The sequence below is a fragment of the Linepithema humile genome, chromosome 6 (genome assembly GCF_040581485.1).
Source record: "Linepithema humile isolate Giens D197 chromosome 6, Lhum_UNIL_v1.0, whole genome shotgun sequence".
NCBI lineage: Eukaryota > Metazoa > Arthropoda > Insecta > Hymenoptera > Formicidae > Linepithema > Linepithema humile.
This window is the reverse complement of record NC_090133.1, coordinates 28,033,567-29,166,856: the sequence shown is the minus strand read 5'-3', so window position 1 is coordinate 29,166,856 and position 1,133,290 is coordinate 28,033,567. Positions and strand designations below refer to the sequence as shown.

At 38.1% G+C, this 1,133,290-nt stretch overlaps 108 protein-coding genes, 8 long non-coding RNA genes and 1 pseudogene across 245 annotated transcripts in view; 63 read left to right on the top strand and 54 right to left on the bottom strand.

The window, feature by feature from the left end:
• The window catches only part of LOC105671254 (uncharacterized), a 13,337-nt gene extending 4,425 nt beyond the window's left edge, over window positions 1-8,912 (top strand). The window contains exons 8-13 of the mRNA XM_067358130.1: window positions 2,718-2,923; window positions 5,702-5,941; window positions 6,337-6,601; window positions 6,918-7,220; window positions 7,306-7,513; window positions 7,647-8,912. Coding sequence (XP_067214231.1) covers window positions 2,718-2,923; window positions 5,702-5,941; window positions 6,337-6,601; window positions 6,918-7,220; window positions 7,306-7,513; window positions 7,647-7,950 — 1,526 coding nt within the window. The 3' untranslated portion in view covers window positions 7,951-8,912. The remainder of the gene's footprint in view (window positions 1-2,717; window positions 2,924-5,701; window positions 5,942-6,336; window positions 6,602-6,917; window positions 7,221-7,305; window positions 7,514-7,646) is intronic.
• A 1,719-nt stretch (window positions 8,913-10,631) lies between these two features.
• On the top strand, window positions 10,632-16,712 carry LOC105671257 (putative fatty acyl-CoA reductase CG5065). Its single transcript, XM_067357747.1, has 9 exons — window positions 10,632-10,780; window positions 11,935-12,183; window positions 13,874-14,037; window positions 14,357-14,492; window positions 14,587-14,786; window positions 15,041-15,293; window positions 15,390-15,580; window positions 15,674-15,931; window positions 16,010-16,712. The coding sequence occupies exons 2-9, from the start codon at window positions 11,968-11,970 to the stop codon at window positions 16,125-16,127; spliced, it is 1,536 nt and encodes a 511-aa protein (XP_067213848.1). The 5' UTR covers window positions 10,632-10,780; window positions 11,935-11,967; the 3' UTR covers window positions 16,128-16,712.
• Window positions 16,713-16,882: 170 nt separating this feature from the next.
• LOC105671255 (U5 small nuclear ribonucleoprotein 40 kDa protein) lies at window positions 16,883-18,610 on the top strand. Its single transcript, XM_012365234.2, has 6 exons — window positions 16,883-17,107; window positions 17,209-17,338; window positions 17,418-17,731; window positions 17,814-18,086; window positions 18,153-18,318; window positions 18,476-18,610. Exons 1-6 carry the CDS (start codon window positions 16,994-16,996, stop codon window positions 18,526-18,528), a joined length of 1,050 nt encoding a protein of 349 aa, XP_012220657.1. The 5' UTR covers window positions 16,883-16,993; the 3' UTR covers window positions 18,529-18,610.
• A 158-nt stretch (window positions 18,611-18,768) lies between these two features.
• On the top strand, window positions 18,769-23,274 carry Pat1 (Protein interacting with APP tail-1). The gene is made up of 9 exons (XM_012365230.2): window positions 18,769-19,112; window positions 19,536-19,649; window positions 19,760-20,010; window positions 20,103-20,282; window positions 20,359-20,614; window positions 20,700-20,824; window positions 20,893-21,172; window positions 21,354-21,519; window positions 21,605-23,274. Exons 1-9 carry the CDS (start codon window positions 18,969-18,971, stop codon window positions 21,832-21,834), a joined length of 1,746 nt encoding a protein of 581 aa, XP_012220653.1. The 5' UTR covers window positions 18,769-18,968; the 3' UTR covers window positions 21,835-23,274.
• Window positions 23,275-23,557: 283 nt separating this feature from the next.
• On the bottom strand, window positions 23,558-27,073 carry Rbpn-5 (Rabaptin-5). 4 transcript variants are annotated; one of them, XM_012365221.2, is made up of 8 exons: window positions 26,606-27,073; window positions 26,077-26,181; window positions 25,547-25,992; window positions 24,848-25,344; window positions 24,436-24,717; window positions 24,126-24,345; window positions 23,858-23,968; window positions 23,558-23,782 (listed from the first exon to the last, which is right to left on the bottom strand). In XM_012365221.2, the coding sequence occupies exons 1-8, from the start codon at window positions 26,664-26,666 to the stop codon at window positions 23,615-23,617; spliced, it is 1,890 nt and encodes a 629-aa protein (XP_012220644.1). In that variant the 5' UTR covers window positions 26,667-27,073; the 3' UTR covers window positions 23,558-23,614. The 4 variants fall into 4 exon arrangements, with proteins under 4 accessions (XP_012220644.1, XP_012220646.1, XP_067213831.1 ...); XM_012365223.2 differs by having other exon boundaries at window positions 26,077-26,184; window positions 26,624-27,073; XM_067357730.1 differs by having other exon boundaries at window positions 26,077-26,184; window positions 26,606-27,072.
• Window positions 27,074-27,432: 359 nt separating this feature from the next.
• Window positions 27,433-31,731, top strand: LOC105671248 (zinc finger FYVE domain-containing protein 1). Its single transcript, XM_012365220.2, has 7 exons — window positions 27,433-27,987; window positions 28,113-28,604; window positions 28,682-28,945; window positions 29,051-29,423; window positions 29,557-29,815; window positions 29,901-30,351; window positions 30,543-31,731. The coding sequence occupies exons 2-7, from the start codon at window positions 28,154-28,156 to the stop codon at window positions 30,755-30,757; spliced, it is 2,013 nt and encodes a 670-aa protein (XP_012220643.2). The 5' UTR covers window positions 27,433-27,987; window positions 28,113-28,153; the 3' UTR covers window positions 30,758-31,731.
• Window positions 31,732-32,050: 319 nt separating this feature from the next.
• LOC105671451 (forkhead box protein N3-like) lies at window positions 32,051-40,750 on the top strand. Of its 4 annotated transcripts, none has more exons than XM_012365650.2 (6): window positions 32,051-32,374; window positions 34,436-34,848; window positions 34,940-35,373; window positions 35,478-35,781; window positions 35,892-35,997; window positions 36,081-40,750. In XM_012365650.2, exons 2-6 carry the CDS (start codon window positions 34,458-34,460, stop codon window positions 36,364-36,366), a joined length of 1,521 nt encoding a protein of 506 aa, XP_012221073.1. In that variant the 5' UTR covers window positions 32,051-32,374; window positions 34,436-34,457; the 3' UTR covers window positions 36,367-40,750. The 4 variants fall into 4 exon arrangements, with proteins under 4 accessions (XP_012221073.1, XP_012221072.1, XP_012221070.1 ...); XM_012365649.2 differs by having other exon boundaries at window positions 32,054-32,269; XM_012365647.2 differs by lacking the exon at window positions 32,051-32,374 and adding an exon at window positions 32,897-33,156.
• Window positions 40,744-44,262, bottom strand: bora (aurora kinase A activator-like protein bora). The gene is made up of 6 exons (XM_012365721.2): window positions 43,675-44,262; window positions 43,024-43,318; window positions 42,878-42,963; window positions 42,586-42,774; window positions 42,283-42,511; window positions 40,744-41,776 (listed from the first exon to the last, which is right to left on the bottom strand). The coding sequence occupies exons 1-6, from the start codon at window positions 43,948-43,950 to the stop codon at window positions 41,298-41,300; spliced, it is 1,554 nt and encodes a 517-aa protein (XP_012221144.2). The 5' UTR covers window positions 43,951-44,262; the 3' UTR covers window positions 40,744-41,297.
• A 160-nt stretch (window positions 44,263-44,422) lies between these two features.
• Window positions 44,423-49,432, top strand: LOC105671463 (dnaJ homolog dnj-5). 3 transcript variants are annotated; one of them, XR_010890872.1, is made up of 7 exons: window positions 44,423-44,661; window positions 45,185-46,727; window positions 46,809-47,253; window positions 47,383-47,598; window positions 47,674-47,903; window positions 48,038-48,231; window positions 48,560-49,432. XR_010890872.1 is itself a non-coding variant. In XM_067357714.1 (6 exons), exons 2-6 carry the CDS (start codon window positions 45,199-45,201, stop codon window positions 48,165-48,167), a joined length of 2,550 nt encoding a protein of 849 aa, XP_067213815.1. In that variant the 5' UTR covers window positions 44,423-44,661; window positions 45,185-45,198; the 3' UTR covers window positions 48,168-49,432. The 3 variants fall into 3 exon arrangements, 1 of the variants encoding a protein (XP_067213815.1); XR_010890871.1 differs by having other exon boundaries at window positions 48,299-49,432; XM_067357714.1 differs by having other exon boundaries at window positions 48,038-49,432.
• A 115-nt stretch (window positions 49,433-49,547) lies between these two features.
• Window positions 49,548-50,486, bottom strand: PolE4 (DNA polymerase epsilon subunit 4). The gene is made up of 3 exons (XM_012365674.2): window positions 50,355-50,486; window positions 49,995-50,259; window positions 49,548-49,925 (listed from the first exon to the last, which is right to left on the bottom strand). The coding sequence occupies exons 2-3, from the start codon at window positions 50,202-50,204 to the stop codon at window positions 49,785-49,787; spliced, it is 351 nt and encodes a 116-aa protein (XP_012221097.1). The 5' UTR covers window positions 50,205-50,259; window positions 50,355-50,486; the 3' UTR covers window positions 49,548-49,784.
• Window positions 50,487-51,062: 576 nt separating this feature from the next.
• mRpL20 (mitochondrial ribosomal protein L20) lies at window positions 51,063-51,877 on the top strand. Its single transcript, XM_012365207.2, has 3 exons — window positions 51,063-51,279; window positions 51,408-51,518; window positions 51,603-51,877. Exons 1-3 carry the CDS (start codon window positions 51,193-51,195, stop codon window positions 51,849-51,851), a joined length of 447 nt encoding a protein of 148 aa, XP_012220630.1. The 5' UTR covers window positions 51,063-51,192; the 3' UTR covers window positions 51,852-51,877.
• An 81-nt stretch (window positions 51,878-51,958) lies between these two features.
• Tpi (triose phosphate isomerase) lies at window positions 51,959-53,542 on the bottom strand. Its single transcript, XM_012365204.2, has 3 exons — window positions 53,405-53,542; window positions 52,782-53,035; window positions 51,959-52,690 (listed from the first exon to the last, which is right to left on the bottom strand). Exons 1-3 carry the CDS (start codon window positions 53,511-53,513, stop codon window positions 52,310-52,312), a joined length of 744 nt encoding a protein of 247 aa, XP_012220627.1. The 5' UTR covers window positions 53,514-53,542; the 3' UTR covers window positions 51,959-52,309.
• Window positions 53,480-55,419, top strand: LOC105671236 (INO80 complex subunit C). 4 transcript variants are annotated; one of them, XM_067357779.1, is made up of 5 exons: window positions 53,806-53,930; window positions 54,050-54,079; window positions 54,466-54,660; window positions 54,858-54,925; window positions 55,034-55,419. In XM_067357779.1, exons 3-5 carry the CDS (start codon window positions 54,483-54,485, stop codon window positions 55,163-55,165), a joined length of 378 nt encoding a protein of 125 aa, XP_067213880.1. In that variant the 5' UTR covers window positions 53,806-53,930; window positions 54,050-54,079; window positions 54,466-54,482; the 3' UTR covers window positions 55,166-55,419. The 4 variants fall into 4 exon arrangements, with proteins under 4 accessions (XP_012220634.1, XP_012220631.1, XP_012220632.1 ...); XM_012365211.2 differs by lacking the exons at window positions 53,806-53,930; window positions 54,050-54,079 and adding an exon at window positions 53,480-53,618; XM_012365208.2 differs by lacking the exon at window positions 54,050-54,079 and having other exon boundaries at window positions 53,782-53,930.
• p23 lies at window positions 55,417-57,446 on the bottom strand. The gene is made up of 3 exons (XM_012365205.2): window positions 57,301-57,446; window positions 56,127-56,496; window positions 55,417-55,919 (listed from the first exon to the last, which is right to left on the bottom strand). The coding sequence occupies exons 1-3, from the start codon at window positions 57,315-57,317 to the stop codon at window positions 55,794-55,796; spliced, it is 513 nt and encodes a 170-aa protein (XP_012220628.1). The 5' UTR covers window positions 57,318-57,446; the 3' UTR covers window positions 55,417-55,793.
• Window positions 57,447-73,437: 15,991 nt separating this feature from the next.
• Window positions 73,438-94,310, top strand: Nost (Nostrin). 3 transcript variants are annotated; one of them, XM_012365200.2, is made up of 10 exons: window positions 73,438-73,947; window positions 76,854-78,682; window positions 79,671-80,153; window positions 90,726-90,814; window positions 90,877-90,956; window positions 91,390-91,514; window positions 91,973-92,437; window positions 92,521-92,850; window positions 92,947-93,099; window positions 93,335-94,310. In XM_012365200.2, the coding sequence occupies exons 2-10, from the start codon at window positions 77,477-77,479 to the stop codon at window positions 93,755-93,757; spliced, it is 3,354 nt and encodes a 1,117-aa protein (XP_012220623.2). In that variant the 5' UTR covers window positions 73,438-73,947; window positions 76,854-77,476; the 3' UTR covers window positions 93,758-94,310. The 3 variants fall into 3 exon arrangements, with proteins under 3 accessions (XP_012220623.2, XP_012220622.2, XP_067213810.1); XM_012365199.2 differs by lacking the exon at window positions 73,438-73,947 and adding an exon at window positions 74,200-75,299; XM_067357709.1 differs by lacking the exon at window positions 73,438-73,947 and having other exon boundaries at window positions 74,200-78,682.
• Window positions 94,311-94,324: 14 nt separating this feature from the next.
• LOC105671238 (exosome component Rrp6) lies at window positions 94,325-96,969 on the bottom strand. The gene is made up of 7 exons (XM_012365213.2): window positions 96,149-96,969; window positions 95,978-96,081; window positions 95,453-95,757; window positions 95,220-95,324; window positions 94,911-95,156; window positions 94,730-94,844; window positions 94,325-94,623 (listed from the first exon to the last, which is right to left on the bottom strand). Exons 1-6 carry the CDS (start codon window positions 96,719-96,721, stop codon window positions 94,753-94,755), a joined length of 1,425 nt encoding a protein of 474 aa, XP_012220636.2. The 5' UTR covers window positions 96,722-96,969; the 3' UTR covers window positions 94,325-94,623; window positions 94,730-94,752.
• Window positions 96,970-97,327: 358 nt separating this feature from the next.
• Window positions 97,328-101,666, bottom strand: Rrp6 (exosome component Rrp6). The gene is made up of 6 exons (XM_067357713.1): window positions 101,262-101,666; window positions 100,215-100,460; window positions 98,630-100,138; window positions 97,968-98,494; window positions 97,721-97,886; window positions 97,328-97,637 (listed from the first exon to the last, which is right to left on the bottom strand). The coding sequence occupies exons 1-6, from the start codon at window positions 101,400-101,402 to the stop codon at window positions 97,584-97,586; spliced, it is 2,643 nt and encodes an 880-aa protein (XP_067213814.1). The 5' UTR covers window positions 101,403-101,666; the 3' UTR covers window positions 97,328-97,583.
• A 116-nt stretch (window positions 101,667-101,782) lies between these two features.
• Window positions 101,783-124,415, top strand: Nuak (Nuak family kinase 1). Of its 4 annotated transcripts, none has more exons than XM_067357681.1 (14): window positions 101,783-102,200; window positions 108,868-108,980; window positions 109,194-109,393; window positions 109,661-110,131; window positions 110,368-110,875; window positions 110,980-112,081; window positions 112,147-112,491; window positions 112,584-112,957; window positions 113,571-113,861; window positions 114,031-114,066; window positions 114,595-114,764; window positions 118,564-122,092; window positions 122,353-122,985; window positions 123,192-124,415. In XM_067357681.1, the coding sequence occupies exons 2-14, from the start codon at window positions 108,883-108,885 to the stop codon at window positions 123,280-123,282; spliced, it is 7,848 nt and encodes a 2,615-aa protein (XP_067213782.1). In that variant the 5' UTR covers window positions 101,783-102,200; window positions 108,868-108,882; the 3' UTR covers window positions 123,283-124,415. The 4 variants fall into 4 exon arrangements, with proteins under 4 accessions (XP_067213782.1, XP_067213780.1, XP_067213781.1 ...); XM_067357679.1 differs by lacking the exon at window positions 101,783-102,200 and adding an exon at window positions 105,621-106,765; XM_067357682.1 differs by lacking the exon at window positions 101,783-102,200 and adding an exon at window positions 108,520-108,741.
• Window positions 124,416-124,548: 133 nt separating this feature from the next.
• LOC137000602 (uncharacterized) lies at window positions 124,549-125,081 on the top strand. The gene is made up of 2 exons (XM_067357778.1): window positions 124,549-124,859; window positions 124,922-125,081. The coding sequence occupies exons 1-2, from the start codon at window positions 124,600-124,602 to the stop codon at window positions 125,079-125,081; spliced, it is 420 nt and encodes a 139-aa protein (XP_067213879.1). The 5' UTR covers window positions 124,549-124,599.
• A 153-nt stretch (window positions 125,082-125,234) lies between these two features.
• On the top strand, window positions 125,235-127,360 carry LOC105671232 (spermatogenesis-associated protein 6). Its single transcript, XM_012365203.2, has 7 exons — window positions 125,235-125,506; window positions 125,581-125,940; window positions 126,005-126,124; window positions 126,242-126,342; window positions 126,459-126,818; window positions 126,878-126,949; window positions 127,019-127,360. The coding sequence occupies exons 1-7, from the start codon at window positions 125,441-125,443 to the stop codon at window positions 127,143-127,145; spliced, it is 1,206 nt and encodes a 401-aa protein (XP_012220626.2). The 5' UTR covers window positions 125,235-125,440; the 3' UTR covers window positions 127,146-127,360.
• LOC105671229 (nitric oxide-associated protein 1) lies at window positions 127,350-130,208 on the bottom strand. Its single transcript, XM_012365201.2, has 5 exons — window positions 128,789-130,208; window positions 128,423-128,719; window positions 128,019-128,343; window positions 127,699-127,916; window positions 127,350-127,626 (listed from the first exon to the last, which is right to left on the bottom strand). The coding sequence occupies exons 1-5, from the start codon at window positions 130,191-130,193 to the stop codon at window positions 127,448-127,450; spliced, it is 2,424 nt and encodes an 807-aa protein (XP_012220624.1). The 5' UTR covers window positions 130,194-130,208; the 3' UTR covers window positions 127,350-127,447.
• A 320-nt stretch (window positions 130,209-130,528) lies between these two features.
• On the bottom strand, window positions 130,529-138,108 carry LOC105671230 (aldehyde dehydrogenase, dimeric NADP-preferring). Of its 3 annotated transcripts, none has more exons than XM_012365202.2 (12): window positions 137,951-138,107; window positions 137,484-137,521; window positions 135,570-135,713; window positions 135,385-135,480; window positions 135,083-135,304; window positions 134,545-134,708; window positions 134,237-134,467; window positions 133,899-134,099; window positions 133,319-133,434; window positions 132,302-132,437; window positions 132,029-132,179; window positions 130,529-131,266 (listed from the first exon to the last, which is right to left on the bottom strand). In XM_012365202.2, exons 1-12 carry the CDS (start codon window positions 137,952-137,954, stop codon window positions 131,234-131,236), a joined length of 1,536 nt encoding a protein of 511 aa, XP_012220625.1. In that variant the 5' UTR covers window positions 137,955-138,107; the 3' UTR covers window positions 130,529-131,233. The 3 variants fall into 3 exon arrangements, 2 of the variants coding, with proteins under 2 accessions (XP_012220625.1, XP_067213847.1); XM_067357746.1 differs by having other exon boundaries at window positions 137,888-138,089; XR_010890873.1 differs by lacking the exons at window positions 130,529-131,266; window positions 132,029-132,179 and adding an exon at window positions 132,812-133,185 and having other exon boundaries at window positions 132,304-132,437; window positions 137,951-138,108.
• Window positions 138,109-139,081: 973 nt separating this feature from the next.
• Window positions 139,082-140,919, bottom strand: LOC105671487 (ETV5-related protein Ets96B-like). Its single transcript, XM_067357776.1, has one exon. The coding sequence runs from the start codon at window positions 140,917-140,919 to the stop codon at window positions 140,341-140,343; it is 579 nt and encodes a 192-aa protein (XP_067213877.1). The 3' UTR covers window positions 139,082-140,340.
• Window positions 140,916-164,757, bottom strand: LOC105671181 (TWiK family of potassium channels protein 18-like). Of its 3 annotated transcripts, none has more exons than XM_067357742.1 (6): window positions 163,897-164,754; window positions 144,315-144,729; window positions 143,603-143,960; window positions 142,563-142,951; window positions 141,629-141,997; window positions 140,916-141,098 (listed from the first exon to the last, which is right to left on the bottom strand). In XM_067357742.1, the coding sequence occupies exons 2-6, from the start codon at window positions 144,546-144,548 to the stop codon at window positions 140,916-140,918; spliced, it is 1,533 nt and encodes a 510-aa protein (XP_067213843.1). In that variant the 5' UTR covers window positions 144,549-144,729; window positions 163,897-164,754. The 3 variants fall into 3 exon arrangements, with proteins under 3 accessions (XP_067213843.1, XP_012220549.2, XP_067213842.1); XM_012365126.2 differs by having other exon boundaries at window positions 140,961-141,098; window positions 141,553-141,997; window positions 163,897-164,756; XM_067357741.1 differs by lacking the exon at window positions 140,916-141,098 and having other exon boundaries at window positions 141,383-141,997; window positions 163,897-164,757.
• Window positions 155,753-190,956, bottom strand: sand (sandman). 2 transcript variants are annotated; one of them, XM_067357762.1, is made up of 8 exons: window positions 188,326-190,956; window positions 187,366-187,534; window positions 169,969-170,125; window positions 169,759-169,843; window positions 168,948-169,138; window positions 168,012-168,196; window positions 167,231-167,378; window positions 155,753-156,195 (listed from the first exon to the last, which is right to left on the bottom strand). In XM_067357762.1, exons 1-7 carry the CDS (start codon window positions 188,626-188,628, stop codon window positions 167,272-167,274), a joined length of 1,197 nt encoding a protein of 398 aa, XP_067213863.1. In that variant the 5' UTR covers window positions 188,629-190,956; the 3' UTR covers window positions 155,753-156,195; window positions 167,231-167,271. The 2 variants fall into 2 exon arrangements, with proteins under 2 accessions (XP_067213863.1, XP_067213864.1); XM_067357763.1 differs by having other exon boundaries at window positions 168,026-168,196.
• A 1,472-nt stretch (window positions 190,957-192,428) lies between these two features.
• LOC105671360 (uncharacterized) lies at window positions 192,429-255,312 on the bottom strand. Of its 11 annotated transcripts, none has more exons than XM_067357727.1 (12): window positions 209,140-210,903; window positions 208,317-208,603; window positions 207,530-207,649; window positions 207,174-207,300; window positions 197,565-197,691; window positions 197,297-197,398; window positions 196,866-196,988; window positions 196,349-196,491; window positions 195,698-195,841; window positions 194,912-195,157; window positions 194,001-194,279; window positions 192,429-193,638 (listed from the first exon to the last, which is right to left on the bottom strand). In XM_067357727.1, exons 2-12 carry the CDS (start codon window positions 208,509-208,511, stop codon window positions 193,376-193,378), a joined length of 1,869 nt encoding a protein of 622 aa, XP_067213828.1. In that variant the 5' UTR covers window positions 208,512-208,603; window positions 209,140-210,903; the 3' UTR covers window positions 192,429-193,375. The 11 variants fall into 11 exon arrangements, with proteins under 11 accessions (XP_067213828.1, XP_067213827.1, XP_067213823.1 ...); XM_067357726.1 differs by having other exon boundaries at window positions 208,317-208,630; window positions 209,140-210,902; XM_067357722.1 differs by having other exon boundaries at window positions 208,317-209,745; window positions 210,019-210,902.
• Window positions 203,915-206,708, top strand: LOC105671363 (uncharacterized). Its single transcript, XM_012365475.2, has 5 exons — window positions 203,915-204,395; window positions 204,723-204,896; window positions 205,700-205,841; window positions 205,905-205,994; window positions 206,294-206,708. Exons 1-5 carry the CDS (start codon window positions 204,277-204,279, stop codon window positions 206,546-206,548), a joined length of 780 nt encoding a protein of 259 aa, XP_012220898.1. The 5' UTR covers window positions 203,915-204,276; the 3' UTR covers window positions 206,549-206,708.
• Window positions 218,461-219,154, top strand: LOC137000605 (uncharacterized). Its single transcript, XR_010890879.1, has 2 exons — window positions 218,461-218,602; window positions 218,726-219,154. It is a non-coding gene; the product is annotated as an uncharacterized lncRNA (long non-coding RNA).
• Window positions 226,431-227,632, top strand: LOC137000609 (uncharacterized). Its single transcript, XR_010890885.1, has 2 exons — window positions 226,431-226,697; window positions 227,141-227,632. It is a non-coding gene; the product is annotated as an uncharacterized lncRNA (long non-coding RNA).
• Window positions 255,313-255,859: 547 nt separating the features above from the next.
• Window positions 255,860-258,455, top strand: Ssu72 (Ssu72 CTD phosphatase). Of its 2 annotated transcripts, none has more exons than XM_012365705.2 (4): window positions 255,860-256,356; window positions 256,624-256,767; window positions 257,098-257,320; window positions 257,440-258,455. In XM_012365705.2, exons 1-4 carry the CDS (start codon window positions 256,274-256,276, stop codon window positions 257,539-257,541), a joined length of 552 nt encoding a protein of 183 aa, XP_012221128.1. In that variant the 5' UTR covers window positions 255,860-256,273; the 3' UTR covers window positions 257,542-258,455. The 2 variants fall into 2 exon arrangements, with proteins under 2 accessions (XP_012221128.1, XP_012221127.1); XM_012365704.2 differs by having other exon boundaries at window positions 255,935-256,356; window positions 257,098-257,356.
• Window positions 257,913-260,944, bottom strand: Ns3 (nucleostemin 3). Its single transcript, XM_012365703.2, has 4 exons — window positions 260,737-260,944; window positions 258,874-260,230; window positions 258,457-258,757; window positions 257,913-258,240 (listed from the first exon to the last, which is right to left on the bottom strand). Exons 1-4 carry the CDS (start codon window positions 260,836-260,838, stop codon window positions 258,093-258,095), a joined length of 1,908 nt encoding a protein of 635 aa, XP_012221126.2. The 5' UTR covers window positions 260,839-260,944; the 3' UTR covers window positions 257,913-258,092.
• A 748-nt stretch (window positions 260,945-261,692) lies between these two features.
• On the bottom strand, window positions 261,693-270,064 carry Wdr33 (WD repeat domain 33). Of its 2 annotated transcripts, none has more exons than XM_012365644.2 (9): window positions 269,609-270,064; window positions 268,593-269,057; window positions 268,242-268,511; window positions 267,760-267,911; window positions 265,336-265,433; window positions 264,649-265,009; window positions 264,364-264,575; window positions 263,925-264,260; window positions 261,693-263,835 (listed from the first exon to the last, which is right to left on the bottom strand). In XM_012365644.2, the coding sequence occupies exons 2-9, from the start codon at window positions 268,917-268,919 to the stop codon at window positions 262,409-262,411; spliced, it is 3,183 nt and encodes a 1,060-aa protein (XP_012221067.1). In that variant the 5' UTR covers window positions 268,920-269,057; window positions 269,609-270,064; the 3' UTR covers window positions 261,693-262,408. The 2 variants fall into 2 exon arrangements, with proteins under 2 accessions (XP_012221067.1, XP_012221068.1); XM_012365645.2 differs by lacking the exon at window positions 269,609-270,064 and having other exon boundaries at window positions 268,242-268,327; window positions 268,461-268,511; window positions 268,593-268,683.
• A 348-nt stretch (window positions 270,065-270,412) lies between these two features.
• LOC105671315 (uncharacterized) lies at window positions 270,413-273,376 on the top strand. 5 transcript variants are annotated; one of them, XM_067357769.1, is made up of 9 exons: window positions 270,413-270,427; window positions 271,126-271,273; window positions 271,646-271,783; window positions 271,862-271,979; window positions 272,076-272,237; window positions 272,321-272,554; window positions 272,624-272,755; window positions 272,831-273,003; window positions 273,082-273,376. In XM_067357769.1, exons 3-9 carry the CDS (start codon window positions 271,647-271,649, stop codon window positions 273,161-273,163), a joined length of 1,038 nt encoding a protein of 345 aa, XP_067213870.1. In that variant the 5' UTR covers window positions 270,413-270,427; window positions 271,126-271,273; window position 271,646; the 3' UTR covers window positions 273,164-273,376. The 5 variants fall into 5 exon arrangements, with proteins under 5 accessions (XP_067213870.1, XP_012220762.1, XP_012220761.1 ...); XM_012365339.2 differs by having other exon boundaries at window positions 270,415-270,529; XM_012365338.2 differs by lacking the exon at window positions 270,413-270,427 and adding an exon at window positions 270,434-270,843.
• Window positions 273,159-275,480, bottom strand: LOC137000601 (N-acetyltransferase family 8 member 3-like). The gene is made up of 2 exons (XM_067357770.1): window positions 274,767-275,480; window positions 273,159-273,952 (listed from the first exon to the last, which is right to left on the bottom strand). The coding sequence occupies exons 1-2, from the start codon at window positions 275,063-275,065 to the stop codon at window positions 273,436-273,438; spliced, it is 816 nt and encodes a 271-aa protein (XP_067213871.1). The 5' UTR covers window positions 275,066-275,480; the 3' UTR covers window positions 273,159-273,435.
• A 108-nt stretch (window positions 275,481-275,588) lies between these two features.
• Window positions 275,589-325,329, top strand: LOC105671318 (uncharacterized). Of its 3 annotated transcripts, XR_010890875.1 has the most exons (8): window positions 275,589-275,706; window positions 275,947-276,242; window positions 277,275-277,407; window positions 277,711-278,131; window positions 278,619-278,909; window positions 279,390-279,482; window positions 284,916-284,958; window positions 324,295-325,329. It is a non-coding gene; the product is annotated as an uncharacterized lncRNA (long non-coding RNA). The 3 variants fall into 3 exon arrangements; XR_010890876.1 differs by lacking the exons at window positions 278,619-278,909; window positions 284,916-284,958; window positions 324,295-325,329 and having other exon boundaries at window positions 275,605-275,706; window positions 279,390-279,585; XR_001100594.2 differs by lacking the exons at window positions 278,619-278,909; window positions 279,390-279,482; window positions 284,916-284,958; window positions 324,295-325,329 and having other exon boundaries at window positions 275,592-275,706; window positions 277,711-278,277.
• On the bottom strand, window positions 284,916-289,996 carry LOC105671314 (pancreatic triacylglycerol lipase-like). Its single transcript, XM_067357740.1, has 8 exons — window positions 288,671-289,996; window positions 287,724-287,804; window positions 287,186-287,451; window positions 286,592-287,066; window positions 286,170-286,421; window positions 285,821-285,935; window positions 285,411-285,617; window positions 284,916-285,240 (listed from the first exon to the last, which is right to left on the bottom strand). Exons 1-8 carry the CDS (start codon window positions 288,909-288,911, stop codon window positions 285,156-285,158), a joined length of 1,722 nt encoding a protein of 573 aa, XP_067213841.1. The 5' UTR covers window positions 288,912-289,996; the 3' UTR covers window positions 284,916-285,155.
• On the bottom strand, window positions 290,675-323,807 carry RhoGAP100F (Rho GTPase activating protein at 100F). Of its 5 annotated transcripts, none has more exons than XM_067357692.1 (19): window positions 320,102-323,797; window positions 318,306-318,419; window positions 317,553-317,750; window positions 316,621-316,779; window positions 315,908-316,137; window positions 314,801-315,062; window positions 312,179-312,440; window positions 311,567-311,827; window positions 310,840-310,998; window positions 310,593-310,756; window positions 309,872-310,220; window positions 309,234-309,452; window positions 308,634-309,022; window positions 308,349-308,481; window positions 307,837-307,956; window positions 307,598-307,758; window positions 307,050-307,242; window positions 306,555-306,802; window positions 290,675-303,993 (listed from the first exon to the last, which is right to left on the bottom strand). In XM_067357692.1, the coding sequence occupies exons 1-19, from the start codon at window positions 320,363-320,365 to the stop codon at window positions 303,670-303,672; spliced, it is 4,209 nt and encodes a 1,402-aa protein (XP_067213793.1). In that variant the 5' UTR covers window positions 320,366-323,797; the 3' UTR covers window positions 290,675-303,669. The 5 variants fall into 5 exon arrangements, with proteins under 5 accessions (XP_067213793.1, XP_067213794.1, XP_067213795.1 ...); XM_067357693.1 differs by having other exon boundaries at window positions 317,553-317,735; XM_067357694.1 differs by having other exon boundaries at window positions 320,697-323,796.
• Window positions 325,330-362,646: 37,317 nt separating the features above from the next.
• Window positions 362,647-365,923, top strand: LOC137000762 (uncharacterized; annotated as a pseudogene).
• Window positions 365,924-370,055: 4,132 nt separating this feature from the next.
• On the top strand, window positions 370,056-374,253 carry LOC105671313 (ATP-binding cassette sub-family F member 2). 2 transcript variants are annotated; one of them, XM_012365335.2, is made up of 9 exons: window positions 370,056-370,208; window positions 370,594-370,775; window positions 371,508-371,911; window positions 371,986-372,149; window positions 372,241-372,468; window positions 372,539-372,926; window positions 373,006-373,197; window positions 373,289-373,492; window positions 373,574-374,253. In XM_012365335.2, exons 2-9 carry the CDS (start codon window positions 370,604-370,606, stop codon window positions 373,715-373,717), a joined length of 1,896 nt encoding a protein of 631 aa, XP_012220758.1. In that variant the 5' UTR covers window positions 370,056-370,208; window positions 370,594-370,603; the 3' UTR covers window positions 373,718-374,253. The 2 variants fall into 2 exon arrangements, with proteins under 2 accessions (XP_012220758.1, XP_012220759.1); XM_012365336.2 differs by having other exon boundaries at window positions 370,204-370,340.
• Window positions 374,065-376,101, bottom strand: LOC105671317 (transmembrane protein 98-like). Its single transcript, XM_012365342.2, has 4 exons — window positions 375,548-376,101; window positions 375,362-375,471; window positions 375,047-375,179; window positions 374,065-374,972 (listed from the first exon to the last, which is right to left on the bottom strand). Exons 1-4 carry the CDS (start codon window positions 375,701-375,703, stop codon window positions 374,697-374,699), a joined length of 675 nt encoding a protein of 224 aa, XP_012220765.1. The 5' UTR covers window positions 375,704-376,101; the 3' UTR covers window positions 374,065-374,696.
• Window positions 376,102-376,225: 124 nt separating this feature from the next.
• On the top strand, window positions 376,226-379,609 carry LOC105671316 (ubiquitin-conjugating enzyme E2 J2). Its single transcript, XM_012365340.2, has 4 exons — window positions 376,226-377,090; window positions 377,182-377,416; window positions 377,553-377,681; window positions 377,818-379,609. The coding sequence occupies exons 1-4, from the start codon at window positions 376,975-376,977 to the stop codon at window positions 378,028-378,030; spliced, it is 693 nt and encodes a 230-aa protein (XP_012220763.1). The 5' UTR covers window positions 376,226-376,974; the 3' UTR covers window positions 378,031-379,609.
• Window positions 379,610-382,900: 3,291 nt separating this feature from the next.
• LOC137000608 (uncharacterized) lies at window positions 382,901-399,917 on the top strand. 2 transcript variants are annotated; one of them, XR_010890883.1, is made up of 3 exons: window positions 382,901-382,988; window positions 395,876-396,225; window positions 396,698-397,265. It is a non-coding gene; the product is annotated as an uncharacterized lncRNA (long non-coding RNA). The 2 variants fall into 2 exon arrangements; XR_010890884.1 differs by lacking the exon at window positions 382,901-382,988 and adding an exon at window positions 399,341-399,917 and having other exon boundaries at window positions 395,719-396,225; window positions 396,698-396,846.
• Window positions 382,982-411,218, bottom strand: LOC105671390 (protein twist-like). 4 transcript variants are annotated; one of them, XM_067357754.1, is made up of 3 exons: window positions 411,076-411,218; window positions 394,357-395,516; window positions 382,982-384,681 (listed from the first exon to the last, which is right to left on the bottom strand). In XM_067357754.1, the coding sequence occupies exons 1-2, from the start codon at window positions 411,117-411,119 to the stop codon at window positions 394,379-394,381; spliced, it is 1,182 nt and encodes a 393-aa protein (XP_067213855.1). In that variant the 5' UTR covers window positions 411,120-411,218; the 3' UTR covers window positions 382,982-384,681; window positions 394,357-394,378. The 4 variants fall into 4 exon arrangements, with proteins under 4 accessions (XP_067213855.1, XP_067213856.1, XP_012220941.2 ...); XM_067357755.1 differs by having other exon boundaries at window positions 394,414-395,516; XM_012365518.2 differs by lacking the exon at window positions 382,982-384,681 and adding an exon at window positions 385,057-391,727 and having other exon boundaries at window positions 394,414-395,516.
• Window positions 407,287-413,019, top strand: LOC105671391 (uncharacterized). 3 transcript variants are annotated; one of them, XM_067357775.1, is made up of 8 exons: window positions 407,287-407,908; window positions 407,990-408,034; window positions 408,373-408,460; window positions 409,326-410,700; window positions 411,008-411,167; window positions 412,261-412,369; window positions 412,445-412,561; window positions 412,753-413,019. In XM_067357775.1, exons 4-8 carry the CDS (start codon window positions 410,553-410,555, stop codon window positions 412,915-412,917), a joined length of 699 nt encoding a protein of 232 aa, XP_067213876.1. In that variant the 5' UTR covers window positions 407,287-407,908; window positions 407,990-408,034; window positions 408,373-408,460; window positions 409,326-410,552; the 3' UTR covers window positions 412,918-413,019. The 3 variants fall into 3 exon arrangements, with proteins under 3 accessions (XP_067213876.1, XP_012220942.1, XP_067213875.1); XM_012365519.2 differs by having other exon boundaries at window positions 408,373-408,594; window positions 409,390-410,700; XM_067357774.1 differs by having other exon boundaries at window positions 408,373-408,594.
• On the bottom strand, window positions 413,010-417,742 carry LOC105671389 (protein brambleberry-like). Of its 2 annotated transcripts, none has more exons than XM_012365515.2 (9): window positions 417,465-417,742; window positions 416,910-417,318; window positions 416,134-416,319; window positions 415,834-416,056; window positions 415,394-415,690; window positions 415,031-415,243; window positions 414,650-414,871; window positions 414,292-414,574; window positions 413,010-414,159 (listed from the first exon to the last, which is right to left on the bottom strand). In XM_012365515.2, the coding sequence occupies exons 2-9, from the start codon at window positions 417,291-417,293 to the stop codon at window positions 414,015-414,017; spliced, it is 1,953 nt and encodes a 650-aa protein (XP_012220938.1). In that variant the 5' UTR covers window positions 417,294-417,318; window positions 417,465-417,742; the 3' UTR covers window positions 413,010-414,014. The 2 variants fall into 2 exon arrangements, with proteins under 2 accessions (XP_012220938.1, XP_012220937.1); XM_012365514.2 differs by having other exon boundaries at window positions 417,547-417,742.
• A 294-nt stretch (window positions 417,743-418,036) lies between these two features.
• Window positions 418,037-422,521, bottom strand: LOC105671388 (nonsense-mediated mRNA decay factor SMG8). 2 transcript variants are annotated; one of them, XM_012365512.2, is made up of 15 exons: window positions 422,379-422,521; window positions 421,999-422,143; window positions 421,648-421,922; window positions 421,300-421,530; window positions 421,029-421,225; window positions 420,851-420,954; window positions 420,473-420,666; window positions 420,168-420,407; window positions 419,896-420,099; window positions 419,721-419,833; window positions 419,495-419,653; window positions 419,202-419,412; window positions 418,796-419,113; window positions 418,554-418,733; window positions 418,037-418,299 (listed from the first exon to the last, which is right to left on the bottom strand). In XM_012365512.2, the coding sequence occupies exons 1-15, from the start codon at window positions 422,417-422,419 to the stop codon at window positions 418,179-418,181; spliced, it is 2,733 nt and encodes a 910-aa protein (XP_012220935.2). In that variant the 5' UTR covers window positions 422,420-422,521; the 3' UTR covers window positions 418,037-418,178. The 2 variants fall into 2 exon arrangements, with proteins under 2 accessions (XP_012220935.2, XP_012220936.2); XM_012365513.2 differs by having other exon boundaries at window positions 419,495-419,641.
• A 179-nt stretch (window positions 422,522-422,700) lies between these two features.
• LOC105671182 (odorant receptor 10-like) lies at window positions 422,701-425,569 on the top strand. The gene is made up of 6 exons (XM_012365128.2): window positions 422,701-423,663; window positions 423,731-424,082; window positions 424,169-424,268; window positions 424,372-424,482; window positions 424,794-424,943; window positions 425,046-425,569. The coding sequence occupies exons 1-6, from the start codon at window positions 423,192-423,194 to the stop codon at window positions 425,094-425,096; spliced, it is 1,236 nt and encodes a 411-aa protein (XP_012220551.2). The 5' UTR covers window positions 422,701-423,191; the 3' UTR covers window positions 425,097-425,569.
• A 134-nt stretch (window positions 425,570-425,703) lies between these two features.
• LOC105671204 (quinone oxidoreductase-like protein 2) lies at window positions 425,704-428,065 on the top strand. The gene is made up of 8 exons (XM_012365161.2): window positions 425,704-426,054; window positions 426,206-426,439; window positions 426,526-426,717; window positions 426,876-427,057; window positions 427,170-427,258; window positions 427,345-427,471; window positions 427,542-427,671; window positions 427,802-428,065. The coding sequence occupies exons 1-8, from the start codon at window positions 425,812-425,814 to the stop codon at window positions 427,853-427,855; spliced, it is 1,251 nt and encodes a 416-aa protein (XP_012220584.1). The 5' UTR covers window positions 425,704-425,811; the 3' UTR covers window positions 427,856-428,065.
• Window positions 428,066-432,407: 4,342 nt separating this feature from the next.
• On the bottom strand, window positions 432,408-433,909 carry LOC137000403 (uncharacterized). Its single transcript, XR_010890664.1, has 3 exons — window positions 433,801-433,909; window positions 432,531-432,822; window positions 432,408-432,448 (listed from the first exon to the last, which is right to left on the bottom strand). It is a non-coding gene; the product is annotated as an uncharacterized lncRNA (long non-coding RNA).
• On the top strand, window positions 432,821-484,212 carry LOC105671183 (enolase-phosphatase E1-like). The gene is made up of 7 exons (XM_067356770.1): window positions 432,821-434,695; window positions 449,640-449,700; window positions 473,766-473,827; window positions 473,934-474,057; window positions 475,184-475,340; window positions 477,773-478,493; window positions 478,713-484,212. The coding sequence occupies exons 2-7, from the start codon at window positions 449,667-449,669 to the stop codon at window positions 482,718-482,720; spliced, it is 5,106 nt and encodes a 1,701-aa protein (XP_067212871.1). The 5' UTR covers window positions 432,821-434,695; window positions 449,640-449,666; the 3' UTR covers window positions 482,721-484,212.
• Window positions 439,142-477,950, bottom strand: LOC137000402 (uncharacterized). Of its 3 annotated transcripts, none has more exons than XR_010890662.1 (5): window positions 477,814-477,950; window positions 477,145-477,217; window positions 476,560-477,025; window positions 441,605-441,711; window positions 439,142-440,635 (listed from the first exon to the last, which is right to left on the bottom strand). It is a non-coding gene; the product is annotated as an uncharacterized lncRNA (long non-coding RNA). The 3 variants fall into 3 exon arrangements; XR_010890661.1 differs by having other exon boundaries at window positions 476,560-476,948; XR_010890663.1 differs by lacking the exon at window positions 441,605-441,711 and having other exon boundaries at window positions 476,560-476,948.
• A 193-nt stretch (window positions 484,213-484,405) lies between the features above and the next one.
• On the bottom strand, window positions 484,406-487,605 carry LOC105671381 (protein obstructor-E). Its single transcript, XM_012365500.2, has 4 exons — window positions 487,439-487,605; window positions 485,543-485,815; window positions 484,932-485,325; window positions 484,406-484,854 (listed from the first exon to the last, which is right to left on the bottom strand). The coding sequence occupies exons 1-4, from the start codon at window positions 487,497-487,499 to the stop codon at window positions 484,797-484,799; spliced, it is 786 nt and encodes a 261-aa protein (XP_012220923.1). The 5' UTR covers window positions 487,500-487,605; the 3' UTR covers window positions 484,406-484,796.
• Window positions 487,606-489,547: 1,942 nt separating this feature from the next.
• LOC105671259 (solute carrier family 7 member 14) lies at window positions 489,548-567,684 on the bottom strand. 2 transcript variants are annotated; one of them, XM_012365238.2, is made up of 14 exons: window positions 567,533-567,684; window positions 528,212-528,359; window positions 524,019-524,172; window positions 518,024-518,254; window positions 509,474-509,682; window positions 501,615-501,786; window positions 500,666-500,849; window positions 500,238-500,362; window positions 499,363-499,616; window positions 498,618-498,860; window positions 498,122-498,266; window positions 497,777-497,870; window positions 497,556-497,683; window positions 489,548-497,358 (listed from the first exon to the last, which is right to left on the bottom strand). In XM_012365238.2, exons 2-14 carry the CDS (start codon window positions 528,353-528,355, stop codon window positions 496,973-496,975), a joined length of 2,469 nt encoding a protein of 822 aa, XP_012220661.1. In that variant the 5' UTR covers window positions 528,356-528,359; window positions 567,533-567,684; the 3' UTR covers window positions 489,548-496,972. The 2 variants fall into 2 exon arrangements, with proteins under 2 accessions (XP_012220661.1, XP_067212898.1); XM_067356797.1 differs by lacking the exon at window positions 567,533-567,684 and adding an exon at window positions 563,086-564,351.
• Window positions 567,685-567,868: 184 nt separating this feature from the next.
• Window positions 567,869-570,790, top strand: LOC105671261 (uncharacterized). The gene is made up of 9 exons (XM_012365241.2): window positions 567,869-568,028; window positions 568,369-568,465; window positions 568,539-568,783; window positions 568,846-569,072; window positions 569,175-569,447; window positions 569,566-569,751; window positions 569,814-570,052; window positions 570,131-570,451; window positions 570,514-570,790. The coding sequence occupies exons 2-9, from the start codon at window positions 568,383-568,385 to the stop codon at window positions 570,632-570,634; spliced, it is 1,695 nt and encodes a 564-aa protein (XP_012220664.1). The 5' UTR covers window positions 567,869-568,028; window positions 568,369-568,382; the 3' UTR covers window positions 570,635-570,790.
• Window positions 570,791-570,911: 121 nt separating this feature from the next.
• On the bottom strand, window positions 570,912-619,488 carry LOC105671264 (very long chain fatty acid elongase AAEL008004). Of its 8 annotated transcripts, XM_012365246.2 has the most exons (9): window positions 619,185-619,488; window positions 618,637-618,753; window positions 614,913-615,018; window positions 583,397-583,545; window positions 579,827-580,017; window positions 577,459-577,542; window positions 576,025-576,081; window positions 575,843-575,948; window positions 570,912-575,194 (listed from the first exon to the last, which is right to left on the bottom strand). In XM_012365246.2, exons 4-9 carry the CDS (start codon window positions 583,452-583,454, stop codon window positions 574,605-574,607), a joined length of 1,086 nt encoding a protein of 361 aa, XP_012220669.1. In that variant the 5' UTR covers window positions 583,455-583,545; window positions 614,913-615,018; window positions 618,637-618,753; window positions 619,185-619,488; the 3' UTR covers window positions 570,912-574,604. The 8 variants fall into 8 exon arrangements, with proteins under 8 accessions (XP_012220669.1, XP_012220670.1, XP_012220674.1 ...); XM_012365247.2 differs by lacking the exons at window positions 618,637-618,753; window positions 619,185-619,488 and adding an exon at window positions 615,099-615,279; XM_012365251.2 differs by lacking the exons at window positions 614,913-615,018; window positions 618,637-618,753; window positions 619,185-619,488 and adding exons at window positions 578,507-578,587; window positions 601,516-602,109.
• On the top strand, window positions 616,543-617,709 carry LOC105671267 (large ribosomal subunit protein eL22). The gene is made up of 4 exons (XM_012365253.2): window positions 616,543-616,602; window positions 616,842-616,976; window positions 617,218-617,339; window positions 617,490-617,709. Exons 1-4 carry the CDS (start codon window positions 616,594-616,596, stop codon window positions 617,635-617,637), a joined length of 414 nt encoding a protein of 137 aa, XP_012220676.1. The 5' UTR covers window positions 616,543-616,593; the 3' UTR covers window positions 617,638-617,709.
• Window positions 619,489-619,825: 337 nt separating the features above from the next.
• On the top strand, window positions 619,826-622,357 carry LOC105671268 (gamma-aminobutyric acid receptor-associated protein). Its single transcript, XM_012365255.2, has 3 exons — window positions 619,826-620,131; window positions 621,330-621,527; window positions 621,618-622,357. The coding sequence occupies exons 1-3, from the start codon at window positions 620,042-620,044 to the stop codon at window positions 621,681-621,683; spliced, it is 354 nt and encodes a 117-aa protein (XP_012220678.1). The 5' UTR covers window positions 619,826-620,041; the 3' UTR covers window positions 621,684-622,357.
• Window positions 622,358-622,512: 155 nt separating this feature from the next.
• LOC105671262 (putative ammonium transporter 3) lies at window positions 622,513-626,100 on the top strand. Its single transcript, XM_012365242.2, has 11 exons — window positions 622,513-622,748; window positions 622,889-623,174; window positions 623,240-623,397; window positions 623,490-623,601; window positions 623,672-623,877; window positions 623,958-624,089; window positions 624,174-624,269; window positions 624,347-624,435; window positions 624,518-624,607; window positions 624,701-624,788; window positions 624,857-626,100. Exons 1-11 carry the CDS (start codon window positions 622,616-622,618, stop codon window positions 625,024-625,026), a joined length of 1,560 nt encoding a protein of 519 aa, XP_012220665.1. The 5' UTR covers window positions 622,513-622,615; the 3' UTR covers window positions 625,027-626,100.
• On the bottom strand, window positions 624,303-628,169 carry Orc4 (origin recognition complex subunit 4). Of its 2 annotated transcripts, XM_012365244.2 has the most exons (7): window positions 628,028-628,169; window positions 627,555-627,788; window positions 627,149-627,475; window positions 626,579-627,076; window positions 626,354-626,506; window positions 626,104-626,270; window positions 624,303-624,873 (listed from the first exon to the last, which is right to left on the bottom strand). In XM_012365244.2, the coding sequence occupies exons 2-6, from the start codon at window positions 627,768-627,770 to the stop codon at window positions 626,109-626,111; spliced, it is 1,356 nt and encodes a 451-aa protein (XP_012220667.1). In that variant the 5' UTR covers window positions 627,771-627,788; window positions 628,028-628,169; the 3' UTR covers window positions 624,303-624,873; window positions 626,104-626,108. The 2 variants fall into 2 exon arrangements, with proteins under 2 accessions (XP_012220667.1, XP_012220666.1); XM_012365243.2 differs by having other exon boundaries at window positions 624,303-626,270.
• On the top strand, window positions 628,141-630,195 carry mdlc (RING finger protein mdlc). The gene is made up of 6 exons (XM_012365252.2): window positions 628,141-628,283; window positions 628,417-628,490; window positions 628,645-628,845; window positions 628,979-629,195; window positions 629,275-629,467; window positions 629,549-630,195. Exons 1-6 carry the CDS (start codon window positions 628,172-628,174, stop codon window positions 629,724-629,726), a joined length of 975 nt encoding a protein of 324 aa, XP_012220675.2. The 5' UTR covers window positions 628,141-628,171; the 3' UTR covers window positions 629,727-630,195.
• LOC105671269 (uncharacterized) lies at window positions 629,902-635,226 on the bottom strand. 5 transcript variants are annotated; one of them, XR_010890660.1, is made up of 4 exons: window positions 635,096-635,226; window positions 634,303-635,018; window positions 632,670-634,198; window positions 629,902-631,556 (listed from the first exon to the last, which is right to left on the bottom strand). It is a non-coding gene; the product is annotated as an uncharacterized lncRNA (long non-coding RNA). The 5 variants fall into 5 exon arrangements; XR_001100590.2 differs by having other exon boundaries at window positions 632,670-632,864; window positions 633,441-634,198; window positions 634,303-635,144; XR_001100592.2 differs by having other exon boundaries at window positions 632,670-632,864; window positions 634,050-634,198; window positions 634,303-635,144.
• LOC105671260 (synaptic vesicle glycoprotein 2B-like) lies at window positions 630,423-643,138 on the top strand. Of its 3 annotated transcripts, none has more exons than XM_067356809.1 (12): window positions 630,423-630,939; window positions 635,143-635,428; window positions 636,311-636,458; window positions 636,527-636,707; window positions 636,816-637,137; window positions 637,223-637,381; window positions 637,463-637,551; window positions 637,631-637,795; window positions 637,879-637,998; window positions 638,082-638,302; window positions 638,382-638,544; window positions 638,646-643,138. In XM_067356809.1, the coding sequence occupies exons 2-12, from the start codon at window positions 635,159-635,161 to the stop codon at window positions 638,824-638,826; spliced, it is 2,019 nt and encodes a 672-aa protein (XP_067212910.1). In that variant the 5' UTR covers window positions 630,423-630,939; window positions 635,143-635,158; the 3' UTR covers window positions 638,827-643,138. The 3 variants fall into 3 exon arrangements, 2 of the variants coding, with proteins under 2 accessions (XP_067212910.1, XP_067212911.1); XR_010890649.1 differs by lacking the exon at window positions 630,423-630,939 and having other exon boundaries at window positions 635,159-635,428; window positions 638,646-640,544; window positions 640,636-643,138; XM_067356810.1 differs by lacking the exons at window positions 630,423-630,939; window positions 635,143-635,428 and adding an exon at window positions 635,693-636,075.
• Window positions 638,972-647,282, bottom strand: LOC137000404 (uncharacterized). Its single transcript, XR_010890665.1, has 2 exons — window positions 645,176-647,282; window positions 638,972-644,149 (listed from the first exon to the last, which is right to left on the bottom strand). It is a non-coding gene; the product is annotated as an uncharacterized lncRNA (long non-coding RNA).
• A 7,380-nt stretch (window positions 647,283-654,662) lies between these two features.
• On the top strand, window positions 654,663-656,732 carry trsn (translin). 2 transcript variants are annotated; one of them, XM_012365446.2, is made up of 5 exons: window positions 654,663-654,871; window positions 655,286-655,391; window positions 655,482-655,697; window positions 655,769-655,848; window positions 655,911-656,732. In XM_012365446.2, exons 1-5 carry the CDS (start codon window positions 654,788-654,790, stop codon window positions 656,148-656,150), a joined length of 726 nt encoding a protein of 241 aa, XP_012220869.1. In that variant the 5' UTR covers window positions 654,663-654,787; the 3' UTR covers window positions 656,151-656,732. The 2 variants fall into 2 exon arrangements, with proteins under 2 accessions (XP_012220869.1, XP_012220870.1); XM_012365447.2 differs by lacking the exon at window positions 654,663-654,871 and adding an exon at window positions 654,997-655,202.
• LOC105671356 (glyoxylate/hydroxypyruvate reductase A-like) lies at window positions 656,542-658,545 on the bottom strand. The gene is made up of 4 exons (XM_012365445.2): window positions 658,233-658,545; window positions 657,415-657,789; window positions 656,964-657,328; window positions 656,542-656,888 (listed from the first exon to the last, which is right to left on the bottom strand). Exons 1-4 carry the CDS (start codon window positions 658,411-658,413, stop codon window positions 656,757-656,759), a joined length of 1,053 nt encoding a protein of 350 aa, XP_012220868.1. The 5' UTR covers window positions 658,414-658,545; the 3' UTR covers window positions 656,542-656,756.
• Window positions 658,089-667,788, top strand: E(Pc) (Enhancer of Polycomb). Its single transcript, XM_012365444.2, has 11 exons — window positions 658,089-658,281; window positions 659,386-659,727; window positions 660,654-660,792; window positions 660,881-661,122; window positions 661,305-661,561; window positions 661,631-661,763; window positions 661,880-662,182; window positions 662,580-662,731; window positions 662,812-662,946; window positions 663,072-664,148; window positions 664,386-667,788. Exons 2-11 carry the CDS (start codon window positions 659,575-659,577, stop codon window positions 664,501-664,503), a joined length of 2,709 nt encoding a protein of 902 aa, XP_012220867.1. The 5' UTR covers window positions 658,089-658,281; window positions 659,386-659,574; the 3' UTR covers window positions 664,504-667,788.
• A 514-nt stretch (window positions 667,789-668,302) lies between these two features.
• Window positions 668,303-675,264, top strand: LOC105671358 (fanconi-associated nuclease 1-like). Its single transcript, XM_067356796.1, has 9 exons — window positions 668,303-670,897; window positions 671,376-671,517; window positions 671,604-672,793; window positions 672,875-673,006; window positions 673,092-673,538; window positions 673,620-674,037; window positions 674,097-674,219; window positions 674,351-674,461; window positions 674,688-675,264. Exons 2-9 carry the CDS (start codon window positions 671,392-671,394, stop codon window positions 674,736-674,738), a joined length of 2,598 nt encoding a protein of 865 aa, XP_067212897.1. The 5' UTR covers window positions 668,303-670,897; window positions 671,376-671,391; the 3' UTR covers window positions 674,739-675,264.
• LOC105671359 (NAD-dependent protein deacylase sirtuin-5, mitochondrial) lies at window positions 674,221-676,378 on the bottom strand. The gene is made up of 5 exons (XM_012365449.2): window positions 675,897-676,378; window positions 675,527-675,741; window positions 675,270-675,412; window positions 674,961-675,111; window positions 674,221-674,573 (listed from the first exon to the last, which is right to left on the bottom strand). Exons 1-5 carry the CDS (start codon window positions 676,137-676,139, stop codon window positions 674,519-674,521), a joined length of 807 nt encoding a protein of 268 aa, XP_012220872.1. The 5' UTR covers window positions 676,140-676,378; the 3' UTR covers window positions 674,221-674,518.
• A 1,765-nt stretch (window positions 676,379-678,143) lies between these two features.
• On the top strand, window positions 678,144-680,669 carry MED8 (mediator complex subunit 8). Of its 2 annotated transcripts, XR_010890658.1 has the most exons (6): window positions 678,144-678,625; window positions 678,754-678,999; window positions 679,479-679,649; window positions 679,763-679,880; window positions 679,953-680,087; window positions 680,298-680,669. XR_010890658.1 is itself a non-coding variant. In XM_067356855.1 (5 exons), the coding sequence occupies exons 1-5, from the start codon at window positions 678,461-678,463 to the stop codon at window positions 680,027-680,029; spliced, it is 777 nt and encodes a 258-aa protein (XP_067212956.1). In that variant the 5' UTR covers window positions 678,144-678,460; the 3' UTR covers window positions 680,030-680,144. The 2 variants fall into 2 exon arrangements, 1 of the variants encoding a protein (XP_067212956.1); XM_067356855.1 differs by lacking the exon at window positions 680,298-680,669 and having other exon boundaries at window positions 679,953-680,144.
• LOC105671395 (methyltransferase-like protein 25B) lies at window positions 680,153-686,280 on the bottom strand. 3 transcript variants are annotated; one of them, XM_012365522.2, is made up of 6 exons: window positions 685,928-686,276; window positions 681,763-681,960; window positions 681,475-681,693; window positions 680,807-681,386; window positions 680,615-680,749; window positions 680,153-680,541 (listed from the first exon to the last, which is right to left on the bottom strand). In XM_012365522.2, the coding sequence occupies exons 2-6, from the start codon at window positions 681,958-681,960 to the stop codon at window positions 680,294-680,296; spliced, it is 1,380 nt and encodes a 459-aa protein (XP_012220945.2). In that variant the 5' UTR covers window positions 685,928-686,276; the 3' UTR covers window positions 680,153-680,293. The 3 variants fall into 3 exon arrangements, with proteins under 3 accessions (XP_012220945.2, XP_012220946.2, XP_067212925.1); XM_012365523.2 differs by having other exon boundaries at window positions 686,257-686,275; XM_067356824.1 differs by having other exon boundaries at window positions 680,300-680,749; window positions 685,928-686,280.
• Window positions 682,063-685,893, bottom strand: LOC105671393 (presequence protease, mitochondrial). The gene is made up of 2 exons (XM_012365520.2): window positions 685,614-685,893; window positions 682,063-685,439 (listed from the first exon to the last, which is right to left on the bottom strand). The coding sequence occupies exon 2, from the start codon at window positions 685,395-685,397 to the stop codon at window positions 682,287-682,289; it is 3,111 nt and encodes a 1,036-aa protein (XP_012220943.1). The 5' UTR covers window positions 685,398-685,439; window positions 685,614-685,893; the 3' UTR covers window positions 682,063-682,286.
• Window positions 686,281-686,357: 77 nt separating the features above from the next.
• On the bottom strand, window positions 686,358-690,140 carry LOC105671394 (ankyrin repeat domain-containing protein 27-like). The gene is made up of 3 exons (XM_012365521.2): window positions 689,998-690,140; window positions 689,522-689,930; window positions 686,358-689,359 (listed from the first exon to the last, which is right to left on the bottom strand). Exons 2-3 carry the CDS (start codon window positions 689,866-689,868, stop codon window positions 687,091-687,093), a joined length of 2,616 nt encoding a protein of 871 aa, XP_012220944.2. The 5' UTR covers window positions 689,869-689,930; window positions 689,998-690,140; the 3' UTR covers window positions 686,358-687,090.
• Window positions 690,141-692,342: 2,202 nt separating this feature from the next.
• LOC105671291 (putative inorganic phosphate cotransporter) lies at window positions 692,343-704,393 on the bottom strand. 2 transcript variants are annotated; one of them, XM_067356822.1, is made up of 4 exons: window positions 704,160-704,393; window positions 696,406-696,632; window positions 695,221-696,112; window positions 692,343-694,461 (listed from the first exon to the last, which is right to left on the bottom strand). In XM_067356822.1, exons 1-4 carry the CDS (start codon window positions 704,182-704,184, stop codon window positions 694,130-694,132), a joined length of 1,476 nt encoding a protein of 491 aa, XP_067212923.1. In that variant the 5' UTR covers window positions 704,185-704,393; the 3' UTR covers window positions 692,343-694,129. The 2 variants fall into 2 exon arrangements, with proteins under 2 accessions (XP_067212923.1, XP_067212924.1); XM_067356823.1 differs by lacking the exon at window positions 704,160-704,393 and adding an exon at window positions 697,182-697,293.
• LOC105671284 (cilia- and flagella-associated protein 52) lies at window positions 697,513-712,456 on the top strand. 2 transcript variants are annotated; one of them, XM_012365283.2, is made up of 14 exons: window positions 697,513-697,645; window positions 701,418-701,622; window positions 704,816-705,218; window positions 706,411-706,605; window positions 706,880-707,079; window positions 707,178-707,355; window positions 707,520-707,769; window positions 707,945-708,218; window positions 708,418-708,590; window positions 708,656-708,804; window positions 708,993-709,138; window positions 709,386-709,537; window positions 711,483-712,039; window positions 712,104-712,456. In XM_012365283.2, exons 4-14 carry the CDS (start codon window positions 706,560-706,562, stop codon window positions 712,349-712,351), a joined length of 2,373 nt encoding a protein of 790 aa, XP_012220706.1. In that variant the 5' UTR covers window positions 697,513-697,645; window positions 701,418-701,622; window positions 704,816-705,218; window positions 706,411-706,559; the 3' UTR covers window positions 712,352-712,456. The 2 variants fall into 2 exon arrangements, with proteins under 2 accessions (XP_012220706.1, XP_067212900.1); XM_067356799.1 differs by lacking the exons at window positions 697,513-697,645; window positions 701,418-701,622 and having other exon boundaries at window positions 704,451-705,139.
• Window positions 712,382-713,370, bottom strand: Atg12 (Autophagy-related 12). Its single transcript, XM_012365295.2, has 3 exons — window positions 713,031-713,370; window positions 712,823-712,959; window positions 712,382-712,749 (listed from the first exon to the last, which is right to left on the bottom strand). The coding sequence occupies exons 1-3, from the start codon at window positions 713,194-713,196 to the stop codon at window positions 712,627-712,629; spliced, it is 426 nt and encodes a 141-aa protein (XP_012220718.1). The 5' UTR covers window positions 713,197-713,370; the 3' UTR covers window positions 712,382-712,626.
• Window positions 713,371-713,390: 20 nt separating this feature from the next.
• On the top strand, window positions 713,391-715,427 carry LOC105671287 (uncharacterized). 2 transcript variants are annotated; one of them, XM_012365291.2, is made up of 5 exons: window positions 713,391-713,549; window positions 713,731-713,906; window positions 714,009-714,222; window positions 714,510-714,590; window positions 714,647-715,427. In XM_012365291.2, exons 2-5 carry the CDS (start codon window positions 713,751-713,753, stop codon window positions 714,844-714,846), a joined length of 651 nt encoding a protein of 216 aa, XP_012220714.1. In that variant the 5' UTR covers window positions 713,391-713,549; window positions 713,731-713,750; the 3' UTR covers window positions 714,847-715,427. The 2 variants fall into 2 exon arrangements, with proteins under 2 accessions (XP_012220714.1, XP_012220713.1); XM_012365290.2 differs by having other exon boundaries at window positions 713,392-713,549; window positions 714,474-714,590.
• Window positions 715,428-715,994: 567 nt separating this feature from the next.
• Window positions 715,995-723,621, bottom strand: c11.1 (maestro heat like repeat family protein c11.1). The gene is made up of 22 exons (XM_067356773.1): window positions 723,296-723,621; window positions 722,988-723,133; window positions 722,695-722,903; window positions 722,450-722,616; window positions 722,095-722,386; window positions 721,814-722,020; window positions 721,657-721,744; window positions 721,446-721,598; window positions 721,231-721,374; window positions 720,855-721,156; window positions 720,253-720,778; window positions 719,851-720,008; window positions 719,697-719,781; window positions 719,449-719,636; window positions 719,113-719,365; window positions 718,856-719,033; window positions 718,562-718,755; window positions 718,094-718,468; window positions 717,711-718,028; window positions 717,214-717,564; window positions 716,962-717,131; window positions 715,995-716,891 (listed from the first exon to the last, which is right to left on the bottom strand). The coding sequence occupies exons 1-22, from the start codon at window positions 723,333-723,335 to the stop codon at window positions 716,702-716,704; spliced, it is 4,734 nt and encodes a 1,577-aa protein (XP_067212874.1). The 5' UTR covers window positions 723,336-723,621; the 3' UTR covers window positions 715,995-716,701.
• A 754-nt stretch (window positions 723,622-724,375) lies between these two features.
• LOC105671288 (calcium and integrin-binding protein 1-like) lies at window positions 724,376-726,558 on the top strand. Its single transcript, XM_012365293.2, has 6 exons — window positions 724,376-724,752; window positions 724,918-724,995; window positions 725,100-725,134; window positions 725,244-725,491; window positions 725,566-725,764; window positions 725,830-726,558. Exons 2-6 carry the CDS (start codon window positions 724,945-724,947, stop codon window positions 725,849-725,851), a joined length of 555 nt encoding a protein of 184 aa, XP_012220716.1. The 5' UTR covers window positions 724,376-724,752; window positions 724,918-724,944; the 3' UTR covers window positions 725,852-726,558.
• Window positions 726,559-727,562, bottom strand: LOC105671289 (oligosaccharyltransferase complex subunit OSTC). The gene is made up of 4 exons (XM_012365294.2): window positions 727,424-727,562; window positions 727,071-727,144; window positions 726,783-727,000; window positions 726,559-726,713 (listed from the first exon to the last, which is right to left on the bottom strand). The coding sequence occupies exons 1-4, from the start codon at window positions 727,560-727,562 to the stop codon at window positions 726,695-726,697; spliced, it is 450 nt and encodes a 149-aa protein (XP_012220717.1). The 3' UTR covers window positions 726,559-726,694.
• An 84-nt stretch (window positions 727,563-727,646) lies between these two features.
• Hmg-2 (High mobility group protein 2) lies at window positions 727,647-730,810 on the top strand. Of its 4 annotated transcripts, XM_012365286.2 has the most exons (9): window positions 727,647-727,786; window positions 728,158-728,234; window positions 728,341-728,534; window positions 728,642-728,813; window positions 728,887-729,001; window positions 729,082-729,243; window positions 729,313-729,394; window positions 729,501-729,716; window positions 729,806-730,810. In XM_012365286.2, the coding sequence occupies exons 3-9, from the start codon at window positions 728,444-728,446 to the stop codon at window positions 729,940-729,942; spliced, it is 975 nt and encodes a 324-aa protein (XP_012220709.1). In that variant the 5' UTR covers window positions 727,647-727,786; window positions 728,158-728,234; window positions 728,341-728,443; the 3' UTR covers window positions 729,943-730,810. The 4 variants fall into 4 exon arrangements, with proteins under 4 accessions (XP_012220709.1, XP_012220710.1, XP_012220712.1 ...); XM_012365287.2 differs by lacking the exon at window positions 728,158-728,234 and having other exon boundaries at window positions 727,656-727,786; XM_012365289.2 differs by lacking the exon at window positions 727,647-727,786 and having other exon boundaries at window positions 727,824-728,234; window positions 729,322-729,394.
• Window positions 729,749-735,618, bottom strand: LOC105671283 (protein MMS22-like). 3 transcript variants are annotated; one of them, XM_067356780.1, is made up of 20 exons: window positions 735,342-735,618; window positions 735,043-735,268; window positions 734,782-734,940; window positions 734,558-734,711; window positions 734,300-734,482; window positions 734,094-734,216; window positions 733,824-734,027; window positions 733,517-733,764; window positions 733,341-733,441; window positions 733,109-733,281; window positions 732,882-733,040; window positions 732,571-732,814; window positions 732,231-732,459; window positions 732,076-732,172; window positions 731,805-732,002; window positions 731,562-731,735; window positions 731,109-731,471; window positions 730,839-731,038; window positions 730,583-730,771; window positions 729,749-730,502 (listed from the first exon to the last, which is right to left on the bottom strand). In XM_067356780.1, the coding sequence occupies exons 2-20, from the start codon at window positions 735,255-735,257 to the stop codon at window positions 730,448-730,450; spliced, it is 3,468 nt and encodes a 1,155-aa protein (XP_067212881.1). In that variant the 5' UTR covers window positions 735,258-735,268; window positions 735,342-735,618; the 3' UTR covers window positions 729,749-730,447. The 3 variants fall into 3 exon arrangements, with proteins under 3 accessions (XP_067212881.1, XP_067212880.1, XP_012220703.1); XM_067356779.1 differs by having other exon boundaries at window positions 735,043-735,265; window positions 735,342-735,615; XM_012365280.2 differs by having other exon boundaries at window positions 734,782-734,919; window positions 735,043-735,265; window positions 735,342-735,614.
• Window positions 735,619-736,468: 850 nt separating this feature from the next.
• Window positions 736,469-744,570, top strand: LOC105671220 (serine/threonine-protein phosphatase 6 regulatory ankyrin repeat subunit A-like). 2 transcript variants are annotated; one of them, XM_012365187.2, is made up of 17 exons: window positions 736,469-736,861; window positions 737,292-737,416; window positions 737,511-737,720; window positions 738,043-738,235; window positions 738,319-738,508; window positions 738,587-738,833; window positions 738,909-739,023; window positions 739,109-739,198; window positions 739,306-739,520; window positions 739,595-739,814; window positions 739,884-740,048; window positions 740,122-740,480; window positions 740,556-740,710; window positions 740,805-741,083; window positions 741,160-741,404; window positions 741,479-741,608; window positions 741,694-744,570. In XM_012365187.2, exons 1-17 carry the CDS (start codon window positions 736,832-736,834, stop codon window positions 741,810-741,812), a joined length of 3,087 nt encoding a protein of 1,028 aa, XP_012220610.1. In that variant the 5' UTR covers window positions 736,469-736,831; the 3' UTR covers window positions 741,813-744,570. The 2 variants fall into 2 exon arrangements, with proteins under 2 accessions (XP_012220610.1, XP_012220609.1); XM_012365186.2 differs by having other exon boundaries at window positions 736,470-736,861; window positions 737,511-737,771.
• A 192-nt stretch (window positions 744,571-744,762) lies between these two features.
• Window positions 744,763-759,706, bottom strand: LOC105671223 (facilitated trehalose transporter Tret1-like). 3 transcript variants are annotated; one of them, XM_067356816.1, is made up of 7 exons: window positions 759,476-759,706; window positions 755,976-756,145; window positions 749,989-750,074; window positions 746,962-747,309; window positions 746,582-746,739; window positions 745,985-746,437; window positions 744,763-745,803 (listed from the first exon to the last, which is right to left on the bottom strand). In XM_067356816.1, the coding sequence occupies exons 3-7, from the start codon at window positions 750,043-750,045 to the stop codon at window positions 745,218-745,220; spliced, it is 1,602 nt and encodes a 533-aa protein (XP_067212917.1). In that variant the 5' UTR covers window positions 750,046-750,074; window positions 755,976-756,145; window positions 759,476-759,706; the 3' UTR covers window positions 744,763-745,217. The 3 variants fall into 3 exon arrangements, with proteins under 3 accessions (XP_067212917.1, XP_067212916.1, XP_012220615.1); XM_067356815.1 differs by having other exon boundaries at window positions 755,980-756,145; XM_012365192.2 differs by lacking the exons at window positions 755,976-756,145; window positions 759,476-759,706 and adding an exon at window positions 752,643-753,139.
• Window positions 759,707-763,944: 4,238 nt separating this feature from the next.
• Window positions 763,945-765,457, bottom strand: ND-SGDH (NADH dehydrogenase (ubiquinone) SGDH subunit). The gene is made up of 3 exons (XM_012365197.2): window positions 765,302-765,457; window positions 764,556-764,767; window positions 763,945-764,417 (listed from the first exon to the last, which is right to left on the bottom strand). Exons 1-3 carry the CDS (start codon window positions 765,384-765,386, stop codon window positions 764,166-764,168), a joined length of 549 nt encoding a protein of 182 aa, XP_012220620.1. The 5' UTR covers window positions 765,387-765,457; the 3' UTR covers window positions 763,945-764,165.
• Window positions 765,458-767,811: 2,354 nt separating this feature from the next.
• On the top strand, window positions 767,812-783,958 carry LOC105671222 (facilitated trehalose transporter Tret1-2 homolog). 2 transcript variants are annotated; one of them, XM_012365190.2, is made up of 9 exons: window positions 767,812-768,110; window positions 772,548-772,744; window positions 778,420-778,543; window positions 778,801-778,936; window positions 779,731-780,187; window positions 780,499-780,748; window positions 781,019-781,225; window positions 781,308-781,500; window positions 781,795-783,958. In XM_012365190.2, the coding sequence occupies exons 2-9, from the start codon at window positions 772,725-772,727 to the stop codon at window positions 782,043-782,045; spliced, it is 1,638 nt and encodes a 545-aa protein (XP_012220613.1). In that variant the 5' UTR covers window positions 767,812-768,110; window positions 772,548-772,724; the 3' UTR covers window positions 782,046-783,958. The 2 variants fall into 2 exon arrangements, with proteins under 2 accessions (XP_012220613.1, XP_012220614.1); XM_012365191.2 differs by lacking the exon at window positions 767,812-768,110 and adding an exon at window positions 771,694-771,948.
• On the bottom strand, window positions 783,585-832,166 carry chb (chromosome bows). 4 transcript variants are annotated; one of them, XM_012365179.2, is made up of 27 exons: window positions 831,392-832,166; window positions 822,205-822,310; window positions 821,439-821,610; window positions 821,179-821,355; window positions 820,911-820,987; window positions 807,607-807,638; window positions 807,432-807,516; window positions 806,576-806,653; window positions 805,896-806,047; window positions 805,588-805,824; window positions 805,118-805,371; window positions 804,837-805,027; window positions 804,528-804,653; window positions 804,236-804,352; window positions 804,053-804,148; window positions 803,790-803,970; window positions 803,483-803,711; window positions 802,768-802,833; window positions 802,210-802,541; window positions 801,797-802,100; window positions 801,524-801,711; window positions 801,299-801,437; window positions 801,096-801,225; window positions 800,867-801,026; window positions 800,574-800,787; window positions 800,295-800,501; window positions 783,585-799,755 (listed from the first exon to the last, which is right to left on the bottom strand). In XM_012365179.2, the coding sequence occupies exons 1-27, from the start codon at window positions 831,578-831,580 to the stop codon at window positions 799,549-799,551; spliced, it is 4,446 nt and encodes a 1,481-aa protein (XP_012220602.2). In that variant the 5' UTR covers window positions 831,581-832,166; the 3' UTR covers window positions 783,585-799,548. The 4 variants fall into 4 exon arrangements, with proteins under 4 accessions (XP_012220602.2, XP_012220603.2, XP_012220604.2 ...); XM_012365180.2 differs by having other exon boundaries at window positions 801,111-801,225; XM_012365181.2 differs by lacking the exon at window positions 802,768-802,833.
• Window positions 832,167-832,707: 541 nt separating this feature from the next.
• LOC105671221 (uncharacterized) lies at window positions 832,708-839,372 on the bottom strand. Of its 2 annotated transcripts, XM_012365188.2 has the most exons (11): window positions 839,160-839,372; window positions 838,540-838,602; window positions 838,084-838,212; window positions 837,870-838,004; window positions 837,648-837,805; window positions 837,244-837,309; window positions 836,726-836,876; window positions 836,447-836,647; window positions 835,746-836,373; window positions 835,384-835,660; window positions 832,708-835,315 (listed from the first exon to the last, which is right to left on the bottom strand). In XM_012365188.2, exons 1-11 carry the CDS (start codon window positions 839,232-839,234, stop codon window positions 835,177-835,179), a joined length of 2,022 nt encoding a protein of 673 aa, XP_012220611.2. In that variant the 5' UTR covers window positions 839,235-839,372; the 3' UTR covers window positions 832,708-835,176. The 2 variants fall into 2 exon arrangements, with proteins under 2 accessions (XP_012220611.2, XP_012220612.2); XM_012365189.2 differs by lacking the exon at window positions 837,244-837,309.
• Window positions 839,373-839,815: 443 nt separating this feature from the next.
• On the top strand, window positions 839,816-867,975 carry LOC105671224 (PTB domain-containing engulfment adapter protein 1). Of its 3 annotated transcripts, none has more exons than XM_067356825.1 (9): window positions 839,816-839,975; window positions 862,182-862,291; window positions 862,376-862,440; window positions 865,053-865,235; window positions 865,349-865,675; window positions 865,825-866,039; window positions 866,125-866,339; window positions 866,418-866,641; window positions 866,716-867,975. In XM_067356825.1, the coding sequence occupies exons 2-9, from the start codon at window positions 862,219-862,221 to the stop codon at window positions 866,788-866,790; spliced, it is 1,377 nt and encodes a 458-aa protein (XP_067212926.1). In that variant the 5' UTR covers window positions 839,816-839,975; window positions 862,182-862,218; the 3' UTR covers window positions 866,791-867,975. The 3 variants fall into 3 exon arrangements, with proteins under 3 accessions (XP_067212926.1, XP_067212928.1, XP_067212929.1); XM_067356827.1 differs by lacking the exon at window positions 839,816-839,975 and adding an exon at window positions 849,835-850,030; XM_067356828.1 differs by lacking the exon at window positions 839,816-839,975 and adding an exon at window positions 858,033-858,134.
• Window positions 867,976-868,912: 937 nt separating this feature from the next.
• On the top strand, window positions 868,913-879,446 carry Clic (chloride intracellular channel protein 5). The gene is made up of 4 exons (XM_012365196.2): window positions 868,913-869,180; window positions 877,088-877,393; window positions 877,537-877,863; window positions 878,044-879,446. Exons 1-4 carry the CDS (start codon window positions 869,112-869,114, stop codon window positions 878,122-878,124), a joined length of 783 nt encoding a protein of 260 aa, XP_012220619.1. The 5' UTR covers window positions 868,913-869,111; the 3' UTR covers window positions 878,125-879,446.
• Window positions 879,447-880,099: 653 nt separating this feature from the next.
• Window positions 880,100-892,087, top strand: Tab2 (TAK1-associated binding protein 2). 5 transcript variants are annotated; one of them, XM_012365503.2, is made up of 10 exons: window positions 880,200-880,709; window positions 886,390-886,524; window positions 887,254-887,710; window positions 888,388-888,765; window positions 889,317-889,544; window positions 890,223-890,365; window positions 890,430-890,523; window positions 890,588-890,863; window positions 891,482-891,538; window positions 891,653-892,087. In XM_012365503.2, the coding sequence occupies exons 2-10, from the start codon at window positions 886,417-886,419 to the stop codon at window positions 891,670-891,672; spliced, it is 1,761 nt and encodes a 586-aa protein (XP_012220926.2). In that variant the 5' UTR covers window positions 880,200-880,709; window positions 886,390-886,416; the 3' UTR covers window positions 891,673-892,087. The 5 variants fall into 5 exon arrangements, with proteins under 5 accessions (XP_012220927.1, XP_012220926.2, XP_012220924.2 ...); XM_012365502.2 differs by having other exon boundaries at window positions 880,202-880,709; window positions 891,647-892,087; XM_012365501.2 differs by lacking the exons at window positions 891,482-891,538; window positions 891,653-892,087 and having other exon boundaries at window positions 890,588-891,254.
• LOC105671385 (pre-mRNA-splicing factor Syf2) lies at window positions 891,964-893,490 on the bottom strand. Its single transcript, XM_012365507.2, has 4 exons — window positions 893,145-893,490; window positions 892,730-892,870; window positions 892,356-892,651; window positions 891,964-892,270 (listed from the first exon to the last, which is right to left on the bottom strand). Exons 1-4 carry the CDS (start codon window positions 893,238-893,240, stop codon window positions 892,105-892,107), a joined length of 699 nt encoding a protein of 232 aa, XP_012220930.1. The 5' UTR covers window positions 893,241-893,490; the 3' UTR covers window positions 891,964-892,104.
• A 77-nt stretch (window positions 893,491-893,567) lies between these two features.
• Window positions 893,568-898,661, top strand: LOC105671384 (uncharacterized). The gene is made up of 2 exons (XM_012365506.2): window positions 893,568-894,159; window positions 895,918-898,661. The coding sequence occupies exons 1-2, from the start codon at window positions 894,037-894,039 to the stop codon at window positions 897,463-897,465; spliced, it is 1,671 nt and encodes a 556-aa protein (XP_012220929.1). The 5' UTR covers window positions 893,568-894,036; the 3' UTR covers window positions 897,466-898,661.
• A 230-nt stretch (window positions 898,662-898,891) lies between these two features.
• Window positions 898,892-909,774, top strand: raptor (regulatory associated protein of MTOR complex 1). Of its 6 annotated transcripts, XM_012365585.2 has the most exons (24): window positions 898,892-899,461; window positions 899,641-899,743; window positions 900,345-900,586; window positions 900,741-900,887; window positions 900,978-901,153; window positions 901,224-901,283; window positions 901,370-901,470; window positions 901,551-901,684; window positions 901,779-902,162; window positions 902,259-902,333; window positions 902,417-902,674; window positions 903,118-903,261; window positions 903,332-903,452; window positions 903,519-903,590; window positions 903,692-903,733; window positions 903,944-904,089; window positions 904,173-904,270; window positions 904,340-904,439; window positions 904,566-904,720; window positions 904,807-904,977; window positions 905,077-905,336; window positions 905,661-905,825; window positions 905,940-906,213; window positions 906,358-909,774. In XM_012365585.2, exons 1-24 carry the CDS (start codon window positions 899,246-899,248, stop codon window positions 906,545-906,547), a joined length of 3,834 nt encoding a protein of 1,277 aa, XP_012221008.1. In that variant the 5' UTR covers window positions 898,892-899,245; the 3' UTR covers window positions 906,548-909,774. The 6 variants fall into 6 exon arrangements, with proteins under 6 accessions (XP_012221008.1, XP_012221009.1, XP_012221004.1 ...); XM_012365586.2 differs by lacking the exon at window positions 903,692-903,733; XM_012365581.2 differs by having other exon boundaries at window positions 903,332-903,590.
• A 2,187-nt stretch (window positions 909,775-911,961) lies between these two features.
• Window positions 911,962-934,873, top strand: LOC105671406 (putative phosphatidate phosphatase). The gene is made up of 8 exons (XM_012365554.2): window positions 911,962-912,421; window positions 920,486-920,637; window positions 924,354-924,458; window positions 924,609-924,811; window positions 929,022-929,079; window positions 929,681-929,857; window positions 930,211-930,312; window positions 934,431-934,873. Exons 1-8 carry the CDS (start codon window positions 912,358-912,360, stop codon window positions 934,518-934,520), a joined length of 951 nt encoding a protein of 316 aa, XP_012220977.1. The 5' UTR covers window positions 911,962-912,357; the 3' UTR covers window positions 934,521-934,873.
• Window positions 934,874-935,692: 819 nt separating this feature from the next.
• LOC105671407 (THAP domain-containing protein 1-like) lies at window positions 935,693-937,008 on the top strand. Its single transcript, XM_012365555.2, has 4 exons — window positions 935,693-935,922; window positions 936,027-936,216; window positions 936,291-936,485; window positions 936,567-937,008. Exons 1-4 carry the CDS (start codon window positions 935,852-935,854, stop codon window positions 936,774-936,776), a joined length of 666 nt encoding a protein of 221 aa, XP_012220978.1. The 5' UTR covers window positions 935,693-935,851; the 3' UTR covers window positions 936,777-937,008.
• A 139-nt stretch (window positions 937,009-937,147) lies between these two features.
• LOC105671470 (uncharacterized) lies at window positions 937,148-940,497 on the top strand. 5 transcript variants are annotated; one of them, XR_010890650.1, is made up of 9 exons: window positions 937,148-937,827; window positions 938,002-938,072; window positions 938,174-938,310; window positions 938,639-938,741; window positions 938,858-938,916; window positions 938,993-939,300; window positions 939,536-939,637; window positions 939,736-939,855; window positions 939,951-940,497. XR_010890650.1 is itself a non-coding variant. In XM_012365682.2 (9 exons), the coding sequence occupies exons 1-9, from the start codon at window positions 937,759-937,761 to the stop codon at window positions 940,393-940,395; spliced, it is 1,536 nt and encodes a 511-aa protein (XP_012221105.1). In that variant the 5' UTR covers window positions 937,399-937,758; the 3' UTR covers window positions 940,396-940,497. The 5 variants fall into 5 exon arrangements, 2 of the variants coding, with proteins under 2 accessions (XP_012221105.1, XP_012221104.1); XM_012365682.2 differs by having other exon boundaries at window positions 937,399-937,827; window positions 939,026-939,300; window positions 939,381-939,637; XM_012365681.2 differs by having other exon boundaries at window positions 937,407-937,827; window positions 939,381-939,637.
• On the bottom strand, window positions 940,482-945,451 carry Dic1 (Dicarboxylate carrier 1). The gene is made up of 9 exons (XM_012365683.2): window positions 944,990-945,451; window positions 944,138-944,241; window positions 943,909-944,062; window positions 943,462-943,617; window positions 943,024-943,190; window positions 942,733-942,940; window positions 942,547-942,627; window positions 942,414-942,470; window positions 940,482-942,325 (listed from the first exon to the last, which is right to left on the bottom strand). The coding sequence occupies exons 3-9, from the start codon at window positions 944,002-944,004 to the stop codon at window positions 942,209-942,211; spliced, it is 882 nt and encodes a 293-aa protein (XP_012221106.1). The 5' UTR covers window positions 944,005-944,062; window positions 944,138-944,241; window positions 944,990-945,451; the 3' UTR covers window positions 940,482-942,208.
• Window positions 945,452-945,756: 305 nt separating this feature from the next.
• Elp6 (Elongator complex protein 6) lies at window positions 945,757-947,229 on the top strand. 2 transcript variants are annotated; one of them, XM_067356854.1, is made up of 3 exons: window positions 945,772-945,911; window positions 946,106-946,166; window positions 946,297-947,229. In XM_067356854.1, the coding sequence occupies exon 3, from the start codon at window positions 946,305-946,307 to the stop codon at window positions 947,127-947,129; it is 825 nt and encodes a 274-aa protein (XP_067212955.1). In that variant the 5' UTR covers window positions 945,772-945,911; window positions 946,106-946,166; window positions 946,297-946,304; the 3' UTR covers window positions 947,130-947,229. The 2 variants fall into 2 exon arrangements, with proteins under 2 accessions (XP_012220592.1, XP_067212955.1); XM_012365169.2 differs by lacking the exon at window positions 946,106-946,166 and having other exon boundaries at window positions 945,757-945,911.
• A 774-nt stretch (window positions 947,230-948,003) lies between these two features.
• Window positions 948,004-960,022, bottom strand: Kif19A (Kinesin family member 19A). The gene is made up of 14 exons (XM_067356801.1): window positions 959,489-960,022; window positions 958,009-958,080; window positions 957,781-957,876; window positions 956,569-956,772; window positions 955,943-956,092; window positions 955,344-955,559; window positions 954,790-955,271; window positions 954,492-954,667; window positions 954,162-954,322; window positions 953,751-953,964; window positions 953,355-953,553; window positions 952,730-952,876; window positions 952,180-952,301; window positions 948,004-950,841 (listed from the first exon to the last, which is right to left on the bottom strand). Exons 1-13 carry the CDS (start codon window positions 959,588-959,590, stop codon window positions 952,181-952,183), a joined length of 2,340 nt encoding a protein of 779 aa, XP_067212902.1. The 5' UTR covers window positions 959,591-960,022; the 3' UTR covers window positions 948,004-950,841; window position 952,180.
• LOC105671416 (uncharacterized) lies at window positions 949,540-952,543 on the top strand. Its single transcript, XM_012365568.2, has 2 exons — window positions 949,540-949,764; window positions 950,437-952,543. The coding sequence occupies exons 1-2, from the start codon at window positions 949,540-949,542 to the stop codon at window positions 950,848-950,850; spliced, it is 639 nt and encodes a 212-aa protein (XP_012220991.1). The 3' UTR covers window positions 950,851-952,543.
• A 2,699-nt stretch (window positions 960,023-962,721) lies between the features above and the next one.
• LOC137000401 (pH-sensitive chloride channel 2-like) lies at window positions 962,722-970,766 on the bottom strand. Of its 2 annotated transcripts, XM_067356820.1 has the most exons (9): window positions 970,167-970,766; window positions 966,570-966,753; window positions 966,238-966,467; window positions 966,059-966,141; window positions 965,397-965,552; window positions 965,157-965,312; window positions 964,901-965,066; window positions 964,645-964,834; window positions 962,722-964,025 (listed from the first exon to the last, which is right to left on the bottom strand). In XM_067356820.1, the coding sequence occupies exons 1-9, from the start codon at window positions 970,247-970,249 to the stop codon at window positions 963,762-963,764; spliced, it is 1,512 nt and encodes a 503-aa protein (XP_067212921.1). In that variant the 5' UTR covers window positions 970,250-970,766; the 3' UTR covers window positions 962,722-963,761. The 2 variants fall into 2 exon arrangements, with proteins under 2 accessions (XP_067212921.1, XP_067212922.1); XM_067356821.1 differs by lacking the exon at window positions 965,157-965,312.
• Window positions 970,767-970,922: 156 nt separating this feature from the next.
• On the bottom strand, window positions 970,923-975,268 carry LOC105671415 (transducin beta-like protein 3). Its single transcript, XM_012365567.2, has 15 exons — window positions 975,129-975,268; window positions 974,951-975,002; window positions 974,683-974,890; window positions 974,248-974,422; window positions 973,999-974,169; window positions 973,755-973,930; window positions 973,311-973,510; window positions 973,040-973,243; window positions 972,714-972,903; window positions 972,516-972,637; window positions 972,238-972,396; window positions 972,006-972,171; window positions 971,710-971,934; window positions 971,492-971,619; window positions 970,923-971,322 (listed from the first exon to the last, which is right to left on the bottom strand). Exons 1-15 carry the CDS (start codon window positions 975,152-975,154, stop codon window positions 971,125-971,127), a joined length of 2,400 nt encoding a protein of 799 aa, XP_012220990.1. The 5' UTR covers window positions 975,155-975,268; the 3' UTR covers window positions 970,923-971,124.
• A 369-nt stretch (window positions 975,269-975,637) lies between these two features.
• LOC105671205 (uncharacterized) lies at window positions 975,638-983,921 on the top strand. 4 transcript variants are annotated; one of them, XM_012365163.2, is made up of 18 exons: window positions 975,701-975,983; window positions 976,111-976,181; window positions 976,263-976,399; window positions 977,110-977,212; window positions 977,325-977,365; window positions 977,450-977,745; window positions 977,824-978,104; window positions 978,219-978,338; window positions 978,450-980,211; window positions 980,292-980,415; window positions 980,540-980,610; window positions 980,692-980,828; window positions 981,533-981,635; window positions 981,748-981,788; window positions 981,873-982,168; window positions 982,247-982,527; window positions 982,642-982,761; window positions 983,118-983,921. In XM_012365163.2, the coding sequence occupies exons 10-18, from the start codon at window positions 980,347-980,349 to the stop codon at window positions 983,125-983,127; spliced, it is 1,128 nt and encodes a 375-aa protein (XP_012220586.1). In that variant the 5' UTR covers window positions 975,701-975,983; window positions 976,111-976,181; window positions 976,263-976,399; window positions 977,110-977,212; window positions 977,325-977,365; window positions 977,450-977,745; window positions 977,824-978,104; window positions 978,219-978,338; window positions 978,450-980,211; window positions 980,292-980,346; the 3' UTR covers window positions 983,128-983,921. The 4 variants fall into 4 exon arrangements, 2 of the variants coding, with proteins under 2 accessions (XP_012220586.1, XP_012220585.1); XM_012365162.2 differs by having other exon boundaries at window positions 982,876-983,918; XR_010890653.1 differs by lacking the exons at window positions 981,873-982,168; window positions 982,247-982,527; window positions 982,642-982,761; window positions 983,118-983,921 and having other exon boundaries at window positions 975,638-975,779; window positions 975,860-975,983.
• A 203-nt stretch (window positions 983,922-984,124) lies between these two features.
• Window positions 984,125-993,744, top strand: Gdh (glutamate dehydrogenase, mitochondrial). The gene is made up of 8 exons (XM_012365715.2): window positions 984,125-984,734; window positions 989,791-989,991; window positions 991,059-991,292; window positions 991,478-991,635; window positions 991,733-991,888; window positions 992,211-992,421; window positions 992,512-992,666; window positions 992,760-993,744. The coding sequence occupies exons 1-8, from the start codon at window positions 984,263-984,265 to the stop codon at window positions 992,874-992,876; spliced, it is 1,704 nt and encodes a 567-aa protein (XP_012221138.1). The 5' UTR covers window positions 984,125-984,262; the 3' UTR covers window positions 992,877-993,744.
• A 975-nt stretch (window positions 993,745-994,719) lies between these two features.
• Window positions 994,720-1,006,399, top strand: LOC105671412 (band 7 protein AGAP004871). 7 transcript variants are annotated; one of them, XM_012365561.2, is made up of 10 exons: window positions 994,720-994,898; window positions 996,045-996,168; window positions 1,001,756-1,001,862; window positions 1,002,365-1,002,437; window positions 1,002,987-1,003,069; window positions 1,003,589-1,003,792; window positions 1,003,880-1,003,935; window positions 1,004,940-1,005,018; window positions 1,005,095-1,005,196; window positions 1,005,284-1,006,399. In XM_012365561.2, the coding sequence occupies exons 2-10, from the start codon at window positions 996,087-996,089 to the stop codon at window positions 1,005,380-1,005,382; spliced, it is 885 nt and encodes a 294-aa protein (XP_012220984.1). In that variant the 5' UTR covers window positions 994,720-994,898; window positions 996,045-996,086; the 3' UTR covers window positions 1,005,383-1,006,399. The 7 variants fall into 7 exon arrangements, with proteins under 7 accessions (XP_012220984.1, XP_012220982.1, XP_012220983.1 ...); XM_012365559.2 differs by having other exon boundaries at window positions 994,721-994,898; window positions 1,001,753-1,001,862; XM_012365560.2 differs by lacking the exon at window positions 994,720-994,898 and adding an exon at window positions 994,958-995,409 and having other exon boundaries at window positions 1,001,753-1,001,862.
• On the bottom strand, window positions 1,006,355-1,012,379 carry LOC105671411 (uncharacterized). 5 transcript variants are annotated; one of them, XM_067356832.1, is made up of 10 exons: window positions 1,012,238-1,012,379; window positions 1,011,695-1,011,824; window positions 1,011,394-1,011,481; window positions 1,010,314-1,011,317; window positions 1,009,929-1,010,081; window positions 1,009,593-1,009,728; window positions 1,009,381-1,009,508; window positions 1,008,872-1,009,162; window positions 1,008,365-1,008,625; window positions 1,006,355-1,008,160 (listed from the first exon to the last, which is right to left on the bottom strand). In XM_067356832.1, the coding sequence occupies exons 4-10, from the start codon at window positions 1,010,531-1,010,533 to the stop codon at window positions 1,008,039-1,008,041; spliced, it is 1,311 nt and encodes a 436-aa protein (XP_067212933.1). In that variant the 5' UTR covers window positions 1,010,534-1,011,317; window positions 1,011,394-1,011,481; window positions 1,011,695-1,011,824; window positions 1,012,238-1,012,379; the 3' UTR covers window positions 1,006,355-1,008,038. The 5 variants fall into 5 exon arrangements, with proteins under 5 accessions (XP_067212933.1, XP_067212930.1, XP_067212932.1 ...); XM_067356829.1 differs by having other exon boundaries at window positions 1,010,314-1,011,481; XM_067356831.1 differs by lacking the exon at window positions 1,011,394-1,011,481 and having other exon boundaries at window positions 1,010,314-1,011,393.
• A 2,137-nt stretch (window positions 1,012,380-1,014,516) lies between these two features.
• LOC105671409 (deformed epidermal autoregulatory factor 1) lies at window positions 1,014,517-1,019,402 on the top strand. 2 transcript variants are annotated; one of them, XM_012365557.2, is made up of 4 exons: window positions 1,014,517-1,015,000; window positions 1,015,553-1,016,041; window positions 1,016,426-1,016,887; window positions 1,017,186-1,019,402. In XM_012365557.2, exons 1-4 carry the CDS (start codon window positions 1,014,584-1,014,586, stop codon window positions 1,017,384-1,017,386), a joined length of 1,569 nt encoding a protein of 522 aa, XP_012220980.1. In that variant the 5' UTR covers window positions 1,014,517-1,014,583; the 3' UTR covers window positions 1,017,387-1,019,402. The 2 variants fall into 2 exon arrangements, with proteins under 2 accessions (XP_012220980.1, XP_012220979.1); XM_012365556.2 differs by having other exon boundaries at window positions 1,015,550-1,016,041.
• A 188-nt stretch (window positions 1,019,403-1,019,590) lies between these two features.
• wcd (U3 small nucleolar RNA-associated protein 18 homolog wicked) lies at window positions 1,019,591-1,021,992 on the bottom strand. The gene is made up of 7 exons (XM_012365742.2): window positions 1,021,691-1,021,992; window positions 1,021,377-1,021,619; window positions 1,021,102-1,021,273; window positions 1,020,822-1,021,007; window positions 1,020,463-1,020,654; window positions 1,020,211-1,020,379; window positions 1,019,591-1,020,127 (listed from the first exon to the last, which is right to left on the bottom strand). The coding sequence occupies exons 1-7, from the start codon at window positions 1,021,852-1,021,854 to the stop codon at window positions 1,019,664-1,019,666; spliced, it is 1,590 nt and encodes a 529-aa protein (XP_012221165.1). The 5' UTR covers window positions 1,021,855-1,021,992; the 3' UTR covers window positions 1,019,591-1,019,663.
• Window positions 1,021,993-1,022,427: 435 nt separating this feature from the next.
• Window positions 1,022,428-1,030,664, top strand: LOC105671206 (uncharacterized). Of its 2 annotated transcripts, XM_067356841.1 has the most exons (6): window positions 1,022,428-1,023,141; window positions 1,023,949-1,024,176; window positions 1,024,323-1,024,346; window positions 1,025,299-1,025,448; window positions 1,025,523-1,025,742; window positions 1,026,104-1,030,664. In XM_067356841.1, exons 1-6 carry the CDS (start codon window positions 1,022,926-1,022,928, stop codon window positions 1,026,403-1,026,405), a joined length of 1,140 nt encoding a protein of 379 aa, XP_067212942.1. In that variant the 5' UTR covers window positions 1,022,428-1,022,925; the 3' UTR covers window positions 1,026,406-1,030,664. The 2 variants fall into 2 exon arrangements, with proteins under 2 accessions (XP_067212942.1, XP_012220589.1); XM_012365166.2 differs by lacking the exon at window positions 1,024,323-1,024,346 and having other exon boundaries at window positions 1,022,429-1,023,141.
• On the bottom strand, window positions 1,029,767-1,065,319 carry cno (adherens junction formation factor afadin). Of its 7 annotated transcripts, none has more exons than XM_067356769.1 (28): window positions 1,061,360-1,064,596; window positions 1,059,933-1,060,044; window positions 1,059,660-1,059,852; window positions 1,059,244-1,059,525; window positions 1,058,710-1,058,993; window positions 1,057,427-1,057,526; window positions 1,049,853-1,049,949; window positions 1,049,292-1,049,586; window positions 1,048,783-1,048,901; window positions 1,047,749-1,048,015; window positions 1,046,707-1,046,986; window positions 1,045,930-1,046,586; window positions 1,045,596-1,045,844; window positions 1,045,376-1,045,516; window positions 1,045,228-1,045,293; window positions 1,044,939-1,045,012; window positions 1,044,747-1,044,865; window positions 1,042,414-1,044,322; window positions 1,041,371-1,042,347; window positions 1,040,103-1,040,201; window positions 1,039,780-1,039,918; window positions 1,039,433-1,039,660; window positions 1,038,162-1,039,103; window positions 1,037,834-1,037,963; window positions 1,036,807-1,037,620; window positions 1,036,322-1,036,581; window positions 1,034,249-1,034,361; window positions 1,029,767-1,034,093 (listed from the first exon to the last, which is right to left on the bottom strand). In XM_067356769.1, exons 1-28 carry the CDS (start codon window positions 1,061,413-1,061,415, stop codon window positions 1,033,829-1,033,831), a joined length of 9,267 nt encoding a protein of 3,088 aa, XP_067212870.1. In that variant the 5' UTR covers window positions 1,061,416-1,064,596; the 3' UTR covers window positions 1,029,767-1,033,828. The 7 variants fall into 7 exon arrangements, with proteins under 7 accessions (XP_067212870.1, XP_012220767.1, XP_012220768.1 ...); XM_012365344.2 differs by lacking the exon at window positions 1,041,371-1,042,347 and having other exon boundaries at window positions 1,044,176-1,044,322; window positions 1,061,360-1,061,602; window positions 1,061,681-1,064,596; XM_012365345.2 differs by lacking the exons at window positions 1,041,371-1,042,347; window positions 1,061,360-1,064,596 and adding an exon at window positions 1,064,749-1,065,319 and having other exon boundaries at window positions 1,044,176-1,044,322.
• Window positions 1,065,320-1,065,526: 207 nt separating this feature from the next.
• Window positions 1,065,527-1,070,233, top strand: Srrm234 (Serine-arginine repetitive matrix 2/3/4). 2 transcript variants are annotated; one of them, XM_067356793.1, is made up of 4 exons: window positions 1,065,527-1,065,939; window positions 1,066,257-1,066,429; window positions 1,066,504-1,066,925; window positions 1,067,266-1,070,233. In XM_067356793.1, the coding sequence occupies exons 1-4, from the start codon at window positions 1,065,883-1,065,885 to the stop codon at window positions 1,069,272-1,069,274; spliced, it is 2,661 nt and encodes an 886-aa protein (XP_067212894.1). In that variant the 5' UTR covers window positions 1,065,527-1,065,882; the 3' UTR covers window positions 1,069,275-1,070,233. The 2 variants fall into 2 exon arrangements, with proteins under 2 accessions (XP_067212894.1, XP_067212895.1); XM_067356794.1 differs by having other exon boundaries at window positions 1,066,224-1,066,429.
• LOC105671456 (novel acetylcholine receptor chaperone) lies at window positions 1,070,098-1,075,250 on the top strand. Its single transcript, XM_012365659.2, has 4 exons — window positions 1,070,098-1,070,233; window positions 1,072,415-1,072,553; window positions 1,072,946-1,073,052; window positions 1,073,126-1,075,250. The coding sequence occupies exons 1-4, from the start codon at window positions 1,070,123-1,070,125 to the stop codon at window positions 1,073,237-1,073,239; spliced, it is 471 nt and encodes a 156-aa protein (XP_012221082.1). The 5' UTR covers window positions 1,070,098-1,070,122; the 3' UTR covers window positions 1,073,240-1,075,250.
• A 402-nt stretch (window positions 1,075,251-1,075,652) lies between these two features.
• Vta1 (vesicle trafficking 1) lies at window positions 1,075,653-1,077,422 on the bottom strand. Its single transcript, XM_012365658.2, has 4 exons — window positions 1,077,093-1,077,422; window positions 1,076,438-1,076,875; window positions 1,076,205-1,076,354; window positions 1,075,653-1,076,089 (listed from the first exon to the last, which is right to left on the bottom strand). The coding sequence occupies exons 1-4, from the start codon at window positions 1,077,199-1,077,201 to the stop codon at window positions 1,075,938-1,075,940; spliced, it is 849 nt and encodes a 282-aa protein (XP_012221081.2). The 5' UTR covers window positions 1,077,202-1,077,422; the 3' UTR covers window positions 1,075,653-1,075,937.
• A 796-nt stretch (window positions 1,077,423-1,078,218) lies between these two features.
• LOC105671424 (uncharacterized) lies at window positions 1,078,219-1,085,926 on the top strand. 2 transcript variants are annotated; one of them, XM_012365588.2, is made up of 9 exons: window positions 1,078,219-1,079,011; window positions 1,080,067-1,080,559; window positions 1,081,071-1,081,167; window positions 1,081,295-1,081,468; window positions 1,081,541-1,082,043; window positions 1,082,121-1,082,291; window positions 1,082,510-1,082,760; window positions 1,083,805-1,084,604; window positions 1,085,082-1,085,926. In XM_012365588.2, exons 1-9 carry the CDS (start codon window positions 1,078,965-1,078,967, stop codon window positions 1,085,144-1,085,146), a joined length of 2,601 nt encoding a protein of 866 aa, XP_012221011.1. In that variant the 5' UTR covers window positions 1,078,219-1,078,964; the 3' UTR covers window positions 1,085,147-1,085,926. The 2 variants fall into 2 exon arrangements, with proteins under 2 accessions (XP_012221011.1, XP_012221010.1); XM_012365587.2 differs by having other exon boundaries at window positions 1,078,222-1,079,011; window positions 1,081,295-1,082,043.
• Window positions 1,085,927-1,092,540: 6,614 nt separating this feature from the next.
• Window positions 1,092,541-1,103,977, top strand: LOC105671440 (sodium/potassium-transporting ATPase subunit beta-2). The gene is made up of 5 exons (XM_012365625.2): window positions 1,092,541-1,093,338; window positions 1,098,737-1,098,997; window positions 1,099,150-1,099,331; window positions 1,099,632-1,099,905; window positions 1,100,432-1,103,977. The coding sequence occupies exons 1-5, from the start codon at window positions 1,093,212-1,093,214 to the stop codon at window positions 1,100,533-1,100,535; spliced, it is 948 nt and encodes a 315-aa protein (XP_012221048.2). The 5' UTR covers window positions 1,092,541-1,093,211; the 3' UTR covers window positions 1,100,536-1,103,977.
• Window positions 1,103,978-1,112,336: 8,359 nt separating this feature from the next.
• Window positions 1,112,337-1,121,507, top strand: LOC105671496 (sodium/potassium-transporting ATPase subunit beta-2). The gene is made up of 6 exons (XM_067356847.1): window positions 1,112,337-1,112,772; window positions 1,117,405-1,117,545; window positions 1,117,745-1,117,864; window positions 1,117,974-1,118,155; window positions 1,118,307-1,118,586; window positions 1,118,671-1,121,507. Exons 1-6 carry the CDS (start codon window positions 1,112,625-1,112,627, stop codon window positions 1,118,772-1,118,774), a joined length of 975 nt encoding a protein of 324 aa, XP_067212948.1. The 5' UTR covers window positions 1,112,337-1,112,624; the 3' UTR covers window positions 1,118,775-1,121,507.
• A 34-nt stretch (window positions 1,121,508-1,121,541) lies between these two features.
• On the bottom strand, window positions 1,121,542-1,132,980 carry LOC105671488 (sodium/potassium-transporting ATPase subunit beta-2). The gene is made up of 7 exons (XM_067356846.1): window positions 1,132,617-1,132,980; window positions 1,126,234-1,126,374; window positions 1,125,497-1,125,613; window positions 1,125,035-1,125,216; window positions 1,124,704-1,124,805; window positions 1,124,098-1,124,269; window positions 1,121,542-1,122,934 (listed from the first exon to the last, which is right to left on the bottom strand). The coding sequence occupies exons 1-7, from the start codon at window positions 1,132,768-1,132,770 to the stop codon at window positions 1,122,822-1,122,824; spliced, it is 981 nt and encodes a 326-aa protein (XP_067212947.1). The 5' UTR covers window positions 1,132,771-1,132,980; the 3' UTR covers window positions 1,121,542-1,122,821.
• Between the last annotated feature and the right edge of the window lie 310 nt (window positions 1,132,981-1,133,290).

Here is a 1,133,290-nt window from a genome sequence, read left to right as displayed (position 1 = left end):
TACGTCACTATTCAATCACATTCAATTACTACTTATTGTTAGCCGCTAAAGGCCAGCGTATATAAAAAAAATTTTAGTCGTAAATGTAAAGTGTAAGTAAATCAACCAATTACAGTGAGCAGTAATGACTCGCATGAAGTGCGTATGAAGTGAATGTAGAATTTCAATTTTTCCACGACTTGCTATCTGGCTTATTAATTAAATTTAATTGTTTATAACTTTGACGTACAGTTTCACTACAATTTCCGTACATATTTTCGTATTAAAATTTTTGATTATTATAATTAGAATACGTGCTATTAAAATGATTTATTTGATATTTATATTTTTAGAGAGATAGCAGAGTACGACAACATGTACGAGAGCGCGCATGGTGTGTTTATTGAAATAAAAATACGACAGCTTTAAAAGTTATTGATTTTATCATTAATATGTGGTAAAAAACAGCATTTACAAATTTATGCAAAAATCAACGTAAATTTGCATAACTAAATAGCAAATTTTGAAAAGTATTCCAGAAATATATATATTATGTATCTGCATTAACAATTAAATTTTTTAATTATTTTAATTTTTTTAATCGTTTCGACATTTAAAATTAGGCATATTTAACTAACAATATTATTTTAGAAATTTACATTTAAATTGTGATTCCATCAAATGCAAAGCATTTAAAATATCAATAATTCATGATAAACAGTTTTTTTATTCAGAATATGTGTGTGTTACGAATCACAATTAAATCATATATTATGACAATTTTCGCAATCAGTTGTAAACTTTGCATTTTTATCGCATTTTTTTAAATTTTTGTTTATATGAATGAACATATTATTTCTATCACTACATTAAATTATAGACAAGCAAGAGAGATACATATATAAATAAGAATATATAAATAAGAATATATAAATATAATAAAAAAAGGAAATTTAAATATTTAAACAAATGCTCGCGCGTAATCGCTGACATACGTTGATACAAAATTTAAAAATAAATTCACTAATATAAATTTATTTTTTATCTGATAAAAAATAATATGTAAATTTATCAAAACAGATACGTAAATCATTTTAAATTATGATGGCTGAAAGACAAATTCGATGTCTAGCATTGGTGACTCTTGTCTTTTACTCTTTTTTCTTCTTCTAGAAAACAAAGGGATTCTGTAGGGATCTAATGTACATTGAAAGCATTAGTTTTTAAGTCTTTTTTAAGTTTCTCACTGCAGTGTGGGATTATATGACGTCAAAGCACTAAACAAATTTTTTTTCTCATACTTATAGATCGAGATAAGTAACAATTCACGCAAATCTTTTTTCCGAATCTGAAGAAACGTACAGCATTGAATGAAAATCAGTTTGATATTATTCTACGCGAAACCGGATGTATCTTAGGTACAAGTTTAACATTCAAGTTTATAAAATAAAAAAAAATGCCCTTTATAGCAGAAATCGTAAAGCTGGTTCCAATAAACCGTCTGCTACTGGCATGCTGCAAGGTCGCAGAATCATGGGGAAAGCCCGAAGTGGTTCGTTGTTCCTTTTATCCGCCTGTGGCGAATAGCGATGTCATGAATCTTGATTCGAATTGAACCCGCTTCCTCACGTGAACGAAATAAATATGCGACCGCGTGTGCTGCGATGAATGCAAACGACTCAGTGTAAGGAATCCTCGCGAAATATATGGAAATTTATAAAATATAAAATTTCAACGAGAACGAAATTGCGGCACGAGTCGTGATCGAGAAGGACGACCGTGTTCGGTTCCATCGCTACTGCACGCGGGGAAGCAAAAGAGGGAATGCGAGACCCTGAGAATTCACCACAGCCCTCGAGCCTTTGCCTACCGGATTGCTGTACAGTACAACCTGTATTGAACGAAAGCGCAATTAAGAAAGGCTCAGAAATGACCGTGCGGTCAGCCGTGTAGCAGGGATAAAGCCGTGATCGTTGTTGCATCTACAGTCAGTCCGTTCGAACAGTCCACACGATATGAAACGATAAGACGAAAATCCCTCCAAGTGACTTTTCATCATTCCGATAGTTGAATTTTGCGCTGTCTTGAAAGCTCACGCGAATCGTTGCATCTCCTATTCAGCCCCGTCGAGATAAGCTCTGCTCGGATTTAAAAAAAAATACGTTTAGTTTAGTAAGTATAATTTTTCTTGTGATATCAAGACCTGAGTTAACCAGATAAGAGTTTCAGCACCACGTTTCTTTCTCTTCTCTTTATTCTATTTTATATCAATTACGTTTTTTATTTCATTTTATAACAATAATTATAAGAAGAATTAAAACATTATAAGCAGCATGTAGTGTATCATATTTGCGCGTACACCGTGGTCGGCGCGCATTGTGGTTTTCATGGTATGAAAACAAATAAAACAAAACTGTGTCGACCGCGATTTTTAGCTATTCAATAAAACAAGGGAGAAAGGAAGGCGACATGGGAGTTTGCGACATTATTATTGCCATATGAAACAAGCTGATGTTATTATTGCCGATGAAACAAGCTATACTTGTTAGAGCTAGTCCACTAAACGTTTTGCTTCAAAATTCGGATCCTCTTCGATGATTCCAAACATAATATAAAAATGTTTTACAAAAGTGGAAGGCTTTGAATTAAAATGACAAACGAGCACAGCAGCAAAAGAACAAGTCAGATTTTTATAGAATATTTTTTTCTTTTTCTAACAATTTATTTGCATTTTTCAGGTTTCTCGAAGATGACCTCGAAGCTCTTATCGATATCCGACTGGTTTGCAAATAAAAATGTTCTCATTACCGGAGGTACTGGATTTATGGGCAAGATCTTAATTTTCAAATTACTTCTGAGCTGCCCCGACATCGGCGATATCTTTTTACTGATCAGAAAGAAGAAGGGCGTCGATTCGCAAACGAGGTTGCATCTCATACTGCAGGTATTGCAATAAGCTTGAGTTTTATATATTTGACGGAAGGAAATGAGAATGCATAACAAGAAATGACTATTTTGAGCTAAGTGAAGAGAATTATGCTCTTAGGGATTATTAATTCTTTCATTGCAAATGTGTGTGATGATTATAGGCGTTCAACGCATGCCTCTCGTGTCCGAACATCGCCTCAAGGTAACTTACATGTCGCTCGCAATGTACAGTCAAGTGCACTTAATGGTATCCGGTGCGTTTCAACACTCAACATCGGTTTTAAATTTCTCTCTAACATTTTAAGATCCTTCCTTTCCGCTTACGTAAATAATTAATTAGTTTTTGTTTCTCTAAACAACTTAAAATTTCGCAAAGAAAAAATGGTCGTTTTGCGTAGTATTTTTATAAATAGAGACGCACTAAGAATGCCAAATTAATTTTATTAATGTGTGTTTAAATATACGAATATGGAGTTGCAAATCAGTTTCGTTTCTCTAAACATTTTTTTTAAATTCGAGATTTACATACATCGCAACTTTGTGTCAAGAATTACACTTTTCATTCAAATGTCACTCTGTGACAAGCTATAAATACTGTTTGAGTTCTATTAGTGAAAAAGCTTAAAAATTGATATCTATTTTGAATTAAATATAAAACACGATTTATGATTAATTCGTGATTAATTACGGCAAAATAAATTTAAGAATATGTATCGCAAAGTAAAAAATTGTTAAACTTTAAACATATCGCGCGTTTATTCCGAATGCATGTGTCAAGTATTAAAGTATTTACAATACATTTTTTTCATAACACTATTGCAAACAAGATTAATTAATTTTATTAATCAAAAATTTGAAAAAAGCGAATAAGCGATAAATGCAAACTAGTTTATTTGAGTAAGTATTACAATGCGCACGATGCAATCGTGCGTATATAAGTATGACTCAATCAAAGAATAATTTTATCGATTATCGAAGGAGATTGTAATCAAGTAAACTTTGTGCGTGCATCCTATTATTGTCATTCTATTCCATTATTCATCTATTATTTTTTCGATGAAAATTATATATAAGAAATTAAGCTCGATTTGAATTAACCGCGACAAATTGTTATTATCAACTGCTTGTAACCAATTGAAAGCTTTTAATCAGCAAATATCAGACATTTCTGTAAGTAAGAAACAGAAATTCTGACGTTGTAAAAATAGATATGATTTGCACTTGTATAAGTGCACGGTATAAATTGCTTATTTGCGTCAAATTAAGTAAAAATGTCTTTTCGCAAATTTACACGTGTCTCCCGAGGCGAATCATAGAACAGGCCGCATTATGATTTCCTTAACAAATGCGCTATCGTTAAAATATTCGACGATGAAGCAATGTGCAACACGTAATATACCTTTCCTAACACGTCGTGATTATAATTTTCTTGAAAGCGGAGATTTATTGTAATTCTAATTCCTCTCTTCGCGCGTATTGTAACTTTCATAACGATTCTTTAATGAGGATTCGCTAAACATTGCAAAACTCCGTATACGCGACATCGAGAGAGAGAGAGAGAACGCGACCTCTTCTGCAAACTTTAATGGACCCGCTCTTTACGGACAATAACGAAAGGCATTAACATTACTAGCGTACGTGTGGTAATCGATGAATATTACACGCTCGCCATCGCGTACTTTTAGTTTTTAATATTGCGCAAAAAAGCGAGTGTAACTTAATACATCCAGAGGCTAACTTTTTTTTCCAAATCTTGTGCAAGTGACTTATAAGTATATAAAAAAGAATTGCATGTTTTTTTATTTGTATCCTTTAATTTGAGTCGCCAAACATCGTGATATATTGATTTTTATAAGAGTTATCACTTTTTAAATTTAACGTATAAACACATCAGTAGCATATCAAGTAGACCAAGAATAGTAAAAGAATTAAACTTTGCGATAGACGTCTTGTATTTATCTCTGATTCGTCTTATTTATCTCTATCGTCTGTAATATGAACGTCCTTCGTTAAAGTTCAATGAAAGTTGAAATAAATCGAACAAAACGCGCGTTAGTGTTTCACGGAAATAGAAGAAAGGCATAATCTCAATACATAATTATACTATAAATAACACCCGGTAGACGAATTGAATCATCGTAAATTACCTTGACACCGATCGCATCATCAGAAATTTTCGAATTACTTCATCGTCTCTGACAGACTTTCATCGAAGTGTAAAGGAGTTTAGTAAGAACTCTTATCCTTGAAACCTAATGAGCGCAGGCACGCAAAATTGAATATTTCTGATGTCTCATTGTAATTCGTCTCGAGTACCGGCGTTTAAAAATTGTAGTAAAATTAAGTAACAGCACTTCACTGTTTGCATTATCGATGTGAATAGAAAGACCAACAGAGCGGAACTGTGTTAGACGGTTATTACTGTCAGTATTACTTGTATTAGTGAGATACGAGTCTTGAGTGCAAGCAGATTTACATATAAATGCAGTAAAAGTAAACAAACAACAAACATTACAAATTGTTAAGTATTTAATATTGCTGTTCTATTCGTGTCAATTTCGCTCAAAATAGATTCTATTTTCTTGCTGCAGAATTATTTAAAGTTTATCTCCTTGGCTTTCATGACTTTTGTTAGTGTAAGATCTTTTTTACATAAAGTAACATTTAAATATTAAATTGTAAATTAAATTAAGCTGAGCTTCGATTCCCGTAATTGCTGTAAATATTCCTTACTTGTCTACACCGATTGCATTAATTTCGAAACTGATTTGCTTAATGACGATTGTACTTGCAGCAAGAGCCATTTAGAATTCTCAGAGAACAACACCCAGAACGACTGAAGAAACTGATAGTGATAGTCGGTGATACAACCGTGGAGGGACTCTCACTGTCTACCGCGGACAACAAACGCGTCACAAGCCGAGTTTCTGTCATTTTTCACATGGCAGCTAATGTCAAATTCGATCTGTCACTGAAAACCGCTGTCAAAGAAAACACTGTAGGCACTGTTAATGTAGTCACACTAGCGAAACAGGTAAATAATCGCGATATAAATTTAAACTTTTAATATAATTTTCTAAATAAAATTCTTATCGTTATTTTCTTAAAAATGTAACAATAATTATTAGTTCACATGTGATTGACTTATTATTGAGAGTCTTGTTTTATAGATTTAATTAAATGTTATTGCTGTTACAAATATATTTTTAGATTATATACATCTAATTTTGATAAAACATATAATTAGACTTTTCCAAAAATTTTTATTGTTAGATATTTACTTATTTATGTCTGTTTCACATATATAAGTTAATAATAAATTTTTAGATAATGAATTTTGTCAATAAAATATTTATTAATTATTAATTATTATAAAGAGCTTTACTCGAACATATAGTAAAATATAGTAAAATAAATTGTGTTTTTTAGATGCCTCTGTTGGAATCATTTATTCACATTTCAACATCTTTTTGTCAATGCGGAGAATCGGTATTGGAAGAACGTACTTATCGAACTAGCATCTCACCAGAAAATGTTATTCATATGGTCAATACAATGTCGGAACAAGAATTGGAGTTAATAAAACCACAATTGTTGCGCGATCAACCGAACACATATGCCTATAGTAAGGCACTCAGTGAAGACTTTGTGTCGAGATGTGGCCTACCTGTAGGCGTCATTCGTCCATCGATAGGTAAGAACTCTTCTTTAAATATAAAATTTGTTACTAGTAACATTTTATTAAAAAAAATAATTAAACATGCAGATTAATGTTACAATAACGTTTTAAATTACATAAATTACAAGAAAAAAACATTTTATCGATTTTCTAATTTCATGTTTTGAATTGAAAATAAAAAACTTTAAATAAAATAATTTAACTTTATATTTTTTATAAATCAATCATGTTTTGGTTGCACTACTAATAAGCTTATATATTACAATATACATTATATAATAATATTATCTAATATTATCAATGATATCACTAACAATCTGTTTGTTTTCAGTGGCAGCATGTTGGAAAGAACCGGTGCCTGGCTGGGTGGACAACATGAATGGCCCGACTGGATTAATGATCGGTGCCGGAAAGGGAGTCATACGATCTATGCTCTGCAATGCCGATTACTTGACCGATTTAGTACCTTGCGACATGGCTGTAAACGCAACGATTGTTCTGTCATGGCAAGTCGGATCGGAGAAGTCCGCCAAACCGTTGTTCTTAAACGCCACGGCAAATCACGAGAATCAAATTAGCTGGGGTGATGCTTTAGAAATTGGAAAGAAACACGTGATTGCAAATCCCTTCTCACGTAAGAAATTCCTTTTTCCCAACTCTTCTATAAAAATATGTAACATGCATATAAGTTTTTAACGTTTGTAATGTTTTTTTTTTAGAACCGCTTTGGTATCCTGGTGGAAGAATAACTTCTTCAAAGATTCTACATTGGCTTGCCATCATATTGATGCATATCATACCCGCTTATCTATTAGATACTCTACTTATTCTCACCGGGAACAAGCCTTTCCTGGTGCGAGTGCAAGGTAGAGTGAGCACCGGATTAGAATTGCTTCAATACTATACCATGAAGCAATGGGTCTTCCGGTGAGAAGTAGAATTCATTAAAATATATTAATAATTATTAAGCGACTCGATAACCTTTTGTATTTCGTTAACGTATAAATTTGAATTTATTAAAATAACACAGAGTCAAGTGATTTAACAATTCGCTTTGCAGCAACGACAACCTGTTGGACTTGCAACATCGACTATGCCCGTCGGATAGAAAAACATTCTTCATGGATACGAAGCTTCTCTGTTGGAATGATTATTTGTTGGCGTATATTTTAGGTGCACGACAATACTGTTTAAAAGAAGATCCTTCAACGCTGCCTCGCGCGAGAAAGGTCTTCATGTATCTATACTTCGCTGATTGCTTGCTCAAAATAATGCTTGGCATTTTTGTTGTCTGGGTAATGTACACCTGGATGATCTCCGCCAAGTCCGTTATGACGCTAGTCGAAACGAGTGAACAAATGTAAAAAATTAATTAGTAGATTAAGTGTACTTACTACATGATAAGTGCCCATGCGTAGAAATTTCTAAAAATTTTTACGTAAGTATGTACTATTTTTTTATGATTGTATCGAACTGTAATTGTATATATTTATACAGAAAGAAGTAAATTTTTGAATCTTTAATCTTTATTGCAAAATGTTGCTAGATATTTCGTATAAATTGACAGAAGCCGATTTTCAGAAGGTGTTTAATTCAACATGACTGCGGAATAGATTTTTATTTCTAATGTTGTTTAAAATTTATGTTTGAAGTTAGTTTCTTTTTGTATAACTATTTTCGATTGAACTTATATCTTACGCTAATAACGTTAGGTAAATAACGTCGATTATGTACTAATGTATAATTTATCAATCAACGAACGTGCCAATATTTACGATTTCTATTATATTTTACGTACTATAATAACATCGTAATACCATATTAACAAAAACTAAAGACTACTAAGTAAGATGCTTTGATGTTTCACTCATTTTACACTCTTTCATATATACAGCTTGATACAAACTCGCTGAAACATTTCGAATCAAACGCACCTTGAATGAATAATATCCGACTGCAGCAATTTATTTTTCTGCACTTAAGTAAGCGCTGTTTCAAAACTATTTGGGGAAAGTAGTCCATTTTTCCTTCTCGTCTGATTGATGCTCGTTATTAAAATTACTCGGGCGTAAGACAAAAATTAGACAGTAACCTGTAACAATGTAATGAAGATTTAATGAGCCTCATGGTACAGATACCGAGATACTTTCTCCAAGTTGAAACAAGTATTAGTAAAGAAAAGTGCGTGTACTTCGGGCATCTGATTTACATCGATCTAAATACATTTTTTTCAATATAGGTAATAACTCCAACAATACGTATACTGTGTATCTTAGTTGTACGATCTTTGTACTGGATATTTTACACTTTTTTCATCTTCATGTGAAATAAAAAAAATGATAATAATATCAAAAGATGCTGATTTTATTTTACGAGCCTAATCCTTATATTGAATTCTCTTATATTGATTTAAATGTCGAGAGATTTTATTTCCTTTGCAATTAACGATAAATGGAGCTGAAATATCCAAGGCAATCCTTTATTTATTCTCTTTTCTCTCGCGATCCTTCAAACTTCCATTCTCCTTTTCTTTCTTTTATCTCTCGCAATAGTTTCGAAAGCGTTGGAAAACTAAAATTTCTAATTAAACAAAGAACAAGTTCTTGCGCAATTTACGCAATTTTATAAAAACAGTTTATTCGTAGACTACGATAAACATGGTTTTCATTTGCACACAATGCAAAAAGCCACCTTTGATAAAATTTGTCAGCTCGTATTAAACATGATAGTTCGTAGTAAACATGATTTCAAGGCAGCATTTCAAGGCACACAAGTCTAACATAATCAATTTGTATTTTGCATACATATTTGCATAAAAAAAAATAGTATACGGGTTATAAAATAAATAGGTAGTATTTTTTTTACAAATGACACGATTGCTCATAAAGAAACTTTCATCATAATCCACGTGTGTCTATTTAAACGCAAGTTGTTTAGCAAGAAAAAAAAAACAGAATGAGAGTGAGAGAGAGAGAAAGAGAGAAGAAAACGATGTAGATTACGAAAGTTAGTCTATCGTGTGTTTGAATATCATTATAAAAGTTCATCCGCACAGTAACACCTTTAAGTGTGATAAACAAAATGAGAAGAAAAATGAGTGACAAAAAGAGAAAGAGGGAGAAATTGTGTTAAATCATACTTTAGTAATGACATAATACATGAGAAGTCTTTTCTTCGCTGTAAACGTTTCTCGTTACATTGCAAAATCATGTGCGAAATTTAACTTGTCACTTCTCGTAACCTCGCGATTTTCATCTGCTTCTCGTCGGAACTCTCTCTTCTTCCGCGCATGTGAGTTAGAATTTCCAGGAAAAAAATTAATTAATTCTGGTTAATTCCAACATTTAATGTTATTTATTGTTTTGTTTGATAGGATGATAGAAACAATATGTCTTACGTATGCAAAATATATGTAAAAACAGCGACTTATTTTTTACTTAATAACTGCGTCATAATTACAATAGATTGCAAATATTGATACATATATAATAACACTTTATCATCTGCTATTTGCATGAAAAAATGCAAGGTTACTTTATTAATCATTCTAAGAAATAAATTATTGTATTATTAAAGTCATGATTTAAACAAATCGCTTTTTCTGTTTAAGAATAATTATACATCTATCAAGCTTGGTCAAGAAAATATTTTATTGCAGAATTTAAGAAAAAATAATTTTTTAATTTTTAAATGTTTAGAATTTTAAAAATAAACTCTTAAAAATTTTTTAAAATATAAAAAAATAATAGGCAGGAGTGAATTGACAGCGATCGGAAATTAAAAATGTAATGATAAGAAGAAGGATGCATCTAGCTGCGAATAATTGCAGCTCTTATCTGGTAGCCGCAACAATCAAGCGATAATATCTGGTAGAGTATTATTTATTAATAAGCTTACAAATATATAAGAAATTCGTTTTATTCAAATTTAAGTGAAGAACGTCAAAAAAAAAAGGAGAAAAAAGAGGCGTTACGTAAGATTAGAGACTCGTGTGCGATTCGCTATAAGAATAAATGCAAAGGCATCAGGTCGAATCGGCGGCTCATTTACTACTTTCCCAGTCGTCTACGACTCAGTCGTTTACCACTATTCCGACCGAGAGGCACGAGTCCGAGTAACACGAACCCAGACGGCTCCGCAGCACGTACTCACATCGCATTCGTTCCGTGTCCGCCGACCGTTTCAATTCTCGCGGTAAGTGTAACAAGTGTCACAATACATCGATCGATGACTTTTGGAGATTTCGATCTTTTCCATACGCTTTATTCAGATGCGTTTCGCGAATTCTTTCGATCGTGAAAATGTATGCGTGCTGTTCAAACGTGTGCATGTTACGCGCCGAAGCGTAACAAGTGAGAAATTGTCGCTAATTTAAAATTACTCCGAGCAAACTTGCTTGAGAGAAGAATTGAAGTTTTTTTTATGTAAACACTTGAACACTAAATTGTCGGGTGATGATAATCATCGTCGATTTGGTAAAAAATTTAGTTCTACGTTTAAAATAAAGCAAAAAGAAAGATACCGCTGAAAGATGCAAATGAATACAAACGTGATTTGGTGTCACGACATCGTATTATAATATCAAATATTTTATATTATTTATGCTGAAGAACAAAAAATTACAAACTGCATCAATTATTGAAACTGATTTTCTTACAGTGCACTTTTAGAAACGTATCAGAAAGTATCTGTTCGCGATAAGCAAAAGTATTTTAACTTTATACTGAGATGTTTTCAAATAGCAGAATGTTCAGCGATTTGTAGATTTAACTTTTATGACTTCTTTTAATAAAAATATTGATTTAAAAATAACTCAGTTGTTTTGCTTATTTTAATTTTAACGTTTACTGATGTTTTATTATTTGTGTGCAAATTTCCGAAATATCCTAAAATCTCATTAGTTAAAGACATGGAGAGTTAAATTTCTCAGTTTAGCCTCATTCTCAGAAATTATGAATACGTATTTTAATATGAGCATACAAAGATGACATAATAAGAAAATAGCGTAAAAGAAAAAAAAGAATAAAGAAGAAGAGATAAAAAGAATAGAAGATATCTAAGTGATCGAAAAAATGTTCAATATATCGCGAGTGATCAAGTATATTAATGACAGTAATAATAATTATTGCCGTTTTCGTGAAGTAAACAAATTAAGCACATGTTTTTTTTTAATCATCGTTATAATTATACATGTAATACGTAATTATGCCAAGCGTCATTATGCTTTGTTAAAATGCTGTACATTATTTTTCGAGAGAGCGATAAGTGATCATTTTGTGCACTTAACAAAGATAATTTTTTCATTCTAATTTGCAAGTTGTCGTTACTAATTACATTTTGCGTTTCAGAAAAACTTTTGAGAGATTGTTTTTTCGCTTATAATGGAGCAGAACAAGATCGATGACATACCGGACAGAGTAGCCGCAACTTTAGCTGGTCGGCGGATATTATTGACAGGTGGCACAGGATTTTTGGGAAAAGTGCTAATTGAAAAGTTTCTACGATGTCTACCGGACATAGGACATCTTTATGTGCTCATCAGATCGAAAAAGGGCCACGATCCCAAATATCGAATGCAAGAAATACTTAATTCCGCAGTAAGTTCTGATTGTTTGTTTTTTTTATATAAACAGATAGAGTAAGATAAAATAATTTGCTAATATTTCAAATAAACTGTTTCTTGTAAATGTAAAGAAATGAAATAGTTTACTTTTATTGGCGGAAAAATATAATATTTAATATTTTCTTCCGCTTTAGATAAAATTATTACAATGAAATTGATTTATTTATTTATTTATTATTATTTTTTTTTTTTCTTAGTTCATTGTAAATTCCATTAAGTTGTTTGTTATAAAGAATGTCATTTGATGATTTATATTACTAATGAGTAATGTTCTCAAAAAAACTAGCAGTATGAAATTAACATTTCTCGGAATATAATAGAATTGAATTGACGGAGTTGCAGTATATAAAGTTGAAAAAGAGATTGCAAAAAGAAAATTCTTTGTAAAAATACTGCATTGATTGTGCTATAAAAAAAAGTTTTGCTAACATTAAAAATTTGCGTACAGTAATTAAAAATCGTGACGCGATGCAACGTTATCTTCGTAAAATTGTATCGACAAAATTCGACGGTTGAAAGATCGTCGCGAAATTGTTCGCATCACCAAAATGTGTACCTCACTTTGTTGCATACTGAAGTTTCATTTGTCATCTCCGCGCTCTCAACAAGAGCAGTAAAAAGAGAAAGCGCATAACTATGGCTTTGCTACTGCGATACAAGTTACATCATCGGTGCCATATGACGATAACGCATGGTGCAGCGCGCGAAGAGGTGCCGCTAGAGCAGACATTTACGCAGCGCGCTTTTTTCTCTCCTTTCGTGCGCTTCAAGTATTTCTCAGTCGAATTCGTCTGGACCGGTGAAAGCGCATTGGACATCCACGTTGCGATCCATTTACAAAATGTGACGAAAGAAACTGAGTCAAGGCCTCGTGCGTTGAAAATGTATAACGAGAGAGAACGGTGATTATCGGTATCGGTCTTACCAGTCTCTCTTGTGGTGAAAGTACGAATTGCGCGTTTCACAAACGCGTTATGTCACGTATTTCGAATTTTAACGCAATACCGTAAACATGCTTATACGTCAGATACACATACACGTGTGAGAGAAAAGACGTGGTTTAGGCATAGTTCAACCAGGATGCGGATTGTGATTTTCTCCGTTACGTTTTTGTCTCGTCCAAAAAAGTTCGCGATTACAAAAAACTTTTTTTACTATAAAACTTGGCGCGAGCTTCCTTCCGCGCTCTAATTAAAAGTAAGCAATTCCCAATTTGACAGTCACTCTCTCTGTTGTCACAATTTATTTCATATTAAAAGAGTAGACGCACATTGTAGAAACAATCCAAGTATGTTGCGGTAAATTGTAGGCAAAATAAGTGAATTAAAAAAAGTCTATTATATTATTATTTATATTATCTTTTTCGTGATGTGCTCAAAAGTTCAAGTTTTTTCATTCGATATTATACGCGTAATTTCTCGCAAATAATATTTAATAATAAAAAAGTACAAGGCTGAATTTACAATCTGCGAGCAATTAGAATCGTAGTAATAAAACTTTAATAGCTACCTTTGTGTGATTAGCATTTTTTACCTCTTATTATCAGATCAGTCGTTTTCCCGTTCTGTTTCATTTGCAAAGTAACGCAATACAATATATTTGCAAACATATTTCATTGATTAGTAACAAAGTAGTAATATATTCGTTTAAAATCAAACTTTCAGCTTTTCGAGAAGGTCAGGGCTCAAAGAGGATTGCCGGCGCTTGAGAAATCAGTGACGGTTGTTAGTGGAGATATGTCCGTGCTAGGGCTCGGATTATCCGCCGAAGATAGAAAGATGCTTTGCGAAAATGTCGAAATCGTGTATCATGGAGCAGCTACCGTCAGGTGAGGCAATATAGACGAGAAAAGATTTGTGTTATGTTGATCTAAAATTCAACATACTAACATCCTTTCGACGAGATTTGTTAAAAGATTTGTTGCAAATTTAAATATCAGTTTTTTTTTTATGAAAACATGCGGTTTCAACAATAATTATGCTATCATTTTATTTGGTATTAATATTTATAAATATCATTATTAATAATTTATATTGGTCGTCGAAGCATTTCAAAATCTCATTACATAATGCATTTTTTGCATATTGTAACTCTATGACTCACGTCACAAACTATAAATTTTCCATTCGATTATAATCGAATTGCAGATTCGACGAGCTGTTGAAGAAGGCTGTATTATTAAATACACGTGGCACAAAGCAAATGATAGAGCTGGCCAAAGAAATGAAGCATTTGGTTTTATTTGTTCATATAAGCACTGCCTACTGTCATCTCGAAGAAAAAGTGTGTACATTTACATGAAGAGCGTCTCTCTATATATTTATGTAAAAACAAAACCATTCAAAAAAAAGTTAACAGGAATAACTGGTTTCGCTAGGTTTTGGGCGAGAAAACGTATCCTCCGCCTGCGGATCCTCATCAGATAATCAAGTGCGTCGAATGGATGGATGATAATGTGGTCGAGGCCATGACGGACAAGATCTTGGGCAAACTACCCAATACTTATGCTTTCACGAAAGCCTTGTCGGAAGGCCTCGTTGAAGAATCTATGTCACATATACCATCGATAATTTTGAGGTATCAACGAGATTGTTCAAATTTGTATATATTTAACATAACTTTCTCATTTTCACTTCTTGCAATTTTTTTCTATTAAACATCTTCAGAATTAACACTCAAGTCGAATATCTTAACTGTTTAATGATTTAATTATTAATTATTTAATTATCAATTTCTGTAATCATAAAATTCACAGCACAGTTTTGCGATATCAGAAGTAGAAATAAACATTAGGACAAACGTTAAAAGCTTTCATTGATTTTCCGACTTAGGCCAAGCATAATTATTCCTATATGGAAGGAGCCGATTCCTGGTTGGACGGACAACATCAACGGACCTACAGGACTCTTAATCGGTGCTGGAAAGGGTGTGATCCGAACGATGTATTGTAACGAAACTAGTTACGCCGATTATGTACCTGTTGACATTGCCTGTAACGCTATTCTTCTCAGCACGTGGAATTTTCTTTATTTCAAGGAATACGACAAACGAGTTTATAATTTCACGAGTAGCACCGAGTTTAAGGTGTGTAGACTGTTATATAACTTTAACTGTAAGAATCAATACGGTATTTAATATGCGTCATCGTTCAACAATATTAAACTGAAATTTTCTTTGAAGATTTCCTGGGCGGAAATAATAGAACGCGGCCGAAAAATAATGCATCGGGTACCTCTAAACGGAATTGTGTGGTACCCGGGTGGTAGCATGAAGAAATCACGATTTTGGCACAATGTCTGTGTTCTGTTCTTTCACTTGATACCGGCCTACATCATCGACATACTACTTTTTCTGCTCGGTTATAAACCTGTGTAAGTTGACCCGCGCGAGACACAGAAATTGATACAAAAGTATAAAAAAAGATATATATTGTTTTAAATTTATATTTTATTTTTTACTTACAGCCTGTGTCGTGTACATCGCCGTATCATGAAAGGATTCGAAGTTCTTGAGTATTATGGCAATAATCAGTGGGATTTCGTTAACAATCACGTTTTGGACATAAGAAAGAAAATAAACGAAACAGAAAAGAGATTATATCAAGTGCATGGCGATGACATGGATATAGATGCATACTTCGAAGATTGCATTCGAGCTGCCAGAATTTATATTTTGAACGAACCCCCGGAAACTTTGCCGGCCGCTCGTCGACATTTAAGAGTGTAAGTTCGCGATCGCGTGTTTCGCGCGTACATCTAATTCAATAATGTTTTATTTTTTGCTTTTTCTTTTTGTCGCAGTATGTATTGGGTGGATGTATTTGCGAAGATCCTTTTCTTCGGGCTCATCATATACATGCTGGCATCCTGGTACGGAAGTTTGAGAACATTGTTCACAGACAATGCAATGCGCGCATAGGAGCATCGTAAGACTAGGATCGATAAGAGAAAATTCAAGCCAACTTCAAATTGATTATGAAAATCGCCGAAAGCGCGAAATTCCACATTTAGATTTATAAATCATATCTATCATTAAATAAATAAATCTTTTGTGTCTATGTATAAGTCCGTAACAAGCAGGGCTGGGCAAAATATATCATTAAGTATTTGAAATACAAATACAAAATACTGTCAATCTTAGTCAGAGCTGGACCAAATACATCATTAAGTATTTGAAATACAAAATATAAAATACTATCAATCTTCTATCAAATGCAAAATATAAAATACTATCAATACTTCTATCAATACTATCAATCTTCTTTCAAAATAGATTGATAGTATTTTGTATTTTGTATTTCAAATACTTTTTGCCCAGCCCTGGTAACAAGTATAATAACCATACACCAATCAATGACAATCAAATATTAAATAAGTGAGGTTAATCAATTTAGGGTAATTAAGTAATTAAAAATTGAAAAGTAAAAATCTAATTGCTTTTGGTATAATTTTATAATTTATGCAATTTGCATAATGCATTAATATAAACATAAATTAAACTCAATCCTTCATTATTTATTTACCTTCCAATATTTATTTCTTACCAATTAGTGCAGCAATCTTTCTTATCAACTTACGTTAACAACACGACCAATGATAATAAAATGTTTTATCGATAGTATTCAAATCTAAAATTCTAGAGAACGACGTGTATGTCGCTGCAGTTTACTTAAATGGCGAAATAAGTTAGGAATAGGGTAAACACTCGTGAACGCTGATCAATTGATTCGAATCGAATTGACGTATACGTGCGAAATATTGTAGTTGATTTAATATTCTATTAAAATGCCGATCCTGGATAAAAGAAAGGGGGATGATATATTGGCATTGGTTCCCGCTTCAAAGAGAACCAAGAATGAAGTTGTTTTCAGTAGCAGAGAGAAGGCGGTTGTGCAAAGCGTAAGTAATCTAGTTTCACATAACTTTTTTGATAGCATGTTAGAAATTTATATTTCTTCGGAAAAGTCACACTTGTGTACGTACGTAATGAAATTTTGTAGGGCCCACCGCGAACTTCCTCTCTAATGGCGATGATAATGTTGCTCGAGGGACACCAAGGAGATATTTTTTCTCTGGAGTTCCATCCGGAGGGGCAGTATCTCGCATCCACAGGATTCGACCGACAAATCTGTACGTTTTACACAACGAATTGAATTAGTGTTATTATTGGTTTTGCTTACACTCTAATAAAATTACGGTTTTCTTATAGTTATCTGGAATGTTTACGGAGAATGTGAGAACATTGGTGTCATGACTGGACATAGCGGTGCTGTGATGGAATTACACTTTAGCCCAGATGGCAATTACTTGTATACAGCTAGTACAGACATGACGCTGGGTTTGTGGGACATAGTAGCAGGAATAAGAATTAAGAAATTGAAGGGACATACTGCATTTGTAAATTCTGTATCGGGTGCGCGAAGAGGACCTACACTGCTTTGCTCAGGTAGCGACGATAGTACAATACGTATTTGGGATCCCAGAAAGCGACGTCCATGTTACACATTGAATAATACATATCAGGTACTATGAATTTTTTATTTCAACGATGTAAATAATAATAACTATAGAATATGTTTATATGCAATTTTGTGAATACAATTAGGTAACTGCGGTGACGTTCAATGATACAGCTGAACAAGTGATTAGTGGTGGTATTGACAATGATATTAAAGTATGGGACCTCCGAAAAAATGCGGTGCTTTACAAATTGAAAGGACACACGGATACCATTACCGGACTAAGTCTCAGCCCTGATGGATCGTACATTCTTTCCAATGCTATGGATAACACATTAAAGATATGGGATGTAAGGCCATTTGCGCCTTATGAACGCTGTGTGAAAATATTGTCTGGGCATCAACATAACTTTGAAAAGGTATCTTTTATTATAGATATTGATAAAGTAAAGAGGCAATTAATTTTACAAAAATATTTATTTTAGAATCTTTTGAGATGTGCATGGTCACCAGACGGTAGTAAGGTATCTGCAGGATCCTCCGACAGATATCACTATATCTGGGATACCACAAGTCGTAGAATATTATACAAATTGCCAGGACACAATGGGTCTGTAAACGACATTGATTTTCATCCGAAGGAGCCTATAGGTACAGGAATATTTTTAATAAAATAAGGATAAGAGTTTTTTTCATATGAATATTATACAAGAATGTAAATTATATCATAGTTCTGTATTCTGTATTTTTGTACTAGTTCTATACTTTTAAAAATTTATCTATTCATATAACATGTGTATTTTTTCAGTATGTTCTGGATCTAGCGACAAGCAAATCTACTTGGGTGAAATTGAGGCTTAATAAAATTGAATTCATATATTGAGCTGTATACATATTTATATATTTGTATAATAAAAATAGAAATGGTGGCAATTTTTTTTAATTTAGTCTTTTCTTATTCTCCTGAAAGAATTTAATTGATTTATATATGCATAAAATAGTGACGGAGTTATTAAAGTTATCAGACGGTTGCTTTCATACTTCTCTCTCTCTCTCTCTCTCTCTCTCTCTCTCTCTCTCTCTCTCTCTCTCTCTCTCCGTAAATTGAAAATTACAATTACGTGATTCACCTCACCTCCGACACGAGTCTCCACAATCTCTCTCGTTAACCCTTTCTCATGCAATCCGTTGGTTGAAACAGATACGACTATTCTGATCGTGGCACATGCGCTCAGCGGGCAAAAGCAAGCAGTTATATCACTGAGAGTGTATTAGTGATTAATCAAAGGCCGTTCGCGAAAATGGCCGATGGACGCGAGTCACGGTCGTTTTCCCCGAAGAATCTATACGTGTTGTGCGTGTCCGCGATAGCGGGCAAGTATCAAAGTTACAAACCGCATCTCGCCGACTTACCAAAGAACGTGCGGTTCGATCTCTACTATCAGGTAAACATCAAGCTGTCATCGCGTCGTCAGCGACCACCACTCGCAAAGCATTGTCAGTCGCGTGCGCGATAGTTGTATTTGTTTTCGCGCTCCGCTTCGCGGGAACAACATTATGCTCCCGTTGATGCTCATCTCTGTGTTGTGCGCTCACTCGCGTTATTTCGTTGAGCCGATCCGCGTGTCCGCGACAGCGTCCTCGTGACAGCGACGCGATTATCATTCTTCGTTATGAGTCATCTCGAGCTCAGCTGTCGAGGATTGACATTCGCGACGCGCCGCGTTTTCGCGATCTCTTCCGAATAAACATTCTGTCTCGTATTTTATCTGCCTATTTCGATCGACAAATCGCGACAAACGCTTAAAGATGACACCGCTTGTTGTCTAGCGAATCGTTGGTCTTGATGAGTTTGATCTGTGTTTCAGTTGTACAAAGACAAGAAATTATGTATATTGGGGGCGGAATTAAGCGATCTGGAGACTTTCTCCAAGATGCTCAAGGTCACCAATCGTCGAATACACCTTTTGCAAATCTTCCAGGTAACTTTACCAGATCCTGCAAATTTTTAAGGATTGTTGTTATCTGAGATTGCTGCATTTTTTTCTTCTTGGCGTCAGAAAATAATTCATGCATGTTCTTGCTCTTGAAGGCTCCGATGGAACATGGAGTAAAAGTAGGACAACATTTGGCCATCAGTTACAATATGCAATGTTTAGAAGTGAGAGAGAATCCTGCTGTACAGGATAAAACTATAAATCTGGGTTTGAGACTCGGTGGATTTCTCAGTGACGCCGGTTGGCATTCCAACAGTGAAGAAGTACTGTTAGCTTGCAAAGAATTATGTATTGCCAACAATCAGACCCCTCAGGATTGGTGTAGAACGTTAGATTGTTGTCACAAGTAAGAACACTGAAACGTATATACATACATAAATTAAATTATATAATTAATATTCATGACAAATTGTAATGATTATATTGTTAATATTTTAGACTATTACATGCACAAGCAGCTTACTGTGCTTTTGACGGGGCTGCAGAAACTCACCAACTTGCCATAGAAATGATAACAAAATTAAAAAATGCACAATACAGTGACAGTAATCACGCTGCACTTTTCGCGGAATTCAGTATACTGTTCTTTATACGCAGTGAATACGATCAAGCTTACAGGTATGCTTGTTTAATAATATTTCTGTCTTTGTGTAATTTTTATTTCTGATGCGCTAACAGTCACCTACTAATCCAGATGGAGTATAGAAGCATTAAAACATTTAAAACCATCACTTCCTGCACGGGTTATCATCGACGTTCTACGACAGGCAGCAAAATCGTGTGTGGTAAAACGCGAATTCCAGAAGGCTGGTTTGTTAATCAGAGAAGCTGTATATCTAGCGAGGGAAATATTCGATACAGATCATCCAAAATACAGTGACGTTCTTATCGATTATGGATTCTACTTACTAAATTACGATAGCATCATCAATAGTGTATCCATCTATAAGGTACTCATCTTTGTGCGCATCTTCTATGAAATTTTATAAAATTATTTTTATGAAAATGATTGCGAAACATTCCGTTTTGCTTCAGACTGCATTAGATATTAGAAGAGTGATTTTCGGCAAGATTAATCTTCACGTTGCTTTGGCACACGAAGACTTGGCTTATGCTCTCTATGTGTACGAATATAGTTCCGGCAAATTCGACGAAGCCAGGTAATTAATTGAAATTGCGTATGTCATATGTGACGGCGCGATTAATGCAGTTTTTTTTATTTTTACAGCGATAACGCTGGAATAGCTATAGACATTATGGAAAAACTTTTACCCACAAATCATTTGATGCTCGCGAGTGCTAAGAGAGTAAAGGCGCTTATTCTCGAAGAGATTGCCATAGATAATGCGTCCACGCCTATGTCCGAACAAAACCTGTTACTCAAATCTGAGTGTCTTCACCTGTCCGCGTTGCAATTGGCGAAGACTGCGTTCGGTGAAAGAAACGTACAAACGGCGAAACATTATGGAAATTTGGGTCGCTTGTATCAGAGTATGAGAAAGTTTCAGGTATATACATTTCAGTAACTTGGCGCGAGACACGAAAGGTCAAGCGAATGCACAGGGTGTTTCAGAAATGGGCCAGAAGCGTATTCCATTCATCAAGAATGGAAGACAATCATTTATTTCTGAAACATTCTATATTTATATCGCTGTCATATCGCACGCTTATTCTTGTTTATTCTTGTAGGAAGCAGAAGCAATGCACTTGAAAGCTATTCGTATCAAAGAAGAACTGCTGGGTCCTGATGATTACGAAGTGGGCTTAAGTATAGGGCATTTAGCATCATTGTACAATTTCCACATGAACCGGTACAGAGATGCTGAGAAGCTTTATTACCGTAGTATCGCAATCAGTAAGTATATGTGTTTCAAGCTAACTCTCTTGTGACGCAACATGTCGGTATACTTTATATTTCATAACTCATTATGTTTCAACAGGTTTGAAGTTATTTGGAAAGAGTTACAGTGGTTTAGAATACGATTATCGAGGACTTTTACATGTGTACAGTAAATTAGACGAGTATCAGAAGATATTGGAATACACAGACACGTTAAATCATTGGAAAGAACTTAGAGACAAACATGCTCAATCCGAAGATCCACCGATCGACATACAGAAACGTCCGCAACCAATCGCAAACATTATTAATGTGTTCTTTTCCATGTGATATATCAATAAGTGTGTCTAATTCAAATTTTGTCATTGAACATCATCGAGCGAGTTGCTGGTTTTGTTGTGTTTACAAGACATTGGGCCAAAGTAGAAATTACTCACATTTAAAGGTTTATAAATCACGATTAATAACTGTGTCTGTCTTGTCTCGGTATTTTACAATACACGTGAGTAGTATCGTTATCACAGTCTGAAACAGTTATTATCAGCATGATATTAAATTTAACGATAATGAGATTGTTAAGTTTGTAAATTATTTTTAATAATGATACTAATGAGATTTTCATTGATGAGCGATATAAACGTTATCTGGGGCTTTCTGTTTTTTAGTCCGAGTTCAATGCTTATGTTGAATTAGACTTAAGATTTATCTAAATTAATCTCGATGTATTGCAGGTTCTTGTATCAAATTATGTTTTTAGTATTTTGTATTTATATATATATATATATACATACATATATATATACATATATATGTATATATATTGTTGAGGAACATATATATATCATTTTAATATAAATATTTTTTTAAATTTGTTAATCTTATTCGTATACAAGTATATACGAATATATGAATATACTTTACGATTTGCTATTTGTTGATAATTCTATTTTCAATATTTTCAAGAGAATTGTTCAGATTTTGTGCAATTTCTATCGATTGGTGCAATTCATTGTTCATTTTAAGATTTCTATGATTGTAAATTTTCATGCATTGCATAATTTTTAAGTAATAAAAAATAATCAGTATACATCTACCTGTGTTAATATAACAATGTAGTTAAGAAGATAGTTATTAAAACTATTTGAACGTGATAAATAATTTGACGAACAAATGTTCTGTTGTCTAAAACGGTACCTTTTTACCACTTTGTAACATTCGGTATCGCTAAATTTAAAAATATTATCCTATGTACATTTTGTAACCTTTGCATCAAGCATATTGTAAAAACGTCGTGATATAAATAATTAACAATTACGCGTTTGCGCGCATATCTTCAAAAATTGCTAAAGATATCTTGAGATGAAAAATTCTTAAAATTTACGTCAATTATTCATTTGTGTAAATTTATATAACGTTTTTGTATCTTGAAACTTTGTTTAGGCACATTAGATTTAGGTCGAGCGACTAGGTGATAAAACATTCGTTCGTTATAAACTTGTATAATTAGAATTAGCAATCGTAGAATAACAAATTAAATAATAATCATAGATCAACTTAATCAATGACTAAAATTACTAACTCGATCATTTGTTATATTAAAGAAAAACAAGTTATAAGTAAAATATACTAGAAAAAAATGTTTCTACATAAGCGCATAAAAATAAATTTATGCAAATTTCTCAGTTCAGAAATTTTATAATTAAACTTTTATAATTAAAATAAAAAAAAAAAAAAAAAAAACAAAAAAAAACAAGATAATGTTAATATAAATACTCACGATATTCTTTTAGATAACTCACATACATTCAAAAGCTTTAATCTGTTTAAATTACAATAACCATTAGGTAGTACATAACTTTATATTTACACGATATTTGCTGTATCACTCTGTGGTTTTTTTTTCAGGTAATAGGAATCTTATCTAAATCCCACTCTCCTGCGCTCTATCAATGTTTCTAATTTCTTTTCTACAAAGAAAGAAAGAAGACAATTATGTTAAAGGTTCTGTAATCGATGTATTTTGAAAACATACTAATCAAATGTGAACAATTACCAAATTGATATTGCACATCTCATTGAACTGCGCTAGAATTATGTAACTTTAGAACATTTAGTCAGGTGTATGCGGAGGCTCCTGGCTGAAATATGGTGCGGTATCTTGCACTAACAAAGTATGACAAACATCACAGACTCTGGATGGTCTTTGTTTCGGCCCACTGTTCACAACGTGTGAGAGGCAAGATTGACAAAATATATGGCCACAATGACGGCAATGTATCTGCGTGATATTGATACTCTTTAACTCCACTGTACATAGTAACTTATCTATCTAACTTGTGCTTTTTGTATTTACCTTCTTTTTTGTGACTGAGAACGTAGTGTGGCAACTAGGACATTCTTCAACGTCCTCTTCGTGTTGCCATCTTACTTCGCTGCCTGCTTGCCTAATCCTTTCCAATTGTACCTGTGTGATTATTAAAATATTAAGAAGTATGTAACAGTCTTAGTACAAAGTACATTCTCTTCCAATTTAACGAGTCATTTTTTCATCTGTGAATTCTGTCCCATTTTATCTATCAATTTTGAATGAAATTTATTTCTGTTTACATCATTTCTTTTACCTGCAATGATTGTGACAATCTGACAAAGTCCTTTTGCACTGCCTCACTAGTATCTAATTCCTGCTGTAGACTCATAACTCTCTGTCGTAGCTCAATCATAGCCGATTCCGCATCTTCCTTCTCTTTTTGAACTTTCTGCAATTGTTTTTCTAGCCGATCAAGTTTCTCCTCTCTATCAGCGAGAAGCCGATGATCTTTTATATACTTATCTAACTGTACTCTACAAATAATTTGATCGGGATAAAGTTTCGTGTTAACGATTAGAATTTTGATCGTAATCAATAATTTCGTGTTGAAATACTTATCTCACCTCAGTCCACTTATTTCATTCTTTAACACAGAATTATCTTGTTCCTTAACTCTACTCTCTTGCTCCATTTGTTCCCTCAGCAGAGTGACTTCGTATCGCAGTGTCTCCTCCTTCTCCTGCGCAACTTCCTGAGCTACTCTTGCTGTAATTAAATCTTCGCGCATCTTTAAAAGGCTAATATGCAATTCCTCAACAGTATTTGGCATGTTGATACTTTCACTTTGGAGTTGTTGCGAATGCTTGCTATGTTTACCCACAAGATTCTCATTTTCCTTCTGCAGTCTGCAAGTGTAAACAACTGGATTTTGAACAGAGCTTTATCAATGGTCTTATTATTATCTTTCACATATATTTCAACTTGTAGCTTAATGTTGCTAAAAATAAATTTATCGCAAAAGGATTATTGTCTTACACAATGAGATGTCGCTGCACTTCCTCTCTGCCTCGTGTCAATTTACAGAGTTCGTCAGACACACTCCTTTGAAATTGTTCGAATGTCTTTTTTAACTCTAACAAATTTTTTTGCGCCGTCTGCGAGGTAACCATGAGTTCTGCAACTTTGATTTTGTGCTCTTCTTTCTTCTCGTTCCATTTTTCTTCCATTTCTTTACGAAATTCCACCTCCTTAGCTAGATCCTCCTTTTGAGCTTGCAGCATACGTTCAGAATTCAACAACTGTTTCTCCAAATCCTTGGTAGTCGCTTCCACTTTGACTAATTGTGCTTCATAATTCGCACACATATCACACGACGGCTCAGAAGTGCCGGGTTCTTGCTGCCGTCTCTTTAATAAAACTTCTTTACATTTTTGTAGTTCGTCATCGGTTGACCTTAATTTTTCTTTTAAAGCTTTTATTTCCTCCTCGAGTGGCACAACCAGTGAACGTAAAACTTCTGCATCTTCTTGTGCCTACATGAAATCACACAGTTTTTGTATTTTATCTATAATAAACGGTATAAAAATAAATACTATTATCATTATAAAATAAATGTTGTTTTCAATTATGTAGCATTACTAATATTCCTGTATAGTATTAGCAGAATTATTAGCATTCCTGCAAATTTGATTATACACAAAGGATTAGGTGTTTCATGCATTTAGATTTACGTACATATCTTTTTACCTTCCGCATGCTTTCCTCTAAATTATCAGGACCTAAAGATAAAGAATCTGCGCCTAATTGTGAAACCACTTTTCTAGCTAATGTTTTGGTTACTGTAGACAACGAAATTTGTGGTCCATCTGTTGGCGGATCGCGCGGCAATTGCGTTTTCAACAGCGCATTCTCATCTTGAAGCTTAGAAAGAGTTAATTGTAACTTGGATATTTCGGTGACAAGCTGCTTCCTTGAGCAAGAGGACTCCTCCACTGTTTCATGTATAACCTGTCGTAAAGATGCTATCTCCTCTTCAGCTTTCCTTTTCTCCATCATAATATCATTTTGTGTCTTAAGATCCGCAACAAGTAGTTGACTTTTAGCTTCATCGAGCTCATTTTTTAATCTCTGAATTTCCTTTTGCAATCCTATGTTTTCTTCAAGTCTCCGTTTTAGTTCTTCTACAAAATTCATTCATTGCATCTTGACATAACTGTTGCAAAATTGTGTGTCCAATAGTTACCAAAGTGTATACTGTTACATACCTTCTTTCTGAAGAAACAATTCTTTCATCTTAGCCCTTTGTACATTAAACTCCTCTCGCATTTTAATATTTTCCAACTCCAATCTGTTGGCCTTTGTCTGTGAATCTTCTAAATCATAACAAATATTCCAAATAAAAATACAAAAGGCTCTAACAATTAAATAATTACAATAAATAATAAGGGATAAAAGAGTGGTAGCGCCAGTTGTTCATGCCAAAAAAAATCTTATGATATGCAAAAACGTTTGTAATTTCATAATATATACATAATACTGTTTCCTTTTAACACAAACAATTAGCTACGACTCTTGCCCCTTGTTACTTATCGCGCGATTAACAAATACTCTCTTAATAAAATTAAATCGTGCTGCAATGCGGTTTTAGCGTTAACAAGCATACAGTAATATTGCGACTATAACAAAGCAGATAAAGTATTTTTTTCGAGTAAATGCTGACGTGTTTAATTTTTCTGTTTATATATATATATTTTTTTAAATTTTTTTGTCAAAGATCTAAACAAAAATAGTCACCGTGACTCGCTGACGTACTATCTCCGTTCGCGGTGACCGCTCGATCGTGTTGGTTCTCCATCGTTTGATCAGTCAGCACAGGTAATAGCAACTTTGTTGGGGCGGGTCACTGCCACGGACACGAATCCGGGAAACATATCTCGGAGCTCCGTCGGGGCTGGTGATGTTCACTCGACGACGACGATGACGGTTGCGGCGGCGACGGCGGTGACGACATGCCGCTGCTCGGACTCGTCGAGAATTTTATCTGCTCGTTAATGCGATTTGTAGCGTTGCGAATAAAAATCTAATCCGTGAACACCGCGGGACTTGATATTAAATTACTTGGGCGAAACGAAAAATTAACCATCCAACAACTTGGCGATTCCGCTAGCAACGCATCACCACTTTTAATAATCGGTAGAGCTGTTCTTTTTGGACACACTTTCCGCACTTTGCGGATGTTTATCTTCCTCTCTTCAAGGAGTGATTATGTATCTTGTATCTCTCTCTAGATACAAGAAATACGAGAAAATTCTGGCACGTTAGGGTGAATCCATACAAACTTGAATATTCTTATGCGCTACGCAAGTCGATCTGGATATACCTTTAGACTTCGATTATCGATTATTTGAATCGATGTTTGAGATTTATACAGGGTGCTAAAAAATTATAACTTTACTTGAGAATTTTTGTTAATGTCAATTCAATTTGGTGGTTGGTATTTTTCGCTTTCTGTATTTTTGTATTTTGTTTCTAAATATCTCTTTTTCTCTCTTTAAGGTGAACGAAACGAAAGTTGTAGTACAAATGGACAAGGAGCGATTTCTTGTATAAAAATAAGTGCAATGATAAATCTTGTTCTTCGAAGTGTGCAAGAACGATTTTGACAATTAAAATTGTCATTGTTAATTTAAATTAGCGCAGAAAGCTGTCGGAAAGAAATTTGGTGATTTTCAGTCACCCTGTATACTAGCAGAATACGTATGTATATACTGTTTCTTGCAGACGACTCGTTTTTCTGCTGGCTAAAGCATTTATTGCGTTTACTACAACAATCGCGATTAACGCATAAATATTTAAGAGTGCACGCCGTACGGAATATTATGAAATCGACTGTCAGTATGTTATTGTTGCGTGTAATTGTCTGGTCGAATGACCAAAGTCGGTAAAAAGTCCGAATTTTCCGGCAACCGATGGTTGAAGAGGCAAACCTATAATGGCGAAGTGATTGGCGCGCACCGATCCTCCTGAGTCACGCTACGAATTTTCCCGAAGAGATTTTTTTCAAGTTAGGTTACTTTTGTTTACTTCCGGTTACTTTCTGTGTGCTTCCAGTATAACTGCTGATCCCCTTTGTGAGCACGTGCTTGCTGAATTTATATTCAAATTGAATAAATCAGGTGAGAGCATTGTTTACATCATGTTTATTTACGCAGTTGCATCGTCATATATTTTGTTATACTCTTTGTTAATATTAATTATACTTTTATTCTTTTTTTTTTTTAACGAAACATGTTCTATGAAGATCCAAGGCAACCGGATTCAAGATTTATTTTTGTGAGCGTTATGAATACTATTTGTAAACCTATTCAGCCAGCAACAGCATCTGCAATTATGATGAGCCTAAACGATTGTTTGGACGACTTTGATCGGCTGAGTGAAATTAATACCAATTATGCTTTTGGAATTGATAATTCCCCAATGAAAGACTTTTGCAGAAAATGTTGTAATAATAATAAAAGCTTCTTGCTGGATGGACAAGATCTCCATTACAAAGGACTACAGATCTCTAATGCCGAGGAGTTTCTAAAAAAATTGAATTGCACAGAGAAAGATAGCAAAGTTAAGGTTGTTTCAATATTCGGAAACACATGCGACGGGAAAAGCCATACTATGAATCAGCTGTTTTTCAAAGGCGAGGAGGTATTTCAGATGTCCAATAACCAGAATTGCTGCACGTTAGGTGTTTGGGCGGCTTTTGATCCGACTCTCAATGTTATTTGCTTGGATACAGAAGGTTCAATATATTTTTTTAAATATTTTTATTCTAATAAAATGATTCTTTTGTACTAACATTTATTTGTGTTGTTTCAGGTATTAGTTGCAAAAAGGAGCACATAAGACTATTACTGGAAGTTCTCGCGGTATCTGATATTGTGATTTATGGTATTCATTCGGAAAGACTCAATAGGGACTTATTTACATTTCTGGGTGCTGCTTCGTGTGCCTACACTCGTCATTTTAAAGCAGCCTTGCAGACGATAAGACAGCAGGAGGCTGATTCCAACTCGCTGAGCACGCTTGGGCCATGTGTTATAGTGCTGCACGAGACTAAACACAGCATACCTTTGACCAACAGTACATATTGCTACTCTCTCAAATTAACAGTAATTTCGAACTCGGAATTTCATTACGAGTAAGACTGCATTATCTACAATGAAACATTTGGTCTATTTTTTTCAGATGAGTCAGAGAGCGCAGAGGACATTTTGAGATCTAAATTCGCACAAATGAGCCTTGAGATCGATGCTTTCAGCTCTATCAAATACGTTGGTCTACAAAAGATGAACAACGCTACGGATTACAAGGAATTGCGTTCCGCAATTGCGATGGAATTGAAAAACACGACGGTCCGTTCAGCCAGAAAGCCATATTTAGTGTATAACATGCTTAAGAACTTGAACGATGAATTCTCTAGTGAAACCGAGAGCTTTTCCAGCACTCTGTTTCCAGATCAATATTTTGTATGTCCCGTTAAATGTTTGAGCTGTGATAACGGATGCAACAATGGCATAGGACACCTTCGTGAAGGAAAACCACACAGCAGTAACACCAGGTTGGTTTTGTTGTATATAAATTTTTTTGCCACGTTGCGTTCAATCGATGTGTGTGATGTGTTTGCATCTTGATATGCAGTTTTATAATTTTTAATTCGACATATTACCATATAATAACGTTTGTTACAATAGGTGCAAATTCCAGTGTCAATATGAAAATTCGATATACATATGCAAAAGATGTTACAAGAACGGAAATGAAATTGAAGTGACCAGACGGTACCAGGAAGAAGATCAAAATAGTTGGTACAGTTTCGCGAAAAATGCCTGGACTGGATATGTAATAGACTGCGCACATTGCGGAGAAATATACAGAAGCAGACAATATTGGTATGGCAATAATGCGGAGGATGTTGCTATACGCAAGAAGATTACTCACGTGTGGAGTTTGGTAAATATTGCGAAAGAAAAATGACTTCACGTGACTCTATGTTTCTTTGCTAAACAAAGTAATCCACCTGCACGCTATCTTTCAGCCAAATCATTCCATAACGCCTCACAACACAGCCCAACGAGTCATTGATAGCGTTTCGTACATCACTGAAGCCGTCACGAACGCTTCGTTGCAGCCTACGAAAGCGTTGAAAGCTTGGGCTGCGGATCAAGTGGCGCCTTCTTATTGGCGACCAAATGGCGAGATAAAATGCTGCTACAAGTGCAAGTCCCTGTTCAGTCCATCGGACGACAAACACCATTGTCGCGATTGCGGAGAGGGTTTCTGCGCGCAGTGTTCGTCGAAAACCAAATGCGTGCCTAGCAGAAATTGGTACTCGCCCGTGCGAGTCTGCGACGCATGCTATGAGAAGGAAAGCAATTATTCCAGCGATGATTCTCTCGAACCTCTCGAAGATGTCAACGTACGAAAGGTGACGGAACACGTAGTGTCCACTTTGACCGCTGTAGGGACCGTTATAAACTACTCCAAGTGTGAGTAAAAGCGTTCTGTTAATATTCATATTTTATGTGATGAGATTTTGTCATTTAGAATAAAAGTTTTATTGTTAAATTAATTTATATGTTAATATGTCAGTAATATTCTTAATATTCTTTTTGATTATTTCACGTGTATCAAGAATTTAATTCTCAAATCACTGGAATAAACTTTTTTACTTTTGCAGCGTTCATAAAAGATTCTGTTCGACCATCCTACTGGACGCCGGATTCGAAGGTCGTTAACTGTTGCGTCTGCGAGCGCAAGTTTTCCACCGTACTCCCTTTACACCATTGTAGGGCTTGTGGCCGCGGAGTGTGTCACGAATGTTCGCAGCATCGTAAACCAGTGCCACACAGAGGGTGGAATAACCCTGTTAGGGTATGCAACGCTTGTGTTTGAAGTCGACTGAAAATATACTTTTTGAAGTATAAGATTTGAGAATATAGATCTCATTTGCGAAGAATGATTGTTTACTTTATGTAATTGCTTTTGTAAGACATACAAAAGTTGTACTGGTTTTAATTACGATCAATGTTATAGAATATTTAAAACTTTTTTCAGTTTTTTAAAAGATTTTAATAAAATCTTTATTTTATAGATTTCAAAATTTTTAATTTTTTATTTGGCTGTTCTATTCGATACAATATACAAATTATTTTAATTTTAGATAAACTTATAAAACTGATAAATATAATTTTGTATGCGTTGTTGATATACTTTTAATATTATTAAGATTTTGAAGAATTACGGTTGATATTTACGGTTTGAGATGCTTTAATGGCGCTAGAATTTGTTGAATATGTTTGAAAAAGCTGCACTTTATTTTTATCTGTAATTATAATTTAAAAAATGATTCTAAGAATCATATCGCTTTTAACATGCAACCGTGCAGAGAAATGTATGATTGTGCCATAATTGATTATGATTGTTATTTAAAAAAATAACTTTCTAAAGCACATCAGAGACCATCTTTAGTACAATTTTATATCCATCATAAATATGAATCAAGAGAGACATACATTTATATAAGAGATGTTCTATAAGAACTGTATTGTTAAAGATTTATGTATCGATAATAGCTATAACGAAAGTTCTGTGCATAACGTAGTAATGTAATATACATTAACGTTTGTACATATGTACAGTATTCTGATAACAATGGCAAGTAGTGTACAAAAAATACGAGAAATATAGACCTCGTGTGGCTGTGAAAATTGTTAAAACTAACAAAGCATTTGAAGACTCATAATTTTAAATTTGTGCATGAATGACAGCATTGTATGAATTTTTCAGAAATGGAAATTGTGTTGCTTCTATCGACGTTCTGTACATTACGATAAATAGTTCTAAAAATAAAGTTTAAATTCCCAAAATGAATTGTGTTCTCATGTTAGATGAGGTATATTTTTTAATTCGAATATATATTAATTTTTAAAATTTTCTTGATTCGACGAGCTTTTTTTACTCGGAAAACTTTGCAAAAGTTTGAAGCAATTTATATATTCACTAATCACTGTCTCTTTTTTTAATCTGTCCTTTTATTTCCAACATTAATTATATTTTTAGACACAATACAAAAAGTATGAAACATAACTGAGTTTATCCGCGATATCTAACGATGCTGACGATTATTTCAGGCGACCACGAAATTGCGAAATGTTATACTTGGCTGTCCCATTGCCGAGGACGGTAAGGACAAATCCAGTTATTCGTGCGTTCGCGGGTGAGAGATACGTGAACGAGACGTGGGATCGACGCGTGTCGCGTCGCAAACTCGCGTGATACGCTCGATGAGCACGCGATGACGTCAGAATATGGCGTCTCAATCAGCTGGATGTTGTGTAGAGTGTGCCTGCTGCGATGCCCGTCTTTAGAAAACTAACGAAGACCACCGTCTGTCCGTCGAGATACGTGAGTTTCAGCGCGAAATCGCCGCGCATCCCGATACAATCGCGATCGATCCAAGTGTTTGCGTTCGCGTCTCGAAGAAGAGAAGGCTGCGAATTATGAGTGGCGGTGAGAAACGGCGAATACGCGAAATGTTGATTGCAATTCGGCGACGATGACGACGGTTTTCGCACGTGAGCGATTTCGCGACGCACGCCAATTCACCGTCCGATCGTCCCTGTGTTTACACGCCAGATTCTCTGCGGAATCCGTCGTCGTTCGCGGACGCTTTACGAGAATCTTTCGGTTCGTAACGACGTGAACGCGAAAATAAGAAGCGGCGAGAGAAAAAAAATTCGCTCGCCGTTCTAAATGCGAAATTTATCCAGCGCGAGAGTTTCGACTTCCTCGCCAGACTTTGCAATGTTTTTCATTCTTATGTAATTCTCGCGAGTGCATTCCGACCGCGCCGCACCGCCGAACACCGTGTCAATCATCATGTGCGTGTGTGCGGCGAATTGATGCCGTGGCCATTTTCGTGTTGCTCCCCCGAGTTTCGTAATCATTATCAGCTCCATATTTGAATTCAACAAGTAATGCAATTCGCCACGCTTCCACTCTTCGCGACGTGATCCGACGAATGCGATCTGGCGTGTCGCGCGATACGTACGCGAAAACCGATGCGATTCGCGTGGATTTAATTTTCCGCGCTGACGATATGGAAAAACGGACACTCCGCGTCCGATTGTCGCGGCGCCGCGATCCCAGATGACGAACATCGTCCTCACATGTTCACGTTCTCGTCAACATCCGCGTCGCCTGCTGAAAAATCGCAAAAAAATCGCTTTCCATTTCCCTTTTCGTCGGAGTGCGAGAAGTGATGCTCGCGGGACCACAAGACGATCCGAATAGTGCGGTGTGGTTTTGATATTTTATTTCCCAGTTTAGTGTGTCGTCGACGAAGCCGTTGACGATTTCGTCGCAGCTGATTGTTCACGGGCGGTGATCGAGCGATTCGATTTGCGAGCGAGCGCGAGGAAGCATGTTTGAAAAATAGTGCGTTGCACAAGTAGACGCCATTGAGTTGCAAATTCCACGGGTGGACGAGAACATTAGGATCATCCGGGTGGAGGAAACGCGTTGATGAAACACGCGGCGGAGCGCTTCGCGTCGCCGCGAGGATGACGTTCGTTTCCACGAAGATCGTGGAGCATATTTGAAATTCCGATGCGCGTTTCGCGACAGTGCGCCGGCCATTTTGTCGCTTATTAGCGAATAAACAATCTCCCGGTGCGCGACGTCGCGATGACGATCGCGGCGCCGCAACCTGGCTTTCGTGGCCGTCCGGAGCCGCCGTCGCGGCGGTCCCACATGCGCGCTGATTTCAATCTCGATTGCTCCAAACGCTTCGCCGCGACGCTCTCGCGTGACACACCAAAAATAGAAAAGCGGCCGGGCCCTATTTCTTTTGCCATTTCCGCGGGGATTTTTGCATCCGTAACGCGATATATTATGCGACGTTCGCACGCGCGGAATGATTCGCGACTCACGTGCATGAAACTTTCGAAGCAGATGGCAAGCCAGACCTTCGAGATAAATGATATCTAGTCGAACTTGAAGCGATAAGTTTTCTTCGTAGGAACGCGAGGAAAACGCAATCTTTATTGCGAAATTGTCCTATCGTTTTATTTATTGAGAATCACGAAATTACGTGAAGCGTAATTATCACGAGACGCAAACATCAGGTCATTTTTCGAATCTTTGCATTTTTTTAAATCTCCTCAATTTAGCATCTATTAAATTTTTTTAAATAAAACTTGAACCAGTTAGTTAAATGACGAGAACAGGTTGTTAAAAAAGAGAGAAATTATATTGATGGTTAATCAACATTTTTTTATATTGTTATGTTTACAAGAAAATTTCACAAACTACACGCAGATTTTTACAAGGACCTGATATTTCATAATATATACTATAAATAATTTATAACTGAAGAGGACGAGTTGCATTTATTTCTGGTTTTTAGCTTTGCAATTATCGTCAAATTATCGTTGAAAACTTGCAAATGATAATAATAAATTTAAATAAATTTAAATTTATTTAAATTTATGTAATACTTGGTATGCGAAAGAAAGAAATTTGCACGATGAGATGTTCGATAACGAAAATCAAAAACAATTTTACTTGCAGTGACCAAAAGACTCTACGCAACATGCCACCAGATAGGCCAGATGCATCAGGTATCGAAACTGACATAGAACTGAACTCCACTCAGGACTACAATTTTGGAAAAGCAGCCTACACGATGAACGACAGGGAGAAGGAGAACGCCAGCGTGCTAACCGACTCAAATTCGACCAAGAAATGTCAGGGTGAAATTCCTAGATGCGAAAAATCCATCGAAAAGAACAATCAGTCGGATGACGAATTGACCTCTCTCAGTTGGCTGCATCAGCAGAATTTACTTAAGGGTTTAGAAATTTCAAACCCATCTAAAGACATGAAACACGAAAATATGTTGAACAACAATATCTGTGAGGATATGGCAGATTTTTCGGAGAACACGAACTCTATATCAAGCTTGGACGATAGCTTCTGTCCAGGTAAAATATATACACACTTATACGTTGTTTTTTTTTTTTTTTTTTTTTTAATTAAAACCATCCATTAATTTTTCTCTGACATTATCGGCAGAAAGTAACGGAAAGACAAACGTCGTAACGCTAAACGGAAACGGACAGAACTATCAGCATCCCACGAAGAATTGTCCGAAATCGATGCAAATATTTCAGGAATCTGCGAAAAGTCACTGCAATACTTCGCCAAGTAATCAAACGAAGATTTCTTTGAGCAACAATAATTTGCCAATGTCTAATCGCAACAAGCATCCTACCCATATACCGTATGATCCTCATTTACACAGAAATAGTAAACCACCGTATTCATTTTCCTGCCTAATATTCATGGCCATCGAGGACAGCCCTGTAAAAGCGCTACCCGTGAAGGAGGTTTACGCGTGGATCCTGGACCGCTTTCCGTACTTTAGAAACGCCCCTACCGGATGGAAGAATTCTGTCAGACATAATCTGAGCCTTAACAAGTGTTTTCGGAAAGTGGAGAAAGCTCCGGTAAGCGTACATTTCTCCTCTAAAGTTTTGCTGTGAAATTTGCACGAATGTTACTGACCTCCGATCATATTGTACGCTTACTCGTATTGTCCTTCTATTTTTAGAATCTAGGCAAGGGATCGCTTTGGATGGTGGATGCACAATATCGGCCAAATCTGATGCAAGCGTTGTCCCGCGCTCCCTTCCCCCCTCCCACGACTCAGAATCTGTCCGCGTCGGAGAAAACGCCCAGGAAGTGCGCGAGTACGCGTCTCCCGGATCCGATTCTCTTCCCGTATCTATCCAAAAGACTGGCATCCAGCAATATCAGCGACAACGCGGAAACTGAAATAGACAGCGACGTTGATGCGGCAGCTGCCGCCATGCTTTCTTTCAAACATGGACCCATCATTTTAAATCACAACAAAGGTATTGGTCATTCGAAATGCGTGTTGTCGTCGACTGAGTGTAAAAATAGCAAAGATTTAGTGTCGAAGATGTACGATAATTTATACGCTCACGCGTTTCTTTACTTGTAGATCGTAAGCGAAAGTTGCCGGAATCTGAAAAGCTGGTACCTGTGATTACCAGAAGTTCCAGCGAAGATCACACTTACAGCTGTATTACCTCGATAAAATTGGAAAGGTAAAAATACGCGGATTTTGTCTTACGGCCGATTTAAAAGTTAAATGCAGGGTAAATAAAGTCTTTCTTTACCTTTTCCACAGCAAACATTCAAGCGAGGAGGAGTTAAATCCGGATTTTGATGAGCAGAGGAAAATTGCCGAAGGCGCGGACGCGCTTTTGAATTTGGCTGGTGTCACCACAGCGCTGAATCACAGCAGAACGCATCACGTAACGCAAGGTATTAATCCGGCGTCGAAACCGGAAGGTATTTCAAAGCCAAAAAGACGTTCTACGACGAGTGATTATTCAAGCACTCCCGAAAAAAGGCGTAAGAGATGGCGGGAGTGGGGGGAGGGAAACCGGCACCTGAAGCAGATTAGAGGTTAACGTTAACAAATTTTACACTTTACGAGAGGTATATAAAAATATTAATATAACATTAAAATCTTTCCGTTGCGCTCAACGAATGGAAAATATTCTGTCATCTAGCAACAAATTTCTAAAGGTACTTTTATTTTCTTTTTCTTGTTTTTTTTTTTAAATAACTACTTGCAAAATTCTTTGTTCATTTCTAAATGTGACAACAATTTCTATGAGAGTTTCTTTGATCTGGTCATAGACATACAGCGCATGTAACTTCTTCCATAATTTCTAGTTGAGCTAGAAAGGTGAGGGTTGTTGGATGCATTTTGAAATGATTGGTGGTGTGGTTGCTCAGGGTTTACAACATGCTATATGCCAAAATACATTCGGTAGCACTAAACAACAAGCAATAATAGAGATGTAGTGTTAAAGAGATACTTTTTAAACACGCTGTTGAAATGCAATTGAATAATTCATGGAATATCAATGAAGGGAATGGCGATTATCTACGTTAACGGACACACCTGCGATAATCTTGATTTTGAGATACGTCGCAAGAACGAGGATGCCGATTGACTTTGCGATGGGTGTGATAGGTCTTATTTTGCATAGAAAGTGAAATGATGAGCGCGTGGCGGAGTATCGAATATTTACATGACCGAGAGTATTTGAAACATCAGCTAAAACAAAATGAAACGTTAATCAGCATATGAATCCTCGCTGTTACACATATCAAGATCAAGTTGTCTGAACTCTTTCGTTAACGTAAATAATCGCCGAAATTATTATTATTACGTACTGAAGTAAGTAATGATAATCATTTTAGAATTGTTGTGAGACGATTATACATATTAAGTCATAGAGAGTTTAATTAATAATAGAGTTCTATATCAGTTTTTTTTTTGTAGATATGTATAGAGATCATAATTAACATCTATACTGTCATGAGAGGTCTGTCGCGGAAGTAACGGGATTGATTCTTTTTCGAACGCAACATGGCGTCTTCCAACACCGTTCAATTTGAAATAGAAAATACCCAGTGTTCCCATTCTCGCTAAGAAAGGACTCGGAATCGTTATTCTCGCGACAGACCGTGTACTCGATAGAGAAATTGATAATATATTTAAAAAAAACGACTACAAACGCATACACATTTCTATGATATGTGTATATATGTATATAAGATGTATGTGCATGTATATGCAGATGTACACATTGCACGCATTAAGATCGAACATACTCATTCATGTATATACATACGTACAAGGTGTTCCCAAATTTCTGTTTTGAGAGAGCGCAAGACTTTAGGGGAAAAGCTGGATCGTGGAAATTCGCATTTCTTTTTTTCTCTCCTTTCGGCAGCAATTTACGAATTCCGCAAGCGAGTAATCAGTATAAATCACATGATCGAGCTCATTAATTAATTATATATCGTGGATTTTATTGAACATTAAATTCTCGGCGATTCGAAGATTACTGCTCGTTGTTGAAAAGCGCGTAAGCATTTTTTCACGACTCAGCTTTCCACAGACGTTTCGCTGTGGCGCTCTTCGGTACGCGAAATTGAGGGCACCCTGCACACGAAATATACCATGTGCATCGTTGCACATGTGTACAACATATGTGCCACAAACGTATTATCAAAAAAAAGATGAAGAAAAAAAAGAGGAAAAAAAGGAGATACTGAGATATGTTCAACAATGGTTTTGGAAACGAAGAAACTTTATCATTTCACGTCTTTTTCTACTCTCTTTGTGGCTTTCAAGATGATTTTAGACAGTGTTGTATATATGTAGACCTTCTAATGTATCCATAGACCAGTTTTGGTGATTCAGTTCGAGACTGAATATATAAGCGATCGTGCTGATGATAATATCGATCGGAAAGAGATGAGGAGTAGCGTTACCATGGAGACAACCTATTTTTATAAAAAAAAAAAAACCGTAACACTAAGGAGAGAAGTTTGATAATACCTTGTAATTGTAAGATATCGTGTGCCGCGCAGCGGCACGCGCGAGAGAAAAATATTAGGCAAACTGGTCGTGCATACATTAACATTTCTAGTTCTATATAGAGAGAACATATATTTTTACAGGGCGCTGCCCGCGTGATAAAGGCTCTTCCTAATGATTCGCTGGTATGCAAATTTATTAGCTTAAATATCACTACAGAGTGTAAATTTAGTGATCTGGAATGAACACACTATTGTAGCGCAACCTGATCGATTTCTACATATCAATTCATGATGCGTGCGAAACAATTGCTCCGACAATTTTGTAGAGATACATCTTGTTTGTCATTTCTCGAAACGCAGGGTTACTTATCGTGACGATCCTTCGCTGTATCGGGCGAAGAGTCGTCATCGATACTGTAGAATATCAAATCGTTGATTAAACGCACATTTGCATATGTAGAATTCAAGTAATTACAAATCGATCACACACTTTCGCAAAACATTCAACATATTTGTTTCTATTGAAGCATTGGATTAGTTCTGGCAATGATTGAGTTATAGATCACGATCTTTCTGGACAAAAGATACTTTTCTTTTCTTTTTTTTTTCAAAGAGAATTTGAGAACACGATTTGCATAATGGACTTTGACTAGGATGCGCTACATCCAATATTTTATGTGATTGTAGCTAAGTCGGCTACACCAGAAAAGAATTCAATCTGAAGGTGCAAGAAAGAATGCCATGCGCTCAATATGATGATATCGGGTATATTTAAGAGAAAAATAACTCCGTAATAACATAATTTAAAAATCTATAAAAATGTGGACGAATGACCAATGTTTTTTTTCGAATCTATCTTGAAATTATTGTATTTAATGTATATTAAACACATTCTGCTCAATATTACATAATTTATATACAAGATTTAGCCGCAGAGTTAAATTTTTTGTTTTTAAATTTTATTTTCTTGTTATGATCTGTGATATTACATCACAGAAATTAGTATATTATTATTATACTTCGGTGTGTATCTGAAGTGTTAGAATTTAATATATTACGTTATTTAGCAACGAAAGAGAGTTATCCATGAATACGATTATTAAAATTAACCCTCGGAAATTTGCGATCGCGGGAAAATTTTTTACTTGTATTAATACCGATTGAAAATCGACAGCAATAATTTCTGCAAATTTAGACGTACCTTTTCTCAAATTGTTATCACGTATTGCATAATTTATTAGATACACTTTTCACACTGTATTCGACATTACTTATATGCGTTTGATCTGCGAATTCTGAGATCCAGGCGAGGGTTAATTGGCATTCTTGCTCACACCTTGAATACTCTACGATATCGATTAAAGCTGAGCTGGCATCTTCAAGTTGATAATTGTAATTCATGTTATAGCTTGATGATTTGTTAACATTCTCTTAGTCTAGCTCCCGTTTGCTACGACTGAAGATCTGTTCTTCCACGTGTCATTAATTCTAAATTAATCGACTAGTAGGAGGTGGGATGCCATTCATCATCATAATACGTGTAGCTAATCGATAGATTTAAAGCGTAGATTTAAATCGATTAATCACATAATATAAAGCAATACCAGTAAATCCTGACATTCGGGCGAAATACTCTAGTCAGCCGGTTTTTCTAGAAGAAGTGGGAGTGCGGGGGGAGGGGGGGGGGGCTTATGTGCAATCATGCGTTCGTCGCGGAGTCGGAACAATGAAGCGATAGACTGTTATTCTATAATTGCATTATGTAGAAAAAGAAAAAAAGAAAGAAAAAGAAGTATTAAAAGTCGCGTGTTCTCAATGCGCGCGTAGCGTCGATTCATTACACGATATCACACGGAACTTCACAAAATAGTTGCCCGTTTCGAGTTATTTTACGCAGAGTGTACGATTATTATTATTATTATTATTATTATTATAACCGGCTGACAAGCAAAGTCATCATATGACAGACACCAAAAAAACACACAAAGTATGGAGCAAAGCAGATTACGGAGTGTCGTTGTAACTAGCCAGGGACAATCAAAAGACATGATGTGTTTGATTTGCTTCCATTACATGACATCGTGCCAAATACAAAGAGTTTGAGTTTGAAAGATCAGATATGTTAATTTATATATACACAGACATATATGTTTATATATATACATAAAATATATGTATATGTATACACACACAGATTGTATGTTATAAAAATTTTGTTGGCGTAATATGTAATATTAAAATTATATATATATATACATACACACACACATACACACACACACACATATACATACATACACATCATTATTATTAATATTATTACTCATTTTAGATAAATCATGCTGTAAAATGTTTGTTAAGTTTTTGATCTTGCTTATATATCTTGAGTATATTTAATATTTTAGGCTGTAACCACAAGAAAATTTTATCTAATGAAACAAATGAAGAAAATTATGAAGAGTATATTTTTCATTTAGCATCTCCTTTTCTTAAGCATAACATTTGATATGCCTAGTTACTAGGATATATATCGTAATACATCGCAATATATACATCAAATTGTTAAGAGTTAAAAAACGTAAGTATTTTTTTGTTGAGCAATTTGAAGTTAATGTTTTCATAGCAATTGTTGAAAAGTGCTTCAAATATTTTAACGAGGAAAACAGTGTTAATTATGCAAAAGTATTGAAAAAGAATTTGTGCAAGACACATTGAGATAAAAATATTTACAATTTAGAATAGCATTTGTGAGATAATTAATTGACATTTAGAGCCAAATCAATTGAATTTCAAAACGGCAATTTTTTAAAAGAAGCAAAAGTAATAGTGGATAGTAAATTGAGATGTTAAAGAACGTTGTATAATTTAATCGACTAATGATAATGACAAATATAATTCGGTGGTTAAAAAAAAGATTATACATGTTTGCTCTATTTGCGATGGTAATCATATGATAATGGCCCAAGCATTTAATTATCTCCGTTCAGAATCTGATAATTGTTCAACTTCCATTTTCTTTATTACATTTAGAAGGCGTAGAACTGAATACATTGCTCATATTTTCTTTCCAAGATAGTTGAACATTATCCTTAGACGTTACTATTCGTTCGTTACAATGAGTTTTGTGACTTACCGAAGTATCGCTGTAACTGTCTGCCATGTGCATTGTGTTATTCATACTATAAGTTTGATAGCCGGTGTCCTGAACCGTATTTGAGATACTTTGTTGAGTGAACGCGCCAGACATTACATTACTCCGCTTATAACTTCCCCGTGTGAAATTTTGCATCTCAGTCATCATTTTTAAACTAGCACCATTATTATGATCTTTATCACTAAATATCACATCGCTGGAATATACAGTGTTGTCAACTGTATTTAAATATCTTGGTAATTCCACCATATTAACAGATTCATCTAAATTTGTTTTATGACCAATTAATATATGATCTTCCTCGATACGTTTATCATTTTCATGATCTAAAATATATTTTTTAATACAATATTGAATACTTTACTTTGTTCTTGTGACAGGAAGTTGGTAAATTAGTAATATAGAAAATTCTATAGATTAAATAGTTAAACAATAGAATTAATTCTTAGACAGAATGGTGTAATATGTAATTATCTAATATTTTTAAAGAAAATTTATTTAAAAAAATTGTAATTAATATATTTTTAGATAAATTATTTTGTTTTTATACATTTTCTATACCTAACGGTACTAATTTTTTTCAGAATTCTAACTACGATATGATTTCTTTATTTTATTATTATTATTTGATATGTAACTGATGTGTAACAATGTGAGAAATTTTAATATTTGTAAGAAAAGTTAGCTATTTTTTGCTTTATTAAAATAGTAAAGACAATTTCTGTCAAATATTTTAAGATTATGTTAAGTAAGTAACGATAAAAAAGTGAAAAATAATAAAAAAGGAAAGATTGAAATGAAAAGCATGCTGCAAATACAAAAATAAGCTTACCTGACAACTTTTCGCAATCATTAATCGAAATTTGTTTTTTTTCCAGAGGTATATTATCCATGCTTATGTCCATCATAAAATCTAGCTGAGTGGCCGAATGAGAAGAATGCCCGACCTTTTCATGCAACATATTGTTTTCAGCATTATATATCGGTGAAATGTTAGGTGATGATAAATGTTCAGATTTTGCTGTAGACAATTCGTCGCTGTGTCGCCTACTTTGCAGCATCTGAAATATTAATTTCAGTAAGACAAACTGCAAGCTATTACAAATCTTATTCGCCAATACTGTTATTTGCGTACCTTTAATCTGCCATGAACAAACATACCACTTTGAGGAGGGCTGCAAGACAACAACATGGATTCGCTCATTTTAACTGGCGACAAAGATGCAATACTTTCATTGTTAGCACATTCATCATGATTAAAAAATAATTTTCTTCTCAATGAATTATTGCTCAAATTTGCATCATCGTTTTCTGTATTTTGTTCCTATTAGCAATATAAAAATATTTCAATAATATTAGACATCAAAAGCAAGTTTTATACAGGAAGTATGAAATTATTTCCATTTTAATAATTAATTTTCACCAACCTGAGTGAAGACATAAAACGGCTTCAAAGCTTCCTCGACATTTTGTGGCAAATTCAAAGGTAAAGACAATACTGTTTGACACCACACTATAACAGCAATGAAATTTATTTTAATATATTGAAAATATTGACTTTATTGTAACGTACCATCTTTTTTTAATTTAGAAAGTTCCTTAGTAGAATTTAAATCACATATAGGTCTACTAGGGGTATCCGAGGATATACATGGTATATTTTTCTGTTGTTTAACATTCCATGGACTAGGAATGATCTGATTCTGCTTGAAAAATCGATCTATAGCTACTTGAGCTTTTGTCTCTAGTTCTTGATCCAAGACATCAAATTGCTGTATGGGAGATTCCTCGATCTTTGCCGGTTGTAGCTGCGCTAACTCCTCTATATTCCATGTAAACCCCGGTGACCCTTGTAACTGATTTGGAGCCTGCATATTGTAACAAAAAGACCATTTTTCTTACATTATCTTAATTATTATTTATTATCAGCAGGGTACTATCTAATGTAGTCAGCTATGATTTAATACAAGAATTATCAATGTTACTTTTTGGTCAAAATAAAACGCACTGTATAATCAACTTTAATAAGTACAATCTTTCATAAAAGTTTTATGGTTAAAGTGGCTATAATTAAAATAATTTTTTGTTGATAAAGTTCCTTATTTTCATAAAAAATCATGTTTGTTTAGAGATTTTATTACACATTATATCTTATTTTAATAAAAAAAAAAAAAAAAAAAAATGACTGGTTCTTGTATTAAAATACAGATATGTAGACACAAACCTTAGTGAATACAGTTGGACTAATTACGGACTGATGCAATCTGTTAGTCAAATCCGGTTCGAATGGATTTTTAATGAATTTTCTCAATTTGGATGGTGGAGTGATGTGACTCTGTAGGATGGAAAATGGCAAACGTTGCGTGTTGCTTTGGCATGTCGTTTGTTTCGTACCGGCCTCATGTTGCTTATTTGGGGTCTTATGCATCCAGAGATTATTTATCAATGGGCTCTCGCACTTCCGCACTTTGTTCGACATATCCCATCTCGATTGTTCCATTACAAAACGAGTCACAGAGATGTATTCCTTTTTGCCGGTGGGGGACTTTTCAACCTATGAAATTCACGTTTGCTTCGAGATTCTTACGTTCAAATTCAGTTATAGCTACGAAACTTTGTCAATTTCGTCAATTATTTTAGAGTATAAGTAACAGCGATATTTCTCTAACGACTGTTTATAAATTGCACATTGGAGTTTACTGTAAAATTACATGCAACACTGCAATAATTAAAACTTTTGAATTGTTTTGAACTCTTGAAATTCGTCATTCAGAATGTCCAACTTTTCAATAATATATTTCTCTAGTGCAAAAATTCTGTTAACAATTGGCTGCTCTTGTTCTGGCCGATTCACACGGTACGAGAAATAATTAGTTTTAATTGGTGTACACTTTCAAATTTGCCAATTAGATTTGTTTTTCAAAATCCTGCCAAAACTATCTTCTTACACTTTCGTAATCCATGGCACATCTCCGCAGAGAAAAATATATATTTACGTGATCTATATGAGATCACATATAAATCGTCTATACATATCTTCGAATTGCGGACGGCTGCCGACCGAATATGCTGTCCGATTTCGCGCTTACCGCATGGTATATAAAGTAAAATCACATATTTCACATAAGTACAGATTTTTATCGCTAGTAAAAAATGCGCTGAATAAAGAATATAAGGAAGCATCGTGAAAGGGTTACGTCCGTCAGTGAATGTGAGTACTGCATCTTGACATCTGACATCCGATCTGTTTTAGGTTATAAAGATTAAAAACGAGATTTCTCGCGATAGTGATTGCTCAATGCGCATTTATTTCAACAATACGGAATAATTGCACTCGTGTTGCTGAATACTTTCAAGTTGTACGCGCAGATGACGGCCGTCTTTTAACATTTTCAACATTGCTATGGTTATGTGAATAATACAGTAGTGGACATTTTTAGAATATGTATTTATACTTTGCAACTTTTGGCCAACAGTATGTCATTAGTGTATATTTAGAGAGGATAAAACTATACTATTTGCAGATAAATAAAGTACAAGGAATTATTTTGGGTTGATACAATCCCATATCATTGTTTATGTTATCTGTTAACGTACCATATTTGTCATATTTTTCAACACAAAGCCTTGTAAAATGTGACATTATTCTTTACTATTCTGTCAAATAAGTTTAATAATCGCAGATAATATCAGAATACTTTGCTAATATTGTTGTTTTTTTTTTTTTTTTTTAGAAGGATAAATCAACATGGCAGAACAACAACAAACACCACCAGGTTTTAAGCATATGTCTCTGGATAAGATTATCGAAGCTATGACTGCGGATTTGGAAAGCTCGAGTGGCCATTATGTTCAGTTCGGTGTCACTCCACAACAACCGACTTCTCATAATTGGGGCGATTACGCACCTGGACAAGCTAGACATCACATCGCTAGCCAACCAACGCATTCCAGTCCTTCCGGAATACAACCTATGACACCAATGACCACTTCTCTGTACATGCAGGATATGCCGAGTTACGACGCCACAACCACCGAATCGATATATTTCCCGCCGCAAACGGTAAATCATCTGGGTATTAACGAGAATAATGATTTGATCGGTACCATCGACGTTGGAGGCGGGAATTACATCAATGTTATATATGGAAATGCTTCTCAAATCATGGCGGAGCAGTGTCAGCTCCCAAACATAACGCCGTACCCTAATCAGGGTATCGTCGATCAGGAATACGGTCTTTTCAACGATCAGCATATGGCTGTGCCGTCCGAATTGCCGAGTCAGAATTTTAATGGAAAACAGCTGATCGACAACTTGGTCGGAAACTGGGTGCCAAATCAATCCGGAACGTACAGTCCATTTGGCGGATCTCCCAATATCACGCCCGCACCGCAGTCGGTGTCGGACATAAGAGAGACCGACGAGCTACCGAGAAACACGTTGGATTCTCAGCATAAGAAACCGAGGATGGTGGCGGAGGTGAAGCCTATGCGACCTTCTTACTCCGATGTTTTAACGAAATCCGCGCCGACTCCACCGTCTCCGTTGACGATTCAGCCCATAAAACCGAAAGTTGAAATAGCGGGTAAGAAGGTCTCTAATAAGAATGCCAAGAGTAAGAACAAACCTGTGTTATTGAAGAGACAGAATTCGTCCGGCAGCGACGAACATCACTCTCCGAAAATGCAGATACCTAGAAAAGTTTTAGAGAAGAATTCTTCCAATCTTCCGAGACGTTGGGTGTCGCTGGACAACCTTGGCTCACAGTCCGATTCCACTCAGATAAATGCTTTCGAGAGATCCGACCAGTTCTCTACGGACAGGAAGAAACCTGTGAAACCGCCGAAGAAGGCGGAGAAGAACGAGACCCTTAACAACACGAAAATACAAAATAGTAATCCCAAAGTTGCTGGAAATATTCCGAAACGTCCGATACAGATAAACAACAACTTAAATACCATTAACACATCTAGCCAGACGGTCTCATCTGAAAAAATTGAGAAGAATCAACAAATTATCAACAAGATCAGTAAAGAGGATAAAAAAGTGACAAAGGAGAAGAATCCGAAACGTTTTCAGACCGAAAAAACACAACAAATTAAAAAAGGACAAAGAAACAGAAGAAGAGAAAATCGAGAGTCTCCCGTTAAGGATTTATGTAAAAATTTAAATAAATATGCGACTCGTTGGAGTAAAGTTGTGTTGAAAATATTTTATTGGCTACTGCATCTGATTTCCGATGTAGTTAGTATGAGCGCCAATCTGGTTATCCAGCTGTAAGTATTAATTATTTCAATATCTTCTACACAATAAATAAACTATTTTCAATATTCTAACATTTTTTTCGTATTTTTCAGTGGCAAGTGTGCTTGGTATCATACCATACTTTATTTAAAGTGCTGGTGGGTGCATATGGCTGTGACATTTTCTAAAATTCGTATTTTAAACGCTATCGGTAGACAATTAGACAAATGGTTCGGTAGTAGTAAGTTTGCATTTTGGCGAAAGATAAATACGAAGAAGAGCGAGGAGAAGGAGGACAACGGTAATTGGATCCACGGCGGACTGGAAGCTAATATCGCATTACCCAGCACCGGCGAGGAAGCCATGAAGAGATTATTGGCGTGCAAGGGAAAGGATCCTTATAGCATACTTGGTGTCACGCCGACATGTTCGGACGATGATATCAAGAAATATTATAAAAAGCAAGCTGTCTTAGTACACCCGGATAAGAATAATCAGCCGGGAGCGGAGGAAGCGTTCAAAATTCTGGTACATGCCTTCGATATCATTGGAGAACCGGTAATAAAGCATTCATTTTACTTTTAATTTTGTTGCAATAAAATGAGATATCGAAAATCAACAATAAGTTGCTGCTTTATTTATAACTGTAAAATGATGTAACTTGTTTACGTTGTGTGATCATTTTAGGAGCGTAGACAAGCGTTTGATCAAACCAGGCAGGTCGAAGCAGCTTGGGGCGAACTGAGTGATCTGCTGTCTCAACTTCATCGAAAGATGGAGCAGGCGGCAAATACGATAAGATGTACAAATTGTGGCTTGAGACACAAACGTGTTCCTACGCAACGTCCTTGTTACGCCGCACGGTTTTGCGCTCAATGCAAAATACGTCACAGTGCGAAAGAGGTAAGTGTCGAATTTCGTATTTCTATGTGTTTATCCGTGATGCGTTAATCAAGTTAATCGTTTAAATCTGTCCAGGGTGATATTTGGGCAGAGTCTCGTTTAATGGGTTTCCTATGGCACTATTACGCATGCATGGAAGGAGCGGTGTACGATGTAACTGACTGGGCTGCTTGCCAAGCTGGGAATCTCAAACATCTCAGAGCGAATTCACATAGTGTCCAATATAGGATCGTTTTAGGGCAAAGATTACCGTCTCAAACATCCAGCAGCGGTAAAAAGCGGCAACAAATAGATCCAAACACAAGGTACATTTTATATCGTGTTGTACTGTGCAATTTTATCTTTAAAACTAGTATCGTGCCAAACTATCATTATATTTAGTAAATTCTTCGTTGAATATAGATTTAGAATAAATAGAGAATTTTTTTTCATTAAATAGTGAAGCGGATTTCGAGGACTTTTTAAACAATCTCTACAACCATAGCAAATCTGCTAGCAGTAACACATCAGGGGATCAAAACTCTTTTAGAGGAGATTGCAGACGACGCAAAACTAAGCGTAAGAAGTAGATAAGTAATAGCAGTGACAGAAGTAACTTTGAAGCGTTTGGTACCGACATTGTATAACTGCGAAGTGCGTATTATGAATGTATACTATACACAATCTTAACTTGACATTATCATTAAACAACTAACTTTAGCATATAGGCAAATATTCATGAGACACTAACATTTGACTGATACATGATATGAGATTATGCAAAACTCTGTGTTCATGATGAACATACGCGTAGTAAATGTCACCGCATCAACTAGAATCATAACTCGCATTGGAAAACTGGAGTGACAAGAAAGTATCATAACGATGCGCGATAACGCAAATATTCAATGAACAAACTATATCAGTAATGCAACAGTCGACATTTTGCCAGTTTAAAATAATAAAAACATTAACTTTCTAGGCTAAAATATAATACATGTCGAATAACGTTTGTGGAAATATTATGTTGCAAAGTCATATTTGCATTAAGGTTTCGACATTGTACGTAACTTCATAGTAAACTTTCTGTTCTTCCAGAATTAGAAAAAGGTAAAAGTATCAAATTACATTTATAAAAAATATATATTTTATTTTATTGTCTTTTATTAATTTAATAACAAAAAATGTGTGCAATATAAGTCGTGATTTATAAATATTTCACATACTTAATTCAATTAAAAAAAAAAAATTGGCAAATATGAAGAAGACTGATTTCTTCTCTCATTTTTTGTTATTTACATAAGTTATATGTTAGAAACATTTCTGATGATATACTCCACTATGCATAAAAATAGTTTAAATTTTTCAGACAAAACCTAGTGTCCTACTCTCTTAATATATTTATACATATATGCTTCATATATAATAGAAAGTTTTAGAGAAACATTACATAAAATACGAAGCTCTAGAAGGAACATTATATATGTACATGAATGGGATGTTACATGACAAGAGCTATGCTGTCAGTTAAAGCGTATAGCAAAAGTACAGAACTCTTAAAAACTAATGTACGCGGATTACAGAAATTTTATCCTGGCAGATACTTGGTGAATAGTGTATCAAGAATAAGATAAAATTTATTGTCTATTTCATCAAAGATCCAGCGTATATGCGTGTACATTAATATAAATACTTTTTATAAGTTTTAACATGTAATAACTTACCATTAGTAACATTTTTCTTTCATGAAATATTGTGACCATCTTACATATGTGAAAGGATCTGTTGTATGCCGATGAGCAATGTAATAAATGCGTTTAAAAAGAAAGAATGGATTATATAGGTAAACTATAAATTTTTAGTTATATATTTTTAAAACTCACTCCTCTTTACATCTAAGGTTAAAATTTATCACATAAAAAAGGATGCAATGAAAAAGGCAGTTTTATTATATGGATGAAAAAGTATACTGAATCTTTATATAAATTTATTTCTTCATCATTTAAGCATATTGCTCCAAATATTAAAATATTCCTATAGTTTTTTTTTTTTGACAAAAATTTTTGACAAGAAGACATTGACGGAAGAAAGATTTTTGACAAAGTTTTACATAAATACAAAAATATTAATGCCATTCATTCAGTAAAAAATACCTCTCTAATTCAGCACGTCCAATTCTGTTATGGATGTTCATCGCAAGATTACAATTACTCCAGCATGCTTTCCAAAAATACAAGAGCATCGACGTTATTAATCGCACTTTCTACATCACGTTTCTGAACAGTCCTTTTCTTCGCTTGCACGGTATATTTGTAAGCTTCCTTTGCAAGCGAATCAATAAAAAGTTCCTGGCGAAAGATCGACAATTAGTGAAATATGCTACGAGCCATGGAAATCAATTGCTGAACACTACTTACCGCCGATTTTGTTATCAGAAACACAGCCTCTTGATTGACCATAGAAACTTCAGGATCCATCTTGATAATTGTTTTTATCCTACCCAGCGGCAATTGCACTAACTTTTCCCGCTGTTCCTCGTCGCCGTGGAGAGCATTGTCGGTTTCCTCCTGCGAATTCTCTTCAGTGGCAAAACTTCTGTTTTGTTCGTCGACTGCGGAATTCTCCATGTTGAGACACTATGTTTACAGCTGATCAATTTCGATCAATTCTAACCTATGATTGCTAACATAAAAAATAAAACATAATTTAGTAGAAAAAGAAAAAGTTAGTTTAATACTTTTAAGATTTTCTGAAAATTTAAAAATATAATTTTATACATTGCAAAAAGGAAATAGTGTTATGTTTCTGTTTATGTTAAGGTTCGACAAAAGTGACGGCCGAAATCGGATCGTCTGAGTCCAAATTGATTTTGATGACCTCATGCGAGGAAACTATGAAACTCCGGACAAACTATCATTGAATGATTGTTGATTAGCTATACTTTGTTTAACAATCGTATTTATTAATATAAACAATTTAAAAAAATTCCAAAATTTTTTAATTTTACTACAAAACTTCACAAACAAAATGCAATCAATTACGAAAAAAATTTTTTATTTTATAATACATATCGGCTAGTTACGTGGTTTACAGTTAAACAAAAATTAATTATGAAGAAAAAAACGAAAATGATTGCACTACAATAATCTACAAACGAAATACAATCGATTTCACACCAAATTTTTTAAAAAACTGTTAGTCGTCGGCTAACATTACAGGATTCGATAAGACAATTGCTCTCGCTGGCCGATTAATACACAATCCTAACAGCGTAAAGAATTTTATTGTCTATTAAGCACCCCTGGGAACGGATTAAAACTGATAAAAAAAAAAAAATAATAATAATAAAGTTACAAACGTAAAAACTGATGAGAACAAAAAAATAGAAATTATGGTTAAATTATATCTTGTCGACCCTTAAGTAATCGATAGTTAATAATTTAATAATCGAACATCGATCATATGCATTTCAACGATTATCGATACATTTTGCAACATAACCTTTTATAATTTTCGTATGGTTGTTTAGGTTATTAGTCTAGTGCGGAATTGTAATCGTATTTTTGTGTTACAAAGATTGCAAATTAATTTAATTTTAGTTAATTAGAATACGATATGGTTTTCTTATCGTTAAATCTGTTAGCAAGAAGCCGCGGACCTGATGAATTTTGGCGCAAACGAAAAATATTGAAGCTTGCCGCGGTAAATAATCTATATCTGACATATATTATCTATATATTTTTTATAGGATTTAACATTTTCTTAATTCTATTGATTATTAATAAGTTTAAGTAGATTGTAAGACTTTAATACATTATTTTTATTGACAGCATTACATTGGCAGAAAAAGGAATTGCTATAGTTTAGCTATCAGAGCTGTACATAGAGCTTTGGTATACTCCACTCGAGGTAGACAATTAAAGAAAGAAGATATGATGGAGGTCTTTATTCTGAAATATATTAAAATTTACACACAGCTACAATTCTGTAGGAAGATTTTGTAATTATTGCCTTTATATTTTCAGTTGCGAGAGCAGAGGATAGAAGCTGCTATAGAACAACATGGTATAAATTTTCAAACTTTTAGAGAAGGATTAGCAAGATGCTCGATTTTCTTGAATCGCAAATCATTAGCTGATTTAGCAATTTGGGAACCTCGATCTTTTAAAGCTCTTACTGATATTGCTAGCGCAAGAGCAAAACAAGACCATCTGAAGTCTGCTGTAAATGTTGAAATACCAAAAAGCGTTATTGTAAGAGGATCGATTAAATGAATTCTTGCAAAGGTTGTATAAAAAAAGATTTCTTCCATCTTCTTTCAACATTTATTGATAATCCTTTATATTTTGGCATTGGTCTATTAATAATAATAGTACTATAGTTGATAGATATCTTCGATTTTTAATTTTGCGCAATGAATATTTTGCAGCACCATAAATACATTTGAGTCATGTGTACACTAGTCATTCATTTCAACAACAATGTAACATGTATCTTTAATATTAAGTAGCTATATTGTATTCACTTTAGAACTTGAAAATATATGATAGATATGGATGTAACTTTCCTTTACAGCATTACATTTTTGGTTAAAACAGGCTTTATACATTCGAACAGAATGCAACAACAATACGCAGGTCTCTGCATACTCCTAAATAGGAATGAATCTGTTATATTTTGTTCGATGATAGGTTTATTAAGATAACACTCCTGTCTTGTTACTAAGGATTCTTTAGCTACGAGCGTTAACGATTTGTACAAAATCCGGTTTTAGTGATGCACCGCCAACCAAAAATCCATCTATATCCTTTTCCTTCGCCAAATCTTTGGCATTGCCCGCTGTCACGGAACCGCCGTAGATAATACGTAGACTCTGCGAGACGTTGGAATTGATATTCTTTGATAACCATTCGCGCAATTTCTCATGGACCTCTTGGGCCTGCTGCGGCGTCGCAGTTTTACCAGTACCAATTGCCCATACTGGTTCGTAAGCGAGAACTACATTGTCCCAAGATTTAATCTTGTCCGCTATCGCCTTGGTTTGCCTATAAACTACTTCCTCGGTTTTTCCTGCTTCCCGTTCCTCTAACTTTTCGCCTATGCATGCAATCACCTGGGGAACGCAAACATTAATTTTTTTAATAATTATTTTATTGGCTTACTTTTTTATATATTTTATTGAAGTCTTAATAATTATGACTTACTTTCAGTCCCGCTTCTAAGGCATGCGCAACTTTTTCTGCAGTTAACTCATCCGTTTCACCGAACACGTTTCTGCGCTCCGAGTGACCGAGGATCACCCAGGGGATGCCGTTATCCAGAAGCATGGCTGGACTAATTTCACCGGTGAATGCACCTTTGGAAACTTTGTACGTGTTTTGTGCACTGACACTAACATTGCTGGGAACGATGGAGGTCACATATGTGAGGTATATCGAAGGGACTCCAACTACCACTTCTGCAAATTACACAAAAAATTCATCTTTTTTTGAATTTCAACAAACTCACACGAATGAAACAAAATGTTACATAAGTGTCTGCTTTAGATGTCAGTGAGATTTTCTGATAAATTTGAAGATTTGCCTACTGCAAAAATGCCGATTGTTTGAAAGTTTAAATGTTAAATATCACAGTGAGCAAAAATTTGGAATATTTGATGAATTTATTGAAAATTAATTAAAGTACAAGACACTAATAATAGCACTGTTAAACTTCAATTAGCTCTTCTGTCATCATCTGTCACTGGAAATTGGCAGAGGCTACTTCTGATGCAAGAGAACACCTTACGGAATACCGTGTATGTGCATATGGAAATTTGGCAACATACCGACATTCGGATCGAGCGGGCCGGTCTTCAGGAAAGCGACGATATCATTGATCTCGCTCTTCGTGCCATTCATCTTCCAGTTACCGCCAACGAAGAATTTGCGTGCCATTTTTGTTTGAATGTCTCGTAACAGCTGATATTTGGATGTAGCACAACCTACAGCAAGGTTCTCTTCGAACAAGCTCACCCTTTCGACCTTCACGCGTTTATCAAGGTGAACGAATATTGCCACTCGTTCCTCCCGTCACGATTTTCCCCCCACCATATTCATTACGATTCCCCACCTTGTTCATTGCATAGATTTGTCTCTAGATTTGCCGTTCCAACTGCACCCTCTGCACTTAGCTTTGCATTTTCTCTCTCACTCTAATACTTAAATACATACATTTCTTTTTAAGAACAAAAAGTGCAGGAAAGCACAGCTAAAACTAAACAGATCTCATCTTGGTCCAGATATGTAAAAATATGAAACAATAATTGACACGGATTTATTCTACTAATAGAATCTTTGACGAAATTAATGCAAGTACGAATATTTATATAGATACATTCGTGTTTTTTTGCCATTTAAAAGTTGTACAACTTAAGGTTAGGTTTTCTAACCCTCTTTGCGCGCAATATTTGTATTCTTTATTTATTTATTAGGATTATGTTCTTTTTAACCGGATAAGAGAGGCAAGTATACTTACTGCATTTGACGGTAATAGAAAATCGAAATAGTGATTTGGTATGAATTACATGTGCGCTTATAGCATTCGTTAATATAGCTCTTATCAATAACATTGCGAAACTTGCTGAAATCTTCGTAAACAAATGCTGAAGAACACTAATTGCTTACAACAATGTTGTGCGCAATTTAGATACTGTATCTATGATTTTTATAATAATATTTTAACATATATATAGATTTTTTTAAAATACATTCTTTTGCCAATTTTACAAATAATTTTAATATAATTTTAGCACACTATTAATATATTCTCTTACATTATTCTTGTTTATTCATGAATCTCGATCCTGTTTTGATCTATAAAATTATTTTTATTAACAAATTGTTACAGATAATATATATTGAAAGATGGCTAGCGAGGAAATAATTGAGGCTAATAAGAAACCACAGCCTGTGTTCAAGAACCGCTTGTTTCAACAAAAATTTCGTCCGACCAGCACTAGTGGCAAGAAACGTACTTGGCGTTCATTAAAACAAGTTTTGGCACAGGAACGCTCATTGCCATGGCCAGCAATAATAAAACATTGTACGTGAAGTGATAAAATCTTTATTTCCTCTATTATTGCATTCGTACATTAATCTGAGAGAATTCAAATTGTAATAATAAGACAGTCAAACAATTTGCATCAAAAATAAAACAGTTTATATCGATACATGAGTCAAGTATTGTAAAGAGAAATATGATCTATTGGTATTTGTCAGCACATTTCTTACAAATTGCAGATAGTTCCATCAATGCACCACCAAGTTTCAAACCTGCTAAGAAGTACTCTGATATTTCCGGCTTACCGGTGAGTACTGCTTTTTTTATACTCTAAGTTTTCTTTTTTTACATTTTAAAGATACTCACAAACTGGTAAATGTTCTATACTATAAATTACAACAGACTTATTTTGTAGGCACGATATACGGATCCACAGACTAAATTATATTATGCAACTGCCGAAGAATTCGCAACAGTTCGCAGTTTACCTATGGACATAACAGCAGGATATCTAGCTTTACGCGGAGCATCTAGCATCGTTGGTTAAATAATTCAATACTTAGATAGTATTTTCGTATAAATTGTGGTCCATGCAATTTGGCACAATAGTTATTTCGAATACATATTTGCGTTTACAAACAAGAGGATTTTCTTAGAGGGAGAGACGGAACAATTCAAGAGACAGAATAAATAAAGTATCGATATTTTTTTTATCTTATAGAGAACGTTTGTAACATTTTGTCATACCTGCCAATAGTGCTTTGTTTTAGGATTTTTCAAAATAAACAATTTCATGGATAATTTTGTGTTACTCTCATTTTTCATTTTCTTTTATTACTTTACACAATACATCATTAAAAAAGCTTGTCCATTACAACTTAGTATATGAACTACAAGCTAATTGAGGAGGCGGTAGAGATGTGGAGAACCCTTCAAGACCAGTATTACTGTGCGACAATTGTTACCGCATTATACCTTTACAGTTTGCTTGTTTTTAGTCCATTTTGCATGTCCAGTTTGCTACTTTACAACACGATCATTTTAACAAATTTGCAATTGAAGGTACAAACAGCAAGGCCTATTGAAATATTGCCCAATTGTGCACTATTTTCAGGTTGCCATTTGCTTTTTTTAAATGTTATTAATTAAGTTTAATCGATGCTGTTATTTATTGTTTAATCATATAAATCAGGAAGATCTTCATCATCACTGTCGGCCTCATTATCTCCTAATTCATCTAAGTCATCAAAATTTGGCTTACTGTCACCAGAACCACTAAGACCACCCATCTGTCGCATCATCTGTTAAATAAGGTAAAAAATATTTAATCATTACATTATGTACATTTCTTTTATGATGAATTACATATTGAACACATGCTTGTCTCAATGTTTCCAAACTTTATGCAATTGCAAAAATTATTTAAATAATTTAAAATCTTGAAATTACAAGCACATCTTTGATTATATATGTAAATTAAAACTTAAATTTATTTGAATCGGTCTTACCTCTTCTAAATCTGGTGGGCTACTTTCATCATCGGTATCTTCCTCATCCTTCCATTTGTTAAAATCACTCTTTAACCAATGAGCCTTTGTTTTTTCTTTAATTAGCCGTGGCCAATATGGTCCCTCCTCCTTTTTAGCAAGAACTAATTCAAAGGTTCTGCCTTTCAAAGTCTTTCCAGTCTTACAGGGCTCAATTGCTTTATACAAGTTAATTGTAACCTCATGCATTTTATTATCTGTGCCTCCCTCCCCTTTGAAATATATCTTTTCTGGTTCAATTTCAATAATAGGATCTTTACAGTCTTCTAAGCAGATAGTAACAAATAACATATCTTTCCTTTGGGCCCACATGACAGGTGGGGGAGGTATCCTAAAAATTAAGAAAATGAGCAAATTTTAAAGAAAATATAATTTAAATTTCATTAAAAATTTTTTTTATCTAAAAAAAAATATGATCTCCGTTAGTTTCAATTTTCTAATTTTTAAATTTGACGATTTTCGCTTTTATATCCTTGACAATAAAATATTATTAACAATTTTTGCCACGCTTAGAATTATCTCCTATCATTTTGTTCATTAGATATCGTGCCAGCGAATCGCCAGCCGATTCCCACGTGCACAGAACATCGCCATCGGACCTGTTATGCATCTATAGGTTAGGGATAAAAGTTCAAGATCATAGCGATATATTGCATTCAAATTAATTCATCTATGATTATCATGCGAAATGCATTGGTGAGAAAGAGAGATCTGATTATTGATCATGTGGATCATTGTCAAAATTAAATCGAAGCGGGCCATCGTGAAAAAAATGTGAGTCTCATCTAGCTTTATTCTTCAACATGCAATCAGTCGTGATCTTTCGATTTATATGAATAACGATTGAACGAGGGCAAATCGAAGGCGAATCGAACGGCGAATAACGCGAGCGACAAATTTGCGTGCGAATTTTCGTCGAAAAAATGGATTACAACGCGGTTCTTGTCTGGAAACTTCGAGAATCAATAAACCGTCCACCAACATGGCGGTGGTTCGAAAGACCACGGGGGCGGTATTCCAAGTAATTCGTGTCAATTATCCGTGACTGTATGCGAATTGCACGATCGCAGGACTCGTTATTGAATCCAACGGCGCGAATCACCAAACTAATTTATGTCGATCGCGATATACTTACTGGCTTTCTTGCGTCATGTTTCCGACAGCTTCGCACGACGAGAGGGACAACAAACAGACAGCGCACTCACGCACCGCGCCGTCGACCCGATTCGAGATCGTTGCACTTCGAGATCTCGCATTTCGAGATCTCGCATTGCCTATCGATTAATAATGCATAATTTTATCGAAGTCCGGCGCTACATTCGCATTGTGGCGCTGTCTCGCGAGATCGTAGTTTGCTGTGCGCGGATATACGCGCAAACAAATTTTTTTCACATAATGATCATCCGCGTACGGCAGGTAATTCAATTGAAAAATAACAGAAATGTTTTAAAATTATTCACGGGAAAGGTATTTTAATTGTAAATTCTCTAATCCTTTGATCTTTGGATCTCATATCTAACATGTTGCGTAGTGCTTATATGTGTCGTTTGAAGTTGAATATGGTTGGGATTAAATGTATATTTCAAAGAAACAATGGAATAATTCACTTTCTTAATAACTCAAGAAAATTTTTCAATCTAATTTTTATTCTTTAACTTGAAGATTGATCTTCCGAAGTTATTTGAAAGGTGAATTAGATTATTGTTCCATTTAACCTCTTAGTTTCTTCAACTCACTTTTTTCTTTTGCAGATTTATTTTGAAAGTGCCTGAAGTTAGTTATACGTTCTATTCAACAACTTATTTTGCTTCAAACGTTCAATGGACGCTAGCATTTGTTCCATGCAGGTATGTTTTGCTTTTATACATTCAAATAAATAAATCAGTCGATTATTCAGTAAATTTAGTATTTATGCAATACTTTGCGTAATTATCTTATCTTTCTCATTAAAAATGTTGAAGTATTTACATTACAAAAAAGCAAGTATCTAACAACGGACTTTTGCCCGCATTAACCAAAAGCTGATAAGGATTTTTATGCGTTTTTTATCGTATTAATTTTAATTCAGTTTTATTAGATATTGTAGATTCACATTTTCCTGTTATGCATGTCATAGTACAAATTTGAAATAAAATCACGTAAAATATCAGCGATATAATCGCCGCGAATTATAGCAATTTTTAGAAAGAAATAAAACAAGTATTTTTATATATATTATTAGCGGTCTCAGCATTGATTTCTTTTGAATTGAATAATACTTAAATATATATATATAAAATAGTCTCTAACTTTTTTTTAAATTTAATACACAAATCTCTTCAAGCTTTACATTTTCGTTGCATTAAAAACAATTCTTATTTACAATTTTAATTGTAAGTTTTTTCTTTCGACGAGGAGAAGGCTGCTTATGAAAATTGGCAGCGATAGCAGTGACGAAAAAAAAAGGAACGCCGATATTGCGATAAATCGACACATACCCACATATATTAAGAGAGAGATACAAACAAAGTCGTCGGAGATTGTCGATTGTAGGTCATTCGTCGGGGGGGAGGGGGGGGGGAGAAAACGGGGCCCGGGGAGAGGAGACGCGGTTCGGTGGAGGGGCCACCCTTTTGCCGCGAACTAACTGGACATACGCAGACGGGTACAGGCAGTCTCACTCTTCCACAGGTTCGATTCAGGTGTGATCTGCCGTTGGCCGCGCGCTCTTTTCGCTGTTCGTTCGTGTATGCGTGTGTGCTTGCGTGGGTGCACGCAAAGTTGTCTCAAAGAGTGGCGCCCCACCTCCGTGTCGATCGATCGATCGATTGCGCGACGTGACGCGACGCGGCGCGGTGCAGTCGCGCGGCTTTCCGGTATACAGTGTACGCACACGTACGTTTTACTCCGCGCAATACGGACGAAAGTTCCTTGTGAGAAGGTAGGAAATAAGGTGATACGAAAAATAAAGGTGAATTTATACGAAAATATGAGATAGTGAAAAAATCAACGAGGATATTAGTGTGGAATAATAAAGATGTAAGAATGTAAAGATAGTTATATTACATCGTCTGAGAAATAAGAAAGTACTTCACTCAAGAGGTGAAATTATTTCGTTTTTTGTTTTTGTAAAAAGAAATTGTTTTCACAATTTGAAACTACAGCGAGACAAATATTACATAGAGTACTGTAAAAATATAATGATAACATAAGAGAACCATTTCTTTTTATATTTTATATTACATAACTTATTAATGATCAATCAAATCAAGTTTATATAATTGTAGATAACAGTCATAGTTTAAAGATATTTGTGAATTTACATTCTTCTTAATTAAAAATGAAATTAAATAAAAAGGAATAAAATAAAAGTTAAAAATTTAGATTTTATCAGTATGTACTCGACGCGTGCAAAGTTCGAGAGATAAACAAATTGGACGCAGCGTATTAAATCAATTGTTGCGCATGTTTCTATCTTTTTTTCTATATTTTAATATCAATGTCGTATTTATCGATATTTTCCGTGTGCAGTGTAAGTGCGACGAGGATTTCCGGAGCGAAAACGAGAGGAGAACCGCAGGAGCGGCCGTCAGGACGATGATCAGGACGACGCGACCTTCGATTTGAAGCGGGCATCGTCACCGGTTTGCGGCACCATGTCGACAAGTTCGCTCTTCTACAAGGACAAGTACGCGGTGAGTGCGTATATAATACACACCTACACGAGTTCGCACGAGTACGCACGCTCGTTTCTCCGCTTTCCCCGCCTGCCATTTTTAACCTTCGTAGTCGATCCAGGGTATCCATGTAATAAACATGCTCTTGTATTACTCTGGCAAATAATTACAATGTATAATTAAACACGATTTGAATAACAAATCTGATTTATTTTCGAAGCTGTCTTTCTTAGCAAACATTGCAACACAGAACAGTTGATGTTTACTACAACTTTCCAATTTTTATTATTTGTAATTAAGCCTTGAGCATTAAATTAAAGCGAAATTCACATTAAATTGGCTGAAGAATGTGATTTAATTATTTACTTGCTCCTATTAAACTTGTTTCGCAAAAACTCTAGATAATATTTCAGTAATGTGTTCAAGTAATATTTTTTAATTTTATTCACACACACACACACACACACACACACACATTTTATTACATACTTTGAATGTTTTATTAATATTTTATTAATTTATTACTTGTAGATAGATAAAACGTATATTATTTCATGTGAAACGCAATATGCAACTCATGATTTTAAGTTAGATTGACAAATTAGTTTAAATGATAAATTGTCTGATTAATCTGAAATTAATTACAAAGATTATAAATAATAAAAATTGGAAAGTTGTAGTAAACATCGACATTTTTGTATCACAATTTTTGCTAAGAAAGACATAGCTTCAAAAATCAATCAAGATTTGTTATTCAAGATTGTGTTTAAATTTCTAGTGAAAATATTGATGTAGGGAAGTTATCGTTTACCGCAACTTTCCAATTTGCATTATTGATAATTAAGCCTCGCACTAATATCTGGTTAAAAAAAGTGAAATTGAATAGTTGAAAGATATCTCTTTCTTTCTTTAAGTATAATCACTTTCTTAAATCGTTTCGTAAAAAAATTAATTTTAAAGAAGAAAAACACGGAGATAATAATTCATAATATGGAAGTCAAATGTGAGTTGAAAGTAAATTCATCAACAGACGAGAAAAGAATTTATCGATCAGTTTTACTTAGAATCACAATATAACATTTTTTTAAATTTCACGCAGTAATACTTTGAAATAAATCGTTTCACATTAACCTCATTTTTATTATACTTTGAATAATATTTCTGATATTTTTAATAGTGTTTTATTAATTCATAAATGGATGGATGAATATCAGTTTTCTCTATTGACCTGTGAGACTTACGAGGGTTAATGCACTGTTACCGGAGGAAAGCTAGGAAGATGAACGCGAAAGGTAGAGTAACGTTAGCCCGGAGAGGATACTAGAGAGCGGCGCGCGATATTCCGCTTTCCTCAGGTCACGTCGGCGGATATTTCCAGTTGAAGAGTTAACTCTTCACGGTGCTGTGGTTACTACTATCGTAACTACTCTCGGTTAACGTTAGTAACCACAAAATGACCGTTCGAGCCAGCTAATTTACATGGTGGTTACAACTATTAACCACTAGCTTCATCGAGTTTCTATGATTTATTGCTTTCGCGAAACAATCAGGTCTCTTTGATGTTGACGCTAGTCAACTTTTTCTTTTAGGAGCATTAAGGGAATATTAATTTCTCATTAAAATTGATAATGATTTTGAAAATTAATTAATGTAAATTATGGTCAGATAACTATTTGCGTTATTTTAATTTTTATTAAAACTAGAGGCACTTTTTGATCTTCGTATGAGGTTAGAATATAAATGTTTGTGCAAAGTTTCAGCGCTTGTTCTGGTGGACAGCGCGTAGTTTATACTTGTAGTAGGCGTAACTTAATCTCCATTTGTGGTGGCCGAGTCAACTTCATCGCATTTTTACAGATGTTGCTTAGTCATGGACTACACGACTCCCTGCTAGTACTTTAAATTTATTTCATAATTATATTATGATTCGAAGAAAGACAGATTGATGAATTATTTTTTTTTCTACTTACAATTTGCATTCAACTCATATTTGATTTTGTTCTCCATTTTAATTTCCAAGTTTTTGTTTCTCAAAATTGACAAAATTTTAAGATAGATTGTTTTGAGCTTGATTGATTTTATCGTCACTTCTTATTCCATTACATTAAATTGTAAAATAATTTATTTGAAAATCGAATACTTCTTTAAATTATTGTACATAAAGTATCTTGAAACATTTATTTTTTAATAACAGATTCTTTGGCTAATTTAAAATCGATTTTTCTTTAGCAAAAGGGAGAAAACATCATTTATTGCAACTTATTAGCAAAATTTTATTAAAATTCTTGTTTTATTGCAGTTGAAAGAGAAAGAACTTTTTGTGAACTAGACTTTAGGAAGAAATAGTTAACAAGAAATACAATTCTTTAGTTAGTTTCAGTATCTGTTATTAAATGATTATTAGTGGTTTCGAGACACTTTGTATAAAATCTTGAAATGGAAACGCAATCGTCAATCTGCTATTGTTATTTCGCGCTATAAATCTTACAATCAAGTTACTATCGGAAAGAAATACGTTAAGATAGATTATCGCGTCTCGAGACATATCTATCTCTCAATCGTATAAAAAAGTCGAAACTGACGGAATTGATTTCGTAATTAACGTATAAATATCCATCGGTCAGACCGGAAGAATGCGACCGCGTCACCCGTCGCGTTGTGCAGTTACTCGGGTGAGCCTGCGGATGGATGCGCCTCTACGAATCAGGAAACTCGATGGATTCGCGGTAAAAGCTAGTATACCTAATAATAACGTGCTTTCACTCTTTGTCCGCATCGATTCTGATAGAAAATCGTGCGCCCGTACACGCCGGTTCCGCGTCCAGGCAATAATAATACCGCTATATTGGCTAGTCCGGCAAAGTGTAAGCGATTTCGATCGATTATTACCCGCAAATGACTAATCCGGATAATTATATCATCATGCAACAACGTCGAGTCAGGCGCTGCGCAATACATTTCGACCGCGAAGCTATGTATTTTCCGCGAACGTGGCGTGCAGTGTGAAATACAATACAATGGCACTTGTCGTTTGTGCACCTAACGTACTTTCGGATTTGTCCTTACGATAATTCGCCGAGAAATAACCCATCATTAAGATTGAAATTAATCATTCTGAGACATCTTATATTGTACATATACGTCATCGTTTTCTCCTTTTTTTCAATTTTTTAATTTTCTTTTTTTAAAAACGTGATGCAATCTCGGTCGAACATTATCGGCGCGCTTGCATAACCGACAGAAATTCACAACGAAACAGAGACGCGTTGTAGAAAAGCATAAAAGGTGATGTGTTACAAGGTTGAAGAAGTCCCGTATCTCGTTAATGCATCTGCCGATGTTTGCGAGGATCGAAGTGTTGCGTTATCGTTCTCTCTTTCTTTTCTTTTTTTTCAATTAATGCTCGAAAACACGAGCGGATAATTAAGAGGTTCGCCTTCGGCTGCCCCGTGAAAATTTCAAGTTCCCTTCTCCGAACGCGCGCGGCTATCGTATAAATTAATAATTATTGTCTGGCTACGTTGTAATACGTTTTGTTCACTCGAGAGAAGGTGAGCGTTACACGCATTCAGATCGATATTATTGTATAACATCGATAGAGTCACTTTTATCGCCACGTTAATGCAATCTCGCTGATATATCACATTATCATCTTGTATTACAAGATAAGTACAAAAAGAAACACGCTCTCACAACGTTGAATTGATTACTTGCACGTGCATCTTACGCGCATATGTACGTGTGATAAAAATAAATAAAATATGTAAATATACTTATTTTAAAGTACGTGGGAACGCAACCGAAAGGAGGTGAGGTCGTGCCACAAGTTTTGCATCTGCATCTCAGAAATAGTAGCAAAAATGCGAGCCGGCTCGCAACGACTATCGACTTATGGGAACCATTCGGATCGCTTTCGAGACCGCGTTCTCCGATCGCAGGTGCATCTGCGCAAAGGCGAGCCGCTCGCCGCTCTGTGAAATTGAGAGGATCTCACCTCCTCTCTCTTTTTCTCTCTCTCTCTCTCTCTCGTGGGGGTCGCACTCTCGGACTTTCCGTGGGAGCAGAATCCGTTCCGCTGCGTGGGTTGCGCGCTTGTCCGGCATAATAAGATGTATGTCTCTGACATAAGACTTTCACCCCCGAGGGGGCCCTCTGCCGCGCTCCGATCGGGGCCTGATGGTTCGATTCACCGCATCGAAAACCGCCGCCGTTCTTATGCACCGCTGGCATCGGGTGCAGCGAAATTATTCGGGCCTCCTTTCGCGTCGATCTTCAATGAGATATGTGCGAGGTGCAATACTTGCTTTTATAACGAGGATCGAGTAAAAATTGAGGGCAAATTCCAGTACGAAAAAATTAGTAGTGATTTTAAGATGAAGTTAGAGAGTTTCAAATTTAGTTGGCTCTCATATTTTATAAGGATATTCTTTCTTTTTATTTTGTAGTACCTCTTTATTCGACAGCACTTATATATCATGTTGTAAAGAAATGACGAAATGTGTTTGTTTCTCCGTGGCTTTGCACTCGTCTTATTTGCTCATGTCAGAAGACGTTGTTGATCGAACGTAACGTCCACGTCGTTATCTGTGTTCCTTAGTCTTCCTCGCCTCCGCCTGTTCCCGATCTTTACCGTGCGGGATCTCTTATTCAATAATTATGTAATCAAATAAAACTACCGTGAGGGAAAACTCCGCCGCTGAACTTTACGCGCCGCGCCGATCGTTAACGTTCTGATCCTCGTGACCGGCGCGAATGCGATTCTGCACTTAAGCGCGAAAGATATCGACGTGATGTCGGGGCGTTTATCGCGTAAAAAAATGGATAAGTACGCTCTGGTGCAAGCAATTGCGAAAAGAATTCTTATGCAAAAGCTTTTCGATGTTTGATCAATAAGATCTATTATAAAAGTTACGAGCGTGATTGATTTCACAGAAATTTGTTCTTTCAGTTAAAGAAGAGTATTAAAAAATATTTATTTATTAAATTAACTTTTTACTTTCGCGGCATAAACAGTCCTTATATTGTTTAGTGAATTTTATCTTTGTAGTTTAAATTATACTGAAACTATTTTGGATTCAAATTCTCTCAAGTTTATATATTACGATCTTGCTTAGTTTTTCTCCGCGATTATTTAATTAGCGAGCGATATTGAGAGAGAAGTAAATGGTGTAACGTCTTTTATAAAATGTACAGTTAGATAAACATATAGTCGAGTTTCTCTCAACTCGCTTGTTACATCCTTCTACGTGTCATACAACAGCTAGCATGTTCGTAATGGACAATATTGATTGCTGCTCACCGCGAAGGATGGACACTCGTGTTTCTCGTAAATAAGATTTCCGAAAGACAGCTCGCCTCTGTGCCTCGTTTATCAATACTCGACGATAAAAAAAAAGGAAGAAGAAAAAAGAAAAACTGTTAGACATTCTCGAGGCTCGGTGATTTCAATTATACGTCAGCGATACAGTTAACCGTCGGCATTAATTACCGCGTATCGTGTACAAACCCGCGCATTACGACATTGCAATGGCAAATGGCAGAGCATTCCATCGACTACAACCGCGATAAAACGGTAAACTTACCGCGCGCGTGTCGAGACATCGGTTCGATATGGAAGAAAGGTGAAAAACCAAGTGAAGGTCGATTAGACTTCTCCTAAATTTTTTAGAACCCATTCTTTCTTAACTCTTACTTGCTTAACATTGACATGTGATTTTAATCGCGATGTTATCTAACATCGAAACTTGATTTTAATATTACGAAGTTGCGCAACATCGAAACTGGATATAATTAAGAGCAAAGCTTGATAAGGTTTGACAGTGTCACAAATAAAATTCTTGCTCAGAGAAAAATTGACCTCGAATTCTCTTATGTCATTATTTTTTCACTCACATCGATGCACACAGATATTAATTATTTGTGAATTTATCCATAATTGTTCAGTTATAATGGAACATTTGTATAATATTTATCCGAATAATTTAATCGAGAGATAATACCAAATATTTCGATTTTTATAACGAGTCATCTTCAATTGAGGAATATGCTTATTTTAGCGATTTACAATTTCAAAAAATAATTTCGCAATACAGAAATTTTGATGCGCCGAAATGTTATCGCTCGACTGCCAGTCCATTTTTTATCGGATTCTGGAGCATGTCCTTTTCTTTATCGATTTACATTTCTAACGTTTTATATCGCTTATCGTATGTATGCCATCTGACGATAGCGGAGTACCTTTCTCTCACCGTGATGAAACGCGAAATGCGTGTTGCGTTTAGAAGCGATTGTAGTTTGTTGTGTACCAGTAGTGTAATTAAAATTGTTGTCTTTGCTTGTTAATGGCTTTGTCCTGTTACTTTTCTATTAACATCAAATGCTATTCACATATTTTTCTTCTATGACAAAAACTCATTAAATTGCCGTGGTATGCTATTATTTTCATTATAATTTTGTTATGATTTCGACGAAAAACTACTTTTAGACGTAACTTGGATAGCGTTCTCTCATTTTCTATAGGATATTTTACCTCTAATTTGATTCAAAAAGACCTTTAAAAAATGCTCTCACAATCACTTGCATCATATATAATACTTCTACAAGTGTTTAAAAATTTTTAGAAAATATATCAATATAAGTTATTGAATATTTTAATCCTGAAAAAAATTCAAAAGAATCTTAAAGTTTAGACAAGCTTCAGGCAAAGTTGTAGCGTCATTTAAATTTAATTACAGAGCGTCTTTATTTACAGACCTTTGTACTATGCTTTATACTTTTGCTGCACGGTAGCTACAGCCCTGCAATTCACCGCAAAGTGTGAGAAAATGCGAGGAAAACGGTCGACCGATCGGCCACCGTTGCATTACGCCGAGGGCATCGGATCGAACGAAGGCGGCCGATATGATTTCTATCGGTGCAGCCTCGAAAAGGTCGCCGGTCGTTGCACGCTTCCCTGTTGACGCGTATCCGTAATCGCTATTGCGAAACCGTTGTTTCGAATTACGCGTGCTCGAAATTCTTACGCGATGCATGGAACTTTTCAAGCTTTTAACTCAAAAACTCATTTTTTACGTTTTTTTTCACGGATCGATAGATTTACAAATCTGAAATATTTATAAGGCTATAGATTTTCAATTTTTTGTGTCAACATTCCTGTATCTTGCGAAATTGTTTAGAACGTAAAACCTGGTGCTTTTTTAATGATAAATTTGTTGATTATCTTTAATTTGGAGTTGATCTTTCATTTCTCGCGAGGTAGATCACGGACAGATCTTCGTCGTATGAGTGCATCAACGTTAATAGCATATTTGCACCGTGTACTTAGAGCGACACGCGTCTTTTTTGTGTTTGTCATGGCTCGAGCGGATTGTGAAAGAAACGCCGGTTCCGGTGGACGGTTCGCTTCCGGTTAGTCCCGGCGACAGTCCACGGCACGGCTGCGGTACCGCTACATGATACCGTCGTATCGATTACTTAACGATAAAAAAGTGTTCGCCTGCCGTACACGAAGGAACTGACTCGTTTGAATTAATGAAGTTCTTTTTTTGCGTCTCAAAAGTTGCTCGTCTATCGCTTTCCGTTGCGAGGTTTCTCTAATTATGATCTAATAGGGATTCTTTGGAGATAAATCATCTGAAACGGGAGATAAAATTAAAAATTTGTAGACATTGAAATAATTTATAATTGAAACTAATTAAAATTTTCTTAAACAAACCATCTGTTGATTAGATATCTAAAATAAAAATTATATTATTGTTTTGAAATGTTGATTTGATGTTGATTAAAATCGATGAAGTTCGTATATCTTTAACAACATGTTTGAAATGTTTAATTTTCTATGCCATTCAAATTTGTTATTCTCTTTAAACCGTAAATCTTTAAATCGTGAAAACTCAATCATGAAGACTCGAAGATCCTTAAACTATATTCTAGGCCAATAAGAGCTATACGCGTGATTAACGATGCGAAATCAATTTAATATATTCAGAAATCAATCTAGAATTCTATATTAATGAATATTGTTGACCCACTTTTGGATCCTTTTAAATTTTTTTATAGTCTGCGGATAACTAATGAAAAGAAATATCTTTAATTGTCAGTTCTCCCGCATTTCAAGGATCCAAAAATGAACCGAAAATGTTGATGAATTTCTGTGTTCAATTTTCTTAGTGTATTAAATTAATTTTGCATTAATTGTATATGTGGGTTTTATTGACTTAGAATACAGTTTAATGATTGAACATCAAAGAATCTTTATTTTATTTGATCAATAAATCTTTTATTTTTTTTTCTTCTAAATAGAAGATGAATAAGTAAAAGAAATACAAACCTCTGCTTGAAATGTAACCTGAGAAATCTATTCTATTGTTTAATGGTGTTATATTTGTTGAGACATGGCGGAGAGTTCAGCTTTGGTCATGGACAAGCTATTTCCATTGCGGTCCTGTCACCATTTGTTATCTAACGAAGTCGCGCGAATTATTACAAGTCGAGGACTTATTGACATCTATATCGAGCACATAATGGTTCGTAGCTCGGCCTTCGTTGTCGCCAAAGAAATCTCGTGATGATTATATGTGCGTTCAAACAAGAGGGACTTTTTAATATTATCTGTATTGATATTATCGATAGAGAGAAGATGATTGATCATTATATTTCTTTTTAAGATTCAAATTGTCTTCAAATTGAAGCCGATTTTTCTGTAGCAGTGTTTGTTATAATTTTTTACATGTTTTAATATATATATATATATATATTTATGCAATAAAACGTTAAATAATTATTTAATGTTTTTAACATATGTTGAATATAATACACATGAGAAATAAAATTCTGGAATTTTTTTCTTTGATTTAAATTTAAAAATCGTTTCTTATGATGCATATTTTTTTAACAAAACTATATTTTTGAAGTAATTTTATTGAGCATTATATTTGCTTTTCACGAAATATTTGCCAAAGAAAAATCAACTACAAATTTGCTAAGAAACTTCACACAAAGTAGGCGACGGAATGCATCCTGTGCAAAGAACAACACTTTACCGAACGGTGTAACGGAGCATAATTTCTGCGTGCGGTTTTTGCACGCTTTACGCACTATTCAGCAGGATAGCAGGTTTACGACGTGTAATTATTCAACAAGATAACTTTTTCTTCTTTAACCTCTTTGTTGAACGTTCAGACAAAACTAGACTGACGCAGGAGAAACGTATGGCTGGCAGTTTTATACACATCAATTAACTACTATCTACATAGTTGGTCGTTCCCTGTTTTATGGTCTATATCAAAGAAATGGTGTGCTTTATACGCGTCTCGCGCGAGAACAGAACGGGGAAAGCAACAAGTAGCACCGTTGTAAGCGAGTGTATCACAAAAGATACGCACTTTAAGCTCGCGCTTGTTTTCTTAACGATTTACTTGCATTCCATGGAAATATTCGCGACGGAATTTCTTTCTGACATCCTTTACTATTTTTTATAATATTTGATTGAAACATTATAGTGGGCTCTTGTAATATTTTTGCTAGGCAAAAATTTACCAAAGAATTCGCTAGGATACTTTATACAAAACTAACTTAGAGTTTTGCATCTTAAATGTATATTAGAGTACATGTAAAAAAATCTCGCGTCTCCAAATTATTTTAGGAGATATTCGAACTTAAAAGCAGAAAGAGAGAGAGAGAGAGAGAAAAGGTGTTCTTCGGCATCTTTGAAAAGTTTATTAAATCGGATAACGTGTGGCGATTAATGCGATAAGCAACAACACGGTTTTGTGCGGACGTCGCATTATCACATCAGCCAGTTTTTATCTCTAGCTCGCATAGAAAACGTCGAATGCGAAGTTTCAGTGGCGATTCGCAATGTCTCTCGATCTATCGAAATTGTTCGGCCGCGTTAGTATAAAAATCACAGATCAGAAATTGAGCGTCTTAATTTTTAACGGAACGGTATCAACAATCGGATTAATTATTTTAGATAGGAATTAATACGGAAGTATAATCGCGATAGGATCGAAAACGCCGCTCACGCGATCTTCGTTCATTGGACTTTGGAAACAATCAGTCGATCGCAATCAATATATACGTTGCCGTGTATGGATGCGCGTTACTTCGGCGCGACGCGACTAGAGAATGTTTCCGGTCTCACGTCACTGGCTGCCCGGCTGGATCCGGTCCAAGGCCCCGCACAACTCCCACGTGAGTACTCAAGTACGTACAGTGCGTTCTCGACGAGAAAAAGCAACAAACTATCGTTATTGGCGTGCACTTTATTCGGCTTCTTGATGCGCTGCCGGATACGCGACACGTGTTCGAAATCCGCTATGCTGGCAGTGCGTCATTCTGCATCTGTCACGAAAAAGTATGTGCGTATTTATATGGAGTGTTCTCGAAAAATTGCGCGTTTCTTCTGCACTGCAATTATTAGTTATCAATTAGTTATCAAATATTGGAGTCATTTGGGGATTATTTGATTAGATATTTATTATTTATTTTTACGTTATATATATATATATATATTTTTTTTTGTATTGTGTAAATGGAGACAGAGATTTTATTTTTTAGTTAAGATTTTTTGACTTAATTAGTAAAAAATTTCAAGTGAAAAAGATTAGAAAAATTTTGAAGGTATTTCGCGAATAATTTTATGTTACATTTTTATTGCGTGCCACAATCTTTACTTTACAGTTAGAAAATATAAATTAAAATATTGAAGTTATTTTTTATCAGTAATAAACGTCCTTGCCTAGGCATTTTAAATTTCTATCAGCTTTTATAAGTAACATACTTTTGCTTGTATGCTCGAGCTACATGTCACAATCTAAAGTGGATCTGCGATAAGTAAATGCTAATAGACAAGACGGTAGGTTATTTCGTATCGCGGAATCAATGGTAATTTCACGGTCATGATTCATCGATTGCTATTCGCGTTAACTCGTCAAACAATTTCCCGTTCGAGAAACTGCGGCGAGCTGCATTGTCATAAAGGAAAATGCCGACATTTTGCGAGAAAGTAGAGCCCGGTGTGGATGCGGAAGAATCTGGAAGGAGATCAGTAGGATGATTTGACGAATTCGCCGTTTTATCTCCGTGCCACTTCCGCTGTGGCGCAATTGCCTCGGGGATTCGCGGTTTCGCGTTAAATCTACAGTTAACAGACGTAACACAATTTCGGCTCGAAGCGCTGTTCGACAAATTACGCGAAATTAAATATGAAATTAGTTTCAGCGCATCTTCCGTTCACCGAAGGCGTGTTGCTGTCGCGACAGCGCTTTTGTCGTCATTATCTTCAGGCAGATTAACATATATAGCACGCGAAACACGATTTCTGTATTCCATATAGACTTTTATATTTTTTATAATTTTTTGCAAAAAGTGGTCACATAATCATGTGTGAAAATTTTGAAAAAACGATAGGTCAGACTTGCGAAACTTTATTTTACTTCGTGCAAATTGATTGATAAATATTTTCTTGGTTTAACTATTGTATAAAACAAAAAGAAGTATGCGGCAATGCATAAAAATGCATGTGTCATACAGGTGATAAGATGATATTGTTGATGTACGCGGTATTATCTCGACACGATTACAATTCGAAACGACGCATAAACTTACAAAAGCAATACGAGTCTCCAAAACAGTTAGAATTGCATGTGTTTCCTGAATAATTTTATATCGTCAAAGTAGAAATATATCTAATATTTATAAAACATATTTACAATGAACGTAACGATCTATTTTTTACCTCAGCAAATAGGAAGACATTTCGTGTATGTTACAACGAAAATCAATTTATTATACATAACGTACGTAATTTAATCGGATCAAAAAATCGCGAATGACGCGCTCCATCGTTCATTAGCGATTTAATGTCAGGAAATAATAAATGAAGAACAGTGCTTAGGAATAATAAAAGTCGTTAGAGATAATTACGCGATACCTCATTACAAGGTTTTAATATCAATAAAGTCGTGACGCGTTCGCGCTAACGATTCTACAAAGGCTAATTGCTCCATTAATTTCTCACATAAATGATTTTCCTGGATCGGCGTTTCCTGTAACGCCACTTTCTCGACGTCTTTCGCACAATTTGTCGATTCTCTGTTATACATTTTTCCAGACGTCCCACATGTTCTTAGCCGAACACATGCATCGTTCTCGAAGCCGCGTTACGTGGGACGTTAATTATCACATTTCCTATATTGCCACCTTCGCTTCTTCCACACTGATAATGTCATAATGCTATTTCTGACGGTTTCCGCTACCGCCGTTATCGCCGCAACGCGTACATGTATCTCACTTGTTAATACACATTTTCCGCGGCAAGAATGTGAATACATTTTTCACACGGTCGTATAACTATTCGCTTGACTATACGCTTTTGCAGTGAAATCGCAAGATACAATTTTACGAGAAATCTGTACGACTTCGTAAAATATTTGACATATAAGAACGTATGTGCATAAACAATAAGTTTCAATTATCATTTCATTATCGTAGGCAATCATTATTGTATGACGATAGCGTAATGCTGATGCTTAGCATACAACGTGCACAACATAATATTTGATTTATTCCGGCTATTTATACCACGTGTGATAAGATTTTTGAATGTAAATTGAGGTATGAAAGAAATAGACCTTGTTTAATAATTTATTTTATGTATTTGCAGATCTTTTTATTATCTCTTATTAATATTTGCCGTTATTCTATTAATCACTTTTTATCGAATGAGTTTATTCAGTGGATTTATATTTGCCATATAAATTTTATGAATATGATCGGATTATATTTGCAGTTATAAAAATTTATGTGCATTTGCTGTGTATATAATATAAATATTTATATGCACAATAACGACTATAATTCAGTTATATTTGTAAATTTTATATTTGCTCTGTTTTATCCTGCAGCAGTGTCTATCGCTATTATTGTTTTGCGGGGTATTTAGCTGCTCCGCTATGTATGTCAGTAGGTTTTTAATTGCTGAAGAATTAAATGTTTTACTTATACGAGAAAAAAGGAATTGCAGCATGCAACAGAAAAGTTAATTTTACTATCGTGATGCTATTATTACACAATTAGATTTAATGCGTTAGTGCAAACATTTTTTTCAATCATCTTTTTGCTCGAAGATGTAGAAGAAGGTTATATTTATATCCTCTATGTCTCTTTCTTATGTCTCTCTCTCTCTCTCTTTCTCTGTCCCTCTCTCTAAATCGCTCTATATATGCTATGGTATACGAGAATTCGGACCGGGATACATGCACTATCCACGTGCGACTCTTGTTATGCGACGCAGGCTAATGTGAGAGAGCAGGAGATACCGGCTAAGAATGGCACGAGTTAAATATAAATCCAAAGAACAGAAAACACACACACACACCACCGCGGACTTAATCCCCCGCCTAGAAACGCGTTTGGTTTCGCCTTAGAGCTACCCACTGCTCGTTCAAATCGTTCGTTTTGGGGTTACGCCGGTACACATGCCAGCTCTCTTTCTCTCTCCCTTTCTCCCCGCTTCGCGCGGGGACTTGGCGCGTTTCCGCACTCGTTCCCGCAGAGCGCGGCCGCGGTCCGCAATCACGCTGCAGTGACTTCGATGCAACGCTCGTGTACGTATGTATACGCGTTTTACAAGCGCCTTCGATCGCACGCAATTGCGTGCACCTGTGCGCGTCAAACGCGGTGTGCTTGATTTACAATTTATCTGGTGCATTATCGTGCTAACTCAGGAAATTCTTTTGCGCCTTCGTGGTCGATGCGGCAACAAGGAAGCGTTTGAAATCAGTGAAGAGATTATTTTACACAGAACGGAACTTAAGTTTCTCAATTTTTTTATACATTGCATTTAAAGTACAAAATCTTGTTCCGTTTATGTGCGAATAAAAGTATAGCAAGGTTGATCGTCAGCATTTTTAATGTGTGTATTGCTCTTGGTTTTAATGTATTGATTTCTGACACCCGATAAGTACAATCCAATGAGGACGCTGAACCGTAGCAAACCTTGACATTTCGCGGTCGTACGTGAAGGTGAAATTGATTGTGAGATCGAAATCAAGATCGCTCGATGTACAAAGCGACAGTTCTATTGCGCAAACATTGAATTTATTTGACGGATTCGCTCGAAAGTGCGTTAGATTTGTATTTATTTATTGATACATCGGTGTACTTTTATATATTTATGTATCACACAGAGTGTTAAAAAAAAGCTTCGAAATTTTCGGTACCTCGATTTTAATTTTGAAGCATGTTTCTTTCAACTTACTAATTATTTGCTTTAAGATTTTGAGAGATTTTTTTTTAATACTCTGTAGACATTATTAAATGAGGAATTAATGAGTAACATATTATTTTATAACATCCTTACATAACTTTGATTGTTGATTGTTTTTTCTATTCGTTATGATTCATATTAAAAGATAAGTAGAGAGAGATACGAAATTATTGATAATTGATAAATATTCTTATGATTTCTAATGCTGTATGCCGAATATTCAGCTTGGTTAAATTTACGCGATTATTTAAGATTAAAAAGACAAGCTTCGCGAGGAATTAGCGTTGGTCCGCGAAGTTTCTATTTTCGTGACAACCGCGTTGCTTATTCGAGCAACAGCGGGAACGTTGGCGTGGCCTCGATTTTTTTACACCTTTGTGGAGCGGAATGTAAAGCGTGTGTGTATGTGTGTATGTGTAGGAATTTCCGCGTGAAAGAATATAAATCTCGCTCTTGTTTTACGAGTCGAAATGCAACGCTGTCGCGGATATCACGTTAAGTATCTTATCAGCGAGAAATCGAAAAGTCAATACGCAACTCATCGTTTTCTTACGTCGCGCAATTTTCTTGGATAATTATTTTCTTCCCTTCAACCGCGCGAAGATAGATAACGAAGGGTAAACTAAAAGCGCAGAAGAGCGCAGCCAAGTGAGTTCAATGTCTTACTGACCGCGAAAATCAAGCAATGCAACACACAGGACGATCTCTTTAGGCGATCGTTTTGTTCTGCGGCGTAATAAAATCGCGCGTGGTGGAAGGAAGGAGGAAGATGCAATCTTCGCTAATTCGTGATCGGATCGGCGCGATTCTTCGCTACAAAACGCAGCAGCCTGTATTTTGCAGTAAGAAGAGCGCCGGCGCGCAATGCACATGACGGTTGTGCAATGTGTGTACACGCGGTATAATACGGACGTACGTAATTTGTGTTCGCCACCGCGGTTGTATAATGCGGCTTCCAAGCGGCGTCGGCGCGCAGTTGTCGCCGGAGTGTCGCTCCGTTACGAGCATTGCTAAAATTCGCGAAGTTTCGCCAGTTTTTTACCGTCCGGAAGTGTTAGTCGCGTAAAAAAAAAACAAAAAACACGCGTAAATAACGAAAACTCGATGATCGCGCAAAAATGAATGGATCGTCGTCACGCTGTCCGTCGATTTCTTTCAGAAACTGCCGAATCGCTGCAGTTTTGAATGTCGACGCGACGTTGAACAGTTAGTGCCATGAATGCGATACCGATATCGCAATTTATATTTACTGTTACATATTTATTTGCCATCGCGTGTTTATTACTTAGCGATTAGAATTTTAAACGTTTTCAGTCCTTCAAAGGATCGATATACTGATCTGCGCGATACTCGGAGTAATAAACAACAAAATATATATCTTTTCTCAATTTTTAGAAGAGGCTTGAAATAATTAAGTAACATTAAAATTGAAACAAAATTTTGAATAAAAAACTAATTCAAATTAACTGATCAATTTGAGGCGCGATTAAAACTAAATTCCGATATTTATTTCCGATACTTTTTTCCGGAATGTTTTGCGAGATACGTCATTCCTTTATCTATAATTCGCGTAAATTTAGTTCGCAAACGTGAACTCGCGCTGTTGTCGTCGTCGTGTGGCGTCGTTGCTTCGCGGCATCGATTGCTTTTTGCTCGTTGCGCGAAACCGGCTGATCATCATCGAAGGCTTCGGTGATCCGCGCGCGTTATCCAGTGCGCGACGTGACGTCGATTGCCGCGCGCGCGCGCGCGCGTAGTGTGCAACGGGAGCGTGAAGAGAAAAAGAGAAAGAGAAAAGGGAGCAAAAATATAATAACGATAACGTTTACTCGAACGAAATTGGAGCGTGTTGCCTCGCCGTCCGTGCACTCGCCGCTCGCGGCTCGCATAATTACGTAACACCATTCACGGCGCGCGGCGTGGCGACCCTCGTTCGGATACGTGCTGGTCTTGCGCGCCGCGTGATCACATCGTTCATCCACGTTATACCGTCGTTCCGTCCATCCGCCGTTCGACTTCGCTGCTCGAATAAAACGTACCTATATGCCAGTGTGCGTATAAACGCGCGTGCTTATAATCCACGAGCGAGCGACACCGTTCTCGAATTCCATCGCCCGCGCAACGCCCGTTGCGCGTCCACGTGAGCTGCAAGCCACGTATGTACGTACTCGTCGTGTTATACCGATGACTCGGAATACGGCAAAGTGGAGGTGCGACGCGTTCGCGACATAAATTTGTCCCGTCGTCGCTTTCTTTATCTCGTCGCCGTCGTCGAATTCGCGGCGCGTCACGGAACATCATCGCCGACGTCGTTATCACGATTCGTCTCGTGTTTTTCCTCGCGACTCGCCGTGTGAAACGCGTTATACAGTGTTCCGAGGTGATCGTGGAACGAAACTCCCCGCTGATATAAATGGTCCGACAATCCGTACGATAATATGAACGAAATTCCGCGATCGTAGAACGTGAAACGCAGAATTTATCTCGCTGAATTTATCGGAGGAATTCCGAGACTTCTCGCTGCTATCGTTACTGTTAAGGGAAGTTTGTGGGACGTTAAGAAATGTAATACGAGTCTCTCGAAGGCCGATGTGTGAGCAATAAGCGCGGTTGATCGCGCCATCAAATCTCGAATGTTTTCGAAAATAATTACAGCCGCTTCGATCGTAAGAATCTCGAGGCCTTTATTGTCGCGATAAGCGGAATTTGTGCGATATAGAATGCAGGAAATTGTAATGCTCTTTCTGAAAATAAATTTAGTAAGATGCAGAATGTAAGGACACCTAGCTGTAATATTCTTGCTGCATGAGAGATTTGTCGGACATGGAATGTGCAAATTCGTCGTCGCTGATAAATCGAAATCTAAGGAACATCGCGGCGTCTCGACGAAAGCGATCTCACGCAGCTTGCGGGAAATGGAAGTTGAGCGCTGAGGAATGTCATATGAAACTTGATGCGTGATGCTAAATAAGTGCCATAAAAGAGCCATTTGAAATGATCAGCGGAGAAATATGATGTAGAAGAAACGGAAGAAAAGCAAGAAGATATTCATTTTTCACATCCGACGTGGAGGCAGAGTCGGTCAATGCCATTTTTTTTCAACATCGAATATCGGAAGTTTGTCCGCTCGATCAAGAAGCAGGAAGTATGGACGTCGTGACGGCTGACGCACTTGGTGTACGCAATAATAGCGGAGCGCGTTTTCGCGACACGTCTCGCTGCACCGTTGTCGACTCGATCGCGACTTAATGGTGTCTCGTCTTGCAACGGGATTCTGCTAGAGCGAAGGAAGGAGAGAAGACCGCGAAGAGTATCGATACTCCGGAGAAGATCGCGTCTCGGTCTCGGTCGAGAAGGAGTCTCTCGCTCTATATTTAGCGGAGATGAACGAGGTGAGGCACGTTTTGACAGCCCTCATGTCTCCCGGAAAGAGCGCGACCTTGAGCAACGGCGCGGCCGCCACGACGAGCGTCGCGACGACGACGTGGTACGACGCCCCGGCGCCGGTTATCGTGCACTGTCGCGAGTTCCAAGAGGAGGCGGACGTCGTCGGGAGCGGTACGAAAAAGAAGAGCGGCAAGTCTCGCGAGAAGGAAGCCGAAGTTAAATTCTCCGAGAAGAACACTAACGTCAAGCCCGTCGACGAGGAAGCGGAAGTTGGCTCCTTCGCGAGGAACTCGAGAATCATATCTTCGGAGAAAGACGCGACGTCAGTTGCAAGAGTTTCCGTTAACAGCGAAGCGTTGTATCAGAACAACGTGGAAGTGGTGCTGAGCAGCTTCGGTAAGGATTCTTCCGAGCTCCAGACAGGAGCTTCCGAGTCTCGTGCGAACGACGGAGATCGGCAGGGAAAGCGGCACAGCACGACGGTGGAACTGAACGCAACTACGACGGTGATGACGGATGCCGACGGGGTGCCGACGATCAGCTTCAGTTTTCTGCACGTCGATGAACAACTCCACGGAAACGCAGATGAAGACGAGATTATGATTCTAGAAGTGGACACTAGTGACCAAATCGACTCGGGAAATCAGCTGTATGATCTTCCGAAGAGCGCCATTCTGGGAAGCAGCCGAGTCTCCCTGGAGCGAACCGATGACAAGGAAGCGAACGTTGAGTCCTCGTCGCCGGAGATTCGTCAGGAGCTTTATGACGTGCCGAAGTCGACGAGAGATGTGTCGTTGAAGGAGTCAGCGCGGGAGGACGGGGCGCCGACCAGCGAGCTCGAGCGTGAAGACAAAAAAATGACGAGCGCAACCGGCGAGAGAAACCAACGACGCGACAATCAAATTAAACGCTCCACCAGATCGCTGAAGAGCGGCAGAAGGAGCTACGGTGCGTCCGACAGCGACGGCTACGACGCTGGCATCGCATCAATGTCAGGCTCGTACTCGGATCCGGAATGTCCGCACGAGGAGACGAGCACGAGTGGCGGTTCGGAACGCAGTAAACGGCTGAAGCTGCAGAAGCGACGACTAGGCAAGGCCTGGGGCAGGATGCGCACCTGGCTGCGTGAAGAGAAGACCAGAATCGGCGAGGTGGTGAACAGGCACGCGAGATTGCAGGCTGTCGGCGCGCTGAATCCCGAGGTAGCTTCGGAAAACAAGAGAAATGAGAAAACAAATCGGCAATGGGCTAATAAACGTTAGTTCAAGCGAAAATAAGGACGACTGAGAGGAAATTAGAAAGATGTGTATTTTATTTGCGAATGTGTTCAACGCCTAACCCTTTCAGACTGGATTTTTTTCTATACATGAAAAGATTATTTTTAAATAAAAATGTTGACGACTTTCAGGTTTAATGAATCAATTTAATGACAATAAATAGTTGGTGAGAGATTAAATTAATTATGAAGTTAGACTCTTATTTCAATTATTTTTGTTGCACATGAAGCGCATTAAAGTAACACACAAAATTGTTGAAATAATAATAAAGTTTATTTTTTGCTGCAAAATTTTAAAGGTCTGACAGAGTTAAATGCGGTTGTCCGATTCTACGTAGTTTTTGGAAATTGGTTTAAGAAATTTAAAAGTTTATATCAAAATCGCCCGAGTCCGAGTGAACTTTAACTAACGTTTATGCTATCGCTTGATACATATGAAGGATTTAGAGCATGAGCATAGGACAAGTTTGTAATTTGCGGCAGCCGCTTTAAGTATGACGTGACATCCGAAGCGGACTTTGCAGATTACCGACTTACTCCGCTTTCACTCCGATTCCTTCGTAACGTCGCCCGAGGATTCCGCAATTGACCGTAACAAATGCACGACGTAACGAATCTCAGGCTAAATAACACATTGCGAGCCCGATAGGCATTTCCGATATATTGGAATTTCCGATATTTCGAACATGCATTTCACATTATAATGTCGAAAGCGAAAAAAGCATGAAATTACACGGTTTTATAAAAAGAATTTTTTTTAAACGTGTGTATTTTTTCTTGATATTTTTTATTAAACTGTGTAATTTTCGCTAGAATGCGCGAACGCGAGAAACGACGGGTTCTTTTTCGGCTCGCTCGCGAGCATTTTCGTATTTTACTTTGATTTTTCCTCACAAAAATATTCTCGCGTGAAGGTGCAAAACGAGAGTTCGTCCGCGCGACCGTTGAAAGGCAAGCAGCGCGGCTTCTACGATCTGACGCGCGCCCGCACCCAGGAATCTGGCTCGATCACCCGGGTGGAAGAATTCGGACTGTCATCGGTGTCGGAAGAAGCGAACGACATCTTCGACGACGCGGAACGACCGGTGTCGGCGTCGCCCGACTCGGGCAAGGCGTCGGCCAACGGCTCGCGAACGCTGCGTGGTAACCTGAAGAGGAAGACGGTCAGTTCGGACGACATCCTGGAGAGCAGCAGGACTCGGTTGCCACCGGTGTCTTTCAGCATGGATAAATTATGCTCGGATCCAGAGAATGACGAGACGACGCCAGCAGCGGCGACACCCGAGACATCGAGGGACAACGGTGGGAAAGGTGGCCTAATTAAGAGGAGAATGCTCGGGTCAATCAGAGGGTTAATGGCCTCGACTCATCTTCTGCAGACTTACGAGACCGACGAGGTATACTCCTTCGTGTCTTGTTATATTTTTTTTTTCTCGTTGCACCGTCCGGACGACATGTTTGCGCAGTTGTCACACACTTGCGACATTGCGATTGAACGTGACGCGCTTCTTGAAAACTGAAGACAGTAAAGAAAGAAAGAGAACGAGTGGGCGTAAAGGGCGTAGTAGGTGTGTATGTGTGTGAATGTGTGTTTTGATTGAAGCTATAAGATGAATTTCAAGGGCATTCAAATATTCAAATTATTCTAATTTAATTCAAAAGTAATGAAGAGCATGCTTTTTAGATTTATAAAAGGAAATGATTTTAAATCAATTTAGGTAGCAACGGAGCATTCGGAAAGCAAAATATTACGATCAAGATTTTTACACTTTTATTTCAGGAATTGTTTATACTTTTATGTGAGTTTTTTTCAACCAATTTTTCATTTGTAATATGTTTATAATTTATGTCTTAGGATGTATTTTCTCTGTGAACTGCCGTTACATCGTTAATTAAATATGCTATTTCGCGATCGGCCTTGTTGAGTTTAATAGTCCAGATGTTGTAGGAGTTTAAACGTAACGCTCGTAATGGACGAGGGTATAAGTCACGTTAACGATTTTACAGTCGATTTAGGTTAATATCAACACGTACGAGATCGTGTTGATTAAAGACCGCATCGCACCGTGTCGGCGAGATAGATTGAATGATTTTGGTTTTTCGATTCTGTTTTAATAAAAATTAGAAATAATCTTCGTGATTTCTATCTAAGTTATATAATTATTATATACACACATATTTAACTATTTTCTCTTGCCTGAAGAATTTCTGCATTTCGCTGATTTATGCGCGATTAATTAGTCGCAAATCAGACACTGCGCATAAACAGCAGATTCGACAATACGCGGATCACTCGGTTGAAATGCCACGCTCGAAGATCTAGTGACGCATACATCAATATTGAATGACATTTTATAGCTGAAAGTCTCAAACAACAGCTGTCTCTTCTTTGCTTCCTCAATAATAAATCGTCATCGCTTATCTTTGATTCCAACCGTTCGTTTCCTCGAAAACATTGATTTTATTTCACTTTTAAACTTTCAATGTGTGAGAAACATAAAAATTATGACTTGGAATAAACTTTAAGTAGAACAGAAATTTACCGTAAAGTGTCCTTAGAATTTATTGTGGCAGATATATCTTAATCACTAATTTCTTTGATTGCAAGGATTTAAATATTTATTTTTACGTCTTAATTTTACAAATTTTAGTTTTCGACTAAAATCTTTACTATCTGATCAGGATTAAATAATATTTTATGCGGAAAGATTTTTTGCTGAGCCGCGAATGTATTCCGATTTTATCGCCACTCGTCGTGACACGTTTGCTGCCGTTGGCTGTCTACACGATTGTCATGTTTTTGCGAGTATTTTATAGCGAATGTACAAACCGGATAGCTATTTCGAGGAGATTTTACGAGATGCACGTGCGATAAATCAGCGACAGTACATCGAAACTAAATGCCCGCGTGGTTTTTCGCGACACGTTTTGCTATTGCGAAAGTCTTTTTGCTCGCCGCTGTTTCTCGATCGATGACATTTTTCACGCTTGAAATCTCTTTCACTAATCCAGAATTTTCATTGATCTGTTCAAATTCATATTATGTAACTTGAATGTAGATTTGACATGCAGAAAACTGTTTTTGCTTTACTGAACACTAATCTGGAAAACTGATTGTGAGTTGATTTTATATTCTCAGTTCTTTTCATGCAATGAGATATTTTAAACAGATTTACGAAAGAAAAACGGATTTGAAATCAATTTACTTTCTAAAACGTTAATCACAATATTCGAATATGTCTAAATCGTCTGAATCTTTAAAGAGAAAGTATATTTAAAATTATAAAATCCAGGAAATACGATGAGAATCTTTAGAGGAAGGAAGAAAACTCCAGAAATTTCAATGTTCAATATGAATTATTTAATATGAATTGCTAACGTAAAATACATAATCCGTAAATGCTTTGCAAACACATATACATATAATCGTGACAGCATCGGGATGCATCGCGCGCCGCTTTTCAGTTCACGTCTGCTTTCCCCGAGTCGAAATTTAACCGGTTGCTCGTCTATTGAGATTTATCGACTGTCCAGGAGAAATGGCGCTAAACGCGCGCGATCACCAAGCACGAGCGTGCCTCAAAGCACCGGCAAGAGCAAAGCATGGAAAGTGTGGGAAAGTTGCACGGAGAAAATAGCCGACTTTGTTTCACACATACGTATAAATACGTACACACACACGTGAACGCTTGACCGCCTTCCCTGTGTATTCTCTTTCACGCATCCCGAAGATCATGTATACGTATAGGCGCGTTTAGAGACATGAGACATGTGGGGAAAGATTGCGCCTCGACTGCAGCCGCATTCGACCGCGGGGTTTCCTCGATAACGTAGCACATATGGGGGTCATCGAGTTTCTCCCCGCGCACACAATCTTATTGTATAAAAACCTGACGTATCATTCGTCAAGGTCGAAAATTACCGGTATTGAAACTGCCAGTCAAAGGTGAAATAGATAAATTATGCCTTTTCTTTCTGGCATTTTGAGACGCTGAGCAATTTTACTGTCAGCATTGCATAGTCACCGCAATGTTTCTAATCGGCACATCCTTGTGCAAATTAATATGAACGAAACAATTTTTGGCACTTTTACCTACTTTAGGATTGTAATTTTTTTAAATAAAATAAAAAGTTGCTTTGTGCAGACTAATTTGCACAATGTGCACTGAAATGTATTAAATGTGGCACATAATAATTAATAATTGTCTTTAACATTAGAACAATTCTACTTTTCTTAGGATGCATTGTTTTAACTCCAGCAGAGTTTCGTAGAAATTATTTCTTATTGCAACAAATACCGGCAACTAGTTATCGCATATAAAATTTGCATAAAACACATTTTTATCTTTACATAGTGCAACCTTCAGTCATTGACGCAATGTCTTGGCAGAATGGCGGAAAAGCGAGCAGGCGAGCAGGTGTTGCGTGCAAATGAAGGTGAAAAAAAAGAGAGAGGAAAATTTTTTTGTCAAAACGTGTGCAAAATTAAGCGGGTTGGAAAGTGTCGTGCGCATAAGACGTGTGTGCATTAACGAGGAGCACAAGCCGCGGTCGTCTCCGCGACCTCCACGATTTCTCCGCGAGGCTAAACGGAGGAAGTATTGCCGGTAAAAGGGAAAGGAATAGAGCGATTCGCTAAATATTCCGATGGTGTGCGATTTGTGAGAGTCACGGAATACACAAAGCGCCGCACGTCGCTTTTCACGATTTCGCGTTGCAACAATCATGGGTTGTTCGCGCATTTGTGCGAAAATGTGAGAAAGGAGGAGGATAATTGCCGTGTTTTCGACATATATATGTATAATGGGTACAAACACGATCGTGCTTAAGTTTAATTGAATTTTCCGGCCATTAGAGACACGATATATACGTGCGTTATAAAAAATCGTGAGAACAAATATCTGTACAAAATGTTTATTCAGCGAGATTATCGATATTTGGCAAACATTTTTCTTGTACCAAAATTTAATTTATTGTTTGCCATAAACTAAACATTCTGAAATTCGGTAACATCAATTTTTTCCAACGAATTAAATATTTTTTGAAACATTCTCTTGTCATAAATATTTTGAAGTTTTGTAATTTGTGTGCGGCTTGAAATTCTAATCAGACCTTGAACGAAATGGAATCTTTTTTATAATCGCGTTAGTTACTCGCGTGTATCGTCGTAAATTATTTCTGGTATTATCATGAAATTAGGGCGTGACGTTTTAACGGGCTAATAATCGTTCGCACAACTCGTAAAGAAACGCTGACGGCGATGAAAGTTTCTTTGTTTAGCGATAAATAGATGAGTTCACCGATACGGCGAGATAAAGGGAAGTTCCGTTCGGAAATTCGCACGCGTTGCCTCGCATTAACGCAGCGAGGATGTGAGGACAGTCATCCGTATTAAGCTGACATGCATTAATAGGAGCGGCTCTGGCTTTAATCAAGCCGGTATATTTTAAGTGGACTCTTACAACTGCATTAGAAATGATATATATATATATGCATCAATGAATATTAATGACCATTAAAACTGACCTAACTATTGCACGAGATTAACACCGGGCAATATTTTGAAAATAGTATCAGGCTGTTTAAAAAATCTTTGTATTTTTTAAGTTTTGATTAATTTTTCTTTTGTACTGAATGTGGATCAACTAGTGAAAAGTTGGGAAAGCGAGGGAAAAGAGTTCTCCAAAGAGACGGAAGTTGTGTTAATTTCACGATGTTGTTTGTTTTCGCGAAAAAATTTACCACGTTCCAATCCAATATACATAGGTCAGTTTCTATTTTCGCATTGGGATAGATTCAATGGTCATCGACTGGATATCTGGTCATTGACTGGCGGCACCTGTCGGTTTATGGCACGGCAGCGAGTGGAAATAAACCACCTGTTGCAAGTGCACACCCAGTTTGTCGTCTACGTGCCGTAATAGACGTGTCGATTAATTTTTTAACAGCGGCTGCCACCGCTGTCCGAATTGGTAATACCAATTAATTTTATATTGACCGTTACTCGTGAAAAAAGGCGTATTCACGATATTACGCATCATTTGTCACTGCGTAACGGCGTATTTGCGCGCTGATTGACGATCGTACTCGCAGACAGACAGAGCGGCAGAACGAAGTCTCATCCAATTGTTATTTCGCGCTACGAGTCGACAATGTTCTTTATCAGTATGACGTGGTCGTTTCTTATTTGCTTATTTTTATGTTTGCGTGAGAAGGCAAAATTTACCTGGAATAATTCGAAGCAGCGCGTAGTACAAAAATTTTCATGTGCAGAATTATAATAAAAATTATATAACTTCTTTCACAAATATTTCGTTGCAGAGAAATCGAATCGCAATTTCGGAATTATTCCGGAAACGCTATTTATTTGATCGATATTCAAATGTTTAATTTATAGAAACAGAAAAGCGTTTGAAAAGAAATTGAATAATTTTTTTTGTATTTCTAAATACAGCTTGGAATATTTTAAATGTTATAAAAATCTTATACCGTTTATTTTTTCTCAGCATTTAAAAATAGGAAAATGATTCCCTTTCTCTTTCTTCGTTGATTTCTATCTAAATAGATTCTCCGTAATGAAATACGACGCGAAATCATATTTGTTTACGACGCGATTCGTTATGCATGCAGCGCGGGATTACGTATTAATGCTAATAGATACGAGTGATGGTTAGTCGGCTAATAGCGTGGTTGAAAGGTGAATCTGCCGCGCGAGCGACCATTGATTACGCGTTTAATTGCCACCGTCAGTCTGTTATGTACTGAATATATATCTAAGCGCGGTGTTACGTTACAGTGAAACGAGAAGGCTACCGAAGTTGGACTCGATTACATGACTTCTGTGACAAGTCGTTGAAACACAAAACAACCCGGCATTTTGAATAAAGCAGAGACTAATAAACCCATGATTTCCGTGACATTTCGTTAATTGCCGACAAAATCGATTGCTACTTTCGCCGTGTATCAACTGTAGAAATATTTCCTTTATGCATAAATTTATCTCGATATACCAACACTGCGGCTTATCGCGCGTGTTACAGTCGCTGGCGAAGCGGTTTTACACGGCGGAGAATTATGCGACATTCGCGATCTGCAAAATTAATTCAGAAGTTTTCCAATCTTTACTCTGGATGCCGGTAGCCGTGCCGCTGGAGTGAAATATGCGATATATGGGCGCGTTTTTGATGTAATCGCGTATTACGTTAGCGCCCGCGAGGTGCTGGGAACAGAAACGTGGCGAGTCTTTGAGTAAAATTTAGACCGAGTCGATAGAAAGTTGCTCCGTCAGCTTTGTTACTCGCAACATTATAAACAGACCACGTCCATTAGATGTTCTGCTACACACGATTGAATCTACATGATCGTAATGACTGTTTGATTATACTTTGTAACGGATACTTTGATCTAGCGTGATGCTTTTTTATGAAAGCAACATGGTTTTAAGATTGAACCATTCGAGAATCACTTTTACAATTTATCGTCATTTTTTAATTTATATGTGCAAACAAGAGAATATCGCGGATAAAATTATCGATACATGTGTTTTCCAAAGCCATGCAATTAGTCAACAATTTCAGTAAAAATGACGAATTTTATTTTCGTTTAAAAAGTTAGATGATTCATTCTGTACATTTCCTTATCTTTGCGCACAGAAGTGAAACAATAACTATACAATATGATTTATCAAAAAGATTGCAGGACCATTAAGAGGTTTCCGCACCTTCGCATTTTATCAAATGAACCTGATCAGATTGAAAGCTCTTATCGACAGTATCGATTTTTAAGAATTATGAAGCAAAAACGCGCTCAGTGAAATCGAACGCGAAGTTTATCGCGTATTGATAAATGAAAGAAGAACAAAATACATACATTTGCGATAAGCTTTATTGCACGAGCGTTTCGCAAAGTAAGCCCGCGTCGCTTGATGAAATCGAGCGTGAAACCCGACAGATAAATCCAGCAATCGTATTTTGCAATACTATGTAGTTTTCTCCTCGATTCACATTTCGCGAGTTAATTCATGAGATTTGCGGGAAAAAAATCATGCGTGCATTCACCGAAAAAATTCTATTATAATTACGGAAACGCGCGGAATTTATTATAAAGGTCGATTGTGCTGTTTACAAGAGTTATCGATTTGCAATTATCGCTATTCTGAATAAGTCTTAATCGGCATTAATCGGTGACATGAATATTTCATGAGAGAGCTGACGGATTATCAGCGCATTCACAATTAATTACCTCGCTTAATGTAACCATAGTTGTAATTATTTTTAAGGATGCATCTCTCAGTTGGAAAGCACGATTGCACAGATGTTTTTCTAGGTTTCCGGGATAAGAACGCAACGGTAAAATTTGCGCCAAAGAACTTGTACAAATATTTGAGGAATTAATACTGGTTAATTAGTAAATACTTATGAGTGATTTCCAGGCTAAGGACGCAACGGTAAAATTGGTAAAAAAATTCTTAGGATATTTGCGGAATCACTAATGAATTTATCGATCGAATTCTTATGAATTATTATAATTTCCGTTTAAAAATATGTAATCTGTTAATCATGAATTTTTGCACTAAATTATTTACAAATTGATTTACAAATTGATTTACAAATTGGCGATAAAGGATATAAATCGAAGGATGTAAATTATTCGTGGCTTTCTATGAAATATAAAAGTAATTGAAGCGCAGTAGATGTTTGAAGGGTGGTTGCAGTTATGGTTCTCGTTATCGGCAAGCTCTCGATGAACGTCGAGAGATGCATGGGCGTCGTATCGATTAGAGTTGCGCAAGTTTCGAAGTCTGTCGTAATGAGAAATCTGAATCTTTATTCGCCATTCCAAGACTTTAGCCGGGTGCGACTTTTTAGCGTCTTACATAACTTTTACGCGCCGCAATCGTGAGAGAGTGTATGCAGACACGTGGATAACGGAAATGTAATATTGCCGCGGCCCGCACCACGGTGCATTCCGATATTACGTAATTGTGGTTGCGCACGATGATCAAATGTCGAGTTTGCGGCGATGTAACTACCCCTTTCTCGCCCACCAATAACTTTATGAGCAAAAAATTGACACATTATGCAAAACTGCGGCGGGCAAAGTTTTGCACTTCGAATGTGCATAATTCGTAGAAATAATGATCGGAGAAATAAATAATTGCTACAAATATGTAAAAATAAATTGATTAATTAATTATTTCGAGAATAGATAGATTGGAAGTCCGAGAGAACTTTAATGCAACACAGTTTCTTGTCGAAAAGAATTTCTTAATTTACAAATAGAATTATTCTACATTTTATGTCCATAATATATGTGTGTCACATCTTGAAATTAATTTAGATATTATTTTGCCTTTAATGCTGCAAATATTTCCCGATGTTAACGATTTGTGTGATTTATGGTCATAATGTGATTTATGAATCACAATCGCCGATGACTCTGTCGTTAATACTCATATATTTTAAAAATATACATACGTTCACCTGCATCAGAACTGCTGACGCAAAAACCAATTCGTTTGACTGACAATCGCCAATCGTATTTAACACGCTACGCTCCAATAGCTTCGCAGAAAGGCAATTTTCTGTTATCGGCGTCAGACAAAACTTTATTCAAGCACCACGTTCATTGGACTCGAACAAATTCGCGATAACTGCAACAATGAGTTTTCTTCCGCTATAATTCTATTTATAACGTTTTGCGTATTAAGCATCAAAGTTTTGTCGTGGCTTTATCTACATACATCACGACTAATTAGCACTCGGCTCTTTCCTCGAACCCATCGGACTGACGCTTTACTTTCACCGATTGCCTCGAATTGTGATTTAGCTTCAATTCGAATTGAATGGATACCCTCGTGCGCAGCGGAAAGAAGCGCGATATCCGATAACCGCGGGAACGTTTATCACGCGCGAATAAAAGCCTTTTCATTATGACTAGCGTCCGCGATTTTATCGTTCCGGTACCTTTCGGAACGAGTCGCGGAGAAAGGAAGCTTCCTTTCCCCAGAATCTAGCGACGTAATCCAAGTTAGACGCGGCGCATTGAAATACAAAAGTACTCAATAATGCAGAAATGAAAGAAGCAACGTTCATACGTTCATAGTTTCAAGTGTATTTCTTTTGCGCGATAAAAAAAATTCTCTCGATCACGGTGCGATCTCCTCATCAAAATTTTGCGAACCTATAAATGCCCGGTGAAACGGTCTAACGCCTTCAATATTGTTGTGCCTAATTATTAATTTCACGATGCTGACTTTCACCTTGTGTTTACGACGCTGTGGCACCTGTCAGAAAAACAGCGGCAACAATGGCATTAATTCGTGATCCATTTATCATCTAAAATCTAAAATTTTTTCAAAATATTAAATGAACACACGGTAAATATGTTTTTGTTTAAGCACTTGTTTTTTCACGAAGCGCAAAAACATTTTTAAACAGAATTCAGTGATATTGAGACGTAAAATATTATTCATTTACTGACATTTGCATAAAGTGTATTTGTTGAAAACGAATAGTTTCTTCTTATGTAAAATATACTAGAAGTAAATATATTTTGAAAGTAAAATTTTGGCTTCTCTCGCAAAACGGATTAAAGAAGAAAAATTGACGTTTCTGTAACATTGTTTAAAAAAAGAACATATTTTAATCATTTTTCATCTGCCGTTTTTTGCAGTAATAAAACACAGTGTTAAAGCAATAATTTTATGTAATAATTTTGCATATTTTCCCTGATTACATAACCGTGTAAACAAATGTATAGCCGGGTTTGTACCGTTTATAAGTACCGTTTGTGATAACGTACAACAAATACACGAGAAAGCTAAGCAAACGCATAACAGCAATGGGGCGAACGACTGGATGAGTGGATAATGGCATGCATTGGCCGTCCACTGTGACTAAAACGTTTACGTGCTGTAGTAGAAAAATATAAGCAAGTACGATCATAAATAGCGAGCCATATCTCCCGTTATACATACAACATACTCGATACTATCGCGTTTCATTATAATTATGTTTTCTCTTTCTACATCGCTCGCTATTATCTCTTAAGCGTCTTTCAATCTCAATTTTAAATCATCTTAATTTTTTTATTACGCACATTTTAATTAAAAAGATATTGTTTGTTTCTTTTAACTTTTCTTCGGAAAAAGTCGCAACAAAATTCCGCTTTTCTGACGGTAAATATTCAAGCGTTCCAAAGGTAATTTCGGCATCAACAAATTATGCCCGTTTGCTGAATTATATTTTCATACAAATGTGAAAAATGCGCGAGGCCGGGAACGCGACTCGCTTTAGCTTCGTACGTCGAACGCACGAAAGTAGTGATCATATAATTCAGTGCGAGACAGTAGTAATGTTGCATCTGATGAGCTGTGATGCGTGGTTACCGCTATTTCGTGCGTTTCCCTCGAGGGCCGAGTGTATCCGAGCGTAGAGCAACCGAACGGACCATCGATTTTTGTCTCTTGAAGGTGAAACGGCTTGACCATTTCTTTTCGAGACGTTATCCGAACGTGTTTAAACGTCCACGAGAGACTTTGATGAGTTGTAATACATTTTTTATCTCATTACGATCGTTATCGCGACTTTATAATTCATTGCTATTACGTATGAGACTCAGCGCGATACAAATTAATATTTGTAACTCTGCACTTTATGATTCTTTTATCGAATTCACAAATAGCACTTTGGATTTTATTATACGCAATAAGATTTCTCCTCTTGAATTTTGACACGACATAGCTTTCCAGCTATTTAGCGACGTTGTAAAGCGCTTTTGTCACAGCATCGCGAACATAGAACATAGAAGTGGAATATCTACCTTCGCTTCTAACAGTCATCCTCGCACGTTTATTGTCATGAGAGAAAATCAGAAGAATCGCGAAGTGGGACGTTTTGAATATACACTCTTGTTTCACACACACACATTTGTGCCACATCTTAACTTTTTTTCTTTTTCATGCGCAGGGAGGACCAGGCGGCTTCGAAGATGTGCGAAGATACATCAAGCAGGGCGGCGACTTCTGCAAGGATTTGGCGTCGATTCTTCACGAAAGGTATTTATCGTCGAACATTGATTTTTCCAAATATAAGAAAATTACGAAAGTATTAATTTCAGAGCCGAACTGGAGGCCACTTACGCGAAGGGACTCAGCAAACTCAGCAGCAAGCTGACGAAAGCCTGCGCCAAAGATCAAGGTGATTGTCATTGCGTTGCATTGGTAGGATTTTTTTTTTTTTTTTTTAACAAAGACTATAGTCTTTTTCTTCGGCCAGAATTTTCACGATTGTTCAACACGCGTGGCTTCTAAATATTTAACTTTCTTTGATTGAAAAAATTTTGAAAGTTTTTAGTTTACATATTTATAGATTTATCACGAAAGTATACCTACACCGCGCGATTCACTAAGCAGAGAAAGCGAAGAGACGGCCATTATTTCCATTTATAGATTGTAAGATAAGAAACTTTGCCTCCACGAGGCCAATTCGTTCTTTTGCTTGATCGCGCTATTATTGCGTTCCGAGCGCTTCGAGTATCGACGAGATCGGCGCTCGCGTGATGGGCGGCGCCCGCAGTCTTAAGATTATCTCTCCTCTAAGTGCGGATCACTGTATGCATTTCGTAATGTAGGTGGTAATGGTACCGGAGGTGTGAACGAGGCGTGGAGGAGCGTCGGCGAGGAGATGGAGGCTGCCGCGGAAGCCCACCGGCTATGGGGCATCGCGCTGAGCGAGCAACTCGCCAAACCGCTCAGAGTAAGTCTCCGGAATAATTACCTCCGAGATAATTACGCGTCAAAGCGGGACTCTGTGAGGGGGGAAGAGCACGGTCGCGTTTATATAACACCGTATAAGATTTTAAACATTTGTAAAATTGAATTGGTATTAAAATTTAACACGATTTATTGCTCCTGGCGTCATAACTCAATATAATTGCAGCTGGGAATTTTGAAATAGAAGATATTGGAAGATTAATTAATGTGAACAATTTTTGAAATTTTTATTTCGCCTAATTGCAAATGTCAAGCTAATAATTTGTGTCATTTTCTTCATACGCGAATGCATTTTAAACCGACTTTCTCTTTGTGAAAACTTTAACCCGAAGACAATTGCTCAACGTCGAATATTACGATGTACATTGCAGAGACATTAATTGAATGATCTCGCGATGTCAATCTCAACAAAGAAAAAGATGATATGTGTTTCTTGTGCAGGTGGGCGTAGCGGAGACGCAGGGCCGGTCGAGGAAAGGCATCGAGAACTCGGTGGACAAGGCGTCCAAGTCGCTGCTAGAGTGGCGTGGGATCGCCGCGAAGAGCAAGAAGCAGAGCTTCGCGTCCGCGCGCGAGAACGAACGACTGCAGGACTTGTCGCGGCTGCAGACCATCAGTCAGAGTCAGCAGGCCAACAACAAGTCCTCGAATCATCACATGACGGAGAAGGAGGCGAGCAAGCTGGAAACGAGACGGCGGAAGGCCGAGGACTCGTCACGCCGCGCCGACACGGAATTCTACACGGTGAGCGTGCGAGCCGAGCGGGCCAGGCTGGAGTACGAGAACACGGTAAGAAAAGGTGCGAAGCAGATGGAATTACTCGAAGAGGAGCGGCTGAGCGCCCTGAAAGACCTCGCCAACGTGTACTTGACGCATTTGCAGGCGCTCGCGCCACGACTGCAGCAGGTAAAAGCTCAAAGTTCGCGGAAGATCTCTCTCGACTGTGATAATCAGAATTGAATGTAACATTTTGCAAATATTGTTTTCAGAGCGCCGATCGCTTGCTGACGCCCGTGCGCAGCTGCAACGTGTCGCAGGACCTCGAGGTACTGAAGAACCTCGTGCGCCGACTGGACAGTAACGATGCGACGAACGCGGAGCAATTACTGCCGGACTTCTACGCTGAGCACGTGACGCTGGCGATGAACCGCGAGCGGCGGAAGCAGGCGTTGGTGAGGGTGTTGCATTTGATCAGGCAGGACCTGGATCGAGAAAGGCGGGGTAGAGAGGGTCTCGAAACGTTGCATCGAGCCTTTATCAAGACACCGGCATTCGCGGCGGATGAGAGCGCGCAGAATGTGACGGATAAGTTGCATCATGTACGTTTCTCTTGGCGTTTGCTACGAATTTAACGCAATCAGAAATTGTTTACGTCAACTGCGTGTACGAGCGTAACGTGAATAATTATATTGCAGATGCGGTCAATGTTGCTGTACTTGGAGGCGGCCAGATACAAGGTTGGCGGGACGCTCGCGGAAGTGGAGGGCAGCAAACGAATCAAGCATCCTTTGTCGGAACATATTTTAGTCTCGAGAGATAAGCAGGGTTTGCAGCAAAGTGTTCTTAAGGTATTTTAACTTAATTATTTTAGTTTGCACTGATATTTTTCTTATTTTTTAGAATTTTGTTATTATTATCTTATTGAACGGCGATTTTTATTAAATATAATTTGGCTCAGTATCTGTAGTAATATTCTCTATTTTTCAGCTTTATTTTAATATAAAATTGATATTGAAAATTGAACATATAATGTGCAAAATAGGGAAGAATCACGAGAAACGATGAATGTCTTGTTTCTTGCAGATTCCTTCTTGGGCAAAGAACGAATCCTTTGAGATTCAGGACAATGACGATGAGCTTGAGATACATCTGACGAAAGAGCAGGACACCGAGACGCGCGATTGGGTCGATCGAACGGCCGGTGATGGCAACTCGGAAAATCCACCGGACGAGGACGATTTCAGTGATTTTGACGAGTTCAGCAGTCACTCGGAGGACAACAACAATCAGGAGGTCGACGGTGCGGAAGTGGTGACGACTAAGGGTGAGCGGGCGGAACAGTGTCGAGCGATCTATCAATACTCCGCGAATCTGAACGACGAGCTCAGTCTCAGTCCGGGAGACCTGATAACCGTCCATCAGAAGCAGGCGGATGGCTGGTGGATAGGCGAGTGCAGAGGTCGCACTGGCATATTCCCCGCCACTTACGTTCAAGTTATCCATTAGTAAACATGAACAATTTCGTATCATCGAATATGCTTCATCCGCACGTTACGCATTTACGAATTCCGACGTGATGTGTGACGGCGTAGTTCTCTTACAGTAGCTTCTACCTGCAATCCAAGTAAGAGTATTTATAATGTGCCAATAATCTTACACGCGACTATTACTTCACACGCACAAATCCTACGTATGTCAATCGTAAGCTGAAAACGACTCGAGAATTAATACCAAATAGTAGTTACCATCATATTCGAGACAGTCAGTGTCCGCGCTGAAAAAATATCTTCATCGTTGCTGTTTGCATTATATAACATTTATATCATCTTTACTGCTGCAACAATCAGCGCTCGTTAATTAATACCACTCTGAAAGATCGATTCATCGTTGTCGAGTATTTTTCTTAAATCTAATACTGCATTTAATTTTATTGCGCGTATTATCTATTCTTGTTAGGAAACAACTGGAAAAATACTGTGCGGAAAACGAAAAAAAAAAAGAAAAAAAGAAGAACACTGAAAAAGGAATCATTTAACGATTTAAACGATGATACAAAGAATTGAAGTTGCAAAATTATGCTGATAGTAGTCTTTTTTTATTATGCCATACTTATCTTCTATCATGGAAGAAAAGTCATATTTTATCTATACACCATTTTATTTTTTAGAATTCGAGCAAATTCCATTTTCTGTTGTATGCATATCGCATATCATTTTATTGAAACCCAGGTTATCATGTTTTTTTTCTCTTCTTTTTTTAATTTATAGAACATTTGATCATGTGCACATCATGCACGAATATAATCAGTGCTGGGAAACATCGAAACAACTGTGTCGTGTTCATGCAAAGGGATAAAACGCGCGTGCAAACAACTATAAGAAAATGTATATAATATATATTAGTACTTTGCATTGAGAATTGTAAATATTTAAATGTAAGTAATTATTTAAATTTATCGTGCGATAATATTGATAATACATTTATTTGCAGATATAACAAGTCTATGAATGATTGTCCGATAAATCCTTTATCTCGTATTGATAATCTTGATTCAATTGCTCTTTTATCTCTGCTACGATGTTAGAGTTGTGGTCTGTAAAAAGCGATGCTGCAATAGTATCACGAAACAGCGTTATTTTTCAGCATGAGTAATATTTACCGCAAAACGGAGCGCTGTTGGAAGTAGTCACGAAGAAGGTCCCACGATCATCATACGTTTCCGCTCTGATACCCATCTCCGTACAAATATTCCTGTCGCATGGTTCCGAGATCACGCGCAAAAAGTCTTTATACGTCACATTCGAATGGTGCGCCCAGAAGCTGCAGTTTTTCGCAACGGCGGACACCAAAGATTCCGTGAAGTAGACGTAAGAACGCCCGTGGCTACATATAGCTTCGTTTATTACTAGAAGTGCAATAATTAAGTATACTTCTATTACTTAGATGAGTTAATTTTAGCATTACTAACCGGTTTTCGGAATGTGCAAAATCTCAAGGAATGAAAAAATCGATGATTCCGTGTCCACGCAGCCAGGTTGCACTTTACCGCCGTTTGGATAAAAGTCAGCGTTACCTGTAAGAGACGCCGATTGAAGAAACTAAATGTAAGCAGCTTTTCTCAAGAATCACGAATTTGAGCTGAGAAACGAAAAGCGCAACAGATCAAAACCCGTATATATTTCGCTTCATCGAATGAACTACCAATAGCGTTAGGCAAGCCGAGGCCCAGATGCATGAGAAATTTGCCGTTTGTATGTATCACGTCAACGAATGGCGCATCATCTTTATCCAGATGAAAAGAACTATCGATATTGCGAAAGCACGGCTGCGCCGGATCCAATCCGGTGATTCTCTGCACGGTCCAGCTGTTATGCATCTTTTTCAAATTCTTCGCAGCGAATCCGCAAATGTGAGCGCCAAGACTGTGCCCTATCAGATGTAACGGGCCCCATTTACTCGTATCCGGCTCCTTATCGATTGTGGCGTTCGTTAAGTGTTCTATCAATCTTTGCGAAAGAGTTCATATTAGAAAGTGAATAGACTGCTAATCAATATAATGCAATCCCTCGCGAAAAACGTCTGCAAGATATATCACGCGAAGACGCATCTAGAGATTTTTAAGTATTACGAAGATAATTTTAATTATCAAGATATTATTCATGCGTTTTTGGAACATTTTTCAGACGTCTTTCGAACTTGCGCATTACACTGTCATATCGTACGTACTTTGAGATTTGGTATCCTACTATCTCGGTATTGACCGCTGCTTTAAAATAATTCCATGTATTACTACCGTCACTCCAATCTACTACCACCACATTAACATCATCCTATACCAAATTTCAGAAAGAATTAACAACTGCCCGGAGGAATGAGATGATAAAAGCCAAGACTTACCCAATCGAGAAACGCCTGCTCCATATTTCTAATCCACGTCTCCTGGCCATGCGATAAGAAACCATGTACTATGACTACCGTCCTGCGTTCCATCTTAAAATCCGTCCACTCTAAACCGAACTGCTCGCCAAGCACCACCTGCACACGTCGCGATTGATTTCGCGAGGACAAGAAAAATTGCACGTCCAGTGCATTAGAGCCATTAGCCTTGTCCTGGAAGAAGAATTTCAGAGTCTTCGCAACCGTTTCTCCCAGGCCTAAACAATCCACCTGATAGGACAGGGATGACGTATTCTGCAACCCATCGCTGAAACTGTTAATCGTATACGTGAAATTCGCCAGAGAAGTTTCGTTAAAGAACGGCAGAGCTTCCGCAACGGATGCAGTTTTATTCAGTGTAGATTGCAGAGTCTCATTTATAGTCGGTACGGGCAGAGTTTCCGCAACGGATGCAGTTTTGTTCAGCGTAGATTGCAGAGTCTCATTTATAGTCGGTATCGGCAGATTTAGCAGGTAAGAATATTTTCCGTTGAAGATTTGAATCAGAATGGCGAATATGAGAAACTTGGCCATCTTTTCTTCAGACTAACGCACGTTGGCTTTTAACACTGTATTTATACGACAGAAAAAAGTAAGTTACAGATAAAGTGCATGTCCTCTGTTAGTAGATAAACTGTGACCGCTCGCGATTAAGCGCTTAGGAATGTTAGAAAAATATTGGTATTTTCCTCTTTCGTCGTAGAGGGGATAATACAAAAACAATGATGTGAGAAGCTGATAAGCTTACTCACTAAGTAAAAAAAAAACAATAAATATGCATTTATTACGAAGATATCACATCGAGAGTCCGTGAAAATATTCCAAACACATCAAACTAATTATTGTGTTTTTTAATTCTTTTGCAATGAGTAACGTTAATAAGAATGCCCCATCTGTGCAAAGTCAGTATTTTTGTTTTTTATACTAAAATCGCAAAAATTGTGTTCAATTGCTAATATAAATTTCAGAAATTGTTGAGACTTTTCGATCTTCGATATAAAATAATATAAACGATCTCTGACAATTTGCACTGGACGAGAAACGATACATATGTCTTAAAATTGTGCAGTAGACCATCCAAGAAACATAGATATTATGCACAATATTTTTAATATAGATATGAGTAGGTGGATACAATCATAAATTTTCAAAAAATTTATTTTTATATAGAACTCATATAAACGCGTAACAATTATATTTACAGATGTATTTATACAGATATACAATCTGTATTAAGGAAGGAAATGGGTAACTTCATAGGCATTTATAGACAAGAACAGTGTTTTTCAATGTGCTCAGTTTTTTGTCAGCGTTAACGTAGCAAAATTTCGCTTGAAACTCGTAAGGTAAAAATCAATATTCAATTTTAGCCTAACTAAACACTAGGATGCATAACTTATATATTAAGTTTCTGTTTCTTCCGGTTTCTATGGCGCTCCTTCCTCTTTTGCTGTCATAACAGAAATGTTCATATAGAATTACACTTACTTTACACATCATATTCACACAATAAGAGATAAAATTATTACTTACTTGAAACTGAAACGCGTTACTGAATGGTTGACGCGCGCCTTGCTGCATACTGCCACCTTGGAAGCTGCTGAAGTCCACCGACTTGTAATCGAATTGTTTCGATGGTAACATACCTTGTGCCTTCAGTAGCTTCTCGTTTGCTTTCCTCTCTTTCTTTTTCTTATTTCTGTCGCCAAATTAAAAAGGACATTGTTATTAAATTGAATATATTACATGCAGTATTATTTCGTTTAATCGAGCGATTCACCTCATCGGTTTAAGTACTGCAGAGTTGTTGCTATCCTGAACTGGAGCAAAGCTCTGCTGCACGTTTCGTTCTTCGATTATTTCTACTTCTGGTCTCATCTGTTTAGATATATGTGTAATTGTAGCATCCAAAGATGACGACGGAGTAGAAAAGTTGCTATCATAGCTTTCCTCTTGACTCTTATTTCTGATATTAGATTCTCTTTTTCTTTTTCTGCCATGCATTTGACCTAAGATTAGATGTTTAGGTTTCTTTTTCTTCTTCTTCTTTGCTGATGTCACAACTTCGTTATTCGTAGTTTGTGACACTTCCTTGAAATGTTCAAGAACTCGATTTTTGCTCTCGTTTATTTCCGTCTCATCTACGAGTTCCACTTTGGCAGTCGAACAGTTTTCTTCCTCTTTTTGCTGTTTCTCTCGCTCTTTTGCTTCATAATCGGCTATCATCGGTATCACACATTTATATCTCATAAATGGACTTATAAATATAGCTTTCTTCTTATCGTTGCTGTCCTTTGTTTCTTCATCCTAAAATGCAATTTCTTATTCAACATTTTTACAAAAATTGTTTACAGACACAAGGTGGTTTTTATTTGATTTTTAAAACGTTTTCTAAATACATTCCCAAAAGTGTATTAGTAAAAGATATATTAGTATTATTACCTCTGACGCAACTGGTGTGTCGAATACCGTCACAATGTGCTTCTGGTGTTCCTTCACTTTTAACGATTGCACCGAGTCTTTCTTATCTAGAAGGCAAGGCAAGTCCGCTCTCGCTTCCATGTCGCTCGGTATATCGTGCGGCGTGTACAGCAACACTCCGGAATTCACCTCGCGATTTTGTTGCGTCGGTCTCTGCCGAACATCCTGTTCGACAACAAATTTTACGAGCGGTTGCTCTCTGGCCTTCAACACTATCTTGTGTATCTTCAGCAAGTTCTGTCGCACTAACGGCGGGATGGGATTGCAGCATGCCAGAATGCCCTGCATCTCACGCGGCAGTGTCTCGGTTATGTTGAGCAACATGTGATTCGGCAACACGTAACCGATGCTGTCGTCTTCTACTCGCGCGGTATCGTCACGCCACTTGTGCAACTCCAGAAGCGCGTACATCTGCTTGTTGTTGAACGTCTTCTGGCTCTTTCTGTACAAGTTCATGCAACTCTCCTCCGTCCAGACTGGTTTCACGTACGTCTGCTTGCAGATGTCGGTGCTTTGATCGTACACGGCCTTCAGGACGTTGCTCTTGCCGTTAGCCGCGTCAATCAATTCGTTCTTCAACATGTCCTTCACATGAAGCAGATAATGCGTGTCTTCCCTCGCGTATTTTATCAGTTCTGCTGGTAAAGGCCTTATACGCCAATCGGCTAATTGAAAGTGTTTATTAGGATCCAAGTCGCAGTACTTTTTTAATAGATAAGCCAGACTGAGATAGGGATGGTTGAGTCGTTTCGCGGCTTGATGAGTGTCGAACATGTTTACTACGTACAGCGACAAATCTTTTTGCAGCCACAAAATGTCCGAATCGGCGCCATGAAAGACCTTCAGGATTGATGGTTTCGTGAAGATCTCGTTAAGCTGATGCAATTCCGATCGCAGGGTTAAAGTGTCGATCAAATAATCGGTATCTCCCGTCGATATTTGCATCAAGCAAGTTATACCTTGAAACGTCCTGTACGAGTGATGTTCCAAATCTATGGCGATTTCTTTATAATTTTTCAGATCCTCTAGTAGAACCTGAAGATGGGCTGGTTTATCGATATATTTAAGTGTGGTGTCCTCCAATGACTTGTATGTGACCGGGATGCTCTTCTTCAATTGACACTCCGGCACTTCAAATTTGTTTAGCTCAAACTCGTAAGGATGGTTGAAGATCTCGCCCTGCTCGTTCTCTTCGACATAAAGAGCCAGTGGTTTCAGCGAGTTTGGCTTATCCTTAATTCGAGGTATCCACGGTTTAGAACTGTTGTCTATTTTATCCCTGAACATTAACTGTGGTCTCTGTACATTCTTGCCAGCCAGCAATCGTATTTTGTCAGATTTATCCGAGCTGTCAATTTTATCACGCCTTACGTTCCAACTTCCATTCAATGCCGATCTCGGCATTTGCGACACGACTAATTCAACTTTGGGATTTCGCATAATACCGCTTTCTTCGTCCATTAATATATTCTATGACATAAGAAATTTATTTAGAAATTAAACTCGTAAAAAATTTGGATTTGATATATAATTATGCACTGCTTACAGCTTGATCAAGTAGCTGATCATTCGCTTCTTCTAAAAGATCAAACTTTTCATCGATATCTCGACCTCCGATTGTGCCAGATCCTCCTGCTAATTTTATTACAGCCTGCATTGTAGACAATATTCTTCTTTTGTCTTTATTTATGGCATCGTTAAAACTTGTAAAACAAGTATAGTAGTTAAAATTGTTTCCAGCAGGCAGATTATTAGCTGCTTTGATACCGGACCTCATTGTATCATATGCTTCCTGAAATACAGTGCATTTTAAAAAATACACATACATAGTTTAACATAGAATTACGTAGAATAATGTATACTTGTTTATTGATTTTAATAAAACTTGATAAGTGTATTTTAACGCGTAATCTAAAGATATCTATTAATTAAAATGGTTGTTTGACTCAATGAAAGAAATGATAAGAAAATAGATAATAGATAAATTATTAATGTCACAATATGATTAGGAAATCTATTAAATTATTTGGCATTTCAATGAAAATGTTATTTGATAAAACAAAATGTTGTTAAATGATACAATGATTTTTGTATATAAAACAAAATTCAGAAAGCTAAAATTTTAGCTGAATATATCTAGAATTGTGTAATTGATTATTCTTGACTATTCTTTTCTTCTAACTCTAATCTACTACCTGTAATTTTTAATATAATCTAGAAATTAGATTTAAGATTGTCTTGGATTAGAGGTTAGAAAAGATTTAAATAATATAATTTTATATAGATTAAAAAATAATTTTAACATGTGCAGAACTTTACAAAAAAAAATTTATAGAATAAACTTATGGAAATATGAGACACAATTTCTCAAAATTAACATTCTTAAAGAGTCAAATGGCTTATTTAATTAATAAATCTCTGTTTCGTAATAAAATATATACTTTTATCAAATTTTATTGAAACCTGTAAAAAATGAATATTTTGCATATTGTTATTTATATTGTATAAATGTATTTTTTATGCTTTTATTTGCTAGATATTCGTGTAAATGATAATTTTCTGGCGAACGTATCACGTTAGCGAGCAAGCACACCTGAAGGAAAGCATCAAATGTTTCATATCCAGGAATAAGGCGAGTAATAAGTCCAGTCGACGGTCCATCTTCAACTTCCTGTTCGATATTATCGTTCGGCGTGACATTTGCCTCGCTGTCCTCATTTTTGGCAAGTTCCATGCTTACATATACTCGATTGTTTCACTCTTTTCTCGATCGCTTCTTCAATACACAGTACTCCAATTTTCGCTATTAAGGTTATGTTCAACACTGTTTTACAGAAAATTCACATTAGATCAGATGTACAGTCGGCGGTAAAAGATAGTGAAACTTTTTCTTTTGTTCTGATTGTACGAGACTTTATTAAATAGAAAGATTGCTTTGTTAGAGAAAAACAAGTCTATGAAATATGTCTTTTTAATGAATAAAAAAATGCGTAGATGATAGCAGACTATGAATCGATTATAAATACCGACGACCTATCGAAACGCACGTTCGCTAGTGATTCTATTGCTAGTGTCGCTAATGGCCAGCGGTGAACGCGGCGCCACTGTCGGTGCAATCCAAGTGTTCGCCAGTTCCCGGCATTCACGTCCAAAATTAGTAAATAAAGACGATGGCAGCGTTCGAGCTGCGCGCTATGTCGTCGTCATTGTCGTCGTCTCGCGGAGGGTGTTCGACGAAATGAAGTGGAAACGCGTCGCGGATCTCGCGATCGTCCAGGAAAGCTCGAGGAACATCGTCGCCGTGTAACCGGCAGACGACGAACTGCAGGCTCGCTCCAGTGTTGCGTATGTGCGTGTGCGTGTGGCTGTGAGAAATCGTGGTGCGGCCTCGCTCGCTGGTGAACGATACTTCCTCGAGGACTGCGAGAACGGACGGACGGACGGACAATCGGATGAAACGAGGAAGACAGCAGGAAAGAGAAGGACGGAGAGAGTGAGAGGATAATCCGCGCTCCAGAGTTCACATCGTAAGGTACGAATTCCCGCTATTTTTAGTCAGGCCCGCCGCGGCCGGTGCGAGCGTGTGTGTTACGTATGCGTGTACGTCCTCTTCTCGGCGATTCCCATTCAGAGCTTGCCGTCGTCGTCGTGGGCGAGCCGACGTCCGCATCGAATTATTATCCGTTGCAGTCGGAAAGTACGAGAGAGAGAGAGAGCGACAGAGAAAGACAGAATATGACGTTGTTACGGAGTCTAAAAAAACCCAATAATCTGCAAGTTGGGCAAAAATCGATGATAATTAGCAGAGAGAACAGCAAGGAAAATTCGTAAGTTGATCGCAATGGGAAATGCAGGAAAAAGTCAGAAGGAATGGAAAAGAAATTAGGAAAATCTTCCCGAAAACTCTTTGGTTTGTCTACGTCGATAGGGAAAGTGTCTCAGAACACTTGAATAATTATTCTATCATGATTTTATGTAAAAAATTCATTGTACTGTTACATTCAATATTATTTCTCAGATAAAAATTGTGAATAATTGGACGATATTTGAAAAGAATAAAGGAAATAGTTTGTTATTTTCCAGGAACATTGAAATAATAGGAATATTGACTGCATTGCTCAAAGTCATTTGGTCAAAGAATGTAAGAAAAGATTGAGAAAGTTAAAAATGACCAGGGAATACTGGAGAAAGTTGAGGAATTAAATTGGCACAGAATGTCGAGAAATTGGAAACAGAAGGTACAAAAATACTCGAGGAATATAAGATTTCTTCGATTGCGACACAAAATATTATCAAGGCAATTTTCATCTTTACACCCCCTCCTTTCTCTCTCTCTCTCTTTCTCTCTCTCTCTCTCTCTCTCTCTCTCTCTCTCTCTCTCTCTTTTCTTTCTTTCATCTTTCTCTTGCTCCAAAATTCAAACATACACTTACATTATTCTGAAAGTGTAGAAATTGCAAAAAAATACACTGATTTGTTGCATTGTTTCTTCAAAATTAATATTTAACAATTAAAAACAATAAGATGCAATACCATCACTTAGATATTGAAAAGCATGAAAGTGCTTAGAATAAGCTCAGTGCATTTTATTTATAATTATTAATTAAAGAACGCTCGATAAATGTTACAATACAATTTCTCGTTGATGCATGCATGCGTACATCCTTGCGAGAGTTCTCGATCTCTCGCTATCGTGGGCGTCCGATTACCCAACGATAAAAGAGGAACGCGTTCGCCGTCTCGCAAATACGCACACACACGTACGCGTATACACACCCACACACAGTAATAAGCTCGAAAGCGCACCGACTTTCCCGTAAACGGCTTATCGAAGGAGAGAATTTCTTCAGGACATTATTTTCGTCGGCAGGAACCTAGATACAATGTCGCAGCAAAACGGCGACCGTCTGCAAACGTATGTATGTGTACGTGTGCACGCGACACACATATACATTCATACATGCAGACACACGTTTCATTTGACCTGATTGACAGTCTCGGATTCTTTAAGTGGTCCCTCCTCTCTCGCGCACCTCGCGAAAGCCACGAGGAAGTTTTGATAGGTCTTGCAGTTTTGTCGGTGTACAGTCTCGCTGCTATTGGATCACGTGCACCGTGCGGGGTCGCTATTACAAAATTTCCGATGAGATTTTTGAATTGAACAATCAGTTTACTTATCGGTAATGTAGATATGTCAGTTTTTGATATATTTTTTCTCTGTTCTGGTTTTATTTTTTTTTTTTATCTATCTTGTATGTATTTTTATTTCTCTCTCTTTCTTTCTTTCGTGAAATAATCTAACAGCTTCCAATCAGTTATCAAACTTGCTTGATGAAGGAATTATCGACTTGATTATTAAATTATTTAATCAATTTTTAGCGATAAGTATACTGCTGAGGAAGTTTTTCAGCGATTCTGCGATCCGTTGACTGTGCAACAGCTTTAAACTTTCAACAGCTACTCATCTTGGTGGAATTTCTCACTTTTCTCTCTGATTTGACTTTTAGAAAGAAAGACTTTCTACTGAGAAGCAGAACTCACAAAGAAATCTGTATCTCATAAAGAAAGAAAGTGCAATCGATATAAAAAAATACGGCCAAAACTATAAAAACTGATACGTTTACTTCACACTTACTTTAAATTGCGAAACAGTGTAAATCGAACAGATCTTCCGGTTGAAATTTAAACGATTCAAGTGGAAATGCATCTCGCAAATCCATCCGCCGTCGGCCAGTTTCGCAGCGGCCACCCGAGAGCGTACGTTTTCGAACGTACGACACCGAGAACAACGATAATAATATCAGCATGAATCACAACGGCATCGGTCGACGCGCATCATGATGTCACGGTTGTACGTACATCCTTAAACGTCACATTTCGGTGGATTGACCTTCGTTAAAGAGACAGAGCTGGAAGGAGAAGGAGAAAGGAAGAAGGAGCGCTGTGCGATTGACCGTGTTAATCGAACGATAAATCCGTAGCGTTAGTCATCCCTGACGAAGTTGATGACGGTCTTAATCGAAAGAATATAACGGCGCGCGTGAATCAGAATTCTTACACGAGGAGCTTTGACTGTACATCAATTATGATCATATTTAGTCTCATATCGTTGTAGCAAGTAGCAGTTATGATATATAAGTTGCAGTTATTATTCGGAGATTTCGGCTTCTGAATCTCGTTGCAAGAGGGACTGTCAGATTTTGTCTCACACCATGAACGAAATAAAATAGTTTACTGCATTTCACCATTCACAGTCTATAGTATAGATTGAGCAAGTGTATCAACAACTTTCTGTTCGATTGGCAGTGAACAACCGTAAATCAACTGTTGTAAGGTTCATTTTTGCAGGAAGTTTTTCGGTATATTTATCAATTTGTGCTGTCGAACGCGAGTGATGGCTTGTCAATACATTCCGCGAGGAGAAAAAATTTACACGGCTTTTCCCTTTCATAATTCGATAGGCAGTAAGGAGTCTTAAATGATCACGCGAGATTGTTTTATACGGTCAACCGGCCATGGAAAAGTGATTGGAGACGACGCACGCGATCGCCACACGCGATCGGCGAAGAAACGGGTGTCATTAGGACGTCAGTTGTCGGTGCTGCCTGCCCGCGGGTCTACGCGCCCGCTAAAAATACCGTAATGCGAGCGAGCGAGCGAGCGGGCGACCGATCGAGAGTGTATCGGGAACGGAGCGACGCACGTGCGCGCCTCGTCGTCGCGAGTAACTCGCCGCTGCCAATCAACGGACGCAAATAATTACTTTCACCTCCACCACCCCGGACGATGTGTCGCCCCGTCGTCCGCGCACACCCTCGTCAACGGCGTGTATCTATATCCGCTGTACATAGGCCGTTACGAAAAATAACTCTGGCCGCTAATCGAGCGCCGGCCGATCGTTCACCTTTTAGACAGACGAGATCGAATCAGAGGAAATAGCGACGCAAGCTCGAAGATTGTCAAATTTAAAAGCAAGACGCACATGTGTCGATGAATTTATTTTGAGAACAGGATAAGAAGAAACGGAGGCTTTGCTTTTCATCCTGCGATTCTTTTTTATAATTGTTTCTCCAAATTTCGGCGATTTGTTACAATTTTATGGGCGGAACGGTTATGTATCGTCCTCAATTAAATTCCGTCTAATTGCGATTAGGAGGTCTACGATTATCAGCGAGCGCGTCGATGATGTTTTTCTGCGCGACAAATAACACGACGGTGTAATTTATTTGGACTATCGCAGCATTAGCCGGAGTGCAGCAGCTGCTGCGAAAACAAAACTTTGTTTACGCGAAAGAGACACCTGCCACCTGCGACGCCTCCTTGGAACACAGTCTTCCATGACGGAGATACGACACTCTTCCAAGAAAAAACGCATCGATGCGCGAAAACGGACCACCGGCCGGCTGCCCTCTGCGAGATTCGCGTCAACCAGCGAGTCTCGCTACCTCCGGCAATCAGAGCAGAGATACTCTCGCGAGGGAGGAAATTGCGAGCCCGCGGGCATGAATGCAACAAGTTCTAAAATATGCAGACGGCATCGCGCGCTGTGTCCACACCGGAGAACGCATCCCGCTTTCAATGCGCGCTGCAAGCTACAAAGAGACCTCGGCCTCGAGTCCTTTGAAAGCGCAATATTCATTCGTCGCCGTTTCATCCGAGTGTCCCAGAAAAGCTGCACGGCGCGGTGACGTTTTCCATCAAATTCCGGGACGAGATCTCTTAAATATTCAGGCAATTTTTTTTTTTACAAAAATTTTTTAAATATAAACTGTAGAACTTTGTTTTTCAGACGAGAATGCCCGGTGCACGCGAGATGTAAATTGTTTTACACGACCCTGACGGATATGCAAATGAAATTCTTTTCAAATGAGAATGCGAGATGCAAATTGTTGGACGTAAAAATGCCGAACGGCAAAAATGTGATTCTTCTTTGAAATTGAGAGTCGATGCGCGAGATATAAATTATTTAATACGAAAATAGCAGCGAGAGATGCTGCAGTGATTAAAACGTGAGATAGTAGACGTGCGAAACGGCAGACGGCGGCGGCATACGGAAGTCTCTCGAAATAGATGTATCTTCCATCGACGTCGAGAAATGTTCGTACAAATGTAATAATATAATAATAACAGAGTAGAATAGAGTGACGCGCGTTCCCAAGGCGAACCTCGGCCAACCTTGGACTCCTCGTCGAGAAAATTCTAGTATTCATTTCGCGCTTCTGACAGTAATAACCGCGCACAAAAGACCGCGAGCTGTTGATGCAACGCCATGACGGAACTGCGGGGAACGCACTGCATATCTCCCTCATCATTGTCGGCGAGTTTGTCGCGAAGTTGTTCAGTCTTTGACGACGGCGTGCGCACATTGAGAGAACTCGGAGGTGATACCTCTGCTATTATTTATTCCGAAATGTGTCGCGCTCTTCATTTTCACTTATCGAATATTATTTTCGACGGTCTGTATTTTTAGCGCGCGGAAATTCCGGATATTACTCAGTGTGTCGAAAGTGAAGATATTCGACCGCCCGGGGCGGGGTGTCGCTTCTTCGGTTTCATTCACCCTCGCGGAATAGCAGCCGCCGGAGGACGACGCGACGCGTCAGGCGCCTGAACTTAAGACGCGGGCGCCGCACTTAAGCCAGCCGTTATCCATATTGTGGTGCATTAATAGCCGGGCAACGAGCTATCGTCGTCCCGTCGGTGAGGGTCGCCCTAGAGAAAGAGAGAGAGAGTGAGAAGAGCTTAGGAGTCTGTTCAAGTGGAGAATTATTTTCTTTCGGACGGACCTTGGCTGCATCGGTGCGACTATGCCGCGCCGTCCAGACGCGGCCTGCCAGTCGCACCGATGCAGAATGCACCACCAATATCGCTGATTGTTCAGGCTTTTGCGTGTCTCTTGATCAATTTTTCCTCAGAAGAAGAGATGATTATGCAAAATTGGAACATACAATTTTAGAAGAATCAATAAATTCTAGACGCCAAGCAGTTGGGTAATTAAATTTTCAAGTAAATTCTTATAAAATTAAGCTGGAAATAGGACTTTTTTGCGGATCCCATCTCGATCGCTAATAATTTAGAACCTATTGACATTTTATGTATTTCGCGCGGAGGAAAAGCGGACTACGAATTGATCAATGGACGCGCCTGGCAAAATTCGTCCGGGCACCTCGAACGCCGTGTATTCGCGTCTAATTTATATTACAAACGCTGGCGAACAAACGCTGTCGCGCTTTGACGAAATCTTGGCGTAACGTGCGCGCCACGAGGGCGCTTAGCTATTTTGGCGACGAAAAATTCTCGCGGACGAGACAACGAATGGAGTGCCGCTGGCATAACGCACGGTCGTTTGTACTTGGGTCCAGTAACGATTACGTCTCATTAATCGCTCGAGAGTAAGAACGACGAGGCGGTTTCTCGGAGTTAATAAGCATCTCGCGCGCTAAGATGGTGAGATATTCGGAATCGCTGCCGAGCCTCATTGATTCGGAACAATGTGACAACCTGAAGAATTTCGCCGAAGAATTTAGGAAATTAGCAGCGAGGAGTCTCTGAGAGTGTGCAGGGAGGCCATGAAGACGGTGCAGAGAAGAGAAACCCACCGACGACGGGTCGACATACACTGGCGTCTCGACGCCCGAAATAAACTCACCGCATTCTGCTCCTCTCTGTCTCTCCTCCTCATCGCCGTCCCTTCGCTTTCGTCTTCTTCGTTTTCTAGTGTAAGGCTCGGATGGCTATAGCTACTCTTCGTCGCTGTCATCCTCGTTTACGAGAGAGTAGGAGCATCCGCGGTTCCGCCTGGGAGACAGGAAGCGACTAAAAAAAAAGGGAAATAGTATGAAGAAAAAAGGAGAAAGAATCGCGCCGTAATAACCGTCGGCGTTGCGAGACACGCCGGAACGAAATTAAAACGGAATGTTCGCCGTCTGTGAAATTTAGACGAATTTTATTCCCGCGACGAATAATTCTCGGCAGCGTGTGTCTCTCGAAACGTTAGACGCGAAATAATAATACGTAATGAAAGCGGAAGTTTGTGGAATATTTGAAATCTTCCGCACAACGTCTGATAAAAGGTGATTTAGGCGGACTGTCCGTCTCAGCACTTCCGAATAATGATTCCGAAACAATTTAGTATCTTAAGAGTAAAAAATTATTTTAATCTTGCGAATATCAGAATTTATCATTCGTTTTTTTTGCAGACAAACGCGGGCAAAATGGTCGTCGGAGAAGCGAGTATACACAATATAATGGGGGGGATGGAGAGCACGGGTGGTGTGCGCCTTCACAATCACAAGCGGAAACTGAAACAAAGGTACCATTAACTGATAAGTCGAGGAATTTGTTTTTCTGTTTATGAAGACGCATAGTCAGTGAAAAAGATTCCAGTAATTGTTATAAATAAGAATAATTTTTTTTGTTTAATTGATAAGCTAAAGTCAACCGTCGATTCAGTGTAATTTGCGATCGCAAATTTGCATTTAACGCCGAATTAAGTCGCTGAATCTCTCGTCGAAATATCTTGCAGATTTGACATCATAAAAAAATTAGGACAAGGCACTTACGGGAAGGTGCAGCTAGGAATAAACAAGGAAACCGGTCAGGAGGTGGCGATAAAGACAATTAAGAAGTGCAAGATAGAAACGGAGGCCGATCTGATCAGAATACGAAGAGAAATACAGATTATGTCGAGTGTTCAGCATCCGAACATCATTCACATTTACGAGGGTAAGGTTGGCCATGCGATAACGCGTCACGATTTGCATAGCATAAGCGCAAATGGGATCGGTCGTCATTTATGAACCAGCCATTGTAGTCGATTAAACTCTCCTTTGTCTACGTGATAGCTGATGAGCTGACTTAATGGGAGAAATCTAAACGAGAATAGGCTATAATTGAGATTGATTGATGCCGGTGAAATTGGCGCTTATGCTTTTCGTCTCTTCGGTTTGGTTTTAACGCGATTGTTAAGGAAACGAATCGTTATCCTCGCAGTATTCGAAAACCGGGAGAAGATGGTGCTAGTGATGGAGTACGCGGCCGGGGGCGAGTTGTACGATTACCTGAGCGAGCGCAAAGTTCTGAGCGAGCAGGAGGCGCGGAGGATATTCCGACAGATCGCCACCGCCGTTTTCTATTGCCACAAGCACAAGATCTGCCACAGGGACCTGAAGCTCGAGAACATTCTGCTCGACCAAGTCGGCAACGCCAAAATAGCCGACTTCGGTCTCTCGAACGTGTTCGACGAGCAGAGATTGTTGAACACGTTCTGCGGCAGCCCGCTGTACGCGAGTCCGGAGATAGTGAAGGGGACGCCTTATCACGGCCCGGAAGTCGACTGCTGGAGTCTCGGCGTTCTCCTCTACACGCTGGTTTACGGTGCTATGCCCTTCGATGGGTCTAACTTTAAACGACTAGTCAAACAGATCTCACAGTCAGATTACTTTGAGCCCAAAAAGCCATCTCGTGAGTACAACACTCGTGTATTCGCATCGGTATTTTACAAAAGAAAGTATTGATTAAAAATAAATTCAAATTGTAAAGAATTTGTTTCAATTTTTAATAATTGTGATCTTAAAATAAATTTAAAAAAAATGGATATTAATAGTTAGATTGTTTTGCTTTAATAATAAAACTCTATAATTTTATTATATTAATTATTAAGATTGTTTAAATTTATATAATTTTGTCTTCTGCTTTAGCCGCATCGCCGCTTATAAAGGAGATGCTGACGGTGTGTCCCGGCCGACGCGCCGACATCGAGAGAATCTGCACTCACTGGTGGGTAAACGAGGGCTACGAGCAGAATTGTCTCGATATCGCCGAGGAACTGGCGGCTCAGACGCCCGTCCGATTGGATTTGTTGCTGTCGCTGGTGCCACAGTCGGCCAGCGCTGAGAAACTGCTGGTGGGCGATCAACAGGCGAGCGGAGATGTCGCGAACAGCATGTCTTCCGAAACGTTAGTGCCAACCAGGTGCCACTCGGTCGGCAGCTTGATGGAGCTCGATCAGAACAGCTCCGACAGAAGGATAAGAGAATTGTTCGACGAGGAATCGAGGTCTTCCGCGGTCGGAGACGCTAAGAGGAAGCTGGAGACAACGCCGTCGATGGACGAAACCACGGCGGCGGGCGTGAAGAGGAAAGAGAGATCCAGGAGGAAAGAGAAGTCGGATGAGCGAGAGCCCAGAACGTACAGGTCTTCGTCGAGGTAAATTATAAACTATTTCTTTCTAAATAATTTTCGAAACTTTTTGGAAGATTTAATTCTGGTCGGTGTGGACAAATATTACCTCGAGAAATATATTGTTTCAGGCATCATTCGGCTCCGATTCCAAACCCCATATCGGAAGAGGCGATGGAAGTGGAGCCTGCAGCTGTGGCAACTGTTCCTACGAGTAAGACTGCCGAGATTGACAAAGCGGAAGGCGCAGCGGCGTGTTTGGAGCTGATCGAAGAGTCGAAAGAGAGATCGCAGAGCAAGGAGAGGAGCAAGACTCCGCTGGCGAGCGAATGCGAGCGGTCGCACGAGCCGATGTCCGCTGAGAGCGTTCAGCAGAGCTGCGAGATTGATCGAACGGCGAGTAACAAGGAAGACAAGTGCGCCAAGTCACCTAGCAAGAACTTGTGCGAAGACGCAGGTGCTACTTTGGATAGCGCGAGTGAAGTGGCGAGCGAGACGGTGTTGGGCGGAAAGTCGGACGCCGTGGAATCAAAAGTGCCAAATGAGAACGACACGAGTGTTAGGAACGAAGCGTACTTATCGTCGCAAGATGCAGAACAGTCGGAGCCAACGGAAAGCGACTTCAAGAAGCTCAAAGAGAAAGCGCTCTCCTTTGATTCCGAGCTGTCGAATGAGGCGGCGAGTGCGCCCGCCAAGCCCGTCGAGAGACGGCGCTCGAAGATATTCGAGACCGCCGAGAAGTTCAATCAACTGACGTCGCCCGCGGAGAGCGAGAAGCCTAAGAAGATATTTATTCCCGGCGTGAACGTGGGAGGCGCGAAGCGGGCGTTCGAGCGGAAAGCTAGCCTCTCGTCCGTAACCTCGCCGCCGCCTGTGAAGACCAGCGCGTCCAAAGTCATCATCGATGTGCCAACGGATAGGAAGAGCGACAAGGACGAGCAGAGGCAGGCGGCGGGAGGCCAGGATGTCGCGGCCGCCGAAGATAAATTGGACAAGCGGGACGAGGCGAAGAAGCGCGCCGTCGACATCATCAGCGGCGCGATCGGCAAGCCGCCGATGCAAAGAAAACTGAACGGCTCGCCGCCGATATCGCCGCAGAGCTCGGACTCCAAGAAGCTCGGGCTGAAGATTCAGGTAGCGCCGAATGACGTACGGCCGGCCACAGTGTCGGTCTCCACGCCGGTCGACACGAGATACGCTTTTGACGCTAAATCGGCGGCACCGGAAGCGATTGTAAGTATAAAACTAGCGTCGATTACTCACACGTTCGATTTGCATCTAATTTTTTTTTGCAATAGATATCTAGTACGTCCGACACGGCTGGCACGGAAAATTCTCAATCGGAAGAACCTAAGATGTCGAGCAAGATGGAAATCACGTTGAAGAGCGCAACGCTGCCCAGACGAAAGACGAGCAAGGCCGAGATCACGCTGGCCGGAGTCAAGCCGTCGGAGACTGTGGCGTTCAAGTCTGAGGTGGAGGCCAAGATCGACGCTTTTCATCCACAGAAGCTTCGCACGCAGAGATCGGAGGTGGCATTCCCGGTCGCTGCGGCGGTGCCGCATACGAGTAGGAGCTCCAGCTTGGAACCGGAAGGCAGATCCAAGGTCGCACCGCCGAGGGAGAGAATTATACCCATTCAAGTAAAAATCGACATATTTATTCCGAAAGCACACATTTTTTCTCTTTTAATTTGTACGATAAAATTGATTTTTAACATCCGTAAAATATACAGGTGGAGGCAGGAGTTGAACCCAAGCAGCACTCGTCGACCCCGCCGCCTAAACCGCCGATGCCGCAAAGATCGATGTCTCAGCGATCGGGCTCTCTGTCGCGCCAGTCAACCGCCGATTCGGACACAGACAGCGCTCTCGGCTCGACCGTAGGACCGGAACCGATTAGGAAGAGCCCTAGAGAGTACATAATTCCTATCGCGGTGGAGGGCGGCGGTTACGTTACTCCCAGATCGGGTAGTCTGGAGCCGGAAAGCAAGACCAGCACGCCGACAAGCGCGAATCCACCGAGATCGCGGTTCGGTAGACCGAGGAGAATGAGTTCGCTTTTATCGGATGCCAGCGAGGACGAGTCTCCTTTCTCCTCGTTACACGGGTAAATAAAATATTTCGCTCTTTAATTCGTCAAATTTGAATGTGTAACGTGAATTCGTGCGCTACATGACGATTGCATTATTTTTCACAAAAATAATATAGTACGGTTTCAACCTTTCAAAGTATTGATTTCTTTACGTAGAAACGTATATAGCTGCATCTTTTTCTATTTTAAGTCTTGCGATAAAATTTATATTTTAAGATTCAGCTTTAGATCTAGAAAATATATAGATCTCTCTCTTTGAGTTAAATATATTATAATTACAATTAATTATAGTTTCTAAATATGTAAAACTCGTATAATCTCGAAATTTGATTTGCATTACTCTTTTCGAATTGTGTTTATCTAATATCGAGAAATGGGCTCTTAAAATTTTGACAGCTTTGTTAATCAAATATAATTTCGGCTTCTTGTCGAAATATGCGATCCTGATAACTTTAACAATTTTTTGCGTATTACAACTTTTATCATTTTCTATCATTCTAACTTACATTTATGTGTTAATCGTGTTTCTTAATTAAAATAAAATTTACGTTGATCACATCATGTTAGGCTGGAATTTGCATTAAGTTGAGATTCGAGCAAATTTAAATTGTAGTCTTCCTTTCGACAGCGAGGATCTGTTGCAAAGGCACATGCACCGGTTGAGAAGCTCGCGGCCGTCCAGACAGCCGTCCGAGCACGCTGACAGCCTGTCGTCCGGCGAGGACGACGATGACGACGGCTTTGAATTACTAACAGCCGAGAACTTGTTCTCGACACTGCTGTCGAGAGTGCGAAGTCTCACGCAGCGGCTCAACGTCGACGATAATCGAGCCGGCGGTTTTCCGAGCAGTAGACTGTTCGGCAGGCTCAGCTCCCAGCCGTCGCAAGCGTTTTGGGGCCTCAATAAGCCGTTGTCCAGGTAAATACGCTATCTCCCGTTTCGCGTATCACCTCCAGTTGTAATTAACAAACGTATCGAGGACCCAGTGCTGAGATCTCGATATAAAAACTTTTATCAACAACTTGTTTATTAATAATCATGATGGTTTTGTAATGATAATAATGTTTTTGTGCTTGTTCTGTGCAAGCTACGAGAGCTATGTCGAAACACGGACCGTGACTACGTGAGTCCAATTGTTCAGAAAGAGATTGTAATAGAACCGTAGTGTGTACGCGCGCCTGATACTAGCCGAGAGTACAAGTAGTAGGGACCGTCCGCAGTTGTTTAGTAAAGCGAGACACGCAGAAAATTCGCAATTGGACACACGCTGCAAGCAGGTTAAAAGAATAAACTAGATCGTGCACTCACATGCGTGTACACGTTTGCGCCGGCCTGATTTCGCCCCTCGGCTTAACCATGCGCCACCACGAAAGCACTGTTGTGAAAATAAACAAGCGACCCGAAATACCTGTCGATCGACCCGCATCGGCTGTGCATCCTTCGCTTCTTTGCCAAACACCCTCTTCTCGCCAGTACTCTGATTTCGCCTCCCAGATTTGTTTTGCGCACTCGCAAGATTTCTCGTACAGAATGCGCTCGATATTCTTCCCTTCCCACGCTCTTCTTTTCTCGATATTCGAATATTCACAGGAAAGATAGTTTTATATGCACAACACCGAGTAACATTGTCGTCGTTCTCTTGTGCGTACAGGCGGCTCTCGGAATCGCAGTTCAAACATTCTCTGAGCCGCGACGCGGACGTGTTCTCCAAGCGGGACTCCGCCAGCACCTCGAATCCAGGAACGCCCAACAGTCCCGGATCGCGCAGCACACCTTCCCGGGACAGCGTCTTCGAGATCGGCAGCAATACATTGCCAAGAGGTGAGAGAGTGTAGTACGATTATTCCGCAATTTACCGTAGCACCTTGCGCGACGACATCGAATCGCGCGTACAAGTGAAAATTGGCATTTAAAATTGATTCAATGAAAATCAATCGCTTTAAATGATATCTCCTCCGTACGATCTGTGAATTGTCGTCGATCGAGGTCCACTGCAAATTGTACATATGAATATTTCATGTTGTAGAGTGTTGACACGCGTCTTCACAGAAGCTGAAGTTTTTGCAAATTTTTTTTTTCATTTTATCTGCATTTTATTCTCCGACGTGTTAGATATGAATCGACAATTTCAAGTGATTACTCGTAGCGTTAATTTAAAGAATTAATGCCAGATGGACGAAGAGCTTCTGTTAAATCGCCGTGGTCATCGTGCTATTTTGTCACTGGTTAAACTTATTAGCCTTGTGAGAAAATGCTGGATGGTATTCAGTATGCATCTCCTAGTACCTAGCTGTTGTCGAGTCGTTGATAGACAGAGCACATCTTTTTTGTTTACTTTTACCTATTGTTTCTCTTTCTCTTTTTGTTACTTTCTTTCCGACAAGTTAATTTTTTTGATTTCTTGCCTGACGATGTTTTGCAACTTTTGATACTAACACACTATAGATTAATTGAACGGTTCATGTTCGGCACAGATGGGTATGTATATTCGCAATTCATCTCTTTGTGATTTTATCTTTTTTTTTTCCATTCAGTTCGAATGTTTAATTTGTGTCAAGTAACCAAAATTACGTACAGTAATTGGAAGATTAATTTTTCAATAATTTATCGATACTTGCAGATGTAACGACGACCACTTGCGACAAAAGTAGATAAAGAAATGATTCAGCACTTTATATAGTTTTTAAACACACCGATATAACTGATAAAGAGTAATAAATTTTTTATAATTATTTTTCGATCCCGCATTCTCAAAAGCATGTCTGCACGATTCCTTTGGGACAACCTACCTACTTAATCTTATTTTATTTATTTATTTATTTGTTTATAGTGAAAAAAAAACTCACTTTTTTTATAAGTTTTTTTTTTCTTATCAAAATTAATTCGAAGTTTCAGGTTTTTTGCAAGCATTTGCAAGTTAATACGAAATACACATATGTGTTTGAACATTAAAATAGCTAATAAAATAACAAATAGGTATAAAATTTCTCCTCGAGTAAGTCAAAGAGACATAGAACAAATTGCTCACTTTGCCTGACATAGAACCTCGTAATATATGCCATAGCTGTTGCAATGCACTGCTGCTGTTGATTTCTATTATCTCATAACATCGTAGTAGCAGTTTCTTCCTTTTTTTTTTATTTACCTAGTGTACACTAAATTTTTGGAGCATGACTGTACACATATCCATATACAATATACAACAAAAGTCTCAATTCCACTATCCAAAGACAGAGATCCATATTTAATTCAAGTTTTCATGCATTAATTTACGTCTATCGTCGACTCTTCAATCAGTAATTCGAATAATTGTTTGTTAGCACTCTCGTACAGATCGGAATTGCAATAAGTATTTTACGATTCTTCGGCTTAATCGGCTTCTGGCTGACTCAACGACAGGAAGTCTTCTTTTTATTTGTTAATAAAAAAATCTAATATTTGTTTTATATTATTCTCAATTTTTTTTTACTAAAAGACAGCATAAAAATAAAAAAAAACAAATAAAATGAATAAATTTCTGAACAATTACAACTTCTGTTATAAATAAATTTCTGAAAAATTATAACTTCTCTTATAAAGTATAAAGGAGAAAAGACGCAAGGAAGACCCTGTTCAAATGTTAAAATCTCGGTGGCATATCGCATTCGGCCAGTAAGTTAGCAAACAATTATTACTCGAAAATGCATTCTAGAAAAAAAATTCTACAGTGGCGTCGTTTTGTGACACGTTGATTGACGGTTTTCTTGACGGTTGTTGCAGCGACCGTGCGAGTGACTCTACGTAGGCGGGCTGACGGTAATCCCCAGTAGACAAACCAAGTTAGGTACTAAATATCTGTATGCCTAATTCAAAGCGAATGGTGACACCAGTAAAGTCACGTTACACGCAGTCTCATTATATCGAGAAAAAAAAACCGAAAAGAGAGGGAGAGAGAGAGAGAGAAAAAAAAGAAAAGAAAATCTTTCGCCGTTCGGTCACGCACACTCGTCCGACGTCCTTTCTCGAGCGTGTACTTCGTCAATCTGCCTGATGTTTAGACCGCATTGAGTCTGTGATCGCAGCGATGAGATCGCCCGGCAAAACAGTACAATTTCCATCACGGCGGGAAGACATTTGGACATTCGCATTCTCGCATTACGATGATCGATAGCTGTACAACGTACGACGCTCGGAAACAAATATTATACACTTCTGACACCTGTGCGTTTTTTTTTTTTTTCCGATGAGACCAGACATCCTGTTTCGCGAGTTCCCCCCCGGGTTATCTTTGGTATGATTTATTCCTGAGTGTACAGAAACATATGTAAATATATTTACGTGGAGTAATATATAAAATAAAGCGACACACGACGATGCCGATTGAACCGCACGCTGAACCGATGATGCACAGTTTTCTGCGCAAAATCAATCGCAAGCTCGAAAGCTTCAACTTACGACAATTGCAAGTGTGGTATCGCGCAGCGTGTGGAATAAATCATACCGAAACCTGCTCGCGAAAATCGTTGATAGATAAGTTATTTGTTGCCATGTTTAAAGAAAAAAACGAGAATAACTTTGTTATACGAGAGAGAGAGAGAGAGAAAGAGAGAGAGTTTTCTATGTGACATTGTTAGCGACGTATTTGAAAGAAGAGAAAAACGAAAAAAAAAAAAGATGAAAGTGATTGTATACGTGCAAGCGGAAGCTAACCCTTGTCTGAGATGGCTGATATTTGTTGTGTTTTTAAGAGTTTAAATAACAGCGTTTTTATTACTTCACATTGTCTCCGCATGCTTTGATAATGCATATATATATATAAATATATTTATATATATTGTATTTAATATATTATCCACTGTGCACACTACTTCCTTGTTCGGAGTCTACTCATTTAACACATTGTGATTTAGGAGCGCATTAAGAGTGTGATATAAATATATATATATATATATTTATTTTACGAGATTGAGATTATTGCCAATCGATTTGTTACTCGAGATCCATACTTGTTTTCCCCAGATCCGCGAGTCTTTTACTTTTGCATGGTGTCTGTTAAATGAGTACGTAGCTCTACAATTTTCTGTATTAATATCTATATATAAGGAGAGACACAGTACGCTGCTGCTGCTGCTGGTATCGTTGATGCATATTTTCAATCAGCTATTGTATACACATGTGATCTCCCTTAAAGCTAGTTCGAAAGAAAGTAAGAATCTTCCACTATTCTAAGTCATCCGATGTCGCGCCGCGACGTTCGTAGAAAGCTTCCGTGACTTGAAAATATACATCGACGCAGAAACGGAGTGCGGGCGCAATAGCTGGATCCGTTTTTTTTTTCCCCCTCCCCCTTGAGAGAAGGAACAAAATTTTAATGGGAGACAGAGAGAGAGACGTTTCGTTTTATTTATTACATTTTTCGACAGATTTTATAAGAGAGATTTATGTATGTAGAAATAAAGGAGTGTAAATTGATACGGTGGGTGAGTGCTATATTTTTTTCCGGAGATATTTCACACATCCTGCAACAGCAAGCACACAACAACAGCAACGGGAACAACAGCGTCGTTGTCCACACACACGCAGACACACGTAAACAACACGAATGTGGAATGTGCGTAGACTATATCCTGATTGCTTTCAGATAAAGTAGACCGAGTGCACGAGGAGGCGGGCGTAGAAGCGGAGACGACGCCGCAGATCAGGCGGGAATCACTGGAGCAGAGTTTCACTCCTAGCCTGGCGCGTCGGCTGAGCAGGCAGTTCATCGAGCAGACCCGCCAGTCGCTACCGCGCTCGCCGTCGACGTCGCGGGACACCGGCAGGTACTATCAGTCGCCGACGCGGGAAACGCTGAGTCTGGGCGAGCTCGCGAAGCTGGCGTCCGATCAGAGCGAGTGCAGAGGCCGGTCGCTCGATCGAGGTATCAGAAGAGCCAGCAGCCTGCTGGAGGCGTCGAGCAGATTCGACAGATCGGACGTGCGTTCGCCGCGCCGGAGCATCAGTCTGTTCGACGACGACGACGACGTCGACGACAGATCGCTGCCGCCGCTGCGGCACATAATGACGCTCGGCCGGAAGTACAAGGAGTCGGGCAGACCGAGCGTTGCGGCGAGGCGGGAGAATTTTTACGGTTATAGAACGGACAAAATCCAGGAGGAGCCCGGCGACGACGCGTATCTGTCCGGCTGCAGGGAGGACGGCATCGTGGAGAACGGCTCCGCATCGGAGAGCGCGTCGCTATCCGTGTGCAACTCGAACGCCAATCTGATGGACACCAACACCACCACGTCGAGCGTGTCGGCCAACAGATCTGACGAGACCACGCCGACGGAGGAGTCCTCGTCGAATCTCGGCGACTACGCTGGCAAGCCGAATGGCGCCGGTAGCTTTGAGAGCCGGCTCCTAGCGGCGGAGAATCTCATCAAGGAGTCGAAGCTGAAGAACCTCACGCCGCAGCGCTTCAACCCGAACCTCAGCTGCAACTACAAGGACACGGACAAGTGCGACAAGGAGGCGCTGATCACAGCGGATCCGGCAGCTGGAGGCAAGAGACGCAGCTGCATCCCGAGTCTCAGACTGCGCTCAGGCTCGCTGACGAGGGAGCCGAGCACGAGCGTGGACCGCAGGAAGTCGTTCGCCGGCACGCAGGACACGCTGATCGGCAGCGCCAGTCAGGAACGCTCGATACTGAGCAAGTTCTTCCGAAGCAGTGGCAAGGAATCGGAATCGAAGGACAGCAACAAGAGCCAGAAGCCGAAGCAGCATCGCATCTCGCGCTTCCTGCGCCCGGACTTCTTCGACACACCGCGCGAGGAGAGCCAGTACGTGAAGGAGAAGGAGGCGCAGAAGGCGGCGGAGAACGAGCGGCGGAAGTCGCGTTTTATGCGACGGAAGAGCGAGAGCAAGGGCGAGCGCAAGGAGGACGAAAAGATCTGCAAGGAGCAGAAGAACGAGATAAATGCGCTGCAGAAGGACAAATTGGACAGCGCCGTCGCCGCCTCTTCCTCTTCGGACTCCAAGAACGAGGAGAGGGTCGAGCGGCAAGGCTCGAAGAGCAGCTTTCTGCATTCTCTGGAGAAGAAGCTGGAGCGATTGCGCGCCGGTGACAACGAGACGACGACTGGCCTCGCGAAGACAACGATGAACGGCGCTCCGGGCGAGCGAAAGGAGCGTGCTGCGCGCGAGTGCTCGGCACCGCCAGTAGAGTGTCCTGTGGAGTCGTCCGCTCGGGCCGAGGTGAAGCGCACGCTCAGCGTGGAGAGCGTGCCGTCGTTAAAGAACAACAAGGACGCCAAGAGCGCACCGGCCAAGAGCCGGGTAACGTCGATGTTAGGGCTGTTTCGGACGAGCGCGGACGCGAAGCAGAACGGCAACGGCCGCACGCAGAGCGCGATCATGAGCAAGCTAAAGAGGAGTCCGCCCAAGTGCGCCAAGCCGGCTGTCGAGGAGGAGGACGCCGCGACGAGCAGAATACCGACCAAGTTTGCTCGAGGTGACAATATCAAATCAACGAGGAAGACGCCGGAGGGCAAAAGATCGCCGGAGAAGACGGTGAGCGAGTGCAAGAGATCGCCGCCGAAGGAGAAATTGAAGGAATCGACCGTTAAAGATAGGAAACCTTTACTGGAAAAGCAATCGAGAGATGTTAAGAGAGCGCCGGAGAAAGTCGCGCAGTCGGACTCGTCGACTTCGTCGGATAAAACGAAACTGGAGAAACCGGAGCCGTCGCGCAAATTGCCAGACGAGTCGGAGTCGCAGCCAAAAACTGTCGACAATAAGCACGCGGAGTTTATCGTCAGTAGCGAAGACAAAAAACTTCTGAAAACCAAGAAGAACATAAGTTCTCTGAGCAAGAATGAGTCCGTTGCGAGAATCGACAAAGGCGAGGACGATAAGAAAACGAAGAAGCTGGTGAAGTCGAAGGAGAGTGCGAGCAAGGACGAAGTCGACGGCGCTAAGAAGAAGAAGATTGTGCGCGTGGTGAAAAGAGTGGTGAAGAAGTCGTCCGACAGCTCCGAGAGTAAATCCGACGAGAAGGAGAAAGCATCGAAACCGTTGATAAAGAAAAGAATCGTCATCGCGAAAAAGGAGAAGAGTCCTGAAGGAACAAATGCCGCTGCGCAGATTGCGAAGGGAAACAATCCCGACGATCAGAATACCGTGAAATCGTCGAAGCAGATGGAATCAGACGTTCGAGAAACGCCATCCGCGAAGCCTGGCGATATCGAAGAGCCTGCGCGAACATCGAAAACTGATGTTACCGCAACTCGCACGACGCAGAGCAGCTCCGAGGCGAACGTGCTGTCCACCGATTTCTCGCAATCCGTATTTCAGAACGCTTCAACTTCTCAGAACGCGTCAGGCTGCAGTAAACAATCGGCGGAGCAGCAGCGACCGAGCAGGACGGGTTTGAAGCTTGATCTGTCCAAGATACCGCAACACACGTTTAGACACGCGACTCCCAAGAGAGATTCGCCCAAGTCCGGCTCGCCGAAAGTGAACGCCGGATCGCCCAAGACGGACGTTCCCGCGACGGAGAGCGACGCCGACAAGCTGATGGAGTGTCTGTCGAAGATGACGCATCACGCGAACATCACCGGCAACAAGATCATCATCGATAAGCCGCTGCGAGCGAAGGACGTCGCCGAGCTGAAGCGAGAGGTCACCGAGTGCGCCAGGATCATTGAGAACCACATCGAGTCGCGATACGATCATTCCAGTCCGCGGGACGAGATTGTCGATTCGGCCGGACCGGAAGAGGCTCAGAAGCCGAAAGAGATTACGCCAGAACCTGCCAAAGAAATCAACGATACGAACAACGCCAAGGTGGTGCCGGAAGATTGCACCAGCGAGATATTCTCGCCCGAGGAACCAGAAAGCTTCGACTCCTGGTCGATTTGCTCGGCGGACTTAAATCACAATCGCGGCGACCTGCATTCGCCCACATCGCCCTCGTATTATCTATTCGCGCGCGGTGACAGCTCGGAGTCGGTGATAGATCGTATACGAAGGCGCAGCTTCTATTCGAGATTCAACGACCGGAAGCGGCCGTCCCTGACAGCACCGCCGCCGGGGATAAGCAGCGTCACTTTGCCCAGGCGGTTCAGCTTGAATAGCACGAGGGAGAGAGAACGCAGTAGATTGTACAACTACGGTGTTCACCGAACGAGGTGAGTTAAACAGGATTCATTCTTGCTTTTGTTTCCGATGACTTTTGTATTGCAATTTAATTAAGACTCCTCATTGCAGCTATATTGAATTATGATTAAAATTATGGAATTATAATAATGAGAAATTGTGTGAATGTTTTGCAAAACAAAATTACATTGAAATAAATTAACAAGAAAATGAGAAATAGAGAAAGATAAAAACCAATTAAGAATTTCTAGCTTTGCGAAATAAATTCCTACTGATTGTTTGTATTTCGCAGATCTGACAAGAATTACAGTTTGCTCGGCGACGAAGTGTCCTGCAGGAAGTCGCCGGTCGATCGAGAAAAGTATAGCGATACGCTGAACACGTCGTCGTACGGCCATCACAGTCCGGAAGCGAGGTCCTTGTATGATCATTACGGCAGCAGCGTGCCGTCCTCCTCGCACGATTCTCTGAGGAGGTACATGAGATCGCCGACGTTGGACCTCGCTGGCGCGCGCGCCAAGTATCACAGCACGGACATCATCGCGGACAACGATCTCACGGTGTCCTACAAGAGTCCCCTGTCGAGATCGTCTCTGAACGACGCCGCGACGGATTCCTACTGCGGCAGGATCGCGTCGGCCACTCTGCCGAGGAAGTATGGCTCCACCGTCGGCGGTCTGGCGCCGAAAAGCGTGGAATACTACGAGGAAATCCTGTCGCCGAGCAACGCCGACTACTTGTCGCCGCGCGAGACTTGCCGCTCGCCGTTGCTGGACGGCTATCTAAGCAGATGCGAGAATGGATATCATAACGGCAACTTAGATCTACCGCAGTTTGGCACTGACAAGCAGAGATCCTATGCGGATAAGATGTCGAGTGCGGAGCTCGGCGAAGGGCACAGCAGACTGCTCGGTGAACAGAAAAGGTATGTTGAAACAATTTTAAGAGACAAATATTCATTCACGAAATTGAATTCCTCATCATGTCTTACTCTAATTATACACTGACTTTAAGACTCATTTATAATTTTGAACATGGATGCATAATTTCGCAAAATGTATTACCATCAATTTTTTATTTCAGATTTAACATTCGACTTTCTGCATAAAGAATTTGTTTTTTTTTTTTCAGAAACATAATGCCACGTTTCAGCGAGACGAGGGATTTATCGTCGACAGCTGCGGATATTCTGTCGAATATATCTGTGACCGAGCAGAACTGATGCAACTTAAACGGAAGATAATTTTGTAAAGATAGCCGAACGCGTTTTACTATTATATAACGCGCGATTTTATATTACAGATTTACAATATTTAATGAATCGCAATCAAAAAAAGTGCCTCGCGCTTCTTTATCACGATGATGAAATCGTCGCGATGGCAGTAAGGGCGAAACGAAGAACGCTATTAGACATCGAATGTATCATTCTACTAAAGTATACGCTTGAAATTTTAGAATTACTATTTTAGGTACATCGTAATCCTTTCCGAACCAGCGATTGCTGAATATCATTTATAAATTTGTTTTTACAAGAAATGGCGATTTTAGATTTTTTTTTAATTTGTGGATCGGAAAGGATTATAATAAAAAAAGAGAAAGACACGAGAGAAGAAATTTGTTTTCTCTGCGTAAGAATTTATTTTGGAAAATTATTTTTAAGCCTGTTCGATAGCGAGAAGTGATCGCGTTGACATTTGTCCAGAGTCTGCGGACGAAGAGTACTATTTGCTCCAATATTTATAGAAATATAAATATAAAGAGCGGCAGAGATCTAGCATCATAGTTATCGCAAAGATACGGAAGAATCTCGCTGGTTTTGACGTCATTCATTTTTCATCGGCCTAACTCGCGTTCGAAAGTGTCAACTGCTTTAACGAATTTAGATAGTGTGTACGTAGCTCTGGTTTCTTTTTTTTTTTTTCTTGAAAAATATCAGGTATTCGTCAGTTTATCTTTTGCTATAATGATGTTCATAAGTGTGACACGAATAAAACTGGTTTTTACGTAGCTTTAAGTGACTCGTCAAGTGCATTACGGGCCGCAATAAGAGCATCATCCGCAGCGTCGTCGGCTAACAACCGATTAGCGATCTGTTCGAAGCAGCGTGACGCTTTAGGGCGCCAGTGCCAGAGGCTAGCAGAGGGAGAGAGCGAAACGGCGCTTTAGTTCCTTACACGAGTTATCGCCTTATATGTATCGATGAACAATTTCTGGTTGGATCGATCAGAGATCACGCAGAGCAACGATGTTACACGGCCTGGAAACCGCCTCTGATCGGCCACGGTCTTCCGCTTGTTATGTATGTGTTTTCTATTGATATACATATTTTAAAATAAATATCAAGTACTTCCAGTATGTCCACCAGCCTACACTTTTTATCCTTCACAAGCGCGCGAGCGATATTTAACAGTTACATTAAAAAAATCTTGAAATTAGCTTCCTAGATGGTCAACTTTTCCGCTTCGCCCGCGATACAAGCTCGGACCAAACGGCATTATATTTGCGATAACCGGAAAATTAATTGTGAATTAAGCAAATTATGGCATCTAATCTGCTGACGAATCCCATAAAACTACGCTTCTACTTGGAAAGATACGAGAAGGAGAAGAAGCTAGTGAGCGTGCGAGAAACATTCGTGCCTACCACGCGAACGAAAGCGCTGACCGGCAAATTCTACGCGAAACATGACGTTCTATCTTTGTCGGACGTTAGAGAGGACGATATTAATTTGATAAAACGACGGACGGAGATGACGCCTAAAGAAGTGTATTCGTTTCGACCGCCGGCGGTGAATATGGAGTGAGTCGACAGACAAGTATGCAAATAAACTCGCAGTTGCAATAACAAATTGTTTACAATAGATATGGCTGGTTCATCGCGCCGCTAATACCCGTCACGAAGGACCCGAGGCTGCGCTTCTCCAGAAAATACTGCGATTTCATCGTGAACGAAGTGACGCGCCGAAAATTGCGAGGAGGCCTATCGGAGAAAAAATTCACCGGCGTGCCGTTTAAAACATAAAAAAAAAACATTGTGCTTTTAAAAATAAAGCATGTCGTCTGTGATTAAATTAGTTTAATGAGACTCGTAGCACTAATTGCCGTACCGGCTGAACTTGGGAGAGTTCGAGACATTGATTCGAGTAATGTTGTGCCGCTGTTTCCTGGCAACGAGCACTGTGGCAACTCTTTCGCAAGATGGCATAGATTTTTAAAGTAATGTACGTTTGCGTTTTCTTCGCCGTGGTAAGTCCGGGGAAATAAGATTCGAACGGTTGGGTCCGAGGCGAAATTCGTACGTAGCTCGCGTTCATTATGACAGCACCGAAGTGAAAGCGGGTGCAAGTTCGGCAATGACGCGCTGTTAACTATGCGTGATCGATGAAAATGTCATCAGACATGACGGGCCGGGCTTTCTGCGTTAAAGTACAGCTGCACGTACACGCGGTACGTATCGCCGGCTTCCAAATCACTCGTCGATTCTCCCAAGATTATTTACCAACGTAACGTGCGTGTTTCAGGTAACGTGTCCCGGCGTGTGGCTGTGCCCGAACGGCAAAGTGGCTCTGCGAATCGACACCCTCGACCGCCGCGAGGAATCTCGCCAAGTAAGCCCGATCTTTCCGCTCTTGTTCCACGACAGATTCACCTTCAGCAAGGTGTTCAGTCGGACGGTCTCCTTAGCGGAGCTGCAGCGCACCTTGGAGCAGGAGCTCTTGTACGCGGAGCTCATACAGTGGGTGACGCCGGGTGACCGAGGTATCATTATGGCCACATTCGAGACGAATTTGGCGGATCTGCTGTACCCCACGTCGTACTTCAAAGGTTTGCTAGCCGGAGTGGACGTGGATTTATTGATGGAGCCGACCAAGTGCTTTCCTGTACGTCTTTTACAATTCGCTCGATTTAAGATGAGACTACTCACTCCCGTCGTTTTTGCATCAGGGTATAATAGCACCGAAAATCGAGGTTTCCACCAAAACGGTAGTCGAGGAGGTGTTGGGCTCCTATGACACAAGTATGAGCAAATGTTATGTCGTCAATCCAAAAATGATTAACTCTAAGGTACTTTATAAACGAAGATACATAAACGCATGTGTCGTTTAATTCCGCTCTTTTGTATACTTGCTTGAGGATCGCAGGAGCCTGCAATATGTCCTGCATATGAATCTATTTTTTCAGCAAACGACGTGCGGACAAAGGAAAAGGCTGGTGAAAGGCATTATAAGGCAACGAAGAGTGTGTCACACAAGAAACAAGCCGAGATCTCAAAGCTGCCGACCGTAAGTATCACTATATTAATAATTTTGACAAAAATTTTAATTTTAATTTTACTAAATTAAAATATATATTGTATATATATAAAATATCTAACTTACATAATTTTTTGTTGCGACAGATATTGTCAGAGATCATGTAGCGTGGACGATTATCATCAATGTTCTTCGTGCACCACGAGTAATCAGACGGGATCGCAGATTCACCAATGTTACCACTCGAGGAGAAGAGATTCCACACGCGCTCCTCGACCGAGTTTTTCGAAACTAGCCGCCACATGTGATGATATCCATGTTACGGACAATTGTCCAGTTTGTTTGAAGTACAATTGTTATTTTTCCAAGTGTTACGACGACTCGGACATAGCCGGGAGATTCGTTGACACTAAGCAGAGATATCGCAGAAATTTCTCCGACACTAGAGAGTACTGTTGTGTTTGTAGACCGAACGGCGTGTCAGACATGCGAGAAGAACCGACGAGGTGAGTTTCATTGAAAACGGATGAATTTCTTCAGCAATTTTACCGTTGTGTCGTTGCAGATTGGAATCCAAAGTCAGAAATCTTCGCAAAGCTAGAGAAAAATTGTGTGCTGCTGAAACTGCAGCGGACGAGTAAGTCGAATAATTAGCGTAAATGCATTTAATCGATTTAATATCTGAATTTTGAAAATACTATTTCAGCGTTGAGGAGTGCAATCCGAGCTGTAAATTCACTCGAGATCATTCAAGCCACGGGTTTTACAAGAATCTAGAAAAATTTTACAAAAGGATGTATAAGCAAGCGAAGATACGAGCGCAGGAAGAGTGAATGGTTGATGTGATAACTGTCGTCTCAAAACTCTCGAGTAACATATTTTGTATTATAACATTTTTGAAAAGTTTTGTGTATCGATTAAATGTTTTATACATGGCGTTTAACAGAATTTCACGCGAAGCTAATTGTGATTAATTAATATATATATATATATATGTTGTAAGTTGTGTACAAGTGTTAATAGAGATCGTTCAATCGTTTTTCTAAGATATTGCAATGCATTTAATTAGCAGTACACATTTTTTTTCTTTTATCAAACAACAGGATACAAAATACGCATGAAAATTCTGTTCGTTTTAAATTTTCAACACCCGGCGTCCCGGAAAGTAGGTCGGCGTATCTCGAACTCGAGTGCCACGTAGAACGACGGATTTGATCAAAAGCGCCGGCGTTCTGAGATGCAAGCCGCGTCCCTGCGGGCTCCAGGCTCTCAATAAAGCGCGTTCGGCTTCCGCTGCGGTAATCGCGATCCATCCTTCACAATCAATATTAAAATTGTAAACTACAAGTGAAGGCAAATTCTTCATTCGCTGTAAGGATAAATTACCTGCGCTGGATAGAACAACATCAGCAGTCGATTGGTTCTTAGCGATGCCGGTGACTTCCATCTCTTTAGATCCTAAAGCCGGCCAATGTTTCAATCGCTCTGGATTGTTCTCAGGTACGACAAACGCTTTCGTTTCGAGTAACTTGGCATATATGTCGTCCGCATCCGCCGTATAAGTTACCGTCACTGGCAGCTCGCTACTTGCAAATACTGTACACCTAGACAAGATTGTGCGCAATCGTTTTAACATATTTTTCGATTTGTCATACTGTTATCGATTATCATCACGCGTGAGTAATAATAATAAACCTAATAAACACCTAATAAACTTGTTGCCCTCCAAGTAGTCCAGTCTGCCTATTCCACCCAGGAATATCGTTTGATTTGCGTGCAGAACAAAAGTTCTAGGCGAGATTATTTGCTTCGGCAATATCGTCAGAAGTTCCTGTGTCGTCAGTAAGTCTAAAACCTGATCCGGTTGAATGGTGCCGGGCGTGTCGTAACACCAGCGACTGTATTTGTATTCCTCTTTGTTCTCGTCGAAGCCGAATTGTTGTGGCTCGTATTTATTGTACTTTCCTTCCGAGAATGGATCGAGTAACACTGTAGTCTTGGACTTCGGTTGAAACGTTTTGCCAATGTGACCTAAATTTCGGAATGTAATGTTTATTTTCGCAAAGATTTCCAATCGATTATAAATGCAGTTGTGAGTGCGTTTACGTACTCTGCAATGTGGCGTATTTTAAATTGCGCGTCTGTTTGAACAGATCAATTCTAAACTCCTCCTCGGCTCGTTTATGTAATTTCTCTTCTCGCAGTCGCATTACTCTCATACCAAGTCTCCATCTGAGGGGATTTAGAATAGGGAATTTCAATACATTTAAAGTTGTGCCTGGCCAAGGTGAGATGGTCGCACGTTGTATAAGATCCACAGCCTGTACTTTGCAATAATCCGACTGTAGCAAAACGTTAAACAGAGAAGATTTCCCCACGTTTGTGCATCCGATCACGTAAACATCTCCTAAAAAGTATAATACATAAAGTGTGAAAAATAAATTCCTTCTAAATTAATTCAAATCGACACGCTTACCTTTGTATTTCCACAAATTGTGTAATTTATTTATGAGCTCCTCTATGCCATAGCCAGTTTTTGCAGATATGAGTTCTATGTGCCTGATATTTTTCTTGATTCCCACATTTTCTGCAGCCTGTAAAAGGCACTCTTTAACATGACTGAAGAATTTTCGCGAGTCCTGAGGTAGCAAGTCTACTTTGTTTCCCACTAAAAATACTGGTGTCATAGGATGCAGTACGCTGCTTATCTCAGGCCATATGCTGCATGGAAAATCCAAGAGGTCCACCATCAGAATGATGGCACACTTCTTCTTTTTTATCACCTTTAGGAGCTTCGGATATTCATCTGCAGATACTTTAACCTCCAATGTGGTGTTGTAATGCTTAATAAAGTGGCATCTTTGGCAGATCATAACTCGCAGCTTCTTCTCACTCTTGTTTAGAAACAGCTCTGATGGCAAATAGCCTGGTATGGCATGATCCTTGCAATGCAGCAATGCACCACATCCGCCACACGGAACAGAACTAATGCTGGAGTTTGGATCCGGCGTGCCGTAATGACTGAGCCACGTGTCATCCTGCAGATCATCATTGTACTGTTCGACATCAACCATCCAATTAGGTGGAACATTGGACAGATCTGTCTTGTATGATGTATCATTATTTGTTTCTTCCAGATAATCCTTTAGATCAAGCTCTTTTTCTCTGTCTGACATTGTATTCTTTATTGCCAAATACTTGTCGTACAAAGCTCTATACTTTTCGTTCAATGGTCTTGAGAGTTCATCAAAATCAATGTCATTTAAATTATTTTCAGACGTGTCTATGTTGCTATACCAATCTGTACTTGCGTACGGCATGTGTACAGGCCTCGTTACATCCTCTTTTTCTGCATTTGCATCCTGTATTTCTTCCTGCAAGCGGTTGTCGTTGTTCTCATTGTTCTTCGTGTCCAGGAGTATGCTGTAAGTAGGAACGTTTACAAGATGATCATATCGCATTTTTCTCTCGAAGTATTCAGTCTTTTTCTTCTGTATGTATCGTTTCATGTGACCTATTTTCACCATGTGGCCATCCAGATAATCGCAATAGATCAATTTCTCTCGTAGTGCCTCGATTCGGGGGTCGACAGGCGATCGAGCGGTATTCGGTCTCGTGTCGCATTTTGTTGAGTAACCGAAAGTTTGCACCAGGTTTTTGTATTTGTCGCGGTAGGTTTTCAAGTGACAGTACGTGTTACCTGCAGAATTCTTCCAAGTTAGATGCTTCGCGAAAATAAGTAACTTTTTGTTATTTACAAACATCGTAAACATAGAACATGCTTCAACCAGAAGATCATAACCTTGTGATTTTTTGAGGTTAGGTAAGTTGTGAGAAATTATGTTTGACAATGCAACCGAAGATTGCAGCACTATCAGCATAACAGCTTTGAGTAGCATTTACGAAGAGTTTTAAATAAATTTAATTACAAAATTTTTTTATTCGTATATTACATGGTTTGTTAATATTTCCTTTGTAAAGATATGAAATAAATATTAGAGAATAATTATTTAAAAATATTTCTCTAATATTTATTTTTATTGTACGAAAATATTTTGTTTTATTTTTTTAAAGATCAAAACATATCAAGAGACATAGTCATGCCACGTGCCAGTTCACGCGCAACGCGCAAAAGAGTGTTTATTTATTATTTATATACGTGCCGTGAGATTATTTATTATATAACATTAATGAAAATATTAAATGTACAACTAGAAATTGTGCAACAATTTTTATTTTTCCCATTATACAATTATCTCCATTAGAAACTTATATATCCTAAATGGCTAAAGTCTACTTTAGATAACCACGTATGACTTAAAGACATCTGACAGACGCCTAAAAGTAATTTTTTAAACATTTTTTAGATGCCTTTTAAATGTCTTCAAGAAATGCGTGCTGTCATGCGGGAATATACAAATCGCGATAGAAATCTATTTGCAATTGCAATATAGAAAACGTTTGAAATATTAGAATACGCATGTATACAAACAATAAATGTCATTTATATATTTTCTTTTACATAACAAATACGAATATTTCTTATTATATAAAATTTATTAAAATTAAGTAATTTTTCAACAAATCTTTGCTTAAATATATTTTCTTTTCAAATAATTTTGATTTGATTATTACTTATAACTAGACTATTAATAATTATTAATTATTTACTATTATGTATACATTATTAAGTAACCATTAATTAATATGCTATTAACTTGTTATTGATAATTATTTACATATCAATAATTGAAACTAGGAATATTATTATGAACTGATAGACCCTCATTTCGAATTGTATTGCAAATTATAAGTCAACAATTTAATGTACAAGTTAATTAATCAACAAACTTAACACAATTCGACAAATACAGTATACATATGTATACAGATGTATTTTGTTTTTAAGACGCTGTCTTGTCTAAACCTTGCGCTCCTCTGTATATTCAAATTCCTGCAACAATAATAATATTCATTTTTTTTTTTTTTTTTTTATTATAAATGATCTTTCTATGGAAAAAATGATGATTGACGGAAAAGTATATTTAATCTTTTCAATTATACGAGTATCATATGTGTAATGGCAAAAAATACTATTTTTATGCGTCGTCATCCATTTATTTAACGATCCGTTTACATAACTCGCTATTCATGAAGCATAGTCGTTATACCGCATGCAAAAAATAGATATGAATCGTTTATGAGTTGAGCGTCGCCACAAGTTTGCATAATCTTTTATCTGCGGCTACTGCATTATTTTACGCTTGTTTCCCGTATTTAGAGAATAATGACATACGTGAATGCGTCTTAACACACGAACACTTGAAATGTTACTCATGCAGGAGAAATAAAGAATTCTAAAATAGACGACGTTTATAACAGATCTACGAAATTCAATAATTCATTATAGATTGTTATCATGTGATTCAAATTAATTCAAATAAATATTAGCATACGATGCAAGTAAATCAATGTTAAATATCTATTTATTTTTATATTTGCATTTTTAAAATATTATTATTTGAAAAGTATATTTTCGAATTCTCCTTCGGCATTTTAGAGTTATCGCTCATTCGTAATGGCATCGCATATATCTTTCTTCAATATTCTAACAATTTTGTAGCGTATAAATTATTTCTTATTAATATTCGCCTGTGATATGAATAAATCGTACAGCATGAATGAATGCCATTTAATTAGAATCTCGTTTTCGTACTTTCAGTGCAGCTTGGACGATGACAATGGTGAGCATTCCAAGGCCGAATATAAGCAGAGTCGGTAGATACTTCATGAAAGGTATATTTCTTTTTTTGAGCAATAGTCTAAGAAGCGTCAGTTTCTTATCGGTGTAGGGTGGAAAACGGTTTCTGAAAAATATATATTTTCTGTTTAGATTTTTCAAAGAAGAAGAAGAGTGACATTAGTATAATATTTTAGAGTTTATAATATTTCGTAATTATTTGAGACATTTAAGAATCAGTTTGCTTACTGGCTGAGTGACTCTGCGACCTTGTTGTAATTTCGAATTAGACAACCTTTTTTATGTGTAAATGTGTCATATGAATATTTTCCATGATATGCTCCTATTCCAGAATGGCCTACTCCTCCAAAAGGTAGAGTCTCGACTAAAAATAGCAATGACACAAGTTAATATTAACATTAATCAAGAGAGATTATACTTTTTCTTTTTATGTTTCTTTTTATTACACTTCGCATCAATTTAAGAATCAAAAGCTTTACATTTATGTGCATATATATATATACCCAGCTACGCGTGTCTCTGAAAGATGCTTCGTCTAAAAAATGTTAGAAAAAAATGACCTTTTTTTGACGTTTACGCCTGTTATCTGGGATATACAATAATAAAACAAATTAATACTAATTTCTTCTATTTTTTTATGTTATTCATCAATCGTTAGTTAATTTATGTTGAAAGTTTTGCGTTAATATAAATAGAACTGATTAGAAATAAAGCAGTAATTAAATATTAATACCATACCTCAGTAAAACAACTACGTAATTTACGTGAATGTAGATCCATAAATTATTATATGGATGCAATATTCTTTTTTTCATCACTACATCGAAGTTTTAATCTCGAAATGTTAATGTAGATTTTATGTGGAAATTTCTACTACATAATGATTGATCAATCAAGGTACATCAATTGTTGTGTTTATCGCAATGTGATTGAATAAGAAAATATTATTCTATATCCAGTGAAAAATACAGATCGAAAAAACATCTAATAGACATCTTATAGACGCCTATAAATGTTCATTAGATTCAATAATAAAGCAACGTTTATTATTCACTTGATCCATATGTATTCCATGCTGATCCACATGGCAATAATGGTGGATTTCATTGTTTCTGTATTGTTTTTGTCGGGTAGTGTATTATAATCCAACAGAATCACAATATTTAATACAAAGCAATATTAGTAAAAGAAAAAGCAAGAATAGATAAAAAAGCATAATTTTGCAATAATTATAAGAAAAATTACCTGCGCAATGTAATATCGTGTCATTGACAAGAGCATTACCGCTAGATGTTTTGTTAAGGAACGTCGATATAATTTCTTTGTTCTGGCTGAATATGTATAACGCTAATGGCTTCTCCCTGTGATAAATAATGATTGACTATATTTTATTATTGATATTTATTATTATGTTTCTAGGTAGCACATGTTTGTTTTATGTACATTCCCTAAATGTATATGAAACCACTGGATACGTTTAGAGAACGTATATAAAACGAACATGTGCTACCTGAGTTTTTAGTAATTATAATAGTTATTTATATTATTATTTAATTATTAATGAGTGATAATCATATCACTCTTTTTACACGCGGAACATATTTATACGTGTTGAATAAAATTTTATTATTCCTAATGATAAAAAAGTAAAGATATGCGGATAATTAAAACGTTATAAAAAAAAGTTGTGTAGTTACAGAAGAAAACATTTTAAATTGTAAATTTAGAAATGTTTTCGACATTTTAAAAAGAATATAAATTAATTTTATTTTTTAAAATAAATTTTCTTGTGTTTAGTTTTTCGAAATCGAGTAATTGCGCTTACCTGCTTTTTATGAATTTAATTGCTTCATTCGCATCGTTAATATTGATTATAGGCAATATCGGTCCGAATATTTCTTCTTGCATAATAGGATCTGTTTGTTTAACGTCGATCAATATTGTGGGCGAAATATATTTTTCCTTCGGATTCACATTGCCGCCGATAGCAATCTTGCCGTTGCCGTTTAAAAAGTTAACAAGCCGGCTGAAAATAGAAATAATCGTTTCATTTAATTTGCTCGATGATTCAAGGACAATTTGAATAGCAAACGTTTGCATATTAAAATAAAATTGTAAATGAGCAGATTAATTATGGGCAACGTTGGTGTGTGCAAAACTCACTTGTAATGCTTGTCTGAGATTAAGCGCGCCAAATCGGCACTCATTTCCGGGTTTTCGCCGTACCATTCCTTCAGGATCTTCCTCGCTTCCTCTATAAATTTATCTTGCACTTCGGGCGTGCACAAGATGTAATCGGGAGCGATGCAAGTTTGACCGGAATTGACGCATTTTCCCCACATGATGCGTTTCGCCGCCATCGTCATGTCCACTGTGTTGTCTATATACACAGGGCTGCAAGTGGTCGTTTGTTATTTTCATTTATAATTTTACAATCAAAATTCCATTCGCACATTCCTGATATTATTTACCTTTTACCGCCTAATTCTAACGTAACAGGCGTGAGATGCACATTGGCAGCGTCCCGTACGATTTTCCCAACCGTAGTGGATCCGGTATAAAAGATGTAATCATAGCGTTGCTTGAGTAACTCCGTCGTTTTCTCGATTCCGCCTGTTACTATATGATAACATTCCTGTTCGCAAAAAGAAACGGTCGGTTAAGGAGCCATTCGTTGTGCAATACCTGAATACATAATATGCGCAAGTGGTCGTTCCTTAAATTAAAAGAGAATACGACAAACAAAACTTGAACATTTACTTCTTTTTTGTGGCTACAAAAAAAATTGCGAACTAATAATCGTAGACCAGTAATGTGAGGTTTGATGAAACAGGAAAGAAAGTGGATTCTCTATTTTTCAAGATCGATAGTTGTCGCGTGTCGAATGCTATCATTATGTTTCTGACAGGACTCAATTTCGTCCATTTAATTTCAGCTTCATTTGTCAAGTCATCTAGTTTCTTTAATATGTTAAAATATAACTTATATAAAATAGATATATTTATGCACCGTGTCCATGTATTTCGGGAAATTTTCAGACAAATATTTCGACGTAGCCATTGACATCTCGGACGGCTTTATGATCACGCAGTTTCCAGCCGCGATAGCGCCGACCAGAGGCAATAGAGATATTTGAATGGGATAATTCCACGTGCCGATGATCAGTACGACTCCGTAGGGGTCGTTGCGGATTTCCACCGAGTCGAAAAGATTCGCCAGTCCCTTCGACGGCTGCAAGATATCGCATTTCAAATAGCTGCTTTCGCAAATTGTGAGTCTCTTTAGAAGTTGTCATATCCAGTAACAGTTACCTTGGATGTTGCTGACCATTCCTTAATATGCGCGAGCGTATGAGTGATCTCCTCGAGTATGTAGTCGATTTCCGTAAGAAATGTCTCGAACTTATTCTGACAAATATCATCGACCAAAGATCATCGTCATAAACAACTTCAAGATAACATATGAATCATTACACGTTCTTTGTATATGTTGTTACCTTACGTAAGTCTGATGCTACCGCAGCGACAGCATCTGCAGAGGTTTCTCTCAACATACGAGCTAATTGTTTTAACTGCCCAATTCTCCACTCTATCGGCCTCGTTTTTCCACTGTCAAATGCATCCCGCGATCGCTGAAGTAACTGCAATAATTTCACATTAATTCAACATTTTTGGAATGAATAATTAAAAGTCGAACGCACGATCGATTCTACACAGAGAACAATCTGCAAAATAGTGAAAGTGGAGAAAATATCGTACGCTTAAAGGCTTTATAAATTACAGCCGTCACATTGAAATAAGCAAACGCTTTGAAAAAAATAATAAACTATTTTTCAAGCATTTTGCAGTAAGATGATTTTTATTCGTTGGCAAGGATTGCTGCTATCAAGGAAATCTGCACATTGCTCATTGATGCAAAGTTCTCGGCGTTTTAAATCATGAGTTAAGGTCACAATTAATTTTACTGCGCAAATTAATATAAAACATCGCTCGGAAACCTTTTTTTCACTAAGTCGTTCATATTGTACTGATCCGAGCTCGAGATAATATCGACTTTTGACCTAAAGATACACTCAAACGGCTTGAATGTATTATTATATGTATTGATGTTATCTCTTTTTATTTAAATTGTGCTCATTGTGCATGCATATTATGCATCGTTCGTAAATGTCTATACAATGTCAAAGGTGTTTTTTTTTTTTTCTTAAACGCGTTATATTCCGTTTTCGTTCCATAAAATTTATAATTTTGTTTTCAATATCCTTTTTCACAGTGTGAAGGTGGACCTTCAAAACTTAATTATTGGCAATGAATGAAGATTTGTGTGAAGGTAAACGACATAAAAGGCTGTTATTTTTTCGTAATCTGCTATTTTTACTTCAAACGCAAACTGTTTTTACTTTTATTTGTAATTCATTAAATATTTAAAAATCTACACATTATAAATTAACCATTGTTCGAATTGTTTAAACTGCTCGAACTAGGGTCAAAGGTGGTTTTCGGGTGGCCTCGCCACCCGAATATTTTGTACGAGACCCGCTTAAAATGACTGTTCCCATGATGTAGCCAAACAATAGTAGCTTAAGTTCACTGCCATTCAACGTTAATACAAAGGTTTTCGTATGTAATTACATTATGTAATATCGCTTATTGCGCACAATGTAACTAGACTTTCCCTTGAGATTTCTGAAATTATTCTTAGAAACCTAATCGTTTCGATTCCAATTTTTCTTTTTGAATATTCTTTATACATAAATTTGTTATAAAGATCGCAGAAATCAAACTATAATCGCAAAACGTGATACATCAAGGTCGAACTGTTTTTTCATGCGCAAGCCAAAAACAGTTTTTGTTGCGTCAACAAAATGAAAATATTTATGTAAAAATCACGTTTTAAAATTAATTATCTTATCTGTAACTGGTGATACGTGATCACATATTTACTTTCGGCTCTTACAATGAGCACTCGCTGATATACATTATAATTATACTACGTTATCAAAAATATTTTTGTTATTTACGAACGACAATATCAAACAGCTTTTAATTAATATTACACAATATTTTTGAATATATTTTTCTCTTTATCTTTATCAAGAAGAGATAGTTTTTAAAATCCATATAAGAGAAAACCGAGGATAGGCTCGTTTAAGATAGGATAGTTTTTAATGATGATATTAGTATTAGCGTGTTTGTGGCGTGTATACATTATCTACTCCGGAAACGAATGTTGTAAGAATTTTCTCTAATTTACAACTTGTAGAGAATAAAACTCGAATAACGTTTATATAACGTTATTTTGATATTCTGTGTTTTAATTGATTCTTTCAGACAAGGTAACGAAAGTAAATTCAAGGTAACGACAGTAGTAGGGATTTTCTTATATGGCACAATTGTATCAATGTACTTACATCGGCATAATTTAAGGACACTTGCTTGTCACTTAGCGCTGAAACATAAATTTTTTGTCACCGTGTTACTTATTAAAATGCAGAATACGCACAATGAAAACAAGAAAAGACGAAATAAAGACGAAATAAAAAAGAAACCTTAAAACGCGTGCGTTTTTCTTGAAATAAACTCTTATTTTCCAAGTATTAACATGTAATGAAATTTAATTCTCCAATCAACTATAAGTAATTTTTATTTTAATGAGTTGTAATAATTTTTCTTTTAACAAAAACTTAATAAAAAAATATAAAAATTGCAAGAGCAACGTCGTTGCAAATATTAAATCGTTGTTTTAATCGTTTTAAACATCACTCGAACATAAAATTACAGAACACATATTAACGAAAAAATTAACGAGAATTACTGCGTTAGAATTACGAGGTAAAAATCCAAGCGCGTTTAATTGAAATTGATGGCAAGGTCTCACCCATCGCGAGCACTTGAGCACTTCCTATCACACTGATAAACCGTTGTCGCGCTAACGAAAGACGAGACTGAAATCCGTCCGTGCTTGCTTGGGGATCGCGCGTTACACACTCGGCTGTCAACTGTAGCGTGAGAGAGCAAAGTGTCTATGTAACTCTGATTATATCCACGTTCTGAGAAAGAGAGAGGGGCTACGGTCGGAATCATACACAACAAACTATTCCGCTCTGGCAAAGTTGTTATACGAAAGGTCACTACGAGGTCTGCAATGTCTGTGTTACAGATAATTAACTTAAGATACATTAATTAACAATTTTTCTGGAATATGGAAAAGTTTTCGAATTGCAAAATTTCCGGTGCTGCTCAACTAAGTGATATAAATATCACTTAATTTATATGAACATTTTAAAGCATTATTTAAACGGACGTGTGTTCTATTTTTGCATAAATGTTATTTTTCTTTGGTTTCTTATTTGTAGTTATCAGCGAGTGAGCGATATTTCTTATTTGTATGCAAAAATGATATTCATAAATGATATCTCTTTACTTTATTGCAGCTTTGTTTATATAATTGAGGAAAACTGAATTTCCTTGAGCATTATTTTTAATCTGAAAAAAATTAAATTGGAAAACAGTAAAATAATTTATAATCAAGTAGTTTAATATATGCAAATCATTTTGTTTGCATCGTGATGTTGCGAGAATTAAGAAAAAAATTGAGAAAATATAAAGTCATTGCTTGAAGTGACATTTCAAGCGACAACGACAGCGATAAATTATTGTACAATTATAAAAATGCATATAAAAATAAATAAAATGTACTGCGTTAAAATTATATGATTTTAAACGTATATAAATAATAATTTATATATAAATGATATAAATTATATATAAAAAATATAATTTACATATAAATATATATGAATAACAATTAAAAAAAAAAATATATATATTTTTTCAAATTTTTGTTTATTACATATTCACTAAAAAAAGTACAGAACTCACGTGAGTTCTGTCGATAAATGGATCAGTACAAAATAATAGCGCAATAGAGAGATAGTCACGATTACGTATAAAACAACTGACGCGTTATGAAACGCGGTGAAAGTAGAAAGAACGATAAATGCAACACTTGTACATGCAGTAACCTTATTTATTTATTTGATATATGATCGTACAGATAGAATGTTCAATATATTTTTCGAATATACATACAACTATTCATCCGTAATACATAATCGGACTCATCGGACACGAAATTCAGATACTCGACAGATATCTTACGCTGCGCGCAAGGGCATAATAATGATAATTACGGCTTATCGATAATACGAAATATACAGTCAACATTCAGTCGAAGAGTAGTTTTCGTTCGTTATCGCGAAAGAGCTCTTCAGTGTCGTATTAAAACGTTTTCGTCTTCCATCTGTGTATCTTTTTCTATTATTTATTTGGCATTTTTGTCTTTTATTCCTCGCTTTTGTGCAGCTTCTGCGCGTGACATCGCAAAATGGCAATGGAAATATGTCGTTTCTTTATAAAAAAAAAATCTGTTGGACATAAAAATAATTTGAAACAACGTAAATATTTGAAAAAAAAGTGCCTAAAAGACGTCTGAAGAATATTTAAAGTCTGAAAAATTAGAACGTCTTTTAAGCGCTTTCGTACGTTGCATTATTTAGGATGCTATTATTATCATTTAAACTAGGCACTCCTCTTTGCGATAAAAAAAAGTCATTGATTATTAGTAATAAGAGGTAATTAGTGCCGGTAATTCGTATTAAATTCGACTTTTGATAGAGATACCGCCTGGTCCTGAAATATTTCTTAATATTTCTTGTTGGAGTACGTTTTACAACAACCTTCGTATATTTTTATCTTCAATCATTTTTATCCTCCTCACTTTCCTGGAATATTTCTTTATTTGTTTTCATGTCGTTTATTAATTTGGTGCGTGTCACACGACTCTTGGTATATGCTTGCAGTCTTGTAAAAATCGTTGACATTTTTTTATCTTCTCGTCTCACTTTGTTCTCTCTTTATTCTTTCCATATTTTATCTAAATCGAAAGATACGTAGGATGTGTGCAATCGCATCAGTCTGCAATATGATCAGATAGGATTATATTTTCAGTTTCTAAGTGTATCATCTGATTTATTTTCTATTCACACGTTCGAAATACGTCCGATTTCTTTTTCATTTATTAACGACGACGTCGAAGAGTCATTCATTTTCGAATTCGCTTAATTTTTCTTTCTTAATTCTATTATTAACGACTTGGTCAAAGGATACCTTAAAAGTCAACCGATGAGCAATCGGCATCGCTCTTGGCAAGGTTCTTCTAGCCTTAAATGACGCAGTATACAGTCTTTCAGACAACAGTCGCGCATTTTACATAAAGACGTTATCCAAGGTGGACAGGTTTTTTCTAGTGGGAGTCGAGGTGACGCCGCAGTTCATCCCCTCGTCCTCAAACGTCACCATCTTCTCGCGACTCCTGGTGCCCGTGTTGCAGCCGCCGCCGTCCAGCAGCCGCGTCTGGCTGGTCGTGGAGATTACGCCGGCGGCGGCGACCGACGGCGTGATCGTCAACGATGGCTTGAGCACGGACGTCGGAGGCGGCGGCGGCACAGCAATGTCCGTCACGGCAGCCGCGAGGTTGAACTCGCTAACGCTGCGCGGCACAAAGTACTCGAAGTGCAGCGAGCTCTCCTGCTGGCAATGCTGGTGATGATGCGGCGACTGTTGCTGTTGCTGCTCCTGCTGATGATGATGGTACTGCATCGGCGACAGGCAGCTTCTTCTCGTTGGCTGGGCCCGTTGGAATTGCTGCTGCTGCTGCTGCTGTTGCTGCTGCTGCTGCTGAGCGCTGACGCTCGAGGACGACGAGTTGGCCGTCGTCCTGCCGGCGGCATCTAGCGGCAGAGTCTTCTTACGCGGTAGCGTGTGATGGCCGGGCGACAGCTTCATGGCAGTGTTAGACGAGTGGGCCAGGAGCTTGCAGTCGCCGGGGCTCCTGGCCTGGTGCTGTCAGGAGCCGGCCGGCACCATTGACATGGCGATCGCCTCCTCCTCCTCCTGCTCGGACAGCCGCGAGTCGCTGGTGCCGGCGCCGTCGTCGTCGGCACTGAGACCAGGGGTCGCGACTCCTGTAACGGGAAACAGAGGGGAAGATCACGCGTGACTCCTGAACGGCCGGTTCAACGATCGGTCGATCGCGTGTGATCGCTAATTCTCTTCGATTCTCGGCTCTGCGGATGATCCCCGGATTCCTGCGATTTCGCGGTCTTGACATTTTCACGCGCAACGACAACACCGGCTTACTGGTCTCTTACGTAACGTGAATGAACGGTGCGTTCAGAAGACAAAACGCGCAACGTGCTTCAATTACGCCCGACTGATGTACATATGTCAGTATACGATGTATTCGAGACTAATTAATCGTTACGGGACAGGTGTTGTATTTTCTGAACGCGACCGACGCGCGACGGTCGACTAAACAATCAATGCTTCGCAATGCTCTGTTTTTCTCTTTTTTTTTCTTTGGAAGAGTGGAAGATTTCCACTGTCGATTCCCCATTGAATTGCCTTCATCAGGGATACCTGTACCACCGATAGGTCCGACCATCACGCCCGACGACATGTCGCAGGTTCTACGGAAGGCCCTGACCACGCGTACCACCTCCTCCTGGACGAGGTTGAAGCACATGGCGATCAGGCCCATCCCGGCGAGGATGTAGAGCGAGCAGGCGCACAGGCTGAGCTCCTCCAGGATCGCCGTAGGCGCGTTGCGGCCCATCGGTATCAGGTCGCCGAAGCCGATCGTGACGAGGCCGGTGAAGCAGAAGTAGCCGCTCTCGATCAGGTTCCAGCCCTCCAGACGGTTGAACATGATCGCGCCGCCGCATATGTACACCAGCATGATCGCCAGGCACAGGCTGATCGGCACCCGGACCCGGTTGGCTTCCAGGATGTTCGCCGGCGACGAGATCGACGACAGGGACAGCGAGCACGAGTGGAAGTGCCGCTGGCCGTTACCCGTTACATCCTGACGTCGACCAACGAGAACGGATTTAATAGAAATGTTTTTCGCCATTAAACTAATCTGTTGAAAAATCCTCTTTCTACATCAAAGTCAAGATGTAATCAATCTATAATTGTGTACAATTTCCGAATTTTTAGATTGAAAGTGCTTTGTGAAATTTTGCAGATTTTTTCTCACAACAAAGGTGCTCTTTTAACAGTGCTTTTTAATTTAATCATCAGTAGTAATTAATCGCGGTATGGAATTCTGTGTGTTAATCAATTAGCATTTGTTTTTCAGATCAGAAATAACCTGTTAAATAATCATGTAAAATTTTGTATAAAGACATGAGAAAAAGAGGAAAGTGCAAATCATACTTGTAGATTTAAAAATTGCAGAAAACAAGCGCCAGAAATTTTCGTTAATTTTGTTTAATTTTTAGACAGGAAACAAAGGAACGATGTATCGCTTCTTGATCAGTCAACCGATTAATTAATTCTGAATTTGCGATACCATACAATGTTAAGATCGTTCCGCTTCGTTAAGATGATTTCTAAATTGGAGAAAGCGAAATCAGCTAAACGATTACCTGAAGCGCAGCCGTCGAGCTGGTGGTAGCGTGCAGGAGGCCTTCGCTGCCGCAGTCGAGCAGGATCGCGCTGGCGGTGCCGCGATTGCCCAGATCGTCGCAGGAGCTTTCTCTACTCGCCGAGTAGTAATTGCCGGTCGTCTTGGTGGCTTCTACGTGGTTGTCGTAGCGATACGCCTTGCCCGGCGGCGGCGGCGGCGGTGGCGGCTGCTGGTTCCGCGTGTAGTCGCGCGGTCGCCTGCACATACGTCCGTACAAACGGCGGAAGTTCCGCGCGAACACTTCGCCCACCGTGCTCAGGTAGACCAACAGCAGCGGAATCCCCGCCAGTGCGTAGACTATCGTAATCAGCCGGCCCCAGACCGTGCGCGGTGTTACACTACCGTATCCTATGGAAAAATACCAAGGACGTTATTTATGGAAATGAGTGCGTCATCTTCGAGACTAATTATACACAAGTTAATAATGCATAACAGGTTTTGCTTGTACTCGATTATGCAAACTATATGCAGGATTATAGATATGTTTATTTAATAAAATATAGAGTACAGTTAATAACAGGATACGTCTTTTCCTTACAGAGTACAGACGTTTGCTCGAGACTGACTTTTCACTCATTTCTCTACGCACTTTTATACCCTGACGAGTAGTAACATAAGAGAAAACCGACATTGTTCGTCACGGACCGTCAAAAGAGACATCTACTTATAATTATGTCGATAGACGCCGCGACCGGAAACATAAAAGGAATAAAAGAAATAAAACATTAGACGACGGATCGATCTGTCAGCAGCGGATCAATAGATCCCACGTATACAAAAATAAAAATAATTTCCTTTTCTTTTATTGAAGCAATGTGTCGTGTGAAAATTAAATGAACCAAGCGTAGAAATGATTTCCAGAAAAAAATCTGAATGATAAAACGAAAAATTTGATGCGATTGATTGTGATTTGCACAAAATAATTTTTTTTCTTAGGTTGCCTTCCCGTCACACCGCATATTGGTGGCTTAACTTTGTTCTGTTCGAATGAATACAAACCTATGGTCGTGATAAGCGTCAGGGAGTACAGTAGGCTACCGCTGAAGGTCCATCGTCGACTGTGCGGCCGTCTGTCCGCGTGATGAGACCGTGGTGGCATCGGCGGCACCTGGTCGTACGATGAGGTGCGCTTGAGATTGAGACCGCGGGCCAGATTCTCCTGGAATTCAAGGACTTCTCGGGCCGCCAAGCGAGTCCAGTTCTCCTTGTAGAGAACGTTCAGATCCTCGGTGATGCTCCAGAGCTTCTCGACCGTGCGCGCCCTTAATTCCATCGTGGCGGAGTCGTTCTCCAGATTCGGCAGCACATAGGCAGCACTCTCGTCGGGTTTCGAGGACGTGACCTCGGTAGACGAATCCTGTACGAGCGTTATAAATCTTTCATTATCATCTCAATCCTTATCGGGTAATTAGCGCATCGGCGCACGCATGAGTAATTTTGGATGTTAATTTTGACATCAATTCCTGACCAATTATTTTTGAGCGACATTAAGTGCTTTAATTTTAATTAGAATTTATTCTAAATCAGGAATTAAATCCGAAGAAAAATTCAAGCCGGACCAGCGAGTCGACAAACGTCAATCAATTGCTCCAAAATAAATATTAATGGCGTTAATATGCTCAATTCTTTTCTCTGCTTATTTTGTAATCAGAATCGAGCAGATGACAGAGCGAAATCAATCTGGAGATATAATCAACTGTGATTCGCTCACCGATTTGAAGCCTCCCTCGAGGGCCATGAAGGCGAACGCGCCAAGCAGGGTGTAGCCGAGGACGAGCATGCACATGCCGAGGCACATCAGCAGCCCCGGCCTCTTGGCGGATGTGGCGGTGCTGCAGCTGCAGCAGTTGGCGCTGTTGCTGTTGCCGCCACCGCTGCTGTTGTTCCCGCTTCTGCCTGGACAGCATCTCGGCGCCCGTTGATAATAGTCGCCGGCGTTCTGCATCGTTTTCGCCGTGCCCGCTGAGCTAGATCGCCGTCGCCGTCGCCGCTGCAGCTGCAGGCGCAGCGACCGGTGACGCCGCAGCTGCAGCCGCAAGCGGTAACGTCCTACCGTTGTCCTACCGTCGTCGTCCTACCGTCGCGGCCGCCGCCGTCGCCGTCCGTCCGGTGCAGAGCTGCCTGACCTGCGGCACAATCGTCTCTCGATTAGATGTGCGTCTAATTAGAGGCTTACAGCGGGATTTCGATTGGTCTGCATTATGCAAAACCGTATAATCGTACGTGAGCGAGACATTCGATGCTCCGAAAGCGAAATTCACGTTCTGCGCAATATTATCCGAATTAAATTGTATATTTTATTGCATTCTGCGAGAGCCGAGAGAAACAAGATTATATTACAATTAAATTAAATTAGATTAAATTAAATTAGATAAAATTAAATTAAAATAGATTAAATTAAAGTAATTAAATCAAGATTACACGAAATTCAGTTTATTTTGCAGCGGAATATTTTCGCTGCAGTCTCTTCGCTTGCGCTATAAAGCTACAAATTGTGGAGAATGTTTCGCGTTGAGATTTCTCAAATAGGCGAACGCGTGACATTATACCTTTGACATTTCCCACGTCTTCGCGCTGTATTATTTTTTGCTGAAGATCTGTCGTATCTATCGTTTCAGTGTAAAGAAGTCAATAATCGAGATGCTATTCAAGCCCACATAAACGCGGGACCATAACTGTCAATAGCGCTGCCACGTCCTATCGCGGATCGTCCTTATTCCGTTTCGATCCGATGGGGTTCTTGACTCCCGCGTGATACGGGAATCCGAGATGGCGATTAGATACGTCGGTGCGCGATTAGACAGCCGTGACGCACGGGGACAAATGGCTCCTTCCGAGTAATTGGCTCGTTACGGGTTAATGACCCTTCCGATGGCGTTTTCGTTTCACACCCGCGCGAGGCGAGAATTAGTGTAACGCGATTAACTTGGCGGACGAAACGGCCGTCGTCTAAACATTCATACGCCGGATACGGCGGGTTTGTTATTTCTAATGTATTCCGCAACACGTGTCGGGGGAACATTATTTACAATCCGCTACAGGAATAGATTTTTTTGACTAATAGCCGAAGTCGATGTTTCTCCAGAAAAAAATCTGATGTCATCCTTTTTCTCGAATTCTAATTTTAAGGCATCCTTACACGCCTTGGTAATTATTAAGTTTCAAAATAAAATTCTGCCGAGACTCCTGGTCTTCCATCGCAATCATATTGAATTACGACGTCGGAACAGATGACAGATCGTGTTAAATTTTGTCTTGTCGATAAAAATGATCTCTCGCATGTCATCGTTCATGTTCGATAGATAAACTTACGTTTCACGCAGATTGGCAAGATATACTTTATTCTCTTTGTAAGTTAACGAGCGGCTGTAATTCTTGATTAACTATCGCAAGATGGAATTTCCACCTTCACTGGAAATATGGATTGAATATTGCGGGATAATAAAAAAAGGAGTTTTATCAATTGACATTATCAAACGCGAGCGAGTGATACGCGAGAGAAATTAATTTATTCTGACGTATACCGTAAGAAAAGAGTTTTTCACGGCTTCTCGTTTTTAACGTCGTAACTCAATACAGCTGCAGCAAGGAAATAGGAGCCTTAATGGCGGGAGTCTACGTGAAATTAATTGAAGAATACAGCTCTGTCGTCTATTTGCGGCCTCGTAAGCTCAGTTTACAAAACGACTTTTATTCCGCTCCGATACGAAGCCCGATGGCTCGCGCGCGCACCCCGTTCCGTCAGTCAGCCCCGTTACGTCTGATAATGCAATCGTCACCGCGTTGCGAGTCGTCCGCGGCATGTGCAGAAATAGCCGGTGGCATATGATCGACCCTTGGTATACACACTTGCCGCATTTGCTCTCGTTCGCTCGCAGAAACGCGTACATCAGATGCGGGGACGCGTAATAAACGCGCTGGCGCGCGTCTCGACGGAGGCGGAGAAACGGAATCGCGAATTCACTATTCACGCAGACCGCGATAGCGGCCGTCCGTAAATGACTGAGAAGCTGAGAGAACGAGAAAGGGAAAGAGAGAGAAAGGGGGTGAGGTGAGGGTCAAGACGGAGAGGACGAGTGTGAAAGACCGACGTTGATGCGAGCGCGAGCGGGTGTGTGTTAGATATTTTATGAAACAGACACAAAAGAAATATGTACGGAGAGGCTCGCCGGGGATGGAGATTTTCCAGGGAGAGAGAATAGGGAGAGCTGCTTGCCTCTCGTCTGAGAGAAACCCCGTCTTCGCAATGTGAAGAAATGATAGGCAGATATTAACGTGCGACTGGAGAAATATGACGGCTTGCGGATTTGATTCGAATGAGGGAGAAGTGGAGCAACTATTTTAAAGGTGAATCGACGCCGAATCACCGGAATTCAGCCAAGAGTGTTCACTTTCGTACGATAAAATAAAAGAAAAAATAGATAAGAATGAATTCTCTAGTTATGTATCACATAATAATCGTACGAATTAATTTCTACTTATTTTACTGCAGCGAGAATCGCAATTCTGTTTGTTTTGCGAAAGGAAGGGAAGAGTTAGGACACAGGCAATTACAAAGCGCGAGGAATCTTCTGTCTGCGCGCGGCAGAATAGACGAGACAACGTGTATAAATAGAACTCGCGCGAGGTGAGAAGAGAGAAGTGCATGGTGTGTGTGCGTATGACACCGTTAACGGCGCGTATATACGCGTAGGCGATTCCGCGCGTGTATCTGTACGCGAGAGGGAGAGAGTAAGAGAGAGGAGGGGGGGGGAGGGGTGAGAGAGAAAGATCCGCGACCGCCCCAGTTGAGGCATTGTACCGCGCGCGGCTACCGGAGATAAGGCATGAAATTAAATTCGACGGAATGTGGGTCGTCGCGCCGCACAGCTCCTTTCGCCACCCTCCACGTCACGTCCTGTCTGAACAACGCGTTGAGAGATACGTGCCTCACCTACATGCAAATGCCTTAACAGCCACACATAGTGACTCTTCGAACTGACATGCATATCTACACGCTGACGCATGGCGTGTTCTACAGACCTGAAATCACTTTTCTCATCTACGGATTGTTTGACTAACATAACTTGGGATTGATTTTTTTTTCTTCATCCCGCCGCGTCCGATGTATATGCTTGATATACGGATTTTAAACTGAGTTCAATTTTACGGCTGCTCGTTTATTTCTTCAATTATTTTGTCCGTTTATTTTCATTTTTTCACGAAAATCGTAAATCTTATAGTTGTTTCGCTATGAGAGTGTAGTGTTAAATAATATACATTGCAACAGTAATTTTTTGTAATGTGCAATCTAAATTCCGAACTCAAAGATGAAGCTAGGCACCACGAAGCATTTTTTCGGTACTTTATTCTAAGGAAAAAATATACAGTGGATCTTTATGAAATTTTTTACATTGATAGATTTATCGATTTATCGGTGAATGTTAAAATAAATGATAGTTCAATAGATCGAGGATCTTTGTATAGTTTGGAAGATTTAGAAGTCAATCTTTGACGTTCGTGTTTGGTAGTTCAAACTAACTAGGTTATCATCGGCATTATCTATTTCTATATTACAAACAGTCGTGATGTATGAGTGATGTGATGTATCTAGGCGTGATGGATTCTTATGGCAAACGTCTCTTTCAGAGAATACAGATGTTACATTTATAATAGTCAATATATGTATCGTGCGCGCGTTTCCTCGCCGACGAGCGTTTCAATGCAGCCGATTCCCTGATTTAGCGAAGTCGTCCAATTGAAATGACGTATCCTCGCTATTGTGAGACATCGCCTTATTGTATATAACGGCGAAACAATTTCCTTTATGCAGAACTTCCATTTTCAATATTTTTCTCTTTTTTTCAGAAGCGGAAAGCTGAGATGAAACTGTCGTATCCGAGCTTTTAACGCTTTTTACCGGCCGTTTAACGCCCATTCACGAGGCTCGCGGAATGATCGCGATCGCTGCGAAAATACCGGAAACGTGTTTCCCGAAAAAAAAGCTGGAACACTGTGTTGCAGATAACTGGATGTTGCATGATGTACTGTCGGGCCGAAAACAGATAGTTTCGAAAATACATGTGTATTCTACTCTATAGGCAATGTGCTCTAAAATAGATTTTCTCTTTTAAAAACTTGCTTTCCAATCGCAGCTGAAAATAAATAATGTAATGCCTTGTTCTTTGCTTAATTTTAAGCAAACTTTATTTTAACAAAATTTTTAGTATTGTATGTCCAGAAATTTTCAAAAGAAAAGAAAACAATAAATAAGCAAGCGCGAACTGTTTTTAAGAGTGTTACAATTTTGTCTCGGAGAAAATATGATGTTTTCTATCATATCTTGGCTAAAAAAAAATTGATTTCGAATAATTAAAAAATTCAAAGATAAAAAAAAGCGCAGAAAACTCTTGGAATCCCCTGTGGGAGATTTATTAAAATCAAGATCAGAGATCCCACTATAGTTAATTAAGTCGCGGATCGTCTTTGATCGCTTGCACATACGCATCTGCATCACTGCATGCTCGTTACATTAGGCACCGTGCCATACACGTTCTATTGGTCGGATATTAGTCGGCTAAGAGCTTTCGTTTAATTGAAATTTACGCGTGAGCTGATATCGCGTAATCGCGCGATCGACCATTGCGGCGTCGCCGTAATGCGAGCGGCCGAGCGTGAGGCGACAGAGAGACTCACGGATTTTTATTCGGGCGCGTAAACAGGCGCGTTTAACTCGCACTCGTATTAATTAAAAACGAGAGGATTAATTTAGTTTTGCAATTGAGCCAGATTTCGCGCGCGGCGGATGTTAATCCAGGAACATTCTTTAATGTAGGACGCGAAATAACCGCGGAGGACATGTACGGGCGGACCGAATTTTCGTCCGCTCGATTTTAGCGAGTTAAAACATTCATGGCGGAACGTGATCCAATTATTAACGTGAAAATAAAATGCTATTTTCGTTTTATTCGCGTTTTTAATAAAGGAGCTTAAAAATTGTCCACTCAATTTATCATTTAATATCTGTGACGACATACCACTCGGCTGTCAAATTTAAAATAAGATATATATGCCACATCTCCTTATCGTGCGAATTTAGAGAGAGAGTTACATATAATTATTAAATTGAATAAACTATTAATATTTTCATTTTCATTATACGAGCTTAAAACCACGATCGTTAAACTACATAAAACTTTTATATTTTTAATTGTACGTTATTCGTGTGTGTAATTTTTTAAGTAAATTTTAAATACGTATTCCATTTGCTCCTCACTTACGTATGCGAGCTCGAAAAAAAATGGTCGCCTAGTGAAATCAACTTTTAATAATTTAGATCACACGCCACTTTCGTGTCAAAATATTGGATGGGGCGCCCAGGCTGTGTATTATATATTATGCATAAAGCATCGTGACGTTGACGTATAGCCTAAGTCAGCCTCGGGGCGAAATGCATTAGGCTGTCTACAACTCTACATGGCAAGGCAGCGATTCGGGTCTGTCAAAAGTCGAGGTGCGCGCCTGTCACGCGAGATAGACGGAATAAATGATTTTCCAATATCGATACGATTTTTCGCTTGCTAGATAAACCTTGCTGTGCAAAGAGAGATTATCCGACTGTCACATTTTTTCTAGACATCGATTCTTAAGCTTGTCGTCCCTCAAAGGATATCAATTCACAATCAATATATGTATTTGCATCAATATCGATCTAAATTTGAGCGACATGTATTTATAAAGATCCACTATTTGCGTGACATTTAATGTTAAAACAAAATATTGGACAATTAATATTAACGTTTTAAGTTTTAATGTTAAAATAACGAATTAAAAATCAAATTGATTTAATTGTTTTTTCGCAGAAGAGCAAGAGAGCATTCGACTCTTTAATTTCATTATCTTGTGTACGACATTGAAAATATCCAGAAATAATCGTCAAAAATAACATAAAAATAATTATCGGAATAATCGCATTTGCAATGAAAGATGAATTTACAGTTAAAAAATTCATCAAATGATATCAAATCGTCGAGCAATAGTAAGAGGATCATTTCCACCTCTGTCGCATCATCTACAATCGCACGATACGTTGCGGTATGTTAGATATGCGATCTATGCGCGCAAATGTCATTCCATTTACAAGCTTGCAGCGTAGACATACTGTCAAATGTAAGGATACTTCTGTGACGACAACTCCCGCCGGGGGATACGCATTATACACGACCTCGTCGCAGTTACATTATCGTAATAATCAATTGGCATGCGAAAGGAATTCCGGGCGTTTAATTGGAATTTGTGCGCGGAGCGCGGCGCTATGTATAGTCGGTCCCGCTATAGCCATAGTTCGAAGGGGGGACCGATGGTATCGCGTAATACACGGCTCCTGGCGCCGTTCTCCAGGCCGGCTCTAGCATTTGAGGCCCGATTAACCGCTCGACGCGGGGTAACGCGCCGCTGCTATACTGCCGATGCGGTTGGTTATGGCGCCCGATGAAAAATGTTGTTAAGTTGCACGCTAATGAAATGTAATGGAATTTGCAACGTAACGGAATTATTCAACGCGTGCCCTACTTTATTGTGCCGTTTAATCAACTGCAGATTTCCCGATCGAATCTCAGTCGACTTTTTCCCGGCGAAAACACAACGGGACTTCATTATTTCCCCCGGATTTGTTGATTATCTATTTTAAGTATCTAAATTGAAGCTTTGATGAAACAAAGTTTGAATAAAATGAACAAACGCGATTAATTAATTGCACATGTAATACATAATGTTGTATAAAATTTATTATAAGTTGTAAAACCAGGGTGAGTTTTTATTTATTATAACCACGAGAAAATTCATCCTCGTGAGGGAAAAAGTTTGTATTAAAGTTTTATTATGAAAATTAAAAAAAAAACCAAAGCATAAAAATCCAAATCAGAGTAATAAGATTTGAAATAAAAGTAAGACAATAAAATCCTTGCGAGCTTGATGTCATTAGCATCTCGCTTTTTCGCGCTCTTCGTGCCTTTCTTGCGCGCGAATCCGCGATCGGCCGCCTATTAGAAGATTAGAGGATGCGCTTTGAAAAGCGACATCGACAACAGCTTTCCGGAGTGATCCAGCGAGAGAGGGTGGTCCATCGTGCGCATCGAGCGGATATTCATCGGCGCGACGACTAGGAAGGAATTCCGCCCCGCCGGTAGCGCGGACCACGCTTAATTGGAATTTATGCGCGTAGTGGTACATAAGCCACTCTATAGACGGGCGCGCTGGTGTACAGCGCGGTAGGAAACGCGGTAGCACCGCGTAACGAGTTAGCACAAGCGTGCGAGAGATGAAGAGAGATTCGGAGCGAGAGAGGAAGAGGATGCCGAGGGGGAAGGAGGGGGGGAGAGGGGGTGCCTTCTCGTGGCCCTGGCGGTTCGCAATCGATAGTCGAGCAGCAGTCGGAGGCGTAGAGGTCGGCGCGGGGATCGGGATGAGGAGAGAGAGAGGCACAAAGAGAAAGAGAAAGAGAGAGAGAGAGAGAGAGAGAGAGAGAGAGAGAGGGATGTTGGACCGAGTATCTCACCGGTTGCCTCCACGGAGGCACCACGTAGATGGGTGCACGTCCGCAGCAAGAGCGATGCGTGATCCACTCGGACCGGTCTGGTCGAACCCCGGCTTTTCCGCATTTGTCGATTAACCCTTAAATGGAGAAATTCTCTCTGCCTCTCAGTTTTTCCGATAAGCATCGATTTTTAAATGCGGAGGGAAATGTTGCGCGTAATTGAGTTTTTCGCTAGAAAAATTTATTAACATACGATTCGCAATTAAATTGTCTTACAGCGCATGGGAGAAGCGAGACGAATGGTTCAAGATGCGTTTGCGCGGTAAATTCATTTCCGGTGGGTCGCTTTAATCCACGATTCGTGGTGTTTCGCAGTAATCGCCGGACGGGAGAAAGACTGTTTCGTGCATCAAACAAACGAACAGATGCACGCTCCGCGCAGTCTTTCTGTAAACGTAACGGCAACACGCCTCCGGGCGTCACCGTGCGATTGCTTTATTGCGGTGATCGATTGCTTTGTCGTCGCACTCGCCTTCTGGCGTTTGCACGAGTAACAATTCCGTTTGCTTTCATGCTTTTTCCCTGAGTGTTTTGGAAACTCTTGAAATCAGACGACACCGGCAGCGCGCCACGTCGACTAATATCGCGGAGCTATTAAAAGGGAGGGCGAGTGAGGAAGGACCGGAGGGGTTTGGGTCACATATTCGAATTATTAACTCTAATCATAGACCTTAATTACTGTGTCCCTTGAGGCGATCGCTGTCGCTATAATAGCGAGCGTACGAGAAGTTAGACGAAAAAGGCGAAATTCATAGGTGATGGAATACATAGAATTGAGCTTAGGTCTAAACGATCTGCGCACGTGATTTTTTTACTATCGTTAGTGGTTCTTCTATTATAAAGTACAAAAAATTAAATATATTGATTGTGAACGGAATATAAAAAAGCTTTGAGGAATTGATTTTCTCGTTTAATCATCGGGTTAAGGAAGCCAGGCTGAAACGACGAAAAACAGCAACAATGTATCAAGTGAGGCGCTTAATGATGTAATTAGGGCAAATCGAGATGGCGGAAATGTTGGAGAAGAACAAGCGCGAGCGCCTAATTATGCCTGCATCGATCGATGATGTGAGCATTATTTAAGCACAGTTCGGAACTTTTGGAGGAATAAAAAAAGATTTACAATATAAATGTACGTGTTCTGTGCGCTCTCGGAACGTTCGGAACTTAATTTTTAGAGATTCTTTAACGATTTTCGACTTGCTTTAAAAAAATAATATTTGATGAAAACTGTTGTTTATTCTGATTCATTAAAAGATGCGAGACAGCGCGATAAATTTGAGACATTCTGTAGAACGGAACGAGAGCGTGTTTAATCTCTGTATTCATCAGGCGGGGAGAGGGATAGTTAAAGTCATAATCTCGTTGATTCTCCGCCTCTGCCGAGATTTTTCCTGTCATCGAGAACCTGATTTATCTTGCTGACCCAGCGCCGCGTTTCGCGGCGAATAATAGAGAGCGCCGGCCTGCGCGAGAAATAAGAGGAGGGAAAAAACGACGGCGCCAACTGACAAAAATTCTCCCGGAATCTCCTTTTCGCGTGGGATTATAAGTGGATGAATGCGGATATTTATTTTGTCGCTGGAAATTAAAACTCCGCTAAGAACTGAGAAGGATATAAGTGACAGAGGAAGGCAGAGGAAGGCTACAAAAAAATTTATCCGTAATGAAGATGTTTCATGATTATTTGTCGTGACAATTAATAAATAATGATAAAGTTCTACAATTAGTTTAAAAATAAAAACGATAAGCTTCTTATCACGTCGTTTTTAAAAAAGATGCGATATCGGATTTCTCTCTAGAAACACGAGCGGGAATAAAAGAGAAAAGAGAAAGATGTCAGCTAAAATTTCCCTCGGAATCTTCTTTTCGGACGGATTAAACGTAAATTTCGTTATACCGTCAAGCTCTCACCACTTTTCTGAGTTTCATCCTTTACTTCTTTCGTTATTTCGATCTTCCTCTTTCTTCCCACATGACGTAGCAAAAATCTAACTACATTTCCGCCTTGAGCCTGAGTGAATTCGTTCTCTCCCTTCGAGCTGGACGACTTTTCTTCTCTCGTCCGGCGCGCGGTTTCTCGCCTGTCCGCTACGTTTTCCTGATATCTCGCAATCAAAATTTTATTTTATCTCGCGTTATTCTATCTCGCGTGAAAGAAAGAGACAACTATCAGATGATGCAGCTTCGGCGACAGGCGAATTCCACAGAGTTACATAGCAAGTAAAAGAATAACGGATGGCAAATTTCTCATGGTTATCCATAATGTGAGTTTTCCATCAAAATTAAACATCGTGCGGATCTCTATATTTTTCAAATAACTTGCAATATTTGACAAAATAAACGAAAAATAAAGGCTCCTTTGACGTGCATTCGATAGTCTTATTAAGAAGAGCTTAAAAATGCAAGAAAAATATCGATCTCTGGTTTGAGATGCCTTATTTATTTACCCGCAAATTATTAAAGAAATTTAGAAAAATTTAATTGCTTACAAATATTTATTTGTCAGCAATTAAATAAAAATGTAATTGTAGCCAGTCATTTAAAAATATAACAATATTAAAAAAAATATATATATATATATATATATCTAAATTTATAGACATTATTGCTCCGAATTTTTCATTATTGATTATCGATATTTATAGAAAACATAATTGACTCGCTTTCTGTGGTTCTCTTTTCAAACGTAGAGCAATAAATATCAGTTAATAGATTTCCAAGTATATTAAAGCGGATAGACGTCTAATTGTCAGTGTATCCAATTATAATTTTGTCGATTGCGCTTGGCTCTTATACATTTTTTAATTGCTACAATATATGTAATTCTCTACTTATTAAGAGATACAATGCACAAGTTTTTCGAGCGATATTCCGCGGTTCGGTGTTTCAGAAAAACATTTCGGATCTTGAAAAATAATGCAAACACCCACGTGATTCCATTAAAACACATAATATCCTGCAGCGAGAGGATTGTTTTATCGAAAACATTACTCAGCCCGCAGGTTTTGTAGAAAAATACTTGTCCCGTACTGAAATCTAGCGGTCGAGGCTGTTGCGATTAGAGCGTCGAGAAGTTATTTTGGCCCCTCGAAGAGCCAAGAGCTCGCAGTAACTACGTTCGCCCCGAATCCGAGGCACGGTTCGCCAAGACCAAGAAGCGGAGCTCGCTCACGTGTAATAGATTTATTCGTCGCACGCAAAGAGAGATGCCCGAGCTGCGATTAAGCGAGACGAGAGTAGAGTAGATCGTGTAGTCGCGTCGCCGCACTAATTAAGTTCTATTCTAATTCGCGCAAACCGCGCGGCCGCGTCGCAAGAAGCCGAAATAGCGACGCGACGACGTACTACAAGTGCGTTCTCCTCTTCCTTCACTCGAATGCATGAGAAATAATCAAGAAATAAAGAGAAAAGCGTATTCTTTAGAAGAAGGAAAAGTTTTTCATTGCAATTTACAAGAATTTCGTTCTGATTACATTTTTATATAATCTTCTTCGATTTCGATGCGCTTGGTTTATCATTTTCCAAGCTTCTGAAACTTCCTCCTTTGTGAAAGAAGAAAGCTTTGGTCTTGCGTCCCCGCTCTTGCTACTACCTTAATAATCCCATCTGCGAAGAAATTTGCTAGCGCTTCTCTTAATAAATTAAAAAGAACGGAGCCTAAAATCGAGTCTAAGAGACGTGGAAAATTGTTGAAAAATGTGATTCTGTTGCAAAATGATGAATTGATATTTGTTTAGATAAAAAAAGTTATTGAAACGAGTGCAAGAGTCATTGCATGCAAAATTGTTTTCCCAGAACAAAAATCAGAAGCTTGAAAAGCGATGGTTTCGATACATCAAAGTTCACTGAAAGAGTGGCCAACAGAAATGGCAATAAGTTGCAATATTTATTTTTCTTTTCTCGAATGTTCTCCTTTACTTGTTGACTTTCTCTGGTAAAATTCGAACGTAGTGCATGCGAGAGTGCGTGCTTGCGATCCGTGGGGTGAGTTTTTCCGGGGGTTTCCACCGAGTGGCTATGGCAGAAAAACACATCGTTCGTCGTCAGAAGTGAAACGTGGCTTCCGGGAAAAGTCGCGTACGGCGACGTGTCGGCGAGGCCGCGCGTTTTTGCAATTAATTCGCCGGGCTGGCTGCCTCAATCGAAAAGTTTATTTAACCGACTCTCGCGTGTGGAGTTAACGGAATCGTGACGTTCACTACAAACATGATAGAGAGAGGGAGGAGAGAGAGAGAGAGAGAGAGAGAGATAAAGAGAGAGATAGAGAGAGAGAGAGAGAGAGAGAGGGGGAGAGTGCTTCGCTCGTTTGACGAAGTTAATTAAAACGCGTATACTAGCTAGCGCGATGTATCATATTCCGTCGAACGGATCCGTTGTTTGTATCCTCGACAACAATCCTGTAACTAACACGGGGTACCGCTGCAGAGGGGAAGAGGTGGATGTGAAATTTACGGTGCGTGGACGAGAGCGGGCGCGATCGAACGCAAGAACAGCCCGGTATCGATTTATTTTACAAGCGCGACCGCGCGCGCTCTCGGGCGACTTTCGCTTTTCCATGGAACTCGATATATTCAGGCCGGCTTTATCTTAATTTTATCGCGTCACGTGCGCTTTGACGATATTATGCATGCGGGAGCATCAAAGAGCGCGATGCGACGCGTAGAATAATCGCACAGTGCGGAAAATCATGCAAGCGGCTAAATATTATCTTTCGATAGGAAAATTTCACGAAAATACTTTCTGTGCCGAGAATCTTAAAAATTTACAAATCTTTATTTTCCAGAGAAAGAGCAAGAACTGAATTATGTATTTCTTTTATAAAGGAAGTATTTCGAAAGCATAAAAATGTGGTATATTTTGGGGAATTTAAAAAAAAAATTATTATACATATTATTCTAAAATATGTATGTATGTGTGCAATATTATTTTGGAATAATATTGCACACTTTTTTTATATTTTATAGTAAAAATCATAAATTTCTGTGTGGTAAAATATAAAATGTTATTCTTGTTTTATGGTATAAAATATATATCACGCTTTAAAAAATATTATATCACTGATTAACATAGAAGAGTCAAAAGATAACATCATTAAACTTTCAAAATAGGATCTACTCTCTTGAATATTATTTTTCTCATAAAAATGAATTCTTGTAAAAAATTAGTAATCCGCGCAATGGAGAATCCTGTGAAATTGCAAACACGAGGAGAGCAAACCGAATTTTTGAATCGCAGCGACCGGTCTCTCGTTGTCGTTCGGTGAATTTCCGTGTTTCAAGATTCCGTCTTGTGTATCCGCTGAATACAATCAAGATGGGGGAACATTTTCGATTTGAGTTTATCGGTCATCCTGCGGGATTTCTATCGTTCATGATCGCCTTTTATTCGCCCTATATACGGCCAAGTTTCACCCGCTGGGTCTCCCCTTCTTATCTCGCCGCTTGTACCTCATTTGCGAACGAAAGTAAGGATCCCTCCTGTAAGAGGTCCTCTTATAAGGATAAAAAGGGTACTTCTGCGCTCTCCTCGTAAATTTTCTCTTCTTCCCTTCCTTATATTTTTCTTTCAACGTTTCCGGCCGCGCGACGACCCTCCGGGCGACATGTGGGGAACGCCTTAATATGTGGGAAACACTTTAGTGGTGGATTTAGAAACACTAAAGTAAGTTTATACAAACGTCAAGCGGATTTTAATAAAATTTTAATTTAGACAGCTTAATTAAAAAGATATATAATGTTGAAAATTGCAAGGATGCGATGAATAATGATCTCCCATGACATTTTCGCTGAGAAACACTCGAAATTGTCCGGAGAATGCGTTATTGAAAGAACATCCGCGAATTTTGAAACTTCCTGCATATTATGCTTTTCACTTAAAATTATATTTTTGATATTACGATGACATATTTATTATTCTTGTCGACATATGATACTCCGATGAGTTATCTGCGAAATAAAATATAAATTCGCAATCCACGTCCGCGTATAATCCTTTCTTTCAAATTTTCGCAATACGCAACCTGATTGGGCTGAAAGGACGGACGGATTAATGAGTTATAATTTTCCTCGCGCGCTCGTTCGCAAAATAATATCGCGTTCTATTCACATGAGAAATATTGAAATCGCAATTATTCAAAATAATGCGAGATCTCGCTTTCAGCCGATACTGCGTTTCGTCATGGGCGAGTGAGCGGGTAAAATACGAAATACGTTCGCACGACGAATAAACGCGGGAGATCTCAAGGTGGGTTGCATTGTGCTATTTGAAGTTATTTTCTCGGCTTCGAGCGAGCGAGCGCGAGAGCTTTATCGGCTCTCGGCGCTTTTTCCAACCGAGCGCGCTCCATGTGAGAAACGACATAGCGCCCAGGTGCGCGGCTTGGGGACATTAAGGAAGAGCGAAGCGTAAGTTAGAAGCGGCTTTCCATCCGTGGTCGCATGTTCGATTGTTCCACTCCAAAACTTGTGTATATCCCGCTTTCATTACTTAACGCCGGATATAATTATTTTCGCAAAGTCGTTTTCGTTGCGTCCGAAACGTTTCGTAGAAACCGTTCTATCGGTTCGTGCATCTCGCAAGATGCATCTTCATCGGTTTTTTTTTTTTTTTTTTTTCATCACTTTATCGTTGTCCGCGGATTATTTATAAATATTGGAACATTGTAAAACTTTGACACTATATTGCATAAGAATATTCAGAGCAATTCTTGTTCTTGAACAAAGTTGTATCGAATTGATACGCGAGGCCTTATTTTTTATTAATTCTTTTGTGACCAGCGTGATTGTACAATATGTCCCACCTATTTTTTTATTACAATTTTTCCAATAGCAATTTTAATTCAGAATTCAATAAACAAATATGTCCCAAAATATTTCTCGAAAATCAAACGAAAAGTGAGAAACAATAAAATCGCTCATTCATTCATTTATTTATTTACGTATTTATTTATTTTGGCGTACCTGTATTTTTTTAGTTTCAAAAGTCTGCGAGCAAAAAATACGCAACTCGGTTACGAGAGAATTAATGTTTAAACGAATTTCATTCTAACAAAACTTTAATTTAAGAATTAGTTACAAATATATTTTGAAATGGGAAATTGAGAATTTTATTGAGAAAAATTCCGCTTAATCGAAAAACCTGTCATTCAAATGCAATTCGGCACAAGTGGGATATTCATGCATCAAAACGGGAAAGCGGGATAAATTTACTTCTACTTTAATCGCAGGAGGTTAGAATTTTCGGGATCGTAAATTAGCTGTGTAAACGTTGCTAATAACGATCTCCAGGACTAAAAGAAGCGGAAAGGTTATGCGTGTAAGTTATCCTCTAATCCTCCTTCTTTTCCGGATGGACGAGGAATAAAAGGGGCCACCCTTCGTCTACATGAAGAAGGACGCTTTCAGGATTATAGGATCTTGAGAGCATCGGACTCGTTCGGGGACGCCACTTAGTTCGGAAAAAAACTCTCGCCCGTCCCTCTCGTGTCCATTTCTTGACCGAAAATTAAAAGTATCCCCCGCTATACGGAAACGACCGTGACGATACGACGTTACGCCGAGGACGGCAATTCGTTTTTATTCCACGTGATCTTCCGCGTTCGCTCGCTACGGCAAGTATCTCTGGGGCAGCTTTAGCCGCAAAATTAAAAGATCTTCTGGTGAAGGCACAGCAGAGCAAAACGGAGCGTGGGAAATATCGAATACGTTTTTTTTTCCATTAATGAAATTTTTATCGACTGGTATATTTTTATATCACTTCCAAAATAACTCGGTAATATTTTTCACATCAAAGATAAATATACAATTTTGCAATGTGAAAAACACATTGATTTTTATTTGATGGTCGATTTATCACGTATACAGCGTGATTTCGACAAATTGCGCGCACTCTTATTCTCCGAAAAGAATCGAGAATGATACCTGAAAACGTTACATCGCGCGAGCGAAACCAATCGCGTTAAAAGACTCCTTACGCGGTTCCTCGGCGCTCAGAATTTCCGGAGGAAAATGAGATGCCGGGACAAAAGAGAGAAGTAGTCAAGAGAAGAGGTAATAAGAAGGTCTTGCAGAGGAATACCCAAGGGAATTTCTGTACGGTGAAGTGACAAGTATACGCGCTTCGACATTATGAATTATCTAGCCGTCAACGACGCCTGCGCTCTTTTACTCGGATTTCACCGGCGAATCGACGCAACGACATTGCATTATACGAGATGCAAATGTTTCGAGAGCAACATTTTTATTTCGCAACTATCGGCAATGTTTTCGAAGCACTACCGGCTTGCTCAACCTAACAAAAATACAAAATATAAAAGGTAAATAATAACTGTAAACATGTTTAAAAGCAATTTAAATAATAACTATGCAAAAATATACAGAGATAATAACTGAAAAAAATACCTATAAAAAATATAAAATTAGACAATAAAATAATAGTTATACTATAAATACATTTAAAAACAATTTAAATAATAACTACGTGAAAATACGATAGAGAGATGTGAGTAAAAATATTCTATAAGAGGAAAAATATTGAAAAAATGGAATGAAATCGGATAATCTGTGAAAATATTTTTGCAGATTAAACGAAGAGAATCCCAAAATCGACTTTTGTCGCAAATTGAGGAAAGGGACATCTTCGAGGAAAGAGACATCTCGAATTTAGAATAAAATCGCGCAAAGGAAGACGCTGATTTGCCCACTTGTCGATTAGCGAGGAAATTGGTGCATAATTTGCGGTGCACTTAAGGGAAAACTACTCAGGATAAAAACAAATTTTCTCGTTGAGCGGGAGTGGAGATTACTCGTAAACAGAGAGCTTTCTGCGAGGAGGGTTTCTGCAATTTTTCGTGCACGTTTATTTGATACATCGTTTGCCGAGCGAAATGTTAAAAATCTAATGAGCTGCGTAAAGCCCTCGGTAATCGTCGAGATGGACGTTGCGCGAGGAGAGCTCGTCTCCGCTTTCGGACGAGAGCCGACTGTCGGGCAAGACAAACGCTTTCAAATTCGATTTCGCTTTGTAATTGAATCTCGACTTTTGCCGAGAGAGGCGATATTTCTCGCGAACAGGCGGGGGAGGGGACGCAAGCGAAAGCAAATTTCACCGAGTGCGGCGTCAATTTGGCGACGGAGCGTACGACTTTACGCGACGCGAGGAGCTCGCGAGATAAGTGTAATCCGCGATAGCGTAATCAGATTTCTTTATTAATCCGCCAAAGCGCCGCGTATCGCACGTTCATTACAAGCGGATGCTCTCATCTGGAAGCGCTGGATTAATCTCGCACGCAGAAGCAAAACGGTCTCGCGCATTTTTAATCACAGATGTAAAATCGGGATGAAATTGCGCCGTTAACAAACGCGCGCAAACGAGCGTGAGTCTCGAACGGGAGTACGAGTTTCGAGTACGGGAATTCGCTGCCGCAAAATTGAGGACAACGCGGCAAAAAAGCGCCTCTCAGTTGTGAAATTATAGATCCGTCGCTTCGGCTTCATCGAGATGAAGGGTGCTTCGCGTTTCGAAGCATATCGAAGCGCGAACAAATATCGCGCCCGCTAACTGCGGGAGCAAATCTTGCTCAACGAATTGACAGACACTTGCAGGCCTGGCGGTAAACGGAACTATTACTCGCAAAGCTCGGTGAACGGAGGAGACGTGGGTAGAAAGAAACGGAAAAAATTCCGCTTGACACACTTCTCCCGCGCTTGCTCGCATAATGATGCATATATATATTATACGATGTTCTTTACGCCACCGTCATGTTTTGTCGCCGAGTGCCTTTCTTTTCGCACATATATAAACCGAGCGCAAGTTATTAGCAACGACTTTCGCAGCAACAATCGAGGGTGAAAAACACCGGAATTATACTAATGGTGGCAGTTCAAAATAGCAGTCACTTGATGCCATTTTGTAATATTAGAAATATTATTAATTAACAATTTGATTTTTTTGCGTCAATTGCACATGATATAGATTCAAAAAAATTATATTTTACAATCGTATAATAATAAGTAATGTAAGCTATAACTTTTAATCAAACTCCGAGACTCAAAGAATTAAACTTCTTTGAAAGTAAAATCTATTCGAATATAATATTTCATTATTTATCGGCATTCCCTGAATTTAATTTTCCTGAATTCCTAAATTTTCAATCGCCAACGGTGCGAAAACAATTTGCAGCTCGAAATTTTCACAGTGAAAAAAATTCCAAATTGCAGGTAGAACTGCAAATAGAGAAGATACACGGAAAACTCGACATTGTATGTTCGTTTACGGTGATCCCTCTCTGTCTCGTACAAATCCGGCGATATCGCAAAGTACTTGAATCGCAACGAGGGAATCGCTTCTCTCTTTGATCCATTCGCGCTGCATATTTCCAATTCGCGCTGACGCGCCAGACGAGGTGCTAAAAATACAAACGGGACGGCATTGTCTTCTCCCCGACGCGTCCTCGTTAGTTCGCTTTCGACGTACACGCGTTCGCGAGAGCTCGGTCGTCATCTCTCGTAACTTACCACTCACCTTGCCAACAATCCTCGCTTTCTTCTCCCACCCGTTTCGCACTCATCTCGAGGCGTCACAGCCCTCAAGTTCCCACGATCGTTTCGCGCGGCATATTGTATTACCGAAATGATGGAAACTTCTCCGCGGTCCCGCATTTACTCCGCGAAATCGTGTAGCAAATGTACCGATTATTCCGGACGATGTGCCTTCATCTTTTCGAACGAAAATGCTGTCGATTGCTTTATCGTGATTCGTGCATCGCCGTATGCATTACATTACGCATGATAGATCAGCGTATCGCATTGTATGTACATAGAATCGTGCATTGATGCTGGCATCGATTTTCGCCGGTGGCAAAGGGACGGTAGCTGACTTATAATTGGCCTATATCACTTATCGCTAACGGCGTCTCATATGGTCGACATATACCACTTGGCCGTGATATACCGTCCGGTGCATCCGTATCTCTCCCTCTCGCTGCGCCCTTCTGACTATGATCGACTCGTATCACTTACGGCGTCCACGATGTCTGACTATAATTGACCGACATCACTTGCGCCCGATATCAACGGATAGCTGGTTCGATAATCCGGTGGTCGATTTGCGCGATCGCTCGCGCAAGGCATTTAACGGGAAATTTTGTCGCGATAAATCCGTCGTCACGGGCATTCCGATTATTTTGCACTGATTATCGTCTACGATTTATTTTAGTATTTCACATCTGTTCTCGAGGGGAAAAAAGAGCGGAGGGGGGGCGTCATCGAGGAAATCCCCGGAGGCACCACGATGACCGCCACGGATCACTCCCGTTCTTTATCCCACGAGACTGTCTCGGCGTGTCTCTTATGAAAAATGAACGCTCGATCGCTGGACATACGAGGTGATTAATTTCACGCGGATGGAACGTGGGAATTGAATAAATCGCGAGTGATATAAATCGCACGGGTGATTTTTCAATTACGGAATTCTACTCGATAGGAGAAAAAATGGTAAAAGCACGAAAATTTTAAAGCGTCGGAAAAAAAAGAAGAAAATTGTCCATTATATCTACATTTACAGGTTTTATTTTATCAGTCTCATTACGTTAATCGTCGATTTTGATTATTTGATAATTAAATTCTCATAAAATAATTATTTGCAAGAACTCAATTGTCGCGTGTGACTCGAATAATATATAAAATTCTAATCTAATTAATCGCGTCGCATTACTCACTCTGTTCCGAGTCGATGTCCATCTTGTCCTGTGTCTCTTAAGAGTCTTAAGTAACACGTACTCGAGCACTCGGTACAAGTCGACAAGAGTTCACTGTCATCACAAACAAGTCTTAAGTCCTCGTCAGATTGTTGTGATAAACTTGCCAGCGGGAGATAATTGAGGTAAATCCGTCATGCAAATCCTTCATCGTGTCTTTCGATCAAAAGGAATTTCGACAAACGTTGTCGCACGGTCGACTAAGAAAGAATCGTCGGCTCGCACTCGTCAGGATTCGCGCACTGTCTCTCGCTGTATCAAACGCCGTCGTGCCAGGCGCTCTGTCGAGCCTCTGTGGACGATAACGAGTTCCTCTCCGTCCGCGGTCGTCGTCGAAAAATCGTCGCGAATTTTCCCTCGGAATTCACTCGCCGCGGCGAACACGGTTCCCGCACGAAATCCGGTGTGCGTGCTATCGAATCATCCCTCTCGCACTTGTGACGATTCTGTATCAGCACTGAGACGGGCGCTCGGAGCTGGTTGAATATTGAGCCGACGCACCGACAGCCGACGGTGGACGATAGAGCGCGATTCCGGCGCGCTCGGCGACGACGGGGAGACGTTCGGAATCGACGTTGGGATCCTCTCTCGCGCGGCGAGTCGCGCGGGATCCTCCCCTGCCAGGAATCGCGGCCTCGGGTTTCTATCGCGGAGGAACGAAAGGCGAGGAAAACGGGAGCGCGGTACGGGAGCGCGGGCCGTGCGCGACGAAAGCGAGCGAGGAGCGTATACGACGGTTTATATATACGGACGCACCCCCCGGTGGCGGCGGCAGGACGCAGGATCGCGCTCTCTTTCTCCTTCCATCTCTTTCTCTCTCTCTCTCTTTCTTTCTCATCCTCCCTTATCGCCGGTGGTGGATGTGACGCATGCGCGGGTATCGTTGTGCACCGTCAGAACGGAGGGCCGCATGCGGGAGAAACGCGTAGCCGCAGCCCCGTTCCGTCGACCCGGTCTCTCCCTCTCCGTCCTTTTCACCCTCTCTTCCGTCTACATTTCTCTCTCTCTCTCTCTCTGTCTTTCCACATGCACATCTCTATAAATGTTTCCTGCGCTCGTATTACGCACGCAGATGCACTTTTTGTTGTCGCTTCTGGATTACATTAATAATGACGAGAATCCGCATTGGCTTCGCCGCTTAACTTTGTTAAGGCTTTCTTTCCTAGGCCGCCGATACATGTTCCTCTCTTTCTTCCTCCCTCCCTCTCTCTCTCTCTCTCCCTTGCTCTCCTCTTGCTTCGCTCGCGAGTCCTCTCGTCGCGCGACTCGAGGAGGTCGAACGGCGTCGTCGGCCTCCTCTTCAAGTGCGCGATCGCTCGTCAGACATAAATGAAGTAGGTTAAAATTATTCCGCAAGAGTTATTCTGTTTTTTTCTCGAAATTTCGGTACATTAAAATTCGACGCGTTGAATCGAAAAGCAAATGCGTTATCTTTCAATGTACAATTGGAGATATAAGAGAATTAAATGTAATAAAATAATTATAACATTATTACAAAATTAAATATATGAAATTTAATTTAAAACTGCATTTGATTTTCATTAGAAGTCATTATTCGCAGCGTTTTGCTTTTTACCGCTTTGTAATTGAAATATTTACGAGGAAATCAGCGACAACTGGAATGGAAACTCGAAACGCGAAGAAATCGATGCTCCACAGACCCGACGGTCGTTTTTAGTGCATCTAAATCCGTCTGCATACGTCGACGTGCCTTATGTATCGTACTTAGAATCCTCCTAGGATCATGATAGGCGATCGGAGTATTTTTGGTCAAAATATTTTCGGCGTTCTCGCTCGTCTTGTCGGCGGCAGAAGGAGAGCGTGAAGTGGACGAAATCAGATGGGAATTCTCAGATGTCGATGGCACTCCACTCTATCGAGATACCTGAGATTTTATTCATAATCACGCATTCGAGTGCCAGCAACTTGTCGCATCGGAGCGCCCAATCGCTCTTAGTCGCCTGATAGTTTTCATAGGCGCTTGTATTCTAATTTCACCCTGCATAGTATTTTTTTGGACCCATCCGCCGAGCTTTGCGATACTCGATCGTACTCCTCTTGTTTCGTAACGCTACGTAGTGCGCTTTATTTAGTTTCCGCATCTTCTTAGTCGTTTGCTTCGCGTCTCTGCCGAATTCCCTTCTCTTTTGCGCAATTCGACGCGTAAGCGACAACTCCGATATCGTTCATCGATATTTCTCGCGCGCGGCGACGTCTGATCTCCACTCTCGCGTCTGGATGTTCGCTTCTCGCCAATCGATCCGACAAACGGACGAAAAAAATTCCAACTGTGATAATTCACGAAATAATGAAACTCTTTTGCCAAAAAAGTTTCCAGCCGCAATTATTTTATCCGTTCCGAGGATCGCGCACCGTAAAATTAATGTTTAACGCAGCGCGCTATTTTTCGGACAATAATTTAATTAATAAAATAATAAAATATTTTTGCTTTTATTTATTTTACAGAGTATTTCTCCCCTCTGTCTCTAAAGAGAATAAAATGCTCGTATCTCCCATGCGCTACCGAGTGGTCGTGTAGAATTTATCGTTTACGATCTTCGGCCGTCTCGTTGTTCTTACTGCCGCGCGACATAGCGCACGATTCTACTCGATCGTTCGACTGTACTCGCTTCTTTCCACTTCTTTACGCCTCGCGGGGGATTCGAAGAAGAACTGGCAATATGAAAGTTACATCTACAAGGCGTAAACGACCGCTCGCATAGATCGTCTGTCACATAACGCAGTCGTTCTCATGAGAAGTGAACGTGCAATATTTAATATTATCTCACGGTAAGATGTTCGTTCTTCATTAGTCTTTCATTAGTTCAATTTGCGAAAAACATTTTATTCTATCTTCCACGGATGTTCTATTGGAACAATTACGAATCACCACGGAATCGGATTATTAAGGAAATATTCTACTTTAGAGTGGCAAGAAAATGGCCTGTTTTTGGACATTTTTTTTTCAAGAAAATTAATGCACGTATTATTCCAAAATTTTGTATACATAGAGTCTTCATAAATTTCTGTATGGCAAAATATAAAATATTTCTTTCGCTTTACAATTTGTAATCTAGCATTTAAAAAAAGCTCATGTAATTGATTAACGTAATTGCAGCAATTCTACTCTGCTAAAATTAAAAATACTCTTGATTTCTGGAAAAATAAGACCTTTTGAGAATTTATTTTCGCGACATTATACATTTAAGAAATGCTTTAAGGAAAAGCACGATTTTCTCGAAATTTTGGAACAAAATGCTTAAATGCGCAAAGAGAGAAATATTTACTGACTCACCGATTGTCGTGATGGTGCAGGATTACGTGGGGCTTCGTTCGTCATCTTTCACACCTGAAGATGTATTTGATGACACGCATCAGACTGCGTATCTTCGCAATGACCTCCTCTTGCATGAGATTGAAGCACATGGCAATGAGAGCCATTCCTGAAAACACAAAGTGTATCAGTGAATGATTCTTGACATCGATGAAATACGGAGAATGAAATTAAATCGCGACTACAAGCTATCACGAACTATTATTGCACGAATTGTTGCGCGAATTGAGAGCGCCGCTCGTTTAGTGGAGCGTTCGAGAGCACCCGAATATCTCCGCGAAAAATCTGCCCGGCAATCAGGCATTGATCGAAACGAACTTAATGCGATCGTAGCGCACAACGGCGCGGGCACAATCGCATTGCAGGATTTTTTAAAAACGGTTGATCCCTTTTAAAACGGTTGTCTTCGCACCGCGCCGTTCCGCGCACGTCGAAAATTCAGCATAGCACAATCGGATTGCTCAAAAAAAAAAAAAAAAAAAAAAATAACTATCTAGTTTTTTAACTCTCAGTTCGCGAGCGCCAGCTCAAATACGCGATTAAACGCGGATAACTTTTTTCCGTATATTTTTAATCTGTAACGTAACATCAAATGCAATATGCCTTTTCTTTATCAGGAAAGAAATGCCGAGAGAACTTCCTTCGAGAAAGCTCTAAAACTCGCGAGTCTAACTTTTAAATTTTCAAGTAACTAAAACTCGGCGGCGGTAATGAACATGTGGTCGTATCATGTAAAATTTACCGAGCATTAAGTACATAGAACAGAAGATGAAAGACAGATCGAGGCCTTGTCCGGAGTAGATCTTGTCGCCTGGGACAATGTCGCCGAAACCGATGGTCGACAAAGAGACGAAGCAGAAGTAGGAACCGTCCAGCATGTTCCAGTCCTCCCATTTCGAAAACAGAATCGCGCCGCCCCAGATATACCTGTCGGGGACAAAAAGCAAAGGCAAGTCCCTGTCAGTCCGGGGACAGTTTTGCGACCAGTGCTCTCGATTTCTCGACATTCAAGTTTAATTCGCGGAATGTTCGCGCGAAACTGATCATCCAACGATGTCGAATATTACCTCGGAGCGGTAGGAAGTTATACTTCGAGAGATTTTGCTCTAATAGAATCTTGATTTAACTTGGGAGGAATTTGGCAATCTAGTGGCAATCTCATTTGGTCAAATCCCGATCTCGCGGATTAGGCATTTATAACTTTTGAACTGAATTCTGCGATTTGTAATAAAATTTGTCGGAAAATTGTATTTTACATTTTAATTACAATATTATATTAAGCATCTCGTGATTTAATTTTAATAAAACTTTACACAGAAAGGAATTCAATAAATTTGAAGCAAATTTTCGCTCGCAAAGATTAAGAAGTTATAATTTAACAGCAAAATACTTATCAAACTCTATCCATACTATCGGTAATTTATATTTTCCTAACATCAGGATTATATTATATTTCAAGATTTTACTTTGCTGAATTGATAATTTAAATGAAAACAAACTTAGTAATTTAAAGCAAATTCCCGATTTTAATTAACTTGAGAAAATAAATTCTTTTCAATTCATTTGTCTTTCGAGTTCCTTAAGGATTTGTCTCTTAATTAGCAACTGGATTATCTTTCTCTCTCTCCCTCCCTCCCTCCCTCCCTCCCTCTCTGACTCTTTCTCTTGCCAAACTCACCCCACCATAATGGCGAGACACAGAGTTAACGGCACCGTCACGTGCTGAGGATCGTAACTGCCACTCTCGTCATCATCCTCGTCGTTGCCGTCGCCCTCGTCGACGCCGTCGCCGTCGTCGTCGTCTCTCGGCGAAGTTTCTTCCTCATCTAAACTCGTTGTGTCTACTTCTCCGCCATACGTGTTCACTGTCTGCGGGCGAAAATTCTGCTCAAACAACGTTTACATAAGATATCGCAAAACTACCAGAATCGATTTTCCACAGAGAGTATTTGTCGTTCATCTCCAATATTAAACTCCAATATTCAAGTTAAAATTTCAACTTTTTTGAAGCAAAGTTCGTTCGAAATTAATAAAGACAGTTCGTTTTGTTCACAAATAATACGAACGAAGTAAGAGGCTAATTCGAGGCAGATGCTGTATGAGTCCATAAATCTTGTTTATTAACGTTTATTAAAGCTACTAGCATGTTAATAAACCAGATTTGCAAACGCATACAGCATTCGCGATCTAGCTCGAATTAGCCTTTAACATCATCCATTTGTAACAGATTAATTCGTTGTAACCTCGTTTGTTCTAAATGAAAAATTACTCGACATCAGGTGTTGCACCTAGGCGTTAATGACGCCTGACTAATGCCACGGAACGAACAGTACTCATTTCTATCTCTATTTCGTATCTGATTAGCGGTGCCGGATTAGCAACGCTAATTCTGGCGGATTTTGTGCGAAAGCACTCGGCGCTCCGCTCATGGCGCAACATTCGTCAAAATGCGCGATCGGGAATGCCGCTAATTCCAATTCGTCACTCACCTGCCATCGATCTTTTTTCGCGTCCAGATCATTCGGCATCTCCGAAGCTTCCTCGGTCGGCGAACTGTGCGGTTTTCTGCGACACCTAGATTAAGATCGATGATTAATTCCGACAACAATACGCGTTTTGCGCTATTGAGAGGAACAAAGAGATACCAAGAGATTAATATAAAAATGATGACGTTTCGATGAGAAGAAGTGGGAACTCACTTGCACAGGCAGCAGCGGGCATACGTCCATTTAAAGCTCCTCGCCAGTATGTCGCCGATATTGCTGAGGTAGAGAAGGAAAAGCGGCATTCCTATTATCGCGTACACTATAGTCGCGACTTTGCCCCATTTCGTCCTGGGACAAATGTTGCCGTAACCTGCGCAGTAAACGAGAACGCGGCGAGTGAGTTTATCGACGAGCTTCGTGTTTCTTCCTCTCGTCTCGTTCCTGTTTCTTGCTTCATCCGTCGCGTACGTGAGCTGATTCATATTTAATTTATTGCCCGGAGTTCCGGCAGAAAAGAGCCCAATATTGCGCTGTATTAGAATTATTAAAGTTGCGAACGCGCGATTTAAATATTCATTCCGAAAGAATATCGGACGTCCAAATTCGAGATCGTGATGAAAAAGTCGCGCATGGTTACTCGAGAAGAAACTTATGTTGCAAATAAAATAATCATCAAAATGTAAGTCTAATAAAGAATAGATTCTGTTCAAAATAAATATTAGAAAAATAATCTTATTGCAACAAGTTATTTTAAGAATAATTATTTTTTAATATACTCGCGAGGATTTTGCACGAAAATTACGATATAAAAAAATATTTTCAAAAAACATTAAAAAATTTTTTCATAGAATATTTATTCAATTTTACTTATAGTGTCACATTTTCAGATTAAATCCTCAAATAACTAACTCTCTATTATAATAAAGTCTCGTTATATGCGTCAGTTCCCTACATCAATTATATTCCTGATAACGTAACTGGACGTTGCTTCAACAGATACGTTGCAGCGCGGAAGTTGGAGCGCGAGTGTAAGTTTCAAGTTTATTTCACGGGAAACGTATGAACAATTCCAATATCCCCCAACTAACCTATTTGGACATTTATGTTTTATAAGAATACTAAAAGCAAAATGAGCGGAAGTCTGTAAAAAAGGAAGGCATGGAAAAATTTCACTGCGTGTGTTCCGTAAAATTCGTCGACTCAGTCGTTGAGAGGAAAAAATGTATACTCTTTCCGGTGTAGAAAATAATTTTCCGCAGCGTTGGAAGAAAATACGCGGAGTACGAATCAGTACAATTTTTTAAAGCGACTAGAACGCATTAACTTTTCCCGAATAAATATTATAGATGAAATTTGTTAATAATCTTAACGCATCGTAAAAGATCTTTTAATTTTGTGCTATTTATACGTCACATAAAAATTATTTATTATCTTGAAATTGTATAAAGTTAATGATTTTCTATCTTTGTTCTTTCTATTTGTTTTAATCATTGTTCTTTTAAAACAAGACATAAACTTCTTCTTTAATATCTCTTGTCTTAATATTTCTGAATTCTTATATTAAAACATAAAATTGTTCAAACTATTTCTCATTTATTTATGAGTTTGTTGGCTAAAAATGTTTTTCTAAAAAAAAAGTCCCGTTTCGAAAAAAATTAACGAGAGCAAAAACACAGAGGCCGATCACGAATGGCCCACAGCAGCATTTCGTTCACACGGTCGATTAGTCCGTTAAAATATAAAATCATTACATCGTGATGTTATTATGCATATATTCAATTGATTTTCACAGCGATAATAAATTCCGTGTGTGAGGCGTGTTATACATTTTATCGCGAAATCGAGCGCGGCACCGGTTACATCGCTCCGCCGATGTAAAATGAATCTGACCTATATAGTTGTTAAATATTAGTGAAACTCAAACTCGATGCAAAAAGTGTCGCATTAATATCTAATTTGTCGCATTAGCGCTCCGCGCAAAACTCCGTAATTAATTTTGAAACTGATGAAAACTAGCATCGTTCGTGATATTACATCAGTTTTATCACAAATTACATTGGTATTAACATCTCAATAAAAAAGAGCATTACACCGATTCAAGAGTCGTCGAACCTCGGTAATTTATTGGCAATTATTACAGTTTTTACCGAGTAACAATTGTCCATATTTCTTTCGCATTTTTAAACTCTAGCTACTGGCTGGTCATTTATTATTCTAAAAAAGGACCGAAAAAGAATAATAAAAAAAAAACCACCAACGCGCTCTAGAGTGCCAAAAAAAAATCGTTCAACAGATGCGCGTTATCGAGGGCGAATCAGAGCGTGCCTTGTAATCAAGCGAAAGTCGCCGCGAAAAAACGCCGCTCTCTCTTTTTTTTTTCCATACACAACATGCGCGAAACAAAGAAGTGCAAAACGTGACGTACGGGGTGTACATTCAGCATAGATTTCCCGGAAAAATCGCACGTCGAACGCTCGCATGGCGGCACGGCTGGCTTCGGAATACCCTAGGGCGCGTGGACTTCATTTTCGCGGCGCCCCTTCTCCGCCTCCCTAGTGGCGCGTGAAAATTGCGATGACGTTGTCCGCAATAGTCAAACGCAATTCTTACGAATCACGTTGCTGCTAAACAAATGGCCCGTGGCCATCGCTCCGCGATGCACATGCAATTTACATTTTGATAAAAATTAAAAGTTCCGAGAACTGAACCGGAGCAGACTCTAACCGCAATGAAAAGGATAACTTCACCGCGGCCAGATATAATCTACATAATAAATTTACATAACTTTGTAATTCACGCGTCTCCGCCATTAGCATTAGAATTACGTAATTACATCATTTTTACGTTAAATCGTAATTCGCTCATAATTTATTTATTTATTTTCTAAGCCCGATTTTGCAAAGATAATTTTTCGATCTCGTTTCCTAACATCGCGATCTTAAAAAAAAAAAAAAAAAAAATTAAAAATTGAACAACTTTTTTTAAACGGCGCAGAAATCAGCATTTCTGTAAATTCCCGGACTTGTCAGTCGCGGCGAAAAGGTACGCAAAATTGAATTCGAAATTGATTAAAAGTTTGGCGTGCCGTCGCGACGCGATATCTTCGCGTCTCGGCTCGCTGTCCTCGAGCGAGGTGCCAAATTTCGTTAGCCCGGAGTGCACCCGAGTGTCTTTAATGCCGAAAACCGGGGCGGCGGTCGCACTACTCTCTCTCTCTCTCTCTCTCTCTCTCTCTCTCTCTCTCTCTCTCTCTCTCTCTCTCAAGCGCGCGCCGATCTCGTTAATTCTCCCGAGGATCGACACCCACGCCCGCGACGATTTACGGCGCGGGGACAAAGTGAACGGCCGGCCGTCCGGTCGCGCGTCTTTTTAGCGACGATAAAACGCCACGGCTGCGATTGTGTAAATCAGCGCTCGGAATTAGTTGCACATTTCGGGCCGATTTCCGAGACGACGCCTCCTGTTCCCCCACTACCGCCCGGCCGCTGGAGCCCGAACCGCCGATAGCTCTGGCTCAGGAGCGTTTTATATTAGAAATAGGCTGGATTGTTTAGGCATCTTTCAGGAAATCGTAACATTTTCTTCATTACATAAATAATGTTTATTTTTATTAATACATAATATATATATTTAATTATTAATGAAAATAAACATTATTTATGTAATAAAGAAAATATTACTATTTTCTGAAAGGTACCTCAACAACCCAGCTTATTTCTTATATAAAACGCTCCTGCGCCAGAGCTATCGGCGGCTCGGCCGCCAGCAGCCGGGCGGTAGTGGGGGAACAGGAGGCGTCGTCTCGGAAATCGGCTCGAAATGTGCAACTAATTCCGAGCGCTGGTGTAAATGCCGGCCGTAAAGTCGGCAGTAAACGGACCTTTAAGCGTCGCATGGACTCTGCGGAGTAAACCGGTGGACGTTTTACAGCCCCGCGCGCACGTTCCGCTCCTTTCCGCGCCGAAAAGAAGACCCAGAGACACCCGCGTGTGAGTAGCGCGCGAACGTAAATCGCGTCCGCGTTCGCGATGTAGATCTCGTACATGAAAATAAACGCGAAATTTGTGGTGCGTCCGGGCTATCGAGGTCGCACTCGTCGACAGTTTAATTTACGACGGTGACACGACGGTCGCGCTCGAAGGGATTCCCGAGGAGAACGCAACGCGAGTGATGATTCTCGTCGGAAAGCTTTGCGAAAAGTGATGAAAAGTTTTCAGATCGACAAGACATTTAATGAAATAGCTGAGCGATTTTTTATATGTGTGGTTTCTTTATGTGTTTTTTATATAGCTCTTATTTCTATTATTATTTTATTATTGTATAATAGAATTATATTTTCCACTGAAACATCTCACATCTATTTATTAAAACTCTCTATTGTTTTCCCTGAAATCCTTTTATTTATTTTCGAATTCTTAAAAATACAAAAGAGCAGAGAAATGTGATGGTTCTTGCTTTTTAGAGTTAATTTTAAATACTTTCTTATAGTTTCAATATTTCTTCAGAAACTTTTGCACAAAAAATATCGTTTCATTTATAGACCTTTTTGAACACGTCAATTATATTGAATAAAAAAAATGAGATCGAGATATTTCGCGAGTTTATCTTTATCGTTTTTAGAAACGACCGGGTCATCGATTGACCATCAAATCGTGCGATTTGCAAATTAAACAGTAACAAGCGAGTATTCGCGATCCAATGGGGTCGCGTAACAATTAATCCAGGAATATCTAATTTGAGAGGGGAAGAATGAAAAAGAGAACAGATTTGACTTGTTCATGCAAAAATACAGACGACACGCCGTTCGCGCACCATCCGCAAAAACTCTCTGCGAAATTCACGGCGTATCTCGCAACGGCGGCCGGTCGGTCGCGCTACGAAGCCTCAATGCAATGTCCGAAACTGCGAACGACACGGCGAAAAGTGTCGAGTGTGAGATTTTTCCGGGCGTTGAATAAACAGTCCGCGCGTACTCTCGCCACTCGCGGCGACTGATTTTTCAGCGTCACTTTTTAATGCGCGCTTCTCTGCGAACGGGACACACGAAACGCCGACTTTGTTAATCCAATCGAGAGATATCGCGGCTCACCAATATGCGATTTTTTTATTTATTTTTTTCGAAGCTCCATTGATAACGAAAAAATAAAAAAAACGCGAAAACAACTGCAGCGGATGTTATGCGACGATTGCAAGCTACCTGCGGTTATGGTCCATATCGCAGCAACGATTTCGTTGCAAACTGTCATAGTAAATCCTATAAACACAGTTTTCATCGATTTGATAATTCGATGGGACGAGATATTGAATGGTGTTTAAATAAAATTATGTGTCACTTTATTTTGCTATTTAAATAAAATTGAGTATGTTTCGTTCCAGAGACAAATTTCGTTCGTTGGAGACAAATTATTACTTTTATTATCATTGCGTTTTTGCTCTTTCTTCTTGTTTAATAAACCAAGATAAATTACCCAGCAATTTGTTATTATGTAATTAATGACAGGAAAAAGCTCTCACCAGCTGTAAAAAAAATATTAAAATGTTCTGCAAATAGTAATGTTTTTGTTCAAGCACCTGCTGCGGACTTAACATTAGGAGGATTAAATCCCCGACAGGCTCTCTTTAAGCGGCCGCAAATGGAGATGTTACTTTTATAATGCCGCGAACTCCATTTTACTTCGCACCGCGGCGTACGCGAAGCTTTGAAGCTAAAGAAGCGGAAGAAATTCAAGAGATAAAGTCTCTAAAGAAAACACAGCGCGTGCCTATTAAATAGACATGCTTGCTCCTTAAAAACATTCTATCCTCTAATTCCGTCGACTTTATTCCAGAATGCGAAGTAAGCGGCAAGTGGAATTTTACCACTGTTAAAATAACGCTTTCATACCTCGCATTTTTCTCATAATAGCACGTCAAATATTACTCTTCAAGTTTGTATAGAGATTAAGCAAAAAAAAAAATATATATATATCACACGGAGAACCAAATATGCGATTCGTATGCTTGAAATATACCGAAATGGCTGGGAATGTTTGGCTGCATGTTCGTACGAACGTTTTTTTCCCCCCCTTCGTTGTTCTAGAACAAGAAATAAACACGGGCGAAGTTTTACGTGTAACTTTTCGGCTCACTCTGTGCACGTTGTAACGCGCGCGTGTTTCAAACTCGGAAATGGAAGCGGAAATAATGGGCCATGCATGCAAAAATTAACACCACGTTACGACCGGTGCGTAAAAAACCGCGCACGCTATACAAAGTGGTCTAGGAATCCTGATTCTCTTGATAACAAAATTTTTAAACTTACATCTTTTTGCTTTAAATATTAAAGCCGTCAACAATTTTAATGTTATAAGAGGTTTTTCGTAAGTTTGACTTTTAAAATTTATTTTTATGTTTAATTTCCAGCAGATTTTATTTTTATAAAAGTAAAATTAGAAGTTTAATCCTTCGTTCTGCAAGTGCCAATTGGATATAAAAAAATGTTTCATCTTTAATAACATACTTGCATATGCTACAATAATTGAATAAAGAAAACACATTAATAAATAAAAATGCAATGTTTATCAACTATAAACATAAATAAATGTAGAATTCATATCCAATATATAATAAACATTTGCGCATGATTGAATAAATAACTATCGATTTCGCTCGGAAATGCGGAATGCGAAGAGTTAATTACACAAATTATTGCTATTGATTGCATAAATTATGAGGATTATTTAGAGAAGTAGAATTTCAGAACACTATAAAACTACTATAAAACATTAAAAGCTTATTCCAGCTGCATCAACTACCTTTTTGATCTGTGATAAAAATGGTAATATCGTACACATATAATAGTAAAAATGATACACATCTCTTTCGGGATATGCTGAAATATTAAACTTTGAATGCCGCGGCAGGGTTGTCTATTCCATAGGTAACTTTTAGTGTTGTTTACAGGCGCGTGTTTGTATTTGATACCTGGCGGAATTGCGGCCAATGCGGCGCGAAATGTGAACAATTAATTCGCGTCATTTTTCAAACTTGCATCAAAGTATCCGCGAGCGAAAATCCTGACAAACGTCGAATTTCAATTCTCTGTATAACAAGGGATGACATGCTTTTTTTCCAAATAGTTTTACATGACGGAAATTGCAGTATTTATTTACATGTGCAATCTGCCAGTGGCAGAATCGACTTACAAAAGCAGTCGATTAAAAGCATAATTTCTATCATCAAAATATCCGAATACGCGTTTCCGTATGTGTTTTTGTCGAACGATATATAATATATTTCGCTCGTGAAAGATTTTATCTCGAAAAATAAAATTCTATTTTGCGATGCGAGGCACGCGGAATTTGCGATGGTGAAGGTCTCGGTGCCGTGTTTCCCGACGATGAGGTTCGACTGCATCTCGAAAATGCGAATGCAATAAGACACAAAGCGACGGCCGTAGGCGAAAGTTACGTCACGACTAGTTCCGCCACGACGGAGAATTAAATTCGTCTCTGAAATTTTGGACGATAGTGATTTGAGTAACAATATAAAAAGCTTTCCATTCGCAATATGCAGAATTAATTCGCAATGCGTTCGGCGTATTCTGTTAAACAATATTGCGCTAAATAAAAAAAATTGACGTTTTCATGCACCGATCTCTATCGATGAAAGGAAAGTAAAAAGAGGCGCGACGAAAATATGGACCATTGTTCCGCGCTTTTCGCTCTCAAAAACGCGGAAGTGGCATTTACGAGCCGTTTTCGATCGCAAAAAGGAATAATAGAGCCGAGCCGTATTACAAGTCGTTTAGAGAAGAGTTCCCGTGGCGTTTTAACGAGGAAAATCGCGTGAGAAATCGGCGCAGAAACCGGCCGATGCAGCAGCTTTTGTCATTAATTTCCGCGAAGATTTCGCAACGGGCGGCGTCTCGTAAAATATGATCGAAATTCGCGGCAAATAAAAGCGATCGAGCGCGATGCGGCTGACGCATCGAAAAACCGGGGTCGAAGAGGGTGAGGAAACACTCAACACACGTCGGAGTGACGTGTGGGGGTGTACAAGTGAAACAAAGTCCCAAGTTTATCGATCAGCCGTATTTTACGCGGCGCCGTTGACATTTGACTTTAGGCCGTTTTGCACGTACAACGCACTCTTTTCCCCGGGCGTGCAATCGCGCAACTCGGAATATGTATTAACAATCTTGTACACAACAACCTTAACAATCTATTAAAAATGTGTCGAGAAAGGAAAGAGAAGAAAAAAAAGCATAACAACACCGAGCGCATTTATACGAGCTCTCCGCGCGCGTACCCAGTTTACAGCCGGCGGCGGCGTTCTGCCGGACGAAACGATTCGTCCGCGCGACAAACGTTATGTAAACCACCGGTTATTATTGCCAAACCTAAATCCATCAGTAAATGAATAACGATACTCACGTCGGCGAACTCAATTAACTCGACAGTATATATAGAAATGTCCGCCGCGCTGTGTACCGAGCTGAAGTTTTTCCATCGACGGTGCGTGCAAAAGAATCGTACCGCAGCTTGCTCGTTATTATCGATCTCCTTGTGTGGATTATGTAATATCAGAACGGTCGAGCAGCGATAACGATTTTAGCGGGATGATGAACAGCACAAAGAATCTTTTGAGCAGACTCTCCTAGAAAATTTGAAATTTTTAATTGCAAATTCCTCGAAATCGAGCTTTCCTTGATGTTTAATCAACGAGATATTAATGTTGGATATTAAATTTGTTTTGGCAGCAGAAAAAACTGCTCCCAAATTTCTCAAAGAATATGCAATTAAAATTAAAGCTTTCCTTAATAGTCAATCAAGGAGATATTAATGTCGAAAGCTGAAGGAAATTTTTTGATAGAAAATTGATCCAAATTTTTATTTTTAAAACTTAGAGTAAAAAAAATTTAAGCCTGCATTCCGCAAAAGAGATTTTCTAAAATTATTTTCATAATTCCGGGACGCGAATGATTATTGATAAGAGAGATGATTAATTGAAAGCGCGAAGTGTCAAATTTATCAGAGAATACATCATTAAAATTAGAATCAGCAGAAATAAAATTTTAACTCACTTAATTATTGACGCATCGGACTCTCAGCTGATCGGAATATTAGTGGAGTCTTAAATCGAAATTGGGCGAGATGAATAGAAAGATATTTTCGGGCTGTACGCACGCATTTACGCTTAAAAGCTTCCGTGTGAATTGCACGTCGGCGCGGTTTTAGTGGTTTTCATGATAATACTAAAGCGCTGATAACCACGTTGCGTGAAGCATAGCGGTCGCCGCCAGCGATGTTTATCATTATCGCTAACTGACAATTTTGGCAAACGTGATTGCCCGATTTTATCCTCTTTCGTTTCCTCCATGCGATGATTTACTGCAATGTGCCACGACGTAAATTAACATGATATATGCACTCGTCATCTCATTCGTTTCAAAGTGTGTTCGCGCGGTGTGCATGAAACGTATCGGATTGCGTGTGCAGCATCGTAATTTTAAGTTAAGAGGTTGAGACGGAAAACAGCCGAGGAGTCGTCGTCTGAAGTAAATAAGTTAATGGACAAGCTGAAGCGAAATACACGTGTAATATCTTTTATAGCCTTCGGCAATCATTCGTATCTTAATTTTAAAAAATATTGTATCATATTTAATGTAATATTTTAAAGAAACAGCAGTACTCGGAGAAGATATTAAACTTGACAGAATATGTCGGACGATAATTTATGCACAGACGCGTAACAAATTCTAAATTTAAAAATTCAAGTTGCAAATCATATTTTTTTATTTCTAGAATTTGTAGTAAGATTTTAAATACAAAAAATTTCAAGTCCACGTTCGATCTCGCAAAAAAAAAAAGGTTTTCTAAAATTATTTTCACGATTCCGGGACACGGATGATTGATACAGAAGAGATGATTAATTGAAAGCGCGGAGTGTCAAAGCGTTTCGTCCGTATCGAAGCGGACGGCATTATCGGCGTAACGACACGTTTGTCTTGCCGCGCACGTAACAGGTATCACGTGTGCGACGTATCAGGGACATTAGTCCGCCTCTGTGCCAGGAAGTTATTGGCGATTAACCAAAAATACGGAAACCGATATCCTCCGCGCGTACGTGAGAGAGCGCTGGTTATTTCTTCGTTTCGAGCGACGGAACGACGACGACGAGGCGTTCTCGTCGTCGCCGTTTTCATTACCGCGTGAATTAATCGCGCGAGGATTCGTCGCGGCATCAATTTATCGGCTTGTCAAGAAGTTTAACGGCAAAATGATTCCCACTGAAAATTAATTATGCCCGCCACTGTCGGACAATCCGCTGTCGCGCTTGATTTATATCGGTGTTATCTATAGTGTTGCCAGCTATTACATCCCTTTGTGATGTTACGGTTATTACTCCGTGAAATCCTCGATAATCTGCAGATGATGCGCGAGAGTTATTCGATATCTAAGTGGATTATCTATTTTTCTCTATTACTCTCACTTTTGAGATAAAATAGGTGATGTCGAATGCAAAATATGTGAATGCTTAATTATTAGATCAACAATATACAGACTTTAAACGAAATCCTATTGTTTACTTATTCTTTTTCTGGTGAAAAATAAATCGTGGTTATTTCGTCATAAGACTGTAATAATATTACAGAAATAATTGTTTTAGAATAATCTAAATTTTGGTTTTATCGTGATCTAAATCAAAAGGATATAGTATAATTAACTTTTAAAAATACTAGTAGATCGAATTATGTTAAAAATTGCAAATTTGATATGGCAAGCTGATCGGAATTAATAAAGCAGAAAAAAATCTTTGATCGATTCCAACCAATCTATTTAAATTTGCATATATCATACAGGCAAACAGTTCGGAAAAATAGGTTCGATTCTTTTTTCAGATATATAACTGCGCTAATTGCTCCTCTCATAAGTTTCGTTCACGCCGGCACGCGTTTCAAAGAATCCCGCCGACGCCCTTTAAACAAATTAGCCGACGGCTTATTTTAATTGGCTGCTTCTGAGTCTTGACAGCATTAAGATTAAAGAGAAGTATATAAAGCGGAGTCTATATAAAGGTGACTGTGCCACATAAAAGCTGTGCGCAGTACGGATCTCGTAATATCCGTATTTTTAGCATTTTCAAACTTTTAATATCCCTTTTAATATTAATATCTCTCGTAAATCGCAGGAATTTCAAAAGACTTCGGACTATTTGCGCAATTTTAAAATGTCCATGCAGACGAAAGAGAGATATGCTTTATGGTGCCTTTCTTCAGATGCAGCCATATATTGCCATTTGCATATATAGATCGCTTAATCCTACATGTGAAACTTGCTTTAGACGATCCGCAGTTCACGACAGAATTCGAAATAGAAATCTATTCATAATTTTATGTAGCAGAATATAGATAAAGATCCGAGATACATATATACGTATGCGCATATAAATTTACTTATCACTGATATATATCTTGTACAGGTGTCTACTTTGATTTTTAGAGCGTTTTAAATGTTATTACACAATGCGTAAAATTATAAATAGAATTCCATCTCAAGTTCTGTCGCAAACTATGAATTATTTAACGTAGGTTTAACTGTCATAATTTTTGGCAAACAAAAACTGATGATATTCGGCATGCGGCAAGGACCACGAAAGTAATAACAGGTCGCAAAGTTAGACGATAGATTCGCTACGTATACGCAACCGCGATCAACAAATTTCGCACATTCCCGTTGCAGTGCGGCCAATCCTTCGACGATCGACCGAAATTTCGCGTCGTTGAATTCTGACGCGTACCGTTGACCCATCGATCTCGCGGGCCACCACTTTTTGGGATACCGACCCTCTTTAAGTTGACATCCGGCTCGTAATCGTGCACGGAATAAAGCGGGGGTCGGTCGAGAAGAGTCTCCGGAATTAATTAAAAGATTTTGCCGCTCCTGCCGAAAAGTTCGCGCGCTCCCGTTAATCCTCGTTTCCACTTCGGGCTTCGCTCGAAAAAAAAAGCGTTTACGTAAAAAGCAGTAAGTGCCTCCATGTTAAAAAGTGAGAAGCGAAATCCCTCACAGAGAAAAATGTGCGCTTTTGTGCTCAATCCTACGTCGGAAACTTTCACACATGAAAAGAAATTTCCCGTACAATTGTATGACTTTCAACGTGCAATGGAAAAGTTATTTCCGCGGTGATTGATATATTAACAATTAATGTACTAACATCGATACAATTGTATTAAACGTAAAAAAATAAGAAGAAAATATCTGCGATAATTTTGAGTAAAAAGTATACCAAATTTTAATTTCACAATAGATTGTTGCATAAAATTTTATTTAGGTCTATTTATAATGCTCTTTGAAAAAATAAAAAATTCTGTTACTTTGTAATTAAATTTCTCTTTATTCTTCCACGCAAGCTAGAGAGACGTGATGCATTAGCTGGCATCCCACTGCAGCCCATGGCCGCCGGGTAAGCGCGATAAGAAGGGATTTTCAGCGTCGACGACGTGTCGCAGGACGCCGGTATCCCGTTACGAGAAAAAGGAAGCGAGTTTCGTGCCGTATTTCCGGCTGGAGTTCTTATCCACTTCGGCCGAAAGGTGCGATATCGCGGCCGCGATCGCGCTTAAACTTCCGCCGGCGTAATTCCACGCCTAGTGTCGTGGCAATTCACGTCCAAGTCCTCGAAATCCACGAGTGGCTTTTAGCAAAGTTACTGACGAACATCGCTTCACGATTGATTAAAAAAATAGATTACAAATTTACAAATATATGTGATGTCACTAGATATAATAATTGTAAATAGCGTTGCACGTTTATTATATTAAATAATTATTAAAACTTTGAATGCCCGCTGCCTATGGAATAAATACTCACGATACTTTTTGCTCTTGCAATGTGCACATAAATTAAAATATGGAAATTACATACACGGGAGACCACTCGCTAAAACGCAACGCAAGAACTTTGCATCGCTGCGGCGGTCCGCGTGTTCGCGTATTACATTCGTGAAAATCCCGTTTTATACTGCAGACGACAAAAGCGACACCGAAGCTTTTTCAAACTTTGGCAGAAGATATAGAGCATCTCAAAAATGTCGCGACTAACAATAAGTGGACCTTACGCAACGACGCGGACCTACAACCTTCGTTTTAGCATTTTTAAAATTCGAGGTCGGGATATGCATAAGTCGATCGATTGCCCATTCAGCGGCATTGACCCGGTTTTTTAGAATATTTGAGAAGCTCTTAGCGCGACCGTCGTCTTTGAATGTAACATACATAACAAGTGAGGTAAAAGTTCCCTCTTTCGTACGAACACATCGAAAATTTAATCAAGTTTTTTTCCGGATCGGCAAGTTTGATAAAGTGAATCGATATTCCTTCGCGGCAGGAAATTTCTATTAGAACATATGAATATTTTGAACGGTCGGTGACGACGAAATTTACCGCCGGCGACGGCAATGTATTCCCTGGGACTTTCTTTATGTTAATTCGCTGTCGCGCCGGGCCGAAGTTAAAGAAGTTGGTACACAGTAAGAAGTAAATATAGTCAACGCGAAAATGCAGTCTACGGGAGCTGCGAGCATGTTGAGTTTATTTGTGTACATTTCAGCTGTGTTGGCTTACACGATTTAAAAAAAATATATATAAAGCAGAAAATAATTAGCAAATTACATCCGCTCCAGTTAACTTTTTTAAATTAATATACTTTATTTTATCGGTAATTATATATTTTAAAATATCTCATGAAAGAATACTCAGCAAAGATATCGAAAAACAAAGTATGCCAGATCGTCGTCGTCGAATATTTCGGCCAGCAGCGCGTTCAGATTAACTGCCTAACGTGCAACACTAAATTAATTACCAGCGACGTGCGCAGAACGTTGATCTTGACGGTGGCCATCGATGAACGGGCGAACGGACGAACGAACGTGCGAACGAGTTTTCTCGATCCCGGGAGATCGAACGATCAGCGCGCGATGCGCACGTTAATTAATTTCCGGGCCTAACGAAGTCCTCGGCAGATCCCCGCCGCAGATTCATCCGTCGTACGGGCGCGTCGTAGACGCGCGACAGGTAATTTTCGGCAGCAATTCGATTCCACGAAGGATATCGGATACGAGGGAAATGCTAGGCCGGCCGTGCATCTATGATCCAATTTGGTGATTTTCGATCAGATGCGTCGCTTTTCGGTCGATTATCAATGCCGATTATCTGTGCTACGGAATAGCGGAGGCAACGAACATCTGGGAGGTAGCGCGTGATTCGTATGAATTAAATATCTTGAGAATCGATCGGTTATCGGACATTGATGAGTAAATATATATATGGTATTTAAGAAAGTTAAACCGAAACTTGAAATTAGAAAGAACAAATTTATAGCATTAAATTATCAAAAAGAGAAACTAACTAATTAATTTATTAAATGCAGCATCTCTAATTGAATTGCGTGACAGTTTGCTATTAATTGACTAATGCGAATTCATCGATTTATGATGGCAATTTCGTGGAGAATGCGTATCTCTCATCGGCACCGAATATTCCACATCGTTAATTAATTGTATGTTAATCCAAAACGGTCAGCTTTGCATCGTGTCGAGTACGGAAAACAACCCGGATAATGTTGGAGATTGAAAATGATTACCGCAAACGAATAAAATCTTCAGCATGTAACTCTCCCTGGATATAATGTTCCAAGTGCAGGTATCAGAATACTGATTGTTCGTGTAATAATTATCACAGTACAATAAATTTCACAATATTATTGTTGTGGCGAATCCTATTAAAATTATCTAAATTATCAGTGGTTTAATTACGTGGACAGCGGTATTATTTATTATTTTAGCTATCAAATTATCACCGCAGTATTCGTATCAATTTCCCGTCATTTATCAGAGTAATATTGAGCGCGATATTTATGTTAAATCATAATATTTTGTTATTTACATTGATCGTTGGCTGAAATAGATCTATAACACGAAAAAAACAAGTTTTTTAACAATAAATTACAAATTTAGAAGATCTCTAAATTGAGCATCCTATAATTTTTTTCAATTAAAGCAGATATAATTACTTTATTAAAAATATCGATATTTTTTCTTTAACATACACTATTTGGATAAAGTTTAAGATTAAGACAACAATAAAATTATTTATATGCTTAATATTAGAAAATAAAATTGATTCAAATTTTCGTAAAAAAATAAACAAGCTTAGATGTAGTATCTGATACAACATTGAAGCAAAAATATCCAAACATCTATTATGATATCAAAATTATGTTTAGTGATCAGATAAAAGAAAGAATTCCTTTGTGAAAAATATTTACTCGCTAATATCGTAAATATATATAATTTTTAAATTATTTTAATCATAAACTTTCCTTAAATAGTGAACGTTTATAAATTTGTGTCGACATTTTCAATAATATATTTGCAAAATGTACTAACATAATCTGCAAAAAAAACAGATAAATATATTTGAAAACTATAAATATAATATTCGACCACGAATATTTTTACATAAAATTCTAATTTATGCGACAGCTTCATGAATTGCGTAATCCCGTTCGTGTAATTTCGCCGCGTAATCATGATTTATACTCTTTGCGCGCACGCTCGCATACACCCACACATCGTTGCAGCCACGCACAACGCCGCCAGAACAAAGCCGCCATCACGTTAAAGTCATTAATATCACTTTACCCTTTCATTGCCGCGGCGCCAGAAAATGATAAATCCCGCGTCTCAGGATACTATTCGTGGCCTGGATACCACTAACTGCACGTTGTTTCATGTCAATTCTTCTGCCCAATAACTTGATCTCTTTCGGCAAATCAGATCAAAAGAGAGAGAAAGGGGGGAGAGGGAGAGAAAGAGAGAGAGAGAGAGGGAGAGCATATACATGTATATGTGAAAGCGAGGGAGCAAGAATAAATGTGTGCGCTTACGAAAATCAATAGCCGACAACGAGAAGTCTATCGATTTTAGCCAGCTTTTAGTCAGCTCATTTTAACCGGCGGTTAAATCTTAATTGTTCTCATCGATCGATGAGAAAAATTACTTTCTGCGGCGGATTAAGATTGGTAGAATTTCAGTAAGTTCGATTTTCCGCGGTGAAATTGAGCTTCAGAGCGTGACAATGAAAACGTTTCAATTGGCGTAAGATACATTTTTCCCGAAAAAAATTTATCCGAATAAAAAAAGCTTTCTATTAGGATTTCTCTTAAAAATTCCGATAAAGAAAAATATTTAGAAATCTTAAAAATAAAAAAATGAGATCAATATTTACCGTTGATAAAAAGTAAAGGAGAGTACAATTAGATTTTTATTAATTCAATAACCAAAGTTAATAGAAAAAATTCCAACTACGCCACTGCCGTCGATAAATTCATTCCACAATCGACACGGAACGGAATGCGTCTCTGCACTCTCTTTCTCATCGATTCGATTATTAGAAGAGTTTTAATTGTTAGCAGATTTTAACACGAAGTAATTATCAATTGTATAATTCAAGAACTTTGATCACTCGTTTTGGACATTTCAAACAAATATGCTACTAAATATTTGAAATAAAAAATAACTAACAAGTGGATAAATGACTATTAAATATGATTTTAACTTGTAACAAATATATTTTTCTCATCGCTGTCGCTCTTTCGCTCTTTCTTTCTGACCAGTCTCGGTTTTATCAATCCTCTCTCTCTCTCTCTCTCTCTCTCTCTCTCTCTCTCTCTCTCTCTCTCTCTCTCTCTCTCTCTCTCTCGACTGATATTTCAGACAGCCCAAGATTTATGTTATATTTTTCAGTGAGAGAAAGAGAAAGAAATACCCGGTCGGGTTTTTACAATTTAAATTCGCTTCTACTTTTGGGTACGGTTGCTTGGGGATGTGTATATCGCCCGCTTGAATTTCTACTCGGATTTTTCTTACTACATTGCGGCATGTTGTTCCCTGATGTCCATTTATATACGCTGCATATATACACGTGCATCCGAAAAATTGTTCATCTCAATTTTGTGGCAAGAGACTGTGTAGCTTTCTTTTTTAAAATAAAAAGAAAAGAGGATGTATCACGGACAAATTTACGTTATGTATCACCCGTTGTCAGATTTTGATTTACTCAAACAAGGTGCTTAAATGTTTTTTTCCTTCTAACATATTTTCCTGTCCATTTAAAATATTGGGAAAATAGTTGGTCCATGCTTTATCGTTGAGCTCGAAATCTGAAGGCTCTTTATCTAGAAACATTTCCTCACCGCTGGGACAAGAGCCTTTAAGAAGATTTATCAGTCGCGACGAGACAAGCGGGCATTAGCCGGGCATTAAGAGCGCAAACAAGGGCGCTGTGTTTAGGAGATTTCCAAGTATCCGGTGGCGAGTAAATTGTCTACATTTTTCACGAGTTTCCCTGACACTCGCCGCCGCGCTTCCCGCGCGCCGCGTTTCATTTTTAAGGACGCTCGCGGACGCAGCGATGTGCTTCCGCGCGATCTCAAAATTAAAGTAAATCAAAAAATTAAAGTAAATTGATGAATTAAAGCGAATAAAATTTCAGGGACGGAGAAAACATGGAAGAAAATAAAAACTTTTTAAAAATATAGGCACTGAAATAAAAACGAGGGGACTCACCGATAGTCGTTATCACAGTGAGTGAATACAGAAAAGCGCCGGCGAAGGTCCACTTGTTCTCCTCCACGCCGTCGTACCCATTTTTTATAGCCAACACCACTCTCTTCTGATAAATTTCGAGGATGTCCCGCACCTTCGCCTTCCAGAGCTTTTCCGAGAAGACATTTTCCTATGTGCAATATATATACAGCTGCGTTAGAAAATATCGTGAAAGGAAAATTGCTGTCGACGCGTGTTAATAAAACATATGGTAATTTACGGAGACCGCAAATTTATTGCATTCATATTTAAACCGGCTCCTTCACAATTTCAAGCTAGCAATTTGTAATTGTGATGTTATGTTTAATATTTTAACATAAATTTTGTGGAAAAAAAAAACAAAAATTGATTATGTCGCGCAATTTCTAGCTATTCAAGAAATAAACTTAAAATTTAAACATTCGAGATGATTTTCTGTTGACCGAAAAATAATTGAAAATATAGCAAATTAACAATTGCCATTGTTTTGAATAATCAAGCTTTGCCTCTGCATAATAAAATTATTGTTGCTGTTATAGCATATCAAGCGTTATTAATATCTCTTTCTCCATTCTAGTCCGGTAATTCTGAACGCACAATATCTATAAATATTTACACATTATAATTGTTGGTCAAAAAATTCGGAGGCTGAATAGTCGTCTGGTCGATTAAAAGTTAATAAAATGTCCAAAGCTGAATAAAACATCTAAATAGTAAAACATTAATGACGTCTACGAAGCATCTCGGAGTCGATGAACGAAATTTCAGTGACAGTTTCCCTCCCAACAAAGTAAGAAGAAATGGAATCCGCGGACAATTCAAAGAAACCCATCATGAAATGTAAAGTCCATATATCTTTGCGTATATCCCCGAGGACATTCTGCGTATTCCACCACCGCGGGCGGCCGCAGCCGCGTACGACGGCCCGCATAAATCCTTCACCTTGGAGGTAAGCTCCCAGAGGGTGGCGGCGGTCAGATTTCTCAGCGCGATGACGTCGCCGGCGACGTCCGAGCTGATCTTGCCCTCGATGTGAGTGAACAGGAAGGCGCCCGCGATGGTGTAGCCTACCACCAGGCAGACGATGCCGACGTTGCTGAAGAGAAAGGCGATCAGCGCCCGCGTCCAGTCGATCACACGCTCGCCCCACGGCTTCCGTCTGCGTTTCCGCCGCCGGCCGCGGCAACTTCCGCGCTGCCAGCTGCGTTGGCTGGTTGACGAGCGCGACGGTCTGTCCGCCTCCATCGACGATGACGACGGCGTTATCGCTGACGTCACCGGGTCACCTCGGGCCGATTCACGGACATCGCGCTACTTCCGGCTCGCCGAGCACTCTCTCCGTGTATCGCTCTTTGCGGTACTCGCGTCAAAGGCTGGTCCTTTGATCCTTGCCACCTGATGATTTATCGACGGTTACGAAATGTCTCTCGAGGGAGACCGCAGGAAGTCACCGCAGGAATTCACATTGTCGCTCGCAAACCGCGGTCGAAGACTCAGCTTCGTTCCGTAGCATCGTCTTCCAGTTGGAGAAATCTCACTCGCAAACTTGTAGTCAGGTGGATAAGCCGTTATAGCTTGTCAAGTTTCTTTTTTCCGATAATCATTAGTCGATCCAAAGGCTTTGGATTATAATTATTGCGGCATATAATTGTCTCGTAATTGTGACGTTTGTTTTCTCGACTGTCTTTTAAAATTTCTTATTAAAATATTTAACGAAACGCGCGGTGCAATGCAAATCTCTCATAAAAATACATACCCGACTATAGATATACGATACAGATGTCGATTAACATTAGTGTGATTTAAATCGGCGACCTAAAAAAAGTTTATTCTCTCGACTTCTCCACTTTTCATTTTCACAAATCGGGATATTTCAAATTAAAGTGTTGCATTGTTCGAAACTCGACGTATCAATTCTTCGCGATTCTATAAACGATTCGGAAAAACGAATTTCATTCCAATATTTGAAGCAAATCATTTTCACACTCCAGATCGTAGGAAGATGAATAGCGACATTCGATTATCGCGATGGTGTTATTAGCAAACTAACGGGCGGCTCATATGTATGTAACAGATCGATGCGGAACGCCGGAAGAGATATAAGAAAATCGCGAACTCTTATGTGCGCGAGCACTGACCGGGGCTAAATGGGGAATTACGGCGGGGTGAATTTAATGGAAAACGTCCGTATCTCCCGGGTCTCTTCTCTGCGTCCGGCGGTAGTCGGTTTTCCCGGAGTCTGCTATCGACTCCGTCATGGTCCGCGGGGAATCGAAAACACGCCGCCGTCGCGGGAGGGATGAGCCCACTTGGCCGCTTAACAAAATCTATTGTGAAACTGTTTACGATCCCGCGAAAAATGATCGACGATTTCCCCGAAGTCGTCGGGGCGCAGGGTAACCGGATTTTAATTAAAATCTCTCAATTTTCCCAGACTCCTCGCAGACCGGGAGTGGAATCTTGTATGGATTCAATTTCAAATTTAAATAATTTTTACATTCTTAATAAAATTCATAAAAAGATAAGTTTCTTAACACTTTCACAACGTGGTTAAATTAAACAACGTTAATAAAATGAAATGCTTGATGTTAGTTAATGTTTATCGGTTATTTATCAAAATAAATTATTTCGCTGCTATCCCAGAAACCTAGATTCTTTTCTTTGTAATAAAAAATTTAAAAATACATATTTTGATGTTTAATTATCTATATAAAAAAATCTCTCATATCTAAAATCATCAAATTTTTGCATAATACTCACAAAAACCGAATTATCATATCAACAGCGAAAAGATAGGGAGTTTGAAGCTTTTCTCATCTTTACAAGTTATCTTACAAGAATCTTTGATCAGATACGTGATGAGAGAAATTAAATCCAAGATATATTAATGGAGGAGCCAACGAAAATTGCCCGATGACGTTTTTCGACGCGTTCTCCAGGCGAGAGACAATGACGCACGCGATAAGAGGATCGGCGCCGAATCTTGGGAACGTTCACGGCGTATCTCTCGCGCGCGATAATCCCCGGATCTCCATTGAGCCGGTTGAGATTTCTTGCGTTTATGCGCTCGTTTCCCCGGGCTATACTTAGACGCACGTCTACGCGGCTAGAATACACTAGACAGGCGATTACGAGGAGTAGCCGCGACCGCCGCCACGTGTTGGAAGAAGAGAGCGTCGCACTGCTCGCTAAGTTTAAATCTCTTTCATTTCTTCTTATAGTTAATTTTTCTGGGATCTCGTCAATTTTGCGCCACGCGGAAACCCGAAGAGTTCAAAAGTGAGCTCCGCGTGCCGCGATCTCCCGACGTACGCGCGATCAATCGATCAATTGTCACGACTCTGGCATCCGGCAAACGATTCCGTTACATCATTATCGCGCGAGTGATACCGCTCGTAACGCATGCGATGTAACGTGTAATTAGCCTCCAAACAATTTGTCCGCGACGAACCTCTCGTTCGCTTCCGCGAAAGCGGGCCGCAGCTTCAAACGGCGACGATCGGGATAATCGGGCTCGGACTCGCCTGATTGCCGGAATGCAAACGTGGCGAAAAACGACCCACCTCGACGAGATTTCCCCGTAAACTGATTTCCGCGGCCACGCCGCGTCGCGGCACACGCACGTATCCCAAAATAGCGCGTCGCCGAAAATAACCGGGTTCAAGTCGCCTGGCTCTGATCGTGCCGTGGCCGATCGAATTGCCGACTTGCCGAACACCCGGTAGACGCGAGAAGCCGCGCCCGAGCGAAAAGCCGCGATATTCCGGACTGACAATAAAAACTACTTTTAATAAATAAAAATGCAGTAAAACGTACCTATTTGCATATGCGTCCCGTTTGAAATAAATTTTCAACGAAATTTTTTTAACAGAAAAATAATGTACTGTAAGGCATTTCTGTCAAAATATTTTTGACTGTTTGAATTGTTCAAACACTTCAATCAAATAATTTGTTGGAATTTTTTTATTCAAGCTCTGATTTTTTAATAATTTTTTTCAACGCGATAATCTAAATAATCAATATCTAAAAACTGTAATAGTAAATTGTTAGACAATATTTTTTTTGGCCGTTCACCAGCGTGAGTCTATATCCTGCGCAAAGATATTTAACTTCCCGAATAGAGAATAATTTTCGTGCAGCTGAGAGAGAGAGAGAGAGAGAGTCAGGGATCGAGCAGCGCGTCGTCACGGTTGGCTTTAAAATTTATGAAATGCAGATTTCGCGCTCGCCGGGGATGGTTTGCTCGTAATGGGTGCGGACGGAAGTTCTTAGCGACTATTATTTCTCCTTCGAGTAGGCTTTATCGTGCGATTATCGAGTCGCTGAAGCCGGAGCCGTTAATGGGATACCGCCGACGCCGCCGTTGTCGCCGCCGTCGTCGTCGGACGATTAACGTCCTCGCGATTTAAACGACGAAATGCGATTGCAAACGTAGCAATGTGAACACACGCAAACGTACATGCATTTGTGCGTGTTTGGGTGTGCGAATCGCAAAAGAGGATGAAAGAGATTTGCATAGCAAGCGTGAATTTTGCATGCGCCAAGTGCATCCGGGAAAATATTGTAAGAACAATCTTCCGCGCGCGGAAAGTAATAGTAAGCCGCGCGAAGAATGTCGCATTCGAAACATAATCGTATCCTCGCGTCGGAGCATGCATTTGGAGAAAATTTAAGGGGCCGCTGTAAAGCAGGGATATCTTTCGAAAACGTGAGTGTGTTTTTAACAGTTAAATATTAAAGCTGCCACTGAACAATGTGTATATGCAGATTTAATTGCATTTCGCAACTTTCTCCCATTTGTTTTAACAATTCCATAACTTCTCATTGAAATAAATAAATATCGCGTTTGCTGAAAGGAAAATTTTCAAAGTTAATTGAATCCTTGCGTAGAATTTTGTTTACTGAAAATTTTAAATATGTACACACAAATAAATTCCAATTTCTGTGAATGTTAAATAAATGAATGCCTGTATGAATGCCTGTTTTCAGAATTTAAAATCGATAGAAAGGAAGATAATTGATTAAACATAAGAAAAATACGAATATAATGATTTGACGGAATATTTATATAAATATAATATACTTACTAAATGATAATCATTGTATCGATACACAATATTTGTAATTATATTTTTGTTATATCTAATATATTTTTAACGACTACATCGAGAACAATTAGTGGACGAGGAACCTGAAAGGAAAATGTTCAAAATGCAAATGTCAATTAAATATTAAAGCTGCCACTATGCAATGTGTATGCAGATTTAATTGCATTTCGCAATTATTCTCCCGCTTATTTTATAGAAATTAATTCTCAGACTTATATTATATACACAGCGGTATTATACAGTAGTACTTTCCTCGTGATGCTCGCAAAAGCATGATTTCTCTCTCTACTATGATTCCGTTAGTATAATTAACAATAGACCAGTATTTCAATATTATCAAATTTCTAACATTTTCTTCCATGTAGAAACTCTTTTTTTTAGATATAAAAAGATTAAAATTTTAAGCTGATTAAAATAATAGAAAATATGCATTAAATAGTGAAATAGTCATCGCAAAATTATTAAAGTACGATGATTGTTAATTTTATCATTCACCGTTCAATTGTAAGCGTTAATTACAAGCGCTAATTTGCTCGTTACATTTACCGATTTATTCTAACGACCTTAATTAGCTCTGCATTATTAGCAATAATTTAATAAAATTAAAAAAGAAAGATAAAATTTTTATGTACCATTCTAATCTGACGTATTTGTATCGATTTATTGCTGAAAAAGCTTGCTTGCGGAAGAGAGAAATCACATTATTCGAGCGGAAATTCGTGATCTTTACGAGATCGAGTTTGCTGTGTCGCGAAACTAACTTTTCTCAAACGACACGTGGACCCGATAAATCCTCCAGATCTCTTTCGCCGTGTGCACGATGACGTGCGATCCGCGTCCCCGATCTCGGTCGAATGGCGGATAAGCTGCAAAACCGCAAGATTTCAGAGCTTGGGCTCGTTTTCATAGACCTCCTCCTCGTATTCGGCGTCGTATTCGTCATAGTCCTCGGGTTCCTCCTCATCGTCGGTCTCTTTGATGATACCCAGCCTCTTCGCGACGCTCTTCACGCTGTTGATGAACTCCTCCTGCACCAGATTAAAGCTCATTGCCAGCAAGGCAATTCCGAATAGCAGGTAGAGAGAACAAAGGGCGATGCCCTTCTGCGCGTCCAGCTTAGAGCTCGCTGGCACAAAGTCGCCAAAACCTTCAAAAAAAAGGAAGACAAGATAGGGAATCGCGCGCTTCCGTGCGCCGACGTACTCAAAATTAATGCAAAGTTAATAGAGAATCAATGGATAAGCAAAATTAGATTTTCTAAAAACGTCAAAAACAATATGTGCCCCATTAGTCATTATCATAATTTCAGAAGAATTCTATTTCAGTATTTCAACATTAAATTTCTTTTGTTGAATTGAAAGTAAGAAATAGCTAGGAATCCAAACTTCGACGGAAACGACCTATAAATTCATCTGAGTGTATCGCCGATCTTTTGTGGAACAGACGCTACAAAAAAAAAAGGAAAAAAGCATTATATCTCTCGCTGACAGGGGAAACGAGGAAACGAACCGATAGTGGTCAGCGTGATGAAGCAGAAGTAAGCCGAATCGAGGAACGACCACTTCTCCCACTCGCTGAAGAGGAAAGCGCCGCCGAATATGTAGCTGACGACCAGGAAGACGCACAGCCAGATGGGCACGGGCTTGGTCGGCTGTCTCTCCTGATCGTCCGGGGCGGCGTAGTAGTCATAGTCGAAATCGATCTCGTCGGCGTAAACCTGTCGGTGCACGGCAAATCCCATCGGCGACATAATCCTCGGTGACGGCGGTCCTCGTTTGTAAGAGCGCGCTGAGAACGGGTGTTCAATGATCAAAAAATACGCGCTATCAATGGGCCTGCTTTGTTCGTGGAAATATCGAGAGATGTAATGTAGGAATTCTGACAGAATTTCTGTTTCAGGCATTCTTGAATACAGTACATGCTTACACTAGATATAGATATGAGCTAGAAATGTGTACAAAGTGTCAAAACTCGCGGATGTCCTTTTAACGTCAAGTATCCCGGCCAATTTGGAGTCGATTTCTCTCGAGCGAAAATATTGAGGCATCGATAGCTTTCGAGTTAAGCGATTGAAAGAGAAGCTTTTCGCTAACTAAAAGCTTCAGAAGATAAATAAATGCAGAGTAATAATCTTCAGTTAATTTCAAGTGGACTTTAGTAAAATTCTAACTTATCACTGGATTAAAAATATATCTAACGCTGAAAGTTGAAAAAGTGCAATAAGCGATCTCGCTCGATATTTTCGCGAAAGAACACTTTGCTGCTAAGTGCATTTTGAAATTTTAATTCCCGGGAACGATTTGGAGAGATTCTAATGATTCATTTAAAAATGCAATTTAGCTTCTTTTCAAATTTTCATCCGAATTCAGTAATGAAAGCGTTAATTATTTATTTCGCGAAACTCATCGCGACTCACTCACCGACAGAGTAATTACTCCTCGTACGTCTGGCCTTGGTGGATTGCGATCTTCTCATGTGCTCCAGTTCCAAGTATACTGAAGCCGGTCGGAGTCCGGACGTCGAATTCGTTCTGTGATTATTTGTCGTGGCTCCTTCCACGGAGAGGCATCTCCTCGGCAGAGATCTGGGACTGAAGGAGGTCTGCCTTTCAACGCCGTCTGGCTCCTCGGCCATTCCGTTGCTCTGCGGTTTCTCTGAATTCTCAACTGCAATACCACAGGTTTTGTTTAATTCCTTCAAGCGCGCTTGCGAAGACGATCTATTTGATCGTCTTAAACAGCATAAACCACCGGATTTAGCTGGATTCTGAATTAATAGCGAGATGAATAGCACCGTGTGCAATAATGTAATTGAAAATGTTATCATAACGTTAATAGTTGTTTAACTATTTACACTCTGCACATTTCTGCACGATAGTCATTGCGTGCTCCATGCGCAAATATTTTCGTAATATTGGATTCTATATTTGTTTGTATTTATGTTTGACAAATATTAACTTTTATATTAATGTGTATTTTTTTTCTAGATAAAAAAAAAGAATATTGTATATATATAATTAATTAAATTATAAAACTTTCCAATTCTGCGAAAAATTAAGACGGAAAGACGTAAGAGAAAACTGTTAGATAAATTGATATTAATTAAAAATATTATTTTTACCTATCTTTAAGTATCAATTGAGATTTCAACTTAAAATTTCACTTAAATGATAAAAAACTGATATATGATTTTATATCGATACTTGCCTCTATTTTGCGGCGACGGTTGCCACTTCAGTATCTCATCTTCCAAGTCGTCGAGTGCATATTTGTTGCACAGGACCGGAGAACGATCCGCGTCGTTCGGACCCATCAGCAATTTCCTATCCAGCGACTGCGTCGCCATTCTGGCTGTACGCGATAATGAAAATAACGCAAACCGGCCGATAGTTTAATTAATCGATGAGTTGATAACGAGCGCAATGCGGCACAATCGATGCGCTTGAATTAATTAATTAATATCGAGCGGACATTTCACGGGTGGGAAAGGAGGTCGGCGATGAGTCGATGCTTTCGCGCGTGTAATTCTGTGTGTGATACCGACATACCGTTTACTAATTCTTTTATTATGTAAATAACGTATGAGCAGCGCGTAAACAGAAATTCAGTTGAATTTAACGCGTGTTTTATTATTTAATCTGCAAAATTTATGATTTCTTGTTTTGATAGTCTGATAACGAAATATCGTCCCTTTTTACATTATTCATGCATCTGTTTGCGCGTACGGTTCGCAAACAGATACTATAACAGAACATCCCAAGTGAATTATTTTTCATCCTGTCAATTGTATATGATTAATTTGGAGTTGACACGACTAACCGGCAATGAAATAGACAATCGATATTAATTAATAAGTACCTCTTACGCTTCGGGGAGTGGCCACAGGAACATCCGAATAACGTGGCATAGTCGCCGCCTTGGTTTCCGTTGGCTGATTCGCAGAGGATCCATAAACGCTCGGTGTCCTTAATTCATTTCCCTCCAGCCGTCGGGGCATGTACCTAGAGTTTATCGCCTGCATTTTATCCTGATCCGTCGTACTTTTACAAGTGCTCACATATGTGTTCGTCGATCAATTTTCTCAATCATTTTTTAAATCAATTACATTATCGCAAATGTATGAAATTTTACTACAAAATTCCATATTAGATACTATAAATTCCGTATCACATACCTGTTTAAATCAAAAGTATGCAATAAAGATATAAATAAAAATATCATTATAAAATTATAGATTTTGTCGCACGCAGCATGATCTAAGTTAAATGGTAATTGGAAATGCGATGTGCGCGTCAAATATGTATTTAGTTCTTGAGAGTCTGTTTGATTTTTCTTGATGCAAATCGGTTAATTAAATTTAATCTAGCAATTTTACCTGCAATCGGTGTCCGAGTATGAAGACTTCGTCATACTCTCGGAAAGCCCCAAGGCCGAGTCAGCTGATCGTTGACTCACTCTCATGGACCGGCGAAGGGGGCCTCTGCTTGATCCATATCGCCTTATAAAGTACAATGTTCATGTCACTATACAATTGTACATAGATTTTTAAGCCCACAGATCGGCAGACCGACTTTATTTCTCGATTTTATTTTTCAGAACAAATGCAAAGATGCTGAAGAACACGCAATGCATGCTCATTCATCATTCAGCGATAATGCAAAACTGACTCGACATGTTATACTCTTTTGCGCATAAAAAAATTAATGTATTGTATTTAAAATTCTGCTTTTTTCCAATTTCTTTTTCCTACGTTTTATTATAGAACAGAACTTTTTTTTTGTTTTTATGCTACATGTGTGAAATTACCCTGCTTGACGAACGGAATGCGACCTGACAAAGGTGTTACGCCCTCGTCGCTTTTTCGGTGGCTTTGTGCATATGTAACAGCACACTTTCCAATACAGAAACCTATAAAATACCAACAATAGGAAGAAAAAAAGCAATTATTTTTCGGCGACAATGGAAACTGCTAAACGCTTCGCGCGTGTTGCGACGGACGAAGCGCAATTTTGCAAGTTTTTCATTTTTCCGGCACATGACCCGTATTAGACGCGATTAAACATTCGTGTGCTACCTGAAACTCGACGCCATCACATCTCCGATATTCGACAGGCAGAGCAACATAAGCGGAATGCCGAGGATGGCGTAAAAGATAGTCACCACTTTTCCATTCTTCGTTTTCGGCGCGATGTGACCGTATCCTGAAACAAAAAAAACAAAAGGATAAAATTTTCTCTCACTAAGAGCTTGACTTTCAAAATGATAAGACTATCTGTTCTCTGTTTTCCACCTCGTCCTCTCTACTTGGCGCTTTAACATGATTTCCATTCAATTCTGATTTTTTCTACTAAACCACAGTCGGGTGGAAAGGATGTTTTTTATGTCTTCCACATCTTTGTCACTGTCTTGAATTTTGCGAGCGAATTTGCTGTTTTATTTGTATTTTTACTATTGTACACTGAGGAAGGCCTGATGGCAGGTCGAAACGTTTGATGTAAACAATTTAATGAATATATCTTAACCTTTGCACGACTAACCAGCATTATGGCTCTTTACGCTCCTATTGATTTTAATTGATTTTAATAATCTACTGAGCCTTATATATTATTTAATTAGAAAGTTTTCTGTTCACCAAAAAAAAAAAAAAAAAAATATCACAATGCGGTGAAAAATTTTGTTGATAAAAGTCACAATAAGAGGATTTCCTTGCCGAACAATTCGCGGGGACCAGACATAATGAGAAATCAATGCTCGAGTAAGGGATCGTTTTGCTGAATGAACCCGAGCGGGACAATGGGACATGCACTCGAAGCCAAGTTTAATCGTCGTCTTAAAGCGTCGAATTAGAAGAAACGGACCGACGAAGTCGTTCGGGTCTTTAGCCGTTTGGCCTTGAATCTTCTCTTCGAGGTCGCGCACAGTTTCGCAATTTCGTCTATGAGTCTGTGGGTCAAGTTCGCCGGGATCCTTATTCAATAATGCACGACGACCATTCCGCTATTGCATAAGGTTTCCGTTATTTCGCGACGAGATCAACGAGCCTTTCATAATTCTCGAAATTATTTATTGGAAATTATTAACTTTTTTTCATAATTAATATAAATCGTGTGAAATAAAAATAATTTTAATATACAATTCTTTAAATATTTGTAATTCGAGTGATAAAATAAAAAAATGTAAAATATTTTTAACAACATACCGGGAAGATAAATTATAAAAGCTTCGCAACAGAAATACAATAAATTTGATGTTAACTCTAAAATGTCCAAAATATTAAAAATTATCAAAGAAGTAAAAAATTATGAAAGTTTCCCGTTTGAAATATGATCCTCCTCATACACGAAATGTAAAATGTAAAAAAGTTTATAATAAATTATTTGAAGTAGATAAATTTGTTCTGCTTTTTTCTCAAATCAAATTATTTAAATAATTCTGATTATGCAGCTCTGGAAATTATTACACGAATTGCAGTCACTTGTATTTTTAGATACTTTACGATAATCGCACAATTCAAATTTATCGCACAATCCCCCTCATTACAGGATAACTGAGTAACGTGCCATTTCCAGAAAGGAACAGGATAAAGTCAATCAATTCTTTTTTTACGGCATGAGAAACTTCCCATTGGAGGAAGTCGCCTGTCGCAGGAAACGCAGTCAAAGCGCACCCATAACAAGTCCCTTTCCGCTTTATCGAAAGGGCAGATTTATCCGCGCCCGAGAGACGGCGGCGGATGGGAAGGCCTCGGGAAATGTGAAAGCCGGGCGGTGGCGATTCAATTTCATAAATTTGCCCCGAAGAAGCCATTTATTACAGCGATCGTACGCGGCGAAACGCGCGACGAAGGCAATTTGGATCGCCTTTAGTGGGATTGATTTTGCAAAGGACAAACTTTCTCTTTCTCGCGCGCGCGATATTAGGATTTTGCGGTGGCGGAGCGGGCATTTGCCCGCGATTTGTGATTACGAGGTGCGACAGTAAGTGTTTTTACGCGCCAATCTCACCGCTAATGCAGACAAGCCGCCGATATTTATGATCAATGTGTTTCTTCCTTTTTCTCTCCCTCAAAATCTGCCGGAAAAGAAAGATCTCTTGCGCATACCGTATAAATTTCAAGCGCGCAGCGCGCCACCATGCATTATGCAACTGTATGCAGCTTGAATGGGAAAGAGAGACGGCGAGGCAAAAATCCCTCTCATTTTTTCTTACAGCGAATACATGAATTTCCCGGCGTTCTCCGAGATGTCGAAAAAGTATCGCGCGAGATCTCGTTTATTCTTCGTTTTTTTTTTCCATCTGACCGGTGTAACACTTTTATTCCAACAAGAAGACGAGGCCGCGAGGGAGAGGGAAAGAGGGGGAAGATGAAAAGTAGGTCGTGCAGTCGATGGCAGGAAATTATTTGAAAAGGGAGAAAATATAGGGAGGAAAGCCGCCTGCCGCGCGCGCGATTGCTAGCGCCTGTCGAAGAGATGAATTTTCGCCAACGTTCGAAGGATAAGCGCATACGATCGCGGTGAAGGACGCAACCGCGAGACATTTCGACGAGCCTCTATTTCTTATCGATGAGTCACATTGCCGAGACTAATTTTTTAGGCAATTTTAAAACCGGAATTAACCTTGATGCTGTAAAGAGCCTCGTCGCGATCGCGATAATTGTCGATAAAATTTTGAACTTGGAGGAATGATAAACTAAAGAGAACCGAGTCACTGAGCGCATTATCAGTCCGTAATTTATCACAAATAATATACAATATTAAATATAGAGTCGAAAATCTCTCGAGATCAAAGACCCCACGGCAACTACCGACATCCATCTTTCAATGATTACTCAGGGTCTATTCAGCGGCGCTTATGGTCACCGTAATGAGTTTGATGTGGTCGTACAGCTACAATTACTGCAGGCTACGAAGGTTGATAATTATTATTATGATCTACGAATGGTCGTTGAGCAAGAATCAAACACAAATGAACGAGAGGTCAAAGCAGTGATTAAATAGACAAATTTTCATTGATTCTCTCATCAATTTTTTCCACTCTTAATAAAGACACCAAAGTATGTATGACGAGAATATATGTATTATTTCAGTAGGATATGCATCAAACTCCATTTGAAAATGATCAGTGATATCGTAATCACATCATTGTATCATAGAATTCGAGTATCTGGCTACTCACTAGTAGTAAATGTATTTTTCAATACAGAAATATAATGTAGTGCCAGGTAGAACGTTAAATGTTAATTGAAGACTTAAAAAAAGCTTTACAAGAGTAAATTACTATAATAAAACTGTATTCCTTAATTAATTTTATGTAGACTTTGCTGCAGCGGGATTTTCATTAGAGGCTTTATTGCCGAGATATTTAATATCAAAGATTAAAAATTTTCTCTGTTCAGACAGCTTTATGCAAGTGATGTAAAGAAACCGTCATTAAAATTTTAATCGGTTTTGATTACACGCGCTCTTCGCTTTAAATATACAGTGCGATAAAATAATAACGAATCGTTATTATTTCCTCGATAAAAGCAATAAAATTTATTATAATCATATTTTTCAAATAAAATACGGTAATCAGACGTCAAACGAGAATACAAGAAAAATCGAGAATAATGCAATTATCGTGCGCAAAGATGAACGTTAACATTCATAAAAACAATATCGTAGTTATGATTAAGTTAGCTCGCTCGGGGGTTCATACCGCAGCCATTATTTCTCGTGGTAAAACCGCATCGGGAAACGAGCGGGTCAAAAGTCGCGACGAACTCGCGCGGTCAAAGTGCGACGCCCTCCTTTTATCGTATTTACGGTGGCAGGAAATTGCTTAAAAAAGATTACGTGCCCCAGGAAATTAGTTGAAAAGCGCGAAGAAGGAAGATTCTCCTTCCGGTCTGTCTGTGAAATGAATTCGAGTGAGTTCGAGAGACAAACTTTTCTCTTTCCGAAGTGACGAAGATCCGATTTCATCAATCCGCGCCAAAGGGTTATGGCTTGATTCGATTTTGTTTCGCGGACGCTTACTTAAGGGAGCCTCGCTGTAGGAGAGAGAAAATAAGAATGTCCGGAAAATCACTTGTAAGGCTTGAGTTCCATTTTTCTTTCAAATCGTAGATACTGAAAAATACTTTTATCGCGCGATGTAATTTTTATAGCTGAAAAAAGGCTTGAATTAGATAAAATAAAAATCACAATTTCTGCATTCTATCACGAATTAATTACTATTCTACCATCATAATTTCTACTTTTTTACATTTATCTTTATATATTTATTTTCATATAAAAATATTTATTATTTAGCCTGTTTACAACTCTGCAAATTGATCATTTGAATGTTATAGAATATTAATTGGCTAGCTGTGTGGCATTGCAGTATGTAATGATGTTTTTCAAACGAGCAAAGACATTAAGCGTCAATCAACCTTAACGCCGCGCGATAGTTCGATAAGAGGTCGCTTAATCGGATTTTTTCTGAAATTTTCAAAGTATCTGCGACCAATTTGCGACAGTTTGAATTTGATTTGTCTTTGAACTCTCCAAGTATTCGCGACAGTTCGTGGCTTTTACGTACTCAAAGTTGTTACGCGCAAAGTGCACGTTCGTTGTTTTTATACTCGGAGCTACTTTGCTGCAGAATAAAATTCCGTAGCTTAAACTCCCCCGCGTTTAATCTCCCGTTTGATCTCATAATGAAAAGACGTCATTCCGGAAATGAATTTCAAAGCAGACGCACGGAATAAAAAGTGCTTCGCATTCGTTCTGACGTGACTGTCCAACCTTTCGTTAAAAATGCAGACGATGCGTATCTATGTTCGAGTTAGCCGGCGGAAAGTCATAATATTTTCAGACGATTTTGTCAGAAATTTGCGCGGTTCTTTCATTTTTCATTTGTCGACTGACCGAACACCAGTTCAATCTATTTTAAATCAATTGGTTGGAAAAAATAGATTATCAGATATTTTTTTATTCATATTTTTAGAATAAAATGAAACGTTCAGTCACAAGGTATTGTTTGATAAAATATTTCGGGAATAAAATTGAAAACAAAGCAAATCGAGCGAATGTTCGATTTCTTATTTATCTTTTGCGTTCTCTTTTGCATGCTCCTCGCCCGCGATCTTCGATGACGCGGATTTGCCTCTAAGAAAATTGGCGGGCAAATGTGGCTTAATGAAGGATGTATTTTTCAAAAGTGAAGGTTGCAAATCCCTAATGGAGGTAATTTCGCTGTCGAGCGCAGGACGAAGACGGCGGGAATTAACGTTACGCCATGTGTCTTGATTTTGCTTTAAGAAGGAGGTCAAAGAGCGCGGCGATGCCAGCGCGACCGGCGACTGGCTTTCCTCTTCCCTTCGGCAAACCGAACCAAAGAACCTGGGTTTTCCCAGGCCGAAGGACGGGCGCTCGAAGGAGCGGAACCGACCTCTAAATCCGACCGGATCCACGCCCACGCTACACCACGTAATAACATTACGCTGTAAATCGACTGGTGTGCGCAATGTAATTTCATTGAAGAGGCGACGTAAACGAGATCTCGGCGCATATCGACGTATTAATGATGAAACACTATCCAGCGCATACATTTCGCGTAATTGCACCAGCAGAAATTCCCGTTGTTCTTTATACGTGGATTCCGAAAATGATCTTGAAGGTTATCTAATTTTAGATTAAACATTTTGTTATGATTTTACAAATAATTTAAATAAATAAATTTGGTTTTTTTTATATTAACTATATATTCTCCGACATAATATTCAGCTAAAGAATCCTCTGAAGATAGTTTTTTTATTTCATATATAAATTTTATTAAATATATTCATGAAATAAACGCGCTGGTAGATTTTAATTAATATTAAATTAGATAGCCGTGTGTGTTAAAAATTTTAAATAGTTTACTATAATTATATAACTACATCGGAAGAAGTTAAGTTTTTTTCCGTTAATTCTTTCATCTCATGTAAAGTTGGAACGCCACGAGCGATAGTTCTATCGTTGCGTCATATGAAATAAAAGTCAAGCAAATGCTTGTAGAAGGTAAAGGTAAAAGCATTCGTTTTAAAGAAGGAATGCAAGTTACCTTGTGACGTAGATGGCATCTCACGCAATCCATAGTAAATACGACTGTAAAAAATTAAATATCCAGAATATGCAAATTAAAAGTAAAAGATCATTTTAAGACGATAAATAATCAGAAAATAAATTTTAACAATAATACACTTTAAAAAATACGCAATTAAAACATATATTTTTCGCCAATAAATTTCCTCAATCAGAAAATTGGTCGTCATAAAATAAATATGACTAAAAAAGTGTCACTATTGCAATTAGTAAAATATTTATTTTTTCTTTCAAAGATGTGATAGATATACTGTATATAAATCGCGATTATCGATAAACAAACATTGCCAATATTTATGAGTGTATAATACTTTGAATTTACATTGTCAATATTTATAAACGCGTTACGCTCTAAATTTACATTTGCAGTGAAAATCCTATATTTTGAAACGCGTGATATTGCGTTATGCAAAGTGCAAGTAAATTTTTGGCGTTTCCGTGGAAACAAAGAACCACACAATCCATTAATCGCAGATGATTATCGGCCAAAAAGACCTCGAAGTGTAGCGGTGCGTTCTCTCCTTCCACGCAATGCATATATAAAGACGATTCACTTTCACTCTCGTTTAGTTGACTTCGAATGTTATGCGTGACCCATACGTCTTCCCATTCTGACAACGCTAATTGAGACGCGTCTTAAATTTTTCTCTGTTTTTTTTCCGTGGACAAAAAATGCAAGTTTTTCTTTTAATCTTTCTCGCTGTAATCGCGATGACGATCGCTGAGGAGGATGCAGCCTGGGCGTGGAAGGATGATGATAAACAAAAGGAAGGCCGAGCCGCTGATGCCAGGTGCGTTCTCAAATCGTAACTGATAACCATTATTTTAACGACAATGTTTAATATATAATTATACATAATTAGAAATTGAGCAAATATTACGTATGCTTGACGTATAATTATATCTTTCATTGGACTTGTTTTATTATAATATATATTCAAATTTATCTGTTATTAAATGTTCCTCTAATATTGATTAAATTAAACACGCAATTATAAATGTCAGTAAATATAATTTCAACAAAGAAAATGTGATATTTGTGTTGCATTCGAATCGCGCGATCAGATTGAAGGGAATCGATATTTCGCAACGCAGCTTGTCATGCGCGAAATTTTTAGGTATCAAGTGTACGAGCCTGCGGAACATTTGGGAGGTCTCAATGGCGCTCAATTAGGCTTTAGACCTCAGAACTCAGGACCTTACGGACCTAACAGCAGACCGATCATACCGGGATATCCGGGAAATAACGGTGTTCTCGTTGGTCCTGGTGGACCGACCGGAATAATTGGCAGGTAATATCATAAAATAAAGCAGCTGATTTTGAAATATACAGAGTGTTGAAAAACTTTGGGACTTTGACAACCAAAAATTATTTGGATCAATTTTGCGATTAGTGATTATATTGATTAAATATTTTTTATACAATTCAAGCTATCTGTGAACCCTGTTTTTCTAACACCTCGCAGTTGAATATTTCATATTTATACACGCGATCATCAATTAACTGGATCATTAATCCGATTTTCGAAATCGCCAAAACTGCTTAAAAATCGCGCGATTCAATGCGCGATATGCGCAATTCTCTCATCGAGTCCGCGCTATAAATCGTACTTTTCAAACAGATTCATTAATCTCGGAAAAAGTGGGATTTGCCGTGCCGACTGGTGCGTACACTCTCTTTCTCTCTCCCTCGGTTTATTCTATGTTAAATTTCCAATGATCCAATAAAAATATATAGCATCGTCTCTCTCTTCACACCACGCGGTTGCTTAATTTATAGATATCTGTGCATTTAATTGCGCGCGAAGCGCGATGGTCCGGCCGTAACAATATTTTACGAGACACGGTTTATTCAATATATGTTTATATATGTTTTTCATAAACTGTATTCGCGTGCTTCATCTGCTATGAATCTTACCGCTTTTAAATTATCTTTGCTCGAATTATCATCATATTTTATAATCGCGCAGACAGAATCCAGCGATTTGTTTCTCTTTTATTTCTAGATAAAAATGTACCTTTAAAAATCGCGCATTAAATGTCGTTCTTGGTTTTCAATACAAAAAAAAATATGGAAATGTCGTTGATGTTTTAGACCACCTCGTTTTGAGCTGCATGGAACTGACGGTATTCTCGATTCAGTGCCGCCGTGGATCAGAAACGATCCCCGTTATCGCGAATTCGACACTTGTAAATGCAGATACAGCTTCAACTGCCCGTCGCCCGGTTTGAAATTCGTGAGTTCAATCGAGTATCCGCAAACCCGGCAAGCTTAACGAATTTTTGCCTACTGATTTCAGGGCCACTGCGCGAGAGAAAAAAAATACTGCTGCTTCAACAGCAGAAGATTCCCAGGACTGTTGGGAGGAGGACATTATCCATATTATCCCGTAATAAAAATATTTTAATCTATTCAAATCAATCTTTTTACGTATTTAATATATTTAATATACAGAAGTTAGTCAAAAAGTTTCTAAAAAGCTTCACTATTCAAAATCATTAATGTTTAATATTTAAAAATAAGAAATAGCTTTTTTGTATTGATTAATTATGCTGTCGTGATCATACAACTTGTCACTCTTTTATCTTTAATCAAATGGATTTTTGATCAAACTTTCATTTATATTTACGAGTAATTCGTAATGTTCATGTATGAGTTTCCTATTCATTACGTAATAATAAATTCCAGGGCGCGCCGCACAAGTTCAGACCGAACGGTTTCTCGCCGACATCGAATTATTACGGCAATCGAAGACCGCACGGTGGTTTCGAACATCCGTCTTTCGGTGACTATTACTCGGGATCCTACGACGATGCTTACGGTCACCGTAATGAATTCGAGTCGTACGATGTTGACCCCGATGATTATGCGATCTACGGACGGTCGTTAGGCAAGAATCAAACGCAGACGAGCGAGCAGCCGCAGAGGGAAGCCAGCAAGTAGTAACTGAACGAATAAATTCTCTCATCGATCATATCATTTTTGACCGATATTTCTTCATTCTCAATGGAGATGCCAAAGATGTGTGACAGAAATATATGTATATGTTTTGTTGTATTGAGCAATCGCATTTGACGTAGAATTAGATAAGATTCAAATTGAATTCGAATACGAGTTTTTCGAATCGACAGTTAACTTAAATAAAACGATATGCGTGATTTATTGTAAGCGCGACTCGATAAATTTTCCACGAAATTATTAATGCTTGACTATTTGATTATTACAATAGGATGTGCATCAGATTCTGTTTGAAAGATTATCAGTGATATCGTAATCACATAATAGCATGAAATTCGAATATCTGGCTACTAATCGATTACATGCATTTTTCAACACAAAGACATAGTGCCAGAATGTTAAATAAATGCATAAAAAGAAACAAAGAAAAAGATAAATTATGTTTACTCGTAATTTTATAAATTGTAGTAAAAAACATCGACAGCGTTTGTTGGTGATTTTCGGATACAAAATAGACTCCATTAAATTATTAATATTTTTCTCTTTATCTCTTTTTCTCTATTTTTATACTCTGTCAACAATTTTACTAATACTTCAGCTATCGACTCACCAATTGTTGTGATGACGATGATGGAATAGAAGAGAGCGCCAGCGAATGTCCACTGAAGATTATTTTCCTCCTCGCTACCGTCCCATCCTTCCTTCGTCATCTTCTTCAGAAGGATACCCTCGAATTCCTACAATCACGCAGTATTATAAATAGATAGCCTTTTCTCTCAGATTAAATACAACAATATAAAAGATAAATATTTAGTATTTACTCGCATTATTTAATGTTATAATTTAATATTTGACTTAATGCGAAATATTATAAAAGTAAGTGTGATTTCTATTTTATGGAGCAAAATATCGATCCAAAAAAACTTGCTAATAGTGTGATCTAAAAAATAAAAATGCAACTCATACCTTCAACTCGCTCAATGCTTTCTGCGTCCAATTCTCGCGAATCAACACGTCGAAATCCTTCGTGATTTTCCATAGATTTTCTGAAACGTTCTCTCGTATACTCTCGATACTCTTCTTCACCTGCAAAGAGAGTGCACAGGTGAAGAACGATGCACTTACTCGGCGTCGCGATGCTCGACGCCAAGTCAATAATTCATTGACACGAGCGTGGAATATTCGATGTGGAGGAAACTATTTGTCTGTGTACCCCTTTTTGCTCTTGATGTCGAGTTAAATTCAGTAAATTTCGATCGATACTGGAATTATGTGAGATAAATCACTCGTCATTTTAACGGCTAAATTATTAATTCTGATAAAACTAATAAAAATTAATATATTCCACATATTTAATAGCAAATTAATAAAAAGATTAAAATACATAAGTCGAAAATAATTCACCACAATATACATACGTAATGGAATAAATGTAGATAATTATTCAATAAAATAATAAATATACATATAAATACATATAAATACATATAAATAAATTATTCTGAGATAAAATAATTTATGTTAATGAAAATTTAGATAAATACTTATCTAATCGGTAATATTAATTATATGTAAAAGAAAATTTTAGAAATGTAAAAGCGTAACAAGAAAATATTTGTTAAAAGATGATTTGTATGATACTGAAAAAAAATCAATCTTTGTCTTGTAATAGAGAAAATTTCAAATCTAATAAATAGCTAACCGCTGTATATATTTTAAAACTGGAATTTTTATCAATGTATCCGCGATTTACCTCCCTCTCGTGATTCGCCTCCAGTGACTCGAAGGCATACGCGCCGATTAGACAATAAGCAACCACCAAGGAGATCAACGTCACGTGAGAAAAGACGCATCTGCTGAATTTCCACAGCAGTCGTAGGAACTTGATGCATCTTGACGGTTTCTCTACTTCCATCGGGTCAAATACCTCCGTACGCGCACGCGGCATTTTCTCTCTACTCGCTCCGCGTCGGGTATCGTCTTATTGGATTCCCCATTTACATAGCGAGCACAGCATCGCGCTTCGTCCTCGTCAGTTAGCTTTAATTGCTGATAATTAGATTTCCTCTGATCGCGCGCAATAAGTTTATCGGTGTAGTTGTTGAATTCAGTATTCCAATTCCAAAATTTCAAGTGTTTATCGTAAAATTTTAAGATCAATACAGTTAAGACTTGGATTATTGTGAAAATTTTTATTTAAAAAATGGGTTTACGGAAAAGAATCGGACGTCGAAGAAATTTACAGGAATCCGTTCGATCGATAAACCTTTGAATATAAACCCGGATCTCAATTGAAAATCTATAAAAATCCAAGGAAATAGAATTTACGTATCTATCGGAAAGAGCGAGCATATGTGACTAATATCTCGTCGATTTTCGACTCTCTGGCAAATAGAGTTCTACTGTAAAATTGAAGAGCCTCGTAAATAATTTTTCCGACTCTTGCTGAATTCCACGCGGATGTAATATCAAATCGCCATACCGTAAATAAATAACTGTGCACACGTGTTGCAACTGCAATATCGGATCGTAATGTTACGAACAATTAAATGAAAAATATTACTTTTGTTACGTACCTATGTATTTTTTTTTTTTTTTTTTTTTTTTTTTTTTTTTTTTTTAGGTTAGATACGCAATACAGAAGCTTCACACCAATTTTTGCAAAACTCACATATTTTATATATTTCGAAGCGTATTGTCATTATTTTCCAAAAATGTAATTATATAAATAACTTGTATTAATTATATGAGTATGCACTGACGAACACTGTCATTTTTCGACGCAAACACCCTGTGTATCGTTAATGAGAAACTATCGAACATATTGTCACGTATTTCTGAATAAAACGATTTACGGTTAAATTGCAACAAAATGCTTGCGTCGTTGTGTAACCCGCCCGATACTATCACTCGTTTGAGCAATCTGTTTTCGTATTCATTTGGATCGTTCGTCTCCTCTCGCACGGGCAATTCGCCTTAATGCGACACGTTTCTTCGGTATCTATCCATTTTACCGGTCGTCGATCGATACTGAATCGGCAGCGAGCTCTCTTTTGTTGCACACGATGTTGTGCCCGAAAACGCGTTATCATTGTTATCATTGACACTCGTTTGTACGCTTTTGTTGATAAATTCATTATGGGTCACTATTACTTAATTAATCGAGAAAATCGATTTTTCCTCTAAAATATCAGCGTAATTCTCAATTTATAACGTGTGAATAAAAATATAGATTCTCATATTAGAAAACCAATGAGATGTTAAATTAAAACTTATTATATTAACTTTTTTAAAAAACGGGAGCTGTTAATTATAAATATTGAAAGAAATGATAAAAATAGTAAAAGCTGCCCGTTGTTTAAAAGTTAATTTATTTTATATCAATCATATTGTTTATTAAAATTAGTCGATTTAAAACAAAACGGAAAAATTAAAAAAGAATTATAAAATTCCACCAGAGACGCGTAGATGCGACAGTTATTTAAAGCGGCACATGTTTCAAGCTACCGATCGGAACTACCGATAATTGTAGTCTATCCCAATCATAAGGTCAAGGAGGATATTATTCTTTCGATCGTTTCCCGAATATTTCGACGCCGTGAGACGATTCTTCACAGCCCCGAAGGATTTTTTAGCACCGCGCAAATATCGCGCTCACTCGCGAATACCCGCTCGCGACTTCCGAACCTCATCATAATAATACGCCCGTGATTCTCGCATGTTCCTCGACACGAAACTAAAGCAGAAAACGCGGAACGCGGCTGAATTACACGCATCCGCGAGGCGGCTGTTCCAAATTTATCCCAGCGTCGAAATTTTGTTCGGTGAGCAACGCAAAGGTGGAGGCAAGGCGTTCGCGGAATCACTCATGGCTAGAATCTCGAAGACTATTGCGCGAAAATTGAGAAATTGAATGCAGCGTGAGCTGACTTATTTATTACACAAACGTTGCTTTTTCGGCAAATTTGAATAATGTAAACGATTACGAATTTTCGCCTAACTCCAAAATTGATATAAAAGTATACTCCGCATACTTCGTAGCATTTATATGTATTTTTCTCGAGCTCGTTTGCTGAAACGCGTGTATATATTTACGATACGCTTTCGTGTACTTAAATGTAAATTTGTACGCAATGGGCTTTAGCCATGGGCTTTAGCAATGGACTTTAGCCAAATAATAGATAATGCGAATAACGAGATCGCGCTGTAACGAGGTACGATGGGTTATTCTCAAAGTCTCGATCTTTTTTGCAAACGGAATTACATAGCATCAGTATGCCATGTACTTTTGCGCCACAAAAAAAGGAAGTCTTAAAAACCAGTCTTGGAGAATTGACTTTTTCATGTTTACCATTTGATACACGTTTCACTAATTTTATTGAAGAAGTTCTTGTATTAAAATTCAAGAAATTATTATCAACTCAATTGAATCTACACGAATGCTTGTTCAGCTCTGAATTCTCTTTGAATAAAAAAATATTTGACGTAATACTTTTGTAAAATTCGCGCATATAATTGCATTACTTTTTACCATAAATAAACAGCTTAAAATATGACTAGATAAAACTCAGTTTATAAACTACAAACAGATTTTAAACTAAATATGTAGAAAGTTTCTCCATTACCTTTTAAAAAAAATGTTTTGTGTATAATAAAAGTGTTTTCTAAATTTATCACTATATAATACAAGTAGACATTTTGCACAATATCTTATAAAATCAAGTCCACTTTTTTTTAATGCAATAAATTTAACTTTATTTTTCTTGAAGTGCATTTTATGCGAGAATTTAGTCCATTTGTATTTTTAGTGAGTCAAATAACATTATGCATTTATGTGAAGTTATTTCAAAAGTCTCTCTATATTTTTCTCTGAACTTTATTGCAAAAACAAATATGCAAAGAAATAAAATTAGCAACTAATACAATTATCCTCTTTCTCATTTTTTATCATTCACTAATTAGTTTGTGCTCCATTCAAAAAATTTAATAAAAACTTAATTTTAATTAAAAAAATAGATACAATTTTATAAAATATTTTGCAAAATGCGTTTTGTATCGCGTATTAAATAGCGATAAAATCAAAAAACATTTTTATTATATGTAGTATATATATTTTCTTTTTATTTTAAAAACGCCAAGAATTTAAAACAACTGATGCTATATTTATTAAAGTATCATAATCAGTCTATTTTTTTATATTTAGTACTAAAAATATGTATTTTATCGACAATAAAAACACTTGCAACACTTCGACGAGTCTCAATAAATAACGCGGTATTGGGCGCGTAAGCGTTGCGCTTATGTGGCCGCAATAGACGCCGGGGCGAATATACGTCCAGCGTCAGTAATTATCGCAACGGCGTGTATTAATTGGACCGTGCGGGGGTTACATGAATAAACATGAGATCGTCGATCATGTAAATTCGCCCGCGGTGACAGTTTCGAACGGGATACCAGAGGCACATTGCGCAGCACGTTTCTCCGCGAAGTCGGCAACGCGAAGGCGTTTTATTTTTAGTCGCGGTTATTTACAGAGAGAAGGAGAGAGAAAGAAAGAAGAAGGATCGATGAGATGCGCGCGACACGCGGATAATTATCGCGCGAGCGTTTTTCAACAATTAACAAAAAACGCCTTTAAAATTTTAAATCTTAATCGCTGAAGAATGGGTGGAAGCAAATGTTTATATAAGAATTAATCACGTAATTTTTTTCTTTTTTTCTTTTCAAAGAATAATTAAGATTCTTATATGCCAAAAATATTCAATATTTTATTTATTAAAATATTTAATCGCGTAACTTTCTTAAAATAAAAAATGAAGAAAATATTAAGATTAGACTTATAAATTTTGTATTAAATTAAATTTTCTGTCCAAAGTTGGAAAATAATAGATTGATCAGCAAACTTTGTGTACCTTCAGAAGGCTACTCTCGTCAGTTATCTCCCGTCACCTGATTTATCGGTGTCTGTAATTTCATTGAATGACGAAGAAATCTGTGCTACAATACTTTCAGTCGGCAAACCGTCTTAATTGTCAAGTTTGCGTGTGAGAAAATTTAGAAGCAATATTATATATTATCATTTAAATAATAATATCTAAAAGCTACTATAAAATAACGTAATAAATATATAACGTAAAAAACTATTAACAAACCTGAAATGTAATTAAATAGTGTTAACAAGCATTAATAAATTATAAATTTATCCATTTTCAATATTAAATTTAAAACAATCCATATTTGCCATGTAATATTTTCTTAATTAATCCTTTGTGATCGTAACATTTCCGGCATTGCAATTTTTCGTTACGGATGTATGTTGGATATTTCCGACAACGTAATCTTTTGTTGTGAACACATTGGTAATTTTCAAAGCCACTGAACTACTAAATTGATATCTGTTTCAAGTCACGTACATTCTACTATATTATATTTTATAATAAAATTAAACTCAAAAATATTGAAACACAAAGGATTAAAATTTGAACTTACAAAAGCTGTTTATGCATCGCTATAATAGTTTGAAAATTTTGTCCTAGAATTTAACGTTCCTTGTTTAATTAAATTCAATTAAAATCCATTAAAATTAATATAAATTGATGCAATGAAATTTAAATTAACTTATATCATAAAAGTTATTATTAGAAATTAACATATTTTTAATGTTGTCAATGTTGCAGAATACTATTTTTGTTTCTTTTACTTTATTATCGCATATATATATATATATTGATTTTAAAAATTTGAAAAAATTGTTTATATGCAAAATTAGAGAAATCATAAAACTAATTTTACATTTACAAAACTGTATTATTCCATGTCAAGAAATGTTTCTAAAAATTTAGATGAATGAGATAAACGTTAATGTCAATTGTACATTTCGAAATTTCTCTTGGCATCGTATGTTACCAAATGAAATGCACTGGCTTGGTTGTCGGAAGCTTACGTTACAATCGCCATCGATTATCTCGACGTATGTCGAGCGGCGTGCCGGCTCACATCACATTGATAATAGGCGACAATTTGGACACGCGCCTGATAAGTCAACAACCGTCCCGAAATGACACTGACGCCGATCGCGCCTAGATCCGGCGCATACACTATACGCGATTCTGAATATTGTACACGTCATCGTGATAAGCAATGATTAAAGCAATTGACACAGATCTATGTAATGTATCAAAATTACATCATTTTTTCCGATTGTACGAACTTTTGATCAAGCTTTTTCTTGGTTAAGTTGAATAAAATATCTTCCTTTTCATAATTTCGCAAATATTTTTTTTCAAATTTTTAAAATCAATATATATATATTGTAATAAAGTAAAAGTAATAAAGTAAATAAACAAAGCAATAAAATAATATAAGTATAAAAGTAATAAAGTAAAAGAAACAAAGATAATATTCTGCAACATTGACGACATTAAAATTGCTTAATTTCTAATAATAACTTTCATGATATCTTTTGACCATAAATTGCGATATAATGTGTGCACCACGATAATGATGTACGGATGGAAATTTCTGACCACATAGCTGAATCATTTACGGGATATCAAGGATTATACATCTTTCTTATAATCATTTATTATTTTTCCAACAGAGCTTGTAGATATTTATAAATATATACAGAGGATTATTACAACAGACGAAAAATTTTCGTCCCGTAACACAGCGCATAAGTATATATTGGTCACGCAAGAATATCAGTCTAGATTCCTGATAGCTCAAATTTTTAGGATAATTTTGACAGATTTAGGACAGATTTTTGGTAAATTAAATAAAATAAGCTGATTAGGAGAGCTTGCCCGTGAGTTATATTGCAAAAAAAAAGAATTACACGTTTAATTATATAAACGTTATTTAAAAGTAAAAGATACCATTTCATTTACCGGTGTTTCCGGTTATAAAAGCGGCAAAGGTTTACTATAAAGAGCGCAATATTGTTTTATCTTTGCGTGTAGACCAATGACATCATGCGTGTCGACTTTTACGACTTTTATTGATTCTTATCTACAATAGTCTTTTTTATGTCGATACGTTGCATGGTGCAACATGAATCGCCCTCTCGTTTTTACGAGCGACGCTTACGCCGGTCGTAAAAGACGATCGATTCTCATCGTGTAGAAAGCGATCGAGGTTCACCATAAGGAAAGAAAAAAATCCTGCGAAATCGCGAAGTAATCGACAAAAATTGGCGAAGATAACCATCATATTCGAAATATTTCGCCAGTGGAATTACATGCTACAATATTTCGAGTATTTGGCATTAAATAGAAATATTAAAAATGTAAGTACTAAAAAAAAAAAAAAACAAAAAAAAAATACGCTGCAAGATAAAATTTACTCTCTCAGTAGCCGTTGTATCATATGAATGTGATTCTATTCCGCTGCTATCTTATTTCTCTCTTTATTTTTTCACTCATCGTGGTTTCCGGCTTCTGTTTTTGAAAAATCTACAGACCTCGCGATCGCGGAGGATTAATTAAAAATAGACTTAATTTATACCAACGTTTATACCTCACAGCGTTTCAGTCATCGGAACGGTATAACGATACTTTCCAACATCCATTCCCAAAAAATATTCCTTAATAATTAAATTAAGTGAGAAAAGTTTCATGTATCTTATCACATAAATATGTTTTTAACATAAGGCACTTAATTCTCCTACTTCATATTAATTTTTCATAATTTCTTTAAATTTTTCATTAAAACATCACTTCCGTATCTTCAATTTCATCGAATTTGAAACTATGCACAATCACAGAATACGTTTACCGATCCGTTGCATTTCCTCATTGTATCATCGCTATGGCTATCGATCAATCGTAGACTTAGTATATTTCACGTTGAGCATGAGACTTAGAATAAATTATTTACATAAAAGGAAAAAGAAAATACTGCAGTTTTCTCACGAACGTGATTCCGGCTTGCCGTGTGGAATCGATGAGGATTCGCGATTTGTCGCAATCGCGTCGGCTTGTCGTCGACGCGAAACCGCAATTGCATTCAGCTGGGAAATAATTCCTGCGTTTCGAATACCACCCCGTTAATACGACTCGCATAAATCGATGCGTAATGGTTTCCCCGAGTAAATCGCTCGCGGCTTTATCCGACTGCGGAATATGAATTCGCGCTCAATGGTCTTTTAGATAGAATTGTTAGCTTCGACAAAAAGCTACTGATCGTGTAGCAAGAGAAAAAACTTTATCTCTGTGCAAATCCCGTTTTTCATACGCCCCGTTCTATTTTAGACAACATATGTATGTTCCGTATTGATTCGTCCAAACGATTACCGCTTCTATCTTTATGTTCCTCTTCATCTCTGATAAGATACGAACAATTTTATCGCTTAAATCGCTCGCTTTTATCTCGAATTCTATCGCAAATTGTGGACCATCTAAAGTGAGCTTGAGATAGAAAATATCGACACTTCAAGTGCACTTTGCCGGATAAAAATCAAGGCGAGCTCTCTCTTCACGCGTACGAGCGATCAAGAAGCGATATTATGCTGTCACTAGAGATGAATCCACTCTAACCAGTCACACTTATCTCGATTATCTCTTCGATTAAATCTCCAATCAAGCACTGGCAATTACCTCCCGCTGATAGTTTCACGTCTGCGTCTCGCCTTCTGCTGTCATCCCGTAAACACCAATCTTAAGAGAAAGAGAGAGAGATAAGGGAGGAAAGGAAAAGAGGAAGAGATCGAGATCTTCAGCGCTATCTCGAGCCGAAGAAGCCGAGCGTCTTCAGCGTGTCGGTAACCCTAGAGGTCAGTTTGTCCCGGTAACGCCAGATCGTCGTGTCGATCACGCTGTTCTCGCGGTACTCCACGCAAGACTTCTTCAGCGAGCGCACGCAGTCGGCGCGGTAGTGCTGGAGCTGCGCGTCTTCGGTCTCGATCGGATAGCTGGTGCATCCGGCGCCCAGGCACGCAAGCGGGAAATGGTTGTGCAGAGTGACCACGCGCTCCGGATTGTGGAAGCATTTGATGTACTGGTTCGGCTTCGTAAAGTTCTTCGAGCGATAGACGTGCTGCAGCATGTGCATGTACCTACGAGGAGGAGGATATTCGAATCAAGAATGGCACTTCTTTCGCGAATTCAAATTTCCCGAGACGGACAATGTTAGAAGAGAACCTACCGGAGTTAGTTATATATTGCATGTTAAATTTGGAATCTTCCTTCTCTTGCAACAAAACGTTGATAGCGATAATTTTTCAACTTCCAACAATCAATTATTTCAACAATATCTAATAAAGATTTATCAAAATAATATTCAAATGTTTAATATTTATTTAAACTCAACTTACCTACTTTTTCAAATTTTATCAATTTTTTGCAGTTAATGATATTAAATAAATTAAAGTAAAATCAATCAACATTTATATTTATTTAAGTTCAACTTACCTACTTGTTCCTATTTAATTAATTTTCTCCGGCTGACGATTCATCCAATATTTATTCAAATTAGTACTCTTCATTAAAAAAGAAACAACACAAAAAATTTTCAAAAGCATAACAAGTTAATTTAACTTGAAAAAAATATGCATCAATCAATCAATCGAAGATTTCAAGTCACAAAATAATTGCAATTATAAAATTACAAGAAATCCTAAAAATATAATAAATAATGCTAAAAAACATTATAAAAAAAAGCGCATTGTATGTCATTGTACCTGTTTTTCTCGATAAAATCATCCAATATTTATTCAATCTTACGTAATGATTGTAGTTTTTGTGTAAATCTGACCAAAGATAATTCAACAACGCTCGACCTACGTATTTGTTTTACGAGCCGATCGACGATACGAGAGTGGGCAACCTTTACTTACTTGGGTATGTCCTTGAAGTAGCCGTGCGAGTGCAGCAGGTCGTCGAGGAAGTAGACATTCCGCACGTTGTACGAGGCGCGCGTCTCGTTCCGTATCTGCAGCGCCTTCGGCAGCACGCGGCGCATCAGTTCGCGCCAGGTCGCGTCCTTCACGGGCATGATCACCTCGTCGACATCGAGCAGCGCGATGTACTCATACTCGTACATGTGCTTGTACAGACAGTCGTTGTACGGTATCAGCTCGTTCTGCCGCTTGTGATTCGTCCGCTTCGTGAGGTACATGTGCTGGAACGCGGGTACGTTCGGCTGGCCGCCGGGCAAGGTTAACGGGGTTACGTGCACCATACCCAGACGCTGGTAGTGGCGCAACACCTTGGTCACGTTTGGATGCACCTGTAGCTCGTAAAAGTAGATCTTGTCAGCGCCCAGCAGGTGAATCAACTCGATCCACTCGATCAGCCGCACCGACAGGTCCTCGTGCAGGAAGTCCAGGCCCTTCACGCACACCGCGAAGTCCTTCTTCCGTTCGGGCTTGTTGTAGATCACTCGCAGATGATTGCTCGCCGCGTCGCAGCGTCTTTCCACCAGCGAGACGGATGACGGCGGCTTGTTGGCGGTGACCGCCTGCGGCGGCACCTGGCACGCAATCACGTACGGTTGGTAGATGCCCTGTTTGTAATTGCCCCACTTCGCGTACCAGATGTACTTGTACTCGAACGTCTCGACGATACGTGGCTCGCTCTCGCCGTCGTACCACAACTGGCAGTACGTCTTTACGGTCGGCTCGATTCGATCGATCATGCCGACAATTCGCACCGCCGGGCCAATTTTCGACAGCTTCCGATTGTCGTAGAACGCGCCGAAGAACTGGAACGTGCCGTTGCTGGTGCGCAACGTCTGCCAGTAGACATTGTTGAACTCCAGATCGTAGATCTGCGGGTAACGCGCGCAACTGTTGTTGCCGCGCTTCCGATTGCCGTTGCCGTTCCTGGCGGACCAGTCGCCCAACGGTAGACTAGGCATCCGCTCGGCGATCTCCTCGATTAGCTGATCCTCGGTCTTGGCCGGTCTTCGATCCAGTAATGGCTCCAGTTCGAGCGGGCTGCTCGTCGCGGCATCCAGCCGGTTTTTTAAAGTGGTCAGCGTGGTCAGCAGGGCGCCGTTGCCAGAATTGGAAAGATCGCTTAGCGACGATCTCTGCAACAGGTATCGAGGCAAACTTAAACCAGCGAAATTACGAGTACGGTCGTTTCCGGTGCCGTCAACTTCTAGGTTGCCAATTTCTTCGGCCGTGGGGCCGCCGTCCTGACGCAGTGCTCGGTTTTCCAGATGACGGAACTGCACCGCCGCGATCATTAATAGGCCCCAGGCAAATATGAGGACGAAGGTGCGCCGCATGCATCGCGATGGCCCGCCGCCGCTGCAGCTCTGCATTATCGTCGTCATCATCCTTGCGTGATCGACGATATCCTGGACGACGACGTTGAAAGTCGCCGAAACTCTTCTTCCGCCTTCTTCCTCGATCTGACGGCTGAATCTGCAACAAAAATCGATTGTTGTTAGTGTCAATCGAGAACCGCAAGTTTCGTCATCAGTGAATAATTTATATATTTTTTTATTGTCTTTCAAGAAGTTTGCTTGGACTAGAATTTATCTTATTCTCAGAAAATATTGATGCAACTTTATGTACGAGAAAATCAAAATTTCAATTTGTGTAATCTAATATTTAATATTAAAAAATGGCTAATAAATGGCAAATTAGTCAGAATACTTGAACAATTTCTCAACTGCAACAATTGCGGAATCATTATCCTCGAAGAGAACGGATGATTTGTTCGTCAGAATTTGAAACGTTGTCGGGATCGTGCAAAACAAAATCTACAAGGCAGTTTGCGGTATGATCGCCGGTGGAATTTAGGGCAGAGAACGAGATAACGTCCTTAACTGTGTAAGGACACCCGGCCACCGGTAGCCAGTACTCGACTATCATCAGGAAAGCGAGCGACCCTGTCGGGCGAAACCCCGTTGGCCGGATCAGGCCAAGCTCTCGCAGATCGAGAAAGAAAGAGAAAGAGCAAAAGCGCGAGACCCGCTCGGGGATACATGGAACCGGTTATGCTGATGGCAAACCGTTTTTCACCTTTTGCACCTCGCTCCATCTAACCTCCTCCCTCTTCCTTGACCACCTCGGGCACCTTCTGCCCAACGATGTTCCCCCTCGTCTAGCCTCATCCTTCCCTCCCGCCCTACCGTGCCACAAACCTAGGCGATGATGGCGACTCTCCCGAGATCAGGCTCGGCCGCGACCTAGGATTTTCCACGAAGATCCTACCAGGCCAGGCGTTGCTCCGCGATGTCGTCATTCCTCGAATTTACAATATCCTCGAATATCTCGCGAGTATTTTATAGAATAAAAATTCTACCAATGATTATGTTGATTTAAAGTATATATTAATAAATATTCTGTCATTATAAGTAGTAAAGAGATAAAGCAAGAGAAAAAACATAATTCATCGCTTCTTCTCTTTCAAAAAAATACAAGAATAAGATTTATAAGCTTTAAAAAAATTTATTTCAAGAGATTAAATTGCAAATTTATACTAATTTAAGAATTGTGCCTTCATATCGATCTCTTTCTATTTAAAACTTTACTTTATAATAGATGCGCGCAAAACTAATAATTATTTAATTAATAAAAAGAGAGAGTTTATATTTTGCACAGAGAAATCTTACAACATATCTAATTAAACCACTCGGAAACATTAAACCTTTCGAATTTTCGTAACGCAAGGATATTGTTAGACGAAGGGATGAGAAGATATATTCATGAAGATAAGGCAACCTCAATGAAGCACACCGTTTCTTCGTACGACGCGTAATATCGCGATGCTGTCGTAATTGCGCCGGCGATTAAACGCCAAAAGTGTCTAATCGCCGGATTTATGTGCCTTTAGCGCGATTTTCGCACGACACAAACGACATGGCGCAAAATCTCGTCTCCTTGATTCTTTCGAGATCATTTTTTGCAGGAAAATTTCTTAGTCAAAGCTCGTCAAATTAATGAAAGAAATTTAGAAAGATAAATTTGTAAGAAAATAGATTCAACGAATAAAGAGTTACATGAAATTTTTCTTTTACGTTACAAAAATGAGAGATAAAATTGAAATTATCTATTTTATATTCATGTTTAGTTATTAAATTAGCTTATCAGTAAAAAATAAATTTAATGTTTTTCAAGTATTTTTATACCATAGATTATAACTTCTAATAATCCTCTGTGCAAAATGTGAAAATATAATTCTGTCATGTACAAAAAAATACATAACTGATAGCTTTTGTAAGATCCGTTAAAATCATTAAGAAATTTCACCTAGTATTTATAAGTGATGCATATATGCGTCATCGCGAAGATTAAAGTGAGCCGATCGCTCGTTCAAGGGATCGCTAATTAGCATAGCTTTATTTAATCTGCTTTCATGCGAGTGCTAAGCCTGATAAACCGGCGTATCCACGCAATTGCGTATGAAAGTGCAACTCGCCAGCGTGATGCCACTTCGTTCCCGTTTAATTCAGATCCCGGTTCTTATCGTCCCGTTTGGAATTAGCAATCCCGCACAACAACGGGCCGGCCGGTACGCAAATTGCTCGGAACGAACGCGCTCGAATCGACGCAATCGCCAATCGTCCAATATAATCCTTTCGTTACGTTTAGCGTTTATTAAAAAAAAAATTTTTTTTTTAATTTCTTGTAAGATATTTTTGCCGCAGATACGTCTAAATTTTTCTTAATAATTCAGTGAAATAAATCAATTTTTGGACTACAATTTTCTGAAAACGGTTTTGACTCACTGTGTACGCTATTTTTGTTATCGTCAAATAAAAATAATACAATTACAATTAAAATTTATAATAATACAATTATTACAAATTAATAATACAACTGTAACATTTTTATATTTAAGTTAAAAGTTAGAAACAATGTTTATGAGAAAGACAGCTGTCGACGAAGTGAGTTAATGATAGACCTCACGTGCCTATAGTGACGTAAAAGAGACTTAGATGAAATTAAACATAATTTACAATAGATACTAACGCCAGTGATGTCGGGGATTTAAAAGCTACTCTGATATACAGCCGACGTGTTGTTAATGATCAAGTGAAAGGAGGTTAATAATAAACCGAAAATATGGCCTCACAAAGTTTGGCTCCGCGGTATCACAGTTTTTGCTGCTACTTTATTTTGTGGCTAAAATAAATGTCACGCGCAAACTAACACATATTTTTCTAGCTGGATACTCGCTTATCTCGATAACATTTAACTCCTTTTATTGTATCCAATAATCCTTACTTTTTAGAAAAAATATAAAATGAAAGATAAAGATAAAGTCAAGAATATCAATTTATGTTGCAATGTGTTTAATATTTCCAACATTAAACTAATTTTCTTTTGTGTAATAATCCACATATTTAATTCAATTAATTTAAATTTTTAGAGAAATAGAAAAGGAAAACAAATAGTATTTTAATAATAATTAAAAGATCTATTAATCTTATCGCATTTGATAAAACATGTCAAGTGCTTGACTTTCTGCGCAACTATCGGAATTTACACAGATCTGTATTCCTAGCACGTCTCCTAGACTTGTGTCCTTGTTGTCGAGACATCAAACGTGACACAAATTAGATGATTGTAGCATTACAATTCATTCATATGACTGAGTTCTTTAAATATGCATTGAGCAAATGTCACATAAATATATTTTGTTAAATTTGCATGCAGAAATAATTTTAAAAAATATTGAAACATATCAATTTTTAGTCAAGAAATAATAAAAATCACCATAGAGACGTCACCATAGAGACAATTATCGAGATTTCTGGATTGTGGAGATTTTAGGAATCTAAAATAAAAAATGTTATGGCCGAGAAATATTTTACAAATTAATTTTATGTCGAAAGATAGTAAATGTTATTCGGCTTAAGAAATTCAACGTCAAATATCGAGAACGCAATCTTCATAAAATGTAAATAGCGGCGCCTATTTTTTTAAAATCAAAATCATTATCTGTCGCCCATTGTGCAAATACACGATTCGCGATTCTTACGCGATGACCCGTAAGATTACGATTGCTGATAAGATTTTATTGCGTTGCATGCATTTAATCGTACGTCGATACTATCGCGACATCACCACTTGAATATATGCGTCACGAATGTAAATGTAATTGCCTTCCAAACTTCCAAGATTGCGAGGCACACAAATCTTCGTTTTTATCGTCGCAAAAAAGCGTTTGTCGCAATAGTAAATCGTGCGTTTCTGTCTATATTTTTTTTCTATTCATTCGCCAGTCATCGATAAATTATTTATCAATATTGCATACACGTGCGGAGATGCAGCAACTATGAGTCACGGCGAGCCGTGCCCTTCTCGCGGCATGACGACAATTTTGCCCGCCGGATTTCTACAATGATTCTCGAATCATTCGGATTTTGATTATTTTCGCCCGACTGAATCAGCCTGGCTATTTTTTATTTATTGCCCTGCCACTATAGTATAATTTTCGGAATTCCTGTGCGATTAAAATATTTGCATGCCATATTTATCTCAAGATATTCTCCTCAATTAGCTATAATAAACTGACTGTAATTTATTTATAACCAGCAATTAGCAGTTTTTGTATATTAAATATTAATAAAACATTTTTTAATATATGACAATTTTTCAATTAGTGATGATGACAGAATTTAGTATCTTATTTAAAGTACATCGAAACAAAATAAACGATTATGATTTCCGGAATTTTTATAGAAGTGAAAGTTTTATAAAGCGCATAAATACTTTCTTGTTAAAATATCAAAATTTAAATATTCTTATTTGTCACGTACTTTCGAAATTGTGCAAAGAACTCTATTCAATTCTAAACATTACGGTAATCTCGTACCGCTTGCTCGTATTATTATTTAACAATGTTATAATAGAGGATATTTTCGAATCTCGGAATTAAAGGCTCACTGCGCGCGCTCGCGCGAATTGCATCTACATTCCACCTCTTACGCAACTCTATTACACCTCCGCAATTTCTTCTTTCGTCGTCTTTCTAACCGCCTACAGAAAGAGACGTTATTCAACATAAGAAAGTGTTAAAGAGGACATACAGCACGGGCGAAATCGCCAATTATTATTTAAATTGACAATAGCTGACAATTGACAATGGCTAATGGAATGTCATGAGATATGTATCGAGAGTCGACACACTTTCGATTCGTTTGGACTTTGGATACACACAGAGGCATAAAAGTGATCGCAAATCTTTGAATACAATTATTTTCAAACAAAAATAATTTACAAGCTAAAATTTTATTTTCTATTTTTATCAAGCATAAAAAAAAGATTTATTTCGTCGAGAAAAGTATGGAAAGAGTCTTTACATTCGAATCCTTTTCTCCAGTCTTCTCTGCGTGTATAGCGGGAACTGGAATTATCGAAATTAGATCGGTTCCAATGCTTGCTCGAGAGAAAGACAGGAGGAATGTGACGACACACGGGCATGCAGTCCAGCGAGGACGATTTTGTGGAAAGTCGAATGGAGAGAGCGAGTGATGCTGCCGCTGCTGCTACTGCTACCGCATACACTCGCCTGCTCCAATTGCGATTTCTCGCTTACGCGTGCTAATTAACCCTAATTGTACGAAGAGAACGGGCGATGGGGGAAAGAGAGGAAGAAAAATGGTTTGGAGAAGGATAGATCGAGATGGCGGATAGAAGCGGTGAGCGATTTCACCAGCCTCGTCTTGTCGATCCTCGCGATTCGAGAGCGAGATAGCATTCTGTCATGGCGTGCAATATCGTCTGCAATTGGTCGCGCGCGTACACAAATATACACGTACACAAACATATATATACATCACGCACAGCGTGAACTCTTTCGATTCAAAGCGGCACGTTCTCATCGGCGCCGCGAGAGAATCCGGGGTCTCGTTTATGTTTTACACAGAGACGCATTATGGCGGCGTGCGTAATTCGATGTAATATCAGATGCAGAGACAGATAACTAAATGCGGCGATTAATTCACGCGACGTTCCGTATATAAGCGTAATTATCCATGCACCGTCACGGCGCAAATGTGCTTGAATATTGTGTGACCGGCTCGACAATATGATGAATTCCTTTAGAGTTGACGTAATAATATCGATTAAATATAATTAACGTTACATTTAAAAATAAAGATCGACGGTTGACTTTCGACGCGCGATCTCGATTCCCGGAAATTATTATACAAATGAAATTGAGAATGATTATTGCGTATAAAATAATATAAACTTCGCACGATTTATATCACAATAGTCGTGATTTATCACTTCGCTATTTCAGAAATAGTCATATCTTAGTATTGCGTATTCGTTATTTCTCATGAAAAAGACAATAGATATTTTCTGAAAGTATAGTGAATTATTACTTCATAGATTTTTTAAAAGAGATATTCAAAAGAAACACACGCGCGGGCCATTAAAAGATTAGATGTTAACGTTAATAATTGATAATTATTCATCACGGATGTGATTTCAATTATGATTTGAAAATATCAATTTAGCTTTAGACCTCAATTGCTGTCAAAAAATTAATTAAACGATAAGCAATAACGATATGTATTATCAAACATTGTTATATCGTTGCGAAAAACGATAAATGTAATTCAGTTATTTAAATTAAGATTGTGGAATGTAATTTGCAAATCATAATTAATTGTTTCCATTGGCACAAACATAAATGGTATAATTTCGAGATTCTTAATTTAAACCACCATCATTCTGATTTGCTGCACTTTTGCAATTTATCTCATATGAGCGAGATCGAGTCATGTATTGATACACGATTGTCCAGACACAGGATGGGCTCTCGAGGAGACATTCCTTCCACGGTGAACGGCGCCACTCGGAAATTAAAGCAGTAACGTACTATAAAAGCGTATTCAGCGGCTTGGCGTGGTTAATTCCCATGCAAATGTATGTATCACTTATGCCGCGCGTACAGTTACAGCACTCGCGAAGTTTATTTGCGCGGGTAGTTGTCCGGCAGTGCCGGACCGAACGAGTTTCGCAGGATCCGTTGCATCGCTTGATCAGAACAGCGGCAACGGCCAGGCATGCTATCGGCTATGCACTCGCATGTCTCAATGCATCCGCAAGGCTCGTTTTATTGTGAATTACTATACGGTAATTCGAGAAACGATAGATGCTGCAAGATACTCGGCAAATCGTATCTTATCTGCTGCATCATCGTGTATCTTTTATCGTGTATTTATTTAACGTCATCCTGTTTTTCAGTTTCTTTTAAGAATTGTTCTGCGCGTACACTGTGGATTACATCATGCTTCAATGATATTCGATTTTTTCAGATAAATCATTGATTATCTATATCTTCGTTTTTTCTTTCTCTTTTTTTTCCACAGCAATAGTGTATTTGTACGTAAACGCAACACTTAATGTTGTAACACGCTTGTGAATTAATCATCTTATTGCTAACCTCAATGACTAAATGTTTTCATGCTCTATATATTTACATAGAATTTAATTCTCATGATTTGCTTCAAGAATTAGTACGGCAAACGAAACATTTCATACACAAAAATTTTCACAATCTGTCCGCAACGCGGAAATATAAGATACAATAAGATACAGTAAGATATATTTGTAATAAGCTGATTACATTTTTTCAAATGTTAGTTCTTTAAGTGTTAAAAGTCAGTATTTATTTGCACCGTCAATGATATTTGCGATGATGATATGGAAGCGCGTTATAATATTTTATATATGTTGTGTTATTTTAATCTAATCTATTGCTTCCCAACATTTTTAAAACTTGTCTCTGTTGTCTCTACCGTGAACTGCGTTTCAAGCCATTTTTAATATGAATCGCCGATCTTCGCCAACTCTTTCTCTTCCTTTCCTTTCTATTTTTTGTACGAGTCACGTATTCACGCATGTTGCTTAGCGAGTCACTTTTCGCATTATGCTGTAACAATTAGGCCGGTTTACGCGTAAATACTTAACGGCATTGCGCTGAATGTCGAAACGAGGCCGTTGTTCCCTACCACAGGAAGCAAATGGCACTTTAAATTGCCGGCCGGCACACGCACGTCATCATCACGTCGGTGGATAACTGCACACACGATCCTTCTCTCGTGCCGATGCAATCTCGATTCGACCGACATGGGTGCTGCACAGGGGGCTTTTATCCGAGAACGATCGTCCGCGACGAAAGGCGCGAGTCTCGTATTAAAGACAGACGGCGATCGAGCGGTAATATTTTTTTTCTATTCCGATAATGCTGAACCCGTGTAAGAGATTCGAAGTATCTCTCGATAGTCCAGGTCCTTTCTCGGCGGGAATGTCGCTTTCACGAGCACTTTTATATATATATATATTTCTGCTGATCAATTAAAATTTATAGTCAGGCTTTTATTTTGCGATGTCGTTATTAGTGACTGATATACGATATTAGCGAGTAAAGTTAATAAACTCTTTTTTATATAAAAAATTTTTATTTCCCAAAATTCGATTATCTGATATAATCTTGGGAATTTTAGGATTCTGGTAATTATTTTTAGATATATTTGCTTCGATATTGTATGAGATAATAAAATAAATGATCAAAATAAAGAAAAGTGTATGACTTACTGGGATATATTATTCGATGTCATCGCTTCCTTCGGTATAAGAAATTAATTTATATCGCGTTTCAGAGAGGCTGTCATGTTTCGTTTGCCGATGACCGTCCGTGGAAGACGCAATGTGCAACATTAATGACGCGCATGCTGTGCTATGACCGACTTTATCGGGGGATGCCAGATTGTGATACTTGCGACTCGTACAACCGTTATCACGACAGAGGAGAACGAGGATTAAGCTGGATCGTGAGCATATTGGCTCTTTAGACACGTCATCTCCCTCTTCGTGCACACAGGTGCGAGAAAACGTGCGATCGGAAGAGACGAATAATCCGTGTCGCGATTTGTCGCGATCATCCATCAAGCTGTCGCGCTTCCGTGCATTCCCGATCGAGAGACGATGACGCGCCAGCCTTGATCGTACAACCGCGAGATGTATCTTCAAACAAATAATCAACGGGAGTCAAGCTAATTAACCTTCGCGATTCGAAACGCGATAGCGACCTTTCACACAGCATCGAATGCAATAAACGCGAAACATGGATACTAATAAAGTATTTAAAAATACTTAGTGCCTCTTAATTTGTAAATAATGACTAAACAATAATTTACTAAGAGCATTCTACGCTTCTGACAACACAATTATATTTCAGAATCTTGTTTAAAAATATTTTAATAATGTTAGCAAATATACTGCAAGTTTGTAAATATATACAATACTTTTATTTTTGCAATTAAAAATGATAAACAACTTGCTTATTTGAATGAAAAAAAAAAAAAAAAAAAAAACAGCGTACAACAGCATCTCATGTTTCGCGAATGAAATATTTCTTCGTAAGCGCTTCGCGTCATCGCAACTCTTTAATGAAATACAAAACGTCCACGTCTTTGTTAATAATGACATCCATGCTTTGACGACGAACGATTACGACACGAAGCGATCGCGACATACGTTACGTCGGCGCTTCACGAACATCAGGCGCTATATTATAATTCCTCTCCCCCCCTTCACCGAGAGAGATGATATCTCGCTTGCGCCATAAATACATTACAATGTATGTTATTGTTGCCGTTATCGATCTGTAACCTGCTTTCTTTGTCCGCGTCTACCGTGAATTATACGTAAGAACGGCAATGTGACGCGCAAAGTTCGTGCTCGTCCTTCGACGATTAATTATACGACTTCTACGTATTGGAAGTAGCGGAACAAATGGAGACTAATTAGGTGTGATAGGATTCGATTATTCAGCAAAACTGATACTGATATAAAAATTTGACAACGGAGTTAATAACAAAGAAAACCGTGCTTCTTTTTCTACTAATTTTAATTAAAACTTTTTAAACTTAGATCTAATTTAGATTAAATTTTTAGGTTTCTCGGTTAATTTTAATGAGAAATTAATGAGAAATTTTCTTGCTTTAAATTTACCAGATATCTTTTGAATTTTTGATTAATTTTAATCATAAATTTTATTTTAATTTAATTTAGATTTTCTGCAAAAATTAATCAACATTTCTGAATTAAATAATATCGTAATTTTTGCGCTAAATATTAAATATCACGATAGAAAATGGACAGCACATCGTGTTTCATGCATTAAAGATTTCTCTAAAAAATTATTTTATGTATGTATGCTATTTGTTAATGTACATATTAACTACTATATCATTTCTGATATCCCATAATTTCATTTAAAGCTGATTAATGTGTGCAACTATTCTCTATCCAAGGAATTAAAAAGCTTGCAGCAAATGATAGTTCGCCATTGAGTTCTTTTTGTTGAAAAAAACATCAAAGCCATCGACTGACAGACTCTTTGATGAATCTGTCAAATAAGTCAGATTCGTTAAAGAACATGTCAGTCGATTAACGCATAATACCTTTAGTATATACACGTATTTCTACATTAAACATGTATGTATTTACACATTCATCACGCGTTCTCGTTATTTGTTCGATAACGCGGAAATTGAATCCTTCGCTCCTTTTCTGATTGGCGTCATTAAAGTTGGGTTGAGAATCGGGTCGTTAAGGCGTACGATCGTGCGATACCTCGCCGGCCGAACGAGCGCCGCATATTTAACTCTCTTCCCCGGTGCTTTCACACACTTTCATAATTTTAGCGTGTGCGGCACTCCGCAAAATTCTATGCACCGGCACGACCGCGTGATGTATGTGCACAGTTCCCGATTTCTCTGCAGAAAAAAAACAACAGCGGAAAACTGCGCGATCAGCGCATTCCATTTTTAGGAAGATATGTCGCGAAAGAGGCGCATTTCTCGACGCAATAATTTATCGATCAAAACACAATCGCGAGCCTCCTCAACAGTTGTATCTCCAATCGTTCCGATCGTTCCAATAAAATGCAGCGAATCCGGTTATTTAGGCGTGCGTTAGTTGCAGAAATGCACGGATCTGCACGCAGAATCCACTAAGGATAGAGATCGAGGTCACGATCGCTTTAACGGTAGTTCCCGCGGGCAGTCACTTCGTTCACGAAACCGCCGGTACGATCGATACTTAATTGCGTCACGGAAATTTCGTCAATTTCATGGCTACCAGTCGTCGACATGGAATTCCTCAAGTGATTAAATAATTTCTCGAATTCTTGTTTCGTATTGCCGTTGGACTTCAAGTTTTTACGGTGCGTATTCAGATAAATTTCTAGAGATAGATTTGTATAGATAAACCTAATTAAAAATGTACTGTTGTATACTGTTCATTAATGGAATAACGCGTGAACTCTATAAATGTAACTCATAAATATACTATTACTATTTTTAATTTTAAAACAATTATCATATTTTTTAATTTCTGAATGATAATTTGGCCTGTTGTAATTTTTTAAATTGCTCCATACTTTAGATACACTTCAGGTTTCTGTCTGGAGAAGCCTTTTTAATTCATTTTTAGCTTTTGATCACATTCCTCTTAGAGATCTTGAATAGAAATGAGGTCGCGAGTACATCGCGAATGGTATTAAGAATGATATTAAGAATGGTATTAATATTATTGCTTTTTGACAAAGTATGCAACATCAAAAAATATAGAAAATTACATCACGAAAGATGAATACGCACTTTTCTCGAACATCTTCGCTAAACACAATTTGTTTAAAGCAAATCGCAGTTGATGCGCATGAAAAACATTAAAGCGATATCACTCTTAAAACACACGCAGCGCGTAAGGATGAAAGTCAGGCATCGAATATAAACTCTCCGCAAAAATTACATCGCGGTTTTATTCCGGCTTTAAAGTCGACGAGCAACTAATAGCAGACTGCAGGAGAGAAGAAGAAAAAGAGGGAAAACTTTCGCAAACTTCACACTTTCCAGCAAACTGACCTATCGATTCGATGAAGAATCAACGATTCAGAGAAGGCGAAAAGAATTAAACGATCATTTCATAATAATTATGCCACCTTGGCCGACTTTACGCGAAAATGTACTCGATTACTTAATATTCAGTGGAATAATATGCAGCAAGCTCATCGAATAGCTAATTATTAATTTCAAAAGAACGTCACAATTATCAAAAGAAGCACACTTACGCGCAGAAGGACGAGTGGCGGCTGATCGCGCTGCGATCGTCAGAGCACCAACCTGCTGGTGGATCGCCAGCCGTTGAAACCCCAGATGACACCCCGATGCTCGGGTTGCATCCCGCAATGGTTCGCCGACGAAAGAAAAAGAACGAATGACACGCAGATCACGGTGCCAACATTCGAACTGTCCTGAAATTTCCGAGTATTCTAATATAAGCATCGCACTTCCCGAAACGAAAACAAGGGGGGATATCGTGAGATGTGATACAAAAAAAAATAGGTAAACAAATAATCTTCCACAAGGTTATCGAAACCTAACACATCAATATATAAACATAACAAGATATACGAGATCAATCAACAATCTACAACTTTGCGAAAGCCCACATCAGCGATCTGGAAAAAGTATTAATAATAAAAAAATCGTAATAAACGTTACCTTCGGGCTCGACGAAGGACTAACGGCTCAGGGAAGACCCCTCGCCGTCGGCGTGTCATGTCATTTCGTCGTGCCTGATCCTCGATCCTCAGCCTCGGCCCTTATCTTCGCCCTTATCCGTCTTCGAGTCAAGTGGTACGCATCGAATGACACCGCCTACGCGCTATCACTACTTTTTCTTCCGCGCTGCCGGATATCCCGCGGAGAGCCAGCACACAAACGAAACAAGACGAAAACGTGAAACCGGACGCGCTTTCTTCTTCGGATTGTCTGTGTCTGCGCGTACGTATGTGAGTGTACGCGCACCAGCAGCTGCTGTAGCCGCTGTCAGATGAATGCAGAGTGAGGAATGGGATACCTGAACGGGGAGGAACTGGAAAAGGGGGAGTTAGCCTTAATCCCTGCAGTTCCTTACGGTCCTCCAAAAATTCATGCACGAAATTTGATTATCGCAGCGGCGGTCACTCGCCCGCAGAAACACGCGCCAAGTTTGAATCACTTTGAATCACCAATTTTCAGTCACTTTGTACCTTGCGCGAGAACCGAGACACCAGTGCCTACAAATCCTACGAATTCTTTTGACACGATCAACCCTTCCCCGCTGGGAGACCTTTGTCCGTTCCGGTTCACCCAATCAGGTTGAAAGAGTCGCACCTGGAAAGCCGGTCGCCGGTCGCCACGCGAAAGGACACGCGTGAGGACCTGTTACGCTCACCTCCACATCACCAGCCGGCATATTCTCCAAAACTGCAAGGAGAATAATTTTGCTCGAGGAGATATCCGTGGAATTGTCTCTATATGACAACGCGAACACGAGAGGACGTCAACTCGCGGTTTCGGTGCCAGCAAGAAAACCGAGACGAAAATACTCGTTGTACGTCGTGTCCGCGTCTCGCTTCGAACTGCCGCCAGACACCAGACCGAAGTCTGCGACTAGGGGGCCGTTCATGGATCGAGAGGGGAGCAGCTCGAGGGAAAGAGAGAGATATGTACGGCACGACAGAGGAAGAGAAAGAGAAAGAAGGAGAGGTGGTCGATTGGTCAACTTACGTGGCCCCGACGGGAAGGGAGATGCCATCGGGACCCAAGGGGCAATGAGGAGCACACATGGAAAGTCACGAAGGAGCAAACGCACATCTGCACATGTCGACGAAGCTGGGAGGAGGAAAGACGGGGGAAGCTTTGTCGTGTGACAGAAGGGAAGATGGGGCCTTCAATCTGTTTGCGTGTCACCAGCCCTTCGCGCGACGTCCAGTCGACGACGGTGATTGACGCAAAAATATATTGCAACGCGACTTTTATGCTCTTTCAGTAATTTAATGATAAAAGAAGGTGTGAAGAATAAGAAAAATCCCTTGTTTTAGACAAAGAGGCAATGTTAACGCGTTTGCGACGAAATTAATGTCTTTATATCTCTCTTTAATTAAATCTATTTTTATTAAAATAATTAAATATTACTCTTATAAAAAGATTATATAAATAACTTCAACATCACGTTTCATATGCAATCATTGAAAAAAATTGATGTATTTCCGTTCAAGGAATTTTTTATCAATCCATAAAGATATATCCAGACACGAAAGCTGAAAGAAATTCTTTAAGTCGTAATCTGGCAAGGCGGATACGTTAATTAGCCGAAACAAGTTCTCAGAATTCTTTTCGTTAAAGCGTTCTTTCCCACTAAAAATCTTTACTAAAAATCTTGAATCTTCAAATTGTTCTTTTCCGAATTATTCTTGTCAAATTTAAACAACAAAACCCCTCATTATGCTCTTTTATTCAAATACAACGTTCTTAATTTTATATTAATATGTTAAAAATTTGTATTTCTACTAGATTATATATTAAAATAGATATGTTATATTTCACACTTTCTTCGCACAGCAAAATAAAAACGAAATTGAAAACACAAACCGCAAGCAAAATTACAATATAATATTGGGAAAGCACTGTGCCTAAAGAAAAGAAATTTCTCCGATAATAAAGCGAGTGGAATCCAGTTCCGTTAGAATAACAGTCAAGAACTAATATTCGACATCTCTTAACTGTTCAACGGAAATTCGAAGAGGAATTTTAGCGGCTGGCTGGAATTTTCTCGTCTCGAAGACGCGACTAGGAAGTCGAGGTAGTAATTAACTCCTCGATCGTATCGAAAACTGATCACGTGGCGAAAAGGCGAAATCGGATCCAAAGATACGCAGTCGCGCTGAGAATATGTGGGAAGACTTACGACATGGCATATGAGAGTAAAAGGATACCGGCCTACACGAAGGATCACGATCCCGGCAACTTTCTCAGCTATGAATTTAAAAGACAACCCATTATCGTTCGCCGGCCAGGCGGATGATTCGCGCAATCTCGATCGATCGAACATATCCTGCACTGTAAGTGTGAATCGTCGAACAAGAGAGCGACTTCGAACGAGACGAAATGGATTTGCTCGTCCAACAAAATGCGCGCGATTAACATTTTGCTGTCATAGAATTGCGTCTTCAATCGCATCATATTCATTATTGATTTGATTTATTATTGACTGATACGTATTTATGTAGTGCAAATTGATCCTTGCACGGTTAAATACAGATTTAACAATAATAAATCTCAAATTTCTTGTGACAACGATACTTTCACTCATTACTCGTGATTTATTAAAATGTTTAAACGCTCGCGTTTAAGCTTTTTGTGTGGCGGACAGCAAAATGTATCTCTTACGCTCTAAAGTGAACGAAACAAATTACGATCAGATTTCTTTGCATGCGTGCAAATAAAAATAGATGCTAAGCGCAGAATTAATATGTTAATATTTTACATGACGCAGTTTTTCACGCTATTGTAAAAAGTAACAACAATTTCAAAATTATGAATTAATTTGATAAATGAATAATAATAAAAAGTTATATTTAAAAAAAGATTAAAATAATCCTTCAACAATTTTTGTTAAAATTTGTCCAACAACCTGTTTTTCAATTACGATCGCGCAAGTATTGGTGGATTATTGTCGGACGAATAAGTTTGCTAATTTCTTTTCTTTTTGATCGCCGTCATATTACGCGGTTGTGTAACAAGCGTGAGTGTACCCTATGGCGAATCGAACGAAAGAGAGCGGCCTCATGAAATGTAGGTTACACCGGTCAAGAATAAGATAAGAATAAGATAAAATAATGGAATGGAAATAAAATGGTGATAAAATGCAAATCAACTAACCGCAATAACCGCAGATAAAATTTGATAAAATGTGTGGTGCGTGCAAAAATTATCGCGACATATTTTTTCATAAAAAATTTGCTAAATGGCAGATAAAAAAAGAAGTAAAACGGATCAAATAGATTTTTTCAGAAGCACTAAAATAATAAACAAATTTTTCAATTATATACTTCAGTATACTTCAATAAGTAGAAAGATATTAACGTGTAAAAATCTGTTAAATTGGAGTACGTAAAAATCAAAATACTGTACAGACTCTATCTTAAAACTCATTGATGTTCTTTTAATGATAGATTCTCTAACAATTTAAAAAAAATTAAAAACTAAATTATAAACAAATTAAAAATGAGGCTCTTCTATTTGTTAAAACACAAAAAAGAGGAGTTAAAAGAGTTACAGTAGGATCTAAATGCTCAAACTAAATAATTAATACCAAACAGTCAAACGTTTCGACCATGGATTTGGCCATCTTCAGAGAATAACATTTGACTATTTGGTATTAAATATTTAATTTAAGCAATTAAATCCTGCTGTGATTCTTTTAATCCTTCTTTTCCTTTGTGTATTAAAAAAATCTTTTTATAGAGCCATATTTTTAATTAATTTAAAGTCGATTTTAATTAAATTTTAATTTAAAACTTAATTAAAAAGTAATATTGAATATGTAATATTGAAAATTATAGAAAGACATAATAAAAAATAATCTCTTTTAACATTTTCGTTAAAAATCTCAAAATTGTATAGAAAATCTATCATTAAAGAGACATATACGAGTTATGCAATACGCTGTACGTAATATAGTATTGATTAAAATGTATAGTAATAAAATTGCGTGCAACTGTTGCATTCAGTTACTTATTGCATCGGCAATAAGATTATTGCGCGTCGGATCGCATTTGCGTGTCGGATTTTCCATCACATGGCCCTCGAGAAGATTCTCGTTAAAGAAAAATGACAGGATATATCTTAAGTAAGGCCTTCCCAACGAAAGGAACAATAGCATGCTCGCGGTCCGCGAGCGGATCTCACAACTAGGACACGGCTGTCACGATCGTCATTACGGACAATAATTGTTTCAAAGGATTTCCTCGATATCTTCGCACCGAGCATTGCTGGATATAGTCAGCTTGGGCGCTTACTATCAAGCACAGAATGTCCTACAAGTTGTACATAATATTTTCTTCAATTTAAATTTGTGGCCCGAAGGTCATTATTTCCAAAATCTTTAGATTATTTATATTAAATTAATATTCATAACAATTAAAGAGTTTTACATTAAAATTTAATTTGAATAGATAGGAGAATGTCGCGGAACTTAATTCGTCAAATATTTTAATTTTTAACTTTTTGTAATTAAAAAAATTTTTATTTTATTAAGACAATGTATTCTTTTTAATCACATATGTGATTAAAAACATATGTGATTTTTTTCTGGACATTATTTATCATTAAAGTACTGTAATACAAGCACGTTATTGTGTTCCGCTACATTGTTATAGAACAATAATTGGTACAATAATGAATTATAGTATAGCGCCAACGAGAGAACGAGAAGATATATATTAGTCTATATATAGAGTTTAAATTGCATCGATTAATGTTTGAAATTTAATCTTGTTAACTTTGTTTTTTATTTTATCCTATCATAAATTTGTCCATTTAGACAGAACAAATATTCCAGCATCAAAATAAACTTTTAATAAAGCCATATGACAATAATCACAAAATTAATTAACAATATAATAAAATATTAATTTTTCTCTTACATCTTATATCTTTTAATTGCAAAACTTAACGGTTGAAAGCGAGATATTTTCACGTTTGAATTATCATGCCTATTATTCAATTATTCACGTTGTCATTAGTGCATTTTGATAAGCAGATTGGAAGCTTAACGGTCTCTGTTAACTGTTCATCCGACAAATACATTCTGCATTTCTCTATTACGCCAGTTGCACCGTGAGCCAGTGACAGCGCCAGTTTTGTATTGCAGAACTGTTAACAAGCGGTGTGCAGGATGTGTAATTACTCGCGCGCTCGACTGTTACGATTGTCCCGAGGATCCCGCTTGTCGACGCTACCGTGATCAATCTGAGAAAGACGCTTCGAGACGAGCTGTTACGATGGCATAAGCGATTGAGAATTCTTCAGACTAGCGAAAGATCGCAAAGATTTTCTTCTTGCCGTTTTATCTCTTTGGAAATAACTAAATATTTTAAAACATTACGTCGATGAGAGATTTCATCTTATTTTGATCTTGTGCTTTGCAATATCTAATTATTATTCGTAATGAGATGAAACAACATAAAAACGATAGAGCAAGAGGAATAGATAATTGCATAATATATTAGCTATTCCATTTAGTTACATGGATTCTCTATCGTCCTTTACCTTCGCCATTGGGAATAGATAATTAGATATAATTAATGTATGTATAATCCAATTATCCACTTTCTTTGTATCTCAGAGTCCCTTTATACTACTAATGAAAAAATAATGAATTTAATTAACAGTGTACGCGATAATACACGGAACTCTCGTGAAACGTTGAAATCAATGAATTAATTATTACAATAATCATCATGAAAAAATAATATTTAAAAAATTATCGTTGTGTTTTTTCGTTGCATTTTTTTACAATAAACATCTCTGCGTAATTTTCTGGTAAATTATATATTCGCGGAATTTCTTGTAAAATAAATTAAGAAAATATCTCTCGTATGTTACGTCACGTACGTTACGATACTCGTACCTTTGTGAATACACGTCCTGTCTACTCTTTCGTGTCGCTTCCGAAATCACAACACTCCGATACAGACGACACGAACATCGCGTTTTGCGAGATGCAACGATAAAGCCTTGCTTGGAGCGCAGCTTTATGTGAGCCGAAATGCCGATGAAATGGGCAATATGCAACATATCGATAACAATGTAACGTGCGCAAAAGCGATATCGCTCCGCTTTGAATCACACGGATCTCGCGTGTACGCATCGTTATATTTCAAATATATCGACATGCTGTTTCCCGTGGTCCATAAATAAATATTAAGCTTCCGCTTAGTATTTTCGGCCTTTCGATACGATTTCCCGTTGAATGCAATTCGTTCTGAATGTTCCTCGGTTAAAAAAAAAATAAAGCTTATTATGCGATCAACAGTTTTCAGAAGGATCGGAATGACACAGAAATGATCAATAAAAAATATTATATAACGCAAAGAGCAATCGTTCAGGAGATGCACACGTGTCGTCGGTTTTTCACGCTCGCTCGAACAATCGCGACGAATTGCATTTATTGCCGAGTGACCGAGCCAAGAACGAATCTGCGAGTATCGTTTCGTCACGAGAGCCGCGCGATCGCGAACAACAAGTGAGTAGCACATTTTCTCACGTCTGCCACGAGTTCATTCTGCGTTCGACCTTTAGCGAATCCGTAGTGCAACATGCGCTCTGCGATATTAATAGATGGTATTATTGAAAAATGTGAAGGCGTGGTTTCGTGCCGAGCTTCGGATATTTATAGATACAATTACAAAGTAATTGAGATCAGAGAAAAGTATTCAGTTCTTCTAGAAAAAAATACAAAGATGTCTAATTGCACTAAAGAGAAAGAAGAGAAAAATTAATACATTTCTAAATTATTTTAATTTCCAAAAAGAAAAATTTCTACTTGAAATACTTGTATTAAAAATAAACGAATCATTTTTCTGCCAGAATTTTTTTCATTTCTCACACCCAGAAACTGTAGTACAACGAGAGATATCATATTTTACATTTTTATATTTTAATTGCTTCTTGTTTCATTCTTCAAGCTCAAAGGAATGCTTTGACAAGACATAAAGTGACAGCGCAGAATTTGTCAGACTCTGATTATGTTTAGCTGTATGCGGAAGTGTTAACACACACGCCGTCGGAATCAATTTACCTACTTTTTCCTGAGATTTATACCGCGCTAGTTTTTCTCAGCTTTACACACCGAGTAAATCCTATTCGCGATATTACGTGGCGATTAGATAATGGGTCGCGCGACGCGGAAGTCTAATTAAGAACACAATGAGCGTCGAAGTTCAAATCGCGCGCGTGCACGTATTCGCGATGAGAAAAGGCGTGTAGAAGTAGGATGCTTTTCCACGGTCGGTGGTAAGAGGCGAAAGTCTTGCGCTGCACGGTATCGCAAATTTACGATTTAAGGTCCACGAATTATCATTTCGCAACACCGTTACGCTGCTAAAAGTAGGCTGGGATGAAATGTGTGCAACCGCATCGTAAGAATAAGGTCTCCGCTAATAAGCACGAGGAACGATTTTGCGATTCCAGCGATAATATGCTTGACTTGATATCCAACAATATCTACGTTCAAGTACACACGCATGTGATTTTTAACCCGACGCCTGTCAAGCGTGTCGCGTTTCCTCAGAAAAAACACATAATGCTAATTTTTATTGCATGCTCCATTTTTTACGCAAATTAATGTTTCAAGGACAGAAATTTTTATTTTGCCGCTTTTTACGTCGTATTATAAAATGAGGTATTATAACGGAGTGGCTATTAAATTATGCGCAGACACTTATTAATTACTTATATTTTGCGTAATTCGCATTCTTATATCTCCAATCTCGGTAATACGAAGCAGTTTGTATAAATTATTCTTGAGAGAAATTTAATGTGTGACACACTTGTATTGTGAGAATCATAGTATAATCGTGGTATAATAATTATGTCACTTCCGCGTTGTTAATAATTTGCATAATTAGCATTACTTTAAGTGTCGATCAAGAATATTAATTCACGTGTTTGTTAAAAAGTTCACGTCAGAAATATGCACAAAATTCTAAAAACAAATTACTTGTTTGCATTTCTGCATAAGTTTATATGATTTTTTTTTATGTAAATCGAAATTTCCAGCTATTTTGCACAAGTAAGTACTATCTGAGTCTAGAATCTTTTTTTTTTTTTTAACACCCTGTATTACATAATGCGACTTGCAAAAGTGGAGTTGAGATGGAAAGAGCGGCATACTCGTAATTGCCAAACAACAACTACCGTTCAAGCGGCGGCCTAGAACGATCATTTATGATCGCCCGGCAGAAATTGATCCTGATTTATAACCCTCGTCTCGATTCGCTTCTACAACATTCATCGTCCAGCTAATCGTCCGTCATTACCGTTAATTCGGTCGGTTCGCCGTCGTCATTAATCGCGCAATTTTGCGCGACCTGTCGATTACGCCGCGATTGCACCTCCGCGATTTTATCCGCACGAATCGATCGCGACCGCAAGCCGACGTTTCGCGTTTCGCAAAAATTCCAGCGCGCGGTGCTTCTTTGCCCGCTTCTCTTACTCAGAGCGCATCCGAGAGGAGGGCCGAGAAGCATCTGAATGATTCATAAATACAGTGTACGGGGAGACCGAGGCGCTAATTAGAAAAGTACGTGCTTGCTGAAACGATCGACCTCGAAGCTTTCGATACGGCCGTCGTTGGCGTGATGTCATATCGCGTTTTTTGCGGGGGTCATTAAGTCTTCTTCACAGAGCACGCGCGCGCAATGACTATCCGCGGATAAATTTCATCTCTGCAATACGCGAAGCCGTTGCGCGTCCTTGCGAAATTCCTGGCAAGGAGCCTTTAGCAAAGAGAACTTTATTAATACACGTTATGCTCGAGCGCTAGAACTCGGAATGCGATGCGATTGCGTGATGTGCAATAGTAGACATGGGGTTTTTTTTTTTTTTACAAAATCACGTAGGAATACTTTGAAACGTTTAACTATATATTATCCGTTGTAGCGCTAAAGATTGCTGTTTGCTAAAACGTTTTATTGCAAAGACAAAAAGATGTAAAGATGTATGTGATGCAAGCATGCTATCTCGTCGCATCTTTTTTTCCGATAATTTAGAAAACGTTATAGATTCGATTATAGCGGAGCTATCTTCGCGGTCACAGACCTTAAACCGTAAACCATCGCGGAAACGGCGAGCCATTCAGCAGCGATGGCAGCGAAAGTAATTCAATTTCTAATCGACCGCATGCTCCGGTTGCGCATCTCAGAGCGCATTCTGTGTGCTTCCGGATGAACAATAAGAAACAGTATAAAAACTGCGAGCACGAAGCTTGCGTAACGCTCCATCGGGAAATAACGCAAATAGCGCTTGGAAACTCGATAAAATTCCGCCAAAGAAACCAGCAGGACACGAATAAATCAATTTTAATGAGCCCTAGATCGTGGTTCATAGCGTCGCGAAACATAATAGCCATTGCTATAAAATATTGTATAGGACATTACTTTCTTTTTGCGAACTCAATCCCGCGATTATCATGAATCTCCATAATACACGACACCCCATTAATTTGAATAATCGAGGTCTTATCTCGCGACGTATACAGTTTAACAATTACGCGGCACCTTGAGTCACGCGGTTAACGCCTGCCCCGCACACGCGTTCTTATCACGCGCGAGCCGTAAATTTACAGAATACTGTCAGCGAGTGCGTGCGGAAAGCGTTATCCTTTCCGCGCTCTCGTCCGGCATCGTGAATCACCGACATTAACGACAGCTCGGCCTGGCGAGCCACCGTAATCTGGTTCCACGCGGACGTCCGCTTCTTCCCTTATTTATTGCCCCTAAACGCGCGCATCGGAAATAAATTATTTAAAGCGCCATTTCTGCACACTGTTCCAACTATGAAACTTACGAGAGCGTAATTAATAACGACCGAACGAATGCCGATCGTCGCCGGCGTTCGTTGAGTTATCGGCGCGTTGCGTGCGTCATTAAGCGATTCGCATTATCGTCTTAAAAGCAGCCTGCCCGCAATCCGCGATAAATCGATCGGCACTTAGAAGCAATTAAAACTAAGTTTGCAGAAAATATCTGAAAGTTTGTAAAAACAAATACAGTAAAAATTTATTTCGCGCAATTGCGTGTCAATGATGCGGTTCTGCATCAGACTATTAGATTTCACAGAAGATAACTTATAGAATCTTTTAACATGAATTTCTCGCGTCTCTTTTTTGCGCACGTTCGCCGAAGCGTGAAATTACAACATTAGATCACTGAAAATTGTTTAAGTCATGGTTCATCGGCGAAATGAGATATCGAATAAAAATGCAGGCTGAAATATGTCAACCGCGCGAGCATATTCCAAGGATAATTGCAAATGAGTTTTGCTTCGACGGAATTTTAATGCGAATTTCAGTTCTTCCGGTATAGAGTGCTATAACTATAGATTGCTATAAATATTTCCATAAAGATTCCGCTAATAATATCTCTTTAATGTGATGACCGTCAGCACAATGACACACAGGAGCGTGCGTTATCAAGCATACGAATGACTGTGTTTTCATCGAGATTCCTGACAGCATCGCGACGATGCGCGATGCAAAGGTCAGACGAAAACACTGGTAGCGTGTGCGCGCAATTAATAAGACTAGTTGGCATTTCACCCGTCTCCCTTAGGCGCGAATATGTTAAGTGCCAATATGAAATTGTTTACCGTTATAATTAATTGCCGATTCATCGTCGATAACATATATTTTGTCGATAAAATAATAACGGAACGGCTAAAACTAACATTTTTGGTCTTTGCATAATCGTGACGTAATTGTTTCCTCGCTGTTCGTTACTTGACGAGGGAAAAAAAAGCACGAGAAGTAAATTGATAGTCTCTATCGAGATATTTAAATAATGAAGCCTTTCTCTCATACATTTACACGAAGACGCGCTTATTCGTCGTGTTTTTTGCATCTATTTATATTTCATTAGATCATCGGTTCCCAGAAGGCATGTTTGATGAGAGTATGCGTAATTAAAGGCCCGCCGCAAAAAAAACCCTTACATTACATTGCATGGTCGAATAATGAAGTTTCGCAAATCGAGAGAGATCGAGCGCTTGAGAAATAGATTGCCGAGCAGTTGTCAAATTACAGATTCTCCAAGCAATTTGATAAATTTCACATTTTATTTTTAAAAAGATATACTATATTAAACTCAAATAATAAATTTTATTACTTGTTTCACGATAGTTTCAACATCTTGAAGAGATTCAAATTTTTCTTTCATTTAATTTTATTTGCAACATTTATTGAAATCATCTTTCTTCCATTTAAGCTTTCGCGAAGCTTCATTATTAATATACAATTCCAAGAATTATAATATACAATATGTTGATTCAGCTGAGAGCTCTGGCATCGAGAGAGCTTGGCGAACCACGAGTTTGCCGGTGAGTTTTTTATCAGTCGGATACGGAAGTACAATCGCGCGGTCGATTGTTTTGCCGAAGGCGCGGGGGTCGGTTTTTTGCCGCGGTATCGCCAACAACGTCTCTTCGCGCTAATCGTAAGTATTAAATCTTTCGTAACGACGAAAGGTCACCGCGCACGGTATGATGCACTAAGAGAGAAGACCAGCTGCTATCATAGTACGTATCCTTTCCCGTGGCCTTTCTCTTTCACCGCGTGCAGACCGCTGCTGCACTTTCCCGTCGCCACGCGGCAGAGTTTTCGATGTCGCGGTTCGATATCGCGGGCGTATCTCGAAAATCGATCCGGCCGGCGGAGAAACGCGCGCGCGGACGAAAGTCGCTCAAACGCGCCCGACGACAGCGGCGCAAGTTGAGCAAGGGTAAGATTTCCATTTCTACACGGCGAGACCTTGCAGGTCGTTGGAACGAGCGCGACGACAAAGGAGCTCCGGGTTCGCGCGCTCGTTCTTACGCAAACGCCCGGAACGAAGTCGTGCAAGGCCAGTCAATGCCATGTTTTCGATCCGCGCGATTGACTTGGCTCCCTCGGAGGCACTTTCCTCGCGCGCACGTTGGCTGATTGTGAGAGAAGCTATACCCGATCACGAGAAATCGGCGTAGCGCTTAATACACACGGTTGCTGCAAACGCCGACACGCCTAATTAGCGCGCGTAGCGCGCGCAATTAACGCGTTAAAAGGCAGTACTTGTACCGCGCTTTAGAGATTAAGAGTCAGCGAGTGAGAAAGAGAATTTAACCATATAGCTGTAATTTTCCTTCTCTTCTTTCTTTCTAAGGATTTCTAATCTTCTTATGTCACAAGAAAGGCTTTCTAGTAATGCATTTCATATTGATTAATAATTTGCGTAATTTGATATACTTTTGATTGCAGTTAAAATCCATATTGAACCTTGAATCATAGCTGAATCAGAATATAGAAAGATTTTTTTCTTTCTCGAGTAAATCATTGATAGATGTCTAATATCGCAACTTTACGAGTGTCTCATTAAAAAATGAAGATTGCGCATATATATTTATCCCTACCGTATAATTATCTCTATGTGCAATACACTTCTGATTTGATAGCAGCGGCCTGAAATAAACTAATTTGATCGCTCAACGACGCTGGAACGTAACACCGCGACGCGAAGGACTTCTTTGCTCCAGAAACGTCAGCGGCTAGCAGCCGCTTCGTGTAAAATAAGTGGCGACCGGTGCGCGCAGAGAGTCGAGTCCGTTATGCAATCGCACCGTCCTGCAGACGGCCCTCTTCGTCGAACGACGGCGACCGGAATTAGGACAACCAGCGAGGACGCTGTGTAATGCACTTTAACGCTGATGCAGGCCTTCCTGCAATCTACGCGCCTCCTCCCGACGCGAACGTACGCTCTGCCTCCCTTTAATGAATAGAGTGCATTCTAATCTAACGACAAGTGCTACATGACGGCCGTGGATATCTCTAATCGAGCCGATTTTATTCAATCGGTGCATATACAGCAACATTGCGCGATATTTATTTACTGCGTGATAAAATCTTTCGATTTGAAGTCTATTTTTAGAATTCGTGAAATGACTTGTATTATTTTCAGGAATTACGTCAAAAACATGTTATTTAAAATGATTAAATTATATAATATTAAAAGATATTGTGTAACGATATAAATGATTAGCCAAATGAAAGATAATTTGCATATTCTAGTAAAACGTTCATTAATGAATAATGAAACTTTCTTTTGCAATAAAACAAGTGAGAATAGAGATTTGACATTTATGTATGCGCTATCGTAAAATAGAATGACAATTTTATATGCACTGTCTTGAATCTTGAGATCTCGGTATTGTATCTATGACGTCACATATGTGTCGAAATAATTATAGGCTTGCTTGCATCGATACTACTACATTACTACTGTTACAACATTGCTCACACTAATAAGATTATATCTCGGATGTCTCTTGTGCCATCGAATAAAATGTGCTTTCGCACCGAGGCTATCTTGCATTAGAGACGAAAACGGACGTGATGCTCTTTGTATTCCATTTGCGTTCATCAAGACGATGCAAGTGCGACGGCCCGATGACCGGAAAAAAAGGCGCGAACGATGTCTAGGACAGAGAAACGCGCGTGCTGATTTTTTTCTCCTCTTTATTTTTATGTACGCGAATCACGCGGACGAATCTCACACCGCGTAAGTCGCGTTAACGGACGTATTCGTCACTGTCACTCTTTACTTTTCTCGCGCGAACTGGAAATGTCCGTTGAAAATTGCGTAAGGCGTTAAACGCGCGTGCTAACAATTAGGCCGAGGCGTACGGCGGAACACAAGGTGAAACAGATTCGCGCGAGTCGACAGTACGCGTTAATCGACGCCCGTGAAGGCGGACTCGTTTCGTCACGAAACGCATTCTTGCACCTTCAAACACAGCATAAAGAAATTAAACGGATGAGTACCGAAATAGCACACATGCGGAATAAATGGTTTTAAAAATGATAAAGAAGGATGACGAATATTTTTCAGTCTTTTAACCCGATAATAAAAATTTGCAAGAAATAGCTGAAATGTATATATAATTAATAAATAAAGTATTATATACACTTTTTAAATAGATTATGTATTTATAATCAAACTTCCTCATTTTTTTCCATTTTTTCCTTTTTTGTTTCTCCTTTCTCTATTTTTGCATTCAATGCAGGATATTTATCTAATCATCTAAACATAATCATTAAAATAAGAGAATAAGAGAAAAGATAAAAAAATACTAAATAGTAATAAAATTCAATATTAATAGATAATATCATATCTGATTTTCATGATTGCGGATCAATCATAATGCATAATACATCTATCGGTTTTTATTCGCTTTCTCATACGATTTCGTGGTCGGAGAAATCTAAAACAGTGACAGAACAATGCAGCGAGAGAAGAAAAGCGAGAAAGAAAGAGAAAATCAGGAAAAAAATAGAAACTTCTCTCAATAGATAAGAAATATTTAATAGTTAAATATATGAATAATTGAATAGAAAACTTTAAAGTAATTGTTATCAAAGCCTTTCTCTATGCACTGTTAGACTCCTAGATATAATACAAAGTAATCCACACTTTTCCCTATAAATAGCATAATTTGGAGAAAACTGATAGCCTCGGGACATATTTAAAGTTGAGTTGTAACATCGCTATTCCATTTTGCGGAATAAATTTCTATTGATTTTTTTCATTTCTTCATCGTTTCTCCTTCAAACGCTTTATGTAATAGGCCGCAAACGCAAGAAGAATACACGCGAAAAGCATTTACATAACTTAAGATCAAGCCGCCGCGCTGCTGCGCGCTACTTTAACTTGCGCATTGTTACGTTACTTCGTTAAGACGGGCTTTGCCGACAAATTGCCGGGCGTGAAACTGACCGAACTTTAATGACTCAACGCGCGGCTCGCGAGAATTTTAAATAGCGCGAGGCCGATCGGCACGTTCGCCGAGATCCACCGCCGAGACGACGAGGCGGAGTTTCGTGACACACGAGTATCGCGACATCCGGCTGTCGGACATCGGCGAGTAATTAGCGGACACCCCGAGCATACACGATGTTTCGCGTCAACTTGGCGCGCAAACTTATCACGTTACAAGGATGCGTTATCGGAGATGGTGGGCGCGAGACGCGGGGATCGCGTAACGAGATTCTAAAGGGCCGGTTCCTCGCTTTCACATGAGCTTATAGCGTCGGAGAGAAGTTCTTTCGGAGAAAGCGATAACACCTCTCGAGTGCGTGTCTAACGTGTAACTTCCTCGCTTACAACGTCATCGCCGATAACGGTAACGGGGCGTCGGCATGAGATAACTTCGTGATTTTGCAGAAATATGCACATCGAGTTATTTGCACTAAGAGCTATCTGGTTGTTTTCTCTAAAAGCATTAGCGTGTTTAATCTTATTATTATAGAAAAAAACCCACGTTGCGATTGCCTTTTCATATCATTAGCGATCACTAATTAAAAAGTGGTAGTAGTATACAAGACCTATTCAGGATCTATTAAACATAAAATGTAGCCATTCATGCGATATGTTGTAAAGACAACTGCGTTTTATAGTTCCGATAAGCCGTACATACTCATACTTTACTTGTTTTCTAAATTAAATAGCTATTTTTCTCCAATTACATCACTAATTAATTAGAGACAGGATTTTATTATACGCGATAACTACTTGTGATTTCAAGATTTTCTATTTAAAAAGGAAATTTATGCTATGTCCTCCAAAAATATTTGATTTTTGCTTCACAAGTCAGGTACGAAGTTTGCGCATACCAGCATATCAATAAGAGCCTGGTTAAATAATCATACCGAATACATTGAGAAGGTATTCAATTTTAAAGCGCAAAAGAGTAGCCTGCTTTTGAGATCCTTTTAAAGAAAACAAGAAGTCTTTCAGAAGCTTGTTCTATGGGTTCTAAACGTAAAAAATGCAAGAAAAAAATTCTGTTCTTTCAGAGAATTCTAAAGTCTTGAAAAATAAGAAGAAACATTACGTTTCTCGCATCCGTTCTACGGCGAGCGTTCGACAACTTTCTCGGCGTTCCCCGACACCGCCCTCCCGCGCGGGACGATATTTTTAAATCTTGCGGCATTAACAACAACAGCAAACGGCGCGGGAGGGCCACTCCGCACCTCCTGGAGAGCGGAGAAAGATACACATAACGACTGTCTCCGCGAAGAGATCTCTCGGCAGGGCAATGGCCCGTCAAGGTCGCGCGTTGCGATTGCATGCACGGGCGCACTCCCTTCCCGAAGTGGCGAGGAGGTGAGCACGCGAGAGAAGCATCTATCCGACTCCACCGAGTTGGAATAGACCTGACTTGAACACCGGCGATTCATCTCCCCCATGCTCTCTCTCCACGTGGGGACTGACCTTCGTGACGTAACGGAGCGAAAAACGGATTCGCGCACGCTAGTTCTATTACGCGCCGGCAAATTACACATCGCCGGAGGTGTATCACATACATTTTCAGGGAAGCATACGAGGGAGACAGGCGTCAGGGAGCGATCGACGGCGACGGCGACGGCGAAATACATCGGCGATTAGCTGCCATTAAGCTGCCACGGAGGACTGCGCGTTCGTCGAGACTACCGCGATAACGATTAAAATTCGCTTTTTGCTCGTACCGTATTCTGCCAGAAATTTGCGCGCGCCCGATGGAAAAGGTAATTTACTTTCAATACGTCGTGCTGCGGGTATGCTTAAGTAGTTGCTGAAGTATCTAAATAGCGTCGTATAAACGCGTATCGCTGCTTCAAGGCAGAAACGCGACAGAAATAGGTTTATCCAAATTAGAAATTAGAGATAAAAAGATTTTCATAATTCATTTGCAACTGGTAAACGTATTTTTAATTTCGAATAATATAAAGAATACCAATAACAAATAAAAGCTTTTTCCACTGACAAACTGAATAAAACTTTACTTAAATAATGTTCTAAAATTACTTGATTTCTATTTTAGTAAATTCAAAACTGATTTTTGCAGTTATGACAGCTCATCACTCTGTCTTAATTTACGGTCCAAATATGGAAACTTTATAGAGAAATACTAAAACTCATATTAATGAGCTCATTACAGTGAAACTCGTTTGACATGCATATCTAAAGTTAGATTTGTCGTCAGACGCAGTTAGAGTTTTAAAAAGGCAAAAGAAACTATAAATATGGAAAACGCCGGATGGAAAAAATAAGAAAGATTTACTATCCAACTCCAGAATAATATGTATGTAGTTACTAAAGTTTATTCGAAAAATACCTAGATGCAAACATAAGCATACATCGCTCTTTTGTACACGGTATATCCTGACATTGCTAGATATTCTCTTTTATGCGCAAAATTGAACTCAATTTCTACAAAATTCGATTAAAAGCCACTTATCGCAAAGTTTAATGTAAAAGGTCTCTTGATGTATTATTTTTATATAATACTTGTAAAAATTTTGTATAGAAATAACTGGAATTTAAACTGACTAAGCTGTCCCTCTCTGTCTCGCAGTTAAATTGCCAAGAACAAAAGATTGTGTCAAATTTTGAAGAGAAAAGTTTGACTGAAAGAAAAGTTCGCATAACTTCTCGCTTCTGATATTCCAATTTGATATCGCTGCAGAAAATAGGAGTCTTAAACCCACTTGTCAGGCACGTTTAAAGTTAGATTTCTGTCGTAAGATGCAAGAGTTTCGAAAAGAGAAAAAAAAAGGAGAGCGCCGGGGCGAGAAACAGGCGCCTTGCGTTGGACACGCGCCAACTATTTCGAGTCCCACAATAGCAATCTTATCGTTCGTTGCTCTCTCACGACAGCCGTGGAACGAGCGCGCGGTGTTAATTCGCACGAAAGGCGTCGTCGCGGGCCGTTGAATTTTCAGCGGAAAGGATCTATCGTTAACGTTCAGGCGACTGTCCGATGCGTGCTTTTTAGGCAAAAATAACGGGAGACTTCTTCGTCGGATTACAGTAAGCGAGCAATGAACGCACGACCTGCAAGTTATTATAGAGTTCCGCCAAAAAACGTCGAATTATCTCCTTTATTTTTGGTAGTATATATAAAAATATCAATAATCCATATATATAACGCAATAAAACTCTTCAAAGTTACTAAAATCACGTCTGAAACATTTTTACGTATTATTATAAATAAAGAAGATGGTTAGATCGTATTTTTCACAATTTATAAATGATTAAAACTCTCTCCATTTGCGAAATACATTTTCAGTGCAATTTAATGTGCAAACCAATTCCTACTCTGCTGTCTCCGATTCAATACCGAATCAATAGCTCTGTTAATTAGTGCAAAAATGAAAGGAGAATTACTGGAGAAATAAGATAATTGTTGTTCCCGCAAAATTATAACATATTTTGATACGTAATGATTGCATATACGAAAATTCAAACTGTATTGGTACACTGAAAATTTACATAATGCAGAGATATTTGTACACCTGCATAATAGTCAACTTATCGACAATTATAGTAGCTGGACGAAGCTTTAAAGATTATGTTAAATTTTTAATATCATCATCATAGCATCAACGTTAAATTTTAGTATCCATCAATGCCGCTATACGCAACTTAAACTTACGTTACCGTGACTTATTTTAATCCTGGCACGGGGCAAAATTGCATAATTAATACCGTCTCAATTGAGTAATAAAATGGAACTAACGGAAACTTTATAATCGTGAAATCAGTAAAAAAAATTTTACGATATAAATTATAGGCAAATAATTCTCCAGTAATTATAGGTAAAAATTCTTCAGTACATCGGAATTAAACAGAAGCAATGTTTATAGTCAATTACGGTCAATGTCGATTGCATAATGGCATAATAACAGATTAATCTGCAAAATAGCAGATGAGAATTAAATTAAATTTCGTGTACTTTCACAGAAACACATTCTATATTGTTATAAATAATAAATAATATATATTTGTTACCTAGAACAAATATAAATGAAATTAAAAGTCAATTTTCTTATTATTTATATAATTATTTGGATAAATTGATGAATCTCGGTTTTTATTGTTGACGGAGAAAATTACCAACGATAATTGTCATTGATTTTATTAATATCGGAATTGAAAGTTAGTATCGGAATCGTGCAAACCAGGAACGCTGCAGGGAGCGGACTTTCGACCTTTGAGATTCGCTTTCGAGGCGTCGAGCTGCCTCAATGTCGGAGCCAACTCGACGCGAGATACTTGGTGTTTGCATTCCGATCGAGGACAAGTCGTGACGCGAATCGCAAACCGTGATCTTAATGACCTTTGTGCGTTCACTCACGCTTTCACGGTGCGATAGCGAGCCCTTTACTAAATCCAGAATCGCGGTAAAAAAGCCCACTTTCCATTCCAATTATATATTTGTGAACAAATAACTAATATAAGTATAATTCGGAAATCTATTTAGAGAAAAAGTCTGTTCCACTCGTCGATTGATTTCTGCTCGACTTGAATAAAATCTTCAAATAATTATTTTTGATAAGTAGATATACTTATATTTATAATTTATTTCGAATTTAAGCATTTATTTATCAAAGATAAGTTTTTAAGAATGCATTTTACTGAAATCAAACAGCTACTGATCATCGATTGAAACAAGTGCCTTTTCCAATCAGGTTTCTGAAAATTGCACGTTTCTCTAACTTTCGACACGCGGATATTCCGGTTTACCGAGTCGGAAACGACGGCGTTCGGCTCCACGGCCAAAGAAATTTCATCGAGTTCCGGTAAATGAAGAATCTCTTGCAATCACATCGCGACGGAGGAGTTGTCGTTTCTGCTCTGACGATCGCGACTTCCCGACTTTCACGGAATCGTCCGCCGCGGTTCGCAGGATTGGTCAATCCGGGATTAATGCGGGTCAGGTGCGACGGGGACAGCAATCTTTTTAGCTGCGATTTATTAACTCTTATTACGAGTCCTTGCGAGGGATTAGCTAACCCGAGATTAATAATGGGAGAGTGCAAGCGCGCTTATCGCGTCGTGTGATTCATGAAGTCCTGGCGACGCCGCGACAGGCGAGTAAAAGTATATAATAAATAAGTTAAGTTTATAATAAATGAGTTGAACCGTGAGTAAAAGGAACTATTTTTAATTATTTCGTCATTCGTGTTAAAATGCGCGCAATTCCTCCGCGATAAAAATATCAACCACAATAAGAATCAACCGCAATAAAAATATCAACCGCGATAAATATTTGTGAACATGTTTGTGTAAAATCGTCGACCGACTTACTACATTCGACTTATTAATGCGTAAAAAAATTGAGACTTCTTAATTTTTATAAAGATGATAAAACTCACAGAACTCACTCATCTTTTTAATAATAGATTATCAGATTAACTTGAAATCGATTTTTCTTAGTAAAAATGTCGAGACATTGATAAGTAATAAAAATAGAAAGGCTTACAAGAAATTGTGCTTTAGAAATAAATAACAGAGTTATATTTTGCAATTAATTTCAACTAAACTTTAATAAAATTGTAATTTAAAGCTCGAAGCTATTTAAAAAGATATATAATGTGGGAAATTGGAAAAGCGCGATAAAAGATGATCTTCCTCGACATTTTCGCTGCGAAAAAAAATCTACTTCTAGTTGATCAAAAAATCCATCATTAAAAGGACAATTGCGAATGCTGAAACATTTTATATACAACTTGTATGTAATTTATTTTTTATATGTAACTTTGTAGTTTAATTGCAAAATAAAAGATAACCGACTACATCAAAATAATAATCTAATTTAATTTCACCTTGTGCTATTCGATGTTGATGTCAGAGGACCAATGTGGTCAGGTTATTTACGTGCGTTTGGTAGCAGAGGAAAACACGACACGAAGAGACAAATAGGTGTGATTTACTGTCGTAGGACATGACGCGACGCGTGACATCGGTATTCGGCACGCGAAACGTACTAACTCCCAGGAGGAGGGAAGATAATTTAATGAGCGTTGCATCGTAAGGATAACTTTCAGCCGCGCAATTTCATGCATATGACATCCGTCGGACGTCAGTCGCGGGACACGGGGACTCTCATGGCCGTAGAACGCTCGTCATTAATATCCATGAGGTTAAAACGTACATCCGGCCACGCGTTTTCGGCATCGAGCACGTAGAAGAGATAATTTATGGTTTATCATGTAAGACACCGATTGCACATGGACGATCGATCGTGGTCTATACTTAGCGATTCTCCCATAATTTATTTTTGTGCTCTTTATCGGCTGACTGAGTAGATATGTTATCACGCAAAAAAAAATACTGGATCTAAAAAATGAGACTTGCTTTAAATAAAAAGTTGAAGTTTAAGTCGAACAACATTAATTGCGACTTCATTATTAGTATAATACAACTTAGATTTTGACAATTTAATTATTGCAATTATAATGCAAAGTTATTAGACATCGATATCTTCAATAAAATAATTCTATTTGTAAAAAAAATATAATTATATCCAAAAATCATAAAATAAATCTCACTTTTCAATGTTGATATAAAATATATATCTATATGGCAATGCAGTTAATAAATCGATAATGAAAAAATACGATTATATCATATCTTGCACTCATAGCTATTCTGTCGTCTATCGTTGGCACACACGCAACCGCTTTGAAACATTTTCTAAGTGGGCTAGTAAAACAATCACCATACGAGGCGCAGCGGAGCACATAACGCGCGCTATTATAGGCCATACAAAGAGACGAGTCGTGGATCTAAATTGGTTTCGTCAATCCTTGATCCGTTTGTCCGTGCAAGCTGCGGTGCACGTGTACGAATCGTTACGTCGGTATGACGACGATAGCAATTCGCCGAACGAGCACCGCCGCTCGTGTGGATGCTGCGATAAGTAGCCCGGGAGTTCGTATGTTAATTTTACAACATCGCCCGTTAAGATCTGCGCAATCCCCTCGAACGACTCGGCGCTAAATAAAGACACGACATAAAAGAGATCGAAAGGATCGTTAAAGACCGGAGTGTCGACTTTTCTACATATATCATTTTTCTGACAGAACAAACTTCCTTAAATTTATCTTTCATTTTATAACATGAGAAATGCATATATAAGTGGCGTTAACAACAGTTTACGATATGATTATGCTTTATAGTTTTTTTTCAAGAAGTAATAATTTTCAAAAAAATATAGCACTCACAGTTGTCTATAATATTTTCAATTCAATGTTGATATCACATTTATAAAACAATATTTTATATGCAAAATTAATAAAATATTAAAATCTGAAAATTATTAGAATTCAAATAAAAATAGTAAATCGTTTCGTTTTACTTTCCTGTTGATTTTGTATTAAATCGTATCAAAATAAATATTTCAAACATCTTTCATCGGAAAAAAATAGGAAGTAAATGTTATGCAATTTCGTAACAGCCAATTGAACAAATTGCGTGGCCTAAACGCATAGAACGTCCTACTTTTGCCGCATAATTTTTAATAACGATTCTTTCGGCCAATTTAAAGTCAATTTTGCAATTATTATACATTTTCGTAACAACGCGAATAAAATACAAATTCGATGGAAATATAATTCACTTGAAACGAGATAAAATATAATTTTCTTATCTATTCTCTTTCCTGAAGATTAATTCCTCAAAAAATGCTCAAACTGCCAATTAAATCATTAATTACTTGAAAATTGCAAATGTCCCGACATTCTCATTGAGGTAAAGATTGGTTCCAGTCTAGCCAAAGAATTAGCTATTGAAAAACAATGCGGCAGAAGCCTGTATTGCCGTATTATTATGCGATTTTCGCTTCTCGTGCATCTCGATTGCAGTTTGCTTTAAACACGAGTCGAATTCATTCTTCGCGGGGATATCGTTCACTTTCGGAGAATCGCGACACCGGGCGCACCAGGTTCTTGCGAGAATCGTCGAGCGCGAAATTGAAGTCTCGACGAGGCCCGGGCCCCGCCTTAATTCGGGCCCCCGAGAACCCGAGGCACGCAATCTTCGTCGAACGTCTCGAGAAGCTCGATGCCGGCTTAGGTACCGGCGAGGAGGTATAATACGCGGCGCTCTAGTCATTATTTCACGATTTTGTAAGAGATCCGCGGCCGCGGTATTGTGCAATTTAATGACGACCTCTCTTTAATTCTCTTCAATTTGCTACGCGCGCGTGAATAGGAATTTCACATGCGATCGAAAAGTCGTTTAAATGATCACGCGAGTCGTTTATTAAAAAAAATATATAAATAAAAAAATTAGATCTGCTTTAATTCAAGAATTCAAACCGGTATAAAAAAAATACATAGCAATATTTTTCGGCTAATAATCAAAATAAAAATATCAATCGATATAAAACCGGTGTAAATATATTTCCAATAAAATATTTATATTATACTAATATTCTTCCAATTGTATTATTGAATGTCAAATTAATAAATTAATCAGATTAATTTTTTGAACAACATTTTACAAAAAAATTATAGAAAAAAAAGTAACTTAGATAAATTGGAAATTTTATAATTAATTATGATTGTAATTAATTATATCTAAAACTAATTAATTATATTTAAAAAATAAGAAAAAGGGTATGTGTGTTTGTCTTAAATTATGGCAAGTCTTCATGCTAAAATGTAGAATCAAGAATACACTGTAAATCTAATTGATATGACATTCAATAACATAATAGCAGTAATTGTTGTTACTAATTAATATTAATTAAAAAGTTATACATATTATATATATATAGTATCATTTCAGAGTTTCAAGATTTTATGCCCAACGCCAGTAAAATAAAAGATTCTCGGCATTGTGATTTTGTAAGAGATATATACGACCAAATAAAATTGCAAGCCGAATTATTTCAGTAATTTCAGTAATTAGCCGACAAGCTTTTGCGACAAGCAATTTCAAGATGGCAATGATTTGCTAATTCTCTTTTATTCGAATGCGTCTAGTAGGTATCTCGTCTAATTTGTGCATGTTTTATCAAGTGTATATTTTATCAATCATGCGGAAATTGGTTATGTTGATATATATCGTGGTTGATTGCTCTTCGCAGAGTCTCGAAAATTAAATTCAATTAGCGCCGTGTTTGAAAAGCGCACACAGGCGAGCGATATAATAATCTATAACCTGGACAAACAGTAAGTGCAAACTTTACTTACCGAGACGAAGATTTCTCGGGCGGACGCTTCTTGGGTGGACGCTTCTCGGGTGGACGCTTGTCGGACGGCGATCGTTGCCTCGGCATGCAGTATGATGGACGAGCGTGATTATACACGTAGAGCGAAACACCTTTCGTAGAAATCTCGTTCGGGCGTTAAAACAAGGCACTTTTCGAGGAAGCGTGTTACATCGGAGCGGGTTGCAACAAAATGGCTTCGTCATTCGAACAAATCGAACCATACGCGCTTGAAGTTTGTAAAAGATGCTTGTCACGTGATCGCGTGAAAAGTAACTGACTACGTGATACAACGTAGTTATCATGTTACAAACTATAAAATATTGTAATTAGTTTTGTTTATATAAATATTTCATATTTTACAAGACAAAAAGAAAAATATTTACCTTTCCATAAAGTCGAGTGGACTAATTTGGATTAATTTGTAAAATTTAATTATTTGTATATTATTAAACTATGTGTTGTCTCTCATATTTGCAACATAAAGAAAAATCTGTAAAATTATAAAATATTATAAAAAAAGCAAAAAGAAAATAACATCAAAAATATTGAAGAAGAAAACATACATCTTCATATTCATTCGTTGTTTTGCAAGACTCTCTTTTTTGTTTTTAATTATTGATAATGTATCATTCTGCAATAATGACAATTTCAAAATGCACTGGCAGTGCTGAAAACCTGTAGTACATGTAACATAAACTATAGTTGTCAGTACTGGCGGTGAATATTTGAAACGCAACGAATGTGTTGCATTTCTACGTTCATAGATGCCGTTGAAGAACAGCTGATGTATTTATTGACAGAGCTGAAAGGTTCTCAAAGGTTCTGGGTCGTAAGACCGTTCGCGTGATTTCCATAATTCTGATATTCGTTCCGGTTAAAAAAATTTCGCGTTGCTTGAGGAATTAACTGTCGTTCTGTCAGATCGTATTGCGTTTTCATTCCGCTCGACTAAATTTAGATACAAAAGGAGGGAGCATCAAAATTTCTGTATAGCTTATCAGATGTACGAAACGTAACCTTCACGAACGTGAGATTATCTTTGGGGTTAGAACGATTCAATACAACTCCTTTTATCACGGCTCCTTTACGGTCGATAGAACGCGCGAAATAATGCCGGCGCCGAATTCCATCAGCGTAGCCGTAATATGTTCCAGTAACATGAACAGGAGCATGGAGGCACACGCTTTCCTGAGGTAATCGGTCGTGCGGTTAACTCGTAGCAATGGTTAAGCCATTGGACTAACAGTTAATCCATCAATAATTTTGTCATAGCTTTCTTCGCGCAGGAATCTCTTCAAAATTGTAAAAACGTCTCCTGAAATATGTCACAATAAATGGGTCAATTTCAAGCTTTGTACAAATTAAAGATTTTGTTTCAGAAAATTTATAAGTTTCAAGAAGAAATTAAGCTTATATATAACAAATATAAAATATTGTCTGATAACGTGATTGTATTTCAGCAAAAAGGGATTTAACGTGAAGTCTTTTGGAACTGGAGATAAGGTCAAATTACCTGGAACCGCACCGGACCGTCCAAATATCTATGATTTTGGAACTTCGTACGAAGAGATCTACAATGATCTATTGATGAAAGACAAGCAATAGTATCCTTTGTATAACCAAGTCTTTTAGAGCCTTCAACAAACTTTTCCCTATAGGCATTAAAAATTTAACATTCCTTATTCTTTGTTACTTTTGCAATTTGCTATTGATTTTGATTAAATTAGTACATTTTAATTTTTTACTTTTGATATATGTGCATATTTTGTATATTACTTTATATATATGTTCCTAAAAATTTACGATTTAAAATAATTAATACATGTGTTTTCTGTTTGCTTCGATTCAATTCTATCCCCTTCATATATAATTTATGCCAATTACCAACAAATAATTGTTTATCGAAAAAAAACATTCCTTAACAATTAGCATAGTTATACGCAAAATGGTTTATTGCATATGCTAGATCGGAATCGTAGAATAAAACCTAGGCCCGAACGATTTCAATTATCTAAAGACAAATTTGACATTTTGATAACGTGCGAAGAGCGTGTATACGATCAAGTAATCGAATGCATGGACTCTCGAATTAAAGAGGATAACCAACCTGTACATTTGATCAATATCGATATCCAGGATAATCATGAGGAAGCTACAGTAGGATCTTTTCTTATATGCGAGCTAGTGACAGTGGTATCACTCTTTTGTTCACTTCTCTATAAGTATGAAAAATTTATTCTTGATTTGTCTAATATCTGAAAATTTTCATGTTTTAGTTGGCGAATAGCGAAGACTTGGACAATGACATAGACGAATTACTTCATGAATTTGAGTCGAAATTCGCGAGAACAATATTGCACACTGTGCTATTTTACTGAGACTCAGTTACCGTCACGGGAATCGTCAAGAACGTGGTGTTCATCGAACCTCAAGCTTATTTATATATAAAAGAAGTTAAATTATGTATAACAAATATATCGCGTACATACGTTAATATGGATGTACATCCATCGGATCTGTGGATTGAATTCCGACTCGAATAAGGAATTTCGTTTGTGTGCTTCCTACTTAACGAACGGTTATTCTCGCGGAATCTAATATAATACGGTCCGTTCTCAAAATTGATATTCCAAGTATTGTTTGAAAACTTACATCACGTCGCCGTCAAACTGGAATCTGTAAAAATGATATTGAGTTTTAAGACAAAACGAAAGGAACAGGTGGGAGGGCAAAGCAAAGAGAGGGAGTGTATTATATAAAATACTTTATAGTCTATATACACACATACATGATATCGCGTGCCCAACTTCAAGTAAATATAAATCTGCAACGCGTACACATGTACTTGATGCAGAATTGTTAAGCTACAACTATTTTATACAATTGTTGCACGGAGCGGTAGATCCAGGAACGGTGATGTTTTTCGTACTCAGTGCTGGTCAAGATGAGCGTACACCCTTCGTGACTTCTCACGTTTATTCTTGTTAACATGTTTGTTTATCATCTTCCACGGTTTCTTCATTCTATCAGACTGACCGTCGATCGATTCAGTCAAAGTGACCGTTGATCCCGCGTGCCTGAAGAGAAAAATTAATTGTACTTGATCAAGTGAATTTTGTATATGAAGAAATGACGTTCCAACAATTGTACATATCTTCGCACGCTGCGAAGAGACGAAGAGTGAATATTAGGATTTGGATAGTGCTTCATCGATCGATCTTAAGTTATTTGACTATTGTCGCGACTATTATACACGAGCGACTTTACAAATAAAGTGAACATTTTGACATTACATTTTCGACTGTTGCAGCACGGGTCTACGGCTTTCCTTGACATGTATATCCTGGAAAAACTTCCGGTCCACTTGATTAGCTGTTATCCGACATCCTTCGTTCAAGCGAACCACTCGGGGCGGTATATGCTTGTTCGCGGACACGATCCGACGTCGTGGCGGGAACGTGTGAAAGCGTCCCTGCTCGAGCGTTGGCGGCGCGACGCAGTAAAGTAATTTGCCATTAACGAAATCTTTCAAAACATATCTTGCTGAGCGCGGATTGTCCGGCTGACCATTCTGCGTCATGAAACCTCTGTTATCTGTAACAAAAATAATATAGTTAGAAACATCATTTAATATGTAGTCGTAAGAAACTGATCAATGATATATTAATTAAATTATATTAATAAATTCATTAATAAACAGCGATACATACAAGCGTGCGCATTCAAAAGCTCCTCCGCCGTTGGCGCGCGTTCCGCATCTTCTCCCTCCGTTGGAACAGGTAACATAAAGCCATACAAGTCCTCCAGGACATGCCTGGGTATCAATGTAGCCACTAGTGTGATCGCTGGCACATGATCCCGCATTTGATCAATCGGCAGTATGCCGTTCAAGATCATCTCCGCTTTCGTGCTGACAAAACTCGGCATCACTAAGCCCGGACAATCGCACAACAGCAGATCCCTGTCCAGATATAGCGTCTGAAAGTGTTTGGTCTTACCTGGTGTAGCGGATACCGAGACTTTCTTGTTCATGAGCAACGTGTTGATGGTTGAGCTCTTTCCAACGTTCGGATATCCCACAAAACCGATCGTCGTCACTCCGTCTGTATACGTTTTATCGCCGGTGTAAATCGTTTTGAAGAATTTCACGAGGTCGTCTCTATTTAACAATTTTGATGAATTCACTATTTTACGTTCCTTGTCTGTCGCGGAGATACTTAAGTCTTCTATTGCGTCTTGTTGAACTTTTATTTCTTTATCATTATCAGCTTCTGCTTTACATTCCGCGCTGTTATTATCAACCATACAATTCTCCGCGCTTTTATATTCCGATTCCGTCGCAAACTTCGAATTCTCGTCAGCACTATTTTCGGCTCCTTGATCATCTTTATCAGCTGATTTGGTTTCATCCTCTTCTTGGATTTTCTGTTTCTCTGCCGCTAGCGTAGCAGAGAAAAAAGCCACGTGTATGTTTATGTCTGCAAAATATTTTGCCCACGCTTCTCTTTGCTCGTCTGTTAAAAAATCTGCTTTATTAAGAAGGATCATATTTAATTTGTCAGGATTGACTTCCTTGACGTAACGTTCCAGGTCTTTGCAACGGAACAGTAACGGATTGCGTGCGTCAACGATTTGTACAATTACATCACTGCGCTCCACCACCCGCCACAATTGTCGCCAGAACTCAAGATTCCTCTCGTAAGGCGTCAACAACAATCCTTCGTTTTCCTGTAACATAGCCAAACCACGTCTCCATTCCAAAAACGCTTCTTTCTCGTGAGTCTGTAGCTCGTGGGCATTCATAGAACTGTCCCATTTCGGCCTTCTCGGTATCTTGATAAGATCCTTGTTTTGTTCCTGCATCTTCAGTACTTCGGCCTTTTCTGCCTTTGATAGCAAGCCGTTGCTGTTTGGATTCACAAATTTGATATTTAATTTCTCCGCGTTGAATTCCGTGCCGGCAAGCTCAGCGGTCGACAGAAACTCTTGGAACGAGCTTTCTTCTGTGACTGATTGCAAGTTCAGTCTACCCCAATCATAACCATCATTGAGTTCAGTTGTGTGAAGCTAAAAGAAAAAAGAAGATTGTTGGATTTAATAAATAATTAAATATTTAATTATATCTTCAGCAAATTTGTTCTCAAATGGCACAAGTCATTCATGTAAATGCTATTTTGATTCGTTATAATTTTCAATTTTTAATTTGCTAAAATTATGTATTTAATCAATTTTTAACTTTGGAACGTGTACTTATTTTCTAGAAACTTTGAACTAAATATGAGAATTTCTTCATAATTTTTGGGGCATTTTTATTTAATTATCAAAAATCAGTCCAAATATACACGACTCATGCATGTGATTAAATCGAAAAAATGTATAAGAATTTATTTAACAGTTTAATGCATTACATAAATGTCTAATAATTAAAATTTTAAATTCGACAAATAACGACAAAATGTGCCTCCAATTTATTTATGAAATTCCTTTAAATATTCCAATATGTTTGTGTGCATAATACGCCAACAGGAACATGTGACATTTAGAAGAGGTTAAAAACACATTTGTAATCTTACCATAGACGGTTCATTCTTATTCCTTTTAACTTTTCCGGATCCGAATCGATCCCTGATCAAGGCTTTCCCTAAATTACCTTTTTCTTTACCTTTCTTGCCCATGATTTTAGTTAATAGATAATAATAGTATTTCCTCGCTGATACCGCAAGCAGCGTGAACGACTTGAGGTTATATCTGACAAAACATGTCCGATGTCCACACAATTCTCACTTTAGAGCTGCTTCGTGACGTCAGTAATCTCACGAACGAAGAGCGGGAAGTGGATCGGTTGTACAAAAAATAAAAAAATAAAAACTCCTAAGATAAATCAATATGAAAGAAAGCAATTTATTAATGATTAATAAATAATGTAAAATAAATGTATTTTTCCGAGACAAATCCAAGAATATGTCGTGTTACAAATTTATCGCGTTTTTACTGTTATCTAATGCGATAACAATAAAAACACGGCACAGTCGGGCTATTTATTTATAAAACAAGACATTCATTGAATCATTATAATTCAGTTTTCAATTTCCTTGATGTATTCATTTTTTTTTTCAGGGTTTTAATATATAATCGAATATTCCCCGTATTTTGTACAATCACATATCATACAGAATCAAAGAAAACTCATATCAATTCAATCAGAATAATTGTAACACTAGATTAAATTCTTCAATGATCTAAGAATTATGTAATAATTGTAAAGAAATCTAATGAACAACAATTGTTACCAATTATCAAAGACAATAATAACATATTTAATAATAAAAAAATAATTGTCATAAAGTTTGAAATTGTAATGAACAACTTCACAATTAATATTATAAAATATAAAGTTTACAATTGTTTGTAATCGGCCCCCATTTGTTCACTTCAATTATATATCTTTCTATGTTACCATTATCCTGATTGAGTTCGCTCATCTCACTTATCGTACACATCAAATCAGGACAGAAAATGAAAAACGCTATAAGTTATTCCGTTTTATTAATAATAGATAAGTAGACTGTTCTGGCATTTTCACATCTCTCGGACGACAGACAACAAAGCGTTCAGTCGTGCATTCATGCTTCGGAATCATGCGTATCCCGATCGGCACGCATTTGTCGAGCTCCACAAATGGAACAGGTATTCACCCTTGCAAGGCAGCTTGTGAACAAGTTTCATTCGGAATAATATCCGTGTCGCCGATCCTTAATGCATTATATTACAATTTCGCCTCCTTCCAAGGTTGTTCCCTTGCCAAGAAGAACGTGGCAAACAATCGAGTCGCACCGCGCACAGTACAGTATCAAACTGAATTCAGAATAATTAAGTCTGAATTGGCGATTCTTTTCTCTTTTCCTGGGAGGAAAAAAAAAGTCAACTACACTCGCATTGCTATTACGTAGACGCATATCGCGGATCCAATTGTCACCATGCTGGTCGAATTATGAATACAGTTTATATAATATACACAGTCCGTTTGTGAATACAATGCGTGTTTCTTCGCACACGCGAATAGAGTTCGTGATCGTCGCTCAAGAGATCCGGGAACGCTGTTTCTTGACACGGGAGACATTAATTTACACTTACTTTACATTATTCCATTAACGACCATCATCGAAGTTTAGATAGAATCCTATTTTGCATCATTCAAGCCGCGATACAAGGACGTCGTGAGTAATGACTGCTCCAAAATCCTCTTCAATAATTGTCCCTACCTCTCGATCCTCTTGACTGATCATTGTCACGTCCTCTACCGCGATTGCTGTAACCACTTCTGTTGTCGCCTCCGCTGCCGCTGCCACCGCCGCCACCGCCGCGGCTCATGCCGCGGTTGGGTCCGTTCTTGCCGAAGTTACCGAAGTTCGCGTTGAAGTTGTTCAGTGGACCCTGCGGATTCTGACCGCGAAAGTTCGGCCCGAAGACCGGCCGGTCGAAGTTCATCGGACCGGCGTTAGGTCCGCGGAAATTGGGCGGTCCTTGGAAACTGTTGCCGAATGGCGGCGGGCCTTGATTCGGTCCGAACGGCGGCATCGGACCCGGCCTGAAGTGATTCGGTCCGAAATTGCCGTTCGGTGGCGGCAACCGGAAGTTCGGTCCGAAGCCACCGGGCGGTGGACCGTTCGGCCCGAAGACCGGATGCATTCCCGGATGATGCGGCATCATATGCGGCAACATCGGGCCATCCATGCCCGGCATACCAGGATGCGGTGGAGGAGGTTTGCCCTGCATACCAGGATGCTGCGGCATGTTAGGGTGTGGCATCAGGCCCGGTATCGACGGAGGCATGTTGGGATTGATGTTCTGCATGTTGTGATGATTCGGTAGATGCGGCACACCGGGCATGTGACCTATGCCCATGCCGCCAGGACCCATCGGCATACCGTTGTCACGCTTGTCAAACCCGTTGCCGTCCGATTTGCCGCGCGGTCCGTCGCCCTTGGATTTCTCGTCGTCCCAGCGGCCGCCTGCGCCGTCGCGTTCCCGCTCGTCGTATACGTCGTTGTCCATCGATTTCTTCGGGAAACCACTAATGCTGCGGAAGTCTTTGTCGGCAAAACTGTTGCCACGCGGATCGTACTCGTTACGAGAACCAGGCCTACCAGGTCCGGCGGATATGTTGAACCTCAGATCCTCGTCGCCGCGATTGCTGCTCCTCGCGATATCACCGTGAGAACCTATTCTCCTGTGATCCTCGTCTTGGCCGCTATGGAAAGAATTACTCTCCGCATTCTTGCCGATGCTGAATCTCAGATCGGTATCGCTGGACTGCGAGTCTTCGGTGATCACACCGCCAAAGACCGGTTGATGGATCTTAGACGTGCGATCACTCGACCCGCCGTCGCTCCAGCCGATTAACTGATCGAATTTACGCTTGCCGCCGCGATTTAGTGACTTCAGCAATTCCGGATTCTGTGCAAATTTTGAGCTCGGCAAAGGCGGTGGCAAATCCACGTCGGGCACTTTCGAATAATCGATTTCGCCATCGTCCTGCAGATACTCTTCAGCCTCGTTCACATTATCCGGTGGACCCACTACATCCCGTAGCTCTTCTATTTCACCGGAAAATACTAGTTTATTTATGGCGTCCGTTCCTTTGCTGATCGCCTCCGCGAGTTTGGAGCCCGCTGAAAAATGCATCACATTGAGTTGATAATCAAGAATCACATGTTTTACAAATACGAATATATTTTACTTAAATAAATGATACTCTCACCTTCTACGGGAATCATTTTCCCATATAATATAATAGCGTTAGGCGTAACTTCGTTCAATGGCACAGCACCCGGAGTAGTTTCTATCAATTGATTGACAAATGCATTCAACGCTTCGACTTGTTCGCTATCCTCAGCCTCCATTTCGTTCCATTGAGCTTGGAAGTTGCGCGGTATCGGTTTGCTGTACGGGACTTTTTTGTTAGCAAACTTCTTGCCCTCGTCCACGGCGTGATCCAAATCCAGTCCCGGAATTCCGCCGCTTTTGTCTTCGGATTCGCCGTCGGCGTTGATTCTGTCCTCCGGTCCCATACCAGGTATCACCGCTGCTTCATCAGCTAAAAAACATTAAATATTAAAGTGTACGTTCATAAATTAAATAAAAATTTTATGTTATATTGTATAAGAATATTTCTTCTTTATAGAAACATTGAGTTTTACCGATTTCATGGTCATCAATGCCAGCTGAGCCCGCCGGTAACGTATTGAGATTGTATTTATCTCTCATTAAATCTCCGGGTCTGTTGCGCGTCCAAAACTTGGACGTGTGATCGTTGCTGCCGGAGCACAAAATGTGGCCTAATGGATGCCAGGCCAACGTCCACACTATGCTGTCGTGTGCCTGCTCTATCGCTCCGACTTCTTTATCGGCCCTAAAATTCAAGATTGAAATTAATAAAAGGAAGAAAAAAGTATAATCACTTGCAGAAACAACATTATGCGTACCCCACGTGCCAGAAAAGTATAGCACCATCGCTACCTCCACTACAAAAGAGACCTTCGTGACTTGGATGCCACGCAACGCTGGACGCCTCTTTTTTATGACCACGGAAGGTCTGGACTTCTTGGCTCAAATTTCTGAGATCGAACAGCTTCAATAAGTGATCTCGCGAGGCAGTCACCAACCAATTGCCGTTCTCATTCCATTTGACGTCCATTACGGTTGATTTGTGAGCATGGAGAGTCGCGAGAGACTGCCCGGTCTTCGGATCCCACAATTTCACCGGCTGCTGATTGTCTTTACTTCCGGAAATGACTAGACTCTTTTGTGGATGCCAGTGTACGCACTTCACATCTGCACCATGACCTACAAGAAGAACACTATGAAATACTACATCTCAAATTCAATTACTTATTTACCAATGTTTGATTGACATGAAAAAATATCGCAAAATCAATATCACATAATTTTGAACGCAATTTTATCATTTTTTAAATAATATAGAAAACTTATGTAAGAGGTAAAGCATATATAAAGGGTATAAAGATATTAAAGTATAATAAAAATACAAATATGTAATAAGCTACGTGAAATAAATATATTAAACTCAAAATAATTGTTACAATGAATTAAATCAAAGATTTTATATATAGCATTATTGATATAAATGTAGAACAAAAGATTTTATATACCCCTGAGAATTCGTTCTTCATGACAGCGAAGAAAATCCCAAATTCGGACGGTTCCATCATCACTACAGGTCGCCAATTTGTGATCCGTTGGACTGAAACTACCCGTCCAAAAAAAAGTTATATTTAAACAATGCGCTATCGTGTGTAGTAAAAAACTGCGCTAATCTTTTATTTGCCGATATCCATAATGGAAAGTCATCAACGGGTTTGAACGGTCAACTAAATAATGCAATATATATATTGACAACAGTCATTAATTTTACTTGACAACGCGTTGTGACTAAAAATAATCAGTATATAAGCTGAAATAATAGCTCAAAATTCTAAACTGGCTAAGAAGATAAAATATAAAATTTTTATTAAAACTCTCATTGTATTAAATAGTTCTATATAGCAAAGTGAGAAAAGAACTGACACAGGAGAGATGAAATAATTATTGCATATATGCATGATGAAGAAATGATGAAATACATGATACATCTTGCGGACATTATTACGACAAAATTAGTATCAAACATACAACTGCCTACATTTATTACTGATTCGTCATTGTATTTATTAGAACTACTACCGCATGCAACGACGATGTATACATACGAGAAAAAAGATAAGCAGCGTTATCACATTATCGATACTTTCCTTCACGAATTCTTTTGTACGTAAATAAAGTTCTTTAAATTTTAACTACACATGCGTATCCGAAGAGAAATTGTTCCGATGCATTTTCATTGCACATATTTTAAAATTATTATATATCATCTTGATATATAATATATCGTTATTATATATCTGGACTTGTGATACGGATAAAAATTACACAGCGTTGCATAGATATAAATTAAAATTATATGCATATTTAAGCTATTCTTCATAACGAATCGCTGTCGTTTGATGATTCTCCCTGTTTGTTGATATTGAAAGCGAGATATATACGCGTGGAAAAGCAGGAAAGGAATGCGAGCAAGTGTGTACACAGAGCGGTGCACACATATAAGTTGAGTTGTATTTCCCGGATTAACTTAGAACAGAGAATGAATGTAATAGATAGAAAACACATAGCCGAATTTCACGAATGCGCCATCGAGAAGTAGACAGAGATCAGTAATAAAAAAAGGATTGTTTTCATATGTGTAAATATAGATATATATATGTAAATATTGTAAATAAACAAAAAACCATCCGCGACAGTCATATCTGGCACTCAAATAAAATCTTCATCGTTTGTCAGGCAGTGAACAGTTTCATCATCTTGGTGAAACTAAGCTCTACTTTTGATGCCACATGACCACCGAGTGATGTATCAAGAGCAATATTTTTTTCAAATTTGACATTTATTGCACAAAAAAAATGTCCCAAGTGTACATGAATTATGTTTCATTATGTCTGTTACGCTCTCTCTCTCTCTCTCCCTCTCTCTCTCTCTGTCGTCTGCGAAAGAGCACAAGTGACACAAAACCAAAGAATAAAATATTTTATTTTTCATAGTCATGCAATAATATGAGATGTCTTTATTGAACTTTATTGAAACTTAAATGATATAAAGAAGGACACAGGATATTTCATCTTTTATTTATCATTATATGGGAATCTCGACTAGGTATATCTATATTTATGTATATAAATATATATTTCTCTTTTATTTGTTATTCTAAAACATACATCTTTGCCGAATAAATAATCTAGCCACATAAACTTCTTAAGACGAGAGCCGTAAGGACCTAATAGCGTTATGATAACTTAATTAAAATTTGTGCTACTTCAAATGTGATGAGCGCATTACTGCTACTATACGGACAGAGTAAAATCGAGTTAGGTCCCCAAGACTCCACAGGTACGTAAATCATGTCGATAACGCGCATATAATACACGCAAAAAAATTTACACCGTCCTTGTGTAACCAATTTTTATGTCGCGACGCGATAAAAACGCGGTAGCAACACTACTTTGCAAGTTCTCTACTGCAATTACTCTCTCAGGCCGTTCCTTAAAAATTACGATATTGTTACAGTGTCCGAAATATTTTCTACGATTGAAAATTATTCAACAAAGATTGAAATTTGACTCTTTTGACTTTCGTTTTTTCCAAATTCTCTCCTAATTCGGCAAAAGATAGATATATGTCGAAACGATTTTTACACCAAATCCGACCGAGATTCAACGACCATTCAACGACTAGCACTTTTAACGAACATTCCATGTGGTTTATAACAGACGTTATATGCTATCCAATGTTTTATGCTAACTTGTTAAGAAAATCACCTGTGTACCCATACAAGAACCACTATTGCTCTGCCAGAAACGGCACAAAACCAGAAAAGGAAGAGAATAAGAGTCACGTCCAATATCCTAACTACGGCAAGGATTGACGGATCATCGGCAACAGTGGCGCAAGAGACGTAAGGACTAGTGTGGTGGATGGTATACCTGAGTCCTCTAATCGCTTCTTTGTGTGCTTGAAACATCTTGACGTTGTTCATATTGCTCTGCCAATATTTCACGTAGCCGGCGTGGTCCCCCGTTACCATCCAGCTCTCATTGTGCGACCATACCATAGTCCTTACCGGGCTGTCGTGAGCCTAAACAAAGGAATTCATTTCTCCCGTCAAAGCGCAAATAAATATATGCAGAAATCTCATTAAAAGATTTTTTGTTAAATCATACAATGTTGAAAAACACAAAAATAAATAAAATACTGTACAATTATCTTTTGCGACAAAATGATTTCAAGATATATTCTTTCAAGATATTCGGAGGCCGAACCAGAATTGTAAAGTTTTGTCCCTTAAAATATCTCAATATAATTAAACGTAATAAATATTACATCTACAATATATGTATTAAATGTTATAACCAAGAACAATGTGATATACAATATGTACCTCTGATATATGTAATTTATAATATACCTGCAAAATAGTTTCAAAATTGAAAGTGAGGCCATTCCACAGGGTGAATTCTCCACTCGATGCGCCAGTAACGAGACGTCTACCCTCTGGTGTCCAGGCCATACAAAAAATCGGACAACGCATTTTATTGGTGGCCGTTTTTACGAACCGTGTGGTGACTGCATTTATTGGATTGTCAATATAACTTGGTGGGGGGAGTAAATCAGGATAGTACATTACATCTGGTTGAAGGGCACGACGATCCCTGTAGTCCCGCTGCCACACTCGATGCTGCGTGTGAAAATTCAAGAGTTTAGATACGATCTCGGAAAGTTATTTTAATTTATTCACGCAATAAGATTTATTACTTACTTCTAAACTTCTAATGATAGCGGAATTGTAATCGACGGTCTTTCTCATGACAGACTTCCTGAGTCTTTTTCCATCAAATTCATCTTGTAACATATCTTGCCCACTAGCAACAACTTTTGGAGCATGATAAGGTCTGAATGGTTTAAAAAAACCACGATTGCCTTCTCTGTGATTCGCATATCGATGCTGATAACTTCCTGATGTGTTTATGGTTGTTAAATTTGGTGGTGGTGTCGATAAATTTGGAGTCGGAACAGGCGGAGGCACCGACATGTTGGGCAAACTCACAGCCGGTGGCGGATTTGCAAATTGAGCGTTTGCAGACATTGCGAGAGTATTTACATATAGACGAACAATTTAAATCAGACTTTGTTCAACTTAAGTTTGAACAACTAGAGCCAAACTTTCATGTGAGTAATAATGTTAAAGAAGTTTGCACTAACAAATCCATTGTGACAAAAAAACCTGCAAAAAAAATTTTCTATTACTATTCTGATTATCAGTTTTTTACTGTAAGAATAAAGATTTTGGAATAATATGTTAATTTGTGATAGAAGCAATTTTTTATTTTTACTTAGGTTCAATTACTTGCATTTCTTTTAACATAATATGTTAAATAATTATTTAATAATTTATTGAATTTTTTTAGATTTATAGTTGCATCTAGATATGAAGAAGATATAAAGAAGTAACATAAATCAATGCTGATATAATTCTAATTCACTGTATTTTAATAAATTTTTAATACTAATTAAAGCTACTCCAATTTAATTAAAACTCCAATAAAATTTAAATAAATTATCATTCTTTTGCATATGATTTTTGTGTAAGAAAAAAAATGCATTTAAGATATTCTATATTAACATTTTCCGAATAAACTTCACCTATTTACAAAAAAAATTATGTTTCTATCTGTGGAATCTAGCTAATAAATTTTTTCTGTTTTAATTAACAGTTAAATGATCAATTAACAAATCAAGTAACAGAGTGGTTAAAGAGTGAGCCAAATTATGTACACGTCACGATGCTCCATAAGATACGCAGAACAGACGGTGGATACAGCGATGTACGATGATGCTCATACAATTTTCATGGGATTTTCAGTTCATCGTCGATTCGTCAAAAAATTGATAATCGTAATCACCACGACGAGTTGATCAGCTTAAGAATTTCAGAGTTCTTTAACTATTCACGTTATACGGCGAGAAAACATATACAACCACCCGTTCGGCCACACACTATCACGGACTCCTCGTATCTTGTGCTGAGAGACTTCGATCCTTGCGAATTGTCTGGCGCGATCTTAATCGAAAAGAGCTCTCAAACAGATGAAAGGAAGAGCCAGAATCTTCTCAATATTTAGCTCGGAGTGTAACAGACGAACCGCGAGAATATCATGCGCTTGCCGCGGACGCCATTACTCTCTCTCTCTCTTGGGCGATGACATCCGCTTCGCGGCTGTGATCACAACTTCCGCCGGCGTGACCGAGATGAGAAACTTCTAGTTTCTTCATACAAAGCGATGGAAAAAGCCAGCCAGTAGCCAATTTTCAAGCCTATTGCACATAGAACGCGTCGAAATTTCATGTGAATTTGACGAATAGAATTGTCGAATTCACATAAAAGTTTTCATTTTTTATGTTTCCGCTCCTAGGGAAAAATTACATGATCAATGCCCAGCTGCATGTTCACTATTTCCGAAAAAACGGAAAGCTGATTGGCCAACCATATCCCTCTAACAAGGTATTCGCGAATTATTGTAGAATGGCCCTTATTCTTATTTTCTGTATTGTGCGTAAGGCCTTAGGAATAAATGATAAATATTAGGAAGAGGAGTTTGTGGAATTGTTTTACTTTAAACAAGAGAACTAAATGGATTAATTATTCCTAATTTATGATCGTTAATCCATTGCATTTTCTTGTTTTGAAATGAAATTGTATATCTGTGGCTTGGTACAAGAAGTGCCCAAGTCATTTTTAACCTCAATTGGAGCTTAAATATGCAAAAAGTGCATATCCAATTGAGAATAATTATGGGAAAAAATGACTTAGGCACTTCTTGTATCAAGTTCATATATATACATATAATTCTGATTTTTTATTCCTAATTAACATTTATTACTATTCCTTATATTTTCTGTACTGTATGTTGGGCCTAATATCTGTTGGATATCTTTATATTACATCAATCTGCAATTACTAATATTTACAAACTTTATAGGCAAAACATATGGACTTAATCAATAGCAATGTAATTAAATCTACCTTAAAATTGCTGTCATGGTGCTAATATTGCACTTGCTGAAAATGTTAATAAAAGTTGAAATTGTACAAATTAAACTTGTAATATGAAAAGAAAAAAAAGACTGATATTAAATAAACATAAATTTATCATATAAAAAAAAGCTCTTATAAATGTTATTTAATCAGTAACTAATAATTCACAGCATATTGCCAATTTATCTTATAATACAAGATAATTACAAGTGTATGTTATCTAATCTTGACTCAATGTCAATTTTCCCCTCCTCAGTAAAAGAACGATATTGAAATACATACTGGATATCAAAAATGTTTACTCAGAATCCATTCATAATAGTGATAACAATTTGACTCAAGTGAAAAAGGAGTGGTCGTTGTAAGATTTTTTATTAGTATAAATCTGGAAGCAGAGAAAACATGTAAGAAAATATTCTCCATAATAATTAGAAAATAAATAATAAATAACATTATGTAATTTTCATTACTGTGATTTCACTTGACTCATTTAAAATAAATAGATTTATAGATATTTACGCATATATAAATATGTGATTGAAAGTAATTATGACATTACTGTAAATTAGTTTGACATACAATGTTTATACATTTTTATGTTTCTATTTGATTTTTCCAAATCTATTTTTTATGACAACAGAAACGTAACATAGTTTTAAGCATATTCTTGCGGCATATTGATGGCATCACAGATTGAAATCAATAAAATTATATTCATTTTAAGCTCTTTTTTTTTTTTTTTTTTTTTTTATTATTATTTATCGTGACATTTTCAGTATGTTTCCTCCAACCTACGTCGAAGGTTTTCACGATCCTGAAACAGTGAAAGCTATGGAATATAAACAGCTTGGAAAAACAGGCTTGCTCATAAACAAATTATCTTTTGGCACTGGTCCGCTCGGCTGTCATTACGGGTAAATTATTTATTTCTTGTGCAAGAATATTTTACATTTAATATAATAATAATAATTTTTTATGTACCATTGCTATAGCACCTATGATGAAGCTGATGCCATTGAAGCGATACGTCAAGCGATAAAACAAGGTGTTAATTATATTGATACTGCACCATGGTATGGACAATGTCGAGCTGAGACAATACTTGGCAAAGTATAAAAATTTATGAAAAAGACATGCAATATATACTCTGAAATTTGTTTATACATTGTTATAGAAAGTATGTTTAATGTCTTATTTTTACTGCAGGCACTGAAAGAGATTCCACGAGAAGCTTATTATATTGCAACAAAAGTTGGTAGGTACGAGCTGGATTACGACAATATGTTTGATTTTACTATTGAGAAAACTAGGAAAAGTTTTAAAAAGAGCTTGGAATTATTGGGAGTGGATTACGTCGATGTTGTTCAAGTAAAATATCGTATATACCATCATTTTGAGTAAAAATTGGTAATTTATCCAATATAATGAAGATAGAACCATAAATTTCACAGGTTCACGATATCGAATTTGCACCTTCATTAGACATAATAGTGACACAAACTTTGCCAGAATTATCGAGACAGGTGGCTGAAGGCAAAGCCAGACACATAGGTATAACCGGTTACCCAATATCCGTACTGAAAGAATGCATCGAAAAGAGTAATATTAATATAGCCTGCATATTGAGTTACTCAAGACTCACTCTAATCGATAGTACTTTGTTAGAGTACATCTCATTCTTTAAGGTTCATAATTTTATTTTTGTATCGCGTATCGCTGGATTTAATTTTAGTTAATTATTGAGTAATTTGCAGGAACACAATATCGGTGTGATTAATGCCGCCACACCATGTATGGGTCTTCTAACAAATAGTGGCCCACCAAACTGGCATTTAGCCTCCGATGAAACAAAAAAGCAATGTGCGAATGCTGGACAATATTGCAAGGTCTATTAATAAAAATAAAAATATCAATTAATTGAAGAACTTGTCTAATAAAATTAATATTATAAAATAACGCAGGAACATGGCGTGGAATTCTGCAAACTAGCGATATGGCATTCTCTGCAATACACAGATGTCAACACAAATTTAGTTGGAATACAAAACACGAAACAATTACATATGAATCTGGATATACTGCGAAACGGTATAACAGAGAAAGAGAAAGCAATATTGCAAGAAATTCAAGAAAAGTAAGTTATTAAAATTTCTTCTATAACGGTTTAACAATTTTAGCTTATTTTTAATTGCGATAAAATTTTTTATTTTAGGTTTTTGTCAAAAGTAAAAAATCAACATTGGGAAGGTAAAGAAATCCAAATGTACCGGGAAGCCATGAAGAACAAAATATAAGAAAAATGTATCTTTATTTTTGCTGTTTACGTTATAAAATTATATTATAAGTAAGGCACCATACTACATTTGGAATATGTGATAAATATTTTATAGAAAATATTTTTCACTATTAGTAGATAATGCATAAAATTGTGTAATACTAGAGTTATCACTGCGATTAAGATCACTTGGACCATTTTACTTTATTGGAAAATATAGTATCAGGCTCAATCATCAGTCTCAATAGTTTTCCAACAGATTCGTTATTTTAATCATGCTATTAAAATCTATTATTGACACTTTAGATTAAGAAGTTCTTTTTTGTTTTGAGGAGGCAAATTGTCTTCATCAGATTTGATCTCGAAACTTAACTCATACATTAATATTGTTATAAATGATCCTATAATCGATTTATGATACATTTCCTTCAATTCAAAACCCTTTTTAAGGCACAATTCTCTACCCCCTTCCGTGTATTCAGAAGACGCTAAATTAGCACAACTGTAGCCTGCGTCAGCTGCAAATTGTACAGCAACACTAAGCAAGCATGTTGCTACACCCTTTCTTTGATACTCTTTGTGTACACATAGTCTCTTTATCCATGCGCTTCCCTCTAATGTATGACTCTTGAATAAGCCAATGGTCCCTACAATCTTTTTGGTTTGTGAGGAAACATCAATGTTGGATTCGCGAAATTGTTGCTCTGTCATTACAGTGTAATGCACTTCTTTGGGATGTCGTGTTGTTAAGTAAGGTTGAAACGCCTCAGCAACCCAGAAACATGAGAAGGCATTGGACATGTAAAGCCTATTAACAAACATAATCATAATTTTTTCAAACTATATTATTTTACAAACAACTATATTTTATGACTCTAATTATTTCAAAAGTATTAAAACATTAATTGCATAGAACAGAGATGGGAATTAGTTGCAACTTTCGGCTCGATCTTCTGATTGATGCCTTCTGCTTCCTCCTTGCCGCTCACATGCTAGCAACAAGTCGCCAACGCGCTAACAACGCGCGTAATTAATTAAGATGCACGATATTCAGCCTCAGGAATGTCCATATCATAAATGCAACAAGATAATAAATCTTAGATAAATATAGATTTGCATATCACTTGTGAGGTATTATTGTTGAAGAACGCGTCAATAATAGTACCTCACAGGTGATGTGGAAATCTATTGTCTCATATTTATTATCTTGCTGAATTTGTGATATGGACATTCCTGAGTATCACGCATCTTAGTTACGAGCGTTGTTAGCGCGTTTGCTGACTCCTTGCTAGCATGCGAACGGCAAGAAGGGAACAGTAGGTGTCAATCAAAAAATTGAGCCGAAAGCTGCAACCAATTCCCATGTCTGGCATAGAAAATTATATATTCTCTGAGGGCCAGTTGTTCCAATTTCTTGGTACGTTTATACGTCAGTTATTTATGAACAAATGTCAGTAATCCTTACTTGATGGTTGGATACCAAGTAAAATTACCTCTTGGTAATAATAATACCATTGAGTAAGAATTATTGATATTTATTAATAGGTAACTGATGGGCAAACCTACCAAAAAGTTGGAAAAATTGGTCTTGAAAGTCTCAAAATAAATGTACAATACACTACCTTGGAATATTATTCACTTCTCTGTCAATCTCTGCTACCTTTGCAGTAAAGCTTATATATGTGCCCACGTATACCAATATAATGGCCATAGGTACAATCAGGAAGCAGACCGTGAATGGCATCCCCAAGAAAATGAATGCCATCGCGCAGAATAAGAGCATCAGTTGAAAGATACTTTCCTTGAGCAACATTCCCCAAAATGTAGCACTTAGAGAAGACATCACGCCGTCTCGAAGCAACTCCTTGCAGCTTATCACGTCGCCCGGTTTAAAGGCGCGCACAATTATAATGTGACTCATTTTTAAGGCACGTGTAAAGGCACGTGTAGAAAATTGCGATATTTGTAATATACTAAGCGCAATATTTGTAATATACGATAGTTTTTAAATATAATTTTTAATATCACGATATTCAGTCTATTATATTCACCTCAAGTAACATTTATTCACTATAATTCTATAATACAGTTCATCTATAATATAATTTTTTTAATTAAAGTATTCGCACTTGGTTATTAATTACTTGACATATAAATACTTTTGATTTATCCCAACACTAATAATATATAATAATGTATAACCATGTGGTGTTCAACGTGTCGCCAACGTTAATAATTTTTTTTAAGGTTAAAATGCTCACCCATCGGTTACATAAGCGCCCCCAATTTGTCGGAACTAACAACAATTGATAATATCGATAATATCCTGCATCAATATTATCGGTTAAAAAAGTATGAAGACGCTTTTTATTAGCGCCACAAATGCGTAACGATTTTATTTGAATGTTCTCCATGTTATTGTTTTAGAACATTTATAACAGCTTATTGGGTTATAGCACAATGAGTTACTGCAAGTAACTTTGAAGTGCAACATCCAACTTTGAATGCTACATCCAAGGATCGATAATAAAACAGCATCTTTGCCATCTTATATACATAAATGTGTGTATTTCTGTAATATAAATTAATATGTTATATTTATTACTTAATATTTATATAGTAAATCTTCAGTTTCAAATCTTGGAGTGGTGTTACATTGTTATATTACGATACTAAATGATTTATGTTTATTGCGACAAATTCCGTTATTAATTTCTACTAATCATATATTTACTAATAGCAGAACTCTTTTTAGTGTGTTTTACTAATGGTTCCTTTTTATGTGCATGGTTACATTTGCAGGTTAAACTTATTGATTTTTGCATTGATTATATCTTGCCAATTAATATTATGAGACCACATGGATACCACCGCAGAAATCCTATTATTCCAATTCTCACAAGAAAAATGTGTTGCTTCAAATGATATATATCAATACTAATGTGTGTGACCAACACAGAGTTCAAACAAATAAATCAACTAGCTTTACTAAGAAGAGCCATCTGTTTATGTTCTATGGGTCGCAGACTTGGCATTGTTCTGATGTTGCGCTTGTAAGAAAGACGTAAGAGACTCACAAATGAGCTGATCTCAATTTGGTAAGATAATTTGATATTTGTAAAATTACTAATTTCTGTTTCAAGCTGGGTGGAGCATTAAAATACATACTATTTTCAGCCTTTTTTAAATTTTTATTTCTACGAATTTCTGTGTTATTTATTTTCATTTTTAGTGCAAAAAAAAATTACTGTGGATTGAATAATTGTCATATTTTTTCTCATAGCTCATCGATATCGCTTATGTTATTTTATCATGTCATTAATTACCGCGTATTTAACAAGTTTTGCAATATTTTATTGAAATTTTACATTATTATAACATTTGGTGAGCATATATGATAAAAACTAAGAATCCGTTATCATAGACAACATAATTATCGTTAATTACGATTAGTATAATATGTTAATTTAGAATTATTTATGTAATGAAAATTAATAACAGTAGTTATTGCTCAATTCGGTATTAATTAAATTAATGAATTTATTTGTCTCATTTGTGAGAAATTCTGCTTACAATTAGTGAGATTATTTTTAACCATTACATATACGCGACTTTCAAAGTTGTTGTAGTTTTGTGATCTTATCAAGTAATATATTAAATTTAAACACTATATTCTTCTCTTAATCGAGATTACAGTTTGCTTACATTATTTATTATCTTATTAATTATTATATTAATTGCAAGTGTGAAAAACATTGTATTCTTGTAAAGCGTTGATATATTAATAATTATTTATATTTCGATATAATTTAATAGTTGACTTCTGTTAAATTTGTATAAAAAATTTACAATATTTTATATAGAATGTAAGGAATAAATAATTAACTTATATAAAAATATGTGAGCTGTTGAGCCAATGTCAGTTTGTGCAAATTTGTCCGTACTTATATATGCTGACATATTCTAGATGATAGATCTTAACAGTTATGAATAACGTTGTTCAAAATAAAATAAAATATAATCTATTGTGTATCTGGTTTACGTTATATTAGAATAAATAACTCAAAATAAAAATTAAAAGCAATATTCTACGATTTTAACATACAAGATGATTATTTTATTACTTTCAGGCAATTGAGACAACAAAGTGGAGAAAAAAATCTGACTTGATTTTGTTAACCTTTCTCTGTGAAAGAAGGAATTAAACAGTATTATACAATATGAAACAAATACTGTGGATCATCTGTTTAATTTTAATCTTTGGTAAGATGTCAATTCATATTGTTATAGATAGTTATTTGATGTGTTAATTATTTTTTTTAATCGTATAAAATGTGCAAAATAATTTCTACTGATACATTTTTATTAGGAACAAACTATGAATTCACTAATGATAAATTTTTAACGTTACTATTTTATTAATTTGTTACTATTGATACAATTTTGCCACTAACATTGTAATAAAATTTTTATTAACAATATTAGTTTGCAATACAAAATTTTTGTTATAAACAAAATTAATCTATTAGCGATGGATATGATTATTGATTGTAATTATTTTTTTAGACAACGCAGCCATATCGTTCTCCAATAAGTTCATCAATGTAATTCCGAGACAAGAAAACAAAGACCATGTACTTCCTCCATATCCTATACTTATAGGCAGAGGTTTAGGGAATCTTATAAAAAATGAAGAGGTAAAGCAAAGTCTATTGCAGCCAATTAAAGACAAAAGAAATATTGAGGCATTAAATGACAATCAAAAGAGAGATAATAACATTACAAAGTTTAATATGTTACAATCACAAGTACAAACCAAGTCTGATCTGGTTGAATGTTCAATGCAAGCAAAAACATTATACTCCTTAGAAAAGACATGGTGGATTAAAGTGCTGATTTTTATGCATAATCTAGCAGTGCATACCTATGGATATCTTTGTGGATATTTACAATCACTGAGTTCTGAGACATTATCTGCTGATTACCAGTAAGTCGAATTGTTTTAAGTCTTCTGATTTTTTGCTATAATTATATAAATTGTAATACCAGAAGAGAGAAATTATAAAGAAATTACAAAGAATTTTTTTGTAATTTATATAAAAATATATTTAATAAAATTTAAATCAAAATAAATTGTTTTTCTGAATTAAACTAAATTATACTTGTATTTACCAATACAGAATAATAAAAAAAGAATAAAATAGTTTATCAAATTATACTATTTTAATAGGTTATGTTTATATAGCACATACACACACACACACACATATAAATAAGTTAAAAAGTAACTCATATACTGTTACATTTATTTTGATATATTACATTTTGCTTACTGTTTAATGTGCGCACAAAGCTAAACGTGAACCAATGCATATTATTACAAATGTCAATATTTTTTAATTTTTTCTGATCTTATCAATCGAAAAAGTTGGTAACTATACACAGCTGTATAGGTTTTTAATGATATTTCATAGATGGCAGTTTTGCGCGTCGGTGCACCGACGCGAAATTGTCGGATTGTTTTTTGAATTATTCGTCAAATCAAGTGCATCATTTGTCTAACGAATATTGGGAGTGTGAGAGTAATGGCTTTTATTTCGAAACGGTGTCAAACCGGTTTCATCATTTATTCGTTCGTAGCACGTTATCTATACCAAAACCATTGAAAATGCAATGCGAGACAATCATTGTATCTTAATAAACATACGCGATGTTGATTGATTCGTGTTCTTGCGGTAAACATCGAGAAGTTTTGTGGCAAACCGGTGAGTGAACTTATTGCATTGTCATGACTAATTGCTTTGTGTTCTTCATCATGATTTGTTAATATAGCGTCATATTAATAAAAATTTGCGAAGTCCTTGATATGATTTGTCAAATAACATAACAAAATTGATTACATCATGAATATTATTCTTGCGAACGGCACATTGTATATGTATATGTAATCAAGTTTCACACATACACACACACATATATACTTATATTTTTTCATAGATGGCGAGTTTCTCACATTATTCGTAAATTTTTGCTTCGGCATGAAGTAGTCAGCGCGTACTTTGAACATTTTAATTCAAGTGTATCATTCCTTTAACGAATATTCGAAGCGCCTAGCAATAGCTGTGTTTCGCGTTCATTTATTTGTGTAGTATGTTATGCATGCCATAAGCGTCAGAAATATCATTTGAAGTGATTGTTGTACGTATTAATTAATGCACGCAATCTTAATTAGTTGTCTTTTTTAGGAGATATGAGATATATGATATGCGTATGAGTATTCAAGGCAAAAGAATGATCAACGAAACGACAGTGACATCAATGGCGTATGTGAACAATTGGTGAGTGAATTTATTTAATGCATACACTCATTTATTTTATTAATCCTAATATATTTACGGAGCAAACTATAATGGAGTAAAATATATTTTCATATAATTATACGCATTTTGGTGCAGTATGTTACAACAAGAAAAATAATTAAAATTATATTAATATTTTAATTTTTTGCAACTATAGTATTTTCTTGCTTTCACTCTTGATTTACATAACGATTTAGCTATTTTCATTCCTAAAAGTTTAATTATTTCTATGAACGTAGATAGTTTGACAATTTTTTTTTCTCTAATAACTTTTCTCAAGTGCATAGGCTAGTCGGTTTTCGATAATGTGGGTGACATTTTTTTATTTATTTATGATAAATATTTCCGGCTTTCCGGTTTCATTTTTAGGAACGATAAACACATAATTACAATGCAATTATACTTTCGTATTTTTAATTGAGATTTTCTTTCTTGCTTTTCTTCTATGCAATATACATCCGTTTATTCATTATTTCACATTCGTCTAATTACATGATCAGAATTTAGAATATGATAAAAAAGTATTTTTTATCAATGAGTTTGTTTTGTTCTATTTTCAAAAATTCTATACATAAAAGTAAGGAAAATTTTACTATTTACATTTTTAGAACATACGTTTATAAACTTTTTGTAGCAAAAATATACGTTATAAAAGTAAAATAAAGAATATATATTTTTTCTTGCTTTATAAAAAGTTATATAAAAAAAGTAGATACATTTGAGAGAAAATTTATTGATACTAATCTAGTTTAGAATGAATGTAATTGTTTACATTGTTAACAATCGATATAAAGATAGATGTTATGCTGTCATATGAAATGCGAACAGAATATTTATTAGCGTTTGTATTCAAATTTGCTTATGAGACAATATATAAAAAGTTGTAGATAGTTTAAATAGATGTGCTATGCGCGTATTTATTATTCACTTTCAATGCATGTAATTTGATTCTTTATCGCATACGCGACTTCTGCAAAACGATATTATCCACCATTATCTTTTTTATTTTTTTGTTGTTAAATTTTGAATTATTCTACATATGTACGTGTTATTCGTATAACATAGATAAAAATTTGCAGTGTTGAAAGACATCTTTAAGTTAATAAATTTTCAGGAACAGGCATTAAAACGCAGTCATCAAAATTAAAAAAAAAAAAAAAATTTTATATTTATAACAGACGAAACAAAAATAAAGTAATACATGTTCTATTTTGTTCATTTAGATACAATTATAAATTTTTGTTGGATGAATAATGTAATGAGTTATATACTTCAAAATTTTGTTGTTGGTAATGTTTTTGAACTAATGCCATTTACATATGTACATGAACGATATGCGTGTTTTGGAAGTCGCCGTTTGTTATACACTATTGTGATGATATATTATAATTTACACAATTACAAATATTATTTAGTATTTTTAGCAGATTCTAGTAAAACTAAGAAAATAGTATTAAAATGATAGATCACATGTACAATAAAATTTTTATAAATATCTGAGAAACACAATTGATATTATTTTACAACTTTGAGCAATAATTTGTTAAGTTCTTTTTGCAGTTAACGTATTTATTTTTAGAGTGTTTTAGTAGGAATAAAATATTGAGCAGAGACAAAAAGTATTTATTTAAATTTAGATGTGTTTGTACTGTTGCCTGCTAAACTCGCGTCGAATTTAATTATTTGTTTAATAATTAATGTGTCTAGTTAAACCAAGGTGTTTGGTCAAAATCAGGCCTAGGTTCATAATCATTAGGATCATTGGACGTCGTTTGGGACGTTTGCGCGGACATTCCAGCTTCGAAACTTCTTTCTAATATTATTTTCGATCTGAATGCCATCTCTGAAATAGCTTGTGCGTTGTATTGGTGCGCGTGTTTCCCAGAACGTCGAAATCTTTTTATTTCTAAATATACTTCGTTCCAGTCAAGTCCGTACTGCCTTGCAGCGATTCTTTCAGGCAATTTTCCATCTAAAATATCTTTAACTGCTGCCGTAAATCTCGCTTTTAACATTTCTTGTAGCATTTTATCTTTTTCTGTCATTTGTGACATCATAACCTATGAAAGAAAAAAAAAAAAAACAAAAACCATGATCGTAGAAAAAATCTTACGATACATATGTAAGAAATATCATCCCTGCGATTTTCTTATTCCAATTTCGCAATTATTTTTTCTACTTGCATGTACATTCACGATCATACTATATTGTTTTAAAACAAAGTGTTTCATATACGTACACACGGTCACAGGAATACCTTAATACATGAACTTGTACGAGTGTAAATTTCACAAGCCAATTCAAATGTGTCTTGACACTTGTTGACAAATTTACGTGTTAAGGCATTTCTGTGACTGTGTGTACTAAACAATAACGAAAATTAATCAATTTTACAATGTGTTTGAATTTTTTGTATAATATTTTTCGAGAAACTTAAAATGAGATATGATTAACACAAAAAATACTTACTAAATAGATACCAAATCAAATTTTCCAGAATAAATAAGCACTCTTTCTAAAACGTATACAAAACTGTGTTTGATGAATAGTCAATAACTGAAGCTATGTCACTAGATCGTAGAACTTAGGTTTGTGTTAGGAAAAAAAAGACCATGATGGATGCTTCTCAGCAAATTATAGAGTATATACAGGGTGATTCAGAACAATCTACTGTCCTCCTCGAAATGTCAAATTTTTGAGTAAATTCTAAGACCATTTTTCCTTTTACAAAATTTTCTCCGAAGCTTAGTTTTCGAGTTATAATTGAAAATAATAGCAATTTACGAGTCCGGTGCAACGGGCAGGCAGGGATGCGCAACGTATAATGAGACTGTCAAGTTTACTGTCGTCTTATGACGCATTGCACTGTCCCTGTCTGCCCATTGTATCGGACTCGTAAGTAGCAAACTATTTTCAATTATAATTCGAAAACTAAGCTTCGGACAAAATTTTGTAAAAGAAAAAATCGTCTCAGAATTTGCTCAAGAATATGGCATTGCAAGGATATCAGGTTGTTTTGAATCACCCTGTATACGTCACATAAATAAAAGGGGCGAGCTACCCATTTTAATTTTCGACACAAACGCTAGTTCGCGTTATCGTCGATTTTGGATTCTTTACAAGCAATACTAATTTTTACCTAAAAACATTACAATGTATAATACAGTGTAGGACAATAATAGCAATTAGTTAATATTAATTATTTATCTATTACAATTATTTAAAGTTGATTTTTGTTTTATCGCATCGCAATTAGCTACATTTTATTATGTCCTTAATAATTCATTGATTTAGTTTTAAGCTTAATAAATTAAATTTTTGAAAATGAAATAAAGATAAAAACAGAGCAGTTTTACAATAGTCGATATTTTCAATTCTGTGATGCGGAGCCAACGATTTTCCACTTTGGTTTAGTGGCTGACGTATATGGCCAAGTTTTCCGGATGCGGTAATTGGTTGTCAGATAGAGAATTTCTGGAAAATTTTTCCATCCTAACCAATCAATAAGTCATCCATTAATACAGAATTTTGATGTGTGCCAGATCCAAAAACAGAGCAGTTTTACAATAGTCGATATTTTCAATTCTGTGATGCGGAGCCAACGATTTTCCACTTTGGTTTAGTGGCTGACGTATATGGCCAAGTTTTCCGGATGCGGTAATTGGTTGTCAGATAGAGAATTTCTGGAAAATTTTTCCATCCTAACCAATCAATAAGTCATCCATTAATACAGAATTTTGATGTGTGCCAGATCCAAAAATAAAAAAACAGTAGTATAGTCTGTAACATTTCAAATTATAATAAAGCTGTTTATAAATTAATTCTGTTAAATCATATTTTCTGATAAATTTATCTCAAGAAGTACTAAAATTTTTATTATTAAAAATTCTTATATTATAGTAAAAAAAACTTTACTTACCATTTTTCAAAAAACATAGATAATTTTCATGAATAACAATAATGCTCACAATTAAATTTAGTTTAAGCTACCAAAAGTGACTTTAACGAATTTTGGTTAATTTAATCGCCGATTAATTACTGGTCAAGTTAATCACTGGATCAGTAATTAACATTTTAACATTATATAACTTATTATTTAGCATCTTATTATTTAGCATGCAGCGTCTCATAATACATGGAAAAAGAAAGATAAGGAACCACAAATTATATAATTAAAAATTTTGCTCTCTCTCTCTGCCAGTTTTATTTGTCAAGTGAACCGCCTATTAAAGTAATTAAAATTGCTTGAAATTTAAAGCTTATTTAATATGATCCATTTTTTAAATATAGAAAATAAAAGGATATAATGACCAATGAGAGAGAAAGAGGGAGAGAAAAAGCGAGGGAGGACACTTTCTATATAAGATATATATTTCCCTAGCAGTTCCAATACAGATCTAGCGAAACGTTTTTCTTTTTTTCATTTTGGTTGGCTATATTTTCCGACTAGTAATTCCCAAAATTTTACTTCAACTTTTTCAAGTTGAGATATTGTTTAATATTTGTAGAGTTTTTATAAGTATTATTTTGCATTTTGAAGTAGCTTACGATTTATTCGAAATCTGTTCGCAAATCTATAGATTGATCATTCTCAGTAGTCACTAACTATATATGTAGGTATTGGAATGCACCCTACGAAACGAGGTCCACGAAAACAGCATCCTCATCCCCTCTTTGCAAACTTCCCTTTTTGGGGGTATAATCATCATCAAAAGTTTAGTCGCTACTGACTGGCCTCCACATAGTTTAGTAACTAGCACGGATTAAACTTTTGACGGCGATTCTACGGATTTTTAGCACAAAAGATACAGGTGGTTACTGAGTCACACACAATTGAACAGTGTATATAGATTTTCGACCTAGCTGTTAGTGCACTCTAACGTGGATTTTTTTATTTTTGACTATAATTTTTATTTTGCGTTTTTAATTTTATATCGCTTTTTTATCTAAGTAATTATAGTATATAATAGTTGTTCGTGTTAAAACAATTATTCTGCAAACAGATACAACGATGTAATTTATCGTTACATAAAGTTGAGTTTTTTTATTAAATTGTAATTGTGATAAAGTAATATCTGTTTGCAATCAGGCAATCAGGCGCCGGCGGAGCAACTTGAAGATAATGAATCATTTATTTGTTATCCATTATTTATAAAATATTGTATGTCAATAATTATGTATTGCACATATTTGAAATATTTCGTAAAATATTTACAATATTTTGATATTCATAATTATTACATTTTTTACATTTATTATTATTTTAAACAATAAAATTTTTGATAATTTTTTGTCAATTATCTGTTTAAAAAACAAATAAAAAGTTTAATGTGCACAATTGTTTTTTAAGTACTAATTATTGTGATTTATTCACGCTGCTATAATCTAAATGTTTCTTTTTGTATTTTACAGATTAACTTTGCAGAATACAACTCTGCTGCTGCGCATCATGCCGGTGAGTAAATACAACTTGTTCTTATTTTATTATTAAAATAATAATTTTCAATTTTATATGTATATATATATGAAATAGAATGATCAGTATATGCAGAGTTGCTTTAAAGGATTTAGAATTAATAAAAAAATATCCAGTTGTAAATAGCTTATTTATTCAGATCATTATCAGACAAAATCATTATTGTTGAAATTAAATTATACTGACGTGCAGTGTCCATTTTTCAATTCTACATATATCTCGTGCGAATTGACTGCGGTGTCCGTTTTGCAATATTCCCACCTGATTGATAAGAACAAAATTTAATTACATATACATATATAGCTATTCTCATTTAATTGAGTACAATGAGATGCAGAAGAAAATTTTTATATATTTTCTTTTCTTTTTATTCAAGTAAAGTTGATAATTATGTAGCGAGTTTCTATTAAGTTATTATCCCGCGTTATTACCTGTTACCCTTACGATCTTCGAGAGTGAGTTTATTGAATAGTATTACATCCGCGTTCGGATTCTCTGTAGTATCCTCTTCCGTCTTATTATCGATGCGCTGATACGAGACAACGCCAATGATCGTTGAAGTATCTCTTGATAAAGCGTCGAATTTCGCCGCCGCAATATTGTAGAACGCCATCCAGTTGTTTGTTCGTTTGGACAAGCTTGAATAGCATTTAAAGCAACTAACAATTTTTTCATGAGCAAATTAACATAATTGTCGGGAGAATCTCGAAGATTTGTTTTTCTCGAAATTTTAATACGATGTTATCAAATTTATTAAACTTACAATATTACACACACAATGTGTTCGGAGGGTATATAAATTGACTTGAAGCAAAACTATCTTTACACGATTTTTACTTACGTGCATTGGATTTTGAAGAGCGTCGTGGAGTTACCGAGAATAATTTTAAAGAGCAATACGCCAGATGTCTTTGGAACATTTTCGGATGTAATCACTGATGCTCTCAGTGGTTGACCTAAAGTATACAAGATTGTCTAAGAATTCTAAATTATATAACTTGCAGATATTACAAATAATCTCACATTGCTATAACATTAATTTTACACATGATTGTCCGAGCTTGTTTTTCAAATCGTGTGAATATAAATTTTATTAAGGACCACTTGTTTTTCAATTATAGAAAATCTATTTATGCCAAATTATCGTTTTCACAAAAACAGAGAAATTAATTTTTCGTATATTCTAATACCGCAAAATGGTCTTTCGGCTTTAGTTGCCAAATAATAAATTCCTAAAGGTCCGCGATTAGCCGCGTAACCCATCTCTTGATTCCAATCGGTCGACGCCATAGGAAAACACATTCCCTTCGCGTAAGATATTCCTCCGTGCGGACAGGGCCATGCGATGAATTTGCACTCATCATTCTGCGAGCGAATACTTTCTACGAAGAGGAACCAAGCTCTAAGATGGCTACATGCTATATTCCGGTCCAGTAATTCCTCTAAAATGAGTAATTAACAGACTAGTATTATAATTTTAAAAATATAACATGTTTTAATGAGAAGCAGATTAAATTTTATGTTTGTGTATATATATATGTACATACAAAACATAATGAAATTAGAAAAGTTAATGCTAAAGTTAAGTATTAAATGTTTTCTAAATGCGCACCGTTTAAATGACTGACCACTACCGAATTTTTAACGTCGGTACAACCGGGTTGCTCTCTGCCGCCGTTAGGAAAGAAATCGATGTGCCCAATCGGTTTGAGCAGGCCGAAGCCGTCCGCGAAATCTGGCGAGCCGTCGGTGTGAATGACATCAACGAGATGAGCGTCGCTGGTGTCCAATTTTCTCGACTTCTCTCTGAACAGGTGATGCCTGAAGAACGGCGACGCCGGATCGAGACCGGTTATACGACCCAAAAGTAGATTCTTTCTCTTCAATACTTCCGAGGCGCAGCCGGCCACGTGTGCGCCTAGACTGAAACCGATTACGTGAATATCGATAACATTGATTCCCAAATTGACGGTGTCTAGGAGAATTAGGGCTAATTGTCGGCCGACCAGTTCGCTATTCGCCACCGCAGCTCCGTAACTCGTGCCCGCGCCTTTCGTCCAATCCAAGACGATGATATTTGCGTCTACCTGCGCACGAAATTACAGACAATATTTCATAAAACTTTGACAATTTGGTAATGATTAGGAATTTTATAATGGTAAATCACGAAGAAAAATGCGCGTCAAAATAAATTGTTCAGCATTACTGTATCCAGAAGTAAATTTATGCCATGTACGAAGCTAGCGTCACTTCCACTGCCCTTGTAACCGTGTATCAGTACTTTGAGTGGTTTGCTTGTGTTGAATTGGGAATGCACGATGGATTTCTGATTGTCGCCGTATTGCAAGACTTGCGGATCTTGTCGGTCTGTGCGCGTGTAGAGGAAGAATCTAGTTTGAATCACTCTAGGATGCTCAGGTGGTCGCCTTATCGATAAATGCTGCGGCGGATCCGCGAAGCAACCAACTAAATCTGAAATATTTTACATATATTGTATCAGAATATAAATATCTGTACTTTTCTTAAAACAAATATCACATTCATTAGAATTCAGAAGAATTAATTGAGTTTGCGTTGCAAAATTTACATTTTTATTTAGCTTAAAAAAATTAAAAATTATTTTTAGATATATTTGTGGAGAAAATAAATTTTATTGTAATTATATGAAATTTATATCGCATTTCGTTCGTATTTAACACGCGATTGAAATTTCTAGACAAGATTAATGTTGATGTTGTTCTCACCATAGCAAACTTTGGATTTTTCGTCACGAGAAATGGTGATTCGCCTCAGCATAGCACGATTTCGTGCCGCGAGAAGCTTGACTGTAAAAATAAAGACGTCTCAGTGTGGAAAGATGAAAGAACCTTAATGGTGAAATCAAATACTATTGACCGACATTTTCGATTCGCTTCATTGCGCGACCCCACTTACACACTTTTCACTTTCACCCGAGAGAACACCCGCAAATTATAATTTGCACAAGTGTCGCTTCAGTACGATTTGCGCGTTGACAGACGTAATACTCTGCGTTCGCAATTGTCCATTTTAGTTCATCACATGTATTGCTATTGCATCACGTAGGCAATCATAACAGTTGTGTCGTGAAAGTATGTCGCATGCAAATGTGAATTTGAAACCACAAAGTCGGTACTTCTCATGTGTGAATTATCGCGAATGTTTGCTTTGCGTGTATAGTGAGTGTGTATACACGCGATATTTATTTTATGTTCTTTTGTTTCCGGCAAGCGCAACAAGGATATCGGAGCATTCCGGTTCTGGCGACTCTTAACCCGTATGTAATAATCTACGACAGTTGCATAACAAGCACCACTATAAACGCGATTGTTAAAAACTCGCGATTTGTATAGCAGGTATCATTAAAATGCTATGTGGTTTAAAATTTTTGTCTTCAATCTAGCTTTTATTTTTGTAGCTGACTTTTAATCAATTAATAAATTCTGCATCTTTTTTTAGGTAACAATGATAATATTTAGACACGATACGTTTAAATATATTAAAGGTAATGCAAATTGATTGAAAACTCCAAAATTAAATACAAACAAACATTTTAAATTAGAAGTACGAAGCATTAATGATGCCTGATGTATATAAAATCACGTAATTATAAAAAAGTCGCGTAATCTATTTATCGATATCGTGACAATATTAGATTTGTTAGCGCACTCACCGGGTTGCAATGTTTTAGCGAGTGATATGGTGATAGCGATTATCAGCAAAACGAGAAGAGCACGATGAAAAATGTTGACTGGCTGCATCTTGCCACTGGATCGTTGAAGGCTCGTATCCTTTGCAGAGGTCGTTGCATTCTTCTCCTCCGCGCTTTCTCTTCCTCCACGCTTTCTTCTTCTTTTCGTTCCTCTTCTCTCGTCGACGCACCTCAGGTTTCTGTCGCGCGATCGACAAGACATGCTTTTCGTTTTTCTTTACCGCCAGACTTACCCGGGCGAACTTTACTCGGCAAAGGCTAGAATCAAGTATTGCAGTAATGTAACTTCTAGCGGACAGACAGCGTTCGTTTTGCGCAACCACCTTTCCGCTTGCCGGAGCCTGACGACTGTTCCAGCATTTACCCGAGTCCGTTTCAAAGAAATTTGTTTGCGCTGGCAAAAAAAATTTGTTATTTTGGGTCATCTGCTTTTCTTTTTAATTATATTTATGCATTCCTTTTCTTTCTCTCCATTTTCGCACTCTATATCGGTTTTGCACACAGTGTTGAAATATTATATAATCAGAGGTTGAAAAAAAGTAAGTTAGTTTTATAATACAATGACCTAAATCTTCCCTTTATTCGTTTCATCAAAATTGCAACATGTAGAAATCAAACATATCTACATTTGTAATCTACCGTCAATCGATTGATGTTTGTCGATGATTGACGTATCGATACATTTTTGTTGAATTACTTTAGTTATTTTTTGTTTAATTATTAATTTTAATTTATTTTTACTTATCTTATACATTTCAAGTGCGAAAGGTGCTCAAATTCAAGGATATATTTTCAATTATGAATAATAATGTCTAATCGATTGGCTCGTCAATGCGTTTCTGTTGAATAACCGCGTTTGATGTCATGATGTAACTGTGTCATACCGTCCTCTAGTGCAAAACAGAAATCGCGTACGCGTAGTTGAACGCGTGTCAATATATAACTTTCACAATGAATTTTTCGCGCCGTGTTTTCTCGCGTAATATCCGACACTTATTTAATATTGTCCATTTACGCAAATTAAAAAAGTTAGTGTAAGATTGAATGTTGATTTTTTATGCGAATATTTTCTACATAAATTTCGAAACAATTGTGAATTTATCATATAATTGACAGATAATTCTCTTAGATCTCTCTAACGAGATAATGAAATGCAGGAAATGTCAGGAATCTCTTAAAGTCTGAGAAAATGTGTACGTATCTGATTTACGAAGCAGAAATTTATTTTACGGATGACAGATTTCTTTTGGTTTAGTTCATTCGCAAACCGGCTGGGCGAGTTTCGCGAACATGAAGTATTCAGTTAAATTATATAAGTCAGAAGCATGTTTAGCAGTAAATTATAAACATTTTAGTATTATCCTTTGCTAGTTACTGTTTTTTGCATTTGAAAACACGACACACGTGAAATTTACGTTTACTCTTTCATAAACAATTAATTTGCATATAGCAAATAAAAATGCTATATGCATACAAAAATAGCAAATTAAATATACTGAATTACCTATATAAAGTTCTAAGCTATAATAATTTGATCGGTTTTTATTATTTTTTCTTTTTTTTTATCTTTTAGACATATAATTTATACTGCGTTTTATGTAATTTTAATATCATTATGAACCTACTTGAAAAAATAAAGAAACGGCATTAATTGATCAAATTGTTTTTTAGAGTTATTAGCTTATAAATTTTACATGGATTGTTGAATATATAAGCTATAAAATAGAGATTTTATTATTATTTGTTCAATTTCTTTTTTTATATTTTGCAATATTAAGATAAAATCTAAAATTTATGAGAACACTGAAAAATTAATGAACTCGGTTAAAAAATAGTGCATCTTTTTAAGTACAATAATAAATCAATCGCGCTACTTACCTTCTTGATTAGATTGCACAAAAGTGTTTCGTGCCAAGAGTTGATTGAGAAGGAAAAAATAGGGCGCCGATATACGCATCAAGGCGATTACTTATAACATATTTATTTGTAATGTTTTATTAATATACTCCTTATCGTAGACATATATTTATATCGTATGGCAGCATATTATTATGATATTGTATAATATAGGTGAGGTGACTGACAGAACGATTCAATTATTTCTTTTATTACTCTCCGCGGCCGAAGAACGATGCACGCTTATTCATTGCTCCCTCCACTCATTCATACTCGCGTTTACTCGTCTAATTACTTCATTCATCCTGCTATTATCGATCTCTCTTTTGCTCCTTCCTCTCGATTTTTCCTTGCAAATCGACAAAATCGCAGCGGAACGTACAGCGCTTATTCCTCTCGTCACTCTTCATTACGATCTCTCAACCCGGGCATCCCACCTTTACCTTCTCGCTTTCGCTCGCGCGAATCGCGTTCCGCGCATTTCGTCGATTCTCGCGATTTCTCGACTTAATTAAATGCGCCGCGCACGCCACACGCGCACCGACCGCACGTGCGAACCTCCCGCTAATTTATCGATTATCGTCCGCGCGATAATCATGCGATAATAATTATGATATATTAGTCTCGTTATATTACACCCGCTCGTAACATTATCTCATACTTATATCTCGCCTAGTTAAAATATCAATATACATTATAATATACTCTAGTAACGATAATGCAACGTCGTTTAATTTATTATACTTTGCAACTTAGAAAAATAGTCCTGGCTAGCCGCGGCCGCGTCGCGTGCGCTCCATCTCTTTCTCTCTCTTTCTCTCTCTCTCGCGCGATCGATCCTTTCAAAAGCGGTCAATATTATTACGTGCGTGTGTGTGTCCTGTGTACACATCCGACATATATACTACATATATTATTTATCTATATATATCTTTTATCTCTTTCTATAATCCGGGGCCTCTCACACGGTCGTCCGGCTCCACCTATGGGAAATATTATCGATAGGATACTCTAATTGACTAAATTCGTCGATCGAAATCGCTGAGTCGAGATCGATCGCTCGTTTCCGAGGCGATATACGCGGAGAAATCGTCTCCGTAGTGTTACCTATGAATTCTCTTGATCCCTTGATCTATTTCGCATAGGCGATCGACGATCGTCCTTTCAACGCGCAGCTCTAGTATGCCACTAAAATCAATGCATAACATAAATATGTAATTTCTATATTTTATACATACATAACGGTAATCAATTCTAAATCTCCAATTTCTTCTTCAAATAAATTTGTCGAATTTTGACGAATTAATATTTTAACATTTCTAATGAATTTATTATCGTAATAATTTTTTATTTTACAAACAGTACATCTAGAGGCAAATTACATTAAAATAATTCGATATAAATAAACTCTTGGAGTTTTTAATTTAGCCTTTTTTCATTTTTGTAAGATCACGAACGTATTCGATTCTTTACTTATCATCAATATCATACTTATTATCAATAATTAATCGGCACTACTAGTTTCAATCCCAGGCTATTAAGCACAGTTATACGATTGAACGGAATTACTGACGCATAGCAGACGTCGTAGCTCGCGTTGTGTTATCTTTCGGAAACGGCGATGCACTAATTATTCCCGCGAATTAAGGAGCGATTATCCTTTTGTGCTTGCTTCCCGATCGCGGATGCCTCGACGCGGTCGCGATGCAATAAAATCTATGAAAACAATCAACGAAACAACGGTAGTATTACCCCTTTGAAGTTGTTACGCTCTACTATATCTACTGTTGATTCTTTCTTGTTTCTTTCTTTCTTTCTTTCTTTCTTTTTTATAATCGGCTAACGATTCGCTCGTTCGCGTACCGTTGACTCGCGCGTCGGACTTGGCGCGGACCTAACACCGATTTAAGCGTCGCTTAACAATGAGTTCAGCGAAAAACTGGGAGTCCTACGTATATTATATCGATATATCTATATATTCGACAAAGCTCACTCAGGCTTAACAATCGGGAAAAAGCGTTTGAGCATCGCGAGAAATGCGACGGCCTTAACTCTCCCGATTGAGAATAAAGGATTTTGCTCTCTCACAACGAAATCTCACGAATCGTCAAACTTAACAAACGCAACAACAGTGAAACTTCAATGCTAAATTCCGCTTAACAAAACTCGCATTCAGCGCATCGGGCGACTACCGAATTCACAAGATACTTAACAAATCTCGCTTCAATATGTTTCCTTACATCAAAATATTCGATGTTTCCTTACATCAAAATATTCGACTTCAAGATAATTATCAACATATTGTGAAAAAAGTTAGGTCTCTAAAGATTAATTTTTGTATTGCAAGGAATTTTTCTCATTATTTTTGGTGTTAAAGTCAATCCGCACACTGCGCTCTTGCACTTTCTTAAGATGCGTTCAGCCTTAACAATCTCTTTGACAAATATCGTTTCTCTTTTTTGTCGCAATACTGGAGCTTCTTCCGCTGAAAATCAGTATTGCTTGAATCCGCAATTTTATTTATTTTAATCCGAATCTAAGATTTCAACAAATAGATTTATCAATAATCTTAAAATTATTGTATATGAAACAATCACCGTACAATTGTCAATTGCAGTGATAAAATAGTCAAGTATAATAAATACATTTAAATTTAAAGTATTTTTATCCGTCGTAGAACAAGGAATAAATCAATGATGACGCTCTGAAAATTTTGGTCAAATTACATACAAAATTGTACAAAGCACGACACTTTTTCATAGATTTTTCATTCTGTACTTTGACATAATTTGTCAGTCTTCACTTTTGATCTATAAATCGATCAAGATCATATGTATAATCCGATCGATTTTAGAAGTATCTCGAAAGTCACGAGACTCGTATTGAGGCTGAACGCACGATTTTACAATTGACACGTTTTGTATCTCGTTCCGACACATATTCCCACACATTCGTACGCACAACAATCGACCTTCTGTTCTCTTGTCATATATAATGAGTTTTCGTATTCTCTCTATTCTCTCTCTCTCTCTCTCTCTCTCTCTCTCTCTCTCTCTCTCTCACTTTCACACATTCACGCGTATCATCGGTTCGCATAAACGGCCACTGGTCGGGCGTGAAACGCGGCGACGCACCCACGCAATTACAACGCTAATATACCGACACGCTACTGTATTTTTTTTATTCTTCGTTTACTCTTAAATATACATCTACTTGCTTGATATAGCGATCAACGATAGTCATTCTTTTCTTTCTTTACTACGATTCTTCGTTCGCCCTAACTCTTTCTCGCTTTTTAGCCGTCTTACGCGCGCGTATATCTTCGTCTCTTCTCTTCCTCTCTATCTCTCTCTTTCTCTCTTTCCTTCTCTCCAGCTTGCTCACTTTTTTTGTATACTTTTTTAATGCTGCAGTTTCGAGTAGAAGATCCAAGTGAAATCATTAAATGCTGGCAATAATATTTTACCTAAGTCGCGACGATAGTTCTCGATATTTACTGTGTAAATACTGATAGATATACTTGTCCCCCGTTTACGTTGCACCACCATCTTCAAAAAGTACTTCATCTGCGTCTCAACTCTTTCCCCTCTCCCTGTTCCCGTTTTTACTCTCTTCGTCGTATTTATATCGTCCTCTCGTATCATTTTATATTTATATATTTATATTTCTATCTTTCGCGTTTCTTTTACCATCGCACCTTCTTTACGTTTCTCCTTCTACTTCGCTTCCCCTTATCCCCGTCTCCGCTTCTGTCTTTTCTCTCTCCGTCATAAATATATTTGTAGACTTAGAATTTTCAATTCACAGAGCGATCTAATCGCTCAGCCGTGTCATTTTCGCCTTTTTTTCCTTCTTTTTCTATCTTATCTCCGTCATCTGTCTCGCATTCTCTCTTCAGATGCATTCTCTTTCTTTCGCTCGTTCAATGTACATTAACAACTATAGTCGTTTAGTCTCGTAGACGTCGATTACTCGCCGATTGCTATAACTTGTTACTTCGAATTGATTTTGTAGTCCTTGAGAGTACGCTTTATCCTTGTATTTTATATCATTAATATAAATGAAATTTAATTAGCAATCTGACGTATCCACGCGTCAAACAATTTAATATTTACGTTATTATTTAGATTTAACAAGTTTATATCGCTTGCGATATATATTATTAAATCTTTGTATTCATATAATTAATATCAAATTCATTGTCAATTTTATGAAAATCGATTTGCTGTTGTTTGCGATTGTAATCAAAATTATATAAAAAATGTTCTTAAACGTATAATTATCGGAATATTTCTAATTGTATTGAGAATAATTCAGCTTTGAGGTTTCTGATATCTTTCATATTTTATCGTATTATTGTACTTGACGTTATACTACTCTTATTTTTGGTCACTCTTCATTTTCCATCACGCTTGAGTAAAAAAAAAAGAAAAGAAATTTGAATTGCAGATATGCGAATAGGAAAAGTCGAACGAAATCTCGATCTTCGACGGTAATTAACGTCTCGCAATTAAATACTCTTTCAGCAGTCGTGTATGATACATTTAATAACTGTGGTTTGCCCATTCGCACTATATCTTTGAGTTACTCGATTAACAGAGAGTTTACAGGCTTCTTCCTAAGCACTAGAGTAATCAATCTTCCGCCTCCCTGTTTCCTCTTCGCGCGATAATGATCGATAATGATATAGCTCGCGATGATGCGCGCATTGATATAGTATGTATATCTGCGGGAGAACGAACGCGCCTCTGTGATTCACATCTAATGTTTGATGCGGGGTGAACGATGCGGCGATTTATGCGATATTATGGCATTGTGGATACGAGGGAAATACTCGACAATGAGACTGTCGCGAATCGACGTCCGCGACGAAGCAATGACACGGTCTCGAAGAATGAAGAATCATCGTCAATCGCGCGAAGATGATGTTCGTTGTCCTCACAGAGGACGCCGAGCGAATTGTTTTTCTTTTCTTTCCCGCTTCCGCACTTTTTTTTCTTATAAAACTGGAAGAAGTAAGTGTAGTATACAAATTTTCGATCGTCGAAACGGTCTCATTACGTGTAAATTGGAAGTCGTAAGGATACTTGTGCAAGCTCTCTAACGTGCTGAATGAATTGCGCGAAACAAAAAATGAAGACGGCGCCTTGAATCGGATACTTGAGAATCTCATTTGTACACTGGCTCGATTCTGGCTTCAATCAAAGTTGTATTTTGCATCGCAAGAGTATATACTGGATACTCGGCCGCGGCATTAGTCTTTGCTCTCACTCTTGACTTCGAGTGACATTCATGTGCGAGTAGAATATTTTAATTTTAGAGTTGATGTGCAAAAATTAGTTTGTGTAAATTTGTCTACTGACACAATTTTCATGTGATAAGCAAGTATATGTAAATGTTGTAAATTTCTTTTATTCATGATTTTAGAGATTTAGCTTTCAAATGATTTATTATATTTCATTTTTATTGTTTATCAAAAATATTTTCGCGTGAAAAACCTGATGAGTATTGGTTCAATTGTCAAGTTTTGCATATCATTTTGAGCTACTGATGGGTTACGTTAAAAGAAAATAAAAATGAAGGAATGCTCTGCAGGAGGAAGGAAAAAAGGCTTTTTTCAAGGTACAAGACGTGCTTTCCGATTGTCGGGTCTAGGAAGCTGCGACTAATTCTAAAAAAGCGTGTTTCTCTCGTTCATCTCGACCGTACGAGACGCGATTCACTTTCCTAACAGATAATACAGTGTATTGTGAGGCCTATTTTTTTTTTATTTCACCCTTAATGCGTTTCCGTTCGCGCAATCTTCACGATTCTGCAATACAAATCACGGCATCGAGGGCTCGCTAGATTCTCTTTCGTGTTCGTAGGTCCATCTTTTCTTTTCTTCGTCTGGAAAAGAAAATGTTCTCTTTCTCTCTCTCATTCTCTCTCTCTTTCTCTCGTTCACTCTCTCTTCTTTGTTTCCCTATGATATGTAGGATGATGAAAGCTTAGGGTAAACTCCTATAACCTAGTGATGCCCCTGCTCGATGAAGGGTAGAAACGATCAGGCGTACGACACTCATTTGTTAGTTTCGTTCTCGCATCAGCCGTAAGAAAAATTTTGGGAACGCTGCTTCGAACAGAGATGATTCCGCATCGTTGAAATTATTATTTAAAAATCATAACTTTATTGTAAAATTTCTCTTGTGAATTCTGACAGAAGGTTTCAAAGGAACAAATATTTTTTATCAGCAAAGTTCAACGTACATAAATTTCAAATATGAGAGAACCTTGGAACGTTCTTAATTTTTGCACACAATCATCATCCGTTTGGAGCATCGTTGAATAAGTTTTCGTTACGGGATTATACGCAATTATCTACAACACGTTTGCCTAAGTTAGGATGCATCCTGGCTGGGATATGTCTTCAGAGCGATCTCGGATGATATACATATTTCGATAAGTACGAGAAAAGCTACGTTCGAAAATACATTGTGTACATGTGTATGTTACGTGTGTATGCGTGTATATACTTATGCGTGTGTGTATGCTGCTCCGCTTTCTCTCCAGTGTGTGCCTCTGCGGATACAAGTCTTGTTTACCTGACAAACGAGACGCGTGTCATTATTTACAAGCAGCGTCTTCGTCTTCCTCCTCGGCTCCCTTCAATTCGATTTTAATTCCTTTCGTGCCCGAAGGCCCCCTCGAGTCGCGCTCCGCGATTGTTTACATTATTATTATTCTCGCTATTATGTACAGCTGTGTCTCGTCTCGCGGAAGTTGTTGCTCTCGCAAGAGAAAAACGTCACCTCGGGTTTTCTCGACATCGCGGCTCGAGAGGAATTTCGCGCGTGGTAGTGAAAACGACATATTTTCATAATTGTACGGGAGAGAAAATTTCATATTTACGCAATTTTATTTAACACTAAATTACGACCGCAAATTGATGCGGTCAGTAACGCGATTTAAAATGCAGTTATTAATTACAGAAAATAGTAGAAATAAAATCTATATTCCTGAATATTTTTTTCCCATAAGAGTAAGTTGATCTAAACAACGATAAAAATGAAAAATTTGTCCAAAAATGTGATAAAAGAACGCTTACACAAGAACGTTTTCACCACTGCAACTTTCATTTCCTTTTGCGTTAGACTGATCGCGATCACGTCGACGGCGAGACGGGATGGCTAGGCTTTTATCGCTTTAACGTACCGATTATCAGCTATTATTATCTGTTCAGGGTCATTGAGCACCAAGAGGAATGACAGTACATTATTATTCTCTGCTGCTTTTAACTTTGCTTTTTCCGACTATTTACACTAACACTCTGCGCAGACGCGTGTCGCGTCGCGATCGGTTACTCGTGGAATTCGACTCTTCCGCGATCTTTTCCGTGCGTCCGCGACAGGAGACTTTCCACGGATCGGGATGCTCGGCATCCGGAAGGACGAAGGAAGAGCAACGTAAATCGTAGCCAAGCTGAGAGCTGAAAAAAAGCATCCCGAGGTTCTCTCTTAAGCGCCGTGTCTCGATCGATTATACTTTGAATAACGCGCAGAAGTCGCAGGCTCCGGTTATTCTCGGATCCTTCTCAGATCCGGCACCTGAGATGATTATAGCTTAAATTATGCGTGGGATTCCTCGACAGAAGATACCGCCGTCATTTATCTAAAACGAAGAAGTATGCGATAATAGAGTCTTTTGCAAAATATTTCTTTCCCGTCGGCTAAGTTGACCGCATTCGCGATCGGTCTGTTCACTGATCGAATTTATTTTTTTTTCTCGTTAAATTCTCCAATTTCAGAAAATTAAACTCTTCGTCGAACGATCGATCGAAAGGATGCGATCGGTGCGATGACGCTCGTGAAGGACCGATCGCCGAATGCAGATTTCTAATTGTCAACCTCGTGACGATTCGAGGGCTTCGGGAAACAGCTAAAACTATATGTATAGTATACAAGTGTTAGTTGTAGAAAGTTTCGATAATTATGATTCATTTACGTACGAAATTTATGCTGTCGGAGCGCGGAAGAAAAACCGATGCGCCCCGCTACATGTTCTGCTTCTAACTCATAGAAAAATCATGGAAAAATTGTTAGTTTCTCTTTCTCTCTCCCCTTTTCTCTCTTTTTTTAGAAACGTTTCAGTATGACAAACGTGGTCCATCGTATGTATATTTATATGTTAGTGCTAAGATTCGAGGATTCAACAGACTTGTACTCACGATTCGATATTATAACGCTCGAGAATTTCTTATAATAATATAATTATTAATATTACGTATTATTTATATGATATTTATATAAAGTACAAATCAAATATGTGTTAGCAACGATATATTATTAAGTTAGAAACGTGAAATTGTGCGCTTTTTCACCTCCATACGTCAATTTGCTTATCCAAAAACTCTTGGATTGCGTCTAAAAATATAAAATTCCATCGATAAATTAATTTTCGAATCAATTCTGATACTAATTATATTAATTGGTAGATTGGTTGGTAAAAATCTAAAATGTTAAATAAAATATATTATTTGTTTTACTTTTATATTAATGTGATCATTGAGAAATATCAAATTTTGTCAAAAATATGAGCCATAGAATTTTCTAAGATTCTCAGTTATGGCTAAAAATGTGTTTTTTTTAATTATCAATTATTTGCTCATATCGCAAATAAAAAAATCTAATATACCGAGCTATTTCTTACATATAAATGTGCTCGCAAAGACCGTTCATTAGAGACGAATCCTAAAATCGAGAATACAAGTCCATGAATCCACTTAATGCGAATTCCTCCACAAGTAATAATAATAATTAGTCGACGAATGAAATGCGATTTCACGAGAGAATCAGGTAATGCGAGTACGTTAAAAAATTAGATTTGTATATTGCCCCTTGCTCGGTCCGTTCTTCCTCGCTGACTTTCGACACGTCTATCGTCCCCTTGCTATTTCAGTAAGCATTCCTGCAAATATTGTAACGTGGCTCTCGAGCGATCTTGACTAACTCTTTTCTGTCCTCGCGAATTTTTTCGTCATGCGTGTGTCTCTTTCCGATTCTCTTTCTCGTTTATCTAGTCTGTCCGATTCTTTTCGATGTACTCGCCTCTCTTTCTCAAATCCATCGACTTCGCGAAGCGTCGTGAATTTGCAACGAGAGACTAGACTCGATGGTACAATACAGCTGATCAATAATGTGCGTGATCGGAATATTTTATGTTTCCGCTATCTTTTGGGGATATCGCGAGGGAGTAGATAGAAAGGAAAAAAAATATATGAAGAAAGGTGTGAGGGATCGATTGTGTGAAAAAATCGAGAGCACGAATTATTGTGTCTGTTGGCCGCGTCCCTGCTTACAATTAGCTCAATTCGACCAAAGGGTTATCCTTCGCGAGCGATACGAAAACTCTCGAAGGACTTCGCGTTGCATTCAGTTTATGGCGCGCGAACAGAGGGGTACTTTCGAAAAGATTATCGCGTTTATTGCAGATGTGGGACGCGAAATCCCGAAGGGTAATAGTAATAATAGTAGTATTCTTTAACGAGCTTCCACCGTCATGCCGATCCTTCGGCCAGCGGCCACGTTTTCCCTCACTGATAAGGAGAAATTAACGAAAAATTACGCAACTCACAAGATTACGTAATATTAACGTTTTCTATACTCGCAAGTAATTATTTTTGGAGTAAATATTATTTTATATTGACGCCGATTTCTTAGATAGGCAAATATCTAAGATTGCGGATATTTAGATATCTCGAATATAAAGACACTCATTAAATATTTGTAATCCGTAAAAGCGTGTTGTGTCTCGGAAATTTCCCGATTTGTAAGGTTTAATTAGGGATTTGAAACGTGATCCTTGCCGGCGTCGAAGGATATTTAATAAGCGATTTCGGACGAAAGAGACCCGCGTTAGCGGAAGAAAACTAATTCAAACTAACTCGCTGGTTCCATATCCTGGACTCCTTGCGATCGACACGTATCACGCGGTTTGTTAAGTCTCGATTATTATATATTATATAATGTATATATATATGTATATAATATATATGCACGTAGGTATAGGTATAACAACAGTCAATTATATAAAATTGCGGCAGTGTGCTTCCATGTATAATAGTTAATGTTAATCATGCTCTCTCTCGCACTCTCTTGCATACATTCTTTCTGACGCATAATCGATTTATTACTAGAATCAGGACGGGCGAGGAACACCGGATATCGTCTTCGTGTGTGTGTGTGTGTGTGTCTGATGTGTGTCTATCTCTCCTTCATATGTTGCAATGATCGAAGAGACAAGACCATATCGGTCATAATAAGCCTACGCGTTATAGTATACGAATTTTAAAGCGCAAACACAATGCCATTATAGATTACTTAATAATACGAACATCGTCGCTTGACCATTTATGAAATAATACGTAACTCATACCTGAAGTAGCTATTCAATTCCTCTACGAGCAAGTGAAATATAGGAACTGCACGACGAGTCGGATTCATTTAAAAAGATAAATCAAAAACTTGTGTTCAAAATGTTTCAATTCATCTTGAACAAATATTTTATGAAATCTCGTTTGCAAACAATTTTAATCCTGATGATTATTTCGACTGAAAGATGAAAAAGGAATATGAAGTTTCGAGATTGACTTGTTTGCAGATTTTATTTCTATAAAAAATTCAGGGACTTTACTTTCTTGATTATCTTGGAAAGTTTAAATTTCCTTTAAATTTCCCACGGGAAAACGAAAAAGGACACTTTCGGTACCCGGCATTCGCTCGCGCGCGCACATCGAACGACAAGTCACACACGGTTTGGGGCTGGATACAGCTAGGATTGCGTTATGGCGACTCGTATATATATATATATATATATTGTATATATATATATATATGTATATGTATGTATGTTATATACACATTACATTCAGCTATACAATTAGTCTCGGTTTCGTGACTACTTGAATTAAAACATCATTTCTCCCTCCCAATCTGCTCTTTGCCCTAAACTCTTAAATAACACGCGCGGTAACACTAACTGTGCGGAAAAAAGAGTTACGGATGTATGTATCTATTTATACGTGCGTGTGTGTATGTGTGTGTGTGTGTGTGTGTGATGTGTGTGTTTATACAGAGATTACAGTGCTTTTTTACTTTTTTATTTTTCTCCTTTGCGAACCAAACCACGAGCGAGATCGAATCGACGGTGATAATTCAATGGCGACGATAAGTCTGGCGATTCGCTTCCCTCGTGGCTTCGTTCGGGAATCGTGAGTGCGTATTTCGTCGTCGCTCGATTGTTCACAACAAAGGCGACGCTTGTGTCTACGATAGTTTATCTTCCCTTTGTGTCTTTACTCCTTCTCGATCGTTCGTTATTTTACGTTTAAACTATTCGCAGGTTTCGCTTTCTCTCCCTCTCTTTCTCACCCTCACATTCACTCACACTCTCGCGATCGCCGTTTTACAGATTTAGACGTATAATAATACTGGCTATTTTACTCGTTTTTTTTTTTTACGTTCTCTTTTTAAAAGTATAATTAATCATAGCATTTCTTTGTTTAAACTCGTAATTATTATCGTTTTCGGTCAGCTTCCATCTCTCGCCACCCCCTTTTCCGTCCACCAAACCAATCACGATCCGATCTTGGACAATCGATCCGTCGGCGGTATTGATACAATAGCCAATCGATTGCTGTATCTACATCCTTGTAACGCAAGCATGTTCACAAACGATTCTGTTACGCGTTCTATTGTCGATGATGTAGAAACGCCGCTGTGTCCTCGCGCTTTTCCTCTTCGCCCTTCCCTTCTGACATATGTATAACATCTTTATGTATATTATGTATATCGTCTAGTTAGTTGTAGTTTGTTTGTTTGTCGGTTTGTTTGTTCATGTATATCCCTTTGTTTGTGTATATGAGAGCTAGCTAACGCTACAAGTAATAGTTTTTTATCAAAAGCACACGTAATATCGTGACTAGTCTACGTATGTATATATAATTATGTATATATATATATATATATATATATATATCGCATATAAACTGATTATTCTTTATGCATGCCACGTGCGCTCCTCCTCGCCTTAATCGGCTTGCTCGCTTAAGTTCTCTGTGTTGCGTATCATGTGTGAGTCGTGTTGATGACGTGATGATAGTGATGCCAACGACAATCTCGTCCTTTCCTCTTTTTTTTTTCCTCATCTTTTTTATGTAACTTCCGGAAAAGAGTATCGAGGGTAAAGTGTGCGCGATGGATTCATCCGCGATCTATCTGCTATTCGCTTTGAGAGACCATAATTCTCAAAAGGTCGTGACTGGAGTGCTCGGAGAAAATTCTGTAATGTGCGGAGGACTAAACGCGTTTCGGTTGCTCGAATTTTTTTTCGCCAGCAATGACTCTTCATAGTTGCACTTTTTTTTATCATTTTCGATTCTGGTTGCTGTTGTTTTACGGCATATCGACTCTTGATCTGTGCTGATGTGACGTTTTATCTCATGCCATGTTTTTTATTTTTCACAAAATTAATTTTGATTGGAAACCGATAAACCAAGATGCGATTTTTATAGAAAAAAAAAATTGTATGCTAATTTTAATTTCGTTACGCAGCAGCTGGATCATTTTTTTATACGCTTGCTTCTTCTTGCTGAGCTTTAGCAAATCCTCGCAAGCTAACACGCCCGACACAATTGACTAAAATCAATCGCGGTGGTTTACGATCCGGGTGCGCAATAAAGATTTCTACGATAGGACATTCGTGTATTAGCACCGTGCGATGAAAACCTAAAAGATTTTCCTTCCCTCGCATAGAATTGCTTTGACATGTGTTTCTTATCCTGCTTATTTAGAAACTAAGTCCGATGAAGTTAACGATTAACTGTAAGCGGCTTTCCGCAATTTCGGATTTTATTTCCTGAGCCGACCGGTTTATCTCTTCCGGCAAATCTTATTATTCGGTTGTATTCTTCGACAAAGTCACGCAGCAGTTCTCGATCTCCGATGTTTGTTCCTGTTGATTGTGTAGCCTCTCCGTTATTCACTGCGCACGTTGTATGCGGGATGACAGGCGGCGGATAACAGAGTCTAGTGCGTTTTTGGTATGCGCTGGTGTCGATCGTCGTCGCTCGCCTCGACATCACCCTCGACGCCCTTCTCGCCCTCCTCGGGATGCTGGAGGTTGCCCTCCTCGGTATCGACGCTGCTCGTCGGCGTAATCTGTTCGACGGCGTGGCCAACGATGCCGTTGCCGGCCGTAGTCGTCGTCGTTGTTGTTGTCGTCGTCGTCGTCGTCGCCGCCGTCTCGTCGTTCTTCTCAAATCCCAGGCCGGTCAGAAGGCCCTTGTTAATCGGCTCCGGCGAGGCCTCTGACTCCTCGCTGCTAGGTGAACCGGGAGACGAGACTATCACCTGCGCGAATAAAAGGGACCCACCGTCAAGGTGTCGTCGGTTAGTCCGGCCCGACGCCGGGCATCGGTGAAATTTATTTACGAAATTGACCAGACGTTTGGAAAATTCCATTAAACTTTCTCCTTTCTTTAATATATAGGATGTTAAAAAACAATTTCTCTCGAATCGTAAGTCGGAATATATCTGAGATGTGAAATATCTCACAAAGTAGATATTCACTTTTCGATAATCTTGTATTTTTATAAGCAAAGTAAAAATTAATTTATGTAAAAGAAAATTGTGTCAATACATGCAAAAATGCAAGCAAATAGCTTTATCGGCAAAATCGGAAATTGCTTCTAAGAAAGTTAATTTTTCGATCTATATTGATCAAGCACTTTATTAACGAGTACTATCTCTAAGTTCTAAATCTTTTTTTTTTAAGCATCCTATATAATAAGCTGGGAAGAAAAGAGAGCAGGCATATAAAAACAAATTTTTATATTATCATAGAGAGATACGAGTAATGTATTTCTAAAGTAATGTGTTTTGAAATAATTTTTTTGAAATTTTTTAAACACTTGATCAATTTCGTGAATTATAGGTATCTTCTGATACGTTGCAGAGGTATAAATTTTATTCTTAATTAAGTTTACACAGGGGCTTCTTACTTACGCCGTTAAAAGGTCTTAGGATTATCATATTATTTTTCTTGTAATAAATGCGATCAAAATCGCAATGTATATAGCATTTTTCACTCGCATCTCTTTTTAAAAAATATTGCTTTTACAATATTATATTTTTTTAAATTCTTTAATAGTTTTGCGAGATTGTTACTTTTTTTTTAAGTCGGCTCTGCGCAATTTCGCGGATACCAGAGAGTCGTGGAAAAATGAATGCGAATGTGAGCATACGCAAAAAATATGTGCTACATCAATGTAGAGAAATATTTACAAAAATACTCGGCGTGTCGGCAATACATTTAAGTTGTTGAAAACGTGATGAACGTAGATGAAAACGGCATGAAGGTAGAATGAGAGTTACAATGAACGATACGGTTCTCTGATATCTGGATCGGGCCATGCAATGTATGTGACAACTAAAGGCGGATGTACATGAATGAATGAAAACGATAATACCTGTGCAAGAAGCGGCGTCTCTGTGCTGTCAGCGATTTGGTAGAGCCGGCAATTTGCGCTTGCTCTGAAGAATACGTGCCCAAACGAAAAAAGATAAAGAAGACAACGTAAATTGTCATTATAATAGGAATGACGTCGAAACTATATACACAAAACGCGGAAATCATATTCACCCAGTATTTATATGCCCAGAAAAAAAATACAGAAATGACATCGAGACACATGCACGAAGGCATTTCGCATAAATGATAATATACAATACGTACATATGGAATATATGTACATGATAAACCGGTCAAATCTATATCGCGTGATATGATTAAGAATGATTATGATAATGATAATGATTATGATAATGATGATGGATGACAATCGCAAAACATTTCGGTTAGCAATAATTTCCAGAATACAGTTACAGGAATAAATTCCTTTTCTTTAGTCAGAATTCGTGTAATAATATTTAATTCATTGAAAGTACATTCTTCTCTAATTATATCTTTAAATATTTATACATATATTTAAATACATTTTTACTGAAATTGTTATTTGAATATTTTATATTTAGAGATGCAGAAAATATCTCATTTTTTTATTTCTGCCAACTTCAGTAATGTTTGAAACTATCTTGATTGATTACTGACGTGGGAAATGGTACAATTTTTTAACTTACACCTGGAAACATCACGTGCCAAAATACTTGCGACAATTTTTATGATTAATGAAAGTTTTTTGATCGAAATCTCACATTATGACTGAATACATTAGGCATACAGGTATAAGCAGGGCGTATAAATGATTGCTAAGTGGCCTAGATTCGATTTAGAAGCGCGTCGCGAATGAAATAGTTTGCGAAGCGAACAAAGAAGAAGAATAAAATCAGTACTTTGCCTACCATGCTGTTTACAACGTTTCAATATGCATAGGACACGAAAAGAAGCGAGAATGAAGGAAACTGAGTACACATATTTAGAATGTCTGAGGGATGTGTCTTCGATCGATTCTTCTGGTTCCAAAATCTCCAATTGTTCAAGAAGAAAATATATATAAATATACAAATTTGTAGGCACCAGAAGAATTAATGCAGTTAACCCTAAACAGTATAGAATACTTGCTTATTATTTGTTATCTTTAATATGTTTGTAAGAGATACGGCGATGTAAACGCTTTTTCGTAAGATAATTTTTTTTAACTCTTAATTTATTATGATATATCGGATAAACAATTAAATACAATTAATTTTATGTTTGAATGCGTCAAAGTTTCTCATAACGTTCGAGATCTGTATTCTGTTTCTCATTTAAAGTTTCATAAATAATTGGCACTTGACATAAATTCAATAAGACTTGCAATGAAAAGTCAGAGCTTGCTTGTACTGTTTGGGATTAACGTTTCCTCGACGACATCAAGTTTGAATCGTGCGAGAAGCGCACACACTCGACTTACCTGTCGAGGCTTGACCGGTGGTGGAGGACGAATGGAGGGCCCGTGGACTGCGGCTACTGTAGTTTGGGGTTGATGATGAAGTGAGGGTGGCTGCTGCCAGGGCAGCCCTGTGCGTCCCAATGTTCCCTGTAGTTGCTGCTGTTGATGCACCTGCTGTTGCGCTTGCTGCAGATGCTGTTGACTGTTGCTGCGCTCGACTGCTGGCGTAACTCGAGGAAGTGTTGAACCGACTGAAGAAGTCTTCCGAACTGTCTGTGAAATTAGCTACTGATTACTCGGCTCTTAGTCGGTGTTTCTTTCGTAATGCACGTCACTGTGCGAACATACGTAAATAACGAGTGCAAAAACAATTTTTTTTCTATTATATGGCAATTTTACGTTAAAATTAAAGACGGAATTAGATGTTAAACGCATAGAGGTGTATTATTAATTTAAATTTGCGGGTTTAAGAGAAGCGGAATTTTTATGAAGACATATTAAAAACAAGTACATTACCTGACTTGACTGGCCAAATCTCCAGCAAATATTTAAGCACGGCGATTGGTTGCTGGAAATCCAGCGGGGGTCCGCTTTCCTCCGAGTGTAACATTAATACTGGACCGAAGCAAACAGCGAGGCTCGTCGGTGACATTTTATTGCACTGCGAGACGACCATCGCCAGGTGATCCAGCAAATAAATCAACGTGCACTGTTGTTGAACAATAATACGCGCAAATTAGAATTTGAAAAACTTAGTTTTTTTAGAGGAAAATTTTATCATATAAAAATCAGTTAAAATATTTCTGAAAAGAAAGATTTATATTTGACACCAAAAGATTTTTTTTTGAAGAGTCAAAGAGCTGCTGAACCGTAAAAAAGTGTGTTAAAAAACGTAGTGAAAAAAATAAAAACACTCTTTGAATTTCCATATTTAAATTGTTTAAATGTGTAAGTGAAGTATTTAAATAATATATATTTTTCAGTGACTACTTTCCGGAAATTTTTTAGCTCATTTTTAAATATTGAATTTTTCATTTCTGTTGAAATTCCAAAAAGATACAAACCCTATTAACTTTAGGCAGACAATCTAATATACTGAACATAAGCTTAGCGTTGCCCTGCGGGTCGTCCGGCAAACAGACGGCCAGTGCGTCGACCATCATTTGGTAGAGGCACTTCGTGAAGAGAGGTTCCGGAAGTTCTCGTAAATAATCCTTTAGAACGCCTGAAAGAAACATTACGGTTTAAATTCACAACTTCGAGTCTTTTTCAGAACAACCTTATGTATTTCGCGGCTTATTACCAGTGATGACATTGATATCCGGCACGTTGTCGGGCGATAGATTTACGGATCGTGCATTTCTCTCGAAAGCTTCCCTAAGTATCCTCTTCTTAGTCGCTGAACCGCAGAGTCTATACAAACCTATCACACGGAATAATCGGATTAATCAAACACTCTTGAAGATAATTTCAAACATTACTCAAACATTACTCAAGTTAATCGAAGTAAGAAGATTGTAAAACGTTTTGTATCAGAAATATAAAAAGCGTGAAAGAATATAAATTTATAGAAATAATTTCTTAAATAATTTTCATTACATAGAAATTGCCAACTAAAAGAATAATAATTTATTGTTGAAAAAATGGTTTTGGTCGAAGAATATCTCTGGAAACTATTGCTAGTCGAAATGACTCGTTACAACCATTAATCATTATTTCTCGCGATACAAATTTGACAAGTTTATCATGTACGTGTATTCCACATAATGATGGTTCTTATCGCGCGTACACATTTCGAGATCGTTGGATACTTACCGATAATATCGAGTCCTCTTCTCTCCACCTCTTCGACGCAACGCCACACGATGATCGGTACGTTCGGCATTCCCATCGCCAAAGCCGTGGAAACTCCGCCCGGAACTCCGCCAGTTTTGGTCTCCCGGCTTACCTATTTATTTAACAGAAACGATTACACCTTTTACGATCGTCATATAAAAGACTTTAGAATCAAAGAACAAATATTAAAAATTATAGATATATATTTTTCAACGAAAATTAAGAATGAGTATGAGTTGTTAATTTATGAGATGAAAAACTTACCACTGTGTCTAAATCAACTCCGAAAAGAGGTGCCACTCTTGTAGCTAAAGATATGACCGGCAGACCTCTTCGGCGGAAGGTTTGTTGGGCATCGGTGTATCGCAATTTCAAGTAGATTGTACCACGTGGCTCGACTTTGACGGCCAGCTGGTGCACCGGCGATTCTTTCAGCAGACTCGCCAAGTGCACCGATCCCTTGTAACAGAGTTTATGCCTGTACTGTGGGTCCCAAGAGTAAACGAGCAGATCCAGCTGCCGATTGCCCACGAGGTCCAGCTCGAAGGTTTCGTCCCAGTCGAACATCAGGTCGCCGGTGCGCACTACGGTGCGCGCTTTGTGCACCCTGTCACACTCCAGCACGCAGTACAAGTCTCTCAAGCCGCAGCTAGCTGCAATTCATCGCAAATTAATATGTTTGTTTAAGTAGAATTCTGGAGTGCGCGAAATTAAGATAATAGGTTAATTGTTTTTTTTTTCAAAATCCGAGTTTTTTCAATTAGTTGCAGAAAGACGAATTCGAGTAAAAGTTGTTTGGTGTATCGATTTTCAAGTTCCGAACGGTATTACTATTCGCATGATAAGTAATTTCATCTAACACACCTAAGTTTGGTTGACCCGAGGGTGTGGAAGGTGTAGTGGCGGCCGATGAGGTCGTAGTCGATCGAAGACCACGTCCCGCTAAAAGATGGACCGACAATAATCCACTGACTCCACTCGCAAAATCGCCACTGGTTGTCTCCCCAAGCGAGCTCAAAAGCGAACTTGTCGAGCTCGGAGTGCCCACGGTCGGCGGCTTTTCTATTTTATACTTGAGGAACTCTGTAAGAAAAAAAATCATTCCATAGCATTATCAGTCTTACAAATGAATATAAAATGATTTATAATAATTTAAGATATTTATTGAATTTATATAAAATTAACGAAGGACAAAATTTAATATAAAATTGTTCGGAATGATTTAGTCGGAATGAAGAATTGGAGATACTAAAAATATTAGTTACCATCCATATTTTATTTTACGATCATTAATTATGTCAAGGATAATATCGAATTTTTATTGAGTTAAAAAGATGTAAAAAATAGACAATATATATATATAATTAAATAAGGCAAAGATTGTATGTATATAGGGCTATAGAAATGGATATGTGTAAATTTACAATTTGAAAAAGAATATTGTTTTAGAAGTAATAGATCTCTTTAGAAAACAAATGGAGAGAATTAAACTGGCTAGTCACCTGCAGGATTAATATCTAGCAGTATTTGACCCTGAGTTCTGGTAGGCGTTGGGGTAGGTATGCTTCTCGTGGACTCCAGATCCAGCAGGTTTCTAATTCTTCTGACCGACATTGCACGTTGGCTCACGGAGCTCGCCAACGAAGGTTTCTGACCCGCTAGCGACGAGCGCGCGCTAGACGCCACTGACGCGGGCCTTGGATTCGTTGTACCGCGATGACACGTCGAGCTGATCGCCGTCGACGCTCTGAGATTCGCGAGGTTCACCTGCTGGACCGACGCCGATCTCGTTGACAGACGATCGAGCGTGCTCGAGAGCGGTCTGTACCCGCCGTAACTGCCGTAGTCACCCTATATGAATAATTAACATTTGAACTAAGCAGATGAATTCATAGTTTATCTCGAAGGCGAATTGTTATCTTATTTTTGATTGAATGAAATATAATGTTGAGGGAAAACGGAAGATTTTTGTCTGTATATAAATACATCTCGCGTATGTGTGCTTTAGATTATTTTCACATAAGAAGTAGGAAATTTAATTTTCGGTTTACTTGTCGACGAAGTATAATTTCTCAATAGCAAAAGCTATGATACAGCTTTAATAGCGAATGAGTTTTTAACACATTTTATATCTTTTGAGACGCATATAACTCTATGATATAAAAACTGAAGAATAATAAAAACGAATTATAGACTGCCGATTTGACGCGATCGTGCGATTACCTGATTAACAGCCGCGTGAATATTCTCGGCACTGTAGGTGTAACGGGGTGGTCTACTTGTGGTCGCCCTGATCTGCTCGTACAGAGCGCTGGTACTCGGTGTGCGGCTCAGCCAGGCGCGGTACTCGTCCGATGTAAATACGCTCGGCGAGGACGGTATTCTGCCTGTTTACCGGTTTATCAAACACGATTTATCAGCGCACCCGCAATTCCCGACTGCGTTCTCGGTTATTGTCTTTGCAACTTACCTCTGTCACGCCTGATGGAAGGTAATTCCGGCGCCGATAGAGCGCCGTCGCTGTCCTCTTGATCGATCAGGCCGGACGCGACCGTGCTAAGACCCGACCTGAGACCAGGCTGCTGGGGCAACGTCCGACCGCTTCGTGGTAGTGAGTTTGACCTTAAACCTGTAGACCGAATTCCTCGGTGTAAAATATTCGTTCATAAAAAATGTATTTTTCCAGAGATTTCGGATTCGAATGTTAAAACTGTCACCAAATAATTCTTGAATTTGATAAAATGTTTTATACTTTACATGATTATTTAAATATCCGAAATATCTTGATTATTGTAATTAGCTAATGTATATTTTTAGAATCTCTCCGTAATATTATCCACATGATATAAATTGATCGTTGTATTAGAGTTAATTAATTAACTCGGGAATTTTGGGTCACAGATATTTTTATCGACGACAATTAAAGCCCAAGTAATACGTTCCGAAAAAATACGAGATGTAATTTGATTTTTGTATGTATAAAAGGATTTTTGAGACATTATTGTATTAGCTTTTTACGATATTTCCATTATCTTTAATCAAACGTTTTTGCTTCTAGATAATTTTTAGAAAATCTTTGAGGTTGTTCTTTGATCATTCTTAATTTAAATTTATCGACATTATTACTTGAAATTTTGCAAACTTTCGTTATTAAGTCGCGCATTCAAGGATTAAGTTCGATAATTGTTTCAACTTGCCTGAGGAACTCTGACCGATTTGTGACCTCGAAAGGGTAGCTAAGTGCGATACGACGCTACTTTGAGGTGGATTGTTCATGTTGTGCCTATAATAGTAATACGCTGATTTTGGCGAGCTGGAGCACGTAGCCTCGGTGTCTGAGGCGTAGTCCAATGACGGCCGGTGTCGTCTCGTCAACGTGCCGAATTGTCCTTGTCTCTGCACGGCGGACGATATATCAGTCTGTCCGTACCTCGTGTTATAACGCAATGCTGATGTACCTAATAATCAGAAAATTAGAATATAACAAGCGTCGCGGACAGAAAGTGTTACATTACATTTGCATCCTTAATTTTGATCTCGCGCTTTAACGCATTTCGCGTTAAAAATAAATGTCCCTTTTTATTCAACTTTTATTTATCCGCGATATTATTATTTATACCGCAACGTTTTTCAACAACATGTCGAACCTGCGCGGAGAAGAGCATGTGAGGATATTCCGTGGAGTTTAGGTTGGGTGCGTGTATGGCGATGCACGAGAAAGGGACAGTTGCCGTCGAGACGGAAATTGCTTGCGCTCTTGAGAGCCTCGCGGTGGATGTGCTTGGACGCTAGGTAAATTCATTACGGACCTGATTTCAAGCTGGATCTAAGAAGGGTATGTCGCGTCGGCGTCGTGATACTCGTGTAATCGACTCGTGGTAGGTGCTGGTCGGAACCACTTCTCGGCATGATCCTTCCGCTTCCGGTGTGCTGGCCGTAGCCGCCGTAATGGGTCGACTGCGCGGTCTGTCCCGACAATCTGCCGCCGACTGATTGCATCCCGGCGCCCGTCGACATACGCCGGCCGCCGTTCGACGAAGGCATCATGGGCCCCGTGTAGAAAGGGTGTACCTACAGTCGCATGATCACGCGAATTCTTTGAGTGCAATTCATACACACGCCTTCGATTAAGTTTTCTTAAAGTTGCTAATCGCCGTGAATTTTTCTATTTTTTTAAGTAATGCATTGTATCAAGAATGTATTTGAATTTTTTCCTTAATTGTAGCTTCAAAAAGTTTGAAGTTTTACACAAAAGATATTATCAACGGCAATTAGAACGATAATCTTGATCGATCCATGACATCAATTGCTTTCTGCAAGCGAAAAATTAGAATAATATTAAGCGTCAAACTTTTATAAAGATATGATACATTTTACAGAAATATAATTTTGTGCAAGATATAAGAGTTTGTGTTGAAAATATATTACGAGTTAATTAAAGTTTCGCAGAATTCAATCTTTGATAAATCATAAAAATTTACAACAGCTTTGTAGAATGATATTGCGCAGAGCAGCGGCAATCGATAATTGATCGACTACGATAACGCTAACCGTGACGAACGATTAGCGTTATCCGGAACACAGAAACACAATTGAAAGAACGAATAGACAGCAAGCTTACAGCGAGGAAACATAAAGTTAGGGGTTACGTCACAAACAGCGGCGTGTACGCGACTTCTACGTTTTAAGAACGCACATAAATATCCGTTAATAATCCGCATTGTGCTCTCGCGAGGCAGAACTCGTTAAACGAATGCACTGGTGCACCGTGGAGAACGGCTGGAAATTTCACTCATTTGCCATTAAACGCCCCGCGACCCTTTCTTTGATTAACTCTTGAGTACATCCTTAAATACATTGTAGAATAATTTATCGTTCTTATACGCGCGTTTTCTTTTCGTTTTTTGTTTCATTAACTTTCCAGCATCCAAGTTGCTAGAGTATCACAAATCTTTACTAAAACTGCAATTTTTATGGTTGCAAGGGGAACAATTGGTTTACTCAAACTTATAAATTATTATTATCATCTTATATCCCGCGATTTCTTCAATAAAGTAGAAATGTGCAATTTTTTTAAATTTCTTTTATGTAGCATGTCGCAAAATCTTACGATTTTGCAGATTGCACAGCTGACACACACGCACATTTCAATACTGAGAGATTAAAAAATCTATAATAAACTTTTTAAGAAAATTAAAGAGTCCGGCGATTGGAATTGAAGATGCATCGCGCGTGGACGGATGCACTCGCGCATTCGTTCGTCGTCGAGCATTTGAAAGAGGGGGAATATTTATATACTCGTCCATTAGAGGCATTACAGAAAATTGCAGTCATACACAAGTCTAGATATCAAGATAGAGAGTTTGTGTTGTTTTTACCTTTGTGAAATCCTGGTTAATTTCAATGTAGCATTCATTCATAGAACCGATTAGTCATATGAAGCACGTGGTCGGTTACGCGAGCGGATCGGCGAATCGACGACGCTCCGCGTCGTTCGGAAATACTGTCAGACTTATTTTTCTGACACATATTCTCTTGCAAAGTATTTGTTCTTTTTTTCACATCATTAATAAGAAACACGAAGCGAATATTCGATGTTGTCGAACGACATTTGCGACGTTTTAATTAAACTTTTTAAATCTTTTGTTACAATATCGAATTGTGATATAGAATTATCCTTTAGCTCTCTCTTAATCCGAATGACTCGGAGATCGCGACGGTAAATGTCCCGAGACATTGCCACGAGGTCACCACTTTCTTTCAGTCGCAAAGTAGTGTTTATTGGAGACAGTAAAGGGCAAAAACAAGTATCGAATTGGTGCAGACAGGTGTGAAATGGTGCTCGATCCACATCGTCTAGAACATCTATGCGTAAACTACATCGGATCGAGATCAGGGGAACGACAGGTTTTTCGTGTAAGTTTCAATCTGCGTTATGATAGATCATGGTTTTGTGCGTATTGAAAATATTAATTATCAGAGGCTAACCATGTTTCTTTTTTTCTAATTGAACGGTAATAAATTTCTAATTGAACGGTAATAATTTTAATGTGATAATACAAATAATTTTCCAACTTTATAACACAAGTTTTATTAATTTAATTAAAATGAATCAAAGTGCAATAATAATTCTTTTGTGTTACATTGTTAAAGGATTACTATTGCTATCGCGTTAAAACGATGATTGTTTAATTAGAAAAAAGAAAATTTTTAGCCTTTCATGTTTAATATTTGCAACATGCAGTTTGATTGTGTTACATTACATTATAATTCGAATTATTTAATTATAGAATCAATTAAATGTTGAAATTTTAAAAAATTTTATATTTTGTTATTTTTAATCTTTCTTGTTTAACAATTCTCTGTCGTTTTAAATCTCGATTCGCGTCGACATTTTTGTATCGATAGTCAGAACAACGCGCGAGACTTACTTTCTCAGCTAAGCTCTCCAATGTCTTCGGGTAACCGCGCTCGTACGGCTGAAAGTGTTGAGTCGACGATGGTTTCGGCTGGTGCGTGATAACCGGCGGCGGTGGCGGTTGATATGACCAGTGACCCTCTGGCCGTGAATTGTAGTACAGATCGCCATTGCTCGATCCGAGATCCTGGTTCGATCCCAAACCCGTGAGACCGAGTCGCGATCGCGACGGCAACATCTCGCGCCCGTCGCCCCGTCTACGGCTGCTGCCATCTCTGTTTGTAAAAATTCTGTCTTTATATAGGCTATTATTTTTCGAAATTACTAATGATAGCATTTATAAAATAATCCTAGAAGATGCGATAAAGACAATTGAAATTGTTGTCAGAAATTATGTGGCGTATACAAAAATTGCTGCCCTCCGCGAAATATCTATAGCAGGCAATTTAAAACATTTTTCGTCTTTAATAATAGAAAAAGAAATATTATTAGCTTTTAATAGTTGAATAATATGCACATAATTAATATCTATTTTTAATATATCGTATTTTAGTCCAAACTATTTAATTATAGATTCAACTAGAGATGGTAACATTCAAAAATCCTTTGTTTTCTCACTTTTCTTTTATCTTGTTTAACAAATTGCTCTATAAGCTTTTAAGAGTGAGGAAAGAACAAGGATAAAAAACGTAATGACGTTTATAATAGAGTTGTCAACAAGGTACATAGAAAATAATCTATTCGCGAGATGTTGTTTCATCTTTAATATTTATCTAAATAGATTATATCAAGCTATTTTAACTTAATAGATGTGAAAATCAGTTATTAGTTATTAGATTTTAGTTAGGAAATATTATAGTATGTTTTATATAAATTTATGTGGATGTGCCATTTTTTAGAATACAGTTTTGTTTGAAGAAAATTATATTAAACTGTCTTAATCTTAATTTCAAGAATAGAAAACTAAGTTCTTTTACAGCAAAATGGATATTTATGGAATTTTACACAGATTATAAAGTTACCAAAGTCACTAATTTTAATTATTTAAAGAAATTGATAAATTAATGAATCATTATTGGAATTTAAATAAAAAAAGTTATGAATGAGTAAAGCGATATACCTGACGTGGTTACTCGTCGCGTGGTCGTTCTCGTCCTCGTTCAACTCCCGCTTGATGACCACCACGGGCGGCGCCTTGTGCTCGGTCTGGTGGCTGTGCGAGATCGGCTGATGCGGTCCGTGTCGCGTAGCCAGGACGAGCCGTCGCGGTATCGACATGATGATCACGACATCGTCCAGGCTCATATGTGTCACGTCGACCAGATTCACCGCGAGGATCTCGTCGCCCACCTGAACATCCATCGAATACATCGCTCGCGGATGACTGATAAAGACAATAATGAATAATAGCCGCGGCGGGTGGCTACGGGAGGATGAAACTCCTCGTTTCTCCCTCCCGTGCTTGGATCGCCGAATGCGGGACCGATCGATGGTCGACTCGCGCGAAATGTCAAGGTGCAAAAGGATAAATTTAATTCGGCGCGTTCTTGCGAAACCGTGCCCCTCCCGCTGGCGGCGTCCCCCCCTTCTCTCTTCGCGCCGCCACCGCCGTCGCGGCGTCTTGAAATAGGTTCCGGTTCTAAATGGCTGCACCGGGGTGGCAATTAAGTTTTCAGCTTGACAAAAAGAAGGCGGATTCGCGCGACGAAAGCGATCTCGATTCTCCCGGCTGTGTTCTCGCCTCGGTTTTCCTCGCTCACGTGTCAGTTTCCGCGCCGGCGACCGCGGGTGGGCGGTGAATTTACGTTCGACGGTAGTTGGCGCGATTCTCACCTTCAAGCAGCCGCTGTTGTAGACGGCGGTCTCCAGGGCTATCCTGGAGATAAAGACCCCGTCGTTCCTGTTGACGCCGTTGCCTTCGCGTATGTAGAGGCCGAGGGTCTGTCCCGGTCGTTTGATTATCTCGATGAAGTGAATGGGGTGCTTGGGATCCTGAAACAAAGATCGCGCGCGCGCGCGCGGCGCGCGAACTTTCTTAATTCGCGCCGTCGAAATATTTCACAGCGTTCGCAGCGCGGCTTCGGGTGCACTGCAAATTGCACTGCGAAATTACGTCGTTGTCGTGAAAATAATTCTCGCTCGGACTCGGGTACGGCGAATGGTTGCGATACCGGGCAAATTTTTACACTTGATTGTCCGTTTGTTTAGTCCCGCGAAAAGCGTATTAAATTTACAACGTTATTTTACGATGTTATTTCGATACCGCGATATTTTGCTTAACAGTCACATTATCAGTTTTATGATCGTTGAACGCGACAAAAAGCAAGTGAGGCAAAAAAATATATTGTAATCTGTTTTATTTTAATTAAAATTTCAACGTACGGTTTAACATCCGATTTTTTTAATACCCGAAATTTTGATGTACAGTTCAATATTCGAATTATATGCATTCCTACTTTATATTGAATCTTGGCTCGCGCTTTTTAAATTAAATTTTAATTTGCATAATTTAATATAAAAGAGTGAACATACCCGTGTATTTTTTCACATTTTTCGTGCACGCAAATAGCACGTAAAATATCACAAATTGCCAATAATTATTCTACAATTAAATTAATGAAAAATCGAAAGAGATAATCAACGATTTCAAATATGCCGGTTTAACGAAAGGACTGCATTCGGTTCTAATTTATAGTAAATTATTGCGCTCCAACGCGAATGAATCACAATCTGCCAGCGGCAGATGGTTTATTGGCATAACGTACCTGCATAGCGATAAATTTTTTCGCCGCCTCGGAAGCCTGTCTACCCATTTGCCGAGGCTCGATGACACGCACGACCATCTCGCCTCTCCGCTCGACAGCTTCGAGGGCCGCCGCTGTCGAAGCGTCATGATCGTTTTCGACAGTCTCGATCTGCTTGAAGATCTCTGTACTGATCCCGCTCACCTGCAACGGCAGGTCCTTTTGTTTCAGGGGGAGTGTGGCGTAAATTCGTCATACATGCGCGGATCGGTGAAATTATCTCGACGACGAAAGCAAGCAGATTTTCTTTCGTTGCTTATTCATTTACTCGTTTACCGTGCAAACAAAGTCTCAAATAATGTAGTGATTATTGTAGTTTAATTAACAGAATATTATTTTAGCAACATAAAACTTTGTTACCAAGATTAATTTTAATCATCTGTTGATGTTAATAGTGCAATCTAGTGATATTAATAGCCGTCACTGTTATGCTCCCGCTTTTCACTTATTTGTTGCAAAAAGCAACAATGGAATGGATTTAATTGAAATTTGGCACATTCAATATAATAGCGATCAAATTATATGAATAATGTATAACGGCTAAAGCACTGATACGTTTCTGCCGTTCGTCGAGACAGCTTCACGAGCGATACAATAGAGTCCCGCGGAGTTTCGGGATCCATCGTCGTACTGTCCGCCAATTGAAGCTTGCCGGCGCAACGAGCACGTTAAATTCGTCTATTGTGCAACGAGTTAATGAAGTGTGGCCGCTACCTTCCTGAAGTCTCCTTGAATGACCATGGGGGGTGGTTCCTTGGGGCGCAACTGGTTGGCAGGTGCTTGCCTCCCAGGACTTGCGCTGATGTCTGTCACTTCTCCCCGGCCCTCCTGCAAAGCAATGACTGATTATTTCCGCCGTTGATCAACCTCTCAGCGAATCGGATGAATTATTATGCGCGACAAAACGAAAAGTCGGTCGACGAAATCTCACGTCATAAAAAGCGCTATTACTGCCAGCGACACTCGATATTGAAAATAATTTCAATGGTCGGGCGGTATCTCTCTTTTCGTGGAAAATGAATTATTCAGGGTCTAGATCAATGATAACCACAGCGACCGAATGCATATGTCACGGGGTCGAGCTGCACATGTCGCATATGCCGATCGACCATTAGTAATTACGTAACTTGGATTGTCCACATCTTACGTCATCTGGGCTCACGGTGCCGTAGAGAGCTGTATGATTCGGTGATAGCGATGAAGAGTTCGACAATAGGTTTATGACGATGAAAATGGCAATATGGATTACTTAAATATCTTTTTAAATATTTTGCAAACCAAATCTATTCTTCGATCGGGGAGCGGTTTGAATATTTTAGAGAAAATTCTCTTCGCTTTTTAATGTCACCTAGTTAAGTTGAAGACGTATCGTACGGGAATTCATGAGTTCATAGAAGGAGGCAAGCACTTCACGCAAACACGTGACCTAGAACTATCACGACACGGACGTAGACGGTATATGGAGCGAGAATTTCCGTAGTCACCGAATATAATTCAAACGTGGAGATTCCAAGATTTTTCGTAAATATTATTAACCAACTTTTTTGCAATATCACATCGATTTTTCTGAGAGAAGGTTAAGTAAATTTGTCTCATTTCTCATCGATAATAATTATCTAAGTAAAAAGTATAAGAAATAATAATTTAAAAATATTTATTATTTAGGTAATTATCATTATCAATGAAAAAAAATCAATTCACTTTCTTACAATCATCAAAATTAAATGCATCTGATAAAAGTAACTGACAAAATCATTTACGCTTAAACGCATATTGGACTGTCAATCAGGGGAATCAATTCTTGAATCTCACACGTTGATTAACACGGTTTTTCGATTATGCGGTCATGCGCGTCGCAATAAGATAACTCGATCCACAAATAACTTAATTTCTCTCCAAGAGAGAGAACCATTTAGAGCGACACTCTTTCATTCGAGAGATAAATGTGACGCGTAAACCTAAAACTCTATCAGGAATCCCTAGAGAGCATGAGGGAGGCCCGTAACGAAACGCGCGGCGTCTCGCGGAAACTCATCAATCTGTCACTCCGGCATCGCGCACAAGCATCGCCGTAAATCCCCTCGCTCGTTGACCGGCGATTCCGGCCGGATTCGCACCTCATCAGAGGACTATCCAAAGAGGGGAAAAAAAACACACCCTCATCGAGCCGCACGCGCGCTCCGGAGCAAACTCATCCACCTGTCACGCGTCACACGGGCACAATCGTAAAACTTGGCGCGCGCGTTGACTACGGCGCCATGAGGGAGGGGAAGATGCAAGGGGAGATGCACTATTCATCGCGACGGAAATCGGGATCGTTGCGGAACAAAGAAACCTCCGGTCGGGATCGACGACGCGCGAGAACCACGCGCGTCTCCAACAAATCTCACAACACACTCCTACTTTTCGGGAGGCACTTAATTACCCGGTCGCCGGCCAGGTGAAATTTCGGCCGGCGGAAGTAGCAGGCATAGAAAAAAAAAAAGAACCGTGAACCATGCAGAACGCACCGCGCGAAGGCATGTGACCGGGATGAGCCACGCGGCGGTGCCGCACATCCGATCGCAGAGCGACAGCAAAGACATCCACGCCGCCGTGGCCGATTTGCAGCCGCGTTCATTCGCCGACGATTCCTGGAGCGGCTGTTCCTCACCGCTCTTCCTGCCCGCGGTGGTCCACCACCAATTTCGCGCACCATCGTCCGTCTTCTTCTGCCTTCCGTTCTCACTCTTGGCGCGTACGGACATCGCGCCGTCCTGCCGCGGCGGACCCATGCGTGCACCGCGGGTGGTCCTCCTCGCGCCGTGAGTGTCCCGAAGACGCCGTCAGCAGAACACACGACGAGCCGCTGCTGGCCCGTCGCCTTTCTCACGAGAGTCTCCGTCCCTCTCACGTACGTTCGCCGCGGGTTGTCTGCCAGGAGTCACTCTTTCCGGTCTCACGTGTGACCGGCGAACGATGCGAAAGGGCGCGCGTAGGACGGATAGGTGTAGGTGCCCGATGTGAGGTGACGAGTGCGACGGAGAGAGAGAGAGAGCGGCGATGAGGTGAGTGCTGGAGAATGCGATGCGGAAGCGTGTGTGGAAGAGAGAGCGCGCGGATTACCTTGCGGAAGAAGAAGCACCCCGAGCCACCCCTGTCGCACATCCTTGCCTACCCCATGGCGGCTAATATGGCGGGAAGCGGCGCTCAGAGGAACGGGAGTACGCGAGTGTCAGCAAGCGTAGGAAGCGGGAGGTTGGGGGGCCGGGGGGGGGTGAAAGGTACGGGCGCTTGCGCGTTCACCATCGCCGGGAGGTTACCGTGTCGCCGCACTTCGCGTTCCGAGTGGTATGAGTGAGTATCGACCCGGCGTGACGTCACCTCACACCCCCGTTTCTCCCTCGGTATGCCCCTCGCCCTCCTGTCTCGCCGCTTCTCACTCGACCCTCCTCTCGTTCCGTCTTCTTACGTCCCGTTCTACGCGTTCAAGCACTCCTCCACCCTCCCGCGCGCGCGACGTACACCGTCAACGTGGCTATCCCCTCGCCGCTCTCTCTTCGCCCTTTCTGCGTACCCACTCGATTTCTCCCTCTCTCTCTTTCTCTCTCTCTCTCTCTCTCTCTCTCTCTCTCTCTCTCTCTCTGTCGCCCACGTTGCTTCTCTTTCTCGCATCATCCTAGTCTCTCGTTGCTCCGGTCCTTTCTGTCTACGCTGTCCTCCTGGCCCCTCGTCTTCGCCTCTTTCCTCTCATCGTCGATTCTCCTCTCTGAACCTCCCCCACGATCCATCCGACTGCCGACGGCGCTTCCTGACTACCGCACTCTCGCGCCCCAGGTGGTCCCCCCCGCCCTCCCTGCAGGTATTTCCGGAGTGTTTCGGCAGTCTCGTTCGCGCCTTTTTTGCTTAGACTGAGTTACGCAGCGCCGTATCCCTCTCCTCATCTCCTGGGGCCCCGCTTTCCTTCCGGGGCGCACCTCCTGCCACATCGGTCGCCGAGTATTTCCGTTTGTCCTTTAAACCACCTTTCTCTTCCTCTTCTGCTCTCTGTACGCTCGCAGGTATTTATCTTGGCGTTCCCCGCATTTTTCTCGACTATGCGAACTGCCGTGGTGCGCGTCGGTGTCCCGTTTTTCTTTAAGCGGCCGCTTTTCATGCTTCTCTCGTCTGTGCGCTCTCTCTCTCTTCCCCCCCCCCCTCCTTTCTCTCTCACTCATTCCTTTCTCTCTCTCTTCCTTTCTTTTTTTTCACGCCGTGAACTCGCCTTCTGTCTTGTCGGTCGCGCAGTTCCCCCTGAATTGGATTCTCGCTTACTTCTTATTGCAGTCGCCGGGGCTGCACTTCACTTACGGGTGTCAGCGGCCGCGCGGCGGATTCTCTGCCCGTCGCATCCGCGCGGCCAACCTTGTTCGCCGCACTTTTTTCGCGCCGCACGGCTCGCGAATTTTTGCGACCCGTAAAGAGAGTGGATTTCTTCCATCGAGCTTTCCGATTCGCACTCGTGTTCAGCTTTCATGCATCAAACTGTCGTCCCGCTCGCCCGTTTCTTCCATCATAATGATGTTTCCGCGTGCATCTCTCTTCTCCACTCCATTTTTCCTCTTATTTCCTTATTCGTTTCCCCTGCTCAATATCAGTTTGCATATCGCACATTTTTACGCGTAGTTTTGTATTACCTCTCGTGTTTCCCTCCGGTGATCCTTTTTCACTCGACGTTCACTCGCTTTTTGTGTCTTTCGCACTGTACAATCTCCCCTCTCACTCTACGTTTGATATACAGAGTATTTACTTTTTTCCCGAGGTTCTTCACCCTTCCGTCACATCTGTTCGCGACTAGTTGGCCGTTGCTCCAACGTCGCGCGGAATTTCTTGCTCCACATACGACGACGGAGTACGCAACTCCATTACAGACAGCAGCTGCGACTTGCAGCCAGCGCGACTCGTCCCCCCTCGGGCGATAAATAAGCCTGAGGGCGTGAGGAACAAACGTGAGAAACGCCGGTAATGCACTTTCCGAAGTAATCTATATCATCATCCTCTCGTTGACATAATGCGAGTCGTTTTCCGTGCCGGAGGGCCATCTCGCGTCGCTTCCTTCGCAGCGGCAGCGTTGAAAGCAACGAGATAAGACGCGGAATGCCGCGAACGCGTCCGTTAAATGTTCAATGTTATTTCCGGCGAAGCGGCAAGTTTCGTCACTCGAAAATACAATAATGTATCTGAATATCGCGAAGCGAAGGTGCTGGCGAAACGCGGAGAAATGTCAGACGCAGGAGGCGACTCTCAAAAGAGACTTTTTTTAATTGCGACTACATTTTTAATATTAATTACGTTATTTTATTTCGTTTGGCTCGGAGAGAGGACGGGCGCAATAACGATGTCATTTACAGTGAAATAATTTCACATTGTTGGCAACATCAAAGGTTAACATCAAATCCGGAAATTGATCTCGTTGTAATCTCTCGCGAGTAACAACGGCGCGAATCGGCGCAATGAGAATCTCTCTCGATGGAGGCAAAAGGTATGCATCCGCGCTGTGAAATAAACCGATTTCCACCGCCGATATAACCGGACGATTTTCCGGAAAGTCTATTAATGGTCATTACGGTAATCTGGCTCGCGGCGATCGCGCCGAGCATCCGCTCCGAGAATCACGGACGAAACCCCCTCCGCGCCGAGTCGATTCGACGTCTGCTTCCCTTTCGCCCTCTTTCGTCGCCCTCGCGCCCCTTCGCCGACGGCGCCGCTATTTCGCCGATGTATCCAGTGACCTACGTGGATGCCCATCATGATGGTTACCGGGTAGGGGAATGGATGGACGACCGGATTCTTCCCCACCAAGCGCGAGGAACGCGGCGCGAGCATACCGGCCATAATGGGTGGTAGAGCGATGATAGTAGTAGTAGTAGTAGTAGTAGTAGTAATAGTAGTAGTAGTAGTAGTAGTAGTGGTAGTAGTAGTAACTGTAGTAATGCGCGTCGTAACGCGAGGACAGCAGAGAACGTTGTAATGGCGTACGCACGATGCATTAATGCCGCTCTACGCGCACTTTTCGCCGCCAATTTAATCCACCACGTTTTTTCCACCGTGCTCTCTCTCTTTCTCTCTTTATCTATCTATTTCTAGGTGCACTCGCCTACGCTGTAAAGACTAGAGTGGGTGGAAATACCCTTAACGATGTACCGGAGGTTTTTAATGCGGGGGAAAATTAATTTCCCGATTTTCTTCTACGGCAAAGTACCAACTTGCGTGGGCGCCGTTCATGTTTCACACGTGGGAAGGCAAAAATTATGAATGACTACACATACTTAATTAATTGTATTATATAATATTACTTGTTATCTGTATTTTTATATCTATATGCGTTAATTGTAAGAAATTAGATGTACGGATTTGTCAATGTTGTCGAATTGACAATAATTTTTCCATTAATGAACTGTAAGTTATCATATTTAATTTTATTAGAATTTTTATTAACGCTGAAAGTGGCACAATATTCACGCTGATCCTTTTAGATTCAAAGTTACACATTTATCATCCATATCTAATGCAAAATTAAATCGTGTCTTTCGAAAATTTTTCATTTATATTAATTTTCTTCTGTTACTGCAATTACTGAGCTTTCGCTCTTATCGCTTCTTCCATTTTTTAATTCTCAACTTTATAAGGCAAAGGTGAATTTTCTTCGTTATTTCTGTATTAATATATTTTATTTTGTTTTCAGGTTTATACATCGGCAGCCGGCGTACATCCTACCATAGTTCTTTTTTAACTATGTAGAAGGGGATCTATTTTACCATCCTGATTGGTGAGTCTTTATTTATACATAAATTTTCCATATCACAGAGTCTTAAGTAAGTAGTTTCTATTAATTTACATCTCCGTCTTTCCACGTTTAATACAATTATATCTATATTTATCATTGCTGTGCAAACATTATACGGTTTGCATGATTTTGATTTCTCATATTTGCATAATAGACGCTTATCAATATCAGATAAATTGTTTCGTTTAATAAACGCTTCGTTATAATAATGAATGGTCGATGAATAATGATCGCATCATTCATTGGTCTTCCCCTTTTATGGCACGGCGCGCCATCTCTTAATATTCCGCGCCAAATGTAATTGTAAACACCGGTGTAAACGCGGCCTACCCGAGCATTCCCGCAAATTTACGTCGCCCCTACATGGAGATGCAAGTCAGTGGTAATCTGTTTCACGGAAGGGTCGCTGGATTTAATGTGCCTCCCGACCTAGGGGCATCCTGAACCGCGCCCGCCGAACTCTCGAGTACTGTCGAGAGTTGTCTGCGGACAAAGTGGCGGTGTGGATATTGTGCAACTTTTGACAACGCGTCAAACGAATCATACTAGACTCTCGAATTTCGTGCCTCCGGCTCGCGTTACCACTCAGGACGGAAAGTTCCGCGAGTCTTTTGTGTACCTCGTGACTTTTGTGTGTCTAGTGGCGCGTTTTAGTTTCGACACAAGTACTCGAAATATTCGAGAAACTGAAGTAGAAGATACTAATATTATTTTTTATTATTGCGTATTATTATTTAAATGGTTATAATGTAGAAAAATATATCTTGAGAAGAATCATGTTTACGAAATATGCACAACGTCCTGAAACTCACGGATATCTTTTGAACAATTTCTCTGACCAATTTGACTGTAATCGATTCTTTATTAACGAAAACATTGTCACACCGACAGTTTCTGAATTATGTACAAGCAATTAAAAAAAAAAAATGCAAACTTTTATGAGGACAAATCAATAATAAAACTATATTTTCCAATAAATTTGAAATAGACTTTATTAAAAATTAAATTAAAAATTTTGTTAAAAAGATATATCTATAACATTAAAAATTGGAAAGGTGCAATAAATAATTTTTCAACTTTTCGGTGAAAGAAAATTAACTATAAATTGATCAGAAAATCTATTATCAAAAAGACATCCTCCAGTTTTTGGATATTTTGTGTAAGAATTGCTGATACAAGAAACAGAAAATATATTATCTGTGAGTTTAAGGAATAACTCGATTAAGATCTCATTATCGAATCTGCACGGTTCATTAATCTCTGTGTCTTTTAAATGAATTACTTTCGGAACTGCGAGTCTTCGTCCCCGCGTGAGGGAGCCGGGAAAAATTATCCCCGCAGCCGAGCAGAAAATAAAGTTTTACTTAAGGGGTTAAGAATGAGGAACGAGGGCGAAATCTTTGGCCCACAGTCCAGAAATATATCCCAATGGAATTGGATCCGTAGTGGTCGATTTACCCGCGCCTCCGTTTCAATTTGGCACAAATATTTCGAACCGTGACTTTTCGTTAGTTGGACCCAGATTTTCTTATTGTTAGAAACAGAGAATCGCGTTAGAAGCCGCATTAAGAAGAGAATCGAAATGTGTAACATTAAACTTTACCTTTATAATTGCTATAATTTAATAATAGTACGTTCTACTTTCTTAGATATAAATCTAATAACGATTGAACAGAACTAATTATATCTTGTCGAAGATGTGCATTAAAATCATTATTTATTTCTTTACGTATCCTCGTTTTTCACACATTAAAAACTTGTATTCTAAATTTACAAACTTATCAATTTTTGCATCACCTCACAATTGCGCTGAAATTTAAATTAAATTGATAAGATTGAGCGAATAAGAATTATTCTTCGTTAATAAATATTCGCAATTATGAAAGAGAATCAGGAAGAGTTTCGGCGAGGAGAATAGATTGGCGAATTTAATATACATATAACAGATACGCGTAACAACTTGCCGTCGCGTGGATTTGGTGTGCGCCGCGGCGGTGATTCGTGAGGAAGCAAGCAGGAAATAGCGCACATAAATCAGCGTCGTCGCGCGTCCTGTCGAAAATTTTCCCTGGAAGAAATTCTCGCGCGGTTGCTCGCGGAGAACGCGAAGGTCGGTGCGAAAGGTCGTCGATACGCCGCTGATCGTAGTAGTACGAGTGTCAGTAGTAAAGAGCGTAGTAGCAAGTAGTAACGACGTGTACGCAGGCGTACGCACGTTCGGTATCAGCGGTCGGCGCGAGGGATGAGGGATGATTTGAGGGCGAAAGAGGCGAAAAGAGACGGACGAATGCGTCGACGAGCGAGAAATGGAGAGGAGAGTGAACGAGAAAGCGTTGGAATGAGAAAGAGAGGGCTCGCGCGAGGGGAGAAGGGCGGGAGGAGGGCAAACAGCGAAAAGGGTGGGAGGACGACGGCACCCTGGATCCTAGCAATACGATATCCGTTCAATGCGCCTGCGTTTTGCGATCCTGAAGGGAGAGAGAAAGAGAGAGAGAGAGAGAGAAGTGGTGGAGGGAAGAGTGCACTCTCTCGCGCTCGCGCGTATCCCGCTGGCCTGACCGCATACACTCCGTCACCCCTTGCGCGACTCGTGTATGCGTGTGCGCCCTTTGCCAGATCGATGTGGACTGGTGTGAGTTTTATGTGTCCCTACGACGACGTGTTACGTGTACGAGATGCGCGCGCGAAGGGTACATGCACCCTTTTCGCTCGCTCGCGAGCGCGACGCGGATGACGGTCCTCGCTGTCGCGATCTGTCTCGCGAAATCGCGTCTCGTCTTTCGTCGTCGCGCGGTCGCTTCGGTGCGGCGTGAGCTAGACGGCGGCAGTGCGATCAATAATTTTATGAATCTCACCGAGCGTAGTGCCGCAACGTTATTTATCGTAGATCACGGCCGACTGATAGCCGATTTCCGTCAAGAGCGATGGAAGGATATGCAAAATAAGGAAATTTGCTCTACTACTATCTGAAAATCATTCTCAGATTACGTATAAAATTACACATTTAAATGAAGAATTTGCTACTTATGTAAATAAATATCTTACAGAAACTGAGACTAAATTTAATATGTTATATAATAATTGAATTATTCAATTTAAATTAATCAATTTAATTATTTGTACAAATCTAAAAAATAATGTAAAGTTTAATAAGTTTATAAATATATTTAATACATTTTACTAAAAAGTCGTTAGATTAAATCGTAGGCAAATAAAATTAGTGGACAAATAAAATTAAGTGGACAAATAAAAACAGTGAAACGCGATTGACAATGTGAAATTTATTTTTAGTGCATCGCGGAATTAATCCGAGCTTCGTATTGTAATGAATATTTTTGGTCCACTATTTTTGAACGTAGTAATCAGGACACGAGAAGTAATGTCGATCGCAATATTTTTAATGACCCGAATATGAATAAGTGTAATTATTAAGAACAGAAAGATTGACATTATTCTCCGCGTTCTGATTAATATATCTAAAAACGTTCGTCAATGTACGAAGCTTATCTTAATTTCCGAATATTCTAAAAATCAATTTCACGCTGTCAGCCGTATTTGTGGTTTCGCATTTGCTTGCAGTTTAACGAATTTGTGCATCATAAAGCTTTTGTCTTTGTTCCCACTAATTGTCCCACTAATAAGATTTGACATAACTAGTATTTTACGGAGACAAGTCTTCGTCACTTAAATACTTAATGTTCACGATCCGATCTCTTAATTAGCGATTCGAGAGGACTCGTAAATAAATCAAGTAACAATTTCGGGGCAAAACCCGGGGCTGCGCTTATGGCAAAGTTATATAAATTCGGATCCTCGCGTCTTATGGGAAGGCTGGATGATATTTGTTGCACGATTACTCAACTATACTGCCTCCTCTCTCGACGTATACAACCGCTAAGGGTTTCAATTATCGCCGGTGTTACAATTGTCCCTGGTTACAATCGGGCCCGCAAACGGCTCCTATTGACTTATCCGACTCGAGTCCGGCTCGACTTGCACGATAACCAAGACTTCAATCACGATTAATTAACCGCCGAGTCTGGCAATCGAGCTATCACTCGGTTCTGTAGCTTCCGTGTAACATCGTGGAGGGTACGTGACTTAAATGTGTCAAATGGCGAACATTTCAGTGTAGTTAGGCACTCGCGTGATTCCAAGAGGAGGGGAATGGTGAGGGAGTAGAGGGACAAAAAGCGGCGCTGCCGTCATAAATTGCAATAACGCGATGCCACCCAAAGATGCGCGCGCGCGCAACTTACGACAGCAGCAAATGTAAATCGCAGAGTGTGTAGCGGACTTGAAAAGATCAAAAGCGCGGACAGACGTCAATTGATGAAAAAACGTATGCGCGATGTACGAATCAGCGCGATAAAAGGACCATCGGAATATCTCTTTTAGCGAGTGTATACATGCATTTTTCATGCTCCGTTTATTTTTCAGTTCTAAAATGTCATATGCAGTTATTGCATGCATAAAAATGGAGTTATTGCTTGTTTTACGTTTATGTTGTGATGAATTTTCTAAATTACCATGCTGAAACAAGGATCGAAGTTAAATTATTGCGATTTAATCTGGTTGTAAACAAAATGAGGAACTGGAAATAGAAGTGTGCGCCAATACGTTATTTGCTTAGTATATTGTGTCGTCGACAGAATATCGGCGATAAAAAATAATTGCATTTTTGGAAATTTCAATTTTTAAATTGAAATATTTCCCAAAAAATATTTTTTTTTTCGTGTGGAAAAAATATGCAGTTACCCTCTTCCTGTTTGATAGAGCCGTTCGGTCGTCCGCGCGATTATGCGATCGCGCTTGTCACGATTCAGACAAATGAACTGGCAAATTCGACGCAAAAGTACGACGCGGACGCGGAAATTGACGCAACGGTATCGCGGCTAGTCGCGTTAAAACTGACGAGCGATCGACTGGTTTTTATGCATCGCGCGCTATGAGCACGTTATTGCATTTGCGATGGCTTTATAGCGGCCGAAAGGGAATTTAAATGGAAATGGAAACGCGCGCATTGTTTTATGCGGCCTCGCAATAAAACAATGCGACATCGTATGCGCGGTGCGACGATATAGATTATTAGGCGGCAAAATGAAGGCACCTTAATGTGTTTTCCGCATGACATTGACGCTATAAATCGATGAATGTGCAAATGAAAAGAGAGTTATTTGACGGACAAGAATACACGGGATTGCACGGAATATTTACGAGTACAAATTTCAAATAACAATTTTAAAAGAACATTATGCTAAATGCACTTTTTTTTAAGAATATTTTTTTCATATTCTCGGGAATATTTAAGTATAATCTCTTTGTTAGCAGAACTTGTATTCTATCGGTCCTATTTAATTAATAAATGCACTTAATATTAAAAAGATTTACATCATATATAAGCGAATAATTAATTAACTATTTAATTATTTAATGCGATATTTATGTTGTGTAAAATCCCGCAACAAAGCGACTATTTCCATAATAGGCGGCCGTTTTTCGGGGAAAAGGGGCCGGGGAAAAGCCTTCAGAAGCTGCTCCGTCAAACTAATTTCCGCCGCGGCTATATTTGTCGTATCACATATGTGCATAGGCATCATGATATCGATGTGTTTGTATGTGTGCGCGTGGTGGTGCGAATATTGCGCTCCGACGCAACCGCACGACATCATATATGTCGTAATATTCGACTCACACACAAGGGAGATATACGTTTCAACCGTCGCCGCACGTAGTGCATGCAAGTACGCCAGCGTGAGTCGCGACAGAGCGCATCGCAACGCACACATGACCCACAATCTGCAAATATTCTCGCGTTTCTTCTTATGTTATTCTCTACCTACGGCGTATACGTGTTTCCCTCCTCGACTTGCGACTATACCGCGCGCAAAACGTAACGATACACACAGCGACGTCCGCAGAATTTTACACGTTCGAATGTAACAAACTTTCTGGTCGCATGCATGCGACGGAAATTTTCTATTTCTATGCGGTACATTAAATACGTACTAATACATACGCGAGCGTGTACAAAAGCTCACACGATACTCACAACCAAATTCGAGATACAACTTTATTTATGATTTTATGCAAACCGTAATATAGGAAACATTTAAAAATCTCGCGTGCACAGCTTAAGATTCTAAATAAATTCTATTCCGAATCCTGTCGTGAATTCGGTCAGTAATGTGTATTTTGTATATGTATTTTGATCCTATATATTTTCAGCATGGAACATCTAAAATTATAAATAGACTTCCATCGTGATTTCTGTCGCGAATTGTAAATCGTTTAAAATTTTCACACATTTTGTTATCGATTTTTGTTTCAACAAAAAATAGATACGGTATAAATTATATGAATTCTTTTTCGACGGAGACTAAGGTTTAGATAGGTTTATAGATTATTCTTTAATTTTTTTGTGAAAACAAAATGGATTTTACTGAAATTTTGTTTAATCCAGAAGATGGTGCTTGTCTCTTGAGTTATTCTGAAATTAAGAAACCTGATACCGATTCTCGAAAACTTTCTATACGCATCTTCTGAGCGGCATTCTATATGCCGCTGCTTAAAGCACTTACTCATATGTCTGCCTCAGCTTTCCGCCGGGTCGATGCACGCTGGTATAGTGCTGCTTATTAATGGCAACACTATCTCATCTCGCTACCGTAATATCCTGCTATTACATGTATATGCGTATAAATGCGTACTGTTATATATTTGAGCAAAAAAAAAAAGAGATGTTATGTATAATCAACCGCCGCGAAACGCAAGACATCATTGACCCAGTTTGTTAGAAGATTAACCAGAAACTCTCCGCCTTATCAAATTAACGAAATTTACAGCATTAGTATGGCCGTAACCATTGAAGAAGAACACATGTTGTTCCTTGCATGCTTGCTTTTTAAAATAATTGTTACCGGTCAGGAAAAAAAAAATAGTATTATCTGGTAACCGCATGTGTGATCAGCGTGAAAGTTAACGTAACCGTTTAAAAACGTAAAAGCATTTCAAGCCTTATTTTATATTTACGATAGAATTTGGAACAGAATTCATTTAATATTTGAAGTGCCACATTTTTATTCTATTCTCTGATTAATTTGGAATCGATTTTTCCTCAATTTTCGAAAATGATGCAATTTTAAACACCAATCGCTGAGCATTATATATATATTTTTATAGTTAAATTTTAAAAGTTAATATATTTGATTAAAATTCACGTAAAATTAATTAGTGCCTATTGTTTACTTGTCTTCATAAAGTGATTAATTCGCAAAAAATCTGTTTTTTCCAATCGCTTATACTCGAAAACTATCGATACCTCGTGTTTTGTTCAGAAAAAATCGACTGCAAATTTTGATCGGAGAATCTGGCATTAAAAATACACCCATGAATTTTGGAACACTCTACGTATCTTGATTTTGATTTTTTGTATTTTCTATATTAAAGACATTATCTACATTTATAAGTAGAATTCTATTCTACTACGCTCGTTGTTATTCATAATTGTCCAAGTGAGCTTAAAGCACGTCATAATTTTTTCGACAGCCTTCAGACCTCTTTTGGTGCTTAATGCTTTTGGGTAAGTACGAGCGGTATATAAAGAAAAATTTGCGTAAAAAGCGTTGTCGAGCAATGCTAATTGCGCGACGGCATTAGAGATGCCATTAATGAACGGTGCAAGTTATGCTCCCAGTATGAAGCCGTAACAACGGTATACGGGCACGAGGAGTGGACGACATTTAGGATCTACGACGATGGAGGCTCGAAAAGCGGTGTAAGAGAGAGCGAGAGCGAGAGAGAGAGAGAGAGAGAGAGAGAGAGAGACGGCACCTGGTCTGGCCCGAACTTTTGCAATTAGCAAAGTAAATTGCCGGTAACCTCCCGATCCCGCGCGCGCGCGCGCGCGTGCGATACGACTTCTCGCGCGATACGATGTTTCATAATTTAATAACGCGCCCGGCTCTCTCGAGAAGGAGAGAGTTTGCGAATCGCCGCCGCGCCACTTGCCGTCTCGACGATGCAATTTTGCCGAGAGAGCGATAGAGACGTAATTGAAGGAAAGGAGAAGAAATCGGACCCACGGACTCTTCTTTTTTTTTTTTTTTTTTTCTCGCGGGCCAGGATGAGACGAGATCCTATTTTCCTCCGGCCGCGACACGCGACGTACGATTATTTGTGCGACGGATCGCCGGTCGCAAACGAGAAACTTCGTCTTGGGATTCTCGAGAGAAGCGGAAAGCCGCGGACTCATCGATTCCGCTGTTTACCCCGATTGCCGTATCATCGAGGACGTCGTTAGCCGTAAATATCCTCCAGAGGTATCTTTTCCCATTGCAAGAGGGACTTTCTTCTTCCTCCTTTTTACTTTCCTCTATATTTATATATGAAACATCAGTAATATTTATATATTGATAAAGATAATAAATAGATAAATATTTATTATAAAATATATAATTATTAAGAAAAATGTACAAAACGAGTGTACGCGGTTGTTAAACATTTGCAAGAGCACTTGAGCTCCAAACGTCAAATATTTTGCAGAAAGATTTGAAATTAATATCGATTACAGAACTAATCTGCCACGCTCTATAATAAAATGCTGAATTTTATGTGGCCGTTTTTCTGTTTTGTTTCATGAATGTTTAATCCAGCCGTGAAACATGAACGCGAAGGATCCTCGAATAGGTTAAACCGTGGTTTCCCAGTTAGCCGTAGCACGAGACCCTAAATCCGTCTAACGATGTCGCTCGTTTGAATTTTACCGCGTACAGTTCATAAAGTATGTAAGGGGATCGATCGGTCGCGTGGGCGCGGTACATGTGTTGCGCCCGCCTTTCCACGGTCTCGAGGTACTCATACACACGAAACAGCGGCGTTTCGATAAAAATAGACGGAAAGAGAAAGAGAGAGAGAGAGAGAGAGGAACTTGGAATGAGCTTTCGCGCAGACCCAGAGGTACGAGCGGATCTCTCCGGCTCCGTGCGAAACGGCAAAATCGAGTCGGTCACTCGGAAGATGTTGCCGTACGAATCGAATAACGCTCTTTTCGAGTACTTTATCCGCGGAAGCGAAGAGAGAAAAGCTTATGCCGGATATGCGCTCTCCGGCGACTCGAGCGCGCAAAGTACACATATAATCGTATTGAGAGGCAAATACGCGAGTATGCATGTCCGACTGTTCGTCCGTTCGTCCCGACGCTCGTTATAGACCGGTTTATTCTACTCCGAGCGCGGCGCGGAGACACGGCGAAGAATTGAAATTCAAAGGGCGCCGGTGAAAGCTTTCTGTTATAAAGGGATCCAATAAAAGGGAAATATTCAAATTCGAGTACTCCGCGTCTTTTCTCATATTTATAGAACACAACTGGAACAAGATCAAACGGGGGATCCTTGGTCCCTCCATCGAGAAGAGATGAGTACGACATTATAGCTACAAATATTCTAAACGAAACTGCGACTTAAATTAATCCCAAAATTTGACAACACGTATCTCAAGACCATTTTCAGATCATCTATAATTCGCGATAGAGTTCGACAATAATCGCAACGACGACTCTTTCGTCGATCGAGAGATTGTAAATTTACACAAGAACAAGGACACATCTGGAAAGCTCATTTTAGAACATCTATAATTCGCGACAGGATTTCAGATAGAATTCTATTTATAACTTTATGTGCTGTATAAAGTTCACTTTACACGATCTGTAATTTTCGACAGAATTCGAGCATTTTATTCATAATTTTATATGTGATATAGGAAATATTTGAAAATCATGCATGCACAAAATGTGTATCGGTGATGTGTATTTTATATATATCCTGCTTCTTCAAATATTTCCTGTCACAGAAAATTGTTAATAGTAGATTTTTATCTCGAATTCTATTGCGAATTGTAGATCTAAGCGAACATTTTATACGAAATATGTATCACGAATATATATATATATATTTTTCGTATGCGTATATTCTAGTTCTTTCAATATTTTCTGACTATATATTATAGGAAACATAAGATTATAATTCTATCTCGAATCATGTCTTAAAGTGAGCTTCTCAGATGCGCTCTTGTTTTTCACCGCGTAAACTGCAGTCTCTCGTAGGATGAAAGATGCCATTGCTGCGATAGATGAAAAAAGATATGGTTCATTACATGCGATCGATTTTTATGTATCGATGATTTTATGACGTTCTTGAAGAACGATAGATTGTTCAGTTAGTCGTAAATTAAACTGTCGGGCCGATAAAAATATGCGTATATGGCACACGTTGCCTCTCGATACGGATCAATTTATTCTACTTCAAACGGCAAAGGAATTTATTTGATGGTTTGGAAGCCAAAGAAGCGCGTGCCAATCAAAGCGATGTTTCCATTGTAAAAGCGAGCACAATTTAAATAAAAAATGACAATATTAAAATTTATAGAACATCGCACATACTTCTATTTCTACAAAATTCTTTTTTTTTTCTATAAATAGCGCGTAGCAATTAAAAACGAAGCGATCATCTCGTGTTAGTTTAATTTATAAACGATCAAATTTATTTTGTGGCCAATTTATGTATCTCGTATTTGCACGACTATATTTTATTACAAAGAGAATTCGTGATCAAGATCGATATAGCTTAAAACATTCTCTATGATAAGGTCAATGTATTTTTAAACAGCACTCAAAAGCCGCAAAAGGACTTAAAAATTCTGTTTGCCAGATTTGAATGCAATTTTACCGCCTTAATGCTCCACTATCGAATTGTCGTAATGTTCCAATGCCCAATTGCACGAATTTGAAAATGCAACTAATCAAGTAATTATTCGGATAAATACATTTAAATTATTTGAACAATGCTCATATAATTATACTGTATATAATTATTACTCAAACAGCTAGCGTGTAATGAAAAATTATTATTTAATCAGTTGCATAAATAAATAGCAACACTAAATTGTCCAAATAACACGCAACTCTATTATATGGCATCTTGTAGTATTTCTTTGGCGTATTTTGCAAATCAATTCGTTCAAAGTGCAAAAACAAATATTCTTAAAGTAAAGCAACGGAGGAGAGAAGCGAAATGTCGATCAAGATTGTGCAATCGGAGCGACGGAAATTCAAGACGCGGATACCCTTCTCCCTTACTTTTTATAAATTATGCATTCGGTATCGACGTTCCTTGTCGATCAACCTCTCTTCTCTCCGTGCTCTACCGCGTATAACCTCCGTAGATATCTTGTGATCGGAGAACCGTATATGCGTCACAAGCGCATTTTCCGCCGAAAAGCAGATTTTCGAAAAGCTTCAAACGGCTAGAATTCTAACATTTATATATGTATAAATCCTCAGAAATTTTTCAATCGATCTAAAAAGGGGAAGTAAAAAACAATTTTATAACAGATTTGTTGTTTATTGCAAAGTCAATGCAAATTTTTCGCGTGAAAAAAAAAAAGATTATTTCAATTACTTATGCTATTTTCATCACGTTCAACCATTTTGTTATCAATCACACTTTTAAAACGGCAAGCATTAATTTGTATTTTTTTAATAAAATGCACGATTCGATTAACTATATTAGTTGCAAATCGGTACTCTGGACACATTTAATTGATATTATTCAATTCTGCGCGCTTTTATATGTTTGCGATTGATACGAACGCAATGTGCACGGAAAGCTGGGAAAAAGATGTGGAAACAATTTTGACGTGTCCACGTTTTGGATCCCAGCAAATGACATCCGATCTTTTTCGAACGGTATCATCCGCAATTGCGAGGTCTCGCAATAACAAATGGAAGCGGCTGGTGCTGACAGATGGGATGCGAAAATGTGGGTCAGGCGCGAGTATCCTTGTAAAATCATGGTAGTGGCATAATAACGATTTCGCGCGGCGGCCGAGGCTTCGCTCGGGGAGAAACGCCGCACCCTCTCTCGTTTACATCACAGCCACTTTCTCCCATCTGTCTCCCTTAAAAAGCTCGTTTCTGATCCCCTTTGTGAATAATACAGAACATTACGAGCGATGTGTTGTGCCAACGCTATTCACCGAAATATGCGACAAAATACTTCGCTCTCGAGCGGACAGTGATCATGAATTTCCTATCGCACGGAGTGCTGGTATGCACAAATGCGTGTTATTAATACGTTTAAATTCTGAAAATGGGATATATAGATTAATAACGCGTCTTTGTACTGAAAACAGAATGCATATTTAACAATACGTATTTATATCAACGATGTGTGACGTGTAAATGTGCGTACAAATATATGTACAAACGCGTATTATTGATACTTATATACAGATATGTACGTGAATACGTATCCTGCTTTCAGTAGAAACACGTATTATTAATATATATCCTGTTCATAGAATTCTATCACGGGTTATAGAATGTGTAAAGTGGGTTTTACTACAAAATCTCATAACGCATATATTTCATTGTTTATGGAACAATTTCTATTACGATATTTGTTTTCTGATTCTTTAGCGATATTCCGATATTCATAATCTTGGAAAAATTGATCAGAAATATGAAACTTTTGTAATGAAGAAATTTTCAATCGTTCAATATTGAAATACTTGGTTTTTCAATCCGAAACCTTGAATCTCGAACTTTATTTCTTATTAAAGATTTAAAAATAATTCAAAAATGTTAATTAAAATACAAAGTTCAGGTTTTTGATTGTGTTAAAATTAATTCCGCGCCGTCAACCGCGCTCGGTTCTTATTAAATCTATAATAGAATCTGGGATTAATTAATTTGTTTGATTTTTTCAATTCCAAAATATAATATATATATTTTTTTAGACTGAATTTTAGAACTTCTATTTAATTATCCGAGTTTGAATTCCCCGAATTTCTATTCTATTCTCTGATCTTTGTGTGCATTTTCTCTACGTATTTATCTTACATCTCTTACGTAACGTACTCGGAGTTCATAACTAATGTAAAGTGAACTCTTGCGAAGTGGCCCGGCCAAAGGTTATAGACTGTTGCCGGAAGATCGATTGACGGTTCGCGAAGTCGGCAGCCGCCCCCGCGTGTATGTGTGTACTTGGCATTCGCGCGTCCGTTTGTGTTAAATGTCAAATGTGTCCGGAACTTCCGGCCAATCTACATGTCGTAATTGTTATTGTTACATTATTGCCCCGGGTGGAGGTAGAGCTTCATCAGCGATCGTAATTAGCACAGTGCAGTCGCCGCAATTTGGCAAAACGCATCGGCGAAATAAATAAAAGCTAATCGAAATTTTTATCACGCGGCCTTAAATAAACATAATAGCGGTAAATTGTAATAAATAAGCTGCCGGCGCAATGTACTGGCGAATCAACAATTTCCCGCCTCAGTGATGATTATTTTCTCACTCGCGTGTGTAGAAAATTCATATTACACGTGAACATTCGCGATTTTTTTTTGCAACAAGAAAACAAATAGTGTGTAATTTAATTTTTCGTGCCCGACACGATAATTGAAATCATTCTGATAATACGACACAAATCGAGCGAGTATTGCATCGTGTCGATCAGTCATCATAATTAGTCATTATTAATCCTCGTACGAAGTGGCGTAATTATAATCCATAATTAATACGTATGTACTCGTGCTGATTATAATGTTGTATGTTATTCGGGATGAATAAACAAAGTCTCTCTCTCTCTCTCTCTCTCTCTCTCTCTCTCTCTCTCTCTTTCGTTCATTTGATGCATCATCGTGGCGATACGACGACAGCGACGGCGACATTAATGAAATAACTGGCGAGCGTAATTTATTTAAATATACCGAGATCGAATAGCACGTGGGCGGACGCTCTATGAAACGGCCGACCGAGAAGGAGAGGAAAAAAACGGGGGAGGACGGGGGTATAAAGCGCACGTAAAAGTCATGACGGCAATTATCGAATAATGTAATAAATTAAGCCGCTCGCGCACACACGCAAAATTCCTCCGAAACGCCACTCTCGGATGATTTACGAGCGATTCTATGGAGAATTCAGGGGCACACGCAAGGTTCATTCTTCTCATATCAATTGACCCGATTACTATCGTCGATAATATTCCCGATGGAGTCTTTCGCGGCTGTATAGTGGTTTTATTGAATTATGGCTAACGATTTTATCCAAATCACATCGTATATACATTGTCGCACTCTCGTGCGCCGCTTTCACGTGAAATCACATTCATAAGGACGCGATAACTGCAGCAATATGATAATTAATTCGCTCGCATGCAAGTTGATTTACACTCTTATAATTCCCCCAATACGTTTCGTTACTTTCGTAAATTCAGATTTATCAAATTTCTGGGCAAATATACAGCGATATTTATTGATACAAAATGTGTACAGTTTTATACAAATTTTGTAATTAAACACCGCGTCTCAAAATTCATGAATACTTTCTCAATAAAAATGTCAAGAGACAGATTACACTCACTTCAGCTTTTACTGTCATCTCAATGACAGCAAATCAATGTTGTCAGGGACAAACGAGACAAAACACACGTTCCTCGCCGGCAATCCGGTTTGCGAATGACGATTGTCACGATCGATATTCTTCCGCCCGCCAGTCGTCGATAGACGAATTTCCTCGGCGGTTTTGCCGCGGATCTTTTCATGCGTTTCTCACCAACAGAGTCACAGACGCGAGAAATGGAAGGGAAAATAAAGAAGAGACAGAAGAGACGGGCAGACATCGCGCGTCGTAACGATCCACCTGCTCCAGTTCCGGCATGTAGAGGCCGACGCGAGGGGAATAATTGCGGCCCGTCTGAAAATCAAAGGAACCTTTTCTCCTTTCCACCCGATGTTACTTCGTCCTCTCTCTCTCTCTCTCTCTCCTTTTCATCCTCCCGTTTTTCCGCCTGTCCGGACGACGACGTCCCGTTTTAATCCGCGGTTGCTATTTTTCGCCGACGAGAGAAGAGATTTTAGTCACAAGATGAGTGAAGAAAGAGAAATTTTCTCGTCGGCGATCTCGCCGGCTGTTATTTTTTATTTTAAAGTCGCGATATCGTCAACACGTTAATTAGATACTAACTACGTTTTAGAATTCTTGGCGTTAACTCTATTTTTAGCACATTCTGATTTGACTTTTTACTAAAAATAATTTCTAGGACATTGATTTTGGTTATTTTTTTGGCATTTTGAATTGACTGAATTAATGCAACAATTTTTATACATTTTTACAAACTTTGTAAAAAAAATAATTTCCAGAAAACTTATTGTTCTTTTTTAATGTTAAAATTGTAAGATTAAATCCGATTGAGAGTTGCAAGAATATAAAAATCTATATGAGCAACGCTCAAACAAACTGCTAGTTCTTCATATTAAGAAGGTAAAAGACATCCGAATAATGGCGGTGAAAAAGGGGGAAAAAGAAAAGATGAATATATAAATCGGAAAGGCGGATCCGGCGATGCATTTTTCCTGGCTCGGTTACCCTCAAAGAAAACCGCGTTTACGGACCTTAACGGTATCCTTTCTCTCTGTACATATGTATGTACCGCGGGTACATAATCGTGCGCGCGTCTCTTACTATCTCCGTTCGCTTTCTCCGCTATCCTTTTCTCTCCCTTTGTCCACGTGTTTCTCCCGTGTTTCTCCCCTTCGTACTTTTATTCTCGGCGTTCTTCTCTTCGTTCGAATCCCCCTCGACAGGCAGGACGACAATTAGTTCTCAATTATGAAACCCCCCTAAGTGCGGTAACGTGTGACCCGGAAAGGAAGGGTCGTCCGAAAGAGAGAAAGAGAAGCGCTTAAGGACGTTTCGCGCGCGCGCGCGGCCGTGTACAGGCCCGTATCGGTGTGTGACCGATCGAATGCTCCGAAGCGCCGTGCACTTTTCGATGCGGAGTAACCGATGAAGGGTCGTCGATGATAGGTGCACTTCGACCTGCGTCCCGAGCCTCCAAGCTGAAAGCCTTCTTCGACTTTCTTGGCCGGTGAATAGCTAATGAGGCGGCGAGCGTTTTATTAAATCTTATTTTGCGAGTAATTAGATTGGAGCGGAAAAAATCAGTCGAAACGTCGCGCAGCGTTTTTTACTGAATTGAAATAACAATATTTTCAAATGCTTATAATTAAATTGCTTAACAATTTTTTAGATAAATTAATATTAAATAATTAGTCAAAGAATTAGTGTGAGAAATCTATGAATCTTTATATAATTTTTTACTTTTCTAAAATCATTCTGTTGTTGCTTTTTTTTATGAAAAAATATTCTCTTATTTTGGCAATCTCACAATTATACGACTATTATATCCGACGATTTTTTTTCCAACGGCTTGTTACGCTGGTCAGTTGCGCATAATTGGAATTCCATGCTATTATGCGCGAACTTGACAAGCACGGGGTCTTTCGGGCGCGCGCGAGTCTATCGCGCAAACGTCGGCGGAAAGCTACCTTGTGCTACACCTGCACGTTCAGGCACGTATGTAATGTCGAGCAAGAATGCGAGCGAGCATAATCACGCTCACGCGGCTACGTCGCATTGTTGCGGAAGGAAACTTTAATCCGAGAATTGCGCGCGCGCGCAGCTGCGACGCGTTGCGCCGGTTCAGCAACGAAGCGCATCGGAGAATGCATCTCGGATAATATAATGGCACGCAGCACAATGTACATACAGGCGAAGAGAGAGAGAGAGAGAGAGAGAGAGAGAAACGAGAGAGAAAAGGAGAGGAAATGGCAAACTGGAGTAGATATTCGATAACTCATTTAAAGAGGTGCATTATCTCGCGAACCCGAAAATGAAGGTGATTTTCCACATGAAGTTGCGGAAAAAGTAATAAATTGAAGGGAATTTGCTGTTTTAACGAACGAAGCACTTTCAAGTAAGTAAAGTAAAAAGAAAAATGTTAAGGTATCACGAACGAGGCGGCCCGAAAAAAGGATAATGACACTTTTATAAGGCGGAATTAATGGCCGCTCATTTGACGATACTGCCGAGTTGTACCGTCGCCTCGTGTGAGACCTGGAGCATCACTTGTCGCGCGATTAATCGTGTAACCGCGCGAAGATAACTCATTTGTGGACGAATCTCTCCATACAATATCGCTCAACAGTTTGGAGAACCCTACAATTTAACAAACTTGGAATTAATTTAGCCGTAGACTTAACTTCTTTAAAAAACTGACTTTATGAAAAATTATATTTGCTGCAACTCTGTTATACGCAGCGTATCGTGGAAAAAGGAAAATAATATTTCTTGCGCTAAATCATAAATGCATGTATAATTATATATTTGCAGTGAGTTCCGAAACGTATATGCGCTATAAATAATTTTGATAATTGCATGTTTAATCATAGAATGCGAAGGTGATTATCGGTTAATATCGTATTAACACGTCGAGCGCCCCCAACGGCTATAATCGTCACGCTATTTCGTATCTTGGTCGGAATCGTGTTAACGTCACGGTGCATACAGCCGCGCATTAATAAGGGACTGTAATTAGTGTAAAAATTGACGACCGCGGTTACAATCTTAAGAGTATCGTGAGTGTTAAATTAACGATGTTTTGACGTCGCGTTGATTTAAGTTAAGAAAAGAAGACAAATAACCTCTCGGATATACTGTGGACATAATTCCGACTGAAAATAATAGAATAATAGAGTAAAATTGAATTAAAATATTATCGAGTATATCGACTGTCCAACATTCAGGATTACAATTTGCGTGGCTTGCGACATTTCTTGCAATTCGAGCGTAAACGTTCGAACACGAGATTGGCCGAAATGCATAGACAGCCGGTGTGGGATAATTAAATATTGATTTTGCATTAGAGCGTGCTAAGATAGAACGGCCATTCATTAGTGTGTTATAACGAGTGCCGCCGCTCATTGGTCGATCCATTAAAATCAAAGACCGGCTGGGACCTCCCGGCATATTACGCGACCGTTCCCCCGACGCAGTTCGCCCTTTTCTTCGTCTCTCTTTGAGATCCCCCACGCTGATTGTTCCATCCAGACGGTGATCCGACGCGATCATGTCGCTGGCAACAAACTTTTCTCCGCGGTGAAAAAGGACCAGACGTTCCCCTTTCATCAAATCTCCACGATTCCAATTGACTCGACGAAATTATTGAACATGTATTTATCTCGAGTCGAAGTTGCAATTTTAAGAATCTGATACTTCAGAAAACGCTATCGTTTTCTATGTCGCTTTCATGTAACGTACGAGAAACTGGATTATTCCCAACGAGATCTTTTTTTGCGAAAAACGCATTTATTAAATACGCTTCAACGTAAAAATTTGAAAATCAATTTTTTGTTTGCTGGTAATTGTACAATGCAACAACGAATTCTACGAAGTAAATTGTTGTGGTCTTTTACACCGCTCTTCCCGGAAATTGTGCAAAGCCGCGGACTTTGCAGGCGCGCTGCACTTGGTTCGCGGAAGGGTGTTTCAATATTTATGCGCCTGCAGAAAGTAGCCGCGAGATAGATAGCTCGACGGATAAGCGAACGAGGGATAAGTGAATAGATAAGTGTTGCGTGGCTATTTGCCACGCGCGGGTTAAAATAATAATGCGCGAGTAGCAAGGTTGAGTTGCGTGTGAATGCGTGCGGCTAATAATAACAGTCAAAGGCACGAGTTATGACGAATTATGCGATCAAATATTCAAGGAGTTTAAATTGGATGTAATTTGTGTAAATCGGCCGGGCAGACAAAAGGAATCCTTTGCAATAATATTCGTATATTTCGCTGGATGTAAGCATTGTTCGCTTTTCGCGTTTCACTGCGGACGTTTCTCTGCAGCAATCCGGGGAATTCTAGGCGTAACAAATATTCCTGAGAGGGAGTAAGAGAAAGAGAGTGAGGGAGAGAGGGGGAAAAAAGAGGGGAAGACGCGAAGAAAAAGTAAAGAAATTACGTCTCTTCGACATGTATATTTATCCGTCTCTGGAATCCCGAGAGAGGTCTCTCTTGTTATCGGATTATACCGCGATCATTTATTTGTAAAATTCAAGCAACTTTCTTTGAGAGATGAATACGAGATCGCTGGAGTTTCGTTCATTTAGCTTTTTCTAAAAGCTGATTTATGCGAATGAGATGCAACCAAGATTGAATCCAAATAAGAAAACGTCTGCGCAATTTAATCGAGAGATCCGCATTTAAATATGTCGTACTATTATTTTTAAATTGCTCTTTCAGGCAAATTGCTCGATATTAAAATGCGATTATTCTAATTCTAATTAACAATGATCGTGACCGGAAAGCGAATAATCGATGTCGTCTAACACTCGTTAGATTATTAAATTATCAACGATCGGAAAGGAGCGACACGTGTTATGTATGCAATACGCTATTTACGGCGTAAAAACGTTCTTATCTCACACGAATGCGCATGCAGATAATATATCGCACTTGTAAGTTTTTAATTGTCTTTGCGTAACCTAGATTTTCGATCCACAAATACTACAGCGATCGATTCCGAGTGCAAAATTATACTCGGGCGATTTTCTCTTTCTATTTACTCGCGGAGCGAGAATGAAGCGCCGTGCGTAAAAAAAGACCGCAAAATTAAAGTTCGGGGGATCATTCGCCGTTTCTGCGAGCGCGAAAGTTTATTCGCAGACCCATGTACGCGAGCCCCGCATTTCATGTGAAATTAGATTACGTTCGCGTAATTAAACTTCGCGTAAGCTCGCGATACATTCACGCGGCGCGCACAAGCGCAGACGTGCGCTCGCGCGCGCACGAATTCTCTCTCTCTTGTCGAGCATTCGATTTACGTCAGGCTGAATTCGGGTCACGCTGAATGATTTATTCGATCCAGTAGGTCGCATCTATATTTGTAAAATACCGTTTGTACTACGGACCGTGCGCTCCGAGAGCGTATTTCCAAACGTCCAGAGGATTCGGAATTTTGCGTCGGCGAACCGTCGCGTTCGCGCGCACGTACGCGATCGATATCCGACTAATCCTGCATCCGACGAACGTTTCGGGCTCCGTCCGCGGGGCGAGCTTCCACTGGCCGACATTCGAGATCCTCCGCGGATTATTAACGTTTGGAAGCTCGTGATATACATATACGAGAAGTTAAATTGTAAACAATCAGAGTAATTGTTAATGAATTAGAGATTCCCCGCGTCGGCATTAGTGAGACAATAGTGCATTCACATACGACGATCAAATGCTGCTGTTATTATACATTTATCAAGCATTTTCCCTCATTTATATAATTCATTGTACAGTTCGACTAATTTTACGTTTGCAACGAACGAGACAAAAAATTAATGAATTGCACGTTATAAAGGATACTTGTGAATATACAGGGTGGCGTTAAAGCGTTCGATTCTGTGTGACATATCTTTTCAAGGTAATAAAAACCAGAACTGATTCTCTTTTAATCCCGCATTTATGTTAAAAATTATTTTTGTAGCGTACGTCACTATAAAGCTTGGGATTTGATTTCCGATTCATCCATTTAAAGGTCTTAATTAGACCGATCAATCTCACATCTATCTTACTCGCGATATCAATAAAGGATTCATTTTCCTGAAAAAAAAAAAAGATAGCGCTTGTATTTCGAAATAGCAGCGGCGCGATTTCGACGCGGAATAATCGTTTCCGCGGAAGCCGGGGGCGAGATACAATTACAATTCAAATGAGCTTCTTGTAACAACGAATCATGCCGCGTCTGGGTGACACCCGTTATGCACGAGCGGCTCGTCGCCGTCGTCCTTACGAAACATCCGGTTCGCGTGCGCGCGAGGAGAACTCGATTGCACGTAATGCACTCCCGCTCTTTCCGTCTCGTTCTCCCTTGTGGCCGTAGGAGTCGCGCGCGCGGGGTGGACTCGCATGGGGACGATTTTCGCAGAAGCATGCAAAATATCCGGCCGGCTGTGCCGACATGCGTGATACGCGGAAGGAACGTAAAGCCGAGTTCCGGAAACTTATACAGCCGGCCCGCCTCGACCTCGCCGCACTTATGGTAATATCGAATCGGAAGTTACTTTTACGACGCCGTAGCCCTTCCTTGGCACGCCGTCAAGCGAGAGACGTACACACAAAAGAAGCTGGAATTGCACTGATATCCGCCGGTTACGGCGAAAAGTCTCGGTATATATATTTTACGATTATTTCTCTACCGCTCGTGTTCAGGGCAGCGATAAATAAAATCAGTCAACAAACAAAATAATCGGGTGCCTCATTTGAATTTTTTGCAACTTTTAAAACTTGCTTAAAAAAGCTCGAGATTTTTAAGCGGTACTGCATATGCATGTATTTACGCTCTTTACGCTAGATTTGGCAGTTGCGCAATCGCGGAAGCGTCTACCTCCCGATTTAATTCGTTGTCTTTATGCATTCGACATCGAGCGTACGAGTATCGAACACCAATAATCAAAGCGGGGATCTAAATGCATCGCGGCGAAATGAGAACTTTCCGATTCGAGGATTTCCTGCATCGAGGGTACGCCGCGGGTTGGAGGGGGGGGGGGGGAAAGGCCCGGTCGTCGTCCTTCAGTCCTCTACTTTCTAAACGACGTCGTTTATTATTTTAATGATGTCATTAGTGGAATTTAAGTAAAGTTGTCAACCTGCCTGCTCGTCCGGCCGGCTCGGTATAAGTTTCGCTGTCGCGACGCCGCGCCGCGTCGGCACTTCGGATGCCGGTAGACAAGTTCGCGCCGGCGTAATTTTACCTGGATACTTCTTGCGGAAAATATAAGTTTGCTATCAAGTTTTCTTCATTTTTTTTTCTTACTTTTAATTTATATTAAAAGTTATTGTCACATCTTAAAAATCACATTTAATGGAAGCAACGAAAGAGAAGAAAAATATGCAATTATATTTCCGTACTTGTTCTAATCTGTTTTATTATAATTAAAATTATCTTTATTACGTCAGCAGTAATGCTAGAGCGGCAACAGTAGAGTTTATTTCGTTTCGGAAATGTTGTTGAAATCTGAAAGTATCGTGACGTTTAAATTGGCGAAAAGAAGAATCTTCTTCCTGAAATTTTTGTCTTTTTCTTAATAACGATCCGTGGCAACTGCGAATTATTAGATCGATTTCTTCCACGGTGGAGAATGGCGATAAAAGTGATTTAGGAACGCGAAACAAAATCGGCGATAATAAATGGCCACAGATTACGCAATGTCTCGGAGATAACGGTAATTACACGGTCGGCTGGATTTAAGCGTCTCGCAGCTAAATTAGCCATGATACTTGCTGCGAAAAATTCATGTAAACGGATATCTTGTCTTTTATCTTTAAATTAAAAATCATAGAAACTATTATCTATTAAATATTTGTAATATTGAGCAACGTAGACATCAGCGTTGAAAACGGTTGATTGTTGCATAAGTTTATGTCATATTGAAAATTATGTAGAATTATAAAAATTATATTAAATTATATATTTTAACTGTATTGCAATTTCAAATATATTTTTCTTCTCTCTCTTATATATTATCTTGAATTTTTTTTATGTGCATTATTTGCACATTAACGTAATGTGCACAAAAGAAAAAAATAGAAAACAGAACTCATTTTATAAATGAAGCCAAATCCCCAGACGGTGCGGCATTGTCAATCTGTATAGCTTTAAAATCGTCGCAGTCGCGAAAGAGGAAACGCGGAGCAGTGCGTCCTTTTTTCAATGTGTCTTCAGAGTATTTAATAAAAGAGCGTAACAACAGCGATGCAAATGGCAGCGTGCAAGCGTCCCATTCGACGACGTTGTTTCTTTCACTAGGTGCGTCTCGATTGTCTCTCTTGCTTCCGTTGAACTCCGATGCAAGGCTCCCTTACAAAAGGCGTGTTAGCGATATCCCCCGTCCTGACCAGACGTCAGCGGAAAACGACAGACGGGGGCGTATGCCGAAGGCCATGATATTTCACGGTAGTCCGTTCGAGCATCCGAGTACACCTCTGTACTTTTTATTCTCGATTAAACGACCGCCTCCGAGGTGGATGGAAATGAAAAATGCTCAAAAAGTCGTCTTATCGATCCGATCGCTTTGGAATATGTTATTTCAAAAGTAACGTCATTGCAGAATATTTCAAAAATAATATTTTCTATTACTGTTTGACTTGCAATTCAGGTTTACTGCTCTACAATACGACACCAAGTCAACATTTTACTAATTTGGATTGCGATATAAAAAGATCTTTTTTCAACTCGAGCAGAAGAATGTTTGATGACGGTCCTGCTTGTAATCGTTTTAGATTAAATAACGAGAGAACGCGATGAGACGACAAACTAAACGGAGATCTCTTATGTACGAACGCGTCGTTCGACGGTAAAATTGGATTTCATTGAGCAACTTATCGAACAGCGACTGTATTCGAATCGTGTTGAAAGCTTATAATAAGTCTCACGGAATTGTTCACAGCGAAAAATATCCGCGTCGATGAAGGACTTAAAATATCAAGTGTCATTATGGGGAAAGGCTATTTATCTTTTTGTCCGAAGGCTTATTATTAAGACCTTCGTGGGCGTCGTAAACGCTTTTTGTGAGGAGCGACCTCATCCCTCACATCGTATTAAAGTGCAGCCTATTAAACTTGACAAAACCAATCTTAAAAAATTTTTAATTTTATTATAATGAAAACTGATACATGTAGAGTGTCTGTAATAAAGATTGCTAGATAGTTAAGAAAGAAAGAACGAAAAAAATAACAGGAGAAAATTATCGTAAAAAAGTTTCGCTTAAAGAAAGAATTCAACAGTGGATACATATACATGTAAATCAAATCTATAAAAACATATGAAAATAAACTCGATATGTAAAATAAATGAAATATGTAAAATAAGCTATGCGAATTACGTCAGCTTCTCTTCGATGCAGATTCAAAATCAATTTTTCCTCGACTGCGCTAGAACGGCCATCGACGCACTTTGACATGCCGGTCTCCCACGTAAAACGGCTATAATCCGCTCGTGCGTCCGCGTTTTAATTGCCTTCGGCAATCATGTCGCGTGTACGTATATATAAATGAATTCACCGGTCTTCTCCGTCATTTTCGCCGGACTTCCCGGCTGCGTACGGAAAACGCGCTCAATCGTGCCCCCGAGCGATAGAGCGCGGACATGGCGCGAGCCCGATAGAAAATGTATACGCGTTTATTTCGCCGGGCTCTCCTCTCCGGTTGCCGATAGAATGCAAAATAATGGCAGCCTGCCGGATATTTGCGGGCGCGACTGTGACAAATATATCAGATAAAAGCCCCTCCCTTCCGCGCCATCTCCCATGTCCCGCACGGTCCCGCGTACCGTTCCGTATCTCACTATATTGATTTACCGCGAACTGATACTCTCTCTCTCTCTCACACACACACACACACACACACACACACACACACACACACACACTCTCTCTCCCCTCGCCGATATCATATTTTCGATGCCGCGAGCGCGCGTACGCTCGGCGATATCAATTTGAAGATCCTGGCCCCGCTCGAACGAGAGCTTTACTACACGGTTTTATTGCGAGTAATAGTTCTCGCGAATTAAACCGAGGATGTATCTATTTTCGCGTCACGTATCGATTGGAGAACCTCCGCGGGATTTAGGGCGATTTAAGGTCGAGAATATTTTCGCGTGTAGTGGTGTGTAACAGCTACGATGTATAATAATGTAGGAGATCTTTTACTATCGCAGCTTTAGAGGCTTGTATTTATTGGACAGTATTTTTGTAATCTCTTGAACAGTATTTTTTTTTTAGAAAGTAGTCTAAATAGTAAAATATCTATATCACAAATAAGGGCGTATAATTTTAAAAATAGTTAATCAATACCCATTCGTGTTTCAAGATACGAGATTCTCTTTTCAATTTTCAATAGCACGTACAGTTTACTAGACTATTGAGAATCAAATCAATCTCTTTTTATCAATTGAAATAATAATAATGATTGATGCTGAAGTGGAATTTTATGAATTATAGAAACTCAACGATACAGCAGGTGAACTTTCGAGTTAATCTTTGACATATCGAAAAATGTAAATTTTTTTCAAACCAATTAATAGAGCATATCATCCTTTCCATGAAATGGTCGCACTCTCGTAACTACCACACACTAAACGGACTAATGATTTTTACACGTATAATTTTGTTAAATTCTAACAAGTTTGCTGGCGAGATAAATCTAGAAAATTTAATAAAATTATTAAATTTTCTCTCGTTATCCCGAAACTCATTTCAAAATCGGGAAACGTAGTGCACCATAATTATGGATAATTGCGAATAATATGCCGGTACTATCATGTTCAATATAGAAATTATCCACGTTAAATTATCTTGACTCCAATATTGGACATTTAAAAACGTTGGGGAAAAGGAACGATATCCAAATTTTTAATAATAAATGAAAATCCCTGTATCGATGATGACCTTTGTAACCCCATACTTCGTGAAATATATATGCGACATATTTCGTCAAGTTTACCCGACGACCGTGCGATAAAGGTTACAATCATCCCCGGTTGTAATGCCATCCTCAGAACGTTTCGCATCCGGTGTTGGCGGATGGCACGTGGCATCCGCGGTGGAAGCGAGGCGCGCACGTGAGAACGCGTGACATTAACCCGATTAATCCCCCGACTTCGCCACTGTGACCGTTCGACGCGCTCGGACGGCTCGTGCTGGTGTAAATCGAGCGCGGCGGAACGCCGACGTGACCGCGAGAAGTGTGCGGAAAGGGCATGACCTATCTTGGGTGAACCGGCCGTGTATCCGGCTTCCCATACCTTCGAAAGGCTTCGTATACCACTGAGAATGATCAGTGGGTAGTCAACAATCATCAATCATCTTGTTACATTAAATCTTAAATTCTTGTTGGATTACGAGACTAAGTTGGGATCATTATTCATGTCATATCATTCTTAGAGACACTATTTTCCAAAATTAATCGAACTTTTATAAATCGTTATTAACTCTTTTATTTATATGAAACTCAAAGAATACGTGTGTCAGATCGTGTGACACGATCTTTTGCTCCAAAACTTTGAAAAGAGATTGCCTGCGCCAAAGAGAAAATCCTGTGGCTAGTCAGCCGGCCGGCCGACTGGCCGGCCGGCTTGACGCGAAGCCCACCCGGACGATTTATTGAGACAAATTGAATGGACGGCAATCCGGAGCCCGCGCTCGAAAGCATTGCGCTCTCGAACAACTTCGGGCTTCGTGCTTCCGGCATCGTCGTTTCTCAACTCGCGATATAAAGGGGAGAGGATAGAATGAACGCGATTTCGGTTAACCCGTTCGTTCCCGGCGCTCCATCATGTGAACGTGCTTTTTCTTCATTTGCAATATCATATATCAAAATATCCTACTTTTCAAGAAAGCGGTGACGAAAGATTTAAATTCAGCTCAAGGAACAAAAGAAAATGGTTTTCGTGTGACCGCATCTATCACGTTATAAATAAACATGAGCTTTTGGCAAAATTTTGCACATTACAAATTGACATATATTATTAAATATGATGATTGTGCATTGTGCTATTTTTATAATCTTGTGAATAGCAAGTGCAATATATGGGTCATCGATTTATTTTATTACTTATTCCGAATTAGACTCTCAAATGTGCGCTTTCTACTGAAATTAAGCTCTTTACACTGAGCTTGAAAGCCTTAATATCGAAGCGTGAAACTTTCGACTAACTTAACTTCGTGAGAGTACAAGTAGATGAAATCTGACTTTGCCGGCGATTTCAAGCGGAGTTATTTTAACGAAAATTGGATTTAACGCTTCGCTGATATTAATTATATATTTATCGCTAAAGATTCAGAATTTGCAAATTTCTAAATTATCATAGAATGTATAGAAGCGCGAACGATAAGACTGACGAAGCATTCTGTTGATAGAATGTAAAATTAAATGTGTTCATACGAATAACTTCTGCACCGTTAACCGTGCACAATATTGTGTATCGGATAAAAGTTGCGATATAAATGAACGCGTGATGGACAAGCTGAATTTTTCACGTCTGCTTTTTAACGTGTGTAAAATGTGATTCAAACGTGATGTAAACGCCGGAATTGTCGCGCAAGAATCAAGAATAGAAATTCGACAGCAATTTTTGTAATATATTGTGATATATTTTTAAAGATTTTTTTTTATTCCGAAATTATTGAAAAATTATTACTTTAAATAAACGATTTTACACGAAGATAAACTTATCAATTTTTGATGAAACAATGTAGATTTTATTCTAACGGAATTCCAAACTCAAACAACACGCGTGTTTAAAAATTGTCTTAACGACGTCTGAAAGATATTTACAGAAAATAAGACCTAATATTTTTAGAACTTAAAATTTAAACATTTTGAAGACGTCTTTTAGACACACTTTTTGAGTATTGTTTGAGAATAAAGCTGAATGAAACTTGACATTTCATTGCATTCAATAGATCGACTTACTGCATATGTAAGCAGTCTGTGTGAGAAATATTGAACACAGCTTTCATAAAAAGACATAAAGAAATTTATATTCTGATCGGTCAGGTTTTCTCAATGCTTCCGAGATGTTATCGTGCCTGCCTTCCTCCGTGACGAATGCGGGCGATGAATATGAGTCATGTCTAACATATCAATCGTGCATTTTACACGCGTTGCACTTACTTTCCTGCGGCCGCAGCAGAGCATGGCTGCTGCGCTGCAGCTGCGGCGAGCCGACGACGAGAGTTGAGGTTGATGACAGACGTAGCTGAGCCGTGCGCCCCCTTCCCGCTGCAACTGCACCACGCGAACCTGCAGCTGAACCTGCTTCCGTTCCCGCTGCCCTTGACCGACACCGACTCGACCACCGTACTTGATGCGAACGTGTTTTCGCCACTGCATGAGTTCGGTGCGTCATGCCCTCTTCCTGAAATCGCGGCAGAAAATTCAGTCAAAATGTACGAGATTTTTTCTACAACTTTTTTATACAGAAAGAAACAAGGAAATCTTCATTATTCTATCATGCAAAGATGAAAATGCAAATACTAATTAATACCTAATAATCTTTTCATGATAAAAAAGATGTAGAAATTTTTTTTCAAAATTTTTTGATGGAATAAAAACGGGATAAAAATTCATTCTCTCACAAAAAATGAAAATAAAAACGGAAATACTAATTAATATTGAATAATCTTTCTCTGATAAGAAATATAAGATTTCTTGCAATTTTTTGAAAAAAAGAGGAAAAATTTCATTATTTTACCATGCAAAAATAAAAATGCAAACAGTGATTAATAATCTTTTTATGAAAAAATCACCTACAAATTTTTCAAAAATTTTTTGAACGAATAGAAATGGGGAAAAATTTCATTATTCTATCATAAAAAATAGGTGGAAATGTGTATAAAAATATTATTTAATATTCAATAATTTTTTTATTGCAACAAATATGCGAATTTTTTCAGAAATTTTTGAAAAAGGAGATAATGGAGATAAAAAATTTTATTTTATCATACAAGGAAAAAAATGTAGGAAATAATTGATATACTTAACAATTTTTCTATAATAAAATAACAATTTTTCAAAATTACTATACAGATCAAATAGAGAATATTTGTATATATGTATTGCACAGAAAATATGTAGGAAATATCCTGATAAATATAAAATTATAAATCCATATTTTACAACTTAATCCTACAAGTAGCCTATTGTAGCGCTCGGCTATTAAGTAGACATCGTATTCTTACGGGGTTAATTTACGGCGACGTTAATGTGCGGTTAATATCAAGGCTCGCGCGCGCTCATATTTTATCCGCGGGCGAATCATAAACTTGTAATGGGTCTCCGTAATCTCCGCGTGTCCTGCTCATCATTTTCTCACTCTCTTGCCTCTCCTTTCCCTCTCTCGTGCGACGCGCAAAACGCATTTTCTCCGTCGCGTCTCATTAACCCATTTTCTCTCTCGTTCCTCGATTCGCGCGGCTATCTTAATTTATTAACGGCCGGCCTGTATCCGCGCGATCGATTACCGATTCGCGCATGCAGATGATTCCCCTTCTTTTTTCCCCGGATCGACGGCGGCGAGTTAAATAAATCCGCGAGAGAATGTGCGTATCCTCTTCCCGTCCGTGTCCTCGTTCTACATTTCTATTATATCCTACTCGACCGTGCGAAATGCCTCTCATTTTTTTTTTCAGAAATAAGCGCGACACTTGATATGTTGGTATTAATAATTGAAATATGCGTTTCTGAGATGCTTCAGTATTGCGATATCTTGATAGAACGATAAATCTCCTGAGATCTCTCGCTTCGCGTATGCAGTATTGGAAATTTTTCTAATCTATAATTCAGTAAAATTTGTGTGTTTTATCCGTCAAGTTGATATATTCATTTATTACGAGTTGTATCACTGAAAATATTAAAAAATTGCAGACTTAAACGAAATAAGTCTGGATGTTTGCGTGTAACTACGAATGATACTACAGATTAAAAAATTCAGAGTTTTTAAATGATTTGCTAGTTGGTAAAAAATCAATTAAAAAATAAAAATTAAATTTAAAGCAAAAATTGCATATAAAAAATGTAAAGCACTATTGATGTTTAGCGCACATATAGCATGCATATACACTTCTATTCTAGACTGTAGAAAAAAATTTACTAAAAAAACTCCATGATTCCGTCATATGTTATTTAACGAGAGCGATGCGTCAGAATGTAGATTTTTGATATTGAAAATCGGGAACGTGGAACATTCAGCATTATGACTGACATATGCGTTAATCTGCATGAAGGGGAACGTGCAAAGTTATGTCGTGCAAAGTTACCAAATCTATCGTATACATTTCGATTGAAACGTATGAATAAATATGAAACGCAGTATTAATATTGCAGTATTAGATCGGCGACGCGTAATTCGATTTTCATATAACTGGTGAATAAATTACGGTCGTCCCGGCCGAATTAATCGGCGCATTGCTTACAGCTTTGCGCATTCAGATTTAATAATTATTTCGACGTTAATATGCGAGACACGAATCGAGGCAAATATAATTCCGTCAAAGGATACAGACGCGCGAGCTTGCCCGAACATATTTGAACGCCGCATGCTTTGAACCGAGCAAAATGCAAACATCACTGGCTATTTCAAGACAATCGATACTACATGCCGGTGTATACTCGTACTAATAAATTGCAGTCGAGAATCGCCGGAGCCAAAAAACGAGAGAATCCTCGTCTGTGAGTTCTCACCACTTCTTTTTCCCGCCAGTTATTGACGAAAATGAAATTTCGTCGTGATGCCGAGCGCCATAATAATAATAATTGTGTTCCAGTAACCGAGTTTGCTGAATTTAATGAAGAAATAATTTAATGAGCAGCAAGTTTACTCATAATTAAAAAATTTCGATTTTTTTTTCAAATATAATCACATTAGATCTAATCATTTTACATATTAAATAATTCGGAGAACTTAAAAAATAGATAGAATTTTTCAGAAATTTCTTACTCCATCATAAGATTCGGTTGTAAATTTTGTTTTTTTATATAACATTATTTATTATTAAATATTACTTTCTCGTTTAAAATTTTATCAGATATTATTATCGCCAGGACTCTCTAGCATTAAATATCACGCGATATATACGATAAGCATTAATATTTGAATAATCAATAAATTATGCAAAGAAATCGTTTTGGTCAACCAGTTATTAAATAATTCATATTTATGAATTTTTTAAATAAATTGTTAACTAAATTTATTTATTCGTGAAAACTATCAATCACTCTTGCAGCTTTATTTTTCTTTGAGAAAATAAGAAAATAACTTCACGATTACCTTTCGTGATCGACCGATTAACCGATTAGCCGTCGAAATTGAGTGTCCAATATTTCTAACGATCTGAGAAGAGTGTACGACACCTCGAGCAATCTGAGAAAGGATGACCCATTTCTCTCTGACAACCTATATATCGAATGCGATCGGATAATCTATGGCACATGCCGACACGCGATCACGGTTGATCTGGGGTCGTAGTATGGCATGACAGGAATCTCATGAACTACGTTGGTCGCCGCGGTCGAGTATGCCGAAACCGTTCGGATTACTATTTCTACGACATTCTGTGTCAGCTTGTCGCACCAACTCATTAGGAATCAATGAAATCCCGAAACAAGCGTTCCGGGGGTCGCGCCGCAAACCTTGACCCTGTGCACGAGTCTCACCCTAAAAAAGGCATTTCCCCCTCGGACTCGTTTGTTTGATTGTAGGTCTATTGAGAAGGATTTCGCCCTCCGCATAACTGCACAAACGTTTTTTTTTAATTCTCTCGGCGAATGTAAAGAAACTCGTAAGTCTTCTACAAAATTCATAATTGATTTGTTATTTAAAAATGTATACAGTATTTCTGGAGCTTGTATTCGTGAAATTTGCAATTTAATTACTTAGCATAGATTTATGAATAGATTTACAAAGAATTTCGTTGCGCGTTTGAACTGGAAAATTATTAAAAGATTTTTATCTGTGATTTTATCTGTGACAATGTTATATATTCAGTGAAAAAAATTCCTGCTGATTCATTATATTTTGTATTAACAGGCTAAGCGTGTACGTTTGCCGCAGAGATAGTTCTGCAGAAACCCTAGAAATTTTGCCCTCAGGGCAGAATTTTTAAAAGCCATTGTGAATAAAAAAAAATATCTATAATTAAAAATAGATTAATAATTAAGTATGCGGTAAGTCTTGCGGTAAATTAAGGGAAAAACGAGAATATTTATTATTAGATAGAGAAAAGACAAAGTTTCCTTGTCACATGTCAATAGCCGGTGATATATTACCCATGATATATGAGCGTCTGACCAAACTCGGTCCCAACTCCTGACGGTATTACTCCGCCCGCATCGCAAATAAATCGACGATACTTTTGAAGTTTGATCCTCTTGCGGATTCTCGCCTGTATAGCACGCAATACGACCACCTCGCCGGTAAACTTATTATCCTTGACACTTCTGGTGACGGCGCCTTGCACTCATTCATGCGATTTAATTAGAGCCGCACCGGGCGAGCTTCATTCAGAACTTATCCGAAACGGGCACATGCCAGCCAAAAGTGGAGCACGCCAGGGCGCGATTGTGAGGAAACGCAGATGTCGTCCTACTTGAAACAGCCGTCGCGTAATTGAACCAACGAACAAAAGAGTGCGAATGTTTATCGTGTTACGTTGTCGCGTTTTCGTCTCTTTAACAAGCAATGGAATTTGCGAGAGCGCCAAATGAGAAATCTCAATATAATTATCAAAATATTTTTTTCTATGACAGTGAAGCAAAAACTTGTAATTTTTTATTATTTCTGAACCGTTCTTTTTTCTTTCTGAAATAAAGAAAACATATAGTATATATCACTCAAAGAAATATTTCGCTGATGTAGTTAGATTTCTAGATATCGCAACAAGAATGTATCGCTATTTTTCGTATCTGTGAAAACATTGTTTGTCACATATAGAATTTATAGCAGTAATGTTCTAGCAATAGCTTCTGAAAAATTTAGGTACCATTGCTAAATGTTATTCATTGCATGATCTAACACGTGATTGATCTTATATAGATAGGCGCTTTAGGGAAACTTTCTTTTTAAAGTTCACAAACAATACAGATATATATTCTGTTTCTGTCATCTAAACTGATTAAGTAATTACATATGCAATATCACAACAGTTGCTAATCATTTATCTGTTTTAGTTAATTTTTTACACCTAGAAAATTTTAGCTATTATTGCAAGATCATTTTTTTGAGTGATAGTGTCGCTGTTTTAAAAAAATTTTTAAGCTAGTCTTTTTTCATTATACCGTCAAGTCACATTTTCGCTATTTCGAGAAACAAAGAAATGTGCGAAAGCACTTAGTGCGAGAAATATATTTATTATTATTAAAATACTTTTTCCTACAGTTGTAAAATAAAAAGCTCGTAATTTTTTATTGTTTCAACATTATTACAGTTTATTTTAAAAGCAGAAAAAATGTGTCGTTGTTCCGAAGAGAAGTAATTCCTCCGCAGTAATTTTTTTAATGAAATGTATTTCTGAACACGTTGTACACATTTTTTCATCGAAGAAACTTTTGACTTCAGCGGGGATTTTCGGCTCGTTATCCGGTAACGCGCGCGTCGTAAAATAGTTTAGTGCTGCCGCAGATATGTGAAATACGGAACTTTAATAGTTCTATGTTTCCCTCGCGTTCCTTATCCCATTTTGATCCATTTGTCGCTCGCGTGTCCCGGCGATCTCGGCCCGGCCGAGCGAGTCGTCGCGAAATCCTTGTAAACTCCCCAGCGAAGAAAAGGCCATAACCGCTAAGAGGTCACACTGCAGCGCTGCTTATCCCGCGGCTATTGCACTATGCATCGTAATGCGGGGGTCGTAAACAGTGTCGCTATAGTTCGCCGAGTAAACGACCAATCGCTCCCTTGCGAAATTCTTTCGAGTCGGCGCCCAGGAAAGTGCTCGAGGTAACGGAAGCAGAAAGAAGAGAGAGAGAAAAAGAACGGCCGGTATAATGATAATAATGCACATGCAACGGAAGAAGATAAACCGTCACGCGCTCCCGCGGGTGCCGTGCGCCGATTTCGTATTACCTTCCCCCCTTATTTCCGCGCCCCTTTCGTCGCAATCGCGTAAATCTTGGAGAGCGCGCCGTTCATGCTTTATGGCACCTCACTGTTGCTGCCTGTGATTAAGCTTAACACTCCTCGTGGTCTGCAGGTACCGATTACACGCGAAACACTGAAGATCGAGGAAACACGTGACAGAAGCGGCGAGATAAAATTGCGACGTCGGTGAACCGTGTATAGGTCATACTTTTGTCATTTAATAATAGAAACATTTAATGCTTATTTTAGACGATCTATAAATTGCAACCGAATTCGAGATAGATTTCTATTTTTATAATTTTGTATAATATGGGAAATATTGGAAGAATCAGGACACATAAATATACATTGTTAATATGTATTTTATATTTTCTGATCCTTTAAATGTAATCTTTATTTCACTGCGACGCATAAAATTATAAATAGAATTCTATTTCGAATTTTGTCGTGAATTATAAGTCGTCTAAAGTGGCTTTAACTTGCGAAGCACTTGAAATTGTTTCAAGAGGGTCGTTTACTTTGCAGCTAATTTTCCGATTCAGCACAAAAATTGAAATTTAATATTTTATATATCGTGTCGACGATGTTGAAAAAATTATTTAAAACATTCACGCAAAAATGTTATTTTTGGTCACTGCACGCCGCATCACGACTCGGATAAAATTATTTCGAGAAATAAAATTCACTGCGACATAAAAGCATATTATTGTGATGACAGATCATTAATAATATTTACGATAATTGAAACATTCACTAACATCATGTAAGTGTCATGACGAATTCATGAACACCATTAAATAATAGTATCTTTTATAATATTCACAACACACACAAACACACACACACGCAGGCACAATGTATATTTATCTGTAGTAAAATATTTAATTAAAAATATAGTATACAAAAAGATTGAAAGTTGAAAAAAAACAATAAGAGTAAAGTTTAAAAATGATATAACATTATTACAAGATGAAGCAGCTACTTCTATTTGAGAAACACTGACTAGTACGAAAATTTTCTGTCATGCTCAATCGCCGATTCTCTACGTGACTTCATAGAACAGCGTTATTACAGTTTCACGACACGTTACATGCAATTCATATTTCCAGAGTAAGTCGGAAATAAATAACTCTGGGCACACGATTTCCGATATTGACAGAGAAGATTTACAGACAAGAAAAAGGAACCAAACTGTTGTAGAATGGTGATTTTGTAAAATAAATGTAAAATACTGAGCCCGTATTTATACAATCGGACACTTTGTTTCATTTTCAGCAAATCGTTCATTTAATTTGATTTGAGTTTCTAATTGAATGCAATATATTGACCATGCAATATTAAAAAGACTTAACCATTAAATTTTTAAACGATTTTTAAATATGTATTCTGTCGCTTAAAAGTTTGAAACACCCCATAATTCAAATATCGATATATATTTATATAAACATACATTATTAAGATAAAAATTAAAACAACAAAAAATTACACGTTTGATATTAATTGTAAAAAAAAGGACGAATTTGTTTGAAAACTGCAAAGTGCTTCAAATTTTTGCGCGGTAGATTGCTTTGTTATTTTATATTGAAAGAGCACTTTATGCATCACTCTATTTGTATGGCTCTGTGGAAGTTTTGTATTTATGTAACAATGCGTATATTTTTAATTGAAAAAGCTGTTTGCATTTTCCTGAAAATGGTATTTAATGGAACTGTGCTCTTTCAATGTTAAGCGAAGCATTTAACGTGGATCTCAACTCTCGACGTCTCAGAGATGCTTCCACTCTCACACTAACTTCGTTCTCAGCTCCGATTATAGATCCCTGTTTCCGCGCCAAATGGCATTTAGCGCTAAATACGGTTGTTCGCTTTTCAGCCCGTTTGATCACATGCGAAATGTCTTCTTATCAGGCGAGCCGAAGCGCGCCGAACGCGACGCTGAATAGAGACGTGAACACGGGCTTACAAAGGCAGTGTTGCGTACCTTCTAAAAACCATCTCTCGCGCGATAGGCCGATGGATCCCTGCTCGACCAGCGCCTGACGATCTCTCTCATTCTGCCGGCACGCCGATTCAGTTCCGTCCTGAAAAATTTACAAGCGATCGTTTACAAACAGTAATGTTAACGCGAGTGTCGCCACGTGACTCCGTTAATAAGTTATCACCGCAAAATCGGGAGTGCGATTAGCGCGGAGGTAAACGGCAATTTTTTTTCCCTTAACACGTAAAACATCGACGTTTAAACGGTGCCGCTCGCTAATGGCGAACTATCGGAGGCGCGAGAGGAAAGGAGAAAAAAAGAGCGGACCCGATCGTTTCTACGCACACGGTGAGATTAACTACGCCGTATCACGCCACGGAGTTACTTAATACCCTTACACACGCCACTTAACACTTAACGACGCGCGCGGCGATTTTTCTCCTAAATGACACTTTAGCCTGTTTTTTCCTTCGCGTCTTTTCTTTCCACGGGACGAAAACTCCCGTTCTCTCCCTTTGCCGTTTGCCGCGGCGCCCGACATTACGCCGTGTAAAAATTAGCAAACATTTGACGATTGCATTCGGCAAACGTATCCGTGGGAAATAACGAAGTTGAACGCGCATCTATCTAACCGCATCAGCTGTTTGTCGTATCAACAGAGGATTCGCTCGATTTACTTCATGCGCAATGTTTAACGCGAAAAATTATGTACACGTGCCACGCACCGACAAAGTGGAAGTTGTTCGAGATGAAAGAACGATGAGAATCAACAAGATGGAAAGAGAGAGAGACAGAGATAGAGAGCGTACGCACCGGCGGTGTTTGGTTTGCAAATACATTCGATTGTTAGCGTTTCAGCTACAGAAACACAACGAGGTGTCGAACAAAGCGATGCGTCCACGCGTGAAACTTTCGACTCGTAGGAAAAGCACAGCTGAAGAAACTCGCGGAACGATATTTCATTTCGTCCAGCTCGCCCGCATTCTTTTTGCGAAAAGAATCCAATTGAATTTTTTCGCCTTCAACCATCGAGATTTGAATCCTTTGCTGAAAATAGCATTTTGTAATAAAAAAATATTTTTTACGGCAATGTACAAATAAAAATCGAAAATGTAAGTCAGAGTAATGTAAATCTATGATACTTATTGTTTTCCTTTTAGGCACACAAAAATGAACCAAAATATTTTATCCAAAATTAAACAATTTTCTTCCAACGCAACAATGTGTGAAATCTCTCTCTTTCTCTCTCTCTCTCTCTCGTTTCTTACGATAATTTTGTTCGGCGATAAGGAGAGGTTTGGACTTGAGGAATACCTAAAGAACCAAATAGAAGCAGACGAGTTGGACAATAATCGCGGCGGAATTGTGCGTACCACGACGGCGTCGCACGCGTATGAAAACGACACCGCGGACGACGCCGATATACACAACCATCGGACATAACCATTTACATAACCGACATTCAACTGGTTCTTGAACTTCACTCTTCGATTCTCCTTTCGCCGTGTGGCGATCCTCCTACGCTATATCGATCCACGGCCACCGCACGTCGAGGAAGGAGGAACCCCACCGGCGCGCGTGCAAGCGGAGAGGCCGACGGAGAAAGGGTTGGTGGCGGATGGGCGGCGAGGCGAGGGAAAGAAGGGGTATTACACGTCGTGTATATTTGTTTTTTTTTCCACCCCCGTGTTACGCACCCTGTTGGCACGCGCGTGTGCACGCGGTCGCGATGCGGCGACGGTGCGTGCTTGAAAAACATCGTTGCGAAGCGTGAAAACGCCACGCCGAAGAAGATGACAGCCGCGTCTCCGTTGCGACTTACGACATTTGCGACGCGTAAACGGCACGCGAATGACAATCGTATCATTCAGAAATGCTGTTCGCGGTGTCAAAAAGTATAATGCTCATTGTACGCGTCCGATATTGAGAGAAAAACGATAATCAAGTCTCTCACAATGCAGCTCGCAACGTCGAGAAATGTAATACATAATTGACGTGACAATATCGTGGCTGAAGAACTTTTGACGGCTCCTTAATATCTCATTAATTTTGATTAATCAGCGATAATTATCTTCAAACACGTCCCAAACTGTCGCTACAACCGACATCAATTCCCATCGAGAACGAGGATTTATTTAAAGCGATTATTAATCTCTCGCCGGTGAACCGGCCGATGGCTGATTGTCCTTCTTGAAAAACGTCACTCCGAATATTCCGTTATCACAAATACGCGATCGCCGAACGAGGACTGATATGTCGTCGAGAAGAGCTCGGCCTCTAAAGCGCGAACTTCGAATCGCTTTTTGAACAATCGTTCACTGACAAAAGTCGCACCGGACGAAAGTTCGCGCTTCTTCCACGGGACATTACACTCGGAATACACCGTTCGAAGGTTCTGTCGACGAACCTGCGGAAGCATCGTCGACGACAGAATCACCGACACTGCGCAAGCACCGGAAGAAGGGATCGGCGGAAAGCACGTTCGAGGGGAAAATCGCGAGGAAAGACGACTCACCGTGAAGAAGAGACGCGTCTACGAAAAGGAGCTTTCAAACCGATACCTCCTGCGCGAATCCGACTCCTCGCGAAGTTGATTCGCGACGCCGGCAGCGACGGCGACGACGCCGGGTCGAGAAAAGCGAACCGGCGGCGCGTGGGAAGAAGCGACGTGCACACGATGTGCCGGTAGAGTATATCGGGTAAGAAGAGAGAGAGAAGGAAAGGAGAGAGAGAAAGAGAGTGTCTGTGTGTGTGTGTGTGTATGTGTGTGAGAGAGATAGAGATAGCAGAGGGCCACCACGAAAATCGTGTGGTGGCGTGCCAGCCGATGGTCCCGGACCAGCCCGATCGATATACCCTTTTTTCGAGAGTACCCTTCTCTCTCTCCGTGTCGCACTCTCCGCTCTGTCACTCCTGTCTCGTCCACGTTTCACTGTCGAGTCTTGCATACGATCGCGCGAACCTTGGCTTGGTTCTCGGGACGAGGGGATCGACGGTCAGTCACCTCTTCGGGGAAGACGAGCGAGCACTTCACTTGCTTTCGGAAACAACGAAGAAAGGATGAAAAACGCGAAGGAAGGCCAGGCGTGGATAAATCGTGCGTCGTGCAATGAACGTTTTCACGGAAGACGCGTGCACACGTACCTGACGAGAGGAAAAGAGAGAGAGAGAAAGAGAGAGAGAGAGAGAGAGAGAGAGAGAGAGAGAGAGAGAGAGAAAGAATGAAAGGGGGAGAGAAGAGAGCGGGCAGTTCTTCTCTCCTTCGACTCCTCGCGCGCGGCTCTCTCTCTCTCGCCGGCTAATTTCTTTTTTTTTTTCTATCTCCTCGCCGCTCCTTCTCCACCGGCGGCGGCGAAAGGAGGCAGAGAGGAGGAATCTTCCGGTTGCAGCTTTCTCACCTCACCGTATAACGCCACGCGGGAATCAATACGCGCCGCCTGCCTCGAGCCTTTTTCTCTCTCTCGCTCTCTCTCTTCGGCGCCCACCTCCGCTCGCCCCTCTACACGCTCTCGCCCTCTCGGTCGCTCGCGCGCTAACTACCCTTCGGCGCTCGCGTTTCTCTTACCCTCCTCCGTTTCGCTCGCTCTCCCTTCCTCTCGCACTCTCTTTCTCCCTCGTCGCCACTCACCCTTCGGCTGAGCCCCTCGTCCGGTCCCGACCCCCGCGACGCTTCGCTTCCGCTCTCCCTCGCGCGCGAGCGCACCCTTCGTATACGCTGTTCCGCCGTACGTAGCTGAAGAGCGTCCCTTCACCCCCGCTACCTTGGCACTCGGACGGTGCACCGTATGTTCGTCCTTGTCCCTGTCTCTCCGTCTCTCTCTCTCTCTCTCTCCCTCCCTCTCTCTCTCTCTCTCTCTCTCTCTCTCCTCGCTTCGAGTACGAACCTCGGACGGGGTTGCTCCTCCTCGTGGAGGGTCGGCGAACGAAAGAGCACCTCGGCGACGATGACCGCGACGAGAACGACGGCGACGATGACGATGACGACGGTGACGACACGACGAGTATCACGATCGCGAACTCGCTCGCTCACTCGCTCGCAAGCACCGCACGCAAACACCCGCACGTCACGCACGCACGGCGACTACGGCGAACGGGAGAGAGCGTGTGGAGCGGCGTGAGAGGCGCCGCTTCGCGCGGGGATTTGCGAGCCGCCCCTGCGTAAGGGTAACTGAGGACTGATACCGGGCCGACGGGGTTAGTGCAACGCGCCCCGCCGCATAACCACGACTATACGCTCGGCCGTCGTCGCGCGGACATGTTTGAGGGCCACGGGATACGCACGCAAGCGCGCAGGCGGACGGGCAGGCGGGCGGACGAGCGAGCGAGCGACCGACCGACCGATCGTGCGAGGGTGGCGACGACGACGACGTCGTCGCGCGCAGTGGTGTATGTATAGGCGTTGCGAGTAAGCGGCGGCAGACACACGCACCGGTCTTACTCTCCGCCGGCGTTTTTCCCTTCGCCGCCGGGCGGATCTTCGATCGCGAATTGTGCCGAAAACTCTATCGATCTCGCGCACCCTCAGTTCCGGCTGTTGTCGCCGCCGCGGTTTCGCGGATCTCCCACGCGTGAACAGTGTGAATTTGTAAAATGAATCCCATTTCAAAATAGAATGTTACACCCGATTTATTTTTCGTGCAACATTCAAGTCGGCATTCTGTTCTTTCTACGAAAATATATTTAGAGCAGGAAGGAAAGGAGCTAACGCAATGCGATATATATATGTATATCTCGAAAGAAACGTTTCGATCTATTTGAGCAATATTAAAGATGGTTACACATGAAGCATTTGTGTGATATATCATTCGCATTTCTACTTTGCGTTGACTTTTTCTTCCTATTTGATTTGTGAAATCATCCGAGAGCTTCCTCAATATTCAAATTATTTTATCAACTTAAATTTTATTTTAATTGTACAAAGAATAATTACTTAGAGATAAGAAACATAATTATTGCGTTAAATCGCAAGTCTGATAAATTTTTTATTTACACACAAAGTGAGGCAACAGGATTTTGCAAAGTTGTTATTAAAAAATTAAATATTTATTAGAAAAGTTGAAGCAATAACTTATTTTTCTACTATGTTTTTCACACTTCTTTATATGTCATGAAATTACCATGCATTCATTAAAAGATCTGAGGGATTTGGGTTGTGTAAGGCTGTGAAACGCTTTTCTAATAGCGTCGAGCTTAAAGCTATGGTGCTTAACTGAGTTAATTCTTCAACTAAAAAATTTTGTTTCAATTAAGAGAAAAATGAAAAAGCTTTTGAATTGCTGAAAGAAGTGTATTTCCCGCAGAAGAATGAACTATTGTTTCAATTTTTATAATTAGTACTTATATTTCAATAACGACTTTGCGGTTAGTTTTTGACTTATCCTTGTACATTTTACATCCTTTTTCTGTTGAGTAACAAAATGAAATTTAAAATAAACTGTACCAACGACCAAACAGTATCTTAAGCTCTTCACGCAGGACGACTTAAAATTTTCGTCACCTTCTTCGAAGGAAGGCATTACTGCACGGTGTCGATTATTGCATACTGATTACAAGAACACACTAAGTGGCCGTCTACTACCAAAGTGGATGCTTAAGGAAACTTTAAGGACTGCCGAACAGATCCGACGGCGTAGTGTTCAAAGTTTTCACCCGAACTGACGTCTTTCTAACTAGACTAGCTTAAAATTCGAACTTGCGCGAGAAGTTACAACATAAAAGACTGTATTTCCGAAAAAAATGCATTTTTTAAAAAGCAATACGAGCGATCGGAAGCAAAAGTGGATCAAGTTTATAAACATTTACGAGGTCCACTTTTTCTCCTTTTTCTTGAATATGTAAAATACATGAAATTACTAATTATAGTGATTTGTATATGCAAATACGTGTGGTAAAGTAGATTAAATCCATAAATATTTACGAAGTTTACTTTTTAATGTATAAAATATATGAAAATATTGATTGTAGTGACTTGAGTATAGTGTATATGCAGATATGCGTAATGCCAAAACATCTGATTAAATAAAATTCATAAAAAACATTATGACAAGTCTATATATTTAAAATAGAAATGAACAAGATCCTGCAGTTACATGTAAAATATAATTATGGATAATTGCATTATTCGTATTTCTGCCGACAACCGTATTTTTTCACAACAAGAACAAAGTTGCGTGAGATTTTGTTTCATCGTGAATATACATGTAGGCATTGCTTGTCGAGATTGATGACTCTTATTACATTTCAAAGGATATATCAATTTCACAGCAAAACATTGCGAAATTCGAACGTGATGCGGGTGGAACAGATATTTGAGTAGACATGCTAATGAAGCATACGATTTGCATGTGTATTCACACAAAACAGTTGACGAATATCACGTATGACTATTTATGACATTCTCATAAATTCTTCTGATATTATTTATTCGGTGAACATTTTTTGAGCGATCACACACGCAATATTTCATGATTTTTTCTTTTGTAATTAATTACTTCAATTTAAAACATTAAAATTGAATCTTTATGCATCCTGCTAATATTAGTTAAATAATTTTAGTGATAATATTTTAATATAATTTATGTATAATTAATACATTCACGAATATATAATTAAATTTACTCACGAGTCGATATATTTTTCTATCGGATTTATCCTTTTAAATTTTGCAGGTAATTAATATAAGTACTTGAAATTTTATTTGACATTTCTCGCATTTCTTTGAAGAAACTGAATCGAAAAAACGTTTCGTTAGTTTACGATCTGAGATTGAGTTTTGAGAGTACTAAAAATTAACTCGCACCATTAATTTTGTCGCTCTTATTGATTTATAATTAAGTTGATCGATTGGACATCAAAAGAGTCTTTATTTGTCCGTATAATTATATAGTCGATAAATATAGGGAGTGTAATAACAATGACACGCACACACATACATTGAACAAATGATCGGCTAATATTAATTTGCAACATCATTAAGCAGTTTATTTGTATTCACGAGTTGATGATGTTTGCTTTTGCGAAATGATGTTTGCTTTCATTACATATGCCAAATCATTTGTCGCCGATTAATGGAGTGGGAAAGTTAATCAATCTTTTGTTATTGTTGTAAGAACCCAATTTCAACTTTGAACGACTGTGTCTTGAATGAGAGAGAAGTAATGAAAATAAAATTGAACAATTATACTTTAATTATAATACAAAAAAAATTTACACATGAGAAAAAATAATTAATCCATTATCTCAGTCAAGAAATTCACTTCTTTCACCATTTATTTTTGTACAAAAAGAATATCTCATTCAGATACATTTTACGCTCGGAATTAAGTGATCCCTCTTAAAAGTGATTGGCGGCTTAAGAGATCTAGCCTTAAGTCAGGAACTCCCGCTTCTCCCTCGTCGCGACGAATGCGCCTACTTCCGATTCGACTATTTCAACGGGATCGATTAGGGCGACCACCTCATGTCAAAAACACTCGGCACGGAAGACGTCACGTCGATTCTTCCTCGACGAAGCAGGAGTCCGACTGTCAGCTCATAAATTTTAGGACGGAGCGTAGCGACCAGCGGATTAAATTTTTTAGCACGATCGACGATGGATTAAACCCATCGGATTCTCGCAACACATCCATCATGCTTGTTAAAACGATAAAAATGCGTTCTAGATTGCGAATTTTATCGCTGCTAATGGATCTCTAATTAGATACTTACGTTACTTTAAATGAAATGTCATATTTACATATGTGTGTGTACGTGTGCGTGTGTCGCATATTATATAATTATCGTCAAAATAAAATAATAATTATGACCATTACAAACATATTTTCAGATCACTTCTGCATGAAACAAGAGAATTAAATAGCAATCTTATTTTATTGGAATCTAATATTTAATTTTTTAAAGGGAATTAAAAAGCAAAAAGAGTCGGCATAATTTTATCTTCTTAAATTATTTTTTACTTCTTATATTATTATTTTTGTTTTATATCGCATATTAATAATGATTGTTTATTGTATTTTTTTACAGTCGCCGCAGAAAAGTAATTATACAGTTCATTTACGGTGCTGCGATTGAACAACATTTGAATGAACGGCGGACGGCATTCACTTTTTTTTTCAATTCCTTTCTTCCACTCGCAACCTCGTCCACTTAGAAACCCTTGATCTACTCTAACAGTTACGACGGTTGACACGCGAGCATGTACTACGGCTGTCACTGCACCTACTTACGCATGTTACACGACATGCACAGATACAGTAAGATATCGAGAAATTTCTCTTAATTGGATAAACATCTATAAAAGCTGATAAGTTTTATCATTATTATAGATTTAAATCAAGCTTTTATCTTGCTAAGATACAAATTATATTTTAAATATAAATTTTTATATATACAAGCATTTATAATTACAAATAAATAGATAAAATTTTTGCAACTGAATGCAGTTTATTCACTACTCATTAACGATTTTTTTTTAATTTTATCATTCACGCGTAGAGAAAAAGAAAGACGGAGTGAGATGATTATTTGTATTAAAATCATATGTTTGGATCTCTAATTATCTAAAACGTTCCTACAGTTTTCTGAATAGTCAAAGACTTCTTTTGTCAAAGAAGATTAAAAAAATTTCAAAGCTAAAATCGTATGCAGATATTTTATTTTATTTTCTATTACTTGCTCATCTAATCGTATAAATAATTAATACTGCTTGTGCAGCCAAGAATAGGATGATTCCTTATATTAACAATTGTCTTCTTGCTTATTTCAGGCAGATAAATTGCAAGACCGATCGCAAGATCCGATCCCGTCATCATCTGATCCTCACGTCTGACCGCGCCGTGGAACAGGCACATCGCTAGTCGGTCGCGTACGCATACGGCGCAGTGAAACAGGTACGTCAGTGGTCGGCCGCGTACGCACACGTCGATCTGAACGAACATGCGGCTTACATACAAACGTCGATGCGGCGGTGGTCGCGGCTACGTTACACCCCCATCAGCACGTAGTACGGGAATACTACGTTCTGTGATGCAGTGCAATTAAACCCGAACCCACCTCACCCACCCTCATCCCTCATCCGCGGTCCCCACTACCATCGGTCGCACTGACTTCGGATGTGGGGGGCGCAAGTCCGTGTCTTCTTTTACCACCCCCCGCTACTGTTTATCCATTCGTTCATTCATCAGAAAGAACATACCTTGACCGGCTTTGCCATTCGGTCAACGCGACTTCAAATCGGGGAGATTCAAACGATAAATCAAAGAAATGCCATACGCACACATCGCATGGGGAACATTGATTAAAACTGGCAGTATTCATGAATGATAGCACACCGAGCGTAATCGATGAGCGTAATAATAATATCAATAATTTTTTCATTCAGACACAATGTTTCATATAATAAATATATAATTTATTAAACATATATAATTAAGACTTACGGGATTCAATATGAATGATGTCTAGCACAATGAATACTGATACTAAATAATTTATCAATTAAAATACAATATTTTATGAAAATTATACGATAAATATATTTTTAACTCATTAAACATCGTACATAGAAATATAATAATTTATCGGCGCTAATCTGAGCTTACAATCATCGCGAATAATAGTATTTAGCGCAATTAAAGTTTAATGTTTAATAACATAAAAAGAATATTTTATTTTATTTTATAATTATTCTAAAAGATATTGTTTTAAGCACTTATTACGCTAGATACTATTACTCACGAGTGATGAATGATAGCAAGTTTATCTCTTATTACATTTCTATATTAAATGCTTCGTGAATTACATAATATATATCATACAATTTTTAGAAAATATTTGATTAAAAATTTTTTTCATTTTTTTATTAAAAAATTATGTTTTAATTAAAAATTTATTACATTTATGTAATATCTTTTTTTTCTCTTTTTAATTACAATTTTTTTATTATTAATTACATTTTTTCATTCCAGCTACAAATCTACATATAATTTTATACAATGCAAAGCATTTGAAGACTTGGAATACACACACACAGAGAAAATACATATCATTGATATATAGTTTTTGTAATAGATAATGTACAGTGTGCATTTTGTGTTATTATTGAAAAAAATTACTTTGTAGATTACAAGTTTCAGCAATATCAAATCCGCAGGTTTATATTTCCCGCGTTCTTAAACGAAAGCGACATCCTCCAGTATTCAATACGCTCAGCATCATCTGTACGCCGATGTAGTAAGCTCGGTTTTGACGGTTTGCCTCTATCATCCGATGCACGTGTGTGTACGCGTGCCATACGAAGTCGTCCGCTTTTTGGCGCACAATCAGGTAATATTAGCGAATCTTCGCGCGACCGTAAGATCATCGAGACAAATCGCACAGCAGACACGCTTCTTTCGATAACACGCCGCGTTATCACGAGTGTCCACAGTGGATGTCGAGTTTCTTTTGTTTGCCGAAGTGAGTCCCGCGAATCCTCTCACGCGACGACACACCGCTCGTTCGCGTCGTGACGACGATGCGACGTGTGGCGATGCGTTTTCGTGTGTTCGCTCCGCATTTGCCTTTCCTCTTTCGGCGTGCACATGTCCGCGCGTAATTTCTCTGCTTCTAACCTATATCTTACATAACGCGCGAAAACGCCACGACCGCTCGTGAAACCGTCACCGGACACTTCCGCCCGAAAGCTGTTAACGGCCGGTGAAATTTCCAGGTAAGAGACAATGCCGTCCGACGCTAAGAAGAAGCAGCAGCAAAAAAAGAAGGAGGCCGCGAAGGCGAGACAATCCGGCAAGAAACCGCAGAATCAGACGAAGACGGCCGAAGACGGCAAGGAGCAGAGCCCGACGGGGGATCTGCAGAATGGAACCAATGGCACAGCTATTAGTACAGAAGGTATATACGTATATAGACAAAGTGTGCCATTATTCCTGCTTTGTAAGACTTATGTGTATTTATATTTGCATGAATTTTTTATTATTTGAATTCTTAATTTGAATGTAATGGTTTGGGAAAGAGGTTTGAGAAATTAAAAAATTCCATGTTATTTTTTGTGTTTTTTTAAAAACATACTTTTATTTTGATATTGCAGCATTTTTGATATTGATTAATTGAGGACAAAGTGACAGAAAAATTTGTTTGCCATTTTGTAACTTCATTTTCATTTCATTTTTTATTGCTTCCATTTTTTATTGCTTCAATTTATGAATAAGCAGACTTTATATTTGAAAAAGGACCATTTATTGTTCTGATGATTTTAAAATTAGTTATACTGAAAATTCACATATAAAAGAATCTATGGATTAAAATTAAAACATTTATAATCATTTCATTGAATAAACGTAGCATATTGAATAACCATGTTCTATAACTTTTGTAAATCTTGTATATTGATATCATAAGAATATTGCAATACTTTTAATTGAAATATTTGTTACAACAAACATTATAATAATTGATATATATTATTTAATTATTGTGCGTATATTATTTTATTAATATAATTCTATGTATAGAGATATATATATCTATGTTTTTCTTAAATTATTTGTAATTATCTTACTTTTATAAATATGTTTACTTCATCAAAGATAATTGTCAATATATATATTATTTATATTTTTGCAGAGGCATTATGTCTGAAATTGGAGGCAGACGCCAGACTAAATGCGGAAGCACGTGCGTGCACCGGATCATTGGCTTCGCATCCGCGCAGCCGAGATATAAAGATATCTAATTTTTCTATTACTTTCCATGGCTGTGAACTGCTGCAAGACACCATGTTGGAGTTGAATTGCGGTAGACGTTACGGTTTATTAGGTCTAAATGGTTCTGGGAAGTCCACATTGTTGGCAGTGCTAGGAAATCGTGAGGTTGCAATTCCAGATCAAATAGATATTTTTCACTTGACTAGAGAGATGCCTGCGAGCAATAAAACTGCTCTGGAGTGTGTGATGGAGGTTGATGAGGAGCGTGTGCGATTAGAGAAACTTGCCGACGAATTAATCGATTGCGAAGAAGAAGATGCTCAGGTATGTCAAATTGCAAATCGACATGTTTTGTCCATCAAAAAACTTTTATTAAAAAATTTTTATTTGCTTTATAGGAACAACTCATGGATGTGTATGAGAGATTGGAGGACATGGCTGCCGACACGGCGGAAGCTCGTGCTGCCCATATTTTGCATGGTTTAGGTTTTACTGCAAAAATGCAAAAAACTCCCACCAAAGACTTCTCAGGAGGTTGGAGAATGCGCATAGCTCTCGCTAGGTATGCGAAGACTTAAAAGATCTATAAGAAATTCTTAAAATCCCATATGTCATTACATGATATCAAACATTCCTCTATGATTCCTTTATAGAGCACTGTACGTAAAACCACATTTATTGTTACTCGACGAGCCAACCAATCATCTCGATTTGGATGCTTGTGTATGGTTAGAGGAAGAACTTAAAACTTATAAACGAATTCTTGTTATAATCTCCCATTCTCAAGATTTCCTCAACGGTATTTGCACCAATATTATTCACGTCAATAAGAAGCAATTGAAATATTACACCGGTAATTACGAGGCGTTTGTGAAAACAAGGTAAGCTGCTAAAAAATAAAATTAAGAAATTTTACTTTATATCGATACTAATCGTATCAATTTTTTTCAGAATGGAGTTACTCGAAAATCAGGTGAAACAGTATAATTGGGAACAAGATCAAATCGCGCATATGAAAAATTACATCGCGCGATTCGGTCACGGTTCGGCGAAGTTAGCCAGGCAGGCTCAATCGAAGGAGAAGACTCTAGCGAAAATGGTAGCGCAAGGCCTGACGGAGAAGGTCGTCAATGACAAAGTGCTGAACTTTTATTTTCCTTCATGCGGAACCATTCCGCCGCCGGTTATCATGGTGCAGAATGTCAGTTTTCGCTACAACGAGGATGCGCCTTGGATCTATAAGAATCTGGAATTTGGAATCGATTTGGATACTAGAATCGCGTTGGTTGGACCAAACGGTGCGGGAAAAAGTACGCTGCTCAAGCTGTTGTATGGTGATGTAAGTTGCAAGTACATATTCCATATTAATAAATGTGGCATTCAGTATTTTTTCTTGACAAAGTAATATCGTGTTGCAGTTGGTGCCGTCAAGCGGTATGATTCGCAAAAACAGTCATCTTCGAATCGGCAGATATCATCAGCACTTACATGAGTTGCTGGATTTGGATATGTCGCCTCTCGATTACATGATGAAAGCTTTTCCCGAAGTCAAAGAACGCGAAGAAATGCGGAAGATCATTGGTCGCTATGGTCTCACTGGGCGTCAACAGGTATAAAAGTCAAAAGTTATATAATTTATCGAACAGTGAGATTCGAGGGCTTCGAGCATTTTAAATATGTCATAATTTGTGTTTTATTCAGGTCTGCCCTATTCGTCAATTGTCCGATGGTCAACGTTGCCGAGTTGTATTCGCCTGGTTGGCTTGGCAAGTGCCTCATCTGTTGCTGCTCGACGAACCTACCAATCACTTGGACATGGAAACGATCGACGCGCTCGCTGACGCTATTAACGACTTCGATGGCGGCATGGTACTAGTATCGCACGACTTCAGATTGATTAATCAAGTACGTACATTTTTTTACGTAGCTCTATTTTAAGAGAAAAAAATCATAAACTAATTTGTTTCCTGTGTGTGTGATGTTCAGGTTGCCGAAGAAATCTGGGTGTGCGAGAACGGAGCGGTTACAAAGTGGAGTGGCAACATTTTGGATTACAAGGAACACCTGAAAGATAAAGTTCTGTCCGACAATCAAAAGAGACAGAAAGACTTTGCGAATCGAGGCAAATAATGGGAGTATCGTTCCGATCACAAACCACCACGTTTTTTCTCTTTCTAATGCACTATGCCGTCATTTATAGGAATTCTTTTTTGAGATTTGTAATATGCTAATTATCACTGAGTGCCGCTTTTTAGCATATCAGTGATTGGTCGGATTATTTAATTTATTGATGTATTAAGCAGAAATCGATTCTTCTCTTGACTCGCAAACGGTTGTGACGCGATTACTCGTCACAGTAGCAATTTAGATACTGTTGCAGCAATGCGACATTAAATTCAAATAAATCAGCACGGAGCGAATTAAGAGATAAGTATCTTGAGAGGAAATTGAAATATGCGGACGAAGGAAATAAGTGATTTCTCTTTTATGATCAACTTTATTACAAATTTCTCTTAATCTACAAAATAATTTGATTCTGTCAAGAGTATAAAATATTGTAACGTGTACAAACATATGCAGGTACGTTCGATTACATAGTTCCAAAATACATTTTTATCTGTGTACGTATATAAATAACTATGATAATATAACATGGAAGACGTATATATCTTGTGTATTGCAGAATGCCGATTTTTGGCGAATTTTATCGTATTTTAAAGCTATTATTATAGAAATATATCCCTCACGATACTTTTTGCCGACATGTGCCGTGCGAATCTAATATGTGTATTTTTTTTTACAATAATTGACATAACACTGACGATTTTTTTCATCAGCAGCCCTGAAGTTTTGTTCGTTTTGTGCTTTGAGATCAGCGATGCCCTATATCTGCGTATTTGCCACTCAAAGTATATCATTAACGCGTATACTATATTTGCAAATCTAGCAATTATGTGTGTTTATTATATACAATTTTTGTTGCTGCCGTTACAGCGTTGTTTAAATGAACCCAAAGCCGTAAAAAGGTAGAGATAACCTGAAGATTACAAATACTGTGCGAGACAGAGATTCGAAAAAGAGAGAGAGAGAGAGATTGATCGACGTACTCTCAGACTGGCGTGGAGGCCGGAATGGAGCAAGCTACTTCCTGCGCCAGCGCTGCGTTTCTCAACACCAATAGGTGCGTGTCCATGTCGTTCAAGGCCTGATCGATAAACGCCAGTTTCCTGGCTTGATTCTTCGGCACGCCGTGCTTGGTCACCAATGCCAAGTGAGTCACAGCCAATACGAGAGCTGCCACTCTGGCTTCCAACAGCCTGGCGTCCAACGGTGGATACAGACTGCGGACAACGTCGTCCACGCGAGGCGGTATGCGTCGAGCAACCTAAGCAAAAATACACAATCCTGTAATTCGAAACAACACAGCGCGGAACAATAATATATGATAATTGCACGTACGTCTACTATTTCTAACGGAACAGTATTGCTGTTGACAGTTCCAGCAATGGTGGTGAGACTGGCTGCGAGAGAGTGGCAAGACCGGAGCACAGCGATGCAAGGTGGAGCTAGGCCAGTAGCATCATCCACCCATCTGGAACGCAAGAATATTATCCTTCTAATGAGTTGTAGATGATGTTCAAATTTCGTCAAAATTAACAAGCGGCGAGTGAAGACAAGATAGATATTAATTCTAAAATGCGGTATAAGTTGGTTGTTAATTTTATCTATGTTCTCATTATTCTGTTATTCTTCATTGCCTACAACTCTCTTCACCTTTCAGCACCTGCCAGCCACTCTTCACTCTCCCATACGTCCAATCCTAAGCCAGTGATGTTCTCTCCCTCGAGCAGATCAGAACTCAGCTCTGCCGAATCCTTCTGGTTCTAAGGGAAAAGAACAAGATAACTGTATTCCTTCCTGTCGGCTTTGCATCCTGAATGACTCTATTATCAAGCTCACATAGTAGCAACGTTGCCTGCGACAGATGACTAGGAGTACCAGAAGCGCGCCAAGGAAGACAGCAGCGAGTGCTCCCAGAGCAACCGCCACCACCGTTTCCATGCCAGTGGCAGTGGACGGTGGTCCAGCACTGCTCATTGATATCGACGAGCTCATGGTAGCCGGACAGGAGTGCACGCTGAATCGCTGGTGGTTACCGAGCGACGATCTGGTGAATCGAAGCGTCGTGATAAACCCCCGAGAAACGACAGCATCAACCGGATTTACATTGACATTTGAGACCAAGTGTCAACAATCACATAGCATCGCGATGCTCCACTCTCCGGTGAGAGACGGTGGGAGGCAGAGACTGTCACGGGTCCTTAAGCTTCATTCACTGTGCGAATCCACAGTTGGCACGAATGGCTTACGTAATTTCGATCGGAGTGGTAACAGGTGGTCGAATCTGAAAAATCGTCAAAAGTGATCTAGATGTAAAGTTATATTTAAGACGTTAATTTCTTTGGTTTTAAAACGAATTTTACTATCAAATGTAGACTTTATTATCTAAAAGTTTGATATTATTTATTGCTAAAGTCACTGTTAGATTATTCATTAAACTTTTCAATTTTTAATTTACATATACACGTATTTTTTCAGGTAAAAGTACAAAAAAAAAACTATGTGGAATATTATTCAGTAATTGGAGCATAATTGGAGCATAATATTTAAAACGATAATTGAAGAACATTTAATTAAGCAAAAATGATCGAAATAGTTGTACGTTTTATTCTTAATTGCAGTATTATAAATGATCTGGCGATTAGCACTAAATTATGATAAGAGCGTTTTCACTCGTCCAAATACGTTCGAGAATCGTCCTGCTCCGAAAGCGCTCAGTCAACCGTTGCACAGCCATTGTACATCTCAGTCATATGTTTTCCATTATCGCGCGATAATTTGCCGCTGTCAGATTTTGTGTCATCGGTAATCGCATACCGAAGTGCGTCATCCGGATACATCTCGCACCCGGAACAGCGTTCTTCGGGTCGAACAATTGCGAATCGCGGCTTTAGTTGACTCACAGCTATCACCGCCTAAATACACGTCTGACCTCGTCATCACGCACGCAACGTAACCTCTTTTATCACGTCGCTCGAGAAATCGTCAGCCTCCTCGTGAAGTTTACGTGACATTATCGTCAACTTCGCAGATAAGCAAGTGAAAGAAACTCGTCGTAGCTGGTGCGACGTGGAGTGTCTCCGTGATGTGCAAATGTCGTGCGATTCGATGGTACTGAGACTAAAGAGATCGATTCGACGACGTTGGAGACTCCGATTTTAACTTGTAAATATACGAACACGAGAGAATCAAAGTTCAATACACTGGGTGGAGAATACACAAGTATAGGAGACTTGTCAGTCTGGAGGTAACGCTATACGATAAGGATGAATAGAAAAACTAACAGTGCGACGAGCAGATTGAAACAGGATTACTTACGTCTTAAAAAAGACCCGGTACCGTACGTCCTCGCAGAACCAGTGCCTTCAAATATATTAGAATGGTAAGTTTTTGGCGATATCCTGTTCAAATGTGTACGCTCTTTAGTTTTCAATACCAGTGATGTAACATAAAGTGATTGCTTTTTGCTTCAGGCACTATGTGGTCATAGGACCGGAACAGACTCCATACGAGGGTGGTTTTTATCATGGAAAGCTCATATTTCCAGGAGAATTTCCATTCCAACCACCCAGCATTTACATGATCACTCCAAACGGCCGATTTAAAGTCAATGCAAGATTGTGTTTATCTATTTCTGACTTCCATCCTGATACATGGAATCCAGCGTGGAGTGTGTCGACTATTCTTACTGGCTTGCTTAGTTTTATGGTAAATTTCCATGTTCATCTCTTTTGTGTCTAATAAAAATATTAAAAATTATATAATTTGACCACATAAGCAGTCAAAATATACAACATTAGGAGTATCAAATTATATATTTTTATGCTTAATCTTGCGTTTACAGATTGAAAAAAGTCCTACACTCGGCAGCATTAACACACCAGATTACGAAAAGAGAAAGCTTGCTGTACAGAGCTTAGAATTTAATCTGAAAAACAAAATGTTTTGTGAACTCTTCCCAGAAACTGTTGAGGTATTATTTTATTATATTATAGAACATCTATACAAACTTGATATCAATCAGTAGTATATTATCGATCGATAGCAGTGATATTGATAGTACAAATATTACTAAATTTAAAATACTGATATGAAACTGAATGTTGCAGACGATCAAAGCTGAACTAGAGCGTCGAAAGGAACTCGAAAAACAAGCGAGGCATCAGTCCACGACGTCCGAGGTCTCTTCGCTGATACGAGATCAGTTTCAGAGAGAACAAAGCCCGTTGCACAGTGCGCTAGCTAATCTTGTCGTTCTAATTGGTTTTGCCGCATTTGCATACACGGTGAAGTACGTGCTGAGGAGCATAGCCACGGAATGAATCGGAATCGAGCTAAATTACGAAGTCGCCACAAGCACAAAATGAGAGAGAGCTGTAACGTGTATAATCACACGTGTAGAATTTTGAAACGACGAGGAGTAAGGAGGAAAAAGATGTAGGCTCCCGCAATACTCGCCTGTTAATAATCTATCTGTCGAATTTGTGCTCAGTTTTACACAGTTCGAGATTTTTGCCAGTAAACAATTTGATAGATTTTTTATATCGAGGTCGATTTTAAGAACACCAGCTGTATTATAATTGCAAATTCTAGCTATCAACGACGAAGAGATAATCATCCTTTTCTCTTTTTCTCTTAATTCGAATAAGACACGTGTGCAAGATAAGGCAACATAAACATAAATTGGCTTCCCGCCTTTTTCATGCCGGACTTGCACTCGTTCAGTTGTTACTAATCAGGGAATAAGAATAGGTTTCTTCTAGGTTTCTTATGGCGGTGCAGCATTCATATCTTCCTTTCACTGAATTTTCCAATGCTTTTAAAATTGATTGTAATTCAGGTATATTCAAAGATATATGCGTATCATAATATGTCTAACTAGTTCTGTTACAGAGTATCTCTCTTGGCTAAAAATGCACAAATTTACTGAACTCTACGACGTGCCAATAAGACTAAAATCGATAGAATGTAGTGAAATTCATAGCCTGGCTTATTTCGTTTATTGAATGAGCATCTTGTAAATATAAGGATGGAGGCGTGATGTGCGTACACACACACACACACACACACACACACCATATATATAATTATATATATATATGATTGATATATATCAATTATATGATATCTTGATATATATATGTATATGTATGTATGTATATATATATGAACATATACATATATTTATATATATACATCAAGAGATGTGTAATAGAGCCTTGACGCCATAAAATCAATTTGGCGAATGTAACTATATTTATATCATCAGTGATTGTCTTGACTTCCTCTTGAAAGAATCTTACAATTGATATTTCTTAGTTACCAATTGAAATGGCTCGTAGAATTATTTCTTCCATTTCAAGCGTCCAGTCTTTCTTCCTTAGCTGACATAAAGAATATGTTTTACTCCATAATTCAGGTATATCTTTATTCTTCCATCATTCATTATTTATGATACAATGATGCTTATCTCAAAAGGGAAAGCATAGTTTTGCGTATATCTTGAAGACGTACTGATAGTAAGTACTATAATTTTCGGAAATACTAAAAGAGTAAAATAAATATGTGATTTTTTATTGATAATTTGTATCAAGGTCTTTTCTGTCAATGAGATGGTTGTTTAATATTACTTTTTATTAGAACCAATGTTATCTGTGGCGATTTATTTCTACGGGGCCCGCAGTTTGCAATTTTATTATTTATATTTCTTCAAGCGATAAGGAAATATATATATATATATATATATATATATATATATATATATATATATATGCTTATACATATTCTATCGCCGCCATGTGTATACATGCATAGATAACACAATTAAGTACATTAAGAAATTATGTAAATATGTTATTACTATCAACGTGTGAAATATAGTTCACTTACCTCAGACAAGTACCACACGTCTTTAGATCATCTCACTCAAGACAATTCTATACTCATTCCTTTGTTTTATCAAATCCAATTTTTATCAAAAAAACATCTTTACCTATTAAGAACATGTATCTATAAAATGTTCCAGAATATTATCGTACCGTCAAAAAAATTATGGATTAAACAAATCATTAATGTAGAGTATTCGAGTTTTAAACGGTACAATTTTTTGAAAATTAAGTTTGAGAAACCAAGATAGACGATTATGCCAATCGTTACATTTTGCAGTTTAAAGACGTTTGTTACAAAAGAGTTTCGCGAACGAGAGAAAGTTCGTTTATCGTTTATCGCGGAGCTTCGAATAAAGGAACAGCGAGCATTCTCTTATGGTAGCTGCACAGTTTACCGGAACGGTAAACTGTTAGAATCACGGCGCTGAATGCCTCGTTGTCCAAGTGCGCTCGGGAGGAAGGAGACATCCTGTGAACCGAGCGCCCGTTTTCTTGCCAATGTCGTGTTTATTACTTCTTACGCGCCGCAGATAAATCGGAGCGCGGCAGAGTTTTCTCAGTGGTCTCCGCGTTTAGTAACTGTTTATCGACTCTTTCAAAATTTCCGTTTGCAATTGTGTATATTAACTTCTGCCTTGACTTTCGTTTAAACTCGACACTTTGTTTCCTTTTGATTAAACATTTGCTTTTATATCGAACATTGACAGCAAACTATGCCAATTTATTTGCGTTTCAGATGCTGAATAATTTTTTTCCAATTAAAATAATTCTGTTTCGCAGATTTTATTTTAGAAATTGTAATTTTTAAAATTTTTATTGCTGCTTTCTACAAATTCTTAGTTTAGTAAGTTTTTTTTATTATTAATAACATGTTCAATTTTCTGTTTTACACAATAGCTGACGGCTGCTTTTTAATCTTGAAGTGATTCCCGTCGTTTTTCCGCCACACGCGAGCGATTGGTCGGCACATGTCGCGGACGTGATGTTATTCCTTATTCAACCGTCGCCGTTAATATGATCCGCTTTAATCCGGAAAAACATCCCGCAAAAGAAGCAAACAGCAATTTATTCGGGCACGAAATAACAAGGAAGTCGCGCCGCGACCAGTCGTTTTCCCATCGAAGAAGCCGCCATCTGTAATCTCACCCTCTTACCGTTGGAATACCCTTCCGCGTCCACGACGACCGCCTCTTGCGTGTAAATCATCGGGGGAGGCGCCAGGACACTTTCGGTCTCGCTTCGAGTCCTGCATAAATAAGATGCACATGTCCGCGGCAGGATGCGCGTGTATTTGATATACATTTATTAAAACGATCGTGTTCAGAAGCGAACACCTGGAGTTTATCAAATTAATAAGGTATTTAAAAATTTCAATTCTTTATCTCTGCATATATATATGCTTTAGAGTTCACTAATTAATGCTTAATGAAAAATACACGTATTTCTGTTGACGAAAATTTAGATAAAACCTCAAAGATTATTACAATTACTTTAAATTTATTTACAGAACTTTTTAAGGTTTTTTCTATCTGAAAATGAAAAAAAATACGCCCAACCGTGAATTAGAGCCCGAAAATGATTACGAAAGTTGAATTAAAAGAGTATATAATAATCTCTTTGAATTGCTTTTACAGTGCGAGCTGTGCCAGATTCTGCGAATGCAATTTCGAAACGTTTACACCGCAACTATAAATCATACTCGGTGGAAAGACCGATTTTCGGCTCGGTCACGATCGAAATTCCAAGTCACCGAGCTTTTATGCGGCAGTTCGATACCGGAAATGAACGAAATGAGGGCTCTCCCGCGAGGGTGATTTAGGGTGTCGTCAATCGGGCCGGAATGGTTCGTGGAATCATTTTACATCTTTCTACGGTTGGGAGGAGACGCGATCGCGATGGAAAGAGAGGGGAAATGAGAGCACGACCACCGAAAACCGTCTGCCGGATAATTAACTGTAGGGACGACCTCATTACGCGGCTTAATGAGCTGCCAGCGATCGCGTCCGTGTCGCGGCTGATACTTTTTCGGAGTTTCGGAAGAAAGGAGAGAAAACGTCGTCGCGCCCTACGCCGACTGGTAAAAATTGCTTTTATTACGACAGTGATTTATCGAGACCAGAATCGGCGCGGCCTGATTTGTCATTTTAACAAGACGCGCCTTGTCGCGCCAAGAACGAGACAATTAGCCGTGGAAAAAAATAAACAGTTTTAAATTTTAATAGCACGACATTTTTTTATCGTGTTATAAAAAACTGATCTCTCAAATGATCTCATCGTGCTGAGAAGCGCGAGAGATTATTTGGATTTGAAATGACAATGCTACGTTAGTTGGTTTTTGCGTAATAAATTTATTTGATTTAATTCTTTACAATTATTTGTGATTATAATTATAACTTTTTACTCTTATTTATAACTAAATAAATTTACATAAATATTTATAGTCATTGCTATGAGAGAATTCTCTCAAATACGAGTCTACTAATATTTACATATTTTAATAAAACTTGTACTTATGAAATCTTTTTCCTTAAAGAATTATTATTGCACACAAAATTTGATTGCTTCGTCGTGTTTCTATATTACAAATATTACGTTTAATAAAGTACATTATTGATTATGTATCTTGCATATTTGTGTATATGTATTTCAATATAATTGTGAAAAACGTACAGGATTTCTGCAAAAGAATTTTCATGAATTTGAAAGGACTTATATAAAATAATATGACTTTAATTTAGAGCCGGAATTCAATTACAATTTTCAGTCGAACTTTATGGTAGAGCTATCTTTTTGGCGTTCTAGCAACAAATCGTCGAAAATTACATCTAAATCCCGATTCTGCTAAATCGCGCCGTTACCTTTCTTTGTATAAATCTTCGCAGTGGATAGTTTGTTTCAGACATACACACAAATACGTGAGCTGTCAGTTTTCGGCGGCGGATTTTCGCACGGTTCTATTTCCATCCGCGGCGACGTCGCTCCGCGCGATCACTCCATCGCTCTATCGCGGACTCGGTGCCGGAAACCAGCACGGTGGTTTCCCCGCGTATTTACCCACGTCTATCGCGGGTGAGTGCCATAATCTGGAGCGCGGAACGGTTTACTGCCGGCGTAAAACCCGGCGCGCACGAATAAGTGCGCCATCGGATCGGCCCTATTCAGATATAAATATGTATGGGCGCACGGTGCCGCGCGACGCGGAGGGCGCACAGCCACTGGCACTAACGACGGGCGATTCATCATTCGCGGGGAAAACGAAAGGAGTGACAGAAATTGTGGTGATTTAGGAAGAAAAGACAGAGAACAGATGTCGGTCCTCGGCTACGTCACGCCCGCTGCGCCTTCCCCCGCCACCTTCTCTTCTTCCATTTTCTTCTTCTCGCATTATAAAGGTAATCAATCATGTTTTTTACACTGATTATGCAAGTTGATATCGATTAATCCTTTAATTGCAGCAAATATGCTAAATTATTTATTTGGCTTTTAATTACATGTTTGATACGCTATCAGTATTCCGTTTAGAAAATATTTCCTGAATTTTTAGTTCAATGCTATATTTAATTTTTTTTTGGAACTTGGATAGCGTATATAAATAATTCAGCATTCAGATATTAACGTCTGAAACTTAATTCAGCAGTTAAAGGATTAATTAGTATTTTGAATAAACTGTGAGAAATTGAAGTCGTTAGTTTTAAAGTTTTATGCCAAATTCTGATAAAAATTAGATTAAATGCAATTAATAGCAGAATATTATAATCTACAAGCAATTTACGAGGATGCAAAATTATTTGTCCGTTATTAACATAAAAATCGAGAAATGACACGTTGAGATAAAAATTTAGGCAAAATGCGTTGCCAAAATTTATTTTTTAATCGCATAATCGTGAGAATCGGTCTAGAATCGCGTTGTATCGATTGCAAAACGGTTCAGCGGTAACGGAAGACTCGACTTTTTCTCACATGGTGATCCTGAAAATCTAAGAAACCGCCTAAACTAAACATAGCGACCCACCGCGCACCCGTGACGCTTTATTTACGAACGCGTGAAGTCCCCGATGGAAATCCTTCCAGCGGCTCCAGACGCCGATTATGTCGGAGCAACTCGCTTTTACGAGTTCCGATGTTTAATGTCATCGTTACATACGGGCGCTGCTTTTTTGTATTCATCATTGCATATACACACCGCGTGGGTCGAGTGTCGTTGCAATACAAAACGCAGACTTGAACATTCAGTTTTATCTTTAATAATAGTACCGCGCTTTGTATTAATAGCAATAGACATTAAGATCTGTTGATTAAAAATTTTGATTAATACAATTAAATTAAAAAAATTGAATTGCCTTACATCTGATTGAAGAGAGCCTAAATTTTAATTGAAAAATTTATTAATTACATTTTAAAAAGATAAATAAAAAAAATAAAATTTAGGCCTTTTAATAATTTACATAAAGTTTCGTCTCAGTAAAAATAAAAATTTATCAAATAATAAATAAAAACTAAGACGCAAATTATTATTAGAGATCAGATCACGTAATTAATTTTCAAACGGTGATTTGGAAAGCCGATAAAAACGCGAGAGCAGTTGGCGAAGAACGACGATTACAAAACCGTCTCGCAATTTCTCGAGCATCGGACAGACATCTCCGGATACAGCTCGGGTACAGCGCGGAGAGGAGTCAGCATCCCATCCGATCTTACGCGATTGGTCTAGATGCACGCTGGATGACACAGCTTTCGGCCAAAGGGGCGGGCTTGGGCGTCACTATTCGGCCTGTTGCTTGCAATAATATTTGCACTGGCACGTCTAATCCATTAAGGCCGCCGTCGCCGGACGGCGTTTGGTAAATTATTTATCCAATCCGTTTCCCCTCTCCTCGCGCTCCCTCGATCTCTCCGTCGCTCTTCATCTTCATCTCGCTCGCACGTAACCGCGAGCGTATCCTCTTTCCCACAATGGTGGACCTCCTGATTTACGATCTGGGAGTATCCGTGCGCTTCGCGAAACGCTCGTTATGCGCGTCTGACATCATAAGTTTTCGCGCGATTCGCTGTCGCGTTAAGTCTCCGTATAATCGCCGATCTAGCCTGTAACAATAAACCGTAATAGTCGAGGGTTTAATAATTTCGTATGTCACGTCGATTTTCCGTGTTGACGTCTTGATACGTCGCCGTCTTGCATTTAGATGCATTAAAGTTTTGCACAGCTGCGAAACCAACATCGTAATTATAACAGTTGAGAGTTGATAATTCCCAAAGCACGTTGAATCTTATAGGAGAAATCAAAAAGTGAAAAATTTGCATTAACAGTTTTTTAGAGGAGATAATTAAAAATTTTTTTAATTTTTTATAAGTAATAGATTTTTCAGGATTCAATAAATTAAAGCTTCACTCTTTATATGACGAAGCTGAAAGAACAGATTGATATTTCAGGATGATGGGGAGACAGAAACATATATAATATACTGTTACATATTTAAAGAAATATATATTTTCAATTTGATTCTTTTATCATTGAATCAATTTTTATTTTTTTCATTTTTTGCTATAATTTTATTCTTCTTTTATTTCCCTATTTATCGGCAATATAAAAATACTGTACATTAAAAATGCGAAGGCGCTTGGATAAATAAGCAAAATACGGATAACATCGATGAGTCGAAGGAATGATTATTGAGATTCCCTTAAACAATGATAAAGAAGGCCATAGAATCACGGTTATAAGAGTGCAAAAATTATTAACTATTTTCTGTTAATACACAAAGACCGTTTCGATTTATCAATCGTCGATCTTTATTCTATTAGCTGTTTGAGTTTGACCATTTTTTTTTTCTTTATATTTTTTTAGACTGAAAAGGATTTGAAATTATAATCAAAATGTCCTTTGTTTATTGATTAACAATCGTTAAATTCTTGCACTCGAACAATTACACTTGTGGTTCTTATTGCCTTCTTTTCTATTATTTGCCTTTGAAAACCTTTACAATATTAATATTTCGTCATTGAAAGCTCCGTTGAAACCTACGTGTCTATTTACAAAACGCTATTTACAAAAAGAGGCGGAAAATGTATGTTAACCAGATATGTATGTGTATATAAATGTATTATCTAATGATACACAACGACTGCGCTGTTCGCGCAGAGATGTTCTTTAAGATGAAGAATGAATAAATTATTACATTACTCGACCACCTGAGTTCAAGTTTTACTTATAAAATTCTATTTCATATATAAGCGTTCATATATTCGATATATATATAAAAATATATTCGAGAATGGAATCCCCTAAAAGACGGAATCCGTTTAGAACTTTTATCTTACATAGTTATACATCATCGTAAAAATATATTTATATATACATATATATAAAAATACATATAGGGTGTTTTATGAGAAATGCCTAATACTTTAAAAAGGTGTTTCTTAGGTCTAGTTTGGACTTGAAGAATAATCTCCTGAAATATCGAACATTCCTCAGGAAAAATCCTATAATAATATAAGGCAATACAACTTCGTTTTACTAAAAGTCATTTGCATATTACGAGGGTAAATAAAAAAATAAAGAAACATTTGAAGAATCGTACTCTTTAGAAAAAATTCCTTTACTTTTTGATTTTTTCTCGTGAAAGATGCAGTCACTTCTCGCGATTCTTTAGCGAGTCTTTATTCATGCACTTTGTACTTTTTATATCGTACATTGTGTGCAACATACATCTTTATACTTTGTAACATACATTAATTTATAACTGCAATCAATTTTAGACGATTTAAAACGCACGATCTAGAATTTAATATAGAATATAATGTTCGTATAATATTTATGTAAGATTAAAAAAAAAGTGTTGCTTTTGAATCCCGCAATCAAAGGATGAAATTGATAAGAATACGCGAGTTGCTCAAACAGCAAAGATTGTATAAACGCGATAAAAATTAAAAAACATTTATTATAAAATTTCTCTTTTTATATATATATAAATAATACGTATATTTTATTATATATTACATACATATTAATACATACATTTAGTTAATTTTTAATATAATCACCATAGTTGTCAATGCAATTACCGATGGCTTCATTTTTCATCAAACTTATTAGTAGCCAAATATGTTTTTTTAATAAAAAGAAACAAAAATTGCTTGAAGCAAGATCTTGACGTAATTTTAACCGCAATGGTTTTTGATCATTCTGCTTACAGAAGGCTACATACGGCAGAATTTGACATTACCAAAAAAATGTCATTATAGTGATTATAGTGATTATATTGAAAAATAACTAAACACGTGTATTAAGAAGAAACATTATCTTTACTTTGGAGACAACTCTCGCATGTTTTCGCGCGTACTTATTTTTTTATATTAAATTTTAGATGCAACTTAATGGTATCAATTACATTTTTGTTAATTAAATACTGAAATGTGAATACACGGTTTTGCCAGAATCATAACCGCTGATTGCTCGCTCGCTCGCCCGCGATTCAAATGTTTTCGCATTTAAATTATTTTTGAAGATATCATAATTGTATTAGAGGGATTGAAGGGAAGAAAGAGAGAACGCTTCTCTTGCGGATCGTCCTTGAATATATACGTTGCCGTTCGGCTTGTTGTCTAGGCCCACGCGAAGTGAAGCAGCTGTCACGGTCACTCTCGACATCTTTCTTTTGCCACCGCCTTTTTGGGCATACAGGGTGTCCGAATAAAATTTGGAGCATCTTATAGTTTTTATATAAATTAATAATTTTTTGCGAATATAATTATGCTATTAAAAATATCGAGGTAATTTTATGAACAAACATTATTGACATGAAATTTATGATTAAAACAACGCAAAATTAGGAACTCAAATTTGCAATAGCAACTAAATTTTTTCAAGAAATTCCCTCTTTTTGATCATCTGACAATTCTGATATTTTAATGATTGCATTTTTGATATTTTTTTGTTTCGATACTAGATAGTGTGAATCTAAGATTGCTTGTTTTTCTGCAATAAAGTGTTCCATCAGTTTTATTTCTGGATATTGGACATATATGTAATTTTGTTGTTTTAATTTTAAATTCCATCTAAATAGGGTTTACATTTAAAAATATCAGTATAATTGAAAAAATAATTATATTCTGTTTTATCTAAAAATTATAAGATATTCCAAACTTTTTAATAATTATTATATGTTGATCAATAGCACTTTTAATTGAAATCATCTAATGCCCGTGATTTTGAACGGCCACCCTGGGATAAATGCATCGCGCGAGCGCGGGGCAGAAGACAGATGCATCGGGTTTGTTTTTGTAGCGCGGCGCGGAACATCATCGGGAGGGTTCCCGAAAAGGCGGAGAGACGCCGAACGTTAGATGTGTCTTGGCTAATTGAATTCAAAGAGATTTATGGCCAGCAACGACGCGTTGCGCGACGAATAAAAAAAGGCGGGAGAGCGCGATTCTCTCCCGCTGTCGCGCGATTCCCTCGAGACTGTCGCCGGACGAAACGTTGATAAATGTTTTTACCGGGCCAATTAACGTTAGCGGAATAGCGAGGAAATTCGGACGGCGGCCGGTGCTAATCGCGCGAACTCCTGTGCTTGCGTCCGCTGGATCTCAGTTAATTGAACGCCTTCGTACGAGAGAAATGCACGAGTGCAACTCTGAAGTGCATAAATAATAACGATGAGGTAGTTGATATACGTATATTATGCAATATAGACGACAGAGTCGCGTAAAAGGGGAATAATTTATTCGCGAAATAGAAATTCATCTCTGTTTCGCGCAATTAAGACGCGGTGGATTTATGAAAATCTCGTTTTTTTTCCCCACATATATAATTATTTCGTTGAAAGTATCAATATTTTATGGATGCACATTATTGTGGATTAGAGATTAAATCAACAAACTTTTCGATACGCATTGCGAAAGTCCTGCCTTCGGCGACTCGCTACTCGCGCCGAATCGCGCGCGCCTCTTTTTCTTCTCCGCTCGTCCTCCCGCGCTTTTTTTCGCGAAGATTCACTGCCGTAATAAAGAGTCGTCGGGCTCTTTAACGCAGCGTGTCTTCGTTAAGCGGCTGAAAATGCGGCCGAAAGTTTGCTTTGACCGGTTTAAAATAAACTAACGCCATTCGGGAATATTATTCACGGCGGCGTGAGTACCGAAGTCGCGCGGCGACGGCTGTTGTTTTATACGCGTTACGCGATGAAGAAGCCGATGCGTGCGACTCCGTCTCGCAGCGACTGTCATCTCGGGTGAAAAAAATAATATTGTGCCCGACCGATAGGCGCCAAAATACTCGTTAATTTTTTTTATCCTCTCCCCGGCTCTCATTCCCTAAGAAGGTTGTTTCCTTAATCTTTCGACCGCCGTTAGCGCCTTTAGATAGCTTCGATAGATTCTCGCTCACTATCGGCGTCTTTAGACACGCCTTCATTTTTAATGCAAAAACACGAGAATCTTGTATATAGAAACGATTACTGGTTTAGTTCGCATGTACACAGTATGCACCTTGCTTTCGAGTGTCTCGAAATCAAAGGGTTAAGGCAGTTCCAAGTCCGACTATTATTAAATGGTTAGACATACTGGTTCTCTCCGACGAAATACATCGTATTCAAGCGAAATTACGTGAGTCAGAGGATCAATACAAGAGAACATTTCGGCCACAATTCTGAACTTTAACTTGAAGGAAGAACTTTAACTTGCAAAAAAAGATAGAAAAGAATCAAATTATATGGAGAATGCAAAAAAATATGAAAGCGATAAACTCATTAATTAATTGAATTTAATATTTTCTATATTTTTGTATATTTTCCAAACAATTTGAACCCTCTTATTTCTTTCTTTACATTTCCTCACGCTAAAAAAAATCCGACATTGTGGCCAAAATGTTCCTTGCATATTAATTGATAATAGATTCTTGCGCTTCAATAATCGCGCTTCTGATTTTTATTGCTTTCTTTGTCAATATTTATCTTTGAAGAACCATTATATAATATTAATATGTAGTAATCAATAGCTAATTAGTGACTCAAATTTATCAGACTGTACGATAACGTTACTGTATAAAATTGTACTGTATAAAACGTTACTGTAAAAAAAAATTTAGTGTAAAATTACACAATTAAGTATATAATTCTGAGACTAATAAAAGTGTCAATTTTCACACATATGTGAAGTTATAACTTGCAGATAAAAATAATTTTTAGTATTGTAATAAATCAGTCATTTACACAAATAAATTTACAGTTATTTTACGTATATATACGCGTAAAATATCTGTATATATATCTTTTTGCATAAAATATATATATGTGAATATATATATATTTCTTTACTGAAGACATCTCACGAGATGCCCTGTCATATCTTTATAATAGAATAAAAATATTTTGCGCGGCCAATTGAACAGCTCGGAACATGCTGTTCGACAATTAGCCGGACTAAAAGGATACGCTAAAAGGAAATGCAAAAATCCTCCAGTGATAATATATATCTAAATAAAATTGTCCTTTTTCATATATCATTGTTTCTCTAGTGACAATCCCAATAAAATTGTTCCTTTTCATATATAATTGTTTCTTTTCATATATAATTGTTCCTTTTTATATATAATTGTTTCTCCAGTGACAATCCCAATAAAATTGTTGCTTTTCATATATAATTGTTCCTTTTCATATATAATTGTTTCTTTTGATATATAATTATTTCTTTTCATATATAATTGTTTCTCCAGTGACAATCCCAATAAAATTGTTTCTTTTCATATATAATTGTTTCTCCAGTGACAATTCCAATAAAATTGTTCCTTTTCATATATAATTGTTTCTCCAGTGACAATCCCGATAAAATTATTCCTTCTCATATACCCGAGATAAGCAGCCGAGTTATAAAATCTCCGAAATTCTCTTACTTTAGGAACCCGAGAAATTTTTATAACGTTTATATGTATTATGGTTTACTTCGAAGCGAGTAACACGAGACAAGTGCGATCGCACTCGCACCGGGATACCAATTTAATCCACGCGAACGGGAACAAAGATCCATCATGCCACGATCGTTTTTGCTGCCGCGCGACGAGATAATTTCGTTGATTAATGCAGGTGCGTAACGCGACGCTGGCTAATAAGCGCGCTTTACGCACATACGTTGTCGGCGACAACGACGCGGCCTTTGCTCGCCGCACACCGCGGCGAGTTGTCGCGCCGTTAATAGTCCGACGAGAAGACGGATAAATTATTGGCTTACATTATTGCGAGCGTGCGAGCGATGCCGCGGCGCGGAATTAACGGGGACAGAATTAACTGCCGTGATTAGATTTCAAAGGGCGGTAAAGCGAAACCGGAAGAGAAATGTGTAATTATATCGTGTGTGTGAGATCAATCCGCACTAGAATAGTTTCACGCGCCGCTAGTACTCATTTTCCAATGTTCGATCTCTGATAGAAATCTCTTTCGTTAGCTGACAGAGTGACTGCGGAGGCATGAACGAATGCATAACGCGATCCCTAAAATTATTTTGGTAATAGTGCTTTTTCAATTGCTTTCGCAAAACCTCGTATTTTCGCTCCACAAATCAATGGTCCAAATCTACTTTCGTAGCAAAATTTTATTTCACACTCATTCAATTTTATTTTGATACGAAAGTAATAGGTCTCGAAAAGACCAGCGAAAGATCGTAAATCAATATGTGCAATAAACGCAGAAACATCGAACAGAAAGACAGATTTGTTTTTATCAATATCGTTAAATAATATTGTTAATATCAATACATAGGATTGTGAATTGTCGAAATAACGACGATATATTCTGTATCGATTTTTTAAAGAAAAATATAGTTTTATTTTTTTTATAGCAATTGTTTTCTCAAACACAATTTGACGTAAAAATTTTATTTGTATTTTTGTTAAGCAAAGATATTTTGCAGTAAATTTCACAAAAAAATTTCGATCTTTCGTCGTTTTATCTTAAACATTATTACTGTTACTATTATAACAATATACTAGCTACTTATCTCCTAAGGATTTGGATACCAATCGCCTTCCATCCTCCAGACGCTAAAAGCATAAGACAATTTGTCGTGCGATATGTAATTAGAGGTCGTCGATGTAGCTTCTTTCGCGGCCTTAATCGCATCCCTGGAGCGATCCCTAAGTCCTAAACAGAAACAAATTTCTTTTTATTACCGTATGATCATATAATATTTTTCTCCAAATTATAAGTGAGAGATAAGAATGGCGCAATGAGTTCTGCATTGAGTTTTCTTATATATCTGAAAAATATAGTACAGTCAATAAAAAATTAATAATTGGTTTATATAAAAAACTTGTAAAAACTGACGAGTACTTATTTCAAAATTACCGAAAGTTTAATGAGAATTATATTCACTTTGTAAAATTGAGAAATTATTTATTTCGAAATCTCAATTGTTTCGTTTAATTGTATTTTGACGTGTTAATGAAACTTTCTTACACTCGTCAGAAAATTTCTTTTCTCGTAAAAAGATGTACATTATTTTTTCGATATTCCAATTTTTACTCTATTTTGGTAAAGAGATATAAGAGCGAAGAGTGAGAAGAAGAGCCGGCGAGAGAAACTGAACGGAAGGAGAGCTCGAGGAGTCGTTACACGATAATTCTGTCCGCGTATAATGCGAGATCCGAAATAAAAAGGAAGTGCATCGCGCGAGCCGAATAAAAGAAGTATGAACGGTATATATTTCCGTCTCTCGCGAATTCGTCGCAGAAGCGAATGGGAACGATCGGCGCCGGCTCCGGGCCGTCAGCGTATTGCGATATCGTTACTCGCGCAGAATTATCGGTGCATTCTCGGCATATACCGGGCGTTCTCAACTGATTCATACAAAACTATTTATACAGAACATTTCTAAAATGAGAAATCAAATTTTACAAGTACATTTTATTTTGCTCTTGATTTTAGAAACAGAAATTTTATTTGCTGCGTGATGGTCGACAATGGATTTTACCACGTAGACAAAATTTCGTTGTTATCGTTGAGGAAACATTTGATTTTCATTCTTTTCTCAATTTACATTGATTCCATTGATTGGAAGTTTAAACAAGCTAGTACAGCTCAACGCTCGCTCATACTTACTCAAAAGTGGAATATCCGTAAAATCGAGCGATAAAACTGCTATTAAGTATTGCGTTGTTTATTATTTTAGACATTAAAAATTCGGATCCGCGTGGGCCACGGGGGATTTATCTCTCACTGAGTTTACAAATATTATGAGAGCGATAAATGCGCGATATGAAGAGCGAGCGTCTCGCGCGGATCACTTATACGGGGACGCAAGTGTATACGTCGTCCAGGCTTATAGCGTGTAAATTACAGAAATCCGCCAGTAGGAGTCTGTTTAATTATGTTGCGCTGTAAACAAGCCTGGGCGACCCAACATGTGTAAACACGTGCCGCTCGGTGGAGAACGTGCCGACGGAGACGATCCTCGAGCGTCTCCTCAAACAATGTGCGGTGAAGTAAACTCGCAGCGTTCTCTCGCCGCAAGACGATCATTCAAATTATAGCAAAAAATGTCATCTTTCGTCTACATAATATAGTTTTTGAATTGAAAAATTGAAAAAAAAAATTTACTATCGGATTTTGACGCGAATGAGCTGCTTGATACTTTGCTTCGGAAGTAGCGAAATTGTAATTCTCGATACCTCGATATTTAATAGCGAAAGACAAATACTTAGCACGAGAGCATTTTCTTAAATTTTTTACAATTCAGTAACTATATATATTTGTGTTCTGCATTTACATAATATTTTATCTTCTATGGAATCCTGAAATACTGGAATCATAACGATAATTCGCTAGGGATTCACACCATCTCTTGTGAGCGATGGCGCAATTTTTATTATATGTCTTGAAAATGTAGACCAAGGTTTAATTATTGCAGATTTAATGGCGAATATGGTAAATGATATAGCAAAGAAAAAAGGTGCATTGAATACGTGCTAATGCGGCTAAGGATCGACAATTACAAGTTGAGCATTTTTAAGAGGCAACCCACACTATGTTTCGGCGTATCATAAAAGGATAAAACTGTATTAAATGCGCCTCTAAATTAAACAGTCTCGAAAACTACTACATATACAGTAAGCTTTGTATTCTTTTTAAGATGGACAAAAAGGCCAATAAAAAATATTATTCGGATATAAACTCAGTTTAATTTCGTCTCTTCAAAAATGCTTAGTTTGTTATCATCAACTTATTAACTCTCATGTGTTGTCGATATTAATGAAACTATATTATAAGTCAATGAAAGCCACAAGCGCATTTGACGGTGCGACATAATTTTTAATACACTCAGGAATCAATTTGATAATCGTAATGCGGATTTTATATCTGCATTCGAAACTTTATACAATATGATTTTCTCGAAACTAAGAGTGTTTGCAAAAACTGATTGATGATTTCTCAAAAAGTGATCGATCGACTTGAATTTTTTTCTACTAGAAAAATTCGCAAAGTGAAGAAACCTTTTTGATTCTAAAATCCAGTAAAAAATATACATATTTACAGTCTATTTACAATGCAGAATGGAATTATCGCGGCATCGTTAGATTAATAATTTTTGATAGTTGTAAAAATAAAAGGTCTCTTTGCAAAAATATTGAAGAACAGGCGCTTTTCGCGCTCAGAATATCGGATTAATTTCTGAATATATCGAAAATGATTTCGCGTCGTACGAATCACGCTTGCGGTTCCTATTGGCCCGCGATATAGTTCAATTCAGTGCTGATGAACCTTCTTTATTTACCTTCTTTATTGCCGCTTTTGAATCAAAGTCGGTGCACGTTGATGCAATGGAAATTACCTGTGTTGTCGGTCTCGTCGGCGGCACTGGACTTCAGTACTTGAAACAGGAAGTCGATGTACCTTGTGGCCAGTTTGAGCGTCTGGATTTTGCTCAGCTTATCGCTCGGCAACGTGGGAATGATGCTCCTGAGGGCGGCGAACGCCTCGTTGAGGGACTGCGTTCTCTGACGTTCGCGCACGTTCGCCATCGCTCTCTGGGCCTGCACTTCCTCGTTAGTCGCACCACTTTTCCGGCGCACCTTTATCTTGGTGGTAGAAGCCGACACGCTCTCACCCTCCGACTCGCCGTTGCTGTTAGTCTGATTGCTGTGGTCACTGCTGCCGTTACTGTTGTATCTCCGTTTCTTCCTGACGCTCGGCTTGTGACTGCCGTCCGCCGCTTCGTAACGCTTCGTCGTCGACGTCGACGACGACGGTTCCGTTACGGGGTGCTCCAGCGTCGTTGCCGTCGTCGTTGCCGCCGCCGCCGTCGTCGCTGTCGTTATCGCCGTGTTGCAACCGTACGCCAATTGCCCGTCCCGCGGCTTGTACTCCATCATATCCGTCTGATGGTAGGATCCCTGGACCGACTGGACGGAACCGGGTGCCGTGAGCTCGTCGCAGCAACCGGGCGAGTACACGTCCTGCGACGACGGCGTGAGAGCGCAGATACTCTGTTCATGGTCCCGGCTGTAATCCGACAGGAACTCGGAGGGCGAGGTGTTGGTCGAGTGCAGCGGCTTGAGCACGCCGTTGTTCTGATGCGAATCTATCTGCTGCTCGTAGTCGAGCTGCTGCTGATAGTCCCTCAGGAGCTTGTCGTTGGAGTGATTCTGCGTTTGGCGATGATGCTGATGGGGATGATGAAAGCCCGCGGACATCTCCTCCGGACCGTTGTAGACTAAGTGAGGGATTTGTGACACGAAACCGGCCGGGATCTGATGATGAGGATGATGACTGCCCGGCTGATGATAATCCGACAGATTCCGCTGCTGCTGCTGCTGCTGCTGCTGCTGCTGCTGCTGATGCTGATGGTCCGGCGGGCTGCTGAGGTCCATCAGATGCGACGACGTGAAGCGGTCGTAATGAACCGTCTGCGAGCCGCCGTCGGAACTGCCGTTGCTGTGCACAAAGAAATTCGACATATACTGCTGTCTCTGCTGGAGCGCTACTGGTGCCGGCTGCGGCACTAACGTCGAACCTACTCCCCGCATTGTTACGCGCAGCGTAAACTTTTCGATAAACAGCAAAAACGATACAACAATCAGAATCAACACTTGGAACGACGGTTTATTATTTTTGTAACAGTAGACGATACAAATGGCCGTAATGTTCGGATCATTCAGACCACCGGATACCGAACGCCGGACTCCTGTTATTGATCGCAACATTAACTGTTTGTGCTATGTCAGTACGCACTACGCGTACGACATGGGATTTCACTGCGGAAAAAATCGATCGACCGCTTGCTAATTTTTCAGCGACGGAGCTCATGGAGATAACGGCGAAAATCTGCGAAAACCGAGGAGCGAGCGCGAGGAAGAGCGCGAGAAATCCGACGCGGAGCGTCTCTTTCGACGTTTCCGGCACTTTATCAACAACGTCGTCGTCGTCTTCGAATATTACTGTCCGAACTGCGAACCGGCAAAAGTAGAGTTCAGAACGTTCGTCGCGCAAGAAGGATGGACGGACCCCACCTCTGAGTTTGACTGGTCCACGGATGTTTGTTCCCACCCACGGATGGAGAAGGAGAAAACGATATGAGCAAGTAGATACGACCGAGTGGCGGAGAGGGAGAAGACAAACTTCTTTGCCAATCAGAGCAGAAAAGGTAAAATAATCCTTATTTGACAATAAAATAGAGTTTTTACGAAAAAGATGTAGGTATAATCGAGAAAAAAATTAATTAAATTGGAATTTAATGAAAACTAAATGCAAGCATTTTATAAATGTTTCGTATAATATTTGATTCATTTTATGATTTATTGTTATGATTTATTTTTATTTTTTGTATGTCCGCGTGTTGTGTGTTGTTTGATATTAAAAAGTAGTATTAATTACAGTTTTTTTCGCAGAAAAATAAATAATTTTTTATTTGCATTATTTGACACAATATTAAAGCAGAAATTAATTAAAAAATTAATTATCAAATTGTCAAGCGAATAAATCAAAGAATTTCTATATTTTGCCTCCGATTTTCTTTAAAGTAGATCGTTGCTTTTTTACAAAGTTCGCGAGGTAGGATTTAAAATAGTCACCACGAAATGCCGCGTCGGAAAAGTGATGTATCGACATTTTTTAAGCTCCTGCAACTCGGAAGCCGGCCGAGGATGAAAAATCAGCGATGAGAGTTACGACGCGGCCAAAAATAGGAGAACTTCACGCAGCGACGTAAAAAGTACATTCCTGAATAAAAAAACGAGGTAACAGGAGAAGCAAGAATTCAGAAAAGGTAGGGCTTTTTAAATATTGTTTTCAAACTTTGGCAAAATTTGTACCACTTTGTGCTTAAGTCGAGAAAATTAACAATTTTTTCAAAGATTGTGCAATGATGCTTGCAACTTTACAAAAATCATCTCAATCGATATTTTAACAAGGAAAAAATATGCGAATTTTGATAGTTTTTTCTTCAGCTTAATGATTGGATATCGATAATGATTGGATATAAGATTAAACCTACAGCGTGAATATTTGCAAATGGACTTATCGCTCGGGCTGACGTTCTCTCGCGCGCGAACTAAATTAATATCGCCGACGATTTTACGATGTAAATTAATGCGGGGCGCGCGATCGTTCGCTCACCCGTTTGCTCGCTTCGCGAGCACGCGTGATGGATGGCCGTGTTGGATGCACCGCAACGTGTTTGTTGTGACGGACGAAAGCTCTTTTGAGGGTGTCTATAAATTCCGCGTTTCGAATTTTCTCGCGAGCCTACCCGTTCCCCCTTTCGTCTTGCCTGTGATTTACCATTTCGTTCGACGTCACGCCACGCCTACGGAATATTTAGTCGCGAGGGTGGCTCGGAGGAGACGGTCTTTGTTCGCCGTTTTCATCTCAATCGAATCAGTCGATTAGTTCATTTCAAGCAAAATATCACGTTAATTGTGCATGTACTGTATACGTTATAGCCTGAATTCAAAATTAGAGTAAAAAAGATTTTTTAAGCACATCACAAAGCTTCGCAAATGTCAAAAATTTCATTCTTACATTCAATCTGTGAATACTCGCGGGAAACTGATAAAGAGATCGTCGGTCAAAAGATTGGCGAACCAATTGATTTATTCCTCATACTAGTTTTTAGCGACTTTGTTGAACGACTCAATCGACGTTACCGCGATGATATTAGCGGATGAATATTCATCGCTCGTCGAATCTTGCTTCTCGGAATCGAGACGACCGACAGAAGCCGTACGTTGCCGTTCTGGCGACGGTCCAACCGAAAATCAGATCGCCAATAGGCAGGCCGATAAATAACATGGTCGAATACCAAAATAATACCCGACGACGATCAAAGCGGCAAAGTTCGCGAGACTTTTTGCTACACTTTTCGTAATTTCTCTAAAAATATTTGTCAAAATGAAATTATTTAATTTAAGCTTATATTTCAATTTGTACTTAATGTGTGTTTTTAATTAGATTTTTTGATAATTGAACTTTTTGCTTATTGTCGACTAATTGTTTTTTTTTTTTTACAACAGACTCAAATTTTTCATCGAGCTCAATTACAATTGAACTATTTGGAACAAGATATTTAGATACTTTTTACGAAAATAAACAGTCGAATAGAAAAATTCCGCGATACGACCAGCAGCTCGTCAACCTGCCGAGCTTTACAAAGTGGAACGGCAACCTTTGCCGATCTCTCTCGCGGCCACATGCGCCGCGGGCACGCGTCGTTTGACGATATTAACGCGGATGTAATTGCGTGTGCCGGCGCGCAAAGTTTAATCGCCGCGAGCAAGCATCTCGACGTTGTGCACCGTTGCAAGTTCAAACGTCCCTGTCGAACCCTCTTCTGTCCCACGACATCACGGCGTGAAGGGACAGGATGTTGTATTTTGAGAGGATACGCGCTTTTCAAGTAATAATGTCTTTGGACATTAGGTATCTGCTGTCACACGAAACATCAAAATTATTTACGATGAAAAGAATTTTTGTGTATTATTTGGAAAAGACTTTCTTCTTAAATTTACAACTATCATGCATGTAACATATTTTCCACATATGCGTATAGCATGGAAAACTAAAGTCATTGTTGCACGACGAAACACATGAAATGTATTTCGTTTTGAATCGTGAAATCAAGATCTATTCGCTAAAGTACGGCAGAAACGGCAAAGAAAAAGATGAAAAATGAATAAGACGGAAAACAGCGTTTGTAGAATACTTGCCGCTACACTTGTGATTAACTTGCTGAAGAAATTTTGCATCTGACAAAGTGTCAAAGAACTTTTCTCTTACTCGTTATAAATTTTGTGCCATATGTACTTAATTTTTCTTTTCTTTTCTACTATAATACACACTCTTTCTTACTATAATACACACCGAAACCAACTTAAGGGCATTCCGAGAATTTGATCTCTTTTGTGCTTTGTTATTGTCCGTTTAGTACGGAGTTTTGCAATATGTTCGACATATAGCTGTCTGTTCACTTGCCTCGTGAAATGAATAATGCAGCATACGGCGATCGTGTGTAACAACTTAGCTGTGATAAAGATTTCGCACTGTTGAAAAAGTATGCGGCTGTATTCGGTGATTCGTACAGTTTCCGACAAGATCGCGCTACGAGCAAATTAAATGGAATGTAGTAAAATAATCGAAGAATCTGAAAAAGATAGAAAGATAATGTAGCTAAAATATTGCCCTTTCTGTGATATTTCATAAATGTCACCTAAATCTAGAAACTTATTCTGAGCTTTTCACCGACTCGCATTTTATGATTTCAGGGTATCGCGCGAGGACCGCGCCGGATATCGCCGAATAATCGGTGCGATATTTGTGTCGCGGACGACGAGGGTGGTCCCTTCTCTCACGATTTGAGAAACTGCGTTCCCGGCACAGTGAATGTATACGACGACGGTGACGAGAGTGATGGAGATGGCGTTGACGACGAATGAATGTCGACAGAAAACTCCGACAAATTTCTTCATTTTTGCTAGCGCGAACACCATTTGAAGACGGCAAGGGAAGAAGAGGGAAGAAAAAACGGCTGGCTGTCATGTATATCCGCTTATTGGTACTTACAGGTGCGACAAATTTTTCTTTACAGTATAAATTGCTAGCATGGTCGGTTGTGCAGCATTGTTCTGCGTTAACCATCACATGCATTCTCTGCGATATGAAAAAGGCCCGAAACTTTTGCACGCCACTGTACATATTGACACAATGATAAATGAATCCTTTTTGTCTTTTCCTTAGTTCTGAAAATTATCAAAATTTACTCTCAGTCATAAAACATTTTAAAGAATTATGCGTTATACTCGTAAAATTAAATATTATTTTAGTGTTAATTATTTTTTTAGTTAAATATTTTAGTGTGCTTCGTGGAAACTTTTCTTATTAAAAATTATCATTCGAGAGAGACTATTTTGAATTTAATTATATATTTTTTTAATGATATTGATTTTTTTCTACTTTATTGTATACGTAATGCGAAGAGAAAGTTTCGGCTTCTCTAATTAAATTTCTAATTTAGAGTCTTTTGGCATCAATTTATTGTTTCATATCGAACGCGCGATGCGTATTTTTCCTCATTATGAATTTTGTATGTTTTGTTCCTCCTGTTTTTGTAATTCTATAAAAAGATTCGTTAAGCCTTTCGTATTTCACGACGGAAGATTAGCGACGTTTAGATTCCGTCGTCATCCAACGCGGCCAATGTCGCACGACGAGAGCGGGCCGTATACTTTTTCTTAGTAGATCAGAAGACATGTGTTCGCCAGACGTGTTCCGAAGGTGCATGGGAATGAATTACGTTTCATTGAATCCCTGTTTTACAAGGGTGTAAATAATCTCGATTATAGAAATCTTGACGCATCAAACTCGAAGCGCCGCCAATTATACAATTATCGTGAAACATCGCTCAATAAATAACGGACTGTGCAATCTTCCGCGAACGATGATGACGCAAATTAATAAATGTTTCGAGTTTGATATATAGTTTAGAGAATGTGCCATAGATATCTATTAAACTGACAAGAAGTAAAAGACCATTTAAGCCTTTCACCATCTTTCACACGTGTATTTGTATACAAGAAAGTATAAAAAATCGAAATTTTTATAAAATTTTATCGCAACGATTTTGACTTAAATTAGACTTTACAAAATCAAAGAGATTAGAAAAAATAATATATTATTTTAATGATTATGCTAGCGTATCGCAGAGTGTTTTTAAAAGATATTGTTTTGAAAAGGATTATTTTTGCCATACTGAATATGAAAGCCACACAATAGAATTTCGAAAACCAGACAATAGAACGGAAATTAAATGACAGTTTTTGAAATGCTTCAAAAGTGCTTCTTGAAGCACTTTGTGCCTGTTTTTAAACAGCTGTTGTTTCCGTTCTATTGTGTGGCTTTTGACCGTATTCTGGTGAAAATGATCCTTTTTAAAACAATAGCTGATAATACTCATATGTTATTTTTTAGACCTTCATAAATGTTCCGATGTTTTTCTTTGCAACGGGAAAGAATATCTGCGGATATTCTTAACATTTGCAAACTGACTCTCTATAAAACTATATTTGCACAGCTGTCTTTTTGTAGCAGATTTCCGATTTTAAAAATTTCAACGCACAATCGACACAATGATACGAATGGAACGCGATTAGATTAATGTATAACAGAATTGTTTAACTGCGCTTTCTTAATTCATTCAAAAATTTGTTAGACAAAGTACGCGTAAGAAGATGCCTCTTTGCTGGTAGTTCGACGTCGTTAAAAATTTACTATCAGTTTTACGTCTCGCGACGACTGCAATCTGTGAAGCCATAAAGAAAAAAGTTTACAATAGATGTGACAAACGGAGGGAAAGGATGTAGAGACTTGAAATGATAGGACCTCCAGCTGAGGGAGGCCGAGGGGCCTGTCGGTCGCTCATGAGGCCCCTTTTTTGTCAACCGCGCGATGGTCCGGGGTCGATTCTGTGATCCCGTTGATGTAGGTCCTGTACCTCCCTGAAGACATTAATTCAAGCATTTTAACCTACAATCTTCCCCTCCACGAGCACTATGGTGGCAGAAATGGCGGCGGGATCGCGCGCATCCTGCGGGATTTTTTGCCCGCCCATGGCAAACCGAAGATGTCGGCCTCTTAATAGATGTTACAGCTCTCGGTGTGTGGCGAACCGGTTTTTGTGATCTTTTGCCCCGGTATTTCGTCTGTGCGCCTCTAGGGAGAACCGACCATTATCTCATGCACGAATAATAAATGTGAGAAAATTGTTTATTAATTAGAATTGAAATGGATTAAATTGTTCGTGATTACGGTGTGCAGGCATTTGCAATGCACATTCCAAATCGAGAAATTTCCTAAGTAAAGTTTGTGCCGAATTTCTGAAACATATCTTGTCAAAGGCGCAGAAAACAAAATCAGTTAAGAACAAATTTTCTATTTCTTTGTAATACTAGAACAATACAAGCGCGCGCTGCGCGCGCGCACTTATTATAATAATTTAATAATTATGAAATCTAAATATTTTAATAAAATTTTTTTTATTTTAAGAAACCATCAAAATAACCTTCGCTCTCAAACTATCAAACTGTCAGAATAATCGAGATAACCAATCAGCGTCGCGGAAAAGCGTCAACAATACTTTCGATACATTCGAGTATCAATCTTTCATGCCTTTTTTAAGAGTGGACTTGAACGACGAAGAATATAAAAAAATAACAACTGAAGATTATGAGAAGCGAAGTACGCTAGAAAACGCATAATCTTTTGCACATGTTCACGAAACAAAAGTAGGATTAAATTTCAACAGTCATTGGTTTTTGAAACACGATCTTACGACGCTGGCTCATAAATCACCTGCGACATCATCACAAAGATTTGCTAATTTGCTATTTTTCAAGACTGGAAAAACTAAAAAAGAAACAAAGCTGGTAGGGTTCGGGATCCGTTTCTTAAGTGTGTAGATAGATTCATTTGCATTGGAAATTTTAGGCATAGGTCGTTTCGGGATCAAACGATCCCGACTCAGGTCACTAGAATTAGGCAGGACATGCGACACTTTCTGCACCATTGAGGAAGTATGCTCTTTATTTTTTTTTCTTATTTTTCTTACCGCTGAAACCCCGCAGACTCGAGGAATTTTTCTTGACGAAAGATTCATCGTTCCTTCTCTAGAATATCTCCTGCCTGTGTAAACGACGAGCGGAATATAATGCGCACTGAAAGTTCTAGCATGAAAAGCGAATCAGTTTTCAAAATACGAACGAGAAAATTGAATGAGAAGAAAATGCCAGCTTAAAGCTGGTTCTGAATATTTTGCAAATATGATAGCTAGTTTTTCCGAGTTTTAACCGAGTTGCTTGAGCGTCACCTGAGAAATTTTTATCTTATTGACGATTCCGCCATCTTTCTTTCTATCTCCTCCTTTCGGCCACTCCCTGATCTTTGAGGCATTTTACCTGTACGAATGCTCCGATTGGTTACCTGCGCGTTAAATCCGTGCGATCTAATACCTTTGTCAATAGAATGAAAACTTTTCAGGCGCAAGCCGGTCAGATAATTTTTTCCGCCCACTTTAACTATGCGCTCGCATTTCCTTTGTGGAGCCTAAAATGTATACAAGCTTGAACCTGTAATTGGACAGGTGCATCTATTTTTCGGATGACTCCGCCCATTTGTGATGCTTGCTAGCAGTTTCTTTACAGAGCAAAATTCTCAAAGTATGAAAAAAAAAAAAAACGAAAAAAGAGGAGTTAAAGTAAAAGAGAATAAAAAGATAAAGACGAAAGCAAATATCTGCTAATTAGAAAAAAAGTATTAGCAGTGAAAGCAGAGATTAAGTGATTAGAAAACGATTTTCGCGAACGCACGCATGCCTTCTAACGTGTTGACAAGTGCGAGCCGAGGTTCACAGGGGCGGGGAACCGAACACGATCGTGAATTATGTGGCGTTGCTTGCTTCGTTCGAAGGCGGTGGCATCGTTTTATGGTATCTGGAACATCTGTAAGCAGGTGTCATCCGACGAGACCGTACTGCACATTTGGCGCATGACGTGGTGGCTGGCTCGGAGCGCGAGACTCACAGCGAAGACAAGCGCGACCGGCTGCTGCAACGTATCGCCGAAACAGCTGTTTGCCGCCGTCGTGTGTCAGTCTAAGTGGCCTCATGCCCATTATAATTTGCGAGAATTTATAGGAACACGAAGCATGGCGCTCCGCGAGCTACATTTTGCACTTTTCGAGTGTGCGGAGTTACGCGAGTTTCATCATTGATGTCGCGCTGAATTATTCGTCTTTAAGATGCCTTTATTTTTGGCAACGCCGGTTTTTAAGCGGCAAGACAGCGTGACGGCTAAATACGAAAGCTGCATCATTTTTTTATTAATTATTTTTTGTTAAATTATTAAACTACTGAGATTAAAAATATTAGTATTTTCGATAATAATTAATAATGATAACAAAAGCGCATATCTTTGTTTCTAACTTGTTTCTACACATTTTTATTTTTAAGTCTGTCGTTCCATTTTATTAAAATTCCTACTTATTTTTCGTCTTAGATATTAATTTTTCGGTGAGACATGCCAAGTTCTCGTTTTCCCGCCGCGGTCACGGATGTGTAACAAGAGACTGCCGGGTCTTCGTCTGTTCCTTTCGACACTTTCGAAAGTCAGTCCGACCCGAGTTTCGAAATTGGCGGATGATTTTAGCCGTATTTCGTTCGACGAAGGGGCGGGAGTTGTCCTCGCCCCGCTGGCGCCAACGCGACAAAAAGCGCGCATAATCGAGCGTATCTCCCGATCCACCCCAGGATATTATGTTTCCTGTTAGGAAAGCGTCGGAGCAGCCCCCGTGATCCATTCGCGTCGGCGGCGGCGATCAATGAACGATCCGTGAATGAAAATTCCTCGAACTACAACCGCGCGCTTTGGCGGCTTCGCGCTCCTGTCATTTTCACCGAATCGAATCTCGAGAGGACCGTTTCGGCTATCTCTGCAGACTAGTTTAGTTTAGCGAGCTTTACAAATTGATAGAATTTATTGGAAGCATGAAAAAATGCTTCTCCTGAACGTGTTGGAAAATTATAATCGTTTGAAAAATATCAAACTTTTGAATCGATCTGAAACTTGACGTCAGGTATTTTTCTTCGCAATTCCGGTTCTCATAATTCGGCAGACATGCGAAGGAAAGAAGCGCTAAAAAGCTATCGTCGTTCATTAAAATAGATCGGAATGTAAACGGAGGCAGTAAATTCCACGGCCCTTCGCGAGCCATCGACGCCCGTGAAAACGATGGGATCGTAAAGGAGCACCCGCGACTTTTTGTAGGATTTACTTTACGATACCGCGAAGGCCACTAATAGGCGCGTTCCCGAGACAGCTTCTCGTCGACAGCGTCGATGCGCTCGGCCGGAGCCAAAGAAAGCTCATACATTTTCGTTACGGGAAAACAAAAAGGACACGCGCGAGGCCGCGTCGAGGAATCGGTCCAGCCGATGCTGTTCGCTGAATGCTGTTCGCTCTGTTCAATGACCCGTGCTTTATGCATAATTCTCGAAACAAGTCCTTGCATACAATTGTTTCATTGATTTTCCTCATTCAATTTAACATTATTTTTCCGTTGATTTATTTGTATTGTATTATTGTCGGGAAATAATTTATCGGAAAATCTACATTTTGATACATTTCAAAGTATTATTACATAGAGTAGAACTCGAAATTAGTATTGAAACGTAAGAAAAAATAATCCTCTAATTTTTTTTAATCAAAATCGTAGACGATTTTAGAAAATACTTGATCCAAGTGGAACGAGCCAGATTTCATAGCCGCGAAATAAATGGAGGGTTTACTTTCCTTTTGCGCGCAGCGGCGACTAATTTATGACGCGTTGAATTTTCTGAAAAATTGTACGCCGTAACTTTTTAACCGGAAATGCGGTGCGAGGACAAGAACGAACGACTACGCGACGGGGCGTGTGGTTCCTCGTTTGGACAAACGAAGCGCCGCCTCTTCGCCGTGCGACTGCGTGTCGTCATTTCCCGGACGAAGGGACGCGAAGGGTCGAGAGGGAAGGAAGGAAGGGCCTCGAAGGATGCGCCCCGTCGGTCGTGTGCGAGAAAAGGGTCGCGGCGGATGCAATCGACAGAAACCTCGTTGCAGATTTGGAGCTCGGAAAAAATAATTTTTCATTTTTCGAAGGATGCACGTGTCGGGAACAAACAGGATCTTATTGCTCGTGCTGCTATTGACCATGCCGAAAGGGTTGAGCCGACCAAGAGTCGGAGACGATTTTTTTCTTGTTTGAACACCGAAAATGGTTCCTCGATGGAACGATTCTCTCTTTCTTTCTTTCCCCCCCGTTCTTCGACGCAGATAAATCAAGCCTGTTGAAAAAACACCGCGCGAGTTGTTGCGAGCTGATATATGAATGCCTGATTCATTAAGCGTCGCCGATGAAGTATGTGTTAATGAAGAGGGGGCGACCTCTTTTCCTCCACGTGGAGAACGTTTATTTCTGCGTTATGCGCTTACATGGGTCGTTAAACGGATTGATTGCATCAAATGTTCAATTTTACTGAGCTTGCGCAAACAATTGATGTAAAATTTTTTTTAAAGCGTAATAGTAAATCAATCGAAATTTTAGGATCGAGTATAAAAGAGATAGTGAATTAAAATCAAAAATCGTGTATCTCTGATTTAAAAAATTTTAAACAAGCAATTTTTGAAAATAAAATTCTTGTTTGTATGCGCTTTTTTAAATTACTGTTTTAGCTGCACACTCAATTATTAGCCTGAAATATTAGTAAAGAGACCGCCAAGTACCGCTCTTCTTAACAGCTGCAACGTTCGTCATTTCATTATCATTTCTTCGTAGCTCTTCAGCTTTGAAGCAGCTGCTTCGCGATCGTCCAAGTGCTGCGAAGACATCATTTTCGAAAAAAGTGCGAAGAGCAAAGGAGAAGAGATCTCGGGGTCCATGTAGCCTTCTTTCTTTCTTTCTTTCTGTTTCCATCTTCCTCCCTCGACCGAATCTCATCGGAGATTCTCAACCGCTCAAGTTAACCGCGAGAAAGCGTTATGGCCGTAGACACGCCTTCCCGAACAGGAAATTAGCTGCCGACAGGCGGTTCGAATTATAAATTTCTAGGGAGAGTTCGTAGGAATCGCTTCTTTCGTTTCTTCCGCTACGTCTGATTCTATTTTATTGAAAACTTCAAAGAGCACACCGATCGTCTCCCTTTGAAACGCGATCATCCAATCCTTCACTTTTGAAAAAAATATATACACGAATTAGAAGACATCGATAAGAATTTATTTCCCAAAATTATCTATTTTAAATCTAAAAAATCGTTGATAAATATTTGAGTTTTTTCTATTTATTTTCTATCGAAATTAAATTGTTTAATTTTGTAACAAAATAGAATTAAAGAATAAAAATAATGCAAATAAACGACTTCCAACAGACATTTTTAGTTTTATAAAATAAATCCGTATATTAATTTTTCTTCTAATTTGTTTGTATTTTTTATAGAGTAGAAATTCATCCAAGAAAAATCTGAGGAAACTTGTTTAAACTTTGCATGGATGCAAATAAAAATCAAAGAACCATACAACGTAACGAAAATCTAATAAATTTAGCGAATTATTGCAAAGTGTAAAAATATTTAAATATGTAAAAAAATTTGATAGACTGAATTCAACTTTCCCGGACTAAAAGTGAATATTATTTTCGATAAATAAGTATTTTATAATTGTCGGATAAGATTTTATTATATTTTATGATCCTCCGTTCTGATTATATGAGCATATGTACTGTGTATAGTCATCTACGGGATGCGAAGCAGAGAAGAACCGCTTTTGTCCCATGTCGCTACGTCAATTTTTGGCTAAGTTATATAACTTTTAAAAATCCAGCGTGGGCGTACCGTTTATAAGTGTGTGCGCGTGTACATGTGAGCACGTGCTAATGTTACGTAACTACGATACTACGATCAGCTGGTCACCTGACCGATAGGAACGGTCATTCAACGGCCTTGTAGGTCATTGGCCCTTGGTGGGGCCATGTGGGGGGACATGTGGCTCCATCATCATACGTCTTCGGTCGAAATCAGAATCACATGGGGGTCTAATCGATTCGAGATTGTATTCCATACAATTATCGATAAGTGCCTTGACGCGGAGATAAACAAGTTTTATCTGAAAACTGAGGCAAGCGGTCGCATTTGTCTCGGATAAATGATTTGCTAAGGTGAAAGAGCATCGCTTAATGACAAAAATGAAATTAATCCTTTCGAAGGGTTGACAAAAATGCGAAACAATTGCTACCGGCCGGCGTGTCAAATTTAGGTTAGAATGATCATTGTTGATGTAACAGAAAATATGATTATTTCTTAACACATTATCATAGTTGTTACAAATGTTTTTCAGACAAGTACAGCAGCTTTGCAGCCACGACGAGTGTTTTTGAACAATGTATGTACGCTTTGATCGAAAGGATCAAAAGTTTTATTCAAAATCCACTTAGTGAGAGTTTACAACAGTTTTTTAAGAAGATTATATAAAGGGATGTTTTCTCTATTTTAATATAAAACATGTCACAGTTTTATTTGTAACTGCATTTCATTCAGATTATGTACAGTATTTAGCTTTTCATGTAAAATTTAATAGAATGTGAGAGCTTTAACGATTAAACACTATAAAATTTTAAAAAGGATTACTTAGATCAATTTAATCGATCTTTTCAGCCTTAATGTCTTTCCGCAATGTTGTATGAGACATAGTGAGCTATAAAATATGTATATCTTTCGCAGACTCCTAGAAAGGCGTCGACGATTCGCCCTGTCAATTCTTGTGCGCCAGCAAAGGCTGAAGACGACGCGAGACTCCCTTTACGCATAGGTAGGAGACTACAAAGTGCGCGCATCAGGCCAGATGTCGGTCGAGCGGCCGTCTTTATGCCTGTCAAGTTGTACGTGGACGTCGACGAGAGCGACGGCCGGCGAAAAAGAGCATCGCGATACACTAGCGGAAGGGTAAATAAAATCCACGACGGCGCGGAGCGTCGCGTCGGCGGAGCGCCGTCATCGCGTCGCACGTCGTCACTGTCGTATCGTTTATTTGCTCCCCGATGTATATGCCGATCGGTTTTGCGAGAAACGTAAAAGAGTTAAAGCAAAATAACGGAAATTTGTCGTAAACGCTGTGTAAAGAAGATTTATGTAAAGTTATAAAATTCTATATATATATATATATATCATCTGTAATACAAATTTGAAATATTTTTTCTGATTTAAAAAAATTCTTTTAATGGATTTTTTTATAGCAAAGTAATTTATTGATTATTTTTGCATATATTAATTTGGATAATGAATATGATGACAATCAAGAAACTATTGTGATCAAAAAGGATGAGATGGGATACATTTCTGTGAAAGTGAATCAACAGAAAGGAAGAATGAATGAAGACAGTGTTTTCTTGTTTACTAGCTTCATCATTAGTAATAGTAATATAAATTCGTATATCCATAGATATTACAATTCAGAAGATGAATGGCATTTAAAAATATTAAACTACATTAAGATTGTGTTAAGTAATCATTAAAAAAGTTTTAATCCGAAGATTTTATTTCATTTCTAAATACTTCATGTAATTTGTGATACATGGAATATCTTGATAGATGATGGTTTATGTTGGTTAAAAATTTGTATGTATTATGTATGCATCTTATTTTCTAATACAAAAACATTCTTTATTTGCTTCTAGATGATGGATATATGAAAAGTGTGAGAAAAATGAAAAATGATAAGAAGACGCCATTTTTTCGCAGAGCTTTTCTCCGTCGCAAAGGCAAGAAAGAACGGAGAGGGATTCGGAACGTCGTGTGAACCGGATCTCGCATCGCCACCAGCTGTCAAGCCGACATGTCGTCTACTCCCGTCTTGTATTCAGCCCTAATGTCTTTCCGCGAGACACAACGAGCAACAAAAGCAGTACTTGAAATCATCAACGGCAAGTTTTGATACAATTTGTATCAGCGCTCACCCTGCCGAAAATATCTCTGAATTCAATTGCAAATAATTTAAAAAATTAAAATTACATATTTTTCTAATTTTCAAAATTAGACATTTGTTTAAATATTGTTTTAATTTGGACAAATTAATTATTTATTATAGCAGTAATATTTTTTTGATTCAATTCCTTATGTTTGCTACAAGCAAAGATTAACAGCAATTTTGACAAGAGCTGAAAAGACTGCTCAAGTGGAGGGAAAGAAATTAAGTCGAGATCTTGAAGGGAAAAAAACGTAGTAGCTGAGTTGCGTACATTTATGAGACATCTCTTTTATGATACTAGTAGATAGTATCCATTAGAGAAGTCCGTTGCGCGTCACCGATGTGTCGCAAAAAATGTTTATAAAAAAGTTATTCCATTTATATATATACGCGTATGACAAGCTATGCGATAATATTTGTTTATTTCACACGAAACTTCTTTATTAAAATTTGTTTATTTTAATTGATAAATATATTTTTTATACTTTTCATGTACGTCTGTGTTTTCGAAAATCTAAAGTTAATTAATAATAAGATTTTATATTTTTTCTATGGCAAATACTATTAATTATCAATAAAAAAATTAACATGAAAAGAACATTCTTCAGATCTTAATATTTCGCAGCAATCTTTTATCAAAAAATAAGCCAGTCATAATATTTCTTTAATTAATGCAAAGTATCTGCAATATCCTTTGCACACTCGGGGAAAATTTTTCTCGGACCTCGGAAAATAGAATTATATTGAATTATATCACATATGCTGAAGATGCTTCAGAACAACCAGTTTCACACAACATATGAAAGGTTCTCTGAAAACAATGGCGCAATAAATATGATATGACAGTTGCTTGCTTTCAGCATAGCGACAAGTTTCGGGGAAAGACAAGCGTTTGCCGCCTTTTTTTCTCATTTTCGTGAAAGATGATCGATTTGTAATGGTCCGGTCGTCCAAGAGCGTTAAAAGGACCGAGATGTCGACGCGCCGGGATAACGTGACGATCGACCCGCCGCCGTATTATTTTCGTCACAGAGTCAGGGATTTGGCGAAATCGCAGGAAGATCATGTTACGTCAAAGCAGAATGGTTAAGTTACTTTTTTAAGAAAGCAATCCTTCAATTACGTGTCCATTTGCATGTTGAATTATTTTATTTTGGAAATAAACGGATTTTTTCAACGAACTAAACTTTTAAATGAATCGAGATCAACATTATTTATTTTAATTTTCTAGCTAGGTTTGCTCACATGTCCTTCAAAATGTTAAACTGTTTCGAGAAGGAATTTCTTCGCAGTTTTTATTATATGTCAATAATATACTTGATAGCGCGAGATAGTGAGCTGATTTTTATAAAGATAATGTAATTGATGAATTATTTGTTGCCTTTTGTGCAGCCGACAGCAAACGTTCGATAAGTACAACAAGCAAAGCACCCAAGAAAAAATCTAAATACTGTACTTACTATATCCATGGAATGCTGGGAATTTGCATAATGTGCTTCGTCATGACTATGTTGTTTCCGTATCCACTGCACGCTTCCTGTATTGTAAAATGGTATTTGCACTATATACGCGTCCAGGCATAAATAGTTTCACAGTATAACTTAAAAAAAATGATGAAATTTTGTGTGATGGACTGCACTTATAAGAGACAAGCTCTCTCTTGTATATTCTTCGTCAAACTTAAATAAACTTTAATCGAAACTTGACTTTTTAAGGCATATTATAGTTATCGCAATATTTAACGTTTGGAAGCCCTTGTTACTTGCAGTCAAATTTTACAAAAGAAGCACTATTTTCAATTTCATTTTGTTCGTTGAAAGCGGCACACCAAAACATCTCACATTTAGAAGTCAATCGAACTAACGACAAACATTTCTAGTAAACTGAGAACGTTCAGAGTTTCAAGATGAGTTTACGTTCCACTATACTGTCGCGATTAATTCCAGTTTTTCAAAGCATCGCCAGACGCTTTTATCCTTCGGTAATAGCAAATGATTGTCACATCGTTTTTACGAGAACTAGAACATTCGAACAGTTTCTTTTGAACCAGACGTCTTTACCGCTCTCGCGGCATGTTATGTTATGTACATAGGGAAACTCAATATCGCTCGCGGCGTGGGGCTCGTATATTTTGCTTTGACCGGGATGACACCGCTCGAAAAATATACGATCCGCACTTTTTAACCTTATGAGAACGAGCTATCGCGCTGGTGGAACGTCGATATTATATTATTTTCAGTGGCCCTGTTCAAAATTGGTGTAAAAGTAATATTTTTTAAATGAACTAATGGATTTTTAATTTGCATTTGCTTCAGAAATAAATAAATTTGAAGACAATCAAGATAAATAACAACAAATAAATACAAATGTTTTTAATCAGTTATTTTCAAAGATTAGAATTTTGTAATTTTATAAAATTAATTTGCTTTACTCTTATATATTATCTCTCTCTCTCTCTCTCTTATATAAAATATTTTAAAGTTCCAAAAATAATTTTGATATAAAACAAACATAACAACATATTCTAAAAAACATATTCTAACATAGAATATTATATATTTTCAGATTCTTTTTTCTTAAATCTTTAAATTTTTTTACCAAGGCGCGCATTAAATGTTTTTTAAAAGCAGCTATGTTGACTCTAGGAAGTTTGACGATCCGTGCACATATGTAATGCAGAAATTTCGATGTCAAATAATGAATTGGTCCTCGTGGAACGTTTGCCGACAACGTGAGGGCAATTGTCTATATACAGTGAGAATACAATCTTATCATTAATTCAAATTAACGTCAATTGATTAACTTAATTAATTTGTAATCTTGTGACAGCTGAAAGTACCAGCAGAGGAAAATGTAATCCAAGCGACGCACAGGATGTCGAATCTGAAATCACTTGAAAAAATCAAGATTGTCTTTGAGGAGAGGAACAACACATGCTTTGCTACAGTGAGTTTTTGAAATCGTCACTATTCTAAATCGCTATAAAAGTATGTAGAAGTGCGTACTCGTAAACTGCGCAAAGTTATACACGATGTCTTATCATTATTACAAATTCCTGATTTTTCTTTGGTAAACATATGCAAGTTAAGATACGAGTTATCAAATGCTAAATCAACAAATAAATCATCGTTTAATAGGGCGATTCTGTATCAAGCGGATGGTTCACGGTATTCGATTACGGCGCGAATTATTGCAATCTGCGTAACTTGGTGGTGGGAGCCGGTCTTGATAGGCACATGAAATTTCTGGAGCTGACGAGTGATGCTGTGTGCACGCAATTTGACATGGCAGTCTGCGGATGAAGGAAGACGGGATATTCGTTTGTGGATTTTAAACATTGCGCCGGCTTTCCTGGAATGTCGCAGATGGAAAGCACAATAAAAAACACAATTGATAAAAAAAAACACAAGTTTATATTTGTATCAATTTACACAATTTTGTACAAGAGTTATAAGATTACCTACACCGCAGAAAAGTACTTTGTACTTTGTACTTTGCCATATTTTTATGAAACAATAAATTGCATATCGCTAAATGATTTGCTAATTGTATTTTATGATTTTTTGAATAAAATAAAAATAATAATATTTGTGAAAAAAAAACTTAAATATTGTGTGATATTCAAATTTTATAATATTTTTAAGTATTATCATATATATATTAATGCTTTTAGATATTATTATCATCATTATTCATTATTATGAAGTAGAAAAATTGTACATTTATGAATACATGTATGATACAATGATTTATCACTGAGAAAATCTATTTCTATATTATGTCATGAAAAATAGTATTTCTATAAGTACGTTTTAACATGAAAACATCCTAACTTGATATTTAAGTCATCAAAATTAAAACAAATTCTGTAAATTAATTAATACTAACACTTAGGTTAAAATATATACAAATGTAATATTATCAAGATCTAACGTAATACCAAACTTTTAAGACTTGTATTTTTTGAAACACTTACTGAAGAAAAAAAATTAATCAATTCTTTACTAAAACGCATTGTGCGCTACACATTGCAAAATAAATAAATAAAGTTCTTCAATTTTCTACTCAACAATAAGCAACGTAATCAAAGGAAGATCACAATTAATGATCACAATTGTAATATATATAATAATTACTAAATATTGATTGGATATTTATTATAAATTTATTTTATTATTAATTTCTAGCATATTTAATATTATTATATAATACTTTTTTATTATTAATATAATAAACAAATTTATAATAAATATCCAATTAAATTTTAGTAATTATTATATATATTACTATCGTCAATCTTCCTTTGATTATGTTGCTTATTGTGTTAGTAGAAAATTGAAGAACTCATCGTTACTTTCACTCTCATTATAACATTTGACATAATTTATTCGAATTTCGTTCAGTCATCCAGAACAGAGGTGCCAGTAGCGTGACGGTGGCAGTAGTTTTGCCCAGGTGAAGGATGAAGCCGACAACGTATGCCATTTCTCGTTATTCCCATACAAGGTACTTTCAACGTAGATGACGTAGATGACGGAGTTGTGCTATAACATATACGTTACCATATATATTTTGTACTATTTTACCAGATAGTGAAATTGTGCTATAATAAAACTCTATCATTCTTTAGTTATTTTGTATGTGATAGGAGAATCTTCTCTCATAACATTATTCACCTTCTAGACGTATACACTCTACGCTGGGAATGTTTCAATCTATTTCTATCTAAAAAGTTGTCAACATCACGATTATCATAGTTCTCGTATGATGGCATCCTTGCATTGAAAGAATCATTATCCGTCAAATCGTCCGATAACATACTCAGGCACTCCTCATAGTTATCAATGATGTCCTCGCGTTTCTTTTTTGATGGTTGATAGGAACAGGAGAGCTCCTCGCGTACTTTGAAACCGCGTTGATTCCAATCAATAATCGACTGTATCAAGATATTGATTTTTCCTGAAAATGATAGGATATTAGCAATTATTATTGGATTTTTCTCATGCAATTTTTGTTTTTATATCGAAGAAGTACCTGTACATCGGTTTAATTGCAAAACTATAAAATTGTAGAATTCCTGCAGGTTCTTCATTAATCTTGTGTGCAATTGCGCCTTCGGCATGGAATTGGAATATGTCGATGATACGTGTGCGCTTTCATTCGAATGTCCGTTCTGGTAAATCACTTTAACTGTCTCCGTCTTCGTATTTAATCTTGGCCCAAATATGCGTTGTATGCCCAGCATAACAAAATGCACTGTGTTAAAAAAAATAGATACATAAAACATATATCAATATAAGACACAAAAAATTCAAATACTTCGTGCTTTAATTATTGCTTAATTTTTCTTTAAGAGATTTTCTTACATTAGATATATTAGAGTATATTATATATATTTGGATTCGCATAACTCACTTGCGGTCATTAAAAATATTAACACTGTTATGGCTGTAAAATCTAGAGATGCTTCTACGCCAAGTTTCAAGTAAGTTATAAGATTCATCGGTACAATTCCCATGATGGAAGCTCTCGTTAAAAACGGCATTTGTAAAAACGCGGCGACTATCATCGCCACTAATATGTATATTACATGTAAAAATATGCGATATACTTTCTGTACTCGTTCACCTAAAAACATAAAAATATATATATATATATCGACACATATTTCACAGATGTCAATTTAACGGAATAACTTCAATAGAACAATTTTTTAAAATTTGCAAAATTGCCAAATAAATCGCTCTTGCGGTGCAAATATATTTGATGTGGTAATACCGGTATCTCCAATGTAATCAGTAATCCACTCCAGCTTCTGGTCTATTTCTGCGCGCATTGTATTAGAGAGATTCCAGATATATTGAATAGTATCGTTAATTTGCATGAGCTTCTGCATCGTTTGTTCGTATTGCACGATAGTATCCTCGTGTTGCTCCACTATGCGATTAGTGCTGATTTCAATTTTCTCCAAGATCGATTGAGTCTGTTCTTGTATGTTGATTAAGTCTCGTAATACTTCCTGGTGATTCTCTCCTCGCTCCATAGCTTGCTGCTCGAGATCCTTATGTGCGTTTTCTGAAAAAAAAAAATATATTACGATGAGTTCAGAAAGAAATATAAATAGCGAGAATATACGAGAATTAACGAGTTGAGTTATAACGAAAACGGGATGATTGGAGAATAACGTTAGTTGTCCGATTTTTAAACAGATTGCAAACCTAATTTATTCTTTATATCTTCCGCCATAGCTGCGAGTTGAGCGTGTCCGGATCGTATTAACGCTTTTTCATTGTTCAATTCTCTGAGATTCGTTGTTACAAGCTTATGGGCTGTTACTTGGGCGTCTTTTAAATACTGTTGCTGTTCCAGCAGCGCCTTGTTTCCTTCAGTTAACGATGACAAAGCCTCTGTTGTTTGTTCCTCCAAACGATTTTGACTTTCCTGTTTAGTCAACAAGATCTCAATTAAAAGCAAGTTGATATAAATCAACTTAAAGAAATAGGTCTTATATAAACTACCTTCAAGGAGGTCAGTGTTTGAATTTGAGAATGCGCTGACTGCATCAACTTGTTGACAGTCAACTCTGTAAGAGCACGAAATTGTGTATTCCGAGCTGCATAACAAACTGCTCTTGCTCTGTTACTCATTAGATGGTACGCATTCCACATGTTAGCATCCATATCCGTTGTACACTGCTTAAGAGACTAGAAAGCAAATATTATATTTTTATACTTACATGATGAAAGCTAGGCTACTATGATTCTGTTGCATGCACAGGTTCTCTCAAGATTAATTATTTTTAGCACTATTTATATTTGCACAATTGTTATTTATCTACACAACTCTTTCTGAGTGAAATTAAATAATTTTTATTCCATGGACAGAATAATATAGGTAACGATACAACACGTACTAATGTAAGACTAGAACCCTGAACTTTGGGGAGGTCTTCAAAAAAGAAGGGAGGGGGGAATATGCAGGTTTGAACATGCATGGAAGCACGTTACCCTCTCAATTCATGAGACATTCTACAGTTATGTATTGTATTCTATTGCTAACATTGTAAGTCAGCTGTATAGAATATTCAATAAATAAATAATAAGCATTATTTATCAATAAATTTTAATAAAGTATGTGCAGCTACATAAAAATTGCATTTATTCCACTTAAATAATTTCAACAAATTTTGCAGGATAAACAAAATGCAATTAATTGTGAAACTAACAAGATATAATGCAAATAAGGAAATTCTTGCATTACATTTCCAAGATGTTGTATTCTAAAAAATACATACCATTTCTTCAGTACAAGGAAAGGTTTTTCTCCCCTCAACTGCTGCTTGACAATTAAGAAGGTTGACACTCAACTTGGCCAACTCTTCTTCTGTTATATCGAAACAGGAGGTTTTGATCTTCATGATGACTTTATGCTGACAGATTTCCAATGGAGAGGACAACTGAATATCCGTGAACTTGGCAGCTTCTTGAAGGAATTTCTCATCATCTGTCATCATTTCGTAAGGAATTGAGATCAAAGGTACACCATCGGCAACCACGACATTTGCATCCTCTGTGCTTGTTTTCCATATCCAATTTAATACAGATGTATTACCAATATTACAATTAAAAGACACGATAAATGTCAACAACAGAAGTTTGCAATCTATTTTGAACTGCATTGTGTCCAATTAATTAATCCACTGCCTGAAAGAAAAAAAAACAATCTTTAAATTATTTTCACGGTTATTATTAATTTTAGCGACTGAAATGCACAAGAATTACTTAGAATTATTAGCGAATTATTTAAAAACAGACGAACAAAAGTAATTGAAGTACACACAGACACTTACTGATAATGAAATTAATACCGAAGAAATGACATTACAAAATCACGTAAGCGACAACTAAAAATAGATAGAATTCGTTACATACTGAATTGTCTGTTTCAAAACAATCATTTGCCTGATAAATTTCGTTAAACAGATATCACGTCGAATGAGATTTCGATCATTTTTACAACTTGATATAATAAACTCCTTTTTGTCACGTCACACATGAGCAATGAAAAAATGTTTCTGTCGATTCAAACACGATGATATGCATAAACTTTTGGAATACCGATCTGTCCGTGAACTCTAACGACTGCGCTGTTTAAATATGCGTAGCAACCGGTCAGCAAAACCCGCCAATTATGCAATTGCATCTGGTGAGATAGTATTTATTTTTATCCATTTTTTATTATTCACCACTAAAAATTGTGCTTTTATTACAGAAAATATTAAAATTACTTTTTAAGAGTGTATAATGAAAAATATTAAAATGATTTGCTGTTTGGTAAATCAAGTATATTTTAAGGTTAGAGCACGTGACCAACCGTAAAAGTGACCAATCATCGTAGAGCGGCAAGCACTTTAACAAACTGTTACGATTCGACTTGAGAATATTTATTTCACATTAATACAACCGCAGAAATCCATAGAAATTATGTAAATCACTGAACATGAAAAACATGTAATAACTAAATAAAAAACTTATTCGCAAATATTTTTATATCACAGTTTTTCTTATTTCTGCTCCGGCACAACTTCACTGATACCATACATCCCGGCCAACAAGCGCCCGTGAGACGGAGATACTGGCTCTTTCGGCGGCAGATATGGTCCTTTCTCTCCCATATATACGTAACTTTGAAATTTATTAAGAAAAAGATAGTGTCAAACATCAAATAAAAAGAAAATAGTCGTATAAATGTCGTATAAGATAGACTATTGCTCTTTTGCAATTAAAACAAATCTAGTTAGAGTTTAAAGATTTAAGTAACCTGTCAGCAGGTTCAAAGATATACTGCATTCATTATGAAAATGTCTGGCTTTTTAAACTATTGTTAATTAATATCGTTTTGAAGAAATAAAATATATTTTATGTAGAAAAAAGGATACGGCAGTCTTAAGATCCAATATGCACTCTGCGACAGTTTGATCGGTTCTTCGCATCCGGTAACGAATATTGGACAAGGTGGAGGACCAGGTTGAACCCGGGGGTTCAAAGTGACGTGCACTGGCGCTTTGGGTGTCACGATGTGGATTTTCATTAATTGAGCGATAAGTTGTTTAGTTTGTCTAAAAGAGAGAAACATATGTGTTCGAAAAACGTATTGAGCCTACTATTAAATTCTACGAACCTGCAAGGACACGGAAAGTAAAGTGGCATGTCAGCCGTGTTGGACGTCACTTTATTTCCGCTATCCTTCACTATTCCGTTCCCGGTCGCCTTCAGCACTTTGTCCGGCGCGGACGCCATGAATCTATGTCCGCGCGGACACTCGTACTCCACCCCGACAAATATTTTCACTACGAACTCCTTGCCGCCCTTCGACTTGCGACCACGAATGTTGTTCATGTTCTGGAAATTCTTGCCTCCCCGCGGACAGTAGCCTCCGTGAGTCCCATGATCGCCCACCGTAGGCCACAACGAGCTCCGTTCCTTCTGATGCTCCAATCTGTGATGGGTATTTTTTCTTTTTAAGAATTTTTCGCAAAATGCGTTGAAGGCGATATCTGATTACAGAACTAGGGTCTTTTCTTCACCTGACAGTCACATCCCACGGCAGCAGGAACGCAGAGGTGGGCAATATTCCCGTCTGATGCTGCAGCCCTAAATTGTGAGAATAAAGGCTGCTCGGTCCAAGGCATACCAGAGACCAGCTGGAGAACTGTGGTAGCAAGCCGGCTGGCGACTCAGTGTGCAGCATTCCGGGCAAATATTCCGTCGTCGATGGCTGCCGGACTAGAGATTTGTCTAAAAGCACACGTACGTACAGTGCACATTCCTCCCGTTTGGATGGTCGCGTATTAACATAGCAGCGCAATGCATAAAATACCTTTGGAATTTTCCGCGTCGCTGTCAGTAACTTCTATAACAACCTTGTGCGTGTCGCTCGGCGTGGGACTCGTCTTATTACTCAGTCTGGTGATATCCTCCTCGATCGGATCACTCGTCGCCAACGACTGACCGCCGCTACCGTAATCTGTAATTTCATCTGTAGTAACGTCGGAATTAATTATGATATTCGTCAATTAGATGCCACATTCGACGCGGTGACTTGCCATTTAAGGTATCAGCTCCTAAACTGCAAGCTTGCGTGTCTCCTTGGGGCGTAGAGGATCCGTTGCGACTGAAGGAATCGTGGCGCTTTGTCGCGGAAAATAGCTGCGCCGCTCTGCGCATGGAAGATACATGTCAGTACTTTCTGTCGTGAAAAGAAATCTGATATTGTTTAACCTGTAATTGTGCGTGCTGGGTTGAAATACGGGGAACTGTATGCTTTCCAGTTGCGCGCAACCGCACTGCTTGGCCAGCATTTGGAAGTAGTCGTAGTTGGCCTGTCTTAGACTGAAGGGATCTTCCCTCGAGCCTTGAATCCGACCGCAGTTGCACGCACACACGTATCTAACGCCGCTACAATGCTCTCTCACAGGCAATTCGCTGAAAGAAAATGCGCTGTAAGTAGTTGAAATAGGAATAAAAAGATTATTGTTCACAGAAGAACATACCTGTCGTCCTCTCTGGGTTCCGCTTGCTCTCCACCTCCCGCACCTTCGCTGCCTCCCCTGTGAATGGGATTTGTGCAAGGATGACCAGTGAGTGACAGTACTTCGCACATTTGCCTGCCGGCTCGCCAATGTTTGTCGCATTCGGCCTGCAATTTCTCATTGAACTCCTCGAACAACGGACCGCGAGCATGCATCTCGAAGACCGCCATTGCGTGCGCCAATTTGGACTCATGATACGCTCTAAAACATCATCGTTTCCGTTAGAACACAGTATTCTGAACAATAATCATTTTAAGCGACTTTACCTCGTATAATGCTGCGGCAAATTTTCTTGGTACGCTTGTAACGCGCGTGGAAGTACCTTGCTACATCGGCTTTTACTGAATTTCACATCGGTGTCTAACAAATTATGAAGCGTCGATAGTTCCTTGTCGGTTCCGTGAATGAAGTAGTCGAATACTTTACTCGCTACTTGGCAAAATATGTTTACAGTAGGTATCTGTAAAAAGTTATTTATATCTTTAGACGTAAAGAAATGAGAAGGGAAGTAACTTATTCAACATTAATGTTGTTCAACGTTGATCATTATTAATTATTAAATTTGTTAATCTTCATTTTGCATTTAATTATTTATTATATATTCACTAATTATTATTAATTAATTACAGTTTACAAACATCTACCTCAAAATGAGCTGGTATAGAGTGCCGACTGACATTGTCATCAAATCCTCTTGCAAAGGCCAGATTTATATGCTGCTGCAAAAACGATCTGAACGTACGAGGCTCTGTAAATACACGAGATTTATATTTGTAGATAGAATTACGACTTGCATTTTATTTTCATTTATCTTGGTCTTACCAGTATCAGAATCGTCGGGTACAAGACTGTTTGAATCTAAACTAGCAAGGCTTCTCGATGTTGTACCACCGGAACTGACTTTACAACTTTGCATTAACTTTCTCGCCATATAACCCAGCATGTCCTTTGACTCCGTGCTTCCGGTATATACATACACAAATTCCTGATTGGCTGGTATTGCAAATAAGGAATTCGAACTGCAAGTGAAGGAACATTATATTAAATGTCTTGGTGGTTTCTTTTTTAACGAGATTACGCATTAATATGATACCTGATATTAGTAACAATCCTATTTTTTCTTAAAACATGGTAAATTTGATCTTCCAGGGAATGCTCTAATTTTTTAATATTTGCATTGCTGTCTGAATCTTGGAATACTGTAGGACAGGTTTCGAAGTAAAATAACACGCGCGGTGAACAAGGCCTAGCATTTGCAATCCAATCCTTAGGTAGACTATGAATGGAGTTTAACACATCTGAAAGTTGTGGAGAAATCTTTTGCCTATCACAAAAGTATCACATTATTATTTCAGCAGAAAATTTAAATTTTATCCATATATCAAGTTATTTCTCATAATATATATATTAACTTGTTCAAAGTCAATACTGATGTGCTAACCTGACTATATCCATAGCACGAAATAAATGCACATAACTGTAATCAAAGGTGTGCGTTGGATGAGTAAGCACAATCACATGAGATATGTGAAACATCACCAAGAGTGCTCTTGCATATTTATCTCTCATATGTGCCCACACGCTGAGAAAGTCTTTGCAATCTTGTTTTTCTGTGAACTTGTCATATTCGGTCAAAAGTGTATGAGTATCCAAGAACCCTCTTAAGTGTAAGTAAATTGTCTTCTCTTTAGCATCATGATATCCTTCGATTTCACACTAATAAATAAAATACTTATAATTACAGTACTATTTGCTAAGTTGGCATAAAAAGATCTAAAAAGATATATGTTACCCAAGAATCTTCGTCAATCACTGGTTCATCCAAAAGATTCAACTGGAGTATGGAACTGAGCATATCTGTTTTGCATCCTTTCGCTTGATAATGAGACTTGCCAAACACTGAGACAATCACCACCTTCTTGTCAGTCTGTGTGAAACTGAAATAGAGCCATGTAAAAAGATTTAAAAAAGGGACCACTTCATATGGAAAAAAAAGTTGAAAGTTAAAGAAAAAGATACTTTGAGATTGATTTAAAAATTAAAAAAGTTCTTTCACTTCCTTCACTTTTTGACTTTTTCTCATATAAAATTAATATGTACTGTCTAATTTTAGTGACAATGGGGAATATTGAATAAATACTACTCGCTTTTCATGAATAATAAAATCATTACCTCTCCGCATTACACGGTAGCTTAAACTTATGCGGTCTCATTATGAGTTTGTTTATATTTACTCATCTACATGTCACTAGTCGCAAATAGGTTATACTTCGCACAGCATTATCGTTGGAGCATTTTATGCTATTACATATTTACCGACGGTTACCAGTCGGTCGTTAGTAGTCGTTAGTGGCGCTAACCAATTTGAAAGAGACTTGGAATCTACTACAAATAATCGTAATAACGAGTATTATCTTTATTGAAATTAGTCTACTAATTGTGTTTACGCAATTAATGATAATTAGTCTTTTCTTGTGAAAGTGATATATACATATTTCATGCATCAATCTTAAATTAGCACAAATTACAATTAGATAATTGACATGCAAATACATCGTATAGATTAATAATGTATTCAACAATTAAAAAATTAGCTAACTAAAAAGGCTTTATAAAGACCATTCGAATAGATAACACACGTTCTTCGATAAGTGAATGATACTCTTTCTCTGTCATCTCTCAGTGTTAAAGTCAAAACTGCAGAGTTAAACTTAAAATTACCTTGTGTCAATTTTAAGTGTTTTTATAATTTTTTAACATTATTTTAATCAGAAATATTTTATTTAATATTATTGGTGACTTTTTAAAAATTCTATTTATTAAAATCGCGAAGGTAGATTCAAAATATTAGTGTCATTTATAAATTAAAATTACTAGCATTATTCTAATTAACTATTTTAACCGAATTGAGATTATTGGTGTAACGCAAAAGCGTACGCATTTGTTGAAATTACCTGTTGATGTTAATTGAAATTCGCTCATTCGATGTCGTTGTCCGATAAAGACATCAATATAATGAATATCAAGCTTGATAAAGAGAGAACGAAAATGGGCAGCTTCGATTACGCCGTTGCGATAAATTTCTGGTGCATGAGAATGGTGGGTGTTTGGCCCTTGAAGAATACGTTGTACTCCAATCTACAATGCGGTTTGATCGTCATACTTATTAGTCTTTTGTCGCTGTCCATAACGATAGAATTGTTAATGATAAGAGAATGGAATGTAATAATACGTCAGGCTATTCTAACAATCCCGTGGATTCCAGTGATAGGAAGATTTGTGTTTATGAAAGTGTTTATGAGCAAAAATTTTCGTATTATTCTACATACTATGATCGCCGATTGGAAGGATTACCGCTGTCTGCCGAAACGAAATCAACAGATTATGGTTTATTATGCTAGAAAGAGCAGGATGCTCAACATATTTAGCATAACGTTGATGGGATTTTCGCTAGCAGGTGAGAAACCGGATTTGTTTTAAAAACGAGCGCTTCTTATAAAAACAAATTAAACGCTTTGTTTCAGGATACATGTTGACGCCAATTATAAATACGTGGAACAGCGACGTTCCTTGGAACACAACGACAAGGAGTTTGCCTATTAGAGGATTCTTTCCTTTCTCCTTCAAAGAATCGCCCGTATTCGAGATACTCTACACTATGCAATCAATTGTTGGATTTTTTGCTTGCACGATGATAGTCTCCATAGATTGCTTCCTTTGCACCGTCATGTTGCACGCGTGCGGCCAATTCGATATACTCGCCGCCACTCTGGAGCGATACGATAGCTCCACCAGACACGATTATACGAAGGATATGCGTTCTCGTACTTGCGCTTGCCTTTCATGCTTTGTGAAGAGACATGTGCATATCTTAAAGTAATTAGAATCATATTTTTTGTATGAGAAAAGGTTAGAATATTGTGCTTTTTTCTAGCCATTTATAAAATTTTATGATATTTCAGGTACATGGACATCGTACAAAGATCTTTTAGTGATTTCCATCTTATACAATTACTGACTTATTGTTTTAATTTAGTACTTTGTGGACATCAGCTTATCACGGTAATAAACTCTTACAATATTATATATTATATATATTGTAGGTGCATATATTAATATAATAAATTTTTTTATTCTTCTTTAATAAGACAATTTTTTGTTTTAGTACTTTCAAGATCATAATTTTTATGATTTCATTACTTTCATTATATACGTATTGACAATAACATGCATTATTTTCATATACTGCTATCTTAGTGAATGTGTCATGGAAAAGGTAATTAATCTGTGTATTGTCTAGTATTTTTCTTTTATTTTTCTCATATGTTTAAAAAATAATGATTATAGTGATAATATAAAAACTAGTGCTGTCAGAACCGGGTACCCGGATATTGATGGCAATAAAAACTCTTATAAATAAACAACTCTTTATAAATAACAAATTTTCATATAAAAAAAGCATATCTATAAAATACACTCGCAAATTTAACAATGTAATGATATTATTTTTTATTTTTAATATAATTAATTTTATATAATTTAATATAATTAATTGTAATATAATTTTTTATGTAACAATCGATGAAGAGCAAAAACATTGGAACAATAGCGTATAATTTAGAGTGGTGCCGTTTTCCGCGGGATTCCAATCTAGCTATTATAATAGCACGTTCAAGAATACCTTGTAAAATTACCGCTGGAAAATTTGTCACGATGTCTTTCTCTTATTTTACAACAGTAAGTACTTTTTATTGTATAATAATTTTTGAAATAATTTAACTTATTATTAACTTATATTTAACTTATTAACAATACTAATATGTACATTTTTATGTTTAGATCATAATAAGTATAATATCGTACATATCCGTTCTTGCGGCATTTAAATGAAGTCATTATTTATATTAAGAAAATATATATCTAATATCTGTATGTAACAAATTTATATAAATCAACTAGCAAGAGAAAATTATTGCAATTTATAGATGTTATTATAAAAATAATGTTTTATTATGTATCGCTTATGGTATATAAATATATGTATAATGATGTTTGCATAACATTCCCTTAAAGACAATTCAATACATATCAATATATTAGGTTTTGTTAGAAATAATTTCTGCGAAAATTTTAAACTATTCAATTACAAATCTCTAGAATTACACACAAGGAAATCAATCAATTTTTTATTAAAACACATATATTGTACACTACATGTGAGTAATAAATATTCTATATAATTTATATAATAATTATATATTATATATTATAAACATTATTATTGCGATCGTTGAATTTTCCTTTAATTAAGAATTATATTATAAAAAATGATATCAATTTAGTAGAATAATTTCAATAAAATAACAATTAATAAAAGTTTTTTTAAATTGTCAAAATAAATTCTTTTGCACTGTAAATATTCTTCTTTATCCTTTGAGTGATTCTCGACACGATATATGGTGGCGCTTTTGCTATTCCCCACTTCTTCAAAAGACCATCTGACTACGCGAGTGTACAAAATATACACAAGCAATTGGGTTATGTTATTATCAAACCACATAACATATATGCAATCATTTACGACGTTTAATTATATATTTTCAATATGACCTCATCAATAGGACGCAGAATTCTTACAAAATTATGCAGAAGCAAATTAAACAGTTTGTCATCGCAAATTATTGTCACAAGATTTAGCAGTATAGCTACTGAGGAAAATGTGAAGTCTGTGAGAAATGCCATTCCTGCTTTGCAACCGGGAAAAATTCAAGCTGCATTGCTGAAAGAATTTTCCAATCCGCTCGTTATCGAGAATGTCGAGCCGCCGAAAAGAGTGCAAGTAAACGAAGTAAGTATAATACTTAGTTAAAAGCTTACTATATTGCAGAAATTAATTTAAATATTATTTTCATAATTCTAAGTAATGTTAAAGTTTGTATTTGATTAGGTCAATAATAATATCAAGAATGTATTGATGTAATTGGAATTATTTCTTCCAGGTTCTCATTGATGTTCATTATTGTGCTTTGAATGCTTCCGATACGCTTCTCAGCCAGAACTTGTACACATTTGAACCAAAATTACCGATGGTTCTTGGTTATGAAGTTGTTGGGAAGCTGATTGAGATCGGTGCAGAAGCAGAGAAAAATGGCTACAAAGTTGGCGATAAGGTCATCGCTCTTAACAAGGAACGATACGGAGGCTTAGCTGATAAATGTCTGGCAGAAGTTGGAGTATGAGATATACATATATATATATCCAGAACATAAATTTTCTTACGTAATTGTAATCTTGCTAATAACAATGTTATTTTTTAAAGGATATATGGAAAGCACCTCCTATGGCAAGTTCCAGAGATGCTGCTAGCATCCTGGACAACTACATTACTGCTTTAGTTGCTCTAGAAAGAAAAGTCAATATTGACGAGGACGACATGATCATAATAAACGTTGGGATAAGCGGCGTTGGCCTGGCAGCAGTGGATCTTGCGACAAATGTCTTCAAGGCTAAGGTTCTTTTGCATTTTATTATTTAAATGTAATATTCATAATTCTCCAGGCTATGGCATAATATTTATTTCTCTATTTCTTATTAATAAAAGCCTAGATTGAATAGAATGCAGCAAATTAAAGAGAATCTTACAAATGTAACAATGTTATATTACAAAAGGTCGTAGGAGTTTGCGCTTCAGAGGAGGGAGCGGGCCAAGTGCGAGAAAAAGGAGCGTTTGCATCTCTTAAATACAAAGATAAGAAATTATTGAAGCAGATAGAGGAAATTGCAGCCGAACGAGACATCAAAGGCATCTTCGACGACGTCGATGGAGAATGTTTCAAAAAGATATTAAGTTGGTGAGTCATAAAGATCTAATCAATAGAAGTAGATTTCTGGCACGTTTGAAAGAGACTGGCGCACTTGGATTTCCGTCGGATAAGACACCGGTAGAATACGTGATGTTTTTAGCTTCACCGACGTCTACAAAGACGCTACGTTGAAGGACTTGCTGCGTGATGACAATTTTGCTGTGGTGGTGCATCATTTGTCTCGCGAAGGTACACAGTCTCTCTATTTTTTAACTTAGATATTTATAATTTAACATTTGGACGTTGTATATTCACTTGTAGCCTTTGTCATGAAGGGCGCGTGATCGTAGCTGGCACGGCAGCGGCCACGACGGATGTTCATTCAGAGGTGCAGAAAGGTTCTTTCAGCGTCACGGGCTTCAATCTTACGGAATACAGGAGGAAAAAGCCTGACGTATATCGGTACGTTTTTATTTCTTTTCGCCCGTTGTAGAATAAAATTTCATTTGTGTCGCATTTGTCTGAAAATTAGCGAAGCAGGAGACAACGTGTTACAATTCCTTGAAGAGAAGCTCATTACACCATCTTGTTCGCTGATTGTTGGCTTGCACAAAATTAACGATGCCTTACGATTTCTTGCTGAAAGTAAATCTTCGGGGAAAGTAAGTGGTAGATAGAATTTGAATTCTTTTTCCATTGTCTTTTTTCCGCATATTAAAAACTTATCGAGCAAGCTTATAAGTGTTGCTTGAAAAATTGTGTGGCAAATAAGTTAGCATGTAACATTCGCAGGTCGTAATTGACATCAGAAACAAGGATGCTGATGCAGTGAAAGTGACGGCATAAAGAGATCTGTATGAATTCTTCATAAGTAGTCTACAATTTCTAAGTTCCAATGCGATTTAATAACAAAAAATATTTTTTTGCACAGTGATATTTTGTATATATCTAAATATGATAAGTATTATATTTATATGAATATAAATATATATTATATATAATAAAATGTTAAGCTTTTATTTTTAAAGATTGCCAATAAAACTTGCTTCTTTCAAACTGCGCCTTACTCGAAATCAAACTCTGCGAATCGTAACGCTCTACATTGCAATCGGCAGTGCTGTTGGTATTTCCTTTACAGCGGTGTTACAGCTTTTTTTATCGTTTCAACTTTAGCATTACCAAAGATTTACGGCCGCTTGATTAGACGCGGTTTATGCAAAATGATTGACAGCGATTGGTTCGATTAAGTGAGCTATTTTAATGAGTCATGAGCCTCATTGCTCATGCCGGAGGCGGCGCGTTGACATACGAGTTACGCAGCAATTTTTACGCACACCGTAATGTGCCGGTGTGTTTAAGCAGGATAGCTTTGCGGATGATTAACGGACATATGGGACATCCGTCAAAATTGATATACATCATGGGAACCGTGAACACGCGAGCCGCTCTCTTCGCGTCACAGCAGCATGCGAGATTACATTTTGCGTATCGATCGGCAGCACAATTCTCATTCAGAAAATTAATTTATCTATTAATTTTTCACACGCGGAAAAGTGCTTAAAGAAATTTTGAAATGCCTGAAACAATTCTTCTAGTTCGCACATTTCAATAACTTTTTGATAACTTTATTTAATTCGGCGATTAACTCTTTGCTCGTCGGGTTAATTAGCATTTTCGATGTACAAAAGGGAAGCAGTGCGCAAATTGTTCTCGTCCTCCGTCTTGGTCTTTGCGAGAGGTCTTTTAGGCGATAGACGTGGAAACGTCTATCAAAAGTGATTAGCCGGTGACTCACGATAGCGCACGGCGTGGGTGCACGCCAAATTGCACTAGCTGATCGTGATCCAACACCGATACCCCTCTCTCCGAGATCAAATGTAATTGCAAAATTGTGTCGTCCTTCTCCCGGACATCCTACGTTGCGCGAAGGCTACCGACTCGATCGAAACCTGTCATGTTACTTAGGAATGTGACGGAACGCAACACCCGTGATTATTACGCCCGATGTGTTTAGGTTTATCAAGGCTACTTTCGTTTATGCCTGACCTTCAGAATTATTATGAATATTAATAGAGTTATCGATTGCGTTAAAATTTGCACAGAAGAGTCTAATATTGTAGGAAATAATAATTGTCGAAATTAATTACTTAAGAATTTATTTTGTCGTCATCATCGATTCAGTTTATGAAGAGCAATTTTTCCAATAGACGTGTTCGCTCTTTTGACGCTTTTTTTTTGTATATAATTCCAGCATTTTGATGTTACAATTTTGTCTTGTAATAAAATTTTTCTTTATTAAAGATTTTTTTTTTTTTTTTTTATAATAAGCTGAACATCAACTTTTGCGTGGTTGCATTACAAATTCACATATACTGATATGTTGATAGTTGACACATTCCAGCTGTACACCAGCCTGCGGTGAAGGCCAATTAGAGCGGTTTTATGTCGTTAATCATAAAGTGGTTCGAGTTCAAGGTGGCCTCTTTCTGATTAATCGTAGGCGTGGATTTCAAAATTCAATTGTCCAGTCTGGCTCGGGACACACCGTAGACAGGGGTTCCTTATGTAAATTTGCTTTCCCCTCCTAAACCTTGGAGTAAATGGGCAACGACGCGCCGTCGCCGTCGCGGAATCGAGGAAAATTGCCTACGTCGATCGTTCGCGTTCCGCGCAAATTTCAAGATTGGAACACGGCACTCGTATATATGCACAAAAATGTGTAAAAATTTATTTATAACCATATTAATTCCTACAATTCATTTAACGTTCGCAGAAAAATTGTTTAACTATTAACGGACATGAAATATGTATGGAATATTGCGAAATGTATGATGTAAGGCTTTTAAAGTAAGAAATTAATAATTAGGTCGCTAGATAATTAATAAAAGAACGTGGTGAAAGTGCGTATTTTGTGCTGAATGTGACTCGTCGATTCTTCTCTCTCCTATTGATATAAAACGATGATTTTCGCATTAGGCGGATAAAAAGAGGATTCCAGACATTTATAGCGTTTTTAACGTGTTATAAACATGACGTTAAATACCGGCTTAGACCGAAAGAAGAACTTATGTAATTGCATTCGCGCAAAAAAAAGGAAATAAACTCGTGACTTTTGCGTGCGGTGTATTCTTTTATAAAACACCGAAGAATACCAAGAGAGAATTTTCTTCACACGTCATTAATAACTATTTATTTGTCTGAGATATCTCACAGGATCCATAAAGTTGAATCGCCGCGTGAGTCCGCAGAACCGCATGGGTTTTTTTGAAAAAATATCGTGGTCGCATGAAATAACAACAAATAATTAATAATTATCAATATTAGACATATTTATTATAATTTTGCTCGTCAAACTTTTCAATTTCCACGATAATATAACAGGATTGTTATTCATCGTACGTTTGGTCCTACGCGAAGGATTCCTTACTCAAACTACTTTTCATGGGTTTGCGTTTATCAACGGGAGGGGCCCTTTCGTCTCGGATTAACTCGTAAAATAGCCGTACAATATTTTACATCTCTAACTATAGATAGTGATTACGCTTGCGTAACCAGCAACGTATCCTGAGTTGGTTGCCCAACGTGATCCGCGTTAGATCGCCGCGTGGAGCATCGTGCGCCCATAGCGTAAAAGGATCCCGTAAGAACGTATGTATTTCGCAAGTAGTTCCAAGAAGAATGGCGATCCCGCCGCGCAGATGGTTTCCGCGATTTCCGGTTTCCGATCGTCCGTTCTTTGTTGGATCCGCGAGGTCAATAAATCAATGGCCGTCTTATGTTGAGATTAAGTCTAAATTAATTAACCGGATTGAACGCGGAGGGAATAAAATCGTTTCGAAAGGAGTGCTGTGCGTAACGAACAATCGCGTTAACCGGAAACGTTGTCGGGCAGGCATGCAGTGGCGTAACGTACCCACCATTGTAGATCATTTCGATCACAATCGAATAAGTCAACTCAAGGATCTCCTGGCTGCTACTTGAAGCTGTTTCTGAGGAACGGGTTTCGCAAGTGCGATGAATAACAATCTTGTTAGCGGGACGTCGTGTGTTGTCGTTGCGATCAAATTGAATCTGACAAGCAAAATTACGATGTGTCTGACGTGTTTAATCGTAAATTACCCGCTGTTTAACGTAGTCGCAATATTTTCCGGGAAAAAAAAAAAACAAATAATTTGTGAGTCGTAAAAATTGATAAGTTTGTCTTTTAACGCTCGCAAGAAGTCAATCATTTTAAATCAATTATTACTAATGCAAGCATTGATGAATTGCCATGTACGTAAGACGCTCTTTATATGCAAATCACTCTTAAATCAATTGCGCGAAGGAGGAGAAAGAAAGATGTATTGTAATTCAATTATAATTCTGGACCTAAATATTCACACATTCACCCTCGCGACGTGAATTGACAAAATATGGCGTTTTATGCAATATCTCGCTGTTGATTGCTCGCGCAACAACCTTGGAGGTGTAAAAGCCTCGCGCAAAAAATACTAAAGGATTGCGTGACATGACTTTCGCGATTCTTTCTAAAATCTCAATCTCACATTGGAGATTTGAGGATCGCGAATTGTAGATAGAATCCGACTAATCGGATAATTTCAAGTAATCTTGGCCCACTTCGTCCTGATTGATCGAATTCCAATTAGTAATCCTCAATCTCTAGCACGTTGCCTGATACGAGCTTCAATAAAGAGAGAAAGAGAGAGAGAGAAAGAGAGACAATCATGTGTCTGCGTGCCACAGTTTGTCAGGTAGTTCGGCTGGCAAAAGAGTCACATACTGATAACTGGAGCAAAGAGTGTTGTGTAAGCTGGTGGGTGGCCGCCTTTCTCTGCAAGCAGCTGCCAGGTTTAACATTGCCGCCGCCGTCGCGTATACCGGTCGCTGGATTTTCTGTGGCCACAATATGAAAAGATCGGCGAGAGACGCGCTGACAGACTCGCGCGACTATCGTACGAGTCGTTGAGAACTTAACCGGAATAATTCGATAAGGAATATTTGCGGCGGCGGCGTTGGATTTACGAAACTCGGGAAAAACTTGTTGAACGGTACTGAATTCTACTTAGATCTGACATTTGATAAATATGTGGGAGGAAATATACAAGTTGGCAGATAAATGGAAACAAACGTGTGAACAGTAACGTTGAATTCGTCAGAAGAAGTTTCCTAAGATTTGTAATCATGCGACTTCAAATATATAAATGAAATATTTAAGTATGGAAAAATTTCATAGAACGAGTTAAAAGTAGAGTATAATTACAAAAGAGCAATTATTTATGTAAAATTAAAACGGCTCACTGCATTTAATCTTGCATTGCTGCACTTAATTTAATTCAATATTGCGCTGTTTTTAATAGCTTTGGCGAGGAATTTCTTCGCTTCTAAAATTCTTAAGAAATTTTCTCCCTCCTTCTTCTTTTTCTGGATTAAAATGATACGCTGAAAACAAAAAGAAAAGGATTGATATTCTCCTTCTGCTTTCTCAATTATTTTAAATTTTTGAATATGCTAAAAATATTACCTGTTAAAATTGGGGTTTGTAAAAAAATTGGACAACGGTAATTTCGGTGCTGATTTTACAGAAGTTATTTCGAACGCTGGCCAAACGTAAAAGGACCGGCAATTAACGAAAAGTCGGACAGTTGCAGATACGAACTGATTTCGAGAGATTGGACAGACAGTAGGTGAGCGAATTGTCGCGAAGGTCGCCCAGCTCACTTTTCCCTCGCACTTTTCTCGGCCGATTCTCGGACTCCTTGCGGACCTCTTACTCCTGTCCGTCTGTCTGCTACACTTCCATTTCATTGTGAATGCTATAAGCCGTTTGCATATATGTAAGCCAAATATAATATGCAGGTTTCAATTAATAACTATTTCGGTAATTATTTTTTCTCGGAATGTGTATCAGTTTTTCTCCTGGAAACATTCTACACACAATTCTCAAGCATTTCCAAAAATTGCAAATAATTTCGGAGTGAAATTTTGGACGAATCATTATTTTGCAATCGTAGCAGTAGGATTAAGCAGCGAAGCGACGAAAGATTGCAATATCTCAAATATGCCGGCTATTTTTCGGCGCGTTTCCTTTCAGCGTTGATGGGATGATTAAACGCGTCGAAAGTAAGCCTGCAATTTCGGCAATGCCCATCGAAAGTGACGTTAACACCCAGGATTACGCGATTCTGTGCTAAAGGTTTTAGTTCTGAAGCGATACATAACGCGCGATGCGGTTTCATCTTCTTTCATTATGGTAATTATTATGCTCGTACGGCAGCTGCTCGTAAATGACGATTTACGTTCTGCGTACGCGCGCATAGAACCGCTCGTGAAAAATGCGTGAGAACCTTCTTTGCGCAACGAGCAGGTATCCTGCGAGATAAAATTTGCTTAGTTTCAGATAAAATCCGACAAAGTTAAAACTGAAATAAAATTAAAAAAAAAAACAAAAATTAAATTAAAATAAATTGATGTAAAGAAAAATAAAATATAATTATATTAAAATTATTACAAAATTCATAAATTCTTTTGTTGAGGAAAAAAAATTATTTTTTAAAAAACTAAGTCCAAGAGCCTTCCCAAACTTTTTATTATGTCGAAAAATTAAAATGTTCATGACGAATTGTGTAATTTGTAATAATTAAGGATTTGCTTGATGGTCCAGTGCATTCGGCGCTTCGGACAGGATAGCAGTGGTATCGGAACTCCGGCGAAGGCTCTATGGTGGACGAAGGAGAGTAAAAGAGGGGATTTCGCTGACAGAAGGGATAAGAAACCCATGCACGTACTCTTACCGGCGGTACGACGACTTCAGTCTGACGATCGCTTCCACGGAGCGAGGTTGACTAAATCCGACGTTGACCCGGGATTGTCCGTCGGTCTTGTCTTGAATCCTGTGTGTCAGGAGTGACCGGTGCAAAAAAAAAAAAAAAAAAAAAAAGAACGAAAGGATTCGACGGTGTGCTCCAAAATTTCGTCGCGACAAACGTTCGTTTAAATTGTACTCTACAAAAACAGAATTCGAGAAAAATTAACTAGTCACAATTAAAATCTGGCTAGACTGCAAGAATTATGCATATAAAATTTTGACAAACTTGTGGAACGTCGTAATGTACGGACGCTAAGACAAAAAACTCAAAAAAAAAATTTTTTTTTAGTTATTTAAATTGTTAATTTTTTCGGGAAACATGAGAATGCAAGTTTGAATTTTTTTCAGCACTTGTATGTAATAATTTACATAATAATTAACATTTTTGCTGAGAGACCGCAAATTTCGCTATTCCGCGAAAGAGAAACGTTCCCTGCGTTTTCGCGGCACGTGCCGCCGCCGTCGCTCGCTAATCTCGGAGCCGACCCGAAGTCAACGTCGTGGTGCGTGGTGTGCAGCTAGCGGGAGAGAAAGTGTTTCGCTGTGTGTCTCTCGATTTTTCGGTGGAAGAATCGACGATCGATCATCATCGGCGACGATGAGAGACTCGCGACTCTTCAGGACAGCATGACAACCAGCGCGTGCGATCATCCGCGTGCGCTAACATGCGTGTTCGCGGATACCGCTAGATCTTCCTATTGCTGCTGAAAGGATAATCTCGACGGAGCGCGAGACTCCTCCTGATAAGAATCATCGAACGTGCAAAACGATCGAGGACCGATTTGCAGGGATAATCACTGGCTGGCAGACGCAAACTACAGGTTAGTAATGCATTTCGCGCTTTCTCTATCTGTGTTGCGTGAGTTTTGTCGAGAATTATTAATTACAAATGAACCGTTGTCGAAGGAGAAAAGCAGGTGAATTTAACGATATGCGGTCCAACCGGTTTTTTTCAGAGTCGCGATTATTTCAGTGTCGAAAGACTCCCGAATTGTTATAAGAATTTACAACTAGTCGTTTCCTAAAAGTTTTAGTGATTGGTAAACGATTTTAAATTACTACTAATGCGCGAATTATTTTTAGAAAACAATTCTCTGCAAAACGCATTGAATCTTGAAAAAAAAATCACGTTTAGAATTGAGAAAAATAACAAAACGAAATCATCTCGTTTCATTCGTCACCTGCGAGTAATTGATCCAATTTCTCATTAATTAAATTAAAACTATGGCGACTTCTTTGATGAAGCTATCTATATTTTTAGTCAACTGTCCATGATATTATGTAATAAACAGGTTGCATATGCAGCATTATGCACGTCGCACACCACCTATGCGCAAAACTGATTTCAACCAGTTTCTCCGATATTTTTGCCCGATTCGTGTGATATACACCATCGGCTTTCACTGTACAACTATATACGCGCTTATAAAAGCCCGTGATATAGAGCCAAACGATTTAAATCACTCACATTTTATTCCTTTCATTACATATCCACGTGCAGAACCTGCAGGATCACTTTGTCAAGTCGTTCAATTTCCTTTTTAACTTCCTGTAACATGTATAAGATTTATTTGTGTTGAGGAACCCGCGGGACATTAATTCACGCCAAATTGTATTAAACAGACCTTATAAAATCTTTGAAGAAATATTTAGAGAGATGTAATAATAAATTATAAATTATCTTCTATACTTATTTTGTCATAAGGGCGTAATAAATAAAACGCTGAAGAAATCATTTCTCTAACACAACACTATCTAAATCCGGGATTCAAAACTCAAATAATAATTGCTACGTATTTGCTGCACAATATAAATACAGAGAATGTTAAATGATTAAAGAAAGTTACAAATTAACGTGCCATTGTCCGGTCGTTTTCTCGCTATTTTCACGTTGCGTCGGTCAATTTTCCACGGTAGAAATTTTACTTGTCTTTTTCCATCGCGCAAAGCAAGAAAATCGACGGACAAGCGAGAAACTCGCCGCGGCGTATCATTTGTTGCTGCAATTACTACGTGCAAGAATAGCACCTAGTGGTCCGTTGCAAATTCATCCCGTGAAAATTTACTCAGGTCTCAAATGATTATTTATTGTATACCGGCTTCATTCTTCTCTATAATCACAAATTTTTATTTTTAATGAGAAAAGTACGATTGAAACGTATATCAACACTATTAAGCTCGAATTGTGAAATTTGCGATATGTAGAATTAGCGTGTTAGCGCAAATTTAAGAAATAAATAAAATTAGCAAATTTAAAATTAAGTTAGAACATCGACAGCCTCGATTAATTTGATTAAAAAAATATTCTTATAATATTTTTAATCCTGTTACAAAAAATATCCCCGCTTTGAGATTACCGCTCTTGTTTTAATATTTAATCTTATTTAATCAATATCTTTCTTTTAATTGGCATAATCTTGTCGATCACTTTTAACCGGCTTTCGGTTTTTAACTTTTGTTTCTTTATTGTTTTATACACTGTAATATCTCAGCGCCAAATATCAAGTCGACAAACTAATCATATGTCTTGTCTACACCAATTATTGATGAAAATTTACGTGATTAAAGATGCAACACTGTTCTGTCTTTTATTTTTATCAGGAAACGTGAGAAAAGTCCGCGAAGATCGCTTCCTCGATCTACTTAGCCGTGTTTGTCGAATAGCTGATCGAATCAGGCGTTTCCTGGAGCGCGCCGTCAGGAAACTCTCTCGCTTTCATTCGCACACACGTGCTACGCATTCACGCTCTTAGAGAAGATATGCCCCGCGCACGCTATCTGTAATTTCCATTTTACTATTTACGATTGCGATGGCAGAATTTCGAATTAAGAAAATCTCTTCTCTACGCAATCACGCGTGTAATTTTCACCATTGGATCGTGAAGTGAAATTATTTATTATATATATCTGCATCGATCGAAAAAAAATGACGCGAAGAAATATAACGCACCATATATTTTATGAAAAGTAGATCAGAGATTTCAACGTTTAACTATGCAAAAAAGACAGCTACAATCGAGAATAGTCGAGAATACTTAAACACACAAGTTAAATAAACGTATCTTTTCTCTTTCTTTTGTTTTTAATTTACATCTTGCCAGGTAAAAATTTGACAATTTTCACAAGTAAATTATTTCTTTGAAAATAAAATAACGCTCAAATATTAATCAAACTAGATTGCTGCAAATTGAAAATCGCGAAAGTTATACACGAGAGCATTACACTTTCTTTCTTGTTTTTGTAAAACTACTCACCGTAACATTCTTGATAAACGTATTTCTATGAAAAATTCCATAAAGTAAGATTTTAGAGCAAGAGGATTCCGTTGCAGATCTTCTCGTGTTTCGAATAGACATCTTGCGATGTGGGTCGAAAAGGCGTGTGCAGGTATACGCAGTTGTTTCTTGCCGTAATCTATCTACTCGTCGAGCCGCGATAATCGGTAGAAAGCACCAGATGCCTCGCATCTTTCTTGTTTGTTTTGGTCGGATTGAAAGCACCAAGGACGAAATAATAAAACTCCTCTTCGCTTTCTTTATGAACTTCCGTCCCAGAGTAGCTTCCTTTTCATCTTTGCTTACTTCTCCGCAAAAACGCGACTGCATTCACGCAAAAATCTTCATCGATATAATAATTTTAGATTTTTTACTTTTTATATAAAAAAATATCAATCATATGTTCTAACTTCTTTTTAATGTTGCGAATGGTGTCTTGCAAACTATCGTCGCTTGGCTCATACTTACGCCAATAAAATAAAACTCCGCACTCGCAACTTCGATCGCGTATATCTTCTTGTCTGATCGACATTTTAATTCGTTCTATTTTTAACAAGACATTTGACCCCTTAACCGTAGATGATTGACATTTAATTCTTTTTTAGTGACGCGGGAAAAAATCTACAAAGTTTAAAATTGTTCTTCAAAGTGCACGAATCTGAATCTCCTTCCTATAAAACTTGTCAAGATTGAAGAAAATTGGAAAAAAAGAAGAAAAAGACTAATACATCGATCATAAATATCATTTGCGCAATGCGCGCAAATCTTATGTGTGATCAGAACGACGGTATGACGAACTGGTAATTGCGAATCTGATTAAGATGTATCAGGAAAGCGATGCTAATAGTAAGCTGCGCGATTTCGCTCTAATTTCGCAACGTATGCAAGACGCATTTTGCACCGGAGCCTCCGGGGAATAAAATGCCACTCCGAAACGCGTGTAAACGCATCGCACTGCGGGAACTCCGCGATGTGGAAAGCGCGCTCGTAAAGACGTTAGACGTAAAAGAGCGCGGATTAAATTTCGTGCTTGTTTCCTGCGAGTTTCGTTTGCCGTTTGAGTTTTTAGGCACGAGTCGGGTAGAAGAAAATCTTCGCGCCTGTTAAGACCGGATTTCGCGAGATTATCGTGAAATCCGGAAGCGATGACATGGAAAAAGCTGACACGGAAAATTGGTGATGTGAGAAGTCTCTCAAATCCATTGTTTCTTTTCTAGATTTTCGAAACGTTTTTTCGACACGATACTAATCACTTTTACCGATCACTCAAAATATCCAGGAACTAGCAAAAAATTAAAGAGAAAAATGATTGCATCGAAATCAATGCGAGTGTATAATAAAGGATGAGAAAGATCTTCTCTCGCGATGGTAAACTTTCTTTTAGCCGCGAAACATCAACGTAACAATTTTTTTCAGATTGTCATAAAAACTTGAGCGTTTCTTCCGTTTTTTTCACTCCTCTGTTCACTTCTCCTTCTCTGTACCTCCTGCTCCCGCCCGTATCGCCCGAGGTGCACGATCGATAACTCTCTAACGATAATCGATACCGCGTTACGCAAGCCAGCGCCTTTACGACACGACCCACGCGCGAAATGCATTGTAAACCTTTCTGGAGTTACGTCGCGTTACGCGGAAAGAGCGCGTAAATCGCCGCAGTGCCCACTGCGATTTTTTTTATCACACTTGACCGCTCTATCCATTCTATTAATTTTATCGAGTTATTGCGCTGTCCCTTGCAACGGACACGCGTGTCATGGCACCCACATATTTCGTTCAAGTGTTATTTCACACTGTTACATTTCATATTATTACACTGTTACTTTGCCGATCGCTCTCTTCTATCATTATCAGCGCGTGCAGGGTGCAATTTTAGAAAATGGTGAAATTTTAAACCTGCATTTTAAATATAATAGCGTAAAGAAGAAATGTATGTGATTTCCTAAAAGCTTAATACAACTTTGAGGAACTGCAATAAATAAAGAAAGTGTTACAAAAGTTTATAGAACCATCTATTACGCTTGAGAAGATGACCAATAAATTACGGCCTTCTCATGAATATTAAAACGTAGCTTTACAAATTGGACTCTTAATTAGGAAATTTATGCACATACTTAGACTTCTTAGTCACGGAACTTTTTTCTACTCCCTTGCAGAAATAAAATGACATAATTTGATCCCGCAGTTTCAAAATTGACTGCGATAAAAATGATGTGTTTAGTGAAACTATTATAATTATATAATACGTAGGCGTTACACGTAATAAGACAACACAGATATTCCGATGGAGAAAGAAATCACACCTAGCCAATACGTGTCGTGTGTCAGCTTGATTACACAGCGGCTACTCATTGCAACCCATCACGAAATTAGTGATGCCGAGTAGACGCGTGCACCGTTACGCGCGTCGCGAATAAACGAAGGACGCGCGCGACACGTGTAAATGCCGCTGATGAGCCGTTACTTTTGCAGCGGGCTTGACGTGTCTCCGTTGCACAAAAAGATTTCTTTAACGTCTGTTCAATTTTATTCAACGTAGACGCGAATGTAATAGATTCTAAACAAGATTAAGACATGCGGGGTTTCTCAGATTGCAGAGATTGCATTTTATCCTCTTGCATCTCTCATTTGTGTGTAAGAAAAGTAAATAAACAATTAAAAATAGTAATTTTGATACAATATCTATGCCGAATGTCTTCGACGCGCATTCACTAGCGTTGAGCGTTTTCGTTGAATTTCGAAAGATCTTTTGTTCCGCGCGATTGATCGACGTGATCGAATCTGATAGACATAAATGGACTATCGACACTGGAGATAGCCGCCTTAAAACATATCTGCGCTTTCTTCGCGCGGCGTTCAGCTTTTCTTGCACCGGTTTGCTCAATATGGTTAATCCATTATTATGTCCAAGTTTGCAATATATTATTTACTGTCTAAATAATTTGTCGCATTTTTTTAATGCAGTGTTTCAAATTATTTCTGCATATATTTGCAAAAAATCTTTCAGTCATTTTGCTCAAAAATTTTTAGTTTAAATATTATTAGTATAATACACGCGATTGATAGCAATCTAATTAATGTTGAATAAAATTAGTGAAAAATACATATATTCTCCTTAAAAATCTGCAGAGATAATTATACACTCGTACATGAACGAAGCGCTTACCTTCAATTCCGAGCGTTATATATTTTCGGCTTTTTTCCTCTTGAAAGTCTCGCGAGTCTCCTTCAAGATTTACACATTCGCCACGCTAATAATTCGCGACGACAGTAAATCGCTGGAATAACATATTTAATAGGGATAATGAGATAGTTGGGCGAACAGTTGGGCGAAATGACGGACAGCTCGACGATAGCGTAACGGCACTCGTCTTTTACTTTCACGCGATCGTCGCCGAGTACGTGAGTGGTCCTCGTCCGATGATGTGGGATGATGACTTTCGGGTTGCTAGACGATGCCCGGCCCATTCCGATGATGTCAAGCAACGTCTACGGAGAGAAAAATATAGTCGATTATACTTGGTCAGTGATCGCGGCGTAGAAATAGAAAGGATGAAAGCAAAAATGAGACACCTATTGCAACATCATTGTGCCGCGGTATCATTGTCAGAATGAAAGCTCGATTAAATCCGAATGACGAATCGCCGCTACCGAAAGATCGCTCTTTCAACGAAGATTTATGAATCGCGTCTCGCCGTCGACGGTGCGTTTGAAATTTTTTACTTCACTTCTCTTTTTCTTTCTCGCGCCGCGCGATTCTCCGCCGAAGGGAAACGACGCGGTGATTCAGACGCACATCAGCGCTGATTTGCCGGACGATAAGGTCGGTTTATTACGCGGACTGTTAATGTAATTACTGCCATTAGTGAATTTACATAATGCGACATCTTCATCCGGCGAGTCCGAAAGCTCGCTCGTTCGTTCTACTTTGTCCATCCCACCCGTTGTTTACGGATTACCGGCGCGCGGCTATTACCGCAAATATCTCCGGGCCGGCCAGGTCGGCTGGCCGCTTGCTTTCATTACGTTTTCGTTCCGCCGACGATTTCCCAATGATATAATCGGTAGTGAAGACAAGCTATGATAAGCTCGGCAAACGTGGCGTTTAAAGTGCGTCGTCCGGCGCACAGAACGAAACAAACTGCGCGCGGTAAAAATGCAAATTAATATGCACAGCAGCTCGGCGTGCCGGGCGCTTACGTCACTCGCGCGGGCGGGTAATGTAATGACGTAATAAAAAGGACACTCGCCGTGTGCCGATTAAGTCCGCGAGCGTTTTCCCGCAACGAGTGGGCGGCTCAACCCTTTCGCCGTCGCGATCCAGTCGCAGGGCGTTTATATCCTACGATCGATATGAGGGATATGAAGGTTGCTCGTTACACATTTATCTATTTGCAGCGCAGGAATTCCAGGACAGAGAATAACAATAGGCTAAGCCGAGCGGCTAAAGTGACTTACGGGTTTAATCGGCACAATCAGGTGTATTAATGGCGTCTGGCGAGCCAGCATTTATCAATCAATCTTCTGTACTACTTAAGAAGCGCGCTTTTCCCTGCGCAATTGCGCTACAAAAGAAAAAAGATTCAGGTATGTTAATAAAGGATTTCTTGCGAATTGTTTCTTATTACGTTCGAAATCGTTAAAAACGTTTCCCCCGTTGTTGCATATCATAGCGATCGTTATCTCGTATCCTTGATACTGGAACAATCACTGTCATTGACTCGGCGGTAGCGCGAGATGGATATCCCCTTTGTGGTTTCGAGGTTGAAAGTCGGAATATGTATTTTAGTTATAAACACGCGAGATATCCTTTTCTGCTCACAAGCCGCAGAATGACATTGAGTCTCCGCTAGTTTCAAGTAGCGATGCAAATTACGATAGCACCAAGATATCAATGTAGATTTCACATTCACGCCTCTATTTTGCAGTTTACTTTTCTTCGGAATAATTTTATTCGGCCAAATATAATTTACGTATAACGTATCACGTTATTGCAGATCAATAATCGCGTACAAAAAAATAATTCCTCAAAAATCAATAACTTCTTAAAAATCGAGATAATATTACGAGTTCATCGGTCGTCTCTTTGATTGGTAAGAAGTTGAATAGTTTCGATTCTTTTCTATCTTCCAGCTTCTTGAGTGATTAAGACGCTTATCGTAATCAGTGTAATCTTAGGACGGTATCACGTTTAAGACGCGTTAAGATGCGTTACACGCGCGCGTTTCGCACCTCCGCGCGGGAGGATGTCACGCCGTTCGTCGCGTGACGAATAAAGATCTTCACTCTGGTGGCAGCCACCGTCGGGGCCATGGGAACGTTTCAATATGAGCGGCTCATTCACCGGCGAGCGACGTGGCTCGTTACAGTCGTGCGAAAGCCGCAAGTAGGTAGAAAAAAAAAAACAAAAGGGGTAAACACAATCGGTTAACTGGACGGTGAACGTTTATGGGAGAATGTCCGCATCGTATATCGATACATCAACTCCGGTGCTCCGCCGCTGGAGCATAATGCCGTAGATCGCGATTCGATCGGCCAACCGTGAAATGCACGCGTGCCGCTCGCGGAGAAACAATCCTTCATTCGTGGCGTCGCAATCCCTTAAACTTCCCCATTTAATACTTTAGCACAGTTTGTAATAATGAAGAAAATGGATCGCTAATTTCCAAGGCAGGTGCAATCGTGATTTACACACGCACAACCCGTAACTTTTATTTTTTAATGACAGATTCTTGATGAATTTCACGCTGATTTTATCTCGGCAAAAATAACGAGGATAATTATCGCTTATCAGATCTTTGTAATTCCGAGCTTTAAATCAAAATTTTATTCGAGTAGTCTGTTAAAAAATATAATTCTGCTATCTGCTTGTTCTAAAGCTTCAAATATCGAGGCATCGACTGTCGACGCCTCGATATTTTCCAAAGAGAAATCGATTCCAATTATGGTCGCAAATTGCGAGATACACCCTATTATAGCAGTAACACACATTTTATAAAATTTTACGAATATATCCTGTATCAAAATTACAAAAAACAAAAATAAACGCAGCGAATCGAGTGAATAATGCGATTATTAGTTATGACATAATTACGAAACAGCGTAATTAACTTGAGCAAGGACAGAAACGTTCTCGGCGATTATCCAAGAGTCGCCGTTCATTCATTCGGCACCGTAGCGATCATCGTCCGCGCTCCGCGATCTCATTCGCGAGTCGGCATCGGCAATCCGGAGGCGTGCTTGATTTATGAATCCGCGGATAGATCACGATTCTCCGCACGGATGGCCGTTGCACCGGTTGCCCGAGATTTTCTCGGGCGATACAGCGCCCGACATAGGTATATCCGCTAAACGCGATCGTTAAAGCGGACAGGTGCACGCGGAAAAGAAAGCCGCGATTTTTGCCAACAGCCCGACAGCGAATATTACTCTCTCGTTTTCGACGTGCCGATTCGCTCGTGAGCGAGCGCTTTTCGGCGCCCGCTGCGATTTATCGGGCGCGTTTTCCGATTGCGCAACTCAAACTCGTAAACGCGTCCGCTGCTCATTATTCCGCCGCACAAGCCGATCGTCCGGATAATTGGGTCCTTACATAAGGATCGTAGGAAAGTTCAGTATTAATCCCTGCGCGCGGAGGCGGATGAGATCGCGGAAGATCGCGCATGGCGATTCCTTCGGCGGCATGCGGATCGGCTGTATTTAAGTGCCATAAACGTTTCGTAGAAATCCGATTAACGCAGAAGGTACGGCGATTAATCCCGGAATGAACGAGGGGGAATGCAAACGTGAAGGAATGCAAACAATCGGGTGCTGGGGTTACAGCCGGTTCACCGATGCGCTTGTTGCAGATGCGCGTCTCTTATACAGCGAGGAATCATCAAATTGACCGTATTACTTGACAACTTTTTCTTTTAAATTCGAATTTATAGTTATTTAAAATTAAAAGATCGATATTTAGAAAATGTAAAATTGAAAAGTGCTTCGATAGTCGTGTCTCTTGCGCAAACGCCGCGCTATTTAAATGAGATACATTGTGGCGCTTAAACCGCTTCGCTTCCGGTTCTTTAAAGAAGTCAAATCGAGATCGAGACTAATCCGCGTTATCTCGTAGGAAATTCGTAACTTCCTGGTGATCCAGGAAAGGGGTGAAACAGAGAGACCCAGATCATCGGCACGATCAACCGGACGATTGGCACGCGAACCTCCGGTCAATTTCCTGCTGATCTGGAAACGCGGAAATCCAGGACGTAATTGGTAATCGATTCCACGTAACGGCGTAAACGCGTAATCGCTTGAGCAAATTGCCTGAGGACAATAGGGCTTTTTATCAGAACGTTGCCTGCCGTAACAGCCTGATTCAAATCCGTTTAGATCAACGGATATGTTGCATTTATTTAGTCGAGAGAAATTGCGTGCTCTCGACAGATTAAAGTGCCGATAAATGTAAAGTTTTCAGATTTTATATTTTATAAAAAAAATAATTACAAAAATTTTTGTACACTTTGCAGTACATACATTACATTTTTTTATTATATTCTAATTTTCATATCTTAATTATGTAGATTTTAAATTTATCCTTTCAGATCTAAACCTCCATAAAATATTTTCTCATAAATATTTTGCAAATTATGAACTTAAGCAGTGGCATTTGCACAGCCAAACACTTTGCTCTTGTTTAAAAAATTCTGCATATTATAAATCGTCTTACAGATCATCTACATTAAATCTCGCGATTACATTTCACGATTTCTGCATTTTCTTATCGTAGAACGAGTATCTCGTAGATCATTATGATATGTGGAGCTGAAGAAAAACCCGAGTGACTCGTGACTCGCTGCGAAGAAGAATAAATCCGCGGCGATCGCGGCCGTGCGATCGAATCGCCGGATCCGTCGCGATCGGTTTAGAAAGTTCAGGATGCGCGGAGGCACGAGGAGGCATCTTCTCTCGCTCTCTTTTTCTCTCTCTCTCTCTCTCTCTCTCTCGCTCGGCTCGCAATAAATGCGCAATCCGCGATTCTGTCTTAATCCGCGAGCTGTCACGGCCAGAATAGCCTCCCAATAAAATTGCCGCGTGAAAGACTACATTGTTCCACGGCGCTCGTTTATGTAATCGGCGAATTATTGCTGTGATTATTTGCGTTTTGATTTGTACTGCCGATATTGTGTCCGACCAGCTTGGTCGGGCTTGACTCGCGATCCAAGATAATGAGGATGCTGCGAGCTCTATCGTAATATCTAATGATGGAAGTAACGTCATGGAAGGACTGAGATCGATCTACGGCTATTGTCTCGTCAATTAGGACATGAATTAGCATATCAATTCTTTACCAGGGAAGTTTATGAAGCTTATAGTTCACAGATCACGCTATCGATAATCTATTGTACATACGTAAAATTGTTATGAAATCGTTTTGAGATATCTTATTACATCTAATAATCTATAATAATTTTCTTATATCTTATTAGATATCTAATAGTAAAATTTTCTATTTAATTATATTAACATTACCGCCTTTCCCCACCCCCCCTATTTTCTGACGAAATTGTTACCCAATTTTTGTATCTTATTTGTTATAACGTGTGCGATATATTATACGTTATTTTATATGATAATTAATGATCAGGAAAAAGCGTCAAAATATTTGTTGACGTTTTCAAGATAAGCTCAGAATATATAGTCATTTATAAATATAAATGTAGTAAATTAAATCACTCTAGAAAGTCGGCGCTTGATTCGATTTTGAAGAAGCTATGCGCGTTTACTATAATCTATCTCTGCATTAATCTAGTAATTAGAGGCAAAAAGAAAGTTATCTGGTAATTAGAGATTAAAACGAAAGTATCGCTTAAACGGCGCTCCACACACAGCGTATATCATCAGCCCGGCGTTTCTATGAGCTTCTCGCTAAGTCGAGAAATCGAGGAGGATTAATTTATTTCGATTATAACATTCCGCTGCTGCAAAGCTTTTTCTGCACGTTCCGTATTTAGGGAGGCGACAGCGCACCCATCTTGGCGATGCGAACGACGACGAATGCGAATGCATAACTAACGCGAAGATTAATCGCACGAGATTAATCACACGAATGCGATAGAAGATAATTGCATTATCGCAAATTGATTCGCCGTACTCTCGCGCATTTTCCTTCTGCTGCATTCATTTCTCAATCAAAAATTTATTATTATCCCGGTGAATAAATGCGAGATTAAACGCGCAATATTTTTTACGATGTAAAAGATAAAATATTAATATTTGAGAATATTTTTGCGCACATGAATTTTTTACTTTCGAAGAAAAAATGGTATCTGCAGTTTTAATTTATGCGAAATGCGACATTGCGCCTCTCGGAGACGATTTCGAATTCACTTTCCTCCGCGTAAAATTAGAGCCAGCAGGTAGACGACTACTAATTAGAAACGAGAAACGGCCAGCTTCCTGACTTCCTGGCCGCTTAACTAACGGCGACAGTTGTACTTCTCATTACTTCTCACAGTAAATTATTTCATCCCTCAATAATTATTTCTTTTTTATCTCATCAAAATCTTGAAACATATGATAGTTAATAAAAACATCTCCAGAAAATTATTATTATTTTTCTATATAATTATCATGTTTTTTAATGTGCTTTTTCAGCGGTTGAAAAAATTATATTGAAAATTGTGTAAAAAATATTGTTTTTTTGGTAAATAAATATTTTTTAATTTTTCCAAGGCTTGTTAACTTGTTCTCGTGTATAGTAAATCAAAAATAATTGCGCTTAAAACTTAACGATCGCGCGTGTAGACGAGAGTAAGATTGCAAGATCACGCTGGATGGTCAGTCTGGCCATGAAAGCCGGCTCAATAAAGGCGTGGCGATCCGATCGTCTTCGACGATCATATCATGTGATACCGCGAATCAGGGAAAGTCGTTCGCCGTGGAAACGACCACGGCCGCGGCCGATGTGCCGGTTTTACGTAAGGTGAAAATCGTCTCTCAGGAGCACGCAGGAAAGTGCACCGAAACGCGCAGAAACGCACACCTTACGAATCGCGCGCACGTATGCGAGCGGTCCGCGCGCGTCGCATACGAAACATCCCGTACACTATTTATATGCGCAAAAAACAATTTCGCGATAATTTATCGTTGAAAATAACACGCGATTCGTAGTGGAGAAGAAAAGAAAATTCGTGTATATTATTTAAATGAGTAATAAAGAGTCGAACGCATTGATTTACTATTCATTGTGTGCGGAAGGCCATGCATAATCGCCGCTGGCGAAAAATCGTAAATACCGCCCGGCGTTATTGAAATTCTCCATCGGCGTGTGTTTATGGAACCCGCGGCATCCTCCTCCGGTTGTTACATTGATTTACATCTCGATTGCACGCGCCTTTTATCCACGATCGACTAAGCCGTGGCCGGATTAAGCGGACAGATTGCCTCGCGATTTTTTCCCGGCTTAACGATCGTACGCGGGAGAATGTAAATGAATATCTCCGGACCGGACGGGCCTGACAAACTATGATATATACGCCTTCGCCTTCGCGGAGGGAGGCTGGGTGCAGGATACTCGGACCCGGGAATGATCGAACCGCGCCGATCATTCATAACTGCCGCACAAACGTATCGAAGAAGTGCGCCGGGGATCGCGGGAGCGTGTTATCTCGGCATCATTTATCGACGGCGACGGCCGAGCCACGATTCGTTTATGATAAATGGGGATCCGATAAACTTCGTGTCTGCTTTACAATCGCAATAAAGTGCACAATGCGAGCCGCGCGTAAAAGCACGCTGCGACTGCACTTGTGCAATCCGACCTTGAAGCTATGCAAGTTGTACGATTGCCAAATATTGTGTCCACTTCGGGAATTTTTTGAGTTTCTTATCCAAGTCCTGCTCTTAAAAAAGGCATGTAAATTTTGATATTATAATATTATTTTTATTAAAGATATAGTTATAATACATGTTTCTTTATAATTAAAAGAATAAAACGCACGTAGCGCGCACTGATGTGTTTAGTAGTTTTTAAACGTTATATTAGTTTTTGGATAAAACTGAAAAAATTAGAAAACTTTTTGATATCATTAAGTAAATAATAACTTTTGAAATTATTGACTTCAATTTATAAATTAATAATTACAGCAAAGTATTATTTATTTTAATTTTGATATTGCACTGTTATTTTAATGATAAAGTTTAAAATTTATTGTAATTTTAAAAATCGTTAATTATATTTAAAAAGTAATGGATAATCATAAAAAAGGGGAAAAAATTAGATTGCACGATAAAAGAATGAAAGGATTTAATTAGACGTAAAAATTTTCACAAAACATGAAAAAATTATAAACTTTCTGTACTTATATGAGTGCAGAATCTATAATTTTCTTTCTGTTTAATTATCGCGTTGAGAAATAATTCGGGTCGCGAAAACCATCAGCCGATTCTTCGTCATCCAACGAACACACCGTTATAACGCTTACTTGCGACCTGAATTATTTTCAGTGCAACGCGGCCGGCCATTGTTCCGATGGACTTTCGAACGTTCCCTGCGTATGCATATGCGAGTAAATTCTTATTTATCATTTATCGCACGTACGAAATCGGCATACGTGGCGCCGCGGGCGAAATAAAACGCCAGGAATAAAAGCGCAACACATGGATGCACGATTTCTTACGATATTATAATTTCAAATGATTTATAAAACGTTCGTAAAATTTTCTAAAAATTTATTGTAAAGAAATGACGAGCGGAGAAAGCTCTTGATTGATTACGGTAAAATTATGAGATTACAGAACGCTGGTTGAACAATTTCTAAATTGCGTTCTCGACTATGTATTTCGTCATGGACGTTTGCTCGCAGCAAAAAGTTGCCTAATTAGTAGCAGTAATTAACTCGTGCTTAAGAAGGTCAATCAATCGGTTTACGTCGCTCGTCGATTCACATTAGACGGCGCCTGTTCCCTCCTCGTGCCGCGGCTTCTCGACAAATATTGACACTGACGGTGAATGTCACACATCCTTCGAAGCTACTGACCGTCCGCAAGAGCACACAAAGACCGGACAAGTTTATTTGCCTCGGTTATTCTTTTACGCCTCCGAGCGATTTAGCAGCAATTAGTGTGGCTTGTTATTACGTTATTATTCTCTCCGAGACGAAATTGTTAGAACGACATTAGCGTTTTATGCGTTGATTCGTGTCTCCAACATTATATGTTCAGTATACAGAATGTCTCTCTTATGATAATTTGAGAATATTCTGTATTTTCTAAGATCTTATCTATATTGTATCATTCAGTGTATTATAATTTCGACATGCTTATGTATTACTACATGTTTATGTAATCAATCGCTTCTTTCATTAATTAAACACCAAAATAAAAGTTCTTGATTTCATTTATCTGACCGGTTCGCACATCCTACCGACACATTATATAATTTATATAAATTATTAAAAGTATTTAAGCCGTTTCGAGAAAATTAGTTCTAAGGATGCTTTTTTGCTTTCAGGCTGAAGAAATTAATCATATCGTAGCCATGAACCTCGCGCTGCATGGATTTTTGCTGCAGGGTAAGTTTCGTAATTTTTCGATCATTTTGAAAGCAACAGGCAAAATTTATTTTGCAATATACCTATGTGAGTTAAGTTAATTTGATTAATTTGACACTTGACAAACATAATGACGTAAGGAACTTATTAATTATTTAACTCTCACATATCATAAAAGAAAAGATGGATGAGATCATCGATAAAATATTTCTTTTTAATCTTTCTCAATAGATAATCATATGACGAAATCATCTTTTCACTCAGCGAAGAAATTAAAAATGATCTGCTGTTAATTTTTAATTTTTGTTTCGGTATTTTGCGACTGCAAGCTGCACGAAACACGCAGTTTGTCCCAGTTCCGTGACTCATCGCGCATATTCGTATGCAGGTGACATTTTTTCCCGTGCATCCTCTCCGCGGCAGGATGCACAAAACTCGCGTCCCACGATAAAATCAGTCTTCGGCGTTTCCGAGGATTAAGCCGCGGGCTAATTCGCGCGCGAGACGCTTGCCTATCGAGGATGTCCTCGAGAAACGTCCGGCTAACTGGGTTTTCGTGCCGAGACCAAGGTGTTTCCTACGTGAACGTAAACACGCGCGTGACGATCGAGTACGCGAGTTGCGTACGATTCAGGAATCGCGACTGAATCGTCTCGCGCGTGGGACGGGGGACGCGCGGTGCAACACGCCGCGGGAATCGCGAATGAATCGCCTCGCGCAATCGGCGCCGTGCATCGCGTCATGCAAGTAATTATCATTATTGTAAGAAAAATATAAATATCGAATTATACACAGAAGCTTCAAATTTCAATATAAATTAAATATCAGATGAGAAATTCAAGTAATTCCATTTTTAGAGAATCATAGAGAAAGAACTTTTGATCGAAGAACTCGAAGAGCACATAAAAATCTTATTTATCGTTTAAATTTTTATGATTAATATTTATTTTATAATATTAACATTTTGAAAACTTTTTTACTCCCTCATAAAACTTGGAAGATCACTGGTCGCAAAGATCGCTATTTTATTGGCATATTTGCCACGGCGAAGAGTAAGATAAAAATTCAATGATATACACTTGTAAAATATAATATAGATATCAGTTTATAGCTAGGCGATAGAAGCCTCGGCGGTAAATAATGTTTAGAGGCCGAGCAATAGCTGTCGTGGAGAAGCTACGTTAGTGCAAGTTCGAACATATAAATTCGCGAGTGGATTACGAGAAGGAATTCCACACCGCGATACTCGGCGCCGAACGCGCCGAGTCGGAGGACGAAAGGATTATATGTATGACACCGTACAGGCATTCTGTGCAAATCGCATATAAGCGGCTCATCGGACCACCAGCTGTGATCACGAGGTATAAAATGTAAATCCTGCGTTCTCACACATTGCGTATTCACAGAGCGACCGGGCAAAATACGCATTATGCGCTGTTTCGCGATTAAACATTTCGTGGAATAATATTCAATTAGCATCGTTTAATTCAATCGATATGATTTTTATCGATTAAAAATTACGCAGATTTACCTTAAACACAAATTATTACTTTAAATGGACAAGATATTATACTTTCCGTGCAAAAATAAAATATTTAAAGATCCTTCCGTTTTGTAAATAATAATTTCTCCACGTAATATTTATTACTCATTTTGTAATCTATTATTCACAAAATCTTCATATTGCAAGATTCACGAAACACGCTCGATGTTAGATATATATGTAGCTGTTTAACTCTCGAGTTGTAATAAAATGGCATACATTATCGATGTTAGATAAATCAGAGATGGCACCGGACGCCCATACATTTCGCGCTAAATATGGGATGCAAAATACGGGGCGCAATAATGCGAGAATTGGCATGGGACTGAATGATGCGCCGGGTGGGTACGTATCTACTGTGATTCCATATACACGTTCTGCATAAAAATACCGTCTATTCAAATTGACGACGGACATGGAATGCGGTCTCGTGGGATATTCGCGCGGGAAACGTACGTATATGCATCGCGGTCGAAACACGTGGGACGTCCGGCGATCATCCTCTGATTTGCGCCTTTTATTGTGGTCCGTTTGCCTCCAAGGAAACTTTTCCTTGGCAGATTTATAAGTTTCCGTCCGCCAAGGCCGCTCGCCAGTGTGCAATTTTGTCGATAAATCAACTTTAACCTGAACTGGTCGATAAATCAATTTAAACCCTGAACTGGTATAAAAAAGTAAAAAAGATTCCGAAAAATATGAAACTTATTTCTGTTTTCTGCTTTTTATATGTATTTTATGTTAATTACAAATTATAAAAACGTGTTCTTAAAACAGCTCTCGTTTAATTAGTCTGAAAATTATATCATTTGTGTAATTAATATTAGGAAAAATTTCGATAAAGAAATTCAATGTTTTATTAATTAATTTATTGCTCGTTACTTCTGTTAATTGCATTCAATTCGCAGATATTTGCGCATTACTTTCGCTAAACTTTGACAGTTACTGTCATAACTGATATTATGCCCATGTTGATGTATTCATTTATTTGCATTTTTATTCAATTTGCAAAGAATTCCGGAATTTTATTTTTTTTATACTTTCTCTCCTCCTGCGCGAACCGCTGCGACTTGATTGCATTACGCGATAGATTTGCAAAAAAGCGAGCAAAACACTTCATTATGTAGCCGTGACTTTCATCTGAAGTTCTGCTACTGTATTAATTAAAATGTAGGTATGCGTGTTGCGCTGCTTAATTTCGCGTTTCCGCATATGTTCCGGTATTCTGCGCACTGAGTAAATCTCACATTTATAATTCAATGAAGGTAAACTTTCTGACGTGTTTAGCGTGGCGCATTACGTGAGATATGTAATATCACGCTTAAGATGATACAAGTATTAAAAGGAAGCATTTTCGAATAGCAAAAGTCACAAAAATATTCTTTTCGAACATGTCTCTTATTACTTGCAAGTAAAAAGGAGAGAAGTCGTGACCTCTCGATCTCCGAGTTGAAGCATGTGGAGTTAAAGAGGTCAAATAGTTGCGTAGAAAAGATGTAGCGTTCGGTCGATCATTATAAACGAAGATCGATCATCGTCGAACACCGCGTCTACGTCTGCGAGGGCGTTCATCGCACCGCGTGACGTCGCGCCGCAGATGGAAATCCGTTGCTGTATGCACGAGGAAAGTTGCCGTGACTGTGAAGCATGTAACTCGCGAGAGTAAACAAAGTAGATGCGGAAAGCAAGCAAGACATCTGAGCCACTGTTGGTTCTATCTATTTGCGATTCATTATTGTTATTAATTTGCCAAAATACTTTCGCGCATGGTCGATGATGAATCTTGATGACTTAAACTCTGAATATGGTGCTTTCAAAATATCTGCACCGAAAATCGAAATATTTAGAGATAAAAAAATAGCAAGAGTTTGTCAATATATTTAAAGTTTAAATTGTTCAATAAAAAATGAGCAAAAGGTGGTTCTGTGTTTCTTTTTCTTGTAGCCTTGAGGCGCTTGTACCATTCTTGATTGACATTACTCTTTCTTATTTACGTAATCACATAAAAGTTAGGCAAAAGAGATCTACGAATGTAGAAAATAATTAATCTTATATATATAAGACTTTGTCCCGCACCGAATGCGCGCTCATAAATTCACGCGTTACTCCGATAATGCTACGCGAATTTCTTTTACGTAATTTCGCACGATCTTCAATGCGCTTTTCATTTGGCGCACAATGTAAGCGATTGGCTTTCACTTTGCTTGTGTTCGATTAATGCATCGCGCACTGTAATACATACGATAATAGAAAATTCATACTCATTCCGGACAGAAATATCCGACGCGGACAGAACTGTCTCTGTGTCTGAATTAGCGTCGTATTCAAGTAAGAAACAAACAGAATATATGCATAACTTCGAAAACATTTGCTTCGCAATTTAAAAGTTTAAATTTAAGATATTTAAATAAAAGAATATCCAAAATGTAAGTAATTCTCTATATTATTTCTAAGATAAAAATAATTAAAAAGTATATATGGAATATTAAGCATTAATAAATACAATAAGAGAGATATCAGCTTACTCTTTTAAACGTATAGTTATATATTGTACATATATTATTCACAAAGAGAGAGAGAAGAAAAGACTAAATTTATACATCGTGAATTTTGACATTATGTAATTATCGCGTTGCAAATGTCATAGTGTTATCCATGTAAACATTTTTTTCAAATCGATAATGACGCATGTTCGAGCGATAATGTCAGTCTCTTTTGAAGATAAAATCTTCACAACCTTATAATCTCGTTCCAAAAAGTTGATCGCTTTTTTTTGTGATGTATGCTGTTTCCTTCGGCAACAAGTATCGTTACAGACAGGTCTGTAAAAATTCGCGATAGATAACAGTGAATGCGAGTTACCGTTCGGTCGCGGACACACAGGTACACACATTTCCTCGACTCCTGTCTCGCTCCGCGGACTTTTCTCTCCTTCCCTCCCGCGGTATTCCTCTCTTTCTCTCCCTCTCTTTCTCTTCGCGGCGTGTGTCTCACTTTTCTCCTTACGTAACCGCGTAACTCCGGCGCAAGGATGCGGTTAGACCTTTCGAAGCGTGTCTGTCGACGGTGCCGATGTCACGTAAGACGCACATTAGTCAGTCGATCTTAATTTCACTCTCTCACACGATCGGACACGCATTTTCGGCGATGTCTCGCCTGATAAAGTTCGAAAAATCGAACAGCTGAAAGGTGTGCTCGGCGATGCGTTCGAAATTGCATATTTTACATTCTGTACATTTTTCTAAGTATCTTGTTTATTTACGAAACGCTTCAATTAAACCCTTCCGGTTCAGTGAGCTTAATTGGATCATGCACATTATCCGCTTATGCAATGCAATGAAATGCAATATAAATGAGTTCATAAATTGTTCGAGAGAGTCATGTGAATCGAGCATTTAATTCTATATTATTAATGCAGTTTATTTAAAATTGATTTGGCAATGTAAAAAATGTAATTCGTCGGAAATGCGATCTTTCGCCGGATATTTCAAGGTTTCGAGGATTAAATGGACATTCGAAAGGATCCATGCGTTCCGATACATTCGGAGAGACATAAAAGACAGAATATACAGAAATTCGTGTTTCAACTTGCTCAGCTCGGTTTTATTCAAAGTGAAATAAAAAAATGTTATCGATAACATTTTATACAAATGCGGAGCGCTTTACCTTGGATTTCGAATTAAATTCGATGTAAAACAGGTGATTTATCTGTGAACTTTAATCTGTCGTTTATATCAAGCGTATGTTGTTAAATCGACCACCGCTGATTGCAAAATGAATCCTTTTTAATCTTATTATTTTCATTAGCACGCTGATATCGCGATTTATTATCTCTTGTATGACGGTAATATTGATTATTACTCTATAATTACATTACTTCGTTTTACACAAAGCCATTACAAACGTTAATGAGAAAACATAACTGATTCTCTGATGTTAAAAAAACACATTTTTTAGTTTAACTAAATGACCGTTTTAATATGATAATAGCCGTAACAGTGTCTTGTAATATTATTACATTTTTTAAATTGTCAAAATATATAATAAAAAGCCTTCCAGCGTATCATACGTTATCATATGTTTTAAGTGTGTTGCATTTTCTCTCGTGGCATGCCAAGCATTCGATACTTCTTTTTCTGTTAGGTATGAAAGTGACAATCTAGATTATTATTTGTATCGCAATGATTGGCACTGATAGAATTTTCAAAACCGCAAATTGAAAACGTATCGCAATGCAAGCGATGCTTTTGCCGATTTCGCGTACGCTTCGTTTGATTCGATTTTTATCTACCTCTGCGAAACAAAGTTGAATTACGCAGCACGATGGAACTACTATTCGAGGAAAGAAAAATTCTTGCACGTGATCGTATTCTGCATTCCGTTGCGCTATTGAAATTGCGAGAACGCCGAATTGTGTTAAACGATATATCGAAATCCCTGAGACCGACAAGTTTTTTGTAAGTGAAAAATTTTTGCGATGCCAATTAGAGAAAAATAATCGCAAGAACTCGCATTCTTTCGCAACATCGACTAATTAAGTAAATAATTTGCATAAGATTACAAAATTTTTTAGGATAAAAACTCATGTGACTCACTTTTCGTCTAAACAGACGAAAAAACTGAAAAGGTGAAAGTAAAATTACATAATAAATATGTATAACAAAGCTAAACGATGTAAATATGGATAAATGAAATGAATTTCCTGACACCTATGTGCCACACTTTCTTTTCTTAAATGTAGGTCAATCGACTCAATCCGTAAAATGCGTTCTTAGGTTGCGACGCCCAGTCGTTTTTGCGAAATAATAAGTTCGGATGAGAGTTTCTCTATTTGTCGAAAAAAAATTATTTTTGCACTACGTCATTGTTTCGTTCCTTCTGTTTTTAATAATTTATTCCAATGTCGCTATAAAGCGTTATGTAAATTTTGAAATAAAATAAAAAATATAAGTATAATATCTACATTTTTCTACAAATATATATTTTATTATTATTATTATTTAGATTAAGACGAAATGCTATCTTCCTAGAAACTTGATATCTAAATTTGGAGCATCTGTAGATTCGCAATACAATTTTCACGGAAAGAAAATGTAGAAGGCGAAGCAAGTCTGTCTATTCAATGCAATTAATGCTTAACCGCAACTTTTTCCACGACAGATGCTAAAAGGAATGAAACTTCTCTCCTTTCTGTATTTTGCTCACGTCGCGAGGCATCTTCAGCTCGAGGCATCTATCTATCTATGGATACCTGTCTGCGTGGACACCTGTGCACGGCCAGATGCAAGTACGAGCACTTATCCTCTCGTTTGACTCGAATTTAATGAAACCGAACATTAGAATCTCCAAAGAATTTCTTTGGAAAAAAGTAAACAATTAGTCTTTGATTTTTTAAATTAAATATTTAATGTTACAAAGTTTCCTGTTCAAACCTAATTAAAAAAAAACAAAATATATAATTTTTTTTAAGAATTATAATAACAGGTTTATAATAAAGATTGAAAGTTTTGTGAGAGTTTATTGGACTTTTATTTAAACATTGAAACTTTTATTCAGAATGATCGTTAGAAACGATCTCTCACGAGCCACTGACCGATTTGCAGTCTTTATCCTCGAGATGAGGGCGTCGCAGGAAACCGCAGGAACGGAAACGCCGCGCGCCGCGTGTCCGTCTTCTCTCGTTAATTCTAATTAATATCCGCCAACGCGGCAACACAATGGCCTCTTTCACCGAAGGCTCTGAACTTCGCACGACGACCTTTCCTCTCCCGCCTTTCCTTTCGAAATTTCACCTGTGCTTCACGTCGGTTCTCACGTCTCGCAATTGCAGCGGCGAATCCAACGTAAAACGCGCGCGTAGACAATCAAATAACAATTGCTAACATTTATTGCGCACTGCGATATAAATGTAGTGTATCTTTTTTAAAGAATATTTAGATTTGAAGATAAAAAGTGATTGTATACTAGATTGCGCTAAAAAAGCATTGGAATTCTCTTTTATGCAATACTTGAAAAATTGGTGAAATTAAATCAAATTGGCAAACGGCATGTCATTGCATACCGCTGGAACTTATCATTTGAGTGAAGTTGAAGTTCAGATAGCCGTTCATTACTTTACTTCATGCTTTCGATAGCGAAAAGGGAACCAATGCGTCCGCAGGGAAAAGGGACATTGCTTGCATGCGGAGATTGCATTTTATCCCGTTACTTACATACGTACAATCGCGAGAAGGCGTGATTCCTTTCCACGTTTTTTTTTTCTACCATGATCATGTTTCTGACTCCCGGGCCTTCACTCGTTAGTCGGAAAAAGTTGCGCCCGATGCGTCCTTGTCCCGCCGTGCACGAACTGCTGCCGGACGCAAGATTAATTCCAATTTTTTGCAATTCCAGCCACCTTGCAATATATCCCCACCGACCGTTATTTATATCCCCTGCACTGGAATTCCGAAACATTTTTTTTCACATATCCGACTAATTGACGGCGCTTACATCACCGTGAAATTTTAGTTATTACGCATGGTCTGGAAATTTCTGCCTTCAATTAATCCTCCATGATCTAATATAATTACTAAGCGACGCATAATATATCACTTTCCTTTTAAACCTACATTAATTTGCATTCATTTCGCAAATTCTATCATCAACCGCAACGTTTTGCAAGACACAACTAATAGAAAAAGGATAAGACTTGATTAATTACTGAAGTCGCTTTGATAAGTGGCTTCCTCACAGAAGAAAAATACTTTTCTTCGAGTATAAACATATGAGCATACAGAGAGTATAAGAAAAAAAAATATTTTCCATAATTTTCCACCATGAAAATAATATTAAATAGATTCCTTTTCTCGGAAGAAAAATATTTTTTTCCCACGGCGGGAAATTATGGAAAATATTTTCCCCATGAAGATTTTTACGCTTTCTACACTTTCTGTCAAATACGTTCATATTCGTTCATATCTCTCAGATTTTTCTTCTTTAAACGCAAATCAATCACTCGGATGAGTATGTCTGTGAGATTCCTTTGCCGCGGCTCACGCGAACAATAGGTCCCTATGCAAATTTTTATTGTCTGCGCTACGCCGGTACATGCTGCATCATTAAAAGTGAAATACACGGCGCCACCGATCGATAGTTTCAGGAGAGGAAGACCATCTAATTAATATCCTCGCGCTCGACTTCTGAACAATTCTAATTAATGCACAACGCCCGAACGAGAGACAATGGCGCGCGGCTCTTCCACGCGCAACTTCACCGATTGTTAGCCGCTCTTTTTTTCTTTTTTTTCACGGGAGTAGTCTTTAGTTTTCGTCTCACGACCGATACTATTACGGGAAAGCTATCAATTTGATGTTAACCGTTGCTTTTAATGAATCCGTAACGGAAATAGATTGTACGCTCGTTTGGTTTGCTCAGCTTTCAATGAGAATAAATTTAAGAGGTATTCCTCAATTTTCACTCTTTTCACTAATTTCTCTGTTTTCTCAATTTCAAGATTAAGTGGGTCTAGAACTCATTTTTATAAATAATTGAAGAAGTAAGTGGAACATTATGTTTGTAATTCTGGACACAATGGTCGCGATAAATTTATGCAAGAATGTATTCCCTTAAGAAAATAATTAAATAAATTTATAACATTGAACAAATTAAGCTAACAAATTATGTTGAATTAAAGTAGCTTGTACCCATAAACTTAATTGTCAGATTGCGTAGATCGTGGTTCTTAATAAGACTGTCAGTTAGCATGTAATTAAAAAATAAAAATTAATGAAAAACGCCCACGTGATGTTCGCGCTGCCTTTCGCCGCATTTTCACCGCGCGGCTTGCGTTTTCCGGCAGAAATGTCAAGAAAATTTCCACCATCGCCACCGGCAAATGTATCATTTCTACGCTATTTCCTGAGAACTGTTTGCGCACGATGATTAATGAACAGGTTCTTCTTTGTAAAGTGACTTGCCGCGCCGCTCGCGGGAATACGCGAATTCGCATGCGTAACGCGAGAATTACGAGGAAGAAAAATGCAGATTACAATGAAAATTGCATTATTACACGTGCGTATAGCGGCCACGTGTGTACGCCGATATATACGTACGTTCGTTCCTGCGGAACGAACCGCTTCCATAAAAGGCGCGTTAACCTTTCGCGGATCTAAATTACCGTATTCCCTTATAATAGATCCTACTTCGCCGTAAATCTCGCTCTTTTACTGATTAACATACGAAAAAGAAGGAGCGAAACTTTCACGTTTAATACCTATCGTAAAATATCTAATTAAAATTGAAGGCAACAGTATCTGTGGACTCATGTTGAAAAGCGCTATTATACGCGCTATTCATGTCGAGCAATGAAACAAACAATTAACAATTAAGAATAATAATAGAAAAATGAATAATAAGATGCACGACGTGAAATAATTGATTTAAACAATTTTTTTCTGCCTTAATTTTCTCTCATGATTGATTCGCGATCCAATAATTTTTAATGAGCGGTTCTTTGTAACGCGCATACCGTTTCACCGTACGATGGTCGAAGAAACGAACGTGCGCGATTAAGAAACGGCGCGAGGAACAATGACACAGACGCGACACGAAGGACATTCCGTCGACAGGGAGTGCCCGCGCGCGGGGAGAGCTGTTCGTTATAATAATCCACTTCCTCCCGTGCGATAAACTGTCACGACCAGCTTCTCCGTAATTAAAGCAAATCGAAGCGTATGTCCGAGGTCCGACAGTCGTCGCGCGACTTTCACACGCGTGTCGATATATCGCACTGCACATGTAACACGCGCGGCAGATATTCGCGACATTTTTCGTGAACCGGTTAGCGCAATGGCCGCGATAAGCGCTATAACACTTTTAATATTCTAATATTCCCTTTCCCAATATTTTTCTGATTAATTTCGAAGTTAAGATTTGAAGAACACACAAGAATCACAAGAATCGCTCGCTGAATAATTATGTCTAATGATATTATTCATGCCGCGATCTACAACTTCCGAGATTCCGTGCAAGTCGCGCAATAATACAGCTTGAGGCGTAAATAATCGGATAATTTTTCCTCATCAGACGGACATTAATCATCGCGTTGAGGCGCGTAGCGCATTTGCATACGGAATCGATGCGTTTTCGCGGCGGACGAACGCGCAATTGTTTATCCGGGAGCGACGCGTCGTGCGATGAATGAATTCTTCCTCGCACGAGAGAAAGAGCATCTTCAACTCATTCATCTCGCCGCGTCGTTGAATGGGACGCCTTCCGTCGTTGTGAATACACGCGCGCAGCTTGCTGCGCAGAAAAGTTGGCATTACATATATTAATCACCGCTACCTTCGCCGAGCGAAGTGCAACAGATCAACAGTTGAACGTCATTAATTTTGTCAACCGAGACGAGGAAGAAGAGACAGCAAGCAGCGAAAAGAAACGCTCTTTTTATGTTATTTCATGTTAATGGCTAGTGTGATAAATGATTGGCAGAAATTAGAAAAGATTTTGCAGCATGGAATTTAAGCGCAATTAATGGAAACTCTGTGTGCGCATTTATATTGTAATTACATCTTATTATACTGCAATATGTTAATTATGATTGATATTAATTGCTTTATTCGAAAGCGAAACAAAAGATGCCTTTAAAAACCAAAAGAGATATAAGAAATTTAAATTGCTTTCGTGTCGCTTTATTCAATTATCAATCAGAAAAAACGTCGAGTGTTTAGTCGGCGAGTTAGATCGCGGTGTTTTTGTACCGAAAATTCGTTTGCTGCGATTTCCAGATGGAATCCGGAAATCCGAAAACAAACTGTTCGTGTTCGACGACGGTAGCGGCGTTTCGGCATTTCGAGCCAGAATGTGTTCCGCGGTCTGGGCATACTGTCTCGGGGATAATGGAGGACTTCCGTTTCCCGTGGCGGGCCTCGAATAGCAATGACTTCATTCTCGCATTGCACACTCGTTCGTACGTGATACGCGTATGCCTGCGATCTAAGAGCGCCTGAGTTTCCTTCGTTTCACGCGATCAGAGATCTCGAATCGGCGTGTGTTGCAGAATAAAGCTGCTGCTCGAGACGCATTGCGAACTAAAGCCACAGAAAAACTCGGAACAGCTCTATCGTCTGTTTGTTTCTTTCGAGTTAGTGGAAAAGTTGGGCGAATAATTCGATTTGCTCAGCTCGTAAGTAAATTGTCACGTCAAGGAATCGAGAGACGGTTTTGCCTCGCGCGCGCGCAAGAAATAAACCGGAAACGACACGTCGATGATACAAACGTGCAGGACACTTCGATTCAGTACACACTCGGGTTCTATTTATTCCAGCGTCTCGCGCGACAGGTATAACGTTCCTGGGCGGTATCGGCGGCTCTAGAAAGTGTTACGCAGGATTCGCACGAGTGCAATCGGGCGATATGCAACATGTGTATCCCCATGCAACGCGGCGCATTTCTTTCCTTTTCCATTTTTCTCTTCCTTTTCAATATCGGCGCGACAATATCGCCGTCGCCCCGTGGCGGATCGCGAATTGTTACGTCTCGATTTACGCAAGAGCCGCCGAGCGCCGGGTTGCATCGCGCGGAGCGCTCGAGAAAGCGTCAATATTCGCGCCGACGGTTGAAAACGGCGGATAATTCATCCACTCCGCGGTCCGCCTTCATTTTTCTCCCTGTAATTATCATTATCGCAGGTGTCGATTTAGCCGCTGGCGAGAATGCTTATCGTAAACACTCGCGGTTCTCCGTTTTAATTTGTTTCTTTTTCAAAGACTAAATAACTCCGTGGAATTCTAATGATGATTATACGGAGAGGCGGGCAAAAATCCGACGGCGTGCATTTTCGCGCGCGCGCGCGCGCGCAAGCTCTCTGTCGCCATAATATAATTTCCCGCCGCAAAATCGAGCCGGAAGTCGCGCGCCTTGGTCGCGGTGGATTATCGAGTAAGAAATAGCGAAGGTACGTACGTATCTGCAGCTATAAGCGTGAAAGATAGATTACTCTCTGTGGCAGTTTGAGAGCTAATTATCTTTACGTATCTAGATCTCGGCGGAGCGCGCGGTATTGACTGTCGGAATATATCGTGCTAAGTCGTGATAGCTGTTTGACGCGAAAATATGACTAGGTGTGTAAGCACATTGTAATGTCATTACATGATTTAGCGTGCAAAGATTAACTTTTTCCATGTTCCTAATTTTTTAATATTTTATTATTTTTCATCATAATAAAACTTAATTGTAAATTTAATAATTTAATATAATACAACAGTGAAAATAAACTTTTACAACTTTACGACTTGTTTATTACTTTTTGAATTTTATCGTAGCGCGCTTTAAACGCTCTTTCACGGTGCGCGTGTCATCTCGTTCTTGCTAAACGTCATTTGACCTAAATCAACACCGCGACCGTTTGCTACTCCGTTCAAGGAGCATTCCAATTTGATTGCCCGGACGCATAATTATGCTAACGAGATCTTATTTATAGAAGACAATATCTCGCAGAAAGAAGAACGCGAGGGAGAACAAACTCTTTTTTCTCGTTCACGTCTTTTTTAACGTCTAGAATTTTTCTAAAAATACTCACGTTCAAAAATGCATTTTACATTTATCGAATTTTCGTTCGGAGAAAATTTTGTAAAATACCTCGATAGAGAGAAAGCTTAACGTGTTTTTAAACACCGCTTTAATTTGCTGCGATTATAACGAACGAAGGAGAAAAGTAAATGGAGATGAGGGATATTGGAGAAAGTTCACAAAGAACAAGAATTTGGGTGGTGCTGTTTAGGCTCACGTCTCTCCGAATGGAGAACGTCTTCATAAATATTTAAGTAACCGATTGGACCGCGACCTATCGTTTTCCTTTTCATGCTTGACCCATCTCTCCCCCTCTCTTCTTTTAACTGTACAAATTGATTTTTTTTTAATACCAGAAGCTGATACACACGCAGATCCGTCAAAGAACTCGTTTCTACTTTGGCGTTTCCTTTGCCGCCAATAGCTTTTTATTCGGCGCACTCTAAGCCGAAAGAGCACTTCTCTGAAGTAGCACTTAACAGAATATTATGTTAACTTTAGAAAATCTTGTTTTGATTGGGTTTTCAATACTCTCAATTGTGAGAATAAAAATGCATTAAAAAAAATTGTGAAATTGAGAATCAACGAACAATTTTTGATTGATCTTGATTAACTATTAAACCGAGTTTTAAAAATGCTTTTGTAAACAGTTTGCATAAGATTACAATTGCTAGAAAAATACATCTTACTGTTTGTCTTTTATTTCTATTAGCATACTACGCTTTACGAGAACGTGACAAGATGAATGAACGTCTCGCTACCGAGATCCAAGGTCGAGTACTAATGGTGGACTTGCGAATATACGACGTTGCCGTAAATCCGCGATACGTCCGCGAGCAACGGTACAACTTATTATGTTGCATTTTAACGTTCGCCTTGCAAATAATTGATCCTTGACATTACGAGGAAGATAATTGTATTATCCATTCGTCGGGGAATGGCATTTCTGTTTTTTACGCGTTGCAATTACACGGTCAAAGGTTACGGCGAAAATTATTCAACTATTGTCACTCTCATATTTTTTTCAGCTATTTATAATGTAAGTTATTGTGAATATATTCAGAAAATACATAGTGCTCCAAAAGTTTTGCGATCGCATTTGTGAAAGATCAAAATTTATTTTGAAAAAAGAATTTAATTTAATTTAATCTAATATAATTTGTACTTTAACATTCTTTCTAGTTTTAGTTCATTTCTCGATTCTGTAAAATGTAGATTACGAGATTCTCTGTAACTGATATATTATTGTTCCGAGAATGGTATTTAAATAGCAGCGAGATTTTATTTTTGGGAACACAAATAACCAATAAATAACAAGCCTAGTGATTGAGAAAACTAATGGAGCTTTTCCGAGTCAGAAACTACTTTACGATAATTGTTACATTATCGCGCTGCAAGTATGAGTCATGTTTTAACTTTGTTTGGTCTGATACGTCGAATCTTTTTTAAAAATCACACATCGACTGTCTTTCGATCGCCAGCTTTTCAACAAATTTCTCTTGGCGCTCGTTTATGTCTCAGCGATCACATTCATCATCTTTTATCTTTAAACATCTCAATTTTCATACAAATATTTATTTCTATGAAAAGTATCAGATCGCATTAATACTTTATCTGCACGAGGAACTGTTTCAACAGTTTCAATCATACGTTGTCCGACTTAATAACACAACCTTATCGCCATTCGTCCTGTCTTCGTATGACGAAACGATTTTATCGCGCTAAGTTAAACATACGTTCTCAGTAGAACTACTTTGTGAACACACACAAGATTTTTTCGAGCTAGACATAGTATTTATTGGTTCTAGCAATGATTGATTGACAAGAAAAAAATTAGTGATATATACATGATATGTTTAGAGGCTGTGTATTTTATCGAGAACGATCGCGAGGAATTTTGAGTGCGTCCGAACAAAAGTGACGACATAACAATTTAAATTCCTACCTTTCGTATGTGATTGCTCGCTTCTTTGTTCGTTCCTCTGCTGACTTTTATATTATATTGACGAAAAGCGCAAAATGTGTATCAATGCGACGCGCAATCCTACTTCGTCATCTCGCGGAACTTAATTATTACCTTTCAATCGGACGCGACCTCCCGCCTACGATCGAGCGGTAGGTATAAGTTTATAAGCGTGCAATTGCGCAAAAGCTATTCTCTCCTCCTTCGACCTTAAATGCCGTCCTCGTTCATCCCGCCAAAGAACTAACTGTATACCTGATCTTCCTCCTCCGCCTTTCTTCCTCCGCGCTACATTTCCTCGCTACATTAGGCGGCTGCAACGCGATGCAACGCGATGACGTGTCCATAGAAATGCCTGGAAATTCCTTAAGATGCGACAGGCAAACTTTTACCGCACGTACGAGGTTCTTTCATAGAAAATCGCGGAATGGAAACTTGATGGAAATAACTCGAAGATATGTGTATAAGTAATGCGCAGGTAAAATTTAAACTTTATGAAAAAAATTCATATAATTTATTACAAATACACGAATTTAAAAAAATAATTCTTAAGCATCCAAATTATATTATTTTTATCATCTCGATTTATAACAACTTTTGCCGATATTTAAAAGGATCAATATTAAATTCATAAAGTTCCTAAAATTAAACAAAGGTTATGTTTTAGAAACTCTGTGAAATACACTTTACGTGTATCTTCAATCTTACAATGTCTTGTTACGTTATGATCTCTTTTAAAGCGTGCGACCTTTATTACAACTTCCTCTATTTTGAAAAAGAAACAAGTAGTCTTCTACCTGCTAGCCACGTACTCTTTCCAATGCTATTTCAGGGTATTATGACAATTAGAAAGTGAACCGATCTGCGACCTTCTCATCCTTTTACTATCACGTCTCGGTTTTGTAACGGTACACTTCGTCGGTGCTTTGCTCACCTTCACTTTCGTTCTCATTGATCTTCTTCCATTCTTTTCGTATTTATTTTTCGTGTAACTTTCGTATCTCTTTCATGCAATGTCCTTTGTAAATAAATTTAAGAAATTATTTAAAAATTTGGCCTGATTCAAACAAGTAAATTTCAACTTTTTTTTCTTTTGAACAGGAAATAATTTAAACAATTATTTCACAGACATAATTACATAATTAAACAAATAAATTAATCACTGATTTTGAAATTGATACCCTAACATTTTTGATCACTAATATATGTATTTTTAAATATATTTTATGTTTACTATTTGTTATTATTAGAAGAATCTTGTAAGATATTGTTGCTCCTTTGAAACAAATAATTCGCACCGATGCATATCTTGTCTACTTTGTTCGCGTACAAGAGAGAGGGCAGTCAGCGAGTAACTCATGCGGAAATGGCGCAATCTTCGACAGTCTTCATTAACATCTTAATTGGATAAACGATTTCGTCTAGGACGCCTTCGCGGTGATTTCAAATTTCAACAGCTTCCGGATACGAGAGACTTCCTTCGTGCAGGCTTTTAACGATATTGCAAAATTCGCTACCTTCTTCTTTACCCTTTTTTTATTTAATTAGATTAAAATGAAATACTATTATACTAATTGTAAGAATGAATGGTCATATTCTTATCTCTCTCTTGCTCTCTCTCTCTGAAACATTTTGCAGTCATGTATGTATCTCGAGTGCTAATCGTTTTCAGGAAGAAGATCGTTCATCCGCGGTACAAGCTGCTACAGTAGCAATTATTCAAGCAGCATCCGCGTTGCAATCGGCCGATTTCCCGGATCAGTTTTTTCAGAACACTTTCTCTAATGGATTATGCTCATCGCACGGTTCGATGTAGCGGAATTGACGTAATATCGTAACATGCGCACGATCAATGAGATCAAACGTAACGAAATTGCATCAGTTGCTCATTATATAAAAATATGTTTCGTTAATCAAATATATGCAGATGACTTGTGTATAAAAAGTAACGAAGTAAAAAAACTGTAACATTTTATAAACGTTATTACATAAAATATTTAATAACATTCCGACTGAGAATTGAAGTGATATTAAAAGATCTCATTGATGGCCATATTCTTCCGACTCTCAAAATTTTAACATTGCTTGGCAAAGTAAGATTCTATCGAATTAAAGTCCAATATATATGCGCGCGTTGTAAATTTCGTTACGATAAATTCTGCTTAATCGGCGTTTAATTAACACAGCTTAGAATGCATAGGTCGATAATCGCGAGTTCTCCGCCGTGCACTCGGAGAAACATCTGTTTTTGTGCGTTTATACACATCGTCCGGACTGATTAGCATAAATTACTGTGGCACCGCTGGTAATCGCGGACATATCGACGTAAAGGCGATCTATGTGTGCTCGCGGAAGGTGAAAGGTGCTCTTCTTACGCGATTTTGCAATACACCGGCGGTGCCCTTTCGGGCTGTAATAAAATCGCGGGGGGACCTATAGCTTCCTCGTCCGTGGCATCCTCAAGGTGGTGAGACGCACACACAAAGGACTTGTGCGCATCGTGTTTCCGCGATTAGTGAGAAGAAGAACAAGTTAAAACGGATAAATAGATAGTTAGCTCTCTGACGTAACTTGATAATTTTGATCACGAGAAAATTATATTTCTCGCAATATAATTACATTAATTAGTCATCGAAATTGCAGTAATTAAAAGATTTTTTTAATGAACTTAAGTTAACCGAGCTTTAAAAAAATCTATTCACTATTTTTTCAAGTCGGTTTATAAAATTATATATTAATTAATATAAATAATTTCGAATCAGTAAGCTCGAGAAAATAGAAAACAGATTTTTTTATGTTTAAATTAATATAAAAGATACAAATAAAAGTATTTTAATGAACGGAGCTACCAATAAATACTTTAAAGAAAATGTTGCGTGCTCGCTTTTAAATTCAATTGCAGCAAAGTACTGATTAACGAAGCAACATCAGCCGGTGTTGACGCGTGTTACGTGCCGGGCGTTTTAATCGCATCGTGGATAATGCCGAAAATTACGGTAATATCGCAGTCGTGAGTAAAAACGGGATGACAGAGTAGTCCTCGCATAATTGGCCGTATTTGCCGGTCGACGTGCCGGTAATAATTTGATTTTCTTTCGTATGATCACAGTAATCGACGTAAAGAACGGTTCCGCGCGCGGGAGCGTAAACAGTACACGGCTCGCTCGAGAGATCGCGAGGAGGAAAACTGGGTTCCTCGAGATGAGCCGCCGGAGGCGATTGAGCAATGCACTCCTGTGCCCGATGGAGCAACGCCGTCGGAGTGACGCTACTGTAACGGTAATATCACGGTAATGGTGGTAACGGCCGGGTTGCGATAATCGGGATTCGAGACGTCTCTTCGTTCGAGAAGAAGAGAAAGAGAGATCGGGATCGCAAACGCGTGCGTTTGTCCGGGCGATAGCGTAATTGTCAATTATGAAATTCAAATATTCATGAAATATTATGAATAAAAGATGTGGAAAATAAATATCAAATGCGATATTTGATGAAAAATATGTAAAAGGAACAAAAGTTTCAAAAAAACTATCCTGCGTTAGTATAAATCTTAATAGAAAGAAAAAATTCTTTCTTTTGACAACAGCCGTTATCTCTTTGATTTATCTATCTGTTCGCACAAATGTTAAAGTTGAAATGCTTTTCCTCATCTCTTTCCAAACACAAAGTCGCGCAGGAATGGAGAGTAACGTCGACTCAACTTTAGGTAACTTCAATTAACATTTGCGGGAACGGTCTATAAAGCAGCGTGCGCGAGGCCGATTGGCCAACATCCCACCGACGACGCTCATCCGCGCATCCGCGATTTATTCCCATGTTGGCGCAATTAATATTCGCCGAAGAAAAGGGAACGCGCGCGAGCAAGAGCGGAATTAATTACCGCGCGCCGCGCGACGGGGTTGCGGAAAAGCCTCGGGCGCAACGAATCTTGCGTCGCGCCGCGGATTCGCGAGCAATCGTCGATTGATTAACCGTTAATTAGCCGCGCGGGAGCGACCCGGGAGCGCATAATCGCCATTTATCGCGATTATTATCGGCACGCCGACGCCGACAAAAGCGTACTCTCCTTACGCTCATTGGTCCGCTCCGATCGTGCGGAATCGTTTCTCAATACTCGATCAATACGCGGTTCGTTTCGAGCGGTTCGATCCGAGCGCGCTTACTTTCGATCTTTCCTCGCGGACCCGCGGCGGCCGATATCAATTAAGTTGTTCTCGAACTAACCTATGGCTGGATGCTTTTTTTCCAGCGCAATCTCCACGCACACATCGCGAGAACGATGATAAAGATATATCTATAACCAGTCCGACAAATTTACGCAACTATTTTTCGTGTGATATAAATATTTCTTTTAGTTTTTACGCAAAAATAATAAATAAACGAGTTTTTTTTATAAGAAAATAAAAATTGAGTTGATTATCAATTGCTACAGATATTTTTGAAATTTTTAAGTGTCTTTATAATGAAAAAAAGATACCATCTGGCATCTAATTCCGCGTTGTACTTTTGCAACAAGCATTTGTCTCCGAGGCAGCCCAACGATCGCTATCTCGTTTAATTAACAAATCACTCAGTTATATATGAATCCCAGATTGCTCGATAATAAGGCGTCATAAAGATTGATAACATCTCGCCGCATGCGGGAGGAAAGGCATCGTTCTTCGTCGAGTGGGAGGACCGACAACGCTTTCACGTCGTCTATATGACGTGCGACATGCGCTTGTGAAATGGTCCACTCATTGAGATAGTGCGGGATGCTGCGGGCGTGTAGAGAGCTAGCGTAAACGCGATCTGGAGATAATTTATCGGACGAAATCGTAGACTGTCAGGAGTCGACTCGCGCGCGCGCGCGCGCGAAGACGAGCAACGGATCGGTCTAAGCTGGCCTAAGATCTAAATGTCACGAGATTCACACAGGTATTACGCGCTAAAGGGTTATATCACTCCGGCGGGCGCTTCTTCTTCCTTGGTGATGCTTTTACGCAGCGGTGCATACTTGTGACGCGACGTGAAAAAAAAATACACGCTGTACAGTATGTCCTAAAACTCGCGGATGTTTTAATGACAGATTCTTTGAACAGTTTGAAATTTCGATTCTTTCTTCAGCAAATATTGAAGTACCAATTATAAATAATTGTAAAAAAAAGGGGTTTTCACAAATTTTGGAGAGACAAATAATAGAACTATATTCCTTACTCCAATTTCAAATCAACTTTACTTTGATAAAATTTTATTTAAAGTTAATTAGAAAAATATATATTTTGAAAAACGAGCTTTCTTGCTAATGAAAATCGACTTCAAGTTGGTCAGAAAATCTGTCATGTTAAAGAAACACCCATGAGTTTTGGAACATCCTGTATGCTAGAACTTTTTACGCATATGTACAGTGCGTTTGCACGACGATGGTATCTATTTGGCATCTCTCGCAGAATCTCTTCTCGCATGCCATTAAGCGAAATTTACGATAAACGAAAGCCGGATTGGATTATTACCATGCGTCAGGCTAATGCAACCACGTGCTTCAGCCATCGGCGCGGCCGTTACATCGTACCGATGCGATGTTATGTGTGTACATTACATACCTACATTACGGTGGGATATCAGAAAAAAATTATGACAATGATTAACGAGCGTGTTAATATAACAAAAATAAAAGATAAAATTGGAATAAATACATCGTTGCAATATTTCTTCGCGTGAAAATATGTATAATTAAACCGTAAATTCCACACTTATGGAGATGATATGACACTAAATATTCTATTGCCTACTTAAATTATAATAAATTATTTTTTTACTTTTGTATCTCGATTTTTAAAGTCAAGTCTATTTTAAATACTTTCTCACGCGTAAAACGTCAATCTTAAATACTCTCAGGTATAAAATATTTATATATTTTATCTGTAATTAGATATCTTTTAATTTTAAGATGTTGAAAAACATTAACCTTTCTTTTTCTTTTGCAAATTATTATCATAAAATAAAATTTTTAATTCAGCATTGATACGTTGCTCATTTCTCGGCAACAACAATTCCATTACATTTACAAAGCGCCAGCAGAATTACGAAACCACATTTGTAATGATTGGGACTCGAAACTTTCAAATTATTTGAATGGCAAGCGTAGTGCGGAATAAAATAAGAAAATCGCGATCTCTTCGTGCAGCAGCAACAATGAAATACCGAGTTGTGCGCGATCAATGAAAGCAGACGTTCATGGGCGGCTGACCGACGGGGCTATCACGGTTAGAGTAAAGTCACAAGGGAACGCGCCAAGGAGTTTCAAGGAACTTCGTCACAGTCGGCCGAGCACGGTATGCCCGAGGAATTATTTATGAAATTTCGGTTTCTATCACGGAATCTCCTGACGTGTGCCGCGACTGCGTTCTCCATTTCTTCCTCCTTTCCCTTTTTACCTGCTGACACATGAGACGCATTTACGCGAATTGATCTGTACCGCTTTTAGCCTCCCCAATCACAGACGTATTTTATCTTTTTTTTTTTGCAACATGCATTCAATTTTCGCGCCGCTTATTACTACTGCTCAAGTTCACAAGCAGTTTATGAACTTAGAGTACAAATTTTTCACCGCATAATTATAAGGACGAGTCAAAAGGTTTGCGACTCAAAAATAAAAGGCGTTGCTATTAAAGAAATTAATAGAAAGTAGAAAAATAAGTTGTTACTTGAATTTTTATATTAAATACTTATTTTTGAATAACAATTTTGCAAAAATTTGTTGAATTATCTTCGTAATAAGAATAAGAATTTTGCAGCAGAACAATCTTATTTATCTTCATTATTGCAAAAAGTGTTTACTGCAATAAAGTAAGTAGAAAATATCAAACGATTAATTATAGACAAAATACAGTTGCAAAAGCGGGTAGAGTTATATTTAGAGTATCTGTGGTTAGATTTTTCTAGCCGATTTAAACGAAATCGACGAGAATAAATATTCTTTCACTTCGAGAAAGCTTTGCGGTGTTATTAACGACGTTGGCCATGGTGAAACTGATGGAAACTAACGTCACATGACGTCGCATACCAGGCATCATCGAAACGAAAGGTCAGCATATGTAAAAAAATAATCGACGAAACATCGTAGCGAATGTACCTACGGTATGCCGTTGTTTTTGTTTCGCTTACATCATCATTTCAATATTCTCTCTTTCCCGCGTATCTTTTTATTCGCAAATTATGTAATTGTATATCGGGAGATATCGAACGTTTTACAATCTCGCGTTAGAGCAGAGCGGAATATATTTTACGCGCGCGCGCGGGTACCGCAAACGCCACTTCATTGGTGAAAGGCCGTCTTTGTACACATTTCGGAATTAAAATCGCTTGTAATCCGCATAAGTAGCAATAATCCCGACTCGTTTTAAAGAAACGACCGCGATCGCATTGTCTCTGAGAGAGCCCGATCGGCAGACCGTGAGACTGTGCGAGATAGCGTTTCATGGTCAAATTGTGAATTGGATGAAAGTGCTAGAAGCACTTTGTTAAAGACACAGTTAAGAGACTAATGAATCACAACATTGTAAAAAGTAACAAAAAAAGATCAATGTCACAAAATATCATTATTTTACAATAAATATTATTTTAAGAAAAATCATTAAATTTATAAACCCTTTTTATATTACAAAGATCTACTTGTAATGTTACTTATATTTTCAATATTATTTCAATAATTAAATACATTAAACATTTAATTTAATTATTGTTGGTATAAAATTTATACAATTTTTTAACTGAAGCATTATTGCGCATATGTACAAGCGAGGAAAGTAAAAATTTTTTTTTATTTAATGCATCGAGACTATCAATAAATCATTACGCCATAAATCAATTACAAGCGCATTACATAAATCTTCATCGACAAAAAAATATGGATCTTGCAATGTGAATATTAAAAGAGTTATTAGCGAGTAATGCACTGCAAGACAGAGGCAGTGCGACGAATATAATTAAATCTGAAGGTAACAATTAACACCTGTCTGGCACGTGTTAGATAAGTGTGGTGAAAGTTGCCTACTCTAGTATCTCATTGCTCATTGTATCTTCCTATTTTTTACGAGGCCCCTTTAATTTGGCGAAACAAAAAGAAATCATTCTATTATAATCACGCGTACGATAATGCAACGTGTATTTTAAAAGTACACAATATTTTGCTCTTCGGCGAAATCTTGATTCAGTTCTCGTATTCGGTTCCAATCGGCATTGTTTCTTTAATTTTTCGTTAAATTTGAGTTCACGGAGTTAATATTGATTTAATTATTCAGATTTAACGTAATTTTTTAATTCAATCTAATCGCACTTGCGTAACGTTTCATTTACATAGCGGGATTACGTTCCACGTGTAATTATGTTATAAATATTACGGTAGCGGATCGGACTGACAAACTCGAATTTCCGGAGCATTTCGGTGCATTAACCTATCGTCGGTGCGCGCGCGTGCGTGTGTGTGTTGACGATAGTTGTACATAATTATAACCGCGACTGGTGCAACAGGGGGACCACGGGCCCGAGATTGCGCAACCGTATAAATTACCCCCGTAAATTACGGCTGCGCCGAACGAGATGTCGGCGGCGCAAGCGAATTTTTTTTTGTTCGATAAAGAAAAAAAAAATAAGCTTCTGTTATCCGAGCGACGTGTGTCGATACACGTATTACACGGATTGGACGCGGTTCACGCGCACGACTTAAATGTTTCCACGGGAAATACCGCGAGAGAACGTACTTCAAGCGAAAGTCAAGCTGAAGGAGAATACGCTACTAAGAATAGATTGCCGCTGCATTTTTCGCGAAATTTCAAGAACGCGTTTAGCTCTCCGAGAGTTGAGCTGTGTTATTTCATTTAAAAAATTCCTCTTTCTATTTCTGCCGGCAAATAAAAGAGGAGTAATTTAGCTCGCGGGAGCAGCACAAATATCTGAAAGCAGAGTTCTTTGGATTTTTTGTTGTTGTTGCAGATATATAATATGTAATGCAATTTCCGCTTTCTCACGTTTTACTTCTCCCTTTCTTTTCAGTTTTCGTGTCGATCCTCAACTTTCATCATGGCCGTTTGTTATGCAGCGCGGGGGAACCTGGCGTAAGTGACTAAACTTAATTCTCGAAGGAAACAAGCGTTCTTTTGCTCAAATTTCTCTCGATGGAATTTTTTTCACCGCTAAGTCGACCGATTTCTGATTTTCAAGTATCTGGACTTCGACAACCTGCCGGAAACGAATTTCTCGTGTCAAGGAAAGGTGATTGGTGGATACTACGCGGACGTCGAGGCGGGCTGTCAGATGTTTCACGTCTGCACCATCGGTCAGAAAGGTAATTTTGCATTATAAAGGCGGGATCTCTCAAAACGCGAACGTAACTTGAATTATTCACATCGTAATCACACGTTTTGTAAGAAGAAATTTAAAGAAGAGACTTTAAAAATTATTTTTTTTTGCAAAGTTTATCAAACAAATTCGTAAAATATAAATTGCGATAAAGTAAAAAATAACAACAATGCAAATAAAGATAAAGAAAAATAATCTTAAGTCGCAAACTAATCAAAATCTAAGCTTTAACAATTTCATTGATGGAGAAACATTTATTATATAATTCAAGGCATTACGTAATGCTTTAAGTTGCGCAATTTCACGTGCTCCTTTTTTAGAGGAAAAGCAGTGACCGAGAGAATTCCATTTAACAAATTAAATTCTCAAGATCGGGCTCGCGCGCGACAAGGAGATCGATTCCTCGTGACGTATCAAAGTCAGTCTCTCGGCTTAGGTCAATAAACGTTCTTCGACGACCGTGACATTCTCGCTCATGAGCGATCTCCCGGATCAATTACAAAACCTCGATGGGGCCTTCAACCGGACCTTTCGAAACGATCTAATTATTGTCGATACGCACCAACCTTAAACAGGTGTGCACTACCATTAATTATCGCTTCGAATTCTAATCACGCCGTGTTCGACAAATCGCCGATTCCCAGCCTTGATTCGCATAGTCTACTCCGATCCTTCGTCGTGGTACGTGAACGCCTGACATATAAAATCATTTGCATAATCGCTCGTGCAAAATAGGCTTTGCGGACTGGATCAGCTCAAGATGGTCACGAGTATATCTTTAAGATAGGCGCGCAAGGAATGTTTTTTCCAAAAATAAATCGCTGCATTCTCAGCGAAGCGACAATAATACGTGAAAAGTCGCGATTAATTTCTCGTTTTAAAGTCAGCTTGGAAAATAAAGTTTAACACATTTCTGTAATTTTCATTCGCTGCTTTTCATTAAGTTAAATAAAATAATGCTTGATTCAAAATTAATAGCCAAAAATATCGAGCGAGCTCGATCGATGAAATTAAAATAAACGTATTTTGAGATTGTAATGACGAACGCGTCTCGTAAGACCAGAATATCCCTGAATAATGCCCATTTTCTTCACCATAAAACTTGGTTTCAGACGAGATCATGGACATCAAATTCCTTTGTCTAAACGGGACCGTCTTCGACCAGGAGACCAGGGTCTGCGAGAGGGTCGACGAGGTCGATTGCAGCAAGAGCGAGCGGTTCTACAATTTGAATCTAGAGCTCTATGGCAATAACGCGGTGACGCTCAGGTAATTAGACATTAACTCGTGCCTTTCATACTTTCCCGTTGTTAGAAATTAAATTTTTTTTTTTTTTGAAAAATTGCGCAATCAAAACTCTAAACAAAACAAGCCAATATTTTTCAAACATAAAGTTTAACATAAAGCAATTGCTATATATTAAATGTGTAGAAGAAAACATTTATACTCGTATAATAAATTTATAAGATTATTACAAAACTATCGTGAAAAATAACATTGTTGAACACATATTTATGCAAAAATCTTAATTACTTCCTGAGATAAGCGCGCTGTACATAGTTTAATCGTTATTTAGTTTCATAATCTTGTTTCACTGCCTCTTTTTTCTCAATCTGCATAGTGATTTTATTTCGCTGCTACTTTCCAATATTTAATAGGATACTTGCAAAGTTCAGTTTTCTTACATCTGTCGATAGGAGATTTAATAGTTTCAAGACGTGAAAAAGAACACGAGCTGTCGAAGGGTTAATGACAATATGACTTTCTGAAAATTTCATTAACGACAGTGGCAACAGCAAACCGGTCATTAATTTATTTTGTTTCGCGTGTCGCTGCGAGCAGAAACTGGCTATCGAATTAAATAAGTTGTTGCACACTCTGATTGCCTCGCAGGTCACAAACAAGGTGTCTAATACAGCTAGAGACTTGGACGTTCACTCCGGGTGTCGTAAGGACCAAAGACACGCTGAATGTTTTTCGCTTGATAATTTATCTTCCCTTCGCGCAAAATGTCGCGGGAATAAATAGTGACAATGTCAATAGAAATTATGCAAACCTCAATGCTGTAAGTCTCAAATTCCCAAGCGAACCTTTTCTCATAAATTTAATTTAAAGTATCAAAATATACGCGATTAAATGTAAAACTTATGAAATATTAAAGTTTATTGAAAAGAAACCTCTCTCGAAAAATTGGTTTCTTATTCATTAATAGAGTCATTCGAGCTCGCGCGAGCGTCGCGGGACACCCAGTACGTGAGGCAATATCAAGTCGCATTTCAGAAATTCTCGTCTGGATTTCGTTACTCACATTTTTTTTCTCCGCTTCGTCTCATTTATGCAATATCCAAAGCAGCAACGCCCAGAAGTATGATCGTGTAATATCGCGTTAAAACGAAAATCGCGGCGCGCTCTCGCATACTGCCACATATTTCAGATTCGTATGCGCCGCGACTGGCGATACGTATGCATTTTTGTGTAAGTGGCTCACCTTAAGCGCAAGTCGAACAGCAGAATTGCCGGCTGTAAAAGGCGCTCATACGCCTGGACATCTATAAATATTTTAGTGGCGTTCCTTCGCTCGCGGCTCAGGTATCCCAGGAATGCCCGAGTCTGTTCCTCTCCTCTCGCGGTGCGCACAAGAGAAAGCATATGCAGATAAACATTGTAACGATTAACTGTCACCTGAAATTTATCGACGCCGACGCGGCTTAGTCATCGATGCCACTTCTACTTTCGACCGCTTCACGCCCAGTAAACGCCGCTGGTCATTTTTCAGCTTATGGACGCGAACTATTCTTGTCCGCCATCTTATTCCTTGTACGGTCAACGTCGTCATTATCATCCGTCAGCGTCGTCTCAGCGATTAACGCTCGTTACCTGGAAGTGGTTATCTCGTGCTCAAGAATGCGTCGAGTTTCTGCCTGTACGATGCATCCGCTTACGTTGATAATTTCCTTTTTGATAATTTAACGCCAAACGTAGTGAAAAACACATATAAATCACAAGCCAATATTTACATACAACGAAATATTTAGTTTTATGAAGTATCCTTTTCTTAAAACATCGAACTTACGTTTTCTCGAGCATCCGCTAGCGACGACGATTTTCCCCCGATAATTTATAAAACGTCGTAGAATGCGTGGAATCTGCAAAAAAAAAACTTGATTAGTATCAGAGCAATTTATCTTATAAATTACAACGTGATTTTTTATATAACAAAATATTTAGTTTCGTAAACCACTTCTGTCGAAGCGTCGAGCTTCCGCCTGTCCGCGACGACGATTAAGATTCAATCAGTTCAAGAACGCTTTTTTTTTCTATAAATCGCAACCTAATTCTTTACATGCAATAAAATAAACAGTTTCGTAAACCACTTCTGTCAAAGCGTTTCCGTCTGTGTCTGCGACGATTTCCTCTCCGATAATTTATAGATGCGCAAATGCTGTAAAAAAAAATTAAAATCCACTTCGCATCTCAGAACACTTTATTCTATAAATTACGTAGTGGTTTCTCGTGTAACACAGAGTATCCAGTTTCGTAAACCACTTGTGTCGAAGCATAATGGAGGAAGAGATGCAAATGCGCGCTACCTGGAAGAGTTACGCGGGCGACGATGAGTTGCGACACCGCGGAACAATGTTGCAACGTCCGTCATTACCACTTTTACCCGAGATTTTCTCATTCCATCGTTATTCTTGCAGCTTGCACGACGGCGACGACGAGGATGATCTGTCAGACTTACCGGTGGAAGATCATCAGTCGCGCACGACCTCGGCGCGGCCCAGCACGACCTCGACGACTAGCACGACCACATCGCGGCCCAACAAGCCGTCCACCACGGCTGCGAGCGGCGCGTTCCAGCATCCGTCCGGCTACCCGCAGCACTATCAACCGCAACCGCCGTTCCCGCAGGTCCACGCGAGCCAGTCGAAGTCGCTGTACGATGACAAGAACGGCGGTTACCATCACCAGTACATCTTCCACAATGGCGAGCGCACCGGCAATCAGGCCACGTCGTATCAACTGTTCAGCAATCAGGGCGGCAATCAGATCGTCAGCTCGACGACCGTGCAGCCGTCGTCGCAGCCGTCATCGGCGCCGCAGATCCATCAGATCAGGTACAGCTCGACGGTGGGCCCACCGCCGCAGATCATCCACAACGAACCGTCCACCGTGACGCCGCTGTACCACCACGCCACGCCGTCGCCCACGATACAGACGCTGCTCAGCGGCAACGCCAATCAGGGCCCGGCCTCCCTGATCAACCCCATCTTCCACAATCACGGCGTCGCGAGCACCACCGAGCACTTCACCGTGCACAGCAACAACCCGCGCGAGACTTCCGACTATGGCGACGACGACGACGACGACGGCGAGCAGGACATCAGGCTGGAGGCAATTCAGCCGACCAACAAGGGCAAGGTGCGCGCAAGGATCTTGCAGTCGATTTCTGCAACAGAAATTCCAAATTGAAATTAACAATTCAATAATGACGATCAAATTGAGCAAAATTTATTTCGAAAAAATGTAGTCAAATAGTACATCAATTTTTATAATTATTACTGATTGCTTTTTATGATACAAATAATTTCGGAATTAATAATACACTTTTCACACTCTTTTTTTTTTCTTCTATTTTAGGTGTCTAAGCTGACAATATCTCCAGTGCCGAGCCAACAGCAGTCGTCTCGAACGGTGGTCTCGAAGACGAGTCAGACGTCGCAGCAGCAGCACAGGATACCCAGTGGCTTTTTGCCGACGCCGACCACCGTCGAGACAACCATGAGATCGTTTTATCCAACACCGAGGCCATCGCCGAAGCCCTCGCAGTCGTCGTCGTCGTCGTCGTCGTCGTCGCAATCGGTCACCCGTCACATCACCCAGCACATCCACGTGTCGCCGGGCGTGGCGGTGCCGCAGTTGAAGCCACATCACATCACTATTAATCTGCCGCCGCCGGACATCCAGAGGATCGTGCAGAATCCGTCGCCGCTGCTGCCGTCGCAATCGCGGGTGATCGTTACGGCGAAGGCCAGCGTGAGCGACGAATCCGGCCGGCCGCTCAATACTACGCAACTAGTGACGTTGCCGTTGCCGACCATACCGGCCAGCTATGATGATTACAAGGAAGGCGACGAGTCCTTCGATCCTTTCTATCGCGACGTCCCGAAAATTCGCAAGAATCACCGAATCGCGACGGAGAAAGTGAGAAAGAAACGATCGCTGGATCGATCCTACCTTTACATTTACGGCGCGGACAGACATCAGGATGGTGATTTAAAGACGATTCAAGAGAGCGAATTGCGTCAGAATCAGGATGACGCGATAAACAAGAAAGGCGCGAATGCTGAGATCAATGATGATCTTGAAGAAGCTATCAAGAAGATTATCTGGCAGGATAGCTTGTTGAGCGACCAGGCGGATGACACGATTATCGTTGTGAAACCTGCAGAACTGACGAAAAACAAAATAAGAAAAATAGAGTCCTTGGAAGATTTAAACGTAAGAGCTTCGAAGCACTTGAGCTTACTCGAAGAAGACGAAGACGAGGGGGGAGAGGATAAAGACGAGGAAGAAGAGAACGAAGAGATAAGTCGCGAACGTTCGTCGTCAAATGTCGAGAATATTTCTAAAACAACTCCTCAACTGGAAGTTGAAACATTTATCCAACGAAAGTTGAACGAATCTCAAAGCGATTTTAAAGACGAAATAATACTCGAATCCGAGGATGTTTCGACGAAATCTGCGGATTCTGACGTCGAAACATCAAAGACTGATGCTCCCACCGAGATTATTCTCGAGGAGGAAACCAAATCCTCGCACGATGCAACGAAAACCAACGAGAAGATTGTACACAACGACCAAATCGCAGGACACTTGACGAAAAGTCCATCACAAAAGCAATTAAATTCCGTAATCAATAAGGACAGGCAGTTTGGAGTTTCAGAAGAAACAAGTACGCGAAAGAGCGCGAGGAATTCGAGAGAGAGAAAGCCCGGCGCGAGGAGAAAGAATTCTCGTTCGAGATCCTCAAGCAGAATGTCCTCGAGAGGAAAGCAGCAAAGAACGAAGCCTGTCGAAGCGACGGAAACAGTTCGGCAAAAAGAAGATAAAGCGACTACTACTACTAGCACAACAACAACAACAACAACAACTACTACTACTACTAGTACTACTACTACTACTACTACTACTCCGATTCCATCCATTATGTCTTTTGAGGCGAAAGCCGTGGAAAAGATTGATAGCCACATTTTCGGAGAAGCGGAATCTGAAACTTCCAAGGAAATCGACACGAGAGCGGTCGGTCAACGCGGCTCGAAGAGTCTACAAGACACTAAAAGCCAGAGCAAAAATAAGGAAATGGAGCGATCGTTCGATCACCAAATCACGAAGGATCAAATGACGAAAAATTTGGAGCAACGTGCTGAAGAGGAATCCGAAGGGAAGGAACAAAGTACAGAATCGACGCAGAGCTCTATTGTGCAAGACTCGAGCCTCGCCGAGAATCCAGGAAGCGCGGAAGATTCGACGGAAGTCGCGCACGTCTCCGAAGACAGCAGATCCTCCGACGAATACTCCGAGGAATACTCGACAGACTACAACGCAAGCACAATCGACGAAGGAATCGAAGAGACTTCTGAAGAGTACGAAACTTCGAAAGAATATAACGCGAGCACGGACGACGAGGGATTCGAGGAGGGCCCGACGGCGACTCCGAACAGGATTTCTTCCTACGAAAGCACAACTTCTCGCGAGAGCGAGCAAGAAGAAGATTCGTCCTATCGCGAGGACGAAAACGAGAAATCCGGCGCTAACAAGGAGAAAAGTTCGATCGTGAAGTACAGCAAGGAAGCGGATTCCGAGGAACCAAACGAGTATCAGGACACAACGGAGACATCCGGCGAAAATACCAGCGTCCAGCGGGATTACACGGAATCGGGAAGCACGGAGGATTTTACGACGTCCACGGATTACGCGACTTCCGACGAGTACACCGAGTCTCAGGAGGACGTCACGGATTCGACGGAGGAGGCTGAGGGCAGTACCGAGGGTGTCCTAAAATTCACGGACGAATTACCGCGACCGGATTACAAGGACGACGAAGGGACGCGGGAATCATCGGAGTCCGGCGAGGTACAGTCCGTCGATCCGATAATCGACGCGCACGACTACATCGACGATAACTACGAGCCGGAAAATTACAAGGAGATTAAGTCTATCGATTCTAAAGAGGAAAAGAGTGAGGAGATTGAAAGAGAGAATAAGAATGCAACTGCGAAAGAAACGAACAAAAAGAATAGTGAAGCACACCAGATCGATAACAGCGTCGAAGCGGAAACGACGCGTGCGGAGGACGTTACGGAAATAGCGAATGTCAAAGAAGCCGCGAGCTCGACCACGCCTTCTTCGACAACGACATCGACACCAACGACGACGACGACGACGACGACGACGACGGCGGCGACGACGGCGACGACGACTACAACCACGAGCACAACTACGACGACCACTCCTCGTCCAACTACCACCCTCCGTCAGCCCACGTCACCGAAGTTCTTCAAGCCCACGAAATCCAGAAGAATCTACGCTTACGTCGCGCCGACCACGACGCCGGTTCCGGTGGTGATCAAACCACGCATTAACCTGCTCAACCCGAAACCGGCGAAACCGCCGAGGTCCTACAGCGAGCTGGCGCCCAAGCCAATGATCAGGAGACTCTCGCTATCGCGCAAACCCGCGAGCACGAGTACGACGGAGAAAGTAAACACGGAGAGTCCGGAAATGACGACAGAACCCGCGACAACGACAATGACGTCACCGCCGATGACAACGGTGTCCGGCAGGAGCGAGGAGAACGCCCTTGAGAGCAAACTGGAAGCTACTGAATCCAAGTCTCTCGATTCCGCTGCGAAGAACGATCGCACGAACAAGGAAGATCAACTGTCGAGCCCGTCGGAGCGGCATTCGCCCGCCAACTCTTCGACAGACGTCGATTCGCGAATTCTGCCAAAGGAAACGGAGACCTTCACTCCTTATCCTTTGTCCAAATCGTCCACCTTCGCGCCTTCCGTCGAGCAGACGACGAAGTTGCCGGATAGTCGGGAAACGACGGAAAAAATCGACATTGCGACGACACTGCCGCCGATGACGCTACCGCCCGAAAGCTCGCGCGAGAACGACGAGACGAGCACCGAGAGACAGCCTGAAGAAGCGGAAGTCACGACGATTACCGAGCTAAAATCCGCGAAAACTTTTTATCCGCAAGACGTCACGGAAACTTCGCCGATTTTCTCATCCGAGAATCCGACACGAGTCCTAACGTCGACAACCGCGCAACCGGAAGCGGAAGTCGCCGATTCTTTCGACGCGACAACGACGGTGTCTGTATTTCGTCGACCGAGCAAGCGGAAGCCCGCGATTCCACAAAAGCACATGAGCTTTAATTGTTTGGAAAAAGAGATGTATCGCTTTTACGGCGACACTCGGGACTGCCGTTTGTTCCACTACTGCTCACCCGGCTTTACATCGCGACAGGTGCTGGACTTCCGGTTCGTGTGCGAGGAGGGCACGGCGTTCGACGAGGTGACACAGAGCTGCCGTCACGATGTGCGCAACCGGAAATGCCGGAACCGAAACGTCTGGTGAAGAGAGCGCGGCGCGCGAAAGAAAAAGAGAGAGAGAGAGAGAGCCACGTTTCCTCGGTGACTCCGGGTTGATTTTGGTAATTCGTGAATCCTGTAGGACCTCCTTAGTGTATTTATAATTATTTTCTCTTTTCTAACGCGCGATATACGTAAGAATATCTAGAGGAAGGGAGCTCGCCTCCTCCTAAGCCCATTGCCATAGCGCCTCGCGCTGGATTCACACTTATTAAAGTTAATGAGCGGTCCGATCGGCTCGTCGATTGCACCCCCCCCCCTCCCGCGATCGTCGATCGGATCAGGAGAGACAGACGAGGAAACGCGTCCGGTGCGCGGTTTCGTGAAAGAATCGCCTAGTTAGTTAAGTTTAGAAGCGAAGAATCGGTTCCTACGTTATTCTCGTGAGGCGCGAGAGACACTAAGCGACGACAGTCGCGCGTTCGTAAAGCGATTTTCACATTCCTGCGATCATTCCTCGCGATTAATTAGAAAACGTGTGACTCTTGCGAACGTTGCCGGATATATCGCCGAAGAGACGACCCTACGCAACGATTACTCCTAGCACTCTGCTCGTAGCGCAATATGCATCCGAAAAGCACACACACACACACACACACGCAGTCGCCTTTTCGATCAGATAAATAAAAGAATAATTTTACTCGATCGAAATAAAGTCGAATATATTTTTGATAAAATATACGCGCCTCTCTCCGACCAGCGATACACGGATAAAGTATGTAAAAATACCTTTAATTAGAAAATATCTAAAAAAAAAAGAGTAGCATTCATAAAATGCTTTTGATAAAGTATTTTATTAAATTTATTTTGTATTGAAATAATTTTAATTATATCCTGTACCTATATAAACGACAATTAATCAAATGACAATTGAACGAGACGATTAATGAAGCGTACGCGTGAATTGAATGTCGCAGGCGTAGACGATTATCTCGTCCGACTAGTTTTCCACACGAAAGCGCAATCTGAAGAAACATCATTGCTCAAACATCTTGTAAGTACGAACGTAGCTCGTAAAATGTAGATGTCTCGAATTCACATGCGCGCAAGATTTAGTGTTACGGAGAAAGCCGAGGAAGGGAAAATTACGGCTTACGGTTTGCACAGTTCGTCTCGTGTATTCGAATAATACTCATTTCGTCGGCGTTATCTTTCGCTCTTAACTTCTCATCGTTGATTAGCGCGCTTGAATTACGAGCGAAACGAGTGCACCTTTGAGTCAGCCGCAGCTAAACGCATATAGATGTATATTTTTTACGAACTTACTGCAGACCGCATCTAGCGATTCATGTAGAATCTAAGAAAGTCATACGTGCCGCTAAGTGAACGTGTAACTCGTTAATAATTCTCACGTGTGTGTGTATATATATATTGCGCGTGCACGCGCATTTCAACGACGTACATCCGAAATTATAGCTACTATATTTTTTAAGCGATTGTACTGTGTCAATAATAATTGTATATTCTGTACGCATAAATCGCATTTGATCATCTTTTAAAAAGCCTTGTCTCCCTTCCCTGCATATATTAAAAATCCCTATAATATTTCCCACTCTCTTTCTACATCTATATACAACTTACTCCATTTTTACAGGATGTTCAATGCCAGGATCGCGTTCAAGATGCGCGACGCAATTGCCGATCCCTGCAATCGCGGCAAAACGCGTGTAATAATTTTTCTATCTTTATTCACAAAACATTCACATTTTTATTATACCTTAAATAGGCACCTACCGTAAATATAGCTATTCTTAAAGTAACTTATTCATCAGTATATACATTATTTATGGCATTAATGTTTATCCGAATATGTCATATATTATAGTGGGATCTTTTATTCGGGTCTTTCGATTGCTGCATTGCTCTTTCTTTAGAAATACGCAATTATTTGCAATTACGCATCAGGGAAATATTTATATATAATTTTTTTATATCAAAAATATGTCATACCATATGTCGGAATTTGATGCGCACCTTATTATTACCAATTCTTGATTACCATTTCTTCAGGACTGTTGCATTGTGGTGAAGTTTCGCCCTCATCCTTCAAGCCCACTTACATTTAGAAAAGCCTAGTTTGTTTAGGTTTCGGCGTGGTTCTTGCTATCGCTTCGTGTTCGCTGAAAAGATAAAAGCGATAATTGTTTATTATTATTCTACGATGTGAATATTATCAATGTCTTCAAACGTGACTCACCAGCCAGTGACATTTTCCGCGGCGTCGCAAGCATCAATGAGCTCATTGAAAGCGTTTCCCACACCACAGTTTAGCAGCCGCGGTCGGCCATTCACGCAGATGTAATAATGATGGCAATCGATGTTGCTGCGATAGAACTGAATCTCGCCGCCCTGAAACAAGCTGTTCCTCGTTTCCGGACAGCGGAAGCCCAGGAAAGCTTCGGCGTCGCAATCGGGCACTTGATCGGGCCAATCGCACCGGTAGCTCTCCGGATTGAAGGCCAGGCCCTCCGGGCAGTCGAACACGTAGCCCCTACCGTCCACGCAGTTCATGAACTGACCACAATGCTGATGATCGCCAATCTTGAAATAACCGTACTGATGGGGACAATCTTCAGTTGGACTCGCCGGCTCTGAAAATGAATTACAAATGAACTACATGTCAATACGATTAATTCAAATTCACAAAAAAGTCAAAATTGCAGTTCCGATGATTTAAATTAAAAAAGATATTAATTCCCAATAAATAAAACTGTCTCTATCGATAAAATATTTTTATCGTTGAAATTAGTAGCAAATTTTGAACAATATTTAGCAACAAGGTTACAAATTGAATTGTAAGTAGCTTACGCAAGTTTGGCCTGCCCTCGCAATTTACGTCAATCGGATATCCGCAGGGATAGTTGAAACGAGCTTCAGGATTGAAGACTAATCCTTCGGGACACAGCTTCTCCTCAGCGATTCCGTCGAGGCACTCGACATAGGCGTCGCACTGATTGCGCATCACATAGCGGCCGTTCCTTTCCGGACATGACGCCGTATGTTTTAGCGACACTTGCTGCGGACCGCGATTTAGCTGATTGTTGAAAAACTGATTTGAAAATACGTGGTTTTGATGGAGCGCTGAAATACAACAAATTTCTTCTTAAAGAAATCTCGTGATTACATTTTCCATATCTTTTACGTAATGTCAAATTTAAGTACGTTAGCAATCAGATTTTACGCGACGGATCACACGCTGCGTGCTTGGAATAGAATTTTTCCTTTGCGCCAGAATATAAAAATCTTTTCGCAGATTAAGAACAGCTCCAACATGCTGCTATAAACCGCGATATTGCACGTAAAACCTGTTCAACGAGTCCGTCCACAGATGGTATTAATAAGGCGCGTTAATGCAGCGTATGCGATTATCGCATGATGGCGAAAGTTCGGCGATCGCCGGCGCTCTCGACCTCAACGAAGACATTTTCGCATACATTAATGTTACCTGCGCATCGCTTACGTAATGTCTGCGTGCCACTTGTGATCGATTTTGCCGTGGGCAATATCGGAGTGGACTTAGCAAGTCTGAGAAATAAAAGAATAAACACGGCAAAAATTTGTAAAAAAAAAATTATACATTATTTGATTTGAAGAAAAGCTTTTCCTACTCGCAATTTTTCGTACACAAAAAAGCAGAAATAAAACAATATATCATACCGCTGATTCGATATTGGAGCCCTGGGATATCACGAAAAGTTGAGAAACGACGGCGATGGTTTCGTGCACGAAAACTATCGACCGGAGATGTTTTCCGAGGAATTTCCGCGGAGCAGAGATTGCGCAAGATAATGAGTGTAAACAACGAGAGAAAGTACAGTTGATTACAAACTCGATTATCCGTCGTTAAGCTGACAAGCCTTAATTTTGTCTATCAAAGATTTCTTTCGAAAGAAATTTTTCTAGTTAGATCAGTCACTCGTTAATAAGGCTATTTCGCAATAAAAAAAACACGAAAAATACAAAAATTGTTTCCATATAATAAATTATAACGCAAACTACAACGTTATTATTTAATTATAAGTGAGCTGTCGGCAATACAATAGCTATTCGAATTTAATCGCGAATTTAATTCGAATTTAATTTAAAATAAATGTATGCAAATTTTCTAAACGTCCCTGGATCTTAGCCAACCTCATTAATCTGCCTGGGAATTACATGTATTATAATTACATGTATTATAATTACTTAATATCTTTATATATGACTACTTTGAAAATATTTCATTCTTTCGGATAAACAATTTTTTAGACAAATGCTTGATGAATTTTGATAAGTTAATCATCACTCATCAAATAAAAGTTACGATATATTTTATATTATTTTAATATTTAATTATTAAAAATTATGTTTGCATATTTACTGTAATTAAAAGAGTAATTAAATGTTTTCCAATTAGTGAAAGCTATAATTTTTTTGATCTTATACTTTTAATTAACAAATAAACAGAACAAAGGTTGGCTTAACAAATTCTTCTAATCACTTTGCAGTTGTTTAATGAAAAGAACAAAAAATTCACATTGCCCGAAATTCATGTCGTGTGTAGAAAAAAATTATATCACACATTACGAGCCACAGCACTACGAACTTAAAAACGTACGAGAGAAACGCAGAGACGAATCTACGCGATTGCCAAAGAGACGGCCGAAGAGGCGTACAACACTTTCTCGAACATGCCGGATAACACCGGAGGGTAGTGTTACTCACACGTCGTCGCGGCGAAGACGCCGCAGGCGATCAGCAGATGAACGATCGGTCTCGAGGCCATCCTGGCACGTTTCGTCGTCGTATCACGCGTCTACGGGTTCCTTCTGGCCGGATCCCGAAAGGAAGACTACGACGCGCCGCTGCCACCTGGCATGCTTTTATCATCTTCGCGCACGGATGAGAAGAGCGGGAGAGGATCACGCGCGCATAAGTTGCCTTCGTCGACGGCCGTAGAAATTATCCTGTTCTTCTCTCAAAGTAAAAGGCGTGATCGCGTGACACGCCGTGGCCGAAAAGGTGAGCTCACTTCGAGCTTCATTTATTCTGCATTCGTTTCGTTTTAACTCGGCACGTAATATAAAATTAAAATCGTAATGTGTGACGTAATCGATTTAAAATATACGCATATATATTTTTACTAAAAAAAAAAAAGATCGGAATTTATTACGTTTTGAATCGAAAGAAATTATTTGTTTCCCGATAAATTATTTTACGTAAATTTTGAGCAATTTGTGAAATTTTTTGTATCTATAAATGAATAACCTGTATTGTATTTAACATTAGTATCCTCTCTGGATTCCGAAGCTTGCTAACTTTGCGGCGATCTGTAGGAATGTCAGGATAAGAAATGTCATCCGCGGTCAGCCTTGTCTGTCTCCTCGCACAGGAATGGCAATATTGCACAGGCCGACTCTCTTTTATTCCCAACAAAGAGCAGGCTGTAATGTGCGCTGCATTTAGACGCGTGTTTATTCGCGTCTGCTTTTCTGCATAATTCATACGCAGCAGTAATTGCATAAATTGGTGCGTAAAGATATTATTTACGTAAGATATTATTTACGTACGTAAATTGCGAAAGAATTATTCAATATGCAATTACGATTCAATGAGTCTAGCATCAAGTTAAATACATAATAATATATCTATCAAACATTGTTGCTGCAAGTTCGTTTTTTATGTAACACAAGGATAAGCAGGATACTTCACTCAATCCTAAAAGAAAGATCAATTTTCAATATATAATGCAACTGAGAATTGTTTAATATTATTATGTATTATCATAAAAAAAAATTTCAACGATTAAATAATTATAGAGATAAAATTTACAAATTTGAAAAGGCGGAAAATACACGGATGCTCGTGTCGACGAAGAGGAGAAGCATTTCGCTTCGCGGAATAGAGCCTTGACATTTTCTTCATATCGACGAGAGCGAGTCGTCTCGAATGTGGAAGGTGGACATTAAGTAGTCTCTTACCTTGCAAGAGCAACTGATTACGTCACGGAAAAATATTGTTGACAATTCTCCGAATATTTTATGTCAATAGTTTCCGCTTGAATTGCGACACGTTAGACTTGATGAATCAGAAATGTTAATGGTGACACAACTACGTGCTCAGGTATAAACATTTCGCGAATCATCTGCTCATTGATAAATGTAGACATCAATGTCCGATCGTCGCCGCGTTGTTATTGCGCGAATGACTTTCGCGTTAGACACGTCCGTCTAATGTCGGTCAGTGACTACTGATTACGCGCGCCGTGCGCCGTTTGCGATAGCAAAAGATCAATACTACTTCACCTGAAAGAACATTGCATTATATTAAATAACGCATATTAAATAACATAACAATATTAAATAACACAATATTTCTGTTTACGATTTTTTTCCAGAAATTATATAATAATAAAAAATAGTAAAATTAAAAATACTTCGTTCTTTTTAAGTTGAATGTAAGAAAGTTTGGAATTTACTTTTCACTTTCTAATGTTGCCCAAACTTTTCACTCTTATGACACATGCTATCTTACGTCATATTTGTGTTCAGTTCTTTCTATTTTTACCTTTATCTTTATTGATACCGCAGTTATTTATAACCTAAAAAAATATTATACATGTAAAAATAAACGTTTAAATAAAATATCATGCAATAAATTTACAACAAAATAAATAATAAAAAAAGAATGAAAAATTTTGCAGAGAGAGAAAGAGAGATCTGTTCAATCCACAGATAAATCATAATCAATATTAATGGAAAACTGAAAGGATTTTGCACATGGATACACGGGAAATGTATTTGGGAAATATCGAGCAACGTTGCACTGGGGTCGTTAGCTTTTGAATAATCACTTTTATTTTTGATCCTTATCAATATTAAACAACGTATATAGTTACGTAAGGGTATATATATTACATGGAAAATTCTGTCCTTCTCGTGCGCATATATCTTCCCGAGATACCTCGAGTGCCCTCCACCCGACCGTCCCGAGAGGAAAAAAAAAGTATATCGTCATTGCACATACATCACTCACACTCTCACGCTTCCTCTTTCTCTCTTTCTCTCTCTCTCTCTCTCTCTCTCTCTCTCTCTCTCTCGCTCTCTCACGTTCTCTCTTTCACCCTCTCCCTTTCTCTCTGCCTCGGTTAAGAACAAGAAAGTTTTCTCTGTTTTTTCATTTTTTTTTTTTTTTTTTTTACGTCTAGTGCTTTCCTGGCAAACGAGAAAAATATCGTTCTCGCGATACTTCCGATACTCGCCGAGCATTAAAGAACGCTTTCGCATTTCCATTTTCCAACACGTGCAACGCAAAGAGCCCTGCTCACTTTCTTTCCCCATTAAGCTTGCAATCCCGGATCTTGCCGGCTCATTCGGCGTCCACGCGAGCGTGATCGATCAGCACGGGGATGCAGGTAACGCAATGTACTCACTGCCTCTTACAAATCCGATATACGGATATCTTGTGCTTGCCAGCGACTGGAATTTGCGAGGCGCGTTTTGTCACGCTCTGTCGTGAATTACTTACGTACGGAGATTAAAACCGCTACCAGTTAATTTAATATTTAATAATATCGTTTGCATTTATAATATCGTAATATTTATATCAAAGATGCAATTGTATGCAACACCGGATGCAGCTTCCAGAACAAATTCCACCGCGGGAATACTGCTGTGCGATCGGGCGCATTAATGCGTCGGATTTATGCGATTTTGGTCAATCATATGGTCAAATTTCTCTGCAAAATCGGAGAAATATATTTATTTCCTTATCATATATCGCTTCCGCAGTCGAAACGTTTACACTTCGGTAAATATTTTATAGATCTTGTGTTTTAAGCAGCGCTTTGCGGTTCTTATTTATCTTGTGTTTAATTTTTTTTATTTTTAAGAACCACATCTCGTTGATTCATATCTTAATAATTAATTCTACAGTTCTCAATATTTTGCTCTGAAAGAACGAAAAAAAAATTAGCGAGTCGCGTAAAATATTCTTGCGGACGCATTAATGCACCCGATCGCGTGTTTGAAGTGCCGAGAATGATATAATCTGTTAAGAGGAGGATTTTCGAGAAGAACGAAGAGAAAATACAAAGTAAACAACTTGCGCGCTACTTCGTCCATTGCAGTGTCGTATATGTTCAACATTGTATTATTCTATTGTATTCCTATGAAATCGGTTTTGTTACAGATAAGTGGCTCTTAGATCCCTATCACTCTTAGCGCTTCGTTTCTGCGAAGAACGTGCCTTTCCGTTAGCTTCGTACACTTTCATACGCGCTGTCGTCGACCTGAAGACAAACTGTCGCTCAGCCACCGCCGATCTCTTATCCTATCGTTACATATCGCACTTCCAACCGGAAATATTATCACAAACTGATTTTCCATTTTAAAGAAAAACATGGAACGTTATTTTAAACTATTATTGCCTGCTATTGCCAATAGTGCCGAGCGTTCGCCTCACTTTTCCACTTTTTATGTCCACTGGAGAGACACTTGTTCTCCCCCGAGCTGAAAAATGGCGGTCTCACAGTCGTCACTTGACTCGATTGAAAATGCGATACTTTTATTCCGCGTCACGCCTTCTTCGTGGAAGCTAATACTTTCAACTTACAGCCGCCTGAAACTGTCAAGGTACATTACGTGACACCTGCGCGAGGTCCGCTAAACTCGATACAACGTGCTCCGTTGAATCAAACATCCGATCCGAAAACGTCGGAAGTAGTCCGAACGCTCTTCGAACGTTTCGAGTCGTTCAGGTCGCTTCAGAGCAGTGAAGGGCTTTTTTCTCTCTTTTACTCTCTCTTTCTCTCTCTCTTTCTCTCTCTCTCTCTCTCTCTCTCTCTCTCTCGCTTAAATTTTACTTTGCAGTTTGTACCTCGTCCCCGCCGTTCTGCGCAATAGGCCATTTCCTCCTATCTAAGAATTCGAAAGACTAACTAAAGAAGCAACGAGTAAAATGCCGCGTCCTCCTTATCGTTCTGCTATTGACTTCACACGTAATCTTATCCCCAAGATATAACGAAATACACAATCCCGTAGGGATCTGCTTTATTAACAACGTTATTCGCATAAGTAGCATACGTGAATTGACCGGGCTGAAAAGTATAAAGAAGCTATGCCGCTTGCAAGCTTTAAGATTCAATCGAGTCGATTCGAAAAGAAGGCATTGATCGGAACACGTGGTTTTTCAGTCGGTTTGATTAATAATAAAAAGTCGTTTAAGAAGAGCTGTTGATATGTTCATTTATGTGAGTCTATAAATATATACTTTTATAAAATATATTGCATTCCTTCGGTAAAGTTTCATAATAACAAGTGATCTCGACGGCTCGCGTGAAAGTGTGAGGCATCGAAATAACTAATAACACAATAACTTCTCCGTGGCGTAGGAGCGAATAGAAATAAATTTCGTAGGGTTGCGGCATAGCTTCCTCGTCATTTTTCACGCCCCTTTAATCGCCGTATCTTTTGTCTTTTTTTTTTTTTTTTTTTTTTGTCGTTTCAAGGAAAGGATCTCTACGTCTCGTCTAACGTCTGGAGAGATGTGTACAGGCACTGTTCTTTTACAGAATTAAATTCCCGTCCGTCGTAGATCACGATGCCGCGAACGGCTGCGTGCTTGCGGATGGACAGTGCGGATATCTAGAGTATCGCAAATCCCGACGCGCGTCAACGTCACCGTGGACGAGAGAACGCTCGCACGTTTCGCGGTTAACCCGATTAACGATTGCTAATTGATTTCAAAGGTGCGTCTCTCTCTCTCTCTCTCTCTCTCTCTCTCTCTCTCTCGACATTCTCCATTTATCCATTGTGCACAATGTAAAGTAGATATGTATAACGGCCGAATGGCATAAAGTTTGTGCTTTACATTCTGAAGATAAGTGTCGTATAAATATATCTGGATTCGCGCATTGCACTTGTGAGAACCGGCTTCTCCCGCAGTGAAATCACGGTGGCGTGGACTCGGCGCAACCGTACGATTCTCCGCCAGATATCCGCATTGTTACAGGAGTGGAGCGTCAAGATGGAAAGAAAAGGAACAGATGCATTGCAAATCGCAATTGCAAACGCGAAATTCGCGCCTGCGCTCCACCTCTTAAAATTTGACTCAGTTGACTAGATAACACGACTAGATAATTTCCTCCTTGATAGAACTTTAATTGGACGCGATATTCTTCTTGCAATGTTCAAGCATCGCGCGCCGAATCACTTGGAAACTTAAATTAAAGCGCTATTACACCGAAGAGTCAAGTCCCTTGATTGAAGTCTCAGTTGAATTTAAACGAAGAGAAAAGGATAGACGACTCGTTTCGGCAAAACGAACTTAAAACGGATGAAAACGCCGCGCGACCGTGAGCGTAGGCGCGAATCTCTAGCCATCCTACGTGTATATCGCCTAAAAAATCGAACAGTCTCGTGTGTAGAAAGTATTCTACATATATATCGGAACATCGTCAAACGTACGCTAACTATTATAATCACACAATGATCCACGGCGATCTCGCGCCGCGAATGTGCGCAAGACTGATATGTGAAAAGATCACCGATCGATATGTAGAGAATAAAAAAGCGAGACGCGAGCTCTCGACCTGCCCCTACATAGCGTGTCGAGTATCTCCCCTTTTGATCCTCGAATCAATTTTATCCACTGGAAACACGAAACGATCGACGTCCATCGTCGTCGCCGTTAGAGATACAACAGTTTCGATCACAGAGTATATGTATATATGTATATATATATATATATATATATTTTTCTCTTTTTCCTTAGAGATTAATCGGTTCCGTCGAGAGACCCAGGCGCGATAAACAGCGAAGGGAAACCAGAGCGGCTGTAAAACAAATCTGCTCTCAGTTGCGACACAAAGAGATCATATTCATGTACATGAATTATAAAAGATGCAAATTTTTACTTGGAAAATATATTATAGAAATATGTATTAATAAATGTCAAATTATTAATTTTTAATATATATTCCTAATGATTCAATTTTATTGTACTCATTTTGCTTTTGTCCTTCATACAATATTTCATCTTTCGATAATTAATGATTAATATTTAATTATCTCGCCGATAATATTAAACCTCTGAATATCTCTTTCATCTATACATAATGTGCATTTTTGTGACTATTGTAGACGATTCAATGGAGAGCATTAAAATTCAATCAATTTTCCAATTAATAAAAAATAAATAATTATCCAACTTACTAAGAACCCAATTTTTATTCTGAAAGAATAATCGGTTTTTCGTTTCATTTTCTCGATATAATTTCGTTCGAAGCGTTGATCGATCGCACCCTGAGCCCCTCTATCGTCGCCTTATCATCGAATTCTGTTCGTACGTGGGGAAGGGACGCGGAGTGTCGGACGACTCGAGAGCCGCGGGGCGATTTCCGCACACGGCTGGACGATGGCGTCCTAACGAAGTAGTAAAGTGGCGGAGCAGCTGGACGAAAGTAAATACAGACACGAGAAGAAATACAGTTTCGCGTAAGCGATCGCCCGGGGTGGGCGGGAAAGGTCTTCGTACTTGGCTGACGACCTCCCCCGCCCGTTCGAGTGATCGACGGCGTTGCGGCGCGCCGCCGACGCTCTTCTGGAAGATGCACGAATCGAATGTCGAATAGTATGCGCGGCGCGTGTCTCCGTTGCCAGCGAAACGACAGAGAAACGACCATTAACAAGCAGGATAATATCAACTAATAACGTTAACGACAGGATAATGCAACAGAGATCAGCTACGCTTTTAAACATTTCGATGATTAAACGATTTTAAGGTAACAACGATTCATCTTGGTTAAAAGACCGTCGCACGCCATGCGTGACTACGCGAAGGCATGCGCTTCGCATCCTCGCGACGTAAATTCACCCCGATCGATAATGCACTTTCCAGCCGCATTACTTGATTGCGGATCGATCAGCGTCTCGTTATAGCTTCCTGCGTATTTTGCGGCGTTCCTATTCGCTCTCTGACAATTGCGACTCTCGCGATCAATCCGCGGGAGTTGAATCAAAACCGATAGAGAATAATATCGCGAGTATCACGTGCCGCGGCGGGTGGCACGTATCCTCCGTTGTCTGAAACTATTCTCGACCGAAGCTAATTAGAAGAGTTACTCTTCGTGACGTGAATATGTAATCGAGTGCGGCGGCATGCACATTCGCTCGGCTCGGAGACACGGGCGCGCATCTCTTCCCGACCTTAATTACTCGGGAACATTGAAGGCTATCCTCGATTCATCGCGCGGAACACACTAGCGGACAGAGAAGCACAACTGACTTGTGCACGTACGTACGGAGAAACGGTTTGTCTCGAAACACCGAAGATATGTACACGAAAAACGAAATCCTATCCCGCTTCGTCTCCCGTCTACATCCGCTGATTGATAAGAAATAGACGAATTAAAAGCAATTGAAGAGAGGAGGCTTACTTCTCCGAAACAACCAGGCTTCGTTCCGTCTTCTTTCACATTCGCGAGATCCCTTTCAAGGTTCATTTCGATATGTCTTAATTTCAAGTGAGAAGTTTACTGGATTCCAAAATAACGAGAGTGAAAAATAGACGCTGCTAAGTGGAGTTAAAATTAGAATTTTCTATTTTACGATACTGGAAGGGTTTACGACGCTATTTCCGCAAACTGAAATTTTCATCAATTCTTTTTAATAGGTCTATTCTTCCTGCAGTGAGTCCTTAAACCGAGCTAATCGCCTTCACTTCTTTTCAACCTCTTCGTCAGTTGGGAGATGACGCGCTTAAGTCCTAGATAATTTATACAAATTGCGTGTAAATTAATAATCAAAGGGTTTACTCGAGGTAAGACGTATATAAGTATTGTAGTAAGCTTAGGTATACGATTATAATATATTAGACTAAACTTCTTTTTTTTTTCTTTTTTGGGAAAGACTAAAGTTAGGCAAGATGACGTTTCATTTTTTTTTTCCTTCATTAAAATGTTCTCTTCTACGGACTCGTTCTCGAAACGTGCTTTCTCAGGCATACGTCGCTCTCCTCGTCACTTTGTCTCGTTTCTCTCACTGTCTTTCTCTCTCTCTCTCGCTCTCTCACTTTCTCTCTCTCTCTCTCTCTCTCTCTCTCGCGTTTCTCTCATTCACCCTTACGCTCCGACGACACTGTCATTCCTCGTCTCGCACTCGCTTCTCATTCGCGGACTAGCGATAAATTTAAACTTATTATTAGCAGTTAGAACGCTCTCTTGGAAAACACAAGTTTCGCCTTATACTATTAATGGTAATGGTCTCTTCATCCTCCTCCTTATCTCCCCCTTCCCCCCCCCTCCCGCCCTCCCTGCGCGTCATCGTGCTCAGCTCTTACTCTTTGCCTCATTCCTCCTCCCATCTCCCTCTCCCCCTTCCTCTCGCTTGCGATCTCGTCAACGACAGTACTATACAACTAAGATAATAAATATTGCCGCAAAATTATTTGCTTCGTCCCAAATAGTAGTCAACAAGTTCGACCCTCGGAGTATCGCTTGATCCTGGCCTCCCACCTTGCTGACGTCACTTCAACCAAATCTTTCTGACGATCTCGTCGCGCGCACTTGGAAGGAAAAGACGTTACTTTCGCGCGGACGATCGAGCGTTAACAAGGACTCTTTCAAGTCCTGCAACTTATTCATACGTAGCCGAATATTTGCACAAACTCGTGAGATCGACAATAAACTTACTTGAAGGGATAAATGACGAATGTCAATGAGCGCGATTGCAGAAACATCAGCGCGACGTCTTCGAGCAGCGCAAAAGTGCTCGAAGAGATGCCTGAAAAAATTCCAGTCGCCTCCTTTTCGCCCATCGATTATAAGTTAATTTAGTTCATCCCTCATCCTTTTCTCCGATTAAAATTTGTAACAGTTCAATAGATGATCTGTTAAACGTCAGTCAGCTATATGTGTCAGCATTAATACGATTAGAAATGGCTCCTTTTGAATATCTATTTCGAGCGATCTCGATGATCGTTCGCCGAAAGCTCGTCGCGCTCCGAAATGCCGTCACGCAGCGCAGAAAGATCGAACCTGAAAACCATCGCAATCTCCGAAGGGTCTGGTTTCATCGGCGATTATCCGATGCCAGTCGCGCGCTCGCGCGCGAACATGTTGTCAGACGTAGTAAATAGTAATACCTCTCTCTTTCTCTCTCTCTTTCTCTCTCTCTCTCTCTTTCTCTCTCTCTCTCCCTTTCTTTCCATTCGTGTGTTCTGTATACGTTAATATCCGCTCGGTACCGCGCGCGGCGCTCCTCAATCGTCCCAGGAGGGGAAGCTCGACTGATCGATGAACAGCTTCTTAGCCGTCGTCGTCGACGCGGTTTGGTCGATGCGGTTGCCGCCTGTCGCCGCCGATTGCCTCTGCAGAGGCTGATGATGGCTGATACTGATGCTCGGCGTGCCGCCGAAGTTCGTGCTGCCGAACACCGGCTGGCCGAACGCGTCCAACTGCTGGCTGTTCTCGTAGATGCTATGATCCGGCGCCGTGTACGGCTTCTGCTGCCGTATGTGGTGGTCGGTCACGGTCAGCTCGATGTTGCCGGCCGTGCCGCCACCGACGACGGTGTCGTCGTTCGCCGATGCGTTCGCCTCCTCCAGACTGCTGTTCTTGATGCCGTATCGGAAGTACATGATGAAGCCTGATGACAGATACAAACGACCCACTGTTTTTAAACCAATCGGCGGTCCGCCAGAAAAAAGATGCAAGCAATTGAGAATCTGATCGTTCCGCTTGAAAAATTTGATAGAAATAGAATCGATATAATTTTAATTGCTCGCAAATGCAATCCGTAGAAATTTATGGAAAATTGTATGTTTAAAATTAATGTAAATTTACCGAGAGTCATCCAGAGCGTAAATCTGACCAGCGTGAGGATGCTGAGTTTGAAGATGAGATAAATGTTGACGGTAACGGCGATCGCGGGCACAAAGGGTAAGCCTGGAGTCATGAACATTACGCTATTCCTGAAACAAAAGGATAGTGCAAGAAGTTATTACTTAACTCGTTAAATTATTTCACGCTTGGATACACTTCGCAGTTTGCAAATTGCGCATTACCTATTCTGCGGCTTTCTGCTAATGGCGAGAAGGATACCGATTATGGCAAAGAGAAAGAGGAAAAATAGTATCGTTGTGAACGTCCCCATGTTACCTAAGAAAAAAAAAAGAGAATAGATAGAAAATGTTGAACAAGATGTATTTACAGTGATTTGCAAAATTGATTATACAAATGTATTAAAAATTTGGTAAAATTGTTTAAATATATTTTTCTGATAATATACGATTTATGAAAAATTTTTTTCCTTTTTATAATATCAAAAAAGAACTTTGTGAAATCTTTTAAACTTTTGATGAATTTCGCGAAAAACTTATGAATATATGCATTAGGCAGAGTGAACTCACCCATCCCACAGACGATAATCAAGTCAAAGATAAGGATCAAGAAATATAAGATCCCCACGAGTTTCATGACATAACGTCCTGACGCCTCCGTCGCAGGACCTCTATCCACCCATGGGAATATAGCAGGGCACAGGTATTGCACAGCCTAAGAAATGTTACGGTTTATTAGTTGTGTGATAAATATGACAAAAATGATAAATATGACATTTCGCAAGTTAAAAAATATTTTATGTGCAATTACTTATGTAAGAAGAAAATTTCTTATCTAGCATTGAATATTTAGAATAAAATATGTTTGAAACTTGAAAAAAGTCTTTAAAGAAAATTTGGAAAGGATTTCAGAAGAAAATCAGTATCAAAATATTTTTTCGATTAAAATGTATGGACACTTGCACTGGCGATAGATAAAATTCCAACAAAATCCTATTATTCTCCGATTTTATTACAATTGAGATAGAGATCTTTATTTCACACCATTGGGGCTCCTGATTCTTACCTGCAGCCGACGCTGTAGATAGTTCAACGGTGGTCCTATAATCGGCGTGTTTCCAGGATACTGATGAGCGCTGCCGCAACTCGAAGCGGCTGCGGCCGCGTGTACGCTGCCGTAGAATTTGTTCTCCGTCCTGTCGCTGACGAGATACTGATCGTCCTTACCCAGTCCAACCTCGTCCTCCTCGCCGCCGAACGTATCGTCCGACTCCGGCGACGAGCTATTGCATCTCCTCACCCGCCGCACCTGAAATGATAATGCAAATTTCGTTGCGAACATCCCGATCCCATCTCTCTCTCACAAGTCCCACATTTAATACAATTTTTCTTATCAACATAACAATTCAAGGAAGAACAAATAGCTTAAAGTGTCACTATCTTAAAAATATTAATCGTGAAGGAAAACTGTTGCTTTTGTTAAAAAAAATCACAAGGAAAAGAAGAGAATTTCACACAAAATAAAAAAAATGAGATTCCTTTAAAGCTATATCCACAGCAAACGTTCGCCGAAGATAATCTAACTGAAGCTGAAGAAAATCGAGCACGAAGTCGGTCGACAAATTTCTCTAAACTGCCGAGCGAGAGACTAACGAAATCGGAAGTAAAAAATTCAGAACTGCGGGAAGTAAACTGCGGGGAAAATCTTGTTTTCTCGCCGTGTGGGAATTTCTTCAAATAACATTATGGCGAGAACAACGGCGGAAAAGGATGTGCCGTTGTGGTTCCACGAACACGACATCACGTCTCACCGTGATACGCTGCCCGTTGCTGGTGGTCGTGAGCTCTGACTGGGACGCCTGGACCGAGTTCAACGCGGTCGTAAGCTGATCGGGCCTGAGCTCCTTGCCGTAAGCCACTTGACCGTTCCCTTGCGTCTCCTTTGTCGGCGATCGACACGGCGTCCTGAGGCTCTGCGGCAGCAGCTCGACCAGATTCGTCGAATGCGGCTGATACCGCAGTATTAACACGCAGGTGGACACCAGAGTGTACGCCAACAAGGTGCCTGCAATGTGGAACGTGAACGGAAATCTGAATATTCCGCGCACCGCTTGGACATAATTATTTTATAATTTAAATATATTAAAATTTACAATCCTAAAAAAAATTTTAAATTATTAAAATTAATTTCAAATTTCAAATTAATTATATATAATTTTTATAATTTAAATTGCGCAATATGTTAATATTTCGTATAAAATTAAAATATATGTGTGACTAAGCGCAGAAAGAATATTTGAAACCTGAACTATAGATCTGATGCATAAAACACGCAATTATTTATCAGTTAACTTCAAAGTTCGAGCTTTCAAAGTCCTCTTTTCATTTGAAATCTATTAAATTTTTTAAACCTTCAAGACATGGAGCGACTAGTGAAACGATAGAAAAAAGTCGGAAAAAAAATTATTAACCATATTCATAATTAATATCAATTTGCTGCAGACTTCATTTGCAATAAAATTTATAGAAAAATACTCAAAGATTTCTTCAATAAAACAATATCTGAAGAAAGAGATCTAACCAGTTTGACGTCGACAATGATCTACTGCATATAAAAATGCAATTTCGAAATTGTTTTGATTACTATAAATTAAAATAAAAGCAGTTGAGCATTTAAATATCTTACCGATCGACATCATTTCCACCAACACCTCCAGCTTAATCAGCAGCGCAGCGAAGGCGGCACACAAGCCAGAAATTAAAGTCGCAATCGCGGGAGTGCCCGTCGCCGGCCAAACTTGACTAAGACTCCTAAAAAACACAAAATTTATAATTGTTAGATGAGAAATTAGATCAATTAAGTACTAATTGGAAATATTGCTCAATTATTTTGAAGAATTTTCAGATAATTGCTCTTTAATCATGAATAATACTAAAACATCGTAATTTAATTCATTAGTCGCTATTTCTATTTCGCTTAATAATTTATTAAACAAACTATTTCTACACTACTTTCGTTGTTTCTGTGATTTGACTTGCATTATCGTCTTTCCCTCTACATTCTTAACGATTTCTTTCATGGAAGTTCAAAGTTGAATCCAAATTGATTGTCACCGAAATATAAGGCCATCCTGAGCCATTGCATAGACTATCCTAGGCATCGGAAACATGCTGCCGAACATGGAGACCGTCAGGCCCGCCAGCGCGCCAATCGCGACGATGTACTTGCACTTGTAGGCCCCGACTTGGCCGAACATCTCCACCAGCGCCGAATCTTGATCGACCTGCTCGTACGGAACTGAAACACACGAGTACGCGACGGAAAATACATTAACAGCCTTTTCGTTTCGTCAAGCATTGCTGTGAATTCAGTACTATGAATATTATTCGGCAACGGACGCGTCGATAGCGTAACAATATCATTTTATACTAGCAAATAGTAAATTTTAAAACAATAAAACTGAAAATGGTTCTTGGATGTGCAATCAAATTAAAAGACAATGCATAGTAAAAGAAGCGCGGAATTGTCTGCTACGTTGTCCCGAAAACAATAAATCGCCATTTTCTATCGATTTATTGAATCTTTTTTTTTTTTTTAGTTATGCGGAATTTTCTAAAATTATAATAGATTTTAATTATCAAAATTTGATACAATAGTAGTGTAGTATAAAAATATACTAATAACTCTTATTTACATATGAAAAGGACAGAGATTTTAAATAACTTTATAGTATTTCTATTATCGACTATTTCATTCAATGCCGTTAAAATTGTGAAATATCCAACGCGAGATAGAATGAGCACTCGATTCCCCGTTTGGAGAGTTGCGGAGATATGAGATATTGAAAGAGGCACGCAGCTCGAAAAGCCGCGCTGCATCCGCCGATATTTATTCGCGTTTCACAAGTGAATGCGAAAACACATGTTTCACTCAGCGAATTCAAAGAGAGAGCCGTATTACTGTCCGCCGGGACTGCGAGATGACGCGAACACGCATTTCGGCTAATGAACGTATCAACAACGACCATTGGCCGCTCCGTTTGACTACTATCCTTCTACTCACCAATCAACGTCAGCACCATGCTGCTGGTGACGTAAGCAACGAGAATTATGATCAACGACGAGACTATGGCGAGGGGGATGCTCCGCTTCGGATTCGTCGCCTCCTCGCCGGTGGTGGCTATTATGTCGAAGCCTATGAAGGCGTAGAAACACGTCGCCGCGCCGGTGAAAACCTGCCAGGCAGGAAAGATGCATTTTTCACATTCTCGTCGTACAGAATATTACACGATAAACCGATTGAAGCTTCAAAGGGCACGATCGCGACTGAAAAAGTTGTTATTAAAAAAACAGAAATTCATTACCCTCGCAAAGTAAAGGAAAAGTAAAATAAATCCGTGACCCGCGCAAACTATTCAAAAATCCGAGTCTCTCAAGTAAATGTCACAGCGCTTTTAATAAAGCTCCGATGCTTGGCATTAAAGATTTGTGGTATTTGCGTCGATGTATCGTACGACTTAAAAGCGCCGCTCATTTCCGCCAGTTATCGATGCGCGCGTATAAAAAGTAATTAATCGGAAATCGATGAGAGCGATTAATTGCTCGACGTGGATCGCTTCGCGGCCGTCAATCCTGTCGCTTCTTTCGGCCAGATTTGCTGAAAATCCGTCTCTCCCTTCGTACAGAGGGATATAGTATTAAAGTGTTTACATATTTAAAGTCTGCTCGACGCGTTTATGAATTTCTGATAAGCCTCCAGCCGTCGAGAGAGTAACGGATGAATGGCGCTGCCTAAATAATCGGCGCACAGTAGGCTGTACAAAAAGAGCTTATTTGTACATTTTTCGTGTTACGGATATCGTTTCAAGATTACTTTTCTCAAAAAATCGATTTTAATTATTCAAAAGCAAGAGGGAGAAAATAAGCGGAAAATGGATAGGAGAGAGAGAGAAAGAGAGAGAGAGAGAAAATGAGAAAAGAGAAGGAACAGGGACAGAGGAATCAAAAGGTCACCAGATGGAAATGTTGAAATTAAAATTTTTGCCAGTAGCGTGAAATTGGAATAGAGATTACGATCCCAGAGGGTTATTATTTCGAAAAAGGGGTAGGCGTCGCGCGACCAGCGAACATCTCTGCATTTTCGCCGGCGCGCCCACGCACAAGTGAACGTGGCCTCTGCACAAAAGCACAGTCAAATCGCCGGCTAAAGGTCGGCCACGAGCTACAAATATATGCACACTTCAAATAGTTGCAACGATATGAAATCCCGCCCTGTACAATCGGAATTCTATTAGCCGATTAAAGAAACTTCGCGCGCGCGGCAGAGCGGAATTCTGCGTGGCTTCGCAGCCGAGTTTTTGCTTTAAAAGTGATCGCTGCGCATTGTAAGTTTTCCTTGTCTATTTTCAGAAACAAAGGAATTATATTACAACGAAAAGGCACGGTTCCATCTGAACTCTCGCTCGAACTTTTGAAAACCGCCGTAACCGTTGCTACCTTTGACGAAAGTTGCGTTTCAAGTTAATTAATAAAGAAGTAAGGAATGGGAAGAGCGCGGAAAGTGCAGAAGGTGGGTGGGCGGATTTTCTAAGGCGATACGCGGGCGGTAAAAGTGTGGAATGTTGAAGGAGGACACGGGTGAAAAGGTTCCCGTGAAAGGTCGTGAATCTTTCAGCAAGACAGTTGACCCTGTTGGCTCTCACACACGCGTTATCTCTTCATCTTTACATCGCAGCTTGACCATCCCTAAATATTTTCATTTATCGTCACGTGAAACAATAATTAAAAGCAGCTTGGTTTTACCGAAGCGTAATCTCTGCATTCTGAAAACTACGCGGCACTTTAGCGAGTTGCAAGAAATAAATGCGAGATAAAAGAAGAGAGAATGGTACTTTTGGTCCATTGTCGCGGAATTCGTGGCTTTTTCAGGCAAATTACACTCCGTTGAATGTTAAGCAGTCGCAATTAAGCAAATTGAGAAATGTCGAAACGAGGTGGTGCATCGCAACCAAACCGGGTAATCTCGTTCTTGTCGACAAACCACCTCGTTTCCCTTTTTTTCGTCCACAGTTTCATCAGATACATAACAATTAGAAATCAAATATGTTTTTATTAAAATATTTAAAAAAAAAACCATATATATCTGAACTAATTTTTTATGCACTTTAATTTAAAAAATTCCACCGCGTATTTAATATGTCAAAAAGTGCAAAGACTGACACCCGATTAAATTTCAGTAAATAAAAGATTGCTGCTGTTTTCAACAAAAAACATCAGCATTTTCTCCGCAAATGCGGTTATTATTTCGCATGAAACACAGAGCTTTCATGGACGAACAAGAATGAACAATACCAGAGAAATTTCACATCTTTCTTGAAAATATAGCGCGACTCTGGAAACGTAGATTGTACCGGAAGAAAAGGGGATAAATCTTCAGAGAGCCAGCACTAGAAAGCCGAGGCACATCCTCGCGTATTGCATTTCGCTTGATTGATTTATTCTCCGATTTCGACGGGAATTGCGATCGCGAATGGAATGCTCAAAGATCAACGGAACCGCAGCCGTAGACAATAAACAAGCGCGCATCCTGAATAAGAAGAAAGGAGAAGAGAAGAGGAAATAAGAAAGAGGCCAAGAATAGTAAGAAAGATTGACATTGAAAAATGCAGTGGTCTGAATTAGAAAAGAAAAACCTTGGAAATAGAGAAAGACTATAGAAAAGATTTTTATCGGAAAAACTGTCAAATCTGGATAAAATAATTATGTAAAAAATAAATAAACTATTGTTCTATTTCTATATTCCAATAAAAAATACTTTTTATAACCATATTTTTTTTTAAATAACCATTAGTTTTTAAAAAATATTTTTTAATAACCACTTTTCGGAAACTTTTCAACTCATCTTCGTACATCACTCGCGTAATTTATTTAATTTTATGTCACACTTCAGATAACTTATTTAATGCAATTTGCTTAGAAAGCGCATTAATACTTTCGTAATGAGATTGCACTACATTTCCACAAGACAAAGTTACATATTTTATCATTTAATTACCTTAGATCAATAAAAGTCACAAGCGCGGTTGGCGGTGAAAAATGAATTTTGATACGCTCAGGAATCGGTTGGGAAATCATTGCGTTTTATCAAACATTCACGGGAACCAGAAGAGCGCGGAGAACCAGTTTATCCGGAGAAAACCCTCCCGCCGCGAAACATCGTGTGTCAAAGAAGCTGGAGGAGCATCTTTACATCCGTCGTAGAATTACCGTCAAGCGAGCCCTTGAGGGGATTTTCCTTCTTCCCACACACATACGTACATACATCTTTCGCGCGGATCCCAACTTCTTGCACGTACGTGGCGCGAAATTTCGCCCGGGCGATATTCAGAGATTGAAGGTATACGTGATGCTCTGGGGCTCCGGCTTTAATGGACACGACGGGAAGTTAGGCGGGTTTAGGAGCGGGATCACAAAGAAACCCGAGTTGCCCTGGCTTATAGACCGCCTACATTTTCCTGTAATCTGGCATCCTCCTCCGCGCAAAGCGTCTGAAAGGGTCTTCCTTTGTTTCTAACTTGCGGCACGGTGGATTTGTCGCGCTTTTCGGAAATCCACAGAGTCGGGTCGCGTAATGATCCTGTGCTAATATTTGGCACTCTGCGGGATACCCGACTTCCATTCACCGCTATAATTTAATAAAGACAAGGCTCGAATTAATCCGCGTTGACAATCATCTTTAATTGTTTGTTTTTTTCTGCCAATTTTACTCCGATGACACAAATATACTTAATTGAACGATAAAAGTCAAGTAGATAATAAAAAATTCATTTTACATCGCGCTTGACTTTTTAAACAATTAATTTTGCATAGAATTTCAGATTTGTAACGGCATATCGTTGTGCTGATGTATGCACACAAATTTTTTGAAACAAAATAAAATTCTGTGTAATTTATTCAAAAAGCATAAAAGCACTCCAATGTTTGATTGATAAACCTAAATCGATAACTCTGCACTTATATATTTACGCCAATAATCGAATTTTTAATTGTCTCATTGACTTTTTATCAAATCAATAAGATCCACTTTTGAAGCTTAAATAGAAGAAAAATGTTCGTTAGTCAATCTCAGATTATTGAAAAATTAATTTCGCATCGTCAACAGCGCTTGGTTTTTATTGGCTTTTAATATATATAGTTTATTGATTGAATATCTGAGAAGCTTCATACCTCTTCGTACAAAATTTTCTTCTATTTCAAGAAATTTATACATGCGCAGATGCAACGATATTAATCTTCGTGCGAGACGTAATGAAAATTTGTTAAAGCGACGACTGAGAGAAGGGGGATTAGATATATACATATATATACTTGAAAAAGACGCCGTGTATCCGGAGCAAAGAATCGCAAGTCATTAATTTCAGCAACGTCGTGGGTAATACGATCGCAAGAGTAAGTAAGTCGATTCATCGTCGCGATATTAAATGATCGTGGCGGAGTCAACTCACTCCGCTCTGTGACACCGCTAGATAATCGCAAGCTATAAAAGTCAAAGGTCCTGCAGCGGCACGCGCCGACATCGCAGACTGTCGACGCAGAAGACTCCGTGGAACTAATTCTAATGCAAATGAAAGAATGAATTCCGTCAAATTATGCTATCCGTATAAGCAATCGAGTGATACACACTGCGACAGTATCGGCGAACGGATAAATGCGAATTTATACGCGGAATGCAAAGAGCAAATAAAAAATTTACTGAAATCGTTAAAGTTGTTAAAAAATTGGGCCATCGTATAAGTTAATTAAACATTTGCTCAGTGTATAGATTTCTGCGTAAAAATGCTAAATCAAATTTCTTATACGACCTAGAGATAAATTTCGAAGCGAACGTTTCTCCGTACTGCACGCTGATGCAATAAATAACTGTAACATTATTTCACAAAAATACTCTTTGAAATTTTTTCCTTTCGGTAGATATCAAACTGCTCTCACCTGTGAATATCATATGTGCCTGCTGAAGTGTCATGCGCTGTTTTCAATGCTCTAAACCGACGGTAACATTATTAATTGCTTCTGATCCAACGTATTCATCAATTAAAAAAAAAATCTGAAAAAGAATACTTCACAACTATTATATAAAACGAATTAATTTTTAGTATTCCACGAATCCTCGGACATCGTTTATTTTTACAATTCGAATGTATGTGCCATATGTGGCGATGTTATATGCTGATTGGAATGGGATATTGACATGGAATGGAACAAAAAAGAGGAGCTCGCGATATATAAAATAATAGGATAATAAACAGACTGCGGTTTGTCCGGCACTCGAAGCGAAGAGCGCGTAAAAATGGACGCGGGGCGCGATATATTGTGCGCGAATGTATATTACCAGGATCACGTGTCATCGCAATGTTCGTTCAAATTGTACAATGTTCATTGCAATCAATCATATATAAGCCATAAAAGTTGTCATAGTTATCTTATCAGGTGGCGATATGAATTATGTTATACAAATGTTACGTTATAAATTTTCATCAAGCAGACTATTGATATTCGTATATCTTTTAACAGCAATAAATTGTAAAATATCTGCAAAACAAAATAGTTTAGTCATTTCAATAATAAAAATAATTACAACAATAAATTGGAAAAGCTTTACAAATGCAATTTCCAAAAATTTTTGGAAATTTAATTATAATATCTGTAATTTCACTAAACAGATTTGAAAATACATTTAAAGCGTAAACGAGAAATTAGAGAATAAAGATATGTTTCATGAAAACAATTTGTTCACAAAGTTAATTATTGTCATACCATGATACGATAAACAATTGCATTAAATTTTCGAGCGCCGCTGCGAGCGCTATTCGCAAAATACATCGAATTTTCTTCAACAACGGCGCACGATGTACACGCCGATAGCGGAGAGAACGAGAGCCGTTCACGGCAAAACGGATTGCCGGATCTGTTTTTGCCGGCGCATCCTGCCTCGGACAGGTTTTTAATTTATTTCCCTTAGGATTGCGCGCGGAACGTACGGATTATTATTCTTTCTGACGCGGCGAAACGTGGGGATGGTGTCCAACCACTCTCGCCGGATGCACTCTTTCATCGCCGCGGGTGCATCCGCTAATGGCTTATGTGTTACTTGACAAACCGCGTGATTTTTCGGTCCTATCCGCGATATGCAAATTGCATTACCATTTAGCTCACAAATGATGAATTTCAATCAAGTCGCATTTGGCTGTCCTTATATATATCGATTTGTAAATTAAAATAAAATGCTCGACCATCTAATAAACAGAAAATATTTCTGCACATTATACTGTAGATATTTTGTTTCCGTTATGTAGATATAATATATTTAAAACAGATGATATACAATGATAACATAATAATTTAATATGAAGAGAAACAGTTTCACTTTGTCGTATTAATTTCTATATAAATCAGACTAATCACTGTAATTTTGCCACTGTAATCTCGTGACAATCTCGTAATATCAATTTACGTCAAATTATGTTAAGTCAAATTGTATTTCTACAAGTGGTTCTATAGATAACAACTTTGTATTCCCCGGCGTTAAACGTGCTCAAGTGTATAATCCCTCATTCTTCACGAATCTCATTCTCTATTTCTCGCAATCCAAACGAGATGTCCGATATGCAGAGCTACCTCGCATTATCGATTGCCAGCACCACCGACTTATACGTCGTCTGTCGTTCGTCCGTGTGTAAATAGGGCTACCCTCTTCGCGATTATTGTCATTTCTCGGAACGTCTGCTGGTCGTAACTCGGTGCAACAAGTTTGCCATTGTTTCGCGGAATTGTTGTAAGCCGCGGGCGGAAAATCTCTCTGCCAGCCTCTAGCGGCTGGAATTCCAGCCGGAATCGTGCGTGATGGCGCCTGAGCGTATGAGATTTTCGTTGAGACCGTTGTCTCTGTACATTATAATAGGTCGCGGTTACGCGAACCATACGATAAAAAAACATTAAATAAACAGGATTATTTTAAAGCGCGCTTTTGTGCTTTTAATTTTACGCGAAGCTTTACCTCAAAATATAACGTCATCATTTATAAGAAACCTATTGATAAAAATCGCGTTGTACAACGCATCTAAAATATTTAAAAACATTAAATTACGACAAATTTTTGGTTTCTAAAAACTTTCTCAAGCAAATAAAAACCATTTATAATAATTTTTTTCAAATATAAGCGAAGAAAGAAACAATTTCTTAATATTCTTACCTTTTTATTTATTATTGCTATCAATGCTTCTCTTATAATTTCTATTCTTAGTTTGCTAATATAACAAGCCCGTTCACCACTCTTTGTCAGATAAATAATTTTTAAAATAATTCTTACTAGCAATCTCTTTTTTTATTAAGTTAATATTGACTTATGCTTTAATGCAAATTCCAAAATGTAGCGACATAATCCCACTTGCCATTGACACGAAACATAAGTATGAGAACGAGGGGTCGGATCTATATGAGAGCAGCTGGAAAAAGACACGCTAAGGGGACTTCAGCCGAGAGAGCTTTTTTATTCTGTCTCCAGACACTCGTTGTTTTCTCTTTCTCTGTTATTCGCTCTGAGAACCGTGCGACGAAGCCTGCTGGCATTAATATCGCAACGATAAAGCGAATCACCATTGTTCAACAACTCTTTGTACGCAAAATTATTTGTGCGAAACTTGTAAAGCGAACGAGCGAAATATCGTCTCGTTCTGCGAAGCAAAACACGAATAAGCCATCGGACTTTACATCTCTTCGAATCAACGTTTTTTCATTATTTTTCCTTATTTATTAATACGTTTGGATTATTATTTTGCATTATCGTTTAATTGTTATTGTTCAAGTCTCTCAGCTTTATTTAATCCTATAAGAAACCCCTTTTATACATTTAATTTGTGTACTTACCCCGCTCCAGCCGTAAGGAAGGAAACCCTTGTGCTCGGACCAGTTGCTGGAATCCACGTAAAACATGCCCGCCGCCATGACGAAGACCCAGACGGCGAGATTAATGGCGTTCAGCACGTTGTTGAACACCAGGGACTTCTTCACGCCCGCCGCCATCAGCAGCATCATCAATATCGTGATGACGAACGCGAGAAAATCCGGCGGTTGTCCTGAAACACACAATTCAAAAAAATTTGAAACTTTAATAAAGTTCGTCAAACGTTTACGTCTCACGAATGACGGGCATAACGGTGCTAGAAAGACAGAAAGAAATGTAAATTGCTGTCATCTCTTGAATAAAACCATTTTTACTTCATTAACATTCATTCGTTATTAATTGCCAATTTAATGGCTTTAACTTTTTCAACCGGCCATTAAAATTATAAAAATGTAAATTTAATCTGTACTTTATATTACACATATTTTATGAAATATTTTTAACTACATTAACATTCATCATTAACTGCCATTTATCTTAATTTTTGAACAAAAATTACTTATCTTAAAGTTGCTCCGTCGGCAAAATTTTTTAATTTATTTACATCTGTTTTTGCTAATTACAAGTTTATCTCAATTTTTTTGTAAGTTATTAAAACCGTGACCTAATTAAAAATCCAAAATAAAAATATGCAAACTTAATGAGAAATATACATTACATATCATATATATAATAATTACATTTTATACATATACATGTATAATGTTGAATGGATGGCACTTAACAAATTGATGTTAACGGAGGCAAACAGATTTTTGTTACCGAAAACAAAAAAATTCCAGGTAAACCTAACATACCGCCGAACGATTATCGCGATACATTTAACCGAAAACCTTTATATTTGCGTATTCGCTGCGCTTCGGATAAAACCCGGAAAATAGGTACCTAAACGTCCGGAACTTTTACCGTGAAATTACTTCTACGCTTCGTTCCAGCATGACGTTCGTGCGACAGTCAGACGGGAGAAGCGGAAATTCTGCAGCAAGCAGAAAAAAAGCGATACGATTCATGCAGCCGGAGATAATCGGGCAAATCTCAAGGAAAGGAACGCGATAGCTTTTTCCCCGCACGCGCGTGGAATACTCGCTGTTTTATTCAGACGTCGCCAGGAGAGCTCAATTCCGCTCAAGATCGACGAATTAAAAAAGAAAGACCAACGGAAATGCGCTCCGGAAAACTATGAATTCGGAATTCCCCGGATCGCGTTGCGAAGAATAAATATTTGCCAACTCTTATCGATCCATCTATCTTTCGCGGAGAAAGCGCGGTCACGTCTTCCGGATCGGCGGCAGTCAGTCATGTTTTCGTTACCGTAACGGAAAATTGAATTCCAGTAAAAGAGTTGCTGTGGAACTTTGCTCACCCCGCAATGAATAAAGATTGTAGTATTATTTAATTTGAAGCAGGAGAAAACAATTTACCACTTTCCGGAGAGAGAACTTGAGAGATTGCTGATTAATTCGTCGCTGAACGCTTCCAACCTCTTTCTTTGCCGCACGGCGCAAAGTAATCCGTGTTACCGCGGTCTAACTCTATTCCACGGCGGTAGTCGACGCAAGAAGCCGGGCGCATTCAAACAATCTCGATTTACCGGAATCATTTCCTTTACAACGTCGCTGTTGTGCACACGCGTGAAAGAGGCAATTTTCGGCAAATCAATGGTTTTGATCGCTCAAGCGGCCCGTTCGAATTCTGCATTTCGGCGCTTGTTTGTATTCAAGCACAATTGTCAGAGGCAGATGTGCAAAATGTACATTGTCAGTTGGAAGACCAATCAAACGCAGACAAACGCAAACGGAAACATGAAAAGTTAACGATAAAAACATGCATGTACAAAGGATTTTATAATAAAAATTTAAACCAAGAGACTTTCGAGAATAATTCTACTCAAACATACTTGAACAACTGATTCAAATAATTTAAATGACAAATTAAATACTTAAATAATTATTGATACTATAAAAAAATATTTAAATGTTTTTATTTAATATTAAATGCAAAACTGCGCAAGATAGATGCACACAACGTGTTACAATAATAATAGGATAGAAGCAATACGAAATAAAACCTATGATGGAAACAGCTTCGAGAGTCGAATGTCGAGAACCTCCCCCAAAAAAAAAACCGATCGCGATACTCGCAGAATTCTTTGCAGAGACTTCAAAGTTTAAAGAGAAGGATTTACGATACCGATCATCCAAGCGTGTCTCGTGCATCCCGTAATCTGAAACCACTATGTTTGATAGAACTTCAATCGAGAAAACGCGCGCGTCGCGAGTTAGTATTTAGTTTCCAGGATCAGCATGTCCCCGTAACGAGAAAACTTCTAGAAATAGGGAATCCGGCATGAGCCTATGCAGGGTACGAAGATGAAACAAGCGCATCAAATCCGCCGATCAACTTCGAGAGCATGCCGATCACGAATGCGAATGGTAATAGGCAGAAACGAGCTTCGAGATCTATCTCCTCGAAGTGGAGTGCATGCTTGCACGTCAATTCTTTATATCGAGTAGCTTGGTAGCATCGAACATTGCATTTATACGACGCAAACGGTCGATAATGGAGCTGATAAGAATGGAATATGTTGTCGATTTGACAACAAAAATCACTCACTTGTACAAACATTATCCTTCGGCAATCGAAGATGTATTTTGCAATAAACTCTTTTTCCGCGTAGATTTTTTTAAATATATATCGAGCCATTGATTCAAAATAATAAAAAGTATTTACTTAAATCATGTCCTTTGACAATGGAAAGGTTGATAATATAAAGATCGCAATCTATCTCGCGAGAAAATAATTTTTGCGTGCAATTTAAAAAATTTAATTTATCCCGCTGTTAATCCTCCTTACTCGCGAAATGTAATTAGCGGAAAAATCTAAAACTATAAAAGTGTAATTTCTCAATATGTCGAGAGCATTCCGGGATTGTTACGCGAATGTAACAGCTTCAGTTCCTACAACATCTGAGTGTAACGGTCTCTCCTATAAGCATGTCCGCATTGTTGGATAAGTTCAATGATACCTGTTATCTACAACGACGCCATTGTGCATAAGCCGCGTTGAAACTAGAGTCCTGATTAAGTATTCTCCCTAACTGCCAGTTAACGATCGCGAGAACAGCGTCAGCGGAATAATTTTACGAGACAGTGTCGTGTTCAAGCATGTACCATGCACCGTTTCTCATGCTGGCATACACTATGTTATCTGCGGATGCCGTTCTCGCGAAATTCATTCTCGAAAACTGCAGCCGTCGAAGAATGAGATAAAAAAAAATAAAGCAAATATCGCTGACCGCAGAAAAGGTGTACGTCGATTGCGAGTTTCCGATGTAAAAACCAAAAATTGTTTCAGCCAAAATATAAATCGCGATACGTTGAAAGAAATCTCAATATCTATTTCAATAATTCAGCGAGACTCTTGCAAGGCGATCGATCGAATTGAGCAGCGACTTCAAGGGCGGACTTTCGTTTCTCAAAGGGCGACAATCGCGAAGGGAAGAAAGGGAAAGATGACGCACACGCAAAGAGAAAAGGAAAGGGTTGGCCGCGACCTGTCTAGATGGACAGGTTAAAGAGCGCCGGAGTGTGTGCGGTTCGCGAACCGGTTCGGATCGATGAGAGGTCCACAGGTGCCAGACCTAGTCTCATCCGCGCAAGCGCCCCTCCCCTCGCACCCCTTCGAACAGCCTTTTGTCCCTCCCTCCTCCGCACACAGCACTCCTGTCGTCCCCTCGAACTCTCCTCCGTCGAGATCCCCGTTGTTTTATCCTCCTCTTCCCTCCATCCAACGTTTCTCCAGATCTGTCCTCGACCGTGTCCCCCCTCCCTCCGTCCCCGAATGTCCACTTCGACGTGTACTGCGTGCATACCGACCGCATAACACGATGTAGGGCGATGCGTAACGCGAAACGTGCGAATTACACGTGTCTGGACGTGCCCCCCCGATGAGCTGCACAGCGGTGCTAGCGAATTAGATCACGCAGGATTAGCAGAATCGCGAGGATTACAAATATGTACGCGAATTAAGCTTTCGGAAATTTTAATGCTTCGAAAACCCGACTGGAGGCCATAAATAGGACGGAAACGCCGACAAACTATCCCGACTATTTTAATCCCATCGCGTGCGCACAAAGAGAAAAATTTTCGAAAATATTTAAGCAATGCTTGTAAAGAATTGGGTTGAGCTTTTATCGGTTTAACGACATTCTTGCAAAACTCCGCTGCCCGGACTACTCGACCTACCGACTGCGATGGTCCGCGAATTTATTGTGTTATTTTAGTCGAGTCACGGAATTACATCGCTCCGCTGACAACAGTTCCACTGACGTTTCACCATCAAACTTTCATCGTGACGAAAAACATTTTCAAAATGAATCCGACCGAACATATTTGGCTAACGCGGCGTGCGCGCGCGCAATATAACATTCGATCATTCGTGCAAACAATTATCTGCACTCATGCGTGTTGCGAGCGTAACAGCTGCCAGTTGGACTGCAAACTCATCTGCAAATTCCGATACGAGACGAGGAGGAAAAAATTAAGGTCGATCGGTTTTGCGGCTGCCTGTGGCGTCGAAGCGGCGAATCCGCTCCTCTTCCAGTGGCAGCGAAACTTTTCCTCGCTGCAGTGACGCGTCCGTGCAAAGAAAATTGGCAAAAAGACGCGCGGCCACTTTATATCGAAGCATTAATAATGTAGCTTCGGCTCCTGGGAAATTAACTGAACAAAATGTTAATCATTCTTTTCATCTCTGTTTAATTCTCCCCAAGATACTTTTAATATTAATATACATGTTTCATAATGTTAATATCGAGAACGTTTATACTGATTTTATATTTGTTCCACTTAATCGAGTTCATACGCTTTCGATATTAATATTGAGAACATATTCAATTTGCAGATAGCTAGTGTTTGTTTACATAATACTGATATTTCCAAGCAGGAATTTTAACGCTAAAATCTCGTTTGCATGTATCGGATGTTATTCAAAGCTCTCTTTACAAGTTTCATAATCGTCTTTTTTTTTATTTATGTCATCGAAGCACGTCATTTCGTATACAACTCAATTTGGTATATTCGCGACGGTATTTCCATATGTCTCGCATGCATCGAATTCCGAAAGAGTATATTATCCCGCAGGACATAAAAACACCGGCAGAATTTACGAACCGTGTCAATATTAACATTCCCCGCGTGTCGCGCGCATTAAAAAGCCGATGAAGCTCCCGCTCTCAGCTCATTCTTATGAATTTCCAAAATGCGAACAAAATTTATGGGACGTGCGGTATTTTCATAACGCCATACGCGTTAATACCGCGAAAGTTCATCCTTACAAGCAACCGCTTTGATTGCGTGGGAAACACGTGAAGGAAAAAGCGCAATATCGCGCGCGAACCCGGCATTTAATTAAACTTTTTTTCAGAAACAGTAATTGCTGGGAGAACGTTAATTAATAGCGGTGATACAATCGGTGCCAGTATTATTTGTATTTATTTGTGGACTTTTATTTTTTTCCTTGTCTTTTTCGCGATGCTGTTTCCATTGCGAAAGCTCGTGAAAGTTTCAATGTACTATTCGCTGTCATAGATGCAACATGTTGCATGAAAGCATCGTAACGTGGGTGATTTTACATTCGGTGTTATAGCATTGCGTTAACATGACTCGCAAATGTAATTAAAATTGATGACACCTAACATTTATTCAATATTTATCATAACTGCGCGACAAGCAATGATAAAATATTTATTTTATGCGCACTTTAATGGGTCTGACATGCGTCGATTAATTAGATCCATTAAGATCGAAATCATATTAATTACTGTCGCATTTCGACGGCGATGAGGTATTGTTTCGAATTGTACGATTTAACGAGTTGCTGCGGTAAAATTAAATATGAGCGCGGCGTGCGATAAAATTTATAGTTGGCACAATTGTACTGCGTCACGTGGTGATCAATAATGAGCGTCAATTTGTAATGATAATAAAATCGATGGCGAACGATATTCTATCTCGTACGCGCCTATCGAGAAATCCGAGAACGAGCGGAGAAAATCCCACGTGAATTACTCGTAAAATTGACTGACAGAAGGAGGCTGATTCGAGCAGAAAACGCCGTAACACGAAAAATCACTCACCGCGCTTCGGAATCATTCTCCCGCGATAAGAGTAGTGTCGGACTCCTCTCTAACAGCGCCGCGTGGAAGAATTGGAGAAATTCCGAGAAAATTGGAGCTCAAGGAAAATTCTTGGTAACTTGAAATTAGACGAAGAGAAGCTTTCTACAATATTACTCTGCAACATTAGTCTGGTCGCATTCGCGCTTAACCGAAGGGATTCCCGAAAATATCTTGCAAGAGTCAGACTTATCGGATGCAAAATTTATCGCGCGTCACAGAAAAAACATTTAATACAAATAGCGTTATTTTTATAATTAATTTTTCTATATAAAATAATAATAAATCATATTTTAATAATCTATCACAATCACTTCGTTCTGTACAAATAAAGAGAGTTTATTACTTTTATTATTTTAATTTTAATACTGCGCTGTAATACATTTTTTTATAATTTTATCATTTTTTTTAATTGCATGTTATTATAAAGCGCAATATCGCTTCGCCTTTTATTAGAAGCGTCATAGTTGAAACTCGACGCTCACAGCGTTTTTCCAATATGCCCTCTTAAACATCGACGCTCATATTAGAGAATATTGGCTTAATATTGTTGTCAGGCGCGCTGCTGACTGTAGAATATTCATAAAACAGGCATACGACGAAAATTAGCCGCGTTAAATGACCTGCCACTTGCGCCCGTGTGCGCAATCGATTTCGCCAGTGACTACACGTGTCGCAAATTAATAAACGAGTCTCAAGCTTCTTGAAAACCTTCGACATTAATATATCTTACTGATAAACTCTTCAAAAACTCAATCTAATATTCATTAAAATAAATTTCCACAAAATAAGTTTCCAGAGCACAGTTTCCAGATTAAATAACAAAATTGTTCAAGTTCGAAAGCTTTTCGAGATTTCAATTTGCACTTTAATTATCAACATGGCCAATGTTTAAAATAAAAAGCTTGCAAAAAATTCATTCGGTCTAAATCTTTCATGAGGGAACAGTCTGCAAGTTTGTTAAAGAAACTATCGTTAAAATTAAGGTCGGAACGCTCCGTGTATGAACGTCGGTCAACAAGAAAAAACGCGACGTTCAGGCCGCTATCGCGCGCTCCCCCTTTTTTGCACGTCAGCGAAAAACTCGTCCGCGTCAGTAAATTAATTCTCTTTAGAAAATTGGATCAGGCTCGACCGAGCGTGGAGATTTTTCTCGAATTTACACGTCGCGCAGCGTTACATGTCCCAAAATGAACGAGACGTATTTTATTTGTTGTCTACAATGATCTCTTGCTCATACTATCCGCGCTAATTATCCGACAAAGATCCGCGAGATTAATGAAAAACCTCATTTTTAACGTACTTGATTTATCGAGGCAGTCGGGAAGATCAAGAATGTAGAAGCGATTAGTTTTAATCACTCAACCACCGGCATGTAGCTTTTTCTGTCTATCGAAAATTCGAACCGGTCGAAAATTATTAAAATTTATCTATACTTTGCACGCGATATAGATAAAAATTAGAGATTACGAGTTTAACTTCTATTACGTTACAATGTTTTTTTTCTGGACATTACGCCAGTTAAAAACCACACGGAAATTTTGCTTGCAAATTTTTCGCGCATGAGTAACGCATGTAAATTCACGCGTGACATATTTATCAGGCCATCAATCGCTTTCGCTTACGCCATTTTCAACTACCATTTTTTTTCATTTACAAAAAGTTTTTTTACTGCAAACAATGCGCATAAAACGTCCTACGATCAAGCCGTGAACAAAGAAACCTGACGACTATCGTCGCCGACGAACTCTCGTCGGCAGAAAAAAACGAAAAAAACGAGAATTTGCTCATAAATTTCTATGACGTCGCTGCCGACGCCGACGACTACGGCTTGTCGTTTCACGCTTTTACGAGCGACTGGAAGAGAAACTTTAAGGTTTACTGACGCGCAAAGGATCGTCCGAGACTAAGGTGACCGTATAGAGAATTTCTCTCGAGAATTATATGCTCGAAAAAATCAATTCATAATATGAAATAATAAAAAGTACCATTTTTATCAATCCGCATGATAATAATAAAGATAATAATTCAACGAAAGAATATTTGGCACACATCGTAATATAGAGAGAAAATGCCGAATGTGGCATGCATAATTTTAAAGCAAATATCTTATAAATATATTCCAATGTATCCAAATGTATTCCAAATACAAAATAAATGTTTCATAAATACATATATTCTGAATATTTCTCAAATATTTCATGTAATATTTGGCAAAATGTAAAAAATGGTATTTCAGATCTAATATTTCAGTATTTTTCCTCTTAAATTCGTCAATTAATTTAATTTGTTGTGCAGTAATCAACAATTTATATATTTTTTTTTAAAGATCACTCACCGAATATAGTGCCAATGCTGCCAGCTATCCCCTCGGAGATAGCACCGTTCGCCAACGCATCCAAACAGGCGCTAAGGGCGCACGCACACGCACTCGTACCTATAAGGTACTCCAGCACCATGTTCCATCCAATAATGAATGCTATTAATTCGCCTACTGTCACGTAACTGTACATATAAGCGCTGCCGGTCGTATGAGGCACTCGTACTCCAAATTCGGCGTAACACGCTCCTGTAAGCAAGTTAAAAAGAAAACAAATTAATGCGCATTGTCAGTCTCAACACGCGAATGTCAGGGGACAAAAAAGTTGCAACAGAAAAAATATAGAGAATCTCTCGGACAAAGGACAACGCTGACGTAATAGGAGACTGTATATACAGTTATATAATATTCTGAATTATAATAATAAATTAAAATAATATTTTAAATTCACAAATTACTAAAAGTAATTATTAAATATTTCCATATTATTTTGAAACTATCTGAAAAGTTCCACGAATTTCAATGAATAATTTATGTTTTAAATAAAAAATTTGCGATTAAGAAATATAAATTTAAAAAGTTAATGAATTATGGAAATTAGTTTTATGCTCATTTTAGCGTAATTTTCCAACTAAATCCGTTTCTCCTAAAAACTCGCTTAAGACGGATTACACGATGGAATGCATTTCTATGTTACCGCAATAGAGTATCAGTACTGTCAATCATTATGCTTCAGTAATCGACTGATTAAACGTCAGTTTAACCTTTCAGTGCGAATTACATCGCGGAATAGATCCGCTTGTACCTAATCTGTTCGCACACCTATAAATGCCGTAATATAATATAATCCGCTTATACATCTTTACAGAACCGCCAGATGAACGCTCGGTCTCTGCAGTTCTAATATTATTAGCGTATTGTTACGCGAAGCGAATTCTATCATCATTACCATTGTTCTATGATCCCCGATCTCTCACATCCCTGCGGACATCTGTTACCTTTGATGTCGATCACCTCCTTGCTTGCTATTACCTCTGCCATAGCCCGACGGCTTACACGAAGGCAAGGTTAGAGAATCTAGTCCCCATTGATCTCAAACTCGATACATCGCGTGTATTATCCGCAAAAACAGCCGCCGGGTCTAAGAAAAGAAAAATACGCGAACAAAAAGCCGACGGAGCTTTGCGAAGCTTTCGGCCTTGCTCTTTCGTGACTGTCGAACGCCAAGAAATGTATAAACTGTGTATTTCATATAAATATATCGAAAAATCTCTTCAAATGTCAACTGACTCAGCAGTCAAGCAAAAAATGTAATAATGAATAATAAAATAAATCAATAAAGGAAGAAAGGCAGGTATAAAATAATAATGATACAAAAACAGAGGATTTCGTGCCCAACGCTGGTTGTTAATTGCTTATATTACAATCTTCTTCTTATTAAATACATATGTTAACAATCTTCATACTGATTAACTTAATTAAACGTTTTGATCAATATTTGATTATCCTCAGTAATTAAAATTGTAGAATATAATTTCTATTTAAGGTCATCTATAAAATATGAAAACAATCAAGTGAGTAAAACAATATAAAAATTATAAATTAAACAGAAAAGAATCGAGAAACATATCTTTGAGACTTTATCAAGACGTATAAAAATAATCACATTTTAGTGTAAATCAATCGTAAGAGATTGAGAATTGGTAACTCGCTCCCTTTCTTTAGAGAATCTTACTCCCATTATAACCATTCCTTTCCATATTTTTGTGCTCCCTTTCTCTCTTCCCCTCTTTTATTTCCCTTTCGCATTTCGGTTATAATAGTTCTCATCACAGTCATCCATTGTCGTTGGCATTGTTAACACGATTTACACTAAAATGTAATTTTTTTTTTTATTTTATAGGCACACAATCCTCTGCTTTTGTATTATTAATAAAATAAACGTTGTGGAATGAAGATGATTGAATTTTGCCGAGAAGAAGAGATTAAATAATTGAAATTGAAACTGGGATAGAAAGTTGGAATAATCCACTTTATTCATTTCTAATTAGCAGCTTTGAGATAAAGAATTTTTTTCGCAAAAAGATGCGAGTGCGACGCACTCAAAATCTAATGATACTGCTGATTCAGTAATTATTATGGGTCACCAATGATTACTATGTTATGTCCAACCAACGCGACATCACCTATTAACGTTGCAACGAATTAATTAAACAGCCCTGCGACATGCCATACCCTAGCTTTAATCCTGCTATTAATTCGCACGCAGCATCGGCCTCTGAATAACGGACTAATTAAAGCCTTGCCTGTTAGATCAATAATTACTATCGAGAGCACGGTCGCGATCGCGAGATAATAACCGGAGTGCGTGATCATTCTTTCCTATTTTTTTCAATTTAATGTATCAATGCGTTCTATATTCTATGTCTCATTATCTTGTCTGTATTCTAAAAGATCTAATGAAACTTTTTATCTTATCTTTTGCATTATATATCGAATCAATATTTTGCGCAACACTTCTTTAATTTATTTCGATGCAAACAAGCGCGTTTATTTTCTGGTTAAATGTTTGATGTGTCATTAGTACTACATTTAGCAGATAATTTCAGAATTTTAGTTTAAAATTATCTAAATAAATTGTCAAGAGTTTTAAGAGTCAATCTTGTTAAATTTTTTTAAACACGTGCACACACACGCTTGAATATTTTATATAAACGATTCAACTCTGCTGTTGACATCTGAAATTTAATTTATCAGTTGAACTATAAATCTGGTCCAGAAAGATTACCTTGCAGATTTAAAAGAAGTTCTACTTGGAATCGTTCTGATTGCACGCTGTCACTAAAGCAATTCGATGTAACGAATATCGTAAGAATAGCGTAAGATTGCATCGCAAACTTCCTAAGAAGATGCTCACACAAACTGCGACGGAATTGCAGGATCGACGACAAAGGGATTGACAACGAGCCATGAGCGAAACAAGCCTGATTGAAATACGTTTCGGTCTCCCGTCTCGCCTTTGAACACGATCTGTGGAATCTGTATTCGCAATTTTGCAAGGAATACTGGTTCGTAACACACACGTGCGCGCGCGCGAGACAGTTTCACGACGGCGTGTTTGGAGTCCCGTATCGCGCACGAATGAATCGTAAATTTCATTTGATGGGTATTTTCCACGTTCGCTTTGTTGCGCACCAACGATACATCGATATTCGAATGGCCGACAGGCCGTTATCGATACGATAGCGCGAGTCGGACGGTAAAATGGCGCAAGTGTACTTGTAACGGTAAACTAACGTAACCTGTGAAGTGCCTGTAACAGTAGCTGTTACAGCAAAGTAACGTAAGTACCTTTTAGTTAAGGTAAACTACTCGTAACACCGTTAACTCTGCAAAACGCGGTTTTAATCGTCTCGATAATATCTGATTTCCAAAACGGTTTTTAAATAGAAGTGAAGGAAAAAATTGATATTAAAATACCTTATTATTGAGGACAGTTCTTGTACTATTGACACAATTGTACCTTATTGAAATATTAATTCCGCGTCTAACGCTGCTGCCAATTAAGTCTAAATTATTTGACAAATAAGCCAATTTCATTTCTTTTTTAACGCTGTACCACTCAATTTGCATTATCTCAAATATTTCAGAGCTTGGAAAAATATTTGCTAGTTTGCAACCATGCTTTCATTGTTTGGAAAACTGTGCTATCGCAAAGCACTACGTTAAGCTTCCCTCGACATTGGATCGCAAAAAGTTAACACTATACTAAGCTACCGTAGTGTACTGTAGTCAAGTTAATCCTATTAATACAATTTTTATGCCAGAATAATGTTTAACTTTAAAGAGCTTCAAATTTTACGATACCATCGTTTCCCGTCTGAGAAAAATTCATAACACATTTTCTCTTATTCAGTTCAATCGAGCTCAGAATCTTTACTCGCAACAGTGCTTGCTCCAGTTTTACATTTGATAACATCGTGTATTTTAGAGATGTTTATGTAAAATTCTGCGGAATTATGTATTTGCGGTTTAAATTCGCTCGCGCGACATCATATAGGATCGAGAGATTTTATGCGCATGATATACGGTCGCGGAAGACGAATTTTCCGGATCATATATCCCGCCACCACAATCCATATTTTCGCAGAGAATGAAGTTCTTATCTCTGGTCGACTGCAGACTAGTTATTCCCTCAGGTCTTCCACACTCTACGCATAAGAGAGAGAGAGAGAGAAAGAGAACGAAAATGGTACTTGACTTATCGCGTTGTCCAAATCACAACTCTTGTCAAAGCTTCTCAACGGAAGGATGTCTTCCGTCAAAAACGTCGCCAACTGTTGTACGATAAGAATCGTGAGAAATGTTTTGCACATCTTACAGGAAATAACCGATTTTCTGGAAGAGCAACTCAACTCCACTCACACACCGTTTTTCAGCTTGCCCCTTCATTTCTCGATAAAAGATTGTGCTTAGCAATCGTTTTGAGAGGCGCTCATGTATTAAATTTTTTTTTTTTACATACATTTTATAGAATGTACATAAATTAGATTTCTCTTTTTCGAATGTTGAAAAGTTCGTGAAAATTTCAATCGTTGTACTACAATTTGCACGAGTGTGTTGAAAAAAATATTAGAGTTTTAAGAAAGCGCGAATAACTTTTATAATTAAAAGTATATTGATTTTTGAATAAATTCAGAATACAATTACAATTGCAAATTTACGCAGCTAAACATAGTGATGCATAAAGTGGCGTTTAACGCCAAACGACCGAGCTATCTATACTTTGAAAATCGATAAATTTGTGGTTATGCCCTTTTGATATTAAACGATTCAATTATAATTTAATAGAGAGCGGTTCCCGTTTCAAAGTTACATGAACAAGACGAAAATATAACATATAAACAGATTCGAGCGATTATATATATATATATATATATCAAATTAACAAATTACCTAATTTAAGTGTCAATGAATCATTTATGGACTTCAAACAAAACGAAATCCTAAGGCTATCGATTTATTTATTTCATTATCACATTTGCTCTTTACGGAAACTAGATCTCACAATTCGTGGCAAATGCATGAAAATGAATAATGTACGCCAAAAATAATTTTTTCAGCAACGCGATCTAAATTCGAAGCTCAAAGGGTTAATCATAGATTGTCTTATTAAATATTTACTTCACGACTGTCATACATCATCGTGCCGGTTTAGAGGTACTATCCGTTCCGTGTCCGTCTCGAAGCATTGACATGACACCCACACGATACCACAGTGGGCGCACACGTACCTGTCCATCGTTAAATTGATCACTCACGTAAAAATAGTCGGAAACCCTTTATCGCCGATGCATAAAGGCCACTTCCACCCTCTTTCTCCCGTTCTCTCTCTCTCTCTCTCTCTCTCTCTCTCTGCTCTCTCTCTCTCTCTCTCTCTCTCTCTCTCTCTCTCTCTCTCTCTCTCTCCCTCTCTCACTCTTTCGCGCAGCCGTTTCTTCGACCAACGAGGATTGTGAATCGCGGACAAAAATAAATCCCTACTTTCGTATTCCGCTGGCACGCTCGCGCGCGGATCGTGTAGAGCCGGCGCCCCGTACGTTGACGTATACTACTGCCGTCTTCTTATATGCGGTACGCGATATATCGCGTGAAAGCACGGCTCGCGACGACGATCGCGAGCAATTTTGATAGAGTCGCCGATCGATCTCGAGCGCTGAATGATTAAACCGCGACCGAGTCGCATATGTTTAAGTAATACGACAATCTCGCCCGATAAATTTTACTGTAACGCTATTATTTTCATGAGTAGCCGCCGGCGTTTGAGAGAAGTAAAATTCACTTTTTAAGCACAAACATGCTTTACAATGTACAATCATTCCTTTAATCTTTCTCTCTTCGATTTGCATGGCGCTATTACTTAATCACCGTTCTATCGCACTAGATGATTATTAATGGACAATAGAAAAGTGCTTTTTCTTCCGTCTGGAAGGTAGAAGAGCAATATACTCACCGGAAAAAATGGAAGCAATGGCTGCGATAATGAATGAGATGACGACACCAGGTCCGGCAACGCTGCGCGCAACCATTCCTGCGACAAGGTACATCCCTGTCCCGACGCAGGAGCCAACTCCTAAAGACGTCAGGTCCAGAGTTGTCAGGCACTTCTGCAAATAGTAATCATGTCCCGGAAAAATGTAGAAAGCCCATTTTTAGACAAAATCAGAGATAAAAAAATACTTTTGAATTAAATCGGATTAAGCGACTAACATCTTTTCTCTCTGCAAATTTAGACCTTCTTTCAAACAGTTATTTTAATTAAATAAAAATAAAATTATAACAAAATAATAATGAAGTAATTTATTGTTGCAAATTAAAAGCGCAGAAATATTATTTTATCTGAAACAATTAACTAGAATGCAAAATAATTTTAAATGGATTCGTTTGAATACCACGCTGGAATTGTTTTTTTTTTCCTAAATTTCTTTCAAGATAAAAATGATTAAAGTGAATTACTATTCGAAACGTCGTACTTTATTTCGAGTGATAAATTTCCATCCATATTAATATTCATTTTTTTACGTCTCTCTTCTCGCTTCCTTTTTTAAAAATCGATAAATGGGGTTGTCGCGGAAAGATGTTGCGCAACCATTATCGCCGATTACGATTCGCAGCATCGGTATAAATACGGAACGATAATAGTAAATAATATAGCGAGCGAGCAGAAGCGAGAAAGAGCAAGAGACGTGACTTCGCTGCGACTTTGTATAATAGAAATGCGCGACGAAAAGGTTGCAATTGTATGCACCTCAGCAGAAACAGTCGCGTCTTTTGGTCGAGTTCTTCCTATAGAATGTCACTTGCCATTTTTACTACTCTCCTCCGATAGTTATTAATACACGTGAAGAGCCCCTTAAGCCCCAGGGGTTCTTTCTCAGCCGACCATGGGTGTGGCTAAAATGTTGCCGATAAAAATAAAGCCAAGCTCCTCTCAGCACAGACGAATGTTAATAATATGACACGAGATTTGAATAACGCGACAGAGTGAAGACTTGAACCGCGAAGTTGAAGATCTCCCATTCTAAATAGAGGTCTCTCATTCATAGTTCAAAAATTTTTATATTATTTCATATATTATTTCTTGTTTGCTCTATGTTATTTTACAATTCTTTGTAATCTATTTTACGAGGCAGCTTTACCAAGCCAGCTCGACTAACTGCGTAATTAAAACTGAAAAATGCTCACATTAGCGCGTATTTAAATATAATCACAGTAACAGTTTCCGCGATCGTTAATAAATCGAGAAGAAAAATTAAAAATAATTACACCAGGCATATCCAGAAGCGATATTATGCACTTAATTGCAAAAGTTACAAGGCTTCTAACGGCAAAATCGAATTATCCAGCATATCATTATAACTAGTCAATTTCCATTGAGACGGTAATTGCATGGTAATGATGTAAAATGCACTTTGCAATTGCACGATTAGCAACGTCGGATTTCGCGAATTGATCCGCCAGATATATCGTCGCGTTGCTCAAAACATGAAGGATGCGACGCCGTAAATTAATGCAAATTCCACGTGAATTATTACCAGCGCGGGGACTGCACTCGAACGTCGCAACATCGACGCATAACGTAACGCTGATTTATGTGTCCGCGAGCAATTACGGGAGTTTTGATGAGATTTCTGGTAACCAAGAAATATGTTCCTCTTTTTTTGCATAAATCCGATCTTTAAATCATTTTATCCTTAATTGCGAGATTTAAATCGCAAGTATTAGACTTCAACAATGTTTCGCAAAATAAATTTTATACAAATAAAACTTTTTTCATTAAAAAAAACGGAATAAATGTGAGAAAAAAGAATCGGGTAAAAATTTACACTTTAAATTTTAACTTTTTCAGGATGGATAACGTATGCATGCATACTAATTTTATCACAATGAATTACATAGAGAAAGAACAGTTGAGTAATAATAAAAAGTCGCTTAATATTGCAACGAAAATGATCGATTGTCTCATGGCGCGCGAACGTTTACAATTTCGATCATCGTTGCGTGGTCCTGTGCAATTTCACATTGTGCCTTACGTGCGAGCAGGCCATCGGCTGCTAAATAATGAATGAGACTGAAAGTTACCGGGTCGGAACTAAGCGCGCGTAGTAAATGCCGGAAGTTCTCTCGTAGCAGACTGTTCGAAAGATCATCCCGGATGTACGGCGTCGTTTATATGCGTTCGACTGCAGCGAGCAAGCAAACGCTCGCTAACGTGATTTCTAAAGCAGTTCGCATGTCGGCAAAAACGATGAATCTATGAGCGATCGAACAGCGCGGGTGTTAAACAAAATTCGCTTACTTTCGTTCATTAAATGAAACCCGCGACGCGTGTAATTCGATGAGCGCGCGTAAATCGACGATGAACTTTACGGCCGTCTGGCGAATCGATAAAACATATATGAATAAAATATAACAGATACACAATGATGCGAGGTAAAACGTAACGAATAAAAATGTAACAAATGTAAAAAAAAAATACTACGAATGTACGTAAAAATGTAAAGCATGTAACATTTTTCTCTCCTTGAAAATAAACGTTCCATTATCAACGGGTTTTTCCTCTCGTACGAAACAACGTATTTCTCCGGAATTCAACAAAATCTAATTAAAACTGGCAATTAAAGCTGCTCCCAATCGGAGCAAAATGACCGCTTTTAATCATCATTGGCAAAAATACCGTCGATGATTGACCATTTTCAGGGACAATCGCGTATAACGAGCTGCGCTTCTGCTCTTCGATCGGCGATTTCCATTCTGATTTCTCGCGTTCTACTTTCGCGCTACACGGGGGATAAAATTTACGTCTTAGCCGCGGCCGCGATCCTGCATGTGTGTCGAGGCTGTGCTACTTTCCGGCCGGAAGCGGATCGGTTATTGGGAAACTTCGCGACGGTTTACGCGCGTTGCAACCGCGGCACCGTCTGCTGGAAATGTCCGCTGAAGCGAAGTGTAACGGGCTTCGCAGTGGCGCTCGCCGTTGGAGATACGGAAAGTTTGCCGTGTCTCCCTTAAACGCGTGACACGGACTATCAAGAGCGACAGAGTTACTGCGGCGAGAATACCAGTCGGGATACGTGCGAGAAGACCACCATCTGCAAGCAGTCGTTGAGAAATTACAGAACACCGTCGGCTCGTTCGCAACAAAAGCGACAAATTTTCCGGCGACGTCGAATCATTTCGCGCCGTATATTTACTCTTTGCGCACTTGAATTCCTCGGGGAATGGTCTTTATTTCCATGGAATAAAGGACTGTTTTATTGGAGTTTATCAAAACGAGTAAATAATGACTCTGAATCACCCCTTTTTATCGCCCTGATTATTGTATTTACTCGTTGTTGAATAAATATATTGATCTATTTATTTTGTATACATAAGATTATTTTTGTGATTATGATATTGTCGCGGCGAGTATTATAATTTTTTCAGTTCTATTAGAAAGTTAATGTGAAAGTTTCCTTGCGGATTTCTATCAGCAGGTATACGAATCCTTTAATCTCGCTGCTAAAAGTTAGCGTCACTCTAATTGATAATTAGGAGCAACCCGCGCTGTTAAACGCCTGCCTCTTTAATTAACACTCTCGTCCTCACACTTGTTTCCCATTACCCTCTTTCTCACACCGGGCGCCGCAGCTTCTTTTGTTCACTCACGTGGCAACTCTGGCAAACAATTGGCGGAAATAAAATGACTAACCGCACGATATCGTAAACAGAAAATGTAGAAAAAGTAAATTGTCCCCACGCTTTTCATATCAAAAGGATCAAAAAGGTAAAGCAAAAAGTGTTCGTTAATGTGACATCCGGATAAAGTTTCGAGGATAAAATTAATTTCTAAGCGTCCGATCAACTGCACTTGGCTCTTATTAGCCTGTATTTATAGTTTATACTTCATAATTCATATTAAAAGAGCTTTAATTTTGTTTGACAAAAAAAGTGAAATCTTATATTAAGATTTTAAAATAGCCAGCGGTTTATTATAGCCAGCGGTTTATTATAATTTCAATTTGGATATATTTATCTTATATATTTAAATCTTAATTTATGATTTAATTGAATATAAAATACATACTTAACGGCACTAAACTTGGATCCAAGTGTGAGGTTTAAACTCGTCATCGCAGCCATGGCTCACATTGTTATTGCTCTTACCTGTAATTTCTGCTTGGAGTTGGCTGGATGAAGTGGCTCGGGACCGGTTTTGGGCTGATCACCCTGCAGACTATCCACATTCTTTGTACGTATGAGCTTGGCGAAGAGCTCGAGGCCCTTCTCCCGGTCCAACTCAAGTTTCATTTTCCTGCAAATCAGAACGGGAAAGAACAATTAGTCTCTAAGAGAAGAGGAAAAGGCTTTGTGATAGATAATGGTGCTTTTAATTGATGTTTCTCAAACATTCTGTCGCCGTGAGCGGGATATATATAAAATATAACGTGGAAAAACAAACGTGATGTGTGGCCTTCATTCTATTACATCGTCCACTTTGTTTTTTTTTTTTTTTTTTTTTTTTTTATGATGTAACAGACTGAGAACTGCGTCATCAGTTGTTCGATGGTAAAGAAAAAGTGAGAGAAAAAAATTAGAGAAAAAAAATTCACGGAAACATGTGAACAGTTCCGGCTTTTGCTATAAATGAGAATAAATAAACATATAATTTATATACGTATATGCAGTCGAAAATGACCGCGGTTATCCGCAAAAAAAATAAAATTGAGTGTACTTTTCAGGTGTCTCCAAGTTTACCCAGCGCAAATGCAAACTGTCATGCACACGTATGCGCGCGTAAAAGATTATTAAAAATGGCGCCGGTATGCGAGACCGTTATTTCCAGCAAAGATTTAATAATATCTGTCCGTACGTAATCCCTTTACGAGATTAAAAATAGCTCTCGCCGCGAGTGTGCGATAAATAGTTCAAAGGTTATCAAATGAATAAGGATAAACACACAAGTCAAATGGCATATTGAAATTTTCAAATTGTTTTTTAATGTCCAAAACAGCAATCGAGAAGAGAAAAACAATAAAATATTATGTCTAAAAATTATGTCTAAAAAAAACGTTTTAAATAACATAGTATTTTAATAATATTATGTGTGCATAATTTAAGCCCATTTCAGACGATCTAAAATTCACGACACAATTTGAGATAAAATTCTCTTTATAATTTTATATGTTATGAAATTCAAACGTTTTATATTATATAAAATTAAAATGGATTTCTATTTTAATTTCTATTTTATTGAATTTATAGATAAATCTATATCTTGAATTTTGTTTTAATATACAAATTTATAGATAGACTTCTATCTCGACTTCTGTCTCAAATTATAAAACTGTAAATAGATGTTTGTCTCGAATTCTGTCTGAAATTGCAAATCGTCTAAAAGAATTTAGTAAAAATATATTTAAAATAACAAAAATAAAATATTATTTCTTTTCATAAAATATGTGTCATATAAAAGAATAAATCAAATATGTAATAGATCTATTATGTAATGTATACATAATAGATATTGTGTAATATATACATAATAGATATTGTGTAATATATACATAATAGATCCATTTAACGATAAGTAATATAGTAACAATGATAATACAAATAGAATGTTCAAATAATAGCTTTAGAATCTGTGCACTTTAAAAAATAACATCTGTCGGACAAATGTCGAGCGTCAAGAAGAAACTGTGAGTTCCATCCGTCTTTTCTCGTTCGGAAACGCGAAATGTAGTCTCGGAAAAAAAAGGCGAAACCTACCGCATAATCAAACGCAAATTGCCCGTTTCCGGAGACAAATGAGCTCTGAAAAAACGTCAGCGACAACATGCGGTGCACTTTTCTCTGGCTCACTTATTCTCAAGATGAAAAGTCGCACACACAAATTATCGATTTATTATCTGACACGCGTAGCGCGTTATACAATTATTAGCTCTTCAACAGCGTAGCTTCTTTACGTCTTCTAGCGCTGCTCTTTATCCAAAAATAAAAAATAAGTTAAATTACTCAATAATTACGAAAATTCCGATATTAAACTTTTAAGTGCTCTGTCTATCAAAATTAACATTTTTTAAATTATTAAAATTATTAAATTATTTCTTATTAACTTTTCTACAGATTTTAATTACAACATTGAAGTATCAATATTTTAAAACTCAATCACCAAAATTTTATTGCCGGCTTAAAATTTGGTAGGTTTTATTTTTTAAAAACATTATTTTGCAATGCAACTACACGTTTTACACTTTTAATTAAGAGTTAGAAAAATGTGCAACAAATGTGAAACATCTCGCAAGCTTGTCCGAGAGACAGATCGATATTGAATTGAATTACTTCGAAGAGAATTGTTTCCATAAATCGGCGCGCATAGAAAATGCCGAATGGATGTTCTATGAATGTGCCGATGAGATATCGTGCACATTGAGACGATTACTCGTCCCTTTACCACTCGAATCCTATTAAAACAAAAGGAAACGCGTGATAAAGGCTGCCCGCTATCCGGCTATCGCTTGTAATCCAGACACGATGCACTCTTCATGATGGATTATGCAAACAACGAACAGCCGGGGATAATCGCCGAACGAGTGAATGGAACGACACTCGCTGTATTAAAGAGAATAAATTATTCAAGGAACGCGCGCGATGAGGTTAAAAGCGAATTTTATCTGTCCCTCGTCGAGATAATGGATTTTCAAGATATGCCCGGAATTTTGCCGCGTGTACCGCCCTCCGGCGTCAGCACGTGCGACACGTCATGCCGACACGTTACAAAATCTGTATCACTTTGAACGAAAGCATGAATTTCCCAGCAGAGAGACGCGAGATGTGCCAAAGAGATTCCCGGATTGGGATTCCGAAGATACGCAATACGCTAGATTTCGATAAACCTAAAAATATTCGAATAACAAACAATCGGAAGTTTCTTTATACTTGTAAAATACAACGATGCTGGAAAAGCGTTTCCAAAACATAATTCATTATTATTGTGTTACTATCTTTTTATTTAAGTTACTTCATATTTATCGCTATTTTCAAAATACCTACATTTATCATTTGATAAATACGTATATTTTTGTTGTTTTTGAAATCCGAATACATTTAGTACACGCGATAATAAAATTGGAAATACAAATTGTTTAGTTGCATGAGAACTGCTTTCTTCGCGCCCTATTAAATAACATACAGAAGTAATTTACAATAATGCAAACGCGCGATTTTGTCTCGTAGCAGCAACAGCAATTTTGCCGCGAAATCGACCGACACGACCCGCATAATCGCGCCTTAACGTGGCAGAATGCAATTAACCCTTCCTGCTCGTATGCTGTTCGTGATATCTCGCGTCGGAACATCAGCAATTCCTTTACGTCACTTCTTCCATGTTAGGCCTTGTCGTCGCTCTGGAATTGCCTTCCGCAATTAGCAGAATGTAAATGAATAGTTTTGACTTGTGTTTCATTAACATACGCTAATCGCGCAATATTCTTTTATTTTTATTTTATTATATATTATAAAACAAATTTATTCTAAATTAATCAAAATCGTATACCATATGACATGTCAAATGCGCAAATTGCAAACACTAGCGAGTTCAAAAACTTCGAAGAAACGCTCTATCTCTTCATAGAGAAACTGCAATCTGCGAAACTCGCAGAAGAAAATAATATCGCGGTTTGGTTTCGATATAATGCGATCTCTCCCGATGATATCGCCTTCCCGAGTTTTTAATTAAGAACAAAGAAGAAAAACAAAATACGCCCGCCGCTTATCGCGCTGGCTGCTTATTACGTGGATATCGTGCCAAGACATTCGCGATGAAACGGAAGCGCGATCGCGTTTCTCAACCATTATCGTCCGTTAATGCTGCTACATTCGCTTTTCTTTTCGAACATACAAACTTGCAAAAAAAGAAAAAATTGCTATCGCAGCGAAACCGTTGCTACACATTCGATGTGAAAGCGATCGAACCGCGCTATTATGACCAATTACCAAATATTATAGCAAAACTTGTGTTTCAAAAAGTAAATTTGATGAATAAATTTACTTTGAGAAACACAAATTTGCTGGCAAAAACAAGCTTAATTTAGCGAGATAGTCTACTCCCAGCAATTTTGCTGTTGCAGCGAATACTGTATCAAGATAATTTGTAGATGCGGTAAACGACGTTTGCTACGGTATACAAAATACATACAAAATGTATTACAGCAAATAATTTTTCCGTAAAGTCGCGGAAGCGCGATTTATAAAGTCAGCCAGTTCGTAAAGTAGAAAGATTTTTAGATCAGAATATCTTTCGCTCGAATCTATTCTTTTCAGAGAAGGTATATTTGGGGGAATTCTCAGCGTTTATCTGCGCGATATGCTATCACGCAATGATATCGCCAAAGTTCTCCGTTTGCATCGAACGCGCACCGATGAGATCCGCCACAAAAGCCGCGATGCGAAATCGGGATAATAATCCGAGCTAAATCCGACCGGAAGCTCAGTCGTGGCCTCGATAACGTAACATGATTTACGACGCGCGCGTCGGCGACAGGAATCGTAATGCTGAAATTTGTCGACGGGATCGATAAATTCAGCGGTGACGATCGCAATCGCATTTCGGAATGCACGCGCGCGGAATACGCAGCATGAGCTCGTTAACAGTAAACAATTATACCGAATGCGACGTCACGATAAACTTCACGAGCAAATAACCGCGTAGCAAACAACGCAACGGCGGAGCGGTGGCTTTTTATGAACGAGTAGATGAATAATAGGCGAATGCAATCTCTTCGGCACGTTTGTAGCAGACGGTAGTTGACTGCGCCGTTAATAAATCGGCGAAATAATTGTATTCGCGACAGTAGAGAAGTATGACTTCCAATCGATTTAATGCATGTGCACTAGTGTATCGCGAGAGGTAAAATGCGATAAAATAAATTTGCGCAAAGTAAAACCCAAGAATGCATTAGTGATGATTCCTTTTAAATTCTCTGCCAAATATAAAAGATCTATTAAAAAATGGAAAGTGTTGCTTTATAATATGTGATGAAACGCTATGTATTTAAATAATCAAGTTGAAGTTCAAGAAGCTTGCAATTATTACAAAAATTCGAAGGTACAAAGGTGAATCAAAAAGTTTGTGCAAAATTGTTGTTCAAGTGCTTCAAAATTATCTAGTTATGCAACTTTACATTTGTCGTTAATAAAAAGACGTTTTGCCATATCTGCCACAGAATTCAGACTTGTCATCATCAGATTATCATTTGAGATTATCATTTGAGATTATCATTAAAGAAAAATCTAAGAAAATCTGGACTGTATAAGGGATTTGATAAAATGCTTTTTTAATGACGAACTTAAAGCTGACAATGAGGTGTATAATTGGATAATTTCCCAACCAAAAGATATTTTTTAAATAAGTAAAATATTCGCTCAAATCGCTAAAAAAAGTTTGTCGAAAAACATTGTAATCGCGTAAAAACATTGTCATTTAAATTTTTAATAGAAATACTTATTTTTTGATAACAATTTTCCGGACTCTTTATTTTATTCTCATATCTTTGAATAAATACGTTATATTAAAGAATATTGCGATGTACCTTGTATGTAAAACATACATTTAAATAAAAAAGCATAGGTTTTTCTAGACAAGCATCGAAAAGTTTAAATGCAACGATTACGAAGCTTCGCAAAGTACATAAAAAGAGAATACACATAAAAATCGGTTTTGCGTTCGCAGCAGCGCAATATTTCCATACGATTTGCAAGAGACAGAATACTATGGCACAGCAGAAGCTTTCGGAGTCAGTTTGGTCGGTCGTTATCGCGCGGGCGAGTCGCGAGTGCCGCACTTAATACTATGTTAATTTTATTCCAACCGACACGCCCTGCCTCTCATTGGTCGCGGTGCTTTTTCCTTCTTCCTCAGCGGAAGAATCGCGGCATTGTGGCTCGCACAGGGCCTTTCTTGAAGCCCTTCTTTACGAGGAAAGCTCGAATGCAAACGGGCCTTTATGCTACGCGGCGCGGCGTTAACTTCAATCCTGGAATTTGCGGGAGCGATCCCCGCACAAGAAAGGAAAAGACGCCCGTTTCCGCAAAATTCACTTAAAATGCGTTTAATCTAAATTCTTGACGTAACGTTCGCGAGCGCGCGCGCTAGGAGATCGATACTCGGGCGCTGCATACTATATAGCGTCCATCGTGCAATACGATAACAGTTATCATGTTTCATATTTTAACCCAGACAAAATATTCAAACATATTGTATGCTGAAAGTGCTCAAACAAAAAAATAAGCTTCGAGTTCAGATAGTTTGATAAGCAATGTCTAAAAATTTAAATAATTCGGATGTTCAAAAAAATGAACAAAATAGTTGCAAACACAACATAAACAGTTGTTTGTTTTAGAAACTTTACGCAGACGCCAATTTCTTAACTTTCAAACTTGAAGTTAGTTCTAATTTATCTTCAACTTGAAAGATTCAAACTATTTGATATTTAATCAACTATTTGATATTTAATCTCTGAGATCCAAACTATCCAAACTGCTCAACCATCTAAAATTTCCGAGGTCTAATTTTAACAATAACGATGTTTAGCGTTCCATTTTTTACGCGGAGCAAATGATTTCAATCAAATTAGGGAGATTAACGGCAAACAAAAGCCACTTGAACAATATTTAATTTGAATTAAATATAATATTAATAATTCAGTTTAATAATATTTAATTAATGACAGATGCATCACGTCACAGATTTACGAATTTTCAATCACAAATGTTTTTCGATACCTTTCATTACTGCGGCCGTTAAAGTTACAATACTATAATGTCGTCAAATAGCGATCCCGTCGCGTTGTTTCCTAACACGCGTGCTTTGTACTGACTTCACCTGCGAAAACTTTGGAATAGAATTATCCTTTATAACCAGAACGTCGATACTTGCCGCGGAAAAAAAAAATACTAAAAGGAACGAACTCAACTCTCGCATCCCGACCGATCACAGGCTGGCCATTTTGCGGTTATCGATCCCGCCCTCGTGGTGTGTTCACCCCCCCTTCCCCTCTCTCTCGCTGGCGCCGGTTAAAACAACTGTAATGCCAGTGCGCACCAACACGTCCGCGCTACATCCACGGCCACATTACATTATACATGCAGGATACTCCTATGTACATATGCGTGAAAGAGGATTTTCATGCATTTCCATGCACGCCTCCTTCGGAGAATCGGCCGGACGCGGATCCTAATCCACCCGGAGAGCTCCCGGGCTTCGCTATCATAAACTACAAAGTGGAAAATCTTATTTGCCTCCGCATTCGTTTTCCTACGCGATGCACTTTACGAGAGTGCAGCTGTGCCGGCAGTCGCACCGTCGAAACGCAGCCGCGTTTCGATCATTTGTAAAGTTCACCGGTACGCGATTGCTAAACTTTGTCTTTATGGAACCTTCGAAGATTCAGTGATATTCAATAAAATCTTATCTTACTTGTTAAAGTGCCGACGGCACCTTGAAATATTTTATAGAAGATAAAGAAAAAATGACAACACTCTCTCTAGATAGTTTATATTAATATGAATTAAGTCGAAGAAACAAAATTAAAAATTGAAAATCTGCGCGTACTTTCGGATCTCGAATATTGCATTTTGCAATACCTTCTCTACCATTGATGCGACGAAAACCTCTTTGAGTTTTTTAAGTATCAATAACATCTCGAGATGACTTTTACGTTGAAATGTCAAGCTTCAGAAAAACATAGCCAAGTAAGCGGCTCAGTAATACAAAAATAACTACGATAAAAGACGATACGCGCAGATTTCCCAAGCGTCCGAGCTAATGATCGAGCTCGATCACTAGCTGCGCCTCGATAAAATGTATGACATTAACGACTGCATTGCAATATGCTTGTTTACAAAACTTATTTTATCGTTGATAAATACACCATCTAAATATGTATAAATAATCGATTAAAGCAAAAATCACTATTAATCATAGTCATATCGTTATAAATTATGAATCACTGTGCTGATAAGGTTAGTAAAAATTTTCAACAAAATTGTACATATTTAAATATAATTAGTCTAAAAAATTGTCCAAAAAATAATTATATGTAGATATCTAGGGCATACATTCATGTAGAGAGAAAAAATATGAATAAGGGTGCAAATTCAAAGAGAAAAACCTCATTATTTTTAAAAGAGCGATCAAAACTTTTTCTTTCAAAGGAACAACGCGAATAAAATTTGCTCGACATACGTTCAACTATTCACACGATCAATTTTTCTACTTTGACAACCGCACGCCCGATTATTATTACTACTATTAATAATACGGGCGTGTACAATTAGCGTATAATTGGATCAGACGCATGAAATGGATCAGCGAGATTTTCACAACGGCACGTCATCGTCGCGAAATCGATCGCCGCGTTAACGATCGAGTCCGACCACTCGCGCGGAGTGATAAAACAGCAACAGCGGTATTAACGATCGCACGGTCGGCTGGAGCCTGTTTATCAAAAAGGATGCGCGGGGATATAATCGCGTTTCAGTCGATATGCGCGGATACCGAACCAGATAAATCCGACGGAAAATTTTCACGCTGTTCTGAAATCTCTTCCCATTAAATGGTACTAAAAGAATACCGATTTACACAACAAGCTTTGGATTAAAATACTGGATTACACTGTACTCTTGGATTAAACAGTATTGTTAGATGAATTCCAACCAGATACCAAACCAGATAAATTTAACGAAAATTTTCACATTGCTAAAATCCACTTCCGTTAAAGTTTATCATGATTTATAATAAGCCATGGGAATTACATTCTTTAATTAAACATTATTGTTAGCAAACTCTTTACTACAAATAATATTTTCATCATATATCCAGCTTATTTGTTTTATACATAAAATCAAAAGTATCATTTTTCAAATATTGATTAAAAATTGAAAATTGATATGATAAAAAAAGAATGTTAAAATGAACAAATCGCATCCAAGTGACAAAATCAAGTTTCACTATTGTAAATTTTTTACTCTTGCAACTGTTATATTCGGTATTCATAAAAATGTAAAAATCGTAAAAATTATTTAAATAAGATCCATTTAATTTTTTGTTGAATATTATGACACATATTTCCTATTTTGTGTAAACTTCTTCCACGATCTTTAGACAAAATTAAATTCTCACATTTAATTTAACAATATCGACAAAGAAAGAAAGAAAAAGAAAATTATTTTATTTGTATAATTATATATTTTTTTAATATTTTTGCAATTACGTCTCTGTTTGCAAAATCTGACTCAAAATGTTGGCAAAACAATACGATCTTCCGACGAATAAATAAAAATTAATGCAGCTAACGTTGTAAATTGCGTTTGACATGTTGGCAAATTAACTGGCTAGCGATTTGCTCGCGAAAGTCAATGCGCGAGTGTACCGCACGACGTATCGCTGTAATTTGTCATTGTCAATGTGCGTGATATCCTGCCATGCTAATAGTTCGATAGTTCACTCGTACGATCTGCTTGGCTGAACGGCGACCTGCTTCGAATTTTCCAGCTTAAGTGAGTATCGGAAGACACCCGGCGTTCCCGGCAATCTGTCTTCGCGTTTTGCGTAGCTTGAGCACGACCTTAATGTCCTCACATTTCGTTTGTTCAAGCCAGTGCCGTGATTGATTAATCTTTCGTTTTCCCACACGCACCATTTACTTTTGATTAAAATAAAAAACCTCAACGTAAAAATAATCAATATTAGTAAATTATATGGTACTATTAAAACTAGAAACAGAAGACGAACAAAAGTAGGATTCTTTCGCTTTCCTGATACAATAATTAAATTTTATCATAAACTTTTCTATTTTAGATAATTTTATTTAATATTGAATAATTAAATTAACCGGTGAAAATGTCGCTTAAATAATCGGCAAAATCCGATTCATCGCAAAGTTATAACTTCGGAACGCAATATTATAACTTATGTAAACTCATCATTTTTTTTATGACGAGATACAAATTTTTACTATTGCAGGGAGCGTATTTTATTTGACAGCGCAAGAGCTCGCGCTGAATTCAGTTGCAAGGTAATGCACCACCACACAAGAAGAGAAAATTGGAGAGATAAGAAACGTTGGTGAAATACGACGTAAGAACGGTAACAGAAGTATTTTCAGCTCGCATGCCCGGATGTTTTATTTGGTCTAACATGAAAACGGATGTTTCGTGAATTTTACGCTTGAAAGCGTTACACCCGATGTGATAAATCCCTTATCTTTGGATTATCCAAATGAAATTTTTGCATTTAATTTAATGTAGATGTAGAGAAAAAAATGAGACTTTATTTGTACAATTATCGATTTCATTTAATTAAAAATATAACTTTGTTATACTCTTGCAATTATTTTTGCAAAAATTTCTATTAGTTTAAATTTATATATGTCTTTTAATGTATTTGATGGCGATGATTATTTAATCAGTTCAGTCTGTTTTGCAGATTTACTCGCAATTTAATTCCCCAGAGAATCATATATACATTTGATACATTTGAACTATCACATTTATCCGCACGGTAATCGTAAATTTCACACACGATAGGGCGAAAATATATTACAATATATTACGTAATATAGTAGTTCGTGTATTTATGCACAAATAATACCTAATTTAACTGTGTGTTTTAAAGGGCAATTTAAGACTTTGTGCAATATTCATTGGGTAACTTTACGACCGCAATTTTCAGAATTTATAACCATTTCAAGTTGTGGTAAATAACAAAAATTTCAAAAAATATAGCGTGCGTGCGCGATATAATGAACAGAAAATAAATTGAGAGATTTGCTCGAAGAAATTTGTTGAACTCGCCAAGTCTCCGTCGGCGGTAATCATTCCTTGAATTATATGCGCCGATAACGAGAACACGTTATAGACTCGTTGTACACATCGTCGTTATTAACTTTTCATCGCGCTTGAAGTTCAGAATGTTCAATAAGAAAATATGTATGAAAATACGTCAGCGCGTTGGTAAGTTCGTCATGCTCTGCGAGGCAAATGATCATTGGAAGTTTCTCCAATTTAAACTGCGTCGTTTTGCCCTGCGGAATTTTGCAGGGCACAACAGAGAAACTTGTTCTTTTATTAAAGAAAACTATTATTATACCTCATTCACTTTTAAACATTTTTTTTCTCGAACTCATGACCGTTTTGTGAAATAATCGACTTCTATTTTCCGCTCGTGAGATCTCGATTTTGCAGTTCGACGTGTGTTTCCTCGCGATTTTCATGCTTCAAGTTTTGATTGCTTCGCGCAACTTTGCAACACGCAGATTTCTCGGCATTCGGATACAATTAACACGAGTGCGGACCACCGTTCGTCTCCCGTTTGTAACTCACGCCAGTGTGTTACGCAACTTGCGAAATACTCTCGTCTCGCTATGGAATTGCTCGTAACAAGAGCATAAACCGTAACAGAAGAGATTTTATCGTCGCCATTGTCGAGTGTAAATCACGCTACAGGGCACGAAAGTATGTATTTCGCGAAACGTACATCCCAAACATTAAAATAATCCCGCTGCAACAGTATTCAACGATGAAAGCGCTGTAGCCACATAATGGAAAACATTGGTGCATCAACAATAAATATCGAATCTCGAAATAAACAAAATCGAAACCTCAAAATTAAAATTGTGTTAAAATAAAAGTTCGAAAATAAGTTACATAATAATACCTCATAAAATTACGTAAAACTGATAAAGACAATGAAATTAAATTATATTTTTACATTTTTAAATTTTAATTTATTTTAATAAACTATTTCAATTCAATTATTTCTAATAATTCAATGAAATATAAAACGCGGCCAATTTTATGAAAGCAATTTTCAAAGTTGATTTATTTTCCTTTGAATTAAATATTATAAATTTCAATAAATATTTGGCGTATGTAATATAATTAAAAATAAATTTTAGAGGCAAAATTGATTTCGTTCCGGAAGGATTAATGCCGTGCACGAGTTCGCCAAGAGATTGGTCGTGAATAGCCAGTCCAAGCACGTCGAATGAAGTGGGAGAGCATTATGGCGCTCGGGCGAACGTCACCGCACGTAATGGAATCGTTCTCGCGGAAAATCTTACAGGAGATAATTAAACGAACCCGACCCGCTGCTGCAGAACGCGAAGATTCCCTCTGAAGAGGCACTTGGTCGGTGCCGGCGCTCTCTTTTGAATAACGGCCCGAAACTCGGTTCCCTCAAGCGAGATCCTCGAGTCCTCCTTCCATTTCGCTCATTTTCTCACTCTTCCGCGTTACTGCGATGCCAACAAACCCGTTGGTGTTGGCGGTGTTTAATCTGCGCAAAGCATATCTGAGAGAAATCCGAACAATCGGCTATTTCTGCCGAAGACAGAAGATTGCGAAAATATTCGCATAAAAGCGCAAATTGTGATGAAAATTAGAAAACAATATTATCACTTGTTTACGTGTAGATATTTCTACATTGAGAAGATTAAAATACCTAGTGAAATCTAACGCAATTTTTGCATTAAATCGTTTCACATAAAAATATTAATTTTCTGTAAAATAAATATCTTTCGATAATCGATTATGATATATTGTGTTAAAATAATACATTCACAAAATTGTATTTTATCCTGCGAAAAGTTTGCCGAGCTTTCAACTATACGGACTGTTCTAAAGAATAAAATTGTAAAACTCGATTGATAGTATTTTATTTCATGATTGCGAAATAAAATAAATAAAAAATCTGGAAGAAAAATTATATTTGCAAGAGAATAGATGGAAATTGTTGGAAACCACACGTAAGAGCTAACGATACGACAGAATAAATCAAAATTTGTAAGCTTTTTTTACACGCAATTCTCATCTCAATTTGCATTCATTTTCACCTCGATTTAAACGAAAGCACAAGCGCTCTACGGCAATTATTAATGCGAATGAATGTTACGCGAAATATTTAGCAACAATCCTATTGCAAAATTGATCCCCTGACATCCGCTCAATATTAAGTAATTAAGTGCGCTTTCCTCGTGCTCAGATATTCACCTTCTTTATCCCATCCGCCCCGATTATTATCCTTACTCGCTGCTCTCTCACGCCATTTTATTCTCTTTAGAAAAGAACTTTCCTTTCTCTCGCGTGTGTTCCTCACGAGGGAAGATATACTCTCTCCTTCTCTCTATCTTATCTTAAAATACTTTTCGTGCCTTTGAGAATGCGAACCTTTCAGAAGGAATACGATGCCACCCATTATACCGTCGCCACCGTCGTCACACTTTCAGACGATTTTGTTCATTTACGCGCGGATCATGTTGCAAAAACACACGGTTTTATCACACGTCAAAACGCATTAGAAAAATATGAAAATCTGAGCATTGAGAAAAATAAGTCATTAACGCGATTAAATATGTTTAATTTGCAATCTTTTTTTCAAATTCGCGTAATTTAAATAATGTGGTTTTATCGACACGTTTAATTCAGCAAATTATCAAAAATTTATAATCTATTTATAAAACAATTTATATATAAATACTCTCTGAAGAAATGTTAATGCTTAAGCAAATAAATAATGCAGCAAATTAATTAAATGTATAGATAAATAAAAAAATATTTTCTTAATTGCACACCTTTTTCTCAATGTATTTCCGCGTTAATTAATACTGTTCTTAATTTTTAGACACTTCTACAATATATTGTATATAATTTACACTTGTAATTCAAATAATATTATAATATTATTAAATTACAAAAAAATCTCAAAGAAATCCGCATTAAAAACATTAACTACGGCAGTTTTTATAATATTCAGCGAATATTTTTTGTATAAAATCGCTGCCCGTGTATCAAAAACTCTACTATACAAATATATTCAAATAAATACATCCGCCAACTTTATGTCGTCAATTTAACAAAGAATATATAGGGGCTTGCTGACCCTTTGAAAGTTTCAGCAGAAATACTGCCAAATTTACGGATCTCTCTTCAAGAGGTCCCGCAGTTTCCCACCCTACAATTCCCTGATGTGCGAGCTTCGGAAATTTTCTGTTCGTGCACGAGTTACCACGACCAAGAGAATTTAGGGCAAAGCAGGTGTTCCTCTCGCCACGGGACTCCTTCTGTCATATCGAAGCAGGGTACATATTTAAGAATTTACAAGAACCAACCGTGCACTTCGACCTCTTGAATCAACTTAAATTTAATAAAATGTCCTAAATGGATTCTTTAGTTTATAATCTCTAACATTTAGTTTTGAAAACATTACAAGCGAGAAATAAATTAATAACGAAATATACAATTATAGAAAGATAATATTGATATATTTAAGAAATCGATTATTACGTTACGACAATAAATTGAAGTTTTGTTCAAACAAAACCTGCTTGAAATTAAGTGAATCGAGAAAAGTAAAATTCTAATACTTTTATGCATTTAATTCTTTTCAAAAGATCTTTAATTACTAATAATTCAAAATTATATTAAGAATAATGTCCCGCATAATGCAGTTATTTATATTATATAGAGAGCAGATGCGAATATGATATTTGTAACATATCCTGTATACATATCTCAAATATATCGAATGAGAAGCACGTAGCAACAGCGACTAAATGTCCGTGCGTACGACATCTCGGCGAATGGAGGGCTTGCTTATATGAAAAGCACATGTTACTATCTCTCCCTCCGTAAACACGCCCTCGAGATAAATTCATCTAAGGAGAAATCAGATAGGGTCCCGCAGAACATTTTTGCGAAAAATTGAGACACGAAAATATGACATTTCAGTCTTGGAAGGCGTCTGAATCTGAATTACAATCACGATCAGATAATAACCAGCACAAAACCTTTAAACTAGCACAAAAAGATAATCAAGAATTCGCGTAAATTGCTATAATAACATGCTTGGAACTTTCTGAAGATCTAGTTTAATAAAAGCGCGCACTGTATGAAAAGAAGATCACAGATAATTTCGTGGGGACGATGATGTAGCGGCGGTTTCTGATTTTTTCTAATTTCCCCACAGAATAATAGCTGCTCCACCCCGCAGAGTAATAATAGTGACCTGCTTGGTCATTTTTGCTTATCTTCGTTTATAAAAAGCAAAAGGCCATACATTAAATTAATATAACAAAAGTGTGCTGTAAAAAAGAATGACGAGCGATATGGAATAGAATGAACGGTATTCCGTGCTAATTTCTGATTTCTCCATTGGACAATAGCACCTAATTAAATTTATTATATTCAATACAAAAGAATAGCGTATCGAAAAAATTTTAACGATTTTTCTCCAATCCGATCTTCCAATCAAATACAAAGCGAAAATTTGTTATGTATTGCACATGTTATACGGCGACGTTTAATGAACTCCGCGCTGATCGACGATCGCAATTTGTGCTTGAGTGTCCTTGATACTTTTAATCCGGCACCGGTATCGAGAAGCTATTACACGTATAACGAGGTCGTCCCGCTAGAAGAAACGATATTGCGGCGGTACGGTGGCTTATTTATGGTACACCGAAGCGGTATCGAGCATCCTCAGGAATTCCAAACATGGGGAAGGATCGCTGTAACCGCGTCGAATCTCTCGCGAAAATTTTCGCTTCCCTCGCACGATATCAGCATTCCTCGTTCACGTTTACATTGCAAACGCGTCACACTAATTGTGTGATAAAACGCACGAACGTGCTGACCCTTAAATGCACCGCGGCGTGTATTTCATATACCAATATTCCGACGATATTCCTTCCTTCCCAATATTTTACAATCCATTCGAGATTTCATGTTCACTCGTAACACCCATATATTTCCCTCTTTTTTTTAAAAGAAATAGAACAAAATTTTTTCGAATTATTCAACTACATTTTCTACGTCAACTATTGTTTTTGTAATTTGTGATTTTAACTATCGTTCAATCTCAAATTTTTAACAAAAATATTATTGTTGATGTTTGCAGAATAGAAAGTAGAATTTGAATGTCCATAATCTTAACTGATAAAGAAAGACTATTCGATATCAAGCACCAATTTCTACTTGATATCCTAATTAAAAATATAATTAATTACTATCTACAATACTTAAGCACTTTTGTGTTTTGGAGTAAAATTCACGGATTTCGAAGAATAAAATTTTAAACTTTAATAAGTTAACCTTAGTCAGAGATGTATTTATTCGTAAAATATGCCCGACACGCGACATCGTGTCTAAACAACAAGTTAAGGCATAACGCGAAAACTCGGGAAAATTGCGCGAAAATTCCGCGTCAAATATTCCTACGAAAATTCCATCGCTGCTGACGTACAAAGCTCGACGGCCTTTATGCCTGAAACTTCGTTTCGCGGGAAGCGGACGACACAACAGCTCGCGGTGCGTCGCGATGCTCTCGTGTGTCATAATAATGCTTTTGACATGCCTTACACACGAATCCAATTACTAGTAGTTCCAAACTGCTTCGCAGCGGAGACCGCGTTAAACTTTTTACCGCACCGCGACACGTAAACGAGCGCGGTGAGATTTAGCATCACACTTTTCAACTCTTTGGCAGTTCACCGGCCACGTTATCGTCTTCCCCCGTCGTTTTACAAAACGAAGAATGGGCCCTTCGAGAAAAGGGGCGGCGAATCGTTACTTCGCACGTTATGCACGAGACTGCCTGTAAAACGAGATAGCATCGCGTCAGCCGCGATAAAAGGAGCTTCCGCGGGATCGTTTATCGTCTGAGAAGATAATTCCAGTTTCAACCACGGTGTCTGTTTATTGATTATTTTTGCAGATCTCGAGCGGAGAAGGCGCACTCTTATCTCGATACAATTGCGCGCCCCTTTCCGGATGAATATTCTGCGAACATCCCAGCGATAACGTGACTCGAATATCGAGAGATCGTAAAAGACGATGAATTTCGGCCTATGAATCTAAGCTTAATTTCAGTCTCGTGCATCATTGGAAATGTATAACAGCGAAAATAAGTCACGTTCGCAACTTCTGCCATCTTATCTTAATCTTATAAAAGTTTATCAAATCATTCCCTGTCGCTAGAATAGAATTTTCCGAAAATTTCTTACAAGTGTTGATTATTTTCTCGCGTTTTATATTTATAGTTAATTTCATAGATACGTATCTATCTGAACATAGAGAAACATAGAGAAATCAAACGTTAAAATTTAGGTCAATTTGACTTTTTGTCAAATAATTTAAGTTCCTGCCAATTCTGAACTTTTTATGTCCAAATATAAAAGAACACGAGTTTAACAGAAATTTGTTAGAGTTCAGAGTAAAGTTATAATAAAATGCGGTAACTTGACTACGCAAGCTGTAAAAAAAAACCATCTTTCTCTCGGAATTTCATTAAGTACAGCACTTTCCCTTTTTCCTCGCGGTACTTTCTTTTCTTTTTCCCACCGAAACGCGAGTTGTTCGTACGTACAAATCACCGCGTACCGCGAACACGAGATGTAACTCCACCGTGGACGGCGACGAAATAAATCGGGGTCAGAGTGGCGAGTATGTACAGGCCGCTCTATTCGCAATCCGTACAGGCGTACACGACGCCGCGAAGGTCGGGCCAGATTGGCGGCGGCTCCGCAAAGCCGAGCGAGCGAGCGAGGGTGCGATTAAAGGTTGGCCGGGCGCCAACCGCCCGTGAGGCGCATTATCCGTCTTCGCCGAGAGAGAATAAATTCACGGGCGTGCTTTCCTTCTTGCCATCCTCGCTCTTGACGCGCCAGAACGGATATATTTACGGCGGGTATATTTCTTCCTCCCTCCCCACCCTCATCCTGCGTCGCGGGGGAGGAATTGAATTTATCGGTTGACGTCGGAATTTTAATACGACGACGATCACCGAAGCGTCTCGCCGGCAGCCGATGCGTCAATGCACTGACATTCAATAAGCAAACTGCTAAAATAATTCTCAAATTTATGCTACACCTACATGACGTTCTTCCATCAATCATTAACTTAAAATTAAACCGTACGCGTAAGAATATAATAACAGTACCATAAAAATAATTTTTTAACGCAAATTAAATAAAAGAATTAATGAAGTATGTTAGTAAAATTCAATCTGAGTATATTCGTGTTTACGTCGATTAATGATCAATTTCGCGTGAGATTCTTATTAAAGGGCAATCGCATTCCTCGCATTGCATCAGCAGCCGCAATTGCGGCGAGCGCATGCATCGTTGCGCCCGATAATAGAGACGCTCGACTTTACGCGCGTCGCCACCGCAGGGATGCATTTTGTTCGTCACCCTCTTCTCTTTCCCCCTTATTCTTTTCTTCTCTCCGATCGTTTGTCTCCGAGCATAAAAGCGCTCGCGAATAAAACTCGGCAACCTCATTTCGATCAGCGCTCTCGCAGCCCGATCGAGTCTCGTCATTTTTTCACAGGCACCGTACTCGCGCACTTTACTGGCACTCGGCTCCTTGCGGCTTTGCAAATAGAACACGCTCGGATCCGACCTCGATTACACGGCGGTTCCCACCGACTTCCACCGCGCACACCATCCCCCAAAATTATCATTCTATACGCTATCCTCGTAGGATATAAAATACACACCGACCGATTCCTAAATAGAATACGAGTCTGGCTTTGACCCGGATTTTTTCGCCCGACTTCTGAATACCGTTTATGATCGTTTCTCATTGAGATTATCAAGTCTGCGATATAAAAATACCGCATTTGTCTGGAAAAATGACACGACGTGCAGTTTTGATAAAAAGTAAAGTACTATATAAAGATGGTGAATTAAATAATAAAACAAGTCAAAAAATTTGAGAAAAGGTAGATTAATAAGATATTCACCACAATTTTAAGCTCGTTATTATTGGAAAAGCGTCTTACTCTACTTCTTCCACACAGTTTAAATCTTTTGTCATCAGATTACAATGCATGCGGACCATTAGAAAAAGATCTGAGAGAATCTGAAGATCCGAAGATCTACTGTATAGAAGATGTAGAGTAAGATTTTCTAATAATATCGAGTTTAAAGCTGCGATACAACTGAGTAGTTTTTCAACCAGAAAACTTTAAACTAGTATGAAAAAAGTACGTTAAAAAATAAAATTATTATGTAGAATTTAATTACAATTTTTCGAAAACTTTTTTACTTTCACTTAAATATAAATATATAAATATAAGTGCAAATAATAATTATATGGATGTAGTGACACGTCAGTAGAAACCAATAAAATAATCATAAAACGAATGTGTCGATCCCATTGCAATCGATTGTAACTTGTATGCCCGCATTCTACCGTGGCATAAAGCCGGCTAAGCTCTGTTTAAAGATTGCCCTTAGGCTTTTCACGAGCGGCCCCGACTGTTTCGACCTAGATTCGAGTTTACCGCTCGCCCTTCCGCCTTTAGGGTGGGTTCGCTTTTGAACAATTAATCGGACGACAAGCCGCAGAAACGGACGGCAATTTAGTTTCGCGTATCCTCCCGAGGCTTTTCCACGCTTCTCTCACCGTCGAAGCGAGAGTTCAATTTGCAGCCGCCGCGAGTTTTGCAGCTTTTACGGGGGAACGGCGAAATCGAAGAAATAATTCAACGTGGATGCGAGCGAGTGGAAAATATAGAAGCCGATATTTTCACGAGCGATCTGGAAAATAATCGCATCTCGTTCTTTATAATCAATAGCAAAATTGGAATAAACGAGTAGAAGAGAAAGAGAACTTTATGGAACTATTTATGGTTATAAATCAACAATCTATGGATATAAAAATAAAAAATAAAGATATACGGACTTTGTCTGTAAAATTCCCAAAACACATTTTTGCAAAAAATATTAATAGCGCCATATTTATCGAGCATGAAAACTATGAAGTTTTCATAAATTCCAATCATTCTTTAATTCAATTCTAATGAATAAACTTGTAATGAAGAATGTGGAAGGTTAAGAGATAAAGTTAGCTTCGACGTTCAACGCAGTGACACAAAATTCTATTGAATTAAATTATTAAGCCACATTTTTTGATACGCTACAGTGTTTTAAATGAGCCAAATAATTTTTTCTCGGCAGTAATAAAAAAAAAGATGATAAGAAAGGGCTTTCACGTTGATACAGTTATTAATAAATGGTGAGAGTGCCTCTGAAAATGTAATGAGAGCGGAAGAAAGCCAATCCGACAGTGTCCATAATGCGATTGCGAACGTTGAGAAATCGAGGAGTGACAGAAAACTCGAGTCTCTCGTGATGGCTCAGATCGAAACGCTATAAGAAGAAACGAGAGAGAAAAAAATGTGCCAAAGTACAGCTTGTTTCTTCCGGCATCGCACGCTCACACTCTCTCGCCCCTGCGTTCGTTAATGCTAATAATAAATGAAGCAAAAAATATAAAACGAAGCCGATGACGCCGGATCGCACGGAATCGAGTAAGCCGATCGTATCAAAACGATCGCAATCATTATCGACGACTCATAACGCCTATCCTCGATCCTCGAACGCCTCGTTAAATACCGACCAATGACAAATGGCTCGTTACATTCAACTCGTTTGTCGCGCCGTGTTGAAAACTTCCTGAATAATCCCCGAAGTTAGTCGGAAAAGCACCAGTGCTGATTTATTTCGGCAATTAAAGTAGAAAAACGAGTCGCGATTATTGCACGTATAAATTTCGTGTCCTATCTTCGATAAAATTACAAAATGGAACATCGCAAAAGACGCCTTATTTCGTATAAATTTATGTCTTGTATACATAAAACATTTTGTATATTTTAAATGTTTGTTGTTTGTCTGCCATTATTACGGTTATTATTTTACTCATTTATCTTTTATAATTATATTTAAATGCATTTTGCATATTTAATATCAATGTGACATTGTTTTCCATTATCGCTTTAAATGTTAATCTTTTAGCATGAGACTAGATCGAAAAATACTCGCTAAGTTGTTATTAAAAGTAACAGTTTATTATAAAAATTCAAACAATAGCTTATTTTTCTACATAATAACTAAGTTTCTTAATACATTCTGTCAATAATGTAATGGTTTTTCAATTTTTTGAGTTTGAGAAGACCTTTTTATTGTAAAATTATTCGATTGCAGCGCAGCTTTAAGCTCATCATTCATTAAAAAAAGCGTCTTACTCAGACTTGACGCGATCAAATTATCATGCATTCAAATCATTAAAAGAAGATCTGGTAAAATAAGGAATACATGTATAAAAGATACTTTTTTAACGATGACAGGCAGAAAGCAATGGTGCATAAATGGTTAATTTTCCAATCAAGTTTTTCTCGAGAAATCGAAAAGCTACGAGATTATTAAAAGAAAAAAAATACTTATGTAAAGAAACGTAATAATTGCATAGAAAAATTAGTTATTGTTTAAATGTTCCTAAGAAATAATCCTATTTTTCAATTCAATTTTGCGAAAACTTTTTTATTCTCTCTTGTAAGTGATAAAACTATAATTTTCAAAACCACGACTTTTGCGGAAAGCAATGCGTAATTGAGAGCAACTGATGCATAATTAATGCTATCTTTATCGCAGGATGAAATATCAACACATGATATAATGGACCAAAAAACGTGTGATTCGGTTAAGCAGAGGAATCAAACACGTTGCGGTTGAATTGCACTTATATCGAATTGCGTCCATTCAATGTCCGTTACAAGCGATTCTTTTGTATCGTTCGCACGCAAAAGCCGCATGCACTCATGAGATAGGCGTGTATGCTTCACATTCGTGGTTGTGCAGCGTGAATATACGTACGTTCGCGTATGGTCCGCGCTTTTGAACATTATCTACTACAGCCGAGCGAAATAATTTATGTTAATTAACAACCTGCCACTTAAACGGATGCTCTTCCTAAACTGCTACTCACGTCTTTGTTTCTTCTTGCTTATAGCGATTACAGCTGCTTGTGGCGTAGAACGGATTCGAGTAAACCGCAACATTCGCGAAATCCGAAAAAATTCGGATATAATAAACAGAAAGATAAAACATGTAGCTAAATGTAGCTGAAAAACTTTGAAAATGCTCGAAAAAGTGTAAAAAAAAAATCAAATATCCATTTTGGATAAATACAGTTTCCCTTCATTGCGTGCGTCGACGAGTTTCGCAAATAGTAAAAACGTCTCTCTACGTTGGTGCTATTTGCTATTTACAAAACTCGTCAACAAACGCAATAAAACGAAACTATTTGATGGAGCCTCAAATTACTTTCCGACGCTGATAACAAACACTTATTTTCCCTGAACACTCTATGTGACTCTAGATAATAATTAATTTTTAATTTGGAAAATTGCGTCGTTTAGAAAGAATGAGTATTTATCTGCGCAAGAAATTATTTACAATTTAATTCAATGCGTATTTTTAATAGCTGGTATTTGAGAAATAATTAAATTATATCGCAAAAAAAAAATTAAGAGAAGAACAAACGAAGGCTTGATATGCAGTGGGCGGAAAGGTAAACTAAACATTATTAACAACAGGGAGACTTTATTGTTGGATGTCGACATTGTCTTACCGCGATCTATTACTACTGTAAATGGGGAATCATTACCGCCGTCCATTCACTGAGCAGCCACCTACATAGTTGTGTATGCGGCACGTATGCAATAAAGTAAAAACGTAGGCGTATATGCATAGAGTGGGTGTTTTGGACTTTAATAGTGCTTTGACGCGTTTCCGTGAAATCTTGCGAAATACATTTTGTAAATTAATTGCTTCATTCAGATCAAATTCAATAATGCCAATGACGTCAATTTCTCGGTTAAATTAAATATTAATAAGTAGTGAGCGACAGCTTGTTTGTGATATAGCTTGTGACTTAAAATCTTTGTATCGGTTAAATACTGCTTAATTTCCAGCGCGTAAAAATCACCGCAAAAAATACACTTGCTTTTCGAAAAAGATTTACAATATATCATATGCGCAAGCACACAGTAAAGAGTTTCAAAAAATAATTTAAAAATATTTCTAAAGGCGATGAAGTAAATACCGACACCGTAACAAAGCTTTCCGGTGAGAAAATAGATTATATTTCGTTCTGTTAAAATTTTAATCAGACATATTGCCGCTACTTGCTTAGACACTTGCCGTAACATAAGTTCGTTTATTACGATAACCCAATTAGATTTTAAAATTCAATTAAGTTAGCTAATTCGCAAGTCAGTTATCCTTAATTTTCAAATAAGTACTTGTATAGAGATAATCGAATTAACTGCGAACATTTGCAGAGACAGGAAGATAGATAAGGATGCTGTCGCGAAGGATCATCTTTAATGATCATTCATAGTTCAAATACTCTTTCATTTCGCTGTTTCCTTCATTACACCGCAATGGTCCTATTTTTGAGCAAAATGCCGGTTTTAAAACATTACAATATTGTCTAAAACTATTTTTTTTTTTTAAGAATAATAACCAATTTAACTAATAAGATAATTTGATTAGGATAAGAATTAAGAAACACAATTTTTTGATAAATATTTCTAAGGTTACATAATAAGATCTCGCACTAAAAGGGAAGTTACCAAAGCATTTATCGTTGTGAAAAAAGAAATGTTTAGGTCCTACCTCTATCGTTTACGAAAAAGAATGCTCGCGAAAAACACACCGTCTCGAGTAAAGTGCTGTTAAAGCGGAGTGGCTGCAAAGTAACCCCGAGAGAACATTTGTTATCGGGTGAGTTATTCGCAGACTGAGAAGCCTGCAAGTGTTAATTAATTGTACCTTACGAGGGATTCTTGGACTTGTCCGGATCGCGTAAAAAAGACTGCCTTTGAAGCGTCATTAATGAGAGCAGCGTCGCGTTTAATCGCGTTATGAATGGCGATTTCATGCAGATAAATTCTAAAGGAATAATTCCAATCTCGTTATATTCGTGTAGAAATTTTTCCAAACACTCCTATTCACTCCTATTCGTCACACTTCTATTTCACGATAAAGTTTTATCGCCCTTTAAACCACGTTGAACCTTTGATACGCTTTAAGGTTTAAAGTAACTTTTGATTGTATAATTTTCTTGTCATGCATAGAAATTTGATCCATTATTGCACATTATATAAAATAACTGCCGATATTGTATCATTTTCTTATCGCGCGCATATGTATCGGTGTATTAATCTCTATCGATCTGCGTTTTAATCTGCGTTTTTGCACAAAATAACGATTGGATTGTACATAAGAAGATTGAAATAATACATAATTACTTCTGATTAGTTTCTACGAATCAAACTACTTCGAATAACAATATTAATTACGAACGATTGCAATGCAATCAACTCAGAATGATTATTTACTCACGATGATTATTTGATGCCACATAAACTAATATTATTTGTAAATTATACAGACATTCCAACAGAATCGCATCTGGCACATTCAGTCTGTAATGTACGTTTATCATCGGGACCGGTATGTATCTTTGTTTAATTCATCAGTATGTATATGCGGCGGCGCAATAGAGACAGTTCCTACACAATATCAGAGAAATACGCGAATAGCATTCATCCGCACATAAAGAAATATCAAAATTAAATAAAATTGTTTAAATATGTGAAAGAATGTCATAAAAGTTAAATTCTTTTCAATCATAGTGATCAATAAGTATTATAACTGATATTAATAACTGGTATAAATCTCATCTTAAATTATATTTAGAAAAAATGGTTTTCCTCTACACATTCAATTATTCAATTATTCAACTCATTCTATTATTTACCGGGTTTACCTCTGCGGCTTTCAATTATGGCTTTCTACGTGCGCAATGTGTTGAAAGATATCCACGTTTGTTTTCACTGCGTTTATTGCGTTGCAGCCGGCAGTACGATATGGAGTAAATAAGTAACCGATCCTCCGCAGCCGTAAGTGCACATGAGGCAGCCACTGGCATCAATTATTAATTGAAAACACGCTGGAAATGGTAGTGCTTTGTTCGCGTTAATGCTGGTCTTCAGTTGCGTTCATATCGATTCGACTGGCCGATTCATGTTTTCATAATACAAATACAAAACGCACGCGATAAAAGATGCAATTGATAATTTAAATCCACAAATCACTACACAAGGCAATTTTAATTCAGAAATACAACTGCAAAGGTTATTAAAAGGTTATTAACCCTCACTCAACGGTAATAATTTAATAACGCAAACAAAAACGGATATTTTAACTCGTTACATTAACCCTTCAACTTGTGACGTCACACGAGAGAACATTTAAACAACATTGCCCTACATTTTTTTACTGTTCTTTGACTTCTACAAAAATTTAATTCCTTTGATATGTAAAATTTAATCATACACTTTGACGTTAGAAATTTATGTTTATTTAATAAGAAATAAAAGAGAGAAAATAGTGACTTTTCAAGCATCTTGTACATTTCAGTGCATTTTATACACACAAGCCAAATTCGCAATACCGAGAATTTTGCCCAGAAGAATGCTGTTCATTAGAAAATGATTAAGATATTACAGTAATTATTGACAAACGATAAACTATCCCATTATTGTGTGAAATATTTCTCGCGCTTAAAATCGGAAGGCGTATTATTTGCAACGTGACGGTTATATTGCTACCGCGCGTCGACGATATTTAATTAATCCGATATCGAGACTCGCCAATCGTTAATCAATGTTCCTCTTTGTCGAGTAGATGTCGGGGCGAGTTAATTAGCGCGTACGTCGTATTTATATTGATCTGATTTTCTATCAGTATGCATTGCTGTTATAATTGCAACATGTGTTAGAAATATCGATCATGATAAATACATGAAAGTATCTCCAAATATTTATTATGTAAATAAATTAATATTATAATCCCTTGAAATACGAAATTTTACAATATTACACTTGAAAAATATTTAAAATTATTTAATAAAAGAAAATTGCAAATACGAGAGATGTATTCGTGGTTGCGCAATTAAAAAATTGTTTTCAAATAACGAAATTTGTTACGAAAGTCCGATATTTGGGAGAGATTCTTTTGAATAAAATTTGCAATTTAACTTAGTTGCACGTGGAAATTAATGAAGCCACACAAACGAGCCGTTCATATAGAGGTCAAGTTTTCGAAGGATCCATCATTCACTCAAGCCAAATATTTACCGAACCGCCTGCCGCGACGAGAGTGAAACTCAAACAACATTTTAAATTACATCTTGGCGGCAGATCGGAATATCTGGACCGGATATATTTTTATAGATTTCTATCGGTGAATATTATAAAAAAACTCAGTTCCTACATTCGATACGTATAGGAATCGCAAATATTATCCGCCGCAAAATTAAAGAATCTCTAGAAGAATGTTTCAAACAAACTGTATAAATTTATGCAAGAGCTTTTATATATATAATAATAATAATAAAATGGCTAGAAAGCATTAAATAATGCTTCGATGTAAACTCTGGGGAAAAGCTCCATTTATTCGGAAAGAGATAATATAGTAATTAATAAGACTCGAAGGATTACGTGCGTGCTTTATCGCGACGAGAAACGACGAATGTCTGAGATAAGCCCTGTTATTAAAGTACGCAAAATCGCTTGGGGATGATGAATATATGCGAATGAAGATATATGTAGTAAATGTAGATCGAACGCTTGTCTGAGCGATTTTCGATATCTGATATCGCCCACGAGACTCTCTGTGCGGAAACACATTTGTACACAAAGCAACAGGCGTCGTTTTGCGAATCATTTTAGCGCTGCTCCGTAATATAATCTCAGAATATTTATTCCATTTTTTCTTTTTCCTTATTTTCATCATTATAAGGAAAAAAAGTATTCTGTTACTATTTTTATATCTTTATTTATTATTTACTATACTTTCTATTTACTCTCGTGTTTCACCTTCATAATTATTTACTCGAATTTTGTCATCGTATTTCTCATATATGTATTTCCAAAACCATCATATTTTGCGTTGTGATCATTTATTTTTTTATTTACTATTTTTTTTATATAATAAATATATTCCTTCTTGTTTTTATTTATTTTTAGCGAGAACATTTCGCTCAATGCCGCAACTTGATAAGCCGGTGTCTCAACGATTAATAGTTTAATTAATATATTGCGAACGTGTGTTTGCTGTCAACGTCGCTCGAACTCAACAACCATAACGGCAGATGATAGCGGAATAATAGCGTACCTTGTAGCGTACAATCGCGGATGGATTGGCAACGGGAGTGATTAGCAATTAGGGACGATAAGTGCCGCCGGGCAGCCGCTAACCTCGGGATTCATTGCCTCTCCGCATGCACACGAAAGCGAACTAGGTCGTATGTATTGCAAAAAGAAAGGTTTCAGAAAACGTCGATACCTAAAACGAACACCGCATACTTCTCGCGCGAGTTGATCCAACAGATAGATACAAATTTGCGAAAAATTCGAATCAAGTGCCAGTGCATATTGAAATTGTCCTTCTTATCGTGCAAAATTCATAATTAAACGGTCATTTAATGAGAAAGAAAAAGAGAAAAAAGATTGCTATTTCGTAGCAATAATTGGTACTTTGTGCGTTTGGAGTGCCTCGAATTACAAACATCAGCGATAAAATGCCGCGACCGGCTTCGCGCTCGAATTAACACGGTTTACAAAGAGAAAAGGCATCAGATGTCAAACATCTATCCGCCCGCGAACTTGTTGATTTTCGGTGGTGCGAGAGAAACGGACAGCGACGGTATCGCGTTTAACCAGTATATGCAAATGCGCGGCGTTTAACGATGTGAGGAACTACCGGGCGTCGACTACAGCGGGGAATGATAATGCTGTTACAACACTGTAACACCAGCAAGTTAATCAATAGGCTACAGCAAAATTCTACGGCACGGTTGTTCACCCCTAAATACATTTTGATGCGACCAAGAACATCTTGCGTCACTGCCGCGTAAAAATTCTTTAATATCGCGAAATAAAATATTGGAAAATACAAAAATTATTGCATTTCGAAGAATGTTATACAACACAAATTGTTCATAATTAAAAAAATTCAAAGATATCACGAGTTAAATCTTACATAATACAGTGAATTGAAAAAAGTTTAGAATTTAAAAAACATTCATTAAACATTCTAAATAAAAATAGCTTGTAATCAATTACAAAGCTTTTAAAATTAAAAAAGTTTGAGAGTAAACGCGAATGGCTCATGTGTGCTATTTAAGAATTAAGGGTCAACAATGCGAAACTTTATTCCTCACTCAGGTTTAAGTAGAATATACTTTGATGGAATTTTAAATTCAGAGCTCGGTCACAAAAAGATGCGTCGCGTTAAATCTCGCGTAAATCTCGGGAGGAAAAAATGTACGACTTCTGCGACAAGTCGCATAAATTTCCGCATACGCGCACGCCATGTCCCTCGTGTCGCTTATGCATTAGCACACAAATATCGCTAATCGATTCAATACAGCAATTAATAATGTCAGATGCGTGTTGCGTTAAGCGTAACGCGCGCGTGTATTCACGAATATTCCCGAGCGAATTATCGTTTACCCTCTAATAACAATATCGGAGGCTCGAGAGAGGGCTTGAGAAACGTATAGCTAGCAATACGTACGGTTGCAGATTTTCACGAGCAAGAAAGAGACCTTACAATCCGCAACCCTGAACTCGCGAGATCGATCCGGTGTTTAATACCAGCTGCGAGAGACAGCCAGCAGTGGAAGTGCGTGAAATTTTATTAAGAGGCGGTGCCAGGTGCGCCAGAATGCATCACGAGACTTATCGCGGCATTAGACCGCAAACGATAAGTCAAGCTGTTGTTCAAACACATAATTATCCAAATGGAACAAGAATCCAAAAGACTGAAAAAAATATAGCGAGATTTTGAATACACATCACCATTCCTAAAGCTTCCCTCTCTTTTCCAGATATTTTGCAAAGCTTCCAATCAACAATGCATCCCGACAGTCGCAAACTAGCTGTCACTGCGCTTAAACTCGATGTCGGAGCGAAGAAAACAATGTCAATCGAGCGGCAATTAACGTCGAGACCGTAATTCGCGAATTAAGCTGAGATTGTTTCTCGCAATCAGTTCGAGAATTTTTCAAATCGCGTAATTTAATGGCAATTAAACGTCGGAGCATCAAACCGGAATAATTAAATCACAGGCTTCTTTATGCCATGATGGCATCGTGCAGGTCGGAATGTATGGTCCGAAATTAAATAAAGTTATGATTAACGACGCCGTATTTTACGTCGCGCGTGATACCTATTTTTAGACGCAGAAGAACTCGTTCTTAAACATTTCCCGTACAATTACTGTCAAACGGATTCTTGTCAAAATACACGACAAGAAAAGAAGCAAAAAGAGGAAATAGGAGAATGATTAAAAAGCGGAATCGTATTTCTCGCGTACCTCCTGTCACCCCTCGCCGATCGTATTAATAGTAACTCGCGATATTGAGTTATCACTGCCTCATCCACCTTCCCTATTTTAATCGAGCGCGCTATTTTCAGGTGAACGCTAAAGTTGGCGCAAACCGAGCGAAATCGGGTCAAGTACGAAACACGTCACGTCTGAAGTCGACGTGTATCGCAACTACTGCGGGAATTAAATAACCCGTAAATACCCTGTGCTGCACTAGCGCGCGAAAATGTATGCCGTTAAATTACGTATACTTTAGATATTACATATACTAGATACAAAATTGAGTCGGTGTAAAAATTATAAAATTGCGTCTAAAAGTCTGAAATAAATCTTACAATCTTACGCTTGGCCAATAATAAAAATTATACTAATTTGATAAAAGTAAAATGTGTACATACAACAAAATTACAAGCAACAGGAAATTGTCACGCTTGAGATTAATAGTCATTTTGATTATTAAACTTTTGCATTTAATAAAATATCAGATTCTTGTAGATCTTGACACCGTGATAAGTTCTTTTACTGCGTTTGTTAACACAAATATGAAAATCGCGGAAATCTCTTAAAAGAAGAGTCACATTAAAGTCTTTGATGTTATTACAAATTATTTTATTTTCGGTTTATCTCGTATATTCAGAAATAATTTGCGGAGAGGGTTTTATCCTGCCATTATTTCGATATCTCTGGCGGCGAAGACGCAATGGTTGAATTTTGAGAGAAATCAAAGGAAGCTGACATTACGGACCTATTATTATTTATCGATGATATGCGTTGGTGGAATTACGTCACGGTCACTGACACGCGTATTTAACTCACACGTGTGACAGCACAAACACGCTCTAACGACGACTTAATTAAAGCGTTTAGCGATGGCTGACATCTATGTTCGCATAATTGCGGCAGCGCCGTTAAACATTTCGCGCTAAAATGCATGGGGAAGCGATACACGCGGTGTTACATTATCCGTCATATGCTATGCATTTATTCTACGAAATAATCGCGAAACGCGAGCACGCAAAGTGTAATATATTTAGTTACGGAAAAGAGCATTGTAAGTTAATATACGTGTAAAGAATATTATTTATAAAAAAAAACATCTTGCATGATATAAAACGTCGAGTGAATCCAAAAATTACGGTTGGAATAAATATTTTACGACGCTTGTTTATGACATGCAGACCGCACGCAACTGCACTAAAATAGGAAATACGAGAATTAGCCAAAAAGGTTCCACAAAATTATTATTAAAATACAAATACATATTAACAGAATTCAAACAACAGCTCTTCCTTTATATTCTTCAATGTGATTCCTGCAGCACAAACCGACAACTTTCCAACTACTCGGTAAAAAATTTTTTTAATTAAAAAGCATAGCAAATACGTAAAAAAATAAACTATTGTTTGAGTTTATATAATAAATACTTGTTTTTTTAATAATAACTGCGGAAAGTTCTTGACCCATCCTAACATTTTGGATACATTCAAATTTTTAGAACACTATAGAGCAAGATACATTTAATTATTTTAAGTAAGTTCTAATCATAGAACTTAAGTGCCAATAGAACTTGCAACAGTGTCGTTGAAATTTATCTGAAATATCATCGTATCTCGTCGTGAAACACGCATATCAGACAATGTATCCGTTCTCAACATATGTCAATATTCTACATCTGATGTGCGAGGGAACATGACTTCGCAATCCCGGTAAGCTTGTGCAAAATCACGTTATCAGTGATGAAAGTCAATGATTCGCGTGGTAGGTCAGACGTAATGTCGAGGAACCAAGTAGTACGACCGTAAAATTAAGCAAAGAAACGCGTGAAAAAGTATCGATAAAAATCGAGTCGTTCCAGCAAATCGTATTAACCTCAGCATTATCAGATCAGTAATTACTATACCTACTTCACCTCTACTGATCAATAATAGTTATATATAATAATAAAACTTGTGAAATAATAATTGTACTTTATAATTGTATTGATTTAATAATCATATCCGATTGTGAATACGTGATTATTTGTTGGAACTAAATAATTATTCGCTTGTAATGTCATTAGATTTAACATTTCTCCTTTGTTAATAATATTAAACAATGTACAATTTATGAATAAAAGTCAAGAGAATAATATATCCAAACCGCTATTAAATATCCAATTAGCTCCACGCGAGCAGCAATGGATCTTTTTCCGTCGAGTCGACAGAATGAGGAAACATTGACAGTGCAATTAAGTAAATGGGACGAAGAGAGTGGTTTTCTCGTCGGCTAGCGAGGAAAGATTACCTCTTTACGATAGCCTACAAATTGAAGAAGAGGCATCCGAAAAACCCGCCGTTCCATGCTGTGGTCAGCATTTAACTTGCTTGTAAAAGTATTCATAATGTCTTAATAAACGTTAAATGTGAGCAAATTTCTATAGAAGTTACCGGTATAAACTTTATTCCATCGTGATGACCGGGATTTAAATTTTCTGTTATTCTCGTCGAGAAAAGTTACACGTTATTGATTAACGCTATACTGTAACTATACTTTGAAAGTGAACAAGAATTATACAGAAAAATAATGCTTTGTTTTGTCAGACAAGCCACACACGCGATATTATAATATCCGCAATAGGAAAAATGTAATATTAATATTTACATATAATATAAAAAATAATTTAATATATAAAAAAAACATTTGTTAATTTTGTGCGTCGTGACTAATGAATTAATTTAATCAATTCTTTGCTGTAAACGTAATTCAGTAATTCATCACCAAATTTTTCCAAACAATAATCAGTGAATTTCTATATAATCTTTCAAAATCTCTATAAAATTTTCAGTTGATATCTTAAATCGATTAAAATAAAAATGACATATCTTATATTTGATTATGTCAAAATAAAATCAAACCGCACAGGTTTGTAAAAACAATTGAAGAAATTACGTTCCAATTCTGTTTATGAATTTCGCGCTGAGTTTAAAATTAACACACGTTATTTTATTGAAATTATCGGACTGAGGCAGTTCAGCACATGAAGTAATTCGGCACGTCAATGTCGCTGTATTTCCACATTTAGCCCTAGTATGTTGCACGCTGTCGCAAATATCCGCGCCGCTGTCGCGAACAATGAATAATTTATTCTCGCACCCATAGAATTCGGCCGAAATTTTGCGCAAACACCATACGCACGCACGCATAAATGCGTGTCGCGGGTAATGCATTCACGCGAAAGGAAATATTTAACGTGTGTGTGTGTGCGTTGCCGGGTGCGAACGAGCGATAGTCCTGCTAAAAGCTAAATATACTTATGCACAAACATTGGCGGAAAATATCATTTAACGCGCAACTTACATTGCGATTATTAATATCAACGACTTTCGCCCAGCCGGTGAGAGGAAAATGATTTACTGATGAAACACGAACGCCCATCAGCGCGACGTGCGTGGAATTCCGCGATAAAGGTGAGAGTGCCTCGTTCGAGGAACATGTGGTCGGTATTTTCAGGCTTGCCCGATATGGAAACCTTTGCACGCTCATGTCGCTGAGAAATAGTTTTTCCGATACAAAAATAAGAGACAAATAAGAGGGCGCGTATCATGGCTTCCGCTCGGCTTTAAAGTGATAAGCTGTCGCGAAAACAGAAAACACGCTTTTTAATTTACGTTGCTTTACAAATTTTCTCGCAATTTTTATGATAAATTAAGGTACTTATTTAGAGACTATTTTGAAGCAGTCCGACATTACTCGCGTCTTTTTTACATTCAATACTAAGCATCTTGGTAATGAAGCTTAGACTTAATATTCCGAGAAAGTAAAGTCCGTTTGTGAATTTCAATGAACGAGAAAGTTTTGTTAATTTAATTCCGCCACGGAAACTTGGTTTTCGCGAGAAGTTCTTTATTTCATCAATCGTTTATAAAACTGTTTGTATCTCGTCATTTTAGTTAAGAAAAAAGCGACTGTTAAATGTTGAGAAAATTTGTTGTTAAAACTAAAACCGAGTAACTTGCAATTGTTCTCTGTATACGCATTTAGATTTGTATTTTCGTGTACTTTACGACATCGGAATCTGTCAATCCGTTCTTTGGAAAAGCTCATTGCATCGATAGGAAAAGTATTGTTCGTAAGTTGCTTTTACTGTGTACGTATTTTTGTGTATGTTGCTGACATTTTTACCGCGTTTCCAGCTATCAGCGTGGACAATACGAGACTTAATAAAACAATTTTTTCGGTTTCGCTACGAATTTGTTTGGTCAATCGATCAAAGAACTGTGCTACGTTGTATTTTCTCTCCTCGTTCCTTTCTACATTACTTTTCCATCAAATTAAGTTTCACACTCACAAAGATAATTGAATAATATTTTGTCAATAATTATAATAAAATTAAAAATCAAGAAAATTTGAATATAATTTGACAAATGTTAAATAAAAAGAAAACGAACAAGCGAGTCATCGCAATGTAAAAGTGCGAAAACAGTGCGTACACTTCACAAGAAATGTTTACAAACATTTCGACCTATAAGATCATAATGACAGTGTTGTGTTTCGCACTTCTTCCTTGCGTTGGCTTATTTACCTTTTCCCTTTCTGCATAAAAGAAAATCACAGTTCACGACACACTTTATTCATAAAACACAAACACATAAATGCAAAATTTTAACCACCAGTTTAATATTAAGTGATAAAATATTAATAGATTAATCTCGTTTTATACAGCAGAGAATTTTAATCGAAGGCAACCAATTTAGAGAATCAGAAACTTTAATATTTTATTACGGCTTGATATTTAGTATGCGTTTTCGAAATTGATCGGCTATTAGCAGATTAATATAATTTTAAATAATATAATTTCAATATCTTTATTTTATATAAACCTTGAATAATTGACATGCTAGTATAAAATTCATAATATAGTCATAAATATAAAATATTGAAATTTCTGAGTATTGAATATAATTGTGTGTGTGTGTGTATTAACCTACTGATATTTCCTTATTGAATATAAACTGGTAAATCAAATCTTAACATTTTTATACTTCACATACTACGAAATATATATTTATCATTGCAGACAAAATAAATATTCAATTACTTTTGTGAATGTAAAATTTGATTTAGTTGGAACATTGAAAAAGATAGGAAAAAATATGATACAAGAATTTTGTAATCGATCGATCAAATAACTTATAGCAAAACCAAAGAAATAATTGTATATCCAGAATTTTCAATTACTAAATAGAATAAAATTGCATAAAATCATAAGTTTATAATAAGAATTAATAATATAAATTTAACAAAATTTCATAAAAAATAATAATTCAATGATGTGAAAGAATACAAACTTCAAGGATGATATAGAATTCACAAATAAATCAGAAAATTAAAAACAATAGTTTATGTTTTTTGGAAATCAGATGAGAATATACAACGCTAATAGAGTAGAAAAGATACGCAAATATAATCTATCCAAAAATAAAGATATAAATATTACAATCATGCTGATTATAATAATGTTAGTGGATAATTATAAATTGGCCTGAAGCTTAAACGAACAATTTGATGTGTAAATATGAGGATGTGTAAATTGAGATGTAAGCTTACAGGATACGCGGCCAAGCCGAGATTCATCACCTCGATTTCCGGTCATCGGCGGGCTTCGATTTAATCGCCCTGACTGCCCAATTAACCCACGGCCTCGTGTGTCGCGCGAGCAAAAACGTCAGATGAGAGGTAAATAGTTTCACTTACCCTGCCTGTATCTATCCCGTCGTCGCAGATCACTAGGTATTCCAGCACCTCTCCCTCCGAGTCGACGAAGGGCACAGAGAATCACAGTTCACGAGAGGAAGAGATATGTGCGACGGGCGATGACGGCGACACGTAACCGCGAGCGAGCGATCATTCGCGGATTCGGGTGATTTCTTCCGGGCGTCTCGGCCCTCTTCCTCCGTCAGTCGCCACTTACGGAACTCCCCTCAGACGATCCCCGCGATCCCGGAGCTACGGGCCGGAAGTAAACGCGTTCGCGATGACGATAATAACGAGACGGCGATGACGATCCTCGAGCCAAGTACACTCACACGTTTCGCGTTGCGCATGTGTATACATATATCTATCTATCTATCTATCTATCTATCTGTATATCTTTTATATATATCTTTATATATGCATCTCAACGGGATTCACGACATTCCCTTTCCTCCTCCCTCTTTTCCACCATGCACCCTCGCGACAACTGATTCGTTACTTTCTTGCGTCGTTCTTTCTCTCGATCTATCCTTGATCCGCCCTCTCGTTACCGACTCGCTCGCTCTCGCTCTTTCTCTCTCTCTCTCCCTCTCCCTCTCTCTCTCTCTCTCTTTCTCTCTCTAACTCTCTCGCTCTCTTTCTCTCACTTTATCGTCCTTTCTTTCCCTCTCTTCGTTCGTTCTGCAACTAGGATAAAATGATATGTATTCGTTCGCAACGGCGATCCCCGAAAACCTACGAAATTGCTGTGGCTGACTCGACGTTCGCACGATCACTGGGCCGGCGATCGAGCGCGTCTGATATCACCCAGCCGCCCCCGTAACATCCGTCCGTCTCGTCGCTTGATTTCCCTCCCTTGCTGCTGGTTCCGTCTGTTCCGTGTCTTTCTCTCTCTCTCTCTCTCTCTCTCGCCTTCTTGCTCGCGCGCTCTCTCTCTCTCTCTCTTTTTCTGTCTTTCTCTCAAGCGGAGACCCCGTTGCACGCCCCCGCGACTGTTTTACTCACTATTTTATCTGTACTTGTCTAAAACTAACGGATAATGTACTCCTCCGATGGCACACACACAGCTAATCCCTCTATACTCGCACTCGACTACCACGGTGTGTGTATATGCTAAACCCCAAGTCACATTTTAAGTACGACAACGACGACGCACGGGTGCCGACCGTGGGGTTACACTCTCTGCCTCTCACGCTGCCGCCTCACCCTCTTGCGCCCCGGTCGGCCGACGCGTCCCCACCCGTCGTAGAAGCATCCCCACCAGGGGATGGCGCTCGCCCTTGACGCGACACCCCAACGCACAGTAGCGGATTCCATGAGCGAAAAAATCTAACTCTGACCTCTATAAATGTGTGTCAGCTATTTTTGCAAATTGTTACACATTTTGGTACTATTTCGTTGCAATATTGAAAAATGTGAGATAATTCAATAAAGCTTTCGCACTCGATCGAGAATTCTAGAGAAGATATTGAATGCACTATTTTTGCAATTACAAAATAGAGAAAAAAAGCAAAACTGCGAAAAACTGGTGAAAAACTGAAAAGTTAATAATAAATCACTAAAAAAACAATACAGTTAATATATCAGTTATAGGTGCGCAGTATTGATTAATATAATACGGGAATTAAATTTGATAATCTGAGATCCTGATGTTATAAAAACAAAATTGCCATTACATGTCTCTTATCGCTTTGTATTAAGCTGGTTTAATATTGTTATAAGTACTCGGGCTCCTCCGCGAGTGACACATCCCTAACACAACACCCCTTATTTCCTGCTCACAAAATTGCAGTAGCGGAATTCTATCGCAAGGTTCGCGTCGCTGGAATTTTTATAATCATTGTTAAGTGCTTTCTGTAGTATTACAAGTACAAGTTAGTCCATAAATTATTTATATTTCATAATATCCTATATTGCGCACGCATAAAATGTTACATAAATTAATGTTTAGTGTGCTAATAATACGATATAAGTAAATTCCAAACAAATTCAACAGTTTGGTTTATATTTCTTGAATTTTACTCCGTATATTTTTCTACTAAGCAGAGAGGGAAAGAGAGAGCATTATTTTTATATCAAGTACTAAATTAAATAAGTTATAAAACATGAAGGGATAATTTTTTATTAACACGAAAGATCGTGGAAATTTGTAAGCGTGTTTCATGCGGCATTTCTTGCGTCATGTCACCGTCACGCTTGCGTTTCCCTCTTCTTCGTCGATCGACGATAACGTCGACTTTGTCGTACGTCACTGAACCGCCACCCCTTACGCGAGGAATTATACCCTTTCTTTTCTCGCCGTCTTTCCCTCCACTGTCGCGCAGATCGCCCCTGATCGCTCCCGACTCCGGATTCCCACTCCTTCCCTTCCCCTACTCTACATAGAGACGAACTCAATGGTATAGCCGCGGATCGCTTATGGTATCTAAATGCCCGACGCCAAGAGCGACGTGTCTGATATAGGTGAATGGACAGAATTCTCGTCTCTGTTCTACGGCGACGAGACTCCGTGCCGCTATATCGCGCACATTCAGGGATTGTTGTTGCGAGAGCGGCCTCGTAAAATCAAGGATCCGCGCCAGACACTGCACCATAGCGGAGAGGTGCCGCGGAGAAGATCCGACCATAACTACGTCTGCACTAGTGATACTCACCGTTTGTTACCGCGCTACCGGCTATATTACTGCGATATCACCGGATTATTACGGCCCGATTATAGACTATAAAGACCATGATTTTCTATAATTTCAGATAAGCTAACGACAGTCTACTTCTACGTGACTGATCCCATCTCTGTAAATATCAGACAGCGTTATCCAAGTTCTAGCTAAGTCTCTGTTCTTCTCTCTCTATTCCATCTAACCGACATTAACTCGTTAACATTTATCGCGACAATTCTACGTGTATTAACGAACAAGTTCTAGGGAGACCAAGCGACGATTTCTCGGAAAACCACTTTAAACGTACAGCAAGTTTGCTATACGTCGCCCCAACTCGCGCGATACGCGGAAATCGTGCGTTACCGGAAGTCGCATATTTCGAGAGGGTGGAAAGAGAGAAAGGAAGGAGAGAAAATAGGGGTAGGTCACCCCTCTCGCATCCCCTGGCCGCGAGCTTTCACGAGCTACTATTCCCCACTCGGGGGATCCGTTCTCCTACCCGGCAGCCGTGAGATTCTCCTATTGACGTACCCACCGGCCCATCCCCGGATACCCCTCATCGTAGGTTGCCTTCCCCCCTCCACGTGCACAGCCGCCTCCATCCCTTCTGACGCTCCATAGCATGGTCTGACGTAACGCGACGTTACGTCAGACCGCCCTCGCAGGCCGCTGCTGCAACGGGTGGTCTCCGGATACTCACACACTTACATAACTCGCGCACACACGCGCGAGAAACGTCGTTCTCTCTGCGCGACGGCGTTTCTTATCGCCGCAACGCGGTGCTTCTTTATAATCTCGACCCCGCCTTCCCGATGTTGCCTTCGCGAGTAATACGCGGCGCGCAAGAAAGCACGACGTGCTAGACAAAGGCGGAGAAAAAAAAAAGGGATTCTCTAACCATGAACGCCGGAAGAATTTTTTTCGAGAATCGATTTGAAACCTAATATCTTTGTATCGTATCTTTTATCTTCTATTCTTTTTTATGTAACTATGAGAAAATAAAAAGTATAAAATTTGTGTAAATAATTTTACATAAATTAATTTAAATCATTTTTCTACCAATAATGCGATTTCAAAAAGCATGTTATCAAGTGTTCGACGTTGGCACGCGAGGATATTCCATACAGTTTTGATTTACATTCGATTTCAACTGCAAGTCTTTCTTATTACACTGACGTATGTGTACCTCCTTTTGCTACCTTCGTAATTCTAGAAGCCGGTAGCTCTTAGAAGGTTTGTTCATTTTCCTGACCTCTATAGTTAGGGGTGACAGAGCCAACATAATCATTGTCGTAGGTTCGATTCTAGGAAATTGACTTCCGTGTAGACACAAGAGTCGATTTCGCATTAATGAATTCTTCGAATGACTATAAATTCTTGCCATATTCGTATATAGAATAATTCGTGTGAAACTCGTACAAAATATATTTCTCATTATTAAAACTTGCCATTTGCGTTTCAAGTTAAAAAGCGTTTTCGCATATTTACGCGTTTGCGCATATTTACGTATCTTTTCTAGTCTCCAGAAAGAAGATTATATTAGCCACAAAAGAATAAAACTTTGTGACTTTCTTAAAGATATCTATTCTTATATCACACACTTGTGTGTGCGAAATATATATGATTTAGATTTACGCATATAATATGTGAGAAGGCGAATTATTAAACATAATTGTTATTTCTTATACGATTAGTACGTTAGTAAAACATCTCAAAATGGCCGAAATTGGCCGAATGTATTAGCGCAGTTTTAAGTACAGCTATATGAAAAACATTGACGCACTTACTTGGCAAATCTACGATGAATCGATGCGTCTGTGAACGTAGAGCGATTCAGGTGGTAGCGGTTTGATATTGATTAACGTAAAAGCGCACATGTTGTAAAAATCTTGCGAGAAACGATGATCTTGATCAAAGAATTACTTTGCGCAAAGTGTTTGAAGTTAGGCAGCAAACAGGCAGTAAATAGTGTGGCGCTGCTTTATTGTCAAGGTGGCGACATCTTCAATAAGAAATGTATATTATCTGCGCTGCTGGTAACCTAAAAATAATAATTCAATGAAGAATTATAGCGTTTTATGCGTGAAACGTTGGTAATACTGAAAATCTGATCAAGACCAATTTCGATACGTTACATTCAAAAACAACGTGCTTTGAAGACTGACAGCATCAACAAGATTGACAGCCCGGAGCCAGAAAGAAGAAGAAGAACCAAGATTGAGTGGTGAAAGAATTTGTGGCTGATATAAATAATTTTATTTTTATATGTCAATTAACTGAAAGGTAAATAATACACGTAATATTAACGAAGTGAGTTAATATTCATAAAGTATAAAAGCAAAAACTACTTCTATATCTAGTTTATAGATAAATGTTATAAACAATAATAATATAATATACATTTGTGTACTTATTTATATGAAATTAGAACATGCAACACTATAATTTCTGTAATAAAAATATATTATTTTCAGAGTATAATATATAATAATTTTTCCTAATTTCTTATTTTTCAAATATTTTGATTTATATCATATAAATCTTATCTACTTTTGTTATAAGATAAGAGTATATTAGAATATTGTAATATTTAATAATTAGAATATCATGTTTTCTTCCACAGGGACACACAATATCATGAATGAGGTTATAGATAATTTTGCATGGACTCGCCAACTCGAGTGTCCACCAACAGTATGCAATGATTCAGTGAAGAAAATGTATGACCATTGTTTTACCTATTTACTGAACTCTTACTACTATTGTGTTACATATTATTTTTATCTTTATCAGATTATGCAAGGGAGTACTGGAGCTCTTATGGGAAGACATTTCAAATTCTACATTTCCTATGACTGAAGCATTCAAAATAAGGAAGAATATTTTGGTGTACAAATTGAGACATGGATTGAATGATTCTACAATTGCATCTGTAAGGAATTTAAATCAGTTAAGGTCTAAAAGTAACATACTGAAACAACAGATATCTTTGCTAGAAGAGGAATATGAAGAACAAGATTACAATGTTAGACAAAAAAGTAAGAATAATCATTGATTAGTAAGATTTATAAAATAATTATAAAATTTATAAAAATTTTAGTGCAACGGTTAAAAGACATAAAGAACAAGTATTCTATGATTAGTACGAGAAAAGATTTTCTGAAATTAAAACATAATGAAACTAGTGAACAATTAAAAGATTGTAGTGACATGAGACGAATTTGTCAACATTTAATGCCAAATATTTCTAAGGACATAAATCAACAAAAATTGAGAGAAAATCTAGACATAGTAGCAGGATTACGTTCAGCCGAAAATAAAAAACAAGTAAGTATATAAAATATCATCATATAAAATAATAGTACTTATATATTGATAAAAAATGACATCACTTATGTACCAATAAAAATATTTTTTTAATATAAACAGATAAAAAGAAAAATATCAAACTCTCTTGGTCATATTAATATACACACACTGTGGACACATTTGTATCAAGCGCTGTCACAGGACTTGGACACGTTGAAGAAACTGGAGACTAGAAATGATTTTAATAATTCGACTTTAGTGGGTGAAAATATAGATATTGGTATCGCAAAAGCTTGCGGCCTACATATGTGTATGATGTCAAAACGAATATTATCTAATGCTAAGGCCAATATATATCGACAACGTTTAATTGAATTCATAGAATTAATAGAGGTAGCGTAAATTTTTCTACATAAAGCTGGTAAATTATTTAAAAAACAATAATTAACAAACAATATGAAATTAGAAATATATGATATTTTATCTTGAAATATATGATTTTATCTTGTAGTCATTATCCCATGATGATGTAATCACGTGGTTGGCTTTAACATTGGAGATAAAAAAGTTAGAAACCGAACAAACGTGTCTGCAAAATGAAGTTCAGAAATTAAAGAGCACCATCCAGGACAATTATTTGCTTAATCTCGATATAGCTCAACTAACGGCTGATATAGAAACGGTTGATGCACAGATTGTAAGTTTCAGCATGTTATACATTCTACATGTTTTTGATTCTAACATTTGAGTATGTTACAGGTCGGATATGTAAAAAACATTCAGCAGTCTATAGCCATTTTGAATTCTACGATATCGCTCATACTTAAAGCGAAAGAGAAGTTGAATTACGAGTCGCAGAAAATAGTGGCATTACAAAGCGATTACGGTCCGAAATGTACAAACAACGCATTGGACATCGAACTGGATATATTTCACAATACTTTAGATCTCAATGCTTTGCGAAAAGTAATGTTGAAAGGAGACGTGGGTTTATACAGGTTGGTAGAAGTTTTACGTGTGTTAAATTTTGCTTTCATATTTGTACGATTCTTAATATTGCACAAAACTTGTTACAGACACGCGATCTGTGGCATCGATAAAGCTTCCATCACGCTTCCATCTGCAATCAACCCACAATCGAGGATTAAATCTTATTTCCCAATGATACAGATACCAATTTACTGTCTCATAGAATGCTACAGAAACGCGATCGCCAATATAATTTATACGAAGTTACATTGTTCCGCGTCAACGGAGGATATCGAGTGCGCGGATAAATTAGTGTCATCGCGAGAAAAATGTAATTACAACAACCTGGAGCTATTATATCTCTCAAAAATGGCTTGCGATCAGGCGCGTGAAGAAATCAAGGGGTTCAACGCGATCTTAAGTGCTTGGTAAGTTACTATTATAAGATTTTGAGTCGCAGTTATTTCTAATTTCATCATATGACATTTAGGATAAATCAAGATGTGCAAGAAGCGATGGCGCTCATCGAAACGACCGTGGATGGTGTGTCTTTCAAAGATTGGTTACAGCGTTATAATTTAGTGTTGTACATGATACAAAATGGTAAATGATTCAAACGTGCATCTACCGTATCTTATCGCTGTTTATTTGTATAATATAACATGCCCAGGGAATTTTTATATATATATGATTTTTATATTAAACAAAGTTTGAAGGATTTTATTATATTTTGATATGTAAAGCTGCAATAAATTAAATGAATTCAATTAATGCATTAAAATACAATTTTACGAGGTATAATGACGGAAAAAGTGCTGCAAATGATAATAAAATGCATGAATAAAAACAGTATAAAGGATAAGTCAACAGAACGTACAATATTCAACGTACATGGGAGTAATAGACCTATATTTTTCTCACAAAAATACGTCACGTAATACACGTTAACCAATTGTATAATTAATAAATTTTTGTTAAAATACGACATAAAAATTCTCTCGAATAAGAGCACTTGGAATTTTCGCATATCGCTACCTACGAGACTGGCGGCCATAATTCGCCTTCGTCGTCCCCTTCGGCGAGACACTTGCAACAAAATAACTTCAAGTTCCCGGCCGAGTGGAAAAAAATGTTTGGCGGATTGTCCATACATTTCTTTCGTACCATACGCGCGCACTTGACACCTTTGTCGCTAAGCGCAATCTTATTTTTTAATAGATATCTGAAAAGAATTAATTGCCAACAGCTTCACATTCTTTTGGTTTCAGATATTTATACAGATTCTTGAATTTCGAATTTAGACAATCGCGCAAACACTCGCGTATGGTACACGTATCGATTATTGCAAATTACAGTAAATCGTAATCAAAGAGCTCGTGATCGGTACACAACTCAAGTTATGTACTCGACAGTTGTTTTTCTCTATTTCAGTCAATAAGTGTCCAAGAATATATTTTCGTCTATTCTGAAGGAAGGAAAAATGTATAAATCCGGAATCTGGAAACGAGTTCTTCAATTACACATGCTATAATCTACGTTGCTTGAATTGCAAGACTCGAGAGCGTTCAAAAGAGAAAGGCAGTAATTGGACCGGAGCCCTCGAGAAGTCGAAAAGGCGCTCCTTTGACACTTCTTTTTTTTTCTTATTTTCTTATGTACGTAGCCGCAATTATAAAAATGATGCACTTCAGTGCGATTTTATTCATACAGCTCCCATCTCTTATACACATAAATTTATAAGTTAACACTTTGACCCCTGAACTTGGATTTTTTTTTTTTTTAATTGTCTCGACAGCACGAAACAACCATCGTACCTCGAACTCCTCTTTAGTATACAAAACTAGCCTACCTATATGTACAAGACGCTATGTAATTATATACCAGACGTGCGAAGCGAGCGAGGGAATATCCACCATTCTGATCGTCGCGGTTTTAATCCTTCAACTTGCAAAAGGAAGAATTAAAAATCTGATAATACAATTAGAAGCAAAAATGAAAATTAAACAGCAGGCATCAGCGGATGTGTATTCCAATAATCTTAATCGAGAAATAGAAAAGTTTAAAAGAACCGATATAGAAACTTCGTAAAATTTCCCAATTTTTATAAGTGGATACTCGACTTTTCAAACTGGGTGCTTTGCAGCCCCTTTTAATTCATTCGTTTTTCAATATTTCATACTTTTATCATTGTAAAAATAATGCGAGAAATGATTATAATTTAATAAATAAATATCGAATTGCTCCAATTCTGAATATCATTATTCGAATCCATCAATATCAAATTCCTTCCAGCTAAACATCCTGCGAGGACATTCTCAATATTTCACCTCTCACAGTCGAGGCACGCTGACGATTGTGAATGCGAACCCGCGCACATTTCGCGCGTTTACACGCGTTAAATAGTACAACCGAGACGGCGAGTGATCCGCAGCGAGCATCGGGCATCCGTGATGAGGGGTATCGCGACGCCAGGACCGATAACGGCACGGCGACGATTGTTGGCTGCTGTGGGTGCGTAAGGGAAAGCGGAAGGTCGAGTCCCTCTCGCGAGTCGACGTACACGATCACAGAGATCGGTCGCTGGCATTTCGAACCGATACTTTTGAGCTTTAAGTATTGAGCAAAGGCACGCCTATTTGCTTGAAAGGCACGTTAATGCGACCGTGTCCCTCTTACTCTTGCGTCAACGTTCAAGACTCGGATAATCGAGATACCAACGGTATCTCTGTGGTTTTATCGAATTAATTGCACAGATTGATTTTAATTTTATTCAAGTAGATTAAATCTATAAAAAAATTAATATTTCCTAATATAATTTATAAACTATATAAAATTGCAACTTTAAACTTAATAATTTTTTCAATCTAAAGCTTCTGACTCTCATTATAGTCCAGTGGACTGTTTCAAATTTGCAAATTCAACTTACTAATTATAGACTATATAAAATTCCAACTCTTCGAATTTTTTTATTTAATTATCTTCTTGAGGAATCATGACAATCCTTGTTAATATGCGTTGGAAATAAAACTTTGATCCTCGATAATAACGGGAGAACAATAGTGGGGGCAGGGGAGGGTCAATAAACTTTGACGTGACGATAACACACGCGCGATAATACGTCGTATTAAGATCGCGGATAAGACCGAAACGTCCGATCAACGACCGTGACTTTTGTTGCGAGCGAATTTCACATGCACCGATTCGCACCGGTCCTTTTGTGTTTATGTAACCGAGAAATCAAGCACCAACGTCCGTTCCTTCGCGATTCGATCGGTTAAGGTCACCGGACTCCTTTCGTCGAACGTGCGTCGAGTCCTAGGCGTCGTGTCTATTTACGCGGTGCACAGTCGAAAAATGCAAACGATCTTTCACCTAATTGTGTAACGATACAGTGTCGGATGACTATTGTGGGTCACCATTATCTACGTCCGTGTAATTTCTTGCTTTATATAACGCCAGGATCGCGACGAAGGAGCAGCGACTACGCGGATTCTCTACCAGAAAGCGCGCGGTTATAAAATCTTGGTATAATTTATTTTTACCAAAGCGAGAGGGAGCAAACTTTCCGACATTGTGAGAAAAAAAAAAGAGGTATCAAAAACAATCATGTAGGTATTTCCAGTTGCGAAAGCGGCGAAAAAAAAATGACATCGCGCTGATTTACTGTCGACTTGATAAAACCACCGGGCTTCCCAGACAGATAAATCCGTTCCATCGTTCGTTCCTCCACCGGTTTCTTCTCTGTGGCTTTCCCATGATCGTCAAACCTTTTTTTTCCTTTTTTTTTTTTTTTTTTTTTAGCAAAGTTGTCTGACTGCTTCAAATACGCAACAACCGACACGATCTTCCAGTGACAAATTAGAGAAAAATCTGCTCATTATTCAAATGGTGGAAATTATTTTGAACATCTACAAAAATTACGTTTTCTAATTCAACTTGTAGCGCTTTCAGATAAATGACTCTCTTTTCTCCCGCAATCGATCGATAATAATTGTCCTTGAAAGGTCGGTGCTCGCGAATATCACCCGTTGCCGGCGACCATTTACCCCGAGAACGGCGTAAATTATTGTCAAGACCCTCCTTAAAATTCGCAAAATTTTTTACGCGCCTTAGATGTTTCGAATGTCACCGCGTCCGAAACAAACAACTCGTTCTTCCCATTTCTCTCTACAGTCGTAGGAGCACTAGGACGATTCACCCACACGTCCTGCTGCGCCAATCGCCGAATTACGGTCGCGCGCGACCACTTCGCTCGAGCCTATCTGGAGCCTAGCTAAGATTAGCTGAAAAATCGCGTTGTAAAAAAAGTCATCAATGCATATTAATGCATATTCCGCGAATCGAGAAGCGTGCGACGATAATTTTATACCCTTTTTGGATGGATGCGTCGATCTCGGTGAGGGGCTTAAACCCTTCGTGTTTCAATACGACAAATTAAGAATAGAGAAAAAGAGACCGGTAGAGAGGGGGAGGGGAAGGTTCATTGATCCCTCGGCGATTTCGCGGAGAGAGAGAGAACAAAAAAATAGACACAACGTCGTGGCGAGAGAAGGTCGACTAGGCTAGGCGCTCGCTCGAGGGTCACTCGATCTTCGCCGGGAACGATTTTCGAATATTGAGCTGCGTCGCTAAGCTTTCACCCTTCACATAATAATCGGCGGCGTCCCTCCTCCTGGGAGAGGAGCCGTTCGCGACGCCGTTCGCGACGCCGTTCGCGACGCCATTCGCAACGCCGTTGGCGACGCCGTTCGCGACGCCGTTGGTGACGCTGCCGTTCGCCGTGCCGTTCGCGGTTCCGTTCGCGTGCTTGTCCTTCGAGTGATGCTGATCGTCCTTGGCGACACCGTTCGCCACCACCGCGTTGTTCAGCTTCCTCCAGGGTTTGTTCTGCTGATAGCTCTGCTGGTAGAATTCTTTGAACAAGAAAAGGAACATGACCGCATGTAGACCGATCCACCAAACGAACGCCTTCGGGTAGTTGCATTCGATGAAGAGCAACTGGAAGGCGTGGACCATGATGGCGATGAATTGCACCATCTGGAAGGCAGTCAGGTACTTCTTCCACCAGAGGAACGGCTGTACCTTCGGACCCATCGCCGCCAAAAGATAGTACGTGTACATCACGATGTGGACGAAGGTGTTCAACAGACCGAAGAAGGTTGAATGGCCGCCTAAAATTGGCCGACGGAAAAAATTAGCATGGAGCTCGCCGTAATTCACTCATAATTTTCTCTGACTCATCCGATTATCAGAAAGCTGATGTAAAAAATTGTTAGCTAAACGCCACGCTTTTAAAATTATTTACATCAGCTGTTGCGTAAAAATTTACGAGTTTTTGCAAAATTGAGCCAGTATCGTCACACGATGCGTTGCAATATGCATACCATTTTTCAATCACAAGTAATAGTATGTAAAAAATTTAAATTATTTTAATATATTCTACAGGAAAATAAACTCGTTTATTTTATCGTTTAAAGAAAGCTTAAAAATATTTGCATTCAAAAGAACTTGATAAGTCACTGCAAAGTAAATGTAAAAAATATTTCTATCGTTACCAGACAAACAAATTGTGAAATGGAGAAAACCAGTTTTTTATGTTTTCTCAAAAAGATTGGTCTCAGCACAAATATTATTTTCGTAACAACTGATTCGTTTGTTCATGGAGGAAGGTTTATTAACCGCCAAGAACGCATCGCCGAATGATCGCCGACGACATTGACATTAAATTAGTTTTGCCAAGTCAGTCGAATTTCTTTTTTTTTTTTTTTTGCAAACGCATCAACACACGTAACGAATTGCACGAACAATTTTCCACCTACCAGGTGTGAACTTGACACCGAACCAAACCGACATGGGCATGCAACCGTGGTGGATCACATGCAGCGTGGATACATGATTATTCTTCTTCCTTAGCACGAAGAAAATCTGGAAGAAATGGGCACCCGGTTAGCTTGAGAGATGTAACAGAGAAGAGGCGCTTTTTATGATCTGCACTACGTACCGTGTCCATGAATTCGGTAAATTTCGAGAAGTAATACCACCAGCTTGCGTGGACCATCTGCGGTTTCGAAACATCGATTAGCGACGGCTTCTTAATCGCCCCTTCTTTCGCGCCTGTTCTCGAAAATGCGCGCAATCTTCTTTTCGACTTTACATTTTACTTTATGATTTCAATTCTCCAAAATTTTATCATCTCTCGAAAAATATATGACACTCTTATGGTTTCTTTCTATCTCGAAGATCAGAATTTCTTCGATCTTTGTGACACAAACGTTGGTTCTACTTTTCCGTGCAAGTAAATTACAAATTAATGTTATTTAAAGAAAAAGAAAGTAAGAGAGTATATGTGTGCGTGTTGTTTCGCTTAGCGATTTTTGTAAAAACAAGATGATTCTATACATATAATTATCGTACGCATACATTATAATTATCACTGTAACGTAAATAAGATAAATCATAAACATGTTAGCTGCTTTTGAAAACTAGGTTTTTTTTTTTTTTTTTTTAATTTGTTTACTGAAAAGACATCGCGCATGTCACAGTGGTGTATTCGAGTCCGTACAAAAAATAAAAACCGTCGCTATTAACATCGAAATGCGTCTCATCAGTATGTATGGGTGACGGGAATTAATGTGGTGCGTTGTACGTGAATGAGAAAAACGAAGACAGAAAGAAAGAAGAACTATGGTAACTTTATAGTATGCTCCTTAACTGCGTTTATAATGTAAGAAACGCAGTGTTCTTCGTCGAAGCGTGTGCTAAATAATGTTAATTGCGCAAGCCTCTACACTAAGCTCGGTTAGAGTTGCTCTATCGTAAACTCAAATTCGCTTACTACTTCAACTATTTTTCCAACATTTATAAACATAGACTAATAATCTACGATAAAACGGAAAAATACAGAACCGGTCATAAATTCAATACAAAAAATCGACCAAATTCTTGTCAAGAAAAAAACGCAGTCCACACAAACCTGTTCTTCAAAATCATGTTTACCAATCGGAAATAAATTGATCTACTAAGATGATAAAATAAAATAAAATTAAAAAAAGTGATTAAATTAAAATAAACATGATCTAATATACGAAGTATATATGTAAAATTCACTCAACAAAAATCGCTTAGCATATAAAATGATAAAACTGCAATTCAGCTGCAAAAAATTTATTGAATTCTAGACAAAAGAAACAAAAGTATAAGATAAACGAATCAACTCTTAAAACTAATGTAATTTTTCAATCAAAATTCAATAAATAAATCTGCATTAACACAGTATTCAACGCAAATTATTCAATCGGTTGACCTTTATAAAATCATCTTTTTATAAAAATCTAAATTGACCGGCGCTGCTTGGAAAACTAAATATTATGCGAAAACAAAAAGAGATAAAATTCAGCAAGTAAAATAACTCTGTTAATCACGTAATATCACCCACCCTCAATACTTCGGGTCTGTCGCTGTAGTTTACAGGTTGACATCTTAAAGAATAGTCTCCAGTCAGCCATCCGGACATTCCTATCTGCAACCACATTCGCCCAGAGGCCATTTATCCCGATCAGTGAAAAGGATACACAGCAGGACAGTGACAGTATACGGTATAATGTTACATAAGCTTAACTAAAATAGCTATCTACATACGCTATAAAGTATGCGTCAAAATCTACGAACATCGAGAAATATGAACGTTTTACATATTCAACAGAAAAAGAGCCGCCATTGAGAAAAAGAAATTGGCCATAAAAATCAACAATTTTGCACTGTTTTTTTGCAGTTACCGTCAATTAACAAAATAATAATTTTGCGAGTCTTTTCCAATGAAGATGCAAAATGTACAATTAACATTCGGCCGATTAACATTAAAACAACTGCGAATCATCCTCCAAAATCGTAGGAAACAAAAAATAATTCTATATACTTTTAAGCTTGAAAATCATATATACATATAAATTGATAATTAAAGATTTTTTACAATAAATAATGTATGTGATAAAAATGCAGTGTAATAAAATTAAAAAGACGAGAAGATAAGTTTGTCCCTTGAGACGTTCTAGTGTTAAAACTCGGCCGACGTGATTCAGTCATATATCGAAATAGCGAGTTTCAAGCGAAGGAAAAGTTCGGATTGAGATGAAAGCATACAAAGCTTTTCCACGCGTAATCGTACATCCCCGGCAATAAGCCTTCATCCGAAAGCTCGATCTTTCTACAAAATACAATATATATAATTTTTTATGAGTATTTCAATTCAGGATCCTACAGGAATGCCACAGCTCGATGATAATCTGTATCTATCCAGGCCCATACAAGATGTCCAAACCAATACATTTATGAATATATGTATGAATATATATATATATATATATATTGGCAACATTAAATAAACCGATTCAGTTCGGTGGTTTCTGTTGACGGTTGAATGGTTTCTATCGTCTCGTTGAACGGTCCAGCTAGATGCGAACGCGCTGAGCGAGCGCATTACTTACCCTTATTGCAGTGGGGCTGTTGGAATAGTCCACCGGTTGGCAGCGGAGACTATAATGGTCCCACCATCCACCCATGAGGCACTGCGTTGCGACAGAATCGTACAATCACGCTTCCACACACATCTTTTGTCATTGGCGCGTTTCCGTTCAAGGCACATCCAAAACTCGAAATACACGCGATTATTGCGGCAAGCACATTGTCACGCAATTTCTTTTTCATGGCAATTTTATTGGAAAACCCCAAAATGTATTATTGGATTATATTTTTAATATTTTTATATATTTAGAAAATTGCGCAAAAACATCTTGAATGGCGCAACAAATATTTACGAGTCCTGAAGAATTTTTGACTGTTCCTTTTCATCAAGAATTGCATAAACTCAGTCGAGAAATGCGCCAATGACAGATACATTCGTTGCAGACAATGAGACTGATAGATAATCGCGATTGTTAAGATAGAAAGTTTTCGTTAAACGCTGCTTTGCGTTCCAGTGGTTGCCGGCGCGGACACGAAGTAATCGCGGAATCGTCAGCTCGCGCAACTGCAAATAGCAGGGTGCCGTTACCCTAAGATCATTATCATCCATTTACAACGCCAAACCGATCGTGACTCAGCTCGACGATGACTTCGAAAGCCGGCAGCAAACTGACCGACGAATCTTTGAAGAAAATCAAGATAGCAGGAAGTAATAAAAATCTGATATTGCGTATCAACCGGATAATTGCGAAAATCCAAAATTTATCGTAATTGATTATCGAATAATTAAGAAATCGATAAGAGATAATCTGCAAAATTTATTGTAAAACAAAATATTATGCAATTCAAATTCTATATTATAAGTCTTAACTAAATTTTGAAGAAAATTCTCACTCCAAAATTCGCCGATTATTTCTGAAACTGAATTTTAATTTAATATGATTATCGAATAATTAAGAAATCGATAAGAGATAATCTGCAAAATTTATTGTAAAACAAAATATTATGCAATTCAAATTCTATATTATAAGTCTTAACTAAATTTTGAAAAAAATTGCTTACTCCAAAATTCACCGATTATTTCTGAAACTAAATTTTAATTTAATATTGAATTAAAATGATATAATAAATAAAATATTAAATTAGAATAAAAAATATAGACAATAAAAAAATACAGAAAAGCGAGAAATGGCTGAAACAAGATGGTAACGACTAATTTTTTGTGCCTGCAGAAAAATTCGTTTCGTTAAACAAGTCTCCTCGAATGCCTGATTCGTCGGACACTCGAGTGTCTGTATTGCGGGAGAGAAAAAGAGCAGCGTTGTTAGAGCATTGATTCTCACCTCGTAGAATAGCCACGCGGAGAAGATCACCTGGAACAGGTTGTAGAATACCAAGGTGTTCTTAAGCTGGAAAGGCTTTCGATTCTCCATCACTTTCGGCCCTAGCACCTTGACGACGTAGACGTAGGAAAGACAGATGAATAACGTAGGAAACGGTGAACTCATCAACAGCCAATTAGTTGTTCTCCTGTCTGTAAAAAATGTAAAAAAACGATCCTTTGCGATTGACCTCGAAACTCCATTCTCCTCACAAAAAAATCGCAGGATTTACAACATGCGTTTCATTAATATCCTTCAATTATATTGAACAAATCGTTTGAATCTCATTTATCTTAGCGCGCAAAAAAAGATAGTTCACAGAATTATTATTCAAAAAAATCGCGCATAAGTAGTTTATGAAAGTAAAATAAGTAATCTATAAAAAAGAAATTTACAAAAAGAGCTGTTTGTGCAATTTGTAACATTAGCAAATCTGTAGGTTTAATCTATAGGTTTATAATAAATACTTGTTTTATAACACAAGTATTTATAATCTTAAATATTTATTATATTAAATCAAGAATTACAAACATAGATTTATATATCAATAAAACATAAACTGTTCATAAATCTCTCGCTTTTTTAAGCAAAAAACAAGAAGGCATTTTACGATTCAAATAACCTTATTAGCTCCTATGTTTATTACTATAATGAACTTTACATCTGTTACGAGTATGTTGATTTCGATTCTTATTGCGTCGTTTGCAATCTAGCTTCTAGTAAATTATCGTTAGAAAACATATCCTTTTCTACGTAAATTGCTACTTATGAAAATAGTATTTCTTAATCCTTCAAGTCTTGATGTAAGAAGAATTCAAAACATAATATTTGATGTACGCTTATAGCTAACACAATAATATTACAAAAGGCTAACTGCAATTCAAGTTTCTTATTAATTAGCCGTATTAATAAATAAAATTAGAAAAAATTAAAATTATAATATAACCGTGAAAAATCGATACATTTTCATCTGCGAATCGGCGTCATATTGAAATTGTTAAGAATCAAAATTTCCGCTGTGGCTAACTTTTCAGTCTTCTCTATCTGGACTCTATTGCGACCTTCTGCTCTCGTAAAGCGACCTTGTATCAGTAAAACGGCAGCCGTGATCCATGCGCGTATGTAACAATGTGCAGGTATGTTAACGCCCGCATGGCGGCTATCGCAATGGGCGTGATCCAGTGACCATGATTTAACGGCGGTAAAAATCGCACGACCGCGTGTCCTTGAGTATGGAACTCCCCGAAGGACTGCTGCGGCATTAACATGACGCGGCGTCCTTTGACGACGTCGGGATACACGCCATTCCTTTCGCGGATATAATTTCCGTCCTTCGAGGGTTCGATTACCCTTCCGGGATTTTCCACAAGGTTATTACGTACGCTCGCTACTTGCGGTGTATCGCAATTAAATCTTAATCTTTTTTAGTGCCCGATATATTATACGTATTATACACAATTTCGAAACGAAGTTAAATCATATAGTTTATTTACTCTATTTAATTGTTCATTTCTTTTTACTGAAAATTAAATCCTATTATTTATAAAGATACAATAACAAGTAATATACAGTATATAAATAAATACATTAAATTAATTGATAAAACAAATATAAAAAAAGCGTTTTATTTACACAGAAATGCATAATATAATTCTTCGAAAAAAATGAATAAAGATCTTATCTATGTCTGTAAGATAGAAAAGCCACGTTTGCACTCATTAATCAACTCTTTTTGCAATATATTGCAAATATAAAAATTAAATACTTACAAAAATAATTATTACTTGCAAGTGTAATATTTCCATAAAAGTATAGAATGCTTAATCAAAGGATACATTTGAATTTTATAAAACGCAACTTTAGAAAAAGTGACATAAAAAGTGACTTGAAAATTACATGTTTTCCCGATCCATAAGAATTTTCATATAAAAACTAGATTTACGGAAAATTACTTGAAGCTAATTTTTACATAATTATTTTTTATCTCGCTATAATCAAGTATAATATTTATAAACCACGTTTTACGCATTGCACAACTCGTATTTCATACGTGTAAATTATCGAGAAAAAATAAATTGTTAATAATTATATCACTATGTAGCATTTGTAAACATTTCTAAGAACGATACTTTCTGCAATACTTCTTAAGATGATTGAGCAATTAACATATCGACATATGATTAAATATCATCCTCTTTGATTATAAACAATTAAAAAAAATTTTTTTTTAATTATTAAGATTATTAGATCGCTTTTAAATCAACTGTGTGACAACATATAATCAGGCGTTCGAGATTCCACTTAAATAATCATTTACAACAAAAAAAAAACAGCGTTTGCTACGCATTGCGACAAGCACGACGGTGTGTTATTTATACGGAATAAAGAATTACTTCACTTTATGACTCAATGTCGCCAATATATTAAACTGGTATGTCGCTGTTGCCGAAGTGGCACAGCGATAGCTTCAAAAAAACACATAGTTCTGTGACAACTGGCTGCTCTACTTCGACGCAACGCCGAGATTCACTAATGCTAATGATTGATGATGAAAAAAAAGATTCTTACAAATTGCGAAATCTTTTGCGGAAGATACGCAGTTTATTACGCGAGAACGTAGCTCTCGCGGGAGATATATGGAAGTCAGAAATATGTTAGCTCTTCAAATATCTTTTGCAAAATAAACATCTGGTATATATGCACCAATATGGGTTGTGCGAAAAGCAAACCTCGCTTGAATTTGTTAATAAAAATTTGAGAAGCTCAGACTTAATTGTCGATACGTAAAACTTTTTTGCAAACAAAATAAATATAAATTTCATATCAATGGTGATAAAAGCGTTAAAAATGAGTTAAAACGACGCAGATGTATCGTAACCGAAAAATAGACACACCAGCAAAACGTTTCGCAGAATTATCTACAAATTGTTAAACAAAAGATGAAATAATCACAACTATGTAATTGCCGCTGAAGATAAAATTTCGATAAAGACTTTTGGTAAAAGTAAAATTTGAGGAAAGGAACAAAAATTCATAAGATTAGGCTTAATCGTTGACAAGTTTTTTTTTATCAGAATAACATTGAATCATATGTAAACGTCGGTAAAAAGCGCTAACAATGAGAATAAATTAGAGAGACGCGAACGTTTTATAATTCGATGTTAACAAGACATTCCGCGGAATTATCCGAGAACTGTTAAGCGAAAGAGGAAACAATCTCAACGATGTATTACCACGTGCTATTTACCTTATTCACCCTTCTCACATTAATAATGCAAATTGCGAAGGATGCCGCGAAGCGCCTCCGTCTATCAGGCCTTTTGAAGTTATCGCGCAGCTACGTAATCGCCTATTATGACATGTGCAATGATGTCACTGCGCGCTGACGTACAGTGCGAGAACTGACTTTTCGCCGTTTATCATCATTCAGATTATTTCCGGTGCATGCGAGATATTCCTCGCGACATTTCTTCTCTCGACTATCTCACGCAAACACCACCTGCGTATATCTTATCGCCTATGTGTACTTACCCGCGTGTTTGTCCAGCATCTCGTGGAACCGGTCTATATACTGCATTATGATCGACATCGTTGCCGAAAAACTACCCTGAGGTCTACTTTGGACAAAAAATACGGAGCGAAGTCCGTATCACCCTCTCGCGGCGATCACCTCCTCTCCTCTGAAACAAGAATAAGTAGTTGTGATCAGACATGCACAACGGTTTTTTAAAGAACATATTTTAACGTAACCGTGAGTCAGTAACGGTATTCCGTCCTGCTTCAAGGATATTCGAAATCTATGAAAATAGTATCGATGTATCCTGTATCTTGTTTAAAATAAACTAAATACACAATATAATCCAATATAATTATTCAAAATATATAAAATAATTAATATTGATCTACTGTTGTCGTAAATAATATTTTTGATTATTTAATCAAGTTTAGCTACCAAGAAGCAATGTGCTATATGTCAAAAGATAAATGCAACTGATTAATAGCCAGACACTTGAATTCTGTATCTCATAATAACGCTGGTAATTTTTAAACAGAGTCTAGTGGACCCTCCGTCAAACAATCAAGATGCGGTCGTAGAATATAGTACTGAATGCTGCGAAATTTCGTTAAAATAATCCCATCCGCTCGCGCCTAAGCTCGCCGTCTCGAATTTCGAGTTTCCTCCGCGGTGACGTCGGTACGTTGTACAGCAGTCGGCGCGTGTTACAGCCACCGATTTTTTTCATACGAAAAGCGGTCATCCTCGACACAATCAGACATCGCGCAATTCACCGGACCGACCATGAATCGACACGACCTTGAACCATTATAGCAAACACGTTCCGTCCGTTCGTATCATACAACGGCGCGATTGAATTTCACTCGCGCGAAGAGGACGCGCGCCGTCGCGAATACGCAAACGAGCGGTGTACCTGCCGACACGGTCGTGCATTTCTCTTCGCGATCCTGGAATCTACTAATCCTTCTGGTTTCTTTCATGCCGATTGCTGTCGTTTGCATTGCGTTTATAACATCAACTGCGAGCCATCCAGTAAATGTAACGAAAATAGCTTGTCGGGAAATAATTTCAAAAAAATTTATTTAAAAATATAAATTGACTTTATAAATGACTGAACATTAAAATTGATAATTTATGCACACTGTCCCACTTGTTCAAGGCTATCAATTGCTCCACTTGCTACATCAGCTTGTTCGTTGTCAAAAGAAAAAAAATAAACGGTCCGATTTTTAAAAGTGTGTTGAAAAAGATAAATCACGAAAATAACGGTAAGTAATTTGAAAAATGTTATCTTAAGGCTATTTAAGATTATCTTAACGGACCAGCGTTAATTGACAATGTTATTCGCACTATGAAACACCGTAATAAAGTTTAAAATTCTTCAACCTAGTGATGTAATTATAATAGAGAACTAAGAATGTACAAAGTTCGCAAATATTTTGCATAAAAACACGAAAAAAAAACACGAAAAATACTAATTACAGTTTCCACACTTCGAAGAGAAAAGTGCAATTAATTACATTGTCAAATCATCGACGGTGTTCGTTCGTCGTCCAAACAATTCGATAACCCGTCGAATTTCATTCTTAAAAAAATATTCACGAAACACAATTAATTAACTTGAAACACAAAACAGTACCGGTCGGACGATTTCTGCTATTAATACGACTTTTGTGTAAAAAAGCAAAATTGCGCGCGCCTCGGGAGTTATAAATACATACACTTCACGCGCGATTATTGATAAAATCTACTTGAGATACGGACCTTTTAAAGTAAAGCTCACGAATCACTTGGTTCCGAAGTCTACTTCCGCTCTCTCCGGATTGCCGAGTCAGACGTAACGCGAGTGCGTGACAAAATCGGCCGGACTGATTTTAATCACACGCTGCGATTTCTCGGAGGATTGCCAACACGAGATCTGGGACCTGCGGCAGGAGAAGACACTGACGAACCGTCGAACGAATGGAGGTCGATCGCGGGGTTCTCCCGAGCGAGCGATCGAGCGAGGCGAGGTGAAGCGAGACGATCGTAATCGCGCGCGCTACTAGGTGTTTTGCCTGCTTGCAAAACGAAAAGCCGAAAACGCGCCGAGCAAGCGAAATACCTCTCGGGAATTATGTTGCGAAAACTGTATACATTATAACACACTGAGGCTCGGCACGCAGAAAACGCGGCCGCACGGGATCATGTGCGTGTCCGCTGCTGCCTTACGCTCGTTACGCAAGGAATATCGGTCGCACCTGCACAAACGTATGTGCCGCCGTCGGCAGCTCGCGTCTGTCTACCTGGAATCGTCATTTAGTTTAATCAAAAAGAGTGAGAGAGAGAGAGAGAGAGAAGAAGAAGAAGAGAAAGAGAGAAAGAGAGATGAAGAGGGGAGAAAGTGGAAGTGGGAGATATCTTTAGCAGACCTACCTATTACTAATAACGAAGATATCTCTCGCGTAACATATTACGTACGGCTTATTCCCGGTTTGAAGCAATGTGAACTTTGTTCGCCATTCGCTTTAAATATGTTTCATTTTATTTTTTGGAATTAACGAATTTTCCATAACGTAATAATTTTAATTTTGAACACTTTTCTTCAGCGTAAAATCACTCACGTCATTAATGCAATCTCATCCGATTTCACGCTGGACCAGACTTCCGATTTCCAGTTTGAAATAACATTCATTATTTATATGCTTCGACAAATTTTTTGTAGATTTTTTATATTTTACAGACTATTCGTTTCTTATGTTCGTACAATATTTTATCATTTTAATGTTTCTTCTCATTACAGTGCAGAGTAATTTCTGTTCACGCAATGCTTCTTTCGTGCGACGTCCGCGTAACGATGCATCCGATGAACCCTTTTAATGCGAGTATAATTCAGGATCTAAGGTATCCTTATCTTGAAATTAAACTGTAATTCGAGATACGAGAGCCGAAACTTGAGTCCTTTCGCGGAATAAATTCGTTCGTAGATGGTTCGTTCTTCAAGAATAAACTCGAGAATTTATTCATCTCATTTTCGTGAGATACGACGATATTTTGCCCTAAAGAACACCGCGCGCTAATGGGCCGGTATCTTTATTTAGCCTAAGGCGCGCCTGTCTGCGGCTATTTTGCGATCCAAGATAAAATCGCGGAATAATGATATACGAATTTCGCAAAGCGCTTTACATTTATCATCGCCCCAGTTAAAAAAATTTATCTTTCCGACATCGCAAAACCTTTGTGACATTAAACTTCTAATTTCTCACCGCAATCATGTTGAATTATGACGCCAAAAATTTTATAAAATTTTTTCTTATGCGTCGAAATGCGTAAATTGATTCCTTCACATTCACGTTAATTAATATAAATTAACAAAATACATCGAGATTTTCTGTTTATTTCACAGATTAAAAAAGTGAGTAAATCTAGAGCAAGTGTTATAATATCCACTTTGATACACGTGGATAAAATTACATGTAAATTTAATAATACAGAGAAAAAAAGAATATTTGACCAACTTATATTATTCGATGCGAGTAATGGTATACGAATGAAATAATCTGTGTCAACTGCAAAAAAACTTACATAATTTTTCGCTTTGATATTATAGCTCGGTATATTGCAGTAAAGAAATGTGAGTTTTAACGACCGACACTACATTAGATCATAGTATTACGTTGCGGAATTCTTCGCGAACGATTGTTCGCGTATTACAGAAGTCTGCAAGAGGTCTTTGTGCGAGTGTTTTCCTTGTGGAAAAAGCGACATCGCGACACGGCGGCAAAGTCGCCTCGACTTTATCTACTTGCGCAAATAAACGGCAGGGAGACGCTATCTGCTGGTTGCATAATGATTTTTACGATAATCACGCGGGGCAGCATAACGCAGCCCGCATCGTGCGGAGGGTTAAATCGGGATGTGATACAACAACGACGACAGTGACGACGACGATGACATCGTCACCGACGACGGTCGTTGCGCCTACTGGAACGCGTCCAATCTTACGGACGTCGATCGTGAAAGTGTCTTTTAAGCCTCGTCGTTGATACTCGGCCACGGCGTTCGGCTCAGCCACGTTTAAACAGCATCGCAGAAAAGTTAACGAATATGGCTCATGCTTTGCAATAATGGATTCAAGGGCCTCGGGTCCGTCTTTGTCACTTTGTTACAATCAACCCGTTCGAACGGATTCGTTAGTCTCCTCATTGAAAATTTTACTCAACACTGCAATGAGCCGTTGAAAAACATCAGCAGCATATTATGATTGCACAATTGAAATAAATTCATGAATTGAAATTCATAAAGAACATAACTTATTAAAATAGAAAAAAAATTAATTAAATCTATAAGGTATAAGATTACTATAGTTTTTAGGGATAAAGTAATATTGGAAAATATTTTGCGGCACGTAACATTATAAATGGAATTCTATCTTCAACTCGTGTTATAGATCGTTTAATTGTTAAGAAATCCGTAGCTTTGATCTTAGACGCGTGCTCTAAATTATCGCGCTTTACGCTAAACAAAAGCAATATTTCCGTCACGTATGACTTTATCGGAATCTTTTTGCATCTGGCACAGCTTGATGCCACAGCGAGCCGAAAGTGCAAGTGTAACTATTATATACGACGCAACCAGCCGGTGCTCTTAAGTAATAGTAACTTGCGCGCTTGAGTAACGAAACGGAGAAAGATGGCAAAGACGCGGTGCAAGAAGGAAAGAGAAAGACGAGACAGACGAGAATCTGAGAGAGACAGAGAGAGAGCGAGAACGGAGAAAGGCTTATTGGTCTCCGGCATACCGTCGTCAGTTGACACTCCGAGAAATTGCGGTCGCGTGCTGTCACTGTCCAACGCGCGCGCGTCGAAGAAAAGTGCCGGATCGACGATTCTGTCTCGGATTACGGCTTTGCTATAATGAACGCAGCTGGCTCGCATGGCCTGAAACTATGAGTTCTGATTAAGCAGCATCTGCCGACGAAGCGAGCCGTGTTAATTCCGAACAACGGACTTAATTTTTCTATTCCGAAACTATTTCAAAATAATTTAGCTTCTCTCGAAAAAAATGCTTTGGAAATATCATCATCATGAAAGATTAACCTTATAAAGAAAAAAAATTGTTTTGAATTTTTTGTATATATCTATTAATTTTAATTAATATTGAAAAAATATAAATATCAATATTATGATTGATTGTAGGCACACACAGTTGCGTTATAAATCCTTTAAAGCTAATTTACAAGCATCCAAATGATGGCAATGGAAATAAACACACTGTGAGCTCATCATCAATAAAATATGAGATAATATCCTGCCAGCGTCCGACATTATTGACATATTATTTCCATGCGTCCAAGCGTCAGTAAATCGACTCGCTAAAAGCAAGTCGTAATCGCGAAGAAAGTGCGATGTAACACTGTAGTGTGTGGTGCATTTCGCTTCAAACGCACGCATGTTATCGCTCACACAAATAATCGTATGTAATTAAGACTGAAAAAAAAACAGAGCATACACTGCGTGCCAGTCGATGTCGGGGATAGAGAAACTCCACGACTGACAGGTGTCAAATCGTCGTCACCTGCGAACCTACGAACCCACGGAAAGTGCAAACGCAACTCGCAAATTCTCGCATTACGCGACAATATTGCATAACGGTTGGGATGAAGAGATCGTATGTATCCAAGATATAGTAAAAACAAAAAAAAAGAGGGGGGGGGGAAAAGAAGAAAAGAGAAAATAAAAATCAACCGTATAAGGCGCGATGGCGAGCAGCGTGCGCCATAATCAATTTCCGGAAAAGCGAGCAGAATCGCGCGACGAGATTAGAGCGATTAAACGCGACTGAATGCGGTGACGCGGCTTTATCATGGCGTCACCAACTCGCGGTTACATCTTAGACAACAATGTATTCCTCGTTTAGACAGGGTGTAAACATCGCGTACTTTCTCTCGGCCGCGGGCGCCGGAGGCTGAATTGAGAGGAACGCCGTTTTTCTCCGCAATGGACGCCGCCGGCGAATAAATAATCAAAGATTGAAAAACAGATGAATTTAAGTTTCAATTGTCTGAACAAATATTTAGTAAATCAATATTAAAAGAATTTTATAGAAAAATATTTTTTTCTTATTAGAACAATATTTTTCTGTGAGAAATTATGTCATCGCTGAAATATTGATTTCCAAAGAAAAGTTGTAAAAAAATAATATCTAAGATCAAGCTGTCATAAAGAACAACAATATTAAAATCAAAAAGACATAATAGAATCTTGAGAAACGTATTCATTTAAATAATTCGAAATCACAGTATACAAAAAAATATATAGTGAATATTTTAGCATGTGTTATTATCTCTTATATTATTTTCCCACAGATAGAATCAATGTTTGGAAATAAAGGGACACCGTGATTGCCGTGCGCGTGATCTCTCCTGTTATTACGAGAAATCGTCGAGATGGCACGTATCTGCAGATGAGTGGCATTTCGGTAAGGCGCCGCTTCCTCTCTCGCGCTGATCGTCGTCATGTTTTTCGCCGGTTAGATTATCGCGGCACGTAATAAAAGTACAAACACACACGTGAAATCGCGAAAAGAGCGCGCGTCGAGGTCACCGTCACCTCAATCGGTCGTCGCGCGATGATTACAACCGCCCGGCCGATCACGCTCGAAGAGGAAAATTCAAAAACTTTGAAGAGAAGAATCGAAGTCTCTGACAATCTTTAGAAGATCATTATAAGATTATTGAATGTTATAAAAAAGTAATATATACTTTATATCAACTGTATATCAAGAAATAAAGAAAACGATAAGAGAACGTCTGACGATAAGAGGAAAGAATTATTATCACGACCACGATAAACTAATCTTTTTCTGAGTATCGCGCAAGACTATCAGATATTAAAATGTTTAATCACATATGGGTGAACGACATAATTAACGTGAGCGCGATTAATTGAAACGGCATAATTTATAGCATCGCCACTATCATAGCGGCGAGAACGTCTTAGACGCCGAGAACAACGCGCTCTCAAGGACTCAAGGTTGGACTTTCTTTCTTTTCGACGTAACGCACGCGCGGGTCACGCATGCCTTCGATCGGGAGCTCGTTAATTGCATAAACCTTGGGTGGCGGCTGCTCAACCGATCGGTTTAAGGATTCACCTCGGCGGCACCGTAGTTGGCCACGCCGCTCTCCGCGATTTTACGCGCAATTCGCCGCGTTTATGTAAGAGGATCGAGTTATAATGAAACACATCCTGTGACTAGTAGTCAGAAAAATTCTTTACTCTTTATGAAGAAATAACTCAAAAATATGGACATTTCTATAAGTTCTAAATGTGTCATATTTAATAAAAGTATGATTTTCTACATAAGAAAATAATAAATATCAAACAAAAATTATAAAATAAATTTTGTTTCTAAGAAAACCGTTTTTAAAAATCAATTATTTAATAATATTTTTTTCTATTATTGACATTGGAGAATGGAATAGATTTTACAGATAATAATTATAAATTTGATATTTATCCGCTCTTGAGTCAAAATTGCTGAAAACCATAAAAATAATAAATTATAAATATAAATGCATTAAAAGAATCTGTTTCGAGAATAAAGAAAGAATCTTAAAATCGTTAAAAAAATCGAGTTTTAGATCGAACCTTTGATGGTATCGAAAATAGAATGGAGCGACATAGACGCATCAATGAATTTCATTCGCGAGAACGCATCTCAATACTGGACGTGAACCTTGTACCCCGCTTGATTTATGCACTTGCTAAATATTTACCTCTTCTGCTCATATTTGTATCGACAAACACTTCGTTATACACATGCTTTTTGTATAACAGAATAGTGTTATTCTCTACCCTGTTTTCGCATCTTATCGCCAACATAATCGCAAAGCAAAAAATCGCATGATAATATTCCGTATTTGAAATCCGTTTCAAAACAGTCACACAGATTTGCAATGTAAAATAACGCAAGCAAACAAACAGAAAACAAAAAATGTTATTGCATTTTTTGGTATCGAGTCTTTTTTCCAATTTTAATGCAATTTTTTAATTTTTTGCAAAGGTTGAAAGGTGAAACCTACGAATGCAATAAAGCTGAGCGAGATGATGTTACACGCAGCCGCTCTAATACCGCTTTATCTGAAATTATGCGACTGTCCTCGGGCGTGCATCACGAGCGAACGGGCACACGCATTTAGCGCACGTGTGTTACGAAGCTACCGTGCGAGTTACGATAACCGCAGAGACCAGGGCAAGGTCGAGACGTCGTGGCAGTTTCGTGAGGAGACGTATTTGTGACTCCCACGCAAATTGGCGATTCTAAGCCGCCAAGATAACGTCGTTATTCTCCCCGAAGAGGAATTGTGGTGACAACCGAAGAGGTTGTGACATAAGGCTATTAAAACTCCCAATTCCTCACTGTAATCCTATTATACTATGATGTCAGAAATCATGTCGATCTTTTTTCATGTTTCTTACATCAAAATAAAGAAAACCACTTAAATTTATTAATATAAATTAGTAAGATATTTTCTTTCCGATTCAAAAGGCTCTCCTTTCGATTTGTAAATAAACAGCTGTAGATTTTGATCGCTCGTTTTGGTTGAAAATATAAACTGTGTAGACTGAATTATGTGTGCATTTACTAACAAAAAGAGTAGTTTTCGTTTTTATCAATTGATATTATCGTACGAGATTATAGTGACGTATGGGAAAAAACTCATTTATTCGACGTATATTGCAAAAAGGAAATTCACATAATTCCTTGCCTCTAACGTCATAATTCAATATAGTCGCAATGAGGAAACAGTAGCCTTAAATCTGCGAATACAGTGGATTTCTGCTTTCCGAGAGGGACTCGCCGTTACGGGTCGACGTTCACGATGAAACGCGACATTCTAATGATCCGGGGAGAAGTATGACCTTTGGCATTTCTACTAAAGTTGCACAACAATGTTGCAGTCACGTATCTTTGATCCCTGAGGTAAGATGTTACGCGGCATCTCATCACAGTTGATAATAATCATTAATATAAGAAATCGTCTGCCTCGATACAAACTATTTTGTTATTTCGGTATAAGAACAATGGAGAATCCTTTTTTTTCTTACTTATTTGCATTCTCATACATGACAGACTTTGAGCCTTGAATATTTTATTAACATTGAATAGCACATTAGATATAAATAATATTAAAAGCAAAAGCAATCTGAATATCGTTTTGGATATACATATATGATTTAATGATGTATAATGATGGATCAAATTTATTTTAATACATTCAAAAATGAATCTGGACTTCATATATTTTAAATAACATTTAATAATCATTTTTAATCCATTATTTTTAGATTCTTTAATCAGAATGGCAAAGAGAATGCACGAGATGCAAATAAGTAAGCAAAAAAAAAAATTCTGCGTAGTTTTTTACCGAAATAACAAAATGGCCTATATGATTGATGACTTCTTATATTAATTATCATTATAAATCTTCTCTTAATGAGATGCCGCATAACATCTTTCGCAATACTTTTAATTATTCACGAAATATTAACAAGAAAAATGATCAAAAAAATAGGTGATAAAGATATTTTCGCGTCTTCATTAATCATTAAAGAAGATTCAAAAACAATGGATTAAAAATATTTATTAATAGTCTACAAAAGATACGTTAATTTCAAACAGTACTAAAAATTTATTTCGCACTGTTAACAAAAATTGTGGCTTTTATTTAATCATACTTTCATGATTCTTTAATCATTCTACATCATAAAGAGTCTCTCTCCTGTCCTCTTCACTTTCTTTGTTTAATTAAATCTAACTTTATTCTTGCGTCGTTGATACAATTTTTGATATCTTATTTTTTATCATCCAAGTTTAAAACTTTCACCCACAGAATCCAATTTGTACTCGAATATTTTTCGAATAAAATACATAGAACACGTAAAAGTAGAATATATTATAATTTATAATAAGCGACTTAATAAATTCAGATTGCAATGTGAAATTTCATATATATGAACAACGATAATTGTATATATAATCCGCATAATTATAGTAGCTTAATATTATCAACTGAATAAATGTGTGTGTATATCGGAATAAATCAACGAAATTTATATCGAAATAAATGAATATCCTCTTCCGCTACATCCATTACATACATTTAGCTCACGGAACTCGCCCAAACTATCATCGATCGTGGAGAAATCGAAATAGGAACCATCGCGCATCCGAAACCGGTCTTGCATGTTGCGTTATCTCCGCTATTATATAGCGTGGCCACGAATTCGCCAGTAATTCGAAAAATCAATGTTATTTCGACACTGAGGGAAAGTCGGCTTTAAATAAGTAACTGAATTGAAAAAATTAGATTGAAAAAGAAATTTCAGCGGCCATAAAATGCGCGCGATTCCGGGGCGTCTCCGTGATTGCATCGGAACGTTATCTCACCCGATTGCGGATATAACGAGCAGATCGCGAGAACTGTGTAAGGTCGATGATGTAATGGGGACGAGAAAGCGGATACCCGATCTCGGCGAGTCGACCTTCGAAATTTTTGTTTCCGCGTGCTTCCAGACAACCTTTCGGATATTCACGGAGAGTGAGAAGGCAAATTGCGCGGTCCAAGTCGGGGAGGACAATCGATCTTTTCTTTTCGCGAGCGCAATCCCGGCCGAATGCGAGAGCGATCGAGCAGCAGCAGCTGCAGCCACAACAGCGGCGGCGGACCTGCAGCATGCAAGCGCACGGGGAAAGTGCATAGCTGCATGAAGTTGTAACTTGCCGAGAGTCGCTGTAACGCATTAACAGCGACGCATAGAGAGAGAGAGAGAGAGAGAGAGAGAGAGAGAGAGAGAGAGAGAGAGAGAGAGAGAGAGAGAGAGAGAGAGAGAGAGAGAGAAAGAGGGAAAGAGAGAAAGAGGGAAAGAGAGAAAGAGGGAAAGAGAGAAAGAGAAATGCGCGAGGAGTGGACGGAGGCAGGGAGAGAATCCCCTTATATAAGTTGCATATTAAAGTCATTCCTTAACGTCGCCGATGGGCTACTGCCGCCGAACGAAAACACGTTATCAACGGCCTTTCGAAAGATCCACCTAACAGCCTCATGTTTCACTGCACTAGTCGTCAATAATGCCTCGCGTTACCAGTGTGCGATTTTCAGACTTCAAATGCATATCTACATATTCGTGCGTTATGATTATTGGTTAAAAGTTTTTCAGCTATTCAAATGACTTGTCGTTTGATTAAAAAATGCTAATTTTAAGTTTACAAAATTCCAAGCTAAATTGAATGCAAGAATCCAAAATCATAAGTGTGAAGCGTTAATGACGCATGCTGTACGTTACGGTGGAACGCGCAAGGTGGCAAATGTAGCATGCCACATCGAAAGTAATAAGTGTTGCCTGAAAAAGTTACGCCGATTGCAACATCGCCGATTTTAAATTAAAGAAACGGTGCAAGTTGATTTCGATCGATTATCAAACTGCAACTTCATTGACAAACAAATTCACCACGCAAAGTTCACTTGAGATAGTTGAGTATTAAAACAGATATTAAAAACAAGTTATATAAAAATATATGTATAATTATACAATACTTTCATCTAATGTTTCTATGATATTAACGTTTCGCGCGCGCGATATGTAAAAGATAAATAAATTAAAGACATGAATATCGCGTATAATGAGAACGACAAAATAATAGATATGTCAATTTGTGAACAGCGAACGAGAAATTAAAATAAATCATTTCGACTTCGACGTAAATTCGCGAGCGCGAGTCACATGATTTTAATTTATTAGCGCGTTAAATAATAAATTGAATTTTAAATAATTTTAGCAAATTACACAGGCCTGCGAAATTAAGGGTCCTAAAAGATACAAAAAGCAGAGTAGTGATTTTCTAGGTAATTTTGGTCGCTGAATCCGAATCCGTCAGCAAAAAATGTCCATCACGTCAGGTTTTTGAGAAAAATGGGGTAATATGGGCCAAAAACAGTGATTTTTGCCATTTTCAAGGCGTTATTATGGCTGACTCAAATAAATTTTTAACATTCTGTCTGCGGCATCTTAAAGCGCCATATTTTGTCTTCAAATATTAAATATATAAGCTGTTTATAAAAAATTCGATGTACGTCCATAAAAATAATTTTAGATCCGTGACATTTGGGTTTACATTTACATTTAAGATACTCTAAATAAATATTAAGATATTCTAAATAGATGATTCTTGTGTTATGATAATACGATGATACCATATCTTTATCTTCTTATCACAATAATATATGTACCGTTTCTGAAGGTTTTCAAAGCACATTTTTTTAGCGTTTCAAATTCAAAAATTTATTGTTAGACTAAAACTTTAAAACGCGCTATTGATCGTGTCAAATACTACCTTCTAAGTCCTCGTCCTTGTTTAACAAAACCGACGTTAAATGACATCCCGAATCAAATAATCGTGAAACCGTGGACCTCGTAAGAAAAACCCGGGCACATCCGCGCGCGCGCGATCACAGACCTGCTGAAAAATTCGGGAGAAAGCAAAACTCGTTTCGATCTATGTCAGAAAATTTGCCGACCGTGTCGCAACACAGCACGTTTCACGTAATAGGTAGATAAGTTGACGCGCGCGCGGTGTCAGCTGCGCGAGCCATATGTAGCCGCGCGCGCGATCGCCAAGATTTAATCGGCGTTGTTAAAGACGGGCTCGAGACGAATCGCGAGTGATATCGTCATCGATACACTTGATCAAATAAATCGACGATCAACCGAATCGCACCCGTGATCGCTACTCTTCCGCGCGACTGCGCGCGACACGGTTGTGTTCAATATTATTAAAAGTGCGCGGCATGCGTACTTTTTTGCATCTCGTGTGTGGATTATACAACAGCTTTTACCGATTGCGATACTGTATACAGTAACCGGCACACCGGTTGCTTAGGCAGAAACTAGTTTACTCGGTTTACGCACGGATTACGCGAGACCGCATAAACCATACCATTCCACCGAGCGATGTTGGAATAAATAATATTAATTAATCCTCCGATATGCAATACAATTTGTATACCTTACTTAAATCTTATTCTCAATGAAGAATAGCAGATGTCAGGTGCATTAATAATGTTCGATATGTCCACATTGAAATTTTAAATTAATATTTAATAAATATACCGTTTCCTTTTTACATGATCAATTGTATGGTACTATTGCTTTATGTTCGTAAGTAATAAAAATATCAAAGGGTTGCAAAGTATTCTTGTGAATATCGACATATCTGACATCAATAGAACATTTGATTACATTTAGTATAATTGCGTGCATAATTTAATAATTGTAGACTAAAATAAAAATCAACTTCTCTACATTAATCTCTCTGTAAAACAAATTAATATTCTGAACTTAAACTTGTAACAGAAAAATACAAGCAAAAATGCAAATGGAAATACATAGAAATCATACTGATAATTTGTGCAGAATATTCCGATATTCAAAGTACAACAAAAAAATAATCGAAAGAATATATTAATATTGATTTAATCCGTATAATTTTGAAAGTGATGTAAGTCCAATTTCGAAAAAAATCGATAATATGGTATTTTTAAATAAACAGAAATGCAAATTTTTTAATATTTTGTGGACAAGAAAAAATGAACCTATACCACTTTCAAAATAAACGGCTTAATTATAAATTATTAATAAATTCTTAATCTAAATAATAATAATTAATATTAATTTATTATTGCTTATACAGATCACGGATGCCCTTCGTACGTGCCGCAAAAAATGAAAATAAATCGCATGTCACGAAGTAGCTTTTGAACGCGCCTGTCATTAATGCACCGAATGTAAATTAATATATAATTTTTATTCTTATGACTTCTGTAAAAGCGAAATATATTAATTTATTATTGCTTTTGATAAGGTAGATCAATCAGTTAGATCAATCATCATTATCGATTAAATTTAATACACGATTTAGCTATATGAAAGATGTATTATTATTGAAAGATGATATGCAAAGAGCCTGTCTGAGCTTAATTTATTATATCAGTCAATCAACCTAATCTCTAATTAGAATGAACAGTTCTCCGACACTTTTGAGAAATGTCTTCATAAATAAATAAATCCAAAATACATAAATACATGAAAATTAATTACAATACTATATAAATAATTAAATAAATAATTATGTAATACAATGATGTGGATATACAAATATCGCGTAATTATATGCAACATTATCTCGCACAAAACATCATGTAAATATCTAGTTGTATCAGAATTAATCATAATACTAAATGTTACTGTAATTGCGAGTCTTGAATTATTACTTACGTAAAAATTAGAACAAAAAATTATGAATATAACACTACTTGCAAATGAAAGGCCTTGGAAAGGCATATGCAAAATTTTATTTCACGATTGCGGAAATCATGAGAATAAAAATTACATATAAATTTACATTCGGTGCATTAATGACATCCGGCGCGTTCAAAGGCTACTTTGCGATTTATTTTTATTTTTTACGGCACGTACGAAGCGCATCCGTGATCTGCATAAGCAATATAAACGCCTTAAGTATTATAAAAAAATTTGCAGAATATAGGCATATCTCGAACATCTTTAATGTACTTAATTGTACGCTCGCACGAATATGCATTCAATCCAACATGTATATTTTTTCCTTCATCGATTGTGCCATTGAATTATTTATACGTCTTTGAACATTGAATTATAGAATGCTGGAATGCGTCTTATATCTTTCCGTACAAAAGCATGTAAAACTATCTCACGTTTAAGGAAAATGAAAAAAAATAAATGACATGTACAAATTTACATTCAATGCATTAAAGATATCCGCGGCGTGTTTGCAAGGTTATTTCCTAAGCTCACGAAAAGGACAGCACCGCTTTCTTACTTTTGTAGACACATTCATAGCCTTCGTTTTCGATGTATTTGCAATTTATCAATGTGTCTACGAAAGAAAGAGGCAAAAATAATGCTCTCCTTGTAAACTCGCTGCTCGAGCGCCACGTTCGTATTCTACTATGTGCATACATAGTTCAGTAGTTTGCAAATATTTTCCTTGATATACGGTATATTAAATTATAAAGCATCTGACACCTACTTTCCACGCTTAACTAAACGAGAAATATAAGAAAAAAAATAAAATAAAATACTTTATTAAAATAAAAATCAAAGAAACGTGTTAAATTAAGTGCGTTTTATTAGAAAAATGATTGTGTCGGCTTTCGAAATAACGATGAGTCACGATTAAATCAAATGGACAAAACAATGCAATCTCGTCAGAATTTAATGTACACATGTGGCATAAAAAGTAACGTATATACAATACATACATATAATATGCATGCAAATAAAATACTAATTTTGTTAATCATAATGTCATAAATGTCGCATAAATTATTCTAAAAATTCCAATTTCTAAAAAATTTTTTCAAAAATTTGATTGATGTAGGAAAAATAGTCTAAAACAATATCGTATCGAAGTAAAAAATGCATTTCTTCAAACTATATTATTTAAACTATTTCAAGTTCGACGTCGATATCGTACTGTTAACGAGTTACAGTGGTATTGATACAGCAATAAAGCGCGATCTGATTGCACACAGATATCGTCCTTTGCGTGTCTCTTTCAATGCTGCGTCTATGTTTATAATAATAAATTTTGCAGGATATAATTTGTCAATATCTTCAAGGATTCAATCGAGTAATCACAAATTTTTAATTATCAAGAAAACACTGTCAACCCAAGTTATATTTACGATATGCCACTATGGGCTATACTCCCTTTCGTGTTATTTGACAAGTAAATACGGCGACAATATGAACAGCGATCACATGTTATTACGTTTGAACTAAATTCCGACATATGTTGTGCTTATCGAGAAACATAAATTAGCATTTACGTCGCGTGTTCCAATATTTTCTATTGACTAAAAGCAACGACGCGTCCATAAATAGCGGTGAATTTTTTGGCGTAAAGAAACTTTCCGTAAAGTATTTGGCTTACAAGTTTTGTTTGTGTAAATAAAAAATTGATAGCGCTAGAAAAAAAAAAAAATTTCGCAAACTTTCTAGCAAGAGAGATACAACATCGTGCATGGAACTTTTATTACGAATGATATAACGATATTACTAGCGAGAAACAATGGCTTAGTTTACACCGAGCGTACCAAGTACTAAATCCGCTTAATTTGATTGGTGTAAACGATTTACACCAAGCGGACGAAGCAGATTTAGTACGAATATAGTATTTAGTACACGTACTAAAACGATCGGTGTAAACTAAACCATTGTTGGAATCCAGTCTCGAGGTATTCCACTCTCGATAATGATACGTCGCGGGTTACGTGTCACGTAACGTTAACAATTAATCACAGCACGCCATTGTATTGTTGTCTTATATAATATAAAATAGTACGGACACACATGCGCGAGACGACGCAACTTTGATACTTAATTATCTTTCATCCCGGAGTGGCCGGCTCATTTAGATCCGAAAATGAGAGGCACGATCACATAATTCGAGCAAAACCTTTCGAGCAAGATCTTTCCTAAGAGGTAAAATGTACGTCTTACATCGAGAAAGTGAATGAGAGAGGGAAAAAAGAGCAAGAAAAAAAGAGGGTAAATTAAAACCGAGAAAAAATCGAGTGCTGATTGTGAGTAGTGTAAGAAAATATCTTCTTTCAACATCAGACACGTGCTACAATTTATCTATTTCTTTATCGCAAACATGCTATCTACAAATTTATAGTCAAAACCAATACAACTCCATATTCCTACAGTTGTAAACAAAATTTTTTACAAGAGAAATTCGAGTTGCACAATTTTTTTACAAAGTATAAGAAAAAAAATTTAATAAAAATAAAAATTAGCTCTTTGATAAAAATTTTCAAAAAGAAAAGAATTTAAGTGTAATTTCAAATTGAGAGAAAAATACAAATTAATTGATAAACGACCTAAGGAAATATTAGAAGCTTTTTCGAAACTTGAATTTATTGTAGTAAAGTGTGTGTTAAGAGTCAAAACTCAAAAGTATCGCCCACTTTCTCCATCTTTGACTGTAAAGTACGGTCGCGGAGTCGGATTATCGTAACTATTACGGGAAGTATCGTAACGATCGTGGGAGATCCCTCGTGGCGAGTTATCGAGCCGACTTGTTGACGCAACGTATGTGAGCAATCATCCGTCTCGCTAATCGTGCAGTGAAATGAGCGCAGAAGAACGCGCGGTGCAACGCCGCTCGCATCGTGAAACGTTGACTCTGAGGCTTCCTTCGAACACACATATAAGGATGGCCTAATGACTGTAAATACGTTCATTAAGCGCTCCCACAGTTGCGAACGTGAATCGAACTCGAATTGAGCGCTCGAGGTGATTCACAAGGGAAGGCATTCTGCAAAGAAGAAGGTACGCAGACGGACAGGAAGCAATATTTCGTATGTAATCGGGTAGGTCGAGCACTGATGCGAGAGATCGATCGACGGACGATCGGAAATAATTAAAACGTTCAATCATGAACAATCAAGCATTGGCTCTCTAACTGGCTCTCGCGGCAGGCAAGCTCGTCAATGTTTCAATTTAATTTACGACCACATGAAACGACCACGCTGAACTCTAACTTGGAATCACTTATTAACCGCCGATGCCCCAAGATCGAAATCGGTGTAATTTCTCGACGTCGGGTTCGACTTTCAATGCCGTAGACAAAGATCGATCTATGTGATGTGTTTTTCGATGCCTGTAGTATCAAAAATGGAGCACTCTGAAATTGTATTGATTTAATGTCCGGTTTCATCAACGACGGATAAATTATTTATCAGATAGCGTCCATGTAATTTTCTTTTTTAATTGAAAAAAGAAGATAGATTTGATGAACGCAGATCGATCAATAAATAAAGAATCTCTATGCATCATAAACTAGTTTCGCGAAAAATAATTAAATGAATATATTATATAGTTATTGTGCTATAAATGTGCGATAAATGTTTCACATTAATCATCGTCCTTCAATCATTAATTTTTAATCATTATTATTATTTTATTAAATACTATCGTGAATATTTAAATTATTAATATTATTATTTAGCGTTGACAAAACCGTATAAAAATCTCACTATACTTACTAAGTATTGGAAGATCGCGCGAGTGCGCACCGATTGATCAACGTTTGTCGAAATATCGCAACACACACCACAATCTGCGTAACACTTCAACGAAAGCGAAAGTAGCCTTCCTTCTTTCTCTGACCGCCCAGCGTTCTTGACCGCTCAGCTTTCAGATGTCCACGGGACCAGGAAAAACGAAGGGAGTCGAAAGCACGATCGGCACGATATCGATTTCGACGCGTGATCCGTGAAAAAAAGTTAACGAAGATCTGCTCGGCTTCCTGGAACGCGCGCTTTGACGAACCGAACGTTGAAGTAGTGAGAGAAAATAATTAAAAAAAAAAAGGAGAAGGGAGAGAAGAAAAAAAGAAAATACCGAGCGTTATCGACAGTGCCGATATCGAAACGTCGAACACACTGTCGCCGTGCCAACTCGCGGACTGACGGACGTAACGCCGGTGCATTGCTTTTAACCGATTCGCCATATTGGTACCCACCGTCCCTTCTACCATCTCCTTCTATCATTCTCTGCCTCTCTCTCCTTCCCTCTTTCCTCCTCCCTCTCTCAAGCTCTGTCATTCTGTCTGTCTCATGTCCTCCAGATCTCATCGTCGTATATACCACGCGCGACGCCGAGATCGTAGTTCATCTGCACACGTTTCTGACGTGCCGTCGCTGAGCGTTCTCTAAGTCTCGTGACGTTAGTGACGATGATGCCTAACGCGATAAGATAGTTTGCCGAAAATTGGCGAAGGATCGCAGATTACATCACGTCGCGTTAATTGCACTTCACTGTATGCAAATCATTCGCCTGCACTTTGACACGCTTCCTTGAAATTTAGTCTCTCGTCCGCAAGTCGAGTATTTCGCATAAACGGACTTATACAGGTATTTCCGACGAATTTTAAAGTTTTAATTTTTTTCCAATTTTGTTGATATTCAAAATTTGCATTTTCCACTGAATCACCGACTGACTATCAACTATAGTAATAGATCACTCAATCATTTAAAAATACACGTTTTGAAAAGATGTCTTATGATGAAAATAATTGTGATGAATATGCGTACGTTCGGCAGATAGAGCTCGTTTTCTGCGATTCTTATTATTTACATATTATTATCATAATTATAATTATAATCTTTTACAAAATCCTTGTCATATCTTATAACGGCATCCTGTCTTTATTTCATATTTATTACAAAATTGTAATTTAAAATTATTACACTTAACTAATAAATTTAACTGAGGTACGATAAAAAATATTTCTTAAAAATAAAATATATAAAAAGGCTCAAATGATTAAAACAATCACATAAAATTATCAGGAGCGCAAAATGCCAAAATACCAAATTTTAGTACGATAAATCATATAATCATATTACAATATATACAAACGTTACGACGTTATGACATCAGGCCTTCTACAGTGTACAATAATAAATAATAAATAAATGTTGCACGCAATTATTTAACAAATAAATTAAAGTAAGACATTATGCAAAGCATAAATTATTGTAGGATCTTTGCAGAAAAAATTCTTTTATTGTAATAAATTTATGTCATCCGTATTCATACAGACGCAAAAAAAATAAGATGGAAGAGTCAGAAATAAATGAAACATCTTGTTCAAAAGTTAAAATGTTAGTAACATTTATTTACATGAATTTATTACAATAACAAAATTTTTTCATCTTTATCCGCTGATCTTCCAATAATTTATGCATTGCATGATATGTCTTACTTTAATTTATTTGTTAAATAATTGCGTGCAACATTTATTAATTATTTATTATTATACACTAAAAAAAACCTGATGTCAAGTCAAAAACATTTGTATACATTCTAATGTGATTATATTTATATATATATATATATATATATATATATATATATATATATATATCGCACTAAAATCTGGCATTTTGGCTCTTTGCGCTCTTAATAATTTTGTTTCTTAAAAATAATCGAAAATGAAAAGGCTATAAAAAATCCAAAGACCCAAATAGAGCGTTTTTAAAAGATATTATAAATTAATACATAAAAAAATTACAATTTATCTCAGAAAGAATAACATAAATTCAAAAAAATAAATTGTAATCGAATTTAAATAAATACCTGATTTTAATTATGTTCTGAATAAATAAGTCAATTTTTAATTATATCAGTTTTTAATTATGTTCTAAATAAGTAAGTCAATTAAATTCGTCTGCAAATTTAATTAATCATTTAATTTTAATTGTTTAATTATAAAATGGCATTCCGCCATCCAAACACGATGATTTCAGCAATACCTAATTGTAAATACCGAAGCTTCAAGATATGCCTGAGAGATTAATTTAATTGTTTGACAGTGAACGGAACAAGAAATTTAACATCCGAAGTATATAAATTAACTCGCTAACTATCGATTCTAGAAGTAGCCTTGCATGGTTATCCCAACGAACGTACAATAACGTAAGTGCGGCCATAAAATCGTAAGTAGACGTTTATTTCTGAAACATTGCTCACCGCGAAGATGCTATTTCGAGGTTGGACTTTCCAAGGAAGCGCCGGATATCCCGCCGAAGGTCAATTAGGTTCACTGACACTGAGCAAAAGTCTTTGACAAAATATACCGACCAAAAATTTGGCTTTAACAACAAATTTTATTTTGCCCGTAATTTAATAATCGAATCGAACATGCAAAATAGACAAGAATCGGACCTACGCTTTTGGAAACCTATTCATATTTCCTACCTGGAAATATCCTCAAGTCAAGTCCAAAGATCGCGATCTTGGAATTACATTAAAAAAAAAATTTCTAAAAAAATTGATACGCAAAATCGAATGTTATTTCGTCAATGATCAAGGATAAGTTCAAAAATAAGTCGACTAAAAAGATGCAAAAAATGTAAATCAGAAGGTGAACACAAGGCAAATGTGATTTTATCGGAAACGAAACATCAAACAAGAAATGTTTAATTGAATTTTAAGAGCCATTATATGGAGATAGCGTAAGTATTAATCATGATAGAGGTTTGTGATCGATATATTATGTAAAGAAGTTTCAATGTCTCGACACTGTCATTCTTTCATTAGAATTGAATTATGTCCCGCAAAAAAAGCAATCGTTTTTTTTTATATTTAAAGTGGACATAAATAAAATCTTTTATTTCTTTAATCTTTCATTCTATTTTTAAAAACTCTCACATTTTTCAATCTTAAAAATTAATTTTTTTAAATGTTAAAAATTTGGAGAACTTTGCGAATTAGTTTCTTAACAACCAGTTTTATGAGGTATGCACTTCATATATCCAACACATGTGTTACCACTCTGCGCTTTTAAGGTAATGATATATGACGGTAACATTGCATCCGGAATAATGTTGCACCGATAGTATTTAGCGCAACACTTCGCTTTCTTAACTTTAATTTTGCAAGCGACTTTTGCGATCTAAGAAAAATAACAACGTCGTAAGTATCGACGGCTGGATGACCGTGTAATTATTTTCAGGAAGCGGCGATCAATGTTGCATGACATTTACGTAATGCATAAACATTAGATGCGCTAATCGATTTGATGTCTACCGTTAGGCCATTATTAAATAGAACGTTACGTTAAGATTGCTATAGCGCAATTGATCTTGCGGCTAATCAAGTGTGTGCAAATCGAAAAATACAGAAGAAAAAATGTACACATCCGAAAACTCTACATTTGACGCTTTGTATAGACTATATGCACTATATGCACTATATGCACAATCCTTATATAAGTAACGTTCTTGCAATATTATTTTCCTATTGATTTTAAAAAAATTCATCGATTGCCGCTACAACTTTTTAGAGCTGTGCGAACGTAAGCTGTGCGGAAAAGAAATCACATTTGTCGAATTGTAATTCTGAGATTTTATGAGTTACATGATGTAACCGCATTATGAAAAGCAATCATTTAAGACTCTCGTTTTCTCACTGCAGTACACTTTCATATTGAATTATTACGTTAGAGATGAGAAATCGTGTAAACCTTTTTTCTTGCAATGTACATAAAAACAAATCATTTTTTTTTCGTAGGATAAAATATACCAACAACTATCTTCTTTATTATCCTGCAGTAATAAACAGGTGTAATAAGAATTCAATGTTCAAACCATCATATTTACAATTACATATTAATCAACAAACTGAAGTGAGAAAGTCTTTATTTATTTAACTAAACTATATTATCAGACGTGAGTGGATAAACTTCTCGTTTGCAAATTTCTAATTTAATGTAACTGCAACGATGAACCAGAAATCCTAAAAATTAACGGGACTAACAATGTAGCAAAACTAGCAATCTATCATGCGAATCTTATTACAATGATTTACAATCGTACATTATCGAGCAAAGCTACTGACTGGCGCAGATAGCTCGTAACTCAAGTGACTGATCGTTAATAGCTCTGAAAAGAACATTGATTGTTGCATTGAAAACATAAAAGCTGTTTTCAATTATTTATTAATTAAAAACTATATTATTAATTAAAAACTATATTTTATAACTTACATACATTGTATGTACTGTTGCCGACTCGTGATATACACAAAAATCTAAATAATAGTTAAAATACAATAGAATAATAATATAATAGGAAAAAATCTGATTAGAGTAAAGAATAATCTAAAGAGAAGTAATTTTTCAAAAAAATAAATAAAAATCTAAAAATGTTTATATATAATCTTGTATATATATATTCGATAGATAAAACATAAAACAGACAATCCATCTCTATATTTAGAAATATAGCATAATTAATAGACTAATATAATAACTAATAAAACTAATGAATAACATGATTCGATTATTTATGTCGAAATCAAGTTCAGCAATATATTTGTATAAGTAACGGAATCGAGTAAAATGTCAATGAAATCGTCGCATTTTATATGCGTAAATAAAAAGCAACAAAATTCTATGAAAAAAAGAACTTGTTGAAGTATTAAGTAGTAATTTGAATTGACATCAGACATGACATTGGCATTATTGACATTACGCTGACACAGCTTTATGAAATTAATACATTATGTACGACTTAAGATTATGAAATTATTCTGTTGCATATTATTAAAGCGAAAAGTCCATTCGACCTCGAGGTTGTTTGAACTTCTCTCGCACGTAATGCGATGTATTGTATGTTGATATGAAATGATATAATTATACAAATGTCATTGTTACGCACGAACGGTAACGTCATTGTAACTCATCTAAATTTCAAAACGGAAATAAATTGTTATATGCATAATCATAGTACTTTACAAATTAAATATTACATATTATATTTGATCTTAACAGTCTTTTTACGAATATTTCGCAAATTTTTCTGCGTACGCGAATTATAACAAACATTATCTAATTGCCAGTATTTGATAACTTTCATACTGTCAAGGAAATTCTCATATCTTAAAATTCCACTGTCGTTAATCGCGCGTCATAAAAAATGAAAAAAAGGACTATAGATCGATCACTGGAACACGTATGAGTAATTTTGATGAGCAATTGGGTGGGAAATCACTATTTGTCAGCATTACTAATATGGAAATAATCTTGTTGGAAACTAAGCAAAATATAATAATATTGATACATATCTAATGACATAAAAACAATTTTTTATAACTTCTTATATAACTTGTTATTACTAACACTCTCTTATATAACTTCTTGTTACTAAAACGATTTAATTATTAATAATTAAAACAATTTCAATCAATATGATTCTCTTGTCTTGTCATATTCAATTTGATCTTAATAATCTTTTTATGAATATTTCGCAAAAATATGTTAAATTTATTAGTTTATTTCTTATTTTCATCCTTTTCAATGAATTGAATTAAGTTGTAATTCAATAGTCTATTCTACATTAAAAAGACATCTCCGAGAATTATTAATAATCTCTGGTAAAAAAATGACTAAGATTAATGAGCAGATTAACAAATCAATAAGAAATTTGATAAAAGATGCACGGCCTTCTACAAAACAACCACTATTTAAAAGCAAATATTATATAAACACTAGCGAGAACTTAATGTTTCTAAAATACGCATTTTTATACAATGATCGTATAACCAAACAATAAATGAATTTACTGAATCAATAGAGAAGACTAATTGTAGACAATCTTTACAAATTTTGTTAAAAATATTTCAGTGTTAGCCATATTTCTTTGAACTTTTTTATTTAAAAAGATAAGATTGTATTTAATATCCATATGAATATCTTGAACCGTAAAATGCCATTATTACCGCAAACACGAGCAAAAAGCACACGCCAACATGCAAAACATGTTTGTATTTCAAAGTGCAAAAGGGTGCCAGAAAAATGACTCTACGCTGGTCTAATCATGTCTACAAATGAAAAACTGAGAAGACCACTCCATTCGTCGAAATTCAGGCATTACGATTAAATATTTAAACGGCTATCGCACAGCATAATAAATATTGTGTAAGAACAAAGTAAATAGAAAATATTTATATCTTACATGTAAAAGAAAAACATTTTTGAACTAGGAATTGCAAATCATCAAGTGTGCAACACGAATAACTAGAAAACAACATACTAACGGAGATTGCAAAGAAGATTGAAATAAGATGTATGGAAATTAGAATCTGCCAAGGACTTAGAGTAAAGCCAGAAGAGATGGCAAGCAAACCCAAAGAATATCTCAAAAGTATATTTAATCATTGAAAATTTCGATAAATCAAAAATTAAAGACTTTCTTCTACAACAATTGTCAATTGCCTAATTTAATTTTAAAAACCAAAAGATATTAACTAAAAGTATTACTGTATTAATTATTTACTCTCTTCAGGTTATTAATTCATAATAAACATTTTAATCGCTTATAACGCGAAAACTACCGATGTCTTGACATTTTCGCTGAGAAAAAAATAGAATCTAAATTGTTACAAAAATTCATCGTTAAAAGAACACTTGCAAATTTTATCATTTCCTGTATACATTTCATTAAATACTGGAAAATAAAATTGAAAGCGAATTGCCTTGTATACTTCCGCCTTTTAATCTATCTTATTAGTTATCATCAATATTATTCAATCACTTTTAAATATACAAGTAAAAATCAATTACATGTGATAAAAACTCAAACGCTCACCAAGAAGGTCATCAAAACATTAAGATAGCGACGAAAATTCAGCAAACATTGAACGTGACAATCAGCTAAGGCACTCGCACAATGACTTCTCTGTTTCATATCGACTCTAGCGTCTTTCCTTTCCCAATGTCTGACCGCAAATGCGTGCTATCTCTCCTATCCTAATCAGCTATTCTAGCTTTAATCGACACACTTCTTTTCAAGGTTAACAAACAATCTTTTTTATTTATAATTAGAGCGCATACGTGCCGAAAAATTTTGTCGCAAAATGTCAGCAATGTGTAAAAAATATCAAATTGCCTCAGCAAGCGTACGATTGAAGAAGAAAACAAAGATCTAGGGAAAACGGATAAAACAAAAAAGGTCGACGATCCTACCGCGGATATAAGATAACGAACGGTAGGGATTGTCGTTTCGCACACGGCCTTGGCCTACTAATATCGAGGTACATGTACGAGCGGTTAACGAAGAATCGAGAGTACGCTTCGATTATATCCATTGCACAATCTCTTGCGAACGTGCCGTGCGAAACACGACGTTCTATCCTGTTGAAGTAGTCGATTTTAATTAAATGCTTTTACCGAGTGATTTATCGAAAGCGAATAGCAGTGGACGAAGTCCAGTGATCATTATGGAGGTACGTCATACACGCGCGTTTCGTATCACCTATGGAATCGTTTCGTTGTAATCGTTTCGTTGTAATCGTTTCGCTGTAATTATTTATTGTCTATATAACGTTCATCGATAAAATTTTTTTTAAAAAGCCAGACAAACTAGAATTCGAAATTCGACGACAGTTTGAAGCAGAAATTTATTAGCACATTAAAATTTTTTTAAATTTTATTTTATTTAAAATTATAATTCTAATAGAAAATAGAAGTAGAAATTCTAGTTTGAAGAATTAAGATATGTATATAAAAAATATATATTATTAGCATATATTTGATATTCATATGTATATTCTGATTTTTCAAATGTTTCTTGCATAAAACTTGCTTTAAATTATAGATATATTATTATTTCTTAATATAACAGAAAATATTTAAAAAATTGGAACACACATGTACAAAGTAAATATCATCAACAAATATTTTGTACATGTGTGTATTTTGACTTTTAAATATTGACTTTTCTTGCATTACACATAACTGAAATTTTATTGCAGATTCTGTTTCACACAAATTGTAAATTATATAAAGAAGACTTTATACGCCAAATTATAAATGGAATTCTATCCTAAATTTAATCACAAAATCTGTATATTAATACATAGACTGATTTCGAAAATAAAAGTCATTCATAATAAAATTATCGAGCATATGGCAAACATCAAAAGCGTATAAATATTGGACAACGTTATGCGTTACACAATGCTTAGTCAGGTTAAAGTTATAGCATTGCCATTTAAAAAAAAAAAACAAAAAAAAACAAGCCTTTCTTATGATTGATTCTTTCTTGAAAAACTTATTTATATAATATCATAAAAAAACCTTACATCATTCTAACCTGCATTCTTTGTTAATTAGACACAAAAAATTGTCTATTAAATATCGAGTGTGTAAATTTGCATACTATGAAGGATTTACATTACAAAACGGATTGCGATTCTTATTAGTATGATTTGGAGATTAAGGTCAACTTCAAATTCGACATCGAGAGTTCAATTACCGAAAAAACAAAAATTTGTTGAAACACAAATGTTTTACATTATCGATGACCGATTAAAAATTTAGCATTTAATTTGTAATTTTTAATCCAAAATTCATTACCCTTTATAAAAGATTTATTTGTAAAATAACTTCTTTTTTTTCATGGAAATAAATTTGTACAAATTTGCAAAACATAATCGCAATGATCTCGCGTCCGTCTTTCTCAACATCACCGAATATCCGGAATGTAGATAAAATAAATAAATTCGGAAAATTGTCTCACATCAGTTATAATGTTTATAAGCAACGTTTCAACGTGCAGATCACATCAACGGAATGCTAGGCAGTCATTAACTTCATTATTTTGTTTTTTTTAATACGATTGACTTACGTGAACTTTGCATAATATATTTATGTAATTATAATATAATCGATAACAATGAGATGCAAAGTGCGTGAAAGTGTGTCATTAAATGTTATTACACTTTTTTCGCTTAAAAAAACATAAGAAAAAAATGCGACATAAGTTATATTAATTGTACGATAAAACATCTATTATATTAAATTAATTAAAACAATTGCATAAAATTATCAGGAGCGAAAATCATATAATTATATTAGAATATATATAAACGTTTCGATCTGATATCAGGTCTTTTTCAGTGTATAATAATAAATAAATATCGCACGCAATTAACAAATCATTTAACAAATAAATTAAAGTAAGACATATTAAACTTGAGATACGCAACGCATAAATTATTTTGCAAGATCAGTGGATAAAAATAAAAAAATTTTTTTATTGTAATAAATTCATGTAAATAAATATTCATGAAAGTTATTAACATTTTAACTTTTGAACAAGATGTTTTATTTATTTCTGACTTTTCCATATCATTTTCTTTGCGTCTGTACGAACACGGATGACATGAATTTATTATAATAAAAAATTTTTTCTGTAAAGATCCTACAATAATTTATGCGTTGTATAATGTCTTACTTTAATTTATTTGTTAAATAATTGCGTACAACATTTATTTATTATTTATTATTGTACATTAAAGGCTTGATGTCAGGTCAAAACGTTTCTATATATTTTAATATGATTAAATATATGATTTATCGCACTAAAATCTAGCATTTTGGCTCTTTGCGCTCCTAATAATTTTATGTGATTATTTTAATTGAACTTTTTTATATGTTTTATTTCTAAATTAATTAATAAGGAAAATTACACTCTCATTTTTTACAGTGACAAGAAAATAATCGTCGATGTCACAACCTGTGTGTGTGCGCATCCTGTAATTACTGCTATTAAAGTATCAAGAGTATCTCCAGTACTGCTTCGGTTCATGAATTTCAAATGTGGAAACTGTCAATTGTTTTAAATATTAAGAAGTTTAATAACTGTATTTTTTTTTTATAGAATGTTTGATATCAATTTGCATCATATATCACGCAACGAAGTGACACGTTTTAGCACAAACTTGAGCATAGAATTTTCCTCATCAAAGATAAATATCGATATTTTATAAGAATCAAATTCTCTCTTATAACAAATAAAAGTTTATTAACGCAATTAATTGATATATCTATTGCATTCGCAAGCGACATTGTCTTTTAGTACAGCGACAATTCCACGGGACATTTAAATTTTATAGCAAAGACGATTCAGCAAGAAGAAAGATGGACTGCGCCGCGTGAGTGTACATTGCGCGGAAAGAGCACATTGCATTCTTCATAATTTCTGGTCTCTCAAGGATTCCCCGCTCTTTCTGAGTTTTCGTAAGTATTTCACGTACGCGAATCAAGTAGAACCGCGCGGCCGCGACGTGATTCGCATGTAAAAATCGTCGCGATTCCACGGGCATTTAAGCATAGAGAACAACAGTCGCCGGATGTGATTGTAAAATAAGTTTGAAGAAAAATATATTTTATTACTTTTTATTTTACGTAAAATCGGCTTTAAACAATTTATAGTTTGCGATAATAAACATATTTAAAACAGTTGGAAATTTGGAAAAAACTTTGCATTAAATTTGCTTATGAAATTATATATATAATAAAAACGTATAATATAATATAATATAATATAAAAACGACTTTAGCATGAAAAGGTGATTATATCATTATACCAGAATATTACAAAATTTATCAAAAATGTGAAGAATAGGTTTTAAGTTACCAAAGAAAGAAATATCTATATAAATTTTAATTTGACTTTTTAATATTTTATTTTAGCCGCCCGAAACGTAATATGAATACTATAAAGACAAAAATAAAATTTGCTAATGCATAATAAATAATACTGATTTAATGTTGATTTATTTTACTTTCAAATAATTAAAAATTACTTAGAGAATAGTTTGCTCAATAAAGTTTAGAATTAATAATTCATAATAAATTTCTCATAAATTGTCTTAGTAGATTTTTTATATAATTGCAAAATCAATTTTATAGATTTATGGCCATTCAAATTGAAAAACTTTATACTGCTGCAGCCTTGACATATGCAAACTCTCTCTTAATAGATAATTTTGAGAATATGGCAATTTCCGCCGATCGGTATCAAATTTTTATTTATCATTGTTTCCGCGCAAAATGGACAATCTTTATCTTTCATTTCAATATAATTGTAGAAACCAAGTGTGTGTATTCCGCGAAGCAGGGAAATAGCCATCGCGCAGTTGCAACAATTGTGACGCCAACGTGTGTTACCTCATCTGCGACACTCATGTGTGTCGCCTTGACGAGTAACCGCCGTATGCGAGCACGTCGAGAGGTGTCTGCTTTAAGAGACGCTCGAATCAAAATATACAACCGATGTGTGTCGCGCGTGCGTTTCGTCGCTGTGCGATTGGTTTCACGGCTTTATGCGATGAATTAACCATGAGAATTTTCAATTCTTTCATTTTTCATTTATTGACGCAGTCGTTTAGTCGTCATCAGACAGATGTTTGTTAACGCATTATTTCGCATTTTATACAAAATTCGAAAAAGAAGTGTCAATTTTACTTAAGAAGAATAGCGAGATCTGACTTAAGTGTTTTTAATTCTTTGCAATACTAAATGTACGCGACGTTTTGCATAATTCTCCAGTTAAAGCAAAGCTTGATTGCAATATTTTTTTAATGTTTATAAAATTTTCTAGATAATAAGAAACGATTGTTATATTTTTTTCCGTGATAGCATTAACGTAAGACAAAAGTATTTAACATTGGCTTATTTGTCGAAATTAATTCGAACCACAGAAGGCTAATCTACTTCAAAGCTTTTTTCGACCCATTTCGAGATGCACATGGCAAGCTATTATTATGCAGCTGCATCGCGCGCAAACATGTGTGCCACCTGTAACGCATTGCTCTTCAACGGGTGGCCTATAACCAGGAATACGATTGATCAAGTAATAGAATATAACTAATTATTACGATGATACTCTAATTATTACGGTGATTGACAATAAAAAATAAATTTTTAAGAGTGGATTATTTTTCCCACCAATGGCCCTGACGTACAAATTGCCTGACACGCTACTTTACAGATCAGCTGTGAGTCTCGCGCGGCAAGGCGCGATCAGCTGATCGCGAATAATACACGCGCTCGCGGTTACGAGCCGCACATGTTTTCTAACCTGTTGCGCATTACGCCGTTCGTCTCCGTCGCTCTTTTCTTTTCTCTCGTGTCGATCGATCGACTCGTTTCCGCATGCACGCGAGATGTTTCACAGACTAAAAGATTCGCGACGATTCCGCCGGCTCGCGACCGTCGTTTTGATGCGCGCATACGTTTCCTCTTTCTGTCTCATTTTCTCTTTGTCGAAAAGAGAGAATCCGTGGATTAGATCTAAATTAAAAATAAACACTGGCTGCGAGAGACACGATGACTAATTCGTTCTAATCCCGCTGCCCACTGACCGAGACCACGATTCGAAAACACAGCGAGATTTCTCATTTGGACACCTGACCAAGAGAGTGTGTGAAATTTGTTTCATTTTTCAGATAGAATTTTCTTCCGATTGATCGCTTTATACTTATCATCCCATCATATCTTATAATGTTATATGCGTGATTTTTATATCTTTTATTATCTAAAATCCGTAACTCTTCAGATCAAGCTTTATGACTATTTCTGCTTCTTTTTAATTAATTTTTGATTATTCCAAAAGTAATAGTTGCCGAGAAAGCGTTAGCGCACAATGAATTTTTCAAGCAAACTTTTATAGTTAATCAGATTAATACAAGACAGAAAATATTCTTTTAAATAATTCTAATAAGCTAATCATAATAGTTTTACAGAAAATAAAAATAATTTTGCTTCATATAAAATTTTTACATTGATTACATTAAATTTTATACAACTTTTAAAACATAAAACGCAATAAGAAAATTAAAAAATTAACAATACGTGTATATATTTAGAGATATAAACATTGCACTTTAACGAATTTCGGCGAAAAAATAAAATAAATGAGAAATATTGAAAATAACATTAAAAATATAGAAACGTTCAAAGTAGCGATCGTACTTTAATAATTATTTTACAAATAAATAAAACATTTCGGTGCATGTTAAAAATGGTCAAAATATTATAAAAGCTGCAATTAATACAGCTAATTGCAAAATGTTGATATCCTCATACCTGATATTGATCATACACCTTATGCTCTTCCGAGGTACTCCCACAAGAACATAACCCAAAATATGCAAAACGCGTTCGAACGACTTCCAGAACACCAAGCAGATAACTGAAAACAATTTTGACATAGATAAGCAATTGTACGCAATGTTTAATGAATACAATAAATATCCAGCACTCAAAAATTACCCAGAAATATTAAAGTCGAGCAGTTTGGACAGTTCGTTCAAGATTAAACGTCAAATAATTCAGATCTTTCAAACTGAAGGTATAATCAAATCAGTTCAAACTAACTGTTCGAACTAACTTCAAATCCAAAAATTCAAAAATTTTTATATGGCGTTTTCGATTGGAATGCACGATATTTTACTCTGCAAATTTTTATTCTTTATTTTTTTACATTTATATGTATTCACATTTATTATTTTATCGTTAACTTTTAATTTATATATTCACATTGCGATACATCAAATAAAAAGCTTCAAATGTCGTAAATTGTATTTTTTGCGTAAGAAGAGTATAAAAGACACTTTCACAAGTAGCATAGCCGCGATGACTAAACGCGCAACAAATTGTTCCGTTGTTTTCAATTCCTCCTCCTTTTCCGTCATTAACTGTTTCGAACAAATTGTCGAACACGTTAATTGTCAACTGTCGTTCCATGCGATGATATTTGAGTTTTTATCTTGTCTATTATGATAAAGTACTCGTCGGGAGTGCCGTTTAATGTCGCGTGATTTTTATACTTGCGTCGCGATCGCATCTGGTATCCAGATTCTAGATGCCTTGAAAGATCGCAAATAAAGCAAGATCACGAGATCGCGAATAAATATGCGAGAATTGCGAGGACTGAAAGAAGGAAGAGGCGCAAAAGAAGCATTGGGCACCGGTGCAGCAATTTTACGGTAAGTAATAATTTATAGATATTTGTTGTCTGTTTTTAAAAATATTACACATTAAAATATTTAAAAGATAAGATATTAAATATTAAGATATTTAAAAGTTATTATACCCTTTAGTACTCTTATTGTGTTCTTATTGTGTATTATCTTTTGTGTTAATAAAATGCAAAAATTTATATTATTTATACTTTTTCTGTTAACTTTTAAATTTTAAGTACTAAACTTTTGTGGGTTTAGATTTAAAAAAAAGAATTTAATAATAAATCTGTCAAGTTAATCTGCAATAAGATAAAAATCTGATAGAGCGAATCAAAAACATACTGAATATTTGTATAATATAATTAAATAAAACAATTTTATTATGTATATATCAAAATACGGTAAAAAATATTAAGTAAAACAGACAAATAATGCAGGAAAAATCATTTAGTAAGTGATTTGCTATCGACCGAAAACTGAATTTATTTATTTCTTTCATCGATGCATTATTCAAACTCTACGATAACTCTACAATACTATACTGTGATAAATACGGCATAAAGTTTTACAAAATTTTATCGAAAATAATTTTTATCCCAAAGCAGCACACAATTCTGATAAGCATAATCCTGTTTGCATAAAATCTTTGTAAGAATATCATGTCGAATACGGATACTATGTTAGATTGATACGTTCCTGGCGATCACGTGAGCGACTGTGGCGCTATACGACGGCCAGTTCTAGAGACCAGTGCTCTGTTCTTCGTAAACGTAGTTCTTTCGTTCTTCAATCAGAACACAGAAATGGCGCCGGTAAGTTTTTATCAGGTTGAAAAATGCCAATTATTCGCTATTGTGGCAACTTTTTCTCAAAATAATATTACAGGCGAAAAGTGCATGTTCGACTTATCAATCGCGTTATGCTAATTTATCATCTTCTCTTGAGATCAAATTAATCAAATCGGATTTGTGCGTCGCGTTCATCGTTTCAGAACATCTTGCACGTGCTTTAGTATAATGCAACATTTATATTTTGTTCACCGTTTTTTCAGCCAGCGAAGAAATCCAAAGGCCCAGTTAAAAAACAAGTCCTTCGGGGCAAGGGACAGAAGAAAAAGGTGTCTCTAAGGTTTACAATCGATTGCACTCACCCCGTGGAAGATAATATTATGGATGTTTCGAATTTTGTAAGTTGCATTGAATTATTTTGTGTTGGGATACTTTCTTTTTTTCAATACAAGAATTCTATTCAAGATGTTTATTCAATATCTTGATGAACATAGTCCATTCTTTACAAATTCCTAACTTCTTAATTCATAACCTCTTTATGCATGGAAAATCTGGAATAGATATCTTGTAAATCATGATGTCCATCTAATTTTCAATATTATATTCTTCCTTGAAACTAATTGTTATAATGATCTTTAGGAAAAATATTTACACGACAAGATTAAAGTGAGTGGTAAGACCAATAACTTTAATAACAATGTTTCCTTGGAGCGTAATAAGATGAAGCTCACTATTAATAGTGATATCGATTTCTCTAAACGGTGAGTAGCATCGTTTTTTTTTTTTTAATTACATGACTGTGAAAAAGTATAGAATTTTTTAAAGTTTAAACCATGTTATACATTCTGTTTACTATTATAAGCTACAGAAAGAGCGATATTTGCACTAATTTGAAGAATTTGTTTTTATAGATACCTCAAGTATTTGACAAAGAAGTACTTGAAAAAGAATAAGCTACGTGATTGGTTGCGAGTAGTATCGAAAGATAAAGAGACATATGAATTAAGATACTTCCAGATCAACAGCCAGGAAGATGATGATGAGGAGGATGCTGAGTAATTTTTTTTATTTGAATATTTAATTACAGATGCATCTGTACGTATTACTTTTAATAAAGAATAATAAAACTTATTGCTTTTGTTATTTAAATATGCAAGTACTACTGGTAGAAATGATTCGTAATCAATTTTGAATTAAATCTTTATTTCATATGTATTCTATACTTAAATTTATATTTTAATTTTGTTGGACGTATGTTTTTATAATGTTGCATTGGAATTTCAATTTGCTAATGTGTAATTATAGATCATATTTCTGTTTGGCATTATTCATTCTGTCAATATTTTACAACGAGGCTGCAGAAGTAAAATTATACAAATTTGTGGAATTAGCAGAAAAGGTATTTGATAAATGTTCAGAACATTAATTTTTTTAAGAATATTTTAACGTGTAAAAATGGGATGAACAATATTAGATTTGTAACGTTATTTCAATATTTATAATATATAATGAGAATTAGCTGAAAAATGATGTAAAATTTAATAGTACGAACAAACGATATATATCTACGAATTTTAATTTATAGTTTTGAATTCTATCAAAATATAATTATCCCAATATTTCACAGATAACTATACTTTTTCATTATCATCTAAACTTATTTTGATTAATTATTTTTAACTGCAACATTTATTGAGTGATGGCGTTGGTGTACAGTTAATTTTTCTTCAAGTTATGTTCAAACTCTTGTGTAAAATAATTTTTAACTTCACCATTTTTTTAGACCAACTTTTATGATAAAAATTTTATTAGGAATAAAAGATTGTGACAAAAATTATCTTTCTTGAAACATCCAAAAATATAAAAATTTATCAAATACTTTACTTTGCTATTTCTGAAAGTTTGTGTAATTTTATTCATAAATATCGAAATAATCAAAATAACAAACTAATTACAGTATTTGTTCAACGTAAAAATAAAATTGTTGTTAGAAGTAATTGAAAGTATATTTCTAACAAAAAGTATAATTATAGCTCAAATTACAAAACGGTGACGTACCTGGCGACAGTCGTGCACTATGATACCGCTTTCAATATATTTTAGCCAGAAAATAATGTAAAATACGAAAATGATTCTGATGAAGTGTCCGGTACAGCAACGGATGGACTTTTCTTCCTGGAAAAATTTTGATATTGGTTGATATAACAGCAATTGTACGAGTTACAACAAACATCCGTCACTTTACGAAAAATACTCGCGATAATTTTTCACGTACGACATTCACTTTCAGACGGCGACAATCGTGAAAAACACGGAACGATTTGACTTTGTCGCGACGCGTTATCTAATGAATTTAAGTTTATCTCAACGCGGCACCTATTGAAAAGTAAAATTGAAATTTATAAGTTGCTGAAACTGTCTATAAGTGTTAAAGGTATGTCCAAATGAACTAACGCTGCGTTATGCGTCTATGTAAGTTGTCTGGATATACCCTAATTTCACACGGAAAAATTTTATGTAAAAATAAATTTCCAAGTATTTCGGGAAGGTTAGAAACCGTCGAACTGATGAATTATCGTAATTTATTTTATATGCGGAATGTATACCTGAGAATGATGATGCTAAGACTAATTGCACTTTTGATGTGATTTGACTAGAAAGCAACATAAAATGTGAAAACTATTCCGATTGACTTCCCCGGCGTACAGCAGCGGATCACGAACAAACAACACTGGCTATAACAGCCATTGTACACGTTATGACAAATACCTGACACTTTACGAAAAACACGCACAATAATACTTCACGCGTGAAATTCACTTTTAGACGGTAAACATTGCGAAAAAAATGGAGCGGTTTAAAGTAACTTTGCCATCGCCACGACACGTTCCGTTACTTGGCGCTATTTAAAAGTTCTGGATGAGTGAAATTGCGATTCTCGAAATGCCAACATATCGAATCTCGAAGTCGAGTGTTCTCGAAGTGTCTAGAAATTTCGAGAATCTCGAAACACGCTCGCAGATGATATTCGATTTTCATCGTGTAATTATATTTGTTAGGTTAACATTTATATTTATTTCAGTTTATTGCTTTTTATTTCAGCCTTAAAATTTCCCAAGAGAGCATTAACGCAAAATAACTCTTGGAAGACACATAAATTCCTGTAAAGTGAGCGATTTTTACTATTACTTTGAGGTAAACAAGGACTACTTTCTCATGGCGGAGAGCACTTACGTAGCATGTTAGAAGGCGCAATCGCAGTGACGCACGGCGATTGTTGTTGGTTGTGATAGAAGGTTGTGTGTCCATCGAGAGCTCTTGTGTCGCGTCGTCGCCGTTCCGTGAGAGCCAACGACCGTCGCGAAGAGCGCGTGAGAACGAGACGGAATAAAGGTGAGCGAGTAACAACGCGAGCGAAACGAGGAGCGTCATCGTGTTTGCAGTCTCCTAGCAAGCGGGGACAATGAAATTCCAGTACAAGGAGGAACATCCGTTTGAGAAGCGGAAGGCCGAAGGCGAGAAAATCCGACGGAAATATCCGGATCGGGTGCCCGTGAGTATCATACGTACTTTCTACCTGTCCTTGTCCCCAGATGTGACTCTGCGCCTATCACTCGAAAATCATGCGGTAGAAATTGTACAGCGATGCACACACGCTTCATCATCAGGTTTCCCGTTATTTACGAAATCTCATGAGTGAGACGGAGTGAACGATGCAGATCGTCTGATCCGATTGCGCTTTCGCAACATGTGCTTCCCGATTCGCAGGGACTCAAGGTCGCGTTTATCTGCGTCGTATCACGCTTTTTCGTACTTCGCGTGAGGCATTATTTTAGGGATTTTTTTCTTTCTTTTTTTTATTACCTACGCCGCAATATTACGCGATTCATGCTCCTTTCGCGTTCCTTTTTCGTGCACCCTCCCCTCCGCGTGTATTGATTTACGTTACGTGTGTAACCAATATAAGATTTTGAATGTCCCGATATTTGCATTCTCGCGTAAACGCTATTTTGACATGCGTTTTTAGATAAACGTGAAAGATAAAATCATTTCCTCGATGACGAACTTTGGGCACAAACGTATCGTCGTGAAAACTCTTTGTTTAAAAATAATGATTTCCAGTTCTTTGTTTTAAATGATTTCTAGCGTTTTGCTGCAAATTAAGGTCAAGTTTTCTTTATATTTATATTAACATACAAAGCATGTATCTTTATTAACATCCATTATATGTGTTTTATTAACATTATTTTACAACTAATTTTACTTCTCTAAAATTGCCCGACATTTGCACATACAATGATTAGGCATATTACTGATTTTTTTTTTGCATAATATAAACTGCCATGTAAATATAATTTTTATTCAAATTACATTCCCCATGCTTTATTGTAAACTTTAATCATTTGGAATAGCAAATAAATCAATAAATTACATATTTTCTATAATAACAGGATTTGTGACCTGGGTTCTGTTATTCAATAGTTGGATGAAATTCAATCTTACTTGATGTTAAATACATATTTGAAACTTTCCTTTAATCCAGGCAGCGAGCCAAAAATTAATCTTACTTTGAAATTCTGCTATCTAAGACTGAAATTTAATTCGTCAAGTGAATAACAACTTTAATTGAAATGCACAGATATTGACTTGTTTTGTACAATATTTAACATATCTTCCAATTATTAGCAAATAAATTATGTTGTTATATACTTTAGAAATGTTTGAGATAAACATGATAAATATTATTGTAGGTTATAGTGGAGAAAGCGCCTAAAGCAAAGATCAGTGACTTGGATAAGCAGAAATACTTGGTACCTTCTGACTTGACTGTCGGCCAATTTTACTTTTTAATTCGTAAGAGGATTCACTTACGTCCTGAAGACGCTCTGTTTTTCTTTGTCAACAACATCATTCCACCAACGAGTGCTACCATGGGTTCTCTTTACGCGGTAATAAATAATATTATATGCTGAGGATATATCAATTTTGAATTTTGAACTTTGAACACTTATACTAATCTTTATTAAAATTTTAATCAGGAACATCATGAAGAGGATTTCTTCCTATACATAGCATACAGCGATGAAAATGTTTATGGTCATTAAACTTCTGGGATGCAAATGCCAAAACAACAAAGGATTCAACAACAAAAATCTACCATCTCAATGTAGTCTTCATAGACGCTTTCGAAAACCATACAAAATTACAGCTATCGACACTTTGTGAAAAATTTTATGTCTTGACGCTGCACGCTACGTTTGCTTCCTCCAAAGAACTACACACAACTGTCCTTTGACGATAAGAATGCTTCTTGTCAATTCCATTCTTTGTCTGACATCTAAGAGGGCTTAGTTCACTATAGGATGACTAAAATATGCAATCTGTGCAAAATTATGTGTAATGTTTAGCCTGGCCATTAAAAAAAAGAGAAAAAATAATGAAGCCAAAAAAAAGTCTTTGTATCGCCAAATATCACTAAATATTTGCTGTCATGTATTATTATGTTTTACTGCACATTACAATCATAACGTTCGCGCTGAAATAATAGTAGAAATCATACCGTCATAAATTGGAAGTATGGTATAGATGACAGGATACTCTGTACGTGATATCATTTCCATCAATTTAGGTTAGTATTATTATAATATATTTACGTGATTTTAATGTTATTATCATTGAAAGAGCGAAGAGAAATTGTTGGATATGCGAGCATGAAGAAAAATTTTCTGTAACGGCTGCAGGATGTAAGGCCAATAAAAAAAAAGTTAAAACGCGACAATACCTAGGTATTTTCTCAACTTTTTTTCTATTCTTGAATATTATTTCCTGCTTTATCTAATGCCTGCCAATCCTTTTCCTTTTCAGTTCCACTTGATTCGTTGCTGACAGATGTGACGTCCAATATCAATACTACACTTGTTTTGTCTGCACATCCTAAATTTTTAATTTGTTTGTCTCAAGTACACTGTGCTCTATGTATAGCTGAAGACATCAGCAGTCAAAGTCTTTCTGTCAACGAAGAAACAGTTTAAACATTATGGAAGCGAATTATGAGAAAAATTATACGAACGTTACTGTTGATAGATATATCAGTGATTTATTTAATCTTACTCAAGAAGACAGTAATTGGATCGTCACGAGCTCCTTTATGATCTTTACAATGCAAACAGGTAATATGAAAGAAATGATATCCCAAAATAGCTTTCCAAAAATTCGTATAAAGTATAAAAATTATTGTAATCGTTATTTTCGCCACATTTTTATTACACGTACAGTTCTATATTGATGCACTTTCAAACTCTCATCTTAGGTTTCGGAATGTTAGAATCCGGCTGTGTGTCTTTGAAAAACGAAGTCAATATCATGATGAAGAATGTAGTCGATATAGTCCTTGGCGGTCTGACCTATTGGATTTTTGGATTCGGATTCAGTTTCGGCTTGTACGAACCCAACAACCCTTTTATCGGAATAGGAGGTCTATTCATAGATCCACCCATCGATGACGAATATATGGGTTCCATCTGCGCGGCGTTTTTATTTCAACTGAGCTTCGCTACTACTTCAACAACCATAGTTAGCGGCGCTATGGCTGAACGGTATTTATTTTCTAAATGCCACTTACCAATCATCAGGGCAATCATTGTACTTTACATATTTCCAGATGCAATTTCAAAGCGTACTGCGTCTTTTCGTTTCTGAACACTATCGTGTATTGTATGCCAGCCGGGTGGGTTTGGGGCGACCACGGATTTCTGAATCGCATGGGCGTCGTTGATATCGCTGGCTCGGGGCCGGTACATCTTGTCGGCGGTATTTCGGGTAATGAAAGCTACATCGAGAGATATATTTAATCATTGTAAAATATTCAAGACGAATTAGATAATTGTTGATTCACTTTGTTTGTCGTACAGCGCTAGCTTGTGCTATCATGCTCGGTCCCAGAATAGGCAGATACGACAACGGCATCGATCCCCTGCCGCTCGGATGTCCTGTCAACGCGATTATGGGATTATTCGTATTATGGTAAAACGATCACAGATTGCACTCGCGTCAAATGTAACAAGCTGCAGAATGAAATGACTGTAAATCGCAGGTGGGGCTGGTTAGCGTTTAACAGTGGTAGTACTTACGGGGTAACCGGTGCACGGTGGCAATACGCCGCTCGAGCGGCTGTCTCTACAATGATGGGCAGTATGGGAGGCGGTCTGGTCGGTTTAGGATTCAGCTTGACTAATCCGAATGGAATCGACATCCTTAGCCAGATAAATGGCATTCTTGGCGCATTGGTAGCGATTACTGGTACATGCTTGATTAGTATATCATAAGAAAGATCAGAATTGAATTGATTTGTAAGATTTTTCGTCATAATGTTGCACTAGGTGGATGTTTTCTATATAGAGCCTGGGAAGCGATGGTAGTTGGGATGATAGGCGGTTTTATCACGTGCATCGCGATGCCGGCGTTAGATAAAATTCACATAGATGATCCTGTTGGAGCTGCCGCGACTCACGGTGTGTTTGCCTAATCGAATTTTTATAAATTTTTAAAATAAATTTCTTTACCGCGATAATAAAAATGTCCGCATTAAAATATAGGTGCGAGTGGTATCTGGGGAGTTGTCGCTATCGGCTTATTTGCCGACAATCCGTATCCTCTTGATACCACCAGTGGAAGGAAAGGTTTATTCAAAGGTTCGTATACAGTGATAATTTTGCTGATGCGACTTTTGTTCTAAAAATTTCTTATTTCACAATACATACATTCACAGGAGGCGGCTGGTATCTACTCGGAGTACAATGTTTGTCTGCACTTTGTTTAACAGTTTGGAGTTTTACCAGCTCTATCTTACTGCTATGGGTATATTATTCTTCAGACTGCATACATTTGCAAAAAAAAAGATATCAAATATGAGATGCAAAAAATATTGATTCTTTTTCAGATCATAAATAAGATAATACCGATTAGAATGTCAGTTTATGAAGAAGTTCTTGGAGCGGATCTTGTAGAACATAGAATACGTCATTCAAAGGTGCATAATACTTCAATTTTTTCTTCTGTATATCTTAATTTTTTTTAGTTATGAATTTTACATCTAACCTTTACGAGATGCGTTTATTTGCAGATAGGTGTGAGTCGCGCCATGTCAGCACTTCGGCCGTTTACTATGGAGAAGCAATTAAAGAGTGTACCGCCCGTGGGCATAAATCCTGGTATGACGATATTACTTCCGTCTAAAAAGCTATGTCGAAACGCGCAGTAATGTATACCTTTGATACAGGTCACGATTCGTACATCCTTCAACATAAAAGAAAAAAGTTGGGAAATTTTTCCAAGTCTGGGAAGCAACAGCCGTTGAAAAATTTGGTAAAGAAAAATTCTCAAATCCGGACAATCGCGGACTCCGCGATAACCGCGGAAGCGAAGCCGCAGTTTGCTTGGGTGGATTAAGAGAAAAAGAATCAACGAGATTTTTATTGATACCTCGTCAGATATAAATTTATTACAAATGTATAAACATATACACGTGCACGTTTTAACTTCGTTGCATTCTAACACGTCCGAACAATGTGTGTGTGTGTACGAGAGACACACATTCCGATACAATAAATATTTGAATTTCTACGCATTCGTACATATAAATATTGATCGCGCACACATACGCACGCACACACGACACAGAGATAAGTGGACATGATAAACGGATCACAGACAAACTGAATTTAACACGGTACATAGCTTATGGCACGGATATCGTTTTAGTTGAATAATTTAACCATCTAGGACATTCGATAAGAAAATGCTTTATATTAATAACGCGTGTTATTATAGGAAGTTTATTTCCATAAATAATTGTGCCTAAAATATTTACTCCTTATTTATAGCTTCATATACCAAGAATGATTACACTGGATACTCTACTTCGTTTATATATTGGCAGGAACTGTTCCTGAAGACCACATTTATTATATTCACAAAATAATACTATTCCCTTTTCAGATATTGTACTGGCGCATGGCAAAGATATTTACAATATCATCGTGCTTCTATATTTTTTTAGAACGATTGTATATTCTGAATAATCGATACTTGAAAATATTCTGAGCTCAATTTAGAAAATACAAATTGAATGTACATGTGTTAATGGAAGATTTGTGAGTATATTCTGAAAATGTATAAGACTAGAATATCACACGTTTTTGGAGGGCATAATGTATAGATAAAGTTCTGAATCTCCTCATAATTTGCTTCTAACGTTTATTTTTATGGTAATGATTAATTAAGAGTATGAAGACGAGCTCAATAATTACGTTTATACATAAAAAAAAGTATAAAAAAATTAACGCGCCGTTGATTCCTACACGTATTTCTATACGTATAAATATTCCATCTATTAATGTGATATAAAATATTGCAATGTCTAAAAATTTATTTCACAGGACATCGCTAAAGTCGAAACTTACCAGTTATATGTAATATATGTGATGTATAGAACACAATTGGATATATATGAGCTTGCAACTATACCGTTATTATATACTGCTTGTTGCCCATTGAGAAACTTCTGTAGGAAGACCTGGATAATTTTTTACAGCCTCCATAACTTGCTGCGATGTTAATGTGAATTTATAATATTGATATTCCTTTTCGAATTTTGTATTTGTACTTCCAATTGGTGTCAAGATCTCTAAGTTCTGAAGAATATGTACACATGTTTATTCAGTTTCGGTTCAAGTCCATTTAATGGGAATACAATAATTTTAATATGGCGTCTTACCTTGATATGTTCGAAAGCTTTCATGATAACTGGTCTCTGAACAGACTGTATAGAAGAATTCTGATTTGCAAACTTAACATAGCGGTTGTAAACCGCTTCAAAATTGAGTGGTTCGCCGTCATAAATGTCTGTTTCATGCTTCATGGCTATTATCTGCAATAAAATTGAGATGAAATATTCTTTTTATAACAAGAGAAGTCAGTCTTAGGAAATAATCAAACATACCAAACACATTTCCAAAATGGACAATCCCTCGAGCATCAGCAGTTTGTCATCCTGTGAAAAGATCTTACTCGCTTCCACAAAATCATTCACTTCCAATTTCTGATGCTTTTCGGATAATGTCGAGACGGCCACCGCCAGAAAATTTCTAAAGCTCCTCTCGCTCACATCGATGTGATACATTCTCTTCAGTAAGTTCACCATTGTGACATTTGTCGTTAAACTTTTAATATACTCGTTCCACATAGATCCAAATTGCGGATCTATCGTACAATCATCATATTGCTCTTCAACTTTATTTACATTCTCGTCGTCAGGTAAGCTGAGAAGATCCCGAAACAGTTCCAGGCGATCATCGAACGCAGACGTATGTTGTTCCGAGGATGATGTATCGCCAGGAAAAAGAAATATTTGACGATGTGAGTATCTGGACTTCACTCTCTTCTCTAACAATTCCACGACGTCTAATCTACAAGTTATCCCTAATACGCATATTGGCACCTGTAAGATTAAATTGTTTTTATATATCCATGCTCAATTTTTAATCTTTAAACAAACATTCCATTCAAATACCTGTGCAGATTGAGCAACATCAAACAGATTGTACAATAATGTCTGGTTGTGATGTTCACAGAACAGATCAAACTCATCAAGTATAAAGATGATTGGTTTGGAACGTTTCTTATCGCCAGACTTCAAGCAATCTAATAAGAAGCTCAAATTTTCCGCAAATGTGCCGAAAACTTTATCACCAACTGCATTCTCCAGCTGCATCTGACGAGTCAGATCTTTCAGTGCTAAACGATCGTCAGTGTGGACTAATCCATGAAGATTCACTATTAGTGCATTCTCTTTAAAGTTTTTCAAAGCAGACAATTCCTTTAAGACACTATTAACAAGCTGGAATTACAAGTGAGTTATTTTTAATTGTAATGTAAGTATTTTTTTATATAAACATAATAATAATTAATAATTGTACCGTCGTTTTTCCACTGCCTCTGGGTCCGATTAGCAAGGCAGAATTACTTTCTCCTGTTTCAACAGTACGTTTCACCAAGTCTAACACATGTAGCCGCTCTTTAACATGATGCCTAAATTTCGTTTCAGGGCACATTATTTTACGTTTCAGATATTTCCGCGTAAGCAGTATCATGTTGTCTTGGAAGTCGATGGCCATCGTTTTCTTCTTACTCATTCTACTCGAGCGTTTAAACTGCTTAAAAAATAGGAACGTTTATGAATAATGAAATTTATCAAGTTTCTAGAAATGCCAGCATTCCCGAGGCATGAATTACGTATATTCTCACTTTACTCGGATCTGAGATGCAATGTTTATAAATATATATATATATATTATATGTATATTCGCGATGCGTCAGAAAAACATAACCCACAAGTATCATCAGAGCGAATTTTAATGATTATGAAAATGTATTTTCTGTGAGAACTTACGTGAGTCTTTGCGATTAAATTTTCGATCGATTATTTGGCCGCGATAGAGCGCTCTTTAACACAAGAAATAACGCTGTGCTCGTAGCAAAAAAATAATCCGGCCGGAACTGAACGCGTTGAAGGGATGATATTTACGAAACAAACATGGATGACACTGTGCAACAACCAGAGAAGAAGAATTGCACTTTTTTATTCAAAAAACGTAAAATTCGTAGCAATGCTACAAGACAGCGGAAAGAAGGAGGTGACAATAATGGTGAGTCGTTGTATTAAATATCAATTTCAGCATATTCTTCTTGTAGATATCACAAATTTGTAATATAAGTTTGTTGAGCAGAAGTTATAGGTTAGATATAAAAATGTAAACATTTGCATTAATTTCCTTTTAGATAGCAGCGATGATGAGACTACTGTCGTTAAAAAAGAGAAGAAGCAAGACGATCACAATCCCATGGTACAAAGTGTGAGTATTTTGCAACGCAATATAGATACATAACCTCTTGTCTGTGATATTTAAATTATACAATTAAACTAACAATTTGCAGTTAAATAAGCTCTAATTTTAAGATGTTAATATTATAAGTCAAATAACTTGAGCATAATGTTTATTTTTCTAGACAAATTTGAAGAAGCAACGAGAGAAGGCCAATTATGAGGATAGCAGCGATGATGACAATATAACAGTTTTATATAAAAGCAATAGAACGGTTGGACCAGCTGGTCCGAGTGATCAAGGAGCAACAGCCATTCTAGAGACAGAAACAGAGAAGGATAGAGACGCACAAGCGCTGTTTGAAAAAGCCCAAAAAATAAATGAGGTATATTTTGTAATATTTAGTTTACAATTTGTATACTACAAAACTAGATTGTATATTATAATATGAGGTTTAAATTCTTAAACCAGCGATGGAAAGAGTAAAGTTAGTAATATATTTGTATTTTAATTATCAGGAGCTGGAAGGAAAAGAGGATGATAAAGTTTATAGGGGCTTGAACAATTATGCACAATATTATAAGAAGAAAGATACCGCTGCTGGAAATGCATCCAGTGGGATGGTACGTAAGGGTCCAATTAGAGCACCTTCCAATCTAAGGGCCACAGTGAGATGGGACTATCAACCCGATATATGTAAAGATTATAAAGAAACTGGTTTCTGTGGTTTTGGAGGTAAGTGACATGGTTTACAGTTATTTTTTCTATGTAATTAGAAAATTAAGACTGATATAAGTCTTTTTGTTTTTTGTAGATAGCTGTAAGTTTCTTCACGATAGATCGGATTATAAACTGGGATGGCAATTGGAGAGAGAAACTGTTACCGGAGAATACGATAACAGCGGCGACGAAGATGATAAAAAGTACGAGATCGACAGCGATGAGGATGATTTGCCATTTAAATGCTTTATTTGTAGAAACAGTTTCACAGATCCTGTTGTTACCAAGTATGTGTTATTAAAACATTCTTAATCATTGCACTTTGACACTTGAAACTACTTTAATGATCGATTTGCTATTTGTTTTAGATGCAAGCATTATTTTTGCGAAAAATGCGCTTTGGAGCAATATAGAAAAAGTACACGATGTTATATATGTAACGTCCAGACTAACGGTACGTTTAATCCCGCAAAAGAACTCATTGCACGAACCAAAATAAAGAAGGAGGAAGCGGCTGCAGCAAGCGAGACTTCCGATGACGATTAATAAAATTAGAATGCCCGCACACTTATAATTTTGTAACGATATAATAGCATTATAGAGAAGAATGATAATTCTTATAAATCATAGAATATTAACATAGATTACTTCGGCATTCCATCGACAGGATGAGATTTTAAACATAGGATAATCCTTTGTAGAATAATTACAGGTGAGTAAATAATTTGGTAATTTTCCAAAATATATTTTTCCTTTATCTTTTACATGGCAAAAATATCTTTTAACACTTGCCATGTCTGACTTATAATATAGTTATTTATCTTTTACATGGCAAAAATACCTTTTGACACTTGCCATGTCTGATAATGTAGCTAGCCAATAAAGATGTAAACCTCTTTATTAAAATGTTATATTTTACAACAACAAAAAAAATGATTTAAATAGCGATCCGCCGTATATGTACTTGTACGCCATCGTCACGCAAATATATTGATGCAAACAATTCAAATACAAATTACCACTTACTTATCCTTGATACAATATAGAATATTTGCTAAATAAAATTTTTAATAGTGTATTGTAATGTAATTTGTATGTTATTATTATATATATTTAAAATACATATAATAATAACACGCACATTCTTACACCACTTCGCCTCTAATCGAATTTAGAGACTAATAATTATCGGGCTAATTCGCAGGGAGAACCCCGTGCGGGGCGAAGGCGCTACCGACGGCTCGTATCGGGCGTCGCGACGCGAATCGATACGCGGCGCAGGCGGTGTGTCGACGGCAGTGCACAGCGGCGGCAGTGTGTTTCCCTCGTATCGTGAAAATGTCAGCGGACCGATCGCTCACCGCGGGCCGCTGCCGGAAGCAAGCGGTGTCCCCGCCGTGTTCGCAGCGCGCGACGACGATATAGGGATCGCGCGAGATAAACCCTCGCGTCAACGGCGCATCGCGATCTCTCTCTCATTCGGAAAGACGCGTCACGACGGATCACCGCGTTCCGCGGCGCCGCCTCCTACCACGCCGAGGATCGATCGACGGAAGGACACAACGCGCGAAACGCGACAGGACGCGAAAGCTTAACGCGGTGGTGGTGGTCCTGGTGCGCCGCATCCTCCGACCGAGTGGAGCGTACATACGCAAGAAGCCCGTAACGTTTGTATTTATAGCGTGAAGATTCGCGTCCCAGTGTGACGTTCCGGAGGATTTAACCGTGGAATTAAAGATCGCAGCGGTGGCTCGTTGAGGTAGGTCCCGGTATTGCGATGACAAAGGGAGATTCTCTCGAAAGATATCAATCTTATCGAGAGATAGAAACATATCGAGCGATCTGCTCGAAAAATCATTAAATAGCATTCATTAATCACACATCACATCTCCGCTCCGAGTATCTATATTACGCGTTATGTAAATATCAAGATTAAATTTCAACATCGAGACGCTACGCAAAAACACTGCTTGTCAGCGCAGCCGGTTTGTGACGGATCTTGCATCCGTCTTCGCGAAATCATCGCGTGAAGTCGTTATGTAAAATTATTCGCACTTTCGATTGTGTTCGCAGTTGTGCTGTCGGCGACGTATGCCGCGTGTAAGGACGCGAGTGCGAGCGACTTTTGTGACGAACAATCGACGACGGTGAAGAAGTGCGCCGCGTCGCACGGTGCTGAATAAAACAGTAGTCTCCTATTTGTCTCATCCTCGGGTCGAACTGTAAGTGCTGGAAGTCGTAGTCGTCGTCATCGTCGTCGTCGTCGTCGTCGTCGTCTTATCAGTGGCGATGCTCCCGATCGATAGCCCGACGATCCACGGAAGTTAATCGACGAAAGTTAATCGACCCACCCGGTTTTCTCCATCACGGTGAAATCTGCAGAGCAGAGAAAACGGCATTATCATCGGGAAGGTGCAGTATTTCACGGCGACTCTCTATCAACCAGGTGGGTGATTTACGCGCGACGTGATAAGGATGCCGCGATAAGCAGCACTAATGATATTAATTCGTGCGCGACCGTGCTAACGAACGCCCCTGCATCTATTTCTCTCAGTTACACTTTCTATATCTTCCCGTTTTTTTTTTTTTTTTTTTTTTTTTTTTTTTTGCTCTAATCTCCGAGGCCTAAATAAATGATGTGGCGCCTGAAAAGATAGACCGGTTGCGATAAGACTTCGATTAGCAATAAGAAATGTATGTGTAATAAATGTTGCGCCCAACAATTATTTTAACATCTTATATATTCGTTCTAATTATAGGAACTAAAAATGTATAATATTCTGTAATTGTTTTAAATGCTACTTAATTTGATTTTTAATCAAATTTTTTAGTGAAATTCTTGACGCCAAGATCAGGCTATTTTTTTGTGCGCCACTTCGGTGCAATCCTTTGATGGTAAAAGCCGCAGTTACAAACGGAACGGAATTTCTCTTTCGCTCCGATTCCGTTTCCCGTTTACGAGCGTCGGTAATTATAGTCGAAGACCGAAATATTGTAAATTACGTAGGCACGCAGACACAGACTGGTATTTTCGGCAACCAGTTTCGCACGATAATCGGCATAAACTCGCATCTGTGTCCAAGAATAAGCTTTGCAAATTGCGTGTTCGCGGTTCTCTCTGCGCGTCGTCATTACGCGTGTCGTCGTTATTTGGCTCGTGTTCATCGGCCACATTTATCTATGCATATCGCATCGTCCCCACGTGCGGCACACACATATCGACAGCCTAACGCCTGATAATGAGCATTTAATAGTATAAGTGCGGACAACTGTATTTACAGAGATACACGAAACGGAGGCGTCACGCATTTTAATTAATCATTGAATTTCTCGCCTCATTGACATTGGGATAAATCACTTGTTCTGAGCATAAATTTATACATCACTTTTACGCGTGGATATTGAGATATCTGCTGTCTGCTTTCAAGGTAGAACATCTTCGAAAATTATATTCGCGCAATATAAAATAATGAACTATTGAATTCATACTCTTTTATAATTGTACGAAGCGTCTCTGATGAACTTTTGGCATGATTTAGAGTCGAACTCTTCTCAGCGAAAACGTAGCAGGATGTCATCCATCATTCGTCATGACTTGTCCAATTTGCAACATTAAATCTCTTGGCAAGTAGGTGTAAGCGTCAAGCGAAGTTTCTCTATGTCGAAGTACAATCTTCTTAAGGTCTATAAATCAAATACGAAGTTTGATCAATTATACAATTTTGTTGTGCAAGTTTTTGCGGAAGAGCAAACCGACTCTAAAGTCAGTCCGGAACTTTGCCGCTTCTCGGTCGCGTCTGTGACAATTATTTCTGTTTTCATAAATAAATAAAAGAGCGTAAAGACGAAACGCTAACCACCGCTGATGTTAGGTCGCGTTTCAAAAATAACTAACGAGTAAGAAAATAGGAGAGACTGCGAAAACGCCAGTCGCGGCGCGGCCGTGACTGTCGGCGACATTGGCGACTGCGAGGTTGACACGTGTATGCACGCGACGCTTATGCACTCGACATATACGTTTGCATGTGTGAGAGAGCACTTCGACGCTGGGAAAATGTATGTACATGAGTGTATGTGCGCTACGCGACCGTGTAATCAGAACCGTGTTTCGAATCGATAAATCGTATATGTATGCGGTCGCGCCCGCAACAAAGCGCCGACGCGTTTCAAAAATGTAACTAATTGCGAGACAACACGCGTGAAAATCGCGGAGGTTCGAATTTCGTCGAAAATACGTCGACACAAGACGTCGATACGTACGTGTATACGAGAAGATTACTTTCACCGCCACAGAAGAGTGTAATTTTAACACTTTTTTTGTGATCGGTGACGTAGCGACACGCCTTTTGTCTTTAACAGTTGGGAACCGTTGACGTAATACTGCACCTTTTCGCGAGATAAAGCTGATAAAGGTGGTTACAGGAATTCGTCGTATTACATGCCCACCAAAGCGTAGATGAATGCTTTGTTCAAGATAAAACTTTTATGATATGCGCATTATTTCCGCAGTTTGAACTTTATATCAAGTTTTATGACGCATATTAGGGGCTCTCTTTATTATTTTTTACAAGTTCACGGATTGTTTGTATCTACGGTATTTTTTCATTTTTAGGTACTTTGCGGACTCTTTAAGGATTTTACATGTAGATGGTTTTTTTTTTACAATTTTCGTAGGGCTCTGTGTACACGTACAGTACACAGAAAGTCGTGTTACGGCTAATGCAGATCGATGAATCAGTATGGACATGCGAAAGAGAGCCTGTAATACGCGCGTTGCCGGCAGGTTTCGCATTAATTCCGGGAATTAATCAGCCTTGGTAGAACACGACCTCTGCGTGTTTCGACATGGGCTCATAAACGCTGAATTACCGTCGCGAAGTGTAAGTGCACGCGGAAGCCGCTCCGGTTATTCTGAGGTTGCCGAGTAAGGTTGACAATAAACGGGGCTGCATATCCGTCGTGGGATGCGTGAGTTGAACAACTGCGACAGTGACAATGACGTTAAACATCTTGTCTTTCTGTGAAGAAAAAGTTTATCGTTGAGGCCACTGTTGAGGCCAAAGATATGTAAAATTTCATAAAATAATATGATATAATTTTTCTTATTCATTAACTCGCACACCTCGATTATCCTCGCAACTGCAACGCGACATTAATAACATTTCTGCGCTTTCTCCGGCGACTTTAATAAGCTTTGTTCATCATTAGCCCGCAGTTGAGCGACAAGACGGTGGAATATTTCACTTGTCACTGTGACGAATGTCGTGTACAATGGTCAGTGAACCGTTCTTATGACAGAAACATGACGCATGCCTTTCCATGAACGCATATGCAGTGCGCGATAAATTTTACCACCGCGAGATGCAATATCAGCCATTGTTCATAAATCTCTTGTCTCTATCCAGGCTTAATAATATATAATTTTAAAATGTATATTTAAGATATATTATAAGATTGTTTTTTGTTTCGTTGCAATGTAAAACTACCGTCGAACTAACTTCAATATTATATCAATAACGTCGACTAAAGCGTCACGAAGGTAAATAAAGCTGCAAAGGAAGTTGCACGCGATGTACACGAAACAGGCACGGCGTCTCTATCGAAAAACTTACTTATTATCGCATTGAGAATTGTTTTCCAATTGATCTGCTGTTTTCTGTACAACTTCCGGCTTTGCATGTCTGACAAATGTCAATATTGATTCAATCTTGCGTCCTTGTCTTTATCTTATCTGCACTATATTGTAGCCCGACTTATCAAGAAGCGACTACCACCTTTTTCCGCCTTTGTAGACACTGCGATTTCAAGTTCAATTCACCGAAAATATTTGAAATGCAGCTAGAACAGAATGTTAATATGGTTTCAAAAGATATTAGATATAATTATCGAACGTATCTGAAATATATGAGATTAACGAGGAATTTATCTTCTTAGTGACGCTCATTTTCTCATTGGCTTTCAGATGGTTTCTGGCAGTGATGCCCTCATCGGAGGAGGAAAGCCAGTGGCTTGTTGGCAGCGGGGGCGGCCTCGCACCTTCCGGCAACAGCACGACGAAAACGGGTGCGAGCGAGCGCGTCTTGGGTACTAGGACCGGTCTCTATACCGAGGAGATGACGACGCAGCCGGCGAATGTTGCCACGGCCGGCGTGAATTCGGCCTCGGCCGATTCCGCGGAACACGATCTCATAGATTCTACCGCGGACGCAACCCTCTTGGCGCAGTTTCACGAAGACGCCATTAAACAGGTGATATCGCTTTAAAAGTGCAATTACCGGGTTTTTAAATTAACAAAGTACGACTGATAAGTCGTTACTCTGCTTCAAGTTGTAGTCGTGCCTGCGACAGAATGAACAAAAGAGACTTATTAAGAGTTTGGATTTAATTGAAGCTAATTTTATATTAAATATCAGCGATCACGTGGCTTCTAAACTCGGAAAACATGAAATTATCAAACTATCTACCGTAATGTCGTTCATTTTGTATATTTTACTTATATAACCTTATAATTAATAATCAACTCTGTTTATCGTAGCAGCCATTTCAAACGATCGATTTTGATTATTATCGATTCTCGAAACGCGTGTGACAGTATCGATAACGCTAGGTACTAATCGATTAATGCATTCTCGTCAATTCGAGTTTGCAAATCGTCATTTTATTGGCCGTCAGCGCGTTGGGTGCAATAAAAAAATATGCGAACGCAATAAAAACATAACCTAGTTAAAGTGGCGTCGTTTTTTTTTTCTTATTCACGGTGAATGACTCCATCCTTTCGCCCGTGAGCCCTCATCTCTTTTTCTAGTCTAGCAAAATGGACGAAGTCCTGGACGAGTCGATCGTCAAGGCAAAATACGCACCGCGCGAGGTACCGGGCTATTTGAAGGATTTTCCAGTAATTACTTTTTGTTTGACATTACGCATTGCAGGTTACATCAATAATCTCGCTGCGAGTGTTTTAAATTTTAATTTCAGTCAGAAGAGATGAATGAACAGAAGGAATATCTTTAATTACAATTACAACGAAATTAAAACTTTCTGTACTTTCTACTTATCAATAACTGACACGTGTCAACCTGATGGTTCAATAACATAACAATTATTATTGTAATAGATATGTTGTGTTACAGGCTGGTGTGGGTTACTTCCAAATATTCGCTGCTTTCTGCACAGGATTGAGTCTTGCAGCTGATACCGTTGAATTTTTTGTTGTTCCTTACATACTGCCAAGTGCAGAGGTTGAGCTATGCATCGAGGACAGCGAAAAAGGCTGGCTCGGTAAGATATCATAGTTTTTTTGCATTAGATAAGTTTGTCTCATGACATTAAGTAATATTATTTTCCAGGCAACATCACCCTTGTCGGTCTTGCGCTGGGAGGATTATTCTGGGGTGGTATTGGGGACAGGCTAGGGAGACAAAGATCTCTCTTATCAGCTATGGCCATACATGCCCTATTCACCAGCGTTGCGACATTTATGCCTACTTATGGCACTTTTATGACGGCTAGATTTTGCTCAGCTCTTGGGTATATAAATCTTTTTACCTATCGTGCTTTATGTAGGATTCAGCATTCTGTTTAAAACAATTATTCAAATATTATTATTATTAATTAGTATTGGTTGATCCTTCACAGAGTAGGAGGAGCTATACCACTGGCATTCGCGTATCTTGCGGAATGCTGTCCACGATTAAGCAGAGGCCGTTGGACAGGAATACTCGTGGCAGTGTGTGCACTCGGTGGTGTATACGTTGCTCTCTTGGCTTGGGCGGTGGTACCTACCACAGGAGAAATGGTTGTCCTAGAAAACAAGGAACACTTCAGCGCTTGGCATCGTTTCCTGTTACTGTGTTGTCTGCCGGCGATCTGCTCCACTTTCAGTCTTATCTTTCTACCGGAAAGTCCGAGATATCTTGTAGAGGCTGGTCGAGACGTGGAAGCAATGATGGTTTATCAGGTGCGTGTAAAATAAACGATAACAAAATGCATTTTTTTAAATATGTTTTAATGAGCACGTCGCTTATAATGACTTAATGTTTCAGAGGATATATAAGAAAAATAATGCACGGAGAGGTGCAACAGGTGCTCAATATCAGCTCTCTGAACTGGAACTTCCGACTAAAAGACCTCGCGGCTTGGCACCGCCATCTCCGAGTAATCACACTAGCGTTTTGGCGGACATAATATATTCAATCGAAATGGTGAATATTTCAAAAAGATTTCTTAGAGAATTTAGGAAAAGATATTCTGATAACAAGACTAAATTTATTCTTTGCGCGTAGTTCTGGAATTCGTTTCTGGAGTTATTTGCAGCACCACATTTACGCGTGACTCTGATCCTGTTAATTATCTGGTCCGCCTCTTCGTTCAGGTAAGTTTCCACATTTGGATGATTAATCGTTACTGTAGTTGAGAATTTCACAAGGACTCACCATTTGTGTTGTGTTCAGTCTTTTCGGTCTCATGATATGGTGTCCCGAATATCTGAAACTTCTGCGAGCGATAGAATACGAGGCTCACACCGAGCACTATCATGGCGAAGAACAGAGTAATTTAACATTTACTGGCTCTTGGGAAAATCGTCAATACAGGAACTTCACATTCAAGAACTGCAAGTAAGGACATTAACTTTCACACGTCAATGAATAAACGGATGATTATATTCGTCGATCGTAATTTTGATCATATTTTTTTGCAGATTTACTAAAATGGTTTTTAGCCATGTTGACTTTGACAATTGCACCTTCCACTCGGTAGAGTTTAGTAGCATTAAATCTAGCAAAACTCACTTTAGAGACAGTGAAATTGTATATTCGAAGTAAGTATAAACATTTATACCGCGTGCGCAATCGTGAATTTTTACATTTCTCAATATAACTGGACAAATGTACTTCGTTACAGATTTGTTGACACAGATTTATCTGCGCAAGTTTTCACCAGATGTAAATTGCAAAATAACACAGAACTAAGCTTGAGCGGGCCGTGTCCGGCTCTCGATCTGGATTATAATATTTATATCGAAGAAACGTTGCATGCTCATCTCGTTGCTCAATTGGCTTTTGTGCCCGCTGCCGTGCTAGCGGGCTTTGCACTTACCGTTCTTCAACGGCCAAAACTAATTGGTTAGTTGATAATCTTTTTGTAAGCAATAGATCTTTAGCCTCTAACTGTAATTAATAAGAGTTTATTCTTTGTGTTTAGGTCTCTCACTCTTTTTCTCTTCCGTTACTGCGCTGTGTCTGATATTATTACACCGAAACAGTTCGGCAGTTCTTGGTTTTCAAGGTGGCTTCACAGCCCTCTTCGCCGTTGGGTGGACATCGTTAACTTTGGTGACAGTCGAGAGCTTCCCCACGCACTTACGGTAAGAAAGTGAAAATCTTAAGAATATTAAAGGAAAATAATCGAAGTTACTCTTTCAAAGAGAAATCGAGGAAGCAACACTCACTAACATAACTTCTCTAGGTGCACCGGTTTCGGACTTATAGCAGCGGCTACAAAAATATCTGGTCTGATAGGAACTACAACATATCAGACATTAGTAGGCGCTCCTTTAATCGCGCCCGCGCTATTAACCGCGTTGGTACTATTAATTGCCAGCGTTGTAACTTTTAAATTGCCTCATACTCATACTGTCTTCTTGTAAGCTTTCCATCGGTAGAAAAGAGTCAGCAGCGCGTATCTAAACTAAAGAAATTTGTTATCGAAGATAAATTATATGATGCTTCGCCATCTGACGAGATTGAATTCTCGGAGAGTAATTCGTAAGAGGAAAACGTATATGTACTCTCTCATTCTTTATTCTTAGGATTTATTCGAAAAGGAAAAAAAAAAAAACGATGTTCAAAACATGTCAATAATTTATTGATCAAAAGAAGACAATTTTTTAGAAGACGAGACTTTGTACAAAGTGACATATCCTAAGTAATAATGAAGACGAACACATGTCTTTGGAGACACCTGCATATTCGAAGCGCACAGAACGTTCATAGCAACCTTAGCTTTGCTAACACAGAGTTCCCGGAGTTGGATCGAAGCACTCTTGTATCCTATTGCTTAAAGGAACATGAGCGAATAATTCTATTCTACGTGAATGATGCTAACGTCTGATGGAAACAAATGGGAGAATCCATGATCAGCCGATGTTTCCACACGCAAGACAGTCACTCTGAAACTACATGATTACTCTGCTGTTTTTCATTCGGCGATATATAAACAGTTACGCAAGCAGTTGAGCAAAAAGACACACACACACACACATATATATGTGCAACTATTTTAATAAGGCGCAAGCCATGAAACGTGTCAATTTTAATAGATGATGCGCAGTCATCCGTAATGATATATATCGTATATAAATATAAGAAACATTAATTAGAGATTCCGGTATATCAGCAGTGCAGTTTGATATCTCAATTATTATTCGAGGGACGCAACGCCCGTAGAATACATAGCTGTTCTTACTTTCGATGGACTAAATAATGTCGGTGCATGATGTGAAACTTCGATATATTCTGGTATAATTTGCAGGAAATATCTATTCGCTCAAGTGTGATGATGCGAAACAACACGAATATTTATCACGTGCAGACGGATGACATGTACAACAAACCATTTTATACATTTCTTGCAAAAAAAAAAAAAAAAAAGAGGATTCCCGAAACGTTGAACTTGCTTCACACGCGGAAAACATTCCTACGGGAGAAAAGTAACCGAGCAATTGTATATTCAGTACTTCCGCTTTTTACCGATTTATTAGCATGCATTAGATCTATTAACTGGAATGCTAGAATTTCGCTAATTCGATAAACGAGAGCGAAGGGAAGGAAGAGAAGCATAATTCACGTAATGTAAACGCTGCCGTACGAAACCTCAATTCCTAGACGAAGACTTTCGAATGGAAAAGATAGAGAGGATTCAGCTTCGTAGCGTAAAAAGAAAATCCAAGAGATTATCGCCTCTAGTCAACATTAATCGTCTTTAAGCTTACGATCAATTATAAACATGCTCACTTTCCGGTGACGTGTATATTAAAACGTAGAACGTTATTTTCTACAGGAAATCAGAATTACACGTCTTGACGTATATATGAAATATAATATCTGTAATCCACTTGGGGAAACTTTGCTAAGGTTTTACTGTCGCTGACAACAGGTGGGAATCTGGAAGGATATTAGAGGAGTTCCTCAAAGGAGCGAGGCAACCTATTTCTAGGCAATAAGAAGTTCGACGAGCGATAATCAGTGACCCGCGTATCGAAACTCGAACGTTACACTTGGTCGAGTCGTCTCCGTGGAGAGTTTGTGAAGACAGAAGAGCTGCTGTCGGCAGACTTAATAGGATAAATGTTTACGTCCCATCACGGTTAGTGAATTTTTTCATATCAGATTGTTGACGATGGATATATACGAGAGATTAATATCCGGGCCGAGATTTACAGACGTTCTCGTTGCAGAGAGAAAGAGAGAGAAGTAGAAACGAAAGACACCACCGAATTGGCCGACACGTGAATGCCGTTATACATTCCAGTGATTACGTTGAGGATGATTTTTATTTGTTTCTGATGAAAATTCTAAGAGAAATCCTTCGTTTCTGCTTAAGAAAGTCACAATTCGTCGTAAACTTGGTCGTGGGGCGAGTTTGTGTCGGCGTTGCTGTTGCTACATCGGTTACAGCATTGAAATACGTAATATTCTCATTCGAAATTCTAAGTTTTGATCAACAAATTGAGCACGTTCATGAAACTCATCGTCGGGACCATGTGACGCTCTTATCTTCCGCATTGAAAGTAAGACAAAGTTCAATAATATTGTTTTCCAGGCAACAACGATGCCGGCGCAACACGGCAGCTCCGCATAATTAATTCTGCTACAACCATTCAATATCATTACACTCGCAGATATAAATATATATAAATATATATATATATATATATATTACATTTTACTCGACATATCATATTTATGAGCAAGCACTCTAGATTTGTAGGCCTTAGTCGGACTATTTACTAGAAACACACGTAAAGAGGGATACGTGAAGGCGATCGTGCGAGATGACTCTCGAGTAAAGTAGACTGATCGAGTAAAGAATCCGCCGAGGCACTATATTTCCCGGACTTACGTTTTTTTTTTAGCCAGTTACATATAGTGTATGTACAATTTTGTTTTACACATGAGATTATCAACTGATGAAGCTGCGATTGAAAACGCCATTGAGATACAATACTCGTAAAAATCTTGTCGAATCTGTACGTTCAACGAAAGTATTTTAATGAGCGTAATTCATTTATTAATGCTGCCGAAAGAAATACATGTCACGCTATTCAGACTAAAATGAACGATCAGTTGATAATCACTGTGTTACAGAGAGACTGCTTCTTATTAAAGTTAAAAATTTTTCATTAATTAAATTAAGGTCTTTTACATAGATGATTACGATGACAGAGGAGACGTAAAATGTTTGATTTCTGCTTAAAGTTTACATTTGGTCACATATTTGGACTGATCACACAGTTTTTGACCCTCGTAATATACAGGGAATAGAAACGAGATTTCGAAACGAGATTTTTACGTGAGATTGTAAGTATATGAATACGTAAGGGACGTTTTTGAAAACTGTTATTGTGAAATTCCTATATCTATTGAAGATTGATTACAAAATTTATATAATTATTTTTGACGAATGTAAAATTACGCAGCAATACTATTATACATATATTATGATATTGTCAGTCAAGCATATAGCTATATATCGAGAAATTACGTTGAACAAATCGAATATAATAAGAAATGACGTTTTAATATTGATATGTTACTTCGTATATAAATACTTTGCATATATGATAGGATAGGAAAAACAATTTTGCACCTCTCAGATTTTCTCATTTCAACGGTTGCACAATTATGTTTATTTAATTTTATTATATTTTATTATCAGAAAGCAATCAAGAGTAATATATTTTTCAAAATCGTTAACTAGAGACACATCAAGATTTTATTTGTACTTTAAATTTATAATTATATAATGTTGGATTTGGCCTGCTGCATTATTATCACAAGATCTTCTTGCAATAAAAGGTTTTAAAACTTTAGAAGCTTTTTATTGTCGCGATTCATCAAATTGAATTTTTAAAACAACAGGCTATTTTATTTCGGCAAACAATTAATCTGTAAGAGAGGCTCTATCATCTTTAGAATATATCTCGAAAAGCTCGAAAAATTGCGCATAGCACGTTATACTATGTAGAAATGCAACAATTAATTTATTACTGCGACTAGATGACTAGTTTATCTTTAACCCGCGTTGTTCTAAGATTATTTTTTAATCGGCTCATTTGTATATAGTTCTTAGTACTAGCGTAATTTTGCGCCGATCGAATTAATATTTAACCATGCGGTGTCGGCCGGAGAGACGTGGCATCGATATGTTGTCGTTTTGCTCAGTGTATCTAGAAGATTAATCGAAAACGAGATTACAAAATGTAATCCTATTTAAGTGATTATTTCGCTGACAAGGGATAGCGCCCGAAAAAAAAATGTATTCTGTACTTCGAACGGATATGATTTATAAATGGATCGGAAAGACGAGTGCAATTACAAGCGAGCAATATACGACGAGACGATATTTCACACGCTTGCAATATACTTTTGACCTGTATACGTTTATGCTCTTAATCAAATTTACAAATAATAATCATTTAATAAATTCTCCTCTTTGAAGATGGTCAGAGGTATACGAGTCAGCGAAAAGATAGGGAAACAACTCTCGAGAGAGAGAGATTCGAGTATTACGAGTAAAACGGTGGCGTAGAGAATGGCGAGTTATTTATGGAAGTCTGTTTACATTTTTGATCTCGACGTATAATTTTCTTACGGCAAAAGTTGCGATGTATGATGGAATTTAATAAGGCTAAGCTGCGAAGTGTACGAATGGCATAAATGAGAATTTTATTGAGTCTATTTTAGGACGTTTATTCTGTCCCTTTTAGTATTCCAAGAAATCCTTATCCGAAGTTTTTAAATATGTTTTCTTTCCGTATAACATGTTAAAAAGATTATAATTTATAAAATTTTCAAAGAATTGGATCGATGAATGAAAAACTAAAAGTTAAATTTTTTTGTATTAAAAACGTTAGTATTATTATTGAAACTATTATTTATTAATAATTAATTTCGTCAACGAACAGATTAATAATACGTTTATTTATTATGAACAATTAATGCTATAACATAAATTTCTCCATTGTTTACGTTAGATAATGTAAAAAATTAACTTATCGACTATAAGATAAGACGCAATCTACTCGTTCGACAGAGTCATTGATCAATACACCTGATTCTAAAATACACGTCTCGTGTAACACTGGAAGGATATTTATCTTGTTTTAAATATTAGAAAATATATTTTATAGCGCGGTAGTTAAGGCGTAAGTATGTAGCACGTAGTTTCGCAAATATATGTACACGCGAAAATGTACAATTATGATTATCCATGTCTTCAGAAACATGATTGCAGGTTACCGTGGACCATGTAACCTATATTTTCGTTTACCTTTGCCGATCGCCATCATTCTTAATCGCGCACGAAGTTTTTAAACGATAATTATTAACGCTAATTATCCCTATAATATATGTTAATATTCTTGATGAATTCCAGCGCGCATGACGTCCTTTGCGCCGTTCTCACCGATCGCTGACCTTGAGCTTGGCCTTGGACGTGTCCCGTCCGCCTCCCCTCTTCCGCAGGCCGGCGCCCGAAGATGATCCATGCCGAACGAGCCCTGACCTAACCTATTCTAGGCTATGTCTCTGTCCTCCCATACAGACAAAGCCTAGGAGAGGCTAAACCAAGTTACTCGGTTCTTTTCCTGCCAATCCTTTTTCTTCCTTTTTGTCTGGTCCAGCTTTTATATCCTGCAGTCTTCTTCCCACGGTAATTTCCACTCTTCTGTAGTTATTTTCACGTCTTATCTGATTCATTAAAATGACACTTTTGAGCAGTAATAATGATGACCTTATAATTAAGAACTAATTAGAAAAGTTTGACACAAATGCTGAGTTTTTGTACAGTTTCTGTCTTATCTGTGTGATTACATGATTACTTAATATTGTACAGATTATTCTTGGAACTAAAGCTTTAAATTTTCAAGAAGGAATATAAGTAATGAGAAATCGGAGGTTTAAAAAAAGTCTACTGGAAGAAATTTATTGGAGAACTCATCCTATGTAAGTTCATTATATATTTCCTCATACTGTTTCTTTAAAATTTAAATTATAATATTATGCGTGTATTGAAGATAACCTTGATAAATAAACAGGAAAAATAAAACGACATTGGATAACTTGAAGAGTTTTTGGTAAAATAATTGAGAGCTTAGTTTAATCAACAGTAGTATGAAATGAAGGAATAGAAGAGTTAAACGGACACGTAAGAGGCGATAAGGAAAGAGAGAGATAAAAAGAAAGATCTTTTTAACAGTACCTCACGTACTTTTCGCGACGAGTTATTTTTGCGAATCCGCGGTTGGGCGGTACAAAGAAAGCGTGTCACGCCTAAAAATACGCGGGGCACGCAGGTAGATGTGGAAAGGTCGTAGGGAGACCCGGGGACGGAATACGAAAAGAAGAAGAAAGAAAGACAGGCAAGAGAAGGAATTGCACAAGAGGCGGTGATTTGGTATTCAAATCGCCAGGCGTGCGTCCGCCTCTTCTCTTCTCTCTTTCTCTCTTTCTCTCTTGCGGAGAATTGCTTCGTCTCTTAAAAATACAAGATAAGAATGAAACGTGATATTATAATAAAATGTCTCTAAACGATTCAAGTAAAACGGGAAATAAAAGACTCAAAAGACGTAAGGAATCCAAACGGATATCAGAGAAATCAATGTTAATATTATAATATTTATATTTAATTTTACAAGAATTGCAGTGGAGCAAAATTCGTTTCCATGTATAGAGTCACTTATTTTATTTCGCCATTTAATCAAATCTATTTTTTACCGTTTGCTCCTTGATACGTTTTAACGCATTTTTAACACAATATTTTCTTGCTTGCTTGCGTTATCGCGTTCTTGAAAAACTCTTCGGGTCCCCTCGCACTTTCTAAAGCTGTCGCCGTTATGTAAACGTTCGGCGTATCCTCGGTTAAGTGCGTCCAAGGTCTCCTCTCCGCTACGATGACTCCGTGATTGTATCGGCATGTCGAAAGACCGACGTTATTTTGCAACTATGGAAGTAGAAGGAAAAAGAAATCTCACACGCACCGAAGCTTCGAAATCTACGTGCTTTATTTCGCTCGATTGTCTTGTTATCAGGTGCGGACCGTCGTCAATCGGATCGACGATGAAGCGAGAACATACCGAGCATTCTCTCGGAAAAACCAGGGAAAACATTGGAAACGTCGCGAACACTCGAAGGCGACAACAATATTATTTAATTATTCTCAAGCGGCGAACAGGCCTGCCCAGTTCCAGGCACAGTTCCACGTAATCGTGATTTCCCCGTTTCACTATCGGAACGTTGCAGTTTACGATCGCTGACGCACTCTGCGATAACGAAAGTCCATGTCGCGCCGCACTCGCTGATAAACCTCTGCGCACATTCTTCTTCTCATTTCCAGAAAGCGCAGCGCGACGCAGAAGTCGCGAGTACGCTATCGATTCCGAGGACCGCCCGAGAGACTTCGATGCCCGCACGTGCGGCATCTTCCTCTTTCCGTCTGGCACTATCACGGGCGGACGATCGCGGCACAGTTACATAAACGGAGGCACACTTGAAGCGCGCTTGATTTCCGGATATCACTTTCCCCGGTGCGCGTTTGTGTGGTCGCGCAGCGATAACCAGGACAACGAGGCGAGCCATTTTTCTACGAGGAAAAAAAAATTCTCGTTCCGACAATTCACTGTTCCGCGAGAATCCTACGTCGTGCGACAGCACTCGCGGAGGATTTCGAAGTAAAAAAGAATTTATCGCGCGTGAAGTCACGATCGTTCTCCACGCTTAGCGGCGACTGGGATCGCCCTTGCGGAACCGTCGCGACGACTCGCCCGCTCAGCACGCGCGATTCCGCGCGATCAATCGTTTTGCATTCTCGCTTTCTCACGCGCGCGATAAATTTCACCACAGAGCCGCATCATTCCCCGGCTCGATCTCCAACTCGGTGATTCATTAACAACCGCGTGTGCACTGCTTTCGGAGCGTCACGTCGCGATCGCGCACGTGACGCGCGAAAGACGAAGCGTGAAAGCGCGATTGTCCTGCTTATCGATGAGTAACGACTGGTAAGCAAAATGCCGGGACGATGACGACGACACGCGCGGTATGCGGCAGCCACCGGCGAGCTTGGGCGCGCACCCACTAACCGGGCGGACTAACCGCGCGGGAAGCCAAGGTGCGCTCGCTGCCTCGCTCGCTCGCCCGCGACGATAATGTATGTATCTATGTGCGTTGGCCACGTGAGAGAGCGGCGGGCAGCATCTTTCGACGGCGCGAACTTCGTTCTTGTGGAGGGAACGAGGAGGAGAAGGGAGGTCGTACACTTCGCTTAAGAGCCGGTCTCCATCTTTCTCTCTCTCTTTCTCTCTCTCTTTCTCTTTCCCGCGTTCTGCACATCTCCTCGCCCCTCGCGTCTCGCTACGGATTCGTGGAGAGATCGGGATACCTCCGTGGGCTGCTTTCGACTGCTTTTGGCCGATTTCGCTCGCGGAATTAAGCGAGACACACGCGTGCACACGTAGAATCGCGCAAAATGGAATAATTCGTCGTGTAACAGCTCCTTTTTTTTTCACAGACCGCCGCGGTCATCGCGACGAGAGAAGATCGGGCTGCGGAGACGAGAAACGCGAGTATCGGGCGACCTTGATGATCCAGACGACCGCTTTCGAAAATCTTCATCGTCTCGTCTACTCAACAGGCGGATCGTCACGGCGATATCCGGCTCGTCGGTAGAAAGTATCGATGACTTATTATTCACGACAAATATGAGTACCCGTTTCGATGGACTTCCGTCATTTCAAGTATCGGATAAGTTTAGCGATACGCCGCTATCTTTTACAAGCAACTACACGCTAGACATTCAGTTAACGTTCGGTTTGCATCTGTCCAGGCTAATTTGTATCTCGTTAGACGGTGCAGCTGGACAGCCTTGACGAACTGTACGCACGCACTAGCCTTCTTAGACGCGTAATCTATGCAGATAGCATGTAATCTACGCGCGCGAGTGACTTGCTTTTATTTCAATTCTTTTTTTTTTTTGTTCTCGAAACAAAGTCTTCATCCTTGATTCGTTGTCGTGCGAACGGGATAAAAAAAGAGGAACTTTCCGTCCCATTCCGGTTTCCTCGGTGACGTCAATCGCGGTTTTCCTCTCAGCGGTATCGCTTCTCGTCCACGCGGCGCCGCGATTCCGGTTTTTTACGATCTCCGCGGAGTAGTTAGCGCCTGGGCGCGGACTCGGCCCTTTTTTTTATTCGCCACCCTGTAGAGCGTTCTGAGTCGCGGCGTATCTCAGTCGCCGACGAGAGGCTTGATGAAGGTCGCATGAAGCACACGGCGAACGAGCGCCTCGCTCGGCGACTGTGCGGCCGATGCACGTGCTCCGCGCCATTCACGGCACTCGCACGCGGTCTTTCGGAGCGGCCTGCTCCGTAATTTGTAAGATTTAGGCCTGAGAAGCACCAGAAGCGCGCAACATTTAAAACGCGCAACTTGTGAATTATGGAGACCGTAATGCATAATGATGTTCGCTGGCGACCGTAATTCATGCGGTTACGCTTTAAATGTGCATCTAAAGTGTGAATCCCGCATATTACAGGACACACGCGAAGTTTGTTTCAAGTGCCGCTTTACGAATACAGCTGCGGTGAATGGCTTTTGAGAAAAATACACGATATCGTTCGAAACAAATGATATGAAATGATGTCGGGAAAATCTTTTCGAAACACCATTGCATCGCTAATATTGTTTATGTATTTCAGCAGCGGGGATCCAGTAATGTGTAAAAAGCCACCGCCCGGTATCTCATTTATGGTTAAGGCAGTCCCACGGAATTGAAACCCGCGCAAATAAGCGTGACCTTCTCCCAGGTGGAAGTACAGAAGTCTGGCACGTGTTTTCGGCGCCGGCTTGAATTCCGTTCGTCGCCTTTTTTGTCCGCGAACCGAGGAGACCAATGTCAGTGTAAGCGTTAACACATTTTATTATACTTTTATCTATTTCTCGTAATGTGTCTTTTTTTTTTTAAAGGTAGATAAATATGTGCAATTAGCGATCTGTCAACGGGGTGGAATTTATTGATTAAAAATCTTGATTCCTACAGCGATCGACTGCTAGTTCGAGGCACATTTGTCGAAGGCCGCTCGAACTTGTAATCTCGTCTCTCTCTCTTTCTCTTTTTCACGTGGGCGGATGATCTCCCGGGGATCGACGGATGATTTTGTCCGCCTGACGGTTAATTAACATCGGACATGCTAGAAATACGCCGATGGATTTTATCGCCGACCATTACAGCTCGGACACGATGCCTCGGCTGTGACGATGCGCAACGACTCCATTAACGGACAAAACCAACCGGCGACTTCCTCCGCAGTTCGTCCGCGACGCGATACTTATCTCTATTTTTTACTTTCGATCACAACCGGGCGTATTTTGCAATTGCCGGCGCGAGCTGGCGCGAGACGGAGATGGCGCGCTGCTGTAATTTATTAACTAGTCCGGCAAGTCGGATCCCGGGACCTGTTGGAAGACTCGGCTGGCCAGCTCGTTTCGCAACGAAATGCAAAAGCGTCTCCGCTCGAGCGGAAAACCGCTCGTCTCTCCTCCGATGCGGCCCGTTCACGCATTCCTCGCGCGCGATTTCATTTATCTAATTGAGGTTGATAACCGGTGTCATCCGCGCGAAACGTATCGAATCGCTTTCTGCTTTGCACAGTGGTTTGCGAGCGTGCGACGTGAAGGTACGTGCACGAGGCCCCTCGCCGGAATTCGAATACGCGTTGTCAGGGGGGGGAAAAATGACAGTAATAATGATCGTAATAACGTCTCGCCAGCAACTACGTTCGTAAAGAGCAAAGTTCAGCGTTCCTCGCGCGGTTCTACCTGAGAAACTGCGGACCGAGTCTTCGGACTTCTCGCCGTCTGAAAGAACGCTATGAATATGCGCGCCGTAGATGCCTTGTTCCATCCTGTTGTGCATAAAAGTTATTTGCCTTTAATTTAGAAATTATGTTAATTTAATTCGGCAATTCACTTGAAGATAATCAACACCATTTTGGTCAATTAAAAGCCGAGGAAAAGAAATATTAATTTTATAGATGGCGGTGGCGAGTTCCCGTCTTCTTACATCGGCTGTCGTCGGTTGGAGAATCGTCCTTTAAAAAGATTTATTTCGCTATTTAACATGCACGTATCACACAGGAACGGCTGGTTTTTCGTAGCCAATCTAGCAGCGTGCAGCATCCATAATGCATCAGTCAGTTTTTTATCATTCGCTCTGAGGTATATCTCACGTTGCGTTTTGCATTCGCAACGAATTCAAGCAGGAAACCGCGAGATGCGGCACGATGCTTGGCAACTATGCGCGCCGCTGACAAGCGCGACGCTATAAGTGTAATCCCGCCTAATGGAATGCATAAAATTTATAATTGTACGTCCAGACGTTTATGCCTAGGCCTTTATGTAACTACGCGTGATGGACTCGACGAGATACACGACGTTCGCGCAACGCAACGCACAAACATCTCCGGCCGATTGGACATTCAGGATATTTTATCGCATTCTCTGAATATGGATAGCGAATTGCAACGGAATGCACAAAATTCATCCTGCGAAATTATATAATAATGATGTAATTAATTAATTGTTCGTTAAATACATTTATTTTTAGCACACAGCTGCAGCCAGGAAGAGTCGAGTGGAGCGCAATAACAAGCGCGGGCGAGCAATTTCGAGCCGATTCGTCCGGATTCCTGCGCGTATCGCGCTCGTGGCCCTTAACGGTTCGATATCGGCGATGGCAAGCAATCGGCCGCCGGATAGGAAATTCTCCAGCCGTGACGTAAAAAGATATAACGCCCGAGGGCGTCTCTTCGGCGCGGCGCCACCAATACAGGACTACGTTTAGTCGCGGAACGAACGACCCGTCCTCCGTCTCTTCCTCCTATTTCGATCTTTTATGCCGAGTCCACATCGAGAGAAGGAGCTAGCGGGCAACAACCTCGTGTGTCGAGTCTAAAACGTAAGTTTTTGTGATCTGTGAAGAAAATAAATGTCAGTTCAATAATAACTTCGCACAATTTTACACTGTGGGAAATAATTGGCATTACAATATAGAATATGACGTAAGAATTAATCAATTTAACGAACATTTTGTTGCACCGCAGATACACTTAAGAAGGAAGAATGAGATTGCTTTAATTTGTACTTAAGGCATTGAAAAAAAAAAATATTAATATGAATGATGCTCGCAGCCTCTGTGGATTCCGCTTTAGGACGAGTATACCTTAATTCCCGGCTGTCTACGGTTTTAATTACGGACGCGCTTTCTAAGAGGAAGACGGCTTCTCTCGCTTACGGCTTTTAAGACGAGAGCGATCGGAGCGAACAACATTCGCCTCGATCTACACTGTTTCTTTTAGAGGCGAGCGATTAAATCTTGATTAGAGCGACGCGGGTCTAAACGAGGTAAATTACATTCTCCGTCTCATAGATAATGAATACTCCGTTAGTTAAACCGTACTTTGAATAATCGCGCTATTTAAAACATACTGCGGAACGTCCGGCTTTAGCAGCTTTCGGCCATTCGCGTGCCGCCAGGCAAAATCTATCATCGTTTTCACGGTGCGTTTTCCGGTAAGAAAATTAATGGACGCGCGTGGTTTGTTTCTCGTTCAATTTTCCGCACTATCATCGGTGTCTCGCGTCTCGGTCATCACCGCAGGCCTCACCTGCGCCGTGAGAACGCGTGGCATTCGAGCGGAGGCAATCGTATTCGAGACGGCGAGAGGACGCGCGATTAATATTGAAATGTTTTTCCTCGTGCGCGCGTTCCTGCTTCGCTCTAATTGTATGACTATTTTAAACTTTAATTTAAAAATTCAACGGATATTTACTTTTATTTTTTTTAAACTGAAAAAATAGAGAAGATAAAAAAAAGATGGAAAAGGACTTGAAATAATAGAAAAAAAGTTGGAATATCGATATAAAATGCGTTCTTTAAAAACTGAAATGCAACGTAACGCGATATTGTAAAGTAACAACAATTCAGTCCAATCTTTACATCTTCTTTTGCTATCCGATTTGAGAAAAAATTTGTTTTTACGAGTACAGATTTATCGATGCCATTGGCATTTAATCGGTATTTACCCGATGCTGCGATACGTGATGACCCTGACATTTACGCCGTTGCATTTCGCATGTAGACGCATATTCGTTCGTTTAAGCGCCGTTCACACCGCCATGCCACGCCACGGACGTAGATTGCCTTAGTAGTCGAGGCACGTAGGCGTGGTTTCGATTTCGCCATATAAATAGAAAGTTCTGTGCAGGGTTTTCGATTTTCCAACTGATAACATTTTATCTCTCAGAATATGATTACGCCAGGCGTGTAATAATGTGAGATAGATTCTACATGTGGCCACTAAAACTTTTTAATTATGTAACAAGAAAAATTGCTGTAGTTATTTTTGCAGTAAGATAAAATTTAATAATTAGACGATTATGATTATGCGCCTCAACGAAACAATGATATTTTATGTACGTTAACTGAATTCTCATAGAAAACGTATTTCCCTGTTTTTCAGATCTTCTTGGATATCCGTTTCCATATTTATAAGTGGAAATATAATTTGTTGCATTGTCGTTTGCACGCACTGAGCTTGTGCAAAACCTGTTTAAAACGCAAACATTGAATCATAAACCACTTCCGCCATCGAGTTGCTACTGTAAGTATTTTGCCTGTTTGTCCGTGATTTGAAAATAATACGGTGAAAGTGATTATCACAGTCATTTATCATAGTTATTTATCATAGTTATTTATATACCACTTGCCACTAAAGTATCTTTTAGTCCCGTCGGTTACTTAAACTTTTCTTTAATTCAGTTATTGAAATATTATATATTTTTTTAACGAATATTAATCTCATGTTAAATAACGAGCTTCTAAATTTTTATTTGATTATCTGTATATTCCACACGATGTAATAAAAGAAAATGAATAATATGCAAACTTCTACGTCCGTCCATCTATCGTACAGAAGCCAACAAGATCGATGGATCTTCGTGACAAACGTCATTCCCGCTCGACGCAATCAACCGGACACGCTCACCGTGCGTGAAAATGTCGCTCCTCGCTCATGCAACGGAAAGTGAGCGAGATTTTCTCTTTTTCACGGAATCGACGATTGTTGCCGCGGCACGCGAGATGTGCTGGCCCATGCGAATCGCTCGCTAGTCCCTCGTTGTTAACTGGGAATATGCCTCGGGGGGCCGCAGGGAAGGTCCTTTTACACGGGCCCCCTTATGCCGGTGAGTATATGTACGCCCGCGTTATTTTCTCGTCGAGATAAGATCGGCGCCGCTAAAAATAGCGTACGCACACCGGCGAGGGCGAGTGTTCGCGAGGGTACCAAAAAAATTTACGACAACCTGCGCCGGCAGGATTTTATTGAGATTGACGGAGAAGGAATGCAAAGCTTAACGGGGCCCCGCCGTGGCTCCACCATCTCCTGCTCCTCCTTCTCACGGCGAGCTTCGTTTGCGTACATATATATGTATGCGAGCTATTGACCGCTTTACATAACGAGAAAAGATACCGCAAGTTTTCACGAATGCTATCGGCATCATTATATCACGTCGCGCGAAACGCAGCTTCGTACGAGAGCGGGGAAACGGCGTCGTTTTCATCGGCGGAATGGGAACCGCGACGCGCGGACGATGTGATGATCCGCATATATTTCGAAGTTATCGAAAATAAAGTATAGCACGAAAAGATCCGCGCAGCGGCGAAGGCCGCCGCAAGGCCGAGCGTCTCTTCGTCGTTTTTTCGTCGTCTCGATCGAAACTCGCGCGTAATGGGAGCGTCATTACGCGGCAATTTAACGAGAGAACCCGCAAACAATTCGCATTAAGCGTGAAGCCCCGGAACGAGCGCCGTTACCAGTCGACGATGGAGAAAAAAAAACGAAGATGAAGAGAATCAGGGAATAAAACTGACGTAATCGAATTCGACTCTCGATGCCGCCGATACGCGATTTGTGGAATAATCTCGTATGGAAATCGCGACTCGTTGAATTTATATCGGTTTTCAAGTCGGGCGAAAACGAGCTTCTCCACACCGGTCGGAGACGTTTCTTCTGATACTTCCGACTATCGATATCGAAACCGGCCGGCGGCGATTATTCGCGCGTCACGTTAACTCGAACGCGAACGCGCGCTCATATGGACGTGGGCGAAGCGCAGATTTTTCCATAAAACGAGTCCCTCGCTCGGTGTGCGGATGTTGTTCGACCGCGGCGTATCGGGATCAATGACACGCCCGCAGATTCTCTCCCCCTTGGGGTGTATCCTCCGCGATCTCTGTGCGTGAAGCTGCGCCGGTCTCGGTGTGTATGCAGAATTCCAAGCCGCCGCCGCCGCCTTCCTCGACTTCGCGCGCAGCAGGACCTACTGGTTTCTATTTATACACCTTGAGCGCGCGCGAGACCTTGCGAACGGACGCGCTCGCTCGCAACGCACCTCTCTCGCCGTGCGAACTTAAATTTGCAACATTGTGCCGTCTTCCACAAGTATTAACTCTTTGCGCTGCTGGTATTAAGAGGAATTTTTTATTTAAATTTTTAATTTAATTATTTATGTACCTCATTATTTTGATAAGTAAGCTCGATAGTAGATCTGAATATATATCACAAGCAATTAAGTGTCATATTTTTTAAATATAATTTAAGTGTGGAATTTATATCAAATTCTGTGAATAAATTACTTATGCGGAATGCAAAAGAATTATACTTAACTGATATTTGAAAAGAAGTAAAACGAACACAGAAAAAATAGAGGAAATTAAATGCAATATCTTTTCACATTTTATTTCTCGTAGAATTAAATAGCTTTAATTAAAGAAATATTGATTTAAAATTTTTAATCCAAAGTATTAAGTGTGATCTAAATAATCTTTGAAATATTTTATAGTATCAAATTTTAATTTATTTTACACTTCAATGAGAGATACATATAAAATTTGTATTGATAATTATTTACATAAATTTTTGTCAATTTTGATGTCACTAATGTTTTTTAGCCAACTATGACACATAGATTTATATTTTTATTATAAATTTAACGTATGTATGGTTAAAAAGTACAATAATGAATTTGTTTGGTTGTTCAAACATCTTAAATAGAAAAAGTTTTTTGAAATTGTTATTTTTACAAGTTTCTTTATCTCAAATTTTTGAATTGCATGGTGATGCCATCTGATATGTTCAGCGAATACTACGCACTCGCATCACATAAACTCAGCCGATCATAGAATTCGCATTGATTTCGTCAACAAGATTGATCAGTGTGTTATTTACACATAGTCCAATATCGTGCGTAATTGATCTTCGATAAATCTTAACGATGGGAACGGAGGACACGTTATCTATAGCGGAAATTTTTAATGCATTCCAAGACTATCTGAATAATGAACAAGAAATTCGCGAGGTGCGTATCAAAGTTCTTCAAAAACGTGATCTTGATAGGTTACCGCCCATATCGTAGAAGTTTGTCGGTCACCGTATTTCTAATTCTAAAAAAAACTCACAAAAAAATACAATGCAAATCGAACAAGTGATGGATTTTGCACGGCAGCATTCTTCCTGTATTGAAGTCTCGTTCGAGATTCTCACGTGGATTAGTTTGTGTTTACATGGCGTTGAGATGTCATTGATCTTTCCATTAATGTTCAAGCAGACTCATTCAATGCCTTCCATAGTAAACAGAATAGTAAAGATGTGAAAAATGTTTATTAGCGAAGAAACACAATATTTGTTAGGTTAATTAACTTTAATACACAAGAAGCCAAATTAAATTGTAAAATAACAAAGTGCAGAGATTTATAAGATTTTTTCGTTGCAGCAAATTCGCATTATTGTCAAGGATATTGAAAAGAATGCCAGGGATATTATGATGATTTTGCAAAATATTCATAATACAACAAATGAAAGAGTGGATGAAAGTATAAGTATGTTTCTGATAAATTAGTTAGCGATTAGCTTTTGTTCCAAGTTTATATTTTGTAAACTAAAATCTGTCTTTTATTAATAATTTTCAGCTGTAGGAAATTACTGTATGAAGGCAAGAGAAATGTTTGACAAGGTTAGAGAGCAGTACGCTAAGCTGGCTCAAGTGGTGCCACACAACCAGTATTACCGTTACAACGACCAATGGCGTTTTGTCACCCAGAGACTGTGCTTTCTAATTGCTTTAGTAATATATTTAGAAGTTAAAGTTTTGGTCACCAAAGAAACTGTTGCATCCTTATTAGGAGGTACAAAAGCAACATCTTTAGATATTTTGTGTTTTATCATGCTTAAATAATAAGTTTTGTTACATTTACAGTAAAAAACAACAGAGAGGAGGGTTTCCATCTGGATCTAGAAGATTTTCTATTGGGTCTACTTCAATTGTCTGCGGAATTGGTATGTATTTTTTGTGGTTTTATCACACATATGATTGTTTTATAATGGGATGTTCTTTTTAGAGCCGTTATGCTGTAAATAGCGTAACGAATGGGTTTTACGATCGGCCTATAGAAATTGCGAGATTTGTTAATGAATTAAATGCCGGATTTCGGCTATTAAATTTAAAGAATGACATGTTGAGAAAACGTTTTGACGCTCTCAAGTATGATGTAAAAAAGATCGAGGAAGTAGTGTACGATTTGTGTATCCGCGGTTTGAAACCGTCTCCTCGGCCTATTGAGGAAACACTCGCTGAATAATATTCTTTCTGGATACTTCACACTACATACACAAAGAAAATGTGTGAAGATATGGTGTTCATTAAACGATACATAATATAGTAAATATGTGGTCTCTACGTTTTGAGTGAATTGACCAATATAGTGGGATTCTTAAACATTTTAATGATACAAATTTAATGGCAAAAACTTTTGTTTTCTTATACATTCTACATTTAAAAAATATTGCTTAAAGTTCAATATTATATAGTTATATAATTTATTTTATTTCATAATGTATAAGCAACATACATAATATTTATTTTCTGATTCTATTATACATTATGACACATTTATGTATAAGAGATTTTGGAATTAAAACATTCAGTTTTAATTTAAAAACTCAAAATTTTAAATGCTTTAAAAAAGTAAGTTACATTATTATTTTAATTTATTTTGGATTATATAGCTATAAAAATTTATATAATTTAAGTTTTTTGGTATCAAATACGTACAATAGCTCGAAATGGTCAAACCTTTGTTCTTTGTTTAAAGCGTCTATATGTATATTTTTTATTTACAATAAATATTTATATAAGATATCAATCATTTTGATATAAGAAATATTTGTACAGTTATTTTATAAAATTAATAGCCTTTGTTAAAATCAAATGTATTTAGCATACTTTCCCCTTTTATATATCTAGCATAATTTGTGGCAAATAACTTTGCAACATCTTGTGCTCGGGTCACGCCAGAATTATGTGGTGATATAGTCACCTAAAAAGACATCAATATTATTAATAAGACTGAGATCAAAGATTTTTTCAATTGCAACAAGATTCTAATAGTTACTTGTGGAAGGCTCCATAATTTGCTTTCCTTTGACAATGGTTCTTCTTTGAAGACATCTAAAATAGCAGCCGAAATCCACTTCTGTTCAAGAGCAGTTATCAGATCTGCTTCTCCAATAATGGTGCCGCGTCCTATGTTAATGAAAACGGTATCCTTAGCTTTACAATGCTGCAGAACATTCCCATTTAAAAGTCCCACTGTGTCTTGAGTCGATGGTAGTACATTAATTATATAATCACAATTTTCCAAGACGTCTGACAAATTATCCATAGTTCTATGTTCATCCAAATATAACAATTTCTCCTTTGGAACGGTACGTGTCATACCCCAGATAGTTGCTCCGAATAGCTTCAAATTTTGTGCAACTATGAAACAATAAGGAATCTTAAGAACATATAATCTCGCTTTGTTATTTCAGCTACAATAATATATTTAAATTCCAATAACTTACTAGACTTTCCTATCGTTCCTAAACCCAAGATGCCTATAGTCAAGTCACATATGAGTCTATGGTTCACAAGTTTGCCTTCTTTCTTCCATAGAGCATGCCTTTGATTCTCATATTGTTGTCTTTGATCACGTTCAAAATTAACGATTTGTGCTATCACGTATTCAGACATGGCTAGGCCGAACGACTCGTCGGAGAAACGAGTCAGTATGTAATTTTTTTCCGTATTCTGTACATTTGGAATAAACTTGTCCAAACCTGCCCATGTCGCTTGTATCCATTTGACCGATGTCAAGTTGTGAACATATGGTATCAATAAATCGCAATCGGCTACCAGTATTTCTGCGGCATTCAACTTGGACGCAGTATCTGCTTGTCCTGCGTTAAAAAATATATATTTAGATATATTTTGTAAATAATTATAATGGTAATTAAAATAATTTTTTTAATTTAATCTTTTTGCGTATTAATTTATTGTATTTTTAAGTTACACATGATTTCGACAACAGAAACCGATTTTGCCATTTAAACCAGTTTCGTTCTGCATAATTATCAATAATTAGCCTTGTCGTCGGCCATGGCTGGATTACGCGCCAAAATTCTAATGTGTCAACATTTCCCGCCCTGATATGTCTGCGCGCGCCCTCGCGGTAGTAGCAAAAGATTGCAGTAGCAGTGGGAAAATCGACAGGGATCGACACGTGGTCGTCATCGCGTGGTTGTATATACATATCGCGGCACGCTGATTAATTGAACAAATTTGCTGGAGCGCGTATGCGCAGCGACAACCGCGACAACCGCGTGCAGGATTATACACATACCTGGCAAAACGTCCAAAATGCGCAGATTCGGCAGTCGCGATCGTAAATGGTAAGATAACCTAGGAAGTGCGGAGAGAACCGCTATAATCTGAGTCATGTTGCACGCCCGTTGTTGCTCCCGATTTATTCCGCCAGGCGATTTCCGTGAAAGGAAGCTACGTGAGTCAAGTGCGTGACTCATTTGTGATCGTGCGTGAATTATTTTCGCTTGCTTTGCCAGCAAAAATGACAATAATATTCGTCGTCTCGCGCGTTTGGCGCGGATTCAACGACGGACGTTGCACGTGGGCAACTTTAGGTAACCCTTTGTCAATAGGTCTGTTCGTTTTCGGCTGCACTGCCTACATTTGATTTTTTGCCTTTTTTCAAACAGCTTAAATACACTTGTTTTAAGTGCATAAAGCGCTGCAACTCCAAAACGAACAAACCTCAGTGATAATTTTTATTTCGTATTTAGCTTTGTTCGACGGACGGACATTCACGTAGTTGTTTAGCAGCTACTTCTGGTGCGCGCCGCAAAAACAGTAACACCTGCGCGCAAATCGCGATTGATCATATCGATAACTCGCTTTTATTTTTGATTCTAATCATTGTAATAAGAACATTTCAATTCTCTTCTTTTTTACTATTGATATTATAATAATTGCATACCATAATTTAATAAGAAGCAGCAAGAAAAGTATGATTCCAACAACATTCATAAACAAAAGAATTGTGATGTTTGTAAATATGCGCACTTACAGTCGTGAGAGCACAATTTTTATCAAATGACAACAAAATACTAGTACATTTACTTTAACATGTTTTTTGTTAATTTATTTCATGCGCAGAATAACGAGCGGCAGTTGGATTCGTCCGAAGTTAATCCATGTGAAATTGACTTAACTTAAGTTTGTCATTGTTGGAATGCAGTGTGTATTCGATTTGCAGCAGGCGCGATGCACCAATAAGCGCACAGGTCTTGCTGGTTTTGCGGCGGCGGCAACGCACCGATTCCCGCGCGGCGCACGTCGGTTCGCGGAACTGCTCGGCGGCGGCCGAACGTGTTAAATGGCTGTGCGTCGGCCATGATGGCTTTGAGCAGGGACCGTGTCACGCAAACATGTTTTCAAAGTGATATATCTCGTTTGGTGACTGAGTGACCGTGTTCCAGCGCGATGGCCGGGGAACGATGAGGCCCTGAGCGCTCTCTGTGCCGGGTAATTCGGCCCCAGGGCCCCCAGCCAGGCCTCAAAAGCACGGCGTTCCACAAGCCCGAGGCCTCCCCCAGCCGACCCGACTGGCCTCACGGCGCGGCCAGCCAACCTTGGTTGTCAACACGCGCGAGCCAGCCGCCCTCAGGATGAGCAAGCTGTCGTTCAGGGCGCGCGCCCTGGACGCTTCCAAGCCCATGCCGATCTACATGGCCGAGGAGCTGCCAGATCTGCCAGATTATTCGGCCATTAACCGCGCGGTGCCCCAAATGCCCAGCGGCATGGAAAAGGAGGAGGAATGTGTAAGTTGGAATATCCAGCCTCTCGTTCCAGCATGTTTTTCCCGTCCGCCATCTTACCCACGATGCACAATTTCGTAAACAACCGGCAGATGGCGATCCGCCCATCATTATATACCTCAGAAAATTGCAAATTTTCCCTTTTTAATGCAATTACCAATTTATCTGCGACATCTTCCCATATTCTATGTACCTTCTTGTTTCCAACTTGACTTCTTATGATAGCTGTCAGCATTTGATTCACCAGCAATTGCAAACTGTTACATTACACTATATTGTACCAATTTCCTGCATCAAAATGTCAAATGTTTTTACTGTTTAACATTCTGACAACACTCTTGGGATGTTTTTTAGATACAAAAGTCTTCAGCTTGGAAGTAGCAATATATTAGAATCTGTTTTTACAAGAAAATTATAAAATAAATGTATTATTATTCCAATTTGCTTGACTTGGTTGCTCGCATTGTGATAGCCGCCATTTATGGCAAGTCATAAACACATTTATTCATGTTATGTTAAAAATATATAAATATAATCTGTGAATACTTCTTCCATTCTTGATAATAACTTAACGATGATGGTGAAACATGATTTTTGTAATATAATTAATTACAAATTGTTATTATTATTGAAAGTATTAGATATGACTATCATTATGCGATTAACGGTGATTATGATTCTTTAGACCGACACTTTGCAATTATACTTTACAATGATAAAATATGAAACTATGATGGAATAAAGCAAGTTAATCGATTTGGAACAAATTTTTCAAAATAGCACTATTAACAAATTTAATGCATTATTAACTTTTTCAAACATGTTTCTGTATATTTATTATATTGTGACAATGTTGCATATATAATAACAAAAATTATAACTTACAAATATATTGCGACTCTGATTAACCAATTTTATTCATAATGCAGGAACACCATCTTCAAAGAGCAATATGCACGGGTCTAATCATTCCTACTCCTGAAGTGACAGATCTGGCAGACGTGGAAGCTTATGACAAGATTTATCCTGCTGATTATAAGCTGCCTCGCCAATTAATACACATGCAACGTAAGAATATGGAAATTTTATGCTTATATATTTTTGCAATTGTATCTTTTAGAATAATTAATTCATAAATTTACTTGTTTTTGTGCAGCCTTTGCAATGGAACAAGATATACCTGACTACGATATGGATTCAGAAGATGAAAAGTGGGTTGACACACAAAGCCGCAAATTGGAATTAACTCCTCTCCTGTTTGAAGAGATGATGGATCGTCTAGAGAAGAATTCAGGACAAAATGCAGTCACCCTAAATGAAGCCAAGGCACTTTTGAAAGAAGATGATGACTTAATCATCGCCGTTTTCGATTATTGGCTCAACAAACGTCTTAAAACTGTAAGTATTGTATTTTTATAATGAAATTATATGAGAAGTTAAACTTAACTGTTTCATGATTCTAAATATATCAGTTGTACAAATTTTATCTTATTGATTTCTTTCTCATCCTTCTTTATAAGATTCATCAAATTTTTAAATCAATTTGTTGTCTAATGTTAACAATGATCTATTTTCTACAGCAACATCCACTGGTGTTATCGGTTAAAACGGAGAATCGATCCGGTTCATCCGCTAATAATCCATATATCGCGTTCAGACGACGCACGGAGAAAATGCAGACTCGTAAGAATCGCAAAAACGACGAGACTAGCTACGAAAAAATGCTGAAGCTTCGTAGGGATCTCAGTAGGGCAGTCACGCTTTTGGAAATGGTGAAACGCAGAGAAAAGACGAAACGGGAGCACCTGCATCTCACCATTGAGATTTACGAGAAACGGTTGGTATTGCGGACAGTAATATCGTTGCTATCATGAATTTGGATGATTACACTTAACTTGTGATGCAGGTATCAAGCGCAAGACTTCAACGGACAAGTATTGGCGGAAGTGTCAGCGTTAAGAGCGCCGAGACCAGCGTTCGCTCCGCTTTTTACCAATCAGTTTGGTGTTCATCAAAATTGGACAAACAAAGTCTGTAAAGTATGTATCGGGACTTTGAAAAAAAGAAATATTTATCGTTTGTTCTTACACTACAAGAAGTAAAATTGTCTTCATATTCGCTGTGATGGTTTAATATTGCTCTGCTCTCGCTCTAGGATGAGATAGTGCCCAGGAAAGAAAAGAGACAGTACAAAAAGCGGAAACATAAAACGGACAGCAGAGGTGGCAGTTTGGACGACACTGGTGTCCGCAGCGGGACGGGTAGCGGCGGCGGTCGAGGGAATCGTCCAGGAGTACTTGGAAGCGGACTGGACCCACTCATCAGTTCAGATGATGACAGTTCGCTTCCATCGCATTCACACTCTCAGCCCTTGTTACCCTCCGATCGCGATGATGAAGACGCCGCAGACGAAGGACAATTCGCCTTTCGTCGAAATAGAAGTAGCACTTATTTACCGGTAAGTTGTCTGTTCTTGTCTTTTTGCTTTTTATTTTTTTTATTTTTTTTAATTTTATTTTGTCATTGAAATAACAAATTTTTTCAAGCTGTATAACGTGAAGAATATTGAAATATGTACTTTGAGTTTTTGAGTTATTCTTTAAACAAAACAGTAACATTAATTCATTAGGTAATTAATTTGATATATTATTTATTTTTTATTATGTGAATATTAAATGTTTGACTGTAACGATTAAATTATCACACATTATTATTGTCATTTGATTCAGATAAAAATCTGATCAATATCAATGACATGTTTAGCTATACATTTCCGTGAATAATTGCCATTGAACAGACTTAGAAAAACAGTTCTTTTTTTCAAGATTGTAGATATAAAGCTTTTCTCTTTGCAGCCTGTATCAGGTGGTTTTGGAAATTGGCCTTGGTGTGATAAGGATGAAGGCGGTTTGGCTGATAAGAAGTACAGGTTTGCGCTGACTAGCATTAGCAAGCCAGTACCAAGGTGTATTGGCCTCGCACGGCGAAGGATGGGTCGAGGTGGCAGGTACGACATGAATCGACGCAGCGCACGTTGTGAGACTAAACATCTGTTGGACGTTTCTTTATTGCTATTGAAATTTGTAGAATGATACTGGATCGCTGCACAGCTGATATGGATGAGATGTGGTCCTCTTTAGACTACACAATACACGACTCCGGGCGTGAGCCAGCAGATTCAACCGTGACTGCCACAGCAACGACTATCGTTAAACAAGAATGGTATATCTTCATAATATTTATGATATATTAAGTTATATTGTTATTTTATACTGGTAAATTTGTGATATATAATAATATAGTAATAATTGTGGTACTGCAAGCTGCATAGTGTTTTTATTTTGTAGGCCACATTTCCGACCGAAGACTCCGCCGGAGTCGACGCGCAAGCGGAGTCGGAGTCCAAGCGAGGAAAGTAATTACGACACGGACTCGGATGTAGAGTCAGCGGTGTCTCGATCTAAGCTTCCATACCCGTTCCCGCCCGAGGCGACGTCCATATGCATCGAGGTGGAGCCGGAACGTGCGAGTGACGAAGTGCCGTTCACGTCGGAGTTCAATATCGCGGATTATTTCACGCCGGACGCTATGTCGGACTTCGAGGTCGCCGTGGCGGGTCTCAGTAGTACGGGTAGTGCTTACGTCAGTGGTGATCCGTCAGACAGTGGCGTGAATATATCGCGGACAGACGACGGACTGGGCAGTTCGCATTTCGTCGTGACACCGCTGATGAATAATTTGTTCGCGCCACCCCCGACGCCGGCCCGGCCTCCTCAGTGCAGTGGTGGTTCTAGTGGCGGTTCTAGTGTTGTACATACTTCTACGAGTTCTTCGTCGATTCCTCAGTCGTCCTCCGTCGTCGCGTGCACGACCAATCAGGCTGTAGCGTCGAGTACAGTGTCCACCCAGTGCGCCGTCGGTATCGGTGCCGCGGTCGACGCGCAGTTGAATCACCAGCCCAAGCAGCAGCAGCAACACAGACAATTGCCGAACAACAGTATCGTTGCCTCCATTCTTTCGAAATCCTTGACTAGTCCGACAAATAATAGGAATGGCGGCAGTTGCAGCGGTAACGGCGGCAGTGGTAGTGGCGGTGCGAACATTCGTGTGTTTAGTGCGAGCGCCGTGAGCAGTGGTGGCGGCAGCGGCGGTAGTGGCGGTGGCATCACAAACTTCAGTAATAGCCACCAGAACGGCCCGCTGCCGCATATAAACAATTCTAATAATCTGACAAACAGCACCCACGTCGTCAACAACCAACAATCCACGTTAGTTCTACCGCAGAAGCATCCGCCGTCCAATCTGCTACCCGGCCTGATAGCGCAAAGTAAATTGGCGAGCCTCGCGAGGCAGCAGCAACAACAGACGCAGAATCAGGCGCAACAGGTCCCAACGTCCGGGGAAATTACGCTTAATAGTAATAGGTAACGCATTTGTTTGTTTACAATACAATTTTTTAGGACAACACGAATTTTAGGATTTCCAAAGATGGCCGAGGAAATCCATAGGATAATCTTTCAACGGGTAACACTCGCAGAGTAATAAAGAATAGCACGCGAACGAAGCGCGTTTGTCCGAAGTGCACCGGCAGACCGGTCAGACGCGCAGTTTGCTTGCAGCTTTGAACGCTTCCAGCTCACATCGCGTTTATCTGATTGTAGTGAAAGTTTGGATATGGAGGTGGATGAAGTGGACAGTTCGCCGTGTGATAGCAAGCCGCAGCAGCAGCAGCTCGTACGGGCGAACAAAACAAATTCACTGGCGATGGAAGTGACATGATGCCTGCTATCGGCACCCCTGTTGCCGCCAATACGTCACTGGGGGCTTCGCTAATTCTCTCACCTTGCCTACGATGTCTGCCTCGGGCAGCGGAAGACCGGATGTGTACCGATGATGTAACTGCGCTACGTTGAAAAAAAAAAAAAAAGCGATACGGCTAGGTACGATTGCGAAACCGCTTCTCCGATCAGTTGCTTTTATTGTGGCGCAAATCAGCGATAGCGTGGATTCTAATGCAAGTATCAAGTTTCTTTTTCTTCTACAGAGGGGGGGGAGGGGGGGGAGGGAAATCCCCCAGTCGATCCGCACTCTTGAAGTCTCCTCTTTTCCTTGCTCATTGAACGACCGTTAGCCATTTAACGCTGCATAAGACCAATAGCCATGTGGGAAATGTTGTCATTGTTCTTGTAGATGCAAGATTTCTAAAGTTTATCTGTCCCAATTTATTGCCCGCAATTAGCACTAACATTTCTAGTAAACAACGCTCATTTTCTTTGTATCGTAAAAAAAATTAGAAAAGGACGTGTAGCCTAGGATAAATTTGGATCCTGGCTCTTGCGGAGGACATAAAGTAATTGTAGGCAAAGCAATTAACGTGTAATTAAGTTGCTCTTCAAAATAAAACGTGCAATACTGTTTTATTTTCTTCTCTCTGGTGACAAAAGTCTGCAATAGTCTCATTCGTTCAATGCAAGGAAAATCGTAATCGGAAATCTAAAAGCGCGAATCACACTCACTTTGTCGAAATTCCTCACCTGTGCTCAGCTTTGAATACTGTCGAATCACACGTGACACAATAACTAGGCGCGTACAGCAAGCTTTCTCAGACACAGCATTGACTTTCAAGAATCACGAGGAAAAAAAAGTTCCTTTAATTTTTGTACATCTCTTAATCGTTGTCGCGCTCAAGAATAAAGGCTTTACATTTAATTGTGGACATATAATCGGCCGATATAATTATCTGAATTTCTCTAAGATCATTTAAAGTTTTTTTTTTTTTTTTTTTTTCTTCACTGCCACGCAGTAAAATTTCTTTACAGCGCGTAGAAAATAAATTTAAAGCACTGCATTAGCAATGACGGGGATTGTATAGTTAATCTGCTTGTAAGTAAAATAGTATGCTCGAATTGTTTAATCTCTTTCCAGATGAGTAATGTCACGGAAAAGAAAGTAGATTAATTAATTTTTTATGAAAAATGTGTACGATTCTTCTCAATACTGTATATATAGATTCGGTTCGAGTATTATATGACTTTATATATTGTAGTAATGCTACTATTTCCTTATATGTACATAAAACACTACGTTAAAGGCTTCCAGGCTGTGAAATATCGAAGCTAATTGTTATCAACTAATCCTTGATAGCATTAAGTCATCGTAATCATAAAAAAAAGGACTTTCTTTTTTCTCTTTCTCCAGTAATCGTTCAAACGATACGTTTTTTTATACCCGCATGCCCGATCGCCACGGATTATACGCGGGCGATTGTCAGTTATAGCGTAATTTCGTGATGTTGCGTTTGGAAAGCTTGTATCACGAGGCTCGCGAAAGGATCATTTATACACTGTATTAGAATCTACAAAGTTCACCGGTACGTTGTATATCTTATGTCTTTCACATTAGCGACAGAAGCTATCGTTATCAATGTAGGTATATCAAAGTGCTTGAGCTATTTGGCAAAATGGATATACAAGCGATTGAACTTTGGTTGTCTTCAACGGCGGATCCATCAACACAGCTTTTACACGTGTTCTACACGTGATTCAGTATCAACTTTTTCTAATTCTCCCAGCGAATTTAATTGAAATGGGATTCAAATTACTACACGATACTGCATTTCACATCACACTTCTATCTGTCCTCTCACAGACTCGATAATCCTTCATTGTAGATAAGTGTAAAAGCGGCGAAGCTTCTCGATTATTTGTTCTCACAACTCGGGGATGCGACTCTTGAAATTCAAACCCGTGTCAAACGTTGCGTGTGTATAGATTTCGGGAAATTCGAGCGTGCGCGCGAAGCAAAGTTCAGCCGTGCCATTATTCAGCTGTTTGGACAGATATCTCAGTGTCATTCGCCGGGAAGGTAAATGCCAAATGATACGGGTGACACATTCGTGCATGTATAATTTCGCGGGCAGGGTCCGAGTGGTAGAGTCTGTTGATACAACTGAACAAATTATCTCGGGTGTACGCGATCACGCGTCTTGTTGCGGCCGTATTTAATCGACACACACATACACACATACACACACACACACACACCCTTCCTTCTAGGTAAACGAAATGTGTGCGCTTTCGCTGACGAACCTCGATTCATTACCTCGAAAGAAAAGACCAATAATGTATGTCGTAGTATCTCCCTTTGGGTTTTCACATGCTAATATGTGTGACGCTCTCTTCCTTTCTTGGTCTTTCTATACGACACCATCCATCCCCCTTTCTGCCACTTTACACGAAATGCGAAGGATGCAAGAGAATTGTAAGAAGCACGTAAAAGAAACGAGAGAGGATACTTTGATCAAATCGACAATATATTAAATATCGACTGTATATTTTACTTCTGAACGCACGACGTGTTCTCCAGAGACATTTCCGATTTAGCGATACATCGAGATATCAGAAATGGTTTTTCTTTCCTCGAAAATACCTTGCAGTGAGAGAGAGAGAGAGAGAGAGAGAGAGAAAGAGAGAGAGAGAGAGAGAGATCTCTTTTATATCTTCTACATTCAAACATATTCCTTTCTTGACATATTGATAGTCGTACTTTTCTTGTTGCTGTAAACAGAATAATCGTATAAAAGGGTAAAAGATGAATTCGAGATTACACAAACTTCTGATTGTCGTTCGTTACAAGCTTGAAATATTCGCAGGCACTGATCATTGAATAATCGTCGGTATAAGATGGATGAAAAATTTCGGATCTAACCGTAAATGCCTATTTCGAGCAACTTCTTGCAATAATGAGCAATGAGACGATTTGTCGCCAGCCGTAGCGCAAGAACGGGGATTAAGAATATGGTGCAAATGTTAAAAATTGTAGATTTTCTTGAAGGATTCAAGATTCCTCTTGAAGTAGCGCAAGAAATGAAACAAAAAAAAAGGATATATTGTACATATAAAAATAATTACGCTTATTGTATCTTTTACTTTTAGGTAATTAACTAAATAACTGTAATTAAAAAAAATATGTTGTTGTGGTAGGCGCACAGCGAAAAATGTGTACGAAAATTTATGAATTCAAGACGATTTTAGAAAGGAGGAGTAATAAAGAAATTTTATCCTGGATAGGACTTATTATTTTGTTAAGATCTTCACACTTTTTGCCTGTACATTATCTAACGTTTTTTTTTTGTTTTGTGAAATCCGTTTTCTGACACGTATTTGTACATACTCTTTAGATCATTATTTCTCTCGTTTTTCTCAGATTCACTGTTGTGCGCGAAGCCGTATCCTCCATTCTCTCCACCTTGTTCGCTCGTATGTTCGTAGCATTTAGCTTTTATAAATGTTATTTCCTCGCCGTAAAACACATATACAACACACACAAACACAGTGTATACTGCGTATATATGCTGCTACCGAGATTTTTAGCGCCGCCTTAATGAGAAAAAGGAAAAAAAAAAAGAAAGCGACAACTCTTCCGCCAAATGATTTTGAGAAGAACGAGCGACTTTATGCGAATAAAGATTCGAGAATGTATTTGTAAAGAAACTACAAAAAGAGTAATTTGTTCATTTTTAGTTGGAACGCTTTGAAAACAAAAACAAAATATAGTGGTATATGGATTTTTATATAAAATTTATTAATGTTAAAAATAACGACCCAATAGCCATAAAACTAAATAAAACGTCGAGAATCATCAAGATTTGATCGCTCCAACCAAAGACTGAGTTCGCTTTACATTTCTGGTTTGGCAAACACGAAATTCCACTGCAGTTAAGACCGATATCGTGTCGTTTTGCGAGGAAAGACTCGTTCTGCTTCGACATTCTCGAATTGAAAAAAAAGAAAAACGCACTCGAACGGTGCGTCGTTATTGAGGATACTCGGACGTTTCGCCTCGATGATTCGCGAGGTAATTGATCAAAAAGTAAAACCAGAGAGCGAGATATCGGTCGTATCAAATGGTGAGACTTCGTGTTTACCCCATTCGTTGCATTCGCGAGAAACAATAGTATATCATGTAAGTAGAAGTAAGACAGATCAATGCAAATATTCAGAGTGATCGAGATAACGAGAAAAGCAAAGGAAGACGCTACTAATCCGCGCGAAGAGATAGATTATCGAGAAGAGGAATGAATGAGCTTACGGTTAAATAGGTATCTAAACGAGAAAGCTCCACGACATTTTTTCTGCGTGTTATAAACAGATTTAACGATAAAATATCGACTGACTGCGTCGAGACACGATGTATCTACTTATACATGTATTTTATTCTGTGAATACAGTAGGGCTTCTGTGTCGCTGTGCGACAGGAAGGTTTAATCGGGAACGTGAGATGGAAAGGGGAGGAAAAGAAAGGGAAAAAAAAAAGAAAACGACGCTTCAACCAAAGCTCCGATTCGAACGAAACTTTGGACGCGAGTAATAGAGAATTCTTCTCGAGAATAATATTGTACAGTCGGAGAACTCGCAGAGGAGGGAAAGAGACGTAGAGGGTTCTATATAATTACATATATAGAATATTTGCTCTAGACAGCCCTTCGACTTGTTCTTCGGTACCGATACATCCATTTAATCTTCTGTCACCTGATAACACCTTTTGCCGAGAGAAAAACGGAAAGAACCGCGCGCGTGGCTCGCCCGTCTGTCAGAAATACAGCGAACCGTTAGATTTGTAATTGTCAAATGCTGAAACTATTGTTAAATACACGTCTTATTTATAAAAAAAAGAAAAAAAAAAAAAAAGAACTTGATGTCCGACGAATGATTTTTACATTCCCGAATCGACTTGTTGTATGTTGTTGTTGCGAATCTTCAGTTTGCGCCGAGAGTTATGCACAAGAATTTCAGAATTGTGGAACACACGATGATTTCTCGAAATCTCTTCGAAGAACCGTTTCGTCTTCAAGCGGGAGATACAGTTTCTTTGATCTTTGTATTAACGAGGTAGAAAATAGAGGTGTTACCAGGTAGATGAATTAACATTTCCTACAACTTATGTATAGAGACCTAAGTATTAATATCCGTAATTATTGCGATTAACAACGTATGATAGCAGACGATGTAACTAATTGAGTGTATATAAGTAAGTCAATTTACGGGTTGCATTTTGGCTATTAAATATATTCTAATTACTGTGTGACTCCTCTCCGAGGAGGGGAGATGAGAAAAATCGGCAAACTACTGAATCGACTATATTGTACATATTCGTATACATATGTACGTATACATATAACACAGCTCGTGAGTCTGTACATGCAAACACGACATATATAAATACATATATAAATATAAATATAAAATGTGAGAGAGAGAGAGAGAGAGAGAGAAAGCGAGAGCGAGAGAGAAAGAATGCGGCGCGTTATAGGTCGCGTTACTCACTGTATACAGTATCTTCGAGTAAAAAAAAAAATATGTCCGGCAAGTCGAAAGCAATTCTAAAACTATTTGTTGTATTTGTTTTTGACTTAACATTATTACTGCATTGTGTATGCTCCGCGTGCGTTGTAGAGTAACGATGAGATATTATTTTAATCGAGATTTCGTTTCACAGCGCAAAATTCGCGAAAAAAAAAACGTTACTGTTACGTTTCGACTGCGTTGCTAGATGCGAGGAAATTACACTTGGACATATATCGGACAACAAAATTTGGTAAAACGGGCCTGCAAAAATAAATTCTGATTACACTGGCTACTAAACAATTTTTTTTTTCAAGAGATAGCCTACCTGCTACTTGAAAATTTTGCAAGAAAAGTTGCAATTAATATTTTTATCACCTTTTTCCTTTCTTCTCGCAGAAAACTGATTTTTGCTATGTAATGGAAAAATTTCATTGTGTAGAGGACGCTCTTCTTTGTGTATCGAGCGTCATAAGTTACTTCATCGAGTCATAATTGCAGAATCAATGTTTAAATAGCAATTGGATAAAAGTGAGTAATATTTATCCCATTGTTAGAAAGGTTATGTTGTTTTATTAATAATCTATGGGTTATTTCCCGCCAAACATCGCACTTCTGCGCAGAACAGTAATCTAACCTTATCTAACCGTCTAACCGTATCTGACTTTGTCGCAGAAAGGATCATGAGTGATCATGAGTGTGGTGAGATTTGATTTCTTATCGATTGTTTTAAAACCGCGGATTCTCTCCAGTGTTAATTTAAGCATTCAAGCACTTCGCTTACTTTTCTCTGCGTTTATATGCGACTTCTGGATTTGTTTTTTTTTAAGGTAAGGCACGCGAGTGACAATTGATAGCAGTTTCGTTTCATTAAGCTTTACTTTCCATCGTTCGCACAGTTTTAATATTACGGAAAGAAAAATAAGAGTAAAGTATGCTGTTTTTTTATGCCGATACTTATCGTTTTATTGTCGTACAATCTATATTTTAACTCTATATCATTTAAATAAAAGGACATTTGTATTCGCTGGTAATTTGTATGAACTGTAAATAATGTAATTTCTTTGGTCGATCTACTATACATAGTTTAAATTAAGTTTCAGTTATGAATAGGATAATGTATGAACAAAATAAAAAAGGATTACGAGCAACATGATGTAGAGTCTGTTCGCTTCTCCAAGTCTCAGAGAGTATATTTTTTATTGAATCTGCATTACTTCTGCAGTTATTCGTACTAACTGTGCATGACATATTGACAGTAGAACTATACTATGAATGCATAATAATTGTACAGATTTTATGATTTAGCTGATAGAAAAGCACTATGCCACAAACTACACTCAAAGAATTCTACAAAGTTACAAGTAGGAAATCTGTGAATGTGAAAAATAATGTAGAAAAAAATGTAGAAAAGGCATCTACCACTGGAAGTCCAATAATTGGCAGAAAAGTAAGTTAATTGATTGTTTAATGGCTATACTGACAGTTTAACTGTATTGACAATTTAATAATTAAATATTAATTTTTTTGATACAGAAAGGACAAGGGAAAAAATTAACAGCAAAAACAATAAAAGGTTTAAGAAACAACAAACTATTCAAAGCGTTTATACGGCAGTTAGCAGAAAATATTCTTTTTCCAGTAAGCGAAGAATCTCATTCGTCAAAGATGGATATAAACAAGAGTCCAACTAAAGTTACTGAAACTACAATAGCGACTTCATCAAGCACTAAATATATTTCACCTGTTAGAACGCCACAACACACTACAACACATAGTGGTTCAAAATTTTCACCAAAGACATCATCTCCAACAAAGGATGCATTCGACAAATCACAAAGAAACGGAAAATTGGCGCGAAGAAAACTGTTCAAGGATACAACAGAGGAATTAATTTCTCAGGTCATAGATAATCTGAATTTGGCCAAAGAAGGCGCTATTGCGAATAATGAGATTAATTTGGAGAAAGTTTACGCGAGTAAGAAATTCGACTACAAGTACAAGTCCATAAACACCGCAGCTTCGACGAGATATGAAATTGATGACGTTATCATACCAAAGGACACGTATTCGCTACATTTCTTTCTGGCTGTGTCCACGGTATTTTCTAAACCCGTCAACTGCGGATACTTCGACGAGGACGAGCTGGATTACATATACTCGCTGTTAACGCTTTCAAAAGACGCACAAGCATTATTCATACGTATGCTGAAGAGGAAGCACACGTGGCACAGAACAAGCAGCATCAAGTATGATGAAGTGTCCAAGGATTTAGGGCCCATCTTCGACGAACTTGTGTCACGATCTGTTTTCAAAAGCGGCATGGAAGAGGAAGATTTGTCGATTTTGTTAAACTTGCTGCAAGTCGATGAAATTCGCAAGCTGTGCCAAGAATCAAAGATCAACGGCAGCAAGAAGAAGGAGGACTACATACAATCGATCCTAAAGTTGTCCAAGACAAAATCGTTGTTTCCCGGAATGCTGAGTCCTGCCACCAAGCTGCGTGCGTCGGTGAACAAGCGCCTGGGGCGTTGCGTGATGTTAAACGGCAGAGTGAAAGAAATGGTTGATAAAATAATTACGCTGCTGATACCTAATCGAGATCCCACCGAGACTTTATCGGACGTCTTCCACACGATATTAAGAGTCGAAACAAATGAGATAAAGTTTCCGCAAGTAACGATAAGCGACCTTCCTATCTTCGCCGGTAAACAGCACCTGTTAGAGTATGTAATATTATTTCTCTGAGCTTACAATTCATTATATTTTTTATATTTTATTTTATTGTATTCAATTTTATTCTGCAGTTATGTGGAAGCCAGAAATGCACTATCCGATGTGCTAAGTGCGATTGAAAAAAAACAATGGCAGACTGTACAGGATCGTGGATCTTTAGCTGCGGAACGTTTGCCGCTTATCTTGGAAGTGGAAACACAAAGGTGACAAAAATACAACTGGCGAAGCGTAGTTGGTTATTCAAAAAAAAATGAAACTATCTTAAATTTATGTTATATTTATTTGCAGTCTGAAAGATTCAACACTGCCTAATCACATCAGACACTTCATGCCGGGTTATACGTGGCTCAAAGTTCTGCATAAGAGTATCGACGTATTTAAAAAATCCAAGAATACTCTGCCGAAGGCGATAGAACATTTGCAAACCTTAATACGTCAGGATTGTCATATGAAACATCGAAAAGGACAGTGGTACGCCGAATTGATCAAGATAGAAATGTATCACAAGAAAGATCTCGTCGCCAGTGTTCAGTCCCTTTCCGATGCGGTAGCATACAAAGATTTAACGGAAGTCGATAAATTAGATTTACTGGAAAGAGCAGAGATGCTTGCTAAAAGAAAGACCGGCATCAGCCAAGATACGAAGAACACTGCTACAAATATAGCGAACGCACTTGGTAAAATGTCACTGACATCTCTGACGAATTCCATTGCAATAAAAGGAACATTGTGCGGGTGAGTCATAAAACGAATCTTAATCAAATCCTGTTTCTTCCTTTTAGATTAGAAAAGACATACATGTGTGTCTTTTTGCAGGAACACTTCGCAGGGAAAGAGCAAATGGTGTATTAGCAATGGAATAGACGAACAAACGTACGGCTCGGTTGAGGATTTAGCCCTGAATTATTATCAAAGCGAGGGATATATCAAAGGTGTGCATTGCGAGGGTGCATTTCCGGTCACTCTGTTCGGCACATTATTCTGGGACGAGATTTATAACATGGACGTTCCCGGTGCTTGTGTATCCTTGTATCAGGATGCACCGTTGGATCTGTACTCGTCGGAATTCTACGAGAATAGAAAGGATCGAATCGATATGAAGCTGCAGATTGTTCGAGATTTCGATGTGGAAACGTTGAGCAGACACTTGAAGCATAAGTTCGACATGTACTGCGAATACAAATCCATCTCCAACTCCCAGGGCACTCCCTTCGAAAACAGCAATAGACTGGAGGTAATCAATCCGATGAGATTTAATAACGAAAGACGATTACATGTTACGCTTGCTTTCAGGAAATTGTGCTTTGCTTGGGCGTAGAAGGGATCGTTCGCATTTGCGAACGACTCCTTCACAATTACACTTTGTGGAGAGCGGGTTTTCCAGACTTGATTGTCTGGAACGCACATACAAAACAGGTGTGTATAAATTTTCTATATTTACAATCGAAAGAGCTTGTATAAAATAAATTTTAAGAATACCTTACATATTTTACCAAAAGTAAATTGCACGAAGTTACAGTTTCACATATCGTCTTCTTTTTTTTCAGTATAAAATCGTGGAAGTAAAAGGTCCGGGCGATTCGTTATCGACGAAGCAAAAACTATGGTTGACGTATTTGAATCAGCTCGGACTTAATACGGAAGTGTGCTATTGCCAGGTAATTAATTATTCACATTATCACAAAATCTGTTGCATCGCGTATCATGTACTTCAATTAAGGCGCCAATGCTTCTGTTACGGTGGTAGTACAAGGGCCTTGGAAGTGATACCTGAAATAATTCGTCATTAAAAATTATCCCGCAAATTAATCTGTCAATTTTATTGATCAATCTAATTAATTCATCATTACGCAAATGCAATGTGACTTTTACTTTCTGTTACAGTCCAGTCATACTAATGGTGGACGCAAGCGGAAGCGCGAAGAAATTGCGTGATACAACGTTTTTCGTATGCATGCAAGATATATGTCACGTTGCATAAAGATAAGATATTATAGATTTTTAGAGATAAAGATATTTATTATATTTTATACTAATTGTGATACTGTGCATTTATACATCTTTAGCGCTCTTCCTGAAGTTATAAAAACTTACTATAGATATATACAAATATTTTTCGTAAAAAGAAAAAGCATGTTAAAAAATAAGTGCACTCACTGCATTTGTTTTGTGGCTGGTGTTTCCTCTATATTGAACTCTGCGACCGGCACTTTGCGTCGTGCTATTTGCGGCGCAAACATTGCGGCGGGATACACAATCGCCGAGGTGCCAATGACCAAGCAAGCGTCACAAGTTTCGACAACGTCAACTGTTTTTTTAAGAGAAGCGACGGTGGAGATGAATATTTTTTTGTGTTACATGTTTTATGTTATCGATTTTCATCTCAACATTGTTTTAATTTTTATAATCAAAAAGTGTTTGTACTTATGAAATAAAGTTATGCACTTGTTACATAAAATTACGTACGAGCCTTCTGCAGTACATTTTCATCCAGCTGTTCACCGAACCACACGATGTCGGGCCGCAGCAGTGCTCTGCAGCTTTGGACTTCGCAACGCGGCAATTCTTCTGTTGGAATATCAGAGGACATAATGCTCGGGTCGGGAGATCTGTTTAGATACATCACCATCAGATCGACGAGAAGAAATCTTTGATACTCACGTAATATTCATATCTCACATTCCACCATCTTCAATTATTCTACAGAATTCTTGCTGGCGTACCCTTTGCCTGCCAACGCTGGACAGATGGGAATATTCTCATTAAAGGCAATGTTACGGCATTTGGTGCAGCGTGTTCTATAAAGCGAGCCATGTAGTTCCACCACATCTTCTGCTCCGGCTTTTTGATGCAATGCATCTATATTTTGTGTAACAATTGACACTTTTTTACCCTCTGCCATTTTGCGCTTTTGGAACTCGGCTACAGCTTCATGGGCCTAAAAATACAAGTGAGATAAACTCACATTTTTGTTCATTCCTAAACTCTGTCTTAAATTTGAATTTTTTAATGCAGAAAATTTTATAATTTTTATTATTTCAGATACACAATATTGAGACAATTTAAGAATAAGTTTTTCAAATGTCGATTTACCTTATTCGGTTTGACTTTGCTCACTAATTGTCTACGATATTCATAAAACTCCCAGACCAACGAAGGATTCGCCGCGAAGGCTTCCGGCGTCGCAAGATTTTGCGCCTGATATTTACGCCAAAATCCGCCGGCACCTCGAAAAGTCGGCACGCCGGACTCCGCGGAGATTCCGCTGCCAGTTAAAATCAGGATATTGCTGGCGTTCGAGAGTACCTCGCGAAAGGATTTCATGACGTGGTGCATGAATACGTCTCGTTCGTTCTTGTTAATTCCACAAATAATTCTTGCAAGTAATCACAAGCGAGTTCGTGTTTATGCAGATCAGCTGACGTACTGTATCGGCGGAGGGAGAAGGTTGATGAGCAAAGTACATCAAGAGACACGGTAGTGTCTCGCGCCAAGTTCACGCGCAGCGCGCAACGCGAGCGCAAGACCGACCGTGTATCTTTAGGGGCTGAGCACAATGAAAAGCACAGGCAATAGGAACAGGAAATAACATAGAAGAGAAAGAGAAAAAAGCTATTTCTCTCTCTTTCTTTCCTATATTATTCCCTGTTCCTATTGCCTGTGCTTTTCATTGTGCTCAGCCCCTTACGCGAGCCCGAAAGTTGAGACGAGCCGAGATTATCGGATCTCAATAACGGCTGTGCCGATTGAGTTGATAATAGGCTCAATCGATAGCGCATACCCAAATTACATAAAAAAAGTATGCTTGTTTTTACTGTAGGTGCTGTAGAAAAAAAGTTATAATAATCCAAATTCGAAATGTTGACATATTTGTCATATATTTTTTAGGTTTTCTAGGATGTCCGGCTAAAATGTCCAGTTTCCGATTTCTGACGTTAGGTGCGCTGATGGCGCTTAGAAGCCGCGCGTCGCGCGCTTACGATTTGACATTTTTACATATAACCAGATCAGAAAGTGTTACATAGAACAGAAATATTAAACCTTGATATTTAATTTTATTTATTTTAGACAAATCATACACTAAAGTCTCGAAACATGTACTTTTTTGACAGAATGTATGGTAAAATTTAAATTTATACAATCACACCATTTATCACTATGCCTTATGTGACAATTGTTTAGAGACTTTAGTGTATGATTTGTCTAAAATAAATAAAATTAAATAGCTCAAAGTTTAATATTTCTGTTCTATGTATACTAAATTAGTTCCAACAATATTTATAATTTCCAGTCAATTTTATTACTATCAAAACAAAACAGTGTTTTACCTTTCAAAAAGATTGTATATATTAAATTTAAAAAAACTGTTGTATATATATTATTAAAAAAAAAATAATAATATCTATCAAAAAATTACCTTTTTTAAAAAAAGGTAAAAAAAAGGCGCCAAGTACACGCTCTTGTCATAACTAAAACAAAACAGTATTGTTTTACTTTTCAAAAAAATTGTCGTATATATTAAATCTTTCAAAAAAACCTATATATTAAATAGTATATATTAAATCTTTCAAAAAAAACTATCAGGAAATGGCACCAAGTGGGACTAAAGAACTATGAAAAAACTTGTACACTATTTCTATAAAACTCTTCTATAAAACTCTTGTACATAAAGCTGTCGTATATATAATTAATTATATTATATACTGTATTTTATCATAAAATATAGTATATAAATAAAAATATTTAATAAAAAATTTAAAGATTTAATAAAAAATAAAAATATTTAATTAAAAAATTAAAAAATATAAAAAATTTAATCAAAATAAAAAAATATTTATTAAAAAACGCAAAAAAACTTTGCGCTGCTACAGTAAATTACATGTTAATTTCATTACTTTATTGCTTTATAATACTTTGTGGTGTAGCAGCGCCAAGTTTTTTTGCGTTTTTTAATAAATATTTTTTTATTTTGATTAAATTTTTTATATTTTTTAATTTTTTAATTAAATATTTTTATTTTTTATTAAATCTTTAAATTTTTTATTAAATATTTTTATTTATATACTATATTTTATGATAAAATACAGTATATAATATAATTAATTATATATACGACAGCTTTATGTACAAGAGTTTTATAGAAGAGTTTTATAGAAATAGTGTACAAGTTTTTTCATAGTTCTTTAGTCCCACTTGGTGCCATTTCCTGATAGTTTTTTTTGAAAGATTTAATATATACTATTTAATATATAGGTTTTTTTGAAAGATTTAATATATACGACAATTTTTTTGAAAAGTATCATATATTACTCCAGCAAATGAACAGAATGCAGCACCTCTGCATGCGTCTCCTAACCTTTCTTTTATTGCGCAAATTGCGCCGGTGATTTGCGTGATTCGTTCTCGATTATGATTGAAATAAAAAGTTAAACGAAGTTAGAAAGCAATTATTTGTTCAGTGTCCGTTAATTTAACGCTCACACAATCATTATGCTTTCTGGATGAGAAAATTAATATTGCTGACTAATCGATCGATTGAGTGCCAATTTGAGTGTCAATTTGTGACATGTGAGAGGACGTGCTTAAAGGCAACGAGAGTGACACAGTGGAAGTAAATTTGCATCTGTTATATTTTATATTACAAACAAAATTACGCGATGCAGAGAGAAGAGAAACAGTTGGATTCGGCTTTGGAGGCCATTATAATGCGAGTGAACGACTTGAAGACCTCGATCGCTGCTATGATATTCAAGCTTGAGCACGAATACGAAACTCTAAACTGGCCGAATTTTCTCGACAATTTCGCCCTCATTTCAGGCCATGTAAATATCCCGCTTTATTAACTTGCTTATATTGTATAATAATGAATGCTAAGATAACAATTTTGTATGATGTAACCATTTAATTTAATCATTACATTGCATTTCAATATACACCTTGTATTTTACAGCTGACTAGTCTGTCAAAGATTCTCGGACACGACAAAGCACCGAATCTCAGGAATCTAACAGTTTTGCCTCTACGCCTGAGTCCGGAGAAGGACGACGACCTGCTTCGACTGACTGAGGGTAGGATTCCCACGTTCGCACACGACTTGGTACCAGATTACTTGAGGACAAAGCTGGAGCCTCAAGCTGAGCAGAAGATGATGCAGTTGGAAGCCAAGGCTGCGACTGTTAACATGGATACTTCACACGTAAGATATACATTTTGTATTTACACTTTTCGTTCGATTTAATACTGAACCCTTTCTTAAGATGGTTAGAAACCAATTTTGAGAATGTCAGAGTGATAAAGATGTTACAAATGATGTGACAACTGAAACTGTTTAAGGCTATATCTGATCACAATTAAATATGTATGTAGTATCTATTAGGACACATCAAAGCTAATTGAAGATGTTTTATTTTTCTGTTAATGTGCTAACTAAACAACAACTAGGACTACAATGTAAGCTGCTAATCAGATAATTTCAGCTTTGTCGGTTCCATTCGCTTTGGGCTGAGATTGATGTTGTGTCGCAAGCCTACTTGTAGCTACACCTAGCTATAGATGTTCAATGTCTGAAATTACATTCGCTACGCAGTCAGAGATTTCTGAACGGTCCATTTAGCGAGTGGAACACACTGATCCTGTCACTTACCAAGTCTTCTGCATGCTTCTGTTGGGTTTCAGAAACAACTTACGCAATATACAAAGGTAATTAGCCACGTGTGGGATATTGCGAACAAAGCGCGCGAAGAATGGGAAAGCGAGGCTGGAGCCAGAGCGACGCAACCACCGAGTAGCAACGCTACGGACACTGCTGCCCTTTTGGCTGCTGTGTACTTGGGTAAAGGTTTGAAAGTAAGTTACAATGTAAAAGTAAATCTAGCCGCGCCTTTGTCTTTAGACAGATATAATTTTTCTTCAGATATCTTTATCGGTTCTAATGTACCGTTTGTGTTTTGTATGTGCAGTCAGACTCTATGCAAATGGTTCAATCTGGCGTGAATTCAGTGACAAACAGCATGATGGTAGGCAGACCTGGTGGTCAACAGCAGACACAGGGACAAGGACCGATGGGTAATCAACCGAGTGAGTACTTTTCCGAAGATTTTCGTCTTCCCCGCAATTATGATGACTTATAGTAATTTTAATATTTTACAGTGGGTCAGATGAACAAGGCGCCGAGTGCAATAAAAACGAATATCAAAGCGGCATCACAAATTCACCCTTATAGATAAGAAGTGCATAATGCATGTATAGGATTTTACGTAATGATCGATTACAATTCGGCCACTGGTATGTTCCTAACTTTCTAAATTTTCATACGAAACGTAATAAAATTGTACAAAATTGCGAGTGTATTCTCTCTTTTTAATAACGTTATTAATTTAATTAGACTTCAATTGTTTTTAACAATTACATTAATGATAATTACAAATTGTTTTGTACAAATTATGTTTTATTTATACTTTTTATTTATCAAAATATATAATTGATCATTTTCAGCGTTTATGAGACACGATCGCGTACGAACGAGGGGACACACACTTGTTCATCACAGGCACAATGACGGCTTGCAAGCCCTGTTCGTGCAACCAGCACAGTCGATCTCGTAGAATCAATGATTCCGCCGGAAGTTGCAGCATCATTTGCAATCCAGTATAAATTTCGACCGATCTTAACTTTCCATTCTGCTCTTCCCAAGTTTGTGTTATGCTTTTCTCTAATTCGTCGCGCGTGGATACTTTACCTTTCGTATAAAGATGCTTGTGTGAATTATGTAAATTATTAGTAGTATAGATCTCTATCGTAATGTTAATTACCTGTTAACTTCGCGCCTGGTGCAATATTCGACATTAAATCGTATCTCAATAGAGAGTCCTTGATGTAAGTTTGAAAATTCGAGCACTGTGACTTTCTCGTGCCTTTTCGAACCTTTTTCTTGAGAATGAGATTGTCTAAAATATATCAGTTTACAGATTTTATACATAAATCATGTTATATCGAGCACTTACTTTGACGCGAATACAACTCGAGCACGGCTCTGGCGAGAACGTGAAAGGAATGCTCGTTGTGCTTCTCTTCGGACATGCCGCGCCACTTGTCCGCCGATTCTTGACACGCCAATCGTAAGAAGGGTGCTCTTAAGAATTGGCCGATGTCAAGATTGTACGTCGCGATTGTTTCTCGCAGACAATTAGACGTAGGAAAGTTATGGAAGTATTGTTTCTCCCGCAACGGAGTCTGCACACTCTTGGAAATCGAAAGTTTATGGTAACAGCAGGAGATCAGGACGAGGAGTTTAACAGATTTCATCTCGCAGAAGACTCTCGATGCGCTTGTGCTGAGATCTCCGCAGGCGTGCAGCCCAATTAAACATGCATCCGTAACGCCGGGAAACTCTCGCTGCAAGATGGATTCTATCGCATCGGCGGAGTCGCACGTCACTTCGCACTGGACGTATTTGATCTTAGTCAATGAATCGGAATATAATTTTTCCTGTCTATAGCAAGCTCTGTCAACATTTTCCTTGTCTCTTTCCAGTCCCAGGATTCGATAACCGTGCAGACAATGTAACATTTGGCATACGTATCCCTAGAAAAAAATTATACAATAATAATTATACAATAATAATTGCAGTATAAGAGAGGAAATTTGACGTTTTCGATCTTCAAAAGCGTACCAAACCTGCGCCCAGATCAATAATCGTCTGTACATCGTGCGATTTGCATTGCGTGTGCACTAAGTGGGCTAAATGCATTATTTCGTGTTGCTTCTTCAGGCTGAGGCCCGTCCTGAAACTTTGCGGCAATTCTATGGATGGTAACGCAGGTACGAGCGGCAGCTTATTGATTTTTTCGCATTTGTCAACATATGCTTTCAACGAATCCGGCCATTCCGACTAAAATGTGGAGCAATTTGTCTCAACAATCACAATAATAATTTCTTTGTAGAATATTTTTTTATTTACCTTTATTGTTTTTTCCACCACGAAATTATTGAGTTCGTCATTTTCCAAAGTTTGCAAGTGCTCCATCCATTCTTTAGGAATTGCGTCCAAAGACGCTCGAGTCAATATCTCGATTACAGGTATATTGTGAAGCCACTGCGTTTCGTGAAATAAGCACAACGCTTCGAAAAAGTATTTCTTTTCAGCATCGACGTCCATCTGTTTAAGAAAAAAAAATATATTTTCACGTGCTTCAAGTGTGTGGACATGGGCGATTCGACAGGGACAGGACGAAAATCAGGAAGATTGATGAAGCAGCACTTATTTTTTACATCCCTTTTGCCGGGGACACATCTTTATTATACAAAATAGCATAAATTACAATTTTTAACAAATATATCATTGAGTAACGCTATTTTATCAATTTCTAATACTTTGTAAACATATCAAACGTAGTTGGAATGCTACGCCTGACGACACGATTTGCACAGTTGAACGTAAAGCGAAACGCGCTTCGTTATGAAGGTAACAAAAATAAGTAACATTTATTCAGAAGCTCGCGCTTGATCCGCTTCCTCCTGATTCAGCACCAGCCAATTTTCCGTGTGCCTATTCGAGATGTCGGGATTCGCAGGTCCGATAAGCGCGCGGCCGACTCTGGCGCCGTCCTGGTCGGGCTTTAGATACTTGGCAGCCACGTGCAGCAGTTGCTCCTTGGTCACGCTCTTGAGCTGTTGCCGCTGTCTCTGAAGATCGTCGTCCGTGATGCCGTGCGTGAATCTCGTCATGCCGCGATTGCTGGGCGGCACGGGAGCGTCGATCTGCTGGAAGACGCCCAGCTTCGCTTCGTCTATGTCGCTCTGCGGCAGCGCGTACCCGATTAAAAAGTCGTACGTCTTGTCGAACAGGTCGAAAGTGCGGGTGGAGTTCGGATCTCTGTACGAGTAGAAGGAGAAGATTCCCTCCGACGTCAGTTTGGCGCCTCCGCCGTAAGCCCCGCCTTTCTCGCGGATCTCCGGGTGCAGGTACACCGAGCTGATCAGCTTGGAGAGCACGCGCAACGCGGCGTAATCCGGATTCGTGTAAGGAACCGTCAGGATGGCTTTCGAGCAATAGTTGACCGTGTACGGCAGCACGTGGTGGTTGCCGCTTTCCCTGGTCTCGGCGCTCCGATCGCTGGTGATGACGTGGGAATTCTCCGGGCGACCCGTCAGCGACTCGTAGAACGCGCGGATGCCGTCGAGAACGCTGTCCTTGCGCTCCTCGGACAGGTTGACGGCCGATCGCAGGCGCTCCTTGTTCAGGACGCCGTCGGCTATCTCCTGCATACTGTGCATCAAACTGGTGAGATCGCGTATCTGCGCCACTCTCTTCATCCTCGCCACGTACTGCAGCCCCGAGAGGCTTTCCTTGGCCCGCGCGACCGGCGAGACCAGGCTCGCGGCGCTGCTCATCGCGTACAAGTGGCCGGCGTGCGAGACGCCGTTGATCAAGTCGGCCGCGTTCATCTTCACGAGCGTCTCGAAACGCGGCAGGTCGGTCAGCTTGACGTTGTTGAACAGCTCCGTCCACAGCGTCCACATGTCGTTCGAGTTGCGGTCCAGGCAGTACGAGTCCACGAGGATGCCCTCCTCGTATCGCAGCTCGCTCTCCTTGTGCTCGGCGACGTGATTCGAGAAGTGCAGACCGCCGGTCTTCAGCTGCATCATCTGGTCGAAGCTCCTGTAGTCGTAGTTCCGCGTGCCCATCTTCGCGACGACGTAATTGAACAGCGGTATCAGTTGCTTCAGCTCGGCCGGCAGCTCCCGCGTGTTGAGTATTCCTCGATAATAGGAGACGCCGTTCGTCGGCTGCACGGACACCTGAACAGGCACGCCAGCTACTTGCAAATCAGACATTTTGTATCTCTCCACGTCGGCCTTCAGGTCGTCTATCTTTAGCGTCGGCAGGACCCCGACGTCCTCTTTCTTCTGCTGCTCGGCGAGCAGGATCTTTCCGTTAACATATATCTGCTCTCTCTCCGCCGTGGAAAGCTCCTCGAGTTTCGTCTTCAACAATTCCTGCTCGGCGAGCGCTTTACTTCGCTCGTACTGCTCGTCGGGCGACATCGTTAGCGTCAACCTGTGCTTGTTGTTTCCGAGATAAGTCTCGATTATGCTCTGCAAGTACTTGGGATCCTCTCTCATCCGCGACGTGAGCTCCTTCATCGCTTCGTTGATCCTCAACGCTTGCACCAAGTCGCCGTTGTGATTCCACAGTGACGTCAGGTTGAAGAGCAAGTTCAGGCCGAAGTTGGACGTTTGATGCTTCACCTGGAGTTCGATGCCGTGCAGGACGGCTTCAACGTGATCCTTCTCGAATCCCTCCTCGATGACTTTCCGCACGGTGTTGTCGAAGATACTCTCCACCTTCTCGAAGTTCTCAGGCTTCACGCCTTGCAGGCTCACGATGAACATCGTGTCTCTGCATTGCGAATCGTAACCGGTGACCGGTCCGAAGCCGGTGCCTAAATTCGACTCGACTAGAGACTTGTAGAACGCCGAGTTCGGGCCTCTGAGCAGCAGCTGCGACAGCACGTACATCTCGAAAGTCGTCTGTATGTCGGTGATGTCGTTGCACAGATGCGCGATGGCGATGGTGCCGTTTCTGCTGGGGTCCGCGAGCAGCGGATCCGGCCTGCACGCCACATGCTCCTTCCTGATCTCACTCCAACGCTTCTCCGCCGGCACTTCCGACATGGAAGCGTCTATTCTATCGGACAAGAAGAGGTACCGATCGTTGACGAACTTCAGGTGCTCCTCCAGCGGGAAATTGCCGTACGAGTAGAAGCGCGAATTCGAGGGATGATAGTACTTGGCGTGGAAGTTGAGAAGATCGACGTACTGCAGATTCGGTATGACGAGAGGATCGCCACCGGAGATCACGGAGTACGTGTGGCTCGGCAGAATGGAATTCAGCAGACGCTCCGCCAGAATCGCCTGATTGTCGTTGAAGACGCCCTTCATCTCGTTGAAAACCACACCTTTGAATATCACAGGCGAGCTCTGATCGTTGACGTCCGTGTGCTCCAGCCTCCAGCCCTCCTGCCGGAAGTCCAGTTCGCGCAGATTCGGCTTGAAGACGGAGTCCAAGTAAACCGACTGCAGATTGCGGTAGTCCTTCAGGTTCTGCGTTGAGAACGGATATATGGTGTAGTCCGGACCGGTCATGGCGTTCATGAACGTCGCCAGAGATCTCCTCAGCATCTTGAAGAACGGGTCTCTGCAAGGATACCGCTCGCTGCCGCACAAAGTGGTGTGCTCCAGAATGTGCGGCAGCCCTGTCGAGTCCATGGGAGTCGTGCGAAATCCAATAGAGAATACGTTGTTCGTGTCGTCTCTGGCCAAGTGCACATACTGCGCTCCTGTGCTCATATGCGTCAGTCTCACCGCAGTAAGGAATAATTCGTCTATCTTTGACACCTCGTCCACCATAAAGCCGTGAAGAACTTCGCCCTTCTTGAATTTACTCACTTCATCTTGCACCTGTTGCCTTTTCGAGGGCAAAGCACTCGATGCAGCGTTTGTCGACGAATGAATAGTACGACTTGTGAGATACTGCTGCAAAGCTGTGTTCCTTAAAGGAGAGCTTCTTGATAATTTCAATAGCCTCAGCATTTTGGTGTCTCAATTTTGAAGTAGCAGAGCGACAAATTGTATCTGAAAATAGCATAAGCAGTATGTCAACTGTACAATTAAAGATCATGAATTTTATGCTAAGAATAATATGAAGAGAAGAGAGAGAGAGAGAGAGAAGAGAGAGAGAGAGAGAGAGAGAGAGAGAGAAGAAGAGATGACAGCCTCAAATAATGTTTTAGATATAACAATACTTACCAATCTCTCTTGAATAATTGTAAATCGATTTAAATTATATCAAAATCTTTGACAACAGCATACATGATCACTGACAGACATTCCACTTTAAAATATAATAATATTCATCTCTACATTGAGAGAAAAAAATCTGTATTATGTAAAAGAAGGAGTTAAATGCAAATTTCAGAATAGCGAATACTCGGGAAAATGAATTAGGAATGCCAGTTAGTGAAATAATTACAAGACCAATCTTAATGATGCAATACTCGCGGTGACAAACAAATACCGGTGAGATAACCAACAAATATCGAAACTAATATGAATAATCTTACCTGTTGTTTCGTCAATTCACAACAATCAATTCGAAAAATTTCTTTAAATATTTAATTTCAATTTTTTGCAAAATTGCTTGTCAAATATCCTTCTTCTTTAGAAATTTCGCGATGAAAAGTTCAATTGCACATCGTTCTCTTACTCGTCAGCTGACGCATTTGGAGGTTAAACTGGCTAAATTGTTTTCATATTATTCGTATTATCGCTAAAATGTTTTTATCACTTTACGTAATAATTAACGTAAATTGCAATTTGTTTTATTAACTAATGCTACACGCAATGTAATTATTTTCTAGCATTTACCACGGAATTACTGATTAAAACTAACATGATAAATGTTCACCAGTATCGATTAATGATGGCAAAGCTACACTCACATTTTTCTTATTTTCAAGGCAGAGTGTCTAAATTACACAAATAAAATAGAAATTGTAGGAATTCATATATGCATATATTTTGTTTCATACAAAACGAATAAGTTATGAATGTCACTGCTTTAAATATATATATTTTTCTACAATTCTCTCAATTATATATAAAATATATAAAACTAATCTGACTAATTATACAATTGCACTCATTCATCTCTTAATTAATAATATTGTTATCACACTAATATTGCTCATTCATTATACGATATTACATATACAATTTGTATTACGTATAGAAATTGTACGAGCAATTCTTAAAAAAAAACAATCTCATAAGAGAGAGCTTTGAGACATATTTTGAGACATTTTACATGAAATCTAGTTTTAAAATTGTAATTTGATTCATTACTCAATCTTTAGACAGAACTAAATCACAATGGACGAAATTATGTTAGAATTATATTATATATCTTTATATATATTTTTCCTGACAATTCATGCAAGCTACCATATATAAAAAAATACATGGTACGAAAAAAAATAAATAACTTCTTAATCCTAGAATAGAAATTAATTGCTTTCCGTTTGTGCAGAGTATTGCTTTGGAATCTTCAGTATACTGGTACAAGTAGTAAAAAAAAAATATACATTTCTTCTCCATCAATTGCATGGAATATGAAATAGAATATCACTTGGAGAAATACGTTAAGTTACTTCAAGAGCAAGACACAATCTATGAGGTAAGTAGAGAAAAATTAATTAACGTATAAGCCGAACGGCTTGTATATCAATTAATCGCCAGCTGACTGCGCGGAATTTTGTTTCAGGATCTTCAGTATGTTGGCATAATTTGCGCGGAAGGCGACGGTAAGCTTTTCCTCCACTTGCGTCAGCGGAGTCTTGTTCTGCAAATTGCGGGCGTTGGTGTTGGCGCCGTATCTAATCAACAGGGCGACGAGCTTCTCGTTGCCGGCAACGGTCGCCAGATGCAACGGCGTGTCGCCGTTGTGATCTTTCGCGTCGACGTCGCAGGTCGCACAGTTGAGCAACAGTCTTGCCGCGTCGATGCGATCGTTGAAGCAGGCCAGATGCAGCGGGGTGCGATCATCCGGTTTGGTCGCTACGTTCACATTCGCGCCGGCGTCCAGCAACAGCTGCACCATCTTCGTGCGACCGGTCGTGCTCGCCACGTGCAACGCCGTCTCGCCGAGGTCGTTGCAGGCGTTGATCGTGAGCACGCGCTGCCGGCCCTTGCGCTCTAGCTTGCACTCGCCGATCGCCGAACAACGCTCGCAGTCGCACAGTGGATGATGACACAGGCTTGCGCGAACACCTGGCGGCCGTTCGCGATAGACTTCCAGCCCCAAGTAATAACACGCCAGGCATATGTCACCGTCGACTATAGCGGCGAGCAGTTTGTCCATCATGCGGTGCTGCATCGCGCTGGCGTAGCTCTTAGAATGCGACGAATCTTTGCTGTCAGATGCGGTCCAGTGACGTTGGTGAAAGGACCGACGAGATTTCACAAAGGTATGCTGCGGCGAGATACCGCCCGTCATTGTGTCGCATCTGAGTAGCTCGGCGATGTTCTCGCTGTATGTCACCGTCAGCGGCGTCTGGCCTTTCTTATTGCTCAGCCCGCAGTTCGCGCCGTATTCCAAGAGAATGCGAACGATCGCGCAATAGCCCCAACGGGCAGCAAGATGCAGCGGCGCATCGCCGTTGTCGTTCGCGGCGTTCGCATTGACCGGCACCTTAATGTGTTCCGACAGGTACAGCAGCGCCTTCACGCAGCTCTCGTGACCGCGGTCCACGGTCAGGTGCAGCGGCGTGTTGCCTCGCGAGTCCGTCACCGTAGGATTCGCGTTTGCATGCAGCAACAGCAGTAGAATGTTCTGATGGCCCTTGATGCACGCGTGATGAAGGGCCGTCAGGCCATCCGAGTCGGCGGCGTTTATATCCATCTCGCGGTCGAGAAGGAAGTCCACGATCACTATCTGATCGTACTGCACCGCGACGTGCAGCGGCGTCAAACCCTTGTCGTCCTTGGAATATACGTTCAGATCTCGATGCTTCACCCAGTTTCGCTCGCAGGACGCACAGGTGCATAAAGGATGGCAGAGCGCGACGTCGTCGGCCTGGCTGGTCCCGTTGAAGGCCAATATCCTTTCAACCTCGGACAGATTGCCGTTCTTGATACATGCAAACAGATAATTAATGGACGAGCGTTCCGATTGACTTATCAATTGACCGTACATGTCTGAATTATTCGCACATTTGTCACCGTTGCAGATCGTTTCGGATTTGATGTGCTCTATCGCAGCTTCCAGTGACGTTATCAGAAAACCGGCTTCGTCCGTCTCGTGAGCGGAATTCATAGAAAGACGGAAGTGTCTCATGAAGTATAACTGCGCCGTCCAGTTCGGTAGACCAGCTTTGATGATGAGAAATACAAGCACCGGTAAAAGATCGTCCGACGAGACGGACGACGTGCCGCGCGACACGTAATTTACTGTTCTTCTAAGACACTCGATCTTACCCAACACAGTCACGAGGCAGTCCAATCGCGACAGTTCTATTTTTCCACCATGAACGCGAGATTGTAAATCCGACCGTACTCTGAGATCACTCAGTTGGATCTCGTCTAGATTTCTGATGATCTTATTTAAGCAGGCGTCTTCTACGATGGTACAAGCGGACAATGATCTCAGCAGCACGTTTCTCAATGCATATAGAATATATGTCTCTAACGACACTCTGATGTTCCAGTGATAATGCTTGTCATCCGAAATCTTCTCTCTCAATGTAGTATTTTTCAATAATGTTGCCATACAATCTGCATACAATTCGTGCACTACATCTCTCTGTACTTCCATCGATTTGCCTTCCAGGTTCTTGTTAATGCATAAGAAATCTTTGATTTTGGCCTCAAAGTCATCACGGAGCTGTTTGTCGAGTAGTTCTGCTTGGAGAAAATTCATGGCTTCCTGGAGATTTGTAATTACGTTTACACTGTTGTTTGACACATACATACTAGCTTCCAAAGGTCGTTCTATGCACCTAAAAATCACAACTTATCATTAATTTTATTTACAAAAAATTACTTTTTTTAAGTATATATATATATTCTTTTAATTCGAAAATCAAAAAGCTTTTTACTTTTTGACTCTCTCTAATATTAATCAATTTTTAGGAGCAGTAGCAAATCAAATACGTGCTTACCATATGCAATATTTACGCAGATCCTTGCTATAGAAAATTTCCTCAAAAAGTAAACGCGAAGAATATTGTTCAGCATCGTCGTACTTGATAGTCAGGACTTTATCCAAGAGACGGATCTCTCTGCCGCTCAGACTGTCAAATCGACCGACGGAGAGATCCTGTCTGGGTATCAAAATGTGAGCATTAACTTCATCTTCCTCGAATTTGCGATTGACAAAGCTTCTACTGCGTGGAATGCAGATGATCCAGCTCTCGTGGATGGCTCGCTCAAGCGTAGCTTCATACTCATTCCTGAGTTCCTGCAGAAATTGATTCTCCGATAGATCCTCATCGTATTCCGCGTTCATAATTGGCAAGTATTCGATTGTGCCGAAAGCATCGATTCAAAGTAACAAGTGAAATCCGATATCTGCAATGAAATGTCACATAAAAGATAACAGAATTAAATTATTATCACACTCTAAAAATCGCCATACTCTCGGTGATGTGCTTGACATCGTGTGCCCAGATCTTCTTTTCTCTTATATATATTTACAATATTTTCATTTTGAAGGATTCTGATGTAACAGAACAAGATTGAACAGTAAGATTAGGTTATGAGTAAGTTAGATTACTGCTTTATTTGCCGTCGATAATGTAACGTTTTGTTTGTATCAATCGAGACTAGTTGTTATACGTTAGATTTATTTACATTCAAAAATAAAGTAAAAGGTAAAGTATAACTTTTAATCGTTATGAAATGTGTAATTAATGTAATAATCATACATTTAATATTATACAATAGCGAATTTTATTCTAGAGTATTAGAGCAAACTATTTTATATTTATTTTATATTTGTTATTGTTGTTGTTTTTGCATTAATACAACTTTTTAGGAAGCGATTAGGTGCAATATAACCTAAAATTCTAAATGACATGAATTAAGACATTTTTTCTTGAGCATTTCGTTAATTCTAGATATTTTTACCAGATTTATTCAAATTCCGTTATTTATAATATGTGCAGCGTAACAATTATCAATATCATTCCGCAGTATCTTTTCTACATATTACAGACCTGCAATAAGCAAAATTTGCAAGTTATAAAAAATTTTATATTTATGAAACGCTTTTATGGAACCATTTAGTTTGTAAACCTATAATTTAAAAAATAGAGCGCAGGATAATATAAAATAATTATCATTTTTATTTTAAATACTAGATATCTGGAAAAAATTATATTGTTGAAAAAATTACATATGCAGTTTTACATAAACAACTATCGGATGTGATATAAAAAGCTCATGAAGAATTTTTGCATAAAAAACGCTCGCATAATATGCTTGCATATATGAATATAGATTGGAATGTGCCAACAAGGATCTGCTTTCCGTTGTTTTTTTATCTCTTTTACTTCTTAGCACACAAGGTGTAGTATGTAAATTTTTTTACTTATTGTTTTACACATACACATATATATATATATAAATATAATTTTGCACAGAAATATCTCCAGTCATAAATATTACAATGCACTTTGCATATTTATAGAACGTTGCATCTTTATATAGAATGTACACAAAATTGCTATCTGTTCTGTATGCATTTATCAAGTTGAAAATGAATGAGATAAAAGATGTCATTTATATACGTATATATATATATATATATATATTTTAAAGAAGCCTATAATATTATCAAGATATCTTTAAGATCAACTTCTCTTGGAATGATAGTGATTCTTATATTAGAAAAAACGGAAAATTTTGATATAAAATGAAAACTATAGCCACGTAACATTTTTAATAGCATAGATATTATTTGTTTTAATTGCATTTTTTACATGTAGAGTGAAATATTTATAGTTATTATTGTGAGATGTGCATATATTATTTATATTGTTTATTCAGGCTTTTGAAGGAGGTGAAAAAAGGAACACAGTGTACAAAATGTAATTAAAGCAAATGATTCTATTATGCAATACATTTTTTGCCGACTGTATGCAATTGCGTTTTTTGCGATTACACGCACGCTTTAAAAATTACGTTTATCTAAAATTTATGCGTTTCTACTATTTATTGTACATACCTTGAGCATTATCAGCACACATTTGCGTGTAAAATAATTTTGTAGCATTTAAAAAATTTTAAAAATATAAATTTATAGAAAAGAAAGAAAAAGAAAAAAAAGTATTAAAAATATCTAGAACTGATCAATATTACTAAGCGCTTTAACTGATTTTTGCAATTACAAAAAACGTGTTTCCAATATTTAATACTTCCAATGCTTGATGTTTTTCGTAGAAAAATACGCTCTACAGATGTGTCGGCTAATCAACGTTTATTTCGCAAAATACCACCTGTGTAAAGTTAAAAATCGGATAGTAAGATAATTATAGCGGGTGACTATTGTACCATCCGATTGTCATTAACGTAATGCACGCAATGCGCTCCTTGCAAACCTTCATTGCAGCATGCAAATGTCAGGAAATTGAACATCAAGAGCGATTGCAGACTTTAAAGAGATAAAATCCATAACATAACATGAAAATGTTTCAATTTTGTTTTAAAATATAGATATGACGCCAGCAATTAATTTTAATTATTTTGTTATGTAATAAATATATAGGCCAGTCATAAAAGTTTCCAAAATATTTAATCAAAATTCGATATTAATCGCTCAACAGTAATTAATTTGATTTCTTGCGCTTATCTCGCATACTTAATTCGATACTTAATTGTTCACGTAAAACCACGAAATATATCTTTTGACCTTCAATACTGTCGTCTTTTATCAAATGCGTACGATTGGTTTTGCTGGTAAAAAATGTTGACATCTTTGGATATGCTTTTAAATGCAGTGCGTCGTGATTTTATTGAGATAAATTTTTTTTTGATGTTTTTATTTACATTTTTTCTCAAAACACTTTAATTGTCATAATAAATAAATTTTCAGCAACTCATCAGGACAGCTAAAATTCGGCAAAACTATAGAGAACGGTGAAAAGAAGATGACAATAACGGATAGTACCTGATAGAGCTGGATCGATCTGGATTTTGCGGAACAAGTTTGTGGAATGCGCCGCGCATCGTTGATGAATTGATAAACTGGTAAAAAACATTATAAAGTCATAAATTAGCGATTTAAATTGCAAACCGCCTTATTACATGTCTGTCCGATATCTTTATAGGATATACATCTGTTAACCTTGCCAGATATGCGATAAGAACGTATAAGAAAGTGAGTATAAAACTCGTCAATTCATTCCACGATATCTGATGCGTGAATACACACTTCGCAAATCATTGAACAACTAGAAAGAGAGATATATATATATATATATATCTAGTATCTACAGTATGGTAGTCGGAATTCAAGGCGTATCTACATATCGCATCATCTGTTTTTGCGCAATTTGCATACGATTTTCGATAAAATACGATTGAATGAATCGCACTGTTAAAAAGGCGCATAATCACGCGCACGCATAATCAGTACATTTCCACGTAACAACGGTAATGCGACGACGCGTGTAATTAGGCGTAACATTTAACGAGCGATCGCGAGGAAAGAAAACGGCTTGCGTGTTACATAATCAAGTCTGCGGTTGTCGGCAGGTCTTCGACGATTTTGTCGAAACTGTCGCTCGGTTGTTTAATTATATAAAGTGAATCAATTTGTATGAATTGAAAGAGTTGATTAAATACGTCCATTTCTGGGACAAGCTTCGCATTCGCATCCTGAACCGTTTGATAATAACCGCGTCTAGTGCGTGATGGGATGAATCAATAATTCACCAATACGATCAATCGCTCTTTCGCGATAGGAATCTTGTTTCTGAATCGTCGGAGACTGTGATGAGATCGATTACTTCAATTCGCCCTTATTTCGCGATCTCCGTTCGCGAGATGATGGCGAAACTAAGCTGATGAATCGTGCAATTACTAATTAAATTCACTAAATTTACTCAATGCTTGAATGCATAAATCATTAAGCTTGTAAAGTAGAAAACTCAACAGGAAAATTTTAATAGAAGTAAAAATTAAGGCTTTAACAATTTAAAATCTATCTAAATCAAACAGAAGAGAACAAAAAAACCATTAGCATGAACAACCGGCTCTTTTGCTATTTTCTATTTTACTTGATAAAAAAATCTTGGAAATATTGTAAAAGAAAAATGAATACTGTAACATATAATCTCAATATATAATACATCCAAGGGCTAACTGTTCATAATTTATAATATATACAACCGTTATTAAATCTAATCTACAGTTCTTTCTTTTACAACAAAAAGCTCGCTCGCCTGAAATTCGCTCGCGCGGGTTAATTTTCGTGTCTTCGCGGCGTTTGAGCGGCGCGACTTAATACCGCGCGCATAAATCATTACTCAAGGATAACGCACGGGAGATGACGATGTGCATCTTATTTCTTTTCGTCACGCGGATCTTTGTTTAGGGAATCGTTGGCGGGACGATAGGCGGGCCTTGAGAACACGCCTGTCGAAAAGGATAATCGTTCGCGTGAGATGTGTTTCTCTTTTTCGGAAGAAGAACCCTCGCGTTCGTCAAGCGCGAGCGCTCGACTCGTCGGGCGCCGTGAAGGTGGGAAGCGCGGAAGGGTGACGGTTTTATGATTTTTCCAACGACGCCTGCTTCTTCCCCGCCTTGCGCAACTGCCTCTCCTCTCTGTCCCGTATAATAAAGTCTGGATTGTTCCAGTATTGGACCTCGCCGCTGGCGTACACGACGAAGATGATATTCGTGATGATGAAGACGACGAAGACGATCCAGAAGACGAGCCGCCACTGAGTGAGCGTCTGCTGCGGCGCCAGTTCGCCGACGATGTACGGCGTGATGATGCCGGTGAAGGCGCCTATGCCGTTCACTATCGCCATCAGGGTGCCGGAGTAATTGGGGCTGAGATCCAGTCCGTTGACCTTCATGCCGGGGTAGAAGGTACCTGCGGAAGTTCGAAGAGAAACGAGCGTCAAGAAAATGTCAAATTACAATTTGCACGAATGGCTGAAAGAGAGAGGGAGAGGGGGAGAGAGAGGAGAGAGAGAGAGAGAGAGAGAGAGAGAGAGAGAGAGAGAGAGAGAGAGAGAGAGAGAGAGAGAGAGAGAGAGAGAGAGAGAGAGAGAGAGAGAGAGAGAGAGAGAGAGAGAGAGAGAGAGAGAGAGAGAGAGAGAGAGAGAGAGAGAGAGAGAGAGAGAGAGAGAGAGAGAGAGAGAGAGAGAGAGAGAGAGAGAGAGAGAGAGAGAGAGAGAGAGAGAGAGAGAGAGAGAGAGAGAGAGAGAGAGAGAGAGAGAGAGAGAGAGAGAGAGAGAGAGAGAGAGAGAGAGAGAGAGAGAGAGAGAGAGAGAGAGAGAGAGAGAGAGAGAGAGAGAGAGAGAGAGAGAGAGAGAGAGAGAGAGAGAGAGAGAGAGAGAGAGAGAGAGAGAGAGAGAGAGAGAGAGAGAGAGAGAGAGAGAGAGAGAGAGAGAGAGAGAGAGAGAGAGAGAGAGAGAGAGAGAGAGAGAGAGAGAGAGAGAGAGAGAGAGAGAGAGAGAGAGAGAGAGAGAGAGAGAGAGAGAGAGAGAGAGAGAGAGAGAGAGAGAGAGAGAGAGAGAGAGAGAGAGAGAGAGAGAGAGAGAGAGAGAGAGAGAGAGAGAGAGAGAGAGAGAGAGAGAGAGAGAGAGAGAGAGAGAGAGAGAGAGAGAGAGAGAGAGATATCGCTTACCCATCATAGCCATGCCGATGGTGAACATGGCCACCACGAGCGTCCGGTCGCACGAGGCGTAGGAGGCGGCGATGATGAAGACGCCCGGGCCGATGGAGGCGATCGTCGTGCCGATTTTCCGCACGTTGGTGCGCGATATTACGCCTCGCGTGATGATCCAATCGGCCAGCCAGGAGGACGCTAAGCTGCAGAACCACATGACGAGGTAAGGCAGCGCCGACACGAGAGCGTTGTCCTTAATGGGGTACTGGAGCACGCTGCTCATGTATTTAGGCAGATCGGTGACCATCGTGAAGAAGCCCCAATCGTGGCCGATTTGGGCGGCGATGAGCGCCCAGAGCGGCACCGAGCGCAGCATGTGTCGCCAGGGTATCGGCGGCGGTTTCGTGTGAGTGTGCTCGTTCATGCGCTCGTGCAGATACTTGACCTCGCGCTCGGAGATGAACGGGTGCTCGTACGGATTGTTGTAGCAAATTAGCACCCACACGACGAACCACAGCACGCCGATGCCGCCGAACACGTAGAAGACCGCGGGCCAGCTGTAGGAGTGCAGGATCAAGCCGGACGCCAGATTGGCGATCACTGTGCCGAGCTGGGCGCCGGCGAACACCATCGAGCCGATCAATGATCTCTCCTCGGGCGGGGTCCATTGCGCCAGCATGGCGTTCAGCGCCGGGAAGGTCGTGCCCTCGCCGAGACCCATGAGGATACGCAGCACTATCAGGCCGACCCAGTCGCCCCATTCAACCACCAGCGGCGTCAGCAGCGTGAATATCGCGGTCGACAGGATGCCGAGGCCAACGGAGTACTTGCCGCCGAACTTCTCCGCCAATATCCCGCCCGGCAGATGTGTGAGGACGTAGCCCCAGTAGAAGGATGAGAGAATGAGGCCCTGGAGCGAGACAAAGATGAGAATACAAAACCGAATATAAATAGCCATAAAGATAAAGCGTCGAAACTATTGTTTACATGTTCTAGAAATATTTTTCTAAGAGAATACGAGGATGGAATAATGTATACGTAAGAAAAAAAAAGGAAAGAGAATATGGAAGAGTGAAACACATACAGGAGGAAAGAGAAATGCGAGAAATTGGTAAAAGGATAAAAGTAGTTGCAAAGATAAAATATTAAAGTAAAGAAAAGTGTGACAAAGTATGACGCTTGAAAAACGGCTTCTACGCATACTTGTGTGCGTTCGTCCCAATCGTAGCGTCCTGTTTCTTTGGAATCTCCAGTGTTATTGGAATCTCCAGTTTTATTCCTGAAGCCACAAGTATCGTCCTCAAAATTGTGCTTTATAGGATGCGCCATCTCCGTGATGGTAATCGATAGACAGATTCTCATAGTGTAGGCGTTCAGGAGCGCAAGAAATCCCATGATAGCGAACACCCATCGTTGTGGCAGCCGACCACCTGTAATCGGTCAAATTTTGTAAGCTCTGCATTATTAATCGCGTCACTCGAGAAGTTTAATCGATCAGTGATTCATTTTATCGCGGTGATGTTGATTACAATAATTTAAAAATAATGAAAAGTGTTGCAAATATTTCTTATTGCGTTTAAAAAAATATTTTAATAAATGAGAGATATAAATAAGATAATTAGGAAACAATGCAATTTATGGTAGAAAATCCTCAGAGAGAAATTGCGAGTTAATTTATTTGCTCAAACGGAAGTTGTTCGCGCGTTTTTTTGCGCGGGGATTCACTTTTTGCTGGCCTTGGATCGCATTTTGTCTCGGCTGTGTAGATTTTATTATCTATGTATTTTTCCTTTAGTGATTCCTTTGTCTATAAATTGTTCGCGCGAGGAAGTTTTTGCATGACTTCACTTTCACTGCGTTCTGCCGGTCATTTTGACTCACGCGCGCTAACGGTTCGCCACTCGCAAAACCAGCTTATATTTAACGGGAAATATAAGATACATTAGATTTTAATAAAAATATACGTTGGAAAAAAATACCTCTTATTCTAATGACAAAAATAATAATTTTCTGTTTCCGATTGTACGAGAGAATGGAAGGCCTGTCCTCGCGACAGATGGATGTCCGTTCAGTCTTGCGCAGCAGCTTCCTTCCCCGTCTTGGTGAATGAACCTTCGGCCGCACGTTTTCTATTCCGCGGCTGTTCGCACTGCGATCACGTACGCGCGTACGTACGTGCCCTGACATATATATTTCGCTGGAAAATGTCCCGTATTCCTGATGAGAGAGAATGTACCTGTACGATTCGATCGCGCGGGAGAAAGAAGAGCGATCGCGTTCGGCCACACATTTGGACGACATTTGGCCTTCTGTTTCTTCGAGGAATTCACGTTCAGGGTTGCAGGTGGCCTCCCCTGCCAGCTACGACAAGACGGATGTCTTCACCTGGCCTTTACCTACATAGCGACGACAACTCGACATCACCCAGTTAGCAATCCCATCGGTAATCCATCCTCGTAATCGCAGTCTCGAACTTTCCTCGCCCGCACCTTCGACAATAAACCGACGGTCTCGAGAGTGCGCATGTATGCAACGGCACACGCGTGAAAATTTTTTCCTGAATCCCGTTAACCGCTATTTGTTTTCGTGAAGAATGCTTGACGCGCGAAATTGCCGAAGTAAAAATGAGACCAAAGGATTAGCCGCTCGTCTCAGCGCATTTTTATTGACGCACATATATGTAAAACAGTCTAAAACATTTGTTGAACACGTTTATGTGCTTCTTTGAAAGATTTATTAATTGATCCGTTCAGCAATTGCAGCGATTATCAGCGATTACTGAGTAATAGAAAATTAATGTTATCAGCGATTTTATTGATTTTCAGATTATTACAGATAAGAAGGTTGCAACATTTATTTTTCAGAAAAGATAGATTTAAGATTTTTTAAATTGAGTTGTAAAATGATTGCAAAGTTTTGTGAAATTCTTCTGTTGAACATTTCAAGTTTATTTAAGCGATTCCTCGAAACGATTTCTTCAAACGTAATCCGCTTATTATTATTAAATAAGCGTGAATTCTGAGTATTCGTGCCTGGTCCCGTTTCGTCATTAATCTCGCGACGAGCTTTGGTCCCACGCTGAATTATCCTTGTGGAGAGCCGCAAACTGGGAAAACCGCGCGAACATCCTCTCGATCTCGCGAGTTTAGAAATGTCGTAACTCTTGCGTGTCTTGTGAAAAGCATGTGGCGTGATCGATAATTATTATGCACATAGTTTTCGAGAAAGAGAGATAAAAGTTTTGGAAACAGGAAAACTTCTTACGAGGAAGTTCGCCTTCACCTAAAAAACAGCGCGGCTAATCGATCCGCGAGTGAAGTCATCTCGCGTTAGAAGTATCGCACGATAATTGTATCGCCAAAAGATAGCGCATTTCTGTTTGTTTCACATTACAAAATGACGTTAAAACATTCGTCGATGTTGAACATTTATGTAATTTCGACTTTTCCACAGCGCGCTTTGGCAACGGCACGCGTGTGGCGCAATTCGTCTATCGGAGATACCGCAATTGGTACGTTCTCACACGCACGTCTCGTAATACTTCCTCTTCTCGTCGGATGTCCCGTTGTTCCTTTTTCAATATTCTTTCCGCGTGCGATCGCGCGAACGTTGACGAGTGAAGGGAAAAGGCGAATGAGAAAGTTCGATAGAAAGGGTTTCGACCGATATCGCTGTCAGTGTGTAAATATTCGAAATTAAATGAACTATTTTTATTCCTCCCACAGTTTTATGACCGATAACAGATCGATTGCGCGGTCCTCATAAGAAGGAAAAAATACAAAAATTGTGAGCGATAAATCGATGACAGCGACAATCGGATTCCAACACAATCTGCTACAGTATGCTGAAGTAATTGTGATGACAACAAAGTTCGTTGAGTGCAGCAGATAAGCGATACTTTTTCGTTGAACATCAATCGATTTCCGGGAATTAGCGCGAATTCTCGTCGTATTTCAAGCGAACGCCATCGGAATGAAGAGGCGGCTAGAATTAATTGTTATCGTCGAATCTGATTTATCTGCGCGATATCAATTACTGGTGCTCTCTCTCTCTCTTGCTCAAATTAATAAAAAATTATTCGCAACAACAATATGATTTACAACAGTATAATCGCAAGGGCTCTAGACAATCTGTGGTGCAACATCATGATTTGCGAAAACGCGCAAATCCGCGGGATTGTCGCATTTATAGAAGTCGCAAAATAGAGTTGTCAGACGCGCGAAATTGTATTTGACGAAAGCTTCAATGGCACGCGATTGTATAAATCAGTCGGAATCACTTTAGTTTCTGCGCTGCAATTTGTACGAATTTCGAAAAGCGATTAGTTTTTATCTCGGCGTCTTCCCCGTCGTAATAATATGACATTATTAATTTATTATTATAGATTAGCTTCGTCGGAAGCGCGTGTGAGATGATAACGCGTCGGCGTTACATAGTCGCGAGAACATTTCATCGACAGGCTATCGAAAACGCGCCGTCAGTTTTCCAGATGCGAATCCATTTCGCACGCCGAATATTTCTAATTGGTACGCGCGCTTATCTTCTGTTTACCTATTAATGAAGCGTCGATATAAAATTTCACGATAAAACGCGCCCCACAAAGATATAACGAACGCGTCGCAACTTAATTGGTCCGATTATTTAATTCACACATGACGTAAAACATCGACAACTGGGTACGAAAAAAAAATAAACGCGTGTCCGGCGTGCGAATTTGATTTACATTCGTGTTGAGTTCGCGATCCAAGTCGAAAATCCAGGCCGATAACTTCTGCGCGTCAGGATCGCAATTAGGAATAATTGCTGCGTAACCATCTTAAAAGTCGGGCAGATAAGTCGAGCAAATAAAAAACACTGTCGAATGTAAAAATAAATGTCGCTGCTCGATTTTGTACGTCGTTATTCTCTAATCTTTTTTTCTTTACACGTAGCGCTTGGACTTTATACGGCGTGCTTCTACGAAAGTAATCGATGATCAGGTTTGGCGGAAAAAAAAAAAAAAAAAAACAAGCCGAATGCTTTTAAGAACAATATCTTTAAGAATAATTGTCTCTTCCATAAATTTGCAAAAATCCCGGAACGCGTTCGAACTTTGCGACGCAGCTCGCGCCGTGTAATTCGCGTGCATGCATTGACGTATGAAGTTTGAGCAAACATATAAGCATAGCAAAAAAGAGTGTGCCTAAATAAAAGGGGAGACTTGCATCAATCGATTGACTGACACCGAGATAAACGTATTCAACATAAAAAATGGGTCTCGCGTTTCCATTTACTTGTCTTCCGAGAAAAAAAAAAAAAACTGCGCCTGATCTTATTTAGAGCCTGGAGAACACTTAGAGCCTCAGTAAACATAGAAGCGCGCGATAAATGCACGAGCTATGCAGAGAAATGCGACTTCACGATTGCTTAAGCAGCGGCAGCGTTAAATTTATCGATCAGATCATTTTTGCTGTCACTATTAATTTACAATCTTGTTGATCTTTCGCATTTTATCGCGCCCTGTGAAGTGGGTATTTATTGTAATCTAATGTGACTAATCGATACGGGAGTCATGCACCCGCGATAGAACGCAAGTAAAACGCAGTATGCGCTCGGAAATTTTGGTCGAGCGGTTCAGATCTCGAGACGAAACGTCGAATAGTTCGGAATTGGCAGCAAATTTGAATGATCACAACAGTGCATAACACGAATTCGCAATTGGCACGAATGAGATAAGTCTGCGTTAGACATTCAGTATGCAAAGTGTTAACAATGTTGGCAGATTGGCTGCAAATTTGATGAGAAGTCGCTACCTTTGGACGACTGCGTTTCGCTGCATTACTAAATATCTAATGTTCACTTATCTTATTTGTACTCGTTGCGAATTCATATTATGCCGTTTGTAGATATCTATTCAATGCCATGCATTTTAAATGCTTTCCTGCGCACATTATATTCCACTTTGTTCAGGAAACACACGTTAAAATAATTCAATTTTTCTATTAAACATTTTAGAAATGCGTCGCGCGAAAATGTCAACGTGAAAGACTATTTTCTGTCTGCGGCGCGTATTATTTTTGCTCAATATTGAAGTTCGAATAATGTTCGAACTTTTAGGACTTAGAAATTAACATTACAGATCGATCATTGCTCGTATTCAAACTCGAAACACAAATGTTTTTGCTTACATATAATGTGTTCGAATTCTTTGTCTGATTTTTGCTCTTTTTTTTCAGGCGATTGACTGTTTTTCCGACTGGAACCTTCGATTCGAAGCGTGAAGGCGGCTTAACGAAGATTGCAAGATAAATCATGGAATGATATCGGCCTTGTTACGATCGGATCACCGGCATTATTAACTAATAAGCTGAAGTTTCACGGTGTGCAATGTAGCGTGATAAGCGCTAAATAACTCGCCATATCACCGCGATTAACACGCTGGTAATCATATATAGACAATAGAATTCTGGTCTTGTTAGGAATACTGATCGTCTACTGTCAGGCGATATCTTATCTCTCAAGAGAGAGAGATACGCGGGATGTTCAGGCTCGAAAATTCGCCCACTCACTGATATAACGCTCCCTAGTTCTTCTGTAATTTCCCAACCGCTTCGATATTGAATTGATGAAGAAAATGATAACAAGTATGTCGCGTTTCGAGTGCGGTGCAGCGAATCGACATGCGCTCGTAACTTAATTTCTGTAATTAATTCCGTGATTCACGACTATTTTCGACGAATGACGGTGATTGTGTCCGCAGATAAATGCAGGCTAGCAAGCGATCGAGCAAACACAACAAGACAGCATAGCTTGCAATGAAATTTACGTGATTAAGAGAGTGCACTCGCGATGTACCGCGGCAGTGAGATCATCGGCATTTACATAGGTGATCGATCGCACAATGTTTCCTTGAAAGAGAAGGAAAACCGAAGAGATTAATTTATCAAAGTTATGATAATTTGTAACGACTTTTTCTCAGATAAAATGAGAAATTTTTGGAAATTGAAATAAAAAAAATTTACAGCCGTTCTCGCGAGAGATGCAAAGAAGTGTATGATTCAAAAATTAATTGCACACTTTTTGAAATTAATCATGCGATTAATTACGCGATGCAGATGTCAAGTTACGTTGAAGTATCCGGCAAACGTCGGGCATCGATAAGAGAGTATATGTTCCGAATTAAGATATAATTAAGATAGATGTAATAATCTTTAATTCTTGATTAATCCTCTGCAAAGTATATCTTATTGAAAATGTAAACCGTGTTCAATTCAGCGCACGTGCAAAATTTCTCAACAGCCACAGTTGTCAATAGCTTGGATTTTAGGACACAGCGGCCTTCTTAAGCGAACGCTTCATGCGTGAAATCTATTTTCCGCACAAATGTGTAACTACTTATGACTATTCTTCTTTAATATATGCGAGAGATGTGGATATTTCGCGATCGTGCTTCGGTTACGGAAAGATTCGCGACGGACGCGCGGCGAGGACGAATCGCGAATGTGCGATAAAATGAACGTTTGCCTATCGGGCTTTATCGAGCTCACTATGCAGAAATGTGAAAGAAAAAGTGACCTTAACCGAGAGAGACATGACACAAGCTCGAATTGCCGGAAGCCGAGGGTCACGCGAGCATCCAAGGTTCGCGAGAGAGAGAGAGAGAAAGAGAGCGGAAGAGATAATAATTTAGATTCGATCTGCAGATTTTCTAATTCAGCGAATTTGCGCGTCCGAGCGAAAGGCGGACCGATCGATTCCGTCACGGTCTCGTTTCAGTTTAAAGAAAGAGATGAGCTATTGACGATCTACGCACGACTATTGCGTGAATGTCAGGAAGTGTCATGCAAATGAACGAGTTGCAATTAATGTCAAGGCATCCTGCCGCCGTCGCGGTCAGGCGAAAGTTAATCGCTTCATGACGGCTACTTTAACAAATTAAGATTTCTAATAATTGAATGATTCTCACGATGGGATAGCGATTTTGCTATCTAAGCGGCGGCGGCTGCATCTTTGACAAGTAAAAGCGTTCGATGGGGTTTGAAACGAGCTGATTAAAATTATTGCACTTTCCATTCACAAAGCATGAACTTTTAAGAAAGTGTTAAGATATTGGAGATCACAAAAGTATATCAATTTCGTCTACATTTGCATCAATGATATAATTTCGTACAAATCACAGAGCACAAAAACTGTAAGAACACTTTTCCTCAGCAAAACATTGTGAAGATCGCAGAGAACGCTCGCTATCGTAATGCTCGCATTTTTTGAGACTATAAATAATATATTTCTATTAAAAAGCGATTGACACTTGTTGGATATACGATAAGAAGTTTATTGCTTATCTATGCGAAATGATTTTCTTTTATCATGTTACACTTCGTCTTTTTGCCGTGTTATACTTGTCTTCTGTGACTCTGTTGTACTTGAGTCACTTATAAGAATTATATTAAGTATGTTTTTCTGTTTTTTTTTTTTTTTTTTTTTTAGCTGCGAGGGAAATACCTTTTCTGTGATGATAATGATCTTCCCGATAAAGCGTGTATTTTCCATACAAATGCGCGCTGCATAATAATGCGAAATCTAATCGATTGTAATCGTATTACAGCCGTGTCACCCACTTGAGAGATTACAGAACGATCGGCGATGTCCAGTCGATTTTTTTGCGTTCTAGATATCGGCATTGTGCGATTTTATGCCGCGGAAACGCATAAGTATGCTTTTTTTTATGACAAATCCGGTTCGATGGTATGCGACAGCCAGTATTACGAAGACAAATGTGCGCGCGGATGTCGTAACAAAGATTTGATCACGATCGATGAAATCAATTAATCGGTAAATCGCTCGGAACCCGCGGCGATGAATTAAAAATCGATCAGACGTGTGTGTTTATTCGCGGATGAACGCGGATAAGGGACACGCGAGCGATTTATTTTTTTTTTTAACTAGCAATAAATACGCGTGAGATACATCGTACTTACAGCATGCTTTCCACGTAGAGAGCATCCTTGAAGACTTATTAGAACCGTGTCGCTGACGATAATTTTTTTTTTTCGGGTATTTCGCTAAAACACAAGAGTGTCCGCGCACTTCTCCCTTCTCGGTCGAGGCTACTCTGCCGCCCTCCGGCGATTTCCGGACACAGAAATCACTGCCAGGATTTGAAGCGACGAGCCTCGTTCTCGACGAATCACACACACGTGTCGCGAGCGACTGAATCCGGCACCCTCGATAAGTACGCCTTATATCTGCTCGTCGCGCATTATTCAGGGTGGGGAATGAGAGAGGAACGCAGGTAAGAGTGGTAAGCGGCGATAAGCTCGGACGCGGAATCGGCGCTCGTGTTTTTTTTTTTAGAAAAAATACTGGAGCGATCGGCGGTTCTTCGGTTTTTCTGATAACCCCGGAATTTCGCGTCGACATGCGATGATGACGGTGACGAAAGGCTGGCTGGGAAGACGAAATTCTTTGATTTTTCGCGAAAGGGAACGAGGAAACGTTTTGCGGCTCGTTCGAAACGAGTGCGTTTCGCGTGACGTATTTCTCCCACCGATTTTCGCGCAACCGGAAAGTTCCCATGCTCGCAATTATCAAATAATGGGAATGACGGAGCGTCTACAAAGCGTATCTGTTTCAGATTTATGCACGGCTGATCTCAAAGCTGAAGAAATTTCTCGGAAGAACTCATCCTTTTCCTTGAACGCGAGGAAAGTTCCGCGAGGAAATTATCAAAAGTGGATGACGAAGTGTTTTGAGATACAACACGTATTTTGTGGCCGGTGAAGTTAGAGCTGAGAAAACCGATCGAAGGAAACTAAAAGATTCGTCTCGTTTCTAGGGGAATGCAAAAGTCTCGAAGAGTGCAAAATGGCAATCAGAAGCAGAAACAATCAAGTGTTTGAAGATACAACACGTGTCGGTTAATGCGGCGGTTATTAAAATTTAAGAAATTGCTCGAAGGGTATTGAAAAATCCATCCATATTTCTCAAAGAAGCTTTCTGGTCGATTTTTCGATCGATTTTGCAGAGCATTTGCGAGTGTAATACATGTGTTATCGACTTCTACTTGTCGTGTGCTTGAAACGAGACATTCAACTCAAGTGGGACGCTTCACCTTCGGGATGGAAGTTTATTCGTCCTTTGCAATTATCAATCTATCGAATTTTTTTCACGTACGCTTCCATGGCGGACGCCGATATCTCCGCGCTTAGATCTTCGCGTGCACGCGTAAAGATTTATATGATTTTATATGCCTGTCAGGCGTCCGATATCATTCGCGATATCGATGTTAATTATCTCGTTTCAAGCATGCTGCAAGGTTATTAGATGCGACCGTGATTTTGTATCTTATGCGAAAAAAACAATTTTGCAGTCGCAGATTTGACATATTCCTTTGCAATAATCCACGTATTTTTCAAAAAATTAACTCTAGTTAACAGACTACACTTTTGTAATCTCTATAACATTTTCCAGATGATAAAAGTTTTATATTCTAATAATATTAAAGACAAAGTACAATATCGGCCTATTTATCAAAATTAATTGGTGATAAAAATTAATAGATATTGCAGAGAATCACTGAATAAAAGATATGAAGATATTTGGTCGTTAAAAATTTTATTATCAATATATTCGTAAGCGCACTCTAATTTATCTACTATAGCGCATAATGTAAATAGAAACGCATCTGTGATCAAGATTAACCATGATAATAATAATAGCTCAAGATATTAATCATATTTATATTAATATAGTTATTGATTATGATTAATTATGATTAAACGTAAAACAAACGTGACTTTTGATTTTTAAAAGATTAAACATTGAATGATAATTAAACTTGCTCGTGCGGAAAAAAAAATCTCTTCATGATAGGCATCAACGTATAGAATATCATTTAATGCGTTTTGCATGAAAAAATATAGATTTGGATTAAGAAGCATGCAAATTCTTTCAAGTTATCGACGATGTAAAAATATTATTTATTAAAAAAGAGATATTACTTCGTGATACGTTATTTTAAGTGAATTTGATTTCAGCAGAGATTTAATTTAATGAACTAACTCAAGATCATCAAGATCGCAAGATAAAATCCAAGATAAAATCAAAAATATTACATTTATAAATATTTAATCTTTATTTATCATATCAAAAATGCGAAAAGAGTGAATTTATTATTACTTTTCGTTTAGTTTCTTTCAAGACACGAAAACGGAATATATATTCTTGCAGAGGGTTGACGAGGATGCACAGGATGCGTGAATGCAATCAATTCATCGCCACGGTAACGCCGTTTACGCTGTTTCCATAACTACAACTTACGTCGCGTCGTAATATACACTTTACCTCGCCGTCAAGTTGCTGAACAGAATCTGTCAACAATGGAGCCCCGGGATCTCGATGCGATTGGAATAATTGCGTTCAATGGTTTGTGCGAAGTGCAATGTTTTCAATGTGTTATCTCATACATCGTTCAGATAACAAAATGAAACTTGGAGATCCTGCACGATTTGGAAACTCGAAATATCACAGATATTATCTGATTAAAAATTGTTTGATCGAGCAAGATCGATTGAAGCGATTTTCGGCAATGTTCCTAACAATCTGAGTGTACAAAATAGTTTTTATAAATCTCGCAATTATTTACTGTATCATCATTTTACTGCATTTCGTCTAAACTCGATTATCCGCTCACTTCAAGGTATAATAAAGAACGCTCTGCGATTGCATCCGGATGGAAAGCATCTGCTGTATCCGATGGGCCGTAAGGTGGTCATAAGAAACATCGAAACCAGCGAGCAACGATTCCTCAATGGCCACACGAACAACGTCTCGGCATTGTGCGTCTCTCCGTGCGGCGAATACGTCGCTTCTGGTCAAAATAATCATCTGGGTTTCAAGGTGCGCACGCTCTTATCATTATCGTTATTGTGTAAGCGACACTCAATTGCATTATATTCAATTTCGTTGATCGCTATGCATGCTGCGCATTGTCGCAGGCGATGGTGATTGTGTGGGATTACAAGGAGAGCGCGATGAGAGGCAGCTACGAGACGCACAAAGTCAGCGTCGCGGATCTCTGCTTCACATGCAACAGCGACTTCCTCGTCAGCCTCGGCGGCAGGGACGACGGTAACGTGATCGTCTGGGATGTGCGGAACAATTCTCCGATTTGCGGTAATCTCCCTGCGGCGTTTCATTTCTTCTCACAGCACAGATTATCTGCGCGAAAATCCGAGTCGAAAATGTATATTCGAGAAACGAAAAAAAAAAAAATATTCAACGATTTTTCGCAAATTTATGCGAGAATTGCACGCGTTCAATGTGGAATAATTCTTCAGGATCGTACGCCAGCAACGATACGAGCGGCAACGCGTACGAGATCGCGAGGATGCACGTTCACGGCGAGCGTTTCATCACCGCGGGCGACCGAACGCTGAAGATCTGGCGCGTCGACGCGAGCAAGCGGAAGGTGCACGGTGTCGACGTGGAAGTCGGCAAACTGAAGCGTTTCATCAACTGCATCGTCGTGGACGAAAGGGACGAGATCGTCTACTGCGGCACTTCTTCCGGCGATGTCATTAAAGCAAGGTCGCATAGAAGTGTTTGAAAAAAAAAATATATATATTTCATAATATGCGCTTATCTGCCTGCTCTATTACTAATGCTTTTTTCATAATTGATTTATTATCTCCCTTTATCTTCTAGGCGTTATCTTTCGCTGTTTACATTTTCCTTGTTGTTCAGTTACACTTTTTTCTCCTAGATTGAATCTGCCGGATGAATTACAACGCGGCGAATCGACACGTCCGCCGGTGATGATCGGCTGCTACTCGAAAATGACGCGCGATCTGAGAAAAATGAAGGCGGGCGAAGGCGATCTGTATGCAGGCGGGGTGAAGTGCCTGCTGCTTCTAAAGGACGGGAAACTAATGCTCGGTGCTGGCGACGGTGCCGTCGAATTGATCGAGATAATAAACAAAACGACCAGTCGGACGCAAAAGCTATCGAAGCTCCCAAATACGCCACAAATATTTACTGTAAATAATTTTTATCTTTTTGTAGTGTAACAATAAGATAAAAAAGAAGAAATAGAAAAGGCTTGATAATCGACAAAAGCAAAAAAAAAAATAAAACTGTTTTATAAAATGTAAAACTAAGTAGATATAAAAAGGATGGCAAAAAGTAGTGATTTTATATATAAATAATTCTGAGAAAATGGTTGTAATTTTTTAACAGCATCGAGCGGAAAACGTGTGTAGCACCGTGACGTCCATAGTTCTGTATCTGAACGACTTTGTGCTGGTGGGAACAACGTGGTGCGAGATCTATCAGATTCAACTGTCGAATTTTCACATGCGTCTGCTCATCACCTCGCACACGAGCTGCATATACAGCATCGCGTTTCCGCGGTAAGAATCTTGGACGTGTGCTGGCTGAGATAGATATATTTAGTTACCAAAATCTTTTGTTGCAGTGATGATTCTGAGATATTTGCAACGGGCGGCAAAAACGACGTCAGACTGTGGCAACTGAAGACGCACAAGGAAGCGCTTCGCATCACCGTGCCAAATTTCGTTTGCTCCAGCTTGCATTTCGCGCGTGGCAATCAAATGCTGTTTTCTGGTACTTTCATCGACACGTCTGCATTTATAATCCAGAGATTAGCTGCAATTTTAACGCATATACGATTTTATTCGCCAAAAAGATCTTCATAACGCACGCGTTTCAGAGCAGTTTGCACGGTTTGCGATTTGCGCGCACAAAATGTCGCCGTGTCCAAACATTGGTAAAGTTTTTATTTTTTATTGCAGCTTGGAACGACGGCACGATAAGGGCATTCGCGCCGCACAACGGACAACTTTATTTCGCCATTCACAACGCCCATACGAAAGCTGTGTCGACGGTCGCGGTTGCGAGCGACGCCGCGACGCTCATTAGCGGCGGCTGCGACGGCCAGGTGATTTATCACGCTTTCTACAGGAAGCCATTTAACGCCGATCAGTGTCGCAAGCTTTGATAATTTATATCGAATATATTTTCTACACGATTACTTTTTCGAAATTAAATTGTTTAAGAAAATATCTGCATTAAACGCTAATTGTATCGATAAATTAAATCAATCATCCGTTTTAAAATAAGACTTTTGACACTTTACGAGAATATTGTTCACTTCTATATGTTTAATACATGCATTCGATTTTCAGGTACGTGTATGGGAAATAAAAGACGACGTACAACGATTGATTAGTGTACTGAAGGAACATCGGGGTCCAATAACATCTTTGCACATATCGCACAACAATGAGGACTTGATCAGTTCGAGTACAGATGGTACATGCGTCGTTTGGGACATAATGTAAGTGTCTTCTATAAATTATTAGATTAATGAAAGCGTCTTATCGTATTTGCTAGATAAAATTTTAAATGCTTTACGCAGTTGCAAATTTAATTTGCATTCATCAGAATATATTACCTCTCATAAGCTGGCAGGACCAAATCAGCAGAATCGAATGCGACTTATCGGAAAATTTAGTACTCATTTTGTACTACTTTGTACCACAAAAAATAATTTTGTACCCCGTGCCATTTAAGAAAAAATCGTGGCGCTGCCAACTTCATATTAAGCTAGCAAAACAAAAAAAAAATATATATATATATATATATATATATAAAAAATACAACGTATACAGTTAGCGCTGAATTTGTACTAATTTGTACCACCCAAAAAAAGTCAAAATATTTCCATTAACCCCTTAAAACAACCCTTATTTCGTCTATCCTAGAAAATAGGACATTTCTCTTCCGATCTTTTAAGAATTTAACCAGCACAATTGAACTAAATTTATCTTATTACTTACCACTTGTCATGTACTATTTTGTACCACCAGAAAGAATTTTGTACCCCGTGTTATTTGAAAAAAATCTTTTTTTGGATGGTACAAATTAGTACAAATTCAGTACTAATAGAATCTATCGTTATTTGTTATTTTTTAATAATTTTTATTCGGTTAGTTCCACATCATGTTGGCAGGACCTCGATTTTTTTCAAATAACACGGGGTACAAAATTCTTTCTGGTGGTACAAAATAGTACATGACAAGTGGTAAGTAATAAGATAAATTTAGTTCAATTTTGCTCGTTAAATTCTTAAAAGATCGGAAGAGAAATGTCCTATTTTCTAGGATAGACGAAATAAGGGTTGTTTTAAGGGGTTAATGGAAATATTTTGACTTTTTTTGGGTGGTACAAATTAGTACAAATTCAGTACTAATAGAATCTATCGTTATTTGTTATTTTTTAATAATTTTTATTCGGATAGTTCCACATCATGTTGGCAGAACCACGATTTTTTTCAAATAACACGGGGTACAAAATTCTTTCTGGTGGTACAAAATAGTACATGACAAGTGGTAAGTAATAAGATAAATTTAGTTCAATTATGCTGGTTAAATTCTTAAAAGATCGGAAGAGAAATGTTCTATTTTCTGGGATAGACGAAATAAGGGTTGTTTTAAGGGGTTAATGGAAATATTTTGAGTTTTTTTGGGTGGTACAAATTAGTACAAATTCAGTACTAATAGAATCTATCGTTATTTGTTATTTTTTAATAATTTTTATTCGGTTAGTTCCACATCATGTTGGCAGGACCACGATTTTTTTCAAATAACACGGGGTACAAAATTCTTTCTGGTGGTACAAAATAGTACATGACAAGTGGTAAGTAATAAGATAAATTTAGTTCAATTGTGCTGGTTAAATTCTTAAAAGATCGGAAAAGAAATGTCCTATTTTCTAGGATAGACGAAATAAGGGTTGTTTTAAGGGGTTAATGGAAATATTTTGACTTTTTTTGGGTGGTACAAATTAGTACAAATTCAGCGCTAACTGTATACGTTGTATTTTTTATTTATATATATATATTTTTTTTTTTGGTTTTGCTAGCTTAATATGAAGTTGGCAGCGCCACGATTTTTTCTTAAATGGCACGGGGTACAAAATTATTTTTTGTGGTACAAAATAGTACAAAATGAGTACTAAATTTTTCGATAAGTCGCATTCGATTCTGCTGATTTGGTCCTGCCAGCTTATGAGAGGTGAATATATTATGGGCTTCAGATTTTTTTTCTTATTTCAGTAAAAATGTTTTCAATTTTTATTTTCTTTAAAATCTCAAGTTAGTAATTTTATTTAAAGGAAAAATAGACAATTTTTTATATTTATTTAATACAAAATTGTGAAATACAAGCTTAATAATCAAATGGAATTAAACAGGGATTTAAAGAATGATCTTTTCGCAACAGACGCTGCGTAAGGAAACATGTGCTCATGGGAAACACAATGTTCATGATGGCGCAGTTCACCCCCGACGGAATTCAGATCCTGACATGCGGCACGGATCGGAAGATTGCGTACTGGGAGACCCTGGACTGCTCGCTGGTGCGGGAAGTCGAGGGTTCCAGCGTCGGCACGTTGAACTGCATAGACATCAGTTCCGACGGCCGCTGCTTCGTCACGGGATCCAGCGACAGCACCGTTAAGATCTGGGAGTACGACAGCGCGGACAGCACGCACGTCGGTGTCTCCCATGCCGCGATAATCAGCGCGTGCAAATTCAGTCCGGATGGCAAGCACGTAGTGACGGCCAGCGCCGACGGAGAGATCATCATTTGGAAATATTCGTCCGAGAGCTCGGAGGATTCTAAATCCACGGTTCAGACAGGAAGAACAGCCAGCTCCACGCGTCGCTCGCGCAACGGCGATTCGGACAAGCTATCATTGCGGAAGGCAGAAGGCGACGGAGACGCTGCAGCGGATGAGACTACGCGATCTATCAAGAAATCTGCCTCTTCGTGTACGAGTAAGAGTATTATATTCTAAAATATTTGACAATAATTTACATATTTAATAATTATATTTTTCAGGTGATCAAAAGCGGCTGTCAGCTGCCTCCGATCGGAGTAAAGGATCCAAGAAAGAAGTGCAGGAGGAAAGAATGTCTGTTTGTCGATCGGTAAGATCGGCGAACTCCAAGTCGAATGCAGTCGCGCTCAACTCATGTCGATGCAACGATTCGAAGAGCGATAGTTCATCTAGCAAAGCGCGAGAAATGGATAAATCGAAAGAGGCTTCAGATCTGTATAGCAGAAGGTCCATCACATCGAATACATAATTCACGTGGCGGTGCAAAGCAACAGACTGATTAATTTATCAAACATTTTGATATTATTATTGTAAGAATATGCAAAATAAAATTATGACACTTGTACCTTTCTAACATGAACGGAACATCGAATCTCAACAAGGATTCTTCCTGAAAATATATCTGACAAGATAAAAACTAGGTTCTGCATAATTACATTGCTATAACTTAAAATTATATCACATTGTGTTGTGTTTACATATCCTGCAAAAAAATTAACTTTGACAAGTTCAACTCTGACAATTTCAGCCCCATGCTTGGCTCTTACAATAATGTATGACTAATTTTCCATCCGCGCCATAGCAGTCATACAAATTCTTCACTGTCTGATCAGGAGCGGGTGCAAACGTCTGATTGACGTAAAGAAACTGGAAGACAAATGCATTGTCATTATTATCGTGGCTTTAACGCACTCTTAGAGGAGAAAAGAACTCGACGTACCAGTCTCTCATTGGGATCCAGTTTGAGGTACTTCTTGATGAATTCTGAGATCTTTCCAATGGGATTATCTTGGGAGACTGACCATTTCTTTTGCTTCATGATTGGAGCATTAGCAGTAGCCTTCAGTAATATATCAACTGCAAAATTTAAGCATATCACATGCTGCTTAAAGGAATATCTTATCACACGTATTTGTAAAACTGAATACTTTTTGTCTTGTCCTTTGGTGCTGTTTGAAGCTCATTTTTCACGGTGTTTCCCTCAGGAATAGTTTCCAAACTGGTTGGTGCTTCCTCAGTCGTTGAATTATCCGGCGTTTCTTCAGTCTTCGTTTCAGTGGTTGTTGTGTAGTTAACCTCTTCTTTAGCAGCCATCTTACATTTATTTATGTATATTCGATATATCAAATGTTAAAGAATTATTTCACAAGTCGGGTTCTGCATATTTAAAGTAAAATCACCAATACTCGAAAAATCAGTAAGAAACTAAAGAAGCACTGTTTTCTATAACGCGCACAACACTATCAGCTGATTGATTCAGTTCGTATCTAACCAATGTGATCTACTGTTGGTTTGAATATGGTTTGAACGTATCCCATCTAGATATTCATACATCATGACTTGGAGTTGACAATTCTACAACTGTAAAATATACACTAACTGACTGATAAGCAATGCGAGGAATGTCACAAAATAATGAAGTGATTTATTATTAATTCGCTAATTAGGTAAATTATTTTACTTGTTGTTTGATTGTATTATTCATAAAGTATGTAGAATAAAAGTGTAAACACAATAATTAAATAATTGTTATATTTATATTAGGTCTTTCCGACAATTGTTATATTTATATCGGGTCTTTTCGACAAAGTTGAATAAATACTTATTCAGAATATTTTGTTCAATTAGGAATATTATATGTTGTCATTATGGTGGAAGCAGCTGGATGTGGTGAACTGCAACAGTTGGTTCAAGAGGAAGAAAGTGAAGAACCGCTTAGCCATGGTGGAGAAGCTACGCCTCCGTCGACACCAGCCAGATCTCAACGTCCGAGTAAAACTGAAGCACACAATTCTAACGTATCGGTAGAGTGTCTTATATTAATAGCACACAATTGTCTAGTTACATTCTGTATTAATAGCAAAACAGCAATAACATAATGAATTTGTTAAGTAATATCTTTGCAGCAACAAGTATTATGGGAAAGCAACACACAAATATCACCGATTATTAGTAAAGGCAGCTCTGGTCAAGGAACAAGTCAAGGTTCCATGGTTTCCGGCCGGGCAGCCAATACTTCAAGTTACACAGGCAACCAGTCTCGATTGACGTATCTCAATGAGAAGGAAAAACAAAGGCCGAGTCGACCAGATCCACCAAGAATTGTGAGGCAGCACAAAGGTAACTCGTGCTCCAATTCTAGAAGATATATTTTGCCGATGTATATCTGTTTTGTCTTATCAGTTTCTTTTCTTCTGTTTTGTCTGTTTTGTTTTTTTAATTAATTTATATTTATGTGTCTTATACATTAGTTATGTATAATGTATGATTTTGTTGAACTTATGAATATTTTTATATTTACAATGTTTAAGTTTTTTGAGTTTTATGTTAAGTTAGATCTTTTCGTTTTGTTTCGGCGTTGTTACATAAAGCTATGGTGCCATGCAAACACCATTGCTTTCTGTCAGAGGTCCCCGATGTTCGCCACATGGAGCAGGCCTTGCTGCAATTATTGGAAGACTTTCACAGCGGCAATTTGCGAGCATTTGGTTAGTATATCTAGTTGTGCGCAAACGATAAGATCTTCAACGACCGTTAACTGTAGGAAAAGACTGCAGTATGGAGCAGATGACAGAGATACGCGAACAGCAAGAGCGTTTAGCAAGATTACATTTTGAACTCGGCCAACGACAGGAAGTAGGCGGTGAGCAGTCAGGTCTTCGACAGTCGAGCGCAAATATGCGGCATTTGCTTCATCGTCTTCAACAGCTAAGTGTTTGTATAGAAAAATTACATAGCAAATAATGATTAGCTGATTCGAAGATAGTATATTGTTACAAATTCTTTATATATATATATGGTATGTGGGAGAATATATGATTATATTGTTTCGTACACAATTTTTATAAAAAATATATACAGTAAATATAATATATATATATAGATATATAGATATGTACATGTATTAAGTATTTTATATTGATTCAGAAATAATCTTAGGTACGATTATTGCACGAATGTATGTGTTACAGAGGGAAGTAACACAATATAAATAGTTGCACAATACGATATTAATAATAATTGTATATTATTCTAAACGTAATATTCTCTTTTAGGCGATATTCTTATCAATTATATATCACGTATATCAATTCCATTCCATCAGATCGCAATATTTTTAATGCAATGAAACGATTGCTATTTTCACAACTATGTAGATTGTGCTCTGCAACCAATATTTTTTTACATCTATTTTAAAATGTGCTTTTATTCATTAAGTATGCAAGCTGGATATTTCCAGCTTAATTCCATCAAGAATCATGTCAAATTACACAGAACTTGCAGAATCCATCAAATGTAATAAATATATTATTCCAAAAGCCTAAGCTTCTGCTTCCTATGTTTTTAAATATTTTAACAGATTACTAGCAGGTTTGCTCACAACAAGTTTCGCAAGCTTCAACCGCAATAGACGTTCGTAGCTCATGATACTTTACAACGATTGAGCTATGCGAAACGGTCTGCATTTAATGCACGGACGGCAAATTACGCAGCAAATGAGATTGGGATAAAACTTGCTTGAAGAAATCACAAAAAAATATATTATCCTACCATATTATAAATTTTCTATAACTTATAATAATAGATCGATATTATTTACAGTTAATTAATCAATAAGTAATATCTCATTTGCCAGCGAGATTTTAAGGAACTGCTAAGAAATCGAACATCATGTAGAGTCATCTTTTTTTCGATATTCGCTATGATAAGAAAGATAAAACTCAAAAAACCAAGTATAAAATATAGCACTTCTCAGCATCATATTTTTCAGAAACAAAAGATTTCACACGGCTAATAGCTCACAAATTTTTGTCCATCAAAGATCCGTGTAAACAAAGAGATAGAGAAAGAACACATGATTAGGAAATTATAATCAGTGAAAATAAATTAAATATCGTTAATGACCAACTGTCTTTATCGTACAAGGACATAGTGTACAATGTGTATAGGTGCTAATTAGAGAAAAAAGAAACTTAACTTAAAGAAATTTAGCTTGAAATTTGATCAACTAAAAGTAACAATATTCTAACTCATTTACAAGTTACACATACAACGCTCAAAAGTCTAGAGCATTCTGTAAAGATGTAATTATTTTATTGACAATATTGATATTTATTTATAAAGAGATAATTGGAGTTTAAAATTAAAACAATCGCGAGAATGCCAAGATTAGGTCAGGTAGTTAAATTGAATGAAGGAAAATTCTTTTGCGAAAAGAAAATTTGTAAACTTTATCCGAGTAAATACGTTAACAAGTTTCTATGTCGACATTTTCAACATAATATTTGTAAAAAAACATATTGATTTATTTAGAAATTGTAAGATGCATTAAACTTTTGAGCGATGTGTTTATTTTTACATGATTCCAATAAATTATATAATTGTAAAACAATATTTTTGCAAGTATAATTATGTAATGTATCAATATGTAAATTCATTGGATTCGATCATGATAAATTACATCACATTTTACAATAATTGCATTTTACAAAATATCACAAGAATAAAACTAGTTGCAAAGATTTTTCTAAATTCTAAAATAAAATGCGACTTTCCCTTATTTAGTCAAAGTATGAATTATCGAAAAACGTTGCTTTGGTTAAAGCGTAAAGCAAAACGAGAGGGATTGCGAAGCGCGTTTTCTTACGACACTCTCCGTATCATGTAAAAGCTGCAACAGTCTTTGTATCTCCTCGGGCTTCGAGGAACCGAATAGTCCTAAGAGTAGCGCGGCTGTGGCCCTGGTGTGACAATTCTCCGATTTGGAGTAGCCTCGGACAACAGCATTTCTAATAATAAAAAGAGCAAAGTTGGAGCACGCATTTATTTTGTGGAAGTGTCTTATACACGAAACTTTACCTAAGTTCCTCTACTCTCTGTGGCGCTACCTCTTTCAAGCAGTCGATCAAATCCTTCGAAAAAGCCTCGAAATTGAATTTCGCTTCTGGTCCCAGATTTTTAAGTATCACATGCGACAATTTCTCACTCCGCAAAACACTCGTGGTCTTGCATAAAGTTTCCTGTGCAGTCTGTTGCGCGAACAGCATAAATAATAACAATTATTATTATATATTAAACATCTGGACACGTAGCAATGTGACACACGCGTACCTTAGCCACCGTCGTGTTCGAGTCCTCTAGTCTTATTATCAAAGACGGTAAACAGCCCAGAAGATGATCGATTAGATCATCGCTCGGCACTGTGATCGATCGTTGCCAATTAATGGCTATCGCGCCTAAAGCATCTATGGCAGCAAGCTTCATCTCCCAGTTCTCCTTCTCAAAGAATGGTTTTAAGGCTAACACCACCCGCGGACTGATGGCTCTTTTATATGGAACCGACAACAGTACCGAAAGGCCACGTAGTGATTCGAGTGCTACTTCAGTGCCGCCTTTTCCGCTGGCAGGCTCTTCTAAACCATCGAGTAAGGCATCCATGCAATTGTCGAAGTATTCCTCGGTCTAAGAAACACAACAATTCGTCAAAAGATAATAAAAAATGTGTGTAAAAATAATAACAAAAAAAAAGCTACAAGAGCTAGAAATGTCGAAGCGCAGAAGACATAAACGAATGCAACAAGAACATTCTTTCGCAAAGGACATTTCACCTGTCTCGGATCCAAATAAGCTATCCTAGCAAGTCCGATGGTGGCGAGTCTTCGTATCAAGGGCGACGAGTCGGCTTTAGCTTCGTGCAGAATATTAATTATAGCGTCGAGCCAGATATCCCCGCAGTCCACCCTGCCGATCAGCTCGGCGTAGAACGTGGCGGCGACCGCCCGTTGTATAGGCATCGTGCTGGTCATTAGTCTGCCCAAGGACTGCGCGATGCTCGACAGGACCTCGTTTTTCGTCGACATGCACTTCACCAATATTCGCACGGTCGAGATCACGCTCTCCTCGGCTTGCGTTTCCGAGGAAAATGCCTGAATGCAGAAACTGGCGTGAAGCAAAACCGCAAAACTTGAGAAATACACTCGTCAATACGTACGCTCTCCTCCGGCAAGTTGGATGCAGCGTTCGGCTGAATGACCGTTAGCACGTGAACCAATACGAAGTACACTTCCGCGTGCGGATTTATCTTCTGCATCGCTCGATTCGGCACGTAGCCATACTTGGTGTGTATCATCGACGAGGGGGCCTCGACGTGCAGCCAGCCGGCGAGATACTTGAGGAGAACCGATAACAGTTCCGGCAATTGATTGCTCATCAAATTGTCGACACTCGGTGACTCGAGAAGATGTTTCAAGCCCACGATGACCGCCAAGGACGGGAGGTACGCGATATTGTTCCTTCCGAAATCCGAAGACGTGATCTCGGCGAACAGATTGTTGGTTTCGAGTTTTATCAGCAACAATTCCAATGCCTGAAGCAAATGGATGGATCAATTTTGTGTCACCCAACGCGCGGTGAATTGCACGCGCGTGAATTGCGCTATTTGCGCGACTGAAATACTTACTCGATATCCAAGACTGTCCGTCTTGCTGATTTCCTTCCAGCACAACATGGTGCCGGGATCCAGCGGCAATGGCTGAGACAGAAGATGCTCGATCACTTCTTCCGGATGGTGTCTCATCAGCTCTATTATCGCCATTATTGCCACGCGCAGGCAGCTGGAATTTTCCATTTGTCTTGTTTGCGTAATAATACTATCTGTGGCGCAAAGACGGAGACAAAAATATTTCGTCAGTGTCATATATCAGAAAATTGGACAAACATTTCGAAGTAACAGAATAATTTATGTTTTACACACCGACTAAACAAACGTCGGTTCTGGACACTTCCGATCCTTTGATTTTGAAATGCTGTTGCAGAGCCAAGCCCGCTACCATGCTGGCTTCTCTGTAGAACAGCAAGCCTTCTATCAATCCTTCCGCTAAGCTGATTATCTCTCCGTTCGGAATCTTTTGCGACACCGCACTAGCCAGTTTCTGTTTGTAACAAATTTTTTTTTTTTAATATTTATTACAATAAAATCAGCTGTAATTGCCAAATTTCTTAGGAACCAACTTGTATGGCTGCGTAGGACGAGTCTTCGAGCAAGACTTCCTTCTTTATCTGCATCACGTCTTCATCGAGGGCGTTATCGGGTATCACAGCGCGATGGCGGGCCGCTATTTCCAGAGAGAGAAGCACACAATCGATCACCAATGGCCTCAGTGTGAAGTCGCTGTCCGCACACCAGCACAAAATCCTTCCTACTAATTTCCCGGCATCAAACTTGCCGCCTGGATATGTATACTTCAAAGATTTATAGTAGGATCTACAGAAACACATTTACGATTGTCTAATATATTACATGTAGAAATAAAAACAAAAGGCACGATTGCGTGTTGCGATAATTACTGGAGAGTTGTGTGCAACACCAACAGAGTGGTTTTTCTCTCTACATTCGACTTCGATTGCATCCAAGGCACCAATATGTCGATCAGTTCAGCCAGCGCATCCGCCGAATCGGACACAATTTCGCTGCACAGCGTTCCCAATCCGTCCACGACTTCTTGCAGTATTTCTGGGTGCAACTGCAAAACGATCTGAAAGCAGAAGATATCGATTAATCACTCACATCGAATACCTTCACGCAATCTTAATACCTCCGAGCTGGCACTGATCGTCTTATCCAGCACTGCGCCGAGGAAAATCTCTCTTTCCTCACGATTCAGCGTTGGCGGTATACATCTACGAAAATGTTAGAAATGTAGATTTAGATTCAGATGTTGACGAAATCAAGACACGATTGAAACATACATCAGAGAGTTCGCTGCTTTCAACACCGCCGGGTAGAGTTGCAACGGTCTATATCCGGTCGACGATTGCATAATTCCCAGTAGAGTGGACAGAGCGGTAGCCTTTATGCGCAGACCCTTGGATTCCGGCAATCTGGTGGGATGAAAAGCCTTGGCCGCCTACAAATCAGCGTCAATCAATGAAGAAATTTCGGCAGGAGCTTCATTTTCCATCCAACAACATTTTAATTGGCAAATATAAGAAGGATGTTTTATTTCTCTTAGAATAAGTGCAATTAAGCTTAATTATTTTGTTCACTTTTAATGAATTTTTAATTGATGAAAAAAGATATTTTGTTTTTCTAAGCGTAATTAAATTGAATTATTTATTCATTTATTAATTAGATTAATTGTGTTAAATTACCTGTTCCAGAACCGACAATCCCGCCTCTTTCGTGGACGATTCTTTGCATTCGTTCAATTGCCTGATAGTCCACGACAATACGTGCTTCTCGAACACCGGGAACAGCTTCTCTGGATTCGCTCGTTGTGCGATTTCGGCATAGGACTGTAGCAGACCCGCTTTCGCAGCTTCAGCGGTAGCGGCGGCCTTCGCGTCTCTCACGAGACCCAGCAGTCTCACGGGGACCTTCCTCGCGTCCTCGACCGCGCAAAACTCCTCCATTAATTTCAGCACGATGCTCAGGTGACGCTTGGCGCAGATGCCGACTGCTCGCGCGTATTCCTTGGCGGTGCCGTGGGAACGCGCGAGTTCGACTAGAAGAGTGATGTGAGCGTTGTTACTGCACACGCATGCCAAAAGCGACGCTACACCCGGCGTGCTCGCCTTCAAGGCAAGCTCGTCCGCGAGCTTGGCGCCCCACAGTTCCCCTTCCATTTTCATGCTCTCCTCCAGCCATTCCACCGTCTTTTGCTCCCAGATCAGATTTCTGTGAATTAAAAGGAGAATCGAGAGAATAAGTATCGTAATATTTGATCGGAGTCAATTGACAAAAAGATTGTCACCGTCGCGCGGAATGTTTAATTTCCTTCGGAGCTTCTTGGGAGCTTCTCTGCTCGTCTTGCGAAAACTCCTGCGAAAGCTCCGATAGCTTTTCGTCCCACCAAGGTTTCAGCTGATGTCCTATCAAAGGCGCTGCTGATTTTAGAAAGGCCACTATTGGGAGTCGATTAACCGGATCGCTCAACAATTCCAGACATCTGCCCAAGACTTTGGTGCCAGGGAAATTTCTCTCGTTCGTCGAGGAATTTTCGTTGCGTATTATTTTCGTCGCCAACGGAGTTAGCGAACGTAGCACAGATGGAACCTAAAGAGAAAAATAATAACTGAATTCAAGTTTATTTGAGATATATTTCACAAATGAATAGAATTGTTGCTTACAGACGCTACACAAGATGAATCCAGCAGTGCGCTTATCAAACACGGCCACAGCCAGGACTCGACGCCATCGACAGTTGTAGCGAGAAGATACAAAGCTTCGGAACACGCCTCCATGTCGTCATTCTTCGTTTCACAGTGTGACACCTATTTTAAGGCAAGATAAAATTGATCTTTCTGGTATTCTGAAATTTTGCTTTCCGCACGTCGAATCATACCATGTATTGAACGAATTTAGCTCTCTGTGACGGCAAAAGAGGAAACGTTGGTCGTGCTGCAAGTGCCGCTATGGCGCCGATCATTTGCAACGCGCCGCACTCTCCGAGAGATTCCTGCAGGCTCAGTGCGATTCTTTGCAATGTCCCGTCGTCCTGGTGAAACCATACATTAGAGAGCTGTCGCGCACTCGTAGTAAAATTATTTTCATACCTCTGGAAGAGTGTTTATGAGGTGCTTGAGGACCACCAGCGCACGAGCGCGTTGATTGGCGACTGGAGATTTCAACTGTTGTAAAATTCTGCAGAAAAGCGCAATGAATGATTACAATTCTCATGAAATATTGTAACTTAATTAAGATATCGATTACCTGTCGAGACCTTCTTCGGGGTATAAAATGACCAATGATCGAGAGCATTGCAACACTTCGTAATGCGTGAGAAGTACATCCCGAGTCGCTTCGAAGGGACAAACGCTGACGAATTCGGATAAAGTTTGATGTATGTGCTCCATAGATGGGCGGATTGCCTCTTTATCATTTTCATTCTGAACGCAATGTAAAAGCACCGCTAAAATCCTATTTTAATATATTTTAATTAAATACGAATGATTTCCATGCATGATAAATATACCACATAATACGAAACTCACCTCACAGCAGCTAAACGTACATTTCGCTTCTTGCTAAGATTTAAACATACGGGTATTAATTTTACAATTCTCTCGCTGTCTTGCTGCTCAGGCAGCAACGATATCATAGGCGCCAATGTCGTTAAAATAGCTTCGGTTGTTTTAGGATCGCGAGACGTTTTCAGCCAATTCTGCATCAGAAAATCAAAGGCAGTGCAAACTTCTTCTTGGAATGTATGTTTGTTAACGTCGGAAGTCACTTCTTCTGTATTCATTATGTAATCATTTATAGCCTCACAATATTTGGTGATCACTAAAAATGAAGAATTTTAATCTTTAATTCGTTAATCCTATCAAAAGTATAAATTATACTTACTAAAACAAATTGCCTGTTTAAGGGCCTCTTCGCGTATATGATTTAACATCGGTAGCATAATAGTCAGTGTTATTTTCACAAAGGGCAGCATTCCGTATGGATTGACTGCCGCAAGCTTTCCCAATGTCAAAACTATCGCAGGATGAGGTATTATTCCAGGGTCCAATCTACAAATCCAACTCATGATAAGAGAAATTAACGTTATGCAGCTTTTACAGCTTATCGAGTAAATTATAACTGCGTACTTGGTTAAAAGTCCACCAGTGGCTTGTGTACAATGTATTTTACAAAGTTTGATCAACAACTCGGCCGCTTCATTTTCAGTTTCTGCTGTTAATTCATTCACCGCCAGTTCAGCCAGAGACGATGCTACATCTGCATTTAAATTTTCACCTGCGTGTTCACAGGCATCGGATATTATGTTCAACACAGACGCCATATGATCGGTGGATATCTTTTTAAAACAGTAAAAATTAATAACAATGACGCAGTGTGAGACAGCAATGTCTAATCCAAATTATATTGAATATATATTAACCCTTTTATGCATTTGCCAAAAGTATATAGCAGCATGGATAACCGTGTCTGGATTCTTCTTGCTTATCCTCTGAAGCGATTCAATCACAGATTGCTTAACATCTTGATTTTTATCGTCTAAGGAGTCCAATAAAGCTCCAATTACAGCTAAAAATAAATACCGTGATTGCTCATTGTGACAAATATTTTTCCTTAAAATATCGCTCATAGACGAAATAATTCTCTCAACTTGTTAAAATAATTCTTTATATAACTTCTAATAATATTATAGTAATGTTGATGTGTTTATAATATTTTTATTTAATTTACCTGATAACTCAGAGCTATTATTGTCTTCTTCCTCCTTCATATTGATAATTACAAGTGTGATAATTACAAGTGTGAAGAATGTATTATTCCTGTGACTCCTTATGTTTTTATTGATATTATATTTGAAAAACAATTTGTCATACGTCTTCCGGCATAACTACATTGTTTACAATACATTTTATGCAATCTGTTCTCGAGGAAATGGTAATCGGTCGCCGAAAAAATTGTGAAATCCGATGTGCTATATATTATTAAGCGATAAGACTGGATAAGACGAGTGTTGTCTATGAATCACTATAAGCACAAGATCAGCTGTTCATATCAAAGTATCTCAAGAATTTATCAAAGGCTGTAGGCGCCATCTTTCAGTCGCAAGCTAAATATCTAATAGCGGTTGTTTCAATTTGATGACAGGAATAATTGCAACAGTAAATCAATAACAAAAAACATCATGCGATGCTTTTATTATAAATCTTTAACAATGCCTTGTTTAAATATAAAATATACATTTTTGTATGCTATGAATACAGTTTAAATTGTATATATTGTTGCGATGGATATAACGGAATCTGTGAGACACAGAAACAGTTGCAGTATTCAGATTATTCTCTTCTGCTTTCATAATCATTCCTTTCTGTAGTTTCGATTTAAACAGTAGCGGGCATAAGCATCATTCCATCACATTCCAGGGCAATCTTGATACCAACAACAAAAAATGTAATGTTTTTTACTATGGACCTGTTAACAGAAACAAGTATTAGTATAAAAATTATTTGCATAAAAAATTTCACAATTCCATCAATTAATATATATATTATAAATATATTGTAATTATCTTTCATAAAAAATAATTAATAAAACAATTGATTTGCAGTCATAATTTAAATTTTGTTATACAACTTCAGCTAAGAGAAAGAATTTGTGATAACGTTAACAATTTAATTGTTGAAGCATTAACAATTAATTAAATTGGCTTTTTTCAGAATTTATGCTATATCAGTGAACAATATTCCGGCATGAATCAAAAGGTTATGTTCATCAGCCTTTTATATCGGCAACATATCTCTAGATTTTTCGACAAAAACGTTCTCCGCGACCTACCATTTAAATTGATCCTGGTAGATGTCTTTGAAAATCTTTCCGATTTTTCCCGTTGCCATCGTCTGTCTTTTATTGTGATATTTTCAATTGCACGACTTGTTTAGAATCACTGAACACTCTCGTGCTTCTCGCCTGGGATGTATATCTGTTTTATTCTAACACAGCAATGCGATCGTCTATCTCTGTCAAGTATATTTGACGCACATGTGATGGCGCACTAATCAATAAATAGCGCATTTTAAAAATATAATTCTATTATAATTACAAAACAATGTATCCGCTCTCGGCAAATATGAAATAATTTAAAAAATTGACATAAATGGGAATGAGTTGATTTCGAGAAAACTTTCAAGCTGGTGTGTATTCGATTGCCTGTAAACTGCCTTTACCGAATGGTTTGTGACAAGTGGAACAAAAGCATATTTCACAAATTAGTCATCGACGACATATAATGTTGAATGATAGTTGATTGATTATGTTTTGTGATAACTAAAGCTTTCACGATTGATACATTTGTGTAGATATTGTGTGAAATACAGGGTGCAAGGATGGGTGCAGGAAAGAGTCAGTTTACTGAAGAGGAGCTGCAAGATTATCAAGTAAGATTAATTTTTTTTTATCATCTTGCGTATATTTTTAAATTGTTTTTAATTTTAATGTGGCATTTTTAAGAACGTAATTAATAAGACTTTTCTATTAATAGGATTTAACATACTTTACAAAAAAGGAAGTCTTGTAGTAAGTACTGTCTCATTTATTTATTGAATACATATCTCTTATTGTTAATTATACGTCCAATTAAAAACAACTATCATGCGAGAAACTACATTTTTTCTTTTTGTAACAGCGCACATCAGAAATTCAAGGCACTCGCACCAGAAAAAGTTGGGCACAACAGAAATGCTAAGCTCCCGATGTCCAAAATTTTACAATATCCCGAATTGAGAGTGAATCCTTTTGGAGATAGAATCTGTAAGGTTTTTAGCTCTAGTCAGGATGGCGATTGCACCTTTGAAGATTTTTTGGACATGATGTCTGTGTTCAGTGACGCTGCCCCAAAGGCTGTGAAAGCTGAACATGCGTTTAGAATATTTGGTAAGTGTGTGATTTCCAACAAATTATCTGCATGTTGCAATCTTCAATTTACCGACAATATCCTGTTTATGAAGATTTTGATGGGGATGACATGCTTGGCGTGGGAGATCTAAGACAAGTAGTTGATAGATTAACTGCACCCCAGAGATTGAATGACAGCGACATACAGCAGCTTCTTCAGTACATTCTTGATGAAGCTGATCTAGATGATGACGGTGCTCTAAGCTTCGCAGAATTCGAACATATTATAGAGAAGAGCAGTGACTTTTCCAAGTAAGATTCTTCTTTATTATAAAATCGTAATCAACCTTCGATAACATTAAAATTTCTTCTTACAGGAGTTTTCGTATTCGTTTATAAAAGTATGACGGGGATTATTGATGGGCAGTTAACGAAAGACTGAATATTGATTTATATTTAATCATTTTAATAGATATGGATCTAATTCATATCTTACAGGGTGAAAGAACATTAACAATTGCAGAATGTGCCAAGGCTCTAAAGTGAGGCCTAAACCAAAATGACACCAATAACAATCTAATTTATTTGTTACCGAGCTCATTTATTTAAAATTCTTTAATAGAAGAAGCAAACGTAACTGCGAATATAGATCTCTTTATTCACATATATAAAATTTTGTCACACACACCATATAATGGTATTAATGCACACATAATGTTCTGATGTATAGGAAAAGGCAAGTCTATTCTTGACCAGGTACATTTTTGTTTTTTTTTTAAATTATTAAATATTTTAAAAATTTTACGGAATTTGTCTTTATTTTGTATAATAAAATTAAATAAATGTGCAATGAAGTTATGGTGTCAAGTATATTGCTTCAAAACAGAAAATTCGTTTTTTGCATATGCACACACACATATATACTCTTTTGAAGATATTTATAATATATATATATATAAAATTTTTTAAAAGATATTTATAAATTTATAGAATTTTAATTCTAATTTATGTTATTTATAATATATGTAAAAGTAAGTTGTAATGCCTTTTATTGTATCTTGAACAATTGTAATATCTATATTATAAATAATGGTATAATGCTAAAATTGTCTTGTTTAACTTATTACACTTTATTACAAAAGTCCCCCAAGTCATTATTACAATATCCCATGTATTGTAACAATATTGCATACAATGTGATATAAAAATGAAATTCGTAATATTGGAATTCAAAACTTATGTTTAAGATTGCAGATACCCGCTGAAATTAAGAAAATAAATAATTATTTAAATAATATAATAATATATCATCTAAAAGTATGATACTCACGGAAGTTTCATTTTCATGAATATCCAGCATGCAATAAATGACACAACTATGCTGAGAAATCCAACACATATCAGAAGAATTCTGTTAAGTTTCGGCGTTGATGGACCATGAGTTTGATCCAGTATAATAAAGCCTAAGCCTCCTATTGTGAATAGAAAACTGGAGGCTAAGCCTTCCATGATATATTGCCCATTAACACGATATGGCATAAATGCTACCTGCAAGGATCACGCTTGTTTATAAAATTGAGGAAGTAAATGATTGAAAATAAAGGTTTTCTCAACTTACAGGTCTTGTATGGCCATGTTCATCTGTTGTAGATCCTACACTAGGTGGCTCAACGATTACATCGTATATGATTCCTGCAAACCATATGTAAAAGTCAACAACGGTTTTTTACTTAAAATTATACAATACATTATACGATAAAGAACGTTTAGAATTTCCAAATATAAAAATTTTAGTTATAAAGTTTGTAATAAAAAATAAATTGTATGATATTCTTCAAATAATATGCAATTTTTTACATATACATATATATATGTATGCTTAGTGTGATGCGATAAAATATTTTAATTAATATTTTTATTATAACAAGCAAATATGACTTTCGATTAACGTCAAGATGTTCGAATGCTAACCTCCTGTCACCAAGAAGTACGACAGAAGGATGAGGGAAAAGACTATCATAGCACTAGGTTTCACAAACCAGGACGGTTTCTTTAACTTTAAATTAGGCACTTCCAGGACTAAAAACGGTAATCGATAAATGTACTCCATTTTCTTGAGATAAATCTAAACTACACGATGGAAAAATAAAGGATTTCCTCTTCATCCACCGGTACTGTTGACGTTCCTCATCAACTGGCCATATGTACACGTGTAACGACGGACTTTTTGCTCAGGACTGTACGTGCCGGTGATCGCGCTTCCATTGGTCAGCGTCGCGCTTCCAACATTCATTAATCCATTACACGAAACTCATAGCTTCTATAAAAAAAAATGTAAGTAATTAATAAGGAACGCAAATTTTTGTTACGCAATTTCGGTTCTAGTTCCACTCTCAATTTTTTAATTTAAAACTGTGCGCGCGATTTTACCGATTGGCCGAAGTTTCTAATTTGCCTCCAAAATGTTAGCTTGAAAAGATGGCTTTAATGTTTTTGCAAGGGATTGAACCTTTTTGTGTGTTATATGTCTGTTCATTGTGTATTTTTTGAGTCCATTTTATTCCGCCTACGACAGTTTATCGTTGTGAGATGCTTTCGTGACGCTAAATAGACTCGAGTGATTACGGTGCGCGAAAAGGTGTGACCGATATTAAATACAACATCTGCGTTGCATTACTAATGAGGCTGTTTAATTAATTCCGCAGATTAACCTTACGGCATAAAAACGACTCAATGTTTCACAGTTTGCCGTTTAATATATTATTTTTTAGTAATTCTTACGGTACGTAATCATATCATGATCACGATGTGCGGTATCATATTTAGGAGTCAATAATAGTAGTTGTGCAATTTTGCAAGAATTGAACAATTTCCATACATTATTGTAGGTCATGTGAGCACTTGATTTGCATTGTAAATATATATATAATGGGCATTTCCTAAGATTAGTAAGGCAATTTTGTCGTCTGAAACTTCTAAGCACCACGAAAAATGAGTGAGACGACTCCGATAAATGATGTGTCTGAAAGCAATGGTGCAATGGAGCAGCATACTTACAATGGGGATGTAGAGGAACATACTAGTAAATACAATTGATTTAATATCTTTTGATACAAAAAAATTTATGCTATTCTTCACTCCTTTTATATATTTAGTGATTAATATATACTTTTTCTTTTATTTCACTAGCTAAGTCTCCAATAAGTATAGAGGAAAAAGCACCCGATTCGGTATACGATAATGGTGTGAAGAAGAATACTGGTACCGGCAGTAGCAGTAACACGCCAAATAGAGCCAAGAAACGCAAGAAGGCTCCAAGAGATGCTACTGCGCCTAAACAACCACTCAGCGGTTATTTTCTGTAATGACCAAACAAAAATATCTGCGCGTACAAATGTTAAAATATTTTGTCTATAATAAAATGTAATGTGCAGGTTCTTAAACGACCGAAGGGAGAAGGTCCGAAGTGAGAATCCAAGTTTAACGTTTACAGAGATTACAAAACTTCTGGCTTCGGAGTGGAGTAAACTGCCAGCTGATCAAAAACAGGTTTCTACAATGTCTTTTAGCTTCGTACAGTATCTTGCAGTGTTTTAGCATTACAAATGCAATGGCACGAATGCTTGCAGCAATATTTGGACGCAGCTGAGTTAGATAAGGAGCGCTACAATCGTGAGTTTAGCGATTACAAACAAACGGAAGCGTACAGACTGTTCAACGAGAAACAATCGGAGAGACAAAATGAAAATAAAAAGGAAAGAAACGGCACTGACATAAATGCCGAGCAGAATGTATGATAATTTTATTGTTATTCTTAAGATCTTGACAATGAAAATGGCAGTAATGAAAATTTTATTTAGGACATCCAGCAAGACAAGGACAACGACTTCACAGGGTTTGACATTCCTATTTTTACAGAGGAATTTCTGGATCATAATAAAAGTGAGAAATTCATAGCAAAAATAAATACGTAATCGATAAAAATATATTACAAGAATATTAAATAATAAATAATAAATATTAAATAATAAAAATGTATTTTGTGTAGCCTGTGAGGCTGAATTGAGACAATTGCGGAAAGCTACATCGGATTACGAAGCTCAGAATGCAGTTCTCCAGCGACACGTCGACAGTCTGTATGCAGCGGTGAATCGTTTGGAGTCGGAAACTAATCAGCAACGAACGACCAATCAGACTCTACAGCGTCATTTGGATTCTCTTCGTTCGCAACTGGCGGGCTGCTTCGCCACCATACCGCTTCCAGGTGAGAGTTCACGGATAAAATTCGCATAAGAATTTCATCTTGATTTGATGTTTTATTTGTCTGCAAAAATATCTCGTTTTTTTTTACAGGCACACACGACGGTGCCACGTTACAAAATATCGACGGTTACTTCGAGAGGCTAGAGTCCTTGCTGAACAGCAACGCCGAGCAGAGTCTACGTAACGCCATACGTAATGCCGTGTCCCGTCTGGAGTTAATTGGATGACGATCGCCTCTGAGCAGTACAACCAGTACGTCGTTGAAGCACCATCGTTCAAGGCATTCACATCGAAAGTAGCGAAGAGAATTTAGGTGTGTTATTTTCTTGACAATTTGTAAATTCCATTTTTCTTATATTCTCGAAATAGGTGATTTTGCGATTTGAGTGAACTTACTTGTGCATGATTATATGATTTGCGGTACCCCTGTGTAGTACATGATATCGGTATATGACAATAATTTGCATTTTTATTTTGTACATCGGTTTTGATGCGAATTTCTCATTTCGAATATGATATATAATATGTATAGCGATAATTTAAAAAGCTTCTGCTGTATCTTAACTTCGTATAAACTTAAGTCGATTTTCTGTACATTGAAATAGTTACATATCCGTCGAGTTCAAATATCGATTGAAACCCAATGTTTGATCTCGGTCTGGAAGTTCAATGACTTTGAACGTCATTATTGAGTATATATTTAGCATTTATTAATAAATTTTTGTAATCTCGTCACACATCATTGTTCATATTCAACATTTGTTTTTTTAGCTGGTTAAACATGAACCTGCAATTATAAATTTTAATTTAGATCATATTAAGAGAATAAGAATTATTATTTCGAGAAACTTATGATTGTTCATTTACCTTAATGACACCACATTGGGTCGACGATTTTGTTCAGCTTGAAATATAATTGTGTCAAGTTGCGGAATCAAATTGATTATAATACTTTTCTCTATTGTCAGGATAGATTGTATAAGCTCAAACGTAAATTGTGTGTTTAAGATCAGATATTTTTGCACCATAGCAGAAACGGCAGTATAAAATTTTTCTCTGAAAATACACGCAAATTGGTTATGACTTGAAATTTAATTTAAATAATGTTTCAAGATCTTCTTACCTGATCGATTTATCCCCTTTGTAATAAGCATTTTTAATTACATTTTTGATGAAGTCAATTGTGTGCAGCTTATGCGGATGATGATCCGAAACCTTCATGTAGCATCCAAAGATGTTCGGGGAACAAATTTGGATGATATGTTCCGTGACGTGTTTGGGATACGTTCCCTCTTTAAGCAACGTTTTTATGAGCCAAGTTATCTGTGTGAGTGTACAATAAATATATTTGCAGCCATTTTCGCGTTGTGTAAGTACAATTATGATTGCATACCAAGTTGGCGTGCTTGTGCACGACATTGTCGGATGATATAGTATAAAAATTCGCCATCAGCGTTTCGAAAATCAAGCGTAGATATTCGCATTTCGCGTCCTTGAAAAATTTCAGGAAGGAATCGCTAACTTTGAAACTGCATCCGCTATTATCTTCGGTTATTAAAACCGGCAAGTACTGATCCAAGATATCTCTGATCATCGCTTGTAACAGTATGTCGCTCTTGACGTTTAACTTTTCCAGACCGAGTAATACCATCGAGAATATTCTCTTGCCCAATTGCTTTATATACGATTGCGCAGAGTTCTCGGGTACCAGTAGAACTTTATTAATAAGCGTTCTCAACATGTCGTTTGGTTGATTCTGTGAAATATGAATATTTTCTAAATAATACTTCAAATAGGAAGATTCCTATAAAAGAATTTTTTCAGCAGCGATTATTAGAGCGCATACTTTAGCATACAGCATCGGAGAAAGGCAGAGAATCAATGTTCCAAGGCACCTGTAAATCCAAATCGCCAGATCCGTGTTTTTCGTCTCCTCCGTTACAGGTATCAGGACCCACTTCTCCAAGTTTTTAAAGTACGTTTTACATTTCGCATTATATCGAAGCCTTTCCTGATCAGTCTGAAATTCTTCGGTTGTCTTCAATTTGCTTCTACACGTCAGAGTGGAATATATTGTAAAAACTAATACCTTTAATGCATTCTGCCTCTCCATGAACGATATTATGAATGTAATAATAGGCTCATTGCCATTCTTAAATTCCTGCAGATTCCTGAAATTCGACATGAATATTTCCTTGATATCGTCGAGATTGAGAATGTAATTTTGCAGAATCCTTGTCTCTTCCCTATCTGTGTTGTAGCCAACGATAGAACACTTTATCCATGCCTGAAACATATATATTTTGTGAACACTGATTGTTTCACAGTACACGAAATGATAAAGGAAACATCGCACGAACTTGGATAAGAATAATATCGAAATTTGCAATTTCCTTTTTCAGGCTTTGCACCGCTTCGCCGTTCTCGAGAATCATCGTTAAGTAACACTGAGTAATTCTGAAAACAGACGCCACTGCATTACTTCTGACTAATTTTCAGACAAACTATTTCTTACCTTATATCTTTCACAAATACTGATGCCGCAAAGTGTTGAAATAAAGACATAGTTGAATGCTTGTGCGTCTTAGCAGTAGCCGGATCTCTGACTGCTTCTAACGTAAATATGACAGCCAGTTTGGAGATAATTTTATAATTGTCACCAGTAAGCACGGGATCAAAGACGAGCTGGCGGACTCTACAAGCGACAGAACCCCACAGCGCGTTTAACATTTCCCTGGCACCATCTACAAGCAAGTCTTAGTAAGTTGGCATGTCTTTTTCATTAAATTTGCCAATACATCGTCAAAAATTGCAATATTAACGTATTTGAAGTGAAGATAAATAAACATACCGACCCGAATTGTCACAAGAAACCTGCAGAATAACACACTTGTCCAAAACATTGGCGAGCATTTCCAGCAAAAATCCAATTCTGTTCTTCGGACACTCTAAGAGATAACGATCGATCCAACCGCCTATGAAATTGTATTCTCCCAAATCAATTTTCTCACTGGCGGACAAGACTGTATTTAAGACATCGACGAAATTGGTCATCATGGAACGAGATGTTTCGTCTTTGCGACAGCTTATTAAGTTGACCTATTCAACAAATTGGAATACAGTTTTTTAAATTTACGTAATCCAAGATATAGAAAATGGAACCTACTGTTTCCGTAAAATGATTAATTATCGGAGCAAAGGATAATCTCCTCTCGTTGAACAATAGGAGACACGTTAGTTTTCCTTTCCAGATTAGATTGCACTTTTTATTGTATTCGCTGTTTAATTCTTGCGTGGATGGCAAGAGATCTAACATCGTCGTGCACTGCGAGAATGCATATTAATTGTATTGTCAGTTTGTGTAATTAATAGGAATTGCGTAATTTTACTTACTACGTTTGTAATATCTGCAGTAACAGCTAAAGTGATAAATAAGGATATGAAGTTGTAGAGGCCACTCTCGGAGAACTCTGCGACTTTATTCTTCGAAAATTTCGTGTACACACGTCCTTTAATTTGATTCCAATATTTCGGGTCTACCTTACTGTATTTCTTCAAAAAGGTGCCTGAAAAAAGTTAATCTTTAACGTACAAGAAATGTGTACAAAGTTTTCGTTAAACTCACCTATTAAGTATAAGAACATGCCATAGCTAGATTCCTTGGAATGCTCAAATTTGCTGTCAATTCTGTTATTAATCTGTTTTAGAATGTCTGCAGCAGTTTTTCTACAAAAAAAATTTTTATAAATATATTTAAATACACAAGTTTTTCATAGTAAATAAAGTAAATCACTTGCATACTTTTCAAGGGACAAAGCCCAAGGTCCAGAGGTCTGCAACAAGAACGGCTGGTCTAATCTTTTGTGAAAACAGTCCCAGAGAAATGATATAACCGGCACACGCGGTTGCCACCAGTTAATAATAAGCTCATGCAACAGCGATATTATGATCTTGAGTTCGACATCAAGTTCATCCCTCTCGCCGTCCTTTCCACCTTTACACACGTATATTTTTAGAACTTTCTCCACTTGTTCGTAATTGGATTTAATCTGCAAATTGATGCATGGAGTACGTGATCCGTAAAATTTTCAATCTCTTCGTGCCTTACCCTTGACGAGTTTGACTGCAAGTATACACCGTCATTACTGTATCCGTACAACAGAGACAAGTGATACACTATCCAGATGCAGAACAGTTCAGGATTCTTACAATCCGGCAGAACAGAGTCTCCGCTCTTATGCCAAAATATCATTTGGGTCTGATCTGTGTTTAATACTTTATGGATACAGCTATTTACGTGGTCCCAAAATGTCTAAAAATATTTCGTTCGATGAGAACAGATCTGCAGGATTACTAAGAAATTATTAAAGGGATTTACCTTCGTTTTCATCCTTCCCTCTAGACTGTCGATAAATATTTGTAGCATGAGCCACAGCTCTCGTGTACATGTACAGAAATACGGTGTCTTTTGCTTATGATCTACAGTCCAGTTTAAAGATAACTAAAAAAAAAGAACAGATAAATATTATAAAATAATATTTCCATGTCCAAAAACGAACTGGATTCTTCAATCATTTTTATTACCCTCTCAAATACTTTCAAGGCAAAATATATGAGATCATTGATGACCATTTCAGCACTGTTTTCAAATTCTTCCACTGGATGCATTTGATATTGGCACCACATAGTTCTTGAATGTACTAATGTGATGAAAAACCATCTTAACTCTATATGTGTGTGACATAAGTGAAATTCTGGCTGCTTACACTGAAACAGAAGCACTATTAAGAACTGCAACTATGTTTCTGTTGGTGCTACAGTGATAATATACTTTTTAATTACCTTATTTCCTATGTTGGAAGCAGCATAATGCAGAATTGAATCGGGAATATTACGCAATGTACTAAAAAATCGCTTGAGAGAATTAAACAAAGCATCCACATCTTTGTTAATTTCAGGTACTGCTATTTCCAAGGCACTGAGGTCCCACCTTATACTGTGATATCAGATTTAACTGAGTAATTCATGGCAAAATTAAATATTAGAAAGAGAAAAAGTTTACTTACCCATTCATATATGCACGGAAATATAAAATGAAGTTACAGATCATTTTTCTTAAGGAAAAATAATTTTCATCATCATTATCACACACTCTCGATAATACAGTTGATCTGCTTTGTCTGTTTAATATTTTCAATTGCATCCTGCAATATAAAGACATACATCTAAAATAAAATTTTGCAATACGTCTGATAGAAAATGATTTATTCAGTAACTTTTAACAATAAAGATAATAAACATTTTTTATTACAAAAATACGTTCTTACTCCATGCAATTAGTGAGATGATTAAGATTCATCACACCAACAGCTCCAGGCATGACACAGTCAAAGAGTCTGACTTCGATACAGGAAAAAGGATAGTCGGCTTGTGGAAAAAGCACATTGTCCACTTCTTTATGGGAAAACAAACCATCTCTGTCGAGTTGCCAATCGTTGATATTCACTTTACCGCTGCAGTCGCAGGTAATATCAAAATCCATCTGTAAATCTGCTATCAAGATTAATCATTCTGTTTATTATGACATTGTAACAGCAGCAGTATGCATTCTAATAAAATAACAAACCTTTCGCGTTCGTATTTGCGATCAAAGCTGCAAAACTTGGGTAATCGATTGTAACATTGAGATAAATTACATTGAGCTAATTTTAACAGAGCTCCTGGCCCTTGAAACACTATGAAAAAAACATGTCGATGCTCCTTCAACTAGCAGACAACTTTCATGCATTTTGGCGGCATATTCTTTGTGGCGCTATTGTGGCATACGATGTCAAAATCTCAGAATGGAGACGCGGCCCGCATAAACCGTAACAGAAAGAATAAAGCCGGACGCATAATAGAAAAAATATTACGAATAGAAATAAATATTAAATATTAGGAAGGGCAGTTTGAAATTATTTTATTTCAAACAAAGGAACGAAATGTATTAATTATTCCTAATTTTTAATTTTTAATTTATGGTACGTTAATACATTCCATTTTTTTATTCTGAAATAAAATAATTTCAATTTCCTACTCTTAATATTTAATATAACATCTTTAACAAAAGTATTTATCAATATCCGAATTTCCATCTTCTAATATATGTAAATCAAAGAAATATGCAATGTCACCTTTATTACCGGCTCGGTAAGAACGAGACAGAAAATACAATATATCTGTTCTCTTCTGCGGGGCCGCGCGTTTCCATTCTGGTCAATTGTGATTGTGACATGATTTATTCTATAAGATCAACCATGGCGCCAGAACAAAATGCTATTGTCGAAAGTTCGTGACAAAATCTCCATAACTATTGATATATTTCATTGAAGCACAATTTTTATTACTAAATCTCTATTCAGATTTACAATGAAGTATCTTATCTCACGGCAAGTATTATTCTGCCTGAAAGAAAACACATGATAAGATCGTGTCATCCCACGCACAATAGAAGACTCTTGAGTTATTTTCAACAGAAACTTTTTTCCAGTTTTATTTATTTTCTATCTATTTTTCTGAGAAATAATAGCATTTCTGAGAAATAATGCATTTAAATAACAATAATACTTAACAATTATCAATAACAATTACTGATACTCAGCGATTGTTTCAAGTAAATTTAATTACATATTGCAGAACGCAATTTTTGCTCGTCCAGTTTTTATTTCTCACATCTTTTTGTCCTTTTTCAGAATCAGGATTGCGAATCCTGCGATTTAAAGTTTACGTTCGTTGCGTTGTTTACAAGCACGTTCGGAGTGGCGAGTCGAAGATGGCTGCGAAAGCGAGGAGCGCATCGAATAGCCCAGCCACGTGCGCGTAGTGAATACACGAGGATAAAATGCATTCCTGGCGTGTTGTCCGTTGTTAGATTCGTCCGTGCGAAAAAGCCGCGCTGAGTACTGCATCTACACTTCATTTCCGCTCAATTCGTCCGATCGGCAAGCGACGGCTGAGAACCGCGAGGTTGATGCCCGTGAAGATCCGATGACTCACTCGTCAGTGTTACTTACTTGCGATCAGGTGATGATGCTCTTGTAAGAAATAAAACGGAGCCAGTTTGGAACACGCGGCAATATGAACGTTTTTAAGGATCTTCAGGACGAGGTAAATTGCTCGTAAATTAGAATAATTCCTTGGGATATCACTATTATCAATGTAACAGTGCTTGCTTAGGTTAAGCTATTGTGTCAAATATGTTTTTCAATAGTCATTGCTTTTTTGAGGAATATTTATGTTTAGTCGGATGACTTTTTGCACTTTGTATATTCTTTCTTTTGCCCTCTGAAACCTAAATATTTATCTATTTTATTTTATTTTAAATAAAATTTTGTTTTATTTATAAAACAAAATGTTTGCAAGATGCTGCTGAAACAAGCGGATTTATATTTTCACATTTCAATCAAAAGTCAATCGTATACAATGGATAGTTGTAGTTTTCTTAAATTTGGCCTTAATAAAGGTTGAATTACAATTGTTTAAAATGTGTTTCACAAGTTCGTACAAAAGATAAATTTGTGATTGTTTATTTCCACAGCCTCCCTTGTTGCAAGCTATATTTCATGGAAACATAGAAGCAGTTCGTACATTGTTATCTCAACAGGAGGATGTCAATTGGCAAGACAAGGAGCAGCGTTCCCTTTTACATGCTGCAGCATATAGGTCAATATTTCAATCAGTAAAACATTAAGAACTTAATGCAAAACTCTGATCATCATGTGACTGTTTAAAAATATGTGTGGCATTTGTATTTCAGAGGAGATACGGCTATTGTAGAACTTCTTTTGTTAAACGGTGCAGTTGCTAACAGCAAAGACAAGAAATGGTTAACTCCATTGCATAGAGCTTGTTGTTCTGGCAATTATAACGTAGTAGACTATTTATTAAGATACAAAGCAGACGCAAATGCCCGAGATCGCAGTTGGCAGACACCTCTCCATGTAGCAGCAGCAAATAACGCTGTGCAGTGTGTAGAACTTCTAATACCACATTTATTAAATATCAATGTCACAGACAGGTTTGTACACTTTTAGCTTTATTATTTATCACAGATCTCGTAATAATTATTCAACAAAGAGTTGCAAGCGAATCGTTTCAATAAGTCAATAAATTATGGTCATTGAATTGTAAAATTGTTTATAAATAATATAAATAACTGTTAAGTTAACATTTTTGATAAATAATAAATACATAAGTGACTATTAAAATCATATTTATTTTTATTACTGTATTGATAAGTTAATCGTTAATAAGAAATATATAAATAATTACTAAATTAAAACTTGCAGAGGCGGCAGAACGTGTCTTCATCATGCAGCGTATAACGGCCACTTCGAAATGGTGGAGTATCTAATACAGTTCGGTTGTGTGATAAATGCATCTGACAAAAAGGATCGAAGAGCTTTACACTTTGCGGCGTACAACGGCCACAATGAGATTGTAAAAACCTTGATAGCTAAGGACGCTGATGTGAACGTTAAAGTACATATTCCTTTAAACAAAACTTTCGACAGCGCGCTCTTTGGACGCATGTCATATGTGTATATATTTTTGTATGTCAAAAGGATCGAGATTTATACACTCCGTTACACGCAGCAGCCGCTTCCGCTAACGTGGAGTGCGTGCATATTTTGATCAGTGCTGGCGCAGATGTCGAGGCGAAGAATGTCTACGGAAATACTCCGCTACACATTGCCTGCTTGAACGGATGTCCCCGTGTGATCAAGGAACTCATGTCTAATCATGTCAATTTAGGTGGGTTATTTATCGGTACTTCCGTTATCGACTCCACGACACACTCGAATAATCATTGTACGCATCAATCGCAAACAGAAGCGCTGAATTATCGGGGACAGACCGCGCTACATGTCGCCGCCGCCAGCTTACACGGCGTCCAGTGCTTCGAGATGCTTATATATAACGGACTGAAGGTGAACGTTCAGTCGGAGGACGGCCGTACGCCGTTGCACATGACTGCGATCCATGGAAGATTCACTCGCTCGAAAACACTGCTCGATGCGGGAGCCTTTCCGGACGCGAGAGACAAAAACGGAAACACAGCTTTACATATCGCCGCCTGGTAAGTCGCGCGGGAAATACATAAATTTTCACGTGTCGTGCGATTGAAACGACAAGAGCAAACGGTAAATTACAGGTTCGGTTTCGAGTGTTTGACGACGTCTCTGCTGGAAAGCGCCGCGTCTCCGGCCACGCGCAACGCGCAACAACGCACGCCTTTGCATCTGAGCTGCCTGGCGGGACATATAGAAGTGAGTGGTGAATTCGTCGATGTAATTTCTATGTCACGACAATGGTTCAGTGTCTGATCAGTGACTTGTTTTCGTCGTGTCACAGGTTTGCCGTAAGTTGTTGCAGCTTGATAGTAGACGAATTGATGCGCGAGACATCGGTGGCCGAACGGCCCTACATTTAGCAGCTTTTAAGGTAGCGTCCCTTATCTTTAATTCTTCACAATCATTATTTCTAAGTCTTTCTCAATGTTGCGGAAGAATACATTACTGAAAGAATACATTATCGAATGTTTCCAACAGGGTTCCGTGGATTGTCTAGATTTACTGTTATCGAGCGGCGCCAATTTCCGTCTCGTTGATAACGACAATCGACTGGCTCTCCACCACGCCGCGAGTCAAGGACATTATCCGTGTGTCTTCACACTGGTTGGATTTGGCAGCGACTCGAACGCTCAAGACGTGAACGGCGCCACTCCGCTGCACTTGGCCGCAGCGGCGTCGAACTCGAACGCCCAGTCAGTATCGAACCTCGTTGTCAGCGATCGAGTTCTCGTTCGCGCGGCGCTTATTAATTATCGCATTTGCGCAGGTCCTACAAGTGCGTGCAGTACTTGCTGCAGCACCGAGCAGATCCGCGTTTACGCGATAAACGCGGTTTCACGGCGATTCACTACGCAGTGGCGGGCGGCAATCAAGCGGCGCTCGAGGCGCTTTTGAACGCCTCGTCGTCGGAAACTCCGACCGCTTCGTCCAGCTCGTCGACCGCGGAGGAACCATCCTTGCCAGCGCTCACTCCGATACATCTCGCGGTACAAATTGAATCATTTGAGACATTCGAGAAGTCGCATGTATATCTAACTCGCGAAATGTTTCACCAGGCGTATCACGGTCACGACGAAATCTTGAAGCTGCTTCTGCCTTTGTTCCCCAACACGAACGTCCAAGAAGACAGCGGGAAAACGCCATTGGATCTCGCAGCCTACAAAGGACACAAGGAGTGCGTCGAGCTGTTATTGCAGTTCGGTGCTTCAGTATCGGTGCAGGTGTGAAGAATCTGAATTTCTCCTTCATAAAAATGTATGTAATAAACACTAACGTCGGACCGCGTGTCTCCAGGACAACGTGACGCAACGTATGCCTGTACACTGCGCCGCCGCGGCGGGCCACGCCGACTGCCTGGCCCTGCTGCTGCAGCAGACGGACGATCCCAGCGTGGTGAATCGCTACGACGCGAAACAACGGACTCCCCTGATGCTGGCGGTCGCGAACAACCACATGGAATGCGCGATGTTGCTGTTGAAGTACAAAGCCGATTGCAATCTGCCTGACGTCAACAAGCACACACCGTTGTTTCGGGCAGTGGTCAATGAGCGAGACAATCAGATGGTGAAACTGTTGCTGAAGCACGGCGCGCGGGTGGCCGTGCAAGACACGAATGGGAAGACGCCGCTACACTTGGCAGCCGCCTGCGGCAGGTGAGAAGTCGCGTTTGCGCGAGATCTCCTTGTCGCAAACAGAGTTGAACTTGCGCCTCGAATTTCCCTTCGCAGATTGTGCGCTTTGGCGGCGCTCGTCACAGCCGATCCGACCGCGGCCGCACTGAAGGACGATCAAGGCTGCACTGTGCTCCACTGGGCTTGTTACAATGGGAATTCGAATTGCGTGGAGTATCTCTTGAATCACAGCGTGTTCGACTTCTTGGAAGGTGAAGCCTATTTCTCGCCTGGGTTGAAAGAAACTTGTCCGACGACTTTCCCCGCGACTGAGTTGACCTTTTTTTTTTTTTTTATTATTTACAGACAATCCATTCTCCGCTGTACACTGCGCCGTATATCAGGGATCCGCGCACTGCTTGGACTTACTGATTAATAAGTTTGGCGGACAAGCGGTCGCCGCGCCGAGGGACTCGTCGTGCGGTCTGCTGCCGCTACACGTTGCGGCCAGCGCTGGATCCGTCGAGTGCGCGCTGCTGATTTTGAAGTCCGTTGGGCCGGAATTAGCCGGGCTCGAGTCGACCGATCACTTCGGACGGACGCCGCTTCTCTGCGCGGCTATCAACGGACAGTGCAACGCTATTGGTATTTCATTGCAACAAAATCACACGCTCGTATCTCTTTTGGGAATTGCATTAACAAGATGTTATTCTACTGGTAGACCTGCTGCTTCAGTGGAAGGCCGACGTGCGCGCCGTCGATTCCAGTATGAACACGGCGCTGCATTTGGCGTGCCAAAGACGGCATTCCGCCGCGGCAGAGTTGCTGCTGAGCTGGATCGAGTCGCTTGGCGGCAACGAGGCCGACAAGAACGCGTCGCAGCAGCAGCGTGTGACTATCATCAATATGAAGAACAAGCAGCAGCGAACGCCGCTGCATCTGGCGGCGAGAAACGGCCTTATAACGGTAAGCTGGGAAACCGCGTTGAAATGCGCGACGACGATCGCGATAAATGACAAGATGTTATTTTTTTTGTCCAGGTCACGCGGCAATTATTGCAATTGGGCGCGAGTGTCGTGGCCGTCGACGCCGATGGACTCACGCCCGCCTTAGCTTGCGCCCCGAATCCAGCAGTGGCCAAGTGCTTGGCCACTATTCTCGCCGCGCACGGTATGTGTACAATTTTTACCTCCTTCTGAATTTGTTGTCCTCAACGCGTGGAGTAACGCGTAGGATCCTAAATCTCTGTCGTCAGGACAAAACGGGGAGACCGCGCAGTACTCGCCGTCCATCCAGCAAACGTCGGAGGGGTATCTGAACGGCGGCCGGAACGGCGTGGACTCGCAGCACAGCTCCGACTCGGAGTTTTACTGACAGCGAGCGTCGACGCGCTCGGACCGTCAAGCGTTCCGAGCGAATAATCTCAACAACTCGACAACGCGCGGCAACATCGACGCGGCAAAATTGATCTGGACGAGCTGCTGGCTTTTCTCCGTTCTAGCGTAACTTTTAGCGGACAGATCTATCACTCGAGGTGACCAGCCATTTAAGTAGCGATCGTGACAATACCAGTATCTGTGCTGTCGACAACTCGATAGTAACTAATCGACTGCCAAGAAGAGTACGGATGTATGTGTGTACGTACCAACGTTACTTAATAATAGCTTTAGGCACATTTATGAGACGAGTGAGCTGTACAACAGCCAGTCGTCCAGCTTTCTGTTTGTTTAGCTACACGAATTTGCAAACGCGAAATATGCAATATTTTGCATTAGATTGGCGCTGCACTGAGAGAGAAGAATAATTGCAGTAATCATAATTTATGTTTTTTGACGTCAACCATTTTTATAGATATTTTAACTATATGATTGTTAGTATAAAATTATTACTGCTAATTGTAACAGTTCTTATAAAAATAAGTATATTCGCCATAATTATAGTTCCATATAATTATAATTCCAAATATACTTTTCTCTCAGTGCGAGGATTTATCGCATTGTCAAGGAATTTTCCACTTACTTGACAAGACGACAGATTTCCTGCATTAATTTAATGCCGTGCAATACAATATTTATAAAAAGAACAAAAAAAAACGAATATTAATTTTAAAACTGACGACGCAATCAGCGGCGGCGTTCCTAGAACGTTTAATTGTATATATGATTCAATATCGATCATGTCGTGTAATATTCAGCTTCAAGTTAATAATAGAGCGTTACTTTTAAATCATGCTCAACACTTTCGTTCCGGTTGCAAATATTTTCAAAAAGTGACGGCTCACTTAATGCTATTCACGGAGAGCATCAAGAAAGTGCGTTAAGTTGGAAAGAGTACAAAATTCCGCCGTTATTCGCTGTATTCCTTTTGGATATCATCGCAATATTGAAATTTATTTATTTTTTACTCTAGCGAAATATTTATATTTTTCTTTCTTCTCATATACATAAGTGAGAACGAGAAGCTCGCGGCTTTGCCACGCGTATTATGTGCAATTTCCATCTACGTAGCCGAAATTACAATAAGTAACGCACACATACCCCCTCCATATTTCCCGCGACAGGTTTGCCTGCAAAATTGATTCTAAATAGCGTCGGGAGTACAATGCGCGCGTAATAGAGTTCTCTCGCGAGCGACTAATGTAAGTCTCGAGTGGACCACGCAGAATAATTCTGACGAACGGATTTGCATTGAAAGATCTGCAAGATCTGCAAATGTAATATGCAATTACTGATTTAACGAACGGCGGCGTATTATCGATTTTCTAGTTGAATATAAGATAGAGATCGCAGTCTGCGCGCGACTCGTTCTTAGGACGGACGATTTAGACGTCATTGCAAATATCGACGAATGTACAGACAATGCTCAACGTTGCATTTACTAATCTAGGTTGATTCTTATTAGTTTAGGCAAATGTCTTCCATTCTCAACAGCACTTTTCTTAAAAAAACTTTTATTTATTTACGAATAAAAATTTTCTTTACAATATATATATATATATAAAAAAAAAAAAAATATTTATCAATAACTAACAGTTTAATTCTCAACATCAATTGTATCTCATCATTTACACTCTTCCGCGCCAATGATTTTATACACTTTTCAGACATTTGAACGTTAACGTTCGGAACAAGCGTCCGTAAAGATTTTGTGATCCTTTTGGTTTGGTTTCGCCGTATGAGAAAGCGTAGGATTACAACTCGTAAGGAGAAATGCCGAAAGTATGAATAATTAATTATCAACGTCCCATGTTGTAAATATACCGAAACGGACTGAATTTATACCCCCCCTCCCCCCTCCCTCCGGGTACTCTGTACATAGAATAAGGCAACGAGGGAGAGAAACGAGTATTTAGCTATTTTCTTAGATATTTGTTAGTAAAAAAAAGAACCTAAACTGCCTGACTAAACTGTACGTTGTAACGAGGACGTAGAGCTTGTAAGTGTTAAGATGCGTAGTGGCCAATCGTGGAATTGAATCGGAATACGTTGGGACAACAATATATTTAATTTTGAGACGTTCTGTATTCCCCGTTTCTCGAAGCTATCAACGTCGATCGCTTTACAGCGGTCATTGTCACGTGACGATCAAGAGGGACACTTGCCGTAGCCGTAGTCGTTTTTTATTATTTTTGTACTTAAAATTTTGCCCATACTTTTTGCATTTAATAGATCGTAAGCGTGATCTCTAGGCGATTTTAAGCGCTAATGTGATCGATACGATAGGGAATTGTATAACTCATCGACGGGATATTGTAGTCCAATTGTACATACCGACTTCAATCGCATCGCTTATATGTAATAATAATTAATGCAATTAATGAAATTGTTAATACCGGGAAATCATGATCTCGTGATTTGTACGTGATTTTGTACTTGCGATTGTTGTAGAAAAGCGAGAAAAATTGCATGTATCGTGCGCCACTGTTCACTCTCAGACACGTAAAGACTCCATCGCTGTACATATATATCGAAGAAAATATTTTTTCTATACCCCTTTCTCTCGCGTACGACAGGTTTTTTCAGGATGCAATATCGTATTACATGAAAGTTGCAGGATATTTTAAAGGGTTTCCGATGATACGTTTGTATCGTGAATATTTGTAATCAATACACGTCACTACATTCTATTTTCACACGCGGCTCACAGTAATTTACCTGCTTTTCCTCCGAAACATCCTACAAATTCTTCAATCGACATTGATTTGTGCAAATCAAATATAACTTATTTCAATAATGTTTCACAGTTCACTGATTTCAAGAGGGCTTAATATTAAGTAGAAATTTTCAACTCTACTCCCTGTACTTTCCGAATAAAATCCTTTACATTCAACGATGTGTCATGTTTATTTTATTTCTCTCAACGGTGACAGAAATGCTCCTTATTGACAGAGTTGCGCGCATCAATGTCCGCGTATAAAATAATCATATTCCTAAATAATAACAGTGATAAAAATAATTATCTCACAAGATCTCTCGCATCAGGCGCGATACTATTTACAATTATGTACACTTCCATGCATGTATGCGATTCACTATTACACGCAAACACAACGGTGACATAAATAATAATGCAACACTCGTTATTCACAGACTCATCCTTTTAGGAATGCTCATAATACTGAAAAAATGTTTGGTGATAAAGCAATATCCTTAATCAGTACTGATTGACTTAAAATTACTGATTGACTCAGCTATCAATTGTATAAAATAAATAAATACAAGATAATTTAACATCACAATTTCACCATAAAAGTTATTTCCGTATTAAAGTTTCTTTCGGTTAAACGCACTCATGCTCGAGCGCTAAGCTGATTATAACTCGTTTATCCGCTGCTGAGTTTTCCTGGGCTTTGGCACTCTTCTCTAGATTCTCCGCCGACAACTCTAGACAGAAGTTGTCGTAAGCGTACGCGTTCGCCGCGATATTCGATTGCTTCTCCTCCGAGATCGTCGCGTATCGTTGGAGTGTGATGTTCTTCGGTTGCGACCAGACGTTGGAGAAGATTTTGCTGGCGTTCAAGCTGTCGCTCGGCTTATCGCAGAACTTCATTTCGATGTCGTCGAGACTGCGTCCTCGGGTCTCCGGTAATATCGTGAGGGCGAAGACGGCGCCGAGCAAACCGGCTGCGCCGAACAACCACATCGTAGACTCCAGACCGACGGTACCGTTCAGATCCGGATACGTTTTGATCATGACAAACGTTAGTATCTGCACAATGCTGGTCGTGAGACCCCCCAAGCTGCCTCTAAACCGCAGCGGGTACAATTCTGACGTCATCACCCACGGCAACGTCAGGAAGCCGATCATGGACGCGCCCACATGGGTCCCGACACAGAGCAGCGGCACCCACGACGGAAGATTGAACCTGGTCACGAAGAAAGCTGCATTATTTCCAAGAGTAATTGGACACCTCGAAAAATCAACAATATTGATCAAAGGAAAAAATATATAAAGATATGAAAATAAAAAGAAACAATAAATTGTGTAATTCATGAAGGAAGAGACTGCGAGGTTGGTCATCAAGAATATAATTTGACAAGGCAAACCTGAAGGAAAGGGCGACTCCCGTGGCCGCGGCGGCCATCCCGAAGCCGCTGGCGGAGGCTAGGGTCTTCCTGCCGAAGTTATTCGCCAAGCCGGCACCGAGAATCGACGTGAACAGCCTGATAACGCCTATGCCGACGCTGGCAGTGTATTTGTTCACATTTAAGCCGATGTCTTTCAGCACGTTCACGGCGTAAAATAGAATCACGTAAATGCCGGACAGTTGCTGGAGCGCGAAGAAGACGAGAAGGATCAGAAACGGTTTCCACACGTTGGGCATGTGTAGCGCCCGCAGCAGACTATCCTTTGTCTCCTTCCGCTTCGCGTTCGCCTCGCAGAGCTCTTGGTATTCTTTATCGACGTTCAATCCGGGACCTCGCAGCCACAGAAGAGCCTCTTTGGCCTCGTCCGTTCGGCCTCTCGAAGCCAGCCAGGCGGGCGTTTCCGGTAGCATTCTGCAGAAGCGAAATTCTCGTTCAACGATGTTTCGCGAATTGAAGAATCAAGAGAGTGAGTAAAATATTTGTAATATAAAATCTATTTTAGATTTTTTACACATTTGCGAGAGAAATATTAATAAAACTCAAAAGAACAATCACCGTATCAGCGCGAATGAAAGAATCGTTGGTCCAATGCTGATAGCGGCCGCTCTTTGCCACGTCGTGATAGCGCCCAAAGTGTACACCATCAGAACACCCAAAGAAACCAGAACTGGCCCACAGCTCGCGAGCCAAGCTCTTTCATCCGGCGCGGCTGTCTAAAAAAAAATATATTTTTTTAAATTAAACCCCTGCGAACGGAAGTAAAGACACAAACAGAATAGTATAGAAATTACTAGCTTCTGCGCTCCGACAATCGCTTTCTGTATCATTATTATCTTTGAAGAATCGCACGTTAAATAAAATTATACATCGATTATTGCGCATAAAGATCACGAAAGACGCGAGGACATTTCCATCACATTTGTACCCGCACATACCTCGCTGATGTAAAGATAGAGCCCGTTGACCATACCGGTGCCGATGCCGTTGACGAATCTGCCGGCGTATAGCATCGGCACATTTTTCGATAATGCGATCAACAGCCAGCCGGCCGCATGCGGCAGTGTGGCCAGAGCGATCGCGGATCTGCGGCCGAAGCATTCGGCACAGAGGCCGGCGACGAGGGCACCCAGAGGATTCGAGACGACGCCGAGCGAGGCGATCCACGACGCCTGTGACTGGTCCACAAAATTCGCCTCGAAGAGCTTCGGTATCAGGATCGCGCTGTATCCTTGCGACAGCCCCACGGAAATCTGCCCGGTGTGCGCGGCCAAACCCGCCAGGATCTGAAAAAGGATTGTCTATTAAAATATGTATAACTATGAATTTTATGATAGCTACGTATAATTTAGATTGTTTAAACTGTAATGTTTTAACTATTTTTTTATCACAATGTAAAAAAATTACGTAGGCATATAACATTAATAATTACATGTATTTACTGTATTGAACTTAGATATGTTTGTTGATTAATAATGTTGCATTTAATTAATATTGGAATATAATTTGAGAATTAATTAAATGAAATAAACATTTAGAGTTGAAAGATGATGCAGGTTGATTCTTGATAAGAATCTGATAATTGACAAATTTAATTAAATTACTCGCAATTTAACTTGTTATTTTGTCAAATCTACTACTTGATTGTTTATAGAATTCACATTATTTTTAAAAATATCTGCGTTAAAAACAATATCACGGTTGGTATGCGTAGTATGTGCGAATGTTTAGTGAAGCGATCAGAATTACAGTTTTCCGCGTGTTCAAAATGTCAATCACCGTCTGGGGATGTGTATTGAAACTCTAATTGATTCTAATTGTAAGTAAAATTCCATTATTGAATTCCAGATGTGCAAATTGTCTTTATTGTATGTTTTACGTAATCTACGAATACTTACATCAATATTGTTACGTATTACTAATTACCGAATCATTACGTAATTCGTACAATTATCTTGAAAGTACAGAAGCACAATTGAAGTTAACGCGAGTAATTAATGCAAATAATGTCTTGCAACGATAACCGCTTTTATATTAAAAAAATAGATGATACTTATTTTCATCTCAAGCCTGTGTTTTATTGTAATTAATTTGAGAATTCGAAACTGCTTGTAAACTTTTGCGTCTCCAAGATATTTGTATAAAAAGAAATCAGAGCTATTTATTTTTTATATTAGCTTAAAGTGCAATGAACAAACAGTCCACATATTCGGCGGATCTATATAATTATATTGATACGATAATAGTACTAATTAAAATTTTAAATAAATCGAGGCTTATATTCATACGCATAAATGCAAAATAGTACAACTGTTTTCTTCCAAACAAATAAATTCAAAAGAAGTCTTTTTCTTATACTAAAATTAAACTACTGTCTATAGAAAAGGCAGCGATGGATCTTGCGCTGTTTTGGAGAGATTCGGCATGTGTCAAGTAAAACCTGGAAATATCTTTCGCGAGCTTGGCGAATTAAAACAATAATAAATAAAAGTATCGAATGATGATGCGCTGACGTAGGATGCGTGTGGCATGCGTTATCGTTTTTCCGCGAAGGATCGATACGTATACATCATACGAGACGCGAAACGCGTCAGTCTGTATCGTCGGTGAATAAATCATTCGTAACCATGTGCGCCACTAGCGAAGTCATTATCACTCGGATCGCGAGAAGGAAATTTATAAGCTTCACGAAGGCCGAATCAAGGCTCACCCACGCTCGCGGCTACGAAACTTATACCGACGTTCGATTCCGCATTCGAAATTCGCTTCGAATGGAACGGCGGATGCATAGAATTTGAATAAGTAGAACACTCAAAAAAAAAATTTTGCCTTTTTCGATTTTATAGGTTACAAAATATTAAAATGCGTTCGAGTTATTTTAGCCGAATTTTTATCAAAACAATTATTGAATATAAACTAATGGACATAAGAAATTATGCCGAGACTATTGCTCGTCGATTGCTTGATGGAAATTAGATGGAAAATCGTGCGATAGATTCTGCAGCATTACGAGTAGAACGAAGGACGAGGCGAGGATCGAGAAGGCCGATCCTACCGAGTCTGTGTCCGTCTATTTATTCGTAAGCAATCATCTTCCCTTCATTAATGGCCTTACTCAACAAAGCCTGCTTGTGTGCATGCGGGTGTGTGACATCCGCAATAATTATCCTTATCGATTACAAAGCGCGAGATAAGTTTGACAAACAGGAAACAATTTTTTACCATAGGCGCCCGCAGAAATTTGTCTAGGTAGGAGCGAGTCTAAAATCCTCGAGGCTATGTTTACACATAATATTCTGTTATAATAAAAAAAAAAAAACAGTGAGAAACCTGTGTAGCTTAAAGTCAAGATTCATATTATTTAAATTATAAAAATTATATTATTTTTCATTTGAAGATCGAGCAATGTAATATTTCATTAAAAAATTCAGAGTCATATTCCAGAGGGGAGGGATGCCCCTTCTTGCCTCCCCTCCCCTCCCCCCTTGAGGGCGCCTATGTTTTTTACATTTATTTTATTCTTTTGTCTCTACTTCTTTATTATTATTGCACTTCTGTTAGTTATTATATGACATTATTCTGCTGTATTTTGCATCTCAGATGCATTGCCATTGCATGTATTATTGTGCAAGCGATGCAAGAAGCGCACAGTATCTTTTCGTCCTGTCATCCGGCTTCATAAGTAATTATTTCGCGCCAGGAATATTTCGCATGTCACCAACACATTCCCGAGGAGCAAGAATTTTAGCAAAAAAATCGCACGCTTTTGTCCCGTTTGTTCGATTAAATAAGCGAGAATCTATTTTCTCTTTGCGCCACTTGACATTTGCCGCTTTATTTCGCAACATCAAGAAATATAAAAATTCCAAATGCATCGCGCATTCCGTGTCGGAATTAAAGAAATGAAAGAATGTGATATTCTGTCGTTAATCGCGTATTCGTAATGCAGTAATCGAACGACTTACACTTCTTTTCTCGCCGGATTGTAAGAGCTTCCACCAGAGCTTCGTTTGGCTGATCATCGCGCACAGTCGGCGGTGTGTTCGGGTTTCTGTAAAAAAATATTTCGTCAATAAAAATACTTCCTCCAGCTTCGTCGAAATCTAAGATAGAATTTTAATTCGGATCTTTTTCTAGGCGCGAAATGATAAAAAACTAAAAAATTACAAATCAATACAGAATCTTCATTCTATCGATTTGTAATTTGCACTTTAACAATCACCTTTGATTTTCACAGCTATTTTTCTATCGAGAGGTTAAAGTTCGCGATCTAAATCTGAAGCGAAATCTCGCTCTAAATGAATTCTCTCGCTGGCCTTATCTCCGAAATCGATACGCTTGATGGAAGAACAGCGAATCTTCCAATTCGGTGGCGCGAATAAACTCTTTTCAGGAATAGTCGAGCGAGTCGCGAGCATTCGAAAGGCCATATGACGAGACGATTAATAACAATGAACGACTCTTAAAGGAGTAGGATTGTTCGTTAACCATCCGCTGTCGCCTGAATTATATAATAATATGATATAACACTCTACGTACGGCAATTAGAGATCATTGTCCAATTGCGCATATCTTTTTCGATTGTGAAATAAAGTTTGCGAGTTCGACGAGCTGTCCGGGGAACTCACTTCCGGAGTGACTCGTCTTTCGTTGTAAATAACAGTGGTGCACGCGACGAAGCGAATAACTACAGTTCAAAAAATTCCACGAGCGTTTCGTGCTTGACAGAAATTTCGTTGAAAAACACGGTAATCGAGTAATCTTGCGATGAAAAGCGTTAACTCATTTCGGCTACGTTTACAAATTATTGCTGCAGAAGAAACGAGATATTTTCATGACATTTTCACGATAGATTTATCCTCGAATTAACTGATATCAGCAATCGATGACTTATTGGCTTTTCCAATATTGATTTCCATCAAATCGAGATTCCGTCGCTATTCCATTAGAACTTGCAAATAATTGATTCGAGATAAATTTTTCAAATTCCACTCCGCGATGGAAGTCTTAAAAATAAATTTCGAAATCAGCGGAGGTGAAAATACTCTACCTTTTAATTTATTTACCGCTCACGATTTCGTGCGTGGCGCGACATATAAATTGAATAATGATCGCGCGATTAAACGGCCGTTCGCCACTCGAGAGTGTTTAAGGAAACTAGCAGCAATACCGAGTCTCGTGACTCATGAGACCGGCGACTCATTATCATCGCTAGATCCTCAATCGGTTTCACATATTCAATGCAATTTAACCCATTAATGCGGCGCAAGGAAATTAGAGTTTCGACCTCATCGTTTCCGTCATCGCGCGTCCATTCATCATGCGCGCACCGCACCAGCGCCTGCGTTTATTTGATAAAGATCGACGCCGATTAACGATGCAAATAAATCTGTTCGCAAATGTCAGCGCACAGATTCTCATGCATTTTATGCGCGATGAAAGACGCGTCCGCCGGCCGGCCGTCGTGAGATCGTTTTATTAGATTGATCTCGAGAGAATTAAGAGCCTTGACTTGTCCTTCCCTGTCTACAAACGCTTGATAAGATATCACACACATGCGAATCGAAGTGACCCAATTTTCATCCCGCAAAATCTATTTTTGCGCGTCGCCAAGTTTTTCGAATTGAATTTTACTGCATTTTAAATTTTTTTAATGTGCAATTTTGAAGAAGATTGCATCTGAAGATAATTACAAAATAAATAAAATACGTAAATAAAGCAAGACTGAAAAATTATGTATCGAATTATATTGCACGCTGCGTTTTCGTTTCTGTTTCACGCTGCAGTTAAATATAACGTTGCCGTGCAGAAACAGAATTACACGAGAATGTTAAACAACATGCAATATCGCATGGATTTGCGATAATTCGGATGAATGAACGCGGATTGCGATTAGCGAGTGGACGCAGCACGTAATTTTTTCATTCGAACAAAGCAAATGGAGATAAATCAAAACAATGGCGTCAGCGTATTTAAAAAGTTCATAATTTTACATTATTATTAATATATCGAACTCGCACATTCAAAAAGTACGCGATTTTTTAAATTGATTAAAATTGAGATTGCATTAATTTGTATTTGTCTCGGCGATCGAGATAAATGTAACAACTGCAAGTGATCGGGTGCAAGCCGTTTGACGCTATTGCGTCAAACGCAATCACCTTGTAAACTTATGAGAAATAGAAATAGGTTTTTACGCGGATCGAATTGCAGCACGTGTGTTCCCGCGTTAAACCACGGTTTTTCGGCTGCAACCGATAATACGCGTATTAGCACGTTGCGCAGTGTTATTGTGAGATTTGTTTACAAGCTCCGGTTGCTATTTTTGTGAACACAAGCGTAACTCGGAATTGGCAATATGACCACGCGATACATTAGTTTCGACGCATCAAAAGCGTCAGCAATATATACAATTTATATAACAAAGTGCAAAGTATGACAAAAAACGCGAAAAAATTATAATACGATAATAACAAATGTCGAAAACATAAACAATTTTTTATACCTATTTCGATTTAAGTTAAATTAACAATGTTAAATTATCTCAGTTAAACTTCGACTTAATTTCATGAAACGCAATTAATTCAAATGATCGGAAGATAAATTTCAGAATGTGTACCTTTGCAATTATCAGTTGCCCTCTCGATCGAATTAGCGAGAATATCCTTCTTCAATATTTCATGCAATCTTCAAACAGACTTGTTTCCATATTGACACGCGGTCATCGGCGAAGACAAATAGAGTTCGCGTGTCTCAAATCATCTTCCACGCAGTTCATCAACGACGCGAACTTATTTCTTGCCCGTCGACGATAATTGCGAGCCGGGTTGTAAATTAAAGGATCAGCCAAGAGAAGAATCACGACGACTCGGCGACAATTACAAGTTGGACCGCAATCGAGAGCAGAAGAGAAAACAGTACAGTGAAAATTTTGCGATGGGAAAACAACACCGCTTGTTCACGATCGAAACCGCGGATGTTCGCGAAGCTTTCCCGTTACAACTTCGTGCACGTGCAAAAAGCAAATCCGATCGCGTTGTATCAAAAAGCCCGCTGCCGCAGTCGTCGCTACCGCCGCGGCTTTTTTCGCGCTCGACACTGAGACGATTTTCGTCCGCGCCTTCGCATTTATAGCGGCGCGGCAAAGGTAGCCGGCTCTCTCAAAACGCTCGGCGCTGACGCGGAGCAAAGCTTTCAGAATTGTCCCCGAGGTCTTTCTTTCGCAAAATACGAGATATTCAGCTCTCGTACTTCCCGACTTCAACCTCAGATTTATTTCATTATGTAAATAATTAATTTACATTGATTCAATCGGAGTAAAATTAGATACTATCGCGAAAAATAGTATCATAGATCATAGAGCTGTCTGATGGACGTATTTGAAAATGAAAATTTGAATTGATTTTCGTTTATCTTCCGTTCATTTTTAATATAAGTATTAATATTTTGGTACTTTCATGAAATGTGCAAAAGTAAAAGATAGATATTCTTGAATTCAATTTCTTACTTTATTTACACTCAAAGTAGCAGAATTAGAATTCAATTTGGTGTCATAAATACTTAAATTACTTCAATTCAGAAATTTATATATTTTAATCCAAGATGTATAGAATTCAATCTTTCATACTACATAAAATAATGATGATAAATTAATAGATTAATAAATAATCAGAATTGTATAATTTAATTTTTGATTGCGATAAAGCATAAATCCTTCCTTCTATTGATGAGAAAAAAATGATATTGCAAAAAATAAACTAATTTGATTAGTCAAATGCATCGATTATTTTTAATGACATCGGGCTTTTTTTTCGTAAGAAAATGATAAGCATGATGAGCATTGTCGGATGTGCAACAGTGACTCAATGTGCAACGCAATCAGAGGGCTAAAATATTACTTAACAAAGTAAAATATACAATTTCATGTTGATGTTTGTGGTCTTGAGATTGCGATCTGCGCGAAACCCAGCATCCCGCGTCGCTCAAAATAGGATTTCCCAGCCGCAAGAATTATCTTCTTTCTGCACTGTCACTGTCTAGATCCTATTGTCGATGAGTGATAAGCTAATTCCGATTTGTCCTGGTAATAAATGAAACTCAATTCGTGCCTGCGCTTTAACACACTTTTCCCGGAAAATGCGCGATTGCGGTCGAGCGATGAGCACGGCTGATTTTAGCTCCTGGAGGCACGAATCCCGTGAAAAATATCGTAAAAGAATGCGAAAGGCGCAAGAAGGAGGAAGAATATAAAAAGAAAGGAACGATTAGAAGAATATCAAAAATTGAGAAATACAAATTAAAATAATTGGATAAATTTTGCCCGTCCAAGAAATAGATTACATCACGTTATATCGAATTCTCGAATTCGAAAAACTTAAGAGATGAAGAATTCATCGTGTAAAATCCATTTTTTATCAGCGTTCTCTGTCTCTCGTAATTAATTTACAACGACAGGGTTGCACGAGCGTGATTTACCGGTAAAAGGTGCCATTGTATTATCCATTCACGACAAAAGGTACGGCCTCCAAAGTGATTGTAAGCGCGCTTTTGCGGTAAAAAAGCGCGCCGGTTAATAACAATGCGCACATAAATATATTACTGGTCGCCGAGATCTCGCTCCTGTGCATCCCTGACCTGTGCCAATGCGAAAGGCGCGAAAGAAGAAAAGCGCGAGAGCGATCGCAAGTTCAGTTCCGGCCCGTTCGTCAATGGCCCATTTTTTTTCTCCCTTTTAGCTGCTAATAAAGATAGCGTTATCGCCATCAGAACGGTAAGGGTACAATGTCGCATCCTCGCGCCCGTTCAGCTAGTTTTCCTTCTGCATCACATAGACAAATATTAGTCACTTCTCTCTGTTTTTCTTTGCAGAGTTCCATACGTCGTGATAAGAACATTTGTAAAAACAACAAAGCCGGTGTGTTTTATAACGCTGATATCATCCCAAGTTCATCATTTGCGAAATGTGTAACGACGATCATCATATTATAGAAATGAAATAACGAAATCGCGAGGAGAAAAGCTAACAGTAGCTTGCAATCAGGCAGCAATATTGCATTCTAGTTTTCTTAAATGTGATCAATGCACTCGTTCGTTTTGTAAAATTAATATTAAGATAAGATTTTAATTTTAATTTTTAACAAACAAGTGAAAATTATTCAATCTACATTATATGAATAAATAAATGAGAAAGATGTATCAAAGAACATGAAAAATAGATACAAATGCAAGAAAGAGAGGACGTTTAATTCTTCCATGCTAAATGAATTATTTATTGGCTTAACATAATATTGTCCTTATCAGCGTCTCACGAGAGAACTCGGAGTTATATATTAGAGCGCCGCCGGCGGTTGATGACGAGATCCTTTTTTTTTTCCAAGCTCTCGTTATCCCTCCGCGATTACGATCGTGTTTCTACCGGCGCGAGTTTAAACACGGCAGCATTTATGTATCCATTCGCGGCGGGAGGCATGGCCTCCTTAGCGATTGCAAAGTTCTACGCTCGCAATAAAAAGTCAACGTTAATGACAATAGGAGCAGCCGCGATTATCGGCGCGCGGTGGCACACGTCCCTGACCCGCGACAATGCCTGCGAAAACGTCATCTTTGCACTTTAATTCCGCGTCCCGTAGCGAAAGCTCGAGATACTATCATGTTAATAAGATTATTCATTGTCGAATTAACTGTGAGGGATATACCTTTGTCTTCAAATCGATCTGAAAAACCTCAAAAGAAATTTTCAAGTTTCAGAGATAGGAATGTCATTATGAATTTAATTTAACAAGTAATTAATATTAATTAATTGAATATGGATTGTGCAATGCACAATTATTTACATACATCACTATTGTTGAAAGTGATGCTCTTGCGCTAAGAAACGCGAACAGCTCGCAGCTGACTGTGTACCTCGATCTAATTCAACGTCAATCTAATTTAAGCGCATCAAGAGATTTACTTGCTTAATTGGCGCTTCTTTTTGCGCGGGTTTCCTTGATGCGCCTTTACGGCTCGAGTCCCTTTCGACCACCGGCGGGGATTGTCGAGGCCTTCGAAATCAATTTCCGATCCAAGGCGATCTCTCGGCTGACCTGAAAATCCTTCTCACGTGCCTTCGGGAGTTTAGACCTGGAAATAGGCAAGACGGAAATCGTAAATACATCTGCGTATCCGTCGCACTTTTGTCCTACTGCTTATCGCACTAAACTATTTCACTTGTCAATTTTGCATATGTTAGCTACATTTATCACGGTATATGCATGATATACTACCATCATTATTGCTCCGAGAGATAAAATTCATTGCCATATATAATCGTTGAAATATATAATCGACCAATGTGCGCAAAAAAAGAGAAAGAAAGAAGAAACAAGTCAAACAGCACGACGGCACGCGCGGGTAGAAATAATACAGTAGAAGTAATCTATAATTTTCTTAGTTCATAATTGAATAATAAAGTTCTAATTTTTGCCTTTAAATTTGTTCTCAAAATCACCTAAATATGGAACAGTGAAAAAAGAAAAATTACGCGCTTGGCCTCGCGGCGTAGATTTCTTTCTTTTGTGTATCCCATTGTCACTTGTTCTACCAACAATAAAATTCGCGATCTGCCACGCGACCCACATTTATTCCAGCCAATCACATTGGGATATCGAAAAAGAACAGAAACATTCGAAACGATTCCGACTTGCCCGAGGACAGAGACGTAATCGTAATTTCTTAGCGCGAGGAAGTATCGAAAACTTAACTATGAAATAAAAATCCATCCAGAATTGATAATAAATGTTGGTAATATGTCTACGTAATATTGAAAATATCGATGATTATTTAAAAGAAAAATATAAGCGCTTCTTAATATCGTAAAATTATTGTTCGCATTTACGTCAATACAATACGTTTATTGACATTTATTTTATGCACATTATTAACAACTGTTTCAACTATCAATTTTGCATAACAACTATCGTGGTACATGCGCACAACACTTGCGCCATCGTTAACGCTTCAAGGTATAAAATAAATTCATTGTCATGAAATATATAATCGTTTCGACGAATGTTCAAGTACGCTTAGAAAAACAAAAGAGGAAACAAGTCAAAGAACACGGTGGCACGTGCGTGGAAATAATAATCTATACTTTTGTCACTGATGATCATCTTTTCGCATTAATTTCAAAATTTCGCATCTGTCAGTTACGATTTATAAATTGCGTAAAACAAAAATAATTTGCAGTTGGATCATTTTTGTATCGATATCTGATAGCAGTTATAATTTATGGGTATCATTATTAGCTCATATATCGCAGATCGATCCGCGAAATTATTTTCACCCATTTCTTGTTCGCAACGCGATTAAGGATTCAATTTTCATACGCTAGTTATGAATAATGAAATGTTTTGTGTCATCGCGCGCGGATATAAATCAATATTTCATGACAAATATCAAATATGCAATGGTATCGTTATATATTGCACAGTATCATGATTTAAAGCATATATAAAATACAAAACATATTTCAGATTTGCCAAAAAATAAATACGTAAAAAAGGTGGAAAAAAAATTTCTCGCAAATTTTAAATTGCTTTTTTAAATTAATATGTTCGGATAAGATTAGCGTTTTCGCAATTTAAAAATTTTTTGTTCTCGCAATTTTCGACACAAACTAATCCTGAATAAAATTCTTATGTATCGCGGTCGAGAAAGATTGTTATAGAAAGGATTCGAGTCAATGTTCGAAGGTCTCGGCTCATTGATCTCGGCGATGATGCGAGCGAAAGTTCGGATCAGGAAGCATGTCCAAGGACCCGTTTAATTCAGGAAGCGACTATCTCCATGACAAATGACTTTTATGCAAATCGCGGCGGCCGCAACCCTCGCGGCCACTTCCGTTTCCGATTCCGACGACCTTTTGTCATCGGCGCTTCGGATATTTCCAGATCATTGAAAAAAGATGCACGTGCTATTTGCGCAGAATCGTATTTCGAGAATCTCGATTTCGAATCACGATACGAGTCGCGGCATGCAAGATTACGCGGTTCTCAGTGCTGTTCACCAGACAACCAAGTTTTTCTTCTTAATCTTCTTATTTTATATATGCATTTTCTAATACGAAATAAACACGTCGTCTTGTCTAATATTTTATAATTTTTTTATAACCGCTATTGCTATTCAATTTTAAACACGCGTAAGAAAATTAATTTTCGACACAATTACGCTGTGTGTAATGTAAATTTAAATTTATACCGATACAGAAAGAAGCTCGATGTAAGACACAAGATGTAGCTTACATTCTGCATAATGCTCGCGTGTTACAGCGACAATCGGCATTGATTGCAATTGTAGCTTCCTGGCGCTACGTTGCAAAATCGTGTCAGAAGACTCGACGTACCGTATTGTTACAAATGTAAATGAGCATATATCGCATAAATTCATTATTACGATCACCAACGTGCGCGTCGCGAAGTTCACGATGTCCACATAATCGAAGAAATCTTCTAGATCCCGTCGAACCCTCAACTTCCTCCGTCATCTACGCTACAGCGCGCGCTTCTTGCGTGTTGGCGTGTTATTAAAAAAATTAACATAGAAACACACCAAGAAATATATAGTACGACGATAATTTAATCGGCGGCGATTAGTGATCGCGGAATTCTAGTTGTTTATCGCGGATCGGCGATGGCGCGTGATTATTAATTTTGTAATACCGCCGTTTGTGCTTGTCCGCTGTATAATCATCGTAACATCTCATGAGCAGATAACGATCGGCAATAATAACAAAAAAAAAAAGATTTTTTACATTTTAAGGCGTACCGAGAAATTAAGCCATCGTCGAAGCGCCGCACAAGAAACGAACGTTAGAAAAGTTTTATTACGCGTGCGTGTTGTCGAGCGTAGCGATTGATTTCCGTGCAAATGTTCTCGCTGGAAAGAAGTACATAGGAAAATCGCAGGCGAGCGAGGCTCCAGGGCTGCGATTTGTTGCGATGTATCATGCTTTACGTTTCGTAACAATGATATAATAACGGGGCGAATGCAAGCATTAAACAACGACAACATGTTATATGTAGTTTCTCGAAACGCCTGCTGTGACGTTTTCGTGTAAACGCTGCCGATTTATCTAAGAACGACTTTAATTGTGCCAACATTCCGTCAGCAGCGACGGAAGCGTGCTATTATCCGATAGCGATGTAATAAAGAATTTTTTAAATTTTTTGTAACGTTTTTGCGATCGTCATATTTAATGACCGCGCGATTACGTATACAGCGACAACGTAATTCGCACGTGTGTCGTAACAGGTTTATCGTACTCGAATCCGAATTCGCGTATACATACATGCTAAAAATTTATGACGATTCGGCTTATCAACCCACACAATCATCAAGTGATTTTTAATTGAGATCTATAACCCGAGCGGTCTGAAAGAAAAAAAGTAAAGCGCAATAAAAACTAATACGTACATCGTTGGATTTGCATATGCAACTTTGCAACAGTTGTGTCTTGACAATCCAGTTCATCAAGAATTTTACTTTTAGTTACACAGGTGACACTTGTCAGAAATGAAAATTACGGGAAAATAATAATTATATTGCAAGCAATGTAAATGCACATAACAATTAAATAATTAAAACGCAAGCTTCTCGATAAAAAAATACGTGTCGAAAATAAAGTTAATCAACTATAATATAACGAAATTACTATTAAATTAATTAATTTAGTAATTAATATAATTTAATATTTAATATATAATTTAATTAATTTAATAACAATTAAATTATATTATAGTCAATAAATTTCACTTTCGACATGTGTTTTTTTAATGAGGAAACTTGCGTTTTTATTTGACGTTGGATTTATGTTTGCTTCTCTTTGTGTCGTTAAATCTCAACTAACTTTCAAACGACAAAATCAATCAATCACTTCGCAAATGTGACGACGAATTGCGAGAATTGAAAAGTGCGGCTGTGCAACCAAACTTTGCGCTGCGAAAACTTTCGCCGGGCTTAATCCAGTCGAACATCTAGTAGAGTCATTAAACTTAGTTGAACGCCGATTTGTTAGAAAAGATGAGGCGGAAAGATCGCGCGTTGAAGACTGAAGAATTGGAAAGTGCGAGCGTTATATCACGAAACGCATCAGTATGCAATTTGCATAATGGGTTTGTTTTTTTTTTAAGAATGCAATTTTTTTAATCATCCGCGTACGGCACGTGTATTATTCCCGCTTTGACAGAACCGTCAAAGTCAAACGAATCAAAGCGTTAAAACGAGAAAAACAACAATTTCTCACGCAACATCGTCGTAACGGCGTCGCGGCTTAATCGCAAAAACGATTGAGCAGACTTCGACATACAACGATTTGCGGTGACGAAAGTATCGACAATGTTGAATTTGCACGATGCTAGTTACATTCGGATTGATAGTCAAAGTTATTCAAATAAACGAACATGACGCACGAGTCACGATGAATGAATGATGCATCATTCATCATTCGCATTATTTCCGGATTACGCGTTAATTAACAAACTATCTGTTTTACGTCAAACGAAATACGTACAAAACAGCGTCACGATGTCGCGATCGACGTAGGTAAACTACACAGGTAATAAATTACGCGACAGAGTTTGAGTTGAGAAGATTTAAAGAAGATTTGCACGCCGAGAGTATCGCTGGGTCAAAAAACTTCAGTTAATATATGTATCTTATTTGAATCGGATGGCAATTAAAACATAAGCACATCGCGTCGTAAAAGTCATGAATGAGTGATACATTACTCGATTCATTCTTAAAGTAAGGTAATTAATTAAAAATGATAATAATCCGCATCAAACGAAAGCGGAAAAGCGTATGAAACAGTGTCACGGCGTTACACTCGGCAGCGCGACAAATTATACACGAATAATAAATTATTCAAATGTCAGCCTAATTGAGTGTTGTATGACTTATTATGAAGATTTAAAGATTTCAGCGCGGATTTTCGTAACGAAATGCAGGCGAACGACGATATGACTGAATTTGCGCCGATTTCGTTGCTGTTTGTACGTTCGACGGCGGTACGAGCGAGCTCGAGCATTGTATACGATGTATACGGGATATGCATTATGCAAGGTTCGTAAGACGGCCTTGACAATGACCATTGCCGCTATGCGTTACGTTATCGACGATCGTGACGTTAACGCGCCGACAGAATAATCACGAAGGATCGTAAGAAGTACGACGCATTTTTTTTTACAAAAAAGAACGAAGAAGTATCAAATGTCTTTTTTCTTATCGCTTTCCGCAATATCTATGATAATATATAATGACAGTGACATGATTTATTAACATTAATAATGCAGTTAAAAGTTATTTTCTTCAATTTTTCACTGTTTATAACTTCCAATCGTTTAGATATTAATTTATACTGCTATTATAAGATATTAAATTAAAATACTTCTCGTATAAGATTTGCTTGAAATCTCAATTGAATTCAATCAATTAAAGAAAAATTGATTAATTATTCATACGTGGAGAAAAATTTGCCGACATAACACGTTTCATAGCAAAATAGTTTACTTATTATATGACAGAAAGATTTGACGCGGATGCTAATTTTATTTGCCAAAAATAATTTTGATTACAATCGCTTTTGAATCAACGGAGATTCGGCATTTTTGTGACGAATCTTACATTCGCCTTTGGCGTTATGCTGTCGCGAAAATGTTTTTGATATAACAGATAAGATTCTAATTTATAAGCGCATAATTCTGAAATGGGACACTTGCAATGCGATTTGCATCCCGTTACAGAAGAGCGCGTTACACATGCATAATCGTATTGACGCAACGTGTTGTTACACGATATGTTACGATCGTGCCTGTTAAAGCCGAGAGGGATTTACGACAAGGTTGTGCGATGCAGGACGATGTCGTAAAAATGTTGCAGGGAATAAAAGGAAGCGGAAATGTCCCATATATGAGACAACTGACATGACAGCAGTCAGGATAGAGAGAGAGAGAGAAAAAGAGGGAAAAAATCAGTTGCAACACAGTCACGTTGAAAAAGTCGTTGACCCTCCCGACTCTGTGGCCAAGGTTCGTCGATTAATCGATACAAGCTTGCCACGAAAATGATCGGAAGAAACTGTTATCGGGATAATCGTCGGAACGCATTTCTGACGGCGCATTTTATTCAATGTCGCGTTCTTGCCTTTCTGATATGTCGAAAAGCTTCATTTATATTTCGGGCAAAGGCAGGGATGAAAGACAATTTAATTTCGCTGGCTCTACTCTTGAAATCAAAAATATCTCTTTCACCGATCGCCGCGAATGAATACGGAAACTACTTTCACGCGCCAATGGCATTGATTTCGAAATAAATTAACACCGGAATCACATCCTGATTTCGATTGAAACAAATATCGATATGCGGTTTGATCATTGTTCTTGCTACGTACTGGATCCCAAAAGAAATCATTAATAATCGCGGTTAACCATAAATTGCCGTCCCAGAAACCGCGCCATTATAGTAAGTAATTAGCATGTTTTCTATATATTCGCACAGATGCTCCTTAAGAAGTGACTCCGATGTAGTGTTTATTTAACATTTTATTCATGCATGTTAAATAAAATGTTAAGTAAACATTGCGGGTGACAAATAATCAAATTATATATAAAGAAAAAAAATCAATTTTTGTACAATCTGCAAATTTAACGATGTTTGATGCATAATACTTTTTTAGAGACAAACATTTAAATTATTCTGATAAAAATTAATAATATATAAGGCTCAACTGATTACAAAAATCAATTAAAATCAATATATATATTGATATATTGATATATCAATATATATATATTTACATCAAATCAATGATTTGATGTAAACAATTTTAACGAATATATCTTAACCTTCGCACAAAGAACTAGCATTGTGGCTCTTTACGCTCTTATTGATTTTAATATTCTGATAAAATTATGCAATACATTGAAATTATAAAATAATATATTATATAAATATATGCAAAATATGTAATATTTTTACACGAAAATAGACTCCTACTTTTGTTTTTTAAAAAAGCAGGTGTAACATAAACATTGTTTTTTTCGCAGAAAGCAGCATTGCACAAAAATCAATAAACAAGATTATATTTCGAATTGTATCACTTTATGATAAATTTGCAGAAAAAAGTATAAACATCTAAAATTAGACACTCAAAATGCTAATTGACATGGTTGCGATCGATCAAAATTATTCAAAATTATATAAACACATAGAGTTGCATATACAGGGTGATTCAAAACAATCTACTGTTCTTGAAATGTCAAATTCTTGAGTAAATTCTAAGACGATTTTTCCTTTTACAAAATTTTGTCCGAAGCTTAGTTTTCGAGTTATAATTAAAAATAGGTAGCAACTTATGAGTTCGGTACAATGGGCAGGCAGGGACGCACAACGTATAATGAGACTGTCAAGTGTTTATTATCGTCTCAGGACACATTGCTCGTCCCTGCCTGCCCGTTGTATCAGACTCGTCAATAACCAACTATTTTCAATTATAACTCGAAAACCAAGTTTCGGACAAAATTTTGTAAAAGGAAAAATCAGAATTCGCTCAAAAATATGGCAAGGACATCAGGTTGTTTTGAATCACCTTGTATATCAGTCATTGATCAGTTATATATCTATCTAATATATATATATATATATATATATATATATATATATATTCTGATCAATACGCGTTGAGCAAATCTTATTAGCTTAGCATCAAAGATTCACCAAAAAGTCATGGATATTAATAAATTAGATTGCAATGATTATACATGGCCAAATATTACAAGTGGCAAATAATAAAATTAATAAATTGGTTAAAAACTGTTGGGATAAGTCTAACAATGTGCATGTTGCAGGGAAAACACATATTTCGCGTCATTATATTTTCCTTCAAGGAAGTTTTAGATCAACACTTTATTTTGTGTACTATATAGTAACTGTACATTGCAATATACCTAATGGCAGAGATTTAACATTGCAAGGTTTATACTCTGCAATATGAATGAATGGTATCTTAGAATATGTGATCTACATATCTATACCTGATCGAGTAGCTTCTGCAGCTCCTTCAATACGTTTCAATGAAAAACAATCGTTATAAGCAAAATGATTGATTTTATTCATCGCCCAACTCGGCCTTTTTGTCCATAGATTTTCTGTATTTATGCAGATACTTGGCGCCGTAGATTTCTCTAAAGTAAGGACTACTTCTGTAATCGCGATGTTCGCCCATCGCGGCATTCACTCTCTGCTCCAGCATTCTGACTTTCCTAACTTCATTCTCATGATATATATGATGCAGATACTTTTCATATTCCTGCTGTGGTGAGGGGAAGAAGTAACGTGCCAGGAATCTCTTAATGGGATGCTGAAACATACACAAGAGGCATTTCTCTTAAAAAAATTCGCACTTTTACAAATAACTGATATATATCTAGTATCAATTATTAAATAAATGTCTGTACAAAAATATTTCTCATGAAAAATATCAGTTTAAATATCTTACTTGATGATACTCCCATTCTTTTGGTACATAGCCCTCAGGGATTTCTTCGAGTGTTGCAGGACCGATGAACACATTGACTAGGGTGATTCCAATGCCGACAGGAATAACACCCAGTAGAAAATAAAAATGGAAATAATCCTTTGTTTTGTGCCATTGAAAGCGGGTCGGCTGTATGTTCATAACACGATCTCCTGACATACATCTTACTTGTCCTAAAATAATGGAAACATCTTAGAAAATTCTGAGATCCGTATTGTTGCTAGGAAGAATACATTAATAATGGTTCCGAAGAAAACAAAGAAGTTATGTCAGAAAAAATCTGAATCAGTTGTTGATATAAACCACAATTTCATTAATAAACTTATAGTGCAAATATAACATCTGCGTTAGTAATCAAGTAGAGTCGTTTGCAATAAATAACATAAGTAAATAAATTCATTGTTAATATTCAATATTAAGATATTAATATGTATAAATATGTTGTTGAACATTTTCGAATAGGTTAGAGAAAAAATAGCTATCCAAATTAATAATGCATAGACAAAAATTTTGACTATTTCGTTAATTATTCTACAATCGTATTTGCCGATGTATTTTATTCTATTTTTTACGGCACAAAATTATGTTCCAAAACACTGTGGCTGTTGCGTAACAAAACACTGTCCGTTCTAGGAATAGTAATATCGAAAAACTATAAGAACCATTTGTCTGATAATCTTATTATACGTAAGTGCATAGATAATCACCGTTTTTTAATAGTCCCGTGCTAAAACCACCGTTCTGCAGTAATTTTCGGCCTGCAGTACGCAAAATGTTGCTCCACACCGCCATTTTGCTCCGATACTAGCAGACAAACGCGATGTGTGAAATAAGGAAATCAAGTTGAAATGTAACGCATCTACTTACCGACCAGAGAAAAAGCAGATTGTACAACAAGTTGCATTAACACACGATTAGATGGCATTGCAGTATCTTAATATTATGATTAGATAAAATATCGACACATAGAATTTTTAATAATTTAATTATAAATGTACAAAAGTACATATTATTAATTAATATCAGCTGTGTTAAATAAAGAAAAGTATTATACATAATTTTATATATTTTAAAATTTAATATTTTATATTTTTTTCAAAAAAATATACAAATTTATGTAGTACATTTATATTTAGTAAATATATTTTATAAATTCATTTAAATCATAAAATTATGAGATATTTAAAAAGAAACATTATTGACAAAATGCATTATTTTAATAATTATTTACTTTTACAGGCAATTGTCATTATTCGTGATAATGTATTACATATCCCAAAATTCGTGTGACCAATTTTAAGAAAAAAATTTTTTCTCAAACTTTGGATGGATGATAAAGCATCGTTAGCGTTTATTGAGTCGGAAATTGTTTTGTTGCAAGCGTTTCTATGCATGTTCATATTAACGTAATTCGTAATAGACAGCGATATGAGTAGCATCAGTTAAATCGGGTTAATTGAGCAATTGAACCTGAGAAACGATTGTAAATTATATACACCCGGTAATCCTCGTGACAGATTCGAGAAAATTCTAGGTCGTACCGATCCTTATCTATTCCTTTCCCAAGCGGTTTTTTTGTATGACAAAGAGATGGTTTTGTATAAATAATTATGCAAAACCGCGATACACGCAGTGCTTGTATATAAAAAAATAAGAAATTATTCGTCCCTCTGGAGATTGATATCTTTTTTTGTGTTAATGTTTTAAACATAATATGCTTAAGGCCCACAAACTTCTGCTACGTAACGTAGCAAAAACGTCACGCGTTACGATTTTCTTTGTGCGTTGACTGAAGTTCAAATTTATATACGGGTTTAGATTCATGATCAATACTTAACGTAACGTAAAGTGTTACGGAGAAACTTGTGCGGTGGCTCTAAGTTGCGTAATTCTGAGATCGGCGATTGCGATCAAAGTGTGAAATGTCTCGTTTTAAAAAAAATAAAAATCGTGAAAATGTCTCAATATAAAAAAAAAAAAAAAATTTACAAACGTGATGCGCAGAAGTATTTCTTTATGAATAAAGCTTATACGTTAAATTTTACAGTTTGCTCAATATGTGTTACATATCGTTAAGATGTTACATCGTTCTCTCTATTTATCCTAGCACAAAGAATCTCGAAACCCGGAGTCGACAACCGTGATATCCGTCCGCTTGTGTGAAGCTGATTCACGGACGGAATTCCATACAACACGCGTGTTGTATACGCGTAAACTTTACTTTCTTTCGTTGATAACATTAGATGAAAATAATAATTGCGTAGATGATAACATAAAATGACACGCATCAAACATGACTCACTCAATTTATTATGAATCGATAATAATAACGACGTAATGTGACATATATATATTTTTAGGAAATGTATTCCTTTTTCACTCATAACTTAGAAAAACTCGAAATCTGTGAGATTATTTAATCATATTGTGAATTTCATAATTTGTTAATAAAGTCTTCTAACTTCTAATCCCACGCTTTCATTTTTTTATCTTTAAATTAAATTGATTAATGATGAATGATTTTGATAAATTGCTGTAAAAAAATTAAGAAATTTAAATTCAAACGGTTTTATATAATCCTTTTCCAAGATTTTAATTTAAGATTAAAACACAAAGATATTTATATATTACACAAAGTTGCTATTTTGCTAGATTTCAACTTGAAGTTTGGCCTGAAGAAACATCGAAATTAAGATTGAGGATATTTTGCGACATCCCGCAAATTTATTAACATAATCAATCAACAATTAAACTTTTTTATTTATTTATTTTTTACTTATCAACTACGAGTCAGCTCTCAGCAAGTGAGGATTAGCAGATCACGAGCCGCTCCCGTGTTTCTTTCTCAATTCTTCATGGCGCGTAAAAAAAAAGGAAGATAAATTTACATAGATATGAGAAAGGAATGAAAACATAAATTATGCTCATCTCAATAACATTTTTATCTTTAATTATATAATTAAATATATAAATAAATAAATTTTAAACAAACAAAAATCATCTCGATTTTCTACTTGTAGACTTTCTAATGCACATAGATCCTCTTTCTTAAAGATGTCTTTGTCCTAAATCGACGAACTTTATATTCTAAGAGCCGAAGAGGGGCAGGATCGGGATTGGATTGGTTGACGAAGGCCGTACCAACCCTTAGATCGACTACACTCACAAAGTGGTAACTGTGCGTAACGCACACGGAGACGGCGGCCGAGAACGTACGTAAAGAAACGAGGCGACGAGGTTTTCAGGCTCAGTTCAGTCGTCTACAGACTACAGCGGCGAGCGGAGAGTGAGGATCGCTTCACCAATCGATCCGATCGTACAACTCGCGTCGCGTCGCGTCGCGTCGCGTTAATCGTGTTCCTTTTTCCGAGACCAAGGCATCGAGGAAGCGAGAGCGGAGTTCCTGATCCGGGTCTTCCGATTGTTCCCGTCCAGTATCTTTCTCTTTTTTCCGTTTCTTTGCCTTTCGTAAACGTTCGGTCGGCGGTGGAGCGATTCTCGTTACAATTCGAACAGGTGAGTGCTAGATCGGTTTAAATTCATATTGTAACTCGACGAAAATCACTCGGCTCAAGGAATCTCACGTATTTTGAATGCTAAAAGCATTTCGTACTTTTTTAATTTTAATTTTGAAATTTATTTACTATTTATCGTTATCCAACGGAGAGAAAAAGAAAGGGGCTTTATTTACGCTTTTGGACGACAATAGATTTTATTCTACTGTTATCATTCGGTCAATCCGAGAAAAAATGGTATAATTGGTCAAATGTAAATATATACAGTTAGTTATGAAAAGATCTGAATTTTATATGATCATATAAAATTACATATGTTATTAGATCTTTTCATAACTAATTATATATACATATTTACATCATATTACACCATTTTTTCTTGGGAATACATTTTGGTAATACTTCTTAATATTTCCTGTATTTAGAGAAAAGAATTGCATTCAAATTTTGGAAAAAAAAAGACAAGAAACGAATAGTGCCAGGTGCAACGAAACAGAACAGACTTTAATAGAGCGCACAGTTGTGACTTTATTTACTATCCGTCCTTCCTGAAAAGCGTCGGGGCATTGATCTGCTCCGACTCGATCGATCTTTCGAAGGGCTTGTAAACAGTAGGATTATATCACTAGAGTGTGTATTATTAAATTGGTTCCTGAATTCGCGGATTCTATATCTAAAAATTCATTTTTCACTCTAAATTGTTACCGGACACTTTATGTGCTCTGTAATAATACTCGTAAAATACGCGTCGAATTAAAAAGAAGCTAGTTAGAGAAATGTTCGAGTGTTAATAGGCTGTGAAAGAGAATAAAAGTGACATACAATCAAATCTTGTGTCAAGATAGCAATATACTAAACTGCACCATATTTAAAAACACTCAAAAAAATGATCTTGCAATAATAGCTAAAATTTTCTAGGTGTAAAAAATTAACTAAAACAGATAAATGATTAGCAACTGTTGTGATATTGCATATGTAATTACTTAATCAGTTTAGATGACAGAAACAGAATATATATCTGTATTGTTTGTGAACTTTAAAAAGAAAGTTTTTCTAAAGCGCCTATCTATATAAGATCAATCACGTGTTAGATTATGCAATGAATAACAATTTAGCAATGGTACCTAAATTTTTCAGAAGCTATTGCTAGAACATTACTGCTATAAATTCTATATGTGACAAACAATGTTTTTACAGATACGAAAAATAGCGATACATTCTTGTTGCAATATTTAGAAATCTAACTACATCAGCGAAATATTTTTTTGAGTGAAACTCTTTTATAGATAATAAAATATAATGTGTTCAAATTTCCTGTTACACATAATCGATCAATCTTATCTTATCTTGCAAATTCTTGTGATATTTTCTTAATAAGTTAAAATATTCATGATAAGTATATAAATATTGTCCAACAACGTAGCAATGTGATAGATTGATAGATGCTTCGAACACATCTTCGGCGGAAGTATATTTGGAAGAAACAGGAATGTTATCAGACTAGTGCAGTTTATCGAGCCACAAAAAGAAGTTTGACCTTCGATACAAACGCTTGGAACAGGTGCAATGAGCATCAGTGATTAATGCACAAAGATTTACAAGGTTCGACAAAGTGCTAAGATATTTTTATTCAATATCAGAAGAAATGGAACTAACGTTAAGAATTTTATGCGAAGTTTAAGTGTTTGTGTTTAAACAGAGAGAGAGATATATCGAAAACTCTTCGAATTTTGATAACGTAAAAAAAGCTTTCAGGGATAAAGAAAACTATTATCCTAAGCTTTATTTTTACTATCATTTTGTCGTATCGTAGTATTAGAATATTGATCGTAATTATATTGACGCAAGTTCTATTACAATTCTTACATTTCAATCATGCCGCATTAATTTTGAGATTTGCAGCGTTTACATCTTATTGTCGACACTTGTGCAAATACATTTTTATCGCAATACAATTTTTGCAACCTTTACTCTGTGGAGTAACGATCAACCCGTCTCCCTCCCTCCCTTCTTCTCTCTCCTTCTCAATGACGCTATAAGAACTTTGTAGGATAACTTGTGAGATCGATTACACCAACATTGCTTATGTTGAGTTTATACAAAAGTAAAGAGGCAAGCAGCAACTTATCGTTTCTGTTATCTTTTGTTATAGAAGAGTTATAAACTTTACGAAAGAGTAAGTTGCTCGCTTGCTTAATTCGTCTCCCTACTGATTCGTCTCTCACTAATCACGGTTCAACTTTTCTCTTCTAAATCTTGTGATTATCGATAAGACTGTAATCTAAAAGACTTGTATAATTTCGAACTACTGATATGCAATCTTAAGTACGTAACTGATGTAATCTTAAAATATGTGATATATCCACGCTCAAGTTAATGCTATTTAATTTGTGATTAAACATACGAACATTGACCATGCAATTTCGAAATCGACAATAGAAAATTAAATATCGTTCATTTGTATCAAACAAGATTAAAAAAAAATAATTTAAATTAAAATATAAAAAATGAAATTGGAATAATAGATACGAGGTGTATTTACGTGTAGAAATTTATAGATTAAAAAAATTAATTAAACAATTTTTTCTAATAACATTTCGCTGACGATTTTCCTAAAAATTTCTCCATTCTTTGTGTATCACGTTTCGCGTGAGATACTTTAGAAGAGTCATGGCTTTCACGCGCGTTCACAATATTAGAAGGGTTCTTGAATCGCGGAGGAAAGTTGCACATTAGTGTGCATCAACACTTATCCCGAGAATTCGTAGAATTTCCTCGGGTTTTTAATAAACTGTCGTTCGTAACAAGATGAATCGCTCTCCGCGACAATTATGGTACCAAGGCGTTACGTTACAACGTGCATAAATTAGTCACGACCGTCGACCAATTCTTTCCTCTTTCGTGCAGTAGCAGGAAAAAATTCTCAACAAAGACCGGAGATGATTTTTGTTTTTCTTATGCTAAAACTTGTCACGAACAGCAATCGTTTACGCAATTCAACGCAAAAAGTTCCGACTGAAAATGATTCAATGCCGAATATAAATCTGATTTAATCAGCGTCATCAATTAACGAGTAATGAGTTTTTATTCGCAATTTGCTTTTTAATAAATTCTATTTATCTTTAATTATCTCTGTAATTAAAAAAGAAAATACGCGTGTTGATATAAAAGGAGAAAAAAATTCGCGACGCAGAGACCGGCGATAATTTTTGTTTTCATTACATCGAAGAAGCTGATTACTCAACCGTTTCTTTTACAATTTTGTTCTGTTTTTTGGAACAACTAAGCATACACGCGCGCATTACACGCGCGCCTTTTTTCTGTTCTTTTCTTTTGTATCTGTTTAAACACTTTAAACTTGTCAAACAGCTGTCAAAATAAAGCTATCAAAATAAATACAAACTGTCAAACGCAATCATCTCTATAATAACCGATTGATAATAAATAAAAGTGTCAATGCGAACTTTCTCGATAGACAAACCGATCGATAACCATCGCGATGACAACGAAAAGAGGTTTCAAAAGTAAATAACATGCCTTTTTTAAGGTAAGATTTTATTCTTCGTACTGCCGGATTCTCCACGTATGAGCTCGATTGGTAATGATTTCTCGATTTATTGGCCTTCGGAATCGTTGGGAGGAATCACGTGGGATGAAAGTCGGGTGAGCCGCGCGCATGCGAGTAATTTAGATGAAATCGCCGATTGCGACGACGACGGGCTCAATTCTTCTGGAACCACCTTCTGGTGATCGTTAGCCGGAGAAACATTGATAGTAGTCTACGCAAGAGCGCAGAAGTCACTGAAATGGGCACTCACGCGATCGATCTTGCATTCGATGTAAGTTCCCTCGCGACTAATAATAAAGTCTTGTAGCGACCGTGAGAAAACGATCGGCTAATGGCAATTATACGAAACTGTTACTTTCTTGATTATTTTACTTTATTTTAAAGGCTTTTAAAATTTTATCAAATCGATACAAAAGAAGCCGCGTTAGCTCCTTTTTTGGTATTTAATTTATTTATATTAATAGTTCAAGATAATCAAGAAAAGAAATGAGAGAAAATAAAGCGTAAGAAAAGTTTCGTCAGAAAATTAAGTGGAAACACGTGTCATGCCGTTTCGATTCCGACGCCCAACGGTGCAAGGAGAAAAATCGGTTTTGTGTCCGACAGAGAAAGTTACTATTCTGCGCCAACCACAAAATTGCCGCACCGCTTTGACCGTGATATTAGACAGCTCTGTTTAAAATGCCATAAGATTGTCGTGAGACGATGCTAACATGCGGAGCGGGCCGTTGCTTAGGAACGTAATTCATATTTTGCAATTAATCAATGTTCAACGGACGGATGTTAAAATCACTAATAATTAGAAAGACGAATTTTTTAAATATTAAAACATTATGTTATACTTCTAATAATTCGAATGATGTATTTCAGACTATAAAATGTCGATAAATGGTCAAGGAAACGTCCGGCAAAGTTGACGAAAGCCTATTCGAAAGCGAAACAGATACAGACTCTTAGAGGAAGACAAACATCAATCAAGAAGAAACCGAGGAAACGCACACGCTTGTCATCGATAAAGTAATCCGAGCGAGAGGCTAGAGATACACAATGGATCCTTATTCATTAAGGTGAGTAATCGATAAATCTACCGGTGATCGTGTCAACGAAGTAGTACACAAAAAGTTACGACTACAACAAGCGGTGAAAAAAAAAGCAAAGCTATTTTTCGTATACGTCTAACATATGAATCGAGAGTCACGTTTTCGGTTATTTTGTGATTAACATAGGCATGTTCGAGGAGATTTGAACAACACGTACTTCCTGTTTTAAAGACCGTTATTTATTGTTTAGGCAAGAATTTTATCTGACAATAAATATGAGAAAGTTCTTCGAATTTCGGTACAATGGATAAGAAAATATTTTCGTTTGAATTATCTAAAAAATGGTTCCAATAAACAAATAACTATAATCCATTTTCACGATAACAAAAGCCTTTTAGGCCAGAGTTTCTTTTGTCTTTTTATTGAGAGGTCTTTTACCTGCTCAGCTAGTCGATTGGAGGGAAAGTCGAAGGATCTGGCAGTTTGCTTATCCTTTTTTTTTGTACTTTTCAACAGATAAACCTTAACATATTTGCAACATAAGTTTTTTCTTTCTACGCGGTTCTTCAAAAGCTTTGTGAAATTTTGTGTGAAAATTTTCTCTTTTCTCGTCGTAAATCCATTTAAATTCCCATCTCAGAATACAATAGAATGCAGGTACATTTTTCTGACAATATTATAATTGCCTGAAGATTTCACACAGATAGATGTCTTAAAAACGTAGACGAACAACTTCACGCCCCGCGGCTACTTAAAATAGAAAGACTTACTTACCCAAGGAACCAGTTTCGCCGACGTGAAGCTGAAGTATCTCGATCTGATGAAGATACGACGCCTCTAATTGTAGTTCGATTCCGGCACGCTCTTTGTAACCGCATCCTGAAACAATTCACGGATATGTTACGAGTATTTTACTATTACTAGAAAACTGTTGAAAGAGCTTTTGTCTCGACGAAAATTACTGCACGTTATCAGAAATACGATATGCAAACAATAAGATAATTTGCAGTTATCTATCTTTACTCTGATGACATCATTGTTGATGCAGCGATGACTTCCTTAAATTTCAAAGTAGGAATAATCTTGGATCGCGAATACTGATAACTTTAGACAATTCCGGATAGCGATAGAGATCCAACGGCCGAACTGCGTACAAATATTGAAGTATTCGAGAGATAATGCTTTCCAATTATCGCGGCAACAAGTTTTTGAGGTCGCGTTCGAAAGGAGGGCTCGGATACTTGATCGTGCGATCGCTCGTCGATTAGCCTTTGACTTCGTCAAGTTATACGTGACGTTAGTTCCATGCGACAAATTGTCTCTCGAATGTCGTAACGACGCATCGGCGGAACTGCACGCGAGATATTTCCCCGGACATTTTTTCCCGTCAGAAGCACACCCACGCGTTTCTGCGTTCTTTCCTCTTTTCGGCGACGCCGATGAAAAAGCGATCGCGACGAAGAGAAATAATCATCCCGGGATCGAGAATCCTAATATTTACACGCTTATCCTTGAAAAAAAATATTGCCGCAAATATTTTTGCCGCGTTGAAAGAATGCCGAGCGTTCGTGACATAAAATCACTTTCGATGATATAAGTCCGCGTGCCTGTTACACAGCACATCGATTATCCTGAATCAAAATAAAGAGAAGTTGCGCTGCGAAATATTTTCGTCCTTGTTACATCACGAAAAATCATCAAGTTTTCAAATTGACGATTTATTCTTTTTTCAAAAAAAATTTTTTTTTACATATCGAGTCATTGCATTCAGTTGAATTGATAAATATAATAATAGAGCACGCAACAAAATGATATAAATAAAAAAAATAACTTTAATTTTTTTTGTAAGATTTGACATAATTCGATAATTTTATCGCAATGCAAAAATGAGGGAACTTTTGCTGGCAATTTTACATCGAATGTTTATCGCCTTCGCCGATATTATAATATGTTTTAAATTTTTATCGTGCACGATATTGTAGTCGATGACATCTCATGTTACATTCGTTATCATCAGTTACATTCGTAGAATCATTCGAGAATACGAAAGTATCTATTATACATATTATTCTTTCGTGCCTCTGCGCATTCTACGCAGATTCCTTCAATATTTATCGGGAAAAAAAATATATGATCGGAGAAACATCGGAATATATCGGTAAGATTTATCGGTAAGATTTCTCCGCCCGCTACTGTCGCGCTAATATCACGCTTTGTTGAATCAGGGCCAAGGTTAAAACGCCGCCAGAGTGGTTACGCCAGATCGCATAACGCGGCTATTTTTAGCAATGCTGTTTTAGGACGATCTCGCGAAAAATCCTTCGACCGGCAGTAATTTAACCGCGATTTACTATTCGCAAGTGCACGGGATTAATAGTAAACGCGTCGGTGTCAAGGGTCATCGATAAAAGAAAAACGATCGATACGCGTCGCCTGTCGTAGCGGAGTTGAACGGCCAAGAGCGAGCCGCATTGTGTGATTAGTCTCGCGAGTACAGCACAGTCAGGTATGGCAATTAAGCCTCCCCGGCGACGCGCGATAACGTGAAATTACTCCCCGCCTATCATTCGCGCGAAATGTCAAAGTTCTTGCCGAAGTTCGAGCGCGCGTTTCGCAGCGTATAATAAATATATGAACGTTGAAGAAGTAACGTAAAAAATTTAACAGTCGCAAGCCTGATGACAGACAGGCCTAGCGTAAAGTGACGACGAGTGACCGCGAATTGACTTGTTCATAGGTGAAATCGATTCTTCAAGCGGTGCGGGCAATTTACTTACATACGTTTGCCACGTGTCTCGCACATGCCGCGCTATTGTTCGCCTGAACTTACAATTAAGTAACAAATCGGCATGCGGCATGTGCACCGGTACTTATGCGAACAATAAGTCGGACATGGCCTTCTCTCGTGTTTTGAAAAATGTACCAGAAATGTGACAGTCGGGCATGACGTCATGCGTTACTGCGACTAGAATTCCAATGCATTGTGTTCGTGAGAAACGCATGATTCAGCAAAATGTAAATCTGCCCTGCAGACTTAACGTCGCCCGAAGCTTTCTGAATAGCACGAATATAGACTTTAGGAGCTTCGATTTAATTTGCGATCTCGAAAGCTCTACACTGTGTGATGTGTGCCTTTCGCATGACGTTCGAGGAAGTTACGAGCGCGCGATTTTACCGTGAGCGAAAATAAACTCGCGACGGAAAGGAAAATGACGAGTTTCGAAGTCGGACGATGATCGACACGTAAGGGAAAAAAAAATAAGTGTACTTCGAAAGTCATCGTGTTCCCTGACGTAATCGCGCGGCGATTGCGAACGCGATGATCGGACGAAGAGACAGTCATCGTCGTGTCTGCGGATTTCATAATATAATATAATCGCGATGATAATTTTATTCCCGTCGCGAGAAAAAAAAAAATAAGTGAAAGAGATGACCGTGAAGATACAATATACGGATATAATTCCGAGTAGAAGCCCAGTGTTTCTTACGCCCGAGTCAGCTGTAAACACTTTGTCGCAAAGCAAGCATTGCACAATTGTCGTCTACGCCACGCTTGTGACATAAGCGACACCGGAAGAGTAATTGTTCGAAGCCGTATGTGGATTAAATCAGAGTGTGCGGGAAATTGCAGACTTTATTTCACGAATAATTGCCGTAATTGCACAGCGCGATAGTCTAATGTAATAATTGATCGAATTGTTCAGCGTAATATGTAACAGTTTAGTTTCACAAGAAGATGCACACGATAACAGCGCATCTCACAATCAGAAGAATAATAGCGACAAGTTACAAATAGATTCGTTAAACTGCTTAATTCACTTGCCCCGCGGTTCGTTAAAGTTGTTGTGAGAAATCGGATTCGACGGTCGCCCGCTTAACAATACGTCAATTAACGCGCGTTAATTTATCAAGCGCATAATTGCATCTGACCAAGACCGAGGATTTATTTTTAGAGAATAGATACTCGTCCGAGAACATTTTAACCGCCTCGTTACATCGCGTTAATTGCTTGTTAGTTCGTGCTGCGTATATAAAAAAAAATACAACATCGACAGAGGAGCTCGAATTTACGGCATGCGTTGCAGAAAAATTGGTTTAAATAACCAAATTAAAATAGATTGAAATCACGAATCGTGAGATATTTTTTACGTTTATAGCGAAATAATTTTTTCACGAGACTGTCGATTAAGCCGCAAAAGATGTGTAATGACGAATGGAAATGTTTTTTATTTTTTCGCGTAGCTTCCTAAAAAATTCGTCAATTTGAATGGTATCGATTCTGATAAATCGGCACGTACGGTAAATGAATTTTGATGCGACACACTCGATAACCGATCCGCAGTGCGATATCGTGCGGATATTGTTACGAGAGACAATCGCCTGGAAACTATCGTTTTGACATCGCTCGCGTTTGGCAGGCACAGCTTACGTTTCTTGTGCGATAAATCTATTGATTAAAACTATCAATTCTCCGAACTGATACTCGGATATGCAATGTGAAATAATTGCAATAATAAAAAAAAAATATTCGATATAAAAGAATTAAATACTGAACAAAAGTCAATCAATCTACAACGAAAGTTATTTCATTAAAACGCGTTTTATATCGCAAAAATATTTTTTAAATTAATTTCGGTAAAAATAGTTAGAAAAAATTGTGTAAATCATAAAGAAATAAATTGATCAACGAGAAAATTCTATCGCAGACAAATGTCTCAGCATTATTACGACATTTATATACGGAAGTGCATCTAAAAAGGTTAAAGCTATTGAGAAGATGTTAGATTCACTATTAAATTGCTAGGCCCAAATTCCGAAGGAACCAGTTTTTGTGATTCATATAATGGGTGTTCCATATATATATATATATATATATATATATACACAGCTTCGTGCTTGAAGAGAATTCACGAAAGAAACCAGAATTCGACATATAAACACATTTCTACTTAATGTAATCGTTTGTTTCAGAAAATTACGTGACTTTTTCGAACGTCAAGCTGCGAGTGAAGAGATCTATAAATACACTCTGCTTGTAATCATGCACCGAGCTAGACGTTATTATCGTGGCTTGCTAGAGTCAGTTGTTAAAAAGTCGGTCGAAAAGTTGTTGTCGATCGAAAGCAGTAAATGTGCGCGTACCGATGATATATTGTTAAATGAAATTATAATCTAAAAATATTTTGTATAATATTATGATATCTGTCTGCGATAAAAGATATCAAGTAAAAAGTATTAAATTATCACGTAATATTATTATAATAAGAAATGTTCAAATATTATCTTGCAATGTTACTACAGAACGTACGATAACGCGACTCAATTTATCAAACATAAACGGAAATTCAATTTGGAGATTCCGCGCGGTTATCGTGTTCCGACATATGAGACTCGTGCGAGATGACAACGACGATCGACGATCGCGATAAATATTTATGAACTACAACGACGGTGCGAATATATGAAACACCGTGCGACAACATGGAGAGATGATACTTCGCGTCGTCACTTTAATGGCACGTAGAAATGTCGAACGCGTGTGACAAACGGTCGTCGTGAATTGCAATAGAAAGGAAAAAAAGGGCGCGATTTGCAAGCGCAAAAGGCGACGATAAAATTCACGTCGGCACGGGGCGATGTTAACGACTGTTCTTTCTCGTCTAGTTTATTGGCAATCGATGACGCCAGTGATTGTGTTTCAGCGTGGAGCGGGAAGCTTCGAAGAACATCGAAGAGAATGAGCGTACGCGTTTTAAAGAGGCGATTGTTTCGAGTCGCAGTCTCAACAGAGTTCAGCCCAATCAGATTAAAAATGCCCTTCGAGAAGTAAGTATCAATTACCTCACAAAAGACAGTTTCTTTTATCCGGACGAATATATATTGACACGAGTGATGTTTAATGAAGAAAAACGCTCTTAAGAGCGCGATCTTTTAGCATTAAAAAAAAAAAAAAAAAAAAAAAATAGTAAGAAGATATAAAAAAAATTGTGCAACTCTCGCGTTAGTTTGTTTCGCGAGTTTCGTGGAAAAAGCGCGAAAAATCTTTATCTCGCGGAAACTGTACACGCTTTGGACCTTCGCAGATCAGCGTGTGCATCATCGCGGCGTCCTTCCATCTTGTGGTGGGCATTACTATGGCATACTCGGCGACTCTCGTTCCACAACTCGAGAACCCAGAAGAGTCGTTCCACGCAACGAAACAGCAGACTTCCTGGATAGGTAAAATTGCACGAATAGCGCACGCATGTGTAGCGAGGTCGATGTCGCGGAGGATCGTAAAGACGGAACACGCCGTGAAGCGCGTTATTCCGTGAAAGAGATGCGCTTTCTGCTACTATCAATTGTAAATCGCGATAAATATCCAACCGTTCTATCTCGCGAATGCGTTCGCGATCGCGAAACACGACGTGAGATAATAATTTATTTTTATGTTCGCTAAGAAATTTTCTCACGAAATGCACGTATGCAATATTAAATTTCGCGCAGTCATCGACGATATCGTTGACGATTTGTTGACGATTTCTTTTATCATTAGACATGTGAGTTATGTCAAGTTTTCATTTTTTTTTTCAATTTATCATGATTATCAGAAGATCCACGTGCGTGTTACTGAGCTTGTGTCTGCTAGCTGACCGGCGATATTCGATCGATTTCCACGCTTTAATTAAATCTGCGTTACGCAAGGCAATCTATGTCCGTCGGCGTCGCGATCTTCATGCAATGGAAATTTCTTGTTTTCGTTCCAGATACGTTAGTCGAAAATATCGACAATTGTCGTTGACATTTCCAATTGAACTTTCGTGTTCGACAAGTCAGATGGAATTTTTTTCCATTAAAATACGCGCAAAAATGAAAAATTAGATAATCACGAAGAAATATTATTTTCGCTTGAAAAATGCTATTTTGCGGAGAAAATGCGTTAAAATTATAGTTACAATAAAGAATAAATAAATAAGGATTAGAAGTATGAAGGATGAGAAAGAGCAGGAAGATAAAATCGATCCGACTTTCAGCCAGCTTGGTTGTCATCTCCGCGCCGATTGGCGCCATGTTGGGAGGCTTCCTGATGGAGTCAGTCGGTCGAATAAGGACCCTGCAAATCGGCGTGATTCCCAATGTGATCGGCTGGATTATGATCGCCACGGCGCAGAACATACCAATGTTGCTGGTCGGTCGTTTGCTCTGCGGAATGGCAACCGCCATGGAGATCTCGCCGGCAATCGTGTACATCACCGAAGTCGCCAGGCCGGAGTTGCGCGGCTCCCTGATCTCGGTCGGACCGACGTTGGCGTCGTTAGGAATGGTACTGTCTTACGTGAAAGGCTCTTACCTGCACTGGCGACTGGTTGCTTGGCTCAGCATCATCTACGCGATTGTGCCTGTCATCCTGGTGCAGTTCTTGGTGCCGGAATCGCCCGTCTGGCTCGTCTCGAAAAACCGCATCGCAGATGCCCAGAAAGCCCTGGAACGGTAAATCAAATCTGTTTAATTAAATGAGATTTTACAAATTTAATAAATAAATAATAAGTGAGATGTTAAATGAACAGATACAATAATAAAACTAGTAGTTACTGATAAGATTCTTATACCAGAAAGCAATTTATGACAACTGATTCATAATAATGACATTTTAATCTTGTAATAAATTATTAGAATTCACGCGCGAAACTTGGAAATATTGCTGTCCGGAAAAAAAATTTTTTGCCGACTAAACTTTTGAGATGTTCTGAAGCTTTGTCACCGCGTCGCGCGGACGATTAATACTTTAATGTTGCTCGTAGGATTCACAAAAACGAGCCATGCCAAGACAAAGGATCGGCGGCGGAAGTGCACTTCAACACCATCATGGACGACAACGCACATAAACTAACCAATCAAAGGAAGAGCAAGCACGGGAATGTCTTTACCAAAATACGCGCGTTTCTGAGGCCGACCGGATGGAAACCGATGGTGATACTCTTCCTGCTCTTTTCGTTCCAGCAGTTCTCCGGAATTTACATCACGCTGTTCTACGCAGTGACTTGGTTCCAAGTAAGAATGAGAGATCGTTTTGCACCCCTAAATAAATTTGCAAACACTTCTTGTTTCTCGAATTGCATACTTAGCCGGCAATGATAATATAATACACATTGTTAATATAATTACTTGTTAAATATCGATTTCTATCTAGATATAAATTGAGAAATAGTAGCGTGATCGACAGTAACGAGATTGATAAGCAATTAATCTGTCTCGCGGCGAATACTGTAATAATGCCGTATCGATCCGCGTGATCTTGATCTTGTCGCAATTGACTCGCAGGAAACGGGCGCGGGCGTGGACGCATACGTGGCATCGATTTTGGTGGGTATCATGCGTTTCATCTGCTCCATGATGAACACTTGGCTGCTGAGACGATTCTGTAGACGACCGTTGTGCATGATATCGGCCGTGGGGATGGCCGTATGCATGGGCATCTCAGGTTACGCCTCGTTGAGAATAAAACAGGGCGATCACAGCGGCTCCTGGGTGAGTCTGACGACTTACACTCGTCAAGAGTTCGATTAGTATCGCGGACGTGCGAAAACGTGATTTCTGTGTTCGTCAACAGGTACCGCTGGTGTGTCTGTTACTTTACGTGTTCACCTCGATGATCGGGATGCTGACCATTCCCTGGACCATGACGGCGGAATTGTTTCCCACCGAAATCCGCGGATTCGCCCACGCCATCAGTTACTCCATAGCGAACCTTCTCATGTTCGCCGCGCTGCAAAGCTACAGAGACCTGCAAACTTTCCTCGGAGGTACATCATGTCTCTCTCGATGTTTTATATTGTTTTTATATCGCAATATCTTATCTGCAAGGACGTTCTCTTGTCAGATAATTCTCTGCATTTTTATTAGCGAATTCTTCTCTATTTTCTGCACGTTGCTTTTTACTCAATTTTATCCCATTCGCGCAAATTTTACTCACACGTTTTATATTTATTGCAAATATTCCTATTCTGCACGACTTTAATTCTTATTTCGAGAGTAAAATTTAGAAAATCCCATGTCCTGAGCAAGTTTAACTAAAGAAATCGCGTTCTTTTGTTAAGGATCGTACGCTGTGCAATGGTTCTTCGCCTGTGTTTCCTTGGCAACGACAGCTTTCGTGTGGCTAATGCTGCCCGAGACACACGAGAAGAAACTGTCGGAGATCGAGGCATACTTCGAGAATAATTTCTTCGCCGTAGGAGCAAAAGTGACAACCAACAAACGAAGAGCAAAGCCGGATAAGTGCAAGAATCAACAAGATCCGCTGATGATTGAGCCGCTTAATCCGCCGAAAATTGTGCAGATCGCTTAAAATCTCTTCTTCTTTTTATCGCGCGATCTGCGAATCTCTGATCTGAATCTACGAATCGGTGAATCTTTGATCAAAGTAAACATCACGCGCGGATAGATGCGACAAACGGATTAATTAATTATCGTAACGCAGTTCATAATCGCGATTTTTTACTCAATTCCACTAATTCGTCCAAAAATCGTGAACGAATCTGTGCATAATATAATGCTATGAATTCTTAGTCGTAAAATGCAAAGATTTAGTAATGCGATGCTCCTTTATTATTTTATTTATATATTTAAGCCAGATTCACAGATTCGGAAGATTCAGAATCGGAATCAAAGATTCTCCGCGATTATTCGGAACTATTTAGACGGAGCAAGATATTTAAAAAAAAAAAAAATTTTGGTATATTCTTAAAGACTGTAAAAAATTTTAATTTTATTCACTAATGCTAATATTTGAGTGACAAATGAATATGACGTCTAGTAATTAGAAAGTAATTAAATAATTAAAATTAGTACATGATAATTTAGATGAATTTATATTGATTATAATTAATTACGTGTCCTTACACAATTATTTTTAATAAATTGTAGTTAATTAAAAAATAATTCCATGTACTTAGTTTTATATTATTTGTTTGATGCTTGTTCCGTCTAAGTCGTCGAAAGAAAAATGAATTGGAAACATGTTTTTCGCGGCGAATGGCACTCATCGGTTCGGACAAGGCGAAACAATCGAACTATATTTTTATACATTGACATGCTATATAAAAATAATAAAATATAGTAATAAAAAATCATAATTTTTCTCAACTCGCACCGCCGATTCGATGCTGTTCGTCGCGCTTTTGCTTGATGCATTGTTCTCTCTCTCTCTAATCGGTTTCATCGATGTTATTATTAAATTGAATCAATCTTTGTTCAAATGATTATTCAGACACAAAGAAAAATCATTTAAAGTAAGTTCGATGAAAGCGGCCATCAAGATACGTATTTTTATTATGTGATATCATTTTTCTTCGTTTTCTTGTCTTTTTTTTCGCGAATGGACGAACTTTAAATATACAATTTGTCTTGAGTGAAAAATGTAATTCATGTACGAACTCCTTCGGAGTGTATTTGTTTAGGAAATGAAAAATCTTGCATTCGCGAATTGAGATTTTAGATGCTAGTGAAATCTTAGTGAGAATGAATTTAGAGTGGCAAGATAATAATGCGTGTAGTGAGAAATATTTTTGCGTGTATTTGTTTGTGAAAAGAGCAATTCGAAGAGATTTCATGGATTTTATCTTTTCGCGAATTGAGATTTTTATATGATGAATGAAGTTCTGCTGCGAGAGAATTTAAAGTGATAATATATGTTGCGAAGATTCGTGATCTACCATAAACGAGAGATGTCCTCGGTTTTTTTTTTACATGTCGCTTTTCATTGTGTACACGCAATCAAGACAATATTTATGCCGATATATTTCGAATTGTTATACGGACTTCTATCATAGTATATACGATGCGATAATAAAATGATTGAATATAATGTTTGAATGAATAAAGTAAGTTTGTAATAAAAAACATTTGTCTCTAATTCACTTGCAACTCAACATATAATACAATGGCGAATATAATGGCTAAAAAATTATTAGATATTGCGCAATAATTATTAAAATGATAAGTTACTCGCTCAACAGATATCGCAGTTATAATTTTTTCGAATCGATTTTCGATAGAAATGCAGGATTAATTAAAGAAACTACGTACAATTGAGACTAAATTTTATTTTTTATTTTGTCTCGAAGAATTTTCGCAATATTCCTGATAGATTTCGAGTATATTAACGAACGAACAATGACAGAAATCGCTATTGCAATTGCCAAGTTTTAATATATAACAATTATTGTTTGTACAAAAAAAAAAAAAAAAAAAAAAAATAAATGAATAAAATACAACTCACATTCGCAAACAAAAATGGGGAGTAGTAATGGCCGACGCGTTTTGTAGCAATGTTTTATTATGTCAAGTTGGCAATTACAATAACAAAGTAATATCGTCGCAATAATTGCTTGCGATTTATCGGCGTGAAAAAATCTCGGTAGAGCTCTCTGTTTTTTATTCTATTATTAATTTTCTTGTCTGCCTCGTTTCCTTGTCAAGCTCGTTACGCGCATTTTGCTCGGAATTAAAGGGAAGAAAAGATGCGGTGAAAGCGGGACACCGTGTATATTCTCTTCTTTTTGTTTTTGAAAGGGAAGCGACCGGAAGATGCAACAAATATGCGTTCGCTAATATAGAATATCCCAAAACCACTGAACGTTTCTTCAATCGATGGTCTTGGAATGCCCAATATGATACAAACAGGATGATAAAAAATGCGCGATCTGAAAAGATCCGCCGTGCGATAACTAATTATAATCGTGATCAAAACAGCAATCGGAATCAACTATGCTACACGTCTTAATTGACTAGTCGTATTTTATGTATCATTAAAGAAAAATCGCTGCACCTTTTGAACAATTTAAGTAATTGCATTGCAAAAAGCTATCGTTGGAAAAGTGAATTAACCTCAATTTGGTCCTGCGTTTTGTGACGCGTAATTGTGTCGCAATTATCGAAAAATTATCCGCGCTCAGGCGAATTAACGTTGTCAATGAGACAAATAACAATAATACTCACGTCTGCATTGCCGTGACTCGAAGAAAAGCCTTTCTGCCGAAATTAAAACACTCGCGAACAAGAACACACGAAATTTTATCTGCGCACAACATCGAAATTTCTACAAGATTTAAAATCATGCAGTGGCGCCAACGTCATGAAATTTCAGGAGCGGATTAAAAAAGAAAAGAGGATTTTTAGAGCCCCTAAAAGACAAAACCCAATCATTCAAAGTTAAAAAGACGTAATTTCATTAAAAAAAGTTACTTGACAGGGAAATAAAATATTTTTTGCATAATAAAAATTAAAACATAATCGATAGCGCATACCGGTAAATATTGTTTAAAAATTTTATTGAACCTTATTCAAAGACTTTTATTCGTTCATAAATATTTACAGCAAAAAAATCTGTTTACGCCTTTTTAACATTGAGCGAATCAATCATATAATTTATAATAATTGTAATCGAAGTATAATTATTGTGACGATAAAAAACGCAGTAATTAACGCAATATATTCTTTTGCATCAAGACAACAGAATGGAAATTTAATTCGCCGACATTATATCAAGCTTTCCTCGCTAAGTTGTTAAAAAATATTTCGAACCTCCGTAAATTGTAATTTCCAAATTTTAGAAGTGAATCAATCGCATGGCTGATCGTACGAGTCACGCTGTCAGTCAATTGTTATATATACTAAGTGGACTTTATCAATAATAATCAAATCCTCGCATTGGGATAATAAATATATCTAGGATATCTCGCAATATGCACAAAGCAGGCGAATAAAAACTGCAACTTGTATGCCGAACGCAAAACGTAGCGGTGCAGCAGCTCGATGAAACGCTTAAAATTTATTATGCGCGTGAAGGGTAACACGTATTAACAATCATTAAAATGATAACGCACAAAGTCTACACCCTAGCAGCTTTCTCCGTCGATCGAACGATCTGGTTTCCATTTCTTGGGGAAAAAAAGAAGAAGAGGATCGCCAAGAATCGTTCGTAACGCTTGTTACACAAGTTAAATCCTTACGTATATCACACATGCATTGACACAGTTACAACGCAAGTCGAGTATCGGTATTAATGATAATAATAATGCTCGTAAAACTTAACAGAACAAGCGATAAACACGATCACCACGCAGTCTGGCTGTGTCAGAGAGAGTGTCTCTCGTGCCCTCAGCACGACCAACGCTGCAGGCAGTGACAATGAGCTACCTAATCCGTATATTAATTATTACATTAGAGTCTACGTATCATATCGTATATGTATATATATACACAATCGGTACACAACGTCAGACCATGCCCTAAGTCGGCGTGAAATCAAACGGGTCGACCAACAACCAAAAAAAGTGCTGAATATTAAAGCGTTCAAGAAAAACAGGTAGGAAAGTTCCAATTTCAGATAAAATATCGCATCTTACAAACATGTAAATTTGTCTGATTCCTGCATCGAACCCTTTAATTTGCGCGCGACTTTTGCCTTTGCAGGCGGCCTGCTTCTTAGCGTATCTGGACTTTCAGTTTAAAACCGCAACATAGCTTCGTGAAAAGAACGCCGCGCGGCGAATAATATCGATTGTTAAATGCGCAACGAAGATATCTCTCCCTTAAGAAGCTACCAAATTACATTTCCCTTGACAATCATAGTTCTCGAATTAAGTGTCGCGAAAGCGCAGCGTAACACGCGTGTGGAACATATTCGCGAAATGTACTTTTATCAAGATTCTCTAGTCGGAGCGCAGAATGGGAAAAATATCGTGTCCGTTTATTAGAATCTGCTATACTACGAGAATATAATCGGTAAGACGTTTGTCGCAAAGTGTTCATTTTATACGACGTCGGCAACAGTTAAATACTTCGCACTCTTCCCTTCTTTTCCTTTAAATTCTGACTGTACTATCTGTGAAATTGTTTCTAAGTGGCGATGAAAGACAATCTTCACAATCAAATTCCGTCGCGTCGACGCCAAAGGCACCAAGTAAAAGAAATACGCAGTATTTTTCCTTTTTTTCCCCTCCTCTAAATGTTCACGTCGAATTGTCCATCTTATTCGGTATTTTTGTTTCCTTTTTTGGCACTATTTGGCCGTATTGTGTTCGAGACATAAATTACCGCGTCATCACGCTGAAGTAAATTATCAAGGTACTATCAGACATTCGCGTTGCAAGGCGTGTTGTGACATTTTTTTTGTTAATTCTTATGCACATCCGGTGTATTTATAATACTTACGTCGGGCAACGAACGTTTTCCAAAGTGGTTTTTTTTTTCAATATCTCGTAATACTTCAATGATTCACCTTGACGAATTTATAATAAAATTATTTTATTATCCTTAATGTAATTCGACTAAATATATAGTAAGAAAAGGACAAAGGATGATCTACATATAATATATATAATATATAATTTTTTTCTTATACAGTAAACAGAAACGACAATGGCACAAAGTGTTACTAAACTCGTTAGCGTTTGATTTAGCGTTCATTCGATTATTGGCAACGTGATGAATAGTTTAAGTGTTAACGTTAGTCTCGAGCAGATCGATTTGCTAATTCACTGCTACTTATGCTTTTCTTTCCTTAAACGCGCGCTAAAATCTCTCAAACACACAAGTTCGCTCATTCTCTCACATTAAAATCGCTCTTTCTCTCTCTCTCTCATATATTCTCCCTTGCATGTATGTATTATTTGTGTGTCTATGTAGGGTTTCTCAAAAAGAATATCTCGACTATTCCATTTGTGTCTTTTATATCATTGTGCGTCCTTGGGAATCTGACTAGCACATGGATTTCAAACGAATAAATTATACACTTTTTATTCCACTTTTCTCTATCACGTGTTGCTGTGAGGTGCACCACGACGTATCGCTGGACACGCGATTACGCTCGACACTCGTAAAATCGGTAACAAAGCAAACAATATATGTAATACAATATCCGCTAATAGTTCGTGTGATTAGTATTCGCTGCGAGATGTTACACTTGTACACAGTGATGTTGTATCGTGTCAATTATTCTTTTGCGAAAGACAAATTAAAAAAATAAAATAAAATAAAAATTCAACTATGCACATACCCAATAAACATTCGATATCCTATGTATATATATAAAATATCCATAATGTGAAAAAATGTACTGTATATACTATGTACATGCATAGAATGTATATGTGCCGGTTATTATGAAAGTGGCCTAAGTCATATATTTCTCGTTTCGAGATATTCAAACTTTTGCGTTCGACCATATTAAAAATATTTTTCCATCATAGTGCAAAATTTATCAAAAATTATAATGTTCTCCTGATGTTAAATTTATCTAAGATCATTAAATTTTGTGAATAACTTGCACGAAACTATGTGTTTTTAACCGTTGAATGACTTATGCCACTTTCAAAATTAATAGTAGTCCTATAGGATAATTATAATTGATATATAATTATAATTGATAATTTACGATAACAAAAAATTAATAAATTTAATTGAAAAAATAATTTAAAAAGAAACAAATTATTTACTTTTAAAATTGTATTAACTATTTTAATTGTATTAATTATTTTTTAAATTATTATTTAAATTATTGTTTAAATTATTATTTTATCCGTTTCCATTTCTTGCAAACATTATTTCGTGGTACTAAGTTTATGAAACACAACGATCAAAATAATCTCAATTAGTAATTTAATGTTTCGCAAAATTATTTTTTTATATTTAATTATATCAAGCAATATTTACATTATTGATATTACATTTATAAATAAATATGAAATATTTTTGTAAAGTTAAATTTACCTGAGCCATTGTCTGACGACATAATAGAAAAATATGTTGAAAATTATGATAATGTTACTTTTTCTATCGCAATGTTAGAAAAAAATGACTTATGCCACTATCAAAATAAGCATGCAATTACACCTGATAATAATAAAAATGACAACTTCATTTTATTGCTTATTTCATGGTAACTTTGCAAAAATTCTTCCATAATAATGAAATATAGTTGATATAATATAATACTAAATAAAAATCTAATTTTTTTTGGGTTTTGTGACTTAGGCCACTTTCATAATAACCGGCACATATAAATTTACGTATATTTAGGGATATTCGTAGGACATCGTATGGATATACATGACTTGTATATTCAAACGGGATCACAGCGTAAATATACATAGAATATACTTCATGTACATGCCACGAATGTGTTTGCACATTCTTGCAATATACCTATGTATGGACTATAAACATCCTATGTACATACATATGGTAATTATTTTACATACATAGAATATGCGCAGTATATATTTTTCACATTCTCTGTATATACATAGAATATACAATATCCACATATGTATATACATAGGACGTACATAGAATAATGTTTATTGGGTATAAGATTCTGTTAGCCTTTTGAAAACGTCAAACAATTAAGTTATGCGATTAATTACACAAATACGAAATTGCGCTTCTCAAAAGAATTTACAATGAATGATCACAGTTGATCAATTAATATTTTTTTCATTTGGTTGCTGTTTGCGAGCAGTTCGCGAAAAATCCACGAACCAAACATATTGGTGTGGACGTATTTGTGGCGATTAGTGAATTAGCAATAATATTCAAATTAAAATATTCAAATTCAGTAACTGACACTCGACAAAAATTTTTGAAACCGATTGGATCCTCCATTTTTAAATCAGCCAGAAATTTTGAACCACTATTTCTGTTTTGAAATCATTTTCTCTGCCAATAGCATCGTTTGTATCTCTTTTTGCCAATATATGCATTACAACAAAACTTGCAGATAGTAATAACTGATCATGAGCACTTATATTTTTTGTAACTTTCTACAATAATTATATTAATATTCGTTTAAAAATTTTCGCCGTGCGTCAAGCGATGGAACCACGGCGAACATTCGACGAACTGGTTCTCCAAAAACGTGAACATTCTTTCTATAGTATATTCTTTCTTCAAGATTTCACTTCTAGTTGGTAACATACTCTAAGTTCGAGCCTGAAGTAAAGACAAAAATCTCCATAATTACTTTGATCTTATTTCAATTTTATTTTAATATAGTTTTCTTGTATTCGCAATTTGATTATTTAGAGTTTTATCGTATCTATTTAACTTTACATTTGTATCACTCGTATATTAACTGTATATAGATATCGTTAATAAATTACACTGTTCGACATTTTTGAACTTTTTTTCAGGCACTTAAACAATGAAAACGGATTTCGATAGGTTTTTTCCCGTAGAATTCGGATCCGAAAAGAAAATTAACGAATTGGCTCTAGTTTTTGCAAAAAACGGTGTCAAATGTGCAAAAAAAACGTGTTTTTTGCCATTTTTGAGTACCTGTAGAAAAATAACGCGAGCTAATAGAACCTTCTAAGTGGGATGAAATTAAAGCTTGAACCTTGGCCTTTTAAACTAAAAAAGAAAAAATCAGGTGTCATGACAGCACATTCAATTTTTTCAGGTGCTCGTGAACTTATCGCAAACTTTTTCTACGAACTGTTCGCAAACCGTTTCCCGGTGAAGACACACCTTTAGAACTTCAATCTTCTTTGGCTTGAGATCTTCTTGCTATTCCATCGGTTTAATAAATTTATATTTATTAGCGTTAATAACATCCAAGTATTTATCAAGCGAAGAATACACTCAGACACGAGGGATCGACTAAAAAGAAAACGAGACTCAGAGAGAGTCATGTTATAATTTGCATAGCTTGCGTATTCTTGTGTATAAAAATATATAATATAGTTATATTATATATTATATAGTTTGTATAATTCAGTTAGGAGTCTTGTTATAAAATAATATAAATTCAAATGTAACACAGACAGATCATAACTAAATTATAACATTTTCTTTTGTGCCATTTACAATATAATATGCAATCTCTGATTTTTTAATCTAATATACAGGGTGTCTGGAAACTCGCCCGCACTATTTCTTGAAATGATTCGGGACCCAAAAAGAAGGAAAAAAAAGCTATATAAACATAGATCCCGAAATGAATAGTTCCAAGTTGTAGCCATTTTTATGTTAAAAAAATCGTAATTTATTTTTCATAATCATAATAATCATAATTTTTTTAATAGTTTTTTAACAGAAATAACTTCATTTCGGATTATTTTGGCGCAAAAAAAATGTGAACTCAGAATACAAACTAAAAATAAAACTGAAAATAAACTTGCTCTCTACAGCTACTTGCTGCTTCGAGCCATTCTAATTCATATTCGATTAACCAAATTTTAAATTTAAAACTCCGTCCGCGGTTTCCTGATTCTTCACGATTCTTTTTTCTTTTGTTAGGGCGAGTTTCTGGACACCCTGTATAAATATGTAGAATCATTTAAATTATATTAAACTAAAAAATGATTTTTAAAGACTCTTCATTAAATAAAATTAAACAACCAATATATAAAGCTATCAAAGAGCTGATAAAGCTCGGCCGTGAGTTTGATTTTTTGGAAGTAACTCGAAGTGGATGACACCTTCCCAATCCTACCAGACTGACAGTATTGTCTTCGGTAAACAGCTATTCATGCTTTACAAATGTCTACCCGCCTTATCAGGGCCAGATTTCGATCGTAGAAGGCCTCTAAGCACTGGCTTTAAAGAGGGCCTTTTTAATTTTTTCCGTCAATTTAATACTCGTATGAAATTAGTTGTATGGAACCTTTGAGGCCTTTGCTGGCACGGGGCCCTAAGCAATTGCTTATGCCAAAATCCGACCCTGCGCCTTATGATGTTTGCGGCATTCGGTTGCGCTCTTGTGTTTTAATGTATAATTTTGCGGTTGCGCTAAAAGATTATGTTAATTGCGTACCTATCACACTGAGAATGGCCTAATCTAAGACCGAAACGTTTTTTGAGCTTACATCAATGGCCTAGTTTACATCGTCAAAACGTTGGTATGCGTATTAAGTTTGGTGCGCATTGTTACGTGCGAGAAGCCACGAAATAAATAATTTTGAATAAATCGTTTGTGGATAGTCTTTATTAGGTGTTGAGCTGATTCGAGCTGTGATCGAGAACTGAACTGAATGAGATAGATCTTCGTTTCAAGTGCACATTATGCACAGAAACAGAGATTAGACTAAATCTACATTTATTGCATTATAATGGTCGTTTGTTTTAGAGTCCGGAAGGAATAAAGATAAAAATGGTTTGAAGGTCCGAAAGAAAAAGATACTAATTTAACGAATAAGAGAGTCGCGGCACGTAACAGCACCAATGCTTTAGTACGGATGCGTTTACATCGAACGTATTAAAAGGAAAAAAATAATACGAATTTAATTCATGTCGATTGCCTTCTAGTGGTGGTATTTAAAATTGCAATTTGCTTGAGTTTATTGTTTCTTGTTTTGTAAGTGGAGTGTATTATTTATTTGAACAAAGACGAGAAAATATGAATAATAATAGTATGCAAAAGTGTATGGCCAGGTTTTATGTTTCAAAATTTACAATATAGTCGAAAAAGGCGCATGATTACGATAAGTAATCTTCTCCCCAATTTACTCTTTTTTTACAAGACATTTTAATATTGTTTGAGAAAGACCAAAAGTTAATGATAATATCGGTTTTAATTGAAGTTATGCTCAATATCAGATTCCCTTTAAAATACGTTTCGTGCATTTACATCGTCATTTGTATCATTTGATACGCGTATCAGCTCTGCCAGCATCGGTACGTGACAATTACGTCACTATAACGTGTTAACTCCTCGCACGTTACGTTACAAGAACGTCTCATTTGGTGTTCGAAACGTAATTGTTACGTCATTATTACGTAACAATCACGTATAGAAAATCAGACAAATAATTAAATTTTATTTGTATGTTTACGTCGCGGTAACGTGCGAAAGACGTATCATATTTTTGTGACTTTGTAACCAAGATGGAACGTCTTTTTCACGTATAGTGCTGGCAGGGAGTTTAGTACGATACTCCTACTTGATACGCTCGTACCAAGTTGATCCGGCAGCGTTTACATCGTACGAACTAAATATTTAGTACGAATTTGGTACGAATATAGTCTCGCCATAAATTCTGTCAGTAATATTACAGCGCTCGATAACGCGTGAATTTTGGTCGTCACAATGTGGCCACACTGCAGGTGAGTTGTGTGAACGATGTAATAAATAATTGCTAGAGCCAACTTCGTTCAGTATGTTAACTTTTTGTACAATAACAACATGGAGTGGAGCGTGTACGAGAATCGCATCGCTGTTCTCGCGCTGCACCGTGTGGGGAAGAGTGCTCGCGATATTTTTAACACTCTCCAACCGTTGAATATTTCCGAACGATTTATTTTTCGCACTATTAGAAGGTTCAAGGAAACGGGCGGTGCAGTTAATCGGCCGCGGACAGGCCGTCCTCGTGTTGTACAAACAACAAATGCAATCAATGCTGTGCGTGCACGGATCCAGCGTAATTCCTTACGAAAACTTTTGCGAAACTGGAGTCAAAACATCCGCTAAAGTGTTATCAAGATACAGTACTCGAGACTGTTGTTAAGCCTCTTAGTGACACTTTGTTCGATGGTCAGCCTTGGACCTTCCAGCAGGACTCAGCCCCCGCGCACAAGGCGAAAACGACGCAGGCATGGTTGGAATTAATTATTTCAGGTTTAGTTCGTATTTCTTCTATTTTCACCCTAGTGTACAGAACATGTTTAATCTCGAAGATTTTTTGATATCCTCATTTCTATTAAAAGTTAACATGTGCAGGGGAGCTTTAAATATAATTTTTTCGCCTGCATTACCGAGATCATCTTTCTTAATTTGGATATTTGAAACATCTATGATGTTGAAGCCCATTTCCATGAGTGCAGCTTTTATTTCCAAAATATCAACCGATCCGTCCAGACACTTTACCACTCCAGCGCATTACCACTTTATTCGGTCTATCCCTTTTATTTCCATAGTTAAACCATTCTATACTTTTTTTAAAGATGTTTTGCATAGCTCTAAAGTCATCTTCATTATAAATATTAATCTTATATTTGCCCTCAGCTCCTTTAGTAATTACTGGAGCAGGTTCCTTTCTCAGCATGTTAATTATTTCCCTGATTATACTATGGCAATCTTTCGAGCTTTATCAAAGCTTCCGATTGGCGTCCAGGAGTCCGGATCTTAACCCGCTGGATTATAAGCTGTGATGCGTTTTGGAGGAGATGGCTTGCAAGAAGCCTCACCGCAATTTAGAGTCGCTCAAGCGTTCTATTGTGTCAGCAGCTGAGAAGATTCCTCTGAAGATCGTGCGTAAATCAATCGATGAGTGGCCCCAACGTTTACGCAAATGTGTGTGGAACAAAGGCGGACATTTCGAATAAAAAATATATGGTTTTGTAGCTTTTTTCCTCTACTTTCAGAATATATGTATAACTTTGGTCTATCTGTTGTTGTTTCTTTGTTCTATCCGTTTAAACTACTGACAGAATTTATGGCGAGACTAGGTAGTACCTGATACGCGTATCAAGTGCACGATGTAAACTAGGCCAATGTAAATTATACATGTGTTTACAGCGTTGTGTATTTCCTTAATCCGCGTACTATTTTAATACGATACCCAGTTCCGATCCGTACTAAACTAAGGCTACGTTCGGAAACCTCACACTCTGTGTAGTGTGGTGATTTTCAGTGGAGAAGTAGTGGGGATATCGTGTGCCTTCGGGTGTAGTATTTCCGAACAGTTAGTTGTGCGTTGATGGATATTTTGATTTCGATCGTGTCATCCGGACAATCTATAGTGACACTAAAATCTAATTGTCTTCGCGTTTCGATATCCTTGTCCCACGATCAATCTTTTTAATTTCAATCTAGGAATCTCAGGAATTTTTTGGCGCACGCACTTCTAAGTATTATATGATTACAAAATATGTACTCATATCAGTCGCTACATTATACGACAAATGCAAATTTATAAATGTATGTAGGTTCATATATCGCGATTTGTATATAATTTTCAAAGCTAAGCAGTTTTATTTTTCCTAGCGAATATCTTTGCCATTCTAAGGCTACGTTCGAAAACGTTACTCTTGAATCACACTGACTCCCCTTGCTTTTACGGCGAGTGGTTTCGTGGCACACTGGTGGTACTCGTTCAACGTTTTCGAACGATTCATCCGAATGCACATTAAGTACCACTAACGTGTTTCTATGTACGTTGCTCTTATTTAACATTGCATAATGTACAAAAAGCATTTTTGTCAGAAGTGATTTTTCAAGTTCAGTGATCACAAAAACTGCGCGTGTCAACATTAATTATATTAAGGTAATAACGATAAATAGTTGTAATGCAAGTCACAGTAAATAATAATAATGCAATAATATAATATTTATTCTGAAGTAGGTAATATTTAAAAATGTAATGAATGTAGCATCTTTACCGCAGGTTGCGTGCAAGTCCGAACGATTATTGTGTTGGTGTGCACACAGTGTGTTTCCGAACGCAGCCTTAGTCGGTACATTGTCGTTTACACTATCGTACCAAGCCAACTTGATACGAATATAGTTTTTGATACACGTATCAAATGGTCAGTGTAAACTAGGCTAATAAATCTTAAGCACAAAATCCTTGCTCGGCTCTTTGATAGCTTTATATATTGGTCATTTCAATTATATTAAACTCATTTAACAAACGATTCATTATACTGACAAAAAAAAATATATATATAGGGTGCGGCAAAATTAAGTCCCCGATATTGTTTTTTAATTAAAAGTTTTTAAATAAAAAATATTTTTAAAATTTTGTGAAAATTATTTACTGAGTCCGTTACAATTGTATCGGTCTAAGTTCGAAAGATGATATCGGGCAGAATGATGTAGAATGATTTTGATTTTGCAATCTTATTTTACGATTTAAAATATTCGACAAATACTTGGATGTGGCATCTAAAGCTGGGTATACGCTTAGCGAACGAACACCGAACGAACAGCGAACGCGAACGTTCGTTATTATCATTCATCAGATGTATACGCCGAAACAAATGCGAACAGAACATTCGATTCGCATTCGGATCCGTTCCCTCATGAGGCGGTACATCAAAGAAAATTCGTGCGCGATATGGACGCGCACGGGTGCTGTCGCTGCTGTTCACTACTGTTCGCTGTCGTTGTCGCTGTCATTCATTTTAGGTCCAATTTTGTTTAATAATAGTTCAAAATCTTCTGCAGACATTCTGCAGAAATTTTGAAATTGTCCCATATAGTTTACTTTTAAATCGCTTAGTAAGTTGCTTCCTCTATATTGTAAACGACTGTGATATAATTGTGTCATCCATCACCTTCTTTTCTTTTTTTTTTTAAGTCTTTCCAAATTATGTGCCATTATGATATAACATGCACTTGCTATAATTGCGTCGTCAGACATTGATTTGAAATGACAAGGATTATATTATTTGAATAACCTATACTGACAATAATTAGGTTACAAAATCTCTCATTACTAGAGCCCGGATTTTCCGCCGGCCGACGTACCATTTCGAGTCGACCGTAGCGAGTTCCTCACAGCTCGCTTCACTTCGACCCGCTCAGGGGAAGAATGTGGTAACTAGAGAATACAATCCCGGGATACGGGATCCCGGAATCCCGAACGTTTTCTGGCCCCGAAAATCCCGAGATTGTAAATTACTAATCTCGGGATTTTCGAGATTGTCAAAACATTTTTTATTAGATATTTTTAATAAATCAATAATTATATACATATAATAATATCCACTAATGTCATTTATCAATGAATAATATTCTCAAAATATTTTGTGCGTGACTGGTGACTACATTATTGTTGATTTACTTTTGTACCCGATGATTTTCTTGCAAGACGCAACTCGCAAACGTGTCTCAACTGTTCTTTCTGACATGTACGAACGTGTTTGTTTTACTTGCACTGGCAGGTCGGTCGGCTCACGATTTTCATTAGTTCACGCTACGCACTCCAATCCAATAGATCGCTTTGCCCGAAATATAATTATTTAAAATGTCGCGTGATGGTGTATTTATTAAACATAAAAAAGTTTTTAAGACTTGGACCTGACTTCTAAAAATTGCAACAAATATAATAAGTACATTTTTTGTTTCTAAGAAAGTCTGTGATCTTAATAAAGTTTATTTTCTGTTCCTAATATTCAAGACTAATTAAAACAAAATGCTTAGTTTTATTATCTACATATGATAACTGATTAATAAAAAAAGTTAATTTTTTTATAGGTACATTGTTGATTACGTTTTTTTTATTAGTTCATAAATTTATAACTGAATAATGAAGAAATCTCGTTTAATTTTAGTGGATATTATATTAACTTGTTGATTATTAGAGATATAATAAATCTAATTTTAAAAAAGTTCAATTTTTAACAAACATATAATTTTAATTCCTCTTTGTCTAGTCCCGGGATCGAAAAAGAGACTCTAAATTGTATTCCCTAGTGGTAACTAAAGAGCGTGACAAACTCCGGCAATAGAGTTTTTGTTTTTTTACTCCGGCTCTATCAGCTTGTTAATTTTCAAGAATATTATTTTAATAAGAAAAAGAGCTATATACTTATATTGTATTTTTTTCCAAAATCAAAATCAATTTTTATTTAAGTCTATTCGTTTCCGTTTTATTTATGAAAATAATATACAACAAAAAACTTCTTTAAATTCTGAAAAGTAAAGCTTCTTCGTCTTTCGCTCAAAATATTTTTATACCGGGAAAAGCTGCGTCTACGTCGCATGAAGTGATAGGCGCGTACTTGAAAAGTTTCAAGTCCACTTCATCCAACCGCGGATCAAGGTTTTTACAATCTTCCTTTCCTTCCAGTATACGCTGAATCGTGCAAATCGTGGAAAATCCTGAATTCTTGTATAAAACATTTTGTAATTTCTTTGATATTTTCAAATGTTTACTGTCTTTATTGGGAATTTCACACTGAGAAAAATATCCAGCGACTTTAATCGGAAAAAACCGTTTGAACACCTTATCCGATTGATTTTGATTGGATTTGGGGCTATCCGATGAAATAAAATTTCCAATGAAATATGAACGGATAATGAGCTGCGATTTACTTATCTGTTTAAATTGATATATAATATGATCGGACATTGCACTTGATCGGATAAAAATAAGGTATTTTTTCCGATCATGCTGAATGTCCGATCTAATGTACTATATCAGATTAAAATATTATCCGATAAAGTGTAATATTTGATGAAATACAATTTATCCGTTCAGAAGTCCGATGAAATACATGTGTACACATTTCGAAGTCGCACTGGTAACTCGATTGTGATTGGTCGTGCTAACAGTCGTACCGATGGGCCCAGCGTGCATGAGCCTGTACTCTATTGTCTCGTGTTCGTCATCGAAGCAGCGTGAAGGCAGTGTGACGCAATATTGTGTGCAATATTTTGTATATATAGTGTATTACGTGTCAATTATTAAGAAGTGAAAGAAATGAATTGTAATACAGTTAGAACTGTTCTTGAAGAACTCAAAGTAGAAGAAGAAGTGATACAAATTAATATTAATATTAATTGGTATATTTAAGGGGAAAATTCCGATCAGATGTCAGATCTATTGATCGGACATAATATAATCGGACTATTCGTTCAAAAAGTAACAAACGGATATGTTATATTCGTTGTTAGTTTTAACCAGCAGGGGATTCAATAAATACACCGGTATTGTTATTAGAATACTAACGTGACTATATTTCCAAAAGTCTAAGTCTATATCGAGAACTTATATATTCTCCTATCCACACGCACACATGCTTCCTGATCCAAGCCGATAAACGGAATGCTCCGATCGGCACACGCCCGCACGTTACTTGCTTGAGCGCCCCATATCGCAACCTGAACATGGCGCTCTTGTACTTGGCGCGTCTTATAAATCCGAATACATAACAGGATATTTTAGATCGAATATTTTCTAATCGGAATTTTCTGATCGGATATTTTTGATCGGTTATTTCAGCCTTCATCAGTTATTTTTTCCGATTGAAGGGATCGATAATATCCGTTTGTTACTTTTTGAATGGATTTTCCGATCGATTAACCGGATTTTTCTCTCAGTGCACGTATGCTTGATGTCACTGTCATTTGATTCAACGTCATTTGTTTTCGTCGGCGTTTCATCCATGCTGAACTGCTGTACCGAACGCCGCGAACGCGACATGGTGGGGAGAACTAGCTACGGTTGCTCGATCTGAGATCTTAAATCCGGGCTCTACTCATTACCATATAGCGAACACCTAATTTGGCCGAACACTGACATTCGTTGCGAATGAGAAAAAAAACGAATGACTTCAGAACACGAACGCGAATGTCCGAACATTCGCGTTCGCTGTTCGTTCGGCGTTCGTTCGTAGATGTATACCCAGCTTGAAATGAAATAAAATTTCCTTGCGATTCTCGAGAAACGCGTTCTTTTGTTTGTGCAATTATTACATAGTTCAATTGCTTTACGATTTCAAAAGACGAGAAAGATTCAATTTGCACGTCACGAGCTTTCCTTGTGAATTTTATTCATTCGTAATAATTGGTAGCATAATTCTGTCCTTATTCTTCTCCAAACAAATAGTAATTCAGGAAATGTAACATTGAAATTATTACCTTTGCAATTACTCGTTTCTGCACACAACATCACTGTCGTCTCAAGCGGCGAATCACTCACACGTACGCATGCCGTCGCAGAAGTAACGCACATCAGTCTCTGCCTCGTATCAAAATTTCCGAGTCATACTGTTAAAACCGTCGACCATCATGACGGATCGGACTTACTGAGGAAGCTGAGAAGCATTCGCTCATGCCGCGCGCCAAAGCGAGCGAATCTTTTAAGTATCGCGACCCTGAGAGTCGTGGTGTGAGATATTAGTTAGTTTTTATTGTTGCTACGCGGGCTCGCCGGCTGACTGTTCGCCTGTTGCTGCGCGCGCTGTATATAGATGTTCAGCAGCTTTAGCTTGCTGGAGTACAGGCAGCTTAAGTGCGGTTTTAGCACCTCCTCGCCGACCGCAACATGGATTGCTACCATGCAGAACACGGCACTTTTACGAACTGCGCTCTCGGCATCGTCGTAAGCCTAAAATGCACGTGAAATATATAAAATTATATAGTATTATATTCAGGGCTGGGCAAAATGTATTTCAAATTGTATTTCAAATACAATAAAATATTTGAAATACAAGATGTACAATGCTAACACAATCTTGGTATTTAAATTATAAAATACAAAATACTTTTAATTTTTAATTTTCGATTTAAAATACAAAAATTTTGTATTTTAAATAAAAAAATTGAAGATATTTTGCAATAAATACTAAAATTGTTAGTATTTTGTATTTTGTATTTCAAATGTGTTTGCCCAGCCCTGATTATATTGAGATGTTCAGAAAGTTCGTAATGTGATTTTCAATAAATGACAGAACACGTCTGCATACGTCAAAGCTGTCAAAACTAAATGACACCTGTTATCTAAAAATTGTCGAAAACATGCATTATTGAATGAAGATAAACCTAAACATAAAAATTATTTTTAATTTTACAGAACTCACTACAAATTTTTTTAACAATTCTATATAATGTCAATCATTTTTTTATAAATTGTTCAAGTTTACTTACCTTGATGAGGCCCGGCATAACCTTGGCGAGATGAGGTTCGATAGCTTCGCGACCCCAGTGATCCACTACTTTGTGCAACATCTTTATCGCGCCCATATTTAAAGGATACGTCTCTGTGGCGATTATAGTGGAAACCAAATGAATGATTTGTTCTGGTTTTAGAACCATGGCCATCGTTGCGGCACATTTCTCTGCGTTCCAATGGACCTGTTAAGAGTGTAAGGCGAGATTAAAACGTGTTAATAGAAAAAGAGAATAAAATGCAGAATAAATACATACTGGAGATCTGCCGCCGCTACCGCTGGAAGAATCGACCTTCTGATCGTCGGATTTGTAGGCGTAGATAACTTTCAGCACCAACAATTCATTGTAAGACGAAAAGCTCTCAATCAATTCGGAACACTTTAACATATCGATCAGCGTTTGAAGAACTTCCACTTGTATCACTTTCCCATCGTTAGATAAGCTATCTAATAAAACTTTGAGCACTTTCCTGAAACATCAGAAAATTGTTAAATCGCTAGGATTAAACTGCCGCGTAAAATGTGTGTAGAATCAAGGCTGAAACGTACTTAAAGTTTCGTTTAATATACGATGGATCGCCTTCGCGGACGTATAACTGAAATTCTTGTAGCGCCGATACTTTTTCCGTGGTTTGCGCGACTTTAGATTGTAAAGTCTTCACCATATTATCCACGAGTTCCGGTCTGCTCACCGAATCGGGCGACGAGCCTGCGTATAAAATATCGTAAGACATTCTGGTCAAATAAAAACTAAAATTTAATTTTAAAGGTAAAATACCGTGCGTTTTATAACCATTGTTCTCTTGAGGTAGGATTAAATCACCGGCAATCGTATCGGATCCATTCACTGTTATATTACTACCAGAACGTCCCCGTTGCGTTGGTGAAGAAACGGACGAGGATCGGCCCTAAAAAATATTAAATTAGTATCATTATCTTTCCGATTCATTCTTGTTTATCGCATTTTCTTATTCAACTCACCGAATTGGATAACGTGAGTCCTTCTATTCTTTCCTCCACGTCGGCCATGTTGCTAATGCCGCTGTCTTTGCTGGTGGTTGCTCTCTCCAAACGTTCGAAACCATAATTTTGAATTTCAGCCGTCGTACGGCGCAAAGATCTGTAAGAAGAATTTCGCAATTAACATATCACAGAATGATAACGCGTCGACTGAATGTCGCATGTGTTCGACGCGACGAAACGTACTTGTATACTTCCTCCAAGTTTTCATCTCCTCCGTCGATTTCAGTCTTCGAGTCCGCTTTAATATCGTTCTTCGCTTTCGTGCGAGCTGGCGAACTCTGTGCTCTGGGTGGCGGTGTGCCGGGCGATGCCGGATTACTCGTAGTAGACGATTTCCTGAGGTGATTCTGCACCAAAGGCCAGGCTGTTTCCTAGAGAAGAAGAAAAAAACATGATTCAGCACGGGCATGTGACGGAGAAACGAACGCTGACGAGCAGTCGGTCAATTCTACACACTTGGTAATATTTCGGTAACTCGGAGAGTATCATAGTAACTTGAGGCGGATTGAGATTGTAAAGCGATATCACAGCGTTCTGCGCGTGCCTCCTCACTTCTTGGCTTTTAACATCGTTCGACCAGTCGAGCAGCCGTGCAAGTGCTGTCGCTGCAGAACTGCCCAGCGCGGACGGTTCTGCCGTCTCAGCGATCTGCGTGATAAAAGTCAATGCTTCTATTTTCACGCGAGTATTTGGTGTTTGTGTTGGATCTGTCAGATACCTCATCACAGCCGGTAGAAGCTGTTGGCCCGGGAAACAGTCTCTGGACAAATCATCACACACGCGCGTTAGAATTTCATTATTATTTTATTTAATTGCAGTAAATTTTTAATAAAATTATAATATTAGTGACACAGTGTGCGAGTGCTCACCTCACAACATCAAGCGTTTTGCGAATCTTTGTTTGTATAGATCCCAACAGATCGGTGCCCAATTTATTGAGGAGCCTCGCGCACAGAACGTAAAGCCAGTCGCCAAGTCCATCATTGTGAGTGATAACTAGTTCGTTCAACGTGTCCAGAAACAGACTGAACACTTTGGTGTGAGAATCCATGAACATTTTCGTAAAAATGTCTGTGATTCTACGCAAATCAGTCGCTGTCAGCGTGTTACCGCTGCTCAAGTAATGCTGCAAGCCCACCAAACCTTCTTTCCTGTCTCCCCAATGTTTGTGAGCACAGATTTCAATAATTTCTTTGATATCCTGTAAAACGAGAGAAATCTATTGCCTGTTTCTTTCGTATCTTTCACTTCAAATACACAAATATATTTCAAAATGCATATATATATATGTATATTCTCGGTATAACACATAAAAATGTTCACCAAATAATAAATGTTTAGAACACAATTGCTGCATCGATTTAGAAACATTGAACGAGTTATATTTTGTTTGACAGGCAGAAATAAAAAGAAAGAATTTAACAAACCTTCGGAGTAGACTGATCCCATAGATCACGGTACAGTCTCGGTTGGGAGCCACTCCATGAGAACGACTAATGGGTAGATGGACGATGGAGATGTATGGAGAATAGAACGGCGTGTCGCGTTAGTCCAAACCAAATAAATACGCCGCAACAAAACAAAAAGTGAAAACCAGACATGCATTAGCTACATCATCATACAGTGCTCTTTTTGCATTCGGAGATATTGTTGTTTCTCCACTGTTTGATAAAAAAACTGACTTGTACAAATAATATAAACGCTAGTGAAACAATTTCATTTTTTTTAAACAGGAAATTAACATTCTATTAGATTACGAAACATAAATGATCTTATGAAGTAACATTTCGAAGTTTGCACATGCTATAGAAATCAAAATAAAACCCATACTTATTATATGAGCATCGATTAAGCAATTATAAGAAGCGGTAGATTTTATTAATCGAGTATAAAAATGTGCATAAATTTGTAATATTAATGCAGCATGATATGTATGAAGATGCGATTCGTCATTTTTTTTCCTCCGCAAACAGTAATGTGTTAGTTTACGAAAAAAAAAAAAAAATAAATAAATAAATAAATTTAACGTCAACTATTTATATTCCGATTTGGAACTTTGATTCTGATTCATTCGCTTTTTGATGAAAAAACTGAACGAAAAAACTGTCTCTTATTCTTTGATTTAACAAAACTGCTACTCACATCGCTAGCTCGTCTAAAACCGTCCATGCTTCGTTCCGAGCATATACTGCTGTTCTCGCTGTCGTCGCTGTGATCTCCTTTGCCCGGTATTCTGGTGTAGTTATCGATACTGTCAAAAGTCAAAGCATCCGCCAAAGCGGACTCCGCTTCGCGTGACTTCTGCAGCATTTTTTGCGCCATCACCGGTGGTCTCGTGCTGTCCGTTGGTGACATGTGTAGATTTCTCCCTCTATAATTTAAATAATTCATGTGTTAATAACCACGCGAAAATTCTTTGCAGAGTTTTTTGACAATTGAATTGTCGTACCTCAGTTTGCTGGCAAAACTCCTGTCCATTCCAAATCTCTGTGGGCTGGGCTCGCGACTGTTGCTTGTGCTACTAATCGCGTGTCCAGATAATCGCCTCGGTCTGCCTATCAGTGATTCGCCTTCGCGATTATACGTGGCGTAGCTTAATCTAGACGACGGCGAACCTGATCTACTGCTAGCTGTTGGGGAAAAAAATTAATCGTTTCGTTAAAAAAAAATCATTACAAGTTGTTCTTCTAATTACATTTCTTCCAAACGTACGTTGAGATTGCGAAACTCCCGAGACTCTTGTCCTCGTCCTAGCAATTCTTTCTGGACTAGCAACCGCATTGGGATCCGGGGATTTACTGGGACGAGCTGATGATGTAAACAGAAAACAACACGACAATATTGAAGGAGATTCGCTGCCGAATTTCGTCTTTTCAAGATAAATTTAATACTCACGAAGAGCCGCCGCCGCTTTTTGCCTGCTCATATTCGCATACATTATCCTGGCCTTCGCTCTCTGAGCAGCTTGCAGATCGATTGCACTGGTAGATCTAACCCCAGGCGTTCCTCGGTCTACAAAAATAGATAGATCAATTTTACGGCAATAACTTTTACGCCATTCTGCCGTTTCTGTGCAAGATTAAGACAAAAAAGAAAAAAAACAAAAAAAAAAGATCAACGTGAGAGACGTGAGAGTTTTTGCAGTGTGATGTAATGTGCAAGAAGTATGATCTATTGGAAGAATTACAGTGACTGTCTGTTGGTCTTTGCAGTATCGGGATACCAGACTGACGATAAGACCGAGGCAAGGACGGGGTACGTCTGAGCGGACCGTGCGGTTGACCCGTGGTCTGATGCAAATTTTCCGTACTACCTTCATACGTTTAATGTAAAGAGGAGAAGAAGTCGCAAAGCAGCATGAAAAAGAGAGTGACAAGTCCTTTATATTAAAGTCGCAACAGACATTAATATATTCAAGTGCAACGCAAGTCTCTCTTAATGGCGCGTCTAACGCGCGACGTAGTAAACGAGGAAAAAAAAAGTACGAAGTCTCTACCTGCCGCGCTCATCACGGGCCGGGCTGTACGCGGGCTGACGCTCGACGATCTCGCATTAGCCACAATATTTAAGCTGTTACTACTGCCGCTATTGCTGAGAGACATCAAGGAGCGTTTGTATGTCGCATCCAGATTATTAAGTAGTATTTCAGCCTGCTCTGGAAAGTGATTTTTAAATGCCCAGTATGATCTATAAAAAGTGATAAAATTAATTAACGTTATTCGATTCGCTCGTGAATTCGTCGTGGAGAGGCCGTTCGGTTGCGAAAAAGTCACTCACTTCCTGGCGAAGACTCGCGCTTCCGCGTCGGAGTCGGCGATTCCCTTCTTCAGCGCGTCCGGCAGTGTCGTTACGTGCTTTTGCAATATCTGCGTAGGCCAGGTCTGCAGTATCAGAGCGAGATACTCCCAGGACGCCCTGCGAATGTCTTTGCTTTTGTTGCTCACGCACGATATAATAATAGGCACGTATCGGCTGCAGTGGGTATTTTGAAGGATAAACCGAACTGCCACCGCGCCGGCTGACGCCACGACCTAGTTGCCATGAAAAAAAAAACGATGGGTAATTAAATCCTTGCCATTCGCGGAGTTACATAAAAACCGACGGCCGCACGCGCGCGCGCGGCTAAAAGTCGTAAAATTCTACGAGATACGAACGATTTGTCGACTCAATGCCGCTAACGGTTTGGACAATAATTGACTCTAAACGTTCGCGCGTAACAGAAACCTAGTATTTCTAGCAGGACTCACCTTGGCACTGTTCTGTATGAGGTTCATTAACGTGAGCAAGACCGCCTCGCCAAAACCGGCGAATTTCGTCTTCAGACTCTGACTCAGAAAGGCTAGAGTTATACACGCCTCCCTCGCTACTTGGGATCTCAGGTCGGTGCAGGCCTGTTCGAACGGTCGCTGTACGCTTTTTAGGCACTCGTGGAAATTTTCGTAATTAGTGCCGCCTGCGATTACAATGCCTCTTAACTTTCTCATCTGTAAAGAGAACGACGGGTAAGAAAAAATCTCCGGGGAGAGAAGATTTCTCGTTTTCCTGCGACACGTACGCTATCCATTCTCTGCTTCCAATCCTTCTTGTCGTCGCCCACTGTATCCCTGATTACTTTCATCTGTTCCTCGAGATCCTTCGCAGAAAACAGGGTCACGGTAGGCACATCCTCGAACGAAGTGATAAAGGATTCTTCATCGACGGCTCCAGCTAGATAGGGATAATGTTGTTTACATTCACTTTAAGATGAAAATACATTGTGTTATGTGCGTACAAGCTAATATTTCTCATGCTTTATGCTTTTCGAAAATGAGTGATCCATATAAATTGCATGAATTGCTGTGAACGATACTCGAGCAATCGCCATACCAAATGATACGCTAGAATGCATTACGGATTAACGAAAATGATACGCTAGAATGCATTACAGATTAACGAAAATGATGACTGCACACAACAATAAATAAGCAGTATGTATTGAATATCGAGTTCTAAATGAAAAGCGTACAGCCGACAACGAAGCAACAATGCGTAGGGCATTCGTTACTTTAATTGGGGAAAAAACTTGCAATTTTTCACAATTTGAACAACAAATGTAACTATATCACAGAATGTATTCGCGTGGCATTTTCCGATATATTAACAGCGCGATTGTTTTTCTTTCCGATTTCGTCCGCGATTTGTACGCCGAAATGTATCTTAAAATAAGTAATTGCCAATAATGGAATTTCGATATACCTGATGCCGATCTTACTGACAGAGCTCTTTTGATGGTCGCTGCCCTTGGGACCGTGGATGCGGTAGTACTGGAGGGAGCTGTCATGCAAGCGAACAGTTAGCGTACATCCTCGTCAACGAAACGTCAACGCCGTCGACGCTGACCTTTCGCTGGCGAGTTTCTCATTCATGTGTATTTGTTAACAATGCAGAGGTGAAGCCGCGCTGCGGTTAAAACTAAGCGATATATATATACAGGTGTATATTCCAACCGTATCACCCGTTAACAGCGAATTCCTGAGGTCATTCAAATGAATCTAAGGAATCCGCTATTAACGGGTGATACGATTAGGCTAGGTGTGACCCTGTATATATTTCCCATGTGTGCGCTTCGTTTGCGGAGAGACATGTGCGTTTGGTGGCATTAGTTAACATCGAGTCACGACACTTGCATATACATTTCAGATAAAACACGACGAGAGACACATTTCATTAAAATATATACGAAACAACTGCTGGCGGAGCACAAAAAGTGCATTTACACGACACAAGCTAACACTGCTACATATACTATATTATCGTTTCGATGTAAAATTAAGAAAGTAAAATATTGATTCTAGCATAAATACAAGTCTAATATTTTATATACATTGAACAAAATTCAACAAATGTTTACAATCTTATTCGTATTACTGCTACTGATTAAATAAATTTTAGAGAAACTTGCTTCACTTGTTTCTACTCTTGCAAAATATTTATATATATCATGCTCTCTCTCTCTCAAAAAAAAGAAAAAATATTGAGAATATTAGATTGTCGATTTAAATCGCATGATAATTAAGACATTTAAAATAATTTGGCAGTACTTTGGACATACCTAAGGCAGAGGATGGTGTCTTAGCCGGTCCAAATTGACCTCTTTTTGGGGGCATGTTCAACCTCTTAACGGGAGCCGATTTAATCTGCAATAATAGATTTTTCTTTTCGAAACATCACTTCTATTTATAAACTAGCAATGAAGTTGTTTGTGCATATCCGAACTCTACACTTACCGCTCTGTCAGGTTCGTCGTTATCTTTGCCGACTGAAACAGAAGAGAAGGAAAATCGTCAGTCAGAATTTGCGAATTTTTCGCCGACTACAAATTTTAGAAATTGAATTACATTTCTCAAAAATAATCAAATATTTAAAAAGAAAAACAAAATTAATTACAAACCATTTGTTATTTCGAGCTATTCAATATGGTATTAATAGATTATAATTGCAAAATAAAGACTTTTTTAACATAAAATTACAATACATACATAAAAGATAATGTTACGCTAGCGTGATTTAATGTTACAACTATTTCACATCATAATGATGTAAGACAAGCTCCCCTCCCCCTTTCTACAGCCAAATTAATTTGTGTACCTAACTCCGGGTATAGCCAAGGTGGCTTGTGAATGTCGCAGTGACACCCCCTCGCCCTTGCCCCCGGATGCTTGACTATATTATCCCATTGTAGTATCCATCTGCTGCTTGCGTCCCACAATTTCTTATCAATACTAGGATATTTCCTTAATCCCCGACGCAAGCAGCAATGCCCGCTCGGCGTTAGCACGTCGGCGTCGTTCATCGCGTGTATGTGTGTATGATAATATTTTAGCGCGAGCGGCAAGGATAAATTCCTCCACGGGTCGCAGAAGAATTATAACGACACTGACATTTCGCCAGCGTCATCGTCATCTTAATAAAACCAGGTGCGAGCGAACTTTGTCCGTCTCTATCCTCGATCGCGCTGTTGTGAATCTGTTTTTTTTTTTTTTTTCTTTTCCAACAGACGTGAGAAACGGCGACCCTAGAATAATACTGTTGTAGCGACTGAATCATCGACTTGCAGAGATAGAATCCGCGTTAAGCATTCGAAAGGAAATTACATAACGCAAATTAAAAAAATGCGAAACAAAATATTATTTCGTTTCAATTGCGGATTCTCTGCAGGAAGTTTCAAAGTTCATAAAATGTCCTTCGGCACGCCAGCCAATAAAGATAAATTGATCGCAAAACTAGATTCCTAGAAGCCACGATAGTATTGTTCTAAGGATGCAGATAAAGAGCTTATTTATCGCGTGCAATCAACGCAGCTAAGCCACCGTGGGTCAATAATCAATAGACAAACGCTCAAGTTTATAAACTCGCACGATTCATGAAGAAACTGCCGCTAATTAGCGTCAGAGCTCACGAAAGTGTAAAATGTGACGGGGAAACTCGCACGGTGCGAGCGGCGTGCGCGCACGCAGTGAAAGTGATCCTCGCTCGTCTTTTCCCGCGCGCTTACCTCGACTCGAAATTAGTTTCTACATCCTAATTGGACTCCTCGCGAATCGTGCCTTATTAATTTGCCACTGCGCGAACGATTCATTAGGTCGCCTAGCCGTGCGAATCGGACGCGCGGATTTAATGAGAGGGATTAATCGGCAAGCGCTACCGGATTTCGTTTCGCGAAACCACATTCGCGATTGCTTCGCGGAATCGAGCAAGAGTTCCTCAACGATGTTGCTTTCCAATCACGTTACTTATTTAATAAATTGTCACTGAAACAAGTGTTTAAAGTTGCTCGCCGAAAATTATTCCTTGAATTTGGCATACGATGCAAACTTATCGCCTCGCGTGTTCCGGTTGATTTATTCTCTGAAACGTTACAATTTATAACTTTTCAGAAAAAGAATCCAATCGATAAAAGTTGTGTTTAATTTCGAATGGAACCGTTTAATAAGCCATCAAGGGAAAAACGACGGGAATTATTATGGCGCAAACTGGCAATTTGCAGCAAACTACGGGAATAAGCGGCAATTATTTCTCTCTCTTTCTGTCTGTATTTCAAAATTGTTGGCGTAAAAGTTCCTAATGTTTACTCTTGCCTTTCTCGCAAGCATCTTATTATCCAGGCATTCTTTGCAGTCGTACGCATGCACTTACGCATTAAGTATGCGCGCGCTCCCGCATTAAGAGGCCTCGTAATATCCCAAGCGTCGGCGCGTTTATAGCGGTACACCAAAGATTCCTTCTTCTTTTTCTCCCGCGAGGCTTTCGATATTGAGAGTTTCGTCCTGCCATTCAAGCTTTACATGTATTTAAAATGCTAATAAACTTCAATCCCTTTATCACTATATTTAAAAATCGTTAACGCGATTATACGCTCTCGATAATTTTATTTTGGTATATAAATAACGTTAGCATTAAGTTTCTCCACTGGAATTATTCTTTTTTAAAAATTTTTGCATTTGATAAAATCTACACTTTTTACACAAATTGAGAACATTATTGATAATTATCGCTGAAAATCAAACGTATCGATTTGCTTTCAATGCGGTTTGCCACGTGAATATTCAGCTACGTAAATACGAGCCACCGATTGATTTCTCCACAATGTGTTGGTTCAACGTTCTCCAATAATAATGAGCAGGAGTTTACACACTTGAAGCATTAATAGCAACAATCGATAATCCAAATATAACATGGACCGTTGTTACACACGCGTCGCTAATAATAAATATCAGCCGGAATTGAGACGCGATTTCTTAACTATCGTCCGGCAATCGCGCGACCTATTTATTAATATCTCCGATACCGGTTCAGTGTTCTCCGGTAACAATGAACATGCATTCACATGCGCCGCGTTACACGTAACAAGACCGGTTAATGAGAAACCCTATTTTCTCACGTTACAGATAGTATCGTCTCGCGCGCCTTCTCTTCTGACGTTCTAGTAGCATTCATTCAGATCTTCGCCGCCGTTCAGGCTTTCCGACAACTTGCCAGCTGCCGTGCCGAAGAGTTTGCACCACAGATATCGCACATTAAATCAAATTAATAAACTTAAAGAGCAAATATACAATGTTGTCGGACGGAAGATACGACTTTATACTTGCAAAACAGAAGAATGTAAATTCAAAACAACAATTTCCAAATTACGATAGTAATTTGACAAAATTGTCGAATAAACAAACTCCACGAAAAATGCAAAATAAAACAAATCCAATTAAATTTTAATAAATAAAGGAATCCACACCGTTTGGAAATATGTTTGAAAGATATTTTTTTAAATGATAGCTGTTGGATGAAGAATGATTTCTGAGGGAATCTGCAGTTGAATCACACACACACCTTCAATCTGATTAAACTTGCCGACAAGTTATCTACATATTTGCTCAATTTATCTCGAGACCGTGTGCCCATTATTACAAACATCTTTCGAAGAAAAGAAAAAAAGCAGAAAGGACGATTATTTAATTTACATCCTCGGGCCTTACCGCCGATGCCGGAGGAATCGCGCGGTTTCGAAAAAAAATCCATCGTGCTTCCCGGAATCGGTTGCGTCACGAGTGCGCGATCGCGGCCTCTAACTACGTGCAGCCCATTATCGCACACGTGCGCGTTGACGCGAGCATTTATCGCCGACGTGGATTAACATTGCCTAGTAATAGACCGGTGCGGATATCGCATGCAAAAAGGGACAGCCGAGCCGTGCATTAAATCAAGTAGAAAAAAGCCGGACGACTCCGTTAAAACGATGCCGGCGATTGATTAACACGCACACGGCACCGGCGCTAATTGCGCGCCGGCCGCGCGGATCTTGTTTTTCGGGATCCCGCTTTATTTATTCCGAATAAAGCGTGACAGGCGGCAGTCGATCCCGATTTTCGTTTCACGCCGCGTTATAAAGTAATTTACGCGAAACAATGCAAGAGACACTTTGTGCTTTGTGCAATCCCGTTGCGACGTCGAAGCCGCAGTAAATGACGGCTGCATATTTTAATAAAAAATAATTAAGGCAATAAGATTGCAAGAAGAGAGCGGAATCTTATTTCCTCGCTTTGCGTAATGTTGCAACTTAAAAGTTAACAGCGCGTAAGATTGTAAAAAACCGCGAACGCATTTTACTTTCATGACTCAAGCGAACGGAATAATTAACGAAAATAAACATGCCGCGTCATCATTCTAAAACTCGTCCGATATTTTCCTCGTATTCGAGAAATCTAAAGTCATATTATACAATAGAAAAGCGAGGACGAGAAATGACGCTTGTATTACATAATTAGCACCGTTCTACCAGTCATGTAATGAAGAAACGCCGGCGTTTTCTGCATTCACATCTCTTTGTATAATGAACATTCGAGCAGCGGCGAAATTATCTAGTTCATCGCGTGGCCGAGAAAGCGCATTAATAATTCCCGTCGACGTTTCAACCAGGCTGTACACGTTCGCCGATGAACGCACTTTTGTCGATTCTCCAAACACGCGTGTATTGTGAACTCCTTATCTTTCTCAAAGGCAGCCCGAAACGTGACACAAATAGAGACGACACGCGGACGGCACGCAACATCGCTTATTCAGGTGGATAAATACTCGAAGACGACACCAATGAATATTTTATAGAAACTTAAAATAAATGCGTGATGAAGTCGCAATTTCTATTTCTGGAGTCTTTTAACGAAAGCTGTTAATTTCTAGAGATAAGTGAAAAATGTAGATTTTCGATTTAGATTAAGAATTTCAAACCGCATTTGATTGCGTTTTATAAAAGGTACTTCCACGTGTGTGCTTTTAAAGATAAAAGAGATATAAATTCTCAATTTAGATCTTGAACTAAATTTAACAATGTTCCGAGACAGGAATTTATCGACGCGATTTTAAAGCCGTGTTTAATTGCGCCATAAAGATCCATCGTCGTGCATCTCTCAAGATAAAAGCGACATTTAGATACTCGATTAAAATTTAACAATTCTTGAAAATGTTTAGGAAATGTATTTATGCGATTTTAAGCTGCGTTGATTGCGTCGTAGAAGGCACTCCGCCGAGTTGTATTTCGAAAGGGAACTGCGTAGTGCGATTCTTTTTCGAGAAACATCATGATTCTCGATTGCATCCTTGTGTTTCCATCCACATCGCTATTTCTCACCGCACGTAGCCGCGGGCGCGTAACAATCAGACTCGCATAAGCGAGCCTATGCAAGCCAAGCACAACTACACGACACACCGAGCGATAGTCGTTTGTTTCACACCGGCGTCGCCGCGTGTGGCACTGCGAAAACTTCCCCAGCAAACTGACGGTCAAACTGCCGCGCGATGGGTACTGATAGCGTCGACACGACGTTGCACTGCACCGTGATAGTGCACTTCGCATGCACTTATCGTAGGAAGTTCTGGCGCGAGGTAAACACCGCGGCCTCGCTGCGCGGAATGATTGAACGGAAGTCGGACGCGTCGCGATCAGTCGAGAGGAGGAAACGACGTAGGAATCTCCAAGCGCAATTTTCGTAATCACGGCCACGGAAAGACGCGCTACGCGATCGTCGCGTTCTCGTTGTCACGAGAAGAGATGAGCGGTCACTTTCGCGCGTTTCCAACCACCGAAGTCACAAGAGACCTCGATTCTCGTGTGTGACATAGAAGCGAGGAAAACGCGAGAGAAAGAAACAATCGCAGCCCCAACGCGGCACAATAACGTGACGCGCGCGCGCGCGTCTCTCTCTCACGCGTTACTAAACGCCGACTCGCTTACTCTCCGCCGAGCTGCCGAGAGTAAGCGCTTATGCGCGGAACGCGACTAAAGCAACTGGGGAGCCTACAGGAGGGGGTCCGGCGCGGACCTTCCCCTATCATCGGTACCCTGCGCTTGGAAGGGGCCAAAGGCCGTAGGGACGAACGAGGAGGCACGGGCCCGCCTTGATGCACGGCGGTAGCCGCCGCCGATTCCGGAAAATCAATGCCGGCGATGCTATTGTGAAGTGTGTCATCGAGGACAAAGATACAGTCGAGAAAAACACGGCTCTATCGCAGTCGACTCGTGTCTGCGCGGTTTGATCTTTTGTGTACTAAAGTCGCAAAACTGAACCTTCGTGCAAAAATTGTTATCCAAATATTTTCCGCAATTGCGACAGTGCAGTTAAATTTTTTTTCCCGATAAATTATTATGCTCAGATCCGCATCAGATGTGGCAGAAAAGACGAGAGTTGCGCCGAGACTGATTCCATCTTCGTCGCATTAAACTCATAATTAAGACTCCCGATTTGTTTCACTATTTTTCTCCGCGCCGCGAAACTTATTACATCCCGAATGCTACTCCGAGGCGTTATTATTTGATTATTTGCTTCATTATGTTTCCCGCGGAGCGGTTTCCGTTCGAAGAAAACCCAGGCTCAATCGACAGAAAGATGCGAGAGCCGAATTGTCGTGTCAATAATTATGAGCTAATTGGCGCGCGGGATAATTAACGCCGATTTCGCCGGCGCGAGCTGAAAGTCGATGGTGTCGTAATCACCCGTGAGATGCTCAACGTTCAAAAGCGTGCCTGTTAAGCTTTCTGCCTCTTCGCATTCATGCGCAGAGGTGCGAACTGCATCCGCGGGAGAGCTTTCCATCGGGGGGACTAACGGTCCCAGATGAGATCGGCCGAGTTTCACCGTCGCGAGCATGAAAGACGCCGAGCGCTCGAGATCGGGCACTGACTAATCGATTTATTCAGCCGGCCCGAAGACCCGAAAATGTCACTTGCCGTTTCCTGCGCGACCAAGATCGACACGGAGATGAATTTAATGCGGCTGCAGTTTCAGTTCGCGGCAAAATTCTTTAATTCATTTCAAATTATAATTCACTTGACTAAATTAAAAATGGAAATAACGATGGAGCAATAAACACACGCGCCGGCAGGCAGCGAAATAAATATGTGCGTAATACATGCTTAATATGTACAAGTTGTATTCAGTTTGCAACGTTCCGATGTGTTACTTTTTTTCCGATGTCTGTCTAATGTCCCGTCGGTGCCGCATATGAAAGAGCACCGCCGCGCGTACGGCCGATTTCGAAAGGATCGGCAAATAGTCGGACCGCGATGGAAGAAACAGGTGGATGATTGATGCGGTCCGATTCAATTTGCGCCAGTTTTAAGTCCGGCGCCGCGACGGGAGCGGTCGAGCGCGAAGAAAGAGAGGACAGGAAGATTAATGCGGATCGCGAAATAAGGATCGGTTATATGCTGTCTCTGTAATAAAGAAAGGACCGAGTGCGCGCACCGTGTCGAAACGCCGCCCTCGTAAATCTGTCGTTGAATCCACTCGCGTGTTTTCGGTCGAAAACATTGCCGGTGTGCGCGGGATGTTTCGCAAGATGCACGTGAAGTTTTAGCGAGTCCTTTTCACACGAATTCATCATCGAATTTTTCTAAGTAGCTTCGATCAAAACAAGATTTCGCAAGTATTTCTAGAAATATGGAGAGATGCAGGATTCGAAGTCTCGAAAATCAAGACTGAATCTGATAAGTCCGAGTTAATTTCAAGTGGGCTTTGATGTATCGCGATCGATTCCAGGAGCTTGATAGGATCGTTCGGCGTCGAACCGCGAACGGCACGTTTCCGCGGGAAGCGAGTGATAAATTACAGTCGACGGAGTATCGCGTAACCCTTAATTAACGCACGACGCGATGCATTAAGGAATAATTAAGTGCGAGATACAGCTCGTGGCGGCTGAATTAAATGGATCGACAATGCGATTACAATGTTCGACTATAGCAGTCGGCAAAATTACATCCTTGCGCGATGCATCTCCCTCATATAAAATTCATACGCGCATCTCGCGCAAAAGTTTCCTGTATGCTTACTTCATATAAAGTTATTAAGCTTAAATTACATTTAATTTGTATTAAACTTGTTATCACGGGCAATTTAATAAACTCAGAGAATGGATTATAAAATTTTCACGGAAAAGATTGTGAACTTTTCAATATAAAATTCTGCAATCTTTCGAGACTTTGAAAGAATCTGTCTGGTTCCATAATTATAGTAATTTAGGGTAAGGCTAGGATCAACTTAAAATTAAACCGAAAACAAAATTATCAAGTTAAATTGCATCCTTAAACTTAAACTCGATATTGCATTACAGATATTTTTTTTTTAATATTCAGAGAATAATTAAATTCCCGGAGAATAATAGACTGTGAAATTTCCAACTCTGTAATATTTCGAGACTTTCGAAGAATCTCTCGGGGCCTCGCGATTGTGCAGTTTAGGGTCAAGCGACGCTGAATCGTCCGACCACTTGGCGCGATATAAAATAGCGGAAGTGCGTATAAACGGCCTCGATCCGCGCTGACTATGCAGATTTCCACGATGCAGCACTGCGAGGCACTTGGCGATAAATTTTCCTAAATACCGGCGAACAGGTCCGCAAATTGGGCCGACGAAATCGCGTGTAGTTTCTTCGCATCTTCTTTCCTCTTTCTCTGTCTCGCGATTGTGCCTACATTCGTACATGGAAGCGGTATCGATAATTACGTTCGATAGTATAATTGGCGTATGCGCGGACGTGCGTGGGCCGGGTAGGAGTTATGTCTTCTTTTCTTACGCGCCGCCGATGCATTGCCCTCCACCTCTTTAGAAATTCAACACGGACGTGCGTTACGGAACGGAGAGTTGCGGAAGAACGAAGAGGAAAAGTAGGAAAACGCACGATTTCCGACGGGCGGCCACCGCGCGTTTTTCCCAAGTGTCGGGAATCGCGCCGGTGGTGAAAGCGAGTTGGTAATGTAATTCCTTTGCTAATTAACGCGCGCCCACGAGGAGTTTGCGCGATTTCGGAACGTGAGAGAGATGAAACTTACGATTGTTACTCGGGAAAAGTGTTTGATCAATTTTTCCGGATATACTCTTCCTCGCGATTACAAGCGACGCCTATAAATCCCAAATTGAGAAATAAGCAATTAACGACAAATGGACGGCGATTGAAGTCGCCGAATCCCATTGAGGACCCGATTTGACGCACGGAATTGGCTTTTGAAGTGACCGAAGGCTGATTTACGGCAAGCAATCGAACGACCAGCTCGCGAGACAGGATTCATTACGGACACTATTATGAGCGAAAATAAGCAGGCGCTTGAATTCCGCTTTTTGCGCTTCGCAAAAAGAATGAGACGCGTATAATTGGCGGATAAACTAGGTGGTCTCCCCCGAGACCGTGGCGGCCTTCGTCGCAGCGAGGAAATAATGACGCGTGTGGATCTCTCAAAAATACGAAGAAAATTGGTCAGCATTGATCGCGCATCGTGCGATCGACACGAGAAATTACCGCGAACCAACAAATAAAGACGGATTTAGTGAAGAATTCGCGGTAGACCTTCGTCGATTAATCATTCGCGCAAAAAGAAGCAACGTTTCAGCATCTCACTTCGCGCTCAAGTGTGGTGTCTTCGCTTCGCTCACTTTCCCGATTTTTGCTCGTAACGGGAGCCTAAGGGCAAATTACGATCGAATTAAGTCTGTCCTCGATCCATGATAGATACGAGCTCGGTAATAACAATGTCATCACCTCGTTCGCAAGTTAAATACACTATAAACCTTTATGACGCGACGTCGAAGTGGCTTCTAAAAAATGTAATTATTGAAAAAAAAATTTTTTTCAGAAATTAGCGTGAAACAATTTGCACTTGTGATTCATTCAGCACTCCATACTTTTGCGCAAGACTGTATAGACTAGCAGATGCTTTATCGAGATGCAAATAAGAACCCCCGGGCAAAACGGGACGCAGTTCCGGGTGAAAAAAAGAAATAAAAGAGACACGCGCGGCTAGATGATCGATGATAGATTTTCTGCATGGCATCACGCGTTGTGAGATCATCGGGAAATCGTGAACGTCGATTTTTCGCGTGTAAAAGACACTGTCCGTTAGAGAGACGTCGCTAAGAAGAATCGCCCACACGGCCTCTGCCTAGCGCACTGAGAAGCACAAGCGATAATGCCTATCCGTTACATAACAGCGTATATACGCATAATCACGTACAAACACGCTTATCATGCGCGACGCCATCGCGAGCGATAAACAAACAATTATTATAGAGCAATTTGTCCCTTTTTATACGAATAAGGGGGGCCCGTTTATTCTCCGAGTGTTTTGATTTCCGACGGCCCGCATGCTTAACGTTGACAAATGTGCTCCTCATATTTATTATACTTTTCAACGATGTCTCGAGAAGAGATATACGACAAAGTATAAATAAACAATTTATGTTATCAATGCGACTTGGAATACGTACAGTCATACAAAAATTGGATTAATTTAATTCGAATTAATGTTGACGTTATTATTAAATCATTATCTGTAATCGTAAATCTGTGACACAAGATGCAAATAATTCCATTCTTTATTACGCGCGATTGTTATGCGAGACCGGTGTTTTAATGGATTAAAGAATAATATTTTCGCGACGTGAATAGTTGGTTTTATTGACCGAGAGCGCAAAGGTTAGCGGTCAAAGAACGAGCGAGCGCTACGAAAGGGCAGCAGCCGGTCGCTATTCTGTTTTCATATCTGATCGACGTGGTACCGCGCGCTGCCGAGATAAATCTGCGTATTTACCACCCTACACCTTTCACTTGCGCACGTGTGCATGCATCATGCTGCCCTCGGGGTAAGGCCGGTTAATAAGGCGCGAGTTTAAGATCGAGCGCGGGTGGCGTTGTGAATTCACGATGTGCGACAGGGTAGTCTTCGAGCGCATGAAAAGTAATAAATGCACGGTGCGAATTATTCTCGTGAGGATTGAAACGCTATAATTGAAGTCGCGCGGGAATCTAAAGTATAATAAGCTTGAAATAGAATTTAATCAAAGTTTCTAATCAGAATCGTTAACGTATCGCATTTGAAGATCGATTCTAGAAACGATTCTATATCGGAGATCGATTCTGCGTCCGGATCGTAAATATACGTTGGATTTGAAAAAAAAAAACGGCTAAAAAGTCACGAATCGTAATCAGCAAATTTGTGCAAATTATAATCCTCAATGTTAGCAATATTTATTTGCAATCCTGCAAACTTCACGGCGAAATTTATTTTCCAGATGAAGCGTTTTCAGTTTCAAGCTGTGCGAATTATTGCGCGTCCCGGAGAAATCGCGCCTTAACGTGAACTTCTAACACAATCGCGCTGGGCACGGGGTCACGGAGAAAGAGAGAGCGAAAACGAGACTCATGCAAATTTTTGCACGCCTGTGTCGAGCTCGCACAACCTTTTCGAGTCACATAACTTGGCAACGCGCGCGCGCGCGCAAGGATGGTTTTAATCGGCCTGCTCGCTACAGAAATTCCTTTACGGTGCGCTGCGAAAAAAATTCGTCGCGCGGTTCTCTCTCATTCGTAGAACGCGGATTTAGCCGTCAAAGCGGGACGGACGGGTGCCACGCGCGATTACGTCAGCGCGAAGTATGCGCGAATTTAAAAAAAGCAGCAAATTGAATTCATGAGTGTCAAGCGCTCGTGCGTTTATGCATGAATGAATAAGAAAAGTATCGATATTATGTATGTGTAATACACATAACAGTTTCTCCAAGATTAATTCTTGCCAATCGGAATTATTCCAATAACGAGGATAAGCCGAACTTCCCCCGCACGGAATAATTTTGATTAAATTACACGTTTCTGATTTATGCGGGACACGCATATAAAATATACGATGCTAATTCTCTGGATTTCTATAATTTAAAAAATATACAGAGCGCAGCGTTGCGAAAGATATAACACTCGCAGATACTCGTAATCAACGCGTAGAACGCGAATTGCTCTAATAACGCCTGAGATTGATCCCTCGGAAACTTCTCCGGAAAGACAACCGGAAGTTCGAATGTCCATGAAGGGGATGAACGGCGCTCCGCGGAAGATCGTCATTAGCGCTTCACGGGTATTTTGAGTTCTATTAATATCTCTGAAATCAAGCGAAGCGCCGTGGCTTCTCCTGCCAAGCCCATGTATGATCTAATCGTGATCGATGTGTATGCACGGGATGTAGCGAAGAAAACGAACTTCGATGCTGTGCGCGTCTTCGATGATTGAGAGAGAAAGAGAGAGAGAAAAAAAGTCGTAGCGTGAATATATTAAGGGTGTACAAAAGTTTCCATTATTTTTCAGATAATTCTCTTTATCTTATAAATGATAATATTTTAGACAAAATATTTTCCGGCAATTAATTATCACTTTTTGCCATTTCTCAACCAAAAAATGAATAAAGCGAATAAAAGAAGTCTCTGTTTTTAGAGCGAATAATTTATACACGAGCGACGGAAACTTTTGCATATTTCTAATATTTAAGATTAGTGGAATAAAAGAATGTTAAATCTCTAAAAACACCTAATTGCTCTCAGCATTAAGCGAGCCTCTCCGTCGACTGACATTTATGTCATAACAGCGTGGGATTTAATTATTTTGATTGATAAGAATAATTTATAATGAACGATAGACAACACTACCGAACGATGGGAACCATCTGGCCTTTCGGACGACTACCACGGATCGCGTAATAATTAACGACAGCGATTAATAATAGCACCGGCACGAGGAATGTCGCGTGGATGCCCGATAAATCTCGGAAAAGGAAAATAAGGATCATACAGACACGAGGATGATATTTGCTGAGTGTCGCGTAACACGAGGAAGTATTTAGCAGCCTCAACATTTCGTGTCGCGACCGATTGTGCAAGCGGGATTGCCGGCACGACGGTGGTAATTCTCGCCGAACGAACTCTCTCGCCCCGCGTCGTCGATCGACGCGGATATTTTTCCGTCAACCGAGAAGATGCCAAGTGTTGCCGGCGCGACACGTAATATTCGATCGAAATTCGAACACCTGGCGAGCCCGAGCAGTCGCGGCGTTACAAGGCCGCCCTTTTCGCAGCCGGGCGCAGCCTCGGAGAACCGCAGTGTGGATTACAGGCGCGGCACAACTCTTGAAACAATACACCGCCGATATATCGCGTAGCCGGCGCGGTCCCCGTCGCTGTGCAACATTATGCAATCCCGCCGGCGGTGCGGATAGCGCGAATTAGCCGATCTTATTGTATCGGCCGTTCGAGGAAACGAAACCTCGCGCAACTTCTTGCGTAAACTTCGAATGTTTATTCTTCGCCGGAAGCGAGGAGGCGAGATTCCGATACGAGCGGGGAGATATCCACGTGTCATTAGATCGAAGTCAGCGGCCGTACGCGGCACCGTGACGAGCGATACATGGCATTCCCGTCACATCGAGGAACACGCGGTCCTTGGTAAATATTCATGATGTATACATGTAACACTGAGCTGCGGCGGAGTCGGAGCGGGGCGTGCGAGGCGGCAGGTGCGGAGGCCTTCCTGCATGCGAAGGCAGGTAGAATCGCGTACGTGATAGACCCCGTGGCTGCGCGATGGCAGCACGATACAAGGCGCGAGCGTAACGTTTGAAACAGCGCATGTAACGGAGGTGCGTGCGCGTGGCGCGCACACGGCGTTGTCCTCCGTCGTGTTTAAATTAAGCGGTACCCCGCGGCGCCCCGGGGAATTCAATAAATCTACTCACCGTCGGATGACATCGCCAGAGGTAGAAGATCGCCGGCGGCCTTCAGTTGATCGAACTTCTCTATTAACAGGAGCATTCTGCGAGCAGAAGGAGCGAGAGTTTACATAATGTCACAGTCGACAATTTTATGGTATTTATCGATCACTCGCGACCAATCAGCTAATATTTCGTAAGAAAGAGGAAGCGATGGAATAGCGATTAGGGGCCATGAAAGTTTATGCAGATCGAAAGCCGAAAGAGACTTGCTTTCTCCGGTCATTTCACTTACTTGGCTTGCGGCACATTGTGCTTTCTTTGCAAGTCGACGCGTAATCTCTCGCCGACGTGCCGATAGATATCGGCGAGCGTGCTCAGCGCGGTTTCCCGAACTTTTTCCGAAGGATCGGACAGCAGCTTGACGATGCTCGGGATCACTCCCGACAGAGCCATCTCGTCCGCTCCATGCCTGGAGAAATTCAAAAACAATTGCGTAAGTATTGCGGTGTCTTTTACAAATGATTTTAAACAAACGCAAAGCTCGCAACTCACTCGTTCAGTGTTGTCGTCAGCAGGATCAGCGCTTCCTCTCGCAATTTCGCGTTCTTGTGATTGAAAGCCGGGCGAAGTCTGTCCAGAAGATTCTGCGGCGACATGCATCCCTTCTCCATAATTTTCAGAAGTACCAAATGCGCCTTTTCCCTGGTGGCATCTTTGCTGTCGCCTATAACAAAGACAAATTTAATCGTTAATTGATCGGACGCGTGAAAACGGAGAGACGATCGCGATATTGTCGAATAAGCGGGATATGTATATGTATGCGTATGCGCGTGTGCGAAACATCTCGACGTCAGGTTCGCGCGACAGCTGAAAGCGATCGGCGGACCGGTTCTCGACAAATATGGTGCACATCTGTCATAGACTTCAACCTCATTAAAGGCGTTTAAACTTCCCTCCGGCTCGCGTTCTATTTCGAATTCATTTCGCGATTAACGATACGATGATTCACTCGATACGCCGCGTCGTCGACTTTCAAAGACAAACGTGTTTAACGGATCGTATAGTCTTTCTAATTAATACTCGGTGTCAAAGTCGCCTTCGATCGTCTCTATATCACGCAGAATTTACAAGCGGAAATATATAGGCCTTCGTCGGTGCCAATTATCGGCCGACGTGGGCCGTCGTTTTGCCGATCGCCATAAATAATAATAGAAATTTTCCCAGCTCGCGCGACGTATCGCACCGGCCGATATATTTCCACCTCGTGGATTTACGATCTGCGAGACAAATGGGTAGAACAGATACGCCTCGTACTCACCTAGCCTGTCTATTGTCGGCTGAATGATAGTGGAGATGTAAGGCTTGAAGTCGTGACCCATCCGATCCGCGAGATACGTGAGAATCTCTAAACCATTCTGGACGACCTGCAAAGAAAAGAAATGTATGTGTCGTTTGAATTTATGGCGCATATCCGCGACGATTACACCGACGACGATTGTCCTCCTTCGGTAAAATCGGAGTCGCCGCTTTCGCGCGTAACGGCGGCGCATCAAGGCGATCGAGGTCTACCTCGGATAATTTAGCGAGCACAGAAGGTGTTTTATACGGTTTCATTACGAGATATATTAATTAACATTCCTAATCACGGCAAAAAGATCGGCTAATAATAGCAGCGTCTTGACGCAATCGGCACCTGAGAAATCTCGATCGTGTCACTTGAGAAGTATTTTACACATATTTCTTTTCAATCTGTACATTATGTTATTTATCTTATCCCATACTGCTATGATTTTAATATTACTAATTCAATTTTTTATGTTATATTATGTTACATTTCTCAGATAATAATCCGAAAGAAAAATGGAAGCTAGCATCAAGTGAAGAAAAGAAAACATTATCGAGAGTCGGCTATAATAAAATATCCGATAACAGAAAACTCTTTCACATCATAATATCGATTCTAATATATACAGAAAGACGAGAGATAGAGAGAGAGAGAGAGAGAGAGAGAGAGAGAAAAAGCGCACCTATATAAGATCGTAATATTGCCCAGACTCGTGCAATGTTGACATCCTCGAGCGATGCAACATATCGATCTGGAGGGGAGATGAGCCCCGTTCTCTTCAAGTTGGAAAATCGCACCCTCGCGCCTCACTGCCCGTTATTCGTTATTATGCTTCACCTGCGATCCCCGTCAGACGAAGTGCGCACTCGTGATTTACGCTACGTACTGCACGAGCGGACGAAATCTCGTTTTCATTTTCTTTTAATCGAGAAACTTGGCGATTAATTAATCAACGAACTTCTGATCGTGCGTCCTGCTCTCGCGCGAAAGGCGATCGCGTGGTAATTACGATGCGAGTTATAATTAAGAAATGCCGAGCGAATTATCAAGGCTAATGCAACGTCTCGATTAATATTTCCATAATACTTTGCATTTAGAACTCGCATCCAGGCGAAGCGTGTATTCAAGAATGTTGATAAATAGAATTTTTTATCGGGCGACTTTATCTATTAGATTAAACGCGATGAGAGCTGCAAAAGCGTCGCAGCGGGACGTTTCAATACATTTAACGAAGTGCTATATATAGGCATTTAAACCTATTTTCGAGCCAGCGGGGTAAACGTTCTCTCAGGGCTATCGTCTGGCTAGTGTGACATCATTGCTCAGCACCGAGAGTTTTTGCCTCCCTCTTTGCCCCTCTGCGCCGTTATCTTCAACCTTCCGATAAAAAAAAGGTGTGTGCTTTCAATCCGTCCGCGATCGTATCGCATTGTTGAGCAACTGCTGCAATTGCAGCGCAAAACGTTAGCATCTTGATAAAGTCTATCTGCGCGCGTAATCTTTCGGTATCAATTATGTAAGTATTACTAACGAAGTGGAGTAATGACATAACATAATTATGTCCACAGAAACTTGCACTGAATTCTCATCGATAAATTAATTGTAGATTTTCTTGCAAAAAAGCTTCGCATTAAAAAATGTATTATAAATTAAGAATAAAATTACGAGACTTTTTTATCTAATGTTCAAAGTTTCTTCCGAGTCTCGAAGTGCACGGGGAGAATTTTCGACAAGCTCTGTATAACATGCGATGAAGGCCACTATAGTGGCTCTTAGTAACAAAAAAAAAAAAAAAAATATATGAAATAGAAGCAACACGCAAGAAGAGTCATGCGAACTCGACAAATACGCGATACGCACGCAGGCGTGGGCGAGATCTCCGGTTTTACTTGTCGAACTTGGACGCACAGTCCGTTAAAAACTGTTGTTGACGCTACGTGGAAGGCTGCACGGCTTCTCTGCACGACCGCAGAAGGGCATCGCGGATTTGCATCCGCGAAGCGCCACGTGGTCGGCGGGAATAAGCCCGTTATTACCCTCCCGTTGAATATTCGGAACGCGTATTTTCGGCCACGGAAGATATATCGGGTATCAGATATGTCGCTGAACTTCTTGGCAGTTTAACAGAAAAGCGGCAGGAAACGGTACGACAAATTCGCCGACGATTATGAAAGCGCGACGCGAATTACATTTTCGCGAAATCGTGAGGCAAATGTTTTTTTAATGCACGCAGAACACGAAAGTCTAATTGCTTCGCGTCGAACGAGGCTGCAATTTACTATTGTAATCGCCGTAATTAGGCGAGTCGCAACTGATTGTGATCGCCGATTAGGCGATTGTTCCTTTCTTTATTGAATCGCGCACTTTTATTTTATCGTCGTAAAATCCTGCATCGACGCACGTTGCGGACGCGACGCGAGAGGCAGAAAAGGGTGAAATGCACAATTTCTCCGCGTCGTCAGTCGGTCGTCGGCGCGATTTGCAACGGGCTATATTTGGCAGCTTATACTCCTCGGTTTATCTTTCGCGTGTCGAGAGACAAACTTGCCTCAATGCGCGAGATAAAGTGCGGCTCGATAGTCCCGCGCATATTCCTTCTCGTTTTATTGCGGCAATCGTGGTTTAAAGTGCCCGACACTGTTTGCACTCAAAAAAATATTTCGCTGATGTAGTTAGATTTCTAAATATCGCAACAAGAATGTATCGCTATTTTTCGTATCTGTGAAAACATTGTTTGTCACATACAGAATTTATAGCAGTAATGTTCTAGCAATAGCTTCTGAAAAATTTAGGTACCATTGCTAAATGTTATTCATTGCATGATCTAACACGTGATTGATCTTATATAGATAGGCGCTTTAGAGAAACTTTCTTTTTAAAGTTCACAAACAATACAGATATATATTCTGTTTCTGTCATCTAAACTTATTAAGTAATTACATATGCAATATCACAACAGTTGCTAATCATTTATCTGTTTTAGTTAATTTTTTACACCTAGAAAATTTTAGCTATTATTGCAAGATCATTTTTTTGAGTGTGGTATAATAATCCCGAAGTTGCGAGAGATGTATTCTTAACATGCATAAAATTCGTGGAATTCTAAGAAAGATTAGTACAGGTTTTAAGCTCGCGAGGCAGATGAATTAGACGTAAAAAAAAAAAATAACTCGTGAGATAAAGCGAAAGGCTATCTCGTAATCATGCAGACTTCTTGAAAAATAACGAGTCGCTTTGAAAACCGCTTGAGGCCATCGGATTCAACGGTGACAAACACCTTGTGTCATTTAAATAATTTCTCAATGCAGGAATATCGTCTGACTCAAATCCTACTTGAAATAAAAAAATTATCTTCAATTTTTGCACGACAAAAATAAAATTGACACTTCATTTCTTCGGATTATTATATTCGATTATAATCGTCAAAGTTCTTTGCAAAATTCCCCAACAGAAAATGTTTTCGCGATTACATCAAAAAATGAAACGTTAGCTTCGTAGAAATACGGTCGCAAATATATTCTCCTGCTTTTCGAAACACAGTATGCTCGAGATATTAGCATAGATCTTTTTGTAAGTCGCTGCAAAACATTACAAAAGAAATACACTTCATGCACACATAAGCGAGCGATGTTATGCAAGAGATTAAACGTTCTTGCGCGCTGTATGACACGTATGTAAAAAGCATCGAGGTGAGAGTGATGTCATGCTTTAAATCCTGAAAAGGAAACATCTCCGCGGTGGGGCAAAAAAAGCAAGTAGAATGCAACGACGGAAACCGCGGCGATTCGGTTCGCGTTGTGTCGCCGTGTCCTTGACATCGATACGATGCATTCGTGCCTTGCGAAAATGGTGCAGCCTTATCGGTTCCTTAAGGAGAGACATTGTTGAGTCTAATTACACACGGCGATTCACAGCTCGGTGTTCGCGATTCAATAACAAAGAGCAGCCCACAGCTCCGCGTATCGCATGTCTATTTAGTTATAGTATATTTCACGCCTCCGCGTATACAGCGGCGGTATAAAAACAACGCGTTTTATTCATATCGCGCACTGAGCTGTTAAGCAAACAAACCGAACGAATGAAATTTCTTAAATAAAGATATAAATAGAAAATGTTATTAAGAGAAAAAATGTTTCATCCAACATTTTACAAATTAAAAATATTCACGTATGGCCGCATTCGCATCATCGGAAGATCAAAAATAGAATAACGCGATAAAATATTTCATTAACAAATATAAAATAAATATAAAACTAAAATTAAATGCAATATAATAAAAATGTAGAATTATTGATCTCGAGATGTCACGATAAAATATAGTTACAAAGAAGTTGCAATATATAATAATTTCAGGAACGTCGCCAATTATTTCGTTTCGAGGAATTGAAAAAAGTCTCGCGCCAATTATCGGGAATAACTTGTAAAGGAAACGCGCTTTATTTCCCCATTTGGCTGCATACCAAAATCGCGAAACGGCGATGAAAAGGACGGATCGAAGATTAAGGACGGATCCCCGCGGCGAACGATGCATATTCATTAACACGACCAGTTCAGAGAAAGCCGGAGATGCTCTTTTTCTGAACGGCGCATTCACTCTATTCTTCCGACCGACACAATGAATCGTCGTGGGCAGCGGACAGTTGAAAGCCCATTTTTTAACGCACTCCTGACTTTAACGTCTCCTCGTTCTTATTTCTGCCCTGTCGCGAAGGTGAAAACGCGTGCCACTTTGTGTCAATGCGTCATCGTGGGTCAATATCACGCGCGACGGCAACAAGTGGCGTGTCGATAATCACGCATTCACGGCGATTCTCGTTCGAAATTTCAAGCGCCGCAATTAAGCGCGACACGCGCTTCCGCTGCCTATATTTCGCGCGTTTTATTGACGTTTGGATTCGCCGGTTCGCATTGTGCGAACTGAATGACGCATTGTGAAGTACGAAAGTCATTCAAATGAATGAAAAATACACGTGAGTTTTATAATTAAATCGTATATTTAAAAAAAAAAGTAAAAAAAACGTCAACATTCAACAATAATTAATTAACACGAATCATAGAAGCGTGGAGTTCAAAAAACTAGAACTGAAGAAAGCACGGTGCAATTTCTGAGTAAAAATCTTTAGAATTCCTGATAAACTTTACTTTGAAATAAATTGCAGCAGAGATTACTCGGAAAATGCAGAGAGCAGCTATAGATAAATAACTAGAGGAAACGGAGAGGTGACTCGTATGATAATAAAAAAAAAACCGCGCTAAAAATAGCAGTGAACGCTCGAGTATATGTGCAAACCCACACGCGAGTGTCGATTTCGTTCGTGTTTGCGCATAGAGTATCAAATACGAGCGATCTTAATGCAGGAGTCTCTAAATTTCGACTGAGACTCAGCTTAATTAATTATTTATCATATCGTAGAGCAACTTTCGTTCTTGCAGTCAACACGCGCGAAAAATGACGTAAGACGAGCTGCCGATGAGCTATCGGCGGTTTTTTAAGAGTGGATGTATCAATTACACGCGTGGAGATTGTAACGCGAGGTGTAATTTGATAAACACATGAGAAACACGAGCGAAACTCCTGAGTAAGGTTGTACTGTATTATTTTCGAGTTGAGAGAAGAAAGTAATAAGAAAGAGAAATGTATTATGGCGAAAAATTTCATTAATAGATAAAAAGTCCATGTATTTTGTTGGCGTATTTCTCATCGCGTATTTTGCAAGATATCAACTTATTCACTAATCTCACGGAGCATCTTATCAAGGCAATTATAAAAACGTAACGTTACAATGAATCATTCATCAGCGTTACCGCCCAAATGACGAGAATGATTTCTTACGCCCACTTTGTCCTCAAATAGATTTCGCTACATGATATATAGACCTTTCAGCATCTCAGTTGACATTCACTTGTATAAACAAATTATCATCCGAATAGTTACATCATCTTGAACTCACCGCGATTTCGTAAACATTATGTAAAAAACGATCGAGCTCTTTCGGAGAATTCACGGAGATTTTAATTAATAATTGCATTTTAATTTGAATTAAAAAAATATTATTTTAAGCAAATATTGCGTGTTAAACGAAAATTATAATATCGAAAAGTAATGTGAATTTCGATGAAATCCCTGTCGAACGTACCTGATGGTTCAAATCCCGCAGCAAAGTTACGAACCGATCTCGATAGTCCATTAAACTGTCACTCGAACCGTTGTACATTTCTCTCGAAGGGCTCAAAAACTCGTATCGGCCGCACGCTCGACCATTACCGGCGAACATTTAGCGACTTAATGGTTACCAACTAAACGACATCCCTTCGTCGATCTTTGCAACACGGTTACGAACATGTTGCATACATGGCGTGAAAGTTTTTTCCCTTATCCGCAAGTGAACCGAGCTCCGTGATGCTTCGACAAGCAGAAAGTATCGTTGGAAATGTAGAGAAAATGTCGAAGTCAATTTTCATTTAAAATCAAAATTTTTATTAACTAGAATTTAATTTTGAATATTAGAAGTCGAAGAAAAAAATATTTGGAGCAATCTCTATTACGCAAGCTGATCAAAGTTTTGCAAATTCTTGTTCAATTCAATTACACCCGCAATGTCGAGCATCGTTCTCTAAGGTTCGATAAAAGAAATAAATAAACGGTAGCAGACTCAATTCGGCAAGAATACCGAGGACGTAGGAGTACCTCAATCGACAACAATAATACATCATAAACTCGATTGCTCTCGATCGCTTACGATGCAGATTGGGCAATTTAAAGGTCGCAACGGCGAACTCCCAGCCGTGTATCCTTTGCCAAAGGAGAATCTCGAAATATCCCCCCAATATATCCTAGTGCAACATTCTTTCGCGAAGACGTAGTTATAAAAGATTCAATCGCGGCGATGAACAAATGACGAAAGCCGATCTAACAATAACGACGTCGCGACAGAAATGAATTAAATTTCGAACAACTAATTGTAGCGACAAAAAGTGCGGTGTCTAAATTTATAACCGAGGAGGTCATCGCGGGTATTCGAGTGTTAAAGGTTGGACACGGCGTATGACCGCCGTCCAATCGGGCGAATGAGAATCCCTGGTTGCACGCACGCACGCACGCACACAAGGCAGCGAGTTTGTCACTCGACACACCCCGAACACCGCCACTTCGCATCATACAAAATTAGAACCGAGAGAGACTTAATCTAATACAAACAAAAGGGGAACAAAAATAAAAATACATAACAATGTGCAATTCGTAAGAAAGAGATGTCCGCGTTATATGCCCTCTTTCTTTCTAATTAGTTAAATGTCAGATTGTGCGTCTTATAAATGCAGAATTCTGTCACTTGTTTCGCTCTTTACGACAGATCTCGTTATGTATTTCTGTCGTTGTACTTTATTCTTCGATTCTTGCACTTAATGCACTCGTAGATCCAAAATATCATTAAAATCAACATATCTACATGCAGGAAATAAAAATTAAACGAAGGCTCACTATGCAAATGTTACAAACATCCTGCTTCGTTCTCCGTCAGCTTCTTCACAAAATTACGCGTTGCGCAATACGTAAGGAAAAAGCGATGTGCGTAAATACGTTAATTAACGCGGCCGGTCACGTCTCGCCGCGGAGCTGCGTTAATTTGCCGTTTAGAACGTGTTCAATTTCATTGTTCAGTTCTTAATTATTCTATTCAATACCAACAATTACGCATATGCTTCCACAAATCGACCCTTTAATGAATCACCCTTTCAATAAATTATTTATACCGTACGTGTTGATTCACGGCGAGCATTAAGTTCTAAACATGACAACGCGACATTGATCTCTCGCACGCATTGGAGAACGATGGAGAGGGGGGAGGGGGGTGTATAAGCAGATAACTAAATCTTCCGAGTAAACAACTGCATCGTGCTTAATGCAGCACTCTATCGTATCAGAATTGTACTCGCAGCGCGCCTTTAAATCTCCAAACAGCATTGTGTAATATATTCCAATCTCCGTTTACTTCGAATAAGTACGAAAATTCGTGTTAAACATTTTCAGAATAAAAACGACCGATTTCATATTTTTTTGTGAGTTCGAAAGAAAGAAGGCCAGCTGTACAGTTATATATAAAGTAAAGTATTATTTTTATCTGAGTCGTAGAAAAGGGCGCCGTAAACTGAGTTATTTCCTTCCGAGTCGTAAAAGGAGGCACCGTAAAGATGGATTACTTTTGCCCTTAGGATATTGTTATCGCGGAGAGATTTAATAAACGCGTCAAATTACCGCCGTTTACTCGCTGATACTTCAAGCGAATGATTTATGAGAGATAAAAACTTCCGTCAACGTTGAAATTTAAGGTTACGTTTTCACGCGCCACCTTGTATTATCACTGCCACTCTGGCCGTTCTCGTTACGGGGGCAGAAATGCGAAATAAGGGCGGCCGCGTTCTCACGTGCGAACGCGAAAAGCGACGTTTTACGGAGCGCGCTGAAGGCGGCGGCTGATCAATCGTCTCCTTTCTCCATTTATGGACCGCGCGCGTCATATGTACTCGCGACGAAAAGACTCGCGATCGTAATCAACGGTTGACATTAAGGACCACCTGCGCCGAACTTGGTCGATTAACTCGCACTTCTCGATCTTTCTTTAAATTGCAATGTAGCCCGGAAAGGGCGCGCGAAACAGCAGATGTACTGGTGTCGATATCAACAGAAACTAGTAATAACAAGCGCTCTGTCTCATTCTGGTCAATGGCAAAAAATTACAAACGTTATATTTATTGATAAAGGTCACTTTCTTAAAAGTAACAAATAATATTCTTCGATAATAAAACATACAAACTTTTTATAAATATCATCCATTGTTCTTTTGTTCCCGATTAATTTTTATTGATACCAAAACGGCGCTGTTTTGTACGTTACTGTGTATAGATAGGGAAATAAGATCGAAGTTATAATAAATACAATGGAATGCTTTGTTTTCACCGGAATTCCGATATTTAATAATCTAAAAAATAAATACGTACGAAATAAATATTTGTTAATGCATACCAATGCTCATAATCGTAAATAAGCAACTTCAAGATCATTCGCAAAAATTTTGCAAGTTAAGGTTAAGTGCTCTCGGAATGATTCGACGTCAGCGCGGGCGGCCTAAAATCGTCGTCGTTGGAACAGAAATGCGCTTACCTTGGGATTGCCGTTGCCAAGCCACGGTATAATGTTGTCGATGAACATGCCGATATCCTGGCACTCGATGCTCTTGTCCGAATCGCCGAGGTAATTCAGTAGCGCAGTACCGACGTTCAGCTTCTTCTTGATATCCGTCGTTGACAGGAGCGGCATAAAGCCGTCCATATCACGCGGATTCACCGCCATAGCGAGTGAGATGCTAAACGTCGCACGTCCCCGTCACCGTGCTCGTCGTCGTAGTGGCCGTGTATCGTCGTCTTCGTCCTCGCTGCCGGCAGGCGATCTTCCGTCGAAACGGAACAAGGACGATAACGTAGAGAGGGCTCACTCAATACACGTCAACACACATTACTCCACCGTCGCGGCTAAGTTCACGATGCTTACACGCGGAAACGAGAATTTCGCGTCCTTCGTCATGCCAGCGGGACGAACTCGCACTCGCACGAACGCGGATTTACACAGAGTTGCCGGTGCGATACTGTCCGCGCGATTCAATTATCGTCAGAGTAGTCACTGCAACCGCCGTCGCCGCCGTCGCCGCCGCCGCTCGCTGTAACGTCCGTACGTGCGGCGCGACTGCCACGGGCGTTTGTTTCTCGCCGTGCGAGCGATCCTCGAGTCGCAAGTATTACACACCAAACGCGTGGACGAACGCCGTTACCAACATTCGCCGTTTCTCGCACCTCCGTAAACCGTATTTACTCGATCACGAATACGGCGAAATGAGATCACATCGGCACCATGCACGCGACGCCATTTTCGTTTCACGATCGCCGCTCTCGCCGTCTTTCGCGCCGCGCCTGCGTCGCCGATTACAGCGCCGCGAACGGCAGTTTGTTGCAACTACCTCTTCGTAAAGGTACATTCAAATGAATCTGCATAACGTATAAGCACATGCATCTGTATGAGTTTGTCTGAATATACTCTAAGTACGTTTGAATCGCGCGCGTCGTTTAACAATTTATTTCGTTCTCCGGTACAAATGCGATTTCGCGGAATAAAGTGTACTTGTTCCTCGTTTTTTACGGCATCGCGGGAAGAAACGTGTTGTAAGAAGATATTCCTTCGATTTGGACGGCGTCACGATGACCCATATTGTCCAACCGATAATTTGAATTTGAATGGACGAGGTAAGTCAAGAAACATAATACATTTGATGAGATGTTGGTTAGATAAGAGATAAAAACTGCAAAAATGCAGCGATTATTATTTGTGAAGGAGAATGATTACGAATGTGAGAAGCGCAGATTGCATATCGCAGAATTTGAATTCGAACAGGTGAATCGCATGCCTTTACACACGCGTCCTGCGTATATTTTTGTAATGAGGTTTTAATGAGGATAATGATATATACATAGTTACATTCACATATACAATATTAGGTATGTACAATATAATTTATTACAGCTATTATTATGCCCTCGCTTGCAGCGCTATATTATTGTTGTCCGACATACAGGACGAAAATATTTCTTGCAGCGCGAGTCACGATAACATTGTGATTATGTGGAATTTCGACGAATAATTTTAGAAAGCCTGTAGGATTTCGCGAACGAAAAGAATCGCCAGAAAATCCTACTCGATAGTTTAGATTTATATGGAACGATATATTACAGTATAAGAATGTGAGCGATGGCGTCGAAGTCCTTCTCCCGTGAAAAATAATTCATTAAAATCGATGGAATCGACTGGATTAGAATAACATTTCGCATTTCTCGATCGACTTTTTTTACAGCATTCTTGAGCAGTAACAAACAATTCAAATCAGTGAATTACACTCTCTGTCGCGTTTTGTACATATTGTAGATATTTAGACTCGTGTTCGGGTTTTGCATTTAGAATTGCTAAATGTAGAATACAAACACGGATCTTAGAGTGGAATTATATTAGAGAAGAGTGGCAATAACGGATTCTGTGTAATACACAGTACTTTCAGGAATGTGATATTTTTTGATAATTTCGATATTTATTTCACATTTGTAATGGACTTTTCAATGAAGCTATATTGCACATATAGATTTTTCGACGTGTCGCGATATAATGACATAAAATAATCTTGGTCGAAAAATATCATTGCCACTATTCTTATAAAAATTGACAAACGCTGTTTGAAAAAATGTCAATTAATATCGGTTACAGAAAGTTACGCTCAAAATAAATAGGATCTGTATATATATGTGTATATAACTTATATTTTATGTATATATGTATATATTACTCTTTATAAATAGCATATTGCATGCGTATTTTGCACTAATACCGTCGTTTGACAATTGGACAATCCAACTGAACGTCTAAAATCACTAACAGCTATATCACAATACGTGGCAATAAAAATGATGGAGCTAGTACTTAACTTTTACTTTGTCCCGAGTGCCTGAATTCGAGTAACGCGTCTCTGATCTATTATTATCACGATCGAGTATCACTGTCCAGACTATCCTGCTTACAATAATTTGTATATTCGCGAATCACACTCCTCGCTTATCTGACACGATCGACAGCCGTAAGGTACTTAATTGGATAGACACACGTAGTCCCTATTGCGTCGCAGCGAAAAATATTGAAAAATATGTTGCTGAACCTGACGGGTTGAACACTATCACTCACTTATTTACGTCACGAAGCTTTGTATATGAAACAGCATGCCTGTCGAAGCTGCACGATTCTCGATCTGTATTCAAAACATGCTGTCACCGATCATAGATACAGCTTGCCTTCGCGTTCGTAACAAATTAACGAGTAATCGAACTCAAGATGATCACGCAGTCGGAGAGTAGTACTTTTGATGTTAACAGTACATTTTGTACACAGATCTACATACGTTTAGAATTATATTACGCTATGCTTATATATACAATTCGTTCCGCGTTTTAGAGAATCTGACTGTTGAAGTCGTAATTGGCATCTTGTAACTTTCTATAGGATTTTTTTTTTTCTTGCTCTATATTTCACGCTTTGCGGATGACTTAGTGGACCGAACAATCGCGTTGTGATGAGAGAGACAAGGGAGTGCTTATCGTAACCGATTATCTTTAAACGTAGAGTAAAAGTAAACTTTGTTACGGTTCACCTTAATTTATCTAGATCGTTTGATATCTCGCTGCGGTAACATGATATTCTAATATATTTGTTAGACGCTCCGAGAAAGAGCTTCAACGTGATAGCAGTCGCATGTAAAGGCAAGCAAAAAATAGTCGACGTAACTCGGAATAGATTCGTGTACGATTATCTAGATTGGACTATACGATTTTCTAGAAGTAAACTACATATTGCTTTCTTAGCGAATGATATTTCACAAGTTTACCAAATGTTAAATATTAGAAAGATTTTATAGAACAAGTTCGAAAATGTCCCCCACGTGTAAGCGTATCCACAAAAAGACATTGTTAGGCTTTTTAGTATCCGAAGAACTAACAAGACACTTTCAATGCAAGTACGGAATTAACTAAAAGCCACAAGCCTCATTATATCCCCTCTACAATGAATACATATAGATATTATTCTTACTAACCGATATACAATAACTTGACGATACCGAGTATACATAAAACCCATGAAAAATATTGTTGCAATAGCAATCTAACAGTTGCTCCATCTTATATCACATGATAAAAAAATCTACAGTTATAACGATAGATAGAAACAGAATATATAGTAGTGTGTTTGGTACCTTAACGGAAAGGGTGTGCCTTAATTACGTTACCATCTTATAATGATCTTGAACACTTTCTATTGTTGAATCTTTGCCACTCGGTCGCGCAAGTCCCACCGCGATAAGGCTATTGTTGTTGTGTCTGCAATTGTTGTAACAGTGGACACACTTCAACCAAGGGAGTTCCCAGGATCTCTTGGCATACTTGATTCATGTCCGGTTCCATCATGAGCGAAGAGATTTGATCCTCCGTTAACATCTCCACGCTAATCGCGAATTTGTGATTAATAACGAATCAATAAATCACAAGCCGAAAGTATTAATGAAAACTTACCTAGCTAAACTTTCGCTGTCCGACGTCTCCTCGTCGGCATTGAGATAGCTCATGGTTTTTTCTAAGGGACTAGGGACCTTCTTTCCTTTAATTTCGACTTTCTCGGACTTTTCAGACTTGTCCTTGTCTCTCTCCGCTGTCTTTGGTTCGCTGGAACGTCGTTCCGTCAAGCTGGATATGTTTAGCATCATTATACCGTGATTGAGTAACTCTTTGACGCGCTCTCCGGTGCCGCCGCTCCACAGCATATCGAGAGATTGTCTTCTGCTTGAATTCGCTGAAATGGGTAATAGATTTGTATAAATCCGATCGCGCATAAAGTTAATATATAAAATTCTTCCAAGACACATCTCTTCACTTACTGGAACTGCCAGCACTAGCCTCGTCACTGACCGAACTCCTGGTTATCCAATTGGTTAAGCTGCCGTCGAGCTTGCCTTTATGTTTCACCGACGGACTCCTCGTGACCTCGGCCTTTTTCTCTTCGCTTAAACTAACTTCATTTACTTTCGACATCGTAGGCAAAGACTTCTGCGTGACTAATTTCTTTCGGTTTGACTGCTCTTCCTTTGACGGCTCGACGGTTGCGGCAACTGACTGCGCAATTTCCGGACTTAGATCCATCGGTAGTGGCTTGTAAGGAATTTGATCCTCTTCGTCGGAATACACGTCATTGTTGTAATAAATTTCATCCGGCGAATTGTTCAGGCTAATTTCCGTCCACTCCTCTCCGTTCTGCGTCGTAGTATTTTTCTTGTTGTCGTTCATGGGTGTCTGAATTTTCACTCTCTTCTCGACCGGAGAGATGATGCCCGACAGGTCCGTCAGGCCTGGTGCTGAAGAACTCGTGTGGTTTAGAGATACGATATGTTTCGAATCGGTCGCCGCGATACTTCGTGGACGGTCTCGTTTTATGTATTTGCGCGGTTCGGTGGATGAAAGGTTGAGATTGTTTAGGCCCAGGTACTCCGACGACGAATCTCTCTCGATCTGCAAAAGGGCGTGTTTATGAATCAGCAAAGTGAGAAATGAGCATGAATCGAAGTCGGAAGTGTACACTCACTCTTGTAGGCATAGGACACGGCACATTCGGACTCATTTTGTCGGGAAGGCGTAAATACTCGTCGCTAGTGTAATCCGTGCTGTCCGGAGATCCAGTTACACTGGAATCCGTCGGAGTGGCCGTGTTGGTTTGCGTGGTGGAGCGATCAGGCGCGTCGCGCGTACACTTGTCATACTCATCCGTTCCGTCGTATCGTCTCGTCTAATAAAAGTATGAAAATTTTACGCACAGCTCGCATTACGTTTAATGACAGAGGCACGTATGCATATTTATTTCTACCCTGTGAATCTCGTCGCTGATCTTTTCCAGATTTCGTAACGCTGCCGCGTATGATGCTTTCGCTTCGCCAACTGATGTCTCCAACGCGCTGACCTTCATCTTTTGCTCCTCCAGCATTTGATTAAAGTGCGCCTTCGTTTCATAGTAAGGCCTATGATTTAATCAATTGATTACGCGATGTTTTATTATTACGGATGAGCTATGCGGAAATTGTATGCATTTTATATTCATCATTTGTACTTTTACGCATGACAAAATTTAAATCATTTATTACATAGTAATTTCGTCGGAGGAAGCAACTTGTTTAGAATCTTGTGTGCGAGTGAAATTATTGTGAGAAGCTCAATCAAAAAGATAACATGTTTCAAAATAAATCTCATAAATATATGATTCATGCACAATCGGGATAGCAATTTGAAAAATAAATAAATAAATAGTTGGTTTCGATAGCACACAGAGAAAAATAAATATCCCCTATATTACGGAAAAAAATAAAAAAGAATATCTATTCTACTTACAACATGAGCAAGTTGTGCCTGTAGGCGATACTGTTTATCAGAAGCAAGCTGCGGCGTGCACCCATACTGCCAACACGAACATATAACCAAAAACACATAAATACTATAAGAGGTCTATAGAAAATAACATAATAATCATTCAACAGTAGCCTGATGATTATTCGAATCAGGGTAAAATATATCGATAGGAAAACTATAGCAATGGGAAAAAAATAATAACAGGTTTCATATATGGACAGTTGTCGTGTTTCAATACATTAACTTGGTCGTATACAAGGTATCTAGCTTTGAGAAGTGATTCGTATAAGATGAATATATGCAATAATTTCATGCATTGAAAGAACGATCAGGAGAAAAGGAATATCGAACCCAATTAACGAGGAGGTTGAAGCGCACTTACGTACCTAGATTTGGCGATAGTACGCTTTAATTCGCGCTGCAATTTTTGAACTTCGTGTTCCGTTTTGTGATATACTGCAGTTGTATGCCTGTGTTCTGCTTCGGAAAGAGCTCTCTCGTGCTCTGATTCATTGACTCGTGATGTGGCATGATTCAACATTTCCTACAATACACATTTTATTACACAGTGCATATAATTTTTATCGAAATCTACCAATAAGTTTTACCTGCCAAGCGTGATCAAAGCATCTTCCTTCAGTCCGTAATCCTTCTTCTGCTAAGTAAACCATTTCTTTAGCTGCTGCATGTTGACTATTAGCTCTCTCAAATCTAATTGCAGCTTTTTGCGTTTCTTGTAACGCCTGTAAAATAAAATACTCTTGAAGTTATATCTGTATTTAATTAAGATCACAATGGTTATTCAGTTATCAAGGTTTTTACTTCTTTCGCCTTAAACCTAGCATCATAATATGGTCTAGACTTTTCAATGCAGGCTCCAAGTTTCTTAGCTAAAGTGTCAATCTTGATTGTTGATTCGCACAATAATTCTCTAAAGGTTGCTCTTGCTTCCTAAAAATGATAGAACAAAAAATTAATCACATGGAAGTAATAAATATGTAGCATGTATAACATTATGATTTCTTATAGACTACAATCTCAAGTTATAAATTATTTCTTTAGTTGAAGCTATCATGGTCTGCTGCTATTAAGATCATCTTGTCATCATCCATTTGCATATATCTTACACAGCAATCATCTCAATAAAATCTAATCGCAACCAAGTTCAAAACTTGCCAGCAATTTTGTTCTTTAAGCATGATTCATATATCACAATAGAAAATCTAGACAGTGGAAGATTTTTGCAAGATTGTGCTTTGACAAAAAAATGATACTTACATCTAAATCAACTTCTAGTTTATTAATGTCATCGGTAGCTGTGTTTAATCTTTCAAGTTCAATCTGAAACAATATTATATTTTATACAGATAAGCTGCATATTATTTTTTTTATTAATTATTAATTACTAACACTATATTACATGTATGCAGAAATGTTTTTCAACATATAGCAAATTTCTAATGAAACAAACAATTTGTGTCTCTTTCTATTATAGATTTTTGCATACGAATCAAACAAGCCTCGTGCATTGTACTCCAATTTCTTGCGTCGAAATAAAGTTACCGGGCAACGAGGATAATTTAGCACGCGCTGTCGTCGTAATAGGCACATCGGGCAGGGCGGGAGGAGGGAAAATAAGAATTGGGGACGTCTGTGACTCGTGTAGATGTGTAAGTGGGTGGAGGGGACGAAATAAGAGATGCATGCAAAAATGCCACTGCATATGAAATTGGCGAAAAATTCGTCATTCAAGCGTGTGGCAAAGCGCGACGTGATTATCCCGGTTTATTCACACACGATTAATCGCTTTTGACCTTTTTCGCAAAACAGCGAAATGTCAATATCGCGAGCAGCCGCGTCGCGGGACCCCCGGGCGATGCACATGCGACAGCTCTCACCTGAACTCGCGGGTCCACTGCATCGTCGACACGATCGGAATCATCGGCACTCTCTTTCTGCACACGTCCACTCATAATTAAATCTAGAGAGGTGGATTTTATTTACAGCTTTTCATACCACCTGTGTGTATCGTCTGCTACATATCAGGTGGCCATGTTGGATGTCAAAGTGTGTAATCACGACGGGCAGGGCCGTCGTTACTTTGCGGGGGCGTGTTGCGCGACGCTCCTTTTTTTCCGAGAATTTTCCTTAGCTGGCAGAATGTCATCTAAGGCGTGTAATGATGGAGCTGAATGCAGATCCGTTGTAAAGATGGAATATCACAGTTGCGTCATCACGCAAATTATCACATTTGTAATTATATTTTTTATAATTATATTATATTTTTGTCTCTTTACTGATTTCAGAGGAACATAACTGAATAATAAAATTCTTTTGCTTATTCGGCGGATAGTATTTCTCAATCTGAATCAAAATATTCTGTGCAGATTTCTTGATCGTTGAGTTGAATTCAATTTTCCCGCTATCGAGATAAAACAATAGCGTCGATATGCACAGTTCAAGATGGAGGGTGCGAGGAGCGCATCGTCAGATGGCATTGCTCGTTGCCAGATGACTTCACACGCCGTTAGATAGCGTCGTGCACGCCGGTCCCGCCTGAATTCTCAAACGTACTTTTCCTCATTCGCACTGGTGAGTTGTGTCGAGTCGTGTGCCTGGAGTCGGAGCAGGTGGATTACGTTCTTCGGGGAAAGCGACGTCTGTCCAACTGACGAACGTCAATCAGCGGGCAGCATAATAATCGGTCGCAGCCGGTAAGTGAAAACTCCACATTGCACTCACGTTGTGTCGCGCGCTTTCGAGTTTCCCCCGAAAAAAAGAGAGAGAGAGAGAGAGAAAGACAAACCACGGCGATGAAAATTGCGATCAAATTGCGCCTTTGAATTTTTTTCACGAACGCTGCGACAATGCCCGTCCATTCTTTTCCGAACAAGAAGGGAAAATATCTTTCGGGGCAATAACGCGCGCGACTTAGACTTTCTATTTGGACATTTTTACGAGCGAGCAAGAATGATAGAAGGACACACGGCTAACGGAGGAGAGAACGCGCAAAGGTCGCACGAATCGCGGCGTGCCACCTTCCCTCGCTCGCCTCCCGTCGTTTCCCGTGGAAGGGTAACAACGGTGTGTGCGGCACTCTGCGATCGCATCGCGTGCGCCTGTCCCTGCGATCCGGTCGCGGTGTCACTCCTCCGCGTGCGACACCGAAATCGGGCTCCGTCTTCTTCGCGCTCATCCCGGAGAAACCGGTACGATCCCGAACGAGGTTTGATCCACTTAGCGCGCCGCGTCGCTTCTCGCGCGACATCAAAACAAAGCAGTCTCCTCGCGTTTGATTCAAGGAACGAAAGTGTTACGACCTCGATGAGCGCGATCGTCCACGCGGTGGACACGGCAAAGTTTCTCGTCGCTCTTATATAAAGGTGAAGAGCACCTCGCAACGAAATGCGAATACTCGTAATTACACGCCGGTTTCAATTTCTCCTCATTTACCCTCGTGTTTATTTACTCGTCTTAATGACGCTTCACTGTCGTTCCATTCGTGTTTTGGTTTGCACGCGGGAAACGCGTGCGATTCGGAAAGTTGTAGAACAGTTCCCGGCGGAGAGTCGAAGGCACGCCATCGGCGTGTCGTCGTCGATTGACCGATGACAATAAGGGCCGTGACGTGATACGCAATTGTAAACAATGTAAATGGCCTCGTGCAAGCAGGTTGAATTTCTGACGTTGGCGTCAAGGACACCGCGAAAACAATCGTGCTCGCGTATGCCTCGAAATGTCACGGTAGCACTTTTACCGTACGAATCCGACACTAGACGTGATCATTTTTATGCGTGATTCTCCTTCGTTCAATCGGATGACGAAATTTTATCACCGGTCCCGCTATGCGATCAACTGACAAACATGTTTCGTTGTTTGGGACATTTCGTGCGCTTCCTGATATTATTTCCAATATTATTATTAGTGTTATTATTACCACGTAGCGTAATTCCTTCTTGAACGTTGAAAAGGTTAATGCCGCCGGCCGTGCAGATAACTTTTCATATCGTACGAACACCCACTCGTTGGCTCTGTGCGCGACTCGCGTTTGTATCCTTAAATGTAAAGTTGTTTGAAATTACGGCACATAATGTACGAGGAGTAACGGTATTGCGACCATTTATTAAACGATCGATTCAAAATCGTCGATCTACAGTTGATTGAATTCACATAAACAATCTATAATTGGCGACAAAACTCGAAGTAGAATTTTATTTATAATTTCATGTGTAATGCAAGAAATATTTTAAAATTCAAAACGCACACACGTATAAAATAAATATAGATTTTAATGATATGCATTTTATATGTTTGTCCCGATTCTTGAAATCTGAAATTCTTGAATTTTCTGTTACGTAAAATTATAAATGAATTTCGTCTCGACTTCTCTCGCAAATTATTCAAACTTTATGTTTGAAATATTCGCAATTTAAATTGAAAACTTGTGTATCAGATGCAACATATAACTGTTGTATGTTTTTCTGTTGTGTTTCTCTGACCTTTTAAATCATACGTTTTTTATCGTACAAAACACTGTGATTTAAATTGAGTGGATTTATTAATACGTATTTTAAATATAATGAATATATTGAAAGCCGGGATTTCTAATTTTTTTTTTTATATTTTCATAAAGCGTCATGTAGACGTTGTATGTAAATGAAAGGTATGAAATTGCGTCGGACGTCATAAATCTCTTCCCCTTCGTACAAATCGGACATCGTTCTGCAATAATAACGGAATTATTCGAATTACGGTATTTGCGTGTCTCGCGTTTTAATCGGCCGCTAATCACCGGCGTGCGAGTCGTCTTCTGTCAAAATGATTGATTAATCCGAAGCTGTTTTCAATCAGACTTTTAATTAGATATTAATCCGTCGCCTGGCGTGTGTGTGAAAATTGCACGACACTCTCGGTGCGTATTGCGTACAATCGCAAATCCGGCGATCGTTCCTTCGCGTGTCTGCATGCGCGCAACTGGTTGCCGGTCGATTCGCGGACTGACGAGAGCCGGTTTAAAGGCTCGGCGAATAGACTTTTAAAGAGTCACCCGGTGCACATCGCGCGGCGGAAGACACATTGAAAGAGAGAAAGAGAGAGAGAGAGAGGAGCAGCCGGTGCGTGCGATGCTCGGAGGTAGGCAGACGAGCAGGCTCAAACCTGCCATTCCGACAGGACTTGATGGCGTCATGTCACGGCAACACGCTTCGCCGCGAGTCATTCTGCGCCGTTTTCTCGTCATTACGTGTCTTATCACTTTTCCCAAATAATCAGAATACAAATGTCAAACGCGCGCGTGTAAGAATTCCAGTTTCGAGCCGAACTCGAGCTTACGTAAACGCGTTCGCGTTAAGTGATTTTAAAAATACAAAAGTGAAAGACAAGGTTTCCTTGAAAAGACGAAGCGATGAAACCGACCGATATCTCAGAAAAGGCTAAACGATGTGAGATAAGATAGATCTATAATGCAAAACAAATCTTGATTTAAATATTTGAAAAAAACTTTTCCATGAACAACGATCACATTTTCGTGACGTGTTATATAAATTGCGGAATCACAAGCGGTCTGCCGGATTTTTGTTTTTTTGCACACTCGACATCGGATAGAATAGATACTGATAGCCATCTCGGAACCGAACTTACGTAAAGAATCCGCAAATGCGCGCATCTCCTATAACGGATGGCACAGATATGAGTGCGCTCGAGCCACCGGGTATAACCGAAGGTAGCAATCTATTAAAAAAAAAAAAAAAGGAGACCGCGGAAACGCCGGTCGTCAGACGGAGGTAATTTGCTTTCTAGATGGCGAAATAATTTGCATTTTAAGCGTTATCGCGACGCAGGATACCGCGGAGACGGCTGGGCGGGTAGCGTCGTTTACCTTCGGCTTCCGGATGCGCTTTAATGACGCGCGTATCAGAACGCAGCAGAAGAGTTCGCCTAGTTGCGACACTGCGAGGGCAGCGGCAATGCCGCAAAGGAACGGTTGTCGACTGTTGTTTTCATTTCGCTTTGTCTCCGTATTCCGCTGCCTACACGAGCCACTGCGAAATGTCATTAGCCCTGAACGAGTGACACGGAACGTGACCGACACCACCGACTGCCGACTGGTTTTTAAACGCGACATAAAATCACTTGTATTGTATTTTTTGTTCGTGAAAAAAATATTTTTCGATTTATTTAAATTCAAGCATATTTTAATTAATGAGATGAGCGTTTTGCACTCCTTTTCGCAGTTAAATCTATCAATTTGTTCCAACGAAATATTTCGACATTTTACCTGCCGATGCGAACAAAAAACGCCTTCTTTTTGTGAGACGACTCGCACCTGTTGGATCTCGCAGAAAACCTGGTACCTGCTTTGTTCAAGATAGATGTGGGCACAATTCCTTCCTCACATTCGACGTAAAATTCTTTCGCGTTAATAATCCTCGATAATTATACTCGCAAAATTAATCGCGTTTTTATTCATTCTTGCGCATAATTTTATATAACGTCTTAAGAAAGTTTTCGCATTTGTATGTTAATTACTTGCATTAGCAGGCAATGCTGAAACGTTCGTCGTACCAACATATTTCACATGTCGTTGCACTCCAGCGACAGATAATAAATATTTCGAGCACCGAAGAGAGAAAAAGTCGACTTTCCGAACGTGTCGTAAATTGCATTGGTATCACAACCATGTGGTAAAACCATCATTAGAGTCGAGTACTCGGAGCGATTAGCACATAAACACACTTAAGTGCGCGATAGGTAGAGAGCGGTATCGCAAACAAGCCCTCAGATAATTCCTATCTCGGACATTGTCGCTGCGCGTAGCAATGCAGGCGATGACCCCGATGGGCTACCCGGTGCAGAGAGAGAAAGAGAAAGAAACATCGACCTTCTGTCTTTTGTGCAACGACACAATGGTGCACGAAAATGCGGGCGGAGAGAGGGCCGTCGACGTTCAAGAGCACGGTCGACTAAGCCAGCTGGTTTCTTAGAATGCCGGGAATATTTCATGGCCACAATGCGTATTCGTCACAAATTAACATGAAATTTACGTGTAAAAGCCGAACCAGTTTAGGACTTTGTATTGTGAGGAATGTTTTGAAAAAAATAACTTATCTATTTGTTCGAAAATGAATATTTGAGTAAAGTGTTTACATTTTTATCTTATGTTAATTAAGTAGTTTTGGAAATATATTGATAATACTTAAAAATAAACTGTTATTTTTTACGATGCGTTTTTAAGTCTTGATTTAGTTCGCGAATTCAGCCGCGGCAAGGTGCAACTTATTGATCGCCTGATATCGAACAGAATGTGATCGATAAGCCGATTAATGTGTTATTGGTCTGCCGAATGCATTATTTATGAGTCAAATTAGTCGGAAACGGCTGTGCTTGAATGCTGAACTGGGCGATGGCCGCTGTTTTTTATACTATTTACAAATCTATGGAAATTCAGCACGGGTGTGCCGCGTGATGAGTGACGCGGGTATTTTTACGAGGCAATCGTAAAAACGCCTATAAAATATCAACGTTTTACGACATGTCACGTCGAGATTGGCATCGTCGATGAATTTATTCCAGTTATTAACGCTTACTATTCTTCAACTCGTCTGGCATGTGCGAATCATTTACTGATCACATGTGAATATAAAAAAAAGAAATATGTTAAACGTAAAGAGACATAAACGACTCATCAATCTACATATATTCACGCATTCATAATACACATATCGAAAGAATTGTGCAATATTTTAATTGCATAGGTTACTATAAAAATGCGCGTTATTTGCAAGGTGTAAAGGTGCATTTACGAAACTAATAGAATAATAAATTGATTCTGATAGTAACGCGATTCGCCGCGTTGCAGTCGTATGCGATTATAATTGATGGAAAGAATAGGCGGTGCTGATATCAAGAATGAATTTCAAATGTGCGTTGTATTCCGGATGAGAGAGCGAGAGAGGAAATGAAAGAACACAGATGTAAGGAGCCGAGTAGGAAGTCGATGGTTGCATCGTGACTATCGACTTCTTTAGCCGTATTATTGAGACGGAACGAATCTGTGTCCACACGCGTCACGCACATGTGAGATGCGCGTATGCATATTTGCATGCCCGCGAAGCTTGTTCGCACGTACGTGAACTGCATTCCTCGATAATTTTATATGCTCCTGTCGCCGCGCTCGCTCCGATCCCGACGCATTGCGATTAAGCTTTTGATTTATCTAAAAAATCGGAACCTGTTATTTTTTTCTATTTCTATATTTATTATATTCCTATAAAAAAATCTTAATAACATTCAAGAAATATCAGCGAGTGAATGTAAAATATTTAAAATGGTGAAATGTTTGAAGAGCCTCTCAATATTTGTATTTTTGCACGGAAACATTTCTGAATAATATTTTCGCGCTCCTATGATTTTTATGATTGAATAAAGACGCGATTGAAGTTAGAAAACTGTCGTCGCGGAAATACGCTCAACTCTTCCCGATAACCTTCGTTCGTGCATTGTCGACGCGGAAATTATACGCCTTGAATCCATCAATTCTATTCCGCTGACTTCTCTCTGCCCACTACTTCCGTAATCATCATCGACGTCAGTTCGGTGATGCACAAGTTTCATCCGCGCTTCGAATTATTAAATTTTTCGATTAAGTCGCCGGGAATTTTCCGCGAACCGTCCATTAACCAGGTTCAACGAATGGAGATTCTCAGATATTCCGTGTCGGAGCCTAGTGTATTATTTCCCCGCGGCAATTTAGCGTATCTGAATTAAATAATTGTCTGTCATGTGTTCCTTCGTGCTGTCATCCGCGATCTTACATTGCATAACGTATAATATTGTTAATATCGCAATTATCACAGGTGTTATTTTACTGCGAGTAAATTTTTCGAGCAAACAACGCTGTAACTGAATAATTTGGTGTGTTGACTTTTCATTGTCGATGAAATAATTTTGTGCGTTACGATTCAAGTCGAATGTGACGTAAATTCGTCGACTAATTCAGCGTACGAACGGAAGAATTGCGAAAGTACGCGAATCTTGCAAACATCCGAATATTTTGCATTCCAGTTTTCTCGAAATACTCGAATTATATAATTTTACTCGAAGTCACAATCCGATCGTTGCATTTGTGTGATAATGTCGAAAATTTAAAGTAGCATAATTATTCGAGTATTTACGGTTTTGTTGCACGCTTGGCGCGTTCGCGACGATTACGCGGCTGGAGATCGCGATTTCACGCCTGTGCGCGCGATCCGCGCATTTTACGCGAGCATCATTACGAAAAATGAAAGTGCGAATCGAAGTGCAGAAAAGAGAGCGAGAGAGAGAGAGAAAGAGATGTCGCGAGGAAAAATGCGTTCACGCGTCACGTCGGTGCCGCGCGATGCATGTCGATAGCGCGCAATCTGCAGGACTTATCTCCTCCTCATGTTTCCTATTATTTTACAGAAGATATCGCGATTTCGTCCTACTCTCGTATGCATATCAAGTGGGCGTATGTGTCGCGCGTACGCGCGTTTTTCAGGGAAGAAGATCTTTGATGCAACATTCTCCCGAGGGCGTATCGCGACCGTATCACGTCGGCGTCGTAACAGTCACGTATTTCGATCGAATTACGCGCCGCAATTATTTCTCACGTATAATAGAGAACCGCGAGTCACCGGCGCGCATTCATTTTTATGATAACCGCCCGACCGGCCGTTATTATGTAAAGTGAACACATACATACACGCGTATATTAATCCCGTTAACCGCGCGATCGCGCGCTGCACAATGCGACGCGATCTCCCTGCAAAAATGTGCGATTTCGCAGAAACTCGTAGACGGCCAGAGATCGTGTTTCTCGCGCGGATCGATTTACACGCTGTTACACTTTGAAATAAAACTTGACTCGCGAAAGCAATTCCGCGGATATATCGCTCTGTGTTGTTTCACGGCGCTGGAAAATCGCGGTTCTCCGATCGCGAGCACGTATCGCGATGATACCCTGAATTGTTTTTCTTCCATCGCTCGATACGTATGTCGGACATGCGAGCAAATCGAGAGATACTTTCCCTACTTTCGCGCACGGCTACCGTCCGAGACGACTTCTAGTAGCGATTGAGCATTGTCCCGCGCTGACGGCCACCGCCGGTCGGCGAAACCGGAACTCGAGAAAGTTCCAAAAAGATCGACGAGACAGGTCGTGAAAATCACCGTGGATCTTAGAGCCGTGAGAAATCGTGTCTACGAAAGCCGACACTGTAGCGTCGATGTCAGCCGCTCGATGAGAAAGCAGGAACCAAAACAAAAATTGTGCAATCAGCCGTGCGATCAGCTTTTTCGGCGTTCGATTGTATAATGAACGAGGCGAGACGCGGGCGGCGCGCGCGTGCGAAAAAAAAAACCGGTTTCCCGCTGAATCACACCTGAAACCTGTCCCGCGTTTAATACTCTCGCCGATTCGACGCACTCGGTCGTGAACGCCATAGCGCTTAACGCAGTGTTTTGTTTGGAATTATCGCCGTTTCGTCGCGCCGCGATCGACGCACGGAAATCCCGCACGTTCTTTCTGCCGATTCGTTCGGCGAATTCACCGAGCCGGTTTCGGCGCGCTGATAAAATCACACGCGCGTTTTTGCGACGGCGGATTCGACGCAGTAGCATTTTTAATCGATGGCCAAATTGCATTCGAGCGAGGATCTCCTCCGATCGCGTTTCACCGCTAAAAATAAAACAAGACGCTCTCTCACAGTTGAGTGGTTTGAATATTCGCGGATTATTATTAGCGAAAATGAAGGAAAGGAAAGGAATCTTGAGTGATTCTCACCGCGATATTTTAAGATTGTTTTCAGGCTTATAACATTTACGCTGTATTTTTGAAATTTATGCTAATTATCAGGCCACAGATGTGGAACTAAAAATTGCCAAAGAATATTTACAGCGCGACGACTCACTGCTCGCTTCGCAAATCTCATTAATATTTCTTTGTGCGCGTTAATTTGCGGTTGTGGATTTTCCGGTGTAAGACGCTGCGAAGGAAGAGAAAAGAGAGACAGAAAAGGTAGAAAAATATTATTTATGATCTCGCGTTTACGCGGTCATGCACCTTTTGCGTCGCGCCTGCGGCGTGGCTCTCGTGATTTCGCAATTCGACATTATTTTCTCACAAACGGTAGTTGAATACGCGCTCGTTGATAGCGACATAAAGGAGAGACGCCAACACGATGCGTGGTGCGTTCGCCTGCACGTATGCACGGGGTCACTGCGTACACGTTTTACGCGGTGGTAAATGCGCAGAAGTGCATTCGGCACTCGCAGTCTTGCTTCCAAGCGCCTCTGCCTTTGCAAGATTTTTTCGGAGAGAATTTTTTTCGCGGATTTTCACGCGATTTCGACCTCCGCAGATTTCGCTTGGAAGGGAAAAAGAATGAGCTTATCGATCGCCGCGAGAAGAATCTTCGCGCGCGCGCGATCAAACGACGAAGTCGCAGTCTCATTCGCGGCAATCGAAAACAAGGCGATTTCAAATATAGATTTCGCCGCTATTACCAGTCACGGCGAAAACGACGGCTATGTTTATTCGCGACAATTGGCGCGGGGTTCATTCTCCCGTATCTATAGCGCGCGCCGGTGAATTGAATTCACCGAGATTACTGTTAAAGGTTTCAGTCCGTGCTCGGCCTCGCGCAACACTCCGGGCTATGAATAGAAAATGGAGTATAACTATCGTCGGCTGATTGTTCCGAGACGATCTCCACCGCGGCGCCGGTTATCCTGTTATCTATTTAGCGCGAAGGGACGGAGATGGATCTTTGGGTCATATAAGAATGCGCGGTCTCTCCGCTCGCGTCCTCCTCCTCCTCCTCCCCCTCCTCCTCCTCCTCTCGGCAGCAACCTGCTGCAGCCGGCGATGGAGGACAGACAAGCCTCGGCGGTCTCGGCCGTGGCTGGTACCGCCATCCTCTCCTATCCCTTCTCATTCTATCGGATCATCTACCATCAACGATCGCGCTCGCTACTCCATTCTACGAAGACCCGGCGCGACAGCTCTCGGCCGACCAGTCCCTCTCTCTCTCTCTCTCTCATTTCCAAGTATTTCAACGTTCCTACATTTTTCCACCGCTTTATTGCGCTACGCTCTCTCTCTCTCTTTCTTTCTCTCTTTCTCTCTCTCTCTCTCTCTCTCTCTCTCTCTCTCTCTCTCTCTCTCTCTCTCTCTCTCTCTACGTTTTTTATGATCTCGCAACCACGGTTTTTCTCCGTTTTATTAGAGTGAAAAATGTCGTTATGTGGGGCGTTTTTTGTAAATAATCGCTTAATTTGATTTTTGTTTTGATCTTCCTCTCTCTTTTTCTTATATACGAGTGGATAACGAACCGCCGCGCTGAATAGGTGAGTGATGAGGTCGAGACCACGATCCCCGACCGTGGCTGGTACTGCCACCCGTATCAGCCGCCCGCCCGGTCGTCGTTTCACCGAATAATCTACCTAGCGATTTGACTCCCACGACCGCCGCTCGGAGAGGAGATCGGCCGCGCGCGCTCCTCCGCGCGTCCGGTTCTTCTCGCCGCGCTCCACTCCGCGCCGCGTCCGCACAGCAGCGCGCAACGTGCTCCAGTCCGCTGCGAACCGTCGGACGGATCGCATTGGTTTCTCTCCTGCCTCGAGAAGCAGTTCCCAAAAGTATTTTCCGCTCGACTCCGCCTCGCGAAACGCGCAAAGTTTGGGAATGTGTTCCGCGCGGTCTTGCTGAATACCCGTGAAACGTAATTTACGCGAGCAAGAAAAATAGGTGAGTGACTATGCAAACTTGTTATTTATTTGATAGAAAGATTTAGAATCGGGTGGAATCTTAGATTGTAGAGCCTACAGCGATTGATTTCCAATTATTTGTGCAACCTGACAATATTGCATATTGTTTTTAACGAAAGCTACGCTTGCATATACAATACTCATACATAAATTTTTAAAATTATTATTTTCTATTCATTTGAATTCGGGGAAAAACAGAAGATTGTCAGTTGTCTTTTGTTCAATTGTCTTTTACAGTTGTCGACTGCTCAGATCATTATTTCCACAATTAACATTAAAATTAGAAGTAAAATGCTGTCGTCGACGCTCACGTTATCGACATCCGGCTTGCTCGGGCAACGATGCGAGATAGTCGGACGCGCGTCATTCGCACGTGCGAAATCTTCTTGATTAGGTTTAATTACAGACACATCGTTCCCATCGCGCGCGCGAATTCGAAAGTCATCGCACGGATGCGGGTGTGCGTGATGCGATCCCTTCGTCCGCAACGCCGAGCAACTAATAACAGCGAGGAGCCAATCTCGCGCGATAGGCTCCAACAATTAGCGGCTAATTGTTGGCTCACTCTTACGGAATCGCACGGGAAAACCTCGGCTGGACTTGGCCGCGCGGACAAAATGGGTTACTCCGTTCGCCGAGTGAAAACGCGCGAGCGCGATCGGCTGCTCGGATGCGAATAGAATGATCACTTTCTTATGTCGCGAGATCGCGCGCGAGCCAGCGAGCGAGAGATCCGAGCGCGGAATGAAATCATAGCGCGAGCGTTAGTTTTACTTTGAGGTGGGGCCATTCAGTGAAATCCGTAAATTACAGGCGGGCGCTCCACTTTTCCTTAAGCGATCCGCGTTTCGTTGATTACTTTCTTACGTCGAATAACACGGTCGAAGGCCTTCGCCTCGGCAGGGATCGATTTGCGACTCGCCGCGAGTTTCTTCGCCGCGCCATTAAAGGTTTTATTCACCTCGCTCGCTCCCGGAATTCTTCGCCGAGATGGGCATTAAAACGCGGACTCCTCCTGCTTGTAGAAACTATCGCTCAGCAAAGAATTCGAGTCTCTAGCGGTCGAACAATGACAGTTTATATAATAAGCCATGGAGAAATCAGAAATTTTTCTTCACAAGCATATACGGTAAATTATAATAAAGTGTGAGATATTTATGTTTATGATATTTTTTATTGAAGAATTTATGTGTTCATTTATAACGTAGTAAAGTTAAAACGTTAGTGACAGATGAAATTAGGTCTATTAAACACACGAGCGACAGGTTATAATTTATCACCCTCTGAAATTTTTTATGTTTCATTCGGATGTACTTTTATAACTTTAGATTAATATATATTTTAATTTTTTAGATATATATAAAATTGTATAATTAGACAGTTAAATTCACCGCGATGACAGATTAATGCTCGCCCACGGAGCGACTTTGACACTCGCGTGTTTTATGTTTTCTACCCGCGGGCCGTCCGCGTCATTAATTTCATTCACTTTAAGTGGACCGATTTGTGCGGCGATAAATTTATCATAATTGCGCGCCGCCCAACGCTGATAACGGCGTTGTGTTGTGGGTAGTAAATCCCGCGGCAATTAGCCGGTCGCGACGTCAAACAGTACACATCGCCGGATAAAAGATAATGACGCGGTTCTCACCCCGTTTCCTCGCGAGCGCAATTAGACGCAGCTACTGGGAGAGTCGCGGGCATCTCGGAAGTAACAGTATCGGTTTTTACAAGGCTGTCTCGTCCGCCGGCTGCCCCCCGAGGGCACCAAAGGCCTCGCTATAGCGTGTCTCAAAAGTGGCCGATCGAGTCGGCTTGATTAACGTTGAAGCACACCGAGCTGCGTCGAAACGCATCGCGGCACTCACGCACGCACGAAGAGGAATCTTATCGCCGAGATGGAAATAATGATAATAACACACCTCTGCGAAGGCGGTTGAGAGCGATCTTTAAATTCCTCGCTGCCGAACGAACTTTATCCCACCGTTCGAAAATTCGTCATTCGCCGCGCACATTTCTGCATCGCGGGAATTGCATTGTGCGCGTAAATCGCAGCGACGCATTATTTAGCGTGCGTTTGCATGGAAATGACGATGCGATTCTCGAGCGAGTTTTTTTTTCCTATATCGAGATCGCGTAAGAACGCGGTGTTGCGTATGAAACTAGCTTGGAATCGAGAGCGTCTCGATGTAATCTTGTTGAACTTTATTTCGACTTTTTCGAACTTTTCGAAGCGGCAAACGCCGTCGCGACGCGACAAAAATTCCGTTTCCGAGCGCAGGTTATCGACTCGTCGCTATTTCTATGATAAGTAGATTCAAAAAATATATTATTAAGCGCCACCAGGCACCATTAGTGCCTCGAGGGGTTATCGGCAGCCGAGAGACCCTGACACGAGAACTCATGTCGATCGATAATCAATGCAAGTCTTCGGAAAATCACGTCGAGACTGATAGAGCGACGGGTACCGTGACTTTTTTTTCTTTAAACTCATGCCTTATCTTATCGTTTCTACGAGATAACGAAGAATGAGGAAATGTACGTATCGAACGGAGGAATTTTGAAATTTACTCGACTGTACGCTCTTTAAAATATGCTCGAAGCGTGCTTTCGAATTCGAATGTATCTCTACTAGCGCTTATTTGTAAATACAGACGACACTCTCAAGATAGACAATGACTGACTTTAAAGTAGATAACTCTGTGATATCCACGCAAGACGTCTATCTGAAATTTTCCCTCCTGCACGATTTTATCTGACAATGAGTGTACGAGATGCGCTAAGAATAATTAAGGAACACGATGAGGTTCGGACATGGAGATTCGATCGGTCAAGTAATCTCGCCTTAACCTACTATCGCGATAGGTCGAATTCCAGTCTGCAATTTACGATCTTCACTCTCTAACGCGTAATCTGAGTTTAACGCCCCGAATATATCTGAGGCACGATACCATTTATATCTTTCCCGATGCAAGACGGTGGAAAAATCATCAGTTGTATTCCGCGTATTTATACGAGAAACATTTGTTACATAACTTTTGCGTAATGTGACACACGTCGGTTATCTTACAATTGTAAATCTCGCGATTGAATTTACATCGCGTTTAAATTAAAATGTAAAACGCGTTCCGTGCGAAGCGACTTCGCGAAATCGCATTCATTAATTAACACGTACAGCACTGCATAGCGCATCATCACGTGATGAGAACCAGGATTTGCATTAGAACGGCACACAAGTGCAAAAACGTGTACGTGTGCGGCGACGTTTCCTTCTAGAGGAGAATAATTCTCGCACAAATTTTACTTCCACCGCTATCAACGACGATAGAATCGATCTATGCATACTTTTCTGTCGTTCGTTTGACGCGCTTGATAATTATCCGGAAACCGAGAATTTGCCGCGCATCCTGCGCACGTAATGTGTACAATAGCACATTTTACGTTTCGTATGGGAATATTAGACGCTTAGTTTCCTTTCGCTTGTTACCTGGGCATTGTACTCACAATATATGTATCATTTTACATCATTCTTCATTCTATTTTCTTAATAATAATAAAAGAAAACAAAATGAACCGACTCATCGGCGCAGCAGCTGAGCAAGTTGATCTGTAAAGTGCAAAGTACATTCAAATTATAGCAGCGTTTAAAATCATTATTGCGCACATTTTTACTTTTTATTTAATATGCACTTTTCTATGCAAATATCTAATAGAAGGATTATATAATTATTGGAAAAAAACTATAATTTTTAAAATGATAACAAGTATGTTAAAAATCTAATAACTACGAATATTAAAAATCGCTTCCTTCTCCTCTCAGTCTTTCTTGCAATTCTTCAAGACATTCACACGCATTCATTCGCGATGCGATTACTTTGTCACATTAGGACGAAAGTAATGAGCTATTAATGATGATGCGATTGCTTTAGAACACCCTGTATATTGCTGGCGCAAGCATTGAGAAATAAGGCGCGGTTATAGGCAGATGTAGAGCGAAGAGAACAAGAGAATGTTGTTGCGTGTCAAAACGCTGAGAATTTTAACGAACATGTATCGAAGAGCGTTAATAAGGAAGGGAAATAGGTCGAGCACGGCTTTGTCGGCGAGTCTCAAGCATTAGCTGTAGTAATCTAAAATTTAAACAACGTGGGAATGTTGCAACGATTTTCTTCGTCAAAGTCGAAGAATGAAAAATTGATAGGAACAACGCGGAGCGCATGTCTTCGGCTCGTTTCACGCGAGAATTCCGCGCGGCGGAAGGTTAAAGCTGTCGCGATGGCTGATCATGTCGGTCGTGACCCACAAGATTCTTTTTCAAATCGCGCAGCGCCGAAGGCGTTCACAGGAACTCGGGGAGAAAGTGCGAACCGGGTATTTTCTAATTGACCGCATCCGCTGGAAAAATGGTCTACCTCGCAGCTAAAACGGCGCAGTCACTCAGCGGCGATCCTCGATTAACGATTCACTAAGAAACCCGCGCGAATTTAACGCGTTTTTCCACGTCATCCTTTCTATGCAAATCGAATTTTCACTCGCGCGCTCGCTATCGGGCGGATCTTTTTGCGCTCGCCGCTCGCCGCTGATCGCGCTTCGCGCCCGAGATATGCTTTTATTTTTCGAATGAAAGTCCTCCGTGGAAGAATGTCTCTAATTATAAACTCACGCGACTCTCTCTCGGCGCTCGCGTTTATCCTTTTGAGAAATTCATTTTCTGTATGTGGCATACGCTCTAATGATTATCCTTTAAAGCAGTTTTCTAAAATGCGCTCAAGACGCATCCAGTCTTGTAAGCAGTAAATTTTATTACGCGCCAATCTATATTAAATTAATTTGCTAAGTTCAATTCAATTGCGAGTTATTGCAGGGAAAAAAAATTGAAGAACGCGTGATTAAATCTACGCTGAAACAAAATCGATTGCGCAGAGCGAAGAGAGAACGCGGCTTTTGATGCGCTCGGTACAGCGCTTCAGATGGGCGCACCATCAATCCGTCAGCCGACCGGATCCATCGTAGGCGAGGCAGAGATTGAATTAACAGCGATACTAATTGGCCACCGGCACCGCGAGTGGTGGTCAGCTGCGGCAAGCGGCAGCGAAACGCGATTGTCTCGTTGACGGTGGGGGAGTTTCACCTTGAACGTTATGCAACTCGCCGCTTCGACAGTGTGCATAGCGTTTATACGCGCCGGGGTTAGATACATGATCCTGTATGCACGCCTGTTGTGCTTAATGGCCATTTAATGGTGCCAGTGTCGTCGGGCAATTACATATTCCACGAAAGTGTTTCTCACCGACGCGATGCGCGGGCGTTGTTTCTTCGCACGCGGAACTCGCGATGACGCGCGGACATAACGGTCTCGCGATAGCGCAATTAGATGAGCGGCAGTTGCGTTAACTTTTCAAATCGAAGGGAAAAATCGGCTTCAATCGAGGCGGTCCGGCCGTTAGATAAATAGATAAATGTTTGACGAACATATGTTTGACATTATTGCAATGCTGGAGAATCTTTCTTATTTTATGTTTCGCAGCGTGATTTCAGTTTTTTTTTTAAGTACAATACAATAGTGACATTAATGAGATTGATAATAAAATATAAGAAGTGGCAATCAAGGTGAGAAAAGAGAAGAGTCGGCTTTCAAGTGATTCGATCGAGTCGTTAGATAAATGGCAAACATATGTTCAATTTTGTTGCTAGTTAAAAAATCTGATTTCATCGCCGCGGAACTTTTTTTTTAAGTACTACAATAGCAACATGTTGAATAGTAATGGCAATCGAATAAAATCGTGACGACGAGGGCGTGTAAAAATTCGGTTGAGCGAAAGCTTTCATTGACGAAATCGGCGGCGAAAGTTGTTGACATTTGGCGCGGGGGGAGAACGAGAAACGACGTATGATTATTCATTATTCATGACGCGATTGTTCATGGTAACTGTACATTTTAATGATTTGAGGCCGGTTTAAATAATGTCAAAGCTGCATCGGCGGAAACTGCGCGACGCGGCACAGATCTCTTCGCTGCATCGCACCCTAATTGCGGGTGACGCGCGATCATTGAAGTTGAGATTATTAAGAATTTGCCATGATTGAGATTTAATTTATCATATTAATTAAGTGGCATTTTTCTCACTCAAACCGGACGGATAATGTTTCCTTAATTATCTACATTGAGTACCAATGGGCTGGAATTGTTCTGGGTAATTTAATACTGTTGCACTCCAGGAAGCACGTGTAACCTTAGGTTTATCTGACGAATCGAGGATAATAGGTCGATTAAGGAAATGAACTTTAATAATAGTTCCAACGTTTAAATCGCAGCAAGCGGTTCTCAACTTTTTTCCTGTTTTTCTTTTTTTCTCTTCTGTCTGTTATTTCTCAGCGTTATTCAAGGAAAATAATTCTTTTCTTCACGTACATGAATTTTTCACATGCAACCATCTGCTTAATCTTGCACTCGCGGTTAATTATTCGTCAGAAAAGGAGCGAAGTCCAATATCATAAATTTAATTATTTTGCGCGACGTTTTTATGTTCCGGTGATTTAATCGCGGCGGCATTCAATTCCCGCGTCGTCGTTTATCATTCAGCTATTTTTCACGCTTTAATAGCCGAAGCATCATTAACGTATACATCGCTATCCTTGAATTTAGCGCATCTCGCAACGCCACATGCAGCTTCGTTCGTACGCATCTACGCGTTTAGCGTCGCGCCTGGTTCATTAGCATACGTTTTTACGGCGCATCTTTCTGATCGAATGCTGAATAGCATTGTCTCGAGTGATTATTATTCATTATGATGTATAACACCTCGCGGAACATACCGCGCATATGCGATTCTATTTTAATAATCACTTATTGGAAATGCTTGTTGGAAATTCCGTTCTCAGTCTCGCCGTATCTCGTTCAATTTTAAAGGCATTGTTGACAATGATTGGACAGTGAAATGTATGTAAAAGTTTACCGCGTCTTATACTGCAAACCAACGATGACTTATTAATCCGAGTATTCTGAATGAGTGATATATACGATTCATTAAAAAATCATACGCGATCCCACCGCTGTGACTCATTTTGCGGCGTACAAGATGCGAAATGGAACGAACAACCACGCGCCTTTTTATCGATTGATATTTAACGATCTGCGCGAAATATGCGGCAAGTTGAATTCTTCATTTTCAAATTGCAAACTTTTCATCATCGCGTTGCGGCGCGTTGAAGAAAAATAAGACGTGCAATACGCTGAACAATAATTTCGTGTATGTTTGAACAATAATTAGGGTTGCGCTGTCGTAACGACAGTTGCTCAACGGCTCGTGTGGAAACGTTTCCCGCGAGCGCGGGGCCTTTTGTGCGGCCACGATTTTTCTTTGTGTTTCCGGAGAGTGGCGTCGAATAGAGGATCCTTTCATTTGTACATCAAGACACGATCACTTCGTGTTCACGTTCTCGGCGCGAGGAATTTCGACGCTCGATGCGCCCGTGTGAATGTCATCCGTTACGTACATACGTGAAAGGACCGCTATTCTATTTCGCCTTGTTACACGCGTCACGCTTGTGAGAGGTACACGCCTGACACGTGGTGATCGTAATACCTCTCATCGGCCCATCACGGGGATTAACCTGTCGTGTGCCATTGTGTTACTTCCGGGTTAACGGGGACCACATCGCGATCCACGAATGCGATGCAAATGGAATTTTCCGCCGATGAAAAGTTCGTATCGGGGCGATCGGGAAAGGAAGGAAAAATCGCTCGCTTGTGCGCTTGTATGAGTCCGCGACGTCGCGATCGTTGCTATTAATAGCGAATTACGCGTCGAGGAAACGTCGTGTTCTCGATTATTGCCTAATTGAGGCACGTCGCGGCGGTCTCGGTCTGGCGCAAGATCGATACTTTCGTTATCGCGGCACACGGCGGTGGATGTGGGATGCCCGGTGAGAGAGATATGCCTTTCGCGTGTGATCCCGCCGCGGCGGAGTCGCTGTCGCGCCTATGCGCGGCGCGGTCGTGCGTGACGCGGCCGAAGGTTCTACTTTCTTCGATGGCCTCTCTAGAACGCGAATCGGACACGGCACGTACGCAATGGACGCAGGTAACGCGCTACGCGTCATACACACCGGCGGGTTTATGTATTTGATAAAACGTAGCCGAGTTCGCTTTCGCGTAATAAATTGTAAGGCAACTTTTCCTGCTGCGAGAGCTAAATCTTAACGGTGCATCTTCTCCTCGTTATGAAAGCTCCAGTAAATAACCGCGCAACTTTCACGGTTCCCACACGGTGAGTCGCTCGTAACACAAAATAAGAAGAAAAAGAAGAAAAAAAACTCACTGTATCAACGAGAGGATAATCCGACCAGTAATCATGTAACGTCGCTAAAACAATGTCCGTAAAAAGATGATTGTTGATTGTGCGGTTTTGATTGAGGTGGGAAAAAAAGTGTAACTGTTTATTAAATATTGAAAGTATTTATTAGGCGAACACATGCGCAGGTGTGTGCTTAGGTGTCTCTCTTATAATTAGAGTGACATAAGCCATATTGGCTGACGTTCTGGGATCGTTAAGTGTACACCGCACCTTTGATGCCGCTATAAATACGCGAGTGTATGGAAGTTTGCATGCGGTATGAAATGTATTTTCATGCGATATTTCTGCGCGACGCGCATTATTTTCACTATTTTTCTACAATTACCACGTGATTATATTTAATTATCTCTTTCTTCGCTTTCGATTGGTTTGCGCGAGGCGCAGTCGGTTTGAACACTATTCATTATTTGATTCAGTGATTTCGCGGCTTCAATCGATTTCTATTCCGCGTGCAGCCTTTTCTCTTCGTCGATTAATGTAATTCTATAATTTCGAATGTACGATACAGCCTACACTGTGGATACACAGTCTTAATTACCGGGCTCCGGTGATTATTGGTCGGATTTGCAATCGATGCAATAGCAATTTGATTGCTCCGTAATTATTGTTGTCTGCGCCGCGACGCGTTCGGCGACGGCGAACACGCGAAGGGAGAAGGAACGAGGGCGGACAGTTTGATGTATCGCACGGCGGGAAAGAGAGCGGCACAGATCCACGTCGTGATCCATTCGCATGGCGCGGCGCGGCGCAACGGCCGACACAACACGCGGCTTTGGCGCTCGACCTCTTTGCGCCTACGTGGGAGGAATAGGAAGTCGTGCATTAAATCCGAACCTCTACCTTTCAGCGCTTAAACGCCTCTCAAATGGCACGGCCGCGGGACTCCGCCGTCCACTTCGGCCGCACAAAAGCGATTACGTCGTCGATTGCGCCCAATTTCCGAATTAACGTTCCGCGACGACGCGCGACGTCCCGATCCTCTCGCTGACGGTTCTTCCAGGTCACTCGAAATCCTAATCTGAGAATTGATTATTCGTCGAGCGTACGTTGATGACATCAATTCTATATGCGACTGATATCACCCGTTGAGATTCGGCTATTTAAAAAAAAAAAAATATTATTTATTCATCACAAAATATTTTTACATTACAGTGTATAAAAAATTGTTGTGGCTTTTACTTAGTGACGATATTTTATTTTAATGTAACTTTAGTTTTCATAGTCTTTCGCTTAAAAATATATTAATATTAATACAAAAACATTTTATGGTTCTTTTACTAGCTCATAAATATCTTTTTAATTAAGCTGGCGAGATAACAGTTTTTAACGAAATGGCTGAAGCAATAAATTTTTATATACATGGCTAAATATAAGATAAATATAAATTTATACATTTAATTTCTACTAAAATAACTGTGCCATTAATGAATATGCCTGGGAATATCCTAGCGAACTCTCGGACTTTCTCGTTCGCGCGTATCGAGCGGAAAGATTCCAATCTCAACCGCTTACTCGTGATTGCGTTCATTGCCGAATTAACCGCGAACGTCAGACGTTCCTGTTCGCGCGAGTGAAAAAATTCTGCTCTGAGCTATTGCAGCTCGGATGTCTGCTCGATCTGCAACGTAGCATCGGAATTCCGGATGAAAACACATATTAGCGAGGTTGAATTCCTTCTTTTTTTAGCGAGGAATACGTAGATAGGCCGCTTAATCTTGCGCAAGTGTGCCTGCACATCGTCACATAAGACGAATAAATTTGCGACTATGCGCAAAAAGATAAGCAAATATTTCCGCAAGTGTATTTTGTAAACGCCTAAGATATATTTAAATTTCTCATGTTGACACATCGTTAATTTAATTCCAATTTAATAAACAAGTGAGTCGTTGACTCACCGTTTCTCTGCAATAATTCTTGACTTGGCGTTTTTTTTTATAATTAAATTTGCTTCAAGTTTCGCAGATATTTACAAAATTTTGCGACACGTGTTATGTCAAGTAGGATTGTCGCAAGCGACGATTAGGAAAGCAGATACTCAAGTGCGTTCTGTCATGCGACAGAGTTGCGGAATAAATACAAATACGGGGTTGCTTGGGAATAGATACATACGTAAGAAAGCTTACGACGCAATGTGCCGATTGCAGTTCATCTAACGTCTTTATCCGCGCATACTTGATCCAATTGGACGCTTAGTGTCTCGAAGTATGAATAGTATCGTGCGCGAGATGATGAAACGCGAAAGGATTTTAGCCTTCGTCTTCAAGGCTGACCACTGACACACCGCGAACAATCGTCCGCGTTTTACGTCGATTTCGCACGACTCGAGACTTTTTTTTCTCTCCAAGAGAAACGGCTTAACAAAACACCCTCCATTTAATTTCAAATTATCATAACAGTCCTTGTTTCGAAAGAAAGAAGAAGGAAGCGGAACACTTGGAAACAATCGAAAGAAGGCGTGTAACGTTAACGCACATGTAAAATTGACCTGCTTTTCTATGAATAACATATACGTGCACTTGATTACGTCAAAAGATTCCGTCGCATTCCTCGGACAGCATTGATAAAGTGAACTGGATCTCGCGCGGGCCGGACGGGGAGGAGAAGTGACGGAGACGTCGAACAAAGATTTCGCGGCTGCAATGATCGCAATGAAGGAGCAAGGAGAGGACAGAATGCGCGCCCTCGTTGCATTCTCCTTCAGGGCCGCGTCAATCTAGAGCTGCAATTCCTAGCGCGTGCGTGCGTATCGCAATTGGCCGGCGTAGCAGAAGTAACACAATAATTGTTAAAATAATTTCATTTTATTTTGTCCACATTAATGTAAACTCGAAATTTTTCAATGTAGTTTCAAACGCCTTTAGCCGGCTGTGGATTATAAATTAATGATTTTTTTTTTTTTAATCGAAGCTGTTAGATTTGCAGAACTTATTTTATATAAATTGCGTATTACGATTTTGCCTCGAAGCGTCACGATGTGATGTAATCCTGCTCTCTTCCGCGGCGTAATGCGAACGCGCTCTTTGATCGCAAAGCTCTTCGGTGACACGCGCGTGCGACGCGTACACGCGTGATAGCTCTTGCGTCGTACGCGGCATCGCGAGAGATTTAACGCGCGGATAGCGTAGAAAGTGATTTTTCTCGAGATAGATCAAAGCGAGGGAGGCGATCGGTTCGGCGCGCGCGCGCGCGCGCGAAATTGTGGAAAGAGGAAGAGAATGGCAACCTGGATAGCGTCCAAAACTCACGTTCTACCTCGTAAAATGTCGAGGGAAAGGAAAAAAACTACTGCGCCGGTAGTTTTTGACCAGCGGCGCATTTAAATCTCTCGTACATCTCTATAAGCAATTTATCTTCAGGCCTCCAACGTGCACGATCATTACTCATCTTACACGAGCGGGAAAAAACTACACTTGAAATTGTATTTAAATAAAAATTACATTATATCAGGAAGTTAATTACGCTTCATTAAAAGTAATACAAGACATTTCAGTCTAATTAAATTTGAATAAAAGTGAAACATTTTGCAATTACATCGTTAGATATACATTAATCATACATATTTATTGAGTCGATCGGAAAGTTCCTTCGGATTTTCGCTTTTCATTTTTCTCGAGAAACATCGAAGGAACTTTCTGATCGATTCGATATACATATATTTGAAAGTAGCCGATATTCAGGCCGTTTGATTTATATGTTAAAAATATGCGATTTAAAAATTATTCATTATTCGTATTGAGAAAATTTTTCTAATCATTGTGTCTTCTTATGTTGCAGTCGGTCTAAAAGTCGGTTGTAGTCACAAGCCGACAACATGAGGAACTCGACGCTACTGAAATGGGCGCAGAATTCGACGAACAATAAAAATCAACCGAATAAAAATGGAGGTGAGTAACCTGTCTCTCCGAAGCGTGTGCGACTGGTATTAGCAAATATGGCACTGGGCTGATCGCGACTCTCCTTGTTCGCAGGAACGAGGAACTGGATACACCCACCGGACGCGCTCCAAAAAGGACACATCGCCTACCTAGTCAAGGTATGTTTGTTGTAGTTTTTGCACCACGAAAAAAAAAAAAGAACTTTGTATCAGAGAAAGTAAGCGATGTGTGACTTACTCATTTTAACACATCGAAGTATTTTGGCGAAGATCGCTTTTGTAAATCGCGATTTCTGCCGAAATTCGTATCCGCGGGTTTAAAACTGAGACGTGCGGCGAAAATTCGAATAAAATTGAAATTCTTATGAACAATTTACCACTGCATTCTAATGAAACGCAAGATATTTTGGATTAATAGCTGCGTGCTGCGTTGGGCAAGGTCGCGGCACACGGTTGTGAAATCGCGGGACAAACAGCAGTAAAGTGACAAGCATCATCCTGGCACCGCTTCTCGATATCTCGAAGCCGACGTAACGAAAGGTCGAGGCTGTCGTAGCGCGTGTCGTAGATCTTTCCGACTGTTTTTCCTGGTTTTATCTCCGGCGGTTAATCAAGTCGCGAAAACCCCGCCGGAGCGGGGTGTACATTACGCTTTCGTGGAATTTGTCGACGCGCGTACGCCTAATTACCTTTCGCTGCTAACGAACGTAATTAAGCTAAACCGATTACTTTGCCGGACGGAACACAAGACATCGCGAATGCCTGTGCGCACTGTGTGAGAAAAAAAAGCAGAGAAATTGCTGGCAGCTATTAAGCAATAACTGGCGGAAGAACGATATAAAGGAAGGCGGTTTGCTTGAGAAATAGAATCATTATTCTTATATTTTTTTTTAAATTACATTCAGCGCCTGAAGATGCAGATTATTTTTCCCAAAATAATGTGATAAATTTTAGTGGAAAGTAGAATCTAGAAAACTTGGCAGCGGCATAAAAATTTATAACGATTGATTCGTCAAAGAGATTCGGATGAGTTATAAGCAGAGGAAACCACGAGTCTGAAAAATGAAAGTCGCAGATGACCGGAATTGCCTAAGTCGGACTTAATGACGGGAGGAGCGTAATGTCCGGTCTTTACAAAGTGACTGCAATATAAAGACGAAACCGGCCCGCGGCTTACACTTTCCAACCGGTTATGATTTCGATTATCTATGAGTGACTTGCACCGAAATAGAGAAAGAAAAAAAAAAAAAAAAAACATCACTCCGTGACTTGCGCCGAGCGTTTGTTCGATTCGCCGCGCGATTCATTCATTTCGTGTCACCCGGAAAAGTTGCGTAACGCGCAATAGCGCACCCGCGTCTGCCTTTCGTTTCGAATTGTTACCGGCACGTATGTAAGTTTCCCCGTTGAATACAAATACCAGCGCGACCACGGATGAATTGTTGTTCGACTGCTGGGAGAACACGAGTCCGCGCGTCGCGCGAGTTCGTTGAACTTCGAAACTTCGCAAGCGGCCAGAGATTTCACTATCTCACGAACGAGACGTGTGTCGACATCGCGAAATAGCGGAATCGTATCCGGATTGTCTGTTTCGTCGTGCTGGATTTTTTTTGCAATTCAATTTAGTCTATCAATATTTATTTCGAAAGAAATTTCTCCGCACACAAGACGCATATTTCGCGTCGATCGATTATAAAGTCGATCTAATCGCAGATTTGGATAAAAGTTTGCGGAGTTAATTTTTGGGAACGCGCTTTAACAGATGAGAGCTTTTTAATTTTCATCTCAAAAGGGATTAAAAATTGCTTCCACGAAAACGACGTTTGTGCTGCGAACAGTGATTCTATCTTTTATTTTATTAGAAGCGAATGAGATAAATCAGTTTTATGTCAAACTGCATCGCGCAACTGCGGATTTAAATGCGGTCAGGTCAGACTTGCGTAATCCAGATACAGTTTCGTCATCCGAAGAAATATTTTATCGGACGTAAGTGTCCCGGGATCGTTAAACTATGCCGCAAGACGTAATCATGAAGTGATAACATCGTACAATTTGTAAGCATTACGTTTATCACGGTGCGTAGTAGATTAAAGCGTGGAAATATTTTATCTATGAGAGAAGGAATGCGGCGTAAACAGCCGTTAGATGTACGTCGTTTTTCTCAAATATCATTGCGAAACGCTTCCGCTCTTTTTCGCTCGTTCGATTCGCGACATCGCGATGACTGCGAGCAGTTCCATTAATTATCGATTACGTTAACTGCTTCTTCCTGTTCATATATATTTAATTTTTCCGTTTGCTTTTTGCCCAAGCCTATTAATATCGTCTATTTTCATCGGTGATTTATCTTCTTTCAATTCGCATGCTGTAATTTTTGCCGAGTAAACAAAATTGTCGCGCGATTTCGGGATGTTTAATTTAGATTCCGCCGCGCGTGTACGCGATTAAAAAACTTTTCTCTCTCTCGCAAATGTTACTCTGACGCGAGATTTCGTACACGTGGCTACATAACGTAAGCGGAAGATTTATGACGATTGTAATGCAAAAATATGCAAGCTGCGGTGGAATGCGCGAAAAAAAGGTGGTTAATAAAGAAGTATATTCATGTCACGTTCCGAGCGTGCATTTTTCCTGCAAACGTCACGGCGTTTCCCACGCCGCGCCGTTCTTCTCTCTCTTGTGCCTTCTATTTTTATAACAAACTGCGCACACGAAGGAATATCCGGCTGACTTTTCTTTCCGTCATCCTTCTATGATTTAAAATATTTTAGTATTTGGGCAGCACAGAGGTGGAGCAACCCAAAGGCATCGAAGTGGTGAAAGAGGCGATCTGCAAGCTGAAATTCAATCAGCAGCTGAAGAAGAGCGAGGGCACGAAAACTCCCAAGGTCGAGCTTACCATAAGTATCGATGGCGTGGCGATACAGGAACCAAAAACAAAAACGACACCCAAGGTTGGTGCGATAAAAATGATTCTTATACGACAAAAATTCCTCCTCCTTCCTTCGCGTGTATCCAAGGCTCGATTGCTCCCGCCGTGTGGCCTGACCGAAGGTTACTTTTGCAGCGAATTATGCATCAATATCCGCTGCATAGAATTTCCTACTGCGCCGACGACAAAGGAGAGAAGAAGTTTTTCAGTTTTATCGCGAAAGAGGAGGATGCGGAGAGGCACACATGCTTCGTTTTCGTCAGCGACAAATTGGCCGAGGAGATAACGCTCACCATCGGTCAGGCCTTCGATCTGGCCTACAGGCGGTTCCTGGAAACATCTGGCAAGGATTTGGAGGCGCAGCGACGCTGCATGGTGCTGCAGCAAAAGATAAAGCGACTGGAGCACGAGAACAATGTTTTTCGGCAACGGCTGCAAGATATCGCGGCTATTAAAGGCTCGGTGAGAGTTCGAATACAATTGCAAATTCTTAGATATAAATGAGCTGAGATAATTTCGATAGAATCAAAAAAATGAGAATATTCTACGGGATGATATTTTTTGTCTCCTCTCGAAACGGAGTCTGCAGTATTGTTTTTAATCTCGTATAGGCGGATGTGTCAGCGTATCTGTCGCAACATAATCTGCCCGACATTCTTCACGTACCTGGAGCTCCGGCGGACTCGCCGCAAGTTAATGGCACGACGAGCAAGTTATTGCTGAACACGGGCAGCGATAGCAACGGAAACACGTCCAACGGACCGCAGCAGCCGCCGCCGGTTCCGCCGAGGAATTTCGAAAAGAGTTTCGACGACGATTTCATGGGGTACGTTTGCAAATTGCAATTTTAAGTTCCGTTTCTATTTACCTTTGATATTTCTCGAATTTCACACGTTCGTTGCGTTTTACAGGAACGAGCCAGCGCCAATGCCGTCGGTTGGCACTAAATTGGAAGGGCTGCTGATGGACGAGTTTGAGGAAGATTTCAATCCGAGGGCTTATGAAACCGCAGCCAACGGTCTTGCCACTCATCAGTCCAATAACAATGCTCTCATTAATGGTCAGTTGTCCTCGGGATCGAACTTCTTCTCTCAATCTAACGGCACAATCAGCCCCCCGCCTTTATGTAAATACTCACTTTATTAATTAAAATTGATTGTCTCGCGTTATACTTATCGCTGAACTTGTTACATTTTCTGTACAGTGGCGCCACCACCAAAGACGAAAGATTCGAGGCGTCAGAACGGACTCAAGGAAGATCTGTTCGGTAGCATCCCTTTCAATCCCACGCCAACTTTAAATATGAAGAACGAATGTAACGATCCGTTCGAAATGGGAGAATTCGGAGCTTCGACCGTGACCAATCCTAGCCAGCAGGAACTGGAGAACGCTATCGGTCTGCTGGATAAAAGATTGCTGGAGATGAAGGTGAAAACCTGTGATTTTATTCTTCAACGGTGCCCGCTCTGAATAGATTATAAAATGCGCAATGAAATTTTCAGGACGGTTTCAGTAGAGGGCTGTGCATCGGAACTGATGACTTTTCTTTGGAGAGCTTGGACCCGCTGCGAAATTAAACTGGAACGACCGGACACGCTAAGAAGTGCTCGAACAAGAATCAGTGCTCCGAAACGCGGAGTACGAGAGAGAACAACTAACGGATAGAGCAATTAGGAATTATGTCCGTGTAAAACCAAAATTAGTCAATTATTATTACTACCCTACTCGTATATTTATGATCATGTTCGATATTTATGGTACACATATGAAGTAATTTTAAAGGCGCGTATCCTTCTACGCGCCCGCTGATAATATATGCTATTCTATCCGCTGCTTCGGAACCTTGAAACTGAGGTTCAAAACCCTATAATGACGCACGGAAACGCGTTATCGTTGTTAATGATGAGTCAGTGAAAGTCGGGATCTCAAGTTGACCGCTAGAGTGGAATGAGATATTATTCTAATCGAGGCCGCATAATTTTAGACGAAAATTTGTTATGTATAACAACTTAAACAGATCTTTCTTCTGTTTATCGCGAATCTCACGTCGACAATGATATGCTTGCGTCTTTCATACCTTTTAACGAGATATTTTGAGAAAGAACTAATGAACATTAGAAAATCTTGCAACCATCGAGTCGGATGGGGAGAGAGTGACGGCCGAGTAATCTCTCGCATTCTAAAGCTACACTCTAAGGCTAAGAGAAATTCGTAATATACATTTTACACTCGGCCGGGTTTAATTTACGTTCTTTGCGTAAATCCACGACCATTTGTTGGAAAGTAAGCTGATAGGCGATGCAAATGGAGCATTAACCGTCGTAGCATTAGAGATTACACTAATAATATGAACGCATAGCTTCATAGTCTGTCGATTGAACCCGTACACTCCATATATTCTCTTTCTTTTTTTTTTGGTCTGTCGTATATACTGCTACTCTTTTTCTCTTAATAACAATCGGAAAGAAAAAGGGAGTTCAATTGTAGAAGAGCACGAGAGGTTCTAGTTGTATAAGCCTTACGGTAATCTCTATGTATCACGATCCGACCAACGTAACGTGAAACGTTCAACAAGTTCACGTTTATCTCCATATAAAGAGGATTAGTAATTATGTACATATGAATCTCTATCTTATTATTGTTGCTATATTGTTTAAGAGTCCTAGTTAAGAATATAACATATGATTATCAACAAATGAAATATTGAACATTCAAATGCATCATCCTTATGTTCGTAATATTAAATTTCGAAACACCTTGAAGTTATGTAATCGTTGTCATGACACCATCCCTGACACAATCAAAATGTCACTTATGAATGAAACAACTGTCACATTTCCAACTTTTAAAAATTTACTTATTTTTTATTATCAATTTTCTTGAAATTTTACTCTCGCTGTCTTTAAAATTGTAAACGAATGGCATTCGTAAAAATGAAATCAGCCTTGCTTCTTTTTTGCATTATTTTTATTGGCAATGTCACATATCAAAGTGCAAATAACTATGGTAAGAAACGCAATTGTATTGAAACATTTGTTAACGTTAGTCAAATATATATGTATAAAATATGCTTTTTAAAGAAAATCACACGGAAGGGAACATGTGCTGCGCTCTTCAAGAATATCGCTGCTCATCTATCGAGAACTATGCAGAAAAATTGCAAGATGTAAGATACAAACTAATTGACAACTTTAAAAACTTATATTACGTAAACGAAAAATATTTATAGAATATTACATTTATCATGCAGGAAACGTCAGTACTAGAACTGCTCCTAGAAGATACTCTGAAACGTGATGCAAAATGTTACATAAATTTTCAAAATAGCAAGTTGTTAAAGCCAGTATTGTTGCCTACTTGTGCATCTGACGAAGAAAAACAATTTTAAAAATTATTCATATGGCATACGTCCAATTATTTAATTATACACGACAATAGTAACCAGCTGACGTACATATTTTGTGTTATATAATATTGATTAAATCAAGAAATTCAAAATTGCATCAGAAATGCATGAGAAAAGCCTAAAGTGAGCCTTGAAGATATTCGAAAGATTTTATACATTCCTTATACATCTTGTAAAATATTTGTATCGTTTAAAGCTCAGAGTATTTCAGAGTGTTGAATTGCTTTTAAATTTAGCGCGGTTTTTTGCTTGTGACGTCACGCTGCAGGCGGCGCCAGCGGTGTGAACGTGGTGTGACGCGCGCTGCATCAGTATTCCGCGAACTTCCATTGCGTTCTCCTCGTTTCTCGGTTTTGCCCGATTCCTCACGAGTTACGAGAGGGAGGGAGTCGCCGCCGTCGCCGTCGCCTGCAGACGCGAGAGTCGCCGTGAAACGCCGCAAGACAAAAGTGCCTTCTTTCCACTTCATTGCGAACGAGGATCCCCCACAGGATGGCGGACGACGGCCACGAGAACGGCACCAGTAACGGCGACGTGCCCGAGATCGAGCTGATCATCAAGGTGAGTGTGCCACGCGCGACCGAGGATCGGCAAGTGAGATAGACAGATAGATAGAAAGGGGGCGAGACGGAGAGAAAGACGGAGGAAAAAGGAGGCGATATCGTCTCGTGCGCGCTATGGGCGTGGAGCCGGACTGGTTCTCGTTCGGGATTCATCGGCAAATACTTCAAAGTCGTTTTGTCTCACCAGCCGTGATGTCGCGACCGTGAAAATCGCGGGCGACCGGCGGCAGCCGCGCGATCGGCCAGCGCGAAAAATAATCCGTTGACCGTTTCTCCGTCGCCTTCGGCGCGTCCGGCCGTCTCCCTTGCCCGACTTTTGTTTTTATCTCGCGTCACGTTCGCCCGCGATTGTAAACGCCGTGCTGTCGTAACGGTCGGGAATTGGTTCGTTTTCATCGTTCGAGCGAGGCTCCCTCGCGCGTACATTGACGCGTAATCACGAGCGAGCGAGCGAGCAACGAACGCGGTGCACGCGGATAGTACGTGCGTAGTGCGTACGTCGCTGTTCGCCTTTCGCGAGTCCTCGCGACAGAAGTTCACTTTGACGGCCGCATGCGTGCAATCAATGTTTTACGCGGTGTTTGACGTTACGTCAGGGGTCAAGATCGATTTGTCGCCGCTCGTTTTCAGCGCTTTTTTTTTCTCGTCACGAACGCGCGAAAATGAGAGCCCAATGCGCCAACCGTCGGGCTGCCGTCATCGTTTGAATAAAAAACATGGGGTTCTCTGTCGCGTGACTGCTGTGTACAAACTTCAACTCGTCGTAGTTTACGCCGATTTCGTCGGTCTGGTCGAAACTTAAAGGAGCGAAAAACCCGAAGATGAACGAGTTTGGCGATAAATGAGGCCTTTATGCGGCACCACCTCGTAAAAAGCACGGACACAGATAGTTAAGTCTGATACCATGAGCATATATAAACGCTCCGGAGTAGCGCGCTCGTACGCTACACATTTCTTTACGCATGGAGTCATCGAGGGCGCCGAGCCGTTCTCGCCGCGCTGCTCTTCTCCCTCCGTTCATCGTTTGTGTATTCAGCGGGCATTACGTGCCGCACACACCGCGGCAGATGGGACACGACGAAAAGGCGCCCGCCGATCCGCGCCGTCCGGCCGCGTCCCCCGCTTCTTCCACGGGAAAAGCGCGAGCGAGCAAAAAGTTGTCTCGCGCGCGATCTGGAAATCGGTCACCGCTCGGAAAATGAAAGGCCATTTACTATCCGGACTGGTTTTTCGCCCGCCCTTTCTTCGGATTGTCAGTGGAAATCGCGCGAAATCGATCGCAGATTCGATCGATCTGCACGTACGCTGCAGATTCCATCTGTCGCGGCTTTGCCACATTCCTATCTTATCGCAGCAATTCACGCGGCGTTTTAAATCTCACTAGATGCCCTTGTCGCGCGATTGTTAATTCGGAGAGGTATAGAAAAATTTTATCATGCGGCAAATTCTGCCGCTCCGTCAAATCGAATTAACATTCTTAAACAATGTCGGTTTTGCATATTGCATGTTTATGGTTTACATTCAATGCAGAAACGCATTACTTGAATAATAATTAAAAGAAAAATAATGGAAATTATAAATTAAAATACTTTGTGGTTGACTGAAATTGTGATTCGGAATAGAATTTTCGTTTTCAGTGTCAAAATTAAAATATAATGGATTTAACAATAATTAATAATAGACTTTTAATAGTCAGTGACGTAGTATTTCATGTCCGGACGACTTGCTTTCAAGACGAATGTAAGATCAATCAGGCTTATGGCCAATTAATCTTACATGATATCATAATTTTATGATAACATTATATAGTTTCAATTTTGATTAGATAGCAATCGGGCTATCTGCGATTGTTTTTTCTCGTATTTTTAATCAATTTGATTGCGATTCGATCGAGGGTAAGCTCGGCGCGAGTTCTCGGAACTTTCTTTTCACCGGATTTTCAGAAGGGAACGATTCCTTAAGTGGAAACAGGCTATCTTTGAATGACCATTAAAGAGCTTGCAATTGAACTTTCGCCGGGACGCGATTAATCGGATTTCTTCCGCAAACATGTCCTTATATGACAAAGACATACTAAATCATTGAAATAATAATTAAATGACTTTCTCCATTGAAAAAATAAAGAATTTCGGAGTTGAAGTTGCAGAATAGATTAAATATTTTTCAAGGAAAAAGTAATCGTATTTTATACCGCAGAAATAATTTATACAGAGATGTAAAATATTTAATGTAAAACTCAATAATATATTTGTATAGATATATATTTTTATTCATATAAGAAGTGAAGGCTGTTATATCGCGACAGCGCGATACAATGTTTGGTTTCGCCGAAAGCGTTCGCTCTCTATTCTTCGTTCGATCCTATTGTGAAGGCGAGACGCGCGACGATCGCCATATCGGTGCAACCTGTCTTTAAGTGTGTCAATGAGAATTCTACACGGACGTCTTTCAGATAACAAGCTTATCATTTCGATTACAGCGTTAGATAAATATGCAGGTAGCCGGGATGATCGATTTCTGCATTAATTACATTTGCCTCTCCAGTCTTGCGAATAAACATGATAACACATAAAATTTGATAAAAAATTATCAATCCCTCTTGACGCAATATAAAAATGCGATAAAATTTATCGTAAAAAATTAAAACTTGGAAAATATCGATGTAACTTTGCTCATTAATTTTCTCCATGCTAATTTATAATAATTTTGCCGTATTATAATAATTTTGCCGATTTGTTGAAACGCGTTGCCCCGAGAATCCGGAGAACGTCGTCGCGACTTCCTCCAGAGTTCATCGTCCTGGTATTTCGCTACGTCTTCAAAATCGCTCGCTTCGCATTGCATGTATGTTAATATGGGCGTGGGAATTTAAATTAGCTGAAATTTTGTCCGTCGGCTTGCGTTCCACAACTCCGGCGCGAGTATTCGCGGCGGCCGCCGCTTAATTTATTCGGTAAACGAGGTCGAGTTCTATATATTATCGGCGCGCATTGCCCCGGTCGTGTCATTGTAAATCGGGGAAGGACGGTGCGACAGGTACATATCGTCGAAATCACGCGCGCGCGCAGGAAGATTAATGCAAGTCGACCGACCTTGCACTCGGCGATCGCGAGGTGCCTCGCAAGTGTGTCAAACGGGACGAAACGACGAGCGGCCACCACGAAGGTCCTCCTCGAGATTCTATACCGTTAAACGATGGACTCCTTTGCCTTCCGCTTTCCTCGCTCTTCTGGCTTTCCCCGCTGTTCGATCGCCGACTTCGCTCCTCGGATCTATGTATTCTATTATATTCTTGAACGGCTTCTTTCCCCCGCAAAAATAGAAGATTGAATTTTCACGATGGGAGAAACGTTGCGGAATAAATTTTTGCCAGAAAGAAAGAGGAATATTTTTTTTCTCGATACAGGAAGATAAAAAGGCGCAGAGTTCAGTGAAGAAATCTAAATTATAAAATAATGTTGAAATTATGCGGAGAGATGACAGATCTCTTTTAGATTTCTACACGCGCACTGCTTTCCATATTTATTATTTTATCTGTTTGTTTCACATTCTGCATTAATTACGATATCTTGAATACGCCTTGTGACGCTTCGTTGCGCGAATTTTTTTCCGACCGCGCAGTTACACGCGCGCGACATGGGAACATCGCGTAAGCATTCGCGACCGCAGCGATCGATTGGACTTTAATCTTTTCTAAGGTCATTATAAACGTGTCTAGGTGGAAGTCAGAGACACTCTGAGAGTTCTCACGATTTCACAAACAAGTAAATACGTAACGTCGCTTCGACGAGGCATAAAAAAGGAGACGCATACGCGATAAGGAATTGGAACGTGCAGAAGGAAGTTGTCCTTCGCGCGGCGCGCGATCGAAGGATATTTGATGTCCGGCGTTGTCCCGCTAATAATAGGCGCTTACGCGCGTATTCTTCGCGAACAACGTCCTGCTATTTTTCTTTCCTGTTTGCCGCTCGGAAGAAAAGATGAGCAGACGGATGGTGAACACATTGTAGAATTGTGACTCCCATCGCTGCACGCGGCACATATATTCGCAGACGTCACACTCGCGCGTGTGCGTACGCACGTGTACACATTTGCCTATTCGTAACGGTATACCACGGAGCAGGACGTTAACTGCGTACTCGCATACGCGTGCAGCGCGAAGTGATGATGGAAGAAGGCATGTGTACTTTTATCGCACAAGCCATTCATCCCGAAGATAAAGTTGAGTTCTAAAACCCTAGAAATTTATCAAATTTTTTAATACACATAATTATCTTTGACATCTAAATTTCTGGTATTTCGAGATCGATGCCATTTTCCAAGTCGACGCTTTGACGTTTCGATTCTTTTTCATTATTTTACAAAACCTCGAGAGAATTTTTTTACGGACATGAATTTTTCATACCGTTCGGAGAATTTCTTCCGGTCGAATAACGCAAGTGCGTAGGTACGCATTAATTTCTTCCAGGCATGAAACAAGGTTACCCGCGATGTTACCATTAGCGATACCACCGATGCATGCACCGCTTTTAGCCGCTCTTCCCCATCTCCGTCCGATTTCTTTTTCCATAGTTTTTTCCACAATTCCTCGGCCACATAACTCCACCGAGAATCACGTAACGATGTCGCGAGGTCGCGATAATAACGCAAACCGCACGCGCTCGCGTAACAAACATTTAACGCGAGACACACTTTGCCTCCTCGCGCGCGCACCTAACCGGGATTCCTCGGCGAAGGTTCCTGTTTCCCCGTCGTCGCATAAATCAGCCGTAAATACGCTGACTCGGATTAAACCTCCGTGGCTCCCGATCCGCGTTCGGGAAACGCGCTTACGCGGCTCTCTCAACGCAATGGAATTCGCCTGCTCGCACGCACGCACGTGTTGCGCTTACCTCGCCGCGAGTTACGTGCGCGTTAAAAATTCAAATGGTAACGATAAATTATGTCAGAATTTTCGGAACGATCGACGCTGTCACGCGCGGCTTCGCGGAGAGGCACGTTCCGCTTCGTCACGTGCAATAGCATTCTAACGTCGCGCCGGTGCTCGCCTCAAAGGAACATCGACGGATATGCACACCTGATGATATCGCATACGAATTTTCAAGCTTTCGTAAGAGAGAAAGGAGGCGAGGAGGCCTGGCGAGGTGAAAGAGCCTCGAAGATGGAAGATGCTCAGTGTCTTCGTGACATTTGATCCACCGTCAGCGTTCTCCGTGCGACTCGTACCTACATTCGACGTTGAATGCTAATGTCGGCTCGTCGCGCGCGACGTCACAAAAATGTTTCTCCAAACTATTACCATACACAGCACATTTGCGCAACGCCAACGGTGAATTTATTTTTATCATTCAAGCCCGGTTTCGGTAACGTCGATCGACAATTCTCGTCACGACTCGGCGTATTTGTTGTGTCTTTTTGTGTCCCGAAAAAAAAATACGGAAGTTGAGATGAATCAATATTAGAGAATCTCCCACTAAAGATCCACATTCTTTTATAATGTTTTTCGAGTATTTTACTTTTGCAGTGTGCGATTAAATTAAAAAAAAATAATTTTTAGACTAATCTCAAGACTACTTTGACTTGTGAAATCGTCTTTCATTTAAATTTTCGCAAATCTTTATCGAGTCCTGCATTAAAAAAAAAACGTTGCGGTAGTCGCTGCTAAAATTAAATTTAATAAAGACTTTAATGGGCGATCATTCTTCTCTCGTTAGTATTACCTGTTCATCGCGCACTTCAGAATAAATGACTCATACCATAAAATCGCCTTGCACAATCGCACACGACAAATATAACTCTTTGAATATCCTTTGTAGAATGACTGATTGACATAATCGCTCGCGATAGTGGAATAAGCCTCCTTGTCCTTGCCGAATTATCATTCTGTTTCATATTCACGCACGTTCCGGAAATAATAATAATGCTTCATCGGCATTGCGCAATGAACGCTCTGCATTTCAGACGCAACCGATAGCAGTTCTGATATTACTTCGAGCAGCACTAAAAGATGTTTAACAGATGTCTAATGGATCGCCTGAAGGATTATCGCAATACATATCCTCATTCCGCGCTGAGTGGGCGAGCTCTTCGACGCTCATTCATGTGTGAGATAAATAAACAATGTGGAAGGCGATAAGAACTAGATGGAAGCGCGGCTGTCGCAGGAACTGTTGAAAATAAATTAATAACATCAATTCTAACGGTCTATAAATCGAGATTTACCTCTCAGCCTCGCCTTCGTCCAAAGATTACCGACTGCACTTCGGAACGAAGCGTGCTTCGAACGTACGAATCATCGCGGACAAAAGAATTGCAAAAAGGTTCGGAACTGACCATCGTAAACATAATAAAGATTCGCTATTGCAGCCTCGATCCGTGAGAGACGCGCGCGGAATCGGCAGGATCCTCTCGAGGATCCGCCGCTAAACGGAGCCTTGACTTTCTCACGTTGTGCAACGTCCGAAAACGGACTGTGCGTCATCGCCGAGAAAGAATACGGACGCGCGCGCGCGCGCGAGCAGAGTCCCGGCTGCATGACGCATTAGACTGGAAAGTAAGACAACGACATCGGCTAGTAGTAAACTGTAGTAGCGATCTCGCGCAACAAAGGCACCGTGCTCGCGCGCGCGTTTCTATCGCGATCTCTAATCGCGCGGCTCATTAGATCGCCTGGAAGAGTAGCCGACTGTTAACGCCGGATGAAAATAGAGTCCGCCGTTTGTTTTGTCCGGGAAAGAGAGCTTGGCGGATTGCCGAGATACGATTTGCTCGAATTACCGGCATTACCGCGGGCGATCGCGGAGTCTCGCAGGAGGGAACGATTACGTTACACAATGTGTGGGTTGTTTAGCCTTCGCCAGTAAGGGATCAAAGTATCGGCGCAACGATCAGAACGGAATGTCATAGAGAGAGAGAGATATTCGCACGATTGTCCATTCGACACGGCGTTAGATACGCTATTTCGCGTAGCGATTCTCTAACAGTCGAAGGCCCAAATTTATGAAAGCGTAAAAGACACAATTCCATTATAAATGTCAGAAAATGAAAATTTAACGGTCAAAGCTAAAATAGAGATTTATAAAGTGCAAAAAAGTAGATGCTTCTCTCGCGAATAAGCAAAGATCGTTTGACGATTGATGCGCACTTTTTAGCGTTAAAAATATCAGGATTCGCGGTCGAAAATAACGCTGTCTGCGGGAGGGGAAGAAAAAGTAAATAAAAGAGGTAGTAATTTCGATCTGGCAGATTGCGTCAAGTTCTTTGGGATGGCCGTGAGCGCGGGAGAGTAGAACGCGTTAGCGAGCGAATAAATAAACCGTGACATCGGGAAAACGAGAGCGCAGCTCTAGCGAGCTTCGGTTCTCTCCCGATTCGGCCGATCGAGCGGGAGAAAACGCGACGGGGGCTCGTCGCATTGGGTTTGACCGACGGGTTGGGTCGCCGCTCGTCGCGCGCAAACACAAAGAATCCGCGTCGTTTGTTGGATTCCGCCGCACTAGCTGTGCTGCGCGAGATGACGTCAGCGCGCTTCGCTGGCCCCCTTATCACACTTCGGTGATACACGGGCAGGATAATCGAGTCCGCGAGATACCGTGGAATTTACATGCCAGCGTCAACGTGTCCGATAGCCGCGAAAACATAGCTCACTCTTTCGCGGCGGAACAACAAGATGTAACGATCATTCGATTGAAGGCTGATGAAGGCTCGAATTTCTTTCGAGCTGTAAAATATTTTCGAACATGCTTTAAAATACGAAAACATATTTTTATCCTTGAAAATTTTCTACCCGCGATCGAATAAGCGAAAATTAATCTTCTGCAAAGTACATTTTCGATATTCACTGAAACTTTCTTTTTTGCTTTCAACGTTAAAGTGTAAATCTGACGAAGGAAAAATTGTTGTCAGGCATCGACGATTGACGGCCGTCGAAAGGGCGCCTGCCTGTTCTGCCAGGAGTACTTCATGGATCTGTACCTTCTGGCGGAGCTGAAGACGATCTCCCTGAAGGTGACCACCGTGGACATGCAGAAACCACCGCCCGACTTCCGCACCAACTTCCAGGCCACGCCGCCGCCCATCCTGATCGACAACGGCGACGCGATACTGGAGAACGAGAAGATCGAGCGACATATCATGAAGAACATCCCCGGCGGGCACAATCTATTTGTACAGGATAAGGAAGTGGCCACTCTCGTGGAGAACTTGTTCAGCGTGAGTGTCGGTGAATCCGGTTGAGAGTGAAACTAATCGAGAAAATCCAACTGTCACGCGGTTGAATTATACATCTCTCTCTCTCTCTCTCTTTCTCGCTACCTTAGAGGGAGACTCTACATGTCCGTTTTTGTTTGTTGCAGAAACTTAAGCTGCTGCTGCTGAACGCGAAGGATAAGGACAAGGATCCGAAGACCTCGTCGCTGATGGCGCATCTTCGTAAGATCGACGAGCATCTCGGTCGCAAGGGCACCCGTTTTCTCACCGGCGACACTATGTGCTGCTTCGACTGCGAGCTGATGCCGCGGCTGCAGCACATCAGGGTCGCCGGCAAGTATTTCGCAGACTTCGAGATACCGGAGACTCTGGTGCATCTATGGCGGTACATGCATCACATGTACAGGCTCGACGCCTTCTTACAGAGCTGCCCGGCCGATCAGGATATCATTAATCACTACAAACTGCAGCAGGTGAGGCGCAACGGGGTCGACCTCTAATTGCGCGCAGGTCGTCGGCTGAATCGAATTAATTAGTGGCTCTTCGAGTCTTTTAATTTGCGCCTACGCGATGACGCAACATCATAATGCAGTTAGACGGTGTTTTCAATGTCCAACGATTTAATTACAATGAACACCCTATAATCATTGCAGAGTATGAAGATGAAGAAGCACGAGGAGCTAGAAACGCCGACCTTCACCACGAGTATCCCGATCGAGGTCAACGACGACTAGGAGGTGGCTTGGTCTGCGATCGCGTGACTTCGATTAGACATCGAGATCGGCCTATTGCGAGATCGGCGTATCGCCTCGGCGGAGTTTCAACGGCGCGCATTTTGTAATTTAATATCCATCATTATAGTGTCGGGAGCGAAGCAGGAATCCTCCTCCCGTTGGAACTCCCATCCTTCCAGCTGCCAGCTCGCGTCATTGATCGGTTCACATCTTATACGCTAAGAGATCATTGCTGGATCCGAATCCTTTCTTCGCGGGATCAAGTCAGGTTTACAAACAGATTAGCTTTTTTACCGCAAACGACGCGAAAACGTATAATAAGCGCGTTTAAAACCTTTCGAGTCTTAAAAGCAATTCTAGATTATCGGTTTTCTTCGTTTTTTCGTCTCTTTCCTCTTTCTTTTTTTTCCACCCTGCTACGTTCGGTGCGTAGTTTTGACCTGAGTAGTATTAGCAAGATTTTAATTTGCTATATCGTTGATTCAAGGATTACAAGTTTGTCAGGAGAAGCGATGATAATCTCGCCGGCGAGCAATTATAAAAATTAATATCAAGAATGCAAAAGAAACGTATGCTTGGTGCCATTATATTTTTGCGCGATTGTAAAAAAAAGAATATTTTTTCTCTTTGAATAATATGCACTACTTTTAGGCAACAGTATTACGTAAGATAATGCATAAGCGAAGTTGAAAGTAAATATAGAACGCTTGATAAAATGTTTCAATATAACCTTCTTAAGTTTGCATATCTTTTTAAATGTTATGTCTCTTGTTTCCATCGTTGCCAATCCCTCGCATGACGAACTGTTAAGAAAAATATATGACTGAGATGCTTGCATTGATGATTGCGGAGATCAAAATCGTAAACTTATCGGGGTGCATTTTTTTTTGTATCCAAATGCGATTAGCTCTATCGAGATAAATGTAGAAATTCATCTCGCGAAATATGTGATCCAGAGTGCGTACGTTTCTTCTGGATTCCACAGCGCAATGCGAGTCGCCTTGTTAATTCCGTTTCACTATTAGCACTTTTACTTACTTATTTACAAAACGGGATGAAACGGAGAACGAGTATCGCGAGGATAATGTTCTCCAGTGTTTCGGATGTGTTCGAAAGGCATTTACAACAGAAATGTCGGGAATCAGTTTCGCTTATTTCCATTAATATGCAATCCACTGTTTCAGAAAGCAAAAACAAAGGAGTAATTGTCTATTCCGTATTAGTAATTCTATTATTATTATAATAATTATTATTACTATTGTATTATTATTAATTTTGGTTTATATATCCGTAGAAATCAATATACCAGTGTTTACAGTAAATCTAGCACACCTCGTCATTTACCAGGGCGAAAATATGCGGCGCAAGTCATCAAGTCCTTATTCCTATATTATTATGTTATTTTAATTATGATTTATTTGCGACTTTAGTTGCAACGCCGATTGTAACGGCAATTCTAACATCAGTTACGCTATTTTTATCGAATATTGACATTTTTATATTTGGTAACTAATTGCAGAAAGTTTTATTCGGAATATCATCTACAAGTAAGGATTATTTAAAACAAGGTACAAGGAACATAAAAGACTTGTTTAATACCACATTTTGGATGGAGAAAATCGTTTATTTTTATTTCAATTCTGAGGTAAGTGCAAAATAAAAAAAAACACCACGGCAGGTGTCGCATAATTATAAAATTACAAGAAATATTGTTCTTTCAAATGTAAATTTTTCCCGTGTTTAGTTTCTCGCGCTCGCTCAGTAATCTAGTTCAGCTCCGACGCGCTTCTCGCGAAAGATTCGAAACGGCGGAATCAGATACAGATACCGCGCGAGAAAAAGAGGACCGTATCCGTCGCGACAGCGCGCGTCGGTGTCCAGTCTCGTACGCGCTCGAAAATAGCACGCGGCCGTCCCTCTTTCCTCGTTCCTCGTGACTGCGGCGAACCATTATGACGCGCCTTCCATTCATAAATAGGATGGCACTTGTCGGCGCGGCGGCCATCTTGACTACGTGGTTCAGGCGAGCTGCCGCATCCCCGATCCGCCGTCGCCACTTGCGATCGTTTCGCCCGCGAGAAATCGTCGGGATATTATTCGCGCGAAAGACACTGGCCGTCGCGCCGAATCCCGCGATCCGCCACGACCGACGTAACAGGCTGACGGAAGTTGCCGCGAGCAGCGCGGTGGTCGGTACGCAGTGCACAGCTGATCAGTGCCCCCGACGGACGGTAGCCGTATGGCTCGTCGCCTCTCGAAAGCCTTGTCGAGATAAAACGCGGAAGAGTGTACAAGAAAGAGAGAGAGAGGCCGAGAACGAGACCGAGCGTGACGGTGGGACCGGTGCGGATCGGCCGCGCGTGACGCGATCGCGTACATCGGTGACAGGTGGAGAGGTCGAGGCGAGCGAGACGCAGCGCGGAATTCCCCGCGGAGCGACGGGATTTCATCGAACGGACCGGAGTGCCGATCCGCGCCCGCTGCAGACGAAGTGGCGGTGTTTACGAGGAGGCGACGAGGGAGGAGGAAGTGCACGACAGCATCGCGGAACCCGCTCGTCGAACGTTTCCGATGGTTGCCGTCCGGTGAGTCGAACAAGCCGCCCACTTGGTCGCACCGAAGCGACCTCGGGTCTCTGGAGCGCCGTTCTAGAACGATCGCCGCCTCTCGCCTTATTGCGATCCACGGCGACGAGTAATGGCGATAACGACGGCGGGATCGCGCGAGCGAAGGGAAAACGGGGGAGCGGAGCGCAACTCTTTTTTACTCGCCCGACGGCGAACACTCCACGCGGCACGAAAATACACCTGCGATGGAATGCACCGGATGGATACGCGGCCGTAACAACAATGTGCTCCCGTGCGCGCGTTCTAGAGATTCGGCAGCTTCGGTTTTAGTCGCGCTCGAGCCTGTTCCCTTCGGCCGCGTTTTCCTTCCTCGCGCCAGTTTTTCCTCCTTTCGCTTTCCAACGCGTCGGCTTCATCTCGAGCGCAGAAGGTGGTAGCAGTGCGGCTGAGAGGAACGGGCTCTTTCTCATTGTGTGTACAGCGAGGTTATCTTCCGATAACATTGCGTCTCCTTATCGGGATTATCTCCCGTTTGATTTACTAAATGGATAAACATTCGTGACGCCACACCGGCTTCGATCGCGTCGCGTAAACAATTTACGGCGGTATCGCGCGGGGAATCTCTGATCCCGAGCGACATTCGCGAGATCTTGCGCGCAAATAAGAGACTCGCGTAGAAACGTAATCTGTTACGTGACCAGCGTAAACAAACCGGCTTCTTTTAATGCGATTTCGCCGAGCAGCCGCGGGTCCCGTTATTCCTTTCCGCTGGAAAAGTTCACGCCGTCATTGCGAATTAAGTTGTCACGATTAATGCGGCATCTCTCGTCGTTCAAATTGCAGGTTTCGATTGTAAATGAGTGTTCGCTCGCGGTGCTCGAGGGGAGGGGGGACAAAGGGGGAATGCATGCTTATTAGTTGTACAACAACGCGGACGGTCTGTATCACTGCATCGATTTAACGTTCCGCCGTAAAACAAATGTATCGCGTGCCTGTCATAACAAGCTCGCGGCGGAGCGTTACGCTTCCCGCTGCGTCGGTTTATTTAAAGTCGGAGTACATACTAGCGACGATTGGCCGAAGCGGCACCAGGTGCTCGTTTCCTGCGATTGAGACGTCCTGGCGCGCCGATTGACACGACGCCGTTCGACTTATTGTTAGAACGAGTCCGCTCGCGGAATTTAAACGCCGACGTTGATTCCGCAAAATGCAGAAGCGTGCTGCAAAAGTGTCGCAACAGACGCGGAACGGCCGGCGGTTCTCCAAGTTGGAATTTGTCGTTGGAAATTTTTTTATTTCTGAATCTAAATCGTGATTGTATTTCAACGATATCTTCATGATGTGTTCGATTGTCGATTCGATCAATTTTAATAAAAATATCGAGAAGATATTCTCGATCTCGTCGCTTTAGATTTCTCTGTCGCTATTCTTGAACGTCCGCGATTAAGAATCTACGGATTGAGATTCCAGCGAGTCGTTCTAATACACTTAACCGCTGCGCACTCATCACGTTATCGCATTTCGACCTCATCACGTCGTTTAAATTCCGTTTTAACGTTCAGATCTCATCGCGACCGCCTCTAACTGTAAATATTACCGTTCCATCCGAGAGCGACGACGGTTGCATAATCACCGATAAATTAATCGCCAAACTCGCGCCCGGCAATTTCGCTTAATGGTTCAATTAGGAGACGCGTGCGCGCGCGGCGTGCGAATGCCGCGAATACTCGCGACGGGTGAAAGTTTTCGCCGGGATATAATTGCACGCCGTGCGCGGAAATCGGATTTAAAGGCCAACAATGTTTATACTTAAACCAGAGAGAGAGAGAGAGAGAGCGGTTTCGCGGAATCGCTGTCGGAAGGCAAATTTCGCGAATGTTCACGAAAATGCACGTCTTTCGCCTCGTGATCATTTTTTTTTCTCGTGTCCCGACGTATGCGTGATGCTGTTTGATCCGATTGATTGTGCAAATTGGATTTAGCGTCTAGTTGGACACGCGTGGACGGCGGCGGGATTTTGCGGATTCTCGCGAGAAGGATAGAAAAAGCGCGATATTATTTTCGGTACAGGCGGTTTATTTTTGCCGCGCGGCCGCGACTTTTTTATCGCACGGCTCTGCTTAACGTTAACGGTGCGTCCCCCGTCAATTATTATTCTTGGTTCCTTATTTTCGTCTGGTGGCCGACCGACTTGACGCCCCCGACGTACGTTAAACCCCGCGACGCGGATTAGAGCTTCCGTCGAGCGTCGGGCTGCCGCGGCAGCGGGGCGAGATGTCGAAGGAGCGTCGCGACGCCGAGAGCGAGTTGCAGTCCCGACAGTTCGGATTATCTCTTTGACAGACGAGATAATTTCGCGAAGCGGCACAGCGACGACAAATTACACCGACGAAATTCGAATTTGACATTTGCAGGAATATTTAAAAACGCGCCCAACGAAGTGGAACGTGGAGTGATTTCGAGTGCCGTTCACGTTTCATTACGTTTCGCGCGTCGCTGCTAATGAGACGTTATCACGTGCAATTACGTCGCGCAGCAACAGGTGCTGGATAGCGTTTCGCAGTTTTAGAGGCGCGCGATTCGTCATGCGATTCGCGGCGATGAGAAGCAACGTCGAGTTTGCGGTGGGAAAATTTCACTCGCACTTTTTTCTCCCGCGTGAAAAGTCACGCGGAGAGACAGAGAGAGAGAGAGAAAGAGAGAGAGAGAGAGGCGGCCGTGCGAAAAATTCTCGCTGTCGATAATCGCGCGGGGACATTCGGGCTTCGTTCGGAGAGCGGCGGATTTCCGCGGCGCTTAAAAATAATTCCGCGCGGAATAAAAGAAAAGGAAGGGTGCGTAAATACCGGACGAAATCCGCTGCTTTTCCTCGTGTTTCTGCGCGCGGCCAGACGAATACGGCTACAGCGAGATCCGCGCGCGTGTACGTGTGTGTCTCTTGGGTATTTCATGACACAAATATCTTCTCGGCAGCCTGGAATTCCGCTTTTCCTTTTTCGCTTGTCCCGACGCGAATGGCGCTTTCGTTCTCCTCTTAAAACGTACCCGTCGCCGTCAGAATTTGCGGCTTTCCGGTAGACGTCGTCTATTTTTCTCTCGATGAGAGGAGCGTGAAAGATTTCTCGGTCTCTTTTGCGGAAAAAAAAAAAAAAAAAAAAAAACTTGATTGGCGAAAGCTCGCGCGCTCTGCGACACGCGTCTGCGAGTATTTTTCCAATTAGAATTCAACTAAAATGTTGAACCTCAGATGTCGAATCGATGGACAATTTGCGCGAAGGAAAGTCGCGCTCGCGTCTGCGACGACGCCGTTTTTCCCCGTCCGCGCTTCCGGTTTCTCGACAATCGCGGCGGGACGCAACGTCCGATCGCGTCCCGTGTCTGAGCTATTGAAAAAGTGCCTTTGGCACGAAGCGGGCCCGGTTTATTCGGCCGGTCGTGAGCAGGATTCGCGAACACGGGCGGAACGAATTCGCGCGGCCACCATCTTCGAGTGCCATCTGCCCACTCGCATTTATTTGCATTTCGCTCATTTACGTATAGACTTGTTTTCGAAAGTCTCGAGGTGGAAAGCGAGCCACTTGCCAAAGACTGCCGCGAAGGAACAGAAGTGTAAACGGATCTAAAATAATGGTCACAGAAGCGAAGGATGTGCGCGCGCGAGAGAAACTTATTTTATGTATAAAGAAAATTTATATTTCGCGTTGAATTCCGTCTCGGGGGGGGTTTTTTTTTTTTTCGTGTTTTTTCAACTGCTTCTGCAGCTTTTCAGCTACGTTCGGAGACGCGCCTTCCCTCGACGTGAGAAACGCTCACGTGAGATCTGTCAGATTAGATTGAATTAATTAATTGACTCGAGAGCAGAAGTGATGGGCGCGATGGATCGAGATGCGCGCGAAGCAAGACGTGGCCAGTAAACACTTTTCTTCCTGATTGATGCCTCGCTCACCTGACCCGCGCCGTCTTGCCAGGTGCGAGTGGACGGAAGAAAAGGAAGCGGCGGGGATTATTAATTCCCTCTAGCACTTTATTTCACCGCGTGGCCGCGCGCCAAGTGCGAATTCCACGCGACCGGGACTTTTTCGCTTCCCCGAAGTCTTTTCCGATCGTATTGGCGTCGCGCACGCCGCTTGCCAATCGCGAGCTTGCGAGAACATTTAAATGCACCATTATCCGGATTTTCGATTAAATCAGAAGAGAAGTCGACGGCGGTCTGCGGAGGAAAATATGTTCTTTGATCGAGAAAACTTAAACTGGTCCCGCAATATATTTTTGTGCAATCGATGCTATTTAACCGCGCTCTTATTTTGTAATATTTTATTAATATTTTTATTCTTAGGAATATTTATTTATCACTGCGACATGTTTCGATTTTTCTTTTTGCGATTAATGATTATTTTATACAGGCGTATCTTTTTTTCACGAATAGAAGACAAGATAAAGTTCTTCGCAAAATTTTATCGTCGCCGTTGGCGACGCGTGGTCTTCGGCACCGGCTAATTATGTGGCACTCTTACGTGGCATGCCGCACAGGTGTCCACCGCCTTCCTACGTATTTGCCAATTCCGCGATGTAACGGGTGTCATCGGTCGCGTAGTAGTGGATCAGGAACTTCGAATTGGATTCGTGTGGATTTTGGCAGTTTTTGACGGAAAATTTCGAATAATTTATCCCGCGCGCAAGCGTGTAGACGTACAGACTTCTCCTCAACGACGCGTTTATAATTATCATTTATGGAAAATTATCGCAAGAAGGATGCGAGTGTCTGAATATAGAAATGAAGCGCGTTTTTCTCATCGAAATCTTGATTTTTCGCTCGACACATCGGATCGATCGTGTCGATCGCACTTTTCTTTTCGCGAGAAACGTACGCTTGCGCGCGATGCAACAGACTCTTCATCTTTCTTATCGCCGTGGAAAATAATGAGGACTCGCCGATCACCGTGTAGAAAACGAGGGAACAATTTAGTTTGACTTATGCGTTACTCTTGAAAAATGGGTCAGCCAGTCGGGTTTATAAATACGATAAGATATGCCACTGAGAGAGTGGGAAAGCTTCCGTCTTCCCTGCCCGGCGCGGCGGAGGGGCGCAAGAGGGTGGTCCAAGTTCCAAGAGTAACGCGTCGCACCTGCCGAAATCCTCGCGAGGGAAGAGAGAAGTGAGCGTGTGCGGCGCGCGAGTGTGCGTGTCGCACGTGTGCACTTTTCACGCGATTTTGCCAGGTTCCACTGTCTCTCTCTCTCTCTTTCTTTCACTCTTTTTCTCTCCGCTTTTCTCTTTCCTCCCGTCATTGTTGCACGTGGCCGAGTCATCGGGAATCCATCATCGGCAGCCGCGATTCTCACCGCCCGCTTCTCCCAGCGGGCGCGATAATCGCGAAATCGAGTCGGGCGCTCGCGATCTGGCCGCGGCCCAGCGCGCTTATCCAATGAATTACAAAATGAAGCCGAGTTTTCTGGGAAAAGTTTCGCGCCGGTGCGCGCCGCACCGTTATTACGAGCGCTCTTGGCTCCCGTTATCGCGGCGGCCGATACACGGCCATTATGCGAGATGTGCGCGCGTATCTCTCCTCGTTGGCGCGCGCCGGCCATTATTGGCGCGGATTAATCCGACCGGATCCACCTCGCGTCCGATCGACGGAGGCATCGACGAGGCGGCGAGCGTGAAAAACGAGATAATAACCCTGGCACCCGCAGGTAGGCCCTGCCAGGAGGATGGGGGCCCACGATGGGGGAGTGCCACTGCTCTAACATCACTATCATGCAGCTGTTCCACGAGCTGAAGCAGCAGTTCCCCGCGCTCCCTGATCACGTCGTCTCCCAGTGCATCGCCCAGGTATACAGGCGGCCTTTGCCGCCGTCACCCGTGTGTCACCCCGAAGCTCAAGCACGAAGACATCCGAGATAATCCGCTGCGCTAACTCGTCCCCCTCCTTCGCCCCCCCCCCCCTTTAATCGCCGACTAACCGTCAGCCTAACACCGAGTCGCGACGCGGGACTTTAACAAGGATCGACCATCGTATCTTCGCATCCCCCTTGTCTCTCCTCCCTTGTCATGTATCGCTGCATCCCAACTTTGCACGAGCGTGGAACCTGTGTGTGCATACCTTTGTTTAAGTACAAGCTGTTCCAGAATCGCCGGATGTGTGTTTTTCGCTATCCTTTGCTTTCGATAAAATTGTAAAGTCAATCGTCAGGATTATATCTTCTTCGTGGAGCTGTGAGCAGACTTTCGTGAAATTCAGTTTGAAGTTTAAAGGAGAAACGGTGAAAAGTCGGACAGTCGACAGCTCTGTTGATGCAAAATTTAATCGGAGTCGGAGAAACTGAAAGGGACGTCCGGTAATTTTGGAACTCCTCTCGCATCATACGTGTATGTGATATTCGCGAATACGGCGAATAATTGCGAGCGATCGCGCACTTTCACGGATCTCGACGAAGCCGGAAGAGGAGCGCGCTCGGACGCGCGCGTCGTCCCTCGCGGTGTCTTCGATAATCTGGAGGAAACGGCAACGTCGGCGAGATCGGCGGCGAGCTGATCCAGGTACGTGTGTGTGCGTTGCAGAACAGCCACGACCGGGAGACATGCGCGAGAAGCCTGCGGGCCACCCAGGAGTCCCGTCCGTCGCCGGGCGCGTTTCCGCCGCCGGCTCCTTGCACCGAGTTGCAGTCGCCGCCGTCGCAGCAACAGCAGCAACGAGAGCAGCAGCAGCGACGCGCGTCGCACCAGCCGCAGCGTTGCTGCGCGATGAACCAAGCGGCGAGCGGCATCGGCATCGGACGTCCCCATCGACCGGCGTCGCTGGACATCGGCACGACGCGTCGCTGCCTACCCGCCGGCTGCACGCGCGTCGCCGTGACGCCCGCGGCCGCTCCGTCGTCCGCGCCGGCCGTCTGCACGTCGCGCGGCTTCTTCGACGACGGCTGCGGCATCGTCAATAGCAACGGCAACAACAACAGCAACGCGCCGTCCGGCTTCGAGCTCAACGTCAACGTCGCCTGCAGCCCCGCGGGCAATCGCGGTACGGAAGACGCAGGCTGTGTTGTCGTACTCGCAGTATTTAACGCCGAACGGACGGATTGACGAGGAATTTGGACGACAGTTTTACTTATAAGCAAGAATTTGCGCTGTAATTTCGCTTTTTGCACACGGTGCCCAACCGGATATTCAAACAATATTGAAAAGGCTCGTGAAAATAATGTAAATTACTTTGCGGAAAAATTTCAACGATTCTAATCGTCATAAAAATGACATTACTGAGCGTTAAATGTGTGATACGATTAATTATACGTTTCGTCACTGGATAATGATGGTATCGAATCAAAAGGGGTACGTGATAAGAATATCGCGATATCTGTAGAGAGAGATACGCCACGCGAACGATGTAATGAAAGCGAAAGCGGATCGTACGATATATAATTATACAGTAGCGCCACGCGCTCTTCTCGGAATCACTTTACTGCGCTGTGCTTCTGCATACTGCGGACGTTGTTAGAGATAATTCTTATTAATCGCGTTCTCATTGAGCTCTCGCAATGGTCATTCGCAGGCTAATTGGACGGACCAGTTCGTCAGGCGACTCCGATAGCGATACACCGTCGACTTCTTTTGATTTTAAGCCATCGGCTCTAAAATCGATCGCGAGACATTCTCGATCGCCGCGACACGCGCGTTCAATTGTCATTTTACATTTGGCAGATTTTCGAACGGTGCCCACGATTGGCGCCTGTAAACGAAGCGACCTCGTCGTCGTGCCGCAACCGCACTACGTCGAACCGCTGCTGGCCGTCGGCAAGTCCAGGGCGCAGATCGATCACACGCGAAGCTACACTTCGGTCAGCCTGACCCTCAGACCGCCCTCGTCCGAGCCGCAACCGCCGATCGACATCAGGTCGGAGGGCTCGAGCCTGACTTACTCGACCTCGTCGTTGGATCCACGTGGCTTTCAGAGCCGCCTGCAGATCAGCATCGGTCCCGGAAACGTCGGTAGCGTAGCAGCGGCGAGGATCAGACCGCCGATGGCTGTGCCAACGCATCCGTTGCTGTCGACTCAGACGAGTCTCCAGCGACCGCCTGGTACGTGTTCTTCACTTGAAATCATTTCGTCCGACGAGTGAATCTTACCTTTGTGTTGCTCGCCGATTTTATTGAAATACGCTTAATTATCTTCAACTCTAATATCGTTCGCTTAGATGCGACGAACTAACTACTTGTGCTTATAAATACGAAAGGGTAGTTTTCGCCCTTAAAGTTTGCACCACTGCCGGTATAAAAAAATACGCGTCTATTGTTTTTGACCGCTCTACGAGTGTGCCGAGTTTCAGTTAAATCGGCGAGTAACACATAGGTTAGGTTTACTTGTGAGTTTCTCGCAGTAACTTTGACATATTTCTCTGTGTCTGTACTTTATCAAATATTTATCTAGAAAAAAGAATTTTACAGAAGTGTATAATATATTCGCGCGAAGATCGCGTGTGCGCGATATATATATAAAGTTCAAAGTGTGTATCGACGGCGTCCCGAAATATCTCACTCTAATTTTAGCGAAATTGCGGGGAAAATGGATGAATTCGTGGAAAAATGTCGGAATTAGCGCGAGTTTTTGATTCGCGCGTATCATTTTTCAGGACTTCCGCCAGGACCGCCGAGCCAGCTGCCGAGGCCTACGACGAGCGCACCGACGACACCGTCCGTGCCGCCGTCGACGAGCATCGTCCCAACTTGCAGTCTGCCGACGACGCCTTCCGGCGCGAGCGGCGGCGGTGGCGGCGGCGGCGGCGTCGCGCCTTCCTCCGTCGGGGAACACGCGCAGATCGCCGCAGGATCGGATCAGAGCCGATCGCCGCTGAACCAAAGTAATGCCCGACGCCCGTAGCGAGACGACGCGCGTCGTCCGGCTTTCGCTCGCGCGGATCCGGCCGCGTTAACGTTGCAGAATCGTATATTTACCTGGAAGTCCACTCGGTCGCACGTACTACGCCCACGCACGCAACGCCGAGAACGATATTTACGCATTCCTGACCCCACGCTCCGGGCTATACATAGCCGCACGCCGCGGTTACAACTACGCGGACCACCTGATCCGGTTTTTCTGACCGCGAGAGCCCGCGCGCCACTGACGCGTTTCCTGGACGCTTTTGTGTTAAACAATACCCGCGGTCTTCGTTCTTTTTTCTCTCTCTCCCTTTTACCGATGAAAGAGAGCGCGGTGCAACAATGCAACGTTGTTCACGGTGTGATAATGCGACGTCTCGCTCGCTTCATTTACGACGCACTTGCGACAGCTGATGGCAGCGTTATTATTATATCTAATCTGACGTCGTTATCGCCGCCGCGATCGATGAAATCGTAATAAGGCGAGACATAATAATAACAAAATCAACGGATTGCCCCGCGGCTGCGATCACTCGCGGGAGTGTCGCTCGCGGCGGGATAGAATTAGAAAGTCCGCCGGTGGTTTGAGTAAGTCTTGCGACGCGACTTGCGCTTCGCGCGCGAAGCATGTCGGTTAAAATTGTCGTTGGAATTTTTAGTGGCGGAGCACCAAAGGAAGCTGGTCGCGGAGCAATTGGCCAGGAAGGACAGGCTCGCCAGGGAGTTGCAGGCCGAGAAGGGACGACTCGAGGCGATGAAGCGGGAGGTGCAGGCGCTCTCGCGGCCAGTGGGTTCCCCCAAGGTACGTGCAATCGCGACTATCTTCACCTCATCGAGACGCGTGTGTCAACGAACGATTCTTGCAGGAGCGGAAAACGAAATTGAGAAGCGAGATATACATGCTGCGGCTCGAGTGCGACAGATTGGCCAACGAGGTGGATCAGTGGTCGGACAGACGAGGTACTTGTCGCGCCCGTAGAGCGGCCGCGAGTGGCTGTCAAGTAAAACGAGTTCCGCTTTTCAGTACCACTGGGCGAGACCAACGAGGAGTTTTACCAGGGCATTTATACCGGCCAGCCGTTGCCAACGAGACCGCAGAGTCTGCAAGATCCGCCGCCGTTGCCGAGCCAGCCGCCGGTGTGGCAGCCGGACCAGCCGACGGCGGCGATCGCCAACGACCGGGACGATCGCGACGGACCGTCATGGGTCTGCACGATGTGCACGTTCGACAATCATCCGCTGATGAACAAGTGCGAGGAGTGCGACATGCCGAGGCTGTTGACATCCGGCGGCAGCGCAGGTAGAGTGCTGCACGGCGTGGCGATGCGTGGAGTGCCGTCGTTCTTGTTGCCGTCGTCGGCCCCTCGCAACGACAACTATCATCCAATGCCGCTCCCGCCAAAGCCGAATGACCCGTCGTCTAACAGCATGCGGTGTGATTTGTAACATGTGCAAGTTTATATGAAAGTTTTATCACGAAAATTTTATCGATTTTTATATTAATTGACTTTGACGTCGACGTGACGGAGTGATATATTTTATCCCGCTGTATTCTTAAGACATTTTAATAGAGTATGAATGCTGTTGTTAAACCAAGTATAGAAATTGTATGCTTAATTAAGGTTGGATATTTTTAGGATTTTTAGGATAATAAAAGAGAGCAAAGCTCTGTTCTCACTTGTTTGTTGGAAGTGTGTTTGCTGATTTTGATACCGCATGACAAATTAATATTCCATTGGTTCAAATTACATTTCTTTTGTATGATATTTTTAACATTGTTGTTATGGCGTTGATGCTTTTTTACGCTCATGATTCGAACTCGAGGTAAGAAAAAGAATTTTTCGCTCGATGTATTATGCGTGATGCTATTTCGTCTAATTTCACAAAATATGTCGATAATATTGGTTTGATTTTGCAGGGGAAACGCAAGATATTCACATACGAGTAACGCATCATCACAATTTCTCGCCAAGGCGTGAGTATATTTTGTCGCTGCTTTCGTTCAAGTAAAATTGGCACCTTGCAGGTACAATAACCGCTCACACCATTTTGCAAAAATAATTACGACGTATTACTTTTTCAGATACAGTGCACAGTTGGGTGGTATGATATGAACTGAATTAGAAAACTTTGAAAAACGAACTGTACATATATATAATTATTATTTAAATTAAATAAACAAATTGTAGGGGCTAAGCAATTGTAATAGAACATTGACTAATGTAATAATTTAATTTTTTATTTGCGATTAGCGTATACCGTGCATTGTTAGAGTCGTTGAATAGTTTCGCTGTAAAGTTTCTGTTTTTAAGCTGACGCTAAGCTGACTAATTGGGATTTCTTGGCAATTGCATTTCTCTTTCTCCAGAGAAATTCTCGCCCAGAAGAATAGACGGCATATTATCGGTAATAGCCACAAAAAGAGATATATATATTTGATTAAACACTACAAAAATCTTTCCAGAATCTTATTTGTATAAAAATTATCATATAATACAAATATAAATTATTTGTAATAATTGCAGCACAACGTTTTCCCGTTTATATAGCCGTACCTCTCTCCAAGTTCAGCTTTGTCTCGCGAGTGTACTCGCCGTAGAATCTCTCCAGCTTCTGATTGAACCTGGCGTTACGCTCGTTGATGTAATCGATATCCGCGTCGTCGTTGTGCATTCTGCGCCTGCTGTACTTTTCTCTCTTTGCAATCCTGTAGAAAGAAAAAACAAAGATAAACATTCAACATGAGTCGCCAAAAATTGCGCACTTTTATCACAATTGTTAACGCCGCTTACTGTTTCTCCAGATTGGTGACCATTTTGTCTATCGCGTCTTTTTTATCCTCATGCAAACCGTGTAAAATCGTGTTCCGGTCTCCGTAAAAGGCAGGTCCAAGTTTCTCCTTTGCCTCCTCGTACGCCTCCATGTTTGGCTTAATGTTCTTCACCAGTCTGTTGTACGAACGTATCGCCGCCTGTTCGTAATCGGAGAAACCTGGATCTGGATTTTGCTTGCTTCTCTTTTTCTTAGCTATTCTTTCAGCTTCTGTGGCGTCAATACTCAACAACTTTTTTCGTTCGTAATCCTCACCCTGGAAGAATTTATCAAATAAGTAAGAAATAATTTTACATACATACATAAACTCAAAATATAAAATCAATATTGATACCTTGGCTTCTGCCTCTTTCCTGGCAGATTCGTCCTGTATTATCCATTCGGCTTGTCTTTTACGCGACTCCCAGTTAGTAGGCAATTTATTTCTTTTGTCCTCTTCTACGACTTCCTTGTGATTCTGCATTCTGGCTTCATTCTATTAATATAAATAAATCATAATTAAGTTATTACAGACAAATTGCGACGATAAGTTTTATTGGAGGAACAGAACTTGGAGCTAGGACATCATTCTTGAAAATAAGAGAAAGAAAAAGAATTTTCATTAATTTTATTCCTTCGTTTTGAGGTAATAAAATGATAAGATAATCTCTTTTCCAAAACGACTAAACAATATTTTATTAATCATCAAAGCTTTCATAAAGCATTTCGAAGGTTAATTTTGCAAACTTGCAGATTAAATGCAAACTTACTCTTTTAGCGTGGAGTTCTCTGAGCCGTTTCATTCTTTCCGCATGTTTCGACATCGTGGATTGCGTAGACGATGCACTCGGCGCGGCGTCATCCATTCTGAGGCTGAATAAAACAGATCCAAATAGAACTTTAGACAAACTAGCGCACCGTATACGTCGCGTAACTGTCAACTAAGAAAATGGCGTCTCAGCAAAACATTAGTCAAAATCAGAGAAAAAACAGAGAGGTCGCAGTTGTGTTTTCGAGTGATCGTGCGCGTGCGAGGTGCCGCCTACGCTTACGAAAAACTTGGAACTACGTGGCCAATTAGCTGATCCGCCGACAGAGCATTGGTAACTGTTCTTTCGCGCGCGATCGCTACCAACTTCCGCCGCCAGATCTCACTGAGTTCAAGCTCCGCTCGACATTATCGGCGAGAGCTCAGTCGCTGTTTCCCGGTGCGCGGTGCAACACGTGAATTGATTTCGCGGCCGGCGCACCGAGAGTTTCTTCCGGCCACCGGTCGATCCACGACGCACGTATCACAGCTGATATCCGCCGTTACGTACCGGCCGTCAGCGTTTACCAGCTCGCGCCGCGCCGCGCCGAATCTCCCCGCGCGGGCTCGGCCCTCTCTCGCGCGCGCCTACGCTCGCTTCGTCGCCGCTCTCGCGCGCGTCCGCGCCCTACCCGTCTGCCCACCCGCGGGAATCTCGAAAAGCCCGCAGAAAGCCGAGCCGAAAGTGGAGCGAAAGCAGGAGGGAGCGAGCGTGCATGGCGAGCAGGTAGACGAGGAGGAGGGACGGGCCGGCGGCAAGGGTGGGAGGGGGACACTCGCCACCGCGCGCGCGGTTAATTGCGCCTCGCGAGATTGCCAGCCGTGCGAGAGGGGTGAGCTTCGATTTGCGCGGCATGGAGACCCTCGAGTCGAGTCGCGTGTGCCGTCTCTGCGGCCAGCACTCCGGTATCTCCATCAACATCTTCGATGAGAACGAGAACCACATCAGGAAGATCAACGCCGTACTGCCGATTATGGTATGTTGCTATCCTTCTCTTTCCCTCTCTCTCTCTCTCTCTCTCTCTCTCTTTTGTTCTCACTCGAGTGCTCGCTGGTCTGTTCCTTCCCGCCTCTTTCTCCTCAGCGAATTGCTCCTCTTTCCGCCTCGCTGTGGCGATTCTCCCTTCTCAAAAGGGGGGGTACGAGCGCTGCCGCGCGTCGGAGACACCTCGCTGTCCTTACTTCCGCAAAGGACGATCCCTGCGGAACGCACCCTCTCTCCTCCGCAATCGCTACACCGTGGAATGCGCGATCCATCTCTTCCATTGGCGCCAGTTTGCGCTTTCCGTGCTCTCTCCTGATTCCACCCTTCACGCCTTCGTCCTTCGAAGCCACAGAGCATACGCTTTGTATCGGCTCCAACGCGATGAACGTGCCACAATGCAGCGAGAAAGAGCGGAATTCCCACGTTCGCCAGGCACGTCGAATTGGCGAACGAGGAAGCAATGGATTTCAGGGACGGGGAGGGGGGTGGGCGGGGAGGAGGAGAAGAGGGTGCACGCACGTGTCCCGTTGCGTGAACGGGGCACGCATCGCTAAATCTCGCATGCGAGACGACGGACTCGTGAGAAGAAAATATCAACTTTCGCGAACTATTGATTCGCAAAAGTGAGGTTATTTCGTCGGATTTGCGCGCAAACTCGTTCCGAAATCCCGAGAGCCTCGATTATTGCGTAACTTGAGACACAAAGAGAGAGAGAGAGATAGAGATTCGACCGATCTCATCGATTCTTCGCATCGCCAATCGTGGGGATATCGCGGGAGATTTTTTTCATCGGTGTTGCGTTACACAAGCGTGTTAATTCTTCGGATTTCTTTTGCTTAATTGTGAATTTTTGATGATTTTTTACACATTTTTATTCTTTATTTCTTTATCTTTATAAAATACGTATGTAATTTCTCTTTTTTTTTTAAAATTCGATTTTTCGGATATTTTCGATTATTTTCAATGATTGTATTTTTGTTTAAGCTTAAAATTAAAAAATTTGTTTCTTTTTGTGTTTTGTTAGAATCGTTGTTTTTGACAATCTTGCGATAAGCTATCCTTAATTTAGCCAGAATATTGAATGTTTTGCGCAAATTTCATTCGTTTGTAATGAGAACGGATTAATAAATGAAAATTGCGATAACGAATGTAAAATTGTAACGAGCTTCAGCATAATTATTTCACTTTATTGTATCATCTATTTACATTTTTAATGTTTCCGTTTTTATATTTTAAATATAATATCGAATCAATTGTTAAATACAAATAAATTATTGCATCTATGACACATATCATATAACTCGAATCTATTTAAACTCAATTAGCGATCGCGACCGATTCCGAGCGCATCGCGATAATGTTAATGAACGGAAGTTTCCAGGCTTGCAGCATGCCATTCACACATGTTCACTGTATTACACGCATCTACATCAAGCGACAAAGCACGCTCGGCTTATTACACTCGCTACTCTTTCCATAGTTCGACAATTTCACTTCAAGGATTTTAACGAATCTCGTTGCTTATTAAAAATTCAGCAGTAATCGAAGGATTTGGTGTAACAATAATGTAATTTTTTATATCTTTTATATTCGTAGAAAACAAATTCACGAGGAAAATTAATTCAAAGCGTGTGTAAAATCAAGCGAAATAAATTTTTAAAGCCAGAAATTGATTTTCACAAAATCTTAAAAGTGTCTCGTCACCGAATTCTTCGATCGATCTTCCACAAATTAACTCCGCGTTTTTCAGGTGCACGAGATGGACTTGCTGCCGAAGCAGATGTGCCATCGGTGCAGCTACAAACTGGAGGAATTCCACAAGTTTTACGTGAACTGCCTGAAGACTGACGCTGCGCTCAAGAGCCAGTTGTCGTGGATGCGGAAGAGCCGCGGCAGGGAGAAGATCGGCGTGCCGATGGTGCACATCGAAAATGTAAAGATCAAGGCGGAACCGCTCGACTACGACGTGTTCGATCTCGAGCCGCTGGTGGAGAACATCGACTACATTAACTCGATGGGCCCGGTGGCGTTTCCGGCCGACGGCATTCACGACGAGCTGACCTACGCGACGTTCTCGCGCTGTCAATGTTACTGTGATAAAGACCAAAGCAGATCGGGGCGAACCGCGGCGGAGTTCTGTCGCGATTACGAGGAATCGGTGTCCAGATGCGGCAAGATCGCGGACAATTCGCGAAAGAGGACTCTCAAGAACACCAGGCTGAGACCGATCCTGAGGAAAACGCTGCTGCCGGGCTGCCTGCAGAAGCGCTCGTCGCACGTCAACGTCGCCGATGCGCGGGATCGCTTGGCGACCGTTATCGGTCTCAAGAACGACGTGTCCTCTTTGGAAACGCATAACTGTCTTCGCGGTAGATCCGTGACAGTTGCCGAAAATCCGACAGCTTCTAAGAGCACGATAGTGCGGAATTTGAGACCCAGAAGAAATCTCGTGGACTACGCATCAGTTAAGAAGAGGACATCGAGCGTGAATCCGAGACCCGCGAGCAAGTCGGACGTGCCTACTTCGACGATGAGACTCGCGCTGGACTTCGAGCCGACGCGGCAGATCAAAGAGGAGCAGCTAGAAGAGTTCGAAGGGCGGCGAACGTTGAGACCGAGGCGGAACCTCGTGGACTATCACGGGCCGAAGAAGAGAAAGTTCTCGGAGTATCGCGGCGAGACGTGCGAGGTGTTCAAGAACACCTTTCCGCTCTGTCCCGCGAAGAAGAGGACGCAGCGGTGCAGCGAGAAGCCCTCGAAACACGAGAGCGCGCCGGATATTCTGAATCTCAAAGTAAAACAGGAAGCTCTGGACGATCTCGAGGACGCGATGCTGAACGAAGCGACCGGCGCGGCGTCTCGATTATCGGGCACGACGGTCGCCGGTTTTCCCGCCAAGACCGAACCACCGACGGGCGACGTCGATCCGCGAGACGACACGACGGACTACTTCAAGTTCCAGTTGGCCAAGGGAAAGTCGCTTTCCAACATTGTGAGAAACAGACTGGCCAGAACGAAGAAGGTGTGCCGGCTGCCCGGGGCGAATTATTCGCCCAAGTGCCTGAGGAGTCAGGACACTTACCTGAGGAACGGCAAGCCGAGGAAGAGCGACCACGCGAAGTGGTCGGTGAAGAGGCCGCAGACGAAGAAGCTGATGGACGCGGTTGCCAAGCGCGCCAAGAAAGTGCCGCCGACGGTGCTGAAGCTGGCCGAGAGCATCAAGCACTACTGTGACACGTGTAACGTCAGTTTCATAAACAAGGAATTGTTCAGGCTACACACGTGCTACTACGATTGATCTTTGTGGCTGAATTCTTTGATCTTTCAACTACCTGTTAAGCAGCTCGATAAGGCCGCGTTGCGGGCCGCTTGATGGATACCCCGAAAGATTAAAATCGTGTTCCAAGTGTCTCTGCTATGTCTGAGGAAAGATTAGATGAAGATTATGATTGTTAATCATAAAGATTATGGATATTATTTAAACAGATTGTTTCGGCGAATTTTTATCTCCGGATACCTCGAAATGGAAGAGGTTCAATTTTTTTTTAAGTTTGGATATTTCAAAGATAACGAGACGACTGTTCAGAAAAATAATGTGCCTGTCTCGAAAAATTTGACCAAATTTTGTTTATTTTTTTGCAACATTGACAAAAGCTGTTCTAAAAAATTTTTGATATTCTTTTTTTTGCATAAACTTTTTTTTTCTTTTTTTTAATTTTAAAATTATGGAAAATTCTTATTTTATTTAAAATTATAAGTGCGGAGATGAACGGAAAATAATCAATTCCTTACGTGCATATTGTACTTTTTGTTTATATATGATATTATTACTTCTATAATATCATTTATTGTTAACGATCATAAATGTATACTTACATTTTGTTAATCAACTTATATACGGTAAACTATGACAATTGTTGCAATATACGCTTAAGATTTTATGTAGGGATTCACAAGTCGCCTTCAAAAAGATTGAGAAATAAATATATGTACATATATAAGTAGAAATATATTTTATGAGAAACCAGAGAGATATATATGTTGATATTTGATAAGAACAAATGAATTGAAGTAACAACCGATTTTTGAAAAATTTCCCATTATATGAATAAATAAGATGCAATAATCGAAAATCGCTTTCTTTACGCCACTTCGAAAATTTATATATTAATATAGCTAATATTTTTTAACAATATGCTTAAAAATTTATGGAGATACAGAAACATGTACAATTTCTTTATAATTGAAGAAACTTATTGATCAACGCATTAGTGCAATTAATATAAGAATTTATTATATAATTAATAATATCCTTTCACTATTGTTACATACCAAATATAATTAACTAATATTGTTGCATCAACAAATTCGATTTATAATGATTATTGACACCAAACTACATAAATTTATGTAATCTTTTATTGTTACAAAATACTTCTCTGAATTATCTATCAATGCACAAATAAAGAAATATATGGATGATGTTATATGATAGATACATATTTTTTTCTCATACCATTAATGAGTTAATGTTATTTAATTATACACAATTACAAAACGATTATATAATCATTCCAATCCCATTACTATTTTTCTTGTCTTTTATTTTCTTAATTTTTTAAAGAAGTTTACTTGAAGTAGTGAAGATGTTATTGAAAAAAACAATGTATGTTTTTTATATATAATCGCTGCAAAATATAATAAGAAATGTTTATTTCTCTCTGAGAAGGTTGTGTTGCAGATTTTTTATGACATTACCATCTAACGATAGCACGATATAAACATACGAACACGATAAGGCGTCCACTGGCTGTGAGGAATGAATACTTAAGGTACCTTTTCACGTGACTGCGTCAACGCTGCTATCTAGCGTTCCATGAATTTGTGCCTTAACATGGTGGTCCGTGCGGTAAACTCGGCGAGCTTGTGTTTCGTCGGAATACTCGGAATGCTTTTATGCCGCGATCGTGTGATAAGTATTCGTTGACGCGCACACGCGTGCTTGTACATTCGTGCGACGTTACCGGTGCGTTAGACACGGTTTTTACGTGCGGTGCTGCGATTGCGATAACGCGACGATGTCGGTTAGTTACGCCAGGATGAAATCGTGCCACGAGGCGTTGTCATTGACGTCGGTGTCGTCGACGATGACGATGGTGGTCTCGAATGGCGCACCCAGGCGAGCCGGCGACGAGAAGGACTGGCAGATGCAGCTGGCTTTTTGCAAACCTCGTCACAATGCCACGATCGAGTGCGTCAATTGCATCAGTCAGACGTGGCGGATGAAGGAGCGGGTACGTGTACATAAACATTGTGGGATGCGACTCGCAATCGCAATGTGATAAAATAACATAGCGGTAAAACGCACGATGATCTCGACGCGAAAAAGAAGGAGTGCGATTTCTCATCTACAATACGCGCGTGAGAGTCGTGTATGAATTGATACGATGGCGTGCTTTTTTTTTGTTTTTAGATGAAAACTGTGAGCGTCGCTCTGGTATTGTGTCTGAACGTTGGCGTCGACCCGCCGGACATCGTCAAGACGCAGCCTTGCGCGCGCCTTGAATGTTGGATAGGTGAGTAAACCAGCCCTGCGTTTATTTACATTCTGTCTTTTCTATTGATGCACATGTCGTTACGTAATTGAGACTTTGAGGTTAGGTATGTTTCATGTGCATTTCACAGTCCAGCATGTGGAATATTGGACTTCGCGAATGTTTGCCAGGTGGCGTCGTTCGGCCTAATTTTTCTTTCGATTTTGTATTTGATTTAAATTTAGACAAAATAACTTTATGATAAAGTTTAAATTTTTTATCATTAAAAAATTTTCTAGTGAAAAGAGAAAATACAAAGTAATTTTAATAAAAAGAAGAAAAATACAAATTTAATGGTTTATTTAAAAAAAAAAAAAGGAAAGTAAGAGCACTTGTAATAATTAATTTTTGCAACAATGCCTGCACAACTCAATTCTTCCATTCTTATGTTCTTTCTCAAATTTCATATTGAATGTAGAACGTATAATTTTTTGTTATTAAAGAAAGTTGTTATAAAATATTTATGCGAAATGTTTATATATATTGTAAAGTGATTTCGCTTATAAGATAATCAAAATAATTTTACATAGGTAATAAGTAATTTTAAACAATATTGAAGACTTATGATACATATTTATTGCAGATCCTTTGTCAGTGAGCCCTCAAAAGGCTCTTGAAACTATTGGTTCAAATTTACAAAAACAATATGAACGATGGCAACCAAGAGCGCGTTATAAGCAGAGCTTAGATCCAACTGTCGAAGAAGTTAAGAAATTATGTACCTCTTTGAGACGAAATGCCAAGGAAGAAAGAGTTCTGTTTCATTATAACGGTCATGGTGTGCCGAAACCTACCACTAATGGAGAAATATGGGTATTTAATAGGGTCAGTATATTAGCATTACATATGAAGGAATATATTTATTGTTGTTATCATCGCAGCATCATAAAAATGATAAAAGATTACATTTTTTAAATCAAATATAATTAATTTACGTTAGAATAAGTATGTTTGCGTTAACAGTGATTTATTTTTCCAGACATATACACAATACATTCCATTATCAGTGTACGACTTGCAGACCTGGATGGGTGCGCCTAGCATTTATGTATATGATTGTTCTAATGCAGGCATTATCGTGGAATCTTTTCAACAGTTTGCTGATCAGCATGAAAAAGAGTACGAAGTAAGGCATAGAAGTGACACAGAAATTTGTTAAAAATTCTAAGCTTTAATAAAGTATGTAGATGTAATTAAACAAAATTGCTCTTTACAGATGGAAAAGCAGCAAACTCGCGCAACTGGTGTAACGTGTCCCGCAGCGCCGTGTTATAAAAATTGTATCCAATTAGCAGCGTGTGCAGCCAATCAGATTTTACCAATGAATCCGAATCTACCTGCAGATATATTTACATCATGCCTTACTACACCGATAAAAATTGCAATACGTTGGTAAGAATTTTGAATATAAGAAATGGAAAAAAGTTATATCAGTGTTATGCATAAATTTTTGTTTGTACAGGTTTGCGATGCAGCCTACATCCAAATTAGTTCCTAATATATCGCTTGATCTCATTGACAAGTAAGATTTTATCAAATTTTCTTATTAAATTTCATGCCGTGTAATCGGAAAAATAGGTGTACAAACATTTTTGCGTGTGCTTTCAGAATCCCTGGACAATTGACGGATAGAAGGACAATGTTAGGCGAACTTAATTGGATATTCACCGCCATTACCGATACAATAGCATGGAACACTTTGCCAAGAGGTAAGGAATTTGTATTATGAATTTATTGACATAAAATAAAAATGGAAGAATTATAAGCGTATCTTTTTCTTTATTTATAGATCTATTTCAAAGATTGTTCAGACAAGATCTATTAGTCGCCAGTCTTTTTAGAAATTTTTTGCTAGCAGAGAGAATACTTCGTTCTTACGATTGCACGCCAGTTTCATCTCCAAAATTACCGCCAACATATCAGGTGAACTGATCTGTGATCTATTGATCTTGAGTGAAAGAGATTTTTTTTCCAATAAGTTTTGAATTACTGAAATAATTAACATTTTCATTTTTAGCATCGTATGTGGCAAGCTTGGGACATGGCGCTTGATCTGTGCTTGGCACAACTGCCAACAGTTCTGGAAAACGAGGATCGCTATGTGCATTCGTCATTCTTCGAGGATCAACTTACGGCTTTTCAAGTGTGGCTTAACTTAGGATCGAAGAAACGCAGTCCACCCGAACAGCTTCCAATCGTTCTCCAAGTACTGCTGAGCCAAGTCCATAGACTGAGAGCATTAGAACTATTAGGACGTTTTCTCGATCTCGGTCCATGGGCTGTAAATCTAGCACTTAGTGTCGGTATCTTTCCGTACGTTTTAAAGTTATTACAAAGCAACGCCAGAGAACTTCGACCTTTGCTCGTTTTTATATGGGCGAAGATACTGGCAGTAGATAACGTAAGTCTTCCTTTACCTTTTTTTTACAAACAAAATCCATATTTTCATTTAAGAAGTTTAATTCTAATTTCACGTATAATCCGCAATATACTGCAGACTTGCCAAGCGGATCTTGTGCGCGATGGCGGCCACAAATATTTCTTGTCCGTGCTTCAGGATACTTCTATTCCGGTAGCTTATACATTATACTTTAATTTATCTGATAACTGGCACAGCTAAACTCTCAACAAAAGTGTGTTTGATGATGATTTCAGAGCGAGCATAGAACGTTAGCCGCGTTTGTACTGGCCAGTATTGTAAACGATTACAGACCGGGTCAGGTGGCTGCAAATCAGGGCAATCTCGTTTCGATATGCTTGGAACAGCTGGGAGACGCAAACTCTTTGCTACGGCAGTGGCTCTGTTTGTGTCTGGCACGGCTTTGGCATAATTTTGACAAGGCGAGATGGTGCGGAGTCAGGGACATCGCTCATGAGAAGCTGTTTACATTATTAAAGGATCCTGTTCCAGAGGTGACGGCTTGTTATTAATTCCGTGAATACTTTCCTAATTGCGGACACCGGTTTTGCTTTACGAATTATTGAGCTAAATTTAAGCACGTTAAAATATCGTTTACAAATTATTATATATGATGTAAAAAAAGGTACAACATTTAAGCGGATTGAAAGTCTTGTTATTTCATTAGGAGTATTTTTTATTAGAACATATGTTGGGAATTTCAAGATGGCATTACGTTATATTTTTATCGAATAAAATTTACAATAGACGTTAATCGGTATATAAATAAATTCGCTATAATTTATTTCAATGTATAATGCGATAAAAAGATCATGTTTTGCACTTTTGATATAATTTAATATAGCTGCGATTAGGCGCTACAAAATTGACGATAATTCCATCAACATTATGTGTGTGTATCGATCTATAGATTTTAAAGAAATATTTATTGCTTCAGGTTCGGGCAGCTAGCGTATACGCTTTGGGCACGTTCATAAACAGTGTAACGACCAGGAGCGAGCACGCAAATAATATCGATCAAATTATCGCTATGACGCTTATTAATACCGTCTCTCACGACATGTGCCCGCTGGTTAGAAAGGTAAGTAGCAGAAATCACGAAATTGAGCAAAATCTGTCGACAAATGACTGCGACGAAATCGCTATTGCAGGAATTAGTTGTAGCTCTTCAATGGATGGTGCTGCATTTCGAGAATTCTTTCGTGACGCTAGCTATGGCCGAGGAGAACAGTCGGAAGGACCTCGTCGTGGAAACCCTGTCTCCGTTCAGTGGTATGAGGCGTATTAGCTCGCGCGACAGATTGAAGATGCTGTCACCTAACAATACATACACCGTAGATATGATCGATGGATTCGGGTCGCAGGACCGTATCAAAAGAGTGTCGTCCTCGTCGTCCATTAGCAGTCTAGGTAAGACACCGGGTGTTGGTTCGTAGAAAAAATCGAAAGCCAATCAATTCTCTCTGTCTGATCACTGAATCGAACAGTCACTTGATTCTTTCGTGTGCCAGGTAATAATTGGGAGTTCGTGAGGAAACCTTGCGAGTCACTTGGTAATAATGATTGGAAGTTTCATTGCATGTTCGTACATAGTTTCGTACATCCTTTGTTTTTGCGACTGTGCAATGCCATCGATAGAGATACGCTTATCGCACAAGCTTTGTATAATAGCAATATCTTTTTTTTTTTCTTTTCTCAATTCAAAATACATCCTCGCGATGAACCAGACTTTGCGAATTTGACGAGAAACTCTTTTATCACAGGTCACAATTCTCTCGGAAATCTGCCAAGTCTCTCTTACGGTAGTGTATATATGAAATTATGGCATGGATTGTGCAATCTCGACAACGATCCTCATCCGGCCGTCGGTGTTATGTCTCAAAAAATCACCAATCACATTCGCATTAAGGTATTAGAATTTAATATAGAAATGGGACGACGGTATTGTCGTCGCGTAAAATTTTTTCTCGTATAAAACGTGAGAAATTTCAGGTGAAGGCATCCTCCACGCCTAAAGAAGTAGTCGAAACAAAAATCTCCTCGTCGTTATCTCTTCCACCATCACCATCGAATCGCACTGGTTATTTAAGGTTGGTCAAAACATACTTTGCCGAAAGGTGTTTAACCTCCATTTTGCCTCCAATTATTTTTGGCTACAGCAAAGGAGAATCGCCACCCGCTGTCAATTCTGGAACGGATTTGCTGCGTTCTTCGAGAGGTTTGCCGCACAGTCGCACGAGGAAACCTGTTCCTAACACGGTAAGAATTATTTTAGTACGTATAAGTATGTGAGAATAAGTCAAAAAGGAGCATTTTTAAGAAATCGAACTTTGAAAGTCCACTATTTAGTTTCTCTCACAAATATATACTTCTTTAACTGTACAGATATCCGAAGAGGCAGACGAAGTACTTGGAGCCAAGACTCCACTAACCATCTCCCAGTTCGTCGAATGGAGTTGTGCGCAATTCGCTCAGCCTGTTAGTTTAGAGGATGAAATAGATGATATTGAAAGCAGACCTTATCTCGAGCGAGAATGGCGGTAAGACAGTCTGATTTTTCCAATTCTAAGAAAAATCTATCAAGTTTTCGTATTTCTAAACAAAATGTCACGCATAATCGTCACAGATTTATACGCAATGCGAAGCAGAGGCACGATGCAAAGGAAGAACAAATACGTGCACCGCAGAGCAAGATAGAATCGCAAATCTATCACGCAAGATGTCCGCAGTCGCCTCAGATCCTGGTTTTTCATCCGTTCGAACCACATTTGGCCGTTGCGTTGAAAGATTGCTTTGGGTAATTGTCTCGCTGAAAACATTTCTAAAATACGATAATGGACATAATACACATACGTAAAAAAATGATTTCTGATTAATGTTTATAACAAATTTTTAGAGTATGGGATTATCAGAATGGCACAAAATTGTCTTACTGTGCGAGTCGCGGAAACAATGCGAAATCGCGCATCACGGCACTCGAATTCATCAACCCTCACGACTTAAGCCTGATAATGGCGGGTTCCGACGACGGTTCCGTGCGAATATGGAAGCATTACAACGGCTCGATAAGCCGCGATCCTATTTTACTCACAGCTTGGCAGGCGTTGGCGGACGTGCAACCCGCAACCAAAACATCTAGTGGTATGGAACACCAAGGCAATTAATTTATATCTTTATAGCTGTTCTAGATTATTCTAGCTATAAATTTTTATATTATATTGCGTCAATAATCTTATATAAAGTACACCGGCATAAAAATGAGAAATCGGTATTGAAAAAGGTGGAACTTGACATGTATCTAGTCTGTTAACTTTGAGGTAACGCGTTGGCTAAAAGTTATTCACATGCTTTATTATCAGCGCTACCTTAAAGTCGATAGATAAAAAATTATGTATAGATTCCACTCTTTTCTCTAAAATTTTCAACGTTTTATCTCTGTATAGCTTATTATTGTGAAGATGGTGAATTATTTATTTTCAGCAATAGCACGACTAGTCACGAAGTGGGAACAAGAATCGCTCACCTTGGCAGTAACAGGCGACGTTCGTATCGTGAGACTCTGGGACGCGGAGACCGAATTAAAGAAGCAAGATATACCAACGGGCGCCGATTGTTGCACCACTTGTCTCGACGTTGACGGCACAGGTTGGTTGTATAAAAAAATTTCATCTTATTGATACCACATTTGTATAAAAGTTTCTCTTGTCTCCTTTCATGACGCAAAATAAATTTTATATTGATTTCGAAATCCTTTCCAAGGTGCAATAATGGCATTGGGCTGTGGTGACGGATCTGTCCGGCTCTTGGATCGAAGATTACCCCCTGCAGAAGCGAGAGTTATGACCTGGAGGGAACACACCGCCTGGGTGTTGGGCGCGTATCTGAGGGAATCCGAGCCGCAATTGTTCACCGGATCTTCCTCGGGCGACATAAAAATCTTCGACCTGAGAAAAAATTCCTCTGTGAACACACTTCAGATAGCATCAGGTATTGCAGCGCTGATGGTACACGAAGTAGCTGATATTTTTGCCTGGTAAGTTGAATTTATCCCATTAGTATTGTTGATAAATCTATAGAACGTTAACCGTTAACGTAACCGCTAACACAGCTATAATTTCTTGTAACAATGATGGCCTCGAATAGTGCCTCGGAATAAAAGGATACATTCTTGTTGCAGCGGCACTACGAATCACTGTCTGAGCGTCCACAATATGACGGGTCAACATCTCAACACGATAAAATTTCACGAGGGCTTCATGGGCACGCGTCTCAGCCCCGTAAGCTGTCTGAACTTTCATCCGCATCGCGTGACCATGGCGGCCGGCTTTGTGGACAGTACTTTTACGGTGTATGAGCCACGCAGATGACTACTAGAGATGGAACTTGTGTAAGGTCTTTGTAAATTTACAGCAGTGCTTTACGCTCTCGCATTCGTTCTTGCGCGTTGCGCTATTATCGTCGAAATCAGGGCTTTTTTTTAGTCCCCGTGTTTTCGCTAGAGAACCATACGATGGTTTCTGACCATTAAAAAGTAACTATTAGTAAGCAGCACATCTTCCTTTCTTTTTTTTTTTGTTGTTGGCTAGGGAATCGACGACCTCGCCTGCTAATGTGTGAAAAGAAATAGGAAAAAAAAAAGGACAGTTGTAGTTTTGTGATAAAATTGAGCCCCATTGAATGGATTAACCAAAGTGTCTGAAGGCAACCAAAGAACAAAATGTACGATTAACTATCTTGGTGTAAACTTTACGCGCAAGATAGAATCGAAGCAACTTTGGTATTCCGGGAGATGCTTATTTATAACAATACGTGTACGTACATTGTGATAAAAGATTAATGCGAGTTTGTGTACGTAAGAGTGGTTGAGAGAGTAATGTTTAACGAATGTTTTGTTATCCGCACGATGATAACAATCTTGATTATTGTGCCATGCAATATCTGCTTCAGGATCCGAGCTGTGTTTCATACAGCTTTTTATGTAACGGAAATATATTTTAATTACCGAATCGATAAATACGTGGCTGTGTAAATACGATTCGCATTATACGCATTTTTATAAGCTACGTGGAAGGCAAGTTGACACTAGAGATTACGTTTCACTATTATTTCTCGATATAATTTTAGCCATTGTTCTTTCTTCTTGTTATTTTTTCTATCACCGTATTTTCTGACCGATAAATTAATGTAGGATCTTTTTCGACAATTTTAACTGTTATTGATGTACAAATTTTGTATAAATAAGTATAATTTGATGAATAATTGAACTCGATATTAAGCATAATTGTTATATTTTTATGCGTTAATTTTCAATTGCAATATTAGATATATAGCACGTATGTGCAATACTTGCGTATCAATACAGATACAGATACAGTTTACCGAAGCTTTCCACATATATATTGTATATATATGAAGAAGCCTGAACATTTTGAAATACGTAATAGTATGTGCAACCTCTGATTAATTATTGCATAAGTATGTTTGACAAGAATTTACGAGTTTTATTCGCATTGCAGTTACAACGAAGTGTCATATTATTAGTTTAAATGTTCACATCTCACAGCTGTCAGCTAAAATAGTCTGATTGTCTCACATTTGTATCTGTTAAGAATTATGTAAAGTATCTGCGTTCCGTGGTATCACATATCTGGGAAAATTATAGCATAATACGTTGGCAATTGCATTTGCGATCATAATTATGTAATTGTATTGTCGAATAATAATTGACGACGGATTATAAACAGCACGATCACTTATTCTGTTATATAATTAATTTATTGAGATTTGTTCCGTTAAAGCTAGCGATCGATGTCGCTGCTATTTATGCGCCGAGTGCACAATCCGCCGATATTTGCGGCGATAGAGAGCAATGTAGCTTCATTAAGACATGTAACAAATGTAGAACAAGTTACTATTAAGTTAAAAGTACGAAGTAGAGCACGTTAATGTTAACAGAATCGAGAAACGGTTATATTATTGTAATAATAAACATATTGTAAATACGTAGACACATAGCAGTAAATGTGCGCTAAGGGAAAGACGTGAAAGGTGCAAATAGCTTTATCTCTTTATATTATACGATAGTTTTGTTATTGACACGCAGTCTAGGCGATGAAGTGACGGGCATTGATGGATGGTGCTGCGAAGCTGGAGCCACATTGTCGAAATGAGCCTCGTGTTGGAGAATGTGTGTTTGATTTTCTGTCGATCTTTGTATCGTCAACATTCTCGCAATTCATATTTTGTTTCGATTCGCGGATTCGGGTAGCTCCTTTTGAGGTTCAGTTTGCTTGTGGTCCCAGTTTTAGAGTTTCATTGATTGCAAATAGATATGTAGGTGCAAACATAGTGCCAGATGTACTTAAGTGTCATCATCGACCGACGATTCTGAAACTCGTGCGTTTTTTTTTCTGTTATCAAAGCGATTTGTTCATTCTGTTTTGTTCGACAAACCGCTCTAATTCTCTGTTACTTCTCATTGCATTCGAAGAAAAAAAAAAACGGATAACAGAAAATAAATTACACTTTATTTGTGAAATTGGATATTTGAAATATTGTTTCGTAGATATTTGCCACAGAAAACAAATATCCATTTTAAGAAAAAGTATTAACTAACGATTCAAATTTGGCGCTATTAGTGATGGATTGCACTGCGGTCAACATTAAAAATAGAATTTTTCTATATTTATTTTTTTAAAGCGTGGCAATATTTAAATAGGCGGTCCATACTGACTCTTCTCTTCTCCTAAAATTTAGTCGCGCTTTACATTTATTTAACTTGCACATTGGTCACAAAATGAGTTAATACAAATTTAAATAACGAGATCAAAAAAGAAAAAAGGAAAAAAAACGCATTGAGATTAAACTGCGGTCGACAAAAAAAAAGGGGGGGATATCGGTAAGTCTAGACTCCTGACTTCCAGAGATTTATCATGGAACTGTTCCGATTCGAATCATTTCGCTTTTCAGTGATTGTTTTATCATGGATGTTCGAATTATATCCGAGACAATTGGCAGATTCAAAGAAAATTGATAATAGTCTGGGGATATATTTTTTTCTGATAAAAATTGAAAATTGCGAATTCTGAATTGAATCCTGAATAATTCCGTAATAATTCCTACATGCGGGACCGGTGCTGCCATTAGGCACCGAACAGGCAACCGCCTAGGGCTCAAGGGCTCCAAGAGCAAAGCTCAAAGAGGCGCAGCAATCACCATCAGGAAAGTTGGCAATTTTTTTAGACGAGGGGGGTGAATAGTTAGTTTTGCCTAAGGCGTAAACAGTCTGGCACCGGTCCTGTCTACATGTATATATTATACATGTACAACTTGACAACGTATTATATATTGTACAGTGTATAATATATAATTATGTACGATTATACGTATGCAACAACGATCGCGCTGCTATTAGATTAGCTAGCAATAACAATCGGCAGGCATTTAGATGGTAAGTCGTGGAGAGAGGCGAGTATTGCGATTTCGCACTGTGCGCTACTGTAAATTTGTGTAATTATGTATTAATCGCCTCGTAGAAACAAATACAATACGGTCACGATCCTGTGTAAATATGAGAAATCTCGTAATCTCGTAATTCTTCTCATTGTCTTTATTCCAATCGCATTTTTAGAAATTATTGTCAATATATTCACTTATTACTAAATTGATGGAAGATATTTTTCTTCTCTTTTTCGATTTTTCCTTCTGTCGCGTGTGTCGGTGTTAAATATGAAAACTTGCGCAGCTTGTTAATGTCCGTGCTTGGTTGCAGTGTTTTATTCAAGCGTGAATGCGATACGGGTGCATCGGTGCATCCGGAATGCACCGCGGGTGGTACGCGAAGTTGAAACATCGCGATAAGAGCTTTTGTGCGGCCCCTCGTGCGAAATCGATGTGTAGAACGATTTTATCGGTGCTTCTCCGTGGCACAGAATCGCGCTACCAGCGATTGCGAACGCGTGACGTTACTTCATGCTATTTTCGCGATATGTCCCAGACACGCGGCTCGTGTTACATAAGGCAGGTACTTCGAGACCGAGATATTAATTTCATTAACGAGTCTACGGCATCTCGATGCAATTCTTATCCTGCTGCACGATCGCTATATTATTTAAGCCGCATTGTGCAATGAATGCATTGCAATCGATCATTTGCTTTTAATAATACGCTTTGTTATATATTTGCATAACAATTTACTTTTAATCAATTTGAGTGACGTTCACATACACATTTGCGGAGCAAACAAAGCAATTTTAATTAATTTTCAAATTAGAATCATTTAGATTTAAAAGCGCACGACGAAAAGGTGTTGCACATCGTGTGACTAAGTCGATCAGAAGCACCGTGTGTGCCACGTGTAGATCTAAACAAGTGCCACACCTATCTAGCTATTGGAAACTTAGATCGCCGTTCTTGATTTCACCGCCTTCTATAAAAATGTAGAGAGTGAATACGTTAGCTTAATATTTTTTTAATTTTTGAACATGAGAACCATTTACACGAGATAGTATTTCAGTGAAAGATGCATAGTATGATCTCTTATCATTTTTTACATAAAAAAAAAATTGTTAACTTGGTTTATACTCAATAATCTTTGTATATGGAATAAGACAAACTTGTTTTGGCAAAAGCTATTATTTTGTAAATTTTTATGATGATTTAGGCCGTTTTTGAGGCGACTGTCTTACTTTCTAAGAAACATTCATCTGTTTGTTTTTTGCTTAATTTTATAGTTTTGCATAAACGGAATTTTTTTAAACTTTAATCAACTCTCGTACACAATATACGTATCTTATCAACGGTTTGTGGAGATAAAATCATCATGTTTCAAAAAAATTTATATAGTTTCTTGACATCATGACGCGATGTCACTGTATATATTTGAAGTCTCGGATTGCGCTATCCTCACATTTTAATTTGACGGATCTATTGCGATGCTTTACGAGCGTATGCCAATGATTGCCGAGAGCCTAATGTATTTTCCCCACAAATATTCGTCAGGATACAGGTGGAGGTAGCCTAATGGACTACGTAAAGCCACCTTTGTTTGCACGGAAAATATTTGCTATTACATTTTAATCTTATCTATCCTCGCTCTGAAAAATCCTCGCTGTAGGGCAATTATTAGGTGCATATGAAAAACTAGGTTAACAATCTTCTTTCGGTACGGAAAAACGATAAGGAATTACGCTACTTATGCATTTTGCATTTAAACACTTTCGCGCAAATGGTTTTTAGATACCAATAAAGTCACGTGCTATAAAAATACAGTGCGATTGTGATCACAAAAATAATTCGATAATCCCAAAGCGAGACAAAACAAACAGCATGCGTCATTTCAGCTGTTTATGTTCGAGAAATAATTTAGGAAACTAATAATAAACACATTTAACGTAATAATTCAATTAACTCGGTAACCAACATTTCAGAAGGTTGACATTTCCTCGTAGCACGCGATTCATTCATTCGTGTTGCGCTCAATGTATTTCGCTGTTTTTATTCCTAATTGTATGGCGCTATATCGAGTCACGATTGTGACCAATGATTAATAACGAACAATTCACATTCCATTTAACGAAGCCGGTTTCAAATAAAATCGCAGGAAACTCGCCGCCAATTCGTCGCAGTGTGCGACGCGCATTTCTGGTCGCGTTTCTCCTCAGCGGTTGGTATCTCATCGGCGCGCTCCATTTTCATGTTTACGTGCCATTATTCGCAAGCCATCATTCGAAGCACGTGCGTAACGAGCATGTATAGCGCGTGTTTTCTATCGAGCGCGGTCAGTTGTCGGCCGGATCTCGATCGGGGTGGTTTGCGGCTCGGCGAGTTGGCGCGATTGTGCTGAGGAAACGCGAGGGCGGAAAGGAGGTTAGGAGGGGGAAAGAGGGAAGGGGACAAGACAGCCGGAACGGTGGGCACCGCGCTGCGTCGCTCGGTCAGTCCGCTCTGAAACGTCGCGCGGCATGCGTCGTGCTCTGCACTGCGCGCTTCCACGCGTATGAAACGTCAACGACGCGACGCCTTCGCGACTGTCCGCTTCTCGTTGTCTTCACGCGCGGATGCACCTACCGCCGAGCCGCCAAATCAAGTCGTCGACCACCACCGGCACCTAAGCGTCACAGCGGACTAACGTCATCGCTCCTACTTGTTCACGTCGTGATAAGCAAGCGCGGCAAGCATGGATCGATCATCCAAGCTGATTCTACGGAAGCTCATCATAGACTTTCTCTGCCTATTCATCGGTAAGTGAAATCATAAAACTTTATCGCGAACCGTGGGACCGTCGTTGAATTTGTTCCAGACGGTGAACACGTTACGCGTCGGGTGGTCGCCTAGATTGACAGTTCGAGGCGTCGAAATGCGCGCGCGCGCGCGCGCGGCTACGTTTGATGTCTGATTGTTGGCGCGCGACGACGGGGGGATAAATTGGCAGGTGCGTTTTGTCCGCGAGAAAGCACTGCTCCTTCTCTCTCTCTCTCTCTCTCGCTCTCTCGACGCCGTGTTGTTATTGCGCGCTACGGTTTCCGCGAATTGCCTAGACGAACATCCGCGAGATGCTGGCTAAAAGAGAGAGCGCGCGTTACGCCGCTTCGAAAGTACGCGGAATTTTAACCCTTAGCTGCTTGGGAATGTAGCAGCACTTAGGCTTTAATGGAGCTCTCCTGCTTAATTTACACTGTAAAGGCTCTAATGGCTTGTTTAATCTTTCCTTGTTCGATATCGCTCAAAGCTTTTCCTTTTAAAGGAGAAAATTATCAAAATAGTTGCTGTAGTTGTCATCTGCATTTCATAGATTTTTTAAATTCTTTTTTTACAGATAATATATTTTCAATATATACAGTCATTGAAACAGTGTCTCTTTGAATAAAATATTCAAAACGTAGATAAATTTTCAGAAGTAAAATCACGAAGGATATATTAATAATTTGAAATATAGATTTACACAGGTTTTCGAAGAACTTTAGGAAGTGTCTTCATTTATGTAAATTTTCAATCTGTAGGCGACACGAGGAAATAAGAACGAAACATGTTTATGCTTAACAAATGCAAATGAATGCGGAATAAAAATAATGTTTAAGCTTTTTTTGCGAATTTCTATGAATACTAATAAAATATATTTTGCACACATTCGAGCTCGATATTTGTACCAAAATTTTTTTTATTTTTACTCGCAAATATTTTTATTTCATTCTATTCGATCAGGCCGTTGATTCACAATATAAAGTTTACATCACACGTGGATCAATGATATCATTAATAATTGCAAATAGTGCAGATAAAACGTTTAGGTAATGCAAAAGATACGTCATTAATAAGCTAGCATTAGAGCCAGCGTAATCATGTAAAAATGCACGATATCACTTCATCTTTTCTATGTCGTTATCAGCCACGCTCATTACAATAACAGTATGACTGGCGGTTAACGCACTATGCGCTACGATGCGCTTCGCGGAAACACATTTCGCGGGCGAAAAACACACGTTGTAATAGGATCGGTGCAGCTCGATCGATTTCGTCTCGCGGCACCAACGTGACACAATTTCTGCGATAAGGAGCGACCGTACGGCGCCTTTATCTCGCGAAATGGTTGCGTCAACTTTTGACTTTCCTGTTAAAATATGAAACACTGCAGACTTGTAGCGATGCGTGTTATTGTACTTCTATTTGTGGCGTCGTGAAGTAAGTGAAAATATTGCACAAAATGCTAAAATGTTAAAATGCAGCACAATTAGCGTACAGCTTTTTCAATATGGAGATGAAAACACGAAAGTGAAAAACAGAAAAGTATTATTATGCAAAAATATATAATGTAGACTAAGATTTAAAAATCGATAACTCTTTTTTCTCAAATGCGTGAGTTTTCTTGCCTCGAATTTAATAATATTTAATGAGACAATTAATTTGAATTCATTACGACAGAAAGATAAAACTTTTAATCGATTTCAATGATCTTTTTAAATCTTCTTGTACGAAGAAAGAACCAATATCAATTTTGTCATTATCGCGATCTTTTCGGTATCTTATAATTTTGATGATTGATGATTCTTAATATCGTACACCCGATATTTATCGTGCAAATAATAACACCTTTTAGAATAAGCTCGTGTTTGAAACACGCTCATATTTTCTTGGTTCTTATTCAATTTCGTTGTGAGGAAACATGCCGATGCAGATTGTTAAGTATTATCAAGTGTGATGAGAAGGTCTTTTACGTTTCTGCTTATATAACTCGCGTTTCAAAAACACATGTTTTAACAGCCTGTTATAGCACTTTTATTAACACGTAAGGACATCCACTTGTCCCACTTATCCATTAAGTCGCCGCCCTTTTCCGTCATCACGAAATGAATTTTTGATTGTCGCATAACGTTATTCAGAACTGCGAGATTACACGAGTCGAGTTACGCGATCCGATTAAGCCGTCGCTCCCGTTTTCGTGGAAAAATCACGCGACACTCACGACGTTGAAATGTTTCTCACGTTTACGCGCGGGTAAAAATAAACGTGCGGTAAGCGATCTCACTGGGTTCGCTGCGAAAAGACCTCGGGCTGAGGTCATCTCGATTGATACATTTTTCTTTTTTACGGTAGCAGGTGGAAAAGGGAACGGCAATGTGCAACGGGACTTGCGGCGACGGCCGGTCCGCTTAGAATCAATTCGGGCCGATCGTTATTTCGTTGCGCCGGGCGGAATGTGTTGCGCGAAACGCGGCCATTTCTCGTCGCTGCCGACTCAATAATCGGGCCCTTTCAGAGTTCGTTAAGAGCAGCAGGTCCGACCGGTCGAAAGGAGAAGAGGCTGTGAAAAGGCCCGAACCTGCGCACTCGCCCGCCTCGTGAGACGAGTATGTTCGCCGAGCCCATTCATGAAGATAAGTGCCGATTAGGAACGCCGAGTCCGAGAATCGCGCTCGCGCCTCGTGATGAATATACATTGGTCTATTAAATTAGATCCCCCCTGCCTCTCGGATCCACCCTTTCTCCCTGCGATATCGTTTCAATTATCTACTGGCCGCGCGCGCTCGCGCGAGGAATTAATAATCTTTTTTCGGGATAATCGCGCACGCACGGCGTTTCTCCCTCCTTTTCTTTGTTTATTGATCGGCCGAAAATTTATAGTGTTTGTATTTCGCAGTCCCGCTCTTCTTATATGCAATTTTGTTCGCGGGCTGATTTATGCCGGCTGATTGTCCGCGTGATATATAGCGCGTGTAGCGCTGGAATAAGTCTACTCTAACCGGTAGCAGAGAGAGAGAGACGCCTTGAGAAGGCGGCTTCTCGGTGTCAGTTTTTGGTTAACGATTATTTCGTCGTCGCCGTTTTTACCAGCTTTTGCATAATGACAGAGATGATAATGGCGACGGCTCGAGCAATTAAGTTCGCAAGAGCGGACCGTTGAAAGTGCGTTACTTAACATCGTAAATTAATACGTGCGACATACTCGTTAAAGATAAATGGCGTTGAGTTCTTTGCGCGATTAAAAATGCATTGCGGATATCCTTTTTTCTTATACGTATTTTATAGTATATTATAGTATTTTTCTTATACTTAAACAGCAAAACAGAAGCACTTGTAAATCTCATACATATTGGATTAAATATATCACGTGCGGATTGTACAAGTTCGAACTATTCGAGTAGAAACATCGTTTCTTCGCGACGCAAGCGAACATGTAGAGTTCAGTTTGCAAGCAAATTTTCATATCTTATTTTTTGAAGTAATAATACTTAAATGCGGCTTGATAAGAATAAGCAATAGTGCGCATAATTTTTGTTACGTTTATGAAACCAACATATAGATGACGAAAGAAATACCGTTTTATGTAAAGCAATATGACTAGCGTGATGACTAATGCGCATTTTACTGTTGTTTTTATTATAAGAAAATATTTCATGATACAAGTTTCTTTTCGCGACGAAAAAACTGAATATTTTCGCATACACATTGGATTTTTTTAATGCTCTGTGATTTCATCGCGCAAACCTCGGCAAAAAAGTCGCGTATAATTGCATGAGAGCTCTAAAACGCATTTTTGTCTCTTGAATATTACATTGCAATATAATTATACATGGCCTTTTTATTTATCTTCATAATTATAATATCATTGCATTTGAAATTTTTGTAATATTTTTCTGAAAATTCTATCTGCTGATCTCTTCATAAATACTCTAATTGGTTAAGTTAATAAATCCAACGTGTGGAGGAATTTTTTTTCGAATTATCGAAACAATTATTTTTTAGTATCTTTCGTATTTTAACTAAAACTTTTATTTTACGATTTTACAATTATTTAAAATTACCATGTAAATCTGTAAGCGCTTGTGAATATTCCGGTATGCGGCAACTTATAAACGAAAATATTCAATGAAAGCCGTATTCTGCGAGATTGCAGGAATTTTAACGTTGCCAAAATGTTCCTTTCAAGGATTCACAACAGCTCTCAGACCTCTATTACGTCGTTAGTAGCCACGGGCACTTTTACATTTGCATACGAAGGAGAAGGAGAGAAAACCAGATTTATGTTCCGGGGAAGTGTTTCTCGTCGATCAAATACAAGAATGTTCAATTTTGCGAAAATTTAGCGTCGCCGTCGAGTCTAAGCAGCTTCCACGCATGACACTAAATTCGATATGAGATTTCGTATAAGAAATTTTGTTCAGATGTTTTCTTTTTTTTGCTTCTGTCGAGAGCGACGGAAACAATATTTCAAGAGACGGAATTCAAGTATAATCGGCGAAATACTTTATTCGCGAGTAAGAAAGAGTATCGAGACTTCCCGTTGAGTCATCGGCATCACATCGATGTACAAATTTGTAATGATGACGAAACGCGAACGCCTATGCTACAAATGGGTGTCAAGGCGGGTCTAAATCTGTTACGGCGATAGAGCAATATCGCAATCACATGTTACACTCGTTACAGTGAAAAATGCGCAAGTGCGTGTGCATTATCAGTAATTATGTAATTTACTGTGTCTGGATTCATTGTATTCATGTATATGATATGCGTACATCCTAATTAAGGACGGCCGTTATGATGATTAATCGGAATGTCACGAAACTTTATCGCGTTTCTAAGATATCTTCGATATTTCGATAAGCAATTTTTATGATATTCTGTTTATCATTCCAATATATATATTTATATACGTGGCGTTTTCGTATTTTTCACATCGGCGCGATCAAAGCGATATATTTTTTTCACGCATAGCAGTACGCAATGTGAAATATTTATTATCAAGATTTATTTCTCGAAGACAATTATATTAATTCATAGAAATGCGTCATTATGATTAATTCTTAAAAATCTATTATCTGTCATTAAATATCTATTGATTATTAAATATCTCTATTAAATTATATATCATTAAATAATAAATGACAACTAATTATGTGTTTATGAATAAATGATTAATCGTAAATCATTTGATAATCATTAAATATCTATTTATATGTGTAATATTTTTATAAGCTTTTTTAGCGTTTTAATTACACTAATTGAAATCATCTATAGTAGCTAAATTATTTATGATAATCGATTTATTCATTCGAAAATCAAAATGCGATTACACCTGAGCATATCACAATCAAAGGCGAAATATCTTCGCGATGATCTCGATAATCGAATAAAAACGATGACGTAAACACAGATACACGACTTGATACGCGACGAACACATAATGCATTTATTTATACATATGTTTTCGATAAATTATAACAATTATTGTATTTTTTCCATTCTACGTTACATTTCTTACGTTCTTAAAATTTGTACATACTTATACATATATATTTCATCAGATTTCTTTAATTATCTCTAGAACTTCTTCAAGTCTCAATCGGAAATGTTCATTATTTTATATTACTCGACGAGTAAATGGTCCTTGGCCCTTTTCTGTCATGTTCACAAGCGACGTCACGCTTGACAGCGTAATAATAATATTATCTTTTTTTATTGCGTAATACAACTGTGTAAGACGCAATGAGCCATAAATAGGCCGTGAATTTCTTTTATGCTTCGTTTCACACTTGACCCTCGCAGTCGAAGAGATTATGTGATATTCGTGATTATGAATTAATGAAACATCATTGCTACAACTATTTGCCGTTTCTTACCGTTTATCTCAAAGTGGAAATGCCGAATTATTTCTATACGATAAAGCTGATGGAGATATCACGCTCGATAGGATAATCGTAAATTTGCTATAATATTTCATATCTTTTATTATTATGCGATTATTTGAAGATTTTTGCATGTCAGTTATTTACATTACTATGTGCTTATCGTGAGACAAATACTGATATTGTTGTCAATTCTTGTTAATATTTCGCTACAGCAAATTGCGAAAATATATAAGCCGCAATTTGATCCTTTTAATCTTCTTAATTCTTTTACTGCTAAATTTCCGCATCGGAAGATTATACTTTTTCTCGAAATTATGAGTTTTATTGCATATTTATTTTTACGAGAAATTCTCTCGTCGCCAATTGTACCACTCGTGTTAGTATTAATAACAGGATTAAACGTATGACAAACACATATGCGTATTTTTATATCTGTACATAAATATGATTATAACAACATTCTGACAACAGCTTGTATTATCTGAATGTGGATAAATTATTTTTAGCATTCTCGCAGTAAAGATAGAAAGCGATGAATCTGTCAATCAAGGTTTTATCACTCCTGGAACCGAACTGACGCCAGCTAGAAAGCCAAGCGCTATTATGCAAATGCGTAGCGTTTTGCAAAACAGGAATTCACGAGTTAGTTTTGTTGTTCCCTTTTCAGAACGACTATAAATATCATTGTACAATTTATCAGTAAAGTTTTAACAGTAATCTAATGCACCGACATTTCGCAAAATAGGAAGTCGCAGTTATTTCTTCTATTTCTCAAGGCAACTGAAATGCCATTGTATAATTTTCAATGAAATTACGAGTCAAGAATGCTGAAAAGGTGTCGCATTCTACATAGTAAATAATCCATGAAAAATTTCAAGTTCAGTCCTGCCGTTTAAAAAAAAAAAGTCGATATTGTTATGCGGCATTTTTTTAGATCGTAATCGCGATCGAATTTTGCAGAAGTACAATTTGGCTTGCAAAGCACATAGTCAATGGACTACATAAGTAAGTGATCGCGAATGTCGTTAGCTGCTTACATGTGTTACTTCTGTTTTTGCTGAGACAGCATCACTTATCTTAACGATCGACTGTAAGCGTTCGATTTCCATGTAATTCACGTAAATAAATTGATAGGTTAGTCTGTAATTTCTCGAATGATTTTCCGGAAAGCTGCACATTAATGAATGCTTCGATGACAAGCGAGCATGCATTTCACTCTGGAAAAGGAAAAAAAGGTTTGAAAGAAAACAGGATTGATAATTGCGCCACGCACAATTTTCGCTTTAACGAGCCCTAATAGCAGCTAGCTACGTGACCCTCGGCACTGATAAAGTCTTTGGCGGGAAGTGGAAAAGAGATACGTATAGAGAGTAGTTATGAAAACGGTATCCGTAAATAGCAGAAATTATACGTAACAAGGCTGTGTAACGAGGTTGTTATAATCATTATAATTGATGTGTAGACTAAAGTAATTTTATCCGATTACCGCGGAGCATGTCACCTGCATAGAATTAAAAATTCAATTACATTTTTCATCTTACGGACTTTTAAATAATTATCGTGACAGGACAGTTTACGAGATCGAGATTATTATGCAAATATTTTGCATTCAAGAAAAAATACGTAAAAAATAAAGAAGAAAACTCGGTGAATAAACTTTGAAAGCCAATTTTACGAGTCAAATATTAAAATAGTTTTACATCGATGGAAATATTATTCACTACTTAATTATTAAAGCGTACGATTTTATGGATTAAGAAAACGCTATGAATAACATTTATTTGAAATTCGGTTGAAAGAAGCGCAGTTGTAAAAGAGAGAAAGCGATCAATTACAATAGAGATCTATCATATGATCCGATTGTGAGATGTTACGCTGCACGCAGATGTACGCCGCAACCAGAAACGATCCGGCCAAAGATTAAAGAACGCGGATCGAGAATATTGTGTGTGGTTCAATGCGTTCGAACGCGCGCATACCATCTTGATTGGCGGAGTCACAACATTATCGTCACCGGAGATTGTGCAACGAGTGCAATAAATTTCATGTTAATTTGGAGTTCAGATATTTAATCCCGGTCAATCAATCATCGCGATAGATCAATCGAGTTGACGATATTATTATTGCGCGGCGATATCGAGCGAGTGACGTAATAACAAGATTGTTTTGTTCTGTTTTCAGTGGGGATCTCGGTGCTAATGTTCTTCCTATTCGGCAAACCGTACAAGCGTGGCTTCTTCTGCAACGATGAATCACTCTATCATCCGTTTCACGATTCTACAGTTACGAGTTCGATGCTGTACGTCATCGGACTTTTCCTTCCTATATGCACGGTGAGTCAATCTTGCGATTGTCGTTTACTCACGCCAGATTACGCGCACGTGGCGAATCACGTACTCACCTAATGATAGTTTATAGCGATGATCTCTCTTGTTGCGATTTTTTCTCACCATCGCGACGTGTAAATGTCCACGAGAGATGCGAGCGTCGTTCAGCGGGTTAAAATTTCGCGTGATATATTCGTTGGTGTGTGAAAAATATTGTAGGTATTAAAGTAAAAAAAAAAAAAAAAAAATACGATTACGATATGACATTCTGCAATAACGTGACTGCTGAGCGTTGAAAATTCGATGTATATTTTTAGACTCGAGAGAGCAAAAGCGTTAGGAATGGCGAACTTGAAAATTCGAACCTGCTGTGTCGCATCCTTGCGCGATTCTGCGGCGCGGCCCTTTGAGACTCCGCACGTCAGAGTGATCAGTAGCAGATGCTGATCGCGAGCGATTCGAAGGGCCTGTCGCGTGCCGCTTTTGAGGTTCCTTTTCACTCGTCGAAGAGGAGGGAACGAGGTGGGCGTCTAAGAATACGGAACGATCGCTCGCGCTGCGCCGCCCGCACATGTGGGTCGGCAAGTGAGTGCATTCGTTGAAAGTTTCGGTAGTCGTGGGAATCGATTTACGGTATCTGAGAGAGAGTGGTACACGTGTACGATTGGGCCGAGTATTTTTGCCGAGGCCTCCGGAGGCCGCGGAAGGGGGAAGGCGAGGATTGTTCATGCCCGCGCATGCCGTCCTCTCGTTAACGCATCCTCGAAAATTGTACGTCAAGGCGGTCGGACGCTAAAAGAAGACAAATGTGTTTGTGATTTTTCGTCGGTTTTCGAGGGATATTTTTTTTTTCTCTTTACGACGTGATAATCGCCAACCTGATTTACGAGAGCGATTGGCCGTTTTTATGGGCGGTTTGCGCCTATTTTAGATTTTACGTATTTTTTTCATCTTGCTCGAATGTTTAGGAATCTGTGCCAGTCAGCTTCGACGACTAGCATTGAGTTCTCACTGCTCTATGAATTCCTTGCTCTAATATTGGATCTTCGCAATCCATCATTCCGATATTAGCTCTCTTACTACTTTCGCATGCCTCGAAACTAAAGAATGTGCTCGCTTTAGTTGTAATTTTGTAACTTTTGGACTTGTTATACAATCTTCCATCTTTTTCTCCCATTCTAAAACTTTTTATTTTCTAACTTACAAAAACCTGAAACGCGTGAATCAATTTTTCAACTTTTAACAGCTAATTTTTCATTTCTAGCTTTCGTAACTTTTTAATTTTTAATTTCCAATTCGTAATTTATCGTTTTCAATTTCTCAGTCAACACTAGAATTTCAATTTTTTATTATATTTTAACACAGCAGATAAGTTTTGTTAATAAAAATAGTAATTATAAGATTATTGACACTTGAGACAAAGATTAATTTGAGAAAAATTATTGCATATTATTTTAACTATTCTTTTTGCTTTCTCTGCTACAATATAAACAATTTTAAAGTTGCCACAATTTCGAAACAAACGTTATTCACAAATTTGACGTGAAAGCACATGCGATGAGTCTCGGATTGGCCGCATAACGCGAAGCCGTACGTTTCTCTCGCTCGTCTCTCCGTAATTAACATTTTATTCTCCGCTATCGCGCCCCTTATAAGCTGTTTTCTCGCATGTCGTAAATCTAGCAGGTATAATTACTTTAGCGAAAGCTAGAAATTAAAATGTACGGTAAGTGGCGTTTATTCGAGTAATGATTTCGCCGCGCCGTGTGCGAAACGTTCCTCTTTCCCCCGCGAGTTATAGTCGCATTTATTTACGTAGCAGCGCAGAGAAGATGAAAGAGGATCCTTCTCGGATTCTACAATCGTCTTTACTTCGTTAAGCGAGCCGGCGTATTTTATGCCGGGAGGAAATGGGAAGCGATTACATCGCGGGGAAGGGAGCGCGTCGCGCTGTTAATTTAACGCGATAAACCGCGCGCTCGCACGCGTGATAAATTACTACGAACAAAGCCGAGATAAATCGCAGCTCCTTTCTTCGCGCGTCGGATTACCACGCGACGTTGTTCGGTAACTTCGCGGAGTCCCTGCGGGACAAATCCTCTTTCCAGCGTAACTCTTATCAACTTGTTATGCTCGCACACACGATACAATCTAAAGCACAAAGATTATTTTCGTCTTGCACACGGCTCTCGGGATTATTGAGTGGAATTTTTCTTTTTCAGAAGCGCACTAAATTCGAACACATTTTGCTGAAGTGCGCGCACAATTTTGCATTCAAATGCACGCTCCGAGTATTTAAACTCATTCCAATTGAAACACTCGCGCTATCGCCTAAAATAAACAATGCGTATTATTCAAGGATCAACATTGAATAAGGAACGGTCCAACGATATTTACACAGTGATTGATCCTTTCGTCGAGGGGCAACCGGCTATTATGCATCGGCTACCCGTGCAGCGAGCTGTGCACAAGCTCATCTATTTGTTGCCGATTGGCTTCGGCGTTAAGAAAATAATTTACCGCGCGGTTTAATTCTTCAAGGCAGATTGCGGTTCGAGCAAATTATAGCACCCGAAATATTAAGCAACTGATTTCCGATTTATTTCGCATTATTCCTCATCTCAACGTTGTATTTCCCGTTCAACGGCGAGCGAAAGTACTGAATTACTTTTTGCACGGTAGATAAGTTAATTGTTATTATTAAGATTAAATTAAGTTACGAGGATAAAATTACTAATCAAGATTGCTGCGATCGCGTGCGAGCAATTGCGAGGAGATCGAACGCCCCTCGCATTTCTGACGCTTTTCTGACGTTTTCGGCTGAGTAATGGATACTTTTTCACGCTGGTTTATTTCGTGCCGTCAATTCTTTTCTTTCGCATCGGGGTCGTCTCTATTCACCGGCCGTATCTCTCTCTCTCTCCCTCTCTCTCGTACCTTCTCGGTGTTTCTTGGGCGCGGTGGTTTTATACGTTTTACAGGTACGCGCATTCTTGTACCTGCGCGCGCGGCAATCCGAGAAGGTTTCCATTCTCCCCCTCGTCTTTTCTTCTTCTTCTTCTTCTTCTCTCCGGCGAGAGATCCCGCGAGAATCTCTCCGTGGAACCGGCCGCCTCTTCATTATCTATCTCCCTAACTCGCCGAGGAAAACGGATTGCCCGACAGACGTGTTCCCCCGAGAATTGGAGGGTAGAGAGAGGCCCCAGGTAGGACAGGTAGAAACGGACGGCCGCTCGTCGTATTTCATTCACGCGTGTCTCGTAAACCCGGCGGATCTTTATCCGGGATCTGGCCTGGTTAACCCGCTTTGGCCGGGGGAGAGTATGACAGCCCGAGTGGAAAGAGGGTTGAGCTTCTCTCTCTCTCTTTCCCCATCTCTTCCCGATAAAGAGAGCTGCAACGCCCGTTTGATCGGCCTTCGGAGTTTTCTCGCCGCTTGAAAAGTCTTGTAAGGCGATCTCGAAATGAAAGATCGTATCGGATGTGTAATCACACGAACTGTCCCGGACGCGTCGGACACACCCGGGCAGCAATTCTTTCAAGTTGAAGTCGGTGCTTTTCAGACAAAACTTCAAATGGTCATTTTTTAATATCGTAGATTATAACCGGCTGTGCGTGCGTGAGAAATTTAACGATATTCTCATTGTTAATGGCGCTGTTAGTCGCGGAAGAGAATTTTATATTGAACAGCGATTCTGATTTGATCCTTTTTCATCCTCCAGATGATCGTAGGAGAGTTTCTGCACGCGCGGCATTTTCCTGAACATACGGCGAAGGTGCTTTTCGGATACACCATACCTCCGTGGCTGTGGAACGCCTACGAAAAGGTACGTTTTGTCGACTTTGCAGGTTTATTTATCTACTTGTTGCAATAAATTAAAATTTCTCTATTCGTATTCTCATTTTTTTTCAACTTTTAGCCACACGAAGTCGATTAACGCTTCGTTAATCTCCATTTTTGTTAACAATGTTCGCAGATTGGTGTATTCGGTTTCGGCGCGGCTTGCACCGTTTTAACTACGGACATCGCGAAGTACACCATAGGTCGCCTGCGACCGCACTTCATGAGTCTCTGCGTGCCCAACGTCAATTGCAGTCTGATCGAAAATCGTCACAGATACATCGAGCATTTCGAATGCACCGCGCCGGAGATTTCCGACAAATTGCTCAAAGATGTCAGGTGAGAAGCCTACCCGATGCGCGACTCGCATTCCCGAGTCTCTCATTAACGTGCAAATGTAGATAGCATCTTAATCCTAGCCGTAACGCGAACGTTATCTGGCCTCTCGATCGAAATCCCGCGGATTTCGAGATACGTTCGTCCTGTCGCGTATAAATATGAATAAATACGCGAGGAGAAGTTGAAACGCACATGCGGATATTTCGAGCGCAATTAAGATATCAAACACGCGAGTCAAAATTCTCGCGATTTCAAGAATCGATCGCGTGATCGTCAAGCTTCTCTTCCTCTCGCAATTCGTCTCAGACTCGCTCCTGTTTCACGCGGCGACGACGCGCGTGAGTCGTGACGTGGACTCGCTCGTATAACGAATCAATAAAGTTTGACCGCGCAGCTGGACGATGCTATACAACCGGGGTTACATCACGTCAGCGCATATCGCGGGTTCCTCGCGGCTTTATTCTCGGCCTCGATGCGGCCAGCCCCGGCGGATTTTCAGGGCAATACCCCGCGGCGTGGCGAAGCGGTATTCGACAACACGCGCCCGAGAGTTGTTTAGATCGCGTGACGGTAACAATTGCGCGCCGGGCAATTACGGCCTACGGCGCGCGATTGAAGGGAGGGGGGGGGATCCCTCGCTTTTGTATCGTTATTTTTACTTCATTAACGGCCCGCGGGTCCCGTCGCGCGGGACAAGTTTATGGACACGAGACGAAACGGTAATTTGCAGTAATCAAGGAGGGCAAACGCGAAAAGAGCGACGGTCGCGCTCGTCGTTTCAAATCGATTCGGCACGCTGACGCCTGACTTTCATTAAATGCTCATTGGATTATCAGTCGTTTGCCCGTGCGCTTCTTATCGAGTTATTTATACGCGTCCTTTTTAATTATAACAGTATTCGTTTGTTTGCTTCAGCGGACGGTAGTTCCTAAAAGAAATATCGTCAAGAGCCTCGACTCTTCTCGAGGAGAAATGCGCAATTAAATGAATTTGTCTTCACATAAATCTGTCGAGATCAAGTAAATTATAAGAATCTTTGTAATAATAAGCTATCACAAAATATTTTACCTGAAAATAAAAAAGGAAAGAGATTTAAGATTATTCATTGAAGTTGCAAGGAAACCAATTTTGAACATTTATGTCGTGACTTTTAAAATAATCAAATTGAGAGAAATTACAACACTTAAGAATTTTGGAGCGAAAATTTGTTTCGCCGAATTTTCTCGAAACTCGTCGAAACTTTTTCCCGCATCCGGAATGACGTCGTTGCTGTTTGATTCTGGCGAAGTTCAAGCTTAGTCGCATCGCTTCCCGAATTGATTATTTTGCGCGCGCGCGCGGGCTTTGTTGCCGACGGAAACCTTTTTGCGCGTCCCGGATACGCGTACGTACCCCGGGGGCCGGTTTTAACGGATGCGAATGCGCGCACAAAAAGAGCCACGGTAGCGAATGACAATGCGCAGACCTACCCGAACTCCGCTGGTGATTCGCATGAGCGAGATTTACGCCGGATCGTGTTGTTCTTTCTTCTCTTCTCCCGCTCCTTCCTCGCCAACGGAATTACACTATTACACGCCCGAATTATTCGCGTTTACTGTCGCTATTTGACGATCGGCTCGAAGAAGATTCGCGCGTTCGATTTCCATCCCTCGCCTTTTAACAGCTGGATCTGCCCCAAACATGTTTGCAGTGAGATTCGACAGACTTTTCGCTTCGCTGCTCGTTTCCTTTTCACTTTGAACACCGATTTTGACTGCATTCTTTATCGAGATTCCATGTGGTTATAATTGTCGATTAGATGCCGTTGTGATGTATTATTGCAGTTAATTATTTTTTTTAATTAACTGGTGCCTTTTTTAAGATATAATTCAATGGAGTAAATCATATTTCAATTTTTAAAGTCATAGTTTCATATCACGGTTTATGGCTTCCAAAAAATTGTTACAATTTGTGAATCTACTATTGTGAATTCCTTTGGAAATAACGGTCGGAAACGCGCGATATCTACGTAACGAACGTATTTGATTCACAATGCCGTAACTAATTTTAGTGCCTTGCCGGGTCACAATATTAGAGACGAAAGCGGAGATTCTGAAAAGTAGGGTCTCGGTTACTCTTCCCTCCCTCCTTTCTTCTGCAACTTTGTCTTCCATTTACTGGTAAACTGCAGAACGCTTGTCACAAAAGCAAAGTGCAAGAGAAAGGTAGAAGATAAATGGGCTTCACAAGGAATAAAGCATAGGACGCGCGCGTGCGACTCGAAAAGAGAAGCGCGAAGAGTTACGCACGGCTTATTACTCGAAATAACTCTCCGTTCTAAAGCGTACATCATTATCTTTTAGACGTTAGGGAAAACGTGATAGAAGCAAGCACCTGCCGAGCTGGTTTTACGCACCACGCTTGAATGCTGAATGTCTTGGAGAAAAGAAGAACAATAAGACTAGTTGAAATCGATGTTTGCATTAAGAAGGCGTGAGTCAAACACGTTTACATTGAACGAACTTAGTTCCATGCAAATTAATTTCTTGCAATAATTCTGTAAAATAAGAAGTGTTCGACTCTCAAAGGCAGAAGCAACACATATCGTGTCGGTAAAATTTCGTTCAATGAGAAGAGAAAAGTTTAACAGCATTTTACATTTTGCATTTTACACTAATATTTATTTCTAATTCAACCACACTCGGAGCTGACGAAACGATATTGTTACGCCTTCTGAGTTTCTAGAACTAATCGGAACTAATTTTCTCAAGTTCTCAAGAGAAGCAGAGTGAACGAGTGTATAGCTGCGCTCTATATTGACCGCTCCTTCGATCCCTTTTAATAGCTGCTCAATGTGAACGCATTCAAGTTCACTGTGTATAGCCACCGTCGAGATATTCACGCCGAAACGATGCTTTCTAATCCGGATTCGAAAACGAGATCGACCGAAGAGAGAGAGAGAGAGCTATATCGAGAGATCATCCTCGATTCCCTCGGCATTCGGTTCCAGAGTCCAAGAAACTCCGCGCGTTCGAGCGTAGACCAGCGGCGGCCACAGCGAGCTTACGTCACGGCGCGTTCGTCTTTCTTCTGATTCGTCGTCGCTCGCGCTCTCGCCTGCGCGAACGAACGGAGAGAGAAGCGGGTCGGCGGCGGCGTTATCGTGTGAAAGCGAGCAAAAAGAACGGGCACGGTATCTGTGTGTTATAATAACGAGGCCGGCGATCTTTCGGCGCTGCGTACCGCGACTCGGCCGCCGGTCATCCGCCCTTCGCCTGCGGCGCGGCAGCGGGGACAGTTTCGTGTATACTAGAGAGATTTGAGGAATCGAGACGATAGACGCGCACCGTACAGAGAATTCATTCATGGCCCGAGCGCCCTCCGGTCGTCCACCCCCGCGCACGGTAGTTGGCCGAAAGGACCGCGTCGGGCGGACAAAAAGAGAAGGAGCGCAGCGCAAGGGGGAATAAACGAAGGGCGAGCAGGATCACCGCGGCCCTTTCATTGACTCCTCCCCCTCCGTCATTTACCAACGTCGTCTATGAGATCCTTGAGACAGCGTAAGTGCGCAGATGTGCACTTCAAAAGAGCAGCGGCCGCCTCTGTTCGTCAATTGTCTTATCTTTACAAGCATCTCCGAACTTGATCTTTCATGTTGAGGGACTGTCCTGTAATTCTTCCTTTCGCAAAAATATCGGGGTACTCGTCCGCGATTCTTCCGTTCGGACGTGTTTCACGCGTCTTCGCGATCGACACAAGTCTCGGGTTTGAAAAAGGCGATCGCGAACTGAGACAAACGCGACTGCGATAATTCCGAGTCGCAGTATCAAAATCGACAGTCGCCGGACCGGCGAGCCGCGCAGATCCTGATTAACGCAGCGCGCCCACCGAATTTTTTCACGAGCGCGTCTCTCGGGAGCGGAGGAGGGAGGGGGGAAGGGCGGGGGGGAAGGCATTAAGTATCGAATCTCCTGCGTTTTTTGCTCGCGGGATCGTCCGCCGCCTCTCCTCTTCGTACTGTCCGCTCGCGGTTGCGCCGCGGAGCCCTTCGACGATCGTAATCGGCGCGCAACGCACGCCCCGGAATTAATCGCGATAAAATTAATAGCGAGCCATTACGCGCGTACGTACACGACGATCCCTCGCCCGCCGTCCCCCCGCCGCCGTCACTTCTCGCATGCCCCGATCGATAAATGGGATTTACTTGACACAGCATGATCAATCATTTCAGATTATCGTTTCCCTCCGGTCACTCGTCCTTCTCGGCCTACACCATGATCTACCTTGCGGTAAGTAGTCGCTTTTGAGTTGCGCGTCGCGCAATTGCGTGGATTCGTATGCGCGCGGCTGGGCGTCGTCGATCATTCGTCGCGGATCTAATGCGAGCGTGTCGGTGATCGCGGGACGAGATCGTCCCGCGATCTTCACGCCGCTTCGAAGCCGATTTGCATAATTGAATACGCGAAATTTAATACGCTCGATGCCACAAATCCAATTCGCGTTTGTCACTGAAATTCAATCGACGAGATTTGAATCAGCGATTTGATGAAAGATTTTTGCCCGAGTTATAAATGAGAAAATTGAGTTGATTTTATGCTGTTATCAATTTACATTATATTAAGCAAATCAATGCAGGCTGTATTTTTTTTTTTTTTTTTTTTATTCTTCTAACATTTATGACTTATATCAGTTTATTATTAATGTCGCTTTCCATTTGCAAATGAATTACAATTGATACAAATCACTTCTCTTCTTTAATCAAAGCTTCAGCTGACGTTACGTCTTACGTTTTTCTTATTTCTAAAAGTATTTTGATAATTATAGATCAAGCTTTTGTAAATGAAGAGGAAAGGATTGTTGAGAAATGTGCAATGTCCGGGATTCTTTTAGATGTATCTTCAGCTGAGGATGAGGTGGAAAGGCAGTAAACTTCTCAAACACTTCTTTCAACTGCTGTGTCTGCTTATGGCCTGGTTTACCGCGATGACACGCATTTCCAATTACAAGCATCACTGGAGCGATGTGCTCGCTGGAGCTACCCTCGGCACGATCGTTGCTTTAGTGATGGTGAGCGTCATATCAGTGCCAGTTTTGCACAAATAATTTTAAGAATTGTACAGTTTAAGTATTCGAGTGTTAAAATACTCCGCGAAATTCTCTCTCTTTTTTCTTTCTTTTTAACCGACCGCAGTTTGACTTAATAATATTTTGACGTCGAAGAAAATATACTTTAATTCTGGACAAGAAATGTTGCAATGCACACGAATTACGCACATTTATCGAATCTCGCTATGACGTCGTTGTAATTGTAAAATTTTTATTTTACAGTATTACGATTTCAGAATTAGGAGATCAGATATAATCAATCGTAATGTCGTGTCGATCAGTGTGCGAGCGATTGACGTGTCGTGTTTTTCCAGTCACACTGTGTGGCGGATCTCTTCGAGGAAGAAAAGCACCGCTCCGCGGAAAAGCACCGACCTGTCGACTACGAAACGGAAACCGGCGTCGGCGGCACACAGGTGAATAATGGCACTGCTAATCGCAACTGTTGACCTAATGAGCTCGCTCTTCGCTTGCTGACCGCAACAAGGCCGTGACTGTCTTCTGTAATTGTCTCCGAGGAGCTGGGAGGTTCCTCGAAACTCACGAGGCAGCATCAAATCGGATCTCGTCCGGACACGTGCGTCAGTGTAAGCCTTCTCCAGCCGGACGAGTCCTAAAGACCTTCAGGAACCACTTTTCTAACTCCAAAACGGTAAACTGCTTTACCGTTTTGGGATCGTTTCTCAATGAATTCCGCATCTTCGCCATGTTTTCTTTTCCAACATCGAGAACACGTTCTACGTGAACACTGTACACGGATCTTGTTTAGTGAGAGAAGAGAAGAGAAGAAAGTGCGATGTGTTAGTTAGAGCTTGCGGATATTTTGTTGAGCTTGCGATCAGTTATGCAAACGTGCCTAGTATAGAACGCGGTTTACTTCTTTTGCAGCGAAGAGCGACGAATACTTCTTTTAATGCCTCGTCTTTTAGTTGTTAGCGCTGGATAGATGTGCGCTTAGATGTTTATGTTTGTCCATGTGAAGTCTTTCGCGATTCGTTAGATCGCGGAAGATCGAAATAACGTCATGTTTTGTCGCGAAGTTGGCCTAACTGGGAGAAAAAAATTATTTTCACAGCCGGCACTTACAGCATTCTAGATAATATGACGATATATTTATTTCCATTAATTGTAACATATTTATTTTTAATCGACGAATCGACGCTTTGATTCGTTTTGCGCTTAGCATAATGGATCGATCGTTCTTATAATTGATCGTATTAATAATTTGGTGATCGGTGAATAGGAAGCATTATTTTATGATTAATGTCCGGGAAAAAATGATATAATACGGATGTAAATATATATAATTAGTTATGAAAAGATCTGATAACATTTAATGTTTTATATGATCATATAAAATTACATACATTATGTTATTAGATCTTTTCATAACCAATTATATAGATTTATATCTGGCCAATTATATAATTTTTTCTCGGATGTACATTTTAATTGTAATTAATTTTATCTTTTACTTTATTACTTTGACAATTACTTTTGCTCATATCCTGCAATAATTGCAATTATTTCTGCGTAAAATATGCACGATATGTTCAAAAACGTTGTATTTAGGAGAATTTTTTTAATAGCTCAGATTTTGTTATCTTGTTTCGCTTATTCTGCAGGGCAGATAGATCGTAGTAGAATTGCAGCCGTGTTGAAATGCACTTTTCGGATTATAAAAGAGACTCGGAAAGAGATGTTGATAATCTTTAAGAATTCAATCGAGTTTGATCTCATTCTATAAATGTGTTATGATTTAACACTGCAGTTATTAGCAATGCAGAGTCAACGATAGTATATAATACAATTTGTATCACTCTATCGATGATTTTTACTGATAATCTTAACTTTATTATCTTGCGAAAGGTAGATCAATTAAGATCCAGGCAGAAAAATTCATTCTTTTGAAAATAGAAGGAGAATTTGATGGGATATTTCTTGAAAAATATATTTTAATCTTTAAACTTTATAAGAATAATTTTTTAATTTTTAATTAATATTTAATGAATATTTTTTACATTGCTTGCGAATCGTGTACGTAGAAGTAGATGGAAAAATTCAACTTTGAGACTCCGGCAATGAAGAACTTCAGCCAGTCTATCGTTTAATCGTTTAAACTATTTGAAGATTTATTTCTAAAATGTATGCCTAGAGTAATAATAACACATTAGTTCTTATATACTGAGCAACTTTTGCCGTAGGTCGGCTTTCTATATGACTTTTTACGGCGTTAATCGATGCGCGAATATCGATGGTGCATACGTCATTATTCCTGAAACATATTCGATTAGCGTAGACGATACATGGTATATGGTGCTCTAGTATCCTTAAGTGTACGACAGCGACACAGTTTAATTGAAAGTATTTGGTGACCATCATATAGAGTCACGATAGGAAAAGTCGTACGTTCGCATATATCGATATTTAGAGAAGTATTTATTTATTTTATAAAAAATTATATATACACACACGCGCATTGTTATATATAAATCTTTCGTACATATTATAATACTTATGTCGGACTGTTAAGTGTCATCTCGATTTTCGAGCAGCGCTCCGAAAATCTTAACGTTCCACGAAAGTTTAATTATTCAGTTAAGTAGAGAGAAGATTGTTATAATTCTACTTTCCTCGCAATGTTTATATCACGCATTTCTTCCATTCTTTGCGTGGATAATGGTACGATTACGTTTGAATGGTTTATTTTTTGATAAGCGCTTAATACATGGTGTCCTAGAATTATTCCTTATCTTAATTTTAACGGTAGATTGTGTTATCGATCAGGAATTTATCTTCGGATTACAATGTCAAGGCGACAGTAACTTTCCAATCCATTTCGTTTAGGTAAAGAATTTTTTTATTGCCTCAGAATTTTCATTCCAAGTTTAATCAACACACACACACACATACGTACATACTTAAAATCAAATATTGAAACATTTCTTCTAAGGAAAAAATAATTTCATATTTTTAAGGAGTATAAATTAAGATTAAGATTTCTGGAACACCTTGTATATCTAATTTTTAATCTACAGTTTATATAAGCCGGACTCTACGACATCAACCACATTTGTTGTGAATAACATCAATTTTAATTGATTGGCCAATTACTTTTCCGTTTAGATATGTAATCTCATATAGTGGGTTATTATAATACACGTCTGATTGTACTAGGAAATAATATAAACGGTATGAAAAGTAGAGAGTCGGTAGGAATCATATTACTACGAGACCAAAAACTGTTTTACGATTAATCTAACAATTCTCAACGATACGCGCTTATACTATACTATATACTCGTCAAACGAAATTGTATTACGATCCTTGTAAGAAACGTTAATTACGCGAAACTTGTTTATCGTTCTACATAACATCAAGAACGACTCGAGAAACGTAACGAACATCGGCAACTCTGCCGATAAACGTTGTATAGTAGGAATAAATTATTGAATTATGAATCACATGTCGTGTTGTGTTCGTGATTTACATTCACATCATCGAAAAAGACGTCTACGCCCGCTGCAATCTTCACGAGATAAACTATGCATCATCCCTGAAGTCAGAGAGCGAATTCTTTTCACGGCCGGCTACCCGCAATTAATGTTTAAGTTGTGCAGTCGATTCAATCTTTACAGCTGTTTACTGCTGCAACCAAATTTTTATATACGCGAGTTTCAACGCACTTTTATGCGGTGTGCTGCAAATCTTTTTAAATCATACTTACAAGTCGAATGAAAAAACAATAATTATTGTACGTGAAATTGATTAACGTTGAAGGGATAAATTAGATGTATAAATGCAGAATAATTTTATTTACGAGAATTTTGAAAGATCACGGAGCAACTGTAAGTATATGAGCTTACAATTAGTAGTAATAATTGGCTTGCAATGTTCTGTGTATAGATACAATATTATAAATGTTGCTTGTGTAAGACACATTTTAAACTCTGCTATTACAAATTGATTATCTTTGCATTATTATCTCAATGTGTTCTTTCAGGTACTTTTATGACATTGCTTGACGCATTATGCTATTACACGCTTGTATTTATGTAATATATTTATTTCGCACGTGAAGATGTATTTTGTTGCACTTATTTATTAATTACAAATTACAATTATTTAAATGAATAAAAATATAAAATCATAAATTTATTTTATAAATATGGCTCTTTGAATTAATACATTAATTATAATTTTATTACACAAGCTGGTAGAGCCAAAAGTTAGGATTTTTTTGCTCGCAATTATTATTTACAACATAAAATCCTAGCTTTTGACTCTATGACTCAGCTTACGTAATAAAATTAGAATTAAAAATATTTATAATAAAATTGCAACGCTTATGTGTACAAATTATAATAATAGTTGTAGTCATACATTTACATGATTCATCACTAATATGTACAATATATTTTATAAACTGGTTTCACACACATAACGTTTTTTGACGTTTCAGACGTAAACATATGAAAGAAAAATTATATCTTATTATTACTTTGATTTGATGATATCTTTTTATTATTTGCAGGACGAATCGAGCCCACTGCAAATGAGAATTCAAACGTATGGTGGAATTAACGAGAACACGGAGGATACGCGTAGACGTGGTTCTAGTTAGAATCTTATATGAATACTCAATATATTTAACATAATTTTAATATATGTTTAATTTTGTTTTAACTCATAAAAGCTGTTATGTGAATTAGAACTAGAATCAGATTTTTATAGTAAGTTAATGCATAAAACTGCTGATTGTTTAGAGTTGGATAAATTTAGAAGCATTTATCTACCTCACGCATTTATATGACTATAGTACCTGTATAAGCTTATAATTATATTTAAAGGTCAATTTTATGAAAGTAACTGTAGCAGTGGAAAAGTTTTTACAAAAATATGTACAAATTCAGAAAAAGAGATTTATTTATATACAATAAGACTGTTTTTTATTTGTGAAAATTATTGATATAAGTGTATTTGAAGAATATTTCCTGATAAGAAGAATGAAAAGTTTACAAGTATTTTCTGCAAGTATTTAATTATATAGTGCGTAACGTCTAAGATCTTCGCGCGATCCTTCCCCAGAAAACATTATGCCCATAAATATCTAACAATTCACGTACAAAAATGGCTCATACTGCGCACACAAAACCTTATCCCAGTGCGTTGTCATAGCGGTAGCAAAATGCTAGCACACTTGCAAAACGCTTGCACTTTGCGAGCAATACACGACTTATACACGACTAAACATATCCCACGAGCAAAATTCAGGCAAACTGCTACACAGATTATTTGCATAAGACGCGCAAACTTTGCGCGCAAGAATTGTTATTTGGGTCAATACGTGTACAAATGAATTAGAAATCAATTTTCTTTACAAATAATTAATGTGTATATGTATTAATTGACAAAATCAAACGAAATTGACGATCTTAATCAATGCAAAGCCGAGCTATCAAACTTACAAGTCAAATAGCGGAATAACTTTCAACATATATGCCCTTCATTCCTGTTTAACATAAATACAAATTCAATAACGATCGAAATCCGTTTACCGAAATACTCTTACATCAGCACGTCTTGTTTATTGTTTATATAGTTTATGATTGAGGAGAACGGTTCCAATAAAAAAAAATATATAATATAAATATATTCATATCACATACTCACACATAACCACACACACACAGTGCCATCTCTTGGTCAGCTATTGCAATGACGAGAGAGCACTTACCATCAGCGGTAAATAATAAAGCAGACAGAAACAGGAGACAGACATATGTCCGCTCTCTACGTAGCTTATGGTGCGGTGTTTCCTCCCTCGTGCTACTTGCTACTTACGTCTTAAATCTGGCGTCACCGCCCTTGGTTTTACACAAACGCAATAAGATATAAGACTATATCTTATTTTTTCAGGTTTTTAAATTTCCATTTTGTCTTCAGTGATTTAAAATGGTGAGATTTTGTTGCGTTGAAGGCTGCAAAACAACGTGGCGACCAGATATTGACCTATCGTTTTTCAGGTAAACATTTATATAGGCACATGAACTTGTATAACATCACACAATTTTCAAAGAAATCTCTCTCTCTCTCTCTTTCAACAATTTTTTAATACTTGATTTCTTAGTTTTCCATTGAAAAATGAAGACTTGTTGAAAAAGTGGTTGCAGGTTATACCAACAAATAACCGAATTACTAAACACTCTCGAATATGTAGTAACCACTTTGAAGAATCCCAGTACGATTGTGTTTCCGGTAAGCGATACTTGAAAAAGGAGGCAATTCCCAATAGATTTCCACGTGATACAATCGAGAATGTAAGTAATTTTAAAAGTAACAGTTTTACTATAGAAAAGGAGCGTGGCAAATACTTTCTCGTTACTCTCTGCAGAAGGAAACAAGCATGAACGATGAAATTCCAGTACAGGAATGTCAACATGATACATCAGAAGATGTGAATATCGATCATTGTAACGACTTTGTTGATTATAATACCCAGCCATCGAAAATGTTCTTATCAATTGTACCTTTGTCATCATTGCCAACTCCAATTGATGAGGCAACACAAAGCACTCCTCAGACTCAGGTTTGTAAAATTTTTCATAATACAATTTTCATATTAATTTTGGATTAATATTTATTTACTTTGTTATATTTTTTATGTTAGAATGTGGCTACACAAATGTCACCAAGACGATTGGCGCCATCCGAAGCTGAAGAGAAATTACGTCGCCAAGTTAAAATTCTTCAAAAGAAATTGCATCGCAGAGAACGAAGAATATTAAGTATTCGCCAATTGCTAAAACACTTGAAGACTAAAAGTGTTGAGAAAAGCTCATACCACCTCGATCATTTATATGCAAAAAAGAATGTTTAAAATTTTTATGTATATAAAAATTATCCTCAGAATGTAAAATTCTTGCATATGCAATTTTATATGGTTTTATATTTTGAAGATAACTTTTATAAATAAAAATTTTATTGTACGATGTGAATGTATGCGCGGACGCGCGCGCGAGTGTGTGTATATAAATATATAAATATATAGTGATATGTAATAAATATAGAAGTTATTAAAATAAATTATTCTATCAATTCTTTTTATGTAATTATTAGCATTATTCACAGCTTTTTACACATACTTAATATTAATTATTATTTAAAAGAATTGAAATATATATTTGATTGCAGTTTGAACTTAAATGTCTAGATGACTCATTTATAAAAGCAATAGAATAATGGTGGAATAATAAGAATAATTAGTAAAACTATCATACTTGATTTTACAATTAATATTAGCGCCTGCTATCGCAAACTAGTTTTGATTAAGAATTTTGACTAATTAAATTTATAGAATAATTAACTAATGACTGACTACTTACTGGCTTACGACTTCTCGTATAAAATTAATATTGGTGCACAAGATAAGGACAATAGATTTGCTTTATTTTGTTGTCTCTGTAGACGTGTTGAAAACGTATTTTTAATGATGGTTGTAAATGTGTAGATAAATAGTGATTGAAGATGGAAACTTTTAATGCGCCTACAAAAGAAAGAGACACAACTTACTTGCTGCTTTCTTTGTCATTCCACATCTGAGAGTCACAGCACATTCTAATGTGTATATAGTTCAGTGCGTTTTATCTTTGTGTGTGTGATATTCCTTATCAGAAGTTGTAAAAATATTATCAGCTAAAAGGTGCCTTTTATAATAACTTGCTTTTATATAAAAGTAAAGAATCTTTTTATTAGTACAAAATTGCTTCCATCCTGTTCTTAAAATTACCGTGCAATAGTGACAACTGACGTTTCTTTTATTTTTTTTAATAAATACTGTTGGAATTCATTGAGTAATAATCATGCCTGAGCGAGTAAATGCTATACACAAATATTATACTGATCTAGAATATGATAAGAAATGGAATAATGTAAGTATGCGTTTAACATACGCACGACATATATAAATATGCAGTATATTTGCATTATTTTAACGTATAAATAAATAAATATGTTTAACAAGTTATAACAAATTTACTATTAAAGAGAAAAAAATTGTATTTTCAGTAAAATATTCATAATTATTATTTTTTATGTGTTTTTAGGATGTTTTTATAAATGTTTCTACTTTATCTGAGGAAATGACATTTGAAGATGTCAATGATTTCGCAGAGAGGTGAAGTATTTAATCTTAAGATACAAGTAAAAATATAAGATAAAAATACAAAAATTACTTCTATTTTTGTCACTGCTAACATTTTCTTCTTTTATTTATAGATTTCTTAAAGCAGCATCTGTAATAGAAAAAAATTTGTCTGATTTTAAATCTCGCTGTTCACATGTAGACGATGTCACTACTATTATTGAATATTTAACTAATTTTGGTATGCAATTTGTTTTTGGCAACTTTTTTGGTAAGTGTATTAGTGTAATTGCAATTGTAAAAATATTCTGATTTTATGTTATTGGAATTTTTGTGCTTTATTATATATAAAAGTATACACAGGACGAGGAAGTAGTTTCAGCCATGAAATATATTTAACACTCATTAATATTTAGAGATTATGATCCCTTGAAACCATAATAATTATTAGTTAAAATGGTATATTTTGTAGTTTTTAAATATCACGATTTTAAGAAGTCGATTGTAATATAAATATTAATGAATGGTGAATGTACTTCATTGCTGAAATTATTTCCTTTTTTAGTTTCTTACATTTTATTTGTTTTTGTTTTTTTTAGATAAAGAATACACAAGTCATGATGTAGTTTTATCAGTAATGCTTACATTATTCAGTATGTGTTCAGATCCTGAAGTGCAGTTATTTTTGAAAAATGCAATCATGTAACTATTTTTAAAAATGTGTTGTATTTAAACATTTCAATTATTTATATTTTTTATATTAAATTTAATATGTATTAATATTTCATTAATTTCATAGACTTGTTTCTCTGTTTTAGCAAAAATTCGACATTGAATTCGACAGATGCATTTGACAAGTTTGACAATATATTTTTAAGTAAGAGAAAAATACTTATAATATAACAAAATTATATCTTTATTTTACAATAAAAGAATTTGTTTAATTTGTACAGGTCATTGCATTAATGAAATGATACTATTCAAAGATTCAGATTTGTATGCAGCTATCAGCTACTTGAGAATTAAAAGTGCCAAGAATTGTCTAAATGACATAATTTGGATCCATAGATCGATACAAGAAAAGGCTTTGTGGCTTATAGAGAAATATTTTAAGAATCAAAATATTCCTATTCATATTTTTAGTGGATCATGCCAACCCACAGAAAAATTGCTTACACCCACTATATCTAATGTAACAAGCATGATATCCTTATGGTCAGAAAATCTTGCAACTGCAAAGAATGTAGCGGCATTATTAAATGTATGTCATTTAAATGATGTAATTCAATATATTGTGACATCTTTAAGCGTTATTAAGAAACATTATTTTTATTTATTTAGAAAGACGTTGTATTTATAAATACATATATGGATTTCTCTGGTGGTGTCGTGCTTTTGCCTTATGTAAAAATATTTAGCAGAACATTGCCATATAAATGTAGCCTTGGTATCTGTCCATTGAAATCAGATGCATACTCAACTAATGATATATTTAGAAATCTATTCTACGATGGCACATGGCAACAACCTGTAAAAGGAACATACTGGATATATGACAATCATGGTACATACAACGAACTGTGGGCAAACGCAACAAGGTATAAATGTGCAATATTTATTTCACTCCTGCAGTAATTATTGAATTTGAAATGTATAACAGAACATAGTATTGTAATTAAATTTATCGTTATTATAGCGATGACATCAATAGATGCATTAATTCAGCTGAGAAAGGATTTAAAATTTGGAGCGCCAAGTCTACTGAAGCAAGAATGCAAATATTATTAAAATTTGTATCCCTGTTAGAATGCAATCGGTATGTTATTGTATATAAAAAAAATTGTATCATATTTTACTTTGTACATATATTTCTGTTTGATTACTTTTTAACAATTTTTTTTTTTTTTTTAGCAAATTTCTATTGGCAAATAAAGTGTTAAAATTGGTGAAATTCTTATGCACTTATGAGAAATCTTTATCTTGCACTCAAAATGGAAGATTAGAAGTAACAAGAATTCGTAAGCCCAGAGGCGTTATTGTTATTAAAGAATTAGACGAAAATGTTTTGCTTTATCGCGTGATAGCAAGTTTATTTGCTGGCAATTCTGTCATTGTGATATGTGGTATTCAAGCCTGTAGTCTAATATGTAATCTGTCATATTGTGACTTGTTTTCAATGTCTAATGTGCCACCAGGCGTTGTAAATTTGTTGTCCAATGAAAACACAAAGACTTTGGAATCAATCTTATGCAAAAAAGACTATGAAAGTTATGCAAAACAGTTTTTCACAGAAGATGATTTGTCGACATTTACGAATCTTACTTTACCCAAACAAATTATATTCTCTTTTAAGTAAGTATAATGATATATGTGCATCTATTGTGTACAGATTAAGTAATTGCATGGACGTGGATATACATGCACAAATATAAACATTAAACATTTTAAACATTTTAAACATGCATTTATTTTTATATTATAATTTTACAATTTCTGTCATTCGTCAATTGTTTGAAACAAAGCGGGTGACATGAACGCATAATTCACTGAAAGATTATAAAAGATTAAAAATATATATTTCGTATTTTCACTCTCGTAAGTAGTGCAGGTGGTTAAAAAATTTAATGGCAATGCATCTGTCATCAAAATATTTTACATTGTCGCAACCTATTCACGCTGTTTAAGCAATAATATATTTTCGTATACACATTCTTTTTGTAATTAAAAAAAATACATTTGTTATAATCTTTTCACCTAAAACTCTTTCGTGAATTGTACTATACATTTCATTGGCAATTCCGTTCACTGTAGATATAACATTTGTGAAATAAATGAAGTGAAGCCTTAATGAGGCTATGTGAAGCCTTAATAACCCATACAGCATGGAATATTCTATGAATGTTCTACGAATATTCTAAAGAATATTTATGAATATCCTATGAGTGTTTTATGAATGTGCAAAGAACATGTGATGTCCCGCTAGAAATTTTTATAAATATTCTCGAATGATCTACAAATGTTTTATGAACATTTCGCCCACAAGGTCATCAATCTACTTTTTGCGCCCAAAGATTGCGCACTCTCGCCAGGCGTTATATCCGAGTCTGAAAGCAGTCCAATTACAGGGCGCCAAGATGCACAAAAAAAGCGCACAACAGTAAATTCCAGCATGTCATCTCCGGGCGAGGCGACGGGGCCCGTTGCATCATTACAATTTCCTGCGACGTCGGGCGCACAAAAAACACAAAGTAACGAAAATGGAAGAGAAAAAAATTTATCACGAAGCACAAAAGAAAGGATCGTAAAGTACATGTGTAAATATTCAGTTAAAATAATATTAACGTTACGTTACTATCCACACAACATGCATATCCGCCGGATATGTATATTATATAATATATAATATATTACAATATATTACAATATATTATAATATATAATATATTACATATTTACACGAATATTTACACATGTAAAACAATCATTTATCTTAACAATCATTTCTTTTGTGCTTCGTGATAAATTTTTTTCTTTTGTTTCATTTTCGTTGCTTTGTGTTTTTAGATTAATATTATTAATTCTTAGATTAATTATTAGATTAATATTCTAAAGAATATTCGTAGAACATTCATAGAATATTCCATGCTGTATTGGAAGAAACCACTTGTACAAGCCAATATTTATAGATAAATATATATATCCTCTGTTATTTGTACTAACAAAATCACTGTGCGCACGCAAAAGATGATATAACTAAATATAAATTTGTATAAATGTGTATATATATGCACACAAATTATATGTCTATATGTGCGTGCACGCACGTGTATAACATACGTCCAAGCGTATATCACATTAATACATGGAATGCATCGATTGGAAGATACAATAATCCGTAAGACTAAATATTATAATTACTAAAATATTTTTCAATTTCTGGATAAAAACCTAACAAAAACTTATTTAATTAAATAATTTGACTATGTATGCGTGATAGCACATATAAATAATCATTTCTAAGTAGTAAATGTTTTGTGTGAATCACCATTTCTTCATATTTATAGCGAGGCTTGACACTTCCGTCCATTTGTACCCTGTGCCATTCGTCATGTAATGTAAATTTGTTTTAAAATTTTGCTATAGGTTTTGCTCATCAAAGCCATCCAGATTTATAACGACGGCTTCACTGATTCTGGATAAAACCCAAAATTGTATCTAAGCTGTTCGAGGAACACAAATGTAAGGATAGTTTGTGGCGCTAATCGGATAAATGCAGGTACATAGCCCTAAAACAGAAACGATTCTCATTGAAGAAGTCTGTATCGAAATTATTTCGCAATATTGATATGCGAATTCTTTTTTAATTATACATACTTTAAAGAAAGCCAGTGGCCCAAGTTTGGCAGTATGTAGGAAGATTTCCATCAGACTCTGTATAAAGAAATTATTGTAAACAAATTCAAGTCGTGCACTTCTTACATAATTTATTTCATCTGGATATACTTACTTTAAATTCTCCGGGTTTAGCGTTCATTGCTCGTGTTTTCAGAACATCTAAAGGTTGCGTAAGCGTTGTCGCAATTGCGCCCTATTAAGGAGACAAAATAGGAGCAAAATATAATATCATTACTCTCTAAGTACAAGAAAAATTTGGAAATCAATCTTTTTTGTTAATATCTTCGTCGACACTCACAGCCGACACGCTGGATAAAACGTGCGTTGATGGATTATCCCGAAAATAGCCAGTTTGTAGCAATGTTGTTTTTATTTGATCGTAAAAGCTCAATTGTCCAATAGTCATCAGCACTGCTCTCATGGTGGCGGTGGAACATCCGCTGAACAACTGACGAACCCCTTCTTGCTGAATTACACGGAACAATCCATCCAAAGCATGCTTGTAGCTGTGAAATGAAGGGACAAGTAATTAGGAAAACCCAGCGCTCGAGGCGTAACGAGTATACGCGAAAAAAACGTTCGTTCTTACTTTCTTCTCAGTTCGGACGGTAATTTGATATCATTCTGCATGCGTACGTTAATGACATCGCCAGGAGTCCCGAAAACGCCGCCTGTAGCACCGGAAACTCCGGCCAGCAGTAGCTTTTGATAAAATGGTAATGGACGGTCGGGTGTCTCGAGCGTCTGCTTGCCGACCTGTTATATTTCAAATAATACCATTTATATATAATATAAACTGTGAAAGAAATGACCTCAAGAAATTTTTCAGATATATTGTAACGATGCAATATTGCAGACAATATAAATAGAGACGCGAAATCGCAAGAATTCAACAAGGTCGCAATGGCATTGCAGTGATATTTCAAACAATTATAAAAATATTACATTTTGCAATGTTTCTCTACAATCTTCCTGTGTCGATAGATGGTGTTTACGCTTAACGCACGCAAGTTTTGTGTTCACCAACCTCGTACGCTCCGAATCTTATTGTGGAATACGTCAGTTGACGAAGCAGGGAAGCACTGAGTCCATTGTATAAAGCTAATATTCCCTGTTTCCTAATTATTCCAATTGTCGAATGCACTATTGATATTTTGCCTTCCTGTTGAGTTTGCAGGTGAACCTAAAAAGAATTTGAATCATCATTTTCAGATTGTGTGTGTCTACAAGTTTTTTTTTTAATAATATATCTGTTTAATTTTTGGATACATATTAAAACACGCATATCTCATTTGTGCTCATTTAAAATTCATCTTATGTATATTTATGTTCACTCAATGCCGTTGTAGACTTCTTAATAAATATTTGCAAAAATTCAAGTAGAGCAAAAAAGTATATTTCAGTAAGTTTAAATATTGTCAAAAAGTAGCTATAGAATTTCTATAAAAGTTACTCTCAGAAAAAGGAAAAAAACCTTCAGTAAATCCAAAGGGTGAGTCACACAAGCAGCAGCTGCGGAGGAAACACCACCAAAATACCAACGTGATAATTTCTTACTTTTGTCTGCCATTGCTATAATTATCCTTTCCACTTCATATTAAGCAACAAATAGAAGTAAGTTTATGGCACTGTAGAAACAGAAAAATTGCTTGAGATATATGGATCTATTTAATAATTTTAAGTAGGTAATTAATTTATCTTACCCTTTTTCTATCTATAAAACAGAGTTAAAACATTGTTTGCTCATTATGTTGGAATGACAGCTCCCATGTTAACATTAAAAATTTTTTGCTGCAGGAAGACAAGGCTGAAAAATCACAATAGTAATTATAATATAAAATTTAAAAAATACGCAAATTTTATGTTTTCTAAAATGTGTAGATAAATTTTTCTATGGCAATACAAATATTATATATAATAATATTAAATATTTCAAAGTTTTTATCTCTCTTTGCGCAAATTACTGTTGCAACATCTGTGACCCTCTATTGCTCTTACTAAATCGAAAATCCTGACTAAACAGATTATACACAAGCGATGCTAATATTAAAATACAGTGACCTTGCGATAACAGCTATTACTGATTCTCGAAATACGCGCAACTCGCGTACGATGATGAATTTTTTTGGAACAACGACCTCGAGTGAGCCAGATTAATTCTCGCACTGTGCAAATCGCCGTTTTGCGCCGAGTGCTTCGTCATTGTTTGCAGTGAATGTTCGTACGACAAAAGACAGAAAGGCGCACAAGCGTATAAATGAAAAGAAAAGACAAAAGCCGTACACGACTCGCATATAAATTAATTATTATAATTATGCAAATTTAGGCGTCGCACATAGACAAACACTCTTCGATCTGCAATTGTACGTCGTTAACTGTCGCACGCATTTTAATCGTTCGAAATCGATATCGTGACATTTCTCACTTTGAAGATATCTGAAAATCTGATCTGAGCCTCGTATTGCCATATCGTTTGATTATCGTTGTGAAACAGCAACTCGAATTTCGGCGAGAGTAAAATAGAGTAAAAATTAAATAATGCAAAGCATACTCACAGCGATACTCGGCGGCGATAGCGAAAATAACGTCAACGACACTCCAACTCCAACAACTGCTGGGTTCCGACTGATGTACAGATACGAAACCTTCCGAAGGAGCAGATGCTGCTGAGTGGCGCGCGGCAAGCGCGCGATATATCAGCTGACGGCCACGTGTAAACATATATGCGATATCTGACGTTGAAAGAGAAAGAGCGCAATACTGTAGTCCAAGGATGGAGTGAAGGGAGTAAAAGTATATTTTTATCATTGATTTATCCGCCGCTTATCGCTTATCGAGCCGACGGTACGCAGCTGTGCGTTAGTTTGCATCGGAGTTAGCGGGTTTGATTAGAATTAGCGAGTCGCGAGTCACAAGATGCGCGTTGATCTTCAAAATATCAAATAAAATAGAAGTAGCGAAGAGCTGGATGGCCTTGTCGAGATAATAATGTTTATCGTTCAAACAATTGTGGAATTTATGAATTTGTTTACATTCGCAGAATATCTTATTCACAAAATTGCCACCTAAACAGATAGAGAAATGTGTAAAATATAGTTAGCATTTTGTTAGTTGTTTTAATTATGTTGTTATATCATTGATAAATGTTTATATATTTATAATTTTAATGAAACAATTATAATTATTATAGTATTCTAATTATAATTAAAATATTATTAATATTTTAGAAGGTAAATCGAAAAAGTTTGACTGTATAATCTTAAATTTTTAAACAAATAATTTTGTTATATTAATCGATTTGTGTTGTATTTATAAAATCGATGATATTATATCGACAATCTATTTTATCGATAGTATTATATCGATAATATTGCAGTGCTATTTTATTTCGAGTTTTAGCTGCAATCGCGCCAATCGTCGTAATTGTTCTATTATAGAACTTCTATACAATTTTGTTGCTATCGCCGAAAGATAAAGGTAAATGAAAAAATACAACTAATGAATAAAGTTTATTTTGAAGCAAACGTATTATTAAATAAAATATAGATTATGACTGAACCATGTTTATATTCCGTATACACTTTTTAGTTGTGCGAACTTTATAGGTTATGAAAACATTACAAAGATTCCGATATATCTCGATTATTTCTTTCACTATTTAATTTTTGTAGACCTTTGAGGACTGTAACGCTGCGTCTTTCGCTTCTTGAAGGCACAGTTTAATCCTTGAAGGTAGAGAAATAATGGCATTTCCACCCCGATGCAGTAATCATGTGCTGCAAAGGGACTATCATGCCAAACATCTTACAAAGGTGAAGATATTCGTTACATTTATTAATAATACTGCACTGTTTTCTTTCAGAATTTATTATGACTAGCGCAATGGAAATGGTATGCAATACTCTTGGAATTGACAGGGTAAATATGGATGGTAAAATGATCTTGATCGAGGAGCAACACGGCACCAACGCAAATTTCCTGTTGAATGCCGTTTTATCACACGCCTTGAAGAAAATGCAAGCCATTTGTCTTGTTCTTTGTCATAATACTTTTGGTCACTATCACAATGTCGGCATGAGACTCGGCTATAACCTTTTAGCTTTAAAAGAGAAGGGTCAAGTTACAGTTGTTGAGCCGATGAAAATTGTAGCCAACAACATTGCTGATCTGTGTAATGATTCCATGGATAAAGAGGAAATTGTAATCCCAGATGCAATTTCAGCAGAACATATGGATATTGTGCACAAACTTTTTACATGCGTCAAAAAGAGCTACGATGAGGCAGCAAAGTTTCAGGGATCTGTTGTCCTTATTGTTGATGACATAAATCATTTGCTTGATCTTGGCCTTAGTATGCGCGACACCATGTACTTTGTAAGATACTTAAGATCGTCTGTAGCATCCCATCCCTTGTCTCAGCTTTGTATTCTCACACATACGTATCAGTGGGATCCACAGACTTCAAATGCAGATGCTGTTGCTAACGTGTTGAAACACATGGCACATCTATGCGTTGCGACTAAGCCGTTTAAGACAGGACACTCTAGCGATACGTCTGGTAAATTGATCGTTCACTGGAGGATAGACTCTGTGAGATTAAAGTATCATTGGCCAGAAGAAACGACGCATTTATTTAAATTGTCAGATTGGCAAGTAAAGATTTATACATCTGGCGCAATGTCTGTTCTGTCGTAGGTGATAACTTTTAACCATTGTCCCTTGTTTTTTTTTATATTTTATTTTTAGATATTGTAAAAGTACATATTGTATTATAAAAATACAATTTAATATTATATTTTGTATAACATATATTTATTATGTACATCAAAATAGATTAAAAATTAGATGTAAGTATTTTTTTCTATTTTTATACATCAGTTTACAGCATACATCTTGTTTTTTGTTCTTTATGAAAAATTATTTTATTTAAACGTGCATTTCAGATACGAGTTCTCAACAAGCAAGAATTTTAATCGCTTACTTCACAATGCTATTCAGTCGCATACTTCACACTGTTGCATTCAGGTTTTATTAAATTGGAACATGACATTTTGCGCGCGCTATTTACAAATAGTATCTCTTGTTTATCACAAATGGGCACGAAACAGAGTATCTATGAGAAACCTGGTACTTTGGATTACTATAGATTCAGTGCGGAAGAATATGCATTGGTTAAAAAAGTCTGGTCGGGGATCGAAATTAACCCTCAATTTCACGGCAACGCTTGGCTCATGAGGTAAAATCGCGCGTTTGAAGGGAAGAAAGGATGTTTTATCTCGTCAATACACGCTGATAAGCAATAATCAAAGAATTATTTAAAAATATGTTGATTTCTTTTCAAAAAATGATTTCAGCTTTTGCAAAGCTTATCCGCAATATGTGAAATTTTTTACGCTGGAGCCCAATTTGCTCGTGATCTTCGATGCGCATACTATGACGAAATTTTCAGTGATCATGGAAACAATGGGTTATCTTCTATTGGACTTCAATGATAGGCCGAAACGGTTGGATCGATTTGTTGGTTATATAGCGATGGTGCACAAGGACATGCGATTAGATGAACAAGATATGTGTGTACGTAGGAATTTATTGTTTCTTTCTTTAAGGAAACATAAGTAGAGTAACAATAATTTTCTCTTTGGAATTTCCAAAACAACGTTGCCGTTCGTTACCGAACGGTTTTGTTTCATCAAATTTTTCGTTTAGAATCTCGTAACGTCTTTATTCGAATACTTGTCACAAACGTATCCCGCGCAAATGACCTCGCAGTGTCGGGAAGCAATGTCCAGGTTCATGGATAAGATTATAAAGCAACTCTCCATAAAGATGGAAGCTTTTCGTCGTTACGACGACGCGCAATCGGATTCGACAGCGCGATCGAAATCGGTAAAAGATGCATAACTTGGCCTCGGGACAATGATGTTAAAACTATACATTGCTATTTCTAACCAAACTAAGCAAGTTAAATTGAAGTTCTATAGTATTTTATATCGAAAAATATAACAAAACTTCTTGAAAATATTAGATTGATCAAAAAGTTTGTTTGCATTCTTTTATGTTTTTTCTTTTAATTTATAAAAGCATGTATGAAAAAGCAAACAAATTTTTCGATCAATTTAATATTATTTATATATACATATATATCAACACAGTTTTAGCACAATTTTACATCACATTCGACATATTTTATACATATATTTTGTAATAATCACACAAAAGGAAGTAGTTACAGAGTTTGCTCGTACTTATAGTCGAGTTTTCGCATACTTAGCTCATCGGGACAAAATAATCTCTATTCTTAATTTTTCCTCATTCATATTGTAATACATACATGTAGAAATTGAAAAACATCTTGCACACATTGAAGTTCAGAGACAAAGCAAGAGAGCGAAAAAAGATATATGTGAACCTCTTCGAAGAAAGTTTATGACAAAACTTTTATATTTACGCAATTCTCTCTCTATTTATCTACAAACAAACTATATTATCAATAAAACTGATGTAAAGTTGCTAGTTTTAGAATTGAAATAGAAATTGAGTTAAAAAAAAAAGAAATTTTATATTATTTTTGTAAATATTTTGTGACAATCTTTTCAAAGAAGAGAAACAAGGAAAATTAAACATCAAATTTATTATGAAATAAATATAAATGAAGTAAAATATTAATAAAATACTGTAGATATTTTAAAATTATGGTTATTTAAAATACGTTGTCAAATTATGTGTGTTTTTCTTGAAAACTTGATTTTTTTTTGTCATAAACCGGATTCCTTTGCAGAGGGTCATATATGACGACATTTCCGTTCATGGTAAATAGTGAAATAGTAAAAGAGCAACGTGAGAGAAGAGATTGAAGAAGCTTAGTTGTCACGAATGCGAAGAAATATTGAGAATAGGAAAGAATAGAACGTTAAGAATGCGAAAGTTCGACTATATTAATTTCCCTCGCGGTTATTGAAACCCACGTCGCGCAATAAGTGTCCACTAGATATTTTACCGCTGCTTGTTTTACTCGCGCGATTACTCAGATCGAGTGATCGACTCTATCGAACGATTTTCTCCGATAGTGTAGCCGTGGAGGCGATGTCCGCTCTTCGCCGAACCCATGATATTCGGTAAGACCAAGCTCTACTGGGACGAATGGAAGAAGCAGTGGGACGAACAGTTGAACGAATGGACGTCTTTAAATGTTGAAAAATCACCGCCGAGCGTATCCCCGAATGAAGAAGACACGAGAATCAAGTTTGACGATGAAAACAGCGTGTTAGAGCGGCAGGCCTCCGCGCAGAAACGACAACGTATCTCAGACGTGTCCGCTTCAATGTTTCCGGTAAGTTAATTATTTTCGTATATTTTTCCGATGCGTTGCGAAAACGTAATCTTTGGTTAATCTAGTTTGACGTCACTTTACACAGCACATGAAAGATCTTGTAATTTAATTTCTTGTCACTTCTGCATTAATTTCTACAGTCTCGAAAAAGAAACAATAACATTTTTGAGAATTTTTTCCGCAATGTTGCGTCAACATCACACAAGTTGAAACATTTTTAGATATTCTAGATCATTTAAAAATGGAACTTTTGGATAAAAAAATTAAGATTGTGCGTTTACGCGTACAGTCTACGTGTAGACAATGTAAACTACGCATATGTTTCATGTATAAGTAATATGTGATTTATAAACGACAATTTTATATTTTAGTTGAAATTTTGTTGACGCAAGTGCGTATTTCATTTTAGAGGCAATGATTCTAATATTTTATATACCATATTACAATTTTTCAGTTAAATGTTCAATCAATTGTTGAACGATGTAATTGTAGTTTACATTGTCTGCTGAAAAAAAATAAACAATGTAGACGTTTACGATACAATTTTGCGAAGAATTCACGCAGAATTCACGTGGAAAACGTTCTCAATCGATACGCGTACCAATAGTTATGATAAACCGTAGGAAAATGAATTACTATGGAAATACGAAACACGAAGTACTGCGTTTCCAGTTGTTAAACTTGAGCAAAACGAGCGTCGTCGACCGTTCGCTGAACCGAGTGCGAAAGGACATTCCGCTGAGCCGAGCGCGAGATAGACGCGTCGCCCGTCGAACTGACGATCAATGTTATCAGCGGCGCGCCTTCATTCGATCGTTATACGAGCAACCGGAAGCCACGAACGCCTCGCGGAAAAAACATCGCGCTAAGAATCTCGCCGATGCCTTGCAGGCCGACGTACCGGCACCACGTAGACGAAGCAGTCGCGTAGCTTCAGTAGACCTCTCGGCACTCGTTAAAGCCATGCTCGTGGCGGACGACGAGAAAACGACGAAGCGATTCGAGCACGAATCGCCTAAGAACGCCAAGCCGCGCAATACCGCTCGCGAGAGACGTCGAGAGCACCTGAAGATTAATCTGGAATAATAAAACATACGCCAGGACGCGTCATTAGTGTTTTATACTTCCAATTTAAGATTTTAAGACTTAGAATTCAATCTTATATCGATTAATCACTTTTTAACCGACTGACAAATCCATTTGAACAATTGCAGAGCAATTTCATTATGCGCCAAAGACGATGCGTTATAAAGTAAAAAAGTTTAGATATTCTTCGAATCACTTGGAAATAAAATTCAATCTTACATTGATCAATCACTTTTTAACCGACTGACAAATCCATTTGAACAATTGCAGAGCAATTTCATTATGCGCCAAGGACGATGCGTTATAAAGTAAAAAAATTTAGATATTCTTCGAATCACTTGGAAATAAAATTTTCAAACGAAAGTACGATTTTAATCGTTTACGCGCAGAGATGTTTTTATTCGAAGTAGAGTTAATGCGTCTTTGAAACGCGAACGAGATGGGAGTCGCTAGTTTTGCATTACAACAGTGAGCCCCGCCGGCACGATTCCTCGATATTGCTGTGTAAATGCAAGCGCGAGAAATGGATAAACGTGATCAATGGAGGATAGCTATGCGGACAAACATTGCTGCATGTTAAAGCGCAGTCAAGTTCTATCTTTCTCGTTAGGTAATGGCCGGGATGAGTAACGAGAACGATGTCAGAGCGAAAATATTATTGTTCCGTATAAATGGGGGGGGGGGGGTGATATTGACTGACTGGTTGCCGTGTGTTGTCGCGTTACGTATGCATAAGGGCGCATTTCCGAATAATTGGAAAGCCTTAAGAAAGGCACGTCGAGAAAGAAATCCAATAAAAGCGATTTCTTATCGAGTTGACTCAGTTCTAAACGATAATTTACAATTTCCGCGAGAAGCATGGCAGACTTGACGTCTCGTGACGTTATAAACCGCTTTATTGATTTTAGTTATTTAATTTTTAATTCACGTTTATTACAGGCTTTTTTTTTATACAATATTCTGTGCAAAGAAAATCTCTTTTTTTGTTTTTCAAAATCAGATTCAATCTCTTTATGTGTTTTAGAAGGATAAATCTAACTGAAATGGATACTTGTGGTTTTTTAAATATCTATTTCAAAACGATTTTATATTTGATCGACGAAGTTAATATAAAATAACAATCGTTTTGAAATCGTTTAGAGACAAAACTTGTCTCTAATCGGATATAATAGACTTTTTTCGGGGGAAAAAATTAATGATTAATGAGAATCAGATAAATGCGTCAGATTTTCTTGCGGAACAGCAAATTTTTATCTCGGCTGTCTTATGAATAATATTTTACAGATAATTTTCAGCTTAGCTTTTTATTGCAAAACAGTAAATTTTTACCTCAGCTTCCTGCGTCGCGATCATCGGTTCTCGATCTGAGAGCGTTGTAATGATCACTATTGTGCACAAATCGCCCCGACTCTATGCTGTCATCACTTGCTATTCGACGAAGCTTCTTATCGCTGGTTCAAAAAAAAAAAAGGAAAACATGAAAGATATTTTAAGAGATATGCAAACGCGCATAAAATTTTACTAGCATTGAAACTGGAGCGATAAAACGCCGCTCTCTAAATTGAAATACTGCAAAAGGAATCATTTTTTCACTCTTTCTAGATTTTTCCGCATTGCATATGCGATGTCAACGATTATACGAGTTGTGTGTATACGTATTATATAATTCTCTGATTTTTCTTATTTTAAATTATAGATTGGGTTTTGCTTAGCTCTTTTATCCTTTTAGTTCAACTTTACGGAAAAGGCTTTGCTAGAAGGATTCATTTGACTACTGATCTGATACGTTTCTAGTGTTAAAAACAGGATTTTACACGTGTTCTTGCGCGCTTGTCGTGACTTTAAATGACATGCATTTAAGTGAATGAAATTTTCTTACTGGTTTCGCGCGTTGGCCGCCGATATCGGCGGGAACAAGGCGGCCGGTGAAATTAACGGTTGCACTACTGGCCCCAGCACGTGATCCGCTTCTTCCTGCGGTTCCAGAATCGGCGGCAGCGGTGAATCCCAATCGGAATCCGTGGAACTGTTTTTATTTTAATAATGTACATTTTTCTTTAATATATGTACTGAACGTGCACGCGTAATTTTTTCCCGCGAGAGAGAGAGAATGCAATTTTATGGCAATTTCGTGCACGTAAACGCGCGAGTTGATTATCGTGGGAGATCGATAACGTGTCTAACGATCGCGATAAGCGATAGACACACAATGTTGTTTCCTCGCCTCGCGCATTCACATGAAAACGTATATATACTAGACATTCGCGAAAACAGTTGCAATTACCGTCATTGATTTCGCGTACTATCGGGCCGATTTGTGCGGATTCGACAGCACGAGCCTTTCTCGCATAATTAATGAGGATGAAATGTCTTTGCACGAAACGTCGGCTTCAATCTCGTATTTGCGGTAGGCGAACAATTCGATTCCCTTCGGCGATCAACAAGACACGTCTGATAATTTAATGGCGAGGAGGAAGATTGATGCACGCCGCGATTTTATCTACCTGCTCGCTATTCGCAGGTCGCTATTAAAGTTGTCGTAACTGCTGAGCCGGCTGGATATAGGTGGCAATTTTCCGCGGCCGATCGACGACGACATGGCGAGATCGCCGAGGCTGCTGTCGATGTACGTCGCGGCTTGGATCTCTTGCTGATACATGGCGTACAGGTTCTGCAGATCGGCCGGAAGCGTCAAGCGACCATCTGTTGATTGCGATATTATCGGTCGAGCGGAAAAGCTGAACGTTTATTGAATTATTGTTGGGAATGCAGCTCGCTAAAACGCGCTGACGACCACATTTTAAGATCGTATCTTTGATTTTTAATCGGAGTTTTTTTTTTTTTTCGCATATGTGATCTATCGATTCGTGTACAAACGCTTCGAATCAGCGCTTACTGACCTTCCATAATCCGTCGCTGTCTCGTGATGATCTCGTCGGAGATCTGTCGCTGTCGATCGTAACGCAGCAGCAGCAGCTCGCGACGCCTCAGCTCGTGCTGTTTAACCAGCCTCTCGCTCTGCAGCATCATTTTATCCGCTTCAAGCTCGTGGACTCTCAGCATCAGCGCCAACAGCTCGCGCTCTTCGTCCGAGTTGATGCGCGATGGCAGTTCCTGGAGGAAACACGTGTCGTTTTCTTCAACATTTTTTTTTTTTTCAACTTTGACTAGACAACGCACTCGATTTCATTTATCGATTATTATGCCGCGATTCCGCGTAATTGATACACGCAACGATAATCGCATTTCTTTTTTTTTTTTTTTTTCTTAACTTTACTTGCACGATCAAGACGAGAAAAGTTAGATCTTACATCTTCGAGCGTGGCGCTGCGCTTTCGGCAGGCCTCGAGCTCTTTTTCCGCAGCGGCGCGCATCTCCGCGTACCTTTCCTGCTCTCTCGTGATTTCCGTCAGTTCCGTCCACGCCTGTTGCACGGTCAGGTCGTCCTCCAGATCGGTATCTTCTAAAAGATCTAGGACATTAAGATATTGTCAACTTTACTGCGAACGCCGTTTATAGAATTTATTAATCGACGAATTTAAAATGTTGAAAAATAATTTCTGCACTTTTTCACTTTGCACCGAATTGTTATCCGATTAATAACACTAGACGGTTGCTGTCGATGACTTCGCTTCACTCACCGATGTCGTCCACCTCGTCCACTTGGTAATCCGTACCGGTGCGACGCGTGCTGGAGTCCCGTGACTTTCCATAGACTTTGTTATTCCTCGATTCCCAATGTGAGATTACGGAATGTTGCTGCTCGGCAGCGATATTCAGGCCCAAGAGATGACTGTCCAATTCCATCAGCTTCCTCCTGTCGCGAGAATTCATTTGTTGAGAAATTAGCGAATGGACGATTGACCAGTTTCGATCAAACTAGAATTTTAGGAGATAAACATAACGCTCTAGATTTTCGCGGAAACAATGCGAACGCACCTTAAACGCATCTGCTCCTTAAAAGCGGACACGATCTTCTCCCGCAGCGATCTGAAATCATTGCCGCGCGCGTTGTCCGCCGTTTCCTTCTCCGATTCCGTCCTCTTCGGCCTGTCGTCCTGCATCTTGTTTCGCAGACGCGAGATCTCGCTCTTCAGGTCGTTGATCACGTCGCGGTACTGCGCGACGTGCAGATAGCTGACGTCCAGCACGTTCCGCTCGACCTTGTTGGAGATCTTGTTGGCGCGGTCCGCGTAGATCAGGGTGTTCCTGCTCTCGTCGCGTTGCGCGTTCACCGGCGACACGTGGGCGATCATGACGGTGCGACAGTTGCCGCTCAGGGCTTCCTTCAGCAACCGCGTGAGCTTGGAGTCGCGATAATTCACGTATCGCGCGCCGCCGGATAGAGCGTTGATGCAGTTGCCCAGCGCGAGGAGGGATCTGTTGATGTGCGCGCCTTCTTGCAGCCTCTTGCCTTTGTTCTGCAACATCATGTTGAATTAATACAAAATTTCTCCACGTCGCGTGGAAGGAGCCGGTTGAGATTGACCCACCTTGGTCTGCTTAGCACGCTCAGAGCCGGCGAGATCGATCATAAATAGTCTCCCTTGCTTCACTTTGTGGCGCAAACGCTGATCGCCACCCTGAGACGGCCGAGAGGACTGTCTAACTGTCACGCTGAGGAGCGCGTGACTTCGCGATGAGGTTTTATTCGCGGCTGTCGGCTCTATTGTTCGCGCTTTGTTACCTCTGTCCAACAGCTGCATCACCTGTGTTGAATGAATGTCTCGTATTATTTCGTTTTTGACGAAGAAGGTCTGACAATTGAAAAAGGTCAGAAATTGAAAAAGATCTTGAAACGTTGCAGAAATGGAAAAAAGTATAAATTCAATCACACAGACATTTTTTCTGGCGAAAAAATGATTCCAGGAGTGGAAACGTCTTTTCGGTGACTTATACTTTTACAAGTATCAGTAAAAAGTGAAAAATCGGATTCTCTTAAATAGACATTTCTTAGAATTGCTTTTTTAAAAGAAAAAAATTGTTGTATGGTTAATTTTATATGTATTATATATCTGCAAAATTTAAGATTTTTTTAATTGCAGAATGTTTCTGTAAAATGAATCATGCATCGAATAAATGATCGTCGTACTTCTTCGGTCGAGTTAGTGGAGACTTCCGTCAATCCTGAGACCATAACGTTGCGACCTCGAGTGTCATCGCGTAGATCCAGATATCCCGCGCTAGGATTAAGGAGATCGCGAATGTTCTCGTTGTAAATCTCCATATACGACATTGTGACCTACCATTGTGCAAAATAAAAAGATTTAATGACAGAATTAGGTAAAGTTCCAAAAATTTTACTCAAAACATCCCACGAATAACGCAATAGATAAAAAAAGAATCTATATACATGTTCTGCTGCAAGACTCTTTAATGTAGGACTTCAAAAAGAGAAATAGAAAATTTTCTCAAACATTTGCGAAGGAAACGCACGAATGCGAAGTGAATCGAACAATACGACAGAATGCTGTATTTACAATTGAAGAAGAGCTGTTTGTATAGAAACAATAGAAAAAATGTTCAAAATTGCGTAAAAAAACGATTGCCACAAATAGCGCATGAATCTGCCGAAGATAAAAGTGGAAAATATCTAAGGATGTGGAATAGAGATAAGAAAACGGGAAGGAAATGAAACGATAACGAGAAAATCTTATCCAGAAATAAGGAAAGAAAATTGAGACCAAAGGGAAAAAAAATTTTTTCGGCGAAACTCACCGTGAAGTCTGCGTCGTCCGGTAATTTTCTCGTAGCTAAGAAAATATCGTTCAGTGCGCGCACCATAATTCCAGGATTCGACGACGTTCCCACCATCGTATGCGTTTTCCCCGAGCCGGTCGCGCCGTACGCGAATACGGTTGCGTTGTAGCCGTTGAGAACATCCTGCGCTAATTTCTTCGTTGTACCTTCGTAAACTTGCTCCTGAAGTAATAATCACGCACTTTACTTCAAATTAAATTATACTTCAATCTTCATGCACGTAATATTTGAAGTATACAGAATATTCCGTTATTAGCTGAAAGTCTCTTAACCCTTTGCGGCATACATTTTTCTTTACACGGAAAACAGCTGAAAATTGTTACTCGGGGGTTTTCGGGGTCGCTGATTACGAATCTGAAGTCAGATTTTGAAAATTTAAAATGGCGGATCCAAGATGGCCGACGGAAATGTGAAAATTTACTTGATCGAGATAAAACTGGGTACTTTATGTATTCTGAATTTTGAATTTATAAGTCTGAGATCAGATTCGTAATCAGCGACCCCGAAAACCCCTGAGTACTCAGTTTCATGAAGATTGGGTAATTTTTCACTTTTAGGGGGGCCATCTTGAATCCGCCATTTTGAATTTTTAAAAACTGACACTGGATTCGTAATCAGCGACCCCAAAAACTCTCTAGATATCATCTTCAGATTATTTTATACTGTTAATTACTCAGAATTACATTTATTTAAAAAAAATCGTTTTTTTTTTTTAATTAATTAATTTATAACGTTCAATTAATTAACAATAACATTTGTTTTCTTTTTTATTTCTATGAAAGGATGTTCTCTAATACATTTTATATGCTTTTTGTCATTAAAACTAATTAAATAGTGTTTCAAAAATGTAAAAAAGTGTACAGAAAAAGGTGACACTCTGGAGTGTCACTATGCCGCAAAGGGTTAAGGACAGATTTCTGAGACGGATTGAAGTTAGCGATGGAATAGCGATAAAATGCTTTGCATCGTCTGATTTTGTCAATATAACAATAATGAATACATCCGTGTTTATGAATCGAGAGACTATCGACCTTTTGTTCGATCATTTTGCTTGTCACGTCTATTTATCATTGATTTGCAATTAATAGGAGAGACTTGTGTGCAACGTTATATGTGAATCGTAGAATAAATATTTTTTAATCGTTGGTTTGATGTGAATAAATAACTCGCCTGTGTCGAATCTTCTCCGAAAACGATGTCATAGAGATACTGTCGCGGTACTGTGCGTTTCTGCTTATCGCCATCTTGATCTTCCAGCATTACCATCTGCGAATTTGATAAAAACATTTTTGAAAAGTTATTAGAATTGAAGCGAATTAAGTTAGCGAATAACAGCGTGCCGAGTTCTACTTTAAGCGAGTTTAATTAACGAGTAAATAGATTAATGTGTCAATTTACCTTATCATTAACGGCGTGCAAAGACCTGGTGCCGCTTTCATTGGGGGCGAAAGGTCGGATTCGAACAGCGACCTAAGATGACAAGATGACAAAATAAAAAATTATACACTACAATAAATTTAATTCTTTTTTATATACGAATCAATGATATGTATGATTCCGCAAAACGTCAACGTTAAGATTTTTCAGCAAGAATATTGCTTCATCTATTGTTATTTTTTTATATTTATCTGTTAAAAATTTTCTTATATTTATTTTCCTTTTATAAAAGCTAAATGTGTGTGTGTATGCATACATACGATTATTATATAATTAGAACTCATATACAAGACGTATTTTCCGCAAAAGAGTTTTTTAAAGGTGATAAGACTATGTAGAGATGTCAAATAAGATAATAGAATTAATCGAAAGTAAACAGCAAATTAATTCGCAAATGAATTGACGCTGATAAGCAATAATTAATGACACTTTAATTTTGGCATTCAATGTAACAATAACGAATATCTCATGAGAGACCGTTGGCTAAGGACTTTTTTTCTCACGTTTATTTGTCATTGATTTGCAATTAATGTGAGAAACTCAGGCGCAATGACCCGACTTCAATTTACTTTTTGCGATGTTTTTTGTCCATGAAAATATTATACCGTTATTCCTTTAAGTACTCATCTCAAACTGACATCACGACTTTTTCTCTCGAAAAACTTTTTACCATATTTTATAAAAAAAATAAATATAAAAAATTTTTGAAAGATAAATATAAAAAATAATAAATAAAGTGATATTTTCGTTGAAAACTTAAGAGATTGCTTAATCAAAGATAAATATTTCTTCCTCGAAGAGCGATATTTTGAATAATTAATAAATAAAATTATATTTCACATCTTAAATGTTTTAATAATTAAAAATACGATTCATTTAATTAGTATTAAAAACCAATATAGATGAAACTAATACAATATTCTTCTGCACTATTTACTTTAATTATTAATTATCGCGTGATATTCTGCGAAATCGACGAATATGTGTCTAATTCTTTTTCATAAATAACACCACATAAATTGTAAACGAGGATCTGTTTATCGGTATTGTTATTGATGCATTCTTCGATTCGTGCCATAATTTGATGAAGAAACAAGAAATACATTTATTGATTCTGTAAAATGGAAAAACCATTTAGTAATTTGCGCGTAGTTAGCAATGGATAATGAGAGATCTTTTTACTTTTATATTTTATGGATACATGTTCATGCGTCATAATTCTGCAATTTATTAAGAAATTAATAAAGAATTAATCACAACTTTAGAATATCACACAATTATAATCTGCAATTATCAATTGCGATCGATTTGCCGAAATCAAGCGTTAGATTAAACGCGCAGTAATTTTTTCATTTTGCGTTGCAATTTACTTCGAGTTTTTTTTCCCCTACAAAACGAAGGAATTATCGATTGCCAAGATTAATCTTTGAAAATCATGCACCATGAGTTTTTCCTCCAACGCTCCTCGGCCGCCCCGATCCTTGAAATCGTTTTGGCCGATGCTGCTGCCGCTGCTACTGCTACCGCTGCTGTATTGTGTCATTTTTCTTTTCTTTTTGCGACGACGCAATTATTTCGCGCGCGAATGCGATACAATTGAGATCAATTGGCGCGACCCGTTAAATGAAACGCTCCATTAATCGACTCGCGCCGCGTGTTTATGCTAAGTTTACACGTGCACCACGTTACCGCTCGATAACCTTCCTCCCGCGATCACCCACGTCGATACTTATCGCTGCACTTGTCATTGCGCGAGCAAACATTCCGCTGCGAAGCATCCCCGTGTCTCGCGGAACTCGGAGCTTTGCACAAATCGCGCAACTCGCCGATCTATTAATAATAATAAAAAAAAAAAGGAGCGAGACAATTGAAGAAAATCTTGATGCGAACCGTTGAAACAATAAAAAAAGATTTTTATTCCTCCGCGAGCTTAATGCGCACGAAATGTTTGCGTGCACGTTGTGTAAACAAAACGGATCGGATGTGCGTTGTAATTATGCGTTCAGCTGACGATGAGCACGCACGCGAAGTGAGCGGAATATGCGGAATGTTATCGCGACACGGTCGGGCGACCGACTGAAGCGCACCTGTCCACCTGCCCAGGTAAAGGCGTCCGGCAGTTTACTATGTACGCGAAAGGATACGGTATATTGTAGGGCGTACCGCGACATTCGACCGAAGGATCTGCATTAACAATGACGTGGCTAATGCATAAACTGTTACCACTTTCGCGCTGTTACATCACATGTACTAATCTGCGGTATATTAAAAATTCAACCGAATGCCATTGTGACTCGGATTTAAAGCGGATAAGTCGTTTCGCTGCAGAATTAGGACGGAATATAGCGATGCCTTTTAGGTTTTCGCGATAAAGTGATACTTTTTCCAAGTATCGTAACGATATCGATATCAATCGAAGAGTTTCATCGTGCAATTTCTAATTTTTTCTCCCGTAAGAAAGAGAAAAGTGAATCGACACCGTTGGTCATCGCAAGACATAACACGCAAAAAGCAATCATTCACTTAAGAATTTTAATTACAGGATTAATTTTACTGTCGTTGATATAAAGCAGACGTTATATATGATTTTTTGCTTTTGGGTGAGAGAGATGTTCGTAAAATATTTTTCTTGAGAAACGCAGTTACGATATTTCTTATGAATGCCGTTGATGTGAAGTAAAAAATTTATAAACTCAATTATTTAATTATTTTTAGTTAAAAAAAAAGTTGTGATGCAGCAACGCCAAATTAACTGTTTGATATAGTGTTATTTTTTTAGTTAAATGCGCGAGAGAAGAATTGGTTGACGTTTCTTGACATGTTGCAATTCCAAAAGAAAAGCTCGAGGAATTATTTATGAAGTAGGCGAGTGAAAAGCATGCTCTGCAGTTACGAGCGTCTAGATATGGCACACGGAAGTTAATGCGATATATAACTCAACACTCAATTGTGTAAGTAGAGTTAAAGCCTATCGTTTAAAGTCTCGCAAATCGCGGTTTGTTCAACAAGTTGCGCGCTTCCTTGATCAAGCTGCGATTAATAACGCGAGAATGTCAAGGATGAGCGGGCGCACGGAGAAGAGAGTTACGTTTGTCGGCGCACTTAGCAATTTCGCGATTGCAATCGATCAGATATGTGTATCTGCAGCGCTGTATTTAACACAATACCGATTAATTTCTCCCTCGGCAATCCGCTGCATTATCAGCTGCACATCGACGATATTTATTTATGTCCGCGTTGTACGCGCCGATAAAGGAACGTTGATTGCGTCTTAAGCTTTCGACGATCTATAATTCGCAAGAAAATTCTATTTATAATCTCTTATCACGTATATCCGGATATATATACGAATGCACAGCGTTTCTCTTAAGGCCGCCTTAATTTTAATGACAGATTCTTCTTTAGATCGATTCTTTATTAAATGTCGAGAGATATTATTCATCACAAATTTCTACTTTCTGCCTATAAGCTGCAAAGTGAAATACTATTAAGGTAAAATCTGTTTTAAATTAATTGCAGCGCGTGGTTTTATATCGTCTGTTTGTTTTCTTAAAATTTAATTCGTAAAAAGACTGTACAAAAAAATAACATAAAATTGCAAATAGAAAAATCCTAAATCGCGAATCCCAGATCGTTTAAAGCGAGTTACGGTGAAAGCTTCACGGGATGCAATCTTGATTGTGGAAATAATTAACGTTAGGTTTGTTGGAATTTTTCAATCGCCGTGAATGTAGGTACATTAGAGGCATTATGTAAGGCATTAGAGCATCGATTTTTCAAATGGTTGGTCTTAGCGTCAGCCTTGTTCCATTTTCCTTTGTCAGAAACAGCGATTTTGAATATCGCGTCTTTCAGAATCTAAAAAGTAATTATACTTTGAATCGTAGGAGCGTGCAATCGCAACTCGCGCCTGTTCTGGCGCGCGGCTATCCGTTCCACTATCATTTTCGACCGACGAAAGTAATCAATGCTGGACACAGTTAAGCATCGAGGTCAGCACCGCTGAGTAGACCGGTCAGATATTGCCGATCGATATTTAGGAACGAAGGAAACGTTAAACGGGCATTATGCGGCGGCGGCGGAAGAGGGTTCACCACCTCTGACCTCCAAATAACGGCGTTGCATTCGATTATTGAAAGCGGATTATTGTTAGCAGAAAATTCGACGGAAATAATAATGAACGAGCGCCGGTTTCGGCGGAGCGCTACTCGGTAATGTGACACGCGTATTAATATGACAGAAGCCGCTTCGGCGACATAAATATTAACGCGAACTCGGTGAACTCGACATTGGCGCGAGCGTATTTGAACGGGAACACGAAGGAGGAAAACGCGAAGGCGGACATATCGCGCGGCTATTTTAAGAGTGCGCGAAAAAGCGCCGTCCGCGCATTAATTGCTCCGCCAGAGAGTATCGGAGAATTCCATTACAAGGAAATTGCGTGAGACATGTAGATTGACCATTCTCAACCCTTCGAGCCACTGAAAGTGACCTTCACTCCTACGACGTTTCTCGAACACACACATCCATCTCGCCGTAAAGCACGCGCGCGCGCGCGCGCGCGCGCCGCACCGATCGTATCTCTTTTAAGATCGATCATATCTTTTCGCTCGACACGCACGCAGGAAGATAGGAGACGTTTCGAGGGCGAGGTGAAAATATAATAGGCCGATATTCAGGATTTCGGTGATTCATTCATTTCCAGTAAAAACGCGATTGTACAATATGATATGACAAAAAAAAAAACGTCAATATGCGAAATGCAATTGTTTCGCAAACGTTACTTTGATCTATTTCGTACAGGATTCTGCATAAATTACGATATGATGATGAACTGCGGAATAGTAGTTTGCTCGACGTAGATGTTATCTGCGGAGTTTACATGCAAAACTCACATTTTCAAAAATTGTTTGATTTAGTTTTATACGCGTTTCTGAGATAAGCGATCAAATTTTAGGATAAGAAAGTGTTCTATAAACAAACTCGCAAATGATTCATTCCTAAGCGACTTTTCAAAGTTTCCCATTCCGCGATAAGGTACGAAATATCTCATATCTATTTTTTATTCACCTTGACACTTCTATGTACAAAAGTTAATTTACATTAAAAAAATATAGGCGCAGGCGATGCATCGAGAAGTATTATATGAATAGCATTTTGCTAGATATTTTATGACAGAATGTGAAACTTTCAAAAACTGTAACTTGGAAATCAAACATTTGCGGAACTATGTTTATATGCGTTTCTTATTATTACAATGAGTGAAATATACTCTTAAAATTTGATCCTTGTAAAAAGACATTCACTATACAATTAAGTTAAAATAACATAAAACCATAAACGCTTCATATTTTTGCTGCAGAATTTTTCACTCGCGGAGAATTTAAGTTTTACACTTAGAACCGTCGTGTGGAAATGTTATGTGTTCTACTTCTCTAATCTTACTTCGTGCGAACATTTTGACAGCACCAAGAAAGAGTATCGCCATTACTTCCGGGCAAAGGTTCTTTTACGCGATATTCTTTCAGTTTTAATAAAATTCTATTTTCGACAAGAAAATCATTGTACGAATAAGTCTAAAAGGCAGCAGCTTGCACTTGTGTGCAATACTCTTCATTGATGCTGTCGAGTCTCGTCATTCTCGCGTCTTTCCGAGTTTCGTTGTACGTACAGCCGAAACGCGTTTACCAAATTAAATGAATTAGCGTACGATCTCAGATCCATATAAAAGACCAGTAGAGTATGTTGAATATGATGAACGACACGGGGAAGACTATTCTGCTGCGCTTGTCGATCCACTGCGCGATTTCCTGCGGTGTCATCGTCGTAAAATTGTGCAGCTTGGCGAGAGTCGCCCTGCGAGGAAAGGGCTTGGATGGCGGAGTGCTGTCGATGGTCGTGATACTGCCGACAGAGCAATCCGGATCCTTGTCCTCCTCTATTCTCACTGACGGAATGTTGATTGTGCTCGGAAAGCTCTGGAAAGAGCGAACGTGACAATTTCGCGACGGAACTGTTACATAAATTGTCTTGGTCTCTTTAACAATAAGCTCTACTTAGAAGAAAATTTTATGTATTGAAGAAAGATTAAAATCATTATTTAGATTTGTTTAAAAGTTTGTGAAATGTATAACAATTTTTTATAAAGTTTTTTAAGATATAAAAATAAAAATTTATAAACATTTTTTTATTCTTCATTGTTTTATTAGAAGAATTTATATAGAATTGATAATATAATGTGAAAGAAATTTTGTTCAGAAATAAAATATAATGATTAATTTTATATATATGTAAATTAAAATGCAGTAAATTATGTATGCAGTTGTGTTTACGTATTAATTTATTACGCATTGATACGAAAAAGCGTAAATAATCTTGCGCTCTTTGCGAATACTTAGAGGTAATAAATATGTCTCAGTTACAAAAGAATATTACGTGATGAAGCTGAAGACGATTTCGTTTAAGATCTCTTTGACTAATGCAAGAAAGAGATTTGCGAGACGCAGGACGGAATTAACTGTTCTTCTTCGAAGAGATTGTTTCTCGGCGCGCTTTGCGGCTTAGCATTGAGAGTAAATTATTTTATTGGCGACTCACGTGTACGGTGAGATAATTCTGACTCGTGAAGTCCTGCTCGCTGTTCGTATTCGTGTTATCTAACGACGACCACGATCGCGAGCGTTCCAGTCCGGTTGTATTCTTCTGGAACTGCTTTCTCGCCAGTCGCGGGGTCAAAGTTGACTTCAGAATGTACTTGCTGTTGACTTTCTTCAACGGCACATTCTTCCTGCGCACACGAACACGTTACTGTGGAAGCTTAAAGCTCCGCGGGGGGGGAAAAAAGTTCACATACTTTCTCCTGTATATCGTGTTGACGAAGGCGAACTCGACCATTGCCGCGAACAGGAACACCGTGCAGCCCAAAAACCAAATCTCACTCGCTTTTATGTAAGACACCTTCGGCAACGAATTTTCCACTTTCGACGCAAGCGTCATGAACGCCAGGATGGTGTTCGTTCCTGAAAGTGCAAGGTTCGCGCAAGTCCCTCAAATATCAACGCCGGCATCGTATATTGCCGCTCCGTCTGCTTCATACACAGATATTTTACCTAAAACTATTCGCGGCGCACTTGCGTCCTGGTGTAACCAGAAGGACACCCAAGAGACTACGACGATCAATATAGACGGCACGTAATAGTCCATCATGAAGAATCCCATTTCACGCGCAAGTTTAAACGTAATACTTATCGAACTGAAATTGCCGGCTGCAATCGTCGTATCATTAGTCGTGCATGCTTTTTTTTTTTTTTTTAAATCGCATCAAAAAATTATTTGGATTTGAGTTTTACCGAAATGCCCGTAAATATGCTGCGTCTCGGTGTAAGATACGCCGGAGCGATTGGTCCACGTGTCCACGAGCTTGTACTCCGTCAGATATAAATCACTCGCGACGACAATCGAATCATTGTCCCAGTCCAGCACCATTTCGTTGACATTGTGAGTCCCTGCAGGTAAAGCAATCGTTTGCATGAGACACGGCTAAGCGTCAATATAATGCACTGAAAAGAAAAGTGGCTCTGACGATTAAACATACTATGCTGACGATTATTTCGTTCAAAATTTGCGTACTGAAGTAAGAAGATTTATGCATTTTTCAACACGTGCAATTGAAAAAGAATTATGTGGTTTTCCGTATAATTTAGAGAATTCTGGAGCTTATAAATTTTAATCGATTTGCGATCGATCCATCCGAGTGGCTAAAGTAACGATCAAGTTGGATCGAATCAACACTAATCTCAAATCTATCAAAACATATAGCTGGATGGAAAAAAAAAAATGTTCTAAACTTTTTTCTCAATGTGCGCATTTGTGCGGTGTTAAGCTTCGCACGATGCTTTTCTCTAGGCAGCACACCATTTTTTCAGCTGCATTGCATAATATTTCGTTAGCGATTGTTAGAAGAGCATCGTGCGTCAAAGTTACGCTGATAATACAACAATGGCAGTCCTACAGCTTTCGAACACCAGCGGGCATTCTTGCACGTCAAACGGAAACTTTTCCAGTCGAAGCCCGCAATTCAGCATGGTCACCAATCTGAAATTCAAGCGGGCGCCCCATAAACAGGCTTGCTCATCGAATTGCATTGCACGGTTCGCTTGCCTCGACGATCGAATCGTCGTGAAAATCTACCTCGTGTTCAAGATAACCATGCCGCCGGGACTGATGGAGATGAGCAGATCTTTGACGCCGTTTCCCATCACGGCCGACGAACGCTCGTTCGCGACGTACACGGTGGGCGTCCAGATGAGCGCGTGAGCGTTTTGGCCGCCGTATATCTGATTCATGTACGGGGCTATGTCCGTGAACTCGAGCCGTTTGTCCAGATAACGGAACTGCAGCATTAGATGCACGTCAAATTGCTGCAATGTGTCATTTATTCTCACGTCATTATCGATCCTGGACGACGCCCGTGCTACGCCTCATCGCCCACGCAAGGTATATAAGTAAAATTGTCGGGGTACCAGAGTTTTCGCCATGTTGGACTTTATCGTGTAGATAAAAGCTTTGGTGTAGATTCTGATCGGATCGATCGCATTCTCCACTCCGGGCGGCCTCACCATTTTGTCGTACCGACACTCGTTCGCCAGTTCCTGCAGGAGTTCCGTTTGCGTCATGGAGCTGCTGAACGACGGGCAATTTCCCAATCTGCAATGCACATAAAGTACCTTCTTAAAATCTATTCTTCGTTTGTTTATTTTCAATTAGCAGATGCGCAGCTCGCACCAACAATCGCACGCCTTTATTCAGTTTCAAATCTCCAAAACATGACGAAAGGGATAACGTGACGCGATAAAAACACATGAAAGAAAATACCGCGACATCTCAAGGGGTCTTGCGGTCTCTCTCATTGTTTCCTAACTCAGTCGTATCAAATTACGACGGCTGGGGACTAAATAAGGAGGAAGTGCGCCAGTTTTATGAAACTTGAACGTAACAAGTTGCACGTCAAACGGTCAATAGAACATACGTCCCGACTTTGAAAGAAGATGCTCGAATTAATATTCCAGACCTCGTCGCGTCGCGTATCTGTCTCCGATGTATGTTCATTAGCTCTTTGTATTGATGTAGATGACACGTTACAGCATTAAGACTACAGATAATTGCGTACCGAAACTAATTTTTCTATCACACGACGCGCATGTGACTTTGTAAAGAACGAAGACTCACGCAGCTACTTGTATCACGAGTCGATCAAGCGCAAGTCTTAATTAAGCGCACAAATATCGTCACTTTTCTGTTCAGTTCTGTCTTGAATAAAATTGTTGATTGTTAATTTGGCAAATTGAGAAGCTATATCACGTTTCTCGATGGAGTAATCCACGAGAAGAAGTAGAAACAAAACTTTATTGCAACTTACAGCAATTTTTTTCTGCTTCCTTCACAATTCTGTTCGACTTTAAGACTTGCGTCTGGTCTCCCGTTTTGTAAGCTTCTAAATTTCTACTCTGATAGAAATATTAAATCGACAGAAAATTTATTCGAAAAAGTCGAACGTTATTCTAGAGAATAATTACAAGCATTGCAATCGGAGAGAATTGTGTAAACCAGAGCGAAATTCTTGCAAACTGCAATAAAATTTTTCTTTTTTCGCTTTATTTTTGTTTCTCTAGAGAAATGCGAGACTGCCAAATTCTGTGAGACGATGTTTACAAAAAAAAAAAAAACCCTTGTTTCTCGCTCACGTGATAATGTTGAAAATTAATTTTCTTTCGATTTAATATTTCTACCAGAATAGAAGTTTAAGAACTTATAAAACGGCGGACCAGACGCATTAAAGTCACGTGATGGAAATTACATTTTGCAAGAAAATATAGACGCCGAGTGTACACGTGCTTTATTCGTAAGGCACAAAGAAACACCGCCGACTTTATTAAGTTCTTATCTCACTCGGTGTGCTACCTGAATTTATGATATCAAACATACTCGCTAAATATTCTGTTTATATAAGATACCAGTGTATTTATGCGCATCTTTGTCTTCATCGAATTGTATGTACCGATCGCGATTAGGATTAAACCCCTCTGACGTTATACCGTGTCATGTGACATGTCACAGGCCGCACTAATTAATATTTGTACAGAGTGCTTTAATTATACCGAAAAGAAAATCCGAAGAAAAATCAATTTCGAAGTAATTAGAGTATTCTTTGAAATTTCTAAACATATTTTTTCGTGCAATTAAGATATAAAATGTTACTTTTTTCTTAAGAGAATTTTATTCTAGGTGAGATTTCTCTATTTTTTTCTTATAATTACGTGATTTTTTTATTTAACCGCGATTTAAAGTTTTTAATGTAATATTATATGTGTTTATAATTAGATGCAATTAATATAATATACAATGGAACGCAAAATATAGAATGCCACTTGACTCGAATTGAAATATATTTCTTGCTATTAAGAATCCAAAAAATGGATCAAATTTTATTCCGAGGGAAATACTTTTTCGATTGTCATAACTTTTTGAAATATTTCAAAATAAAGTATGAAATGATATTATTTAATTTACGAAATGACTGAAAGGATTAATTTATGTTATAAGATGAATTATGACAATCAAAAGAATATTTCTTTCAGAACAAACTTTGGGACATATTTTGGATTCTAGCGATGAAAATATCAGGCAACTAACGAAGTTTGTGCGAAATTGTGTGGGTTTTTGTGAAATATATTATCGACAAAAGTTTTATTAATTATCTGATGGTTCAATGGAACGATCAAATCGAGCGACAAACTCTATATCTTCCATTCTATGATATATCATTTTTTCTACATATTAATTTCACTGGTTTGGCGCCTATATTGACATTTCTGTCGTTTTAATCAAGATATTTAGAGCGAACAAATTAGCGAATAAAAAGGCGAGCACAATAATGGCGAAGCAAAGCGGTGCGACGAGTGAAAAAAAGTCGACGAGAAAACAGAGATTAAGTTTTCGAATGCCAATGTTTGAACAAGTGTAAATCCGATGCTTGTTTGTCGTCAAACCGAAAGACGCGCACGCGAAAACGAGCGATAGTTCCCGGCGAGTGTTTCGTTAAACGGCTTTTGTCACGAAGGTGTCATTCCCGTCTCACGGATTTACGACGAAAAAGGAAAGAGCAGATGAAGATTTTTTGCGCCGTACGTAAAAAGCGCTCTTTCGCCGCGGAACGGTTCACGGACATTGCTCTGATTCGTTAATGATGGCGGCTGATCGCATTCACGAGGTCGAATGTCACGCGCCAATAAGTTCGCGAAAGCAGCCATAAAATGTTTCGCAAGGCCGAAAATAATAATTAAGCAAAATTTTGCCTCATATTACGCCGTATTTCCGTATAATCCAACGTGCGCAAAGTCGCGCCGAGTCGCTTAGCCGGGACTTACGTAAATGATATATTATTCGCGGGAAAACGAGGATAAAGATTGAATGACATTAACGTGTCGTTTTTTTTTTCTCTCTCTCTTCGTTTTTTCGTATTATCTTACAGTGGTGCGGCAGGACCCTTCGGAATAAAACGACGAAAGCGGACGGCGTGGTGCGCCGCGCGAATGAATGAGACTTGCGGTTTTGCGGAAAATTTATCAAGCGTATATTTCGCAGGAACCACTAACGGCCGCGACCAAGTGTCATTCCAGGCGGATAATCACCGTTTCTTAGACGGACGAAAAATTGCAAGTTTTAAATATTTATTCAGATTCTGTTATAAATTAGCACCGAGTACCATTGCGTGTTCAAATAAACCAACGTGAAAAAACCGCTTCTCGACTGAACTTCGACATCCAAGTGTGAATTGCAAAATATAGGAAACATTTTTATAATACACAAGATATATTGAGTATAATTCTTTCTGTTTTGTCTGTAAGAAGCAGACAGGCCGGCGCATGTAAATTGCACGCGCTTGTCTGTCGGCTTCCAAAGTAACGTATTTTTTTTTTTTTTTTTTTTTTTAATTTTTAAATCCTTTCTACGCACATTTCAAAAGTGATTCTTTCAATTTTCGGAAAATGAAAAAAAAATTTTTTCCCTGAAGATTTTAGAGAAAAATTTCCTCCGAGTAAATTCGTTGTGCAGCTTACACTTTGGTCGCATCCGCGAGCAACGGTGCGCGCAACAGATAAACGGAGAGCGCCAGAACGAAGACTCCTCCTCCGAGAGTCATCCTTAAAGCCCCCTTTTGTCACTTAACTGTACCACTAATAGGTTCCGACTGATCCTTCCTTGTAAGCCGTCGGCGTGCTCGGGCGAGGAAATTCGCTGGAAACCAGACGCCCAGACCAAACCTCGCTCCCACTCTCATGGTGCTCCTCCAGACTCGCTCGAATACACACATACGCGCAGATATATACGTGTGAAAAAAAAGTGTGATGTGTGACATCAACGCGTATACGTACTCGTCGTATGTATAAAACTTAACAATGTTGTGTAGACTTTAGCACTCTCTCATCTCATCGTGTAATTTATACACCGCCGTTTCTAACGCAATGCACTAATTCTACGGCATGCACGCGCGACTTCAATATCAGTTATCGTTGCGCTGACTTCCCGGAATCCACGTATGCGTAATTGTTTACCGAATGTTGCGCGAAAAGATGAGCGCAAGCTCTGCCTAATGGTCCATGATTCACATTTCTGTGCAACGAAATTTCTCTTATCCCCCACGCGAACACGAAGGCTTTATCATAGCGTGATCGCGCGCCCAGGTGCGCTCTTGTTTTCGCCTAGCGCTGTCGTACTCGCCGCTGTTGCAACCGATATTTAAAAGTATAAATTTGCTACAAGTATAGATAACAGTTTGATGAAATCAACAGCCACGTGAAAAAATGTCGTAAATATAAAAACAGAATTTGTACATTTTATTTATACATACTTATGTATAATATGAAACATATGATACATAATGTGTATTCCTTGAATATTCCACGTTAGAGGCGCGAAAGATATACGACGCTTGGGTTCACGATACCGCACTGCAGAGATAATACGATCGCATTCGTCGGGTATATCATGAATATTCCATTTGCACAACATGTATTCCTATTTAGTGCCAATTGATACAATATTAGGTTTCATGCGATTAACCGTATAAGTCAATAGGTGAAGATCCTGCAAAAGCTTGGTTAATCTTTTGAAGTGTCTATCAGTATAAGGTATCGTAGCTTCTAGAGTGGAAGATAATCCCGACATCTGCAGCTGCTGAGTGCCGATCTCCGTTATCAAAGCATTTATCACCACCTGAAAAGAGCAAAAAGGAAAAATTCAGAATTCCTGTGCAAAATTAGTGGATTTTAACCCGACTGTGTTGAATTCATCGAATCACTAATTATCGCGCCCATTAAATTTATTAATTACGGAAACTATCGAATCTCTATTGAACTGTAAATGATTAAATTTCGCATTATACCTGAGCGGCGTGTGAATTCCGACTATTCGTGTTCCACGTAACCGCGCACCTGAGTAACGCTTGTTTGCGGACTGGTTTTAATTCCTTTATGATTTCCACGAGCTCGTTATTTCCCTTTCTCAATATGGCTGGGATAGAAAAATGTGTGTAATTATAAATATACGTAACAAATCAACGTAAGTTACAAATTTCTTGCTATTCGACGGAAGCCATCGTACCTTCTGCGATCTTGAGGACTTGCAACGGCCGCTCCAATTTGAGAGCTAATCGCAACGCGGCGTGGAGTTCTTCAGCTTTCAGCAAATTCGCCAACTTCTGTTCTTCGAGCGCGAGCTGCTCTTTTTCCGACGCCTCTCGCGCCCGCCTTTCCTCAGTCACATCCCTCCAAATGACCAACAATGAGTCACTGCCGCCGCTGATTATGTGCTTCTGATCCTTCGTCACTGTTACACACACATTTATGCTGGCGATATGTAAGAATTGAGATATTAGCGTAAATTTTGAAGAAACTTACCTGCGAGCGTCCAAACGTGGCTCTCGTGCTGATCCAAAGTGGACATGCATTCGGACGTTTTGACGTTCCACAATTTCAAAAGACCGTCTCCGCCCGCCGTAATGAGTTGCAAACCGCGCGACAGAAACTCCCCCCTCAAGACGGAGGACTCGTGTCCTTCGAACGTCTGTGATAACAGACGCGAATTAAGTCACGGTATGAGATTACGGATAAGCAATTTCCTTTCACTTACTTTCAGACAATTGAGCTCAGTCAAGGACCACAGTTTCATCGTGCAATCGGCGGACGTGGTGAGGAGCACCTGATCGGCTGGCGAGAATCGAACGCACCATACGCCTCTTCGATGGCCGTGAAATACGCCGAGCAGCTGCAAATCCTCCGCGGACCACAACTGCGGGTATCACTTAATTATCATGTAATTCGAATAATGATTATAATTTTGGCGGAGCGCCCATAACCTTAGAATTACTCGCTTGCGCTCGAGCCAGTTTGATCTATGCAAATGTATACCTTAGCAGTTTTATCCTGCGATGCTGTGGCGATCAATCTATCATTTGGCGAGACGGCCACGCAGTTTATCTCCTTTTGATGTGCTAATACTGTATGATTTACATTTAATGGCAAATCTTGACCTGTAAATATCGGTAATGCACTTTTATCTCATGTTAATGGAATTTTATTTGAGAAATTATGTTTTATTCAACTTACTGTGCGCTTCCACGTTGTCGGACAATTCCCACAGCTTCAGGCAGGAATCTTGAGCGACGGTGGTGAAGAATTTAGTCGATGTTTGAGATATAGCGACAGAACTGATGGATGCTGTGTGTCTAACGGCGTGTCCGATGCAAGACATTCTTGTCGTCTCTTTGTCCAAAAGCCATACACGAACGCTGTTGTCCTACAAATAACAATTTTGTGATATAAAAGTTTCAATTGTACCATCTCGCATATGTCTGATATCACTAAGTATATCGCATTGTCTGATTGCAGACTGCTGTGATTATTGTTCTTAAATATCATGAAGAAATACACACCTTGGCCGAAGACACGAGCAGATTCACGTTTGCCGGACTCGTAGCAAGTGCCAAAATGCTGTCGGTATGACCGCACAACAGCTGGCAGTTCATTGAGGCGATATCGTAGAACTTTATGTCGCAGCTATTGGTCGCGAGCGCGATGTGGCTATCATCAGCTCCGAGATACGCGACGTCCAGAATTTCGTCGCTGTAACCCACCAACTGCCGCGATCTAGTTTAGTATCTGCACGAGATTTGTTTCGCGGAATTACACACCAAGTGTACCAACCTGCTTTTTGCATTCAAACAAATCCAATGAGTGGATGATTATATTGTGATCGACGGATACCACCGCAAAAAGATTGCAGATACTATTGTAAAGTAAGTGCGTAATCGACAGACTCCCTTCTTCCTTAGCCGGTGGCACCAGAGAATCGTCTTGTTCGTAAATCTGCCTGCCTGTCTTCATCTCCCAGATTTTAACGACACCTGGAAAATTCTCGTACTTTATTAGTCACGTATTGATAAAATGAAAGATTAAATTTGAATCGTACTTGACAATTATATTTAAGAACATGATTATACCACAATAATTAATACACAATTTTCTATCGAAACGTAAACAATTCTTAAGATAATTTAGAGGATGTGTCTAGGTTTGACGTAGATATTCAAATGTTTTAATATATCACCCATGCATATTCTTAAACATATAAATTGTTTGTCAACGCACCTTTCTCACCAGCTGAGGCAACATATATACCATTACTTTTGTGCGATTTAACAAATGCTGGCAGGACTTCAGAGCGTATTATAAACGCTCCTTCTATTCCTTCATACACCGGTAAAACGCGTATGGATGTTCCAGATGATATGTCCCATAGAATTAGCACTCTGTCTCTCCCTGAACTGCGCACACGTAGTTATTGATTTTAGGGTATAATTTTATTTAATAATAAACTATATTCCCTTCTTACCTAATCAGGTAATTCCCATTTTCGTGAAAGCTAAGTGATGTTACTTTGCTGAAATGTCCAGACAGAGTAATCTTTTCCTGTCCAGTAGTGATGTCCCAACCGTGAATCTTTGCATCGTCGCCAGCAGCAAAAAGAAGCTGCTTTTCAACATCCGAATGGAACTCCAACACACTAAACAAGAGTAAAAGCACCAGTATTAACTCTGAAAGACATTTTGCAATGTACTTTATCTTATGTATGTCTCCATACCTAATCACTCCCTGCACTCCTTTGAGATTATGTGTACATGTGTGGTGTTGCAAATCCCACAATCGAACAGCACTGTCGCTTCCACCAGACGCCATTAAAGCGATACCATTTAAAAGAGTTATTCTCGCTACTGGTCCTTTATGAATAGATTTCCATAATTTTGTCAACTTATTCTCTGCAACAGTTAAAATAAAAAAGGATAAAAATATTAGACATAAGAATATTACATTCATGCTGAAAGTAACTAGATTTGAAAAGTTCTTGAAGTAAAATAAAAAAATGGTTTATATTTTTTAAAAATTATTTTTACTTTTCAAGATCTCCTTTACGTATAATATTAATACAATTCTCCAGAATTTGCATTAATGCCATTTATACTTCATTCTGAAAATATCTCAAGTGACCCATTAATATATAAATATAAATGTGAATTACCTTTCCAATCCCATAATTTGAACAATCCACTTTTGTGATGAGTGATTAAGCTTATGCCATCGTCGTCAAGAGTGAAGCAATTTATCATATCCTCTTGTTGACCAGCATCCGTCTGACCCAAAGATGATATCACAGAGCCTTTGCTCACAGATATTACAGACACAATGCCGCCTTTCTGGCAGAATAAGTGCTCTCCGTCCTTGCTCCACTGCAACGAAAGAATGTGTTAAATATACAACAAAATGGACAAATTCTTTCAGAAACTTACTTGTATATTTCCACCGGTGTAAAACGCTCCTTGTTTGCATTCCACTTCAAACCTGTAAATATAATATATAACATTTTAATACAACATTATTAACATAGCATTATTAAAGTCACATTGTTAACATTGCAGTTATCAAGAAACAGTTGCAGTACATGTATTTATGTAAGATAATACTAACGCTTCTTTCAAATTAGCTTTGCTCATTTTTAATATCACTCAAGGAGGGAACAAATTTTTCTTTTTTTTTCAATTATATCATGTCATTTTTTTAAAATACCATGAGCAGACAATATTTTCAATCTGAATTCAGATTTTTATATGCAAATATTGGCACCTTCTGGTCTTATATCTTTTATTATTTCTGTTATTTGTTTTAAGACGTTATTTAATTTATTGTTAATATCTCGTTTGTTTATTAAATAAGGTTATACTTATAAACACGTGTTGTAGCACAACAGCTACTTCAGTTTCACTTTAATTCCACACTATAGATGTCCTATCGCGTTCGTTAACTTTTTGCACCATCTAGCGGTGTACCACAGTAAATATTTTTGTAACGCAATGGGGCATCTAGTACTGTAACCGTAGGAACACGTAGGATTAAGACTTCTTGAATGCAAATGAACGTAATGAGATATTAGTGCTTCAAGTAAAGAAACAAACGCATCCGGACATAATAGAGCTGTGGCTAGTTTGTGGCGATATCTGTGAAATTGTCTTCGAGCGTTTATTGACTTGTGTCAATTGAAATTATCGGAACATTGTTATTGTTACCAAATTCAAAATATCAAACAGTCAGTTTTACGGTGGATCAAAAATAAAATTAAACGTAAAATTAAAATTTTGTACATTAATAATGGTATAAAAATATTATTCACTGTTAAGTGTCTTACATAATCATTGCTTTAGTGCTTTAAATTGGATTTTTATCATTTTTCTTTTTACAAACGTCGTTGGATTAATCATGAACGACCGAGCAACCGTTATAAAAGAATATTATATTAATCTAGATTATATTCAGATTAATAAAATAGTGAGTATGAATATATCTAACATAAATACAACATAACAAATCTATTGTCAGCAAATTGTAAAATTTATTGTATATTATATATGTTTGGCGAAATGTTTAGTATAACTTTTTTTTTATATATTTTTAGGCAGCGGAAAGAAAAATGTCTATTTTACTTGAGCAAGTAACAAATAAATACTCCAATACTTTAGCAGAAAGGTAAATACTTTTAATGTTGATATGCAAATTTGATAAAAAAATTTAAATTTTAATGTAATAAAACTTTTTTTATATTTATAGATTTTATGAAGTAGCATCTGTAATAAAAGAAAATTGGTTTTTTTTTGCATCATTATGTAAACACATAGATATAGTTACAACTATTGTACAATATTTGATCGATATTGGTGACATGATAAAAATGAATTTGTGTTTTGGTAGGGATAATATATATATATAATTATTCTTATATAAATACAATTGTAAAAATATTTATATTATATTACATCTTTAATATTAATTATTATGTTATATATTGAGTTTGATATTTATATACATATATATATAGGATGTTTCATAATTTTACAGAGAAAGGTTGAATTTATTTAATTTTATTAAGAAATGGTAATAAATTTTTTCATTATTTTACGTGTTAAATTTAGCTCTGAAATTATAGTATATGTTATAATCTTCTACGAGCATGTGGTGTGTGTACATAATTTTAACAATTTGGGTATTATATTTAAATATTTACGCATTACATAACTATTAATATAAAATTGAGAACTACATTTTTATTGATTAATTTATTTATATTGACTCTTGTTAATATTTTAATTTTATATTTAATCTCTCATAAATATCAAGCGCTTAAAAATGCTAAATTGTCAAACACAGTCGTGAATCATTATCCATAAATTTTTAGATGATGTTTATACCGAATTGTCAAAGTGTAGTTTAATATTGAAGTATTAATTCCTTTTGCGTATAAGTTATTTATATATATAAGTTATATAGTTTATATATATAAGTTATTTAGTTTATATTTTTACACACACATTTTTTTTATACAAATAAAAATACGTTTTAGATTTGAACATGAAACTATTTTATTCTACTAAATTAAAAAAAAAATTTTTTTTTTTAGATAATAACTATAATGTTGACAAAACAAGGACGCTAACATTTTTAACACTTTATAATGTATGTCCAGAAGTTACAGTCCGTTCATTTTTGTGTGCTGCACTAGCGTAATTATTTAATAAAAATATTATGCTGTTATATTTATTAACATATTAGACTAATGTGTTTTTATATAAAAAAATTAATCATTAAATTATAGACAGTATTTTTGTATTTTAGCTTACGCATTGAAGATTTTTTTGCTATTAAATATGTGGAAGGTAATAAAGGTTTTTAAATAGTGAGATTGTATTTGAAAAATCTAGCAAAGGTATACTTTAGCAAAATATTTATAATTTCTGCAGAACAAATTAACGAAATGATACTTCTAGAAGATTCAGATTTGGATGCAGTTGTCAGCTGTTTAAGGATAATAGAAAACCATAAATTAACTAAAATTTGGATCCACAAAAAAATTGAAAAAAAATTTTTATGGTTAAAAATGAAATATTTTCGTGATTCAATATTTCCTATTAATACATTTCAATCGAAAATAGAATTATTTACATCTGATACATCTAATATATATGATAAAATAACCATAGTTTCCATATGGTCGGAAAATATACTATTTGCAAAATATTTGGCAAAATATTTAAATGTATATCATTAAACTATAATACAATATCAAGAATTATCTTGCGCATTAGTAAAATAATTTTTATTTTTAATCATTTAGAAAAATATTTTTTTCATAAACACATATATGGATTTCCTGGATGGGCTTGTGTTTATACCTTATATAAAAATGATCGAATCAATGGTGCATACAGCATCTAAGATATTGAATTCGTCTGATAATTTTGTACCAAAATTAAGTGAAAATAAAATATACATAACGCGTGACTCTAAAATGATAACTTCTTCAATTTACAATCTGTTTTATGATGGCAAATGGCAAAAGTCGACAGAAACTACATATTACAAACATGACAATAGCTTGTGGGCGAACGCAACAAAGTATGAATTTAATATTTTCTTGATCTTGTTAACTGCAATAATTTCTAAAGGATTTAAAAAGTATAATGCATATCAAACTGGTAATTGATTATATTTGATATATTGTTTTTGCAGAGACGATATTCAGAAATGTGTTATTTCTGCTCAGAAAGGATTTGAAATTTGGAAGAATCAATATAGTGAGTTTAGAAGAAACATATTACAGAGTCTGATACATGTGCTAAGTAGCAATGGGTATGTTAAATTTCTTAAAACATCTTTGTATTTTGTTTTGTATATTTGTATTTAATTTTTCACGATGACCTTTTCAACAATTGGTTTTTTTATTTTTTTTTTTTTTTTAAGAGTCGTTGAATTTGCACAGGATACATATAAAGAATTAATAACATATTCACTTTTTTTTAATAAGTTTCGAACACATTATTACAAAAAAAAAAGATTGGAAGTAATAGAAGAGCGTATGCCATTAGGCATTGTTGTTCTTAAGGAGGAAAATGAACTCGTTTTCTTTGATCAATTATTGAAACTTTTATCAGCTGGCAATTCTGTCATCGTAATACACAATGCAAATTTTTATAATTTTGCAAAATATTGTGACATATTTACAATGTATGGGATACCGCCGGGTGTTATAAATATGTTATCAAATGAAGATATCACAAGTTTAGAATTGTACTTGTGCAAAGTTGACTATTTGTGGTATGCAAAAACCGTTCACTCAAACAATTTCTCTAAGTGTCCGACCAAGCCTAAACAAATTATATTACCACTTAAATAGTTTTGTAATGTACGGCACAAATTTGGTGATCAAAATTTGTGATATCGACACACACACAGTTTTATATATGCATATATATACATAAGCATGCATACTCATTCATTTTTAATTATTCAGTATTATATAACATACTATTCGTGATTTCTAAAATAATGTCATATTGTGTATTTTGACAATTATTGTATTTTTGCAATTAAAGAAAAAAAAATATTTTTGTTATATTTTTTATACATGCCGTACTTATCATTTCGTATTTTTCAACAATACAAAACAATTTTTTTACATTTTTTTGCATATGAAAATCTTATTTTATTCAAGCAAATTGTATTCTTAAATAATTTCAATAATGCATAAAATGCATATATAATATTTTTGTGAAAAAAAAACGTAGAAGCATGTGGGTGACACGCAGATGTACACAAGAAATAATTTCTATCATTTATCAGTTATTTTTTACACACACACACAAATAAAGTTAATTAAATAATTATACATATATTACATTTTGATAAATCAATTATACATATATAAAAAAATTCACTGGATATATCTTATTTAGTTTTGCACTGATAACTTGATAAAAAGATGACACTGTCTCGTTCGATAAGATACACTCAAAAAATTTTCTGCACAAAGAGATCTTTTTATAATTATACGCATATATATCGCATATCGAAATATTGCATACTGCATCGCCAATCGATTCTAACGTTATGCCCTATCTACACCAAAGGATAATCCTGCTTGTGGCTCATCCGAGCGAGTAATGTAGACGACCGAAAATCATACTTAAGTTGGTTTTCAATCGTACCAACTCACAAAAGCAAATCACTCATTAGAATATTTGCATATAAAAAGCAAAAATATTTCTATAAAAAATAATCTTCTGTCGAACAGAATAACAATTCGAGATACTTTAGATCGGATGAAAGTTTGTTTTATAGGTCAGGTACTGAAATTATTACCGGTTTTAAAGTCAACGGTACCAATATAACAACACTAAAATTGTACTTAGTGTAGACGGGCGAAAGTGGTCGGATGAGCCACAAGTAGGATTATCCTTCGGTGTAGATAGGGCATAACCGGAGAAACACGTAGGATTGAGACTTGTTGAATGCAAATGAACGTAATGAGATATTAGTGCTTCAAGTAAAGAAACAAACGCATCTGGACATGACAGAGCTGTGGCTAGTTTGTGGCGATATCTGTGAAATTGTCTTCGAGCGTTTATTGACTTGTGTCAATTGAAATTATCGGAACATTGTTATTGTTACCAAATTCAAAATATTAAACAGTCAGTTTTACGGTGGATTGAAGATAAAATTAAACGTAAAATTAAAATTTTGTACATTAATAATGGTATAAAAATATTATTCACTGTTAAGTGTCTTACATAATTATTGCTTTAGTGCTTTAAATTGGGTTTTTATCATTTTTCTTTTTACAAACGTCGTTGGATTAATCATGAACGACCGAGCAACCGTTATAAAAGAATATTATATTAATCTAGATTATATTCAGATTAATAAAATAGTGAGTATGAATATCTAACATAAATAAAACATAACAAATTTATTGTCAGCAAATTGTAAAATTTATTGTATATTATATATGTTTGGCGAAATGTTTAGTATAACTTTTTTTTATATATTTTTAGGCAGCGGAAAGAAAAATGTCTATTTTACTTGAGCAAGTAACAAATAAATACTCCAATACTTTAGCAGAAAGGTAAATACTTTTAATGTTGATATGCAAATTTGATAAAAAAATTTAAACTTTAAAGTAATAAAACTTTTTTTATATTTATAGATTTTATGAAGTAGCATCTGTAATAAAAGAAAATTGGTTTTTTTTTGCATCATTATGTAAACACGTAGATATAGTTACAACTATTATACAATATTTGATCGATATTGGTGGCACGATAGAAATGAATTTGTGTATTGGTAGGGATAATATAATTATTCTTATATAAATACAATTGTAAAAATATTTATATTATATTACATCTTTAATATTAATTATTATGTTATATATTGAGTTTGATATTTATATACATATATATAGGATGTTTCATAATTTTACAGAGAAAGGTTGAATTTATTTAATTTTATTAAGAAATGGTAATAAATTTTTTCATTATTTTACGTGTTAAATTTAGCTCTGAAATTATAGTATATGTTGTAATTTTCTACAAGCATGTGGTGTGTGTACATAATTTTAACAATTTGGGTATTATATTTAAATATTTACGCATTACATAACTATTAATATAAAATTAAGAACTACATTTTTATTGATTAATTTATTTATATTGACTCTTGTTAATATTTTAATTTTATATGTAATCTCTCATAAATATCAAGCGCTTAAAAATGCTAAATTGTCAAACACAGTCGTGAATCATAATCCATAAATTTTTAAATGATGTTTGTACCGAATTGTCAAAGTGTAGTTTAATATTGAAGTATTAATTCCTTTTGCGTATAAGTTATTTATATATATAAGTTATATAGTTTATATATATAAGTTATTTAGTTTATATTTTCACACACACACATTTTTTTTTATACAAATAAAAATACGTTTTAGATTTGGACATGAAACTATTTTATTCTACTAAATTAAAAAAAAAATTTTTTTTTTTTAGGTAATAACTATAATGTTGACAAAACAAGGACGCTAACATTTTTAACACTTTATAATGTATGTCCAGAAGTTACAGTCCGTTCATTTTTGTGTGCTGCACTAGCGTAATTATTTAATAAAAATATTATGCTGTTATATTTATTAACATATTAGACTAATGTGTTTTTATATAAAAAAATTAATCATTAAATTATAGACAGTATTTTTGTATTTTAGCTTACGCATTGAAGATTTTTTTGCTATTAAATATGTGGAAGGTAATAAAGGTTTTTAAATAATGAGATCGTATTTGAAAAATCTAGCAAAGGTATACTTTAGCAAAATATTTATAATTTCTGCAGAACAAATTAACGAAATGATACTTCTAGAAGATTCAGATTTGAATGCAGTTGTCAGCTGTTTAAGGATAATAGAAAACCATAAATTAACTAAAATTTGGATTCACAAAAAAATTATAGAAAAATTTTTATGGTTAAAAATGAAATATTTTCGTGATTCAATATTTCCTATTAATACATTTCAATCGAAAGTGGAATTAATTACATCTGATACATCTGATACATATGATAAAATAACCATAGTTTCCATATGGTCGGAAAATATACTATTTGCAAAATATTTGGCAAAATATTTAAATGTATATCATTAAATTATAATACAATATCAAGAATTATCTTGCGCATTAGTAAAATAATTTTTATTTTTAATCATTTAGAAAAATATTGTTTTCATAAACACACATATGGATTTCTTGGATGGGCTTGTGTTCATACCTTATATAAAAATGATCGAATCAATGGTGCATACAGCATCTAAGATATTGAATTCGTCTGATAATTTTGTACCAAAATTAAGTGAAAATAAAATATACATAACGTGTGACTCTAAAATGATAACTTCTTCAATTTACGATCTGTTTTATGATGGCGAATGGCAAAAGTCGACAGAAACTACATATTACAAACATGACAATAGCTTGTGGGCGAACGCAACAAAGTATGAATTTAATATTTTCTTGATCTTGTTAACTGCAATAATTTCTAAAGGATTTAAAAAGTATAATGCATATCAAACTGGTAATTGATTATATTTGATATATTGTTTTTGCAGGGACGATATTCAGAAATGTGTTATTTCTGCTCAGAAAGGATTTGAAATTTGGAAGAATCAATATAGTGAGATTAGAAGAAACATATTAAAGAATCTGATAGATGTGCTAACTTGCTATGGGTATGTTAAATTTCTTAAAACATCTTTGTATTTTGTTTTGCATATTTGTATTTAATTTTTCACGATGACCTCTTCAACAATTGGTTTTTTTTATTTTTATCTTTTTTTTTTAAGAGTCATTGAATTTGCACAGGATACGTCTAAAAAATTAAACACATATTCATCTCGCTTTAATAAGTTTCGAACACATTATTACAAAAAAAAAAGATTGGAAGTAATAGAAGAGCGTGTGCCATTAGGCATTGTTGTTCTTAAGGAAGAAAATGAACTCGTTTTCTTTGATCAATTATTGAAACTTTTATTAGCTGGCAATTCTGTCATCGTAATACACAATGCAAATTTTTATAATTTTGCAGAATATTGTGACATATTTACAATGTATGGGATACCGCCGGGTGTTATAAGTATGTTATCAAATGAAGATATCACAAGTTTAGAATTGTACTTGTGCAAAATTGACTATTTGTGGTATGCAAAAACCGTTCACTCAAACAATTTCTCTAAGTGTCCGACCAAGCCTAAACAAATTATATTACCACTTAAATAGTTTTGTAATGTACGGCACAAATTTGGTGATCAAAATTTGTGATATCGACACACACACAGTTTTATATATGCATATATATACATAAGCATGCATACTCATTCATTTTTAATTATTCACTATTATATAACATACTATTCGTGATTTCTAAAATAATGTCATATTGTGTATTTTGACAATTATTGTATTTTAGCAATTAAAGAAGAAAAAAAAAATTTTTGTTATATTTTTTATACATGCCGTACTTATCATTTCGTATTTTTTCAACAATACAAAACAATTTTTTTACATTTTTTTGCATATGGAAATCTTATTTTATTCAAGCAAATTGTATTCTTAAATAATTTCAATAATGCATAAGATGCATATTTAATATTTTTGTGAAAAAAACGTAGAAGCATGTGGGTGACACGCAGATGTACACAAGAAATAATTCCTATCATTTATCAATTATTTTTTACAAATAAAGTTAATTGAATAATTATACATATATTACATCTTGATAAATCAATTATACATATATAAAAAAATTTACTGGATATATCTTATTTAGTTTTGCACTGATAACTTGATAAAAAGATTACACTGTCTCGTTCGATAAAATACACTCAAGAAATTTTTTGCACAAAGAGATCTTTTTATAATTATACGCATATATATATCGCATATCGAGATATTGCATACTGCATCGCCAATTCTAACGTTACGGATCATCAGATGTCGTTACGGTTCATTCACTTTCGCCGCCTCGTGCGCTGCGATCGTGCGGATTTCTTTGGAGCTAAATTACTTTACTGGAGCTGCGATGAGTCGCGAGGAGTCGCGCGCATTCAGTTATATTCAGTCGACAGATAGTCTTCGGGCTGGACTGGATATTAAGTCGGGAGTTTAACGCTCGGTAGCCGTCGTCATCGTCGTCGTCGTCGTTGTCATCACAGTAAATTATTGTGCGCGAAGATGTTTCACGTGCGTAGTCTCACGCGGTCGTCGATCGCCTTGAAGCAGGCGCCGATGTGCAATGACGTCGTGCAGAGCATACTCGCGCGTGTCGCGCCGGCTGCCGTGCAAACGGCGACAGCGGCGTCGGCGATGGTGCTTCGTCGCGGTTACGCCGATCACCAGATCCCGGACCGTCTGAGGGACGTGCCGGAAGCGGCGAATCCCAAGTTCTTCGACATGGTGGAGTACTTCTTCCATCGCGCCTGCCAGATCGTCGAGGACAAACTCGTCGAGGACATACGTGTACGATCGCGGGGCCCGACGGTGCTCGAGGAACGCAAAAAGAAAGTCAAAGGTATCCTGAAGCTCATGGAACCTTGCGATCACATCCTCGAAACCGTCTTCCCACTCAGACGCGACTCCGGCGACTACGAGATGATCACCGGTTATCGCGCTCAGCATTCAACTCATCGCACGCCCTGTAAAGGAGGTGAGAGATGTGAACGAGTTTCTTTCTCTGCTTATGTAAATTGGACCGTTGTGTCTTTCCCTCTCGATTTCAGAAAAGACAACACGCAAAATTTGTCTTCTTTCGCACTCCTATTTTCAATCTGCTTCAAGCGTTGTATTTAAATACTTGGGAAAAATATGAAGTTTTTAAAGATATTTATAATCGAAAAATATCTGAAAAGATGTAAATTTATCTTTTTTCGAGCTTTATTTTCTAATGTTTTATAATGTTTAAATAGAAAGAAATACGTATTTAAAATTGTTGACAAAAACACCAGTTAATTACATCACCGCGCACGCCCACAATTTTCAGCATTTCGTGGAAAAACATTGGTGAAATTCAGAATTGAATATTTTGTTTTTATCATTAAATTTTGCCTCGCATATCTGCTGCTTTTTGACGATATGATTAAGTTTCAAATTTTAATTTTCTTCCTATTGTGCCAACTCATACATTTAGACTACATTTGCATCTTATTTCGTTCTGTATATTTTATTTACAATTGTCGCATTCCACTTTTATAAATCTACTACAATTGGCATATACTTGTTCATTTTTTTATTTCGTACATGATATTTTACGAAGAGAAATTATAATCAGTATCGCATTTATGTATTTTTGGTATTTTTTGAGACAGATTTTATATATTTTTTGTATATAAACATAACTTGTTTGCGGTTTATTAGTTAAAGAACTTAATATTTAATAAGATGCAAAATGTAATAACAATCCGTAGTTTACGATTAGGTTTTTCAAATTAAAAATGCTAGAAATTGTATATATATTTTTCTGAAATATTTTAAATTTCTCGTATCGTAATGAATGAATACTATGACAGTTATGATAAATTATCACTCATTATCATGTCACTTTCTAACATGTGCTCTCTTGTGTGCTTCGAATATTTTCCGTAGATTACGAAATTAGCTTCGACGCGATAAGTTCACATTTTTATGAACAAATTAATTTTTTGCAAAACATATTGATTATTTATTCGCGGATTTTATTGGTAAATTAAGTATTTTACTAGAACTGCGATGAGTCGCGATAGACAGAATAGGTTGTTAGTATAGTTCGAAGCTCAGGAGAAACTTTCCAAAAATTTTGGGAAAATAGTTGTTAGTAGCGTGACGAGAAAATTTGCAACGGCTCACTAATGAATTATTGATTGCAATTATTATAAAATCTCTCTCTCGTAAAATATTTCGAGTAATCGCGTGAAGCAACTATTCACTTGCAGTTCTCAGACTATTCAAATGATTTATTTGTTATTGCACATTAAACGCGTAATGCTTGCTAGTTTTACGGCTTCGCCGCTTACGAGTTCGGCCTTGAAGTCTAATAAAGATCAGATATAATATATCTGATAAAAAGTCACAGGAACATGCGCGTCAAGACACAACTTGTATCGTGGAAATGAAATTGTGGCTTTAGAAATTAAAGTATGTACTTACTTTAAATAAAGACGGCAAGATAGATCAGTTATTTGACGTAGATGTAGAAATGTGAATATACAGAGTGTCTCAACTCGCAATCCTCATTTCTATCTCTGATTCAATCAAGTTTGCAATTTTTTTTAACAAAAATGTCAAGTGGGATTATTATTTTTTAATATTCAGCATTGTGTTATCAAGTAAAGTTTATAAAACTTTACTTGAAATTGATTGAAGAATACATTTGTTATCCATTTAATATCTTCAAGATCTATTCATAAAAAGCTAATTTTCTTCAATCGATTATAACCCAGAAACTATTGTTCAAAATGTTTTGTTAAAGAAAAATTGACTCTAAATTTATCGGAGAATGTATCATTAAAATTAAGATCGCCAATTGCAAAGACACCTCGTATATTACAAATTTTTCAATATATTAAATCCTCTTTAATTAAAAAATATAAACAAATACTATTAAATACATTAATAATTCTAGAGTTAAAACAAAAATTTGATATATTTGATGTGTAAAACTCCCTTTAAATTCATGTAGTATAATAATATTTTGTCGGCATATAATTTTTGCCAAGTATGACTTATAAATGTATGCGGTTGTACATAAATTCGGTCAACTAATTACGACGATTTATACGTGTGTTATGGCTTTGTCGGCAGAGAGGAGTGGAGAAAAAAGTAATCCACGGGTCTCACGTTACGCTGCTGATAAATTAAAAGCGCCTTTATATCACGCATTTGTTAGCTATCTCTTGTGTCTGGCCCATTACGTATCAACTGACTCGGAGCATAACGCAATGTAGACACAATACCTTATAAATCACTTTTGAACAACTTCGGAAGACAGACCTCGAATTGTGCGAATAACATCCAGTCGACGATGATATTTGCCATTTTGCCATTCTAAGTGAAATAAGACCGGATCGCTCTTTTACTGCGCGACAAAATTCTCTAATTCCTCCAATAAATTCGGCTCAAATTTCGAAGCAATATTTATCGTCGAAAGCGAGATCTTCGTGCGACGGAATGAAAAACGGGGATTTTAGGTGTTAAATCGCGGAGTAACGCGTTTCACGTTTGTCGATACAGTATCAGCGGTGTGATTCAATGGCACGCGAAAACTTAGAGGAGCGCACGATGCCAGGCGGTCTGAGCTTTTTATTTGCCTGTACCAGGCCGTGAGCGATCGCCCCAAAAATAAATTGGTAACCTGGCGCGGATACGTTTTAATTGACAATGACATGATATTTCGGGTCAACGATCTTGTACGAGTTCTCGTTTTCGCGTTCAAGAACGTCTGCGTTGGCTTACAGGATCTAACCGCGAGACACGTGTAGAAAGATCGATGGTAATTTTAGGATAGGCGGTTTGCTAAAAATTAAAAAAAAAATATGCGAAACGGAAAAAAGTATCAAAGTTCTTGCGATATTGCAATTGACGTTAAACAAGTGAACTCGAATTTTGCCAATTCTCTTCGATTCGCTCCAAAATTATAATTAATCGGTAGCAGCCTTTCGTCTACACTTTCTCGGAACTTGTTCACAACTCGTCGTGTAATCACTTCGAAGCAACTGGCTCGCCTCTTCGCGCACAACATCGCACAAGAATTCGATGATCTCCAAATATTTGATTTATCACGACAGATATTTTGACAGATAAATTCATATATTTATTCGCTAGAATAACAGTTGATTTCTGAGACGCTTGCACACGTAATAGTGGTTTGTTATTTGACATTGAGAAACTGTAGAAACTTAATTATAGTTGTGTTTAATAGGATTCTTACTTGGGATAGAAAATGAAAATGCGAGATGCAGAGAGTTCGGATTACATAACAAATGAGCTAATAAGAACTTGAAGATCGTACATATGTTTGCGGAATTACTTGTCTCCTGTTATACAAAGCAGATTGAAAAGCGATGCCAAAACCAGTCGTGTGCGATTATAGTTGTTGCTTGGGAAACCTGTTAATAGGATACTAATATTGTGCATCACATGACTTTTTTTAGTGACGGAACACGACTTGAAGCAGAAACACATATGTACCATATGGTCGTCGTCCATGTGTCGAAAATATTTGCGAAGTGACGATATTTTTAACTCCTCATAGCTTCTGACGATCGCAGGTTGTTTTCGCGACAATGATTGAAGGATGGAATACGTAAACTGCAAACTTTGCAATCAACTTCTTTTGTAATTTTTTTTGTACAATTTTTTTAATGAATGGAAAATAAAATTTTACAGAACGCAATCGATTGACGAACGAAAAATGATTCTACGAAACATTTACTTTTTCGAATGGTTCAACGACATGAAAGTCGCAAGACAATGAATCAAGGCTGTAGAGTAAATAGCCGGAAATTTCAAACTTTATGGTTTCCAATGTCGACAGCCACATACCATCGTGCATTCTTTTGGAAAGGATTTTTTTTCCGACGGCATTTATGCTTTTGTACTGCTGGTTTTAATATCGTCGATAGGAGTTTAGAATAGCTGCGTCGTTTATTGAAAATTCTTGGGATAAAATGTGCACAAACCGATTGGCATCGTAATGCAGCTGCGTGTAGCTGTTAATGTCTTGAAATCTGTTAAAATTTGAAATGTGTCGTCTTACGAGTTTCTCACATTTCTCACATTTTTGGGCCGCTCGAGCAGTGCCGGATCTACACATAAGCTAGATAAGCTACAACTTAGGGGCCTCTTTAGTACAGAAAAGATTTAAAAAAATGTATTTTTTGTTAATAAGAGGCGGCCTCCTTAAGATCATAGCTTAGGGGCCACAAAATCGTACATCGGCTTTGCGCTCGAGATTGCTCTGAAAAGCACATGTTTTGTGTCTGGCTCAGGCCCATTCTACAATACCCTTCGTTTTCTGCCTTTTTAACTTTTGTAAGAGCATATTTTTCTTCGGAAATTTAGAAAAGAGATATTGTAAATCATGATTTATTGACTCCATGTGACAGACACATGAAAAGCAAAAGTATGAAAGGCAGAGAACAAGAAACACCATGATTTACAACTTCTGCTTTCTAAATTTCCAAAGAAAAATATGACTTTACATAAAGGTAGAAAGGTAGAAAACAAAAACTAAAAATTACATTGCAGATTGAGCTCTAAAAATGGGAAAAGCGTGACAAATCGAAAGACGAGAAATGTGTCACGTATTTTTACGCTTTCTAGCTTTGCAGTATTCTATGAATTGTTACATATAAATGTGCTAGTTTATAATAATAGATATGCTAGGATTATAAGTTGCTATAAGATACGCTTAACTTGTAGCCTTAATTATGAATACAATTTTAAAAGATACAAAATTTGCAGTTTTTTCTCGGCACCATTTTATAAGAATTAGATATAAAATTCCACAGTGTGTTATTGATTATAAATAAAATAATTATTTTTTGACGTGTGATAGCTTGTTCTACTATAATATATTATACATTCAGCATAAATTTTGCGATAAAAATGGAACATTCCATTATTCTGAATAAGTATGTCTATATACTTATTTTTATTTATGCATGTTTAATAATTTATGGATGTTTAATAATTTAAAATAATTTAAAATAATTTTACTATGTTTACAGGTATCCGTTTCTCGATGGACGTTTCGCGGGACGAAGTTAAGGCTCTGTCGGCTCTAATGACGTTCAAATGTGCGTGTGTCGACGTACCTTTCGGCGGTGCCAAAGCCGGGATTAAGATAAACCCTAAAAACTACTCGGAACACGAATTGGAGAAAATCACCAGGAGATTTACGTTAGAATTGGCGAAGAAGGGTTTTATTGGTAAGAGCTTACTAAAATGGGCAATCTCTTTGTTCCGGCCAGCTTCGGCGAAGGCAACCTTCAACGTTACATCATCGTAAACGATGTGATAGAGATGCGTTGTGTTGAGGCGTGACGTTTTCGCGATAATTTTAGATGCCGCCGAGCAGACACGAGAACCGGCTCAGCTCTATTGCTCTATGTCTTTTGATCAGCGGACAAAATTCGTTATGTCATGCAGCAAATATGTTGCAAAAATAGCTTGTGTACACAGCAAATACGATAAGCGGGTCTTTGAGCACGTTATAATCACTGAAAGTTTACGCGAAACACCTGCATAGGGAAAAAATACATTGCGATAGCGTAAGATAAGTAGCGCGATAAGTAATCGACATTATAAGTAGTAGAACGTGTAAACAGGTTAGTATTAAGTGCAATACGATTGTTGCACGTGTAATTAATATCGCATAAATTATTTATTGTATATATTAGTATTGTATTTATTTAAAAAAAAAAAAAACTCATACAAATCGCTATATTAAGGAAATATATTCACATAAAGAGATAAAATATTCGAATCATTTATAATAAAGTAAAAATAATAATCGAAAGAAATTAAATTCTTAAATTTTTTATCATAAAATTAGTAATTCAAATACAGAATAATGTAACATCAATCTCTCAGCGGAGATTCTGAATGTGCGATGTTAAGAAGGAAATAAAAGAAGGATGAGTTTGATCAATTTTATTTCATAAAAAATTTAAGAATTTAATTTCTCTTGCAACAACCGCGATGATTCTTTAAAAGTCATATTTTTGTATTTGATTAATTATCATAGGATCTTACTTGTTTTTCGTATTTTTATAAAATGACAAAATTTTATATTAGAAATCTGTAATAATTGATATCAAATTCATATTTTTATTTTTATACAATTTATTTTTGTTAAAGAAATATAACTTAAGTAGCGCTGCTTCAAATTTCACGTTCTTCGAAATATCTCAGCGTTGAATTAGACCCGGCAAGATGTTGAACAATTTTACAAAACAATATTTTTATTAACCAAGGAATTAATTCTCTTTTCCAGGACCTGGTGTTGATGTTCCCGCTCCTGATATGGGCACCGGCGAGCGTGAAATGTCATGGATAGCCGATACTTACGCGAAAACTATCGGTCATGCCGACATTAATGCTCACGCTTGTGTCACGGGTAAACCCATCAATCAGGGTGGCATTCACGGTCGCATTTCCGCGACGGGTCGCGGAGTATTTCACGGATTAGAGAATTTCATCAACGAGGCTAATTACATGAGCATGATCGGTGCGTATTTGCTTATCTTGATTGTACTTATAACGTACTGTTTTAATTGTCATTTTTATTTGCAAATTATCAATTTAATTATAATTTATGAATTTATTTTAATGTATTGTGTAATAATTAATATCAAGTTAATATTATTCTAAGAGGCTCGTTCGTTCTACATAAATAAATATATTGATTTGCAGGAACTACACCTGGCTGGGGCGGCAAAACGTTTATCCTCCAAGGTTTTGGTAACGTAGGTTTGCACTCTATGCGTTACTTGCATCGCGCGGGCGCTGCTTGTATAGGTGTGATTGAACACGACGGATCAATTTGCAATCCGGAGGGAATTGACCCGAAGGTAAGCGGCGAAGCTTACTTATATCTCGGAATTACATAGATTTCTATTGAATAAACAAAGATTCTTTTACTGACATTCGCCTTTTCACGGGTTTTAGGAATTAGAAGAGTATCGGTTGGAAAATGGCACCATTGTTGGCTTCCCTGGGGCCAAGCCGTACGAAGGCGAGAATCTCATGTACGAGCTGTGCGATATATTTATACCTGCCGCTGTAGAGAAAGTAATTACCAAAGAGAATGCCGGACGTATACAGGTGAGGATTGTATTTTAATACTGCACGAAATACATTACGCCATGTGTGCGATTAATATGATAATTATAAATTTAGGCATATTGAAGAAGTTATATTGAATTAAAATTTAATGAACGGAATTATAATTGAGATTAATCTTATATTATTAAATTATTTTTATCTTTTTTAACAGAATATTCTTTTTATATATTTTATACAATTATTTAGCAAAAAATAACTGAATTAGATTTGATAAATTAAGATGGGAATAATTAAAATTTGATGAGACTTCAAAAAATGTCAGACGATAATTAAAAAATTAATCTAAATCATATTTTTGTAGGCGAAGATCATCGCTGAGGCTGCCAATGGACCGACCACTCCTGCCGCGGATAAGATCCTAATTGACAAGAACATCCTTGTAATTCCAGACTTGTACATTAACGCCGGTGGTGTCACGGTCTCGTTCTTCGAGTGGTTAAAGAACTTGAACCACGTATCGTACGGCCGTTTGACCTTTAAATATGAAAGAGAATCGAATTATCATCTTCTAGGTACGATAGATTCGTAAACTTGTATTGAATTTCAAGTTCAGATGCAATATTTCTGAATGCGTGGTTCGATAAATAAATTTTTGTCGACAGAATCGGTACAGGAGTCTCTAGAACGTAGATTTGGTCGTGTCGGCGGCCGTATTCCTGTCACGCCGTCCGAAGCCTTCAATAAACGTATATCCGGTGCTTCCGAAAAGGACATTGTCCACTCCGGTCTGGATTACACGATGGAGAGATCCGCCAGGGTAATTAAGTAGAATAATCGATGCAGTATTTCATGAGAAACATTTTGTAAAATCCACAAACGTGAACATCAACGAATATTTTTCTCTTTCCAGGCTATCATGAAGACTGCCATGAAATACAATCTCGGACTCGATCTGAGGACAGCCGCGTACGCTAATTCGATCGAGAAGATATTCACCACTTACTCAGAGGCCGGGCTCGCATTCTAAATACTTTAGTCGCAAGATTATACGCAGCGAATACCATAATAACGATAATCGCAAAGTCAGTTTTTACCGTTATGACCGCAACAAGTGACTATTCAGCAGTAGCGCTCGAGGTGCATTCACCAACAATTTCGGACAGTGGTACCAAAAGTCTCAAGGGACGAAGCATCAAAACTCTCACGGTCTTAGGAATGTATCCTATTTAAGCTTGTCACTCGTCACATTCTGCATTGCAACAATTTGCCTAGTTACACACACACATATAGAGAAAAATATGTAAACCTGATATTATGAAATTAATTGAGTCGAGTAACACTGCGAAATAAGTGTTCGAGGAAAGATTGTCGATCTTCTCCGCAAAATGGATGAAACCGAAAAAAGGCGAAACCAATGCATTTTTATATTTCACTTTTTATGCGTATAATGTAAGGTACAATTGTTGCATAAAATCATCGTTGAGCTGAATGTGTTTACAATTCGCCATTTTCCTCGAATATGCAATTTTAACGATTATTATTGTTGTACGTGCGACGAAAAGACAACATTTACGATTGTCTAGTTTACGAAGAATCGCTTTTTATGAAGAAAAGCGATGCGGCATCGTATTATAGGTATAATATATGAGATAATGCGCGATAAAATTATTATACACACGCAAACACACACACTAGATCCTGTTAAAACACGCCCTTGATATTCAATAAGTGAACTTTCTGAAAGTGAGTTTTTACTCATACGAATAAATATTGATTATATTTGTGACGATGTTTGATACGTCGTGTCGAGTACGTTTTAATAGGTGCCATCAGAAGAGTTCATAGTACTTATACTTCGTAAGCGTAAAAATAAATGACCGATACGTTACAATTAATTGTCTCATTGATTTTTTCTGTAATGGTTATTAACCCTTCGCACTTTGTGTCTGTATCCTTGACTCGTATTTTGATACTAAATATTTGTACTCATATATATATATATATATATATATATATATATATATGAATACATGCGCACATCACACACATATTTATATATGTTAGGTTGCTTACACCCTGCAAGTGCTTGTTTTCTCACGTACATAATTCACATCATGAGCCGTGCACGAAATATCCTACAGGATTTATTATTTCTATCCAATATTGAATATCGTAATGGACGAACACAATCAATGCGTAAAAAATTTTTTTTTAAACACTTGAAAGAATATATTCACAGGATATTAAAACATTAAATTCATTTACATCAATTTTATATTAAACATAAATCATAAGAAATTGAAATATACATGTATGCGCGCATGTGTGATCATTTGAATACAAAAATACATTACATACAAAGTATTTTCATATATCTAGTTGAAATATATTCATCCTTTTGCATTGAGATTTGTTCCTTTTCTCGTGGTGGAAACAGTACTTCGTAAAAAATTTACAATTTACATCTAATATAATCTTTATTGTCGACTCTCGTTTTCTTTCGCTTGCCCTAACAGCATATTTGCAAGTGATCTCATGAGACTTCATTTAATTTATCATTTAAATTATTTACAACATCGTTATTGACGTTTACCGCATGTTTACAGCAAGCGTTTATTGCGGCGCGGTGCAAAAAGATGCAGATCTATATTTGATCGTTGAGTGATGCAACCTGAATAGATCCGTCCACAAGCAAATTTGTGAAAAGATGGATAAGAAGTACGGAAATGCGTGCAATTGGGTCGAATATTTTTGTCCAATCTCGCTCGATCGTGCAAATTTCATACCGCTTTTCGCGATACCGCAAATAGCTCGAGAGCGAGCGGTGGGTGGTATGCACAACCCAGCGTTCAGCGACGGGTGCGAGCTCCGTATATGATGGCGAACTGTGCCCGCCGGCGGGGCGGACCGCGCCGCGTGCACTAGCACTCGTCGGGGCGGCGCCCGGGCCGTTCTATAAAGTGTCGCGACGCCGCGACGACGACTTCACTCCTCTGTTCTGACCACTCCATTTCTGTCATCGCGCTGCGCATCATCGGCAACGAGCAAGGTGACGGCAGACGAGTGGACGCGCGCGCGCGCGCTCTCTCTCTCTCTTTCTCTCTTCTACGCGAAAATTCATCAGGCGCTTTGTGCGAATCGCGAAATCGTAATCAACTTGTTGCCCAACGGCTACCCGATGATCGTCGACGAACGAATGCTCCAAGTAGCGAAATTCTCGAAGGCGAATGGAGGATAAACGGGAGTCGGCAGGCAGGACTGTAAAGTCACGTCTGCATGATTCGAGTGCGAGTCGGCGCGAGAAATAACGAGAGCAACGGGAATGTACCAATGTTTGCGGACGTAATTGAATCGGAGCGTGATTAAATCGTGACCTGTCCGTCGCATTTTGCAGAGGGAGAGGAGTGCAATCGCGTGTCACTAATGTGCATCAGTGCCGTCCACGTGTTATCTTGTTTGTGCGGAACGCACTGGTGCGCGCATTGAGCGTGTGAAAATCGAATGATTCGCATCAACAGGGATGAAAGTGTCACAGGGCTCATAGAGCACAGAATCTTTCAGTTACGTTGTAACCTTGCAGTTTGATGCAACGCGCAATGTATTTATGCAATGTTGTTATAAACACGCAATAGTGGACGTTTCGAATTTGAGCGAGTCAACTTGGAAAATTTTCTGTAAGGCAAAAAATTTGTATCGTTTACAAATTTTACATTTTTTATTTTAATGTGTATATATATTTTTTTTTATTTTCTGCTAGAAGCAAAAATTGACTTAATAACCCAGCAAGTTGACAAAAATTCAATTTAATTCAATTTAATCTTAAATTTAATTTTAAATCAATTAAATGTAACATGATCTTGCGTGATTTATATGTAAAAGGTGAAAAGCGATCAAGTGTGTTTGATCTGTCTAAGAAAATATTATATAATATTACATCGCGTCGTTACAACTTTTGCAATTATAGCAATATTGCACAAAATACTTGTCATATTATGATTTTGCAGTGGAACATCTTTATGATGTTTCCGCCACTTTTCTGTGCTCTATGATAAAAGTCTTAAGAAAAATATGTTTAAGATACAATAGGTCTTTTTCATTTTTATTAGGCATATAATGAAAGATAGAAATTTCGAAATAAAATGCCTGAATGTTGATGTAGCATTTTACTGATTCAAATATGTTTTTTTTATGCTAGGTGGCGAGATTCGAGTCACGCGTTAATCCGACGGACATACCTATGGCAACCATGAGCAACGCCAATGGATCAACAATGCAGATTAATTCTCGGCCCGATGACATCCGGAAGCGTATTATTGGATGTGAGTTTTCCAGGATGAGCAAAAGTAGTTTGTGTAGAGAAAATTTGCACGAGAGAAGGATTTATTCGTTCTCTAAGACTTTAATTCTCGATTTTGAGTTAAAATAAAAATGCACATGTGTGCAATTTTACTCTTATTTATTTTCTTTTTTTTTTTGAGAAAAAAAAACTCGAGCAATATGCTCTTATTCGTACATAAATTCTCTCATTGTCCATTATTTGACTTTTTAAATTCTACCTTATTTTTCTGCAAAAAATGCAAACATGAAGAAATCACGCGCTTTATGAAATTTATTCTTTCTTCTTGTGTTCATTTTTTCCCCATGGTTTTGCAGTTGTTGCAACTGATTTTGAAATTATTTTGAGAAATATGATATCTGTGCAAGCCTTGCTCCTTGCAAGTGTAATTATTAATGCTAACGATTATTCCGAATGTATACGTGGCGGAAACCAAAAGGCCCCTGATAGGATATAACAACGATATTCAACCTTAAAGCCAGGAAATGAATTATTTCGCGAGTGTAAAGAAGGTCAAATACTTCTATACTTAGCTGAACTTCAACATCACGGCCTATATATTTGCTCAAAAGTGCATCCGCAATTTTTAACATCCGTCCGATGAAGAAGACATTTGTAAAATCCAGAATAAGTTATTTTAGGAATGCAGTGAGTGTCCACTTTCGAGATATCGCGAGCTTCGCTGCGAAAATCCCGTACAAATTATCATCCCGACTTTTCCATCTTATTGAATATCGCCGAACGGATGTGCAAAATTGCGTGTTGACACGCCCAGTGTGCGTCCAGGGTGCCGACGAAAATAGTAGCTGTACATTTCCGCGAAATGCAGGCTACCAGAAAATAGATCCTTGACGTGCCGTTTCTCACGATGCGAGGCGGTGCATGTATGATTTATCGTTTTTTTTTTTTAGCCTGCAATCTTCATCATTCATCGGCTATCAGTAATAATGGTCAAGCCTAGGTCGTACACTTAGGCTAAGTGAAACAAGTGCGCCGTGCGGGCGGACGCAAATTGCGCTCCAAGTGGAAAGAGTCGTGCCATAGACAGCCGATCTTGGCTGACCAAGTTCTTTGCGATCGACTGTATACAAGGTGTCGCAAAACCCGCGCCCCGATGTTTTCCTTATTTACAGATTTTTCGCTCAATGTCCGAAGTCAAGTCCCTCTGTTATAAAAATATAGTCTTTACAATTTACAGAGTGATTAATTTCGAGCGATCGAAATTGGAAACCGGTAAACTTTGAATATTAGTTGGGAAAGTAGATAACGTCAAATCACATTTCTGAATCAGTTTTAAGTCGATCGAATTGTTTTGCAGTTCAAAAATTTATTTACCAAAAATGCACTTCGATTTTGCTTAATCATTTATTTGAAATCACGATGCTTTGTATTGAGAAATTTTACATCGGGCGAGTTTTCTTGACACGTCGATGGAAACTAGATTTCGCTTTTAATCGAAAAAAAGTGGCTCGCTGGGACACCTTGTACGTGCTGATACACGTGAACTTGGAACGCTTTAGCATTCACCTTGCATAACGCTTTCTATAGACTTGCTATAAGCGCACGTAGGTCGGCACGACCGATTTTAGTCGCGGAAATAAATCGAATAAAATATCCAGAGCAGACTGACAAATTGTCTAGAGGCTACTTCGATTAATTCCGCTTCGGACAAACCATTGTCGCACATCCACCTCGTTTTTTCCCCGAAGCAATATGCATATGACGTCACCGTTGTCAAGTAGCCCTCGATAGACCGCGTGATAAGCTTTTATTTTGCTGTTTCGACTTTCGCGATCGATTAAACGGCGAGATAAGCGTCGAGAGCGACGTAAATATCTATTTAACTAGCACGCGTGGCAGTTTTATATAGCACTGTACGAAAGGCATGATATGTGTATAAAATTAGCTAAAAGGCTAAAACAATTCTTGTTGGCTAAAGGAATTGTGAAAAATTTCAACTTTATATTTATTACGCCAATTGCCCAATCTTGCAAGTTGTAACGCAATATTGCGAAAACATTGCAGAAACGTAGAATTGCGAAATTCCAACAAAATTGCAATAACATAATGTTTAATTATTATAAAATATCCAATAATTGCGTGAAGCTTCATATGGGATTCTCCGCTAAATCATTTCTGCTACGTGCTAATCTGTGATCTATTAACAAGTTGACGGTGCAAAATTTTTCCGCAATGTTTTGCGCGATTAAAGTAAAATGACATATTTCCTTTGCGAATCGCTCTTCGCGAAGGTTTCGATGCGTATCTATCGACAAAAAATTCGAGTCAATCCAGTTTGCATTCTTCTCCGTGTGTGCGCGCGTGTGTGTGTGTCGGTTAATTACTCGAGCATCACTTAGGCATATATTGTCTTCTTGTTAGCGAGGGTGGTGAACGGAGGGAAAAATTCGTGCAGGAGGAAGAAGGGTGACTAAACTTGAAAAAAGAAGGGTTTACACGGGGAGGGCGGATAAGCGGTGGAGATAGAGAATGAGGAGTGATGGGGCGGCGGTGAGCGGGGCGAGGGCGGAAAGCGGTGAGCAAGGGTGGCGGCGAACGCGCATCTCGCGCATGCTGCCTCGTCGAGGGCGACAGGGATGAACGAAAGAGAGGCTTACCGGGCTGACAAGGAGAGAGATAGAGAGCTTGCCCTGTGCGGTGTAACATCTAGTCGCGGTGAACTGTGTGAGACGTGAATAACGCGCTTGCGAACCGCTGGGTCCGTTCACTTCGCCCCACTCCGACCTACGACGCAAAACAGTCACCCCTTCGCGAGTGGGTGCCATTTCGGCAGTTGTGGTGAGAGAGAATCGGGATCGGCGTCCTGCTGCTCGCCCCGAGATGACGGACGGTAAGCGAAAACGTTTGGAGGCGGGTATCGCGACAGGACGAAAGAATCGTTCATCGATTTGACGGAAGTTTAGGATGTAAGAAAATCTCGTTTCAAATCCTGCCGGGATCAAGTGACCCTTTTTGCATTTTAGGGAGCAATTTTAAGGATTCTGTATATTTCTATAATTTTCTCGCTGTACAAACGTGCTGGTGTTTCACATTTTCGGTTGGGCATTTTTGGATTGGACAGATCGGGTTTGCGTATAACAATTGTTAACTGAACAATTCAGTGTTGTTTCAGTAGTTTATTTATTGATTAAAAAGCGGTTTAATGAAATTCAATTCAAACCAAGTATCATAAATCGGAAATATAAAACATTATTGACCACTAGAATGTTACGTATGCAATGTTAGGACTATTGATTTATTTGAGGCATTTATTTTGCTTTATATTCACTGAACATGTTGCACAAGAAGAAGACACAGTCGTTATTTGAAACTAGATTACAAATAAATTTTTAAATAAAATAAAAATTAATTTACAGCTCTCAGGATTGAGCGCAGATTAATTTTACATCATCAGTTTAGCGCGAGAAGTCATTAATCATTTTATTACATTTTACAATTATTATCATTTTATTTTGTGATTATAAAGTTTATTTTTTATTAAAAATGTATAAAACAAGGAAAATTGTTGTAATATCATACTCCTTTTTTCAATTTACAAAGCTAATTTAGAAAACACCTTGTTAATTAAATGTTATCGAAATTTCTTTTCGCACCGAACGAACGATGTCTGTAACATTAAAATCCAAGTTCGCCGAAATTATATTGATCTCATTTCTCGGTGAATATTTCGATTGTAAGGAAAAAAAATGGGATTTCTTTCTCGAATTTTATCGAGCGTTTTCTTCAAACGCCGGTCGGTATATCGCGGTCAGATCATAGATTCGAAGGTTGTGGAATTATCATTTTTCAGATGTAGGTTGTGTGCACATGTGACGTATGTATATTGATCGGCTTGTAAAGCAGCCGAAGGCATTGGTAGAATCAATGGAGATTGTACTTACGCGTTTACCAATTCACGCATGTATATATGTATTTATGTATTCATAAGGCGTAGATGCTCTGCGAAATATTCCTGCGATGCCATCACTGTTGCGTGCAGTACGAAAAAATTCTTTACCAAAATCTGATTTGCACATTGAAATAATTTCTAAGCAAGTGTCTTTGAACTTTTAAAGACGTTTGCACGCGGCTTATCCTAAGATCCGATACGATCAACCTTCATGTTTACGTGCAACAGTTGTCACGCGAGCACCTCCTTCGACTTAAGAATAACCTACATCTTCTTACTTTTATTTCCAATTTATATTTTTCGCACGACAGATAATGTATTTTCATTCATCACAACGAACAAAATGAAATGATAAAAACATTATTTTGCACACGACCTTTTAAGAGTACACACGTTTGCGTATGTAAATTTTATACACTTTACAACGTGTTGTTCAGATTTTTGCTCAACATTTAACACGCTAAACAAACTGCTCGACATTTATTTCACGATAATATCGCCTACGCAAATTTATTATGTTCCATATGTGATCGGATAAACCAACGTTGTCTATAAGGCTAATGAATTGCTGAATAAATGAATACTGTATGATGTACTTTGTGTCCCTATGACGACATGGACGACGACAACACGGCAGGACGAAATGCAAAGTAATTTCGCATTCTACATAATGGCAAGCGTCTATTCACGAGAGTTATGTATGAATCACAGATAATTGTCATAATTTTCCGGGAAATGCAGTTTTTTTCTAGAGATACAGTACAAAATATTACATTGCTAAGAAACGTTAGAAAATCGTAGTAGATTTGTGCTACTCATCTATTCTTTTTCAAAGCAGAGAATTCCAATTACTATTTCAAAATTCCGAATGAACTAAATTCGAATTGAAGTTTACTCAATTTTAATTCTACTGCCGACTTTCGTTCTATCGACACATTATGAAAGACCGTCGATCGTGAAGTTGAGATAATGAAGAACGAAGACCAGACCAACGTGCCTAAATTGTCTGACAGGAGTAGAAGTTAGGGCATAGTAATATGTATTCGATAGGCACTATCGGATATATTTGAAAAACTGAATGTTAGTGACGTCTGTCGCAGACAATTTACTTCAGTCAATAGCGAATTGTGTGCCCTGGCGCTATCTGATGCCAAACTTTTTGGTACACATTCTATCCAATATTGTTCACCGTTTGATACTACGTAATCGAGTGCTTCTTTATACATCTATTCTTCGCTCGCTGAACTACTAGCGAAGGCTGTAATTAGAAACTGGATAAAGGCGCTGCGTAATCATTGAACTCGAATCAAGTCCACTTAATGATATACTTTAATTGCATTTCTGAAAATAGAAATTTGATGGGATTTGGAAGTAAATTCATCGAGTAAGTTTTAATCGTTTACGAGCTGCATGCGAAAGACTTCTCAAATTAAATATCACGAAATTTTTGCAAAATCTGAATTAGAAGTTTGATTTTTTATGTTCGCGTTTTTATTAGGAACAAAATCAGCATGCAAAACGGAGTGAAACTACGAATATACCTTTCTAGGTGTTATAATCTTTTGTTTCGAGAACTTTCGAGGCTTTCGTTGCGACATATCTTTCGAGAAGCAAGTGCAATCGGGAAACGATAACTTTTTTCGAAATGATGTTACAGCAGATGATAGCGCGCAGAGCGACGGGACGGCATGCGGGAATATCCTGGTCGTATTATCATGGATTGTCGTCATTCTGACGATGCCGTTCTCTCTTTTCGTCTGCTTCAAGGTAAGATATTATTCTTCGGAGAGAGAACTTTCTTCCGCGGAGAATTTTAAGATATTAATTCGAGAAATGTTATTCTTTCGGGAATTTATCAACGCTCGCCGGCGGCTACGGAAGCGCTATATTTTAACAAGCAATGTTATTCCGATGTAACTATAGCTACACGGCGTTTATGCATAATAATATCCGCATCTCTAGCACCGTGCACGTGCTCGTTTCTGCCGCGATCTTATTATTAGATCGCCAAGTCATTGAGCGATATGCATCAATGCGCCGCTATCATACGCTTTCATTAATGATCATGTTAATAACTTTTATCAACGATATTTCTTACTAATTTTGCAGCAAAAACAAGCACTAATTTATATCGCGGCGCTCATTATTGATTTTACTTGTCGCGCTCTAAATTTTTTTAAAATTATTTTTTATCCTATCAACTTGCGTGCTTTATTTCTTTATTAATCATTATATCTGTTTTTTTTTTTTTTTTTCTTTGGATTTACAGGTCGTGCAAGAATACGAGAGAGCTGTCATATTTCGACTTGGACGTCTTCTATCGGGCGGTGCTAAGGGTCCCGGTAAGATTATTGTTATTACGTTATTTTAGAGCAGATTTAATCATGCTGGTTTACCGCAAGAAGCTACAACAATCATTAATCAGCTTAAAAAATGGATCCTTTTAATTGAAATTTAGAACAAGAAAAAGAATAATATAATGTTACACATTTTTGTCTTTTAATATTTTTCAGCAAACAACTATTTTTCTTGTCTTATTTATTTATTTTTGATTTTTATTCTTCTCAGTTCATATCGATTGCAAAGTAAAATGATAATCGTTTTAAGATGTGTGTTAATTAATTAAAATGTTAATCGACGACTTCTTATGTTAAAGTCAAACCAACGATCTGTTTCGTTATTAAACAGCGATCGTACTTAATACAAGAGAATTTCGACATATTCTTTGCATATACTCGTTGCTAGACTATAAAATTTAAGATCGATACGGCTGAATAATATGCTTGGCATTTACTTCGAGCAACTTTTTTCACATCGTAATAACGCTTTGACATTTCACGTATGAATGACAGATGTCGATTATCAAAATGTCTAATTTTTCGTGCTTTTAGGTATCTTTTTCATCCTGCCGTGTGTGGACAATTACGCGCGCGTTGACCTGAGAACGCGAACGTATGACGTACCGCCGCAGGAGGTAATTGAATTTACAATCACATATCGCGCTATCAAAACGAAGCTATCGTAACGAGGAATATATCGTACGCGCAGGACGCCCCACAATTCGCAATTCTAAGTCAATGACATTATGAGAACGCTTCTCGTAGTGCGCAAGTCGTTTATTATTAGAAAAAATTAAATGCAAATGTTATTTAATTTATATTTTAATTCATATCTATTCGCGGTTGAAAGCGGCGAAGTCTTAATGCCGTTATTTGAAAAACTAACTCATTATTTATTTTACAAACTTTCTCCATAATTACTCTGTAATGTTATATCTCGTTTTTTCACAGCTTATTATATTATTTATATAGTTTGTAAAGAGAAAATGATGACACCGGAACTAGTTTTTCATATCGCAAACTTTGGCAATATCTGATTACTGAATCCATATTCCGATTATCATTCGTCCATCGTTTATCGGTACACGCATGTTCTTAGAGAATTCAGTTTTAGTATATCAATACGAACTTACGTCCATCTACTTACATGTAAGGTATTGACGAAAGACAGCGTTACCGTGTCCGTCGACGCGGTGGTTTATTATCGCGTCAACAACGCGACCATTTCGATCGCGAACGTGGAGAACGCGCACCACAGCACGCGGCTTCTGGCTCAGACGACTCTAAGGAACACCATGGGGACACGACCGCTTCATGAAATACTCAGCGAACGCGAAACGATCTCCGGAAACATGCAGGTACAACGCGGAAGCTTAGGCTCCATTTGTCAAATATTGAAAAAAAAAAAATTGATCATTATGCGCTAATGATGTTTCGATGATTAGGTTTCCCTGGACGAAGCCACCGATACATGGGGAATAAAAGTGGAGCGCGTCGAGATGTACGTATGCAAATTGCTCTTCCTATAACGACAATATAATAACCCCAGACAGCAGGATCTCCAGAAAGAGTTCAAAAAGTATTCTCTTTTTTGAATTCTTTATGATCTGCTAAAATGATTACGAAAAATTGTCGAAAAGTGCTCTTTTCTGAGTTCTTTAACAGTAAATCAAAAAGAGCTCACTATGAACTTATACTTCTAACACAAAATAATTCTTCATAGTCAGCTCATTTTGACATCATATAATATGATGCGTGAAAACAAAAAACACGCATCACCCAACCTGACTCGGCTGGATTCTTGTTGGTCATCCATATATTGTTCGTCGATTATTCTCTTTGTTATTTAACCACAAAGTACTTTCCAAGTCTCGCAGTTCGCAGTGCATAAAAAACACGCAGTGTGTGAAATTGTTCTTGGTACAACGATCTCTGACGCAATTTTTCACATGTAATTTTTTTGAGGTATATTTGTTCCCAGTAAACGAGAAATTATTGAAAGTTCAGAAATAGGATTGAAAATTATTGAGAAGAATTAAATAAAATTCAGCATCATCGTAAATAAATTCTTCTCAGTAATTTTTAATCCTATTTCTGAACTTTCAATAATTTCTCGTTTACTAGGTTATAAGCATAAAAAGCTCTTTATGATGAAATCAAAATGAGCTCAGAAGTCGACGCATCCGAGTACATTATGAGCACGTTCTAACCACCTTCTGATCTAAATTTATCAACTCAGAAAAATTGTTGGAACTCTTTAGGAGTATTATATGAGGTCATCATGCTGTCTGGGAACGATTGCAACAATTGCGGTAACCAGCGAAAGTTTTCGCCGACGATAAACTTCACGACGAAATTTACCGCACGAAAACTTTGCTTATCCGACGATAATAATTATAATCGTGCAATAGGCCGAATTTAACGAAAGGTTCTGCGATTGCATTAATATTTAAATATCGCGAGTAACAATCATTAATTGTGAACCTCTCCTCGCAATTTCTACAGCAAAGACGTGCGACTGCCTATTCAGCTGCAGCGTGCCATGGCGGCGGAAGCTGAGGCTGCACGCGAGGCACGCGCCAAGGTGAGACGTCAATAAAACAGCGAGATATTCATTATTTCGCCGAGTCGAGTCTGTAATTGCATAATTATTTTTCCAGGTGATCGCCGCGGAAGGTGAACAGAAAGCCAGCAGGGCTCTGAGGGAGGCGTCAGAGGTCATCGGCGATTCCCCGGCTGCCCTGCAGCTCCGTTACTTGCAGGTGAGAAATTTATTATCCCTTATTTCTATCGTTACAATCAAGTTATTACATTATTGGACGTTAATTCGCTACTCTTTTCTATTTCAGACGTTGAACACAATATCAGCGGAGAAGAATTCCACCATCGTGTTTCCGCTGCCGATCGATATGCTGACTTACTTCATGAAAGCTTTGCCGAAAGAATAATCGCGCATTGGGGCGTCGTGCGTTCGCGGCACGTAATAATACAGGAAAAAAAAAAAAATTGACGGTTCCCCGAGGTTCTCCGAGGGATGAAGAGTTTTGTTTGACGATTTTTATTCGTATATTTAACACGCTTGCATATTACATACCTACATTTCGACTTCACGGAGTTGCCAATATTCGACCAAAACCGCTGACAATCTCGATTTCGACAGGCTGTAAACTCGTAGAGTTACTTAGAGAAGAACACTTGCGACACGTGATTTTGTCGCGCGGGTTCTCAAACTCGGAAGATCGTACGCGACGCAGACTGAAACACATATTTTTGGAAAATCTTACAAAGTTATTTTATACTGTTGTGTACTGTGAAGAATAATATACATTCGTAAAACGTGATTTAACGATTTATCAATTGCACATTTGGTCCATTTTTGGCGCGACGATGATTTCACGTCAAGATAAATTTATAATTAGATTTAAATTGAAAAACAATATATATAAAATAGTTAAAAAAAAACTGATTAATAATTCGCTTACATACAGATCTTGCACTGCCACTAACGCCAGAACGCGTACGAGACGCGATCGATGTCAATCGATCGAGTGGTTGATACGAAAAAAATTTATTTTGCACACTAATTACTCGATAAATGTTAAAAAATAATTTTTTCTATCTCGTCAATTTTATGACACGCGGCAACATTAAACTGTTATCAATTAACAATCGACAACGACGGCGAATTTCTTTTCTTTATGGTATTACATTACATTTCATCAAGTCAAATATTTAGTCTTTAATACGTTTCTTGATAATGTAAGAGTAATTGATTTTACAATCACTAGAAAAATAATTGTACCTTAACGGCCTGTAACGATTGCTTGGTCCAATATCGGTAACTCTTGCTAGCGCGATATTTATACATTGTTTAATCGATCACTATAGTATTTGCGCTTTAATATTTCTACGATATCTACTTATATAAAAAGAAAATATAAAAAAAAAAAAAAAAAAAAAAACAATTAATTACGTATAAATAATCTCGAGAGTACGTTCAGTATTATTTATTTCGTGAAGTATTGAAAAATATTGTAAAACGAAAAGTGAAGTAATGCATATTCGTTAAAAAAAAGCACACAAGAACGTGAAAAGAACGTGAAATTATCGAAGGATACATGCGCGTTGACATGTAACAATATTTTTTCTTTGCATATTCCAAAAAGATCTGATTTATTTATCTGTGTTATGTAAATATTTTTCATACTCGAGAAAAATCATTGCAAGGGGGATCAAGTTTTCACATTTTTAGCTCTAATTGTTCGAAGAGGCAGACGCGAATCGATGTAAGCGACGCGGGAGACCTATTGCGTCGTTTTAAAAGACTTTTAACAAAAATTCTCATTATAACTGTGATGGCTGTTAGATTGTAGAATGAGGTCAGCTCATTTATCTTCATACTCTTTTAAATAAAGTGAGCTGGCCGTTGTCTCACTTCCGCGTACATAATTGCGAATGCGAGCGACGGTACTTACTTCGCATTAAGATATAAAGACCGTTTCGATCCATAATATGTATAAATAATAATCAGAGATGGTTGCAATAAGATATATTGTCGCGATACGATTATGCGACGATAATCAGTGGATTCAGCGCTGTTTCCGCCATCTAGTATCTACATACACAGTGATTCACGAAATTTTGTTTTCTTGAAAATTTCAAAAAACTTTAAATGTCTATTATCTTTTCAATCTAGAAGGAATATCTATATCCTTGCGGTAATATATTATAAAAGACTTGTTTCCGTTCTTTTATATATAAAATATTTGTTCTCTTCTTTCTTTTTTTCATTATACTTGAAAATATTTTTTTTTTTAAATATTTTGCTTATTTTTATGAATCACTATATATAATATAATAGTGTTGTCCAATGCATCTCCCACACGTACTTATACATACACATGTACGTATACTGTCATTCTACGATCATTCTCAAATATCACTGAGGCTTTTCATTTTCGAAGAGTGAGAAAGCTACCTCTCTGCTTTTTGTTGCATTAATGCATATACACACGTTCGTCTGTAGCGTTGATTTAAATTACATTATATTCTCTCTAATCAGTCTACCGATTTGTAGACGTCAACTACGCAAAGTTTGTGAATATTATAAATGTTCTAATCGTAATGTTCTACCGCTTAGTCTGTACAGTTAATCAACTAAACACACATTTACCAGCACGATTATTTTTCTGATTATTAAAAACGATATATATATATTCTCTATCGTTCTTTTTTATGATTCTTAATTGATAGTTTATCAGTTAATACATTTCATCATCGGTTCTCTCTATGCAAATATTGAAGATTCGAAAAAATGTAATTCCCCCTTCCTTTTAGATTATTCTTCGATCTGTAAGAATGTATGCGATACATTTTAATAAAAAGAATATTTGTTGAGAGGACGAGCACTTTTTGATTTATATAACGGCACGCAATCTCTTCATAAAAATAAATCCATCAGTTGTTTAAGCGCGTTTGTTATGTCGTTATACATTTAAGGAAAAATATGTGTGTTAAAAATTTCGAAATAAAAGTTGGGATTCCGCAAACCTACTGTCTTCCGTTTTAATCCTACAAATTGTACTTAACGATTTATCAAACAACTTATCTTAATTTTGTCGTGCACGGTTGTTGCACGTAATTCAAACAAAAACCTCTGTTCCCGACATCGCCAGGTGCTTCAGTGCTGTCCGTGTGAAAAATCAACCTGAACGGCTTCACAGTGCCTGAAAAAAGATTGAAGAAATTCGTATATAAAATGATCAATACAAATTTATTTATTTATTAAATGTGCGGATGAATATTAAATACACAATAATAGACGTTTTATTTTTTTTTTAACAGTTTGTAAATGTTTGTAGCTCTTTGTGACAAATTACGCACCATTTTACACATCAAAAAATTCAAAAGAGTAACAAAAAAATACTCACTGATAACAGATGACCCGTTCAAGTTTTGGGCTTCTGAATTGAAAGTGCCGCCGCATAATCGATCGACGCACATTAGCGGTGCTGTGGGCATCCGGCCCAGATTCGTAGCACACGGTATCGATAGCCAATCGGTCAAACAAGACGTTCCCGTCATCGACGCGATTTGTGTGTTCTGCGTATTTCCCGTCAACGTGAACGCGTTGCTGCGCATTATTTGACCCGCTGGACCCGCCGGAGCAGGCGGGATCATCATCCCTTGAGCTGTGAACGAATCACGCGAAAAAATATTAACGCTTCAAACACAGATGGAAATTATATAAAATCATTAAAATATTTCTTTCAATTATATATTACGCACATTTTGTTTTCAATATAAAAATAGATTTAAAAGAAAAGTTGTTTGTGCGTCTTGCGATTGACAAGAATTCTTATCAAAGCTTCAATTGTGTAAATATATTTTTTTTTTCTCCGTTTTTGTGTATATTATTGTATATTTTTCTTTCTTACTGTCATCGGAGCACGCCATGTATTGAATCCCGCAGAAGTTTCTCTCCATCCTGATGCATATACTGTAATCTTGATTTGATAATTGCAATCCAGTCGTAGGTTCATAGTTAAAGGACTTTATCTGGCCAGAAACCCCGGTGAAGTATTGGAGGCATCCCTCTTCGGCACGATAAATCGTGCTGCATTGTATTTGCGAGACACGGACTTTCCACGAACGCGGAAACGAGCTGCCGCTCGTTACGAAAGTCAGAGTAATCGGATTGGTTTGTCCGACGCCTGTATCTACGTACACTGTAAAAAGTATTTATTTATCAATTTATTTAAAATCAATCCCAATTTTTATCCAACAAAAAATGAAAAAAGAAACAAGATTATTGACGCACAATTGCAGATACGAAGCGCTTTAATTGAACAATTTGTAGCGAGAATAAAAGTAATGTAAAATATAAATGAAATAAAGTATCGATAAAGAAGGATAAAATAATCTCTCTATTTTGTTTAATACTCACTGTGATTTCCGTTATTGTTACCGCATATTGTCGGCACTGGGTTGCCGCCGGAAACGATAAATTGGTCGTAAGTGCAAACGTTGTTCGTCGTTTCCGGGCCTCTGATACTGAATTGTGTAAAGTCCAATCTGCAATCCATCAGCGGCAATTAAATGCAAGTGTTTTTGTAAATTTCTAGCAATTAAAAGTTTCGAAAATGTTTAAAAACGTACCGATACTGGCACACGTCTGGATGTGACTTTATCAGCGTCACTTGACAGGATTCCATACCGTCGAAGGCGGACGGATAATTTGGATTGACAAAATATGTATTGTTATCGGCGGTCGTACCTCCGCAGGACACCGTGACTGGCGGAAGTGAAGGGAAAATAAATCGAAAAATTTTGATTAAGCTACAAGAATATCTAAGCTGTCGGTGTGAAAGATGTTGAACGTTTCAAATCATCAGTTTAGTGCAACAACTGACATTTCAGAAATATTTAGTAATTTTCGTACGCTAAATAAATCGTGGAGATTCTTCTGTAAAGTATTCAAACGTTCATATCTACCTATACAACAAACCCCATAGCCGTTCGCGCAAACGCCGCTGGAAACACCGCCACGCTGCGCGCATTCTGCCGCTGCGACGCACGTGCCATTCTCGCCGTTTAATCCGCCACAGATGTTGTTGTCGAACTTTACCAATGTGAATAGTGAGAAGACTGCACACAGTAATGCAATAAATAATCTTATATAACTTGAATAAATTTAATATTTTTCGTCACAAACGTATTTTATATTTATGTAGAATATATTTTTAATTTAACCTTTTGCTGCAACGATTCTGTTATCTCTTTTATTTTAGTAAGTAAATAAAAATAATGATGGAAAATTTATTTCTATGATTTAATTTCTCTTTGCGTGTCATATATTTTACTCAACATTTTTACTTACGTCTTTTCTCTCGAACGGCTTGAGTCCGATTGTTGTTTTGTAATTCCCAATTACGTCTCGTGTTTTGAAACGAAACGCCGGGACCGCTGTTATCATTTATTTGCCACAATCGTCTTCTATCTCCGATTCGATGCCTGCCGCGAGTATTCCAGGCATCGGCGCAGATGTGAAGCGTAACGCAGCATATCAGAAGCGCGATTAACGATCGTTTCTCGGCCATCTTAAGAATTCGCGATGTGGAGTTTCGATGTGTTCATGAAGCGACGTTGAAAAAAATTTACTCACTGCTATTATATTGCAAATACACTGTCGTTCCTTTATTGAACTTTCTGAACATAGAATTCTCAACATAAATTTCGTTCGTCAGTCGCGATGTTACAGGAATTGTCGCAGGAGGTCCGCGCATTTTACCGAACGAGACGTCGACTCACTCCTGCGATTCCGAGGTGTCAAGTCTAATATACCCAGAGACACTATTTACACGGTCTGCAAACCATGCAGCAAATTGCAGCGTACAATCGAGTCGTCGCGCTTAGGTGTTCGCCTGCACATGAAGATTTTAGGGAAAGTCGCGAGAAATTTAATTGATGCCATGATTGATAGTATTGTTTTTGTCTCCTGAGTCGCGATAAGCGCCTCGCTTTCTCGCAGATCGCTACAATTATGATTGGACGCCGTTGAATAAGAGGCGTGAAAACGCGAAACCCTCGCGAGACGGGTTTGGAAAGTTGCTCACAAAAAATGGATTTCGTCACTAAGATTCAAGTGATAAAGTGACGGAGAAAAGGGACACAATTGAGGGACCAGACAGACCTACCGTTAAATGAGAAAGCCGCCGCTGCCGTCGTTGCTCGTGCGCGCTGCCGCTTTTCTAAATTATTCCACCGCTCGTCATTTGTCATCGTGATGTGTACGTTCCGAGATGCACGCGGCAGATAGGACAGTGGTGGTCCACATTATTGCAAGAGTCAACGCAGTAAGGAATCATGCAACATGGCCAACACCTACGACGCAGAAATCGGACAATAGCGCGCCATTCTTTAACTCTCCGCCAGTCCGTAACGTAATTTTTTGCATTACCTAGAATGCCATCGATTTAATAAACCGCTAGTAATAATTGCAAGCATATCAACTATCGTATTTTATGATTTTCTTAAAACCTTGATTCCTAAAAAAAAAAAAAATACGGAATATTATTCTTCTTTCAGACAGCAAAAAAGCTGGCGCGAGACGCGATCGTGCGTCTCTCGATTAAGAAAATAGTAAAATCTAATAAAGCTCTACGATTCTTACAAAACTATCGGCTTAAGATTATATTGAATGTTATGTTGCAAATGTTGATGTTGCAATAAAATATTACTTGTCATTTTCACGTACGTACCCGAACAGAAAGAGCGTTAACGCTGCGATGTGAGAGATCGTAGACCGACGTATTACGACAACAGTGATAATGAGTGCTTCGCATCGAGGACATATCGCGGCTGCAGGTACTCGTGACCAGTTGTTTATCGCTGAAAACAATTATATTACATTGCAATTTTGTTAATTATCTCAAAACTGTTTGCAAGTTATCGCGCGAGTCGATTGTTATCGGGTAAATTTTACAAAGAGAAACGTTAAATTGGTGATTTCATGTCTCATTACCATCTCAGTATGAGATTAAATCATTTACTTAGCATGAGCTTGAATTTTTCAATAGAACAAGAATGACAAATTGAACATGTATTTGCACAGCATTTGATAATCTCCGAATCATTCGTAAATTAATTGTCATGTGACTCATAATTTTAAAAATGAAACAAGTATTTTTGGAAAATAAATGGATTCCATTCGAATTTTAAATAAATATGCCGATTTAAGAGAAATCTTTCCAGACTAATTGCTAAGAAACTTTAAGACTGTTGTACAAGGTAGAGAAACCAACGGATTCCTCGACGATTCCGCGAGACTCATCTCCTGAGCTTGAACGTAAGTGGGCGGCGGAATTCTCGCCATGATAATGGACGATCGATCAGTTATTGGAAAAGTGAGTTCATTGGACGTCGAACCGTTGAATATAGAAGAGTATGTGGGCGGTGCACCTCTTGAGGAAGGAATATCCTGCGGCATATAAATGATTTTGTCTCAATTAATATTACTTATAATACTATACACTCAAAAAAATATTTCGCTGATGTAGTTAGATTTCTAGATATCGCAACAAGAATGTATCGCTATTTTTCGTATCTGTGAAAACATTGTTTGTCACATATAGAATTTATAGCAGTAATGTTCTAGCAATAGCTTCTGAAAAATTTAGGTACCATTGCTAAATGTTATTCATTGCATGATCTAACACGTGATTGATCTTATATAGATAGGCGCTTTAGAGAAACTTTCTTTTTAAAGTTCACAAACAATACAGATATATATTCTGTTTCTGTCATCTAAACTGATTAAGTAATTACATATGCAATATCACAACAGTTGCTAATCATTTGTCTGTTTTAGTTAATTTTTTACACCTAGAAAATTTTAGCTATTATTGCAACATCATTTTTTTGAGTGTACAAAATGTATTGCAGAGAATATTCTAAACGACGATCCCGATCGATATGAAACGATAAATGTGTATTTGTTTATGTACTTCATGTGCGCGAGGACACTGAGACATTGCTTTTGTCTTTTGAGAAAGTCCGTGAATGTTATCAACGACGAATGAGACGCACGAAAAGGAATAAAATATTACGAGCTGTATGTGATCGCGAGCAAGCGCGGCAAAAGAGACGAAACTGAGTTGTTCAGAGAGTATAAAGAATGCAAGATTGAAATGATCAGAAAAAGTACCAGAACACATAAGAAAAATAAAACTTCTAACGAATTTGACAACGCACATATCAAATAATTTTCTTTAAGCTACTGCAATATATCATTTTTTCGTTGCATTTATAAATACAAATCCTTAGCACATGATTCTTCTGAGAAATATAATTTTGATAAGCAGCGCCTAAAAAGATGTAGCTTTGTAAAAAGAATAATTTTGCCGAAATATGCGTAAAAAAAAATCGTTCTTATTGCATACAGTTTGTACATTGCATATTATTGTATGCCATATTGTTTAGCCTTCTTTTATACATTTTGAGAGTTGACGCGTCCGAGATCTTTCAGATAGCAGTTTGCAAAGTCACGTACCTCGTCTCTTGCAGATGTGCACCGGAAGCAATTACTAAGTTTCCATCGTCGTCGTGATTCTCGGCGGTTTCTCACATCGACAGATAATTGATCAATCCGCGATCTATTTAGAAATTGATAGTTTGACGCATCAAGCTGCGAAAACGCATGACATGATTCTTGTAGATTAGACCCATATAGATCTCGAACTGCTTATGAGAAATAACAAATTCGGAATAAATACATATAAAATTTCCATTTCTAACTTTTTTTTTATTACCTGACATTTGTCCGATATTTTCAACAGCAATCGTTTGCCATTCATTATTATTTAAAAGAGTTGAGGCTTCTCTGATGTTCATATTTCACAATATTTGCTGAAATAATACAAAGATCACTGAGAAATTAAATTATATAAATGTGGTCTAAAAAATATATATATATTATATATTTATTGTTTATTATATTATTATTGTATATTATATTACTAATTATATATTATATTATTATTATATTAATAATATTTTATTATTTGGATTTGATTATTTGTATTAGCGCTCTTTTAGATGATAATTTTTACCTGACTCTGCCATAATCAATCCCGTGATTCAAGAGAATCACGCTTTTATAATATCGACGTTTCGGACAAGTCGCTGATGGATAAATGTCATATTTCTTTCCGAGATTCGGAACGATCATCTCCAATTTTTTAATTATTTGTAACCAGGCCGCTGTGCAATTTGTATCGTGCATACATGATTCTGTAATTTGTTATGATCTGCTACGTGCAATGAAATTAATGCGATTCAAAAAGCAAAAATATTTTACACAAATATTATTAATATATTATCGATTTTACGATTTTTGAAATTAATGTTCAAAGATTTTATTTTACATTTTTGACATTTATTGGGTATAAATTTATTCAGATAACCTATTTACGAATTGTTATTTAGGTTGTAACATTTAAAATCTTTCGAATTAAAAATATGTAATACATAAAATATACATACTTATAAAATTTAAAATAACGTGAAGAGTGAAAGATATGCTCAAGGACTATAGATATTATCCGGGACGAAAATTTTTGTCGCTCCAAGATTCGATAAATCGAATAATCATGCAGCGCTACGACGCGGCGTCGGGCATGCGCATGCGAGTGGCTTGCCGAGTGGTGACGAATGAAGCGTCGGTGGCTCGGTGCGACGTACGGCGGCGAAGAGGCGAGGTGACGAAGGTGCGGCGAGGCGAGGCGAGAACAGCCGAAATGGAGGAGAACCAAACATCGGAAAGTGTCGCCGTGCTACCGGACATGTCCGAACCGTTGACGAGCGAGACCGAGGAGGCGGCCACGCTGACGAGCGAACACGAGGCGCATCCCGTGGCGGTTACAGCGAGCGTCACTGCGGTACCGGGTGTATCAGGTGTGCCTGGAGTCGGTGTGCCGGTTTCTCTACCTGTTGGCGTAGCGAACATCATCGGCGTAGCGAACACCAATGGCACGACCTTCAACGTCATCACCTCGGATCAGCTGCAGGTGCGTTCGTAGGGCTGCGATAAATATACACGGGCGCGCGCGAGAAAGACGTTCTTAACGATCCTTTAGAAGAAAATTTCGTGAACAATCGGTGGCGTGTTTTTCCTCCTTTATGCGATCCATCATTCGCGATGACGCGTAGGAGTGCGCCTGTCCAATGCGAGATGACAATGTAAAAACACGTGTCCTTTCGTCCACGTTACGCACTCGTTCGATTTGTCGCGGATAAATTTTAATCTTGATGATTAAACCGTGATGCAACTTCAATATGTAACATGAATCTGTATATATTCTCGTGTGAGATCTAATTTCTTATATTTACTCGCTTATTACTTCATTTTATTAATCATACAATGCTTTTATGCTATGAATTTGGCTTCACTGTGAGCACAATTTTTTTCTAGGTCAAGAAACACATTCTTTTACAAGTAAAAGAGCATGTCAGTTTGAGATCAATATTAGAGACAGGTTAAATATAGGTTAAATGTAATATATATCTACACTGAGAAGTAATTTAAACCATAATAATTTTAATTTAAACCATATTAGCAGCTGTCGGGGTCGGGGCAGTTCAAACAGATGCTATGCGTCGACAATGGATTCATTTGTGAACCGCGTCACGAAAAAGAAGATCCTCTGCGTTGGAATGGTGAGCTGAAGACAACCCACATAGTAATACAGAATAGTGCAGATGAAGCGGAACCAGAGCACATACACGTGTCCACACCTACCTCTCAGCCAATATACAGTTGGTCTGAGTCAGCAAATTTAGCAGTTCTGCCGGTCAGATGTAAGAATACGAATGCGGAATTGCATAAGAGCAGATTTGGATCAGGTGGCAGGGGACGATGTATCAAACTTGGGTCAGATTGGTACACGCCCAGCGAATTTGAGGCCCTTTGCGGACGGGCGTCTAGCAAAGACTGGAAACGGAGTATTCGATTCGGCGGGAGAAGTCTGCAAACCCTCATCGACGAACAGATCTTAAAGCCTCATGCCACATCCTGCACGTGTGCGGCGTGTTGCGATGATGATAGCGCAGTAAGTAGATTATTATTGATAACAAAATATACTGTTTAAATACAATCTCTTCTAAAGGCTAATGATTATTGGAAAACTAAATTCTTAATGGTATAATCAAAATTTTTTAAATGTAATATTTGTCAATTTCTATAATAATTTCTTTATTTTGATGGAATGTTTTAAACACAAATTACAATCAATTTTTTACTTTCAAAGCAGACTAAATAAAAGAGAGTAGTTTTGTTTTTATTATGTACACGATAAATGTAAAACGATAGCGAAATCATGTGATACTATGACTACAACGTAGCGTGCAAATAATTTTACTTTTTGGACATATAGAAATTTTAAGTCAATTCCACTTCTAAGTTTATAACTGTATGATGCTGTTGACTTGCTCAGACGGGACCTGTACGACTGTTCACCCCGTACAAGCGTCGAAGAAGAACCAGGGATCCATCTGAGGGAGAACCTGCCACGCGCAAACACAAACTCGAGAATTCACGCGACGGCAGTAACAATGAAGAGAGCGGCGACGAGATTGTCGTGCCGGACAAGGAAGTCTGGCCGCAGTTTGTCTCCACAGATGGACTGGTCGTGCATCAACCCCAGGAACAGGACACGGTCGTGCAGAACGTGCATCAAACGGAGAATGGCCAAGGCGACGATATCTTCAAAAAATTGGAAGATATGTCGAGCAAAATGATAAAGCTTGCTTACGAATTTAAACGTACTTTAGAAGAGACGAAGGAGTTGAGCAGGCAGCAAAGACGAGAGCAGGCGTTAGTCGCGCAGCTCGGAGGACGAGGGGACGTTATTGAAACTGTTGGATTACAACCGACATCTGATACACATAATAAAAAGGTGAAAGAGTGCTGCAGAAAGATATACATATAGAGACATTTGCTTTTATTTTTTGTTCCATATTTTCTTACCAGTGCAATTAAATATCCTAGTTTTTTATTTGCAAGGATAAGATTTTTTGCTTCCTTTTTTTATAGCAATTTTTAACTATAGCGTTTGAAATTATTTCCGTATACAAAAATATTGAAAAATTGTAATAGAAAAGTTATTTAGCGTTATGAAGCGTTTTTCTGATAATTTGGAAAAAATGTATCCCATATTCGTAATTAATATTAATAGTAATAATAATGAATTTCAGTGTGCCAATTGCAATCGGGAAGCATTCGCGGAATGCTCTTTATGCAGACGCACACCCTACTGTTCCACATTTTGTCAACGCAAGGATTGGGGTAGCCACCAGATGGAATGTGTGAGGGGTGCGGCTGAGACCGTGATGCTTATAGTAGAGAGTAGCAACGGGGACACGAGCGCCCTCCCAACGACTACAACGGACCAATAGCTAGTGTTTCTCACGCCGATTCAGCAAAAGCATACAGAAAATGAAGAATCTGACGTGGAAGTATCAAAATTCAAGAAAGAGACGAAGACTTGAAGCGAAGTTACACAAGAATTAAAATAATGTATATAAATGTGTGTGCGTGTGTGTGGTAGAAAAATATTTTGTACGTGTGTGTGTATATATATATATATATATACACACATGTTACAAATAGCGTTTTTGAATGAATGGATTTTGATCGACTCAAGGAACTTGAATTCATAATAAAATAAGGATTAATTGATCCGCGATTAATTAAAATTTATTTATTCGAAAACGCTAATATACAAAGCGCATCAAATACAAATATCTCGTGATACCAGCTAACATTAGATTGCTGTCAAAAACAGATGTTACGGGAGACATAGAATAGTTTATATGTATATAGGCTTCAAGCAAAGAACATGAGTTGATGCAAATCTCTACAATTTTTATAGTTCAATCTATCTTTAAAATCGTATTTAGTATTAATTATATAGAATACAAGATCAAGCTATGGAAACCGGTGTAGAAGTCGATTTGTGTCAACCTGTACTCTTTACTGAAAAGCAATTAGCATTAGATTACATTGAGTTCTCGTGAGTTTTACCGCAAGATTTATCAATTTAACATATATACAAACTATGTATGTATGTTGAATTGATATCTTGCAACTTGTAAAACTCACGAGGCTCAATATTCTTTGAAAAAAAAAACAAAACAAAAAAACAAAAAAAATTGTCAAGATGTGTAAAGCACTGTAATAACAAAATAGCACTGCGGCATAAAGATATTATCATATGTACATATATATCACTTTATAAACAAATATCCGATTTTATAGATTAATTATTTACATATGCGAGAATATTTGCAATCTTAAATGAATTATTTTCAAATGTGTAAACGACAAATGACCAAAGGCGGCAATCTCTGAAATTCTGCAAAAAATATGTAGTTTCACATGAAGAAGTTCACATGTCGAATACATCCTCGAATGTATCATTCATTGCAAATTATATATGTATTATATCATCTTTTTTAGTACACACATACACACATTCACACACACACACACACACACACATTTTATTTAAAAACTTTTAATGTTTGTTAATGTTTAGTACAAATATCAGATAGATATTAATAACAGGGTGTCTACTAAGGAAAATGAGAAAAGCTTGAAAGACTCGCATGATCTTTTTTTCTACTTAGAGAAATCAGAAAATTTTACCGATTAAAGGAATTTTTCTTCTAATTCTTCGTGATAATTTGCTTTTATTTAAAAATTCTAATGGATTTATCTCTATCTTTTCTTTTTAGTATTCTTTTAAATGTAATATTCGAAATGGCACTTAATTTTTTTCTATAAATTAATTAAACGGACAGAAAATTCTAAGAAGCTCACACTCATATATGCATGACACATACATAATAAGAAAATTTATCAAATATTTGTATATTTAAAAATCTATTATATCTTACCTTTCGATGATTACTAAAAAAGGAAGTTGATCTTTTCCTAGAGCCAAGTAGACACCTTAAATCTAGGTATCGTAAAACATTTATATAGGTGTGCAGCGAATGATATGACTGCAATGCGTATAAGACCCTTGTATCATAAATGTGCGAAGCTTCGTGTTCAATTTAACTTTATACTTTATAAAAAAATTTTCATAATGTCAAGAATATACAGTTTATATGCAATTTCTTCGAAATGTCTAGGCAATATTGAAAAAAAATCTGTAAAATCTCAATTGATGATGTAATTGATGAAGTTATAAGTTTTTTATATAACATTTATCGATTTCTGAAATAATTTCTTTACAGAAATTTTTATTTTCGCATAACATTTTAAAAGAATTGTAATCGCCCTTTTTACGTTCAATTCAAGCTCGATAAAAAAAAAAGCAGTTTTGTCTTCACTATGTACACGATAAATGTGAAATTATAGTAAACTAATGTGATACTGTAAATAAAAACATAGTGTGCGAACAACTTTGCTTTTTAAACGTGTGGAAATTTTATACAAGTTTCGTTTTTAACACATACGCGTAATGTAACAGCCATGTCCTCCTAGTGTGGCTTTAGCTCTTCATCGTGTAGTATTAATTGTACTAATGAAGTGTAATAGCGGTAAGTATGATAAGTAGTTAAAATACATTCGTGAAAAATAACTTCACCGATTAATTATATATTGATGTAGATTTATAGAGAAAAATTATATTTTACAAAGCGTTAAAAACTGTTAAAATACAATCAATAATTCCCATAATGTTTCAATCTGTATAGCAAAGCGGTGCCCGTTCTGTTCGCTATGCTGAGATAACCGCTGGCCGGAGAATAACTGATCATTTGCGGCATACCTATGTTGGTTTGAAACGCTGGAAAGTTCGAGAAGACGGTGAACGAGGGTATGTGCAGCATCTTGAACGCGTTGTGCTTCTCGACCGATGCCGCGCTTAATATTTCTGAAGTCGGATTGAACTTCAGGCTCGTAACGCTGGTCACGAGATTCATTACTATCTTGACAGGTGTGGGACTGCGCTCCTCCCACACCTTCTTCGTATCGTAGATATTAACCACACCTTGCGCGCTACCCGTAGCCACGAACTGACCGCTCGGTGATACGGCAAGTGATGCGCAAGACAGGCAACCGTCGTCTATCGCACGATTGATACACGTGCGAGTATTTACGTCCCACACGTACATTTCGCTGCCGTCTGCGTGAAAAAACGGTTTAAAATTTTTTAAACATCTTGTCAGAAGGTGAAAGCTGAAGCAAAAATCGTAAGAGCCTACTTACCGCCGTGCGTGACAAGTGTTCTACTATCCGGCGTGAATGCTAGTGCTCTACATTTCGAGTTCATCTTGAACGTATGAATCAGTTCTTTTGTACAACTGTGCAACAGATGTATCTGTCCCATTCTTCCACATAACGCTATAAATTTGCCATCAGGAGACACTTCGTAACGCTGGAAACATCAAAAACATTTATATTACGGTATCAATCGAGTTGTACAATTACTTCTGATGCAACACTTGTAATCTCACAAACCTTCATATTTGTAATCCCACGCGGCAGAGGTAATTTGTACGTCTTGTCGTTCATCAAGTCATAAGTGTGACAATATGGATAATATTCGGAACCGAGCAAGACCTCTGTTCCCTCCTTCATAAACGTTGCGTTGCTAATTGGAAACTTTTTAAACAGCATACTGTGTAATTTCTCATTAGTGTGACCATTGACCTACAAAGCAGAAACAATTAAAGAACAATGAATGATGTATATAAATAAAAGAAAACCAAATTAATAATTTTTTATAATTTCTTTCAAAGCTACTGAAAGAATCACAAATAGTTCATCAAATATTAACAAAAATCATCAGTTTTGGTTGAAATAATTTATCGAAATACCTGAAATAATGATAGAATGCCTGCTGTACCAGCAACCAGAGCCACTGTAGATGTTGGATGGAATTCCACACTTGTAATAATCGGTCCTTCTGTGTGAGTGCTTTTGTTCAAAGCCTTGAGTGCTTTAATATCAATAAGATTTTTCGGCAAATTTTTGACTTTCGATGTTTCTAAGTGACAACTATGCTGAAGAAAAAAATAAAGATAATAATAGACAATACAAAAAGATAATAAAGTTTAATTCAGAGATCTCTAAAAGTATTCTACAATACCAAAATACCTTCAAAATATCATTATCTAAGTCAGCGTCAGCTTCATCCTTTGTTTCAAGTTCAGCCCACTTTGGTGCACCCGATAACAATTTATGTCTGTTCTCCAGATACGTCTTATAATATTTTTCTGGTCTCTTACATGGCAGTCTACGATTTTGTGCTCTCAGAGCTGTATTCACCCTGTTATAAAATACAATGCAAATTTATATTGTTTGTACAAAAACGTAAAACATTAAACAATTATCTTTTTTAAAAGAATTAATTTATTCTTTTATGTACATACGTATAATTGTAATCATCATCGTCTTTCCACGCTGCTTTCTTTTTCTCAGATTTGACACTTTCGTCCTCGCTTCCACTTGCAGCATCACAATCTGATTTATCCTGACTCGAATCTCGATTTGAGTCATCACCTACTATCTCTTCATTGTCAATATCAACAGATTTATCTGCTGCTCTCGTCGTAGGTTCATCTTGTAAATTGTTGATGATATCGCTGGGATCGCCGAAAATAATTTTCTCCAGTCTGTAAATTGAATATTCGTGTAATAAAAAGTGTGAAAACAATTGCACTTATCTTATTTTTGCATCTTATACCTAGCTTCCTCGTCAGGATCGTATTCATTCTTTCGTTTTTTCCTCAGCGGAACTAAGAATTTCTGATTGTACAACACCTTCGGACGCGAATGTTTCTTGATTCTTTTCTTATCACTACTCGTCTTACGAGTAAAATCTTTTTTCCGCGTAGTTTTTTTATCCATGTTGTTTTGCTGAATAGATTGAAATCTAAACAAAACTATATAATTTTGCTAAACCTTAGTAATTTTATGTATTCCCATAACCTATTAGCATGTTTTTCTCACGCGGCTACACCAGCGCCACATTTCAGATGCAAGAAGTAAGCAGCATGAATGGAGGGGATACCGCACGCATGCGCAAACCAGAAACACTCCATTTTAGCCGGGATTTAATGTTTCAAATCAACATAGGTATGTCGCAAATGATTAGTTATTCTTCCGCCAGCGGTTATCTCAGTATAGCGAACAGAACAGGTTCCGCTTTACAGATTAAAACATTATGGGAATTATTGATTGTATTTTAACAGTCTTTCAGCGCTTTGTAAAATATAATTTCTCTGTATAAACCTACATCAATATATAATTAATCGATGAAGTTACTTTTCACGAATGCATTTTAACTACTTATCGTACTTACCGCTATTACACTTCATTAGTACAATTAATACTACACAATGAAGAGCTAAAGCCACTCTAGGAGGATCGGGCTGTTACATTACACATACGAAAACGAAATTATACAGTTTCCACACGTTTAAAAAGCAAAGTTGTTCGCACACTACGTTTTTATTTACAGTATCACATTAGTTTGCTATAATTTCACATCTATCGTGTGAAGACGAAACCTTTTTACGATTACAATAGAATCAAACAAAGTAAAATCAAAATTTGAATGAGATCTGTCAAAAAAAAACACATCGCGATCAACCGGTGAATCGCGATCGACTGCTTGGACATCCCTGAAATAGAACATATTTATAATACTCATTCACATCATTTTTTATACATCCTCCCGTAGTTTTCGCCGTTTTCGCAATCGGATGACCGCATGCGTGATCGATTTAATGCGCATGTGTACGTACATCCGCAGTGGTACAATATCGGAGTCGCGCGTGCGGCGCCGCGGCCAGGCGTATCGCAGTGCAGTCGGGTGCAAGGTGCGATCGAGTTAGTATGCATGCTTGGTCCGACTCGAGCGTGGTTGCGACTTACTGCTGAAGATACGGGCAGTACGAGGCTCGCTACCCGCCCGCGATGGAGCTGCGCGAGGTAAACCGCGCGTATGGCACCGCGGAAGAGACGATGGAGCTCTTGCCGCAGCACGACAGCGGAGCAGAGTACGAGAGCTACTTCGTCGAATACGCGATGCAGAAGGAGATGATCAATCGTAACCGATGCCCCGCGAGTCGACGATTGCTCAGCCAGGCTGCTCATTTGGAACACAATTTTTCCAATAGCAATCACCTCAAGGTTGGTCCCCGACAGCTGTGACAATCGAATCATTCCTAGATGCATCTCATCCAGAATTTAATCATGCTGAGTTCGTGTAAAGAAGAATCATAAGACTTCGAATGTAAGATTTAAGGGTCTAAGCGAAGAATCCTAATATTTGAACGACGTTATAATTAAAAGTCGCGAATTAGACAGCAGTGCTAAGCGTGTATCTTTTTGAAATGAGAAAACTACCTTGGAAAAAAGAGACTCAAAGATTTTTCTTTTTTTTTTCTTTTCCTTTAAAAATTCACGAGTCTCATAATAATTTATATTTATATCGAGATGTTAATCTGCACAGCATCAGTTATTTTTTTTAAATAGTCTCAGCACTGCCCGAAATCATTGCGTTACGTATTATACAAAAATGCTTACAATTTGATGCGATTATCTATTTTGTTGATCAGCATATTTCAGATCTGCATCTTTTTTATCGCATTGCGTGATTTTATGCGCACTCTTTAATTCATTATTTCGTTTCCATAGTTGTACGTAATTCATGAATATTCATTACTATTGATTAGTTGCTATCACACAATTGTGAAAGCGCTTAAAACCAGCACTATTTCTCAGGTATACAGTATACTTTTGAAGCTTTTTTTAAACCAATTAAAATTTATTATTTTTTATACTTTTTTAAAATAAATTTTAATTATTTATTCGCGGAGCAAAAGATACCTTTTGCCGAGTTTCAAATTTTTATATATGTATTTCCGAAACAATTGTACATAAAAAAAATATGTGTAAAAGTTTCTTAGCGAGTCGGTAAATATTAATTTCTTGCAGGATTCACCATGTGCCGGAATCAACATGATTCACACCTCGAGCGAGAACTGGCCGCCGTCCAGGAAACGCGAGGAGGCGACAGCTTTAGAAAATCTCAGGAAGAGGGTAGAACAAAGTAAATTATACAAGGCGGATCGAATAATCGAGTCAGTCGTACCCACTTCGTCCTCACTAAACTACGAACAAACTCAACAACAGCTGGACAATCGGCCGAAACTTTTAAAAAAGGTAAATGGCAGTTCATATTGCGATGTTAGCGTCTGAATATGGAACTGCCACTGTGCTACTACATCAATCAAAGTACTAATCGCAAACTAATCGTAATTGTGTAAAGGGAGGGTCCCAGATGTACACACAGAATTTAATGCACACAGCGGTGTGAACGAGACGGATACAGTGTAAGTCGGACACACATCCAAAATTGGACACAGGAAGAAACAGACACACGAGGGAGCGGATACACGTAGGCGGCGAACAGGATGCGGGAAGAAAACGGGCGCCGAGGGATACATGTAGGTTAGAAACAATCTGAATTGTCCAATTTTCCACACGAAGCGGGATTCCGTCCCGCCGTCGACCGACGCTTTAAGCGGCGAAAACGAGGTCTATAATTGTATATTATTTCACACGGTTTGCTACTTATATGCAAAGCAGGATATTAATATTGCGCCCGTTTGCCAACCTCTATGTATCCGATTCCTTCTGTGTCCTGTTTCTTCCTCTGTTTGCAGCCTTTCTGTGTCCGTTTCTTCTTGTGCCCGTCTCGTTGCTGTGTCCATTAAATTCTGTATGTATCTGGACCTCACTCTTATCGTTAAACGAACCAGATATATTTTCAGTTCATAATAGATCATTTTCATTATGTCCTTGTCTTTCTCAGTGTATGTGTGTAATTGTATTTTTTTTTTTTCCTTTAATGAAATCGAAGTGAAAAATGTGAAAGAGCACGCGCGCAAAGTATTTGGGTCGATATCTTACATTCAGGACTGGCGCGTATGTCGGTTCCTATTCAGGCCTTGGCACTAAATTCAGTTAAGAACCTACATTATTGATCTTTTTCGTTTTTTAGACCTTTGCTAGTTCGCGCAAATTTATATGTATTTCGATATGTTTACAATCAATTTATAACGTGCGCGTATCGCAGCGTTTTCGAAATGTTAAAGAACAATTGAAAAGTGTACAGTGAATAATTTCAAGTCAAATTAGGCAAGTCTGAGAAGGCGAAAGCAACCAAGGATCTTAAAAACGAAACATGAGGACGAAATATATACATCGCGTACAGCATATCATGTAGAAGTTATATCGAATCTTATGTCGAATAAAGTGGTGCACCGTTGAATTTTCTTGCAGATACTCAGCAACCGACCGATGAGTATCACGCACGATAGAAGCGAGCTGGAAACTGACTGGCGCGATAGCGAATTTATCACCGAATGCCTTTGCTGGCACAACGTTTATCGACAGCGGCATAACGCGTCTCCGTTGACCATGTCGCCTCAGGTGATTATTGAAAGCGAATAGAAAGATGGTAACTTTGTGACGACGAGTATCTCAACGACGCTTGTATCTTACAGTTGTGTGAATACGCCCAGTCGTGGGCAAATCATCTAGCACACACGAATACGTTCTATTATAGAAACGATCGGAACGTAGGTCACAATCTTTACTGTCGTCCCGGCGGCGGTGTTCCTGGCGACGTCACGGGACAAGAAGTCGCGTCCTACTGGTACTCTGCCGTGAGGCAGTACGATTTCCTTAAAGAACCGGATATTCTCCACGCCAATGTAAACGCAGGTAAAAAAAAAAAAAAAAGTAGCATTAGATTTAGAGATGAACGTTGTTCGTAGACTAAGCTTCGGTCCTGAAGCTGTTCTTTTCTATAATCCACACTTTCGTTCTGATCTTATTTTATACGTACAAGCTGTAAAATTTATATATGAATCGAATATTCTCGTGAATTCACACAAGTCTAGAGAAAAGTGTACTTAATTTTTGTATTGTTTGATTTCAAGTCCACCGCTACGAACTAGAGTGGCGTATATATTATCGTAATCGTGGAAAAAGATTTGTAGTTCTAGAAATAAAAAATTGAGCTGGAGAAAGTAAAATCTCGCCGACTCCGGAGTCCCTTTAACACGGAGAAACCTCTTCCTAGGTCATTTCACGCAGCTGATATGGGCGAGCAGCCGTTTTTTCGGGGTCGGCAAGGCGCGCAGCAGAAGCGGCAAGGTGATCGTGGTAGCGAATTACGAGCCGGTGGGTAACGTGTCCGGTCTGTTTCAAAACAACGTGTTGCCGCCGTTGCCGGAGAATGTGAACGTAGTGCTATCGCCGCCATCCGTGCGAGTGCAGCGAACAGCGAACTGCGAGCTGCTGAGGTCGACGCCGTTGCCGGCACCGTTGTCGGACACCGCGTCGACCGGCAGCGACACCATGTCCGTCAGCTCCGGCCAATAATACCACGGCCGTGCGAAATGCGTTCTCTGCATCTGCACGCGATGGGCCGAGCGCTGAAGAAGAAGAAGAAGAAGAAGAAGAAGAAGTTCATTTTCTAGAACTTTCGTTCGCCAGCTCTTTACACGCTGCGAATCGAAACACTCCGGGCATGTGAAACGCGATGGCTGATGTCTCTGTTGGAAATGAGTTCAGGAACTGATATTGCTCATTGCATAACGCAAAACACTTCGCAAATGTTCTACGAATCTTTCGCGAACGTTGACTCAACGACGACGTTTCTTCAGGAGTTTCAAAATTTAAAAAAGGTTTCAATTTGTTGACGCACACTTCAAATAAGATTAGACGTCCGATGCTTCTACACAATGAACTTCCTGTCCCCCGTCGATAAATTTGAGCTTTCGCTAAAGTTGACCGCGTTATGCACTTACGAACTAAAGTTTCTTTCGCTTACTATGATCTCTTCGATTAGTAGTAATAAACTATTGAGCACGTGAGAAGTGAGTGAAGTCCAGATGCACACATAATTTAACGGACACAGTATAAGTCGGACATATCCTAAAACGGACACTTTCGTTCAAACCGCTGTATCCATTAAATTCTATGTGCAAGCAAAAGCTGCAAGAGAACATTTAACAAATAGATAGATAGAGATTATACACGCGCAACTATTGTTGCACAACATAGCGTAATGCAATTGTCTTTTTGACTCCAATCGCGATGAAAATGAATTAAACAAACCCGATAACGCGAAATTTCTTTTCAACAATATAGTATATATTATATTAATAATTCTTTATATAAAAATTATTATATTTTATGATAAAAAATATATCAACGAGCTTAAATTTGATAAGAAATTAATCAATTATTAAGGAATGTTGTGTTGCTATCTTTGCTTCAATTGTACAATCATTGATCGATCTATTGAGAAATTTTCTACAAAAATATCGGTCACCGAGTTTTACTGTCTTTAATCACTATTTGCAATAACAATGATAATCAAAGGTACACTGAGCTTCACCGACAATTGTAGCTGATACGAATAGTAGAGATTCGAGGAGTATTATCTGCGATGTATAGTTACAAACAGTGGCGGAACTCTTCACTCTTTTCCAAGTCCCACGTGACATGATATTAAAAAAATGTTGCACTAAACGTAAAAAACAGAATGCTTAAAAAAAAATTAAAATAAGCGAAATTAAAGAAATAAAGAAATGGAGATATTGAGTTGTCCGGAAGGTTCGTGTAGTTTTTTTTTTTTTAGATATGTCTCGATATCGTACTTTGCAAATAACTATTTTTATACACGCAATAAAAGACAGCTCTATTGCCGTCTTTAATTTGTTTCGACAAATTTATTTCTATTTCTTTTGTACAAAGATAAAAAACAAAAACTTGATTTGCATCATTTGATACTTTTTTTATTCCTGGAAAAGGAAAAATGTTACCAAACGAGTTAATTGCGATAAAAAAAATATGTTCCGTGTAAACTGAAAGAACTATTCAGAAGTGATTAGCCAAGTTTAAGATCAGAAATATTAAATGTGAAAAATACTCGGATCGACTATCGATGGCGATCATTTATAGTTGTGTTCAATGAAAACTCATAGTAAAAGTTTGTTGCATTGTAAAAGTTAGCTTTAAATTTATCAGAAAGAACCGTTCGTTTAATGAAATTGGGATATATAAATCGCACGAAAAGCTCGCATAAACTTTCCGGATAACAAACTTTCTCTGAAAATAAAAATGTTATAATATTATTATAATAAGGCTACTTAATGTTCGAATAGTATAAAATTGTTGCTCTCTTTCGACTTAAAACTGTTTGCTTACAAGTGTTCTTTTTTTTCTACATGTATAGATTGCGGGCCAAATTGTTAGAGAACTGCGTCATTGTTTGTAATTGACAATAGAGGCTGAAAAGTGAGATGGAAAATAGTATATTTTCGATCTGAGAAAGAGTTGAAAAACTACCACAAACATCGCATTTAGTTTGAATAATTCTTCCGAGTTCATTCGCTGTGCATTTACTCGTCGCACGATACCAAGTGCAAAGTGAAAACTGAAGCTGTGCAGAACACCAAAAAGCTCTGTACGCCTATTTTGTATATTTTAGTATCAAACACTCGCTTAAAGATCTCGTATTTAAATATAGTACGTAAGATATAGCCGTATGATATAAGCTCGAGAGGAGCCTAGTTGACAAATTGCGTCAAACAAAGAGATATAATATTTTGCACATACCTCTTTCCGTCCTGTTATATTAAAAAAAAATGGTTTGCGGAGCGTTAAATTTTCTTAGTGCTTTTAGTATTGATGAACGTTCCTACCGAATGACAAAAACTAGTATATTCCCCAATGATTTGTTCGGGAAGATAATCGAATTCAAAGTAAAAAAAAAAAAAAAAAAAAAATTCTCTCAAATGAGATTACAATCAAAGCATGTTGTTGCGATTCACTCTAAGCTGTTCAGAAAAATTTATTAAATGTTAATCTTGAAACGATCAAAGCTTGCGTGATTTAATGGCAAATAAAATTAAAAAGAAAGAGAACGAATTGAATAGAATCAATGCGATCTAGTTTCGTACTTTAAACTTTAAGATTAAAATTGAAGTTAGAAACGAAAAAAAAAAAAAAAACCTTTTTAGATCTGTATTCACATCCTACATTTAGGCGCTAAATATGTCAGATGTGAATATAAACTTTAGTAATTTGGCGTTGTGCTCTTTAAAAAAATTTATTAAAAAATGAATAAAAACTAAAAATTTATTTATTTTAAAACGAGAATGAAGCTACATAGACTTAATTGTAAGACAGATTATATTTCAGAAATTTTTGTTGAAATATGAGAAGAAAAAGTTAGTGTTAAATAAATCAATTGTTACGAAGAGTTTCAAATTAATTTACCTTTAATGTCGAAAAAAAAAGTATCACATTCTGTTCTAATTTTGTCTCTCAAAAGTTGTTAAATATAAATCATCTAGATGGTTCATTCGACAAATGCGATACATATACGCGTGTAGAAATTTTCAAGAGTAATTCAAATATATACATACGAAATTCAATGATTCAAAGATATGTTGGCATGCGCTTCGTAATGTCACAGTAAGTTATAAAAAATTAATACCGCATGCTAGTCATCCAAATTTATGTCGGCCTGTCGAAATAATCGGCAATATCGCTCTCAAATACTTTCGAGCTTCCAAAAGGTTCATTTTTAAAAACCGCGAAAATTGAGCCAGAGCTGTTGATCATCGTCGATACGTTGTCGATACTTTCAATTAATATTAGCGTATTTCGCCAATAAGTATAAATAGAAGGTAGTGAGCGAGGAGAAGGCACATAGAAAAACGTGCGAACGTTAAATATAGCTAACATATATTTTCCGTCAAATATCGTATTTTGCTAATAATATTACATGATATAATAATTAAAAAATATACTGTACTTTGCGACATTACACATTTTGGTACTATAAGTAAAATATAGTAATATTAATAACACTCGTAACAATGAAGTTGCTTTTAGCAACCAGCTGCTATATTAACCTTTTCTACCAGGTTATGAAAAGTTTTACAAAATATAGTGCAAATATATATACGCTCGTTACGCATTAAACGGGGGTACGCCGTTGTCCATTCAATCTCTCTCTCTCTCTTTCTTTCTTTCTCACCCCATCTCTCTCTCTCCCCCCCTCCCTCCTCTCTCTTTCTCTCTGTATGTCTCTTTTTTCTTTTTACTAGATATATATTTTTTTTTCTAAGCTATATTTGATCAACGTCAAGTTTTAATATAATTTTTAATACATTTATAAATGCTCCTGTTTTTCAAAATAATTAATGACTATTAATAATGCTATTTACTTCAACCGACTTAATGATCGAAATTAAAGCTCTACAATTATGGATGATGGTATCTCGCTCATGCATTAATTGTACAACCAGTATATTGCTTAAGAGCGGGAATTCGTTGTAATTACGAACAAAATTCGTCGCACGGCAGCGCGTAACGAACTGCTCAGCGTTATCACTATTGTATCTAAGTGGACAAATGGCAAGGCCAGAATAATGGATTTTACGAAGTATATTTGATACGCATTTCTACTTTTAATGGCAACGAAAAGCGATTGCTAAAGTATCGAAAATTAGTCACAGAGCTTTTCTAACAAAAAAAGCTGGATACTTTATTTATGTAGAAACAAAAATAAAGCACTAGTCATTGTTTTTTTTTTTTTTTTTTTTTTTTTTTTGTTAAATAAATCCTCGATCGTACAAATAATGAGGAATATAAATGTTTGTCATTACAGAAAGAAATCACAAACGCAAAACAAATATAATTTCTTGTTTCTCCAACGGAACTCAATATACAAACTCGAGAGCGTGTGAAAATATAAGTGCGAATGATTTCTCGTGCAAGCAATGTTAGTATTTCTCAAGTTGCATTCTGCGCTCTCTCCATTCTCCATCTTCGATCCCCCATTTATCGGAAGATAAGTTGTACAATATTCATAAACTTTAAAAGGAGAAATGTAAAAAGTAAATCACATTCGTAAAAATAATACTAGAAGCATACTTAAGAGTTTTCAAAAATACCATCGAAGAACCTCAAAAAAGTGCGCACAATAATTTAATTTATCTTGACGTAACACAAAACATTGGACGGCGAGGAATGCAAGCAAATGTTGCATAATTTTAATAAATTCACCTAGGCATTGAATGGAAAGTGAATACTTCACACACACACACACACTAGCCGGTGTCTTACTGTCTTGCATTGCGCAAGATCAAATGCTCCCCACTGTTTGTACAGTTATTATGTAAGTTGTTTCTTAAATCCTAATATTGCTACGCTTCGTTTCTCATATCAGATCACTAAGCTCTCTCTGAATATGTAACTTCGATTTTAATTTTGCAAATTTGTTTAAAAGAAAATCATACAAACAATGAATACATCCGACAAGCATCTTAAGTGTCTTTACTTCTTACATTAGTGATGTTTCTTGCGTGGACAGATCTAAAACGAACAAAAGAAAATTCTTCCAGTATTATATTGTGATATAAATATAATGTTAATAAAGCGGGATGATTCTTAAAGTCTTTAACAGTAGCAAAAAAACTAAATTTGATTTCTTGTCACGTCTAAATTTAATAAGATATCAATGTGTTACGTAAGATTTTAGACTTTCTTCGCGAAAATGGGACTAGTGGGACGAATACAGATATATCAAAATAGAAGTTTTTTTATTTGAATTGTTTATATTGTATCTCTCTGCAAAATATCTTCATAAAATAAAGCCGTTGTTTAAATTCTGAGAAATAGTGCCTTTATGAAAGTTTCTATAGAACGTCAGAGTTCAATTGAGTTTTTCTGATGAAAGTCCAAACCATTTTGCATAAAGTTCAAACTTTATACAAAATGGAACCTCAATCCGAGAGCTAAACTAGTGTCGTTTGTATTTCTGGAACGCATTATATAAATATAAATCTATCGCTATTCGTACTTTTTTCCTTTTTACGCACGCAACGCACGCACGCACCGTCTCTCTCTCTTCTCTCCTTTTTTTCATTTTCTATTTTACCTTTCAGTTACGTTCACTATTTTTTTTTTCGTATTCTGTTAAGTGCATAATGGCATAAGTATGCAAATCGTGTGTAATTATACAATTTAAATATGTATCAGAATCTTTCGCGTCTGAGATAAATATAAAACTAATGCGTACACGACAATTATGCTGCCCGGCCTACTGTTCTCCTCTCTATGTACACTCGCGAAACGATTCGCAACCCCTCGACGAACTTAGCAGTCCTCGCGAGCTTTATTCTATACCACACTGATCGCGATAGATTACTTTATAAAAAGATTACGTTGGTCCGGAAATAATCAAGAGTATAGAATACGTGGAATATGAGAACAGTCGGACAGAGCTTTCTTCTTCTCGCCGTAAATAACAAATACAATCCGTAAACGTTATCGTTATGTTATTAATGGTCCTTCTTCGCAGAACACACGACGATTTTTGGTCAAAGAGCTATACAAAATTTTGTTTGTACTTTGACGCTGTGTGAAGAATCATCAGCTAATTCAATTCATCTTAAATGCAAAAAAAATTCTCATTATTTATCAGGTATCATAAAAAAATTAATAAAATTATCGCATGTAAAACTACAGATACAGGTGAGCATAGTTCTCTCTTTCTCTCTCTCTCTCTCTCTCTCTCTGTATGTCTGCCTTTATGCGACAGAAAACACATGATAAGGTATCTATAATGCTCGGGGAAAAAAAGGTACAAGACATTTTAAGGTGGTTCGAGCGTGACAGTGTTGGCTAAAAATAATGCTTTTGAGAAGACAGCAGGATAAGAAATTCTCATTTATACACACGAAACTTTTAGCTATAATCGCCCAAAATGCCATAGTCTGATATGTGTATTAAACTATACACTGTGCATTATCGTAAATGTGACAACAGTGTGTTGATTATAATTTATGAAATTCTAATCTGTATTATGATCGTATATTCTGTTCGTAATTGTGATATAAAATACGTCGACGAGAGTGAGAAAACACGGAAAGTAGATTAAAAAGTGCGCATTCACATTAACCGTAACGTCACAATAATGCAGTGTTGTCACAATGTTATATCAGTGCTTCATCATTAAGTAATGTAATAAAAATCTTCAAATTTCAAACTTTAATTTCTCAATAATTAACAACGATCGTAATTTTTTTCTAAAAGCTTTATTATGAATTTACTTATTAACTAGGTTTTTTTATCGAAATCGTAAAAATAGTTTTTTTTTATTACAACACATAATTAAATATAACATCGACTTTTCACATGAGACGATGTGTAAAAGTTTCTTACTTTGAGGTCAAATATCTTAGCAATTAATGAGTCAATATTGTTGAAATTGCGAGATTATATTTACGAAGTCTCTGAGTACGAATGGCATAAATTTGAATAATTTCTTAAGAAAATTAAGTAACGCTCGCACCACCTTAAGCATTATATACGTAAATTTTCAACAGATAAAAAGCAAATACAAATAAATTTCACATATAAATCTATCTCTGTATATTTTCTGCTAATAATAAAAATAGCCTTTCTCGATCAAATAACTATTATTCTTTTAAATTTTTTGAAAGTTGAATTATATTTATAGACATTACTATTTTCTTATTTTTTATATGTATAAACTTAATGATGATTAGGCAATACTATTTAGTGAAGTTAATCACGATGCTTTATATATATGCTAGATGATATAAATTTTAGAAACATTATACGTCTTTATCTTGTATACTAACATCCCTTCGATTACGCCTTTCATAAATGTGATTTTCCTTCAAGCATTTTAGATATCTCGGAAAACATTTCAATTATCTTAAATCACTAAAGCCTGAAAATAAGGAAAATGCAACATTCAAGTTCTATTACTATTGGTGTTATTATTGCCGCTGATATTGTTGATATTATTGTTGTTATTGTTAGAATTGAGCGGGCTGCTAATGTTGTCGATCTCGCGCTGAGCGCGTGAAATCTTTACCTTGTCCCGCGGCGTGCCGTCCTCGCCGGTTTCCATCGCAAACATCTTCATCTTCTCCTTGAAGCTGAGTTTCTCTGGCACCGCGCCGATTTGTAAATTTTGCTGCTTCTGTTTCTCCGCCAATCGTTTTTGCCTTGGATCCCTGAACACGCGCATTATTCAATATATCGCGATAAAAAAATCGATATTCGTTCGGTGAAAAAGGACTACACACACTTGGGTGGATCAAGAAGGGTTTTTTTCCCGTTCCAAGTGTATGCGATCCCGTTAACCTCAAAATTTTATAAGTAAACTTACTTGTACACTTCTTGAGCCCCGATCACTCCGGGAGTGGCGCCGCTAAACGAAGTTCCGGATCCTTCCGGTGTTTTCGGGGATGCTAATAGATTCTCTGCGTCGTTGATAAAATTCTGAAGGCACAATTGAATGACAGATTACGTATGTACAATACGATGTATGTATTGCACATGTGTATATATACTTCACATCGAACGATCAATTTAATTATTTGCAAATTTCGAAGATGTGCAACAAAACTATTGACACAAGAAGTGTTCCGTGCGGAAAGGGTCATCGTATGATGCGAGCGATTACCTTGTAGAAGGAAGGATTGAAGAAATTTCGAATCTTTTAAGATTGCAATAAGAACCAAGCGCGCGAGCGTCGAAACCCGCGGAAATTAGAAGCAAAACGAGCAACCCACGCTCAATTGTCACGTGAAGACCACGATTGGGATTAAGTGCTTCAATTTCTAACGCGTTTGTAATCTTAACTGAATGTCTTTGTACGATTGAACTTGTTTTAAAAATGGCTGCCACTTTACGAGATTAGAAATACAGCGTTTTATTTTAGAAAATAAAGTTGACTTTGAAATTTTCTCAATGCTTTCACACAAGATAGTCATGTTTCGTGTATATATGATGTGCCTTTCCGTAACGAAAACTTATTGCATCAACAATTTCGTTATTATCCTTCCTCAATTATGTAAACAATTATTTTATACGAATCATCTCGTGTGTATTTGCATGCGCGCGCGTAATATGTCGATATGTAGCAAATGAATAATCAATAAAAGCCTCAAATACGTGTAACAATAAATTATAGCGCAATATAGCAGTGATGGAATATTATATCGCAATTCCGCTCGATTACAGCGTCGAGATTTATCTCACATTCTGACGCTCAAATTCGAGTCGTATCTTAATTCGCTGATCAGTCGTCTCGCTCATTCTTTCTCGATGATAAAAAGGCAATAGTTTCTGAAAGATTTAACAAGTTCGCCGCTCGATCAGTCGCAAATGTTGACCAATTATATCCAATCACTACTGTATTTGTATTATGTCTTATATAAATTGCATATGCAAATATGCCTCAGCGAGAATGTAACTCAAGAGCGATAGGTTATCTATTTAACATAAAAATTCAGCACATGCTATAATGTATTACATTAATTACGTTTAAAGATATTAATTGAATAATCGAAAGTACATCGGTCATTATTTCTTAAGGCATCTATTTAACTGACTTATACGATTAAATCAATTGGAACGTATTTTAATATCTAATAGCAATAAACGCGCAATAAATACACATCACTGATTAAATTCTTGCCAGAGCATTCGAAGAATGCTCTGCGATTGTGATATGTAATTTCTTGGGTATAATTAATGTATGCGCGAAGCAACGATCATAGAAACTAGCATCATGTCATGTACAACATGAAACACGAATGTAAATCACATAAAATGAGATACAAAGAAGACACAATTAATAAACACGACGAAACAGTACATTCGAATGAGAGAACCGAGGAAAAATCAAAAAGAGGGATTTGGCAATCGAACAAGTTCCGCCACTTTTTGACTTTCCCTAGTATGATCACTAGATGATATAATCACTATAAACGCTTCATGCATCGCATGTTAAATGTATACACCATAATATAGATTGTATGACATAGCAACAATCTGTTTCAAAATGTATACTTTACTTGTTTATCTGCCATCGTATGCATTTCGACAGAATATTAATATTTATAACGAATTTATATTGATGACAAGTTAATCCCTTGTGAGATATATTAATTTTGTTTCATTAATTATATAAACCATGTATCCAAAAATAAAAAAATAAAAACTACATAGCTTCGAACAATATATTTCTCTTAAAAAAAATTAGCAAAGGTAAGTATGTGTGAATTGTTATAAAAAAATACAATAAATCTGCAAGTTTTCAAGTTGAAAAACAATTGCGCTCAGAAGCAAATATAAAAAATAGAAGACGAGGAAAGATTACTCTTCTTTTCCAGACAAAAGTGTCCAATTTTGTAAATCAGTGTAAGAGATCATTTGCATCATAAAAGCAACTTACATTGGGATCCTCTCTGATGGTGTTCATCGAGAACGAAGGTGGGTTTGGCGTCGCCGACGATACATTGCGCAGCGTAGGCTCGCTATTTGCATTTGAATCGTGAAAAGAGACCCTTTTCAATGACGGTGGCTGTTGGGAAGCGGGAGGTAGATTAGACGCGATCGAACTGTTTGACCTAAGGGCGTTTTGCTGAGACATAACGGCGTAACTGGAGCCTCGTTCTGGTGGCGGAGGTGCGTCGTTTATATTATGTTGCAAGGCTGCAGCAGAGAGATAACATCCTTAGCGAGATAAGAATATTAAACGATGCAATGTATTCGACGCGCGTAAATACGACAAAAGTACACCACATCGGCAATCTCGACGTTGACGAAGAACATGAATATTCCAAGAGAATTTCCGTCTGAAGAAACACGAAGATACGAAACGAGATGTGTCTTGAATCTAAAGAAGCTCTAAAAAAGGCAATATTCAAATCTACTCACGCATAGGTACATTGGATCCGTTGATGATCAGGTTGTCCAGTCGCAGCATGCTGGGATGCAGCGACTGCTGGCTTCTCGCGTGTTGGCTCTGTTGGTACGCTTGCTGCTGCGAGTGCAGCTGGTGTTCCTCCTGCTTCTTCTGACTCTCCTCAAGATCGGCTTGCTTCCGCTTAGTCTCGTCCATTTTCCGCTGCAGTTCCTTGTCCTCTATGGAATGCAGCATGCCCATAGAATAGGACTTCTGACCGGAGCTGAAGTGGCTGCCAAGAGGCGTGCCGTAATTGGTTGGCATGTGCATCTGCTCTTCGCTCTGATTTGCCGGCATTCGCTGCTGCTGCTGCTGCTGCTGCTGCTGCTGGTGACTCGATTGCACGTGCAAATCACCGCCTTCCTGATCGGCACCGCTCGCTCCAACATTCTGAGTCGCGGCTTGACCGGATAAAATGTGAGTATGGCCACTGATAACGGGCTGATTGCCGACAAGCTGCAGAGACAAGCCGCCTCGAATAGACTGGTTTCCCACGTTCGTTCTGGACAAGATCGGCGGCTGCTGAGTTCCTTGGATCGTTCTCTCTTGACTGGCCGCCATCCTGAATAAATCTTGTATACGCTGCGTGCTTTCGTTATCCAAGTCGTTACTTTCCTCATCGTCATCTTGATTGGCGGCCTCTTCCGCTCGTTTCTGGAAATCCCTCTCCAGCTGAAGCGCTCGCAGCTGCTCCTCTTGCTGCTGCGTTCGATGCGTCAGCGCGCTTAGCTCAGCGATCTGTTGATCACGCCATTGTCGGGCGGCTTCTCTCCTACGAGCTTGCTCCTAAAAGCAGTAATGTCAAATGTAATATATACGATAAAATTGTAAAGCCAAAAGCTTCTTATTTACAGACTGTGGAACCAACAAAATTTTTAGACGCACGTCAATTATGGACAAAATAAAGATTACGCAAATGATTAAATCTGTATTCAAACCACTTTTAGATTTTATTTTAACAAGATTTTATTTACTGTTTTGATTATTAATTTCTATTACCTTTTCCCTTTCTTCTCGCTGCCAAGGATTCGTCGCGCTGTACTGATATTGACGTGGTTGTTGCATGGCGCTGATTCCTCCCGCGGGATAATAACTACCCCGTGGTGGATCTTGCATGCTCGCCATATACCTAAAAAACAAAAAATTTCATTTTTTTTAAATTGTTTTTTGATTTTTTTCCTCTAAAAACGCTTTTCGGTGGGAATGTTGGCATAATATTAAGTCAGCACCACTTTTAATATTAATTTTCCGCAAATGCGTAGAAGCGATAAATTAGAATTTATTCTTGTGTCTCCAAATTCGATTTTTAATAGGTCGAAATACACACCTCATATCGGCTTGCTTGTTGTACAAAGGATGCGTGGAGGTGTCCGGCGGCGGCGGCGGCGGGCTTTCGTTGAATTCCTCGGACGGCAAGGTCGGCCTCGTCGGCGGCACCTCCGACGTCGCCGCGGGATTGCTCTCTCCGTTCTGCGCTCGATTGATCATGCCGTCGTTCGTGTACTGATCGACACGCTGCTCCAGGCTGCCGTTCGGATAGTGCGGACTGTTCTGCGAGCCGGCGAAATGTCGACTCTGTTCCGCGCTCGCCTTCGCCTCCTGCTGGTTGTGCTGATCTTTGCCGAGTGGACTCTCATGGGGCATCGACTGGTGGCCGCGAATCACCGCCTCGTTCTTCGGCTTCAGCAGCATCGAGCCGTACTGGCCGCCGCTTACCGGATACCGATTCGGATACTGATTGTACTGGCCGTACTGATTGTACTGCGCGTTGTTGTGCTGCACGTGCTGGATGTCCGTGTAATTGTAGCCAGGCGCGTTCTGTCTCGCAGCGTAGCCGGAAGCCACGCCCAGGTTCGACGTGGAGCCGAGCGACGGTTTCGGCAAGGCGACGCTCAGAGCGTTCGGCGGCGCCTGCTGGGTCGCGGGTGCCACCCCTCGCGCGCCAACGTTGTACATCGGCGGCCTGTGCTGACCGAGCATCGGCGCGCCGCCGCGCAGCTCCCGTCGACGCACCTCCTCTTGCATTTCCTGCATTTTCGCCTCCTGGCGAATTATGTCGCGCGTGGACTGCGAGCGCGACGACGGTCCCACGTTCTGCTGCTGCATCTGACTGCCAACTGCGGAGTAACTTTGCTGCTGGCCCTGCGTGACGTACGCGGACGTCGGTCGGTCGCGAATGTAGTTGGTGGCTTCCAAGGTGGACGGTCGGTTCAACGAGTTTTGCGAACCCCTCAGAGTATTCTTCTGATTCTGATTGTGCTGCAGGTTCCTGTCGAGTGTATTTGTCGAGTTGTAATGTAAAACAGTCGAGAGAAACTCATCTTCTTAAGAAAATGGAGAAGAGACAATTTTCGAAAGATAAGCAAAATGTAAAACAAATTGTGAGACACAAGTATCTTGAGTTTTTCTTTTTACAATACACTGCTGTGCGATTTTACGCGTGATCACTATTGCTGATTATTATTATTTCTACCAAACTAAAGAGAGCCGAAAAATTGAGTTGAAACGTTTCTATATCATTATTCTGTATTGATTCGTAATAAATTTTTTGCGCGCTTCAATTCTTACAGCACTTTTTTTGTAAACTTTTTTCTATACCTATCGTCCGATTGTTGTGGACTGAGTTGTTGCTTCAGCGCCGCCTCTTGATTCCGATAAATACTTAGATTCTGATAAAATCTCTCCACTTCCGTGTTTTGCGCGTTCAACGGCACATTCGCGTGTGTCACGTTCGGATTTAAATTGGGCGACGACTGCTGCCTGCTGACCAAGCCGGTAGGCGGTAGAGCACCCGCTCTCATAGGATCGTGCAAATTGTGGCTCGACCTGCGCGCGCGAATACATTATTTTCAGTGGCAATAAATAAGAATTGCATTGACGTGCTGTATCGCGAGCGATTTTCAATCAATTACCGGCGATACGGTTAAACGAGTACGAGCGTTTACCTGGAACGCAAGGCAGTTGCGCTGTTGATCGTCGCCATCGGAGGCGGTTGAACGGGCGGAGTGACGCTGTTGCTGGACGAGGCTCTGCTGTATCCCGGATTGAACACCTCGTGCTGCTGCTTTACCTCGGTACCCATATCTGAATAAATACAATTTTCGTGTGAAGGTGCGCGTGATAAAGGTATTCCTCCCTCGCATCGGTACTTAAATTCATCACGACAAAACGTTTCCTATTAAATAAACTTGATCGCTATTGCCTAGTGAAACTCGATAAAGCTGAATGATTGACATTGTAGCACATGCAAAGCTCGCTCTTTACTTACTATGCAACGCCGGCACAGACTTGCTGCTGTGGATTTGCTGAGGAGTGGCGTCGTATCCAAGTCGTGATGATAGATCCCGCTCGCTCATGCGACGAGGACCTACGGTGACCCAAGTGGATACACAAAGAGACAGCTTTGAGTTAATGCATCGGTGAACACGCTGAGGCGCGATATTAAATGATCGCTCATGCACATACGCAAAGCATTCGTCCGGAGAGCGGAAAGCTCTCTTCGTGAACGTCCAGAATTGTGAAATATGCCGAGTTTCACATCAACGCTTTAGAAGCAATAAAAGAAAAATGTCCCGCAGCAATAACGCGCTAAATTATAGCAACTTTGTATCACTTTTTACTTGTTCGGAAAGTATACGATTCCAATTGCTCGCGCACTAAAGTGTTGATGTAATTATTCAGCGAAAGCGATATATGTATAGTTTCTTTCCACTGATTTGTTTACAAATTGTGTGATAAATATAAGATAATATTTAGACGCATATTATTGCACGGGCGTTAAAAATGGAAGCAAAAATTGTAAAGTAGAAAAAAGTAGCAATTACTACGATTCGTAAATAATTGCATTTAGAATGGAATTCTTTCTATACATACGTATACAGTTACGATTATGCGACAGACACATAATTGTAACGCGCGAAAGCATCATTAAACATCTTTACTCTAGACACGACAGTGGAACGACAAAGAGTATCCAAAGATATCATGCCCACGATATTATGAGAAAAGCGTGTTAGAAAAAGATCGTATCGATGTGGTGTTTTATATACAGATGACACTTGGTTTCACTTTATGCGTAAAGCAAAAAGCATATTGCAAAACTAGTGTAACGTAAATCATACAGCTAAATTAACCGACAAATTGACTTATATCGGAAATTGACCAAATTAATTTCCCGATTTTGAGTCTTGCTGAGAGGAAGCTGTCGTGGATTTGATTTTCGCGCATGCGTCGACCATTCGCTTCATTTCGCTTTTACAATTCTACAATCTCGTAGAAATAACTTGGTCAGTTTATCGATCGCTCGTCAATCGTGCTGTGGTACTGAAAAATGTAAGAGTGTCGATGGGACGTGACGATCAACCTATTTTAAATAAATAATAAACGGGAGAATAAATCGTGACAGATCTAACAAATCATGCTACATCGATTCGTTTGCAAATATTCACTTTTCCATTCTCGCTTAGGCAGTGCTCGTGGCAAGACAGACGCCGGCTAAACGCACATTCAATGCACAACACGCAATTGTTGGCTTACGCGAGGCGGACTGATCATTCAGCGAGCTGATCTCGCGGAAGCTCCAATCGTTCCTCTCCAAATCGGGCTTCCGCTTCGAAATGTCCAGTTCGCTCCGAGATTTTCGTTTCGTCCGCCACCTTTGTCGCTCCTCGTCTTCCGTTTCGCTCCCGCGCGACAATTCGAGAGCGCTTCCTCTCGGCCAATCGTGACTCACGCGTTTCGCGCGAGATTTCTCTCTCGGTAATTCAGCGGCTGGATTCATCCGACTGTGCTGCTCGCTCAATTCTCTTCTCGACTTTAGTACCTCGAATGATCGATGCCGATTCCACCGCGTCCCCCGTTTATTCTCGGAGTCTAGTTTATCGTCAAATCTCTTTGGAACTTGAACAATTCGAGTCGAAGCGGAACTCGCCGAGCTGATTCCTCGCTTGTTCAATTTCAGTTCTTCGAGAGAACGATGATACGATCGCGCTTTTCCCTCGAGCTTCGCGTTCTTCGCTCCATCGCGAGACGAGTCAATCTCTTGACAAGGATTTTCAGACAATTCCATTTCATCGGCGGATAAACGCTTGCAGCTTGGAGTGTTCTTACAATTACGTGTCAACTTGGCGTGCGATCCGCCGTGACAAGCCTCTTCCCTTTCGCAAATTGCAGCGCCGATCAGGTTATTTTCGCTGCGGCAGAGCGGTCTGGCGATTTGCACGCGCAGAGTGTCGAATTTATCATCCTGCGATCGCAAATGCACGTTCGCGCGTGACGGAAGCGCCAAACCTTTCAAATTGTCGTCGGAGCAACTTTTCGCGGAGGAGTAAGAGATGTCTAGAAATAAGCGAGAGTTGGGATATTTCTCGGAGACGTATCGATAGACTTGCGACTTGTCCTCGGCGGATAAAGAATTTTTCACGTTCGAAAGTGACAGCGCGACGGAAGATGAAGGGAAATGAACGGAAGGCAGAGAGGAGGATAACGGAGGACTGGAAGCCTGCTGTCTCGTTCTTCCGTCACTCGACGACGGTAATCTCTCTCGAGACGCTGTCGCCGCTTGATCCGTCAAATTTGACCGGGTCGAATCACCGAAGGCGGACGCCCCGCCGTCGGTTTCGCTCTTCAACGAAACGGAGGAGGCCCGCTTCGCGCTCTGCTCTGGAATAAATAAAGGCGCGTCAGTGTCATCCAGATTCGAGAACTGCTCGAGCTGTTGCGCGATCACTTGCTGCTGCTTCAAGGAGAGCCTCGAGCTGTCCTCCATTTTGCCGACCCGTTCGACCGGCGTACTTTTGCAATCTCCGGCAAGACGACTTTCGTTCGCATCGCAATCTTCGTCGTCCGTCGTCGGGACCGAATTTTTCCGAGCGTCAACTCGCTCCTCGTTCAGCGAGGAAGTCCCGGAGACGGTGACTCGTTTAGCGCCGCAACGATGGAATCTGCATTCCTCGATCGCGAGGTCGTCGTCAGTTTCAACGCTAGTCGAGATGAGATCGCCGTTCTCGCCGATCCGAACATTTCCGTTCGCCTCTCTCGCCAGATCCGAGTCCGATTTGCATCCTTTCTGCGCGCGTGACGGCACGCCGCTCGTCTCCGACGCCGTGATATTCGGCTCCGACACGAACTGACGGAAGTCGGTCAGCTTCGTGGTTTTGAACTTGATCAAACCGGCGTCGCCGAGCTTCGAGAAATGCTTCGCCAGCGCCGCGACTCTGCCGCACCCTAAGCGCACTTCTTCCGGCGACTTCCAGCACTTCTCCGTCTTGGATTCGTCGCTGGATATATCGCTGTTCAGTCCGCTTAGATCGAGATGCAATTCCGGCATCGCCGTGTACATCTTAGAAGTCGAAATTTCCTCTCCCGCGTCTCTGTTCGATCCGTCATCGTCGTAAATTGTGGAGCTGGACTCGTCCGCGTAATCAGAATTGGAAATGTCATCCAACTTGTCCTGTTCGTCGATGTTCAATGTACGTTTTGCGCCGGTATTCAAACTTCCAAGCCGCAACGAGTCATTCGACGGAGATTCTGTGACGAAACCTGGCGCGATCGTGGCATCTTTAACGACCAATTCATTCGTAAGCGGGGAAGCGTCGGTCGACGAGCATTTCACATCGCAACAGGCGTCAAATTCAAAGTCGGATTCCTGAGAAGTCGCGGCCCGCCGACGATCCGCCGTGGCTACGCACTTCTGCGAATCTCTAAAATTAGAATTGCCGTCGCAGTCCCCTTTGTCGCAGCGCTTACACTCGCGCCGTTCCCCCTCGACGCACTCGGAAGATTCCGTGAAGTTCGCGTCGTCGGTTTGATCGATGTACGGTATATTGTCGAAAACGTTTGTGTGGAGGGCGAGCGGCCGCGCCAGTAACGAATGCTTGTAATCTATCGCCGCCTCCGCGTACTCGCGCGGCGGAGTGGCGATCCTCTCGAACGGATCGAAAGAGTCCGTCGAGTCGCCCGCGGCGATCTCGCCGCGCTCCGCCGCGCTCTCATCCTCCTCCGTGATCTTACCGTCGCTCTCGTCGTCCTGATACACGATGGACGGCATCTCGTTGTCGCACGTGATGGAGATGAGGGGGCAGGGCATGCGAAGACCGGGAAGACGCACGGGGGAGACGGTGGGGGTGGAAGGACGGCAAGAGTACTCTCTCCTGTCGACGGCGCCGCGAAACTCGTCGACGGGATAGAAAGCGCGGTGGTACGCGCTTCTCGGGCGGCAAGCGGAAAACGGATCTTGCTGCGCGAAGCGCGACTCGGTCGGGTCGCTTCGTGGAAAGCCTCGGTCGATCGGACGATTAGGATAGAAAGGCGCCTCGATGGCGCACTGAGACGTGGTCGCACCTGGTTGAGCTAAGCTCTGAGACGTCGCCCGTTTCGGGAAGGACAACAGGTCACCCATCGAGCGCGATGCGGCTGGCTGACCGCCGGTCGCTTCTGCTGCTCCTACCGCCGGTTCTAACAGCTCGGACTTCGGCCGAGTTTTATATGCTGCACGAAACAAGTGGTTAGTCAAGCGTTAGTAAAGCAGATTTCTTTCGAGCGAAGCGAAGCGGAAGAAGTTATTCTGACAGAGCGGTCACCGTACACGACAAAGTATCCGGTTTAGTGTCTTGTAAAATAAGATCCTGCCGATACACACTGCGCTTGAAGCGTGAAAGTCATCGGCTCGATCGTTGGACGAAAGTTATTTCAGATACAAAAGTTCTCCTTCAGTTTGGAATTCTTAAACGTACGATAATTGGACTTTAGGAGTGAAAATTCTTCGCAACAGTCTCGATTGTTTTGGCTCACTGACAGAAACGTGACGTGTGAGATTAATGTGATATGAACCCTCTTGCGCGAAAGGTCAAATTAGCTCTGTTGTTAAGAAGCGGGAATTGTGGGAATTTATTGCTAAACTGCGCGCACGTACCTCTCGTCATCACAGGAGAAGGTTGAGATAATAACGTCGCGAGTCCGTGATATATAGCGCCTTGCTTCGCCACTTCCAACGTTACAATCGGACCCGTACGTACGAGATATTCTGCAGCCCTGTAAAATTTTGCAATTTAAGAAATTTCTCTGTCAATTGATTCATTAAACTAGCATTTTGAATCTGCCTTACTTTTCTTGTGTGATTCCAACCAGACTTTGTCCGTCGACTTTGAGCAACTGATCGCCCGCCGTTAATCTACCATCCTGAAAAACAGACACATAAAAGTAAATTAATGTAAGATTGCGCAATGATCACCGTCAAAATTACCGGAAAATAAATATAAATTCTCTAATTTTATACTTAATCCTAAAGCAACGTTGAGTTGATTTATCATTCAGTATCTTTTTCTTTCGTGTCACATTCGATTAAATGGATTTTTATAAATGACAGATATGAACTTATACTTGTAATTACTTACAGCATCAGCGGCACCGCCAGCAACAACGCTTTTAATATAGATACCCAGTCGATCCTGCCCTGCGCCCTGCATACAAAAGATTAAAAAAAATATATATAACATAATTAGATTGTGATAAATGGAAATGTACGCAATTGAAGGTGCACACCTTCGCCGCAACGATGCTTAAACCCATGCCGTTGGTACTTTTATGCAACTTAATAACTTGTATCTCTGGCTGAGCTTGATTTTGATTAATATGGCCAACGTAGCCACCCGATCTGTTGCTCATCGCGCTGGGACTACGCATCTGCATGAAAAATGAAATGGTAATTTTTGTCGTAAAAAAATGCGTCACATACGAAGACCATTGAAATCTCGCAGCTTACATTGTTGTGGTGGTCTATCATGTAAATAGTCCAGTAGCCGCTGCTAGTAGGCTGGGCTGCCATTCGACACAAACCGTCTCGTTGCAGAGGCGCGAGGAACTCGGCCAATCCCGGTGGAACGCCTCTTATCACTTCGCAGCTGTAGCCATCCTCGGGCAGCAGCAACGCTAATCCGAGAACAGGCTCCTCTTCCAGTCTTATTTCGCGACCGTCCGCACGCGCGAGCGTGTCCGCAACACTTTCCGCCACCTGCAAGATTCATTACGCAGCGTAAAACAAATGGCGATCTAATGTGAATACGAATAGATTCGTCCAATTCGTCATTTCCACTCACTCTCACTACGTTCTCGATCAGCTCGGCGGGTAGCCTGGGCTCGTCCGTGGCCGGCTGATATTTTTGCAGCAACGCCCTCACCTGCAGCGAGTTCAATTTAAAACAAGTTGAGCTTAGCGTGGCCAGCTCCTCGGCATTGTACTTGGGTGCTTGTAGCAGGTGAGTCGCTTGCATAATCGTCGCCAAGTGGCATTGACTGGCGAGCTCCAAGCCCTGCCTCTCGGCCCAGGTTTCCAGAGCGTTCAGCCTCGCTTTAAGCCTGCGCCCGAACCATCTGACGCACAAGTTTCCGTTGGAAACGAGGGTGTTGAAAGCCGTGGCGTTGATCGCGTGGAACAGATGGCTGAACAGCTGTATCGTCAGCGCGGCGTTCACGCGGCACCGTCGCAGCAGCGTCATCGTGTTCGAGAAGATTTGCAGCACCCCGGCTTCCTTCGCTGGCTCATCCGCGTCTGCCATGAACTGCGTCATCGCCGGCGTCAGTTCCAGAGTGACGCAACGCACGAGCGAGCCGAATGCCGTGTGCACTGCGTCCACCAGGATGTCCTGCGCGCGCGTGGAAAACGCGCCCACGTGACGATCGCTCTTCAACATGTGCAGCAGCTCCGAGCCGTTCGCCAACCAAAATGCCAACGACGAAGCATTCATGTAGCGTTCCTGGGAGAAGAAAATCCGTTTTAAAAGCCGTCCGCGAGCGTGGAATCAATGTCGAGCCAGATCGTTTTAAAATGAGAGAAAAAAAAAAAAAAAAAAAGAGGGTGATTCGTGTCGAGCTACCTGGATAACGCGCTGAATCATGGTGGCGACATTCGCCAGCATGAGGGTGAGCCGATGCGCCCTCTCCGTGGGCTGCAATTCCGGCCTGTAATGAGTGCTGGCGCGATATCTCGCGCTCAGATAAAGAGTGTAAGTCGGCGCCAGCTTGAACTGCGGCGCCGAGGGCTCCACGTCTGTGATGACGGCATGAAGGAACGCTTCCTCGGTCTCTTCGAGGAACTCCAGGACGGCCGGCAGGATCGGATCTGCGCCCCACGCCTGCCGATCGTACTGTGAGAGTCTGCAAGCAATTCGCCATAGATCAACTTCTTTCCTCGAATCCGATTATCTTCGGATCTTTTATCTCTCTCTTTTTCAAAAGAATGAAACATTAATATCTCTAGAAGAACAAACGCAATTCACTTTGCGGTGCATTATTCTTTTTTCTAGAAGAACACTTGATAATATTTGTGTATTCCGAGAATTTGCAGAATTCGGCTTAATCGGCTAAGAATAATTTCACGTAAATCCAATTACAGTTTTTCTGTAAGTAAAATACATATGCTAATACACTACGGATGGTCGATTTGAAAGGATTTTTCAAGCCACGCAGCCAAAAAAAACGAATTTTACGAAAAGTAGAAGGTAAAACAGATACGTCTCTGTTTTACCTTCTACTTTTCGTAAAATTCGTTTTTTTTGGCTGCGTGGCTTGAAAAATCCTTTCAAATCGACCATCCGTAGTGTATTAGCATATGTACTTTACTTACAGAAAAGGACTTTTCATTCTACACAGCCAAAAAAAAGTTAAGTGTATTTGAAAAAAATAGGTAAAACAGACCACTTTAGGATCCTCTTAAAACTAAAAAAGAAAGACTACTTTTTTTTTATGATTACTCCTGATAAAAGCTTCGTGGTCGCGAACGCTTTCTAAAAAGGAAAATCTACGCGGTCTGGATTCTTCGCTATAAAAGTGCAGTCCTAGCACGTGTGTCTATCTTTTTCTCGGCCGGAGTCAAGCGCCGTAAAATTTGGCATCGATTCAGCGCACGTATCACTCTACCTGTTGCCGTCTCTGCTGCTGCTCAGACTGGCGGTCTCCACGTTCCCGTCCAGATCAAACGTGGTCTCGTAATTGTGCGTGGACTCTGGAGGGTGCGTGGGACTACGAGGACTACGGGCTGCGACAGCGGCGGACTTGGAAGGGCTCGACGGGGCCGCTCGTTCCTGAGTCTGACCTGGTGTCTGACCGCCGCTGCCATTCGACGTTGCCGATCCCGGGTGAAATTTCTCCGAGCTAACATCCTGACTGGTAGCATCCGGTGAGCGTCTATTGTGACGTATCGTGCGAAGCGAATATCGCAACGAGAAAAGCAAACGTAAAGCAAACGGAGCGCAATAAACAAGAAGTGGCAAAAATGAAAAATCAAATCTCTTAATGCGCAGGACAATGTGCTTTGGTTCTCTAATAAGGTAATGCGGTTTTGGTCGAAAGTATGAAAAACTTAACCCTTTCAGAACAGGAGGATTTCTAGCAAAGTAATTTACACAAGATCTTATTTTCCAAAGGTTTTCACCGATAGAAGACTCCCGTCCGGAAAAGATTAATAGAATACAATAAGTAGCCACAGATTGATTAGTCAAAGATAAGAGATAAAAAAAAATTTTTTTTATCTCTTATCAGTAATCGTATTTTAGCAGTTTGTTATAGTAGAATATCAAAAAAATTCACTGCGCCTTTTAATTTGTAAAAGAAATGACTTTTAGATTTATCACAGTTTGTGAAAAAGGTTATTTATCCAAAGGTGGACCTTTGGAAAATAAGGTTATTTATTCCATTATAACGAAATTGATAAAAAAGAAAATAACTAATATTAAAACACTAACGGACTAATTGTAGTCTATCTATCTAAACTTCAATAGCGATAAGAATGTCTCATAATTGTAACGAGTCACTGTAAGTGTATTCAAAATGCGTGAAAACACGAGTAATAGTTAAATTGCACAACTAATGAACAACATTCGTGCATCTTCATAATCTATTCTCACCTGATCACGATGAAGAAGAGAAGAAATGTGTACAAGTTTCGAACTTACCGATCATAAGCATAGTCTATCTGCTTGTTAGAGTCGTGTCTCTGTCTGATGCGCTCCTCCGGTGCCGGATCGATAAATCGAAATGTGTACATCCTACCAAATTTGACGATAGCTCCATTCTACAAGCATAAATCATTCAATTTATTGTCACTTTTCGTTATTCGATAACTCAAAATGTAAGATCAACTATCACTTTTCGCTTTATTGTTGCTTCACTTTGTAAATATTCATCATATAAATTTTTTGCTAGCGTCGGTGAATATTAACATGAAATATAAATTATCACTAATCTATTATACGCACAATTCAGACACCAATGATCTGAATGTAGCCTACGATTGGCCAGCTTTAAAATCCTTACATTTCGCTACTATAAAAAAATCGTAAAGATTTGTATTATTTAATTCTTTCAGCACTTTAATACACGACTTTGGAGCGTCTTGCGCGAATGCAAAATAAGATAGAGATATATGAGCACACTTCCGGTGGCAAAAACAATAGAAACGCACCTGCAGTATGGTGGTCTGATGTATCCTTTGGTTATTCACGTATGTATGCGCATCTCTGGAACATGGCGTGAGAGTGACGATGTTCTCGGTGAAGGCTATGACGCAATGCCTGGGCATCACTGTCGGTCCCGGCAGCGTCAGCGTTTGTGCTTGCACCGCTTGCGGTCCTATGGGTCTTTCCGATCCCACTTCCGTCACGTTCGGCTGCAACCGGTGTCGCACTCCGGCGCCGTTTGGGATATCGCTGCCGTCGGAATTAAGCTCCAGCAAGAATGGCAATCTCTCATCCTCGTATCTGCAAGGATTTAATTCGAGTTTCGATTATCCAGGTGTTTAATTAAATCAATATTGATATGTATCGATCGAGCTCTCATCGATCTTCCTCCTCAGCTCTTACATTCATGTCTGAGCGTGATCTCTCGCAGATGCTTAGGCAATTTTAATGCTGGTTTGCCATTGTTTTGCAAGAGGATTGTGGATTTTACTTTTGCGCGGGGGATCAAATTTGCCGCCACAACGCGTCAGCAATATGCGACGATAAAAATTTCCTTCAAACTATACCTGTGATCCAATTCGTTCCACTTGCCGGCGGGTTTCTTTTTCCGTTTTCGCGGCATGTAATCCGCGGGCCTCCTTCTCACGTGAAACATAATGGAACCTGTAACGAAAACGCATACCGCAAGATTTTACTTAAATATGTCGAACGAGCAACGCTATACTTTGTCTACGTAAATTATAAATTGTTGACACAAACATGAAAGTTGTAATTCAGTATGATGACCATTCAACAAGTAGAGTACACATAAAAATTACATAGAAATGTTTATTTTAAAAAGTAGAAAAAAATGCTGTAATAATTCTTTCCGTAACGTTCAATTTTTTCGCGTAATCGCAACAATTGAGACATCTATCTCGGCATTTTAACTGTACAACGACACACACACGTAGACACATGTGTCTCCGATCCGTTTTTCAATTTCGAATTTCTCACGACTTCGTGTCTGTCGGAAGATCTTGGCTTCTCTTTCTTATATAAAAATTATAGACGGAAGGAATTAAATGCCGCTGAAGAGCATGTGAAAAAAATTAAGGTTACCGTGAAATTATTGTACTTCGTCACTCCGTCGTATAAAAATAAAAATCGTGAACATTACAGCGTAAATTTCACAATAGTTCCTCGCACATTTATTTTCGAGATATTTTTTTGCAAAAGATACAATGTACTTTGAGTTCACACAAAGGCAGCACTTAAGAAACATATTAAAAAGGAAAAGATTAATGAATACAGATGCGTGGGAATAAACTAAAAATGAAGAAATGCGATAAAAAGGGCGTGAAAATTGATTGAATTGTTGTAGTTCGGGAAATGTAAAGAGCGAACAATGGGCAGAAAAAGGGAAAATGAAGAGGAAGCTTGGTCACACAAACGCGGATCGTTAATTCAGAGATGCGTGGCATATATAATAATCGCGCATGAGAAACTTCGCGGTAAATCGTCGAATTAGTATGATGGACTAGATAGCGATCGTGCATTTTTTTTTTCTCCCGCATTACAATATTACAGTGCGTTCCCTGCATACAACGACGCACACATGTGCTCGAAAGCACGGGTGGCTTCTCACGCAGGAAGGAAAGGGAGAATGACTCTTGGCTTCTCGGGTCAGCGCGCCACATAGTCATTGCACCCGTCGTCATCGCCGCTTTTTCATCACGTTTCCTTCATGCTTTTGCAAACTTTTGCCGTTTCCGCACTTTTCGCGCGCGGTGGCAATCCGCTTAATTATATAATAAAAAAAAAAAAAAAAAAAAAAAGAAGGCTCTGGACGCTAAAGCCGCCGTAAGCGCGCAACTCCAATCGCAAGAAATTTGTAATCGAGTCATTATTGCACTTCGTGTCATCCGCGATTCGAGAAATGCAGTTCTAAACGATCGCACATTTAACGATTTCGCAGTCCGATACGTAAATTTCGAGAGAAATTTCGGACTTCAATAATCTAAATTCGTTCGAGTGTCCGAAGTTTGAAATTAGAATCGAAATCTTTTTTCGAAAGCGTACATAGCACTCACCTAACATCACCTCCACTTTGCCGCTTCGACGTGGTTTAAATGACCAAAGTCCAATCATGTAACACTTTTAGATTGACGATTCACGTGTGCATAATATAACGCGATGTTATTGAGGTTTTTTATTTCGAAATACTCCCGCACAATCTTACAGTCTTATATCAATGACGTAATTCACAGCGAATGATGTTTCCAATAAGATGTAAATCATCAAACTATCACACAAATATATTTTCGCACATTATTTAGTTCATAATTGTAAACACTTTTTAATAGATTTAAGAAGGATAATAATCGATTTTGTCCAATATTCTTTGTTACTGATTATTGGTTCTGAATCAATATTCGATTGTATTAAATAAAATTATCGATCTTCGGGCAAACTAAAAATTGGTTGCGACTAGTAAAATTAATATAAAATATATTTCTAATTGTGCTATTTAGAATTTAAATATTAGTGCTCTTTAATTTCTTCTTAATTATTCTTCTTTGTTATTTTTAATTTTTTTTCTACCTTTTTAAAAAAATTACGAATACTTTTCTAATGTGAATTAAAATTGAAATATAAAGCAGTTGAAGCAAGTACAAACATTTATACGGCCTTCAAGAGAGAACTCTGTTAACGGAAAAACTATTTAACGATAAAGAGTACACAAAAGATTATAAAAGTTTAAGTTACTCGAAGTCACACTAAGTAAAATTGCAAATGGTTTAATAGAACCAACTGCATTTTCCCGAAGAGACATCGAAAATATGTATACATTCGACGTTTATTTTTGTAGAATGTACTACAATCGATCGCTGTATTCATATCGGTGCTATAAAATACCTCGAAAGTTCTAAGAAAACACAAAGTACTTATGTGCCATTAAGTTGCATCTAGTGTAATTTACACATGACTTTAACCTTTTCGGTTCCTGATCGATTGCAAATATCAACACGACAAGCAATACGAAAAATTTGTTGCAAGACGTATCACCCGTTTATGGCAAATTTCTAAAATCATTCGGAGACAAAAATCTGAAATACTAAAATGTTGAGCCTGCAATAATTTTTAAATGGGAAGTGTTTAAAGTTCACCAACCAAATTGTTAAAAATTCGCGCGCTCAGGCATGTTGTACATTGAAAATGCTTGAATTCGTCTATGACACGCTTCATGTGAAGGCTTTGACAGTTTGATGCGCATCCCGTTCTAATGTCAATATTCCAAGAGAAAAAAAAACGTTCAAGCTATTATTACCACAATATTTGTCGAAATTATTAACCGCATAGAACAAAAATAAATTTAAGTCATTTTAATAATAGTAGATAAATTATTTCAATATCAATAATTAACGTCTGAGTCTGTCAATCAATAATTAACGATGTCTGAGGGCATCTTCGATGTGCGATATTCCTGACAGCGCGCGAATTTTTGACAATCAGATTGTCGCATGGTCAAATATTTCCTATTTAAAAGCTATTGCGGTCTCGACATTTTCATCTTCAAATGACCTCAAGAATCTGCCGTTAGCGGGTGAAATAATTTGCTTCAATGATTAAATTATATATGTAATTTAGGATTTAGTAATTTTTTACCCAATTATTCGATAAATTAAATTTGAATAGTGCAAAAACTACAACACAGAAATTAAAATATACTAAACAAAAATAAATTTCAATTAAATAAAGAGAACACATGATAAATAAAGAGAAGACAGTGAGAGAATGGAGTGAAAGGGAGAAAAAAGACAGATAAAGTCCAACGAAATTAATGACAATGTAATTAAGTAACGAGTTTTTCACGCGCATGCTGCTGAAAATTAATTAATTCTATTTGTATTTGTACACGTAAATCAACAAGTTGGTTTTTGTTCGAGCGAAAGTTCGATTTAACACGAGCAAACGTAAACCATCATACAATTACAATCAATCGCACACTTCGAAGGGGGGAAATTGACAGCAGCACTCTTAATTTTATCGTAAAAAACACATCGCGATAAAGTGAGGCACAAACACGATACATAAATGTTAATAATTATTCACACATCGCGAAACGAGTTGTGCGAAAGCGAAAGTAGCATCTTCAATATGTTTACGAGGCATAGAGATACGCAGCGCGATACTCCACGCGGCTCGCCCGTTCAAACTCTACTGCCATGTAACTTCTCGTTACTTTCGTTCCGCACAAGACGGGCATATAGAAGCGAGAGTATAGAATGCACGTGAAAGACCAGCGCAGGCGTGCTGCAAGGATGTCCCTTGAACTATAGCAGTTTCTCCATTTACTCGCCGCGAAATTATTTATTAACTTCTGCATTAGATCGACGATGGATTCATGCAATAGTTTATTTTTAATCGAAAATAGAAACGAGAAAAAACGCAATAGAGATATTCATGAGGTTTTCATGTTTTTATCGGGGAAAGACGATGAATGAAAATGTGAAAACAAGAACGGGATATATATATATATATATATATATATATATATATATATATATATATATATATATATATATGATATAATGATATAATGATATGATATAATGATATATGATATATATGATATAATGATATATATATATATATATATATATATATATATATATATATATCATTCTTCACATATAACACTGATCTACAAAGTTAGATATTTTTATAACCTGTTGTCTGAAGAAGAAAACAGATCCACACGAGGCAATGCAATTAGCAAGTAATAACTCTCCCTTTTCACTATCCTATGATACTAATCTATCATACCATTATGATTGCTTCGCCGTTTCTTTTAATAGTCACATACAGAATTAATTTGTAGGAATTGTTAATCTATTGATATCGATTCGAACACAATGTAATCAGCATTAATGTTCACTGAATTATTTAAAAGAAATAAACTATAGTTTGAAATGAAGTATATACAATAAAGTTACTACAATTCTTGACACAGCTTAAATATTGTAATATTTCAGTTGAAAAGATTGATTAAAAAAGAATTCGCATCTAATGTAAGACACTTCGAGTACAATAATTGATACAAATAAAATATATTATGTAATGACAGCCTTTAATAGCTCGATACTGATACTACTCGAAGCGACACAAATAGTTCCGGCCGGAAATGTTATTCGTCATCATCACATTACCGATCGAGTAACAATTTCATTCAGAAAAATTGTCATGTATTGATATGTACAAAAAAAAATCGAAAGCGGAGCACGTGACTACTATCGAATGAAAAAAGAGAAAACTAGGCGGTTTTTTTTTTTTTTTAGAGAAACCAAGATAGCAACGTTAATGCTCAAATGTAGGTCGACATACAACGCATGCTGTCGTTCCGACGTTTTATTGATTTTTCGTGCACCCAATTCCGGCGTTCACACTCGTTTGCCATGCCGACTCGTCGTCGCGCGCGCGATGTGTAAAAAGTGTGCACAATGTACACCGAAAACATAATATAAAAATTGCAATTTAGTGGAAAAGTAAAATTTCATTAGGTCTCATTTTCCTTCTCTTCTAAAATTATTCCTCTCCTTTATTCGCACTGTCATAAGATCATTCTTATTTGCATTGCCATTACACACCCTCTTTTATGTCTACTTGCACTGATAAGAAATCCTAAATTGAGAAAATTTTGCATCGCGGCGAAACTACGAAAATTCTGTCGCAGCTGATTCTTTCTGCACTACAGTTTTGTACCTTTCGATATTATTCACTATTATTTCATTTTTCTAACATCAGGTCAAATGTGCATGCAAACAAGACAAAAGACAAATCTTTGTAATCGAAAAATTCCACGAGTAAAAGTTTGCATAATAAAATGTAAGGGCTACTTCCTTGCGGAACACGTTCTGCTGAAGTAAAATAAATTGAACAAAAGAGATACACATTATCTCTAAGTAAAAGAAATCTTCTCGACATTGCAATTTATAGTGTAATGTTTAAATAATACGTTTTAATAAATTAACATTGGGGTTCCATAACATATAATATCACACATATCATGTAACAAAAAAAAGTTCAGCTAATGCGTCATGCATGATTCTGCCAGCTTTAATAACAGCTTACGTCGTATTCCCCAATCCATCATAGTGGCGTCGATCGTCTTATTTACTAAACTTCCGTGGTCCCTTCGTCAATTATTGCTGCTGCTAATTATTGGTCCTCCTTGTCACTTCCCGTTCACTTCCTTCGTTGTTTCCTCGTGCAGCTTGAAAATTCGCTGGTCCCTCAAAACTGGTCGAATAGACGAATCTTAACTAGTTGCTAATTCGATGAAGGCGTTGACATGTAATAAAATCTCTTCTCGCATCAATTCCCGCTAATAATACTTGCGACAAGATCCAAATTTATCCACAATCTATTCTTGCGAGGAAGGCAGATGTGTTTGACTTATGTGTCGTCGCCCAGACTTAAGTATCGGAAACAAATTGGAGATGCAATGTCCGTTCGCTTCTTATTATTAATCATAATTCAGGAAGAAGAATTACAATCCTGCCTAACTGGTCGTGTCGTTGAACAACGTTTTACAATCGCTATTGGCGTTATGCTTGAGAAAAATGTCGATGCGTACAAATTGGGATTCGCGTTAATAATAGTCGTGTATAAACATATCAAAACGATATGCAAGGATGGTCCACACTATCGCGCTGATAATCGCATAAAAGCGCTGCTTCGGATTCCGACAATGATGCACCTCGTGTTACAATTCCCGCAGATATTGATCGCGTCCTCGACGAAATCGCAGTGTTTACAGGCCATAATTGCGGATTGTGCGACTCGTAAGAAAGTCATATCGATGACTGGACAGTGACTTGCTCAGGATGCCAAGTGCTGACGTGCAACGATAAATCCAACGATCAATCGTCGTCAATCACGGTCGACGACATTTCTCAAGTCGACAATTTCCCCACTTAACGCTCGCATTTGCTGATGCACCTTGCAAAGAGAGATCGCATCGATAATTAACGCAGAACGATTCATAAGGACAGTCTGTAAGCACACAATAGCTAATGATTTACGTGTTGCTTTGAGATTTCGCCGTGATCGTCCCTCGTCAGATGCGACAGCGCCGGCGATTAACGCTCTTACGACGTACTTGTGCGTAACAGTTGTTTATCCTTTCGTACGGAGTACGAAGTATCATAATTGCGTGAGTGGGTGGATCTACTTTCACTACGAACTACCCTTGATATACGACAACGATGAGCTAATCGAGTTCGATGACGTCACGCTTTCAACGTTCCATGTCGTATTATTCTCTGTATAATTGTAGCGGCTATATTTGCATCTTCGTGCGATTACGGGACATTATAACCGTGCAAGTGGGTGGATCCGGTTTTATCGCTGTTAAATCTTCTCTCACGCTTCGACAGGTCAACGGAGTTCGTCACTGAGTATTAATACTTTTGCGTCGTATTTATACATTCGTTCGTTGCGAGAAAATAGTACAACCATTTTTTACCCCATTCAAGTCACAATGGATCACCAAACATGCCAGCATGGGTGAAAACACTTTCGTCCTGTTTTTGCGAACAGACGCAAAGTCAAAAACTGGTCAGGAACTTTGAATTTGACATGCAAACATTCTCAAGTAGACAAAACATTTGTACAAATTAATGTATACGAATTAGTGTAGTTAGAGCGCGGCGTTAGATCATCACATATTTTTACGCGAGGTAATACTATAGAACGATCAGATCTCCATTGTAGATGGGATCACCGATTGCACTCGACTCGTTGCGCAAATTTCAGCTCCAACATGTTCAATTGTCGGAATCGCGGGCCATTATTTTGCTACGAATGGCGACTTCGAAATGAGGGCAAAGACGACGAGAGACGAAGGCAACAACGACAGCGCCCGCGCACTAGTGCCGGTACTAACGACAGCGAGCCAACTGAGGCGATATTGGCATTGGTCGTCCTCCTTTGCTAACCTTGCATCCCCCTTCGACCGCTCTCTCTATCATTCGATTTTTACCCTCCCCCTTCTGTCACCTCCTTTATCAAACTTCCGCCCTTATCAGCTGATATTAACTTTCCCCTTACGTCATCTCTTACGTAATTATTGAGATAAATGTGAAAAAGTTCTTACCTCGCGTAGAAGGATGGTTCATTAATATCGCCAAGGGACACTCGTCGTCGTCCAATATATATTCCTGATGCACGTTGCTGCCCATATTCTCACTATTAACCTGCATCATAAATAAAACACGTTATTTATACGATTTATGTACCTTTTTATCTGAAATTCGCATTTAATTTTCGAGACATTAAAAGCTTATCATCAAGCCGAATCATAGAAATATATAGATATTTACAAAAATATAAAATTTGATATAATCATGATATTAAAAAATGTTTGTAATGTCTCTTCTTTCTTTTTTAAAAAGTAGTTTACTCAGGAAATGTTGGATTAAGAAATAAAAAGACGAGTGCAAAAATATATATAAAAAGGAAAGAGAAAGATATTATAATAGGAATACAGTGACCCTAAAAGATTTAAAAAGAGAAGTATGAATTTGAAAGGAGAGATAAGAAAAAGGGAAAAGAATATACAAAGACAAACGGAAAAATGCAAGATCTCAGTCTCCTTCTTTTAATGGGTTGCTTTTTTCATAATTCTTTTTGTTATATTGTTAATAAGTCTATATCAGAAAAATGTTTGCATTACGGTTTTAAAAAGTTATGGTTTTAAAAGTGCTTTCTCTAGAATAAGTACGTTGCAGAATATTGTTAAAACCCACAAGAACAAATTAGATAGCTCCTCTCATTGTGGAGGATACAAAATTTCCTCTTCTGTGATTTCTAATCATCGGATCACTAATGACCATAATTTTGATTGAAATAACGATTTTAGACGATGTCTATATCTTATAATAAGATTGGTCTCAGAAATCTCCTCTCTTCTTTCTTACATAAGTTTCCTTTCTCATAGATACTCATTCCAAACTTAACAATCGTTAGAATAACATTTCAATTGAAAAACTTTCACATCTGATATTCTTCAAGATGTGGAGATCATCTGGTGCGTTTATATCTCATATTTTAATTTGAGTATTTGTTTCATTCAACTACAATTAATTAATTTAATTTGCTATTTTTAACTTTTGACAATTATGGAATCTAAGGACCACATTATTAGTTATTTTTTTACCGATAATCCAATCTGCGGTCGTAACATTCCCATCTTTCTATTTGTGGAAATTATATCCATAATTTCAAACATAAAAAAACATGCACAATGCTCTCTATTCCATCTTTTTCATATTATTTTTTAATTATTCAGAGTCTGAATCAGCTTGCATCATTTTTAAATTATCCATTTCTCGTATATAACATTTTGTCCGCGGATAAATAATAATCACATATGCTAACCTGCACAAGACAATATAATTGTGAATCCACTTTATCTAGGCCGTACTTAGAAAGCATCTCTCGCACAACCTGAGCGGCGGAATCTCGTACACTGAGCAACAGCGTTTTGTATGGCACATCCTTGCACAACGCCTCGCCATAAATTTTCAACGTGCCACCCGTGTCGGGGCCGCCGTCTTTGCTGCGAAATTGCTGGAGCTTCCTCTCTAGTTTCTGTTGACGACGGCGCCTCATCACCGCTTCTGGATTCGAGATGCTTCTCGTGAAACTGGTTTCAGGTAGCTCTGAAAGCGCCATCATCATTAAAATCAGAAGAAAATAATCTGAGAAAGTATTTTGATTTATAAGTTTCTTTAAATAGTATAATAATGCGGTTATCAGTAGTTGACCTGATTGCATTTACGCAACCTACTGAATTAAAATGTCATTAGAAAATATTACAACAATAAATTCTCTTTAATCGCACATATTTTTAGAAAAGTTCCAACTATTTGATAAATTCAGACAAATAATATAAAAATAAAATTAGCTAACCCGTGTAGAGCTTCTCAGCGACGCCGTTCTGATCGCCAGGTGCAGCATTCTCATCCTGCTCCAAGCTCTTCAGTCGACTGAGCTTTTCTTGTTTTTTGATCTGCTTCTTTTCCCGCTTGCTCAGCTTTCTTCGGAAGCTAGAACCGTCCGAAATAAGGCCGACACCCTGCGCATTAGTTTTATCATCAATTCTTCTCAATAAGAAGCGTCCCTCACGGTCGTCTATATGCCAATTTAATTGTACGAGCAAAGGTTTCTCTTCTAAGCCAAGTTTACGCTCTTCTATGGATAAAAAGAAAATTTCATTATATTAAATTTAGATCGTATTTATACGCATAATTCAACAGTATAATCTGTATTTTTCAGTCATCCAATTAAATTTTGTTCTATGATACAATGTAAACAATTCCGCTTACCTCCATTCTCATGAATTTCATAAAGAGCGTATTCAGGAATAGATAACATTCTCATATCAGGACGAAATTTTTCAATGAGCGTTTCTATTACCGCCTGACTGGTCGCATCCGAAGCAACCCTGATGCATTTGGTAGCAACCTTCTGGCCGCTGTCTTGAAAGTAAAATCTCATTACCCCATGAAACTCCAGATCCTGCAATAAAAGAAATAATATAAACTTTAAGGTAGTATAAAACTTTAAATGCAATTTACAGTCGCATCGGCGATACTCACTTCGTTAGGCTCCGAAAGTTCGAACAAATCTAAACGATTGGCATTCCACTGTTGTATGACTCCTCTGAGAGCTTCTCGCTCTGCTTTCTTGTTCGCCAATTCCGTTGCCATCCTAAAAAACACGATATATAAACTACAATATTAAAACAAAATTAATTAAATAATCCAGTGCATGAATCTAAAAAATTAAAAAAAGCAAACAAAAATTCACAAAGTGGCGGCGCTCCAATTTTTGTCATTGCAAAGTTATTAAAAATAATTTTTATTTTTATAAGTTTTAGGTTTATTAGTTAAAACTGTCTACTTTATAACAATAAAAATTTGAAATTAATCGATTGACTCATTTCGTCACACTGAAAATCATCTCCGAGTAACTTCATTAAGAGTGCTCTTTTTATTTTTCGTCTAAGTTTATTCGTTTCTAAAGTACTGGCAGATTAAATCGAACACCCTGCGCATAATGCGTTCAAGACGAAAGGTACATATCTCCTCTAAGCGCACGCGTACAATCAGATGCATTATTGCTTCTCATATCCATAAGAGTGACTCACCAATTCTTTTTATTATCTACGCGAACGTGAAGCAATTAAACCGTGCAATCGACTACTTAAGCGAGAAAGTACGTCTATTAAATATTACAGGAAAAATTTGAAGAAAATTTCTTGAATCCAAATGAGTGGCGAGACCAACCCATTTTTTTAAATACCTACTTATATCAAACAGCTCTTACAAGCGTAACTTTTCCTCTCTTTCGGCCACTATCTCATTTTTGACTATTACTACGCACCGTAAGATGAGAAAAAAACATGTCTGTTACGAGCTACCGGCAAGCATTCAGGGCTTTAGTGCCGCGGAGTCGGTAAACACCGGTCACAAAACGAAGACAAGCCTCTGCATTTCTAAAGGCTCATTTACGGTTCCAGACGATACGCTATCTCCTTTTAATCTTTATACACCTATAGTGATCAAGCCTGTCCGTCTTTCACAGAGATACGTGCCCCTTTTCAAAATGTTCTTACACATTGTCGCAGGTTTTTAGTTCACGCACAATCGGTCTTATTGTCAATCTTATATATACAGTTGGAAATTTATAAATATTGTGCTGCACGTTTTTTCGTCGCGTTTTATGTTTGTGAAGTTGGCACTGTTAGCTTCACAGACATTCGTTTACCAACAATTTCAAAGCAAATCACCCGCTGAGTTCCGTTTAACCCTTTTCGGTTTATATTATTCTAACTTTTTTCTTATCCCTATCTTTCGCCCTTATAATTTTATTTTATAATTAATTGGCAAATAATTGACCCAAAAATTGCAAACGTCCTAATGTTTCTCTACTTTAGTCGCGCACAAGAGAACACAGTTATAAATATCGCATTTATTACTAGCTCTATTGCTTTGAAGTCACTTTATTTTGGTATTGTACTCACTCAGGTACGGTCATTTTTTCAACCTTGAGAAAATGCTTTTTTCGCATTTCTCGCATTTCTCGTCGTCGATTCACGAAGTCAATCCATCACTACATTTCCCGGGAACGGAATCCACAGTTCTTACAAAACTCACACTTTAAACATCGAAATTGTTGCGATTAATGTAAAAATTGATTTTGCCAATAGCTCGATACAAAATGATCAATGCTTCAATTATCCTTCGTAAAAGTTTTGAACGAAAACCTAAAAAAGTGATTCTCTTAACAATAGCTTTCTAAAGAATTTCAACTCAAGGTTAGTTCGTATTTACTCTATTCATACCGAGTATTCCAATAAATGCTCCGTTTTATGCTTAAATGTTTTCTTTCTTTTCACTTTCGTATGAAATTAGGCGGTAAAACGGAATTTATTCGTGCAAGTAAGAAATTCGTGTTTTTTTTTTTTTTTGCGTGTAAAAAGAACGGAGTTCGCATTGAAAACTTTTTGGCAACGTTCCCAATATATCATACACACTGCGTGCGTGTCGCTCACTCGCGATTCATTCGACAATGGTGTGCAACAACTCGCCGCCGCTGCCGCCGCCGCCGCCACACCCAATGGCACTCGTTGAATTCCACGCGCGATAACCACCGTACGTTCACTCACGTCGGGTACGGCAAAGCGACTGACAAATCGACGATGTAACTTCAATGGATCCCGAGAAAGTGGGGAACTTTCCTCGCGGACATCCGTCCTCCCCCCTCGACAGGTCCTGGTGAACGTTAAAACCGTTTCGCGATATCTTCATGATCGAACCACGCAAAATATGTTCTTTTTTGACATAAAAAATGCTCCGCGATCGCTCCGGGCCGAACGATTGATCGTAGAACGCGCGCGTCAAGCGGTAAGTTGGTGGTTTCATTTTTTTTTTCATGTGTATTTGGAGAATTTTAGAGATGATTCCACTGCTTGCGATTCCGTTCCGCCCTGTTGCGTATTGTCCATTTCTTCCGCCTGCTTTCTTCCATTACATCGTGACGTGAACCGCATTATATCAAATTTCTCAGGTTTGTATTACACCTTTCTGTTTCTCCTTGTTCATTATCTTTCCATTCCTTTCTCTCCTATCATGCACTTGCATGATAACGCGCTCGTTTTGATAATACTTAAAATATTTCAGTGCAACACACATACTTGCAATAAGACGAATTTATTTAGAATAAAAAAAGTTTGGGGTGTTTGCCGTTCGATCTTGAGAGATCCAAACTATCGAAGTTGCTCGGACACTAGAAATTCCCAGGTAATAATACAAACTGACCACAGTCGAAAGGTGTTGTTAGTTCTTCAGCTTATATACGTTCATCAAATTTTTAACATTCACAAATTATTTTGCGAGACTGGCATAACCTCCAAAAATATTTACAACGGCTGAAAACATGGAACCTCAATATCTTGAAACTTGAACTTGTAATACTAATTTAGAAACAATTGATAGATTGTACCGTTCGTGCCGTCACCATGAAATTCAGTGATGCATGTAATTGTTGTATGTATCGTGCTCTAGACTGCTCGTCGTGCTTAGTCAACGACGCACCGGAAACAGTGGAAGAATATTCTCATGTCATTCAGTCGATAGAAAAGTTGAGTTAATTGCGCAAATGACTAAACGAGCAATACGGATTTTATCCTCGAAAAAAACCGGTAAAACGCGAAAAATAATCAATAAGAATGTAATAGCCGGCCTCGCGGAAGTGTTCGGACGGGATCAGCAGATGCTTCGTAGATGTGTTCGTGTACAAGACGATATGATATAAAAAACGCGATCGCATAATAACAGGTGTGCGAAGCTAGCAATCTGACATAAAAATTCCACAGTTCTGATTGAAGAGATGCCGCTGATCCTTCCAGCACTGGCAATTGTCAAGTGTTTAATTGTATAAAACAAAACCGTATTACGCTATCGTGTTAATATATGTATATCATAGACGATGTGCATACTAATGACTTCTTCATTGCGTTTAAACGGCCGTTTCCTGTCTTGCTATGTGTTTTTAGATATCGCCACTTTGTGTACGTTCCGTAATGAACATTCCCGCGGAAAAAGAGCATTGTACCTTCCTCTGCACCTCCCCTCGCCCCTCTCATTCTTCGTCTATCATTCTTAATCTATAAATGTTCCTGTCATCAAATACGCGATGCTGCAAATTAATACAAAAAGTATTCATCGCGCGTACTTTCTCCCCAGTCATCCGAGCAATCGCAGCAAGGATTCTCAAAGACCTCCTAAAGTCTATCCGCGCATTGATTAGCTGTACGCGATTTTATGTCGATGCCGGAGAAAAATACTTTGGATAAAATAAATTTTTATACGATCAGTACGGCTTAAATTGATATAATTCGGTTATATTTTTTTTTATCGATAATCCTTACTAGCGGTTTATTCGCCAAAATATTATAGACTACGCGAGTTTTTATCGTCGCACTTTCGCGTTTGCGGGATTAGACTAACCATGAACACGCACGGTAACACACCGTGAATACTTTCTACTTATTCATACTTTCTATGCATTACGCTATTTCAGCAAAAGTGTGATTGATCGTACATAAGAATTTTGATCCGCGGTTTGCATATTTCGAAAAGGGAACAAAAGCACTGCAAGATGCAATAGCTTCATAAATCTTTCTTACGGCACTGCAAAAGAAGCCGCAGAAGCATAAAGATCGCAAATATATTGTTACATCATTGCATCGTTATTACATCGAATACCTCCAAGTGCTTAAATCCGTATAGTACATAGCACTGGGAATGTGAGAAAGAATTTACAATAGTTTTATATATATCCATCTAGAATATCGATTTTTTTATTGTTTTCGAAAAATCTAAATATATAAGAAATCCATAATTAAATGATTCAGAATTTTCATGTACAAAAATTGTCAACGATAAAAACATGCGTGTTCTTTAAATAAAAATTAACATTTTCTCGGTTCGAGAACTCGGACCGATTTCCGGCATTACGGACACTGGTTTTACATTGTCCAAACTGCCACTGCAGGTAATGCGCAAAATAATCGTGGACCTTTCGTGAAGATTTTCAAAATACGCGACGCAATTTGAATTTCTGCAGAGTCAAGTAAATATTAATTCCGACAAATCTCAGATGGTTCGTGCGAAAATGTAAACCAGGCGATAATTGCCGATATCGCTATCGCGATCGCGATTCGTAACGAGTTTCAGCTCGCAGTGTCGCCGAGATAAGCACGCGATATCAACAGGTCCGCCGATGCTTCATGTCGCGGCGACCCGTGTTGTGTCGCATAGCCGCGGGGAGATAAAAGAATGCGCGAGTCTCGCATTACGCGTGCCGTTGCCATACTTTAGGTACATACTACGCGTGATGCATGTTTACCTGTAGACCCAGGGATAAACGTGGTTTCTCCGAGTTTCTCCTTGAAAATTCCACTATTACTATTACCACCACTACACTGGCGGCCACGCCGCGCAAGCTCACCAATACGCGCCAAGGACCTCGCACAGCTTTGCAACTGCCGATCGCCGATCCGCCGCGTCGTGCGTTTGCTTACCGCGCATATCTAGACACGTTCGACGATTGAAAAACGCGCCGCGTCGACGATAGAGAGCCGCAAACGGAGAAAAACGCGCACAAATAACCGTGCGATATCACGTTTTTCGTCGCACGCGTCGCCTCGCGGCACTGAGAAAATCCGTGTCACAAAAGCGCAAACCACACGAGTGACGTTTTACGTCGGGCGTGCTCGAGAATCGTCGCCAGTCGCCACCGTCACCGACTGTCACCGATGTTGCCCAAGTCCGTCGTTCGGCCGACGCTACGCGTCGTTGACCGTCGATACGCGCGATACACTTGCGCGCTACGTTACTAGGAAACGCGAAAGTACGCTTATAATACACACAAACGCAAGCACAACTATACAGGCATGACCACGAAATTAGCGGATGCTGCTATTCCGTTGCGAACGTTAAGAGTATACAAAAGTGACGGGCTGAATCCGAAATAGATGTTGAAGACCTCATGCGGGAAAGATGCGAAGCTCCGGATTCAGAGCTGCCAACATTCAAAAAGAAATACTGCGCATTTAGGGTTATATCATTGAGCTCTACGCACACCTGCGTGAGCCTTGAAAAAGTGGGGGTAGCTTCACTTTCTCTGCTGAGTGGGGATGTCTGTCTCATGTCTGTCTTTGTTTTTCATATCCCCCATCATACACGATAGTGAATGCAGGAGAAAGACAAACATCCCCGCTTATGATTGTTATCTTTGAGTCGCGTACTACACACTTGTTCTTGCGGCGAAGACTCACTTGGGGCTCACTCTAATATGTTATATAGCTCTATGGATTATATGACGCGGTATTTGTGGACATAGTTTAGTAAATGAGTTACGTGTGTTCTAAAACATGTATTGTCAAAATCAGCTGCAGTTTACGCAAATTTAACAGTTCAATTGCGTAAGAAAATATCATAGTATGATATTTTCGGGGGAATGAATTGATAATCGCAGACAATGGAGGATGATATCGATATTTATGCGGACTTGCCGAGTTTAACTTCTGACAAAAATGTAAGAATCGTTAATAACAATATCATTAATAATATTAAACAATTAGCACTGACTTTATCAGGAGCATAAAATAGCATTCAATATATATTGATATTGTATTTGTGTTTATTACGTTTTGGAAACTTATACATATACCAGGTGTTGCATTTTAAATAATGCAATTCAAACAACAAGCATGATTGTAGAAAAACTATATTATATCGCTATATTATATCAATATTATATCTATGCTATATCACAAAAACTTTTCTTTAAATTTTATATACTACTATTACGTTTGTCAGATAATCAATTGATATTCTTAAATCATTGTGAAGGGCCAATCTTGCAATTGTGAGGATATAAAGAAAGAACTTGATTTACTCAAAAGCACACTCGAAAATATTCAGAAGGCGAAGGAGAACTTGGAAAATAATCTGTTTTCTTTGCTAAAAACTGCTAAGGCTGAAATTGTACGGAAGGACAAGATGATAGATGATCTTAGAAAACGGTATAAATTTTATATCACATTATAATATTTCAAAATATCTTTCCAATGTCATCAAAATGATTTATTGATTTTAGATTGGATGATGTAGCCTTTAGAAGAAATAATAAAGGTGAATCTCAAAGTTTTTCTGCTCACAAACCATCACATCAGATGTCCACAATTACCAAAACTTATGAAAGTGTTTCTTCTATCCATTCATATGAAAATGAAAATGATAAATTGAATCAAACTGAACTGCATCGCAGCAAATATAAAAGCATAAGGTCAGAGAAAAGCGTTGATCAAATATCCACAGTATTTGGAGAAAGACTACATAAAAAAATTATAAAAGAAGAAAAAGAGGGAAAAAAGGTAATATCGTTGAAGCTTAATCCAGAAATTAATACAAAGGAGACTTCAAAAGAGAATATTGTGGAAAGTGATAAGGAAAATGGTTCTCAACCCAACATAAATAATGGCAATGAATCTAATATTGCTATGAAAAACTCTATTTCAGGTAAAGATTTTATTTTCATGTGATTATATATGTTACTACTGTGAAAATTTATATAAAATAGCTGTTAGCTTTTATACTACTTTTTAATACGAGAAATTTTAATGTAAAAACCTTTTAACGATTGATATTAAAATGAATATCATGCTTTTTAAGGGGGCAGTTTACTTTGTATTGTCAAAAGATGAGAAATATTTAGATTTTTTAAAAGAAAATACTATAAGTGAGATTACATACAAATGTTTGAATCTTTTGTGTAAATCTTAAATATGATTAAAGATAATCAAATGAAATAAATCTCATTTATTCTAGAAATATAATAAATCAATTATAATTTTTGTAGAAATTTCCTACAGAAATAATTCAGAAAGGAGGATGAGTGAAGAGGATGATACGCATGAGAACAAGCGTTTCAAGATTGAAGATGATAAGAATGCGACCGGAAAATCTGATTATAATTTCATTGTGCAGTCTAATCCGAATAGTTTTGTGCAAAATGAGATAAAAGATAATCCTGTGAAATTAGAAGATCGATTGGATGCTGTACATTCCTTTAAAAAAGAACAAGTCTCCTTTGATGCGAGACACAGAGCAATTTCTGAGCACAAGGATGTAAAACAGGATCAATATTGTACAAATGAAGGGAGAAAAAGAAGGAGAAGTAATTCGAGAGATCGCGATAATATCAGAAGGAAATCTATTGACAGACATTGGACCACCTCAGTCTCAGAAAGATCTAACAGCGGCTACAAGGAAAGTAATTATAGATATAACTCGCGCAGTAGAAGTTATTCTAGAAGCAGAAGTAATCAAGAGAGTCTGAGCAACAATCATTTACGGATAAGATCGAATAGTACTTACAGAAATAGGAAGTATGACGATTGTAAAAACGACAGTCGGTACAGAAGCGAGAGATCAAAGAGAGACTACAACAGCAAGGGAGACGATAAAACAAAATGTCGCAGCAGAGAGCGCAGTAATCTGAGAGATACGTCCAGATATGTGTCGAGCGATATTGAAGATAGAGAGAGCGGTAATTCGTGCAAAAATAACAAATACGAAAAGCACAGGACAAAAGAAGAAGAAGCAAATGTTTCGGATAGTAAAAGATCACATAATGCTGCAGTAGAAATCGACTTCCAAACATCTAGTCGAACAGTTGTAAATGCTGTAGTGAATTATAGTGCCAAGAAAGATGCTGAAACAAAAAGCAAATCCGATATTAAATCTACGAATTCGATAGAGAGCACATCGACATGTAGTACAATCAAGGACTTAAGCAATCTAGAAGAAGGCGAAATTTTGGATAGTCCTGAAAAAGTAAATAATTTTGAAAATCTGTCCAACGATAATAAAATAAAAGAAGAAAAAAGCGTAAAAACGTTTCCAGTCGAAGATAAAAACGAACAATTAAATTCCGGAAAGAACGATACAACAGTTAATGAAGTGCGTAACTGTAATAATGATATTAATGAATGCAAATCTCATCTTCATGAAAATGTAGCGGATTCTACTGTTCATAATACCGAAACGATTGAACAGATACATGATAGTAATAATGACAATGATTGTTGCTATACTGAGGAAAAATTAAAAAGTTCTATTACTGAAACTGCTGATAACATAAAGGAGACAAATGATGTTAATTCTGCAAATGACACTAAAATCACGAAGATGGATGATCTTAATATTAAAAACGCTATTAAAAAGGAGCAAATAAATGAACCTAGTGATAAAAATGCTATTAAAATTTCAGAGGACAATAATTTTATAACTGATAGTATTACTTGTAAAATTGATGAAGAATTAAGTTCCACTAGTAAAATTACAAAGGTCGAGGCTGTGCTTAATTGTGATAATGAGAGTAGAGATGAAAGTGAAATATTAAGCAAAAACAACATTTTTGTTGGAAGATTAGACAAATGCAACACAAAAGCAAACCATTCGTGCCTCAGTGATCATAATTATAATCAGAATCCTCCTGCGAGTGCGAATGATTTCGATGCGGTCGAAGAGCCAACGATTCTCGGCTGTCATAAAACTGTTTCAGAAACAGTAAAAATGAAGGAAATGCAACTGGAAGAACCAGTCAACGTTCAATCAGTCGATATTAAGAAGACAATGTCACCTTTGGTGAGGAACAAGAAGGACCAACAGAACAAGGGGATAGTAATTTCGCGTCGTCGGAAAGCTGTGACATTAAGCGACAGTAACGCATCTATGACTGTCCTGATGAACACAAATATAATGAAAACCTCCCCTGCTTCTGACAATTGTAACGACAGCGATTCCGTCTTGAAGCCGCGCGCTTGCAAGACATCACGCGCATCTATAAAAGCGGCATGTAAATAATCATTAATTTACGCACTTGTACAGAATGTTAATAAAATTTTGGATATACAACCAATAAGTGTTGAGTACGAATAAAGAACGTACAAAGCGATGTGACATTTTTCAAATAATAGTTTCTTTTTTAATGTTTTGCAAAGCGTATTCTATAATAGTGTGTATAAAATTCGACATTGCTTCCTTAATTAAAAATTCCTTCAAACTATCTTGCGTCATTGCGATAGATTTGAAGCAATCGATTGTTGATCTTGGCGATTCTTGCAATTTTACTTTTTTGAATTCGCCGCGTGTTTATCGAGATATAGTAACCTGATAGTTTCCTCGTCAATTACATTAAATTTCGGAAACTTCAAATAATCGGGTTTTTCGGCTGTTTTTTGTTTTTTTTCTATTAGTCCGCAAAATCGAGGGTTTACTGTCGTAAAAATATACTATGTTGTACATACTATGTCGATTAATGTGAAAGAAAAGCGGCCGTGGCGTCGTATCGATCAGAAAATAACCGCTGCGCGATGACGCCGATACGCGCGCATCGACCGTTGACGTCACCGCGGAGCATCCACGCATCGCGACGCAACTCACTTTACGTGCTTTGCACCGTCAGTCACAGAGGACGCCGTGCTATGGATGTGTAGTCCTTGCTGCAGCAGTCGCTTTCAAACTTCTGTCCAAGAGCGTGTTTCGCTGGCGGCATTCGCGAGCATGTGTTCATAGACGTCTTCATCGGTCGGGTCCTCCGTCACGAGGACGAGGTAGAACTTTTCGCGGGAACAACTCGTGCTTAAGTACGATCGCATTTGTGCTTTCGGCAATCGATCAGTGTACACGTTAACTCCATCCGGGCTATCAAAATGGGCTCTATAGTGCTTAAGTCACTTTCCGTGCTGCTCGGCGTATTTTTTGTTTTCATCGGCACCATGAAGCTCACGTCGGGCATCAGCAAGGATCTGCACAAGGACTTGGTAAGTCATCGGTAAACAATTCAAATTTCTTCTTGCGATGCTCCAGCGGAATATCCAGTTGTTATGGACAGATCGGTTGTAGCTTAGTGTAGTTAGTATATATATATAATTCATCACTTCACTTAATAAATGACAACAAACGTCGCCAAACTTCACAGATCTTGGGTTTAACAATTATTTCAACTAATCACTTTGTAAGTTTGTTATAATCTACGATTTGAGAATCTTATTCGATCCATGACTGTCAGTCGACTTTCGCAAATGAATCACGAACTGTGGTATTTAATTAATAAATTATTTGCAATTAATCGGTCAATAATTAGATAGTAAAAAATAGTTATTAAATCACCTGGCGCGCAAAATTAACAGAATAGAGAAATCGTTTGTTATTTGTTTCCCGTCTTTTACGCTTATATAATTTCGGATATCGACATCAATACTAAAGTAGGAACACGCAGAATGCGAGCTGCCGTATGTATCTATCCCATCTGTCACAACCCGGCTTCGTTATGTAATGTTACGTGTTCGAGATAACCGCCACTACCCTTAAGCCACCATTATGATCGCGCGCGCGCGCGCGTTTATGGCAACATTTCCGATACTCGTTCTGACAGTTCTAACATTATTAATCTCTTATGTGAATTGCCAATTTTTATGGTATTATATTGTTGAAGAAAACTATTTTTTCTTATCGTCTCGGATAGTAAGCGTGCGATTATCCGCAGGGTTGAACGCAATCTTCAAATGTATTTAAAATTAATAATTCGTAATTAGTGAGGAGACTATTGGAATCAAAATAATCACATAAAAATAATATTACAGAAAATGGTTACACGACAAATTTTCTCAATTAAAAGATTATCAGCGCAATTTTAATCCGATAGCGAGATTTTAATCTGACAGCAAGAATATACACAAAATGTATTCTTTTTACTATTTATTTATAGATGGTATAAAAATATACACAGTAACGCGTGCGCTCAATAACGAGTCCAGGTATACCACGATATGCTGCGATGTTTAGTTATAATGTAATATAATGTCGCTTCTATATGGATTATGCAAATTAAAGCGTATTGCAAATCGAATATAAATTGGAGTAACGCAAATATGAATTAATAGAAATTCAGGAGCTTCACGTAAATATATTATCAGCATATTTTTATTGAATTGTTGAAATATTTTACATGCGACACCCGACACGCGCGTGCACGCGCACACACATCATTTGAAAAAAAATTTTCACTAAATCTGACAATAAAATAAGACACTTTACAAGATTTTATGTAAACTTTTTTCCATCCTTTTGTTGAATTCGCAACATGTTTGATTTATATCGTTCTTTTTCTTGAACAGTTTTGTATAAAACAGAGTTTTTCTTGAAATGCAAAATATTCATTATTTCTATATAATACTACTGTTACGTATAGATATAAAATCTTGATGTAAAATAAGAACCGATCGTGTCGTTCTACTATTTTGGTATTCTGATGCTGGCTAATGAAAATGATATTAAGGTAAATACTCGTGCTTGGTCAACCGCCAGTTAATTCGCTAACTTACTGGCGAATGATATTTATATACTTCGCGTATTAGAACAAGTCACGTTTTCTTCGAGTTCTTGTTGAATTATCTGAAGCTGCCAAAACGGGCTTTCGATTATTTTGCTATTATATAAATATTATACAAGTAAATGTAACGTGTTCGATAGCCGAGATAAACAGCGAGAAATTTTCTTCAAGTTTGAGATATTTTTTTCATAATCGGAATTTAATAATACACTATATATTTTACAATTTTCTTAACTTTTAACATGAAACATCTGTTTTCTTAAAATTAGAATTTTAGTCAAGATTCTTTAAAAATCCAAAATTAACTTAAAAAATATGATTTCGTTATTTATTTATACTTCTAATTCGTTGACTTTTTTTAACTGATTCGAAAACTGTTCATATATTTAACATTTTTCTTAAAAAATTACAATATTAACTAGAGAAAAAGCTAGAAATATTACGATGTATTAAGCTTGCCTATTAGCAAATAGCTTCTATATGTTCGTTGGTTCGTTTATAAATTTAGGCAAGTATGTAGATATACATTACATAAGTGCCTTATGTTTTATTCTATATTTACTTACCAAAAATCTATTGGATTTTAATACTTGTTTTTTTTTTGTTTCAGAGAAAAGAATATGTCAAATACGCGAAAGTATTCCCACTTTCTAGCACATTTCAATTCAAGATACCCAGCAAGTGGTATCGAAGAGTCGTCGGCTCGCTCGAGATAATTTGCGGTCTCGCCATGGCGATTATTCCAAGTCGTAGGTGCAAAAAATCGACCAAGTTTTTCGATCATAATGTTTTTCTTGTTGCAAACGCTCGTTCAAATGATTTATTTTCTGGCTTTTCAGCTCACTAGATATTCATTGTAAATTTTTTATGATATACAACAAACTATCGAATCTATTAAATATGAAATGTCTATTTTTATAGAGAGTGTGTTTCTCACGGTTATTCGAATTTATAGAATTTTGTTTTACTGAATCGTCGACTTTCTTTTATAATATTAGTTTGGTGCACAAGAAATGTCAGATATTTACTGCTCCGCCCAATATTTATTATTCCGTGCAAATTTTTAGTTCTAATTATTCTATCATAAAAGTTTGATAAGTGGAACTAACTCTATTAAGGTAATCCTTTAAAATGCTTTCAGATAAAGTTAAAAATTTGTCAAATACAGTGTTGCTTGTTTTGATGCTCATGGCTGTATACTCTCATTACATGGTCAACGATAAGTTCGAGAGGGTCGCCCCGGCATTGGTAAGCATTTATTATTGCAAGGTCTTATTATTGCAAGATTATCGAAAGACGTAAATTGCGAAAATGTTTTCAGGTATTCTTTTTTATGCTCACGGGGCGATTGGTAATCGACTGGCAGTTGAGACGAGAAGACACGCAGTCTGTAACAGCAAACGGCGTTGACGATAAAACTAAGAAGCAAGACTGAGCGAGATTATGGTTAAAGAATAAAGTCATTCGTTTTCATGTTGATTCTTTCATGTGATTCTATCCGTTTCCGGAACACTAAAAAGAGTTCTCCGATCAAATTTACTTATTTTTATTAATTTATTTATTTATTTCAAATTTATACTCTCTCGCTCTTCCATTGTTCCAAAAGTGGAATTTTTATTTCAAGACGAGATTATTTAACTTTCTCTTCTTAATGTGTGCATAATGTATGTGTTCTTAATATAGCTTCAATACTTACAAAAATTTTATAATAGGAGAAACAATAATTTAAAACAATGTAGGTTAAGTTTGTAAAAAATATACATCTCCGGAAGGAAAAACGAGATGGAGAACAAATCATTTTTAATGCAAACATTAATATTTCACCGATGGGACGTGTAGTTTCCCCTTTTATTGTGTGCGCGGCTCGATGTATCCAAGTTGACCGAAGTATCAACGTATCCAAGCTTATTTAGCCCTCGTCGGCGAGGTGTTATAATCAATTTTTGTTGCACTTTATTATGCACGATATTGCAATTTGTAAGAATAAAAAACGAGCTGTCTGCTCGCTATGGCAGACGCAATCAGATTTACAATAAGACACGCGCAAAAGAAAGAGAATTTTTTTTTCCTTGTTTAGCCTACGATTATTACGTTTCTTTTTTATTGTTGATGTAAACTACTCAACAAATATGCGACGTAGGCAACCTTTTTTTGTAATTAGAAAATCGTTTTTTGGTCATTTGATAAGGATTAAAAATTCGCAAAACAAATCTAATCTTTAATACTAACCGCAATTCTAGTCCTCATTATATACGTAAACGTTTTCATGAATTGATCATAATGTTTTATCCCGCAGCACTGGCCCATTAAAGTATTATTGCATCAATGTCGATTGTCATCGGCCATTGTTAGAAAAACTATCTGTCTCTATTTATATTACAGTTAGGACAATAATATAAAAAGAGCAAATATCATTAAGAAAATTACATTAATCCGTGAAATTAAGTTTTAGGAATAAATCAGCTTGATTGCCTCATTCTTGATTCTGAATTGGCTTGATTGCGAGTTAATAATATTTTGCTTCTTTTCATGATCTAATAGGAGAATTATGACGTAAACATTTATGTAATGTAGAAAATACTGTAATATAAATAGCTATGCAGGATATCTCGGCAGGAAAGTAAAATATTTTGAAGAATCATAATATACATTTTACGAAAAAAATTCACGTACACGTGTGTCCGATTTTGAACGGTTTCCAAGTTCTTTAAACAACTAGTTGTACGAATATTGCCAGTAACAGTTCAGAATAAATTTTCCCATTTTCTTACAGTTGTAAAATGTTGACGGTGTAATTTTCGAAAATGTCTTACAAATTGTAATAAATTTGTCATTTAAACAGTAAATATTAGGAAGAGTAAGAAATATCTTTTTACTATCAGTATTTTGCAACTATACATTTAAACAGTTCTATCTTGGAAACTATTCAAAATGGACCATTTAAAATGTCCATTTTTGTGAACATTTTTCTTAGAATATTTTATATTGCAATCTCCGAAAGTATTGATCTTTCCTGCAGAAATATCGTGTATAATATAGACAATTGAAATACAGATAGCTACAATATAAATAACTAAATTAGAAATAACTTTTATAAACAACTATCCAACATAATATAAAATTATTTAACATAAACGACCAGCTGTAGCATAAATAGAAGAAAATTTGAATTTGTCACAACGTGTAATACTAATCAACATTGATGCAACCAGTTTTCAGAGACACTAGCTTAAGCACGAGGTACTAACTGCCATTTCAATGAATGCGTCCTTTACATATGTCGTGTGTGAACGCGTGCGTGTATGGATATACAGAAAATCTTCTGTAGTTAACAATCGGGACATATATGCGCATTAGTTATTAACTTATTTCTCAAAAAGTCAACGTGTGTAGAACAAATGTGATCGGACAAATTTGATAAATAAAACCAAAAATAAAAACCGTCAGACTTCTGCAGACAGACTTTTCTAATTACCCATTTGATACTCATAACAATCTCTTTACGCCAAACAATATCCGGACTTCGAATCACAATTTAATGATTTGTGGAATGTTTATTTGTAATGCACTACTTGTGTGAATAAAATTGATATCTAAAAGTTTCATATATTAATTTTCTTATGTTAAAACCATAATTGGTTTGAGTTTGAAAATATCTGTGTTATATTATTATATTTTTGCTGACGCCATTATATTAATATTTTTTTCTTTCTTCAATATACAAGATTGAAATAAAAAATATATCCTTCAAATGTTATATTAACAATATTGTGATGTTTAAATGTTGAAAATTTTCAATATAAACATTATTTATATATAATACCTAATAAAAGTGGTTAAAAGACAAATATTTTTATACATTTATTCATTAATCTATCTCCTTCAACATTATATAAATAAAAGATGTTAAAGTGCTCGATGCTCTATTTCATTTCAGGTTATTTTCATTAATATCTAGTTGCTGGTTTTCGTAAGCCTTTTAAAGTAATAATTGATAATCTATTGTTAAAATTGTCAAAACCTTGCTTAATCTTGTATTAGTAAAATATTTGCACTCCTCATTATAGAAAATAGCTGACAAATTTATCACAACTAATTACAAATAAGCCATTACCTAATGTCTATCGGTTTCTTTAGGCAAGTTCTTGACCTGTAGTTAAAAGATGCAAAGCTTTCTGAAGATTTGTTATGGAAGTAGGTACATCGTCATAGTCCAACGCACTGCCTGCCCATTTTATGTACTTTTGCGCTTTATTAATGTGCTCTACTGACAGATTGGTATTGTCTGTAAGATTATTTATCATCAGAAATGAAATAATGATATATTAAATTATCTTTCTATTTGTGACGTACTTATTCACTCACTTTCTCCTTTGCAAATATTATATTATGACATTTACCTTCTGTCTTATAAGCAGTATTATCCTCTGATTCAAATGACTGTGTTCGTACAGTTGCAGGTGGACTTGCAGGAGTAGATGGAATACTTTGTGGAATGTCGTCCTTCAGATTTTCAGGTGGAATATTTACATTTGATTCCGGATCTTCATCTAATTCATAAAATGTTAAAATAATAGATACATGAGGATAAAAAATGTGTTTATGTATACATAATATGTACATATTCTAATACCATTATCATTTAATCCTTCAATCGAATCCTTTTCCTCTTCCTTTTCTTCCATCGGTCCTGGTACTGGAGTTTCTCCATTTACTAGACAATTGTGGATATAAGCTGCCTTCCACTGGGCATACTTCCGATTCTGAGCTGCTTCTATACTCAATTCTCCAAACAGTGTCAACACATCGTACAATATTTGTGCGGTGTAAAAGCTTTGTACTACATTTTTTGAAAAATTAGCAGCTCTATCATTCTTATCGGCATATAAAAACAGCTTCAAGGCCCAATTTTCCAGATGCGCTTGAGCAGCAACTTCATTGGTAATAGCTTCATTATCATGCAATGCCTTCTTTGTTGTTTCCAACCAATCCATTAACTTCAGTAAAAAACCTGTTTCTTCTGACGTCTTTGTTGATAATTTCAACCCAGTTTGAAGAGCATAGAGACGACCTGTTTTACATGAATTTTAATCATTCTCCAACCTTTCCATAGAAAGTAAGAAATATTAAACCCTTGATAGGGCATTTGCTTTTTCATGTCTTACAATTAAAGTTAGTAAAAGACACTGAATGTAAGATATTTAAGTTGAGATTGACGTAAAGATCTTGCAAAATAAAAGATATATATCCTATATATAATATATTGTCATGCACACATATATACGTACACCAATAACTAACAACACAGTCTCGCTGATCATGTTTTATGGCAACTGTCAAATATTGCTGAATGTTTTTTAAAGGAGTTGGAGTCTTCGGCAAATCAGGCCCTGCCATTAGGATAAGATATCAGATACACAGTTAAGATATAAAATTCCTATTGACTACTCGTTTGATTGAATCCGTATTGATATATTTTAATTATCGATGACTCATTTGTGATAACATTTCTTAACGTTCATCTAAGCGATTTATATTACTGCCAAAATAATCAATTCATACGCAACTCAAAACGTTCAGAGTGTGTAAAGTGATGCAAAATCTCCCTAGTTCTCTCTTATAAAACTAGAGGACCAGTTCTAGTGCTGCGGCAGCACTGTTTGTTCAGGTCTACCATTGCTGTTCACGATGCTAGAAATCGCTCTGAATTCTTGGACAGAGTTTTTGTCGCTAGATTATTTGACTTGGATTAGTAGTCTTTAATTCTTTTGGATTTTTTATTTTCTTTCTTAAATGAACATCTCACTTCCTAAATATAAAACTCAACAAATTCTACATCCAACTTCAGTATGTCCACAAACCGAGTTTTAGTAATTTTTTCTCTGTCCACAATTTCTAGTATCGTGGATACAAATCCTAAAACTATCGAGTAATAAACGTCTATAGTGCATATTTACAGATCACAGGCAATTATTACTCAACAATTTTATAATTATTGTGTTTTTTAATACAACCGTTTATTAAGATACATTCGGACCTGCGTAACCGCCAAATGAATAACATAAAGAAATTGACCAATCACGTATTTAATTTAAATTTGAATAAGATATGTAATTGGTCGACTCTGTTACGCAGTTAGTAAATTTGCATTGTATATTTTTACAATTATATCTAACATTAGTTATCAAAAGTTACTAATATAGAATGCTCGTCAACTGAATTCACCAACAGAGTATGTACATTTTCTTATTGAATATTGACATTTGTAAACATCTTGGATATTGGATATCACATAAATCCATTTTATTATTATTTTTCTAATTCTTTTATACGAATACGAATCGTACGTTAATAATATGTTTTTTTTTCGTTTATATCGGCGACATGAGTACCACGCCTGCATTCGCTGATTTTAGTCATTGCCCGATGTCTTTTAACGCAAACATGTGAACGGATCTCGACTTGTCTATCCGACACATTTGCGTAGCATTTGCACACGATAAAGAGGGAGAAGGAGAAAAAGAGAGGAGAGAGAGAAAGTGAAAACGAACGAGTTCGCGAGTTATATCGCAGCAAAGAGTGCACGGTCGAACGCAGACGTACGGTGACGAAATAGTATATATCATATCATACGACATATTGTTCATTTTGTGGAAACACGCGAGAGCCAGGGAGAGACAACCGGGGAGCGCGCGACCGTTTACGTGCTCGCTCACTCGCGAGAATTTATCTTTAACGAACTGCCACCACGCAACGCGCGGGTTGATCGCGTTCGTCGATCGCATACGTTGCCAGTTCCAATTGGATATTATTCTCTCGGTGTCTTCGCTCCCTTCACTCGCTGCTGCTACGAATGTGGACATTTGACGGTGTGCCGTGTTGCCGCTATCGTTGCCGTTACTGTGCATTTCGTACGCCTGTATGAGAACCGTCGTTTCCCACCGGATCTCAACGAACGTCGCGCGTTCGTGAAGCGGCTCTCGCCCACAGGAATCTGATTGTCAAGCCGATTGTGCGGTGCCCGTAACAGTGATAGAAAAAGAAACACAGGGAGAGAGGAAACGAGAAGCAAAAGAGAGAAAGAAAGACGTCCGCTGGCCGTCCGCTCCGTCGCTCCGCACTTTTCTCCCACCCCCAAGTGGTATCAATGTTGTCTGGCAATGGTGTGTAAGGAGAACGTGGTATCATGGTTTGGGAATCTGTCCAGGTAATGTGGAAGCGTCGCAGCGCAACGATACAATTACCAGTGCGCGATTCTGATGCGCGCATCTTTCTCCTTCGAGATATTTCAGGAGTAACTTTGCGTAACCGTCTCAATGCTTGTCGTCCCTCAATCCACCAAGCGGAATGTGTGCACGAGACCCCAGGCTCCAACGCCTCTGCGTGTCTCGCTTTCGTATTAATGTTTTCTCTTTCCGCGAGAATATTATGCTCCTATTCTGCACATTCTCTTTTATACGTTATGCATTCCTCGCAGTAAATCTTTAACTAATATTTCGTGTTATTGAAAATTTTGTTATATCATTTCCTGTGCTGTTATTCGCTCGTCGCGCGGTGCTTCTTGATCTTGAATTGGATCACTCTAGTCCTTGTCGTCTCGTAGTTCTGAATTCTTTGCACGAAGCGACATTTACTAAAGTTGAAATTTTTTTTTATCTTAGTTAATTTTGACAAATACAATCGAGAGGACATCGAGCCGCATCAGTTAGTGCTAAATTACAAATTTGAACATACTACAAAATTAATACAAATTATATTATAAACATTTTGGTCAACGATTTCATCATTTTCAGTACAATATAATTAGTTTAGTTATATTTTATTTGATTTTATAACAAATAAATTCAAATTTGATTCCAGTGGAGTTCAAGAAACTTTTTTTTTTTTTAGTGAGAGATTGTTATGCAAGATATTTGCAATTGTACACTCTTATATTAATAAGAAAGGCTAAAATGAATGAAAAATTAGAGAGGAAGAATTGAAACAGATAGAAGTTTAAACATTGCGCATTATGTAAAAAAATTTGACAGTAATGCTAAAAAAAAAATTTGACGTTTGTATAGATCACTTGATACACACACTAATTTTATCAGAGGTTTCCTTCTCATATAGTCTTTAAAGTTTATGTGTGCAAAAAACTCATTCAAATGTAGGATAGAGTTTGTATAAATAATTAAAGACATCTTTTAGGATAACAAAGGTTGTTAATGATATTGTTAGAAATTTGACCTGCTAATTCAACTAATTTATCTGTTTTCTTAGTTATAAACGTATAGATGTGATGTGCACATTGCTGAATATGTGCCTGCCATTTGAAGTACGATACCTTGGCACGTGCGTCGAGGATATCGGTAAGCGGGACTACAATGACCTGCGAGACACGGAGCATCATGCAAACAGCGCCACTGAATTGGCCGAGTTGACAACTTCCAGTGTGACAGACAAACGCACGCGAAGAAAACTGGCCCTTTACATGGCGCTGTTGCACTCATGCAGTTATGCCTGTGCGGTGATCTTATACAAGATTCTGTCGAATCTCGAACACCAAGAGATCACCAACTTGTTAAACGGGACCACCTTTAACGTGGACGATCAACCCTTGGAAGAACTGCTGCTGCTGTATACGATGGCACTGAACCACCCGGTCTTCACTTACGAGCAGAAGAGCGTCTTTGGGAATATATTCAGCAAGCTCCAGGAGGAAGAAGCTCGTCTGAATCTCTCAAAGCTAAACGCTTCTTTTAAACCATCACAAGTAATGCATAATATTTTCTTTTCTTTCTTTTTTTTGTGGAAGAGAAATAGATTACTTTTATGAAAATATTGTGGATGTTTTTGTTCACTGCATTATAAATTATTATTTTTTATTCTCTTACACAAAGTGGAAAATAATTGAAATTTTGTAGTATACTTAAGAAAATTTAGAGTTAAATGTAACAGAAAAAAAAAACACTAATCTTTTGCACATAAAGTTTTGTACTAGCCAACTCGAAGCAATATAGTGTGCCATGCAACATGGTACTGCAGCAAAGCCTTTTGGGTTTTCTAAGAAACTTTGGTGTTACAAAGTTTTCCAAGTGCAAAGGGTTAAATATGGAGATATAAGTTTCATAATGCGTTATATAATCTCAGATAAAAATTCATTGATTCATATTAAATGGAATGATTTTAATAACACTTCCACAATGCCATACAACTACACGTATATATAATAGTGCGACGTTATACAATTGTTTTGAAAAACTAAAGAGTATAAATTTATGCAGGGCTGTACACCGTGCATGAGCACGAACGAGAGATTAATGGAACCTGAAATTCAAAATAGTTGCTTGATGCCACCACCGCCGATGCAATCTTATCATGGTACGCTACATTTTCTATTGTCTAAGCGTTCATTAACTTGTAGAAGGAAACGCTTCGACAAGATGTAAATATTTACGCGCGTCTCAACTGAACGTTGTTTCACTCTATATCGATGTGTTACGTTTAGGAGAAATGTCAATGAGGAACAATGCTATAATCACTGGAATGCCACCCGGTCTCACAATACCTCCGCCAGGGATGTGCATGCCCAGTCCAGAGCAAATGCCTATGGGATCGAGCGGCACTACGCAATACGTTCATCTCGGTTTCCCGTCCGTTAACCACATGCCACCGTGGACAGGTCAGGTTATGATGGGAAACCAGCTGTTGTATCATACCGGTGACATGTTGGCTTATCCGCCTTCCCCTTTAGTCAGCCGTCAGTCTTCACCGTCTCAGTCACGATCTCCTAGTCGCAGTAACTCACCGATGGGCCGCAGCAGGATTAACGTTAACCCGCGCACCTCGTCACAAGTCACCACCCAGTCCACCTCGAATACTCTCACGATATCGTCAGGCGGCTCGAATAGTCAAACAAGCATTTCCAGCTCAAGCTCTACTAATTGCAACAGCAATAATAACAATAACTCCTTACCGCCTCTACCGGCGATTGGCGTAAGTAGAAGTCTTCCTAGTCAACCGCCGTTATTAACGTCACGATCTGCTCCTCTGTCCGTCACGAGCTCTTCGTCCTTCTCTCGACACAACAACGTCGATAATACCTCGTCGTCAAGTTTGATTCCGACGAGTCAATCGAAGCAACCTCCGCCACCGCCACGACTTAGATTGTCCAACTCTAGCGATTCTCTCCGGGAGACCTTGGGCAAGGAGATGCCAAATTTCAAGGCCAATCTGCAGAACTTTTCTCTCGACGAGGTAAGTGAGAAATCTTTGTCTTCACATAGCTGTTGTTGAGATGTTCGAGACTGATTTTCTATGAATGCGGATTATAGATCAGAAGGATGAGCGACGAGGACTTGAGGGATATTGGCCTGACACCGAATGCAGTGGAACAGTTGAGGAGTATACTCAAAAATCAAAGCACTAACGGCTTAAACCAGATTTCAGATAAGAAGACGGATAGCAACACCACGCATTCAGTCACCGAATCGACGGAGAGTGAGGTGAGGTTTATTTGCGATACTGTCGATTAGAAAGATTGCATCTGCACAGATTGTTTCTAAAGATTTGCGATAAACACGAGTTTGTAAACTAAAATTTAAACTAAAATCATAAATATTGATTATATATTTTACATTACTCATAAAACCTAATTTGTAAATTGATATTTTTTAATATTCAGCATTTTACAAGTATTTGTGTCGCTTATTTTGTCACACAGGTTGCACCAAGCATGGAAGTTTTGGGTGATAGCAATAATTCGAATAGGAAATCGATGACGCCGTTACAGGAACATTATCATTATCACAATCATGTGACCACTTCAAATATACGGCGTTATCCCATGCCGTCAATAGAACCTACGCCAATACACATGTATTCTACACCGCCGCCAATGTATACAGCTCAAAACTCACCGTGTTACGCTTGTCTCACCGTACCGGTAGCTGGAATGCAAAATCGATATTCAAGGTATTTAATAATATTCAGATATATTTTGACTAATAGTTTCAGATATTTAGAAACATTAATCTTTCCGGTCCTGAAATTCTATTAAAAATTACTTATTTTCAGCTGAAATTATTTCTTTATAAATTTTATGAATCACATAGGACACATATACAGCGCACAGTACGTCTGAAAATAAAAGAACGGGATTTATTTTTTTTGTAAGCGTCATCTACTGATTATTAGTGACATTTTGAAACTTTACGCTTATTTTAACAAGCATTTCACGACCATTGAATATACAATTTAGAGATCTGGAAAATCTAGAAAAAACAGTCGGAACGTCCAACAGAAGATTTCGTAAAAAGGGTCCATAAGACATTGGCAATCAACTTGAATGCCGGCAGAGGATTTTAATGTGTCAAAATTTACAATTTGCAACGTTTTACATAATAATTTGAACGAATGGAAGATCTACTCTCAATTTGCGTGTCACATTTGCTAACAGGGTTAAGAAATGAAACACTCCTGAGATATCACTAAAACGGGAGGGTCCCAGATACACACAAAATTTAACACAGTGTGAACGAAACGGACACAATGTAACTCGGACAGATTTGAAGTGAACACATGAAGAAATGGACACATAAAGGTTGCAAACAAACGCAAAAGATAAATGGATACAGTCGGAATTGTCCGATTTTTGAAAGCGAAATCCATCCCACATCAACCGGTGCTTTCAATAAAAAACAAAATCTACAATTGTATAGATTGTATACGTTATACATGGATTTGTGGCAAAGCAAGATGTTACTAGAGTTACTAAGAATACGTCTGTTTGCAACCTCCATTTCCGACCATGTTTGTTTCCTTCTATCCGTTTGCAGCCTTTACGCGTCCGTTTGGGATGTGTTCGACTTGCACTGTGTGCGTTAAATTCTGTGCACATTTGAATCTTACTCTTCTAAATGCATCTTAATCAAGATTACATCTTGATTAAATTATACAACGTTCATTATCGAAAAGTCGATAAATGATAATCTATCGTAATATGTATTGTGCTTTTAGATGCAACGCTCAGCACGTGTACTGTCTTGCACAACTGCAAGCGCTGCGACTCGATTCCGAAAATAGCCGGCAGTGTTCTCAGAGCAGCAGCTCCGACAGCACCGGCAGCAGGTCACCTCCTGAGACGCCGCCGGCTGCGCCTTGGATCAGCGGTGGCAGCGGTGACAACAACAACGTTGCGCCGCCCATCTCCGATCACATGAATTCCGTGTCGATGCATTCGACGATGGTAACAGCACAGCCGCACTCCGTCGCGTCTGTGCCCCAGCAATCGGTGCAGTCTTCGGTGCCACCGGAGAGCAGGCAGCTCACCAGAAAGAATCCGCAGACCCGCATGCGACAGAAGGGCCAAGGGATGATGAACGGAGCGGGCAACGGAAATGGCGGACCACCAAGTCTATCGCATTGCGTCTCCTTCCAAGCGCCGCCGACGCACTCGCAACTCACCTACTTGCCGCACGGACATTTCCCGACCGCGCTGCGACCCAGCACCGGCATCTACTCCAACTTCATGCACGGGCCGTCCGCGCGACCGGCTTATCCCGCGGCGTATCAGCCGAACGGCGAAATTATGTACCCGTACACCGGGCATTCCGCGTCCAGTGGCACTCCGCCACCCCCGCCGCCAAATGCAACCGCCACAACACTGGTGCAAGCGTCGTACATGCCGCCTACACCGGTAGTGACGTACGCGGCGGCAGTAATTCCACCAACGAAAATCTCTTGCTACAATTGCGGTAGCAGTAGTCATCTCGCGGTTGATTGCAAGGATCAAACGATGGAAGACCTCACGAAGAAAGGTACGTTCTTCCAATGTAATTAAATGTTGTGTCGTACGATGAAAGAACGCTTTTTGCAAATCATGCTTTTGATTTACTTAGTAACAAAGCTATTTTTCGAACTAATTCAAATAGACATTATCTTGAGAATTTATTTAAAAACAATTCAAGCTCTAATTATTGGATTTTCCAAAATATTAAAGATTAAATTATGTAAGTATGTATATAGTAAGAAAGATTACGTAAAATTATTGATAATGAAACTCAAAGTTCTGTTAAAAACTTTCTGCTTGAAAGAAAGAATACAACGATTGATTGAAGATCTTTTGCCTTTCAAATCAAAGCAGATCTAGCGTCTATGGTGTTTTTTAAAATAATTTTCCACTAATTGTAAACTTGTATCAGTATTACGTATATGTAGCGATTTCACGCGCAACTCTGCTCATAATTTGTTTACGAATTATTATTACGAGGGACACAACATTGTTTTGATTTCAGCTCAATATCGGCTGGATTACACAATAATGAAGCAGCCGGGAGAGTGCCCAAGTTCCGACAAGTGATCCCCTGCTACGAACTACTCTGCTACCGCTTATCACAATTTTCGTCGCTACTATAATTGCGACTATTATCATCATCGTTATCATTATTACTACCACCATCACCACTTCTACCACCATCACTGCCACTATCAAATTCACCGTCACTATCAGCATCATTGTAATCATTACTATCAGTTTACCAATGCAAATCGATTTAATGACAAGATGCCGCGAAATGACCGCTATCATTCCTCGTTTCACATTTTGGCAATTTTTCTAAACGTCTTACTACGCAATCAGGACGACAACGACGATGCTAATGCTGACGCTGACAACGACAAAAACGATGACGAGGACATTAACGCCGATGTCAAGCATGACAATGACAGCGACAAGGTTTTTCTAATTAAGAACGTTTCGCGGTTCATGCTACCAGATATACTTTTTACAAATTATGTATGATAGTGATCGCAAAGTAATTTAATTGTAGAATTGTGTAAAATATGATGTAGTAGTATTGTACAAAGAAAGAACAAAAAAAGTGAGACAAGAAATAACGAGAGACCATATGGAACACAAATGTCTTGTCTGTTTCTTTTACTAATGGGACACGTTTTGAGAGATTTTTGGGTTAAAAATGGTAACTGACGTCCTTTTTTTAGCGACATACAATATCAGCTGCTTATCGCTGTGACCTCGACATCTAAAGTACTCCCATTCTCCCTTCTGCAGCCCAAATTCTTCTCTCAACGATTAACTGTAAACAGAACGCAAAAAAAAAAAAAAAAAGAAGCGAAAGAATGTATCATACTTTAAGCAGGAAGGAAAACTATATATGAGATTCGACTATATTTAGTGATCGACGCTGTTACTTCTTAATATACTCTGTCTATACTACTACTAATGCTAGTACTACTACTATTACTACTACTATTACTACTATTATACCTCTTATTATCACCACTATCGCTATCACTCGCTGGCTATCATTACTACTATGATGATGACGGTAACTACTTCTGCTATATTACTGCTACACTAATACTCTTATTACTATCACCACTGCTGTTGCTACCATTATCCACCAACACTATCGCCACCCTCCTACTATTATCTCCACTATCACTTTCCAGCACCAACATCACTACTATTGCTACCACTATCACTGTTAATGCTCTATTTCTATTACTACTATCACACCACTATTATAACTACTATACTATCGCTACTATTTACTATTTACATTAAATTATCGTTGTTACGTTTACTTATTAATTCTTCACCGCTGCGTCACGACGTTTTTATGTATATATATTTTTCTCAATCACGCGCGCGATAAAACCAGTAATAAAGTGTGTAAAGAAAAAGCGCGTATAATATATGCAAAATAAAGATGTATGTGTGCATGTATGTATGTATCTATGTATGTATATGCGAAGAAGATGGAGTGCAAGAGGCAGAAAGAAAAAAAAAAAAAAGATAAAGAGATAAGAAAGAAAATGAAAAGATGAGGACAACAAACCAAAAGTGTTCGATCATCTAGCTGCCGTTGTGCTGGTGTGTATCCGCGTGCGTGCATGCGTTCGTGCGTGTGTATGTGTGTTTGTATGTTTGTTTGTTTGTAAAATTATAATATATATATATATAATGGGTGTATGTACACGAGTAGTCATGCGATTGCACGTGCATTTCAAACGATTTTATACAACTTTTATCGATTGCCCATTGTCTTTAAGCGTAATCGACGTTAAACATTTTTACTTGTTTAGTTGCAACAACATTAGTGTTAAGCATGGTTAACTAATATAAGTCTTTTTCTCTTCTGTACATCAGTATCTACTATTGTTGAGATATTTAAAACAGAAGAATTGGGCAAATCTTTCGCGTTATTAATAACATTTTAACAAAAAAAAAAATTGCTTTCCTGAGAAGTGCTTGATACAAAAGCGTTTGACGCAAATTTCAGATTGGCGTAAATTATATATACAAATATGTATATACACATACAATGTATTCTGCACTTCAAAATTAAAGAAGTTTCGTCAATATTTCCACTCTTAGGACATTATCTGTAAGATCTTTAAGTTATGAGAAGTTCATAAAATAACATGCAGTTTACATACTTTGTCGCAAAATCTATTTTCTGGTTTATATCGTTACATTCATTTATATAAACAATAATTTTTGTTAGCATATCGATGAACAAACTGTTTTAGTTAACCAAAGCTGCAACACTGTTGATGCAATGAACACTTAGAAACAATAGCGCAGGATAAAGCTGAATATAAATGGAATGACAACCAGCTGAAAAAATTATGCATAATGCATTCAAAACGGTTATTTTGATTTTTATTACACTAAGTGCGATATAGCTCGAATCTTTTGTATACGGACTTTTGCAATTTGGTTTTAAAGACGAAAATTTTTTGCAGAATTATGTTTTTAAATACAATTGATGGTATTACGAAAAATATTTGGCAAAAAAAGGAAAAGAATACTGATGTTGAATAGAAAAATTGAAATTAATTGAAAAATATCAACTAGAAAGGAATAAAACAAAAAGAATATATGTTACTTTTGTGAGGAGATACGGAAATAATGGAAGTACCACTATATAGCGATCTGATAGGTCAAACCAGACATCTTGAAAGATATATGAAAATGTAAAATGCATCAGATTTCCTTTTTAATTTTTAAAAATAATTATTAAATTTGTTATCAATGCAAAATATTATGCACAGCATCAATCTAGTTATACCAGCTGTCCTGAATAAATAGAAAAAACATTGAGCCAAATAAAATTTCTGGCAGCAAAGTAATGCATTCTAGCTACACTTTCGTACTTATATGAGGGTAAGTCGAAAAGTAAAAGAATATTTGAAGAAAATGAAACTTTAAAAAAAAATTCCTTTACTCTTTTGAACTTCCCTTGAAATATTGTGGTCTCTGTGTAAGATATATAAGATATTAATCGAAAACAGAATTGAATGAACAAATTTAACATTAAATGTCCGATGAGGCTTTGTGACTCGAAAATAAGCTGCACAATTTCTCTATTAATTTTATATGCATTTCCTGCTAATGATACATATAGTTCTCATTAAATCCTTTATGCAACATTGCAACGGAACTATTTAATAAAAATACAACAAACAAAAATATGAAAATACTTGAAAGTTTAAATATGATAAACACGTTAAAAAAAAAGAGAGAAAATGACATTTATGTACAATTCTTAATTTTAATTTATTGAAAAATTTGGAATCAACATGTTAGCGAAGATATTTAGGTATCAACGATTTTCCACTTATGAGCAATTAATAAATACATTTTTTCAAAATTTGAAGCAGAAAAAACGGCAAATATAAATAGCAATATCACATATGTATATTATACTTAATTTCACTTATACACAAACAAATGGATTTTATATTATTAAAATTTTAATTTGAAACTTTGTTACATAATGTTTAAAATTATACAGATATAATACTGAAACTGAAAATTTGTAATAAATTATGATCTTAACATTTTTGTTAAAAAATCAATTGGAAACTGATTAGAAAATCTATTATTAAAATTAAATTGCGAAAGATTTTGCTTCCAGTAAGCAAAATGTTAGCAATTGGCAGATTGGAATTTGATCTAATTTAATATCAATTAAATTTGCTATCAATCTGCCGACATTACTAACATTTGACTATCTGGAAAATAGTTTGACTATAAGAAAAGTCGTAAAGTAAAGGGATATCAGTTGATTTGAGACTCAAATAAGTTCCTTTACTTTGTGATTTTTCCTAGTATTAAATGTTTTATTAAATGTTATTAAATGTTTTTTACTAAAGAGATTTTCTGTGTGTGTGTGTGTGTAGAGATTCACACTCTTTTTCTTATTTATCATAAAATCTGTAGCTGGAAAGATATCAGATAATTCTTCAGTATCTGTTATGCACTTGGCACTGATTGTTTTTTATAGTTTTTTTATGCTGCATTTTTTGCATTAAGTAGATTTTTGCGACGAAGGATCAATAGCCGAAAGATGAAAAAATATTCTAGGATTAATTTATTTGTTACTAAAAACCGGCAGCGAATATTAAAAGAGTTCACGATTGGGCATTATATATTGCAGTTCCTGTTACTGTTAAAAAATTACAAGAATGTTAGAGAAACGGCTGTCGCACATGTACATATAACGAGTATTAGAAAGATTGAAAAAGATATGATTTTATTTTCGCGGATCTTTATTTTTCCAGATAATTATTGAAAAATCCGAAGCAAGGTCAATAAAATATTTCAATATTAGTTTTTTGATATAATGTCATTTTAAAAACATATATTTTGATTAACTTGGATCGTTCTAATACTACAATTAGGCTAGAACTGCCAAACGTAAGAAAGCATAATGGCTGGAAAATAAAAAAAAAAGTACAAGACTCTATCAAGGTTACTAGTTAAAAATTTGATGGAGGTAAAAAAAAAAATAATCACATTGACTTCTCAAGTATTAAGACAAGTTGATTACGTCCGTTGTTAAATATATATCAACAAAATGTGTCGAACGAAATTTGTATAGTGACTGTGAATAATACATATTAATGTTTATAAGTTGTGAATATGAATAAATTGAAGAAAATTTATAGAAAAGATTAATCAAAAAAGAAATTCACGAGGTACTCTAGATATTAGATTACGCAATTGTCACAAGAATGTAAAGGGAGTACAAGATGTATAGTAAAGTAATAAAATTATAAATAAATAAAAACATCTAGGTTTCGAAAAGCGTACTCTTCGAAATAGATAGTTGAAGAAACCTTATTCTTAAATGCATAGCTTATGATTATTATGTATTCAATCTCTTTTTCAAGTACTTGAATAAAATTATATTCCTATAAACGTAATTATCGAGAACATCTAAATATACTTTGTATGTTAATAATTTTTTCTCGATAAAATCTTTGTTTTCTTTTTAAAAAATTTATTTTAATTCTTGAAAAAAACTTAAAATCATAAATAAAAAAAAATGTGTGTGTGTTTAAAATGTTATTTGATCTGGAAGAAAATAAAATTAGTAATTTTTATTCTAAACAATCAGTTAATTACGCTTAAGAAATCTAATAAATAACTTTCTTTTTTCCTAATAACAAATATATAAATTTAATTTTTCTAATTACGGAACACGATTATAGCATTAAATATAACTTTTGCTAATATATCTCTAAAACTATAAAATATATTAAGAAAATTTTAAAAATTTATATGGTACGTTTTTTATGGTTTTTTATGGTTGACGATATTATTGTAGATTGAGTATAACGGATCTAAAAAATAATTTTTTAATTTTTTATTTTTACAACTTTTATTTATACGTGTATTAAGTTATGTTAAATATTAGATTTTGCTTAAACAGAAATTTAATATTATAATTTTGAAGAACTTAAGAATTTACATTATTAAATTTAGATAAGAATCATTATTACACGGCTTTGAATAAGAAGGAAACGTAGATGTAATACAAGAAAAAAACGTATTTAGCGATTAATAATTATTTCTAACACAAATATATTCTAGTGTTACTATATTTATGTATTTATTTGTATATAAATTAATCATATACCGGAAATCTATGCATAGTGTTCGCGTTCCTTATCAAAAACTGTAACTACTGTAATAAACGTTTATATTTATACCATAACTAAAAAAAGTTTCTTTTAAAACGTTTTTCCTAATTTCCCTTTTAAAATCAAATCAAATGTCTGGCGGATGTACGAAATAGGAGAGTGAACATTTCAAGTCGATTTGATTTGTAAATAATTATAAATATACGTACATGCAATTAGGTATAAAATAAAATATCTTAAATTCTAAGTTTAAAAATTCATCTGAAAAATTCAGTCTCAAACTTTAACTTTAAAATGCTTTTTTTAGAATTAAAACTCGATGATTTTTCGCAGAATTGCAATGTAAATGATTAAACGGCAGCTTATCGGTGAATCATATATCACAAGTAGTGGACAAATGTCTGTTTATACTTATTTACTTTTTACATTTTTATAAAATTGGTGGCTGAGATTCTAAAGCATTAATTAAATTTACTTGATAAATAGTCGATTTTCTACAGTCTTTTGTATTCCTCATGTAGATTCATGCGATTATTTCATTAGTATTTCGCTTTCGCACAATCCCGAGAAAAATAGTTACGTCACATCCATGTCGAATCCACGTAATTTACGTGGACTACATATAGATTTATCCACGAATTATTCATATGGATGCAACGTTCTTTTTTTCACTACGTCGAAGTACTTTAATCTCGAAATGTCAATGTAGATTTCATGTGGAAATTTCTACTAAAGATAATGATTGATCAATCGAGGTATATCGTTGTGTTTATCGTAATGTGATTTTTAATGGATAATCAACTTATGAATATTTTGATTTCTGTATATATTGCAGGTGAGGTAAACTCGTATTGAACAAGACAATATTATTCTATACCCAGTAAAAAATACAGGTCGAAAAACCGTCTAATAGACATTTTATAGATGCCTATAAATGTTTATTAGATCAATAATAAAACAAAAACCATAATTATTATTCACTCGAATATCCATGTGGATTCCACGATGCCGATCTACATGGCAATAACGTGGATTTCACGTATTGCTTTAGTCGGGATAGTCTTCGCGTAATAACTGCTATCGCAGCCAGATGTTTGCAGGGTCTTTGTGATACGATCGCAAATCAACTAGTTTTGATTATATCTTAATATCATTAGTGAATTGAAACATCTGTGCGATCTTGATTTAGCAGAGCAGCTTCAAAATCTGCTTAGATTATTTGGATTATTATTGTTGCCAAACGCTGTTGATCCAAGCGATCATGCCGTACGTTTAAGCGACGATTCTAATCGCTGTTAAGTTCGGTGCTATTTAGTTGTCAACCATTTAAATGCCTTAGTTTAGTGTTGGAAAGAAACCACTTTTCGCATTGTTGCAATTTTCGAGAAACAAAAATACATTGTTGTATTGTGGAATTCTAAAGTTATGCAATCCCGGTTATAAGATACATTACCACGGTCAAACAAGAAATGCATTTAATCAGCACTACATCATCATATAGCATTGAAAAGGATATCGAGTAACAGTCATCGTATATCGCCGAGCGATAACTGCGTGGCAACGTTTTACGCCTGCTGCTAGTTCGAGATTTGAGGATCATAGAAAAGCTCAGTTCACGCCGTCATGCTCTCAAGCTATCAAGACTGTCAAACGCTCCACGTGACCTACTATCTATTTTCCTACTCCCCCTAACCGTTCCCCCTTTTCTCTCTCTCTCTCTCTCTCTCCCGTCTTCTATCTTCGCAAGAGAGGGAGACTCCAATGTGCTTATACACGCGAGTCCGTTAGGCACTGTCGTGCGTAAGCTCGCTATCGCGAGCAGTTCGATCGAAAGTATCAAAACGGTCGGGCCGAGAACGCACGGGGTGGTGCGAAAGGGATCAGCGAGCAACGGCTTTCGCCGTTGTCAGTGGAGCCACCTCGTCGTGATTCGCGCAGGGAGACGATAACAGGGGTGATCGCGCACCGCAGGAGGGGTGTTAAAGAAATCCACGTATTGACGCGCTGCGTGGTCACGCCGGCGCATTACCTCGGCATAGAGAGTACATCGTGGAGTGAAGAAGGACGAGAGAGCGGCGCGGGGAAAAACTTCCTCTCTCTCTTTCTCCGTCATCCCTTTCCGTATCTCCGTCTCCCTTTCTCTTGCTCTCGTGGGTCAAGCCAGAGCTTCGATCGCTCAATATTCAACCCCTTGCCTCACTACACGGGAGTCTCCGTGAGAGCAGCGGCTCCTCCACAGTGGCACGAATCGCCGCGACCGTTCCTTCCTTTGCGCCCTCGCCCGCGAAGCTGTTCGATCGCGACCGACGTGATCCGCCGGAGAAGGGAAGTTACCGCAGCACTCCAGAGGAACCAGCACGCGAGTGGCAGCGCGCCTCTTTCACATTTTCTCTCTGTCGTTCTGGAAAATTTTCACCGCATTCTCGCACTTTTCCGGTTTTTATCACCGTCCGAAATCGTAGAGCGAGATGGAGGGCAAGAAAGTCGAACAGTATTACACTCCACCGCCGAAGCTTGGAAAATGGGAGGGCTTTCGAGTCTTCGTCTGGAACTCCGAGACGGGACAATTTTTAGGGCGTACCGGCGCCAGTTGGGGTGAGTTTCACAGCAGTATTCATAGCAGCTAATATTAGCTTTATTCCCTCTTCGCGTAGACTTTATTCTTTACATTTTTCACTTACCCTTCAGATCAAACTACCAATTATTGATTTTAATTGTCAAAATTTGATTAATTATAGAAGTCGGAATATTCCTTATAACAATAATAGCATCTGATTTTGATATGTTTTGTAGATAAATGTCAATAGTTTATATATATATATATATATATATATATATATATATATATAAAGTTGTAATAAACACATAATATATTCTTCAAAAGTCATGTTAGATAGAGAGTGAATCATTTGCATTTGGCGTGTAGCGTCGTTAAAAAATTTCAATAATTTAAAAATAGAATAATGTATACTTTGTGTGCTAAATTAATCTAATTAACAGTTTAATAATCTGTACATATAAAGGAAAGGACTTGTAAATAGATTGATTGTGCAAAATATTACATTCTTCCAATTATTTGTATATTAATTCACATTTATATTATATTATTTTATTCAACAATTAACACGTTGAGTTTGATAATATATAAAAAATTAATGAAATAATAGTTAGTAATTGTGTGTGAAACTGATAACATTAAACATATTTTTATTATAATATATTTTTTTATTTTTGAATACGTTAGCGATCAATGTTCAATTGTGCTGTCACTAGCGCACGCTTCCTTTATTTTTGAATATTTTATTTTTATAACATGAATCATTGGCGAAAAGTGATATTTTTAAATTTATATGAATCATTTATTTCCAAGAACTATAAAAGTTTTAATAGAGAAATGCGAGTATCGAATTGTGCGACAACGTTTCATTACGTAATAACACATTAATGATGGTAGTTGTACGCCATTGTCATATTTTCCGCGTTAAAAAGTTTTATTTCGACATTTTTAATACTTATTATTATAATAACTTGATTTTATGTGCAAAAATAAAACATTTAAAATAGTTAAATCCACAAAAAATCGAAACTCATACATTATAATATGTTGATGATGATTAACTTAATTGATTATTATAATTTAATTTGGAATTTTATTTCTTTTTAATTATTCACATGCATATATTAATGTGCATATTGTTTCATTTACTAAAAACAATTTTTAATGATTTTAATATCTAAGAACTGTTATCGGCGCATGTGTATTGTAATTTACTCGACATTATATTGTTACATAATTTGTGTTTTTTACATATAAGTTGATTTGCTTCTTTAAATAGCACTAGCTTCAATATTATATCATTATACAAAAGAATCCACTTACAGAGATGAAGATTTATTGAACGGCGAACGGCGATAGTTATGTAAGATGTAGTTTCTTCTATCGGAAGAATTCCACATAAGACTTCGCTCGTGCACAATACTGTTTATCCTCATTGTAAAATACACAGTGATCCAAGAAAAGTGCAAAATTAGTACCAAAAGCACACAATTGAACGAATAAAACATAAGATCTAATTACGCGTATTTGTCTAATTACATATCTATATATTTAACAATATAAATCATACACAAAAATTAAAATGTAATCTAGAAATTACGTAAGCGCTTGGAAACTAAAAAATTTCGAATTAAAAGTGAAGGTAATAAATAATTATATTTAATCAATTATATTTAAACAAACAATTATATTTAATAAAAAAATAATCTTTTATTAATTTACATTTGTACTAACATTTTTTTAATTTAATTCAATATATATTTTCAATATATACGTTCATATTATCAAACTAATTAAAAATGCGAGGCAAATGTAAAATGATGATGAAAGCAATGAAGATAATTGGTACTATTTTCTCTCATTCTTGCTAATTAATGTATGTAGAAGAGAATATTTTTCCATGCATGTTGGGATTATCTTCATCCATTTTCTGTGAGCTAATGTTTACATATCAGCTAGACTCAAGGTCTTAATGTATTGGTACAGGTTGATGATATATTTTTTCCTCATACATTAGAGCGGCAGCAAATGAAAAATATCTTACGCGATAAGTACGAGCTTCTTAGCTGCTGAGGTTTTTAAATACTGATATAGCTTGGATATCTCTTATTAATAGTCTGTGTTTAATGTTACGCATATATCCTGTTTTGCTAAATTAGCATTTGCAACAGGATTTTTACACCTTATTGTTAGCGAGATATGTATTACATACGCAGCCATACTTTCCTTATTTACTGACTCTTTATATAAGCATCAAATAAAGACTAATTTTTACTTATTTTTTATCGGTAACAGATTATTTTATTCTTTTGTTTCTAAATGAAGTACTTTGCTTTTATTTTTGTAAACTAAAACAAACAATTTTAATTCAACAAATTTTTAACTTAATTTTTGTAAATATTACTTATAAACAATTCAAAATAATTCATTATCTAAGCATTCTATATGTATTACATCTGATTTTATTTAATATATGTATTATTTATATTTAAAAAGAGTGCGTATTTGTGTGTGTGTTTAGTTGAACCAGTAAAATATTTTTTAATAATTTGAATATTTTTATTTTGTTTTGTTTTTTAATTATTGATAATTATAATAAATTTATTAATATATGAGGAAAAGCGCGGCCAGCATGACTTTTATGTAAATTTTATAAATATAATAGTTCAATGAAGTAGTTTTATGAAATTTATCTTAAATTTTACAAGAAAATAATAATTTTAAACATAGAAATCATCTAGTGGAAGAGAAAAATAACGATTGTTGTGATTTTTTCCCTTTATATCAATATTAGTAGCACTTGTGTTATAAAGATAAAATTTTATTTTGAAAAAGATAAATGCTGCCAAGTAGTTGTGTTACTATGTTAGATCTTTATATGCAGCTTACACAATAGATTTGAAAAAGTACAACTATATTGAATTGTTCAAAAAATTTTATAATTTTTTATGAAAATAAAATTGAAAACAAAAACTTTCCAACAATCCAATATACATAATGCAAAGCTTACTTCAAAATATATTTATTTCGTTATAACGCTTCGCAATCCTTTAAAGATTAATAAATAATTTAAAAGCTTATTCTTGGTAGATAATTGCAATGCATGTAAGAATTAATATACTTAAATTCTTTTTCATAAAAATAATACACCATAGTGTAGCATTGTAATTATTTATTACTTTAGTTGAATGGTTTGTGACGAAATCCGACAAAATCAGAGTCTACGGCTTCCTTTGCTCGTATATCAGAGGTGTTCGACCTTGCTGGACTTCCGTTAATTTATCATTATACTCTCTTGTCTCAGATTACAGTAAAAAGACAGATAAGTACGAACGCATCTCGTACAAATTGAAATATACATTGTGATATTGGAATATAATTTAGTTCAACCTTTCAATATTTTATTTACTTGATGTATATAATTTTTTTCACATATATCTTTTATAGTTTAAACATTTATTGCTTCTTCGCTAATCTTCTCTCTCTTTCTCTCTCTCTTTCTCACTACCTTTCCCTCCCTCTTTCTTTCCTACTTTACCATTGTTTTCTACTCTCCGTTACTTTTCTGTTGAGGTCGATCGATTTCAGCCAAAATCAATATGAACCGTCTCTATCACCATCTCGCAGAAATTGTATAGTCGGATTTCTATATACTAGACAGTGTTAGCGTCTGCGCGCTGTTAATAGAATCAGTTTATGTGGTTGAATGTTCTACATTTGAATTTAATCTTGCATATCTTTTGAAAAACGTAAAAAAATTTTTTAGAAAAACTTTGGTAAGAAGATTTATAACACTAAGGTTTATTTGAAACATTTTTCGAATAACAAATAGTTCAGAAGATAATCGCGTGGAAAGACTATAATAGATCACCTTGTATAAAGACTGAAATTACTGATATAAATTTTTGAATTATTGCTTTTATTCTCTTAATGTTTAAATTATTTAGATAACAATTATTATTTTAAAAAGCATATAATTAAAAAGAACTAAATAATTTGCCTCTCATGAAGGATATATGATAGCAAAATTCAATTTATCTCATACAAAGCGTCAGTAAAACTTAAGATAGCAATTGTCAATGATTGTAATTATCGTTAAGTAATATCAGTCTATAAGAATTCTGAATTATAAAACAATTTGTGTAAATTGTAGAGATAAAAAATGAAAATTTAGCTTTTTATTTTTAAACAGAAGTATAAATTTATATTGCAATGTGAAAGTTTAATCGATATTTTTGAAAACATATTGTAGAACAGTGTGATTTTTTTTCAACAATGTATTGTTATGTACACACGCGCGTCTATTTGTCAATAATTTGTGTAACAAACGTACATGTCATCGCTTAGCCAATTCTAATTCAGACCAATTAAGCGCTGGATCATAATTGTCTCGGTGTTCTAACCTTCGACGAGCATGTCATAGCAACAATAGTAGATCAGTCTCAATATTAATCCAGAGTCAGATAATATATTTTACATATAAGAACACGATTGCTAGTATCATTGTCTTATATAAATTCAATAATTTATCTCTGTATAAAAAATTATAAAAATTACATAAATTTCTATAATATCTTCCATAACGAATTCATGATAACTGATAAAAATAAAAATAAAGAAATTACAAATGTGTCATTTTATAATAGATTGCATGATTCAAAAAAAGCTATGATAAAAATCGATTTACGATTATATAATAAAGAAACTTTGGTGTTTCAAGTACTTCGATCAATTTTATAGAATTAGCCTTGATATACTTAACTATATGATACACGCAGAAAACAAGAGCTCGGTAATCCGTGCATGAAGTTGTTCAACGCATCATCTTCATTTTTCTCCGAATTCAAAGCATATACATTATTTGAATGTTCATAGCGTATAAATAAGAAATACAAATATTTTTATGTAAAGAATTTGTCTCTTATCGAAATATTTTATACAATACGTTCAACAGAAGTTACATAATGTATGTTCTAAAAAAAAATAAGACCTTGTATCTTAAAGAATACATGCCACTTAGCGTGTATTCTAACACCTATCATATTTAGAATAAATTACGTAAAGTTAATTTTTCAGTAAATAGTTTATTATTAAATAAATCAATAAATCTTTATCTACGTGTTTTAATCGTTAATTCAATTGCGCGCATTAAAACAATATATTAGCTTTTGTTTAGAGTAAAAAAAAATTCAGTATTACATCACAATATTAATCAAAATCGATGCTTAGCTTCATTTGTAGGTTTATTTTCAGCTTGCATTAATAAAATTAATATTTCTAAGCAGATTCTTCGGAAAAAAACTTACAATTATTAATTTTCACACAATGACATTTAAAATGTTTCAAGTAGAAATTCATTAACTTTGTTCATTTAAGATCAAAATGATTATAAATCGAAGCTTCGATAATAATATAATTAGATAATTATGTTTTAAGCTAAGATTTTGCTGTTCTACGTGATTTTCTACGCCGTCCTATCCGGCTTCTTCGGTGCAATGCTCGCTGTGTTCTATCAGACGTTGGACCCTAACGCACCTAAATGGCAGCTGGATAATTCATTGATCGGCAGCAACCCTGGTCTCGGTTTTAGGCCTATGCCTCCCGAAAGCAACGTTGAAAGTACCTTGATTTGGTACAAGGCTAGCGACGAGGGTAACTACCTTCATTGGACTAGAGAGTTGGACAAATTCTTGGAAGGTGAGAGAAACACACTTGAAACGCAATTCACAGTATAAAACCAGTGGCGAGATCGAACGATGTTTGTCTGAAAAATTAAACTTAGCTATTCACCGATTACGTATCGATTATTTTGTGAGAGTATATACTTTAAAGAAACATTTCCCGTGCAGAATACCAGAAACCACCTAGTGGCACAAATGGCGTCGAACAGAGAGTAAACTGTGATTACGGTAGGCCAGCACCGCCAGGCAAAGTTTGCGATGTAAATATGTCCTCCTGGGGACAATGTACGAAGGCCAACAAATATGGCTATAATAAGTCCGCACCTTGCATTTTCTTGAAATTAAATAAGGTTCGTATATATTTTCTCTGTGCAAAACTTTTTTATAATTAAATAAAACTTCAGATTTAAATAGAGTCATCAAGTGTCATACTTCGCGATTAATTAAGAACACACCTAACTTAACAATTTTATAAATTTCGGATAATTTTATTGTTGTTCGCTTGTAACAATTTAAAAGACCTTTAATTATATCTACTTTTTCATGCTCTAATCATGTTATTAGATTTAATACAGAGTTCAGTATTAAACGACTCTGGATCCAGTTTAAAGTTATCGGCACAATACAATTGTACTGTAAATTTATTTCAGATATTTGGATGGCTACCGAAATTTTATAACGATACCAACCATTTGCCGGACTTTATGCCGGCGGATCTCAAGGAGCATATCAAGCAGGAATCAGGCAGCAATAGAATGGACACCGTGTGGGTATCCTGCGCCGGTGAAAATCCAGCCGATATAGAAAATATGGGTGCGATTCAATACATTCCACGTCGTGGTTTTCCCGGTTACTATTTTCCATTCAAGAATACCGCGGGATATCTTAGCCCCCTCGTAGCTGTGTTCTTCGAAAAGCCCAAGTGTACGTATATATTTTATTTTAATCTAACGCAATGTTCTCAAAATGGGAAACAGTTTATTATTAATAACCAATTTAAAAAATCGATTGATTTAAATATCTCTAACAATCGATTAATTCTTATTGTGTGTAGTGTGCTAAACGTATCGTAAGTCTCAATTGATACGTTCACAGCTCTGAATCTCTCGTTGATTCGCTCTCTTCGTGACACCACTTGAACTATTCAATATGCGTTTGCAGTCGATTCGGTATTGATCGCGGTACAGTAAACGACAAAAATATGCCAATTTCTGTCAGCGCGGATGCGATATTTACAAGTCTATAATCATTTATGAGGATAGTCTGGAAAATAAAGAGAATTTGATAAAAAAATCATTAAAATTTTCAAAGAAACTTAATAACTTGTCAAGCATCGCTAATTCATACGCCTATAAAATCAATTTACAACTTACACAATTGGATTGCGGATATAAAAGGTTTGCAAAGATCGCAAATTTAGGAATAATTGACATTATTGATCTTATTATAGACGGAGTACTGATCAATATCGAGTGCAAGGCATGGGCGCACAACATATACCACGACAGATTCGAGAGGCGTGGTTCGGTACACTTCGAACTGATGGTGGACTAAAGCTGCTGCAGCTAATCGCTAATTAACATTGCTACCAACCGCGTCCAAGTAGGAAGCTGCAAGGGAATAGAACAGAGAGAAGACGTTTCTTTTTTTAATCTGCCTCGTTGATCGACCGTGATCACACTCCGTACCATCCGGTTTTCTATCTGCCGACGATACCGTTCCGGATCAGCTTTATTTCTTCTCTCTTGTTGTCACATCATCGATTCATTGTCTTTGTCATATATTTACAACAGTCGCGATCGCACTGTTCATAAACATCATAGACTATTAGTTGCCAAAAGAAGGAAACGGATAAAGAAAAAAGAAGAAAAAAAAGGCGGTATTAAACAGTAGGAGAAAATTAACTCCACGGAGTATAATAGAATGAAACAACAATAAAATCTGTAATAGAAGTGCACAAAACCAAACGGAGAAGAACAAAGATGAAACGAACAATTCCGCACAAAAGTCGAACGGTATCCTCCCTTATTTCTGCCAGGGTCGTGTTACGGAGTGATCTCGATTGAGTGGCTAGTTGATCGTTCGCAATACTTAATTCGCGCGCGCGAGAAAGAGATTCTGCTTTAGTTTAAAGTCGAACGCCCGTTCCAGGTAGATTTTTAAGCTTTTCGTCACACACGTCACGTTCCTTTTCACGACGACGAGCTTGGTCGATAAGTTTTCATAGCACCGCGAATGATCAATGATCTTAGTTCAGCCATGTAGATGTATTAGATTAGTATGCTTTTGCCCGCGCAAACTACGATACATCTTGGCATGTCGGTACGTTGAAATTCTTGGGCATTGGCAAAGAAAAGAGGTACCCGGTAAATTTTAATAGAAGACAGTAGGCACAAAGGGATACAAGTGCAAGAATTAGATTCAGTACTAATTGCTATTAAGAGATAATGGTAACCGTAGCACGTTATTAAAGATTTTCACTGGTGCTAATAGAGTTTCCCGAAGAAATTAGACACAAGTGAAGATAAAGTTATTATCACCCATCAATGTCTATATGTTGAATGCAGTTACGAGTTGTGAAAAGTTACACTTTCTCCGAAATTACTTCAATGTTGTCAATATCGATAAGATACAGTAAAATCCTTAACCAATATAATTCTCTACAAATTTTTGTTTATTAAAATACTGTTGAGTTCGAAGCGCTGAAGTATCTGAGTCATTAATTTGGGATTAGAAATTAGTAAGAAATTTCGATTTTAGTAAAAACAATGACGCTGAAGTTACCTTAATGTCTTAAAACGTAATTTTGCAACATAACATTGATCACTGATAAGAAATCTACATGTATAACTTGGCGCGCGTACACACACACACACACACATACACACACACGCGCGCGCGCACGCAATCTTGTAATATTTGTGTGCTATGTTTGTGTGTTATATATTACAAATTGTTACTTGTATCCCTTTGTTTCGGGTACTTTCAACTGATACTTAAAATTAAGAGTTATCATATTGAAATCTACTATGGAATATGATAAAAAAATATTATTACCAAAAGAATGAGTATTAAAAGTTTTGATCGGTTAAAACGATCGATGGTTATTGCTACCCAGTAATATGTTGAATATATATGATGATCTAGGATTCTACATGATGCATTTTTTCACGTGACCGGACTCTTGCACAACACTCGGATTCGCAAATTACCTATTGAGTTTTTAAATGTTCAAAAATTCTATAAATAATTCTATATTCTATAATCAACAAAAACTTGTACTTAAGTTTGCCGATATCATGTCATCATAAAAATTGTTTTATTTATTTATTTATTAAGACTAGAGTAAATAAGTTCAAAAGTCTGGAAATATTGGGAAAATATTTAATAAAAAATGTTATAAACTTAAAGAAATTACATGAAATTGAAGTTTTTAAAACAAGATTTTCAAATAACTTATAACTTTTAAAGCTTCCTTTTTATCTCATTGACTATAAATTCACAAGTGTATTAAATTCAATTTATTTTAGTTATAAATTTTCATAAATTTAAGAATAAGTTTTAATTAAAAACTTTTTAATTTAACATTCTATTAGTTCAAAAATGTATGAATCCAAAGAAATTCCTCGTTTTACGATTCGCTAAATGAAAAATCTGACTAAAAATATGCGTATATTTTAGAAATTGTAACATTATATTATGTAAAAAGTCTAAGATGACAAAAATAGATCCGAGTTTGTGTGTGTGTGCATAGATATATAAAATAAAAGAAGAGAAGATGCGTTGAGATGCATAAAATATAGAAATACAGATCATGATATATAGATTTATATAAAGAATTTATGAATTTAAAGATTTATGTGATATTAACGATCTGTATATTTAAGAGTCTATGGGCCCAAGGATCTTATTTGAGGATATACGAGGGCAAGAATCTATACACTCAGGAATCTATGAATCAACAGCAAGAATCAACAAGAATCTACAGATCTAAAGATTTGTATGTGGACCTAAGAATCCATATTGAAAAATTAATGAATACAAAAATTTGCAAATGCAATCTTCTGTAAGTCCAAGGATCTATTAATTTTACAAATTAATATTTGATTCGCAATTTCACAGATATTTTTGCGATCAATCGATAAAAACAGTATTGCAACACCATCAGTTCTGTATTGAGATATATTATGATAGTGTAAAGAAACTGTCACTCACGTTTAGTACTTAATAAATAAAAAGTTCTGAATAAAACTGCTATATAATTATTAACGAAGAAATGAAAAGCTTGTACTTAAAAAAAATTTGAAAGAACAATTGCGATCAGTGATTACTAATTTTTAACATAAATAAGGTGATAGTATGAAAAATGTTTATTGATCGTATACTAATAATATAAAAAATGTTAATGATATATATCAATAACCAAAGCATTAAAACTGTTGATGCATTAGCAGTAATACTGATCGTGATAGTCCTCTAAGTATGTAAATCGAATTTCCACCATTGGATTTCTGAATGTACTTAAATCGAAAACTTCATCGATTTCGAACTAAACGCGGAAAAATTTATATTAATTTTGTTATATGTCACGTAATGTAGAATTTTAAATGCTTATGACTTAATTATATTATATAATGAAATTACTTAATAATTTATTATTATTTTACGCAGTCTTGTGCTCTATGAGGTATTAAGTTTCTTCGCCGAAAAAAATTGTAGTATATTTTTGCGTAACGACACACGATATTATATTCTAACAGGGGAAAAAATACATTCTAGAAGCTTAAATGATCAAAATGTCGAAAAACGAACATTGAATCATCAGTACGAATACTTCCTAACGAAAATAAAGCTTGCAAAACAATGTATCTAATTCTGTGTACAATTATTTTATGTAGTTTTATTAGGTTAATATCACTGTGCGAATAATATGTACTACAGTAAACAAGTATCAGTTATGTAAAAATATAGATCTTAAAATCCATAAATCTATTAATTCGTGAATTTATTATTTATCACTGCTTTATATCTAATGCTTCTCTAAATCTACGACACCACAGCTTGAATGTTAAATAGATCCACGAATCTAGAGATTCACAGATCCATCGATTCACATGTGCACAAATTCCACATATTGAATAATATACAGATTAATAAAATGTAGATTGATAACATTTCTATGACACGTTTTAACAGCAACGTTTTAGCAGAAGGAGCTAATAATTTTTCAAGCATCTTTCAAGGTTCAAACATTTTGAATATGACAATGTTATGTGCAAAGGTACAAAAACGCGCCAAGTACATACATACATGCGATTGTTAGAACAGTATACACACATGTACATAAAAACCTATAGAAAAAATGTGTCATATTATATTTTATCTATAGAACAAACTCTGTTACACATTTTATCTATTAAAAAAACTATTATATATTAGATAAAAATACGAATTTTCGAGATATAATATTGTATCATTGATTGTAAAATTTATTTTTCTCTCTTTCTCGATTATCTTCTTTTGTGTGTTACTAATTATTTACTGTAATAAAATATGCATTTGCATTAATATTAAACATAAGACATTAATTAACATTATGTTAACGTGTTATTCAGTGTAGCAACGCGTCAAGTTTTTCAGCATTAATAATTTTTTTTAATTTTTATTGGCTTTTAAATATTTTAATAACTTAATAATAATCTTTTGTATAAAATATAAAATAATTTTCTATTTTGATAATAATAATGTGTATAATTTTTATTCTCATTTGCCGTCATTTTCTGATATATTTTTTATAGAATGGTAGAATTCTTTTAAAACAACGATTCTTTTAATAGATGAAATATATAACAGTTTTTTCTATAGATATAATATGACAAATTTTTTCTATTACATTTACACTCAGCTGTTACGGCCCGTTCACACCTAATCCTAGCCCTTTCTCAGGTAAGGACGTAAAACACGAGGACCTAAAGGACGTAAAAAAGATTACAAAGAAACTGGCGTATAACAAGAATGAATATATTTCAAAATCGTTAATCAAAAACGTACTTTTTTTTATTAAATAAATAATTTTAAATATACATACCATTATTTATCAGTTCACGTTTGTGTAAAACTAATCATTTTCATTTTTAATTTATATTTATAATACATATATGTATATATATTACAAAAAAATAAATAAATTATAAACATAGAGAAAATAGAAAAGAATAACAATGAATAAAATTCCTTAGAAACATTAAAAAAATGTAAATATATAAAATATACAAATATAAGAGATGTAGAAACATGACATAAAAATTTGAAAAATAAAATTATTTAATTAAAATCTGAAAAATTAGAATATTAAGTTACAATCTGAAAATGAATATAAAGACAGAAAATTAAAATTTTCATAAAGTTACATCAAACAGCACGTTAAGAAATTTTCTTAAACAACATGTATATTTGAAGAACGTTCGGGGGACATTCCGAAGATATCGTATCTCTCAAAGATATCTCTAAGATGTCTTTTGGACATCTTTTGGATATGTGTGTTATGTGGGAGATATGTGGGAGATATACATATACGTATAAAGAAATATTAAAGTCTAAAAAATCATACTTGACAAATTACACCTGAAATATAAAAACGTTTAATAAAAAATCTAGAAAATATTGACTTTGTTTTAAGAAACTCTTCTTCATTTTTCATTATCATAATATACCATTGTTCGATAACCTAAAACAAATGAATGTGAGTATTATCGAATTGGAAATTTTATTTTGTACATTTATGTTTATTGAAGATTCCATTTGCATCGTTTTACACACAAGAGATCGACAACTACGACGGCAATCATGTAAAAAATTGAAAAACCATTCATATCGCTTAAGTAATAAGTAATCATAAAAGAATACAAATAAAATCTTCAAATAAACGTAAAATTCTTTCACCAAAAAGTAAATAGAGGATAATATACGTAATAGTATATAACAAAATAATTTAAAATAGAAATTTCAATTATAAAAATTAAAATAATAGTTTATTTGCTATTAAGACGTCAATGAAGGCGTTTAAACGTTTAAAAGATTTATGGAAAATTTAAAAGATTTTATTTGAAAAGAGCAAAGTATCTCATAAAATTGCAGAAAACTTTACTATCTCGATTGTGAAAATTATTCTCTATACATTTAAACAGCATCTAAACGTCTTTTAATATATTGCTTTATTAGCGCAAGAAATTTTTTTCGTTTTTCCAAAGAAAATCTTGCTGTTTGCCCACGAAGTTTTGTCATTATCTTTGTCATCGACAAATTACAAACTCACTGTCAAAGCAGAAGTTTCAAAATTTATCGATGCAAAGAAATAAAAAGAATACAAAATTTGTATAAAATTGTTTAATCTTGCCTAACAAAAAATCCTACCTAATAAAACAATTCTATCTAATAGAAAATCCTACCTAATAAAAGAGATCTAAATATCTGAAAACTCATATAAATCAAATAAACCGAGAAACGCGGATAAAATAACAATTTAACGATTAACGATTTAATTTATAAGTTATCGATTTAATTTCACGTTATACACATTTTCGTGCACGCAAATGACATCTCTCACTTGAGAGAATTCCGAGGATAACAACCTCGGCGTTTTTCGAGTGATGCTTATGTTAGCGCAGAGCTCAGCTCAGTTACCGCTATTTGCATCGAAAATCCGAGAGCGACTGTCTCGATGTTTCTCGCAAGACGCTAATTGCATCCGAAATTTGTGTTGATGGTCGACCATTATTCAATCGTTCGATCATATCAACGTTTCGATATCTGTGCTCAACCATCATCGATGGGACCACGAATTTTGAAAGTCCATGCTCAACCATGGGATCAACACTGGAACTATCGACGATTAACATCGTATACCAATTTTTATTTCTTTTTCTTTTTTTTATAAAAAGTGATGAAGAGAAAAAGTACATTAATCAATTTAATCATTTAATACAATGCAACAAGTCACAGAAAAAATTTCAGGAAATGCAACATTATAAATTTAAATAATTATTCTAAATAATTCTGAAAAAAATAAACCGATTATTTTGACCGCTTTGGTAGTTCTAGTGCTAAGCCATAGAACCACAGATGCATGGGTAGGCTAGGAAAGGTAACGAAGAAATTGGCGTGTAGCAAGAATAAATAATTTCAAAATTGTTAATAAAAAATGCACTCTTTTTTTATCAGAAAAATTATTTCGAATATACCATAATTTCGTCATATATTTACGTTCGTGTAAAAGAATTTTCTTTTTTATTTTTAATTTATATTTGTGATATGTATATATGTATTTTAAAATTGTTTTACTTTTGCTTTTCAACGCCAATTTGTATAATATTTAACCCTGGAAAGGATATAAAAGATATAAATCACTTACTGTAGGGAAGGGAGAAATAAAAGTACACGTTACAGAAAAAAAGAATTTCGCTATCGCAATAAAATATTCGTTGCTGTTGCATATTAAATATGTTAGCGGCAGCAAATTCTTCTTTTCCGTGTATTAACAATTTTTTTCTTTTATTTTATGTATAATCTTAATGTATAATCTTTTTTAAATATTTCTTTTCTTCTATATTTTTTTCTCGTATAAAAAAATATATAAATAAATATATAAATAAATATATAAACAAACATAAATATATAAACAAACATAAATACATTATTCGGGATAAAAGTATATTGGGTTACTTAGAAAGTTTGTAATAATTTTTATAATAAAATTGAAAACAATTTTTACATGTTTAGGGTCATTTTTGTTGAATAATATATGCATAGTTGTTTTCGACAACTTTTCGCCATCTTTAACAACTTGTGCATACATTATTAAATACAGATATATAAAAATATAAAAATTATTTTCAACTTTGTCATAAAAAATTCTACAAACTCTTCGAATAATTCAATATATCTTGCCCTGATCCGTCAATCATCAAATATATTTAAGAAATGTTCCAGGGTTAAATATTCATCAACGCATCTAAATCTTAGCCAATCCATTTAAGATGTTGGATCAAAGAAATAGTGTACTTTTCATAATTTTATTTAAAGTATTCTTGTATATGATTATATTTTTAATATTATATGATTAATATTTAATATGTGTTGATTCAAAGGGCTATTAGACCGATGAAAGTTGTTCGGGCTCAATCGAAATCAAAATTAGAAACACTTTGCTTTTTTTGTACAACGCATTTTGCAGGTTACATATTTTTTAATGATTTTTATAATTATAATCTAATATAAAATTATATAATTAAAAAAACAAGTACTTCGTTTTTAAAAAATAAATGCACGTGCAATTCGAAATATTTGAAAAAAATACGTGAGAATAAAATTTTGATATAATTATAATATTATAAAGCGATAAAAATTATACAGTCTGCAAAGTGTTTGGAAAGTATATTTTTACACTATTGTTTGATCCACTATCTTAATAATAAAAGACTAATTAGACTAACTCACCGATCGATGCGCAGCAGCGGAGTTGTCGTTCTGTTGATCTGCATAGTTGATGATCTGTAAAATACGAAAATAAATCAAGATTACAGTTGCGTTCAAAATAATGAATATTTACAACATCTTCAACAAATGAATGAATTATTATTTACCGTAAAGTCGCTCCGCCGGCGCCCGATGCTCCTCCTGAGCCTCCTCCTCCTCTCAGTCCTCAGAGTTTTCGCAGCCCTCGCAGTTTTTCAAAGCATTCACACGCGATCGCGACGCGAACAATTTTCACGATAATTCTTTTAAACACTTACACGCATTGCACGCGTGCGTTTTTAAATACGAAAGTCGCGCGACCTTTTAAACGGCACTCCCGATTTTTATTACGCATTTTATTACGACGATCACACGGTATTTTACACACTTCCGACGCGATTTTGTCGTATGAGGACAAAGGTAAAACTCGAATATCGCTTGTCGCACGGAATATGCTTTCGGTACTCTGCGCCGAATAGTACGCAACAGGTAATGATGGAAAAGGGGGAGGAAGGCGGAAAACTCTAAAGAAAAGTAGTAAGGGTAGTAGGGGGAGGGATAACTCGATGTGCGAACCCGTACGAGTGCCGCTGTGCGACTGGTAAGGGGCAAAATACCGCAGGATATTTGAAGGACTTGCGCAGACTTAATAGGTAACATGCGCAGAAGAGATAATGCGAAGTACAAGATAGAAAGCAGGATAGCAGGATAGAAAGAGATAGTGAAAGTATGAAATGCGTAAACAGCGGGACATAAACCAACCCTAAACGCTACGGTAGCCTTGCTTTCTCTACAATTAACACAACACGAAATATTTTTCACAAAATTCAAAGTTACAAAATTTATTACAAAATTATTTTAATTTCGACAAATAAATTACTATCATATTTTTTATATTATCTCTTATATCCTCAAAATCTTTAGATTTATTAGCGTTAAGATAGTAATTAATTTCAGTTCATTAAAATTTTGCGAAACTAATTCTTATCTCAGACAACGTTAACGAGTTTATAAAATGAAGGCGCACAAGTTGTGTGATATTAATTTATTTATGAAAATTAAAATTCAAAACGCAAAAAACAGCATATTATTTTGTGATACGTAAAATATTATATTTTAAAATTTGTCGAAAATGCGCAATGTTTCAATCTGGCTTCATGCGTTTGGCAAATGTTTTTTTTTTGTGATTCTCTGCACATTCGTCTTCTAACTGCGTATTTTTTAAATCAAAATTGTAATTAGTAACATAACTTTTTATAAGTAATTATCGATTAATTAAACGACGTTAAATATAATGTCGTTAAATATAAGATATTCAAAAGATTTAATAAGACTAAGTATTTAAAATATTTATAATTATTAGATAAATATTTGTAATTATTAATATTTATAATTATTAGAAATTTTGTATGTATACTATTACATAGTATTGTTACATAGTATTATTTTTAAAACTGGCATTGTATTTAATATCAAAAAAACAAACACTATAAAAGGAGACACCTTAAATTTCAAAAATTTTTTTGTAAAATTGTGTAATTGCATAACCTTGGCTTCGAAATGCAGACGTTCTCGTAGACGACGGAAGTTTTAAACATAATTGGCTAATGAGACATGCGATAGGCATGTTGATGACACCATTATACTTGAAATGTGTCAAGAAGAATAAATCTAATCTATAGAATTATTGAATTGATGTATTTTATTGCATAAATGTAGGATTTATTGAAAGATATACTATTAAAAAGAATAAAATTTAACTTAATCTTTTAAGATAAATAAATGCTATTTGTGTACATAATAAGATTTTCTCAGATCGTAAGAAGAACTTTACCGCCTAAAGAATTGCACTTTACTTGTGCAATCATAAATTATTAAAATATTTGCGATATTATAGAATTAAGAAATATATACCAAGGGTATTATACCATGTTTGATTTTACAAAAGAAAGATGCGCTCGTACGAGGTCGGAATACTTGAGAGTCACAAGAAATAACGCTGATTCTTCCGTCTATTTCGCCCCAAGTTCTCCGTCGGACAGTAATGACATTAATGTCACAAGATGGGCAGGATGTGGGCAATTCAGATCGATCTCTGTATGTGTGACTCACATTACACGCGCCTAAGCTCGTCTCGTTGTGATAAAGAGAATGGAATGGACCGCCGCATGAATCGGACAGTCGTTGCCATTGCCCGTACTAAGGCCACACACACGAGTTGACCTTAGCCCCTAATTTGCCAGACGATTGAGAAAATCGTATTCGCAATTTTCTGAATCGCGACGAATAAGCGAATTATGAAAAAAGACAGATAGACCAGGTATCTTTAATAAAATTTTTTAAATTCAAGTTCAAAAATTTCTAATTAAAAAATTTTTAATTGTAAAATCCAATGTGGCAATTGGAAATTTGAACAGTAGATTAAATGTAATACGTAATATCAGATTGTAATAAACTTTTAATTAAATTTCGAAGCTCTTTTGATATCAGATTTGAAATTTAAAAATCTTAAAAAATTTTAGAAATCAAGATTAATAAAAATAAAATAACTTTTCAAATTGATGTCTATTATTTGGTTTGCCATATTAAATACAAAATTTTTGATAAAAAAAAATTTGAAATTTGGTAACTTTGAAAATCTAGAGACATTGTATTTTATAAAAGTTCTAAAAAAATAGTTTTTTAATAATGCATACATTATTAATATTTAAGAAGTTAATAAAATTTTGAACACTTGTAATTAATGATGCATTAGCATTGAGCATAGCGGACTCAATGTGAATGACACACAACTAAGGTATTGCGAAAGAGATATGTATCACTGATAATTACGCGATAGTAATACACGGTATGCGAAACATACACATATGTTTACACATCATCGTTGACATACATACATGCACCTACAGCACATTATAAGCATATTTGATACATCCTCAACAAGAACGTATTTCAAATCTGCGGGAAACTATTTTATTACTCTTAATTTCTTTTTGCATTTTCTAAATCCTCTATGTGTCTAAAAATATTTGTATAAAGTGATTTTTCGAAACTCGGAGTTTTAGGATATTAAATTATTTTCAAAGTTTTAGGCTATTAAATGAAGCGAGATGTAAAGGCAAAATCAGCGCGTTTGGAGAATTGTTAGACGAGTAGAAGACTCTCTTTTCAAATTTAATACATTAAATTTCATAAAAAATAGTGAATTACTTATGTCTGATGTACATTATATTTAAATTAAGCCTGCACAATTAGTTCATCAAATGACGCACGAGCAATGCGCGAACGGTACTCGCATCGCGGACAATAGGTGTATCTGTATTTTTCTCTGTAAAAATCAACACTTACAGAAAAAAGAGGGACAAGAGAGATAATGATTCAGAGTATCAATTTTTCTGTCTGCTTTGAACTAGTTACACTTCGCCTCAATTCATAATATGTGATAAAGAATAGAGTTAGAGTGCTACGTTGACTCATTGCCAATATGCTACGGGACTTAAAACGTACACTCATTTTCTGCTTTACTCTTTCTCGCGTTGCTTTTACTAAACGAAGGATACAGAAAGTGCTGTTCGTGACACGAGTGTTCGCGGTATTATTATGTGAGTCACTGCTGCGTGAACTTGCTTGAAATTATTAAAACCAGATGCGAACGATAATTTCAACGTTTTTATCTAAAAGTTTCATAAAAATTATGCAGTTCTTTTGCGGAATAACTTGCACACATCTTTCTAACCTGCACCTAGGCCTCGCAGAAAGCTCCTCCGAACCTGTGGTCAAGGAGGGGCAGTGAGAAGTGGGCACAAGAGGACGGTGCGGAGAGGGGAGCGAGAGAGGTGGAAAAAAGTCGCGCGGCGTGAGCTCAGGCGCGTTCAGGCACGTTTAGTCAACCTGATGACGTCGAAGAAACAACTGTAGTGGCGGAGTAACTTGCGAGTTGGAGTAATAATTACGAGAGAACAAAGTAGAAAAAAAGGAAATAGAAAAGCAAATTGTGACGCACGACGACCAATCAACGGGGGAATTCAGTGATCGGAGAATAAAAAAACTTGTGTGTTTCAAGCATTGCTTGGGCGGGTGCATGTGCGTTTTGTGAACCAAGCGAAACTTGATAACAGGTGGTAGACACGATGGTAGCCAAAGATACGAGGATGGTCACCGCGGAGTTGATGAACCCGTACGAGAAACCACCCAGCATGTCGGTTAAACAAACTATGAAGACGTTCGTGTACAATCCTGAGACCAGCGCGGTCATGGGCAGGACCGCCAGTAGCTGGGGTAAGCACAGTGTTGCCAGTTTTCAAGTTATGCGGCACGAAAGAAATTATGTAGTACCTGTATGATGGGGATATGTACAATTTCACAGTTATCGATAGTTTTCACTAATTTCACATTGTATATCGAACTCTGTCGGATATCACTCGAGACTCGATCTCATTGTCAGATACAGGTGCACCTAAAATTGCATCTTTTATCTAAAATTTCATATGATTTGTGAAGTTTCTCGAAATATCCTAGACAACACGCATGCTTAGAAACATATGAAAGACGCCCAAGAGATGGGATTTTTTCAGAAGGTCTTTTAGGTGTCTTTGCTAGATATTTTTGCTCTCGCTGAAGAAAGTTACGTCAGGACCTGTTAGTCAAAATATTCAAAAAATTTAAAAGTTTTGGATCCTTTCACTTGCTGATTGGCCAACTGTACTTTTTGCGATGTTTTTATTACAGCAAGCATTTTTTAGAATTAATTATGACACGCGAAATCTAAAATTTATACCAAAAAATTCGTATTGTATACCGTTTTCTTAATTTTTATATTTACACAATTTCTCTCACAATTAATAAAGATTAAGCAAACCGTTGGATTCTTATAGAGTTTACTTTGTTTAAATTGCTGTCATTACTAACAGCTTTGATACATTTTGTCACATACTGTTCTTTAGTATTTTAAAAAACAGGGCGTGTCAAAATGATCTTTTTATTACGCTATTTAACGTGGTTTTGATCTTTTTTAAAAAAAATTAATTACATACTCTGTCCGTAATTTTAAAATTTTTAAGAAATAATTCGGAAAAATTGATTGCAAAATAAATTTGTCGGTACTTCGAATTTTTTAAATTATTGTTTGCAACATTAAATGTAATTAATGTAGTATTAAATATAATAACATAATTGCTGTATTAAATATAATTGTAATATATCTACTCTTTGAAGAAATACACTACTTAATATTTCACGTGATTTTTTCTTTAAGCATGCAGTTCGCTTTCGTTGAATCAGCTTGTAATAATAGTTACTGATTAAATAAAGACGTGTGCTTAAAGCTTAATCAGTAAAATTATGAAATACCATTTATTGCTATGCAATGTTGAATAAAAATATTACATAAAAATATTACTCTTCAGTGAAGAAAGTTGAACAAAATTATGAAAATACATTACACATAATTTATGTGAATATTTTACACATATACAGATCATATTAAAAAATCTAATAAGCTTTTTTCTTATTCTTATATTTCTTGTTTCTTTGCTTATTTTTGTATCGGGAAAAGTTCATCGACTCAAGCTCGTCATAAATTTTGTGACTAATTGATGACGTCAATAACTCCGAAGTTAATTTTATTTGTGATGTCACATAAATATTTCCTCAATTTAGACCACTTAAGTTATTATTATTTATGTTATTAAATAAATTTTCAAAAAGAGGAGGCCACTCTTTTTATTTATCTTTTATACTGGAAATTTGATATGCAACGTGTATGACAAAAAAATTCGGGAAAAAATTCTTTCAATCTTAAACAAATTAATTTTACTTTCATAAAAGCATTTTTTCAACAATTTAAATACGTTAAAGTCGGGTCAATTAGTCGGGTTAATTAGTCCACTAGACACCATCGATCATCGCTGAATATCAGTCCCACCTACTGCTGCCAAACGACAAGATCGGGTCTATACGCATTTAATTAAGGATCGTGTATATGTGCTGCGCAAAGCGCTCTCAATGTTTGTAGAAGTGTTATGCGCAGCACATATACGGAATTCTCAATTGTGTGCGTATTAGCCCGGTTTGCCGTCTGGCAGCAATGGTCCTCCGTCTCTCCTATTAGTCCTGGAGTGTGTTTACGATTGTCGCTATGGTGACCTAATGGTTGTTACGCACCATGTACGTTGCGTGAAACCTTTTTTAGGGTTTACATGTGATACTCTCAATCGTTAAAAGAGAAACCGAAATTTCACACGCAAATCAATTCTAGCAAAAATAGGTATATCAAATAATGAGCATTTATGGATAAAATATGCAAAAATGTACACTTATGAATACAACATGTAAAAGTAAAGTATGCATAAATATTGATTCATCCAAAAAGTTTGTAATGTTTTTGTGATAAGTTTAACTTATCTTAACTTATCGACTTTGCATAAGTTGATGTTCTTTAGTCCGGTTATTGCTTTAATAATGACGCATTTATGTGCTACTTTAACGAAATACAACAAGGATTAGTTTTTATGCGAAAAATTATTTTTTAATTTTTGTTGTAAAAATTGAAAGTTTCATTTTGAATTTTATTTCATAAAATGCTGCGAATTTTTCGAATAAACTCGAATGTATCAAGTTTTTAATATTATTTTTTGTTGAAAATAGCTAATATTTGAAGTATTCTATTAATCAAATATAAAAAGAGACACGTAACTGACAAAATAGCCAATTTATTTATTATTTCTTGCTATGTAATGAAAACTTACAATGCCAACTACATGTCGATTCGCAAGATTATTTTGGTTTAATTGGCTTAGAAGCCTGTGTATGTTTTGAACTTTTACAGTAGTATAGTAAACTCTTCAAAAAGCATTTCAAGATTTATCTTTGACATAAAATCTAATTTAATCTTGATATACAATCAATGTGAAAATCTTTTCTGTATACCTAATTTTTGTCAAGTTTTTAAATTCAATCTTTCTTGCTTTAAAATATTGGAAAGATTGTTATTGAGAAACGGATTCTCCATAATAAAAACGATCAATTCAGATAGAATGTATAAAGCACGTGCGTGTTATTTGAAACGATTATAATTTATTCGAATAGAAGGTACACGTATGTTGTCTCAAATAATGAGCGCTGTGTTAATTATGAAAAGTATTGTAAAGCATTAAGCCAATGGCAACGATTTTAATGAGGACAAAAATAATGTGTTTTATTGCACACGAAAGATTCTTCAATTAACAGTTGTTATAATAATTTTTAATTTTGTACAAAAAAGATTTTTTTTTTTAACTTCCAGCTTCGATTTGTCGAAGCTTTTTACATTCGTTTTAATGTTTTCCTTTACATTCAATGTATAACATGTTTGATCCGTACAATTTATTATACAATTCTTTACGTGCGCACACAGTATATAGCACCAAAGTGATAAATAAGGGGAAGGTAGACGGAAAATATGGGGAGAAAAAGACGGAAACACGAAACGCGTTTGATTCGCGGCGCATACAACGGTTTGCTTGACAGTTGAATGGCAATTGTTAAACTTCCTTCAACGCGTGTATAACGAGGTCAATTGACATTAAACGACGGCATTACAGTATTACATAACTTAGGGCCATTCCGAAGGGTACACCCACGCAACTATGCAGCTACCTTTCATTCAGTTGCAATCACCTGAGATCGTTCAAATCACGGAAGTCGACACAGTTCAGACGATCGAAAGCACCATAGAAAAGCGAATTACGAGTTTTATCGAATCAGATTATCTTTTGTATCTACTTTTATATCTGCTTACTGTATTGCCACGCATGTGCAAATACTTACTATATGTAATACATAATTTTGGGAATCACTTTTATGTATGAGAATAAAGAGAGTTAGCAGTCTATAGTTGTAGTATAAAGTGATATATAGACGTCTGTGATAATATCTTTGTATTTTTTGCAACAAGGCAATCATTCTAACATTATGGTAATAGAAGACGAGTTACTGTTGAGATTTAAGGCCAAGAATTAAAGCTTGATAATAAAGACAGTATTTATAAAATACGTCACACGGCGTCGTTGAAATGTTAAATCGGCGCGTAATTGAATTGCACCATTTGACAAGGCGCTTTGATCCTCTTTCAAATTGAAACTATGATTAATACAATTAACCTATATTATACGAGGTGCTTGCATACAAGTACCCACTTCTTCTGTATACGATTGCAGACATTTTGAAGAATATCTTGACTGTTAAAATTCTTCTGAGATTCCCGGTGAGAGAATGAAATAACATCACTTGTATTTAGACAAGAATTAGATATATAACATAATGCGATGTTATTTAATTCGTATTAAAACAATTTTCGATGCGTTTTCAAATGTGAACTGGACAATAATAACGAAAATGTCGAACATAAAAGAAAATGTGAGCCATAAAACATTAAATTTTTTAAAGAAAGAAGTTTTTCATCAGTTGTCTTATAATAGATATTCGGGTGATAATTTAAACAATCGGAAAATTATCAATACATCGAAAACAAAAGAAAACTCGAAGTAAATGTGAATTGTAGTGTTTTTGACTGAACGGATGTTGATGCATTTAAGGTCAATTGATCTTTTTACTAGGAATTTAAATCTTTTATTGGTAGGATGATATCTTTAATCAATCTCGGGTCGATCCGTTCAGTCGAATATGCTATTAGTTTTGCAACTTTAGAATAAAACTTTTATTTTCATGATTAAGAACGTCTACGCCAATAAAATTTCACTCGAATAATAAGATAAACTTCGCAACGGTATTTATACCTACCTGCAATTGTTTGGCCATAATAATTCATAATTTTCGAGAAAATGAGAAATACCGCATTACTTATGGGATGATCCAAAGATCATTACAAAATTATATTACACTGTTCTAATTACTATTTCATTTTATATGCAGGTAAAATTGGACTTTTTTACCTGACATTTTACGGCATTTTGGGGGCACTTGTCGCTATTTGTCTCTGGGGATTCCACCAAACACTCGACCCAAGAATACCAAAGTGGCAGCTTGAGAAATCTATTATTGGGACAAATCCAGGTAAGTTATTTTTTGTTAGTGCATTAGTGTAATAAACATATCCACCTATAAAGATTTTAAACAGCTTATTTTTAATTAAAGACTTGTTCGAATTATGTTTAAACGTTTTTTATTTCGTGGTCGTATTTTTTAATGCATCAAGAAACAAGACAGAATATGTTGCATATTTTTAAATAAACGACGCTGTCCTGCTCTACAGGATTAGGATTCAGGCCGATGCCACCGACGGACAATGTGGAAAGCACCTTGATCTGGTACAGAGGCACCGACAGCGAAAACTTCAAGCACTGGGTGGATTCGTTGCAAGATTTTTTGAAAGGTAACTATCTGCTATGAAAAAGAAATTTATGTTGCTCGGATATTAAAGAATTAATTTCTGATTTTTGGATTCCCGAACGTTTGATCATCGTTATGTTGTAATATTTCAGATTATATAACACCCGGATCTGTTCTTGGTCTTGGTGCTAATATTAATAAGTGCGATTACAATCAGCCACCGCCACCCGGAAAGGTTTGCGACGTTGACGTGAAAAATTGGCATCCTTGCACGAAGGAAAACAGATATAATTATCATAAATCTGCCCCGTGCATCTTCCTCAAATTGAACAAGGTACTTTTTGCATACGTCATAAATTATTTCAATTACTTGTAATAGGTATTTATTCGAAGATATTTTATATGGTTCGAATTTACTAACTTAAAAAAGATCAATATTATTAATTGGAAATAAAAACGTTTCTCATAATAATTTTATTTGTCAGATTTATGGCTGGAGGCCCGAATTTTACAACGATACTAAAAACTTGCCGGATAAGATGCCAGAGGAGCTGAAGGAACACATCAGAGATGTGGCAAACAACAATACCTTGCAATTGAATACAATTTGGGTGTCGTGCGAAGGTGAAAATCCTGCTGATCAAGAAAACATTGGGCCGATCGAGTACTTGCCACGTCAGGGTTTCCCCGGTTATTTTTATCCTTATGAAAATTCCGAGGGTTACTTAAGTCCGTTGGTTGCGGTACATTTTTATAGACCACGAAGTAAGTAAAAGGGAAGAGCGGATATCAACGTATATCAATGTAAAAGTATACACGAATTACTTTATGTTTATTTTTTACTTTTAGCTGGAATCTTGATAAATGTAGAATGCAAAGCATGGGCGAAGAATATCAAACACAGTCGTACTGACAAGATAGGTGCAGTCCATTTTGAGCTGATGATAGATTAACGAAATTGGCCTTCGGCTTCCTGCGTAGTCTCTTAAACGAAAATCAACGAGTGTCCTCGAGACTTTTGAGATAAGCGAATCTTTACTTTCCAAACAATCAAATTGCGAGAAGAGGAAACGTTTCTTTGAAATCAACTAGATGCCGACTCTCTGAATGATATAAATCAAGTACAAAACAGAAAAAAAATCTTTTACGACAGACATTCCGGAAGTATTTGATGGATTTTTGGACGTGCATTAAGGTAAAATGCGATATATGAAAATTTGACAAGGATAACAGTAATAGAGATAAGAGGAAAATTGTAGGCTAGGTGAAACAATCATCGTTGAAAGCGTTGAAATATTTCCATTAACTGCATCATTTTCTGAAATATGTGTGCCTTATATTGAATCTGCCATTTTTTGAATACTTTACAAGATATTGCATTTTATACAAAACTTATAAGAAATAAGGGTTTCCATTTTTTTTTAAATTGTAATAATATCCTTACTTTGATGACCCAAGGTCAAATTAACATCTCTCTATCTTTTTTCCTCTTCGAATTAAATAATTTTTATCTAAAATATTTTTTGCTATGATGCATATTTTTAGAGTTAACAATTCGTAATACTTTAAATGCTCTACCCTGTAATATGTAAAAGAATCTCATTTGGAATATCATTCAGAATACTCATACATACATATAATATTAGTAGAGTAGACTTTTTATAATCAGGTGCGATTTTGAAGACTTTTAACATTCAAATAATAATAGAAACTAATATGTACACAAATAATATCATATTTTTTTATCTTTTTATGAACAACCCAGACAGCACGCATGTCTTAAAGACATTTGAAGGATATATAAAAGATGTCCAAAAAATGACGTCTTTCGAATGTCTTTAAGACACGCGTGCTGTCTGAGAGAACGTGAGTAATCTTATCAAATAAAAGAATAATACAAAAGATAAGAGAACATATTATAAATAAGTTGTGAAAGGAGTTTAAAGTAAAAATGGCAAGTATGTCAAATATAATAATATCAAGTTCATTCAAATTTTTATTGTTTTGTTGAATGAGATAGAGAGATAGAAGAAACAGGCGCTGAAACTTCATCAAATAGATTATTATATATGCGTTATTGTGTTATGCGCTACATCATTTATTGTATTGTCAAGAATAGTTGTAAGGAAGCAATTGCGAAGAGATTCCTTTTTTTTCTGCTCGTTAAACTTGTACAAGACTGATCGAAAATATGTGGCCTTTCCATAACTGTTGATAACTTAAAATTGTTAATTTAATAATTGACAGAATACAAATTTAAAGAATTTTAACAAATTAGTACTATATCACGTACGCATCAATACTGCATATAATAAAAAACAAATGAACGAAAACAATAAAAATATTGACGTACTCCATTTTTATTCTTATTTCCTTATATAAGGTTTTAAATGAAAACTGTCAATTATATGTATTGTAAAAATTATTTTCAAAGTAAAGTTTATTCTCTCTTTCCCTTTAAAAGAAAAAGAGATAATGATCATAGATTTCAAATATGGAAATAATAATGACTTAATAATAGCTTAATCCCAAAAAATGCATTCAGTCAATTTAATAATGATAAAAAAATACGATGTTTATTGGCAGAATCCGAATAAATTTTTAATTTAACTTAATATCTATATGTATTATTCAATATAAAGATATTAATATTAGTTTGTTTTTTTCTTTTATAATTATAATTTAAAACGCGCACATAAAAGTATTTTTAAGAAATAATAGATTCTTAATAAATTTGCACTTTTCCTCGCTGCATTTCGTGTAGCGCGTTATAATATAATTGGATTATTAGTGATTAAGCATTATGTTACGCAATACAATTAGATTATTATGAATTAAGTGTTATTTTTAGTAAGTAATAGATTTTCTGGAATCCAGAAAAGATAATAAAAATCTTAAAAACTCAATGCAATCCCTCCAACAATAAATTGAAAAAACAACTTATTTTACATGACAAGAATTTATCAAAAAATAAAGTTCCCAAAATTATAAAAAATCATGCTTATTACATAACAGAAAATAACAGTAAACAATTGAAGTTAAATTGTTTTCCTCATGCTGGAATAAATATAATAACTCTTTCCAATGAAATGCGGACTACTGATTATTTGAGCATTTTCACGAACATGCCATCTTTTATATCATTCTTTCTATGGTTTGGCTGGTATGGTATGAATAAATTATTCCCAAAATTTCCAATAAATAAAATACAAATGCACATAATTGTATTATTAGAATATGTTGAGAGTATCGATATCAATGTTAAAGAATTAGGGACATCAAAACAAGAAGAGAAAAATAATAACTTCTCAAGAAGAAAAAAAAGAATCATTTTTTAAACAGTTGATATACCACTCCAAAACTTGATTTGTATTAAAAAAATTTCACAGTCAGAAAATGTTGAGTATTATTGAAATAGGAATACATATATATAGTGATTCAAAATAACCTGACGTCCTTGAAATGTTGTATTCTTTGATTTCTAAGAGGCTTCAAAATCTTTGTAAAATTTTCGAAACTTAGTTTTCGAGTTATAATTGAATATATGCTTCTGTGAGAAAAATATATACCACTTGTTTACTATGATTTAATATACAGAGTAAACTAGAGAGGGAGCAAGGAGCGGGAAAATAAATTAATACATGTATGTAATCGCAACGAATAAATTAAAGATTGTATAATACTTATCCCTGTTAAAAAAATTTGTACTTGCATGTTAAATTATCCTTCCACCATTATTATCATTTATTTAAAAAGTAATAATTACTATATATGTGAAGCGCGACATATTATTCATTCTGTACAATTATTACACCTATATCTTAATAAGTACGAGAACGCTTCGCAAACAAATTACTTACATTGACGAGCGTACACATGTTTAACTAAGCTAGAGTATGTACAAATAACAAAACAATAAGACCCAGATATATAGGATATTAAAGATTATAGGATAACTCTCTAAAAATGATGATATAATGTGCGTTTTCATTTTCAAAAACCTATGTTAATATGGGGATTAAATTATTTATATTGTTGAACTGTCTTCAATTTTTAACTTCTTTTTTTAAAGTGATTTTACTTCAAATTTTATATGCAGGATATCTGAGAACTATGACAACCCGTACTTTTTTTTAAATGAAGATAAAAAATGATAGACGTATAGAAGACAATTTTGCATTTTAATTCTTTGCAATAGTAAAGTATTTAAACGCAAATATCATGTTTTTTACAGTTTAGGATATATAGATTGTAATGTATAATGTACCTTTGCCCCGCTTGATTTACCTTAGATTTACTTTTAATACTTTAGATAAAATTTTTAAAACCTAAAAAATTTTTATCTGGTTTCTTAAAAATACTTAAATTCCTTAATTTTATAAATTTTTATATTCTTGAAACTACTTTTAATTTTTTGGCCTTTAAAATCTCGAGATTTTTAAATATCGAATAAATATTTAATAAATATACAATTGAATCTCACATTTTCAACCATGTAACTTTTAATTGCGTTTTTTTAAACTCTTAAATTTTCAACATTAAAAATTATTTATAAAAATTGAAAATTTTTAATATTTTTGTTAAAATCTAAAGTTGAATATATATCCTATATATCATTTATTACCGACATTTTTATGTATGTGTTTGCGAATCAACAGGAGACAACTTTTCTTTATCAGAACAACCGAAAGTAATAAACCTATTAAGATCAAGAGTAATCAAGAGTTCAAGCTTCGATAAGCTTGAATCTCGAAAAATTGGTTAATTATACATACAGTGTCATTAGAAAATAAAGAATTTATTAATCTATAAATTTCTTTCAGATGCGAAGGGTGATTCGTTATCATAATGAGAAATCCAAACACCTCGCGGTGTTTCTCGACATGCTTGAATTCGTTTTGTGTACCGCAAGATTTCCTAATCACATAATCAAACTACAAAATCGGAGATACCGAGGGTAGTGACGACCCTTATGATCGCAACGTCGCGATTTGCAACGATCACTCGTCAACCATCAATTCAAAGTGTACCGCACCTTTCTTTTCGGATCTAATTGAGCTGTATTGAATGTTCTTCGCCCATGCTCGGCATTCCACGTTGATGATTTGGTTTCCTATGAAAATAGTTTGATTTTAAGAATTTTCTTATGCATGTATTTTACACGTATAAAGTCTTTTTTGTTTTTATAGAAACGCTTGAATAAATTTTAAATATCTAGAAAACTGATAAATAAAGTGATAAACGGTAAAGGAACGATATTAAAAAATTGATCCAAAAATAGCCATATCAAGTTTTTCCTATTAAAAGTGTTATAAAAATACAAGTAAAATTTAAATTAATATAAATTTAATAATTCTTAAATGGTATTTTTAAAATTATGCGTGTGACACTCTCAAGTATCTAATAATTTATAGTTTGATAATTATTCTTATATTTTTGCGATTAAATTTTTGTTTAAAAAAAAAAAAAAAAGAGAGATGTCGATGAAGGATTATTAAAATAGAATCACATTAAACCATGCAGGTTTAACCAAGCGTTATTGGCCGATGACACCTTTCGACGACCAATACTATGCTGCAATATACCGGCTTTTACTGGTTTTATCTGGAGTGCATCATTTGCTTACAAGTCACATGAACTCAATGATGGCGGATTCGAAAAATAACGTATTGAAACACGATACATGTTTTAACTATACATTGCGTATTATATACACATATCGAGAAAAGAACGGGAAATTACGATGACTGTAACTGTGTCTAAGTTTTTCAAGGATTTTAACGAAAGTATACGAGCACAGAAACGCGAGAGATTAGAATTTGTTACAATTAATCGATTTCAAATTGTTACTAAAAACGTATTTTACAATTAAAAAATGAATATTAAAAATTATCGTGGTTTGAGATTTTTTGCAGTCTTTTATTAAAATAAAGACTTCCTTAAATACAAGGCAAAATAAACCAAAAGTGTGATTATTGAAGCGGAAAAATTAAGAACTATTATTAATCAAGATACAAAACATTCAGATCATAATTTTCTTTCTTTTTTGTCTTTTCTCAAGCTGGAAAAAGCCCGAACTTGCGATCAAAACGTTTTTGTTTAATATCTTGATTGATAATAGTTCCTAGCTTATTAAAAATAGTTTGTGCGCTCCAACAATCGTGTTTTTAGTTCTTATTGCCTTCAATCTTTTTATTTATCTTTGAAGAACCTAAAAATATGAATATTGCCTGTTTCCTATTGTTATAAATATTATTCGTAAAATATCAAACTCACTTATTGGTCGACGAAAGTGAATGGCAACGACTGGACTTAAGTATCCGGGAACATTCTCATATGGATAATAGAATCCTGGAAAGCCATGTCCTTTCGGATAATAATCCAACTGACCAATGTTTTCAACGTCATGAGGATTTTCTCCTCTGCAGGACACCCAAACCGTATTTAGCTGGAATTTAAAACAAATATAAACTGTATTAAGCAAGATGTTAATAAAAATTCTAGGAAACCTATATATAATGGCAAGAAGTTTCAATTTTCAACGCTACTGTTAAAATTGAAATTTCATTTAATTAATTCTTGGTTTAATTTCAAAATTTCTTAAATTTTCAATAATATTTAAAAAGTACCCACAATGCACAAAGTTTAGCAATAACTTTAGTATTATTATATTATCCAAACGTGTCCTCTTTGAAAAAAGTAAACTCGCACATACGTTCAGTGTTTGAATTGATACAGCGTCAATTCTCCGTTATTTTTGAGACATATTGTTTCGAATTTAAGACTGGTTGTAAATTTAGAGTTGAATTTTTTTACTTTTGAATTTTGTTTAAACCAGATTTAATTTATCGACTGATATAATTAACTGACCGACTAACTAACCCATGAAGCGTCGATTCTCTTGATGTAATTAACTAAGCTAGCTGGCATATCGGATGGCAAATTCTGAGTGTCGTTGTAGTACTCAGGAACCCATCCATATATCTGAGAGAGAAAGAGAGAGAGAGAGAGAAAAATAACATTTTAAAAAATCTTATAAAAAATAGTTCTATACATCAATATATTATAATATGGAAAAACATAAAAAAAACATTAGACAAAATTAAATAAAAAGAATAGAAAAAATTAATATATTGTCTGTAAAAGATTATATTAAATAAGTTTTCATAGAATAATTTTGCACAAAAATTGTGCACGCGTTCCGCTATCTCACCCTGTTAAGTTTAATGAAGATGCAAGGTGCCGAGTTGTTGAAGCCGTATTGTCGACTTGGCGCACACGGGCCCCAATTGTTTATGTCAACTGCGCATACGTTACCAGATTTTGCTGGCATAGTGTAGTTACAGATCTGCTGGTTTCTGCCGCCATTCGGTAACAGTGACGAGTTGATGTAGTCTATTGAATTCGTACAAATTCCATCACGTTATGCTTCATTTATGTACGACACAAAAAGTGAAAAAAATAATAATTTGTGCGGCAAACTCTGATAGCGAATTGTGGAGAAGCTATAACTCCCAAGATTTACTTCGGGACGCGGAAAACAATATAATTCTTTAATTTTTAATCAATATATAAATCTACGATAAGCTGTCTAGAATTATTTTTCCGAAAACGTGTGCGCATATACATTAATATAATTAATGACTGCTTTTTTGCTGTTCGGCTTATTACTCACGTTCCAAGAACTCATCCAAACGTCGCGTCCATTTTTGTACTTCGGTTGCATTCGACGCGCTATACCAAACGAGCGATCTTTCATCAGGATTTTCCGGAATCGGTCGAAAACCCAAACCTGTTGGATTACGTTGACAAATGATGCAATTAAAAAGTTCAAACGATTTAAGCACAAAATTCTGATTATACTTTTTTATTTAATAACAATAACAATTTTTATTTGTTAATAACTTGTGTATTATAAATGATATTTCTGTCAAAATTACATCAAAAATATTGTGAGTAATAGTTTTTATTCTCGTAATAGAATTTGGTGAAATATTGTGCAATTTTTAATTATAAAACAAACTATTAAATGCTAACGCATCACTACAAAAATGTTGTCACGAAGAATTGATGAAGTAGCAGGTGTCATTTTGTTGCATATAAAAACTTTTTAAGAGAAGTGTATAGTTTAATGCTTCCTTTTATAATATTTAAATAAAAAAGATATTAATCTGAGAAAAGCACCATGATTCTTTTCTATAATATATTTATGTATCTCAAACAATTAAAAAAAAAGCAAGGCTCAGATTAAGACCCGAAAAGTATATTTACGATCAAGTCTTGAAAAGTAACATTATATTCAGTAGAGGAAGAGAGAACAAATAAATTTTCAAAAACAATTACATCGAGAGCATAATAGATTGTTTTATAATGACTTTTTAAATGCAATTGTCACTTTGGCAAAAATCTTACCTGGATTGGTGCCTATGAGACTGCTACTTAGAGTCCACTTCGGTTTCTCGTAGCTCAATGTGGCGAGCATGGCTTTCATGCAAATGCTGAAAAGTATCGCCAGTCCGGCATAGAAGCAAGCATAGAAGATAACAGTCATGCCTAAAAAAAATATAACAAGAGATAGAACTTCTTATAGGTCTTTTTATAACTCGTAAAACTAATTTTTATTTATATTTTACATTTTATTCACATAAAAATACACAACGGAATAAGTAAAATGAATTAAAAAGTAGATGAAACTAAAAACATCACTTGGTGATAGAGATTTATAGAAAATTTAATAGAATTTAACAATTCTCTAACAAATCTAAAAAAGAATGTTTTAACAATTCTCTAACAAATTTCAATAGCATTGTACAAATTTTTTCTTTTACAAAATCGATTTCCTCAAAATTCCTCAATTTCTGAAAAAAAAAACGAGGACGCGATTCTATCGTGTTATTTATACTTTCGTCATTGACGCATTTGAACACCGCTGCGTGGTGTTCCAAATATTAATCGTACGCGAATATACGAAATTCAAAAAGCCACTTATGAGCAACTCGCACGAGTTTCATCCTTTCCTACTTTTTTTCCACCAAAGACGAACCTAAACTCATCATTTGACGTCACACGGCTAGCAGCCTACTTCGACCACTTATGCAACCACGTAAACGAAAATTTTCATCATTTCGTCGATCGAACACAAAATATTTAAAGCACAGAGCACCGTGCCAAACGCACGCTCTAAATATAGATCCTTTTTCAGAAGCATCGCAAGCCGCATTGGACGGCCAAGTGTGTCGCTCTTATTATTCTCGGAGAAAAATTCAAATATCTTTCGGAAAGATCAAACCCGTGAATATTTGAAAGATCTAATTTTTCAAAGTCTTATTTATTTTCAATACTTAATATCTGTCAAAATATTTACTCGTTATGTGATAGATAGTTTGACAGTATAAGTGAAGCGGAAACATCTTTTTAAACGTGGTTCTGACAAGAAATTATTAAATAAATTAATTCCTGTCAGTCTATTTCTCAAAGTAAGCAGCAATATCTTATCGTTTCTATTGATTTCTTAATGCAAACGTTCAACGCACAAAGATATTTTCGTTGATTAATCATCGATCAGGCATTTGAAGATAAACGTTGAACGCTTTAATTCTTAGCGCGATTTCCCAAATCGTTTTAGATAATTTATCGTATAATTATTTTGCTCATCCGCATTACAAATAACGATAAGCGTACGATATATTTGAATAATTAATGTCGGAAATACATTTGATTTTAATACATTAATCAACAAATATACGAAAATGTGGCAATAGAAGTAATATACGCTAATCCAAAAAATAGGGAATACTTATCAGCTCAAAACTGATCAATTTTCAAACTATTTTGCGATAAGCAAAATGTCTGTTCAACGGAAATTCTACAAAATAGGCCGATTTTCGAAACGTGCGAAGTAAACGCGAGTTTTCCAATGATTGAAAATAAAAAATGTAAATAAATTTTAGTTTTCCGTCTGACAAACAAGCTGCAAGTGAAAATCGAAAGTTTACAAACGCAATATATATATTTTAGAACAGTACACATATATTCGAGGTCGCGAGATAAGCAGAACTCGTCAGTAAGCAAAAAAATTTGCACAGTGCGGTATCACAGTCGGTGATTGTGTACGGTTTGATTGTGTTGCGGTTTTTGTGTACGATTGCACGTGATCGCCGCGTCGTTATCACTGCGGTTGTTGATCCACCGCTCTCGATTGTGATTATTCGTAAGAAACAAGAACCAGGAAATTGTATGCAACAGACACATCGGTGCGCATTGAAAAATTCTCCGATAGCGGCGTTTTAAATCAAACCGACTAAGTAACACACTATTTCTTTACACACGACGCTAATATAATACATCATTTACATATAATACTGAAAGACGAAGAAGAAATGACACTTTTGTTCTCTGCTATAGTGAATAAACATCTTGTGGGAACGTGTCTAATTACATCCGTGGATGAGCTTAATTGCATTTGGACGGTTGATTTCAATTCAGCAACATTATCAACAGTTAATCGTCAGAAGAACGGAAATTTGCGTGGTTTATGATTTACTCTCTTCGCTTATCTGCACGCTAATCTGTGACGAAGTGATGAGTGTGAGATTTTGCGGAATGGGAAATATTTGCAGACGCAAATTCTTCGAATACAGAGACTCAATAGACCACTTGTTTTTCTGTTGCGCCAATTTCATGACATTGTAATTCAAGTGCCACGGTTTCCATTGCAACGAAATTCAAGCACCGAGTTGCTTCAGCAAGAAAAAATACGACGTTCCTTTTTTCAGCGAGCCTCGCTCAGGTCTCATTGGTCGCACGATAATTTAACGACATCAAAACCGCGTGAGAATCGGTATGATTAGCATGAAAATTTGCACGCGGAATAGCATGCATTCACATGACCATAAGCTGCGGTAAGCAGAAGGCGTAGCAACACACTTGCTAATTCATATCTTGCACGTGTAACGCGCAAATTTATCAGGATTCTTATAAAAGCGAAGTACTTCAGCAACTGTAATTTGTCTGGAATCGCATAGCCAAAATGCTATTAATTAACTTATTAATTACAGTCAACATCTATACTTATATAAAAAAAGATGAAAAATCTTCATATCAGGAAACGTGTACTGGAAGCGCATATCTTAAAATGCAACAATTTCGTAATTGTGATTAGATTAGTTATAGTTTAGACATAAGCGTTTCTCTGAGAAAAAAACTCGTTTGTCGTGAAACACCTGTTGGACATTGCTGTCGACCTCGTGGTGACCCACATTTATGCCATGATCTTCAAGCAAAAAAAAAAAAAAAATTGGATAGAAGCAATTCTTTTGCGCGACGAGTTGTTTGAAATGGCGAAAAATATTTTATTTATGTAAGAAGGTATTTTAATCATAAAAATAAAGCGATACGATGATTGCGTATCGAATTAGCTGGAAGGAAAACACGTGCGTTTGTCGTGAACACACGTTCATTACTGGTTCATTCCTGCACGAAGGAAGAAAAGAATGTCGTGCGCGCGCGATATGGTACGATGACGTCAGATCGGGGGAAAAAAAAAGATAATGTCCGCGATAACAAGTGCGAATTATTTCGTCACGAGAGGATCTTATCGTCTTCCTCAGAAAACCACATTTTCTTAACGACTGGCATTGACAACGCACGCTGCCGTGTGGTCTGTGAATTATATATCTGATTATACAATATATTGTATCTATTCATATAACTGTTTTTTTAATTTCGAGGAATAAGATATTTTTTCCTCCTATCAAAAGACTTGCGTGTTTACTGGATACAACTAGTTTTTCTCTTCAGGATCGAAAAGACATATCAGGAAAGGTATTGAAACTTTTCGCTACGATAAATGCATTTTAAAATAGTCGTTAAATTTTTTTTTTATTTCAAATCATTTAGAACCATTTATGCATTTTAAACTGTGATTCAAAGTCACAGTTCACAGAAACTGTAAAGAATTTAGTTGATATTGAAACTTTATGTAAATTAATATCTAAATATGTATGAATGTACGAAAAAAAATAATAACAAGAAATATTCTCCTATCTGACGTGAAGTTGTCCATAAGACAGTTTGCATTTCGTTGAAAAAAACAATTGATTGAAAGTGCGAAATTAATTAGGCATGCGATCACACGTCATATTAATCAATGTTATCGTGATTGTTGTGTATAAAATGCGATTTAACGTGCAAATAAAACGACTAAAATGCGAATTGTATTTTAGAAACGTTTAGAAATGTCGGCACAATTGTTGTAGAAAATATAAAAATATATCATGACCTATGTTTCTTCGATCTAAAACAAAAGGAGACTATATACTGACTTATCGGATTAGAGTTTAAGATTGCAAATTGAAGATTAGAATTCAATCCATGAAGTAAGTTCAACCTTAGCCCACTTTTTTTTCTGATAGATCGAACTCCAATTTCCAATTCACTGTTTACATTTTCTAATGCATGGTCTGATGCCGATTTTATGTGTTCTATTGCGTAAGTGCGTATATTTGTAAAACATATATTTGGAATCGATATTTCTGTCCAAGAGCCGAAAGATTTCCGATAGCTATCATTTTAAACAGCACTGACACAGATATTCTCTTTCCAAGTGATCGAAAGATTATTGTGTGGAAATTAAAACAGACATTAATAATAGAAAATTTATGATATTTACTTATACAAACTAATATATCGTACTCTCATTATAATCAATAATGTGATGATTATTTCATTATTAAAATAAAAATTTCTGGTCATTAAACAAGCAAAAAAAATGTCATAAGATTAATATTTTAAATACTTAAGGAAGATATTCAATTTTTCCATTCTTCACGATAACCTTTCATGATCACATTTTTCGGAAAAATCCTAACTGATAGCTAAAAATATTTTCAAACAACTTGAACACACATACACACACACACTCTCTCTCTCTCTCTTTCTCTCTCTTTCTCTCTCGAAGGCCAAGTACCCTTTCGCTCCTCACTATTACCATCACCGATACTTATTTCCGGTGCTCTCTCGCACCAACTGCTGCCAAAACGCGAGGCTCAGGGTCGGCCGCTTCTAAGCGGTCCAAGAAGCCTACGTAAGACATTCTCGATACGTATACATGCGTACAAATGCACGCCAATATTAAGCTTCTGTTAATAATTTTTAAATTTATTAGGAAATCGAATAAATATCGAATAAAAGAAATCATCATACGTAACGAAAATCAATCTATCTAACTAATAAAATTGATAAAATTAATTATTGTCAATTGAATAATTAATTATTAATTATTAAATGTCAATTTCTAATCACAATGCGAGAAGAATGTTGTTGTTGTTAAAATTCTAATGTCACATGTGTTATATATTTTATTTCTTTTCATAAGAGCATTGAAACATCTCTCGATCGCTGCTTTGAGATCTAGTTTCTTCTGATAACGATAACACATTGATAATGCGTCCGTTATTCGAGATGTTTACTCTTAATCTTTTTATTTTTAAGATATTTTTAAAGTCTCCTCAAGAAAAATTCTAGATTTATTAAATATCCTTAAATATAGTCATTTAATATCTTTAAATAAGAAATTATTAACTTCTCAAAATTTTTATCCAAATAATGTAGTGTTTAAATTAATTTACTTATTAAAAATTAATAAAAAATTGCAAACAAGTAGCTTAATATTGTTAATATGAAAAAATTTGTACTCTACATATGGTTTTCTGTACATAGCAAACTGCGCCTTTAAAGGTCATGTATACAATACAGATATAATATTCACAATATTTCTACAATCAGAATAAGTCGTATTAAAGTTTATACTTTCATTTTATGTTCAATGCTATAAAAACCGACTTTTTATCATTCATTGACATTTACTCGTGATTTCGGAATCAAGGAAATAAAGTTTTATTAGTTATTATTATTGAGTTTAATGGCAACAATATACTTTATGAAATAGCTATGTGTATGTATCATAAATACGATATACAGGTATCGCGAATATTTCAAATACAAATGAAAGAATAAAACTGTTTTACATATGCAACATAAGATGTGTAACATAAAATTAAAATTTGAGAGAGAATGATTTCTATACTGTTAATTCGTATTGTGAGATAATAATATTAATTTTATTCAAACTAATCATAAACGTATCTCATATTTATCTCGGCATTATATTATGACAGCAAGTTTCTTGATTAAATCGTTGATAATCATCTACAGTGAAATTTAAATTGTAAATATTAAATAAACATTAAGATTTTCTATGATAAAGAAGGAACATCGTGCACCTAATTTAGAAAATAATACAAATATACACAGAATGGTAAATTAATATTAACGCTATAGATTATATATCTACTTTTCTAAGATTTTCAAAATTTAATGCACATAATTTTCAAAATAAACAAAACAGAGAATTAAGTTCAAAAATTTTCTAGAATTTTTTTTTAAAACGCGTTGATTCTTCTACGCAAAATATACATATAATTTTGAAAAGATTATATGATGTGTGTAAAGAATGAGAAAGTTTGTGTATATAAATCATAACATTTTTTAAACTTTCCAAAATTTCCCTCTCATATTTCTAATATATTCTGAATATATTAATACTAATGTAACGTAAAATTAGTCTTTTTGTGCAACCAAATTAAAAAGACAGTACTTTGGAGTAGGTTTTCCTTCCTTCGGTATATGTTTGAATATATTCAACTGCAACTTGTATCATTCCGCCTAAACGTTTGCAAATATTTATCTTATATTTATCTTACACACATATATATATATAATATTCGCTGACTCACCCCATTTTTTTGGTGGATGACCACAATACGTTCCTTCTTGGGGATTGTGGATACCGTCGCGAAATATCTGCCAACGCGTTCTGGTATCAGGTACTCGCATATAATCAAACTCGTAGGTTGTACCATTTTGCACTTGCTTGCCGCGCACACTCATTGCGACAACTGCTATTCAGCTATTCTTTAATCGGCCGATCGGCAGGTAAGCTGAGACAGATAGATCGGTCTTGTTACCTTCACGCGCCGGGCAACTCGTGCGGACTGATAGGTGAAATAGCAGGAGAGCACACACAACCGCACCGAACTTGCAGTCCGTCTGAACTGGGAGAATACGCTTGCGGTTCGCCACACGTCGGTAGTGAACATGTGGGCGAACGAGTAAGCGAGCTAGAGCGAAAAGCGAACGAGTATTTCGTATGAGAGGGGCGAGACGAACGCGCGGCACGATTTCTATTAAACACAAATAAGATATACGCCGATCGGACTATCGAAATTTACGTCGCTCGACTCGATTTAACTAACTTGATCTAATAAACTTGTCGCTGTGGAGAATTCAGAACAGTTCAAAATCTTTTCATATTATTGTGTTATTAATATATATCGCTATTGTTTTAAATAATAGCGTAAGAAATAATCATTAGTGACATCAACATTTGTGTAGTAATAACTACGTTCTG

Bases quoted from the DNA above. Each gene is read 5' to 3' on its own strand.
- LOC105671363 (XM_012365475.2), top strand. From the start codon at position 204,277: ATGCAAGTTTTTCTTTTAATCTTTCTCGCTGTAATCGCGATGACGATC. The intron at 204,897-205,699 runs GTAATATCATAA...TTGATGTTTTAG, and splicing joins CCGACCGGAATAATTGGCAG to ACCACCTCGTTTTGAGCTGC. The intron at 205,995-206,293 runs GTAATAAAAATA...AATAAATTCCAG, and splicing joins GACATTATCCATATTATCCC to GGCGCGCCGCACAAGTTCAG.
- Tpi (XM_012365204.2), bottom strand. From the start codon at position 53,513: ATGGCACGCAAATTCTTCGTTGGCGGTAACTGGAAGATGAATGGCACG. The intron at 53,036-53,404 runs GTATGTTGCCAA...TGTAATTTGCAG, and splicing joins CCCGCTCGATCCGAATGTCG to AAGTGGTAGTTGGAGTCCCT. The intron at 52,691-52,781 runs GTAAGTCATAAT...TGCGTTCCCCAG, and splicing joins CCTTAGAAGCGGGACTGAAA to GTGATTGCATGCATAGGCGA.
- LOC137000601 (XM_067357770.1), bottom strand. From the start codon at position 275,065: ATGAGTCACATTATAATTGTGCGCGCCTTTAAACCGGGCGACGTGATA. The intron at 273,953-274,766 runs GTAGTGTATTGT...GTTTGTTAATAG, and splicing joins GAAGTGAATAATATTCCAAG to GCTTTACATGTCCAATGCCT.
- LOC105671315 (XM_067357767.1), top strand. The intron at 271,980-272,075 runs GTATAAAAATTT...TTTTTACTGCAG, and splicing joins CTGAGACAATACTTGGCAAA to GCACTGAAAGAGATTCCACG. The intron at 272,756-272,830 runs GTCTATTAATAA...AAAATAACGCAG, and splicing joins ATGCTGGACAATATTGCAAG to GAACATGGCGTGGAATTCTG.
- LOC105671267 (XM_012365253.2), top strand. The intron at 616,977-617,217 runs GTAAGTTGCATT...AATGATCTTTAG, and splicing joins TTATGGATGTTTCGAATTTT to GAAAAATATTTACACGACAA. The intron at 617,340-617,489 runs GTGAGTAGCATC...TTGTTTTTATAG, and splicing joins GATATCGATTTCTCTAAACG to ATACCTCAAGTATTTGACAA.
- mRpL20 (XM_012365207.2), top strand. From the start codon at position 51,193: ATGGTTTTCTTATCGTTAAATCTGTTAGCAAGAAGCCGCGGACCTGAT. The intron at 51,280-51,407 runs GTAAATAATCTA...TTTTATTGACAG, and splicing joins AAATATTGAAGCTTGCCGCG to CATTACATTGGCAGAAAAAG. The intron at 51,519-51,602 runs GTCTTTATTCTG...TTATATTTTCAG, and splicing joins AGAAAGAAGATATGATGGAG to TTGCGAGAGCAGAGGATAGA.
- wcd (XM_012365742.2), bottom strand. From the start codon at position 1,021,854: ATGGATAAAAAAACTACGCGGAAAAAAGATTTTACTCGTAAGACGAGT. The intron at 1,020,380-1,020,462 runs GTTTGTGAGATT...TGATGTTTCCAG, and splicing joins GTGGGATTACAAATATGAAG to CGTTACGAAGTGTCTCCTGA. The intron at 1,020,128-1,020,210 runs GTAAGTAGGCTC...TTTTTCACGCAG, and splicing joins AACACTTGTCACGCACGGCG to ACGGCAGCGAAATGTACGTG.
- Clic (XM_012365196.2), top strand. From the start codon at position 869,112: ATGGCGGACGACGGCCACGAGAACGGCACCAGTAACGGCGACGTGCCC. The intron at 869,181-877,087 runs GTGAGTGTGCCA...AATTGTTGTCAG, and splicing joins AGATCGAGCTGATCATCAAG to GCATCGACGATTGACGGCCG. The intron at 877,864-878,043 runs GTGAGGCGCAAC...TAATCATTGCAG, and splicing joins ATCACTACAAACTGCAGCAG to AGTATGAAGATGAAGAAGCA.
- LOC105671284 (XM_012365283.2), top strand. From the start codon at position 706,560: ATGGAGCCCCGGGATCTCGATGCGATTGGAATAATTGCGTTCAATG. The intron at 706,606-706,879 runs GTTTGTGCGAAG...GCTCACTTCAAG, and splicing joins TGGAATAATTGCGTTCAATG to GTATAATAAAGAACGCTCTG. The intron at 708,805-708,992 runs GTACTTTCATCG...TTTTTATTGCAG, and splicing joins CAATCAAATGCTGTTTTCTG to CTTGGAACGACGGCACGATA.
- LOC105671394 (XM_012365521.2), bottom strand. From the start codon at position 689,868: ATGAACGCGGAATACGATGAGGATCTATCGGAGAATCAATTTCTGCAG. The intron at 689,360-689,521 runs GTAAGCACGTAT...TGTGATTTTTAG, and splicing joins CTGCGTAAATATTGCATATG to GTGCATAGAACGACCTTTGG.
- LOC105671261 (XM_012365241.2), top strand. From the start codon at position 568,383: ATGAATGAGGTTATAGATAATTTTGCATGGACTCGCCAACTCGAGTGT. The intron at 568,784-568,845 runs GTAAGAATAATC...TAAAAATTTTAG, and splicing joins TTACAATGTTAGACAAAAAA to TGCAACGGTTAAAAGACATA. The intron at 570,452-570,513 runs GTAAGTTACTAT...TATGACATTTAG, and splicing joins AACGCGATCTTAAGTGCTTG to GATAAATCAAGATGTGCAAG.
- Srrm234 (XM_067356793.1), top strand. From the start codon at position 1,065,883: ATGGAGGATGATATCGATATTTATGCGGACTTGCCGAGTTTAACTTCT. The intron at 1,066,430-1,066,503 runs GTATAAATTTTA...TATTGATTTTAG, and splicing joins ATAGATGATCTTAGAAAACG to ATTGGATGATGTAGCCTTTA. The intron at 1,066,926-1,067,265 runs GTAAAGATTTTA...TAATTTTTGTAG, and splicing joins TATGAAAAACTCTATTTCAG to AAATTTCCTACAGAAATAAT.
- LOC105671463 (XM_067357714.1), top strand. From the start codon at position 45,199: ATGGCAGAACAACAACAAACACCACCAGGTTTTAAGCATATGTCTCTG. The intron at 46,728-46,808 runs GTAAGTATTAAT...CGTATTTTTCAG, and splicing joins GCCAATCTGGTTATCCAGCT to TGGCAAGTGTGCTTGGTATC. The intron at 47,599-47,673 runs GTAAGTGTCGAA...AAATCTGTCCAG, and splicing joins TACGTCACAGTGCGAAAGAG to GGTGATATTTGGGCAGAGTC.
- LOC105671316 (XM_012365340.2), top strand. From the start codon at position 376,975: ATGAATAGAAAAACTAACAGTGCGACGAGCAGATTGAAACAGGATTAC. The intron at 377,417-377,552 runs GTAAATTTCCAT...TTGCGTTTACAG, and splicing joins CTGGCTTGCTTAGTTTTATG to ATTGAAAAAAGTCCTACACT. The intron at 377,682-377,817 runs GTATTATTTTAT...TGAATGTTGCAG, and splicing joins TCTTCCCAGAAACTGTTGAG to ACGATCAAAGCTGAACTAGA.
- Orc4 (XM_012365243.2), bottom strand. From the start codon at position 627,770: ATGAGTAAGAAGAAAACGATGGCCATCGACTTCCAAGACAACATGATA. The intron at 626,507-626,578 runs GTATGTTTGATT...ATTTTATTGCAG, and splicing joins CCATTTTGGAAATGTGTTTG to ATAATAGCCATGAAGCATGA. The intron at 626,271-626,353 runs GTAAGACGCCAT...CATATTCTTCAG, and splicing joins AAGCTTTCGAACATATCAAG to AACTTAGAGATCTTGACACC.
- LOC105671288 (XM_012365293.2), top strand. From the start codon at position 724,945: ATGGGTGCAGGAAAGAGTCAGTTTACTGAAGAGGAGCTGCAAGATTAT. The intron at 724,996-725,099 runs GTAAGATTAATT...TTCTATTAATAG, and splicing joins AGGAGCTGCAAGATTATCAA to GATTTAACATACTTTACAAA. The intron at 725,765-725,829 runs GTAAGATTCTTC...TTCTTCTTACAG, and splicing joins AAGAGCAGTGACTTTTCCAA to GAGTTTTCGTATTCGTTTAT.
- LOC105671183 (XM_067356770.1), top strand. From the start codon at position 449,667: ATGAACCTCGCGCTGCATGGATTTTTGCTGCAGG. The intron at 473,828-473,933 runs GTAAGTGACTAA...CTGATTTTCAAG, and splicing joins GCAGCGCGGGGGAACCTGGC to TATCTGGACTTCGACAACCT. The intron at 474,058-475,183 runs GTAATTTTGCAT...ACTTGGTTTCAG, and splicing joins CTGCACCATCGGTCAGAAAG to ACGAGATCATGGACATCAAA.
- LOC105671317 (XM_012365342.2), bottom strand. From the start codon at position 375,703: ATGAGCTCGTCGATATCAATGAGCAGTGCTGGACCACCGTCCACTGCC. The intron at 375,472-375,547 runs GTGAGCTTGATA...CTTTTCCCTTAG, and splicing joins GCAGGCAACGTTGCTACTAT to AACCAGAAGGATTCGGCAGA. The intron at 375,180-375,361 runs GTGAAGAGAGTT...CTTGCGTTCCAG, and splicing joins TGGCTGGCAGGTGCTGAAAG to ATGGGTGGATGATGCTACTG.
- LOC105671359 (XM_012365449.2), bottom strand. From the start codon at position 676,139: ATGCACCACGTCATGAAATCCTTTCGCGAGGTACTCTCGAACGCCAGC. The intron at 675,742-675,896 runs GTAAATCGACAT...TTGTATTTTTAG, and splicing joins GCAAAGTCAAACCGAATAAG to GCCCATGAAGCTGTAGCCGA. The intron at 674,574-674,960 runs GTGAGTGCACTT...GAATTATTTCAG, and splicing joins CCAGCCACAAAACAAATGCA to GTATCACTTCCAAGGCCCTT.
- LOC105671456 (XM_012365659.2), top strand. From the start codon at position 1,070,123: ATGGGCTCTATAGTGCTTAAGTCACTTTCCGTGCTGCTCGGCGTATTT. The intron at 1,070,234-1,072,414 runs GTAAGTCATCGG...TTTTTGTTTCAG, and splicing joins AGGATCTGCACAAGGACTTG to AGAAAAGAATATGTCAAATA. The intron at 1,072,554-1,072,945 runs GTAGGTGCAAAA...AAATGCTTTCAG, and splicing joins CATGGCGATTATTCCAAGTC to ATAAAGTTAAAAATTTGTCA.
- LOC105671181 (XM_067357741.1), bottom strand. From the start codon at position 144,548: ATGCAGAACGCCGGCGACTATTATCAACGGGCGCCGAGATGCTGTCCA. The intron at 142,952-143,602 runs GTTTGTATTCAT...ATTTTTCCATAG, and splicing joins GACGCTTATCACGACCATAG to GATACGGTAGTGTAACACCG. The intron at 141,998-142,562 runs GTAATCGTTTAG...GGTCGACGTCAG, and splicing joins GCTCGACGGCTGCGCTTCAG to GATGTAACGGGTAACGGCCA.
- p23 (XM_012365205.2), bottom strand. The intron at 55,920-56,126 runs GTAAGACCGATT...CTTATTTAACAG, and splicing joins GCCCACCAGATTTAGAAGAG to ATGATGCGACAGATGGGTGG.
- LOC105671487 (XM_067357776.1), bottom strand. From the start codon at position 140,919: ATGAAGCTGTCGCCCGGCCATCACACGCTACCGCGTAAGAAGACTCTG.
- LOC105671229 (XM_012365201.2), bottom strand. From the start codon at position 130,193: ATGCTGATAGTGCTGCAATCTTCGGTTGCATTGTCAAACATAATTTCT. The intron at 127,917-128,018 runs GTGTTTATTAGG...AATCTTGTCTAG, and splicing joins GAGGGCAACAAGTTTATTAG to GTGTACAGTATTTGCAAGTA. The intron at 127,627-127,698 runs GTAATTTATCCT...TTGATTGTGAAG, and splicing joins TGTTGTTCTATCCAGCGCAG to GATGGATCGCGATTACCGCA.
- LOC105671488 (XM_067356846.1), bottom strand. From the start codon at position 1,132,770: ATGAGTGTGCGCGGCAAGCAAGTGCAAAATGGTACAACCTACGAGTTT. The intron at 1,126,375-1,132,616 runs GTGAGTCAGCGA...TATTTTTTTTAG, and splicing joins TCATCCACCAAAAAAATGGG to GCATGACTGTTATCTTCTAT. The intron at 1,125,217-1,125,496 runs GTGAGTAATAAG...CGAATTCAATAG, and splicing joins TTTGGATGAGTTCTTGGAAC to ACTACATCAACTCGTCACTG.
- raptor (XM_012365581.2), top strand. From the start codon at position 899,246: ATGTCGGTTAGTTACGCCAGGATGAAATCGTGCCACGAGGCGTTGTCA. The intron at 902,675-903,117 runs GTGACGGCTTGT...TTATTGCTTCAG, and splicing joins TAAAGGATCCTGTTCCAGAG to GTTCGGGCAGCTAGCGTATA. The intron at 905,337-905,660 runs GCAATTAATTTA...ATTTATTTTCAG, and splicing joins TAGTGGTATGGAACACCAAG to CAATAGCACGACTAGTCACG.
- Vta1 (XM_012365658.2), bottom strand. From the start codon at position 1,077,201: ATGGCAGGGCCTGATTTGCCGAAGACTCCAACTCCTTTAAAAAACATT. The intron at 1,076,876-1,077,092 runs GTACGTATATAT...CATGTAAAACAG, and splicing joins CTGTGTTGTTAGTTATTGGT to GTCGTCTCTATGCTCTTCAA. The intron at 1,076,090-1,076,204 runs GTAAATGTCATA...ATAATCTTACAG, and splicing joins TACTGCTTATAAGACAGAAG to ACAATACCAATCTGTCAGTA.
- PolE4 (XM_012365674.2), bottom strand. From the start codon at position 50,204: ATGGAGAATTCCGCAGTCGACGAACAAAACAGAAGTTTTGCCACTGAA. The intron at 49,926-49,994 runs GTAAGTAGTGTT...ATCTTTCGCCAG, and splicing joins TTCTGATAACAAAATCGGCG to GAACTTTTTATTGATTCGCT.
- LOC105671259 (XM_012365238.2), bottom strand. From the start codon at position 528,355: ATGAAACTTGAGTTGGACCGGGAGAAGGGCCTCGAGCTCTTCGCCAAG. The intron at 500,363-500,665 runs GTGACAATCAAT...TGTGTTTTTTAG, and splicing joins CAGGATGGCCTTATATTTCG to GAGTCTTAGTCAAGTTTGGC. The intron at 499,617-500,237 runs GTAAGATATTTA...TCCACATTGCAG, and splicing joins GGTGGAAATGATGTCGATCG to GCACCTTGTTGGCGTACACT.
- LOC105671283 (XM_067356780.1), bottom strand. From the start codon at position 735,257: ATGGATTTTGATATTACCTGCGACTGCAGCGGTAAAGTGAATATCAAC. The intron at 733,282-733,340 runs GTGAGTTTAACG...AACTTTTTTCAG, and splicing joins CATGTTCTTATACTTAATAG to GCACCTTTTTGAAGAAATAC. The intron at 731,472-731,561 runs GTATGCGCTCTA...CATATTTCACAG, and splicing joins CTCCGATGCTGTATGCTAAA to AATCAACCAAACGACATGTT.
- RhoGAP100F (XM_067357692.1), bottom strand. From the start codon at position 320,365: ATGGGTCCGCCGCGGCAGGACGGCGCGATGTCCGTACGCGCCAAGAGT. The intron at 316,780-317,552 runs GTACGTTATGCC...TCTTTGTTTCAG, and splicing joins AAAAATTTATCGCTATGCAG to GATCCCAAGCACCCCATTCA. The intron at 310,221-310,592 runs GTAATCGCACGA...TTATTCATATAG, and splicing joins TTCACGCGGCTGTTAATCAG to GGTGACTACGGCAGTTACGG.
- LOC137000401 (XM_067356820.1), bottom strand. From the start codon at position 970,249: ATGACTCTCGGAGGAGGAGTCTTCGTTCTGGCGCTCTCCGTTTATCTG. The intron at 966,754-970,166 runs GTAAGCTGCACA...TGTGCATTGCAG, and splicing joins CTCGCGGATGCGACCAAAGT to ATTGGGAAATTGCCCGTCGT. The intron at 965,313-965,396 runs GTAAAACTCAAA...CGACGATTGCAG, and splicing joins GCATATTTACGGGCATTTCG to CCGGCAATTTCAGTTCGATA.
- LOC105671440 (XM_012365625.2), top strand. From the start codon at position 1,093,212: ATGGAGGGCAAGAAAGTCGAACAGTATTACACTCCACCGCCGAAGCTT. The intron at 1,099,332-1,099,631 runs GTTCGTATATAT...AATTTATTTCAG, and splicing joins TTTTCTTGAAATTAAATAAG to ATATTTGGATGGCTACCGAA. The intron at 1,099,906-1,100,431 runs GTACGTATATAT...ATCTTATTATAG, and splicing joins GTTCTTCGAAAAGCCCAAGT to ACGGAGTACTGATCAATATC.
- LOC105671389 (XM_012365515.2), bottom strand. From the start codon at position 417,293: ATGCAGTTCAAAATAGATTGCAAACTTCTGTTGTTGACATTTATCGTG. The intron at 416,057-416,133 runs GTAGTTTATATA...TTGACTAAACAG, and splicing joins AAACACTGACCTCCTTGAAG to GAAAGTCAAAATCGTTTGGA. The intron at 414,575-414,649 runs GTACTTCTTCGA...TATCATTTTCAG, and splicing joins GCAATTAAACCGATGTACAG to GAAAAATCAATATCTTGATA.
- Elp6 (XM_012365169.2), top strand. From the start codon at position 946,305: ATGACTAGCGCAATGGAAATGGTATGCAATACTCTTGGAATTGACAGG.
- LOC105671230 (XM_012365202.2), bottom strand. The intron at 135,714-137,483 runs GTAAGTACATTG...AAATTATTGCAG, and splicing joins TGTCCTTAAATTATGCCGAT to TTACTTCAGCGATCGCGGGA. The intron at 133,435-133,898 runs GTAAGCGCAATT...TATTTATCACAG, and splicing joins ATTAAATTCATAAAAAGCAG to GGAGAAGCCATTAGCGTTAT.
- Rbpn-5 (XM_067357730.1), bottom strand. From the start codon at position 26,666: ATGGAGAACCAACACGATCGAGCGGTCACCGCGAACGGAGATAGTACG. The intron at 24,718-24,847 runs GTAAGACAATAA...TTACACTTGCAG, and splicing joins GTGCAGCGACATCTCATTGT to ACTGCAGAAGGAAAATGAGA. The intron at 24,346-24,435 runs GTGAGATAAGTA...AATTATTTGTAG, and splicing joins AATGAAATAAGTGGACTGAG to AGTACAGTTAGATAAGTATA.
- Gdh (XM_012365715.2), top strand. From the start codon at position 984,263: ATGTTTCACGTGCGTAGTCTCACGCGGTCGTCGATCGCCTTGAAGCAG. The intron at 984,735-989,790 runs GTGAGAGATGTG...CTATGTTTACAG, and splicing joins TCGCACGCCCTGTAAAGGAG to GTATCCGTTTCTCGATGGAC. The intron at 991,889-992,210 runs GTGAGGATTGTA...ATATTTTTGTAG, and splicing joins AGAATGCCGGACGTATACAG to GCGAAGATCATCGCTGAGGC.
- LOC105671356 (XM_012365445.2), bottom strand. From the start codon at position 658,413: ATGAGTCACGCACTTGACTCACGTAGCTTCCTTTCACGGAAATCGCCT. The intron at 657,790-658,232 runs GTATGTGTATAA...TTTTTAACGCAG, and splicing joins CATTTTGGACGTTTTGCCAG to GACAAGCAGATACTGCGTCC. The intron at 656,889-656,963 runs GTAACTATTAGA...ATGTCTTTTTAG, and splicing joins AATTATGGAGCCTTCCACAA to GTGACTATATCACCACATAA.
- LOC105671411 (XM_067356829.1), bottom strand. From the start codon at position 1,010,533: ATGGCCGAGAAACGATCGTTAATCGCGCTTCTGATATGCTGCGTTACG. The intron at 1,009,509-1,009,592 runs GTACGTTTTTAA...GATGGATTGCAG, and splicing joins CCAGACGTGTGCCAGTATCG to ATTGGACTTTACACAATTCA. The intron at 1,008,626-1,008,871 runs GTAAGAAAGAAA...ATTCGTTCACAG, and splicing joins CATGGCGTGCTCCGATGACA to CTCAAGGGATGATGATCCCG.
- trsn (XM_012365446.2), top strand. From the start codon at position 654,788: ATGGGAACGGAGGACACGTTATCTATAGCGGAAATTTTTAATGCATTC. The intron at 655,698-655,768 runs GTACAAAAGCAA...TTACATTTACAG, and splicing joins TGTTGCATCCTTATTAGGAG to TAAAAAACAACAGAGAGGAG. The intron at 655,849-655,910 runs GTATGTATTTTT...TGTTCTTTTTAG, and splicing joins TTCAATTGTCTGCGGAATTG to AGCCGTTATGCTGTAAATAG.
- Hmg-2 (XM_012365286.2), top strand. From the start codon at position 728,444: ATGAGTGAGACGACTCCGATAAATGATGTGTCTGAAAGCAATGGTGCA. The intron at 728,814-728,886 runs GTAATGACCAAA...TGTAATGTGCAG, and splicing joins CCACTCAGCGGTTATTTTCT to GTTCTTAAACGACCGAAGGG. The intron at 729,395-729,500 runs GTGAGAAATTCA...TATTTTGTGTAG, and splicing joins ATTTCTGGATCATAATAAAA to CCTGTGAGGCTGAATTGAGA.
- LOC105671232 (XM_012365203.2), top strand. From the start codon at position 125,441: ATGAAAATGTCATCAGACATGACGGGCCGGGCTTTCTGCGTTAAAGTA. The intron at 126,819-126,877 runs GTGAGTTTCATT...GTGTCGTTGCAG, and splicing joins ATGCGAGAAGAACCGACGAG to ATTGGAATCCAAAGTCAGAA. The intron at 126,950-127,018 runs GTAAGTCGAATA...ATACTATTTCAG, and splicing joins GCTGAAACTGCAGCGGACGA to CGTTGAGGAGTGCAATCCGA.
- LOC105671358 (XM_067356796.1), top strand. From the start codon at position 671,392: ATGCCACAAACTACACTCAAAGAATTCTACAAAGTTACAAGTAGGAAA. The intron at 672,794-672,874 runs GTATGTAATATT...TTTATTCTGCAG, and splicing joins GGTAAACAGCACCTGTTAGA to TTATGTGGAAGCCAGAAATG. The intron at 674,220-674,350 runs GTGTGTATAAAT...CTTTTTTTTCAG, and splicing joins GGAACGCACATACAAAACAG to TATAAAATCGTGGAAGTAAA.
- LOC105671264 (XM_012365251.2), bottom strand. From the start codon at position 583,454: ATGTCGATCATAATGCAGTATATAGACCGGTTCCACGAGATGCTGGAC. The intron at 580,018-583,396 runs GTAAGTACACAT...CATTTTTTACAG, and splicing joins GATGCTGGACAAACACGCGG to ACAGGAGAACAACTAATTGG. The intron at 577,543-578,506 runs GTAAGTAATGCG...ATGTGGTTGCAG, and splicing joins ACAGCCCCACTGCAATAAGG to ATAGGAATGTCCGGATGGCT.
- Tab2 (XM_012365504.2), top strand. From the start codon at position 880,104: ATGGCACTTGTCGGCGCGGCGGCCATCTTGACTACGTGGTTCAGGCGA. The intron at 888,766-889,316 runs GTACGTGTTCTT...ATCATTTTTCAG, and splicing joins GAGTCTCCAGCGACCGCCTG to GACTTCCGCCAGGACCGCCG. The intron at 890,524-890,587 runs GTACTTGTCGCG...TCCGCTTTTCAG, and splicing joins TCAGTGGTCGGACAGACGAG to TACCACTGGGCGAGACCAAC.
- LOC105671224 (XM_067356825.1), top strand. From the start codon at position 862,219: ATGAGGAACTCGACGCTACTGAAATGGGCGCAGAATTCGACGAACAAT. The intron at 862,292-862,375 runs GTGAGTAACCTG...CCTTGTTCGCAG, and splicing joins TCAACCGAATAAAAATGGAG to GAACGAGGAACTGGATACAC. The intron at 866,040-866,124 runs GTACGTTTGCAA...TGCGTTTTACAG, and splicing joins TTCGACGACGATTTCATGGG to GAACGAGCCAGCGCCAATGC.
- Ssu72 (XM_012365704.2), top strand. From the start codon at position 256,274: ATGCCGGCGCCGAATTCCATCAGCGTAGCCGTAATATGTTCCAGTAAC. The intron at 256,357-256,623 runs GTAATCGGTCGT...ATTGTATTTCAG, and splicing joins GAGGCACACGCTTTCCTGAG to CAAAAAGGGATTTAACGTGA. The intron at 256,768-257,097 runs GTATCCTTTGTA...CAATTAGCATAG, and splicing joins TTGATGAAAGACAAGCAATA to TTATACGCAAAATGGTTTAT.
- LOC105671255 (XM_012365234.2), top strand. From the start codon at position 16,994: ATGCCGATCCTGGATAAAAGAAAGGGGGATGATATATTGGCATTGGTT. The intron at 17,108-17,208 runs GTAAGTAATCTA...GAAATTTTGTAG, and splicing joins AGAAGGCGGTTGTGCAAAGC to GGCCCACCGCGAACTTCCTC. The intron at 17,339-17,417 runs GTACGTTTTACA...GTTTTCTTATAG, and splicing joins AGGATTCGACCGACAAATCT to TTATCTGGAATGTTTACGGA.
- Dic1 (XM_012365683.2), bottom strand. From the start codon at position 944,004: ATGGCAGACAAAAGTAAGAAATTATCACGTTGGTATTTTGGTGGTGTT. The intron at 942,628-942,732 runs GTGAGTGTCGAC...TCTCCTTAATAG, and splicing joins TTTTATCCAGCGTGTCGGCT to GGCGCAATTGCGACAACGCT. The intron at 942,326-942,413 runs GTATGTATAATT...TTTCTGTTTTAG, and splicing joins GGCCACTGGCTTTCTTTAAA to GGCTATGTACCTGCATTTAT.
- LOC105671268 (XM_012365255.2), top strand. From the start codon at position 620,042: ATGAAATTCCAGTACAAGGAGGAACATCCGTTTGAGAAGCGGAAGGCC. The intron at 620,132-621,329 runs GTGAGTATCATA...ATATTATTGTAG, and splicing joins AATATCCGGATCGGGTGCCC to GTTATAGTGGAGAAAGCGCC. The intron at 621,528-621,617 runs GTAATAAATAAT...AATTTTAATCAG, and splicing joins CCATGGGTTCTCTTTACGCG to GAACATCATGAAGAGGATTT.
- Wdr33 (XM_012365644.2), bottom strand. From the start codon at position 268,919: ATGTCTGCAAACGCTCAATTTGCAAATCCGCCACCGGCTGTGAGTTTG. The intron at 268,512-268,592 runs GTAAGTAATAAA...TTTCACACGCAG, and splicing joins CTATCATTAGAAGTTTAGAA to CATCGAGTGTGGCAGCGGGA. The intron at 265,434-267,759 runs GTATACCATCCA...TTGGACGGGTAG, and splicing joins GAAGCGATTAGAGGACTCAG to TTTCAGTCCAACGGATCACA.
- Pat1 (XM_012365230.2), top strand. From the start codon at position 18,969: ATGGCCGATGGACGCGAGTCACGGTCGTTTTCCCCGAAGAATCTATAC. The intron at 20,011-20,102 runs GTAAGAACACTG...TTAATATTTTAG, and splicing joins ACGTTAGATTGTTGTCACAA to ACTATTACATGCACAAGCAG. The intron at 20,283-20,358 runs GTATGCTTGTTT...CTACTAATCCAG, and splicing joins GAATACGATCAAGCTTACAG to ATGGAGTATAGAAGCATTAA.
- LOC105671470 (XM_012365681.2), top strand. From the start codon at position 937,759: ATGCCTGAGCGAGTAAATGCTATACACAAATATTATACTGATCTAGAA. The intron at 938,917-938,992 runs GTAAGAGAAAAA...TAATTTGTACAG, and splicing joins GTTTGACAATATATTTTTAA to GTCATTGCATTAATGAAATG. The intron at 939,301-939,380 runs GTATGTCATTTA...TTATTTATTTAG, and splicing joins ATGTAGCGGCATTATTAAAT to AAAGACGTTGTATTTATAAA.
- LOC105671496 (XM_067356847.1), top strand. From the start codon at position 1,112,625: ATGGTAGCCAAAGATACGAGGATGGTCACCGCGGAGTTGATGAACCCG. The intron at 1,117,546-1,117,744 runs GTAAGTTATTTT...CCTGCTCTACAG, and splicing joins TATTATTGGGACAAATCCAG to GATTAGGATTCAGGCCGATG. The intron at 1,117,865-1,117,973 runs GTAACTATCTGC...GTAATATTTCAG, and splicing joins GTTGCAAGATTTTTTGAAAG to ATTATATAACACCCGGATCT.
- LOC105671205 (XM_012365162.2), top strand. From the start codon at position 980,347: ATGAACGACCGAGCAACCGTTATAAAAGAATATTATATTAATCTAGAT. The intron at 980,416-980,539 runs GTGAGTATGAAT...ATATATTTTTAG, and splicing joins ATATTCAGATTAATAAAATA to GCAGCGGAAAGAAAAATGTC. The intron at 980,829-981,532 runs GTAGGGATAATA...TTTTTTTTTTAG, and splicing joins AGAAATGAATTTGTGTATTG to GTAATAACTATAATGTTGAC.
- cno (XM_067356769.1), bottom strand. From the start codon at position 1,061,415: ATGCGAGAAATGCGAAAAAAGCATTTTCTCAAGGTTGAAAAAATGACC. The intron at 1,059,853-1,059,932 runs GTGAGTATCGCC...CTTTTATTGCAG, and splicing joins AACTTTCGGAGCCTAACGAA to GATCTGGAGTTTCATGGGGT. The intron at 1,046,987-1,047,748 runs GTAGAGTGATAC...AATTGCTTGCAG, and splicing joins AGCAGCAGAGACGGCAACAG to ACTCTCACAGTACGATCGGC.
- LOC105671221 (XM_012365188.2), bottom strand. From the start codon at position 839,234: ATGAGTGGACGTGTGCAGAAAGAGAGTGCCGATGATTCCGATCGTGTC. The intron at 838,005-838,083 runs GTAAAAACCTTG...TTTATTTTACAG, and splicing joins CTAGGTTTAAGGCGAAAGAA to GCGTTACAAGAAACGCAAAA. The intron at 835,316-835,383 runs GTAAGTTTTCAT...ATTCGCGATTAG, and splicing joins GACAGCGAAAGTTTAGCTAG to CGTGGAGATGTTAACGGAGG.
- c11.1 (XM_067356773.1), bottom strand. From the start codon at position 723,335: ATGAAGGAGGAAGAAGACAATAATAGCTCTGAGTTATCAG. The intron at 721,599-721,656 runs GTATGAAAATAA...TGGTTTCACCAG, and splicing joins TCATAAACACTCTTCCAGAG to GACGACGGGACATTGCAAAG. The intron at 718,029-718,093 runs GTACGTATTGAC...TTCTGCATTCAG, and splicing joins CCAACTTGCCGGAGGAGAGC to GCATTTTCCTCGGAAACGCA.
- LOC105671222 (XM_012365190.2), top strand. From the start codon at position 772,725: ATGGATCCTTATTCATTAAG. The intron at 781,226-781,307 runs GTGAGTCTGACG...GTTCGTCAACAG, and splicing joins GCGATCACAGCGGCTCCTGG to GTACCGCTGGTGTGTCTGTT. The intron at 781,501-781,794 runs GTACATCATGTC...TCTTTTGTTAAG, and splicing joins CCTGCAAACTTTCCTCGGAG to GATCGTACGCTGTGCAATGG.
- chb (XM_012365179.2), bottom strand. From the start codon at position 831,580: ATGGCGGTGAATCCGCGTGATATGGACGGCTTTATGCCGCTCCTGTCA. The intron at 821,356-821,438 runs GTGAGTTGCGAG...GAATTTCTCCAG, and splicing joins CTGACGACAACACTGAACGA to GCATGGAGCGGACGAGATGG. The intron at 806,654-807,431 runs GTATGTCCAAAG...CTTGCATGACAG, and splicing joins GACACCATCCTCTGCCTTAG to CTCCCTCCAGTACTACCGCA.
- MED8 (XM_067356855.1), top strand. From the start codon at position 678,461: ATGCAGAGAGAAGAGAAACAGTTGGATTCGGCTTTGGAGGCCATTATA. The intron at 679,650-679,762 runs GTAAGTTACAAT...TTGTATGTGCAG, and splicing joins ACTTGGGTAAAGGTTTGAAA to TCAGACTCTATGCAAATGGT. The intron at 679,881-679,952 runs GTGAGTACTTTT...AATATTTTACAG, and splicing joins ACCGATGGGTAATCAACCGA to TGGGTCAGATGAACAAGGCG.
- LOC105671407 (XM_012365555.2), top strand. From the start codon at position 935,852: ATGGTGAGATTTTGTTGCGTTGAAGGCTGCAAAACAACGTGGCGACCA. The intron at 935,923-936,026 runs GTAAACATTTAT...TTGATTTCTTAG, and splicing joins ATTGACCTATCGTTTTTCAG to TTTTCCATTGAAAAATGAAG. The intron at 936,486-936,566 runs GTTTGTAAAATT...TTTTTATGTTAG, and splicing joins AAAGCACTCCTCAGACTCAG to AATGTGGCTACACAAATGTC.
- LOC105671289 (XM_012365294.2), bottom strand. From the start codon at position 727,562: ATGGAGTACATTTATCGATTACCGTTTTTAGTCCTGGAAGTGCCTAAT. The intron at 727,145-727,423 runs GTTAGCATTCGA...TATGGTTTGCAG, and splicing joins GTACTTCTTGGTGACAGGAG to GAATCATATACGATGTAATC. The intron at 727,001-727,070 runs GTAAGTTGAGAA...TGATCCTTGCAG, and splicing joins AACATGGCCATACAAGACCT to GTAGCATTTATGCCATATCG.
- LOC105671406 (XM_012365554.2), top strand. From the start codon at position 912,358: ATGGATCGATCATCCAAGCTGATTCTACGGAAGCTCATCATAGACTTT. The intron at 924,812-929,021 runs GTGAGAAGCCTA...CAATCATTTCAG, and splicing joins AAATTGCTCAAAGATGTCAG to ATTATCGTTTCCCTCCGGTC. The intron at 929,858-930,210 runs GTGAGCGTCATA...GTGTTTTTCCAG, and splicing joins CGATCGTTGCTTTAGTGATG to TCACACTGTGTGGCGGATCT.
- LOC105671182 (XM_012365128.2), top strand. From the start codon at position 423,192: ATGTCGTTGTCCGATAAAGACATCAATATAATGAATATCAAGCTTGAT. The intron at 423,664-423,730 runs GTGAGAAACCGG...GCTTTGTTTCAG, and splicing joins GATGGGATTTTCGCTAGCAG to GATACATGTTGACGCCAATT. The intron at 424,269-424,371 runs GTAATAAACTCT...TTTTTGTTTTAG, and splicing joins GTGGACATCAGCTTATCACG to TACTTTCAAGATCATAATTT.
- LOC105671291 (XM_067356822.1), bottom strand. From the start codon at position 704,184: ATGCTCTCTACGTGGAAAGCATGCT. The intron at 696,633-704,159 runs GTAAGTACGATG...GACCGATTACAG, and splicing joins CTCTACGTGGAAAGCATGCT to GTGGTCGGCTGCCACAACGA. The intron at 696,113-696,405 runs GTATGCGTAGAA...GTCTCGCTCCAG, and splicing joins ATTGGGACGAACGCACACAA to GGCCTCATTCTCTCATCCTT.
- LOC105671424 (XM_012365587.2), top strand. From the start codon at position 1,078,965: ATGGTGTGTAAGGAGAACGTGGTATCATGGTTTGGGAATCTGTCCAG. The intron at 1,082,292-1,082,509 runs GTGAGGTTTATT...TTTGTCACACAG, and splicing joins CCGAATCGACGGAGAGTGAG to GTTGCACCAAGCATGGAAGT. The intron at 1,082,761-1,083,804 runs GTATTTAATAAT...TTGTGCTTTTAG, and splicing joins ATGCAAAATCGATATTCAAG to ATGCAACGCTCAGCACGTGT.
- Kif19A (XM_067356801.1), bottom strand. From the start codon at position 959,590: ATGACACAATACAGCAGCGGTAGCAGTAGCAGCGGCAGCAGCATCGGC. The intron at 954,668-954,789 runs GTGCGTTCGCAT...TTCTCGCGACAG, and splicing joins AAGGAGCAGATGCGTTTAAG to GAGGAAGCTGATGGAATTGG. The intron at 952,302-952,729 runs GTAAGAAAATTT...TTTTTGAACCAG, and splicing joins GCGGCCAACGCGCGAAACCA to CGATAAGAAGCTTCGTCGAA.
- LOC105671257 (XM_067357747.1), top strand. From the start codon at position 11,968: ATGGAGCAGAACAAGATCGATGACATACCGGACAGAGTAGCCGCAACT. The intron at 15,294-15,389 runs GTGTGTAGACTG...TTTTCTTTGAAG, and splicing joins CGAGTAGCACCGAGTTTAAG to ATTTCCTGGGCGGAAATAAT. The intron at 15,581-15,673 runs GTAAGTTGACCC...TTTTACTTACAG, and splicing joins CTGCTCGGTTATAAACCTGT to CCTGTGTCGTGTACATCGCC.
- bora (XM_012365721.2), bottom strand. From the start codon at position 43,950: ATGGAACAATCGAGATGGGATATGTCGAACAAAGTGCGGAAGTGCGAG. The intron at 42,775-42,877 runs GTTGGTGAAAAT...TATTGCTAATAG, and splicing joins CGTTTTATGTCTTCACTCAG to GAACAAAATACAGAAAACGA. The intron at 41,777-42,282 runs GTAAGCTTATTT...AATATATTTTAG, and splicing joins TGATTGCGAAAAGTTGTCAG to ATCATGAAAATGATAAACGT.
- Rrp6 (XM_067357713.1), bottom strand. From the start codon at position 101,402: ATGGAACTTGCCAAAAATGAGGACAGCGAGGCAAATGTCACGCCGAAC. The intron at 98,495-98,629 runs GTAATAATACTA...ATTGCATTTTAG, and splicing joins ACACACCAGTTGCGTCAGAG to GATGAAGAAACAAAGGACAG. The intron at 97,887-97,967 runs GTGAATCGCTCG...ATTTGGCGACAG, and splicing joins GCAGTACTTAAACCGATGAG to AAATAAGAAAAAGAAAGAGA.
- LOC105671412 (XM_012365559.2), top strand. From the start codon at position 996,087: ATGGCAACCATGAGCAACGCCAATGGATCAACAATGCAGATTAATTCT. The intron at 1,003,070-1,003,588 runs GTAATTGAATTT...CTTACATGTAAG, and splicing joins ATGACGTACCGCCGCAGGAG to GTATTGACGAAAGACAGCGT. The intron at 1,005,197-1,005,283 runs GTGAGAAATTTA...TTTCTATTTCAG, and splicing joins TGCAGCTCCGTTACTTGCAG to ACGTTGAACACAATATCAGC.
- LOC105671390 (XM_012365518.2), bottom strand. From the start codon at position 411,119: ATGACGAAGCACATTATGCAAATTCCCAGCATTCCATGGATATA. The intron at 395,517-411,075 runs GTAAGTACAGTA...CTTTGTGCACAG, and splicing joins CCCAGCATTCCATGGATATA to CAACGGCAGTTCCGACGGCG. The intron at 391,728-394,413 runs GTAATTTCCATT...GTTTCTGTTTAG, and splicing joins CGACGAGACCGACAACACAG to GACTTAGGGATCGCTCCAGG.
- LOC105671391 (XM_067357775.1), top strand. From the start codon at position 410,553: ATGGTCCGGTCGTCCAAGAGCGTTAAAAGGACCGAGATGTCGACGCGC. The intron at 412,370-412,444 runs GTGAGAATACAA...ATCTTGTGACAG, and splicing joins AGGGCAATTGTCTATATACA to CTGAAAGTACCAGCAGAGGA. The intron at 412,562-412,752 runs GTGAGTTTTTGA...ATCGTTTAATAG, and splicing joins ACAACACATGCTTTGCTACA to GGCGATTCTGTATCAAGCGG.
- mdlc (XM_012365252.2), top strand. From the start codon at position 628,172: ATGGATGACACTGTGCAACAACCAGAGAAGAAGAATTGCACTTTTTTA. The intron at 629,196-629,274 runs GTAAGTGACATG...TGTTTTTTGTAG, and splicing joins TGGTTTCTGTGGTTTTGGAG to ATAGCTGTAAGTTTCTTCAC. The intron at 629,468-629,548 runs GTATGTGTTATT...TATTTGTTTTAG, and splicing joins ACAGATCCTGTTGTTACCAA to ATGCAAGCATTATTTTTGCG.
- LOC105671236 (XM_012365211.2), top strand. From the start codon at position 54,483: ATGGCTAGCGAGGAAATAATTGAGGCTAATAAGAAACCACAGCCTGTG. The intron at 54,661-54,857 runs GTACGTGAAGTG...TACAAATTGCAG, and splicing joins GCCAGCAATAATAAAACATT to ATAGTTCCATCAATGCACCA. The intron at 54,926-55,033 runs GTGAGTACTGCT...CTTATTTTGTAG, and splicing joins CTGATATTTCCGGCTTACCG to GCACGATATACGGATCCACA.
- LOC105671248 (XM_012365220.2), top strand. From the start codon at position 28,154: ATGAATACTATTTGTAAACCTATTCAGCCAGCAACAGCATCTGCAATT. The intron at 28,605-28,681 runs GTTCAATATATT...GTGTTGTTTCAG, and splicing joins TATTTGCTTGGATACAGAAG to GTATTAGTTGCAAAAAGGAG. The intron at 30,352-30,542 runs GTGAGTAAAAGC...TTACTTTTGCAG, and splicing joins CGTTATAAACTACTCCAAGT to CGTTCATAAAAGATTCTGTT.
- Ns3 (XM_012365703.2), bottom strand. From the start codon at position 260,838: ATGGGCAAGAAAGGTAAAGAAAAAGGTAATTTAGGGAAAGCCTTGATC. The intron at 258,758-258,873 runs GTATGTATCGCT...TTTTTGTTACAG, and splicing joins GCTTTTGAATGCGCACGCTT to ATAACAGAGGTTTCATGACG. The intron at 258,241-258,456 runs GTAATGTCAAAA...TTTTCTCTTCAG, and splicing joins GTGCTGCAACAGTCGAAAAT to GCACGCGGGATCAACGGTCA.
- LOC105671385 (XM_012365507.2), bottom strand. From the start codon at position 893,240: ATGGATGACGCCGCGCCGAGTGCATCGTCTACGCAATCCACGATGTCG. The intron at 892,871-893,144 runs GTAAGTTTGCAT...TTATATTAATAG, and splicing joins GAGAACTCCACGCTAAAAGA to AATGAAGCCAGAATGCAGAA. The intron at 892,271-892,355 runs GTAAGCGGCGTT...TTCTTTCTACAG, and splicing joins GTCACCAATCTGGAGAAACA to GATTGCAAAGAGAGAAAAGT.
- LOC105671415 (XM_012365567.2), bottom strand. From the start codon at position 975,154: ATGAGCAAAGCTAATTTGAAAGAAGC. The intron at 973,244-973,310 runs GTTGGTACACTT...AGATCGCGGCAG, and splicing joins TGTTTGAATGCAAAAAGCAG to TTGGTGGGTTACAGCGACGA. The intron at 971,620-971,709 runs GTACGATGGCTT...TTTCTATCCCAG, and splicing joins AGTCCTCAAGATCGCAGAAG to CCATATTGAGAAAGGGAAAT.
- LOC105671206 (XM_067356841.1), top strand. From the start codon at position 1,022,926: ATGGAGCTGCGCGAGGTAAACCGCGCGTATGGCACCGCGGAAGAGACG. The intron at 1,023,142-1,023,948 runs GTTGGTCCCCGA...AATTTCTTGCAG, and splicing joins CCAATAGCAATCACCTCAAG to GATTCACCATGTGCCGGAAT. The intron at 1,025,743-1,026,103 runs GTAAAAAAAAAA...ACCTCTTCCTAG, and splicing joins CCACGCCAATGTAAACGCAG to GTCATTTCACGCAGCTGATA.
- LOC105671388 (XM_012365512.2), bottom strand. From the start codon at position 422,419: ATGAGACCGCATAAGTTTAAGCTACCGTGTAATGCGGAGAG. The intron at 422,144-422,378 runs GTAATGATTTTA...GCTCTATTTCAG, and splicing joins CTACCGTGTAATGCGGAGAG to TTTCACACAGACTGACAAGA. The intron at 421,531-421,647 runs GTTAGCACATCA...CTTTTGTGATAG, and splicing joins CGTGCTATGGATATAGTCAG to GCAAAAGATTTCTCCACAAC.
- LOC105671360 (XM_012365450.2), bottom strand. From the start codon at position 255,229: ATGCCGAGGCAACGATCGCCGTCCGACAAGCGTCCACCCGAGAAGCGT. The intron at 218,934-255,143 runs GTAAGTAAAGTT...TTTTTGTTGCAG, and splicing joins CCCGAGAAATCTTCGTCTCG to ATTCAGCCGTCAGATCGAGG. The intron at 216,618-217,397 runs GTAAGTAAAGGT...TCCTCCTCGTAG, and splicing joins TACTTCAAGGACATACCCAA to GTACATGCACATGCTGCAGC.
- LOC105671381 (XM_012365500.2), bottom strand. From the start codon at position 487,499: ATGGCCTCGAGACCGATCGTTCATCTGCTGATCGCCTGCGGCGTCTTC. The intron at 485,326-485,542 runs GTAAGCTACTTA...ATTCATTTTCAG, and splicing joins CGAGGGCAGGCCAAACTTGC to AGCCGGCGAGTCCAACTGAA. The intron at 484,855-484,931 runs GTGAGTCACGTT...TTATCTTTTCAG, and splicing joins GCGGAAAATGTCACTGGCTG to CGAACACGAAGCGATAGCAA.
- LOC105671416 (XM_012365568.2), top strand. From the start codon at position 949,540: ATGATATTCGGTAAGACCAAGCTCTACTGGGACGAATGGAAGAAGCAG. The intron at 949,765-950,436 runs GTAAGTTAATTA...CTGCGTTTCCAG, and splicing joins TGTCCGCTTCAATGTTTCCG to TTGTTAAACTTGAGCAAAAC.
- LOC105671287 (XM_012365290.2), top strand. From the start codon at position 713,751: ATGGTGGAAGCAGCTGGATGTGGTGAACTGCAACAGTTGGTTCAAGAG. The intron at 714,223-714,473 runs GTAACTCGTGCT...TGTTACATAAAG, and splicing joins AATTGTGAGGCAGCACAAAG to CTATGGTGCCATGCAAACAC. The intron at 714,591-714,646 runs GTTAGTATATCT...CGTTAACTGTAG, and splicing joins CGGCAATTTGCGAGCATTTG to GAAAAGACTGCAGTATGGAG.
- ND-SGDH (XM_012365197.2), bottom strand. From the start codon at position 765,386: ATGGCGGTGTGGAGCAACATTTTGCGTACTGCAGGCCGAAAATTACTG. The intron at 764,768-765,301 runs GTGATTATCTAT...CCATTATTTTAG, and splicing joins CACGGGACTATTAAAAAACG to GACAAGTAAGATGTATGTCA. The intron at 764,418-764,555 runs GTAAGATATTTA...TGTATGTTTCAG, and splicing joins AAGAATGGGAGTATCATCAA to CATCCCATTAAGAGATTCCT.
- sand (XM_067357762.1), bottom strand. From the start codon at position 188,628: ATGGAGGCGGACAGACCGTCGCGCTCGTCAACCAGCCAACGCAGCTGG. The intron at 187,535-188,325 runs GTGAAGGATTTA...TATTGCACATAG, and splicing joins TCTGGGAGCTTACCTCCAAG to GAAAATGTCTTCTCGGAAAA. The intron at 169,139-169,758 runs GTGAGTGACGAA...TTTCGCCCGCAG, and splicing joins CGAAAAAAGATCGATGGCAG to ACAGTGAACACGTATGGCGG.
- LOC105671451 (XM_012365647.2), top strand. From the start codon at position 33,014: ATGACGAACATCGTCCTCACATGTTCACGTTCTCGTCAACATCCGCGT. The intron at 34,849-34,939 runs GTAAAATATATA...CATTATCGGCAG, and splicing joins GGACGATAGCTTCTGTCCAG to AAAGTAACGGAAAGACAAAC. The intron at 35,998-36,080 runs GTAAAAATACGC...CCTTTTCCACAG, and splicing joins ACCTCGATAAAATTGGAAAG to CAAACATTCAAGCGAGGAGG.
- LOC105671262 (XM_012365242.2), top strand. From the start codon at position 622,616: ATGGAAGCGAATTATGAGAAAAATTATACGAACGTTACTGTTGATAGA. The intron at 622,749-622,888 runs GTAATATGAAAG...CTCTCATCTTAG, and splicing joins GATCTTTACAATGCAAACAG to GTTTCGGAATGTTAGAATCC. The intron at 623,175-623,239 runs GTATTTATTTTC...ACATATTTCCAG, and splicing joins AGCGGCGCTATGGCTGAACG to ATGCAATTTCAAAGCGTACT.
- Nuak (XM_067357679.1), top strand. From the start codon at position 106,739: ATGTATCTTCCATCGACGTCGAGAAAT. The intron at 113,862-114,030 runs GTAAATACGCTA...GTTCTGTGCAAG, and splicing joins CTCAATAAGCCGTTGTCCAG to CTACGAGAGCTATGTCGAAA. The intron at 122,093-122,352 runs GTGAGTTAAACA...TGTATTTCGCAG, and splicing joins TACGGTGTTCACCGAACGAG to ATCTGACAAGAATTACAGTT.
- LOC105671313 (XM_012365335.2), top strand. From the start codon at position 370,604: ATGCCGTCCGACGCTAAGAAGAAGCAGCAGCAAAAAAAGAAGGAGGCC. The intron at 370,776-371,507 runs GTATATACGTAT...ATATTTTTGCAG, and splicing joins CACAGCTATTAGTACAGAAG to AGGCATTATGTCTGAAATTG. The intron at 372,469-372,538 runs GTAAGCTGCTAA...AATTTTTTTCAG, and splicing joins GAGGCGTTTGTGAAAACAAG to AATGGAGTTACTCGAAAATC.
- Nost (XM_012365200.2), top strand. From the start codon at position 77,477: ATGAACGAGGTGAGGCACGTTTTGACAGCCCTCATGTCTCCCGGAAAG. The intron at 80,154-90,725 runs GTATACTCCTTC...TTTCATGCGCAG, and splicing joins AGACTTACGAGACCGACGAG to GGAGGACCAGGCGGCTTCGA. The intron at 91,515-91,972 runs GTAAGTCTCCGG...TTTCTTGTGCAG, and splicing joins AACTCGCCAAACCGCTCAGA to GTGGGCGTAGCGGAGACGCA.
- LOC105671395 (XM_012365522.2), bottom strand. From the start codon at position 681,960: ATGGACGTCGATGCTGAAAAGAAATACTTTTTCGAAGCGTTGTGCTTA. The intron at 680,750-680,806 runs GTAAGTGCTCGA...GATATATTTTAG, and splicing joins CGAGTTGTATTCGCGTCAAA to ACAATCTCATTCTCAAGAAA. The intron at 680,542-680,614 runs GTAATTAACATT...TTTATACGAAAG, and splicing joins ACCAGGCGCGAAGTTAACAG to GTAAAGTATCCACGCGCGAC.
- LOC105671204 (XM_012365161.2), top strand. From the start codon at position 425,812: ATGACCTCATCAATAGGACGCAGAATTCTTACAAAATTATGCAGAAGC. The intron at 427,259-427,344 runs GTACACAGTCTC...TTTGTCATGAAG, and splicing joins GCATCATTTGTCTCGCGAAG to GGCGCGTGATCGTAGCTGGC. The intron at 427,672-427,801 runs GTAAGTGGTAGA...TAACATTCGCAG, and splicing joins AAAGTAAATCTTCGGGGAAA to GTCGTAATTGACATCAGAAA.
- LOC105671260 (XM_067356809.1), top strand. From the start codon at position 635,159: ATGCCCTCATCGGAGGAGGAAAGCCAGTGGCTTGTTGGCAGCGGGGGC. The intron at 636,708-636,815 runs GTATATAAATCT...GATCCTTCACAG, and splicing joins AGATTTTGCTCAGCTCTTGG to AGTAGGAGGAGCTATACCAC. The intron at 637,999-638,081 runs GTAAGTATAAAC...ACTTCGTTACAG, and splicing joins AGTGAAATTGTATATTCGAA to ATTTGTTGACACAGATTTAT.
- LOC105671384 (XM_012365506.2), top strand. From the start codon at position 894,037: ATGGAGACCCTCGAGTCGAGTCGCGTGTGCCGTCTCTGCGGCCAGCAC. The intron at 894,160-895,917 runs GTATGTTGCTAT...CGCGTTTTTCAG, and splicing joins ACGCCGTACTGCCGATTATG to GTGCACGAGATGGACTTGCT.
- LOC105671223 (XM_067356816.1), bottom strand. From the start codon at position 750,045: ATGATCAGCCAAACGAAGCTCTGGTGGAAGCTCTTACAATCCGGCGAG. The intron at 746,740-746,961 runs GTATGTGCGGGT...ATTTTTTTTTAG, and splicing joins TCTATCTTTACATCAGCGAG to ACAGCCGCGCCGGATGAAAG. The intron at 746,438-746,581 runs GTGATTGTTCTT...TCGCTTCTGCAG, and splicing joins CTTTCATTCGCGCTGATACG to AATGCTACCGGAAACGCCCG.
- LOC105671409 (XM_012365556.2), top strand. From the start codon at position 1,014,584: ATGCAGCGCTACGACGCGGCGTCGGGCATGCGCATGCGAGTGGCTTGC. The intron at 1,015,001-1,015,549 runs GTGCGTTCGTAG...AAACCATATTAG, and splicing joins TCACCTCGGATCAGCTGCAG to CAGCTGTCGGGGTCGGGGCA. The intron at 1,016,042-1,016,425 runs GTAAGTAGATTA...TGACTTGCTCAG, and splicing joins GTTGCGATGATGATAGCGCA to ACGGGACCTGTACGACTGTT.
- LOC137000602 (XM_067357778.1), top strand. From the start codon at position 124,600: ATGGCATCTAATCTGCTGACGAATCCCATAAAACTACGCTTCTACTTG. The intron at 124,860-124,921 runs GTGAGTCGACAG...TGTTTACAATAG, and splicing joins CCGCCGGCGGTGAATATGGA to ATATGGCTGGTTCATCGCGC.
- Atg12 (XM_012365295.2), bottom strand. From the start codon at position 713,196: ATGGCTGCTAAAGAAGAGGTTAACTACACAACAACCACTGAAACGAAG. The intron at 712,960-713,030 runs GTATTCAGTTTT...TAAATTTTGCAG, and splicing joins ACCAAAGGACAAGACAAAAA to TTGATATATTACTGAAGGCT. The intron at 712,750-712,822 runs GTACGTCGAGTT...TTTGTCTTCCAG, and splicing joins TGGATCCCAATGAGAGACTG to TTTCTTTACGTCAATCAGAC.
- LOC105671393 (XM_012365520.2), bottom strand. From the start codon at position 685,397: ATGCTGAGGCTATTGAAATTATCAAGAAGCTCTCCTTTAAGGAACACA.
- LOC105671314 (XM_067357740.1), bottom strand. From the start codon at position 288,911: ATGTCTTGTCGATCGCGCGACAGAAACCTGAGGTGCGTCGACGAGAGA. The intron at 285,618-285,820 runs GTAAGTAAAAAT...ATGCTATTCAAG, and splicing joins CTCTTCAAAATCCAATGCAC to CTTGTCCAAACGAACAAACA. The intron at 285,241-285,410 runs GTAATAACGCGG...CTTATCAATCAG, and splicing joins GAAGATCGTAAGGGTAACAG to GTGGGAATATTGCAAAACGG.
- LOC105671238 (XM_012365213.2), bottom strand. From the start codon at position 96,721: ATGGCCAAGTTTCTCATATTCGCCATTCTGATTCAAATCTTCAACGGA. The intron at 96,082-96,148 runs GTAAGTCTTGGC...AATTTGGTATAG, and splicing joins AGCAGGCGTTTCTCGATTGG to GATGATGTTAATGTGGTGGT. The intron at 95,325-95,452 runs GTAGTTCATTCG...CGTCTCTTACAG, and splicing joins CGGCTTGCCTAACGCTATTG to GTAACGCTGACTTTTATCCA.
- LOC105671220 (XM_012365186.2), top strand. From the start codon at position 736,832: ATGAACGTTTTTAAGGATCTTCAGGACGAG. The intron at 741,084-741,159 runs GTATTTCATTGC...TTCTACTGGTAG, and splicing joins CGGACAGTGCAACGCTATTG to ACCTGCTGCTTCAGTGGAAG. The intron at 741,405-741,478 runs GTAAGCTGGGAA...TTTTTTGTCCAG, and splicing joins CGAGAAACGGCCTTATAACG to GTCACGCGGCAATTATTGCA.